Source organism: Balaenoptera ricei, chromosome 19 (genome assembly GCF_028023285.1).
Source record: "Balaenoptera ricei isolate mBalRic1 chromosome 19, mBalRic1.hap2, whole genome shotgun sequence".
NCBI classification, from domain to species: Eukaryota; Metazoa; Chordata; class Mammalia; order Artiodactyla; family Balaenopteridae; genus Balaenoptera; species Balaenoptera ricei.
The window spans coordinates 59,867,783-61,008,910 of record NC_082657.1 but is presented as its reverse complement, the minus strand read 5'-3'; the positions used below and the strand labels follow the sequence as shown (position 1 = coordinate 61,008,910).

Here is a 1,141,128-nt window from a genome sequence, read left to right as displayed (position 1 = left end):
CACTATTGAGTCTTAATCTGAGCTCCCTTATCTGACAGAGGTGGAAACTGAATTAGAAAACTTGGGAGCCTTCTCTGAGATCGCACGGTCACATGGTCCGAATCTGGCCATGGAGAACTACCTCTTTGGATGCCCACTGGCTACAACACTTCTTAGAATTCTGAAGTAAATAGTTTATGCAAATATGGCCAAGCCACCCCACCTGAGATGAGGTCCTCCCTCTGGCCAAGAAAGGAAGCCAGGCCCAGCACCCAGATGTATTTTTAACGGAGTGGAGATATGCACTTTGCATATCTTGTCTTGTTGGCAGTTGGAGGTTCAAGGTCCCAACCAAAATTAGATGTTTTTATTTGTTTGTTTAGACAGGTAAGATCTCACAGTCTCAAACTCCACTATCAGAACACTGTCTCTAAAGTGGAGATAGATACATTCCTAAAGCCGCTCAGTTGGTTATTCAGTTTGTGCTGAAGCCTTTATCCTCCAGGGTTCGCATGAGGGTTGGCCAGGAGTGTACTGCATATCCTCCTTGTACAGGCGCTCGAGACATGTGAGCCGACAGAGGCCCAGTTGAGTCTATAAGTGAGAGGGTTTTCTAGAAGCAAGGAAATATCTTGGGCAGTCCTACCCCTCTCAGCTTTGGGGGATATTGCTACTTGATTTGCTAAGTGGTTTTTGTTAAAGGGAGCAGGGGGGCTGTAAAGGAAGCCTGAACGTAATGGTAGAGGAGAGGAAGTTGAAGGGCGATCACTATGAAGAGGAAAACATACTCTGGGGAATCATGTTCCTCTTTTACTTGTCTCTTTACACACCAACCTACCCACTTACCTAGAACACACATAGCAACTTTCAAGTATTTTGGTGACCGTTATATGAAAGGGACTTGAGTTCAACTATTTATTGCAAAGAACTCCTTTTGGTGAGGCAACCACAATAGCTTGTAGGTACATCCCTCCAACCAGTGCAAGTCCAAATGTGGTACAGGTGCCAATCCAAAAACCGTGTCTGGTGCAAAAGGGGTAAAGAAATTGAGAGGAAAAGTTTGGAAACTTTTATTCAATTTGACAGCGCACTTTTCAGTCTCTTACTAATAAAGCTGGGGCTTAGATTTTGTATATTTTTACTTTATTTTCTAGTAATTCACTTTTACTGCATTTATAAAAATATCCACATGCAATGGATTAGATTCTTTTTCATTTCAAAGATAATTTGCCTAGTTTTTCTCAAGGATCAGCTCCAAATATATTCATTAGAGGTCAACCATCATTTTTTAAGCTTTATAACCTGATGTCAAATATACAGGGTATTAGATATGAGCTCCTGAATACATTACACTCCATGCCCAAGGTAGCACACGGAAAGGTGACACAACGTGCCCAAAGACACAGTCCAAGTTTGTGGCAAAGAGAGTTGGTAAGGCCAGCTATTCAAGTTTTTCTCAGACTGAAAAGGATGTCTGCTTCACTTTGGTTTTCCTAATGAAACATTTTAAACCATTTATTTACACACACACAAACACAACTGTAAACTTAGGAATCCTTAGGAAATACACATAATACAAATAATGGCATGAAAGGAAATACAAATAATGGCATGAAAGGAGATTAGGCAACCTTAGAGAGCAAAACGCAATTCTACCGCTTGGAATATCTTTCCTCAATAAAAAATGATGCTGTACACTAAAAAGCAAGCCTCTGAAGATATCCAGGACCCTGTGTATGCTCAGGAAATACAGTGGTTTATAACTGAGCAAGTACACTACCCTCCCTTCACTGGGAGGATTGCTCAAGTCAATAAATAAAAAAGCAAACACACATTGGTGTGTGTATAAATTCTCAGTATTAAATCACACATTTCTTGGGGATTTGGAGTACTGATTAAGAAAATAAATGTAATATTTTTTCAGAAATTAAAAACCTCAATCCTTGGATTTAGTGACTTGATCGCCTTCTCGGTCCAATGCACATAGGTCTCAGTCAGATCTTGGTCTCATCTGGGAATAATTTACAAGTAAGTGTTGGCTCAGAAAGACAAAAAAAGAATTTTTTTAATCCACCAGTAATGGTTTAAAAATGTATTCTCTGATGCCCTTCTCATCGAGAGTGGACTCCCGCTCTACTTCCGCTGAATACGGCTCCCTTCTCAGGGAGAGAAGGCAGCGCATTTCGGTGTGACTTCTGAGGCTAGGTCCATAAAAGGTACCTTGTTCTCTCACCTCCTGGGACACAGACCTCTGGAACCCTGAGCCACCGTGTAAGTCTGGCTATCTTATAACCACCGTGTCACTGTCACACGCTTCTACTCTTCCCTTGCTGATTAGATGCAGAAAGAGATGGGACATGCCAGGTAGAGTTTATGATTTCCCCATTCCTCTACTGGTAAGATTCCGGACAAGGAGAAAAAGCAAGATGGATTTCATGAGCTCGTTTGGGGGTTACTTGCTATGGGAGCAGGAAACAATGAAATACGCAATGAAATACTCAATGAAATAAGCATTTTGTAACAACATGGTGGTACTCAGTCCAGACTCCCTGTCAGTGTGTCTCCAGGGGGAGGTGGGGAGGCGGGGAGGCGGGGAGGCGGGGATGGTTCCGGGAACTCAACCAAAAAGGAGAACACACCAGTGAGCTCGGGCAGCATGTACTGGTGAATTGGGGTGGTGGGAGCTGTGGAGTATTCAGAGACCCTTCTGACCACCTTTGAACACAGTTGCCTCTCCTGACTTCTAGTAAATAAACACTGCACTTTTCTTAAAAAAAAAAAAATATATATATATATATATATACATACATACACACACAGGTTATATACAGTACAAGTATTTCTCTATATCAGTCACCTTCATTTGGAAAGTGCCTCTCGTTAAAAAACAATAAAGACTCACCTTCCAGGTAAATGATTACCATGCATGTGTAGTGCAGAAAAAATATTTATAAATATGAATTTTCATCTGAACAAGGCAAGATACATTTTCGTCACTCATATAAAAACAATAGCATGGGGGCTTCCCTGGTGGCGCAGTGGTTGAGAATCCGCCTGCCAATGCACGGGACGCGGGTTCGAGCCCCGGTCCGGGAAGAGCCCACATCCCGCGGAGCAGCTAAGCCCGTGCGCCACAACTACTGAGCCTGCGCTCTAGAGCCCGCGAGCCACACCTTCTGAGCCCACATGCTACAACTACTGAAGCCTGTGCACTCTAGAGCCCGTGCTCCGCAACAAGAGAAGCCACCGCAGTGAGAAGCCCGTGCACCGCAACGAAGAGTAGCCCCCGCTCGCCGCAACTAGAGAAAACCCGTGCGCAGCAACGAAGACCCAACGCAGCCAAAAATAAATAAATAAATAAATTTAAATTTTTTTTAAAAAACAATAGTATGAAGATCACCCTGTTTTAGTCTTCTTCAGTAAAAAGTAAAACATTTCACCTCAAGCGTGAACAAATAAAACGTCAGCATGCTCGTTGGAGTTCTGAGCAATAAACAGTTCACGACATTTCAAACGTAAGAAATTCAGTGTTCATCTAGATAAAGGGCTATCCCCTTAATTGTTGCAAAATGGCCAGCAATATTTTCCATTTCAACTTTAGGACACATTATTACAAGACATTTTTCATAACTGGCCCTTCCCGGCAGCTAGTTTGAGAAGCACTGTCTCAGGCCTCAGCTCTGTGATAAGGTGGCAGAATTTGCTTTGAGGCCTTCTACACAGTGGCTCGCCCACAGACAGTGCATAAGGATCACCTGGGGGCTTATTACAAATGCAGATCTCCAGGACCGATCGCAGGAGACCCGAGGCTGGGCCCAGGACTTTGACTTTTGAAGCTCCCACACCGGGACTTCCCTGGTGGCGCAGTGGTTAAGAATCCGCCTGCCAGTGCAGGGGACACGGGTTCAAGCCCTGGTCCGGGAAGATCCCACATGCCACGGAGCAACTAGGCCCGTGCGCCACAACTACTGAGCCCATGTACCACAACTACTGACGCCTGCGTGCCTAGAACCCGTGCTCCACAACAAGATCAGCCACCGCAATGAGAAGCCCGTGCACCGCAACGAAGAGTAGCCCCCGCTCACCGCAACAAGAGAAAGCCTGCGCGCAGCAATGAAGACCCAATGCAGCCAAAAATTAATTAATTAATTAATTTTTTTAAAAAAGAAGAAGGAGCTCCCACCCCGTGATGCAGACTCAGCCGGCCCACACCTGAGCCTGGGAACCTCTACTTTGCCATCATTGCCTCCACCATTTTCTGGCTGAATTGTCCACGCACATGTTCCTATCTTCAACATCAGGTGCACAGTATTCAGGCTGGTCCTTAAGGACTTGGGGTGGAACATGCAGGGAGAGGGACAGGCCTGGAGGAAAAGCACAGATGCAGGAAAGTGTAAGGAAGGTTGGGCCAGGCTGGAGAGAGAAGCCCACTCTGGTGAAAAATAGGCTGGCAAATATGCGGCACACTGCACCATCCCTCACCCACAGCAGACATTGCTAATCGATTGCAGCACTCCTGCAGCAAGCCCAGAGGCAGCCTTATAATCTCTGCAATCATCGCACAGCTCCACGGCAGAACGTTCCAGACCCACAACCACCAACCAAGCACAGTTGGCCCATGAAATACTATCTCAGGGCTGGAGAGTGGAGTAAGGGAGGAGGAGGAGAGGGGAAAGGTGCTTTTAGGGCAAGGTTGCAGCAGATGCTGAAACGTTGCTAAGGAAGAGAGCGTTATCCTGGTGGCTATGAGGGCTACGAGGGTTTTGAGCAGAGGACCCGATGTGTTCAAAGCTGTGCTTCTGAGGTCACAAGGAGCTATGTGGGCTGTTTTGGAGTTCGCAGAAGACAGAGCCAGGGAAGTGATAGGGTCTGGACACGGACTCTGGACATGGAAGAAAGGGTGGAAGGCAAGAGATAGCAATCAGTGGGGAGCGAGGGAGAAGTTGGCAATGACTCTGAGGTTTGGAGCCTCGGTAACTGGGGGATGAGTTGGTGCCACGAAGAATAGAGAAAACCAGAGTAGCCACGGGGAGGGCTGGGGGTGCTGACTTCACCCTGGGGATTTTTCATTCTTGCCACCAGAAGAACACGCAGGTGAAAGTTTCCAGCAGGCAGCAGAAACTGTCAGCGAAAGGAGAGGTCAAGCTAGGAGGAGCCATTGAACCAAAGAGGTAGCGACTGTAAATTTCAGTGTTTCTGACACCCAGTGGTCAACCAGCAGCTCTGGGAAAGGGACCCCCGGCGTGTGGTGTTTGCCAGTCCCCGCGGGCAACCCGCCCAGCACGGCTGATTCCATGCTGCTCCGTGACGTCACGAGCAGGGGCTGGGAGGTGATGCTGCCAGCGGTTCTCTCCCGCCCATCCGGCTCCCTCACACCCCCTCCAGCTCCTGGAGGTGTAGCAAAGCTGGCCCCGCCCCCGGCACCTCACGGCCCACCCCCCAGAATGACTTTCTGGTTTTCTTCTGCCCAAAAGGGAGGCAGACTTGGTTTCTTTGAAGCCAAGCCAAGGGGGTTTCACAGAAGAAGGTGTCCGCATCCCGGTTTCTACCTGCCGGCCACAGTGGGGTGAGATCTGAGCAGCGGTGGCTCGGCAGCTGCTCTGGCTTCGTGGGGGGGGGGGGGGCCTGCGGCGGCCTGTGACTTGAAATGAGATCGATGGGGCTCAGCCAGTCCCCCCCCGAGACGCATCTCCAAACCCAGACCTGCCCCGGGCCCAGCACCCCGGCTCTGAGAAGGTGGGCTGCAGGGGGCCGGAAGATGCAGGGACCCCGTGGAGGCCAGCAGACTCAGAGGAAGGCCCCCCTGGCTGGCAGATCTAGGTGGGAGGAGGCCGGGGACCACATCCACTCCTGAAGGCCCCCCAGGCCCGCCCTGGGTGCAGGGCGGGTGAGTTACGTGCCCACATACGTTAGAGGCAGAGCTGAGATTCCATACAAGGGGTGTAAAGGACTTTGAAATGAGGAAATTGAGGCCCAGAGAGAAGTGACGTGTTCTCGCAAGGATGGTGTGGCTGACCTGGGACTCAAACTGATTCTCACTAATTTCCTTCCTCCCTCCCTCTTTTATTTCTTTCTTTCCTCCCCTCCCTCCCGCTATCCATCCATCCCTCCCTTCTTCCCTTTGATATTTATTAAACACTTTCTGCTGACATTCATGACCGTGGGAAAGAGACAGGCACCTCCATCCTCTTGGGTAGAAGGCCCACTCTGGGGGGCACGATGCTCTCTTTCTTACTGCATTTTAAAATAGAGACATAATTCACATGCCATAGAATTCACCCTTTCTAGTGTGCCATTCTATGGTTTTTAGCACATTCACCATCTTGGTGTGTTTTAAGAGATGACAAGTCTTTCGTCCCCAGGCCCGGCCACTCCTGGTGTCACAGCCATGGCGAGTTACTCCAGGTGTCATATGGAGACGGTGACCGCCCCACCCCAGAGTGCAGGCCCTGGCCTCAGTGGGAAGCACACAGTAGGTGGTCTCACGTGACAGCTGTCATCATTACTCACTAAGTGGTGGGCCCTGGGCCCCGTGTGGACCGCGGAAAATGAACAGCCCAGAAACCGCCTTCCAGAAGCTCACAGCCTCGGAGAGGAACTTGCTATTAATTGCAAGAGAGAGAAAAAGCAGAGAACAGCTTCCTAGGGGATCGTTCTTATAGGACTGAGGGCCTTCAGACATGACTGTCCTGACAGAGCAAATAATCTGTCTTCTGGCTCAAGCCACACGCTATGTTTATGGCTTTCACCCCACACTCTAGTTCTCCAACTTCTTTTCTTTTTTTTAATATTTATTTATTTATTTAGGCTGCTCCGGGTCTTCACTGTGGCACACGGGATCTTTGGTTGTGGCACGTAGGCTTCTTAGTTGTGGCACGCGGGATCTTTAGTTGCTGCACGTGGGCTTCCTAGTTATGGCATGCGGGATCTAGTTCCCCAACCAGGCATCGAACCCCGGTCCCCTGCATTGGGAGCGTGGAGTCTTACCCACTGGACCACCAGGGAAGTCCCCTATTTCTGCAACTCCTAAAGACAGGTGTTTACGTGACTGAATGGGGCAGGGGCGGGTATGAGCCTCCTGCACGGGAAATTGAGAACAGGTGCTCGGTTTCCGTTTCCTGGGGAGATGGGATGATGTGGGGGCCACTGGGTCCGTTCTTCAGTCCAAACCCCGGCCCCTCCTCCTTTGGCCTCTGCAGAATGGACAGTGCTGGTGCCCCCGTTCCACCAGGACTCAGAGATCACCTGCGGCAGCTGACCGCCCCCCTGGAGAAGCACTCGGCATCTCCCGGGCTCAGTGCCTGCAGAACGGAGCTCAAACTCCCATCACAGCTGGGTCCTGAGGGCGAGGACCAGCCTGGTCCCACCCGCCCGTCCCCAGCCGCGGACTTTCCACTCCGGGCCCGCGGGCTGCCGAGCGCTCCCTGGGGTGCACGTGGCTGGGCTGCAGGCTTCAGTTTGTCTCTTTTTCGTCTTTGTACTCCAGATACTTATCTAGCACATAGTAGGTCCCCTTAAGTGTTTGTTGAGTGAATAAGTAGACCAGAGGTCCACAGTTTCACTTGCCAAATCCCAGAGGAATAAAACCCAAAACCCAAATGTGTGTGTGTTTTCAATGAGCCACAAGTAGAAACAGAATGGTAAAAACTTAAGCCCCCATGGCAAGCCGGAACGGACCCTCCAGGCTTCTTGAACCCAATAACCCAGAGCAAAACTGGCACATCAGTCTGTTCTCCAGCCTGGGTCGATGTTTCAGTTTGACTCTCTGCTCGATGAGAGCGGTTGCTCCATTTCCATCCAAGATCAGAGGTACTTGATGCTCTATCTAGTGCACCCTTCCAACCCGGTCGAGGAGAGGGGAACGCTGTGTTCTGGGACCCCAGGGAGATGTGTGAGCGCAGGGGATGCCAGAGGCCAGAGGGCCAATCCTGCCACACATGAGAAGCGAGAACCCTCTTTGCAGCTGGCACTTGGTCCTGCCGTCCTCACGCACACCTGGCCAGGTCTCCATTGCCTCGCCTGCTGGGGTCAACAGAGCATTACACTTCCCTGCTTGGGAGGAAGGTCCATAAGTGTTCGGTGACTGTTGCATGCAAACCAAGAGCATCTGAAAGCACCTGCTAAATTAGACCGCTGGTATTTATGGCCTTTGACGGCAATGACGAGGGACATCTTGTGACCAGGGATGGTGTTTTCATTCCATGACACCCATTTCAAAAGGTTAGGAATGTGCCTGGAATGTGCCCTGGACAGTTCGTTATGGGTCTGTCGTACGTGAATTCACGGTGCTGGATGCTGCAGCCTTGCCACCTGCCTCCTGTGGCATCGTGGGCACGTGACGTGGCCTCTCCAAGCGCAGTCTTAGTCCTGGCTTTGCCACATATTACCCACAGGACCCTGGACAAGTGTGTCTGTCCAAGTTCACTGTCTCCCCATGCGATATAGAGACAGCGGCTGCGGGGATCACACGGGTGGTTCGCGGGGCCCCCGGCCGGCCGGGCCTGGCTTCCAGGGAGCCGTCAGGCGGCAGGAGCGTGACCGCGGCTGTTTCACGGGGAGCCGCCTTGAGGCCGTGCGGAGCGGTCCTCGGCGTCGTTCTTCCTCACTGTGGGGGAAGCGCGCCCTGGTGCTCCTCTCAAACCAAACCCTTATTTTCCTCCTCTGTAAAATGGGGACCATAAGAGCACCCATCACATAGGATTTGGGGAAATTGAAGGAGATAAGCAGCTAATGTTTTAGCACGATGCCTGGTGCTGGACCAAGTCTTTTACCTTTCTGTGCTACCCATCCTAGAACTCGCTGCAAACAGCTGCTCCCATACGTGTGTGCTCAAGCCTTAAGGAGGGGCCCCCCATCCCTCCTTCCCCCCCCATCCTGAAATTACGTACGTTGATCCACCACCTGCAGAAGGGCCTGGAAGCCAACATCTCATGAAAGAACAAGTTACATGATTAAATGGTTAAATCCCCGCCCCCTACAAACAACCATCAAAGGCCAAGAGCCCTTCACACAACGGTACATAGCCCAGCCTTGAATGAAAAGGTGAAGGTCAAGGGACTTCCCTGGTGGTCCAGTGGTTAGGACTCCACACTTCCACTGCAGGGGGTGAGGGTTTGATCCCTGGTTGGGGAACTAGGATCCTACATGCCCTGCGGCGTGACTAGTAAAGAAAAGAAAAGAAAAAAGGTGAAGGTCAAGAAAACTCGGGCTAATCGAAGCTGCTCTGCTGAGCACAAACCTTACTTCTGTGTGGCACACCGTGCAGACCACCCGTAAACATAGGGGGGCTGGCAGGTGTTCTTGAGCAGGGACGGCACCACGCCTGCCGTGATCTACAAGGGCTGCAGTGACAGCGACAAAGCTACTTTTCTGGGAGGTTTCCCACACGCGGGCCCCGGGGTTATGCAAGCCACAGGCCTTTTGGATACTTTCCTCGTTCAAGGAATGTCTGGACACCCAGCTCGCATGCTCTCTGCTCGCTCACTCTCTCTCCTCCCAATTCCATCTGTCCTTCAAGGTGAATTCCAAACCTACAGGGAAGACCTGTCCGCTTTTCCTTAGGCGAGTTTGTCATGCTCCCTTTTTCGCCGTGGCTACCAGGAAGCTCCGAGCTGAGCTTTGTCTTCAGTGTCTTGCTTTCCTCCTCTCACTGACCTTCCTCTCCATGCTGCTTCCGGCACCCACGGGTCCCTCCCTTCTCTCTCTCCAGAATCCCTAACTCAGGCGTCCTCAGACCTCGGAACACAATTTCTTCTTCTCGCGTGCAGACTCAGATACTTGCGTAATGCCTGCTCCTCGGCCGCCCTGGGGCCCCCAGTCCACGGGGCAATTCATTCCTCTCCTTCCGCCCTTCCTGCTTTGCTCACTTCCATATCCAGCAGGGGTTCCGTGATTTAGAACGACGATCAATCACAGTGCTCTGAACCCCTAGCTTCCCAAGGGCGCTGGAGAGGATTCTTGTCATGCAGGGCCGCCTGTGTGCTCTTGTTGATCCAGTAGTTTTTCCAGTTTAACCACTGTTTGTGGGGCGGGGGGGAAGGGGGAAGCACATGAGTCACCCCCCTTCCTCTGGAAAAATATGATCAAAAATAACACTTTCTCTTTTAAGATTGGTGGGCAGCTTCTGAGCAGTGCAGTGTGAGGCAGCAAGAATAAAGGCCACAGAGAAGAGTTCCAGAGAGGGTTCATTTATTCCTTTTCACGCTGACACTCGCGTATGCCACCCGGAGAACAAAGAATTCTGCTGGTGTGAATAAATGTGATTGGTTACTTTGCTTACAGAGGTTTTTTAAATCTTTTACGTCCTCTGGCTGTTCTAAGAGCTTTGGAAGCATGTTGGATGATTATACAAGTCACAAATTAATTACGGTGAAATGAACTCTTTTTAATATTTTTTTATAAATTTATTTATTTATTTTATTTATTTTTGGCTGCGTTGGGTCTTTGTTGCTGTACACGGGCTTTCTCTAGTTGCGGCGAGCGGGGGCTACTCTTCATCGCGATGCGCGGGCCTCTCACTGTCGCGGCCTCTCTTGTTGCGGAGCACAGGCTCCAGACGCGCAGGCTCAGTAGTTGCGGCGCACGGGCCCAGTTGCTCCGCGGCATGTGGGATCTTCCCGGACCAGGGCTCGAACCCGTGTCCCCTGCATTGGCAGGCAGATTCTCAACCACTGCGCCACTAGAGAAGTCCATGAACTCTTCTTAGACGGCGTCATTTGTTGTAAGGGATCCAGTGGTGCGCTCCAAGCCTTCCTGCAGTGTAGTCGGTCCTCAAAGCCTTGGCGGCCTGCACGTGAGCTCACAGTGTGAGGGGAGGCTAAATAGGAAGTAATTAGCATGCTTTTATGTTTGTTTTACTTTTCCTAATAACCAAACACAATATGAAATTTTCTGCTCTTGGGACGTGATCGGTCCCCTGAAATAACAGAGGAAGACAAAGTAAAGATGGGACACAGTGACGTACACTTTGGGGTCCTTAGGCATCATTTGATGGACCCCCCCCCCTTCCCCTAGAAATGGGGAAACCGAGGTCCAGAGGACCCAGTGAATGACAGAGCCCAAAACACACCCAGTAGTTCTTAATCCCAGTCTGAGGGTATAAACTGAGATCCAGGGGACTCTGAGCTACCGTGTCCGACAGACCCAGCTTCCCCCGCTTTGCAGGCGGACAGAGGACCCCTCTCTCCAGCCCCCAGCGCCACTCCCAGCTGTCGGATCAGACCCCCGAGCCATCCGTGTCGTTTCTCCCTGCAGCATCTCGCTCACAGTGTAAAATTAGCTCAGTCATGCGTTTCAGGAACAAATACCTGCAGCCCCTTCGGTGGCAAGAGAAAGAAACCAGTGGGGACTTTCCTCCTTTCCTGCTGCCAGGGCTGGGCCCCCCGCAGTGCAGGGGTGCAGCGGGGAGCTTGGGGAGGGGCTGGGGGACTCTGCAGTCGGCGGGGGCCCTGCTTTTCCCCTGGGATGCCCAGGAGGCAGAGGAGAGGTCTGGGCCTTTTCCCACCTCGTTCCCTCCCCATCCTGGGCAACCCCTCCCCACACTCAACGCCAAGACTGCTGTTCCTGGGTTTTCTTGTAAACGCCCGTTCTCACTTTAGAGGCCTACGCTCCTGAGCTTTTATGGAAGGATGACCCAGGTACAGAAAAGCACACAAACCATAAGCTCCATGGATTTGCACACACTGGGCACCCATGTAACAGCACCGCGTGAAGAAATGGTACACTATTAGCACCGCCAGTGCCCCCCAAGGGTAACCCTACCGTAGCCTCCAATAACATAGACCCATCTCGCCTGGTTTTGAACTCTGTAAAATGGAATCATAGTGTGGACTGCTTTGTTTCTGTCTTATTTTACTGAATATGCTGTTTGGGCAATCATCCACGTTGTTATTAATTAATACACGTAGTATAGATCATCCATTCTCATCGCTCTATTCTCTTTTCTGTAAATACACCTCAATTTGTAAGGTCACACGACATGACATCCTCATTTTTGTAGGTTAAAAAAAAAAAAAAAAGCAGTGAAACCATTGATGATTTCCATTGATTTCCCCTTAGTATTTATGCACGCGTTTATTTCTGGTAAATGCATGGTTTTGTAACGTACTCTCATTCCGGTTTTTTGCTTGTTTGTTTGTTTGTTGCTGTAAACTCACCTGTACTGCTGCGTCTCCGTCCAGTCTGCCTGCACGCCTGCCCTCCGCGTGGGCTGCCCCTCACTGACGGCCATCAGGAGACTTCTACGCCCCCTGCATGTGCCTTGAACAGCCCCACCCATGTCACCTGACAGGCCCGGGTGGAAATTTCTTGGGAACCTGGGAGTGGAATCGTAGGGTCGTTTGTGTGTTCTTGGGAGGCCACATCTGTAAAACTCATCCACCCCACGGATGCCCTGTGGCACGTCCTGCAGCCCCAAAGGCAGGCAGTGTGTGGGCTGGAGGTGAGCAAACGTCCTCTAGTTTCTGGGCAGGGGAATGGGAGGGAAAGGGGTGCACCAGCCAGCAGGGGGTGCTGCTTCCCTGGGGATCCTGGAGGCCCTGGGGTCCCAGGAATCTGGAGAGGCCATTGCATGGCTGCCATTCCAGCGTCCCCTGTGCCTTCCCAGTGACCCCGGGCGCCATCTGGAATTGGCCTGAGCTCCCGGGTCGTCTGTTGGCAGGGTTGGGGGGCAGGGATTACGAGAGCGCGCTGGGCAAAGAGGGCTCCCCGCATCTCACACACCAGGTGTCCGCCGCTGCCGTCACTTTGGTCATCAGGAGAAGAAGGCAGAGGGCAGTGAGAGACCCTCAGGACCCATCCCAGCGCCGCAGGGGTCAGGACCCAAGCTCCCAACCAGCAGCCTCCAGACATTTTGCTGAGGCCTGTCCCTCTCTGTGGCCCTGCCCTGTTTGTCGTCTGGACTTTGAATTGCAAGGGAAGATCGAAAGTGAAAAGAAAAGAGAAAGTTGAGCGAATATCGCCAGCAGAGGCCGGTGGCTAAGTGCCCCCAGGCCCGGGGGACAGCTGTCCCCTTATCCAACGTGATACGCGTTGATAACGTTTGAACCTTGGGATTCATCTCAAGCCTGGATGTCCGCCCTAGAGACCAGAGGGCCTTCTTGTCTCTGCTCCTTCTCCCAGAAGGGATCCCGTGCATGCATTCATCTGTTCGTGTCCTCGCTCTGCATCTTCCGGGCACCTACTGTGTGCTGCACGGGGCTCAGCGCCCGAGACAGAGCGGCCGCACCTGCCAGAGCCTCACACAGCGGGGTGGGGCCGGGAGGGCCGGGGGGAGGCAGCGGGCCGGCGCCCTACTCACCAGGCATGTCCATCTCAGACTCGTCGAGGCCTCCATACCCACAGCCACAGCTTTTCAAGAAGACTTCCACCCCAGGAGGTTAAACTTCTGTCTGTTTCTGCAACCCTGTTTTGGCATTTCTTCACTGGTAAAATATAACCCAACAGTGTCCGCCAAACCGGAAGTGGCCCTGCCTCTGCCCACTTGTCCCTGGACGAGACCAGACGCCGGCCCTTGAGGGAAGGGCTGCTTGATTTTCCTCGGGCTGCTTTCATAAACCATCCCACGCTGTGTTCCTAAAGCAACTGCTTTTTATTACGTGAATGCTCGGGCTGGATCTAAAATCACAGTAACCACCACCGTGTGCAAAGCCCTTCTGTCCTGAGCACGACACATTTATCGACTTAGAAGGATCCCAATCCCACAGATGAGGGAGGCGAGTCACAGAGAAGCCAGGAAACTCTTTCAAGGCCACCTTGAAAATCCATGCAGAAAGGGGGATAGCCCAGGCCGTCTGGGCCTAAAGCACCTTGAACCTCATGCTCTGCCCTGTGGACATGCATGTCCCAGAGGCCAGGCCAGGGCTGCACCAATCCACTTCATGGGTGACTGGGCGTCTGGTGTGCAGGAGAAGCTTCTAGAAAATGAGGATTTCCTTCAGCAGGCTCCAAGATGCTCTGGGGAGGGCAACACCCTGAGGTTTCACGGACCAGGACAGCATTCACCAGAAATGCGGAGGTTTTATGACAGGGCCCCCTATCAGGTATAAACATTTGCTTGACTTTCCTTTTCACTTTCTTTTCGTTTTGAGGGGTTTTTAAAAAATTCTCCATCTTGCTTTTTTTTTTTCTTTTCCCTCTAACTTTGTGTTTTCCTTGCTTTCTAGGCTTTCTGAATTGAGCCCATGTAACATTTGGAAATAAAAGAAAAGTTACTTTATGCCAGTAGAGAAATAAATGCTTACTGCCTCTAACCCACAGGTCAAGGGTAAAAGAAACTCCGGGAGTGATTCAAGCAAACGATCGATATCATTTAGTTGTGTCATTTTCTCAGTGTATTTCCTAGGCAGACATGGCCCCAAAGAAACTTCTTTGAAAACTTTCCTCCATCTCAGTGTGAAAACGTGATCCGGGCTGGCAGTGCTAGGGGGTGGTAGGGGTGGTGGTATTACAAGCGAGGAAACGAGAACCAGAGTGGTTAAGTGCTGTTCCCGAGGCCACACAGCTGACTCCTAAGAAACAGACCCTAAAGCAAACCTCCCTTCATTCAAAGGGATAAAGTTCTGTCTCAGCTCCGTCAATCCCGCAGCTGCTAAGACCAGATGGCCTCATAAAGATCACTTCCTCTGTCCAGGTCTCAGTTTCCCTGTGTGCAAAATGAGAGGGTTGATCAAGAGAGTAACAGTAACACACGTGTATTAAAGGCTAGTTATCTGCCTGGTAGAAAATACTACTGTACTATTCTCACGAGAGTCTCGTGCAGACAGGTAAATGGAAGCAGAAAGTGGTTCTCTATACCGGAGATGATGTCTCAGCTACAAGCAAGACCAGGGTTTGAACCCAGGGCCTCCAACGCCAGAGCCAGGGACTCAGTCTCCACGTTTCCTTCTTCTGGCAGGTTTTAGCAGCCCTGCTGGTTCCCTTTCCTGCTCCAGGCTTCCCCTCAACAGAAAGAAGCAGGTCCCAGGACGTGTCCAATGTGAGCGGACATTCACGCAGCAACATCTTACCCTCACCAGGGCAGGGTGTCGTGGTGTTTGTGCCGAGACTCTGCACTTGATTTTCTACAAGTGAAGTATTCGGGGCAAACTGGCTTCCTTGACATTCAAAAGGGCAGAAAAAGAGGACAAAGTGGGCTGAGAACCTACGCCAGGAGCCTGATCCTTCCTCAGATCTGAACACGTGAGCCTCGATTTCCCCCTCTGCAAAATGGGATGACAGGGCTGCTGAAAGCTATCGATTCCTGACTAAGGCACAGCTCCGAACACCTCTGCCCCTCCTTTGAGGTGCCAATCACAGCTACACACAGGGAGCACTTACTAGGTGCCGGCTCGGCACCAAATCTGATGAGGCAGAGGCTGTTACTTTGCCGCCACGTCCCTAACAAGGACACCAAGGCACCGAGAGGACTGGTAGGTGAGCCCCACACTGCAGGCCTCCCCGGGCCGGGTACCACTGTTCCCACCTGGCTCCCCAGGAGCTGGGGCCACTCATGTCACTGTCCCCATCATGCCAGACGCCGCCAGATGGCCCAGAAGGGGCGGCCGCGAGGGCTCAGGGGAGCAAGGACTCCATCCTTCTTCCCGGGCGCGGAGGGGCAGGGACCCTGCGGGCGGCGGGGCCAGGCTCCCACGTGGCCAGCGCGGGTGCAGCCCCCCTGCTCACGGGAGGAGGCGCAGCGGGGCCCGGGCAGCTGCACAGCCAGACCCCGGGCAGGAAAGCCACTCGCTCTGCTGCCCTTCCGGCGGGGCAGGAGGCCCTGACCAGCAGGGAGCGGGGCTGCAAGGGCAGGCGTCCCCTGTAAATCCCGGAGCTGGAGGCCTCAGCGAGACGCCCTGGAGCGTAGCAGAAGGGACCAGACCCTGGAGACGGGCAGACGACTGTTTCAACCCCACTAGAGCGATTCCGAGCTGGGGGCCTCAGGGCCCAACCACTTGCCCACATGGCTCCCATCCCTCGGGACCTTCAGTGCAGCCACAGCCCTCTCAGGCCTCCCTGCAAGGTCGCCAGATGGCTTAGAAGCCTCAAGAGGGCCAAGGGACGAGAGGAAGGGCCCTCCCCGCTGAGGCCACACCTGCCCAGGTGCCTCGGGCTGGTACTCTCGCACAAGGCCGTGGAATGGCGTATTCGGGCCTCGGTCCTGGATCCAGGCTTCCTCCCTCCTTGCCCCAATGCTGTGTGGCCTCAGGAAAATGACTTCACCTCTCTGGACTTCAGTTCTGCTCCATTCAGTGGGACTAAAAGTAGTTCTTATCTCACAGGCTCATGGGTTCCGTGGATTGGTGCGATGATGTGCTTAAGAACAGGGCCCAGCGCATAGTAAGAGCTCAATAAATTCCTTATTCCACCACTACTGTGTGTCCCCTCGCGGACCTCAGCAGCCCAGGACCCAAGCTGGGGCCCAGCCGAGGGCTCTTCTGACCGTCCTTGGAGAAGAGACCACCCAGGGGCTGCCTGGGACCCCGGGCCTCAAGGAGTGCCGTGGAGCCACGGGCTGGCCTACGCGCCGGCACGCGAGGGCACACAGGCACACCGGCAGCGGCCTCGCCTCGCCTTCCGTGGGAGCATGGCGGGGCAAGCAGTGGGTACGCGGCCGGGGCAGAGCCCTACTATTGCTCAATGCCAGGACCACGCTGGGTCTCAACCGTCAGGGACCTGGCTGTCGGAGCCCGAGGGGCCTCGCAATCAGACCTCTGTGGGCCACAGGCTTTTAATATTTTTAGAGAAGTTGGGTTTCTACCAAGTTCCTCTGCCTCAGATTCTTCCTAGAGCTGGCGTGTTCCCGGCGCACCGCTGCAGGAGCTCTGCAGAATCTCAGAGGCCACCGCAGCTGCCAGGTCACCCTGCGACCTCCACAAGGGGTCGCGCGGCCAGGCCACCCAGCGCCCCGTGTCCCTCAAGGTCAGGCCAGGGCCTCTGGAGGCACTGCATTTTCTCCCTGCCCTCCACCCCCCACCCCCCAGCTTCTGGTTTTCCTTTCTTTTGTCCCCTCTGCATTTTTTTTTTTTTTTTTTTTTTTTTTTTTTTTTTTTTAATGTGAAAGATCCGGTCTGAGCAGCTGTGAGCCAAGAGGGACATTCATTTCACCCTTTGCGAGGGAAGGTGCCTCCCTCTGGGCAGGAAGAGGCAGCGGGGGTTGGACCTCCCCCCCCCCAACCCGACATCCAAAGCCCTCGGGGGCCATTTTCCTCTGTTCTGTTCTGTTTGCTCAGACATGGGCAAAAGTCACTTTTCCCACATCCCACTGGGCCATAGTTCAAAAGTCAGCTCCCCGCCTGGCTGAGTACAGGGCTGTCGTCAGTGCAGCACGTGGCTGGAACACGGTCTCACACAACCTTCTTGGGGGCCAGGGGGTACAGGGGGCTGGGGTCGGCCCCGCGGTGCAGACACCAGGTGGCTGGCGTCACGGTGAGTCTCCCTGCTCCAAGAGGGGCACCGGGTTACGAAGCAGGATATTCGGGTTGTAAAGTCATTCTTTTATCCATTCAGCTTCTGTTGCTGCCATAACATGTGACCACAACTTCAGCAGCTTGAAACAGCACCGATGTATTATCTCAGAATTCTGGGAGTCAGAAGTCTGACACGGGTCTCGCCGGGCTAAAATCAAGGTGTGGGCAGGGCTGTGCTCCTTCCGGGGCCTCCAGGGGGGAGTCTGTTTCCTTGTCCTTTACGGTTTCTAGAGGCGTCTGCGATCGTTGGCTCATGGCCTCTTCCTTCATCTTCAAATCCAGCAGCCCAGCGGCTGCCGGTCTGTGACTCTGCTTCTGTCCTCACATCTTCCTGCGACTCTGACTCTCCTGTCTCCCTCTCCCTTGTATACGACCTTTGTGGTTATCCTGAGCCACGTGGATCATCCAGAATAATCTCCTCACCTCAAGATCCTTAATCACATCTGCAAAGTCCCTTTTGCCATGGCAGGTCATATATTCTGGGGATTACAGTGGGGACATCTTTGGGGGGTTGTTATTCTGCCAATCACACTAACTCTGGGCAGCTTACTGGACGTGATTATGATGATGGTGGTGATGATGGTGGTGATGATGGTGGTGGTGATGATGGTGATGATGATGATGTTGATGGTGGTGATGATGGTGGTGATTATTGTGATGATGATGGGGGTGGTGATGGTGATGATGGTGATGATGGTGGTGATGGTGATGATGACGGTGGTGATGGTGATGATGACGGTGATGGTGGTGATGATGGTGATGATGATGGTGGTGATGATGCTGGTACCTACCCATATGGGGTTGTTGGGAAGGTTAAATCAATTCACATTTACAGCTCATACAGAGATTAAGAATTTGCAGCTCAGTCTCCATCTTTCCAAGGGGGAGAGGTCTGGGAGCAGAGCTGAGCAGGGTCTGGGCTGGGGAGGAAGGATTGAAGGTTGGCCCACACAGAAGAGGGCTGGGGGTTCAAATCTCTAGGACAAGCTTAAGACAGCCGAGAGATAAGCTCTAAATTCAGGGGGGTACACTCAAGCATGGCCCTCGGAGTCCTTGCTAAGTAACAAATCATGACTGTGTCTATTTTTACCTCATCTTCATCATTCCCAGTGGTGAAAGAGCTGTGACAATTGAGGAAGTGGTGGGTGGACCTTTTTTTTCCTTCTTAATCAAAGTGCAAAACTTTCCTTTAAGATTCCAGCTTTTCAGAGCATGCGCTGGGGCCAGAGGCGCAAGCGGAGGTGTCAGCCGCTCCAAGAGCGAATCCTCTGTCAGTCCTCCTAACATGAGGCTGGAAGGCCACGGCCGGGTCCTCGCGGGTCCAGCATGGGGGTGGCCCTGGGAGCCGTGTGTTGTGACATCTCCAGGGTGGGTCGGGCAGGCGCTTAGGCTCAGCGTTGGTTTGTAGATTGCCCTTGAAAACTCTCGCACAGGGTCCTTTCATAATGTGGCTCAGAACAGTCCCACAAACCGTTACGAAGTATTTTAGGCGACACATTTCTATAACTGTAAAGCTTTTTAAAACAATTTTTTTTCAGTTTTGCCCTTTTGCAAAATAACTGTTTTTATACTGATTCAGAAGCTCTTTTTTCTCAGAATTATTCTTGGCCAGAATTGCTCTAGCATATGGCACTAAAGGGAAGCTGAGACCAAGGGCACCGTCCCTCCACGTCTAACCCAGGGTCCTGCTGTGGAGATTTAGCCCAAAGTAGCAAAAGACACCTCCTCTGCCACAGGATCTTCATGCCAAGTATTCGATGGAGGGGAAACTCATGCACGCTTTTCTCTGTAAGAGAAAAAGGCGTCCCCATGTGAAAGCAACCAAGAAAACAAGCCCTCATTCTGAGGTCTCATCGGCAGGAATCCCAGACACAGGGCTGGGCCAGCAGGTCACTTTCAGGTACACACCTCTGTGAAAAAAACATAAACATTCTCCACACGCAAAATATGGACATCACAAGGTGCAGACAGTGCATTCAGCGTAAGCCTATTATAAAAATCACACACACACACACACACACACACACACACAAGCACGCGCCTGGGAAAGATGCCTGGGAAAGGTGCCTAGCAAACACTAGCGTCACTTACCTCTTGTTGGAAATTCGAGGATGACGGATGTTTCCATTTTTTACTTTTCTACTTTTCTCCATCGTGTACATTTTTTGGCAAGATGCATATATTCCTTGCATGTGCCTCTTACATTTGTATGTATTTTCCCTTAAAAAACAGTAATGGGAAGATACCATCGTTCACCAAGTGCACTCAAGACGTTAAATTCGATGTTGCATGTCATACAGAAACGAGAAGTGGCAATAAAAGTAGTCACCACCATTTTATTTAACTGAGCATTTACTGTGCGCCCAGCATTTTTATAACCACTTTGCATACGGGATCGCCTTTGATCCTGAAGCAGCTCTTTGAAGTGTGGGGGCTAGTATTCTTCCCACTTTGCAGGGAAGGAACGAATGTTGACTCAAAGTTAAGCCATTCAGCCAAAGTCACGAGTGTGGACCTCAGCCAGCAGGGCCAGGTTTGAACTCAGGAGCCTCTGGTCTGAAGAGGATGGCTCAGCACCGTGGAGCGGGGAAAGAAGGCAGAGGGGCACGGATGGGGAGGCGGGGAGCTGAGATGCAGGAGAGGAAAGGTGTGAGGCAGCGGGGCCATGCTGAACCACGCTGAGGGGTCTTGCAGATGGACGGAGGGAAGGAAGGAAACCAAGAGGAGAAGGAGCTCTCAAGCCCTGGGAAACGTTTGGATGAAGGGGGGCGGTGGTGAGTTGGAATGTTTATCCGGAGGCAACTTCTGCAGCTATGGTTTTGAGATTCTCCATTTTTTTATGATATACTCCAATTTTTCTTAAAACCACTGTTGTTGTTCATCTGTTTACACTTCACCGGTCAATACACGGATGTCAAACAGACGAGGCTCAAGAAAGAGTTCCTTTAAGCCTCCAGTACTTCGTGATAAGGCCACACAGGAAAGCCAGACCCGGGGAAATGCGACACTGGACACAGCATCACCCGGAAATTAAATCTCAAGCCACTAAGCGTTGACAAGAGTTTTTTCAAGTACCGTTTGCATAACATGAAACTCATGGAGGCAACGTTGCCAGAGCCGTTTAGAGACAATGAATCGGGAGGAGGCGTACTTACAGGAGAAGGTTCTTAACACACATTTGGTTTGAGGGGATTTCATTCCATGCCGTTGGTTTTCTTTGTGATTTTTTTCTCTTTCCACCTGCAGTTTAGCAGCCTGGCTGGTTTTGAGGAACATAACTGCATGGCCAGCAAGAGATGACACCACCGAGTTTTCAAGGCCAATAGATTGGGTGTTCAAGGCAGGGCTGCCACATACAGTGGTGCGGTTTGTGCACTGCACAAAACAGCTGGATTTCAAGTGGAGCTAAAAACACAAGCTGTGTGCTGCCCTGTCTCAAGCAAGGGGCTCCTTTTTCTTTGTACAAAAGGCATGGCAGTCAGCTTGCCAAGCCCTAGGCCCGCAGGTCTGCACTGGCCCAGAGGGGCGCCTTTCCCAGTCCATAGCAGAGTGCCATATAGGACGGCTGGCCTCGGCTCTGGACTGGGGAGGCTCAGGAAGGGAGGGAAGCCGGGAGCAAGGCTGGCCTGGAAGAACCCCTCTCTGTCGAGGTCAAAAGGATGAAGAGGAGCCCCAGGTGTGGGCTGATAGGGGAAAAGAAACGAGGCAGTTTTATGAGTTCAGTTCGCAGTGACTATAGAACTTTCATGAACCCTTTGCCTTGAGGTTGGCCTTGAGCCCTTGGTTAAACATTAACCAGCACACATGGCAAAGGCAGTCCGACCTCCCCTTCAAAGCCACACCGCTGTCTTACTCTTGTCTAGGACATTGGGGGTACGGTAGGGACCAACCTGCACAGGCCAGGCTGGTGGTCTCCCCCTGGCAGGGTTTTAACTAAACAGCCCTTGTGCCTGCTTACCTGAAATCCTTTCATCAGGAACTGCTTAGTCCTAAAATATGGGAAAGGAGCCCCCTGTAGTTACTCTAAAGGTGATGCTTTGTTGATTTAAATCCCATGGAGGTGTAAATGGTGATACCAGACCCCCGAGGACAAGGTGTGACAACAAGGCGGTCCCAGCAGGAGAAGAGGACAATGTGGAAGGGGAGGGGGGCAGGGAGAGCAGAGAGAGAGAAAGAGAGGAAACCACATGGACCCGCCTCCCCGTGGGCGCCCCAGCCCTGGGATCTCAGCTCCGAACATCTCCTTGGTTTATTGCATCCACATGCACCGAGCCAGGCACCGAACCAGGGCTGGAACCAGGGAAACAAAGGCAGTCTCCCTGTTCTCAAGGGCCTTCATCTCTAACATCAGGACGTTGTGTCAGGCGCTCCACCAAGCATTGTAGCTGCATTATCTCATTAATCCTCACATTAATCCCCGGAGGCAGGTGCCGTTTTTTACCCCCATTTCATGGAAGAAGAAACAGAAACTCAGAGGGGGGAAGCGACTTAGCTGAGCTCACACAGCCAGGACCATCTGGCTCCAACGCCAGTATTCTTCCTGACTTCCTGACTTGGTTAGGGTGTGGGAAGTTTCTACTGAAGCAGCCATAATGATGGTAACTATAACAACTGTAGTAGCTGCAGTAGTCATGGTGATAGTGATGGCAGTTGTAGTAATCGTAGTATAATCCTCTTAGAACCAGTAATCATAGCAGGGAGGTAGGGGCTGTGCTAAGTGTTTTCACATATTAATTCATTTAATCCTCATGACACATGTGATAGGCACCAGCCTTGTCCCCATCGTACAGATAAAGAAACTGAGGCACACACACACTAAGTATCCCACCCAAGGCCACCCAAGCATCAGAAGTCGACTGTGAACCCAGGATGTAACGGGTGTTAACGGTGCCCACGCCTATGGGGGGAACACAAGACCTGCTTTCTCGAGACCTGTGGGTGGCAGTGCTGGCAGCCATGAGGGGGATCGTACCGTCCGTGTGGCCACCTGCCGCTGGCCAGGCGCCATCCAAGGCCCAGAGCGCCAGCCCTTGGAAGCCCGTGTCTGTTTAGCGGTGGGGAGGTCAGATAACAGTGAGGAACCTCGCAGAGAGGGCGAGGCGCAGGGAAGGATATGCACAGGCTGAGGGGTGTGGAGGCAGCCGAGAGACGGATGTCTCGGGTGGGCGAGGGTCAGGGCAGGTCTCTTCAGGAGGAGACATCTGGGCGGAGATCTGTAGCCACCTAGGGGTCCAGGGAAAGAGCATTCCAGGCCTGCAGAAGCCCCTCCCTTGCCATAGCCCTGGAGAGGAAACTTTTTCCGTTAAAACTTTTTGAAAAATATTGCAAAAACACACCAAAGATAAAAACCTCGTTCATAATCTCACCACTTCTGCAAGTATCTAAAGCCACGAAAATTCCCCCTTCTGTCCTGCGCCCCAGTCACATTTGGGGGATTAATTGGTAGGGGAGACACGCCGATCCAAGTGTACAAAACCATTTGCGTCGACATGAAAGGCCCCAGATTTCTCTGTTTTCATCACCCTCTTGAAGGCATGTGACTGTCCTTTCCTCAGCAGCTCCCAGCTGGCCCAGGTCTCGCAGCACAACAAACTGTTGTGGCCTGAGCACCCTTACAGCAAGAAAGTTAGAATTGTACGTAAACTAAGGTTAACAGGCTCTGAGCAAGCATGGAGGTCTCTCGTCTTGACCACAGGGCAAGCACGGGAACACCTGGTCTTTGGGTCACATATGTGGACCTGAGGCTTTTTGTCCTCGTTTTGGTTTTCCCGGCTACTTTCCAGGTGGCTGGAATTTTTTGACAGTTGAGTTCCGGATTCACAGCATTGGGATAGTGACCAGTGAGCCCAGTAAGAGAAAAAACGCAGCTGCTTGAGCCAGAAAGAGCCAGAGCAACTCAGCGCCAACCTGTCAACCACATGGGGCGAAAGACCCCAAATGACACTCAGAAAGACTCGGGATGCCAGGAGCCCCTCCAGCAAGGGCGCCACAGCCTCAATTCACAGCAAAGAGCCCTTGGCAACATCTTTCAGAACACGTGAAAATGGGGTGACACTACCATGAGGAAATCATCAGTTCTGAGGGCTATTTTCAGCACGCCAGGGGACCAGATTCCAACCACAGAGGTACATGAAAAACCAAAATTAATGAAACGATCTAGCCGGAGAAAGCTGCCTTTGGGCAGCAGAAAGTTTCATATTTTAGGTAATTTCTTAAAAGAGCAAAACTGGTTATGGGCCTTCCCCTCTCCCAGATGTGTGAAGTGTGAGCCCTTTTCTCATATTGTCCTGTTTAGTCTCCATTCCCCACCCCCGTTCCCCCCCTCCCACTCCGTGTCTCTGTCTCTCTCTCTCTCTCTCTCTCTCTCTCTCTCTCTCTCTCTCTCCCTTTCTCTCCCCCGCCCCCTCAAATAACCATTACAATACACTTTAAACCAACGGCTTTCTGGAATCTTTTCCCTTTTGTAAAACTCCATTAAACCTCGCTCATTCATTCTGAAAACAATGTCTTGATACTTTATTCTGATTTGATTTACATCTTTTTAGAAACATCAACTCCCAATAGACTGCTGTTGAATAGGTATTTGGAGCTCAGACATAATTTTTATAGAACTGTGCTTTTCCTGACTCTTACTCTCACTTCTGAGAGCTGACGTCAGCCGTGGTAGCGTAGCAAACGCTGCTCTGGGGCAGAGTGAGTGAGGGGTGGGATTAGGGCTGTGGTGACTCTCATGTCCTCATCAGGACCCCGGAACCTCCTGCCTGCCACCTCAGTGTTTTCTTTCCCTACTGAAGATTTGCTTTTGATCTTTCATGCATCGTGGGACCAGTCAACCTCAGGAATTGTCTTTTTTTTAAGGCCCACTCAAAACTTCCCACATAATTCCCCAGCAAGTGTTAATGAAACTCTTCTGCACCCTTGCTGTTCAAAGTGTGGTCTGCAACCCGCACCCTGGGCACCCCCGGGGGCTGGGGAGAAACACACAGTCTCGGGCTTCACCCACCATCGTTTCACGCCGCTGTTCACTCATCCATTTCCACAACATGGTTTTTTTGAAGCCTTGCAACTCTCAGAGCACCTGCCTGCTTCCTGGGGAGGATAGAAAGTGTAAGATCCGGTGCCTGCTCCAGGGGCCCACCGCCCAAGGGAGGGCCGAGCACCCAGCCTTGAAACCAGTACTGGCCGCCCTGCCAGCCCCGGCTGCGCGCCCCACGTCGGAAGCAAAGGGACCACATCCTCAGGATTCTGGACCCCTGTGACCCAGAAGCACAACTGTCTCTGGTTTTGGTACAAGAGAAAGCAGACACCCCGTGTGATGTGACATCACCTCTTCCAGGAAGCCTTTGTGTGTCCAGCCCCCCAAGCTGAGATCCGGCCCCCCAGTCCGAGATCCAGCCCCCCACTCGGTCACAGTGCTGTCATCTGAGGTGACTGTTTGAAATACGCAAGCCCAGGCCCCTCCCCTCATCAGTAGAGTCAGGATTTCTGGGGTGGGGGTCCCAGCAGCTCCCAGGGGGTCTACTCTGCAGCCAGGGCCCAGGGCCCCTGCACACCCAGTACTCCCACTGTCCCCAGTTTGAACCTGCTCTGTCCCCTGCAGAGAAGCCTCATCCCACCCACCCCCGCCAGGTCGGATGCCCCCACTGGTGTCCCGCCACGCCCAGCTCTTGGCCCTGAGCGTGATATTCTATTTCTCGGCCTGCCCCACTAGACTGCAAGCTCCTGGAGGTCAGGAGCTGTGTCTTGTCTGCAGTATGTCCCAAGTGCCCGGCACACAATCAGGTCTCATTAAATGTGCGTGTCATTGAATAACCAGCCAGGTGGGATCGTGAACACCTGGCACCGACCCACGCTTCTTCACAGCCTCACGCAGGCCGGAGTACGCCCAGCCTGGGCCTCGACCTCTTTGCTCCCATCTGCCCACAGCTGGTGCCATTGGACCCCTTCACAGGGCCGGCTCTGCCGGCCACACCCAGCCCTCTGGGGTCCCAGCACTAGTGCCTGAGCTGCTCATCAGGTTGACCTTGGGCACCTGGGTTTCCTTCTACCTTGTTCCTGAGCCTTTTCTCCCCACCTCGTGCTGCAATTAATGGTGACCTGAGTTTCCTTCTTGCTTTTTACCTTTAATCCCCTTTGCCGGGGCCCTCATTTTTCTTCTTCACTATTCCAAACATACAGCTGTTCTCTGATGTCCAAGAATCCTACCTAATACCCTAATATCCCATTCTTAAATATCCCATAGTTAAGCTCAACAAATGTGTGTCGATGGATGAGAAGACAGTTGGTTTTGTTTGTTTGTTTTAATAAGTTTTTTTTGGCCACACCACATGGCGTGCGGGATCTTAGTTCCCCGACCAGGGATCGAACTCCTGCCCCCTGCAGTGGAAGCGTGGAGTCTTAACCACTGGACCGCCAGGGAAGCCCCCAGAAGACAGATGATTGAACGGGGATTGGGTGGATGGATAGATGGATGGTTAAAAGAATGGAGGAGAATGGAGGATGGATAGACAGACAAGTGGATGGACAGATGGATAGATGAATGGTTGGACAGATGGAGTGGTGGATGGATGGATAGAGAGACAGAGAGATACAGTAAGTCAGTTGAACTACCTCAATCCTGAATGTCCAGCACCTGCAGCAGAGGTCACGGGATCAACTCAGAGAGACATCTAGAAAGTTTACCAACATGCCTAGACCAGAGTCTACAGAACAGTAGTCCTAATCCTTGGCCCCCGCCCTCATGGCACTCAAAGTCTGGAGTACTTGGGCCCCAATCTTCAGTGGGAGCTGGATGGACAGGCCACAGCCAAACTGACCAAATCCCTGGTCATATCCAGGGCTGCCCTTACAGGTCAAGATCACTGCTAGGATGGCTTCCTTACCTGTAAAATGAGATGACATTCACGGTACCGACCTGCGGTACTTTCCTGGGGACTGCTATAACAAATTACCTCAAACTTGGTGCCTTACACTAACAGAACTGTATTCTCTCATAGTTCTGGAAGCCAGAAGTCTGAAATCAGTTTCTAGGCCAAAGTTAAGGTGTCAGGAGGGCCGTGCTTCCTCTGGCGGCTCCAGGGCAAATCCATTTCCTTGCCCCTGCCGGTGTCTAGTGGCTGCTATCTCTTCCTGGCTCGGGGCCCCATCACTCAATCTTTGCCTCCATGACCACATGGCTTGTACCCCTCTCTGTGTAAAACCTCCCTCTCCCTCCCTCTTCGAAGGATACTTGTGATTGCATGTGGGCCCACCCAGATCATCCAGCATAATCTCCCATCTCAAGATGCTTAGCTTGACCACGTCTGCAAAGTCCTGTTTGGGCCATGTAAGGGAACATTCATAGGTTCCTAGGATTAGGACATGGCTATCTTTGGAGGCCATCATTCAGTCTCCCACACTACCCCATAGGAGCGGATTAAGTTGCGCCAAATACATAACCACTACTCTCTAAATATTAGCTGTCTCAATAATAACGATTATCCAGCACTGCACTGGAGGTGCCTGGGAGCATCTGAGAAGAAAAGAGAAATTGTTCTTCTCTCTGCGTCTAGAAAACAGAATCATCACTGTCCCACATGTTTGTTTGGAAAACACAAACAGCTGCCGTTTGTCTGGCTGAGGCTCCCACCACCACTTTTTTGTGGCCACAGACCCTGTGGTCACTTCCCTAAAAGGCTCAGTCAAACACAGTTTACTGAGAAACCTAATTTGGAGGAACTGTTGCTTCAGCGTTGGAGGACAGGCAAAGCAGGCGCCTACCAGCCATTGTGGTATCATTCAAAGTCAAGAGAACGGACCCAGCAAACGCTCAGAAGGAGGAACGGAACCCACTTCCAAGCGAGCTGCTGGAAGCCAGGGAGACACCATCTCGTGCCAAGACCCGGGAGCCTTCCCAGGACGAGGCCCTTGAGCTGCAGCTTAAAATGCCATCTGCTTTCTGCCCTGTGCCTGACCTGAAAAAAAAAAAAAAAAAAAAAAAAAATCACTTTGAAAGATGGAGGTGGGGGTAGAGAAAAGGAAAAGGAAGACTTTTGGGAAAATTGCATGTGTTTTTCCAGGTATTTTTGGTCACTTTGGAGCAACCCTTATTAACCCCTCGCAGGCTGGAAGAAATTCACTTCTTTTCAGATTCAAATGAATCCCAGTGATGAATGCATCACTGGGAAATTTTAACAGGGGCTAGATATTAAAGGTGATATTAAGTTTCTTTTTTTAAATTTTTATTGAAATATAGTTGATTTATAATGTTGTGTTAGTTTCAGGTATACAGCAAAGTGATTCAGTTATACATATATATAAATATATATATTCTTTTTAAGATTCTTTTCCATTATAGGTTATAACAAGCTATTGAGTAATAGTCCCTGTAATGTACAGTAGGTCCTTGTTGATTACCTATTTTATATATAGTAGTGTGTATATTTTAATTCCAAACTCCTAATTTATCCCTCCCCACCCTTTCCCCTTTGGTAACCATAAGTTTATTTTCTATGTCTGTGAGTCTTTTTCTATTTTGTAAATAAGCTGATTTGTATCATTGTTTTAGACTCCACATATGAGTGATATCATATGATATTCGTTGTTGTCTGCCTGACTTACTTGACTTAGTATGATAACCTCTAGATCCATCCATGTTGCCGCAAATGGCATTATTTCATTCTTGTTTATGGCTGAGTAATATTCCATTGTGTATATATGTACCACATCTTCTTTATCCATTCCTCTGTCGATGGACACTTAGGTTGCTTCCATGTCTTGCCTATTGTCAATAGTGCTGCTACGAACATTTGGGTGCATGTATCTTTTTGAATTAGAGTTTCCTCCAGATATATGCCCAGGAGTGGGATTGCTGGATCATATGGCAACTCTATTTTCAGTTTTTTAAGGAACCTCCATACTGTTCTCCCCAGTGGCTACACCAGTTTACATTCCCACAGACAGTGTGGCAGGGTTCCTCTTTCTCCACACCCTCTCTGGCATTTATTATTTGTAGACTTTTGGATGATGGCCATTCTGGCCAGTGTGAGGTGGTACCTCATTGTAGTTTTGATTTGCATAAAGATGATATTAAGTTTCTTTGGTGTGACAATAGCATTCGGATTCTGAAGGGGAAATCTAACGTATTTGTGTGTGGTCTGTGAACGCACCTTCAAATTTACTTTCAAATGGATCAACAAATACATAAACACAGATCTCTGAAGCAAGTATGGCACAGTGGTAACAGCTGTTGAATGTGGGGAATGAGGAAATGCCCGTGTCCATAACTCTCAACTTCTCTGTATGTTTGAAAAGTCTTCATAACACAGAGTTGTGGGGTTGGGGAGAAAGGAAAGGTGGTTAAATGAAGCGAAGAGTTCCCCTGATCATTTTTCCAAGACTCGACTGGATGGGCTGGGGCACCATCTGAGGTTGAAGGGAAACCTTCAGAGACCGGTGGCTTGTGGGAACAAAGATGTAAAACCCGGACTTTTAGAGCAAGGGACCAAAGAGGGAGATGGGAAGGGGAGAGAACACCACAGTGAGGTGCTTTCTTGGCTTAAGGACATTGGCAGAACCAAAGCCAAAGCACTCGTAGAGCACTGGGGTACAGGGCGGTGTTGGCATATCGCTGGGTACAGCTCAGTAAATCAGATGTCAGCCAAGGACGATGTTAAAGGTTGGTCAGCAGCAAGAGCCGGGGTGAGCCTCTGAGAGTTTCAAATGTAGCTCCTGTGAATCTGCTATGTTGGGGGCTGTCTGCTCTGTCCATTTTAACACAGAAGAACTGGGAGACCTGGATTTCCAGAGGAAAGAACCCCACAAGGCTCATGGAATCATGGTCTTTTAGGCTGTAGTGGACATTGAGGCTGACACCCTCAGCCTCCCTCCCCCCCAACCCCATCATTAGTCTAAACCAATCATCAATCCATCCCTCCAGAGTGATTGGCTCAGGATGGGGCATGTGACCCAGTTCTAGTCAATGAAGTGTAAGACGGTGTCGGCCAGGAGCCTTCTGGGAAAAGTCACCTCACTTCCAGGAGAGTACCATGGAAGAGATGGTCTCTCTTCTTCCTCTGGATTCCGTCACCTGAATGTGATGCCTGGAACCATGGCTGCCATCTTGTGACCAGCCGGAGGACAAAGCCAATGTCAAGGTTGTCAGGACAGGGAGATGGGAAGGACCTCGCTCCTTGAGGACACCTCTGGGGCATGGGACCAGCCAAGCCTGAAGCCTCCCTGTAAATTCCTGTGATGTGAAATCATACATGTCCTTATTCTGGAATTTTGTTGGATTCCATGCCTATTCCTGATACGAGACCAGGAAGCTGAACCCGTGCTAGCCCATATGGTGCCTTTGCCTGAGTTAGGAAAGCCACACCTTCTGCAGCTTGGGGAGTGGGATGCAGCTGGCTTTCAAGCCCACCTTGCCCTTGACTCCAGGAACCCCCATGCGGTGGACATCCCGCAAAGTGGGCACAGAGGACCTCCGGCAAAGCCCCCAGGCCCCACCTGCCAGGCTGGGACCCCTGCTGAGACGGAGGACTCCCTCCTTCCATTTCTGGATGATTCTGGCCCTTGAGAAGTTCAGGATGGTGCCAGGGGGTGAGTGTAGCCCCTACCCTCCAACTCAGTCGGCCCTTCATGGATCCTTTGTTTTGAACAAGTCACATTTCCTCCATTCTCATTCAAAGTGCTGTTTAAGTGCAACTTCAAGCCCCACCCCACTTCCTTTCCAACCAGAGTGACCCCTGAGCAGCCCTTGATGGAAACCCTGGAGGCGAGGCTTCAGCGAGAGCACCTGCGACCGGGCTTCTCCTTCCGTGTCACCCCACCCGGCCCAAAGGCGCTGGGGGGGAAATCGGGGCGACTGCCTGCTCTTCACTCAGCTGAGGACCCAAAGGGGGGTGGATACAAGTTTCCCACGAAGTGTCCTCAGGAGCCAGAAGTTTCCAGGGTGGATCCAAGCCCCCGCCCTGTTGGCCTCCTGCAGGACTCGGGGCTCAACGACCTGGAGAGTGAGAGGGCGTTGGCGGGGCGGGCCCAGGGGATGTGAGGCCGGATGGAGCTCAAGGACCAGGAGAGTATTTTGGTCTTGACCCCCGGGGCTCCATTGCAAGAGGCGGCCAGGCCCTCGACTTCTGTGTCTCACCCGAAAAGGAGAGTGTCCGCTTCTTTTCCCGACATGGGGTGAATTCTGCTGGTGGAGCGCGCTGGACCTTGAGTGTCCTGCTCAGGCTTCTGAAGACCCAGGTGTGGGCGGGGCGATGGTAGCAGCCAGGACGATCCAGCCGCCTCAGCGACCACAGTCACCAGTCACTTTCTCCAGTCACAAACATCTGCCGACCCTTCTCCCAGTTCCAGGAGCCAGGACACCCCAAAGATGCAGCTCGGTGCGGAGGTCAAAGATTAGAGCTTGGAGTCAGTTGGATACAAGCTCTGCCTGTCCTCAGCTGTGTGACCTTCGGCAAGTGACTTCACCTCTCTGGTCCTGGTTTCCTTGTCTACCAAATGGGGGTAACATTCGCTCCGTCCTGGGGCTTTTAGCAGGACGTGTTACACACAAAGCACTTAACACACTCCCTGGCAGGCAGTAAGCAACAGTAAATGTGTCTAGTTACTGGTAAGAACGCACAGCACTTCACAGTTTGCGAAGCACGTTCAAGGCTGTTACCTCATCACCCTGAAGAACTGTTGCTCTGGCTCAAGAGGCAGAGTAACCCGTCCTGAAGCAGGAGTCCAGCTAATCCCCAGCCCCATCTTTCTGGCTCCCCCCTCCCACATTCCTGCCGCCTCCAAAGCCATCAGCTCCCCAGCACAACCCCCGCAAGGCTGAGAGTCAGCCCAGGTCGAGTTTCAGTGTTGATTCTCTCTCACCAGATGACTGGGGGCCAGTCGCTTCTTCCCCTTTCTGTTCCCAGTTTCTTCATCTGAAAAGTTAAAAGCTGGATCAACCCCCGAGTCCCTTTTCCTTCAACATGCTGAGATTTCTGCTAGATGTAATGTCTATTGCCTTAATTATGTTTTTAATACTTACTGTGTGCCCTCTCTGTGCCAGACACCAACTATTATTATAGCAATATATGATTTCTAGTCCTCACAAAAAAACCTTGGGAGGCGAGCCACTTTATCCCCATTGAACAGATGGGGAAACTGAGGCTCAGAGGGGAAGGGACTTCCCCAAGGCCACTCGGTGAGTGGGGGGTAGAGCTGGGATTTGAACCCATGTTGGTCAGATTCCAAACTCAACCTTTTCCCGTAATGTTGCCTTCAGCTCAATCCCTCCATGGCCCGGTTAGCTTCTCGGTAAATGACCAGACTTCCCCTCGGTCGACCACCTTGGAACTGGGCGGTATTGGTGAGATCAGGAAGACCAGAACCCCCCACGGGGCGGGGAGCCCTCTGGGCACACAGCCCCCGCTCATTCCATGAACATCCCCTGTGCACCTGTGCCGTGCAGGTCCTGGGCCAGGTATGCAGTTACGAGAGGCACCAGAAGTCACCAGACAGCTGCCGAGGCGTGTGATTAGAGCCTGGGAAAGGCCAGAAGGCTCCAGCCACGTCTTGCTTTCCATTGCAGCTCCCCAGAGCCCCCCTCCACACACACACACACACACACACACACACACACACACACACACACACACACACACACACACGGAGCACGGATGCCTCACTCACTCGTGCAGTGCCTGCAATAACACCGGCAGGGAGTCCCTGTTCGGTAAATATTGTCTTAATGAGCTCATGAGTAAGTGAGTGAGTAAAGTGGATGGGGGAATTAGTGGGTCTAACCCTTGAATATAGAGCTTGTTGTTTCCTGTATGTTCTGTGTGGCTGTAGAGCCCATGGTGTCATTTTATTCACAACAAGCTTCACGCCCTGCTTAGAACTTGGGACTCAGCGTGTGGACAAAGAGCTCACTTGCCTGCAGGTCGGGAGCTGGCTTCTAACAGTGACTTTGTTATGAATTCCCTGAGAGACGTAGAACTAATTTTCCCAGCTCTCCAGCCTCTCTAGACCTAAGCTTTTCATATTCTACGGAGAAATCTGAGTTCCGTCCCCCAAGGTCTGTAGGCCCAGTGCTGTGCGGGAGCCGGCTTAAATAGGCTAAGGTGGGAGATTTACACCATGGAAATTGGCAAAGGCCTTTTTTGCTTTCCTGAAGGGCCTGTTAAATTTATACCAGCTTGCCGCTTTAAAAGGCCCAGATTTCTTTGAAGCATCTGGTCTTATCTTTAAAATTCCTGTGCATTTTGCAATTACTTCACAAAACATTATTTTTCATTTTAATGAATTTTTTAAATAAACTTATTTATTTATTTATTTTTATTTTTGGCTGCGTTGGGTCTTCATTGCCGTGCGCGGGTTTCTCATGGCGGTGGCTTCTCTTGTTGCGGAGCACGGGCTCTAGGTGCGTGGGCTTCAGTAGTTGTGGTTCGCAGGCTCTAGAGCGCAGGCTCAGTAGTTGTGGCACACGGGCTTAGCTGCTCTCGGCGTGTGGGATCTTCCTGGACAAGGGCTTGAACCCGTGTCCCCTGCATTGGCAGGTGGATTCCTAACCACTGCGCCACTAAGGAGGTCCCCATTTTAATGAATTTTAAATGACCAATTATATTACTTTATTCCCTCCCCCAAATAGTTTATTAAATTGTAGGCTGCTGTGTCTGTCCTGGGCCTTGATACATCTGCCAGCAACTGGATTTTCCAGTTTAAAAAAGCAGGGTCGGGCTTCCCTGGTGGCACAGTGGTTAAGAATCCGCCTGCCAATGCAGGCGACAGGGGTTTGAGCCCTGGTCCAGGAAGATCCCACATGCCGCGGAGCAACCAAGCCCACGCGCCACTGAGCCTGCACTCTAGAGCCCACGTGCCACAACTACTGAAGCCCACGCACCTAGAGGCCACACTCCACAACAAAGAGAAGCCACTGCAATGAGAAGCCTGCGCGCCGCAGTGAAGAGTAGCCCCCGCTCGCCGCAACTAGAGAAAGCCTGCAGGCAGCAACGAAGACCCAACGCAGCCAAAAATAAATAAACAAATTAATGAATTAATTAAATCTGTGACTGTTAAAAAAAAACGCAGGGTAGTGGGGAGGGAGGGATGAGTGAGGGGACCGAGAGGATTTTTAGGGCAGTGAAACTACTCTGTGTGATGTTCTGATGGTGGATACATGTCATCATATGTTTGACCAAAACCGTAGAATGTACAAGATCAAGACTGAACCTGAATGTACACCATGGACTTTGGGTGCTGACAATGTGTCAGTGTAGGTTCATCAAGTGTAAGGAATGTGCCACTCTGTGGGGCGTGGCAATGGTTGGAGGACCCTGGAGAGGCCGTAGTGGGGCAAGGGGTACATGGGAACGCTCTGTACTTCCTCTCAATCTTGCTGCCAACCTGCTCTAAAAACAAAGCCAATTTTCTAAAAAATCAAAATTCAAAAGGAAAAAACCCTGGAGCGTTGCATGATTTCTAAGTATCCTAAGAGTCCATAGGGTTTGGTCTCCCTTCTTTAATTAGCACCAGTGAAAGTAGGATTTCCTCGTACTGGCTGTGCGGGCGGTGCCGCGGCTTACACAGGTGCCGGCCCATCACCATCAGTTGTCTTCCCGTGTGGTCAGAGTTTGGGGAAGATGAGCCGGGGGAGGCTTGATTCTTCCAGGGCCGTGGTTTCTCCAAGTGTCTTTAGCCACCTGCCTTGGGATCACCTGCTGAGTTTATTAAAATGCAGATCCCCAGGCCCTGCTGAGACCTATTTCTGGGATAAGCCTGGGAATAACAAGATCTCTGCTTGCAGAAATGGCGTGAGCCACCGCCATGTTGCAAAACACCGGTGGGTTAAGCGTATACTTCCCTTTCAGGGGCAGGCGGGCCTCAGAAGAAGGATGGGGCAGCATGTTTATTGCCTGTTCGTCCTTTCTCTGGGGGCTAGAACTCGCTCTCCCTGCCCCCATCTCCTTGCAAAGAGGGGACATAGCAACTTGGATTTCCCCCAAGAAACTGAGGGCTCCTCCAGCCCTTCTCTTCCCTCAGCTTGGGGTGGACCTTTGGGTGATACGAAAGGAAGCAGTTTTAGTATCAGAAAAAGTTTATGAGAAAATTCTCATCCTGAGCTGGTGTAGCATGTGATGTGGTATTGCCATTCATTAAAACCAACTAGAGGAAAAAAAAAAAACAAAAGATCTCTGCTTGCAGTGGACCAGCGCACAGCCCGGCGGTCCAGGTGGGCCGCGTGGGTCCATCCCAAGAGCCGCAGGACTGTTGGGCTGTGTCCATCTCAGCTAATGGCAAAGCGCCGACTCCTGACTCAGGCAGCCCCGGTGGCCAAAGCCGCCTCCATTACCTGCCGTGTGCGCTTCCCTCTCTTTGCGCCCCGGTGTCCTCAGCTGAAAACATGGGGCAGATGCTCCCTCCGCAGGGTCGTGGGGAGAATCAAACTGGACACCCCGTGACTGGAAAGCACTGGGCACCTGCGAGCCCTCAGAAGGTAGGTGCGCTCCTGGGAGCACCCGGACCTGGCCCTTGTGGGGTCACTGCCCGGCAGGATCCAGGCAGCCGGATTCCTGGGACACTCGGGCTTCTCTACTTCCTCATCTGGGTCACACCCCAGAGCTGAGACACCCGAGTCTGGGTTCGGGGCAAGTTTGGGTCAGGCCGCCCCAGGGGCAGGTCAGCATCACCTGGGCCACAGTGTTCTGGCCTCTAGAGCGGGGTCACCCTGCCGTGGGGAGTGAGGGGCCTCGGACCATGGTTGCAGCCTGAAATCTCCAGGACGCCGGTGGTCAAACAGGGCCTAAAATGCTGCTTCTAAAGGCAGAGACCTATTCTTCCACCCGGGACCTACCCCAGCACCTACCAAACTAACACCCAGAAGGTGTTCACGTCCACCTTTTTGGAGGCATGAATGTGCCGGGGAAAATCCCCAACTGAAGTTGCCCCTGGATCCCGGGCACCTTCGTAAGAGCCTTTGCCGAGGGCCGGGAAACAGCCACACCTTCTGTAAACAGTTTGGAAATCCATGTCAGGAGGCCTGAAAGGTTCGTACCAACTCCGTGTACTCGAATGTTTGTCCAGTGGGTGCTGTCGGGCACCTCCTGTGCGCCAGGCCCCTGGAGGAAGCTGGAGATGGGATGATGCACCAGACAGAGTCCTCAGGGCGCGTGCTGTCTAGCGGGGGGCCACCAACTGCATTCATGTCACGTGGTGACAAGTGCCCCCGAGAAAATAAAGCCAGACCATGGCAGAGAAAGCGAGGACAGCCCTCTCTGAAGAGGTGACATTTGAGCAGACCCCTGGACGAAGAAAAGGAAAAGCCACATGAAGACTGGGAAAAGAGCATTCTGGGAGCAGCCGTGCAAAGGCCCTGAGGCAGGACCACGAGGAGAGCAGAGAGCCCCGTGTGGCTGCAGAGGGGTGAGGGGTGCGAGGGGGGGGTGACTTGGAGAAGTGACCAGGGACTAGATCATACTGGCCACCCAGTAATGCCACTCCTGGACGTTATCCTAAGAGAACAATTAGAAAGAAGCAAAAACACACACCCACAGGCATTTGCAGCATCGTCCCAGAGGACCAGAAGTTTCCATTCCACCTAAATGGCCACCAACACGGGGGTAGTGTCATAGAGGATGGCACACCAGCCGCTGGGTGCTACCCAAACTCCCCAGACAGTTGTGAAGATTTGGTAGCAACGGGGACAGTATGCATGATATAATACGCTTTTTAAAAAACTCACAGTTCAAAAATACATTCTCGCACCAAAATGGGGACCAGGCAGGAGCTGTTGGGTTAGAGCGGGGGTGGGGGGCGGGATATGGGAGGACAGTTCTTTTTTTCCTTTTTCAAATTTTATATAATGCGGTTGCTGTATTATTTTTATAATGTAAAAAAAATTAAGGGGGAAAATGTGTTCAAACCAAACCAATGGTGGAGGCAACGAAAAGGCTGGTTTCCCTTCCTCATGATACCAACCCCCCGCACCGATGTTTCAGGTCTTCTCACCACCACCTCCTGGAACCCAGCCAGCCCGGGCAGCGCTACACTCAGCCCCAAAGGGCAGCATGGATCCTCAGGGATGTGACAATCCTACCCCCTGAGTAGCCGTCTTGCCCAGAGCATAACTAGATGTCATGTCCAGAACAGGTGCGGGGCGCTGGGGGTGCGTTCTTACAGGACAGCTGGAAAAACCTCGCCCCCAAATACCCGCCTGGTTTCTGCCTGACCTCCCACCATCTGAGACTCATGTGGTCACCAGGGCTTTCCTCCCAAACCCTGATGGGGGCCGTGTTCAATCCAAGGCGAGGCTGGCCCCAGCTCCAGCCGAGCTCCAGGCTCACTGCCTCTGGCCCAGGGGGTTAAACAGCCCCCCAGCCCTCTCCTGCCGTGGGTCCCCAGGCTTGCAGGCAAATCGGAGGCTGCCTTGCCCTGAAACGCCCTGTGGACCGCCGGCTGCCCTCGCAAGGGGCACGAAGCCCTGATGGACTCAGAAAGCCTCGCCCCCGCTCCTGCTTCTCCCGCTGTCCCCTCTCCCAGGCTGCCCCCTCCCCGGGTGCCAGCCAACCCACTAAGCTGCTGTTTCTTGGGCTTAAAGCATTCTGCCCGCCCAGCTCTGTGCTTGGCTGAGCCCTTGACACTCAGCGCAGACGTCCCCTCCTCCAAGCAGCCCTCCCTGACTTCACCACATCCCAGTGTGGATCAGGACCCTGTCCTGGCCTCTCCTGCTCACCCCGGCACCCATCGCGGCAAGCCTGAGGGGAAAAGCCTCTCTACGTGCCCCGTCCCCATCCCACACTCTCGGGAGTGCCGAGGGCCCCTGCTGAGAAAGCCATGGAGTCACGGGACAGAGCCCGGTCGCCAGCTCGGTGGGGAGAAGCCCTTCGGGCAGCCAGCAGCACAGACGGAGAGGCAGCCCCTGCAGCCGCCAGAGGGCGGAACCAGGCCGGCCCCGCCCAGCCCACCCAGCGCCCCACACGGGTAACATGTCCTGGGTGTGACACCCACCAGCAGGCAAGGGACCTGGCGTTTGCTGAGTGAGCCCCCCAGAATGGCCATGTCTGAGCCTGCACGGACCAGGTCCCTGCGGGGCCTGAACGGGGGCCGTGTCCAGCAGCTGTAGACACACACAGGCGTCCACGTGATGGGAGCCGTGGCTTCTTTTTTCCCAAATGGAAGTAGTGTATAAATTGTGTCCTCCTGTTGTTGTTGTTTTTTTAATGCTCACTGCAAAAACAAAAACAAAACGAAAAACACACGAAAAAAATACAAAGACAAAACCCCAAATTGGACTCATTTCGACACCCACCCTCAGAAACTTTAAAGAGAACTTTAAACGGGGATTCTCAGATTCCTGGGTCCAGGGAGGCAGCGGGGGGCACCGCTAAAGGGCCCCCAGGCGCACGTTCCCGGAAGGTCCCAAAGGCCCCCGAGAGGGTGCATCAGTGCCCGGGAACTCAGAGTTTCCACCTTCAAGTGTTTGCTTTCTTGCAAGTGTTTGACGTCCTGCCAGAATCTTCTGAGGGGAGGCAGGGCTGCAGGAGAGGAGTCCGGGAGAGAGAGGAGAGGGAGCGGGGAGGGAGAGTCTTCTGAGACGGGTCACAAGCCTTGGCAGCCCCCGACGGGTGGCCCTGCCCTTGGGAGACCGCAGAGGCCTGGGTTCGTGTCTCAAAGCCCTGCTCCCTCGCCGGGTGGCCTGGGCGGGCAGGGCCCTTGGGGACCCCATGTCCTTAGCAACACACAGAGGTCTGTCTGTCTCTAAGGGGCCTTCAGGCCCTGGGATTCTGCCTCAAGTATTGTTTTCCTGATTCCTTCCACGTCAAGTGGCACAGATACACATCATCTTTGGCGGAAACACCACCTCACTGAAGATTTTGTTCTATGACTTCAGCTGCTCCCTCCAGAACTTACACCTCACCCAAAATGCTGATGAATATTGACTCTGTAGCTTTCACTCCCGAACCCACCCCAAATGGCCCCCAGAAGGAAAACCAGTCATCAAAGAGGTGAGGGCTTCTGATTCATGAATCTCCAAAACTAAAGCTACAAGCTTTGGAAACCGTTCCGGGTGAGTTCCAGAGTCTGAACAGTTTCTTATTTTTACCCCCCTCCACGCTCCCAGCTGGTCTCGACTCAACACGCAACGGGCCCGATTCAATGAACAGAAACTGGCTTGGAAGGGTGTGACGAGGTATTTGGTTGAAGCCCATCTGTGAATCGAGAAGGCTGGGAATGGGGTGGGGAGCGAGGGGCCCTCCCCGGCTTCGCGTGTAGCTTCTGCATCTGCTCTGGCCGCAGGAGCGGGTTGAGCCTCCGTGACTCGGACACGAGGGTGCAGAACTCCGCAGCCCGAGTTAGGCCTGCAGAGGCTGAAGAGAGAGGACGGTGGGCCCCTGGCCTCCACACGAAGGGCCCAGGGATCTCGCTGGAGCCCTCACTCGCTGTGTGGCCACGTGGCCATTCTGAGCCTCCGCGTCTTCATCTCCGTAATGGGCATGAGCTGAACTTAAACTGCTGGGCAGTGGTCCCCCCAGAGATGTCCCACCCTCGTTCCCAGTACCTGTGGGTGCGTCAGGTTACACGGCAAAGGGGAATTACTGTTGAAGACAAGTTTAGCTCGCTAATCAGCTGATTTAAAGACAGAAATTATCCTGGGTTATCCAGGTGGGTCCAGTGTAATCCTAAGGGTCCTTAAAAGTGGAGACAGGGGCTTCCCTGGTGGCGCAGTGGTTGAGAGTCTGCCTGCCAATGCAGGGGACATGGGTTCGAGCCCTGGTCTGGGAAGATCCCACATGTCGCGGAGCGGCTGGGCCCGTGAGCCACAACTACTGAGCCTGTGCGTCTGGAGCCTGTGCTCCGCAACAAGAGAGGCCGTGACAGTGAGAGGCCCGCTCACCGCGATGAAGAGTGGCCCCCGCTTGCTGCAACTAGAGAAAGCCCTCGCACAGAAACGAAGGCCCAACACAGTCAAAATAAATAAATAAATAAATAGCGTTCCCTTTAAAAAAAAAAAAAAAAAAGTGGAGAGGTAGAAAAGGGAGTCAAAGTAAAGTGATGGAAAAAGGACACCATCTGCCTGTGCTGGCCTTGAGGATGAGGGAAAGAATGTGAGCCAAGGCACACAGGCGCCTCTAGGATCTGGGAAAGGCAAGAAGGGGGTTCTCCCCTGGCACCTTCAGAAGGAACACGGCTCCGCGGACACCTTACTTTGGCCCAGAGACACCCACGCCAGGCGTCTGACCTCCAGAACTGTAAGATAATACGCCTGTGTTGTTCTAAGCCTCCAAGCTGGTGCTAATTGGTTACAGCGGCCATAGGAAACTCATTCACGCACCGTGCAGGCTTGTGGGGATTAAAGGAATGTCTGCACCTGCAGCCCTCAGCATGCTGGAAGCACTCAACAAATGTTGGCCATTTTCATCACACGTGAGAGGGATTCGGGGTTTGGTACCGACCGCTTCCCTGTAACACCCACCATTCCCAGTTCTGGCAGCCCTGGGCACAGCCAGCGGGGTGCACCTCCTAAAGGTAGCCCTGGGGGTGCAAAACTGGGCCCTGGCCACCGTGAACAGACCATCAGAACCGTCCATTCTTGCTCGCTCAGCAGAGCTGTATGGACTTAAGGAGGAGGGAGGCCATGTCCAGTTTTTCTCGGCACTGACTTACTCCTAACCTCGGGGGTGGGAGGTGGAGCGGGGGCATCTGTGTTTGTAACAGTTCCCAGGTAGTTCCCATGGACGGCCAGAGCCGAGGACTTAATCTAATCCAGAAAGAATGCGGACTGCAGGCCTACCCAGCAGATCTTTACTATGTAGTTAAGGACAATGATGTCAACCATGGCGTCACTGTTTGTTGACGGGGCACTGGGCTACACGGCTCTTATATGCTGTCTACTAAGTCCTTCAGCAAATGGCAGTTGTTGGTGCTAATATTAGCTCCCCCACTTTACAGATGGGAAAGCTGAGGTTCAGGAACGTGAAGAAACTCACCCAAGGTCACTCAGTTATGGAGAGATGGAGCCCAGATTTGAAATCATAACCATCCGACATCACCGTCTTTCCCCCAGGAGCACGTAAGTCGTCACCCGGCTCCATGCAGCGTTGCGGGGCCTGGCCACCTGGCCCAGTTCCTCCAGCGCCCGATGGCAGATGTGGGCCGCAGTGGAAGAGGCTCACTCCGGTTTAGGGAGACCTGGGTTTAAGTTTGGACTTGGCGAGGGAGGAGTAAACTGTCCCTTTCCGTTACTCACTGTAGGGTACTTCTTGGTCTATGGCTTGCTTCGAAAACACAGTCTCCCTGAGTCAAGGCTTATCACAATGAATATCTTTACAAAATAAATTCCACATATTTTCAAAAAGATGTTTCATGTATAATGCAGCGGGGATGTGTTTAGCTCAGAGGACTATGTGTTTTCGAGTGTCGAAGCCCCCCCAGCCAAGACCACCAGGAGCGCCAGCGATGGAACAATTGGGTTTTTCCCCCGTTGCATCATTAGGGGACCCTCCCTATGGGGAACTGTTGAGCGAGGGGGTGTCAGAAAGAGCCTGCTGCGGGAGTGGGCTTTGGGCAGGCGGGTGGTTCGGGGAGGGTCTGAGGAAGGCGTTCACTCTGGAGTGGGTGCTGTCGGAAAGGGGGGCAGTCCTCTGATGAGGGTCTGACTCATCTACAGGGAGGGTGGGGGGAGCTATGATGGGTAAAGAAGCAGCAACCCCTCATTTTAGCCGAGCAGAGACAAGGTTTGCTACTGCGTGTGTGACCTCCCTCGCTTTATCGTGACCTTGTCTGAGGTCGGGGTGCTGTGGGGTTGTTGATGCCCATCAGGAGGATAGCATGGCCCAGCTGGGAGCCAGGCCAGTGCCCGGATGTCAGGGGGGCCTTTTGCTTCCTCAAGAGTAACTAGAGTGAACCCTTCTTCAAATACTCTACAATTCCTGCTTTGCACGCTGGCCTCCCCTCTGTGCGGGCTCCGGATGGGGGCCTTAGACACTTCCCAGCTCCACAACTCAGCTGGCTCATCTGCAGAATTAAGCCCTGTTTCCCAAAGCATTTTCCACATAACACTAGTTTCACGAGAGTAACGGAATGAAAGGGTTCCCCGGACTATTGAGTTTGGGAAGCACTGGCTTCTTTGCTGCAGGACTTCTCAGAGCCTTTAATATGCTTCAGTACATTGTGAAATGCCCAGAAAGAAATGGGGTACTCTCGAAACTTGTTTGGCTAGAATAACACTTGGGGTTTTGTTTTGTTTTCTTCAGGGTGCAGTGACCTATGGAACAGAGTTTATACAATGCTGAAACAAAGGGGGTTCTAAAACAATGGTGTCCAGCTGGGAGGACTTGGGTCCTAAGGCCGGGGGGATACTTACAAGGGGTTCCCATCCCGCTCTTTCTCGCACATGCGTACATGACTACTGGACAGATGGCCAGAAGCTGCTGTGATTAATTAAGGACAAATCTGTTGGCCAAAGCATGTAACAGAATTCAGCCGTGTCAGATGATTATGGAGGTTCCCAGCGTGTGGAGATTTAACGTGAAGCCCTCTATGAGCCCTGGGTGGTCTGCTCTCACCCCGCCTCCACGCTCCGGCAGCCTGAGGTGACCCTCCAGATGAAACTGGCCTTTGCCAGATCTGCTGTCGAGCGAGCTTCTTCCCTGGGAAGGCTTCTCACCTGCTGTTCCCTCCGTCGGGACGCTCCCAGGTCCACCCTCCCTCCCTCCCGGGTGAGGCCAGGTCCCTGCTGTGTTCTCATTCTCTTTCTCTCCATTCTCCGGTGCCCCTTTCCTCGTTCTTTTCCAGCACCTTCCACGCTGTGATTTGCGTGGATTCCTCTCAGCGTCTGATGGTGTCTGTTTCCCCCCTAGAGAAAGGGCCGTGTCTGTTTTGTTCTCTGTTGCAGCCACCAGGCTTGGCACACAGTAGGTGCTCAATAACCACGTGTTGAGTGAATAAATGAATGAGAGGCCTCTGCAGAGTATTTTAACACTTAAAAGGGTCTCTACGACTCAAAAATGATCAAAAGGATGCATAAAGGTATTAACAGTTAAAAAAATATATATACGTATATTAACCATAGGTGAGGGGTGGCCGCCGAGGGGTGTGGGGTTGCCTGGAGGAGGGAGCAATGAACTTGTTCTCAAATTGACTGCGGTGACGGTTGCACAACCTGTGATACCAAAGGCCGTGGACGGAATGGCACACTTTCAATGAGTGAATTGTACACTAGTGAGTTAGGCCTCAGAGCTATTACCAAAAAGAGGTGAATCTGGGTAAAAAAGTAGGAGAGTGTTCTTTGCACTATACTTAAAGCTTTTCTGCACACTTAAAATTGCGTCCCCCCGAAAAAAGTTTCCTAAGTGGCGGTACCAGCTTCCTCTGTCTCGAGTGGGCAGGACTTTAGCGACCCCCGCCCCCTCCCTCCTTCAACAGGCACTGACTCTGCATTCATTCTGAGCCTTACGTGTGTCTATGAGAAGGACTTTACTGCATTAATTTGCTCCATCCTCAGCGCCTCCCTGTGAGCTAAATCTTATTAATTGATCCATCATGCAGATGGGAAAACTGAGGCCCATGAGGGGAATGGCTTGCCGAAATTACCCAGCATGTAATGAGAGGGGGCAGGACCCTAACGCAGGACATCAAAGAGTCCAGAGTCTTGGCCACTGATCCCCTGAACGCAGGCGTGTGTGTCAGTTATGGGATGTGGGTCCAGAGACCAGCCTGTGAAAAATTAGGCGGGGTGCTGTTTTTTTCCAAGGGGGTCTAATTCGGTCTCTGGCACGTGTCTTGCCCACAGCACCTGGGCTGCCTCTGACCAAAGGGGCCGCAGAAACCTCAGCAGCCCATGTCGCAACAGCACGGCCCTGCCACACGGCCAAGCAGGCAGCTGCCCAGGAAGACACAGCCGCGGGTGGCCGGGCACAGGTGTCGCCAGGGGTCAGGCCGCCTCAGCAACGCCCGGCGGGGATGCCAGGGCCTCGGGCAACCAGACCTGCCCCCGGGAGACCTTCCCTGACCCCACACCGTCCGGGAGGTGAGATCCTGAAACCAACCTCCCCAGCCAGTTCTCCTTCCACGGGCAGCGAAACATGGGACTTCCACCCAGGACTCCTTTCGGGGAGTCGCTTGTTCCTTCGGGCAGGACGTGGAGCGCTGGATTCAGGAAGTTGCAGGGCGCCTACAGTTTGCAACTTCACGTTTTCGCTTTTCTTATCAGAAAGGTGCATGACTAATCCCTGGAGCCGGGCACCTTGTCGCTGTGGAACTACCTTGGTGTTCAGGGTCCTCGAAACTTCGCTTGTTTCTCTTGTGTGCGCGTCAAGGTAGGGGCCTGAGCTGAAACGAAATTCAGAATGAGAAGAGCCGAAATAGAAAGGAGAAGAGTGGGAGACCCAGCGGGAGCCGGTCACGCGCTCCGAGCCCAGGCTGCCCCTGCTGGGGTCTCTGTACCGGGCGGGGATCCCACTCCCAGAGGCCTCCCCAGGAATCGGCATCGGCCCAGCAACGGCCCAGCTTCTGAGCCACGGAGACCTGGCTCCACCAGTGGACCACTGCCCGACACGCAGAATCACTCCTCTCTCCTAAGCCTCAGTTTCCACATCTGAAAAATGGGTGACAGTAACACCCACCCACCAGGTTGTAGAGGACCGAGTCAGCATGCCCATAAATTGGTACTGTTAATTCTAACAGTGACTGTAATTGCTGAGCACCGATGTATTCTATCAAGCGATATGATCCAACATTTAACTGTTCCACCCCATCATGCTCCAGGTATCATGCTGAGAGCTGCCCCCTTTCCTTATATGATCATTATAGCAATCCACTGAGGAGGTCTTCTTATTTCTAGTTTTAAAATGAGGGAACTGAGGTTATTAGGGCCGAGTGGCCTGCCCAGAGTGGATCTAAGCTTGTGGGCCTTAGACGACTTAGGTCCTCTTTAAGATAAAGAAAACAAAAATCAATGGAATTTCAAAAAATTTTTAAAAAGAATACAAAATTCGGCACCCAGCCCAGTAAAGGACCCATGCAAGAAAGGAGCACTAGAATGTCAGCTTCACAAGCCCCGTGGTACCTCTGTCGCTGAGCCAGGATCCCCCCAAGGCTGGGTGAGCCCAGGCCTAGGCCTCGACCTCCTCCTCATGCAAGGAAAGCGCGTGTCACCCTGGGACCCTGCAGCAGGAGTGAGGAAGAGGAGAGGATGGAGGGCAGGCCAAGGGAACCAGAGGGCAGGGAGGGGACTGAGACTGACACACGTGGGAGGGAGACAGGGAGGAGGAGGCCGACAGGTGGGTGAGGGGCAGCCAGGAGCGTGGGCCATGGAATGCACTGCCACTGATGGTTGAGCAGAGCGTGGGAGTTGGCCACTGGCCCCCTAAGAGCCAGGTTCTAGGTCATTCTCCTTAGCTCTTGTGTGGATGATGGAGAAGAGCAGGCAGCCTGGAGACCAGGTGGGAGGCTGTCACGACTCAATTATAATTAATGTAAATGTAGATAGCCACGTGGGCCAGTGGCTGCCACGTTGGACAGCACAGCACTGAGCCATCATGGGGTTCAGGCTGGGGACTTGTGATGTGATCAGATTTGTGTGGCTCGTGGCCAGATGTTTGCAGAAAAATAGTTACTCCACTAGGGTACTAGTCCAGGCAAGAGATGGTGGGGGCCCAGAGGGAGCCAGGTGGCAAGGGTGACACTCAGGTTTCTAGACTCTGCAGCTGTCCTTAACTGAGAAGCGAAGAGCAGAAGCCGGCTCTGGGGCTGAGGGCAGTGGTTGAAATAAGGAATTCAGGTTAAGACAATTTGAGTTTGAGGTGCCGGTGGGCTGTCTTGGCAGAGAAGTCAAGGGGGGATTCATTAGACAGTTCGGGAATCTATCACATTGGTGCTAAAGATGTGGATCTGGATGTCGTCAGCCAAGGGTGGCTGTATCATGTGAGGAGACCCTAAGAGATGGCACAATCCTAGGAGGTGGCAGATGAAATAACAAATTCCTACCTGGCCACCTCGATTCTGACACCAGCAGCGGGCTCACACTGCCTCGACAGATGACCATCAGGATAGCAACAGCTATATGTGTCGAGCTATGTCACTGCCAGGTCTGAGCCAGGCTCTTTGTGTGCATTTCACCCTTGCTGCCCCACTGCAGGTTCAGGGCTGAGGTTGCCATTTCACTGGCAGAAGCTTCTCTCTTCACACGCTAGACTCAGGATTTAAAAATAAAGAAAAATAAAGCTTGGTTCAAAATTAGCACAAGACTCGCTACAAAGAGCACAAGACACGGCTTCCTGTCTGTTTTTTTCTTCAGTTTTTTTTTAAGACTTCCAGAAAAGTCTCCTCTGCAAAGCTGAGACGAAAAGGGTAAAAAATGCAAATGTGATGGTCCAGCCTTGAACCATCATCTGTATGTGCCCAGCCCAGGGGAGCCACACAGAGACTGAAGAGAGAGGTATCCAAGTCCTAAGTTCTCAGAAGCTCCAAACGGGAGCTGCCTGGAATTATGGGGGGGTCACCAAGACTGTGGGCTCCTTTAGGGCAGAGGCAACTCCTTTAACACTGTGTCCCAAACCTGGCCTCATGCTTGGCTCAGTGGATGGATGGATGGACAGAAGATTGGTGGATGGATGGAAGGTGGAGAGGTGGGTGGGTGGGTGGGTGAATGAGTTAATGAACAAACTGTAGTTCTGGAAATTCCATCACTTGACGGCTAACAGAACCAGTCTAAGAGGAAATGCAGCCAAATGCCTCTACTTGCAGGTTTGGGACTCACATGGACCCAGACTTGAGTCCACACTCCACCCTCGCTGGCACTCGATGCTGTTTTGACCAATTATTCCTGTTATTTTGAGGCATCTAATCTTTCACGTGATTGGCCACAGATTCCAGTGTTCAAACGTAAGGTACCAAAAGGAAAATGCCCAGGAGCCCTGGTCAGTCCCTTTCCGACCCCTCCACTCTCAGACGCTAGTCCCATCCACACAGCTGAACAAAGACATCTTGGCGGTAGACCATCACCTTCCCTCTCTTGTAGCCAGTCAGCATGGATGGGAGACGGTTGGGCCACCTGCTTGCCAGGTTGAAGAGGATATTCATTCGTCCCTGACTTGGGCCACCCCACCTTCAGAGACCTTCTGCTGCCTTGGGAACCATCCATCCTGCAGAGGCAAGGAGAAAACGCTAGTCCTCGCGTCTCAGCCTCCCTTGCAGCTGTGCCCCAGGCTCACCAATCAGATGCTAGTCCTCACTTCCCAGCATCCTGGGGGGGGGGGGGGGGGTAGTAGCAAACATGTGACCCAGGCTCACCAATCAGATGCTAATCCTCACTTCCCAGCATCCTGGGGTGGGGGGTGGGGTGGGAGTAGCAAACATGTGACCCAGGATCACCAATCAGATGCTGGTACTCACTTCCCAGCCTCCCTTGCAGCAGAGCTGCAGCCCCCATGTGACCCAGGCTCACCAATCAGACGCTGCCTGACTAGGCTACCTGGCTGCGAGGAGCGAGGGAGGGGCCGGCTTCCCGGCCCCGGGCCGTTTATTCCGCACACCTGGCGTCCTCGCAACAGGCTCCTTTTTGGCGAAACTCAACGGCAGTTGGTGTCTGCTGTTCTCAGCTAACGCTTCTGCTTGATTCCGGCGTGCAGGTACTCACACAGAGTGGCTGTGCCCTCAGAGCGCGTGGGGCCTGGACCGTGCAGGGCTGCAACGCCGGCCTCGGAGGAGCTCTGAGGCCCCCCCGCCGGCCTGCTCCGGCCGCCCGCGCCCTCAGAGGACTGGGGAAGGCGAGGCGTTGCCATATCACTGACTGTCATCAGCCGTCATGGGAACCACACAGAGCACTGAGGGAGAACTGGGAAAGGACGCCCATCCACAGAGGTGCGACTCCCCGGAGCGCGAGCACGCGTGTCAGCGGCAGAGATGGCGCTACAGGTAAGTGGAGTGACACGCCGCACGTTTTCTAGCACGGTGACAGTTTTGAGGGTGCGTTACTTTGTGCGTTGATTCTTCACTTACACTCTGGCCGCGCTAGTGAAGTGGGCAACGCAGGAGAATCCCATTTTACTGCTGAGCAAGCAGAGGCCCAGGGAGGTGATTTCTGTAAATGACGGGGCGGGGTCAGGAGCAGGACGCCGAGGAGTCCTCGTGCTTTTCTGGCTGGTAGAGGAGGGAGGTTGAGAGGAGACGAGGAAGAGGAGCCAGAGGCGTCCTTTCGGATGCTTTGGCAAGGAGCAGAAAACTCCAGGTTCAAGGGCATATCTGTCCTTGAAAACAAAATATACTAAACTGAGGCAGCCTGGGGCTGGCGCTCCTCTGCCACGTCCCCTCCAGGTGTCAGCGTCACCCATAGGCTGGCTGCAGGATGGTGGTGGCAATTCCACCACCTCCCCAGACACGGCCACATGCCAAGGAAGGAGGCACCTGCTCTCTCACAGGAGTGAGAAGACGCCCCAGAAGCTCCAGCAGGTGCTTTCCTCACAGCCCATCACCATTATTCAGCCCCAGGCTCCTTCCTGACCCCTGACTGTCAAGGGCAATGGGTGACACCGTTGTCTTAGAGAGGGATCAAGAATTATAGCTGGGTCTGAGGATGGGGACCCCCTCCATGAATCAGGTAGAGCAGGAGATGCCTGAACAAAAATCTGGGCTCAAGGTGCAAGAGCCCAGAGCGGGGAGATGAATGTCAGCCCTCAAACAGCCATGTCCTGTCACTGGCCAACCTTGAGGCAAATTCTGGTCACCCAGACCTGGGCAGTTTGCTTATTTGTATATCGCTGAGTCTGTGTTTTCATCTGGATAATGGGAATAATGCTCTGGTAAGGTTGTTGATGAGATGATAGGCTCTCGACAGCTGTGAGTTCCTTTCACAGTTAGGAAGATGCCTTGTTGTCGACCTGATACACACAGGGTTCCCTACACACTAATCCCCCTCAGAGCCTCTGTGATCGCTGGTGTACTTAGTGAGCCAAAGCCTGGTTCTCTGTTTCCTCCAGACTTGGGAAGCTTGCTCCCACCTGGCCCTCTGACTCAGAGAGTTTGAGCCACAGGGAAATGCTCATTAGTCCACGTTAAGCAAGACGCGGGGTCATTGGCTCCACCTGATAAACGGTTCAAAGAGAGGCAGAGCGTGAGGGTAAACTCTGGAGTGTCTCAGTTGCTTCAGAATTCATTGCTGCCCAACTCACGCATTCATTCATTTGGTTGTTCATTCAACAGACATCCCTTGAGCGCTGACTATGTGCCAGGGAGTAAATTGGGCACCTCGTTGGCCACTGTTAGGTTGAGTCTTTATGGGGAGCACAGGCTTTTTTTTTTTTTTTTTTTTTTTTAACATCTTTGGCATTTTGGAAACATTCCTGTCTGAAATGAAACAAATTGTAAGCCTCATTTAGAAAATAATTCCTTTCCTCCCACACATCCTAAGACGAGGTGTCAGATGATGTTGTTCAGATTTTCCAAGTACAAATCACCTTTAGGTCAAGCCCAAGAACTCAATGGAAGCAAAGGAAAATTTCTTAGGGCTGTGCTAACAGTGGTTTTGAATGGAAATATCTTGACTATAACAGCATCATGGTTGAATTTCACACCAGAGAAAGGAAGCACCGACTTTAACCTCAAAACGAGGAAGATCATAATAGTCACAAAAAAGGAAAAAAACAAAAACAAAAAACCAGTCCTCTAAACCAGAAACCCCTGGTTGCAGGCTGGCCTGGACCCGTGTCAGGAATTTTTCCAAGGAAGTACACTTTGAGGTTGATCCACATCCTGACCCCAGAATGGCTGAGAGCTTGGCTTTCGGAGAACTTGAGCTGAGCAGGAATGGGAGCGCGGGGAAATGCCAGTGAAGACAGCTGGCAGAAGCGAGTCAGGAGGAAGTGGCTTTGTGAGTTGTCAACCTCACAGCAGGCCGAGAAGCAGAAACTGAACCACACCGGGTACAGAGCTATTTTCAACCTTGGGGTTTTCACCCCCTGTCCCCAGTGTTCTGGGCAGTGTAACTCCCGTATGAACACCGTCAGAGCCCTGGACCCAGGACAGAAGAGAAGGCAGGTCTGAGAAGCAGAGGCAGGAGGGCGCCTGCAGCGGTGCGTCCCCGCCGTGGAAACTTGGCCGCGTGACACCCTTTCTCTGGGCCTTGTTTTCCTCCCCAGCTCACTAAGGTTCTGTATCACTGTCCTCTTGCTGCTGTAACAAATGACCTGAAACTTAGTGGCTTGAAACAACACACGTCCATCCTCTCACAGGTCTGGAGGACAGAAGTCTGACACGGGTCTCACTGGGCTAAAATCACGGTGTCACAGGGCTGTGTCCTTCTGGAGGCTGCAGGGGAGCGTTTGTTTCCTTGCCTTTTCCAGCTTCAGGAGGCACCGCTTTCCCTGGCTCCATTTTCAAAGCTAACAGGCAGCATCTTTCAGTCTCTGACTTTGATCCTCCTGCGTCCCCCTTTTAAGGACCCTTGTGATGACACAGGATCTACCCGGGGAATCCAGGACCATCTCCCCATCTCAAGGTCTTTAACTTTTCACGTCTGCAAGGTCCCTTTTGCCATGAAGGTCACTAGGATGTGGACACGTTGGGAGCATTATTTTTCCTCCTGCAAGTTCCTTCCCTCTTGAACTCTCTAAGCGCCTGGGTAAGAGCTGAGTCTTCTATGAAGCTTGCTGTCAGTTACAGCGGTGCTGACGTTCACGCGGGCCCTGCTCCCCACCCCCGGTTACCGAGGTGCCCCATCCAATCCACCAGCATCCCCCGAGTTAGGGCGCATCTGCATCTCCCGTGCACAGACGAGGACAGTGAGGCTTGGGGGGTGGGGTGGTACTTGGCCTGTCCACGTTCACGTGGAGGTGAGCAGTAGAGCTGGGTAACTGAACCCACCTCCTGCCAAAGCCGGAGCCGTCGGCCAGGTCCATAACCGTCGCCCGGCTGTTGCCTCATCCAATCAACTGGGATCAAAGGTTCACAAAGCAGACTCAGCCACAGGACCTCCCACTCGCTGCTGGCGGGAATGCAGGACGCACAGCCGCTTTGGAAAACGGCTGGGTGGTCTTTTCACAAAGCCAGACATGGGCTTAACCGTGTGGCCAGCATCGTGCTCCTAGGTAGTCACCCAGAGGAGGTGAGAACGGACGTCCACACAAACCCCCGTGCACGGGTGTTGTAGCAGCTTCAGTCATAGTCGCCGGGCAGTCCGGGGGCGTGGAGGTTACTGAGGTGCCGCCACCGGGCATCGCGGTGCTGTCTGAGCTCCTGACTTCGGACGGAGTCCAGGCAGAAAAGCCCACAGCTGTCCCCGTGGTGACCCAGCCGCCTCTCACCGCCCTTCTGGCTCGGCATCCCTGCCCTCACCAGTCCCCACACCCCACGATCATGTGCCTTGGCTGTGCCCGCTCCCCTCTCGCCATCCTGAGCCCTCCGTGTTTATCACATCCCGGGGCGAAGCCCTGCGCCAGTCTCCCCGTCCTCCAAGAGTGGGTCAGAGGCCCTCCTCCCGGTGGGCATCTCCATCCTGCCCTAGTCCACGCTGCTGTCATACTTTCCTTTTCCTAGACGTGAGCTGGGGAGGGGGGCCAAACAGTGACGTGCCCCCACTGGCCCCATGTCCTAGCGCCGAGCCTGGGCTCCCCGAGCCTTCAGTGGACCGCTGGATGCCTCCTGGGTCCTCACGTGGGTTCCGGCCCCGTCTGTCCTTTCTCTTATCTGGCAGCCCCACGCTGCCGAGGGGCCTCCTGGACACACACCCATTTGTCCCAGCATGCCCGGCCCCGACGTGGCGATAGGCAGCGTCCCTGAGAGCCCTGCTCTGAGAACCTTGGGTGTGTCCATCGTCTCATCTCCACGGCAACCCTGGGAGAAGAGCCAATTACGACCAAATCTGTTTTGCAAGTGAGGAAGCTGAGGCTCCTAAAGGCCGGTGAGTCGCACACCCTCGGAGCCAGAAAGCCTCAGGGCCGGGTCCACACTCAACTCGGTGCTTCCCGCGTCCTCGGCCTCGACCTCTGATGGCACCCGTTGTCCGGGGATCAATCTAACGCACAAACGTGGCATCAAGGCCACCCCCACTGCGGCTCTGACCGCAGGCCTCGCCACCACTCCCTACACCAGCACCGTCCCGCATCACCCGTGGCACGCGTACCCCCATGCCCGCTCGTGCTGTTCTAGAATGCCCTTCCCTCCCTTCTGATGAGCCCCCCTGCTTTGTTCTTCCTCAAGGCCCAGTTTATGTATCATGTGTTTCTGTGGACAACACTCACCTGCCGCGCCAGAGACAAGGGCCTGTGATGTGGGCAACAGACAAAGCTGGGCTGAGATTGCGGCCAGATGGGGGGACGGTGGGAGCCTGAGCTTGAAGCTGACTGGACGCCCAGTCCGGGGGGGCAGCAACGGGCGGACGTGGAGAGGAGCCCAGGGCTGGGGTCAGAGGTGCCAGGAGCCTCGAAGACCTGGAGGAGGAGCCGGAATAAACGCCAGAGCGAGCTAGTGTCCCTGGCGAGTTCCCTCTGCGCCCTGTGTGGCACCTGCATCGTTTCGTGGCTTCAGAGCTTCCGCTGGGTTCACCCCCAGCTTTTGTTTACCCAGAGAGCACACCTGGGCTGAGCGGGGGTCTGAGGAGATACTTGGAGTCCTTGACATCCCACCAGGCCCCAACCACTCAGAGCCAATGCCAGCTCCGCAGAACGGGCGTGGGCTCCCATCCAGAGACCAGGAGAAAAGATAGCCCAGTGAAAAAGTGGGCAAGAGCTCAAACTAACGGCCCTTCACTGATAAACAGACGACGAGGAGCCCAATCCCATTAGCCATCAGAGAGATGCCGGGTGACAGCAGACAGAGACATCACAGCACCACCCGAATGGCCACAACACGAACGACTGAAAGTGCCGAGTGTCGGTGGGGACACGGAGCGGCGGGGACGCTCATGCTCCAGCGGGAGGGCAGCCAAGCCAGCCACGCACACCCGCGACACACAAACCTGAGGGGGCGCGGGTACCACGCCTCGGTGCAGGACCATCAGGCACAGCCCCAGACAGGAAACATAGCCAGCGCCCCATCCATGGAAGACGGGAACAGTCACGACTGTCACACGCGGACGCGACACCGCGTTGGAACAAACGCACGACAGCAGGTGACGCTCCCCGCGTGAAGGTGGGTGAGTGAAGCCAGACGTGGAGGTTTCAGATGTACAGCTCTCTTGTGGAACATCCCCAAACAGGAGTGTGTTGAGGGGCTACTGGGGGTAGAAGTGTAAAGAAAAGGAGGGCAGCGGTTACCCTGAAAGTCAGGACAACGCTGTCCTTCTGACCCCCTGCCCCCAACAGGGGAGAGGAGGGCGCTGACGGGGACCAGGCGGGACCAGCAGAGCCCAAGCAGTGAGGGCGCATCTCCCCACTTACTCTGCAGCATCCAAGGCCCTTCAACGAAACAGCTCACTGTGGCTTCGCACCCATTTGCCAGACGAGGAAACTTAGGGTCAGAGGTCACACCATCAGACGGGGCAGAGGTGGGGCAGAGCACCCCAGGCTGTGGGCAGCGGTTCCAGGGGGCAGTCACTGATGACCTCTGGTGCCAGCAGTTCTTCACGTCTGAGAAGGAGGGAAGTGATCCCAGTTCACTTCACAATCAGGAAACGAAAGGCGCAGTTGAGAGAATTACCTTGAGTTTCGGAACGGCCGAGTCCCACACCTTGGCCCGACACTTCCGGAAAGCAGGCTCGTCTTGAGTAAAGCCTTGCAGCTTGGCTGGGCCAGGCAGGTGCGGCCGTCTGGGGTCTTGTTCTCCCTCTGGCCACACAAAGGCCCTGGTTTGCCTCCAGAGACCCTCAGTTGGGCCCCCCATCTCCCACCCACTCTGAGTCCAGGCTCCAGGCCCCAGCCCGAGGTGCCTCCCCCCGGGCCACCCCATCTTCCTCCTCTGTCGGGGCTCCACCAGTCCCCCAGAGTCGCCCTCTGCTTCCATCCTCTGAGCCCGCAGGGCCGTGTCCCGCCCTGCACGTGGGGCACGCAGTGCCTTAGATCTGGGAAGCACGTTCAGCCCCGTTCCTGTGGCGCCCTGAGCATTTGCTCCTTCATCGGGAACTCTGTTTTGAGCACATACTATATGCTGGAGACTTAGTAACAAGCAAGACAGACGTGGCCCCTTCTTCACCAACACTAATGCCACCTTCCTTCCTCTCATCTCCTGCTGGGGCTCCCACTGGCTGAGCTCGGCCGGAGGCCAGAGAGTAGGGAAGCCGTTAGTGGTCTGTGGCGGTCAGCCTTCCAGAGAGCGAGCAGGGTGGAGACTGGGGACCATGGAAGACATCCAGCATGACGAGCTTAGAATGCTGTGTGCCCACGTGGATCCCCACTCTGAGTTGCACCACCTGCGCGGACAGGCCCTTTGGAAGATCTCTCAGCTCCTTCTGTTTGATTCCACGCCCACTAAGCAGTGTCCCAAATTGCTGCCCACGTCACCTGCCCATGAAAGACCTCAGTGAATCCTCACAACAACCCCACGAGGTCAGGGCAGTGAATCCTCACAGCATCCACATGAGGCAGGAATGATGGATAATTTATAGCCAAGGACACTGAAATTCAGAGAAGGAAAGCCATCACCCCAATGTCTCACAGCTCGTCAGCAGCGGAGTCAGGCTTTGAACCCAGGTCTGGCTGACTTCACGGACCATAGATGTGCCCCTTGCATCAGCCCATACTGGACCTGGGGAAGAATTCAGGCACTTTGCCCGACCTGTTTCCCCCCTTTCTCTTCTCCTCTGCCAGCTCCAGCTCCACCCCCGCCCCCGCCCCCGCCCCCGTCGAGGCCTGCCTTTGGACAACTGAGCCTGCCGCCCAGTGGTCAGCCCCCAGGGCTCCCTGCCTCTGTCCCGTGGCCCTGTCTGACCCAGTGATGCAACAGCCGCCGCCAGCCTTGCAGTTGAAATATTCTGAAATGTACAGTAGACCAGGCCATCTGCTTCCTCCAAACATTGCCTTCTGCCTCTGTCGGGACCCAGAGCAAACGTGCAGGGACACCAAAGCAACAGTCACTTTATTTCTGGGCTCAGGATTTCTAACTGGCCTGATTGCTCAATGCGTGTTTCAGACATAGGAGCCGGGGAGGAGGTCAGAAGAAAGGGCTCTGCAGATGCTGCAGGAAGGGAAATGCTGAATGGAGAGATAACATCTTGGTCTGCTAAGTGCACTGTGATTTTTCCCCCAAAAGCTCTTCAAGAAAACAGAGTCTCTCCCTCTTGTGTTTCTCTGAGAGATTTTTCTTTTCAAGATTCTCTATTCTTTCTAACACAGTCTGGTCCTTACAATTTAATACAGAGGTGAAGGAGGGGACAACTACATGTACTGGACACTTGATGTACGTGTGTATCCCTTAAAGAGCCAGGAACCATAGGGCTCAGTCTCAGAGATGCCCCTCTTGATATAACATAGCTCTGCAACCAAATGTAGTTGCACGGTAGCTCAAATGCCCTAGCGCCGTGGGTGGAGAACCGTGAGGTAGATCGTGCCCTGAGAGGTGTGTGAACCCAGTCACACGAGAGAAGGGCTACATTCAGAAGAAGGTACGCGACCCTGTCGTGCTCCCAAGTCGGAGTGAGAAAAGTCTACCTGCCTGGGATTCAAGGAGTCAGGGCAGAAAGGAGCCAGGGCTTCCAGGGCAAGGGCAGAAGATTTTTAAAAAAAGAAAAAAAAAAAGTGGGATGAGCAGCAAAGGAGAAGATGCTTCTGGGCTCCAAATATGACTGCATGTTCCTTGACACTCCTGTCCTCAGGAGGTGGGGCTCTGCCCATCCTCCTGAATTTGGACAGCCTTGTGACTGCTCTGACCAATAGAGGTGGCAGAAGTGATGCTAAATGATGTCTGAGGCTGGGTCATAAAAAGCCATTCAGCTTCCCGTGTGTCCACTGGGCTGCCCTGGGGCTGCCATGCTGTGAGGAAGCCCAAGCTGCCCGGAGAGAGCACGTCCCAGGGGACAGTCGTGGCTGTACCCAGCCCTCCAGCCCTCTCCACGCCCAGACAAGACGTAGATGCAAAGCCTGCAGGTGATGCCACCCCAGGCACTCAAGCCACCCTCAGCTGTTCGAGTCTTCCCAGCTAAGACCCCAGATGCTATGGACACCATTGTACCCTGTCTTAATCCTGACCCACAAAACCTGTGAGCAAAATAAAATGTTCTTGATACCAACAAGTCTGAGGGTTGCTTGTGACACAGAAGGAGATGCGTGGAGCCGTCGCCATCCGGGGCAGACTCCATCCAGTTTGAAGGCAGCCCAACCAGAACAGGAAAGAACACGCACACTTTCCTCTCGATGCCTAAGGTTTTTGACGTGGATGAGGCACCACATCCTAGGCACACTGCGAGGCGTGATATCAGAGCACGTAAATTAAAGAAACACTGGATTAGACGACTTTCTTGCCTTGAGAGTGAACTTCTAAAATGCCAATGAACAGTGCACATGTCCGAGAGGAAGATAGCGGTTGTGAGTGGGCTGAGACATTTGCTGGCTTCTCTCCCACTTTTGGTAAAAGCAGCCAGACTTTCCACTGAGAAACCACCTCCCTGACTCTCAACCCACTGAGCTGTTAAAATTACAGTCATTAGTTATAGATCATTCTTTAGCAAGAATTTCTAAATATTTCTGAGTAGCTGAGTTGCAAAACTTTCTATCATGGAGAGTCTGAATCACTCACACGAACAATTTCTTCCTGGTTCCCACAATTGCTTCTTTGTGGAGAGAAACTGTCCCGGTAGCACACAGGCATGCCTGCCCAGTCTGTCCCTTTCAGGAGGATTCTCCAGGTTTCAGGAGGTTTCCCTGGGCCCAGCAGATCCTGTGGACGCTTATCCCAGGGTCCATCATCTTATTAATCCATCTGAACGTTACAGAGGAAAACAAACATTTTGCATCCCGGGGTGGGGGGTGGGTGGGATGAACTGGGAGACTGGAATTGACATATACACACTATTGATACTACATATAAAATAACTCGCTAATGAGAACGTACTGCAGAGCACAGGGAACTCTACTCAGTGCTCTGTGGTGACCTAAATGGGAAGGAAATCCAAAAAAGGGGATATATGTATATGTATAGCTGATTCACTTTGCTGTACAGCAGAAACTAACACAACACTGTAAAGCAACTATACTCCAATAAAAATTAATTTTAAAAAATTTTGCATCACAGAGGGATTTTGCAAGTTAGTACGCCAAGTGGCAATCACCCACAAAGTGAGTGTTAAAATATCTTAATTTTGTTAATGATTTTAAAACACAAAGAGTGAAGGCTGCTTGTTTCCCAGAACGTCTCATCAGCCCATTCCCACGAGCTGCCTTTCAAGATCCCAGAAGCTAACTGTCCAGAGGGGTCAACATCTCAAAACTTAGTTCACATCTAGGACCTTAGCAATGTTTTGCAGACGCCCTGGTTTATACTGAAGCATCTCATCCTTGAAATCCCTCCTCCGCAAATGAAGGCCCTTGCGGCTCCCCGCCTGTCTCTCTGAGGTTCCTGCAAGAACTTGAGTGGGAAGGATTTGTCAACTGTCTGCCTCAGGGTCTTGAACTCTGGGGAGAAGCAGACTTTATCAAGTACCGACCTTTGGCCTGGAATCCACAGGACAGAAGAGGACTTGCTTGTAAACACAACCCGAGCTGTGGCGTGCACGAACGACGCGACCCGCTTCCGAGAGAGCCAGCCATTTGCCTGCCCGCTGCCTTTCCCTGGCTGTTGGCCGGCCAGCCAGCCAGCTGAAGCAGTGCAGCAAGAGCTGTGCCCCCAGGACACAAAGGGCCCAGCGGCAGCCCCGCATGGCCCTGTGCCTCGGTCTCCTCATCTGTAAGCTGAGAGTAAGAACCGTCCCATCCCGCTGGGCTCGCCCGAGCCGGAGGGAGAAGGCCCGTGGCCTTGCAGACAGTGTGTCGGGTAGCGTGTCTCTGCCCTGCCATCCATCAGTCTGTCCTGGGTGGTTCAGTGGGCACGTCCCATGAGGACATCTGCATGACGGCTGGACTAGGCCCCCCGTGTCCCCGCTGTATCCCCAGGACCAGCACAATGAGCGTGTGAGTGAGTGGAAGAAGGCCCTCCCCCATCACGGGTGGCTCTCCAACAGATCCTTCCCAGCAGCTTCCAGGGCGGTGCTCAGGGCCAGCCGCCTCCCTTTCCACACCCCAGCATACTCTCCAGTCAGCTCACGGAAAGTCAAGCATGAGAAAACCCTCAGGCTTCATTAAAAACATGGTGTGCCCACACCACACTTTCTCCAAAAAGTTCTGTACGGTCTGTAAGTCTCCAGACCTTTCTGCTGCTGTTCTGAGGAGGAGTAAAAGACAAGCAAAAAACTCCTTAAAAATCACAGTGCAGGGACTTCCTGGTGGTCCCGTGGGTAAGACTCCACGCTCCCGATGCAGGGGGCCTGGGTTTGATCCCTGGTCAGGGAACTAGATCCCGCATGCCGCAACTAAGACCCGGCGCAGCCAAATAAGTAAGTAAATATTTTTTTTAAAAAAATCACAGTGCAATATTGTTTTGCAATTCCCCCTTTAAAGAATCTAGAATTTGGTGAAAATGATAAAAGATTTGACAATGACTTAAAAAAAACAAACAAAAAACAGAACACAGCAGCGTTTAAAAAAGCACTTTATTTTAATAAAGAGATCAATAAACTTTTTAAATGGATGCAAAAATAAATCTTAATTCGGCATATTAAAGATGTCTGCTTTGACAGTCATCTGAGCAGAGACTAAAGCCTATTTTTATCTGACAAAACTTCAGAAAACAGGTCTGTTATCCTTAAAAATGTAATGCCGGCTTTGCTGGCCCAAGAGGAAAAGCCACGCCTCCTGGAGTTTTCCTGTATTCTCATGTAAATTCCAGACGCCTGAAGAACCTGTGATGGAATCTCGCTCACACCACATCTCCATCACCTTTGTACAAGTGGCAACAGGAAGAATAAAAGGGCATTCTTTGACTTTTCAGATTTTTTTATTAGGGACTCTTACAAGGCCACCGGGTTGGCTGAGCTGGGGCAATCGTGTCCCCAAACCCCAACTTCTCTCACTTCTCAAAACAAGGGTTGACAGGTGAAGCCCCTCTTGCCTTTTCTCATGAGATTCTGAGTCAGGGATGGTGGTGACCCAGGCTGGGAGAAAGAAGAACGAATAGAAAATTCTCCCCCCACCCTGGAGAGAGTGGATGGGAAGCAAACGGACCGTCACCAATGCCCCCACCCCAAACCTGCCCCGTGTCTCCACGGACTGTGGGATCGACTCGGCCAAGCCCACAGACCCCATGACCCCAAGCAGTGGGGGGCCTGCAGGTGCCCAGCCACGCCGTGCCTGTCCAATCCTGGCCTGCCCCTGGGTACACCCATCTAGCAAAACACGTTTGTTTTTTTAGAAAAAATGTCCAAGTGCTTATTTACTTATTTTTTAAATAATTATTGAGTATAGTTGATTTAAAATGTTGTGTTAGTTTCAGGTGTACAGCACAGTGAATCAGTTGTACATATGTATATGTCCATTCTTTTCCAGATTCTTTTCTCATGTAGGTTATTACAGAATGTTGAGTAGAGTTCCCTGCGCTGTACAGTAGGTCCTTGTTGGTTATCTATTTTATATACAGTAGTGTGTATGTGTTAATCCCAATCTCCTAATGTATCACTTCCCCCCATGTTTCCCCTCTGGTAACGAAAAACTTGATTGTGATACCCATGAGTCTGTTCAGTTTTGTAAATAAGTTCATCTGCATCATTTTTTACTAGATTCCCCATATAAGTGATATCATATGGTAAATAGTTGTCTTTCTCTAACTTCACTTAGTGTGATAATCTCTAGGTCCAGCCATGTTGCTGCAAGTGGCATTCATTCTTTTTTATGGCTGTGTTCCATTGTATGTATGTACCACACCTTCTTTATCCGTTCCTCTGTCGCTGGACGCTTAGGTTGCTTCCATGTCTTGGCTATTGTAAGCAGTGCTGCAGTGAACATCGGGGGGGTGCATGTATCTTTTTGAATTATAGTTTTGTCTGGATGTATGTGCAGGAGTGGGATTGTTGGGTCATATGGTAGTTCTATTTTTAGTTTTTTAAGGAACCTCCATTCTGTTCTCCATAGTGGCTACACCAATTCACATTCCCACCAACAGTGTAGGAGGTTTCCCTTTTCTCCACACCCTCTCCAGCATTTATTGTTTGTGGACTCTTTAACGATGGCCATTCTGACTGGTGTGAGGTGGTAACTCATTGTAGTTTTTTTGTTTTGTTTTGTTTTGTTTTTTTACAGTTTTCATTGGTTGCCTGGTTTTTAAAATAAATTTATTTATTTATTTATTTATTTATTTATTTATTGGCTGTGTTGGGTCTTCGTTTCTGTGCGAGGGCTTCCTCTAGTTGCGGCGAGCGGGGGCCTCTCACTGTCGCGGCCTCTCTTGTTGCGGAGCACAGGCTCCAGACGCGCAGGCTCAGTAGTTGTGGCTCACGGGCCCAGTTGCTCCGCGGCATGTGGGATCTTCCCGGACTGGGGCACGAACCCGTGTCCCCTGCATTAGCAGGCAGATTCTCAACCACTGCGCCACCAGGGAAGCCCTCATTGTAGTTTTGATTTGCATCTCTCTAATAATTAGTGATGTTGAGCATCTTTTCATGTGCCTTTTGGCCATCTGTATGTTTTCTTTAGGGAAATGTCTATTTAGATCTTCTGCCCTTTTTTTTATTGGGATCTTGTTGTTGTTTTTCTGATATCGAGCTGCATGAGCTGTTTGTATATTTTGGAGATTAATCCCTTGTCAGTCACTTTGTTTGCAAATATTTTCTCCCATTTTCTGGGTTGTCTTTTCACTTTGTCTACGGTTTCCTTTGCTGTGCAAAAGCTTTTAATTAGGTCCCATTTGTTTTTGTTTTTATTTTCATTACTCTAGGAGGTGGATCAAAAAAGATATTCTGTGATTTATAACAGAGAGTGTTATGTCTGTTTTCCTCTTAAGAGTTTTAGACTATCCAGTCTTACATTTTAGGTCTTTAGAGTTTATTTTTGTGTATGGTGTTAGAGTGTTCTAATTTCATTCTCTTACATGCAGTTGTCCAGTTTCCCCAGCACCACTGCTTTTTTTTTTTAGCAATTGATTGATTGATTTTAACCACTTATTGAAGAGACTGTATTTTCTCCATTGTATATTCTTGCCACCTTTGTCATAGATTAGTTGATCATAGGTGTGTGGGTTTATCTATGGACTCTGTATACTATTCCATTGATCTGTATTTCCGTTTTTGTGCCAGTACCATACTGAGTTGATTACTGTTGCTTTGTAGTACAGTCTGAAGTCAGGAAGCCAGATTCCTCCAGCTCTGTTTCTCTTTCGTAAGATTGCTTTGGCTGTTCGGGGTCTTTTGTGTTTCCATACAAATTTTAAAATTTTTTGTTCTAGTTCTGTGAAAAATGCCATTGGTATCAAGTGCTTTGTAATTACGAAAGTGATTTTAAGTGGTTGTAGAGATATGTTATCCTGCACATTGGAAGGTTAGTGCGATATTGTGAACCAGAAAGCCAAGCAAGCCATTGTTTTCAGGCTTCTAGCTGGCTTTTGATTAGTATCATGATTGAGGGAAAACATGTGGGTGTTTTTTGGGGAGTAGATGCATGTTATTTGCTAGTAAATAGGGTAAGTTCTTCCAGGGCTAAAACTGGGACTTTTCTGTTGGAATCCCACTATGTTGAAGGGTAGAATTTGGTGTGCAGTGGGGTCATTTTTTTTTTAAATTTTATATGTATTTTACCACAGTTTTTTAAAATTTTATTTTAATTTTATTGAAGTATAGTTGATTTAGTGTTCTGATTTCCACTGTACAGCACAGCAATTATATATTTTTTTTCATATTTTTCTCCATTATGGTTTATCAATCACAGGATTTTTGAATATAGTTCCCTGTGCTGTACAGTAGGATCTTGTTCTTTATCCATTCTATATATGATAGCTTCCACCCACTAATCCCAAACTCCCAATCCATCCCTCCCCCAGCCACCCCCTTGGCAACCACAAGGTCTGTTCTCTGTGAATCTGTTTCTTTTTCAGATAGGTTCATTTGTGTTGTATCTTAGATGCCACATACAAGTGATATCATACGGTAGTTGTCTTTCTCTAACTTCACTTAGTGTGATAATCTCTGGGTCCAGCTATGTTGCTGCAAATGGCATTATTTCATTCTTTTTTACGGCTGAGTAGTGTTCCAGTGTATGTATGTACCACACCTTCTTTGTCTATTCCTCTGTTGATGGACATTTAGGTCATTTCCACGTGTTGGCTACTGTGAGTAGTGCTGCTATGAACATAGGGGTGTATGTAGCTTTTCGAATTATAGTTTTGACTGGATATATGCCCAGGAGTGGGATTGCTGGATCATATGGTAATTCTATTTTTAGTTTTTTAAGGAACCTCCATACTGTTCTCCATAGTGGCTGCACCAATTTACATTCCTTGCAATTGGCAGTGTAGGAGGGTTCCCTTTTCTCCACACTGAGTGGGGTCATCTCTGACTGCAAGGAGTACTGGGGCTAGGGGACCAGCGTAGTGGTGAGAAGCTGACATATCTCACCCAGTGTTCCCCAATCGACTCCAGCTGCCCTCCCATGTTCCACATCGCTGGCCCACGAATGGGTTGACTGAATCAAAGCCACGATCAAAAAGCTGGTGCCATCCACAATTATTTTTTGAACTTGTGGTTTATAGCCTGCCCACTTTATAAAAAAAAAAAAAAAAAAAAAAAAAAGATTCAAGGCAGTTTACAATAGGACAATTAACTTAAAAAGGGCAATTAAAAGTACAAATATTTTAAAAACAGGTCAAAACCATTTAGAACGAAGAAGAGAGAGGTATGTCAGATGATTTAATTACAGAAATGAAAAAATAAATTTAGCTCTAGGCTTCCTGGCAACAAAGGCCCAAAAGGAAAGTTTTCATTGTCTGTCTGAAGATGAAAACACACCAGTTCACCTGGCAATGGAAATGCTCTCCTGGCACCAAATTCTAGGAAGACGGTGCGTTCTTCTAAAAACCCAAGAGTTTTGCTTTCACTTATTAAAGGAAGGCTGGTATCCAGGTGTCTTTAAATCTTATTAACATGCTTAAAAGAAGACACTTCACTGAATCAAGCATATGAAATCATAACTCTATAGCTCTAACCAAAGTTAAAAACAAAATTGATCTTCTACTCCAGATTTCTGTTCTGGAAACAGCTATTCGCTAATAAAATTGAACGCCAGGTCTTTGGAAATATCAAGTATCTCCAAATACTGAATGAATCATAGCAACTAATGGTAATTAGGGGAGAATGCAGGAAATAAATGTTTTAATCACAAGTTACAGTTACAGCCTCCAGAGCATTTGGTGCGAGTTTCGATGCTTACATCTGAACGGTAGAAGTGGGGCACAGCTCTCTTTCCCTGTCAAGTACTCAGAGGACGCCCTTACTAAATGAAGAGCAGGGGAAAGCCTTCCACCCCAGGTCAGAGGGATCCACATCCTTAAATAATTACGACAGTAATTGTAATAATGAAATTCTAGATGTGGGCGGGGCGGGGTGCCCGAGAGAGAGACTTAAACTGTGATCTGTTGGTTTTCTCTGAAAAAAGGTCTCTGGTGTGAGGCACAAATATCTGGAAACATGCGGAAGACCTGGTCTGGCGGGGGCTCCTCGGGAGCCTGCATCATGGAGCCGGCACCGCAGCTCTTCCCAGCCTCTTCCACCAGCTGTCGGACGTAGAGCTGCTCGATCTGGAGGGACATGCACCACAAGGTCAGAGATGGAGGTGGGGAGTGAGGTGGGCCTCTCTGATTACCCGGCTCCAGAGCCATCCATCAGAACCTCCAGGCCTCCAATGAATGAACGAGCAAGCAGTCTTCCTGCAAAGACTCCTATGTACACTCTCCCAGTAGCGCTCCAGTCTGGCGAGCCAGGGTCCAGAATTCCACCAATTAGAGTTCATTTCTTTGACTAGAGTTAAACAAGGGCTGGCAAAGCCCTAATCTGTCAACTTAGACCTTAAGACAACTGAACAGGGGGACTCTTTCTGAAAAGGAGGTTTTGAGTTTTAAAAAATGAACTAAGCAAAAGGAGTGGAAACAACGTGGACTGTGGGAGTCCTGGAACATGAGACGATAGTTCAGGGATGAAAAGAGTCTCCTTCCCACACCTGAAGCGCTCGTCCAGGCCTGCACACGGGTGGAGCCCCCCGGGCCCTGCTGCCTGGTCCCCAGCCAGACGTGCAGGCTGCAAGGTCTGGACGCGAGCCCTGAAGCCGCCAGTTCTCACCTGCACGAGAATGAGCTTGGAGCGCAAGGGGGTCATATCTGGAAACTCCTCTCCGAAGCACAGCACCACCCTGCTGTCGGGAAGCCGGCTCTGGCTGTTGTAGAACTGCTGCAGCTCTGGAGGGACACCAGCGCAGGGGAAGGTGTTTGCGAATCCTGGCCTTGCGACCCCCTTGGCCAGGTGGACTCGGGGCTTTCGCACCTGAGCTCGTCCCCCTTCACGGGGCCCCTTCTCCAGAAAGCCCCCGGGAGTTCTCTGGCCAGCAGCCTCAGGGGACCAGAGTGACTGATTTCACACGTCCCAACCTTCCAGGAGGAACTCCCGGGCGTGGGATCCTAGCCACACGCCTCCCAGGATGACGGCAGCCTCGGGCAGCGCTCCTGTGCGGGCGTGCACAAGGTCACTATCTCAGGACGGGGACACGGCTGCCCGGGGACCTCGCCAGGATGCGGATTCTGACCCCGCAGGCCCGAGCTGGGGCCTGAGACTCCGTGTCTGTAACCAGGGCCCGGGGACAGCCCACAACGACGTGGCAAGGCGCTAAGTTCCTTAGTCCTCCAACAGCTGCGCAAGGAAAGAACCGCATAGGCGCCCCCTCTGCGGGCACCCCCTCCAGACGCCGGGAGTCAGGCAGGGAGGGGCCTGGGTGGCTCCGGGAGAACGGGCAGGGCAGGGTTCAAACGCAGGGCCGCCCCGCTGCCCCCTGGCTGGGGCCTCTCCTCCGCGGGCCACCCCTGGACGCACAGGCGGGAGGGAGGCGGGTCGGGACTGACCTCGGAAGAACTGGCTGGTGTCGAAGACCTTGACCACCTCGTCGCGCTCCAGCTTGTTGGGGCCGCCCCTGCCCGCCGCGGCGTTGCCGCTGTAGAACACGCGGCCCTGGCACAGCCGCTTGACCAGCACGCCCTGCCGGCTGCTGTGCAGGAGGACGCCGCGCTCCAGGTGCCCGAACAGCTTCCGTGTCACCTGCCGCTGCCGCTCACTGGGGATGGCGTCGGCCGGCGGGAAGCGCACCAGCTCCAGGCCCTCGGGCCCACACAGCTTGCCGCCGGGCTGGCCCAGGGACAGGCGGCAGCCCTCGGGGCACGTGGTGGTGGTCTGGCCCACCAGCTTGCCCCCGTAGTAGAAGCTGATGACCATCTGGGAGAAGGCTGTGGGGAGACGGGGTCAGGTCAGGGGCTGCGGGAGAAGGGGCCCCGGTCCCTTCTGTGCCAACATGGCCGGAGCCTGCCTTTCTCCCAACGGGGGACGGCTTAGCCCTGGGACTCTTCGGCATTCTGGGCAAGTTCACGGTTTTTATAAGCATGACTAAATACACAGAATCACTAAGGAAGCCAATGATTCAAAATAGTAAAAACTGCTGGAGTGTCCTCCCTCCTTCTGGGGAGGGTCTCGTAACTGCTGTAATTTACAAGTCACGGTTGAGGGTAAACGATGTTGTGACAACTTAAATTCTTTTAGGAAAATAACTCCATCTCACAGGCCCTGCTCTACCACTATCTATCATGTATACAACATACAATTTATACTAGATGTATAAACAAACACATATATACACATGCACATATATGAATGTACGTATATATGTACACACGCAAACACACGCAGTACTGCCTACGTTCATAATGGAAAGAAATGCTAGATTTGATTTCCAGGTTAGTGAAAACAAAGATGTAATCTTTTTTCTGACAAATCCACAGTCGCCTTGGGGTTCCCTGAATTTCCAATTAAGAATCTCTCCAAAACCTTTCATCCAAACCTGTTCTCAGGAAGAAGTCTGAAAAGTACTCAAATTAAGGCAATGTTTCCCAAAATGTGCCACACATAAGATGCTTGGGGGGGGGGGGGGCGGGGGGAGACAGCATTAAATAAATGAAAAGATTATTCCATTTTCAATATTCTCTCCATCTCTGATCAAAGAAAGCCCTAGTTTGGTGCTGATGGACCCTTAATACGTAATTCTGACAACCTCCCTTTCAAACAAGGCAGAGCACTTGAGCCCCTGAGCCTTGGGTGGGGGTAATATAATGGCCAGAATTTCTGAACAGTGTGTCTGGTTTCCACTGACTTTGCTTTGGCCTCTGAGTGAGTTCCTACTTACAGCAAGTGGCATTGGTTCCACCTTTACAGGCAATGATAGATGGTCCCCATTTAAATTAAACTTAATTTTTTAAAAGTGAAACTTCGAGAAAAGTCAGACATTAATAATAGTCCAGGCGGTACCCAGGTACGAAAACCAACTGCGAAGGTGGGGCTCACGTGACTACTGTTTGTTTGGGAACCTCTAAACTAAGGTGGGAGTGAAGACAACAGGGAGTCCAGGGACACCCCCAGCGGGACCTGCATCTTAATACCTTAAGCTACAAGAAGTACACGCACTACCAACGAGCTTGGTGAGTTCAGGGCACCTTCCAAGTGCCCGAGACCCGCCGAGGGCTGCCTCTGGAGCCACACGGGCTGTGAGTGGCCCAACTCCATGGTGCCCCCGAGAGCTGTGCAGGGCCCCACCTGCCCCACCAGCCCCACCATCAGGGGCGGCCCTGCGAGCAGCCACCTGCCCGGCCGGGGTTAACGTGCCGCGCACTCCTGATTCCTCGGACCCTCCCACTGGGCTCCGCTCAAACAGCGAGACGCCCTGCTCCATTTTCTCCCACGTCGGAGTTCAGTGGTGTTCCCGAATCACGCGGGGTTGTGGGTTGGGGCTTCAGGTGGTCCAGTCCAACTCGTTTCCTTGACGTTTGGGGAAACTGAGGCCCGGGGGGGGCTCAGCGGCACCTGCATCCCAGCCCACGTCTCATCCCCCGCTCACCGCCCTCCCCACGTGCCGTGTCTGCGCCACCTAACGCTCCACGCTCCGCTCCCTACACTCCGGAGCAATTCTGACCTCTGTCCCAAATGAATGAAATGCTCCAGATTGACTCTGTCGCCGCTCTGCCCCGCCGCCCTGCCATCGCCCAGGCCTTATCTCATGCCAGCGCCTCTCGGCCGTGTGAACGGCCGCTGCACAGGCGCTCCAGACTGCCCAGGAGGGCTGGGAAGGCCTGAGCAAGGACACACGGCCGCTCCAGCCGCGCGGTGGAGGCCCCGGGGGGGAAGCGCCTCAGCCCGGCCACCGGCAACCCCGTCCTGCGCCCGGGTTAGCCGCTCGCCCACCGAGGACAGCCCTGCTGGGGGACAGTCTGACCACGGTGGCGCCTCAGCACAGATGCCAGGGGCACGGACTCTGGAGCCTGGCCACCTGGCGTGTGGCCCCAGCTGGGTGGCCCGGGCAGCGGCTCCACCACTCCGAGCCTCAGTCTCCCCATCAGCAAAGTGGAGACGATGGCCCCACCCCCGGGCAGCTGTGAGAACTGTGTGAGCTCGCATTTGTGCCCGGCGCGTGTAAGCACCGTGAAGGTGACGGTTAAATAAACTGGGATGACAGGACAAAAGACGAGCTGCGTAGATGAGAGCCCTGAAGTTGTGTCCCATCCCTGGTCTCACAGCCGTACCTGGTGCTGAGCCCAGTGGTTGGGATCCATTAGTATACTGAGTCCTCACAGCGACCCCCTTGAGATGGAGACTATTCACAATTACACCGTTTTCCAGGTAAGGAAACTGGGGCATAGACAAGTGAAGGCGCTCGCCCTGACGACGCGACTGCCAAGTTGGGGGCCTGGACCCAGCCCTCCCCAGCAGGCCAGCTCCATGCCTGCCACTCCTGCCACTCTGACAGTTCCAGACGATGCCCTTGAGCCTAGTCACTTCCACAACACAGTCGAGAACACGCTGGCGGCCTGAGGCGCGTGTGGGTCCGCCAGCACAGTGGGGTGCTGTCAACACGTGTCTGTTGCCAGCGTCTTACAGGGGATGTTTCACATAAAAATCCAGACCTCTGGTTTCTCTACAGTAAATGGGGAAAGCGAGGCTGGCTGGGTCTGCGGGTCCAAGGGCAGCGCAGTGGGCAAGGGGCTCCACTTTGCCACACTCCCTACCGCTCCCTGGCGCCTTTCACGTGTCCGCTTCACTCACTGCCTCCTGCCTGCAGGGTTAAGAACAGGGAACCCTTGACAGCTTATTCACCTAGTGGGGTGTGTGTGAACGGAACAGAGGGACCAAAGTCCACAACTTCTACGAGAACGTTTCAGGACTTTCTCGGCATGAGGCAGTGGCTGTGAGTCTCCTCACACGCTGGGTGCTGAGAAGCTCTGGAACAACCCAGGAAACTTCCTCCCTAAACTGTCTTTGCTCACCCAGATGCCGCAGCCCTGTGCCCAGCTACTCTTCTGCCCCCAGAAAGCATCAGTCAGCAGACTCCCCCGGCCACGGCCCCGTGACCCAGGCATAAACCGGTCTCAACAACAGGCTCGCACCAGATGCCTGGGTTTGAACCCTGCACCCCGCTTCCCAGCTGTGGGACCTCGGGCCAGCAATTTAACCTCAAAGCCTGTTTCCTCTTCTGTGAAGCCGGAGTTCTAACAGCCCCCAGCTCGCAGGGCTGCCGTGCAATGGATAAGAGCTCTGAGAACAGGAGGGTTGTTTTCTTTATAACCTTCTGGCCTGGGTGAGACCTGGCTCCACCCACCCCCCAAATATACCCATCCCGTGAGGGCCTTGGTCGAGACACTGCTCCCTGAGCCCCGTTTCCTCTGCTACACCAGGAGGCCTGAAGCCCGCAGCCCTAACGTCCTGTGGTCCATCTTGATGAGTCAAGCTGCTCGCTTCTCACAGAACTAGGCAGCTACTGGGGAAGACACCGCCTTCCTCTGCCCTGAAGATGCCACCAATGAGCCTGAATGTAAATTCCAGAATCCCCGGCAAAACTAGACAACCATGTGGCACAGGCCACCTCTGCCCGCAAGAGACAGGGGCACAGACAGAACGGACCAGCTCGGCGGCCCACAAGCTGCATGACCCAGGGTTTCTGAGCCTGTGCAGTGGGAACAGTAACGGCACCTGCCTAGAGGTGGTGCCGTAATGAGATGAGGCCATGAAAGTCTCAGCACGGATCCTGGCACCCAACCAGCACCATCTTCACCACCAGCACCACCACCGTCATCATCAACACCATCACCACTGTCGTCGTCATCATTGTTATTAGTAGCCTTATCGCTACAAGCTTGGGTGTGGGAGAGGGTATGTCAGTAAAGGAAACTGACCCCAGTAACACTGACCAATTACGTCCCTACCAGCAAGTTGTAACAATACCCCGTTAGAACCTCACGGCACCCTGCTGCGGTGGCTGTCACCACTGTCCCTACCTTACAGGGCAGGAGCCTTTAGTTCAGAATGGTTCAGCTCCTCCACCTGGGGTCGCACAGAGCGGGGCCTTGAGCGTGTCTGTGCCCATGCTCTTTCTCCTGCATAACTGCACCCAGAAAGAACTCTTTGGATCTGTCTGTTAGTTCAACCCAAAAAGAAGCTCAAGACCGCCACTTGCTCGCAAGCCAAACAGTGAGAAGGAGGAATCGGGCTCCCAACTTCCGACACCGGATCGCGCTCGTCCACAACCCTCGTGGGCCCCCACGGGTCCTGAGAGCTTTGTCTTCAAAGAGCTCGCCTGGCCCGCCCCCAGCCCGCCCCGCGCCCCTCCGTACCTGCGTGGTGCGCGTCGTAGGTGCTGTACCCTGGCACCAGCGGCAGGCCTGCTGGAGAGAGACAAAAGCAGCTTCAGACCCAGCCAGACCCCCAGCCGTGTGCGGGAACCCAGTCTCCTTAGGAGCCGCACGTGTGTGCTCCTGAGGCCCCGCCGCAGGCTTCCGCCGCGTTCAGGGTGTTCCCTCCCGGCACAGCGACCCTTGTTTCATAAAGCCAGACCTCAACCCAACCGGCGGGCAGGGGGCGGAGCCTTCCCCTGTGCTGTGGAATCTCTGATTGTGTGTCGGCGTGACACCACGGGGCCACACTTCCTTCCCGCCCCAGGGTCTGCTGCTGGAATACCCTGGACTGCGGCCCCGCACCCAGGCCTTGCCCCGGAGGGGAGCCCGGAGCCCAGCGAGTGTTCCCGGTCGCGTTGCCGCAGCAGAGGGATTCGGGGCGACATCGTCCCCCAGCAGCCTGGCCAACTGTGAGGCCGCTACCTCCCGGTCTCCCACAGGGGACGGTGGGGCAAAGAGGCGAGGGAGGAGGCAAAGACGCTCGTGCCCCAGGAGGGAGGGTTGTTTCAAGGGGCGGGGGCATCAGAAGCTAAGAAAAGGGCGAAGGCCTCGCTTGTCCTCACGACCCTGGGGGCAGGTCCTGGTGTCTCCATTTTATAGTCAAGTAAACTGAGGCTCGAATAAGATATGCAACTTCCTGGCACGGGATTCGAATCCAGGGCTCCGAGCTCTCCCCATCTCAGATGCCCTCGGCTATCCTTGGCTCTCAGGGGTCCTCATGTCACAAGACTGTCCTAACGGACCTACAAGCCCCGCTGCATCTTCCCTCTGGTCTCCCGCCCCTCCGTCCGCCCTTCCCAGGAGCACAGCGGGGCGCGCCACCGCCTACGGGAAGGACACTGTGCCTCCAGGGGACAGTGGCAAGTGGGGCGCAAAGGCGTGACTGGGCTGCGCCCTCGGGGCCGGAAGCCACGCCAGCTCTCTGGGCTCAGTCACCTTCAGGAAAATAGGGATCACGGTAGCCTCCCCGCCCACCCCGCCCCAAGCAGAAAGGAGTGAAGGCCGGTAGCCATGGGAACACCTCTGCCCCCCCCCCCCATCCCCCGCAGCGCGGGGGGGGCCCCCGCCCTCACCTGCGCTGGGCTGCTGCATCCACCAGTCTGGGAGGAGCTGACTCCTGCAGGCCTCGGGCGGGGAGGGGCTCCTTTTGACCATCCCCATGTAATCGTCCACGGGAGGCTGGGGCAGGGGCGAGAGAGGAGAGCGGTGCTGTCACTGGGCTTCCAGACTTAACTAAAACCACGTTGTCATCTCTATCGCACGAGATGAAGCAAAGTTTCACTCTGCATCTTCAAAGATCCAAGACAATAAATCCACCAGGCTGAGCGGTCAAACCACGAGACCGAATCACTAGCCTCGCGGGGCCCCTCATGTGTTTACTGGCCTTTTACATGGAAGTGCCTATTGCAAAACCGAATGGCCAGGTCACCCAGCTGCCCTAACGCCCTGGGGAAGCACATGGTGACCTTAGACACAGTCTCCCGCGCTCCAGCCAATCTCACTCCACGCGCCACGTCTAGACTTTCCATCTCTGACCCAGTCCTTAAAGGAGGCTGGCAAACCCAGTGAGAAAACGTTTGGAGACCTGCTCTCGCTGGGATCCTCACGTGCCAACGCAAGTATCTCTCTCAGCTGAGTTGGCTGGAAAGCCTTGTATGGAAAACGGGACATCACTGGAAAGAAATGAAGCCAGGAATTCACTGGGTCTGCTGCCAGAGCCCACCCAGAGACTTAACAGCTGCCATCTGCAGGAAAGCCAGACAGCCCAGAGGAGGCTACACCTTGTTATCTACATCCTCTCCCTCAAAGCACTCCAGAGGATTCTGTTAGTGCCATGTGAGTGTTGAGAAGAATCTGTATAGCACCCACACCCCCTTTTGCAAGGCTGTGCGGAATAATTTTAGCTCGGCAATGTCGGCCTTGCAACATGCACAAAAACATAGCTATGAAGCTAAAGGTAGCTAAAATTAGTATTCAAAAACGCACGTGTTTTGCCTAAGGAGACCCCATTAAGCCTTCACTTATAGCCTATGAACTATGAGCTTGTGTCCAATTCTAATAAGCCTGGTTGTATGGCTTTCCAACCCATCAAGGACTAAGAGCTGCATATTAGTAACCAGTGCGAGAGCTGTATGATAATCCGTATCATGACGACAACCCCAAGCAGCAAAGAACGTTTACTTTTTCACTACAGCCTGCCTAAAAAGGCAAGGGAATATATGGTGCCATTCAAAATGTTTAAAATATGACAAGTTTAGAGCTTGAGGGAACTTCACTGCTGCAGAGCAGGCAGCTCGGCCCCAGCCCTTGGGATGAAGGACAAGCTGTAAGCTGCAGGGGGCTGACCAGCGGTTCGAGGCTGGCCTCGCGAGGATGGCAGGTCCTCACGCCCCATCCCTGAGCGAGCGAGAGCCCGCGGCCCCGGATGCCTCGGCAGAGCATTCGGGATGGCGCTGCTCTCCACCGAACACGCGCAGCTTCTGTCGGGGCCGGACCTCTGGAAACGCTGCCGCCACTCACCTCCTTGATCAGCTCGTCGATTTCGGAGCGACCGCACTCCATCTCTGTGGCTTCACTAATGCAGCCGGGAGCCACCACGCCTAATTTGCCTACGGAAAACCGGACAAGCGCATGACAACCAGCACTGAGGCATCACAACCATCGTCAGGGCCACAGTCAGTGCTTTTTCTTAAGGCTAGGCTGAAGGAAACAGAAGCCAATGTGCGTCTTCATTGGTTTGGGAAAGGCCTAGAAACCTTTTTCCCGCGCTGCTTCAGTCATCTGGTCAGCAGGCACAAGAGAAGTCGGCTGCTGCTGTGTCCAGCACTCAGAGGACCAAGGCAGCACTTTGGTATCTTCCTTCTATTTGCTGAGATCTAAGATGAACTCAAATCAGATCTACTCTACAACCAACAGAGGTTAGAGTTACAAGCTAGGGCATCTGACACGCAAAGATTTCCTGACAAAATGTGTTTGCAGGTTGGAGTCTTTTTTTTAAAGTTAATGGGCAGGAAATCTCATTTTGGCCTTTCCCAATAGACATGTGTGCATCTGTGCACGCACGTGGCGCACCATAAAGGCTCGCGGATGCCCAGGCTGGAACCCGCCTGCGGCAGGAACCGTCTAAAGGCACACGAGCGTTCCCACGACAAGCACTCTGGACTGGCTAGTTTCTTCCCCCCTCTCAGGCCTCTTCCCCAGCCAGAAACTCACCTCATTACATTTATCCATGTGAGATGTATTATGACCAACAAACACTCGTTTGCTGGAATTCATCGGTCCCAATCATCTGTAGAATTGACCCACTGTTTCATCCGGACTGAATATTGATTTGATTTTGATTTGAAAAAATCACTCAGAAGCTGCTGATGGGGGCAGCGGGGGGCAGGTGGGGCACCCCCAGAGTAGCCAGCAAACCACTGAGGTACAGAGGAGAGTGCGCCCACCTAGACATTATGCAAATGCGAGGCTTCTCTGCCCCCTGAGAACCGCTGCTTCTGTAACATCCACCCCTGCAGGTGATACAGGCTGCGCTCCGAGCTATAAACAAGCCAGGGTAACCTGCCCGTTCAAGCTTGGCTGACCCTGTGGGTGGGAGGGTTAAGAGAAACTTCTCTATTCCTTCAAGTCACAATTTATTATACTTTGTGATGATGAAAAATTTATCCAAAACTGGAAGTCAGACGGCAGTAGAGCACCCCAGAGTATTAGCTAAGAGGTGTCCCCCTCAGGGCCATCTGATTCTCCACGGGGAAGGTCAGTTTGTTTGACTTCCTACTGATTATCCATTAGGGTTCAGACTCAGTAGAGTTAGGTATTAATTCACAGACAACTAAGCTACAAATGATCACTAGAGAAGATCACCCCCAAGCATGGTTGTGTTGCCCGGGCAGGACACTCACAGGTTCGGCTCAGCCTTCTGCCTTTCACTGACCGTGCGCACCTGCGTTGCATGTTCTGTGAAGCAATCTTAGACGACGGCACGCTGGTGCCCTCGTTAATGAGTTAGACTACTCTCCGACCCAGGCTCACCATTTATTTCTGAGAGTCACGATTTTAACTTTTTAAAAATTACGTACCAACATTTTCAACCTCCCTGCAGTGGGAAGAGCCCCCTCAGAAACTCAGAATTCCTGCCCAGCCCTAGGCAGTTTTCAAGGGTTCTACTTTCTTCCCAGCATTACTGGACGACTGACTAAGCGGCCATGGAGGAAAGGATGCTGTGCCAAGATTCTAACTGCTACATCAAACGGCTAAGAAAGTCAACCTGCTGAAAGAATGTTTTTAACTAGGGGTGGTAATTAGGTTTCATCTCCTGGGCCAGCTCTAATCTGTAGCAGCCGCAGAGCACAGCACTTTGAAAACGCCTGAGGCCAGATTTGAGCTCAACACATCCTGATCGATTAGTGAAGTCTGACCAGAGCAGAGTGTGGACATTAGGGCGGGGGCGATGTGAGGCAGGTTTTTGCTATTCTGCTTTAATCTCCTCACAACTGCTTTCCTGGGATTTTACAGCGGGAGGAGACTTCAGGAATGATCACATCTGGGGGTTCCCAAACAACGGCCAGGATCTAGTATCTAGAAGCATATCCGATCTCCAGCAATGAAGCCAACAGCGCGCCATCTGCAAGTTCATTCAAGAACTCTGCCCTCAACCCCTATCAGCCATCCCTTCTTTGTCCGCCTTATTTTCTCCTGGCCTGCTCTGCAAGCTGCTAGAAAACAAAAGGAATCCCTCATCGGCACTGTTCGGGGAGCCTTGCTCCCGTCCAAGCCCGTTGCTGCGCCCCAGAGAGGCCCCAGCGCTCGCTCCTGGTCCAACAGGCAGCGAGCGGCAGTGCCAGCTGCCACCCCGTCTCCCGCCCCTTCCTCCCGTCCGCTGCCTCTCAACTGGAAGCTGCCACAGTCAGCAGATGGTGGGTGAGGTCAGCGGAAGGAGACCTCAACCTCTGCTGACGTAAAGGAGAGAACTATCTGTTTAGCTGGACCCCGTGGGCGGCGACTCGAACCCCAGACCCAGGCGGCCTCCGTTGGGCCAAGTGCCCATAAAGAAAGGATACTTACATTTTTGCTCCTCCTCGGGGACGATTCGGTAAACTTTATACGGTTCAGAAATGTCCAGCTGGGACCGGTCTGTCACTTCCTCAAAATCCGGGCTCTTGTTCAAAGCACAGCGTAACCTCGTCTTCCATGTGGCCGGCTCGGCCTTGTCCCCTTCCTTAAACTTCCCTTTAAAAACGGCCCAGGCCTGAAGGAAGAGAAGAAAACCCATGAAGTACCCAGCTGGCCCCGGGACCACACACACCCAGGGCCACGGGCAGGACCTGCTCTGCTGGCCCTCCTGAAGGTCCTCAGTCCAGGATTTCAGGGCTCAGAGACCCCAAGCAGACCACTTCCTCTGACAGAAGTGAAAAGACCCAGGTCGGGGGGAGGGCGTTCCGGAACTCGAACCCAGGCCCAAGGACGGACGGACACACACACACACACACACACACACACACACACGTATCTTGGTTCTGCCCCCTGCTCGGACCCAGGCCCAAGGACGGAGGGACACACACACACACACACACACACACACACACACACACGTACGTATCTTGGCTCTGCCCCCTGCAAATCCTCCCCTGGACCAGAGGGCCGGGAGGAGCCCGAGGTCAAGTAGCACAAAGAGGAAGCTTCACATGGTTTCACTAGAATGTTCAAAACAAAGAGCAATTTGTTGCCTTTTCAAATCAACCTCTAGCTAAAATTTAGCGTGAAAAGGGAACATTTGCAAAAAAGTCTGATTGCGGTCATCCACTGCCCTGCTACTTTTAACAGCAATTTTGTTTTGCATTTTGGCATTTATTCTAACCTTCCCCACCCCCTTCTCCCCTACCGCTCCCCAGGGTACTGTTTAAAATGCAAAGAAATGTTTTCCCTCTCTGTGGGTTTTTTTACAGCTCCATTTTCTGACCTCTCCAAACCTTAGAATCTGAACTAGGACCAGAAATTCAAAGCTGGAAACTTTTAAGTCAAAATGTAAAATGGGGCAGTATTTAAAAAAAAAAAAATTAAAAACGTGGATGGGCACAGTTTTTAGATTTCAAAATTGGAATACAGACACACCAATCAGGAGGTCACTACTGTCAGGTGAAAATAACGTTTGGTGTCAGGCAAAATCAGACATGTCTTCCAGCCTAAAATAATAGGAGATCTGGAGGGAATTCTCAACCCTCACCCGGGAAAATGAAATTCTAAGAGCTGACTTTCCCAAGGTGACCCAGTCTGGGATTAAAAACCAGCTGTTCCGACTTCCAACCCAAGGAATTTCTACTTCAGCAAGCAGCAGGCAGGTGTTCCCAAGCTTAACGCATGTACTGATCCCCTGGGAAGCTCGTTAAGATAGGGATTCCTGGGCCCTGCCCCTCAAGAGTCTCCTTGGGTACCTGTGGGTTAGGTCTGGGAACCCGTATCTTTAGCCAACATCCCAGTGATTCTGACTTAGGTGGCCAGGAACTCCATAACACCTTGAGTCAGATTCCCATTTAAAATAGTTCTGGTAGGGCTTCCCTGGTGGTGCAGTGGTTAAGAATCCACCTACCAATGCAGGGGACACAGGTTCGAGCCCTGGTCCGGGAAGATCCCACATGCCGCAGAGCAACTAAGCCCGTGCTCCACAGCTACTGAGCCTGCGCTCTAGAGCCCGTGCTCCACAGCTACTGAGCCTGAGCTCTAGAGCCCGTGAGCCACAACTACTGAAGCCCGCATGCCACAACTACTGAAGCCCACGTGCCTAGAGCCTGTGCTCCGCAACAAGAGAAGCCACCGCAACGAGAAGCCCACGCACCGCAACGAAGAGTAGCCCCCGCTCGCCTCAACTAGAGAAAGGCCGCGCGCAGCAACGAAGACCCAACGCAGCCAAATAAATAAATAAAATTTATAAAATCGGCCTGGCTTGTTCCCCTGATGTAAGACAAGTTCAGTGCCTGTAGCATCCCCTCTCCCCGCTGTGACACCCAGAACATCTCCAGACACTACCAAGTGTCCCCTAAGGAAGTACTATCATGACTCACACACACCCTCATTTGAGAACCACTGAGCTGGTAATCCGCGTTACCAATGGGCCTGGAAGAGCGTGGATTTGGGGGCCATGTTAGACCAGCTGGGGTGTATCCAGAGCTGCACAGCCCACGGGGCACTGCCGTGGGCACCCGTCCATTCAAAGCTCACACTCACCCCATCAGGAAAGCCAGATCCAAAGAGCAAAGCAGGGCCCCGCAGTCAGGACGTGCACCGGGCTGCATCGGGCGCCCCACCGCCAGCCTGCCCTGAGCCCTTGCAGGGCTCTCTGGCCAGCTCGCAAGTACCAGCTTACCTGGGTGATCTCTCAGGACTCTTCAAGAGCAAATGCTAGACAGAACAGAGTGATCTGAGGCCATCAGCAGCCACGCAGCGGCTCAGAATACACCGGAACCTACGTCTCCCCTGCCCGTGTGCTGCTCTGCGCTCGTCAGCAGCCAGCGTTAAACCCGGGACCACCGGCTCTTCCCCATTTAACATTATTGACTCATAGAGAACAGATTTGTGGTTGCCAAGGGGGAGGGATGATTGGGAGTTTGGGATTAGCAGATGCAAACTATTAAATACAGAATGGATAAGGAACAAGGCCCTACTGTAGAGCACAGGGAACTATATTCAATTTCCTGTGATAAACCAGAATGGAAAAGAATATAAAAATATATGTATAACTGAGTCACTTTGCTGTGCAGCAGAAATTAACACAACATTGTAAGTCAACTACACTTCAATAAAATTTAAAAACAATAGAAAACAAAAAACATTACTGTCTCATTTTGTGCTTTAAAAGTCAAATGTGATTTTTTTCCTCGAAGGCCTAGTGAATTTGAAATATCTGCTACTAAGTAAGTTCTAATTTATTCAGACCTGTCACAAAGCCTGGTCAATGGCAGAACAATTAACGAGTCATAACCCTCAGTTAACTAGATCTTCCCCCTCAACTTTATGAAAAGGAGGCAAAATACTTTTTTAAGAATAAATATGAGCTGATATCAGGGCCTCATCAGTACAGTCAGGGATAATACAAAATGAACTAATGTCTTTTTCAATCTCCCGTCTCTGGTCCGCACCACGAAGCTGACCTCACAATGACACCTGCAGACAATGAAGGATTCTCTGGTATAAGTGGCTTCTTACGATCCCTGACTAAGGCAGGAAAGCAGGCTCATTTTTTTTTTTTCTCTCTTAACTCATAAATTTTTGAAAGGTTTTCTTTGAATGTTTGAAACAAAAGGTTCTCTACTTAAACAGAAAATCCTCAAGATGGCTCAAGGCCTGACTGTTGGCTTCTTCCAACAGCAGAGCTCTGTTGGTGGACATGGCAGAGACGTGCCCCTTGGTGGATGGAAGTGAGCACCACGTGGGGACGGGCCAGACGGGTCCTTCCACCATGTGCGTGTCCAGCAGCCCAGGCTGTCGCCCTTCGGGTGGCCGCCCAGCTCTGGGTGGGCGCCCGGTCTCCCTCCCGCCCCCATTCCTGCCGAGATTGTAGACTCATTTCAGATTGCCACACTGAGGGACTGCGTAATCAACGGAAACATTGGGAATCTTGCACATTTTTCTCAACGCTGTTGAAACGGCCATGAAGAACATTGCATAAGCTGTATAAATCTGGGGCTCTATTTCATTACCCCCCAGAGCAGAGCGGGAGCAGGGTGAATGGAGAGGCCTGCATCTCCGCCGGCAAGCCACAAGCGGGGCCGTGCAGCCACTGGTCCCGCCCCCAGCCCCCTCCTGAAGCAGTTTTACTGATGGTCAGCCTCCAACTGTGCCCTCAGCACCCCCACGCCTCCGCTTCAATCTGTTCATCCTGGCCACGGTCCGCTCCTAGCAGGGTTCTCAGTGGGGAGGGGGCATCTGGCAACGTCAGGGGCATTTCTGGTTGTCACAGTGGGGCAGAGGGTGCTACCGGCATCTAGAAGGTCAAGGCCAGGATGACGCTAACATCCTCTGAGGTGCACAAGACGGAGCCACACAAGGAACAATCTGGCCCCAGGTGGCGGAGCCCTGGCTTACAGCCATCTGTGATCTAGAATTCCCAATCGACTGGCTGCACCTTGGGCAATATTAAAATTTAGATGGAGCCATTCCCAAGAGAAATTCACTGTGATGCCAAAGGCAAAAAGCTTCTCCAAGAGAGGAATCCACGATGCCACCAAGGAGGAGAAAGGAGGCATGAGCAGTGCCCAGGCTCCCGACCTGGGGTCCCTGAAGGGAAGAAACCTGCCGGATGGAGGTCCAGGCCACGAGGGCCCCCTTGAAGGTGAGCGCAGAACGTCCGCACGCGCCCACTTTTCTTGGAGGGGCAGGCAACTGGCATCAGATTGTCAAAGAGCTCTGTGACCCGGGTTACACAGTAACAGAAGTGCTAAGACGTGCAGCCCCCCTGCAAACACCAGGCAGAGACGTGAAGGACTGAAATGCCTCATGAGCCAGCTTTGACCTATCAGTGCTCTGCTCCGGGGCCAAGGTACAATCTCTGTCATTTTGGTTGTGTCGGGGACAGTCATCCCGGCTAAGGGTCCAGTGCTGCGCTGGGGTCCTGCAGGCCTTTGCTCCCCTCACTCATGCGCGCCTGGGGTCTGGCTCTGCCCGCCCCCCACCCTGCTCAGCCTCCTGGCTCCTCCCCACACTCACTCACTCTCCCCTCCCCGGACTCTGGCCCCCAAATGCCCACACAACAAGCACATATGGCAGCAGTTTGCAACCCAGATTCTGAGTCGGATCACCTCTGACATGTCTGTTTGCAAACATGGAGGCCTGGGCTCACCTTGGACCTAGGGCTCCAAATCTCCCAAGGGGTGGAGCCCACACTTCTGTGGCCCTGATGACCGACAGGGGATCCTGATGAGCCGGCTGGGCTGCAGAGCTGGGATGCCCTAGCTCTTCTGCCTGAATCTAGGTGATGGGTACGGCTAGGGGTTGGGAGCCTGGGCTCACGGCTGGGATGCCTGGGTTCAAACACTGCCTCCACCATCCAAGAGCTGGGAGATCTTGGACAAGTCACTTCTCCTCTTGGAGCCTCTACAGAACAAGGACAGGAACGGCACCTACTGCATAGGACTGTGTGGGAGGAAAACAAATAAAACACGTGGGCCTGGGCCTAGCACAGAGCAAACTCTCAGTCAGCGCCGCTGTCTCAGTGCACGTGGTGGAACTACACAGCAGCTCGCTCCATGCTTGGGGTACTGATGATACTCAAGGGAAGTGGGCTAGTTTTAGACACCGGCTGCAGGTTCAGGACACCCACATGACCTGGCCCCAGAAGTCATGACAGATGGTGTCTCTCTCATCTGAGCTGACCCTCCACTGCCAAGCAGAAGTAGCAACTCTGAAAGAATGAAGAATTAAACCTTTCCTAGAATTCTAAATGGAATTTAGGGGGCAGCCCGGGGGAAAAGGTCTCAGTCTAAAAGAAGTATTTTCTCTCTGTGTTTGCCAGTCCTCATGCAAAAGAAATGGTAGCGCAAGGGAAGAAAGTGCCCTCGGTTTCCCTCATCGGAAAATGCCAACAATATACAACTAACCTGGAATGGGGTTAAATCGTATAACAGGTGTAAAATCACCTACTATATTTTTTGAGACACATTCGGCACTCATTTGTTTTAAGAAAAATTGGATTAACTTTCAAGCAAATAAGAAAGACAGCAATCACTCCACAGCTCCCCCAGGAGCTCACGAGGTGGCAGGGAGGCCAAGCCACTACCTTGAAGATGGAGGCGTCCACTTCCTGGTTGTAATCCTGTTTGCCAGCGTGTTTCCAAGGGATCCGGAACATGCTCTTCTCGTCGTTCTCCCAGATCAGCCCTGGGTACATGGTGCTATCGATCTGCTCAATCAGCCACTGCCGCAGCCGCCGGCCGCCGTTGCGGTCACACATCCTTGGAAAGAGAAAACATAGCCTGTGCAATTACAAACACTGTCTAATTACTCACAGCACCCCAGGTACTCAACAGCCAAGAACTGCTAACAGGAAAATCAGAGGATCACAACACAGGTGCCGGCTTGGGGGAAACCCACGGATCCAGGAACTCTGGGCCACCTGCTGTGAGAAGACAATGCCGGCTTCCAGGACCTCCAACCCTGAATGGAAACTGAAAGCTCACTGGGAAATCTGCAGCTGTGCGTCAGAGATGTGGCCCCAACTAAGGCTCTGGCTGTGCTCTTTCCAGCTTTCACCCCCTGTTCTGTTTCACGCAAACACAGCCGCATCTGAGAGCGTCACTCATCGTTCCATTTTTAGCAGGAGATGGGGGAAATCACTTTCACCTTTTCAGGTGCCCTCAATGAGCAGTCGATCGCTCTGAGAGCCAATTCCATGACTTAATGCCCCACTGGACCAGCATGCGTGAGCAAATATGACATTTGTGCTCTCCGAGAAACAAGAAATCCTCAAGGCTATCCCTTCTAGATTGCCCCTTCACAGCTGCTTTGGGAATGGGACCAAGCTGGGGTCCCATTCAAGTCTCACCATCTCTCAGCCGGGTGAGCCTGGATCGTCATTTAACCTCGGAGTGGCAGCTACGCTGGCTGACACACCAAGATAACTGCAGATACCGGGCGTTGTCATGGTGAGGACTCAGACCACACATATAGAGCACCTCACACACTGCCTGGACCTGAGAAGATTCTCTTTCAATAGCACATGTTGTTACTACTGTCCCAACTTGCCTCCTCAGGAACTCTTATGACTGACCAACTGGGAGATAGAGGACAAGAGTGAGGAAAACAACTGCAGTGACAGAACAGAGCAAAGCTAGCCTCTCCCAGAATGCACCAGAATCTGGGGGCCTCACCACCCCGGGCGCCCAAAGACACCCTTGGGAAGAACATTCTAGCCAGAGCAGACAGCTTTCCCAACAGCACAGAGAAAGAGAGCACGACCGTACCGTATCGACTCACAGCCCACGTTTACAAGAACAGGGTGGAAATCCCCTAGGCGGTTGGACAGACGCCCACCCAAAAAAAACCAGCATTTCAATTCTTCCGATTAAAATGTGACCTCTTCGGGCCAACAAATTTGAAACAATCAGCAGTGACAAGACATAACATCCCTAAGAACATGGTCACATCCAGAGCCATCCTGGTCCATAAAGCAAAAAGTGTGTGTGTGCTTTGGACACTCCAGCCACCCCGCAGATGGCTATGCGGTCAGAGAAGGGGTCCAGGTCCCAGGTAGGAGGAGGTGAGGGCCCATGAGCGCCACCTGTAACTTTTTCATCCAATTAACTCCAGTTGCCCGTTTGTGGATTCAAAAGGAGTGAAGCGTGTGAAATGGGAACCGGACTTCGATTTGGAAACTGTAGACCCCAGCGAAGGCTTTTCTCTAACTAGACCTTGGGAAAGTCACTTGACCATCTCTCTGAGGCTCTCCTCATCGGCAAAGTGCATGGATCTCAAAGTCCCAGAATTTGAAAACAGTCCCTCGTGTTTATAAACTGGAAGGGACAGGTTTGGGAGGGACACCTGGTGAGAGAGATGAAACGACACCACCACGCACCCCAGAAAATAACTTAGCAGGGCAGAGATTCCCACAGGGCTTTCCTGGAGGAAAGATGGAGCATCTCCCCTCACCTGAGGAAGGAGCTGTGTGGAGGAGGGCCAAAGGGACCGGAACACAAAAGAAGGCTGGTGTCTGCGGATCTGTCGATTAAATGAAATGTTCCCGCTTGTTAGCATTTTGCTCACCCCCTTAGTACAAAGTTCATAAACTGGAGTCCATGCTCCAGGAGCCTCCTGAAATAAAAAGCAAAGTTTTGTTTGTACGGGCATTTTGCTAGAAAGCGGGTCAACACCTTCTCATCAGGATTTCTAATGGATTCATAACCCCCAAACTGTTAAGGACGAATCTTGTGGTGATTTATAAGAAAAAGAAAAGAAAAAAAAAAAAAAAAAAGTAAGAGAATGGCATTGAGAGGAAGAGTGAGTCACAGAACATGAAAATATTCTAGAAATCATCTAATCCAGCCCCCGCTTCGTTCAAAAGACAAAAATCTGAGGCCCAGAGAGGCATCCCGACCCCCAAGGCCCCCAGCAGGATCTCATTTTACTCACCCTGCAGAGAAAAGCCACGGTTAAGTGAGAGGATCTCAGCATATGGACAGCTCACCTAAATTGTCACCGAAAGCCCCCCTCCAAGATTCTAAGTGGCGTTAAAAGCCTAAGATTCTTTTACAGTGTGATCCATAACAATTTACTAAACACTAACAAAATTCCACCAAATACAGAGCCAGGGAACGTTTATAAGCCCAGTCACATGTTTAAAACTTCCTCTTCCTCGATTTTTAGGTAATAATTCTCTTTATGGCCAAGTCCTATCTGGAGCTAATCTGCATCCCTATAAATCAGCCGGGGATCAGGCTTCCCAGGCAGGAGGTGATAAGAGGCTGCCCTGGGCCCACCCAACCCGGATTCCAGGAAGGGCCTGACAGGTGGTGCAGGTGCAGGACTCACCTTCCCCACGTCTCTCAGGGCGCCTGGTCATTTGCCCTGGACACCCATAAGACCAAAAGCACAAAAGCCATGTCTCCTCCTGGTCCCAATCTTGCTGAAATACCTAAACCTCTCCCAATTCGCTGGAGAGGAAACTGCCATAATCCAAAAAGACTGTCATTTAAGGGCTGGCTCCTAACTTGGCTTTCAAAAAAAGTGGGTTACATCCCGCATACGTTGGGGGGTAGTTTAAACTCTGGAAAATCCAGTCTCTAGTTTCCATTCACAAAGCACTTCACCGCCCCTCTGGGTAAGGAGCACACCTCACCTTAGAAAAGTCTGCCCTTTGCCCTGGGGCTCATGTTACACCAAAATGCTCTTTTAGCTGTGAGCCCTAAGCAGACTTTCTTGCCAGGAACGACCGGGCTATTATGGAAACAAAAGACCTCCAACCGCACTCAGAAGTCTTACTTGTCATCGATCAGAATTAAAAAATCCAGCCCGCCCCGTCACAATCTAACCCCACCAGCGCGGCTGTACAAGGGGCAGTTTCACGGTTATGACTCCAGCCCTGTTCCAAGAGTAGGATTTGAGCAGGAAAGGAGAAGGTCTTACAACAAGGGGGTCAATATTTCCCTGCATTGTACGGGCCATTCTACAGTTTTCCATGCCAACCAGATTTTAAGAAAAACGAGATTATTTTAAAGCAACAGCCAATCTCTGGGAGCAGCCGCACCTGGATGCTCGGTTCGGATTCAGGAGAAAACGAGGACAGAGAAAGCAGACCAAGACTGCACAGCCGCTGCCTCCACGCCAGCCGACGTCCGCGCCCCCGGCCCGGGCTCCCAGCCCGCCGCCTACCTGCGCCGCCTCCCGCCGTCCGTGCCCCAGGCCCCGGGCCCACCTGCGCCTCCCGCCGCCGCCCGCGCCCCAGGCCGACCTGCGCCGCCGCCCGCCGCCTGCGCCCCAGGCCCAGGACCCCCAGGCCGCCGCCCGCGCCCCCGGTGCTCCAGCCCGCCGCCCACCTGCGCCGCCGCCAGCCGTCGGCCGCCGCCCGCGTTCCCACGCCCGCCGCCGAGCTCCGGAGATGCGCCGCGGCCCCGGGCGCCCGCGCTAATTTAAGGCCGGGGGCGGGCCCGGCGCGCAGAGCGACGGCCGTGCCGGCCAATAGGTGCGGAAAGGCGGGAGGGGCCGCCCAATGGGAGCGGCGCGCCTGGCCCGCCTTCTTCGAAGCACTCGGCTTTCCGAGAAATCACTTTGCTCGGAGGCGTCGGCGGCCGAACGGTCCGCGAGTCTTCCGGGGTCCGCTCCGGGGTCCCGGGAGTGTCCGCAGGAATTCCCGAGGGCCGCGGGGGCGTCCGTCGCCCCAGGTCAAGGTTAGGGCGGATGGTGGGTACCAGATGGCGTAAGTCAGGCCAGTTGGGGCTGAGGTAGGGGGTCAGAATGGCGGAGGTCAGGGCTGTGGGGTGGATGGTGGGTATCAGCTGGCCGAGGTCGGGGCCGAGGTGGAGATCTGACAGCGCAGGTCAAGGCTGGGATGGTAAGGGCCCCGAGGTCGATGCTGCAGATGGCCAGGGGTCCCCTCAGTGTGGCCCCCGCGCCACCACCCAGGCCGGGTCAGGCTGTCATCTCTGCTAGTGTGGCCGAAGTTCCTGGAGCTGCTGTGGGCCAGCTGAAGGCGTGTCTGAAACCACTGCCCTCTGAACATCGGAAATAAAAGCGGCAGTGTCTAGCTGTTAAGGCTAGAATGTCCAACTAGGGAAATTTTCATCATAAATTCTTTTCCCCAGAAAACATGGGTTGTGTTGAGAAGGGTCCCCTGTGTATCTGTGTCACCGTCCAGCCTCTCCTGCATGTCAGCTGGCACTTATTGTAAACGTGGGAGTGGAGTGGGGGAACAGAAATGAGAAAGAAAGTCCTGGAAATGAAAAGAAGAAGACTTGTTTTTCCATGTTCTGTTCTGGGGTAGCCTTAGAATAGAGAAACGTGAGATTCTTCATTGACTTTTATGCCTAGTTGGTCAATCATACACAAGCAGCAGTGTTCATCGGGCCATTTTTTTCATGAGGCTTTTCAAGGACCTATGAAAAGGTTTGGGACTGAAAAAGAAATTTTATTAGGCCCCAAATGCAAAAAAATACACTGCAAATCTGAAGTGAATAAATATTCAAAGAAAGATCCCTGAAATATAACGTGTCAACTTCATAACTGTAGTTTATTGATAAACATGTCATTATATTTGAAAACCATGCGTGAGTTAGAAATCACTTGGTAAGAATTTTCTAACATCATGATTCCCAGGCAGTCATAGCAATCATAAATTAAATGTGCCCCATTGCCAAATAATTTCCAGTGAAAACTATTTTTTTAAAGCTTAAATTCTTTAAGAGTATTTAGATAATGTGGGAGTATTTTAATATGTTTGTTATGATGTGGGGTGAACATCCAGAACTCAGGACGCCTAGGACCTCAGAAGTTCTTACAACAGCCTGTATGTATGTTTATCCTCATATCTTTCCACCTATGTGGCCCCTTAAGCCCACCCAGATTTACTAACCTATAAACACCGTCCACTGCACAATGATGTGTGATCAAATTTCCGCTCAACGCGCCACTTAAGTAAAAAGATAAGAGCAACAAATATAGAGAAGTTGGTGGAAGGGTCCCAGCATATATTATTGGCAGTAGGTGTCACTATATACATGACAGGAACTGTTCACAGTACCCTGGCTTGCATTAAAGCTGCTCCTGAAACCCCGTATTTTCAACGTGGTAATTCCTCGATGCTAGGAACAATTGCTAACCTTATCTGCTTAGCTCTGCCCTTATGCAAAGAGCACTTATCGAGCCACTACTGTGCGCTAGAGGCGGTGCCAAGGACAGGAGACCCAAACAACAAAGTATCCCTGGTCACTCCTTCCTCCTCAGTTACCTCCAGCATCTCCCACTCATCCTGGTTTCCGCAGCAGCCAACTCACTCCCCTTCCTGCCTCCACCTCACGTCCCTGTTTATCCTACTCTTTGCTCCCCCAGCTTTAGCCTTTCCGTCGTACACTGGTTTCCCCGTGGCTGCCACGGCAGGTCTAGGTGCTCATCCTGGCATCTGAAAACCGTGCTCTCCCAGCCTTCTCTCTCCCCATGGTCCAGCAGGAGCCCCTTCTGGAGACAGCAGCCTGTCACCGCACTTAGACCAGCACGTTCCGGAGTCAGGCCCCTGTTCAACTCTACGTTCCCTGACTCACCAAATGTGTGACCTTGAGCAAATGACTTAACCTTCCTAAGCCTCAGTTTCCTCATCCACGTAATGGCGTTGATGATAATATTATGTTAAACGGTATGAAATCGCCAATATTCAACTGTTTTTCCATCTACAGAAAGGACAGTTTTCTACGGGTCAACCTAATCATTCCTGCCTCTTAGGATTAGTGGGGACTGAGTGAGCTCTGTGGGTTGGGGGAGGTTGGCGACTAGGGAAGGGAACTGGTGAAGAGCTTTCGTGGGAGACAGTGTTTCCATTTTCGAGTCCCCACCTCTCCCTTCACACTTTCCAAGCCCAAGCGTAGCAAAGGGGGTTCAGGAGAGCTCTGCAGTGTGTCTGCTGAGAGGACAGGTGTCAACTCTCCTGAGAAAACCAAAGTCACCGACAGCAGGGCTCCAACTCCTGCCCTGGAAATCTACAGGACAACAGAGGCGCTTGGTGGTGGCACCAAGAACCCGTGTGTCCGTGTGCCCTCTTCCACATTCAAGCACCCTGAGATTACCTTAGGCATATATACTGTACACATCCCACCCGGACAATCCAGGACACGCTCCCCACCTTAAGGTCAGCTGACCTTAACTCCAGCGGCAACCGTGTTCCCCTTTGCCCTGTAAGGTAACATATTCCCGGGGCCCACAGGTTAGGGTGTGGGTGTCTTTAGGGGCCACTGTTCTGCCTGCCACACCCTTAAGATCCACCTCAAGTCATCTTCTTTCCTACCCCCGCCTTCACTGACCCTCATTTTCAAAACACCAGACTCCAGCCACACTGAAATCTTTCTAACATAATTTGGGACTTAATGTATGCATTTGTGAATTATTTCACTGAACGCTTCTTTAGATGAAGGGTAAAATCTTATTCTGGTTCAGTACCCCTACTTAGCACAGCACTGAATTAGGGGTGCCTTACATAACAAGGGTAAGTTCATTGCAAGATCTCAGGGGGAGCAACGGAAGAGGGGCTGGAAGCACAGCTGTTCATCTCTGTGCTCCAGGATATGAGTTGGGGGTCTGAGTTGGGGGTCTCCAAGAACACGTCCAAGTTCAGTGGGTCGCTGGGAGGACTCGGGGGCTCAGCACAGAGCTGTCGTCACAGCTGGTCTATTACAGTGAGGGGCTGCAGAGCACGATCAGCCCGGGGACTGGGTAGGGGGTGGGGGGTGAAGTCCAGGGGGACCAGGCTCCAGCGTCCTCTCTCGTGGGGTCGCACAGGACGCGCTGAATTCCCCCAGCCGCGAGCTGTGACAGCACGTGTGCAGTGCTGTCCGTCAGGGACGCGTTAGAGCTTCAGCACGCGGGGTCTTTATTCGGGGGGCCGTTCACACGAGCCCCCTCTGCCTGACACGCACCCAAACCCCAGACTCGCAGGAGGACAGCAGGAGTCCGGCCCCAACCCCCCTGTCTGTTCACACGGCTTAGGCGCAGGGAGCCGCGCCTCAGTCCTGGGAGTGGGGGACCCTCCCCAAATCCACCTTCCCAGACGCCGGCTGAGGGCCGACCCTGGGAGGTGGCCCTTCTGGAGACCCCAGTCTCGAACCTGCTGTGTTAACTCTTCTGCACATGTTCCTAATTCTGAAGGGGCTTTTGACATGCAAAACCTGCTACGCTCGTTCCAAAGGAGACCGTGGCTGTATTCACCCACCATCAGCTGCGTTTACCTGCCATTAACTAGGGTGGGCTGAGTTTTCTTGCGCTTCATGGAGGCTGGGGGCTCATAATTCAGGACAAAGGAGCCGCTGCAGGCCAGCTTTTGGGGGACGGTGGGAGCAAATCCGCATCAGGTGGGGTGCCGAGTCTTCCAGGGAGGGTCTCTCTCCCCCTGGGAACGCCTTCTCCTCCCAGCCCCAGCACGCAGGCTCACTTCGTCAGATACCAACCATGCAGGAGTGGAAGCCCTTTTTCCTCTTTTGGGCTTTAACGTTCCCAATTTCATCTGCTCTCCGGATTGGCCACCCGTGCTCCGCAGTGCCTGCTGGCTCCCGGCTCTGTCAGCCGCGTGGATCTCAAGAGGCCTCTGGTTTTCCCCTCTCCCCCAGTCTGACCCAGTGTCCTCCAAGTACAACTCGTAGGAAACGCAAATTGTGGAAATTCCTGCAGATTGCATACTTCCACAGGAGGCTAATAAAGGACGACCCTAATGGAATCGACCCCCGTCGACACGTCGTGTTGACTCTAAATTGAAGTTTCCGCTTAAGACCGCGCCGGCGCGGCGAGACGAGACTACTGAGGTAGTCATTAACTGCAAGACATGGCACTGACACTGAAACTCTGAAAACTCACAAAACTGGCACAACTCAGAAAACCAGAGAGAGAGGCCCAAGAAACAGGGAGTAATGAGAGGTCTATCTGCCAGCAGATCACTGATCTGGACAGGTAAGAGAGGCTTTGAAGAATATCAGTGCAATGGGGTCAGGGCAGCCGGTAAGTCAGGAATTCAGAGCAGATGAGACAGGACATCTGCGAAGAAATAAGCTCATGATCAAGAATGTAACAGGGTTGGGGATGGCAGTGAGGTAGGCAAATATGTCTTAAACAGAACAGAGAAATTACTAACTAGAAAAGAAAAGCTAGATAGACTGGACTTCATTAAAATTAAGAGCTTGTGTTCGTTAAAAGACAGCATGCAGAGTGCAGAGGCAAGCCAAAACTGGGAGGAGATAATGCCAACACACGTTTCCAAGAAAAAAACTTATATCCAGACATAAAAAGAAATCCTATGACTCAATAAGAAAAAAGATTCCAACCTAAATTCTCAGGCAGAGGCAGTTTATTGCATGGATCTTTGCAGAAATTTTAAGTTAGAAAGCGCAATAGGAACAGTGGCTACTATAGGAATGCACTTTGCTCATATTTGAGTTGTGGCGATGTTTAATTATCCACTAGGTTGTTATGGGAAAATTCTCAGCTGTAACTGGGGGTTGTTGCTGTAATAGTGTATTGCCCGTACACTTCTGTCTCCAGTGGGTTTTTATGTGCCAAGTTTTCATAGCCTTGAGCCTGGGCAAGTGCTTTAGGCTTTTTAAAAGAAACGTAATCGAATTGCACAAAGCTGACCAGTTATTTGTTTGTTTGTTTTTTAAATTTATTTTACTTAATTTATTTATTTTTGGCTGCGTTGGGTCTTCGTTGCTGTGTGTGGGCTTCCTCTAGTTGTGGCAAGCGGGGGCTGCTCTTCGTTTCGGTGCACGGGCTTCTCACTGCGGTGGCTTCTCTTGTTGCGGAGCACAGGCTCTAGGCGCGCGGGCTTCAGTAGTTGTGGCATGCGGGCTCAGTAGTTGTGGCTCGTGGGCTCTAGAGCTCAGGCTCAGTAGTTGTGGCACACGGGCTTAGTTGCTCCGCAGCATGTGGGATCCTCCCAGACCAGGACTCGAACCCGTGTCCCCAGCATTGGCAGGCGGATTCTTAACCACTGCACCACCAGGGAAGCCCCTAGAGCCGATCAGTTTTGAGAGATCATCAATGTCCTTGAATTGGTTTTTGTGGGTGCAAAACAAATGGTAAATTTGAATTGGTCCCTCTTATAAGAGTCTGCAATCAAGTCTGCTGAACTTACGAAGTTATGCCCTTGCCCTGATTTTATATACTTGTGTCTATCAATAAATATTGTGATACTTGAATTAAAAAAGAAAATAGGAAGACTGAACAGCCACTGCACTAACCAAATAGCCAAGAAGCACATGAAAAGATGATCAAGGACTTCCCTGATGGCGCAGTGGTTAAGAATCCACCTGCCAATGCAGGGGACACGGGTTCGATCCCTGGTCCGGGGAGATCCCACATGCCGCAGAGCAGCTAAGCCCTTGCACCACAACTACTGAGCCTGCGCTCTAGAACCCGCGAGCCACAACTACTGAGCCCACGTGCCACAACTACTGAAGCCCACACGCTCTAGGGTCCATGTGCCTCAACTACTGAGCCCCCATGCTGCAACTACTGAAGCCCTCGCACCTAGAGCCCGTGCTCCACAACAAGAGAAGCCACCTCAATGAGACGCCCGCGCACCACAACAAAGAGTAGCCCCTGCTTGACACAACTAGAGAAAGCCCGTGTGCAGCAACGAAGACCCAACACAGCCATAAATAAATAAAAGTTTTTAAAAAAAAGAAAAGAAAAGAAGGAGGCAGCGGGAATCCATGTGCTCACACCAAAACACAGAGGCGGGCACATCGAGGATGAGGAGAGAATTATTCCTCGTCCTTGACCTAAGACTAACCTTTTAACCTCACTGTTTAGAAAAAGTACGCATGCGGGGTATGCTGAGGAATCAGGAGGGATGAAGAGGAACCGTATCTCCTCTCTCAGGAAGCCTGGGGCCGCTGAGTGGGGAAGATGGGACAGGTGCACAAATCACGATAATTCGAAGCAAAATCTAGGCATGGTTAGAAGGCTCTGCGTGGGGCCAGCGAGGCGGGAATCCAGAGGGAGAGAGAAGGACGCACAGACGCAGCGCGCTTGGAGACGGCTGTAACCGAGCAGGACCCTCGGAGGCCTTCCCAGAATAGACCCCACCATGTCCTCCGCCTGCCTTTGGTCTGTAGAAAACTTCAAAGGATACATTTAATCGGAGAAGTGAGAAAGTGTAGAAAGAAAGGAAAACAGTCAAGCAAGACAAAATAACAATACTTTAGCCATTAAACAAAGTCAAGGACCTTTAGTTCTCCGTCAAGGACTAGAGATGATACTGCGCGCCATGTCCTGTGAGCTGTTTGGCAGGTACTGAAACCTCCACCAGGTGGAAGGCGCTAACTGCATGCCGCCCACGAGCACGTGGACCCCAGACCGGCTGCAACCAGCAGGTTGAGGCGGCTGACTCCCGATGACCTCACCACCAGCCAATCAGAAGAAGGTCCACGAGCTGACCACGCCCTGCTCCTTGACTCCTCACTACCCGCCCCCCTCCAGGGCGGGACACACAGTCTTGAGAGCGCTGGCCCGCTGCGGCCCCCTTTGCCTGGCAAATTTCTACTTCACCCAAACTCTGTCTCGTAGATTTGCTCCAAAACCAGTGCACAGAGGCCGAATTTCGGCAACCTTGTCTACGAAGCTCCTCCCTAGGCTGCCTGCCGGAGCCTCCAGACCATCAGGCAGGGCAGGCGGCAGGCCAGCAGCATTCCACCCCACCAAACACAGAAACTGAGATGCAGCGAGGCAACAGGAGCCGACCAACCAGGAGCAGAGGACGAAGAGACCCAGGTTCTCTGATGTGAAGGAAGCGGGGGCTCACCCCCTGCATGGAATTCACCACCACCAACCCGCCACCCCCAACCCGCCGGAACATGCAAGAAAGGCTTCGTGGGGGAAGCAGCATTTGCAATGGGTCTTAAAGGTTGACAAAGGCTTTTCACAGGTGGAGGAAGAAAAGACCAAAGCAGGAGAAAGACTCGTGCCAGGGACCCGTGGGCCACGTGGGCGGGCGGGGGGTGGAAAGCCTCATTTCATTCTTGGAACCGAAGGGGCCCCCTGCGTAGAAGAGCAGTGTCACCACGAACACACTGAGCATGCCAGGGGACAGGCGTGTCCCCACGGCCGGTGTCCACCTTACAGCTAGGAGAGTAAGGGACGAGCTGGGGGGAGGGGGCGTGCTGGGCGGGCTCCTGAGCGGGGCTGGGACACAGGCGAGGCGTCCCTTGGGAAGGTCCCCAGGCTCGATCACAGGAAGCCTCTGCGGCACCTTTGTGGCGGGCTGTCGACAGGATAGAAGGACGCACTGTGTCACTGAGAAGAGTTTTTGTGGGCAGTGGGTCTCCCTGGCCATGGCCCTGGGGATCTCCAGGGTGGCAGCTCCCCTTCCTGGTCGCCCTTCCTCCCGCCATGGGAGGTCTCCCTTCCTAACACAACAGACTGTGCAGAAAACAGTGAGCTTTCATATCCTCAATTTTTTAAAATGTGATTTTAATTCTGTGCCCCTTAATAAACACTACACAAATTCCATAGCAGAAAAAATTTAAAACGCTTTGCCTCTGCAATAGCCAAGCATCCCAAATACCACTTGGGTCAACCTTGTGAATGTACTAAAATACACTGAAGGGCACACTTTAAAACGGTGCATTTTTATGGTGTGTGCATTCTAACTCAATAAAAAGAAATGAAGAGAAACCAGCATAAAATAGCGGTAGTGGGTCTGGGGATGGAAGCGTTTCAAACTCAGTACAGTGGTCGATTCCTAGCTACTGTGCTATTTCAGAAAAATTATAAGTGAATGTTCAAACTAAAATCACCAAAATTTTACTTTGCCTAAGCTGGTGAATGACATGGTTTTCACCCAAGGTTTTCCACTTCTCTCTTCTGGTTTTGACTGGAGGAAATTTAAAAATTAGGTCATCCCTAGGCATTGAAGTTGCCTGTCTGCCCACCACGTAGATATCATCAGGAGAGGATGACGAAGGAAAAAGAGAAGAGAAAACGCGAGGGACCTCGGGACAGAGAGGGTGGGCAGGCAGCCTCGAGGAGGTGACATTTAAGTTGGGACCCGAGAGCAGAGGAGTCGGGCGTCCCGGCCGCTGAAGTCACGTGGGTGAAAGGTGTTTGGAAACTACAAAACTGCAGGCCAGCTCCGACCCAGCAGAGGCTTCCAGTGTCTCGGGAGAAGTGGCAGGGAGTGTGGGTGTTGAACTTGAGACTGAGCTACATGAAACAGATGAGCCTGGAGCTGAGAAGCGCTGTCCCAAGCACTGCGGGAGTTTCCTCCTGCCAAAAAAGCATTTAGTACGTTTCGTGCTGTAGGATGTATGTGGGAGAGATTTTTGACTCATGTCCACTCAGTGCTTTCCCGATTAGATAATGTTTGAGAGTAAAAAAAAAAAATGGTCAGTCCTCACCATAACTTAATCCTGTTCAGAAGCTCTTTTGGGGGCGGGGGTGGGGGGGAGGCGTTATTTTCAATTTGCAAGCCAAGAATACAAGCAAGTTACAGCAGCAAAAACCATGAAAAAGTGAGATTTTGACAGGAAAGATCAGTAATCCTCTAGGAAGGTCACGAGGGTTCTTACCCTTTCCTTGTGCTGTGGGCTCCCTAGTGAGTTGAATGGTGATCCCTCCAAAGAGATATGGCCCCGGGCTAAGCCCCAGGACCTGGGAACGTGACCTTATTCGGAAAAGGGGTCTTTGTAGACGTAATTAAGTTAAGGATCTCAAGGTGAGACAACCCTGGATTTAGAGTGTCCTTATAAGAAGAGAGGACTCACTACATGCAGAGGAAAGCAGAGATGGGAGTGACGCAGCCCCAAGCCAACGACCACCCAGGGGTGAGGCAGCCTCCAGAAAGAAAGCACGGAATAAATTCTCCTTCAGAGCCTGCTGACACCTTGACTTAGACTTCCGGCCTCCAGAGCTGTGAGCGAATACATTTCTGTTTTTTTAAGCCCCCCACTTTTTGGCGATTCATTACAGCATCCACAGGAAACTCGTACAGATTCCCTGGCAATCAAGAACATTTCTGAAATGCATATATAATGAAATGCACAGGATTGGGAAAAAAAAAACCAGTTGTACTGATGTACGCGTCTCTCTCTCTGGTAACTGAAGACACCCCAGAAACCCTGGTAACTGGACAACTTCCATGTATCAGAATTCCTTAAGAAGAGCCACTGGCCTGGCAAGGGGGCACCTGTCACTGGCAGCCAGGTATGCATTCCGCCGTGGAAACAGTGGGGTCCTGAGGCTTCCTCCCCAGGACATTCAGACTAAAATGTGATTCCAAACTTCAGTGCCAAGTGACTAAGGTGGAATGTGAAACCCTGAACAATGACTTGTAATAGGGATAAAGAAATACAAAACATTTCTGTTAAACATCTTCTATTTAACTTCCTGGTAAAAGACACTAAAGCACCGCACCACCTTTATTTCAGGGAATGGGTACAAAGCTGGCTCTTCAAGGGGCCCAGGTGGCCTCCAACACAGGATCTGCTCAAGTCCTAACTGTGCCTAGGGTGAATCTATACAGCCTGCTCTTGATCAGCATTCCTCGCCACGAAATGGGATCCAATCCTCATAACCGGGGGGAAAAAGGATTGTGATGACCAGCCTCTCAACAAGTACTGTTTTGCTTCCAAAATATTCAAGAGGCCCTAAAATCACCACTGCATTCAGAAACCCAAAAGGACTAAAAGTGTTACCATCAAATCACAGTGTCCCCTGGTCTGTATACTTAGCAGGAGGACTGGTCACCAGTTGACCTTGGTCAAACACTTGGGAAGATTGTTAGTTCAGAGAAAAAGAGAGAATGTCCAGAAGCAATCACCAGAATCAGCACAAAATCAACTCCAGATGCCTCATCCCCTTCAGCACTTTCCCCTCCTCACCTCCAGAGAGCCACAGCTTCAAAGCACCACATAACCCTTCCTGTGACATCCAGACCAGGCGGGCAGGAGAGCCTGCCACATACTGAGCCTCACTTGCAGTAATGGGGTCGACAGAACACAAAAATGGCCCCCAAGGTTTCCCACCCTAATCCCTGGAGCTATGAAGGTGATGAGATATCACACACTGATTATGTTATGTTACATGGCAGAAGGAATTTTACAGGTGTAATTAAGGTAATCGGTTGACCTTGAGTGAATCGAAAGGGAGATTACCTGGGTGAGTCTAATCTAATCACACGAGCCCTTAAAAAGCACAGAGTTTTCTCCAGCTGGTAGCAGAAGGGGAAGTCAAAGGGTCAAAGCATGAGGGGGCCACATGGAAAGCATAAGAAGGGATGTGGGTGGTATCTGGGAGCAAAGACTGGTCCCAGCTGACATCCAGCAAGGAAACGGGGACCCTCAGTCCTACAGCCGCAAGGACCCAAAGTCAGCCAACAGCCTGCGCAAGCTTAGAAGCAGAGCCTTCCCTAGTCGAGCCTCCAGATGAGAACGCAGCCTCGCTGACACCCTGACTGCAGCCCGTGAGACCCTGAGCAGAGAACCCAGTTGGGTCCACGTGGACTTCTGACCTACAGAACCAAGATGACAAATGGGTGTTGTTGAAAGTCACTAAGTTTGTGGCAACTTGTTATCCAGCAGTAGGAGACTGACACAAGTAACATTCCATCAAGAGTGTGCTAGCTGCTTGGCCTGCTGGAGCTGGTAAATTCACACACCAAGGGAGCGGTAAAGAGCCCACACAGCACCAGCTACTGCCAGGCCCTCTCCACTCCCGTAGGGCAGCCACTAGCCACATGTGGACACTGAGCATTTGAAATGTGGCTGGTATGAACTGAGATGTAAAACACACTAGGTTTTGGAGACTCAGTACAAGAAAAAAAGAATGTAAACTATCTCTTTTATACTTTTTATATTGATTGCATGTTGAATTGATAATATTAGGAATCTATTAGGATAAATGAACTATATTATTAACATTGATTTCACCTGTTTCTTTTTAGTTTTTTAATGTGACTTTGAGAAAATTTTAAATTAGGCCTAGGGATCACGTTGTACTTCCACTGGACGGTGCTGATCTAGGTATTATCTCCTGTAATCCTCCCAGCTCCCCTGTGAGGTGGGTGCTACACTGTGGTTCAGAGGAAAAAACTGAGACTTTGCAGAATAAATTGTTCAATGTCAGAGGGTGAGAGCGTGAACCAGGGATGAGAACCGGGGTCATCAGGGCCCAAAGCCCATTCTCCCACAGCTTGGTGGGCTACCCTCTCAAACAACAACAAAAGTCTGCATTTTCAGCAGAGGCCACTGATGTCTTAAACCAAACAAATGGCTACAGATGTGGACAAAACCATAAGCCGATCTATTCAGGGAAGTATTTTGGGGTGGAGGGAGAGCTTTCACCGCCCTTCAGATTATACTCTAGGAACTGACTCTGATAAGCCCAGGGAACTGGGTCTTTGAAATGAGTGATGAAGCAGTCATTAGGGAAATTTGGGGGTTCTTGGTCTCCTTCTCCATGATATCCAAGGACATGTTATAAGAAAAGAAAGGTTAGGGAATTCCCTGGTAGCCCAATGGTTAGGACTCTGCACTTTCACTGCCAAGGTCGTGGGTTCGATCCCTGGTCAGGGAACTAAGATCCCACAAGCCGCACGGTGTAACCAAAAAAAATTTTTTTAATTTAAAAGAAAAGAAAAGAAACGTTGTTAAATGTCCACCGACAAATGAATGGATAAAGAAGATGTGGTACATATATACAATGGAATACTACTCAGCCATAAAAAAAGAACGAAATAATGCCATTTGCAGTATGGATGGAACTAGAGCTTATCATACTAGTGAAGTAAGACAGAAAGAGAAAGACAAATATCATATGATACCACTTATATTTGGAATCTAAAATATGATACAAATGAACCTATCTATGAAACAGACTCACCAACATAGAGAACAGAGTTGTGGTTGCCAAGGGGGAGGGGGGTGGGGGAGGGATGGAGTAGGAGTTTGGGATTAGCAGATGCAAACTATTACATATAGAATGGATAAACAACAAGGTCATTCTTTAGAGCACAGGAAACTATATTCAATATCCTATGATAAACCATAATGGAAGAAAATGAAAAAGAATATATATATATATAACTGAATTACTTTGCTGTACAGCAGAAATTAACTCAACATTGTAAATCAGCTATACTTCAATTTTAAAAAAAGAAAGAAAAGAAAGGTTATCCATACAACATGATCCATTTTTATAAATGCCTTTTATAAGCCTTAGCATTTGAATTACAAATAAAGGAGTTAAATGTGCCAGTTATCTTTTTCTTTTTAATTTATTTATTTTATTTATTTATTTTTGGCTGCGTTGGGTCTTCGTTGCTGCGCGCGGGCTTTCTCTAGCTGTGGTGAGCGGGGGCTACTCTTCGCTGCGGTGCACGGGCTTCTCATTGCGGTGGCTTCTCTTGGTGCAGAGCATGGGCTCTAGGCGCCCGGGCTTCAGGAGTTGTGGCTCGCGGGCTCTGGAGCTCAGGCTCAGCAGTTGTGGCACATGGGCTTAGTTGCTCCGTGGCATGTGAGATCTTCCCAGACCACGGCTCGAACGCATGTCCCCTGCATTGGCAGGCGGATTCTTAACCACTGTGCCACCAGGGAAGCCCATGCCAGTTATCTTGATGTAAGTTCTACCCAATATCCTTCCAATCACCCAAAACAAAACTGCAGAGAAGCCTGCCCATCAGGGGCATATGCTGCCTCTTCGTCCCACTATGGACACAGTCTAGGAACAGAAAGGGAAGTGGTAGCCTGCGTCCCAGCACGATATAGAAAACCAGCAGGATGCAGTCCCTCCACCTCCCTAAAGGCCAGTCCCTCGAGGGATTGGGGACCAGGGGTCACCCTTGACACCAGGAGAAACTGAGGGTTACTTCAGGAAGTGGTGATTTAAGGATGTGGCCCAGTCCCTCCTTATCACCCACTGTTCATCCATTTCCACTCTTATCTACTGATCCCAAGACACTTGTCGTATTTCACACTTTTAGTGTCCCATTTCAATTTATATTCAATTTGCACTCCTTCTTAGCAAATGTTGATCCATTTACAATTCAGTGTTTATTGTGTCAAGGATGCTGAGTTCCAAATTCCTCCCTTGGAAAGGCTGTTATTGTAATTGCTATGCCTATCATCAAGGATGCAAAGATCTGCCAAGCACACCACCTCCCAGAAGGCCTCCTGGGATTGTTCCTGGGGTGGAGGTCAGGGGAGGTGGGATGGTGTTGGTAGGGGGATCTCCAGGGTCATGTTTTGAAATCCATTCTAGACTTGTTTTTTGCTATGAACATGTGACACTCTCTGTTACTTCTCAAAAAATCTTGCTCCAAAGATGCTGACCTCGCTAACAAGGACTGTGGCTCCAGCAAGGGACTAGGGTCCTTCCTGCTCATCCCAGGATAGGCGGAGCGTGACCTGGGGGGAATGTGCTTCCTTCTGAGTCACAAGACCAAACTGGGGTGACTGTGGGTCGGGAAAGACAAACACCCCACTCAAGTCCCAAGAGCTTGACGAGCAGATTGTCATTCTTCTTACACTGGAGATGAACTGAAATCCTTTGTTTTAAAAGTTATGGCTCTGCCTTTGAGGCTTTGTGTATTTTAATTTCTATCAAGGGTTTTTACCTGCCAGCATCTCGTATGGCTAACTTTGGGTGCGTTAGCCTGAGTCCCTCCTCTGCTTCGGATTAGAAGCAGGGCGCTTGAATTCCCTAGACCCACTCCTCCCCCCACCTCCCCCGTGCGCTGCCTTTTAAAAATTGATTATCTGATTTGTACACACACGTTCATAGCAGCACAATTCATAACAACCAAAAGGCAGAAACAACCCAAATGTTCATCGACGGACAAAGGGATAAACAAATGTGGTCTGTCCATATAACTAAATATTATTCAGCCTTAAAAAGGAAGGAAATTCTGACACACTACATCGTGGATGAACCATAAGTACATTATGCTAAATGAAAGAAACCAGACACAGAAGGACAAATACTGGCTGATTTCACTTAAATGAGGTATAAATGATAGGCAAATTCATAGGGACAGAAAGCAAAATAGTGGTTACCAGGGGCTGGGGGAGGTGGAAGGGTGAGTTAGGGTTTAATGGGGACAGAGTTTCAGTTGGAGTAGATGGAAAAGTTCTGGAGACAGATGGTGGTGATGGTTGCAGAACAATGTGAATGCACTTAACGACACTGAACTGTACACTTAAAAGTAGTTAAAATGGTACGTTTTATGTTATGTATATTTTACCACAATAAAAAAATTTTAACACTTTCGGCAACAGGAAAAGATGAATTAGATGCACTCTTTGAATGATAAGTATTAACCTTATGAGATGAAAACTTTCCAATTCTGAAATGTTGAATCAGCAGCTAACCAAGGAATGTAGGATGGGGGAAAAAATGAAATTGCTATTTCCTTGAACATGTGTAGAAAAAAATTGGATGTTAATATATATTTTGGATGTAAAAATATATTTTAAAATATGTGTAAAAAATTTTTGAGGAGTTGAGAGAAAATATAAAGATCAATTTCCATGTAAGGCTGTAAATTGCTTATTTACACTTACTGATTCCTTTGTTTCCCTGACCTTCACTATGGATTTAATTTAGGGAAGCCCCCCATTAAAATTGGTTTTACTTTTTATAAAGATAAAAGATACTTGTAGGAAATTTCCACACTGTAGACAAGCATAAGGAAAAAAATTAAAATTCCCTGAAATTAAATCACTCAATATAAATACCATCAACATTTGGATAACATCTTTCCAAACCCCTTGCTATTCTAATGGTTGGAGGTAGGTAGATTAACTGGACAGATTAGAAGGACAGATAAATGACTGATGGATGGATAGATAGATTAGAAGGATAGATAAATGACTGACGGATGGATAGATAATTAGGAGGATAGATAAATGACTGATGGATGGATAGATAGATTAGAAGGATAAATGATTGATGGATGGATACATAAATTAGAAGGATAAATGATTGATGGATGGATGGATAGATTAGAAGGATAGATAAATGATTGATGGATAGATAGGTAGATAATGAATGGACAGATGATGGAGAGATAGATTAAATTTACACAAATAAAATCATTATATTTGCTCTTTTTTTACTCAGCAAAACATTGTATAGATCATTCCGTGTTAAGGAATATATATATCTTCAGAATATATGATGATAAAAAAATTCATCCAGAAAACATAACAATCCTAAATGTCTATGCACCTAAAAACAGAGAATCAAAATACCTGAATAAATAAACAATAGAAATGAAAGGAGAAAAGGCCAAATTCTAAAATTATACTTTGGGGAATTCCCTGTGGTCCAGTGGTTAGGACTTGGAGCTCTCACTGCCGGGGCCAGGGTTCGATCCCCGGTTGGGGAACTAAGATCCCACAAGCCATGCAGCATGGCAAAAAAAAAAATTATACTTAATGACATAAACACTCTCTCAGAAACTGATAAAATAAGTAGACAGAAAATCACCAAGAATATAGAAGACCTGAACAACACAGCAACCAACTTGACCCAATTAACACTTACAGAACAGCCAGACAACTACAGGATAGTCTTCAAGATGGACCATATCCTCAGTCACATAACAAACCTTAACAAATTTAAAATAATTGAAATCATACAAAGTAGGTTCTCTGACCACAGCAGAATTAAACTACAAATTAATGACAAAAAAGATACTTAGAACCCCCCCCCAGAAAAATATTTGGGAATTAAACACATGTCTAAATAATTCCTGGGTCAAAAAGTAAGTCACAAGGGAAATTATAAAATATTTTGAATGGAATGAAAATGAAAATACAAAATATCAAAATTTGTGGGATGCCAGTAAAGCACTGTTTAGAGGGAAGTTTAGAGACATCAGATGCTTATGTTAGAAAAGAATATAGTTTTCAAATAAGTCATCTATGACTTTACCTTAAGAAATGAGGGGAAAAAAAAAAGGGCAAATTAAACCCAAAGCAAGCAAAATGAAAGAAAAAATAAAGACAGGAACAAGTGTGAATTAAATTAAAAACAGAAAAACAGTAGGTAAAATCAATAAAACCAAAAGCTCTTTCTTGGAAAAGATCAAGAAAATTGATAAACCTCTAGCCAGACTGACCAAGAAAAAAAAAAGACAAAAACTACCAAAATAAGGAATATCATACAAATCTCAGAGGTATTAAACAAAGAACAAAGTAATATTATAAACAACTCTATGAGAAATTAGACAACTTGGATGGAATTGACCAAGGACACAGACTACCAAAGCTCACAAAATAGATCATCTAAATAGTCCTATATCTAAAGAAATCGAGTTTGTATTTTTAAAAAACCTTCCAAGAAAGAAACTCCAAGCCCTTTACCAAACATTTAATAAAGGAATAATACGAATTCTACACAGTGTCTTCCAGAAAATAAAAGATAAGAGAACAATTCCCAAGTCATTCCATACAGCCAGGATTACCCAGATACCAAAACCAGAGAAATACTACACAAGACAGGAAAATTACAGACCAATATCCCTCCTGAATATAGGTACAAAAGTCCTCATTAAAATATTAGCAAATCACAGCCATTCATAAGAAAAAAAATCAACACCAAGTAGAATTTAGCCTGGAATTCTAGGCTGGATCAACATGAGAAAATCAACCACTGTAATCCACTATATTAGGAGATTAAAGAATAAAAACTGCACATCATTATCTGGATAGATACAGAAAATGTATTTGACTAAATCTAATATCTATTCATGACATTAAAAAAAAAAAAACCTCTGCAAACTAGGTTTCCACTTCTCCATTCTTTGGCCATTGAATAAAGCTTGTGCTGTTCCAGTCTCAAAAAAAAAAAAACAAAAAACCTCTCAGCAAATTAAGAACATAAGGGAACTTTTCTAACCTGATAAAGGACATCTACAAAAAACCTACAGCTAACATTATACTCAACGTTGAAAAACTGAATGCTTTCCCCCTACGTTCAGGAATAAGGCAAGCATGTCCACACTCACCCTACAGAACTGAAAACACGTCTTCCCAAAAATCTGTGCACAGAACTTCAAAACTTACAGCTTTAGCTTTGCTCATAATTGCTAAAAATCAGAAACAATCTAGACGTCCTTCAGTGGATGACTAGATAAAGAAACTGTGGTATGTTTCCATACAACGGGATAGTATATGGTACATCTCCATAAAACAGAATACTACTCAGCAAAAAATAATAATAATAATAATAAGGAACAAACTATCGATTACACACAACATGGATGAATCTGAAATACACTAAGTGAAAGCAGCCAGACACAAGAAAGCACAGTGTGTGTGACTCCATTTATATGACATTCTTGAAATGGCGAAACTAGAGGGGAGAAGAGAGGTCCATGACTGCCTTGGATTAGGGATAGAGCGGGGTTCCGTCTACAAAGGGGCAGCTCGGGGTACTGGGTGGGGTGGGAGGTGGCACAGCTCCATTTCCTGGTCTGGTGGTGGCTGCAGAACCCCACACAGTTGTCAAAACATAAAGACCGTACCTCAAAAAAAGTGAAACTTACTATACGAAAATTTTAAAATAAATTTTGTAGAAGCTAGAAACACACACACACACACACACACAAACACACACACCCACACCCACACACACACACACACACACCCATTTCCTAGCCATCCTCCCATGTACGGTCTTATAGATAAACTTTAGATTAATTGTGGGGCTTTTTTTAAAGCTCACGAATAATTTGCTTGGAACTGCACTTGAATTATAGATAATTCGTGAAGAACTGACATACTTTCAATAGTAGGTCTTTCTATCCAGGAACATCCGTGTCATCTTTTATGCCCTTTAACAGTCTTTGATTTTTTTCACTTTGGCTCCTACACGTTTTTACGAAAATTTTCCTAGGTTTTTAATACATTTTGTTGTTACTGACAATGAAATCCTTTTTCCATTATGATTTCTAAATGATCATTATTGGTTTAAAGGGAAAATACAGATTTCTGAGTAGCTGTTTTATAACTGGCCACCTCACTCATCTCCCTGTTCATATTAATATCAATTATTAATTAATATGATGACACATATGCTTACATCACCCACAAATAGTGACTGCTCTTTTCCACCATGTATATGTCTGACTTCCCTTTTTTCGAATTGCGATGACTAACGCTTCGAAAACAATGTTAAGTAATTCCACTTTTATTTTCTAAGTTCCACCCGCAAGTAGGAGACCAAGCAGCTGTCCAGCCTTTTGCTCTCGGGCATCATTTTTCTAAACTCAAAAACAAAAGCGTGGAGCCTGTATACACGTCGCTCTGTATTTCTCACAACTTCCCATTCATTAAAAATTAATGACTCAGCAATATTGAAAATTTTAAAGGAAGAAAGCAAATCGTTGCTCCCCACGCTACCACCCCAGCCAGCCGCCTCCGGTTTGCGCTCATCCTGTGTAATTAGCACTTAGTTGTTATCGGAACATAGGAAATGTCAGTTCAGAGGTTGAAAGCACTTCCTGGATTCTGCACGCATTCTCCTAGACCCAGACAGGCATCCGCGCACGTTCCCACCTCCCCATCAGAACCGGCGATAGAACAGTGGAAAACAGAAAGCATCGGAATGACAGTTCCTCTAAGGATCACTGTGAAAAGACAGGGGGGAAACAAACTGGGCGTGGTGACTGTCCCGTACTCTCCGCAACCCCAGAAGGTGACAGAGCTGGCAAGGAAGCGGGCAGCCAGAACGGCCGCATTGTCAGGCTGGGCTGGCTGATCCAGCGGCTAGAAAGCCCAGGAAAGCTGTCCCTGTCCCTGTCACTGACTGGCTGGGTGACCGTGGACAAATCAATTCCCCGTAGTAAAGAGAGCAAACTGAATTTCTAAGGACACTTCCAGCCCTAAGTTTCACATATCTGTTCCTCTGGGGAAACTGGGCACCTGGGATGAGGGTTGAGCCATCAGAGCAAGACGACTTAGAAGCAATTCCAGGTTTTTTCCAGATCATGAAATCAACCGCTCCTTGTGTTGGAAAGGACCGGAGGGCTGACCTAACATAACTTCCTCCCCTTCAGGAATCCCCTCTCGAACACCCTTGACATCCCAAGACTGCCTGATTCTGACCCTGTGTCCTTTCCATGGGCCTAAATGGCAGTTCTCAGATGCTGGTACAGGGACAACACCAGTCTGAGATGGTCTTCATCCTTTGGAGCCAAAATTTCTTTTATGAATAATGACACTGCCGTATGGTAGCTGGTTTTTAAAATCACCTTATAACAAAATCAAAGCATCAACTCCCCCAACACACGCAGGGTTTTTTTCCTGCTAGTGTTTAAAACACCAAAGAGTAAGAAGCCCTAGAGAACATCATATGTGATCAAACATATACATGAAAGTAGAACATGCTATGAGAGTATCTCTACGTTTCTGTGCATGTGGTAGAGACTAAATGCAAATACAAAAATATGGTTTGTGGTGGCGAGAATGTAAGTGCTATTTCACCTTTTTCCCCCTCACACCCTGGGATGGGAATGCAGGATCACACATGTGTGTAACACCAGACTGTCTACAACAGATGAACGTGCATATTAATTACTGAGTAAAGGAACAGAAGCTCACCCAGGTAGTCTCATGCTTGACATTTGAACAACCAGAGAAGATTTAAGATAGTCCTAGAAACTGGGAAGCATTACTAAGGTGCACTAAGATGGGGACCCGTATTTGAAACCAGCTCCCGTCCTCCTAGGTTTACGGCAGAGGTTCTCTTGGACACTCAATGACCTGGGAGTTGTGTCAGATAAAGAAATGCAGAAATAGGGGGAAGATGTATATTTCAGATTGTCACATCTCATTCTCAAAAGGCATTAGACCATTCTGACCATTTGTTTCCATGAGTTACAGTATTTAAACTGTTCCCAGATATTAATGCTTTTGACCAAAGCACACTACAATCTTGCACAAAAATAGACTATATTCTTCAGAGGGAATGGAAATATTCTTTTTTTAAATTAATTTTTATTGGAGTATAGTGCTTTACAATGTTGTGTTAGTTTCTGCCGTGCAGCAAAGTGAATCAGTTATACATATACATATATCCACTCTTCTTTTTAGCTTTGGAGTAGAAATATTCTAATTGGCATCCTAGATAAATACATTATTGGATAAAGTATGAATGGGTTTTCACGAGAGGCACTGTGCTCTAATCTTACTTTTTCTAGTAAAATCAGAACAGAATAGAGCCTAGAGATAGATCCACTTAGACATGGCCAATTGATTTTCTACAAAGGTGCCAAGGCAATTTAAGAGAGAAAGAATAACCTTTTCAACTAATGGTAGTCCCAACAGCTGAACAATTGGGCATACATATAGGAAAAAAAAAAAGAACAATGACTCATATCATATACGAAAATGAACTCAAAATAAGTCTAAGACATTAATGTAAGAGCTAAAACTATAAGACTTCTAGAAGAAAACACAGGAGAAAAATCTAAGTGACTTTGGGTTGGGCAAAGATTTCTTAAACAGGACACAAAAAAGCACAAACTATAAAAGAATTATTTGATAAACTGGACTTCAAAAATTTTAAAGTTTTGCTCTTAGGTGACACTGTTAAGAAAACGAAAAGGCAAACCACAAAAAATAGTTGCAAAACGTTTATCTGACAAAGGACTTGTCTCTAGAATATAAAGCACTCTTGCAACTCAATAATAAGAAAACAAACAACCCAGTTTTTTAAAACAGCCAAATGATCTGAGCAGACATTTCATCAAAGAAGATAAACAGATGGCCAATAAGCACATGAAAACATCATTGGTCATCATGGAAATACAAATTAAAACCACAAAGGGATACCCCTATATGGTCATTAGGAGAGTTAACATTAAAACACTAACACCACCAAGTGCTGCCAAGGGTGTGGGGCAACGGGCACTCTGGCACTGCTGGTGGGAGTTAAGAGTGGTGCAGCCGCTTTGGAAAACAGTTTGGTGGTCCCTTAAAAGGTAAACCATAAACCTATCACATGACCCAGCAATTCCACTCACAGGTATTTGCCACAAAAACAGAAAACATATGTTCACGTTAATATATCTGTAAATGAATGTTTATAGCAGCTTTATTCAAGGCTTCAAAAACTGGAAACAACCCAACTGTCCATTAACTGGTGAACTGGGGCGGGGACTCCCCTGGTGGTCCAGTGGTTAAGAATCCGCCTTCCAATCCAGGGGACATGGGTTCGATCTCTGGTCGGGGAACTAAGATCCCACATGCCGCGGGGCAACTAAGCCCACGCACCTCAACTAGAGAGCCTGTGTGCCGCAAACTACAGAGCCCGCGTGCTCTGGAGCCCGTGTGCCACAACTAGAGAGAAGCCCACGCGCCACAACAGGCCGCAACTGAGACCCGACACAGCCATAAATAAATAAAATATTTAAAACTTCATTCCTAAAAAAAACTGGTGAATTGAGGAACAAACTGGGGGGTCGCCAGGCCATGGAATAGTATTCAGCTGAAAGAACAAACTGTTGATACACACAACGGTGTGGGTGAATCGTAAAAGCGTGACATCAAGTTTAAAAAGCCAAACACAAAGACTACCTACGGTAACATTCCATGTATATGCAATTATTTAAAAAGACCAAACCACAGTGAGAGAAAGCAGATGAGTGGTTGCCAGGGACCTGGGGAAGAGGGAGGAGATTAGCTACAAGGAGATAAGAGAACTTTGGTGGGTGATGGGAATGTTTTGTCTCGTAATTGCGGTGCTTACACGACTGTACACGTTTGTTGAAACTCACCAAATTGTACACTTAAAACTGGTGAAGTGTGTTGTCCATAAATTACATGCTGGCAAAGCTGCACCCCCAAAGGCATCCAGAGTCCGTGACCAAGAGCAAGTCCATTACTGCGGTCACCAGGAGACTAGAGGGGGGAAGTAAGACTTCAGTTTCGTTTTGCCAGAAGACTCCTCTAAATCTAGGTGAGTGAAAGCAAAACACTGCAGAATTTTCAGGCTTTTCCTATGCCTCCCCCACGCCAGGCCCCTAGCCCAAGCATGTGGCTCTCCGGGCACGTGGCCCAAGACTCTCGGTTTCTCTTTTTTTCGACAACTTTGACCTCATGCTCAGAGGGGTTTTGGTTCTCAGCGGCCGTGTCAGCGTGGACTTTCCACACTGTGTTCCCCCATGGACATCCCGGACCTGGAGCCTCGGTGATCTGAGAATGCTTGCGCCCACCCTCATCCTTCATTTCTGTGACACTTGCCTAACATTTACATCAAGGGCAGTCTTGAAGAGAGAAGGGTTCTCCATGGACCCATCACGAGATGACAGATGGTCCTTGGATCCACCTGGAAAGGCATAAGTCGGACAAGGCAGAGAGACCCAGCCAGCCCCTCTGTGCTCCACTTCCAAGGCAGCCTGTGTGGGGCTGAGCCTTCAAAGGACCGGTACGGGCCACCAAAGAGCCATCCTCAGTGGCGAGAGCCAGGTTAGTGGGAAAGGTGCCCAGCAAGGCTGGTCTGGGGTGAGCCATCACCAACAGCACCACCTGCCACGCCCAGGTGCATAGGACCTCCTAAAACCAGCCCGAGCTGCTGTGTCCCCACTAGAGGAAAGGTTCAACAGTGACTATCCAAAGAGAGGCAACATGGGATGTAAATCATCTGTACCAAGGGGCCAATAACTGGCGATACCCTCTCCTATGTAGGTAAGGGGAAATCGAAAAGGATGCTTCATAGGGAAAAGATCAACACTCCAGAGCCCAACATCAACTTTTCCACGTCCACAATTCGCCCAAAGGCCACATCACACACACTGTTGCAGCTCAAGAGAAAAAAAAATGGAGCTTTTTCCACTGGAGAAGTTCCAAGCCGAATGAGTCTTTCCTGAGGGACTCGGGTGGAAATCCTCGGGTTCCTTGCCCTCCAGCCTCAGCCACTCCTTTGAGTTACATCAGGGCTTCTGCTGACTTTCGGGCTGGATCATAGTTCACGGTGGGGCCGGCCTGGCATTGTGGGTGTTGAGAGCATCCCTGGCCGCCACCCACTAGATGCCAATTGCACCCCCTCCTCTGGTTGTGACAACCACAAACGTTTCCAGGCACTGCCCAATGTCCCCTGGGGGTACAACCACCCCCGGATGAGAACCAATGAGTTATGCTTCTTCCTTTCTTTTTTTTTGGGGGGGGTGGGGGGGGGCGGCCATGCCACACAGCTTGCAGGATCTTAGTTCCCTGACCAGGGATCGAACCCGGGCCCCGACAGTGGAAGCATGGAGTCCTAACCACTGGACCACCAGGGAGTTCCCTGCTTCAGTCTCTTTTAAATCTCTTCGCCTCCACTCCCTCCTCCCTCTGCTCCCCAGCCTTCAAATCTGCCCCAAAACCAAAGTCACCCCATTGGCACTGTCAAAGGGTCAGTGACCCAGCACAGGGTCCCTCGGAGAGAACAGTGGCTTCTAAAATGACCGAGTGCTACCGTCCCTGGGCGAGTGCCAGCCCTGCAGGGAGCAGCCTAGATCCGCCTGGTAGGCATCACCTAGTTTCCTCACCCCAGCTGGTGGCCTTCCGGCTTGATGACGCCCACCCTTTGCCTGTCAGTACCCAAGGCCCTGCGGGCAGTCTGAGGGGCAAAAGCCCACAGCACCAGAAATTCCTAGGAAGGGCTTTTCCCAACACTTCTTTAAGTGTGAGAGTAACAGGATTCAAAAGAAACTGATGTGAAAGGAAACTGAATGATGGGGCACCACTTCCCATCAGCGGGACCGACCATACCAGAAAACCGGGGGAGTCCCCAGGGCTGCCTGAGTCACAGATGTGGTCCATAAAAGGCACTGAGAAGACACCTGTCAGGAGCAACCCACAGCACAGACAGAAACTTGGCCTTCAACTCTCCTGGCTCCTGGCTTTTTTTTCCTATTGCCTGGCTCAGGGGTAAATTCAAACCAGGCTGGGTCACAATCCCCAGGTCTGAATGAGAAATAACTTCTGAGCTTGTTAAATATCATACATAACTGTGTTCTGGTGTCAGTTGATCTATTACACCCAGAATGTAAGTTTCCTGAGGATTTACACTACCATGCCCGCCCCCCCGTTGGCCATGGTGGCCGCTCAAGCTTGAAGATGATGGTGATGATTGAAGTCTGCCTTCCAGGTAAAGATCTGTGTGGTGAGCTATCTGTTTAGACCACAGTCCCTAGTGGGGGCATCAGGCCTGGGTCAGTGGCCTCAGGGCCCCGTGCTCCCCGCCTACCATGTGTTCATGAGATCAAAGTTAAGGGCAGCCTTGGAGGAAACTACACTGGGGTTTACCTGATACACACGTCCTGGCTGTTCTGGATGTCCGTGAGCGCCACTCCCACCTCCAGACCTGCCCTCTGTCCGCAGTGGGAGGTCCCACCTGCTCCGCCCAAAAGGAAGGGGAACCAGTACCCGCAGAGTGTCACCCTCTCGGCGGGTACCAAGCCTGGCCAAACGCCACCTTTTCTCCTGCCTGTGCTCCGCGGTGGAACGTGGCCGGGGGAGAGCACGCAACAGCTGGCCCGCCTCTCTTTCGTCATGTCCCTGGTCCTCAGCGCACCTTCCTGCTGCCCGGTAACTGGACCCATCTCTCTATCCTGCTCCGCTCTCCTGGAAACCATCGCATACTTTCTCTCTCCTCAAGCCTCCAGCACTCCCTTGATCTTGTTCCTATTTCACTGAGAAAATAGAAGCAACCAGAAGAGGAGACGGGAGCCGAGGTCCGCCTTTACTTGGGGTCTTCACGGAGGGTTTACTTCCCCAGCGCCCAGCTCCCCAGGCCTGGCACTGCCCACAGCACCAGGCCACTTGGGGAGGCCACGATGCTTACCTAAGTGTATGCCCCGACACTGGCTGCAAAGCCCCTGGGGTTAGAATACTGTGTTGGATTTCTTCCTCTCTTATTGGACAGACACACGGCCTGCAAGTGGATAGGAGTGGATCAAAGGAGAAAATTTTCAATTTGAGGATAATTCAACCAACATCCCTTTCTCGGTCCCAGGAGTAGAGCTGTGGACAAGACAGAGTTCCTAAAACAGTGGGGGAGACAGCCCTGAAAACACACATACAGGATTACAACTTGTGCAGATCCTGTGACGGAAAGAAGGGCGGTGGGTGGAGTACAGAAAAGAGACGTGATTATAAGTCTTGAAATGGGGAGAGTATCCTGCCTTATCCAGGTAGGTCCAGTGTCATCACAAGCGTCCTTACAAGAGGACTGCAAGAGGGTCAGAGTCAGGGAAAGAGACTTGATGACAGAAACAGAGTCAGAGAGAGAGAGAAAGAGACATTTGGAGCTGTTATGCTGCTGACTTTGAAGACAGAGGAAGGGGCCACGAGCCTAGGGATGCGGCTGCCTCTGGAAGGTGGAAAGGCCAGGAAATGATTCTCCCCTGGAGCGTCCAGAAGCAGCACAGCCCTCCCCACACCTGCTGTCAGCCCAGTGAGACCCGGGTCAGACTTCTGACTCCAGAGCTGCAGGAAAACAAAGTGGTATGGTAGAACAGACATACCACATTATATTCGTTTCAGGTATACAACAGAATGATTCGATATTTGTACACACTGTGAAATGATCACCGCAAGAAGTCTAGTTAACATCTGTCACCACACATGGCTACAGAATTTTCTTTCTTGTGACGAGAACTTTTACGATCTGCTCTCTTAGCAACTTTCAAATACGCAAGACATTTTGTTAACTAGAGTCCCCGTGCTGTACGTTATATCTCCAGGACTTAAATTTGTGTTGTTTTCAGCCATTAAGTTGGTGGTAATTTGTTACAGCAGCAAGAGGAAACTCATACAGGACCTTAAATGTCAAATCCATTCCTTGAATGATGAAAAAACTGAAAAAGGAAAATCGGGTAATATTACGAGGCAGCAAGGCAACATACACTAGTTGCCAAATCAAATGTACACCTAGTAAGCACACTGACAGTTGAGAGGTCTTCTAATTCCAAGAGTTCAGCAAGAAACGTCTCAGGCTGCTGAGAACAGCTTCTGGAACAAAGGCTCTCCTGCCCCCAAAGCCAGATGCCTTGTGTCCATGATGTCCAACAGCCCCACAAGCCCTGACTGGGGTACAGTCAGGGGCTCGGGTATAACTGCTCTGGTTTTAGCAGGAGCCACGCTCCATGCCTCCTGGAATACTTCGTCACAGATTCTCCAGGGCACTCACCACGAGGAGCGCTATGCAAAGTCAACACTAGGAAACAACTCAACCTAACCATGAAAGATTCTGAGTTCCTACGACCTTTGAGCCAGCGCTGCACAGGTCCTAGTCTGTTACGGAGCACGCTGACTGAGGTCATGTCCTGTCTCCACCACACCAGCCGTGTGCTCCTGCCCCAAAGTCCCCCTGATTGCCCTGAGCCCGTGTCCTCCTCTGCAAACTGCAGACAGAAGCATCCACCTCAAAGAGCTGCTGCGAAGGTGAAAGGAGATGCGTGAAGCAGCCAGGACCCGGTAGGCACTGAAGACGGCGGTTATCATCTGCATCTGTACCTCAACGCAGACGTGCGTGGAGACGCCCACCTCCAACAGGAAGGAGAAAGGAGAATGGTGGGAAGCAAAGGACAGAAAGTCAGAGGATTTTGGTCATGCCTATAACTTAAATGATTAATACTTTTTTTTCCTTTCTTTTCTTTTTTGGCTGCGTTGGGTCTTTGTTGCTGCGCACGGGCTTTCTCTAGTTGTGGCGAGCGGGGGCTACTCTTCGTTGCGGTGCGCGGGCTTCTCATTGCGGTGGCTTCTCTTGTTGTGGAGCACGGGGCCTAGGCGCGCGGGCTTCAGTAGTTGCGGCACGTGGGCTCAGTAGTTGCAGCGCTCGGGCTCTAGGATGCACGGGCTTCAGTAGTTGTGGCTTGCGGGCTCTAGAGTGCAGGCTCGTAGTTGTGGCGCACGGGCTTAGTTGCTCCACGGCATGTGGGATCTTCCCAGACCAGGGATCGAACCCATGTCCCCTGCACTGGCAGGTGAATTCTTAACCACTGCGCCACCAGGTTAAGTCCCCCTTTCTTTCTTTCTTTTTTTTTTTTTTGGCCATGCCGCATGGCTTGTGGGATCTTAGATCCCCAACCAGGGATTGAACCTGGGCCCTCGGCAGTGAGAACACGGCATCCTGACCACTGGACCGCCAGGGAATTCCCAATGATTAGTACTTTTAAGGGCAGCAGGGCTGGATGCAAACTCCACGTAGTTCAGAGGCCAGACCCATTGGGGAAACTGGAGGGAAACCCTCCCTTGATTTATACGGACGAGCACAAACACTGAAGTGAGTCGCTAACGCAAGAGGCCAACGTTGGCTGCGCATTCCTCAGGCCATAAACCAGTGACCCCGGGCTCAGCGTCTTACGTGAAGGGGTACTTTTAACAGCAGCAGTCCTCACAGAAGGCCCCTGGGTGATTCTGAGGGTTTTGAGAACCACTGCTCTAGGGAAAGTATTTGATTGCTTCTGTGAGAACGGCGCTCCCCAAAATATTGAGCCAGGATCTTTCGATTGGTAGCTCCATAGAAACCCATCTAAACTTGTAGGATTAACATTGACGAAGTATAGGGAGTCGATGGAAAAGAAACCGGCGTTTGGAAGAATTGTCCAAAATAGTTATGTGAACTCAAACAAACATATAGAAAAAGGGCAGCAGTACCAGGTCACTGGGACCTCCCAGTGGTTGGGTCATTCTATTTTTTCCTAGTCCTTCTCCAAACTCTTAACTTCCCCATTGCAGAGTCTCGTTGAGTTGACCTCTCACTTCAGGCTCATTTCCAGAAGTGTTTAGACTCTCTGCTCTGAAAGTCTCTTTCTCTAAAGGCAATATTTAATGATCTCTGTGATCCTTACCTTCTCTGACCAGACAAGGGGATCCACAGAAGCCCTAAGGGCCTCCTGATAGCATCTGACTCCCAAACTGCAGCTGCCATTGAGGGCATGAAGCCTCCATCTCCCCACCTAAATGCATGCCTGTTGTGAAATCTAGGGTGTAGAGGGATGTTCAGAAAATAGCTTCTTGAACGAGGCTTCCTTCCTGTGGCCAACTTCATGTAGACATGTCACAATTGCAGGGAAAAAAAATGAGAGGTTAAAAAAATACACTGGATTTGCTGAAAAAGTTATTTCTTGTAAAAGCATCTCCCTTCCACTTAGGGAGGACATGAACATGCAGATTCCCCTTGGTTTCCTTTATCTGTGAAGGTAAAGAAAACCTCACTTCAGCAAGGGCTCTGGGCCTAAGCCAGCAGCCATCTGCCCAGCCATGGGGTGAAAGTAACTTGGAGGGTCGATCGGACGAACCCCTAGCACGCTCATGGCCTGTCCAGTGGGTTCTGTTTGAACACTTCTCACGACCTCAAAAAAATGGGACGGTTCAGCCTGCAGAACCTGGCTGAGATGTGGGTAGATCTTCCACTTGCATGCAGTTACTCCATTCCTGCCTATAGCCCTTAAAAGGTCTTTCAGTTCAGGTCACTAGTGGTAAACCTCTCTCCGTCTTCATCTGAAATGTCTTTGTGTTGCAGTCCCTCTTGAGTGATGGTTTAGCCTGGTTTAGATTCTAGCTTGACAGTTACTTTCGCTCATCTCTTTGAAGATATTATTCTACTGTGTTCCATTTTAATAAGCATGCTGGGATAACTGGGCATCCATATGGGAAAAAAAAAGAAATTGGAGCCCTACCTCACACCATATACAAAAAACTCAATTCTGTGTGAATTATAGGCCTACATGTGAAGGCAATAATACAAAGTCTTTAGAATTAATGTAGAAATCTCTCTTCATGAACTTGGAGTAGGGAAACTTTCCTTAAGACAAAAACAAGTCATTAACCATAAAGGGAAAGATTGATAAATTCAACTCTACTAAAATTTACCCCAAAAAAATGCCATTAAAAATCCACAGATGAGAGAAGATATTTATAATACATGTACCAAACAACTGGTTCAGAATATATAAAGATCTCCTACAAAGCAATAGGGAAATGACAGACACCATAACTGAAAAACTGGAAGACACTTTTCACAAGAAATCCAGAAGTCCAATAAACACATAAAAGCAGGCTCAACCTCATTGGTAATCAGATAAATACAAATTAAAACCATAATGAGGTACAACTATGTATACCCTATGACCTAGAATTCCACATCTAGTATATGCCCGATAGAAATGCAAATACCAGAATACATGTGAAAAAATATATATACACATATATATGTGTCTGTGTGTATGTATATGTGTATATATACATATGTATATGTATATATAGTAATTTCCAAAGCCTAAGGGAAAACATGTCCATCAGCATTAGAATGGATAAATAAACTGTGGTATATTCATGCAAAGGAATAATATACAGCAATGAAGATCAATCGCCTAGGGCTACATACAACACGGATGAATCTTTAATAGAGTGTTGAGTGAAAGGAGCCAGTCCCACCCCTCCCTCCAAAACAAATGCATATGATATGGTTCCACTGGTGTCAGTTTGGAAATAAATGAAAATGGAACATTTAGGGATACATACACAGGCCAGGGGAGCAGAACGCAAAGTAGGGATCAGATGACCACCGGGACGGTGGCTGTGCCGGGGAGGGAGGGCCTGACGGGAGGGGATACTGCCCAGGGACGCATCGGCGACACATTTATATCTTATGCACTTTTCTGTGAAACATTAACACAGTAACAAGGGGAAGTTAAGGGTACCTGCTAAAATAATAGGAGCGCAATCTGTATCTTCCAAACTAGCAGATTAGAAAACCTGCAGAGGGACTTCCCTGGTGGCGCAGTGGTTAAAAATCCGCCTGCCAATGCAGGGGACACGGGTTCGAGCCCTGGTACGGAAAGATCCCACATGCCGCGGAGCAACTAAGCCCGTATGCCACAACTACTGAGGCTGCGCTCTAGAGCCCGCGAGCCACAACTACTGAGCCCGCGTGCCACAACTACTGAAGCCCGCGCGCCTAGAGCCCGTGCTCTGCAACAAGAGAAGCCACTGCAATAAGAAGCCTGTGCACCGCAATGAAGAGTAGCCCCCGCTCACTGCAACTAGAGAAAGCCCGCGTGCAGCAACAAAGACCCAACGCAGTAAATAAATTTATTTATTTATTTTATAAATAAATAAACAAATAAAATAAAGTTTAGCGTGGATTCTTTAAAAAGAAAAAAAAGAAAACCTGGGGAGAGGGGTGCAGAGGGGGATATAAAAAGATTAATAAAACTTAAAGCAAAATGTTGGGGACAAGAATAACACCAAAAGGAGAGTAAACAGAAAGCGCAACCTAAATGCCAGCGAGAAGAGGTTAGCTGAGTGAATTAGGGGCGTCCACTCACTGGGCAGCTGCCCCCTCGATGCCCACCGCACACAACTGAGAGGAAAGGGAGGTTCCCACGCCGAGGCAGTATCACATGCTGTCTTTGTTTAAAATAAATACACGTTAATATGGCTACACACGTGCATCTACAGGTTCTGAGGGACCACTCAGCAAAATGTTAAACAGTGGTTATCTCCGGGTGGTAGAACTGTGGGTCGTTTTTCATTTCTATTTCTAATATTTCTACAATTAAGTCGTGTCACTTAGACTTTTTTAAGATTTTATATTTTAGAGCAGTTGTAGGTTCACAGCAAAATTGAGAGGAAGGTAGACAGAGTTCCCATATAGCCCCGTCCCTGTCCCCCCACACACACACAGCCTCCCCGCACAGTCAACATCCCACCAGAGTGGTCCATTCATCACACTTGATGAATCTACATTGACACACCATCAACACCCGAAGTCCACAGTCTACACTGGGGCTCATTCTTGGTGTTGCACATTCTATGGGTCTGGACAAATCTATAAGGATACGTATCCACCATTATAGTATCACACAGAGTATTTTCACTGCCCTAAAAATCCTCTGCGCTCCACCCATTCATCTCTCCCTGCCCCTAATCACTGGCATCCACTGATCTTTTTATTCTCTCCATAGTTTTGCCTCTTCCAGAATGTCACAGAGCTGGAATCATATAGTCTACAGCCTTTTCGGATTGGCTTCTTTCACACAGTAATACGCATTTAAGGTTCCTCCATGTCTTTTCACGGCTTGACAGCGCATTTCTTTTTAGTGCTGAATAGTATTCCATTGTCTGGGCATACCACAGCTTATTCACTCACCTACTTAAAGATATCTCGGTGCTTCCAAATTTTGGCAAGATTGCTTTCTTAAGTAATGGGAGTTAAGTGGGTAACTAAGATGAAGCCATGGTATGGAGATCCTCAAGAGCTGGGCCAAGTTCAGACGTCACACAGTGGGGAGCTACTGAAGATTCTTGAGCAGAGCCGCCATGGGACAAGAGCCGGGTTTGGGGAGGACCCATTCACGGCAGAATTGGGGTGTGGTGGGATCAGAGGCAAGAGCTCAGCCAGAAGGCGCTGAAATAACCCAGAAGGAAGGGAGGGGAGTTTGAGGATGATGCAAAAAGGCCGGGGAGGGGAGGGGGAGTGAGGCCTTCAAATCTTTTAGGACATTTTGTAGCAAAGAAATAATAGAGCACAGTGAGTTTCAGGGGGCTGGGTGGGACCCAGGAGGAGGGAGTGGTCAGGAAGACGACGCTCAGCCTGGGAAACCAGGAGGGGAGGCTTTCCGTCAGTCGGGGTTAACCTCAAGTGCTCCCAGCGCGTGTTAAGACGATGCCCGGGAAAAGCCAGGTGCAGTTCGAGCATCTCTGGGGACGCAGAGAGGCCACTGAGTGAGAGCACTGTCCAGAGTGCATCGCACCCTTCAGCTCTGACGCCTCCCTCGGGCCTTACTACACAGTCCTCCAAGGTGGGAATTACGATTCTCCCCACTCTGCAGAGGAGGACAGGACAGAGAGATCAGGTGACTTGTCCAGGACCAGAAACAGTGGAGGACGTGACTACAATTTGAACTCGGCACCTCCTGTGGGCAAATCCCACTTTGCTCTCCAATTAACTGCTCCCACAGAGATGGTTCCATCTGTGGGGCTGAGGAGCAGAGAGAGGGGGGCAAAGGATCCCATATGAGAGGAGAGGGATGTGGGTGGCAGGCACAGATTGCACCTTCCAGGGATCTGGCCGCCAGGCATGGTGGTGAGTGGACAAAGGACGGAGCAGGTGGTCTCGTAGAAGCGTGTGAGAACACGAACAGGCATCGGGTTCCCTGGTCCTGTGAGGAGGCGCTTCACACACACTGCTCTTTCCTTCCTCAACAGAGCCTGGCACTCAGGATTGCTATCCTTCCTCCCTCTTATAATGGAAGAGTCAGAGGTCCCAAGTGGCACACAAGTCCCAAGATGTAGTAAGGCAAGAGGTCGAGGGCACAGGCTTCAGGGTCAGGCGGACTAGCTTTGAGCCTGGCTCTGTAACTTCCCAGCCTCAGGTTCCCCATTTGTAAGATGGGAACAGCACTGGCAACCTCACAGGCACCTGTTACGTGCTAAAGCATGCTAGCTGTTATTATGACTACTGCTTTTATTACATCATAAGAACTAGCACCTGCACAGAAATGATGGCTTATATTGATCAAGCATTTTCCAGATGTCAGATACTTTGTTAAATTTATCGTAACTCTGAGCCCAGTTTTTTTTTTTTGAACTCCAGTTCAAGCGCCCTTTCCACGATATTATACCATCTCATTGGAAGAAACAGTCTGTGGAGAGGAAGAAATTGAAGATGCTCAAAAATAAGGTTCTGGCCCCTTGGCCACCGCAGCTCTTGTCCCCGCCGGCACTCTCCGCCGCGTCGCCCGGCAGCCGCAATACGTAGCAGGGTGGCGGGAAGTGGCAGCTTCACCGTCGCCTCGATGCCCGAGAGGAAGCCTGGCCCCACCGAGGGGGCGGCGAAGGAGGAGCCCAAGAGGAGATCGGCGAGCTTGGTAGCTAAACCGGCTCCTGCAGAAGTGGAAACGCGGCCCAAAGAGCCGGCAGGGAAGAATGAATCTTCAGACACAAAAGTGCAAACAAAAGGGAAAAGGGGAGCAAAAGGAAAACAGGCTGAAGTGGCTAACCAGGAGACTAAAGAAGATGTACCTGCAGAAAATGGAGAAACTAAAAACGAGGGCAGCCCAGCCTTTGATGAAACAGGAGAGAAAGAAGCCAAGTCTGATTACTATCACACACCTGGTCATATCAGTGGTCCCTGTGTCTGCTTGCACAATCCAGAGGAATATTTTTATCAACTATTTTGTAAATGCCAGTTTTTTAGGAGCTCTAGAAACATTTTTTAAAAGGAGGGAATCCCCCCCATCCCATTTTTTAAGTGTAAAAAACCAATTTTTTTAAGAGGTGAAATCATTTGCTGGTTGTTTATTTTTTGGTACAACCAGAAAATAGTAGGATATTGAATGTGGGAGGCTTTGATTGTCTTCGGTGTCAGCTTAACATTCCATAGATGGGGGTAGCTTTTATATCCTATAATACAAAGCATACCAAATGGCAGTTTGGAGTCAGTTGTGCATTTAATGTCTTGAACACTTTTTTTTTTTTAATTTTTGTTGGAGTGTAGTTGCTTTACAATATTGTGTTAGTCTATACTGTACAGCAAGGTGAATCAGCTATACATATTCATACATCCCCTCTTTTTTGGATTTCCTTCTAATTTAGGTCACCACAGAGCACTGAGTAGAGTTCCCTGTGCTACACAGTAGGTTCTCATCAGTTGTCTATTTTATACATAGTATCAATAGTGTGTATATGTCAATCCCAATCTCCCAGTTCATCCCACCCACCCCGACCCCCAACACTTTAAATTACTTCTCTTCCCATGTTGTTTTTGGTAGAATTTTTCCTAAAGCAAAACACTCACTCCTTGACCTCGGCTCTCCTGGTCAGAATTTTGTGTGCTCTGTAACATCTTTGGTCCTGGTAGTACAGTTCTAGTAACTTTGTTAATGTACTGTGAACGATGGACAATTTGAGTATGTACAGTATATGATATTAAATTGTGAATGAGTGGGACTTATGATGGAACAGCATATCAATATTTGAAGATATTGGTACTTGCTATCCTGTTAAGGAAAATTTGCCTCCAAATTTTAAGCTGTAAAGTCACTGGAATAACTAACTGTTCAGAAAAGAATCACAACTACATGATTTTTTAGATTCTTGGTATGTATGTTAAGAATTGTATATAGGGACTTCCCTGGTGGTGCAGTGGTTCAGAATCCGCCTGCCAATGCAGGCAACACGGGTTCAAGCCCTGGTCCGGGAAAATCCCACATGCCACGGAGCAACTAAGCCCGTGCGCCACAACTACCGAGCCTACGCTCTAGAGCCCGCGAGCCACAACTACTGAAGCCTGCGCGCCTAGAGCCCGTGCTCTGCAACAAAGAGAAGCCACCGCAATGAGAAGCCCGCGCGCTGCAACGAAGAGTCGCCCCCGCTCGCCGCAACTAGAGAAAGCCCGCGCGCAGCAACGAAGACCCAACGCAGCCAAAAATAAATTATTTAATTAATTAACTTTAAAAAAATAAGGTTCTGGCTGAGAGTGAAAGGCAGGAAGAAGGATTGAGCGTAACCAGGATCGCCCTCCTGGGAGTGGGGGGAGGGGGAGGGTGCCGCGTGGCTTGTGGGATCTTAGCTCCCCGACCAGAAATGGAACCCGTGCCCCCTGCAGTGGAAGCACGGAGTCCTAACCACTGGACCACCAGGGAAGTCCCAGTGCTGGAATGTTGAATCCTGCATCTTTGCGGAGGGAGACTCCGGGCTGGGCAGCCTGAGGGACTGGCACGACACAAAGTTTCCGCTTTCAGAGTAAAGGCGGCACTACTGCCGTCCCACCGGAATGGGCCCGTCCCACCGGAAGTCATCCCCAATGAGCTCCGGCCTTCCTGAGACCTTGGGTTTGGGATCGTTTTGAACATGTCTTCCTTCCGCTGACACATCCGAAGCTTCTGATTGTTTTTGTGAGCCCTATGGCGTGGGGCCCAGCATGTCTCACCCATAGAAGGGTTTTTTGTTTTTTGTTTTTTTAATATATTTTTATTTATTTTTGGCTGTGTTGGGTTTTCGTTGCTGCACGCGGGCTTTCTCTAGTTGTGGCGAGCAGGGGCTACTCTTCACTGTGGTGCGCGGGCTTCTCACTGAGGTGGCTTCTCTTGTTGCGGAGCACGGGCTCTAGGCACACGGGCTTCAGTAGTTGTGGCACACAGGCTCAGTAGTTGTGGCTCGTGGGTTCTAGAGCACAGGCTCAGTAGTTGTGGCACACGGGCTTCAGTAGTTGTGGCACACAGGCTCAGTAGTTGTGGCTCGTGGGCTCTAGAGCGCAGGCTCAGTAGTTGTGGCGCACGGGCTTAGTTGCTCCACAGCATGTGGGATCTTCCCGGACCGGGGATCGAACCTGTGTCCCCTGCATTGGCAGGCGGATTCTCAACCACTGCACCACCAGGGAAGTCCGCATAGAAGGGTTTTGATAAATATTTGTGGAAGGAATGGAAGGCAAGGATAGGGAGAGCGAGAGAGCAGCCTAGATGGAAAACTGCTAAGGACCAAGATCTCCTTCGCAGAGAGCGTTTGTTATGCCAGCGTATAAATACGAGGGTTCCAAGATTATACAATTTTTTTCCCTTGGGATTCAGACACATTGCCTACAGGAACAAGTCTGGCGTCGATGATCTGGGCACACAGGCCTCCTTCAGGTTGAAGAGCTGTGCTAAAAATGGCCTAAGATGTGGAGAACGGGCCGGGCTGCTTCCCCATCAGACAGCGACGCATGAGCACAGGCTCCGTCCAACAGCTGTTCTTGACCTCTGGCTGTGGACCTCTCTCGACCAACGAACAGTACTGGGGGTTAGCAGGATTTCTTTTCAGGGTAAATCTTTTTCAGTGAAATGAGACCCGCTCCCCCCCCACCCCAATCCTTCTATCACACTCTGAAATTAAGAAGTGGGAACTCTTTGGAAGCTGCACCGAAAGGTGAGTGTTCAGCCTGTCGGACGAGGTCTAAACACAGCTCGCTCCACACACAGAGCCCGGCATCCCACCCACCTCCCCGCACCGCGGGTGACCTACACTGTGCTTGACCTTCACAAAACCACAGGCACATAAACAGTGTGAGAGAAGACACAGCCGTGAGGTGTCCGCTCTGAAGTGGAGAGTGGCGGAGAACCTCAGAGGGGGAAGTGGCCGTGTCGCTGAAATAGAGCACGTTAGTCAGGAAGGCCCAGCCCAGCTTCCCTCCAACAGCTGCCTTTTGCTATGTTATTAGATCTGGAAACATTCAAGCAAAGAGTGCGACTGAGGGGTCAAAACAGTGACACTCAGGAACAGACAAGCAGAGACCTGGAGAGACGGTGCTTCAAGAACAGGCTTGTACAGCGCACACAGGTGTGTCTTACTACACCACTGTCGGTGCCCAGAGAATAATGAACAGACACTCCGACGACCTAAAAACTGGAGAGGGTGAAGTGCTACATAGAAATCAACTGATTTCTAAAAGATCTGGAGTTATGTATTCTATTTTTAAAAGCCCAAATTTGAAACACTAATGCAGATGATAGAATTAATCCTGTACTGGGGGATCTCAGTGATGACATGCTGCAGTGTGTTTGCCATGTGGGATAAAAGAACAATAAAAATTCAAAACAAACACGGAGGTGTAGGGCGTGAGCACTGGGATGCCGGGGTGACACGTGGGCATCTATGTTACAAGGACTCTGGGGGCCAAAAGCAGAGCATGGGGGGGTAATGGGAAAGGTGCTGGGATTCTGGGGAGGGGTTTGGGAAGTTTCAAATATCTAAATCCTGAAGTGCTGTGGTCATGAGGCTGAAGGGAGCAGTGGAGGGACTCGGGCAACGTCAGTGTTAACACAGCAGGCTCGAGACTGGGGTCCCCAGAAGGGCCGCCTTCCAAGGTCAGCCCTCAGCCAGCGTCTGGGAAGGTGGATTTGGGGAGGGTCCCCCGACTCCCAGGACTGATGACCGGCTCCCTGCGCCTAAGCCGTGTGAACAGACAGGGGGGTTGGTGCCGGACTCCTGCTGTCCTCCTGCGAGTCTGGGGTTTGGGTGCGTGTCAGGCAGAGGGTGCTCGTGTGAACGGCCCCCCGAATAAAGACCCCGCACGCTGAAGCTCTAACGCGTCCCTGACGGACAGCACTGCACACGTGCTGTCACAGCTCGCGGCTGGGGGAATTCAGCGCGTCCTGTGCGACCCCACGAGAGAGGACGCTGGAGCCTGGTTCCCCTGGACTTCAGCCCCCAACCTGTTCCCGTCACGGTGGCAAAACCAGCCCTGGAACCCAGTCGGGTGTCCTAGGTGAGGACGGTAAAGAAGGAAACAGCATTCTTAAGCATACAGCCACACGAAGGCTGATACGAGGCCACAAGCAGATGAATGACAGCTAGGAAGGCCTGAAGTGGGTCACGAGTTATCACAGGAATGGTTAAAACCAAATAAATAAATAAAACAAGCCATGATCTGCTTTTAAATGGGACTTCCAAAATTACTGTGTTCTAAATATAAGCTAGATTGATTACCAAATAAAAATTAAAATCAGGATGTGGGTTGTTGTGGGTTAAATTGTCTCCCGATAAGATATACTGAAGCCCTAACCTCTGGCACCTGTGAATGTGGCCTTATTTAGAAGTAGGGTGTTTGCAGATGTGATCAAATGAAGATGAGGTAGACATCTGGATTGGGGGGCCCTGATGCAATGACTGGTGCCCCAAGAAGAAGAGGGGAGTCTGGACACAGACACGGGGAGAGGGCCATGTGACGATGGAGCCAAAGGTTGGAGCCATGCCTCCACAAATCAAGGAAAGCCCAGGATTTCAGGAGCCACCAGAAGATGAGAGAAAGGCAAGGAAGGAGCCTTCCCTAGAGCCTCCAGAGGGATCAGGGCCCCGCCCTTACTGTCAGACTTCTGGCCCCCAGAACTGTGAGAGAATACACGTCTGCTGTTTTAAGCCACCCAGTTTTCAGTACTTTGTCACTGCAGCCCCAGAAGCTAATACACCAACCTGGCTAAGTAGGGTAAGTGAGTGGAATGCATCTTGTACCATCCAATGTAAGAGCCAAAGCTTTACCCGCACGACAGGTATTTCATACACACATCACACTTTTTCACTCTGTGTGGCAGAGAATCAGTCAACTTCAGTAAACTGAATGGCATGACTCACAGTTTTTAAATCAATCTATCAATCAGCCGCCTCTGCTCTGGAGAGGCAGCCTCTGACACTCAGCTTCCCAGTCAAAGGCAGGTGACTCAAATCAAGTCCAAATAGGTGGTGAAAGGACACTCTCCCCTGACAGGTGGGTTTGTCTCGGTTACTGGAGTCCAGGGAAAGGGAATCTGTGAGCTTTGAAAGGGGCTGCTCCAGTGTGGGAAAAATGCTTTTAAATTCTATGTGGTCGAATTGAAAGAAACAAGTCTTCACCCTCAAAGCATTTGTCCAGGGCCATTAAAAGTTCAAAGACAGACTTTGGAATCTTAATACCATAGGGCTGATTTTAAGTCACATCCATGCCAGGAGCACCAAAAGGCCCACGACAGGGTCCCTGGCCTGGGGCCAGCTGGGCGTGGACATGTGGATGGGGGTTCACAACCCGGCAGGGGACCAATGCCGAAGAGGCCAGAGCATAAGAAATCTTACGTGGCGTCCAAAGCCCCTCACAACACACTTAAGAGATTCCGGCACCTTCCAGAAGGGACCTTCGAGTTTAGAGTCTCTAACCCCCACATTTGAAGGCTTAGGAAATTCTGTACCCGAGGAAGAAGTCACTCCCCCAGGGTTACACGGAGGGAGGGACGGGCTGGGCCAGTTTGGGGGCTCCCGGCTTCCCGTGTCCTTCTCCCGCTCCATCCACACACGGCCCAGTGGGCCAGTGATTCACGCAGAGTGCTCTGTGCGCTTCTGTACTCCGCCTAGTCGACAGGTGAGAAAACAGAACTGGAAGAGGCAAAGCTGCCTTCCCAGGACCCCCCGCCTCCCCTCCAGCGAGCGGTGGCGTTGGGACAGAGCCCAGCTCAGCCTGCATTCCCCTGCACAGCCCCACCCCCTGACCCTGGGGAGAAGGATTTGATCCAGTGGAGGGCAGGGGAGTAGAGAGAAAGCTTCGAGAAGGGTTTTCCTTGAGCTCTGGAGGCTGGGGAGTCTGTGGCCGGGCTGAAGGGTTGGAGGGCATCCCCTTGGGTGGGAAGAGGGGAAGGAAAGGAAAGGCCTCTCATGAAGCAGGCCCAGAAGCAAGCCCTCTCCACCCCACTGCTGCAGCAGAGCAAGCGTGGGAGCTGCAGGGGCGTTCAACCCGGTGGGCTCCCCACTAACTGTTATCCTGGGGAAGAATTTACAACCTTGAGGCCGAAAGGGGACACCCGTGTGGGGTGCAGGGTCTCCCCGGTAACTCTGGATATCCAGGTGTTAACCTTTACCTGGCCCCCTGGCCCCCTGTCTCCGGGACCCCGTGAGGATTCGGGGAGGCTCACGGAACTCCAAAGACCTAGAGTAGAGGCTGCCTGTCCCTGCACTTTGAAACCCAGCCCGCGCCCTCTCCTCGGGGACCCTGTGGAGACGGGACAGGGAACAGGGTCCCCGGCTCTGCCCCGGCCAGCAAGTGCACGTGGGAGGTCACCCGCACCCCATGCCCCCTCTGCCCACAGCGGGACGGGCTCCTGGTCTCTGGGCTCCACGCTACAAGGTGGCTGGAGGTGAATGTACCTGCCCAGGCGGGAGGACTTCCAGAAATGGATTTTGACAGAGGACGTCTCGGGGACAATGGCGAGAGAGTCTTTTCCCTGGGACTCAGGACTGTTTCTTGCTTCCAGCTTGTCGGTAAAAGCAGTGGCCCTGAGCTCCCACCGGCAGGGAGCTTTTGGCTTTGACTTCCCACGAGTTCGATGGTCCCGTGGTCACCCCGCGTTTTGGAGGTGGCTGCGTGGCCCTCTGCAGGCTGGGGTGGGAGGGCGCAGAAAGACTCTGCTGAAAGGCGTCCCCACCCCCCGACCCCCGGCCACCCCTCTGATGGGGACTCCTCTCTGGGATCCTTTCATATGGCCAACGTAGTGAGTGCCCCCTGCACCAGACGTGGTCCCGGTTGAGGGCTCTGTGTCTGCAGAGAGAAGGGCAGGCCGAGCTAAGGGGACCCACACCACCGACCTCCAAAGGAAAGAGGAGGGACCGTCCCGGACGTGGGGAGAGCAGTGAGGTGTCCTGCGTGGGGAAGGAAGGAGGGGGCTTGGAGGCGCCAAAATGTCCTGAGATGGGCCTCCAAAGGGAAGGGGGACGCAGTCAACGTCTAGTGCATGGTGCGAGGGGGTTTACACACACGGCCCCTTTGATCCCCCAGCGACCCTATGCCGTAGATCTTATCACCCAATTTAACAGAGGGGGGGAGGGTCCGAGGGGCTGGTGCCTTGCCCGACGACAATAGCATCCAGCTCAGGCCGGGCAGCCGTGGACCCCTGCCTTCCCCTGCACCCCCAGCCCTCTGAGAGCCAACACTCACGGCCAGACGGGCCACTCCCACGTCCCCATCCAGGCCGGGACAGGCGCTGGCACGCAGAGCCCCGCTCCCAGCTGCCGCGCCAGCCGCAGGACAGGGACCACAGCCCCATGGCCAGGCTTCCAGCTGCGTTGGGCAGCAGCAGCCCTGGGAACGAGGGCCGATGGGGAACTGAAAGAGCGCAGCCTGACCCAGCTGGAGTGCGGAGCCCAGTTCCCAGGGACCCAGCGAGGACAAGGTCAAGACCACACTGGTGTTTGTTTTGTTCTTCGTTCATTTCTGGAGCGCCATCTGCCTCCCCGTACTGGTGCACCCACCTGCCCGTCCCCAGGGCCCCCGCAGAGCCTGGCCAACAGCACACAGCAGGCCTGTCCTCATCAACCGACCCCCCTGGAGCTGGGGCGAGCGGCACCGAGGTGGAGACTGAGCCCCCAGAGGGCCCATCACCAGGAGAGGGCAGAGGGTGGGCAGGGACGTGCGGGGCCCATCCGGGGACCCTCGCGCGGGGACAGGTCCAGCGACTTCCTCCTCCCTCCCTCCCAAGCCTCGCAGGCAGGCCGAGTGCTGGGCGCCGGGGCCCCTCGGGAAACCCTGACGCTGCTCTCACCTGTGCAGCCCAGAGGACTCACCCGGCTTCACCTGCCCTGGCTGCCCCGGGCCCTGCACCTCAGGTGTCTGCTGAATCACATCTTACCCCTCTCTTCTGGGACATTCATCAGTGCTCTCACTCTCACTTCACGATCAAGGAACCCTCTGCCCCTCGGTCTCACTGGTACACTCGGCACCACACCAACTGCTTTCTAATGTTCTCAGCTCCTTTCCGGATCCAATCCAGCTGGCACGCTCCTTACTGCACAGAATGGGGGGGAAATGGGTCTTGTTGGTCAAAAACAGGGGCAATGCTTGAGCCCCAGAGCAGCCGATGTCTCTCGAGCTGCCTCTCGCACCCGACGTTGGGTTCCATCTGTTTTCACCTCTATCCTCTAGGGACTCACCCCAGCTCCCTGCCTGGGAACACAGCTCAGTGGCTCTGAGTGTCGAGGGGCAGGAAAGACTGCTGCCACCCTCTGGGAGGGGACCCCAGGCCATGTCAGAAACTGAACACCCACATCCAGCCCCTGACTCATGAGTTGTCACCTGGGTGAGTCAGCCCTGTGGCTCTCGGAGGCTGAGCTGTGAGGCTGGGGGGCTGAGGCCTCACTGCCGGGGGGGGGGGGGGGGGGGGAGGGGGAGGGAGGAGAAAGGAGAGGGAGGGGAGGGGAGGGAGGGGAGGGGGAGGGGAAGGTGGGGGAGGGGGAGGGGGAGGTGGGGGAGGGGAGGGGGAGGTGGGGAGGGGGAGGGGAAGGTGGGGAGGGGAGGGGAGGGGAGGAGGAGGGGAAGAGAGAGCTGAACTGCAGGTCTCCAGAGTCCCTGGCGCTGAGATGGATGACTCGCACTTAACACAAGCGCCGTGGCAGTTTCCTGAGACGGAGGCTTCCGAGGAACCTGAAGCACTTCCGCTTCTAGAAGTCAAGAGCCTTCTCTGTAGACGGGTGAGACGGGGTGGACCCACACCACCCCAGGACGGCCCCTGGAAGCCTAAGGTCATCAACCTTTTTTATAATTTGCCTCCTTCTCCAAAAGATAAAAAATTTTTAAATTCCCTTATTCAACATTTTACTTCATGACGAATTCTCAGAACAGCATTCACTCCCACTTCTCAAAGTAGCCTGGACTCCAAAGTCGAACACAGAATCATTTTTGACTTTGTCACTATTTTATTCTGAGGTCTGGATAGAAACTCAACTGATCTCATAAAGCCAGGAACCCATTTCTGCGAATGACTTTTACGGTGTAAGTCTCCTACTGTTACCGTAGGCAAGCGGCCTTTCAGCCTGCTTTTAACAGTGACCTTTTAAATCAACTTTAATGCTGAGCATTTCACCGGCATTTGATTCCATTTGATTCTGCCAACAATTCCGAGGTGGGGGTTATGATCCCCGCGTGACCAAAGAGCCAGCTGACGCTCAGTGACCGTGCCTTCCAAACCCTCCGCAGCAGGACTGCTGTCACCCCACCCCCGCACCCCCCGGCCCCCAGCCACAGGACTGAGCTCACATCGTTAGCTCTTTCCAGACCACTCCGCCCGCTGATGTTTCTAAAGCCCGGGTTTTGACAGCAAAGTGCCATTTTGTAGTGGCTTCAAAGCCCTCAATCCGCAGAGCAGTGGCTCTCTACCCTTTGCAACTCACTTCTTACATTCAATTCTTGCACTGCTCGCTGGAAAACATGAAAAGACTCAAAACTACAGTCAACAAGGTTGCAATGATGCAACCAGGTTCCCAGAGCACAGCAGGTCCCTGGGGGCCACGAGTGACCCTGAGCTGTCCCATTCCTCCGTGGCTCACCCACGGCCATGCGCTGCCTTGACTGTGCTCTCCTGTATGCCGTGCGTCCTCAGGCGAGGCACGGTTGTTGGCTTCAAGGGATACCTTTGAAACTTCCCAAAGGATTCTTTTGCTTATGGCTTCCCTGGAGTAGGGGTTAATTTCCGCCCCTCTGTGTGTGCAGTGAGAGGACAAGTGACCTTCAGCCCAGTCCATCAGGGTTCCAGACCCACGGGGGGGGCACCCCTTTCCAACTCCACGTTTGGTGAGGCCACGTTGGCAGCTTGAGATCAGCCTTGGTGGGAGCGCTTCCACGGTAATGGGCCGGCACTAAGGAATCAGGGCTCTCCCCCAGGCCAGTTGGCTGCTAAATCTACCAGCACCCACCAGAGGAAGGAGCAAGCACCGGGCTTATTGTCCAGTGAGGGGTTGAATTAGGAGCTCCAAGACCCCCTTCTGGCTTCAGAACCAACATTCTCCAACACACAGCACAAGGGGACTCAGAGGGAAGGCCCAGAAGGCCGGAGCTGCCAACGGGTTTCCTTTGAGAACTGCCCTCCTTCTTCCCCAGGCAGCGGGCGTCAGCACCTGCACGCCTGCAGGAGCTCAGGCTGCTTTAGTGTCTGGCGGGGCTGTCTGCCAGGCCCCCGAGACAGAGGGCCTCGGCCTGCCATGACTCTCCTAGCTGAGCACTTGCTTTCTGTTCGTTATTCATAAAGGACGTCCTACCTTCCAGAAGGGCTGGGGGGATGCGAGCAAGGAGTTTCCACCCCCAGAATCCCAAACCCCATCCTGACACCCCAACAAAGCAGCATCTGCCACTGCGGAGAGGATCTGGAATGTGGACCTCAGGGTGGCTGGGGAGACCAGGTAGCCCTCCCCAGGAGGCCTCCTGGGGTGGCCTTCGTCCCCTCGTCCCCTTAATTCTGCTCCTCCGGGGTCTGCCAGTCTCAAAGACGCAGAACAAGTGCAGACCCCAGCTCGCTAGCCGAGCTTGGGAACCCAGAAGACTGCTGCATTGATCATTACTGAAGATTCCGCGTGTCGGGGGACCAGGAGACGCCTGTCAGCGTTACCTGTGCAGTCTCTCCCTCTAGATGGATCTGCACAGGAAGCCGGGTCATAAACAGGCAGTGTCTCAGCAGGCGCAGGGCCAGACAGCAGGGGCTGCGTGAAGCAGACGCTCCGCAGCCCCAGCTAAGAGGTCTGGGTCCTCCATCCTGCGGTGGACGGGCATCCGCGGCCAGTGGGCCCGGAACATTGTGGGGCAGAGCTGATACCCACCGCCCTGGGCACCCCCTGGAGGGGCCGGGCCTCTGGGACTCTCCCTTCCCCAGATGCGGGCCAAGTCCCTCCCTCTGCCGTGGAAACCCGTCTTCCTTCAGCTACGCGACACCCTCGTGGGGCCGCCCAGTCTGTGTAGGGGTGGAAACCACGCCTGACTCTTGGCCTGCGTATCTCTGCTCCGGTCTGGTCCACCAGGCGGACGTGCTGTCCAGGTCAAGCCTCTGTCCCTGCAGGCTGTGGACACTGGGCAGGTGACAGACGGCCGCCAGCCTCTGCTTGCTGGGCTGCGGGTGCAGAAGCTTGAAGGACTGGGCAAGCCCAGGGAACTCTTGCGACGGCACCTGGCACAGACCGATCACGCGCAACAAAGGTTAATGACCACCACGTGCGGGATCCCAGGCTTCACTCCCCTACACCTTGCCAGTTTTCAGGAACTCCTTCGTGGACCAGAAGAGTCTCCGATCGCTATTCTTGGAAGTGCACTTAGAGGTGTGGGAGGTTGTCCCCCCACACCCCAAACGCCCAGAGAAAAGCCATCGTGTTGCCTCTTTCAGAGCTTTCAATGTGAAAGTGCTTTATAACACTGAGTTGAAATCTGCCTCCCCGGACCTTCCCCCCAGGGTCCCACACCAGTCTAATTCCTAACTCCTCCCTGACAGGACGGCCTCTGCAAGGCTTAGGTTTCCCCACAGGGCTGCCCCTTGAGGTCAACACCTCCATCCTCTTCACCTCATACATACAGCTCCTCACTCCCCACTGGCTTGGACTCTGGCTGCATCTCTCGGATGCATCTCCTGGTAATCGTGGGAGACTACCATCAGGCGAGAATCAGGGCACCACCCCATCCCAGTCCCCAGAGGCGCCCAACATTAAGAGCTGGCATGCATCCTTGCAGAGGATTCTCTCAGAAAGAGAAGCTACTTTTCAAACAAATGAACTGTAAGGCAAAGTGTTATGTCCCTTCTATGCATTCTACTCAAAACAAAAGGACTGGCTCTGTCTCCTCCTTTCTCCTTCTTGCTGGCTAGAATGCAGACATGATGGCTGGAGCTCGAGCAGCCATCTTAGACCATGAGGCACTGTGCTAGGAATGACAGAACAGCACAATAGGAGAAGCTTGAGGTACTGATGACCATATAGTAGCCACACCAGCCTGGAGCTGCTACCTCTGGAGTTTTCTTTTTTAATATGAGGAAGGGAAATGATCTGTCTGGTGAAAGACCTGTTTTTCTCTCTCATTTCTTTCCCTATTCTTCCTTCACTCTCCCTTTCCTTCTCTCCCTTCTTTCCTCTTTCCCTTCCCTCCCTCCACTCCTCTCACTTTCCCTCCGTCCTTTTTTGCACTCAAACTTAATTCTAACTGATACTCAGCCTGACACTGTTTCCATTTCAACCAGTAAAGCAGATCAAGTAGGAAAATAAATTGAGCGGAGCGGCCCCGCCACCTGCTCTGTAGGAAAACAACATCCATCAGAAGAGACAGCTTTTTCCAGACAGGCCATGTGCTGAGGAGGAGCAGAGACCAGCGCCGTGGGCCGGAGACACTGCACAGGCGGGTCTGCAGGACCGTCCGTCCTGCAGTGCCCTGGCTCGGCCCAGGACCACGGGCTTTGCACCAGCTTCCCTGGGCACTTGCTCTGCGGGCTGAGCACAGAGGGTGTCACTCACTCACCGACCCGACTCACGGGCTGGCGTGACAGGGTCTCAGCCTGCCAGGCACAGAGCTGGGGGCGTCCATGATTTAAAGAGAGCACGTGGTTGGGGGAGGGGGAAGGAGTGGGGGTGAGCTGAGACCCCTGGTCTAGAACCCATGTGTTAGCCAACCCCCCCCCGCAGTTCCTTCTCAGACCTCAGGCCCTTCACTAAACCTCTGCGCCAGAATCTTCCACCTGCCCCCCATCCTGTCCTCCCTGCCCGGGCAAGGCTGGCCTATGTGGCTCCACTGGCTCGGGGGGGGATGGGGGGGGGTGCTGGCTAATGGGGAGCCCCGTGCGAGACTGGAGGGAGGGAGGAGGGCACTGTCGGGCATCTCCCCGCTGGCCACCCTCCCGCCCCCCTGCCCACCACTGGCTGTGGCCCTTCATCAGAGACCCCTGCTCCTCTCAGGGAGACGGGAGCCACACGACTCTCTCCTTCTGGTTCCAGAAACTTCTTCCTTCCCTCGCCCGCTCTGGACTGGGGTGGGGACAGCTCCTCTGCTACCAGCCTGGGGCCCCCAACTCTCCCTTGAGGTTCTGCTCACAGCCACACAGAGGGCCCCTGCACTACCCTAATCTGAGCGGGCCCTCTGCGTGGGGCGGGTAACCTCATCATTTGTAAACGTGGATGGTCACGCCTATTTCCAGGGCTGCGGGGAGAGTTCAGTTGATGATGCAAATAAAAAAGCTGCGTCAGCTCTCACAGGCCCTGCAGACTCGGCGGACCGAAGTCCAACTGGGTCAGCAGTAGGTCGTGACTGCCAAATGCAAGGGGCAGCAACTGGTAGTCAGACCTGGGGTCCAAAAGAAAGTAGGTGAGAGGCCTGCTGGCTCCTGTGCTCAGGCCATGGGGGGGGCCGTGTTCACTGCGGGCCTCGCACCCGCAGACCAGGCTGTGATGAGAGCGGGGCTGGCGCGGGGTCGGGGGCCGGGGCAGCGGGGGAGCTGGAAGGGCCACGGCTGGTATCTGGAGACGGGAGGCTGTGCGGGACCCGAGAGCTTCTTCACCGCTTCTGTGACCCGCTGGGTGGACAAGCTTTAGAGCTCATGGCTCCCGCCAGCAGGACTGGGTAGGTGGAAGCTGCAATGAGGTGGATTTGGTTCAAAAGGAAGAAGAAATTTCTAGCGATTCGAGCTTTCTAAAATAGAATGCCTCCCACAGGGACCAAGGTCCCTGCACAAGGATACTCACTGCGCTGCTGTTGGGGGAAAGTAGAGGCAGATTAAGGGACCATGAATAGAACTGTCACATCATGGGACAACTGAGCCACATTCAGAGAGGAGGGGTCTGTAGGCCCTGCTGTGGGACAAGCTCTGTCATAGATGGTTCAGTGACAAAAGCGACTTCCAGAAATGCAGGGGTAGTTGAACATGAAAGTAAATAATGATAGTAACAGGGTCTGGCTTTGAATAAAATAGGAATCCACGAATGCACGTTGATATCAGTGGATAAACGTGGACAGACCTCCATCATGAACCAACCCCCCCCAAACACAGGATTCCCTTAGAAGAACTCAGCATTATTTCTGTGATCTTCCAGCCAAAATGCGTAACTTGCCGTGAGGAAACATCAGACAAACCCAAATTGAGAGGCATTTGACAAAAGACTAGTTTGGAATATTCAAACATGTCGAGGCTGCGAATGCCAAGGAAAGACCCAAGAACTGATCCAGATTGACGACAGGCCATCGTGTGATCCTGGACAGGGTCCCACCCCAAGAGCAAGAGGCTAGAGCCACGGGTCCCATCTGTTGGGAAACCTGAATGGGGTCTCTGGGTGAAGGGTGCACAGGAATGCTTTGAAATACTCTTATGTTTCTGTAAGTTCAAAGAAGTTTCAAAGTAAAGAGTAACAATAAATGTAAAGGAGAAAAAACAAGCAAAACATAAAGTGATGGTGGTGACTGCCATGCTCCCGCCCGAGGCAATGTCACAGGAAGGACATGGCGCCCTCTGAGTCCTTCCTGCCAAAAACTGAACTCGAGTCGGGTCCAGCCTGGGGGAAAGAGGGACACACAGAGGCCCACCATCCACGTCAGCATGTGAGACATTCTCCAGCACAACGACCCAGTTTCTTCAACAAACAAATGGCCAGAGAGAGAAAAAAGAATTAAAGGAGACTTACAGCAGCCTTTCTTGGATCCTAATTCAAGCAAACCAACTTCAGGAAGACGTTCACGAGAAAATCAGAGCAATGTGGACCCTGCTTAGATACTGGACAATACAAGGGAATTACTGTTAAGTTGTCTGCATGGGATCATGCTATGGCTATGATGCTTTTTTTAAAAAAGTCCTCATCTTTAAGAGAACTTCGACACATCTGTGGACAAAACAAGATGATGTCTGGAATTTGCTCAAAAACACCTGAGCAAATGTGCATCGACAGATGAATGGATAAACAAAATGCGGGACGCACATACGATGCGGTATTATTCAGCCTTCAAAAGGAATGAAGTGCTGACACCTGCTACAACTTCAGGGAACCTTGAAAACACTGTGCTAAGTGAAAGAAGACAGACACAGAAGGCCAAGTATTTTTATTCCACTTATATGAGGCACCTAGATAGTCAAATTCATAGGCACAGAAAGTGGAATAGAGGTTCCCAGAGCCGGGGGAGGGAGAAGGGGGAGTTAGTGCTTAATGAGGACAGAGTTTCAGTTTGGGAAGATGAAAAATTTCTGGAGACGATGATGGTGATGATTGCAGAACAATGTGAATGTGCCTAATGACCCTGAACTGAGCCCTTAAATGGTTAAAAATGGTAAGTTTTATGTTATGTATATTCTACCACAATAAAAAAAAAAATACCGGGGGGGGGGGGTGCGGAGTGCGGAGTGGGGGCGCGGTGAGCCACAGGCTGATATGCGTTGAAACTGAATGATGAGAATCTGGTGATTCCTTTTACGATTCACTCTACTCTTACGCATGTTTGAAATGTTTCCACACTGAAACGCTTTCTTAAAACCTTACAAATAAAACAACAGTCCAAACACCCAGGGCTGACAAGGACAGCTATGAAAACCACAGCAGCATGGAAAATGCTCGTGAGATTATGTTCGGTCAAAAGCTGGCTCTCCAATTATGTCTACACTATGTTTAAATCACATGCAAAAATATGAATTGAGGAAAAAAGTCTGGAAGGACACATACCAAAATTACAATAGCTGTAGTGTTCGGATGGTGGGATTGTAGGTAAATTTTGTTTTCTTTTTCTGAACTTTCTCTAACAGAGTTACTTGTATAGGTTTTAGAAATAAATTACATACACCCCAGGGCAGGCAGTCACAGGAGAGAGGTTGTTAAGAAGCAAGCCATTATGAGAAGGGTGCCCGTTGATAAGGTAGCAATCCTTCTGGAGAGTTCTGGGACTTCTTGGGAGAGGCAGGCTGAAGCGTGACCCTAGGATTTAGGGAAGAGCCACCAGCCCAGGGCAAGGGGTCGGCGCCTTCCGCCCCTGCCTCTCTGACCCTGGGGTGTGAGGGGGGCTTCCCCCAGGGCCGGCCCCTCCCTGACGTACAATGGGTGCAGGATGGTGGCGGCCCGGGCCTGACCCCAAGGCGCCCCCTGCACAGGAGGGCCCCCTCGAGCCAGGCTGGGGGTGCTTCCTGTGCAAACGCCCGGCGGCTGTGGCGTCCAGGGCTGTGGTCGCCCGGCCCCAATCTGGGCTCCTGTTGCTCAACCCGCCGTGCTTTTCCTGTTCCGCTTTCCCGACGGCACAGCCTGGGCAGCAGGGGCCGGGGGCTCTGCGGGTTCACCGCACGGCGGACCCCCCCGGAGCTGTTTCCACGTCTCTGATTGTTTTTTCCCTCCCTGGGTTGCTAAACAGCTTATGAAGAAACCCCTTTCTTTTGCTTTTTTATTCCAGGGCAGGAATCCAGCACCGTCTGTTTGCCGAGAGGCTGTGCCGTCCAGCCAAGGTGGCAGGACAGGCCCCGGGGCCCCCCAAGGCCCAGGTCGGGCAGCTCCCCTCCTCCCGCCCCCTGAGGAATGGCGCCCAAACCTGTCCAGAGGTCGCACGATAATAATAACAGCTAACATGTACCGAGGCGGCGGGAGCTGGCCCCCTCCGTCCTCCCGACAGCACCCCCCCCCCGAGTGGGCCCGCCGTGACCCCAGTGTTTTGAGGAGGAAGCTAGAGCAGGGCAGGGAGGTGACACAGTCAACCCAGGTCAGGCGGGGGAGAGGGGGTCGACCAGAAGCAGGACTCAGCCGCTCACCCTCAAGGGTCCCCCTGCACTGTCCCAGATGCCCAAGTGCCCCCAAGGCCACACGAAGGCTGCAGGTACAGGAGGTCTCGGGGGTCCTTTGGAAAAGTGAAGACTCACCCTGAGGTCACCCCTTTTGGAAGGAAATTTCAAGGGGCGGAGAAAAATGCCCACAGGGAAAAACACCTGTGTCAAGGAGAGCCTCACTTCTGGGGGAGGGAGGGGCCAACTGAGAAGAGGTCCCAGGTAATGTTTTGTTCCTTACACCACGTGACGGGTCCATGGGGTTCACTGTGGTATCTTGCGTAGAGGTTTCTATGTCTGAAATATTTCATAACAATTTTAAAGCAAAAAACAAACCAACCAACCCAACTGCACAGGCCTTTTCTCTAACACTGAGTCAACACTCTGAAGAATATTAGGCAAGTGGCTGACGATCTTTGCAGCAGACACTGGACTCCAGTATTTATCCCAAGACACCTCCTCAGGATTGAAGCCTCTAGCAGACAAAACCGGAGTGGAGCGAGGCCCTCCCTGACCGTGGAATCGTGGCTTTGATGACGGCCAGCCACAGCGCCCTCTGGCTCCGAGGGAGGCCCCCTAACCCTGTGACAGGTCTGCCCTCCCCTCCCTTACAAGACCCCCAGGGAGACTACCAACCACGCTAATACAGCAAGCCGGCCTCGGAGGAACCTGCCGTATTTTTCAAGCCCAAGAAAAGAAAAATTCTGGCTGCTCAGACATCTGAAACAAACATTGGCTTTTCTGATTCTGAGACCCACAGGGATCTTTATTACATAAACATCTGAAGGATCTGCTCTGTGCAAATGGACAAAAATACATAATTCACTTACAACATAAATAGCTCGGCGTTCCACTGCTCCAGCCCTGGTTATATATTATTTTTTTTCCAGTTGTTATTATTTCGTTTTTTCCAGAATGGAAATTAGACTTTATAAGATTACATTTCAAGTAGTCCATGTATGGACCATATTTCTCAGCTTTATACCAAACTACGTGAAAAGTTGTAGTAGTCTAATATGTGAACCTGTGATAAAATGTTTATTAGAATGAATTTAATGAATATTGGCATCAATATTTTTTTAACATCTTTATTGGAGTATAATTGCTTTACAGTGGTGTGTTAGTTTCTGCTGTATGATAAAGTGAATCAGCTATACATATACATATATCCCCATATCTCCTCCCTCTTGCATCTCCCTCCCACCCTCCCTATCCCACCCCTCTAGGTGGTCACAAAGCACCGAGCTGATCTCCCCATGCAATGCAGCTGCTTCCCACTAGCTAGCTATTTTACTTGGTAGTGTATATATGCCCATGCCACTCTCTAACTTCGTCCCAGCTTACCCTTCCCCCTTACCATGTCCTCAACTCCATTCTCTATGTCTGTGTCTTTATTCCTGTGCTGCCCCTAGGTTCTTCAGAACCTTTTTTTTTTTTTTAGATTCCAAATATATGTGTTAGCATACAGTATTTGTTTTTCTCTTTCTGACTTGCTTCACTCGTATGACAGACTCTAGGTCCATCCACCTCACTACAAATAACTCAATTTCGTTTCTTTTTATGGTTAATATTCCATTGTATATATGTGCCATATCTTCTTTATCCATTCATCTGTCGATGGACACTTAGGTTGCTTCCATGTCCCGGCTATTGTAAATAGAGCTGCAATGAACATTGTGGTACATGACTCTTTCTGAATTATGGTTTTCTCAGGGTATATGCCCAGTAGTAGGATTGCTGGGTCGTATGGTAGTTCTATTTTTAGTTTTTTAAGGAACCTCCATACTGTTCTCCATAGTGGCTGTATCAATTTACATTCCCACCAACAGTGCAGGAGGGTTCCCTTTTCTCCACACCCTCTCCAGCATTTATTGTCTGTAGATTTTTTGATGATGGCCATTCTGACTGGTGTGAGGTGATACCTCATTGTAGTTTTGATTTGCATTTCTCTAATGATTAGTGATGTTGAGCATCCTTTCACGTGTTTGTTGGCAATCTGTATATCTTCTCTGGAGAAATGTTTATTTAGATCTTCTGCCCATTTTTGGATTGGGTTGTTTGTTTTTTTGATATTGAGCTGCATGAGCTGCTTATATATTTTGGAGACTAATCTTTTGTCAGTTGCTTCATTTGCAAATATTTTCTCCCATCCTCAGGGTTGTCTTTTCATCTTGTTTATGGTTTACTTTGCTGTGCAAAAGCTTTTAAGTTTCATTAGGTCCCATTTGTTTTTTATTTTTATTTCCATTTCTCCAGAAGGTGGGTCAAAAAGGATCTTGCTGTGATTTATGTCATAGAGTGTTCTGCCTGTGTTTTCCTCTAAGGGTTTTATAGTGTCTGGCCTTACATTTAGGTCTTTAATCCATTTTGAGTTTATTTTTGTGCATGGTATTAGGGAGTGTTCTAATTTCATTCTTTTACATGTAGCTGTCCAGTTTTCCCAGCACCACTTATTGAAGAGGCTGTCTTTTCTCCACTGTATATTCTTGCCTCCTTTATCAAAGATAAGGTGACCATAGGTGCGTGGGTTTATCTCTGGGCTTTCTATCCTGTTCCATTGATCTATATTTCTGTTTTTGTGCAAGTACCATATTGTCTTGATTACTGTAGCTTTGTAGTATAGTCTGAAGTCAGGGAGCCTGATTCTTCCAGCTCTGTTTTTCTTTCTCAAGATTGCTTTGTCTATTCAGAATCTTTTGTGTTTCCATACAAATTGTGAAATTTTTTGTTCTAGTTCTGTGAAAAATGCCACTGGTAGTTTGATAGGGATTGCACTGAATCTGTAGATTGCTTTGGGTAGTAGAGTCATTTTCACAATGTTGATTCTTTCAATCCAAGAACATGGTATATCTCTCCATCTGTTTATATCATCTTTCTTTCATCAGTGTCTTATAGTTTTCTGCATACAGGTCTCTTGTCCCTTAGGTAGGTTTATTCCTAGGTATTTTATTCTTTTTGTTGCAGTGGTAAATGGGAGTGTTTCCTTAATTTCTCTTTCAGATTTTTCATCATTAGTGTATAGGAATGCAAGAGATTTCTGTGCATTAATTTTGTATCCTGCTACTTTACCAAATTCATTGATTAGCTCTAGTAGTTTTCTGGTAGCGTCTTTAGGGTTCTCTATGTATAGTATCATGTCATCTGCAAACAGTGACAGTTTTACTTCTTCTTTTCCGATTTGTATTCCTTTATTTCTTTTTCTTCTCTAATTGCTTGGCTAAAACTTCCAAAACTATGTTGAATAATAGTGGTGAGAGTAGGCAACCTTGTCTTGTTCCTGATCTTAGTGAAAATGGTTTCAGTTTTTCACCACTGAGAATGATGTTAGCTGTGGGTTTATCATATATGGCCTTTACTATGTTGAGGTAATTTCCCTCTATGCTTACTTTCTAGAGGGTTTTTATCAAAAATTGGTGTTGAATTTTGTCGAAAGCTTTTTCTGCATCTATTGAGATGATCATATGGTTTTTCCTCCAATTTGTTAATATGGTTTATCACATTGATTGATTTTCATATACTGAAGAATCCTTGCATTCTTGGGATATATATTATTATTTCAAAAAACTCGTGGAGGATTTTGTGGCCAGTGACCGAGGCTCAGTCACCATGAGCAGAAGTCTGGCAATGAAAGGCTCTGTGTGGAGTAAACGTGGGAAAGCCTGGAGAGGGGCCAGGACACGGGTCCCCAAGGGTCTGCATCCCAAAAGGCCACTGGCTCCCTTTTGTGTCGATGGTGTGCCGGTGGCACTGGATTCTGAGGTTCTGCTTTTCGGGATTGCTCCAAGTTGAAAACACTTTTAAGGGAATAAGTCGGAGCTATTGCGGATTCGGTTCCAGTCCACGCAAGAAAAAGTGAGTCATGAATCTTTTGGTTTCTCGGTGCACGTAAAAGTTACCTTTACACTGCACTGTACTGAGCCTATTAAGTGTGCAACAGTATTATGTTGAAAAAATGTGCAAACCTCAATTGAAAAACAAAAAAACAATTACAACAGTAACATCTAAGATCGCTGATCACAGAGCACAAATAATAATGAAAACGTGTGAAATATTGCGAGAATTATCAAAATGTGACACATGGACATAAAGTGAGCAAATGCTGTTGGAAAATGGCACCAATAGACCTGTTCGACACAGGGGTGCCACAAACCTTCAATTTGTAAAAAAAATGCACCATGCACGAAGCCCAGTAAAGCAAAGCACAATAAAGCCAGGTGTGCGTGCACAGGGGAGCGGGCAAGTGTTTATACCTCTAAGCTCACCTCCCTGAACCTCAGCTGTTCATCTGTGATTCGGGACGGGGTGGAGACCAGATCCACAGTTAAAACGTCTCATCTGATCTCAGATGCCCAGGGTGGGCTTCCAAGGACTTTTTAGCATTTTTTCAAATCCATTTCAGCCTGAGGTTCTTGGTACCTAGAAGATCCATGAAGGAGACCCACTGAGCCCATGTGCTCGACCACATGCTTGTACATATCTGCACGCTTGTACATATTTCTGGGGAGAGGATTCTTAGCTTTTGTTGGATTCTCAAAGAGGGTGGTGAGTCCAAAAGTCTTTGAACCTGTCTGTTGGGCCCTTTCTGTTATGAATGACCAAAAAAAAAAAAAAAAAAAAAAAAAAAAAACCAACTTAAAGTGGCTGGAGTAGATAAAGGAGAAAAAAGGAATTTATTGGCTCGTGCAAGCAAAAGGTCCAGGAGACGCTTGGCTTATGTAAAGCTGAATCCAGAAAGCCCAAGTCTCTCTCCGTCTCTGGCTCCACTTTCCTCTTTTGGCTTCAACATCGTCAGGCAGACTCACTATAAGCAGGTCCCACAGTGGGTCCAGACTCACACCCTCACCGTTCCAGATGCAGCAGAAGTCCTGGCATCCAGTGGGTCCAGTGTGGGTCACGTGCGCATTCATGAACAAATCCCTCCGGCACAGAACCAGGATGCTCATCCAGGACGTGGGTTCTCAGCCTCTCCAGCCCATCTCCCCTGCAGCCCCAGAACAGTGGTTCTGCCAGACTCATGAGGATCCCAAGCTGGTGTTTTCCTGGGGACATCTGGGAGGTCTGAGGAAGTGGTAGCCCTAATGGCTGGGAAAGTCCTCCGGGGCAGCCTTGTGACTTGCTTTGCAGGTGACCCCAGCAGGTTCCTGATCAAAGGGAAAACCCCATGAGTCCCTCTCCAGCCTGGCACAGCTACAGCGTGTACAGAAACGCCTGGGAAGCACCAGAAGCCAACGTGGCCACTGGCCAAGAAGCCCCAAACATGGAAATGCTGCCTAAACCCCCTGCTGGTCACACCTTCTGGACACACGTGGTCACCTCCAGCTCGTGCTCCCTGGTATGTGGACACTGATTGTCTCAGTACCCAACAGAGAAACTAAACCAAAGCCATCCCTAACCAAGCCAGCCTCTGAGCTTGAGTCCTGCCTGACAGCTGTGCCAGGAGCCTCGGGCCATCATGGTTCAAGGTGGAACGCCCAGGCACTGCAGTGGGACAGACCAGCGTTTAGCTCCTGACTCTACCATCTACTAGGTGTGCAGCCTTTGGAAGCTGTTCGGCCTCTCTCAGTGTAGGAACAGATAACTAGACGTCCTACCCCTAGGACTGCAGTGAGCGGTCACTGAAATAATACACAACATAGACGTTAGCGTGATTATTTACTGAGTATCTAATACGTGCCAGGCCATCTCCCAGAAGCTAGGGTTACAGGAGGGAACAAAGCAGACACAGGTGTTTTGGGGCTTATGAAGGTGAAGAAGGAGATGGTGATGGGATGATAGTGATGATGAGGATGGTGGCGCTGCTCATGCTGGAGCTGTAGTTCCTACTTCCCGCCCCCTCCATGTCTAGCACCGTGCCTTGCACGTAGTAGCTACTCAAGAAACGGGTGTTGTTGATGGACTTATTCTCCAAGTCGCTCTAGCCAGAGAACCCCTCCAAGGGTGGCTCAAGCTGGCCTCCGTGCAAATCTCCTTAAAGTGGTGTGTTTTACCTTTAAAATGGACTTGAGCCTCTTTCTACTCTGTGGTATATCTCTGTTTCTTCTACTTGCAAACAACAAGAAACTTTTTCCAAAACTTCGAGTGAAAGTGATGCCCCAAGAAAACATTCCCTGTTTACTCCTGTGGCTTTTGAGACGCACACACACACACACACACACACACACACACACATCGGAGGTCCACAGAGCCCAGGGCCAGAAGCACGAACCCAAACTGTTAAGCGTCTGGGACAATGCGTCTCTCCTGGTGGCGCTGGGCCAGAGCAGGAAGGGCAGCTGGGCACTACACCGCCCTCCAGACGGGACTACCTGGAGGCTGAGGCTGGACGCGGCCACTCTGTGCTGAGAGCCAAAGGCTCTGAAAAGGTCTCTGGAAACTTTGTTTTCCCCTTAAAACCTGGTGTTTCCATCACGGGGGCCGTATCACCGCTGGACGGCCTCTGGATGACATGTGGGTTCTGAGACTCACGGCATTTAGGGAGCTGCTACTCGGGGTGGCCGGAGTCTTAGGATTTGCTCAGGAATCCTCGCAACTCCCCAGCAACAGCATTTCCGACCAGGAAACAGGCAGGAAGAGGGCAGGACACTCCCCAGGGCTGCTGGGCCGACCAGAACCTGACCAGAGCCCGGCTCCCCGCTCGCAGCACCCCACTGCCTCGCCGCCCTGAGTTTCTATTTCCCCATTTCTGAAGTGAGTCTCCTACACCATCTCTCAGATGGTTTTCAGTTCTGTTACATAACATCCATTCTCCAAAGTGTGCAGGTGAACAAGAGCTCAAGGGCGATTTGATAATGACACGCTGGGATGTACTGAGCAGATGAAAACACTCGTCACCTGATCCCTGAGGATGGGGGGGGGGTCCTGTCCTTCCCGCGGCAGGACGTTAGCACTGGCGTGAAAATGAACCAAGTGGGGGACAATCTCGGTCCCTCCCGTGCGCGTGTCAGGAGGCAGATCCGAGAAGCCTGCAAAAGCCAGTGCATCTTCCTTGGGGGGCAATTTTACTTGGAATTTGTGGCAATCATTATTTCTATATTAAAACAAACACAGCAGTGTCATGGAGTAAAACACAAAATTTCCGTGGATTTTCACAATCAAATACGAGACTTTTGAAGGCACGTCACGTACGCGGCAGGACAATTCAGATCACTGCCCCACAGTCCAGATTGCACAAACTCTCCTACCAACTTTTCGGTAGACAAGCTTGACAAGGGAAAAAAAAAAAAATTTTTTTTAGTGCAGAGCCTGCCTCTGGGGGCTCCAGGACAAGCACGGAGGCTGGATGCCACCTCGTGTTCATTTGGGACATGACAGCCAGCTCTGTGAGGATGTCAGATTGAAAGGCCTGCTGGGGGAGGTGGCTCCTGCGTCCCTGCGGGACCCTCGCATTTCCCGGCCTCCCCACCCCTCCCCCGACAGCCTGTCTCAGCACCCGCGCCCCCCTTCGCTAACCGGCTCCTCTGCGTGAGGTGGAGCCTCCCCCAGCCTGGCCTCAAGAGCATCCACGGGCTGGTTAACCCCAGCTTCACTGCCCCACAGATCATGGCCCGGCAGCCCTGGGTTAGGCAGAGAGGTCTCTGTTTTCAGCTGGTTTTCCAGGCAACTTGGGAATGAAGGCAGTGGTTTGAACCTGCACTTGAATCACCTGGGGCAGATCTTAGACCCTGCAGACGCACGTAGGATAAGGCCCACCGCCGCAGTGCCTTTACACAGTCACCCAGGTGATCCTAATGTGCAGCCTGAGCTGAGAACCACTAGGATGAAGACTCGCATCACAAGAATTTCCTGAAAAGATTTCAGCATCCAGGGACTTCCCTGGCGGTCCAGTGGTTAAGACTCCCCGTTTCCAATGCAGGGGGTGCAGGTTCGATCCCTGGTGGGGGAACTAAGATCCCACATGCTGCGTGGTGCAGCCAAAAAATTCATTCATTCATTCATTTTTTAAAAGATTTCAGCATCCTTGGGAGGGACGTCAGCAGTGCACCTCACTCCTCAGTCGGGTGATGAGCACTTTCAGCCGTCCTGGGACCAAGGGGTTCAGGGACGTGTAGGCTGCCTGCATGGACTTGTCCTGTGTTTGGGGATTATACCCTGCTTTTGCAAGGACTTTGTCAGGACACCCTAAATATCCTGTTTTCACCTTTCTTCAATAAAACACATAAATTCCACAGTTAGAGCTATTTTCTGCCACAGTAACTGGTGGAATTCATCGGGTAAATGACAACACCAGGAATGCAGGGCTTTAGTGCTAAAACTAGGACGGACGACCCTGGGAAAACTAAGGTAGGTTTGTCACCCTCAACCTCAGACCTGCCTCAGACTAGCAATAACTGGAGCCTCCCTGTGCATTTTTGAGAGTGGCAGTGGGAGCGTCCATCAGATTCTCGAAGGGTCTGTAATCCCCAAGGATGACAATCCTGCCTTCCGTGCTTATCCACAATACAACCCTGCTGGTGCGCTGGACCGAATCTGGCAATAGCACAGCTAAGTTTTATGGAAGGAATGAGATCCCAAGGAACATCCATCCCAAGACCAGGTGCTGCCCACAGGGCAGGTCTAGGAAGGGAAGGCTCAGGAGGTCCCTGGTCAGCTGGACAGCACTGGACATCTGAGTTTAGCTGGTTTTGTTGCTGACTTTGGTTTGGTTGGGGAGGTGGGGAGAAATCGCTGTTACAGGGCAAAAGATGAGGAAATCGCTTGAAAAGACCCTTAGAGGTTGACCCATCCCTAAGGTTTGGACATGTTTGTTTATTCAATAAACATTTACTGAGCACCTATTATGTGCCAGGAGTTGTACAGATGCTCAAGCGAAAACAGCAACACATCAGGCACTGAGTGGTCTCTGGTGCAGCCCAACTGGAATTCAAATCCAAGCTCTGACTTTACTGGCTGTGTGCCTTTGAACAAGTCACTTAACCTCTCTGTGTCCCATCCCGTAATCTGTAAAATGGGAGAATAACCTCACGTCTATAACGAGGAAATAAAGCACGTAGGGCAGTAAGCCAGACCTGGGGCCCAGGCAGTCTGAGCTGGTGAAGGTACACTTAACCCCTCGCCAGCCTACTTCACAGATAAAGCCCTTGTGTACTTTAACCCAGGGAGCAGCAATGCCAGAAGCAACTGGCTCTCAGGCCTTGTAAGCCTACATCACATCCTAGTAAACTACGTTCTGCTTTCAGGGTCTGTACCAAGTCAAACCAAAGCATCTCCCTGGTAGTGAAATGAAGCTTCCAGCCTGCAGAGCTGCAGTCTGCAGCGGGATCTCCCCATGGGCCAGAGGACTCTTTAGGAGGACAGAGAAAGGGCAGCTGGAGGAGAGGACATCACTGCAACTGCCTGGTGTTGATGCGTTTGGCCAGAGCTGCCCTGCAAGTGCCCAGCCTGTGGGTGAAGCACCGCTACAAGCAGAGACACGTGCCGGGGAGGGTGTGTGAACAGATGTGCCACCCACACCTCAGCTTCTGCACCCCAACCCTAGAGAAAGCTCAGGAGAAAGCCCCACTCACTGTGTTGGTACTTTTTTCTGGATGTCCCACCCTACAAACGGGATGGCTGAGGCCTCAGCTCTCCCTCTGCTGTGCAGAATTGAGAATGCGGCCCAATGAACTACCAAGTCTAACTCTCCAAGACGCAGGTCCAGTTGTGCATTTGGGACGCTTGCAAGCTGAAGACAACCCTTTAGAAGGCATGTGAGCCCCTACTTCGGGGTCGGAACTTCTGCTCAGGGGTGATAAAGGACATGAGCACAAGTTAGCCAAACTCCAAATGAGCAAAGGACCTGATCAGACATCTTCCTAAAGAAGATACACAAGATGCCAGCAGGTACATGAAAAGATGCTCAACGTTACTAGTCATTAGGGAAATACAAATTAAAACCACAGTGAAATACAACCTCGCCCCTGTTAGAACGGCCATCATTAAAGTCAAGAGATAACAAATGCCAGCGAGGATGTGGAAAAAAGGGAACCCTTGTGCACTGTTGGTGGGAATGTAGGTTGGTGAAGCCACTGTGGCAAGCGGTATGGAGGATCCTGAAAAAATGAGAAATAGAACTGCCATATGATCCAGGAATTCCACTTCTGGGAACATGTCCAAAAGAAATGAAAACTCTAACTGAAAAAGACATCTGCACCCCCATGTTCACAGCAGCATTATTTACAATAGCCAAGATATGAAAATAACCTAAGTGTGCATCAATGGATGAACAGATATAGAAGTTGTGGTACATATATGTACACAATGGAATACTACTCAGCCATGTAAAATGAAGAAATCCCACCATCTGCAACATGACTGGACCCTGAAGGCATTATGCTAAGTGAAATCAGTTGGACAGAGAAAGACACTGTATGTTCTCACTTACATGTGGAATCTAAAAACAAAAGGAAACAAAAAACAAACAAAAAAATCCAAACTCATAGAAAGAGATGAGACTTGTGGTTACCAGCAGTGGGGCTGAGTGTGGGAAAGGGGAATTGAAGGAAGGTGGTCAAAAGGTGCAAACTTCCAGTTGTGAGATAAGTAAGTTCCAGGGATGTGATGTACAACGTGACCACTCTAGCTAACACTGCTCCGTGAAATACTAAGGAAATAGGAAATACTAAGAGTTCTCATCAATAATAGGAATTTTTTTCCTTTTTTCTTCTTTCTTTTCTTTTTATTGTATCTATACAAGAGGATGAGTGTTATCTAGACCTACTGTGGTAATCATTTTACAACATATGCAAGTCAAACGGGCAGGCTGACTGCCTTAAACTTACACAGTGATGTACCTCAATTATCAATCAATCAAGCTAGGGGTGGAGGTAAAGAAAGTAGAGTTAAAAGAAGAACCAAAAAATAATTTTAAAATGTAACTTCATTCTGGATATTGAAGAAACTGCCAAGCACTTGGAGAGAACGTGGATCAAGTCAGTACCTAACACGTCTGAAAGCTGTGGGAATAGGACTGGTCACTCATCACACTCAGGGAAAAACTAAAGTTCTGACATGAAATTTGACACAATAAGGTAATATTGGCATCAACTTCTGAAGCCTTTCAAAGCACACAGAAGACTTACAAGAACTCAAGAGTTTCTAAGAGTCACTGTCAAAAGACAGAGCTATCTACTTCCTCCTAAATAACAGCTTTTCCCCTTAAATTATCAATACCAAGGATAAATTAAAAATAAGCGTTCAGGACTTCCCTGGTGACACAGTGGTTAAGAACCCGCTTGCCAATTCAGGGGACACAGGTTCGATACCTGGTCGGGGAAGATCCCACATGCCACAGAGCAACTAAGCCCACGAGCCACAACTACTGAGCCTGCGCACCTAGAGCCCGTGCACCACAACAAGAGAAGCCACCGCAATGAGAAGGCCGCGCACCGCAACAAAGAGTAGCCCCCGCTCGCCGCAACTAGGGAAAGTGCACACGCAGCAACAAGGACCCAACGCGGCCAAAAATAAATAAATAAATGTATTCATTAAAAAAAAAAAAAGGATTCCTAATACTTAAAAAAAAAAATAGTAAGAGTTCAACTTATTCAACTGTTCTTTTCACAAAAAAATGAGCCCTGTCTCCCGTGGTGACACTCCCTTTTAGAGAGCACACTGGGACACCTCGGGCTTCTCACGGGCCCAAGTGACGGCCTGTGAGCCACACGGGAGGCCATGCAGAGACTCCTCAACATGCCAGGCCTTGCTTCATGCTGCTCCACACCTGCGCCAGGGCTTCTCGAAGAAATAGCTTAGGCTGACCCTGCATGCGTGGGAACAACTGGAAGCTGGGCTCAGCTGCTGCTACGGTAGCAACTGCCACTGCAGGGGTAAAGCAGCAGGCTGGGTGACACTCACAGGAAGTGAAAAGAAGTGGACAGCATGCAGACAGGAAGCAGGGGCAGACAGGAAGCAGACAGGAAACGGGCAGACAGGAAGCAGATAGAAAGCAGACAGGAAGCAGACAGGAAGCAGGGGCAGACAGGAAGCAGATAGAAAGCAGACAGGAAGTAGACAGGGAGCAGGGGCAGACAGCAAGCACACAGGGAGCAGGGGCAGACAGGAAGCAGACAAAAAGCAGGGGCAGACAGGAAGCAGACAAAAAGCAGGGGCAGACAGGAAGCAGACAGGAAACGGGCAGACAGGAAGCAGATAGAAAGCAGACAGGAAGCAGACAGGAAGCAGGGGCAGACAGGAAGCAGATAGAAAGCAGACAGGAAGTAGACAGGGAGCAGGGGCAGACAGCAAGCACACAGGGAGCAGGGGCAGACAGGAAGCAGACAAAAAGCAGGGGCAGACAGGAAGCAGACAAAAAGCAGGGGCAGACAGGAAGCAGACAGGAAGCAGGGGCAGACAGGAAGCAGACAAAAAGCAGGGGCAGACAGGAAGCAGACAGGAAGCAGGGGCAGACAGGAAGCAGACAAAAAGCAGGGGCAGACAGGAAGCAGACAGGAAGCAGGGGCAGACAGGAAGCAGACAAAAAGCAGGGGCAGACAGGAAGCAGACAGGAAGCAGGGGCAGACAGGAAGCAGACAAAAAGCAGGGGCAGACAGGAAGCAGACAGGAAGCAGGGGCAGACAGGAAGCAGACAGGAAGCAGACAGGAAGCAGACAAGAAGCAGGGGCAGACAGGAAACAAGCAGGAAGCAGAGAGGGAGCAGCGGCAGACAGGAAGCAGACAGGAAGCAGGGGCAGACAGGAAGCAGACAGGAAGCAGACAGGAAGCAGGGGCAGACAGGAAGCAAACAGGAAGCAGACAAGAAGCAGGGGCAGACAGGAAGCAAACAGGAAGCAGACAGGAAGCAGACAAGAAGCAGGGGCAGACAGGAAACAAGCAGGAAGCAGAGAGAGAGCAGGGGCAGACAGCAAGCAGACAGGAAGCAGGGGCAGACAGGAAGCAGGGGCAGACAGGAAGCAAACAGGAAGCAGACAAGAAGCAGGGGCAGACAGGAAGAGCTCCCTTCTCCTCCAGCCTTCCGGCTCCCTGAGGGCCCCCAGCAGCAGAGGCTACGCCAGCTGGCCAAGCCCAAATGCAGTCTGCAGCATCCTGGCCCCAGCATCCATCAGCCAGTGTGGAAGGGCGGGTTTGAAGCCAAGACAATAACTTACCTGGCACAGTCCATCTCTTAGGCTACTCTGTGACCACGCACGTTTAAGAACCTCCATACGACATCAGACGACTCTACGACCCCACCAAACAAGATGCAAACGGCCTTCATACAAAGGAAGATGTTCTTACCCTCAGCCCAAAATGAGTCCCAAGGGCCATTGTAGGTATCCCTGGGCTACGTGACTTGCTCCTTCAATTCAGTCACAGTCTCATCTGAGTATTGTTACCTAGGGACTAAACCGTAAAATTAACCTCCAACAGACGTGTAGAAAACAATACGGAGAAGAAAGGCAGAGAAGAAAAACTAGTTAATACGCCCACGGGCACACACAACAAGCAAGGAAGAAAATATGCCTGGACGCTGCCGTCCTGATTTCTGAAACAGTCATGAAGCCATAATTAACACTCTTAACTTCCTTCTTCTGCTACCCATTCTGTTTCCTTTGCCCCTCTCCAGGGCTCAGCTGGTTGAGGTTCTTCACCTATTGGAGTGACCTTCATTCACGTAGGTCATGAATAGGGTCTGAATCCTTGGTGGTCCTGTCTCTTTGTTGTTACTGTGAACTATTGTTTTACGTTAACTTTGACTGCTGGACTTGGAAGATCTAAGTAAGAGGCACCCGGGAGTGTCCCCTGGGTTCTAGCCGTAGCTTTCCTCAGCCCCACTATGTAACACAAACCCCATTTCCCGTTTATACTCGGGATCACACGTCCCACAGAGTGAGTAACCCCCTTCTCTTTCTGTTGGTCAGTGGCATGAGGAGCCCATCCAGTCTTGGCGGACTCAATCTCCAGCTCACGGGAGCCCATTGTGGCATCTCCTGGTGGAAGCATTCATTCCCTAAGGAATCAGACCTCCAAACCAACAGAGAGAGTGTTCACAAATGGGAAACAAAGACCCTGTCGGTGTATTATTAGGTGTAACTGTGAAAGCAGACACTCCCCTTTCCAGCTCAGAACCATGGCCCATGTATTCAGTCTAAGAGAAAGAGAGAACCACACATTGGTCCCTGATCAAAAGCATCGTTCTGTATGAAAGGAAAGACAGTTAGCATTCTCCTTGATGAGGATAGAAGATGCCCTTGGGTCTCACGACATGCAGACAGTTAAAGCATTGCTACCTACTTCCTGGTTCTTCCCACTTCTAGGTGTATTCCCAAAGAATCGAGAGCTGAGACTCAAACAAATTTGGTACACCCATGTTCGTATCAGCATTACTCACAACAGCCAAAGGAAACAACCCAAATGACCCTCACAGGACAAAGGGATAAAGAGAATGAGGTGTATACATACAATGGAAAATTATTCGACCTTAAAAAAGAAAGGAGGAAATTCTGTCATATGCTACAACATGAACAAACCTTGAGGTCATTATGTTGAGTGAAATAAATAAGTCATACACACAAGGCCACACACAGTATGATTCCAGTTACATGAGGTTCATAGGGTCGGCAAATTCATACAGACATAGAGTAGAAGAGCAGTTACCAGGGGCTGGGGGAGGGGAGAATGGGGAGCTACGGTTTAACAGGTACGGAATTTTCAGTTTGGGATGATGGAAAGTTCTGGAGATGGAGAGCGATGATGGCTGTACAACAATGCGAAGGTACCTAATGCCATTGACTTAGACACCTAAAAATGGTTAGAACGGTAAATTTCATGCTACATATATTCTCCCACAATACAAAATGGATATAAAAAAGGCATATACTGCATCCTATAAGATAGAATCCCATTCCCTGAGAGCGTTATCGCCCAAGTGCCCACCACTGAGTGTTCAGAAGTCCGCTGACTCTAGGTGAGGGGTAGCGGGACCAGTGAGCCCCCTGCTGCACGAAGAAGTCCGCTGGTGCCGTGCTGGGGCTTCTCGATGGTCTCCGCCATTGGCAGGTTAGGCACGCGACATCCGTGGCCACCAGGTCAGCCTCGGGGAAAGGAAGTCTAGGTTATGCGGCCTGCACGGCCTCCATCCCTGTCACCACGGCGGCTTAGTTCACGGACCCACTGAACATACACTGACGTGCTGGGGGGAGAGCCGGCCAACAACTCCCATTCCTGTTGGCTGCTTCTGTCCCTGAGTGTTGCTCACGCTTCCCTGTTTCCTTGTGTGTCTCAGGACCCAGAGATTTAAATATGTTGGATGGACGTTAATCCATTGTCGAAGCTGAAGTTCACTTTCCTGGACTTCTAGAAGGAGGTGTGGTTCAGTAAAACGTTTCTAATTTCACAAGGTTGTTTTCATTTGGGGTTGAAAAATATGGCAACTGGCCTTCTGAGATCTGGGGACTGTCTTCAGTTCCTCCACACGTATCTGGGGCTCCCCTTTCCTTCACCCCTGCCATCCCTGTCCTGGTCAATCTGACCCCACTCTCAGCAATTTCTCTGCAGTGTGGGTCCCGGGCTCAGAGGTCAGCCCAGGAGGGTGTCAGGACTGGGAGTACTCCCGCCCCCTGGACCCTACTGAGGGCCCCCAGCATTCGCCTGCTGTTGGACTGGGAACCCTCCTAGCTTCATTAGATGGTCCCACCACACCTCCTCCCTGGTAAAATCCTTGGCTACCCCGGGGTCTCAGCCCTCAGGTCCATCAGCTGTCCCTGCTTCCCTCTGCTTCCCCTGGCACCAAAGTGGATACTGTGCAGGGCTTGTGGCCGTGCTTGATCTGCCCCCACCCATTTGTACTTTGGGGGATCACGGGGGTCGGCTCATAGTCATATCTCCTCACCTAACTTTTTGGTATTATCAACAGGGTTTTTGGTTTTGCTCTCTAGTTACCATTTCTATGTGGGGTTTCACAGAAATTCAAAAAGTATGCCACCACAGCCTTCACCTCCCCAGAATCCCCTCCCCCTTGCTTTTAACCATCCCCCCCCCAAATTGGTCATCATCATTTTTATTGTTGTAGGCAACGAGTGTTTGGGTGGATTTGCCCTCATGGTTTCCAATCCCTTTGCTCCCCCTTTCTTATAGCTCACTCCTTCCGAGTTCAGTTTTCTCCTTCCTGGACTATGTCCTTCAGCGCTTCTCTCAGCAAAGACCTGTTGGTAATAAATACTCTTCCTGTTCGCCTGTGAATATCTTTATTTTTTCCCTTGCTCTTGGTTAACAGTTTAGCTGATTTTATCATTCTAGTTGAAACTATCGTTCCACTGCCTTCTGGCATCTAGGGCTGCGTTTGATACGTCTGCTGTTACTTGTCCCTTTGTACATAATGATTTTTAAGTTCTACAGGGTAGAAAGCTGCCAGCTGCTAACAAGGTGAGCACCGAGTGACAGGCAAAAATAAGAATAGTAGAAAAGGATGAAACACACTCTAAACGGCAAGGAGCTCTCCACGCGTCAGGTGAGAACAGCAGCCCAGCAGGGCCTTGCAATGGTCCCAGGTAGAGCCCAAGCCTGGGCTGGTCAGGGACCCCCACTCTGAAGAATCCCCACTCCCGGGGGGGACAGGGACCCCTCTGGTCTCCGGGGAGCTAAGCCGGTGGCTGTCCCGTCAGCCTTCTTGGTGTTTCTCAAAGTCCTGCCCCAACTTCATGTCACACAAGGAACCGCAAGTCTCCCCAGGCACCCTGGGAGGGGCAGCCTGCGGCCACATGAACGCACCCCCCGAGAGAGCTCAGCCTGCCCTCTCTCCTGGGCCCCCATGCTCTCCACACCCTTCCTCTCCTCCCTCACAGGGTCTCAGCCCCATGGGTCGTCTTTCAGGCCCTCGAACCGAGTGAGCTCTGTCCTCAGGGCCTTTGTCCGTGGTCCTTCGAGCATGACTGTCTCCACCCGCGCCCCCTCGTCCCTGCCTCTGCTCAAGGGTGGGCTAGAGTCATCAAGTCTCAGCTCACGGGCCACCTCCTCGGGGACGTCTCCCATCATCGACCTCGAATTTTTCCCACCCCCAGCTGAAACACCCTCTCCATCACCGCCCCGAGCCCTCTCGAACCCTCTAATTACGTTGTCTGTTGTTTCACTCGTCCTCGGTGCTCCTGGGAGCCCCAACGGTGAGCCCCAAGGGTCGTGTTCACACCGTCACTCTCACAACATGCAGACCATCCATAAGTGCTCAGTAGACCTCCAGCTTAAGGATGGTGGGCTGGATCGAGCATTCATTGTTTCCTGCTGAATTTCCATTAAAATGGCAGTAAAGGGATTTTTTTTTTAAGGCATAAACCCACAAAGACAGAGAGACAGAAGAGGACAGCAGTCACATCTTGGAATCTGATGCTGAGGTACAAGTGGTCATCCTCTGAGCAAGTGCACGAGTGGTTCCGACGTGGTCGGGGGAAGCCCCCAGGCCCAGGGAGACTCCGTGTGAAGCCACTCCGGGGGAGCAGCCGTCTGGGGGTCAGTCTCCAGCACCCCCCACTCCCACTCAGGCAGAGCCCTCGGCCTCTAGCTGCATTCAGTTCCACCGCCCAACCCGGGAAGGGCCCCTTCCTCTTGGGATCGCTCTGGAGAGTGAGACGGTGAGCGCCTGGCCCATGGCAGGGGAGCCACCAGTGATCGTTCAAGGGTCAGCAGAGCCAGGTGAGGGGCCAGGTCAGGAACTCCAGCCCCACCACAGAAGCTCTCGCTGGGAAGGAGCTGAAAATGGCACTGCCCGAGGGAGGGCCAAGCCACCCAGAGCCACAGGCTGGTCCTCACAGCCAGACTCGCACCCCACAGCTCCCGGCACGTCCTCCCCGCAGAGGGCCTCCCGGGGAGTCAGCTGGCCCTTGAGAACAAGCCAGCAGGGCCATTTCCAGAGCAGCGGGAGATACGCAATCGGGCTACAGCTCCCCTGCTCCTCCTGTCACACTGGTTGCTTCAAGCCTTCTCACAAGCCCGTCTAAGGCCAACTTCCTGGGACATCCCTCTGGTCGAGCTCCAGGGACCAACTTCCCTTCCCAGTCACAGCTCCCCCCCGACCCCCCCCTGCACCAATGCTGCTGGGAGACCCCTCTGCACCAGCTCTGTTCCAGAATCTGTTCTGCTTCCCCACGCAGGGGCTCCAGGACCCAGTGAGGGGAACGGACGTTAGAGCGAGGGGAGAGAACCACAGGACAGACGGAGGAGCCCCCCCAGGACGCCTGCCGGGGACTCGGGCAGGGCTCCTTAACGCCTGCCCAGCCTACAGCTGGCTTCGCTGTTGCTTCTTAGATAAAGAGGCAGGAGCGCAGAACTCGGTCTGCCCTTCCCAATCTCGTGGTCACACACTCCAACCAACACTCACAATTGCAAGGGGAGAGACAGTCCCAGGAGGGAAGCGACCACGGGGAGGTCTGTCAGTCTGGCTACTGTGATGGGGATTTAACTCTCACGAAAATCTCTTGTCGAAACATCCCATACCACAGGACTCTGTATTTTTAGTTTTTATATGCTATCCCCTTATACAACTTACTTTTGCCAGTTCGTTTATACCCAAAATGTATTCACTACAGACACTTGGGAGAAACGTACTGTGTTTCAAATGACACTTCCATTTCATTCAGTTATCATCAAAGAACCAGCCACACGGACGTCACGTAAACCGCTCGTTTATTAGCACTGGTACTGGGAACGAGCACCGCCGTAAACGTGCGGAGCTGCAGGGAGCAGACGGGGGCTCCGCGTGCGAGCGGCGGGGCCTTACTTCTTCCACTCGCTCCTCTCGTAGTCCCACTTGGCTGAGAAGCCCTGGACCGGGGCCGCCTTCATGTCGAGCATCCTCTTGGTCTGCTTGGCCACCCACTCGTCCTCAAAGGTGTGCGGGACGGGGCCGTACACTGCAGCCCAGAACAGCTTCGTGAGGCGACACGGTCCCGACAAGGTGTTGCCGAGCCAACGCGCCACACGGGCGAGGTCTTCCCCGCTCACTGGCGACCCGACCAGCGCAGTCGTCTGCCACTTGCCAGCCACACGCGTGCACACACACTGGTTTCGAATTCTGGGCACTGACAACTCGACATTTGCAAATTATTCCTTCGTTTGTAAAAGCGAGCAATAAAATACTTAAGCTAAAAGCAGAACGTCCTCTCTACAGGATACAGACAACGGGTCTACAGGCAAGCACAGAGCACGAACAGAACCAAAGGTGACGCGGGGGAGAGCAGAGGGTCACAGGTCTGTCGCCGACCCGCGGCCACAGGCAGGCCACAGACCCAGGACCACACCTCCTGAGAATGGGACGATGCGTCCTCGGCTGGGCGGAGAGAACGCAGGACAGGCAGCACACGAGCGAGCAAGCAGGCAGCCCCAGCGATGGCTGAGCACGAACTGCTAGGTCCGCAGACCCAGAACTCCGGTTACTGAGCTGCGGTCCCTCCCCGACAGCTGCAACGGCCCTTGATGCGTAACAGTTCCCTTCTCCTGATCTAACCTCCACTACTCCTTCTTCTGACAACTGACTGGCGAGCAGAGAAACCACTACTGGATAGGTGGCGTGCTGTACAAAGGAAGCCGTGCATGACCGAGCGTGGCCCGCTCAGAATAAAGCAGACTCGGCTTACACACCACTTCCGTTCACGTGAGCCAGTCTCTCAGACCCGGTAAACAAGCTGGGGGTGGAGCCCAGGACGGAAGCGCCGATTCTGTGTGAAGGCCCCACGGCCCACTCTTGGGCACTGAAAGATGCAGCCGCTCCGGGTACACGGCCCCTTCTCTCCCCGCCACTCACCGTACAGCTTCTCCCAGATGATGATGAGAGCAGTGAAGCCGAGGAAGAACATGGCAGCGCCCACAACCGTCTTCCACTCGTTCGTGCTCCTGTTCATTTCCGCGAAGCTCTCCTTGAACTTAAGGCGGTACACTGGGAACAGAAAGGACAGCGCTGCAGGCGCAGAGGGCCACGGGGACCGACAGCCCCTCCTCGCGGCGGGGCTCCATCACTGCTCCCCACAACACGGGGGCGGCAAACATACAGCTAGGAACACAACACAGGCCTGAGGCCCGGACGCACCCACGCACACACAAGGGGGAAGGAAGCAGATGCATGAAGTTACTGCTGTTGGACTGGGCAACCCTCATACCCTCATAACATAACATAATGGAGTTTACTCTGGGCAAAAAAAAGCAGTGAAATTCTTTCTCCTTTAGATTAAGGTTTAAGGGTCTGTTTAAGCCCATAATACTTTCATGCCTCTTTCCTACCTGACAGTGAAATTTCGCTGATCTTCCGTCAATAATTTACAGCCAAGCCAGTCCCACCCAGGGAGGCCCCGAGAAGCGACTCACACGCTAAGCCCTCCACAGAGCCCCGCTCACCAGCTCTGTATCCCTGTTCCCGCTCCTCCCCGGGGGGGCTGGAGCCCGCAAGCCTGGACACAGGGGCCTGGGCCCTGGACAGCCCCACGGGGCCACAGCACCCCACCCTCCCCAGCACGCTGGGTTCTGGGCGGCAGCCCAGAATCAGGAGAATTCTCGCCCAACACAAGCTGCCCTTGCTTCCCTTCAATACCCACGTTCAACTTTCTCATCAATGGAGAGGCTGCTCCAGGAGGCCTTCTCCTTCTCCTTCAAGGCCTTCTGGCTGGCAGAAAGGTCCCTGACGTGGGCCACATCGGGCAAGGGGTAGTCACGCCGGTCGACGTAATTCGGGAGAGCATAGTCTTCACTCTTCACAACACTTCCTAAAACATGCATTGGATAAATATTTGAAAATTCACATAGGTTCAGAGTTACAAACAAGGCGGTACTTCTAAAAACCAAAATAAGTACGTGTATGTGCACCCTGAAAACTTCAGTTATCCCAGGGGCTGCGGCCACCATTCCAAACAGCCACAGGACTGTCATGTGCAACAGGGAGCAGGCTTGTCCTGAGGGGCCCAGACAGCAGAGTGAGGCTGGCAGATGCGTAACAGCAGCGCTTTTCATCGCAGCAAAACAAAAACCTGCCGGGGCATCGCTAACAAGGCGGCACTGCCTGCAACGACCAGTGTTCATGCAGAGGTCAGAGAGGGCGCTCGGGTTCCCTGGGCTGGACTGGAGACTGGACTAAGGGAAGGCCCTTCTGCAAGGGACTCCAACTAATGGGGAAGAACACAATGTAAACCTCATGAAAGAAACAAGGGTTCAAAGTTCAGAAAGATGTATGAAAAGCTGGTTACTGCGCCACTGCTTATTACAGCAAAGTATCAAATAACCTGTGTCCAAGCAAGGACGCACTAAGAAGCTGTGCTCCTTAGAAACGCGTTATCACAGAGCCATTTGGCCTGTTCAACAAAGGTTTACCAAGCACCTACTGTATGCCAAGCGTGGCTCCAATCTGGGATCATCAGTGAACAACGCAAACATTCCTGCCTACCAGTGTCTACATGCTAGAAGTGGGAATCAAACAATAAACTACAGAGAATGTTGGGAAATGAGAGATCTGGAAAAAAAAGAAAAAGGCAAGCAGAGGAAGGGAACCAGGGGTACATGCATGGCAGGAAACAAGTTACAACAGTACAATGAACGATGGAGATCCATGTGCCCAAAATGGAAAGACAATTGTGTACCCACCAAGTCACAGAACACTATCAGGGTTATGTTTTCTTTTTAAAAATCTAAGTTACATGTAGATACTCACAGGTATGTGTAACTAAACACACAAAACCCCTGGCAAGTTAAACCCAAGTTGTTATCAGTGGAAAGAGGAGAGGACAAAATGAGGATTCTGCTCAAAAAGTCAGAAATTTTAGTGCCTTCAAGTGGGTGTGTACCCATGTATTCTTCCAGTAAAGAGGAAGAAAGTTCAGACAGCAGGGAAAAAAAGGAATATCTTCAATTTTATTTAGGGTTTTCCCTCTGCAGAAAGCTGTGTTCAATTCTACCCTACATCTGCAAGAAAATTTTGTGTTCCAAACTGGTTTAGAGGTATGAAGTCCTGCAAAAATGCTTCACCTCCATTTAGCTTAGTCCCAATGATTAAAATCTCCCCAAACATGTTAACAGTAGTGAAATAAAACCTTAAGTCTTAAAGCAGTAAAATTTCTCTAGATGTGTATCTGTGACTTGCAAATGCCTACCATACTTATATATTTATACCCGACCTTATCCCAAAAGGATCTGAGATGAAAATGGCTAGAATTACCTTCCAATTTAAAAACTCTATCAAAATGATGAAAAAACTACAAAGCACTCAGGTTACACGAGTTATTAAAAATAGATGTTAACTAGGGTCATGAGAATGTTCTAAAACTGACTGCGTGATAATGGCACAACTCAGCGAAGGAACTAAAAACCACTGAAGTGCACCCTTTAGCGGGTGAATGTGTGTTATGTAAATTACATCTCAATAAAGCTGTTATAAAGACGTAAATGCTCATAACCTTCGAGCACTCTAAGCATAAAATCGCGCTTTCTAGAACAAGAATGGCCAATGGGCCTGGTCCCCCAGTAAACGGGGGGCGGGGAGGGGAGTTCGGAGCACAGACACATAAAGCTTAACACACCAAACATTCCTTTTAAAAAGAGAGAAAGCAAAGACTTCGCATTCTAGTGCATGTTTTAGCATTTCTATCCTCACCCTGGATGGATTCTGGGAAGCCTCTGCTGAGGCAATCCGGGGAATCTGAGCTCCCCTCTCCATCAGACGTGTCTCCGCACAAACATCCAAACTTCCCACAGGGGCTACCAATGGTGCTCCAGACTGTGTTATTTTATGTGGAGAACCAGTTCACGTATTCGTGTACGACTTGTACAAGTAAAACTTCAAAATTAAAGGACGAGACTTGTCTAATGGACTGCAGTTCTCTCCACCTGCCTACCGTGTGCTGGAGACGCGGCAATGAATAAGCCCGGCCAGGTCCCTGGCCTCCAAAGCTGGCGCTCTAGAAGCAGACGACACTCAAACTACCCCAAATCCACAGTCTCTAAGGAAGCACAAGGCAAGGTAAGGCAGGACAGGTGGTCAGGAAAGGCTGTTCTGAAATAACACCTGCACGGAAGGTGATGATTCGAAAGAAGCAACCATCCACACCTCTGGGGCTGAGGCAGGAGGGGCCAGCCTGGCGCATGTGCGGAGCAGGACTCCAGTGCGGGCTGGGGGTGTGAGCCAACAGGAAGGGCTGGTCTGGGCTGCCCTTTGCCATCGTGAGCCTGACGTGACGAGACCAGAGAGGCTGGGCGCCCATCTTAGTCCAGGCACAAGAAGCCAGCGGAGGGCTTCAAGAAGGGACTGACTAGATCTGACTTCCTCTGCCTAAAGCAATACCCTAAGAATAAGTCATGACCAGTGCCATCAAGGGAGGTTCAAGCTGACTTCTTACAGAAGATCCGAACGACCAAAGGGACATGAAAGAACTCTTGGGGGTGACGGAAATGTTGTATGTCCTGACAGGGGTCGTTGTTACACAACTGTGTGAGTGTACCTAAATCCGTAGAAACTTAACACCTAGAAAAGATAAATTTTCCTTTCTGTAAATTATACTACCAACTAAACTAAGCAAACAAACTAAAAGCTAAGGAAATATATTAGCAAAACCAAAATGGAAACAAAATGTAATTTCTGTCCTACGTGACTTGCCAGGCTTTTAGTGAAGGAGTGCTTCTTTCTGCATGTATTAACTAAACAACTAATTTTTTTCATTACCTAGTCATTTAAATTACATATTTCAATAATACTCTTACTAAAATGCTCCTTTTTAGAGTCTGTGTCCATAGTGTTATCCTGAGCTATATCAGCAATATAGAGAAAGGTAAGACAACAGTGTTGCCAATTAAAGGACACAATTTCAATGAAAAATTCACACACAAAGCAACTCAGGCAACAGCTTTTGAGCCCCTGGATACATAAGCCTTGCTCTCTGCCTTTATCAGCCACCATTCAAGCCTTGCCCTCGACCCCTCAGTAACACAACCTGCCATGCTGACTTGCACTTCCTCCTTCCGCTTGTTTTCCCTCTGACTGGAATGCCACTCCCCTCTGGAATGTGAGGTTAAACCTACTAGCCCTTCGGCAGAGCAAGGCCTCTCCTCCAGAAGCCTCCCCTGTACCCCAGAGGCCAGGCTAAATGTTTCTCCTCAGGGTCCATCTCTTACTGAAACGCTGCCTTCATGTATCTTCCCTCTCCAGACTGCAAACATTCTTGGGGAATGATTTCATATCTCATATTCTTTTATTCTAAGTGCCTAACAGTGACAAGTACAAAGAAGATGCTTGATAAATGCAAAACTAAACTTGCTATGTGCCAGGCACTGCACTAAGCTCTTTACATATATTTCAGGTGAGAAAACAGATTCCTAAACTTGAGTAACTAGTCCAAGGCAGAAATGAGATTAAACCCAGTTCAGGCGAGGAAGTCCAAACTCCTTCCCTTCCATTGTCCCAATAATGTAAACCGTGTTCAAGGTAAGTGGCTGGGAGTTTTGTCGGAGGGAGAGAGTGTTAAAGTCAGGTACAGTGGGGATCTCTTAAAAGGGCTGGAACTTGAACTTGAACCTGAAAATATGGGAAGGGAAGGAAAAGGGGGAAAATATCAGTATAAGCAAAGACCCAGACCAGAATTCTATATGATTCATAAATACTCTCTAATCTAGAAGTATGCCCCATTAAAATATTTATACCTCCCCTCAAGTTCCTCAACATCGTGACCAGGATCTTAGCCATCTCAGCCCTCTGTGTTTGAAACACCAGCACAGGGCCTTAAACAGAGCAGAGCAAAAAGAAAAGTTACACTTACCGTGTGCCCGTACACACACCGAAGTGGAAATTGCTCGCTTGCCAATTAGGCTAAATACTCTGGTAGCCAACATTCTGAAAGATAAAAATGTACCTTCTCTATGAATAAGCGTAAACACCTATTAGGAATGATTCTTCTTTTTGCCCCAATGCATTTTGGAAGTCAATGCAATTCTTTTTTCTTCTTCTCCCCTCTAGCATAACTGATCCCTTCTTCATTACTGACTCTGAATTCACAAATTAACCTAGGATGAGGTTATTTTTCCTCAGCAGTCAGCACGTTTTAACGGAGCTTCATTATAAACCAAGCACCATATGCATACACTTAAGGCAATTCGGAGAAAACTGAGTTTTTGGGGTTTTTTGCATATCGTTTCTTTCCTTTTGTTTTTTAAACATTGGCTTTCTTAAAAAGCAAAGAGAAAAATATTTTTAAAGGAGACTCTGGAAAAGCTAGAATGTGCCGCTATGATGGGCTCCATTGTTCAGAGAAGAAAAGTCAACAGTTCAAAGGGACTGTGGCACGCACTGCATTCATTATTTGCTTTAAGACCTAATATGTGCACAAGACAGGAAGGGGAAACCCGGGAGAAAGGCTGCAGACAGGGCCCTGGGCCACTTCCAAACCCTGCAGGACAACGAATGACCTGGTTGACCCACCTCTGACCTGGGCCTTCACTGAATCATGCCTAGCCTCCCTACCTCCCCCTCCCTTAAAACTGGACGTTTCAGGGGACCCCACCGATGACGAAAAGGATCCCAAACGCATTCAAAAGATACCCATTACGGGCAGAATAAACACAAGCATGACATCAGGGGCGAACTCGTTCCCGTTTCCCGTGTTTTCTCCCCCTGCCTGGCCCACGCGTGGGCGGACGCCGAACGCCTGCCCCTGAGCCCCGTTACACCCGGGGCGGTGGCGCAGCACCGTCTGAAAAGGTGGCCGGGAGCCCGCAAAGCGACCTGCCCTAGGGTGCGCGCCCGCGGCCAGCGGACGCTCCAAGGTCAGAGCCGAAGCCAGCCCGCGGCCGCGGCAGCGCAGGCGAGGACCTGCCGGATGCTTCTGGGAGGCACAGAGACCGCCACCCGGCGGCTCCCGAGCCCGGAGCCCTCGCCGGCCGGCCTCAATATCACTGGGATCGGAGGCCCAGCGCCGGTTCCTGCTGGCGCCGCGCGGCGCGCACGCAGGCCCGACGGCTCCCTGCGCCCGACCCTCACCAGCCTCGCGGAGCAGACCTGCCGCTACCCGCCTCACCTGCCGCCCCCAGCCGATGCTCAACGTGCCCGCCGCGACTGCCCTCTACACCCCGGCTACTCACGACCGGAAGACAGAGAGGCCACGCCGCGGAGCACCACGGGATCGAGGAGGACCCCACCCCGCGCCCGACCGCACCGGAGGTCACAGGACCGGAAGTCGGGGGCCGCCGCGAACGTCGTAAAACGCAGAGCTGGGCTGCTTTCCGGCGGCCGCTGGGAGACCGGTTTTCGGCGGCGCCCGGCGAGAGGCGTGAGGGGAGTCTGACGTGGGCTCATCCGTCTCTCCCGGAGGGAAGCCGGCGTCGAGAGGAGCCGAGCCCGAGCGGGGCCTGGCCTGTGGGGGCCTCCGCCAGCCGCGCGACCGCACCAGGCAGCCGCCGCCTCGTCCCACTTCTCCCCTGAGGCGCCGCGCGGCCGGGCAGCGGATCCAGGCCTCGGCCGGCGCCGGGCCTCCGGGGCCCTCCCGGGCTCAGCATGCCCGGGGTGAAGCTGACCACCCAGGCCTACTGCAAGATGGTGCTGCACGGCGCCAAGTACCCGCACTGCGCCGTCAACGGACTGCTGGTGGCCGAGAAGCAGAAGCCCCGCAAGGAGCACCTTCCTCTGGGCGGCCCGGGTGCCCACCACACCCTCTTCGTGGACTGTATACCCCTCTTCCACGGCACCCTGGCCCTCGCCCCCATGCTGGAGGTGGCCCTCACCCTGGTAAGCGCGGGAAGGGTACTGCCTCGGAATCAGCAGGGCAGGAGATCGCCTGGCGATCAGCTTCCGAGCAGTCCCAGCTGGAAGCTCACAGTGGTCCAGCCGGAGTCTAGACCCACCCCCGAGGTAGCCGTGACCACGAACGGACGACCCGCGAGGGCGCATAGGACTTTGCCTGCACTTAGCAAGGCCCCGCAGATGGCAGCTCGTAGTGGCAGCGGCCGCAGGAGCGATCTTAACCGTCCAGGGTGTTTTTAGACGCTTTAGGCGACGAGTAATACATTAATTTTCTCACACCAGTATCCTTTATAGAAACAAGCCGTCGTTAACTGAGCGATGATTCGACAGCGTTTGTATTTGGGATTTTGAGTCACGGGAAGTTTTGGCACTGCGGTTTGGCTCTTGCGCACCTTCGCGGGGCCGGATCCGTGTCAGCCGTGGGTGTAAAGGCTGCGGTTCTTCCGACGTTAGTGCCCCGGACCCCGAGGGTGGAGACACGTTTAGAGGCAGCGCTGGCATCACGGGCACTGCTGCCCGAGAATGCCCCTGAGCGCTTTGTAAGGGAAGCTTGTCTGTCCTCCTTAGTGACATCTAGAATGCACCCGTGGTTTTAAAAGCCTGAAGACTGTGGAATTTAAAAGTCGGAGCAGACATGCCTTCCAGCCCGCACACTTCTGTGGGTCTGCTCACGACTGGTCTATTGAAGTACAGTGAGAAAAGATGTGGCATAGGGATAGACTGGCTGGTCATTGAATCCTAGGCAGTGCTTGTTGAGGTAGGGTGACCCATAAAGGAAAACAGACCACCTGTAAATTTGAGTTGAAACCTTAAGGAAAAATAAACTGTAGACTCAGACCTGCCTGGCTTGAGGTACAGTTTTTCATATACATATAAACTATGATACTAAAAAAATATTAGTTGATTATGCAAAAAGTAGTTAAGTTTGAGAAGGTATAGGTAGAAGTCCTTTTTCTATACCTCCCAACAAGTAAAATGAATCCATTTTGTAATTTACATAATTATGATACCCATGTAAATTCTTGGTAAGCAGGAAGTATCTTTAGACAAACGGTCCTCGCCTAAGCTTACTGGGCACATCTTTGAATGCCTGTTAAACTGAGTCATTGTCTGAATTTCTTCATATCATCTTGGGGCAGGAGATAGATAAGAAGTAGATGATATTTATAAAATCAACCATTTTAGCTCCTGAAGAAATAGCTTGTCAGTACCAATACATTCCTGGGGTGTGCATGTGTCTGTTTTACTTCAAGTCTTTTCAACCACCTGTCTTGACTATTTTGTTACCAAGGGAATTGCGTGGTGAATTGGATATGTGAAGTGCATTCACTTGCGGGAACTAGATTAACCAGCAGCATTAATGCAGGATTATTCAGTTCTCCAGTAGTAGTGTCAGGCCTGTGCTGGGGGAGGGATATGGCTATGGATCAAACACCGTACCTGCTTAGCAGTTGAACTTGTACCAAGCGGACAAGTATAGCAGAGTATAAAGCGACCTGGCGTGGAGAGAGGTGAGCAGTGCACAGATTTCATCGCAGAGGACCTTGCAGGTGACACAGAGGAGTTTGGGCTCCATCATGAGGACAAGGAAGCCACTGGAGGAGAGCTGCATGGTCACATTTGTGTCTTGGACTGATTGCCCCATCCTGCAGCAAAGAGGATGTTGGAAACAGGAGTGTATATAATACTAGAGGCAGAGAGGTGGCCTAAACTAAGTGCACTGTGGAAGCAGAGGAGACAGACCGGAGAGAGCCAGGAGTGAGAATCCACAGCATTCAGTGACTGATCGTGTGGGGACATAGGGAAAAGGAGGCAAGGGTGACACACCTCGATTTCTGACTTAAGCATCAGAAGGACAGTGGCACCACTCGTTGATGGAAAATGACCTAGTGTTGACAGCTGAAAAATGGACCTGAAACTCAGAAGATGGGTGGGCTGGAGACGTAGATGGGGGACCAGTAGCTTCTCAGTGACTTCTGAAGCCATGAGAGCAGGTCCTATTGGCTGGGACTGTGTGTAACGAGTAGAGAGCCATGGGCAGAAACCTGAGGACCTCCAGCTTCTGCGGGGTGGGTGGAAGAAGGGAAGCCAGCAGACTAACCAGGGTGGAGCCAGCGTGGGTAGGAGGAAAAGGTGTGTTGCTTTAAGTCCCTAGAAAATCCTATCAGAAATAATCAAAGAGCATCTTAAAGGCAAACTTGAACCTCACTTGGAATTGTCAAAATAGGATTAATTCTTTTCATTCTTAAGTAAGCTTTACAGAGTTAAAGGGTTATGTTCCTATTACAAGATATAAATGCAATACTTGAACGAATTAAATATACTAACTATAAGCAACCGCATCGGAGTCGCCTTTACGTGAATTTTCCCCAAGGGTTAGGGCTGTGTCCACCATTTACCTGGGGAGGGAAGGCCGGGTCCAGAGGGCACCTTGACTCCTAAGACAGGCCCACTGCCACAGCTTGTTAAGGGGCACTGCTTGAGGCTTGTTCTGACCCTGCACCACTGCACTCTGCCCTCCAGACTCACCTTCCAGCATGTCCCCCAATGTGCCCTTCAGTGTTTGAGTCTCCTGTCCAGCAAAATTAAGTGCAAACCAGATTCTCTGCGCTTAGCTTCTTTTCAAACAGTAGAAACTAACAGCCAAAGTTTTATCTTTGCCAAGCAGTGGTGGTTTGTGCTCACTTTTCCTCTGTTGATCAAAACTTTGAATCATAGACTCAGAATTTGAAAAATACGAGAAAGATGTCAACTGAGTACAAATTAAATAACTTTCTAAATAAAGTTATAAAGGAAAATTTACAATTTGAGTCCATCCACAAATTTTGTATTACAATTAAGATAGTTAAGTTTATATCATTCAGATTTTGACTTAGCAACTTTATAACCTGAAGGCAGTGAAAAATCTCAGTGTATGGAGCCATGGTTTATCAGCTATAGAAGATGTAGTTTTAATAAAGCATCTACATCCATAAAACTGTATAAACGAGGCCTAATTCTCACAGCTTGTTTCTATTCAGGGAGTTTCATATTGAGTTATTTTTGATAAGTGGGAAAGACTGACTTGATATGCAGTCCATCAAAGGGCAGCATCAGATTCCTTTGCAAGGCTTTTCATTATAATTTTCCATTAAAAAAAAAATCCTTGCATTTCTGGGTGCTTTCTATTTTTTTTTTTTTTTAAGTACTTATGCCTGTTAATTTATCCTTATAACCCTTTGACGTAGGTAGTGATGGAATTATTTCTAAAAGCAAAAACCCATAAAATGCCAGTAGGGAAATTAGCATAAACCTGCTGTTTCCCTAAGCCCTCTTTGTCCTTTTCCCCTGTCGGTGGTTTCCTGGTGCTGTGGAGCTGCCTTTCATTACATTCTGCTCCAGTGACTTCCTTCTTTGCCGGTTGGTCTAGTCAGCGTGACTTTGGTCTAGAATTCTCTCTGCCGCCTCCATGTGTGCCTTCTCTACTCACCTGCACAGGCTGCTGCCCCGCTGGCTTGTGGCTCAGCCCCCTGCTTCCTCCTGCCCCTTTTTCTCTCCAGAACATAAATGTGCTGGCCTGGGAGAGGGAGCTGGCTGCTCTGGGTTCTCCTTTCAGTTCCTCCCCTTGACCTTCACCCTCTGTCCCCATGCCATTTACCTCCAGCGCTTTTCCTCCTTGGAGCCAGCTCCTCTCCTGCCGGAGAAGAATCAGTAGCCGACTTGAGAAGGAGCTTTTCTTCTCCGTGAAACTAACAGCCCCTCTACTTTTAGAAGCCAAGGCCTGCTCATTGCTGCAGACAGGGAGGCTGACAGACACACCCAGCTTGTAAGTGCAAACATGGGAGCAACGCCCTGCTGGGGGTGGCTCTTATCAGCTCCCTGCCTTGCCTACTTCATGGCTATTATATAGCCACATGCAGTGGGTGATGGTGCTTTGAAAATTACAGAGTGCCTCATACATGCAAATATTAGCGAGTTTGCTGAGAGAAGCTGCTTTCTTTGTGCAGTCTAACTGGGAACGGATGAGTCGGGCCCAGGGCCTTTAGTAGTTCTCCTATGTGTCTGGAATGGAACGAGCCTGAAAGGGCATTGAACAGAGGGTGGCAGACTTATGCCAAGGTGAAAGTGTCCTTCTTTCCCTCTGAAAAGTTAAAGAAACTACGTAAGTAAATGCAGGATTTGGACCCTGTATTCAGAGTCACTTGACGAGTTTCGGAGTGTTGTCCTGAACTTTTTCATTTTGATTGTTCACAAGATGCATCACGGGAGTAGGGCATCTTAGCAGCAAGGTAAGGAAGACGGAAGCGGATTCGTTGAGAACAGCAGTCAGACAGCTTCTCAGTTCTTTTGCCTTGTCCTGCCCCACTTGGGAGCGAGTGAGTTGCCTTTACTGTATAAGCTGCCACTTAAGTAAATCTGCTTGGGCTTTTCATAAGCAGGCCATTTGGGCTGACTTCAGGATTCTGAGGGCCCTCAAGAGCTGCCTGCCCCATCCCTGCCCTACCGACCGTCCACACTGCTCGCCTCCTCCCACACCCTGCCTCTTACCGCCCGCCAGGTCACTCTCACCGATGAGGTCTGGTTCCGATGAAACTTGTTTACGCTACCTCTGTGGGCTCTGGTGGCCCGTTCTCCGTTCCTCAACTGGGGGCCGCTTGTGTCTGAACCTGGACAGCTGCGGACAGGCTGTGCGTGCCTGTCACGGGCATCCACGCTTAACTTGGTTGTTCTGTTCTGAATCATTGGAAGGTTTCTAAAGCCAAGCCAGAGCTTTTGTGCCTGGTTCACTTTTGGGACAGCCGCTTCAAAGAGTTCTACTAGGGAGCTCCCTGGTGGTCTAGTGGTTAGGACTTAGCGCTTTCAATGCCGGGGCCCAGGTTCAATCCCTGGTCAGGGAACTGAGATCCCGCAAGCCATGCGGCGTTGCCCAAAAAACAAAAACAAAACAAAAGGGCTTCCCTGGTGGCGCAGTGGATAAGAATCTGCCTGCTAATGCAGGGGACACGGGTTCGAGCCCTGGTCCGGGAAGATCCCACATGCCGCAGAGCAACTAAGCCTGTGCACCACAACTACTGAGCCCACGAGCCTAGAACCCGTGCTCTGCAACAAGAGAAGCCACTGCGATGAGACGCCCGCTCACCGCAGCGAAGAGTAACCCCTGCTCCCCGCAACTAGAGAAAGCCCGCGCGCAGCAATGAAGACCCAATGCAGCCAAAAAAAAAATAAAATAAATAAATTTTAAGAAGAGTTCTACTAGAAGTTCAAGGTCATGACATTATTTTTCTGCTGGAATTTGGTTAGGCCCTTGGAGATTTACATACAGGAATTCACCCCTCGTTAGGTAAAGTGTAAGTTGAGGTGTGCGTTGTGTTTGTCACAAGAATCATCCTTCATGTCAAGTGCCTTCTCTGCTCTCTGAGTGCAGGTACAAGGTGACACCACGTGTTTGCTAGGGATTGAGTCCTGAACCGCTACCTTCAGCCCAGGAAAGGGATCTGGGAGCAGCTTAGACTGCTCACTAAAGACTGCTGTGGGAGTCCCTGGTGGCGTAGTGGTTAGGATTCTGGGCTTTCACTGTCATGGCGCGGGTTGACCCCTGGTCAGGGAACTGAGATCCCGCAAGCTGCGCAGCATGGCCATAGAAAAGGACTACTGCTGGGGATGGTCAGGATATCAGCAGCAGAAAATAATTATATTAAATGTAGCTGTGGTGGGCCAAAAAATGGCCCCCCAAGATGTCCACACCTTAATCCTTGGAACCTGTGAACATGTAACCTTACGTGGTAAAAGGGACCGCAAATGAGATTAAGTTAAGGATCTTGAGATGTGGTGATTATCCTGGATTATCTGATGGACCCAGTGTAATCACAGGGGTCCTCATAAGAGGCAGCAGGGTAGGAGACAGAGAAAAGAGTTGTGACAGAAGCAGAGGTCAGAGTGATAACAGCCACCAGCCAAGGAATGTGGTGACCACCAGGTGTCGGAAAAGGCAAGGAACGAATTCTCCCCTAGAGCCTCCAGAAGGAATCAGCCCAGCGGACCCATTTTAGACTTCTGACCTGTAAGATAAATTTGTGTTGTATTAAGCCACTAAATTTTTGTAACTTGTTATAAGGGCATTAGGAAGCCAGGACAGTAGCCAAACTCGGGATACCATCTGTAGTTGTGACTCTGGATATAAGAACAGGCCACACCACAGGGCTGGGAGAGGGGCACCAAAGTGGGCAGGGGTGAGGGGCACCTCAAGTGAGGACACACTCAAGAGACCAGTCTTCAATCAGAAACAAAGACTGAGAGGGCTACACTAAAGGATGGGCTAACTTATGGGTTTGAGTTCAGGGAATGGGGCCAAATGCCAAATTTTAGAACAGGGCTATGCCCTTTGATACTACATAGAGATACATTTAGAAAGAAATGAAAGAATTTGGTGCTGTAAGCAGCAATAGAGAGTTTCTAGAACTCATTCCTTTACGAGGTGATAGAAATAAAATATAAGTAATTGTGGAATAATTTGCATCAAAGTTACAGTGAAAGAGCCATTATAAATATTTTGTAGACATGGCTCTCGTCTTTTGAGTGGATGACCAAAACGTCTAATTCGTTCACTGAGCCTTGGTTTTGCCCCAATGTGGTAATTTGTGAGCTCTTAGGAAGCCAGAATTATTATTCTAATCCTTGTGTGAGCGAGGGAACCTTGGTCTGTAACCATTCTGTAATGTCTGCTTTTAGTCATAAAGGAGACTGTTGGAGACCCAAACCAGAATTTGAGAAAAAGAGCAGTAGAGCTATGTTTAAAAAAGGAGAAAAATAAGAAAGAAAAGAAAAACGTTTTTAACCAGCTACTTCACTTTGAAAAAATCGAGGATCAATTTTATCTCTTCTTTTGCAGACTGAGGATAGAATTTACTGCAGTGTATTATTAAAATTCCATTATGGCAAAACAGGATGACCTTTTGTTGCTTTTAATAATAGCATTAGACCTGCAGGATGCTAAATCTGATGAGAGAAGAGTGGCATTATAAAACAAAAAACTTTAAAAATCTGCTGCCATGCTCCCATTTAAAAACATGCCACCGAGAAGGGTGTGCGCGTGCATGCGTGTGCCTGTTTACCCCACATCCCGGCATGATGGATTTTTCATGGTGTGTTGCTAGGAATACTGAGATACAGTATTAAAGCAGTTGGCTTTGAAACAGACTTATATTCCCAGGCTGGCTGTGCTACCTGGCTGTGCAAACTTAGACCCTCCCCGAGCTTTTTAGTTTGCTTACCTGTGAAAGATTGATTTAAATGATCTTAAGGCTTATTCAAGCCCCAGAATGCCTCAGTGCTTCATATTATCAGAGAAGGTGGGTAACTCTGGTCTCACCTCACCCACGGCACTGCACCCGTTTAATATATGTCTACACTGGGGCCTTCTGCTGGGACTGGGGGACGAGGTTGTTCGTGTCCAGCCCCACCCTTCCCAGTCATTACAGGGCCCTCCTCTGTGGGAAGACACCCCACCTCAGTGAGAGTGGGAGCCCAGGCTCTTCTTTGCTTTCTCTGGCCTCACGTGGACCATGGAAAGCAAATTGGGGTGACCTTCTTTCCCCTGAACACCCATTTCATTCTTGTTTGGGTTTTTTTTTTTTTTTTTGGCGGCGTTGCTCGGCTTGCAGGATCTCAGTTCCCCAGTCAGGGATTGAACCCAGGCCACAGCAGTGACAGCCTGGAATCCTCACCACTAGGCCACCAGGGAGCTCCCCCATGTCATTCTTGTAGGGAGGAGGATACAGGGCTTATATCTGACTTGTCCCAGCATCCAGGAGTTGGGGGGGTTCCCTCTGTTTATTGAGACTTGATATTTAAGGGAAAATCATTCACCTTTTCTTCCCAAATTTTGTTCTTCTTTCAGATTGATTCATGGTGCAAAGATAACAGCTATGTGATTGCTGGTTATTATCAAGCTAACGAACGAGTAAAGGACGCCAGGTATGTCCATGCAAAACCCCCCGGGGTCTGAAAGAACGATACTGTGAGGGAGGTGACCTCTGATACACGTTTTGACCTCTGTGGTCTCAGGATGCAAAATCTGTTAGAACAGAACCCCTCTGGGCCCTCTGTGCTTGTTTATAGTATTCCAGGGGGAGTGCGGTACGGGTAATTCCAAACAACAGTAATTCTAAACATTTATATTAACGTTGGGATTCTGTTCTGTATCTTCTTTGTTTTGCTTGAAGGGAATTCATATAATGAAAGCAACAGTCCAGGGCCTCCTGTTTCTGTCCCCACTCAGCTGTGTCTTGCTTCCCATTCCCAAGGTGGGAATGATGTAGGGCATAGCATTAGGAAAGAACTCCACTCTTTTGGGGGGTTAAAAAAAGAGTAACTTTTAGGTTTGGTGCTCTTAAGGTCTGATACTTTGATGAAAATGTGGTGTTTGCTGCTTCTTTCATGTTAGGTTCCGGTTTCTTTTATCCGGCTATTTGCACCCACTGTGATTCTCACTAATGAGCAAAGCTGAGGTCTTTGCTTTATTTCTGCGTCAAAGTCCCAGCAAAAAAACACTTGACACCCTGTAGTTAGGATAATTTGAGGAAGACTTAATAAGGCAGTTGTTTCCAGAGGTGTGAACGGTATGCAAGAGAACTCAGGACAGGGTGGTGCAGTCACCCAGAGCTGGAGACAAAAGCTGGTACCTGCGCTGCCAGAAGGGGTGAGGAGGGGTTGGGTCAAGAAGTCCGGCCCGAGGAGAAGAGTGCCCTCTGGTCGAGGGATACGACCAGCAGCCAGCCTGATGGGACCTCACAGGCAGAGTCCCAAAGGAGTCAGCACCCTGACCAGCGAAAGCCAGAGGCAGAAGCTGGGGTGCCCTCGCACGCTTCCCTCACGTGGCCAGGCGGCCTGGGACACGGTGAAGGACCCCAGACCGAAGTGTCTCCTGGAGTCACATCCGCTTGCCCAGCAAAGGCAAGAGGCTGGACCCACAGCGTTAGGGCCATAATACAATAAGCTGATGAAACACTTCAGGGATGGAAGCCGTTCTGCCCTAGAGGGCTGGGCCCAGTCGGGACTCTGAGGGAGACAGGGTCGCCGGCGCAGCGCTGGGCTCAGAACGACTCCCGTGAAAGCCGCTGCGTGGGCCACGGCGCAGGGGCGCCCTCTGAAGCCTGGCTCCCACATCTTCCCGCCCGCTGCCCGTTCGGGCTCTCTCTCCCTGGTGTGGCTCTTGTTGACCACGCCTTCCTTTTGAGCCCACCTGCCTCCCGGGTGCTGATGAGCTGGGGCCTATTCACGGCCCGTGTCAGTCTTGGTCTTTGTTACACGAAAGAGGCTGCAGGGCACAGAGCGCCTGCCCCGGGCCAAGCTCTGTGCTGAGCCAAGCTGGACTCTTGGCCCTCGCCCTCGAGTTGCTGGATTGAACACAGAAGACACCGACACCTAGGCCTGTGGTGCAGGCCCCCAGGCCCCACGCCGGGAGGGTGGTACAGAGCGCTGTCCAGCAGGAGCAGGCAGGCACTGAGTCCACTGCTGTGACCAGAGGGGCCCTCGGGGCGGGGTGTCGTTTGAAGCGGATGCTTGCGCGTGGCAGGGTCCTGTCACGTGCAGACGTGGAGAGCAGGGGGAAGAGTGCGGAGGGGGGGCAGCGTGATGCAGACACCGGGTGGAAACCGGCAGGAGCGAGGGGCGCACACACAGGGGCGCCAGCGGGTGAGGCCACCCTGACGGCTCTGCGGCATTTCACTTTATTTTGTAAGCAGCGGGGAGCCGTCCTTGGAAGGCTTCCCGGAAGCAGACAGTACTGTCCCGCAGCTGTTCTCGCAGGAAGGAGAGGAGACCAGGCCAGAGGTGACGGCGCTGGCTTCCTTCCTCCCGCGCCCCCAGACGCGCCCGCACAGGCTCTGCCCTCCGCTGCCTCACTTGGCTCGTGGCCTCTTCATCTTCCTGCCTCTGTTCGGACCTCATTGCAGCCCAGCCTAGAATTACTTGCTCAGACGCCACTTTCATGCTCTTCACACCTTCTAGAATTTCCCAGGTCCTTCACCTGCTCTGCTCAGGAGGTCTTCATTCTCCCACTGAAGTCAGTGTCTAAGTGCCTACCAGCCGTTGGTGAGATCTGTAGAGAGCGTGGTGGGCGGTGAGACAAGTGTGTCCAGTAACCCTCGGATCCCTTCTGACCCCGTGAGCCTCGGCCGTACTCCGGGATCTAAGCCACCCCTCCAGCATGTTTGGAGTAAACCTCCAGTCACTACCACTGAGCCTGGCCTGGGGCTTTCTTGGTGTCATCCTTTCGAATCCTCACAAGGGCACTCAGCTGAAGAAACTCCAGCCAGAGACGCTCGCTGCACCAAAGCCACACAGCCAGGAAGCTCAGAAGCTGGGATCACGCTGACTTCCTTCTTTAGTACCGTTTGCTTCTACCTAGAAAACCTTCCCTTCTCTCTTCAGCCTCGCCTAGCTAAAATTTTGCTCCTCTTTTAGAAACATCGGCTGATTCACATCATCTCACAGCATAAGCTTTGGAGCCAGGTTAGACTTGGATTCAAGTCCTCAGTGACTTACTGATTCACCACTTTGGCCTCAGTGGTCCTGTCTGTAAAATGGAGCTAAAGAGTTCATCCTTCGGAGAGTGGTAGTGAGGAGGGCAGAGCGAAGCCACACGCAGCGTGCTTAACTTTGTGCTTGATTCCAAATAGAGGCCGGTCCTGTTACTAGTCCTGTGATTACCTTTTTTAAAAAAGGATCATTCAGTCACTGTTTTAATCTGAGAAAAGAACTATAAGGTGTTTGTAACTGTTTTACTCGTTTCCTAAACTTCAGGTTATCCCATCAAGTTTTATTTGATCATTTCATAATTGCTGGAGCTTTGCTTCATAATAAGCATTTCATGAGGGGTAGATTTCAGTACCAGGTCCAGTGCCTTGGCCTGAGGTAGATGCTCAGTAAAGAGCTTTTAGATGGAAATGTAAGATCTCAATCACAGGTAGATGCCTAGTTTTGTGTGGGTTGGGACGGGGGATTGGCAAGTGGCTTCCGTCTCCAGGGTCCCCACCGTTGTATTTGGCAGCTGACTGTTCACAGGAACAAGGACTTGTACAGCCTAGTTGGAAACAAAGTACTGACGTGACTGTCACAATGTGACGATCTGACATTAGGAGTGGAGCAGGTCGGTGTTAGAGACTAAGTGTGAAATACAAATAAGAGGTAAATAAAATTGGTAGTTCTTTGAAATACTTTGGCAATTCATTAACTATTGTAAGTTTTAAGTTCTTTCCAAAGAACACATGTTAAGTGAGTTTGGGGGCATCTGAAATGAAACATAATAAATGTTTCTCGATCCCCTTCCCAATAAAAGTCACCAAGTACTATGATAATCATAAACGTTAGGATAATAGTATTTTGCCAGTTTCCTTGTGGCAAATGCTCCTAGGGAGAAGATCATGCCCTTAGCAAATGCTGACTTCGTTTCCCTTCGCACCTAAGGTGTGAGTGAGTGAGGACCCGCAAAGACTCGGAGCAGTCACGGGGTGCGCCTTCTCCACAGTGGGCGGGTGAATCAGCAGGTCCCTCTACGGGAGCTCAGCACTTGCCGACTCCTGTGAAGTGCTGACTTCACTTTGAGGGCTTTCCGGGGTGACCTGAGGGACAAGAATCCCTGGGGCCCTTTTCCTATTAAACTGTTTTTTTGTTTCATTTTTCTTAACACGATACTGCAGATAAATAATCACACATCTCTATAAATTCTCAATTTTAAAAGTGAAAATAGAATAATTAGATAAACTTATTTTTATAAAGCATTGAACCTGCTTTTTTCACCTCAATCACAAAGAAACGATCGTAATTGTATAGTGTGTTTCTTTATGGCTCTGTCCCTGCTTCAAAAAACTGAGACTCTAACTGTGCAGGGGAAAAAGATGCACAAAAAGACAACTGCATACCAAGGCTTAAGTGTTTAGAGAGGGGACCAATGGACCTCATCTGGGGCAGCTTGGCAAGACGTCCCAGAGAGGATGGTGTTTTCTTGGCATTGAAGATGGAAGGAATTGAGTAAGCAGAGGGGGGCGCCGAAGGGCCTTCCAGACAGGGAAGAGTATGAGTGAGGGGAGGGGTGTGTGAGGAGGACGGCGTGCAGACAGTTCACTGGGATGGAAGGCACACAGCGCGTTGCTCCCGGGGGTGGGAATGGTAGCTGGTCCCGTGCTGAGAGAGGCTGGGTCTGCCAGCCTGAGCACGGCGGGCTTTTCTCTTCTAAGAAGAGCCTGGAAATTGAGACCCGTGAGGAGGCAATTTTAGAAACGCGTGCCTCCGGTGATAGGCGGAAGGGAGCGGGTGGCAGGGAGAATGAAGGAGGCAAGGGGGAGGCGCCTGGTGAGGGGTTGGACAGAAGTGGGAAAGGTCACCTCAGCCAGAGAAACTGGGAACAAGCCGGCCTGCCTGCCTCGGATTCCAGCTGCCCCGGATTCCAGCCAGGGGGCCTTGGGAGCATGGCAGGCGGTAGGGAGGCTTCGGGGGTGCTGGCCCTCCGGGGTGAGGGGGCAGACGCCAGACTGCACAGCAGAGGGAGGAAATGGGGCGAGAGGGACAGGATCGTCAACTTACTAAAGAAGTTGAAGAAATATGGTTGAAAGCGAGAAGAGAAGTTGGACCGTGGCTGGACAGAACCAGTTAATTTTCTTGTCCTAAAAAGGAAAAGACTCAGATTTGACATCAGAGCTGGGCCCGTTGTGGGGGAAGGGAGATAAGTAAGGCCCCGAGGAGGAGGTCAGAGTGGATGGGCCTGTGGGCGGGAGGAGGGGGAGTGCAGGGACGCATGAGACCCACTCTCCAAGTCACTCTGTTGCTGTAAGGTGGAAGGTTGCCATTTGTCAAGGTTGCGGTGGGCGCAGGGCCAGAGCCAGCCAGGGAAGGCTCATGAGCACTGAGAAGATCTGCAATGGCTTAGGAATTTTTAAAACTAAAAAGAAGGAAAAACAACTGACTCGATTGCAGCAGCTAAGAGCGCAGATGGAGAAGGTGGGCCCTGGAGGCTGCTGGCCTGGGGCGGCTCTCAGAAGCACAGTTGTCTGCAGGCCCTGGGTGGCGCTCTGCCCCGGGGTCCAGGGAGCCTTTCTGTTGAGAAGACACCCTCTCAAGATCCCCTCCCAGGGCTTCCTGGTGGGGGAAGGGCCCTGCTCTCCCCTGTGCTCCCCATGGCCCACGCAGGATTCCCCATCCTCACCAGTCACTGCAGCGGGAGCGCAGTCACGAGAAGCTACTTAAACGGGCGTAACAAGCTCGGGCAGCTTACTGGTGCCCTTGGTCTTTGTATCATTGCCGTTCACTCTGCCTTAGGCAGACAGTGTTGAACGGCGTTAACTAGAACGCGGTAACCTCTCTGGTTCTTCTCCCACAGTCCAAACCAGGTTGCAGAAAAGGTGGCCTCCAGAATCGCCGAGGGCTTCAGCGACACGGCTCTCGTCATGGTAAGTCACTCGCTTACTCCTGAGTCTTCTGTGTAGCGGGATGGCGGCTGAGCGTCCTCTTGCTGACGTGGAGCTTTATCTATTGATATAAACGGTTTTCCTTTCTGCGGACACTTCATCGGACCGTGGCCCCCTTTTGCAGTCTGCTCCCAACTGCAGGCTTACAGTTGAGTCGCAGGCCACTGCTGTCCCGGCACACGGATTTCTAGAGGTGGGGGTCGTTCCACTTCAGCAGGTCTCACAGTGGGGTCCCCATGCCAGCAGCAGCAGCACCACCTGGGAATTTGTTAGAAATGCAGATTCTAGGGGCCTAGCGGTCTGTGTTTCAGTAAGCTTCCAGGTGATTCCCATGCACGCTCAGGTGTGAGAACCATTGAATTACGGTAGCTGGCACAGCTGAGGGAGCGGGGAAGGAGCCAGGTAGGTGAGTGGCTCTCATCAAGAACCCTGTTAACCTCACTCCAGATGGGATTCTAACAGGGAAGGCAGAAGTAAAGTTGGGAAGCTTCACGTTTGTGGAAAAGCAGTAAAGTACTTAGTGTTTCTCCTGTATGACACAGTACACCTGGGCCGTGCTCTCGTGGTGTCACGCGCTGTGAGGTGGGGTTTCTGCCACGGGCAGTGTTGACACTGGTCCTGGGAGAGCCACGAGGAAGGGCCTGCGGACTTGCAGCAGAAGTGCTGGCTCTGTTCACGAGCGTGTCCTTTGTCTCGTTGCAGGTAGACAACACTAAGTTCACGATGGACTGTGTGGTACCCACAATCCATGTGTACGAACACCACGAAAACAAATGGCGCTGCAGAGACCCTCACTAGTGAGTGCCCTGTTCCCAGGGTGACCCACGTGCCACGTGTGCTGGTGCCATTCCGGGCACCCAGCTCCCACGGGAAAGCTGATCCCAGCCTTCTGGGTTTTTAAGTTAGCGTCTTCTCCAGAGGAGTGTGCAAACCTCATACAGAAGTCATGCATGTTCCTCGACCCCTGGAGGACTAAGGCCTACAGGGTTTCCAAGCAGTCAAGACAACCTGAGTGTCACTCGAGGGTCTTCCCACCTCAAGCCCAGGGCACCCCTCCCCAAGCCAAGCCCTCTTTCCAGGCATTTGGTTTGGTTTATTTGTAATCAATCATCTACTTCCACCTTTTTCAGAATTTCTTTTGGAGGGTGACTCTTTCATGTTTCATATTCTTTACGTACATCTTCATGTGTTTAAACGTACGTGTTTGCTAGTGTTCATTATTGTCTTCCTTTATACCACTCTGCATGTGGCTGGTTTCCTGTTTACTCTATTGAAAAGCCACCTGTTTTCATTAAGAGGCTGATTTCTCCTGTTTCACCTCGTAGTGATTACTGTGAAGACTGGCCAGAGGCCCAGAGGATCTCGGCATCACTCCTGGATAGCCGGTCCTATGAAACGCTCGTGGATTTTGATAACCATCTGGATGACATTCGGAATGACTGGACAAATCCAGAGATCAATAAAGCTGTTCTGCACCTGTGTTAGGGAGGGATTTCAGTGACTGGTCTCTGGGCGTTTCCACTACACTGAAGAAGAAAAGCTATTTTTAAATGTAAATAAAATATCTCATAGCCTGTGTGGAAAGCCGGCAGTTTTCAGAAGTGGCATGTGCCTTGAAAGAGGGCAGAATGTCCCATCAGTCATCTTTCTAATGCAGAGCCTCGAGAACAGGCATAGACTGTCCCATCTGATCATCCCTGTGGAGTCCTTCCCAGTTGTACGTTGCTATAATTCTTCAAATCAAAGCTATTTCTGCTTGTCCAAGATTGTTCCTATTAAACAGTTTTAACTAACCTTTTATAATCTGGAGGAATACTTTTTAAGGCTTATGAACTATCTTTAAAAAAAAAAAAAAAAAAGGCCCAGATCTTATACCCGAATGAGAGTGTTTGTGAGTTTTCATCCTGTTTGAGTTAATATCATCCAGACCTGGGATTGGGCAGGCACGTGGTGTGCCAGTGCCGAGCAGTTTTTGAGAGCCGTGTGCTGGTGTCAGCGGTCAGGAGGCTGCAGCTACGCCCCCGCCCCCCGCGGTCAGGCTTCCGTAGCTGCCACGACTCTACACGTGGGAATAATGCCACAGTTGCCTGAGAAACCTTCATCATTAAGGGTAAAAACAAACATTGTTGGGAAGGCAGCTTGGATGGGAGCACAGTGTAATAATCCTCAACCAGAAAGCTTGTAAACCTGTGGAACCAAAAGAAAAGCCGAACCATGCCAAGATTATCTTAAAAAGGCAAGAATCGGTCCTAACTCCTGACTGACTTGCATGATTATCCAAATGGTTCTAATTTACGTCTTCAAAACAATTATTTTTTTTGTATTTGAAGCAACAAAAGCAGAACAAAACTTAGGGTCCCGGAGTTTTACAGTGTACTGTCTGTAATCATTATACTTGAAACAATCAGTCAAGCTTTTTAACCCAGTCGTAGGAAACTGATGGGGAAACTTTATGGTCCCATTACATCTTTTTCTTTTTTACATGAATTATTTCACGCAGAGTTCAGAGAACTGTACCTTTGCTACTGTTGTTTTTTTGGACTTCATGAAGGAAATTTGTAACAATCGGATAATCTGTTGAAAAGGTTTATGACACAGCATTCACTATTTTCTCTTAATAAGTAGGAAACATTTCAACATTGCTTACAATAGATGTGCTTTATTTGATCCACCAGATTCTCTCTGCTTTCTTCAAATCTCGCTCGCCCTTGGCTTTTTAAGCTGACTTTAAGTCACGTGGGGAAGACAAACGAAGGGGTGATGGATGCATCGGTACACTTTATCTTTTCGCTCTCCTCGACGTAGACGCCAGGGCCAGCACAAGTGGAATGCAGTGGACAGTCTCGTCCCAGATGGCTCTGTATTTGTTTCGGAAACAAAAAAGTTATCTCCAGCATTTACCACAGAAAAGGCTGTCTTGGGACTTCCCTGGTGGCGCAATGGTTAAGAATCCGCCTGCCAATTCAGGGGACACGGGTTCGATCCCTGGTCTGGGAGGATACCACATGCCGGGGAGCAACTGAGCCCGTGCACCACAACTACTGAGCCTGCGCTCTAGAGCCCGCGAGCCACAACTACCGAAGCCCACGCGCCTAGAGCCTGTGCTCCGCAACAAGAGAAGCCACCGCAATGAGAAGGCCGCGCACTGCAACGAGGAGTGGCCCCCACTCGCCGCAACTAGAGAAAGCCCGCGCGCAGCAACGGAGACCCAACGCCGCCAAAAATAAATAAATAAATAAAAATAAAATAAAGTTAAAAAAAAGAAAAGGCTCTCTTTTCCTGGGATTAAAATGAACATGTGCTATCTCCAGGTCAAGGTCAAGGGGAACTGGCAGAGCTGTTTGTAACAAAAGGTGCGGCCAAGGCTAGTTTTGGAGGCATTGCAAAGATAGTCTTATTTTCCCTCATTTTCACCTCTTTGTGGAACTCTTGTTCTTGATTCCACCACCTTCCCGGGAACGTGTGCCGTTCTCCAGTTTGGATTTCAGCCTAGAACCAGGCGCCCTGTCTACGGCTGAGTCAGGCTTATGTTTTCAGAAGAAAGCATGTTATTAAATACTCCAAAGGGAGGAACGTATCTGTGAAAAAAACAAAAACAGATTTCCAAAGTGCAGATAACTGGTCCCGGATGCTTGTAAAGACAGCAGAAGCCTCTGAGGGGAGCCCCAGGCCCTGTGCTGGGCTCCCCTCCTTCTTGCTGTGTGGCCTCTGAGCCTCCAGTCTCCTGGCCCTAAGAACAGTCTTCATTTTTCCCCACGCAGGATAAAAGTGAGAGCCTGTCAGATAGCCACTGAAATGGACTCATACTCTGCCTTTTCCTAGAAAAGACTTAAAGGAGCAACACAAAGTATATTTGTACATTGAAGAGATCTTCGTCCGTCAGAATGCTCCTGAGTAACTCTTTCCTACTTAAATCTGAAGGGGTTGGAGGGGAAGGGGGGGCGGGGGGTTGTGTAGCGATATCCCCTTAGAACCAGCCATATGCTTAAAACTCTGGTGGACATTTCTGTCTTCCATAGCATCTATCCATCATGAAGTGAATGGGACAGATGACTTACTGGTTTATGTAAAAATGCCATTTTCCACGTCTAATGGTTGCCTTTAAGAACTGAGGATACTAAACGTGAAAAGGTAGGCATAAATGACAAAAAGCAATGCATATACTAAGGAAAAATTGACTTCGCTAATTCTAATGAAATTAGATTGACCTAGAGTAAAAAACAAGTTAGAAATCTTGAGTAATTGAAGTTTTCCAGGGATCTGGTATTTTTAAGCCTCCTCAGTGTAAAAAGTTCTGTATAAGTAGCTTTGATTTAATAGCTCATTTTTCTGATTGATGTGTTTGGAAAACTCTTGTTCCTGTGTGTAGTCATTTTCAGCTTTTCTGACCTACCTTTTTTGTTTTGCCTTCAAAAGAAAAATATTTGCTCCCAAAACTGCCCCTTTTTAGTATTATAACTGTCTTAACACGGTAGCTGGTTTGTGACATCCTGTTAAGTGGAAGCAAGAAAAATAGCCATGAGTATTAATCTCCATACCCTGTGGAGATTTTCAGCAATTTTAATGAAGAGAGCTGAATTTTAAAATAGACTTTCGTTTTACTAATTGACATTCCTTTAGCCTTTCCATCAACTCAGTGCCTCTTAAGCATTAGACTTTTTTCTTCGGTTCAGTAGAAAGCCTGGCAGCAAATGTTGGTTTGTGTTCCTCCTGCCACCTCTCAGATAGGTGGTGTGTTAACCTGACTTCATTCACACTTCAGAATCCAGGGGATAACTTTGATATTTGTATCCTCACAATGTTGACTTGTTGTTACTCCTTAAAAATACTTAAGGTCTCCTTGAATGGGATGCAAAATCTGATCAAGTTTTGCATTTCTCCAAAATGAATCCCCATTCTTCTAAGGAGCTTTTTTTCCCTTAAAGATTAACTTCTTGGGATCTAGTCCAGCTTTAGAACTGCCAAAAATTGTGTTTTCCTTGGTCTTTTGCTTTCAAAGTAGTGTGACAAGTGCCAGCAGAACATCCACTTCGATTTGAGTGGAGGAAACCTTTGGCTTGAACTTGTGTTGCCATATAAAGCAGAATAGCATCCTGTATTTAGTGCTGTCTGAGAAAAGTTCCAGATACAATCAGTAAGGCTGTAGTAAATAATTGCTTTTCAGAATACAGGCACACCTCGGAGATATTGTGGGTTCAGATCCAGATCACCGAAATAAAGCAATAAAGAGAGTCACATGAATTTTTTGGTTTCCCAGTGCATATAAAAGTTATGTTTACATTATACTGTAGTCTGTTAAGTGTACAATAGCATTATGTCTGAGAAAACAATGTACATACCTTAATTTTAAAATACTTCATTGCTAAAACATACTACCCATCATCTGAGCCTTCAGCAAGTCAAGATCTTTTTGCTGGTGGAGGGTCTTGACTCAGTGTTTATGGCTGCTGACTGATCAGGGTGGTGGTTGCTGAAGGCCAGGGTGCCGGTGGCAATTACTTAAAATGAGACAACAGTGAAGTTTGCTGCATGGATTGACTTCCTTGAACAACTTCTCTGTAGCATGTAATGCTGTCTGATAGCATTTGACCCACAGTAGAACTTCTTTCAAAATAGGAGTCAGTCCTCTCAAACCCTGCCTTATCAACTAAATTGATGTCATAGTCTAAATCCTTTGTTGTGATTTCAGCAGTCTTAACATCTTCATAGGGAGTAGATTCCATCTCAAGAAACCACTTCTGTGTCCATCCATAAGAACTCATCCATTCAGGTTTTATCATGAGATTGCATCAATTCAGCTACATCTCCAGGCTCCACTTCTAATTCTAGTTCTCTTGCTGTTTCCACCACATCTGCAGTTCCTTCTTCCTCTGAATCTTGAACCCCTGAAAGACATCCATGAGGGCTGGAATCGACTTCTTCCAAACTCCTGTCAATGTTGATATTTTGACCTCTTCCCAAGAATCACAAATGTTCCTAATGGCATCTAGAATGGTGAATCCTTTCCGCAAGGTTTTCAATTTACTTTGCCCAGATCCATCAGAGGAATCACTGTGGCAGTTAGAGCCTTAAGAAATGCGTTTCTTAAGTAATAAGACTTAAAGGTCAAAATGACTCCTTGATCCATGGGCTACAGAATGGAAGTTGTGTTAGCAGCATGAAAACGATATTAATCTCATTGTCCATCCGCATCAGAGCTCTTGGGTGACCAGGTGCATTGTCAGTGAGCTGCAGTATTGTGAAAAGAATCTTTTTTTCCGAGCCTCGGGTCTCAACAGTGGGATTAAAAACATTCAGTAAACCGTGTTGTCGACACGTTTGCTGTCATCCAGGCTTCGTTGCTCCGTTTATGCAGCACAGGCAGAATAGATTTCGCATCATTCTTAAGGGCCCCAGGATTTTCGAAATGGCAGATGAGCATCGGCTTCCGCTTAAAGTCACCCTAACATTAGGCATTAGCCCCTAACAAGAGAGTCAGCCTGTCCTTGGAAGCTTTGAAGCCGGGCATTGACTCCCCCTCTCCAGCTAGGAAAGTCCTAGAAGGCATCTTCTTCCGGTAGCAGGCTGTTTCCTCTGCCGTGACCATCTCTCGTTCAGTGCAACCACCTTCATGGATGACCTGAGCCACAGCTTCTAGAGGACTTGCTGCAGCTTCCCCCTCGGCACCTGCAGCTTCACCTGGCACTTTCCTGCTACGGAGGCGGCTTCTGTCCTTCAGCCTCATGAACCGACCTTTGTTTCAAACTTTCCTCTGCAGCTCCCTCCCCTCTCTCAGCCTTTGTAGAACTGGAGAGAGTTGGGGCCTTGCTCCAGATTAGGCTGTAGCTTCAGGGAATGTGGCTGGTTTGATCTTCTATCCAGATCACTCAGACTTTCTCCATATCAGCAGTAAGGCTGTTTCCTCTTCTTATCAGTGTGTTTACTGGAGTAGTGCTTTAAATTTCCTTCAAGAACTTTTCCTTTGCATTCACAACTCAGATAACTGGCACAACAGGCCTCTGGCTCTGCTTTCCACATGCCTTCCTCACTAAGCTTCATCGTTTCTAGCTTTTGATTTAAAGTGAGAGACTCTTCATTTCACTTGAACACTTAGAGTCTATCGCAGGGTTATTAATTGGCCTAATTTCAATATTGTTTTGTCTCAGGGAATAGGGAGGCCCGAGGAGAGGGAGAGATGGGGGAATGGCTAGTCTGTGGCACAGTCGGAACACACATGATTTATCGATTGTTTGCTGTCTTACATGGGTGTGGTTTGTGGCACCCCAAAACAATTACAATAGTCACATCTAAGATCACTGATCACAGATCACCATAACAAATATAACAATAGTGGAAAAGTTGGAAATACTGTGAGATTTACCAAAATGTAACACAGAATGTGCAAATGTTGTTGGGAAAATGGTGCCAATAGACTTGCCCAACACAGGGTTGCCACAGACTGCAATTTTTAAAAAATGCAGTACCTGCAAAGCGCAATAAAAGGAGATCTACCTGTGCTTGTGAAGTTCCCTGGACAAGGCTTCAGACCCAGTACAGCCCCCATAGTCGGGGAGTCTGCCCCGCGACAGGACACTCGCCCGAGTTTGCTGAGGGCCCTGGGTGCACCCTGGGCGCTGAGGGTTACGTGAAGTGTGTAGAGTGGACCCCGCTGTCGTCCCCCAACTGCCCTTCTCCGTTGCGCTGACCTCACTACTGAAGAGGTGGTCATGCCTCAGAGAAGGGTGTTCTCAAAAACTGATCTTCCTGTTGCCTGGGCAGTGCCTCATCACCCCGGTTCTTAGACAGCTGCGCCAGGCTGCAGCAGTGTGTGGTGTGGGTCCCAGCTGGCCACTTCAACTCTGTGGCCGTGGGCAAGTTACCTCTCGTGTCTCGTCTGAAAAAGGAGGGTGATGGCACCTACTTGCAGGGATGTTGTTAAGACCAGAGGGACTAATACCGTGTGCTAGCTCTTAGTAGAATGTGTTTGGGCTGCGCTGAATAACGTTCTTCATGCTCATGTTTTAACAGTTCTACAACATACTATTGGCCGGACTGACCCCCAAGGTAAAAGCCTACTTAGTCCTTTGCTAAGAAAGATCTAAGTGCTTATTCATAGTAAACATTCAGTGAACATTTATGGAATGAATGAGTGAATAAAAGCATTTGCTCTCAGCAGTAACAGCAGCTTACCTTTCCTTAACCCTTTGTTTACACTTGTCTTCCCAGTGCGCGCCCCCCACCCCAGCCCCGAGGATGTGGAAGGGTGTTAGGGTCTGCATTTCGCAGGTGGTAGAAGTGACTGCCTGAGGACTCCTGCGGCCAGATCTGAGGGCGCGGGCCTCTCCTGGGAGACGAGGAGCAGAGAAGCCGCGTTCCTCCTCCTCTTTCCACGCTGCCCAGCCTCACTCCTGCCCCCACCCCAGTCTTAATGCATTGTCCGTCTTACTACGATGTCAGTGTCTGTTCACAGTAGAAAATCAAAAACAAACTAGAAGTCACTCCCATTCTGCCATCCTCCCATTCCCCCCCGTTCACGAAGACGCGACGGAAAGCTGTCACATCGTCAGGATCTCCTGAGACCTTTAATGTCCTGGATACTGAGATGCGAAGTGGGAAGCATGGGAAGCCTACATTTGAGGAGCTTACAGTGTAAATTAAGAGGTAAAATGCATAATTACAAGTAAAATATTAGGAAATTTGTGCAGATTCTTGGGCTCAGGCCCTGAGAATCCAAATTCATTGAGATTTTAGACCCAAAAGTCAGTTTTTAGCAGGTGATTCAGGCCATACTTTTAAAAACCCTGAGCTCTGACCAGAATCCGTGCATTATTGTGAAGAATTAGAGATCCTCAGAACTGAAATGCCTTACCCCACTGTACACACTCAGCCAGGGACGGAGGATTCGGACCGTTAGGCCGACCCTGTGATGTTGCTAATTCAACAGGTCAGCAGCTCAAGCATCACAATTCCATAGCGTTCACTCTGGCGGGCTTCAGGTCTCCTGAGTGAACTCTGTCTCAGCAGGAAGCTCTTTGATTTTTTTCTCTTAAAATGTGCCACGCACAGAATGCATGAATGTGCTGTAAACATTTGAGCAACAGGAAGCAGGCAGGTGACGCCAGACTCACAGCTTCTGAGCCATCTCAAACCCCTGGACTCAGGACGGCAGGGCAAGGACAATATTTTATACTTTCTCTGCCTCCCAAGTTATCTTATACCTAGGAAGACCTGTTGATTATCTTTAATTTTTAAATTAAATCTGGAATCTGTCAGTACTTCCCACTTCCTGGAGGCGGCTCTGTACCAAGAGTGTTCCGTGCAGCTGCCTCCTGTGTCCCGAGGGCCCTGTCCTCGTCCCGAGCGTGCGGGACATACCTCCAGAGACCTGCTGCTGTTCAAGCCGGACAAAGGTAGGAACTGAAAAAGCGGAATCATCTGAAATCTCCCCATTTGCTGAATATGCTCTCCCCTAAATGTTAGAATTCTTTATTTTTGAATTCTGAAGTCTTAGATTTAAATCTGTTGAAAGAAATGTAATTGATAATTTCTGGATTATTTAATCACTTCATTTCCAGAACCATTAAGTTTGCCCTTTATATTCACGTCCTACGTTCTCTGTGTTCCCGTCTCAGACATATTTGGCAAGAGTTTTTTTTTTCTTAATAAAATTTACTTATTGAAATATAACAGGTATATAGAAAAGTGTACAAATCAAAAGTACATAGCTCAGTGGATTTTCACAAAGTGGACAAAGTGGGCAGGCGCAGGCTCTTGTAACTACCACCGAGCCCCAAATATAGGACATTAGAACACTGCCAGCACCCAGGAGCCCCTCATGCCCAAACCTAGGTTAGTTCCGCCTGGTTTTTGAGCTTTATATAAATGGAAGGGTACGGCATGTATTCAAATTGTGTGTGAGATTCATTCATGTTACATGCAGCAATTTTTCATGCATTTTCCTTGTTGTGTGTTATTTCTTTGTATCACCGTACCCCAATTTCTCCATTTCACTGTGGATGGACATTTGGGGTTTTTCCTGACTTGGGCTGATACAAATCTTGCTGCAACTAACTTTTTTTCTTTAATTCATTTATTTGTTTGGTTGCGCCGGGTGGGCTCCTTAGTTGCGGCTTGCCAGCTCCTTAGTTGCAGCTCTTGGGTTCCTTAGTTGCGGCACACAGGCTCCTCAGTTGTGGCACACGGGCTCCTTAGTTGTGTCATGCGAACTCTTAGTTGCAGCATGCGTGTGGGAATCTAGTTCCCTGACCAGGGATCGAATCCAGGCCCCCTGCACTGGGAGCGTGGAGTCTTAACCCCTGCGCCACCAGGGAAGTCCCTAACTTTCTTGTATGTGTCCTTTTGTGCGCATACGTACACGTTTCTTTCAGGATTATGTGCAGAAGTGAGCCTGTCGGGGTGTGTATGTTCAGCTTTTTAGGGGATGTTACCAGTTGAACATCTGCCCCCACTTTCTCCATACCTTCAGCAACACTGCGTTGTCAGTCTTTTGAATGTGAGACATTTTGGTGGTGTGTAGTGGTATCTCATGGATTATTGGTCTACATATGAAAAGTAAAATGATAAGCTTTCCAGAAAATAACAGGAGGATATACTCATGTCCTTGGCTTGGCAAAGATTTTTAAACAGGACACATAAAGAAGTGATCAGTTGTACTACATTAAAATCAAGACTTTTGTTCATTAAAAAAAAATTACGACTGTGAAAAGGGAGGTCACAGAGCGATAAAAGATATTTATAATACAGTCACCCAACAAAGACTTTGATATATCTATCCAAATATATTAAAATTTTCAGACCAATTTTCTTAAAAAGGCAACCCAACTGATCAGGTACTTCCCAAAAGGAGATATCCAAATGGCCAGTAAACATCAAAAATATGCTCAAGTAAAGTCATCAAGGAGAAGCAAATTGAAAACAGAGCTTTTCATGGGAAGAAAATGTGAAGAAGCAGAATCCCCCCGCTGCGCACAACTCACGTGTCCTGGGCCTCCCGGCACGATCTCGCGTGCTGTGACGGTGTTGGGCATCCGAAGAAGCAGCAGCCTCCGTAGCTCCTTCGACTGGGCTGGCGTATTCCTGAGACTCGGCTTTAATACTTGGCCTCCGCCAATGGGGAGCAACAGTGCTTTGTCTGAGGAGCTCGGCCGTGCCTTTCTCCTCGCCTACTTAGGACGTGTCCCTCTGCGAGACTTTTAAGGAAGACTACTGTGGGTGTCACCTGCTGCCTCTACCATCCTCGCCTCCCACCTCATCCTGCCCTGCAGCTCAGAGCTGGTCCTTCCAGAGTCCAGCTGTTCTGTTCATCACCTCTAATGCCTGGAATTGACTCAGTGCCGGCCTCACTCACTTTGAGGAGCTCAAAGCCATTTGCAGATCCTGCTGGTAAAATGGCTGTCCCGTGGTCAGCCAAGCTCTCTGCTAAATTACTTCTGGGCAAAGAAGCCGTTCTCAAGACTCACGGAGACCTGGGGTGCCTTTACGAGCAGGCTCTGCGCCCACGGAAACCCCAGGAGGAAGGCGCCGTTCCTCCAGGCATTACGGGATCATCCAGGAGGGGCAGCGTTGCCCGTAATCACGCGAGTGTGGTTACCCAGGCGGGCTGATGCTCCTGCAGACGCAGCCACACGCCGGGCCACCACTCACATCCGGGCAGAGGGAAACTGAGGCAGGAGTGGACCTGGGCGAGTGGGGCAGGCCGGCAGCAGAGAAGAGGGGAGTGCATTTTGGTTGGGGGACTGGGGGAGCAAAGCAGATGGGGAGAAGCCTGGGACCCAAAGGAAGTTAAGTATCTTTCCAGTTTCAGCAGAGAGTCACTTGGCATTCTTCCCAAATGTGTCTCCCAAGCAGCCCACCTTGGAGACCAGCTTCATGCGGGCAGAGCCTCAGACACCCTGTGGACCCCACGCCTCCCCTGGGCCTGCAGGAAGATCGGGGGGTGCTCAGAGCTGTGCCCCCCCCACCCCGGCAGCCTCTGACCCAGCTGACGCCTGGCCCTTCCTTTACTCAGCCGTCAGCCGTCGGGACACTGTGTGGGAGCAGAGGCGTAGAGAAGAGTCCCCTGCAGGCCCCGCCCACAGGCCCTTCAGTGCAGTGAAAGCCACAGCTGGTGCGCAGACACAGGAGGAGCTTGAGTTCCTAGGTAAGGGCCGTCCCTCTGGCGGAGGGAAGCCGGGGCAGAGAAGCATCCCAGGTGGGCCTCCCACCTGAGCAGCCAGGGAGGCGGGACAGAGCCAGGACGTGGTGGCAGGGAGTGACCAGCCCCCGGGAGTGTGGGCAGGTTGAGACCACTATCCCTGGCTGCCACCACCCTGTTGCTCGGCTGTTCCCTGTAGCTCCACACTGCCCCCCAACCCTGTGGGTCTGGGGATTGGGTGGTGGTCAAAGCCTGGCAGTGAGGGCGGGAACCGTCAGCCAGGGGGTCGTGCCTGGGGGCCAGGGTGACAGCTGACTTATCTCGTCCTTTCCATTCGCGCCTCTGATGTCTCACGTACCTGAACATCCAGACCAGGCAGTGTGCCCCGTGTCCAGCATAGAGGAAGTGTGGATGCTGTCTGTACAGGCTCCAATGGGCAGGGGAGCAGCCTGTAGAAAGAGGAGGAACATTCCAGTGAATCGTGGAAAAGGAAGTGTTCCTCTGTGCACACAGGTCTCCCTCCTCTGTGCCAACGAGCAAGGGCTTCCCTGTGATCAGAGAGAACGTGGGATGTGAGAGCACATGCCCACCCACTGCCCACCTTGCCTGGTATCTCCTGTGAAATGCCTTCGATGGCGCCAGCTTCCTGAGCCACCTGGGGGACACCTGTCAGAACCCCAGAGACAGATGCTGCAGGGAGACACCTGGAGACGTGTGTCTCTGAGAAGCTCCTCTAGCAGAGCCTGGCTGGCTGTCTCACTGTCCGTGGCTGGTTTGGGTTGGAGATTGAGGGTCACTGGCTAAGCCTGGAGCTGAACAAATCCTGTCATTTATTGTCCCCGCTCCACAGGGAGCTGTCAGCTGGCACGAGACCACCCAGCACCCCAGACAGTCCAGCTGTGACTCTGGTTAGCTGAGTCATGGGGAAGGAGTGCACAGGGCTGTGCGGGTCCCACCGCATCTCAGCTCACCTCTCCACCCCTCAGAGGAACGGCCTTTGCCATCCACCTCCCCGATGCCAGCCCTCTCAGGGCCAGGAGAACCACATTTTCATGGTGGCACACTTAGCTTTCATCAGCCAGAAACTTCCTGGGCCCCAGGACAAGCAAAGCCTCCCCAATCAACTAAAGACGAAGAGGTGAGGCTGCAGGGCCCTTCCCTGGAACCTGCCCCCCGCCACTGGAGCACCTGCCAGCCCAGGCTCTGACCGGATACAAAACCCCCAAAGTGCAGGGCCCCTTTCCTTCAGGTGCGCCTGTGGAAGGAAGTACAAACGGTATGGTCACCAGTTCACCAGCTAGGGGCTTGGCCAGGCCTGTAGTGACGCTCAGCACTTGGCCCCAGGGACTCAGATGCCGGCCATGGAAGAGTCTGAGGTTAGAGCTGAGCCGTCCTCACCTGGCCCACGTGACGGCCCACCTTGGTCTGGCCCTTCCCACCCCAAGCAGAGGGGCTGGACCAGTGTCAGGAACGTGCTTTGACGCGTGTGGCGACAACAGAATTCTAGAAGCCAGGACAAGTCTGAGAAAACTGCCACCACGGTCATTTCCCTCTGGCCTCCAGCTGCGCCTGGGCCCCCTTCGCGCAGGGGCCTTGGCTTCAGCCCTGTTACAACGGAATGACGTGCGTGGGAGCGGTGAACACAGCAGAGGCCAAGCTCAGCCGTGGACAGCGTTCAGTTACCCCCAGGACTGCGCCCAGTGGAGCAGAGGCCGAGTTCTCCAGCCTGACCTGCTGCAAAAGGCCTCTGGTCCTCCCACTCGGACGGCTGTGTTCTCGGCATGGGAGCCCAAAACGCACTGGTGACCCCTACACCCAACTCCGTTTACTCTGCCTCCCAGGCTCCGGGCTTTAACTGCAGGAACATTCCTTACTCCAGGGTGGGGAGGCATGGAGGGGGATGTCAGAGTGGAGCCTTTCAGCGATGCTTCCATTTGAACTGCAGAAGTCTCCAGAGCTAAGCCTGGGGAAGGTGCTGGAGGAAGAGGCCTGTCTTCCCTTTTGGGACTGGGGTGAGCGATGGCGTCGGGTGGGTTTTCCAGGTCTGAGCAAACGTCCTTGCCAGGGCTGACTTGGGTCTCATCAGCTAACTGGAAAGCCCTGGTCTCTCTGCCAGCCTGGTCTCACCCCCCAACCACAGCTCTCGGCCCCGTGTGAAGACCTCGCAGCTCTCCACCTGCAGATCATGCCGTCGCCTGCTCTCGTCTGGCCTGCTACATGGCTTTGAAGCACCTAGGCTAGGACCAGGGTTGCTTTCTTGCCCCGAGACTGCTTGTCTGGCATCTCACGTGGGCGTCATTGGAGCACAAGAGCCTCTCCCAACACCACTGTTAGGGGTGCCCCCCACCTGCTGGGGGCGACGGCAGGGCGCTGAGTTCTGCTCTCCTCCTCCCTGAGGTCCCGCCTGCTTGGAGAGCCGAGGCCACAGGAGGCCTGCTCACAAGGGGTGCACGGTGACAATGGAGCCTGAACACCCTCCCTCCCAGGCTCTCAAGTCATCAGGTCAACCATCCCAGTAAAGCCAGTGCGGTGACCGACCGGCGTGCCTGACACACCCAAACTTGGGGAGCTCACCCCAGTCCCGAATGCCAGACCTTTCCCCTTCTGCTTTATGAACCACTTCCTGACATTCCCCCACTGACCCTCGTGTCACCCCCTAGGACCCCACAAGACTCCCACAGCTGCCTTCCTAGGGGAGCCTTCCAGAAATGGTCCCATCCTTGCTCTGTCTCTTCCTCGCCTGCCGTGGTTTCGATCCTCCGCCACGTGGGTTTCTGTCTTCGGCGGGGCTCCGGCTGGCTCATCCCCCTATGCTCGAGGCCAGAAACCAGGGATATGAGCCAGGGATTAATGGCACAGAGTAAGCTTCCGAAAGCCACGGGGGCCATTGGAAGGCCTGAGCTTAAAGATAATTTCCCTTCTCTGCGAAGGCCAGGCATTTAGTCCATATGCGCAGAGTCAGGACGGTCAGCCAGCAGGGGACAGGGAGCTGCCACAGCCCGGATGGCCACCCAGGAAGAGCGAGCGACCGTGCCCAGCCTGAGGCGCGAGATGGCCACCGACCTCTCCTCCTAGAGGTAAGAGCTGGGGCACAGGGAGCCTCACAGGGACAGCAGCCCACCCCCCCTTCCCGCTGCACCTCCGGACCCCCAGAAGGCTTGGGCGGCCCCCTCTCTCTGTCCTCGCTGTGGAGCTCCCTCCCGCCAGGTGCCCAGCAGTGTGCCAGTTACTTTCCTGTCCGCTCCTGAATTGTAAAAACCGTGCCTTTATTTTCTTATGGCAGAATGCACTCCTGGGTGTTTTTAACGTAAAGACTTCAGAAGTTTATACGAGAGAAAGACGTGGCAATGCTACTGCTTCGCACTCCCCACCCCATCACCAAACCAAAGTGAGTCGTTCCAGTTTCGGTTCAGTGAGGCATTGAAATTAAGTGACACGGGACAAGCAGGTCTGCTTGCTTCTCGCTGTTGGCCGGCAGTGCCCAGGGGAGGGGATGTTTGTCTGCGGCACAAATCTTTTGTTTGTGGAGGAGAGCTCGCTGCCATTTTCGGACTGCACGGAGGCTGTGACCCCCTCACTCCCCAGCCCAGGTCGTTGGGGGGCTTCCATGGAGGGGAGCTGCTCTCTGGGGCCCCAGGGTAACTTGAAGGTGGATTTGGACTTGGAACTTCCCCTTCTGCGTGCACCCCACCCTGTTGAATATTTTTGTAGCTGGGAGATGTAAAAATGGGCCCGCTGGTGGCCAAGTCCTCAGCAGCATTTAATAAGCAGATGGAACTTGGTGTGCTTGGGGGTCCCCTAAAGTCGGTGGGGGGCACTATGGTCTTCCAGAGGGGCTCGTCCGTGCCGGGGAGAGGGCTGTGAGCCGTCTGCGGCCAGAGTGGGCACCCCTGCCTCTCCAGGGATTAGCGTGGGCCCTGCGCCCTGTGGGTGATTTGCAGACTTGAAAAATAATTTTCAATCTCTGGAAAAGGAAAGAGAATCAGCACTGATCAGAGGCAGTCTACAGAAGGGGTCAAAATGCCAGTTCTGAACCTGGCTGGCTGAGTTCAAATCCCAGTTGCACCACTTACTAGCTGGTAACGCTGGGCAACTTAACTAACTCTGCCTCGGTATTCTCATCTGTAAAATGGGGATAAGGATACCTGCTTTTTTTTTTTTGGCTGCGCCACACAGCATGTGGGATCCCAGTTCCCCAACCAGGGGTTGAACCTGTGCCCCCCACAGTGGAAGAGTCCTAACCACTGGACCTCCAGCAAGTCCCAAGGATGCCTGCCTTTTGTACCTGATGTCATTAAGTCAGTTCATTTGTGTCTGGCACTTGGCAAGCACTCAGTAAACACTCAGGACTGTTACTGATTAAGAGCTTCTATTACCAGATGCTGGTCATGAAAAAGTGGCCACGTTTTTGCCCCACGTCAACTCAATGACACAGATACTATTATCCCATCTTTCAGGTGTGGGAAATGAAGCACAGAGAAGACAGGTGACTTTCACAAGGCCACTCATTCATTCATTTTTTTTTTTTTACATTCAGAGGAGTTTTAATTTTTTATTATGAAATATTTCACTCATAGAAAAGTACAGAGAATACTTTAACACACACTTAGGTATTTAACATATATTAGCATTTTGCTGTATTTGCGGCATTTTTTAACAGATCAGATGTTGAGATAAGAGTCCCTTTGTCCTCCTCTCTTATTCCACGTTTCTCTCTCCGGAACCGATCACTCACCTGAAGCTGGTGGGCATCCCCTCAGATAGTCCTACAGTGTTCTTATGTACAGTTATAGACTGCTTTGTCTTTTTCAAAATGCTCCAGTCGACTTCATACCATACAATTTTGCTGTCTCCCACTCAGTATGCTTTTGAGTATTTCCATGTGGATGCACGCAGACCTAGCTCGTTCACATTGGCTGCTGTGTGGTCTTCCATCGGATGAACAGGTCATGATAATACGCCACAGATTGTCTATTCATTCTTCTGACCAACAGTTAGAGCCTTTCCAAGTTTGCTCTTTTATACGCGATGCTGCAGTGAACCCCCCACCCATGCCCCCTCCTGGCGCTCATGTGTAGGCTTCCCAGGACACAGACCCCTCCGTGGGGAGGCTGGCTGGCGGAGGTTAGCTTCCCCAGATGGTGCCCAGTTGCCCTCCAGTCGCCCCACTTCCACTCCCTGAGCAGCTCTCTGGCCGGGACCAGCACTTTTAAGTTTTCATTTCAGTGGGTGTGGAGTGGCACCTCCTCGTAGTTAATTCCTTAAATGCTTACCAGCGGCCGGAGCTGGCCAGGCACTGTGCACGGTTATCAAATGGCAAAGCAGGGACCAGGGGCCCACGGAGGATACTCTAGACAGAGCACCCCTGCTCCTGCATCCTGTAGCACTTAGCAAGCTCTGATTCGCATAATCGGTTATTTACATGTCTGCACCCCCCGTCCGCCCCAATGAGCCGTGATCCCGTTCAGCAGAAGGCTTGGGTGTTATTGGTTTTTGCACCTCTAGATCCCTGCTGCCTGATATGGCAGCCGGCAGCCATGTGTGGCTCCTGAGGACTTGAAATGCAGCTGGGCCAAATCAAGATGTGCTCTGAGTGTAAAATACATACCGGCTTTGGAAGAGTTAGCACGAAAAGAAAGAATGTAAACTATCTTGCTAATAATTTTTATATTGATGACATGTTGAAGTGATAATTTTTGGATAAATCAGGGTAAATGGAATATGCTACTAAAATGAAAATCACTTGTTTCTTTTTTAGTTGTTTTAACAAGGCTACTAGGAAATCATAAATGATAAATGGCACCTGTGGCTCGAAGTAGATTTCTGTTGGATAGACATAGCCCTAGACTTTACCAGGCTGGCACCCTGTGGCAGGTGCCTGGGGAAGGTTTGATGAATGAATGAGTGTGTGACCCGACGCTTTGAGAACAGAACTGCGGTGTATCTGAGCCCCCTCTGGCCCATCCCTGATGTTCTCAGACTGTGCAGAGCAGCTGGTCCCTGACACCCTTCCCTTCCTCCCTTCTCTTCCTGCCCCAGGGGAGTGAGGGAGAGGCCGCGAGAGCCAGCTGCCTGTGCAGGGAACACTGGGTGTCTGCCAGGCTGACCTCCCCCTGAGCAGCGCCTCCCGGAAAGCCCCACGCTGACCAGGGAAACAATGTCCTGCAGAAGAGCTCAGGCCCCTTCGGGGTCAGCCCCCTCCCAGCCACTGTGTGTGACGTCCCCACCCTGCTGGCACTGTCCCGGGTACATTCATCCAAACCCCTCGGGAGGCCGAGACCACACTGAGGGTTGCAAGCTAGAACGCTGGCTGCCCAAGGCCTCCCGGAAGAAAGCAGAGCTGCACTCGGCCCCTGGGCACGGGGCCCGGGCCCTGCACACCAGGGCACCCGCTTTGATGCCTTGAGAAAGGTTAACTTTGAAGCTGCCTGTCTGGGCAGCTGAGCCGGGCAGGACTTGAAGAAGGCGCTGTCAGGCGCTAGCCCGCAGCGTTCCACGGAGTTACCCCTGGCAGATGCGGAGCCCGGTCTGAATTGCCCGGGAATCCCCCGCTCTTTCCAGAGATGTGCAGAAACCTTACCCGTTTGGAATCTTTGGGAAGAAGTCTAGTTGACTTAAGCTAAGGTTTCAGGTAGCCGAATCTGACCCCTCAGGCACAATGCTTCAACATATTTTAATGGTTTTAGGTGGGAAATATTTAACGATGGTGTTTATTCTTTTCTCTGCAACAAATGGTGACCATCAGGTACGAGGCTGGACGGGTGACCGGCAATGCCCTCAGGCTCTGTTGAGCAGGGAGGATTGTCCCTCCACGCTGTCCCCATCGGTCACACTTCCTGGGTCTTCATTCTCCTTCCTGGTACCAGGCGCTTCACCAGTGCGTGCTCTAGCTCTGTCGGGACACCCACCTCCCTCATCGTCCCTGACCCACTTTCCCCATGGCCCATCTACATCCCCTTTGAGATGCTTCTACTGAGCTGAGCTGGGAAAGCCAAGCTTACTCAAGCCCATGTAAAAGAAGGGCAAAGCTTTGGCGCAGGTCTTGCCTCTGACCCCTGGGTGGACTTTGGCACAGGGCTTTGGGGTGTGGATAAGGAGGTCCCCGGACGTGCCCTCAAATAAACGGCGCTTACTGTCCTTATAAGAACATATTGGTTTATGAACAAGAATGTCTATCAAAAGCAACAAATTCCCTACAGATCACAAAGTACCGATCTTTGTATCTTCAAGATGGTTCCAAGATCGGCTGTTTCCCTGAATCTGGCAAAATCAGAGTTAATTCCTCCATTCCTCCCGTCCCCACCACGTCCCCCTCGTCACAGATCCATGCCTACTCCTCCCCCACTTCTCAGGAACCCCTCCGTATCTCTCCACACCCACGAGCTCAACCCCAGCCCAGGCTGGGGTTCCACATCTGCCGTGGGAGGTCCCAGCCCAGAGGCTGGAAGACTGATGAGAAATCCCACCCACACCCACCATTAAACACCTTTGGTTCTGGAACATTTTTAAAATAATTCTTTTAGTTTGGCATTTGAAATTATGTGGCTATAAGTAACTTATTAAATTTAACAAGCACAGTCAAGCACACAGGAATGCTCGTGAAGCGAAACCTCAATTTGTCTTCAAAGAACTGAAACTTTGTGAAGACCAAATTTAACTCAGAAGAACGTTGCAGTGTCTTAAGTAAACTTTTATTAGCTTCTATTTTGCAGGTTTCTCTATACTTTAAAACCCATGGATTTTTTTTTTTTTTTTTAACTTTTGGACTGAGTAATCCATTCTCCTGATTCAAGTTTCAAAAGGAGCTAAAGGGAAGGGAACGAAAAGTCCCCCGGGCCTCTGCCCAGGGCCCCACTCCCTCCCACTGCAGGCAGCCGAGGGTGCTGGATTCTGCAGAACCCTCCAGAGTCACCCCAGCAAACACGAACAAACAAACGCAGGGCCTTGTGTTCTCCTCCCTTTTCAGCGAGAGGACTGAACGTTTGTACACCTTTCTGCAACTTGCTTTTTTTCACCTGGAGATCTTTCTGCATCAGGACATGAAGAGCTTTCTTGCGGCTGCAATCTTGTTTTTGTTTATTGTTTTTTGGGGGTTTTTTCCCCACTCTGGAACAATTTCCTGGGTCACAGAGAACCCACAGGGCCTGGCGCGGCCCCTGGCCCTCCAGCCCACCCGCCCCCTCCCTGCGGCAGCTTTGCAGCCCCTCTGATCTGCCCACCGCCTGCCGAAACCGTCTCGATGACCAGCTGCTACCAAACTCTATGACCCCTGAGCCCGCGGGTCTGGCCGCCTCTGACCTCCAGCCGCGGCTCACACCGCCCTCACCCTCTGGGCTCCTCTGCCCGGCCTCCCGAGGGACTTCAAGGCAGGGCTGCCCTGCTGTCACTCCCATCCTATCACCTTGCCTCAGGGGCGCCTTTTTGCCTTGCCCCTGAACCCTGCCATCTGGCCCTGTGCCCCTGAACTTTGCCCCCGTGACCCTCCATCATGCTTGTCTCCGCACATGTCAGGGCTCCCCTCCCCGCCCCCATGCTGCTCTTCTGTTCCCCAAGCTGCCGGCACCCGACAGAGCGCGAGTACCTGTGAGATGCTCCGTACCAAAGGAACTGAAGAAGGAACGGCTGCTCGTTCTTTTTCTCCGTCACAAGCGTGAGCTAGGAAACACGAGGCTCGGCCCCTCTGCCGACGTGAGGCCCTCACTCGGGGCCGTGGGCTGCCCAGCCCGCCTGCGGTGTCGGTGTCACGGTGCTCTCCAAGGTGCCGGGCGGCGCCCCCCTCCTCTTCCTCCTGCACCTCCTTCCATTCTCCTGCTCGGGTCGCTCCTGCTTTTTGTCTCCCCTCCTCTTTCCACACCCCCCCACCCTTCGTTTTTAGGGCCCACCCTTTGCCCTCCCGCTCCTCTCTGCAGGTGCTGCGGCCCCTCCACGAGGGTCCCGGGATCCCCCTTCTCTCTGCTGCAGAGTCAGCCCTCAGGCTGGTGGTGAAGCTCGTCCACCTCGCTCTTTGCAAAAGCCCCGGAGCCCGAGAGACCTCTGCCCCGCAGCAGGCGGGGTCCCCTGGTCATTCCAGGGCCCAGTCCCTGCGGGCCGTGCCTCTTCCTCCCTTGCTCCTGTGGCCGTGCCCGCCCGGGAGGTGTTAACGTGGCAGCTGGGGCTGTCGTTGTTGTCGTATTACAGCCTTCATGAGGTGTAACTCACATACCGTAAAATTCACCTGCTTTGTGTGCACGACCCAATAATCTTTAGTAACTTTACAGATCCCTCTGCCACTGCAGTCGCTCCTCATCCCCAGCCCCAGCCCTTGGCAACCACCAATGTTCTTTCTGTCTCCATACATTTTGCCTGTCTGGACACTTCATATACATGGAATTGTCCTCTGTGTGGCTTTTTGTGTCTGGCTTCCTGAACCAAGCATCACGGCTTTGAGGTGCATCCGTGTCGGGAAATACCGGTGCTTCCTGCCGTCTTATGGCTGAGTAATATTCCGTGGTGTGGGTGGACCACAGTTTACTTATCCATACATTAGTGGACGGACCGCTGGATTCTTTCCACCTTTTGGTTCTCGTGAATAGTGCTGCTGTGAACATCTGTGTAGAAGTCTTTGTGTGGACATGTGTTTTCATTTCTCTTGGGTAGATGCCTAGAAGTGGAATTGATAGATTGGTAACTAAATGTTTAACTTTCTAAGAATCTGCCAAGCTGGACTCCAAAGTGGCTGCATCACTTTACACTCGCAGCAGTAACTTAAGAGTTTCTCCACATTCTCACCCACATTTGTTATTTTCCTTTTATTTTTTTGATTAAAGTCATCCGAGTGCATGTGAAGTGGTATCTCATTGTGGTTTTGACTTGCAAAACCCTTAAGACTAATGACATTGTGCTTCTTTTCACGTGCTTCTTGGCCATTTGTAGGTCTTTGGTGAAATATCTATTCTAATCTTTAAAAAATTTTTTTTAATTTAAATGTCAGTTGTTAATTGGGTTATTTGCCTTCTCGCTGTTGAATTCTGAGAGTCCTTTAATGTATGTAGTCCCTGATCAGTATATGATTTGCCAACGTGTTCTCCCCGTCTGCAGCTTGGCTTTTCATTTCCTTAATGGTGTCTTTTGAAGTTTTTAATTTTGATGAAGTGGCCGTTGATATGTGTGACTTACGCTCTATCGGTGGACGCTGCTTTGGCGCCAGGCATAGCGCAGGAACCAGGCTCTGTCCTCACTAGCCCAAGACCCGGGGCAAGTGACAGCATCCGTCACCTCATGTGCAAAAGGGGGACAATGATAGTACCCACCTCAGAAAGCTGTGCAAAGTTGTACTTAAAACAGTGCCTGGTGCCCAGTTAGCTCAAAACAAACCTTAGCTATGGATTGTGGTTCCTTCAGGGAATTTACATTCACTCTCACTTTGGATCCTTACTGCAGCCCTAGGAGCTGGTGCTCCTTACCCCACTTTAGGGTGAAAAACAGAGACTCAAAAAGCTGAGTGACTTGCTTGAGGTTCCACAGACTGCGAGGGGTCACAGAGGTGTCACCCCAAATGAGGGTTCCAGACCTGCTGCCTCGCCTCCCGACGGCTGACCCCCCAGAGGCAAAGGGAGGTTCCCTCCCCGGACCCAGCAAGCCCAGGCAGAAGCTGTCCCCCGGGGACACTAAACCAGCCCGGGCCAGGCACTGGCCAGCAGGGGACGCAGAGACGAGGGACTCATCACCACTGCTCCAAGCCAAGCCTGTGCTCTGGGGGGAGACGAAGTGAGACTGGAGGGCCCCAGGCGGAGTTGGGAGCACTGAGGAGGGGCCAGACCCAGCCTGGGGTGTGGAAGGGGGCGTCTCAGCCTCTTCCGGGGTGGGGTTAAGCCCTGGGCCCCTTCTGACTGCCTGGCCTCTGGCAATGCGAGTCTGTGGCTCTCCGGTGATCCTCTCAGGCAGACAGGCCTGCAGACTGGGGTGACCCGGCCCACATGGCCCGCGTACCCTTCACCTGGGACCTGTCTCCCCAGGGCCTGCATTGCTTTTCTAACTTCGGGAATTTTCAAACTTGCATGTGGAGAGGAGACAGCACAACCAATCCCCACGTACCCATCACCCGGATCCAACACTGGCCTTTCCAGGGCCATTCTCGTCTGTTCTCCCATCCTCTGAATAAATTCCAGGCATCATATCACTGCATTCCAAAATCCCGCAGTACAAGTGCGGGCACACACATGCACACAAGGGTTTCCCCAGAAAGAAAGGAACTACCTGCCACCCACTCCGTACTGGTGGGTCCTGGTGAGAGAGGCCGGCCCTGCCCCTTTGCAGCCAGACGTCCTCAGTCCAGGCCGTTTCATATCTCTGAGCCGCAGTTTCCTCATCTGTACAATGGGATAGCAGTGCCTACTGCCTGGCAAGATGGCTGTGGAGATTAGCCAAGACTGCAGCCTGTCTGTGGGTGCACAGGTGGACAGCAGGACAGTAACAGCACAGCGGGAAAGGCTAACCCCAACGTCAGAGGGGAGGGAGGGGAGAGAATGGGATGGGGGAGTGACCGCAGATCTTCAAATACCTGCAACAATGAATTCTTAGGGGGAAAAAACCTCAACCAAAGGTAGCAAGTTATAGGTGTATATTTTCTCATGCTCTCTGCTTTTTTGGACATTGGAACAGTTCATAAATCTAATCGCAGCAAATTAAAGCTGCAGTTAGATCACGTCTCTGCTTGACACTTAGTAGGAGCCTGGCTCAGCGACCTATTGCTCTGTAACAAACATCCCCAAACGTAAGACAGCAGTAACTTAAAACAGCCACCATTGTATATTTTCTCCCAACTCTGCGGGTTGCCTGGGCTCAGCCAGGTGGTTCTTGGGCCTCTCATGGCACCGGCTGGAGCTGCTGTCACCTGGTGGGGACTTGCCTGGGCTGGATGTCCAGCCTGGCTCACACACATGGCGGGTGCGGGGGACTGGGCATCAGCTGGGAGCTCAGCCGGAGCTCTGCCAGTCAGTCTACACCCGGGCTCTCCCTGTGGCTTGGGCGTCTCAGCATGACGGTGGGGTTCTGAGAGGGAGCTTTCCCGAGAGCAAATCTTCCCAGATGGAGGAAGCAGAAGCCCCTGGGGCTCCGTAGGGCTTAGTCCCGGAAAAGGCACATCATTGCTTCTCTTGCATTCTGTTGGCCTCCCAGTCTCAGGGCCATAGGGTCAAGGAAGGGAAATAAATGTCGCCTTTCAGTGGGGGAGGGAGGAAGAATTTGCAGCCTGCAGCCGTCTTTAACCTACCACTATGATCAACAAATGATTGTTGAATACGAAACTGAATTTCACAGACATGCCTCAAATAGGGAATTAGCTGCAGGTGAGGCCTGGGGGGTTGTGAATGGACCGATCTCCCCCCTCCCCCCCCACCAGCCCTGCTCCCCACCCTCCTCGACAGCTTGTGGAGCCCCTCTGGGCCCGAAATCCTCCGATGCCACGTGTGAGTGGGTAGCGCTCTCTGGGCGTGGGGAGGTCATGCCGTGGGGACCGGGAAGGCCCGGCTTCTCAGACCCATGCAGGGTCTGCTGGCCGTCCAGTCTTCAGGGCACCCACTCTCCCACCCTGCTGCCACGGCTGGGGGCTCCCAAGCGCCCCTATTCACAGGAGTCCTGGGCTGGGATGGTCTTTAGCCAGCGACGGCCCCTGCTGAGGCTTGGGCCTGCCCTGATGTCCTTCCAGGCTCAGAAAATGTCCGGGGCGAGCGCTGTTGTCTCAGCCCTGCCCCTCCCCTTGGCTCCCTCTGGTCCCCTCCCTGGGGTGGCTCCAGTGCCGCCTCGCCTCCACCACTGTCGTCACCCGCGCTGCCCCTTGCTGGCAACTAGAAGGGGCACAGGCGGGCAGGGCTGTGCAGACAGAACCACGCCCTCCCTGTTCTGGGCTGGGCAACCTTACAGTCGCTCCCTCCCCAGCAGCCGCCCCGGGGCAGCTCCCCTGGCTTCGCATTCAAGCAGATGGCTCCCTCCGGGAATGGGCTCTCGCACCTGCTGCTCTCCTTGCAATGTGTCTGGTCCCTCGGTCCCCGGAAAGCTTCCGAGGACTTGCAGTTCTTTATTGGTTTGTTCAAACCCCCGATGTGTTCCACACGTGTGTCCGGAGCGCCTGCCCTGTGCTCGGCCCTGCGCCCCAGGCCGAGGCTGGGAGGCCAGTACTGCGGACCTGGTCCCTGTCCTCCGGGGATTTCCCTGCCAGTGAGACCCAGACCTTCAGTCATCGCATTGATGAACCCACGGCAGCCTGCGGTCTGCCAGGCAAAGGGACGCTTGCCCAGATCCGTGAAAGTCGGGGGGAGCTAACTGGACAAGGGCAGGGGGGAGGGACATCTCAGGAGGAAGAGCCGTCCTACAAATCTGGTCCTCTTCTGCCCTCCATGGGCCATGCCCTGAACCCAGAACCTCACAGCAAGCGTTTCCTGCTGATATTCACGCGGGGCCCGGCCCCCTTCGGCGGCTTCTCAAAGGCCACCTTCTCCGAGTTCTCATCCACCTCGTCTAAAGTTTTAGCTCCCCACCCTTTACAGCCTCCTCTGTTTTATTTTCCCTCCTTAGCACTTAGACTCTGACATCCACGCGGGGCAAGGACTGTCCCGTTCACTCCCTGTATCCTCAGAGCCTGGAACTGTTGCTGACATGTGGCAGGTGCTCCGTGCACGTTGGAATCCTTGTAGAATCATGCACAGGAGTTGTGTCCCCAAGGGGAGGAGAGGGTGGAATTGCTCTCATTAGCCTTCTCCTGCGTCCCCTGCAGACCAAGGGGCTGAGAAGGGAGGGCTTTGCGGGACAAGCCTCAGGGGCCCGACTTCCCAAATCACCACCCCTCGGGGCCCACGCCTGAGGAATCCCCGCCTCCAGCACCTGCCTTTTCCCAAAGCTCTGGGCGATTCTGATCACAGACAGGTGGGGGCTGCTGGCTTGATCTCCAGGGTCTGTGGGTTCAAGGCTGACCCCTCCTCTTCAGTCACTGCAGCTGCTTCCAGGTGCGTGGTGCAAGGTAAGCCCACTGAGCTGAACTCTCCTCCAGAGCCCGTGGGGTCCCCACCACCAGCTTCCTCTACCCACCCCACCCCAAAACAAGACCAACTTCCTGGGCACCTCACCTGGCTGCCAGGAAAATGGCGTCCAAGTGGGCTCTCTCTCTCTTTTAAAAAAAAAACAAAAAAAAAACACCCCACTTTATTTCGGAAAATTTCAAACACATACAAAAGTAGAGAGAATAGTATAATGAGCCTCCATCTAACCATCACTTAACTTCAACAATTATCAACATTTGCCGTTGTCTTCATCTCCCTCTACCCCTCCCACCCTCACTCTGCCACCTTTTTATTTTCCATGTCTTTTAAAGCAAACCTCATCTTCATACTAATTCACTCATAAATACTTTTCCACGTGGATCACTAACAGATAAGGGCTTTAGAAAACACAGTGATATCACTGTCACAACTATTAACATTAGTAGTCATTTCTTTTTTAAAAATATTTATTTATTTATTTGGCTGCGTCGGGTCCCAGTTGCAGCGCTCGGGATCTCCTTAGTTGTGGCGTGCGAACTCCCAGTCGCGGCATGCATGTGGGACCTAGCTCCCCGACCAGGGATCGAACCCAGGCCCCCTGCCCTGGGAGCGTGGTGTCCTATCCACTGGACCACCAGGGAAGTCCCAGTAATTTCTTAATATGATCTAATACCCAGACTATGTTCAATTTTCTAGTATCTCACAAATATATTTTTCTAGTTGGTTTGTTCAAATCAGGACCCGTCCAGACCGCACAGATGTGCATTAGGTTGATCTGTGTCTGAAGTCTCTATCCTTCCAAGTGGGCTCTGACCCTCAAATCGAGCTTCTCCGTGGTATCAGCCGATTAACGTACGTGGGAGTTTTTACAGAACAAACACCCATACCTGGGCCCTACCTGGACCCTACCTGGACCAATTAGGTCAGGATTCCTGGGGTGAACCCGAGTCTGGGTGTTTGCTTCACTCATTTGTATTTATTTATTGGTTAAGCACCGCCCTCGGGGATCCTGGCATGCTGCCAGGGCTGGAACCCACTGGAATACTCTCAGGGGTTCTCAAGGCACTAGCAGTCATGCCCCCCAGAGTGTCCCCTGGCAACGTCTGGGGAGGTTTTTGGTTGTCACCACTTGGGGAGGGGGCTATGCTACTGGCCTTTAGTGGGTGGAAGCCAGGGATGCCACCCAGCGTCCTACAGTGCCCAGGGCAGCCCCCCATGGCAGATCATTACCCAGCCCCAGCGTCCAAGTGCTGACATTGAGAAACCCTGATCCTGCAGCACAAGCCCTGCTGTTCTCAGGCCTCCTGGGGGAGGAAGCAAATTAAACTGGATTCTTTCCATTCCTCATCTCAACCCCATACAGTCGACAAAACGCATCCGCCTGGGCCTCCTCACATTAGCCCCGCGTCCCCTCCCCCAGTGCTGAGTTGGGCCAAACTCCCCCTAGGGACTGGCCACTCCCCTCTCTGCTTGGGGCAGGACAGCAGGGCACAGGTCGGAACGCACCACTCAGCGGCGGGATGACCTGTGGCCTCCCTCTGCTGCGGGCCCCACACCTGGGAAATGGAGAGAGCAGGGCTGTCCTGAGCAGGCGGTGACAGCAGGCCACGTGCCTAAGGAGCGCTCAGTCAGTGACAGTTATGCTGTTCACTGCGGTACCCGGTGCCCGGCGCAGAATAGATGCTCAAAAAGTGCTTACAGAAATGAATGGTCTATACACTAATATGTATAACATAGATAACTAATAAGAACCTGCTGCATTAAAAAAAAAAAAAAAAAGAAATGAATGGGTCCCCATTTCTCCTTGTGGAAACTGGGGCCCAGAGACAGGCTGATCTCACAACCAGTGCCCAGCATTCGGCCTGCTCAGGGCTTCTCGGCCGGCAGAAAGGGCCTTGCTTCCGTGACAAGAATGTGGTTGGCTGTGCCTGCCGTCTCTGGAGGCCTCCCCACCCTTTGTTGCCACGATCACAGGAGACGATGCGAAGCAGCCCTGCCCCACAGCTCGCTGGGGAGGAACAAGGGCACAGGACCCTCGCATTCCACCTTCCCTCCCGAGGCTGAAGGCAGGGACGGGGACGGGTGGGGGGACATCCGGCCCCTAACCCTGCCCCCCACCTCTGTCCTTCTATTTGGAGGGGGGGGACATGATACATTTCCTGCCTGTCCCTCTGGACTGGATACGGTCAGGGGAACCAAAAGATTGTAATATTTTTAGGAATGACTCAAGGAGAGAACACGGCTAGGGCGCTGACTCTATTTCCTGCAACCCGATTCTTTCCTGCATTCACGGAAGGAGTGTCATTGTCCTGCTCTGAGACTCAGTTTCCCTTTCTAAGCCTCCAGAAGGACACAGAGCACAGGGTGTGGAGACCTTGGGCTTGTAAGACGGAGCTGGCCTGACAGGCTTGTGACAATGACATGGAAACACTTGCTAGGGGGTGGCTTTGTTCTTCCTGACATGCCGGGTAGGTGCCTGCAGAGGCCTCCTCTGTGGGAGGCCTCCTGAGAAGCCCATTTGGATAAAAGGCCTCTGCACCCACACCTCCTGCAATTGGGGAATGACTATCAGCTGGGCGTCCTCAGAAGGCAGCCCAGCGGCCAGGAGGCAAGTCCTAACACCCACCAGCTGGGCCGCGCCCCCTGGTTCACCCCCAGAAGTGAGGTGCAAAAGCATGTGTGGCGAGCCAGAGGGCCAGACGCTGACACGGGGAAGCTGCCCTCTGATCACGAGGGCCATCTGAAGCCCCACAGGCCAGCGACTAGCCGGGGTGGGGGGAGGGTGTGCACTGCCAACGTGTCCCCAGGGCCCAGGGCGGGGGTGGCGAGATGCTGGAGCCCCCCACTTCCCCCCTCCCCTCTCCGCAGCCTGGCGGCGGGGCCTGCTCAAGCACAGCCATCCGGTGTGGGGGGAACCCCGCGGCCCAACTTCCACCACCCAGGGCTGGGGTGCACAGCCGCAGGGGACCCGGCACCCAGCCTCGGGAGGGGCGCGCGGCCCAGACTTTCCCCGGGTTCCCCCCCTTCGACCTCACCCTCGGGCCGGGCGAGAGGAAACTAAGGAGGGCAGGGGAGCCCGCGAGGCCGGAGGCGCGGGCGCCGGGCGCACCCCTGGCCCGCTCCCTAAGGAGGCGGCGGGCGGGACCCGCTCTGCCCCCGCGCCGGGCCGGTGAGATCCGGCGCCCGCGGGCGAGGCGGGGCCGCCGTCAGCACCGCCCTCGGGGGCCAGGGAGGGGGCGGTGGGAGGCGTGCGCGCGGCGGCGGCGGCGGCGGCGGCGGCGGCTGCCCCGAGCGCCGGCCGGGGCGGACCGGGGCTCCAGCGCGCTACCCGGCCCGGGCCAGGACCCCCGCTGCTCTCTTGAAGGCTTGTCGCCGCGGCCCCTCGAGCCCGGCCGCCGCCGCCAGCGGCCCCGGGGCGGGACCCACGGTGAGCCCACCAGGAAGCGGTGAGTGCCCTGCGCCGCGCGCTCCGGTGCCTGGCACGGCGCTGCCCACCCCACCCTTCTAGAAGACGCCGCTCTTCCCGAGAGCCGCAGCCCCGCGGAGCAGCGTCCACGCCCCGCCAGCCCCCGCGGCGGGAGTGGCGTCCCTGGGGCGGGCGGGCGGGGGCGGCGGGGGACCCTCGCGGGCTCGGGCGTGCCCCTCCAACTTCTTGCAGACTTCTCTGCGGAGACGCGGGTTTGGGGAGAGTTGGGCCTCCTCCGGCCGTGTTGCAGCTTAACACTGGGCGGGTCGGGGGAGGGGTGTGTCCCCGCGCGTGGACGCCTCCGGCCCCCCACTCCCCACCTGCCACCCCGCGCTGTCACGAGCTCCTGGGGGACGGACCAGACCGCCACTCCCGAAAGCTGGAAAGGAGCCCGGCCGGGGGGTGGGGGCAGGAGGCCTCGAGAGGAACCATTTCCCCTCTATCGAGTATTTCAGAATATATTATTTATGAACCACCTCACTTAGGGGCCCCCTTCGCTCCCAGAGCATCAAAGCAGGTTTGCAATCTCGAAGGGCGATTTGAGTGTGAACACACTCGCCACTCTCCCGGCCCGCTGAGCTCAGCGAACCTGGGGGGAGGCACTCCTTGCAAAGGTTGACCCGTAGCCCGGCGTGGCCAGCCTGGTGGGCGGGGTCAGGGCGGCCGGGACCTCTCTCAGACTGCCCCCGGCTGTCCCGCCGCGGTGGAATCAGAAAAGTCTGTGCCGGCTGAGCCTCCTTTGCCTCACTGAGGATGGGGGCGGGGGAGGAGGAGGTGAAGGCAGCCTGGTGGAAGCGCTCCTGTGATTGTTCAGCCTTTGTGAAAAAACACCCCATCTTACAGATGAGGAAACTGAGGCTCGGAGTGGCCCACATGGATTGGCAGGCTCCAGGGTTTCCTGCACAGCCCCCAGGGGCGCTTGGGGAGCCTCTGTCCCAGGCAGGGTTAACTCCAGAAAGCACCCTGTTACCTGTCCAGGTCCAGGCCACACCCACCTTGGGTTTTGTGTCCCCACCCTGGATGGGAGGGAGGCTGTGTATTTATGGAAAGACTTAATCCCTCTGCCGGCCCCAAGGAGGCTGAAACCTCCACCAGGCTAATCTCCTCTCCCTGGAAGCCTTTCTCTTGGCCAGTGGGGTGCTCTCCGTGGCCCCTGAGCCTGAGGTTGAGAACACCTCTGGACTTCCCCTCAGTGGCCACAGAAAGACAGCGGTGCTATTTAATGTTTATTGAGCACTAAATGATGGTACCCATCACCTGCGTTTTCTGTTTTCATTCTCTGACCTAATACTGTTATCTCCATTTTACAGATGAGGACACAGAGGCTTGTAAAGATAAAGTGACTGATCCAAGGTCACGCACGGGCCGGTAAGTGGCAAGGCCGGGCCTTGGACCCCTAGCCCTCACAGTGTAGGACCGCCAAGTACAAGCCTTCCCCCATGAAAATATTGTTAATGTATAATATACACACAATAATGTGTACACATTAAAAGTGTACACCCAGATCAAGAAACAGAAATTCCCCCAGGAACCCACTCATACCCCATGGAGCCGCAGTCTCCCCTGGGAGCCGTGGGTGGTTCTGTGTGTACCACAGGCAGTGTCACATTGTAGTTACTTTTTATTTGGTGCAAAGAACACAGTAGTTTACTTTTCTCTTTGCACTGCAAACCTGCAGGGAGTGACTAGGAGTTTGTGACTCCTAACTTCAAGGCTGCTGTAAAAACAATGACCTGTTTTCTACTTAACCCCATGATTAATTAACCATTAGCCTAACTTCTAGGACAATACCCCTTACTCTGAAACATTTTTATTGATGTATAAGGTAGGGAAAGTTGCACAAATCCTGAGTGTTGAGTTTAACCTCAGAGGCCCCGAGGTGGCAGTGGGCGAGTATTGTGCTCAGACTTACATCGTCAGTCAGCCGAAGGCCACGGCTAGACCCCAGGTGGCCCGAGACCCTGTCCGGTGACAGCGAAGCGGGTGGGGATTTTGGTGGGCACCTTGCCCCTGCCCCCAGGCCCATCCTCTTTTGCTTCCTGTTGGCAAGCAGCTGTGGGCCAGGCAAGTGCCTCCTGCAGGTGTGTGGGCTAAAGCCAGGGAGAGGCTCGTGTTTGCACTGTGTACCAGGATGGGAGGCATGTTAACGCTTGTAGCATCTGTTCCCGGCACAGTCCCTTTGGCTGGTATTGCAGGAATTCTAATCCTGTTGCAAAAGGAAAGTGCCCTTTTTAAAAAAGGAAGAAAACCAAGATGTGTTGCGTGCCTGCTGGGAGCCCTGATTGGCCAGTCTGTTAGTACGTCTTCCCTGTGTTTGCAGTAAGGAAACAGGCACGGAGGGCTTGCCCAGACTCCCCCAGCTGGGAGGGGAACCTGATTCCATCTGGTCTGGTGGGTCCACCCACCTAGGCAAAGGGTCACATTCCTCAGCTATGATTCTTCACACCTGCCCTCTCCTTGGTCCTCAAGTGAGATCTTGGTTCAGGGCGTGAGGCCCTGTGCCTGGGCTGAGTCATGACCTCCACGGGGCTATTCTGATTTCATCTGGGAGGTTGACTCCACAGAGACCAAGTTCAGGCTTCTAGCCCGATTCTGCCTTTCATTGACTTTCCCTCTCTAGGCCTCCAGGGCCTCATCTGGGAAACCCAGGTGACAACCCTTGTGTAGGGTTGCCAGGTTTAGCAAATAAAAATACAGGCCGCCCAGTTCAACGTGAATTGCAGATAAATGATGGGTGTTGATTGGTAGGAGTATGTCCCATGAGTAGTCGGGCATCCTGTATTTTATTTGACCGGTTCCAGTTCCAGATCTGCAGGATTCATGCCAGGAGGGGTTTTATTTCATCCTCTACAGCCCAACCTCCATGATCCACCAAAGCAGAAACTGAAGGGAATCAGCCTACATTGGCCGGAATTCTACAAGCAGGGTCCCTTCAGCCCTTGAGTGGTTCTTGTGTCTCCGGTACACAGTGCTACATCTTCTTTACTTTTTACTTTGTGCAGGGAACATGTTTGTTTACTGTTCTCTTCGCATTGCAAACCTGCAGGGCGTGAGCTGGCCAGCACTCACGGCTGCAAGCTGGTAGTTTGTGGCTCTTCCCTGCAAGGCGGCTATAAAGACAGTAATGGACACCTTGGCCAAGTATGTCCTTTCCCCTGGAGATGCCCATGGCTTTAGAGAGGCCGTGTGGGGTGCAAAGCAGCAGATATCCCATCTCTCTCTCCACCTCTCAGGGGAGGGGCAGACCCCCTGCAGGAGGAAGTAAGTTTTTATCACTCGCTGCCCATCCCTGTCACCAGAGAGGATCCTGTCATGGCCATTTGGCTTTAGGGAGATTTTTATGCCTGGGTGCAAGAAAGAACCTGTTCTAACTCAAGCTGTTGTGCAAATAAGTAACAATCTGATATTTTGAATGGAACATAAACAGACCCCGATTCAATATGAAAGGGAGGTTTTTCACACTCCTGCGAATGTGTGAAAGAGAGAGAACATTTATACCTAAACTAGCAGTTCTCTTGGGTCCGACTGCTTTCCTACCATCGTGCCAAGCTAAGGGGGCCCCTCTCATGAAATCTTTCCTTTCCGCCCATTAAATCTTTATTTTCTAATTACAAAAATGTGTATCTTTGTAACAAATTCAGACGGTATAGACCTCCGCGAGTAGAATGGTAGACACTGAAGCCGTGTGGTGAGATCAGCCGGGCTATGGGCTGCGGCTCCCTGGCCGCTTGACCGCTTGGAGCTCCGTTCCCTCCCATGTACAGTGGGGCTGGGGATGATGTTATCTCATCGGGTGTTGTCAGGGTTAGGGACTTTTGTAATGGGCTCGGCCTCTTGAAAGCATTAGCCTGACGTCTGTCAGCTGTTAGTGTCGTGATGGTGGCGTATGGGGGGATGTAGCCCCACTCCCCACGGTTAGGCGTCGGTATGGCTGCCGTTTGGACAGATGAAGCCTCAAGCTTGCCTTCCTCATTGCCAGACATCCCACCCCACCCCACGTACGGGGGGTGTCCCCCACAAAGGCATCTGCCGTCCCTGCAGGGGGCTGCCCCCCCAGCCCACTCACGAAGGGAGTGGAGTGGATGGGGCTCTGTCCACAGTCCTACATAAATCACCCTGGGGAACGATTCCTCCTGCTGCGACAGGCCACACCTCGGAATCCGGGACCACGTGGCAGGGTGCCCCTGGTTCTCTTCCCACGCAGCACCCTCAGAGGGTGCTGAATGGTGACATTACGACATGTATGGTTGACAGTGAGGTGATGATGACGGTGACACCTGTCCCAGGCCCTGTCCTGGAGGCTGGGCCCGGATGCCTCATGAGGACGCAGAGCCCGAGAGGCAGAGCGTCAGCGTCTCAGGCTCAGAGAGGTGAATGACTGGCCTAAGGTCACACAGCTTGCACAGACCCCCAGTTCCTCTCAGCCACTCCCAAGCCCCATCACCTTCCTTCTGCCCGTGTGGGGCGTTACAGCAGCGTGCACTGGCATAAGAAAAGTCGGTTAGTGAAAACTCCATTGGGGAGTTTTAGAAACCAGAGATAGAATCACTACACGTAGACAAGACCTCCTGATGCCACATTTGCCTGACCCTGGCACAGCTTCCTGTCCCCCAGTGTCCCCTGAATCCAGGCTGCCAGGTCCTCTTCCTCCTCCTTCTTTCTTTCCCTGAGTGTTTTGAGATAGGCATTTACTTTATTTATTTATTTATTTTTGGCAGCGTTGGGTCTTTGTTGCTGCACACAGGCTTTCTCTAGTTGTGGCGAGCGGGGGCTGCTCTTCGTTGCGGTGCGCGGTCTTCTCGTTGCGGTGGCTTCTCGTTGCGGAGCACGGGCTCTAGGCGCGCGGGCTTCAGTAGTTGTGGCACGTGGGCTCAGTAGTTGTGGCTCGCGGGCTCTAGAGCGCAGGCTCAGTAGTTGTGGCGCATGGGCTTAGTTGCTCCACGGCATGTGGGATCTTCTCGGACCAGGGCTCGAACCCGTGTCCCCTGCACTGCAGGCGGATTCTTAACCACTGCGCCACCAGGGAAGCCTCCAGAGACAGGTATTTTTAAAGTCACAAGACAACTTTGGGGACAAAACCCATCAATTCAGGACAATTTTCTGGGAGGAACAGTGTGACACAGCGCCTTCCCCCAGCCAGAGCTGCAGTCCCTGGACGCCCCTCCAGCCACATCAGGGAAGTTGTAGGAAAGCCCGATCTGATGCTCCAACTGCGGATATGATGCTCAAACTGCGGGGGCTGGGTAACTGCTGCTGAGCTGCAGTTGAGCTGCTCTCTGCTTTCCTTTCCTTTGTTGAATGCTTCTCTTGAAATAGTTTCAAGCTTGCAGAAAACTTGCAGGAACAGGAGGTGCTACTGTATATCCTTCACTGTTTAGCCACAGTTGCTTTATGGGCTTGAGGCGCGTTAAGATTTCTGGCCAAACTCTGTGAGTTAAGCTGCAGAAATGATGGCCCTGGAACCTGAACACTTCAGCGTGTGTTTCCTAAGAACAAGGACCGTCTCTTGCAAAATACAGCCCAACGATCAAAATCAGAAAACTCGACATTGGCCTCATACTGTCACCTCCTAGGCAGTTGTCTTTCTTTTGACCATTCTGTTACTTTTCAAACAGACACAAAAGTATGTCACGAACTCCCATGTCCCAGCTTCAACAGTAGATGGCGTCCCCAATCCCCCCCCACATCACTGCTGCTGTTTTTCTGTTGTATTTTACAGCGAAGTCCTGACATCACTTTATCAGTGAGGACTTAAGCGTGAATCACTGTTTTATAAACCCTGCGCTGGGATGTGTTGTAAACTCTCTTGGGTGGGCTGTGACCAGCAGTTACCGGAGACAGAATGGAAGAGCCATAGACTATGAAATCAGAGTGCTGCCCACAGCGTCTGTACAGTTGTGATGTTAAGTGTGCCTAGCAGGGGTCTTGACCTCAGGGGCAGACCGCTGGGCAGGAGACCCAGCTTGGGGGGGAGGGGTAGGGTGGGCAGAGACGATGGGGTTGAAAACATGGGCTTGAAATTCCGATCCCACCATCTGCTCCCCATACGACCTTTCTGCAGGTTAACTAATAACCTCTTGGTGCCTCAGTTTCCCCATCAGCAAAGTGAGGGTAGGAATGGTCCCAATCTCACCGGGCTGTTGTGAGGCTTAACTGACCATGAATCTCTGTCAGGTTGCTCTGGAGGGTGCTGGGCACATAGTGGATGCTCAGAAAGGTGCCCAAAGGTGCCCAGTATTCCCATAGGTCTGCTCTCGGGCTCTCTCTTCTCTAGCCCCAGTCCCCCTTTCCCCTAAGGAAGGATGCACTCTCCCTGGCATCTCATCTTGCACATTAGAGTCCCCCCACTGCCCCCCACCCCGGGAGCTTTTGAAAATCCCAGTGCCAGGCCGCACCCCAGGCCAGTTAGCAGGAATCTGTGGGGGAGGGACCCAGGCATCGGTGTTTTTGTAAAGCGCCCGGCGACTCTCTCACGCTGCTCAGAGCATCACCTGGTTCTCATTGGGATGCAGCTCCTGAGCCTGCGGGCGGGGCGGGGTCTGAGCGCCTACATTTTTCACAGCCTCCCCGTGGTGGTACTGATGCTGCTGGACCAGGAGCAGCTCTGAGCCGCGAGGCCCTGGCGAAGAGGCTCCAGCGGGAAACCACCGCCTCCCTCCCCTCCATCACTGTCATATATAATAGCAGCCGACACTGCTGGGACCTTTGCTGTGCGCCGCGCGCAGAGCAAAGCCCTTTCACAGTCACCCCCTCCCGACACCCAGTCCTCAATTGACACCAGTGCACGCGCATCAGCCCCGTTTTACAGACGAGGAGAGTGAAGTCTTGGCAGGTTAAGAAACCTGCCTGCGGTCACATGGCTGAGCCAGGCTCTGGTCCCAGCCAGGGAAACGTTTCCCTTAGCACACAGCTGTTCTGAATCTGTTCCCAAAGGTGTCTCTCTGTCCGCCCTCCCTTTCTTTCCCTCTCTCCCTCCCTCTCTCTCCCTCCCTCTCTCCCAACCCCTTTCTCCCTCTCTCCCTCCCCCCTCCCCCTCCCCCTTTCTCCCTCTCTCCCTCCCCCCTCCCCCTTTCTCCCTCTCTCCCTCTCCTTCCCCTCTTCCCTCCCTCCTAGCCCCCCAGGCCATCCCTTAGTGGACGTCTCCTGTCCACCTCCTACCGGCCCACAAGTTCAACCTGGCTAAAATTGAAGCCTTTATCTCGGCCCCTCCTCCAGACTGACCCCTCTCGGGGTCCCACTCTCTCACAAGCCTGAGCCTGTGCATCACGCCAACTTCCAGCTGCTTCTCCCTCCGTACCCTCACTGCCCCGCTGTCTTCACCACTCAGGCTCCACAGTTTCTGGCCCAGAGCCGAGCTGCTCTGACCTCAACAAGCACGTGGATCTCGAGGGGCCTTGTTAAAATGCTGATTCTGGCTCAGTGCATCCAGGTGGAGCTGAGATGCTGCATTGTTAACAAGCTCCTGGGGGTGCCAAGGCTGCTGGTAGCGAGGGCCTGGCGGGGGGGGAGACCGGCCTGCACAGCCCCCTAGAATGTGGAGGCTCCTACGAGCGCTCACAATAACCTCTGAACTATGTAACCAGCCTCCAGAGACCCCACGGTCCGGCTCAGCTTTGGCCCTTCTGTGGCCTGTACCTGCCCGCCCCCCCCCCCGCCCCGCCCTCTGTTTCCTCTGGGCCGTGGCACATTCTGTTCCTGCAACCTGGAAGGCTGTTTCCTGCTTGGCTCACTCCTGTCTTTGGGGACATGGTCCCCAGACCTCCCAGGCTGGGGCAGGAACCCTCCTCTGGCCTCCTGGCATCCATCAGCTTCCCCTGGGCTCACCACGCCTCTGTTGGTGCCAGTTTGCCTACATTCAGGTGCGGGGCCCCATGTGGCCTTGAATCCACTTGTGTTGGGTCTTCTGAGACCAGATGCCAGGATGGGAAATGTGCAAGAAATGTATCAATAAGGGAAATAGGGAAGGGGGCTGGGAGGTCTGAGCCCAAGGAATAGCGAGGCAGAGAAAGCAAGAAAGGGCTGGGGAGTATCCAAGGACAGCTGGCAAAGCCAGAGGTGGCCGTCAGGGGCGCCTGCCTTGGATCTCGGCCTCGTGCAGGACAAAGAGACGACGGGCTTGCGAGCACAAGGGCCCATCAAAGATCTGTGGGCGCTGCTCGCGGCCACCCCCCACCGCAGCCAGCCTAGCACACAGGTGTGTCCCTGGGAGGGAAGGGATCCCTGCCTTCACCCTCTCAGAGACCCGAGGACCCTCTGAGGTAGAAATAAGAGCCTGCAAGAGCCTCACAGACCCCTGTGGGGTGGCCCCAGCCAGGGGTCAGGGCAGTAGCAGCTTGGAATCCCAGCTCCACTCCGTCTAGTAAGCTGGGTGGCCTCAGGCAGCTGCTGCCACCTCTCTGAGCCTTGATTTCCACACCCGTAAAACGGGGGCAGTAATAGCACCTCCCAGGGGTGCAACTGAGGGTTGAGTGTCAAGCCGCTGCCTCTGTTCACCCATCAACTACTTGGAATGCTCAGGACCATCACCTTGCAGGGAGATCATGGGAAATTTTAACACTGGGGACTGGGTTCCCTTCATCTGTTAGATCTCTGAAGAATTTGCATTTTAGAAGAGGGGCAGCGTTGTAACAAAAGGCACACCCATTTTGCGAGCTCAGGGCCCCCCAGCAGCCCCACCCAGGGCCCCCTTGTCCCCAAAGCCGGCCACGCTCTGCTGGTTCTGCCTCATCAGCCCGGGCCAGGCCTCACCGGCACCTTCACCAGCTCGGCCGCCGCTCTGGGCCTCCTCCAGTATATTTAGCTTTGAGGCGCCTGAAAGTTTTTTCCACCAGCACACCCTCGTCTCTGAGCAAATTCAGCCCAGCTGTAGCGGGCAAGCGCCGCCTTGGCCGCGGTTTCTCTCCGCGCTACTTCCTGTTGTGCACCCATCAGGCCGGGGGCGGGGCCTGGCCACGCGTGGCCGATACAAACAAGCCTCTCCTCTCCGCAGGCTGCAGAGGCACCGACATGGGGCTGAAGCTGACCTGCCTGAAAGGTAAGCGGGTGGCTCTCCCTCCAGCTCTTAACGGGGGCGGGGGAGGTGGGGTGAGGCAGGAGAGAGGGTAGACCCTGAGACCCCAGTGTTGCTGCGCCTGAGACCCACTAAAGGCAGCACCTGCACACAGTAGGCGCCATAGGAGTGCGTGCTCCGACTCTGAGCACTCCTCCAGGGCTTCCGTTTCCCTGGAGCTGAGTGATGGGGGAACGTCCCAGGGCCCCCCACGCTTTGGTTGCCCCGTCGGAGGGATGAATCCCAGGCTGTGCAGAGTCAAGGGGGTAAGAGGTCCTGGAGGAAGGTGCCACGCCCGCACGGGGGCGTTCTCTGTCCACCCCAAGGGCCTGTTATCACTGAGATAGGTGGTCCCACCTGCCGGGTGCTGGGGAAGGAGGGCTGGGAGAGGGGAAAGGCCAGCGGGGAGAAAGTTCTAGGACACAAGAGTCATTGACGGGTGACGTAGGCACTGGCAGAGGCAGCCCAGACCTCCGTCTTGTGCTCTGGACCTTTCCGTCCAGCGTCTGGATGTCCCAGGGGCACCTCAGACCCACACGGCCCACGCGAAGTTCATTATTGGGTGACAAATGCTCCCACCCCACGTCTCCCCAGCCTGAAGTCTGGGAGTCGCCCTGGTGGCCCCTCGCCCACGTACAGCGTGCCCACCAGCCCCTGACTCCCCGCCTGCCTGTCTCAGGCCTTCCCCCAGCTCCATCCCTCTGCCATAGGAAGTCAGGAGGTATGGGAGGGGGCCCCCCCCCCAGGATGAGGGACCAGCCTTCAGGTGCTGCTGCTGGGATGAGTGAGCTCCAGTGAGCCTCTGGTTGGCCCTCAGAGGGGGACAGGGCATCTTGATGGATAGCTCCTCCAAGACTGTGGGCCAGTGGGGAGCAGTGGTCCCCCGGATGAGCCGGGGGAGGTGTTTGTTGAGCGGGCATCCGGGAGGGTTAGCTCCAAACGCTTGGAGCTCAAGGACCCTTTTCCCTTAGATTTTGCTATGGGTCTCCCCAGTGCTGGGCACAGAGCAGGCGTCCAGGCCAAGCTTTTTGTTTTGGTTTTTGATTGTGGTAAAATATACATAACATAAAATGTGCCATCTTAACCATTTTTAGGCATACAATTCAGTGGCATCGAGTACATTCACATTGTTGTGCATCCATCCCACCATTCGTCTCCAGAACTTCTCCATCTTCTCCAACTGAAACTCTGTCCTCATTAAACACTGACTCACCCTTCCCCTCCCCCAGCCCTGACACCTACAACCTACTTTCCGTCTCTGAATTTGCCCCCTTCGGGTGCCTCACTAAGTGGAATCATACGGCCTCTGTCCTTTTGTGTCTGGCTTAACTTCACTCAGCATAATGGGGAAGCTTCGTCCATGTTGTAGCAGGTGTGTCAGAATATCCTTCCTTTTCATGGCTGAATAATATTCCGTTGTGTGTGTAGACCACGTTTGGTTTATCCGTTTATCCCTTGATGGAGACTGGGCTGTTCCCATACTTGGCTGTTGTGTCAGGACATGTTTGACAAACCAAGACCCTGGAAGGGCCTCTGGGGACCACTTGCCTTCCAGCCCGAGGCTGGGAGTCGGCCAGGGGAGGAGACCCAGGAGCTACAGATGCTGAGAATCCCTGGGAGAGCCCCCCACCTGCAGGACTGAAGCCCGGGCAGCAGGCTGAGTGCTCCTGGGCTGGGAGCTTTTAGAAGGGCCCTGGCGGAGCTGAGTGCTGGGAGGGGTACGGGAGTTGGCGGCCCCGAGCGAGGGGCGCTTATGCATCTTTCATCACTGGCTCTCTGGAGCTGGCCCACCGCCTTCTCCCTCCCCCAGCCCCACCCAGCCTTGGTCTCTGGAGGTGACGAGGCCCACGCAGGGTTAGGTGTGACTCAGGGCACAGGGGTTGGGGGGGCACAGAACCCCTCTCCCTGTGCTTAACCAGGATGACCCAGGCCCCCCAGCCCAGGAGCCCTGGGTCCTCCTCCTCTTCGGAACCTCTTTCTTACGGGAGACTGTGGAGGGCTGGATCCCTGCGCCCGTGAAGTTCACGGTTATCTGTGTCCCTTCCCTCGCTGCCCACAGGTGTGGTTTCGCCTAGTTGTCGGTGCTGGGACGTGCAGTTTGTGCACTGTCTTCTATTTATTTTTTATTTAATGTTGGGTGCGAGTGCTGTATTTCTCCAGCCAGTATCACTTTCACAATTCTTTAATGCCTGTGTGTGTCCAGTTCTGCCAAGAGTGGGTCTTTGGGTTGTTTCCAGCGTGTTGCTTTTGTGGATCATGTCATTTTGATCATCTTTGCTTTCTAACTTTTTAAAATTATTATTTGTTTGAGATAAATTCCAGAAATCAGAATGACCTGGTCAAGTAGTATGGATAAATGGTGGCTTCTTCCTGGGGGCTTGGCCCAGGCAAGGCCCTTTTCTGTGCATTCTGAGTGGGTCAATTCATCCATGCCTCCTCCCACCACGAAGTGAGTACTTCCAGGATTCCCAGTTTCCAGGTGAGGAAGCTGAGGAACAGAGAGGTCATGTAGTTGCCCGGGGCCACACAGCTGGGACCCAGGTGGGATTGGAACCCAGGCGGGCTGTCCCTGAAGCCTGGCTTTAGCCTCCGCTGGTATGGCCTCTTCAGAGGAAAACATTTTAATTCAAGGCTTGAAGTGACCACTGTAGCCAGAGGCTTTATCCACCCGCTCTTTTAAATCTTCACATTAACCCTATAAGATGGTGTTTTAGTTTCCTGGGGCCATTGTAACAAATTACCGCAAACTAGGGGGCTTAAAACCACAGAAATCTATTTTCTCACAGTTCTGGAGTCCAGAAGTCTGAAATCAGAGTGTCAGCGGGGCCGTGCTCCCTCTCGGGGCTCGAGGGGAGAATCCTTCCTGCCTCTTCTGGCTCCTGTGGGTTCCAGGCGTCCTTGGCTTGTGGCCGCATCCCTCCTGCCTCTGCCTCCGTCTTCCCACGGCCTCCTCCCCTGTGTGTCCCTGTGTCCTTTCTCTTAGGAAGACATTGCTCTCTCCTCTGTCTTATGAAGACACCCATCTTTGGACTTAAATCCAGGATAATTGCATCACAAGATCCTTAACTAACTACATCTGCAAAGACCTTATTTCCAAATAAGGTCATATTTTGAAGTTCTGGGTAGATGTGAATTTGGAGGGAACTCTACTCCACCCACCACAAGTCACTTCACCTCTGAGCCTCCTGCGTGTGGGACAAGAACGTAGCTCCCTGTCTTATTTTTAGAACACGCTCATTGCCTGTCTGGCAATAAAGACTCAGCCCAAGGTGGGCGATCACGAGAGTGTGACATGGGAGAGAGCAGCACAGCTGGGCCAAAATCCTTTTGTTTCTGGTTCCAAAGGAGGGTGGGCACAGCGGGACATTTTGGGTGGGGTCCTTGTCTCAAGGGCCTGGCTGTAGCAGCTGTGACCTGTGGGGACGGTCCGCTGTCCAGAGAGCACCTCCCTCGCACCTTCTCACGTAAGGGCTGACGTGTCTGTCCCCGTGATCCGGGCCCTGTTCCCTAAGCGTCTTCCCCCAGTTTGCTCATCTCATCCTCACTACAGCTGGACAGTGTAGGTAACGTTACAGATGGGGAGACCGAGGCACAGGGACCGAGGCAGGAGGTGCTTGGCTCAGCAGGCGGTGGGGAGGGGGGAGTGCTTTTCCTTGTCGCTAGCATGCTCTGTCCCGGTCGGCCTCAGGTGGCGCTGCCAGGAAACAACATGATGGGGCCGTGTGGCTCTCAGCGGGGCGTCCCCAACCTGAAGCCTGTACTTAACATCTTGCATTAGTATGGTACATTCATTACAGTCAGTGAATCGATACAGATACATTATTTTAACTAAAGTCCATGCTTTATTCTAATTTCCTAGTTTTTTCCTAGTTTAGTCATCATGTCTCCTTAGGCCCCTCTGGGCTGGGCCAGTTTCTCAGAAGTTCCTTGTCTTTGTGACCTTGACTGTCCTGAGGAGGAGTGGTCAGGTGCTTTGTAGGATGCCCCACTGTGGAGATTCGGCTGACGTCGGGGCTTTTTTATAGTCTCTTTTGTGGAGTATACGATCATGGTGAGGGTGGGGACCGAGGAGGACACAGGTGCATTCCCCAGGACGCTGGGCACTGGGACCCCTGACTGCTCGGGCATCTTTCCCGACTCCCTTTTGGGGCTCAGAGCCTCCGCTCCCTGTAGCCCAGGTTTAGGTGGTTGGGGGGTGGCAGTTACGATGCCCATTTTTCTGATTGACGTTTGGAGGCCCAAGACCAGCCCCGGGTCGCAGCACAAGTGAGAGTCACCCGCACTGCCCCATTCTAGTGCAAACACATGGTTCCAGCTGCCCCGCAGCGGGGTCCAGAGTTAGTGGAGAGATTGTTCATCACACAAACATTGATTGTGTCCCTACTGTGTGCCAACCCACAGCCGGGTACAGGGCTTCAGGGCTGAGCAAGGCGGCCACGGTCACTGACCCCCCTGGAGCCCAGAAAGTAAGGAGGAGATGCAGGTTACTTGGAACAGATGTCCGAGCACAACTCCTCCGTGCTAGGACAGAAACCACCGCCCAGCCCGGGGACGGCACCGCTGAGGAAGCAGCACGCCTGAAGGAGCTGGCCTGGGAAAGAGTGGGACGGGACGGTGGCCCAGGCCACACGCGCTACCGGGCAAAGGCCGGCAGCAGGAGGGTGTCAAGAGGGATTGGAGGAGGATGGTAGGTGGGCAGGCTGAGGACCGCCCTGGCCGGATGGGGCTGGAGGGAGCTGGGGTTTAGTCATCCTCGGGGACAGGAGCGCAACACAGAGGTAGGAGACAAAGGCATTCTTTTGGCTAATACATCCTGAGCAGGTTTCAGAACCGTGCTGTCTCCATACCTTTAAAGGGAAGGTCACACAGTGGGATCCGCCCCGAGGTAGAGAATGGCCAAGCCTCAGTATCTTAATTTACTGAGGTTTAGTGTTCCCACCTGTGAAATGGGCCGGGGCTTCCCGCCTGTGGAGATCCCGGGGGGGGCGTCCCTAACCTCGCCACCTCTGCGCACCCCGGAACAGAGCCCGACACACAGCAGGTGCTCCCTTCCCGTGGAGGAGAGGCCCAGGCCAGAGCTGTGCTCCTGTGTGACTTTCCATTTGTTCGGCAAACGGTCCTTGAGCGCCTGCCACGTGCCGGGCACTGCACTGGGTCCAGGGACACGGCAGCGACAAGCACGGCCCCCCTGCCCCCACGTACAGGGGACAGAAATGAATGTGTGAGCACGTGACCCGGGCTGGTAGACTTTGTGGTGAGAGCTGCAAAGGGAGTTGAACAAAGAGGTGCAGTAGAGGGGCTTGAGGCAAGTGAGGACCCCTGTGTAGTGCCGACACTGGAGCCACACAACACAGGGAACAGTGTTCTGGGCAGAGGGAACAGCAGCAAGGGCCCTGAGACGGGAACGGGCTTGGTGAGCCGATGAGCAGTGAGGAGTCGAATGTGGTTGGAATTGGGGGCGGGGGCCAAGCAGGAGGGGCCGAGGTCACTGGGACAGGCAGGGCCCCGGCAGCTGAGTGTCGTATCAAGAATGTCTTTTCCGAGTAACAGGAGGCACTGGAATCACTCCAGAGCAGCGGCCTCGTCCTCCACTGCACATCAGGACCACTCGAGGCGCCTACAGGAAGGGGCAGCCCCGGTGCGCTGCCCAGGGCCAGGATTTAGTTTGGATGAAGCTTCCCATGTGGTTTTCCTATGCGGCCTGGGGTGAGAACCACCGTCCGGGGCCCGTGCCCTTGCTTTTCAGGTGGGCCTGGGGTATAGACTGACACCCAAAGGTGACAAGGACCAAGCTAGCTTGGCTGGGCTTCAGGGATGCAGGCTCCAATCCAGGGCTTGTTCTGGAACCTTCTGAACAGATCTCTGACCGGGAGACAGGGGCTCGGGGGGCTAGGAGACCCCCAGCCTGCTCAGAGGAGGGGTGGGCAATCAAAGCCTCTTCTAAACACTGAAGCAGATGGGGCTTAGTTTGGCCCCGCCCCATCCCGGGGGACAGCTGTCAGCCCTCCTGGCTCACGGCAGGGATTTATTATACCCAGCACCTGCCATCCTTCCAAAGGAGGGAGGGAGGGCCCACGGCTCACAGCAGGTGGGAGAGGAGTCTCAGTCCCGAACTGGGGCCCACACGGGATTAACCTTTGTCTCCTCCTCATTCTCGGGGCTCCACGGGGTCAGGAATCACGCAGCCTTGCTCACCCCTGGAGCCCTGTTCCCGGCTGTGGGTCAGCGCACAGTAGGGACACAATAAATGTTTGCGGAATGAACACTCTCTCGACTTTAACTAAGATGTGGGACCCTCCCAGGACCGTCCCTGGATGGCTGGGGCGGCTGTGCCATCTCACTCCCTCGGCCCAGTAGGGAGGTCCACTCCTGCCTTCCCGCATCTCCTGCCATCCGCTCAGCAAGGCTCTGAGGAGGCTTGCTCATGACCCGCCGTGTACAGAGGGGGAAACTGAGGCATAGGGTGGTAAAGCTCCCCGCCCCAGGTCACACAGCTAGCATGTGGCCGTGCTGGGGCCCTGAGGGCCTCGGGAACCTGACTGGGCACCCCAGACACGAGGACCCCCCTGCCACCCAGTTCCGTGCCCGCGGTTTCCTCTGGGCCTGGCCCGTTTGTGGAGTGAAGGCAGGATGGAGCGCGAGCCTCTGGGGAGGGCAGGAGGGAGGGGACGGGACGCGGAGGAGGGGAGGCGGCGCTGGACCCACTGCCTGCTGCTGGCTGCTGTCAGTGGACAGGGATTTCGTGCTGCTCAGGACCCCCAGGCGAGGGCCGTGTTCACCGAGTGTCAGCTGCTGGCATGCAGCTGGCCCGGAAGGTGGACTGGCCTGGCTCCGCCGGGCCTGTGGAATTCCTCTCTCCCTCCTGGGCCGTGGTTCCTCAGCCTCACGGTTGGGGTGTAGACGTGATTCTGGGCCAGGACGGAGCTTCCCCACGTCCGCCTCTGACCGTCCCTTCCCCCCCCACCACCGCCATCCTTCTGCTTCTGCCTCACGGGCATCGCGGGGCTCCAGACAGGTGGGTGTGAAGCTCAGAGATGGGTCAACAGGTCCAGGTCTCGTGTGACCTGGCTGAGGGTCTTCAACTCCCTGAATCAGTGCTTTTTGTTTTTAACTCTAAAACAGGCAGAGTTAGACGCCCCCCGGGCCAGGGCTGCTGCTGGAGGGGAAGAGGCGCGTCAGGAGCTGGGAATGGGGCCAGGGATGCGGTGTGCACGCAGACGTGCTAAGATGTGCTCACACGCCTTCTTCCCTTTTGGAATGGCTTTGAAATTTTATTTATGACCATGGGCCAGGCCTTCCATGGCCAAAGCAATAGTAAGTGATCCTGGTGTCCACCCTGAGAGATCACTGACTTGCCCAGGAGTCCAGCACACAAACGGACAGCTGTCCTCAGTCTGTCCCAGGTGGCAGGACAGACCTGTGGCCTGGGGAGCGCTTGTGGCATCAACGCCCACCGTGGGCAGCCAGGCCGGCTGAGGGCGGGGCTGGGCTTCCGCCCGTCCCATGGGAGTTCGGGAGCTGAGTGGCCCTGCAGAGCTGTCCTGGATGGAGGGGGACAGGCCTTTCATCTGGCCACCTACTGGGGAGGGCTGGCCCTGAGAGCCGGTGCCTCCTTAAGCTGTGCGCCCTAAGCGCCTTGCTTGCCTCACCCCAGCTCCACCCAGCTGGGTGAACAGCTTTCCTGGGCTGAGGGTAGGCCCTGGGAGGGGTTGAACCGTGAGCCAGCCGCGGGCAGCATCTGGGCCGCTGGGGACTAGCCTGGCCCTGGGGGGTGGGTCTGGGCCGCACAGCCCGGCATCTACTTGGGCCGGAGGCTCAGACCAGGCGCTGTGGGACAGGAAGGGCCTGGCGCCGAGGACACGTGGCCTTTAAGCCAGAGCCCCCGTCACAGCCACCCGCCACAGCCAGCCTCGGCTCCTCGAGACACACCCTGATGGCCCAGCCGTGGGCTTCCCACCCGTGGGTCAGCAGGGTGGGCCGTACAGGGGAATACTCTACAGCTGTGAAAAAGGACCGGCAGCTCTGTCTGAACGGATAGAGAGCCATTTCCCACACTTGCAGTGAAGTGAAAAGAACAAGGTGCAAAACAGTGGCTCTGTTGCCACCACCTGTATTGGAAAAAGAAGAGGCATATGCCTGTGAACATATTTGCACGTATATACATAGAATATTCTGGAAGGAGACACAAGAAAACAGTAATCATGGCTGTCTCCAAGTGAAGAGGTGAAAAAGAGCTGGGTGGCTGGGGAGTGAGGTGAGAGCAGGACTCAGATGGCCCTGAGTCTCTTCCAGCTGCCCGTGTCTCTGGCCTGGGGAGACCGGCTCGACCCCATTGCCCAGGACTCTGTGAGGCTGACTCCCAGCTTCCTGGGCTCCTGCGACCACACACTGGGCCACGCTCCTCAGTGATTCAAGGGAGAAGGAGTGTTCCTGGTGGCGTTCCCATCCCCCTTCCTGCCTCTCCAGGCCTATACTCCGAATTCTCCCCCTGGCCCTTTCACTGCCTTTTTACTGTCTCACCTCCTCAACTTGATCAGACCTCGCCTGCAGCAGGAATGCCCCACCACCCCCTTTTCCCCATTCCACCTCCTAAATCTGTCTATGTCCACCCCTCCTCAGAAGATGTTTTGTTTCTCTTTTCAATTATTTTATTTTTTGAATATGTAAAACATCTGCATGGTACAGAATGTAAAATGTGCAAAAGAATATGTAGTAATAAGTCAGCCTGCTCTCACCTCTCTCCCGGTCTTTGGAGGGCTCTGCTGTCTGGCTGCCCGTCTGCACCCCTCTCAGGCCTCAGCTGCCCACAGCTGGGGGACACGTCCCTATCCTCAGGGCCCAGACTCTCCCAGGTGCTCCCCGGTTTGCTCTGGATAACACCAGTCACCTCCTTCCTCTGGGACTAACTGGAATCTCCTTGCCTATTTGCGCAGTAATAACCGCAATATCCTATTAATAGCAGTAATAACTATTAATAGCATTAATAACGATTGGCCCCCTGCTCTAGGCCAGGCTGCCCCAGACACCTTCTGCCAGATGTCACATGTCCTTACCAGAGCCCTGCAGGTTATGGGTTAGTATCGAGGGCGAAAGTTCAAATCTTTATTCCACCAAGGGGCCAACCACTTGCAGCCTCTTTGCAGCTGAGGAAACACAGGCTCAGAGAGGTTAAGAAGCTTGCTCAGCCCGCACAGCTGGTGAAGGGCACACTGGGGAGGCCGGTCCTCTGGCTCAGGCCATCCTCAAGCCACTTCCCGTGGCTCCAGCCACGCAGATGTGCGGTGGAGCCACTCTGGACAAAGGAAACCACCTTCTCCCAGGCACCTGCTCTGAAATACCCAAACATCGTCTCAGTTAGTAACAGCTCTGACGGCGGTTCTCAGCTCTGGGGTATCTTGCCCCCACCAGGTAGAGTTGCCAGATTTAGGAGGGAAAAAAAACATAAAATGGGATGCCCAGTTACATTTGAATTCAGATAAACAAGGACTAATTGTCTAGGATACGTACGTACGTCCCACATGTAGCATGGGACATACTTATACTAAAAAAATTATTTGTCCTGAATCTTACCTGACAACCCTGCCCCCAGGGGACACTTGGCAATGTCTGGAGACACTTTCTGTTGTCACAAATGCGGGAGCTACAGCATCTGGAGGCCAGGGTGCTGCTCAGCCCCCCTCAAAGCACAGGACCTCCCCACCACAAAGAATAACCTGGCCCCAAACGTCAGCAGTGCCGAGGCTGAGGACCCAGAGCTACACACATCACGCGTTTCCCACGGCCCAGGCAGGCGTCAAGGGCTTTGCGGATTTTCTTTGCCTTCAGTTCTCCATCATCCTCTGAGGGCAGGCCTACTCTTGAGTCCATTTTAGAGGCCAGAAGACTGAGGGCCGGGGGCGGGGCTGCTTGCCCATCACACAGAGGAGACGTGATGGAGCTGGACTGGCCCCGCCGCCATCTGAGCCCTCACCCTGCTGGCCAAGACCCCGAGAAGCCTTCCCAAGGGGCTGGTGTGAGGAGGAGAAAGGCCTGCCCACCAGGACCGGGCAGGGCTGGCGGGGAGGGAGGGACTGCGGAGTCCAGCAGAGGCGGGGAGGCGGTGGCCGTCCAGCCGGGGAGGTGAGCACGCTTCCCACTTGGCGGTGGCGAAGCTTCTTCCTCTCTGGCTCCTCCTCCCAGCTTCTCGCTTCGGTAGCTCATCCCTGACGCAAGCTGGGGCTTTTTCCTTCATTAAAAAGAGATTTAAAACATCCACTGCCATCTCCATTGGGCCCAGGCTGCTGAGAAAAGGTAAAACCCCCGTCCGCCCTGGCCTCATTCGTAATAATGCAAGGCTTTCCCCTTAATTGGAATTTAAAAAAAAAGGAAAAAAAAGATTAAGTGCATCTGGAACCCTCGGAGGCATTTGTCCATTTGTTTTTTTGAAAGACCTGCACTAAATCCAGACACCAGGTCGTCTCTGAGGAATTAGGGCCAGCCCCAGGCTCCGCCTGGCCCCAGGGCCTTTGTGCGTGCTGCTGCTGACCCGAGAGCCCTCCCTGCCGTCTCTGCGGCTGCTCTCGGGTCGGGCCCCCCTGGGAAGCCTTTTCTGACTCCCGCCGTCTCCCCCAGGCCTGCTGCTCCCTGCCGTCATCTGTTCCTTCCTCCTATCACTGACCCAGGCTCTGCAAGGTGTTTCTTTGCTTCCTGGCCCCCAGGAGGACAGGCTCTGTGCCAAATCCCCTGTGAGTTCTCTGTGCCCCAGGGTGTCCATCTGGAAGATGGGCCTCGTTGGAAGGACCAAATAATGAATCCCTGCAAAATGCTCACACAGACCCCGGCCTCCCGGGAGCACTGTTGTCACAGATCACCCATGTGGGCCCCTCTCGACAATGGCTTGGATCAGAGGGGACCCTCGTTATTTTTTCCAGCCTCCTCTGAACTCTTTGGGGTCCTGGTTTGCTGCTGGGGCCTGAAGCAAGAGGCAGAGGAAGTCAGTGTGTGGCGGGAGGAGCAGAGAAACTTCTGCTGAGACTGTCTTGTTCTCGGCTGTGTCCCCAGCACCTGGAACAATGCCCAGCACACGGTAGGGGCACAGTAGATGCCTGTGGACTGAGCATCTCCCCTGGGCCTGGCTCTGTGCTGGGGGCTTTATCCGTGCACTGCAGGCGAAAGGAAGCATCCCCTCACCCTGCAGGTGAGCAGGCCGGGCTCGGGGAAGTCACAGAAGGGAAGCAGGAGGACTGAGAGATTCGGTTTTTCCTGCTTCCCGAGCCCGTGGCCCTTCCAACCCAACGAGGAGAAAGGGTCTCCTTTGAGTGTTAAGTTGGAACCAGGAATATCTTTTCAGAGTCACTCCGCAAACAGCTGTGTGACTGCAGGGATGAGACAAGGTCCCTGACCTGCACGCAGAGGGCAGGTGGTGCTCAGAATTGGCTGAATCAGTGAATAAGTGCTAAGATTAGAATATCATGTTAATAATAACAGCTTGTGTTCATTGAGTGTGCACTGCAAGGCGGGTTCTGTGGTTTCCTCGCCTGCGAAATGCATGTAACAGTCAGACCCCTTGGCTGGAGTGAAGGCTTCAGTGTGGCTCTTAATCCACTCAGCGCCCCCTGGAGGTGGGAAATATGAAGTACCCCCATTTTTGCAGGTGAGGAAAAGAGGCCCAGAGGTGGAGCCCCGCCAGTGGAGGAACCCAGGTGTACGTTCTGGCCTCCCACTGCACTGTGGGCCCGGCAGGGCCACTGTGTGATGGTGCCTTGGGGAAGAGTGGATATGGTCCCAGGGACGTGGTCCCGGGCAGGGTCTGCGAGCTGGCACCAGGGTGCTGATCGGGCGCCATTTTAAAAAGAACCAGCAGAGGGCGCCCTTAAGCCACGATGCCTGCTCTTGGCGGCCTCTGGGTGGCTTGGGGGCCAGGAATGGTGCGGTGTCCCCTGTGCCTGGGGCATCCTGAACAGAGGCTAGGCCTGGCTCAGGGCTTCTGAAGGATGAGAAGTGGTGGCTGATACCGGAAGGAGTGAGATGGGTGCTCAGGCCTGGGAGCCACCTGGCCTCTGCGTGTCCTCAGACACGTCACCTTCCTTCTCCAAGCCTTGGTTTTCTCGCTGGAGAATGGCCATGACCCTAGTGTGCAATCCGAGGGATGGTGTGGGGATTAGTGTGGACTCCTCCCAGAGCCTGGCACGGGGGGTGCTTAAGAAGGGGTGGCTCATCTCTGTGGGAGGCGGCAGCAGTGCTCACCTCCCCCAGTATTTGACCCCAGGCCACTTCTCCCACACTGGCCAGCCACACGCCCCATGCCTTGTATTTCGTTCCTACAAGACTGGTATCAGAGCTCCATTTTTCCAGCCGTGGATACTGAGGCTCGGAGAGGAAAGCCGTGTGTTCCCAGGTGCCCTAGCTCAGGGGGTCCCAGCCCTGCTGTCAGACTCACCCAGGAACTTTTTAAAGTCCTGGTGGCCTGTGTAGCACAGTGAAATCTGGCCCCCTGGGGGCAGGGTCCTCCCCGCCCCCAGACCCACCTCGGGATATTTTTTAAACTTTCCAGGTGGCCGCAGTAGGCAGCCAAGATGGAAAACCACTGCCCTGGAGCGGGGCAAGGGCAAGGGCAGAACCAGGTTTCAGAGGCAGTCTGTCTGGCCTCCCATCACAGCCTCTGCGTTTCCCCCGTGGGAAAGTGGGCGCCAGGAGGCCAGAGAGGTCTGGCCCAGCTTGTTCCATCTCCACAACTGAGAAGGCGTGTGCCCCAGAGCAGGGCCTGGTTGAGGCGGGCGACAGCTGCCAGCCCGGAAGGCTTCCTGCGCAAGCTCCCCATGCATCCCCAGTCAAAATCTTCAGCAGCTCTGGGGCCCTGCTTCCTCCCTCCTGGGGCCCCGCCCCCTGGGATCCCAGCCAAGCCCTTCCTCTCAGGAAATGGGCTCTCACTGGCCTGAGACGGGCACATAATTAACAAATAACCATTCTGGCTTTAGCACAAATGAGCTTCTTGTCTGGGGCAGGGTTGGCATTTGCTTTTAATCCCTAAAGTCGGCTTTATCTCCTGAGAGCTGCTCCCTCCTGCTTGGCCACCTCTGCTCTGAGGCTGGGCGGCCCTGGGGGGTTGAGAGGGCCTGGAGTCCCGGCCCCCTCCTTTCCCGCCCTCTCCTCCCGCCTCCTTTCCCTCCTTCTCCCTCCTCCCTTCTCTCCCTCCCTCCCTTCTCCCTCCTTCCTCCCTCCTCCCCCATCTCCTCCTCTCTCTCTCCTCCCCTCCCCTTCCCCTCCCCCTTCCCTCTCCCCCTTCCCTCCCCTGTCCCCCTTCCCTCCCCTCTCCCCCTTCCCCTCCCCATTCCCCTCCCTTCCCCTCCCCTCCCTTCTCCCCTCCCCTCCCTCCTCCCCTCTCTCTTCTCAGCCTCCAGCATCTCTCCAGGGCCCACCGAGTGACCTGATGCTTCCCGATTAAGAATGTGGGCTTTGTCACCGAGCTCCCAGAACATGTTAAAATGCAAATGCTGGCCCTGGGAGGAGTGTGGTTTTTCTCCATTAGCCTTTTATTTTAGAACTTTGGGATATTCCCCGAGGAAGGGGCCTTGGAGACTGAGCGGGGAGGCTCCCTTTGGTTACAGATAATAATAATCAGAGCTCGCTTTTGTGGCCGGTGCTCCCCGAGACGCGCTTTATGGATGATTCTAGAGGAAGCTAGCAGGGACCGAGCACCCTCTTGGCCCCAGCTCGCTGGGCAAGTACTTCCCGTTCATTCATTCCCTTCATTTCCCCATGCCCACCACCTGTCACTTTCCAGCAGCAGCCAGGTTTGGGATTTGGGTTTTGGTTTTGGCATTAAGGAGCCTCGGGCTTTTGAGGTTCCTTTGTTGCCTGTTAGGACGTCAGGCATGTCCCTGATCCAAACTCCCCGACCCCTGGATGTTATAGAGCTGGCAGTGGCAAACCACAGCCCTTGGGCCAAAGCTGGCTGCTCTTCCTATTTTAGTAAATAAAGTTTTATTGGCACACAGCCCCACCCACTCATTTACATATTGTCTGTGGCTGTGTTTGCCCTCAGTGGCAGAGCTGAGAAGTTGCAACAGAGACTGCATAGCCCCCAAAGTAAAACATATTTACTCTCAGGCACCTTTCAGATAGTTTCCTGGCTCTGTTACAGGATCGTGGTTACAAGAAGCAGAAGCTTTTGGAGTCAGACAGACTCGGGTTTGGGTTCAGATCCTGCCCGTGCCTGTGCACTAGCTGTTCACCACTGTGCAAGCTCTTACCCTCTCTGGTCCTCAGTCTGTGAGTTTGCATCTCACAGGGTAGCCATGAAGACTGAAGGAGGAAGTGTCTGGCACGTGGCCAATGATCCTTAAATGCTGACTGGTGCAGTGATAACAGGAGGGCTTCCTCCAAGTGGCTTCTTTTTATCTGTTTTACATTCTGGGCTTCTGTGTAAGACGGCAGGAAGAAACAGCATACTAAGGCTTTAAAGAAGGTTGGCAGCGGCCTTGGTGGGTACTCCTGAGGGGCTTGTAGTCTGATGCAGGGGACGTGGCGTCTTTCTACAAAACTAACCAGCCTGTTAGATTCAGGGGGCCACAGGGGCTCCCTAGCGGGGAAACAGGAATGGGGTTTCAAGGACAGGCAAGCTGTGCTGACTGTATCAGTTATCTACTGCTGCGTAACAAATCACCCCCAAACTTAGTGGCTTAAATACTTATTATCTCACAGTTTCTGGGGGTTGGGAATTCAGGGATGATTTAGCTGGGAGGTTCCGTCGCAGAGGGTCTCACGAGGTTACAGTCAAGCTGTCGGCTGGGCCTGTGGTCTCATCTGCAGGCTTGCCTGGGCTGGCGGACTCACTTCCTAGGTGGCTCCCTCCCATGGCTGTTGGCTCACCACCTGGGCTTCTCCTCAGGCTGCTTGCGCGTCCTTACAACGTGGCGGCTGGCTTCCCCAGAGCGAGAGCACGAAGGAAGTGCAGTGTCTTTTATGACCTCTCCTGGAAGTCACACGCCATCCCTTCCCCTTTTTCTAGGCATTAGAATTCATCCTCAGTCCATCCCGTGCTGGAGAGGAGGGGAATTAGACTCCCCCTGTTGGGGACATACTTGAGAACCACCACACCAACCCTACAGTGGTCATATAGGAGCACTGTCCCAGTGGGGGTCAGGGAAGGCCAACCCACTGCTCGGCTCCTGATGTTGGCTAGGGGCTCAGATACTGGAGCTGATGCAATCCAGTCTGGGGCTGTTTGGGGGAAAAAAAAAATACCGAAGTGATGGCACATAGAGACACAAAGATGTGACTACCCAATTCAGCAGTGCCTGAAGTTGTTTTTTATTTAAAATTGAAAGCACGCCTACTTGCTCTGTCCCAGGCAGAATGCTAGGTTCAAGGGACACATGGCTGAGTGAGTAGTGGCTGTCCTCCAGACTCACACAGTAAAGGGAGACAGAACTAGTCATTTCCATATGGTGAGATGAGCACTGGAAGACCTCAGACTGAAGGAGCGGGGTCAGATACCCGGGACATCTTCCCCCACAGAAGAGCCTACTGTGCTGGGTTTTGAAGCATCAGTAGGAGCTCATCACCCTGCCAAAGCAACAAAGAGCACACCAGGCAGGAGGAACAGCCTGTGCAAAGGCGCGAAAGGGCTGGGGAGCCCAGGGCACTTGGGGGACTGAGTAGTTCAGGGCGTGTGGGCAGGAGGCAGGGAATGAAGCTTCAGAACGAGTTTGGGCCAGACCGTGAAGGCTGAAAGCTGGGCTAAGAGGCTGACTCTAATTTATGATCAACATTTCCCAAATTGTATTTCATGACTCATGGTCTTGTAAGATGGTAACAGGTGTCCCTCCAAAAACAGACGCCAAGGTTATTTAAGTTCAGGAAGCCCGGGGTGAAGCACGATGAAAGCAGCTTCCTTAGTGCAGGACTTCTCAGAGCCTTGAATTCTCTAACATGCATGGGACTCTCCAAGAAAAGGATAGAGTAGATGGGATTCGCAAACTCATTTGATCATGGAACCCCCTTCCTGAGGGAGCCTGAGGAAGCCAGTGTTGCAGGGAACACACTTTTGGAAAAATGCTGCTTGTAGCTACTTGCCAAGAGCTACGGAGAATTCTGAGCAGCTACGAGGTGTGATCAGGTTTGCCGTTTCTGGCTGCTGTTTGGAGGGTGGGCTGCTGAGGGATAAGCCAGGAGGCGGAGAGGCTAGCTAGGGGTGTGAGTGGGGGAGAGGAAGGATGTCCCAGGTATCGAGGCGGTGGCATCTGCGGGCTTGGTGGTTGATTAAACTGGCCGGAGGGTTAGAGGGCAAGGAGGACAGGAGAACTGTGGCTCAGGCTCTGGTCTCCAGTGCGTGGCGACGGCTTTGACTCAGATGGGGAGAATGAGGAAGGGGCCTGGCGAGAGTACTTTCATGTCAGCTGGAGATGAAAACTGGGCCGGGCTGGATCACCTGTACTGAGTTTATGGGAGAGATAAGACAAGGAATTCAATAGCTTAGAAGAAATGGACAGATTTCTTGATTAATGCAACGTAGCCAAACGGACGCAAGAGGAAACAGAAAATCTGAATAGCCCCATCTCTATTAAAGAAACCAAATTGCCCAAAGAAAATGCCAGGCGCAGACAGTTTCTCCGGTGAGTTCAGTCACTCTTAAGGAAGAAACAACACTGATCTCACACAAACTCTCCCAGAAAATAATTCGTGGGAGAGGTCACTTCACACCCGGCTATGATTCGGACAGGCCTGGGTTCCAGTTCAAGCCCGGTGGGTTTCATCCATTCAGAGCCGTGTTTTGAATACCTACTGCGTGTCACACACCCAGGTCCCATGAGTGAACAAAGCAAAGCAAACTCACGCCCTCGCCAAGTTGCGCAGGCTCGGACGGGTCCTTTGGCCGTCCTGAGGCTCAGTTTCCTCACCTGTGGCGTGGGGACACAGCAGTCCCCTGTGTCCTGAGTCGTGGGGATGCACAGTGCTGGAGGAGGGCGGCCGGCAGGAGTGGTGGGCAGTTCCCGGCAGCCACTGATGCTTGTCTCTCTGTCGTGTGTGTGCGTGTGTGTTCCACGGCCGGCCCGCTCAGGCCTAAAAATGTGTGTCAGCAGCAGCCACGATGAGGCCCCCGTCCTGAGCGACAAGCACCTGGACGTGCCCAACATCATCGTCACCCCGCCGACCCCCACGGGCGTGATCCTGCCGAGGGACTCCCGGAGGGCAGGTGAGGCCACCCTGCCACCGTGCTAAGCCAGGGGGTCTGGGGGGCCTGGCTGGGCACAGCTCACGGGGGCCCCCTTCCGGGCTGTGGGTCCGCCCCCACCCCCAGTTTATTAAAAATTTACACTCGGCTCTGCGTACACCCCACCGTGGGCCCCTTGCCGTGGCACCAGCCTCAGCAAGATGTGGCACGTTAAGTAATTAGCTAGACAGGCCCCGCTGGCAGCCGGGCGAGTGATGGATGGGGCTGGGCGGGCCCACGGAGGTGATGGATGGAGGTGCCTTCCCCTGCAGCTGGGGAACTGGGCCTCCATCTTGCCGGCCGCCGCGGTTCAGCTGGACAGGACAGGCTTGGAAGCTCCCCCGCGCCCAGGCTGTGGCTGATCTCCGCGCCTTCCGTGGCAGCTCACTGCAGGGAGGAGAGAGGGGGTGGGACGGTTCCCAGAGAGAGGGTGAGAGGGAGCCGCCCAAACTGCTGTGTCCCCACCCCCGGCCCCTTTCTGGACACTGTTGGGGCCAGTGGGACATTTTTCGTGAACAGATTTATTGAGCCAGACCTGTGCTTGGTGCTGAGGCTGCTGTTGTGAATAATACAGTAAGTCCCCTACACACGAACGGGTTCCGTTCTGAGAGCGCGTTCTTAAGTCCAGCAGAGTTAGCGTAGGTACCCAACTAACACAGCTGGCTAGATAGTACTGTGCTGTAATAGGTTTATAATACCTTTCACAAATAATACATGAAAAACAAACACAAAAAAATAAAGACACCGTTTTTAATCTTACAGTACAGTCCCTTGAAAAGCACAGTAGTAGAGCACAACAGCTGGCATCCAGGGGCTGGCATCGAGGGAACAGGCAAGAAGAGTTACTGCCAGGAGGAGGGAGAGGAGGTGGGCCATGGTAGAGGTGAAGGATCGTCAGCAGTAGGAGACGGAGGGCAAGCTGCAGTTTCACTCGTGCCTGATGTTGATGGCACAGGTTCTGGTTTCTTGCTGGATTCAAGTCTATCTACTCTCTTGGAAAAACGGTCCAGTGATGTCTGGGTAGTACTGTACCGGTACATCACCGCTGCTCTTACGCTAGCTTCCGGACATCCCGGGCTTGAAATAAAGATACTGTACTGCTGTACTCTATACAGTTCTGTACAGTAAAGTACACAAACGCACAACCACTTGTAGAGGATGCACACACGTGACAGTGTACGCCAGACACGTGAACTAACTTACGTGATTGGACGTGCGAACGCACGTTTGCATCTTTGAAAGTTTGCAACTTGAAGGTTCGTATGTAGGGGACTTACTGATTAGGATTATTTTTCCTTGAGGTCTCATAGTAACTCTGAGTTAGGTCCCGTTTTCATCATCCCCATTCTGTAGATGGGTAAACTGACGTTCAGAGAGGTTGAGACGCTCGCCATACAGCTGGTACGTGGCAGAGTTGGGATGCAGACCCAGGCCGTGAGATCTGGAGCCTGTGCTCTGGACTGCCAGGTTAGATGCCGTCTCAGTGGCTACCGTCATTCAGCCAATCAACCGTCGTGACGCGAGCCCTGCCTGGCTCCTGCAGAGGACACAGGCCTTCAAGGCTGATGTGGGGCTGGTGGGAGTCAGTGGGGGACTTGGGGAGGCTTTTCCAGAAGTTCTCAGTTTGGATGTCAGCTTGCCCACCAGGGGGAATGAGCTGGAGAAGCCATCGGGCTCGGGCCAGGCCCCGTGTGGGTACTGGGGCTGGGCCGTGCACAGTAGTGATAGCCATTGGTCACGGTCCTGTGTCACCTTTTCAAGTGCCCGGCACTGGACTAAATGCTTTCCACAAATCTTATCTAATTCTCGCTCCAACCCTATGGGCTGTGAGTACCGCCCTTATCTCTAGTTTATAGCTGGGGAAACTGAGGTTCAGAGAGGGACAGCGACTCACCCGAGGGCACACAGCAGGGTGGGAGAAGAGCTGGGTTTCTGCGTCAGTGTCTAATCAGAGAGCTGAGTGTGGGCAGCCGAGGCCCTGGTCCTTGGCTCTGCCATTACGCTCCCTTCTCTCTCAGTGCCTCAGTGTTCTCGTCTGTAAGATGGGATCATAGCCGCCTCCCCTGCTCCCAGGGCCAGTGTGAGTGCCGGGGAGACTCATGGTTACTCCTCAGGGTCCGCGGGGTGAGAGCCCACGGCGTCCCAGGGTGGATTAGTGCCGAGGGACCAGCACAGGGGGCCCCTCCTGTCCTGTCCGGTGGCAGAGCTCAGGCCTGACCCTCTGCTTTTCCCCATTTAGCGAGGCAGGTGTAGGAGAAAGGGCACAGGCCTTGGAGTCACAAAACCCCGAATTTGGATCCCGGCTCTGCCACGCGTTAGCGTGTGATTTGGGGAACAAGGCCTCGGCTCCCCTGTCTCACAGAGAACAGTCGTGCCTCCGAGAGGCCGTGAGCATTCGCGACAAGGAAAGTCAGGGGCCTGACTTCACACCCCGCACGTGGCCTGTGTCCTTGGTCTTCTCACCAGCGATACTTAGGGCAGCACTTCCTCCAGGGCTGTGGGCTCCGAGTGGTGATCAGATACCTGGGGCTCCCCCCACAGCGAGGGACTGGAGAGAAGCCTGCCCTGCCCAGGCTACCCTGCTAACTGGGGGAAGGTCTCCCCTTCTCTGGGTCTCAACTCCCCATCTAGAAGCAGGGACCTCCCGCCCAGCCTTGGGCCTGAAGGCATCTCCAGGCAGGCACTCAGAAGAGGCCAAGCCAAGGATGGGGCCAGGGGTACAATCCCAGGGACCTCAGCCGGAGATCTGGGGGAGCTCGGTGCTGGGTGTGGGCAGAGGATGGGTGGGAAGTCCCATGGGACCCAGGTGAGACCCAGCATCACTGGGGTCCCCTCTCAGAAGCGGCTGACACCAGTGCCATACACGCAGGGAGCTGGGGCATTGGTACAAAGCAAGGCGCCCAGAGGCACCGGCCATGGAGCTCCCAGGCAAAGGGGCCTGGCTGTGGTGGGGGGTCCATCCAGATGTTGATGCCGCCCTCTGTCTCCTAGTCTGGCTGGAGGAGACGGGGTCGTGCCCGGAGGATGGAGAAACAGACCCTGAGGCCTGAGGAGAAGGCACGCGCGGGTCGGGGATTTGCCTGCACTAGCTCCTGCTCTGGCTGCCCTTCGCTTGGCGTGTCCCGGGGTGCCTGGGACAGATGTGCTGAGAACGCTGGCTGCGAAGACAGAGCGATTCCGGCACTGGACCAGCGGAGGCGTGGCGAGAGGAGAGAGGAATCGGCCCTGCCCTCGTCCAGAACATTTCCCAGCCCCCCTTGAGTGGGCCAGACCTCTGATGCCTACATATTCTTGCCGATCCCAGGGCACAGTGACGGCCATCAGGGTACCAGGGAGAGGCTTTCTTCTAGACGGACTCCCAGCGGCCTGGGCCATGCAGACGGGTGCCCAGGAGGTCCGCACATACAAAGACTTCTTGCAAAGGACTGGCTTCATTTTTTACAAGTTGTCTTACAGACATTGACACAGTCCAAAAAGTGATTTATAATTTCTTTTTTGCACTGTAAGTAAAGATCCCATGTAACGAGCAGTGGACGCTGCTTCTTGGGCGGGCAGAGAAGGTGGTGCACACCTGGGTACACAGGTAGGCTTCAGAGAATCGCTTATCATGGAGGGGCTGGTCCGGCTGGTGATGGGTCTTTGGACGGTCTTGGCCCCTTGATTTGCAGAGTGTCCTGTGCCTCCTCATTCTGTGGCCGGCAGCTACCGGAGTGCGTTCCTGTGACAGACGCACAGAGCACAAGCCAGGCCGTGCGAGAGCATTCTCAGCTTCGGCGCGTGGGCCAAGCAAGTCACACGGCCAAACCCCACATGGGTGAGCTGGGCAGTCCCATGGCACAGGAAGGGATGGACATGTCTGTTAAAGGGAGGGAGAGACGGGCTGGGAATAATAATCCAGTCTCCCGGCGTAGACACTATTATTATCCCCATTTTACAGATGGGGCACTTGAGGAACTTAGAGGCTTAGATCCCTTGCCCAAGGCCATCAGATAGTAAGAATTTGAACCCAGACCCCATACTCTTTTCTTTTTTAATATAAATTTATTTATTTATTTATTTTTGGCTGCGTTTGGGTCTTCATTGCTGCACACGGGCTTTCTCTAGTTGCGGCGAGTAGGGGCTACTCTTCGTTGCAGTGCACGGGCTTCTCACTGCGGTGGCTTCTCTTGTTGTGGAGCACGGGCTCTAGGTGTGCGGGCTTCAGTAGTTGTGGCACATGGGCTCAGTAGTTGTGGCTCGCGGGCTCTAAAGCACAGGCTCAGTAGTTGTAGAGCACGGGCTCAGTAGTTGTGGAGCACGGGCTCTAGAGTGCAGGCTCCGTAGTTGTGGCGTGTGGGCTCAGTAGTTTTGGTTTGCGGGCTTCAGTAGCTGTGGCGCGTGGGCTCAGTAGTTGTGGTGCGCGGGCTCTAGGGCGCAGGCTCAGTAGTTGTGGCTTATGGGCTTAGCTGCTCTGCAGCATGTGGGATCCTCCCGGCCCAGGGCTGGAACCCGCATCCCCCGCGTTGGCAGGTGGGTTCCTAACCACTGCACCCCCAGGGAGGCCCCGACCCTGTTCTCTTACCATCCCCACAGAGCTGCCTCCCAGCACATATTTCTTGTTGATTGTCCAGGCAAAGCATCCCTTTCCACCTGGATTCCCAGTGCCCCTCATATCTGCTTGGATGTGACGCTGACACTTCGTCCCCGTCCTGTTCCCTCTGGAACCCAGGGGACGCTGGGTCTCAGGGCTGGGTGCTCGCCCTGAGGGCTGGCTCCACCCACAGCTGGAGGAGCCCACACACCTCCTAGGCACCACTCAGAGGCCTGCAGCCCACTCAGCAGCCTGCCCTGGCTCATCGCCACTTCATCCCAGGCTTTTAGTGCCCATGGCAATGGGAAGAGGGCTGTGAGCCGGAGACGAGGTGGAGGGGCCGGCCAGAGGCTGTGCAGCCCTGGGGTGCTGGTTTGGCTTTCTTGCAGGGCCCAGGCGAGTCCCCTTGGTCTCCTGGAGAAAGAAAGGTATTGAGGTCCAAGGCACCCACACCAGTCCTGGGTTCTGGGCCTCTTGAATCTGGAGGCCCTGGTGAAGCCAGCCCGGGGTACGCACCCCAGAACGGTGCCGGCTGAGTGAGGGGGACCCTTACTGGTGACATCTGCACCCCAGGCCGCAGGAAACCCCGTGACGCTACTCACTGCCCCTGAGGCTCTGCCTTCAAGCAAGCTCTGTCTCCCCGTGAGGGAGGGGCGAGGGGTAGGGGGCCTGCTCCATGCAAGCTCTAGCCCAGGGAGGGCAAGACATCAGGGGGGCAGGGGACCCCACTGAAGCCCCAGCACCCCTCCTAGGGGCCGTGAGAAACATTAGGGGTGCGAGCAAGGGTGTCAGCCAGAGCCGCACGGTGCTGTGTGGCCTTGGAAAGCCGTTCAACCTCTCTGTACCTTTTCTTCACCTGTAAAAGTGAGGGTAACCGGACCTCCCATGTGGGGTGCACATGTGGATTAAGGAAAATGATCTACGTAAAACCCCACATGGTCCCTGGCACAGAGCAGACAGTCAGTAAATGGGAGTCACAATCACACAGGTCACCAACCTCCCTGGGCCTCCATTTGCTCATCTGGGGAATGGGCACAATGCCACGGGGACCTGAGGAGTCTGGGAGATTGAGGGTGTGAATGTGGGGTGCATGGTAAGAGCAGGGCACCTGGGACCACATCCGCAGGGGCAGTGCCCCCCGTTTATGTGACAGCAGGATTCTGCTGCCGCGCCCGCACCTTTCTTTCCAAGGGCTTCCTTCGGTGTAGGAGCAGTTGGGGTGCAGGCTCTCAGGGCCACCTGGCAGCAGCCCTCACCCACTGTGGATGGGAGTTAGCGGGTAGACTCCCCACCTTCCTTGTCCCTTGCGGTGGCCGTGAGGCAGCCAGTGCTTCTCAGTGGGGAGCCGGTTCAAATCCAGACCCCGTCGGGGAGGCCTGAGGTGGGGCCTGCCGCTGTGCATCCCTAACCAGCTCGCAGGGCGGCAGTGCTGCCGGTCGGGGGACACACTGTGAGGAACCAGGCTTCCCAGCTGCCCCAGGTTCCGAAGGGTCTGAGCCCCGGGGCGCCAGCAGTAGAGACCTGCTCCTTACCCTGAATTGGCTCCTGCTTCCCAGCCTGCTGGGGTCCATCCCCGTGCTCCATTTCTCAGCTGGGTGACCTGGAGCAACTTACTTTGCCTCTCTGAGCTTCAGTCTCCCCAGTCTTCAAATCAGGGTAGTAACTAGGTTGTTGGGAAGATGCAACGGATGACCGTGCGTACAGAGCCTAGAATAACGCCCGGCACAGGGTCTAAAAAGCCCTCTAGGATGTTAGTGACTCTGCTGACGCTTGCTAAGCTGTATCTGAGAAGGTCTCCCAGGAGTAGTTTGTGGTCACGACCTTGTGGGGTTGTTGGGTTCTACGTGGACTTGACCCTTCATGAAAGGTCAGGGACGCTATATAGGTGGGGGTGGGTGCCTCTTTGGGGCTGGTCTAGAATGACAACTTGTTTTGAACTCAAAACATGGCTCCCTGATCCTTATTTCTCGAGTCTGTTCTTCCTGAAATACATTCTGGGGGAATGGTTACAAATGTCTGCAGTTTATTTTTCATGTATTTTTAATGCCAAAGCCACGCATACAGATGAAAACCACCAACAAAAAAGCTTTGCAAGTGGCTCCCTGCAAAGTGTGTGTGGAGGGTGGGGCGGGGGCAGAGGTCACGGTCAGTGGCGACCTAAGAGGAATTAACAGCTCTGGTCACCCCCAAAGGCCGTTACCCCTAACCCCGGTGCGTTGCGGAGAAGCTCCCAGGTTCCAAGAGGCGAGGGAACGTTCGGGTCCTCGGCGTGGGATTCGTGCTACATGCCTCCGGGAAGGGAAGCTGGGAGGGGATAAAAGTGTGAAAACAGATGGAAATGTAATTTTTTAATGACAGCGGCAGATGGCAAAAAGACACAAGAGTGTATTCTCACCATGTTGGAGGCATTTGAGAGCCCCTGGCTCAGCCGTGATGTGCACCATGAGACTGGCGGGATGGCTCCCCCCGCCAGACCCTGGTGGCCGGGTAGTGGCAGGGAGGGACTCGCAGGCCCAGGGGTGGGGCTGGCGGGGGCGACACTGCCAGGCTGAATGGAGCCACAGGTAGCTGGGAAAGACCTGTGGCCACCTGCGTGGGGTCCGGAGGCGTCCCCGGACCTGGCTTTTCTGGACACTGGCAGACAGTCCATGGGCTCTGGTTTCAGACCGTCCCTCCTCTTGATCCCCATGGCTGTGCCCTAGGTGCCACAGCTCTGCTAGACGTCTGCTCCCAGCCTCCAGGTGAGTCTCCTGCTGCCAGACCGAGACCCACCCCGACTCCATCCCCCAGAGTTCTCTTTCTAAACTGCAAATCGGCACATGTCACTCCCCGACCTGCATCCCTCACACAGCCTGCCATTGGGCGCGGGATCTGGTCCAGGTTCTGGTAGCAGCTTACACAGCAGCCCTGGAGAACTGGCCGCCGCTTGTCTTTCCTGCTTCACTTGTCACCGCACTCAGCAGAGAGAAGAACACCTTGAGGGCTGTCGTGAGAAGAAACAACACTGCCGCCGCGTGCAGGAGCCCCCGCTGTCTACACGGCTGTGTCAGACGCAGCTGAGAATTCACCTGTGTCAATCCCGGCCCACCTCTCAAGGGCTCAAGGGCTCTAGGAGATGAAGGCCGGAACAGGTACCCATTGAAGCGGCTGGGCCCCCACCAATGGGAGCCGCCGATGGCTAGAAACAGCAGGTGAGGTCAGGCCTGCGGGGCTCATGCTATCACCTTGCCTCGGAGACCTCAGAGGGGCAGGCGGTGTCCACGTCCCAGGAGGAGCCGTACTCTCTGGTGGGGGCCCAGGTAGGGAAGCAGTCTTGTGCTATGATCAGGGCCCTGCTCGGTAGGTACCACCCCATTGCCCCTTTCAGCTGGGGCCAGGAAGGGAGACTTTCGGGAGGAGGTGTCTTCCATTCTGCATTTCCCTTTTGCTGCTGTGACTGTAATTCTAGCCCCCTCTTTAGATGGGAGATACCACCAGTGGCAAGTCACTGCTTCCCATAAAGTCCCCTGGAGACCACAGGAGAGTGGCTGGCCTCTCAGCTGCTGCCGAGGCCTGAGCCCCACCCAGAGGTTCTGATTCCCTCGGTCCAGCTGTGGCCAGGGATCTGGCAGATTCTCCTGCACAGGCAGGGCCAAGAGTCCCTGGAACGTCTCACCCGCCTCCTCGATTCTTCGCTGTAATTAATTTTTATTTATTTATTTATTTATTTATTTATTTATTTATTTATGGCTGTGTTGGGTCTTCGTTTCTGTGCGAGGGCTTTCTCTAGTTGTGGCAAGTGGGGGCCACTCTTCATCGCGGTGCGCAGGCCTCTCATTATCGCGGCCTCTCTTGTTGCGGAGCACAGGCTCCAGACGCGCAGGCTCAGCAATTGTGGCTCACGGGCCTAGTTGCTCCGCAGCATGTGGGATCTTCCCAGACCAGGGCTCGAACCCGTGTCCCCTGCATTGGCAGGCAGATTCTCAACCACTGCGCCACCAGGGAAGCCCCTGTAATTAATTCTCTGTTTTCCTGGACCACTGTCTCCTCGCTGTAAGAATATCGCTCCCCCGTGGCAGAGGTTCAGACCTCTGAGGTAGACTGACCTGGGACTGAACGCAGATGCTCTGTGCAGGGGGACCACGGGCCCTTCCAATGTTCTCAACCCCACAATCATCGGGGTGCATTGGGGGGCAACCGGCCCCGCGTCTGACACAGGGGCCCCGCCCCTTCAGAGGACGCCAGTCCCCCGAAAGTGCTCAGTTTCCACGTGGGGCTGGTGGCCACTGTCCCGGATCGCACAGCTACGGGACATTTCCAGCATTACAGAACGATCCACTGCTTTAAAATCAGAAGTCCGGGTTGCTGACTCATTTGGGGAGCACTGTCTGCGGCCTAAATTCTAATGTGACCAAAAGGTATGGCAGTGCTGACGACCCTGAGGGGGACACTCGGTTAGGTGCCCCGGGGGAACCTGGAGGGGAGACTTTTAAATTTTATTTTATGTTTTTTAATTAATTTATTTATGGCTGCGTTGGGCCTGCTTTGCTGCGCATGGGCTTTTCTCTAGTTGCAGTGAGCGGGGGCTACTCTTCGTTGCGGTGCGCAGGCTTCTCATTGCGGTGGCTTCTCTTGTTGCGGAGCACGGGCTCTAGGTGCACAGGCTTCAGTAGTTGTGGCTTACGGGCTCTAGAGCGCAGGCTCAGTAGTTGTGGCACACGGGCTTAGTTGCTTCACAGCATGTGGGATCTTCCCGGACCAGGGCTCAAACCCATGTCCCCTGCTTTGGCAGGTGGATTCTTAACCACTGCACCACCAAGGAAGTCCCAGGGAGGCTTTTTAAAAAAAAAAAAACAAAACACTTATTTTTAAATTAATTAATTTTTTGGCTGCGTTGGGTCTTCGTTGCTGTGTGCGGGCTTTCTCTAGTTGCGGCGAGTGGGGGCTACTCTTCGTTGCGGTGCGCGGGCTTCTCATTGCGGCAGCTTCTCATGTTGTGGAGCACGGGCTCTAGGCGCGCGGGCTTCAGTAGTTGTGGCACTCCGGCTCAGTAGTTGTGGCTCGCAGGCTCTAGAGCGCTGGCTCAGTAGTTGTGGCGCACGGGCTTAGTTGCTTCGCAGCATGTGGGATCTTCCTGGACCAGGACTCAAACCCATGTCCCCTGCATTGGCAGGTGGACTCTTAACCACTGCGCTACCAGGGAAGTACCTACTTATTTTTTAAGAGTAGCTTTATTTAAAAAAAAAAGAATAGCTTTATTTTATTTTATTTTATTTTATTTTATTTTGGCCGTGCCATGCAGCTTGCATGACCCTAGTTCCCCGGCCAGGGATTGAACCCGGGCCCTCGGCAGTGAAAGCTTGGAGTCCTAACCACTGGACAGCCAGGGGATTCCCAAGAATAGCTTTAGATTTACAGAAAAGTTACAAAGATAGTTCAGAGGGTTCCCATATACTGCCGCCCACCCCGATTCACCTGTCATTAATCCTTATTCTTACGTTACTCTGGCACATTTGTCACAATTAATGAACGAATTTTGATACATTATTATTAACTAAGGTCCATATTTTATTCATATTTCCTGTTTTCCCCCAATGTCCTTCTTTTGCTCCAGGATCCCATAAGACATTTAATTGTCAAGTGTCCTTAGACTCCTCTGAGCTGGGACAGTTTTTCAGGCTCTGTTTTTGATGACTTTGACATTGAGGAGGACTGGCCAGGTGTTCTGTAGACTGTCCCTGTATTAAGATTTGTCTGATGTTTTTCTCATGATTAGACGGGGGTTGTAGGTTTAGGGAGGACGCCCCAGTGGTAATGCACTCTCCTTCTCCATCCAGTCAAGGCTGCACATGTCACCAGGGTTTATCCTGGCTGATGTTGATATTGATCATTTGACTGAGGGCTTGTTGGTCAGGTTTCTCTGTTTTTCCCTGTTTCCATCCTGTTCTCTTTGGAAGGAAGTGGCCATGGGCGGCCCACACCTCAGGAGTGATGAGCTTTATCTACACCATCTGGAATTCTCCCCAGGAGATGTGCCCCTTCATCCCAATTTATTTTGTCCCCAGCTCTTAATTCCTTACCGCAAGGGTCCTCTAGCTTCCTGGGGAGGTACTGGTCACAACAGGAGATAATGGTGCAAGGGCCCTGACCACCCCATCTAAAGTAGCGCCCCGTCCTCCCTCCCCGCTTGACTTTTCCTCTTGTCTGTTTCCCTCTCTCTTTCCCCAACTTTCAGAGGCCAGGCCTGAGGATGGGCTCTCAGGAGTCCTCTCTGGATCCTGGGAGCGGCTCAGAGCAGGACTGGATTGGGACAAATCACTTCCCTTCCCAGTTTTGCAATTATAAGAACTTCCTGGGGAGCGTGTAAAGTGTGTGATTACTGAGTCAGAAAGCCTGGGTCTGGAGCTTAGGGAGGGGCATTTAAATCACAGTTTTCTTGAGGAATAATTCACATATTGTAAAATTCACCCTTTCAAAGTTTACAGTTCAGTAGTTTTTAGTATGTTTGGAGTTGAACAACCACCACCACTGTCTAATTCCAGAACATTGCCATCACCCTCAAAAGAAACTCCATCCCCCTCTCCCTCAACCCTGGTAACCACTAATCTAGTTCCTGTCTCTATGGATTTACCTATTCTGCACAGTTCATATAAATGGAATCATATATGGTTTTTGTGTCTGGCCTCTTTCATGTAGTATACTGTTTTCAAGGGTCCTCCACATTGTAGCATGAACCAGTGCTTCATTCCTGTCTATGGCCGAATAATATTCCGTAATAAGTATGGACCACATGTTGTTTATCCAACCCTCAGTTGATGGACATTTGGTATTTCCACCTGCTGGCTATTGTGATTTGTGCTGCTTTAACAAGCCCCCTAAGGACCTTGGTGTCTGCTCAAGTTTGAGACTCCAAGACGCCACCATTTTGCAGTGTGTAAAGCTGCACCCCCCCTTGTCTCGTTCTCCCACCAGCCCTGCAAGGTAAGCAGCGGCACTGTCCCCACCTTACCCATAAGGACACCAAGGTACCAGGCTCTGCTAATTCTCCTGCTTACTCTGCCGAGGCCTCTCTGAACCTCGGCTTTCCAGCCAGCTTTTCTCCTTTGCTCTTTTACAAATATTTTTGTGAAAATCAGGGAGGGAAGCCTCACCAAATTTGAAACACAGATATTTGCCAGTCAAGAAAACATTCCCCCATCAGTCAAGACCCAGACAAGCTGGCACACACTCTCTGCAGATGACTGAGGGAGCTTCTATTTTAGGAGGGGCCAGGTGGCCTACAGCTTCCCCTCCTCCCCAACCCCCCTGGGTACTCCTCTTCCTACCTCGCTTGCAGATGAAGAGACTGAATTTCAGAGTGGTCACGTGCTCTCAGTCACACAGCATCCCGAGGGATCTTTTATTTTCTTTGAAAGTATTTGTCTTCATAAATGACACAATGAAGGAAATCTCCAGGCCTGCAATGACAAGTTCCAATGCAGATAAACAACAGACAACTTTCCAGGCCATGCGAGTGAGCAGAACTGAGTTATGGCCTTATTTCATCTTCCCAACAACCTGACATGGGGCAGGTTTCAGGGTGGTTAGAGAGGAAAGTGTGCCGTTTTCTGGGGTGAGGCAGCTTTCCTGCTGGGATCTAGAACCCTGAAATCCTCCTGTCACATATGCTTTTTCTTAGAGCCTAATGATCATGGTGTTGAATTCAACTGCCCCCCGACCCCCGCCCCTTCCTGACCCGCCGCCCCACCCCACCCCAGTTCTCTTCTAGCTGCTTCACCCCCCAGGAAGTTTTCCTGGCCAATTATCACCCCATCAAAATCCCTGATTAAAATCAACACTCTGTCCTCACCCAGACCCCTGAATCACAAGTCTGCAGGTGTGTGCATATGAACATTCGGAATCTCCCAGGGGATGCTGACAGAGGAGGGTCTTAGAACCACAGTTGTAAAGGTTCACATGAGCCCACCGTATAGAGGGCACCCGGACTGGCCAACAGATGAGCTCATCAATACGTTATTTGCCCCAGTCGGGCAAACTTGCCGCTTCACAAGTCTCACCTGGGGAGTCTGCCAAAGTGCAAATTGTGAGCCTCTCCCCCGCGGTTTCCGAATTGGAATATGTGGGTGCAGTGGAGGAATCTGCGTTTTTTTCCCCTTTGGCCGCACCGCGCAGCTTGTGGGATCTTAGTTCCCAGACCAGGGATCAACCCGGGCCCAAAGCGCGGAGTCCTAACCACTGGACCGCCAGGGAATTCCCAGGAATCTTCATTTTTATAGATGTTAACCCCGTGTGCAGGGAAGACAGAAGATTGTGAAGTTAAAGGAAACAACGCCTTCGCTCGCTCCGCTGGAGCCCGGGGCCGCGTCTGTGTAGCCAGGTCACGCCGTGACCAATTACATGCATTTACTCCTCGCCCCGAAGCCCACCCGCAGCTTGACTCGCGGTGTTGGGGGGCGGGCGGGCGCCCGGGGTAGGTGAAGGGACACCGAAGGCTGTACTAGGTGCAGGTGGGCCGGCTGCGCCAGGTGTGCGGCCCACGGGAGGGGCACGGCCGAGACACGGGAGGGGGCGGGGCCTGCTCGCAGCCTCGTTCAGGCTCGCCAATCCGCGGGCTCGTAGCATCCGCGGTCCCCGCCTTCCGCCGCCCCGCGGAGGACGCCGCGTTCTTATAGGCCGGCCGAGGCTCCTTCCGGCCAGAGGCTGGGCATTACTCGGTGGCGGGAAAGCGGCGGCTGCAGCGCGTCTTCTCGGACGCTGAGGGGCGGGAGGCGGCGGCGAGTCCCGGGCTGGCCGCGGGCGCCACCATGGATGCGGCCGAGGTGGAGTTTCTGGCCGAGAAGGAGCTGGTCACCATTATCCCGAACTTCAGTCTGGACAAGATCTACCTCATCGGGGTGAGACCCGCTGGGCCTCCGGCTCGCCCTGGTCGGTTCCCGCTTCCGGGAGGGGGGCGGGGCGGCTGGTCCAGAGCCCACAGGTGTCGTCGGGCGGCGTTCGGGACCCCGCGCAGGTGAACGGTGGGGCGCGGTGTGGCCGAGAGCGCGCTCGGGCTTCAGCCCGTGGACAGCAGAGGTCCAGCGATGCAGTTGTGAGGGACGGTGTGTGTGTGTGTGTTTGCTTGCAGGGCGATCTGGGGCCTTTCAACCCCGGCTTACCAGTGCAGGTGCCTCTGTGGCTGGCGATCAACCTGAAACAGAGACAGAAGTGTCGGCTGCTCCCCCCCGAGTGGATGGACGTGGGTGAGGACGTGGAGGGGGAGCGGGGTGTGGTGGGGGAGGCGGACCGTGGGGGCCGGGGTCGCCCTCCCGCGAGTGGAGGCACGGGGTCCTTCCACGGACGCAGCGTCGCTCATCAGGTGAAATCAATGAATGCTTCCCAGCCTCACCTGCGAGAGGCCGCGGATCACTGTTAGTAATGGTCGTTTGGGGTGTGTGTACAAATTCTAGTTCAGGTTTTGATTTTAAGATATTTCCACAAACTTTTATTTTAATTCTAGTTTTATATTGCAATATAGTTGATTAACAGTGTTGTGGTAGTTTCAGGTGTTCAGCAAAGTGATTCAGGTACATACACATGTATCTATTCTTTTTCAAATTCTTTTCCCACTTCGGTTATTACAGAATAGTGAGCAGAGTTTCCTGTGCTGTACAGTAGGTCCTTATTGATTATCTATTTTAAATATAGTGTGTATATGTCAAACCCAAACTACCAGTTTATCCCTCCCCTCCACCTTTCCCCTTTGGTCACCGTAAGTTTGTTTTCTAAGTCTGTGAGTCTGTTTACATTTTGTAAATAAGTTCATTTGTATCATTTTTCTAGATTCCATATATAAGCAATATCATATGATATTTGTCTTTCTCTGTCTGACTTACTTCACTTAGTATGATAATCTCCAGGTCCATCCGTGTTGCTCCAAGTGGCATTATTTCTTTCTTTTTTAATGGCTGAGTAATATTCCATTGTATATATGTACCACATCTTCTTGATCCGTTCCTCTGTCGATGGACATTTAGGTTGCTTCCATGTCTGGGCTGTTGTAAACAGGGCTGCAGTGAACATTGGGGTGCATGGATCTTTTCGAATTAAGTTTTGTCCCGGTAGATGCCCGGGAGTGGGATTGCTGGATCATATGGTAATGCTATTTCTAGTTTTCTGAGGAACCTCCATACTGTTCTCCATAGTGGCTGTATCAATTTACATTCCCACCAACAGTGCAAGAGGGTTCCCTTTTCTCCACACCGTCTCCAGTATTTATCGTTTGTAGGTGTTTTGATGTTAGCCATCCTGATTGGTGTGAGTTAACATCTCATTGTAGTTTTGATTTGCATTTCTCTAATGATTAGAGATGTTGAGCATCTTCTCATGTGCCTGTGGACGTGTGTATGTTTTCTTTGGAAAAAAGGCTATTTAGGTCTCCTGTCTGTTTTTTGATAGGGTGGTTTGGCTTTTTTGGTTTTTTTTTTTTTTTTTTTTTTTTTGATATTGACCTGCATGAGATCTTTCTAAATTTTGGAGATTAATCTTTGTTGGTCACATCATTTGCAAATATTTTCTCCCATTCTGTGGGTTGTCTTTTCATATTGTATATGGTTTTCTTTGCTGTGCAAAAGCTTTTGAGTTTAAAGAGGTCCCGTTTGTTTATTTTTATTTTTGTTTTTAAGTTTTATTTTATATTGGAGTATAGTTGATTAACAATGTTGTGTTTGGGACTTCGCTGGTGATGCAGTGGTTAAGAATCCGCCTGCCAATGCAGGGGACACGGGTTCGAGCCCTGGTCCGGGAAGATCCCACATGCCGTGGAGCAACTAAGCCCGTGCGCCACAACTACTGAGCCTGCATTCTAGAGCCCGCAAGTCACAACTACTGAGCCCGCGTGCCACAACTACTGAAGCCCACGCGCCTAGAGCCCGTGCTCCGCAACAAGAGATACCACCACAATGAGAAGCCGGTGCGCAGTAACAACGACCCAATGCAGCCAAATAAATAAATAAACAAAACAAAACAATGTTGTGTTAGTTCCAGGTGTACAGAAAAGTGATTCAGTTATACGTATACATGTATCTATTCTTTTTCAAATTCTTTTCCCATTTAGATTACTAGGATATTGAGCAGAGTTCCATGTGCTATACAGTAGGTGCTTGTTGGGTATCTATTTTAAATATGGTAGTGTGTATATGTCAATCCCAAACTCCAGATTTATCCCTCCTCTCCACTTCTCCCCTTTGGTAACCATAAGTTTGTTTTCTAAGTCTGTGAGTCTGTTTCTGTTTTGTAAATAAGTTCATTTCTCTCATTTTTTTTTAGATTCTCCATATAAGCGATATCATATGATATTTGTTTTTCTCTGTCTGGCTTACTTTACTTAGTATGATAATCACCAGGTTCATCCATGTTGCTACAAATGGCATCATTTCATTCTTTTTTTTTTTTTTTTTTTATTAAAGCATAGGTGATTTTTTTTAACATCTTTATTGGAGTAGAATTGCTTTACAATGGTGTGTTAGTTTCTGCTGTATAACAAAGTGAATCAGCCATACATATACATGTATCCCCATATCTCCTCCCTCTTGCATCTCCCTCCCACCCTCCCTATCCCACCCCTCTAGGTGGTCACAAAGCACCGAGCTGATCTCCCTGTGCTAGCATGGGTGATTTACAATGTTGTGCTAATCTCTGCTGTACAGCAAAGTGACTCACATATGTACATATATATATACATTCCTTTTTTTTCTTTTTTTCCTAAAGAGTGGTACATTAGATCATTTATTTGTGGCAAGACAGACATTTCCATAGTGCATTTTTTCCCATAATAGAAGCTTTAAATATTCCCTTATTTTCCTTAGAAATTTGATTTTTGCTGGAAATGGACTAGATTTTTCAAGATTTTAAAAATTTTTTTATTTTTTATTGAAATATATTTGATTTACAATGTTGTGCCACTCTGCTGTACAGCAAAATGACTCATTTATACACATACACTCATTTTTTATATTTTTTTCAATTACGATTTATCCCGGGATATTGAATATAGTTCCCTATGCTGTATAGTAGGACCTTGTTGTTTATCCACTCTATATAATGGTTTACATCTGCTAACCCCAACTTCCCAGTTGATCCCTCTCCCCCACTGCCCTTCCCTTTGGCAACCACAAGTATGATCTCTTATGTCTGTGAGTCTGTTTCTGTTTTGTAGATAGGTTCATTTGTGTCATATTTTAGATTCCACATATAACTCATATCATATGGTATTTGTATTTCTCTTTCTGGCTTATTTCATTTAGTATGATAATCTCCAGGTCTATCTGTGTTGCTGCAAATGGCATTATTTCATTCTTAATGGCTGAGTAATACTCCATTGTATATATGTACCATATCATCTTTATGCATTCATATGCTGATGGACATTTAGGTGGCTGACATGTCTGGGCTATTGTAAGCAGCACTGCAGTGAACATTGGGGTGCATGTATCCTTTCAAACCATGGTTTTCTCCAGATATATGACCAGTAGTGGGATTGCTGGGTTGTATGGTTCTATTTTTAGTTTTTTAAGGAACGTCCATACTGTTCTCCATAGTGACTGTACCAATTTACATTCCCACCAACAGTGTAGGAGGGTTCCCTTTTCTCCACACCCTCTCCAGTATTTATTGTTTGTAGAGTTTTTGATGATGGCCATTCTGACTGGTGTGAGGTGATATCTCATTGTAGTTTCAATTTACATTTCTTTAAGAATTAGCGATGTTGAGCATTATTTCATGTGCCTGTGGACATCTATATGTCTTCTTTGGAGGAAAGTGTATTTAGGTCTTCGCCCATTTTTTTATTGGGTTTGTTTTTTTGATATTGAGCTACATGACCTGTTTGTAAATTTTGGAGATTAATCTTTTGTTGGTCACATCGTTTGCAAATACTTTCTCCCATTCTGTGGGTTGTCTTTTCGTTTTGCTTATGGTTTCCTTTGCAGAAGCTTTTGAGTTTAGTGAGGTACCATTTGGTTTTTTTTGTTTTTGTTTTAATTTTAAAAAATTTATTATTATTATTTTTTATTTATTTGTTTTGGCTGTGCCAGGTCTTTGTTGTGGCATGCGGGCTTCTAAGTTTTGGCGTGTGGGCTTCTTAGTTGTGGCCTGCGGGCTTCTTAGTTTTGGCATGCATGCAGGATCTAGTTCCCTGTTCAGGGATCAAACCAGGGTCCCCTGCATTGGGAGCTCAGAGTCTTTCCCACTGGATCACCAGGTGAGTCCCTTTTTGTTTTTCATTTTTCATTTTTATTTTATATTGGAGTATAGTTGATTAACAATGTTGTGTTATTTTCAGGTGTACAATGAAGTGATTTAGTTATACATGTATGAACTCTTTTTCAAATTCTTTTTTCATTTAGGTTATTAGAGAATGTTAATCAGAGTTCCCTGTGCTATACAGTAGGTCCTTGTTGGTTATGTATTTTAAATATACTAGCGTGTACAGTAAGTCCCTACATATGAACCTTCAAGTTGCGAACTTTCAAAGATGGGAACGTGCGTTCACATGTCCATTCACGTCTGTTAGTTCACGTGTCTGGCGTACATTGCCATGTGCGTGCATCCTCTACAAGTGGTTGGGCTTTTGTGTACTTTACAGTACTGTATAGAGTACACTAGTACGGTATCTTTATTTCAAACTCAGGATGTCCGGAAGCAAGCATAAAAGCAGCGGTGATGTAGCTGGTGCTGCTAAGAAGTGCCAAGCAATAACAGTGGAAACAAAAGTGAAAATAATTGAGAGAGTGGAGCGAGGCGAAAAGATGGCAGACGTCGCTCGTTCTCATAACAAGAATCGTTCAACCACCAGCACGATCCTAAAGAACAAGGACAAGATCATGGAACGTGAAGTCTGCTGTGCCGATGATGTTGACAGTAATATCAAAGAAGCGTGGAAAAGTGATGGAGGAGATGCAGAAACTTCTCAGTATGTGGATGCCGGATCAGCATCATCATCGAGTCACGCTCAGCTTAATGCTGATTCAAGAGAAACCAAAAGCCTTTATGAAGACTTAAAGAAGAAACATGGCAAAGAATCAGAGGGCACATCTTTGTTTTTTTTTAATCAGTCATCAATTTTATACATATCATTGTATACACGTCAATCCCAATCTTCCAATTCAGCACACCACCATCCCCACCCCACCGCAGTTTTCCCCCCTTGGTGTCCATACGTTTCTTCTCTACATCTGTGTCTCAACTTCTGCCCTGCAACCTGGTTCATCTGTACCATTTTCCTAGGTTCCACATACATGTGTTAATATACGATATTTGTTTTTCTCTTTCTGACTTACTTCACTCTGTATGACAGTCTCTAGATCCATCCACGTCTCAACAAATGACTCAATTTTGTTCCTTTTTATGGCTGAGTAATATTCCATTGTATATACGTACCACAACTTCTTTATCCATTCGTCTGTCCATGGGCACTTAGGTTGCTTCCATGACCTGGCTATTGTAAATAGTGCTGCAATGAACATTGGGGTGCATGTGTCTTTTTGAATTACGGTTTTCTCTGGGTATATGCCCAGTAGTGGGATTGCTGGGTCATATGGTAATTCTATTTTTAGTTTTTTAAGGAACCTCCATATTGTTCTCCATAGTGGCTGTATCAATTTACATTCCCACCAACAGTGCAAGAGGGTTCCCTTTTCTCCACACCCCCTCCAGCATTTGTTGTTTGTAGATTTTCTGATGATGCCCATTCTAACTGGTGTGAGGTGATACCTCACTGTAGTTTTGATTTGCATTTCTCTAATAATTAGTGATGTTGAGCATCTTTTCATGTGCTTCATGGCCGTCTGTATGTCTTCTTTGGAGAAATGTCTATTTAGGTCTTCTGCCCATTTTTGGATTGGGGTGTTTGTTTCTTTAATATTGAGCTGAATGAGCTGTTTATATATTTTGGAGATTAATCCTTTGTCTGTTGATTCGTTTGCAAATATTTTCTCCCATTCTGAGGGTTGTCTTTTCGACTTGTTTATGGTTTCCTTTGCTGTGCAAAAGCTTTGAAGTTTCATTAGGTCCCATTTGTTTATTTTTGTTTTTATTTCCATTTCTCTAGGAGGTGGATCAAAAAAGATCTTGCTGTGATTTATGTCAAAGAGTGTTCTTCCTATGTTTTCCTCTAAGAGTTTTATAGTGTCCAGTCTTACATTTAGGTTTCTAATCCATTTTGAGTTTATTTTTGTGTATGGTGTTAGGGAGTATTCTAATTTCATTCTTTTACATGTAGCTGTCCAGTTTTCCCAGCACCACTTATTGAAGAGACTGTCTTTTCTCCATTGTATATCTTTGCCTCCTTTGTCATAGATTAGTTGACCATAGGTGCGTGGGTTTATCTCTGGGCTTTCTATCTTGTTCCATTGATATATGTTTCTGTTTTTGTGCCAGTACCATATTGTCTTGATTACTGTAGCTTTGTAGTATAGTCTGAAGTCAGGGAGTCTGATTCCTCCAGCTCCGTTTTTTTCCCTCAAGACTGCTTTGGCTATTCGGGGTCTTTTGTGTCTCCACACAAATTTTAAGATGGTTTGTTCTAGTTCCATAAAAAATGCCATTGGTAATTTGATAGGGATTGCATTGAATCTGTAGATTGCTTTGGGTAGTAGATTTTCACAATGTTGATTCTTCCAATCCAAGAACATGGTATATCTCTCCATCTGTTGGTACCATCTTTAATTTCTTTCATCAATGTCTTATAGTTTTCTGCATACAGGTCTCTTGTCTCCCTAGGTAGGTTTATTCCTAGGTATTTTATTCTTTTTGTTGCAATGGTAAATGGGAGTGTTTCCATAATTTCTCTTTCAGATTTTTCATCATTAGTGTATAGGAATGCAAGAGATTTCTGTGCATTAATTTTGTATCCTGCAACTTTACCAAATTCATTAATTAGCTCTAGCAGTTTTCTGGTGGCAGTTTTAGGATTCTCTATGTATAGTATCATGTCATCTGCAAACAGTGACAGTTTTACTTCTTCTTTTCCAATTTGTATTCCTTTTATTTCTTTTTCTTCTCTGATTGCCGTGGCTAGGACTTCCAAAATTATGTTGAATAATAGTGGCGAGAGTGGACATCCTTGTCTTGTTCCTGATCTTAGAGGAAATGCTTTCAGTTTTTCACCGTTGAGAATGATGTTTGCTGTGGGTTTGTCATATATGGCCTTTATTATGTTGAGGTAGGTTCCCTCTATGCCCACTTTCTGGAGAGTTTTTATCATACATGGGTGTTGAATTTTGTCGAAAGCTTTTTCTGCATCTATTGAGATGATCATATGGTTTCTATTCTTCAATTTGTTAATATGGTGTATCACATTGATTGATTTGCGTATATTGAAGAATCCTTGCATCCCTGGGATAAATCCCACTTGATCGTGGTGTATGATCCTTTTAATGTGTTGTTGGATTCTGTTTGCTAGTATTTTGTTGAGGATTTTTGCATCTATATTCATCAGTGATATTGGTCTGTAATTTTCTTTTTTTGTAGTGTCTTTGTCTGGTTTTGGTATCAGGGTGATGGTGGCCTCATAGAATGAGTTTGGGAGTGTTCCTTCCTCTGCAATTTTTTGGAAGAGTCTGAGAAGGATTAGGTGTTAGCTCTTCTCTAAATGTTTGATAGAATTCACCTGTGAAGCCATCTGGTCCTGGACTTTTGTTTGTTGGAAGATTTTTAATTACAGTTTCAATTTCATTACTTGTGATTGGTCTGTTCATATTTTCTGTTTCTTCCTGGTTCAGTCTTAGAAGGTTATACCTTTCTAAGAATTTGTCCATTTCTTCCAGGTTGTCCATTTTATTGGCATAAAGTTGCTTGTAGTAGTCTCTTAGGATGCTTTGTATTTCTGCGGTGTCTGTTGTAACTTCTCCTTTTTCATTTCTGATTTTATTGATTTGAGTCCTCTCCCTCTTTTTCTTGATGAGTCTGGCTAATGGCTTATCAATTTTGTTTATCTTCTCAAAGAACCAGCTTTTAGTTTTATTGATCTTTGCTATTGTTTTCTTTGTTTCTATTTCATTTATTTCCACTCTGATCTTTATGATTTCTTTCCTTCTGCTAACTTTAGGTTTTGTTTGTTCTTCTTTCTCTAGTTTCTTTAGGTGTAAGGTTAGATTGTTTACTTGAGATTTTTCTTGTTTCTTGAGGTAGGCTTGTATAGCTATAAACTTCCCTCTTAGAACTGCTTTTGCTGCATTCCATAGGTTTTGGGTCGTCGTGTTTTCATTGTCATTTGTCTCTAGGTATTTTTTGATTTCCTCTTTGATTTCTTCAGTGATCTCTTGGTTATTCAGTAACATATTGTTTAGCCTCCATGTGTTTGTGTTTTTTATGTTTTTTTCCCTGTAATTCATTTCTAATCTCATGGCGTTGTGGTCAGAAAAGATGCTTGATATGATTTCAGTTTTCTTAAATTTACTGAGGCTTGATTTGTGACCCAAGATGTGATCTATCCTGGAGAATGTTCCGTGTGCACATGAGAAGAAAGTGTAATCTGCTGTTTTTGGATGGAATGTCCTATAAATATCAATTAAATCTATCTGGTCTATTGTGTCATTTAAAGCTTCTGTTTCCTTATTTATTTTCATTTTGGATGATCTGTGCATTGGTGTAAGTGAGGTGTTAAAGTCCCCCACTATTATTGTGTTACTGTCGATTTGCTCTCTTATAGCTGTTAGCAGTTGCCTTATGTATTGAGGTGCCCCTATGTTGGGTGCATATATATTTATAATTGTTATATCTTCTTCTTGGATTGATCCCTTGATCATTATGTAGTGTCCTTCCTTGTCTCTTGTAACATTCTTTATTTTAAAGTCTATTTTATCTGATATGAGTATAGCTACTCCAGCTTTCTTTTGATTTCCATTTGCATGGAATATCTTTTTCCATTCCCTCACTTTCAGTCTGTATGTGTCCCTAGGTCTGAAGTGGGTCTGTTGTAGACAGCATATATATGGGTCTTGTTTTTGTATCCATTCAGCAAGCCTGTGTCTTTTGGTTGGAGCATTTAATCCAATCACGTTTAAGGTAATTATCGATAGGTATGTTCCTATTACCATTTTCTTAATTGTTTTGGGTTTGTTTTTGTAGGTCCTTTTCTTCTCTTGTGTTTCCCACTTAGAGAAGTTCCTTTAGCATTTGTTGTAGAGCTGGTTTGGTGGTGCTGAATTCTCTTAGCTTTTGCTTGTCTGTAAAGCTTTTGATTTCTCCATCAAATCTAAATGAGATCCTTGGCAGGTAGAGTAATCTTGATTGTAGGTTCTTCCCTTTCATCACTTTAAGTATATCATGCCACTCCCTTCTGGCTTGTAGAGTTTCTGCTGAGAAATCAGCTGTTAACCTTATGGGAGTTCCCTTGTATGTTATTTGTCGTTTTTCCCTTGCTGCTTTCAATAATTTTTCTTTGTCTTTAATTTTTGCCACTTTGATTACTATGTGTCTCGGCGTGTTTCTCCTTGGGTTTATCCTGTATGGGACTCTCTGTGCTTCCTGGACTTGGGTGGCTATTTCCTTTCCCATGTTAGGGAAGTTTTCGACTATAATCTCTTCAAATATTCTCTCGTGTCCTTTCTCTCTCTCTTCTCCTTCTGGGACCCCTATAATACGAATGTTGTTGCGTTTAGTGTTGTCCCAGAGGTCTCTTAGGCTGTCTTCATTTGTTTTCTTTCTTTTTTCTTTAGTCTGTTCCGCAGCAGTGAATTCCATCATTCTGTCTTCCAGGTCACTTATCCGTTCTTCTGCCTCAGTTATTCTGCTATTGATTCCTTCTAGTGTAGTTTTCATTTCAGTTATTGTATTGGTCATCTCTGTTTGTTTGTTCTTTAATTCTTCTAGGTCTTTGTTAATCATTTCTTGCATCTTCTCAGTCTTTGCCTCCATTCTTATTCCGAGGTCCTGGATCATCTTCACTATCATTATTCTGAATTCTTTTTCTGGAAGGTTGCCTATCTACACTTCATTTAGTTGTTTTTCTGGGGGTTTTTCTTGTTCCTTCATCTGGTATATAGCCCTCTGCCTTTTCATCTTGTCTGTCTTTCTGTGAATGTGGTTTTTGTTCCACAGGCTGCAGGATTGTAGTTTTTCTTGCTTCTGCTGTCTGCCCTCTGGTGGTCGAGGCTATCTAAGAGGCTTGATGGGAGGCTCTGGTGGTGAGTAGAGCTGACTGTTCCTGGGGGGGTCAGAGCTCACTAAAACTTTAATCCACTTGACTGTTGATGGGTGGGGCTGGGTTCCCTCCCTGTTGGTTGTTTTGCCTGAGGCAACCCAACACTGGAGCCTACCTGGGCTCTTTGGTGGGGCTAATGACAGACTCTGGGAGGGCTCACGCCAAGGAGTACTTCCCAGAACTTCTGCTGCCAGTGTCCTTGTCCCCACGGTGAAACAGAGCCACCCCCCGCCTCTGCAGAAGACCTTCCAACACTAGCAGGTAGGTCTGGTTCAGGTTCAGTCTCCCCCAGGGTCACTGCTCCTTCCCCTGGGTCCCGATGCCCACACTATTTTGTGTGTGCCCTCCAAGAGTGGGGTCTCTGTTTCCCCGAGTCCTGTCAAAGTCCTGCATTCAATTCCCACTAGGCTTCAAAGTCTGATTCTCTATGAATTCCTCCTCCCTTTGCCGGACCCCCTGGTTGGGAAGCCTGACGTGGGGCTCAGAACCTTCACTCCAGTGGGTGGACTTCTGTGGTATAAGTGTTCTCCAGTCTGTGAGTCACCCACCCACCAGTTATGGGATTTGATTTTACTCTGATTGCGCCCCTCCTACCGTCTCATTGTGGCTTCTCCTTTGTCTTTGGATGTGGGGTATCTTTTTTGGTGAGTTCTGGTGTCTTCCTGTCGACGATTGTCCAGCAGCTAGTTGTGATTCTGGTGTTCTCGCAAGAGGGAGTGAGAGCATGTCCTTCTACTCCGCCATCTTGGTTCCTCCTTCAAGGGCACATCTTTTAATGCCAGCCATGGCTGGTTTCACCAGTTCAAGGCTAGAGCCACCCTTCACAAGGTAAAAGTAAGTGGCGAGGCAGCGAGTGCAGATACGATAGCTGCCCGGGAATTTCCTGAAGCGCTTTGAGAAATTATTGATGAAGGCATGTATTTACCCGAGCGGGTTTTTAATGTGGATGAGACAGGACTGTACTGGAAGAGGATGCCAGACTGAAGTTACATCAGTAAGGAGGAAACGTTGATGCCATGCTCTGAAGCAGCAAAGGATAGGCTAACTCTGTTGTGTGATGGCAATGCTTCTGGTGATATGAAGCTGAAGCCTCTGTTAGTTTATCATTTAGAGAACCCAAGAGCCCTTAAAAACATAGCCAAGGGCTCTCTTCGTGTTGTGTGGAAGAGTAACCCCAAAGCCTGGGTTATACAGGCCATTTTCCAGGATTGGTTTTTCCACCACTTTATCCCAGAGGTAGAGAAACATTGCTTGGAGAAGGACATCCCATTCAACATTTTTTTGCTGCTCGACAGTGATCCGGGCCACCCCCCATTCATGAATGACTTTCATCCCAACGTCAAAGTAGTGCATCTGCCACTGAATACCATGTCGCTTCTCCAACATATGGACCAGGGAGTTATAGCGACTTTCAAGAAATACTATTTACGTCACACTTTTCGTCAGCCAGTAAAGGCAAGTGACCAAGCAGGAAGAACTTTGTGACAGTTTTGGAAAGACTATAACGTCTACAAGGCCGTAAAAAAGATTGACTTTCCTTGGCCTGACGTTATGGCCATCACCATGAATGGGGTTTGGAAGAACCTTTGCCCGCAGTTTGTTCACGATTTTCATGGATTTGAGAAGGTGGATGAGGAGTCCAAAGAGGTCTTCAGCAACTTCGTGACCCTCAGCAAGAAGCTGGAGCTAGATCTGCAAGAGGACAACCTCATTGAACTTGTTGCTGTGCAACACAAGGAGCTTACTAATGAAGACCTGAAGGAATAGGAGGCCCAGAGAAAGGACGAAGACAGACAAGAGGAAGAAGTAACTGAAGAACCGAAGAGATTCACAACACAGGAAATTGCAAGGGGATTTTCTTTATTTGAGGGGGGCACTGTTAGTTTTTGAGGCACAGGACCCTAACACAGAACGGTACCCGAAGGTTGCAGCAGCCAATCAGAATGCAATCCAGTGCTACCGTGTCATCTGTGAGGAGATAAAAAGAGCCACTACCAAGACATCACTGGATCGTTTTTTCAAGAGGGTAGATAGAATCGAATGCAGCAAAGAACCAGAACCTGTGCCGTGAACATCAGGCATGAGTGGAATTGCAGCTTGCCCTCCGTCTCCTATTGCTGACGTTCCTTCAGCTCTACCATGTCCCACCTCCTCTCCCTCCTCCAGTCAGTAACTCTTCCTGCCTGTTCACTCGATGCCAGCTCTGTATGCCAGCTGTTGTACTGTACTACTGTACTTTTCAAGGTACTGTACTGTAAGATTTAAAATGTTTATTTTTTGTGTTTGTTTTTATGTATTATTTGTGTGAAAAGTATTATAAACCAATTACAGTACAGTACTATATAGCCTATTGTGTTGGTTGGGTACCTACGCTAACTTTGTTGGACTTTTGAACAAATGGGACTACGAATGCCCTCACGGAACGGAACTCGTTCGTATGTGGGAAACTTACTGTATATGTCAATCCCAAGCTCCCCAATTTATCCTTCCCCTACATCTTTTTACTTTGGTAACCATAAGTTTGTTTTCTAAGTCTGTGAGTCCGTTTCTGTTTTGTAAATAAGTCCATTTGTATATTTTGTTTTAGATTCCTCATAGAAGCCGTATCATATGATATTTGCCTTTCTCTTTGTGGCTTACTTCACTTAGTATGATAATCTCCAGGTTTGTCTGTGTTGCTGCAAATGGCATTATATCATTCCTTTTAATGGCTGAGTAATACCCCATTGTATATATGTACCACATCTTCTTTATCCATTCCTCTGTCAAAGAACATTTAGGTTGCTTCCATGTCCTGGCTATTGTAAGCAGTGCTGCAATGAACATTGGGGTGCATGTATCCTTTCGAATCATGGTTTTTTTCCAGATTTATGCCCAGGAGTGGGATTCCTGGGTCATATGGTAGCTCTGTTTTTAGTTTTTTAAGGAACCTCCATACTGTTTTCCATAGTGGCTGTACCAGTTTACATGCCCAACAAGAGTGTAGAAAGGTTCTCTTTTCTCCACACCCTCACCAGTATTTATTGTTTGTAGACTTTTTGGTGATGGCCATTCTCACCAGTGTGAGCTGATATCTCATTGTAGTTTTGATTTGCATTTCTCTAATAATTAGCGACGTTGAGCATCTTCTCATGTGCCTGAGGCCATCTGTATGTTTTCTTTGGAGAAAAGTCTATTTAGGTCTCTTGTCCATTTTTTGATGGGGTTGTTTGTTTATCAAGCTGTATGAGTTGTCTGTAAATTTTGGAGAGTGATCCCTTGTCAATGGCATCGTTTGCAAATATTTTCTCCCATTCTGTGGGTTGTCTTCTTGTTTTGTTTATGGTTTCCTTTGCTTGCAGAAGCTTTTGAGTTTAATGAGGTCCCATTTGTTTATTTTTGTTTTAATTTTTCTTTTACTTTGGTGTTTAATTGATTAACAGCATTGTTATTTTCAGGTGTACAGCAAAGTGATTCAGTTATACATATACATGTCCCTCCTGTTTTTCAAATTTTTTTCCCATTTCAGTTGTTACAGAATAGTGAGCAGAGTTCCCTGTGTTACACTGTAGGTCCTGTTGGTTATTTATTTGCAATATAGTAGTGTGTATATGTCAGTCCCATACTCCCAATTTATCCTTCCCCTCCACCTTTCCCCTTTGGTAATCGTAACTTTGTTTTCTAAGTCAGTGAGTCTGTTTCTATTTTGTAAATAAGTCCATTTGTATATTTTGTTTTAGATTCTGCATATAAGTGATATCATGTGATATTTGTCTTTCTGTGTCTGGCTTACTTGACTTAGTATGATAATCTCCAAGTCCATCCACGTTGCTGCAAATGGAATTATTTCATTCTTTTTTTTTTTAATCGAAGTATCGATGATGTATAATGTCGTGTGCATCTCTGCTGTACAGCAAAGTGACTCGGTGATTCACATATATACATTCTTTTTTTAAAATATTCTTTTCCATTATGGTTTATCCCAGGAGGTTGGATGTAGTTCCCAGTGCTAAACAGTAGGACCTTGTTTTTTATCTGTTATATATATGGTAGTTTGCATCTACCAACCGCAAACTCCCAGTCCATCCCTCGCTCCCTCCACCCCTCCTGCTTGGCAGCCACCAATCTGATCTCTATGTGTGTGAGTCTGTTTCTGTTTTGTAGATAGGTTCATTTGTGCCATATTTTAGATTCTACATGTAAGTGATATCACATAGTATTTGTCTTTCTCTTTCTGACTTACTTCACTTAGTATGATACTCTCTGGTTGCATCCATGTTGCTGCAAATGGCATTATTTCGTTCTTTTTTATGGCCGAGTAGTATTTCATTGTATATATGTACCACATCTTCTTTATGAAGATGGACATTTAGGTTTCTTCCATGTCTCAGCTATTGTAAGCAGCGCTACCATGAAAATAGCGGTGTGTGTATCTTTTTCAATTATAGTTTTGTCCAGGTATATGCCCAGGAGTTGGATTGTTGGATCATATGGTAGCTCTAGTTTTAGTTTCTGAGGAACCTCCATACTGTTCTCCATAGTAGCTGCACCAACTTACATTCCCACCAACAGTGTAGGAGGATTCTCTTTTCTCTGCACCCTCTCCAGAATTTATTGTTTGTAGACTTTTTGATGATGGCCGTTCTGACTGGTGTGAGGTGATATTATAGTTCTAATTTGCATTTCTCTAATAATTAGCGATGTTGAGCATCTTCTCATGTGCCTGTGGATGTCTGTATGTTTTTTTTTGGAGAAAAGGCTATTTAGGTGTCCTGTCCATTTTTTGATGGGGTTGTTTGCTTTTTTGATATTGAGTTGCATGAGCTCTTTGTAAATTTTTGGAGATTGATTTCTTGTCGGTCACATCCTTTGCCAGTATTTTCTCCTGTTCTGTAGGTTGTCGTTTCGTTTTGTTTATGGTTTCCTTTGCTGTGAAAAGCTTTTCAGTTTAATGAGGTCCCATTTGTTTATTTTTGTTTTGGTTTCAATTTTTATTTTATATTGGGGTTTCATTGATTAATAACGTTGTGTTAGTTTCAGGTATACAGTGTAGTGATTCAGTTTTACATATACATGTATCTACTCTTTTTCAAATTCTTTTCCCATTTCAGTTATTACAGGATAGTGAGCAGAGTTCCCTGTGTTATACAGTAGGTCCTTGTTGGTTACTTATTTGAAATATAGTAGTGTATGTATGTCAGTCCCATACTCCCAATTTATCTTTCCCCTCCACTTTTCTCCTTTGGTAACTGTAAGTTTATTTTCTAAGTCTGTGAGCCTGTTTCTGTTTTGTAAATAAGTCCATTTGCATATTTTGTTTTAGATTCTGCATATAAGTCGTATTATATGATATTTGTCTTTCTCTGTCTGGTTTACTTCACTTAGTATGATAATCTCCAGGTCTGTCTGTGTTGCTGCAAATGGCATTATGTCATTCCTTTTAATGGCTGAGTAATACTCCAGTGTATATATGTACCACATCCTCTTTATCCATTCATCTGTTGGTGAACATTTATGTTGCTTCCATGTCTTGGCTATTGTAAGCAGCACTTCAATGAACATTGGGGTGCATGTATCCTTTCGAACCGTGGTTTTCTCCAGATATATGACCAGGAGTGGGATTGCTGCATCTTATGGTAGCTCTATTTTTAGTTTTTTAAAGAACGTCCATACTCTTTTCCATAGTTACTGTACCAATTTACATTCCCACCAACAGCATAGGAGGGTTCCCTTTTCTCCACACCCTCTCCAGTATTTATTGTTTGTATACTTTTTGATGTTAGCCATTCTGACTGGTGTAAGGTGATATCTCATTGTAGTTTTGATTTGCATTTCTCTTATAATTAGTGATGTTGAGCATCTTTTCATGTGCCTCTTGGCCCTCTGTATGTCTTCTTTGGAGAAAAGTCTATTTAGGTCTTCCCCCATTTTTATATCGGGTTGTTTGGTTTTTTTTGATACTGAGCTGCATGAGCTGTTTGTAAATTTTGGAGATTAAGCTTTTGTTGGTCACAACGTTTGCAAATATTTTCTCTCATTCTGTGGGTTGTCTTGTTGTTTTGTTTATGGTTTTGTTTGCTTGCAAAAGCTTTTGAGTTTAATGAGGTCTCATTTGTTTCTTTTTGTTTTTATTTTCATTATTCTAGGAGACAGATCAAAAAGATTTTGCTGTGATTTATGTCAGAGTGTTCTGCCTATGTTTCCCTCTAAGAGTTTTTAGTATCCCAACCTTACACTTAGGTCTTTAATTCTGCTTGACTTTATTTTTGTGTATGCTGTTAGACAGTGTTCTAGTTTCTTTTCTTTTTTTTTAATAAATTTTATTTATTTATGTATATATGTATGTATGTATGTATTGGCTGCGTTGGGTCTTCCTTGCCGCACGCGGGCTTTCTCCGGTTGCGGCGAGCGGGGGCTACTCTTCTTTGTGGTGCGCAGGCTTCTCATTGTGGTGGCTTCTTTTGTTGCGGAGCACGCGCTCTAGGCGCGCAGGCTTCAGTAGTTGTGGCGCGTGGGCTCAGTAGTTGTGGCTCATGGACTCTAGAGCGCAGGCTCAGTAGTTGTGGCGCACAGGCTTAGTTGCTCTGCGGCATGTGGGATCTTCCCAGACCAGGGCTCGAACCTGTGTCTCCTGCATTGGAAGGCGGATTCTTAACCACTGCGCCATCAGGGAAGCCCTCTAGTTTCAATCTTTTACATGAAGCTCTCCTGTACACACTGGTACAGGACACACTGTGTACCAGTGTAGCACCACTTATTTAAGAGAATGTCTTTTCTCCATTGTATAGGCTTGCCTCCTTAGTCGTAGATTAATTGGCCATAAGTTTGTATGTTTGTTTCTGAGCTTTCTTTGATCTATATTTTTTGTGTTTGCCTGTAGCATACTGTTTTGATTACCATAGCTTTTTGTAGTATGGTCTGAAGTCAGGGAGCTTGATTGCTCAAGTTTCGTTTTCTCTTGTCAGGATTCCTTTGGCTATTCCGCATCTATTTTGTTTCCATACGCATTTTAAAATGTTTTGTTCTAGTTCTGTGAAAAATGCCACTGTTAATTTGATAGGGATTGCGTTGATTCCGTAGAATGACTTGGGTAGTATAGTGATTTTGACTACATTGATCTTCCAGTTGAAGAACATGGTATATCTTTCCATCTGTTTGTGTCATCTTTGATTTCTTTCATTAGTGTATTAAAGTTTTCAGAGTACAGGTCTTTTGTCTCCTTAGGTTTATTCCTGGGAATTTTATTCTTTTTGATGTGCTGGTAAATGGGATTGTTTCTTTAATTTCTGTTTCTGATCTTTCATTGTTAGTGTATAGAAATGCAACAGATTTCTGTGTATGTATTTTGTATCCTGCCACTTTGCTGAATTCATTGATCAGCTCCTGTAGTTTTCTGGTAGCATCTTTAGGATTTTCTATGTATAGTATCCTGTAATCTTCAAACAGTGACAGTTTTACTTCTTTTCCAATTTGGATTCCTTTTATTTCTTTTTCTTTTCTGATTGCCATGACTAGGACTTCCAAACTATGTTGAATAAAAGTGGAGACGGTGGACATCCTTATCTTGTTCTTGATCTCATAGGAAATGCTTTCAGGTTTTCACTGTTGAGTATGATGTTAGCTGTAGGTTTGTCATATATGGCCTTTATTATGTTGAGGTAGGTTCCCTCTATGCCCACTTTCTGGAGAGTTTTTATTATAAATTGGTGTTGAATTTTGTCAAAAGCCTTTTCTGCATCTATTGAGATGATCATTTTTTTTGTTGTTTTTGTTTTATTTATTTATTTATGGCTGACTTGGTTCTTCGTTGCTGCGCGAGGGCTCTCTAGTTGTGGCGAGTGGGGGCTACTCTTCGTTGCGGTGCGCAGGCTGCTCATTGCTGTTGCTTCTCTTGTTGCAGAGCACAGGCTCTAGGCACGTGGGCTTTAGTAGTTGTGGCTCATGGGCTCTAGAGCGCAGGCTCAGTAGTTGTGGCGTGCGGGCTTAGTTGCTCCACGGCATGTGGGATCTTCCTGGAACAGGGCTCGAACCTGTGTCCCCTGCATTGGCAGGTGGATTCTTAACCACTGCGCCACCAGGGAAGTCTGATCATATGGTTTTTATTCTTCAGTTTGTTAATGTGGTGTATCACACTGATTGATTTGCAGATATCGAAAAATCCTTCCAACATTGGGATAATCCCACTTGATCATGGTGTATGATCCTTTTAGAGTATTGTTCGATTCGGTTTGCTGGTATTTTTTTGAGGATTTTTGCGTCTGTTCATCAGTGATATTAGCCTGTAATTTTCTCTTTTTTATGGTATCTTTGTCTGGTTTTGATATTAGAGTGATGGTGGCCTTATAGAATGAGTTTGAGCATGTTCTTTCCTTTGCAATTTTTGGGAATAGTCTCAGAAGGATAGGTTGTTAAACTCTTCTCTGAATGTTTGATAGAATTTAGCTGTGAAGCCATCAGGTCCTGGAATTTTGTTTGTTGGGAGTTTTTTAATCACAGTTTCATTTTTAGTACTTGTGATTTGTCTGTTCATATTTTCGGTTTCTTCCTGGTTCAGTCTTGGAGGGTTGTTCCTTTCTAAGAATTTGTCCTTTTCTTTTAGGTTGTCCATTTTATTGGCATATAGTTGTTTGTAGTAGTCTCTTATGATCCTTTGTATTTCTGTTGTAACTTCTCCTGTTTCATGTGTAATTTTATTTATTTTAGCCCTCTCCCTTTTTTTCTTGATATGTCTGGCTAAAGGTTTATCAATTTTGTTTATCCTTTCAAAAATCCAGCTTTTAGTTTTATTGATATTTTCTATTTTTTCTTTGTTTCTATTTCATTTATTTCTGCTCTGATATTTATTATTTCTTTCAGTATACTATCTTTGGGTTTTGTTTGTTCTTCTTTCTCTAGTTGCTTTAGGTCTAAGATTAGGTTGTTTATTTGAGATTTTTCTTGTTTTCTGAGGTAGGATTGTATTGCTATACACTTCCCTCTTAGAACTGCTTTTTCTGTATCCTGTAGATTTTGGATGGTCATGATTTTGTTTTCATTTGTCTCTAGGTATTTTTTAATTTCCTTTTTGGTTTCGTCAGTGATCCATTGGTTGTTTAGTAGCATATTGTTTAGCCTCAACATGTTTGAGTTTTTACAGTTTTTTTCTTCTAGTTGATTCTAATCTCATAGTGTTGTGGTCGGAAAAGATGCTTGATACGATTTCAGTTTTCTTAAATTTACTGAGCCTTGCTTTGTGGCCCAGCATGTGATCAATCCTGGAGAATGTTCCATGTGCACTGGAAAAGAATGTGTATTCTGTGGCTTTTGGATGGAATGCTCTATAAATATCAATTAAGTCCATCTGGTCTAATTTGTCACTTAAGGCTTGTGTTTCCTTATTGATCTTCTGTCTGGATGATCTGTCCATTGATGAAAGTGGGGTGTTAAATCCCCCTACTATTATTGTGTTACTGTCAATTTCTCCTTTTATGGATGTTAGTATCTGCCTTATATATTGAGGTGCTCCTATGTGCACCTCCTATGAGGTGCACCTATGGGTGCATATACATTTACAATTGTTATATCTTCTTCTTTCATTGATCCCTTGATCATTATGTAGTGTCCTTCTTTGTCTCTTGTAACAGTCTTTATTTTAAAGTCTAGGGACTTCCTTGGTGGCACAGTGGTTAAGAATCCACCTGCCAATGCAGGGGACACAGGTTCGAGCCCTGTTCCAGGAAGATCCCACATGCCGCGGAGCAGCTAAGCCCATGCGCCACAACTACTGAAGCCCGTGTGCCTACAGCCCGCGCTCCACAACAAGAGAAGCCACCACAATGAGAAGACTGTGCAGCACAACGAAGAGTAGCCCCCACTCGCCACAACTAGAGAAAGCCTGCACGCAGCAATGAAGACCCAGTGCAGCCAAAGATAAATAAATAAAAGTAAATAAATCTATAAAAAAAAATTTTTTTTTTAAAGTATAGACCAGCATGAGTAGCAGAGTCATTACCTTACATTAGAGAGAATGCATGAAAATAAGGCATCATCCATCCAAGGCAATATTGTTTTTGGCCACCTCAGTGGATGAGGTTGTGACACAGGGTACAAACATAGATGAACCTTTATTTATTATTTATTTATATTTTTGGCTGCGTTGGGTGTTCATTGCTGCATGTGTGGGCTTTCTCTAGTTATGGTGAGCGCGGGCTACTCTTTGTTGTGGTGCGCGGGCTTCTCATTGCAGTGGCTTGTCTTGTTGCAGAGCACGGGCTCTAGGTACGAGGGCTTCACAGGCCTCTAGAGCGCAGGCTCAGTAGTTGTGGCACACAGGCTTAGTTGCACTGCGGCATGTGGGATCTTCCCAGACCAGGGCTCAAACCCGTGTCTCCTGCATTGGCAGGCAGATTCTTAACCAGTGAGCCACCAGGGAAGTCCCGATGAACCTTTAAAATGTTACATTAAGTGGGAGAAGAACCAGACACAAAGACCAACTGTTGTATTCTTCTATTTATATGAATTGTTCAGAGCAGGCAGATCCACAGAGACAAAGAAGATTAGTGGTTGCCTAGCAATGAGGGTTTGGGCAGGTGATGGAACCATTATGGGGTTCCTTTTGGGGTGATGAAAATGTTCTGAAGTTGATTGAAGTGATGGGTGCACAACTCTGTGAATATACTAAAAACCATTGAATGGGTGAATTGTACGGTATGTTGATTATGCCTCAGTAAAGCTGTTGGAAAAAAACCGAAAAGAAAATACTGCATCAAAGAGGCACACGGTCTTAATCCTGAACCTTTGCAGTCTTTTTCTCACCTCAGAGCTATGAATGGCTCATTACTAGTAAAGAATGAATGTCACATTTATTTGGGGTCGGGGTTGGGGGGCATATGAAATTTGAAAAGCCTCTGAGCGATTTTGATTATCCCCTTCCCTTTGGAAATCACCCAGGGGTACCTACCTCCTAGAAGCTAGGACACTTGGAGCCAGGTGCACTCAAGTACAGTTTAAGAAAGATTGTTTTGTCTTTACTGCCTGTCCCAAAGGGGTGTGTGAATCTGGTGGTCCTGAAACATGACAGGAAACTCCAGTCCCTTCTGCTCTGAAGGGCATTTTTTAAAGCAGGGACCTCCCCACCCACCCACCAGGCCCTGGTTCTGTTGGCACTGCATCCCTTTCTGTCAGTTTTGGCCTATTCCAACCCAGGTGATAGAGGGCAAGAACCTGTGTCGTGGGAGGGCCAGAGTCAGAGAGAAGGTGCGGAGACAATTTGCCTGAGGCTTCTCGTATGCCTGGGCCATCCTGTGGTGACAAGGAGTGGAAATCCCTAGTCAGCCCGTGGGTCCTGCCCAGGAGCCAGCTGCTGCTTCTGCCACTGTACATTAGTTCTACCTGTTCTTGGACGGCATATGAATGGAATCATCTGGCATGTCAATTTTTCTCTGACTTCGCTTATTCATCATACTGTTTTTGAGATTCGCCCCTTTTGTTGCACGTGTCATTACGTCATTCTTTCCTCGCTGAGGAGTGTTTCCTTCGTTGTGTGAGTATTCCACAGCTTGGTCCCCCATCCTTCTGTTGGTGGATATTTGGGTCATTTCCCATTTTAGGCTACTGTGAAGAAGGCTGCTTTGAGCAGTCGTGTCTGAGTCTTTTTGCAGGTATGTATTTTTATTTCTCTTGGGTAAATAAACACCTAGAGTTGTGGAACTGCCAGCTCGTAGGGCAGACTGTGCTTCACTCTGTTAGAAACTGCCCAGGAGCCCTGCCGAGTGGTTGAGCCACTCCTGTAACCCCAGCAGAAACGTACGAGTTCCTGTTGTTCCACCCCTGGCCATCACCGGGTATTGTCGGTCATTTTGATTCGTTGCAGGGTTTGAACAGAGGTGTTTCATACTCTGATTTAGATGTGGAAAAGAAAGAGACTCAGTCTGCGGTGTGGAGATGAGTGTGGGGAGAGGGCGGTAGGGGGTTAGCCCGGCAAGAGCTCAGGGTGGCTTGACCAGTGAGTTGATGGAAGCGGGCAGATGTGGTTGGCATCTAGGCGTATTTTGAAGAAAGGAATCAGCAGGATTTGCTGAAGGACAGACCATGGGATCAGAGAGAAGGGGTAAGGGTGCCCACCAGGGTTGCTGCTGGAGCTGCAGGAGCTGGAGCTGCTGTTTCCTGAGCCCGGGCAGATCGCAGGGACACTGTGGGCTAGAGTGGGAGCCGGGAGGGGGGTTTGAACATGTGACACTGGAGGTGCCTGTTAGACATCCGAGCGGCAATATTGTGGGCAGCGGGGCATCTGAGCCAGGAGGTCAGGGGAGGGGCTGAGCTGGGATTCTAGGTGTGGAAGGTGTCATGAGAGCATAGTTGGCGTTTAAATGAAGTGGGATGAGAACACGTGGGATATGGGTGTAGGCGGTGGAGAAGGGGTGAGGGAAGGAGCTCTGTCCTCCAGTGTGTTGAGGTCAGGAAGGCCTGGAGGAGTCGGGGAGATGAGAGGAGAACTTGGGGAGAGTGGTATCCCGGAAGCCAAGTGATAAACACACCCCAAGGATTTGCCCTTGTCAGACGTGACGAGGCCTGAGATGTGGCCGTTGGGTTTAGCTGAGCAGAGGTGGTGGCCTCGGTGAGTCGTGTCAGAGGGTGGGATAGTCGCCCACAGGAACAGTTAATGCCGATGTCAGGGAACTCTTGAAGTTTTGTCGTGAAGGGCATGAGAAATGGATTGTAGCTGGAGAAGGATTTGGTGTCAGGGGAGGGCTTTCTTTTTAAGCTGGAAGATGTTGCGTCGAGTTTGATGGACTGCTTCGAGAGCGGGGGCAAGAGGGAGCACTCAGGAGTGAGGACAGTTGCCGAAGCGGTGTTCTGTGCAGGCGAGAGAAGGTCCAGCGCGCCCCTTAGGAGGATGCGGTGGCGGTAGTGTGCGGAGCCCCGCACGGTGTTGGGGAGAAAGCGTGGAGAGGGCGGGCAGGAGGGAAAGGGAGAGGGTGGCGGGAGCGGGGAGTATGAGGGTTGCAGGGGAGCACCGAGGGCCCCTGGAGGTGGGTGGCCAGTCATTTCAAACGAGACCCCACTGCGGAGCTCTGTCTGTGTGTCCCTTCGCCATGGCGTGCCGTGGCGGGTTCAGGACTCGGGTTTTCTTAGGCCAGGAGGAAGGACAGAAGGGGAGAGGGGCGAGGCGTGTGGAGACTGTTCCTGCGGATGGAACTGGACTCAGCAGTTTGATTCCCGATGTGGGGCTTGCCGCCCTGTATTAGTTGTAAGCTGTCTTGCTCTCTTCTTACTTAGAAGTAAGTACCTTTCTGCAGTCACTGGTTACCATCATCACTGCCTGCATCAAAGGTAGCACACTTCACTCTTTCCCTAAGAAAAGAACTTCAGACTCGGACATACTGTTTTCAGTCATATATTCTGCAGGCCCAGCAATAACAATAACCCAAATCTACCACCTTCTCTAAGAGAAGTGCTTGGGGAAATCGGCCCAGTGATGTCTAGTTAGTGATATGTTATTTCAAAAAGTGGGGTTTTTTAATGTATTTTTTAGTTGATTGACTAGGAAATATAGGTACTTGGTAAATTTGGAAGGTTTTAAAACTATATTTTGCTCATGGTCATGGTAAAATGTACACACTTCTAAATTTCAGAAAAGTTGGAGAAGATTCGGGATCATGAACGAAAGGAAGAAACTTTTACCCCTATGCCCAGCCTTTACTACATGGAGCTCACCAAACTCCTGTTAAATCAGTAAGTACCTCTCACTTCTTCGAACGCCACATGCACGATGGAACCCCCCGTTCCCAGCCCACCTCCTTTCGTGTTCCACGCTCATTACCGAGGGAAGTGGTAGCTTTGGCCCCCAGGTCCTCAGTCAGTAGTCTGGGAGTCGTTTGTGGGCACGCACACACTGGCCGGGCTCTGTCTCTCCCTGTTTCTCTTTTTTCCCTTTCTCCACCCTTCCCTCTCCTGGTGAATCCCGTGGTTCTTTGCATTCTGCGTCCTACCCGTCACTTGATATTGGACTCCAGTATCAGCCCATCATCTCTAGCAGTAGCCTTTTTCTTAACTGCAAATGTTTTATTAGTCGAGCTGCACCCCTCTTCTCCTTTGGGCCTGTGCATCTGCGTTCTTGTATCTCTTGCACAGGAAAGGGCCAGGGGTTGCATTTTCCTTCGACCCTGGGCTAAAAGGCAGGTCCGCTGGGGCAAAACTGTTTCCCCTCATCCAGTTGAGGCTCCCCGTGGGCTTCTAATTCCTTCTCCGCCTTGCAGCCAGAGCAGCCTTTCCAAGATGCAGCTGCCCTGTGAGTCCCCTGCCCCTCGGAGCCCCTCGAGGGTCTGAAGCCCTGGTCATGGTGTTCGAAGCACCGCAGAGCCTGGTTCCCTTCTCCCGGCTCTCCCCACGCTCTGCAGTCCTTCCCTCCGATTCTCCAGGGTCCAGGCTCACGTTGGCCTCCTTCACTTCTTCACACATGCCCGGGTCCTCAGAGTGCACAGGCGCACACGTGTGTGTGTGTGTGTGTGTGTGTACACCGTCCTTCCGCCCAGTGAGGCCACATCTTCCCTGCTCCCTCCTCGGGTTTAGCACAGCAGGTCCTCCCTCCCAGGTTACGTGACCTGTCCTCGTGGCAGCTCTGCACCCCTCTATAGCACTTGTCAGGTGTGATGCTCTAACTGCTGTCTGCCTGTGCTGTTCCCCACTCCTGCCCCCAGGTCTCACGGGCAGGGACTGTCTCGCGTGCCCCCGCACAGTGCCAGGTACTCACATGTTTGTGGAATGAATGAATGCATCAGTGCAGGGGGCAGGCAAGTGTGGCTACCTGCAGTGTAATTTGCACAGTGTCAAGCTTCTGAAGCCGGTGCACCTGTTCACTGATGGACTCAAGAGCAGAGCCGGAACAGAAGCTGGAAGCCCCCTCCTGCCTGCCGGAGAGCAGCGGGGCCGGGCCCCCCGAGTGGCCCTGTGCAATTCAAGGGAACATCTGCGTAACGTGGACTTGTCCTTGAGTGGACATGCGGCTGCAGTTGTGTAGTTCACAACATTCGCAGCATTCAGCATGCTAAGCGTGCCACCGGGTAGTGGAGATGGTCATGTAGGCTGAGTTCCAGTTTTGTGGGGAAGAGATGCGACCCTGTTGACAGACGTGGTATACACAGCAGCGTGTGCAGTGCTGCTCAGAGCGCGCAGGGGTGCAGCCCTCATGCCTGGCGCTGCCGGAGGGGCCGGCCTGGAGGGCGAGGGGAAATCCACTAGGGGAGAGGGCCGTATAGGTAGAAGGACGGACGGTGAAAGGGCCTGGGTTTGTGGAGCAGGGCCGTTGGGACCTGCCTGGACTGAGTGAGGGCAGGGCAGTGGGCGCGGCGCCCCCAGGCGGGCGTCATCCGGAGGCTATGAGAGGGCTGCTGCCGTAGGGGAGGGTGACTTCAGAAGGGAGAATACGGGAGCGGAAGGGAGGCCTGTTCATCTTCAGTGTTTGAAGTTCAATGCGTTATGTACGCAGTTGCTATCGAAACCCTTGTTTTATAATTCCTTAGGGTCATCCATTCAGTGAGGGGACCTTGGTTCTGCAGTGCAGTTCACAAGGAGCTGGGGTCCTTTGTTCTTTAACCTGCTGTTCAGAGCGTAAGATCCAAATGTTTGGGTCTTGAATAAAGTCTACTATATCAATTGTATCCTACTGATTCTCCATCTACTCATCTTGAGCTAATTTTAGCCTGTGGAGGGAGCCTTGCCAGCTTATCCTAGGATGCCTGGGGATGAACGATGTTGACTTTTGCTTTTGTCTTCTAGTTTGTCTCTTTCTTCAAAGGTTAATTTAAAAATGTGTCACACAGGAAGGCTCTTAGAGCGGCCCCGCTGACTCCAAACTTTTACCCAGAATTTGCAGCGTATAGGTGTGCTGTTTATGCTAATTTGCGATTTGTTCTGTGACTTTTGCAAATGTATCTGTTTTCTCTGTAGAGTGGGACAGTCCCTATGCCTCAGGGATTTTGTGAGGATAGAAATGCCTGGCACAGAGCCTTCGTCTTCTTTCCCTAACAGATGGGGTATTAGCATTAGAGGTCATGACCTCTGAGCCAGCCTTTGAAAGAAATTCATTCTAGATGGAAATTCTATAGCATAGAACACTCAGTTATCCTGAGCCAGAGGAGGACCTACTCAGAGCTTCTTCTCCAAGATCTAATTTTTTTTGGTGAATAAACAGAAGTCTTCGTACCGCAGCTTGCCCGGGGACAACTAACAAGAGCACAGATAACTCAGTGAGGATCGTGGCTGAATTTTCTTGGCACCAAGCTTAACTGCTAGAAATCCTTACATTTTAAAAAACTGAAAAAGCGAAACAAATTTTGAGGCTAGAACAACTTGTGCATTTTTGCCTAAATCCAAGCAGTATTTACACAGAAGCCACTTCTACCTGGAAGTTGCCTTAGTTTACTGAGTGCTTCCTTATGCGATTTATTTCACCTTTTGCTTCCTTTAGTGCTTCAGACAACATCCCAAAAGCAGATGAGATCCGGACCCTGATCAAGGACGTGTGGGACACACGCACAGCCAAGCTCCGGGTGTCCGCTGACAGCTTTGTGAGACAGCAGGAGGCACACGCCAAGGTGGGCGCGTGGTGGGCCGCCCACGGAGGCCGGATGCTCTGTGGGACAGCCCGCGGCATCTTGTCTGCTTAGGGCATCGCAGGAAGGGATAACTAGCCATGCAGGGCTTTCAGAATATTATTACTCATTGTATCCTTATTTTTATCCAGTAGATTTAACCTTTCGTGAAATCAAAGACTCAACCAACCCGGTCTGTTTGCCCTTGTGTTTTAGCTGGATAACTTGACCTTGATGGAGATCAACACCAGTGGGGCTTTCCTCACACAAGCGCTCAATCACATGTACAAACTCCGCACGAACCTGCAACCTTCTGACAGCGCCCAGTCTCAGGACTTGTAGGCAGAGACTGGTTTGTAGAGGCCCGTGTCTGCCGGCAGGAGGCTCACCGGGTGGCCTGCGTGCTCGGGACGTGACAGAGGTACTCACATTTCCAGAGTTCTAGAACCACTTCTGAATGTACGCAGAAAAGTGCAGTGAAGCAAGGGATGGGTTTATAACCTTGTTGGAAAGCAACAGGCTTGTGCTTAGTCCTCGAGACATTCTGTAATTCCACGTCTGTATCTGGGAGCCAGCTGTCCTTTCATGGGGGAATGAGAAAAGCATTCGCAGAACGAATGATTTCCCTAGCAGAGCTCCGGGTCTCCTGCACGGGACTGTCGTGTGCAGGTGGGTGTTCGGTGACGTCCGGTGTTGCTTTTAAGATGGAGATATAGCAGGATGGTAACGTGGCCGTGGCCATTTTTCTCCCTTCTTGACCCTGATCTCTTGGGCTAAATGTAGAGTCTGCTACAGAGGCTATTCACACACAGGACAGCAGATGAATGGCGAGTGACAACCACCCATATTTGTCATCTAAGCCCTGATACACAATAAAGATGGAATCAACCCAAATCTCTGTTGGGTTTTGTTCCTGCATAACTGCCATGCAAAGGAGCAGGCCAAGTGGCTAGAATGATCTGATGGACCAAACTTGAGAGGTTTAGCAGGCAACTGTGAACTTCCGACCGACACTCTGGGTATCTCTCGTTCTCTTGGCTGCTTCTGGGTAAGGCCCTAAAGGGTTGCTTATCAGCAAGAGGAAAGTCGGAGGAAAATGAGTTCTGTTATCGAGTGTGTGAGTGAAGCTGAAGACACGATGCCAGGGGGAAAAGTGGGGCCTGTGACGTGGTTCTTGATGGACTGAGGGGAAGAGAGTTCTAGGCAGCAGTGGCTCAGGTAACGGTATTGGCTTTTTGCCCTAGGAGGAAAAGTTTCAGCGCTAGCATGGCTCAGTCCCTTACAGAAAGTACATTACCTCGGGCGGGGGTTGGGGGGGGGAGGGGGAGGGCGGGCGGCGGGAAATGATCCTCTAGGCCTGTAATGAGTAGGTTCAGTAACCAGCTGGTTTCCAGTGGTAGCGCCGTCCGTCAAAAGCAGTCACATGCCATCTCGAGGGTTATGAAGGGTGTACGTGCGTGATCAACTGGGCCTAAAGAATATCTGCTGGTGTTTTTACCCTTCAGTGTTTAAAATACAAACTTACTTCAAGTTACTCGAGCACTATTCCTCTGTCCCAGATGGGTACCCAGCTGTCCCTCTCACAAGCAGCTATTGTTTAAGCACCGAAGGGCTGCACATGGAGGGATGAGGACCCAGAAGACCTGGTCTCCATCACTTAAGAGATGACAGGACTTGTCTTTTCATCTCTCTCTTTCGCAGAATCCTTCAGATTTAATCTGGGGAATCTTGTAGAATGAAACCACACGTTACTGTGGCGGTTCAGGAGTCCTGTTTATGTCAGATCTCACCGTGAATCCCCTTCTCTTAAAACCTGGCTGAGGCACAGATGAATCTGTCTTCACACTTTACCTGTAAAGCTGTGTAATCGTTGAGCTCTTATTTTTATTTTTTGGCCTTATTATAACATAGAAAAGATTATTCTCTTAAGATGATTTAGGAAGATTTTATTTTTTGGATGTTGTCAGAAATTACAGCAATATATTCATAAATACCTAATTACTACATTCAACAAATAATATTACAATACAGTTAATTCAAACAAGTACACTTAGAACAGGTTTAATTTCACAGCATCTAAATTGCCCCCCAGAGTGACCGAGGCACCGTTCCTCCTCCCTCCATGTACTGGTTGACTGTTCTAGCAGTTAAGCACAGGTACATACAAAGTAACACGACTGATTAGCGTGGTCTTCCTCGGGTCAAGGCAGAGTTAAGGAGTTAAGGTTAAGCGCTGCATCAGAAAGTTGGGGACAGGCTACTGCAAGTAGTAAAGTCGATAGTGTGGTTACTTGGGAGAGGACAGGGCTGCTGCGAAGTGGCTAATCCACGCTGTACGATGAACAGCATCGCGGTGCTGACCATCTCCATCTGGTGGCAGGTCCCTGGAACTTGCTACACTTTTAAGCCGTGGCCCAGAGGGAAAGGCGGGTATGCAATCTAATTTTGGAGATGTGACAGCATTGTGAGCTACTTGACGAAACATCATCCCACATACAAACTTAAGATTTCCTGTTAGAATACTTTAATGCTTCGCTACTTTGCTGAAGGTGTGGGCTCCTTTTAATATTCTTTGAGTTTCCCTGAGGGTGTATAATCTATTAGCATGTTAATGCCAATTAAGTGTTTTGTTTCCTTTAGAATATAGACTAGCTTTTGAAGAGCGTATCTTGGTCACTTATCTGAGATAATGGATTAAGATTATGATATTTCATGTCAGTTTGGCTTGTTTCTACCTGTGGCGCCAAGTTTGGGGGAAAGCTCTGGGTTGCTAATGATGTGATTAAATGCAGAACCACACGACTCACTTTTGGAAGGGATCCCGCACAGGTTTAGCGAAACCCCCTTCAGAGGGCAGATGGCAGCCGTCTCTCCCAGGTGCCATGGGAAGACACAGGTCGTGAAGGACTGTTCACAAAAATACTGACACGGAAGTTCCATGATCAGTTCTAGAGCAAATGTGGTGTACTTCTGAACTTTGTCTTTCAAACTCAATGTAAAACAGCTGAACAAAAAGCTTCAGGGATTCCATATTTCTCTGTTTCTCTGTCAGTTTTTAAGCCCAAACTGAAAAGAGGCTCTGCTGCTACCATGCTCTTTCAGAATAAGTGTTTTCAGTTTATAAAACTAATTATTGAATGGAACCAAAAAACCCCCAAGATTGGGTACTGTGTCTCTGGTGCACTTTCGTTACCTTTTTCTTAGTTTATTCATGTTGCCTTATGGGTTTGTAGTTATATTCTGATTGATTGTCCTATTACTTCTTGAGCCTTAGAATATTCAGAGACCCTCACAGGTAGGTGGGAGTATGGGGAAGCAGAGTGATGGAGCAGCTCAGAGGCCGGGCAGGGGGAAGGCAGTTAGTTCTAGCTCAGTGACACAGTCGCACCCCCTGGGCAGGCATCCCTTTAACCTCATGCCGAGTCCTCCTCCCCAAAAGCAACGAAACACCAGCAGACACAGGCGCTCCCCTCAGGTGGTAACAGGATGGGGCTGTGCAAGTTATCAGATCTACTTTTCCCTTTGCTTTTTGGCCAGGACCCTTACCAGAGCCGAGGAGCAAAGGCATCCAGACATTTTCTACTACGGAGGAAGGAGGACTGGGGGGGAAGTGTTAAGATGTAACCCTTAGGCCTTCAGAGACAGCAAGCAGATTTTAGGTAGAGAAATTCAGTGACGTTTTGCCCTGATCGTTGGCAGTGGGGCTCCCTCTCAACACCTGTCGCCACCTGTGGCACATGGCGCTCTCTGTGGCTTTGCAGGGGAGGAGGCCCCCAGAAGAGCCCTTAGTTCTCGTCAAGTCGTTTCTGTAGAGAGAAAAGCACTTGCTGACTGCTGATAATACTGGCGGCACTTTTTGTCTGAGTGAGTTTGCTAATAACGAAGATTCTTGGCAGACATACAAAGCAAACTGTGTGGGAACAGATAAAGTGACACAATGCCATCTGCCAGCAAGCTGTTCCGCGCAGCTAAGGTCTGGGGCCGAGGGCGTGGCCACTGATCACAGTGAGTAGCCTTCCTGAAGGTCAGCCAGCCCTTCCCCGGGCCCAGGGCGTGATGCTCGGGTCCCCTCCCCTCCCCTCCCCCCGGGCAGACCAGCCACTGGCTGCTTTGGCCTCTGGTTCAGGCCCATTTGGGCAAGAGATGCCTTACTGATCTAGTTTTCACACTGCCTGAACCCGCAATAACTGGGGCAAGAAGGGAGGGCTCCTCCCATGCTTCGCAATGAAACGATCATCCCCGTTCCTAGCCGCTCCTGTGGTTGGCACAGTCAGTCAGTCCAAGAAGAGAAATTCTGCGCAGACATTGTTCACCCTACTTTCAGGCTGGTACAAAGCTTTGCATCTAAATAAATAAACCCTATACAGTTTCTACTTTGCACCTGCGCAGACTGCTGTATAGACACCTCAGCATCCTGTCCCAGCAGCCGCTCCCTTCCTCAAAGGCTCTTTTAACGAAGCCCGTGTGCGCCTGCGCGCGTGAAGGTGCACACACAGCGTCCACCTGGCGGCCACTGGAGCCCGCCCCTCCTCGCTTCGTAGCATGGGTTGTGGTGAACTGGCTGCTGTCCGGAGCAGGGGAGGGGCGCAGGAGGAGGTAAGACGTAACCGTGGCTTTCTACATCACTCTGGTGCAACTCAAAAATGAAGTGATCGCATAGGCGCCAGTGGTAAGCTCTTTTACTTTTCTTCTTCTTTAATTTTTTTAAAAACACTTCAATATCTTAATGTCCTGACCAGCAGCAGTACAAACACTAAAAGCAAGGTTTTTTTTTTTTGCCCAGAAAAACAAAACAAAAAACAAACGAAACCCCCAAACAGGAAAACAAACAACAAAAATCCCTCCAAACCACATATTAAAAATGGCAGGCTTTTTTATAACAATAATTAAAGTAATAAAAACATACAAAACTTTGTTTTTTTAATATATATACACAGTACAAGGCTGAAGCACCTTTGACTTTCCTCTCAAAAATTTACGTTTGTATGAAAACACCCCTACCGCAGTAACAATCTGGTGGGTGTGAATAAATGTGTACATAGAGCTCTGTACATTTTCCCCCATGAAGTAATAAAAAGGTACCTTCAGTTTGTTGATTCGCTTTATCTTTAGGTAAGATAAGAGCTTTTCTGGGGAAAAGCCTTTGGGTGAGGCTTCAGTACTGTTGCTTTGTGTGCTCGTAGGACCTGTTGCTTTGAAGAAAATTTTGCAGAAAAGTAACTGAAACAAATAAGCCCTTTACTTAAAAATGCACCCCACCTTCCTTCCACTGAAGTAGGTCTCAGCCCCGGGGAGGACCGAGACCGGCCACCACCCCCTGCAGCCAGAGCAAGCTGGGTTCTCGAGGCCTAGCAACATGGCAACACAAGACACAATACCAACGGTCCATCCAATCTTACACCCCAGGGGCCAGAAGTGATTGAATTCTAGTGTTGGTAATGGAGCCTTTCATCTTCAGATTAAAAAATCATGACGTGGGGAAAGAATAAAACTGCCTTTAAAAAGAAAAAACTGGGTGTTCTACAGGGGTTGCTCGCTGAATTACAAAGGCGATTCAGTTGCATTGAAGTCAAGGTGAGTTCGTTCTTTTTTCTGGAGCCTGGAATCCTTTGCTTCATGCATGGCACATTCTCATTTTTTTAAGCTTCAAACCTCCCAGTGAAAAATATTAAATATTCAAGGTAATAAAATAGATAATAATATTTCTATACTATAGGTTCGGCCTAGTGCAAGGGAAACCGTCACCTAGGATATCCCTTAAAGTAACCTCTAGGCCAATGCATTGCAGGCAACGCAAGGCACTTCCGTAAGTGATCCAGTTCTGCCTGGAGTCGCTCCCTTTCTGAAACAATCTTCTGTTTCTGGCTCCTCAACTCCTGGAGAGAGAGAGAGAAATTCACGTAAAACACTCATCTCACGCGGTAAGGAAACGTGTGTGCGGGACGCCTGAATGCGCCGCAGGCCAACCTGCAGCACTTAGAACCAGTTCTAACTATCCCCGTGGTTTCGGATTCTTACGGTACCTGCTCGCTCCCATAGGAACGGTGTCCGGTGCTGTCTCAGCTTCAACCCTGAGATCTGAAAAATTAGCCCTGCCGCTGTAAAACTTTTGCTGCTTCAGGAGCGGCCAAGATGTGTAAGACCCAATCGGAGACAAGCCCCCATCCCGCGGGCGGGAGGAAGCACAGCTGCAGGGCTGAGCCTGGCGGCGGGGGTCTGACTCGCCTCAAGAGCTTTCCTCCCTCCATCCTCCTGAGCAAATCACAGGAGGGGGAGACTGCCACAGGCAATAAATAATTCCCCCGAAGGCACATATACACAGCATGGTCACCCTTCCAGGATCAACAGTCTGCAAATGAATGACGCTTCCCTCCTTAGTAAATCTTTGGTATTCAACTGACTCCTGAATTTCCCCCCTGAGACTGTTTTGATCTCTCAAGGGCAAAATTTCCCTTCAAAACTTGTCTGTATGGGTGTTCTCTTGAACCCAGACTCGAAAGGCTGAACAAAAATAAGCATTATGTGTTTAAGAAAAACCCCCAGGAGCCAGTTTTCATTCCTTGCCCCCACGTGTGGTGCCCTGGGACTCACCGCCATGCTGTGGGAGAGCTGCTCGGCCGTGAGACTGAGGCTGTAGTGCTGGGCCTCCAGCCGCCTGCACTGCGTCTGTAACACCTGCCGCTCTAGATTTTGCTCTGAAAAGAAAGACAAGCGATGTTGAAACATTTCCTGTATGCAGGGGCCACAGGCCTGGAGAGTGTTCCCCTCTCTCTAGAGCAGCCAGCAAAGTCCTCTCCTTTGGACCACACTGCTCCCAGCCCTCTCCATCATGCTGGTAAGTACGTAAGTATCACTAAAGTAAATCCAACCCAGTGGAATGAGGACCAAGGATCTAGCATCGAAAGGCAATTTTAAGGGATACAGGTTAGGAAGTAATTAAGGATAAATGATGGGCCTTAAAATGCATTTTTCAAAAAGAAAGATAAAAAGATAAGGGTTAGGTATGAAAACATTTAAGCTGTTAAAAATTTTAATGAGTAAAATAAAATCTCTGCCTTTCCAAAAGATACTGAGCCTGGTTTTAACAGGAGAGTGACTTCATTAACAGGAGAGTGACTTCAAACCTTCAAGAATAAACCCCTGCTTTAACAGTCCGTCTCTTCAATAAGTGGTGCTGGGAAAAGTGGGACAGCTACATGTAAAAGAATGAAATTTAGAACACTCCCTAACACAAAAATAAAATGGATTAAGACCTAAATGTAAGACCAGATACTATAACACTCTTAGAGGAAAACATAGGCACAACACTCTCTGACATAAACTGCAGCAAGATCTTTTTTGATCCACCTCCTAGAGTAACGAAAATAAAAATAAACAAATGGGACTGAATTAAACTTAAAGGCTTTGCACAGCAGTGGAAACCATAAACAAAATGACAAGACAACACACAGAATGGGAGAATATATTTGCAATAATGAGACCCACAAGGGATTAGTCTCCAAAATATACAAACAGCTCCTGCAGCTTAATATAAAAAAAAACGACCCAATCAAAAAAAAGGGCAGAAGATATAAATAGACGTTTCTCCAGAGAAGACACAGAGATGGGCAAAAAGCACATGAAAAGATGCTCAACATCACTAATTATTAGAGAAATGCAAATCAAAACTACAATGAGGTACCACCTCACGCTGGTCAGAATGGCCATCATCAAAAAATCTACAAACAATAAATGCTGGAGAGGGTGTGGAGAAAAGGGAACCCTCCTGTATAAGTTGGTGCAGCCATGATGGACAAGAGTACGGAGGTTCCTGAGAAAACAAAAGAATTACCATAAGATCCAGCAATCCCACTCCTGGGCATATATCTGGAAAAAACCATGATTCGAAAGGATACGTGCACCCCAATGTTCATTGCAGCACTGCTTACAATAGTCAGGACATGGAAGCAACCCAAATGTCCACTGACAGAGGAATGGATAAAGATGTGTACCTATATACAATGGAATATTACTCAGCCATAAAGAAGAACGAAATAATGCCATTTGTAGCAACATGGATAGACCTGGAGATTGTCATACTGAGCGAAGTCAGACAGAAAAAGACAAATATATGATATCACCTGTATGTGGAATCTAAAGAAATGCTACAAATGAACTTATTTACAACACAGAAATAAAGTCACAGATGTAGAAAACAAACTTATGGCTACTGGGGGGAAAGTGGGGAGAGGGATAAATTGGGGAGACTGGGATTGACATGTACACACTACTGTATGTAAAATATGTAACTAATAAGGACCTACTGTATAGCACAGGGAACTCAGTACTCTGTAATGGCCTATATGAGAAAAGAATCTAAAAGAGTAGATATATATGTACATACATAACTGAATCACTGTGCTGTACACGTGAAACTAACACATTTGTAAATCAACCCTACTCCAATTAAAAAAAAAGAATAAATCCCTCCTTTATACGAAGTGTTTCAGAGAGTGGAAACCAGGGAAGGCTACCTGACTGATTTTATAGAAGCCAGAACAATCATGATAGCAGGGTAAAGTACAATAAAATCAATCTAATACCACTTAAGAACATAAATTAAAAATCTTAGAAGTACTAACAAACCAAATTCAGCAAGGAGTAAGCAACATCAGAAAACATCAATAGGTGAAAAACAAGGTTGTCATCTCAGTAAATCTAGAAAATACATTAGTTGACTTTCAACAACCGCACACCAGAAAACTCAGCAGCAACTTACTGGAGCGCTTGTAAAGTTTCACAGAAAAGAGCCCCACAGGTGTCCCTGTTCAACAGCCTACAAATGATCCTAGGCGATATAGCATGACAAGAAAAAGGAAATGTATACAAATTCAAAGGGAAAGAACGAAAGTTTTTATTGGCAGGCCTGATCATCTATGATCATCTAAGGAATAAGGGATGACAAAAACTAAAACATCCCCAGTAACAACAACTAAGTGATACCTAAAACTAGGTCTAATAAAAGGAAAGTCAACGGCTCACGGAACAAAAATGATTTAACAATTTAAACGCCATATTCATAGGTGGAATAACATCACCATCAAAGATGTCCATTTTCCCCAAATCTATAAATTCAGTGTACCTGAAAATCTAACAGGAGTTTTTTGGGTGGAACAAAAAAGGCGATCCTAGAATTCACCAGGAAAGCCAAGGGCCAAGAACAGCTGAGCTGTCAGAAAAGTCAGGGTGAGTTACTCCAGACAATGGGGAGCTGCAAAGCTACGGCAGTGACACAGGGACAGGCCAGGAGAGCACCCAGAGACAGGCCTGGGCACGTGGGGAGTACACTGCCTGCCAGGAGCACAGCCCATGGGGAAGAGGGTACCCCATAAACCTCCAGGATAATTGGTTGTCTGGGTGGGAAAGAGGAGTTACACTTCTACCTTACTCCATCCACAGAAATGAATTCTATGCATAAGAGAAAAGCAGAACTTGAAGACTTAGAAGGAAATGCATTTGTTATCGTGTCCTTGGGGTAGGCAAGGAATTCCAACAAGGCACCAAAAAATAAACCCAGAAAAGATGGATACATTTCACTCTGTTAAAATAAAAAGGAATGCTATTAACACATATCCTTCTGGATATGTATGTACTTAATGAATTCAAAATGAGGGTTCCATTTGAAGGAGAAAAGGAAGCAAAATGTAGGAGTTGATACTATACATAAAATAGGGTAAACAAGATCCTACTGTATAGCACAGGGAACTATATTCAATATTCTGTGATAAACCATAATGGAAAAGAACTGAATGCATAACCGAATCACTTTGCTACACACCTGAAAATAACAACACTGTAGATCAACTATACATGTCAATAGAAAGTAAATAAACAAAATGTAGGAGTTGACACTGGTTGTGGCTATGTGGGCATTCCTTTTGATTGTACTTGGCGCGTTTTAAAATGCTTACTTTAAAATATTTGAAATGATGATATTCATGATAAAAATTAAGACTCCTGTATGATATGGTAATAAACAGAATTTGGGAGTGGCAGTGGCCTGGGTTTTGACATGCTGGTGGCCAACAAGGGTTCGCCTCCTGTACAAAGCTCTGGTCCAGGAGGACCACAGAGCATGTGGGGGACACCGCCACGTCGCCGAGATGCTGCACACGTGAGCAGCCTGGCCACGTGGGGCTCGGCTAAGTGAAGCAACTTTGCACCTTCCAGGACCCTTGTACGTAGCCACAAGTGTCAGGACTGATAGAACGTTTAGAAGTGCAATGGAAGACAGCAGAGGGCGAGCAGGCCCAGGTTTGCGCTGTCACGCTGAGTGGGGACAGGCGCCTGGTGCTTAAACTCCTCCAGTGAGGAGGGCCTCAGGTTTGTCGGTGAGGAACTGCCCCTGTAAGCCAGCCCGAGCACCCACAGAAGCCCGAGGAACGGTTCTGGAAATAGGCGAAACGGCTGACGGAGACGTACCTTCCGGTGTTTCCGCCTAGTTGTGGCCCAGGGACCCCGAGAACCCCGAGCGCTAGTGCCGTGACTTAGAAACAGTCCCCAGCCTGGCGACAAAATGTGGCGCCGACTGGCCTATTAAGCGTTCCTTCCCTGTCTTTCCTGGGCCCTCGCCTGGGCCTGCCTCCCGCTCCCCTGCATACCTTCTACGTGTTCCTGGTAAGCTTCAAAAATGGCCTCGATCCCATGCCACTTGCGCCTGGGGGGGTCCTCGTCGTCCTCCTCTCCGTCGTCCTCCTCCTCCTCCTCTGAGTCCGGGTCCATCTCCTGCGCCAGGGGGCCCTTCCTCCCGGCGGGGGGCTCCTGCTGCCCGTCGCGCTGGGGCAGAGGCAGCCGGCTGGAGGGCCGCAGCTCGGGGAGGTTGTAGTGGACGGAGGCGTCGACGCTGTGGTGCTCTGCAGACAGCACAGCTGCGCTTCCTGGGGAGGAGAAGACGGCTCGTCACAGGGCCTGCGGGGACCTGTGCTGGAGGCAGGCGACAGAGTCGGCGTGACTGAGGTCTCCCCGCGGACAAGACGAAGCATGGTGAGGCCTGTGCCCTTCGGAGACCAAAGACGGCACCATCAGCAGGGCTGAAAAGAGCCATAAAGACGGCAGCAGGCAGAGCAACTAAGCCCGTGCGCCATAACTACTGAGCCTGCGCCCTACAGCCCACGAGCCACAACTACTGAGCCCGCACGCCTAGAGCCCATGCTGAGCAACAAGAGAAGCCACTGCAATGAGAAGCCCATGCACTGCAATGAAGAGTAGCCCCCGCTTGCCGCAACTAAAGAACCCGCACGCAGCAACGAAGACCCACTGCAGCCATAAATAAGACAGCAGCAGGCCTGGAGTCAATTAATCGCACCACGTGTACGAGCTCAGCTGTGTTAGGCCCTGAGCTTCGACATCGTGTTCTGTGAAACTGTGGGTTTGAGCCTGGTCTACAGTGGGCCCTCAGTAAGTATCAGCCCCCGCTCCTCAGGAAATGCAGGCGCTCCAGTCCCTGAACACACCCCGTGCCCTGCCAGCTACCAGGAGGCCGCTAACTGGTGGGGGCCTGTGTAGACAAGGTCCGCTCTGCCTTGTGGCCCTGCTGCTGGTGGTCTAACAGGTGCAAGCTGCCTCCCCGCGTGGACAGCAGCCTCGGGCAGTCAGTGGATTCACAACAAACTTCCAATAAAGTGCTCCTACTGCCTTGGAGAGTTTTTTTTTTTAAGATCACTGCAAAAACCACTGCCCTTTGCTTTTTGAGTATCATTTCATCTCTGCTGACAGCATTAATTTACCTGAAGGATACTGACGTCAGACCTGTATGTCTAAAAGTGCTACTTACCTAGTCAGCTTTTCTAGGTTGCAGTAATAAAATTTCTTTTACAGGTTTTGGCATGATAACCACATTACTTTCTTCTGGCTACTGGAGTATACAGAAATTTATTTTACACTCAGTGGTGATTTAATCACTGAGACTTCTTTTCTAATCAACTTGAACCTTTGATTCAGTGGCAGTGAAATGTACTGACCCCTGTTCTCTGACCTGCAGTGATTCCTACCAAAATGTCCAAGGGGCATGAATCTGGGGGCTCACACATGGGGCTGGAGCAACCAGTATGTCACACAAAGTGCTCGCTGGGTCTAGTTATCACAGGACAGGGAGGTTTCCAGGTGAGTCTGTAGGGGAAGCTGGGAGATCATTCAGGTGTAGAAGGCATGGATCCTGTTTTTGCTGAAAAGGCTCCTCGAAGGGCCTTATTAAATTCAGATGGCCTCTCTTGCTAAGCTTCCTTGACGTGTGGTCCGCGGACCAGCAGCACCCGGGCACCCGCTCCAAGTGGTGCCCCACACTGGACCTGCAGAGGCAGAACCTGCCTCTATGGCCAGGCACCTCACGCACCCTGAGCGGCGCTCCACAACAAAGCCAGGCGGCCTCGTTACCTCTGTGCTTCTGCAGGGCTTTCTGGGTGGACTGCAGGACGGACTCGTGGAACTGATGCGCGAACTCTTCCGCCACGAAGGGCTCCCACGGCTTGCTCTTCCCGTTGATGCCGTGGGACAGCGGCACGGGGATGTCCTTGGGCGTGGGGCCCCGGATGTAGTGGAGCATGCTCAGGCTCTTCTTGCCCCCAGGGGTCTCGCTCGGCCTGGCTTTCTCACCGCTGGCGGGCGCTGGCTCCTGGACTCGCTCCTGGGGCCGGAGCTGTTCCAGTCTCCCAGGCTCCGTGGCCTTCTGGACGTCAGACAAGGAAGCAGTGATGCCCACAGGCTTCTCCGTATCCAGAGAGGCTTGCTGCGTGGCTGGTTCTTTTAGAGACAGAAAGTGAGGAACGTGTTAAGACCTGCAGTGTGAACGGGCCAACCCTGATGTCTAGAGCTTCCACTAAATGAAGACCTAGGACAAAGGACCCGGACTCCGGAGCCATTTGATTAAAGATCAGTGTGCACTGTGTGGTCTGAGACGGGGTGTGTTTAGCAGCAAGGCCACCCTTGAAAGGTGCCCCAGGAGGGCATCTGAGAAGAAGCAGCAGCAGCATGTGAAGGAAGGAAGAAGCAAGTCGCTTCCGGTCATCCAAAAGGCAGGAAGTTACGTAGCCCGACCCGACCAGAAAGATCCAATTAAGAGCTGAGAACAGCGCCGGACCAACAAGATTTCCTGCTCCGTCAGCAGGACAGTGCAGGAGAGTCAGAGCCACAAAAGAGAGAGACAGAAGGTGTGAAAGCAGGTACTGGAGGGGCCTGCAAGACAAAGACACCGGGAAGAGAGCGAAGGGTGGGTGGACAGGAGCACAGAGCCCAAGCAGCAGGTGCTGAGACCCGAGCCACCGCTGGGCGCACGGATGGTGGCCAGAGCCACGCTGACCACCGGGCACGGTCTGCCGCAGCCGGGACCCTCCCCCTGAACCCTCTGAGCCCCAACTGCCAAGGCTCACGCTCCGGCCGAGGAGATCGTTCCCACGCGCAGGAAGCTTGAGAGAGAGATGGAGAGAAAGAAGCACACGCTGTGTCCAGGAGGAAGACGACCTGGGGTGGTGGCCTCCGACCCTGGGCAGCCCCCGGGACAGTCCCGGGCGGTGGCGGGTGGGGCTGGCCTTACCGCTCAGGGACCCAGCAGGACTGTCCCTCGGAGAGTTCCTGAGCGGGTCTGCCGCCGCGGCCGACAGCGCCTTCTGCTTCACGGCCTGGAGCAGCGCAACAAGTCTCTCTTTGTCTATGAGAAAAGCAGCCCGAGATTAACAAGAGGATCGTGTTGTTCCTGGGAGGGAAGGGGAGCAAGAGTCCAGCCCAGGCCGCGACCGGCAGGCGCGAGTCCTTTAGAACGAGAAACACAAAGCCACGGGGACAGGCTGGGTTTAGAGGAAGAAACTGCACTTTGCACGAGCCCAGATTCCTCTCAGCTTTTACTACATAACATTTCAAGTGTGTTCGAGAACAGCTGTGTGTGTGCAGTGAATAACTGGTACCTGCGAGCTTCTGGGGATGAATTCTTATTTAAAAGAGAAAAAAGGGGCTTCCCTGGTGGCGCCGTGGTTGAGAATCTGCCTGCCAATGCAGGGGACACAGGTTCGAGCCCTGGTCTGGGAAGATCCCACATGCTGCGGAGCAACTAGGCCCGTGAGCCACAACTACTGAGCCCGCGCGTCTGGAGCCTGTGCTCTGCAACAAGAGAGGCCGCGATAGTGAGAGGCCCGCGCACCACGACGAAGAGCGGCCCCCGCTCGCCACAACTAGAGAAAGCCCTCGCACAGAAACAAAGACTCAACAAAGCCAAAAATAAATAAATAAATTTTAAAAGAGAAAAAAGTTGGCCCCGGCAGAGGAAGCAAGCCCGAAGAGCCCCACAGAACCCTGGGAAGCACAGGCTGCTTCCTGACACAGTCTCCTCCCCGCCACCTGCCATGCGAGTGCGAATCCCACGATGGCTGCCGTTTAGGGAAAAGGGACACCGACCCGGTGACGTCTGATGCCACAGATTCCCGCCGCAGTTCAGGGGCCTCTCACGGACTGAAACTTAAGTGGCCACATCACCGGCGGCTTCCTCCAGGAATTAAGTCAGGCAGAAAGATGCTCTTCACAAACAAAACTATGCACGTTCCCAGGGATTTGCGCTGGTAATCGTGTCACTGCCCCCTCAAGAGAAAGCAAGAATTCCAGCTCACTGGTTCAACACAAAAACTGAATGCTACACCCCCGCTGATGAAATAAGTGAAAGCAACCAGATGACCAAGAAGCACTTTTGCTTTCCTCTGACTTCCTTCTGGAAAGAGGTGAGCGAGTACCAGCAAGGGCAACGTGGGGGTGTGTACCCCAGGAAGGCCTAGTTTTCACCCGCGCCACCATCCTGGCACTGAGCGAGCGTGAGCGGCAGACCAAGGAAGCAGATGCCCCAGAAAGTGTTCAGACCGCACCACTCCTCCTGCACCGTGGACTCCAGCCCAAGAGTCAGCCCCGACATGGCCCTTGGTGGCCAGGCCGATCTGGAAGCATCTCTCAGGGCAAACCGTCCACTCACAGTGGGTGTCGGCTCTGCCCAGCTGCCACGGACCCCCCCAAGCCTCCTGCCGTCAGAATGCGAAGCCCAGCGGCCGCGAGAGCAGCCGCCAAGAGAAAACGCCCGCTACTGAGAAGCCTGAGCACCTTGCTCGGGAAGGCGCACGTCCGCCCCACACCCAGGCCGGGCTGAAGGTGCTGGGAGACCTGACAAGGGACAAGAGCAGGCATCAAGCTCACGGTGGGCTGTACACAGAACACGAGCGCATCTTCAATTCCACCCGGGATGAGACAAGACAAAGCAGGCTTTGAAGGGGGCCATGCGAGTTTCCGACAGAGAGAAGTGTGACGGCAGAGATAGTGGGGCAAGTCTGAGAGAACAGAGGGGAGCCAGGAGGAAGCCCAAGAGTCCCAGGACGCCCCCAGGAGCCCGCGGCCCCGCCTCCTTCCTCAGAGACCCTCAGCCCTCCTGGCGAGGCCCCGCCCCACCCAGGCCTCACCTTTCCTCTTCTCAGTGCTGATGTGGGTCAGGTTGAAGATGGTCAGGAACTTCCTCTTCTCCTCGAAGTTGGGGCTGCTGTTCATCTCGTCGGGGCTGTAGCGGGTGGACAGCGCCAGTCTCGGCGAAGGCGTCTGCCGCTTGCTCTGAACCGTCGGGGGCGACGGGCTTCTTTCTCTCAGCATCCGCCGCCGCTTCCTCCGCTTCTGGGTCAGCAGTTCCTCCTTCTGCTGTTGGGTGGTCAAGCCAAAAAGTTGCAAAAACTCTAGCTTCTAGATTGGGAAAGAAAACAAATGAGTTTGAAACCACTGGCAGTGGCGTGCTTCCACTGACCCAGGGGCCCCTCCTGGGGTCCTCGAAGCTCTTGTGCCGTGGCCACTCCGTGCCGGGCCTGGGAGAAGGAGGGCCCTGTGGGAAAGCCCAGAGGCAGGCACCAAGGTGGGTGCCAGCAGCCCAGCCCAGAGCCTGACCGCAGCGACGAGCCCTAGATACCTCGGAGGACGTGTCCAATTTGAGGGGCGGCTGCTCGGCCACACAGCGGAGGTGGGCCCTGACCTCCTCTTCGTCACTCTCGTCATAGGAGTCGTCCAGGTCGTAGTAGTATCCTGGAGGTGGAACGGATCTATTCAGCTGGGCAGGGAGCCTCAATTCTCCAGTGGGCACACACAGGGCACTCCACCTGGCAGGCCAGGCCCTACTGCCCTTTGAGCACCCCCAAAGCCAGATTCCTTTCACCCCAGGTGGAAATGTGCATTAACCCCTAGTCCTAGAGCTTCTCAGGGCTGGCAGGTGGGGGGCAGAAGGCAGGCACCAGGCTTCCCTTGGATCCACAGACCACAAGTGACCAGGCGGTCTCCTGGCCAACACCGATCCCCCAGCAGGGGACCGTTCATCACACAGGCCCGGGGCCACGTCCACGGCAGCCCAAGGCTGTCTGTGCACATCCGCTCCCTCCTGCTCGGGAGGGGACAGGCACACTCAGGTCCCCGTCCCCTCAAAGGTACAGAGCATGCATGCAAACTCCTGTGCAGAGAACAGAACCCCTGCACCCGAGGGCACCGGGGCTCTCCCCCCGCCTTTTCACAAGGTGAGTGGAGGAGAAAAATGTTTCTGGGGCTCTAAATCTAGCCTAGACCAACAACGTAGACCAACCAAGACTGACTCGGCCTTGGCCCCCGCTACTGGCTGAGAGGCTGAATTCAACACCATGCAGAAGAAACTGGTCTGGACCCCTGATCCCTCCTGGTCTGACAGGGGGTGAAGGTGGGGGACAGCCATGCTTGCCCTGGGCCTGCTCGCCTGTTCTCCGTGGCTCTTTGGGGAACCCAGGGTGCCGCTGGCTGAGTCACCACACCCTGTGCAGGGGCAGAAAGGAGAGGCGGCCAGAGCTCCCGCCCCCGCCCGGGCCGCCCACCGCCTGCAACTGGGACGGCAGCCCCAGGAGAGGAGTCCCCGCCGGGCCCCGGGCCGCGCTCTCAACAGCCTCCTCCCCTTTACGCTGCGCTGTTAGTACTTCAGACTGTCTTACTGGCCTCTGTTCATCACCTATTAATTGTGCGTGCCTGTGGAACTGTTTTCACAGACAGGCTACGATTTGGCTTTTCGGGATGACGCGCATTGTGGCAGGACAGACGAGGGGCCCGGATCTGTCTCCCCAGCAGAAGTGTCAGGCAGAAGCCAGTGAACCTGCTCCCTGGAGCTACTGAGACCCCAGGGCAGAAAGCACGAGGGAGAAGGGAGGGCCGGGGCCGCCAGGGAGACCAGACCTTTCTCCTGGGCTTCCCGCCGCCGGCGCTCCTCCAGGTCCAGCTTGCTGACCAGCCGCCGGCGCTGCTGCAGCAATTCGTCGTAGACGTAGGTGGGGTCGGGGCCCCGTGGCGCCGGGGGCCGGTAGGGCGAGCCTGGCTTCAGGGGCCCGGGGGGCTCCCCGAAGGGGGCCGGCGGGGCGAGCGAGGCCCGGGGCTGGCCCAGGACGGTCTGGGTGGACGGCTCGAGCTCCGCCAGGAAGTGCGCGGGCGCGGGGGGGAAGGCCTGCTGCTCCAGGCCCCCCGCCTCGCGGGGCGGCGGCTGGTACTTGTCCAGGGGGGCGGCCTCTCGCTTCCGGGGTCCCTCCTCCGCCTTCTCGGGGCAGTAGACCCTCTCCACCTTCACCAGCGGGACGGCCGCCTGGCGGCTGGGCTCAAACGGGGCGGGGTGGCCGTGCAGAGGGTGGCCCTCGGGGGCGCGCCGTGTCTCCAGCGTGCTGTCCATCAGGGACACCGGGTTCCAGAGGGCCGTGGGCACCGAGTGGTGCTGGGGCTTGGGTGAGATGAGGGGCGGGGGGCCGCCAAAGTGCTGCGGGGCGTCGCGGCCTCCCGGCTCGTGACGGTTTGGTCCCGGCCTGCGAAGGAAGCGGAAGCAGCCATCAGCCGCGAGGGCCCGGGCGCGCCAGCCACCCCGGCCCCCAGGCCGCCTGCCGGGAACCCCGAGCCGGCCAGAGCTGGAGGAGCGAGCAGGCCTCCTCTGGGCCACGTCCCAGGGCTGGAGGGAGGACGGGCCTTCCGCTCCGCCACCTTCTCTGTGGACCGCTCGAGGCAGGCGTGTGCAGGCCCGCTTTGGAGAGGACAGGGAGCCCGACGTGGGCTCTGCGGGTCTAGGGCACAGAGACAGTCTCGGCCCAGCCAGGCCCGCTGGAGCCCGTCTCTCACCCGCGACCTCACAGCAGCTCACCCTGTCCCACCGCTTCCGGAATTCCGAGCGCGCTGAGAACAGACCCGCCCCCGGCCCGACCCCACCTCCAGGCGAGCCACACGAAGGGGAGCCGGGGAGCCGCTAGCGAGGGGGCCGGCCTCCTCTCTCCTCCGCGCTCACACACAGCAGCAAGAGGCCGGCCTCTGGGGTCCACCCGGCCTAGACCTGTTTCCGTGGACCCCCTCACAGCCGGCAGCTACGCCCAGAGGGTCTTCAAGGCCCGGGCTGGGGCCTGTCCAGGGCGCCAGGCCACCTGCCGGAGCGCGCGCCCCTCACACGCAGGCGGGCAGGGAGCCAGAGGGGACCTTCGGTCAGACACGCAGCTTTGCCCCGAAGCCGAACTAAGTGCCTTTCCTCGGTGCGTTTAAAACAACATTCACCTTCCAAAGGGCTACGTGGCTGCCGTTTCTCCGAAGTTTATCTGTTTTTTTAAGGGAAGCCCCACGCTGCCACGGAGACCAAGGGTAAGGTCTGAGGGGACGGAGGGGAAAGGGCAGAGGCCACGGCAGGCACGTGAGCAGTCGTCTCAAGGCTCCGCCTGCCTGGCCGAGGAGGGGCCAGCTAATCACAGCCACCAAGGCCACTGCGCCTCTGCTGGGCGGATACGAAAGGGAACCAGATCGAGAAGCGTACGTCCTTAAATAAACAGCAGAGGAATGAAACCTGTTAGCGAAGCAATATTTCACACGCTGCAGCAGGCACAGGCTGGTTTTCTAACCCGGAGCCCAAGGGCCCGAAAAACCATCAGGTTCGCGCTGCTGTGGGGACCACCGAGGCCAGGTGAGGGCCGAGGCAGAGGCCACCCCCGCTGGGGGCAGCAGCACACAGGCCCTGACAGCTGCGCTGGGATCTTGCAGCCCCAAGCAGAGGAAGACACCCTCGGGAGTCAGCGCGCCCTGAATTTATCAGGAGATGCTGGATGTGTGCTGACTGCTCGCCCAGCCCCCAGGGCGTGCTGGGGACCAGAGGAACAAAGGGCGGCTCAGAAGCAGACGCGACAGCCCCCGTGTAGCCTCGGACGGGCCCAGAGAAGCAGAGGGAGCGTCTGCAGCACAGACCTCGCTGTGGCCACGCTGAGCGGAGCAGAGGCCGGAGGAGGTAGGAGACCCAGGCAGGGGCCCGGCCACAGTGCACTCCCAGTCACACCCAATTAGCAAGCAAATCCCCTCAGTGGATGCAGAGGCAGGACTGCTGGACAGGCCAGCCATGCCCAGGACACAGAAAAAAACCCACCAGTCAGCCAGAAGCTGGAGAAAGAGAGAGGGAACAAGTGGACATTTACAACGCCTCCGACCCAGACAGCCAGCACCATGGACGTCAGGGGCTGGGAAGAGGCTCAGAAATCCTCCCACCCAACCTCCTTTGTGCAAAGCTGAGGGAGATGGGCCCGGAGAAGGGGAGCAGTGTCCAGTGTGCCCCAGGCCTGGCCAGGCTCTCGCCACCAACTCTGGTGTGGGTCTCAGCCCGGCCCTTCAGAGTGAGCCCTGGAGGGATGGAAGGTGGGGTGGGGGACACAAGGTGACAGCCAGATCAGCAGACAGGGAGCAGCGAGGCCCCAGGGGCAGCTGGAAGAAGGGGCCCAGCTCACAAGGCAGGTGTCGGCAGCCAGGGGTCCCAGAAACAGGTGCAAAGGCCTCTTAGAAATTTTTTACAACAGGGCTGGAGAAACGGGTAAATTTTTTAAAATTACAAAAGCAGTAAAATTAATTTTTTGTTTGATTAAAAATTAAAGGGAGTCCCCCTTCTCATTAAAAAAAAAAAAAAGTTTGGGCAGAGGGAGATGGAGAGAACGGACATAATTACTCAATGAAGATTCTCCCTCGCCCTCTTCAGGCGCCGTGAGCGTCCCTGCTGGGACGCAGCTGGGCCGAGTGGGAAGGGCCCGGCTGTAGACACAGGTTACTCGGGGATGGACGCCCCTGAGCAAACGCCTTCCCTCCTCACCGCCCCCTCCTCCCGGCCAAGGCGGGGGTTAGAAGGTGAAATGAAATACAAGTGACAACACTCGCAGGCTCGCAGGAAGCCAACCACAGGCGCTCATTAAACGCAGGCTCCCTCGTGCAGACGCCGCCCCCATCCCCGGGCCCACCTGGCACTCTCAGGCCTGTGCTCCGCGTCCGCGGGCGCCGGCGGCCGGCCCAGGTCCAGGTGTTGCTCCAGCACCTGCTGCCGGAACTCGGACACCTGCGACTGGCGGTCCTCCTTCTCCTGGCGCAGCCGCCGCTGCCGCGCCAGCCACTTCTCCTCCTCGTTGGTGCGCTGGAGGAGCAGGGCCGTGGCCGCACTGCTGCCCGGCAGAGAGAAGAGGCCGTGGGTGGAGAGGAGGCCAGGCACGGGGTGGTGCGGGGCGGCCGCCGGGTGCAGGGGGTGCTGCACGGGCTTGGGCGCCTGCAGGCCCACGTCCTTCAGCTTCTCTGTGGGGGGAGAAAGGCTGTCACGGCGGGATCTCAGCACCAGGCTCAGTCCCTCCCCGGCTGCCCGTCCTCCCGGAGGAGACGCGCACCACCCTCCAAGGGCCTCCCCGCGGCCGGGCCAAGGCAGCCGGGGGCACAGGTGCTCCCGGGCGCTCGCCTCATCCGGGTGACACGCTGGCTGTGGGCGTGTGGGGCAGGCGCACGCCCACACGCCAGAGCAGACTTGAACTCTGGGAATCACCCGAGCCGGTTGCTACAAGTTAGATTACGTGTACGTACGACCAAATAAAATGTTAAAGACTAAGGTTAAAAAACACTTAAAACTATCCCTTCCTAAGAATTTTGTTAGGTTTTACCACGGTGCACAGCCTTTCAGCCATCTACCTGCAACTGTTTTCTCCGTATCGCGTGCCTCTCGCCCCGGCTCCCTGTCCGGGGACATCAGGCTCGGAGCTTGCCACGGGCACGCTGTGAACCTGCTCCAGGCCCGCGGGCAGACGCTGCACAGCAGGGCCCCCTCCTCGGGGAGCCGCCCCAGCACACTGCTCACGGGGCACGGTCCTTCCCTCCCTCGGGTACCTGCTCGGGTCGGGGTCAGCTGCTCCGCGGCCTTGCCCCGCTCCTCAGCGGCGTGGCTCCGCGGCCCGTGCAGCTCGGCCGCGGGCAGGAAGGCCGGCTCCAGCGCCTTGGCGGCCAGCAGCTCCTTCTCGCGGGCCCGCTGCTCCCGCTGCCGCTCCAGCTCGCGCTCGCGCTCGCGCTCCTTCTCCCGCTCGCGCTCCAGCTCCTTCTCGCGCTCGCGCTCCTTCTCCCGCTCTCGGTCGGCCTCCCGCTCCCGCTCGCGCTCCCTCTCCCGCCTCAGCTCCTCGTCCATCTGCATCCTGCGGGGCGAGCAGGGGGAGGTGTGACCGCCACCGCGGGGGTGCTCGGGGCCGGGGACGGAGGAGCAGAGGACACCCGGCCTGGCACGGGGCTTACCTCTCGGCACTGAGGCTGGACATCCGCTCCGAGTGCAGCGCCGCCAGGGACGAGTGCGAGAGCTCGGGCGGGTAGCGGACCCCAGAGAGGTGGAGATGCATAGCTGACGGATGCAGTGGGGGCAGGGAGCCGGGCGTGGGGATGGGGTAGAAGGGGGACCGCAGGGCCGACAGGCAGTAGGAGTCGTCCATCCTGTGCGAGAAGACGGGGCTAGTGAGCACGGATGGTAAAGGAAAAAAGGCAAGACCCAGCCCTACCACCAGGTGCCCCAGCCAGGTACAGTCATTGATCCAGGGGCGCTGGACAGCGCAAGACGGCCACAGAGCCTCCATGAAGGCCCTGTAGAAAGGGTCCACGTCCACAGACAGACCCAAAGCCCCTTCCTCCCAGAGGCCAACAGATGATAACAGCTCAGGGCTCCGAGGCCCTGCTGGCCACCCCAGGCCAAGTGAGGAGACTTCCAGGTCTGGGAAGGGGTGGTCCACAGCATTACTGCCGACCCGTCAGGGAGGACGCAGGAAGCTTCTACGGAGAGCAGTGGTACAGCGCCGTCTCCGGCGGGGTTTCCGGGTCCCACACAAACCGTGCGCTCTGTGCGTTAACGCTTATGTGCACCAGTGGAGCCGACGGCGGGAGAGGGAGGAGCTGGGGCAAGGCCAGCTTGGACAGAAAGTCCCTCCGGGGGCAAAGTCCTAATGGCTCATCTAGAGGGCTGGGAGGAGCGGCCGCCTGGGGTCTCCCTGGGAATCTGGCCCCAACCAGTGTCCGCCCAAAGGTGGTTGGGGAGGTCTGGGGGCGCCTCACCTGAAGGCCGGGTGGGGGAAGGGGTGCGGGGCCAGGTAGCTGGGGTGGTAGTAGGCCGCGGCGGTGGCCGGGTCCAGGCCCAGGGGAGGCAGGGAGGACATGCGGAGGTCCTCGGCGGTGTGGTAGGGCCGGAAGCTCCGCAGGTAGTCCTCGGTCACCGTGCTGGGGGGCACCACGTGATGCACGGGCCGCTGGAGGCTGTGGGAGGGACGGACAGAGGACAAAAGGCAGAGGTGAGCCCCAGGCCGGGAAACGGGCCAACCTCCCCGCACCTCCACCATGCCTCCCTCACAAGGACAGGTCCTGGCCGGAGGCCCAGGGCACAGGTGGGCAGCTGCTGCTCCTCGGGCCCCCCTGGCCCCCTGCCGTCCTCACCAAGTGGGCGCAGGGCCGCTACCCACGGCCTGGAGGGACCCCTGGCCCCGGGGGCCCCGGGAGCCCCAGGCTGGGGGTTTAGGGTCAGGCAGACGGCAGAGCCAGCCATCGGCTCAGCGTGAAAACGACCAGCAGGCACAGACGGGGCTGCCGGCCCGGGGCTGAGCCACCATCTGGCGGCTCCTGGGCTCAGCTGGTGCGGCACTCAGGGGTCCAGAGCCCAGCACGCGTACCCTCCCCGGGCCCCGACCTGCACTTACTTCAGCGGAGGGAAGCGGGAGTCCTGCACCACCGAGCTGGGGGAGATGCCGAAGGGGTAGGGGGTGCTGAGCAGGTGGGAGGGGATGGCCGGGCCCCCTGCCTTCTCCTGGGGCAGCGGGGGCTCCACGATCAGGCGTTCCCGACTGCTGCCGCTGCCCCGAGAGCCAGCGTCTTGCTAGAGGACAGAAAGCAGCGGGTCAGGGCGGAGGCGGGCGGCTCAGAGCACGGCCGACGACAAGCCAGGCCTTCCTCCAGACTCGGGGCGGGGGGTGGGGGTGGGGGGTCGAGCTTTATAGAGTACGATCTAAAGATGGCCTTTCCTTACGGTTTTCCACCCAAACCTGCAGTATGAGCGGCGTGGCAGGCGGAACAGAAAGAAAAGAGGACACGGGTTCCGACGATGGGCGGTTCTGGACTGAAACGCATCTGGGCGACAGGAAAGGACAGACGCCCCAGGATCGGACTGGGGTCCAGATGAGTGCCCGTGAGGGGACACAGCACAATAGGGCCGCCCGTGCCCTCCCAACACAGATCTCCTACAGGTCACACCTGCTCCAAACTCAGACGCGGGAGCTGGGTGATGGTGGTCCCTGCACACCCCCCCAACCCCCGGCGGTGAGCTCTGCACTGCAGCGGCTGTGACAGAACCACGCGGAGCCCCTGGCCACTGATCGCCAGGCATGCGCCGGCATCCCAAGGGGCCGAGGCATCAGCTGTGCTGCCAGCTGCCGGCCTGCGTCACAGATACCTCTTGGCCCACGGTGCCCGTGGAGGACGTGGCCGAGAAGCTGCTGCTGCCCTTGGGCAGAGCATGCCAGCCTGTCCCCCGGACAAACCCCGGGGCGGCCCGGGCGCCGGCCAGAGCAGGGAGCCGTGGGACCTCAACTGGTCAGACCTGTCTGGGGACCTTTGCACACTGATGGGGCCAGGGCTGTGGGCCCGCCTGCCCCAGACTCCCGGACACAGAGAGTGACCTGGGGCCTGGCGGGGAAGGCAGACCCCGAGAAACCAGAAGGCTCTCACGCAAGGCAGGACGGGGAGGGGGGGAAGGCGGCCCCCAGAACCCCCGGCCACACGGAGGAAGGTCCTGCATGCCCACCCACAGGAGCGTCCACAAGCCATCGAAAGGTTCTGTCGTTGTGGTCATTCACGCGGCTGACAGAGGGCCGCGCGGCAGGCACCGCGTCAACAGCAGCCGGGGGCTCTCGCTCTGGACACGGGAGCGGCCGCCAGTCCGGGGGCTCCGTCACCGTGACACCCTGTTCAGCCTAAGGTGAGGACATCTCGGCCCAGGCCTCCCCTGAGCCCCGAAAGCTCCACAACCCGGCCCCTCCTTGGCCAGCTGGCACGACGCCCACCACCTGGCGCCAGGCCCGGCCACCCCTGATCAGCCGCAGCAAGCAGGGCGTGGGCCCAGGTCTGTCCACCCCAAACCCACGGTGTTTCCACTGGGCCACAACCCTCTGTCTGTCTCCTCACTGATGTGGCGCATATCCAGGAATGACCACTGTACGGGGGGCGGTGACAAGAGTCTGTCCCCGAGGAGACACCCTCTCCTGTCCCTCCAGCCCTGGCTCTGCCAGTCACCTTCCCGTCAGAGTCAGGAGATGGGGCAGCAGAGACCCCCAAACCATCTCACTCCCCGTATGGGGGGCAAGGGACAGACTGCGCAGCCCCCCGGGCGACCCCTCCGCCTCCACACCAGCAGAGGGTGACCCCGCGGAGCAGGAGGGGCCCGTCCGTCACCGTATTTACCAAACGTGCTGGGTGGGTGGGCGCCGCGGCAGTGATCGTTAATTGGAGGAGACAGGCCGCTGACTGGAATTTTTAATGAGCGGCCACATCTGTTCCCACGTGTGGGCACAGCCCCTCCGCTCACGGCAGAGCCCTCGTGGTGCGTGCGTGAACTCCGACCTGCCCTTCCCGGGACGGGTGGTCACAAAGTGGCAGTCAAGGGTGGGACCCACACGCGCGCCAAGCCCGGGTCAGGGCAGGGAGCCAGGGACCCCCGCCGAGGTATTACGAGCCTTCTACACGGGGGCCGGCGCGGGGCGGCTTCTGTCTGGTCCTGGAGACCCTGGACGGGTCCCGTAACTGCCCCGGGCCTCGGTTCCCCCAGCTGTCGAACGTGCAATCAAAGCAGCGGCTCACAGAGCAGCAGGGACGGGTGCACGGGTGTGAACGGGAAGCGGGGGTCTTGCGCAAGCAGCTGCACCTCCTAGCCCACCCCCCTACACCCCCTCGCGCTCCCCGTCGACACTACCACCCAAGGGGCTGTCCTCAGCGTGCCGGGTCCCCCTCACCCCCCTCCCTCTGCTGGCGCAGGGCCAGGCCAGTACAAGTGCTGACCGCCGCGACGAGGCACGAAGGCTCTCCTCAGCTGCTCTGGGGCCTGCCCCTCACGGGGGCCACCGTGGAGTGCAGAGGCCCTGCGCCCGAGGTCTGGGATGGACTAAACAAGGGACGGCACGGCCCTCAGATGCTCTCTGGATGGGGACGCAGTGGCTGGAGCCGGAGGCCCCCTAGGTGCCAGGGCGGCTACCCTGATAAATGCCTGCGGTGATGGGACCTGGGGTGACCTGGGCTCTGCCTCCAGGCTGGCAGCAAGGCCCCTCCTCCCCTCAGGCCGCAGTAGGAGGAAGACGGCAGCCCAGGACAGCAGAGTCCTTGAGGGGACCTCGATTTAAGAACAAAATCTGGGGACAAGCTCCAGGCAACTCCAGGCCATCACACGCTTCCTTGCGCTTCCGGCACTGTTTTGCTGAATCAAACAGCAGAGTGAGGGGCCCCAGGCAGCCCCTGTCCCAGGGGAGGGGCCCCGGGCGCACCAACTCCAGCTCAACGCCGTCCCCAGAAGCCCCCTTCAACCCTCGGCAAGACAAAGCCCTGCTTGAAGGCGGCTGGGCCAGATGGCACCTTCCCAGCCTGGCCGAGGACAAACAAGGAGCTGGAGAGGCTGGGGGAGGGGTGGGCTGGCGGGCAGGGGGTCCAGCGGGCCAGACCCACGCGCCTCCCGTCTGGCTGGAGCCCTGCCCAGCTTATGACAGGCACCTGGGAAGGAGGTCGGTGGGGGGGGGGGGGCCCGGGCAGCAGCCCCCAAACCAGGCCAGGCCCAGGAGACTCAGCCGGCCACCCCGAGGCCCCCGATGGTGGCGGCCAGGCCCCCACGCCGGCCCGCGGCCGGGCTCGCCCGAGGAGCATCTGCGGGCAGCTCTCATTTCTGAGCAGCGGCTGCAGGCGCGGCTGTAGAGATGAAAGAAGGAAGGAGTGGGGGGAGGGGGGAGAGTCCTTCATTCTCTGGTGATTAGAGAGGTTTCCACTAGGCAGCCGGGCAGACATGCCCTGTTAGCTTTAAAACAGACTATTTGTCATTGCATCTGTCCTTCCACAAGCTCCTGCTACCTGGGAAATACCGGTGACCCCGGTGCGCGGGAGGGCCCCCCGCGACTCACGTGCCGTGACTTCAGGAAGCCCCCCTCCCCCCCACTACTCTACTCTTCCCGGTCTCCCCTCCCCAGAAGGATTCAATTCTCCGCTGAGCCTTTGTGCCGGAGCCGGCAAGCCGTACATCACCCACTAATCCAGCTCCCTTCCCGCCGCCCTCCCTGGTGGCACTAGTGTTTCATTAGCCACTGCCTCGGTAAGTGGCTGGAGAGAGCCACCGCAGCCCTTTCTCTAGGGGTTACTCGGTGTTTCTGAGGCAGTGAGGACCCCCCGCCCCGGGAGGAGGGCTGAGCTTGGGGGGAAGGGGCCCAAGGCCAAGGCTCCTGGGTGTCCAGGAGGGGGTCGTTTAGGAGGCTCCTGGGTCTGGATGGGCAGCTGCTGGGCACAGAGGGCAGGACCAAAGGGGAGGATCCGGGCCGTGGGTGGCCGTCACCAGCCAGGGCCAAACCAGGGACGTGGCACCAAGATCAGAAACCATCTGGGCCCCCGGGAGTTAGGGGAGACACAAGTGGTTAGGGCCCTGAGGTCCAGGCCGGTCGCCAGGTGGCAACGGGCCCCTCTGGAGGCAGGAGATGCTGGTGAAGACCCCTTGTCCTCCCTCAAACCAGGACTGCGGCGTCTTGGGCCTCTGCAAACCCCTCTGGCCGGGATCTGCTCACCAGGCCCTGCCCTGGCTCTCCTGCCTCCAAACTGCACTCGAGGTAGAGCAAACAAAGCCAAGACAGCAGCTTCTAGGCGGGCACGGGGGCCTTGGCCAGGTGATGACCCAGCAGCGTCCATCACCTCGGATGTGGGGACCAAGCTACGGCCACCTGACCTATCTCCAGGAATTCAGGGGGTCCCCACTGGGCTCCCTGGTCAGGGCCTGCCTGAGGGTGGCCCCCTCACCTCCAGGGCAGAAAAAAGACAGACCCTGAGTGACGTCCAGCTGGGGCCCTGGTGCCCACCCCCCAGCCCGCCCAGCAGGGCAGAGAGCTGCGAGGGGGGTGAGGGGAGCGTTCCCCCCTCCCCCCTCCTCCCCCACTTTCTTTGTGGTTTAATTAGTATTTCCAAGTGGTGCTATCCCTCTGGGAACTCCAGAAAAATCCAGGAGAGAAGCACAGAGACAGGGTTCTTAATTAGGAAGGGCCCCTCCAGGCTGGGGGCACCGGGGCTGGGGGCGGGTGGTGGAGGTAGGCAGGTGCAGGGGCAGCTCCCAAGGCCACCAGCTCCTCCTGCATGGCCACGTCACACCAGGCACCCACCCCGCCATGTGCGGGAAAGGGCCTCCCGGGGCGGGCGGGCTTCAAAAGTTAAGACGGAAATAGGAAAACTGACCTGTGAAAATATGGGCTGGTATTTTCGCTATTTCAATTCCTTGTTTGTGCAATAGATAATAATCATAACAGCTATTGTCTATCAAGTGCTTACGATGTGCAAACACCATTTTAAGCACTTTGTCCCCCGCAAGATTTCTATGTTGGAGTCCCAACCCCCAGGACCTTGGAAAGTGACCGTATTTGAAGACAAGATCTTTGAACAGGTTATTAAGGTAACACGAGGTCACTAAGGTGGGCCCTGATCCAATAGGACTGGTGTCCTTATAAGAAGAGGAGGTTAAGACACAGACACACACAGAAGGAAGAGCATGGGAAGAGACAGGGAGCAGACGGCCGCCTACACACCAAGGAGAGAGGCCTCAGGAGAAACTGACCCTGTCCACACCGGCAACATGGGCCTCCAGCCTCTAGAATAAATCTGTCTTAAATAAGCCCCCATCTGTGATGCTCTGTGATGCTCATTGTGGCAGCCCAAGACCACTAACGCCCGTGAATCTTCTTAAATCACACAGACCCTCCAGGGAGGTGCTGTAGTTATACCATTTTGCAGAGAAAAAGACAGGCTCAGGGGAGTGAGTTGGGGCAGGGGATTTCAACCCCGAAACCCAGGCCTGCTCCGCGGGAGGCCACCTTCCCAACACCCGTAGCTCATCCGGCCTCCACCCTAAGCCCCCCTCCCCACACTCACCTGCCGGCTCTCGCTCCTCCACACGCCATTGACGGTCTTGGTGGGGGCGATGGTCACCACGGGGGGCGTGCTAGGGACGCTGTGGCCCCCAGGGGGGACGATGATGGGGCCCATGGGCACGCGCTTGGGCGTGCTGGCCGGAGAGCTGTGGTTGGTGGCCGGAGAGGAGACGGGGGACGACTCACTGCTCAGTGAAGACCCTGCGGGAGAAGGACACAGCAGCCTGAGTGGGTGCCCCCCGGCCCCCAGCAGCCGGGCAGGGGCATGCGGGCTCCTGCGGACGCCCCGCCCCAGCCCGGGATCCGGGTGGTAACTCCCCACCCCCGCCCACGGACAGGGCCTCCCATGCCCGGTGCTGCTCCCCCAAAGCCTCCCCCCCCCGAGCGGGTGAAAGAGCCAGGGGCGCAGGCAGGGCCACCGCCCCAGACATGGACGGAGACACAGCCTCAGGAGAGCAAGTGTGGCTCGACGAGTTACACCCACGGCAGCTGGGGGCCGTGCGCGACACCCCGGGTCACTCGGGCTGATGTGGGCCGCTGGGGCGCAGGGTGAGTGAGGGGCCTGCTGAACCTGCCCCACAAGAGGCAGTAGCTGCACATGAGGGTATGAGCCAGGGGGTGGGCACGAGACCCCCCAAGGCGCACAGAAAGGCCCCAAGTTCTCCCCGCGAGCCCCCTCTGTGCTTGAGGGTGGGCGTCCTAGCTGCTGGACAGGCCTGGCAGGGTGGGAAAGAGGCGAGGGCGTGGCTGAGGAAGGCTTGTATTTTCAAAATATCGACTGCGTTCATTTTAAGTTTTAAGAACTCAGTTATGATCCGGCGCTGAAAGCATACAGGTTGGTGGTTTTTTTAGCACATGCACAGCGCTGTGGAAACATCACCATTATCTCATTTCCATCACCTCCAAAAGAAGCCCCACCCTCAGCATCAGCCCCATGTGCTGCCCCCCCGAGGTGGGTGGTGTGGAGGCCTGCAGGCCTGCGGGGGGTCAGGAGGATGGGGCTGGTTTAGCTCCTGGCAGGGGCGCAGGGTCATGGTGGTGCGTGGGGTGGGAGGAGAGGGCGGGGCCTGGGGGGCTGGGAGGAAGTCACTTTGGGTCCTAAGGGGGAAGGCGCCCATTTGCAGCCACATTGGCCCGCAGCTGCTCCTCCCGCGAGGGGCGGGGCCGCCTGTGAGCGAGGGGTGACGGCGCGTCCCCTCCCCCACCCCTGAGGGCTGGAGCTGCCGGCAGGGCCTGGTCCTGGGGTCCCCGAGAGTCACGCCCAGGCCCAATGAGGTTCGGTCGTGTGCACATCCACACCCCGCACTGTTCTGGGCTGCAGTCTGGGGACAGAGGAGACCCCTCACATGCCCCCCAACAGATGCCCCATGGCACACAGGCCCCTGACACAGACCCCACCACACCTGAGAGCCACAGAGAACACCCACGGCCCTGAATCTGGGGCAGGCCACACAGGGGACCCCCAGATTTTACTAAACAGCAGAGCTTCAGCTTGTGCCAGGCACCGCTCCCGCCCATGGTCACGGGGGTGGCGTGAGCTCGGGCGGCCAGCGGAGGTGGACCTGGCCGCGGAGGCTGCTGCCGACAGCCCCAAGCAGCGGCCTGGAGACGCGCCATCTTGCAAAGCTCCCCTCTGAGGGGCTCAACCGGGCAGCCTCTGCCTGCGGGAGCCCCACTTGGGGCACCTGGGGCGGGGGAGGAAGCTGGGGCCAGCACAGACCCTTCCCCCCTCCACAAGCAGCACCCATCCTCCCTGGATTTTGTTCAGAACCTGCCTGGGTCCCAGGGGCCAAGACCCTCATCTTTTCTCCAAACCATCTCGAGTGGGCACGCTCCTGCTACCAAATCAAACCTTTGCCTGAAGGGAGGCAGGGCAGCCTACAGCTCAGGGTGCTGGGAGACAGTCGCCCCTCCCTCTGCCCCAGAGGCCCCGGCCATTGAGGCGCGGGCTCAGCGGTGACCAGGGGGCAGAGCGGTCGGCTGCCGAGGCCCCACGGACGCTGGGACAGAGCTTCGCCCTGAGCAGCGTGCTGCCGGTCCAGGCCGCTTCCCCGTGCTTCCCTAGGCTTGTGCACAGCTTGAACAACCGTACGGGGCAGCCCCACGGGGAGACACCCGGGCCCGCCAGACCTGCCCCCAGCCGAGCCGCTCGGCAACCCCAAGAACAACGCGGAGGCCAGGCGCCCCCGTCACCTGCAGCCCTCACCCGTGAGTGCCTGCCAGTGGGCAGTGAGGAGTCGCCTGCAGGCTGCTGCCCCTGACGTGTGACCCCCGATTCCCCAGAAAGATCCGCCAACCACGGCCCACACAATTCTGCAACCCCAAGTCGGCCGGGCCAACCACCGAGACCCAGCACCGGGTCAGGATCGCAGCCGTGGGGCAAGCTCCAGCCTCGGTCAGCTGTCATTACCGCCCACCTGGGGACAGCCGACAGGCGACAACGGCGGCGGCCTTCCTTTCCCAGTGGGACAGCCGCCAAAGTTTTGAAACGAGCTGTGTCTGCCAGGTTGGCGGGGCCCACCCGGGAAGCCAGCTTCAAGGGAGAAGCAGGAGGCAGGCGGCGGGCTGACCTGGCCAGCCCTGGGGTGTGGAGCCGGCCGGCCGACGGAGGGAACCCCTGCGCCCTAAGCACTCACCAGGTTTGTGCAACTTGGGGAAACTGGGAGCATCTATCTCCCCCACCACCGCCCACGCCCTGGCCCGGCAACCCCGCTCCTGGGGCCCCAGCAAAGCAGGCTGCCGTCCACCAAAGACGCAGGCTGGCGGCCCCTACGGGAAACTCCCGCCATGTCCACCAGCAGCCGGAAGGACACAGAGGGGAGGGGGTGGAAAGCCACCAGAGCTCTCGGCCACCAAGCAGGAGGACCTACCGCGCACCCGGCCTGCACCCCGGGCCGCCCTGTGTAAACTCCGCCTGGGGGTAGAGGGAGCCGAAAAAGAAAGAAAACATACACACCAAGGACCCCCACCAGTCAAGGGAGAGGCCACACTGCCTGGAGAAAACGGTGCAGTCAAGGCCAGGTGGGGTCAAGGCCAGGTGGGCTCTGCCCCTTGAGGGGCCGGGCAGACGGAGGGGCGCTGGAGCAGACACTTCAGAGCCCCGCCCTGTACCAGCCCCTGGGGCCTCACAGCCAGGAGGGCCCAGTGGCCCAGGGGTCACGCCACCTGCGCACAGAGACTCCGGGCCACCCGGCTCCCGACCCCGCTGCTCCTGCCCCCTCCCGTCCCCTCCCACCTCTCAGACCGCCCCCCTCCGGCCTCCGAGCCCCCGCCCCACGCCATTAGCAGGTCTCCGTGGACCAGCATCCTTTCTAAGCGCTGGGCAGCGAGGGAGGAAGCAGGAGGGGAGGGCGAGAGACGGAGCCCGGGGGCCAGGTACCCCTGCCCGCCCGGAGGCCACGGGCAATTAGCAGCCTCGTCCCTCAGGGGCGGGCCGGACGCCTCGCTTGGCAGCCAGATCGATGCCTGACCACGCAACCGCCAATTAGCGCGGTCGCCCCCGACCCCGTGCTCAGGGCGGCGCGAGCTGTAATGAACCGGCGGTACACGGCAGGCGGCAGCGAGCCGCGTGCGGGTGCGGAGGGGGGTGACAGCGCACAGCGGTCCGCGTCACCTCTGTCATCTGACCTCACGGATTAGCGCCCGAGGCCCCCTGAGCCCGTGTAATTAACAGCTGAGACACCAAAGTCGCTGTGAGGGGAGAGGGAGCGAGGCCTGGAAGCACAAGTGCAGCATGTCAGCTCCCGAGACATCACCAGAACGACCTTAAGCACCAGCTGGGTGCCCTGAACAAGGGCTTCTGTGCGGGGACCACCCCGGCCCGGCACACTGCAGGGTGTGAGCTCGGTCCCGCCGCACAGCCGTCCCTCTCCCGGGCACAAGCCTGCACTGAGTCAGGCCGCCTCACCCGGGGAGGGACGGACGGCGGTCACCTGATGTGCTCCCTAAGGGAGGACCCCTGGGACGCCTTCCCGAGACGCCCCCTCCCGTGGCCGGAGCCGCAGCACCACAGGGCCAGCCCGGGCAGGGGTCCCCCTCCGCTGAGCCTCGCCCAGACTGTCACCAGGTGCAAGCAGGGACCCGCCAGCCACGAGCGCGTGTGGATCCCCACCATAAGCACGTAGAGGCAGGGAATGAGGGGGGGACCCTCTGGACTCCCCGCCGGCCGGGCGCAGCGGGGACAGCCGGGCACACGGCACGGGCTCCACCCACCTGTGGGTTCGGGGAGAACCCCCTGAAGAAGAGCCGCAGGGCTGCCCTCTGCCCGCTTCCCTTCCTGGAAGAGGCCCTCCCGGCCTGCCTGCCAGCTCCTCCACGGCGCGGGAACAGTCGGAGGCCCGTCCACCCAATGCCCTCTCCCAGGAGCCCTCACCCCACCTCACGCCACCAGCGGGCGGGGCACACCTGCCCCCAACGTAGCGTCACAGGACGGTCACTAAACCCCAGCCAGCAAAGGCAAGGTGTGGTCTTTCTTACAAGACGCGTTTCCAGGGGCCGACGATGCGGTGATGCGCAGGACTGGGGCTGGGAGGGTGGTGGGCTTCCGCTGTGCTGGGGGGCATGAGGGGCCGGGAGGGGGTGCATCAAGGGAGAGGAGAGGAACTGGGGGCGAGAAGGCAGAGGGGGCTTCAGGGAGGGGACAGGGAAAGTCGCTGTTGCAGCGACACGGCCTGGGGAGGCCTCTTGTCCCAGTGTCTCAGGGCTGGGCATCCTCCACCAGGGCAGGCGCAAGCCCCCCTCCCTGGGACCCTCTCTCCTCTGAATCCCCAGCCCAGCGCACAGAGGAGGAGGCCAAGGCACCAAGGACGCCCCTGCACGCTCACACCTGCGCTGCGAGACAGATGGGGCTGCAGACACGCCGGGAAACCCAGCCCCGCCGAGCCCTGCGGCCACACGACAGACGCACACGCGTGTCCCCTCACTTGTTTTGCTGTGTTCTCTGAAAGCAGCAGACTTCAGGTGGCAGAACAGGGGCGCCGCCCCTCCCTCCTGGCTCAGGCCGGCTGAGTGAGGCACCACTGGGGGGCAGAGTCCCACCTCCAACCCCGACAGAGGGAGGGATGCTCCGGCCTCCTCCAGGGGCTCCAGGGAAACCAGACGCGCCTGCAAAGCCAGCAACAAGATGAGGCCGGCAGCCAGCAAACGCCTGGAGAAAAGCGCGCTCCCTCCCACCTGTGCTCGGGGACCTGGGCCCCGCTGCCCTTGCCAGCCTGCCTGAGTCTGGTCCAAATAAAGCCGGGGTCCGCCAGTCACTTCTCTTGCAGGCGGTGAAAACGGTGCTCGTGCCCTCGGGAGACCAGCTCCATGAGGCCGCTCGGTGCCGCCCACACCCCGCTGGGGGGGATGGACACGTGGGATTTGAACAGGCCGCGTGGCTTTGGAGCCCACCCTGCTCCTTCCGCCCCGCCCAGCCCCGCCGGCAAAGGGGCCGAAGATAGACGCCAAGGGCACTGCTGCGGGACGCCTCATTCAAGGGGGCCCCAGCCTGTCACTGCCGAAGGGTCCCACGGGTACAACCGGGACCAACGTGGGGGTCAGGCCCAAACCTGCAGCCCGAGGCTCCTTCCAGAACGTGCTGTGTGGGCCTGGTCACGGCCTGGGACCCCCTTTCTCCGAAGAGCCAAGACGAGGGTCGAGGTGACAGGGAGCGGCTGCCCTGGGCCTGGACGCACCCGCGCTGTCAGGACATTTGGGAGCAGCCGCGGCCAGCTCCTCCGGCCCGGACAGGACGGGCTCTCGCCCCACACGGGGTCAGTCTGGGCCTCGAGACACACGCGCAGCCCTCAGCCGTGGAAGCACTCGCCTTCCCTTCCCGGCCCCTCAAGCCCCGGCTGCACTGCAGGGGTGGGGAAGGTGGGGATGGCAGGGGTTGGGGGGATGGCGTGGGTGGGTCTCATCTGCCGCGCCCGGCGCCGCACCCGGAGCTAGCGTGTTCTTCCTACATCGTCACAATCTACGGAGTACAGACATTATCCTCAGCCTCTTCTGTTTTTCTGTTTTATTTTTGGCTGCACCGTGAGGCACGTGGGATCTTAGTTCCCAGACCAGGGATCGGACCCACGCCCCCTGCACTGAAAGCACCGAGCCCTACCCACTGGACCGCCAGGGAAGTCCCTAGACGTTACCCTCATCCTGAGGACACACGGCAGCTCAGAGAGGTAGAGCACTGTGCCCAGGCCACACAGCAAGGGCGTGAACCAGAATCTGCCGGCGTCCACGTCCACCCTGCTGGGTGCCCGCGTCAGAGTGGGTTACAGGGCCAGGCAGATCTGGGCCCTCCCCCTCCCCGGACAGGCAGTCCCTTCCAGTCCCCCAGGGGAAGACACCCGGCTCCCCGCTGGCCGACGGGGACGGAGCAGGGCCATGTCGCTGCAAAGAAGCCTCGGGAAAGATAAAACCCCACCGAGGGCCAATGTCTCCTCCTCGCATCCTCTCCCTGCGGCAGAGCAAATGATGGGCACGTGGATTACTTGCTCTGAACTGAATTTTTAAACTGCAGCCTGGAGACACAACGTGAGGAAAGACATCAGCTGGGGAAGCAAAGGGGAGAGCTGGGCCACGTCTCGGGGTAAGATGCTTCCGCAGCGTGGGGGGCGTCGGGGGCGGAGGAGCGGGTCACGGGGCAGTCGGAGGCGCCCAGGGCTGCGGCCGGCACCTGGGCAGCCCGCGGCTGACCAGCACGGGCCCGGCAGCAGGAGGGGCCTGCGGGGGTGGGGAGGGCTGCAGCCTCGGCTGTCTTGGCTCTGCCATCGGGCCCACCTCTCCCACCACCTCCCTATGCAGGAGGAGACGCAGCGCTGGCTCCACCTGGGACCTCTGCCCTCGGGGACAGGGCTCTCTAGGGTCAGCCATGGGGTCCTGGGTCACCTCAGCCCCCAGATGCTGAGGTGCTGGCACCTCCGGGGCTGTGGGGCCTGTCGCCCTGGGTCACCCTGAAGAGACGGGGGCCTCGCCCTCATGGAGGGACAGCTGCAGCAGAGGCGGTGGCTCCCTTTCTCTGGGAAGGTGGACACGGGTGCCAGGGCGGGGTAGGAGGCCATGGAGTTTCCAGTGTCCCCTCTGCTGCCTATGGCTCGGGACACCAGCGAGCCCAAAGCTCTCGGCTTTGCCCACCACCAAGACGGACAGAGAACACAGGCCAGGGCTGCGCTGGGAACGCAGCGGGAGACCGCCCTGTTTGCAGCAGGTGCTCAATAAACGGTCACTGCCGCGATTCAGGAGGGGAGAGCCCTTGCTGGGTCCACCTCCTCACACACCTGCTGACAGGTGTGCGGTGCCAACCAGCCACGAGAAGTGTGCTATGCGTGGACAGCCCTGCAAACACCGGTCTGAGAGCGGGAGCCAGCCGCGGGGCTGCGTGCACCCACAGGTGACAGATGTGCAGACAGCGGATCCTGGCTGCCAGGGCCGGGGGAGGGTATGGGGAGAGGGTGACAAAATACGCTGGAATTAAGAGTGACGGTCGGGCTTCCCTGGTGGCGCAGTGGTTGAGAGTCTGCCTGCCAATGCAGGGGACACGGGTTCGAGCCCTGGTCTGGGAGGATCCCACATGCCGCGGAGCAACTAGGCCCGTGAGCCACAACTACTGAGCCTGCGCGTCTGGAGCCTGTGCTCCGCAACAAGAGAGGCCGCGATAGTGAGAGGCCCGCGCACCCGACGAGGAGTGGCCCCCGCTTGCCACAACTAGAGAAAACCCTCGCACAGAAACGAAGACCCAACACAGCCATAGATAATAAATAAACTTATAAAAAAAAAAGTATAAGTATTATTAAAAAAAAAAAAAAAAGATGAATTTTCCGAGACGTGAATTATACCTTAAGAAGTTAAGGAAAAATATCAAGTCCCCCTCGCTCCCCACTGCCGCCATCACCAAGCCCAGCAAACGTCCCCCTTGGGCTCTCTGGTCCCCAGTGGAGATGCAGGCAGGGGAGCTGGGGGCTGCTGGCTCTCCCCGCCGTGCCCCTACAGCCCCCAGGCTTCCAGAAGCTGACAGCCCACATCTCCACTCTGTCCCCCGCTCTGCGGGGAGCACAGACCCACTCCCACGAGTGCTCCCTGCACCACTGTGGTGGGTGCTGGGGGGTGGGGAGTGGGAAGGGGGGTGCCCCTCCCCAGCCAGGACCATGCACTCAGTCTTGCCGTCCTAAGTCGGGCTCTCCACATCCACTTGGAAAGGCTGAAGGAGCAGCAGTGAGGGGCACAGGGCGTGTCCTCACCAGCTGTGTGACCTCACGCTCATGACTTGACCTCTCTGAGCCTCAGCTTCCCCACCTGTACGATGGGCCGACGACTCTGGGCTGCCAGCCAACTCTACAGATGGGAGACAGCCCATCAGAGCTGGGGCAACTCGGTGAGAAAAATGGGGACCAGGCACGGGATGTGGCCCAGAGGATGCTCCAGAGAGTACCTGAGCTCACTTCTTCAAACCAAAGCCCCACTGGGGCGCACCAGATGGCGCACTGCCAACGAAGCTCATCACTGCTGCTTTAAACTCCAGACTTTGCCTGGGGCCCCCAGAGCCAGAAATGAGGCCACAAGTCCCCAGGACACACACACGGTAACTCGAGCATCAGGGCAGCGCAGGGTCCAAATACTGAGCCCCCCCACCAAAACCTCGGCTTTCTCATCAGAACGATGGGGATAACCTCGGGTCAACCAGCGGCGGACAGCACAAGCTGAGGCCAGCGCGGCTCGCCCCTCCTCCCCCTCCTGATCCTTTGTCACAGAGTTCCCGGGCATCAGGCGCAACTCCCAGATCGCAGCCTGCGGGGAGCAGGGTCCGCTCCGCAAGAGCACACGCTGCTGCCGGCCAGCGAGGCCCGGCAGTCTCCGGCACGCGGGCTGTCCACCGGCCCGTCATTCGAGCCGGACGCTGCGGCCAGCCTGGGGCGGCAGAGAGGAGACGAAGGCCATCAAGGCAGGCTCTCGCGTGAGCCAGGCCTGCAGACCTCCCCACCGCCCACTCGGCAAGGAGGGAAACGTGCCCTTTCACTGCCACATCCTCTACAGATGGGGGGGTGTCACCCCAGGATGAGCCCAGCTGCCCGGGAGTGGACACAGCTGTTGGCTGAAGCCCCGACACTCGGGGGTGACTCAGCCAGATGGCCCCAGCGTCTCCCACGTGCTGACAGTTGTCTTTGAAAGCTGCGCCAGCCCTGTTTCTCCGCCTCCTGGAATGCTGGGAAGGAAGACACCAAAGCAGGGAGCAAGTTCTGCCCTGGGGGCTTCGCGCTGACTCTGAAGAGACGCCCAAGTCTCGACCCCAGCCCAGGGTGCCGCTGTGCACTCTCCTCCCGGGGTGCTCGCAGCCAGCCCAGGACCTCTCTTCTGGGGGCCTCGCCGGCACGGAGCTCACCGCATCTCTGCTCTCCGGCCACGTGGTGTGCGGTGGCCCCGAACAGCGGGGCCTCCCGACAGCGGCGGGGCTCCTGCGGCCGGACTGGCCAAGGAGTCCCGTGGTGGGCATGCGTGCAGGGACTGGGAAGCTCTGTCTGGGTGGACAGAACAGCCCAGGGCAGGCGGACACCAGCGGTGAGGGCGATCCCTAGCTGTGCAGAAACCAGGCCCCGGAGGCCTTCGCTCCTGGGCCAGATCCACGCTGCCCGTCAATTCTAGTCTACTCCCCTCACATTCCTCCTCCGTCCAACAACCACGTAATCAGCAAGGGTGTGGAGACAGGTCAGATTCAGAAATCAGCAGACCCCCAGCCACCCCGGTCAGGGCAAATGTCCGCTCTGCTGAGCTAGAGACCCCAGGGTCTACAAAGACAGACAGAGCTCCCGCACACGTGTTCTTCGGGTGCCCCTGAGGGCCTGGAACCCAGGACGCCAAGCCCTGGACATTCGGGGCAAGGCAGATGGCCGGCAGAGGCACCCAGGGTCTCCGCTTCCTCTGCCCGGGAGGCCGACCCCCTGCCTCCAAGCAGTGAGTCCGGAGGGTGTCTGAGAGGCCTGCGCCAGAACCCGCAAGGGCCCAGGCCTCCCAGCAGCTCTGGCTGCAAACTGCTCGCCAGCCCTAGAAGTGCCCGAAGCCAGAGCTGTAGTGAGCCTCGTCATACAAACAGGAAGGCTGAAGCTCAGAGAGGGTCAGCGTTTGCCCAAAGTCACAGAGCACGTCACTGCCCAAGTGACACCAGGAGCCAGGGCTCCGGACCTCTGGGGGACACCTGTTCATGCCACCACAAGACCCCTGCCTTGGAGGGGTTAAGCGGTTCCCCCACTTTGGGGCACTCGGGATAAAGAGGGTTTCCAGAGACCGTGCTCCCTGCCACGTCTGGAGGGGGTATCAAGGCCCGGAGCTCCCGGTCTCCTGGGAAACATGCCACCTGGGGAGAGGCCCCCGGGGCAGGCTGGGGGCTCCTGAGGGATGAATCGGGGCCCAGCACATCCACCCTCCGAAGCCACAGCTGCCGGATGCCCCCTCGGTGGTCCTACAGCCAAAGAAGGACAGAACAGTAGAGAGCGCGGGAAGCAGGAGCCAAGCAGAGCTGCTGGGGCCGGTGGGCTCACCGGACAGGTTGGGGTCAGACAATGCGGTCCCCGCCAGGACGAAGCAGCACGAGAAAAACCAGCAATAGACGCGGGCGTGCAAGCACGTGGGCGGGAGCGGCCCCGCCCCCGGAGCCCCGTGAACATGCGGAGCGGCGGCTCGTGGGACCGGCTGCTTCCCCCCCCCCCCCCCCCCCCGGCGCAGGAGCCGCGAGGCCTGGGCAGGAAGGAAGGGGCCGCTCTCTCCCCCGCCTCGTGGAGCCGCCCGGCGGGCGCGCCTCTTACCTCTGGGCTCCTCCGCCTGTTTGGCGAGCTTGCGCAGCGCGGCAGCAAAGCTGGAGGACGGCGCGGCCTGGGCCGACAGCGCGCTGCTGGTGGCGGGGCTGCCGCTGGGCACCAGGGCGCCATTGAGCGGCGAGGGGGTGAGGGGGTTGACGGTGGCGGTGGTCCTGGTCGCGGTGGAAAGCATCCCTAGTGAAGGGGACTTGGGCTCATGGCTCATGCCTGAAACAGGAAAAGAAGAACCAGAAGTCACCCAGAGAGCAGGAGGGCCCGGCACCAGAGCGGGGTCCGCGCGGCCCGGGGGTCCGGTGCCAGCGGGCGGCATGCGGGGAAAGGGAGCAGAGCCGGCGGCCCCGGCAGGACAGGAGAGACGGAACAGAGCCAGTGCTGCGCAGAGAACGGGGCCGCAACCCCGGCGTCCAGAGGGCACCCCACCCTCTCGGCTCCGTAAGCAAAGAGCCGGTGTGCCCAGGACCCCGGTGAGTGCAGATACCGAACGGCTCGTCCGGCCCAAGCCGACAACCTCTCCAGGACAGCCCGGAAGATCTGAGAGCATCCCGACGGGCGTTGGGGACGGAGACCAAGGCGCGGGGCCGGTGTCCTCGCAAGAAAGAGAAGAACGCCAGGGGAAAGGGAAAGGGCTGAACCACTGACGATCACGAAGACGAACACACTCCTGCCAGGCCTTCAGCACACCGCTCTGGAGGACTGAAGGAGCACGTCCTTTTCCTTCCAGAAAAGCGAACAGGCTCGTGCTGGCAGGCAGCACAGACCCGGGGTCGCCCAGAGCCCTGCTGTGCCGCTACCGTCCCCCCTGGAACCCCAAGGCCACAGGGACCCAGCGGGTCTGCACTGAGAAGGTGCCTCCGGGGACAGACGCAGGCAGAGAACACAGCCACCTGCAGACCCTGCTGCGGTCTCGCCCGGCGCAAACCCCGCCTAGATGCTAAAAGACCCGCGACCGCAGGTCTAAACCGCTGTCCGGGGGAAGCCCCCTTCCCACGGGGGTCCAGGGTCAGGTGCCACGCTGGCCAAGGAGCCGCCACCCGCCAGGAGTGACAGCAGATGCCTTCCCACGAGCCCCCGGCCTTTCAGGTCCTGAGGAGGCTCAACCTTCACGCGCCCCACTGATAACGGCGGGCTCCCTGGCGGGCGGGCGTGAGCGGTGCCACAAATAAGTCTTCCGTTAACTTCTCCTGCCCTCTCGGGCACCTGCCGCATCCCCGCTCCCTCACCGTGGGTACATTCGAGAGGCGTAAATCAAGGCGCACGGCCTCGCGGGTGGCAGGGGCAACGGGCTGTGTGCAGGGAGAGGTAAACAAACTTGCGAAGCCCCAGACGGAGATCTAGGCGGGGCAGCTCCAGGGAGCACCCGGGGTCAGCTGGGGAGGGGTCCTGAGAGTCATGGGAGGGGTGAGAGGGCACAAGCACAGAGCGTCCCAGAAGATGACAGGGCAGGAATGTGTGCTGCCCCCAGGCCACAGCCCCCACCCCCAGGGGCTCTCCGCAGCCCCCCGAGCCCAGCCCACCTCTGCGGCACTCTGCATCCAGTCCAACTCGAGTCTAACTTGCTTCCATGCCTGTCCCCGTGGGTAGCCAGGTGAGCACTGGGGACCCCCACCGGTGGCCAGGCAGGGGTGGGCCCCTGAGACCTGCCCTGCCCCCCCGCTGCCCCCAGAACTAGCCAGGAGAGGCCGCGGGCCCCGACACACGCCCTGAACCCAGGGTCCCGGAGAGCCGGGCCGCGGCCGCCATCGCCCTCTCGCCGGGCGGGCAGCAAAAGAGATCTTGGGGGCTCGGCCGCGTAAACGGCCACGGCAGGGATGGGGTGGGGGGGGCGCATAAAAGGCAGTATCGAGGCAGGCACGAGTTCGAGGGAACACCGTTCTCTCGGGAGAGGGCTCGCACCTCGGAAATAAAGGACCCGCACAAGCGCCCCTGCGCCCAGGCTGACCTCCCAGCTGCCGGCGGGTCACGTGGGCGGCGCCACGCCGGGCGACAGGGGCCCACGGCAGCAGGCCCACTGAGCGGCCGGGGCGGCACCAACCCGAGGCTGACCCCGCATGTCCTCCTCTCTCTGGAAGAACAGGGGAGAGGGTGGGAACCACATGCCCACAGGCACTGCAAGCCCACCAGAGAAACCCGAGAACCCAGGGGGTCGCAGGGTCCCTGCCCCAGCGGGCTGGTCACTAGAAAACACAGGTTCCCAACAAGAGTCCTTTCTCAGCCAAGCCAGCACCCAGCCAGCCACTGGAGGGCCGTGGAGCCCGATGGACGCCATGTCCTGGAAGCTCGGCCCAGGCCCTCCTCGGCCCCCTCTCCTCCTCCTCCACGGACGGTGAGGACAGAGAGGGCAGGAGGTGCTGCCGGCCACGGAGCCTGGAGGTCAGGCTTAGCGTGGACTAGGCTGCCACACGCTGGGGCCTGAATCCCGGCTCTGTGACCTGCAGCTGTGTGATGTTGGGCAAGTTACTTTGACTCTCTGGGCCTCCTCAGTCTCCTCGTCTATAAATGGGGGATAAAGACAAAGTCTGCCTCAGGAAGTTAATTCCGTGAGGGTTCAAGGGGATAAATTACGTGGGAAGCTTCAGAGCGGGGCTGGCATGTCCCAGGAGTCACTGTTATTATCATGCAACTGGTCAGCACACGGGGCAGAAACCCAGGTCTCGGGTGGGCGAGGGGCTTGGCTAAGCTCATACAGGTCAGGCTGGGCAAAATGGGACCCGACCTGCCGAATCTGTGCCGCCGACCCCCACCCCCACCCCTTCCGTGTCCAGGCCGGGAGTCACACAGCCCAGCTCTCCACACCCGTGAGTGGCACTGCTTGGTCAGCGTGAACACAGGACACCCCGGGACAGAGGAGGACCGGAGCCCTTTTCCTGCTGCCTGCGGGGACCCCGAGGACGTGATCCCACACAGGACCCGATCTGGGCGGTCCAGAAGTCCTCTGGGTCCTGCTCGGGACCAAAGCACCCTCAGCACCCACACTCAGTGGACCGATGGGTTTCTTTTCTTGAGGGGGGGGGGGGGCGGGTGGTGGTATACCATGGAGCACCACCCTGTGGGGACCCCGTCTGGGCACGGCCCGCACAGGCCCTGGAGGTCCTGACCAACACCTAGAGGAAGGCGTCGCCACGAGGGGCTGCCCGGAGACGAGGTATGTGACGGGGGACCCCGGGGCTCCCTACTCCAGGGAAACGAAGACCCTCCCCGGGACATCAGGTCACACAGACAGTCAGGTCACCTCTCAAGACAGCCTCGTGATGGGCCTGTGAGAGAGGCCGCAGCAGCAGTGGACGCCCCCCCCCCCAACCCCGCACTCACTCCCACCCTGGGCCTGCCCTCCGGGTCTCAGACAACCCTGAGAGGCCAGCAGAGCACCGGTGGGGACACCGAGGCCAGGAGTTGTTCAAAGATCGGTCACGCGGATGACCCAAGGTCACACAGACGACCCAAGGCCACACAGAGAATCCAAGGCCACACAGCTCAACAGCACATCTAGGACTCGAACCCCATTTCCTGGGCCCAGATGCAATGTTCTCACCACTCATGACACCACCTGACCAGTCCAAGGCCCAACTGTGATGCCAGACCAAGAGGTGCAACACACTCAGAGCTCAGGTACGCTTGACTACAGTGGTTTAGAAATGTGTCCAAGTCTGGCACTCATCCCTCAAGAGACGGGGACGAATCCTCTTCTCTCAATGTGGGCCAGACCTCTCAACTCACTTCCACTGAACAGAACACGACAGAAGCGAGGCAACTGCCAAGGTGAGGTCATCAAAGGCCCCTGGTCACCTCCCTGCGCTCTCCTGGATCACTTGAGCCATGGGGAGGTCAGCTGCCAGGTTGTAAGGACAACCTAGGTACCTGTAGGGAATCCCACATTCAGGGAACTGAGGCCTCCAGCCAACAGCCAACTGAAGCATGAACCATCTCGGCAGCAGCTCCTCCAGCCGCAGGGGAGCCTTCTGATGAGACCACAGCCCCAGCAACAGTTCATTTACACCAGACTCTGGGCCAGAGCCGCCCGGCCGAGCCACTCCCGGATCCCAATGCGTTTAGGTTTGGCATAGCTTGTTACACAGCGTAAGGTAACTGCTACAGTGAGTGCCACCACCACGTCCTCTATTGATCACGACCCTCAGTCTCTATTTCCCTTCCTCTGTGGAAGTTCAACCACCTGCAGATACTCTGTACCTTCTTTACCCACAGAGTCTCCAAATCGGGCCCCTCTGATGCCATCCAAGGCCATTAACCACCTCCCTCTCCTTTCCCGCATTCCTTAGAGAACTGGCCACCACCTTTAAATCCTATCACCTCTAAGGGAAAGATGTCACTGTGCCCATTTTACAGAAGGGAGACTCCAGGCTTGGGCCCAAGGGCCAACAGATGGTCAACAGCAGGGCTGGGATTACCTGAACACAGCACCTGTGTCCCACGTACATAAAGCTGGTCAGGGCCCAGATCCAGACCCATCCTGGGGCTGGGGCAGGAGGGCCTGGCTCTGCTCCACCCCACAGCCCGCACCGCGTGCTGCCTCCTGACAGAGGGGAGGGGGAGCGGCAAAGTGAGGCAGGCGAAGCCGTCCTGCAACTCCCAGTGGCCGGTCCCCGTGGCCCAGGGAGCAGATGTGGAGGTCACTGCCCAGTGGCCATGTGACAGGCTGGCCAGCTGGTGACCCAGGCGGATACGCTGTGACCGCCAGCTGTCAGCGCTGGGCAGGAAGGTACACGGGTGGTCGAACAAGCAGGGAGCAGCCATGGGGCAAATCCCGGGGCAGACTCCAAAATGTCACGGGCCCCTTAAGGCCATGGGTGGGGGTCTTCAGGTGACAGCAGGAGGATCAGTTTTCTCATTTTTAGCCTTTTTACTTCTCTATGTTCTAGTTTTTCTGTAGCGAACCAGGTTTTTACAAGTGGGGGGCCCACAAAGAGACAAACTTGCCTGCATGAGTTTGGAATTACCAACAGGGGGATGGGGTCTTCCCCAGACCGGGGCCTCCTGCAGGGCAGATGCGGGAGCCGAGGGAACTGGGGTGCCCCTCCTGGAACCCGAACCCTCACCGACAGCCCCAGCCTTTCCCTGGTGACCAGGGTTCTGGGGGGCAGGTCCACCCTCTGCCCCTCCTGGACCAGCCGCCACCTGAATGTCACCGTCACACTCCTACTGGCATCCAGTGACACCCCACCCCCCTCTGAGCCTGCTCTCCCCCCTCCTTAAAGCCCGGCACGTGCTGCACAGGCCCCGTGTACAGCGCCCCCAGGCTCCTGGGGCTCCCCCAAAGTGAGCGTCCCTGTCGTGGTGTCACTCGTGGTCTCTGGGGCAGCTTCGGGCCAGGAAAGCTGCTCTGCTGATGTCAGGTCACTTAAAATAGAATTCCAAATGAGCAGCTTCGTTAGGAGAGTCTAAAATTAGCATTCCTCCTCCGCATGTGTGCATGGGGGGGGGGAGGGGGGGGAGGGGAGGCAGGGGCCCCGAGGGACCACCGGCAGCTGGGGTGACAGCCCCCTTGCACCTAGGACGTGGAAGGACAAAGGCCAAATTCGGGGGACCCAGAGACCCCGTAAAGGGTCACCTTGGACCTGCTGGGGATCAACACGGCCTCCGGGACCATAACCCCCGCCGTGTGCCTCGCCCCCCCAGTCACAGGCTCGGGGTCGCTTCAGGGCTGCTCTGCCCCCGGCCCTGCACAGGCAGGTGGGCCCCATACCCCGCCGCAGGTGCCACCGTGACCGTGGAAGCCCCAGCGGTGCGTGGAGAGGAGAGGGGGCCTCGGGCAGCCCTGCACCCTCGAGAAGCCCCGCAGGGGTCCCTATCCTCCCCCACGCCCTCATTAGAGAGGTATTTATTAACTTCTGAGCTCCTGGCCATCGACTGAGTTCTTGTCTACATTATCAGCTCATGTAAATTCATTATCCTAACAGCTGGGAATAAGCTCCACAGCACGAAGGCCAATGATGGATGAGGGCCGGGGGCTGGGGCGGCCCTGGGGGCAGGGCCAGAGCTCCCTCTCCGGCTGTACCAGCCCGACACACGGGGAGTTCAGGTGGCCTCCTGGCCGCCTCATTTGCATCACATGCTGCTGTCCACCTCCTGCCCCCTCGACCCCCCCAGGAGAAAAGAGCTGCCACGGCCAGACATCCAGAGCCGAGAGCCCCTGCCCTGTGCCTGAAGCTGAGGGCAGGAGAGGAAAAGCCACCAGGCTAACAGCATGCACCAAATCTCCAGCCCCCTCCTCCCCCGGATGGTGACGGTCTTTAGAAGCAAGGACTGCCCAGGGAGGCCATCACCCTTCCCGCTCCTTCTACCAAAGTGTGGTGTCCTTAACCAATGCTCTTTCCTCTTCCCTGCCCAGGTTTCTAATATGGCCAGAAGCAGTACAAAGTTTAAACCAAAAAAAAAGAAAAAGGCGAAGAAGAAATATCCAAGTGCAGAGGGGACGAGCCGGGCTGACGGCTCGGCAGACGTGTTCCAGAACCACCTTGTCGCCGGTGCTTCAGAACAGACCCCGATCGACTCCGAACGCTCCCAACAGCTGGACTTAAAAGGGGAGGGGGAGGCAGAACCCTAACACTCCATTAAACATGGTCGCGGCGCGGCTCCCCGCTCTGCGCGAGGGTGGAGGGCGTTATTAATCAGCGCGCCTCAGCCCCTCTCCAGCCTCCCGCTGATCCCGTAATTACCGCTGCCTTCATGCCGCTCTTCCGTGGCTCCAGACCTCAGGCCTGCTCCCTCCATGCTCTGTAATTACAAGCTAATAGCTGAGATGAATTTTCTGCTGGCTCCCGGTTCAAGCACCAACCCGCCCCCCTTCCCCTGACAGCCACCCCCCACCCCGGGTAATTACACCCCACGAGGCCAGGCCCAGCAGGGCCTCAGTTTCAGGCCCGCGTGCGCAATCTGGACTTGGATTCTCTAATCACCCCCCCTTGGTAATTTTTCATTACCGCAGAGAGAAATGTTTGTGAACAAATACAAGTGTCCCCCAGCTCAGGGCCTCCATGCCACCCCCCCCCCCACCAAAGGGGCGATGCTTCTGCAGTCCTAACAAGGCTGGGGTCACCTGAGCAGAGACCCCAGCAGGCAGCGGCGGGGGGCACCACGTGATCCCGGGAGCCTGAGCGGCTTCATAATAAATTCATTATTATATTTGCCTTCGGCGTGTTCTGAGCTCACTCGCACGAAGCAATTTTTCTTGGGGATGGGGGTAGGGGTGGCGCCTGGGAGAGTCAGGAAGGCCTCTGGCTCCCGGATACACACGGGTGGCCTGCTTTAGGCCTTAATGTTCTTTTTCAATGATGGCCACCCTCTCAGGTTGTAGGTTTCTAAGGGGACTGAGGCCTTTTCTTGCCCGGAGTCCCAGAACTGGACGTACTCCCCAAGGCTAAGGCCCCAGTAACCGGCAGACCGAGCCAAAGCCATTTCGTTTTGGCTTTGGGGACGGCCGTAGCAGATGGCCTGGATCCTGACCCGGAACCAGAGGGAAGGACTGAGGCGGGGGTCGGGGGGAGGCCAGCCTGTGTGTCCAGAGACGACCCTGGCCGGGGAGTAAAATGAGTAACAAGGCAGCTCATTTTATGACGAGACTGCCATCGCCCCCCTCCGACCCCACACAGCCCTCTCGGTCAGCAGCGTTTATGAAGTCACTACAGAACGGGGAAGGCAGGAGCTTACGAGCTGCAGAAAGTGTCTGCCAGGACCCCAGTCAATGGGAACGGGAGCCCACCCCTCCCAGAGCCAGCACCACGGCGTGAGCTGTTTGCAAAGCTAACTTCTGGGGTCCCCAGGCAGCCACGGCAGATGGGTTCAGCAACGCCCCGCAGCTGCAGCCAATGGGGGGGTAGGGGCAGGGTGGGGGCCGGGTAACATTTAGGGGCCCCCCCTTGCCTGCGCACTGCCATGTCAGCGACACTGCTTGGGGGGGCTCTCCGGAGGCTGAATCCAGGTCCTGGGGTGAAGAGCGTTCAGGACAGACACCCACACACGGGAGTCCCTCGGGGCAAGGGTGCCAGGTAACACCGGGAGGTGTAGGTGGGGCTGGGGCCCCCCAAGCTGGTTCACGGGGCGGCAGCTCCTGGGTGGACAGGAGAGCAAGGGGTTCTCTGTTGCCTGAGGACAGCGATGGGCACGGGGTTGGCGCCCGGAGCAGCCCGCTGACAGCGGCCTCCAAGGACAGCCTAGGGGTTGAGGTTCAAGGCCTCAGACACTCGGGAGTCCCGGAGGTTCCGGTGGATGCAAAGGACGGAAGTCAGGCAGCAGATGGCAGCAACATTTGAGGGCGATTATTCTAAGCGGCCGCTGCGTCTGGAACAGCCTGGGACGGGCAGATGAAGGGCGGGCAGCAGCCAGGGGGCGGCGGGCGGCCTGGGGTGGGGGGCAGGCAGAAAGCTGGCAGCCCCGGGGAAGCGCACAATTAACACAAAAAAGGCTGAGAGGCCGGGTCAAGGGTGGCGCCCGGGACCCCCGGAGGCGGTCCTTAACAATGGCGTCAGCAGTGACAACAACAAGGCCTGGCTTTGCCCAGAGCGCCCCAGTGACCCTTCACAGTAACTCCAGGAACAGACCCCAGGCAAACAGGTCACCCGAGGAGCCTCCCACATGGCCCATCCCTACCCCCACTCTACAGATGGGTAAACTGAGGCTGGAAGAGTCATACCCTTGTCTGGGGTTGCGTGCTGAGAGATGCTGGGGTGGCAATCCAGTTTTCCTTGCGGCTGTGCCAGCAATTTCCCTTTAAACAAGAAGACACTGGAAAAGACCCCCCCACCTCCTAGGGGTCACGTCCCATCCTGCAGGCTGCTGTGAGCGCCCACCTACATGCTGCATCATTTTGCAGATGGTACCAGGGAGGGTCAGAAGTGGCACAGAGCCAGGGAGTAAGAACAGATCTCACCTTGGGGCCCACCGCACCCCCTGAATCCCACATTCCGGCAGCTCCGTGCTGGAGGGCACACAACCCCAGGAGCAACTCCTTTGTGTGCCCGGGGCCCCTGAGCTAACCAGGCCGCCTCCTTACAAAGGAGCCCTTTGAGTGGAGCCCGGAGGCACGGGGTGCAGGACGCAGGTGGGGGTCAGGGGTCCCAAAGGACAGGAACCCAACCTAGCCAGAAGGCGGCGGCCAAACGCCTCCAAGTTTCCACGCAGCGGCAGGCCAGGGCCGGGTGGTGGGAAAACAGGCCAGGAGGGCAGGGGTCAAGGCCAGGTCCTTCTCCCAAAGGGAAGAAACCTGACCGGGAGACCAAACTTTGAGGAGCATTGAGAAGAGGAAGCAGAGGCCACTGCTGACTGAACGGGGCCTGCCCAGCCCCAGGGCCCAGGAATCTAGGTGTTTAGACAGCTCCTGCCCTGCCCTGCCCCTCAGGTGAGGAGAAAGGATCAGAGAACAGAAGAGCATTTGTCCCTTCAAACAATTATTATTATTTTTAATTCTGGGGGGCTGCGTTGGGTCTTTGTTGCTGCACGTGGGCTTTCTCTAGTTGTGACGAGCGGGGGCTCCTCTTGTTGCGGAGCACGGGCTTAGCTGCTCCCCGACATGTGGGATCTTCCCGGACCAGGGATCAAACCCGTGTCCCCTGCATTGGCAGGCGGATTCTTAACCACTGCGCCACCAGGGAAGTCCTGCCCCTTCAATGCCGAGTGGGTGTTGACAAAGCTGTCTGTGCGGGGCGGGCATCTCCACCTGCACCCTCAAGGCCCAAAGGGCACTCAGTAGGTCCTCAGCCTGCAGAACAGGTATGTCAGTCCCACCTCCACAGTGCACAGCCTACCGGATTCACCGTGGAGAAGGGGGATGCCTGGCCCCCTGCTCAGGCAGACGGGCAACTTCAGAGTCTCACATGGCAGGACCACCAGGAGTTAAGTCAAGGAATTGCATCCTCGTTTGGAAACCAGCCAGAAGATGGGGATCCGGTCCTGGCTCCCCCGAACCTCATGGTGGGGGTTCCTGTCGGGTCCTCATGTGGTCTGAGCCTCAGTTTCCCCATCCATACCCCGGGGTTGGGGTGGGGGGACTAGACAGCAGGTGGCAGGGGCTAAGCGGGCCGCCTTTAATCCATCAACCTGTTTATTTGGCCTGAAGTCAAGACATGTTTAAATGTGAATCAATGGGGACTTCCCTGGTGGTCCAGTGGGTAACACTCCATACTCCCAGTGCAGGGGGCCCGGGTTCGATCCCTGGTGGGGGAACTAGATCCCACACGCAGGCCGCAACTAAGAGTCCACATGCCTCAACAAAGATCCCGTGTGCTGCAACTAAGACCCGGTGCAGCCAAAATAAGTAAATAAATAAAATATTAAAAAATACAAATTAAAAAATTAAACATGAATCAATGGATGATATCTTAAAACTGGTTTCAAGTCAAAATGAAGATTTCCCGTTTCCCTTGAAAAAGTAGGAGCCGCCAACCATAATCCCGAGCGTGGCGACGGTCCCTTCGTCTGTCCCTAGGCTGCCAACTCGCCAGAGTCCCCGCCACTCCCTACGGTCGCAGGCTGGTTGGCCCCTCAACGCCACAGGTCTCTCCAGCTTAGGAACTATGTGGGTTTGGGTGACGAGCAGGGTCCACAGGAGATTAATAAACGTGCGCACGGCCGAGATGCTCAGCACGGATGTTGGCAACACCTCCGAGCAGATTCAGCAGCAAGAGGTCAACCCCTCCACCCTCAGCTGCAGGGGTGATGCCGGCGCCTGTCAACCGCAGCTGGGTCCCACGTGAATCAAAGCCAGGACCTGCCTCGAGTTATGTTTTTGTGGGGTTTTTCTGCTTTTGCAGAAGTTCCATTCTCACAATGGTTCCAAGTGACACACCAGACCCCCTGCCCAGAAAAACATATCCACTGAATTCTGCACATACTTTGACCATGTTCACAGAAGCCCATCTGTAAACCCCACAGGGATGTGTGTGTAGAGGTGGCTGGCACCCATGAACCCGGATTATAGACGCCTAGAGCAAAGAATTCTTTACGTATCAAACGCCGATACTAACACCCTCCCCCAATATATTCTACCCAGGCCAATGGAGTCCAGGGTGTCAAAGATAAAATACTAAGTTCTTATGGTGCTTCCATGGTCCAAGTTCTAATGGTGTTTCCTCACCTGGGCTCATCTGCCATCTTCAAAGCCCTATGTACCATGCCCAGACATCAGAAAATGCCCCACTGGAAAAAACCAACTACCCTGCAGCCAAAGTGGGCTTCAGAACAGGACCACCAGGTAACATTTTGCAAAAGCAGTCACAAGCCACCAGCCATGAGCTCCCTAGTCCCATCCCTGCCACACGCCAGGTCAAGCCAGCCACCTTCCTCTGGCCACAGCCATCGTCCACCAACTGCTGAGCAGCAAACTGCCTAGGCCTAAATAATCCTTCACTTTCTCCAAAGAAACAAACAAAACCCCCTCCACAGCTCCAGCTGGGAACTTGTAAGGTTCCTGCACCCCAGGCAGGATGCCGAGGCCAGAACTGGCTCTCACAGGTACCAGGCTTCACCCCCCAGGACTCTTGGGTCACATGGCGAGGAGCAGTCGGATCTACACCCGAGACCTGCCGTGGGTGCAACAAAAGCCGAGGCTGATCAAAGGGTTCTCCTCCCCTTGTGGGCAGAATGGATGTCCTTGGAGGCCAAGGGCTGAGGGGCGCAGAGGGGACCCCAGAATTGAGTAAATAAAGGTCTGGGTTGTACAGGTGGGCAGAAAAGCGAGTCCCTGCAACTCTTTCTGGAGGAATCTAGCAACATTTAAAGATGTGTCAAGCCTTCACGCCCAGCCCTCTCCCCTCTGGAAATGTAGCCAACAGATCAGTCCCGAGGTGTGAACACACCCATGGGGGGCTCGCTGCACGTGACACGGACACGGCTGGAAACTGCAGCGTGAAACCCTGAGGCCCGCTGAGCGCCCTGGCTGGGGAAGCCCGGCACGGACACCACACCACACCACACACAGCTCCTCACAAGGAGGAAGGCGACGCAGTCCTGCCTGTTTCAACTTGCAAACCAGCTGTTTGGTTAAAATACACTCCCTGGGCCCAGGTTACAGGCTCCCGCGACTGGCACCCCTACTAAGGAAGTCCTCCTTAGTCTTATAAGACACGTATTTAGGTGAAAACTGCATCTTGAAAAAAGCTAAGTCGACGTCTTCAGAAAGGAGAAAAGCCTGGCCATCAATCTGATTTATTTTTTTAAATTCATTTTTATTTCTTCTTTTTTTTGGGGGGCTGCATCGGGTCTTCCTTGCTGTACGCAGGCTTTCTCCAGCTGTGGTGAGCTGGGGCTACTCTTCATTGTGGTGCACGGGCTTCTCATTGCGGTGGCTTCTCTTGTTGCGGAGCATGGGCTCTAGGCGCGTGGGCTTCAGTAGTTGTGGCACGTGGGCTCAGTAGTTGTAGCTTGCGGGCTCTAGAGTGCAGGCTGGCTAGTTGTGGCGCGTGGGCTTAGTTGCTCCGCGGCATGTGGGATCTTCCCAGACCGGGGCTCGAACCCGTGTCCCCTGCATTGGCAGGCAGGTTCTTATCCACTGCGTCACTAGGGAAGCCCCATCAATCTGATTTAAAACCTACAATCTCAGCCCACACTTCCACCCCCCCTTGGGAGCCCAAGCAGGAGCGACCAGAAATCCTTTTCAAGAGTCCATCGAAACAGGGCCCTGAGAGCCCACAGGGCAGAGCCACGGGGGCTGATCCTGAGCCTCAGTGTTCTCGTCCTATAAATGGGGGCAACTACCCTTCCCCACTCATGAGGCGGCAGGGGCCGACCACACAGCCCTGCCACCTCTGGGATGCAGAAGTCCCTCCAACACTGTCATCTGATGAAGAATTTTAGCTTTACACGTATTCAACTTTGATATCTAGTCTAGCACATCCTCACATGTTTAAGTCAACAGAGAAAGACCAAATATCCTATGTAAAAAAGTTACAAAAATGCATTCAAAGATAAACGGACACCAGGAATTCAGTAGGACAAATCCGCTCATGTCCCCTGGTTTTCCATTTCACACCTATTACCAGCGGTCTGATGGCACGTAGGCAGGAACCCCCGCGGAGGCAGAGGAGGGCAGACAGACGAGCTCCCATGGGGCCCCCCGTTTCTCCCAACTAACAGTCAAAGCGGGGTAATCCCTACCCCGCAAGCCAGACCCTCGGGGGAAGATAAGCAGCAGAGAACACAACCCCACCTCACGCGTGTCACACAAAGGTGGCCAGCCCTCCCGCCCCCCCAAACAGGCTCCGGCTCAGCTCAGGGGGAGAGGAGACCCAGGTTAGCACAAAGGAGGCCTCTGCCCGCCCCTGCTGGCAGGCCTGGCCCTCCTCAGCTTGACACGTGGATTTCCTTGAAGACGGCGTAACCCGACCAAAAGCCTGCCGATCAATTCCTTTTATTGCTGCCTGTGGCCACAGATGCGCCATCAGAGCGCAGGAAGGGCCGGGCTGGGGAGGGGCCGCCATTTCACCTCCCTCCTCCCCACCCGGGGTGCAATCCCACCCACTGCCATCAAGATGGGCGGGGGGGGGCAACAAGTTGCTGAGCAAGGGGGGAGTGTGCGGGCACGTGATCAAGACCCTGGGGGTGGGTGAGGCCCCAGAAGAACACGTCTGGCTGCTGCAGCCCCAAGAGGGGAGGGTCCGCAGGGGCTGATTTGGCACCTTGAGCCTCTGGGTCTTGGTCGGAGAAGTGGCCACCGCCCCTCCCCACACCAAACATTGCCAAGGTCAAGGTCTAGGGGAACAGAGCCTTCTAGGCTTCACAAGTTAGAATCACAGGGATCCTAGAGCCACTGAGTTGGGAAGGATCTGCGTGCTTCTGACATGCCCTTACACAACAGCTCTCAGAGTCAGGCGCTGCTCTGAGCGCTTTATAAGAAAGCATTTAACCCCCGACAGCCCAAGGACACGGGTGCCGCTGCCTTTCCCACTTTACGGACAAGAAAACCGAGGCCCGGAAGGAAAGCATGCGAGGTCATACTGGTTGAGCCAGAGGTGGACGTTAACGTCCTGCCCAGAAACTGACCACCATATCGACAGACACTTGGGGGCTAATCCCAGGCCCCCGAGGCTTTCAGCCCCTCCCCTGCAATGACCCACTGAGGGCAGGCTGCGGCATACGTTACGTCATCTAAACCCTTACCTCTGAAAAAGCCTCTGCAGCTCCATCCTACCGATGGGAAACAGCTGGGGCTACTGATGGCGGTGGGAGGGCTGATGTCCTCATTTGCCCGTGGGATGCCCCCCACCCGGGTCTGGCCACCCCAAAGCCACGGCAACGTGCAACTCCTCACACACGTCGAGTCCTCCAGCTGGAGGAACCGGTTCCAGAATTGGAAGGCTTGGCCAGAGCTTCAGACAGGCACAGAAGCCACCCATCCAAATACAACTCTGCACTTGAAGGCCCCTTTAGGAGAAGGGCTTGCAGCTCACCAGGGGCAGGTAAGGAGTATTACCTTCAGGAGTCGACCCTAGGTTAACACAAAGCCCAGAGCCACCCAGTGACCCAGTGATGGGGTCGTAGGCACTGCTTCTCCACCGCCTCCCCGGCTGGAAGAGGACTACCCAGTCCCACGTATTTCTGGGGCGAACAGGGCAGACTCCGGCTTCCCACGTGGGACCCCAGTTCTCCTTAAGAAGCATGAACCCACCTTCCCCCTAGGAGAGGAATTCCTTGCCCACTCTGCCCCACGCCCCCGGCAGAAGGCCCTTCTAGCTCAGCTGGGGGTTTATAAAATAAAGATGTGCGGGCCCCACCCCTAGAGTTGGGTCTTAACTGGTCACAGGTCCGGCCTGGGAGTTTTAAGTTCCCCAGGTGAGCCTAAAGTACAGCCAAGAATGAGCACTTGGTCTGGGGGCTTCCTGCTCCCTGCACACCTCCTTCCTCGGTTGAAAGTCACCTCCCAGAGACCCCCCCAAGTCCAACCAGGACCCCACAAAGCCTCAAGTTCAGCCAGATCCCCTCTCTTCCACGGATGCTTGTGAACTCTGGTCCCCCTCCCCCATCAGCAGCCCAGATAGGCTTCTCTCCAGGCCTGGCCTCCGTCCCACCCTCTCCAGAGGCTGCTCTCACTTCCCCAGCTCTGCGGCAGCTTCCGCTCTGAACCAGCGTGGGGAAGGGAGGGGAAGGTGGTCTCAGGGACCCCTGGGATTTGCAGCTGACTAGAGAATTCCAGGCGGAAGAGCAGCCCCAGCAAAGACAGGGCAGGGAGCATGAACGCCCATGGTTCCATCCTGCTGGGGCAGAGGCGCAAGCGAAGAGGCTGGTGGGGAGAAGCTGCCGAGGGGAGATTAAAAGCCCCCCCGCCGCCCCCCGCGCGTTTTGGCCTCTAGAGCGGCCCCGGCGGTGTTAGCTGTGTGCATACCTCCCAGCAGCGCGCACGGACCAGGTTCTTAGCAGGCGCTCAATAAATTCTCATTGACAGGAACACTCCCAAACGTCACCTCCCGCCTGTGGCCTCAGCCAGGGAGCAAGGCCAGCGTGGGGAAACCACACTCGGTGAGAGAGGAAAGCGAGTGGCCAAGCTGAAATGTCACCCGAAACATGGATCCCTGTAGCTTAGAAAAACAGCTCTGCCGGCAGAAGCGGGGGAGGGGATGGGACGGGACAGGAGGGGGGCCGGGCGGCCTCACGCAGCCCTGTGCTTTGGAGGCTGCCGCGTCGCCCTCACAGAGGTAATTAACGCGCTGCCACCCAACCCCAGCCTGGCGTGGACTTCGAGCAACCCAGGCTGGGAATTCCAAGCCTTCGGATGGGGCCAGGAAAAACCTGCCTTGCTGGCTGACTCCACAAGGCCCTGCGAGTTGCCGGGGCAAGAGCAGAGACGTAGCAGCCAGGTCTTGCTCACCTGTGTTCTTCTGGGAAAGCAGGAGCCGCGGGCACCCACCCTTCAGGAAGGGGCTCTGAGCCCAGAAGCCCTTCCTCCTTCAGAGAGGGGAGAGGGGAGCGGGGACGCCACCTGCCAAAGGGTCAAGAGCCATTAGAGACTGAGTGGGCTGGGGAGGTGTCCGGCTTGGAGGTGCAGGACCCAGGTCTGCCACAGAGTGGCGCTGTGTGCAGTTTGCTCTGTCTCTTCCAGACAGAGGCCAGAGATGCTGAACCCAGAGGCAGGCAGTGTCTTCTGCTCTGAAACCCCAAGGCTCTCTCGGATCTGCAGCCCCTGACCTTCCCCCAGACGGGGAAGTTAGGAGGCCAAAGGTCTGCCCGCGGGCACGGTTTGGCAAAGGCCATGGGAGCTTCCAAAGGGGTCCGCTGCTTGCCGTGGGCTCGGGTGCTGGCCCCATGCTCCTCTGGGCCTCAGTGTGCCCACTGTTAGGGCACTGATTCCCAGGCCCAGTCTGCACATTAGAATCACCCGCGTAAATCTGAGAACTCTCCAGGCAGGAGCCACAAACCCAGAGACTGTGGCTTAACTGGGCGGTGGGGGGGGTGGGGGTGGGGAGGAGGCTGGCAAGCAGCAGCTGCAGAAAACCCAGCAGGGGGCTCTCTAAACCCTTTTCAACTCTAGCAAGCCAGGATTCGGAAAGCTGTCCCCACCAGGCCAGGGCCTGGCCCCAGAGATATGACGGTGCCTGGAACCCGGACGGGCCTCCCAGCCTCCCCTCCCAAGGCGGGGCTGACCCCGGGTCGCTGGCCTGGCCGCTCACCAGCTCCAGACTCGCACCGCCCACGCGGTTCACAGAAAGGAAAATCTGAGTGTCAAAAGCCTGGCTGGCTCCTGCGGCCCCCCCCTTCCCTCCTCACCACAGTGAGACAAAGTGACAAAGGCCAACCCGGCACCCCCTTTCACCCAGGGGTCAGGACTGTGCTGATAGGGCCCGTCGTGAAGTTATCCTTGTAGCTGTTATCACAGAGCCAGGCCTGCGGAGAGCTTCCGAGTCCCCGGGGCAGGCGGGGCGGCGACTCCCCTGCGAAGCCGGCAGCCGGGATGACACACTGCCCGTCCAAGCCTGCGCCCTGGGCCCCCGTCACCTGTGGCGCGGCCGGGCTGAGTCAGGCGGTGGCCTGAGCCTCAGGGTCTGGGTGGAGGCAACCCATAAACACGAGCTGAGCAACACTTCCATGCCCTGAGCTTAAGTAATCCTGAGGGCAGCCCAGAGGCAGCCTGCTCACCTGGGGTCCCCCCACCTTCCCCTGGGAGGGGGGGGGCCGAATCCCAGGGGAGAGGGCCCAGCCAGCCAACCAGGGGACATCTCAAAGTGCCCCAACGAGACCTTCTGCCCTCCCGTCCCTCTGCCTGGAAATCGGCTTAGGCGGGGAGGTTCCCACCCAGAATCCGCTGGGCCCTTTGTTCCAGCTTTTCACAAAAGCAGCCCTTTTTTTCATCCGGTGGTCCCGCTTTTTGTTTCCAAACCACAGCCTGTGTGGGCCCCAGATAAGGCACTGCAGGGGTTAACAAGGGTTTAATGTATTTTAGACGCACTTCCCAGACAAAGGCCAGTTTACAAAACAAGAACCAAATCGACTCAACTCAGCTGGTATCCACCACCCAGCCGGCGGGCAGGTGCTTTCCCCGCCGCGCACACAGCCCTCCAAACTTAAAGCCGGCGCTCCAGCAAGGGACCCCGGCCCATCACGTGGGGTGTCGCGGCAACACTTCACCCAATCCGGGCGACCCCTTCTCCCCGGGACCTGCGCCTCAGTCTCCACTGCACACTTCGAAGTGGTCCCCTTGTCCCTCCCCCCCTCCTCCCCAGCTCGAGAGGGGGAGCGGGAAGGGGGAGGTGGGAGGGCGAGCCCAACTCCCGCTCCGCCTCCACGAAGGGAATTTAATTAGCCTGCTGGAGAGGCGGGCGGGCGGCCGAGGAGGTGTCTCTGGTGCTGCAATATAATTGAATCGGCTCCACTCGGTCGGGCCACTGGCCGCCCATCAGCGCGGCCGCCGGGCTGGGGGCGGGGAGGCGCATCCAGGCGGAGCAGGAAGGGCCGGGGAGGGGAAAAAGGACAGTGCGAGTGGGGGGCGGCGGATGCAATCACCTCCCACCTCCGAGGCTGGGGCAGCCATCTTCAGCAGGGGGGAGGGGCAGGGGAACGGCTCCAACAAGCGGGGGGAGCGGAGAGGGAGGAAAGAAGCGCCGGAGCCCGGGGCGCGCCCTTGGGAAGCAGGGCGTGGGGGTCGGAGACCCCGGAGGCTGCAGTCCCGCCCTCCCGGCGGTCTCCCTCGCTCCGAGGGAAGGGGGAGGGGAGAAAGACAAAAAAACCAAGACGTGCGGCCCCGGCGGGCAAGCGCCCCCCCCAGCCGCCGCCAACACCTGCCGCGGTGGGCGTACCGCCGCCCCCCCCTCGCTCCCTCCCCCGCCGCCACAAAGTTTTCACTCCGGAGCCGGAGTGTAGACAGCTCACCGAGAGCCCCCCAGCTCCCTTGCTCCCCACTCGCCGCACGTTCTAAGCGCCCCTCGCCGAACGCAGCCACCGAGCCCGAGCCCCGCGGCGGCCCGAGCCCCTGCCTGGAGCCCGGACGCCCAGGCTACGACTCGCCGCGGGCGGGGGGACCTTTGGTCGCATGCCCGCCCGCCTGGCTCTTATCGCCGTTCACACTCCGGGGGAAGTTGCCCCGGAGCCGTTGGCTGCCGCCTCGGCGGAACCCGCGAACTTGGAGAGGGGGGCGAGCGCGGAGACCGCCCCCCACCCCCCGCCGGCGCGGCGCGCTCACCTTTCATGCCAGGGCCCCGCAGCTCCGCCTCGCCTGACACATGCTGGAGCCACCGTCGCCCAGTGTTTGTCTAAACTGCTTATCTCACCCGGGGCTGCTCGGCGGCGGCGGCGGCAGCTCGGGCCCGCTGGGGAGGTGGAGCTTCCGGGGCCCCGGCCAAGAAACACCTGCTGCTGTCGCCGCCGCCGAGGACACACCCAAGCGCAACGCCGCCCACTCCCGGGCCACTGGCTCGCTCCCGGCTCCCTGACCTCAGCCAGCGGGAGGTGTCGGGTTTCAGCCGCAAACACACGCGCGCGCGCGCACCGACGAGCGCCCGGGTACACCCGCGCGGGCACCCGCCCCTCCCCAGCCAGGCCGGCCAGGTGAGCCGAGGACACTAGGAGATAGGGGAAGTGCCACCCTCAGTCTCCCGGGGGCCCCTGGCTCGACTGCTCAGAGGTCCCAGATACACTGGTGTCCGAGACTAGGCACTTGCTTCCAAAAGTAGGGAACAGTCACTTAACAACACGCCCGCCAAGCGAGCAGCGCCCCTGCGTCTCACGACCGCTTCCCCGGCGCCTAGAACAGTGTCTGGCACAAAGCAGACCCAACAAGGAGTGAACGAATAAACTCACGTGTTCTAGAGGCCTTTTGGAGGAAAACTTTCTCGGAGCCGGTGTCTGTGTTGGGGGAGGGGAGGGAGATACAAGGTCGGCTCTGTGCGTTTATCTTCCCCAAACCCCTCTTTCGGCCGCACCTCAAAAAAGTTGAATATTAAGAACTGGGGCCTATGTTCCTTCCTCCCCAGATTCTAGAAACTCCGCCTTCCCGTTTCCTTTGAAAGAACTTTTGGGAAGCCCACAGCGCGGGGGGCAGGGGGTAGTTCTTTAAAGAACCCACGTCCCAGCGGCTGGAGAGCCCACGGAGGCGCCGCTCCGCCCGGGGGGTCATTAAGTAGCTGGGGTTGCGGTCAGAGGCGAGGCCACCCGCCTCCAGAAACTGGCACGACCCACTGGGCCTCCGGCCCCAGAGCACCGCCTCCCCATTCCTGGCACCCACCCCCCCCCCCACCTCACCCAGGCACTTGACAGACTGGAATGACTCAGGGAGCGTCCTGAAATTCCTGGGCACCCACAAGCAGCACGGCGAAGAATGGCGGGCCCCAGCCTCCCCCAAACGCCGGGCTCCGCCCCGCCCCCACCGGCGGCGGGCACAGACGACCAGCCTCGAGCCCACCCCCAGCGCGGCCCGCGTCTCCCGGAAGCGCCGAGTTAATGGGCGCAGGCCTCGCCCGACGCCCCTGGCCCTGGCGCATTCCGGAGCCCCGGGCTCCGACCCCGCGCGTCCGAAGCTCCCAACGTTGCTCGGATGGCCCGGGGTCTCTCCCCGTACATCCTCTTTTGAAAATCCTCTACAGCTTTCATACTTTTGAGCCCGGAGGCAAACCAGTACCCACTCCCCGGCTCCCCCGCCCCAAGCGGCCGCCCTTGCGCCCCGCTGCGGGTTTCAACTTTCGGCCGCCGGTGCCAGCCCGCGCTTCTGCCAGCCCCAAACCTGCCCCGGGACATGCCCGCGCCGCGCTTGGCAGGCGCGCACGCAGCCGTCCCCGCGGGCCCAGCCTCCCCCGCCTTCCCTCCTCCCTCTCTCTCCCTCTCTCCCTCCCTCCCCGCGCCAGTCCGGATTGCGACGGGAGGGAGCGCTGGGCGCCTGCCACCCCCCATCCATCTGTTCCCGATGACGCTGGCAGGCCTGGAGCAGTCGGAGCCCGCGCCAGCGGGGAGCAGAACCCGCCTGTGTGCCCGCTGGGGGGCTAGGGGTAGGGCCCGGACGGGCGCCGCCAAGCTACCCACTCCCCTGCTCCACCTTCCACCGAGCGCACGCGGATCGGCCCCTCGCCTTGCACAAGGCTCCTGGCCGACCACAAACGAAAAAGGAAACGGACCTGCGAGGCCGAGCCGGGGGCCGTTACTGGCTTCTACCTGTGGGCGCCGGCCGGCCCTGGCACCTCGTGGGAGGGGCGCTTTCGCTTCACCACCCGCCTCGCTCCGGGCCGCGCCTCCCTCCTGCGGGCCTAGGCCTCCGCCCGACGACGCTTTAATTTACGCACCACACGGTGTCTCCGTAGCGCGGCCTCCGGTAATTGATCCTCAGCAATGGCCGGCAGATTCACCGCGGCCAGGGCGCGCAGGAGGGGGTGCCTCCATCCACGCCTGGAGCGTCGGGGAGGGGGAGGGAGGAGTTAGAGAATTCAACAACGGGCCTAGGGCCTGAAAAACAAAATTAAAAACCTCTGGGGGCGGTTCCCTTTCCCACCTGGATTACAGGCTGCGGGGGGAGGGGAGTAACTTACAAATGAAACTACTCGCACCTGGACAGGAGTCTCCTCCCAGCCATGTCCAGGTCCCGACACCCAGGCCCCACCTCCCAATCTCTCTCACCGGGACGAGGTGCTCGAGCTTATTTCCCTTCATTCCTGGGGAGGCCCTCGTGGTGGTGGTGGTTTGCGGGGGGGGCGGGTGTCAAGTTCTTCCACCTGTTTGAGAAGGACCACGATGGCCAAACATGAAATTTTGTGGGGTGGCCACTGGGTTCATCATGTGGCTAGTTTTTAGAGTTGGCAGATCCCTCCCCTGTAGACATCTGGTTCCACTGCGTTGCGAGAGGGGTAGCCTGATCCCCGTTTCACAGATGAGGAAGTCGAGGCCAGAGTTGCTCAAGGTCACGTGCACGCTGGTGCAATGGGAGCTGTGCTGGGAGCTGCTCACACCTGCAGTCTCCCTTTCCAAGAACAGCCCGCGGAGGCTGCGGGGAGCTGCAGGGATCCCCAGCGACCGCCGGGGGGCAGCAGCGAGCTGGCCTGCGCGCCCTGGCCAGAAAATGCTGGCGGCCACCAGGAGGGCTGGCACAGCGGAGATGGATGACACTCATGTCAGCGCGCCGGGCCCGAGGAAATTAGTAATCCGGGAGCACGGCCTCTGAGTTTAAGGGTGGGAATTGCTCTCCTGCAGCCTGCGCGCTCCCCGCTAACGAGGTTTGTAGCTTGACTCTTAATTTCCCGCCACTCTGGGCTCAGGCTGGCCGCCCTCCATTTCCCTCCGGGGCCGTTCCTTCCCCTCCCGGTGGCAGCTCCCACCCCGCAGCCATTCCCAGCCCTCCCTGGGCAAAGCGCTCCTTCTCCGCACCTCCTCTCCCTCATTCCCATATGCCTGGAAACTGGGCAGAAAAAGAAGGTTCAGGGTAAAAGCACAAGTTTTTACCCAAGGCCAGGGTCAGTCCTAAGGTGGGGCGTATGGGGACGCTTTCCAGAGTGGGGACACCTACCCTGACGACCCTCCTCACCAGGGTCCTGCCTCCTTTTTGCCAGGGGCAACGGGATGCTTGGTGGGTGCCTGCCCGCGACCCCAGACTCGGGTCAATCTGAACTGTGCTTCCTGGAGCAGGAAGCAGAAATCAAAAAGCCCTCAGTTAAGGAAAAGCCCCAGGAGACCCATAAACTTATCCCCTGAGGCAACTGACAAGGGATCTCTGACGCAAAGAAAGGCATGCCTCTAACCAACATGGTGGGCATTTAGTCACTCAACAAACACACCAGCCTTCCAGATACAGAACTGGAAATGCCAGGCCCCGGGGGGGTTGGGGGTAGGTGCTGACAGGAGGGGCACTTCAAGGCAGCAAGGAACTGGAAAGACAGGAGAGCGGGTTGGCAACTTACCCATCACCACTACCACCACCTGGGCACCTACTAGTCAGGTGAGGTTCCCTGGATTGGAGGCACCACCTGCAACTGTCCCCCACCGAGTCCCAGCACGGATCCAGCCCCCGGCCTGTGAGGGGCCCTGGATACCAGGGAAGGGAATCCTGCGTCCCGCTCTTTATCATCTTGCGTCCTTTGGGATCGGCAGGACTCAGGCTAACCGTGTCGTCCACCCGAACCAGGTGTTCTAGCACATAAGGGCTGTACGTCACCGTCATCATTCCATCACCCCAGCCACCCCATTCAGCATCTGATTGGCAAACAAGCGTCAGGGACCTGGACGTCAGTGTGGGTGTGAAGGGAGGTTCATTTCTGCCATTTACCAAACACCTAACACGTGCCAAAGCTGCTCAACTCCTGTCATTTAATCCCCTCCGGCCCTGCAAGGCGGCCTCCTGACCTCCATCACAAAGCCTGGTGAGGAGACCAGAGAAGGTTAATTAACTTGCCTAGGGCACACACACATTCGATCCAAGCCTGATCCAGACCCTGGTTGTCCTATACCCAGCAGCATTTCTCCGTAGCTACCTGCTGTAGATATATCAGGGCCGGGCAGGGGGGGTGGGTGGGGTGCGTCGCAGCATCTGCATCTGGCCGTCCTGGTGTCCGAAAATCAGTCTCCCTTCCAGGAGGGTTGGGGGACCCACCACCCAGAGCCCCGAGATTTGCTCAGTCCCTCTGCATGAGTGATCCACTCACCCCAAGGCTACCAGCGCAGAGGGTACCGCCAGACGCCTCAAGGGCTGAGAAACAGGGGGCCTGCCCAGCCCCTCCTGCCCTGCCCTGCCGCCAAACCTCCATCGCTTACACTCCGAAGTCCCCTTTCTCTCTCCAGCCAGCTATCACTGGCCCAGAAATCCTCTCCATTCTTCAAAGCCCGGCTTAAATCTTATCTCTTCCAAGGAGGTTTTTCCCATCCCCGCCTCTGGAATTCATCTCTCCAGGCACCGAGTCCCACTCTTAGATGCCGATCGCACGCACAGGGCATCGGTCCTGGATAATGGGGGGGGCGGGGAAGAGGGTGTGTGAAATACAGATTCCCAGGCTGCCCCACGGAGCTATGGTCTGGGGTCAGGGTCAGGAAGGAGCACGCTTAGCAAGAGCTCGGGGCAGGACTGGGGGTGTCTGGGCCTCCCCAGTGATTGCTGGAGCCCCAGGCTCCCCTCCCCACACACCCCGAGAGACAGTGGGTACCCAGAGGGGAAGGGACTCTCGTCTCATAGCGGTGACACAGCCCCAGCCTCTGCACGTTCACATCTCACGCAGAGCCGCAGGAAGGATAAAGGGAAGGAAAACCATGGCAGCCCTCTCCCCTTCCCCCTCTGCCCCCCACTGCCCCCCCAGGGAGGAGCCAGGCTCTCCAAGGACACGGGGGCACATCCAGGCCTGGCCTGGGAAGCCTCCACCGACTCGCCGTCTCAGCCGGCTGTCCAGTAGCCAAGGTCACCCCCAGGGAACACGGGCCCAGACGACCCCGGTGGACGAGGTGGCAGGAGTTGGCCTCGTAACCCAGGGCTGCCCCAACACTTCCTGCCCTTTCAGTGCCGGCCTCCAAGCTGCACCCCCCTCACAGCTGCACTCCTTCACAATCAGTTAACAGCTGTTTTGCATAGATTTTCAATTCTAATTGCCGCGCTTTGTGAGCCGCCGAGCCCCGGTGAATGGGGAAGCCGCAGCACGGCTAGAAAGCAGGCGGGGAGGGGGGACACTCCAGAGGGACTCAAAGGAAGCCAGTGTGCGCGCCAGGCTGGCTGCTTTTATTTTTATTTTTTAATAGAAGAATACCCACTAACTGCCCCCGCTCCAGCTCCTGCCTCTTCTCCTGGAGCCCAGAATCTGAAGGGTGCCCCCCCCCCCAACCTTGGGAGGGATGCCCACTCCCCTGCCCCCGCCCCTCCCCCCTCTGACCCCCCCCCCGACACAGTACCCCGGGGGGCAGCTTCCAGCTCCAGAGCCGCTGCAGGAGCCAGCGCTCCGCTCCCCCTCCACCCCCCTAGCCCCCCAGGCTCTCCAGTACCCAGATTTGGGAAGCTAATTGGACAATAAAGTTGAGCAGCGAGGAAACGCGCTCTCTGGAGACAGCTGGCATCTATAAAAGAGAAATATTTGCATTTAAAACCTTTAAACTTTATAGGGCAGGCCAGGCCGAGGCAGGGGGAGGGTGGATGGAAGGGGGTGCTCGGACTCTCGGGCGGGCAGCGGCTTGGGGGGAGACCTTACGGGCTGCTGGGGGTCCACGGAGGCCCTGAGGCTGGTAGTTCTGAACTTCTCTGCCACCGGCGACTCCCCGCCCCCCTCCCAACGCCCCTGCTACTTCCTGCAAGATACCAGCCGTCCACGCAGGCCTGGGTGGCCTTGCCACGGGTCAAGCACAAACCCTCCTAGCTCCCTGCCCACCTGGGAGCCCAGGCATTCCGTGGGAGTCCTGAGGCCTTTCCAGGCCAAGCACGCGGGGCTGGGGTCCACACCCTCCTGGTGGGCCTGCCTTGGCCGCTGCCCATCCCCCAGCCACCTCCGCAGAGCTTCAGGCTACTCTCCCCAAGCGGTTCCTCCCCCGGGCCCGCTGGCTGAGTCGTCGCGTCGCGGGGAAGTGGCCCCCAGGCTGCAGCTTCCAGCAAGAAAACAGTCTGCAGGAAGGCCCAGCGCTTCCCCATGCCGTGTGCACACCCTAAATGTACAGCAGTGGGAGCACGCTTGACCTTGTCTGTACTCAGAGCCCCCTAGGGCAGTGCCACCCCATTGCCCGGATGGAGAAATGGGGGCTGGCAGGGCCCCTCCCCCTCCAGGCTGCTGTCTGGGGTTGGGGGGCCGGGTTTTCATTTCTTCGCATGCCTAGTTCCCACTTTTCATATTTGAGAGAAACCTGGCCGCGTTTTCCTACTGTCAACATTTGTGATGTAAAGCCGGGAGAGAATATGTTCCTGAGTGGTCTTATTTTAGCAGGCTTTTATGAGATCTCAGCTCCGCAGCCCGTCTACCTGGCAGGCCTGCAATGAGGGGGCGTGCAGTGTAGACTCCCAGGCTCTGCTTTCCAGGGCAGGAGCAGAAACTTCCAGGGTGGAGGGGGGCGGCAGAGAATGTGACCGAAATCAACGGCACGTGAGTAATTTTCAACAATGTCAATTAAGCAAAAACCACACCAGAAACGTCCCCTGTGCCCTGGAGCATCGTGTCCTCACGACTTCTGTTCTCATCAGGAAAACACTTCAGTCCCAGCAGTGCCCGCTCAGCTCTTGGGCCACGTCCTGGCTTGGCGTTCAAGGCCCCGAGCAGCTATGAAACTGTCCTTCGGCTTCACCACACTCTACCTCCAGCCACGGAACCCCCATACCCTCACAGCTGATCTTTTTCACCATCTCTTCCTAAACACGACTTCCTAATCATCTTGGTAGGAACCATTCCAGGATCATCCAAAAATCAAATTTCAAAACATGGCTTCTGGGAAGTCCCTGGCGGTCTAGTGGTTAGGGCCCCGCGCTTCCACTGCAGGGGCACAGGTTCGGAGAACTAAGACCCCAGAAGCAGCATAGCTCGGCCAGAGACAAAACAAAACAAAACATGGCTTCTGAGAGTGCCCACTGGCATGTGGGAGGGAGGTGAGAGGGGAGGGGAGAGCGTCAAAGGACAGACACCTGGGCTGAGCCCGAGTGACGGCCACCTGGCCGGGCAAACAGCCACCTGGGTCACTGTGCACCACTTTTGCCAGCTGTTGACATGCAAGCAACACGACCCCTTCCCCAGCTTTAAAGTGAGGATTAAACAAGATAATAAGCTAGAAAGAGCCTTGCATGGTGCCTGGAACACAGTTGGAGCTCCACAGAATGACTTACATTTGGTGTGAGGAGGAAGTGGATGAGAAGGAGACAGCAAATAAAGTTTTACAAGGAAGCAGACGGGCGGGCAGGGAGGCCACATCGGCACTGGGGGGCATCAGGGCCTGCGACGGGGTCTGGGACCAGGCAGCGTTGGGCTGGCCTGCTCTCTCGAAAGGCCTGGCCTTTGGGCACAGCCCTGTGCTGGCTTCAGGGTCAGTACTACTGGCTGGTCATCTGCAGGGTCTGTGTAGCCAGATGGATGGGAGGAGAGCCAGAGAGAAGGGTGGGACCCAGTGGGCCACCAAAGGTTCTTGGCTTTGTCATTTTTTTAAATGTTGACTATACCCAGTCCTGACTTCCTTCTCAGAGATGTGTCCTCAAAATTATCCAGCCAACCCAAGTGTCCTCCCACGGATGACTGATAAACAAGTGTGTGGTCTGCCCATACGGCCGATTATTATTCAGCCATAAAAAGGAGTGAAGTCCTGATATTGACTCCAATGTGGATGAACAGTGAGACTTGAAAACATACACACAAAACCTTGGACATGAATGTTCGTGGCAGCATATTCATAATGGCCAGAAAATGGAAACAACCTAAACGTCCATCGACTGACAAGCGATTTTAAAAACCTGCGGTCTATCCACACAATGGAATATTATTCAACCATGAAAAGGAAGCAGGTACTGATCATGTGACAGCGAGGATGAGCCTTGCAAACAGTAGGCTGAGTGAAAGAAGCCAGACACAGTGCGTGAGTTCATAGGGACAGAGAGAGTACATGAGTGGTTGCCAGGGGCGGGGGGAGTGACTGCTGACAGATACAGGGCTTCCTTTTGGGGTAAAAAAAAAAAAAACTGTCGGGCTTCCCTGGTGGCACAGTGGTTGAGAATCTGCCTGCCAACGCAGGGGACACGGGTTCGAGCCCTGGTCTGGGAAGATCCCACATGCCGCGGAGCAACTAGGCCCGTGAGCCACAATTACTGAGCCTGCACGTCTGGAGCCTGTGCTCCGCAACAAGAGAGGCCGCGATAGTGAGAGGCCCGCGCACCGCGATGAAGAGTGGCCCCCGCTTGCCGCAACTGGAGAAAGCCCTCGCACAGAAACGAAGACCCAACACAGCCATAAATAAGTAAATAAATAAATTAAAAAAAAAAAAACTGTCTCGCGACAAGGTAGAGGTAGTGGTTGCACAGCTTCGCGAATGAATTAAATACCACTGAATTTGTTCACTTTAAAACGGTTAATCTTACATTGTGTAAATCTTATCTCAATTCAAAAAAAAAAAAGATCCAATCTGAAGCCCCCCACCACCACCACCGCTTGATGCTGGGAGAGGCAGGGCCTGCAGTTTCTGGAGAAGCCACCACGCAGATGCCCCCTGAGGACCAGCATCCCCTGGAAACTCCCTTTCACGCTGTTCTGTTCGCGACTCTCAGGCAATACGAGGGAAACCCGTCAGGTTCAAGCAGTTCTGTTCCCAGGGCGTTTTTCCACGCTCGGCACCCACCCTCACACACACACACACACACAGGACACACGCGGCACTGTCTCTCTACAGGCGGGACCTCTGCGCCCTCAAGGTGGGAGGTTTGCAGTGTCCTTCCCCCATCTGTGTATTTTTGTCCCCATCCACAGTTCTCCGGCCCCGGGGAGCGCTGAGCAGCTGGAGGTGAGGACACCGAAAGGCACACACCTGTCCCCGGCTCCCGCCACCTGGCCACTGGGCTGGAAAGCGGCCAGTGGTGACCTGGGCAGGCCTGGGGGACAGAGAGGGAGCTGGAGGGGGGGGTGGCAGCTCCCCACCAGGGAAGCTAAGCCCGCCAGAGATCACTGGTGACAGGGAAGTCCCCGATCCTGGACCCCTGACCGGAAGCCAGAGTGGGCCCTCAGCGGCGGGGAGGCCAGAGCGCCCGGGAGCCCCCTCACACCCACGCTGGCAGCAGGCACACTTCCTCCTTCCGAGCCTAGACACCCAGCGGATGCAGAAATCTGGGTGGTTCCCTCATCAGCTTCTCAGGAACAACCCTTCTTTGTAAAAATTAACCACCTGTCCTCCACCAGGTGAGGGGCTTTCCTTTCTGGTCTGCCAGCTCAGAGAATAGGGCGCCTGGACTCCCAGCCAGGTGGCCACACAGGCCACAGCCCCAGGGGAGCCCTGGGGCAGCAAGTCACCACGAGGTCCGGGCCAATCTGGGTGGGACAGGGCTCAGGGTGAAGCTACAGGACCCTGCCCAGCAGCAGGAGAAGGATATGTTCTAGAACCCAGTCTGCCGAGCCTGCGGGGTCACTACTGACACCCACACCAACTTGAAGGGATCCTCAGAAATTTATTTCAGGGGCTCCCCTGGTGGCGCAGTGGTTAAGAATCCACCTGCCAATGCAGGGGACACGGGTTCGAGCCCTGGTCCGGGAAGATCCCACATGCCGCGGAGCAACTAAGCCCGTGCGCCACAACTACTGAGCCTGCGCTCTAGAGCCCGCGAGCCACAACTACTGAAGCCCACACGCTGCAACTAATGAAGCCTATGCACCTAGAGCCCGTGCTCCACAACGAGAGAAGCCACCACAATGAGAAGCCCGCGCACTGCGATGAAGAGTAGCCCCCGCTCGCCGCAACTAGAGAAAGCCCGTGCACAACAATGAAGACCCAACGCAGCCAAAAAAAAAAAAAAAGAAAGAAAGAAACTTATTTCAGGGTCTCCATTCCCCAATTTTCCTTGCACGTTTAAAAGCTTTCAAAGTTCTTTACATTCGAATCACCCTGGAAAAGCGACATCTGTACAGGCCTGAGGATTTGCACACGTGCGTGCAGGGTGCTTCCCCCACCCCACGTGCCCTGCTCCACCTGGCAGCCGCTGGGGTTCTGGGAGCTCACGTTTGTAAAGTGCCTACTACGTGCTAGGCCTGCCTCTCGGGGCAGGAGACTAAGGCTGGGGTTTGAACCCAGCCCTCATTTAGAACCGCACCCTGCCCTCCCTTCCCCTGCACTCCCCCACTCCCCATCCTTTCAGGGTGGCCCTGCTCCTGACAAATTTCTGGATTCATTATCTACTGCCTGTCACTGAAGTCCCAAACCATCACTTGGACAGTCAAATCCCAGACGCCTCTATCACTCGCCAACTGGGCAAGTTTGGTGTGGGCAGATGACCGGTCCTCACGCCACCTCGGCACCTCCCAGCCAGGCCAGGGACCCCAGGGACGAGAGGTCAAGGCTGGGCCCCATCTCCACTGGCTCACAGAGGCCGCAAGGACCCACTTGCTCGACTCTCGTTGCATTTATGTTTTTATAATTTGGCCTCACAAATGGAAATAATCAAGGAGAAAGGATTTCATTCAAAGTGTCGTTTTCACCGCTGGAAGTCCCAGTGGTCACGGCCACTGCCCAAGATCCTCTGGGTGTCTGCAGGGGGGCCCCAAGTGGAAGGTCAGGTGAGGGCGCTGCTGCCCGGGGCGCCCCTCTCACCTTCTACCCATTTGCTCCAAGAAGGGCCTTTGCTTTCCCTCCTGTGGCTCTTCAGCCTCGGCTGCGAAGCCCCCATCCTGAAACACCTCCTCCCAGCTCCACGTCCCCACCTGCCATAAAGGCTGCTCTGCCGGCCCAGCCCCTGCTACCTGAACCCCCCACTCTCTGCAACCCGGACCCTGGCCCAGTCCCACCGCGACGCTGCCTGCAGAGGTGCCCAGAGCCTCCACGTCCACTGTCTCCTAACTGTGCCCTCCTGACAGGCCCCTGGGTCCCCTCCTGGGCTGCCCTCCGCCCAGCCCTCTGCCCTCACCTCCTTGAGGGGCTCTTCCACCCCTCAAGACCTCAGGCTCCCATTTCCCGGGTCATGCCTTGTGAATCCAGGTACCAGCCAGGCCACGTCTCCACCCTCCCACACACAGGCCTTTCTAGAAGTGGCTAGACACACAAGACCCCCGCCACACTTTCCCATCCCTGCTGTCCCCCAGCCCAACCCTCTCTCGACAGTGTAATTTAGATTAAGAGCCCCTCTCCTTTCCTTACCTTCAGGCCAGCTCTACCTGCTACTGGGGGCATCCTCCCTGGCCCCTCCCAAAGCTCCTTTGTTTGCTGCTTACCTCTTCCCTCAGGCCCCAGCTTAAATTCCACCTCCTCCAGGTAGTCTTCCGGGATGTGGCTCTAACCTCCTCTAGGGGAAAGGGACCTTCTCCCTCCCACGGGGGTAAATTTCAAATTCTTTACTTTCTGCCCTGGGCTTACCAAGACTGAGTCAATGGTGGAGAGGAAACAGCCGTCCTTATTTCTGGACCTTCACAAGCCCTTAAACAGATGTTTGCTGAATCCATCTAAATGAGTTTAAGGAGCCCCTCTGAGGACTCGAGCCCTCGTTAGCAACAAACGCTGCGCGCATCCCTCTTCCCCCAAAATAAACTCAGCCAAAACCAGGAACCTCCCGGAATATACCGCCTCTGGTTCTAGAATGCTGAGCGCCTTTCCAGGGCACATGAGGGTGGGTTTTCCCCATCGGCCCTTGCCGGATCCTACAGCGGTGATGCCACGCTAATCCCTCCCCCTGGGAGTAGTTAAGAGTATTCTGCAAAGAGGCACCAGGGAAGCAAAAGCTGGGGTTCTTTTGTTGCTGCTGTCTTCGTCGAGGGCTCCCACATGACCTTAGAGGAAGTACAGAGGCACCGGCACCTTCCCAGCTACACGCTCGGCCATCCCCACTCAACAGCAACTTCTTACCCACAGTGCAAAACTGCCTCCTCTCCCAGGAAGGACAGGGACACCGGAGAGAGCTCTCAGCCTGGCCGTCGCCGTCAACTCGGGACGACAGCTCCCAGCCCCTCCTCTTGGCCCACGTATAGGACTCCTGGAGGCTCCCTCCCCCCACCCCGCCTCCCCCCAGCACCCAGCTCCCCGTACAGACCTGCCTGGCTAGCAATTTGAGCCCAGGGTCAGCACAGCCGAGCTCAGGACTTCTATTCCTGGCTCAGCCGGCAAATTGCTTCGTGACCTTGGGAAAGTCCCCAGGCCGCCTGACCCCATCTGCGAGCGCCGTTAATAACGCGAGGTGGGACGTTAGAGCAGGCCCCGCTGGAAGCCACGTCGTTTCGAGGTGACCCCGTGTCTTTCCAGCCGGCTGTTCAGAGCCCTCGGGGGAAATGCTTACACAACACCTGGAGGCCCTCTGAGCGCAGGGAGCCAGGGCACACGGTCAAGGCCTCGGATGCTCCCGAGGGAGGGACCTTGCCCGCTCGGGTCGGCCCGTCACAGCGGGGAGGGCGGCCACCCTCGCTTACAGACAGGAGCGCCTCAGAGCCCTGCCCATGGGCGGGGGCGACAAGCTCACCTGTCTCGCAGGTGACAAGCCCGTGAGCCTCACAGGCAGTGCAGGGCCGGCTGGGATCTTAGGAGGAACAGGAGGGGGGAGGGGCCTGAGCTAAGTGGTCCTCCCAGCGCCTCCAGCTGCCTCTGCCCACTCCTGGCAACTCTTCAGACGCAGAGCCCACCAGAGAGGTGAAATGCAAGAGCGTGTGGTCACAGCTGGCCAGGTCGGGCCCTGGGCAGGAAGCCGGTTCTCCAGACTCACCCCACTGCTCTTTCTATTAACCCACGATCTCCAAACTTCACTTTCCACAACAAGATCAGCAGGGGTCACGCCCTCACCTCCATCACCCACAGACCAATTTGGGGGTGGAGCCCAGGAATCTACGTTTTCAACAGGTAGCCCCGCCCTCCTCCCCTGAGGGAGGTGCCCCGGGGCTCCCTCTTTGAGAGCCACCCCATTACCCCAGCTTGCTCTGTCATCTGACTCGTGGTGTGATCTTCTTTAAAAAAGTAATTTTAATTTATCTCTTCCCCGCCTCTCTCCCCCAAAAGGATTCGAAGCAGCGTTACCAACCTCTGATATGGAGACGTGTTTATTATTTTTACGGTTTCTGCAGCAAGCTCCCCGGAACTGAAGGGGAATTATATTCAGAGAGAATTGGGTCCCCAGCGTAAGTCAACATTATTCATTTAACAACTTCTATCGGCGCATGGAGGTGTGAGCGGGGCCCTACCCAGAGACGTCTCCTGTGGTTACGGGAAGATTTAATTCACGACATCCAAGAAAAATAATTAGGGGGAGTAGGAGGAAGGAGGTTGTGTGGAGGGGCCCACAGACACTGCTGTTTCTGACCCCACCCGCTGCCGGTTACCCCAAGCATCCCCGTGGCTTCGATCAGGGGCTGCAGGGCCCGCTCTGGGCAGGTCTCATGGGGCACCCCACGTGCAGACGAGGGGGGCTGGCACCACCAAGCCCGTCTGGACAGAACTCTGGGGAGGAGGGATCTCCATGCTCATTTGGACCAGCCAAGCCACCCATCCCCAGCGCTCAGCTATTGGGGGAGCACCCCGCATGTGGGGCCACCCAGGAGCCCCTTCCCTCCCCTGGCCTGAGCCAGGATTCTCCAAGAAGGCTGAGGGAGCGGGGTCCAGGTGAGGGGGATTAGGTGTCCCTGCTCAGCTATTAGCAGCGCTGGTGCTTTCTTAAGCACGTTGTAAATTATACCGGAGAGTCCTGAAAGATCAAAGTTGGTTTTTAACCTGCGTTGTCTTTTGGAGGTAGGACACAGAAAACCAGACCCTGCTGGGGGCAGGGGTGCTCCTGTGAAAGCCGAGGCCTGCTGGTGGGGGTGACCCAGGCTCAGAGCACGCTCTCCCCCTCCCCACGGCGACGCGGCTCTAGGGGTGGCCCAAGCCAGCAGCCTGGTCAGGGCAACGATTTACAGTGGAGAGGGGACAAGAGGCAGGGCAGGGGCAGTTGGGAGTGACCGGCCCAGACCTGGTGCTAACAAATCCCAGTGCAGCCCACAGGGACCCAGAAAGCAGGGATCTGCTACAAAGAACCTTCTGGATCATTGTGTCCAGCCTCCTGTCTGAGAGATGAGATAGTGAAGAAACAGGAGGTGGGATACATGCCCGGGAGGAGGAGAGAGTGAGAGAAAGAAAAACATCTTCCCTCACACACCACTTCGCCCTGAAACTGTATAGCACCAGCTCCAAGGAACCACAGCCATTTTTATGTTTTATGTTATTAACAAGCCCGGGGAATACTACATATCTATTTTGGCCCACATCTCACCTTCCTCTCTATCATTCCAAGACAGAAGGACACTCCCTCTTCCAAAGGTCCGCAAGTCTGATCTCTACAGCCCAGAGAGGTTAAGTGATCAGATCCAAGTCACACAGCACCACAGACAAGGTGAAATTCAAATCTGATTCTCAGCTCAGTCCTCCCTCCCCTATCAGGAGAGCCCAGGAAAATCTAACTCGAGACCAGTAACGGCTGAGGACGGCCCATCTTTTAGTTATTTAAGACCACCTGAGGGACCTCCCTGGTGGCGCAGTGGTTAAGAATCCGCCTGCCAATGCAGGGGACACGGATTCGAGCCCTGGTCCGGGGAGATCCCACATGCTGCGGGGCAACCAAGCCCGTGCGCCACAACTACTGAGCCTGAGCTCTAGAGCCCACAAGCCACAACTACTGAGCCCTGTGTGCCACAACTACTGAAGCCCGCACACCCTAGAGCCCGTGCTCTGCAGCAAGAGAAGCCACGGCAATGAGAAGCCCGCGGACTGCAACGAAGAGTTGCCCCCGTTCTCCTCAACTAGAGAAAAGCCCGCGTGCAGCAACGAAGAACCAACGCAGCCAAGAATAAAAAAAATTAAAAAAAAAAAAAGACTGCCTGAGTAAACACTTAGAACAGCACTGTCCAATAGAACTTTCCACGATGGATGAAGTGTTCTGTATTTCAGCTGTCCCACGCAGTTGTCCCCAGCCACGTGTGGCCACTGAGCACTTGAAACGTGCCCAGCGCAACCAAGGTACTGAATCTTTAATTTCATTTAACTTTTAATTAACTTAAAATTTAATAATTAAATTTAAATAGCCTCATGTGGCCAGTGGCTACCATACTGGAAAACACAGATGTAGAATATAAAAAACGACCACATTTTCCCAGCCAAAGGTTGAGATATTCGGTCTGAGAGGTACACGTGGGCTCATGGACAAAACAAGGCAGAGTATCTGATTAGGAGAGAATCCAGAGCTTATAGCTACAGTGAGTTCAGACCCCCAGCTGCCCCAGCAGGGGTCTCCTGGAAAGCTGTAGTCTAGAAACATTTCAGGAGTCTGAGAACACTCCTCCCTGGGGAGTTGTTTTGAGGCCTCATTTCTCAAGTTAGTGACAGGAGTCTGCAGCTAACGTTCACCAGGTAGAGGGACCATCATGACGGTGTCAGAAGAGCAACGGCATTCTTCCTGGGAGGGGTGACATGGCAGTGGGTAAGGAGGGAGAGTCCCGCCTTTAGACCAAGGATAGACATTATAAATGAATGGGTGAGTGTATAGGTGGATGGATGATGGATGGATGGATGGATGGATGGATGGATGATGGATGGATGGAAGAAAGGAACAGAGAGTGGGAGAAGATAGAGGATGGATCACGGATGGGTGGACACGATAGATGGAAAAACACAGGGGATGTCTGCTTTCCAAAGTCCCAGCCACATGGACCATATCCAGAATTTTCCCAACATACCTCAGTGGGTTTTCGGGAAGATACAAGTATTTTCTGGTCAATAAGACCATGAGGCCAGTGAGCCAGCAATCTGCGCCCAGGGGTCCTCAGGCGGGAGGGCACGTCCTCTCTCCCCCGCTAGGTCTCGCTCTAGAAGGGGCCTGGAGCTCTCAGGGTGCCTTTTGTCAGGCTGGAAAGGAGAAGTTCAGTCCACACAGAGACAGGAGGCTTCCTGGGTTTCTGCAGATGCAAACTCCAGAAGACTAGACACACAAGGCCAATGGGCCAGCCCGCAAGACCTGGGCAAGGCCTCCAGGGAGAGTGCCCTGTGGGGCGGGGCTGCAAGGGCCTGACTGTCCTGCGCAGAAACACGGGTGCCCTGGAGTCAGGGATGTCCGGCTCTGGGTGGCTCCTGCCTTTCCTCTCCTTTCTTTATCACCTGGGCTTCCTTTCCCAAGCCCCGTCTCCCCTGGGTCCTTCCCACCACACTGGGTGCCACCTCCATTACAGCCATCCCTTAATCGGCGGTCCTGATCGGCAGTCACGCACCCCAGCGACCACACGTCCTAGGCATCTATTTACTGCAGGCGTCGCCTGACGGGCTTTATCCCCATCATGTCCTTTGATGCCCCCACAGGCCACAGGTAGGGACAATTATGATCCCCGTCCCACAGATGAAGAAACAGGCTCCAGGAGGTCATGGACCTTCCTCAAGTCGCAAAGGGAGGTCTGACTCACAGGGACCAATGCTCGAACTTACGCTCACCACGCAGGAAGAAGCGTGGGCATTTGTTGAATGACTGCACGAGCGAGTGAGAGAAGGAAGGACAATTTGAAGCTGTTCCGGGTGGGCTAGGGGACTGAGGCTGGGTAGAAGAAAAGCGTGAAGGTAGGCCAGCCCTGAAGAAGGCCCCCGGCCACACCCAGCCGGCCCAGGATCCCCAGTTCCCCCAGAGACTCCTGGGCTCACAGATGGGGCCTGGAACACGGGACAGCAGATGGAGAAGCTGACCGCAGTGGGCAAGGATATCCGCGGGTTCTAACCTCTGCCCACCTGCCCCCATCGGCATGGGGCCCAGGCCCTCCACAGCGGGCCTCCTGCCCTGGCTGTCAGGGCCACTCGACAAATTGCAGGCAGGCCAGGCCTGGGGCAGCCCCTGCTGGTCCCTTCCTCCCCTGGGCTCCTCTCCTCGTTGCCTTTTCTGCAAAGAAGTCAAATTTGCCACTCGGCTGCATTAACCAAGCCGGTAATGAATGGCAACTGTGTGGTGTGCCTGCTTGGAGAGGGAGACGCAGGCCAGGCGCGGACCCCAGCAACCAGGCAATTTTCCAGGCTCTGCTTCCGAGCCCCTCCATTCAAGCCCCCTCCCGCCTGGCCCCCCCCCGGCTCGCCACACCCCCCCCGCCCCCCATAAGAGGGAAGCAGCACGCTCTGTCATCAGAACCGCATTGTTCTGGCCAGAAGAAAAAACGGGTCCAGCAGATGGCAGGTGTAACAAAAGCAGCTTGCTGTGGCCAAACCAATTATTTATCTAATTATGATTTACCACTTAACCACATGATCTTTCTGCAGAGTTGTGGGCAATTAAAACCAGGGTGACTATGTGGATTATGCAAATGGGCTGGAGCCCAGCGAATAAAATTGGAGATTAGACATTCACACAGGCAGAAGCTGGCACAGGGCAGCCCCCAGGGGGAGCGGAGGGGCCTGAGGAGAGGGGAGGCTAAGGGGCCAGGCTGGGGGGGGGTCACGAAGGATGGGAAGCAGGAAGGAGAGAGAATGGAGGGGAAGGGGATAAGGGAGGGTGGGGGAGGGGATCCGGCTGTGGGAATCACACCTCCCCACCAGGCCTCCAGGCTACCCGAGTGATGACATCAGGCCCCTGGGAGAGGGAAAGTCAAGGCAGCTGGCGAGACAGGAGCTGCAGAGAACATGGGCCATGGAAGAGGGGTGCACCCCCCAGGGCGACTTGGAGGCCAGGCTGGACAGGGCGAGGTGAGGCTCCGAGAGCCAAGGCCAGGGGAAGCCACACTCCAGGACTGAGTGGTGGCTGGGGAGTCTCCGAGCAGGGGAGGGGAGGGGAGGGGACTTGGACCCTGGGATGCGGGTGACTTTCCAAGGTTCTCCGAGCACCAGACCCAGACTCAGCGCGTTGCTGTGAATTAGTTTGTTTGCTCTTCATCACCACCTTGGAGGCACGGTACCAGGGGGCCCGTTTTACAGATTAGGAAACTGAGGCTTAATGAGGTTCTTTGCCCAGGTGGTGGCCTGCAGGGCCAGTGTGGCTGTGGCCGGTCCAGGCAGCCTCCTGACCTGCGCTGAGCCCCCAGCCTGCCAGGGCAGGTTCCTTGCTGGAGGGGGCGGGGCAGGCTGTGCATGTGCGCAACTCTCAGCCGGTGAGGACAGGTCTGTTCAGGTAGTGACCAGACCAGGACGCGGGACGCCCAGGATCAGTCCCAGCTCCGTGACTGACCAAGCAGCTGTGTGGTCCCAGCCAGGTCACCTGTCTTTGGGCTCAGTGTCCAAACAAAGGAACTGGAGATGATGACTTCTCCTTCCTCTGCCACTCTAAAGGTGGGGGTGACAGACGCCACATCCAAAAGTGCTCCAGACTGCCCCCGAGACGGCTGAGCAGAGGAAGGAAGGACCCGGAGAGAGGTGGCCCGCAGAGATGGCCAGGAATCATCACTGGTTTCCTCTGTTACTAATAAAAGCAAAAACTTCCAGAACACTGGTCCCAGATCCTGCTCCAAACGCTTTGGGTGTCTTACCCCATCAGCCTCATAACAACCCTGAGAGCTGGTGCTACAATTATTCCCATCAATTGAGGCACAGAGAGGGTGAGTAACTTGCCTAAGGTCACACAGCTGGCAAATGGCGGAGCTGGGATTGTCATTCACTGATTCATTCAACAGATATTTGAGCAGCCCCTGAAATGCCAAGTTTGGGGCTGTAAGTTAAATATAAAAACCAACATAAGAGAAGGTCCCTGTTCTCAAGGACCTGTGTTCTGGTGCAGTGACATTTTTGCATCTGCTGTGATTAAGCGGAGGAGGGGCGCTATGGCCAGAAAAGCTCCTCCCCTCCTACCCCTGCAGTATGGGAGGGGGGCAAACCCTCCTCCCACAGACACACGTGAAGGTCACTGAGACATAGGAAGGGGGTCAGAAAAGGAAAACCACATAGAAAATCAGTTCCTACCACGGGTGTTCTTTCCACTAGATCTGCACTTTCTGGAGGGTGGTCACAAGGTGCCACTTAAATTGCAATACAAATTAATTCAAATCAAATAAAACAAAAGCTTCAGTTCCTCAGTCTCACTAATCCTCGACAGCCACACGTGGCCATCAGCTACCAATTTGGGCATCGCAGATCTAGAACATTCCATCATCCTGAAATACTGCACCGACAGTTCTGCTCCAAGGTAAGGTATGGGTAGGCAGGATTTTTACCTGCTTTGTTCACGGATGAACCCCCAGCACCTAGAGCAGCGCCTGGCTCTTCACTTTCGGAAGGAAAGAACGAATGCAAGGCGTCCCCTAAGAAGGATGACAGGGCCAATGTGGAAAATGGAAAAGGAGCAGCCAGAGTGCTGGTGAGGTCTGAATGCTGACCCAACAGCCTGCCAGCGCCAGGTCCACCAGCCCCGGGGCCCATGTCAGTGCCCGGTGGGGAGGCCCTTCCCACCACAGCCAGCGCCCAGGTGACCTTCCCCATGACCCCAGCCCAGCGAGGCCAGGAGGAGGAGGGATGGCTCTCTTCACAGAGAAGCCAGTTCCCTACTGAGACGCAGCCCCTGGGAGCTGGGGCACAGTGGGGGATGCCCTAGGGACCCCCACCCTCTCGTCTCACCTCTGAACTGCCATCCTCTCCTCCTCCCTTTCTGAGTCAGGGCCCTCGGTTCCACTGTGTGTGGGGGGGAGGGTGGGGAGGTTAGCAAGTTCGGAGGAAACTTTGGCTAAATCATCCGGCTCCCAGGAGGCCTCCAGGAGCCCCGGACTAAGCCAGGGGCTGCCCAGTGAGGACCCTGCACTTTGGGGTCAGGTGCTCTCCTGAGGATCTGATGAAAGCAATGGACCTTCAGCTCGAAGATGGTCAGGATAACCCCAGTTGTGCCATAACGTCGGGGATCTGTGACCCTAATGTGTCTTTATGCACTGGGAAGAGCAGGCAGAAGGTGAGACGGAGCCTGCGTCCAGCCCCGCCCCCGCAGCTCAGCAGAAGGACCAGGGTGGCCAGGGCCCCTTCTCCAGCCAGGCCTCAGGTGGCCCCCGTGACACAAGCTGTGACCCTGGCCCCGACCCCAAATGGTAGGGCGAAGGGTCTGCCCCGCACTCCTGGCTGAAACCCCCCACTGTACCCAGAAGGGCACCCGGCCACGTGCCACCCCCGGTCCAGTTCTGTGAGTCTGTCCCGTCCCCTACGAATGCCGTCCTAAGTCCCCTCTACCGAGCTGCCCAGCGCATGCAGTATCCCTGGGGGACAGGAGTGTCCCCATTTCACTGGCTGTAAGACATAGATTCCCAGAGGAAAGTGAGCTGCTGAGGGCCGCAGAGCCAGGCCTGAGCTCGAAGGGATGGCGGGCTCCCGTGTCCGTGCTCTGGTCCTCCACACTCACGAACTCACACCCTCTCACACATGCACTGTCGTGCACACACACACACACTCACATTTGATGCTTCATAAATGTTATTCCCTTGCAGAATCAGTAAACAAACAGCAGGGACCCACCCCCTTCCAGAGATGCCAGGGAAACTCAAACACCAGGTTCCGGCCAAGGCTCTTCTAGAGTTTTTCCAGAAACGCCCGGGCCCCGCCCCGCCACCCGGGCCCCGCCTCCCCACCCGGGCCCCGCCTCCATCAAGCGTCCAGGCCCCGCCCACCCACTGCCTCGGGTCGAACGCCCATAGCCCTCTCCGCTATCACCCAGTGTAGCCTCACGAGGGGGTCTGCAGTTCGGTGGGGGCGGACGTGGGACCCAGCCACCCACTCCTGTCACTAAGAAACAGGGCCCTACGTCACCCAGACGCCACCCCAGCAGGCCTGGACGGCTGGCCTGGGTCTCGCGCCCTCGGGGCAGGCGCTAGCACACTCCCAACCCGAGATGAGAAATCTGTTGCAAGGCGCTCTTTAGCCCTGGCCTGGAGGCTGGGGGCAGGCGGGGCGGGGGGAGGGGGGCGGAGTTGAGAGGGGCAGGCGAGTAGGGCCTGGGGGTCAGGACAACCGTGCCCCAAGGGCGCGCCCGAGCTGGGGGCGAGCGCAGGGGCGCGGGCGCTCGCCTCCCCTCCCGCAGCCCCTTCCCCCTCCCCTGGGCCCCGCCTGACAAAGGCCTGCCTTCCTCCGGGTAAGTGCTCCGTGTTAATAACGGCAGCGGCGGCAGATCCCGCCGCCTGCCTGAGTTGATAGGAGATTTATGCAGCCTGCAAAGTCGGGAAACACAGAAGTATTTCTCATAATACTTCTTGTCCTACCAAAGGTCACGGGCAGGGCCCATCAATCCCGCGAAATAAAGAAGGTCCTGGTTTTGCTTGTTCTTCAGCGAAGGAGGAGAAGAGCCTTTTAATCGCCTCATTTGGAGAGCTGGCTGGGGTTGTATGTCATCCGAATTACAGATTCAGCATTAATTGACCAGATGTGGGGGGCTCTCTCAGGGCCCTGGAGGACCATAAAGCCATTCCCACACTGGTAATTAGCAGACAGCAAGGCCCAGGCTGGGCCACCAGCCCCCAAGGCACGCAGCGGGAGGAAGCGGGGAGCGCACCGGATGCTGGGGTCGGGGGGACACTGGTCATACACTGAGCATGTGCAGTGTGCCCTTGAGTCCAGGGGCCCCAGGGGCTCAGAGGCCCACCCTCCACACAGCAGGACTGAAGCCCTGCCGCCCTGTAGGGCACACTACATCCTGAAAAGTGGGTGGAAAGGGGTCCTTCCCCCCCCACCCACCCCGACAACTGCCTGCCCCGAGTGCCTCCGGCTGGTGGAAGGTCCTGCCCTCCTGCCAGGAGCCCAGCGGGATGCAAGCAACCAGCTGCAGAGCAGGGGCCGCCCCAGTGAACCGAAGCTGGTGTGGACACGACCCCGCCACCAGAGGAGTGGGCTCACCAGCTGACCTCCTGGCAACTGCAAAGGGCTGGATGGAGAGGCTCTCTCTGCAGAGAGCCGGGAGGACCAGAGGTGACAGGTGAACGGGGGACATCTACAGGGATGACATTAAGCTAGTTCCCAACCGGTCCAGCAAGGCCAGGGGCTGAAGCAGGGGCCAAGGCTGCCTGTCCTACAAAACTGTAACTCTTTACTGGCCCAGACATGGGAAGGTCTGGGGGAGGGGGCCCAAGGGAGAGTCCAGGAAGGCATGGGGGTGGGGAGATGGGGATCACCAGCCCTGTTAGTACTGGCTCCCTGGGGACAAGTGGGAGACCTTCCTGGGGTCCTGAAGCCTCCCCCTCCCCCTCCCTGGGCCTCTGCTCAGTGATGGGGGCAAACCTACAATGGGCCTGACCCGAGAAGCCCTACTGCACCCAGGTGTGTCCCTGAGCGTACCTGGGCTGAAGGTGGGAAGCACACAAGCTCATCCCCAGGACACTGGCAGGTGTGTCCTCGTCCCCCCCCCCTCCCCCCTCGGAGCGCGACCACCCGGAGCCCCACATGCACACTGCTGCTCTATCAATTCTGCTGTAATGTGTTTTATGAACATACAGATGGCATGGCTGGGCCAGGGGGAAGGTTCTACCTTGGGATAAGAAATTAACACTGGCAAATAGCAAATTTACTGCATGTATTTTCATTTTCCTAATACCAGTACCATCTGCTAGCAATTGGGGCTCCACATCGCTGTTTTCCCCCTTTATTTCTCCCGCCTGCTCTTTTTTATTTATTTTTTTCATTTTCCGAAGCCGGGCCCTCCAGATGCCTCCGGGGGCGGGGGGTTTCGTCACCCCACCAGGGAATCCAGGCTGTGACTGGCAGCCAGCAATCTCCGCCTGGGCCAAGGGCCATCCCTATGTTTGTCTTCTCCAGGCTGTGGGTGATGGAGGTACCCCCCAATTCCATGCCTCGGAGGAGTGATGTGAGCCCAACAAGAAAGACAGACTTTAACCAACGCACACACTGAACTGAGGCAGTTCAATAAAACCCAGCTACATCAAGACCCCTGGCAGCTGTGGGCACTTATTTCCCCCTTGCTGCTTTTCTGGAATTACTTAAAATTAACAAGTTAGCTACTGTGCATTCCACATGGAGCTCCCACCGGGCAGGAGGAGTGATGTGGGGCTGGGGGCCTCGTGGGCTGCGGGGGGACCCGGGGCCACGGATGACTAGTGCATGAGACGGAGAGGGGGCAGAAGCTTGAAGGTCCTCTGCAACACAGGGGGAAAGCAGTCCCTTTGCACCCAGCTGTGTGGCCAGGGTTGTGTGTGTGAGCTGGTCCCAGAGGTGGGCAGAGGAGACGCTCCCCCATATGCGACGCCACGGAGCAGGACGGTGAGTGCGACGACGGAGCACCTTTTAGGAGCAGCTGTGACTCTCGGCCAAGCAGCCTGGCAGCGGGACAGCTGGGGCGGCCGGGCTTCCGGAAGGAGGGAATCCATCCTGGGAGCCCCTGGAAGAACACACGTCCCAGGGCCAGCTGCTGGAGAGCCCACAGTGGGGCAAGACCAGAGAGAGGAGTGGGAGGAGAGAGGCTGGGGGTGGGAGGCGGGAGCAAGGTCCCTCCCCCAGCGAGGCCAGGGCACGTGCATGTTTTAGAGCTGGGAGACCCCTGGGTCTGAGGCCACGTGGGGCTTCACTTTTGGGCTGAACGGTGTCCCCCCACCCCTAAGTTGATATGTTGAAGCTCCAACCCCAGGACCTCAGAATACCACCTCGTTTGGGAACAGGGTCATTGCAGATGTAATTCATTAGCTGAGATGAGGTCATACTGGAGTAGGGTGGGCCCCTAAGCCAATGACTGGTGTCTCTATAAAAAGGGGAAAGTCGGATACAGACACATGTAGAGGGAAGACAGCTGTCTCCAAGCCAAGGAGGGAGGCCTGGAACAGACAGACCCTTTTCCCACGGCGGCAGGAGGACCAGCCCTGCTGAGAGCTGCCTTGAGCACAGACTTCTGGCTCCCAGAGCTGAGAGAGGATGCATTTCTCTTGTTTTAAGCCACACAGTTTGTGGTACTTTGCTGCGGCAGCCCTGGGACAGCTGACCAGCCCTTCCTTGAACAGCTGTCTTGAAACAAGTGACCACCTTGGTAAGCCTCAGCCTCATCTGTACTGTCTTCCTTCATAGGCAGCGGATAGAAAATTGATTATTGATGATAACGGCTATCTGATGTCTTAAGCACTGCACATTTAATCCTTGCAAAGCCCTGCTCCCATCATGAAGTAGGTTCTTCTACTACCCCCATTTTATAAGCAAGGGAACTGAGGCACAGAGAGCTTCAGTAACTTGCCTAAGGTCACACAGCTAGTAAGTAGCAGAGCCAGGAAGTGAACCCAGGCAGGCCAGCCCTGAGTCCGTGCTCCTCACCACGTCACACCCCTGAGCAAGAAGAGGTGTGGACCGGGGACCTGGCTCGGTGCCTGGCTTGGAAGCACTTAGGAAGGACCCCTGCTAGTGTCATCCCACCAGCTTTACAAATGAGGCAACTGCGGCCCAGAGAGAGGAGGTGACTTGCCCAAGGCCCTTCGGGAAGCCAGCACCAGAACGGGGTGGACCAACAACTCCTGATGCCAGACAGCAATTACAGGGGAGGGTTCTAGACTCGGGCTGGGGCAGGGCAGGAAACTCTCCTCCCCCACCAATGGAGATACAGATGGGGAGAAAAACGCCCCCAAACCAACAAGGGGCCGAAGCAAGAGTCTGGAGAAACTGCCCGCCACACAGGAGAGAATCCTGCTGTCCCTGGCATCCCAGCTGGTATCTCCTGGCATGGCTACACCCCAGCTCCGGGCTCCATTCCTGGGTATCCTAAAAATGCCACTTCGGCTGCCATGCAGGAGGGCCACTAAAAAGGGGAGGGGGAGAAGGGAAGCCCCAGATGGATGGATGGGGCCCTTTCGGGAGCCAGAGCAGCAGGGCAGAGCAAGGAGCATTCCAGACAGGCCTCTGGTCTCTGGTCCCCCTTGGGGACCAACGGGTAGAGGCGACTGGACCCCAGGATGCCGGCGGTGCACGGGCTTGGCAGGCCGAGCCACAGGGGCTGGCACCCACCGGCCAAGCACATCTCAGTGGCCTGCCCTCCCCGCCGCTGAGACAAGAGCAGGTGGAGGCTGCTGGCTCCCCCCCTCAAACCACTCAGTTCATCACGCCTTTTATCCCGCACCTTTTCAAAACCGCCCTGGCAACATTTCTTTCCCATCAGCAAAAGGGAGGAGGCAGGATCCAGCCCCACACGGCGGATCTGGCCCTGGAACACTTCCCCTGGCCCATCTTGGGTGGGGATTACATGGACCCCACTATTTATTTCCACGAGGGTTCTGGATTGATGGTGCACAGCAGTCAGGGGGGAGGAGTGGATCGGGTGGGCGGCGGGGGGGCGGGGTAGGCGGGGGTCTCAGCAGCCTCCTCGTTGGCACTCGCTTCATTCAAACAGACCACACCCCACACACACAACCCTGGCTCGGCCAGCGCCGCCCCCCACCAACTTTTCCGGCCAGAGGGAAGCCAGAGCACGAGATTGGAGGATAAAATTTGATTTGAAAGAATTTTATCGCTCAGCCCAATGATGGCTTTAAATATTAAAAAGGCATAAAACGGAGGGGGGACGGAAAAGCTGTACCAAGTACCAGCCTCAGACAGCTTTTGCCAAACACGATGCCATCTGAGAAAAAACGAGCATTCGGAGAGAAAAAGTCTGCAGGGGCGGGGGGACCATTCTGCCTCCCTGATCCTTCTGCTTTACAGACATTTTCAAAGCAGCATCCTGGATCTCCCAAACCTTACCCAGAGACAGGTAATACCTTCATTATTGATGGATCAGTACCCGGAGAGTGTAAATTACTGAAACAAACACGGCGTAATTAGGGCATTAGAGGGAGCGTGGAGGGAAGGCAGGGTCTGCCACGCTTGGCTGTGGCTTTCATCTTTGCAGGTGTTCATCTCGGTGGCAGCCAGCATCCCAGCCTGCTTACCATATGCATATCCCGGCTAGCCAGTTCTCAGCTGGGAGGTCCACTGGGAACTCCCTTCTGCCCCCAAAGAGGGGTCCCGAACCAGCCAGGCATTTTGGGGAACAAGCAGAGGGGAAGAGAGCAGGTCTCTAAGCACATATGCACGCGTGTGCACACACACACGTGCACACACACAGAGGCGCGCACACACGCAGGCACGCACACAAAGACCCAAGACCAGTCTGCGGGCTGTGCAGCTGGCGAGCCTGTGTCCCCGTCCCCATGCGTGCCCTCAGGATTTCATGACAAGAATGAAACTGATCAGGCAGCCTCCGGTTCCATAATTAGGGCCAATTGAAGGAGACAAAGAAATCTATGGAGATCACAGTGGGAAGTGGTAGTGATGAACGCTGGCTTTGAAATAGCATTTTGTACTCACTGGACCATCACTGTCTTTACATAAAAGCTGCCTGCCTCCTTTCTCCTGCCCCCTCCCTTGGGGCAGGGCGGCCAGGGAGGCTGGCTCCAGACGGCCCCCTCCACCAATTGCCTTTTCTGGGTCAGGCCTCATTTCTGGTGGCACAACTCAGAGGAGGATGGGGAGAGGGTCCTTTTTTGGGGTGTGTGTGTGTGTGTGTGTGTGTTTTGGCGGTGGGAAAAGACAAAAGGCGGGCATGAAAAGCACGCTGTCTCCCAGATGCATCTGAATTGGAGGGAGCTCGGGCAGGTGACTAACTTACTGGCTTTCTGGGACAGGACTCTGCGTGTGTGCACACACGTGCGTGTGACTGGGTGTGCACGTGGATGTGTGGAGCTATGTGTACATGCAAGAGTGTGCATGTGTGACTGTGTGTGCATGCAAGTTGATCACATGCACGATGGGAGATGTGTGAATGTGGTGTACACAGGCGTAGGTTGGGGGACCACAGGGGACCGAGAGCCTTGGAATCTGAGCCCCTTTCTTGCTCTCAATGTACATCCTAAAAAGTTGGGACAACAAAACCACCCCAGGCCCACAATTGACAGCCTTTAGCTCCTGAGGACCCTGGAGGCAGGCAAAGAAAGGTGAGACTGGAGGGAACTGGGGCGGCTGGCAGAACTGCAGACTGCAGGGCACATGTGGCCAGGGCTGCCCGCGCTGGGCTCCACTATCACACCTCGGGATTCTGGAAGGAGACCCCAGCTGAGAACGGCCGCCCGTCTCCTCAGCTGCCCGCTGCCCTGCTATGGGGCACGTGGGGCAGGGGTGCTGGAAGGCTGGGCCAGCCTCGCCAACTGTCCTCCAGAATTCCAGCTAGAGACCCCATGACACCACCCTCAGGAAGGCGGCCACCGGGCAGTGCTGGGAGGAATGAAGGGGCTCCGGGCAGCGTCCCCGGCTGGCATCCCCGCGATTGTGCCAACCTGCTCACGCACGCACGTGTGGTTTCCCTCCTCGTGCCCGCAGTAATCCTCTGACTTTACAGCAAATTATTAAAACTCACTTATATTTAATCTGCCGTCTGGAATTAATTGAATTTTTACGCTCAGCAAATGCCACAGTTTGTGCTGCCTCCCGATTGCTGGCTTGGAACAGCTAAATGACAAGGCAGCAGACCAACCGCAGACTCTGCAGACAGGCTCTGGGGCTAAAAAGGCATTAAGAGGCGGGCGTGGGGAGGGTAGGGGGGTGCTGCATGGGACAGCCCGTCCCCACCTGACTGCCTGAACCACGGAGAACAGAAGCTCCGTTTATCAACACAGGGAGGGAGGCCTGGGCTCAGTACCTGGGGGCACCATGCTCCAGAGGACGCCCCAGAGGCAGGAGCAAGCCAGGAAGGACCCCTCCCCTTGCTGGGGGTGTCCCCCTGGTTGATTTCAGGCCAGGGAAGCCCTGCCCTCTCCCACGTGACCGGGCTGTGGCCGGCCCCCAAAGAAGCCCAAAGAACACCGTCTCCTTCCTTGAACTTGGCATTCGCAGCAGCCCAGCACGCGGGGGCTTCCGACCCCTCTGAACCCTGGCCAACTTCTGCAGCGGGGTTCCACCCCGAAGGCGCCGAAGATCCGAGGTCACATGGAATCCTGGCATGCTCCCTTCTTGCCGGGACACATTAATCCAAGGGGTGCTGACACCTCCGGGGGAGGAGGGGCAGTGTTTGCAGAGCCCTGTCTGGGGTGCTAAGTGCATCCTCTTACATCTGCCAGGTTCAGAGTTCTAAGTGAGATGACACCAGGGCTGGTGCAGAAGCGGCTGTGTGTGTCTGCTCCCGCCCCCTTCCCTCCTGATTTCCACGCCAACAGCCAACCGCCTGCAGCTGGAAGACCAAATGGAGGAGGGGGAGGAGGGGGAGGGGAGGGGAGGGGGAGGAGGAGAGGAGGGGGAGGGGAGGGGAGGGGGAAGAGGGGAAGGAGGATGGGGAGGGGAGAGGGGAGGGGGGAGGGGGAGGAGGCGGCAGCGGCTAGCCGCTGGTTTAGAGATTCTGAGCAGAGCCCACCCCCACCCACCCACCCCACACTGGCAGTGTCTGCTTCCTAAATATGACTGATCATCCAGTTGGGGTGAAGGGCTTTGAAAAATGCAGACCGCCCCCTCCCCGCCGGGGTCCAGCTCAGGTCCCCTGAACCAGATGTGCTTGGGTGGTAGGGGCCTGGGGGCGGTGGGGGTGATGCTGTATTTTTTTAACTCCATGAAATTCAGATGCAGCCCGCTGGGGCTGGGAACCTCAGCGGGAGAATTACAACACTGGAGGGACTGGATTCCACCCCCTCCTGTTTGTCGGAAGGGCTCCTGAATGAAGGCAGAGGTCAGCCTGATTCACCAAGTGTGGAAAGTTCCAGGCAGCTGCGAGGGAGGGGCCACCAAGACTCACTGCATTTTGTGCCTGGGATCAGAGGCAGGAGGTAAAGCAAGGCTCAGTCCCCGTGGGACAGCCGAGTTACCTGGCCATGCCTGTCCCTGCCCCCGTCCGTACACACACACACAGACACACACACACACACACATGCACACAGGAGCGCACACACACACGCACACATGCACACAGGCGCGCGCACACACACACGCACACGCACACAGGCGCGCGCGCACACACACATGCACACAGGCACGCACACACAGGCGCGCACACACACACGCACACAGGCGCGCGCACACACACACACATGCACACAGGCTCACGCACACACACGCACACGCACACACACGCACACAGGCGCGCACACACACACACGCACACAGGCGCGCGCGCACACACACATGCACACAGGCACGCACACACAGGCGCGCACACACACACGCACACAGGCGCGCGCACACACACACGCGCGCACAGGCGCGCGCACACACACACACGCACACAGGCACGCGCGCACACACACACACGCACACAGGCGCGCGCACACACACACGCACACAGGCGTGCACGCACACACACACACATGCACACAGGCGCGCACACACACATGCACACACACACATGCACACAGGCACGCGCACACACACATGCACACACACACATGCACACAGGCGCACACACACATGCACACACACATGCACACAGGCGTGCACACACACGCACACACATGCACACAGGCACACACACACATGCACACAGGCGCGCGCACACACATGCACACAGGCGCACGCGCACACACATGCACACAGGCGCACGGGCACACACATGCACACAGGCGCACACACACACACACGCACACAGGCGCGCACGCACACACATGCACACAGGCGCGCACGCACACACACATGCACACAGGCGCGCACACACACATGCACACAGGCGTGCACACACACACACATGCACACAGGCGTGCACACACACACACAGGCGCACGCACACACACTTCTATGGAGTCAGGGAGCAGGGACCCCACTGGACCAGGTTCGCCTGTGTCCTGCCTGTGACCCTTCCCACAACAGTGGCACAGAAACAGGAAGGGCCCATCGACCCCGCCCTCCCCAGCTTACCCAGACCCTAATTCCAAAAGGCACGCCCCCAGGTTTATCCAGGCTTCCGAGTGCCTGTCCCATTCAGACTCAGCAGAGAGCTGGGCCTCCTGGGCCCAGGCCCCGGGCGCGGTAGCTTCCCAGGACACCGGCCACACGTGGCCCTGGCCCAGGCCTGGCCAAGGTGGTGCTGCTGTCTGTTCCCTGGCATCCTTGTCACCAGGTACACTGACCATTCTGGCCCCCACAACCTGGCATTGATGCCGTGACCTCAGAGTCTGCCTTCCTGCCTAATTCCCAGCACGGGGGTGGGGGTTGGGGGGCAAGGAGGCTTCATCTTCATCTCTCAGGAAGCCTTCCTCTGCCCCCCACTCCAGGTCCTAATGCAGGAGGAGAGAGAGAAGCAGGAGGGGAGCCCCTCCCCAAACCAGGCCAGAGGTGTTTCACCAAATCCTTATTCAAACCATTCTCCGGGTCAGGCCCAGGGCCCGGCCCTGCCTGGAGACAGTCAGCCAACTTTCAGGCTCCTACACCACCTGGGAGGATGAGGAGATAATGCCCGGGCATTGTATCTGGGGCCTTAGTGACTGTCTTGGTCAGCTTGGGCTGCCATGACAAAATGCCATGGATTGGGGGCTTAAACCACAGGAGGCTGGGAGTCCAAGATCAAGGCACTGGCAGGGCTCTCCCCTTGGGGTGCAGACCGCCTCCTTCTCCCCGTGGACAGAGAACATGCTCTCTATGTCTCTTCTTTTAAGGACACTAATTCTATGGGATTGGGGCCCCACCCTTAGGTGGCCTCATTTACTCTTAATTACTTCCTGAGAGGTCCCATCTCCGAATACAGCCACACTGGGGGGTCAGGGCTTCAACATATGAATTTGGAGAGGGACACAAATATTCAGTCCATAACAGCAACCCCCCTGACAGGTGTCAGCCACCAGTGCCAGGCTGTGTGGCCAGCAAAACACTTGAACCTCTGAGCATCGGCTGGGGCCTGTGTCAAACGGAGCTAACGCGTCTCCCTGGCAGAGGGCAGAGGGGTCCAGACAAGGTTTGACAGGCTCCTCTGGGCCCCCACTGAGGACACATGACTGGGCGGACCCAACTTCAACAGCAGGGCAGAGAAACACCAGCCCTGCCCTCCTTCCCTGCGGCTCAGCTGCTGCCCAGCTTTCAGGGCTCACCACCTGCTCCCGAGTTCTTTTTTTTTTTTTTTAATTAATTAATTTATTTATTTTTGGCTGCATTGGGTCTCCGTTGCTGCGCGTGGGCTTTCTCTAGCTGTGGCGGGCGAGCGGGGGCTACTCTACTCTTTGTTGTGGTGCGCGGGCTTCTCTTGTTGTGGAGCACGGGCTCTAGGCGCGCGGGCTTCAGTAGTTGTGGCACGCGGGCTCTAGAGTGTAGGCTCAGTAGTTGTGGTGCACGGGATTAGTTGCTCCGTGACATGTGGGATCTTCCTGGACCAGGGATTGAACCCGTGTCCCCTGCACTGGCATGCGGATTCTTAACCACTGCGCCACCAGGGAAGTGCCTGCTCCCAAGTTCTCCTCACATATCCAGCAAGGGTCCCTCCAAAGGCTCTGCATGTACTGCTTGCTCTCTCTTTCTCTTAGCTCTTCTAATTCTCTCTCTCACCATATATTTTTCCACTGTGAGACCAGAGTATCTGCAACCAAAACCGCCTCTTGTTCTTCTTTGCTTTCCCCACGACTTGTAGGTGCTCAATACACATGTACAGAACGGACATTTAGAGCTGGGGCACCTGGCAACTTAGTCCAGGAGCTGAGCCAGGATCCAGCCACAGGGCCTTTGCACTTGCTGCTCCCTTCACACAGCGTGCTCTTCCCCCAGGAATCTACTGAGCCACCTCCCTCACTGCCACGAAAGCTCTTACTCAAGGCTTCCTAGCCTCCTCACCCTGGCTGCCCTATCGAAAACTCTACCCACCCCTCGCCCTGCACTGCCTCCCCCTTTCCCTGCTGTCTCTTTCCTCTGTAACCCCCATCTATCCCATATCTTATTGATCTTGTCTGTTGTCTACCTCCCCCACTACTGTGTCAGGTCCAGGAAGTCAGGAGTTTTCATCTGCTCAGTTCGGTCCTGGATCTCCAGCGCCCAGCTTACAGCAAATGCTCAATTTACTTATTGAGTAAATGCTCAATAAATTTGTTGACTGCATGGAGTGAGCTCCCCATCCATGGAGGTATTCAAGCCAAGTGTGGAGGATCCTTCAGGGCCAGTTCTGACCTAAGACTTGGCAGTTCTGTGACTTTCTGAGATGAGGCTTCTTGGGGAATTCTGCTCCCAGGTGAGGGACGAGAGGCCACGCCAGGAAACCAGCCCTTAGTGGGTCTCCCACGCTCAGGTCTGGGGGAAATACCCCAACCCCAGTTCCAGTTACCTCAGGAGCGACACAGCAGGACCCAGCCAGACCCCGCTGTCCCCAGATCTCCAGGACATGTCCCTTTGACCCCAGTTGTCCTACACACAGCCGGCCCAGGCGCACAGCTGACACAGGCTGCCGGGCAACAGGGCCAGGCCGGATTATCATACATTAAGACATAATTACTCTGTGGAAATTTACAATACAAAGCACCCTCCCCAACAAGTTGGCTTCAGAAGGATTCCAAGGATACAATGCACTGCTGTGTCTGTGACCGACCACCGCCCCCCCTCCCCCCCACCACCAGCAAGCTGGACTCAGAATTTCAAAAGAAGCCAGTGTGTGAGACTTTGCAGAAACCCTATTCTGCAGAAGCCCTGCCCAGGGAGGGGCCCTCTGGCTCGCTAAGCCCCACCCCAAGGAGAGGGTCCTCCATGTCCCCTCGGTCCCACCCCCGAAGCCCCGCTCGGTTCCCCCAGCCCAGGAGGCTGCAAGCTGGCATCACTGGGTCCCCTCTTTCTCACACTAACCCTTCTCTGCTTAGGGTAGAGAGCACCATAAATCCCAAGCCACATACTGGCTGTGACCTGCAGTGAAGCGGAGCTTCCAACTAATAGGCATTACTGAGCACCTACTGTGTGCCAGGCACTGTGTTAGCACCAGATTGCAACTGCAAACAAGACAAACCAGATCTCTCCCTGTTCTGGCAACGCCTACAGTCCAGTTGGGGAGACTGACAATAAAATACACAAAAAATGCACTTCAAAAAGAAAAAAAAAATGCACTTCAGGTGTGTGAAGTGCACACACAGGGTGGTAGAGGGTCCGCGTGCAAAGGCCCTGAGGTGGGACCGAGAGTGGCGAGACGGCGTGAGGCGGGGCACAGCAGTGCCATACGACCGTTGGCTTTTATTCTAAGGAGGTTTTGCGTAGGGAGCCACCTGATCGGATGTAAGTGATGGCGAGGCCTGGGTCCGAATCCTTCCGCCACTTCCTGGCCGCAGGACCTTGGGCAGGTCCCTTAGCCCTTTAAGCCCCTGTTCCTCTCTGCAAAATAAAAACACCAACAGCTGCCACATACTCACTGCGCAAAGCCAGAGAGAGAACATAAACAAAAAGCTGGCACACAAGCGGGGCAGTGGGAGGAAGCTCTCGGAGCCTCAGTTGCCCCCATCTGTAAAATGGGCACCAGTGGTCAGGTCGCCTGTGCCTTTGGCCTGTCATCTGGGAGGTGATCCTGAGTAGACTGCCGCCCACCCCCATCTACACGAGGGTCCAGCAGCTATGCTGTCAATGTTATCAACAGCACTAAGGTGAAAAAACTGATTAGGGGTTATTTATCCTCTGACCATAGAACCTTCTCCACCCTCCCAGGTGTCAGCACGCAGTATCTGGGGCTGCTCTGGCCTCCTGGGAGAGGCTCCTGCCAATCGAGTCCGCCTGCTGGGCGCCAGCAGGAGGGGCTGGGAGGAGCCTGACTTATCTTAAGAATCACAGGGCCTTTCACCAGCCCTGCCGGCTCTAGGAGAACAAAGGCCAGCAGCCTCCCAACACCAGGTGGCTGACAGTTCAGCAAGAGGCTCAGAGAGGGGAAGGCACTTGCCTGCAGTCACACAGCACCTAACTGTGGTCCTACCCGGCCAACCGCAGGCTCCCCGGCCTAGGCGACTGCTGTGCAGAGGGGTCGGCCACTGGGCTTCTGACCAGCTTGGCAGGCTCGGCTGAGAATGACAAAGTGCTGGAGACCCAGGGGTGTGGGGGGGGACCCCGAATTCTCCCGGAAACTCTCAGGTAAAGGTGGCCTTTGCCTTCTGAAGGTGCGGCTCCCGGGGTGGGCGAGCTGGACCTCTGGGCCACTGTCACACCCTGGACAGGTGGGGATGATGCCGGGTGGGCAGAGGACTAAATGAGCTAGTGCAGCGGCCGAGGTGGGGCTGGGGGCTGGAGGGCGGCCCTGAATTACGTCCTCCACCACCCTTCGCAGGGCAGTATGCTCGGGACAGCAGAGAAAAACGAAAGCGTCTTGAATGCACAGCCCACTTCTCTGGAGGATCTTCTCCCTGGGTCCTCCCGTCCCCCTGCTCCGAGGCACCCATCCTGGGGCCTAGCTGAGCTCCTGGCTGGCGCGGGGCATGTCACCCCACCTCCAGGACCTCAGCTTCCTGTCTGGGATGCAGGGATGAGGTGATATAAAGCCTCACGTAGGATCTGCAGTCAAGGAGGGACCTGCTGGCTCTTATAAACCAGGCAGCATTGCCCACAGGGGGTGAGGGCTGCCGCGGTGACCCAGTGACGACTTCGGGGGGCCTGCTGCATGTCTCTCGGGGTTTGCAGTGGCCAAGCACGAGATTCCCAAGGTCACACCGGGCATGGCCAAGGCGAGCTGGGGACCCAAGTTGCAACCCCAGAACACAGCTGCCAGTGAGGCTCCCTCTGGACCTCTTAGGAAGGAAAGGAGCCGTAATACCCACAACACACCCCTGCTCTGGGGAGCACGGAGTTTCTGGGAAGAAAGGGTCTGGAGGGACCTCCGTCTGGGAGTGGGGGCCGAACAGTCTCCTGGGGGTTTGCTGAAGGAAGCCGCTCAGAGGTCAGGCCTGTACTCCACACTGCCTGCTCCCCCATCACCGGGCAAACCCAGCCCAGGAATGAGGAGAGAGGGGCTTCTGCTGGCTTTTAAAAGGCAACCTCACCTCTAGACTCATTTTCTTTCAAAGTCTTTTTTCCTCCTGGATTCTGTAAAACCCACTGATTTTCAAATTCCAGTTACATCTGAGACCACGTCCCTTTAGATGTACCTTTCTCTCTCTGGAATCCACATGACCCAAAACCATTTGGTAATATCGTGTATTAAGGACGCGCCATAAAAATAAATTGCATTGTAAAAGGGGGCCTCTTAACAGACAACCTCGGCTCTGGGGTTAAATGTCTAATTTCATACCATTATCCACAGTGAGATCAGATACATCAAAGGGCACCTGGGATTCTGGGCCCTGCTCCCGCAGGACGCCAGCCTGGCACAGAGCGGGTTAAACAGGGCCCCAGAGTAAGAAACCTCTTCCAGGTAATGCTTCCTCATCGCTGCTTTAGTACCAGAAAATTCCTCGGGACCAAATGCTCCTGAAGACAGCTGTCAGACACATTAGAAAACAGGAAGGAAAAAAAAAAAAAACATCTACACACATACACAAAACGAGGCAACATACCAAATGCCAAAATATCATGAAAATTCAAACAGCTAAAACAAATATAACCACAAAAAGACTGGAATCCTAGAAAAGCAATCTCTGCAATTAAGCAGTTTTCTGCTATATACTGATAATCACCTAATTATACTATTAATGACAGTTCAACCTGCTTTGAAATAAAAGGACATTCCTCCATACCAGGATGCCAGCTGTTAGTTACAGATGTCAAACATCTTTAAAGCATGTTTATTACGGGGGGAAAAAAAAAACCCTATAAAACGAACACATCCATATTTCCCCCCTTTCGTGAAAAAAAAATCACAGTTAGCGACATTGCCTTTGCAGTGCCCAAATGAAAACATGAAAATAAAATGGCAAAGTCCAAGTTGAAGGTAGAGGAAAGGGCAGGGAGAGCGCGGCTGTGTATCCCTCACCTGGGCCATGCATGAGTACCCACCCCACCAGGAGAGCTATAAGGAGGATCTGTGTGTATTTTCACAGCATCTTTCATTCCTTCCAATGAAATAATCTCCGGAACCAGGATGCTGATGCCGGATAACAGATCTCCCGGCCATCCTGCCAGAGCTGCCCAAGGAAACACACACTGTCAGATGCGTGGCATTGGGAAGCGATCAGCTGCAGCTAAATCTGAAAGAACTCAGGTCACCCGAGGTTGCAGCCGCCCACCCACCTGCCCCGGACCCCGCAGACATATGCTTGGGCTTAGTCCCTGCCAGTATTTCTTCAGACTCTGTGCACCTTTGACATTCGGGAGCGCCAAGGTGTAATAAATATCCACCTTTGTCTTCTGACAATAGGGAGCCCCATTTGATTAACTGGAGCGTACAGAGCTGGGAGGAGGGGGAGAGGGGACACGGGGAGTAGCCACAGGGTGAGGGGATTAACCTTTGCAGCAAGCGGCTGGCAGGGCAAGGTGGGGTGCTGGCATGCAGACAAGCCTGATAAATTGAAAGCGGGGGCGGGGGGGTGGCGCTAGGGGTTACAGCCGCCCCCCTCCCCTACCCCCCCCCCCGCGGACAGCAGATCCTGATAACCCTGTCGGGCTCCCTCCAGGTGTCCCAGGGTCTCCAGGGTGGCAGGGACAAACGTCAGGCTGCCTCCTGTCCCATGCTGATGGGTGAGGAGGACACCCGTAGGGGGCCTGACCGAGGGGGCCTGCCATCTAGGAAGCCACCCAAATCTCAGCAGAGCTGCAAAAGGGACAGACTGGCTTTGTGCTTTCTGCAAAGTACATCTGCTGCATTTCCAAACCTGCTCCCCTGTGGGCTCTTAGGGTGGCCGAGGAGCCCTTTAGAGGCAGGGTGGAGACACCCAGAAAGGAACTGTGTGGCTTGGGGATGTCTCCTGGGAGGTTGCTCTGGTGGCCTCCTGACCCCAGGGCCCTGTCAAGTGGAGGGAGGGGAAGCTTTGTGGAGGCCAGCTGCTGCTGACCCGCGGGGATTAAGCCTGGGGTTTTAATGGGATAGAAGAGGTTATGTCAGAGGGCAGGAGAGGATTTCAGAGCTGCTGAAAGGCACAGACTGGTGTCAGGAGGAGCCTTCCTAGCTCAGCTTGAACTTGCTGTGTGACCCCAGGCAAGTCACTTTCCCTCTCTGGGCTGCAGCTGAATAATGGACACTGGGATTTTCCCAGGCTGAATTCTCCCTGCAGAGCTGAGGAAACGCATTCTGGAGGGTCATTTATCCAGTTTACAACTTCCACGGCCGGCCCTCAATAGCTTCCTTTCTCTCCCACAAGAGCGCCAGGGCCAAGCCAGCTCTGCACCAGCTGGACGCCCTCCAAGAAAAACTCAGGCTCCAGGGGCCGCCTGTCAGAACCAGATGGGAGGTCTAGGCGCCCCACCCCTATGTACTGGGAATGAGGCTCCCCGAACCAGTCCTCCAGAAGCTGAGCTTCTGGGATGTCCCGATTCTGCCCCGGCCAAGAAGATAACACTGCGTCCACCCAAGTTCTCCCGAAAATCCCCACCCAGAGCAGGGCGGCAGAGGTTACGCACATGTCCCAGCCTTCACCCCTTTTTCTATGGAATTCAGCTTTGGAGAAATTTCTCTCAAATTCGTAGGAAGTTCCCCAAAACAAATGAAGGACACTCACTCACGAGTCCATTCTGAGCACTGATGGCCAGAGGAGGGGAAATGCTTCCTGCGCCGAGGCTGGCAAGGGCAAGGGTGCTATTGGCCACCTGCTCTGGCCTCACCTGCTGGTGGCCCTGGTGTTACTATTAACAGGAGCAATGAAAGTCATCATTTAGCTTCTGAGAGTTTCCAGTGAAGATGTATCACTTGATACGGAAAAACAGTGCATCTCCATGACACTGCTCCATTTCACAGCAGTGAAAACTGAGGCTCGGGCAAACAGTCTTACAGCTCAGCTCCTCAAAAGCCTAAATGTAGAGCCACCATGCGATCCTGCAATTCCACTCCAGGGTACACACTCAAGAGAAATAAAAACATATGTCCACACAAAAACTTGTACACAGACATGCACAGCAGGGTTATTCACAACAGCTAAGATGTGGAAACAGCCCAAACGTCCATCAGCGGATGAATGGATAAACCAAATGTGTTCCATCCATACGATGGAATGGTATTTGGTCATAAAAAGGAATGAAGTTCTGGCACCTGCAATGACATGGATGAAACTTGAGGACATAATGCTAAATGAAATCAGACCCAGAAGGATAAATACTGTATGGTCCCACGCATATGAACTGTCCAGAACAAGCAAGGTCCATGGAGATGGAAAGCAGTGGTTGTCCAGGGCTTCGGTGATGGGGTAAAATGGGGAGCGACTGCTAATGGGTTTCTTTTGGGGTGAAAAATATTCTAGAACTAGATTACTGGTGATTGCAACACTTCGTATTAAAAAATCATCGAAGTGCATACTTTAAATTCATTGTATGTGAATTATATCTCAATAATTCAAAAAACCAGCTGAAACTCTGAGACGTGCAAGGTGGCAAGGCCTGGGAGGCGATCCCCAGGAGGGGCAGAACTCCCCGTGGGGCTCCTCACTCTACATTATGTAAAGTTTGTGCCATGATCCTGGAGATGGAGAGTAACTGAGAGGCTGGAAAACAGGGGGGTCATTACTGCCTCTGGAATCAGAATGTCAGGGTTCATACCCTGGCTCCTCCACTTACTGGCTGTGTGACCTTGGGCAAGTCACATAACCTCTCTGTGCTTCAGTTTCCACCTCTGTATATGGGGCTGGTGATAACAGGGAATGTGAAGGTTGGATGAACCAACGCATGGGAAGCCCCTTTAACCCCTCGCCTGGGGCTTCAGGCAGCCCCCTAACCAGAGCCCACTGTGTCCCGGGAGCCCAACACTCACACAGTCAAACCCTCCTCTTCCCAGCCCAGGTTTCCCTGACGTCCAGCCTTCGTATGTGATCCCCCTCATGCGGACTGCCCTGATCGCACAGATGTCAGGAGGCCCCCTAGACGCTCAGGTGTCCTTTCCAGGGATCTTCTCTAGCACTTGGAAGAAGTCACTGAGGTCCCGTGGCCGCGGGGACTCCGAGGTTTGGGAGAGGCCCTAGAAACCGAGGGAGGAGAGCTGCGTTCCAGAACAGCCTCTTTCAGGTTCCGTGCTGCTCTGTACTTCTGGACCCCCCTGGGTGTGTTGAGGACAGACTGAAGTGTGCGTGTGCACAGGAGAGAGTGAATCCATTTGGAGACCTATTTTTTTTTTTTTTTTTTTGGCCGCAAGGCTTGCAGGATCTTAGTTCCCCGACCAGGGATTGAACCCGGGCCCTGGCAGTGAAAGCGCCGAGTCCTAACCACTGGACCGCCAGGGAATTCCTGAGACCTTCGAGAGAGACATACCCCTGCAGGAGATGATGCGCATGTGCATATGAGTGGACACGCACATAACAAATCACTAGAACTGTTGTCCTCCGGGGCCCACCTGGCCCCAGAGCCAATGCCACTTGACAATGAAATCACTCCTTCCTTCATCAAACTGTCACTTGGTGGTTTTGGGCGCCTACCTCCAACCCAGCTCACTTCCCCATTTCACTGACGGGCACTGACGGGCCCTGACACCATCTCTCCAGCTCCTAACACATGTCCCCCACTTCCACCCCCTCCCTGGCCCTCGTCACCCACACGTGACGCTGCTAGCCTGACCTCCATAATGGCTCTGGTCCCCGCCTCCCCCGCTTGGGCTCTCGTTACCTCTGAACTGTCCTTCTTGTGTTTAATGTTACAGGTAGGTCAATCCCCGTCCAGGGGTTCTCCGTGGCCCCCGACACAGCGAAAAGCACCCCCAGGCTCCTGAGAGCCTCCCTGAGAAGACTCAAAGGCTGTCCCAGGCCCCTGCTGGCGTCCCCCGGCCCCTGCCCAAGGTCACAAGCCAGCCCTGTCCGATGGAAGTTTCCATGATGATGGAAACATTCTCTTCCTGCACCGTCCAATATCGTGGCCACCATGTGGCGATTGAGCACTTGAAGTGCGGCCAGTGTGACTGAGGAATGGAAGTTTTGATTTTGTTTCATTATATTTATTTATTTATTTTTATTTTAATTTTTGGCTGCGTTGGGTCTTCGCTGCTGCGTACGGGCTTTGTCTAGTTGAGGCGAGCGGGGGCTACTCTTTGTTGCGGTGCGCGGGCTTCTCACTGAGGTAGCTTCTCTTGTTGTAGAGCAGGTGCGGTAGGTGCATGAGCTTCAGTAGGTGTGGCACGCAGGCTCAGTAGTTGTGGCTCGCGGGCTCCAGAGTGCAGCCTCAGTAGTTGTGGCACATGGGCTTAGCTGCTCCACGGCATGTGGGATCTTCCCCTGGGATCGAACCCGTGTCCCCTGCATTGGCAGGTGGATTCTTAACTACTGTACAACCAGGAAAGTCCCTTGATTTTGTTTCATTTTAATCAATTTAATTTTACGTTTTACGTTTCGATGGTCACATGTGGCTAGGCCTGGCCCCTCGCTACTCCAAGTGTGTGCCCTATGGATCAGCCACATCGATACAAACCGGGCCTGGGGAGGATGCAGATGACCTCACAGCCTCGAGGGAGGGAAAGTCCCCATCTGGTTTGTCAGGCACCACCCTGACCCACTTGAATCAGAACCTGCCCCTTAAGATCCCAGGTCACTTGAGGGCACATTACAGTTTGTCTCCTCCCTTCACACCTCCCCCATCTTCCCCTTTCAAAACCCAATAAGTCTTCAGAATCTTGTTTCCAACACCACCTCCTCCAGGAAGCCCTCTCAGATTGCTCCAGCCGATTGGGAACTCTCTGTCCTCCGAGCCCCTGGAGTCCTCTGCATCCTTCCAAGGCCCCAAAGCTTGCCGTCCACGTGGGGCTTAGCCCCTCCCCTGCTCAGGTGGCCAGGAGGGCCTCAAAGGCACGACCTGTGACTTACTTTCCATTCTCCCCTCAGCCCCTCCCAGGCCTGGCACCCAGCAAGTTGCTCGAGAACTGCCCCGGCAGTTGCAGTTGCAAGAAGCCAACGTCGTTCCAAACCAGGGCAAGGAGAACAAAGTTGGTTGCGGGCTATTTGCTTTATTATTCCTTCCACTGGGCTCGCCCCACCGGTCTGACCCGCTGGCTGCCTCACTCCGAGCCCGAGCACCTGGGAGGTGACAGAGCCCTGAGTCAAAGGCATCAAAACCAGAATGAAAGGCCAGGCAGGTGGAGTTATGGGTTTCAATAAGCCAAATAAAACCTCACACGCTTTTCATGAACCGCTCTACAGGCCAGGAGGAGTGCCGCAGCTTTGTCACGCAGCAGGTGTCAGGCCTCCGACAGCCCACCTGCAGCCCACCTTCGGGACCCCGGAGGACGCTGGGCATCAGGGGCAGAGGCGGGTCAAGGGCAAGGTCTTTCCTCCCCCAACACGTTTCCTCCCACCTCCACACACTGGGCAGCGCCCCCCACGCGGCGGCCTGGGCTCTGAGGATCTCCCCTAACGCCAAAGCCTCGAAGGCCAACGCTGACCAAGCGCCAAGGCCATCCAGAACTCCCCCGCCCTGGACAAGGCCCCCAGAACCAGTCCGTGTGCCTGGGACTCAGACAGGCGACATTTAATCCCATCTGGCAGCTCAGCCTGCCCCCCGAGAGCCGTTTCTCTGAAGAGCTTGCTGCGAGGAGCCGCCGGTTCAACCTGGGAACCCAGGGCTGCAGGTCATATCTTGGCTCTAACCCCGGAAGCCGCCAGCAACCTCGCTTTTCTGTGTCCTCCTCTGCCAGGCGGGGGATCGAAACCCCCGCCTCCACCCCTGGGGCTCAGGCAGGAAGTGGCCTCAGCTCCACGCAGAGACGATCTCCAGGGGCTGAGATACAAACAGGCCTATCCAGGCTGAGGGCAGGTGCAAAGCCCCGAAGAGACCCACCCAAACCCACACAAGCCCAACGTGGCTCCAAGGCCCTCGCCACAGCACGCTAGGGTGACAGTGTGATCAGAAGTCAGGGGTTCCCGAGAAGCAGGGAAAACATACATTGACGTGAGACTGCAGTCACCAGCAAAGGCCGGCTGTGCCCCACACTGAGCTGGGAGACCTGGGGGGCCTGCCCTGGACCTCCAATCCCAGCTGGAAACAAGACGATAATGACAATCACACTAACGATAACACCGACAGCAGGTAAACATCCATGGAAGGCCCGCTACGCGCCGTACACCATGCTAGCCACTTTCAATGTACAAATCCTTTACTTCCCACAGCGAGCTCAGGAAGTATCATCCTCCGCATTTTACACTTGAGTCAACTGAGGCACAGATCATCCAAGTAGCCTGCCCAAGATCTCACAAGGAATAAATGGCAGAGCCAGGATTTGAACCCTGACCACCTGGCTTCTGAGCCCATGAGCTCAACTGCCGGGCTATGCCCCCTCCTAAATAAAGGGGAGGTCGCACCTACCATTACAACGTGGGAGCACAGAGGAAGGAGTAACCAGTCCTAACGGGTGAGCCCAGGAAGGTTTCCACACTTCTGAGCCTGGAAGTCTAGGCAGTGGAAAGAGCCTGGGGCTTCCTTGGTGGCGCAGTGGTTAAGAATCCGCCTGCCAATGCAGGGGACACGGGTTCGAGCCCTGGTCCGGGAAGATCCCACATGCCATAGAGCAACGAAGCCCGTGAGCCACAACTGCTGAGCCTGCGCTCTAGAGCCCGCGAGCCACAACTACTGAAGCCCGCGCGCCTAGAGCCCGTGCTCCGCAACAAGAGAAGCCACCGCAGTGAGAAGTCCACGCACCACGACGAAGAGTAGCCCCCGCTCACTGCAACTAGAGAAAGCCCGCGCACAGCAACGAAGAACCAACACAGCCAAAAATAAATAATAAATAAAATAAATAAATTTTAAAAAAAGAAAGAGCCTGCACAGAGCATGGCAGAGGGGCAGAGAAGGTCAGGCTAGACACACAGGCAGGGAGTTCACTGCCAAGGGCCTTGCCTCCCATGCTAGGAAGACAGGCTCTGTCAAGGAGCAGCAGACCGCAGCAGAACCATCCTGGAAATGTTAATATACTACGCAGAGCAGTTCAAATATGCCGGAGGCCTATTACATTCCACCCTGGAGGTGGCCTCAAGAGCACCAACCACCATGATATTCCAGAACCAAAGGGTGTCCACCAAGGGGATCTGATCTCTATGGGGTCCCCAGCACTTACTCCCAGGAGACCCTAAGAGAGAAGCAGAGGCAGAGCAGTGCGGCCAGCTGGTTTCTTCCTGGCAGGCGTTACCACCGTCAGGGACTCCACGATGGCAACAGAGTCAATGTTGTGAAACTCCAGGGGTCAGGGACCCTCTGACTAATGCTCCCCTCTCTCAAGCCGGTCCCAGCCCTGCTCTAGCTGCAACTATGCTAATGAGATGTCAGCTATCAGCCCCATCCATGGATGGAGAAACTGAGCGAGACAAAGGTGAAAGGTTTCCCAGGAGCCTCCTCCCCAGGTACCTCGCCCGTCTCTGGGTCACGAGTCTAGCTGGCTGCCCTAGCCACTGATCAACCCCTGCATGCTGAAGTCGAGGATGAATATTCATGAGCCTATCTGGTTCCACACTTTCATTTCTGGCCCAAATTAATAATTTACCGTGGAGTTTCATAAAAATCAGACATAGCTCATTAGCAGCTCCCCAAAAGGCACACCAGGCTTCTCACTGATCCTGGTGACGGGCTGGTCCTTCTTCTGTGACAAGTAACAAGGCCCTTAGTTTGAGAAACAACCCTTATTTGTACAGGGATAGTGAACCTGAAACTGGCGGATCCCGCTGCCGTGGGAGACCACCTAGGCGTGAACCTCCCGGCTGCCCCGCCAGAACACCAAGGCCTCTGCATGAAGCCCCACCACGTACAATTCAGGACACTGAGGAAGTTGCCCCTGGAAAAGACAAGGCCACCACCTACCTGGACACAGAGCCGGCAGGTGAATGGAGTATGTGTTCCAAAGAGGCTCCAACACCTCCCACCCCCATGCTCTGCTAGCACCTTGCTATGCCCACATCGCCAAGTGGGGCTTAACTCCCCTCCAGTTGACCCCGGGCATGCTCATCCCTCACTTGTAAGGAATAGAATGTGGCATAAGTGAAACTGTGCGACTTCTGAGGCTGGGTCCTAAAAGGCCATGCAGCTTCCCCCTTGTGAGCCGGGACCCCTGCCTTTGGAGCCCTGAGTCCCCACGTAGGAAGCACGGCTTCCCCGAGGCCACCATGATGTGAGGAAGCCCAAGCCACGTGCAGGGGCCACACGGCGGTGCTGGGACTGAGAACCCCAGCCGAGGTCCTGGCCAGCAGCCAGCATCACCTGCCAGACAAGAGAGTGGAACAAGTCCTCAGATGATCCCCGAGTCTGGCCACCAAATGGCTTCCAGCCTCCCAGTCTTCGTAGCTGAGGCCCCAGGCCTCATGAAGCAGAGACCACCTGTACCCCATCGTGCCCTTTCTGAATGCCTGACCCACCGCACACGTGAGCGTAATAAACGACATCGTATTATAACCACACATGTGCTTGTGAAGGCCTCCTCCATCCCAGGGAGTCCAGGGAGCTGCTGACGTGGCCCACCCAACCACGGGCCAGCATGCTGTCACGGTGAGTGCTGAAGTAGAGATGGGGTGAGGTCTGCCTGGGTGGGAAACTTCTCAAAAGAGCAGTGGTGGGGAGAGAGAGTGACATCTTTGTCCCTGGGCCCTTAAGATCTAAGATAAAGGCTGAGGATACTTGTGCCACTCATTCCCAGAGGGGGTGAGAAGCCCGTGTGCCAGCCCCCTCTGCACACAGCTGCCGGCCCTGCCTCACCTCACCCCATCCTTTCTTCAACTGCTCTCCGGCAGGCAGCCCCACCCCGCCAGGCCCCTCCAGGGAGTTCAATTAAGACCCAGGCACTATCTCCTCCTCCCCTTCCTTTATGTTCCCTGCCAGCCCCCCTTTTCTCTTGTCAGATAATCACGGGAAACCAGCAAACGGTTGACACAGTTACCAAGACGACAGAAGTTAGGACTGGAGGAGCTCTGAAAGCTAATCCTAAATGAATTATAGGACAAGAGTGACAAGGGGGTGGAGACCAGTGTCGGGCAGCTTCAAAGAAGGCCCCAGTGTACGAGACGAGGTGCCGTCTGCCCCTGGCGTGGGCTCTGTCGCTGGCTTGAGGGTGACACTGGAGTCCTCTGGGGGTGGAGCGGTTGGAGAAGGAATTCATTAAAATGAAATTCTCCACTGGAGATGGTCTGGCAACGCCACCCGCCACCCAGGAAGACCCAGGGTCCCGGGCTCACCCCATTTTCCTTTTCTGACATGGGGGGCAGTGGGAAAGGGGCCAGGACGATCTAATCAAGGCGATTCCATTTCTTCTTTACTTATTTAGAACTTACCATCTTGTGACCAGAGCGTCGTGCATGGCCCCAGCTGGCTGACAGCCATTTCGAGTCTGAGCAAAGGGGCCTGCCCAGCCCCAGGGGCCACGGGCAATGTGCTCCTTGCCCTGGCCACTGCCCCCCATCAAGCATGACTCATCCAGGTCCCTCGGGGAAGCGCCTCCTTCCTGACATCGGTCCAGAATCCAAGACACAGGCAGAGCGAAGTCCAAACGTAAACACGGCTAACGGTTCCACAGTGCCTGGTCTGTGTTTCCACAGATTAACTCACCGAATGCTCACAACAACCCGAGGAGGCAGGCCCTACCACTGGCCCCATTTAACAGATGGGGAAACTGAGGCCCAGAGAAGGCAAGTAACCTGCCCAGAGCCACACAGCCTGTCAGGAGCTGAGACAGGATCAACCCCAGTGCTCTCACCCCACAGTCTTTGTTCCAACCAGCACTGTAACATCAGAAAAGTTCGCTGACCTTGAAGGCCGCCAGGCAGACCCACACAGGGGCACCCCTGGGACCTCAGCTTCTTGCTGTTACCCACCTGAGGGCAGGCCCTGAAACCCCACGCACCACTTCTTCCTAGGAGGCCCTTCCTGATTACTCTAATCCCCTGCTCTTTTACTTGCCAAGGACTCCTATGGAAATTAAAACCCCATTCTCAAACTTCCTGGGGACCAGTTACCGCCAGCTTAGTTTCCGCAGTCAAGTCAAAGTGTTAGACCAGTTCTCACCCCTGAGCAAGCATGAGAATCCCCTGGAGGGCTGAGAACACACAGATTGCCGGACCCCACCACAGACTTCCTGCCTCAGTAGGTCTTGGTGTGGGGTTGGGGGTTCACAAGAATCTGCATCTTATCAGCTCCAGCTGGTGCCAATGCTGCTGGCCCAGGAACCCCACTTTGAGAACCACCGGGGTGCTGGCCCACACTCAGAGCCCCCTGCCCTGCCCTCTTCCTGCAGGACCCCATGGCTCTGAGGGGAGCCTCTGCTGATAGTTTGCCTCCAAGATGGAGGCTGTCCGAGCTGCCTTCCTAAAACAGATGGGACGAGGCACGCCGCCATCTGACCCACCTGTACCTCCAGATCACCCACCTCTCCCTGCCTGGTCCGGCCTGGGCCTTGGCGGTCATCTCCATGCTGGTCTCCCTCCTGCCCCTCAACCACCCGGAATCTATCTCAGCCCAGCAGCCAGAAGGAGCTGCTAAAGTCACACTGCCCCCTCCTCTGCTCCCAGCTCTCCCAGCTCATCCCCCACCCCTCTCCCCACGGCTCCTGCCCCTGCGGCCACACGGATTACCCTTGAGGCCTCAGGACCTTTGCACATGTTTGACCCTCTGCCTGGGACTTTCTCCTCAGCCCTCTCCAGGGCTAACCCCTCTGTTTCTTCGGGTCTCTGGCCACCCCCGCCCACACTCTGGCTACCCCATTCCCTTCTCCAGAGCCTGCACTGGGGGACACAGTGCCATGTGCTCGTTGCTGGAACGGGTGCTCTAGGAGGGCACGGCTCCTGGGAGCTTCTCGGCTGTATTTCCGCATGCCTGGGCCAGTGCCTGGCATGTTGTAAACACATGTGGAATAGACAGATGAACTTGGCAACTTTAAAGCCCTGGGTTCCCACCCACTCACAGCAGAATCAGGGTCACGAGTCACTGGCCTTGTGACATTCAAGACGCTCCAAATGTGGTTCCGACCCACCCAGTGGCTTCATTTCCCACCACGCTGCTTCATCCCTCCTCGCCAAGCTCTCCTCTCCCCCTAATACTCTCCTTTCTGCCCTTTCCTGGGAGGCCCAGTGCGAAGGCCGCCACCTTCCAGGGGCCTGGCCCAGCCCCCTTCGGGGACAGCGCTCCCTCCCACCAGCTGGGCCCTGCCTGCCCTGGCCCCACCTCTGAGGGCAAGGGCTGGTCCCAGTGCCGCTGCCTGGTCTCCAGGGTTGGGAGAGAGGCCCCAGGGCCCACTGGGCAACCAGGGAGGCCCCTTCTGAGTGAGGCCCCATCCTGCCCACTCACTTTCTCCTTCCCATGCTTCAGGCCCAGGGCCCTCAGAGTCTAGAAGGGGTCCCGCTGTCTAGACACCCTCTTTAAAGGATGTGCAGGCTTCAGAGCCCTGCCACCAGCGGGCACCTCTAAGAATCAGGGCAGGACTGGTGGCCTTGCCTTTCAAGTGCCCAGACTAGGAAGGCCAGCTCAAACTTCACCTCCTCTCTGTGGCCTCTCAGATGCTGACTCCACCCCTACTTCAAAACCAATCGGTGCTTCCTCAGCACTCCCAGAAATTTCTACACATGCCCCTGGGCACCAGCATTTTTTACCCTGAATTACTCAATCCACATCCCCCACTTCCACCAGGGCAGGGACGGCCCAGCACCCAGTTCTCAGCACACCTGGCATGAACTTAACATGCTGAATGTCTTAAGAGTGGCTTCCCTTTTCTTGTTCATCCCTCCTCACTGTACTAGCCTCCTTTCACCCAGCCTCACCCCGCCTCTGCACAGCTCACTTCCAAGGCCTGCCTCCAATGCCACCTCCTCCACGGAGGCTTCCTGGATTTCCTCCACCAGGGTGACTGATCCTGGGAGATTCCAGAGCACTCCGTCCTCACTCATCTCGCTCCCTATTCGTTCCTGAAGCAACTTGAGGATGAGACACAGACCTCCTTCGCTGCTCCTTCTGGGTCAACACAGGGCCCAGCACTTGCCCAGCTCAAATGGTGATATTTAGGAGGGGACAGACTGGTTTTGTGTCCCAGGAGCACAGAACTAGGTGAAATGCACGTGTGTGTTCCCTGTAAAAAGCAACATTCTAACAACCCACGGTGGCATGGCAGGTGCGACCCTCAGAGACCACCAAATCGAGAGGAGGGAGGGGCTGGGCCATCTGACCTCTGAGGTCCCTTCCAAGCCCAATGTTCCATGACTTCCCAACCCCGCAGGCCATTAAGCAAGTGGCCAAATGCCCACTGGGCGGCAGTCCAGGCCTGGTCAGAGGGCGCATCCTGTCTCTCTGCAGGGGGAGAGGGAGAAAGAAGGCCCTGATCCTTCAAGGCTGTGGGCTTCCACTGGGTGGGCTCGGGCTCTGGGGGCGAGACCTGGGCCCAGATTAACTCAAATTCGGCCAACCCTCAACAAGCACTGCCCTCAGCTCTAATCCAGGCTGAGGGCAACCATCACCCCTAAGCTGTGGAAGGCCTGGCATCGGTGGGAACAAGCCGGAAAAATGCGTTTTCCCCTAAAGACTTGTAAAAAAAATTCTCACTGATTTTTTTCCCTTTTACCCCAAGCTTTTACAGCTCTAAATACACCACACTTAGTAATTTTACGAGCAAACTAAGCTATACATCACACGGTTTTATGTTCCTAAATTAACAAAGGGACTTTAAATCTATATGGAGCTCTTAAAAAAAAAATGCACTGCATCTATTTTTATTCCCTCACCCCCAAATTCCCTCTTCCTTTCTAATACACTGCCCCCCACCTGCCCGAGTGGCTTCAAAATTTCTGACTGTGTAGCTAGACCAGCAAGGAGAGACAATTCCAGATATGAGTGTAGAACTGCTTTGTTGAGGGATCCTGTAAGAGGTGAGGCCACTGTCCTTTGGGAAAGGGTTACTTTAGGGGTTATTAAAGCCTGATTTTTTTTTTCCCTGCAAAATACAGTATGATAGGACATTCCCTAGTAGATGAAGAGGCCACATCTACCAACCCAATCTCACCAAAAATCTAAGAATTAGAAATCAACAGGTCCAGGCCTTCCCTGGTGGTGCAGTGGTTAAGAATCCGCCTGCCAATGTAGGGGACACGGGTTCCAGCCCTGGTCCGGGAAGATCCCACATGCCACGGGGCAACTAAGCCCGTGCACCACAACTACTGAGCCTACGCCCTAGAGCCTGCAATCTGCAACTACTGAGCCCACGTGCTACAACTACTGAAGCCCGCACGCCTAGAGCCCGTGCTCCGCAACAAGAGAAGCCACCGCAATGAGAAGCCTGCGCACCGCAACGAAGAGCAGCCCCAGCTCCCCACAACTAGAGAAAGCCCGCGCGCAGCAACAAAGACCCAATGCAGCCAAAGATAAATAAATAAATAAATTGATATAAATAAATAAGTAAATAAAAAAGAAATCAACAGGTCCCTCAAGGTCTTCCGATGTCCGTGTTCTTAGCTGCAAAGCGTGGGGTAGACCAGATGACCAGAGGGGCCCATCTGTACTTGACCTTGGAGAGAAGGAAGCACAGTGGGGCTGCTCCATTCACACATGTCCATGTCCAAGTGATATGGAGCCCTGGACTTGGAACAGAGGCCCAGGTCCAGACACTTCATCCCACTGTCCCACTGCTGGCTCTGTCCCTGGGAGCTGGGTGGCCCTGGCCAGCTGCCCTCCAACCCTCCACTTCCTCCTGCACAGAAGGAAGCGAATCATCCCTGCCCCTGCCCCGTTCTAGGGCAGGAATCCAGGTATCGTAATGAGTGCTCGGAGAGCATAAAATAAACTTCTCCGGACTCCAAGAGTCAAGAAGAAGCAGGAGAGTTTCCAACGGGGCCATATCAGGTTCCCACCCATGGAGTAAAAACAACACATTTAAGGCAAGAAAAAAATCTTAATGAGAACCAAATTGAGCAGGGGGGTGGGAACCAGACCAGGCCCCTTGGTGAAGGGCTGGGCCGCAGCTGGGACAAAAGGGCCCCTGGCTTTCCCAGCCTGACAGATGGAAATGTGGCGGCCCCTCCCCCTTTCTCAGGGGTATCGGAAGATTAATTAGTGATTGCCTGGAAAGTGCAAGATGGGAGCCGAAATGCTTGTCCCTGCTGAGTTTCTGAGCTGTAAATAAGCAGCTTTCTCAATCACAACTGAAATAGCAGTGCTGTCCTTTTATCTGAGTCAGATCCCATTAGGCCCAACCTGCCCCCAGAACAGGCCTTGGGTGGTTCCAGAGCCGCCCCAAAGCCATGGGTTTGCTCATGACCCGGCAGCTTCCCACAATGAACCAGAGCTGGGCATGAGCTTGGTCACAGCTGGCAACTGCAGACAACCCACCCCCCTCCCAGCTTCAGCTCCTGAGGGGGCACCCCGGGATCTGGCAGCTGGCAGCTGGAGGTCCACGGCTCTGGCCTGCCGTCACCTCCAGCTCCTGAGGGGGCACCCCGGCATCTGGCAGCTGGCAGCTGGAGGTCCACGGCTCTGGCCTGCCGTCACCTCCAGCTGCCTCCCCCAAACCAGGTGGGCCTGAGCACAGATCCACACACGGCCACACCCTGGGGCTTTCTGGAAGCAGTCTAGGGGGTAAGAAAGAAAATCTAGGCAGCTCCCCACCGGCCATTTGGGCCTAGGTTTACTTCTCCCGGGCAACACCAGCTCCCAGTAGGAGAAGCCCATCTCTTGCAAGCCTGTCAAAGGATGCGTAGAGAGGGGCCCAGGCCAGCTGACCCTCGGGGGAGAGAGGCAGTTGGGGGAAGAGAAAATGTTCTGGGGAGACCTGGATTCTCTGAGAACAGCCACCAGCAGGCTATGTGGCTTTGGGCCAAGCCCCAGCCCTCTCTGGGCCTCAGTTTCCTCACTGAAGAATCTGGAGTGTCCTTCCCAGCAGTGGACAGTAAATCCCCAGGGGAAGCCAGGGTCACCCAGAGTTCAGCACGGGGCCGGGGTGGGGTCAGCTGACAGCTGAGGAGTCCTCCCTCCGCGAACTCCAGGAACAAGATAAGGGGGCCAGCAGGGCGCCACTGCCAACAGCCAATTCCCTCCCTCACTCGTTCAACAAATATTTATTAAGCAGGGACTCTGGAGCCAGACTTCCCCGGGGTCAAAGCCCGGCTGCACCATTTACTGCCTGTGCGGCCTCAACCTCTCTGTGCCTCGGTTTCTTTAGGTGGCAAATGGGATTACATTAACACCATGTCTGGTACGGAATGGGCACCATAGAAGGACTGGCTGTTGCCACCTCCTCCTCCTTATTATTTTTATTACTGGTCTGGCGCTGAGTCAGGCAGGAAAGAAACACACAGTCCCCACCTGCGTGGAGCTCGCGGTCTGGTGGAATTCAGGAAAGGGAGTAGCTGGCCACGCGTGTGCACAGAAGGGAGTCTTGAGAAGAGGCATTAGAGACCCCCCCGAGCGCTACCCACCAGTCCCCAGCTCTCTGTGCCGCCTTCTCCTGGCACAGAAAGCATCCCCACCAGTGAAAGAGCACCAGAGGCCAGACACTGCGTCATGGGGCGTGAGGGGCCTGGTCCAACGACCTGAGTTCAAGTCCAGCTCAACTGCTAAGAAGCCCTGTGATTTTCTGCAAATAATCCCACCTTAGTAATAATTACTACGATGACTATAGCTGTCACTTGCTGAGTGTTAACATCATCCCAGGCACTGTCCTCAGTACCCTGCAAGGATTCACTCCTTTAATCCCTTACACCAGATGTCAGCACACTTCTCCTGTAATGGGCCAGATAATGAGTCTTAGGCTTGGCCGTCCTTGTCACACCGACTCCACTTTGCTGTTGTAGCTCGAAAGCTGCCACAGATAACACATCAAGGAACGGGCGTGGCCACATGCCAAGAAAACTTTATTCACCTAGTCAAGCAGTGGGCCGCAGAGGGCCAACACCTGCCTTACACTGATGCTGAGGTAGACCCTATTATGGATCCCATTTCACAAATGGGAAAACTGAGGCCCAGAGAGCTCAAGCCACCTGCCCCAGGTCACGGCTCGGGAGAGGCAGAGCAGGACTTCAAACCTCCACTGTCTGGCCTCAGTCCTGTCACACAGGAGGAGTGGTGCCTGATGCCAGCCTGACTGTGAATGAACTGCCCCCCCGGGAACGGCTGGACGGGCAGGTTCTGGGCCCTGGCTCTCTGCAGTTACAGACACTGTGACGGGATCCAGCTGTGGGGACACAATGGGGTCCCAGAAGCTCAAGAGCACTTAGGTGTCAGGCCTCTAAGGCCACAGAGTCACAGCATGCCAGGCTGGCCGCATCCAGGCCCCTCCGTCCTGGGCCAGTGTGGTGGGCAGCGGTCAGCTTCACGTCCCAGCTCTACCACTTCCCAGCTGGGCATATGCTAGCTCCCCTGAGCCTCACTTTCCTCATCCATGAAATGGGCAGACACCAGCACTTAGCTCAGGGGTGGGAATGAGATTTACAGGACCGATTCCCAGAAAGCACTTGCAAGGGAGCCTGAGGGTGATCACAAGAACCAGGTCATTCCTTTTACAATTCCATCTACTACTCTAACATGAGTTGACTGAAGCCCAGGGAAGCAAAGCCACTTGACCATCGCTCTTCTTTCTACACTATTACAGCAAAATTATCAAATGCAAACCCTAGTTGGGCAATTGAAAAAAAGAAAACTCTAGTGGAGGACAAGTCTGCCTCCACAGACCCAGAGGACGTGTGCACTGACCTCCCCAGGGTCCCGACCAGCAGCCCTCACCTCTGCCGCTCAGGGCTTCACGTCAGCCAGGACTGATTTTCCTTAATTGCTCTGCATTTCCTAGCCTGGCACTTCCTCCTTTTCTCTCCGAGGCTCCCAGTGTAAAAAGACAATCGGTTACCTGATGAATAAATGTGCACCAGCAGTCACCCAATGGCAGGTCAAGTGGGGTGTAGATTACAAACACCTGTGCTTTTAAGAGCGCCGTACTTAAGAAGATCCATTCTTGCCTCAATCATGTAGTGAGTGTCTATTAAGACAAGGTGCAGCTCTGGGGGTGGCGCTGCAGGTACAAAGCGGGGTGGAGAGGCCACCAGGAGCTGCCAGCCAGAGCAGCAACGCTGGGCCAGAGCTTGGGTTTAAAGGGCCCTGGCACCAGCTCTCCGCCACCCGGGGTCTACCTATGGGGGAGCCTGGGGGAGCCGGCTCTGAGCGTGAGCGTGGGCCCTGCACCCTTTTGTCAACTGGGGATTCCAGCTTTAATGTGGAACGGACCTGCCCAGTGTATGCAGTGCAGAGGGAAGAGAAGCGCCAGCTTTGCATTTCGGGTAGTGAAGGAAAAAGAGATCAAGAATACAGAGATACAAGATAAAGAGATCAAGTGCAGACTCTGAGAAATATTCTTCCTGTGAAAGTGGTGGAGACACCAAGCAAGAGACATAGAACTTGTCAGTTCCTGGGAAGGGCTGGGGACCCAAAACAGCCACAAAGAAACTCAACAAGAGTAAATGGACAGATTTCCCACAGAATGGAGAAGTCCTTTCCACTTTTCCCCCCTTCTAGCCTCCCTCTATGCTATCAACTTGGTGAAAACGTTTGCCCTGGTTTCAGGGTCAGCGAGGGCCACATCTAGCAGAGCTGGGTCCTCCCCGGGCCCATTCCCTCCCCCCGTGCTCCTCCCAGGGGATCCAGGACAGCTGTGGGAGCCTCAGACAAAATGACAGGGGCTTCTGAACACAGAGCGAAAAACTCAAAACCCAACACCCGGCCACGTGCACCTTTTGCCAGCAAAACAGTAAACCTCCTCTGGCGGCCTCCTATGCAGAATTTTAAAAGCCCCAACATAAGAAGCTCAGAAACTTCCCCTCTCCTCCCTACTGCGCCCCAACGTCCCCCCAAACCCCCCAATCCATGGACGCCCCAACTTCCATAGGAACTGTGTGTCAACGCCCAGGGAAGATAAAACTCTGAAAGGAAGGAAAGGGAAATAAAAACAGCTCATTCCTAGATCAAGCGGTCACACCAGCCTTCCTGACCTGCGGGTCACGTGGCCCACCGGGGGTTAGGCCTGGTGAGTTACTCCTGACCCGAGGAGGCTCTGGAAGGGGGTGACAGCGCGCCAGCCAGGAGGGCCCCAGGGATCACCAAGGCTCCCACCTCCCTCACCAGGAACCCTGGCTCGCCTGCTTCCCTTTAGCCTACATGTAATTATTTTTAAGGTTTCAAAGTGCAAATAAGGTCAACACAAGAGGGGCTCCCCAAACCTCCCGCTGTCGCCCCCTCCCCTTTGGGCTGCAAGCGCGACTTGCCCCGAAACAGAAAGTTACAGGGCAGGCTGCTGTCAGCACGCAGGAAGGTTAGGGAAACAGGAAGCCACGCCAACCACCCTCCAGAGCTTCCCCCGGCCCCCTCCTCCGACCTCCGCAGGCACAAAACCTTCCAGGGAATCCCAGGCAGGAAGGGGGGCGGGGGGCGGGGGGCGTGCGCGCCACGCTCGCGCGGAGACCGCGCAAGGGGCTGGCTGGAGGGAGAGGAAAAGAAGCCCGGGGACTGGGGGCGGGGGGGCGCATGCTACCCGATCAGGGCGGCCTGCGGGAAAGTAACTTCACACCCGGTGCTTAATTCACCTTGGAAGGCTCGAGTGCCCCGGCAGCTCGCTGCGCCGCCGCCCCGGAGCCGGCTCCGGGCAGGCAGACAAAAGGAGCGAGACGCGCAACCCCCGGCGGCGGCGCAGCGGGGGCGGCGGGCCGGGTGGGCGCTCCCCGCCGCACGTAGCGCACACACCGCCCGCTGGACCGCAGCGGCAGCGGCCGGGGCCGCGCGCGCCCGCCAGTCTGCCGGGGGCTCGGCGGACCCACTGCCCCGACCCAGGCCGGGGTGGGGGGAGGGGTCTGGAGGGGTAAGTTAGGTTGGGGGTCCGGGGCGCGCCGGCGCCGCGCGGGACCCGGCGAGGCGCACAGAGCTCGCTTACCTGGTAAGTAATACAGAGGCGGCTTCAATCCAAACATGATTCAGATTAGAATTCCATAGTGGCCAGAGAGGGATGAAGAAGGAAAAAAAATATTAAAACCCAGCGAGGAGACAAAAAGCGCCGTCCGAGTCACGGCGCTCAAAAATGTCCAAAACAATAAAATAAAGGCAGAAGAGCGATCCGGACAGCGACGGAAAAAAAAAAAAAAAATCAGTCTTTTTTTTTTTTTTTTTTTTTCCTCCCTAAAATGATCAAAAGGCTCTCTCTCCGGCCAGCGTCCGGGCAGTTTCGGCCACCTTGGCCCTGGCAGATCCACAATGAGGTAATTGACGACCAAGGATGGGCCGGAGCCTCCACGGCTGCCCGGTGTCTTCGCCGCGTGTGTATTTTCTGCCTTTTGGACTTGAGATGCAAATAAAAAAAGGAGGGGGGCGCACGGCGGAGGGAAGCAGGCGGGAGAGCGGAGAGGAGCGCGAGAAAAATAAAGGGGGGAGGTGAGGGTGAGGAAATTGGGGGGTTAAGATCTTCAGGGATTACTCATATGAAAGAAAAAAAGATAGAGAAAAAAGCAGCCCCCAAGACGTGCGAGTAGCGATCTCTCCTCCATTCAGCCATTTGAATGTCAAGGGCGAGGGTCAAGAGACCTGTTTCCAACAGGGTTTCACGTTCAGAACCAGAAGGAAGAAGGAAGGGGGGGCGGCGGGAGGGGGTATCTCTTGTTGCCAAGGAGAAATCGGCTTTGTTTTCGTTTCCCCTTAGCTACTGGGTGAGGAGGGGCGGGGGGGGGGGGAGAAGAGGAGGGGGAGAGCGGGGAGGAGAGAGGAGAAAATTAATACCCAAACAGCCAAGAAGTACCGAGGGGGAGATTTCTTCTCGTAAATAAGAGGCAGCGATTGCAAACAAGTCCCGGGCAGGAGAAAGCAGGCCGAGAAGCCGGCTCCCCTCCCCCTCTCGCCACCAACACCCCCCCCCCTTTTTTTTTTTTTTGGTTATCTCCCTGGCCCGGCGTCCCACCACTGACTCAGAGAGCAGGGGTGGGGGAAGGAGGAGAAAGAACTCGCGGGGGCTCGGGCGCCCGGGCAGAAGGAGCAGGAGGAGAGCGGGCAGGCGACAGCGCACGGCGGTGGAGAGCCCCTCGATCAATTTTCATGCAAGAATCATTATCGGTAAATTGGAAAGCTGGCTGCCTGACAGCAGATTTGTCTCCCCTAATGAAAGCGAAAGGGTAGGGGCGCAGCGGCTGGCGGCTGCAGGCGGCGGCGGCTCCTTCAGTCTCTACGCGGCATCTTCCAAGAGCTCCATGCTTCGCAGGGCGATAATAATAGTTTCACTTGCGAGCTTCCCCCCGCGCGGCTGCCGCGCCGGGCAGCAGATCCATGCGGACCGGGATCGGGGCGCAGAGAGCTGGGCTCCCCTCTGCAAACGCGGGGAGAGTGATGCTGCTGGCGGCGGGGTGCTCCCCTCTGCCCCAAAGCGGGGGCCGTTTGCAAACTGTGGGCGGCTGCGGGCGCCGCCGGTCCCCCCTCCGGCTGCCCAACTCCGCGCTCTGGCCGCCCGCCCGCCCGCCCGCCCCTCCTCCCTCCCTCCCCACCCACGTCTGACAGCTGCGGGAGCCGGGAGTTCACCCGCCGCCGGGGCCTGGGAGAAGGGTCCCCAAGTCGTGCTCCGGGAGCTCTGGCCCGCCTTTTGTGAAACCCACACGGGGCTGCAGAAACACACCGGCCCGGCCCAGGGTGAGCTCCTAAGGCCAGCGGCTTCCTTCTCTCCTTCTTTTCCTCTCACCCCCCACCCCTCAAAAATCCCTGTTGCAAGTGTAATCAAATGCTTGATACCATCTCCCACACTCTCCCTGCACTGGTGCATTATCAGATCCGGGAAGGCATGCTTCCAGGCAAATAGACCTAATAAATGCTATTACTGGGATTCTGCAAGCCCCGGCTGCACCATAGTAACGAGAGCCCTGGCTAATTTGGTTTAAGAAAACGACCAACTGCACAGAGTATGTGTGAGTGAGTGTGGAGCCTGTATCGCTCCTCCCCACCCGCCTCTCTTTCACACCAGCTCACGAAGGCCCCATGTGATAATTCCCCAAATCGAAGGGGGAAAAACCCTGCCGCCAAACCACATCCTGTGCGCTCATTGTCCAGCCCAGCGATTTTAAAGAGACAGGATCCATTTACCCACGCCCGCACACACACTTAAACGCACGCTGCAAAGCTGTCTCTTGATGTGACAATTTATTTTCAAGCCCTTTTACCTTATGAAGGGCCGGTCCCTCAGCGGCACAACCAACCGGAATCGCGACTTGGTAACACTAAGGGGTCACCTTTTGACCCCAGATACAATCACCTTGGTTTGTGGAACAGACCTGAGCCTGCAGGTACGCACGGCAGGTCACCGCGACCACGACAGGCTTGGGTTCCTGCCAACGCTTTCCAGCCGCTGCGTAAATCAGGGGTCCCCAGCGGCAGTCCCGGGGGTCCCTGCTAAACGCGGCGGCTTCGGGTGACAATTGGACTCCTGGAATATGATACTCTAGAGGACAACTCCCGAGGGCAAACTGGAGGAGGTGGGCGGACTCCGCGTGCCTCCTGACCCCTCTCTGCCACTCACCCACCCCCCCACGCCCACCCTGCAAGAATATCTTAAATGGGCTGGGCGGAGCGCTCGGAGCCAAGGGAGGGGTGGCGCCCCTCCCCGCCGCCACCAATGTCTGGGTGGGTGCAGCGCGCAGGCGGCTGCCTTCTTCGCCCGCTGGGCCGCCGGGGGTGCGAGGAGCATCTTTGAATCCCCCAGCCCCCGCGGCGCCCCGCCCGGCGCCCCCTCCCCGCGGGCGGCCGAGCGCGCGCGGGCACCCGGGAGGGCGCTGGGGCTGCTGACCCGGAGGAAACGGGCCGCTCGGGGCCGCCGGCGCCCGCCGCCAGCATCTGGCCGCTCCGCCCCGCGCTGACCCCGGAGGTCACGCCCGGCCCTCGGCGGCGGCGGCCCTTTGTTTCCGGGGCTGCGTGGCGGCGCGCTCAGCACTCCCCGCGCCTCCTCCTGCGCCCGCCGCCGCCTGCGGCCCTGCGAGGGAGACAACGGCCTGGCACGGCGGGGTCGGGGTCCAGCACCTGCCCGCCCGATCCCGGACCGGCGTCCGTTTCCCAACCCGCCTTCGCCTCCCACCCACATGTTTGATCATCTGCACCCTTCTGAGAGTGGGGGGCTCACCAAGGCGCACAACGGGACAGCCCAGGCGAGCTGCTGCCCACCCCCCTGACTCCTCATAAGCTCGGAAAATCTCTGATTCTACTTGGGGGAAAAAAGAACTATTTTTGAAAGATCCTAAACTATCAGTTTCTGTTGTCATTCTTTTATTGGTTTTTAATTCTCCGGGATTACACGAACAACAGTAGTAATTAATACTAAACCTTCCTCTACTGTATATGCTAATGGCAGAAGCCATAAAAATTAATTTGCAAACATGTCATTACACAATAGCTGTACAGGCAATAAACCTGTAATTATGGGCCAATCACAGGCAGGGTACAGAGGGGGGGGGATGCTCCCGCAGTCTGCTGGGTGCCCCCCTTCCCCCGCTAAAGTGGAGAAGATGGTGCCAGAAAGAAGCTTGCCTGCTGGGAGCCACCTGTGGAGAATGCTCCCAGACTGGGGATGGCAGAGGGGGTCTTTAGTCTTGAGTTCTAATGGCTTGGCTTCTATGCAAGGCCCCCTGGAGACAGCCACTCCAGGGGAGACTGAAACTGTGGGAGGAGAGGCACGGTGAAGCCTTGGAGAGCTCCTGGGCCTGGCTGGCTGGTGGTGGGTGAGCAGAAGAGGAGTAGGAGGCAGAGAGAACAGGGCTTCCCTAGTGGCGCAGTGGTTGAGAATCCGCCTGCCAGTGCAGGGCACATGAGTTCGAGCCCTGGTCCGGGAAGATCCCCACATGCCGCGAAGCAACTAAGCCCGCGAGCCACAGCTACTGAAGCCCGCGCACCTAGAGCCCGTGCTCCGCAACAAGAGGAGCCACCGCGATGAGAAGCCCTGCGCTCACCGCAACTAGAGAGAGCCCATGCGCAACAACGAAGACCCAACGCAGCCAAAAATAAAAAGGTAAAATAAATAAATAAGTTTTTTTTAAAAAGGGAGAGAGGGAATAGGAGACCCCACACTGGCAGGCCAGCACCCCACTTATCTTTGCTTCCCGGTCAAAAGGCAAACATCTCCCCCCCCCAATAAGTAGTTGAATGCCTGCATCAAATTATCTCAAAATGCTCAGGCCAAGCCCTAATTGCTTTTAGCCACTCCCTGGGGCAGGAGGTGAGCTGTGAGATTCTAGTGATACCCGAAGTCTCCTTTGGCCCTGGGTCTGGGTGGCTCAGAGTAGGTTATTGACATTTCCTGGTGACAGGGACATTTATAACAGAGGAAAGTATGAAATCTACCATGGGAGGGTGACTGCACCACAGCTCCCGACCTGATGCCAAAACAGCTGAAAAATATAAAGCACTCCCGCCGTGCCAAGCAGCCTGCTTAACGGGCTGCCTCCCCGCTGAATGGCTCGGTTGTTTGCCACAATGTGGCTGAACGGGGAGCTGGAAGGATTTTTCCTTTCCCACCGGCCCTTGTGGCTTGGCTGTCATTTTTGGAACCCATCACTAAGGCCATTCATTTCCAGGGGACTCAGCCCTCCTCGGACAGCGCCTATGGCCCGGCTAGGGGCGGCAGGGGCACCCAGTCTGGGCCACACGTGGACCAGCTGCCAGGTGCCCAGGTGAGAAGGACAGCACTCCTCTGGGGAGTTCAGTTCAGCGGGATTATCTACAAGGATGGGTTACCTCTCTCCATCCCCTTTTCTCTCTCAGAGCCTGGTCACAGCAATACCCTCTCCTCCTGCTCTCCCAGCTCACCTCTGGGGAGGAATCGGGCATTTACAGCAAAAAGGCAGCAATCAGTGCAGGCTGAGCCTCCAGGGTCCCTTTTTACAGTTGGGGCCACTGAAGGGCAAACTCATCCCCACCTCCCTGAGAGACCCCTGCCCACGCTGCCAGCCAACCCAGGGTGAGAGGGAAGCTCTGGGCATGTCCTGGGCCCAGTGGAAAAAAAAGAAAAGAAGAGAAAAGCGCTTCATCTCTCAATGGGGAAACAAACAAACTGGGGGCTGGCTGCTTCCTGGAAGCGGCGTGGAGCCCACCAGACGCACACCCCCCCCCCCAAGATGCGGGCGGGGAGGCCCTCCTTCCCCCTCTCCCCAGCTGCACCTTCAAAATGGAGGGGCCCCAGACTCCCTCTAGCGGGCCTGCCGTTGCCACAGCACAGAGACAGCCTAGCCGGCCAAGAGCGTCAGCTGAATGCAGTAAAAATAGCCTCCCAGCACGTGCTGCAAACACTGAGGCCGCAGACAGGGTCTGGAAGCGCAGTGGTGTAGTGTCCGGCTCCGAGCGGGAGAGCTCAGTGCCTCTGTGTGCCCACTGGCACTCTGGTGGCTGCCCAGGCCAGGCTGCGACCTCACCTTCTGGAGGGGGCACTGCTCCCCAAGGATTCCAGGGAAAGAAGGCGAGGGGAGGCTGGGAGGCCACGTGGCTAAGCCGAAATGCCCCTTTAGGTCTGCCCCCTCCATTTCCCTCCCTGGGATAATCATGCCAGCTGATGTTTCCTGAGCACTCAGTCAGTGCCAGCTGCTGTTCTGAGCACTCTTCACGGAGAACTCATTAGATCCTCATGACAACTGTGTTCAAGGTCACCCTTAGGAGTTCCATTTTCTAGATGAGGCCCAGAGAGGCCAAGCATCTTGCCCAAGGACACACAGCCAGGAAGGGGCAGAGCCGGGATTTGAAGCTGAGCTGGTTCCAGAGTCCATGTTCATAACCATCAGCTTGGAGTCGGACATATCAGAGTTCAAATTCTGGCTGGGCCCCCACCCACCGTGTGCCCCCAGGCAGTGACGTCACCATTTGAGCCTCAGTTGCCTCACCTGGAAAATGGGATGAAATCAGCCCTGCATTCCAGGAAGATGCAGGTGTGTAACCACTCTGGTGCCTGGCACAGAATAAGGACTCCGTAAATAGAGCTGTAAATTACTGTGTTTGGGATAATAGTGATAATAGCAATAATAGCAGTTACCACGGGCAGGGCCTCAGTACAGCCATGCTACTTGCTTTGCTAAGGGCTTTATCTTATCTGGAACCTGCCCACGGGGCAGACCTACAGTGACCATCAGCCGGATCTGTACACGAGGACGAGGAGGCCCCAAGAGGTGAAGCCACTCACCCAAGGGCACCCAGGGAGTAGACACACCCGCTTTCTCCCTCCGTCCAGCTCTGGCCCTTAGGTGACTGGACATGAGTGAAAGTTCTGTCTCAAGATAAGCAAGTCTGAGCTTGAAAGAGAAAGGGAGAACTTCTGCCCCGTCAAGGTGATGTCTGCAAACCCAGGTTCTGTTTCCATCTTGGCCTGGTGTGTTTACTTTTGCTTTCCTCTACCAGTGGCTCCAGGCTCCCCACCCAGGCAGTGCTCCCAGGCCTCCCACGGGCTTGTCCACCTGTCCTGGTATGATGGGCTAATGGTGGCCCACCAAAATGTATGTCCACCTGGAACCATGAATTGGACCTTAACTGGAAAAGGAGTCTAGGGACTTCCCTGGTGGCGCAGTGGTTAAGACTCCGCGCTCCCAATGCAGGGGGCCCGGGTTCGATCCCTGGTCAGGGAACTAGATCCCACATGCATGCCGCAACTAAGAGTTCGCGTGCCACAACTAAGGAGCCCACGTGCCACAACTAAGGAGCTCGCGAGCTGCAACTGGGACCCAGTGCAACCAAATAAATAAATAAATATTTTTTTAAAAAAAAGAAAGAAAGAAAAGGAGTCTGTGCAGGTGTAATTAAGTTAGGATCTCGAGTTGAGATCATCCTGAATCATTGGGGTGGGCCCTAAAATCCAATGGCAAGTATCCTTATAAAAAGAGAAGCAGACAGACAGAAGAGAAGACACAAGGGAAAACGCCGTGTGAAGACGGAGGCAGAGGTTGGAAGGAAGCAGCCATAAGCCAAGGACACCTGGAGCCCCCAGGAGCTGGAAGAGACAGGAAGGACCCTCCCCTACAGCTGCTATAGGGAGGACGGTGGCCCTGCTGACACCTTGATTTCAGATTTCTGGCCTCCAGAACTGGGAGAGAATAAATTTCTGATGTTTCAAGCCACCCAGTTTGGGGTACTTTGTTACAGCAGCCACAGGAAACTCATACATCCTGTCACTTCTGTGAAAATGGAATGTCCTCTGTCCTGCCAACCCAGGGAGGCCCTGGGCCTTGTCCAAGGCGGGATGCCATGGGCCTTGGGCCAGCTGGGTCAATCTCTCCTTCAGGCCTGTAGCAAGGGCTGGGAGGAAGATGAAGTGTGCCGGGCCCACGGGCAGGTGTGCACTCAGGCCACCTGCACTCCGTGAAGCTGAAGTCAACCCTCCTTGGCTACAGGGCTTTCTGATGACCTGCCTGCCCTCTTGTCTCCCCCGCCGGTGACACACATTTGTTGGCTGGGGTTTGGGCAGCGGCCTGGGCTACAGGAGATCATCGAGTATGGCAATTTGCCTGGGGAACAGCCAGCCAGACAGCCTTGCCCAATCAACCTATAAACTGAGGGCTCTGCTGGCCTTGAGTATCCCAGCCAGCCCCATGAGGCCCAGGGTAACAACAACAAACAACAAGAAGCCTGGTGGCCGGCTTTTCACCAAACCTGTTTCCCTTCTCTCTCCGGCTCATAACCAGACTACATTTCTCAGCCTCCCGTGCAGATGTGTGGGGCCAGATGACCACATTCTGGCCAAGAGAACGCAGTGGAAGTAATAACTCGCCGGCTCCACGTTCCCCTTCTGGGTCTGCCCACCAGATGTCAGCTCCCAGGATGACCTTGAACCCATGTACAGAAGACACAGCACCTCCAGCACGCCCCCAAATGTTGTTGAGAGCAGAGGCCCCTGCATGGGCCCCCACCAATTATATATTACACTGGCACACGATTAAGAAATATATTTCTACTGGGGAGTGTATATAGAAGGCAGCTTCTAGTGTGATGAGCCACTGAGCTATCCGGGGCTCTTTGTTACAGCAGCTAATGTTAGTTTCATATACATACCAAGAGATCTCCTTTACGGATATTTACTTCATGACCAGCATTGCACTGGATGCTTTAAATACATTATCTTATATCATCCTCACAGTAAAAATAAATCTTTCATTACCCTCATTTTTCAGATGGGCAAACTGAGGTCCAGAGAAGTCAAGTGACTTGCCCAAGGTCACACAGCCAGTGAGAGGAAAATCCGATTGCAATCCTGACCCTGCATTTTAAACTGCTCTCTCTGGTGTCCCCCTCAACTCTCTTCAGCAGGAGCTGGCAAAGGGGCTTAAAACCCCTTTTTAATGAAAAGCCAAGCAAGCAAACAAAAACGAGAACACCGCACGTCGCTGCCTACACACAGAACCGCGTACCTGACCTCCAGGTTGGGGCTGACGCTGGAGCCGGACGCCGGGCAAGCTCAGGATTCGGGAACTCTTTACGATAATGGTTTTACAAGACGTACGCCGTGATGTCGCCAAAGTGCTGCCTCCCCGTGGGCTGCACGGATGCCAGAGAAATCAGACAGAGACTGCGTCTGGAACTGCCGGGCCACACAGCTCCTCCCTGCAGGGGGACCCCCCGCGCCACCACCCCGGGATGCTGGCAGGCCTCAGTCTATTCATAATCTCAGACAGCTCTGGTTGTCAACGTCCTGCTTCGTGCAGAGCCAGCGAGCACAGAGCTGGCAAGCGTCTGTCGAAAAGCACGGAGGAAGGTCTCCGGGGGTGGGGAGGGAAAACGCGGGGGTCAGGCGCGGCGGCACCTTCTGTGGACACGGCGACAGCCCGTGTGTGGCCTGCCCGCTCAGATCCTGCTCCAGCCGCCGTCCTGCTCAGCTGCCTGGAGGCAGGCTGACAGGGCTTTCTTCTCCCCACCGGTGCCTGCCCACCAGGGACCCAGGGACCAGGTGAAAGCCTGTTCGAGGGAAAAAGGCATTTGTGAACAACTCTCCCCACCGCCTGCTCCTGGCGTCTGCCGGGCAAGGAGTCACTGCCGGGACGTAATTACCCGTTGGTGGATGGCACACAGATCTGCCTGTCTACCCCTGGGCCTGACTGCTTCAGGTCTGTGTAGCCCTCTGGCCAACACGATGCGGTTCTTAAGACGTGGCTTCGTGCCTGCTTCTCTTCACGCTGGGCACAGCTTTCAGTAGGACAGAGTTGGAGTGGGGAGCCCTGGCCCCCCTTTTATTCTTCTCTACCTGCACCTTGCAAAGAAATCCTGGTGGGCCCTCCCACTTCTTTTCCCCCTGCACCTCCCTTGCCCACCATCTCTCTGCCGTCCCCCAAGCCCTGAGCTGCCCATTCTTTATCCTCCGATGGGTCATGCCTGAACTGATGAGACTCCGGCCACGTCCCCAGCAAGAGATATTCTCCCCGGAGAACGGCTCTGCTTTCGGTTGTTTTCAAAGCATGGATGTGGCACAACTGACATTTGGGGCCAGATAATTCTTTCTTGTGGGGGCTGCCCTGTGCATTGCAGGCTGTTTAGCAGTACCCCTGGCCTCCACCCATGGGATGCCAGGGGCACGCCCCAGCTATGACAATGAAAATGTCCCCAGACATAGCCAAATTCCACCCCCCCGCAGGGGTATAAAAATCGCCCTGGTTGAGAGCCATTGATGTTGCATAAAGGATCCAGCCAGGGGAATTCCCTGGAGGTCCAGTGGTTAGGATTCCGCGATTTCACTGCCGAGGGCCTGGGTTCGATCTCTGGTCGGGGAACTAAGACGCCCCGAGATCCCAAGGCAAGCCACTTGGTGCAGCCAAAAAGGATCCAGCCAGGGCGCTGAGTGACCTGACTTTTAGACTTAGCACGACCGTTGGCCTTAGGCAAACAAATGCCCTCTCTCGGCCCCAATTTTACCACAGAAAAAATTAGAGGGGCTGAATGGGGTGCTGTGGTCTTCCAGCTGTCTCTGATTCTCTGAGGCTGATGGTTCCAAAGTGGGGATGAGCTTGGGATTCAGGAAATAGGATCGTAAAGAAAGGAATCTAGTGATGTTGCAGTGTCATACAGGAAAAAGGAGGGAGGGGCCTCCTATGTTAGAGGTGGGCAACCTCAGTGCCTTGTGGCCTTTTCCCCAATCCTCTTTCTCTCTAACCTAAACAAAACCTGCTCTGAAAAAAAGTACCTCCTATCAGTCATTAACACTCTAGTATGATTTAACTCCGCCTCCACTATCGTCTTACAACCAAGGCTATAGCCCCGACTGGAGCCATTGCATGGCTAACTGGAACAGCTGTAGGATGTATTTGGGAAAGGCAGGACAAAAGAGCCATTCTGCCCACTCGGGTTTAAATGGTGGTTTCAATTTCATAACATCATGTGAGGTGAACTTCCGGGTGCCCTGTGTTATATACAGTCCGTTTCAACAGCTGCCACGGGGGAGGAAACAGCATCAGTCAAGAGCTGGGGTTGGGAGAAGTTATGTGGCTTGGATGAACTAGGATACAGACGCACATCCAGCAGGACCACCAACAAACCAGGCACTGGTGGCCAGCTCCCCCGGGGCTTCACGACCATCAGTCTCCTGACAGCACCTGGCAAACGCCAGTTTGTGCTGAGCTAAACAGAGCAACGAGGCCAGAGCATTCTCAGTTGGTGACCACAATCCTGACCCATGTGTCTCAAAGACAGGATTTCCGGTTGTTTGTGGGGGTGGATTATCCCAGAATCAGCTCTGCTTCAGATTTTGGTTGGGAGGCAGGATGCCTGTTCCTGGGGTTGGGGGGGGGAACATACACCTGTTTAATTCCATAGAGTGGGATGCATGTGGGTTTGGGAAAGGCTGCTGGGTCCTAGCGCAGCTCCACCCCCACTGCAGGTACAGCAGGGCTGTGGCCTTCTCTGGCCTTCAGTCTCCTCCTCGGTAGGACGCTCAGACTAAATGATCCCCCAGGCCTTCCAGCTCTGCGAGTCCATGATTAATAAAACTCAGACACACCATCTGCTCACTCTGACATTTAAGAAACAGAACAGGTTTCCAAAGAGAAAGCTGCCCCGTGCAGTTTGCTTTCCCTCCTGCGCCTGCTGATGGAGTGTGGGTTCACACCCTCCCCGCATCCCAGCCCCGACTTGGAAAATCTCGACACACACACGCATACACACACACAATCACACACAGAGCTGTCTCCCCTGCTCCTCCCCAGAGGTCATAGATGCGGGAGCTAGCTGATGCCCTAGTCAAACTCGGAACCACCCGGCCCCCCTCCGGACCTTGCACCCTTTATAATGTCCTCTCCGGCTGGAGGGCGAGACGTGCATCTTGGTAACACGGCCCCAAACTTCCCAACTCAGCTGGCGCTGACTCATCTCTCCCACCAGTTCAGCTCCTCCTCGGTGCTGGGGAGTGAGAACTGCTGCCCCCTTCACAGATGGGGAAACTGAGCTCGAGGAGGGAAGGGTCAGCCCCAAGGGCGCACAGGTGACAAGCAGGGCAGGAGGGGCGTCACCTCGGCAGAGTAGGCATGTGTCAAATGTTCGTGCCACGCAGGGCGAGTTCCCACAGCCCGGCTCGTCACACAGGACGCCCCCGAGGCTGTATCCTGCGGATGACCCTTCGCCACCCGAGGTGGCCTTGTCTCTAACACAAGGTGCTAAAGAAGGCCAGAGAAGGCCACAGCCATGCTGTACCTGCAGTGGGGGTGGAGCTGCACTAGGACCCAGCGGCCTTTCCCAAACCCACATGCCTCCCACTCTATGGAATTAAACAGGTGTATGTTCCCCCCCAACCCCAGGAACGGTCCTCAGGCCCACTTGCTGTCAGACACAGAACATGGACCCTCTGTGCCAGGCCGATGGCCCTGCTGCGTCCGCCGAGTGGCCTACGATCAAGGGCACCTGAAGCCAGGCCAAGGGGAGGGAGGCGGGGGGAGACATTCTGGGCCAGGTGAGACCTGGCCAAGCTCAAGAGCTGAGCCTGGACGGCGAGGGTAAGGTCAGACCGGTGATGGCTGTGTGGCAGCCAGGTGTCCTGAGGGACCTGCTCTGTTACCTCCTCCAACTGCCCAGGTCCTGCCCCCGGCTGGGCCCCACAGAGGAGATTCCTAGGAAAGCCCCTGGCCCGGGATCTGTGACTCCATGTGGGTTGAATCTCAGCAGACCCCACTCAAGTGCCCTCTCTCTGCGGCCCGCCCCCATGGGGTCAGCTGGATTTCAGACTCTCTCTGCCGCTGTCACCCGGATGCTGCACGTGGCCACCTGCTCCTGCCCTGATCACAGCGTCGGCCACTCCATGCCCAGCACAGACGTCCCTCTCACCCTCTGTCCCCTGCCACGCCCACTCCTCCCCCCACCCTGCCCGGAGAAGTGGCCTGGACTTCCTGTTTCTCGTAATCTCCAATAAGGTCAACCCAAAAAGCCAGATAAAAATATCCCTCCAGCTTCTCAAGAGTACCAGGTCAAAACGGACAGGGAAACTGGAATCCCCAGAGCTGACTGGGCTCAAAGGCCACACTGGTCCCAAGGGCATGTACCATCCTATGAAATTCGAACTTAGGTTTTTATGGCCTTGAAGGTCAAGGGGGACAGAAAGCGAAGCCTAGGTCCTCTGTACAAGTTGGGGGTCTAAGAGAAGACCCTTCCCACAATAAGCCAAGGCCCCAGAGAAGTACCCACTCAGGGTGAGAGTGAAGGGGAAGCTGGCCAGCCCTTGCGCAGAAGCAGTGCCAGGCTGAAGTCGAGTGCTGCCTGGGAATGTCAAATCCTGAACTGGATTAAGGAGGCTCCAAAGCGGTCGTGTCTCTAGGCACCTTCCAGAAACAAACACACGTCCTCCTGAAGGAGATCACCTTCATCCCAGGCTTCAACTTATACCTCTAAATTTTTTAAAAAATATAATGACTAGCACACAGTCGAAGATAACCAGTCACCCAAGAAACGCACGCTTCCTGGTTGGGAGTCAGCAGCTACAACAGCCGACAGAAGCAGATCTGCAGTGACTCGAGAGGTTGGAATTATTGAAGTCTCCACAACTCTGCTGGCTCCCATCAAGAGAGAAAAGACAAGCCGAAGGGATGTGCAGAGAACAGGAAACCGTAACAAGAGACGCATCACAGTCGAACATCTCACCAGGATGAAGTCTCCACGAGGGCAGGGACTCTGCCCGTTCACCACCACCTCCCCTAGAACCATGCCTGACCTCCAGCGGGAGCTCAGTAGCTCCCTGTGGACTCTTTAGGACCCGAGACCCTCAGGGAGGCGAGAGTGGGGCGATCGGCCTGTTCCAGGTAAGTCTGGGGAATCATTCTAGTCAGTGAGAAAATAGGTGAGAGGAGGTGATTAACCCCAAATTTCCCTTCACTGTGACATTCCTCTGTGTGAAGGTAGGTGCTCATGAAAAAAAACAAACTCAGCCACAGAACGGCCTCCACAGTGGAAAAACACAACCCAGAGGTGTAATGGCTGCTGCAAAAAGCTGAATCCTTTAGGCCAAAACAAGCAACCCCCCACCGCTATAATTTCGAGTTATCCGTTCTTTATTACAATCCCTGGCCTTGGCTCTCAAAGCATCTACCAGGGAATCTTTCTGTAGGGGCAATTTTGGTGCCTGCAATTAGCTGAACAGGCATCTTTTGTCCCCACTAAAGCACTCAACTGCAGGTGTAATTAGGTTCCCTCACCCCTGAAATCTGCAGAGAGCTGCCCGCCTTGACTAACTGCACCCACAATTAAGTGCTTACGGGCATGTGGCTGGAGCCGGCAAACATGTGCACGCAGCTAATAGCGGGGGCACGGAGCAGCCTTTCAAAAATAGACACTGTGTTGGAGAGATCCAGCCTCTTTCCATTTGTTGTTCAAACGGCTCTGTCCAGCTGGGAATAATGAGAAAAGACAAACACGCCAATTAGGCTAGGTCCATACACAAATAAACCGCACAGCTCCTTAATTAAGCCACTTATAGGAGTGGGCAAGGCTGGGAGAAGAAGTGGGAAGGAGAGCGATGGCCCTGTAGGGCCAGGGCCTGGCCTGGAGGAGCCGGGGGTGCGGATGCCATTTTGGCCAAGATGGCGGAGCCAAGTGGGAGGCCTCGATCCATCACTGGGGGTTGTGGACCACTTCAGCCAAGGGATGCCGGCGGGTGTGGGGGGCAGACTTGGGGGCCGGAGGAGGATTGTGGGGGTGGGGAGGGGTCTCCAGATGCTCCCCAGGGTGAGAGGGAGGTTGGGTTAGGGAAGGCAGTAAAGGCAGCCTAAATCCCGCCACCAGGAGACGGCAGTATGGGACTGAGCCTCCTTTGTCCTTTTCCATGAGCTGGCTCGGCCTGGCACACGACCTCTTCCCTGAAAGCAGCCACACATCTGCTCTCTCCTCCTCTGCCGCCGCCTCCTCCCCAGCGCCTCAGAAGGGTGCTGAAGTCCAAAATCAAATCACCTGCCTGTTTCCACAGCTGGGTCCCTCAAGGCGCCTTCAGTGGAGACTCAGGCCCTGGCCAAGCCTCCCCAGCCACAAACTGTACCCAGGCTATGTGGACGCACAGTTCAAGACAAAGGAGGGACACGTGTGGTCAGGGACCAGGCCAGGATGTGCCGGGCGGTAAAGGGCGGTTGGTGACGGTGGGTGATTTCTGTATCCCCGACCCCACCACCAGCCCTAGCCCCACCATACACTTTCCACACCCCCTGCCACGCTGCTGGATTGCTTCTCAACAATAAAACCCAGCAGATTGCAGTCGCTGTAATCAGGCAAGGAAGCAAAGCCTCCCGCTCCCCCAGCAGTGCCTCTGAAAGTGATTTGCCTTTTGCAGAGCTCAGCGGTCCCGGCTGGAAGCAAAGGGCAAAGGCAATATTTAGATGATTAAAAACCCATTGCTGACGGGCCAGCCGGGTGGCCACAGGTGGCTCCGGGGCGGACCAGCAATCGCTCAGAATGGCCAGCGCGCCTTCTCTCCTCCCCTTCCAGCTACGGTTAAAGGAGATAACAGGTCTGGGAGGCAGGCAGGTGACCACTGGAAAATTCTGCCCCAAGAACAATTGGGCTGAAGCCTGGGATTCTGGCTCCACAGTCCCTACAAGACCTGGGCCAGGCCCCGCCTCTGCCTCACCTCTCCTCCAGCCACGCCAGCCTGCCTGGACTCTTCCTGCCTCGGGGCCTTTGCACTGGCTGTGCCCTCTGCCTGGACCTCGCCTCCCCAGCTATCCACACAGCCTCCCTCCCCCCCCCCTTCAAATTCCACCTCCTCAGGAAGGCCCGCCCTGACTGCCATCCAAAGAAGTTTCACATGGCCTTCCCTAGTCGCCCCATCCTCTCACTCTACAGTGGGGTTTCTGTTAACACTTCATCCCTGAATCTACACCTGACATTTCTGTCATCTTGTTCATCTTCCTCTGTGGGACTGACCTGGCGTCTCCAGCACTGCGTCAGCGGTGCCTAGTATGGTGGCCGGTGCTCCATGGGGACCCGGTTCCAAATAAGTGAATGAATGAATGAATGATGCCCGAGCTGGATACAGAGCAACCCAGGGCACGGCCTCAGAAGGGGGGGCCGGGCTACAAACCAGACGGAGAATGTACTCTGGAAGCTTCTGGGTCAGTGGGGGTGGGGGGGTCGCTCTCCATGGGAGCTGGAGTTGGAAGGCATCCCTGGCCGCAGCCCTCCCCCAGCTTTGCGGCCCCGGGCAGCAAAGGTGAACACAGGTCGATCTGGCCAAGCAGCCTGTGTCTCCTCATTTAGCCTCTGAATTTTTAAAGCTTGACTTGGTGCCAAGAATCACTGAGCTCCCAGGAACCCAGCCTCGCGCCTCCATCTGACCCTCTTCCCGCTCCCCTGCTCCCAGCTGATGCCTGTGAAAACCCAAATCAAGGTAGGCTCCTCCTCACAACGACGAAGCCTCGATTACCTGTCGTCACCGGGACGGCGGGAGCAGGGACTACTGCAGCACACAGATAACCTGAGACCCCAGTCTCAGGCCCCGGGTCCTCTGCCCCATCAAACATTGCCTGCAGCTGCTGCTGGGCCCCCAAAGAACAGGCTTGAATTTCATGCCCCCTTTGTTCCCCCCACCTCTGCTTCAACGGGGCCTTCCCAGGAAAGGTGATGGGCAACGGCCCCCTTCTCGCCCCACCTGTTGGGATGGGTCCTCTGACGGGCTTGGGGGCACACCTACTGCTCTAGACCCCTTGGTCTCCCGCTCCTTCAAATTCCTGGAGTGTGTGCTCCACACGCAGTGTGATCCACGCCTCGCCACCCCCCAGCATGCCAGCTCTGGAGTTTCTGGAGCCTTCCGGATCGTGACCAATGGCAGCCTTGACAGTCTGACTGGTGGCCAAGCCAGCCATGCCTGCTTCTCCTTGGAGGCCCCAAAGTGCCCCACCTCTCCCCAGCCCCTGCTCAGTTGGGTTGGATCACTTCTTCTTGGGTGCAGGAAACAGGTGAGACAGCCATTCCAGGCCAGGCAGCCTCCTGCGGGCCAGGTGGCCTGGGTCCAAACCCACCTGTCACTCGTGGCCCCTGACTTCTCTCCACCTCCAGTTCTTCCCAGCACTGAGTGTGGATGAAACTGTAGAACATGCCAGCCCCCTGCCCCACGCATCCCGTGATCTGTAACGTGTGGCTAACGTCCCCACGTCACAGGCCCCTGCCCGAGGTTGACTCAGGAAGGGGACCGCAAGGCCATGTGTTTGCCAAGTGGCAGACACCTTGGAGCCCCTCCTCCTCCCTGGGAATGGAGGTGGCTTGGCCCCCGAAGCTTCAGGAAGGGCTCTTGCCTCTTCCCACCCCATGTAGCCAACTTCACCGTCAGTTCACCCAGAGGGTTCTGCTTCCCCTTTTCGAAGGAGTCCTCATCTAAGCCTAAGCATCAGCCCACTTCCCTAAAGGAAACAAGCCAGTGGGGCCCCATGGAGAACTCAGAGCGTCCTGGCCTTTAGCCAAACCCACGGACGCTTGGCTGGTGACCGGGTCAGTTCTACGAATCCCCAGGCAGTTGCTGGGCCTCCCTCTTTGGGACACTTCCCCTTAGTCGTCCCCTCCAAGTTCCCCCTGAATCTCTTTCTCATGGCCCTTGGGGTCTGCGTCATCATGGTCCCCTCCAGACACCACTGCCCTGATGACCCAGCCTTTACTGTCTCTTCCGTCTTTGAATCCCAAGGTCTGCTATACAGCAGGTAATCACTGAATGCTCGCCTGGTATATAGCAGGTGCCCCATGAATGCATGTCAGGAGACAGAGGCAGAGGCGCTGGGCCGTCCAGGCCCACGTCTGAAGGACTTTGGGAAACTGATTCTTCCGGCCCTGTAGTCACGCATGACCTTCCAGCAAAGTGAGGGTAGGGGGTGAAAAAGTGGTTCCCCAGTGGCCCCGGGGTAGGGGCTGCTTTGTTTTGGTCTCTGGGTCCCTGGGTTTGGGGCTGGGGTCTTGACCACATGCAGCTCCAGATTAGCGGGGGTCCCACCCACTTCTGCTTTCACTGGGTGTCACCACAAACCACCCAGCCAGCCTTCCTCTTATCAGCAACTGTCACGCCCAGAGGGCTGCGGTAGCTTTGTTTTTTCATCCCTCCCTCCAGGGAGCCCTGATAAGGAGGCCAACCTTTACCCTCTGCTGCTTCCCCTAGTAGCCTGGAAAAGCTTCCCCATTAACGGGGCCTGGGGCTTCTGGATGGTAACTCCACTGACCCCACCCCTTGCCCTGCAGAAGGAAGCTGGGAGGGCCCGGTTCCCCATCCAGGAGAACCTCACCCCCCCAGGACACCTCACAGTGGCCCCAGGAGGCCAAGATGGTGGCCTGGAAGGGGTGTGCTGGGCGGAAAGCCAGGCCTGACAGCTGGTGGGTCTCCGCGAGGAAGCCTGTTTGCAGGACTAGCTCGCTGGCTGGTTTATAATCTTGGCACCGTCGAGCAGGAAGCGTGGAGCCAGCCAGATGCGCAGAGGGCAAGCCTTGCTCGTGACCCGCCCCCCCTCCATCTCAACAGCAGCCTCTCTTCCCTGTCTTGGTGCCGGGAGCCCTTCGGGGCAGGGGCCAGGTCTCGCTTATGTCTGCATCCAGCATCAGGGAGAAGCCTGGTCTAGGGAGCTGCTGAGAGGGCTGTGGGCGGCGTGCAGAAGTGAGAGTCCTGTCCTGTCAGCTGGCAAGGACCCGGCGCCTCACCACGCACACCTGGCCCCTTAGCTCACAGCCCCTAACTCTCCATCCCAAACAGCCCCGAGTGCCTGTCCATCAGCAAAAGAACGGATGGAGGCACTTCCCTGGTGGCGCAGTGGTTAAGAATCTGCCTGCTAATGCAGGGGACACGGGTTCGAGCCCTGGTCTGGGAAGATCCCCCATGCTGCGCACATGCTGCGGAGCGACGAAGCCCGTGCACCACAACTATAGAGCCTGCGCTCCAGAGCCCACGAGCCACAACTACTGAGGCCGCGTGCCACAACTACTGAAGCCCTTGCGCCTAGAGCCCGTGCTCCGCAACAAGAGAAGCCACCGCAATGAGAAGCCCACGCACCGCAACGAAGAGTAGCCCCCACTCGCCGCAACTAGAGAAAGCCCGCGCGCAGCAACGAAGACCCAACAAAGAAGACCCAACGCAGCCAAAAATACATACATACATAAATAAATAAATAAATAAATTTATATTAAAAAAAAAAAAGAACGGATGGACAGCTGCACTGACTCTCACACAGGAATATCGCTCAGCAACCTGGACGAGTGTCACAGACAGAATGTTGCACAGAGGCACCCAGGCTGCAGAGCACCCTCGGCACACACAACTGCCCTCGCACGAGGTCCCAGCACAGGCGAAGCTCCCCGAGGACACGTGCAGAAGAACGGGAGGTAGGGGCGCGCACAGGCGCGGGCACACCCACGTGCATCGCATCGTTCACAACAGGCCAAACGCGAAAGCAACTCAAGTGCCCACCAACAGATGAACGGATAAACAAATACGCTATACACACACAGTGGAATAGTATTCAGCCTTGAAAAAGGAACGAAGCACTGACACCTGCTACAACACGGATGAACCTTGAAGACACTGTGCCGAGTGAGATAAGCCAGTCACGATAGGACAAATCCTGTATGAGTCCACTGATGTGAGGTCCCTAGAGGGGTCCCAGTCATAGAGACAGAAAGTAGGATGGTGGGCTTCAGGGGCTGGGGGAGGGGGCTGGGGAGCTCAGTTTAGGAAGATGGATGGTGGTGATGCTTGTGTAACACTGAACTCTGATCTGAACATCGAAAAATGGGTGAGACACTAAATTTTATGTTTTGTATATTTTAAGCACAATTTGAAAACAAGAAGCAGCTAACCTCGAGGGATGGAAAGCAGATCAGTGGCCGGGGTGGGGAGAAGGCTGGGCAGGTACACCTGGGAAGGAACTTTCTGGAGTGACAGCAATTTCCATACCTGGATTGAGACGGTGATTACACAGATGTGCACATACGTGTCAAAGGCCAAAGAACAGAATTCTTTAAATGGCGGCATTTTAGGAAACGCAAACCCTACCTCAAAGAAGCTGATTTTAAACGGTAAAAAAAAAACTTCGAACCCTCGTCTCAATGCACATACGTTTCTATTTACAAGGTATTTTTATGTACTCTACATCAATAATCTCTCCGTTATAAAACATATGCAAAAAGAGAGCTTTTTGAAGAGATGAGAAAAATAGAGTTCTAGCATATTCTTCCTGAGTTAATGGGCCACTGGGTCCCCGCTTTGGAAGACAGGGGTCATGGCAGTCTGTGGGAGATTCCAAGTGCTGCAGGAGCTCGGGAGGAGGAAGAGCTGGGGTGGGGGGCTGGGTTAGGGGCACGGGGGGGGCGCACTCTGCGGAGACTCGCAAGGCCCTGCCGTCTGCTGATGCGGCCCCGAGACCAAGGCCACGGGCACAGGACGTGCAGGGGGGGAGCAGTCTGGTACCACACAGCCCTTCCCTCTCTGCCCCACACATATAAGATGTAACCCCCCCCCCCACAAAAAAAATACCCACGTGGGCAGGTGTGCCAGAATTCCCTATGGAGTCCAGAGTCCCAGGCCAGAGGGATGGGTGCAGCCCACCTTTCCTGGGGGGCTCAGCCTCTGCCCAGGGTGGCAGCTGGAAGCAACATGGGGGAGAGGCAATCCCAGACCCGAGGTGGGTAGGGGTGGGAGATGAGGGAGCCCAGCTTCAAGAGGCTTGGGGGCGGGACGGGAGCACCCAGGTTCAAACCCTGCTCTACCGCTGTTCAGCCGTGTGGCCCTGGATGCACCCCTCTGTGCTCAGTTTCCCCGTATTTAAGGGGGGTGATGACGCTTCCCTGCGGGGAGGCTGAGAGAATTAAAGGCTAGTATCCAAAGCCCTTGGAACAAACCGCGAGCTCACAGCTACCGGCTGCTACTTTCTCTCTGGCCTCCGTCCACCCCCACTCCGGCCCCTTCTCCCTCAGTCTCCATGGGGCACCCGGCGAAGGACGGTCTAGGCCACCTCTCTGCAGCCCAAGTTCAAGTCCACGGGGCGGGTCTGTGTTTATCTTTAAGTCGTCCTTTTCCTGCCCCGGGTCCAGCACCTGGCCCCTCCCTGGGCCCATTGTCTCAGGGCCCAGGGCCATCCGGTCGTCCTGGGGGAGAACAAGGGAGCCCCCCACCCCCATTTCCTCACACCGGCTTGGACTCCAAGTCCCTGACCCAGCCCTTGGCCAAATAAACACAAGCGCACACAAAAGACATCCCGGCACAGACCTCAGGGCAGTGAGGGGCAGCTCCGAGGGCGGAAGGGGGGCGGGGCACGACTCCCAGAGCATTCTGCTTAGGATGCCACCGGGGCCGTCCGCCACCCCACCGGCCCTTGGGTGCCCGGGAGCCAGGGTCCATCCAGAAAGGTCTGTCGGCAGAGCTGCCCGAGGACCCTGCCTGGATGGCTGAAGCCCTCTGAGCAAGAGGCCCTGTGGCAAGTGAGGGTTGCCCACCGCCCCAGGGTATAAGAAGCCACTGCTGATGCCGCCTGCTCCCCACCACAGCCCCTGGTGGGTTACGCTGCACCTGACACTCTCTGCCCCAGGACTGGGGGACAGCGGAGGGGCATTCCCCACCGTCTCTCGGGGGTCGCCAGCAAGGCCGAGTTCCAGATGCCTACATGGGGCTCAAGGACGCCCCCTCTATCGGCTCCTTCCTTTCCCCATCTCCTGTCCCCCCTGGTGTCTCCTGGGATCACCTCCCAAATAAAGCTCTTGCACCCAAGTCCTGAATCCGGGCAACTAAATCCAGCCAAAGGCAGGTGTGTGCCAACAGCATCCCTGCGCGGGGGGTCAGCGGGCATGACAAACCCAATGAGGCGCAGGGCTGGTTCATGCCCTCCGGGCAATGGTGGGGGTGGGCGGGGAAGAAGCCAGAAGGCAAAGTACCCACAGGGGAGGTGCTGGGGCTCAGCCCTGGGACAGGGAACAGCAAAAGGCTTGTCCTCACTTAGACCTCATGGCTTCTGCCTGCCTCCGATGGGTTTGGATTTTCTCTCCTCCCATTAGACCCGACTATCTCCAAAGAATTGCAGGGTGGTAGCTGTAATTGCTTCCTTCTTATTCCATCCATTAACGGGAACTCAGATCCACGGGCTGGCTGCCTACTGAGGCTTCAGGTAGCAATTTTCCATTTGTGTTTCAAATTTTAATGAACACGCCTGTCCCCTGGGCCCAAGACGTGGGCTGTGAGTGGGTCGCAGGCCTGCCACCCAAGGCTGGGGCTCCAGTGGGATTTCTACCAGAGCTTGACTTCTCCAGGGAATAGCTCCGACGAAAAATGGTCCTCACCGCAGCCTCCCCGGCTCCCACCGCCCCGCCCCACTGGCTCCACGTTGTGTCGAGTAGGCTGCAAATCGTAAGATTGTTATTTCTTTCCGACAGCCCCAAAGTATCCTATATCCCAAGATGGAGAGTAAAGTTCAGCTCTGATAAGATTGCAACACCGGGGAGGAGATACATTCTCACCCTTGCTCCCTCGGCCTCCGGCTCACATAATTCCTTTCTGATCTTACCCAGGGCATCCAGTCAGGCTGGGAGGCAAACGGGATAATCCATTTTAGAGAGATTGATCAATATCGTTAGGAGCCTTTTAAATGGTTCCACAGGCTTCAAGGAGCCGAGGCAGACAGCTGAGCTGGAAACTGGGGGGCCAGGGGTGACAGGAGGGCAGGCGCTACCCGTAGGGATTTTCAGACAGTCCTCCCATTTCCTACCAGCCTTCAAGAGCTGGTTCTGATCAGGGCAAGGAGGCTGGGCACATGTGGGCAGGTCGTGCACTGCACAAGCAGCTGGGCTAAGGGGCCTCGCAGGCTGAAGTCTGGTGGCTCCTGAGCTCATGACCTGGTGCCTGGAGAAAACAGGAGGACACGTGCTCCTCCCGACATGGGCAGGGGCTGCTCAGCTCCCAGGGCCAGGTGCCAGTGGGGAATGCAGACCCTGTGGAACCAGAGCTTCAGACTTTTTAAAGAGAAGCTAGAAACCTGGGTTAAAAAAAAAAAAAAAAAAAAAAAAAAATCCCTGGGCTTCTAAATATTGGCAATAATTTTTAAAAAATAAATAAAGCGCTGTGTGGGGACCAAGTAAAACACAGCTGCAGGCCAAGTATTGAGGTCTTTCACCAGCCCCAACCGGGAGGCTCTGCTCCTTCTCAGGACCTGCTACCCACCTGCCGCTGGGCCACCCCCTCACACTGGATCCCACCACCTCTCCACGGAAACTCCCACTGCCTGACCCCCTTTTCTCTCATACCCCCAGCATAATCTGCCTGTCAGCTCCTCCTTCAAAACATACCTGGAGTTGGACTACCTCTGACTCAGTCCTGCTGGCCAGGACTACTGCAGTACCTCCTCGCTGGTCTCCTGCTGCCACCAGCGCCCCCTGCAGTCTATTCTCGGTACAGCAGCCTGAGGAGGCCTGTCCCACCAAAGGCACCTCTGCACAGAACCCTCCATGGCTCCCATCTTATTCTGAGTAAAAGCCATGCCTTTACAACCCTCTCTGGGATCTTGTGCTATCGGCCCTCTGCCCCCCTCTCTCACCCTTGCCAGACTCCTGGCTTTCACTCCCGCCTCAGGGCCTTTGCACTTGCCCTTCCCTTGTTGTAACCTGGGTCACCTCCTTTGCCAGACATCCACATGACCACAAAGGGGCTCTATTAATAATCACACTGGAATAAGAGGCACAAATTGGGACTGCCTGCGGCAAACAGGACGTCCCCGTCACCTTTTGTTTCTTCCAGGCTCTGCTAAAGGGTATCAGAAAACCCTTCCCTGGGCACCCCGTAAAAAAAAGCAATCCCCACCCCCGCTGCCCTGAGCGCCCTTACCCTGTTACATTTTCTCCACATCACTTTTCACCATCAAACCTTGTGCTTATTTATCTGGTTTTGTTTGTTTGTTTCTTATCTACGGCCTCGATTAGACTGTAAACTCCATGAGGGCAGGGATTTTTGTCTGAGAAGCTCACTAATTGCCGTGTGCCCAGGCAAGAAAGCACTAAATGGATGTCTCCCCATTTCCTTCAGGGTCCCTGCTTAGAAGCTGCTTAGAATGACGTTCAAGGCCCCTCACATCCCTACCCATCTCTCCAGCTGTATCCCCAATTCTCCCTCTGCGATGAACCGCCTGCAGTATGTTCAGCACAACTCTGTGCACATGCTCTTCTCTTTTCCCAGAATTCTCTTCTCTTCCCCACCTACCAGGCAAACTCCTATTCATCCTTTAAAACCCAGTGAGAAAATCCCCTACTTCAGGAAACATTCCCTCTGTCCCTACTCCTGACTACACTTAACCCCTCCTTCCCCTACCACTCCCATATGTGCTAATGTTAGCATTTACAGCCTTCCATGTCCGTCTTCCAGGGCACAGTCTGCTGTGTCCCCCAGATTCCGTGTGCCTGCGCTTTGCAGTCAGCCCACTGTTGTCATTCAAAGTTCCCCACCCAGGGCAGCTGATGGTCCCAGGAAAAAGGCACTGTTGCCACAATCGCTCCCCAGGGCGGCTTGATTCGGGGGTGGAAGGAAAGGAATTGCCTTCTGGACGTCTCCACGCTCTCTGGCACTGAGTGACCCCCTGCTCTGAGATGCCAGTGCTGCTGGGAGAGAGCACCAGGGGACCCAGCTGCCGCCCCCGCTCTGGGCACGCCGCCCTCGTCCTCACCCCTCCCTCCCTCTTGCTCGTTCTCCCTCTGCCCTCCCTGGGAGGGTGCGTCTCAGAGCAAATCTCTCTTCGCTGGGTCCTCTTGGCTTCCCTCTCCCAAGGCAGGGGCAGCACCTTTCCCATAAATCATCTGCCAAAGGCACAGGCGGCCCTAGAGCCTCTTGCACGTGGGTGCACACGGGTCAGGGGGCCAGGGCCGGGGAGGCAGGAGAAGCCAGCGGGAGCCTGGCAGACGATTCCTCCAGGAAGCACGAGGCATCTGTCCTGCCTGCAACCAGCTGCCCCTGCTTGAAGGGCCTCCCGCTGCTCTAGGAAGACAAGGAGGTGAGAGCAGGTCAGGGCGGCACCTGACCCACTGGGGGAGAAGGCCACTCGGAGGCGGGGAGTGGCCAGCGCACCCCTCCCCAAATCCCCGCGCCCACCGCCGACAATATTTTTATAACACTGTTTTGGCACGTCCACTGTGAACTTAATTTAACATCCATATTGCTGCTACTTAATTAAATAGATGAACTCATTCTACATTTACAAGTCTTAATGCATCCTGAACAAAATTGGCCATGTTTGGTTCTTTATACACTAGCAGCTCCCTGGAACAAATGGTGGCCTTTTCGAGTTAACGGCGGGGACAGGTTAAAAGCTAATTATCGGCTCTGGTCGCCTGTGTGAGAGAGAGCAGACGTCTTTATCCATCATCAGAAGTGAGGCGAGGGGCCGTCGAGTCCCACTTTCCCAGCCAGAGGGCGGTGGGGCGCCAGCCCCTGCATCTACCCAGGCCTGAACCCTCCACGGCAGGGGGGCTCCCGCCTCTGCACGGGGGCTCCTTCCATCCCCACCCACCGCCCCTCTCTCCTCGGGAGCGCTCACCTGTCCCACCTCCAGCCCCGGCCAGGCCACCTGCATCACTCCACAGGGGTCCCATCAGGCGGATAGGCTGCGTGCGCACGCTCGTGCATGTGTGTGTGTGTGTGTGTGTGTGTGTGTCCGCCCTTCCCAGCCAAAGCAATGTGAGAATGGGGTCCGCAGTCTACACTTCTGCAGCCCCCTGAGGGCTGGGGGCAAGGGGCATGGTGGGACCAGCTGGGCCCAGGCTGCCAGGGCGTCCCTATCTCACAGGGTTGGGGTTAGGGTTAGGTTTCCCCGAGCTAACCCTGGGGAGTGCCCGAACCAGGCCCTGGCACACAGTAGGTGCTCAGTACTTGTAGCAGGTACTAGTGTGTCTCCTAGTTTGCTGCTGGGCACAAAAGGCCTGTCTCGCAAAGAGAAAGTCGGGGACCAGCTGCCCTGACCCAGGGAGAGCACGGCTCTGGCCGTCTCAAGGCAACCCTACTTGATCGGGACCGGCTATGTCCTGGAGCCAGGGACTGACAGACGGAGGGGGAGCTTGGGGGCCTTCACCTCCCGCCACACGCCAGCCCCGGGTTGTAGGTTCCCAGAACATGAAGTCTGTGGCGAGGTGCCCGGGGCACCCAGCCCAAATTCCGCCAGGTGCTGTTCTAAGCGTTTCCAGGTCAGCCTCACAGCAACCCTGCGTGGGGAGGGACTCCTCCTACCCCCACTTTACAGGAAGAAATTGAGCCCAGAGAGGTTAAATAGCTTGCCCAGGGTCACACAGCCAGCAACCGTGGAGAAGAGATTCTAACCCAGAAATTTGGGGTGCAGAGCCCACAGTCTAAGCCCCCCCAGGGTGTGTGGCTGTGTCTGGGCTCCGTCTGAGACTCTGACCCCCAGGCACGTGGGCAGTGCCCCCCACATCGTGAAGAGCTGACCCCCCAAAGGAAAGCTTGCTGACCTATCGCGGGGGTCCTGGCCCCGTGGAATGAGAAAGCCTGGTGTCGGTGCGGCCTCCTCCCTCCTTGCATCTGTCAGGACCCTGCCGACCACCAGGCAGGCAGCTGGGCCCCGGCTGACGGCCAGCTCTCCTACAAAGCCCGGCTCTCCAGCCGGGCCGGTCACCACTCTGCCCCCTGACCCCTTGGGGCCTCTGCCAGCGAGGGCTCGGGCGTGGGAGAGGGGAGCGAAGCCCAGCAGAGGAGTCATCTGTGCTTCCCAAGGCAGTCACCCCACCAGCCTGGGCCGCAGACAAGTGGGACAGAGGGGTCCGGCTGCAGGCAGGGGCGCGGTGTGTCGCCAACGGCTCCCTCAGGTCAAATGAGGCCACCGAGCTGCCCAGAGGCCACTGGCCCCCGCCCACTGGGCCAGGGCTCCATGTGGAGGCCGGGAGGCTGTGAATCGAGCGAGGCCAGCAGGCGCTGACATAACCTCCAGGGCCGGTTGCCCAGCGAGCAGCCAGACCGCCCCAGGAGCGGTTGCTTGTTTGGAAGAGGGGAGCCGGCCGGGGGGTCACTCACGAGCTTCAATCCTGCTGTGGATTCACTAACGGCAAACCCCGCAGCCCCGGGGGCGGGGCGGGGGGCGGCGGCGGGGAGAGCCCAGAAATGCCCAGATGAGGCTCCAGCCGCCCTGGACAAGCCCCGAGGTGTGGGCTGGCCGCCTCGGTTTCCCCAGGGTGTGGACGCCCCGCCCACCTCCCTCCAACCACCACAGGTTGTGGAGACGCCATCAGACCCCCCAGGAGAAGCCAGCTGGCCCCTCGGCCCTCTCCCCCTTGTAACTACAGGCCCGTGCCCCGGCTTCCCAGCCCAGGAAAGCGAACAGGTCAGAGCGATACAAACTACCTGCTTCCCGGAACCCATGAGTGGACACAACCCCGCCCACCTGCCCACTTTGTCCAGGTCTCCGCCCCAGACTGGGGGTCCCAGCCCCGCCACTGTGCACACCAACCTCCAGCCCCTCGCGCCCCGGGTGTGAGGCTGTCTCTGACCGGTGCCCCGGGTGGCCTCAGCACCCTCGGGGTCTCTTCCTGGGCCCCTGGGAGCAGGGCCTCATCTATCAACACCCACGACAGGGGTGGCCCCCCCAGCAGTTCTGACAGCCTCCGATGGGCCAGAAGCATTACTATTATTATTAATTTTTGGCCGCGCCCTGTGGCACGTGGGATCTTAGTTCCCCGACCAAGGATCGAACCCGTGCCCCCTGCATTGGGAACGCGGAGTCTCAACCACTGGACCGCCAGCGAAGTCCCCAGAAGCATCTTTATATTCAGGCCATCTCGTTCCGTGTTTCACAAGCAGCCCCCACTTCTAGATAAGCAAACAGAGGCCCAGAGAGGTTGAGTTTCTTTCCTGAAGCCACGCAGCCGGCAAGAGGTGTGACTGGATCAGCTCCCAGGTGGATCAGGTCTCCAACCTGAGCTCCAACCATGCCCCCTCCCCCCATCGCCTGCTCTGCTGACCTCCAAGGGGCAAAGACCCACCGAGCCCACCTACCCACCGGCCAAAGAGGGCAGACCACCCACAGGTTACGGACAGCACTGGCGTTAGAGGGCCGGGGAGGCTGGGAAATGGGGGCACCCCACCCCTTAGGGAGCCAGCCCAAGATGCGGCAGGGAATCAGGAGGGTGAGGGCTTCTTGCAGGCCTCCATCCCAGGCACTCAGTGTCACCCACAAATGTCCCAGCCCTGGGCGGGCAGGGAGGGGGCGAGCCCTTCCCCCCGGGGATGGGGGCGGTAGGACAACGCCGAGACTGGACGCTTGGGACTCTCTGATCTCCCAATGTCGAGGGGGCCCATGTGGGGTGACATCTGGAACCCACGGGAGAGTCTGGGGTGCAGGCAGCCAAGACCCAGGGGCCCCCTCCCTTGCTCTACTGCCTGGAATTGCATCAGCTCCAGCCCCCAGGGCTGGGGTTCTTGGGCCGGGTGGGAGGCAGGCGGCCCCCAGGGTCTCCCAGCTCTGCTTCCTTCCCCTGCCCCCACTCTGGCTCCTTAATCAGTCCCCAGGGACTCTTCCCTCCCAACTCCTCCCCATCCACAGACTATTTCATCAGACAGTCAGCCGATAAATATTTACCCAGCACCTTCCCGAGTGTTCAGAGGGCAGAGATGGGATTTTAAGAAAAGCAGAAAACAGCGCTGTGCTAGAAAGAGGGGTGGCCTCACACACAGGGTCACACTCTCACAGCACACACTCATGCACACACACACACCAACACACCACACACACACTCAACACACACACACACACACACACACACCCGTGGTTCAAACCTACCTTCTCTATAGGTGCCTCAGCTTCCCCATCTGTAGGATGAGCACAGTGGACCCACCTGCTGTGAGTGAGAAATTAGCTCACGCACGATGCGTGCAAGGGGCTCAGGTCAGTGCCTGCCCCCGAGCAAGTGCCCTGGGACCTCTGCTGCCCCCACTTAGGGCCTGAACCGCTACCCCCAGGATGAACCATCGAGGGGTCCCTGGGTGGAGAGTGAGCTCCGTGGACCTGCCGGGGAGGGAGTCACACTGACCCAGGAAGCAAGACGGCTGGGGCTGGCCGGGGGCACGGAGGGAAGGGAGAGCTGCCCCTTGTGGGTGTCGGGGTGTGGGTGGGCCTTGGGCCGTGCTAATCTTTCACACCTGTTGACACCCTGACCCGTCCTGACCCTGGCCCTCAGGCAGGTGTGGTGGAGGGTGCAGGAGGGGCGGGAGGGCCGGTCTGGTCCGCTATGTTCTCGTTTGCGGCTGACCTTAACGCTATGGGAGGGAGAGATAATGGATGAGCCACTTCCTGGCAAATCCCACAACTCACCGGGGGCCTGCCCTGCAGGAGGCGGAGGGGAAGACACGCCGGTGCCTAAGGCACTGACCGAGGTCTGGGCGGGGGAGGGTAGGGGCTACCAACTACTCATCACATCCTTACAGCTGCCCCCCACCTGGTCCCCGCTCAGCTGGCAATGCCCTCTTCCCACGAGGGCTCCTGGGATTTCGAGGAGGCCCTGGAGGGAATCCACAGGGAGGCAGACGCAGGGTCGCTCCCCCCTGCCACTTTCACCGGCGAGAAGACGCCACTCGTTCCCGTGAGCCGTGCCCAGTTTCTCGCTGGCACGCACAGACACGGGAACACTTGGCATTGCCAGGGCCCTCATTAGCAGAGCATCTTAAAACAGTATGTGGAAACTCTTCAAGACCCCCTGGGCTGCGTGCCAGCGCGCTCCGGATTTTACAGGGTGAGAACACTGAGACAGAAAAGCTGGCCTCTCTCTGGCGGGCAACTCAAGCGCACAGCCAGGCCCCCTGCCCCCAGTGCACGTCCTCCCCTCCTCCTGCAGGGGTGGGGCTGGAAACCCCTTCCTGCCTGCTCTCGCATGCCGAGGGCAGGGAGGCTGCAAACACACACTTTCAGTGCAAGGGAAGGACGCCAGAACAGGAAGGGGGTTTGGGGACACGACTGCATAGGAGGAGAAACTGAGGTCCACAGAGGTCCCAAGCGCGCCCAGAGCTCGTCTGCAGCAGGTAATGCCGGGCCTAGGGCTCGGGCTTCTCAATGCCCACAGGCCAGCCCTGGGCAGGCTTCTGCACCAGGCAGGAGGGAGGGCCGCGGTGCCCAGGGAGGCTGGGCTGGGAGGACAGCTCTGGGCCCAGAGGCAGGAGGCTTGGGACTCAATCTTGGCTGTGTCACGAACTCGCTTCGGGCTGCAGATCCTCATCTGAGAAGGCGAGCCTGGGACACTCTTAGGGTTTAAGTCTCTCAATCTGGACAGAAAACCTGCTCCCAGGCCTGAGCCCAGCGCCCTGTGCCCTCTGCACCCTGCCCTGGGGCCCGGGGAAGCATCCCCGGACTGCAGTCAGCAGTCAGTGGGTGGGACACCTCCTGCCACTAGTCAAGGCAGAGGCACAGCCCAGGGTCAGAGTTTCTGCTGCAACCGTGTTAATCCTGGAGGCCTTGCTGAAGACCCCAGACTCACTCCCCAACCCTCCCCGTCCCTGGAGCGAAGACCTCTCAGCCGATCTCTGCCAAGCCCGAGACTGATGGAGAGGCCAACAGACGGACAGATGGGGCGAGAGAGAGACCCTTCTGAATGCTGGAAGGTGGGGCGGGCGCTTCCTGGGTGGGCACCTCAAGCAGCCGGGGCAAGTCTTGCTTTAATGACAATCTGTCCTAAACACACACCAACCGATCTGTCTACACCTGAGAATCATCCGCTGCACACCACGTGTTGGGTTTCCGACCAACTCTGAACCTCTCCTGAGCCGTGTACTGTCCCCATTCTACAGTGGGGAAAACTGAGTCTCAGGGCAGCAGCTCGGCCGAGGCAGAGCTGGAGACTGAACATGGCCACCCGGAGCTCTCCCCGGCTGTGTGGCCTTGGCCAAGCCACTTCCCTCTCTGTGCCTCAGTTTCCCACGGCATAACATGCTGATGTCACACCCCTGCCTCACAGTCAACGAAATGATTCAGACAAGCACACAGCAGTCGGCCACGCGGCCCCTGTATCACGGCCATTTCCGTGTGGCTCCTTCCGTGACCACTGCCACGGCCAGCCCCATCCCACCCACGTGAGCGTCCTCATTGCCTAGAGACCCCCACGCTCTCTCTAGGACCCTCACATCCCGAGAGACCCACCCCCACCACCAGTCCCTCCCAAAGCCCCCCGCACTCTGGACCAGGAGACACAGCTGCCCGGGCAGCCGGGGACGCGGGGCCATCGCAGACACCCCTGCAGGGGAGAGATAACCCGCCAGCTGCAGCTCCCAGCACCTGACGCGGCGGGCCAGGGACGGTGGCGGGAGTTGACAGGAAGGCAGAGCCAGAGCCGGGGGACAGGCCCCTCACAAAGAGCGCGTCCTCTGTAAGTGGAGATAAACCCTGGGAGGGAGGGGGCGCTAAATCAGTTGTTGAGCCGATGTACCACATGCTGACAGGGCAGATGTGAGGCCTTTCACGGCCACACGGCTTTCATTTGTCATTCACGGAGGAGCCGGGGGCTTTATCTCCCTCACATTATGTGAGGCCACGAGGCAGACACTTGCTCCGCGTGCGAGGGGCTCCCTCGGAGAATATTAATATGTAAATGTCACTCTCCCAAGACCAGAAATGAAATGGAATGACCGGCTGGGAGGTGCTCTGCTAGCAAGATAAAAAAGAAAAAAGAAAAAAAGAGAGAGAGCGAGAAAAAGCTGCTCGGGGGCTGGAGGCGAGGGAGCCGGCTTAGGGAGGGAGGGCTCATGGGGGAGCAAGGGATTTTGTGCAGGGGGGGGCCCGGGGGGGGGGTTCCAGCCATTTTCTCTCTCCAGGCAAACGGCTTCAGGGCAAGACCTCAGAGCAGGGAGGGGAAGCTTCTGGGCTGCAGCCTGATGTCAGGATGGGTTCACTAGTTCCGAGACAAATAACACAGATGCTAATGTGTGATCGGGCTGTCACTCTGCACCCAGGGATCCTTTGGAAGCACTTACGTGCATGGGCTCCTCGGCCGCTGCCAGCCCTATGGCCCCATTTCCCAGATGAAAAGGTCGTGGCACACGGAGGCTAAGTGGCTGGGCCAAGGCATGTGATGGCGCAGCAGGAGGTGGAACTCAGGTCCAGGTGTGCCCAGCCCCTCTCCCTCTCCCCCAGTCAGACCTCGAGGCAAGACCAGGAGGGACCCCGTTTGATGTCCCTGGTGTGCCGAGGAGACGGACCCCAGGCTGCCTCCGTGTTTCCAGGGTGGGACACAGTCTGCCCTCCCCTACCTGCCAGGAGCATTAGGAAGTAAGAGGCGCCCCACTCCCACCCTATATGGTGAGGGGACCGCCGGGATTCCGTGCCGGCTTCTCAAATCAAGGTAGAAAAATAGCAGAGGGCCCTTACAGCACCTGGGCCACCCCCCTCATTTTACAGCCGGGGAAACGGAGTCCCAGAGGACATCTAACCATCACAGGAACTCCTGCCAGCCCCGGGTCAGGCTGACTCTTCCCAGCCGTCACCCCGTTGAACTCCCAGGGGCGGGGCCCAGGCTGTCTCCTTATCACAGGAGCATAGAACCCGCCTAAGGGCTCGCAGCCAGAGCGCCACCCAGCTCCACCGTCCCCGGGCCTTGGGGTCTCCACTCCTCCCTCCTAGGAGCGAGCACCTGCAGCCGGTGACCTTCCAGGTGCGTGTGCAATGACCTGTCCGCAGGCAGGGACCACATATTTTGCTCTGAGGATGCTCTGACAGGAGGGAGGGACCCGAGTGAAGACATGCGATGCCCACGGGGCGGCCGCCCTCGGGGCTGGCACTTGAAGCCCTGAGGCCTCTCTCCAGCCTTGCCAGCTGCCAGGCTCTGGGATCTCCTTCCTCCCCTTTTCTCTGCATCCAGCCCCTGCTGGCCACCATCCCATGTGCCCATGGTGAGAAAGCTGGGCCGGGAGTGGTGTCCTGGGAGCCAGGGGAGGGGTGCACCCACCAGCCACAGGACTAGCAGGCCGGCACGCTGGCTTAAGGTCTCGGCAGAAGACATGGGGGCACGCTCCCCCTGCCACGTTTTTGGGGTGTTCTGGGGGTCCCACCGGAGAGTGATGCTGGGGGTTCGTGTGTCCTCTGCCCCGCCCCACTAGATCCTCAGAGCCCAGCCCTGCACAGCCGGCCACAGGGCACCCTGGAAGAATGTAGGGGTATTTCTGGCCCCCCCACCCCGCCTGCTCACATGATCTCTCCACACACAGAATATACCGCCCCTGAGCCCCGAGAAAACACAGGCGTGAGCTGGCAGCAGCCTCTGGCCTTTCTTTCTGGGGCTGCTGCCCTCCTCCCACGTCCCCACCCCGCCTGCCCGCTGCCAGATCTCATCCGCGGGCTCCAGGGTGACCCCAGGCCAAGGAGCTCGCAGAAGCGGTTGTGTTTCTTCCTGGCAACGCCAGCTCCCTACTTAACCCCGTCAAGCAGGGAGCCCTCAGGAGGCCTGCGCGAGGGACCACGGGAGAGAGCGGGGTGCGGGCTGAGGCCAGGAGGCCCCTGGCTCCCTGGGCACCCCCAGGCTGGAGTGCAGGCCCCTGGGGACAGGGACAGGGACAGAGCAGAGGTGGGGCAGCGCCGGCAGATGGAAACTATGACTTCAGAAAGCTGGAATGCTGCTTGGGAAACATCAATGCTCATTCATCACCGGGAGGCACCCTGGGAGCAGGAGGGAGGGCTCCTGGGTTCCCCCAAGACGGAGCCCATATGCACACACGTCCCACCCCCTCACACATGAACACGAACACAGATACACGTGTGTGCACATACGCGCACGTATACACAAGCATGAACTCGTGTACTCACACACACGCGTGTGTGCAAACACATTGCACGCGTACACGTGCGTACATACATGTGCACACACAAGTGTGCACATTACACACACCTGCACACACACAGGTACACACACATGCACACGTCCCTGCCAAGCTTCTGACTCACCAGCACTGACCTCCGCCCTGGGATCCCTGTAGGCCTGCGGGCAGACTCAGGTGGAGGGTGGGGGGAGGGAGCAGTGGCTTGGCAGGGGCTGGGGGCTCCAGGATGGAACACTGGGGAGGGGAGCGGGTGCTCACAGCCAGGCCTTGTGGTCTGGACTTGAGACATCTCCATCCCGTAATAAGAGATTCTGGCAGCAGGGGCCCTTCCGCGAACAATGGGCTGGGCGTCTCTGAGCGCGGCAGGCGCCGCCGGTGTGTGAGGAGTCTGGGCGAGCTGAATGTGTAGAGCGAGGAGTGGGACTTGGCAAGCTCTCAGGGGCTGCGCCAAACCGCCAGCGGGTCCACTGCTCCCCCAGGGCTGGGCCAGGGGGCGGCAAAGCCAGGCCTGCCCTCCCCTCCTTCTCCCCTCCTCCAGGAGCTGCCCAGGGTGGGGGGGGGTGCAGGATTCATGGGATAGCTGGGAGGGGAGGGGAGGAGGCTCCCATGGAGGGGGGAGCGGAGGCAGCGGTTTGGGTCTGTTTCCAGGGAAGCCCTGGCGGCTCCTGGCCACAGGGGGCCCGGGTCCCTGGTCCTCCTCTGAGACTGAACTGGAGGGAGGGGGAGGGGAGAGAAGGGACGCAGGGGGAGGCGAGAGGAGAGGAAGAGCGCAGCCTGGGGAGGAGGGAGGACGAGCAGGGAACGAGAGCAGGGGAGGGGGCAGCGTGGGCATCTTCAGGAGGAGATGCTGGTTGGGAGCCGTAGCCCTGACCTCGGCACCCAAGGTTGACCTCCTCCGTTCTCCAACCACAGCTCTCCAAGGCTCTCAGCAGCCCTGGCTGCACCCCGGAATCACCTGGGAAGCTTGAGGACTTCGTTTTTTCCAGGAGCCCCCAGGGAACCCACCTTGCATTGGTTCTCAGGGTGGGGTTCCCACACATCAGCAGCGTCACCTGGGAGCAGAAATGCGGATTCTCAGGCTCTCCCCAGAGTCGTGTCTGCCACACCATCCGTCCCGGGGACGCTGATGCTGGGTGGAGGGTGGGCGGGACCCCCACCTGTGGTGTGCACCAGGGGGGCCTCCAAGAGCAAGCTGCTCCCAAGAGGAGGCAAAGCGCCGGCCGGGGCGGGAGAGCCGTGGGAGTCCAAGCAGGGAGGGCCCTTCTGCTTCCTGGAGGGGTGGTAGGGCTGAGGCCGGAGGCAGCTGGTGCCCCAAGTCCTCCTGGCAGTCAGGCAGCCAAGGGAAGGGAGGTGCTGGGGTGCCTGGGGACGTGTTCAGGCTGAGGAGCAGGAGAGGGAGGGGAGAGAAAAGTGGCTCATATGGGGTGAGGTCTGGGGGGCTTCTGCAGTGATGGGGGTGCCTGGAGGAGCCCCAACGTGGGCTGTGGCCTGTGAGGACGACAGTGGCGGGGACAGCTAGTGTATCAAGGTGCACTTTACAAACACTGTTCTTCCCACCCTACACACAGGAGCAAAGGGATGCACAGAGAGGGTGAGTAAGTGGCCCGAGGGCACCCAGCTGCAAAGGTGCTGAGGGGGAGGGAAGGGAGGAAGTGAAACCCAGCACAGAGTCAAGGTCCTCGCTTTCAACCGTCCTCTCTACAGATGGGGAGAGGGAGCCGCTGATCCAAAGGCGACAGACAGGAGTCAGGGCGTGGCAGAGTCCTCTCTGGGCCATGGCCAGAAGCTGCCCAGGATATGCCAACGGACCAGACAGCAGAGCGATGGACAAACCAGACAGAGGCCAGGATGCAGGAGGGTTTCGAAGGCTTCCAGAGGTCCCCAAGGTGACCCGAATGACAAATGCTGGGGTTCAGGGTCAGGAGAAGTGTGGGATGGACTTTCCAAAAGCCCTGGCTAGTGACCTGCCCAATTGTCCCCATGCTCGCCAGGCTGGGGACAAGCGAGACTGAGGTCCCTCCGCCCGCCACCCTCTTGCAGATCTGCAGTTAAACTGGCGTCTCCACCAACGTCGTGCGGCTAATCAGCCCCCGCCCTCCTGTTCCTGGGTGATGGGAGCGCTTTGATATCGGGCTAGACTCTAATGCGTGCTGTGTGAGGGACCCTTAATTTATTACGTGCTGGTAATTGATGTTTATATAAAGTAGCTCTTACAGCTACTCAAAGTAGGAGATGAAAGGCAGTCAATCAGCCATTTGCCTCAAAAGGAAGGGGGAAAACACCACACATTTCAAAAGCAACCCCCCGAAAAAACACTGGAAGGGGGCTGGATTAGCACGTCGGCACTTTGAAGCTCGGGGTTCCAACCACACAGACAAACGGCAATTGCCAGGACGTGGGAAACCATCACCGGCCTGCCTGTGGCTTTCGGAGTGGGGCAGGTCTGGGGTCTCTCCCGGAGGACCCAGGCCGCGGTGCTGCCCTGTGGCCCAACTGCCTTCCCTCGGCCACCCGGCCCATCACCGGCTCCTTCCTGGTCACTCGTTCTGTTCCCCCAGGCCACAGCTCCGAGAAATGTGGCTCAAGGCCCAGGTTCAGTTTTGAGGGGTCCCTGTTGAACCCCAGAATGACCCCAGAGCTGAGTTGGACCCCCGCACCCCAACCCCATGGCTGAGGTTTAACGCTCTCCACGCGGGCCGAGCCACACTGTGGACATTAGGGACGGAGCTCCCCAGAGACGCCTCGCCTCCAGCTGCCCCCCTCCTCTGCCACCCACCCTCACCCTGGCTCCCACCCTCAAAACCAGCCCCATCCAGCAGATCCGGCACGCAGGGACCCAGGCTCAGAGCACTGGACGGAGGCTGGCCTTCTGGGGAGAGGGGGGCCTCCAAGCTGCCTGTCTGGCCCCTGCCCTGCAGCTGGAGCTTATCTACACTCTGCGTTAAATAGCGCCAGACACCGTGTTCGTTTCCGGTTACCCCGGACCTGTGGATTAAAACAACACACATGTATTCTCTCACAGCTCTGGAGGCCAGAAGTTGGAAATCAGTGTCACTGGGCTGAAATCAAGGTGCTGGCAGGGCCGTGCTCCCCGTAGAGGCTCCTGGGAGCATCCTTCCGGCGCCTTCCAACTCCTGGTGGCTGCAGGTGCGCCCTGGCTCCAGGGTCCGCCTCTGTGGTCACATGGCCTCCTCCACGTCAGTGTCTCAGAGCTCCCTCGGCCTCTCTCTCGTGATTACACCGAGGGCCCACCTGGATAATCCAGGCTAATCACATCGCACGCTCCTTAACCTAATCAGACCTGCAAAAACCCCTTTCCTGAATCAGGTCGCCTTTACCGGTTCCAGGCGTTAGGACGTGATGTCTTTGGGGGGCCACTTCTCAGCCTGTCACACACACGAAGGGAACATCAAGCCAGGTTCCGGCGTCCTTCTGTCCACCTCTGACAGCCAGGCCCTCATTCAGGAGCTCTTTCACCCGCCTACTTACTACTTGCAGAGGGCCAGGGACTGTCCTGGGCGTGGGGTAGTAAAGGAAACAGAACGCGGCCCCTGTCTACATGCAGCTTCCATGCATATGAGGTTGAAGAGGAATCAATACGAAGCGAAACGAAGCCAGGAGAGGAATGTGGAGTTACATTTCTTTTGTTTTTTTTAAAGATTTCTTTTGATGTGGACCATTTTTTTTTAAATTTTTTTAAAAAATATTATTTTTTTGGCTGCGTTGGGTCTTCGTTGCTGTGCGTGGGCTTTCTCTAGTTGCGGTGAGCGGGGGCTACTCTTCATTGCGGTGCGTGGGCTTCTCATTGCAGTGGCTTCTCTTGTTGCGGAGCACAGGCTCTAGGCGCGCGGGCTTCAGTAGTTGTGGCACGTGGGCTCAGTAGTTGTGGCTCACAGGCTCTAGAGCTCAGGCTCAGTAGTTGTGGCTCACAGGCCCAGTTGCTCCACGGCATGTGGGATCTTCCCAGACCAGGGCTCAAACCCGTGTCCCCTGCATTGGCAGGCAGATTCTTAACCACTGAACCACCAGGGAAGCCCGTGGACCATTTTTTAAAGTCCTTATTGAATTTGTTATAATGTTGCTTCTGTTTTATGTTTTGTTTTTTTGGCCACAAGGCATGTGGGATCTTAGCTCCCTGACCAGGCATCAAACCCGCACCCCCTACACTGGAAGGTGAAGTCTTAACCACTGGACTGCCAGGGAAGTCCCTCGGTGTTGCATTTCAACAAGGGTGGCCAGGGTCAGCCTCATGGAGCAGCTGACTCTTGAATAAAGGCCTGAAGGAGCCAGGAGCGTGAGCAGTGTGGTGGTCTCGGGGAGAACCCTGCAGCAGGTGGAACAGCAGGTGCAAAGGCCCTGAGGCCACAGAGTGACTGGTGTGTTCGGGGAACAGCGAGGAGACCGGCGTGGCTAGAGTGAAGCGGATGAAGGGGGAATCAGAGGTGGATATAGGAGGGGGGAGCAGGAGGTTGGCGGCGGGGGGTCAAGGAAGGCTTTGCAGTTCTAGCTGTGACTTTGACTTTGCTCCTGTGGGAGTGCTCCTACAACAAGGCCAAAGCCACGTGTGCCCACAATCGGGGTCCTGCCTCCCTAACCAAGGGGTCCCTCCTCCCTTCCAGGGTTTTCTTCCAACAGTGACCAGCAGAAGCAGGTCCCAGCCCTTGCTGAGTGCCCAATCCAGAAGCCTGTGTTCACGCACACAGCTGCGGGCACAGAGCAAGGCCGCCAGCCATGGTGTGTGTGCCCCGGCCGAGGCTGGCTGCGCCGGCTGCGCACGTGCACATACGTACACACACACACACACACACACACACACACACACACACACACACACCCGGGGCCCCAGTCCCAGGCTGGGGGTGAGCCGTGGGCAGCGCTGTGCCTTCTGGAACTGCAGCCTCCATTAAGAATTTATCAGCCCAGACGGAAGAAGTCTTTAGCTCTGGATTTCCTGCGGTGGGGTACTCGGCAGTAGCATAACTTTGCTTCTGGGAATAAAATGGAAATCCAGCCCCTGGAGTACAATGCAAAGCCGGCTCACGAGGCGTCTCCCTCTGAGCTGGGCCGAGGGGCCCCCTAATGACGGGAGGGCTGGGGGGCCGCTGGGGGCCCCACCTGCTTGGCGCCGCCTGGCCTAATAAACCCTCTCTCTTTGGAGTCACATTCGATGCGGTTCCAACGGGGAGCCATACGTCACCAAATCCAGCAAAAATTTGTGCTAAATTGAATCAATCCATCTTGGAAATGGCTCTTGTCAGGTTCTGTCAGGGAGACCGTCTGCAGGGGACGCAGAGATCAGGAGGGGCGATCAGGACGTGGGAGCTAGTGGGGGGCAGATCCAAACCCCTCAAAGCCTCCTACAGCCTCCGGGCGGGGGAGGAAGTGGCCCGCACGCCCGCGTCCTGGCGAGCGAGCTCCCCGCGCGCCGTAGGGTTTGTGGGTGGGGTTAGCGGTGGGTCCCCTCCGCCCGCAGCCTGGCTGGACCGCTGCCGCTCTGCCTTAGACGGAGGCTTCTCGTCTCAGCTCCATACGGTTCTACGACGATCAGGCACCCACCCACCTCCAGGTGAGCTGACAGCAGGTGGGGGTCCAGGCAAACCAGCGCAGGGGAACCCAGATCTGAGGCTGCAGGACTCGGGAGTCTGGAGCCAAGGTGCCCTCCGGGTGGGCGGCTGAGGAAGCCAGCCTCTCCCAGCAGGAGCCGGCCTGGGGGACCACCGGGAGGCTGGTATTGGCCTGGAGAGGCTCTTGGCCTCCCCGCCGTGTGCCATGATTCTGGGTAGCAGACCCCACATCTGGAGCTCTGGGCTCCTGAGATGAACAAGACACAGGGTCCCCCAGCCAGCCACCACCTCGCTGCTCTGAGTGAGGCCAGGCAGCCTCAGGAGCCGGCCTAGGAGTCCCTGCCAACGTGACCTCCCCGAGGCCAGAACCCTCGCTGTCTCTTGCCCATATCCGGCTCTCATCCACGGCCGGATCCAACCCTTCTAGCTGCCCTCCTTTCCACGCACGCTCGCACAAACCTGGCTCCCCTCCCGTGGACAGGCGGCTTTCCCCGTCCACGCGTAGCTCTGCGTGGTCCAGCCTTTGTCCGCGATGTGCCCTGCCCAGGTCAGCCTCCTCTTCTCTGCTGAGGTCACCCCAAGCCCCCTCTCCCTCAGGTTGTGGCTCAAGTCTCTCCTCCGCCATCCCCGCCATTGTCCATCTCCTGGAACTCCAATCCCCACGGTCACGTCTAACGAGTTCCAACCAGCCAGCACTCAGTTACCGGAGGAGCTGCCGCCCGGCCGGCCGCGTGTGCCTGCCTCGTCCACACCGTCCAGCTATCGGCCACACACTCGGAGGGCACAGAGCCGACGTGCACCCGAAACATCCCAAAGGATGTGACACCAGACAGGACGCAAGATGTTTATAAACGGTTCCTCTGAATGTCAAGTTCATGGGCAACCAGGATGCAGGTAAAAGACAAAAAGCACTATAAACTTCCTTCCACTTTCACTCTGTGGACAAAACAAACCAAGAAACCATCTCCCGTCAGCACATCTAGTTCACAGGGCGACCTCTTTCCCTCCGGCCCGAGTCTCAGGGTAACTGTTGTCATGCGTCTGTGAAGCAGCTGCCGGATGCGTCAGCGGCTGGCCAACCCCACCCCAAAGCCTGCTCAGGGCTCGGTCCAAGGGACAGCTGGACCACGTCTCCTGCTGCAGGCAGCCTGCCTGCAAAGCCCCCGGATGGCCTGTCCCCGCTCCTGGAGCTGTTTCTGCTTCTCCCCCATTTTGCCCCCAGTGGTGCAGAAGCCACTCAGAATATGCCACTTTGGAACATCAAAGTTGTTGTAAAAAAATTACCCCACGGGCTTAGATATCAGGGCAGTGGCTTCCCGAGGGGGACAGTGGCTGACCAGGGGCCCGAGGGGGCTTCTGGGGGCCGGTCACACTCCATTTCTTTCCTGGGTGCTGGTCCCACGGTGAATTCAGCTGGTAAACACACATGAAGTGGGCACTTTTCTGATGACCACCATACTTCACAGACAATTGAAAAGGAGAAACTTCACCTGTCACGGGCTGAACCGTGGCCCCTAAAATCCCTATGCTGAAGTCCTAACCCCCAGCACCACAGACTGTGACTGTATTTGGAGACAGGGTCTTTCAAGAGGTGGTTAAGTTAAAACGAGGTCATTGGGGTGGATCCTGATCCAACATGACTCCTCCTCAGAAGAAGAGATTAGGACGCAGACACACACAGAGGGATGACCACGTGAGGACACGGGGAGAAGGCGGCCATCTACACACCAAGGAGAGAGCCCTCAGGAGAAACCAACTCTGCCGACACCTGGATCTTGGACTTCCAGCCTCCATAACTGTGAGAGGATGAACGTCTGTGGTCTAAGCCGCCGTGTCCGTGATGCTTTGTTACGGCGTCCAAAGCCGAGTACCACAGCACCCATGTGGTGGGCCTGGAACCTTGTGGTCAGCTCACTCCCGTCTGAGATGGGGGGCGGGGTCCGGTGGGGAGAGAAACAGCCAGGTATGGCTTCATGGGGTCGTTTTCCCTCAGAGTCACCACAACCCCCAACTCCATTTCCAAACCGGATACCAAGGAAGAAGAATGCCGAGGCCGAGATCTACAGAGGGGGATTTATTAGCAGGCAGAGGAAGACAGAGGCAATCTCTCCTGACACAAATATAGATGAATACGTGTATAGGAACCCACAGACTGGCAAATTAAAACGTGGTTGGAGCTGGCGAGCATCAAGGACGCCGGTGACGGATCTTCCCAGCTAGACAGCCGGGCCCACCAAACATGTCACCACGACATGTCCTCGGGAAACTGCAGCCCAGACACATGCACCCCGGTGTGGGGGGGCGGGGAGAAGGAAGAGGGGCCGGTGGGCCAGCAGGGCTGCGGACTCCAGGTGTAGGGGACAGTGTGCGTGCAAATCTGGTCTGGAACTTAAGCAAAAAGGGGGCTCAGGAAATGTGGGCGCATGGGGAGTACGGAAAACAGGAGAGAGGCTTTCACTGCTCCCCCCCTTGCTGAGCTGTCACACCCCGGAGAGCAAAGACTGTCTGTGCGGCCTCCCCCAGCAAGTAGCGGGAGCTCCCTGAATAGCTGATGAACGAACAAACGAACGAACGAACGAGTGAATGAATGAATGAATGCGTGAACGGGTGACACCGTGCCTGGGTGCTCAGCAGAGAACTACGCACACAGCTGAGACACTTTAGCTGTCACGATCGGTGTTACTACACTGCCACCACCTCCCCAGGATCAAACCCGCGTCGACGCGGATGACCTGCGCTGCAAGGAAACACCTGACCCCTTAGAAGGGTGTTCCGGGCTTTTCCCACCTGGGCCAGCCGCAGGCGACACCAGCCACTCCGGTCTCCCCGATGCCCAACGGCCCTGCCCTTTCCAGCACCTCCCCGTGCTTGTCTCGTCCCCTTTTCCTGGAACAACCCTCCCTCCTTCCCCTGGTGGGTCCCACTTCCTCCCTCTGGCCGCGTGGCAGGCACCACGGGTGATGGAAAGGTCCAGGTGACACTAACGTGCGGGGGTGGGGATGCCCGCCCTCGGTGTCCCCCATCACCCTGCACTCCGGCACTCAGCTCTCAGGCACCACCCCTGCCTCTGGGTGCCTCTCACCTGGCGACACGCATGGCCCACCCTGCTCAGCGCAGGCCTGGGCTCCAACGGCGAGAGTGCCCCGTGAGTCCGTCCACCTGTAGCCGCGGGGACGGAAGGGGTACAGAGCAAACATTTCAAAAACCAGGATCCAACCCGGAGAATGAGTGGAGAGAGCCCACGTTGTTCCGGTGTCCATGTGCACGTATGTGCACATATAAATGCATGTGGATATGTATGTAGACAGGGGCACGTAGGGTGTGTGGGTACAAGTGTGTATGCAAGTGGGGCACTTGTGTTTGTGTGTGTGTGTGTGTGTGCACGCGCACGCATGTGTGCTGGTGGGTGGATGGCTGGGTACAGAGGGAATTCTCTGTCCAGCGACTGAATAGTCCTAACTTCTTTTCAGACCTTCACCTTCCTTCATTCTTCGTTTACCTAACAACCAGGCCCTAGGACGGTGCACACCCGGGGGCAGAGCCCACCTGACCCACCTCTGCAGCCCTTGCTCTGGGACATTAAGATCCCCGATGATTTAAGCCGGTTGAGTCAGGCCTTCTGATACCTGCGGCCCTAGGCATCCCGCAGAGCCATCAACTTAATATGTGTCTAAACAGACTAACTCACCACTTAAGCCCACACCCTCAAGACGCCACCGGCTTCACAGGTAACTCTATGTCCTCTGGATACACGTTAGAACGACGGTCGGGTCACCCGTAAGCTTAGAGCCGGGAATCCACACACCCCGTGACTGCTCTGTGGTCGGGGATGGACCTCACTCCACACTTTGGGAAACCAGGCCTCAAAAGGCCTTTCCAGAGCCATTGTAAAGTGTGAGGGGAAAGAAGGCTGAGAATCAGGAAGCTTGAGTGCACGTGGGCGGGACAGCCTTTACAAACTGTAAAGTCCTGTTCTCACCATACACCTCCCCGATCCCCAGCAGGGTCCAGGCCCCCCACGGATGTCCTCTGCCCAGCAGGGTGTCTGCCCCACCATTCTCCCTTCGGCCCAGGGGTGCGTGCAATCTGGCCTCTGAGCCCTCCCGCCTCACTGGGATCAGGGCCAGCCTCGGTCTGGAGGAGTGACACGGGCACTGCAGCGTAAGGCGGAGAGGGCACAGACGAGGGAGGTGGCGCTTCCTGCACATTCAGCAGCCTGGGCCCCTCCCGCGGCCACCGCCACACCTGAGCCTCCCTCCTAACGAAGGAAGCGAGAAGGTGACCATCCGTCTTCGGCGCGGCTGGTCCTAATTAAGCGTCAGTGAATTCCCCAACCTGGCTGCTTTCTGTCCCCAGCATAATATGTTATTTACCTGCAGCTAATAGGTTCACGGGTAACGATAGTCTTGTATCAAATGACAGCCGTTTGGCTTCTGACAGCTTTAAAGACCAGTCTCGGGGACACTACAGTTTCTAATTACAGGGTCTGTCACCGGTGAGGTTCAGTTCAACACCACTCCTTCTCCCGCGGGTGACACTTCTGTCCAGATAGGAAATTTAAGCTCAGCCGCGACAGTTAAGGTTAAAAATACTGCTGGGTACGAGGCCAGGGATCCTAATTTGGGTCGCTGCCGTGTTTAATTAATTGGACTGCGGCAATCAGCGCTCCGCGGGCCGTAATTACAGGCGGGGCGAGAGGCCCCGCTCCCCCTCGCAGTGTCTTACAGCTGTAATTGCGCGGGGGCTCTGACCTGGCTCAGAGCGAGAGGCCCTGGGGTTCTTTCAAGGCACGAGGTACTTCATTAGGCAGCCGTGATTTGAGAGCAGGAGAGGTGGTCGAGCTGCAGCGCAGGGGCAGGTGGAGGCTGGGCGGCGAGGCAGGAGGGGCCACACCTGGCCTCGCCCTTCCCAGCTGTGGGCTGCCTCCCCCCGGGGTCATCCTGGTCAGCAGCGTGGCGACAAAAACGAGAGACCCCTGGATGCCAGAGAAAGCCACAGGGAAGAGAGAATCCTGGCTCTGTGGTCCATGGTTTCCATGCCTCACTGTTCTGCCTGGGCCAGGTGAGCTCAGACCACAGGGCCTTTGCACTTGTGGCTCCCTCGGCCCCGGCCATCCTTCCCCAGATGCTGACGTGGTTTCCTCCCCATCTCTTTGTGCAGGTGCCAGCTTAGTCACCTCCTTAAGGGGGCCTTACCCTGACCTCCTTACCCCCATCGCCCATCCCTGCACCCTCCCCTTGTCCCTCCGATGACCCCCGTCCCCACCTGAGGCCACGTTGTGCATGTGTACCCTGGCTTGTGTTCCCCAGTCAACGAGCACTCAGTCCTGGCCTGTCTTGGGGAGAATGGCTCTTTATCACACCACTTCCTGGTCGCCCGGGGCCACCACCTGTCTCTGTCCCAGGCTGATCTTGTTCAAGGCTTCGAGGAAAGGCCCGTGGACAAGTCAGTCTGGGTGCAACCCTTCCCGGCTCCACGAACACCTGCCCATGCCCAGCCCACGCCGCTGGACTTCCACCCCAGGTGCGCCCCTGCCCATGGGTCAAAGGCAGCTTCGCGTTCTTTCTCCAGCTTCTTCTAGCATTTCAGGCTCAAGCGTGACCTCGAGGACAGAGGACCCACCATCAGGACGGCAGACCTCGCAGACCTCGCCTCTGGCCCGGCCTCGGTGCTGACCGACCTCGGGGAAGGCAGTTTCCCTTGGAACCTCTCTGAGCATCTGCGGGGAATGACAGTCAACAGTGGGGGCTCTCTGGGTGTCAAGGGCCATGATCCTGCCAAGCCTGTGTGCCTCCTCTGTAAAATGGGCACCGTCCTATTTCCTCCCCCAGAGAGCCAGTTCTGAGCAGCAGATGAGCCGGGACACAGGAAGCGCTGGGGAAGAACAGGTGGGACAGCCTGGACGCCCCTGCCGGTTACCTGGCCCCAGGAAGTCTGGGAGGGGTCAGGCTGACCTCCCTGCTCGGCCGCCAGCGTCGGAGCCCACGATGCACTTTTGCATCCTCGGAAGCCCAGGGCAGCAGCCTTCAGGCCTCAGCCCTCGGCCCCCAGGCCCACACACTTCCCTGCCCCCGGCTGCCCGGTGCTTGGGGCTGGGGGTCTCAGTTGGCCCCGCCTCAGGCTGCCTTTCCCTGGGGTCAGCACCGGCAGCGCACACACCCCCCTTTCCACTGTCACCCACGGAGCTGCCGCCACTCCCGTCCACGCCCCACCTTCCTGGATCTTCCCGCTGGAGCGAATTCCGCGTGGGATCGGGCTCCCCGCTGAGCCTCCCACCGTGAGCACGGTGCTTTCTCAAGGCTCAACGACGTTTTTTATGAATGCTGAGCGGGGCCTCTGCCGGATGCTCCCCCCACTGCTGAATGTCACCTGCCCACCCCCTGTGCCCACCCCACCGTCCAGGTAAGACAGCTGTTAAAGGAGAAGGAGGGGGGGGAGGGCAGGGCCCCACGTCGGGGACAGACCCCTATTCCAAACCCACATGCAGAGGGGACGGCGTCCGTCGAGATCCTCACCCAGAAGGGGTGTGTGGGCTGAGCTGTGGTTCCCCCCCCAACAAAGATACAATGAAGCCCTAATCCGGGTATCTCTGGATGTGGCCCTGTTTGTTTTTTTTTTTTTTGGCTGCGTTGGGTCTTTGTTGCTGCGCACGGGCTTTCTCTAGTTGCGGCGAGCAGGGCCTGCTCTTCGTTGCGGTGCAGGGGCTTCTCATTGCTGTGGCTTCTCTTGTTGCGGAGCACGGGCTCTAGGCGTGCGGGCTTCAGTAGTTGTGGCATGTGGGCTCCGTAGTTGTCGCTCGCGGGCTCTAGAGCGCAGGCTCAGTAGTTGTGGTGCACGGGCTTAGTTGCTCCGCGGCATGTGCGATCTTCCCGGACTGGGGCTCAAACCCGTGTCCCCTGCATTGGCAGGCAGATTCTTAGCCACTGCGCCACCAGGGAAGTCCCTGTGGCCCTGTCTGGAAAGAGTCTTTGCAGATGTAAAGAAGATGTACGCTAAAAAAAGGTTACACTGGGGTAGGGTGGGCTCTCAATCCGGTACGACTGGGGTCCTTATAAGAAGAGGAGAAGATACTCAGAGACAGATACACACAGGGAAGAAGCCACGTGACCACAGAGGTGGAGACGGGAGGGATGCAGCCACAAGCCAAGGAGCACTGAGGATGGCCAGCAACGCCAGAGGCTGGAAGAGACGAGGGGTTCTACCCTGGAAACTTCAGAGGGGGCGCAGCCCTGCGGACACCTTGACCTCAGACTTCTGTCCTCCAGAATGTGACAGGATAGATTTCTGTTGTTTAAGCCTCCTGGTTTTGGACACTCCTGGGGGCACACAGGACGGGAGCACGCCAGACTCGGTGACCTCTGCGGGTTGGCCAAATCCATCACTGCCACGTGTGCCCCTCCTCCCGGACCCTCGCTGTGTGGTTCCCATGAAGCTCGGGGACCCAGTGGGTGGGGGGGAAACACGCCTGTTTATTAAGAATCGAAGGCCGGGCTGCTGCGTCTCAGCAGAGAGCTGCTTTTGAAGCGCCGAGTGATTTATTTTAGCCAATTACTGGTGCACTTCCCCTTCCTGAGGACCCCACGTAATTGATTGAAACCTATTGAAAACAAATTAGCCAGCACCAGGATGCAAAGATCTGTTTATCACTTCTCTGGAGGTTTTCAGGGAATCCATGGGAACTACAAAACACATCCGCATTTGTTTTTCCCGTCCCCAAAAGGACAGGAGGAGAAAAAGAACAAACCTCTTCCAGACTCCTCTGTGCACCTGGCAGCCTGTTATTTATTATCTGATTCCCGCGGTCTCTGGGATTATTAGGACGATATAAGGACGCCCTAATACTCTGCCCTGCTGATGTCAGTGCCCGTCGGGGGACACGTAGGGTGGTCCCAGTTTTTCACAGTAGGATGTATATCTTCATACTTCCTGTTTTGTTGCTGTTTGTCTGTTATGACTGACTTTCTTAGAATAAATCCCAGCATGGGATTTCTGGGATCTGAGCAAAGAAGCATCTCTGTGGGTCTCCCTACAACCTGCCCTTTTACTTATCCAAAAGGGCTCTTCCCAACCACGTGCTGCCAGGCTCCAGACATCTGTCTGTTTCACCACAACTGTGCCAGCAACACATGTTATTCTTTTATTATGTTTGGGGGCTGACTTAGCAGGTATAAAATGGCATGCGGGGGTGGCTTCAAATGTATACGTAGGTTAAATTTTAAAAAATCAATTTTAATTGTGGCAAAACTTACCACCTTAACCATTTTTAAGTGCACAGTTCAGTGGTACTAAGCACATTCACATTAAATTGCATTTTTGTTTTTATTTTTTAAAAAATATTTATTTATTTTCGCTGCGTCTGGTCTTAGTTGCGGCACGCAGGATCTTTGTTGCAGCATGCGGGATCTTTTAGTTATGGTGCATGGACTCTTAGTTGCGGCATGCATGCGGGATCTAGTTCCCTGACCAGGGATTGAACCCAGGCCCCCTGCATTGGGAGCGCAGAGTCTTACCCACTGGACCGCCAGGGAAGTCCCTAAATTGCATTTAAAAAAAATTCTTTCCCCACCTGTGTGAAGATGGCTCAGTGACGGCTGGCTGGCACACGCTCTCTGATGCCCTGCACTTGGCTTACCCTAGCTTCTCTGTGACCACCTCACCTGCCCAGGCCCACCTCTCAGGAGCTACAGCCCAGTGTGTCCTAGTCCCACTTGTACGCTGGGCTTGAAAAGGGGGCAAAACCCTGTAGTGCCTCCCCCTGCCCAGCCCATCAGACCTCAACTCCTTTTAGAAAAGCCCCGCCCCCCCCCCCCCCCCACCAGGTGCAGGTCACTCTGGACTGCCAGCCCCGTCCACCTGACCCCTGATGTCAAGCTTCCAATTGCTCAAGCCGGTGTTTGCTTTTTCCTGGTCTTTCGCAAGCAAGGCAGGTGCACAGACCATACTGACCCTGCTGCCCTGCAGGTGGCCGGGCCAGACACTGTCCCCTCAGCAGGGACCTGACCAGGTCCTCCTGCATCCCAGCCAGCTGCGGGGGCTGCCCCAAACCGAAGAAGACCAAAGCTCCAGGCTCTGTGGGGACTCTGGCCGTCACCACCGCTGTCACCACGGCGTGAATCCTGCTGCTATTTCTGTCACACCTCGCTACTGTCAGCAGGAACAGCCGGGTTGAAAGTACAAGGTGAAAGCGTCCCACAGAGCACCGCGCCCCGCTGGGCGGGCGTCCCCTGCTGCCGGGCAAGCCCCTTGTCGTCAGCAGGTGGAGGGGCTACGAAGGTGCCACCCCATCTGCTGGCGGAGTCCGGGAACCTGGCAAACCCACGCCCTGGTCCTCGGGCCCACATCAGTGTGTATACGTGTGTTACGTTTGCTTGTGATACGTGTATGTGCCTGTTGTGTGCACGTGTGCATAGCGTGAGTGTATATGTATGTATGTGCCATGTGCAAATGTAGTGTGCATGGGTGTAGTACGTGTGTATGCGTCTCTGTGTGCATGGGTATTTGCATGTGCATGTGCGTGTGTATGTGCATATGTACGTATGCGAATGCGTGTTTACGCAGGCACAAGTATCTCTGTGTGGGCATGTGTGTTGGGGGTGGGAATGCGGAAGCACAGCCGGCAGCCCAGCAGGTCAGTGCTACAGACGTGCAGGACTGCCTGCAGGGCAGACGGGGGTGGGTGCGGGACCGCGTCCTCCCTGCGCCCACCATCTACCCAGCAGCGCTGCCCCTTCTCCACCAGCCCTTGGATTCTGGGCCCAGGTACCCCCGCCCCGCCCCCGAACTTGGCTCTCCTCAGCAGCAGAGGCATGGCAGCCAGGGCGTGAGTCCCAGAGCCTGGGTCACCCGCCCCCCCAGCCCCCAGCCCCCAGCCCCCAGCTGTGAGACTTCAGGGAGAAGTGGCGGCAGCTCCCTCGGCCTCCATTTCCCCGTTTGCAAAATGGGGACAACCAGAGCACCACCCGCACAGGGAGGCCGTGAGGACTAAAAACGCCCACGCTGGGCGCCGGGACCACCCAGGCGCCGGGCCAGCACCTGAGGACGGCGGTGTGTGCCGTCCTGGGGCTCCCCTACCCTGCCACCTCGAGCCGGTCCTGGGCTGTGTCCTCGTGCAAACCCCCGGAACCTGCCACTGGGACCTTATTCGGGTCTCTGCAGCTGGGATTAGGATGTAAGTAAGCCATGGAGGTGTTACCCACCGCACCACGCAGCCGCCCAGAAGTGTGAGGCCAGATGTGCTAGCAGTTCCTTCACTGCCTCGTCAAGAGAAAAATATATTTACATTAGAGACACTGACAAAGTAACACCAAGATGCCTTCTAGGGAATGTCGGGCCGGCACTGGATCGAAGAATTCACGCACGTGACCTCATTTGTTCTGATCCTACCAGATAGATCCACAGCCCCACTTTACAGATGAGGAAACCGAGGCCCCAAGGCTGAAGCCTGTGGCTCAGGTTACATGGCTTCCACAACTCACACGTGGGGATCCCCAAGTCCCCGCTGCAGCGCGTTTCCCGATGTAAACCACGGGAGGCAGAGGAGGAAGGGGGTTTAATGCCAGAACCCCGCTCAGCGGACCAGGCGGGTCCCCAGGGAGCAATGCTAAGTGACAGCTTCAGCGGGACTAGGAAAGTCCAGACACAAAGGGGGCCACGAAACACTCCACCACAAGGGCCATCTGGAACCCCCAGCAGCCCAGTGACAGCCAGCGGCGTAGGGACTTTGGCGGCAGCTCCTCTTGGCTCCGGCCCCGCCCTCTCCTGCAGCAGCAGCCGGCCCCTCACCCGCACGCCAGGGAACCTGGCTGGCATTACAGGCTCTGAATCTTTCAAACACGCGGCTGTTGCTATTTGCCACTACAGCACAGTTCCAGCTCCCAGCTCCAAACAAGTCAGTTTCTCCCCAATTCCATTTCTGCCCTCAACCTAAAAAAATCCCCCAGCCCTCCATCAGCTGCAGGACAGGCCTGGCTGCCAATTCGCAGACACACCTCGGGGCCCGGCCTTCCCGCGCCAATTGCCTCCCCGGTGCCCTTTGGTGGCCTCTCGGGCACGGAAGCGGTTCCTTCTTTGGCAGCTTCGTGCGGTATTTATCATCAGGGAAGTCTCGTCCCTGGCACTGTCGGCTCCTGGCGGCACCCGGGCGTCAGAGGTACAAACACCATCGCTCACGCGGCGTAAACCTGTTGTAGCAAATCCCCGCTGGGGCCCGCGAGAGGCACCCATCACTCATCCCGACGACTGTGGCACCCAGAGGCGTGGGGTGGCGGGAGATGGATGGTTCTGGGAATTACCGCCGGCTGCAAAGTGGGGACCTTTCACCTCTGGGGAGCGGGGTCAAGTCACTGCCACTGCGGGGCTGGCCCCCAGGGAAATGAAGCAGGAGACCCCTGCCCCGGGCAGTGCACCGACTCCGCCCCACGTACAAGCATCTGGCCCTACCACGCACCGGGGGATCCAATTCTGGCCTCCAGAACGATCGATTTCGTTGGAGCCGCCTGCTGATGTTCTGAGGCAGGTGCCGTCCGTGGCTTTTGACAAATGAGGAATCAGAGACTCAGGGACATTGGACAAATTACCCCAGGTCTCCTGGCTCCAATGTCCTTTCCGGCGGGGCCAGCTGCCCCCTCGGGTCACAAACTTGCCTCCCCTCCCCAGCCTCCCGGAGGCTATGATTAGGTCTTAACACCCTCCTCACCAGTTTAAGGAGTTCAAAGCACATTCTCATTTGAGTCTCAAAACCCAGGGAGACAGGGCTGTCTTTTGCCAGCTGTCTTGAGAGCAAAGGATCAAGAAGCCCTGAGGGTTTGAGCAGCTTGCCGGGGGTCACGTGGTCTGGCCGGGGGGCCTGGACTCCAGCTTCAGTGCTCCTACCTCTCCCGATGGAATCCCCCTGCCTCAGGCTCATGGGAGAGGATCTCCCAAAAGCTTTCGGGGGATGGGCCACTGCCATCCCGGGCCTTCCCCCCTCTCCCTCCCCCAACCCCAATAGGGCCACAGAACACCAGCACGGCCACGTTCTAAATAATGCAGTGCCGGAAGAAGTCCAGCATGGTCACAGCCAGGAGGAGGGCTGCTGGCCTGACCTAGAAACTTCTGAGCCAGGCTGAGCCAGGCCAGGCCGAGGCTCTGCCCACTCACGGGCAGCGGTCACCTCCCTACCATCCAGCCCTGTTTTCAGGCAGCACCACGCAGAGAGCCTGGACGGGGCCCGCCACCTCCTCGCTGTGTGCAAGGCCGCCCCTGAGGCATCTCGCCCACCTGGGCTCCGTGTCCTCCTCCTCAGGTGTGAGGGTCTTGCTTGGTGAGCCCCAAGGCTCCTTTTAGCAATCCGAGTCTGTAGTGGGGTGAAGAGTGTCCCCTCCAAAGTCATGTCCACCCAGAACCTCACGATGTGACCTTATCTGCAAATGCGTCTTTGCAGATGTAATTAGATAAGATGAGGTCATCCTGGATGAGGGTGGCCCCAAATCCAATATACCTGGTGTCCTTATAAGAAGATGGCCATGTGACAGAAGCAGAGACAGGAGTGATGTGTCTACAAGCCAAGAAACACCAAGAAGCTGGGCGAGGCAAGGAAGGACCCTGCCACAGGGGTGGCATTTCCTAAGCACTAGGTAAGCAGTTACGGATGGTGCCGCTATGTTGAGAATTCTTGGGAAGGACCAGGGAGGTGAGACGGGGGAGGCTCCATCTGAGAGGCAGGACTTGAACGGGAGGCACCCACTAGATTCGTGGGAGGGGGGGGGGGGACTCAGGGGCGGAACGTAAGAGACCCCCTCCACACAGGCCCATCTGGACAGAGGCAAACTCGTTAAAGGGTCAGACTCGGTTTATTTACGGATCAAACATCCAGATCCCGGTGTCCCCAGTGAAAAGCTAGTTCTGAGGGGCAGGAGCAAGGCAACCTGGTGCTCTGGCCAAGCCCGCCTGGTACCTGCAGCTTCCAAAGGGCGGGCACGGCTGCCGGCGGTCAGAAGTGGCCAGCAATCGGGGCCTGGCTGCCGTCCAGGGGTCAGCTCCCCGCACCTCGGTGGCGCCCGGCAAGCAGAAAGATGTCCCAGCACCCCGGTGCGCCCAGAGCAGACCCGAGACCCATGTGGGGACCAGGACAGGAGGACAGAAGGTCCCTCCTGTACACATGGGCCGCAGGCCACAGCCACCCCTGAGCTATCAGACACAGCTGGGGGACTGTGTCCCCCCAGTGAGGGACACTGTCTGGGTGGCAGGCAGCCAGGCCCAATGTGTCCCCACCCCCAATTCTCTGCCTCTGCTCAGCCCACACGTGGTTCAAGGGTCCCCACGTGGCCCGGGGCACGGCATCGCCCCATCCTGGGAGGAAGAGACCCCACCCAGCCTTTCTCTCCCCTCCCCCCTCACAGGGCCTCCCTGCTTCTGTCCACCAACCCCCTTCCCCACACAACAGCCAGAAGGGTCACGCCTGGCCCTGCCCAAACCCTCCAAGGATGCCTGGCCCCGCTCCTCACCCCACCTGCGACCCAGCCTGACCCGCCCCCTCCCCCCAGCCCCCTCGCCAGCCTTTGCTCTCCCAGGCCCAGAGCCTCCCCCAGACCCCAGACGCGGGCCTCTGTGCTCGCCCCCGGCCGCCTGCAAATCGCTGCTCAAACGCCAGCTTCCCACATCCACTCTCCTCTACAAGCGCAACCACCCCTCCCCAGAGCGCCCGCATTTCCAACACTCCAGCTCTTCCGCTGATGTACTGGGTTTATTATCTGTCTCCAAGGGCACGGACTGCTATCTGTGTGGCTCTGATGTGTCCCAGGCGCTCCACAAATATCGGGTAAGGAGCAAACGGATCCTGGGTCCCTTCTCCTGGCCCCAGGGAGGCACCCAGAGGAGGCCTCAATCAGTGCCTGCTGCCCACCCGAGGCCCGGCAGGCAGAGTGTCTGGGAAAGCTCCTCCCAGCTGCAGAGATCCTGGCCCGGGGGTGCTGGCAGCACGTGGCACCCACAGGAACCGCCTGAAGCAGGGCTGGGGGGACCAGGCGGCCGGAAGTGGGGGGAGAGAAGCCTGCCCTGCGGTCGGGGTCCAGGATGCGGCCCTCACCCCCGCGAGAAGGGGCAAGCTCAGGCAGGAGCTAATGGCTGTGCCCCATCCAGCAGACTTGGCCGGCATTAATTTGACCATATATACACACGCTAATCAGCTGTAACTGTGGCCCCCAGCTCAATTCAAATTGATTTACTGAGCCTGGAAATGGATACAAATGTGATTAAAGGCTTTTTATTTTACATAGGTTCTCTATAAAATGATTTAAATCAATTGCCCGGCAGGCCCCACACTATTACTGCATAGAGCCTCCTCTTATATTGATGGATACGGTGCTCCAAGCTACAGCTGGGGTGTCACCAACGCTGCCGCCCAGCCCTGGGATCGAAGTCCGGTGGCCGCAGCACCTGCCAGCCGTGGGTCCACCTCCGCTCAGGGTGCCACTCTGCGGCCGGCCGGGCTGGCACCTTCAAGAGGGCAGCAAGGGCTGGAGGGCGAGGTGGGCAGGCCTGGGAGCGGGCTGGCATCACCATGGCCTTGAGCGCCATCTCCTAGCCCACGTGCCTCTTGTCTGAGACACCTGCCTCTGGACATCTCGGGGGGGCTGGACCTGAGCCTGGGAGGTCAAGTTTGTAATCTGGGCCTCCAAGGACACTGCTGGAATGGATGTTCTGCAGACATCATCTGTCCCACCCCCCTGACCCCTTTTCACAGATAAGGAGACTGAGGCCGAGGGGTGTGAATCAGTAAGCAGAGTCTTGGACAGATGGGTCTCCTGGCTCCCCGGCCACCCTCTTCTTCCATTAGAGCCGCCCCACCCCGAGTGAATGCTGAATGGCAGCCGTGGTGGTCTCCTCCGTTTAAAATGGAGAATACGAGGTGTTCCTGGAAGCCCCAGCCTATGGGGGGCGCTCAGCGTGGAGCCAGGGGCGCAGCTGGACACCCAGCACAGGTGTCACCAGGCAACATCCAGCAGGCCAAGGCCGGGTGTGTGCCCCGCACCCTCTGTGTGCTGACAGGGGCCACGGACGGGGGCCTCAAACAATCAACAGTCATCCTTTCGCGTGCTGGAGGCCGGACGTCTGAAATCGAGGTTTTGGCAGGGCCCCGCTCGCTTCCCCTGGGGGCTCTTGGGAGCACCCTTCCTGCCTCCTCCAAGCGCTCCTTGGCGTGTGGCCACATCCTTCCAATCTTTTCCCCATCATCACACGGCCTTCTCCCCTGTGTCTGTGTGTCTTCATCTAGGGAAGCTGCTGGATTTGGGCCCACTCTACTCCAGTTTGACCTCACCTCTACTTGATTACATGTGCAAAGACCCTATTTCCAAATAAGGTCACATTCTGAGGTTCTGGGTGGATGTGAATTTTGAGGGGACACTATTCATCCCAGTAGAGACGAGGTCTGACCCGCCACAAGGATACGGCTGTGGAGGGCCCATCCTTTTCTTTTTTTTCTTTTGGTTGGGGGCCCACGCCGTGTGGCTTGAAGGATCTTAGTTTCTTAGTTCCCCGACCAGGGATTGAACCCGGGCCACGGCAGTGAAAGCGCCGAGTCCTAACCACTGGACCGCCAGGGAACGCACCCCTATCCTTTTCTAAAGGAGGCCCTTGGCTGTCCAGTAACTGAACCACACGGCAGGGCACTGGACCACATGCCTGGGTCCACGGGCGGCACCTGCGCCTTGGAGAGGTGATGTGTCACCCCCGTCTCTGCCCGGGGGCTTCTGCAGCCTGCTCTGACCACCTGCAGAGGCAGGATGGGTGCCCAAGCCACAAGCCGCCTGACCCCCTGGCAGGCTCCTTCAGCGGCTGGGATAAACCCACAGCACCCACCTAGAAGTGAGGGCAGTGGGGCGAAAACACCTCAAGCATCCTCTTGCAGGGTCCTCGTTCAGAACAATCGCATCAGCCCTCTCCAAAGCTCATGGAGACAGAGGATGGGGTGGCTGGAGGGGCAAGGTGGCTTCATTTCCCCTCCAGAGCTGTGCTGTTCAGTACAGCAGCCCCTAGTCACAGGCAGGGATTGGAATTCAAATTCAAACTGATTAACGTTAAATAAAATTCCATTCCTCGGTCTCAAGAGCCATGTGTAGCTAGTGGCTATTGCACGGGACAGCACAGATGTAGAACGTCTTCCACCGTCGTAGAAAGTTCTACTGGACAGCAGCGCTAGACTCATTTTTCCTTGTGTATTTTGTACCACGGGCAAAAAGAATCAATGCCAAAAAAAAAAAAAATGAATGAAAAAAAAAAATGAAAGCGTACGGAGCTGCTGATTTCCCATCACACCAAATCCAATCCCTGGGGTGCTTTTGGAGTCAGCATTTTCACCTCTCCTCCCATCACTGACCAAACACAACGCATTCTCCGGGTCCAACCCCTGCCTCGACTCTAAGAGGGCATCTACCACCTCTCTCCACTCTTCCCTCATTCTTGCTCTTGCCTAATCCCCAGGTCTGCTCAAATTTTTCCACAAGGCCCTCCTCCACAGTTTCAAACACTGCATCCTCTGTTCTCGGCCTCACAAACTCCTAGGTATCCTTCAAAACCCCAGTCCAAATTCACAGCCTCTGGAAAGCCTGTTCCTACAGCATCTTGAACTTCCTTGTCTCGTGGCATTTCCCACCATGAACCTGAGTCACTTGTGCATCTGTCCCCTCCTTGGCTGTGAGCGTTTTGTAACCAGACTCGTCAGCATAATACCTGTGCTGTAGGAGGAATAATCCAGAATTCTCTCTCAACTAGACCCTGAGTTTCCTAGAGCTTAACACGGCCTAGAGCCCTGTGGACCACGATAGGTGTCGGCTGAATGAATAAATGAATGAGTGACAAACAGAGATCAGGGGTCAGGTCCTATATCCTCCCTCCAGGTGCTGAGCACACATGTAAGCACACAGTAGGAGCTTAATAAATGGAGGGCGGCAGAGAAGCTGAATTAAGTGGGGAAAAGACTGCCAGAGGATGAGGGTACTGCGTGTGGAAACTACGGCTAGAAGGGCCATTAAGACAGTGAGGCAGGCGGGGCCTGTGTCCCCTGGGAGGACAGACTCCGCCCTGGGAAGCTCGCTCCCAGCTCTGTCGGTCCTCCGACCCCACCCTCAGCAGACAGCCGGGGGCCACGTGCAAGGTCACCGTGAGGCTGGGCAGTGGCTTCCTGGATGAATTAAAGCCATTCTCTCAGGCTCACCTTGCCTGCTCCTGCTCGAAGCCTCTGCGACCTGGCAGCGGGGCCTCCTCTGCTTCCTGACCCCACTGCTGCTGCCGCCGCCCTGCAGAGAGCCGAGCGGAGTGACGGGGGTGCAGAGGGCACGGGGGACGCGTCCCCGCGGCCTGAACAGCCCTCTGGGAGGCCAGGAACCACAGCCTCAGGGACCGAACCGGCGGAGAGCCTCCGAAGGACAAGTTAACTATCCAAGGTCATGCATGTGAAATCCCTGCTTCCCTGGGGCTACTTGGCCTGTCCCCTTCCCGAGTGAGCACAGCGCACCCCTCCTAAAGGGACGCTTTTTCTACTCACAACACCTCTGACACCACATTGGGGGTCGGGGGGTGTCCCACAACAATGCATTCTCTGGAGTCAGCGTCGGACCCCACAAAACTGCCCTGACCTCGGGTGCCAACAGAGAGTCCCGGGCCCCTTGCACTTCCGAGTGACCGGCTATATAAATCAGAGGTTCCCATGACCTCTCCTTGGGTTCCATCAAGAACGGCTCACAGGGCTTCCCTGGTGACGCAGTGGTTGAGAATCCGCCTGCCAATGCAGGGGACACGGGTTCGAGCCCTGGTCCGGGAAGATCCCACATACTGCGGAGTAACTGAGCCCGTGCACCACAACTACTGAAGCCCGCGCACCTAGAGCCCATGCTCCGCAACAAAAGCAGCCACCGCAATGAGAAGCCCGCGCACCACAACGAAGAGTAGCCCCCGCTCGCCGCAACTAGAGAAAGCCCACGCGCAGCAACGAAGACCCAACATAGCCAAAAATAAATAAATATAATAAACAAATTTATTAAAAAAAAAAAAAAAAGAACAGCTCACAGAACTTGGGGTAACACTTTACTTTTCCGGCTTATCATAAAGGATACAACTCGGGGACAGTAGATGGAAGAGAGGCCTCGGGCGAGGCCTGGGGGTGGACGCAGAGTGTCCACACCCTCTCTGGGCGCGTCACCTCCCGAAACAGGACGTATCCACCAACGCAGAAGCTCTCAGAACTCTGTAGTTCATCAGGGATTTTTATGGAGACTTCGTCACATAGGCATGATCGATTATTAACTCCCTCCCTGGACGAGGACGGTGGGGCTGAAAGCTCCAAGCTTCCCATCATGGTCCTGGTGACCAGCCCCATCCTGAAGCCGTCCCCGAGCCCATCCAGTGTCACCTAATTAGAACAAAAGATGCTCCCCTCACCCAGGAAATTCCAGGGGACCTAGGAGCTGTGTGTCAGGAACCGGGCAGAAGCCAAGTAGGTATTCCTTGTTATGTCACACCTCCCTCGCCTCCCAAGGGCACGGCCCTGACCTCCAAGCACCTGGTCCCACTCCTGTTCTGTGCAGGGCTGCACAGGGATTCCCAGGTGGGCCAGACTGCCTGCGTTCAAGTCCCGGTCCGTCATCCCCAGCTGTGTGACCTGAGCCAGTCACCCAGCCTCTCTGTGCCTCAGTTTCCCACCTGTAACACAGAGATGAGATGGGAAGAACCACGAGGGTGCCATAGACTTCAGCCTGGCTCACGTGAGCCTTCCGTAAGCATTTATGAAATCAGCTCACCCGGCGTGCACACAGACACGACGCCATCACAGCCGGGGCTACTCCCACGGTCCCCAGAACTCAGGTCTGCAAAGGCAGTGCTTAAACCACTCCTCTCCAGCCACGTGTGACCAGCTCGCTGGACGAGCAGGGAGGTGCAGCTTACGAGGTAAGGTAAACGCACTCCTTCTGGGTTGAAAACTGGGTCTGAATTAACAAGAACTTTCCCCGGGGGGCAGGGCTGACGGCCCATGTACTGGTAAGAGCCAGGCTCACTTAGGGAGCAAAGGACTTGCACTGCCCCCACCCTGCTGTCCAGCCCCTCCCTGTGCCTGGATACCCAGGCGGGCGCTCAGCATCGGGCAGACCTACCCTGGAGCAGCGCCCGATGCCAGCCGGCCACTGGGAGCCACAGAAGGCTTGCACGGAGGGAGGCCACATCCATTTAGAATCCTGAAATTCTCAGAGGGGAGAAATGCCATCCTGAGCTGAGCCGCCAGCGCTCGAGGCCAAGTGTAAAAGAGGGGAGGGGCCGTGCGCCCTTGGGGGGCCTCCCAGGGCTCGTGTGCACGCACGTGTAATATGTGAGAGAGCAGACGTGTGGGAGTGAGCCTATGAGCATGTGTGAGGGTGTGTTCTGAGTGTCCGTGTGCACATTTCTGAGCACACACATGTGCAGGCGTGTGTGTGAGACTGCAGGTGAACTGTGTAAAAGGGTGGGCGTTGGCTGAGTGTGTGATGGTTGTGAGAGAGTATGAGTGTGAGCAGGTATGAGAGGAAGTGCATGTGTATGTGTGTGCCCGCACGGGCGAGATGCGAGGGTGTGGACACTCGTGTGCACGTGAGTGTGAGAGTGTAACCACATGCGTGAGTGTGTAGGGAGTGTCGCGAGTGTGTGTTGTGAGTGTGTGTGTCTGAGAGAGGGGGCCGAGGGGCCGAGTGTGGGTGGGCCCCGTCGGGTGCAGCTCACCGTCTGCCAGGCCCCCTCCCTCATCTGTAGAATGGGGCCACGACCCCTCCCAGCCAGCTTCAGGGCGAGGCTCGGGGCTCTGTTGAGGGGAGGCCGCCCCCAGTCCAGGCCCAGGAGAGGGTCTCGTCCCCTTTTCAGGGGGAGGGGTGGGAGCAGCAGCTCCTGGCACCCCCGACCCCCAGGGACGGGCTGGGCAGGGGTCGGGTGGGCGGGAGAGGCGGGGCAGGGGTGGGGGCGTGGGGGGCAGCTCCGGCCGGCCGGCAGTCCCCGGGGGGGGGCGGCACGAGGCTCCCAATTACAGGAACAATTAGGGCACGCTGCTGCACAACCAGCCACCTCGGCGCCACCGCGAGAGTGACAAGCTGGCCCCGGCGGGCTGCGAGCCGGCTCTAACCCCGGGAAGGCTCTCCAGTGTTAATGGTGCAAGCAGGCTCATTAGCTGTAATCCATCTGTCCTTAATGCGGCGGTGGCGGTGGCGGTGGCGGCGCGGGGCTGTGGGATGAAGGATGCCCCCCCAGGAACGGCGGGCGGGCGGGCACAGCGCTCGGAGGGGCCACGCCTCGCTCCCTCCCTCCCTGCCCTGCACGATGAAATGGAGGCAGGGGTGAAGGCCCAGAGGAAGAGAGAAGGACAGAGCCTCCACTTCTCTGATGTGAGAACTGCTGTGCGAAGGCTGGACCTGGAACCTGGCCACGCCTCGCTGTGTGACTGCAGGCGTGTCGATATCCCTCTCTGAGCCTAGGGTGGACTCTGGGAAAAAGCAGGGGCTAGAATGGATGTCTCCAGGGCACGGGAAACCATGGGTGGGCGGCCCTGAGGTGCCTGCCTCTGGGCTCGGCTGTCCCTCAGTTGTCTGGGGAGGTGTGGTGGCGTGAATGTCACCCAGACTGTTCCAGATGGTTTTCTGACAACCATAAATCCCTCCTTTGTGCATGGTGGCGGAAGGGGCCCTGCCACACCATCTGGGCAGTGGGTGCCCTGGCAAGGGGCCTAGGACAGGTGCTGAGGAATTAAGGGTGACTGAGCAGGTACATGCCTCGGGCCTGCTGAGGTGCAACCGTGCCCAGGCAGCTGCAGGGGCGCTGGGCCCCAGGGGTGGGCATGGGGGAGGTGGCAACCCCATCGGCTGTCACAGCAGAGCACAGACCATGAACTGGAAGGGCTGTCCAGAGAGACAGGGCGGGGGGGGCAGGAGAGCTGGCTGCAGAGGAAGGGGGTCTGGGGGCTTGCGGCGGTTCTGGGCCAGCCTGCCGGGTTTAAGTCCTGGCTCTGCTGTGTGAGGCGGGGAGGTTATTTACCCTCTCTGTGCCCTCCGTCTCCCCATCAGTAAAACGGCAAGTAACGGCACTCCCCCGACAGTTATGAGATGGTGGGCGGATGTGTCTAAAGCCGTTTCCCACAGGCCCGGCTCTCGGACACGGCCATGTCAGCCGTCGTCATCTAAGCTGTAGCATGCCCCCTCCAGGAGCAACTCTGTACACCCCTGAATTACATACTCATTACCCCTTCAGATCAACCAGCTGTTTCTGGAGGGATAATTTACAACAACTCATTTTTTTTAAAGAACCAATTTATGTCCAGGAGGAAGTTGCCGATCATCAGCAGGAGGAAAGGGCAGCACCCCAGCCCCAAATCCTCCTGGATCCTGGCGGCCGAGCCCAGCTTGTTCAAAGGGGATTAAGCAAAGGCTAGCGTGTGTGGGGCCCCCGGGCACCTGCCGGCCTTTCTCACCACAGGATCGGGAGGAAACGGTAGAGCAGGGAACCCACGGAGTGGCTTTACTTAAGGGTCTGTTCCTGCATGACACAAAATGATCTCAAGCGCCCCATAAAATCGCCACCGTCTGCAGATCCACAGGCCTCCACTGGTGCAACGCCACATCCCTAAGAGGCTTCGGAAGCAGGGCCATCTCTTCCCCTCGCAGAAAAGCAGAACCAGCTCCGCCAAGCCTAGGATGCTGGATCCCAGGCCCGTGCCCTGCACTTTAATCACCCTGGCCTCGGTTTCCCAATCTGGAAAATGGGGGCACTTGATCTATCCGTTTCCTGATGGCTGCTGTGGGGGTGGCTTCAGCCAGCACCCAGGTCTACAAGCCCCTCTTGTCCCGTGGGCTCAGGGGCCACCAGCAGCACAGAGCCAGCTGGCCACGGACGGGAGGTGTGCCGAGGGCGGCTGTCTCCCCGACGTTCTTCAATTATTCAAACAAAAACCGCACCCTTATTTAAAGTCTAGTCTTGCATCTGTGCATCGGGCAGCGGTGAGCACCGGGGCCTGCTGGTAGATTTACATGGGGACAGGCTCCTTCTCGCAAAGTCAATTAATTAAGCAAACATTCCTGCCAGCGGGTTCTCAGGTGTGCGGCCGGGAGGCCCGCTGGTCTCAGCCAGCCGCCTCTGGGACACCTGATCCCACAGGGCCTGCCTAGCGGGCGGGGACAGTGGCCCTGAGGACGGGTGTTGGCTGGTAGAAGAGAAAGGACACAGAAACTACTGTTCCCAGGGCACCTACTGCGCGCCAGGCCTGGGACAGCCCACGGCCACCGGGGGCTCTTCCAGCCCTCACCACCAGCCCCTTACCACACCAACGCACAGACGGGGAAACGGAGGCACAGAGTGGATGAGTGACTCACTCAAGGTCGCCCAGGTGGTCAGTGCTGGGGTAGAGACTGGAGGCCAGGCCGTCTGGACACCCATGCACTCGGCCCCCTCCAGGCCCAGCTCCACGTCTGGCCCTCCTCCGGGACAAACGTTCACGCACCTCCTGCCTCTCGCCCGGCAGAACTGGGCACCACCCGGGGCACCCCCAGAGTAAATGCAGCCCATAGGCAGAGTTCTGGCATGTTCTGTCCCTGGACCCCTCGCCATCTCATATCTGCTGCTCTTCTCTGGAGAACGACAACAGCCAGCACGTGGAGGGCACTCGACAGCTTACAAAGCCCTTTTGCAACCATCGGAGCCTCCGAACGAACGTGACGACCAGGAGGGTCGGCGCAGCAGCAGCAGCTCCACTGTTCAGGTGACAACGGGAAATCCGAAGGGGAAATGACCTAGGCCAGTCCCCCTGCCTCCAAGGGTCACAGTCAGGGACCAGGTCTCCGGACACCAGGCCACTGGGCCTTGAGGTGAAGGGCCAGCCTGTCCTGCAGAGGCCGCTAAGCACGGTGGCTAAGGGTGTGGACGCCGGGGCGGGGGGCTGGGTTGCACCCCAGGTCTGTCACCTCCCAGCTGTTCACCTTGGGCAAGTCACAAGTAACGGCTCTGGGCCTCAGTCTCCTCATCTGTAAAATGGGAGTGAAAACAGAAGCACATCCTCATTCTGGCTGCTGTGAGAATAACGTAAGTTAATGCAAAATGAAGCACGTAGCGCAGGGCCGTCCTGACCGCACCTTTTCTGTGCTTCTCACTCCATCTCCCAAAGTGCCAACACACAGAGTGGATGGCCTCCAAAATGCATGACTGGCTCTAGCAACAGAATTGGCGGCATCAAGGTAAAGAGAGGTTGCCAAGCTCTGTCTTTACCAGTTCATCTCAGCTCCTGGAAACTGACCACACCAAGCACTTCCAGCAAACAGGCATTGATTGTCCAAACCCTGGCACATGTACAGGACAGGATTACAGCTCAACTGAAACATCTCCATCAACTCCCCACTTGGAAGGAGGAGGAGTCCATCCACACAGAACTAACGTCAGTTCTTTGACTGGGGTTCCTTTTATCCCCTCCTCATCCACCGAGAAAACTCCTACACACCCCTCAAAACCCTTCTCAAGCATCACATCCCTCTGCCCCCCACGGAGTTAATACTGCCTCTTCCCTGCCATCTCTGAGCCTGATGTGCACCTCTCCCACTGCCAGAACTGCCAACCATGAGCCAGACAGACGCTGCATTATGCACTTTATGTGGTTTATCTCCGTTAATCTTTCAAAACGGGAGGTGCCGTTTTTCTTCCTTTGACAGATAAGGAAACTGACTGCACAGAGCAGTTGAGCCACATGCTGAGGCTGCACAGCTGGCCAGTGGCAGAGCCTGGACTTGAACCCAGGAAGTCTGGCTCTGATCTCAGGGAGGCTAAGCTGTTTCAGGACGAGCCGGTGTCAGGATTGGCTGGAATTGGTGGAACGGCAAGGGGAAAATTGCTGAAACGAGGCGGGAGGCCATTCAGCCCAGGGAGGAAGCAAGAGCGATCCAAAAAACAAGACTGAAATCCAAGCAGAGGCAGTACGCGCTGTCCCGGGAGGGGGGTGACAGAGACCTGTGGTTTCTGCACGCGCTGCTCCCTGGGGGACCCGCCAGCGCTCCTTCAGCTCGGAACCCAGCTGCTCCAGGAGATTATTATTTCAGGAGTGGAAGGAGGCGGGTGGAGGGCTCTGGGCCTCAAGCTGAAACCTCAGGGAGGGGGCGCTGGGGGTGCCAAGCAGAAAAATCAGACTGGGGGGCCCAGGGCCCCCGATGGTGCTGGTCACCCAATCTGGCCCCCGCTTTTCCGAGGGCACCTCGGCCGCCCCCACCGCCTGCCATACCTGCTGTGAAAACGACACCCCTCGGCGGATGGTCCCTTCTTTACCTCCTGGGAGGGCAATCGGATACCACACACAGAGCAGGAACAGGCATGGGCCTCTGATCAGCTTGGGGTGGCTGGGGGTTAGGGCGGGGGCCCTGCTGGGCTTCCCAGGAGCAGCAAAGCCCGAGAGGGTGGGCTTAAAAATGGGGGACAGCAGTAGGGATCCCAAGGGACCTGTGAGGCTTATGGCAGTCACAGACTTGCCCCAGTAAGAAACCAAGACACGGAGGCCCTGAAAGATGGGAGTCTCACCTTGCCCAGCAGGGTCCCAGGATTTCCCTCCCTCCCTGTCCAACATCTGCCTCTTACCCCAGCAGCAAAAGGTCGCTGTTCAGGCAGTAGCATCTGGAGCCAAACGGCCCAAGTTCAACTCCAGCCCTGACATTAAGGCCATGACCGTGGCATTTACTTGGCCTCTCTGTGCCTCGGTTTCCTCATCTGTCAAATGGGAACAGCACTAGTCCACACACCAGCGGTGGGTTGTGAGAGGTTAGAGGTTTCAACTGCGAGCTCGGGACGGGCCAGGGACACAGGAGATGCTACAGAGGTACCACCCATTGACGCCTGTTTCCACCCCTGCCGCCCTCTGATCTGCAAACAGGGCGAGGAGGAAACAAACCCTGATGCTGTGGCCACAAGTGAGGGCACCCGGGGCCTCAGTTTCCCCACCGTGTACTGAGCACGATAATAGCCCAGCCCAGAGCTGCCGAGGCCTCTGTGAACAGGCTCGGGCCAGCACAGGGCACGCGACGACACTCAAGAACTGTTCCCTCCACCGTGACGACGGGCACCCCTGGCCACACACACCCCTCCCCCACCCTGCACTCAACACCAACAGGAAGTCCTCTAGACGGGAGAGGCAGTGAGCGAGTTACACACAGGAGGCCCCGAGATTTGAAAACACATGTCTGCACAAAAACGTGTCCACACATGTCCATACAGCACTAGTCATAAGAGCCAAGAAGTGGAAACCACCCAAATGCCCATCGATGGATGAATGGATACGCGAAATGCGGTCCATCCACGCACTGGAATATCACTCAGCCACGAAAAGCGGGGAGGTCCTGACTCATGCTACAGTGTGGATGAACCTTGAGAACACGACGCTCAGTGAGAGAAGCCACACAAAAGGTCCCAAATATTATGATTCCATTAATATGAAATGTCCAGAATAGGTAAATCCACAGAGACAGAAAGTAGATTAGTGGTTGTGAGGGGCTGGGGCGGGGGGAATAGGGGGTGACAGTCAATGGGTACGGGGTTTCTTTGTGGGGTGATGAGATGAGATGAGATGGTGGAATGAGATGGTGAGGACGGCTGCACAATGCTGTGATTGTGCCCCAAACCACCGACTTGTACACTTTAGAGGGTGGTTTATATGGTATGCGAACTATATCTCAATAAAACCGCTAAAAAAGCCAAAAGCCCTGAAGCCTCTTCTGTGTCTGGTGAGTGACTCCCGAGGGCCCAGGAGCCTCTCTGCAGGCGCAAGGATGGGGGTGGGGCGAGCAGAGGTGCCCACTCGGGGAACAGCCTGACCAGGCTGGAAGCCAGCCCCTGGCTGGGAGGGCACCGCTCACAAGCAGGCAGCACACGGTGGAAGATCTCTCAGTTTTTGTTTTGTCTAAAGAGTCAAGAAGCACATAAAACAGAAATTTATCCGGAATCATTACTGAGCACCTCCTGCATACATGTTCCCCGAGAATCACAAAGTCATGTGAACACATCCATACCAAGTAGACCCAGAAGACGGGCCAGAAACCTTCGATCCAAACGAAAAGTTGGAGTCAGCAGGGAACAGCATTACAGAAAGTGGGAACAGCATGTGCGAAGACTGTGAGGCTAACAGGAACATGAGGAACTAAAAATGGCCGGTGAGGCTGGACCCAGGGAACGAAAGGCAAGAGAGGCAGCAGCGAGGACCTACGTCTGGGACGACGGAAATCTCCCTGCCCCGTTCTGCACCTCGAACACTTACGATGTCCCCACCAGGCCGTGACGATGTGAGGTTGAAAGCACAACACGCCTTATTGGGGACGGTCAGATGTGTATGTGAGAATGGAGGATGAGAAGGCATAGGAGACCCCGCCAGCCCCTAACCGTTTGCAGTTTGCGATTCTCTGAATGTCATCCCAACCCTGGTGGGCCCCTCCAAAATGCCGAGGAACCCCCTCCAGGCACCCCCAGGCCTTGGGGAGCCCTTCATGTTCTTAGGAACCCTCACAGGCCTCCAGAAGAAATACTGCCCTCTGGGTTCCTGCTTCCTCTCCCTTCCCAGCAGAAGCAAGATGCCCTGTTTCCCTCCTGAGAGAGCTTCCTGCCCAGGAAGTCACAGGCCCAGACACCCAGACACGGGCTCCTGTAGCCACAGAGAGATGTGACAAGGCAGCCCCGGCACTGAGATTTATCAGGCCCCGAATTGCCTGTCATTGCAGACAGACCATGGCAGGCTACAAATAAACCAGCTTCTGAAGGCCGGGGTGGTATTATTATAAATAATCGCTCCTCAGCATAATTACGGGCTCTGAGACGGAAGTCTGACTCCTGCAGCTTGGCAAGCTGAAGGATGGACACCCCACGCCCCTGCCCTCGCCCACTTCAGGACACCCTTCTGCATCCCAGGGGGCAGCAGGTGGCCCAGCCTGCAGGAGTTCAGATGTGGCAGGAAACAGTCCGCCCCGCTGGGAAGAAAGAGTCCCTGGAACAGTCCTTGGTCCTGGCGTGTATGGCCTGGTGACCAGAGCTCTCCCGGGTAAAGGGCCCGCGGGGTCCCCAGCACTGATTAAAGATTTAGCAACACTCCTGTCTACGTTCCCACTTCCCTGCAAATTGTCCCGCCTCGGCGGCCCCAGGCTACACACCTGGCTGGTGGGGGCAGAGATAAGGAAGAGGGAGGCAGAAAAGCTGGGACTCGTCCACAAGGGGCTGAGAGGAGAGGGGTCAGCGGGGCCCCCAGGGCAGATCAATGACTCCACTGGGAATGTTATGACAAGTTAAAATTGATTGTCCCTGGGCCACATCAGCTGTGGCAATGGGGGATGCGGGGTCGCCCCGATTGAATCAGGAGATAAACTAGAACCGTCTGGAGAAAGAGCCAAGCGGGAGATTACAGCGAAATTCAGACCCAAGGTCCAAGCTGGGAGTCCATCAGTGCCAGGGGTACGTCCAATACCTTCGAGGAGAGAAGGATGGAAGGATGGAACAGTAGAAGCAACATGTGTTTCGGAAACTGGCACAAGGACCTCACAGCATCCTGCTTCCCTAGCCCTACGGGGGCTGGAGGCGGAGGGGAGGGGAGGGGAGGGGAGGAGGGCAGAGGGCGGAGGTGGAGAGGGCTATTTGGGAAGACAAGACACTCAGAAATCCATCCGAGAACACGCTGCCCTGGCTGGGTGGGAAACCGCACTGAGATGCCTGCTCGTCCCCAGATGTGAGCCAATCCCCACCTCTCGCCCGGACTGGTGCAGTAGCCAGCTAACTTGCTGGTCCCCGGCTTCTGCCCTGATCCCGTGCTCCACCCTCCATGTGGCACCGGAGGACTCCGTGAGAAGGGAGGCCAGCTCACGTCCCCCTTCTGCCCAAACCCTCCCAGTCTCCCACCTCGCTCCCACGAAGGGCCAGTCTTTGGCACCACTGCATGCACACCCCGTTCTCCTCCCACCCTGCTGTCCACACTGCCTGGCTTCCCTGCCGCTTCTTGAACACTTCGGGCAAGTTCCCTGCTCAGGGCTCTGCTTCAGCTGTTCTCCCCTCCGGCATCGGTGAGACCAGCTCTGGCACCCAAAAGATATGCCCACGTCCTAGGGGACCTCTGAATGTGGCCTTATTTGGAAAAAGGGTCTTTGCAGATGTAATTAATGATCTTGAAATAAGACCGTCCTGGATTATCTGGGTGGGCCCTGAGTCCTATAATGAGTGTCCATATAAGACACATGGGGGAGACCTGTGAAGATACAGCAGAGCTGAGGCCACAAGGCAAGGAATGCCAGCAGCTGCCAGAAGCTGGGAGAGGCAAGGAATGATTCTTCTCTGGAGCCCCGAAGGGAGGAGGCCTGCAATAGGATCTGAACTGAGAGAAAAAACGTCTTGTTTAGGACCTAGTTTGTGGAGCTTCATTACAGCTGTCCCAGGACAGCTAATAATCCTCCAACTTAACCCAGCAGCGTCCCCCGCACTTCCCTGCTGCTATAAGTTGGTCCTCAGGGCTTAAAGGTCCTGCACCTTTAGACAACTCCATAACAGGCGCTACTTCTATCATTTACCGCCTAGAATGCTCCCGACCTGGAACTGCTAGATCCTCCCTCACCTGCAACTGGCTCTGGGCCTATCGCGTGGCCGAGCCCCTCCCCAGGCCACATGGCCCTCACCTCTCAGACACCAACTGCACGCAGGGGTGAGACGGCCCCGAGACAGTGCTAGTGATTCTCAGCTGTGGCCATCGTTTTGACCCCCAGGGGACACTGGGCAATGTCTAGAGACCTCTTTGGCCGTCACAACTGGAGGATGTTACTGGCACATAGCAGGCAGAGGCTAGGAACGCTGCTCAACGTCCTACGTTGCACAGAACGGCCCCACGACAAAGCATCATCCAGCGCCAAACGTCAACAGCGTCCCAGCACCTTAAGATGTAACCACTCAGGTGACGACTTCTCCCCCAACCTTAAGCGACTGGGGGGTCGGCACCGTCTTCATCCCTGAGCCATCAAGGGCCATCCCGGGTCCAGCCACAAGCCGGCGCCTAAGAAACGTGGGCTGCATGAATGATCCGAGGGACCGGCGGGCGGCACGACGTAAGAACGGCACCACATTTACTCCTAGACTGTGGCCTCTGAGACTGAGCCGTGACCTCAAAGGCCACCACTGAAACACGGCGCCAGCAGAAGCCCGCAATCAGCTGAGATGCTGAGAACCCGGCCTCTCCATTCAGGTCAGCTGCCGGTGGGGGGGGGTGTCTGAGGTGAGGGGGCCGGGCTGAGAAAGCCCAGGGCAGGCAGGTGAGGGCCTCCACCGGGGCGGGGCTCACCGAGGTGCCACGGGGCTGTCCACAGGGGCAGCGCCCAGCTCTGGGCCTCCAGCAGGAACCCCGCGGCTGCCACTCCCTCCCGCCGCCTCCTCCCCCCTCCCCCCCCCCCCAGCATCAAGCTTCAGTGGGCTTGCGTGTCTGCCAGATGGCAACGCGCTATGTGTCAGGAGAGAATCGCTATTAAAAATTCACTCGGTTTTATTTTATCTTTTTATTTTTTTAGGTTCCGTTTGGGCTCTCTGCTTCCTCCTAAAGAAGCTAGCAAACGGCCACCGCCACACTGTTTTAACTGTCTCTAATTAAAAGAAACACTGACTGGGTCACCGGGGTTTCTCCACGCCGGAGGCTAGGGGCAGGGGGCAGCATGGCGGCCGCAAGCCCTGCCAGCTCGCCCCCCACCCCCAGGGAGCAGAGCGAGGCGCAGCCCCTCCCCTGGGGCGCCCAGCGGTCCTCCCAGACCCCCACCACTCCTTCCGCCCCAAGAGACTCCAGCTCTGTTGGGCGTGGGTCACCAGCGTGATGAGTTCGGTATCCCAACAAGAGGCGATCGTGGCAAAGACAGCATTAGGGGCATCCCAGGAGGACGCAGTGGCCGGGTGAAGACATCTGTGTTACAGGCCCCGGATGGCAACTTCCCCCTGGAAGGTGACTCAGATCCCAGCTCTGTCCCTGGCCGACGGCCCAGGCTAGCCCTGACCTGCTCAGAGCTCATCAGAGCTCAGTTTCCACATCTTCCCCGGGCGGGGGGGGGGCGCGGGCCGTGTGGTTGGTGGGACTGCTGCCGGGCTGAGTGTGCAGGGGTGAGGTCAGGGCAGGAGAGGCAGGCAGAAACTCCGCCGGCCCCAAAGGTCCTTCCAAGACAATCAAGGATTCGGGCGCCTACTGGCTCCAGCACGTTCTGGGTGCTGGGGTACAGCAGCGAACAGACCAGCTGGCTTATGCTGCTGACCTTCTAGAAGGTGAACGTGGACGGGGGTTCCTGCAGACCCCGTGAGCCTCGCCCTGGAGCGAGGCCAAGGGGTGGGACCTGGGGGCAGAGGAGGTGGCATCTCAGGCCGGGAATGAGCAAGAGTGACAGGCGGATGGCTTGGCTCCGCTCCCCACCTCGCTCCCACCCTCGGGTGTCCCTACCTCCTGCAGACGGGTGACCGCAGGGCGGCCACTGGGCCCAGCCTGGCCGTCTGCTGTGCCCATTGCAGACTGGAAGGGCCTTCCTTCCTGTCAGAGCAGCTCACTTTTTCCTCCTGAACTGGAGGCCAGGGAGGTCAAGGGAGGCCCCAGCCTCTGGGGCGGTGGGAGACAGGTCCCCCAAGCCAGGTCTGTGTTCTCTCAGCCATCCCACAATACTGGGGGTCTTCAGAGGAATATCCGATGGTATTTTCCATATATTTTAATATATTTTAAAAATACATTTTAATATATTTTAAAAATATATTAAGAGGGATGACGGTCTATGAGTGTCCTGGGGCTGCGAAAACAAATGACCGCAATCTGGGGGCTTAAAACAACAGAAACATATTCTCTCACAGTTCTGGAGACCGGAAGTCTGAAATCAAGGTGTCAGAGGGGCTCAGTCCCTCCAAAGATACCGGGGAGGATCCATCCTTGGCTCCTTCTGGTGGCTTCAGGCTCGGCTTGTGGCTGCATCCCTCCAGATGTTAGAAGCTCTGGGGAGGGTCCTTCCTGCCTCTTCCAGCTCCTGGGGGCGCCAGGTGTCCTTGGCTTGTGGCCTCATCCCTCCAGTGTCCACCTCCATCTTCACACAGCTGTCTTCCCTGTGTGTCTCCCTTTTCTCTTACAAGGACACCACCAATCATTGGACTTCGGACCCCACGCTAATCCAGGTCGATTTCATCTCGGGATCCTTAACTACCTGCATATTTCCAAATAAGGTCACATTCCAAGGTTCTGGGTGGACATGAATCTTGGGAGACACTATTCAGCCCAGCACAAACGATCCTCACTGTCACCTATTGTAACATCACCCGCATACTACCACGAGCCTTACCCCACTTTCCTTCCGGAGCTCACACTCTTTCATGTCAGTAGGTGGGAAAAGGCAGTCACTGTTCTCTACCACAGCATGGCTGGAAGGGGGATGGGAGGAGAGAAGGAGGGAGCCGTTTCCTGGCTGGAAGGTCTCTGAGGCCAGGCCGTGGACCAGGTCCTCCCATGGGCTCAGAAGGGCCGCTGGCCTTGACGTGGCTCAACTCACCTGTCCCTAGATCTGAATGAGTCCCCGGGCCTGTGACGCTGGAGCTACAACCCCAGGAGGAGCCGGTCCAGCCCATCCTCATGGAGCTGGGTAGGCAGAGGCCCCAGGAGGGAAGTGCTTGTCTAAGGCTCCACGTTGGCTCCTGGATTCTTCCTGTTCCTCCAGGGCACCCCTCCTGCCTCCCCCTGTTCCTGTGGCCCCAGGACCCCTGAACACGGACACATGGGACACTGGACAGGTGAGAGGCACCTTGCCAGGGGGACCCCCGTCAAGGCGGGCGATGGGGTCGGAAGGCCAGGACGCAGGCAGAAAGGGGGAGAACAGACTTCAAAGGTCAAGGGTCACTCCGAAAACCAGAGGCTGGGCAGAGAGGGAATGCTAACACAGGAGCAGGCGGGCCTACGACCCCAGACCCCCCCACTGCCCCTACCACACGCTCTCCTCCAGCACCTCATGTCACTTTAGATGAGAAGAATGTCATGGGTACCCAACTCTGGGGAGAGCTAACGTTTACTAGGTAAACTCCATGTTCTAAGCACTGTTTACGCATTATAACCACTTGGTCCAACACCCTTAAGAGGTATGGAAGGGGGAGGTATGACACTTGTCTGAAATCCATCGTCTTGGGGCAGTTTGTTACACAGCACGAGCTATCTAGAACAAGATAGATGCCATTATCATTTCCACTTTTGTAGAGGAGGAAACCATGGCACAGAGAGGTTAAGTGTCTTGCCCAAAGGCACACAGCCAATAAGAGGCAGATCCAGATGCAAACCCAGGCTGCCTGGCTCCAGACTGGCGCTCCTAAGCGCTAGACCAGGCATAGGTGCCCCACGCTCACTAGCAAGGGCCGGCATTCCCACCTGGCTGCTGAAGCCGTGCTGAGCTCAGGACCTGGCAATTAAGCCACCCGCTCAGCCCCACTTCTTAATTTGCCTCTTCCTTCTTGGCTGAGGGTCTCCAGATACGTTTTTTCCAAAGAGAGTAAGACATACGCAAACCTGGAAACGGCTTGTCTGGTTTCCTTACGGACAGACAAAAGCACAACTGATACTACCTGCACTGCCACCCCCAAGGAGTCTGCACCGCTGGCACAGGTGTTGCCACCTGCCTGCCTCCAAAGGGTTTTCAAGGGCCATCCCCGCCTCTCACAGTGGCTGACCCGAGGACCGACAGGCTCAGCTACCAGTGTAGACCGTCAGGGCCCCTTTGAGGTCGCGGAATCTCCTGGGAGAAGCCCTGGTCTGGGTCCACTGGCAGTGGCGGCAAGGGGCCCCGGGGTCCAGACAGCCCCTGTCCACCCTCTGGGGGTTCCCTGGGACCCCACTTGGGGAATAGTCCAAAGTGGTGGTATCCTACAGGCACAGAGAGGCCGTCCGAGGCTGCCGCAGCGCAGAGGGACCAGATCCAGCCGGAGGAAGAAGCGCCCAGCAGCCAGAGATGGCTGACCAGGAACACGGCCCAGAGCGGGACTGCCCGCGCCCCCAGCACCCCCCTCACCACCTCACTAGCTGTGTGACCCTGAGTAATGAGCTGAACCTCTCTGAGCCTATTTCCTTCCCTGCCAAAACGATACACCACCAAACCAGCACCTCCCTCCTGAAGCTGCCGTGAGGCCTGAGGTATGAGGCCTGGGATTTCACCTCCGCGCTGCGGGCCAGGGACACGGTCCACCTGGCAGATGGTGGCTTACACCCACGTGACCGCCATCCCGTCCACCCCGGGGAAACCGAGGTCTGAGGTGCCGCGTGACCTGGCCAAGGGCACACAGCCGGCGAGGGGCCTCCTGGGGCTGCCAGGGTCCCACGGGGCAGGGCCTCCACTGCCCTCCCTCCACCAGCCCTGGGAAGAAGGGCGATCACAGGGAGCGGGCAGAGGGGAGTGATGATCAAACACTTGAATGAGACGGGAGTTTCGTAGGTTCATTTCACTAAAGGAAAAACGCCTCCCCCTTCCTCTAAGCTGCTGCCCCGCACCTGGCCCCCGAGGAGAGCACGGGAAACCGCCTAAGCCGACATCTGATGGACGGGGATTTGTTTTAAGCTCTTTCTACCCACCACACTATAATCATCAGCTGTTCACGACCTCTCCACAAGCCACTCTTCCCCTCCCCGAGTTTTCAAAAGGCAAAAAGCTTTAAAAGCCTCGGTTCAAACAGGCAGAGAGGCATACGCACAGAGATGCAGGGCTGGAAGGGAGGTGAGGCAGGGAGGAGGGGGTTGGGGGACCCCAGCAGCGTGGATGATGGGGTGGGGAGCAGGAGGGACACCCTAGGGTCACCTGGAAGAAAACGTCTGCAGGTCAGGATGTCCTGTCCTCCAGGTCATGAGGAGGAGCTGTGTGGATGCCACCATGCCACCCAGCCTCTGTCACTGGCATCACCGTGAAGGGACCTCGCAGCCAGTTACTGCCCGTGACTGCCTTCTCCCCATCACCCCCTCCACCTGCCCTCCAGCCGAGGACCTCAGGGGCCCCCACCCTACCCACTACCACCTTCACACCCTCTGCTTGTAGGGGTGCCCTGGACCTCAGAGACCTGCTGAACCCTCTCCAGTGGGGACTGATGGGGGGATCTGTCCACAGTGAGCTCTGCAACAGCGCTCGCCCTTTCACGGCCTGATCCATGCACAGCAACGTGAGGTCACGGCCTTGACACTGGGCCCAGGGAGATGCTAGCACAGCTTGGGAAGGGGACAAGTTGGGTGAAACATAATTGAAACCACCCTTGGTCCCCACCTGTGTGCAAGAGGGGGGAGAACCCCGCCTCCACTTTTTGTTCCTGGATCTCAGCCCCCTGGTTTCCTGCTGGCACAAAGGGACCAGGCCTGGGTTGACACTCCCATCCCAGGTTGCTAATTGGCCGTGACAGCGCAGACCCCTGCAAGGCTGCTGCAGGCCCGGCTGCCTCCACGGACAAAATCTGCAGGTTTCTCCATGGCCTCACCGTTGGACCCTGGACGTGCCCCAGGCGTGGCCAGAGAGGCAGGTAGATGGGGCTTTCCTACTTTAAAAAAATAAATCGATCGGCTTCTTTTCTGAGTTGACAGGAAGACGAGGTGGCAGGCGCCCCGTCTGGGGGGACGGGCATGACCTGGGGGTAATCCCAGGTGCGCAAGCCAGGCGGGGTGGGCGGCGCGCCCCAGAAGTTCCATCCCAGGCCCTCCCCCTCTCCCTCTCCGCGGGCTTGGGCGGCGAGCCCAGCACTTACTGAGGCTCTGGAGCAGGGACGACCAGGTCTTCATGCCGAGCATGCTGTGCTGCCCCCGCCGGGGCGCGGGGACCCGGGGGGCTCTAGGAGGGGCTTCCCCGCATAGCCCGCGGCGTGGGCGCGGGGTCACCGAGCGGCGGGGCGTCCCCGCGCGCCCTGCGCTGCTGCTGCCCGCTGCGCGCCGGGGGCCGGGAACCCAGGGAGGTGGCGCCCGGTGGGGGGGGGGGCCGAGGGGGTCACGGGACAGCGGGATGCCCCCAGAGGGGCCGGGGAAATGGGGGATCAGGAGCCGCTGGGGGCGTCCGCCTGCCTGCTGCAGGGACCTGGGAGAGGGGCGCCCGGGGGCCGCAGCAGCCTCTCACGCCACCCGCGGGAGCGCCCCGCGCCCCCTCGCCCGCGGCTTCACGCACCGCCAGCCGTGGCTACGCGGCCGCCTGGCAGCAACCATTTTATTCCCTTCCCGCTCGGCTGGGGCCGGCCGCGCGCCTCCCCCCCGCCACCTCCCGCGCGCCTCGGCGCCCCCATCGTCCGCCTCCCCTCCCCTCCCCTCCCGCTCCCCGGCGCTCCGCCCGCTCCCCGGGCAGCCCCCGCTCCCCTGCACTTGATAACGCGCTTGTCAAGACTGCTGAGTTGTTCCTGACCTCTCCCCCGCCGCTGCTAATTAAGGCTCCGCCGTGACAGTTCAAGTGCCGAGCATCAAGTTTGCAGAACCAAAGCCTCTAATTGGGGCCGCTTTTCATTTCTCCATCCCGCGGGCTGGGGCTCCCCAGACCTGAGCACTGGCGCATTGTCCCTTTTGTATTTTTCATCAGAGGGGAGGAGAACCAGGGGGGACGGGCACCGGGAGAGGAGGGCAGGCAAACAGCCAAAAGGCACGGGGGTGGGCAGAGGAGCCAGGTAGCGGGCCCTCGCCCGCCCCCCAAGAGCCAGTCAGCGGCTCCAGGACACCTCCCTCTACGCCCACCTGACATCTCATCTAACCCAGGGGTCTCTGATCTCCTCGACTGAGGGTTGCCAGGAGCTGAGCACCCCCCCCCCCCGCAGCAGGAGGCAACTACAGGGGCACCCCCTGCCCCTCCCCTAGCCTCCCCTCCACCCTTGGGTGATGTGGCAAGGAGGGGCGGCCCCCAGACTGTGACGGGGGGCTCAGGTAGCCCAGGAGCTAATAACCCTGCAGAGGCCGCGAAGAAGCCGGCTTGCCGAGCCCCCTCTCGGCTGAGAGGTGCGCGCCTCCTTACGCCCCAGCTCCCTCCAGGGGCTGCTGGCCTCTCCTTTCCAGATAAGTGCTGGCGAGCATCAGGCTCTTAGTGACTCTTCAGGCTGCCTTTCTCCTCCAACGCCTACTAAATCAAGCGGGCGCTGAGAGCCACCGGCTGGGAGGAGAGGAGGAAGGAGGGGCCCGGCTGCTGGCTGGCTCTCCGGAGCTGCTGCAGGGGTGAGGGCTGAGAGGAAGTCTCCGGGAGGAGGAGGTGGGAGAGCTGAGCAAGAGGCCCAGACCCCGGGGTGGAGGAGGAGAGCTGGGGGTTGGGGGGTGGGGTGGGGTTGGCAGACTGGAGGAAACCGAGGTACACGAGGTCCCTGCCAGGCTGGCTAGCCAGGGCCTTTCAGCTCAGAATCCTGGAGCCTCAGGCCGCAAGGGGCTTACGGACACTCGGGGCGGTGATCCCCACGCTTGCCTGAGCGTTCCAGGTAATGCTAATTACATTGGGGGCGATACGTGGCGCCACCAGGCAGGTGATTCTAGCTTGAGAAGCAATCTACCCCATGGGGTCGCAAACGATGCTGCGTCTTAGAGCCTCCTGGAGCCATTTTCACCACCTCTCCCACCCTCAGGTTGTCTGGGCGGGACCCAGACCTATGACATCACACCTCTGGGCAAGGGCCCAGGCAGGCATCGGTATCTCTTAAAGCACCTAGGGGATTCCTACTTGCAGCCTAGGTAGAAAGCCCTCGTTCCAAGACAGTGGTTCTCAGTGAGCCAGGGGGTGGTTCTGCCCCCCAACCCAGGGCATTTGTGGCAAGGTCGGCAGAAATCTTTAGCTGTCACAGTGCGGACGGGGGTGCTGCTCGCCTCTCGTGGGTGGAAGCCAGAGATACTGCTCAACACGCTGCGACGCACAGGACGGCCCCACCACAGAGAATCGTCAGGCCCAGATGTCTGTAGTGCTGAGGTCTAGGGCCCCGGGCGAGGCCAGTCCCTCCCGGGTGCAGGCAAATGCCCTTGGGAACACTATTCGAAGGGAGCCCAGCTCAGCACTTGCCCCAAGCATGCTCCCAGAGAACTGCTGGGTCTCCCTCCCTCTCTGGAACCCCTCCTGGGGCTAGAACAGCTCTGCAGAATTGCTTCCTGCAGTTGAGCTGCAATCTGGGAACTTCCACCCCCTGGGCCAAGCCCCACTCATCTGTCCTCAGACCCCAGATACTCACTAGCAGCCCACTTCCGGGGTCCCCTGAGTCTCCTCTGCTCCAACAGAATCTCACCCCATCCCCATCCCACCCCTGGTTTCCTCAACTCATTCCCCACCAAAGTCCCGGGTTCTGGAATGTTCCTCAGTTTATCAACATCCTTCTTAGAGTTCAGGCCTGCAGGACCATGACCACGCGTGTGTGCTCCACCTATGCCAGCCTCCCTCCCACTCTCAGTGCCTCTGAAGATGACATTAGTAAAGGTCGCTACTGGTTCCTGCCCTACTTGGAGCTGCGGAGGCTGAATTCTCCTCCTACCAAGTCAATTTCCCCACCCTCTGCTTGTCGGTTTGCTTTTTGAAACTACGTGCTGGACCTCACATGAACGACACTGCATTTTATCAAGGGGTTTCTTCCATCAGCCAGCAGATTAGGAAACACCTGGGTTCCACATCCAACTAGTCTGCTGGCCCTCCCATGGGCGTGGGTATCTGTGTGAGGGTGATTCTCATCTCTGGGGGACATGCCAGTCACCTGGGGTTTTTAAAAATACCGGTCTGGGGCCCCACCCTGGACCACTCATATCAGAATCTCTGGGGATGGGGCAGAAGCATCAACACTTCTAGAATATAGGTGGTTCCAGTGTGCAGCCAGAGCTGAGAGCAGCTGCAGTAAGGACTGGGGACACAAGCTGTCCCCAGGCCAGCCCGTTTGACCTTGAACACACTTGGCATTTCAGGGTAGAGTGGCTGTGGGAGAATAGCTTATTGGTCCAGGGATAGGGGCTGGGAGGAAGGCAGGGTGCAGCCAGGACGGGTAGAACTCCCAGCTGTGGTGGTAACACCCCACCACCCTCACCCCGCTGATGGCAGGAGGGGTGCTTGCTGATCCCATGCAGAGCCGGCGTGGGCAAATCCTGCCACAAGGCCAGGACTTGGGTGAAGGTGTGTCCCGTATGTGTCCTGGGGGCCCCTCCTCTTCATCCCACAGGGAAGGGAACAGGATCCCAGGGAGCTATGGGGTCTGCTGCTTGGTGGGAACTCTGAGAAGCTGCTGGGAGGAGACAGGAGTGCAGACTCAGATCCAGCTGGGCTGTTAACTCACTGTGTGAGCTGGGGCAAAGTGCCCAGCAGCCCTGGGCTTCAGCACCATCATTTGTAAAGGACGGGTGAACACCTGTTCAGCCCTGCATAGAGCAAGGGCTCAAGACAAAAGAGGAAGAGAAACAAAGTCTGAACTGACTTGCTCAAGGTCACATTAACTTGCAGGGCCTCAGTTTTCCCATCTGTACAATGGGCACACTGGGCTAAATGCCCTCTTAGAAAGCTCCACCTCTAAACCACCCCTTGGCAGAGCCCAGCAAAGCCCCACTAAGCACGTGGGTAAAAGACAGCAAGAAGGGCAGTGGAGATTAGCACCCTGGTCTCCCCAGGGTGAAAGAATGCTGGGTGGTGTTGGGTTTGTGCTCTGAGTCTCTAGCAACCAACTGGGAGTGGTGGTGGTGGGGGTGGTGGTGGGAGTCAATAGAAACCCTAGGAGAAGGGCCGCCAAGTACAGTTGTTCAAGTTGTTCACTGCACAAAAGCATTTGGATGAAATGGCAAATGGTTGCTGAAACCCAGCCCTCACTCTACTCATAAAACATACCTGGGAATGTGTTCTATCTGCCTGGAGGAAGAGGTACCTTCCAATTTGCACAAAAGACCTGTATAGGCTGGTGGTGGCTCTCCTAGGGAAGGCCTGCTGCTTCCCAAATTCTGCCCTCCTAGTTCCAAATTCCTTTCCCAGGGATAGTGTTTCCTTTCACTCTGAGAGCACAGACTGGAACTCCAACCTCTCAGGAAGGACACAGACTCTTAAAATCATTCAAAGGGGTAAATGATTGACACCCATCATTTATAGACTGGACGAAGGGGGGTACGGGGGCAGTGTTTGGGGTGGGCAGGGTTGTCACCTAGAAATATCCTGCCTGTCTCCTGACTTGGCCCCGATGCCATACTTTCAGGGTGAATGAGTACAGACATTATTAGAAACCACCAAGCCAGCAGAAGACAGCAATGGTGTCACATACAGTAGCAAAATGGAAATCTCCAGAGCCCCTCAGAGCCTGAGAACAAAGGACCAAAAATGACACAAGCAAACCTGAACACCACCTTGCTCCGGAGAATGGGGTAAAATGAGGCAGTGTATAGAAGGGGTTCAGAACAGGGTCTGGTGAGTTCTTTATAAATGTTAGTTGCTATTCTTACTGTTGTTCTTGGGAAACCGGGGGCAGCACCAAGCCTTGGGTCATATTTTTGGGCTCCCTTGACCCCCATATCTGTCTCCCTGGGGGCTAAGGCAGAATCACCCCAGTCTCGTTCCTGGGGTGTGAGGACCTCGCTGGCCGGCTCACACGGGGCGGTAGGGAAAGGCCACATGCAGGTGGCCTGTGGGTCCCTGGGAGGGAGCCCACCCCTTACCCTCAGCCTGCTCCCCACATGCCCAGAGCTTAGGGACTGCCAGCTCCTGGGGTGATAACACATTTCATCCCCGTGAGGGAGATGACAAGGTCTGCCGTGCTGACCCTCTAAGGGACAGGAGAGAAACCCAAGATGGCCTGTATCCTCATCCCAGGTCAGAGGTGGCCTCACCCCGGCGGCCACCAAATTCCTGGCGTTCATGATCAGGCAGCTGCAGCCCAGGCCTCTCGGGGAGGCCACCCGGCCCCTGCTTCTGGGCTCACGATGGAGGTGCACATACTCCCCCACCCTCCCACCCCTTATCTTGCCCACTCCGGGGTCCTGACCTTTTCCAGACAAGCCAGACAGGGCCTTGCCCCTCTCTGGCTGTTGGCTACACACTCCCAGGGCCCAGCGGGCAAACCCAGCTGCCCTTTCTTTTGGGGTCAGAGGAACGCAGGGGCGGCAGGAGCCGCCGGGCTCACCTCCTCAGCCATCCAGGGCTGGCGGCAAGCCTGGGACACCGACTTCTGGGGCTCGTTTATCAGAAGATGTCCCCGAGCCCCGTCGGCAGTCTTCTGGAGAGGAGGCCGCAGAAGCCCCCGTCAGCTTCTTTGGGCGCACGGCGGTACTCTGTGATTCAGCAGGGAAAGGGCTGTCTCCGTGCTCACGTGGTGAAGGGTTGGGTGGCGTCCTCTTTGGCAAGCACAGCCTGTCCAAAGGTCTCCCTTGGGGAGAGGAGGACCGAGGGCGGGGTCTTCCCTCCAGGACCGGGGTTCCTACAACAGTCTCCCAGCAGGCCTGTCCCCGCGGCAATTTTCCCTCCGACAGATGTTAGACGACTCTTCTTTAAATACCACTTAGCCGCCTCGAGGGCTCCCAAACACACACACAACAAGGCAGAAAACCACCGTTCCCTTCCTGTCCTCAGGATCCTTGGGGATTTGCAGGGGCCCCCTGTCCCCACTGCACCGGTCTGTGCTTCTTGCCGCCACGTGCAATGCTGGGCTGTGTGTGCTGAGGCACTAGAAGCTGGGGAATTCCAGAGCATAAAATGGGAAGCGCTGCCCCAGAGCAAGCTCTCTGGTCCGTCCCGTCTCCCGGAAGCCACCTCACCGCTCCGGATGCCCCAGCTCCGTCCGTCCCACCAAAACCAGGCACATAGAATGCTAACTCTCCCTGCACCACATGCCGACACACCACGGCGCTGGCATGCCGCGTCTCCCAAAAGGCCCGCCCGCCCTTCGCGGACCCTCCTCGAAGCCACGCCTGAGTTAACTCAACGAGACGCCAGCCTCCTCTGGACCAGGCCAGGGTGAGCTGAGTCCAGATGGAAAGCCGGATGCCCAGCTTCAAATCCCAGCTCTGCTACTTAACAACCGTGTACTCTCTCCAGGCAAGTCGTTAGCCTCTCTGAGCCTCAGTTTCCTCATCTGGCAAATGGGGACGCTTCAAGCATCCCCTTGCAGGGTTACAGTGACGAGGACACGAGTCCATATGGGTTTGTAGGGTGCATAGAGCAGGACCTGACCCGTGGGGTTACCTGGCCTGGGGGGGCAGGGAGGGCATTTCAGCCCGGGATGGGGGGCAGGTGGCGTGAGCTGACCATGAGGGCTCCCAGGCTCCGGACGAGGGTCCTGGGGCAGCTGTGGAGAGGCTCTGAGGGGCAAGAGGGCTTCGGAGAGGGGCATCAAGCAGGTGGGGCTGTCCCTAGGGCCTTACTCGATCAGCCAGGCACCTTCCAAAAAAAAAGATACGCATCTCCCCAGATTGGGGCGAGGTATGACCTCATTTAGCAGATGAGGAAAATGAGGTGTCAAGAGGGAAAAGGACTTGGGCAGGGTCACTCACAGGGAAGGCGAGGGCTACCCCCCTTCCCCAGCCACCCCGGACCCCAGGCCAGGAACTGCATCGTCTGAGCCCAGCCTTGGGGGACCGCCTTGAGGACTGAGCGACACAGGCAAACCCCAGCCCTCAGCAGCTGGGGCTCCAGGACCGGCCCCCCTCAGCCCACAGAGTGGCCACCTGATGGGACCTGCCCCATGGCCACCCACTGACTTCACCCCAATTAAAGGGGCCACCCAGCCCCGCAGCCTCTACTGCTCGCTCCTCAGCTGGCTCACGGACTACCTGCAGCGCCCCCTTCCCAGTTCATCATAATTATCAAACACTTAGAGCGCACTAAGCACTCAGGGCCCGGCCTTCCTGCACACGGCTCACGGCACGGTTTGCACAACCTCTGAGGGGCTGCAGAAAGGAAGGGGCACCGGGGGAGGGCGAGCTGCCCAGGGTCCCCAGCCCCTGGTAGTTTCACTGCAGAGCTCCCCAAACAGCTTCCCTTCACCACCCACCCCCCGTTAGCTATGCTGACACCAAAATCCAGAAGCTTCATCCAGCGTGGGAACTGGAGGGGCTGCTTTGTGCTTGGCAACCCACTGCCTCCGCTGAACACAGGGGGCCGGCCATGAGTCTGTGCCTCATCTGAGGTCCTGAGCCGGGGGTCTGTGCCCAGAACGACCAGTGCAGCACCTCTTGGGGGCCACGAAGCCTGAAACACACAGGCAAGGGGGGGACCTAGTGCCAAAACACACTCCCAGAGAAGGCAAAGGTCTCCAGCCAAGACCCTTGGTGCGGGCAGGGTGGGTGGAGGCACCAAGCAGCCCCCAGCCTCCCTGGAGGGGTCTCCACCCACTTGGCACCAACAGAACGCCTGGCGGAAAGGAGGCGCTCAGTGTTTACTAACAAAATAAACGGAGGAGAGGAAATGTGAACTCCAGGCCTGGAAAAGACACCCGGCGTCCCGCCCACCAGATGTTTCTCTCTGGCAACGTCTATACCGAGGGTCCCTGTGCTCAGACCCTTCGCCAGGATTCCACGAGTCCGTAAGGAGGAGATGACCACAAGCCTTCACCTGGGGACAGTCTGCACCCATGGGAGCCCAGTGGGTCTGGGGAAGGAGGCGGCATCCAATCTAGGCTTCCAGAAGAATCTATCTCTTTAGGTCGGGGGCTGCCAGTCACACGCACCTGGGGGGGCTTTGAAAACTCCCGATGGCTTGGCTATACCCCAAATTAACTACATCACAACCCCCGGGGAAGGGGGTGGCCCGCATCACTATTTTAAAGTCTCCCAGGGATTCCCTGAGCTGCCAGGACCCGGCAGCTGTGGATGGAGGGAGAGGTGAGCGGCTGGGTGGGAACACCCAGAGCCCGGATCCCGGCTCACCACCCCACGTTAATTACCCCCACCCCACCCGGCCTGGCATGTCCCAGCTCCTGAAAGTCGGGTAAATAAATAAACAACCACGCTGGCAGGGCCGGCAAGCGCCGCCAAATTACGGATGCAAAGTCAGACAGCTTGACTCTCAAGACATAATCGGTTTAATTGCAGGGCCTCGGCATAGGCCAGGGTGGTGAACTGCTCCTGCACTCCCATCCGTTTTATTAAAATCCAATTATTCGAGCTGGCCACAGGGCTCTGGCAGGGACAAAGAGGCATCTTCAGCCAAGGTCAGACCTGATGCTGAGAGATGTGTCCATGGGGCCCAGACACTTCTTCCTTAGGGCACACGGGCCCCAGTCTCTCTGGGAACCAGAAAGGACAGAAAGGCAGGCAAGGAGGGCCTATTTCACGGCCTCCTGGGCTGCGTGGCCTGTGGGGAGGCGGCTGACAGCTCGACCCTGGGCTTCTATATCACCATCCACCAGAGGAGATGCTGATGCCATAGACTTCATGGGAGTGTCATGAGTTGCTGTTGTGGACTGAACATTTGTGTCCCCGCCACTTTCATCCATTGAAGCCCTAATCCCCAGTGCAATGGTATTTGGAGATGGGGCCTTTGGGAGGTGATTTGGTCACAAGGGTGGGGCCCCCATGAGGGGATTAGTGCCCTTATAAGAGGTGAAACACAAGCGTACAAATAAGCAGCCACGTAAGGACATGGCGAGGAGGCGGCCCCACCAGGAGCCCCGTCTGCCAGCACCTGATCTCGTGCTTCCAGCCTCCAGAACCATAAGGAATAAACGTCTGCTGTCAAGCCCCCAGTCGATGGGGCTCTGTCATAGCAGCCTGAGCAGACGAAGACAGTTGTGGAAGAGTTAAAACACACAAAGTAAATGCACAATATCAACTGACGGGCGAACAGACACACCAGTTGTGGCGCATCCTGACAACGGGAGCCGACTCGACCACGACACAGGCACCAACAGCAGCGTGCTGAGAGAAGGAAGCCAGACTCGTAATCTTCCCGCTGAATGATTCCTACGACATACCAGCAAAGGCGAAGCCAGAGGGATGGAAAACAGACCTGCGGTTGCAGGGGGGCACAGGAGGGGAACCAGGGGATTTTCTGGGTTGAGGGGGAAGTTTTACATCTTGACTGTGGTGGTGATCTCACCACTGTATAAATTTGTGAAAACCCACCAAACAGTACACTTAAAAAGAGTGTATGTTGTTGAATGTAAGCGATGTCTTTATAACCCTGATTTTATAAGGAGCCTGCAAAGAGCTGGCCACAAAATGAGGCCATCAGAGGGTGTCTGGGTGCATCCAGGGAGCTCAGATCCTATGCAAAGGGCCTGGAGGGGGAAGGCCACTGGGGCTGAGACCCTGCCCCTCGGCCGGGATGAGCTGGGAGCCCTGGTGGCCACGGTGGCAGGAAGGGGGCAACTGGTAATTTGCCAGATGTGGCAGACTTTCCTGTCTTTCCACAGTATTATTATCATCGTTGCCATTGTTGTCCTCATCAGATCCTCAAAGTGGCTCTTTAAATCCAACCTCTACATTTTGCAGGAGGCAGGATCAGAGAAGTCAAGCCCTCTCTCCAAGGTCACACAGCAGCGGTGCAGAGCCCCCACCCACAACCACTAGGCTGGTGCTCAGTGTTCCGAGAGTGACTCTCAGCCAGGCGGAAACCAGGCAATGGGGCATCGAAAGCCTTGTTCCCAAGAGAGGAGCCAGCGCTGGGCTCACATTCCAATCGATCTTACTTGGCGCGTGTTTCTCCCGTCACCCGGGCCTTATGGGAACGGGCTTCTCCGGTGACCCGGCCGCAAAGGTGGCACGACATGGCCTGGTCTAGGAGCCAGGGCTCGGCCCCCCGTGCCCATGCCACTGCCACCACTATCCCAGCGAGCGCCCTGAGGTTTCCCAGCCACCCCGGGCTTTGTTTTTCCAGGCCCTTCCAGGCCCCACACCGCCAGGAATGTCGTGGGTGAGGCCGGGAACAGCTGCCTGGTGCCTCCGGAAAGCCTCAGATGAGGTGTGCGGCAGGAGCCCGCGGGCAGCACGCTGCCACGAGGTGAATCAGGCACCACTAGAGTCACAAAGGCCAATTAAAACGAGAGGAAAAACAGCCTTCCGATCCCCCAGAGCACCCCGGCCAGCTGCTCCCTGTTCCCACCTCGCCAGCCCCGCGAGGCCGCTCCCTCCGCGCCCGGCCACCTGCCCCTGACAGCGGAGATACGGATGCCGCCTCCCGGGCCTGGGCTTCGGCCGCCGGGGCCGAGGGGCGGAGGCCCCGGAGAGGCAAACTGCTCCCGGATTTTCGACTCAATTGCTGTGAGGAGAGATGAGAAATTGCCTTTCTGACCCAAAACCGGAGTTCACAGCTGCACTTCATTACGGATTTCTCCAGGAGGCCCTGGGAGAGGCCAGCTCGGAAGGCCTCACCTGTTAACAGCAGCTGCGCCTGCCTCTTCCATAAGCCCGTTGGCGGTTTCCTGCCTGGGGCTGCAGGGGTAGGGGGTGTGGGCGGCACGGGCGGGCTGCCAGCGGTGCCCCGAAGCCCCCCACCCCTGCCAGTCTGCATTAACTCAGCAGATGGAGGGAGGAAGAGGTGCCAGATAGGTGAGCGGGAGGGAGCGGAAATGGCCACAGGTCTGGGCCTTGCTCTCCTCAGAAGGTACCAGAAGGCAGGGGAGACATCTTCCCCCTGGGGGTCCCACCCCGTTCCTCTGGGTCTCACGTCCGCTTCGCTGGGCTAACGTGCACCTGTGTCAGGGGCCTGGAGCATCTCCAGGTATGTAGCTGCTGCTCAGTAAGTGCCCCCTTCCCTCTGCCCTTGCAGTAGCCTCTCCGTGCTCTTGAAGTGCCACCGTTCAATACCCGGCAGTTATTTCAAGAGCACAGGAAACAGGGGTTCTTCACCCTGGCTGCATGTTACAACCATCTGGAGGGCTTGTGGAGCCTAGAGCCAGCTACAGCAGGAGAGCCAGGCTGAGGAGGCAGCCCGCGCTAGCCATCAGACTGCCCTGCCCTTCCCTTCCTTCCAGCTGTGCTCTCCCTCTCCCATTAAGATTTGCACTCACGTCCCCCAACACTGAGACAGAGCAGGCCCTGAGGTATAGAAAGCTACCCCCCGAGTCCGCCCCACCAGGAGAGAGCACACTGGCCTGGCAGAGAGAAACTGTGTGACACCAGGCAAGTCGCTTAACTTTTCTGAACCTTGCTGACAAGGTCGGGTACCGGGTGGGTACAGAGAGCCTCAAAGCTGTGCCTGCAAGGCACCCGAGGGTCCAGCCTCATACTTAAATCCTGTCTCATTTCTTCTTCCGTGCATTTCCGAGCTCTCTGTGGTCTGGGGGTAATGGGGTTTCAATTCAGTCTCCACCTCGAGATCCCTGTACGATGCTAAAAAAGCCGGGTCACCTCATCGGGGAAGTGGGAAGGACGGACCAACCTCACGGCTCAGTGTGAAGGTGAAACAGGCACCGCATAAGTGCCTGGCCCCGCGGCGGTGACAGCTGGCGTCCTGAGTCCTGAGACCTCACAGCACACCCGCCCGGTGGGTTCCTTCAGCAGCCCCATTCTCCAGATGAGAAAGCTGAGGTCTGGAGAGGTCACTTGTCCAAGGTCAACTGGTGAGGCTGGGATTTAAACCCTGAACTTGTGAGTCCAAGGTCCTGGCCCCCACATGCTCCTGTGGGCCTCTTTCTGGTGCCTCCTCTTTTCCTGGGCTCTCCCACCAGGGCTACCGGGACCTTGGTATGGCCGGAACCGATGGGCTGAAAGAACAGGACACACATAGGGCCCTGGGCCATGAAGGGAGTACGGCTGGGGCTCCACACTCTCACCTGTGCCCACCACCCATGTCCGGGAATAGAGCAGGCAAGGCATGGGGGCCCAGAAAGAGGCAAGGGGGGCCCAGGGCGAGAGGCCACACTGGGTCAGCGCCTGGAGCAACTAACTCAAGTCCTGGATGAACAGAGAGGCCCAGTCTGCGGCTGCAGCACACACAGCACCTGACATTGTATGAGGCAGGGGTCGGGGGAGGGGAGGAGGAAGGAGGGAGGAAACTTACAAAGGAAGCCCTGTGCCTGCAGAGAGAAGGCAGGTCAGGCCAGGACAGCAGGTAGGGAGGGAGCAAGGCAGCCGGGCCGGGGGCCCTGGGCGGGCACAGTCAAGGACACCGGGGCTCAGAGAGATTAGCTCCCCCGGACGTCGGCGCACAGGAAGCCAAGTGGGACAGACGGCCACCGCTCCCGTGACACGCTGTGCCCTCCCCCCTTCCTCGGGCCGAGCCTCATGCCCACCGGGGCCAGCGTGCAGGAGGTCCCACCACTACCCATGCCGAGAACCAACGGCGGGCTGTCGACAGAGGACCCTGGAGGCCCCACCTGGCCCCCCTTCCTGTGCTTCTCTCGTCCTGATTCCTCGTCCCCTCGGCGTCCACCCAGGGGACTGTCCACAACACCAAGAGCCAACGTTTACTTGTCCCTACTACGTGGTCCTGGAGCTTCAAGCGGGTCAGCTCATTTAAGCCCCTCAGCCATGCTGCCAGGCAAGTGCTGTGACGGTCTGCCCGTGACAGCCGGGGAAAAACGCAGACCCAGGGCATGGCGGCCGCTGCCAGGGGTCTCACAGCTGGTCAGTGCGGAGCCTGAGGTGGCCAGGCCATGCGGCTCCAGAGCTCCCGCCTCTACCCAACCGGTGGAGGGATGAACAGGGGCCTTGGTGTCCTGGTAGAGCCCAGGTCCTCCCAGGAATGGGCCCCATCTTCCCGTATCTGACCCTACACGGCTCCCCACCCGCAGAATGCCGGGCCAGGCGAGGCTCTCTGGAAGCAAGAACGCTGACAATAATGATGACAATGGTGGCGAGGACACCGGCAGCCAATAGTTACATAACGCTCCCCGTATGCTTCCAAATGCTACGGGCACGACCATTACTCATGGAAACTCCCAAGCCTGAGTGGGCGGGAAACGGCATTATCTGCCCATTTTACAGATGAGGCGCCCACAGCACAGAGAGGTTAGGTGGCCTGCCGGAGACACACAGCCAGTAGGTGTCAGAGCCCGGATGGGAGCCCATCGGCCTGACCCCAGGGCCTGTGAGATGGGGCCCCTGCAGGAACTCCACAGGCAGGCGTGGGTGGGAGCAGGCCAGCCGCCCCGGGGCTGGGGGCAGGGGGGTGCTCTCCCCCCCACCAGGAGAGGGCCGCTGCTGGCACTCTCCCCGAGAGGCCAGGCCTTGCAAGGGAAGCAGAAATCTGTCGTTAGCACAGTGCCAAACCCAAAGTGGCTGCGCCCGAGCTGCAATCCAATAAAAGTGCGACTTGTCTATTTATCATCCTCGGGGCTTTTTATCACAGTGCAGATGGCTGCTACCTTGGGAAGCTCAGCAGCTCCCTGCCAGCCGCCCGCCACGCGAAGCTTAGCTCAACAGAATCTGGGCCTGCACCTGCAAGGGGCCGCGAGCGGTGGCCTCCCAGGCACGCGGGGTCCCGTCCTTCCCTCTCCACGCTCGCCCCCACCCGACTCTGCAGCGTCTGCTCGGCTCTGATGGAGCAGGTAGCCCGCCCCCCCTCCACTGCGCCTGCCCGGGGCCGCCACACCTGGTGCCGAGCCCCTAATTACCCCGCGTGGCAGGTGCTCCTGGGAGGCAAGAGAAGGCGGCGAGGAGCCCCGCTGGGGGGAGGGGGGCAGAGGGGGCGGCGGGGGGCGGGCTGTGGAGCAAGAGGCCCCCCAAGCCCATCGCCAGGCGGCTCAGAACCAGGGGGCCCCGTGGGGTTGCCGCCGGCGATTCAGGCTGGAGGATGAAGCCTGAGAAGATCAAGGGCGAGGCGTGTGGAAAAGGCAGCGACCGTGCAGCCTCCTGGCGTGTGTGTGGCGGGGGCGCCGGAGGAATTAGAAGCTGCTTCGAGTTCACTGGAGGCTGAGACTCAGCTGCTGCAAAGCCAGAGGCCCGCTGGGGCCTCCCGAGAAGAGGGAGGGGGGGTCGCTGAACCCCTGCGAGCCTCTGTGTCCACATCTGAAACCCACATGAAGCCCGGGATTAGAGGGAGAGTGAGGAGGGTCCCCGAGGTCAGGCCTGAGGCCAGGTGCTGGTTCCAGCCGCTCCCAGCATCACAGGGAGGCAGCTTTCTCCACCAAAACAGAGCCCCAGCTGCAGCGTGTGTGTGTGTCTGTGTGTCTGTGTGTGTGTCTGTGTCTGTGTCGGGGGGCCAGCCCCACCCAGCCTGTGAGGTCCGGGGGACCCAGGGTACCAGGGCACTGCAAGCCATGACCTTTGCCCTCTCGACTGTAGCCCAAGAAACAAAACAACCACCCAAACCCCCAACCCCTGAGGTTTCCCAGGCCGTTCCAGGTGTCCACTCTCCAAATAAATCAGACTCGGCAGCTGTAAAAATGAACGGCCTTCTGCATCACACACCTCAGGGATCCAGCTGGACGAGGGGCTGCTGATCTGGAAGAGGCACTGAGCACCCTTCCTGCCAACTCTCTGGCCTTTCCCACAGGACTCGAGGCTCTGGCCATCCCCATGAAGTCCACTCCAGCTCTGGGGCTGTCGTTCCCGTCCCCCGGGGCACTGTAGCTTGTGCCCTTCCTGTTGCCTGGGAAGTCCCTCTCTGCCCTCAGAACCTGCCTGCCATCCTTCAAGGCCTCACTTAATTGCAGGAGCTCCAGGCCTCCCACAAACATTATTTCTGGTTGTCACAAGGTTCTACAAGTGGGCACGATCACCCCGCCTCAGCTGGGGAGGAAGCTGAAGCCCTGAAAGGTCAGGGGAACCGGGCGGGGACACGCAGCCTGCCACCTTCTCCCCGGGGCTAGGTCCTCTGTCTTCCAGATGCTAGCGCTCCTGCCGTCCGGGCCTCTCCTGTGAGGAGGGAAGTGGGGGCCTGGGCACACGTGTGCAATGTTTCCTTGTGCACACGGGACACAGCCCACATTTGCCTCTAGGTTTCTGTTTTTCTAACAATACTTAAATTCTTGCTTGTAATAATAGCTAACACATATAAATAATAGCGCGGGCCAGATCCAGATCTAAGCACTTTACATACATTTCCTTATTCGATCCCCTTGACAACACTAGGAGGAAGGTATTATCGATATCTCTATTCCACAGATGGAAAGCAGCACAGAGAGGTGAAGAAACAAGCCCAAGGTCACACAGCTGGAAGAAGAATTCAAACCTGTAGTCAAGGAACCGAAGCCACGCTCTTGACCGTGTGTTGCACCTCATGGCCCCCATGGGCCTCGTCTCCAATACCACCTCGTCACAGCTGCCTGGACCATCTATGTCCCAGACAACAGGGACCTGAGATTTCTGCGCTCCAGCTGAAGCTTTCTCATGGTGAAGGGGGGGATGGGTAATATCAAGCCACTTGTCACCCGAGAATTCAAGGTGGCCAGCCTGCTGGGAACCACACCAGGAGACCTGTCCTGGGCCCCCAGAGACGGAAAATGCATCTCCCTCTGCCAAACAGGAAACTGACAGGGAGATGTCAGATCTCAGTGGGCAGGGTGGCCAACAGGGAGAGGCCATGTGACGACGGAGGCAGAGGTTGGAGGGATTCAGCCACAAGCCAAGGACACCTGGAGCCACCAAGGAGCTGGAGGAGGCAGGAGGGCTCCCCCCCCAGACTCTCCAGAAGGAACTAACCCTACTGACATCTTGACTTTGGACTTCTGGCCTCCAGAACTGGGGAATAGATTTCTGTTGTTTCAAACAGAGTTTGTGATAATGTGTCATGGCAGCCCCAGGACACTAATACGGGGGCTACCAGGGCGGCCACTGCTGAGGAAGGGTCCCCACCTGACGGGCTGCCTAACTGGGACTCCTGGTACCCTGTGTGTTCAAGGCAGGTCTGAAACCTGGAGCAGTCACATCACGCCCCTCCCCCAACCAAACAACCCTGGATGACGGATTGGCACCCGATACTGTGCATCACCAGCCTCAGTTTACCTGGGCAGTGGGGTCCAACCTCCTGCTTCCCAACACATCGCCCTTCATTCATTCATTCAGCAAACACTCTCACTGTTCCAGGCGCTGGGAACGGGACAGGGAAGGTGACAAAGGTCCTGCGTGCATGGGGCTGACGCTGGGGTGAGGGAGCCAGACCGTAAACAAGCAGACAAGTAACACCATTTCAGCCACCAAGGACTGCCAGAAGGGAAACGAAGCGAGGGGAGGCGGTGGCAATGGCTGTTCTAAGGAGGGGTGGCCAGCAAGGGCCTCTCCGACGAGGTGATGCTTGAGCTGAGCCCTGACACAAGGGAGGGACTGAATCCTGCAAATATCTGGAAGAAGAGGGCGCCAGGCCGTTGGAACAGCAGGTGCAAAGGCCCTGGGGCAGGATGGAGATCTGGGCGCTTGAGCACCAGCAAGGCAGTCAGTGTGGCTACCTCTGAACTCCAACAGCCTACGGTGTCTCTCCAGCCCAGACTTGCCCCAAGTCATCCGTCCGTTCATTCACTCATTCAACAAACATTTCCTGTGCCGGGAACTTTACCAGGCTTCAGGGATACGCAGGTGAACAAGACACGGGAAGTCCGTTTGCGTGGGGTTTACATGCTCAGGAGCCAGAGAGATGACAAAGGCAGTTCAGATAAACATGGCAACACAAGGGGGCAGGATGGGGAGAGAGGCTGATTCTCTGGAAAAGACTTTGCTGCGGGGAGAGAGCCGGCGGGTGGGAGCCAACTGTGCAGCGGGAGAGAGAATCTGCTCTGAAGCCCAGAGGGACCAAGCCCCCCCTCCCTGAAGGTGAGAGCCTGGGGCTGGGCGAGTGTGAGTATGTGTGTGTGCGTCTGTGCATGTGCACACGTGTGCGTCTCTGGGCCTCTGTGTCTCCGTACGTGTGTCTGTGCACGTCTGTGCGCATGTGTGTCTGTGGATCTCTGTGCACATGTGTGCACACGTGTCTGTGCTCATGTGCTGGGGAGAAGCTTCACCAGGCAAGTCTGGACCCGAAGACTCATCAGAAGGCCACTCCACTGACACAGGCCCAGAATTACAAAGTGCCTCAGCGTGGTGCCTGGTGCGTGCATGTGTGCATGTGTGTGTGCATGTGTGTGAGAGAGAGCCTTGTGTTCTCCCCCAGCGAGCCCCTCGGAACAAAATCCACCTCTCAGGCCCACCACCATCTGTCTCTCCCCCTCCTGCCGGGCTCGGCCATTACAGCCAGTGGGGGGCACCCCCAACCTTCCAGGCCAGGAGAGGCCAGATGGCAGGAATCAAGGCCTCCTCTCCCCCGAGGGAGGTCGAGCAGGGGCTGCTGCCCCCTCCTCCGAGCCCCCCAGCCACCTGGGTCACGGGGCAGGCCACCACCCTCATCCTCGGCGCCTCCTGGCTGTCCTGACCCCGTCCCTGAGCCCCACCGCCAGTGGCCTTTTGCCGCTGCCACATAAATCACCATCTAGGTCACGGCCCCCAGGGCCCGCAGACAGAGTGGCTGCCAAAGACCCCTGACAGCTCCGGCCGGGGACCTCCAGGGGCCAGTGGGAAGGTCAGGAGGGCCCAGTGTTGCCCTGGGCCTCTGAGTGATGGCGGCTGGCCCCACCGCAAGGGGAGGGCACCTTTGATCACAGGCCCCAGGTCAGGGACTCGGGCCAAACCTTCCCAGGTGTCCCCCACGGACAGCAGGCAGGAGGCGGCACTGGGCGCCCTCAGCAGCCGCCTGCGTCAGCGGAGTGCCAGGCCTGAACCTCTGCACGCTGCGGTCAGTGAAGGGGCAGCGCCCGCGCTGCCCAGGGGCCACCCCTAGGACCAGCTGGACTCAAACCCTCCTCTGAGTGACCTCACCCTTCGTGTCTTCACACCGACTTTATAGGGATTTCCCGAGAATCCTCACCTAGGCTAACAGTCATACAACAGACGGAGGGGACAGAGGCTGGCTTGGACGCGCAGGCTCTGGATCCAACCGCTTGGTTTGAATTCTGGTGTCTTGGTGAATTCTTGGCTTGAATTCTGACTTGCTGAGCTTGAGCAAGTGACTCGGCTGCCTGGGCCTCAGTTTCCCCATCTACAAAGGGGGGGTGATTGCACCTACCCCCCTAGGCTCGCCTTAGGATTGAAAGAGGCAGCGCTTGGAACAGGGTCTGCACCTAGTATGACCTACCCATTAAGGTCCTAGGGGTGGACCCTGGGGGTACCAATAGGAACAGTGAGAAGGCACACCCTTCCCTTCGCCTCCCCTCCCCCACACGGAGACCACCCTAACTCCTGCTGTCCGTTCATTCATTCACTCACTCATTCCACACACTTTACAGAACGCACAGAAATGGAGTGTCCAGTGTCCAGTGCGGGCTCACAGCCTGCTGGGGCAGGAAGAGCCAAAAACAGACTCCCATTCAGGTGGGTATACATAGAGAGAGGGGGGCAGTCCCGAGGAAGCTCAGGACAGATCCCCTCCCCCAAGCCTGGGACAGCTACCCTGGGAGTGCACGAAGAGCTAGGTAATAGAAGTCCTAAGAGTAGCTATTATTTATTGCCTGCTGTGTTCCAGCGCTTTACACCCAGAACTGACAATCCCACAAAATCCCACAAAAATAAAAATGTGAGGGAGGTCCTATTATGATCTAGGAAACCGGAGGCTCAGAGAGGTTCAGTGACTTGCCCAAGACCACACAATGAAAGGGTCAGAGGAGGATCTGAATCCAGAGACAGTCCTGTCGCTGACCCATGGTCCGGCGGGTTCTAGGGGCGGTGTCCAGCCTTGTTGACAGCCCCTCCAACTGCTGGGCTCCCGGAGCCGGAAACAAGCGGAGCGAAAAGCACATTCACTTTACAGGTGGGGAAACGCAGGCCCGGAGAGGGGAAGGGGCAGCCCAGAGTGGCAGGCGGTTAGCGGCAGCACCGGGACCGGAACCCAGATCCCTTCCCGGGCTCAGATCCCGAGTAGACCTTGCCGCCTCCCCCTCCCGTGCCCCTTCCTGGGCAGAGCCCACCGGGCTGTGCACACACGCAGCTCTCCCCGCCTCAGGGCGGGGCGGCGTGGGTGCCCACTCCCTAGACGACATTATTTCCTTGTTTCTTCTCCACGGCACCCTGCGGCAGCCTCCTGCTCCACAGGAGGGCCTCGGCAACATCAGGCTTTCTAAATAAAAATGAGGGGAGAAAGCCTTTCCGGGAGGCCAGCTCTCGTATTTACATGTAAAAAGGTCTCCTCGGCGCTCCCCGACCCTCCCCCGCTTCCTCTGGGGGCGGGGGATTGTTTGGAGGGCGCGCAGGGGGCCTCTGTGACCCCAGGCGCCTCCTCTGCGAGCCAGGCAGAGGCGTCCGGTCCGCGGGGAGGGACATCAGATGGCCGCGGAGTCGGAGGGGCTGCGGGGGAGGGGAAGGGGGTGGCGGCCGCTGCTTCGCCCCCGCCCCCCACAGTGGGAAATTTCATGGGCGTGGTAACACGTGAGACCCGCCGGCTGCGCCCTCGCCCCCCACCCCCGCCATCTGCTCCGAGGCCAAAAGTCGCCGCGGGAGGTGTGCGGCGCTGCGGCGGGCCCCGCCGCTCCGACCTCGGCGTTAACCTCCTCTCCCCACGCCCACTTTTTAAGCAGATGTCGCCCGTTGATGAGCTGGAGGTTCGCTCCAGGCCGCCCCCACCGTCCCGGGCCGCGCCGAGGGGTTCGGGGGCGGGGACAGGGGACCAAGCCCCGCCCACTCTCAGGCCTGCGGGTTCTCTCCCCGACCCCGCGAATGCCAGCAGCGTGGGGTCCCAGCCCCGGAACCGGGCGCCCGGCTAGCGGGGCCCCTGCCAGGCCGCCGTTCCGCCCCTCGGGCCGGAGACCGGCGCCCACGGGCCCTCCGGGGTTTGGGCCGCGCCCAGCTGAGTAGGCCTGGGGCTGGAGCTGGCTCCCGGGGACTCCCCGCGAGGTCAAGTCCTTCTCCCTCCGGGGTGCCGAGGTCCACGCCTTAACCCTCTGGGCCCCGAGTTTTGATTCTCACCACCCCCATTGAAGAAGGAAGTTTCCCTCTAACGGGGACCCTGTAAGGGTCGGCATTCTAGACAAGGAATTACCCCAGTACGTGAAAGGTTAATCCCCTACTTCTGCCCCAGAAGAGGCTTAGATGCCACCACTGAACAGGCAGCTAGAGCTGTTAAAACCGCAGGGACAGGCTGAGGCTGACACCATCGCACTAGAATCACAGTGACTTAGCTGACACCGAGCTAGGGTCAGGACTCGGATCAGGCTGAGCCAACTATCAGCTGTGTGGCCCGAGGCCAGTGTCTTGAGTTCTCTGGGCAGTTTCCCTATTTGCAAATTCAGGATAAGAAAAAACTACCTTGCAGAACTGATGTATGCTGATAACCTCCTTGGGATGCTTTCCCAAGTGCAGAGGAGGGAGGGGAGAGGAGTTCTAACAGCCCCCCATTAACTGAGGGCCTGAGGGGCTCAGCAGCCCCTGACCCAGGCTCCCTGCCCCTCCCTGTAAGGCCGCAGAGGTTGGAGGAACCAACAGAGCTAAATAAATTTCCAAAGCACATTCCTGAGACTCAGGACCCGGGAGCCCCAGACCCTGCGTGTCTTCTGGGGCAGCTGGGGGACCCCAAGGGCCTGGGCCTCGGAGCCCACAACCTGGGGATGGAGTGTGGCCCGATCCCGCTGGCTGATGTTTGAGCACACACAAACGTGACCCGCCCCCCCCCCCCCCGGCCTCAGCTTCCTGCCTGGGGAAATGGGGCCCACAACACCCACTTGGCGGTGAGACGGTTCACCAGGTGCCTGGCCCCCGATCCAACTCCAGCCCAGGTGAGGAAACAGGCGCGCACTGGGAGAGACAGAGCCGGGGGTGGGCACTGCGTCCCCCCCATTGTCGGACCATTCTACACACAGGCTCACTCCCTCTCTCTCCCCCTCTCTCATGTACACACACCATCAAGCTCCGATTACCCCCCAAGACCGTTGAAGGCAGAGGGCTTCAGGGTGGAGGCAGTGGGAAACCAGGCCGGCCTCAGGCACTCCACAGCCCCAGCCGTTCCCACGACACCCATCCAGAAGTCAGGGGCCGAGCACCTGCTGGGGGGGCTTGGACAGATCTAGGGCACGGGCCTGGCACACACAGGGCTCCGAGGAATTTCCACTGCCGTGTGGCGGGGGAAACTTGGAGGTGGGCGGATCACAGGTCGGGATCTCCGGGGCTGGGCAGAGGGAGGACCCAGACCAGGGCCACCCTTGGGAGGCTGCTGGCTGAAGCGCACCTCTGTTTGTGGCCCAAGGGTCCAGCCTCTCAGCAGGCTCGGGCCCCCTGTCCCAACCGGACAGGGAGCGGGGGCCCTGAGGCACAACCGGCCATGGAATTTGTGGGGTCTGGTGCAAAATGAGAACGCAGGGCCCCTCGTTCAAGAAAGAACTGAGTGTCAAGATGGCAACATCAGCATGAAACCAAGTGTGGGACTCCGTGTGACTGTACAGGTCACATGTCCGTGAAGCCCCCACCTCTGCTGTGGGGTCAGGGAGGAAGGGACCCACCCCGATGGGGCAGGGCAGAGATGGGCAAGCACAGGCCCCAGCCAGTCTGACCTTCCGGCTCCAACACCTCCTAACTGTGTGGCCTCGGGCAAACAAGTCAACCTCTCTGTGCTTTAGCTTCCTCATCTGTAAAATGCAGATAACAGCCCCTTCCTCACTGGATTATTGGGGAAGCTAAAGGAGCTACATACACATGTTAAGAGCTGGCACAGAGTAATCATGATGTGAATGTTATTAATTCTTATTAATATAAACTTTGTTATTGGCCACCACCCTAGTGACCCCTGGGTCATACACTAGATGAGGCTCACGGAGCAGAAGAGGACCATGGGGCGTCCTGTGGGAGCCATACCTCTATAGGAATGAGGCCAGGGTTCCCAACCCTGCCATGAATAAACCCTGTGACTGCAGCAAGTCCCTTCCTGTCTCTGAGTCTCAGCTTCTTCCCTGGTACAGTGAGGAGTTGGGCCACAGTCCTTCAAACTGACGCTGCAGAATTCCTCCTCACTCATCCCTTTCACCAGGGGTATGAGGAATTATGGCTCCTCCCTCCCCTCACAGAGCCTTCCATTTAGTCATCTCACCTTCCATTCCATCTTTCCTTCCATTTAGTCATCTCACCTTCCATTCCATCTTTCCTTCCATTTAGTCATCTAACCAATATCCATCCAACCAACATCCATCCATTCATATAATGCCAGCCAGCATTCATCCATCCACCCATCCATCCATCCACACCACCTTCATCTGGTCAGAGAGACAGATACCAGTGCCAAGCAGGAGGGTCCCAGAACCTGTCAAGAGTGGGCAGCAGTCGTGGTCCATGACATACACTCGGCTTCTCTCTCTAAGGCTGACAGAAGGTAGGACAAGTGGCTTGGGGGTCAGAACAAAAAGAGGGACCCACGGATTGAGGTCAGATGGACCAGAGCTCAATCAAATCACAGTTCCACTTATATGTCTGGTGACCTGACCAAGGTGACTTAACCTCCCCAAGTCTCAGTTTCTTTGTCTGCAAGATGGGCATAAGAACTACCTCCTTTGGGTGGTGTCCAGACTAAATGAGAGGAAAATGACAACATAAACCAAGCCAGAGAATGCATTTAACCCAAAGTGGGTTGGATGACTTTCTCACAGCCTGCGCAGCCACTGTCAATAACAGCACCTACCCGGGTCGGTGCCTGCACCACCCCCTGAGCCTGAGTCCCCCAGAACCTCCAGGGCCCCTCCCAACTTCCCCAGAAGAGTCTTGGGGGGATTTATCACCATCTGGGCTTCAGAGCAGAACTGAAAAAGCACAAAATAAAAAACACGGCCCTTCCATCCACATCCAGTGTGACTGCTCTAGACCTCGGGGAGACCAGCTCAAGACCCAGGGAAGCCACCTGGGTGTGCGTGGAGGGGTCTTTGCAGGGGTGGGGGGCGTGCTCAGCCTGCAGCTGCAGCGTCAGACAGACCTGGATTCAAACCCGGCTCCGTCACCAACAGTGTCTCCGGGGCCATGCTGCTTAAACGTCCCAGCCTCAGTCTCCTCACTTGTAAACTAGGGGCATTCAGACCTGTTGGAAGCATTACAGAGAATGACTGTAAAACACCCAACACATAATTGTCCTTCAGTAAACACCTGTTATCATTAGAAACGGGGCAGAGCAGGGATTCAGGGAATCTCGGAAACACACGAAGGGTATGACAGCAAAGGCGGCGTGCTATGGCTGGCTAGTGATACCCGCCACGTGTACAGAGATGTGCATGACACATAACACACGTGTACACGTGCACACAAGGTGCAACGTATGGACGTGCAGGCAAGGCCCGGCAGGGAACGTGCAAACACGAAAACCACCGCGTGGAGATGCGTGTTCTGCGCCACGGCACGTAGGTGATTGGGCCTCTGGCAGCGCAGAAAAGCACGGTTGGGATGCCAACACTGGGTCTCAATTTCAAGGTGCTCGTTGCCTTTCTCCCACCTGCTCTCTACCTGCCTGTGGGGCAAATGCTCCCGAGATCCCTACTACTTCAAGGGAGAAGGTTCCACTTCGCTATGGACTTGACTTTCGATTTCAGGTGCCTCCCCAGTTCCCGACAATCACTCAACGGGGCTGCGGCTGTGTACAGGTGCCACCCTCCAGCCTCCCGCACCTGGGCGTGCCCACGTGGACGAGTTGTGGAGTGTTCTGGAAGGACTGCAATCCATTCTGCATGCTCAGAGCCTCATCTTATGACCCTCTAAGGGTTTTATTAATAGCCTATTAGTGGGCAATTCATGCATTTTGATGAGAAATCATCTAGTGCTAGTTTATGGGGGAGGAGGGTTTCTGGGCAAATTGGGGGGCGTGGAGCAAGGGTGTCGCCTCCAATTCGCTTCCCAGCACCTGTGCAGGCGACAATGACTCCGCTGGGTCCCACTGTAGTGGCGTGGCAGCGACGCCCCCCTCCTGACAGCCCCGCCACTCATTAATCTTGATGAGTTTTCTGCTGAGTATTCTTCCAGGGCTTTCAAACCGCTCGCTAATTGCAATTAATCACTTACCGAAACAGATGTCAGGAACAATGGGATTGGGAAGGCTGGAGGCTTGATAAAGCTGTCAGGAGAGGATGCGTGGGCAGCTGGGGGTCGAGGGGGCCCAGACACCCTCTGTGCTCTGGGTGCGTAGGGCGTCAGGCACCCCGCTCCTGCCCAGGTGGGCTCGGAGGGGGCAGGAAGGCAGGGCCACTCTGGGATGGAAGGAGGCGGGTTGGCCGACTGTCATGGAGCAGCTAAGAGAACGACGCCACACCCACCCCCGGAGGCCAGTTTCCAGTCCTGACCCCCCAGAGGATCAGATCAGGGGCCAGCGGGTGCTTGGATCAGAGAAGCACACTCTACCAACAGGGCCTGGCAACGCGGTTGGGGTTTTGTGTGGTTTTTCGCCCTGCGGTATCATAAGAATTGTATATTCGCATTAGTTGCCAACATTTAAAAATCAGATTTGACAGAAAAATCTGGACTTCTGGCTTCTCTTGAAAAATACAAAGATTTTGCCATACGCCATCGTGCAGCAACAATCAGCTGAGGCTGAGCAAGCCCCCCACCCCTGCAAAGACCCCTCCAATCACACCCAGGCGGCTTCCCTCGTCCTCTGGTTCCCTTGGGAGCTTCACTCGGCCACCTCTGTCACGTAGACACAGAGACTTTGCACATGAATGCCCCCGAGGCTCCTGGGCTCTGAGCCAAGCTTGTAGGCTTTGCACGCTGGCCATAAGGACTCTGGCCCTTGAGGCCGGGATTTCCAACCTTAGCTGCGCAGGAGAATCTCAGGGGGTGCGGGTGGTGGTTAGAAATCACGCCCAGTGTCCTCGGCTCTCCCAGTGCAGTTTCCACCTGTATCCCTCTCGGGGTCTGCCAAGCTGGTCCTGCCGAGCTGGGTGACGTCAGGCAGGTTGCTTGACCTCTCTGTGGGGTCTTCTCCCCCCATCTGTGAACTCGGGATTATTTCCACACAGGAGGCATGCCCTGTGTCCGGACAATTATCATCATTGATTATCATGGTTCATCTTTTTATTCATGTGCCTATTGCTGAAAATTACCATGAGGGGCTAGATTTTATCCTTCAGAGTAAGTCTGTGCCTGTTTCCTCATCTGCAAAATGGGTTTCATGTACTACAAGGTTGTGAAATTAAACGAGTTAACATGTGATGCTCCTAATTTAGCACCTGGCATGTTGTGAGTGCTCAGAAAGTGCTAGATGTTCCTAGGATCCTGCCCTGCAGCTGTCACGGAGCTGGGCTCAGGCTAAGTCCTGAATCTATGCACGGAGGACTGGGAAATGAAGACAGAAGAAGGCATGAAATCCACCGACATTCGCTCACTCCACAGTTTACACTGTGCACCTGCCATGTGTCGGCCCCGTTTGCAGCCTTGGGAATAGCGCCTGCGTGGAACAAGTCCCTGGTGGAGCTGGCAGTCCAGCAGGGAGACAGATAATAAGTAAATATACACATCCGTGTGTGTGTCAGCTGCGATGATGAGCTCTGGAGAAGAACAGCAGAGTAGGTGGATTGAGAGCCCCGAGGGAGGGAAGGAAGAAGGGAGGGAGGCCTCACCGAGGCCCTGCTGTGAAAGCAAGAGTGTCTAGAATCATGCAGATGCGTGTGAGTGAGAAGAGGCAGTGGAAACAGCAAGTGCAAAGGCCCTGGGGGCATGTCTGAGAGTCAGGGAAGAGGCCAGTGTAGCTGGAGAGAGTGGGAGACAGGACGGGGATAATGGGGCTGGGTGTGTGGGGTCAGACCACCCCAGGCCTGGAGGCCAGAGCAAGGACTCTGGCTTTGCCCCAGTGACAGGGGAGCCATGGAAGGTTCTGAGCAAGGAGGAACGAGACGATGCCTCATTAGCAGATCCACACTTGTCATGTGGAGCAAGCTGCCCCCTGCCCGCCCACTGCCATCAGAGCCCCTCGGGGTAAACACAGGGTCCTTCGTGCCCTGTGCATGCAGCTTCCTGGGAGGACTATTTCTGGGCAGCAGTCCGGCGCTGTCCCTTCGGGAGCTCCCTGTGCCCTGGGTGTGCTGCAGACATGCCCATGACAGCGTGAGACGGCAGGCGTGTGGCTCTGCGGGGCGTCCTCTGGGGGTGCCCTAGATGCGTGTTCTGGGCAGGAGTCCTGTGCTGTGTTTCCATGCGTGTGACTCTTCCTGTTCCATTTGAGGGTGTGTGTTGCAGGAACGTGGGTACCCATGAGTGTCTGCTGCTCCCATGTGTGTTTTCAGAAGTTATGCAGCGCGTTGGGGGGGTGTGTGTCTGCGTGTGTACTCGGACCTGTGTGTGCATCCTGTGTGGGCGTGGGCTTAGAGCTGCGGGTATATGATGTGTGTACACAGAGATGGCATGTGCTGAGCCGTTCCCGCTGCAAGGTCATAGGTGAGGGGGAGATGGGGTAGACAGTCTCATGGCTCCACTTCCCAGGTGAGCAAACTGAGGCTCCAAGGTCACTCAATAGTTAAGGGGAGCAGTTGGGATTCAAACCAAGGCCTGGGGGACCCACCAAGGCCCATGTTCTGTCCTGCCCTCCCCAGTCTCTGCTTCAAGCACTTCTCACTAGAAAACAAAAGATCAGGACCTTTGAGCCACCAGAAGTGGGCTAAAGTCAGGGTTAATTCAGCACAGTTCCACTGACTGCAAATGCCTCTGGCCAAGGGGATATTTTTCTGTTGTTTGTTTGTTCATCCATCCATCCATCCATCCATCCGTCCATCTATCTATCCATCCCTCCATCCATTCCTCCATCCATCTATCCTATCTCCCATTCACCCACCATCCATCCATCCATCCTTCCATTTATCCATCCATCCATCCCTCCATCCATCTATCCTTTCTCCCATCCATCCTCCACCCGTCCATCTCTCCATCTCTCCTTCCATCCATCCACCCATTTCCAACAAATTCCTAGAGAGTGGTGACGAAAAGCGTAGATTGTGGAGCTGGACTGTCTGAAGCTTGACTCCTGGTCCTGCCACTGACCAGCTGAGCAACTGTGGGCAGGTAACCTCACCTCTCCAGTTTTCCCAGCTATAAAAAGGGATATATCTATAAGATATCTCTACGATATTATCTATAAGATATTCGCCTGAGGAGGTTGCAGTATAAGAAGTTCAGATTCCTACTTGCCTCTTCTTGGCCAAGGTAAAAGTTGCTTCACTGCTCAGCCTCAGATCTCCCCATCTGTAATTTGGGAACAAAGCTGCCCCCTCCTAGCACTGAGAGGCCAGGGAGATAAGGTTGCCCAGCACGGCTTGATCAGCAGGGGCTGGAGTGATTTTAGGAAGGTGGGAAGGGGAGGCTGGCCTGGCTGGCCTTGGAGGGTGAGGTAGGGGTGGCAGTATACGGGCGACAGCATCTTTTTCCTGCCCCTTGTCCTCGCAGCTCTGTCCCCCGGCAGGAAGATCCCACGCCCCTCTGCCGCCATGAGATTTGCTTTGTCTCATGAGTGGCACCCCAGTGATTCCTCTCTCCAGCTTCTGTTTTCTCCCCACACATCCAGCACCAGGCCAGTGTCGCCCCCTCCTCCGAGGCCTGGCTCCCAGCTCCGAGGGTCCCTCCTCTGTCAAGCTTCTGCCTTTCAGCAGCCCCAACCTCTTCCTTGGCCCCTGGGGGGTGTACTGCTTCCAGCTGGTAAGACCTCTCTGTTACCCACGTGTCCCGCTTCCGCCTTTTCAGTCCTCCAACACCTGTTTCACCAATGCCCTGCATTAAATTCTCTCTGTTGAAATACTTCGGGTGGTTTCTGCTTTCTGGCTGGCCCCCAACTGAGACAACAGAACAGACAGCTGTTCGACAGCTGTGACAACGTGGGAGCAGCCAGGGTGGTGGGGCACTGCCGATCCCCCAACCCAGAGCACTGAGGGAGGGCAGACCAGAGCCCTGGGCTCAAGGATGGGGTCCCTGAGCACAGCCCAGCGCCCCTGGTGTGTGCTGCCTGCCCGGCTCTCTGCCTACCCTGCTGTCCTCCGGGAAGAAAGCCCCACTCCAGCTGCCTGTACATGAGGCAGAGGCTCTGCCTACAACCCGAGGAGGCCCTGACACGTGTTAAAATAAATATTCTGCAAATATGATGTTCCATATGTATGACTTCGTGGGGTGATGATTTTCCTACTGATCGCCGTAAGTGACAGCTGTGCGGGGAACGCAGGAAACATGGACTCGGCGGCCTCCCTGTGCCACGCGGCGGGGTGGCGAGGGGGGCATCACGGCGCAGGAGCATCTGGCGACTCGGGACACGCGAGGAGCCCAATGCCTGTCAATGCTCCCTGAGACACATTAGCTATTCCAAGGGACGGATGGAGCAGGTGTTCCCAAGCAGCCTGTTCGTGATAATTACTTTTAGATTGTTTTAAAGTATTTAAGCAAGATCCTGGAGGCTGGGAGAGAAGCGAGAAGGGGGGAGGCGGGGTGGTGGGCCCGGCCCCCCAGGGGCCAGCCTCCCGGATTGGCAGAGGTGGGCAGGGGCTGGACCACATGACACAAGTGGATCCCACTGGCCGCTGGGTCACTGTGCGGCTTGTAGCAACTAGGCCAGCTGGGCCAGTTGTTAAAATATTGACATACTTCCACCCTGCGGCCCCAGGTCCCAGCATCTGCTTCCAGAAGGCCTGGCCTCTCGCCAGGAAACCGCCAGTCTCCCCAAGACCCATAACGAAAGGCGGGCCGTCGGCAGAACAGGTGAAACATCTTGAACATTGACCCTGACGGCGCATCTCAAGCTCGACTTCCCCCAAGAACACTTGGCCCCCGCACTGTGAGGGCAGGGGTCTCGGATTCTCTGCCCCACCCCCATGCCAAGAACACACAGAGGAGCTTGAAGAGCCCTCCGTGAACAAGTGAATGAATGAGTGAGTGAGTGAACGGATGAATGGGGACCGTTCTTATGAGGGAGACGAGAGCTGCCTTTCTGGCTCCTTCAGGAGACCCCAGAATATTCTTTGAACAAATAACGTGCCTGAGCTGTGGGGCGCTGGGCAGGGGGCTCCATTCTCTCAGGCTGGATTGAGATTAGAGCAGGAAGCCCGGCTCTGGAAGTGTCCTCAGGTCAGCCTCAGGTCAGCCCCCCAAGCGGGGAGCAGGAGCCGGAACTGACACCCCAACGAAGGGCTCAGGGGCTCCCCTAAGGAAATCTGATATTGCTGGGGCCGTGAGCCGGGCCGGGAAGCAGGCATCTGGCGGAGAGCTCTGCAGGCAGGGGGACGAGCTGGAGCAGCGAGGGCTGGGTGAGGACAGACAGACGGACAGACAGTTGCATACTCTCACCACGGCTTAGTGGAGGAAGGATGTTGCCCCAGCCCTCCCTGACCCCTGCCTAGATCCACTTTTTCTTTGGTCCAAGCCCCTCTCAACCCCCAGCCCATCGCAGAGTCCGCTGCTCAGGGCATGTGGCGTTAAGGGCACAGCAGCCCCATGAACGTGTGCGGAGGCCCGGCCACTCCAGACCCACTAAATGGGAACCCTTGCAGGTGGGACTCTGGGTGATTTCAGAAGTGCCCCCAGGGGTCTAAGGCTCACTAGAAGGTGATCACACTCTAGGAGCAGCGGCCCAGGCCTGCAGCCTCTGGGCAGTGGTGGGGGCCAGCTGGGTACCCCGCCGAGGGGCCTGACCCCAGCATCGGGGCCTGTGGCATCGAGGAGTACAGGAGGACAAAAGCCTGGTTTTGCATCAGGGACGATGTCCGTGCAGGGTTGGAAATGGATCCCCAGACAGGCGGGGACCTTTGCCTCTTTCTCCAGAGGAGGGTTCCTTCTGGCTATTTCCAGCCCAAACATACATCTGCCCACAGGGGCGGGTCAGATTATTAGGATTCTGGTTCCCGGGTAACTGACTCCACCCCCCCTTGCCCTCTGCGGTGTTTGCCCAGGCGGCGCCTGGGGCCAGCCGCACCTGAATGCCCCCCTCGGGCAGGCATCAGAGGGCCAGGGGCTGGGAGCAGTGATGTTGACAGCTGCTATTTAAAATCCAGGCAAGTTCAATATTAGCTCAGGGGTTTGTGCAATCTGTTGCCAAGATAAAGCAGCGGAGCTGGTGAGCGGGGTGCCCTGCCCTGCCCCGCTGGAGCCCAGAGCGGCCAGGCCTGGTTAACAAGCAGCCTGCGGGCTCCAGCGGCCCCTCTTCCAAAGCCTGTTTGCCAGAGTCCACCGAGCCCAACCCCAGAGTAGCTGTGCTCCAGCCACAGGGGAACCTAAAGGTTCCTTCCCTCGCCACTCAGCAAAGGAGCCGGAGCCCTGAGGGGCCTCTGAGGCCCTGCACGACCGTCCCCACTCCCCTCACTCCCCAGCTCCAGCCTCAAATGCGCCCAAGCACACAGCCACCTCAGGGCCTTTGCACCTGCCTAGGACGCTCTTCCTCCTCACCTGCGTCAGGCCGGAAGGTCACCTCCTGCAACGACAGCTCCTGCCTGCCCCTTTCCTGCCCTTCCTTGCTTGACTGTTTCCATAGAACTTATCACACCTGGCCTGGTATCCTGTATTCATCAGAGCACAGGTTTATTTTCTATCCATGCCCCTTCGTGAGGGCAGGAACCTTGTCTGCCCCGTTTTGGGCTAGAAGAGCGCCGGGCACAGAGTGGCAGCTCAGCAAACGCTAGTGTGGTGGCCTGGACTCCCAGCTCGGTGCATCTCCTGCTTTGCCTTCCCGCACGGCCTCCTGGCCTCCTGGACGGAGCGGGGTGGTGGGGGGGGGGGGTGGTAGGCGACATACGTCATTTAGTGGCTCTGTGGGGACACCCCCAGCTCCCTCCCGAGAAGCCTCTTACTGTCAGTCTTGCCCGGAGCCTGTGTGCACGTGAGAGGAGTCTGACAACCACCCCAGTGGAATTCATCTTTTATTCATGCCGATAATGTAAACGCGATGGTGTCTGGAGCAAAGTCACTCAGCCCATTAGAAGAAGCTGCCGCTGCGTCACAGCCCCAGATGCAGGAGGTGGGGGCCGAGGTGGGGTGACCTGGGCCTCAGAGGCGCCCTGGGGGACAGCAGGGCGCAGGGGTCCACAGACGGGCTGCCTGGGTTCCAGGCCCAGCTTTCCCGCACTGGGTCATCCCCTCAAAAATGAACGGTCAGTTCTGTGCATTTACCGAGACCATCCGGGAAGGGTGCCCCCTGGGCGGGGGGCTCAGGAAGGAGGTCCCAGGATGATGATAAATGCCTACCTGGTGGGCATGGCGTGGGGACAGAGCAAGTAATGTATGGAAAGAGCAGGGCGTAGCCCCGAGGAAGCGTCAATGAATGTCAACTATCATTGGTTCTTCTAGGAAGAAAGCCCTTGGGTCAGCGCCCCTGGGAGGCCATTCTTCAAGGAAACAGTAAGGATGGAAATAGAGCTACCCCCTATCTCTCTACCTCTGGTGAAGCAGGTAGGATAAAACGTGACACATTGTAGCACGCACACACACACGCGGATGGAGACAGTTCACAAGTGCAGCAGTTAGGAGACCTGCCTTGTCCTCTGCCCGTCAGAAAGTGGCTGTCCAGCCACCTGTCGAATGAATAAGCGATGAGCTAGCTGGGAGCCGCTGTTGAAGGCCCGGCTCTACATCTTGCTATCTCTGAGACCCGGGCCCGGGAAGTCCCTTGGGCTCAGGGTCATCGGCTGTACCGTAGGGAGGTTCACACATCCCCACGTCACAGGTGAGGATTAAATGAGATACTACAAGAGGGCATCGCCGGGCCAGCTGTGCATCCGCGGGCCAGGCTCTGCCCCTCTCTGTGCCTGAGCTTGCTCCTCACTGAACGAGGGGGTGGAGTCGACGTCCTGCTTGCAGCGCTCGTTTGTGGGACTGGTGAGACAGAGAGAGGCACGGGCAATCGAGGGGCCTGTGGAAAGCAGGTACCTGGCAGGATGCCCCAGGCCCCCATCCTCCCACGATCTGGGGCCAGGGCCAGAGAGACCCCCAGACACCTCTGTCCTGGGTCCAGGCCGCTGGGGGACCTCGCTCAGGAGAGACCAGGGCCTCTGCCCGCACTCCCCCTGCCTGGCTTCCCTTCTATAGCGCTCACTACCTGCTGGGCGCTGTCCTAGACACTGCAGATGGCTCTCTAATCCTCCCAAGGGGCCCCTGAGGTAGGTACGTTCTTATTCCTATTCGACAGAAGAGGAAACTGAGGCCCAGAGGGTCAGGTGACACAGCCAGGGCAGGAGGCAGCAGGTGCCTCCAGAATGCTCCCAGCAGGGCGGGCGGCATCTGAGTGGCACCCCCTTATGGAAGCCCTCGACACTGCAGCCCCGGGGTTCCAGCCTGGGAGTCCCCACCCTCTCCGGGGGCCCTGCTGGGAGGCCCTAAAGCCCCCACAAAGGTCGTCAGGAAGCCACCTGCCTGATCACAGGCGAACAGACACCTGAGCCTCAGGGGACGGGCAGGTGTACCGGGTCACTGGGGGCTCACTGTCACCGGGGGAGCCAATCGGCCATCAATAGGAGGTGTGACTGGTGGGGACCCAGAGGGCAGGCGGGTCCGGGTGGGACCAGAGAGCACAGGTGCAGAGCCTCAGCCCTGGAACCACCTGGGTCTCTCAGGGCCTCTCTCTGCTTTCCTTTGAGGTGAATTGAGGAGGAGGATGAAATGAGGTGAGAATCAAAACCTGCTTGGCCCTCTATGAGTTTCCAGCGGCTGCTGTAACAAAGGACCATACATGGGGTGAGTTACAAAACCAGGAATTTACTCTCTCATGGTCCTGGAGGCCGCAAGTCTGAGATCACCTTTCTGGAGGCCCTACGGGAGGATCCCTCCTGCCTCTTCCAGCTTCTGGTGGCTACCAGCCATCCTGGTCCCTTCCCCAGGGCCTTCTTATAGGGACACCGGTCTTGGATTGAAGCTCCGCCCTAATCCTGTATCACCTCGTTTTAACTACGTCTGCAAAGACCCTATTTCCAATGAAGGTCACACTCTGAGGTTCCAGGTGGACAATGCATTTTGGGGGCCACTGTCCAACCCAGCACAGCCCCATATTCAGCAATAACTCAGGCCCCAGGCCGGCCTCCCCACCTTAGCGCCCAAGCTGACCTGGCCCCTGCTGCTCCCCAGGGCTTTGTCTGCGTCCTGACACTGGCACCTCATCCTCCATCCCAGCCACGTGGAGCTCTGCCCCCACGGCCCCAAGTTCATGCTGTCTCAGGCTCCAAGCTTTTCCCCACGCCATTCCCTCTGTCTGGAATGCCCTTCTCCAGTTTTCCATGGAGGGAACTTCCTTTGCCTTCAAAGCCCAGCTCAAGCGTCACCACCCTCAGGAAGCCCTCCCTGATTTCGGGCGGGGCTCCCCGCTCTTTGTGCTTATTCCAGCCACTGTGACAAGCACGCTGTTCTGTATCTGCTGAGGTAACTGTTGGACTCCTTTAGACACCAGGAAGGCAGGGGGTTTGTCTTATTCAGGTCAGCAACCCAGCCCCTAACACAGACCCTGGGCACTTCACAGACCCATGACAGAAGGAGTGACCGAACAGTCCCAGCTGGGTCTGGGCCTTTCTGGGGCTAAGACTCTGGCCCAGCACCCCACGACTCTGGCCCTTCCAGAGCAGCGGCTCAGCCCCCAGTACACATAGCGATCACACAGGAGGTCTCAAAACTCCCTGCAGGAGCCCCACCCAGCCGTTTCCATCAAGATCTCTGGGGCTGGGGCCCGGGCATCAGAGGTGTTTCAGAATTTCCCCAGATGATGTGAACAAGCGCTCAAGGCTGAGAAGCCGTGCACCAAGGCAAAGGAGAGGCTGGTGTATTCTTAAACTCTGCCCCCCGCTCTAGACAGGGTCCCTGATGTGGTCCACAGCACCCTCTATTAGGGCAGGGCCCTGCACCCTTGCTGCTGTCCCTGCAGTGACCAACCCAGCACCCCCCAGCTGTCATCACGCCCCAGGACCCCCACTCCTTCCCAAGGTGCCTCCCCCAGGCGCCCAGCTTCACACACCATCTGTGCACCAAGGGTGCTGTGATCGTAGCTCCAGACTCAAATATCCAACTGCCAACTGGAGCTCCACTTGGGCGTCTAACAGCATCTCTTAACGTGGCCGGAACGGAGCTCCGGCTCCTCTCCCCAAACCCGCTCCTCCTGGCAACGCCAGCCTTCCAGTTCCTCGAGTCAAAAACTTGGAGATGCTCTTGAGTCCTCTTTCTCTCCCACCTCCGATCCACCAGCAAATCCTGACAGCTCTGCGTTCCAAATGTACCCTGAATCCAATCACTCCCTCCAAAGTACCACCCTGGGCCCAGAAGCCATCATGTCTTTGCCTTGATTCTTTTTCTTTTTTAAAATTTATTTATTTTATTTATTTTTGGCTGTGTTGGGTCTTTGTTGCAGTGCAGGGGCTTCTCATTGCTGTGGCTTCTCTTGTTACGGAACACGGGCTCTAGGCACGCGGGCTCAGTAGTTGTGGCGCACAGACTCAGTAGTTGCGGCGCACGGGCTTAGTTGCTCCGTGGCATGTGGGATCTTCCTGGACCAGGGCTCAAACCCGTGTCCCCTGAACTAGCAGGCAGATTCTTAACCACTGCGCCACCAGGGAAGTCCTGCCTTGATTCTTGCAACAACTTTCCAATGGTCCCAATGCTCCATCCTTGCCCCCTTTGTCTGTTCCCCACACAGAGCCCGGGGGATCCTGGGGTGGAGCCTGGAAGGGATGACATAGGGGCTGTGTATCCTTTCAGCTCTGGACCACGTCCTCTTGGCGGCGCCTGTCACCAATATTCCACAGACGGCAGTGGCTTCTCTGGGTCGAGGGCTGGAACAGTCAGAGAGGGCTTCCTGGAAGAGGTGGGGTTTGTGCTGATCGGGATGGGCGGCCAGGGGGGAGATGGACAGTCCATCGTGTCCAAATTTGAGCAGCATGCTGGGAAAGCCAGCAGTGAGCTGGACCGTCACTTCTGAGGGAGCCAGTAGTCAAGGGCACGCCTGGCATAGCCCTGGGGCCCCAAGCCTCGTAGCCTCCAGTCTTTTAGCCCCATCTCTGTGACTCTGCACCAAACCTGCTTCCTGGCAGCCCCAAAGACTCCTGTCCAGGAACACTTCCCCCACCCCTGCCTTCCTTGAGCCCAGTGATTCTGTCTGTGGCCCCAGACCTGCAGCATCAGCGTCACCAGGGAACTTGCTGGAAATGCAGAGTCTCTGGCCCCACCCAGACCCACTGAGTCAGAAATGCTGAGACAGAGCCCAGCACCGTGGATGTTACCACACCCTCCGGGGGTGCTGACGCTCCTGGAGTTTGAGAACCGCGACCCAGCCTTGCTGGAAGCTGGTGAACTTTTGGGACCCAGAGCCCCGTCCCTTCCCACTGGACGTGGGATCCAGCCTTCCGTCTAAGGAACGTCACCTGAGCGTATGACCGCTGGAGCAACCTGGGCCACCGGTGGGCGAGCGGGGATGGGGACAGAGCTGCAAACGCTGACACGGAGACGCACCAAACCAGCGGTGACAGTGGGATTCCTGCAGCTATCCCGACACACCCCGGCAAGCTCTTCTAGAACCACAGGAGGGTAAGCAAAGGAAGTCAGAAATCCAGTGCTCCGACGCCATCCTTCCATCGGTGAGAACACGGAGGCCAGGAAAGTCGCAATAAATCATAGGGGTGGCCAGTGGCTGAGCTAGAGCCTGACCTCAGGGCCTCTGATGTTAAGTCAAGAGCCTGGTGGGCTGTATCAGTGGTTCCATCGGAGGCCATTTCGCCCCTGGGGGACAGCTGGCAATGTCTGGAGACGTTTTGGGTTTTCACTCCTGGGGGAGTAGGTGCTAACGGCATCTAGTGGGTCACGGCCAGGGATGTGGCTCCACCACGGAGAATGGTCCAGACCCAAACATCAAGAGCAGCAGTGTTGAGAAGCCCTGGGTTGTACACACGTTCCTGGGCCTCCAAGCCAGCCCAGGACCAGGAAACCAGTGATTCCATGGGAGTCCATGTGCCAGGACCTCAAATTCCCGCCAACCCTGCACGGCTGCTGAAATGTCCAGTAAGAGTTTGCCGGGCATACGGCAGGTCAGCAGGGCACCATCCACCACCACTGTCACCCCGGGACCCCTCCAGAGAGCTAGCGGGCATGCACCCTCCTGGCCTGGCAGCTGACCAAGCCCTTCTTCCTGGAAGGAGCTGGGCCATAAGGGTAGCCCCGGACTTCACCCTGCTCAGAGGTGGGTCAGTCTGAGCCTGCCGCCTCCACCCCATCACGCCACTTGCTCCCACCTGGGGCTCTGAACAGAGAAAACCCAAGGAGCAGAATCACACATTCAACCTTGAGAAATTAGGCGGCCCCTCCCAGCTCCAGGCCCCGAGCCCCCTCCCCTCCTCTTGCTGGCGAGCACCGGTTCCAAGAGCGGTTCATATTTAATAACGCAATTTATATTCCACTCTCAACATAAACTATTGTAAAGGCGCTCTAATGTAAAAATACATCTGGCTTGTCAATAGTTTATCTTCTGGATCTGCATCTAAATCCCTGGGCCTTCCTGACTTATGGCTGCACCACTGTCTAATGAATAAAAAGGTGCAAATTACAGTCCCGGCTTTAATGTTCATCATCAAATTAGACGATAGTTGCAAAAGCTGCATTCTCCTGCCCACAGCGCAGTCATGGTGAGCCATAAATAAAGTGTATTTAATGTATCCCAGGGCTGTGCAAACCCAGGAAACAGTGTGTTATCGCTCGGCCTTCGACGCGTCCGCCAGAAGTTCAATGAAGTGATAACGGATCCATCATGTGAATTTATGTTAACTGTCTCTGCGCAAAGCCATGGCCTCAACACTGTAAATAGCCTACAATCCTTCTAGCAGGCCCGCCTGCCAATAAAACTGTCACTGCCGGGCTGGCAGCAAGCACCTTCAGGACAGGGGGACAAGCCGTTAAATTCTGGAGGCCGACGGGGGCCTTGCCTCCCACCCTCGCTGGCTCTTCTGTGGCTTCGTCAATCGCAAAGGGAATGAATCGTCTTTCAAACAACAGATCCCAATGACGGGGGTCAACAGAGGCCGGCTGCTGTGGACAGGTTTGCTGGGGATGTGGCCGGCGGGAGACAGCTGTCTGCCTAGGCAGGGGGCGGGGGCGGGAGCAGGGATCCAGTCACTTCCTGCCCTGGTTGTCAGGCTCTTCCTCTCTAGGATGTGGTTTGTAGCCTCAGGACACCTTCGGCACCTGGAACCTGCTGGTTCCATACGGGTTCATTATATAGTCATCCATCCATCCATCCATCCATCCATCCATCCATCCTTTCATTCATCATTAATATTTTACTCTGCGCTTGTTATGTTCCAGGTCCTATGAGGACATAAAGAGGACACAGGAAGACCCAACAGTTGAGAAGTCAGGATCCCCAAGTATTACAAAAATCCTCCCTTGCTAATACCATATCTTATGTGTATCTAATTTACTACCATCTATTTCCTTCTCTGAAGCCCTGTGGCTTCACTCTCACTCCTTTCTTGTTCAAACTGAGTTGAGACCTAAGAAGGGGTCATGAAATCATTCTGTGGATGGGCCAAGAATCTTCTGTGGCACAAAACAGAACAGAAAACACCAGAGTCACTCAAGCAGCATTTCAAGGGCGCATGCGTGCACGTGGGGCATGATGTGAAATGGAAAATTCATACTGTGAGTCGCAGACATAGAAGTTTGAGAAACTCTCGTCTGTACCAGTCATTTGGCAAGTAACGTGGTTCCTGAAATACTAGCTTTCTTGGCATGTGGAAGCGTCTGATCTTCCTGTATGAGTCCCACGAATGCCCGCCTCCCTGCCCTGTGTCTAGCTGGATCTCCTACCCCGTAGAACGGTGGTCTTGAAGGCAAGCGCGGGCCAGGGGGTGTGCAAACACCAATACCCTCCACAGGGCTCTGGGAGTATCTCCTAGGATTCTCTGAATCCTTTCTGAGTTGCTACTCTGGGCTCAGTTTTGTAAGGTACCCAGCCTGTTAGGACAGTGGTACATGTATGTAACATGTAAAGTATACATGTTCTGGGAAGCATGTGCTACAAACGATTTGACTGATATGGGCTCGGGAAGTCTGGAGACCCCTGGGACCCGAGATGGGCCATCACCTCAGTGTCATTCACGCTAACGATTAAAGATGGAGCTCTAAACCCAACTGGGAGAGTGGGACAGTTGGGAATGACATCTGGAGAAGAGGTGACATCAATCTTTGTGTCCTCAGCAACGTCTCAGGGATGCCCCTTGCCTTCCTCCTGAGTAGACTAGACGCTGCTCATCTCCCCACTTTCCCAGCCCGCCACGGACGCCACGCCCCGGCCACCATGAGCGTGTTCTCCCCCTGTCTTACTGCTTCAACCTCACTCTTCGGGGGGCTCAGAAAACAGGGGCTCCCACTTGCGTGGAGCAGTGTCCCTGTGGTGTCTGTCACTATGCAGATTCCTAGGCCTGGCCATGCACTCCTGGGTCAGCACCCCTGGGAGGCCAGGGATTCAGCTACTTCATGGATCCCACTGAAGTGTGACAGCCTCCAATGGTCACACTGGGTTGGCAGGGCACGCGGCAACACACGGGCTTTGAAATGAGAATAAGCATTCTGACCTCACCAGTCAGCCGTGAGGCAAGCAGAACAGCTGGGGCTTGGAGCAGGGTTCCCTGTGCGTTCCCGGCGGCAGCATGGAAGCTTCCGGAAGCCAGGCCTTCCGTGAGCAGAATCCTGACTTCATACATGTCGATCAAAGGTTCAACTTTATAACCTGTAACTGAGCAAGCAGCAGGGCTGGCTTCATGAGTATGTGGCCCGTGGCGCACGCGGGGCTGGGGGCAGGCTGAAAATCACCCCCAAAGATGTCCTTGCCCTAATGTTACCTTATACGGCAGACAAACCAAACCAAAAAAAAGGAGTCTTTGCAGGCGTGATAAGGGTAAGGCTCTGAGTCAGGGGAGCAGCACGCGTTATCCAGGTGCGTCCTAAATGCAATCACATGCATCCTTCCAAGAGGAAGGAAGAGGGAGCTTTGCCACAAAAGGAGGACAAGGCCATGTGAAGATGGGGCAGAGAGAGATGGGAAGATGCTGGCCTTAAAGACTGGAGTCCACAAGCCAAGGATGCCGACAGCCTCCAGAAGCTGGCAGAGGCTAGAACAGAACCCTTTCAAGGCTCCAGAGGGGGCAGGGCTCCACCCACACCTTGATTTCAGCCCATTATACTGATTCTGGACTTCGGGCCTCAGGACTACGAGAGAATATGTCTTGTTTTAAGCCACTGAGTTTGTGGTCATTTGCTACTGTGGCCCCGGGGCACTCATACAAGGCCCCATGTTCCAAAGGGCCTAGTGCTGGGAATTTAATGCTCTGTGGTCGGCGCCTTTAAATTCTTAATCATTTCATCTTTTCGATTTGTGTTTTATAAGTGAGGTCTGATGGGACCACAGTATGTACAGGGGGCCTGAAGCTTTGGCTGAGCAGTGGTCCTGCCCCCCACTGCGTCCCTGCCACAAAGCATCAGCCAGCTGTGTGTGGGGAGCGGGAGACGCTCATCCTGGCATTACCTCCACGGCTGGTGAGGGCTTGGACCCAGGTATGGGTCAGGACACAGCCCCCGGGGATTCGGGGTGGGGCAACGTGGGGACCCTAGGATGGCAGTGCTGGGGAGCGTCCCTCTTATCCACCCCCAGGTACTCAGCACGTCCTGGGGTGCAGGCTGCGATCCCTCAGGATCCGTCTGCAGTGGGTTGAGGTGGCGGGCCTGCGGGAAGGTGAAGTTGACTTTCATCTCGCAGCGGGACCGCAAAAGATGGAGCTGGCCCGACACCCAGAGTTCCAGGTGCGCCAGGGAGGTGGCGGCCCGGACAGCCTGGGCCACTTTCTCAGGAGTGTCCCATCACTGCGCCCTGGACCAGGCCCCCGGAGAGTGCTCGAACCCGCAGAGCAGAGGCAGGCTGTCCAACAGCTTTTCCAGCCTTGACAGCAGCCAGAGCCGAGGGCTGGGGTCACAGTAGAGACATTTTCAAGAATTAGGAAGAGTGCCCCCAGCTCTGCATCGCTTCCAACAGTGCAGCTGGTAGCACCTCAACCACACTCTGTGCTTGGACAGTCACTGTTCCTTCCGTAACAGTCCCCCGAATCTCTGATGAGTCCCAGGATGGTCACTCTGCAGAAACACTACTAATTTCATCCCTCCCTGGAAGACTCCCAGGGCACGTGCAAGCTTCACGGACCAAGGAACGTTCCGCTCTCCCGAAACCCGCAGTTGGAGCAGCTTTGACAGGCTCCCCATGACCACCCCCCCACCCGGTGTTCATGCCCCTTCAGTGTGGGCTGGACGTAAGGACTTGCCTCTAATGAACAGAATATGGCAAAAGAGATGGGATGTCACTTGTGAGATTCGTTTAAAAGACGGTGGTGCCCTCTCTCCCCCGCACACACTCTTGCCTTCTTGGCTCGCTCACTTTGACAAAACGTGTTGTGAGCTGCCACATGGGAGACGGCCATGTGGTGAGGAACTGAGGGAGGCGTCCAGCCAACCTCCAGCAAAGGACTGAGGCCCTCCATCCAACAGCCCTCAAGGAACAGAATCCTGCCCATGACGGTGAGTGAGCTGGGAAGTGGGTCCTTCCCCGGCGAGCCCTCAGATGAGACGGCAGCCCCGGCCGACACCTGGATCACAGCCTGTGACGGACCCTGAAGCAGGAGATCCAGCTGGGCTGCGCCCAGATTCCTGACCCACAGACACTGGGAGATAATAAATGCTGTTTGGAGCCGCCAAGTTTTGGGGGAATTTGTTACAGAGCCAGACGTGCCTGAGGCACCTCCTTTGGGAAGCACTGCTCTGTGGTTCTGCATCCCACGCTCAGCTGAGCTGGCAGAGTCCCATCTTCTCGCCCACACTCAAACCTCCGACCTCAGCTCTCACAGCTCAGCCTGGCCTTGACTCTGCATCAGACCACGATGGTCCCCGTCAGCTCATTCTCAACTGCGAGGCTGCTCTCTCCGTCCCTCTGCAAACTAGGCTCACTCCCTCTAGGCCCACTCCAGTCTCCCCTTCATGGCCGGCTTCTCTGATCAACTCCATCCAATCCAAGTCTCTGCTCCCATGGGCCCCTCAGCATCTCTGGGTTCGGTTCAGAGAACACCATGGCCGGCTTCTCTGATCAACTCCATCCAATCCAAGTCTCTGCTCCCATGGGCCCCTCAGCATCTCTGGGTTCGGTTCAGAGAACACCATGGCCCCGACTGACAGGCCACTTCCTGGTCTCAGGATCCACTGGCTTGTTTGGCCTCCTCTCCAGGCAGCAAGATTGCTAAGGACAGATCACTCTTAACCAACTCCACACCAGACACCGTAGGGCACCTACTGTGTGCTGGAAGCTGGGCTTCCAGAAAACTAGCACAGGATTCTTGTCCTCTCTGGGTCAGTGGTTCTCAGACCTGGGGACTGCAGGGCTTGTGAGAAAGTGGTTCCCTCGATGGGTGTCCTTAATGGGCCTGGGCTCCGGTTTTGAGAAGCCCAGTGTGTGGCGCTCACCGCCGTCCCCAGGGGAGTTGTGTGCAGATGTGACTGCACGCGGACGCACGCCCCGAGTCCCTGGAAACGCTCGGTTAAAGGGTGGTCGCCCAGTAACCAGAATATGCCAAGTTAATTATATTTAGACTGCCATCAAGGTGGAGAGCGCAAAGTTAAAAAATTCTGGTAGGGAGCTGGTGGCACCCAGGCTGAGAATCACACTCTCATAGCAGGGAGGCCGCCAGCCAGCCCCACACACGTGCTCAAGGCTACGGCCTGGAATAGGAGGTACAGACGCACCCAGGGAAGCGCCCGGGGCAGGACAAGACGTGGCATCTACGGGGGGACGGGGAGTCTGGGGCATCAGACCTGGGCACGCATGCTCAGTCAGCCTGAACCGTCTGCGGCACCCTTTCCAAACCTGACTGGACTCGCGGCCTGACGGTTTGAGGACAAAGAGACGGGCTAAGTGCAGTAAATCCCCGGGAGGGCAGGCCCCGCCCTCGACACCGTACGGTGCCAAGCGCACACAGCAGGTGCTCCATAAACACTCGGTGATGAGAGCCTCTTGCATGCTCCCCAGCCCCTCTCTCAGCACTCAGCTTCCGGCTGCCCCCACCGCCTTTTCCCTCATCCTACCTGGGTGGTCCCCTCCCACCACCTTGTGGCCACAGCCAGGGCCGCCCAGCGCGAGGCCTGCCCTGGAGGGCGCACAGCTGGCGGGACTGGCCGCAGCCTCCCCAGGAGCCCCGAGCCAGCTGGGGAGACAGCCGCCTGCCTCTGGGCCAGCTCGCCCGCCTGGCGTGACTCTGGGCAGGCGCCCAGACGATGGCAGCCGTGGGCCCCGCTGGGGTCAACAAACCAAGCCCAGCCTCCCTGGCCGGGGCGGCAACATCTCCGCCCCGCCCCATTCTGATGGTCCCGAGGACTCCCTAATAATAGCAATCCTAAATCCCCGTGGCCAATTCTGCTCCATTTCTATAAATAATGTAGAATCTTTTTATTTACTGACAGGTTGTAAAAGTAGCAGGGAGAATAATGCGAAATCAGGAGCTGCTGAATAATGCATGCCATCGGCCTCACTCTCCTGCCCGGGCGGGGTTCCCCACGGCCCCCAGCGACTGCACCCCTGCAGCGGGTGCGGGGGCTGCTCAGAGCGGAAGCTCCCAGGCCCTGGGCACCACTTCCTCCCATTCAGTCCTTCAAGGTTTGGACTTGATCTTGGGGGAGGGGTTCTGGGGCCACTTGGGAAGAAGGCAGGGTCTGGGGGCCACACCCTTGTGCTTTGCATATTCAAACCAGGCCTCAGGCCCAGCCACCTCCTCTCCCAAACAGATATTTGCAAGGTCAAAGCCAAGTCTCTGCTACACCCCCTTCCCAGCACATGTACTCAGACACACACAGACACGCACCCACAATCACACGCAGACATACACGTAATCATACAAAATACACAGCTACAGACACATACATAACGCATACACAGACACATACACAGACACACCCAGACATATATACTCAAAGACACACATGCACAGTCACACAAGATACACAACCACATAAACACAAAGAGACACACACACCGATATACACAATCATGCACACACAGCCACCCACACAGACGTAAGATACGCAACCACACAGACACACACAGACATACCTAACACACACACACACACACACACAGACACACACACACACAGACACAATCACACACAGAGATACAACCACACACACAGACACAAGATACACACACACAGGAGAGTGGGGAGGGCTGGCTGAACCTTTGGTGGATAATTCCGTGTATTTTTTCTTGACTTTTGAAGAATCTGCATTAATTATTCAAGGTGCTGGCTTGGTTATGAGGGTGCCGGTGTTAAGGGCTGGGGCTCAGAGTGGCCACAGGGCGGGCGTGACTCGGCAGGCCCCGAGTCCAGCTGTGATGTCCAGGCAGAGCCTCTGGGGCTGGGCGGGGCGGGGCCTGGGGCCGGGTCTGCCGCAGCCGGTAGTGACCTCTCAGCCATCAGCGAGTGGGGGCGGGGCTGCCAAGCACTGGGATGTGCGCCCATGAGGCTGGGGGCCTGTCTGTCCGCTGACGGCTGCAGCCCCTGTGCCCAGGGTGCCTGGCACACAGCGGGTGCTCAGCAAACACGCACGACTAACCACGCTCCGTGCTGCTGCTACCCCCATTTTACAGGCAGGGAAACCGAGGCAGGAGAGGTGAGAAAAGCACGAGGTCTACCCAGGGGCCTGCAGGGGCTCTAAAAAGCCCCCAGGACTGGGGCAAGAGGAAGCTCTGAGGGGGTACAACCCACATGGGTCACACTTTCTTCCAGAGGCTTTGCGGGCGGGGAGCGGGGGGCGGGTGTGAGAGTGGTTATTCTATTCTTTGTATTTTTCTGAATGCATCGAATATTCACAGTGAGATGCTTTCAAGTCCCTGCAGCCCCTGTGGACTGACACCTCCTGCCCCTCATGGAAGCAGATCTTTCCAGAGTGCATGGGGCCTTGCTCTGGGTCAGGGGGCAGCTGGAGAGGGCTCAGAGCTGGGGGGACCCCGCAGGGCCTCCCGATGAGGCAGCTCCCCGTGAGTGCAGGACCTAGGAGCTGAGGCCACTCTGGATCGCTTCCGACAGCACACTCACACCGCACATGCATGCTCACCTGCACACGTATTTACACCAGTCAGACAGTACACACAAACATACACACGTTGTTTGTTTGCACAATGCAATATATACATTGGTGTGTTTGCACACAGCAATGCACCAAACACCGCCACGTGTGCATGAAAGCACACACCCACGTGTACTCATATGACACATACACAGGTGTGCACGCAGCACGCAATCTCACACGTGTGTGTACGTGTGTGTATGCATACACGGTCACACACCATGTGAGTCTGCACACGCCACCATCACACATATGTCCACGTATGCACACGGCCCCCACACCCCAAACATACCTATACACGTGCACACACATGCACACACGTTTCCCTGAGCAGGACCAAGTGACCAGAAAAGGGACATTGTCCACTGGGCCAGGAACCCGGCACCGGCTGTGAGGTTTGGTTTCGCCTGTGAGCTCCAACACCGGACTTGCAGGCCCCCCAATTCTAGCCTATTCCCCCATTTTACAGTTGGGGGCACTGAGGCGACAGGCCGCACAGCCATTTGCCTGAGAGGATGGGATCTGGTGTTTGTTTAGTGCCGGTGGCCTGGTGGTTGTCACACGTTACCTCTATTCCTGCCACGGCCACAGGTGGCAGACGTGTCCCCATGCTACAGGCCCAGCGGGGGGTACAGTCATTTTCCCAAAGACAGCGATGCAGCTGGGATGGGACACAGGCTGGCGGCCTCTGAGCCTCCACCTCCTGACCGGGGAGGGACTGAGCTCTCAGGTCTGCCTGGGTCCCTCCACCTACAGGATGATATTCCGAACGCCCGCACCCCGCTTTCCCAGCAGGCATCCCAGTTCTTCACATGCATCAACTCATTCAATCCTCAAGCCCATCGGTGGAGTCGGCACTATTATCAGGCCCATTTTGCAGATGTGGACACTGAGATAGAGAGCGACGACAGCACTTACGGGGTCTGAACCCTGGAGACTCTGGAATGCAGAGCGAGGTGCATCTACACCGAGGGTCTCCCGTGGGTGGCACGTGGAGTCACCCGGAAGCCTTGAAAACACACTGATGTCTGGACCCTCCCACCCTGAGATTCTGAATTAATCCATCTGTGGGGTGGAATGCGGGCCTTAGGCTTTTGGAAAACTGATGCTAAGGGGCGGCTCCCGGGGGAGATGCCCAAATTCAAATCAGACCACAGGCGGAGCCCCTTTCCTGCATCATTTTTAGTCCCAAAGCCCGAGGCCAGCAGGTTCCTGGAGAAGTGGTTGTGAAGAAGACCAAGGTGTGAAGCTGGCGGGTGTCCTTGAGCGCGGCCAGATGGCTGCTCGGCCGGCAGGTGGTGCCGCACGTGCTGCCAGAAGCTCCTGGGAGGCCCGGGGCTGAGTCAGACACCTAGGCTCCCTGCCCAGAAGGTGACTTTGGAACCTCGTGAAATCGGACTTGACGGCTCCAGAATCAGCCCTTCCCCAAGCCTTGGTCACCGGAGACCACGTGCTCCGGGCAGGGACAGTGCAAGGGGACCCCAATACCGGGTACCTGTCTGGGGGGTGGGGACAGCACAGTACTCACAGCAGGGGGCAGACACGGGGTGTGTGTGCGTTTGTGTGTGTATGTGTGTGTGAAGGCGGAGGGCCAGGGCTCTTGGGCTGGCGAGCTCTGCTGTGTGGCTCTGGGTTCGGCACTCTGCCTCTCTGAGCCATGATTCACTTCCCCATCTGGGAACGGGGTGGGGGATCTCCACCTTGCCTGGGGGCTGAGAGAAAGTATCTGAACCCTTGACCCAGGCATGGGAAACCAAGCCTCACCTCTCCCCTTCCTCCCCCCAGACTTTGTGAGCGAGGGGGGGCCCTGGGGTGCCGGCTCCTCCCCTTTTCCATCCACCCCACACCTCCTCTGCGTCCTCTCCCCTCTTCGCCAGCTGGGTGGAGCCACTCTCCTCTCCCAATCCCCTGCTCCCTGCCCAGCCGCCACTCCCTCTCTCTGTCTCCCTTGTCTGACGGTGCCAAGCCTCGTGGGGTCCCAGGCTTCCTGGAGAGGGCACCCCAGCTCCCACACAGACAGGAAACGGCAGCGTCCTGGGCGGCAGCCACGCCGCTGCTCCCAGCGCTCAGGCGTTCCAGGTGGGACCTCCTCCGAGGCGCCCCTGGTTCCAGGCCCCACCGGGCCTGCGACCTCCAAGGGGCCCTGCTCCACTTGGGCAGCCCCCGGATATTCATCCTGACCCCTTGAGAGAAACTGGACATGCCCTGGACACTCTGAAATGCACACAGCCACCCTCTTTCCAAGTCAGGGAGAGGAGCGAGCCGCTGGGCCCTGGGCCAACTGATTTCCTCTGCTGGCGCCTGGTGGTGGGCAGCCCGCCTCTGGCAGTGGCCTGGCATCGGAAGGCGTTGGCAGACCGCAGGAGGGGAGGGAGCCGGCGGGTCGGCTCCTCCCCCATCGAACTGGAAGTGGGTGCTGGGTGGGGGAGAGGAGTGTCTTTGCATCACAGTTGCAGTGAATCTGCTCTGCTCTGGAGTTCAAGCCGGGACCCGTCTATGTTAGGGCCTGTGGCCGAATATTTCCTGTCTCTCAGAACAAGATACACCGCCCACTCCCAAGTTGCTGGCCCAGAAGAGGCTGCATTTTATCTACTCCCCCGCTCACAGGCTTGGGGTGGGGCTGGGGAGAAGGGATGTATATGTTCATACCCACCTTCTTCTCATGGGATCTGAGTGGGTTTTCAGACAAGGAATGTGAGCTGTGAGTGAGCAGGACAGACTGAGGCTGGGAATGGGCCACCAGGGTCTGAGAGGATGCTCTCAATGGCCCTATTAATATCTGAGAGAACATTCTAGAGGAAGGAAGCCTGGGGGCAAAAAGGAGGAAAAACCCCGAGCACCTCGGGGGAGCTCAGTGGACACAAGGAGCCTGGGGATAGACAGCCTGCCAGCCCTCCAGGCCCCGGGCCGGGGGTCTCTGTTCTGGTCTGGGGCGACCCTGAGTCCTGTGGGACTCCCCAAGCATCCCTTCTGCAGGGCCTGGGCATTTACGGTTTTCCTCTCTCTCCTGATCTATTCTGGGCTCGCCCTGCTCCCAGCCAGGCTAGGAAAGGGGCTGAGACCAGGGGAGGGCGGCAGGGGGCCGGAGGGGGTCTGGAGGAAGCCAGGAGGAGGCAGGCGTGGATGATTTAGGAGCTGCTCTGGGCAGGCCCCTGGAGAGTGTGGGCAGGGGAGGGCGAGGTGACAGATGGAAGGCACATTTATTAAGGGTGAGTCAAAAGATGTAAAGGGTTTTCTTGGGAGCCCTGGTGGGAAGGGAGGCTCAGAGACGCTGCGGTGAGGGCTGGGCGCCGTGCCCGGCCCAAAGCCAGAGCCACAGAGCTGGGCACTGGCCCCTGGGAGGTGTCTCTGGCTGGCATACATGCCAGCCTGTGTCCAGCCAGGCTGGGCCTGCAGGCTCCAAGACGCCCCTCTGCATTCCTACTCCACCCTTGGGCAGACTGGGCCCAGACGCCGGCCTCAGTTTGTCCATCTATAAAATGGGGAGACTCATGCTGCCCTTCTCACCTGGAAGAGCCTGGCACACAGTAGGGACGCGGTAATCTTAGTTTCTTCCTTTCCTTGCTTTGTAACACACTCCACAGTTGACATTGTCCCGAGGCCCTGGCTGCCGCAGGCTTAGATTTTCTGGGCCTGATCCATTCCATTCTCAGACCAGGGGTTCAGGGCAAGGTCCATACTCTTAGCCTGGCATGCAGGCCCTGCCCTACCTGCCATCTCCCACCTCGCCAGGGCCCGACCTTCAGCCTCCCTTTTTCAAGGTGCCCAAGCCCCCACCCTCCCTATAAGTTCCCCCTTCCCCATCTGAGAATGCCCAGCTGCCTCTCGACGCTGGCCTAATTCCCACACATGTCCTTCGAGGACTTTTAGCACCACTTCCTCCAGGGAGCCTTCCAGGGATGCTTCCAGTGTGTCCCTCGTTGAGTTTCCGGAGCACTAGGCCTGGGCCCACGCCGAGCCCGGAAACCGTGGGCCAACGGAGCCGGGGCTGGCACGGAGGGCAACAGGAAGTGGGAGAGGAAAGGTTCACTTTTCTGCAGGAAAAGAGATGCTCTGGGCGGAGGAGGGGGGACTGCCACTCTAAAGAAGACAAATGAGCTAATACCGACACCCCCAGAGACCTTCAGAGGGGAAGCCCACACCTGGCCGCCGGCAGGGCCTGGAAGCGTGGGGTGAACCCGCAGAGGGGAGGTGGGGGAGAGCCGTACAGGATGAGACCAGCCACCCCACAAAGAACGGGTGCAGGGGACTCGCTAACCCAAGGACCCACCAAATCATCGGCTTGAAGGTGAAGCTCAAAGCCACACGTCCTCTTCATGTTAACATGCGAAGAGCAAGTCCCCAACCTCCACGATTATTTGATAATTCTCCCTCTACACCCATCAAATTAGAGCAGTGTCCAACGGGGCCGCGGGAGCACAGACAGGTATTAAATTTTAATGAGCACTAATGGCTTTGCCCTACTTTGTGAGTGCCAGGCCCACATTTACGAACGTTTAATTTCTCGGGCCTTGACCTCTTTCCTTTCCTCTCCTGCCGCCCCCTCGCCAGCTTGCACCCTCACAGACGTTTGTGGGCAGGAGGTATGGGCGGGAACCTTCCTGGACCACCTGACAGCCGGCTCCCTGAGCCTGGTAACTAAATATTCATTCTCCTGGGGAGAGAAGCAAAACTCCACAGTCACAACCCCAAAGCCAGCAGCAAGACTGTCAATCTGACGCAAGGGAGGTGGCCTTTCATTAATTCCTTTGCTCCCAAGCAGAGCAGCAGAAGCGTCAGAAGCATGCACCCCGGGGGAGGAGCACATTACACTGATGCCTGCAGACCAGCACTGCAGCCCTCATGACCAAAGTTCCCCAAGCCCAGGGCTGTCCCAGAGGGCCTGAGTCAGGCCTGCCGGGCCGGGGTGGCGGCTAAGCCCCTGTTGCCCCCTGGCGGCGATAAGGCCCACCTGTCTGGGGTGGCATGGTGGGCGGGAAGGTGCCGGTGGTTGACCACTAGGCTGGGGGACCGCCTGGTTCTGAACCAGAGCTCCTAGAAAGACCAGAGCCCTGGAGTCGGCTGCTATCTTATGGGTGTGGGTTCCATGGCCTTTGTGGGACTGCACATCACACAGCAGCCTGAAGAAACACTGTTCCGGAAGGTTCCAGGCCTCTCTCAGTCAGCGACTGGCGGCCCTTTGGACCTCAGGAGTCGTCTCTGGTAAATGAACTTAACGAAGCATCCTCCCAGCTGCCTCATCAGCCCTTCAGCTCCAAGGTGGAGTCAATGCCAGTAGCACTTATTGAGCACCTACTGTGTGCCAGGTGCTGTGCAGGGCTGCGCTGTAATGAGGCATCAGACGTGATGGCCAGCAGGCGTCAAGGGGGTGATGCAATCACGGACATCAGGTCACGCAGCCTGGAGCCCCCGGGGAGGGTGTAGACCACCGCCTCCCCTCCGCCCTCGTACAGCCACAGGCCCTCAGACACGGCCGAGTTCTCCGGGAGGGAGCCGCAGCGCCCCACCTGGGCCTGTTGGAAGCAATACCTGCAGCAGCAGCGTCTCACTGGACCCTCTCTCGGATCCTCCTCCCTCTGACCAGCCTGCTGTCCTGTCAAAGGGAAGAGGCCGAACCCAAAAAGGCAGGGAGAGGGGAGGACAGAGAAACCCAGGCTCTGTTCCCAGCCACGCCAGGATTCAGCTGCTCAGAGACACACACGCTCTGCCTCTGGGTGGACAGAAAGACATCAGCGTGAGGGTCCCCAGCCTGGCAGGGGTCAGCCAACCTGGGCCCAGTCACCCCTTAGGTGACGCTCCGTAAAGGTCAGGGAGGCAACTGCCTGGATTCCAGTGCCTTCCACCACTTCCTGGCTGTGCTCTCTGGCTGGGCCTCAGTTTTCTCATCCATGAACTGGGGACAGTGGAAGAACCTATACCCTAACAAGACTGCCAGATAAAATACAGCCAAATTTAAATTTCACACATGAATACATTTTTAAATATATTTAAATATATAAATTTTTAAGATATAATTCCCATACCATGCACAATTCACCCACCTAAAGTATACAGTTCAGTGGTTTTTAGTATATTCATAGAGCTGGACAATTATCACCATAATCCATTAAAAAATATACTCATCGCCCCAAAAAGAAACCCCTACTCATTAGCATCACTTCCATTCCCCCCCCCAGCCCGAGACAATGAATACATTTTTAGCATAAGCATATCCCAAATATTACATGGGATATACTTATATAAAAATGTATTTGTTGTTTATCTGAAGTTGAAATTTAACCCAGCGTGCTATTTTGTTTTTCTTTCTAAATCTGGCAGCCCTACCCCCAGGCCTGCTGTAGGCATTAAATGCATTAACTGCCTCATACAGAGTCAATGATACTCATATGTTGGCTGTTCTGTTCTTATTTTTACTATTTGTAGTGTCTTCATTTGGGTTCCCCAGAAGCAGAGCCTGAGACAAGGATTCACAGGCAAGGGGTTTATTTGTGAGGGGCTTTGGGAAGTGGGGTGTGGGGCAGTGAAACTGGGAAGGTGGGAGGGCCCACGAGGAGCCACGCTGAGTAGTCCTGCTGGGGACCCTGGGAGAGAAGGGTCCCTGGGAAGGACAGGAGGATGGGGGCTTTATCAGCAACACCTTTCTTCCTTGGTGGGATGTCAACCCCCTGCCTGGAGAGGCAGCTAAGACTTTGAATCTTAGAGGTCTGGAAGCTTCAGGGGCCTCGGAACTCTCTGCTGGTGAGCGCCGGGGCAGGTGGAGGAGATGCAGGTGGGGTCTCAACGGCATCCGTTACAGGGACCCGGGGCAAGTGTACTGGGGTGAACGGTGTCCCCTCAACTCATGTTCACCTGTAACCTGTGAGTGTGACTCCTTACGGAAAGAGGGTCTTTGCAAATGTGATCAAGTTAAAATGAGTCCAATGTGGGCCCTCATCTAATGCCTGGTGTCCTTCTAAGAAGAGGGGAATGTGGACATGGACACAGGGAATGCGGTCATGTGAAAGCAGAGACAGAGATTGGAGTGATGCAGCCAAAAGCCAAGGAGCACCAAGGATGGCCGGAACCACCAGAAGCTGGAAGAGACAACGAGGGATCCTCCCCTGGAGGCTTCCCAGGGATCACCGTCCTGCCCACACCTTGATTTTGGACGTCTGGCCTCCAGGACTGAGGGAGGATACATTTCTGTTGTTTTAAGCTGACCAGTTTGTGGTCCTTCGTTACAGCCGCCCTGGGACTCGAACACAGCGAGTCACTGTATCTCTGAGCCTCAGTCTCTTCAACTGACCAAAGGGATGAAAACGCCTGTCTCCTAGGGTGGCCGGGTGCACCGCGCATTCATAAACCCAAGGCGTTCAGCACGCTGCCCAGAACGCACTAAATCCTGGACAGCGCCGGCGGGTGCTGTTGTGGGTTCGTCTCGTTCTGTCCCAGCCTCTTCCGGAGTGTGCTGGGCTGACAGCCGTGGGGACCTGGAGAGCTGACAGCATCAAACCGTTTAAGCAGCCCCAGCCAGGGAGGCTGGTGCCCTTGTTCTGTCAACTCCTGGGGCGCCTGCGGTGGGGCTGGGCAGGCGCCGTAGCAGAGGGGACTGCTATTAACCCCCCGCCCGGCTCCACCCGGACCTTATCATTCTGCCAGCATCACGCATCTCAAGAGCACAGACACAAAATGTAATGTCGTAACATTCGCAGTCCAATCACCTTTGCTTCGGGAGACAGCTACGGCTGTCAGAGGAGCCTGGAGGGAAATATTTCAGCAGGCGGAGGCCAGCGAGGGGGCTCTGCCGGGGCCGGGCTCCCCCGGGGCGGGTGGCGTGGGGAACACCGGGGTCAAACCTCAACCCGTTTAAAATATTCGCACAGTAAATCCAAGGCAAGTAAGCAGGAGAGGCTAAAGCAAGGATAAAATATGAGCAGATATAAAGCCAGACACCTTTATTGTTCTGAAATGTCTTCCAACAAGTTATGGGACCACAGCTTGACCCTAACCTATCATATTGTTATACAGCAGGACACAAAGCAGGTTCTTGGAATTAGGTCTCAAAGGGGGCTCGTCGCCCTGCCTACCCTGCCTGGCCCCGGGTCCCTCTGCTTGGCGGGAATCTGAGCGTGACATTGCTGTAAAGAGCCCCGTCCTCCTCTCCTGTTGGACACCTCCCCTCGGTCACTTGAATGTGTCCTCCTGCTTTGGCAGAGCTGTATCTGAGGCCTCACAGAGCTACAGGCGCTAAGAATTTATTGAGCACCTACTACGCTCCAGCGATGGTCCCGGATCCTGGGGACACAGAAGTACGTGAAAGGACGTGGACTTCCCAGCCCAATCTGAGGATGCATCTGAGCTCGTTCCCAAGTACAGCTGGCGCTTTATTCTCTCTGCCCCTTCTCAGGAGTCCACACTGCCTCTGTTGCCTCTCGGGTGAAATGGGCGAAGAGCCCATCTCCATCCATGGGGTCTTTGTGAGACTTCAGCACCCCAGCAACACAAAGCGCTAAGCTCAGGTCTACCCGCCGCGTGGCTGCCTGTCAGTGACTCCGCTCCCTGGGACTCAGTTTGCTCCTCTGTGAAATGGGGGCAGCAGCCACACCTCCCTTGTGGGGTTGTGAGGATTCAGTGGGTTAATACAGGTAGCGGCTGCAGCAGGAAAGACTCCATGCTTCCATGTAAGTAAGAATAAGGATTATTATTTTTTACACAGAAGGGGAGACCCTGGAGGCTCAGCCAGCAGAGCAGGGCACCCTCCTCCCTGTTTAGGGTGTCTGGGACAGTGACAAAGGGTGGGGGGGGGGCAGGAGGAAAAGCAGAGACAGGACCACCTGAAGGAGCTCTGAACAGCCAGGCTTGACACCACCTGCGTGCAAGTCTGGTGCAAATACACTTGCTCCCCTCACCGTGGGCCCCAACACACACACCCTGGTACAGGCCCATCAGCTTCTCGGAGAGGTTCTGCTCAATCGCACAGCTCCAGATGGTGCCAGGCGGGCCCTGGTTGCTGCTGGGCGGGGGCCACCTCTCCCCGCAGCACCTGGCTGGGAGGCCTCAGGACTGAGTTGCCTTTCTTGATCAAACGGCCACTCCCAGGTCCCTAGAGGGCCCTCAACATCACAGAGATTTTCTCCACCTTTTAGAGTCTGTGACACACCTGTGACCTTGCCTGGAGGTGATTCCTCTAACCCACCTTGTCACAACCCAGCCACCAAAACAGAGCCACCAGCCACCTCCCGCTGTCCCCCGTCAGTGGGCAGAACTGGGTCAGGGGAAGGAAAGAAGCCTGCCTTCCTCTCTTTTCTTCCTTCCACCCACCCCCCCATCTATCCACCCAAGTGTCCTCCCTGCCTTCCTCCTTCCATCCACCCACCTGTCTGTCCTTCCATCCACGCATGTGTGCAGCCAATTATATTTATTGAGCACTTACTTTGCACCAGGCACCATTCTATGTTCTGGGGGCACACTAGTGAACAAAAGAGAAGCATAAGCTCTCACAATAGTATGTTCTAGCCAAGGGAGATTTTAAAAACCATGGAAATCAATACACAAGACAATTTTGGGTGATTAGTGCCAACTATGAAGCAGGAAGCAAATCAAGGTGTTTGAGAATGAGGGATTCCACAGGGGAGGTCATCAGATCGGGTGATCCAGAGGGCCTCACAGAGGAGGTGACATTGGAGCTGAGGCCCGAAGGGGAAGGGGAGCCAATCACGCAGAGCGCTGGGGCACGGGCATTCCAGGTGGAGGGAAGAGCAAGGGCAAAGGCCCTGTTGCAGGACCAGGAGAGAAGGGGCCACAGGAGGTCGGCTGCGGTGGGGCTGGAGTCAGGTGGTGAGGAGGCCGGGAACTGGGAAGTGGTGATTCTGGGAAACTCGTGGAGGTGGGACTCCGCGGGGCCTGGAGGCGGGGCCCTCGGGGAGCTGGCACCCTCCTCAGGCCAAGAGTCTACAGTGCAGACCTCGGGCAGCTTGCATGGAGAACCTGCCAGTCCTGGACCAGAAAAGCCATCTCCAGAAACCACAGTGTCAGGCGGGAGTGGGGACACCCCAGCAAGGTTCCCTGCAGCCTTCAAGGGGCTCTGAGAGCCCCACTCTCAAACTGTCAGGAACTCGGGGAGCTGAGTGAGTTCACTGCTTGTGATGGCCTGGGGGTCACCAAGCCTTTGTGCCTCAGTTTCCCCACCTGGACGTGACGAGTGTTTGGCTCATGTCCACGGGCCTGGCCCAGAGTCTCACTGTTGGGGCCTACTGACTGGGAGCCCTCTTTTCTCCCTTCCCACTGCACAATGGAACATCTCAGGAGGACAGTGGGAGCTGTTTCCAGCACCCAACAACCGGAACTAATCTTCCCCGGGCGCTGACTCCACGTTGGCTCCCTTCCAAGGCTTTTCATGAGTAAAGCCTGTTCAATCTTCTCATCATCTTACAGGTCAAGAACCTGAGGCCCAGAGAGGGTAAGCGTGTGCTCAGAGGTCACACAGCTGGGATCTGAGCCTGAGCTGTGAACTAATGTTGCCGCTGCTGCCAGCAATAATAGTAACAAACCTCACTTCTGTAGCGCTCGGTCCCCAGTGCTGTCAAAAGTACATCCCATTTACAATGCATCTTACCATCCCAAAACTCCATTATCCCGTTTCACACATGAGAAAACTGAGGCAAGAGAGGCTTGCCCATTTGCACAGCAGGTTAAGATGCCGAGGCTGGGGTTTGAACCAGGCAGGATGGGAATCCTGCCCAGCTTTGGAATCCACTGGTTTGGGGGCAGGAGGGCTGTTAATATGGGGGGGCCCAGGGTGTCTGCCACCATTCCAATCTCTGCGGGCCACACTGCTGAGCTGGACAGGGGCAAGGCAGCGTATGAAGCATTCCACCTGCAGCCACAGTGTTTAAACAGAGTGGGAGGTCGGGGTGGTCTCCATGCTGGCATCCCGTCAACCCTGACCCATCGCAGAGAGGCCTTGACCAAAGGGGCAGCTGTCACACGGCCACAGGAAGCCCCACACAGGCCAGCAAAATGATGCAAAATGAAGAACCGTCCTCCCCTGGTGCCCCCCAACCCCCGGGGGCGTGCGCCAGCCCGGAAGCCGTCCCTCGGCCCTCTCCTACCCTCACCCACGTTCAGGGAGTGGCAGGGCCCATCTGGAGCTGGACGCAGAGCTGGAGTCAGCCTGGCCCGGGGGTCACCAGTGGTCATCCTTAACGGCTCCACTCTGCCGTCCAGCTCCGTCTCCGCAAGGGAGTGATCTATGACCCCATTACTGCCGAGGACTCTGAAGGGCTCCGGGATGGATTACCGGCTGCCTTGGGAGAGCAGGGAGGCGAAAGCACGGGCAGGTGAAAAATGAACTTCATCAGACTCCCCGGGTCTCATTACCATCCATCAGCAGCCAGCTCGACCCTGGTGGGGGGCTGCGGACACCCCTCCTCCGCTGCCGGGGCTCCACCTAAGCCACGGCGCTCAGCTCGGCTTTGCCCCCTGCCTCGTTCCCCAGGGACCCCAAGAAGGAGCCGGCAGCCAGCGGTGGGTTCCGGAAGCAAGCATCTCCCACCAGGCCCTGACTCTGCGAGGTTGTGAATCTATCCAGGTGTCTGGGCGGTGGGCTCCAACAGTGGGGGCCACCCCGAGAGGCACACAATCAATGTGCTTCCCCCCTCTGACCCCCTAACCCTGCCCCAGACAAGCAGCTACTGGCTGGCACCCACCCCCAAACACCTGCCGAGGTGGCCCTGCCCTGCTGGGCCCAGTGTGGAACAAGGGGCCTCCCTGGCAAGAAGGGACTTGTCTCCCATCTGATGGAGCAACCTGGGGCCCAGGGAAGGTGACAGGGAGCCAGCGAGACCTTTATGAGAGAAAGCGGTTCTGGAGGGCAGGCGGGGCAGGGGCCGGCGCCCAGCACCCTTAGCTGGCTCAGCGGCGGCTCCAAGTGGCCGGAAGCAGAGCAGGCCCGCTCCAGAGGTGGATCTCCCACCCTCCCCTGGTCCTCTGGTCACTCACCAAAGAGCCCCCAGGGCACAGGAAAGGCCCACGAGACTTGGACACGCCTGTTCTGTGCCCTTTCCCAGGCCCCTCCGCCCGGGGCCAGCTTCAAGTCACTCCACTCCTCCGCCCACGAATGTATCCCCTCAGGAGGTCAGGGCTTATTTAGTCGGAGCTCAACAAGGTCCCCAAAGATGAAGGCTGCTGGGCATTTAGGACATGCCACCCACACGCCTGGCCGCGAGCTCTCGGCCCTCTTGTGGACTGAGCTGCCACCTGCACAGCTTGCCTGAGAAGAGAGAGCTAGGCCCAGGGGACAGAGGGACAGGTAAACGAAATCCTTTCTCCTGATAATATCGGAGACCACAGGTTCATTGCCTACTCCGTACGTCCCGTGCGGCACAACTAGCAGGGGCTCGCATGATCCTCCTGGTGAGGCTGTGGGTCGGTGATATTGTTGGTGTGGAAGTGAAAGTTCAGAGAGGTTGAGAGAATGGTCTGAGGTCACACAGCAAGTAAACAGCAGGGCTGGGAGGGAAGCCAGCACCCGGCGCCGGTCGGCTATGTTTCATCGCAGGATGAAGGCCACCCTGCAACTCCTGGCACATCCTCAGAGGGGGGATCCCAGCCAGTATAAGGAGGCCCAGTCCCTGTTCTCTCGGGGTTGCGGGGGGGTCTCTGGGGCCCCAGATCAGGATCCTGGGCCGGGCGGTCCCCACTGGCACATCACTACCCCGCTCTGAGCCTGTTCTCATCTATGGAGGGAGGTGACACTGACTGCTTCTCATCACGGAGAGAGTCCTGGGGAGGGACACTCTGTGAAGCGGTTTTGGCAAAGGAAGTCTCCTCCGATGTGGAGGGATGGCTGACATTGATTGGATTCTGAGGGGAAAACCACAGCTGGGGGTGGCTGCCAAGGCCCACAGGGAAGAGCCAGGATTGATGAGAGCAGCCTCCGGGCCAAAGACACAATCCTGTGGCTTAGAGACCAGTGGTTCACTCGGACCCCAGGCTCTGCAGGTAGGAGGCACGTGGGGTCTTCCCAAGGGTCCTCCCACCCCTGGCCTGATGATCTCCTGCCCTTGGGCGGGTCCCTTTAACGGCAGACCCCTCTTATCCCAGTCCCACCCTCAAGACCGCTCAAGATCCTCCCGGCCTTGGCTCCCCTCCCCAAGCAGACAAACACCCAGGAGGCAATTAGAGGGAAGCATGAATAGTCAATTGTGGGCAGCTTCTGAGGAAATGCGCAGTCACCCAGGCTGGCCTTGGGGGAGGCGTGTGTGTCAGAGAGAGAGAGAGACACACACACACACACACAGCATACAAGTGTGTGTGTGAGTGTGCTGCGAGCTCTGTGTGGGTGCTTGAGTGTGAGACAGACTGTGTGTCTGAGTGCACGTATGTGAGTATACGCGTGTGCTTATGCACTAAGACTGTGTGCATATGTGTGCACACCCATGCGGGCAGCTCCGTGTGTGTACAAGTTGGGAACTGTATGTGTACGTGTGTGTGCGCACACACGCCTGTATCCATGAACGGAGCTCCGTGTGCCCACAGCAGGCCCGCGAGGCTACGGTGAAGCGCCCAGCAGCTGCCCCAAGATGCAGGGTGCTGGGGTATATCCCTGCTCCCAGATAAGCCTACGGGAAGGAGGAGGCCTTCTAGAATTTCTGCTCTTATTCACAAGCACTTTGACCTGCTCCGCCCCCATGCCCACTCCGTCCTTCCAACTCACCCAGAGTCCAGGGGTGGGCTCCCTGGCCCAGGCGCCAGCTGAGGGCCCCCCAGCAGGTCCCCCACGTGCCCCGGCCTCTGTCATCAGGAAATCGAGGGGCTGGCTGTCTGCCCTGGGGTCCCTCCGGGCTGTGAGACTGGGAGGGATTTTACTCAGTTACCCACACTGCACAGACGGGGGCTGAGTGTCCGGAAGATTCTGGGGTCACTGCGTATCCTCTCGGACACAAGTGCTCACAGCGGGGGCCTCGTGGGTGATTAGCCTTGGAGAGGAAACCCTGCCCCGAGGGTCCGGGACCACCAAGGCTCCGGCCCCCATCCCACTGGCAGCCAGGGCTTGTGGGTAAAGGAAGGGCCCAGAATGGAGAGATAAAGCCAGACTCGGAGGGACTGGGGAGGGAGCAACAGGCCGGGGAGATAAGCCATCGGAGCCGCTGGTGTCCCCGGCCGCGCAGGAGTGTGTGGCCGGGAGATAACCACGTTTCAGGGGGTGGCCAGCCGGGGCCCAGGACCGCGTGATTGATGCCCAGTGGACGAGTCCACCACACGCAGGAGGGAAATCAGCAGCAGCGGGGGCTCTGCGGAAGTCCAGGGGCCCAGGAGAGTGGAGCTGGCTGAGAGCCTGCACTGCTGTCATGTATTCCTGACATGACACCCCCCGTGAGCGGGCAGGGGAGCCCCAGGGGGGCCCACGGGGCCGGCCCCCTGGTCAGCACGGTGATCCCAGGCTGCTGTCAGGAGAGGCACCTGACCCGGAGAGGTACCCACCTCCAGCTCATCCTTGGTGACACTTCTCTCTACAAACGAACACACCGGCTTCAGGTTTACCCCACAGCCTCTTGGGATGGTGAGCACGGCAAGCTCTCCCAGGCCCGGCCAGTGTTCTGCGTTACCCTGAGATGTGGTCACCATCCCAAGGGCCGGACAGAGCTGCTGGCCTCAGTTCTGCATTAGTGGGAGCTGCCAGGGTCTGACCGCCTGGTTCAATTCCTGGCTGTCTAACTGCCATGCCTCAGTTTCCTCATCTGTAAATGGGGCTAACAGGGCCTACCTCTTAGGGGATGCCGTGAATACAAAACTGCACCTAGTCAGAGCACTATCCATGTTTATGAAATAAAATTAAATCCAGAGTATGACCTAGCAGATTCCACTCCTAGGTATACAATTGACCCTTGAACAACACGGGTTTGAATGGCGCGGGTCCATTTACACGTGGATTTTTTTCAATAGTAAATATGACAGTACTGCAGGATCCATGGTTGGTCGAATCTGAGGATGCGGAGGAACCGTAGGTGCGGAGGGCCGAGGGCATCAATCCTCCTATAAGAGGGTTTTCGACTGCTCAAAGGGTTGGATCCCCAAGCCCTGCATTTTTCAAGGGTCAACTGTATACCCCAAAGAACTGAGAACAAGTGTTCCAAGTCAAGCTTGTACAGGGATGTTCACAGCAGCATTCATCACAACGGCCGAAATGTGGGGACAGCCCAGGTGTCCATCAGCCGAAGAATGAATACATAAAATGTGGCGCATCCAGGCAGTGGAATATTATTCAGCCGTGAAAAGGGATGAATTCCTGACACAGCTACAACATGGATGGACCTTGAAAACATGCTCAGTGAGAGAAGCCAGGCACAAAAGACCACACATCGTATGATTCCATGTATATGAAATGTCCAGAAGAGGCAAATCCGTAGAGGCAGAAAGCAGGTTAGTGGTTGCCAGGGGCTGGGGGGCAGGGGGAGTGAGAATGACTCATTGGTACGGGGGTTCCTTTGAGAGCGATGAACTGGAAAGAGGTGATGGCTGTACAACATTGTGAATGGACTAAACGCCACGGAGTTATTCACTCTAAAATGGCTAGTTTTATGTGAATTCTATCTCAATACAAAAAATTTAAATTAACATGCATTGCCAAGACTTTACCGGCGGGCTCCCACAGCCACCTGGAAATTCACAGGTCCCCAAATAAAATGCAAAGACTGGCAAAAGGCATGCCTCCCACCTGGGCAGGACTGCACCTCCCCGGGGGCAGGAGCAGTGGAGGGGCTGGTTTGCAGGCTGGATGACAGATCAGGGGCTGCTGACTCAGACCCCCCAGTGAGCGTTAACTGGATCCAATTAGATCTGGGGCCACACCAAATGAGCCAATTTGTTAACCATGTTTATGTCAGGACTTCAAACCACTACTGTCTAATGCAGAGCACAGACCAAATGTCTGAGATTCAACACTAAACCCGACCATGGTCAGGGGCCGGGAGGTGGGGGCACCTGGGCAACAGAGAGGGGATTCCTCACCTCACTTTCCCCCACCTCTGTCTTGCTTGTGACCTTGACCAGCGGCTCCCCAGGCTTCAGTTTCCTCATGTGCAGAAACAAGGCCCTGATTCCGGGGCTCAGGGAGGAGATGGGGGAGGCTTCAACATCCCCCAATTCAGATGAGGCCCAGAAGCACCACCCCTCCCCACTGGAATAGCCTCCCTCTGTCTCCAAGAAGACCTCAACCGCCCTCCTTTGCATCTTGGAACCCTTCCAGTCACAGCTCTGTCTCTCCTCCTCCAGGAAGCCCTCCCAGACTTCCTCAGCTGCATGCCCTTAACCCTTGGGGTGCCCAGCTGGACTTTAAGATCCCTGAGGACAAGGTGTCTACCTCCGACCTCCTGCTATCATTCAGGGAGATGGTGACCGTCCACGTTAGAATTTCCTGGCCAGTCCTGCGGTCCTTATAATCCACCAGAATGTTCTGGGAATGACAATGTTTTGACCTCCCAAGGCCAAATACCTGATGTCCTATCTTTGGATTTGGAAAATAAGCCCCTTTGCCACCAAGCTTGGCACCCAGTAGGCGTGGACTGGGCAGGAAGGCCAGCGGGCCAGGCACCCTCTCGATGGCCATGCCCTGGACCTGCAAAGGGTCTTATCTCCTGGGAGCCAGAGCGGAAGGGTGACTGCAGTGACCTGCTTCCCTTGCCTACTGGCTGGGCCGGGGGTCAGGGAGCAGAGAGAACACACACACCCAGGTGGCGGGACTCCAGGACCCTCACGGCCCTGCTGGTGGTTTCCTAGCCCATCAGGGAGCGGGGTCCAGGCACGGTAGCCTGAGCTGGCACCCGCAGGGAGGGGGCGGCAGGAAATGCATCCCCCCACCCCGGAATGGGGCTGCTGGCTCTGTTTTGGTGAGACCTCAATTGATCCATGAGAACTGGAGGTCTGGGGGCCTGAGCAGCTGCTCAGCACGGGGGCGGGGAAGGACACCGATACTTAGAAGTACCTACTATGTGCCCATCAAGTGAGCACCCATCAGGAGAACCCATCGTCTCTTCAGGAGCAAGGTGGGGGTAATAATCAACCAATTAATCAATAAGAGGAAAAGTGAAGAAACTCTTAGTTTTCTGATTTTGCTGATCTGTCCATTCATTCATTTGACATGTATTTATATTGAGGGCCTACTACGTGCCAGGCACTGATCTAGGTGCTGGGGAGACTGAGAGAAACAAGAACAGATGGAAATTCTTGTCCTCTTGGAGCTGCCTGGCCAGTGAGGACGGCAGACGATAATCAAAGAAAGCCACTGAAAAACACACTAGGTAGTGACATATGCCCAGGACAGCCTAAGGATGGGGATGTGCGTGACATGGCAGGAGGTTGACGTTTTAGAAGAGATGGACAGGGCGCCCTCAGAGAGTGCGACTTCGCCCACAGATCTGAGGCAAGAGAGGGAGAGCCCTTGGCTCTCTGGGGAAGAGCCAGCAGCAGGGCCAAGGCCTGGGGTTGTGGATGTGGAGAGGGTACATGCCCCACTTCGTGACCTGGAGGGCTAGGAGGCTTGTCCAGGTTTGCAGCCAGTAGGTGCCCGAGCTGGGATCTGAATCCGGATATTTAAATTCTCCAGCCGCCTCTCTGGCTGTTTGCACCTATTGAGGAGGGTCCAATTCTGCTACCTCCACCACTGGTTTAGCAGGACTTCTCCCCGAGGGGAGGGGAGGGAGCAACGGGAGGGGGAGACGATGGCAGAATGGCACTAGGGTAGCCGGATGGCCAGGGACCAAAGGGACCATCTTCCATCCCCAAGTTGACTGTCCCGTGCGCCCAGAGACCCAGGGTGTCCACAAGGCTGCAGGGTGCAAAGGTTCACCCGGGCCTCAGTCTCCCGGTCTCTAAGATGGGTTAATAAATGGTCCTGGCTTATGAGAAATGTGAGGAGGAGTCAAAGAGTGAATTGGTACAAAGCATGGCGAGCAGGGCCGCCCTGTTCAATACACGCTCAACACACGTGAGTTGTTGCTCCTCTAAGGGCAGAGGACTGGGTCTCTCTGGCCATTCGGGGGGCATCAGGGAGCCTGGGCGGCCTTCCCACGGCTCATTGCCCTGAAATGGGCTTCCCAGCTTCCATCCTCCAGACCCAGGCCAGGCTCCCTGGCTGCTCTGTGGGAGGCCAGCCCAAGACGCCCAAGTGGTCGGTGGCCGCGTGGAGGGCAGCAAGTCCGCGGGCTGGGAAAGGGGCCAGTGGGGCCTGAATGTCATGGCATCTGGGAAGGGAGTCTGGAGACGTGGCCCTTCCTAAGGTGCCCAGAGCCCCCCATGGAGGAATGGGGGGCCATGTCAGGCCAGCGTGGGTATGCCCCTGCCCCCCCCCCCGGCCCCCCGCTGGCCTCCCTCCGAGCTCCCTGCCACTAGACCACATGTTTTTCCAAGCCTCCTGGAGCACAGATGACCAGGCTGATAAACCCCCTTCCCGGGGACAGGGCTGTCTGCAGAAGGCCCGAGATAAGGCTGAGCAGCAGTGCCGAGCCCGCGGTTTCCCTGCAGCGGGGAGGAGGGGCCCGCGTGGACAAAGGGGCCCACGCGTCCAGGGCTCACCCTGTGCCAAGCCTCGTGCCAGCCACCCCTGGGGGACAAGGTGAACCCCAGCCTCCTGCCTGCCAGGACCTCCAGGGGTCAGAGCGAAGATCAAAGCTGGCAGTTTCTACTCAGGGCACACGGAGTGAGAAAGCAACTGGCATTTTCTACACGCTGTCCCGGCTCGAAGTGCTTTTCATCATTATCACATTTAATCTGCCCACAACCCTACAATGTAGTCTATTACCTCTACTTTTCAGATGAGGAAACGAAGGCACAGAGAGGTTAGGTAACTTGCCCAAGGTCACACAGCTAGGAAAGGTTTCAACTGGTGTCTCTCTTCCCAGGTTCTGTTTGACCAGCAGCCCACAGTGAGCCCTGGAGTTATATCTTGGCAAGGAGGGCTAGGAGGCAAAGGAGAGAACGAGGTGGGGGGCAGGGAGACACGGTACCCACAAAGTTCTGATGCTACACAGATGCCCGTGGAGAATGGGATGCACGGGACACTCAGACACGCAGACATCACTCTGACCTCTAAGGGACAGACAGGGCTTCTTGCAACCCCCCTAACCTCCACACTACGTGCAGCCCATGATGGGTGCCCTGTCACCCACAATCATTCACACATGTCACCCCCACCAAGATTCCAGGCTTCTGATCAAAGGTGACCAGAATTCCAGAACCGAAAATCAAAATATGGTAGGTGCAGATGGGACGGAGGCCCTAGGCCATTGCACACTGCACAACTCTACCCAAAGGCCCCCGAGATTGTGCAGTGCACAACCTGCACAACGGCAGGAGCAGTTAGGAAATCCAGCGGGACCTGCAGCCCTGGTGATGGTGGCCATGCAGACCAACCTGTGTTGCCTTGGACACCTCTAAAGCCCCAGAACAGAGGGGGGCGGCTCCGCCCACCAAAACCCCCTCCTCGCTATCCTGTATGCCCCTCCCAGGCGCCCCCAGCCCTCCACTCACACCCTGTGCTGCGGGGGCACCTGTGGCTTGGCAGGGCCTGGCGCTGAGGGTGAGGGAAGGCGCAGACATCCGCTGCCCCTCCCCCACTTCTGGGCTCCCCTCCAGCTCCTGGCTCCTGCCGTGACAGCCCGCCTCCCAAAGCTCTGAGAACAGAGCCAGGCTGTGTTCACGTGTCCCCGCTGGGACCACACGGCGGGCAGGAGGGCAGGCGGGCAGGGGAGCAGAACCACCATCCCACACCGCCAGGCCACAGGCTCTGTCTGTGCCCAAACCTGCCATTAGGGAGACGTGAGGCGGCCAGACCAGCCCACCCAGCTCTGAACTCACCCCGGACCAGTCCCTGGGGGCAGGGGTGGGGCTTCAACAGCCCGGCCTTCCCCACACTAGAGAAGATGAACATCCTTGGTTATACCCATTTCACGGATGGGGAAACTGAGGCTCAGACAGGGCACACAGATCTGCCTGCGGGGTCTGGTTCCTGAGAATGTGCAGTTAAACGTCTCCCCGGGCTCTGCTTCCTGTGGGGAGCGGGGGAGAAGCTGGGGACGGGCTGGAGCCCTGCCTGGGGGCCAGAGGGGCTTAGGGGGCAGTGGCTCTGGTCCAAAGAGGTGGGAGGGAGGCCCACCCAGAGTGTGTAGGTTGGTTCCTGGTGGGAATTCCTGCTTTGGCTGGGGCTGGTCCCACGCCCCACATATGCCTGGGGTAAACCTCCCACGGCTCAGAGACTCAGTTTCCTTATCTGTAAAGTGGGGCTAATGACTTGAGAACTGGCATGCAGTAGGTGCTTGATAAATGCTCCTTCCCTTCTTGTACCCTGCTGGGTGAGGGGGATAGAGGGCCAGAGGCTGGGATGCTGGTGGTGGGGGAGGGTGGCTGGAAGTCGCCCTGAGGATGGCATTTTCCTGTGATTTCTGAACATTCCAGACAAGGGGGCTGTGTCTCACCTTGGTTGGCTGCCTCCCGCCCCAGGTCTGGTGAGGGTCAAATGGGATCTTCCCTGACCCAGTCAGGGTCCTGAGATTCCTGCCTTTCTCCCCACCTGGAGGAAGTGCGTTGTGGTGGGGTAGTGGGGGGAGGAGTGACATTGGGATTCAAATGCTCCCGGACAAGGAAAACAGAATGATGATTGGGACAGTGAAAATCAGGGTGCTGTCAGCTCATGCTGCTGAGCTGGGCTGTCCCGAGGGTCTCAGGTCCTGACCCACTCCATCCTCACAGCCCTAGTTCATGTCGGGAAATAGCCCAGAGAAGTTAGGCAGCTTGTCCAGGGCACACAGCAGTAAATAGCAGTAAGGGGGTTTGAACCCAGGACAGCCAGGTCCAGAGCCCCACTTTTCACAGCACATCTGGGGAGCGAGGGGTGCCAGGAATAGTTTCTTAGCCCCCATAAGGGAGGGCGTGGTACCACTGTCACCGGTGAAGGGGCAGGGAGGCTGGCCCTTGTCCACTCATCTGTCCCCACCCACAGAGGACAAGAGCCTTCTTCTGGCCTTGGGGCAGCAGTGGGTGGCCCAGGACGAGGGGCTTAGGGTCCCAAAAGCCAGCCTCAGGGGCCCTCTCCTCCACAGCCCCCATCGAACCAGCAGGTCAGTCTCGTGTCACATCCACGCCCCTCACAGCTTCCAGGGACAGCAGACCTGGCCAGTTACCAAAGCCACTGTCTGCACACTAACTCCCTCAGCCTGAAGCCACAGGGGCCATGTCGCCCGCTGGGCCCACTGGGCGCACACACACACGCGCACCGACACGCACATAAAACCACACACGCCCACAAACTCAGACACACACACACACACACACACACACACCCCAGCACACACAGATACAGACACATGTACTCACAGAGACACACAGAGAGACAGACAGATACACACACACACACACACGCACACACAGAGCCCCCAGAGAGAGGGGGGCAAGGAGCCGCTGATCTGAAACCCACTTGACCTGTCTGTCCTGATGGTGCCCAAAGGGAGGGAGGGAGGGAGGGAGGGAGAAGGGCCTGGTGGGCAGCCAGGGCCTGTGGCTTATGCAGGAGATGCAGAGAGTGTGTGGCCCTGCCACGGCAATGGGCAACCACGGGGGACCGTGGGGACAAAAGCACAGTCATACTAGCCCTGGGCTACCTGCTGCCAGTCAGCTGGGGTCTCCAGGCCTGCCTGGGATGAGAGGAGACCCAACATTCATTCATTATTCATTCAGCCAAACATCCACCCACCCATCCACCTACCCACCCATCTATCCATCCGTCCATCCTCCACTATCCATCCATCCATCCACCCACCCACCCTCCACTATCCATCCATCCATCCTCCATCCTCCACTATACATACACCTATCCATCCATCCATCCACCCATCCACCCATCCATCCACCCATCCATCTATCCTCCACTGTCCATCCATCCATCCTTCTAGAAGTGTTACTGAGCACCTACTGTGTGCAGACCCTCTTCCAGGCAGCAATCAGTACATTTGAGGCCCTGTCTGGCACTAGTTTGGTGCTGGAAGGATGGAGGCAAAGACAGGTCACTTCCCAGGAACAAGGACAGTATGGCTGAACGTTTGCTATGCGCATAGCCTCTTTTAACCTCACAGTGACCCTACGTGATAGCTGCTGCCAGCACTCCCACTTTACAGATGAGGAAGCTGAGGCTCCACTAGAAAGCAGCAACACAAGAGCCCGTGCTCTGAATCTTTCCCTTCCCTCCTTTCCCCTTCCCTTTTTTGTCTGTTTTATCCGACAAGAAAGAGAACCAAAGAAGGCAACACGCAAATGGCCAACAATCATGGTATAAGCCAGGCAACTGTATGTCCTGGTTTGCCCAGGACAGTCCTGGTTTTCAGCTAATGTCCCCACATAATAAGTTAACAGTGCCACCTGTGTTCTCCCATGTGCCCTGGTTTAAACCTGAGTGAAGTCAAGTGAGCTCCCTTCCCACTCTGGGGCTGAGGAAAAGATGTAATATTGGGAGAAAGGGGGAAAGGGAGGTTCTGAGGATGGAGCAATCACTGAAGGCTTCCTACAAGAGGCGGGGCTGAGCTGCATCTAGAGGAAGGGACACACTACCCACCAAGACCCCACGCCCATGACCCAGGCCAGGGCTCAGTTTCAGTCCTCGGTTTAAAGAGGGTCTGGGGGATCCCAGGGAGCGCAGACACTGGGTACCGGGCGGTGTCGGGGACAGGGCCTGCGGTTGCCTGGGGCGAATGTGGCCTGTCTGGCTGCCAAGGGTGTGAGGAAGGGGCTGGAGTCTGGGCTGTGCCTTCGTGATGGGAACAAAGCCAGTGATGGCCCCTGGCTGCCCTCCTAGCACCCACGAGGCAGGCTGGGCCCGGGCCTGCTTTTGGGCTCCCAGTGCCCCGCACCCCCCCCAGGAGGACAAGGTGCCGCGTCTCCCATCACCACAGGTGCCTCGTTGCCTGGCATCTGCCTGTCCTGGCAGGACTGGGGTTGCCCAGTCCTGGAAAGCCACAGCCCCAGGCTGGGGCCTGGAAAGCCACAGCCCACTGTCTTCCCAGCCAAAGCCCCGCAGTGACTCTGGAGAACCTTCTGGACTTCTCAAAGCTTAGGAAACATTTTCCTAAATGGGGTTGGACTTCCTGTAATTGAGGATACATCTTATCCTGCATGGTGGGGCAAGATGCAAACTCTGTGCCACACTTTCACCCCAGTTCTGCCACTCAACTGACGGGCCTGGGGACCATCAGCCAGTCACCTGACCCTCCGTGCCTCGGTCTTCTCATCTGGAACATGGGGGAAGAACGGCGCCCGCACACAGGGTGCGGTGAGGGTTCAGTGAACTGGCATCTGCCAAGGGTGGCAAAGAGCCTTGGTATACAGTAGGTGCTCACTAAACGCCAGCTGCTACAGTCCCTCTTGCTGCACAGATGGGGCACACAGAGGAGGAGGGACCTGGAATCTGAGACACGGAAGGAAGACTGTCCCGTCTGACCTATGCTCCTCTACAACCTCTCCGATGGGTTGGTGATTCCTGCTTGCATACGATCGAGGATGGGGAGCTCACTACCTCACAGCCAACCACCCCGTGGATGGGCAGGGGAGTGCGCTCCCCTTGTCAGTGTGTTCCTTCGTAATCAGATTAAACCCAAGGCAGGGAGTGGAGGGTCAGGACTAGAGTCCATGCCTCCCACCTCCCAGCCCAGGGCCCTGCATGCTGTCCCGCGGGCCAAGAAGGGGGCCAAGAAGCTGGCTGTGATGGGAGGAGGCGGAGGGGGAGGAGCCCCCGCACCCCACCTGTATGGAACGGGGAGCTCTGGGGCTTCAGCATCACCTGTGCCGAGCACACCTGTGTCCCTCCCAGCACCTCCTCGGACGCTGTCCCTTGGCCTCCTCCACCTGTTCCTGAGCTCCCAGATCTGCCCGGCTCCTCTCCCAGCCCTTCTGCCCTTTTCCTCCCACTTCCGGGGGCAGGAGGGGGCTTGGCAGATGGGTCACCTGGGTTCTCGACCCTGCTCTGTCCCGGGGGGCTGGGCGGCCCCCAGCAGCGACGCTCCCTCCTCTGACCCTCAGGTTCCCCTCTGCAGGAAGGGACGGTGGGATTCAGTGACCTCTGTGAGCCACCTGGCTCCGGGCTTCACCTCCAGCGGGCTGGGAGGACAGCAGGCTCGCCTGTGCGCACCCCCAGGTGCCCAGCGCCAGGCCCCGCGCCAGCCTGAGCTCCGTGACGGCACAGCGGGCAGAGGGGCTGTCGCGGTGGGGGCAGCGGGCACATGCCCGGGGGCACCCAGGGCTGCGGCACTTGCTGCCATGCCTCAGCGCTCTGCTGCGCCCCCTTATGATCCCAACGCTTGCCCTTGGCCCTGGCTCAGACTGAGGCCATTATGCCGGCCCCTGGGGACATTCCATCTGTCCCCTGGGCCATGCTGCGTTCCACACATGCGCCGCGGTGCCCTTGCAGCCAGGACGTGCCCCCCTCACCGAGTCCCTGCTCAGCATCTGCTCTCCCATCTCTGCCTCTGTCCTGTGAATCTGGGCACGGTCCCAGGACCCCCCCCTTCCCCCGCCCCCGCGTGGGGCCATCCCAGGGACTCACCCGGCAGGAGCACTGGCCACTTGGGGCTCTTCTGGTCCATGAGAACTGACAGTCCCAGCCCCTGGCCCCCTGGCCTGGCCATCTCGGAGCAGCTCCCTTCGGCCTCAGGGGTGGGGGGCGGGGGGGGGGCGGAGCAGCAAGGCGGGAGGGGCAGAGAAAGCCTCTCTCCCAGGTCTGCAGACCAGCTCCCGGAGCAGACTCCCGAGAAGTCAGCTGAGAGATGGAGCGCGTGCAAGCCAGGGCTGCCCGGCGAGCCACAGCACAACCACGCGGCCGCCCTCCCCCCCGCCCCCCAGCCTTCCCCCCCCCCACCCCGCCTGGCACACGCCCCGCCAGCTGTAGGCAGGAGCCGCGCTCCGGAGGGTGGCGGCCACTTCCTGCCTTCCCTGAGCTGTTCTCCTCTCGCAGGACCCAGGGGGCCCAAGGGATTTATTGCACATGGGAGACCTATGCCCTGGGCAGCAGGGGAGCCTCCAGATCCCAAAGGGGGTCACAGCCCCACCAAGGTCACCCTTGCTGAGTCACACCATCATTCAGCAGTCTGTACTGGGCACCTACTACGTGCCGGGTGCCGGGCCTCTAACCCCGTGCCAAGTCCCCGCAGCTGCCGTGATGCCCTCCAGGCAGCAGGAGCCACCCCCGTGGGCATTCGTGCAGAGAAAGGGCCAAGGACGGCTCAGCTCAGGCTGGAGGAAGGGCGCAGGGGAGCTGGGGGTGTGGGCCGTGGTCTCTGGCGACCTAGAGAAGCTCCCGTGGGAGACTCGCGGGGAGAAGCCTCCTCTTCGGGGTTCTCCTCTCCTCCCTACAAGGGTCCAGACGCCCAGTTCAAGTGCTGCCTTCTCCCTGGAGCCCTCCCAGCGGCACTGTGCTTTGTCTGCCACCCTGTCCTTGGTAGAGCCCATCCTGGTGTATTTGGGGACAGAAGGGCTGGACATTTGCTGGGGGTGGGGACCACGACTGCCTTGGAGCTCAGGCGGGGCCCAAAGGGTCACCCAAGGAGCCAAGGGTGGGCCCATAGGCTGCTTGCTGGGGCGCAGTGGTGGGAGAGGAGGGGAGGGGACAGCGCCTGGTCCGGTCTCTGGGGTCAATCCCCTTCCTTGTACCCAGGATGGGCAGCAGGCATGCGAACTGGGGTTGGGGGCAACCTGAGGGCTGTGGCTTAGGCCGTGTTTCCAGTGCTCTGCTGTGTCACCTCCTGGGCAAACACCAAACTGCACCCAGAACCTCCTGGGATGGGCGAGAATCCAGCCCCTCCCAGCCAGGGTGGCGTGGGGACCCCCCAGAGGGCCCCCATCTCCATTCTAAACACGGTGGTCGTTAACTGAGGTCATCATCTTCACGCAACAGCCCGGGGGAAAGGTTCTATCATGACCCTCATGTTCTAGGGGAGGAAACTGACCCAGGGTGACCCAGAGCACACCTGCTGGGGCTGAACCGGCTGTGTCAGGTCCCCCAACAGCACGGCCACAAGGCCAGAGGGGTCAGTCCCAGCACACACAACGGTGCCCGGTGCAGAATCAGCGCTCAGGAAATTCCTATATCGCCATGCAGTCCTCACCAGCTTGCCTGTTCTTCAGCCGTGGGCATGGACTCCACGCCCCAGGGGCCGCAGGTGGCCAGCTCAGCCCAGCAAGAATGACTGGTGTGGAGGTCAAATAATGGTCCCCAAAGTCGGCCATGTCCTAATCTCTGGAACCTGCGAATGTGTCACCTTATAGAACAAAAGGGACCTTGCAGATGTGATTAAGTTGCGGACCCTGAGATGGGAGATCAGCCCCGTGGGCCCAGTGCAAGCACAAGGGTCCTCGTAAGAGGGAGGCACGGGTGGGAAGGAGGAGATGTGATGACAGAAGGAAGAGGTTGGAGGGATGTGGGACCACAAGCCAAGGAATGTGGGCGCCTCTGGAAGCGGGAAAAGGAAGGAAACATTCTCCCCTGGAGCCTCCAGAAGGAACCAGCCCTGCGACACCCTGATTCTAGCCCAGTGAGACCTGTGTCAAATCTCTGATCTCCAAACTGTAAGGTAATAAACTTGTGTTGCTTTAAACTGCCAAGTTGGTGGGGGTCTGTTACAGCAGCAACAGGAAACAAATACAGCTAGGAAGACAACTGTTCCCAGACTCACAGCACCTGACATACAGCAGTTGCTCAGCAAATGCTCTTCTCTGTGTTTGATCCAGGGAGCTCACAGCCCCTCCCCAGAGTCAGCCAAGTCCGAGGGGGAGAAAGGACCAATCATTCACAGGTGACCTTGAAGTGTCCTTGACCCCAACATGATCACACTGGGAGACCCCGGGGAAAAGCAAGCAGCCCGTGGTTGCTGGAATTTTATATTTTAGAGCAAAGCCCTGGAGAGGGAAGAAAAGTTCCAGAATGGAGTAAGGACCTGCTTGGGACATCAGTCCTCGGCCCAGGAAGCTCGGGTAAATGCACGCCCCCGAGGTTTACAAGAAACTCATTGCTTCTTTACCTTCCCCTCATCCGGTCCCCCAGCACCAGCTGACTTAAAACTTGTATTCACTCAACAAACATCGACTGAGCACCTATTATGTGCACTGGGCCAGGTGCTGGAAAGATAAAGACGATAGTAAAATATGGTCCCTGCCTTCATGGAGAGAGCAGGGCTGCCTCAGAGCCTTTGCACTTGCGTTTCCCCTGGCCTGGAACTCTCTGCCTAATGCCACCTCCTCAGCAAGGCCTCTCGGACCAGCCCGCCTACAGTCACAATTCTCATCTCTGTGTTCTCCGACCCTATTTTGCTTCATGGCACCTGTCACCACCTGGCATCACACACGCTGCCTAGCACAGTCTTTGGCACATAGTAGGTGCTCAACAAATATTTGTGAACAAATGCCCCCACGTGAACGGCCGTGTAGTGGTGGAGACAGATGTGTCAACAGGCAACCATGGTGAAGACGCAAGCAAAGGTCTTCTGGGAGATGCCCAATGTCAAATGGTTTCTGCTCTAAATAGAAGGTTATAGGTGAGAGTTTGGTGTGGACACAGGGAGAGTCTTACAAATGATGCTTCTCTAGCCAGTTAAATCCATATGGTGCTAAACCAGGAGAGCCAAGGTTCCCCGAGTGCCAGCTTATCTACCAGCTTAAACCCAGTCAAGGGGAAAGCAGGGTGGTGGGTGGGTGGAGGCCACGGCAGAGATGGCAGACAGGTGGGCCCCAAGTGCAGTAGCCCTTGGAGGGGTGGTCTGTGCTGGCTTTACTCCCTGGGGTCCCGAACACTGCCCCTGGGACACCCCATCCTGAGCCCCGGAACAGTCATTTCTATGGCTCAGCCGATCTCTTTTTTTCTACCTGTAATTTTTATTTTATTGTATTTTATTTATTTTTTTGGCATGCGGGATCCTAGTTCACCGACCAGGGATCAAACCCGTGCCCCCTGCAGTGGAAGCGCTGAGTCCTAACCACTAGACCGCCAGGGAATCCCCCTACCTGAAGTCTTAATCACAAACTTAATGGAAAGAAATTAAGAGTTCGGGGCAAACAGACCCGCTTGACAGCCATTTTGCCAGGTCTAAAGAGCTGCTTTTATCTTTGTGCCATTTTGAACTTCGCTGAAGTCGACCCTCAGTTTATCGTTTTCTTAAATTGCCCAAGTTCTCTTTTCTTTTTCATGTCATGGACACCTGAATCAGTCAGACAGACACACAGAGCCACACACCAGCCAAGGGACCAGACCCTGGCAACCGGAGGAGAGAGGAGGGAAGGGGCTTCAGGCCCAGCACGGCGAGTCCCGCTAAATATTCAGAGGCTCCTGGGGAGAGATCGACTTACAAGCCTGGAGCTTCTGGAGCTGCCCGGGCTTCTCCACCTCCTGCCCAGACTTGCAAGCTCTGTGCTCCTGGCGTTACAAGAAGTTCCCGAGAAGATAAACAGTCGCTAGTTGGAGAAAAAACAGACTTTGGATCCCAGCTTGGCTGGAGATGTACAAGGGAAGAGAGGGGGTGACGGGAGCACGGAGACACTTCCACTGCACAAAGCCCCTTTCCATCAAGCCAGCATGAGCTGCAGCCAAGCCCGGTCCCTGTGTCCTCTGAGCAGCTGCCGCTTGGCCTCGGGGCACAAGAGTCCACCCAGCGCCACCCGCCAAAGCACTCAGCACCAGCAGCGCTCCAGGTGAGACCTGCCAAGGACGTCTCGGGGCCTGAGCCAGTACCCAAGTGGAGGCCCTGCCTTCCTGGCCACGGAGGTCCAACCCCGCTGGCCGGGAGCCCATTCTCCCAACAAAGGAGAGACAAAAGCCGCGCAGGGCCAGGGCCCTGGTGGTCACCAGCTCGCTCTCCTCGCAGGGCCAGGGCCAGCTCCTGTGTCCCTGAGTGCCAGGCACGGGGCTCAGCGATGGATGTGGATCGACTCCTGGATCCCACAGCAACTGAGTGGGAAACCAAGGCACAGAGAGGTTGTCTGCCTAAAACCAGAAGCTTGGAAGGAGCTGAGGCAGGATTTGAATTGAGGGAGTGCCAGTCTGGATCCGAAAGCTTAGAAGATGTCCACGCCCAGCAAACACGGATTTGATTTACACACATGGCTAGAAAGGAAAAGAGGAGGAAAAACCCAAGTAGCCCCAGGACGGACATTGGTACCTACGATCGTTCAAGGTCCAGGCAACTCTTACTGCTATGTCCTCATGGCTCTCAGGTTACATCTTCCAGGCGTGGCCCCCAGGCTCCAAGAACTCAGCCTGGGCCTGAGGGGCTCAGCTCCTGGGAAGCTGCCTTGTTCTCCATGCTCTTAGCTTGCTCCTTGGGTGCCCTTCCCGGGAGAGCTGGCTGAGCCACAGCACCTGCGGTAAATTCCCCCATATCCATCGGGCTTGGGAGCCCGGGCAGAGGCCGGTTACACTGGGGGCCGGTGCACGCATGTGCCGTGTTGCTTGCAGACAAGGCTGAGAGGACGGCCCTGGGAAATGTGCCATCCCAGGTGGTTTGTCAGACAAGGATGTGTGTGAGAGTGATTTATAAGGCACAGCACCCAGGGAGCAGGGATGGGACAGGATAAGGAAGCAGAGGAAGCAAGCAAAGGCCACTCCAGGTAAAGCCCCAGCCTGGTCCAGGGGAGCCCTGGAGGGGAAGCTAGTCTTTTGCAGTGAGCCAAGGGGCTGGGCCTCACGTTCCCACACCTGCCAGGGGATGAGGACGCCCAACCCTTCCCCCAAAGCACACAGGGACCAGGGGAGGGTATCCAGGTGCAGCAGGGCAGACTCAGACCCACGTTCTTGGAGCTCATGGAGCCGTGGATGAACCGTCCAGGGGGATGGGCAGCTGGGGCAGAGATGGCCAGCTGACTCTCCACCATGCCCGGGCCCTGCTGCAGTGGACAGCTGTCACTGCCCAGCTCCCTTCCATCTTTGGGGCCAATGGGAGGGCATGGGTCACCTCAAGGCCAAGGGTCAATGTCCAGTGGCTTTCTCGTGTTCTCTTCTCCGTGTCTGCTGGTGATGGAACCAGGAAACTCTGGAAGCCACGAGCTAAAGGGAACCTGGGACCCTGTGTCACCCACAATGGGCTCGGGGTTACCTGTACAACACCCGTCAATGGTTGCCCTGACTAATAAACTGATTTTATAAGGGACTTTAAAATGGTCAGCAGGATAGTGGCCTTTAAAGACATCCATGTCCTAATCCCTGGAACCTGTGAGTACGCTCCCTCACACAGCAAAGGGGAAAGAAGTTTGCTAATCAGCTGACCTTGAGATGACAGGGTACCTTGGATTGTCCAGTGGGCCCCTGTAATCATAGGTCTTTATATGTGGAGGAAGGGGGCAGGACAGAGTCAGAGGAGCTGTGACCACAGAAGCAGGGCAGAGAGATGCAAGGTTCCTGGCTTTGAAGGTGGAGGAGGGAGCCACGAGCCAAGGCATGTGGGCAACGTCCAGAAGCTGGAAAACTTGATTCTGCCCAACAGTCTCCAGAGAGAACGCAGCCCTGCCCACATCTTGATTTTAGCCTAGTGAGACCCATATTGGACTTCCGGCCTCCAGAGTGTAAGATACTAAATATGTATTGTTTTAACAGGTGATGACCTGTTACAGCAGCAGCAGGAACTAACCCCGAACTCTTCCAAGGCAGCCACTGCCGTGGTGGTGACAGGAGCAGGTGAAGGGAGGGATCTTCTGGGCCAGCCCAGAAGGCAGATGGAAGGTGCACGGTGTCTCCCATATTGGCTCCTACCCCCACCCGCTCCTCCTCTCCCCTCCTCGCTGGACCAGTGGTCCCCCAAAACCTGGAATAAGTACAAATGAGAATGGAGGCTTTCTGGGTGGGAGCAGGTCAGCGGCTATTAGGACAGAAGGAACCCACAGGCCACCCCCCAACAGGGCTGGCCCGGCCCAGCACTCCAACATGGCAGCGGAGAAAGAGAGGCGCCCAGGAACACAGCCGTGATGGGAGAGTCAGTCTCTGCCTGGCTTTGTGTGACCCCATCCCAAAGCCATCAGTGGGGTCTGTGGCTCCCACTAGCTCTATATTATTTACCATTTCAGAACCTGTTGCACAGCTCAGAAAGGACACCCGGCGCCCGTGCGGCAGAACCACAGGGCCACCGCTCAGCAGTGCAACACGGCGGCCCGACGGCCAGGCGGGGAGCACGTGCACAGAGGCGACGAGAGGAATGGCGCCCCCTGGAATGGTGCCGTGTGCAGCCTGCCCAGCCTTGCCCTGAAGCCCGGGTGCCCCCTTGGTGTTCCTCCCGTGTCACCCATACTATGCTACAAAGAAGATTGCACTGTTACAGTTTCACGCCTACTCAGCAGCTGGAGCAGCTAAGCTTTCGGAAGATTCTGAACCTTGCAGAGGCTCCATGGCCAGGAAGTGGCAGCTCTGAGACTTGGAAACTTGGACTTGGGTCTAGGACACCAGCCACACCCTCACTTATCACCAGATGGTGCTGCTTCTCTCCCAAGGAGCCTGCGACGGCACAGAGATCATTGTTCAGGAACGCCTGTCCCCACCAGCTGGTGATGAATTACAAGTGTCCTCTCGCTGGATTTTATACCGCCTGCGAGTGGCACATGAGAAATAGACCTCCCTTTGACTAAAGGCTTAAGAATATTGGAAAGAGCTGGGCCTGGGGGCTTGCCGCCTACCAGGGAAGGCTGCCTCGTGGTGAGGTTTGGATGGTACCCTTCCCCCACCAGCTTGGTCAGTCCAAGGTCCGTGCCTGGCCCGCCAGAGGGATGCCAGCCGTGGGGTCCCCGCTTCCCCTGAAGCCCTTCCCCCTGCAGCCAGCAAGTGACCACTCCCCAGGTGGGCCCTCCCAGTGCGGCGCCTGAGGACCACACAACCTCCTGCTCTGGGAGAAACCGAGGCAGATTGGCCGTGCATATCCCTGGGGGCACGTGGCCCAGCCCCCCAGCCCGGCACCAGGCCCAGCCCCCCAGCCCGGCACCAGGGCTGCCGGTGTGACAGCTTCCTTCCCCTGGAGAAGGCTGCTGTCCCCACACCCGAGATGTCTGCAGGGAACTGGGGCTCAGAAACGGATGGCAATGGAAAGCTGTCCCCCCCCCCCCCACAAGGCAACAGATGCAGCCCCCGACGTGCCCACGGCCACCCCGTCCTCTGGGAAAGGCAGCACTGGGGTGGATGCCACCATACAGGGAGCGGGAGAGACAGTGGGGAGACGGGGAGGGGCTCAGAGCTCTGGGGAGAGGGAGTGACAGGGCTGTGTGTGTGGGGGGACACGTGTGCATACGGATATGCGTTCCCAGGTGTGTGTCTGCGATGTGTCCTTATGTGCACGTGTAAGAGCGTCTAGTGCCTGTGTGTGTGTGTCTCTGTATGCGTCTCTGTGTCTCTGCACATGTACCCTCATGTCTGGTGCGTCTGCCAGGTGTGCGCTTGTCCCCGCGTGTCCCTGCGCCTGTGTGTCCACGTGTCTATAAGTGCTCGCCCCCTGCGCCCGCCCCGCCGTCCAGCTGGCAGTGCACAGCTGGGCCCGGGGGCTGTGCGCGCCTGCCCGATGAGAGGTGGCAGGTGTGTAATAAACCATTAGTCACTGTCACGTTTCCAAGTAGCAGCAGCAGCGGCCTCCCCGGGAGGGGCTGACTATGGGATGGTGCTCCTGGCGGGTCTCCAGCTGTGAGCTGGGCCCCCCCCATTCCCCCCCAGGCAGGGCCACAGCCTGACAGAGAGCAGCTGGCAGACGTGGGTCTTGTGCCCCTGCCCTGCCCCGGGCGGCCCCAGGGCAGGGGGCAGGGCCTCGTGCGTGCCAACCGGGGGAGGGGAGGGTCCCCGAGGGTCACGGTTTTGCAGGTTATTACCCAGAGCTGAGGCTCTCATGGGGGCGGGGGGCCAGGACCTGCACTGAGTGCGCTCCTGTCCTGGTTACTTTAATTCTCACACCTGCCCGCGAGCCAGGCACTCCCATTGGCCTTCCTTCCCATTCCTCAGATGAGGAAACTGAGGCACACTGCAAGAAGACACTTGTCCCAGACTCAGAGAATGCTGGGGGCCTCCCTGCCCACCACCTGCATGTCCCCTTTGCTGCCTGACACTCCGTCCCCATCAGCCAGGGTCTGGAAGCCCCTCAGAGGGCTTGGTGGCCCATCAGCCCCTGGTCAGCCAGCCCCTTGCCTCGCCGAGTCCACGTCTCAGAGAGAAAGGTGGGTACTGGGGTTGTCCTGGAGATGGATGCCCAGATGACCACGCGCCGCCTCCCCCAACCTGCCCGCTCCGGCCCTCTCACTAACAAGCAGTGTTTTCCGCCAGCTGCCCCCGCAGTGGCCCAGCAACAGGGAGGCCTGGGCCGGGGGGCGGTCTTGAGACTCAGTCCTCCTGGGGGCAGGACACACACAGGGACTCACTCTGAGGGGTCTTGGCCTAAGGGGCTGCTCCACGACCCTCCCTAGGTAAGAACGCAGGTGTCCACTCACTGTTCCCAGCCCAGGGCCCACGTGCCCCACGATAAACACCTCGGGACTCCACACTCAGGCCCAACAACCCACGAGGGAGCTGCCTCTCCGCCACTGGGGAAAGTGACGTGTCCGACGGGGCCGAGATGCGCGGACGGGGTCTCCAAGGCTGGAGGGGGTGGGAGTGAACGCCCACGCAGGAGAAGGCCGGTCAGCACCTTCCCCGGCTGGACACCCTTGTTCCCTCTGGCCTAAATGAGGTGACGCCGAGAGCCACGTGCCGGAACATGTGTGGCACATCCACAGGGCGGGAGGGAGCGCGGGCACACGCACCGGGCGGGCCCACCACCCCGTGGCACACGACGGTGAAACCAAGCACTGTGGCAGCTGTGACAACAGAAGGACCTTGCAGCGCTGAGCCGGGCCCAGGAGACAAAGCTCACACCCCCAGGACACCGGCGATTCAGGCAAACACAGGTGCGACGGAAAAAGCAAATGGGACCTGGCGGGTCCCTCGGGGGCGCCGGAGCATCCAGCTAGATGGAGCGTCCTAGGGCTGGGTTGGGTGGTGGTTCATGGGGATCCATTAAGTTATTTTTAAATGAACGAGTGAACACAATGGAACGTAGAGATAAAAAAAAAACAACAACCCAACAAAGGCCATTTGTGAATCAACCATGAGAGAGTGTTAAGAAGCAGGGGAAGAAAATCAGACTCAAGTCAGGGAGACCCAGCCTCCTGGCTTTCCCCTAGAATGTGGCGACCGTGGGGTGGGAGTCTGCGCCGGAACTTTCTTTGGGCGCTCCCTCGCCGCCGAGGGCAGCCTGATCCGCTCCAGTACTCAGAGACAGTAAAAAGCTGGCACCTACCTGTGCCCGTGAGGTCTGGTCCGGCCCCGTCCAGGCTGCTCTGCTGACACCGGGCTGGCCCCTGCTCCTGGGCGGTCCTGGGGCCCCTGGGCAGGCTCTCCGCTGGGGCGCCTGGCCGAGACTCGGGCTCCCGGGAGGGAGGGTGGACGGCCGTCGATGCCTCGAGAGATGCAGAGGTGACCTGGAAGGACGGGGGAGGGGAGGACATGGTGAGTCTTGGTCACGCCTGCCAGGAGGTGCCCAAGGGGTGGGCCCCCTGGGCCGCTGGGTACCACCCCTCCCCCATGATGGCCTGGCTTTGTCATTAGGGACTCAGCGTGGCTGGCTCGAGACAGCAGCAGAGCTGGTCCCCAGATTGCCAGTGTGAAGTCAGTACCAGTGACTTCCTCGCCCAGCAAACCTGCCCAGCAGCCTGGTGGGCACTGAGGATCCACTCCCAGGTCCCATCACTGCCCAAGCCCCTATTCTCGGCACGGAAGTTTGCAGTAACTACCTACGAGTTAGTTGCAGCTATAATCATTAACCTAGTTAATCTTCAGGTCACCCCACAGGACAGTCATCTCCCCCGCTTTTTCTGTATTCAAAAACAATTGTACTAAAATATACATTACCATCTTGACCATTTTTAAGGGTACAACTCAGTGGCATGAAGTCCAAACACAATGTGCAACCATCCCCTGGATCCATTTCCAGAACTTTCTCATCAACCCAAATGGAAATTCCATACCCATTAAACACTAACGCTCCGTACTCCCTCCCCCAGCCCCTGGCACCCACTGCCCTACTTTCTGTCTCTATGAATGTGACTAACCCGGTCACCCCACCCCCTTTCCACAGTTGGGGAAACTGAGGCTCAGAGAGGGGTAGTGGGAGCCTGAGGTCACACAGCTGCCAAGGCAGGGTCAACCCAGCTGAGCATCCTGGGCTCCAGGTCATGGGGAAGCCCCTGCCAGGGTTCCACGGTCTGAACAGCAGCAGTTCCCTGGGGGCCGGTCCCGGGGACTGGCGACGCCCCACGCCCCGATTACGAGCTTCAGGGCCGCACGGTTGTCGAAAAGCAACTTCAGGTTGACCCTGTTTTTCCAGGGATTAGGGCTATAAAACCAAAGCACCGGAGAGAGACGGATGGCGCTCCATCCAGGCTCCAGCAGCTCCACATGCGAGAGACGGATAAATTTACCGTTTGTTTCCGGGAACGCTTTAATTTATGGGATCCATATGGTGACACTGCCCAGACTGCAGCCCCCGCAAATCCCACAGGGGTGCTGGCGGCTTAGGCTGGAGCCAGGAGAGGGCGGCGCCTGGGCCCAGCACACTTCACTCACTCGCTGGCTCGCTTAGGGCCGGGGGCCCCTCAGTACGGCGGGGAGCCTGGAGCCCCTCTGCAGACCCCGCCCCGCAGGCTTTTAGCTGCTCTGGCAACCTTGCCAACATCACTTCGGGAAACTCTGCCAGACGTAGGGCTGCTGTGTCCCCCTGTTAGTCCAGCCAACCCCAGGGACTGTCTATGGGATGGCACCTCATCAAACCAGGCAGCATTCTTGCAACCCACTGGCTGGCAGGGAGTGGAGGAGGGTGGCACTGTGCCCTGGCCTTGACCCTGCCCATGCGCTGGTGGAAAGCAGAGTGGGGTGAGGCCCACCTACTGCTTGTCCTCCTGGAGCTGGGGGACCAGGGTCCTGCTGGGGAAAGTGGCCGGGGGATGCCTCGTGGGGGTGGGGATGGCTCCCTGAATGGAGAGCTTGTGGGCATGAGGATGCCGTTTACTGAGCACCTACTATGTGCTACGGTTAATCCTCCCAACGGTCCTGTCTCGAACAAGAACATGGAAACACGAAGAGACAAAGTGGCCTGAGTCCCCACAGTAAGTGGAGGTGTCGGGATGTGAACTCAAGCAGCTGCGAGAGGATTCTGCTGTTACAAAGCATCCAGGGAACATGGCTTTTAAGTAGAAAACAGCAGATGGCAAAAGAGAATACTACTGGGTGGGAGGGGGTGCAGATGACAAGATCTATAGGAGTTTGGTAATAGGAGAACTCCCCAAGGGCTGGAAAAATCCAGGCAGGCTTCCTGGAGCAGGTGGAATTTGAACTAGGCCTTCAAAGGGAGCAGGCGTTAAAAGGGAGGGGGTACAGGAAGGACAAGAGATTCAAACACACATCTCTGCGGGGAGCAGGGGGGTAAACCGGAAACAAGGTACTGGTAGGTGAGACTGTAGGGGGACAGCATCAGTCCCACCCAGCACCAGTGGGGGCCACATGGAAGGAAGCCAGCCCCATCACGCCAGTTCTGATCTTTTAAGAGGAAGCTGGGAATTCATTTTTAAAAGCTGCACTCTCACAAAAAAAAAAAAAAAAAAAAAAAAGCTGCACTCTCATGATTATTAAGTGTTGAAACACGATGCAAACCCTCATACATTGCTGGTGGGACTGTAAACTGGTGCAGCTGCTTTGGAGACGGTCTGGCAGTTCGTCAAGGTCCAAACAGAGTCATCATGGGACCCAACAATTCCACTCCTAGGTAGATACCCCGGAGAACCGAAAACAGACGTCCACACAAAAACTTGCACCTAAATGTTCATAACAGCCCTGAGTTCACAGACAAATGAATTCTGCCAACAATGAACTTGCAGGTGGGTCCTTCCCCAGTCGATCTCCCAGGTGAGAGCAAAGCCCCACCGATGCCTTGACCTGCAGCAGGGGCCCCCGCTGAGCGTGTGGTGATAGGTGCCTTGCTGTGAGCTGCTTATGTGTAGTCCTTTGTTACACAGCAGTCGATAACTAATAAAACCCCAAAGCTCTAGAACAGGGCCTGGCCCAGAAACACATGTTCCCTGGCACCGTCGTGTGCCAGACACCCTCCCTCCTCTGGTCCAGCTGTTCCCACCATGTTGACTCTTGTTGGAAGTAAAAGGATTTTTACCCCCTTCTCCGGCGTTTGTCGGCAGCTGCCAGTGGACTCCTGAGAGGGCTCAGTCACTGTTAATGGATGGGCGAGGCTGCCAGACACATGTGGGTGGGGAATATGCATTATCTCATGCTAGCATCATCGTAGGTGGAGGCAAAGGTTCTCAGCCAGACCATCACATGGAAGCAGAGAGCAGCCTTTCCTCACCCTTCAAGGACAAATTTACAACAATGCCTGACTAATAAAAAGCAGACCCTTGAACCAACATATTCCTTGTGCCTTCTCTCTACCAGAGCCAAGAGTTCCAAGCTCACGGCCTGTCTTAATTTAAAGTGCTATTAGGACCGGGTCTGGGACATACATTGTTCCCTGCCCCGGGGACCCTGGAAATTGACAGCATCCCAGAGAGCCCCTGGGGCCCCCGCAGAGCAAGCAGGATAAACTTTATTGTCCCCTTTATTTCCCTGGACCAGGGCCACTACGTTTAAAGCGTTAGTTAACGGAAAAAGGCAAAAAGGGGAGAAATTTCCAGGGTTCTTTACCATAAAAGGGATTTGCAGCCCACCCCTGAATATCCTAATAAGATCTCGCCTTGTTACACTTCCTCCCGGGGAACTGAGTGATTTCTGGAGAACACTGACTCCAGGTAAATTCGCACGTAGGGATGGGGATGGAGAGGGGCAGAGAGCAGATACAGCACCCCTGCTTCATAGGGGAAACCCATGCAGCACTGTTGTCAGTACCCAGTTTATTTTATGAATTGTATTAGTCCGTGAGCTCCCCAAGTTTGAGAACTCCTGCTTTATTGTTTTGTAGAATTGTTTTATTGAGATATAATTCGTATACCATACAATTCGCCCATTTAAAGTGTACGATTCAGTGGCTTAGAGAATAGTCATAGAGTTGTGTAACCATCACCAGAATCCGTCTAGAACATTCTCATTACCCGGTACCCATTAGCAGTCACCCCTCATCCTCCCCCAGCCCCTGGTAACCCCTCATCTCCTTTCTGTCTCGATGGATTTGTCTCTTCTGGACATTTCATATAGATGGACTCCTACACCATGTGGCCCTCTGTGTCTGGCTTCTTTCACTCAGCATAATGTTTCCCAGGCTCACCCATGTGGTAGCCTGTAAAGGACGTATTTTAAAAAACAAGGGAAGTTCCAGTTTGAGGGCACACAGCAGCCCAGAGGCCACTGCACGAGACACTAGGATTTCTCTCTCCAGCAGCCTCTCCAACAGGGAGTGGCTGACTGGCTTTTCCCGGGCCTGCTTCCCTCTCCCTCCTGGGCACTCAGCCAGACTCCACCTCTCCGGCTCCCTGTAGTGGGACGGGGCCAGGCACTGGGTCCTGGCCACTCTCCCCAGCTGGGAGATCTTAGCAAAGTGACTTCACCTCTCTGGGCCTCAGTTTTCCCTTCTGCAAAATGGATTAATAACACAGCAAGTGTCTACCTCCAAGAGGGAGGGTGCAGGGGATTAGATGAGTTCTTTCTGCTAAAGCACTTGGTACATAGTAGGTGCTCAAGAAATGGCAGCTCATCTCATGACCTGACTGCATAAGCATCAGGAACAAGAGCCAAAGGGGTGCAGTGGCCAGGGGACCCCACAGAGCCTGGAGGGGTATGTGCTGGGGAAGGCTTCACGGCCTCGGCCTTCGCACCTGGCCTCTGGGCAGTTTCGGCCCCAGCTGGCAGGGACACCTTCTAGGCCCCCTTGCCCGCTGTTGACTTAGAGCCAGAGGCAGTCCCGGAGCCCCTAAACTCATGGGGGCAGGATCTGGGGCATGGGCTCCCCCACTTTTCCTGATCACCCTGAATCGTCTCTTTTCTCCAAATCGGCTCAAGATATACTCCAGGAAGCTGGCCTTGCTGATCTTGAATAAAGTAGATGTGGGACTGAATCCTGAGTGCCACTTGCCTGTGGGCGTAACTAGGAGTAACAGGCAAGTCACAACTGCTTGGACCTCAGTTTCTGCCTCTGGGAAATGGGCCCGTAATGCCTACCCTAGATTTACTGAGCACTTGCTATGTGCTAGGTATCCACCAAGCACCTGCTGTCTGTAGCCTGTTTCATCCTCCCAACAACCCTACCTTAACTCCCACGTTGTAGGAGGAAACTGAGGCACACAGAAGTCAAGTCAGCTGCCCAAGGACACCCAGCCGGTCACAGTCAGAGCCCCCACAGTGCCGGCACCCAGTAGGCGCTCCCTGCATACTAGCAGGGCCTGATTCCTGTACTCGCTGCCTCGGCAGACACACAGCAACCGGGACTGTGGTTTCTGGCACACAGGTTTATACTGCGGCTGAGTGACGGTGGGTTTGTTGATGGTCTGCGGCTGATTTATGTCAAGACCAAGGCTGGGAGGATGAGACAAAACAGAGCTGCAGGAGGGGGGAGAGGAAACGCCAGCATCCCTATGGCGCAAAAGGACATGGCATCATCACCTGCCCTTGGCCCCGAGGAAAAATCAGACACAGGCAGGAAGCCAAGTCTGGGGAGAAAAGCCACCTCCCTCCCAAACAGTGATGGCTGGGGGCCTGCCTTGGTTGGAGGCTGGGTGGGCACAGCCGGGTTGGTGGGAGACCTCTGCCACCTGCCGGCGACACATGGGTCACAGGCCCGGGGCCGTCTGTCCAGGAGCAACATAAGGGGGCACGGGCCAGCCCTACCACAGGGCCCCTCCTTCCCGTTTCCTGGTCCCCACGAGAGCCCACCCACAAAGATGCACTCGACCCTCTCTGGTGGGATTCCTTGCTCTGTGCTGCAAGCTGGTACCTCAGAGGCCGCAAAACAGTATTTTACGCCCCTTAATTCCCTGTAATAGCTCCATAATGGTGAGCAGAGAACTCCAAATACCGCAATAAAGGGAATGATAAGGCTCCGGGTCAGGGGGAGATGGAGCTGCAGAACGTAGAGTCCCCGATAAGCAGACAACTAACGGGTTATTAAATGTGCGGCGCAGACCGGGCGTAATTGGAAAGTTATTAGATATGGAATACACACAGCACCCAGTAAATGAGTAATCAGGGGCTAATTAAGCTCACGCGACCCAGCAGATCGCGAGGGAGAGGCTGGTGGTTGCTACATCTGTGACAGCAATTAGGGGCGCTCCGGCTGCCGCGCGCGCGGGAAGGAGGTCGCCGGCTCGGGCAGAGCAGCCACAGCCGGGGGTCTCCATCCAACTCTTTTCCCAGCCGAGTCCCCCCCCCCCCCCCCGGCTGCTCCCACCTCTCAGGGGCTGGAGGGAGGGGGCGGGGAGGCACCAGGTGCATCCAGCCTCAAAGACAAGAGAAGCCCAAGTGGACACCAGGTCCGGGACTCGGAAAAAGCAGAAAGAAGGTTTTATCCCTGGCTTCACATCCGACCAGGTGAGCACTCACTTTAGCCACCCGAGGGGACAGAAACAGTCATAACTCTCCCCCCAGATGATCTGCAAGGTGTGTGTGCAGGGTCACCTCCTGGAGCTTTGTGGTGGTTCTGCCAGGCGGGCTAAGCGGGGAGAGTGATCAGCCCATTTTATAGATGGGGAAACTGAGGCTAAGAGGACCGGAAGTGGACAGAGCTCACCCAGCCTGCTTCCCCTTCCAGCAGGCACAGGACACCCCCCCCCCACCCGCCCCGGGTGTATCAAAAAGAGGAAGACAATGGTGTTTCTCAGGAGGACGGCAGCCAAGCTCAGTGGAGAAAAAGGGGCCAGAGGCAATTAGGTGGCCAATGGGAGTGACCGTTTGGGCTCCAAGCTGGCGACCTTGGGCACGCTTTTAATGCCTCTGGGCCTCAGCTTCCTCGTCTGAAAAAGAGGGTGCTGACAGCCACACCCATGGCGCAGGGTAGTCATGGGGATTTAGCGTTCGTGCAGCCCAGCCCGGGCCTGACGCACAGGAAGCCCATGAACGCATTTGTTAAAGCGAGAAAGAGCAGCACGAAGAGGGGGAGTCCAGGCCCTCCTGCCATAAAGAGAACCAGAGAGCCCCTGCTTCAAAAGCCGGGGGCTGCTGGAGCCGAAAAATCTCTGGGTTCGGCTGAAACGAGGCGCTCTCTCCCAGCAGGAGCTACTGCCTGTCCCTGAAAGGCTGCAGCAGAAGGGTCATGGGCCATGACCCTAAAGCAGGAGGCTTGGGACAAAAATGCCTTTCATTGGCCACAGCTAAACATTGACAGCACCTACTGAGCACCAGGCCCCGTGCCAGCCTTTCCGTGTCAGCCCATGAAGCCTTGGCCCTGGTGGGGAGGAACTCTTGGGCCCCATTACACAGATGGGGAAACTGAGACACAGAAAGGGTAACTCACTGCCATGTTTGGATGGGGCAGGTGGGGCGTGATGACTCTGGGAGCTTATTAGAAAGCCGGAGTCTGCTGCTAACAGCACTCAGAGCCTTGGGAGACACACCTGGTGGGACAGGTGCAGCTGGGAAGGGTGAGGCCACAGGGAGACTGGAGCTGGCCAGAGGCAGGCATGCCCAACTTCTGCTGCTCTTGTGGCTGAAAGGAACATTCCAGAAGGCATGGGCCCGGCCCTCTCCCTCAAGTGGGGCCTCTGAGCCAGCTGACCCCCTCATAAGTCCTGGGACAGAGCAGGGGGCTCCACGGAGGAGTTCACAGTTTCCAGAGGCAAGCAGGCCTCCCCATGACTGCCAGGCAACAGAGCATGTGGGTGATGCTGGCGGAATCCAGCTCAGGCCCAGGGTCAGGGGTGAGGGCCCTCAGGGATGCGGGGGCTCCCGGAGTCCTTGGCGTTAGTCCCGAATGCCAGTCCCTGGAGGCCGGCAGCGGGAGCTAGACTGATCTCAGACCAGTGACGGCCCGACACCCCAGCTCTCCTGGGGTAGCCCCACCTACTCTTGCTGTGCCCACTCACCTTCCCCTCCTCCCAGGGAGAGAGCCTCCCACTGGTCTCTGGGCACACAGTCCTACCCACTTCACCACCCCACCAACCATGCCTTGGCCTGAGCCAACTTTCCAAAACACTACACACATCCACCTGCATAAAATCCTTTACCAAAGGCTCCTCCGTGCGGCATCTAAGAGCTATGTGATTTGAGCCAGCCCAGCTTTTCACAATCTGTCATGCCTCACATCCATCCACCCATCTACCTGACTGACCATACATCCATCCACCCATCCAACCACCTGTCTATCTGGCCGTCCATCTATCCAATCATCTGTCTATTCACCCACCAACCTATTCATCTACCTGCCCAACCAACCATCCATCCATCCATCCATCCATCCATCCATCCATCCATCCTATCATCTGTCTATTCACCCACCAACTTATTCATGTACCTGTTCATCCATCCATCCATCCATCCATCCATCTATCTATCTGGCCATTTGTCCATCAATCCTTTCATCCAGCTATCCGATCATCCAGTCAAACATCCATCCATCTAATAAACATTTATTAAGCACCTACTGTGCCTGGGATACAGCAGCAAACAAAAAAGTTAAAAATGTCTGCCGTTAAGGAGGTGACATTCGAGGCAGGGGGAGACAGACAATCAGTAAATACATATTTACATGACAGTTGGTAGGAGATGCCAGAAAGACAAACAGGAGAAGGAGACAGGGAGGAGGGGAGATGGGCACAGTTAGAATTTTCCATAGGCTGGCCCCAGTGAGAAGGGGACATTTGTGCAAAGACTTGAAGGAAACACGAGAGTTAGCCGTGGAGATAGATATCTGTGGGAAGAGTGTTCCAGGAAGAGGGAACAGCAAACACAATGGCCCTGAGGCAGGGAGCATGTTTGGAAACCTTTTCTGAAAAGGTCAGATCAGATTTTCGGCTTTTGGGCTGTATGTTCTCTGTTGGAACTATGCAACTTCGGCCTTGTAGCACTAAAGCACACTTAAACAACATGAACAGGAACACTGTGTGCTGTTCCAATATAACTTTACTTACAGACACTGAAATTTGAATCTCATATAATTTTCACGTCACGAAACATTATTCTCCCTTTGATTTTTTTTTTTTTTTTAGGCAATCATTTAAAAATGTAAAATCCATTTTTAGTCCATGGGCTGTATGGAAACTGGCTGTGGGCGGGACGTGGCCCGCGGGCCAAGTTCGCTGATCCCTGTTCTACAAGCAGCAGGGTCCATGTGGCTGGAAGGGTGGCGGTCGGGGTGGAGGCGGGGCACCATTTGCTGCGACTCCTAAACACACCTGGGGGAGAGGGGTCTGCGGGAGGAGGGCAGCCGAGCCTCGACTCAGAGCAGAGGTGAGGCTGGGAGACACGGGAGATGGTGGGGCCGCTGCAGAGGCTCCCTCTGGTTTCCTAGGTCCACCCGATGCAGGAGGGGCTGCGGAAGGACACGTGTGCACCTGTACCGCTGGGCTCATTACCTTCTGGTCTCCCCTGTAGGTGTCCTGTAAGGGGCTGAGGGCAGATGCAGAAACCATCTTGCCTGGTTCAAATCCCAGCTCTGCCACCTACGAGCTGTGTGCCTTCAGGCAAGTGACTCTACCTCTCTGGGCCTTGGCTTCCCTATCCGGAAAATGGTGAGGATGCCCCAGGTTCAGGGTTCGGGGTGGAAGCAACATAGGGGTCTGCTCACGAGCCACTGTCATGCCCATGAGTCCCCCCTCACCCCGAAATGCCCTCTGCCCCTCCCCAATTCCCTGCCTCCTTTTCAGCCAAGAGTCTGCCCCCCTCCCCTGGACTCTCTCCCCAGCTCCCCTTCCCAGGCAGAGCCAGACCCTCCCTTGGACCACCTCCATTAGTGCCCTCATCTGAGTACCACTGATTCAGCTGTTACACTTCTGCCCCCACCAAGACTGTCACTCCCCTGAACAGCACCTGGTGACTCCAGGTGCTGGCATGGTGTCCCCAACACAGCACAGAGAGGAGACATGTAAGTTATAGAAGGAGCCATGTGGAAGCCTAGGGAACAGTGTTTTAGGCATGGAGAACAGCCCATGCAAAGGCCCTGAGGCAGGAGAGTGCCTGGTGTGTCTGAGGAACAGCAATGGGGCCCACATGGCTGAAGGGTGGGGGAAGTAATGGAGCCATGTTTTGGAGGGCCTTGTGAGCCCCTAAAGGACTCTGGCTCTCATTCAGAGTAAGATGGGAGCCGGGGCTGGGGGGTGGGGGGGCGGTAATTTCTGAGCCAAGGAGAGATGTGATCTGATTTTTGTTTTAACTTTTTACGATGAGATGCTTCTAGATTCACATGCAGTCGTAAGAAATGATACAGGGAGATCCTGAGTACCATTTGCTCAGTTTCCCCAACGCTAACATCTTACAAAACTATAGTACAAGGTCACAGAAGGAAATTAACAGGACAACTTGCCTATCTTATGCAGACTTCCCCAGTTTGACCTGAACTTGCACGCGCGTGTATTTTGTTCTCTGCAGTGTTATCACCAGCACAGGCTCCTGTAACCACCTCCACAGCTGAGATACAGAAAAGTCCCATCCTAAGCATCCTGTGACACCCCTTGATAAACACACCCAGCTCCCTCCTGCCCCAGACGACAAGCCCTGGCAACCACTGATCTGTTCCCCATTTCTATATTTCGCCGTTTCAAGCTTGTTATGTAAATCAATCACAGTGTGTAACCCTTTGGGACTGGCTGTTTCCACGCAGCACGATTCCCTGAAGATTCACCAGGTTGTTGGGCATTTCGGTGGTTTGTTCCTTTTTCTTTTTTTATAAATTTATTTTTTTATTTTTGGCTGCGTTGGGTCTTCGTTGCTGTGTGCGGGCTTTCTCTAGTTGCGGTGCGCGGGCTTCTCATTGCGGTGGCTTCTCTTGTTGTGGAGCACGGGCTCTAGAGCACAGGCTCAGTAGTTGTGGCACATGGGCTTAGTTGCTCCGCGGCATGTGGGATCTTCCCGGACCAGGTCTCGAACCCGTGTCCCCTGCATTGGCAGGGGGATTCTTAACCACTGCGCCACCAGGGAAGCCCCAGTTTGTTCCTTTTTATTACGGAGTTCTCATCCACGGCATGGCCGTGCCAAAGCTTGGTAGCCCGTTGCCTGATTTCGGTGGAGGGAAGCCAGTTCCCTGCAGGTTGAGCTGCTTCCTCTGCCCCCACCCCGGGCTCACATCCCACCGCGACCCTGTCCTTCCTCCTGTCTTCAGAGTCTGTGCCTGGCTTTACCTGCCAGCTCCCCATTAAGGGCCTGCCCCTTCCCCCGCTTTGGGAATTGACACCTTGTTTACCAGGCATGATGCTCTCCCACCTCTGCCCACAGCCTCCTTCGATGCCTCCGAACTGGGGAGGTCAGTCAAGAGTAAGCCTTCTGGAGTGCTCCCTGTTCAAGTGGGGATCAGAGATGTTTAGCAACCTGCCAAATGCCCCACAGCAGGAAGATGGGCAGAGGCCCACCCTACTGGGCTTCAATTACATCAAAGACAGATTCTGTGGACAGGGGGATGGGGGGCCTGCCCTGGGCTCTGTGGGGGACTCAGCTCGACCCTGCGCCTCCACCAAGGGGGTCTCACCAGCTTCAGGTAAACATGACATAATTACTGTGGAGAGAACTGTGCTGTCTCACCCAAGCAGTCAGTTTATCAAGCGCTGACAATGCATTAGCTAAGTGATCACTAGACTATTAATTTTTTTTCCCCAGCCCTTGCCAGGGGCATTACAGTGAAAAATGGCAGCTTAACCGCAGGGAAATTCTTCAGGGTGACAAAAATAAAAATAGCTCTAATTGAAGTTGATAAAAATTATACCCTTTAAACACACGTCGGGGTGCACTGGCTATAACGTAAATTAATGCCAGGGCAGGATTTCTGTCACAAGATCGTGGAAACACAGTGACAGCCACGGCAAACAGCCTCCCAGGGCGTCACATCTGCTGGGCTGGAGGCTGGCGCCCAGGGGCCTGCAGATGTGGCCTCACCCACCATCCAGCCCCTGCAGAGGGACAGCGGTCAGGACATGGCCAGGGCCCTTGTCAATGCCACTGCCAAGAGTGCTGGCGTGTCCTGGCGGGCGTCCTGCAGGCCTGGGGGCAGAGGTGGCCGGGCCCTGCTCGCTCAGCCAAGCCGGTGCTCCAACACCACTGCCATCGCGGGGCCCTGCTCGCTCAGCTGGATACTGACTTGAAACTCCCCCATTAAAACGTGTTAATAACAAGAGGCCCCAGAAAATCCGACAGAATCTGCGTGTTCTGGTCACAGCAGTGAAGTGTCTCCCGGCAGCCAAAAGGTTTCAATTCGGCGCATGAAAGAATGATAAATATAATGGCGATAAAATACTAATAATCACAGACGTAGCATCCGCTCTGCGCACCACGCTGTTTCAAGTACTTTCCACATGTTTTAATTCACTTAATCCTCGATACAACCGGTGAGGCAAACACTGTCATTATCATGGTGTTCCAGACAAGGAAGCGCGTCTGGAGGCCCAGAGAGATCGTGTAACCTGCCTGCAGGGACAAGCGGGGCAGAGCAGAGGTTGAGCCCACTCAGCCCCCTCTAGAGCTGCCCTCTGAACCCCCCTGCCAGCTGCCTCTAAGCCCAGCAGGGGACGGGCCCCTCGACCCACGGGCGCTTGGCAAGCATCTCTGCTGGCCACCGAATCTGAACTCAGCATACAGCACGTGCAGCTGTGCTGGGGGCTGGTCCTGCACACCCTTGTAACAGGAACAACAAATCTGACTCCATGTTAGATCTGTTTCCTTTACTTTCACCTTTGTATTCTATTGCTTTTGCTTCCAGTTACGAATGTTGCCGGTAGCCTGAAATAGACAGGATATAGCCCACTCTCAAGGCTCTGACCTTTAAGGGTATAACACTTTTCCATTCACATAGAGATGAAAAGTTGCAGAACAGAGAATAACATTTGTCTTGATGGAGGTTTACAGGAACATCATATCCTGACCCACGCGGACAGCTGCAAGAACAAAGGATTCCGACACCAAGAAGTGTGCAACAACTAACCACGCCCCTCCCCCACCTTGACTTTATTTGCTTGTTTGTTTTTTTGGCTGCACCGTGGGGCTTGCGGGATCTTAGTTCCCAGGCCAGGGATCAAACCCGTGCCCCTTGCAGTGGAAATGCAGAGTCTTAACCGCTGGACCGCCAGGGAAGTCCCCACCTTGACTTTGTTTTTTTTTTTCAATACATTCTTAATGCTTTGTTCCCTCAACATTTAAAAAATATTTATGTATGTATGTATGTATGCATGTGGCTGCATCGGGTCTTAGTTGTGGCACACGGGATCTTCGTTGTGGCCTGTGGGGTCTTTCGTTGCGGCGTGCAGACTCTTCATTGAGGCACGCTGGCTTCTCTCTAGTTGTGGCACGCGAGCTCCAGAGTGCACGGGCTCAGCAGTTGCGGTGCACGGGCTTAGCTGCCCTGCGGCATATGGGATCTTAGTTCCCTGACCAGGGATCGAACCTGCATCCTCTGCATTGGAAGGCGGATTCTTAACCACTGCGCCACCAGGGAAGTCCCCCCACCTTGACTTTAAAAGGGCTTTACTGAAACCCGTCAGAGAGCTTGGGGTTTTTGGGGCATGAGCCACCTGTGTCCTTGCCTGGCCCTGCAATAAACCCTTCTCTGCTCCAAACTCCGATGTTTCGGTATTGCCTGCCCTCACTGTGCGTCGGGCACACAAACCTGCGTTCGGTAGCGCTCACACTTATTTTGACATGGCTTGTGCAATTCTATTTTGACTACACCTTCACCTACTGGGGTTGAGAATTCACCTAAATTTCCTACAGCTCCCTCTGACTCAAAGCTGGGCTGGGTATGCATGGGTGGGGGGCTTTGAAGAAAAAACAGACCTAGGAATTAATTTTGGAATATTAATTGGGCCCCTGCCCTGTGCCAGGCACTGTTCCAGGCACTGGAGATTCAGAGCAAAGACAGGGAAAGTTCCAGGCCTCTTGCTGCTGACGTTTCAGGTTGGAAGAAGACAGATAATAGCACAGCCGCTCATTCTGGGTCCACAGGCAAAGAGGAAAGTCATCAGAAATGAAAATTCAAACACGGTCTTACGATGTAAAGACACAAGTCAAAAATCTAAGAATCTGACCAGCAAAGGATTTTAAGCTTACTCTTTTAAAAAGAAGAATAAAGGGAAAGATTAGAAAGAATCTCTCATTTTCTCTCTCTTTCCCTGAGTGTGAGCATGTACACACACACACACACACACACACACACACACACACACACACACACACGGTTTCCAGGGAAAAAAATCTAATAATGGGAGAAACATTGAGAAGAACGACTTTCGTGGCTTTGCACTGCTGTCTTCCCTGAAAAGATCTGAAGGGAATAATTGACTGGAGTGAGTCCTGATTGAGGTGGAAAGGGGAAAAGTAAAAGTGGGAAATGCAGATAGGAACTTCTACAAAGGGCACAGCATGTGGGCAAGTCACGCCAGGGCTGGGTCAGCCCTGCCGGCTGTTTGTTCAGAGAAATCACGGGAGACACGAAAGCAGACCCCGGGGCTGACACAGATGCACGTACCCCTTTCCCAGGAGGGAAGAGATGCCCCACGATGGAAATGACAGGCCAGCTAGCTTGGCATCAATACCCAGGCAGACTCCAGAACAAATCACTGGGCGGGGTATGTGATCCCACACAGCATTGACTTGGGCCACAGCAACCACCTGGGTCAGACCCGGGCCACCTTGGGGCACAGATGCCCCGCTTTGACCTCAGGCAATCACCTGCCTTAATGCTAGAATCGGTGACGCCAATGAGAAGAGCTGTGACTTGGCCCATCACGTGCCCGGCCGCGCTCTGCACATGTCACCTTATTTCATCCTTAAGCAACAGTATCGGTAATAATCAGGAGGTTGACAGCAGACTCCATCTACTAAAGCTTTCCTAGACTCAGGCAGTGACTCCTTCCCTGTGGGCTGTGTGGCCCCAGGGAAGTTACTAAACGTCTCTGGGCCCCAGTCTCCTCACCTGTAAAATGGTCATAATGACAGTATCCACTCCACAAAAAGAAAAGAAAACAAAAAAGACTCAAGACACACGCGCTTGGAACACCACCTGGCCCTCAGGAGCTGCTCAAGAAAGCCCACGTAGTGCTTCCCTGATGGTTCAGTGGTTAAGAATCTACCTGCCAATGCAGGGGACACGGGTTCGAGCCCTGGTCCGGAAAGATCCCACATGCCATGTAGCAACTAAGCCTGTGCGCCACAACTACTGAAAGCCCACATGCCTAGAGCCTGTGCTCCACAACAAGAGAAGCCACCGCAATGAGAAGCCCGCGCACCGCAACGAAGAGTAGCCCCCACTCGCCGCAACTAGAGAAAGCCCGCACACAGCAACGAAGACCCAACGCAGCCAAAAATAAATAAATAAAATAAATAAATTTATATATATATATATAAAAGAAAGCCCAGATGATTTTATTTTTCTTTATGACGACTCCTTGAGATAATTACTTAATGTCATTTGATTTATGTGCCGAGCACTGTTCAAACACTTTGTACCTCTTAACTGGCTTGATCCTCCTAACACGCCTACGAAGTAGGTTCTACTGTATTACACACCCACTTTATGGATAAGGAGACCGAGGCACAGAAGGGGTAAGTCAGCTGCCCCAGGTCACCCGGCACCCGCTCTGCACCCAGATGCTGTCACGCTGTTGTCCTCGGTCTGTACTGTCAACCTCCACGCAAAACCGTCCCCGAGAACAGGCGGAAAGTTCAGAGGGCACTCAGGGTCCCCCCACCTTACAAAGGCAACTTCATACAAACAGCTGGTCAGAGGTGAAGCAAGATACAGATGAAGGTGAGTCTGGAGACGCAGCGGGATAGAGATCTAATACTGCGACGATCAGAAAGGAGAATAAAGTGGGCATAAAATGGGGAGGGAGGGATGCGGGTGAGTCAGCCCTTCTGTGGGAGGCAGAGGGCCCTGACTCCAGCAGAAGAGCAGAGGGGAGAGGGAAGGAGAGGGAAAGGGGGCCTGGGAGCAGGAGGGCCAGGAACAGGAAGGCGCCCTCCCTCTGTCCCGCATCCATTCTCCAGATCTTTATTCTGAGGCTGCGTTTCTTTTGATCATCATGAAAAAGGAAAACCATCACTGGCACCTTGCGAGCAGAGGGGCCGGCGTGAAGGGGAGCAGCTCGAGCGGGGCTGGGAAGGCAGAGGAGCCGGCTTCGTTTGTGTAATCTCTGTCTCGTTGCAGAGATGAATGGGAGCTCAGGGAGGTTTCCAGCATCCCCAGATCTCAGAGGTGGGAGGAACCTGAAATGCTGTCTGCCTCATGTTTCTCCAACTCTGGGATGTGTCCCACATGGGAGCAATTTTTTTCTAAAGAGAATGGAATAGAATAAAAAAAAAACTGTAATGCACCTCACGTAGTAAAAATATTTTGTGAAACTTACATTTCAGGTACTGATGTATGTCAGCGTTGCCTCGGACCGGGGCACCCAGGACCCCTGCCCGGGGCCCTGTATTTAAAGCCCACCTCTTTTCTGGCCTCCCCTCAGGTACCCCCAAGGGCGAGGAGTCTATGGGGCCAAGGGGCCACACCCCACTGCCGTTCTGCTCGCAGACCCTGCCCCCAGTTCCAGGACCCAGGGCCCCTGCTTGCGTGCCCAAGTCCACGTCCAGAGCCGTGCAAGCCTCTCTCCAGTGTGTCCCGCTGAGAGGAGGACCCCTGCCCTGCCGGACAGCCCATCCTGAAGGGTGGCCAAAGGGCAGCGTGGCTGGAACTTGGACAAGCAGGCTGGGTGTCCAAGTGTGGGAGCCCTGTGTGATACGGGATGCAAGGCCAGGCAAGAAGACAGGGGGTGGGCACAAGTCTGTTTGTCCACTGTCCCCAACCCCGCAGATGCTGGGGCAGACCTGGGGTGTGTGTGTGTGTGAGCATGTGTGTGTGCGTGTGAATGTGCACGTGGATGCATGCATCTGTGTGTTCGTGTAGGCACATGTGTCTGTGTGTATGTGAGCACGTACGTGTGCACACAGGTACACACATGCGCCGCTAAACAGGTATGTGTGCACACATGAATCGCATTGTGTAAGCAGGCATGTGCACATGCATGCATGTGTGTATAAGTGTGTGCGTGTGCGCACATGTGAACCACATGTATGGCTTTGGCACGGGGTTGTATGCACCAGTGTGCCTTGTAATGTGAGCATGTGGTGCGCCCGTGTGAATGCGTGTGAGCGTGTGCGTGTGAATGTGCACGTGGATGCATGCATCTGTGTGTTCGTGTAGGTACATGTGCCTGTGTGTATGTGAGCACGTACGTGTGCACACAGGTATACACATGTGCCGCTAAACAAACAGGTATGTGTGCACACATGAATTGCATTGTGTAAGCAGGCATGTGCGCACGCATGCACGTGTATGTGTGCACATGTGAACCACATGTATGGCTTTGGCACGGGGTTGTATGCACCAGTGTGCCTTGTAATGTGAGCATGTGGTGCGCCCGTGTGAATGCGTGTGAGCGTGTGTGTGCGTGCACGCATGACGCACTGCCCGTGTTCAGTAGCGCACAGTCTAGCAGTTGGAGGGGGCTGCCCCATCCATCCCCCTTCACCAAGGGGGTGGGCGCTCTGATTCCGCACCACACCTCTGCCCTCCCCTGTGGGGCTCCCTTAACGCCAGCACCTTGGATGTTCTGTCTTCAAAGGCTGATGTTCAGACTGGGAGCTCCCTGAGCAAACCCTTGCCAACCTCCTGGCCCAGAGCCTGGCTTCATAAAAGTTTGTTGAATGAATAAGTGAAGGAACACAAAATCCAGCAGCCAAGCCCCAAACATCACGGAGTCCCACACAGCAGGAGAAGGGTTAATGGAGGCTCCCAAATGACCCCGCTGATCACCAAGGCCCGAGGCACAGCCCAGAGACTTCTAGAAGGACGCCAGCCCACACCTGAGTCAGAAGCAGCCCCCATGCCCCATTCTGTCACAGCCCCGAGACGCTGGGGTCCCAGGGAGGCCTGGGTCCTGCCTCGTCCAGGGCCGTGTGCCCTGCCCTGGCTGTCCTCCCAGTGCAGCCCGGGGCCGGGGGGCAAGGCAGCCCCAGGATCCACCCCTGGCCAGCCAGCAAGCAGGCTGGGCGCTCTTTATGGGAAGCCTAAGGTGAGCAGGAAAACTCCACACAAGTATTTATTGGGCGTGAAGGGTAGGAAGTCCCCACCTGTGCCCAGCGTGGCAGCGGCTTCTTCGGAGGCCTCCCACCAGGCGTCTGCTTTCCGTGGCCTCGGGGTTCCCGACTCTGAAATGGGGGTGGTCCTCTCTCCCCCTCCCTCCCTCGCGGAAGTTGTCATTACCGTTGCCGTTGCTGGTACAGGACCGCCACCGGGCAGCGGAGGGGGCTCCACGCGCCCAGGACGGGCGAGCCTGTCCAAAGGAGAGGGTGCTGCCTGGAAGTCGGGTTGGCCCAACAAACACCCATTTTATGCTATTTATTTATTTAGGCCGCGCCGGGTCTTAGTTGCGGCACGCGGGGTCTTCGTTGCCGCGTGTGGGATCTTCGTTGCGGCACGCAGACTCTAGTTCCCCGACCAGGGATCGATCCCGAGCCCCCTGCTTTGCGAGCGTGGAGTCTTAACCGCTGGACCACCAGGGAAGTCCCCCAACACCCGTTTTAAACTTCACACTCAGGTTATTTAGGACACCTGGTGGGGCTGGTCGAGATGAAGGGGGACTAAAGCCCCCAAAGCCTTCCCTTGGCTCCGCAGCCCACTAAGGGGGGGCGGCCTGAGGATGGGCGCGCTGCTCACGGAAGTCAGGCTGGGCCGGCAGAGGGAGGCCCCCGGGTGCCCTGCACGGGGGAGGCGGGGCAGCTCTGGAGGGGGACGGAGCAGAGGATGGGCATGCCCAAAGCGCTGCCTTCTCCTGCGGCCACAGAGCCGCCCCACGGACGAGCGGGGCCCTGGGTGAGCGTGCTGGGCCAGTGAGGGGACCGGGGGGCTGGGCGTCCTTTCTGCGCTGCTCACCTCGTGGGCAGCATCTCACGCCGGCCTCCTGAGTGAAGGCCGAACAACCCCACTTCACAGATGGGGAAGTTGAGGCTCGAGAGGAAGGTGGTCCGCCGAGGTCCCCGGGCTCCCGGTGGGGGCAGAGGAGCCAGGCACCCCCCCCCCGGGGCTTGTGGCTCCCTGTCCCTGGCGATGCCCCCCACCCCCAGAAACCGGCGCCCCAGCATCTAGAGGAGCCTGATCTGCACAGCGGCCTCCGCCTCCTGCAGCTCCAGAGGCCCTGCCTTGTGTGCTCAGCCAGCCGGAGGCTGCCACGGTGCCAACTCACTGGCTCCTTGCTAATTACTCATTTTTGCAGATCAAAGGCCTCGTTTATTAAAAAGTGGATTGGACCTGCCTGCCTGCCTCCCTAGGAAACAAAGCTAAGACAGTGCAGCCTCCGCCTCCCCTCCGCCTCCGAGCCCTGCCTTCCACCAGAGCCCTGCCCTCCGCCCGCCCCCATCCACACCGCCCTGCAGGCAGCGGCAGTGGGCCTGAGGCCGTGAAGGGCAGAGTCAGCTCAGGGAAGCGGCTCACCTGCACCCGGGGCCGGGCCAGTGGTGTGGGGCTGGCTGGGCTCAGGGGAGGGCAGGGAAGGGGCTGGGGTCTCCAGCGAGGGGTCCCACAGCGCCATTTAAGGGCTCCTGCCTGAGCGGCCCACCCCTCTCCCAGGGCCCCTGCCCCTCGAAGCTCACCCTCCGGGCAGGATGCCAGGGTGAGACCGATGCGGCAGGAAGGAGCTCGGCCTCCTGGGATGAGCAGGACTCTGAGGGGCAGAGGGAGGACAAAGGGACCTCAGGGAAGGGAAAGCGAGAAGGGGGTGTTCACCAGGCATGGAGCCACCCAGCCCAGGTGTGGGGAGGGGGGCAGTGATGGGAGATAAAGCCAGACGAGCCCTTCACCAGGGGCCAAAGGACACCCGTGGCCCCCAGCCGCACCCCCCAGCCCCCAGGCTGCCAGCCTGGAGAAGCAGGGGAGAGGGGAGAGGGGAGAGGGGAGGAGGGGAGGGGAGAGGTGGGGAGGCTCCAACAAGAGCTATGGCTTTGGAACCCAACAGAGCAGGCCGTGAAGCCTACTGTGTGACCTTGGGCAAGTCACTTCACCTCTCTGAGCCTTCATTGCCCCATCTGGAAAGTGAGGCCAATGGTGGTCCTTACTTTGTAAAGTTGCCGGAGGATTCTATGAGTTAGGAGATATAAAGTACACGGCGTATACTCTCCATACACTTGGGCTAGTTTTGACGTTATTTGGAAGGAATTATGCACGGGGGTCCATAAACCCGATTATCCGGCACGCAGACCCAGGGACGGATGGAGCAACAGCCCCATCTCGTGGCCGAGGGCGACACAGCCCTAGAAGACGGCGCAGCAGCGTTGCGTTTTTCCACCTCTAGGTAAGAGTCCTGTTTGGTACCTGCCCCACTGGCAGGATGTGACTGAGAGTCTGGGTCCCCCACCTTGTGCCTGAGGCTGCCCCTGGGGCCGCTAGTGCAGGAGAGGGGCCCCTGGGGTCCTCGACAGACGTCCAGAGCCTGGAGCAGAGCAGCTGAGAGACCTCAGAGGCAGCCAAACTGGTCCCGTGCCTCGAGGCTGTGCGTCAAGGCAGGAAGCACCCAGGGGGCACGTAATCGCCATAAAGGTGACTCAGGTGTCCACACCCCTTTCATCCAGAGGTCCCAGGGCCTGACACACACACTCATTAACTTCCGGGCGTCCACCTGAGGGGGAGGCCCCGCACCCACACTTCCTGCACCAGGCCCTGCTCTGGGCCTTACAACATCAAAAGAGATGCAAATATCAGAAGCATTTCCTTGTTTTCTGCAAGAGAAGCCTGACCTCAGAAAGGTTAGGCATCTTGCCCCAGGTCACACAGCAGCGTCTAAACTTGGTCTCTCTAACTCCCATCTGCTTGGTTGGATTAACTCCTGTCAGGCTGGGAAAGGTGAGCAGTTAACAGCTCCTATGTGCCCTGGGCCATCCAACTCCCTGCAAGCCCTCGGCCTCCCCAAGGGCCTGGTCCAAGCAAGGGAAGGTCTGGCCCCAGGCCCCCAGGGCTCACCCTTGGCCACTGATATTTGCCAAAGAGGGGCGGGAGGAGTCTGAGAGAGGGTTTGGGGACCAGGCAGATGTCACTTGGAAACATTTTAAATAATGCAATCTCTCAAACATACAGAAAATAATGTAGCAAGCACACAGGTGCCCACCTCTTGCCCACATGTACCCCCCACCCCCCCAATCCAGCAGAGATGGACACCACTGAGTGGCCAGCATCCCCGCCCGAGAGCTTGGAGAGCCCCGGGCTTGCCAGTCACTGGAGCGCGGCTGTCACTCAGCTGAGGCACCAGTTTCTTGTGGCCGCTGTAACAGCGACCACAAGCTCAGTCCTTAAAACATCACCACTCCATTCTCTTACAGTCTGGAGGGCACAAGTCCGACCCGGGTCTCAGGGAGCTAAAACCAGGTGTGGGCAGGCGTGGTTCCTTCCAGAGGTTCCAGGGGAGCACCCAGCTCCTTGTCTTTTCCAGTTTCTAAAGGCGCCTACATCCGCTGGCTCGTGGCCTCTTCCTCACATCACTCCAGCGCTTACTTCTGCCGTCACATGGCCTACTGCCTTTTCTGTAGAATGCCCTTCCACCTCCCTCTCATAAGGACCCCAGGAGGACACCGGTCCCACCCGGATAATCCAGGATCCCCATCGCCAGGTCCTTAACTTAATCACACCTACGAAGCTCCTTTTGCCATATCAGGTCACATGCACACGGGTTCTGTGGATTGGAACACGGACATCTTGGGGACCATTATTCAGCCTGGCACAGCAGGCATTTAACAAATGTTGCTTGGGACCTCCCTGGCGGTCCAGTGGTTAGGATTCTGTGCTTCCACTGCAGGGGGCATGGGTTCAACCCCTGGTCAGGGAACTAGGATCCCACATGGCCCGAAGCACGGCCAAAAAACCCAAAAAGCAAGAAAAACAACCAAAAACCCCCAAACGTGGCTTTGCTCCTGTTTCTTCCCACTCCTCACTGTCACAGGAAGAACTCGTGGACCCCAAGGAGACAGCAGAGCACGGGTAGGTAGGGGCAGAAGCACGGGAATGACAGCTAAGGGGCGAGGGGTCCTGGCTGGGGCTCTCAGGTAAAGCGGCTTGGAGAAGGGGGTCTGGCACCTGCCTCTTGAGCCCCCTGGCCACGCCCATGACGGGGGCAGCGTCTGTCCCCCTGCCCCGGAGGGATGCTGTGCCCTGGGTTCTGCCCACCCACCACCCAGCCTCCCCTCCCCCAGCCTCCCCTCCCCCAGCCCTTCTTTCCAGGCAGCCCCAAGTTACAGTTTTAATGAGTTCCTTGCCCTCTAATTAGCAGGTGCGGCTTTGAAAGGAAGCGCCTGGTGTTTACCTTGCAAGGAGCCTTTAATAACCAAACCCAAGGAATCGCGGGCTGCCTCCCGCCTAATCCCCATCTGAACAGCAGGCTTAACGAGCCTTGGCACCAGCCAACCCTGTCCTGCCCTCTCCCAGGCGCCCCGCAGAGCCCCACGGCGTCCCCGGGGCTCGTTACCGAGCAGCTTCAGCCCTGCCAGGAGGTGCCCCAGCAGCCCAGGGGGCCTGAGGCCTGGGGGCCAGCGTGTGCCCAGACGGGGTGGCCTCCTACAGGCCACTCTGTGTCCCCGAGCTGGCGGGGGAGGGGGGGCCGGGCCCTGCCTTAGCACCGGCCAGGAGCCCAGCCTGTCCTGAGGCTTTACCTGTCCAGTGGCTGACACCCTGAGGCCAACCCTGCCGTCGTCCTGTGTCATCCCGGGCCCCTGGGGGCGCTGAGACCTGTACACCCAGGGCCCTGGGCACTGCGCAGGCACCTCCTGGATTCATTTCACTCACCAGCCCTGGGAGGCAGGCAGTGTTAACCCCCACTCTGCAGATGAGAAAACCAAGGTGCAGAGCAGCTGAAGCCTTTGCTGGCAGCTACAGGGTGGTACTGGGACTCACTAGGGTTGGCCTGATTCCCAGGCTGCGGCTCTTTCCACGGAACCCAGGGAGCTGCGGGGAGGAGCAGGGGCAGAGGACAGAGTTCAAATGTTAAAACAGCGCTTGTCGCCTGAGCCTCTGGCCACACCAGGGGTTACAACGACCCCCCTTTAGCCCATCGCCAAACGCCCGTCTCATTAGAAGTTTCCAACCCTGGAGGCCATCAGCCAGCCTCCTGCCGACCCAGCGTCCCCTACTGTGAGGCTGGGGGCAGGGGTGGGAGTGGAGCCGCAGGGGATGTTGTCCTCTGTCCGCATCCATCCCATCAGCTGCAGGAGGCCCCGGGGGGGGGGGCGGCTGGGGCCCCCAGAAGGAACAGCCAGCTGTGGGCTGGGTGGCAGCCTCACAAATCACAGAAGAGGCAGAGCCCACAAGGACCCCCAGGAGGTGGGGGGGACATGCATGGCGGTGGGGGGGGTGTGAGTGGGGGCCCAGGCCCATCACCTCTCTCCAATTCCCTCCCCAGTGCATGCCCTGCTGGGCCCAGAAAGGGGCCTACTCTCTGAGAGGGAATATTCTAGAACATGGGGGGGGTTTGTTCATCTCTTTTAAAATCAATGGATCCGCCTCGGGCTGCCGGAAGAAGGCAGAGGAGCCTCCCACCCCATTTTGTGCGGTCAGTACCTCCTCCCTCATCTGCCTGCCGGGGAGCTTGAAAGGCATCTGGAGTGTTTAGGCGGGAGAGAAGAGGTCTCCGCTGGCTTCCTTTGTTGGGAAAGGGCCCCCGCTGGGCCTTTATCTGGCTCTGCCGGCTCTTCCCGAAGCCACGGAGGCACCTCCAGCAGGGGCCCAGGAAGCCCGCCCTCCAGGCCTCCGGTCCCTTCAGCGGCGGGGTAGGGCCCAGCCAGGCCGGCACCTCCAGGCCCTTCTACTCCCGGGCAGGCGGGACGGTGATCAGGGCTCAGTTTGGAAGAGGAGGGGCTGCCAGGCTCGGCCATCGCACGTGCTCTGCTGACCCCACGGCCCCTGGCATCGGTCAGGCATGGGTAGACTGTCGAACACTGATTGAGCACTTACTGCATGCAGCACTGGCGGGGTCGACACGGGAGAGAGACACCGAAGGTCTGAGGGGCCTTTAGGGACCTGGCCTGGGGGTCAGCTGGAATTCAGGTGGCTGGGAATCTGAGCTGGGCACTGGGGGGGCAGAGGGGATACAAAGACAAAGATGAATCAGCTCCTCCTCTACGGGAGTCTGCTATCAAGCAGGAAATATGGCATCCTTCCAAAGAACCTGATTCCGGGCAAGGGGAGAATCTGTGACCCTGAGCTTTCGCTTTGCTCTCAGGACCTCAGTTTTCCCATCTGTGAAGTGGGGTGTGTGGTGGGGGCCGAGTGACCTGTACGAACCCATCCAGCCCTGACCCTTCGTGTCGCAAGAATGGATTCTCTTTCTCAAAATGGCTATGGTGATACTTTCCATCCCAGGGGCTCTTCCAGAACTTTCCAGTTCTGTCCCTTTCCCTTGAATCTGGAGGGGGCAGGGGCTTTGGGACAGCCTCCACTGATGGAGTATGATGGGAGTGGATGCCAGGTAACGTAGGAGGCCCCGTCATGAGGGTGGTACAGCTTCGGCCCGGCTCTCTCCCTGGGGACACTTGGTGTTGGGATGCAGCTACCCTGCTGTGACAGCCCAGGCCACGTAGCGGAGCCAACACCACCGAGCTCCAGGCTCCTGCCCTGGGGAGCAGAGACGGGTGGTCCCCGCCAAGCTTCACCCAAATTGTAGATTTGTGAGCAAAAGCAATGCTGGTTGTTGTTTTCTGCTCTGAGTTTGGAGGTAGTTGGTCACACAGCAATAGATGCCTATTGGGAGAAATATCTCCAGGCGGGAGCTGAATCTTCCCGATCGGGACCCCACGGCATTTAGCATGAAGCCGGTGCCCACAAATGCTTGTTGACGATCGGCTCTAAAACAGGAGATAAATCCAGACAGTAAGGACTTCCTAAGTGCCAGGCACTGTTCTAAGGATTAAACGCATTTCATCCTAACAACATTCATTATCATTTTACGGATGAGGCAATCGAAGCACAGAGAGGTCAAGGAACTCTCCCGAGGTCACACAGCCAGGAAGTGGTAAAACTGGGATTCAAATGGGGCCAGTGGCTCCAGAGTCCTCCCGTTTAACCTTTAGGTTTTACTGCCCCTTCCCAGTGGCTGTGATGGTCCTGAAAAAGCCAAGAGGGCCCTGATTCCAGAAAAAAATGTGTTCTTTCCAATGAAATGATGTTAAGGGCAAACCGTCAGGCTACTTTTCTATCCCTGTAAATTTTTTCATGTGAAAATATTTTAAAATCAATTTGAAAATATCCTTTATCAGATCACAGGACCCAGGTTTTGTCTGAAAATCTTGATCATGATAGAGTGGTAACTCAGACGGACAATAATAAGCCCTCAGAGGTCAAAGTGGTCTGGGATATAAAGAAACAAAGTGTGCAGCCCAGGCGCAAAGCATGCTCTCGCCACTAAACCTTCTTGAAAGACAGAGACGTAATTTACATATCATACAGCTCACCATTTAAAAGCATACAACCCAGTTAGCCGTTAGTATATTCACACATTACCACTATCTAATCCCAGAACGTTGCCACCACCCCAAACAAAACCTTGTCCCCCTTAAGAGTCATTTTCCCCTCCCCCCACCCACCTACTCATCACCCGCCACAACTCCCAGGCAAACACTTGTCTACCTTCTGTCTCTACGGATGTCTCTCTTCTGGACATTTCACATCAATGAAATCATACAATATGCAGCCTCTTGTGTCTGGCTGCAAGTTTCCAAGGTTTATTAGCCATGTGTAGCATGAATCAGTACTTTGTTCCTTTTTCGAGCCAAATAATATTCCATTGTCTGGATGGACCACATTTTTGTTTATCCACTCGTCGGTGGATGGACATTTGGGTTGTTTCCACTTTTTGTTTATTGTGACTGGTGCTGCTGTGAGCATTTGTGTACAAATTTGTGTGTGGATGTATGTTTTCAATTCGTGTGGGCATCTACCTGGGAGTGGGACTGCAGGGTCATACAGTGACTCAATGTTTAAGTGTTTGAGGGACCACCAAACTGTTTCCACAGCAGCTGACCCATTTGACATTCCCACCAGCAATGTATGAGGGTTCCGATTTCCCCACATCCTCGCTGACACTTGTTACTGTCTGTCTTTTTGATTCCAGCCATGCTAGTGGGGGGTGAAGTGATGTCTCACTGTGGTTGAGTTTTCATGCAAAAAGAGATCAGGGGACACAGGGACAGTTCACAGAAAATTCTCCTAGACTCAAGAGACATTTGGGGTCAAGGCTTTACTGGACATGGAAGCTGTGTGGCCCTAAGCCAAGTGACCAGCCTCTCTGTGTCAAGTGACCTCATAAGGCAAATGAGAGGCAAGCATGTGACAGACACACATGGCCTACATCATTTGTGGGACCCAGCACAAGGTGAAAATGGAGGCGGCGGTGGGGGGGGGGGGGTCCTTGTTCAACGGTGATTAAGAACGTCAGGACGGCGACAGCATTAAACCGGGTGCGGGACGCTGGGTGACTGCAGGCGGCCACAGAGCTGGCCCTGGACACGTGGTCGGCACTCGGACAAAGGCTCTCTCCAGGCCTCTGCCCTCCTCTCAGCCTGGGAGGACCCGGGGAGGTAGGGACCCGCAGGGCAGTGCCTCCAGGAGTTCTGGCAGGTTCCACCTGCAAAGGCCTGCGGACTGGGGTCCCCGTTACAGGTCTCATGCACACACCCCCTCCTCTCCACCAGGGACTGGCCCGTCTCCAAGCTGTCACCCTCCCTCCCAGATCCCCTGCTTCTGGAAAGTTCTCTTCCTTCTGCCAGAATGGGCCCAACCTCAGAGCCTCCTTGGAAACTCACTCTCACAACTCTGGTCGGCCAGCGCCCCCAGACCTCAAACTTTTCACCCTTTCTAAGGACAGCTGAAGCGGGCGGCCAGGGGGGGTCCAATCCCATCCACAGAACGTTCCAGAAAATGCTGAGCCTTTGGCACCGAACGCTGTTCCCCGAGACCATGTCTCCCGCTCCGAGGTGGCACAGAAACGCCTGGGGGCCCATGTGAGCCCGGGTTTGGTTTGGAGACTGTGGCCTGAGATTCTGTCTCTGCCGGGAGCCACAAATGCTCAGAGGCAACAAGCCCCGGGCTATTTCGGGGGCTGGAGACACAGAGCAGGGACAGTGTGACCGTCGTCCCAGACCGACCCAGGCCCAGTCCCCGCGGGACCCAGGGCCCTCAGAGCCTCGGCTTCCTCAAGTGTAAACCGGAGACAACAGCCCTGCCCCGCAGAGCCGGCCAGGCCAGAGCGCTGTCCTCAGAGCTCGGTGCCCAGACCAGCAGACCCCATGGACGTTAGCGGCTGGCACAGCGGCAGGATAAACAGTCCCTGGTCATCGCATGCGGCAAATTCACCTTGATTAGGTTTATGTATTTATTTTTCTTTGCAATAGGGTTTGGAAATGCAAACAGTGTGGCCAGTTACAATGTTTCCAGAAGGCTCTGGGAGTTCTCGCCGCTCTGGGTGGGCTGCCCCAACTCGCCCCCGACGGCGCTGACCCATTGGGCGCTATCAGACCAACTGGGAGTGGCCGCCAAGGATGGCAGAAGACACGCTGTCTCCCGGAACGTGTGCCACGTGACACTGAGCTGGCCTCTGGCCGACGGCGATGCTGAACTTGGAAAGTGACGCGGTGCTCTGGGGCCTGGGAGGGTCCACAAGCCCCGGCCCTTCTGCCTGCACATTGCTGGGTGCAGGGCCTGGGGTGCCTTCCCACGAAAGCCCGGTGCCAGCCCTGAGCAATAGGCCCCTGAAGCTGCCCGGGGAGGGAGCAGCGGTGGTCAGGCCTGGAGTGGGGACACCACCCTGGGTCAGAGAGCAGAATCCGGGTCTGGCTCTACCCTGACTGGCTTAGGAGCCTGACCCTTCCCGCAGCTGCCGTGCCCTCATCTGTGAAAAGGGGCTGTTCGTCTAGATAAGAGGTTCGATCGGCTGCAGGCAGCAGGATTCTACCCCCGCTCCTTTCAAATAAGAAACAGATAAAATAGGGACTTCCCTGGTTAAAACTCTGTGCCAATGCAGGGGGCCCAGGTTCGATCCCTGGTCGGGGAACTAGATCCTGCATTCCACAACTAAGACCCGGTGCAGCCAGATAAATAAATAAATATTAATTAATTAATTAATTAGATGAAAGCAGAATAGCTCAGGCATGGGCGGGAGGAGTGGCACAGACGTCTTTGCTTCCCGCCGCCCCCCGTCCCCCATTTTCTTCCCTGTCCTGTGGCCCCTGCAGCCCCACGGCTGAATAAATCATTATTTTAAGGATGCCATGGTATCCTTAAAGCCTGAACACCGGAACTCCATGAGCACTCACTTGGGCTACAGATTAGTTGAGCACCTACTGTGTGCCACGATGTACTTTAGGGGCTGGGGACCCAGCTGTGAACAAGACAGACAAGGCCCCTAGTCTTCCAGACTCCTGGAGGTGGCAAGATCAAAAACAAACATATGATATGCAGGGGGTGAGTGGAATGAAGGAAACTAGAACCACAGAAGGAAGATGAAGAGTGATGGAGGGTGTTACTTCTGGGGGGGCCCACATGAAGAGACTCACGAGGGACGAGAAGAAGGGAGCTCTGAGCGCCTTCCAGGCAGGAGAACAAGCAGGTGCAAAGGCCCTGAGGCACAAGCACCCTTGGTGCTTTGGAGGAACGGCAAGAAGGCCCAAGTGGCCGAGGCAGCCAAGGTGAGTGGGAAGAAAGGACGCAGGACAGCTGGCTAAGGGGTCAGATCGTACCTTGGTTGGCTAAGAGTACAGGGTTGAAGAGCATCTTCCCCAATTCATGTCCCCCTGGAACCTCAGGATGTGACTTTATCTGGAGATGGAGCCTTTGCTGACGTATATTAGTTAACATGAGGTCACACTGGATTGGGGCGGGCCTTAAGCCCAGTAAAAGTGTTTTTATAAAAAGAGGACACTGGGGACTCCCTGGTGGCACAGAGGTTAAGAATCTGCCTGCCAATGCAGGGGACACGGGTTCAAGCCCTGGTCCGGGAAGATCCCACATGCTGCGGAGCAACTAAGCCCATGCGCCACAACTACTGAGCCTGTGCTTTAGAGCCCGCGAGCCACAACTACTGAGCCCACATGCCACAACTACTGAAGCCCGCGTGCCTAGAGCCCGTACTCCACAACAAGAGAAGCCACCGCAATGAGAAGCCTGCGCACCGCAACGAAGAGTAGCCCCCGCTCACTGCAACTAGAGAAAGCCCGTGTGCAGCAACAAAGACCCAACACAGCCAAAAAACAAAAAAAGAAAAAAGAGAGGACACTGACACAGAGGGTAAAGGCAGGTGAAGACAGAGGCAGAGGTTGGAGGGACGTGGCCACAAGCCAAGGACGCCTGGAGCCCCCAGGAGCTGGAAAAGGCAGAAGGGACCCTCCCGTAGAGGCCTCAGAGGGGGCCTGGTCCTGCCCACACCTTGATTTAGGACTTCCGGCTTCCTGACTGTGAGAGAATGCATTTCTGTTGTTTACACCCCCAGTCTGCGGTCATTTGGTATGGCAGCCCCAGGACACCAAACATCCAGGGAAGGACTTTGGCTTTATTTGGGGTGAGATGGGGGTGAACACGGACACGGAGGGTGGGCATGGCATGAACTGCCTGGCATTTTAAAGGGTCGTGTGACATCACACTGCCCACCGTACCGGGCTCCTAGCCTCAGAGGAAGCTAACAGGCACAGCACTCTGGGGAAGGAAAAGAAAAACCACTCGCGGCCTGTGGTCACCCGAGAGCCCTCAAGTGACACATCTGCTAAGCCCTCAAGGGCTCGCTCCCTCTGTGGAAGGGTGACCAGGGCCCCGCTCTCCACCCAGGCCCCTCCAGAGGCCCCCGGCCCCAAAACAGCAGCAAAATGGATTCCCAAGCCCCACCTGGCTCTCCCGGTTGCCTTACTGAAAGTTTCCCAGACAGAGTTTCCCCTCTGAAAAGTTGGAACCCTTCATTATGCATCTGAGAACCTGTAATTTTTTTTTTTAAGGGAACACAGCCCCAGAGGAGAAGTGAGTCAGCTACACGCTCTGCCAACCGTAAGCCCCAGGACGAGGTGACGAACACGGAGACGGAGGGAAGGTCACCCACTGCCCTTGTGTCTGCCAGCCGCTGTGCTGGGTGTTCCCACAAACGCAGCCTCAATTCAGTTGGATGTTATTTTACTGAATGCGTACAGTTTGCAAAAAGGTTTTCGGGGAAGGTGAGGAGACGGTAAGGCCCGAGGCCAGCCAGAAGCATCTGGGTACCAGGCAGAGCGAGACAGGCCTCTGAGAGATCACGGGGGTGTGCAGAGGGAAGAGTGAGATAACACTGGGCCTGGCACTCGAGGCCCCTGTGCACTCTGTGTTCTGGGTCGAGCCCCTGCTGGTTCATCTGTGACACGGCCACGACCATGGCTGCTCAAGCCCTTGCACGGTCACCGCAGAGCTCAACTGGGATGTGCCTGGGAGCCCCTCCTAGTGAGCTCAGCCCCAGATGCTCCCCACCCCACTCCACCCCACCCCGGCCGGATCACTCCGGGAGGACAAGGCCCAGGAGCTGCCCTCCTGCACGCCGTTGCTGGCACAGCTGCCCCGCTGCAGCCTGCTATGATGTCATGTGATCTAGAAGCTTCCGGAAGGATTTCTGCTGTCCTGCCCCACCAGCACTCCGGCACTGACCGCAAGCCTTGGGTCACACGCCCACTTTTGTGGCGCTTCCTTCGCAAATTTCCAAGCCCTGGCAGTGGGGAGTTGGTATCTTAATTGGCTCTGAGACCCCAGCCCACGCCTGTCCCAATGTCAGGGCAGAAGAGGAGGAGAGGAGAGGAGTGACATGTTTTGAGTGCCTACTGTATACCCAGCCCCACGGTTCCATGTCAGACGCCACCCAAGCTCCATCCTTTGGAGCTACCCTGGCTTTCCAACCGAGGACTCGGCACCCAGACACGGGGCCACACGCCATCTGAGCGCTGCGCCCCCCTGGCCTGCCCTGTCCCCTAAGAACGCCGCCCGACTTACAGGCTGCTCAAGAGCCACGCTGATGAGCTGATGGGCCATTCAGAGGTGAGAACATTCAGGTCCAAGATCACTTAATGACACTTTCACACGATGGCTTGAGTGGACAGCTAAGGAGGCCCAAGACCTGACAAGTCCTGGGAATCCCTCACCCCCGCCCCGTGTCTCCTGCACCAGCTCTGGGGGGTGGGGGGCGGGGAGGGAGGACCCCAGAAGCCACACCCTCCCTGGCGGTTTGCTCCAGAGCCCGCCCACAGCCAACCACCACCACCAGTGCTGACCCTGACGACAGTGCCCCGCACCCGCTCCGCTCTGCCTGCTTCCACACACCACGCGCTCAGCCCCACCACTGGAGACTACTGTCCCCATTCTGCAGATGAGAAAACTGAGGCACAGGGTGGCTCGAGCCCTTGTCTTCCAGGGCAGCCAAACCCCGGAGAGGACGCCCCTGACAAAGAGGGGCCCCCGTCTTCCTGCTTGCAAAGCACTGGCTCTCCCAAGGGGCCTGGAGGGGTGCCCTGTCCCATCGCATCCTGCCCACGTGGATGCAGGTCCCCGCCCCACTGCACACCTTGCCTGTGCCACTGCCAGGCCTCTTTAGGAACAGTTCTCCCTGCCTGGCAGCCAGACCCTCCCTTTCCCAGCTTTCTAGAACCCTCCCATTTTTTGGTTGCTTTGTTTTTGTGTTTTGGCCGTACTGCGTGGCTTGTGGGATCTTAGTTCCCCAACCAGGGATTGAACCCCAGGCCCCGGCAGTGAAAAACACCAAGTCCTAACCACTGGACCACCATGGAATTCCCTAGAACCTTCCCAGTTCTTTTGTGGCCTCTGTCAGGCCCTGTCTCCCCCGCCCGGGACCCCCAGCCCCAGGTTGATATTTGAATACTTCGCAACTGGTAAGGCAGGCTTTTTGTCTTAGTTTGGGGTCCCCAGAAGCAGACTCTGAGACAGGGCTTGGCATGGGAATAGCTAGTTCGGGGGGGGGGGGGCGGGGGGCGGTGGCGGATGCACAGGTGGGGGTGAGATGGGAAAGGAGGAGCCAGTGTGGGGCGCACTGCTGCCCATCAGGTGACACCGCGGTGACTGGGGTGCCGTGTGGGTCGGCTGCTGGCTGGGGGCTTCTCCTGGGACCCTGGTCCCAGCGCTGTGAGCCAGAGAACCTGATCGCTGAGTGTTGCCCCGACCTCACAGGTGCTCTGCCAGACAAGGCCCACACGGCACACAGTAGGTGCTCAATAAATGCTCCTGGTTAAACAAACACACAGCAGATGGAGCGAGAGACCTTTCCACGTGGGTAGGGAATAACTGCCTGTGCCTTCAGCCCAGTGGGAGATGGAAAGCTCCCGTGGGCAGGGGACCTCGGTGCACCCCGCAGGGCCTGCACGCGCCCCACCCCTGCCTGTGGAAGCCGCTCCCGACAGCAGCACCAGGGCGCCACTTCTGGGGCTCCCGCCCTGATGACCGCTGACTCAAGTGGCAGCTCATTCGATACTTAGACTCTGTGAAGCCCTCCCCACACACCCCGCAGCTGGGCCGTAGCCAAGCTGGCTTTGGTGACCTGAGCAGGACGGGCGTTCACACCTGCCCAGGTTCAGCTCTGCACACCCCTGGTGAGAGAACAGGTTCTCCTGCCAAGAGGATGCCACCTCCCAACTCCCAAGGCACACAGGGAAACAAGCCATGGTGTCAGGTCGGACCACGACACCTGCAAAGCACCACGTGGGTTCGGGGGGGGGGGGGCCATCAGGGGTTCCCGACTGGCTCATCTGCTGCGAGATCACAGGTTATTTCCGTGGCCCCTGTGCTGAGGACAATCTGCTTGCTGTCCTTGCAGGCGGCCTGGACTATGGAGAGACCCTGGGTACTGACCCACCGCTTCCCCCTACTGGCCGTCGGGTCACGAGCACATCCTTTTCCCTTCGGAGTCGGGGATGAGACCCCAGTCAACGTGAGGTCGCACTGTCGGGGTGCCCCCCAGGAGAGAGAAAGTGTCTGGACCAGGAGTCGGAAGATGTGGGTCCCAGACACGCTTGTCCAAAACAGTGGCCACAGACCACATGTGGCTAGGGAGCCCTTGACACGCACCCCGTGTGACTGAGAAGCGCACACACCGGGTTCTGAACACTTGCTATGAGAAAAAGAAAATCGCACTAATCATTCGATATACTGATTACATGTTCAAACGATAACATTTTGGATATGCTGAGCTAAAGAAAATACATTAAAATTAATTTCACCTGTTTCACTCCCCACCCCCATTTTATTGAGATGTAATTGACATATAACGTGGTACTAGTTTAAGGTAAACAACATAATGATTTGATAAATACGTATACTGCAAAATGATTACTACAATAAGTTTAGTTAACACCCATCACCTCATGTGGTTACAGATTTTTTTCTTGGGATGAAGATGTTTTTACTTTTTCTTAACGTGGCTACTAGGAAATTTAAGATTCCATAGGTGGCTGGCATTGTATTTTTACTGGACAGTGGCTAGAGTTTCTGGTAAGTCACTCGGCCCTTTGGAAACCAGCAGACAGACCAGGCGGCCTCTGGCATCCATCCATCCAGGACACCTTGTGGCCCTGAGCGCAGACTCTGAAGCAGCTGGAGCAGAGCCTGGCAGGGGCCAGTCCCGCAGGATGCAGTCGCTCCTCTCTGGCCTTAACCCCAGCGGTCCCTTCCCCACAGACCGTCCTCAGCATCTCACTTAACACTGAAGCTCTGCATCGGCGATTGGCTCTCACCCTTCCTTGCCTGAGTGACTCCACGCCCTTTATCCTTCCCACTTAGGGTTACCAAATGCAGCAAATAAAAATCCAGGGCACCCAGTTAAGTTTGCATTTCAGATCAACAACAAATACTTTTTTCTTTTTAAATAAATTTATTTATTTACTTATTTATTTACTTTTGGCTGCGTGGGGTCTTCGTTGCTGCGCGCGGGCTTTCTCTAGTTGCAGCGAGCGTGGGGGCTACTCTTCGTTGTGGTGCGCGGGCTTCTCATTGTGGTGGCTTCTCTTATTGCGGAGCACGGGCTCTAGGTGCGCGGGCTTCAGTAGTTGTGGCACGCAGGCTCAGTCGTTGTGGCTCGTGGGCTCTAGAGCGTAGGCTCGGTAGTTGTAGCACACGGGTTCAGTTGCTCCGCGGCATGTGGGATCTTCACGGACCAGGGCTCGAACCCGTGTCCCCTGCATTGGCAGGCGGATTCTTAACCACTGCGCCACCAGGGAAGTCCAACAAATACTTTCTTAGCATAAGTATATCCCATGCAATACTTGGGATATACTTATACCAAAAATTTATCCCATGCAATACTTGGGATATACTTATACCAAAAATTTATCCCTTGTTGATGGAAATGCGAATTTAACCGGGCGCCCTGGATCTCGCCTGGCGCCCCCCATTGCTATTAGGTCTGCACTCCACTCTTGTTCTGCATGTTGTCTGGAGTATCCCGAGCCAGGACCACAGCTCCTGGAGGACAGGGGGCATTGGTCACAGTTACCCTTGGACCCTTGGCATTTAGTTCCGTCCGACAAGCAATCTATTTCAACGACTATTTGTCAAATGAATGAGGGAAACCAACGTTTCCTCCAGGAAGACGGCAGCTGACTTGAGACCCCCCTGACCTCTTCGTCCTCCCTGACACACTCAGGGTGGGCTCCATTCTCCGAGTAAGCCTGACTGCTTGCAAACATCCTCCGGTCTCGAAATACACGCAGGAAGCGCCTCAGCTGAAATGAGGCCGCGAGAGGCCCAGAGAGCCGGCCCTGACTGCTGCTGGCGCCACCACGCTCCTGGCCTGGGTGACCCTGAGCGCTGAGCAGTGATAAGTGTGGTCTCCAGCCTCCCGTCCCCTCTCCCTCAACCGGCCCCTCTGCCTCCTTCTCAGTTGTCAAAAGCTAACTCTGCAGAGGTGCCCCTGGAAGTTCTCAGAGGAAGTTGCCAAAGACGGGGTCACTGGGCACCTCGGCCGCCTCTGTCCAGAGCGGGCAGGGCTCAGATATTAGCTGGGCCTCTGCTTTGGCCCGGGACACACATGGCAGATTTTCTGAGCCAGCCTTGATTTGAAGCACTGTGACCAGGTGTCCCTCCAAACCATCCAAATGTCCTGGATGTTCTGCTAGGTCAGCAAACGGCAAAGGCAGGGGATGCGCCAGTCTGCATCCTGATCAACATACAAAGGCCCCGGAACTCCTAGCTGGGAAGGATGGGCCCCGAGCTGCTCTGTCTCTCCTTCCAGATGCCCTGGAAGATACGCAAGAAACAGAGACCACACTGCTGCCTGCCCTCGGGGAATCTTGTCTGGGGAGATAAGACTGCGGAAGCAGCAGGAGAAAAATGCGAGCTGGAAAAAACTGAGAACCGAGTGATGGGGCAGAGACAGCTCCATGCCGTGGGCTCCTTCAAGAGCCACGACCCAGGCTGGCGGGGCCACGAGAGGAGGCGGGAGAGGACCGAGGGAGCCTGTGTGCTCACGTGTATGCGCGTGTGTGCACACGGAGTGTGTGTACGCGCGTGCATGTGCAAATGTGTACTCACACGTGCAGGGGCCAGCCGGCTTGGCCGCCACCAAGGCCCGCAGCTTCACCAGGCCCCACTGTGCCTGCCACCGCCCATCTGGGCCCCAGATGTCCTTCGCGCAGTGCTGGGCCAGGTCCCAGCATGCAGTATGCCTCACCTCCACTGAGTTGTAAGCTTAAAAGTGAACCCCCGAGTGGTCTCAAGAACTTTCCAAAGGGTTCCTGGGAGGTGGCAGCGCTCACGCCCCCCTACTGTGGTGAGCTGGGTGCAGTGAGCCTCGGGTTCTGGGCTGTTCTGTGGCCCCAGCTGGTGAAATGCCTTCTTTTCCTTTCTCTTCCTTCCCCAGCTCCTTGAGGCACAGCTGGAGAGGAGGGGGTGGAGAAGAGGGGCCCCTCTCTGAGCAAGGCTGTGTGTGTGTGTGTGTGTGTGTGTGTGCCACACACACACACACACACACACACTCGGCTGGGACTAGTGCAGTATCACATCACCCCCGCACCTGCTCACAACTCAGGTGCCCCAGCCTCCCAGCCCCCAAAGTCAGCAAGTGTGGGGGTCCAGCAGGCCCCGGGTAGACGCTGCCAGCTCAGCCCGCCTGCAGGGTGGCAGGTGGCAGGTCTCGGCCAGGAGAGCAGCTCAGCAGCCCCCAGACCCCTTCCCCACAGCTGTCCCACCCCCAGGCCTTAGGGCCCGCCCAGCCTCAGCCCTCAGTGCCTGCTGGGCTGGCCCTGGAGTCCTACTTCAGGCTGAGGCCTCATTCCGCCCTGGCCTGAGGCCCCTCCAGCTGCCCTGGGGTGACCGACAGGGCAGGAAACCCTCTCATGGCAGAGGACAGGATGCTGGGGGTGCAGGAAGGAGAACTGGGGGCAGGGGTGGGATTATTCTGCTTGGCTTCCTCAGAGCCAACATGAAAGGGCCCGTTGTCCACCACAGAGGGAGAGAAGGCCAAGATGGCCTGGCCCGGGCCCAACCAGGCAGGCTGTCCTGGGACGTCTACCAGGGTGGTCTTCGGGCAGGGGGGAGCCCCCCAAACACAGAACCACAGGACGAGGGTCGAGCAAGGGGCCCCAGGGGCCTTGAAGGGGAGACACAGGGAACGGGGGTGTCAGCCAAGGGGGAGAAGGGCATGGGGAGGGCGAGGGTTCTCTGGCCGCCCCTCTGCAGGCGATTCTAGATGAACTCACCCACAGGCGGCCCTCGTGCGGCTGCTACAGGTGTGGCCGCTCCCTGGACGGGAAGACGGGGTCGGCTGGGAAGTGCAGAGCGGGGATTGGTACCCAGAGCCCACCTGGTTGCGGGACAAGAGCGCCGCTGGGCCTCCCCTCCCCTCTGAGAAAGCACCTGGGAGGCCCGCGGCCTCCCTCCTGCTCGGACGGCGGGAGGGGCTCTCCCCCCCACTCCCACCCCATGGTCGGGGTCCTGGGGCTGATCGCAGACCTGGGCATCAGGCCTCGGGGCCCCTGTGAGCTTCAGTGGACAGCGGCCCCTTCTTCCCCACCAGGTCCGGTCCCAGGGGCCGGCAGCCCCCGTTGGCCCGATGCCTGCTTCCCCCCCCTGCTTGGTGGCCCTGTAGCCTGGGACATGCTGCAGCCCAGCCAGGCCTGGCCAGTGAGGGGAGAGGGGGCTGCGGTCCCTCCTCTGAGGCCAGCTTCAGTCTGGATGGACAAGACCTCCCCTCCTGCTTGTGCTGGGGTTAATAGTGCTGCCCCGAATGCGAGCCTCCCGGAACCGTGAACGTGGCCTTATTTAGAAACCAGTCTTTGCAGATGGAATCAAGTTATGATGAGGTCAGACTGGATTAGGATGGCCCTGCATCCAATGGCAGTGAACCTCTAAGAGAGAGGAAGAGGGGAGGCCTCATGACAACGCAGGCAAAGACTGGAGGGGTGTGGCCACAAGCCAAGGGACGCCAGGAGCCACCAGACCTGGCAGGGGAGCCCACGGCCTGGTGCCTGGGGAGGGGCAACGCTCTGTGCCTTGGCCCGCCCATCTTGTGCCAGCATCGGTGGGCTTTAGGCATCAGCCCATCTGCTGGTGGTGGGGAGCCCAAGAAACGAGGCCTCCGTTGGGCCTTGGAATTGGGTACCAAGGAGCGGGCCGTGCCTCCCCTCCCGGCTGTCCTCTGCGGCTGTCAGACCCACTGCCCGCAGGCAGACCAGCTAATCCGTCTGGATAGCCCACCACCATTCCTGACGACCACGGAGGAGAGGCCGACGTGGCTATATTTAGCCTCCAACTGCTCCGCCTGGGAGGCTACAATGTACCTGGGAGAGGCGGGGGGCTGAAGGATACAGGGTGGGGGCAGGAGCGGGGCAGGGCCCCTGACCCCTCTGTGTGTGCCCCAGGCAGGTGCCCCAGCCAGCAGGGCAGACTTTCCAATTCAGGACCTTCTTTGGCTGCGAACACTGGGGGTGGGCGTTCCCAGTGTGGGGGCCACAGCCCACCTGGCCAAGTGACCGGGATGGAGGGCTTAGCAGAGCCGGTGGGGTGGGCAGCCGTGGGTGGGCCTGGAGAAGAGCACAGGCCAGAGGTGGCTCTGAGTGCCCTCCCGGGGTGTCCTGACTGGGCACGCTGCCCTTTCCAGATGGGGCTGGAAGCCCCCTCCCTGGCCTGGCCTGCTCCTGCAGCTGCCCCATCTCCCCCTGGCGGGCCTGGGCAGTCCTCACCCAACACTGGACAGAGGGGCTGACAAATGATGCCCAGGTGCCTGGGCGCAGGGAGGAGGGTGACAGAAGGAGAAGGAGCAAGGGGGGGTACAGGTGAGAGGGTCAGAGAGAGGAGCAGGGGGAGAGAGACGGGGAGGGGGGAAGGGAGGAGGGAGGAAGAGCGGAGGGAGGAAGGGGGAGGGGAGAGAGAGGAAGGCAGGCTGACCCCCAGTCATTATGAAAACGAAGGTTGGGTTGATGATAATATTAATAAAAATGATGGTTTAATAAAAATAGCTGCTATTTCTTTTTTTTTTTTTTTTTTTTTTTTTTTAATTAATTAATTTATTTATTTATTTTTGGCTGTGTTGGGTCTTCGTTTCTGTGCGAGGGCTTTCTCTAGTTGTGGCAAGCGGGGGCCACTCTTCATCACGGTGTGCGGGCCTCTCACTATCGCGGCCTCTCTTGTTGCGGAGCACAGGCTCCAGACGCACAGGCTCAGTAGTGGTGGCTCACGGGCCTAGTTGCTCCGCGGCATGTGGGATCTTCCCAGACCAGGGCTCGAACCCGTGTCCCCTGCATTGGCAGGCAGATTCTCAACCACTGCGCCACCAGGGAAGCCCAGCTGCTATTTCTTGAGCACTGCCATCCAGTGGGGTAGCCATGGCTAGTATTCCCAGTTCCCTGATTGAGGAAACTGAGGCCCACAGCAGTGATGGGCACAAAATGAGGGTGCCGCTCCCCAGTCCTCTCCCGTCACCGTCAGCACAGCTCTGCCTGGGCTGCCCCGCCGGTGGGCGGCAGCTGGTCGGGGAGCCAGCAGGAGGCACAGGCCAAGGCCAACAACCGCCCTCACCCTGCCCCCCGGCCCGGCCCAGCCCAGCTGAGCGCCCGATGGCGGGTCAGGGGTGAGGCGGCACTAAGTGGCTTATGCCTCCGTGCACAGGCCAACTGACAGACGGCTGGATTAACAAAGACGCACTCTGTTCCCCAGCAGGTCATGTGGAAAGCAGAGCCACGACCCCTGTCACTTCTCCTTTTTTATTTTTTTGTAAGAAGAGATGTTTGTTCCTGAGCCGGGGTCGGGGAGGAGGGGGGTGCCGGCCTCTTCGCCAGCTGTAAGCACATCAGCTGCTGCGGGCACAATGGAAGCTTCTCCGCCGCATCCACCCCTCACCCGCAGCCCCAGCCCCAGGCCACCAGCCAGCCCGGCGAACAGGGCTCAGCCTGCTGCCCAGCTTTGCAGCAGAGCCACGCTCCTGAGTGCCAGCTCGCAGATCAGCACTGAAAAGGGGTCATTAGCCCCAAATGGAGCCTGCAGAGAAGAGGGCAGGGGGCGGGCAGCCTTAGCAGCTGCGGACGTTACTCCCCGCCGGGAGGACCACGGAAGGGTCCACTGCCTCCTGCCGGCCCCAGCTGGTCACATCCCACAGTGGTGCTATTTCAGATATACCAGGTTAAGTAAAATACAGTCTCACAACTAATCTCACCTTTTTAACTTTAAAATGTGCCTACCTGACAATTTAACATTACACGCGTGGCTGGCGTTCTACGTCTACTGGGCAGTGGGTCCAGAGCCGTGCTAATCAGAGTGGTCCAGACCCATAGCATCAGCACTCCCTGTGGCGTGTTAGAAATGCAGATTCCCAGGCCATCCCCAGGCTTGCGGAATCAAATCCTCGTTCCCAGGCCAGCTCTGGAGCCCCACCACCGCTGTGCCTGTGACCTGTCTCCAAACTGAATCAGGCCTCCGGCACTGCCACGTGCCCTTCTGGGCTCCTGCAAAGCCCCAAGTCGGCAGAAACGCCCACCCCTCCATCCGAGGCAGCACAGGCCCCAGCTGGGGGGAGTTTCTCCTGTGGGTCATGGTGGCAGAAAGTATGATCTTATTAGAATGCTTGAGCTTGCCCTGGTCCCTCCAAAGAGCTTCTGGTCAAAACCTCTCTGATCTAAACTAAATGGAGAGAGACTGTCTAGCTTGCAGAATTCAAGAACTGTTTACCAAGAGCCTTTCACAGGCAAAGCATTTAAAATACATATATTTCAGGGACTTCCCCGGTGGCGCAGTGGTTAAGAATCCGCCTGCCAACGCAGGAGACAAAGGTTCCAGTCCTGGTCTGGGAAGATCCCACATGCTGCGGAGCAACTAAGCCTGTGTGCCACAACTACTGAGCCTGCACTCTAGAGCCCGCACGCCACAACTACTGGGTCCGCGTGCCACAACTACTGAAGCCCGCGCGCCTAGAGCCCGTGCTCCACAACAAGAGAAGCCACCGCAGTGAGAAGTCCGTGCACCACGACGAAGAGTAGCCCCCGCTCACTGCAACTAGAGAAAGCCCGTGCACAGCAACGAAGACCCAACACAGCCAAAAATAAATAAATAAATAAATTTATTTTAAAAATAAATATATAAAATACACATATTTCACTCTTCACACGTCAATACAAGCTGAGCTTGCCTCTTGAGCATCTTCTGGGGGCCAGTTTTACTAAATAGATAAGAAAGATTTCCCATTAAGGACCGGTTGCAACAGGTATGTTGACAGTCGCGTTTAAAGCTCCTGGGGAGTCTGTTTTCTCAAGCAGTTTAAAATAAGTCCCTGTGTCCTTGTCTGTCATCAGCATCACACTTTGTGGCTTAAAATGTGTCCTGATATTCGAGGAGGGCTTTCCAGGCCTGGGAAACCGAGAGGCTGTTTTGACACCCTGTCTAACATCTTAAGAAGTAAAATGTGCCCTCGGTCCTGGCTGCCCCCAAAGGTTCTGGAGGCTGGACTCGGGGTCCAGGGAGAGCTGGGAGCAGCTGGCCCTTCCCGCCCCCTGGCTCTCACCACCGAGACATCACCTACATACACTGAGGCCTTCAGGGCTGAGGGTTCCTTTAGACATGTCCTTTAAATTTCGAGAGGAAGCAAAGGGCCTGCCATCCACTTCAACAGAACTGAACCCAAATTTCTAAAACTCCCAGGTGACGGTGAGTAGTGAAGAGTGAGCCATGCCCACAGAGGTCTGGCCTTGACCCTTGGCTCCTGGGAGGTGACCTCCACGCCATTGGGATGGCCTGCTGGATACGGGTGTCTTTGTTTCCCCGGGGCCTTGGGCCACACTGTATAGTCTGTGTGAATGTGACTTACGATGGGGGTCTTGACCACCTCCGGAGGGGCTGGAGGCGAAGGTCGGCCAGTCGGCCTTGTCTTTGTGACAAGCTCCAATAAAAACCCTGGGCACCGCGGCTCGGGGGAGCGTCCCTGGTTGTGAGATTCCAGGCGGGTGTCACCACTGTTGCCATGAGGAGTGAATGCTGTCCTGATTTGCTGCGAGGGGCGGCTGTGAGTTTGGACCCCTCCTGGACCCGCCCCAGGGGCCTCTTTTCTTGGCTGAGTTTCCTCTGAATCCTCTGGCTGTCACGAACCGTAACGGGAAGCAGAGCAGCCTTCAGCTTTGAGGTCTGTACGCAAACGGTCGAACCTGAGAGTGGCCTTGGGGGACCCCCCCCATCCCCACCACATCCGCTCCGGTGGGAGAGGTGAGGGCAGTCTGTGGACCCCCTCTGAACCTGGCGGCTGGCTAAACCAGAGACCGTGTAGACAAGAAACCAGAGAAAGGCAAGGAGCCGCCAGATCTGACGGGGGATTTCCCTGCTGCCCACCACCTGCCCCCGCCCACCACTAAAGTCCCTTAGAAGCCGCATGCCAGCAGGAGAGCCAGACCCGAGCCTCCCTCACCCCGGGGGCAGTGGGTCTCCTGCAGCCTGTCTGTGTGGACTGAGCACAAACTCTGCCCAAACCCTGATGCTGGGTGGGCCTTGCAGACCACCCTCACCTGCCCTCACCTGCCAGGTGCCAGGGCCCACACCCCAGTGCTCAGGGCTGCAGCCCCGGACGGTGGGAGCTGGGGTTTGGACACTGGGCCTCCTCCCCCCAAAGCAGAGCTTGTGCCCGGGCGCAGAGCGGGAAGGGGCACCGGGAACCAGAGCCCTCGGGGTGGCGGCTCCCCCGCTCCCGTGATGAAGTGTCTCTCTACAGGGCCGCTCCCCTCTCTGGAAAATTCGGCTTAAAAGCCACTCCATCAACCCCACAGCTCCCTCAAATCTACTTCTGTGTGGCCTTGCCCAGGGCCAGAGGCAGCCCCCTCTCTGGTTGGCCTCAAATGGCTAGAAAGTTCCTTTCCATCCTGAGTCAGAGTCTTCTGGAACTCCACCTCCAGTGTGAGGAAGCTCCATCCTGAATAAATCAAACTGCTCTTGACGTGACGCGTCCGGTATGTAAGCACAGCCACCAAGCCGTCCAGTCCCCTCCCCTGCTGCCATCCTGGCGGCCTCGCTCTCCAGACCTGCTCGGCCGGGCCAGTGTTCCAGCGCGTCGCCACCTGCCCTCCCGCCCTGGGCGGATTAGGAAACGAAGCTGGGCAGGAACGCAGCCAGCGCTGGAGGGCCCCTGGCAGCCAGTAAACAACCGGAGGATGGTTCTTGCTCTTTTTCTAGAGCGGCGACTCCTGTCCCTGGCTGCACAGAATCACCACCAGGGAACTTTACAAAATACGGATGCCCGAGGCCCACGGTCAGAGATTCTGGTTCAGTTGGGCTGGGCTGGGCAGGGCCCGGGCATCAGCATTTTGTTGAAAGCTCCCTGGGTGGTTGTAAGGTGCAGCCGAGTCTAGGACCACTGCCCCTAAGCCCACACTGGGAGGGGAGAACCCGGGACCCCCAGGGAGCAGCTTTGCCAGGGCAGGGCCCACCATCCCCACCATCGGATGCACCTGCAACAAAGGGCATGCACCTGAGGAAAGCGGGGCGGCCCACAAGGCAGGCCGGGCCGCGCACAGGGGCAGGTTTCTAACAGGACTTGGGCTGTGCAGCTTGGCCCTACTCACTCAGGCTTTAAGAAAGTGGGTCCCTAGGGCTTCCCTGGTGGCACAATGGTTAAGAATCCGCCTGCCAATGCAGGGGACACGGGTTCGAGCCCTGGTCCGGGAAGATCCCACACGCCGAGGAGCAACTAAGCCCGTGTGCCACAGCTACTGAGCCTGTGCTCTAGAGCCCACGAGCCACAACTACTGAGCCCGTGTGCCACATCTACTGAAGCCCGCGTGCTAGAGCCCGTGCTCCGCAACAAGAGAAGCCACCACAATGAGAGGCCCGCGCACCACAACAAAGAGTAGCCCCCGCTCGCTGCAACTAGAGAAAGCCCGTGCCCAGCATCAAAGACCCAGTGCAGCCATAAACAAACAAACAAACAAACAAATAAAAAAAAGGAAGTGGGTCCCGTTCTGGGTGCAGTCCTAAAGCAGGGGGTGCTTGGTGATGAGGGAATCTTAATTTTTTCCTAGGTGGCCAGAGTTGCCACTGGCAAAAGAGCAGTGGCCGTGATGCGGGTGGAAGGGGGGGGCATGCAGCCACCTTGGGGCTGTAGAGCAGCTGTCTGTGCCCAGCGAGGCCACGGGTGCCCTCGCTGTCCTGTCTGTAGCCTGTTAGCATTGCTTATGTTCGGCGGGAATGTCATAGCCCAGTGGCCCGCGGGCGGTTTTTCACATCAGGTCTGATGGGGTCTGGGCAAAGGGACCCGACCTTGGTGACTGCCCACGGTGGGGAGTTCGATCCCGAAAGCCCTCTTTCTCTTTCTCTTTTGAAGACGCAAGCCTGGGGCTTCTCCTGGCATGGAAGGAGCTGCCCCTGGCAGCTACCCAGCCTCACCTGCGATGCCCGGTGGCCTCCACAAAGAGCGGTCTCCACCCACCTGAGTGCCCATCCTCTCCTGGCCCTGGCGGTGAAAGACAACCGGCCCAGACATCAGCCCAGGGCTATTCTAAGCTCCACACAAAATGGAAGAGGGATTGGTCCCTGCCTCCTCCTGAGACTCAGTTTCCCCCTCATGAAACAGGAAGGCTGCCGCCGAGGTCCCTCGGTGCTCTGAAAGTCCATGCTTTGGGGCGTCTGGTGCAGAAGGGACACACAGCAGCCGCCCGGTCCCCTAAGCTTGGACAGTCACCCCTGAGGCCTCTGGAGGAACTTTCTGCCATCTCCCTTTGTCCTCAATTCTGGAATCTTCTCCTGCCTCGCCCAGGACCACGCCTGGTCCTGTTCTCCTCAACTGGGTCACAGCCTTTGCCCGGAGCAAGGAAGCAGACGCTTTCTGCGGTCAGTCAGTTAGGATGCCCTGGTCGGCCCTGAAGAGTGCATGGAAAAGCATAGGGCACAGCCCTTGTGCTCAGAGCTTCCAGGGGCCTTGGGCCTGAGAAAGCAGGAGCTGTGGCAGCTCAGGCGCTGTGCCCCCTGGACACTCACCCTGGCCAGGCGCTTCACACACATTCCCGCATTTCATCCTCACCACCATCTGAAGGGGGGCATCCTGTTTTCACCCTCGTTTTACTCACGGGGAAACTGAGGCGGGGCCGGGCTAAAGTCACTTCTCCCAGGTCCCCCAGAGCACAAGAGGCAGGGCTGGCTCCACAGCCCTGCTCCTGGCCATCGTATATGTAACCTGGTCTGCATCTTGTGAGCTGTGTGACCTTGGGCAGGCCGCTTCGCCTCTCTGGGCCTCAGTCTCTTTGTCCGTAAAATGGGAGTAACAGTAGACCCCGCCATGCAGAATTTGTTGTGAGGGTAAAATGAATGAGTCCAGGAAGAACCCTGGGCACACAGCAAGTGCTCAATAAGTGCCAGCTACTAGGATTGCCACGGTGCCACTTCTAGTTCAGTGGCTGGGGGGGCGTTTATAGCGCCCTCTGGTGATAAAGAGGTCTCCTGCAGAAGGAGATGCCCAGCAGCATCGGACGACAGGTAGGGAAGGACAACAGCCACCATCCACTGGCCACAGGTGACCACTGACATCAGGACGGGCTTCTACTCTGGGAACATCTGGGTGTGCTTCAGCACTGAAGCGTGGGCCTGAAAGCCAAAGCACCCCACCTTCTGGGTGCTCCCGATCTTAGTGTTACCATGGCTGGGGTATGTCCTGGAGCCCCAGAAACGAGCTAAATCAGAGTGACCACTACACAGCAAGCCTCCAGTCACTCGGCCATCTCACCTAAACGCCAGGCATGTGCTTGGAATCCTGCCAGGCCTTGGGGGAGGCAGAGACTGGCCGATGCTCACCAAATCGGACACACAGCTCTGGACACACCCCTCGCTACCGCTGGGCTAGCAGTGGGGGATCTGAGGTCCCAAGATACGGTGGTGCCTGGAACCCTGAACCATCTCCTGGAAGGCCTACTGAACACCCTACTGGACTGTTATACTGCATTAACCATTAAAGACTGGGGGCTTTTTGTTACAGCAGCTGGCATCACTCGCCTTGCCTAATACACCAAACCTCAACAACGGCTAAGGCCACGATCCTACCTTGAGGAACTCACAGGGCTCTCAGGGAGAGAGGTCTGGGTCTTCTGCATCAGAATTACCAGGAGTGCTTGTTAAAAGGCAGATGCCGGTCCCCAGCCCTTGCCTCCTGAATCAGAAGCTCGGGGGAGGCCCTGTAACCCACATTTTCAACCAGCACCCCTGGCGACTCTGATGCACAAGGCATGTGAGAACTGCCCGCGTCAGAGCAGAAAATGACGACCTCTCACTTGGGGCTCGAGAAGAGGGCAGGCTGGGTCCTCCGGCCTGAGCCCAGCCCCGCCCCCGCGCTGTCCGTGAAAAGCCTTGTCGGCAGCAGGCAGCACCCTGTGGGGGTGAGTCACTCGAGGCTGATGGTCAGTCAGTAAACTCAGCAGACAGGAGATTCATTAGGGTCCTTGCTTAACGCGATGACGAATTCATTGAATTCTGATAAGGTCGTCTCTTAGCAGGTGGGATAAATCGCGGCTGATCTCTTGTCAGGACGACTCTCAGTCATCCCGGATTAAATTAATAATGATTAATTGGGGCTCCTGAAAGCTGAGCCGCCAAGCGAAGATTAGAGTGTGCGTTCGAGCCCCCTCTCTCTCCCTTTTATTTCCTCTCTCCCTTCCTGGGCTGTGTCTCCTCCCCCAGGTGACATTCTAAGACGGGAAATTGGAAGTGGAGGATTTGGAAATCTGGAGCAGCCATGAACAGCTGCTTAGAGCGCTGCCGAGCAGCTCAGCCGGGCGGGGAGGTCTGGGAGGGTTGCTGCCTGGGGAGTTCTGCTGCTTCTTGAGGATTTTCATCCACCAGCGTGGCGCAGCCGTCTTCCTGGGTCAGGGAACCCAGATGGGCTGACTCTCCCCAACACTGCCACGGCCTCAGGCCGCTCTGCCCCACTTAGGGCAGCTGGGGCTACACCTAATCGCTTCCCCACCAGGCTCTGCTGACGGGCGGCTTGCAGAGGTGAGGGCAGACAGAATCTGTGTTTTCGGGGACAGATTTTTAGGAGGAGATTGCATTTTCTGGAAACCATTCATTATCCCTAGAATCCGTCTGCCAGGGACTGCCCCATTCCGGGGGCCTCTGCAACTGCCCCCAGGAATTCCAGGCTCTCCCCCCACAAGTGAAGGCATCTTCTGCCAACGGCTTGGGTTGTCAGCAAACGTTCACAGAGAGCACCACTCTGCTAGGCCCACACGGCTCATAAAATCAACACGGTCTCGACTTGGGAGGTTTAACCATAAACATTCCTGCAGCGGGCCTGGCGCCATGTGAGGTGACAGGGAAGGCGGGGTGAGGGGGGCGGGTCCCGGCCAGGCACTACGGGGTCGGGAAGGTTTTGTGCCACTTCAGAGAGCCGGCAGCTGGAAGTGCAGGAATTCTAAGCGGTGGGAGGGTGCAGGGGGAAGGGAGCCCCCGGGGGGAGGGCAGCTGGACCCTCTCCCCAAACGCCCCCATCCCACTCCCAAGGGGGCCAGAGAGGTGAGCAAGCCCTGCGGCACCAGCTCACGGGACCAGCTGTCCCGTGGCAGCTCTGCCCGTGTCTTCTCCTCCTCCAGCCTCACAGCAGCCGCAAATACCAGGAGGCAGGCCAGCTGCGGGGCTCAAGGTGCGGGGTGTGGAGTGCAAGCCCCCTGCGGGTGGTCCCAGCTCAGGGGCACGCTAGGAGCATGGCTGGGGCCGAGCTGCTCACCTTTGGAAACCCTGTCTTCTTGGCCACAATTCGGGGGTGAGGCTGGGCTCTAAATCACAGGGCTGTTGTGAGAACTGAAGTGGGTGCCAGGTACACAGTGACTGTTCCAAAAATGTCATCCTTCACACACGAGTGGATAAGCAAAATGTGGTCTCTCCATGCAGTGGAATAGTACTCAGCCATGAAAAGGAATGAAGCACTGACACAGTTACACCCCGGATGAACCTGTAAAACATGCTGAGCTAAAGAGGCCAGACAGATGGGCAAATATTGTATGATTCCCTTTATAGGAGTCATCTGGCACAGGCTGATTCACAGACAGGAAATAGATTAAAGGTACCAGGGGCTGGCCAGAGGGGTATGGGGAGTTATTACTGAAGGGGTACAGAGTTTCTGTTTGGAAAGATGAAAAAGTTTTGGAAATAGATAGTGGTGATGGTTGTACGACACTGTGAATGTACTTAATGTCAATGAATTGTATACTTAACGATTAAAATGGCAAATTTTCTATTATATCTATTTTAACACAGTAACAAAATATAATTGTTACGTCTACAGTTAACCCCATCTTAATTTCTGCGGAGGAAGGGGTAGGGCAGAGGTCTCAGATGGAAAGCGCTGCCCTTGAATCCTAAGAACATGCCTAGAAGCAAGCCCTCTTGAGGACACGCTCCCTGCAACCTTGGGCAAGTCACTCAGCCTCACCTATCTGGCAAGGTGGATGTAGGCGTACACTGCCCAGGATCCAGGAGCCTGGATCCTGCCCCCAGGTCTGCTACCCACCAACTTGCTGTCCCGAAGACTGGCCGCTTCCCAAACAGACACAGGAATTCTGCTGTGCCAGACTCAGTGGGACATTCAGGACCGAACCCATCAACAAGGTACTATTGGGCCAGCATATTTCCTAGGCTTTTGCCAGGTCAACCCCAAATGCATTTTCTCCCTGAAGATGAGATGGTGCACGCGTAACTGTACGAGGTTTGATTGGAGCCATGATACACGTTCACTGAACAAATGTGCTGCCCAGAAGGCCATGCCCACGACAGGCTGGGAAATAGGGCTGCAGAATGTCAGGCAGACAGACAGACAGATGAGGGGGTGCCCACAACCATAGGTGGCTGGAGGGACTGGCTTTGCTGGCCAAGAAGGAAAACTGTCCAACGCCATGTACACGAATACCTAGACTCCCTCTGAGCCACTCCTGCAAGTTCTATGCCATCCGCAGCCGAGTGTCCATGCCCTAGCCATGATATTAACCGGACTTGGATCCGTTCCATTAATATTATGAGGTCTCTTTTGTGAGGGCGAGACAAAGAGATGTCCCTCCCAGAGGTCCTTCTCATGGACCAAGGATATCAACCAGTCAAACAGGGTGTTCCAGACCCCAAGGGCAACACTGGAAAGAAGCCCCCTAACAAAGCACCTTCCTGGAATTTGGGGGTCCTTCATTCACAGAGGGGTCCCATCACCCGGGCTGGCCGCAAAGTGCTGCAAACAGAGATTCTCATTGGGCCGACTGACCTTGAGAAGTGGAAACATGCTCGCCCAGGGCTGGGTCCCTGGGCTCTGGTATCTCTCCTGCCCCTCCCTGTTGGCCTCCACCTGCCGGCCAACTGGTCACCCAGGGTGTGGCAGGCAGAATCATGGCCCCCAAAGATGAGCCCACCCTAATCCCCAGAATCTGTAAATACGTGACCTGACATGGCTAAAGAGACTCTGCAGGTGCGATTAAGTTAAGGGCCTTGAGATGGAAGATGATTCTGGATTATCCAGGTGGTTTCCCGGCCACGGTGAGTGGGAGATGTGACAATGGAAGCAGGGTCAGAGCGATGCAATGCTGCCGGCTTTGAAGATGGAGGAGGGGCCACGAGCCAAGGAGTGTGGGCGCCTCCAGAAGCTGGAAAGGGCCCGGAAACAGATTCCCCCTCCAGAAAGGAACCAGCCCTGCCAATGCCTTGATTTCAGCCCCGTGAGACCAATGTCAGACTTCTGACCTACAGAACTGTAAGAGAATAAATGTGATTTGAGCCACCAAGTTCACGGTAATTTGTGAAGCAGCCACAGAAAGCCAGTGCCGAGGCTGGGGGCTCATCCTGAGCTGCTGAGATAGGACGGAGTTGCTGGTCGGCTGAGCGCAAGGTGGGGTGCCCTGAGGAGACCTCTCTCCCCAGATGGCTTCCCAAGGCGCAGGCAGGGACCAAGGCACGCACGGCCCTGGAATCGGCCATCCTGGTCCAGACTCTGCCCCTCCCCAGCCTCTCCTCTGCACGCCGGCAAGTCTGCAGGTGGAGCGACAGAGCAGATATGGAGGCTGCCTGTTCAATGCCAGCCCCACGCTGGCCCCATCCTGGAGGCAATTGACAAATGTTTACGGGAAGAATTCTCATGGTGTCACTTGCCTGTCAAAAGCCTTCACTGCTGCCTGCCGTCCACAGAATCAACTCCACCCACCAGGACACTTGCAACGGGGCCTTGACTTACCTTTTTCCCTGCTCTCTGGAATTTGCCTCCTTTTAACTGCGGGGAAAGGGTGAAGACCCGGGAGCCCCAGCTCTTCCACCCCTGCTGCTTGGATCTTCCCAGCCCGGCCCCGACGGGACACCCCCTGAGCCCAGCATCAACCACCTTGAGCCCAGTTGGGGCCCTGATTGTGGGAGCTCACGAGAAAACGGTAGTCACCATTTTACACCACCAAGTTTGGGGTGGTTTGTCACGTCCTACAGATAATCCGAAGCTGTCCTAAAGGAAATTCACTGCTCACCACCCCCAGATAACACCCAGGTTGAAGTCAACACAGGCAGTGAACCCACATGCACCGGAGTCTCTGTTAGGGCCTGAAGGGCGGCGGCAGTGAGAAGGGGTTGATGGGCAGGGTGGTAAAGAGGCCATGCAGGGCGTCCACCCTCTCTCGAGGGGACCAACAGGTGCAGACCACAGACTCGAACCCCCTGAGAATAGCCCACTGGGCTCAAATTCTGGCTGTGCTACTGGCCAGACGTTTGACATTGAACCAATTACTTAACATCTTTGTGCCTCAGTTTTCCTGTCTGTACAATGGGAATGACAACGGAACCTATGGGGAAGGGCTACCTCTTGGGAGAACTGAATGACTTAGGTCAGAGCAGGTGCTGTCCTCGTGTTAAAAACCAGCAGGGCAGCCCACGGCCTCCCCCCACCGCCTACACAGGGACTCGCTTGCTCACTGCTGGGCTGGGCAGGATGGGGGTCACTCTCCACTCTCAGGGAAACTCAACCGTAAAGGGAAGCTCTGAAGGGCAGATGCTCCCAGGAACCATTTACCCAGAACTTAAAAGCAGGCCAACCCAAGCCATAGGTGGTCTCTGGTTAGAGCCACACGCCCTGAAAGTCTGAAAGATCAAACTCTGATAGAGGGTTGCTCTGGGGTGAAGGGGGCCCGAGGCGTCTCCCCGCTGCTGGAGCTATGCCAGCAGGAACAGGCATCCGAACTGGCTGATGCTGGGAGCCAGGCCGTGCTCTGTTATCTCATTTAATCAACAGCCCCAGGAAGAGGCGTTCTCGCCATTATCCCCACTGTACAGATGGGCAAACTGAAGCAGAGAGGTGCTGCGCTGGGTTGGATAGCGTCTCCCTAAAATTCACGTCCACCCGGAAGCTCAGAATGTGACCTTACTTGGAAATAGGGTCTCTGCAGATGTAATTAGTTAAGACGAGGTTACACTGGATTAGTGTGGGCCCTAAATCCAATGACGGTGTCCCTACAAGAAGGCCACGTGAAGACACAGACCACGGGACAAGGGAGGCACAGACAGAAGGGATGCATCTATAAACCCAGGATGCCACGGATGGCTGGGAGCACATGTCGGGGAGGGGTACGAACAGATTCTCCCCGAGCTTCCAGAAAACAGCAGCCCTGCTGACACCTCGACCTCAGATCTCTGGCCTCTGAGACTTGAGAGAATACATCTCTGTTGCTTTAAGCCACCAAGTTTGTGGGCATTTGTTACGCCAGCCCCAGGACGCTAATGCAGGTCTGTAACAGAGCTGTCTGCCCAACAGCGAACAGAAAAGGCCCAGCTGATGACAGTTGACAGGTCTGTGGCTGCCAAGGGTAGGGGAGGGGATTGATGACAAAGGGGCACACAGAACTTTCTGGAGTGATGGAGACAGTCTGCGCGATGATGTGGTGGTGGTTACGTGACTGTATACGTTTGTCAAAACTCACTGAATTAGGCACTTAAAACTCACGGGTTTTACTGTATGTAAACTATATCTCAATAAAGCTGATCAAAAAATAAAAAACAATTTAATTGGCACGCACACACACACATAATTGTTCCTCACAAGAGAAGTAATCACTATTATTCGCCCCCTTTTACAGATGAGAAGTCAAAGCCCAGAGAGGTTAAGTAATTCACCCCAAAGATGCACAGCAAGTAGCCATGGATGTGGGATGCTGGCACCTCCCAGGCTGAGGGTGGTTATTCTGTTTACCCCTCTGCCTCCTTACTGGGCTCGGAGGGTCAAGGGCAGGGCTGCTCTATTTCTGTAAAAGTCCCCACAGCCTGACCCAGTCAACCCGAAGCCAGCGCTAATAAAAGATGGAGGGGAATAAGGGCCCTTTGTGGTAACGGGAACAAGGGCAGTGTTCTGTGCTCCGAAGGGAAGAGGGCAGAGCCCGACCAGGAGTTTAATGACCCCACAGAGAGGCCTGGGAGGTGGCTTCTCGCCCCTGGACGGCTGACAGGCCGGACCTGCGCCCCCAGCCTCCTGCAGGGTGACGACAGCGTGGGGAGGGTCTCCCAGGGCTCAAGGGTTCTGTCAGCAGCTGGGGCTGGCGGGGGAAGAGGGGCTGGGATGAGGCTCGCCTGCCTGCCAGGCAGAGGCCACACACTGTGCCCACACCATGGCCCTGAGCCCTGCGGGCACGTCCACCCTGCCAGGGCAGACAGCCCTCCATTCAACACCCCAGGATGCCAGGGTGCACGGGCAGGGGAGGAGACGGCAGGCGTGGTGTCCTCCCCCACCCCGCCCAGGGAAGGAAAGGAAGCGAAGAATCCAGAAAATGCCGCTTGATTGCCTCGGGAAGGAAAAAAATACAGCAAGAGCCAGACAGGCACAAAGGCGCTCTTCTGCAAGGTGGCCGCTGCTCAGGGCTTGTGCTGCCCTGGGTCCCCTGACCCCCTGCTTCTTACCTGAGCCCCAGACCCCGTGCCGACAGTCAGGGACGTGTAAGGGTCTCCTGTTGTTCTTGTGCCTGTCTGGGGCCAGCAGCCCTGCTCCGGGTTTGCTGACCTGGCTCTGACGGTGGAGAAACGCCTCCCTGCTCCCCTGCCCTGGAGCACTAAGCAGATACTGCTGAGTTGCCCACTCCTGGGGGACTGTGCAAGCTGGCAGTGGCTGCAGGAGGGGCAAAAAAGTACAGGACGTGGTGCCTGCCAGTCATCTGGTCAAAACACAAAGTAACTCAGAAACTAAAGGACAGCGTGTGGGGTGGCCGCGTTCTATCCTCTGTGTCTGTCTCGACCCCCGCAAAGGCTCTTTGCAGAGTTGGTTAACATCACAGGTTATTACAAAAGAGGAGCAAGGTGTAAATTAGAGGTTTATGTTAGAAAAAGGTGCCCTCTTGCTCCAGGACACATGGCTCGGTGTGTGGTGTGTAGGCTGGATTTCAGTTGATGTCCTTGTGCAGTGTGGAACCTGCAAAACTGCACATGGGAGCCCTGGAATAATGAATAGAAAGCCACATGAATGACAAGGGGTTTAAGGCATGTTCCTTGATCTCTAGAGGCCTAGCATGTAGGCCTGGGAAAGAGACGCACTTATGTTTCAGTTAACAACGTAAAGCAGCACGTGATTGGTGCTGAAGCCTGGGGGCAGGGGATCCCTGAAGGCCAGCGTGTTCCTGGTGGAGTGGCCAGGCAAGGGGAGTGACGTGGACAAGGTCGAGCGATCAGAGGACAGCCTTGGGGGCACAGGAGACAGCTGGCCAGGACGAGCTGAGCCAGCTAATGGGCCCAAGGGCAGGACAGGTGCCCTCAGGTGTGACACGAAGATGCCCCTCCCTCTAGGGAAAAGGCTTAGTTGTCCAGTAACTGGCATCCAAACCACTTCTCTTCCGCATCAAGGAAAAGGCAAGTAGCCCTTTTGGGAGGAAGAGGAATGCCTCATTCCCCACAGGGGCAGCCTGGACCCAGACCCGACCTCATCCAGAGGGTTCTGGCTTCCCCGGGTTCTGCACCCCAGATCCCGCTCCTGGCTCCGTCCCCAAACACCTCCTTCCCACCTCCATCTGAGAGGACACACGCGAGAGAGCTGAGACTCCAGCAAAGGAGAGAAGAAGGAGCCCTAGGCACTCAGCCAAGTCAGCAAAAATTTCTGCCGGAGGGAGAGTCGGGGTGGCCCGCCCTGGGGCCGTGGGCCCTCAGCCTCCGGGAGAGGGGTCTTGGCTGTGAGCAGGGGGTTTACATTCCCTCCGCACCCCCCGGGATGGAGTGCCATCCGTCCCCACTCCAAAGACCTGGACAGCTCTTGATGATGACCCATTCCCTGTCCCCAGGGGAGACAGAGCAGGCCCTGGCTTAGAAATGCCCCTCACCCCAAACCTTCAGGGGCTCCCCACTGCCCACGGTTACTTTCCAACAAGGCCCTCAGCCCCATCACCCTCGGCTTCTCCCCGGAGACCAGGGATCTTCACCCACCAACAGCCCCTGCCCGTCCAGGCCCCTGGGGTCTCCACTCGCCTCTCCCTCTCCAAACACCCCCTTTCTCTGGCCCCTAAAACACAGAAGCCACACAGGTGTGGCTCTGGCCTGGGTGGTCCAGGCCCAGACGGGGGTGGATTGAGCCTGCGAGGCTGAGCGGTTTCCCTTCTCACTCACAGCTTTTTGGGTTGGAATCAGTCCAGAAGCCGACGTCCCCTGCCCCTGGACCTGCAGTCTGAAAGTCACCAGGGCCTCCAGGAAGCCCTTGCAGACAGATGTCAGCTGGCCTCTGCCCAGCACACAGGTTCTACCACCTAATTCAGCCCTTTGTAACCACCCACCACGTTAGCCTCAGCATTATGGTGGCATTTTGATAACATCAGGCAAGTGCTCAGCGCTTTCGTAAGTACCACACAACCCTCCCATTTTACAGATGAGGAAACCGAGGCGCAGAACAGCTAAACCTTGCCCCAGTGACACCGTGGCCTGACCCCCAGTCTCCTGGGTCCGGGTGCAGCATGCAGCCATCAGACCAGCCTGGCAAGGGCACCAGGTGATGCTGGTTCTCGCTAAACACCCAGGGGCCCCGTGGTTGCTGTGCGCCAGCCCCTGGGCCCGCGTGGAGGGAGGGCAGGCCAGGAAAGGCGGCCCCTTACGCCTCCCTGCCCACTGGACTGCTGCCACCCCTGCACTGCATCTCCTTGGCTTCCCGACTCCCGAGTTTCTGCCAGCAGCTCCCTCTCACCTCCTGCCTGCGCCCCCCTCCCCCGGTGAAAGGTCGTGGGGGGCTGTGGCTGGCCTCATAGGAGCCCGGGGCCCAGGCTGGCTTCGGTTTTGAATGTTCAGAGGCACAGTTGTTATTTGCACGTGAGGACTTGGAATGGAAATGAATGGGGGGCCAGCTCAGGCCCCACCTGCCAAGTGCCCCTTTGGGAAACAGGAATGAGCCGCTCTGAGCTTCATGCACGTGTGGGTGTAGCAGGGGGGTGCGTGATGGATGGCAGCCCGGGGGACGCGCTCAGTGCACCTAACCCTCTCCAGCCCTTCCCCATGCAAATCCCTCGGCAGCTGTCACAGCTCATTCTGCAGGGCCAGCTGCACCAGCTGGGCAGCGGGGCCGAGCGGTGTGGGCCCGGGCTCCCTCCCAGGGCCCCTCCCCACACTGCTGGCTTTGTTTTGCATGGGGGCTTCAGAAAGGCCAGGAGCAGACTCCAAAGAAGCTTTAAGCAAGGTCTTGTGGGCCTGACAGCGGAAAGCCTGCCCTCCCCGCCTGGCACTGTTCCGGAAGCGGCAGGAGGTGCTGGGAGGCCCTGTGGGGTGTTTTTAGCCCTGGTGCTTAGATGTGCCCTGGGGGTCGGGCTGCCCTGGTATGAATCCTGGCTTTATCATTTCCTAGCTGTGTGACCTTGGGCAAGTTACCTGCCCTCTCTGGGCCTCAACCACCCCTTCTGTATCCTGGGGACAGTAATGGTCTCTACCTCTAAGGATGGGGTGAGGAATAGGATGAGACAATCCTTGTAAAGTATTAAGAACAGTGCTACCTGACCCTGGACCAGTGCTCAGAAAATGCCAGCCAACAACAGTAATAAATCATGGGTGCCAATCTTCTGAATCCCCCCCCCCACACCCCCGCCCGTTGCCAGTGTCAGGAGAGGCCTAACTTGAGAGCTGGAAAGAAGGTGGAAGCTTCCATATCCCAGAGGGACAAAGCAGCAGGAGCTGCTCTCTCTAGCACCCTATGGGGACCTCTGGCTACTGCGCTGCATGTGGACTTGGGTCCTACGCCTCTTGGCTGTGTGACCTCGGGCAAGTTCTCAACCTCTCTGGGCCTCGGTCCTCATCAAGCAAACAGGGATGAGAAAGCCCTTCTTAGGAGACAGTGTCAGGAAGACTCAGGAAGAAGGTCTGCAGAGTGCAGGCTCCGTCCTCTTCAAATCATCCTTTGCAGTTCTCAGAGTTTGCCCTCTCTGGGCCTCATCCAAACCCTTTTTGCATTTCCTCCTTGGGGCTGCCTTGGGAGCTGGGTTGGGGGTCCTATCAGAGAAGGAGCCTCATTACATGACACTTGCCTCTCGGCCCTGCTCCACGTGGCACCCACAAAACCTCATTTATTCCAGGCTCACTGGCAACCAGCACTGGCTGTTTCCAGAAATCAGTCCCCACCTCCCCATAGATGAGAGCCTAATGGGTTCTGAGGAATTTCAAAGCTTCCCAACGTGACCACGGAAGGACAGGAGGCCTGTGAGTGCTGGCGGGTCACCGAGCTTGGGTCCAACCTGGGGGTGTTTGTGCTGTAAGCGCCATGTGACTGAATAATTCACCTTGTCTCCTCAAAGTCACACGCTGGCTTTTCTTTCTTTCTGCCTGGGGAGCCCCATCCTTGTTCATCAGACAGAGGCTTCTCAGGGCTCCTCTGAAATACCATCTCTTCCGGGAAACCCACCTGGGTTGATGGTTCTCACCAGCACCAGCACTGCTCCCACAGAAGCGCTGCCCTCACCGGCCCGGGTTTGCCCCTTTCCAGGACCAGGAATTCCTGCAGTGGGATGCAGCCTTTTCCTTCATCTTTACTCTGGGGTCAGACCACCTAAGTCAAATCAGTCACATGCTGCTTGCTCCCAGGCCCCAACAAACAATCACGTGTGCTAAACACCACGCTGGGATGAAAATGAGGGTTAAAACGGGATTTTAGAATATTACCTGTAACGGAACTAATGGCCATAATTAATTTTTAAAGATCTTCACTCTTTTCACGCCGCTTTCACATACCCATCTCCCCAGGGCCTCACCATGTCTTCCACAAGCTGTGGGCTCCCCCCCACCAACTCCACACCTTCCTGTCTCCACCACCCTGGTTGCTCACCTAACTTCCCTCTCTGCAACCGCCCCACTGCAATTTCATCTGCCCAACATTTACCAAGTGGGCTTACAAAGCTCCAGTGCCCGCACCAGTTAAAAGCTGGTGATGTGCACAATTAACCCCAGCATCCCTGAAGGCGGGGCCCAGGTGTCAGTATCTTGGAGGCGATTCCTATGGGCAGGAGGCATGCAAACGGTCCAGCTCGGTGGTTCTCAAAGTATGGTCCGTGGACCAGCACACTGGCCTTCCCTGGGAGCAGGTTAGGAATGCAGAGTCTCAGGCCTCACCCCAGACCTGCACTTCCACGAGGGCTGAGGGGTTCACGCACAGTCCCCTTTGAAAAGCTTGGCTCTATGAAGCATGAACTACGTAGGGGACACGCTCAGAGGTGCAGGGAGCTGAGCTGGACACAGGTAACCGAGGCACAGGTGAGTCCCGAGGGGCACAAAGTAGGAAGGGTGGCTCGGCCTCACAAGGGCCGGACCCCACTGCTCTCTCACCAACTACCTCTCCTCGAAGCATCCCAAGTCAACTCTCAGGCACCCATTTCTCAGGCCGATGCAGGCCAGGTGGGGCTCAGGGCTCCGCTGGCAGAGGGGAATTCAGCCGCCACACCCCACTCCCCAGCGTGGGTGCCTTGTGTGCATGCCAACAGCCTGGCCTCCCTGCTTCCAACTCTGTCAGGGTCGAAATACCTCCCACCCCAGATCCCACTGACCCAAGCACAAATGCTGCCTCCTTGGAAGCCAGCCTGAATCCATGCCGCCTTTGGTCCCTCCTCTAAGGCGCAGACTGAATCCCGACTTCCGCTGTTCTAAGTGGCAGCGGTGTCTCCCCCCAGACACGGGGCACCTTAGGATCAGAACCTCCTAGAACCTTGTTGGGTCTCCAGCCAGTGCTTGACGTGTTACAGATTCCCAGGCTGCCACGTCCTCACCAGGCGGCTGAGACTGCGAGCGGGCGAGGTGGGTGCTGGGCGTGGCCTCAGGCAGGCCACTTCCTCACTCTGGGTCTCTGCCCACCTGCCCACTTGGCTTTGTTGTCTGTGAGGTTCCCTCCCCCCACCATCCACCCCCCACCCCACCCCCCGCTGGCTCGGACATTCTCCAGTGAATTCAGAGTCAGTGCCTCTTTCATTATTTTTTAAATGTCAAAAAGTGGGGAGGGGAAGGTCAGTAGTGCTTCCTTCTCACTGATCTTCATTTCTTCCTTCCACAAATATTTATTAAGTACCTACTGTGTGCCAGGCACTGACCTTGGCACCGTGCGCACAGCCATGAGCAAATCGGGCCATCTCTGCGGCCAACGGAGCTTAGTTAGGTTTCAGAGGGACTGGGGGAGATAGGTACCAAACAAGTAAAACAGTATGTTAGGGACACACGTGAAGAAGGAAAATAAAGCTCAGGAGGTGGGAGAGGTGTTGTTGAGCTGGGGGCTGGAATTTTAGATAGGATGGCTGTGGGAAGGTAGCAATTCAGGAAGCCCTTGAAGGAAGTGAGGGAGCGAGCCATGCAGCTATCAGGAGGAACAGTATTCCAGGCAGAGGGAATAGCACAGCAAAGGCCCTGGGGCAGCGACATGGCCAGCGTATATGAGGAACAGCAAGAAGAGGAGCTGGGTTAGAACAGAGTAAGGAGGAGAGAGGAGGCCAGAGGTGGGGCTGTGGGCAGATCAGGAAAGGCTCAGGGATCACTATGAGGTCGAGAGTGATTGGTCAGCTTCCTGGTCCTCCAACAGGTCCTCCTATAAAACCCTGGCGTGGGTGGCACAGGGGGGAGGCACGTAGCGTTTGCTTTGGGCTGCACCGAGTCGGCCACGAGGCCACCCTGGAGCCCAGGTCTCTGCAGGCCCGCCAAGTGCAGCGTGTCTTGCACAATTTCTGGGAGCCAAATCTGACAGAGCCATCTGTCTCGAACAGACCCCAGCGCCTGCCTCCAGCTGGTCCCTCACACGAGCCAGAGTTCTCAGTGACACCACAGAACAGTCATCTGCTGTCCCCATCCCCTGAGATGCTGGGGGGGGGGGGGGGACAGAGGCGGTGCCCAGGGCTGTGTGTGCAGCCGAGGCAGCGGCCGTCCCCCGCGGCAGGTGGGTGACCCCCCCTGGAGCCCGCAGCCCCTGGTCCTTCCCAGGGTGGACGCACATTTTTCAATAGCTCGTCTTTTTTTTTTCTTTTAATTATAAATTTATTTAATTTATTTACTTTTGGCTGCACTGGGTCTTCGATGCTGCGCGTGGGCTTTCTCTAGTTGTGGCGAGCGGGGGCTACTCTGCGTCGCAGTGCGCTGGCTTCTCATCGCGGTGGCTTCTCTTATTGCGGAGCACGGGCTCTAGGCACGCGGGCTCAGTAATTGTGGCACGCAGGCTCAGTAGCTGTGGCTCGTGGGCTCTAGAGCGCAGGCTCAGTAGTTGTGGCGCACGGGCTTAGTTGCTCCGCGGCATGTGGGATCTTCCCGGACCCGGGCTCAAATCTGTGTCCCCTACATTGGCAGGCGGATTCACGGGCGGAACCGCTGCAGCTGGTTCCTGCAGGGCCCCAGACCCCAGGAGACCTCCGAGCCCCACGCCACAGAACGAGGAAGACACTCACGTGCTGTTTTCACTTTTTTTTTTTTTTCTTTCTTTTTGGAACTCCCTACGCAGGGAATAAAACACCCCACTCTGGCTGATAATACAAACTCGCCTGACTTGAAACTTCCCAAGCGATAGCAGAACAGATGTTCCAATAGCCCCCCAACCTTTCATCTTTCCGCAAAAAAAAAAAAAAAAAACACCCCCCACAATCCGATCTGAAGCTGTTGGGCTTTGGACTCACAGATGTGTCCGCCGCGGCGCCAAATAATTTTTGGCAAGCCGAGAACTCCTCGTGGCGATGATTATAGCTCAGACGTGCCTGCTCTTAATTTATTATAACAGGACCCAGCCTTCTGGGCCAGGCGCTCGACAACGATCTATTGTCAGGATGGACGTCTCCTGGTGCGAGGGCCAGCATCTGGAAGCCCACCTTGTGAACGGCCACCCTGGCACGCCAAGCCCCCGATTCGGCCAGGTGGTGATTTGAGGGGAGACCGGCCAGGCACGCGGATACAGACACCCCCATTTGATTTTCCCGAGCTGTGTTGTCACACATTCCCTCAAATAAATGTTCCCGTTTCAAGTGAGTCACTTGGCAAAGATACCGGGCGCTGATGCCAGCACGTGGGCTGAGCCGCCCGAACCCTTCCTCGGAAAACATCAAGTGGCCACTGTGTTCCCACTAACGAGCTGGGGGGGAACGGGCCCTCTGGCCGTGCGTGTTTTCCATGGCAGGGTTTGCTGCCCTCCTCCTGCTCGAGTGAGACGCCCACGTGGGCCCCGGGTTGTCAGTTCAGCAGCTCAGGACGAGGGGGCTGCGGGAGAGAGCAGGAGCCGTTCTGTGACGAGGTGTCAGGACATCACCTCTTCTGCAGCAACAGCCCAGGGAGCGAGTCAGTCTCCCTGATAACCGGCCTCGGTGTCCCCATTTGCTCCCACGCGTCTGCCAGGGTCCTGTCGCGAAGTTCTGGTTTCCCGTGATGCTGAAACGGACTGGATCGAAACCACACTCTCTGTGAGCTGAACGGTGCTTTCAAATTCTTGAGGGAGGTGTTTGCAACCTTCACTGTGCTTGTGGAGCACCTGGGGTGGGGTGGGGGGGGGTGCTCCATCAAAGCGCAAGTTCTATTCTAAGTGGGGGGGGGGGGGGCCGGGGCTCAAGACACTGCATTCCTTGCACGCTCCGGGGAGGGGGCTGCCGCTGGAGCACAGACCACACTGAGCATCGAAGGGCTGGTCCAAAGCCCCTCCCTGTGCAGAGGCAGCTGGGTCAAGAAGCACCCACTCTCCTTAGTTTACCAAACAGGTCATTTTCGGCAGGAACACCCCAGAAGTGATGCCGCATCCTTCTCAGTGTCTGATATCTGGAGTCCCTTGATGTCTTCTGTCCCACCCTCACGATGGTACCACGGATCACTTGGCGTGGGTTTAAAGTGACCACTCTCCCCTTCGCGATCAAGAAAGATCTCGGGGAAAGATGCTTTGAGACAACGTGTACGTCTCATTTTCATCATCTTTCTGCCCACTGATTTCCGTAACCATTGATGATTCCTGCCCGAAACAATGATGACTGCTGTCTGCAAACGGCGTTCCGCTATTTCCATCGTTCCCTCTACGTTCGCTGATAATTTTCTGATTCAAATTCTGGTCTGTTGCTGTACATCTGATACAAAAAGGAGCCCAGATACGGTTGAGCTGAAGTCTTCCCGATGCCTGTTTGCTGCCGGCCGGTGAAAGTCCGCACACAGCCGCCGAGCAGGCAGCCTCTGTTTGCACATTGGCCGCGCGTGCCAGCCCTCGCCAGGCATTGGCAAGCCTTCCCTTTATTAGTCCTGCGCCACCATTTTCCCAACCATCCCTCCAGCCCGAATGATCCCGACAGGCCACGGCCCACGACTCCCCACCAGCGGGCGTTTAACATCCAGTTAGTGGCCCTCACCACCCCCTCACTGGCTCAAACACAAGGTCTGCACCGAGTTCCTGAGAAGCGTCAACCCGGCAGATGCCTTAATTGGTGGACATGAAAAACCCAGGGCTGTGTGCTGTAGTGACAGAGTCCTGGGGGCCGGGGAGGCTGCACCTCTCGGAGGTCAGGCGTCTGGGGCAGGAGCAGAGGGAAGGGCGCCGGGGCAGGTCTCCCCGGCCACCACCCCGAGTGCTCTGAGAGTAGATGTAAGCAGAGGCTCCCGGGCCCGGCCCCCACCGGCTCTGCCCTCTCCCGCCTTCTCTCTGTCTGCTCATCCTCTGCTGTCATGTTCTTTGTCCCTGTGCCACACGCTGTGATTACACGCCAAGAGTCGTCCTGCAGTGACAGCTAAAGCACAACCCGTCGGGCAGATTCTCAATTCTCTCGGCCTCCTGACACGCGGGGCCTTCTCCTGGGCCGGGGGCATCTTCAAAGCAGAACCACGTGCTTCTGAGGACTGGCAGGCAGCTGTCCACGCAGGAGAGCCCCAGCCGCGGGCACGCACGGAATCGCAGGAGGAGGCACGGAGCCTGTGCGGTCCCGCCCCCCGCTTCCCACTCCATGTCACTCACACGAGGAAACCGAGGCTCGGAGGGGCAAAGAGATTGGCCCAGGGACACCCAGGCAGGAGGGATACACACGCAGAGTAGATCAGAACTCTGGAGCCAGACTGCTTGGGTTCAAATCCCAGCTCCGCCCTTTCCTAGCTGTGTGGCCTTCAGCAAGGGACTTAACTTCTCTGGGCCTCAGTTATCTCTAACACGGGGGTGATAGCAGTCTGCACTCCCTAGGGGTTGTCTGAGGGTTATATGAGCTACCGCACTTAGGAAGCACGGAGAACAGGCCTGGCTGCACAAACAGCTGCAAAGGTTCTTTTCATTCTCACTTTAGTGCCCTTCCCTGGGTGCACGGGCCTGACGAGGCTGCAAAGTGCAGCGGAAGCCTGCCCTCCTGCAACTCCTGTCCACCCCCGGGGGAGGGCGTCTGAGGATTTAGCACCGGCCCAACCCCACTCTCCGGCCGCAGCGCGTGAAGATCCAGGTCCCTCTGGGGCCCCGGCCGCCCGCTCTGCCCGAGTCAGAGCATGCGTGAGGGCGGTGGGTCTCACGAGGCCCCTGTGCTCCAGAAGAAGAGTGTGTATGGCTCCCCTCGGCTGCAGCCCCAGCTGGAAGCCAAGCGGAGCCGAGCAGCTAGGGGCACACGGGGCTGGCACCCGCTCAGCTCCAGCTTCTACAGCGCCAACTCCACCCCCGCAGGGTATTTCCAGCTTCTGCCAATTCAGCACTTGGTTAGGACAGAGCAAGGAGGGGTGAGTTGGAGGCCAGTGAAGCAAGGGCAGGGACCTGTGTGGCCAGCGAAATACGGTGGAAGGGACAGTTTATGACTCCTGAGGCGAGGACATCAAAGGTTTTACCCCTTCCACCCGGCTCTCGTGGGGAATCCAGCCGCCATGTTGTGAGGTCACTCAAGCAGCCCTGCGGAGAGACGCCCCACGGAGACAGGACCCAGCTCCCCTGCCATCCGAGGGCCCACCTTGGAAGCACATCCTCCCACCCTGAGCCAGCCCGCAGCTGAGTCCAGCCCCCACCGACGTCTCGAGAAACCCTGAGCTAGAACTACACCCGGTCAAGCCACTCCTGAAGTCCCAATCCACAGAAGCCGGGAGAGACAGTCAATGCTCAGTGTGGTTTTAGGTCACTACGTTTGGAGGTGATCGATTTTGCAATATTAGTGATTAGTAATACAGCACTGAAGTATACAAGTTACTCAGGAAACAAAACCTTGCAGTAGGCAATAAAGGTGAATCTGGACTTAAACCTTGGTACAGAAAATGTATAAAATTATGGACAGAAAGAAGGAAGTCACATTCATGATAAAATTCTCCTAGGAAAAACAAGGGCCTTTGGGGTGCCCCCGGCTCCAGCAACACGTGTTGTTGCAAACCCCATTCCTCTGGGGGATCGGTGTCCTCGTCATGAAAACGACGGGCTACCTGGACGCTTCTCTGGACCTTTCTGACTCTGCTACTTGGCAATCTGGGATTTGCAGCCCTGACCTGGTTCTGTAAACCCCGAGTTCTCCGGAGACCCAAGAACTCTGGAGCAGGCCTTTTTGGTAAAAGCAACTTTCACAAGCCTGGAGGGAGGAAAGCTTTAAAATGAGTCAACCCCAGCAGGAGGCAGGTCACTGGCAGGTCGACATAAACTAATAGTGAAAAAGCATGGTGACCAGAGGGTGGCCCCTGAGGTCGCCCCCAGCACCGCACATGCTGCCCAAGACCCCACAGGGGGCAAATGTAAACCCTGAGGCTCTGAGGGAAGCTAGCACTCTGCATGTGGGGGGGCTGAACCCAGGGACCCCGGGATTTCTGGCTAAATAATCCTGCGTGTGATGGGAATCATACACCCGCTCAGACACGTGAATCTCTCCAGCGTTGCTTCTAGATCTTCTGAAAGCCCGAAAGCAGCAATGACGCTTAGAAGGAACTCTAATCTCTTGCCCCTCCCCCCTTCCTATCCAGTAAAGACATCACCCATCACCTGGGAAGTGGGCTGAATCACCTAAGAAGAAGCAGAGCCTTTGGGATGTAACTGCCCCCCTCACTCCCCTGCCGCCATGTCCATTCCCCTCGGTTCTGCCCACAGAGACCAGGTTGGACAGAGCCTGAAATTTATGTTCTTCTGGGGTTTTCTTTTCCTGGAGCATTGCATATGGTTTTTTAAAGAAAACAACAAAACTGGAGTCTTTGAAAGTACTGGAAACTAACAGCCCCGACTAATTAAGAGGCAGGTTAGATTAAGCTCTGATGCAGAGTAACTTCTCTATGGGGCATTTAATACACTTGCTCAACCCCTGTGGGCCTCGGTTTAACCACCTACGGAAGGGATATGAGTAATAATTATCTCCTTTGGAGAGGTGCTGGGAGGGTTAATTAACTCGTGGCTGGGAATGCTTTGAGCCGCCACACCACGGCTGGAGGGGGGCGGGGGTGTGAACATCACCCCCCAAGTGCTGTTCCAGAAAGAAGCCATCACTTGCCTGCTGACGAGAATTTGTGACCTCGGATAAGTCCCCAGGCCCCAGATATCCCCCCTCAAGGTCCAGCACTGACGCCCCGTAAGATCCCTTGCAGCTCTAAAGCTCAGGGGTGCTTGGGTAGAAAGAGAAGCCGTCTGCTTCTTCACCTTTCTGGATCTTTCCTTAAGGAACTTTAGAGCAGGGAGCACCATTCTTCCCAAACTTCCCCACAGCGACCAGAGACACACGAGCACAGCAAGGGCACCTGGCCCAGCTCTTCCACCTGGTTTGGCCCTTCTCAGGTGAGTTCTCACCTGGCCCAGCTGCAGGAACACATTCAGCCAGGGTGGGCTGGGCAGGCACCCTCAGAACCGGGAGAGGGTTCCACCCCAGGGTGCCAACCTCAGCCGCACCAGCTCAGCCCATGGGACCCACTCCTTGTACCCGGGCCCTCTGCTTGTCTCTGTCTTGTTTTTCTAAGAAACCAGACGTGGTAACGTAAGACAATGTCCTCAGAGGGCTTTGAAAAAGAAAAGGCGTTTATGCAAATACAAGGAAGCAAGGGACACGTTTTGGAAACTAATGATAATAGTTTGCAGGAACGATGTTGGTGGGGGGAGTCCCCCAATAAAAGAGATTGTGGGCCCCAGCGACCTCCGCCAGGAATTGACCCCCATGGGAGAAATCAGAGACTGCAGGGCTGGGAGGTATCTTGGGCAAAGAAGCCTCATCCTGGACCAGTGAGGGACTTTGTCAAGGTCACCGAGCAGGCAGAAGCAGGAGCTGGGTGCATGCTCCCCGCGCCCTCCACGCTCTTGGCTCCGAGCTCCCCCCAAACACCTCAGGCTCTACCTGCAGGGAAGCTGGGTCCCCAAGGGCCAGCTCTGCCTGCTCCTAAATGACATGGGCTTTGGAATGAGAGCTGCAGACCTTCTAGTTCTGGGAAAACTGCCAACGAAAGTGCTGACTTCAGCAGCTGTGGGTGAAAGGGAACGCTTTCTGGGGCCCCGGGAAGGGCTCAATTTCCCCCCTCAACTCTGTGGGTGCAAAGAATTAAGTCATCCCACTGGGAATTCCTGGAGTCACACACTTTAACTCAGTGAACGCCCGTCTCCCCGGCTAGCGATCCACCAGATTAAAGCCGGCTGTTTGCTCTGAGATGATATTCCTTCCAAGAGATGGGCTTCGCTCACAATTCAGATCCTAACTTGGGCAGGGGAGGGTCAGTGTCTCAGGGACTTCACTGAACACAAGAGGAGTTGGAGTTCAGAAGAGAATCACCTGCAACCCTGGCCCAGCTCCTGGGGGATTCACAGGCATTCAGATACCGGGGCTCAATTGCTCCCCATCAACTCCAAGAAGCAGGCAGGGAGGGTGCAAGCCCTGTTACAGGTGAGCACGCTGAGGTGCCAAGCTCTGGAGCTACCTTCAGTGGGATTCATGTCAGGCTTCGCAGAGGAGTTTCATGCCTGGGAACAAGAAAACACGGGTCCCCACCCCAGGGACTTAGACCTGGAGCTCCCTCCCTCCCCGCTGGTTTCCCACCCTCCCCGCCTCAGCCACGACGCTCCACACCTGAGCTGGAGGAACAAACCAGGCCCCGAAAGCGTCTCTTCCACGCCATGTAACATCACATCATTTGCATTTTTTAAAATTGGGGGTGGGGCTTCCCTGGTGGCACAGTGGTTGAGAATCTGCCTGCCAATGCAGGGGACAGGGGTTCGAGCCCTGGTCTGGGAAGATCCCACACGCCGCGGAGGAACTGGGCCCGTGAGCCACAACTACTGAGCCTGCGCGTCTGGAGCCTGTGCTCCGCAACGAGAGAGGCCGCGACAGTGAGAGGCCCGCGCACCGCGATGAAGAGTGGCCCCTGCTCGCCACAACTAGAGAAGGCCCTCGCACAGAAACAAAGACCCAACACAGCCAAAAATAAATATAAATTAAAAAAAAAAAATTGGGGGTAAGAGGGAGGAGATAGGGTGATATCTGTACATGTATAGCTGATTCACTTTGTTATACAGCAGAGACTAACACACCACTGTAAAGCAATTATACTCCAATAAAGATGTTAAAACAAAAAAAGCAAACAACAAAAAAATTGAGGGTAAACACATACCCCCAAACATTTGAGGTAAAAAAACAAAAACAAAAAACCCTCAGGAATTCATGCTCATAGGGGAAGCACAAGTCAGTCTGGGATCAAGGGATTTTTTTTTTTTTTAATCTGCATTATTAGGTGCAATGTCACCTTTCTCAAAAAAGCTGATGAGAAACAAGCAAATAAAAACAGCAAAAGTGCCATTTGGTAACGGGCACCGAGCCCCTTCCTCGAGCAGCAGACAAGGACCACTCACTGTTGCTCCCCACCATCTCTGATCCATGGCTCCACAGCCAGGACACAGGGTCTCAGGCCGAGACCTGCAGCGCCTGGGTCAGTGAAGGGTCCCCCCACTTAGGGAGGGTGAATCCAGGGGAGCCCCCTGCCCACTTGGAAACAAATCCTGTACTTTGGCCCAGAGAACCGGGCACCTCTCTCCTCAGTTTTGTCATCTGTAAAATGGGTCCTAATGATGACCTTCCTTATGGGGCAGCTGTAAGGTTCAAACGGGACCATATAATTAGAGCAAGAGTGGCCACCACTGTGCTTCCCATGAGTGGAGCCAGGAAAGACCCTGAGGCCTGTTTTACTACCCATGTCCCCCTTGCATACAGAGATGGCACCAGGACCCCATGTCCCCCAGGCAGGAAGGAGCCCCGAGGTGGAGGCTCAGAGGAAACCACAGGCTCCCCCAGTCAAAGGCCCTGCAGCCGGACGTCCTGGGGTCACTTGAGGTCTCCCCCAGGCGCACACAGCTTGGAGGACATGAGCCGGTCCCAACACAGCCCAGAGTCAGGGGCGGGAAAGAAACTTTAGGCCTGAGCTGCTGGAGACAGACATAAAAAAGAGAGGAAATACTCCACGGGGGAGGCCCAGGTGATGGAGGGACCCCCACCCCGACCAGGCCCCTACCTGCCCCGTCCCCTGACAGCTGCCCAGCTGCACTCCAGGGGCTCCTCCAGGTGGCGCCTCAAAGTGAGGCCTAGACCAGCATCACAGGTATCACTGGGAGTTGTTAGAAATGCAGAGTCTCAGGCCCTGCCCTGGACCCACGAGAGCCTGAGTGGCTGGCGTGCACATCTGAGCAGCCTGGGCCTGGGCTGGGCCTGGGCTGGGCCTGGGCGGGACCAAGAGTGCGTTTCTGAGGCTTCTGGGCGGCTCCCACGCTGCTGTTCAGCCTCACTGCCCCCTGCCCTGGACCACACCTGCACAAAGGCCGCTCCCCATGCCCCCTCTGCAGCCTCTCTCCGGCCAGCTGCCTCTGGTCACTCCTGGTCGTCACGCTCCAGAGGCCTCCCTGACCCCACCGCCCTTTCTGGATCAAAGAGCCTTAACACTGCCCTAAAGAACTGGGCAGTCTCTTCCTTGGCCCTGCTGCAGCGGTAACTGTTCAGTGACTGTCAGCTGATTTTATTCACGTTTTTCTTCCCAAGCAGGCTGCAGGGGCATGGGGGCGGGGAGGGTTGCTGGCACACAGTAGGTGCTCAGAAAACTGTGGGCGAATAGATGACTCTGACCCAGCCCAGCTCTGAACCAGACTTCCTGGCCCACCCCAGAGCAGCTCTGAGGCTCCTAGGCCACCTTCTTGAGGTCCTTCTGCCTCAGTTTCCTCCTCTGGATTAAGTTCGGAGATTTGCGTAAAGTCCTCCAACAGTGCACACAGCAAGCACTCAGCTAAAGCAGAAGGGTCTTTGCAGCCACCAGAAGGGTCTTCCAGCTGCCCTGCAAGGTGGACACAACTGGCCTGGTCTAGTCCTCCCAGCTGTGTGACCTTGGGAAAGTAACGCAACCTCTCTGGGCCCCAGTTTCCTCATCTGCAAAGTGGGGACGTGAACCCCGTCAATGCAGCCTAAGAGTTGAGACCACCTCCTCTGTGGCTCTGGCTGCCATGCTAGCACATGGCTAAATTATCTATGGGCTCCCCAACCTCAGAGGCAGGAAATGCACCCATTGCTGGGATGGGGACCCTGAGGCCTAGGGCTTAGGAGCATCCCCTCTGGTTTTGCCCACGGCCCTGCTAGAGCTGAGACTGGGCCTGTGTGAGGCCTGGTACCCACATGTGCAGAAATAAACCAGGTCAGAGGGCAGCGTGCAGGCCTGCAGCTCAGCCATCTGCCTCTTCCCTTCCCAGGCCAAGGGCGCCATCTGCTGGGGGCGTGGGGCTCGGCACCCTGGTGCACCTCTCTGCTGGGCTCCCACCTGGATCCAGGCTGGGTGGGGTCATGACCTGAATGTAACCACGCTGGGCCCCTGGGTGGGGTCCTGACTGGTTCCCCACCCAAAAACAGACCCCTGCGATTCGGCCTTGACGCCCACGGACCTGGGGGTGGAATGCTGGGTGCTGGATCCTCTCCCTTCGCTGGCGTGGTTCAAATTCACTGGGTATTTACAATGAGTCTGGTGAAGCAGCTGAGATGCAGGCCAAGGCACTTCCTGTGTGTGACCCAGGCCCTTCCCTCAAGATGCTCCTGCTGGTGTGAGGGCCCGAGCCCCTCCCCAGGCCGTGCTCTCCCACCCCCAGGCCTCTGCCCTCCCAGGGCCCTGGGCCTGGGCTTCCTCTGCGTCCCCCTGCCTTCTACACGGCTTTCAGGTCTGGTATTGAGGGGCTGGAGCTCTGGCTGGCTGTCCTGGCAAGAACTGCCCATCCTCCTCCCAATTCCTGGGGCTCTGGCTCTGGCATCTTCCTCTGCCCATGGGGGGTCAGGAGGGCAACACGGGCACCCCCCTGCGCCTGTGGCCGGCTGAACACGCCACGCCACGCTCTGCGGGCAGCCCCAGCAGAATCCTGTGCGGCTTCTCAGTCCTGACGAGCTCCCAGCGCTGGACCCGGGCTGCCAACGAGCTATGATTAGGGACACTTTGCTCCTCGAGTCTGCTGATGGAGAAATGGCAGAATATGCCTTGTGTTCCCCATGAACTGCAGAAGGAGCAGGGCCAGCCCCCCAGGGAGCCTACAGGGTCCAGGGCTCAGCTTTTTGCAACAAGGAGGTGGCAGGTGACCTACTCCAGGGGGCAGGTGCCAATGATCGGACCAGCCCAGACCAGTGCTCTGGGTTCTGTCCCTCCCGCTGGGGAGAAGGGAAAGGGCATTGAGCCCCATCAGCACTGCAAAGACTAAGCTGCCCATCAGCCCTGCTCGCAGAGGGCGGGCAAGCCTGATGCAATTCCGAATCCCCCAGGCAGCAGAGTGCACGGCCGCTGGGACCCCGGGTCCCAAGCCAGGCCTCAGGAGGGCCTCACCGAACATCACTGACGGGTGTCATCAAAAACACCCAGACGGATTTCCCTGGTGGCGCAGTGGTTAAGAATCCACCTGCCAATGCAGGGGACGCGGGTTCAAGCCCTGGTCCGGGAAGATCCCACATGCCGCGGAGCAACTAAGCCCGTGCGCCACAACTACTGAGCCTGCGCTCTAGAGCCCACGAGCCACAACTACTGAGCCCACGTGCTGCAATTACTGAAGCCCGCGCGCCTAGAGCCTGTGCTCAGCAACAAGAGAAGCCACCGCAATGAGAAGCCCGCGCACAACGAAGAGTAGCCCCCGGTCGCCACAACTAGAGAAAGCCCGCACGCAGCAACAAAGACCCAACACAGCCAAAAATAAATAAATAAAAAATTTTTTAAAACAACAAAACAAAACCACCCAGACACCTCCTCTCCCTCCCTTACCTCTGTCGTGGTGGTAAAACACGCACAAGATACACTTGAACATTTTAGCCACTTTAAAAGCAAACAATCCAGTGGCATTTAGTACATTCTCAGTTTTGTGCAGCCATGACCTCTGTCTAGTTCCAGAACACATTCTCATCACCCCACACAGAAACTCTGTGCCCGTTCGCTGTCACCCCCCCATCCTCCTTCCCCAGCCCCCAGCCCCTGGCAACTGCTAATCTGCTTTCTCTCTCTCTCCATGGAGTAGCTTACTCTGGACATTTCATATACATGGAATCATCCACACGTGGCCTTTTGCGACTGGCTTCCTTCACTTTGTAGGATGTCATCAAGGTCCATCCACGTTGTAGCCTATGTCAGTGCTTCATTGCTGTTTATGGCTGAGTAATATTCCATTGTGTGGATGGACCCCGTTTTGCCTGTCATCTGTTGATGGACATTTGGACCGTTTCTACCTTTTGGCTATTGTGAATCACACTGCAGGGAATATTCATGTATAAGTTCCTTTAAAATGTTTAAAGGTCAAGTTCACTGAGGTGTAATTGCACGCCGTAAAGTCCATCCTTCTCAAGTAGACACTTGGCTGAGCTTTGATGGTCCCACGTCTCCCCTTCCGACCCCCACACCCCCCGGGCAGCAGGTGATGCTCACCTCGCCTTGGAGACGAGGACACTGGGGCCTGGAGAGGCTGAGTAGTTGCCTGGGGTCCCCCAGCTCTGGGGAGCAGGCCTGTGTGGCCCCGAAGCTGGCGCCACCCCCCTCCAGGCCGTCATCGTGTCATCTCCCAGCCAGCCCTGGCTTCCGTTCTTGCCTGAGAAGATGCAGGGGCGCTTGGCACAGATGGGGCACCGTGGGGTTCTCCTCCGCTCCTCCTCCTGTCCCCTAAACCAGGCCCCCAAGCGCAGCCAGGAGGGCCCGCTGAGCTCCGGCTCACCAGCTGCAGCCTGGGGCCAACTGGCGGCCTCTCCAGAAGGGTGCCGGGCACCTGGGGCCAGGGGGTCAGGGCAGAAGGTGCCAAGCGACCGGGCAGCCACTCGGGGGGTTGACGGAACACCATGTGCAGCTGCACAGCACGCGTGGGAAGATCTCACCCAAACGGGACAGTTTTCCAGGAAAGCAAAAACTGCCAAAATCCATCCAAGAAGCAGTAGAAACATGAACAGACCTCAAACCGGGGAAGAAACAGCAAAAGTTGTCAAAGGATTCACTGCAAGGATGGTGAAGGCCAGACATGTTTCCTTCGAAGTTGGAGGAACGGATGGTTCTCGTACTGGAAGCCGCTCCAACGTGCAGGCAGAGACGGAGTGCTCTCGGCGGTGCAGCCAAGGGCGAGGAGGGGGCCCGAACGCCAAAAACCCAGAACTGAGACCTGTGCAGGAGAGGAGGACTGGGGCTTGCCTGTCCCTCAGCTCCCGGCAGGCGAGCGGTGACAACGAGCAGGCTGGATGCGGGCCTGGGGACACCAGGGCACCGGCACCTGCACAGCCCACACCCCTGGGCCCAGGCTGGCAGCCGCCCACTCGGGGAGGGGTCGTCCACCTGCGGTGACCTCCAGAGAGGGAAGGGGTGAGGCAGGAGGGTGTCTGGAAGAAGAGTCCTTAGGAGAAGGCGCCCTGCAGACGCCGGCCTGGCCCCAAGGTCCCTGCGGGTTCCCCCAGGTTCCCCACCCCAGCCCTGGGGCCTCTGCCTGCTCCCCCAGAACGAGGCACGTCTCAACCAGAATGTGACCCAGAAGCTGCCACCTCCCCCCTCCCCTGGCTCCCTCATCCCCTCCCTCCAGGTGATGCTGTCCTCCCCACTGGGACTCTCTCCCAGGACCCAAGACGGTGGAAAAGGGGGGCATCGGTCAGAAGACCCCTGCTGGCCTGTGACCGCCCCCGCCCCCACCCCTTGACCCCTCTGGGCCTGTTTCCAGCTGTACGATGGGGCTGGTTCTAGAGGCCCCGAAGGCTTCTCCGGATGGGGCAACATTCTGATGCTGCAAGCGACAGGCAAGCAGTCTGTAAACCTTATAGGTTCGTCATGGCTGCCCTCCCTGGCCTGGAGGGGTTTTCAGGCTTTGGGGCGCCTCTCCACTCACCCCCCAAAGGCTGCTGATGCCAATCACCACCATGACACTCTGCCACCACTTCCAGACCTTGTGTCCCTGAGACACTCTGCACCCCACCCAGCCCCAGAAGCAGACAAAGATCCAAGCAGAGATGTCAGAGCGGGAGCTCAGTGGTCCCCCAGGACAGGAGGGAGCTGGGGTATCTATACACCAACCCAGGCCAGGTGTGCACCTGGGGCCCCAGAAGCACCTGGAAAAGAAAGCCATTCAAGGGCAGGTAGCTGGAAGGTGGGCCTGCAGGATGAAGGGGGTCGGGGTACGGGCGGGCCTGACGGACTCTGACGTGCCTCCAAACAAGCCACGAGATGGGGGCACCGGCTCCAGTCAGGAAACAGAGAAACCAAAGCCACTCCAAGAGGGGGCAGATCTCTGAAGCCAGGCGCGTCTGCCCCCAAGGCTGTCTGCTTCCCAGTCCTCCTGCCCTGGGCTAGCCTGGGATGGATGGGCTGTCGGAGGCTGCAGACAGGCACATTTAGAAACTGCTCATTCCGGAGTGCATGGCAAGACCTCATACAGAACCGCTCCCACCCCGGAAACACCCAGGGCGACATTCTCTGCGGCTCGCGGGAGCCGGGCTTCCGAGGATTATTAAATGGATTTTTCCTCCCTCTGGTGTGTGTTTCCTTCAAGGCCGCACGCAGGACGGAGCATTAACAAAGCAGCCAGCCCAGGGCAGCAACAATCCCACAAGTACAACAGCCTGCGAGCTTTGATTTAATAAAATCGGCCCCCACTGGGCCACTTTAATTGTTTCCAGATTCTGAAAACATTTGAAAAGAGGACGCAAATGGAAAAATCCACCTCTGGCTACCGCAGCGTCCGGAGCTCGCTGGGCTGGATGTCCACGTGGGCTGTGTGCTCGGAGAGTCACCTGGGCAGAGGGAGTGAGACCCTGATGTCACTGAGACAAATGGCCCAGGAGGAGAAAGCCACAGGGAGGGGAGGATCTCTTTATCCATCAGACCAGGCTCCTGAAGGACGTGGGAGGGAGAGCGGCCAGTCAGCACGGTGATCGCCCTGCCAGTGAGCCCTGGAGGGACAGGGCCCGGGCAGTGTTGCGTCACCCCCCAGAGACCAGGCGGCTGTGCCATGGTAGGCAGCACAAAGGGCCAAGCCCCAGGAGTCTGCACAGGGAGCTGGTGGCCCAGGGAGGTCACTATGGAGCACCTATCTCGTCCCTTCTGGCCAGAGTGACTCTCCAGGAGCAAAGCCACACCAGGCCCTGGGCAGAAGGTAAAGCTGCAGCAGCACAGGAAGAATGTGGGGGTGGAGCCCAGTGGACTTGAGTTCAGCTGTGCAGCCTCAGGAAAGTCACCTGCTTTCTCTGGGCCTCAGTTTTCACGCCTGCAAAATGGGCTGGCTATGCGAACTCCAAAGTGCTCAACAGCACCCACTGGTGGGTCAGTGGCACAGCGTGTGCGCGGACCACAGGTGCCCCGCCTATAGGGCCATCTCTCACCTGGAGACCCCGGGCAGACCTGCGGCCGAGGGCCAGGGTACAAGGGCACTTTGGCTACTTTCCAGGGGCACTGGGAGCCCTTCCCCATGACTTGGGTTTGAAGGGAGCCGGGAAGGCTGGAAAGAGGGGCTTCTCAGCAGCCGAGAGAGGGGCTGGGCAGGCAGAGCTGGGAGGAAGGTCGGGTCAGGAGTCCCCTGTACCGTCCTGGGTCCCCAGCCCTGTATGCCACCTGCACGGCGCTTGTAAGGATCTCCCTAATCAGGAAAGATGGTTTGTTATCGGCATAAAACATGAAGAGAGAACACGCAGCACACACAGGACACACAGCATGAACGCGCGCACACACACGCACGCACACACACTGACAGGTGCTCTCCCACCCCGAGCCTGACACAGATGACAGCCTGTCACGGTCTGAATGTTACAAGTCAATTACGCCCACCTCCCTGCCAGCCTCTGATGCCGCCAGGGGCAACCATCACACCGTATCGGGACACAGAGGAAGGACGTGGGATGCTCCCCCGGGGGGGGGCCCACCAGCCCTCAGGAGGCCACCACCCGTCAATCAGGAGGAAAGTGGAGGTGGGAGCGGCTCATTTATTCTCATCCCTCAACCTCCATGTTAAACAGCATGGCAAGAAAAAAAGAGAAAAACAGGGTAGTTCCAGTGTGGCCTCGGTCAAGTTTCCAAGCATCCCTGCCCTCAGTTTCCCCATATGTACCGTGGGGCCCATGTCCACCCCAGGATCGCCCTATGGAAGGGAAGCCCTTGGCTCAGAGGGTCAGTCTCTCCCCGTCCTTGAGTTTTCTGCAGCCTCCCCTCCCCCCCACACTCTATCTGGACCTTGGTCATTAAAATCAGAGCCTGCTGGGAACAGGGAGAAAGCGGGCCCAGCCACCTGGGGTAGACATGGGGCTCCTGCTTTAAACCCTGTGTCTGGGCAGCTCTGAGTGTGGAGAGACCACCCCCCCCCCAGAACGGTGACACCCACTTCCCACGCTGCTCCCCACAGAGGACCCACGCAGAGGGAGGGGGCTGGTGGGGAAGGGAGGTGAGGAGGGGTCGTGTGCGATGTGCAGAGTGGGGAAGGGGTGCTCGCCGTGCGGTCCCTGTATGGTGGTCACTGTTGCCACTGTTGTCACTTTTATCATCACCATCACATCATTGCCTATTAGGAAGAGGACGCTGGGGGAGCAGCCCCCGGAGCGTCAGAACGGGCAGAGGCTCTGTGTTAAAGGACCGCTCTGCACCTACGTTCTCCGGGGCGCCCGGCAGCCCAGGCCTGTGCTGCCGCCCGCCGCCCCAGCTCAGCGAACACAGCTGGTCCCAGGGCCCAGACACGGACAACCCACCAGGGTAACAGGACGGACAGCGCCGTGTGAACACAGAGGCAGGAGAGAAGGATACCGGGGGGCAGGGAGCTGAGAAAACCACCCTTCCTCACCACCAGTGACAAACCCTGACATGACAGCCCCTGGGCTGTGGCAGGCATGGACCCAAGCTCATGACACATATGACTCATTTCATCTTGATGCAGGCACCTCTGTCACCCCCACTTCACAGATGAAGAAACTGAGGCTCAGAGAGGCAACTTGGCCAAGGTTGCCGGTTAGTTCCCGGTAAAGCAGGCCTTGGACCGGGCATCTGGCCCCACCATCCGTGTTTAACCAGCACACTCTGCCCCCTGTTATACAGCAGTGCGTATCAATGCGGCGTGCAGCTGTCTGAGGAGGGGCCGCCTGCAGAGGGTTCTGAAGGGTGAATAGTGGTTGGCCGGCAGAGGAAACAACTCAGGGCCTGGGGAAAGTGTGGATGTGCTCAAGAGAATGGAGAGAAGTGAGTACAGGTGGAGAGAAAGGCAGGTATATGCCTGGCACACAGTAGCTGCTCGATAAATATTTATGGACCGAGGTGCTGGAGGTGGGGAGAGATGAGACACAGGCTGGGAGGGGTAGGCTGAGGCAGTCAGCTTTATCCCACACACACACCTGTGTGCACACAGAGTACCTCCACACCCCTCCCCCTCCAGACACATTCACTGCCCTCACTTACTTCCTGCCGACCCCCGGCGGTGCCCCTGCATTGCCCAGGGCTGCCCTGCGCCACCCCTCGCTCCGCCTTGCCGAGCATCCTTGGGGACGTGGTGGGCAGGGATGCAGCGGGGATGGGGAAACTGGTCCACCAAGCCTTGGACGTTTAAGGACTGGGAACTACACCACAGGGAAGCGAGGTTAGCTGCCCGCTGCCATCCCCACTTCCCAGGAACCTTAGCTCTGGGTGTGGAGGGGGCCTCGGATGCACTCTGCCTCCGTTCAAGGGCTGGGAGTCTCAGGGGAGGCTGGCCGAGCGGCCACCGCTGCTGCTCCGATAACCTTCAGCCCTGACCTCATTTCCCACCGAGGCTCGTGCAATTTCTTCCAATTTTCCACGTAATTAGCTGAGCGGGAGACACATCCCCCCTTTCTGAGGCGAGACGCAGGCGGCTGCTCCAGGGCCGCAGGCTTGTGGCTGAGGGCAGGGCCGGCCTGGCGGGCAGTGGACGGCGGGCAGTGGGGGGACAAGGTAGGAAGGGATGGGACTCGGGCAGGGTTTCGAATCGCTGCTCCCCAACCTGCTGGCTGTGTGACTCCGGGTCCGACGTCAGGCCTCTGGAAGATGCGGGTCACACAGGGTCTTTCCCAGGACGCAAGCACTCAGCACTCAGAGTGGCCACTAGATCCTTGTCTCTACCCCACCCCTCCCGGCCCCCAACACACTCCCGGAAAACATTCACCCCTTTTTCCTGCTTCTCTCACTCTATCAGGTCTCAAACCACCCCCTTCCAGTTAGGAGGGTGGGTCCAGGCCTGGCACCAGCTCCATCTCCCATCTGCTGTATGACAAGTCAGCAACGTAGACCCGCTGGTCTGGGTCTTGCCATCTGTGAAGTGGGCACAACAGAAGCCACCTCAAGGTTGGGAAGAAAGAGGTCCACACGTGGAGGCCCCGGGCACAGGCTGCCCAGCTCCTGGAAGCCACTGCAGGGGCCATGACGAAGCATCGGCGGCGCCAGCTCGGCTCCAACCACGGGGCTCCTTTCGAGGGATGCTGTCATCCCTGCCCAGTTCTGGGGGGCCCCGGGCATCTCAGCAGTGTTCGCTGTCAGCGATCCCCAGTTTGGCTGAACAAAAGCAGGAGTGAAGGGGTAAAAGCCTCCCCGGTGGGCCCTGACAAGTACCAATTCGCTCCTTGGGCCTCAGTTTCCCTAACTGGGTGATGAGCAAGGTACTCCTTCCTGACTGCAGAAGGCATCCCGGAGAGAGAAGATGCACCTCCCAGCAGCCTCCCTCCGGGGCAGGACGGGGTCCCCATGGCCCTCAAGGTGCCCCACAGCCTGGGGAGGAGGCCGGCTGGGGTAGGGCGCCCCCCGCCTCCCTGAGAAGCTGTGGGCTCCTTGGAATGGCCTTCCCCTGACAGCATGAGCGATTCCCTTCGTCCCTCCGGAGCCAGAGCCAAGGCCTGGAATCCATCACTCCGCGGCGTCTGTCTAGGGCTCTGCTGGCCGCCAGGCCACTCTAATGGGGAGCATGGCAAATGTCCTCAGGCAGCATGGGGCCCAGAGAACGTCAAGGCTGAGCACAGACACCTGGGCCCACACCTGCCCCATGACCGTGGACGTGGGGTCTCACCTCCTGACCCTGGGATGCTCTTTGGAAAAATGCACTCACCTAGGTCTCATGAGCCCCGAACACCTGGGGTGCAGGTAGGGACCCAGGCACCCCTGTTTACTGTGCATAGCAGAAAGCCCCCCACGGCCTGATCAGAACACGCTTCCCTCACGAAAATCAGCACCTGCCCTGAACGTGGCGCTTTCAGTGCCCTCCCCCAGCAGCAGGGGTGGCAGCGGGGGGGTGGCGCTCGGTGGCCTGGAGCCAGGCTGCATGCCCAGGGCAAGAAGCTGCCTGGGCTCCCTCACTGCAGGGTCTTGGTCAGCATCACAAGGCAGCTTCCCACACCCTGGGGGCACGGGGCCTGCTGCCCTGGGAGGACTGTGAATCCCAGGGCCTTTGGGGACCTACATCCTAGGACCTAGGGGCAGCCACTGGGGAAGGCACAGGGCTGACAAATAAAGGAGAGGTCAGGGAGGCCTTCCTGGAGGAGGGGGAGTGAGGCTGGCCTTGGAAGGAGATAAGCAGCGAGGAGAGAAGGTGGCCCAGGGCGGGGAGCCAAGATGTGACAGCGCCTGTGATCTGGAACTCTCTGCAAATGGAAATGGATTTGGGCACATCTGGGTTGGAGAGGGGCTGGTGGTGATACCCCCCAGGGATCTGCAGAAGGCTTCGCACCCTGTCTTTGCACGGACCCCCACTCTGGGAGGGAGTTCCTGGGTACAGTGACAACTCTGTTTTCCAGCGCCCAGGCCAGCCTGGGGTTCTCTGCTAGTCAGGGTTATGCCCCAGAAGAAAGCAACCTATCGTGAGGAGTGCAAGGAAACCATGGCCAGCTGGGATCTAGCTGCCTCAGGAGCACTTGGGGCAGAGAATAACATCATTCATTCATTCACTCATCAAACGTAAGGCCCCTGGCCCTCCTGGTGCTGACCATACAGGAGAAACCAGAGACACAGGCCTTGGCCTGAGGAACCCACGTTTCATGGGGGAGAGAGATATGAAACCAGTTCCCAGAAAGCTGATTTGGAGGAGCCTATCATGGGAGACTTCCTGGAGGAGGTGACACCTAGGGTGAGTTTTCTCAGAAGAGAAAGGAGGGGTGGGGGATCCCAGTTACAAGAGACAGTCCGGGCATACTCAAGAGGAGGCCAGAAGGGGGCCTGGGCTGGGAGGCAGTGTGTGGGAGGGTTCCAGAGACCAGAGACTGGGTCCCAGGAGGTCAGACTCGGCAGGAAAGGCAGCACATCTGAGCAGCCAACTCCTATTGGCAGCAGCCATGACTGCCTCCACCCACTGCAGGGTGGCCGCAAGCTCCTTTCTGTTTTGTTGATGAAACTGACGTGCCAGGCTGCCAAGATTGGTGACAAGTTTTTCCTGCTACAAACAAGCTGGTTTCAGCCCCTTGTCTACACTCCCTGCATCTACCCGCAGGCCCTTACTCCTCTAATTCCACTGCTCGTGTGCTCTTAAGAGTAACAAAATGATGTTTACCTCCCCCTTCCCATGACTCCCAATTTGGCGATAGAGGGAAGCAGCCCCCCACCCCGAATGTTTACTGTGCATTTACAACACGCCACCCACCGCTCCGAGCACACCAGGGGCACCTGCCTGTTCACTCTTCAGCGCACCCCCACAAGGCCATTCCACTGTCACTGTCCCATTTCTCAGAGGCGAGCATGGAGGCACAGAGAGGCGAAGTCACCAGACTGGCATCACACAGCAAGCCAAGTCAGGACTCAGGACGTCTGATCTTGAAATGCAAGGACTTAACCCCGCTGCTCCAGCCCTCCTGGTCCCAGCCGCCTGCATGCTCCCGACACATCTGATACCCGGGATTCTCAAGAGAGGGAGGACCCAGCTTCACATCCTTCTCCCTGACTACCCACCTGGAACAGCTGCTGCTGGGGAGCTGGCGGGGAGGGCGAGGGCCCGAGCCCCTGGGGCCACCCCACACAGATGGACTGCACAGAGTGAAGGCCCCGGAGGCTGCACCTGCCAGCCCCTTCCCCACCCTGCCGCCCCAGGCTGCTCTGAAGGTGGTTCTCAGGTCTCCAAGCAGGCTTGGGGCCAAGGATGCAAAGTGGAGGGTGCTCTGAGCACCACTAGGTCAGAAATTAAAAATAAGGCGATGGTGGGGACAGGGGGACCACTGAAAAATAAAGATGGCCCCGGAAACCCAGAGAGGAGGTGTGTGACACCCCATCAAGGGCCAGCTTGGGGTGCAGCCAAGGCTCCCGTTCCACCTGGATCAGTCCCTGGCCAGCAGTGCCAGGCATGTGGGGTGGGGGGCTGGTTCACACCGCTGTACTGGGCCAGTCTGAGATGGGGTTCCCCCCCAGGGTTTCCTTGTGATCCGGAAAGGATCTAGGGGAAAGCAGAATCATATTCCGTATCCAAGACATGTGTCCACACAAAGATGTTACACCTCATCCATCAGGGGCCCCCTTTGCCCTCAGGATAAAACTCCAGGATCAAATGTCCCTGGCAGGATATCTGAGGCCCTTGGAGAGGGGTCCCAGTCCCTCATCTAGCTCTCCCCCCAGCCCTCCCCCAGCAGGTTGGGCCCCAAGCTCACTCACTCCTAACCAGTGGACAAAAGGTCCCCTCCACCTGGAACACCCATCCCACCTTCCCTACCTGGTGGCACTGAGAGTCTATGGAAATACCACTCAGGTGTCACCTCCTCCTGGAAGCCTTCCCTGATGCCCAGGCTGACCTCTCCCACCCTGGACTGAGCTCTATGCCCGCACACAGTGTCCGTACGTCTGTCCTCCCTGCTAATCAGCAGCTCCGTGAGGCCAGGACAGCTGTTTAGACCCAGCATATGTGAAGCTGAACCAAATGCAATAGAACAAGAGGCGGTTTCATACAGTTTGATCTGATCCTCGGTGCCTCGGAAGTATGTGTCACAGGAATCTGCGGCTCTCGGCCACATCCACTAGGTAGAAGAAAGTCAAGCTTTCGTGCATGAGACAAGTTTATTCCCGGCCCAGACCAGGGGTCCCCGAGCCAGCAGCCTCAGAAATGCAGAAATGCAGATTCTGCATGAGGAACTCTGGGGAAGGCCTGGTGATCTGTTTACCAGGCACCCCAGGGGATCCTGATGCCGCTCAAGTGTGAGACCCCTGCCCTAAAAAGTATAAAGGAATACACTGTGTTTTTCTAACAAGCCAAAATGGGGAGTGGTGGTAAATGATCTTTGTCATTCATCCTCGTAAACAAACACGATAGTAATAAGAACCGATGATGTCAGTGAGGCCGTTCCTGACCACGCTGTTTGAAACTGCACCCTTCTCCCCTCCCCACGCTCTCTACCCACCCCACGCTTCCGTCTCCTCCCTCCTCTAATCACCTCTAATTAGCTGTCAGGAGGATGCAAGCCAGCCCGGCCCCCTCCCTGACAACAGCAGGGATTACATATGCTATTTCTCGGTTTGTTATTTTCTCCTTCCCTTTTGAAAGGTCAGCAGCTTTTCTGTTCACTGCTCTGCCCGCAGCGCCCAGAACAGGGTCTGGCACTCAGTAGGTTGCTCAATACAAATTGGATCCATAGAACCTAGACGCTTCTTAGTTCTTTCAGCTCCCTGTGTGACACATTCCTTTACTGGATGCTTGCAGCAAGCTTGAGGGAGCCAGAATGAGTATCCCTTTATACCCAATTTGCAGATAAGGAAACTGAGCCCCGGGGAGGAACAGACTTGCCTGAGGACAAACAGAGCCTCAGACTCCCACTCGGGTCTGGGTCCTAATCCAGAACCCTGCAACTGTTGGCAAATTCGGTCCCCAGGAATCCGCCGTTCTGGCCCTGCCCTCCTAAGCCCAGCCGACAAGCAGGCCCCAGAGGGCCCGCAGTCCAAGGGCACCGCCAAAATGCAAACCGCTACCCTGGACACCTCCAATCCAGGGCTGGAGGCGGGAGGCCGTGGCGGGTCTCCTCTGAAGCCTCGGCGTGCGGCTTCAGGGCTGTGATGATGACGCCTGGCATATGAGAGGCCTCCCGGTGCAAAGACACACGGCTAATTAGCTGTCAGGAGCGATGCAAACTCCAGCTCGGCCCCTCCCCGACAGCCTCTCCCGGAATCGCCCTCTGCCACCTTGTGTCACCACATGATAAAAGGAAATATGTTCAAAGCTGAGCCACTAACGAGACGGAGAGGCACGCAGAGGCTGAGGGAAGCAGATTGCCTCTGACACTCTCAGAGGAAAGGGGGATAAATTAAAACCATTAAAAAAATAATGTGTCATCGTCAGTTTTCCGAAAGAAGTTATTCTTGAAGGGCACACTTCCTGTTCCGGGCGTGCTGAGCGTCGGCTGGGAGGGGCCAGCAAAGTGACAGAGGGCCTGGGCTCTGCCCCTGCCACCTGTGTGACCTGGGGCAAGTGGCTCGCGGGCCTCAGTTTGCCCATCTGTAGAGTGGGGGTGATCAGAAGCCCTACATCATAAGGTTTAGGGAAGATGCTATGAGATGAATGCATTTATGGGGGACATCATAAGCGCTTCTACACCCCTGCTGCTGTCAGTCCCACTGAGCTATGGAAATCCTCAAACCCTTGACTGCTCTCTAGAATAGGGGTGACAACAGCTCAGACCTCAGAGATGGCAGGAGAACTCAATGAACGGGCGCCTAGAACACACCCGAGTAGATGGCTACTGTTCTGATCATCCGTTCAAGGTCATTTGCTGGGCCCCGTGGACACTGTCAAAGGTGGGTGGTCCCAGGAAAAGGGGGATCAATAAATGCCAAGCCCTCTCCTACCAGCAGCCAGGGCTCCAGCAGACGGGGCTCAGCTGACCCCTCACCTGAGCTGGCTCTCCCCTCTCTCATGCGGCCCCCACGGAGCCTGCTGGAAATGCTACCTAGTGGTCAGAACCAGCTGTGCCACCTTGGATATGTGCATACCCTCTCTGTGCCCCCCTTCTCTGCAGGGCAGGGAGACACACACGAATTGCTGACCCTCCCTGAGCCCGAACCAGAAGTCAGGCACAGTTCTAAACTCCACATGAATTCACTCACAGAGGTCCGGCAACAGTCCATTATACAGATGGGAACACTGAGGCACCAGGAAGCAAACTCATTTCCCCAAAGTCACACACCTAGTGAGTGGTGGCACCTGGACACCTATCCCCCAAGAGCCCTCATAGGGTGTTACAAGGATTAAATCATGCACATAAAGGGCTCCATGTGTGCCCGGCACACAGCAAGCACTCAATAAATGTTGGTTGGCGATGGGGTCGCAGAGGAGGTGCCACTGGCAGGAAAGCATTCGCTCTGTGCCCGGGCTGTAGGAACACAAGCAGAGACGGGGTTTGCCAGGGCAGACGGACAGCGCCTGGACCATGGGGGTGGCCCTGCGGGGTGGGAGGGGAGATGAGAACCACCGTGAAGACTGGGAGCTGACAACATGGGTGGAACACCCAATTCCCACGTGGCCTGAGCTCCTGGGAAAGGATGATTCCCACTGGGTCACAGATTGTGTGAAACTGGGCATCTCGGTTGAATTCCTGCCAAAATGCCAAGACACACCCCTCCCCCTTTGCTCTGCAGCTGGGCAGGGCGGGTCAACGGACGTCCTCACAAAAAAAAACAAGAGCCCATCTTGATGCTGAGACTGAGGCCACACATGGATTCCCTGTGTCCTGGTGGACAACAGCCCCGTGTGCTCATGTTACAGGACATGGAGGCGGTGGGGCGGGGCCCCACCAGACACAATCCTGGCCTTCGCGCAGCACAGTCTGGGGGGCGATGGGCCAGCCCAGAGCGGTTACAACTCACGGGGGGAGGGCTATGACAGTGGGTGTGCAGGCAGGAGCGCAGAGAGGCTTCTCAGACAGAGGAGTGCGCAGGGGGCGGGGAGGCTCCTGTGGGTCAGCCCCCGTTGCCATGGAAACCCACTCCTGCTAGATAGGTCCACTGAGTTGAAATATTTGACCTGACAAGCGTCAAGGTCACTGAAATTAAAGCCATGGTGTAACCCCCTGAGACCAGAGGTGACTGCAGGGCTAGGGGCCTGGGAGGGCTTGCTGGAGGGGGTGGGGCTGGAGCGCCCCCTCTCCGCCCCCCTCCCATGCTGTTGGAAGGGCAGGTGGGCTGCCATGGGGCCCCTCCCATGGGCCACTCCAGCCCGGGGCCACCATCCAGGGTCCTTTCAGGAGCTTGTGCTGGGAGGCGCGTGGCCCTGTCCCATCCCTCACTAGACGCCCCCCACTTCCACCAGGCCCCCCACCCCGGCCCCTCCGTTCCTTCAGCTCCAGCCAGACTAACCCCCTATGGGGGGGTCTCCAGCTCCAGGAGGCCGAGTCAGGGGCGCCACCGCCTCTGAGCTGCTCCAGCGCCCCTCCTGGCTCTGCACAGGACCCCTTTCCCCTCCAGCTCTTCCTTCTCGCTGGGTCCTCCACCTCCTGCACTGATGCTTCCAGAGCGAGAACAGCCCCAAGAGGGCGGTCTAGCTACAGCCCTGTGCAGCTCGGTGCTGGTCGCTCACCCTCTCTGTGTCTCTGGGAGGGTCACCCACCTTCCCGGAGAGCTGTGACTGCAGTCTCTGACACCAGTCACAGCTGACACCCCCGTCTGGCTGTTTCTAGACCCTCAGCCTCCTCACCCAAAGAAGAGTCTTCTGGTGCCTGGCACCCAGTGGGGCGGGCTGGAACACACAGTGGCGGTGACACACGGCGGGGGTGGGTGTCACTCAGTGGGGCTGCGGCGCAGATGACCGGCTGAGAGGCGTCCACCAGGCCCTTGGAGACCCAGGGGCACACGTCCCCACCACGGGGTTATTTTCTCTCTGCCCTCGCCCCACCCCCAGCTTCCCACCGTCTCCCAGGCCACCCAGTGACACCTTCATTCTTTGCCTGGAGCCCCCATCCTCCGTTGGCAGGGGTCAAGGCCTGGCCTAGGCCCAGGACCCCGAGGGGCCTCTGGGGAAACTTCCCTCTGCCCGGCAGCCCCCGGGGCCTCCCCGAAGTGGCTCTGGCCCCAGAGAGAGATGAAGAGACAGCAGCAGGCCCTGCAGACATGCTGACGGATTGCCATGGCAACCGCGCAGGGCGGGCCAGCTGGCAGGAGTGGAGTCTGGCAGAGCAACGGGCCTGGCCTCCCACCAGGGCCGGTAGGGCTGGGGCGCGGGGGCCATGGGGGGCGGGGCGGGGGCCAACACGACAAGGCCGCGTCCTCTCCGAGGAGAGCATGGGGACCCTGCCGAGGGGTCACGGGGCAGGAGTGGACATCTAGGGAAGCCCACCTCCCTTCTGCTCACCCACGGGGGTGAGAGCTCTTGCTGGAATTCTCTGATGCCTTCTGAGGCAAAGGGCACCCCGCCCCTCCATCCCAGCTGGGAGGGGCTTCACGGCTGTGCGGTCCAGGAGAAGCGGCTTCACTGGCTGTGCTCCCTGCTTCTGCAGCACTTAGTAGGGGCCCAGCGAAACGGGCCGCATGGAAGGATGAACAAACGGGCATGTTCACAGCCACCTGTGGCTGCGGCCGGGGGTGGGGAGGAGGCTGCTGAGTTCAGGGGGGCCGGGACAAAAGACCCGCTGAGATCAAACTCGGTCTGTCTGACCTCGCCCTCCCCTGCCCTGCGGATGAAGGTGGCAGCACCCACCCCTGCTGGGCCTTTCTTGCTCTCACTTGCGCCCCTGGAAGAACTCAGACCCCTGCTATGAGCACAGGATGCCAGGAAGATGCACGTTCCCAGGGAGATCCGGGTCCCTTTCCCTCCCTCCATCCCATGACAGGGGAGCTGGGCTATTCTGGGCTGTGTGACGAGCCTGCAAGAAGATGGCCCAACTCGGCCCGGGCCTGGGTGGCGTCGGTGGTGCAGAGGGAGGCGGAGGGGCCTCTTGGCCCAGCTCTGCCCATTCTGCTCCTTCTCAAAGTGGGCGAAGAGGCCCCTGCTCCCGCCAGGCCTCCCCCAGGTGCTACACACGCACCCCACCCCCACCGAGATCTTCACCTCAGCCGGGGCTATTCTGCCCATTCTAGAGATGAAGAACGCTGAGGCCCAAAAGTGAGCCAAGCTCGCTGGGCAAAGCGAGGCTGAGTCCAGGACCTGTGCTCCCCACTGCCCCGCCCGGCCTCCCGGAACCCCCAGCTGGGGGCCCAGGAGATCGCCCCTCATGCAGATGTGTAAACTGAGGCCTGGAGGAAGGATGATAAACATCCCAGATGTTCAGAGAGACACTCGATTTTAGTTTCTTTCTTCTTCTCGATAAAGGCAATCTATAAAATGCTTAACCAAACATGGCTTCATTTTTCATGCCTTTTAAGACTTCTATAAATCAATTTACAAATATATAAGAAGTATCCTTGCCCGGACCGTGTGCTCCAGCTCAAGGTTTGGTAAAACAGAACAGACTGAGTTCCTGGGGAAACATGCCATAAAATGCAGAGAGCGGTTCCACTATGTTCCTGCCTGCCTCTTACAGTAGGACACCAGAGCAGCCCACCCTGCATCTCTCCAGCTCCCCCAGGAGGCATCCGCGGCACTCCCCAAGAGAACGTTCTGTGGTGATGGAATGTTCTAGATCAGTGCTGCCCAATGCGGTAGCTGCCAGCCAGCCATGTGTGGTTACTGACCACCTGGAACGTGGCCAGTGCGACCAAGGAACGGAGTTTCTAGCTGTCTTTCATTAAGTGGCCACATGTGGCTGGTGGCCACCCCCGTTCACTCCCCTCTCTGGAGTAAACTTTTCTGTTTAGTGCCAGCGCGGCTGAGGTCAGAGGGTAGGCAGGGAGGGACGATACCCCGAGGCTGACAGCACAGCAGGACCTAAGCAGCCCCTGGGACTGGGACAGACAGAGGATGAGGTGGTGGAGCTGGTCAGGTGGACAGAGAGAGGGAGGAGGGGTGACAGGATCTAGGATCCCAGCCGGAAGCATTGCATCACTAGATATGGGGAGGCCGGACCAGGTGATGGAGGCAGCCTGGACGAGACGAGGGCTTGGTGAAGGGATGTGGGGCAGTGACCCTAAGCCAGTGCCTCCACTGCTCTGGGCCTCAGTTTCCCCACCTGAAAACTGCATCAATAATGGTACCAAGCCCAAGGACGCTGTAAGGTTAAATGAGTCCCCACGTGTGAGGCACTCAGAACACGTCTGGCTGTGGGAGCACGCCATGAATGCCGGAGACTGCCATCCTTACACGTTTGGCTGTGGTCATCCTCCCTACCTGAGGCCTCCCCGCAGGGCCATCTGAGCCTCCCTGCCGACGGCACAGCCCATGGCTCCTGGCATCCCCTGCCTCCTACATGCTTTTACCAGAATAAACTCCTTTCAGCACCGCAACGCTGCAAGTTAGGTGGTATAGCTCTCCCCACTTTACAGATGGGGAAGCCAAGGCACAGAGAGGTTAGGGGACCTACCCAAGGTCACACAGCTCCATGGAGTAGAGCCAGGATTCAAAAGTAGGCACCAACGTGACCCCATCTTACAGATGGGGAAACCGAGGCTAGGAGGGGCGTCCTCAGTGGTCCTGGGTCACACAGCCAGGAAGAGGCTGAGCTGGGCTGGCAGCTGGGACTTGGGCCTCTTCAGGCCGGGCTCTTGACCACTGGGCTCTCAGGCCTCCCAGGTGGGCTCCAGGCAGGGTGTTTTGGGAAGAAGCCTGTGGAAGGGCCAAGGAGGCAGGCCGGGGGGCAGGAGGAGGTGGCAACAGCAGGCCGGGCTTCTGCCGCTGGCTCCCATCCCTGCTTCTCACACCCGCCGCTGCGGGGGAGCCGGAAGCTGGCGGCACCAACTGTTGCTGCCTCCTCCCATCTGCTCCCGCAGGATCGCGGTGGGCGTCAAGTCCTCGCCTAGACCGCCCGCTGCTGTCGCAGTGGGGGGCTTGTCCCCACCCCTCCCCTTCTCCCAGGCCTGGGGATCCCGGGGGTGGGGCGGTGTGGGGGGCACAGTGCTGGGGATGTCCCCTCACCTCCCTGAGCCCCGCCGTCACGTGTCGTGGGCACAGCACACACCATCCACGTGGCTGTGAGCTCTCAGCCAGCTCCCACCCCCCAGCGGGACCCTGCGGCCCTCCCTCTGTGGGCTTTCTGCCCACAGGGCCCCGCCCCTGAAAAGGTTTCCTGCTGTCCCCGAAACAGTTATCCTTGTTTCCCAGTGTGCGACCTGACTCAGAGCAGCAATGTGAGGAGCACAGGTGGGCGGGGACCTCTGCGGCTCCCCAGCTGGTGGCAGAGGCCCGCGGAAGCTGAGAGCTCAGAGCCGTCCGTCTCTGCCGTGACACCCTTCGCCAGACCTCCTGGGGGCTCCGCAGACCCCTCCCCGCGGTACAGCCACACTGAGGGACCACCCAACAAGAGCAGAGCATGTACTGGCCGCCCGCTGTGTACAGGGCACTGAGGGAGGGGTCAAAGGACACCTCGAAGGGTCAGCGTGCGCCCCAGTCCAAGCAGCCACGACGACAAGGCCTGCAGGGCACGTGGGCCGAGGGGGACACAGGGAGGAACACGGTGGCAGGTGAGGCTCCACAGGCAGAAAACCTGGGCCCTGAGGGCTGGGGAGGGCTCAGTGGGCACCCAGGACCTCCCCCTGCTCCCCTCGCCTCTGACACTACCCCGTGGGAAGGCAGGCCAGGTACTTGGCCTCTCTGAGTACCAAGGGGAGGTTGCACCGGCAGTGCCCTCCCCCCCCACCCCGTGGGAGAGACCCCACCCCATTTCCAGGGCCTGTTGGGCTGTGGCTCTGCTGAATCTTGCAGGGGACAGCGACACCTAGTGGGCCGAGGGCACACTGCCCCATCACCCCAGGAGGTCCCCCCAGCGCACCCCAAGTCCCCAAGGGGCGCAGGCTCACTCTCCAGGGAGGACCAGGGCGCGGGCAGGCGACGCGCATCGCCGGCACCAACACCGGGCTCTGCTCCGTCCCCCCCAGAACTCCTATGCCTTGTCCCATGGGCAGCCGTGTTCCCGCGTGGCATATGCCCGCCATATGCTCTCACTGTCACAGCATCCTCAGTGGGCCTGCAAGCAGCCTGCTGGCGGGGGTGGGGTGCCTCTGAGCTGGAGCTCACCCCAACTGCAACACGGAGCAAGATGCACGGAGAGCTGATCTGAGGAGGGCCAGCCGGGCTGTGAGGGAGGCTGGCCTGTGATCCCATTTCACAGACCACCAAACTGAGGCTCAGAGAGGCCACACAGCTTGGGGTCCTGTGGCCCACAGCCTCCGGCTGTGCATCGGTAACTTGAGGGAGGCCGGGCGGGACAAAGCCCTGTGGAATTCTCTGGTTGCTGGAGGCTCGGTTTGTTCAAAGCTTTGCCTTTTCGAGTCCTCACACCAGAATACCCCCGTGTCCTCCTCCCCGTGGAAGCGTCAGGGCCCCCTTGGAGGCCTCGGCCTCGCTGGTCTCCTCCTGTTCGGACCACCCCCGAAGTAGAGTCTTCAGGGCACTCTGGGCCAAAAGCCTGAAAGCTTCTCAAAAGCTTCTCACACTGGGTTCCTGGAGCTCTGGTGTCCTGCACGCGGGCTTGGGGTCTGCCTGGGAAGCTGGGGGGAAATCGAGGGGTTGGGGGCTGGTCCCCTTAAACCACAAAGTGTCTAGAGATGATTTCCATAGTAAGCACATGGGCACACAGTCTGAATGGGTGGGAAGAGGGGAGGAAGATTCTGGAGGCTTGCACACCATGGGAGCTAACAGTGAGTATATGATAACAGGCCCAGTGCCCTAATGCACCAAATTCCCTGCAGGAGCCCGGCTAAGGCAGCTCCACGGCGCCTTTTCATTGGCACAGACACTTAATGAGCATCTACTGAGAACTGGGCAGGGTCACTGAACCCCACATGCAGGGGTTAACTTCGGGGGGGGGGGGCGGGGCTCAGGAATCAGAATCCCAGGGTTTGAATCCTACCGCTGCCACTTGTCAGCTTATGTGGCTCCGGTGAAGAGACTCCATCTTTGTACCTCAGTCTCCTCACCTCTGAAATGGAGCCAATAACAGTTCCTACCTATGGATGACGGAATAAATGAGTTCACGGACTGACTACAACAGAAATGTATCCTCTCCCAGCTCTGGAGGTCAGCAGTCTGGAGTCGAGGTATCGGCAGGGCAGCACTCCCCACAGAGGCTCTAGGGGAGGGTCCTTCCTGCCTCTTCCCGCCTCTGGGGTGGCTTGGCTCGTGGCAGCATGATTCCCATCTCTGCCTCGGTCTTCACGTGGCCTTCCCGCGTGTGCCCCTGTCCCCACATGCTACTCTGTTTGTGTCCAGATTCCCCTCTTCTTATAAGGACACTAGTCATTGGATTTAGGGCCACCCTCATCCAGTGTGACGTCATTCTAACAAACTACATCTGTGAAGACCCTCCTTCCCAACAAGGTCACGTTCTGAGGTTCTGGGAGGACAGGTATTTGGGGGAACACTATCCAACCCACGACATCCACCTACCAGTTAAGAACACTGGTTGGCATACACGTGGGTTTACTGCTCCTCACCAAACACCCAGAGGGTGTTAAGAGGCTCACTCTTAAGTATGAGAACACCAAGGTTGAGAACGGTGAACTGTCTGCCAGGACTCAGCCCTGCAACATGCGGCTGGTTTTGCACCTCCACCGCCTGGGCATTTCCTGGCCCCATGCCCCAGCCTGGCCACCTGTCTGGGCAACACAGGCATCACACACTGCCCTGGAGGCCAGCCCATCCGCGGAGGCTTGCTGCCCATCTGGCCACCACACCAGCCTCTCTGATCTTCTGGGTTCCCTTCTGTAAATGAGAAGACGGCTCCAACCTCAGAGGAGGAGAACAGGAGGGCGTGGCCTGGCAGGGGCACGGCCTAGTGAGGGCGTGGCCCGTGGGAGGGCATGGCCCGTGGGAGGGCGTGGCCCCGTGGGAGGACGCAGTGCACAGGAGCCAGCATTGCTGTTAGTTTCGCTCATTGCGATGAACACAGCAGCCTCGTCCTGGTATAGAACAAGCACTAGATAAATGTTGGCCCTGATGGAGGCAGGGACAGGGAGCTCAACCTGACTGCTAGGTTCCCATCTGGCAAACAAGCATGGAGCCCCGCTCTGTGCCAGGCAGGTCACTGTGTCCACGTCACAGACCAGGCGATGCCCCAGCCAGGCCGGGCCTGCCAGGGAGATACAGGTGAGGAGCCCAGAGCACCTCGGAGCCTGAGCACGTGGTGGGGCCTAGCTACCCAGAGGACCAGCAGTGTGAGAGGACGTCCCTAATGCAGACAGGCAGCTGCCCCTGATGGGGACGAGGATAGGGTGGGGCTGAGGAGAGAGCCGGGTGCCGGGCCGCTGGGCAGCTGCTCTACTACTCAGGCCTCTGGACAGAGAATTACCCAGGAAAGACGAAAAGCCTTCTGCGTTTAGAAAGAGCCTCATCTGCATCCTGGGAAGCTGGGGACCCGCCCACAGCAGGCAGGCTCGGATGGCCCGGCAAGGCTCCAGGCCTCCTCCAGGGTCACCCTGATCCTCTACTCTGGCCCCGTCTGGCTTCCGAGTGAGCCTGAGCAGGGTTCAACGACCTTGGGCCCCATCCCCTCTGCCGAGCTCCAGTGAATCAGGGACATTGGCAGTGTCTGCTCTACTGGCCGCTGACAAATGCCAGGTCCTGCGCGAGGCACTGGAGGGAAGTTAATGCCCCCTGGGCAGAGAGGTGACCAGGCTGGCAGAAGCACCAGGTCTCATGGCTCAGTCATCCACCTTGTGTTTACTGAACACCTACTTTGTGATACTGCTGTGGCTCAGGACTGGGACAGAGCGGCAGACAAGACCCAAGTCCTTCCCCCAGAGGGATAGGCTACACTGCCCTTGGGATGTCCATGAGGGGACCAGACAGGGTAACACTGGGGCAGGGCCTAGAAGAGCTGGGAGAGGTGCTGCTGTGAAAGGGGGCCGGAGCCTGGAGTCGCCCAGCAATTCCAGTCCTGGGGGTGTGAACCCAAGAGAAACACAAACACACATCCACACAAAACCTGTCCAGGCGCGTTCACAGCAGCACCATCACAGCAGCCCAGCTGCCCATCAACGGTGAACAGATGGACCAAACGTGGCGTGTCCATCCCGTGGAATATTACTCAACCACACAAAGGACTGACGTACTGACCTACGCCACCACGGGGATGAACCTTGAAAACACTCTTCCACGTGAAAGAAGTTAGTCTCAAAAGGACACATACCTATACAATTCCGTTTATATGAAATGTCCACAATAGGCAAATCCACAGAGACTGAAAGTAGATTCGTGGTTGCCAAGGGCTGGAGGGAGGGCAGAACGGGGGGTGACTGCTAAGGGTAAGGGATTTCTTTTTGGGGTGATGAGATACTCCAGAATTCGATGGTGGTGATGGTTGCACACGTCTGTGACTAAAATCCATTGAACTCTATACTTTAAATGGGTGAACTGTTATAAAATTCTTATTGGAAAAAACTGCACTTAACACTTGCAAAACGCCATTTTTCATACAGTGGGGTGTTTTCGAAATTATAGAAATTAAAAGGAACGAGCGAGCACATGTTATTTTGTGGTCAGAGATGTAACACAGGTGCTTGGCAAGGCTTCTGTGACGAGGGGGTTTTGCAGGCAGGGCCGTGCAGGCTCAGGGAAGGCGGCACAGGCCTGCAGCAGGGGTGGGGGTGGCCACCGAGTCCCCGCCAGCCCAGCTCGCCCTGGACACAGCCAGCTGGTGCAGGGGGACTGAGAACAGGCGCCCTGAGGCTGCCGTCTGTAAACTCTCAGCGGTCCTTGGGGGCCTGGCCTTGGGGGTGCGTGTCTGGAGCTGGCAGGGGCTTTGCCAGGGACCGAGAGGAGTATGGGTGACCGCCAGCCACCCCGAATGGGGACGCGTGGAAAGGGGTCCGAGGCCCTTCTGAAAGACAGGCCACCGTCTTCTCTCTTTGCAGTGGGCAGGGAGCTGGGGGGTCCCTCCAGGGTCAGCCAAGGGCTCGGCCTGGCCGCAGGATGGTGGACGAAACTAGAGAGGATTGGTAAGAAGCTGCCTGAGGCCGTGGCCAATATAATAACAACATCACAGAGTGCGTAGCACGTGCCCCATGGGCGCCATTCTGCAAACCTCCCACTGCCCCGGTGAACCCGTAACAACCCGAGAGTAGGAACCCGTATCGCCCCTGTTGTACAGACGAGGAAACTGAGGCACCAAGGGGTCCCAGTCACACAGCTCTCGGCCCCAGAGCATCCGCAGCTGCTGCAGCAGTGACACTGGCTGTCCTCCCGGGGGTGTCTGGGCGCCGGGCTATGGCGCTCCCGCCCCCCCGCCCCATCTCAGGGCGAGCCTGGCACTTGCTTCCTGAGCCCCACTCAGAGCCAGGCCCTCAGGCTCCCAGAATAACACCCCTCCCTACAATGACCATCCATTTCTACCCGCAGGACTGGGCGTCCCACAGTGTTAACTCAGCTCTGACACTAACACCCAGAGTTAGCACGACGCCACGGGTGGACAAGGGCCCACAAGGGCCCCCTCCTCCGCCGCCCGCTTCCGTGCCCATCGCCGGCGCTCCCCCGCTTCTAGCTGACCGGCTCTAAACCGGGGGCTCCCACGACCCCTTCCTCAGGTTTGATAATTTGCTAGAATGGCTCACAGACTCAGGGAAACATGACTTGCGAGAACCGGTTTACTGTAGAGGATACAGCTCAGGGACCGCCCCATGGAAGGCCCACAGCATCCTGCTGGGTGCACAGCTGGGCAGTGGGAGCCCCGGTAACACCCTGGCCCTGAGGGCGGCCTGGCTGCCCGCCTGTCCCACGCGGTGGCACAGAGCCCGGGGCTCTGCTCTGAGGAGCCGTCGTTTCCACTGAGCGACTTCCAACGTGCGAGGTCCCTGCGCCGGGGGCGGGCGGTGACCGTAGAGGGAGATGCTCCCCCCCCCCGAAGCTGGGGGTCCTGGTTTGCTCCCCAGCTGTGCTGCTCGGTTTCTCGGTCTCTGAAACAGGCTAATGGCGCCCTCCTTGAGGGCTGCTAGCTACACGAGGCCCATAAAACCCTGGAATGCAGCCTGGGCATGGCCCTCCGCGGGTCTGCCCCTCGCTGAGCCCCACGCCTCCTTCTGGAAGGCCAGGGGAGGGGTCTGCCGCCGGGGATCCCCACTGCCCCCTGGGACCTAGGGAAGGGGCCAGGCGGCGGGTGGGCTCTGGCCCGGCATCCTCCCTCTGCAGCAGCTTTGTTCCTCCTGACTGGGCATATTGGGCTACTGGGTACAATGAAATCTGAACAAACACCACTGTTGCTCAAAAACCTTTCATGCCTGGGTAAGGCAGGAGTTCTCAGTTGTGTCTCAAGCTGGTTGAGCAAAAGATGGACTCAACTTGGTAAGTGAAGAGTCTGGGGCAGAAGGACTTCAGGCACGGCTGGATCCAGAGGCTCATACACATCACCTGGGAGCTGCCTTCTGTCTCTCTCCTCCACCCCCACCCCCACCAGCCCTGAGTTCTTCAACCTTGGCCTTGCTCTTGGGGGACTCTTGCCACGTGATGCCCCTGGAGCGCTAACTGGAGGGGATGCTGAGTGCCCAGTGCCCACCCAGGCTGGTCCAATCAGACCACCCCCAGCATTGAGCCCGTACCTCCCAGGACCCTCAGCCCAGGGCCTGGCATCCCCACCCAAAGGGAGCAGTTCCCACTGACCAAAGACCTTCTGAGCGGGTGCCAATGGGGTAGATGGCACCAGCCAGAACCGCCTCTCCCAGCTCGGCTCCAGCCAAGATAAGGCTCCCAGAGGACTAAAGCTCGTGTGTAAATATTAGATACTTCTGTCTCCTGTGAGACCAATTACACAGATCATGGCGGCTCCCGCAGGACTCTGCCTTCCACTTACTGTATCATCATTAACAGCCTATTAGGTAACAGCTGCTCAGAGAGTCTGTGGGGGCGGGCGGAAGAGAGGCGAGAGAGAAGGGAGATAGAAAAAGGGAACGAGACAAAAGGAGAGAAAGAGATAGAGATAGCGAGGATGACAGGGACAGAGACACAGAAGCAGAGAGACAGACAGTGACAGAGAGTCAAGGAGCAGGGAGAGATGGGCAGATGGAATAGTCAGAGACACAGACATTCGGGGGAGAGCCAGGGAGAAGGCAGCTGTGGGCGCCCCTGGGGCACCAGGCCCACCTGCCCATCAGGGTCCCCTGCCTGTCCTCGTCCGCCACCCCTGCAGCTGTGCTCACCCCATGCTGCCCTCAGTCCCACAGGCAGGCGGGCGGGGCTGGAGGGTGCCAGGCAGGCCTCAAGAAAGCCCTTCTAAGGCCAGGGCTGCCCACAGCAGGCCTTAACCCCTCACCACTGGCTGATTTATCCCCCAGGGATTCCTACAGCCAAAAGATGAGAGTCACTGCGGCACAGAACCCCAGATCCTTCTAGGGAAAGGCCTTCGGGTGCATGTCCAGCCCGGCCGCATGCCACACCGCGGGTGTCCAGCACTGCTTAGAAGAGAAAGCCGGGGATCAGTCATCTCCATTGGCCATCACAGACCAGCCCCCCTGGCACGTCTGCCAGGCACCCAGCCCCTCCCTGCGTCCCCTCTTCGAATCCCTGGGACAGCCCCATGGGGCAACCTATGCACAGATAAGGAGAAAGGACACACAGAGGCTGAGTGACCGGCCTGCCCGAAGCCACCCAGCTGGGGAGCCCCATGCTGGAGTTCAAGGCCAGGGACTCAAGGTCAGGGCCACGCTCCCAAACCCTGGCACAGTGGCTCTGGGAGCAGCCAGTCCTCTGCTGGAGGCTTAGGGACAAAACGCAGACCCCCAGGGCCAAGGGCTTGAGCCAGTTTCCCAGAGGACGAGGGGCAGAGAAGCCCTGTGTGGCCAGCCAAGACCAGGACCCCTCTGATGAGGAGGTCTCTCCAGACCCCGAGTGGTCTCCAAGGCCACCTCCTCCTCCTTCTCCCCACCCACGGGGCCCCACTGCTTCTGAGCGCTGAGGTCCCGTCTACCCCGAGCCTCGGCCTCTCAGCACGGCTGCGGGCTTACCATCTGTCTGTCCGTCCATCCAAACCACAAATATTTACTGAGCACTCCCTACCCACAGGCGCTAGCCCGAGCACTGGGGACGGCGCGAACAAGGGGACGCAGACCCCGCCGGCATGGAGCCAAGGGCACCCGTGGTCAGAGATGAGCGCCAAAGAACAGTGGCCCAGTGGCCAAAGAAGGCCACGGTGACGGCGTGAAGGGGCAGCACCCGCGAGAGGACGTGAAAGCCGAGGTGGAACTAACTTACATGTCTGGGAAGTAAAGAGGCCAGTGGTGCAGGCGGATATGGGGTGGGGAGGGGTACAAGATGAGGTCAGACAGGAAGAGGGCGCTCGTATCTGGAGACACCCCCTGAGCCCTAAGGCGAGGATTGGACTTTCCTCCTAAGAGCATCGAGGTGCTGCCTCGGGGACCTAGGCAGAGGAGGACCCAGCCCGGCCCCTCTACAAAGCTGCTTGGGCTGAGCGTGGGAGACACACCACTGTGGGCCCCCCGAGCGCCTCCCCACCTCCATCACTCAGAAGAGGTGGCAGATGTCCCCCACCCAGCTCCGCTCCCCAGAGAGCCCCCCTCGCATCACTTCCAGGCGCAGAACCCTTGGTTGCCCCCTCAGTCCCCTCTCCAGGCTGCGGGAGGTCTGGGGCCTTTGAGGGTGCGGTTGGGGAGGGCCTGGTGCCCTGGAGCCCCCGCTGGGATTTCGGGTTCCCAGCCCTGCAAAGCATTATATTTCTCCTCCTTCAGGGCTGGGAATAATTAGGTGACCGGGAACATAAATCACGGCCTGGCCCTCTACATCTGCTAATCACATCTCCTGAGGATGGGCAGGCGGGGTGGGGTGCAGGGGCCTCCTGCAGGGGGGTCCACGCACCCCACGTCCACCATGCTCCCCCAGTGAGGGTGTGGGGTGCTGGTGGAGAGGGTGTGGTTCCAGGTTCCCTGAAACTCACACCCACGCACAGACACACACACCCACCTACACACTCACCCACTACTGACAGCACACCCAGAGACAAAACTCCCATACACACACACACACAGAGTCACACACACACATTCACACACACACATTCGCATATACAGACATATTCTCCACACACGCACACACACGCACGCACACAGGATGCCCCTAGTGAGGACCGGGAAACTGCAGTTTGGGGATTTGGCGCCGCCTAGGGTCTGTCACTGGAACTGCCAGCCTGGACCTGGCCCACCCCAAGGCAGAGCCCCCGCCCTGCCTCCTCCTTCCAGCCAAGAGGAAACTTCTTTCTACTAAAGGCCCGTAATCTGTATCAATTCTGGTATATATGCCTACAGGAAGCACTCAATTAACTGGCAACGGGAGGGAGGGTTAAGGACTATTTTAAGAACTAAATATATAAAAAATTTAAGGTAACTGCCTAAAAGACTAACGCATGTAACTTTATCTCAACAATCCAACCAAAAGGGGCTCAAAAGGAGTTTTTATCACAGTCAGTTAGGAACCTCCTTCTCCAAAGACAACAATAATAATAACGGGCCAGCCAGGGCCACAGCTGCCTACCACAGTTGTGATGCAAAGGATTCTTTTAAAATAAACTTACTTGGGGGCTTCCCTGGTGGTGCAGTGGTTGAGAATCTGCCTGCCAATGCAGAGGACACGGGTTCGAGCCCTCGTCTGGGAAGATGCCACATGACGCGGAGCAACTAGGCCCGTGAGCCACAACTACTGAGCCTGCGCGTCTGGAGCCTGTGCTCCGCAACAAGAGAGGCCGCGATAGTGAGAGGCCCGCGCACCGCCATGAAGAGTGGCCCCCGCTTGCCGCAACTAGAGAAAGCCCTCGCACAGAAACGAAGACCCAACACAGCCAAAAATATAAAAAATAAAAAGTTGCTTATTTTAAAAATAAATAAATAAATAAATTTACTTGGGCCTTCTCTGGAGGCCCCGTGGTTAAGATACTGCGTTTCCAATGCAGGGGGTGAGGGTTCGATCCCTGGTCGGGGCACTAAGATCCCACATGCCATGTGGAGTAGCCTAATAAATAAATAAATTTTATTTAGGGAAAGGGGGATCTTATTTAGATAAAATTATGAAACGAGTAGTGGTGTAAGTGTCATGTGAGGGTGAATATGCCAAAGCAAAAGGTGGTGCTGGAGACTTCCTCACGGGGGGTGGGAGGGGGGCGCTGCCTTTGCTGTCCGTCCTTCAGGGAGAAACAGTAACCCAGGAAGGTTCTTTGATCGCCCAGGTCACTCAGCTCAGCGGCACCGCGGGACATCTGAACCAGGACGGTGTTTAGGACACGAAGTGGTCCCCTGGCCCTCCTCTCTCCCCCTCCTGCTTCCAGGCAGCACCGTGGGGTCCTGGGGGGGTGCACCCACCAGGCTGACTGTCCTCAGGTGCACCTCTCAGGGCCACCGGCCCGCGGTGTTCCTCTCAAGTCAGTCAGTCTGTGACTCAGTTTACCGCTTCGTCCACCCGGCAGCTTTTCACACACCTGACCCATGAGCTTTTCTCTGTCCAGACACCTCGCAGGACCCCCTTACCAGCTCCCTCCAGCAGACACCTGGCCGAGTGGCGACCCTGCAGCAACAGGACAGAGCAGAAGGGGCAGCCCCGCCAGCTCCGAGCATCTGGACGGCGCAGTATCCTGCAGGCACCCACCGCCAGAGACCTCCGGGGCCTTCCCTCCGCCTCCAACACCGCCCTAGGGGAACATCTAACCAGAGAAAGCCAACTCCATGTAACTGGCCTTCGAGCCAGTAATAGAAAGTCCCCTGGCCCCTGGTAACATTTCATTTTACACCAAAGGCTTTTTAAAATGTTAAATAGCAAGACACATGACTCCTAAAAAGCCAAACAGCGTAGAACTCTGTACCGTTACGTGAGGGTCCCTCGGACTTCAGGAGCGACCACTGTCCACACTTTTCTGCGCCTTTCCAAAACCCACCGTGCACACACGTGTGCGTCTGTGAGTGGATCTGTTCCTGGCTTTCCCACCGAAATACCTCTGGGAGCCTTCCACTCAGCCCCGCCTGCTGCACAGGGGCCTGGGTTGATTTCACGGTCCTGCACCCTAGCGGGCGCACCCAGTAGCCTGGGTGCACAGTGCCGCAGCGGGCATCTGTGTACCCCACCTTGTTTGAATGTGTCAGGCTGTTCTGGGACATGACGCCTGCCCCCCGAGGGCCCCTCTGGGTGGAGGTAACAGCAGGGGACGCAGTCCTGGCAGCAGAACTGTTAGGTCAGAGGGATGTGCGTCCCATAATACCTGCTGTCTTCTGATGTCTCTCCCCCTTGGGGTGGCCTCTAGAAGCTGGAAAAGAGAATGAACAGATTCTCCCCCGGAGCTTCTGGAAGGAACCAGCCCTGCTGACACCTTGATGTGAGTTTCCACCGAGACTGATTTTGGACTGCTGGCCTCTGGACATTACTATTCGGAGATTATCCGACACAATTAAGATTATAAATGGGTGTTATTCTAAACCACTATGTATGTGTTCACTTGTTATAGCAGCCACAGGAAACTGGTACCCTTGTGTGTTCCCTCGCTGGCTACCCATTACATCCCTGTGGGGAACTTTACAAACACACCCAGGCCTCACCCCAGACCAGTCATATCAGAATCCCCTGGTAGTGCTGGCAACTGGATTTTTCTAAGGGACACTGCCCAGACCTCCTGCTCCTGGAGCCCCAGCACGGGCCGTGGGCACACGTCTCCTTCCCAAAGGTGGCAGACCAGGCAGGCTGGGGCAGGGGCTGTGATGGGGAGCAGACAGGGACCTGGCTGGACCTGGGGGCGTAGGCAGCAACTGGGAGGAGGGATCAGTGGCCTTCCAGGGGCTGGCTCCCTCCTGCAGCCACCAGAAACGATGGGCACGCTGCCCATTTCCGGGCCAGAGGGCGCTTGAGGAGGATGCCATAAAGGGTGGCTGGCCCATCCTTAGTTCTAAAGCCAGAGTGGGGGATAGAGCTGTGCGAGAGAACCCTTCAAAGCCTGGCTGGGAGCCCCGCCACCTCCAAGAAGCCCTCCCTGACCATCTCTGCAGGACTGAGGACTTAAAGCAAAGAGTTCTGGATTCCTGCAGACCTCAGCCTGAATCCTTGTTCTGTCACTAACTGTGTGACATATTCCCAAGTCAAGGCACTAGTGGGGACACACCAGGTAAAAGACACAGTTCTTTCTGAGACTCACTGACACTCCCTTCCCAGTGGTGTGGGGTAAATGTTTAATAACCAGCTTTCTGAAAAGACAAAAACAGAAAAAGAACAACTCTGATTTATAGCATCTGCCAATTTCCGTGGTGTAAACAGCCCCACCACAGCTGACCCGGGGAGAGGTGTGCAGGGACGGGAGGCGGCACGAGGAAACACAACTGCAGTGAGCATCTGAAAGTGCCAGGTGCCCGGCTGGGGCTCCCGCGTTGAGTCCGCACCACAGCCCTTCAGAGCGGGAATCACCAGCCCCATTTTACTGATGCAAAGACTGAGTCTCAGAGAGGGAAAGCAGTGAGCCCGTGGCACACAGCTAGAAGGTTCATGCCCGGGTCTGTCTGCCCCCAAAGGGGGAAGAAAGGCTTATGACAGCCCCCCCACCCCACCCAGGAAGATGGGCACCTGCTTCCTCATGCACCCTGGGCTGGACCGACGCTCCAGGGTCTCAGGACCTCAGGTGTCATTAATAAGGCATTTTTCAAAAGTGAGCCTGGACAGTCAAAAGCAGGGTCAGAGCATCTCATCTGCCACCTGTGGGGTGGAGAAGGACCCAGCCTGGCACCCACAGGGAGAGTGTGGTCAGTTACTGTGGGGGTACACGGAAAGCACCCGGGGCTACACGTTTAATCAGAACCGCGACAGCCGCTGAGCACTGCACTTGTGTTCACTTACGTCATCTTCCCAAGAGCTCTAGGAAGACAGCACCCAGGTCTCCACCTTACAGACGGTGAAGCTGAGGCTCGGTGACACATAAAGTCACCCAGCTCACCGATGACGCCACAGGCCCACAGCCCTGATTTTTGCAGGCCCTTGAGCCTGTGTCTTCCCAGCAGGCTACAGACTTTTATAAATAGTTAAGTGCACACAGTTCAACATCCTGCCCGGTGCTTAGGTACAGAGGGATGTACCCTGTACCCAGCAGATCGAGACACAACATTTCCAGCCCTGAGGGCTCTATGTTCTTTCCAGACTGACAGGTCTCACCGCTGTCCTGATGGGCCACTTGTCTGTCCTGGGATCCACTGGAACAGATCCTTGACTCCACCCCCTGCCAGCCTAAAGGCCCCTCACTCTGGGATCTTCAGGATTCCAGGGTGAGGTTTCAGGATCTGGTACCGCGGGGCCCAGTGCCAAGGGGGAGGGGGAGGGGGAGGGGGAAGGGAAGGATTGGGAGTTTTGGGTTAGCAGATGTAAACTATTATATACAGACTAGATAAACAACAAGGTCCTACTGTATAGCGCAGGGAACTATATTCAATATCCTGTGATAAACCATAATGGGAAAAAATATTTTAAAAATTTATATATATATACATACATATGTATAACTGAATCACTTTGCTGTATAGCAGAAATTAATAAAACATTGTAAATCAACTGTACTTCAATAAAAAAAATTTTAAGGCACCCAAACAACTTAAAAAAAAAAAAAAAATCACAGACCGTGGGTGATGCCCCGACTGTGTTCACAGGGGGACGGAGTTACCCAGAAGAAGCCCCCCAGCCCCTGGCTGTGCCCCTCCTCGCCTGCACGGTGGCCATGGTCCCCCTGGAGAGCTGCAGCTGGGGCTCAAGGGCAAGGGGTCTGGCCCTGAAGGAGCCCGAGCCCCAGCTGGGGCTCAAGGGCAAGGGGTCTGGCCCTGAAGGAGCCCGAGCCCCAGCTGCAGGGAGAGGCTCAAGGGAGGGGGAGGGCCAGCAGGAATTCTCAGCTAGGGGTGCGTCCACATCCCTTCTTATGCTTCTTCCAGAACCCCCTTCTTCCCACCCCTGCCGACCCCGGGTCCAAACTGCCCAGGGGAGTGGCGGGGGGCATTTCTGACTGCTTTGCTCACACCCTGTACCTCACTCAACACAGTTCTGTCCCCGTGTAGGCACCTCAGCCACCTGGCCCCCTTTCTCCATGTGAGTCACGGTCTGTTACAAGCCCACTCTGGTCAGGACACCTTCCTTGCTGCCCTTCTACGGCTCTGCTGGGCGGGTCTCTCCAGCCAGCACGTAGTAGGTCTTCACTAGGTGTCAGCTAGATGAATTGACTAAATGAAAGTAGGAAATGAAAAGAAGGGGTGCGGCCAGGGTCTGGGGAGAGGAAAAGGCGCATGTTGCACGTGCCTCTGCTCTGAACAGGCCCAGGGTTCTGGGCCACCAGGGAGAGCCCGACAGCCCAGCCTGGAGCCCACCCCTGCCGGGGCTCTGACCAAATCCTGCCTGAGGGGGGGGAGGGGGGGGCAAGGGAGAGCACGGAGAGAGGCCAAGACAAGCAGAGGGCCATCCAGAGCCCCCTTCCAGGACACACGGAGGTGAGGGCTGCTCTCACACACGGCCAGGATTCCACCAGCAGAACCAGGAGCCAAGGCTGACGAAACCCCGGCGGCCGAGGACGCCGCCTGCCGCCCGGGGCCCGAGCCTCCCACACCATCCCCTCCACGGCTGTGAGGCATGATGGGCTTTGGAGGGCAGAGGGATGTCTCCAGAACACCACCCCCCTTGGATGACTGCCTTCGTGGGAGGCGATGGTTCTGGAAGAAAAACAAACAGGCGCTGGGGGAGGGAGGAAGCAGGCAGCAGATGCTGGCGGGAGAGACGCGGTGTCTGGGGGAGGTCAGGGCAGGCCGGCGGGTGGCTGGGCTGGAGGGTGGCCCCCCGGGTGCCCTATGGCGCCAGGCCAGGGTCGGGCCCACAGGCTCTTCTGGCTGGGCCTGGCACGGAACTTGGGCAGAGAAAGTGTCCCTGGCAGGATGCCACCACCCAGGAGTCCTCCTGTGCCCATGGCCAATGCTCCCCCGTCTTGGGTCTGATGGCACCACTGGCTGGGTGGGTGGCCCAAGCCAGGACCCAGGGCGCCAGCTCCCTACCGGCCCCTCTTCCCCACTGCCCCGTCTGCGGCCAAGCCCTTGGCTTTGCTCCCCCCCTCCACCCTTTCTTCATTCCCTCAAGCAGTAATTAGGGGGCTCCTAGGATGTCCCGGGTCCACTCAAGGCACTGGGGTTGGAGCAGCAAACAGACCCGCCCTGCCCCAAGGAGCTTCACTCCCCCACCTTCCAAGGTCCCCAGTACCTTCAGGATAAGGCAAACCCCCAAGCGTGCCACCAGAGCTGCCAACTGCGAGTTTGAACTCCCGTCTCGGGACTCCCGCCCTGCCCTGACTGGGACAGGCCCCCGGACTGTGTACCTGCTCAAGCTCACCCCCTCCTCCAAGCCTCTATCCATGCCAGCCACCCTGCCCATGGCCCCTGTCCACTAGCCTTTCGGGAAGTCTCCCTCACCCCTTCCACAGGAGACTAGCTTTAAACTGAAGACGCCTGGGGTGAGGGGGAGGTGACAAACGCGCTCAGGGTGTCTGTGACTCACAGGAGGCCTTGCAGGAGGAGAAGGGTGCGGGGCCTGAGGAAGGGGCGGCAAAGGCAGCTGGGCAGAGGTCCCGGGGGGCCTGGTGGGAGCCGGAAGGTCAGTGTGGAGCAGGGGGTGTCCCCTGCCAGTTCCTGGGGCGCTCCGCCCGAAGTGGAGAAGGAACTGCTGCCCAGGGAACCAGGCCACTCTCCTGCTCGTGAACCTTCAAGGGCTCCCCATGGCCTGGCCGCAAAGTCCAAGAGATGCTGGGTGTTGGCACCCAAGAGCAGACATTCCTAGCCTTCACACGGGCCCCCACCTACCCACCCACCTCTACTCCAGACTCAGGCACTCAAAACTGCTGCTCCCTCTCCAAAACACACCCTTCTCTCTTTTCTACATCTGACTGTGTGTTTTCACAGCCCTCCTCTTCCTCTCAGGGAAGCCCTCGGTTCCATCCCGTCCCTCCCTGTTCTCAGGCCCTGAGCTATCTGTGTCACCCACGGCGTCACACTCCTTGAACTAGGAACTCCGAGCAGCCCATTTTACAGCCAAGGGTGAGGCACAGAGAAGTTAAGTCACATGCCCAGGTCACACAGCTCGGCAGTGATGAGGCTGGGCTCCTGGGTACATTATGTAGCTTGGACTGTTCTCAGCCTTGGCCTTGGGGCGCTCACTTTCCCGTTCATTCGTTACTGTGCCCCGGCCGGGCCCTAGGCCCTGGAGCTTCTAGCCCAGCCAGCCAGAGGTGAAGACCCAGCCAGGACCATGCCACAGGGGGTGTGATAATGAACCGCCCATGGGCTCTATCAGACTCAGACCTGTATGATGGGAGGTTAACGCCGAAATCACCATCTGCCCTACAACCGCGGCACCACAGGGGAGGCGCGCGGCGCTGGCCTCAGTTTCCCCCTCACTGCAATGGAGGCCAAGCAGCTGGTCCCCAGGTCTCCTGCCCCAGGGGAGAAAGCCACATCCCGCTGCCCCTTCCCTCCCGCGGCCCAGCGGGGGGCCTGTCCAGGAGCCACACCGGCAGCCGGAGGAGGGAGGAGCCAGGAAATCCGGGCAGGGCGGCGCCCACCCCCAGCCCCGGGCCAGGCGCCGGAGGGGACGCCGGCTGCCCCCAGAAACACGCTGCAGATGCGCGAGGCGCTGCCAGCATTCCTGGAAGGTAACGCCAGGCCAGGCGGGGGGCGGGGGTACAGCCCCAGCCCGCTGCCAGATGTGCATCGCGAACAGCTGCCCCCGGCTAATAAGGTCAGCTCCTGGCTCCGGCGAGCCGCGCACTCACCCGCCGCCTCCGCCAGCCTGGCACCCGCGCCGCCGCGCTTCCCGGGGCGGGAGGTGCGCCACCTCCCCGTGGAGGGGCCAGAGCCAACCCCAGCCCTGCTGCGGTGGAGGGGGGGAGCCCACCCCCCGGCCCCCGCCCCCCCCCGTTGATGGAGAGGGGCCAGAACACCTCCCCACCCCCTAGCGGTCGGGTGCGGGGAGAGGTAAGAAGCCACCCCTCTGGGAGGCAGAACCCCCTGTGGGGCAGGGGGGTGGGTGGAGCAGAAACCCCCAGCCCCCCCTCCCACCAAAGCAACACTTCCCTGCTGCTGAAGGAGGGCTGGGCGGTTCGGGCGGGCTCTGATTTTCTATTTTACGGGCTGTTTCCCTTCTGTGACCGAAAGGGGAGACCTGGTGCTGAGCCTGGGGCCGTGGCTTGAGGGGGAAGCACTCGCATTCCACGTGCCTCCAGGTTGGGGATCCCCACCGCGGGCTGGGCAGGTTGCCTGGGAAGGGCAGCTGCGGGGACCCTGGGGTTCCTAGGATTCCCTGCCCCCTCTCCCAGCCTCACCCCCCCAGCCTACCCCCTCCACCTCGCCCCACCCCAGGAACACCCTGTCCTCCATCCAGAGAAGTGAGGTCACCTCCCTGCGGGTCGAGGGGCGGGTAGGGGAGCCAGTTTCGGGATCGGGGCCCAGATTCCGCTCCTCCCTTCCACCCAGGTCCCCCACAGGGCTGAGGGCAGCCCCCCTCCTGCCCCCTCCCAACCCTCCCACCAGATAAAGGCGCCGCCAGCCGCCTTTGTTTCTCTGGTGTAAACCGAGCCAGATGCGGTCTAATCCCCCAGCTGGGCTGGATCTGCTGGCGGCTGTGGCTCCAGCGCCTCCCAACCCCTCCGGCCCCTCCCGTCCCCGCTGTGTCCGCTGCCTGGCGTTCCCAGGGTTGCTGGGGGCTGTGGGGGGAGGAGGAGGAGGGGAGCAGGGGCCTGGCAGCCTCAACCTCACCTACGTCCCACCTGAAGGCCAAGGGCAGACAGACTAAGATCACTGGCTTTGGGATCAAGCCCTCCTGGGCCCAGCCACCTTAGGTGAGTCATGTGACTTCTCTGAGCCTTGGTTTTCTTGTCTGTAAACTGGGAATGATGAGGTCACAGGTTGTAGGAGGCTTGGTAAACTCAGATACTATTATTAGGATCTAGAATGATACTCACCTCCCTGACCACCCACTGTGCACCACATGGCCCCATCTAACCACACATCCCATGTCCAGGGCATGGAACAGCAGTGACAGTCATTTAGGTGCCCACGGGACTCCTCAGGCATGACTCATTCACTCCTCCCAAGGACCTGAGAACCCGAGGAGGCTGGTGCTAGTATTAACCCCACTGCACAGACGAAGAAGCTGAGGCCCAGAAAGATCCCAAAGCTACTAAGAGACAGGATTATTATTAAAAATGAGGAAGTGGCCCAGAGAGGTAAAGTGACTTGCCTAGGGTCACACAGCAAGTGAGAGGCAGAGAGAATGGCTGCCCTAGGGGCAAATATAGGATGGGGCAGGGGAGGGCACCTTCCCAGCCTTTGCTTCTCTTGTAGCACTAGGTGGGTTCTTCAAAGTGTAGTCTGAAGCCCTCTGGAATCAGACCCCTGCAATACTTTTTAAAAATGCAGATTCTGGGGCCTTGGTCTGGTCCTACCGGTGGGGCCGCCCTGGACTCTGCATTTTTTACAAGTATGGTGGGGGATTTGAGGCGCTGCAGTCCGTGCTGCCGCCCAGGTGGTCCATGCCATGTATGAGGGGCAAGGCAGAAAGGGCCTGGGGCAGGCCAAGCCGAAAGCAGCTCTGAAGGGGGCTCTCTGTCCCCTCTGGGACCGGCTTGCCGGCCCTGGGCCACTGGGCTGGGAACACAGCCTCACCTGGGCTGGTTCAGCCCGGAGGCAGGCGGGCTGCCAAGCACAGAACGGGCCAGGAGCGTCTGATGGACGCGGCGCCTCCTTCCAAAGGCCATTAATCATCCGGAGAAACTCCCCGTCAGTCTGTCTGTTCCCAGTGCCTCCACCCATGCACAGCACGCACACATGCACCACTTGTGCCAACACACGTACCACGCATGCAGGAACACCCCCCCCATGTGCACACGCCACTCATGTAAGAACACACACAGGCTCTGCATGGGCACACACCACACACCCACACAACACACTGCACACTCATGCCACATGCACGCACATGGGAACACAAACATGCAAACACACAGACATGTGCGCACACGAGTCTGTCAGAGCAATTCCCACCCGATGAAAGGAGACAAACGCGGTCCCTGGAGCTGTTCTAAACACCCCAAAAGGCAGAGCAGACCCCTACAGCACCCCCCTGGAGGGCCCCAGCCGGGTTCCGGCTCCCCGTTCCTTTGCTTGGGGCGGCAGTTCTGTCAACCCGGTACCTCCCCAGCGCTTTTCATCCCCATCCGAAGCTCTGGCTGGTCGGCAGAGTGATTAATAAAAAATGAGGGAATGAATTAATGATTGGCTGATAAATGTGGTTTGGCAGACGCCTCGTCTTTGCAAGCAGAGAGGGAGGTAACTACCCGGATTCTTGGAGCGAGAAGGCTGGTACCCAACTTCCCCATGCATTTCACTGAGGAGCACAAGGCCAGGGGCGGGGGCGGGGTGCCCGGCCACAGCCAGCAGCCCCCAAGAGGCCCCTGAGCGCAGGTCCCCTGCCCACCGCCCCCTATGACCCATGGCCGCACACCCGGAAGCCCAGCCATGGGTGTCCTCCTCGTGTGCGTCACACGCTGGAACCTGGAGCCATTCATTCATTCAGATCAGAAGGGACACAAACACAGGGTTGAGATCCTGAAGATGCAACCAGGGTGGAGAGAAGCTTTCTTCAGCTGGAGTAGTCAGGGAGGCCTCCTGGAGGAGGTGACACTTGAGCATTCAATGAAAAGAAGCTGGTACTCTGGGCAGAAGGACAGGTACCGTGTTGTATCTGAGGGCAGGGGGCTGCTGTTTCGACAGGACCCCCACCACCACTCCTAGAGCCTAAGAAGGAGCACTAAGTGAGGGTGCGGGGAGGGGGCTGCCTTCTCTCTGCCTGACACCTCGCACAGGAACTCAGCCGGACCTCGTTAGGGCCCGCGTGGCAGCAGACCCGGCCTGAGGGTCTGTCTGTTCTGCTCCCAAGCCCAAATCCTCTAAGCAGGACGAGGCACCGGGAAGCAGTCCTGTCCCTCTTTGCTCCAGACACTCAGAGCTCATCGACACCCTGAGCCCCCATCCGCCCGCCCCTCTGAGGGTATCTGACAGGGTAGTCTGAGCTCCCGCCCGGGGGGAACAGATTGGTGCTAAAATGGGCAGAACACTCCCATTCAGAGTGCGCCCCCCGGGAAGCGCCTTGTGGCTTCTTTGGGATTCATGTGTTCTTTCGGGTTTAGAAGGCAGCTCCCAAGAAAGAAGTCATAAAAATGCTTGGCTCCGTGTGGCCTTGTGGCAACAAACGTACCTCTGAAGAGATGTACCAGAAGCCAACAACTTGGTTCTCATCTGCCTGCCAAAGAGGTCACCACTGTTCATCTCCCCAGAGGGAGGAAGCAAGCATCTCCCCAACTGGGTGGAAGCAAGTCTGGCTGGGCCCAGGCCCCAGCAGCCTGGCACTCCCTAAACCAAGGGCACAGGGGCCGCCAGGCACTGGCACTTGCAGCTGTCAGAGAAGAGCCACAGAGTGACACCCACCAGCTGGCAGCACCGGGGGGGTCCCAGAGGCCAGTACCATGATGACTCTCCACTTGCTTCTGCAAGTTTTTCTAAATCTTCCAAGTTTTCTAAGATGACCAGGCATCGTTTTGTGCTGAGGGAAGCAAAAGTGTTATTAAAGACACTCATAGGAGGAAGGAGCAGAAATGATCTTGATATAGAAGTGAAACTCTGAAGGTTTCAATGGGCTTTGGGGCCTAAGCAGTTAGCTGCCTGAGAGGAAGACCCAGTGGAGCCATCATACCGCTCACACCGGCAGCTCTGCCCAGGGAGCCCCTAGGGACGGGAGGAGGAGGGGCTACAGCCAGCCAGCCACCCCCCCCATTCCAACCATGCATCCAGCTATTGGTCCATCTATCCATCCATCTAAGCACCCATCTGTCTAACCATCAGCACACTCAACCATGCATCCATTCATCTGTCCATCTTTCCATCCATCTAACCATCCACCCAAACATCCATCCGTCCATCTATCCCCATCATCCCATGCTTCCATCCCTCCATCGATCCACTCATTCATCTGTCCATCTATCCATCCATCCATCCATCATCCATCCATCCTTCATCTTTCCATCATTCTGTCCTTCCACTCACTCATCTGGAGTAAGCAACTTTTTTCATTTTATCTAACCAGCATCCGTCCCTCCCCAGCCTAGTGGGCCTGTCCACCAACACACTCCTTTTCCCTTTACAGGGGCGAGCCAATCAGAATCTTCCCTGGGACACTTGCTAGGAACTGCCCTCCCCATCCCTCTTTGGAGTCACTAGATACCAGGCTAGAACTGTTCTTAGCTGTCTCTGACATGTGAGGAGAAGCTGCCCAAGAATGAATTCCACACAGGAGAAGGCGGAGCTGAGGATGGAGACAGCTGGATGAGCCTGGGTCCAAGAGTGCCTGGGGCCAGCTTCACCCTCACCACTTACGTGGGGCAACAAACGCCCTTTTGGAATTGGGTTTGTGGCATTTGCAAACAGAAAGGGGCGTGGGTAACACAAGCCCTTCCAATACAGTACAAGGTGATTTAGAACCTTCTAGATGCTCATTCCCGAGTCAGACGAGGATGCCCAAAAGACAAATAAGCCCTGTTCCGGCCTGCCAGAGGCTGACCCCCAGTTGGAGTTGCAGCTCTAAAACACGAACAAGGAGGAAAGCCATCCAGCCCAGCTGCTCAAGGCCAGCATGGGATCAAAGGAGGCCAGACAAGGCCCCTATCACTAAGCCTCAGTTTCCTTATCTGTAAAATGGAGACAGCATCCCCTACGGTGCAGGACTGCTTGAAGATCAGGCTGACTGGGCCACTCCGCCACCAGCCATTCCTACCCCCTTCTTTTTTTGATGGCACAGCCTGCTCCGCATAAAGTCTGAGAAGGTCAGACACTCATGTTCCCAGTACCCCTGCAATTACAGCCGGGCATGTGGCCAAGCCTGGAAAAGTGGACCTAAGTTTGCTAAAAACCTTCTGGGAAACACCCGTGCCCCAAAGAGAAAAGGGCAAGGGAGCCCCCTACCCTTTCCCATCCTGCTTTTGGATGCTATCCTGGGGGAACATAGTGCTTGGAGCTGCGGCAGCCAGCATGCAACCACAAGGAAAGGGCCAAAAGAATTATACTCAGATTTACTTTGATTTAAGAAAAAGGTCATCTCTTGTACACCTGGGGCTGTGGGCTGAGGTCTGCACTCTCACTACTGGTTGTAGGAGGTGGTCTCGTGAAGAAGTTAAAAGCATGGATTCTGGAGCCAGCTCTATCTACTACTTGCTGGCTGTGTGACCTTTGGCAAGTTACTTAACCTCTCTGTGCCTCCGTCTCCTCCATAAAACATGAATGATATTTGTGAGTGTTAAGTGACTTAGGATACACGAAAACATTTTGCACAGTGCTTGGCACGTAGAAAGTGCCCCCGATAAACATTAGCTCTAATTAGCCATCGCTGTCAGAGAATGTGGGGATGCGGGGGTGGGGGGCCGGGACAGGGGGAGGAAGCCAGGCGGGCACAGAGGCCCAGGACCGCAGGAGCTGAACAGGAGCCGCGAGCCTGCTCCCAGCCTTGGCACCGCGGAGGCCGCGCTGACTCGCTCTGTGTTCGCCCTGCCAAGGCCAGAGCGGCGGGCTCCAGCCTGCCGATGCCTGCAGGGAGAGGTGCCCCGCGACGCAGCCGCCCGCCTCCCTCCACTCCTGCCGACCCAGAGCCAGCCTGGCAGCCCGCGAGGTGGGCGCCCTGCCGGCCTAGGGGGACCTCAGCCCGGGCCCGGAGATGCCCCCCCACCACCCCCACTCTGCAGGCTGCACTCCTGACTCCCGGCCGTGTGACCTGCCTTCGTGGAGAAGGTGGTGTCCCTCTGCCCCTCCCACCGGAGCCGACCGTGGAAGCGATTCCACTTGGCAGCCACGCTGCAGGGAGGCGAAAACAGTTGTTTGGCTTGTCGGATGCCCAGGCCCTGCAAAGCTCAACCCAGGCTGCCGGGCTGGGGGCCGCGTAACTCTTTCGGGCGTGTTCTCTCTCTGGGGAGGGCGGGAGACCCCAGGCCCCTTTGCAGCGGGGTAAACTGAGACATCTCTCTGCACATCTCCTCGTCGGACACAGCGGAGCTGCCCTCCTGCCTTCTGCGTCTACCCACGACTCATATACAGTTCTCACGGGGCCTGGGGAGCTGCCAGGATCGATGCGCGGCTCCTACACACGCAGGGACTAGGCCGCTTACACACACTTCCTGGCATCTCCATGACGACCCCAGAGACAGGCACGGTCGTCACGCACATTCTGTAGGTGAGGACCCGAGGCTGTCAGAGAGCACGAGTTACCTTGCCTGGGTCACACGGCTAGTTCACGGCAGGGGAGGGATTCAGCCCCGGGCTTGGCTGACCTTAAAGACTGGGCATTAACTGCACTGACTCAGCATTCCCAGAAGCTTCCGGCCCCAGAGCTTTGGCCTCCCCCTCCCGGCCATCCTGCACGTTGCTGCCCAAGAACAATGCTTACAAGCCTCCCCCGCTCAACAACCTTCAGTGGCTTCCCAGCACCCACAGGAAAAAAAAACCCAAATCCTGGTAAAGCCCTCTCCGTCTCTCACTTCTTGACGTCACCCCTGTAATCTAGTCACTCCTCACCACAAGCCAAGTGACAGGGGTGCTTGAGAGCCTGGAATGGGCACCACCTTCTGCAGCAGGCCAGGCTCGCACCCACCACAGGGCCTTTGTGCGTGCTGTTCCCTCTGCCTGGAAGCTACTCTCTCCCCACTGCCCCTCTGCTTAAGTGCCCCCTCCTGGGAGAGGCCATCCCCCCCATCCCCCCTCTCCTGTAGTATTTTCTCCACTACGCACTTCTCACTACCCAGCAGGGAATTCTCGTGGCACTGATTTAGGTTTACTGTCTGAGACCTCCGATTAGACTGTGAGCCTGTGAGGGCAGGACGCTGCCCGTCTTGTTTCCTGCTGTATCCCCTGCGCCAGGACACGGCCAGCGTGCAGGAAATGCTGGGTGAATAAGTGAGTGAGTGAGTGAATGAATGAGTCCCCTTCTCCTGGGGCTCATCACAGAGCTAGCATACATCTGGAGTCCCAGCTGGCCTGAAATGACCCCCCTCCCATGTTCTCTGCCTATGCTTTTCCGCCCCAACTCCCAAGGTTTCCCTCAAGTGGCCCAACCACCACTCACTCTGGCCACAATCTCCAAGTCCTCCTCCATGACTCCCCCAGGCGCTCCTCAACGGTGTAAATGTCCCCAGACTTGCCTGTGCAGCTCCCGCCACCTGAATCACCCTTTCTCCCTCCCCTACCCGGCCAACTCCTGCACATCCCTCAAGAGCCCTTCAGGTATTCCCTCCCTTGCAAGGCAGAACTGACCACGCCCCCTTCTGACACCCTCTGTCCAACAGACACACCCACTGTGAGGTCCTCATGTCTTTGCCTTCGCTGATCACAATGCTGCATACAGCAGGTGCTCACTACACCGTTACAGGATAACCCACCATCTCCTCTCAGGTCCTTCACAACGTACAGGCCTCCTGACTGGATAGGAACTCTCTGATGGCAGGGGCTGTTTTGTTCATTGCTACATCCTCACTGCAAACTCCCATGCCTGGACTTCCCTGGTGGTGCAGTGGTTAAGAATCCGCCTGCCAATGCAGGGGACACGGGTTCGAGCCCTGGTCCGGGAAGATCCCACATGCCGCGGAGCAACTAAGCCCATGCGCCACAACTATTGAGCCTGTGCTCTAGAGCCTGCGAGCCACAATGACTGAGCCCGCGTGCCACAACTACTGAAGCCCGCGCACCTAGAGCCCGTGCTCCGCAACAAGAGAAGCCACCGCAATGAGAAGGCTGTGCACCACAATGAAGAGTAGCCCCCGCTCACCACAACTAGAGAAAGCCCGCATGTAGCAACGAAGACCCAATGCAGCCAAAAATAAATAAGTTTATTTGAAAAAAAAATCCAGTGCTTGTTGGATGGATGGACAGACCGATGGACAGATGAACTGGACAGATGGATGGATGAAAGGAAGGAAAAATGGATGGATGGATGGAAGGATGGATGGATAGATGGATGGACAGGTGGATGGATGCCCAGAGGGAAAAAAAGATGAATGGATAGATGGACAAAGAGAATGAAGGAATCAAGTAAAACAGAGATATGAATGGACAGAAGAAGGAAGGAAAGGCAGATGGGTGGATGGAAAGATGGGTGATGGATGCATGTGTTGATAATGGAAAGAAAAATGGATGGATGGGTGGGTGAATGGTTAGATGGATGGATGGATGGATGGTTGGATGGTTGGATGGTTGGATGGTTGGATGGATGGATGGATGGATGGAAGGAAGGAAGATTGGATGCATACATGCACGCGACTGGATGGAAGAACAGAAAAGATGCGTGGATGGAGGATGGATGGGTGGAAGGAAGGATGGATGGATGGATAGATGGATGGGTGGATGGGTGGATGGGTGGATGGGCGGGCGGGCAGGCAGGCAACTGGATGGGGAGGATGACCACTGCTTAGGTTACTTATGAGGTCACTTCATGGGTAACCTCAGTTTTCTGACCAGACGAAGAACCCCCCCCCCAGAGTCTTCCCCACCCTCACCAACAAGTGCCACCACTGCTCTGAGCGAGCAGAGGGGAGGGGTGGTATCTCCTTGGTCCTCCAGCTACACACACACACAGCGGGGGCATCACGAGAGCCCCGCAGACCGTGTGGTGAGGCTGAAAGCATGTGTCATCTCCTAGCAGGGGACACTCATGGGGCCCTTACTCCCTACCCGGCCCCACGCCAAGCCCTTCTGTGGAGACTCTACTGGGCTCCACAACAGCCCAGGCAGCAGGCTGCTCCCTCACTTTATCAAGGGGGAAACTGAGGCCCAAAGAGGTTAGATTATCACCCATGGTCACAGCTCTAGGCAGCTGAGGCAGGATTCGAACCCAGAGCCTGCACTCTCAGCCACTCTGCTGCCCGCAGGCCCCACCCATGGCCGTCATGTTCCACCTCCCACTCTTAATTCTACTTAGTTTTTCTTACTTCATAATCTTCCTTAAGTCAACTCACTGTTTAAGCTTAAATAAATTTAAAATGTACATGAGTACCCTAAAAGGAAAATCAGTATTAAACAACATAAATAGAAAGTAACCCTAAAAATATATACTGTGAAAATGAAGCAATGCTACTCAGTTTTAGCCAAATACTACTCCCAGTGAAGGCTCGGGACCCAAGGCCTATTCTCTCCCTATTAAAAATGGAGATCAGCAAGTGTAGTGGTTTAAAAATATGTCCACAGATGCTTTGACATGCCTCCCTTGAAGAGGTAGAGCCCTTGAGTTTGGGCCAGACTTAGTGATTCATTTCCAATGAATAGAACATGGCAGAAGTGACAGCGTGTGGCTTCTGAGGCCAGGTCATTTGAGGCACAGAAGTTCCTTCCTGGTTCTCTCGTGGGTCACTGGCTCTGGGTGAAGCCAGCTGCTCTAGGGAGAGACGCACATGGTAAGGAACTGAGGCCTCCAGCCAACAGCCATGTGAGACGTCGGTCAAACCTTCAGGAAAGACCACAGCCCTGGCAACATCCTGATTACAGCCTCATCAGAGACCTGGAGCCAGAAACACCCCCCTGAGCCACTCCCCACAGAAACGGTGAGAAAACAAATAATTGTTGTTCCAAGCTGCAACGTTTTGGTGTATTTTGTCACACAGCAGTAGATAACTTATACAGCAAGTGTTCGGGAGGCATTAAAGACAGCCTGAGACTCTCCATGAAGCAGTCAGAATGATCAAAGGGCAAGTGAAAGGGGAAGAAGTGGACCTTGATGGGACTCAGTGTATTCTCTGATGCCATGTCCATGCCTGCCCCCTCCAGCCTGCTCCCCACTCAGCAGCCAGAGAGAGGGGCGTTACATGAATCAGGTCACATTTCCCTGGGGAACTGCCCCAATGGATCCCCTTCCCACTTGAAACTCTCAAGGCTCCATGTCCTCCAGCCCCACTGGCCTCTCGGACCTCCCCTCGGGCTCTCCTTCCTCCCTATTCATCCGCTCCAGCCATGCCAGCCTCCTGCTTTACCTACAAAACCTCAAGCTCATTTCCCATCAGGGCCTCTTCACGGACCCCTTTTCTGTTCCCTCTGCCAGCACCACTCCTCACCTGGCCTGCCCCTTGTACCTCCCAACCACAGCATCCGTTAGTCAACCCCCACATGGACCCTGCTTCCCGACTCCCTCCAGCCCTCACCATCTCCACGATGATAAGCTGGTTTCATATTTGTTCCCTTTCTTCTTCTCAGTCAGCTCCGGCAGCAGAAGGTAAACTTGATAGGGGAGGGATGGGGGAGCAGAGGCAGGTCTGTCTTGTTCAGAGCTGTCTTCCTTACTCAGAACAGTGCCCCACACATAGTGGGTACTCAACAGACCTTCATGGAATGAATGGTGGAGCTTCTGGATCCCCCCAAGGGCTGGGCATCCAGGAAACCAGAGAGTGGGAATAGAAATGAACTAAGCTAAACTGGACCCGGACCAGACCATGCTAATCTGTAGAGCCTCCAGCTCAACCCAAATATAACAATGTTCCTCGGCTGCCAACCAGACCGAGGGCTTTTTTTTTTTAAGAGTTTGGCTCCGGGAACCTCTCCTCTGTCCCCCAAACCCCCTCTTCCCTCACTTCACCACTCCTCACTCTCTCTCTCTCTCTCTCTATACTCACCGCTGTCATGAGCGCACAATTTTCTGCCACGGCTTTCTGCTCCTTTGTTCTCTCCACTGTGTCCCTACACAGGAACCCTCTGAATGTGCCCTGTGGGGCCTGGGCAGTGTCTCTGCCTCAGAACATCTTGAAAATGGTACTGGAAATGGGTATGGAGTTTCTGCTCAGGGTGATGAGAAAGTTCTGGAACTAGATGGTGGTGATGTTTACACAACAGTGTGAACATACTTAACGCCACTAGACTGGACCGTTCAAAATGGTTACAGTGGTAAATTTTACATGGTGTTTATTTTTTACACAATAAGGAAGTGTAAAAAACAACAACAAAAAAATGGTGCCGGCCCCATTTGGCCGTCATCAAGTTTAGCAGTTTGAAGATTTTATAATCTATAACACTGGTAGGTCTAAAGGCATTTTTCTGTGTTTTCCTGAGATAGACACATGGGTGTGATCGCTTTGATGCCTGCCTGCCCAGTAAACCAACTTCTCCTTCGTACAACTCATCAGAAAACGAACAAAAACATCAACCTGGTAAAACCACCTAGAAAATGAAGTTCTGAGACATTTCACAAACATGCTTTGGGGATACACAGTATATCATTTTTTAAAATTTTGTTTTCTCTTTCTTACACAAAAATTAAACTAGAAACAGGAGAAGAAAAATCACGGTATGAATGAAGCCCTGTGGTGGATCCAGACCTCTGTGTGGGGAGGGCCAGCACAGGAGGGGGACCAATGAGACAGAAAATAAATAAACGAAAGCTTCCCCATCTCCCAGGGAGCATTTTCGACGGGAACCACCTCCACACGCCCAGTCCGCGCAGCAAGCCGGGATGCATTTTTTAATTGGGCCACGTTTTCAGCTCCCCTGGCTGCTCCAGGGGGAGCTAAAATCATTACAATTTTCAAACTGATCTGAGAGAGATGCTGGTGCATGGCTAAAGGGGGGCAGTGGGAATCGGCTGTTTGGAAAATAGATGTAAACCTCTTGGCAGAGTTTTTTCAAAATTTAAAGCTGCTGGTGGGCTGGTTTCCACCCTCCACGATGCCCCAGAGAACGAATGCACTTGCGCTGGGATGTGAAAATATCCCCTGTGGAGGCCACGGACCTACGACCACTTCACCAACTCGCTGGCAGGCGAGGGATGCAGGAGTCCTGCTCTGGCCCCGAGTCGGGGCTGGGCTCCACACGCTGCCGCTCTCGACAAGTCTGTCCCCAAGGTCTCCCTGGGCCCGGTTCGGGGCAGAGGTTAAGGAAGGAAGAGGCTGGGGCCTCCACCCTAAAGCACGTGAGGTCGTTCCACTGAGGACCCCAGAGGAGGCGGAGGGGCACTGGGGGCCCGGCCAGGTCCCCTGTCGGCACGGACGCGGCCAAGAGGAGGGGAGATGTGGAACCAGCATCCTGCCCTCTCCTCCAGGTCCCCCCGGCGGACCCTCGGCTGCAACGTGGCCAGCTGGGTGTAGGCCTCTCCTGTCCTCCCTGAGGCGGGCCAGCCAGTCAGGGGTGACCCTGGGGGGCAGGGACCGGGAGGGGCAGCTGAGTCAGCACCCAGCAGATCAACCAGAGAGCCGGCCACTGCAGCCAGAGGCAGAAAAACATCTCAGCCCCACCCAGGGCCCGCCATGAGGCCTGGCCCCCAGCCCAGGCCAGGGGCCGCGTGCCATCGGCGCTCCCCACCCCCGCCGTGGTGCCGGGGTGACTGGGGGCCGCGCTCCACCCTCCCGGAGAGCGCTCCTTGGGGACCTGGGGTTATTTACAGGGCTGGCCGCTATTTAAAGCCTTGGTTTGTTTAGGAAGCAGGGCAGTGGGTGCTGGGCCCCTTAGGGGATGAGGCCGGGCAGCCCTGGCTGGGGGATCTGGGGCTGGAGAGCCTGCTGGCCATGTGAACAGGGGACCAATTAGTCACTCTGGGGGAGCAGGGGAATGTAAGTTGGCCTGTTCACCAGCCGTTTGGGGGGGGGCACACGGTGGGGGGAGCATGAACCCCACTGGCGGCCCCCAGCTGGCCTCCCCAGCCACACGGCCACACAGTGGGCTCCTCAGACGTGCCCAGGCCACCCGCCGCCCAGCGGGGACAGCTGCGGGCCGCCGGCCTCCGTGCCCCGGGCGGGGGCTGGGCCGCTTGACCTCGGAGGGCTGGTCTCCTCCAGGATTTTACGGTCGGGGCCTGGCGTTCCCAGCCACAGCGTCTCGCAGAGGGGGCAGCCCGGAGGACGCTGAGTGGCCACAGAGGTTGGCTGTTCTCCCACGTGCCTGCAGCGGGGGGAGGGAGCCGCCGGAGGAAAACGGGGAGCCGCGAGGGAGACGTGGGAAGGTTCCCTGCGAACGGGAGCGGTGAGGACACCCAGAGAGGCCCAGAAAGCGGGAGACACACGGGGCCGGGGCCAGGGCCAGAGCGAGACAGGAGGACAAAGACAGAGGTGGCGGCAGCGAGACAAATGGAGGACCGGCGAGCCGGGAGCAGCCGGGCCGCGCGGAGAAGGCGCGCGCGGCCGCCGACATGTGTGTGGTGAGGCTCAAGTTCAAAAGGGAGGGAAGAGGTGGTTTGACGACCAAAGTCATTGAAAAATTTCTGGCGCAGCTGCCCCGAGGCTCCTGGCCACGGGCCCGGCTCGGAGCTGAACTTAAACAAACCCCTGCAGCAGCCATCTGCTTGATTTTAAAATAAATCAAACAGTCTGCTGAGCCGGGATCGAGTTTCCATCTGTGCCGCCGCCCGCTCGCCGGCTTGGAGCCGCGCTTGCCTCTCCCAGCCAAGGCTCCTGGCAACATGTGGGCTGGTAATTCCTCCAGGAGCAGGGAAACTGGGCCCCCGCCGCCCCCAGCTCCTAACTGAAAGCAAGTGCTATTTTTACAGCCACCCACTGGAAAGGGGGGCCCCAACGGGGCTCGGGAAACCCAGGCGCGGGGTTAACACTGAGTTGCCTCCAGCCCAGAGGGGTGGGGGACGCGCCATGGGATGCCCCCCTCTGCCTCCAGGGAAGGGGTGAGGGGCTGAGTGCAGGGGTGCCGGCCCCTCCCGGGCCAGGAGGATACTCCAACATCACGCGAGACCCACAGGCCAGTCCGGACAGCCGTGGACCGTGGCGGGTGGCAGCAGCCCAGGGTCTCCCTGGAGTGGCTGAAAATAGCAGCAGGAATCCCCCTCCCACAGGCTGGGGCCACCCTGGGAGGTGTCGCCCACCTGTCCCCTGCAGGGCCAGGCCACCAGGGGAGCCGGCCTTCCCTGACCCAGGCAAGAAACAGAGAAAGGGAAACACCAGCCTGGCAGGGTTCAGTAGCCCATCTGTGCAATGGGCATAACACGGCCCTTCTGGTGGTCTCGGGGGAACAAGTATGGGGTCCTATGACCTTGCGGCTGCAGCTGGCACACGGGGGGCTCTCTATGCCATCTTGGAAAACGCAGGAAGGAAAGAAGTGACAACAGGAAAAGATGCCTTCCTGGAGAGCTGCCCATTCCCAACCCGAGGGATACACAGTGATGAGACAGGCCCCGGCCCCCAGATAGGCGGGGTGGGGGGGTGGTCTCCATGCCCAGCAGGATGCCTCGCTTCCACAGTGCAGACTGCCCTCTGACCCCTGCCAGACGTTTCCCGACGCGTGTGCCGGGTCCCAGCAGGGAGATGCACGGGTGCAGGGGCGACCCCAGTTTCACTCAAACTCCTCAGTACACAAACCAGGGCAGGCCAGGGGCAGAGCGCGGGTCTGCACCAGCATCACCTCTCCCACACATCACGTTCCCTCTGAGCCTGGGTCCCCCTACTCAAAAGCACAGAGGGGAGGCGTGGATGGCTCAGGGACCTTCAGGCTCCCACCTTGTCACATTCTGCATGGCTCTTTCAAGGGACGACCAACCTTCAGATGCAAAGGCTTTTGTACCTAGAAGCTTCCTCTGGTTTGCCCGGCCAGCACTTTGCTCCTCAGCCCCAAATGCAGCCCAGAAATGAAGACAAGCCGATTCCACAGGTACGGAATGTCCTGTCCATCAGGCACCCTCTCCCGCCCTCTCCCCTCATCACCTGAGGTGCAGGCTTGGAGAGCCTGTGCAAGGTTCCCTGTCCCCTTCACACCCAGTCACCTGTGAGGTTGGTGCTTTCACTGCCCCCATTTTCCACATGGGGAAACTGAGCCAGAGAGTCAGCTAGCCCAGGATAGAAATGGTACAGCCGAGGGCCCACACAGGGCCTGCCCTCCAACACCACGCCCTCAAGCACTGCGCCCTCCTCCCTCCTCCGTGGGCGCCCTCCACCCTCCTTCCTCCCTCGGCTGGCCCAGCTGCTCCCCAACCGAACCAGCCTTTGTCGAGACCCACGCAGACGTCCACCACGCTGCCTTCCACAGGCCAACTGGCTTATTTCCCAAGATGACCCGAAGAAGGGGTGCTGCAGACCCATTTTACACTGGGGGAAACTGGGGTCTGGTAAGTCGCCCAAAGCCGGACGGCCAGCAAGAGGCAGGAGAGGGACAGGAGCAGCGGGCACTGGCCGGGCCTGAGACTGACACAGCGCCCCTCCCCACCCTCTCCCCTCCCCTGAAGCCAAGACGGGACAAAAAGGACGGGGCAGGCATGGGAAGGGGAGGGGAGGGGAGGGGAGGGGAGGAGAGGAGAGGGGAGGGGAGGGGAGGGGAGGAGAGGGGAGGAGAGGGGAGGAGAGGGGAGGAGAGGGGAGGAGAGGGGAGGAGAGGGGAGGAGAGGGGAGGGCCCGCCCCCGGGAGAGCCCGCCCCCGCCCCCCACCCCCTGCCGGCCACAGGGTCATCTCTGAGAGTCACCCCTTCCCTTCTCCTCCTGCCCCAGCCCCTGCCCCTCTCATCCACTCAGCAAACCTTTACTGCGCACCTACTGTGTGCCGGCCCACGGCCAGCCCCACCCAGGAGACAAGGCGTGTGAAAGCCGCTCTCATCTCTTGGGACTCGCAGGCTGTAAGAGGGACGTGCCAGGCCATAGGGGGAGAAAGAAGGGAAGGACCACCGGGCGAGTGCACTGGCGTCCCAGGGCTGCCATAACTAATTATGACAAACCAGGTGGCTTAAACAACGGAAATTCGTTTGCTCGGTTTGGAGAAGTTTGAAATCAAGGTATCGGCCCTTGGCTTGTAGCTGCACCCTTCCCATTCTCCTGCATCTTCACGTGGCCTCTGTGTGCGTGTCCGTCTCCGCCTACCATCCTCTCTGCCAGGGTCCAAATTCCCCTCGTCTTAGAAGGACACCAGGCAGTGGATTCAGGGCCACCCTCATCCAGTGACCTCATCCTAACTTGATCACATCTGCAAAGACCTTATTTCCAAATAAGGGCACATTCACAGGTCTGGGTGGACATGAACCTGGGGGTACACCGGGCCCCAGCACTGTCCCTCGAGGCGTTGACCCCCCGAGCAGACCTCTCCAGGTGGACAGAAGCCGCTAACATGGCGAAGGGGCCAGCGGGCACTCCACTCACTGAACCCATCACTTGCATGATGTCAATCTTTTTTCTGTCTCTGGACTCCTAACAGCCAGAGCCTATTATGGGATATTATGTACCCGGAGGGAGGACGCCGGTGCCAGCTCCCAGCCTGGCAAGAGGCGCCTGGGGATGGCCTCCACCTCGCTTCACAGCTCTTTCTCTCCCTCTCTCTCTCCCAGAAGCAGCCACAGAAAATCTTTGTGGGGACGACCGAGGCCTCCGTTCCCACACGACTGACTTGGCGCAGCTGCCAACAGCCGGCTGACCTCCGCCCCCGGAGCCTGTGAGCCTGAGCTGCCCGCGGACACCGGTTTTCCCAGCCCCGGCCGAGGGGCTCCTCCAACGCTCCCCGCCCCTACAAGAACCTCAGCTCAGAGCCAGAGCCCAGAAGATGACCTTCAAGGTCGTGTGGTCCCCTGGAGGGCACTCCTGCTGGGTGTGAGCCCAGGCTCTGGGCTCCCCCGGCCTGGGGGGTCTTCCTCACGCGGAGGGACCAGCCTTGCTGACTAATGCACTAGGGGTGGTGAACAGCCATATGCAGCAGCCCTGGCCCTGGGACACTTCTGGAAATGTACCCTACGAGCATGAAAACTGTGAACGTGCAGGAAGATGTTCTTTGCACTGTTATTTATAATAGTGGGGGAAACCGTCTAAACGTCCAACCATAAGGTGCAGTTAATAAAACCCAGACAGCCCCCTTCACACACTGCTCAACACGCTCAGCTATCACCCTGTGGGTGCGGGACACCCCTATGGACATCCATTGCTCAGGCTGCCGTAACCAAGTACCAGGCTGGCAGATTCAACCAGCAGAGATATATTTTTCTCACAATTCTGGAGGCTGGAAGTTGGAGACCAAGGTTGTTGACAGGTTTGGTTCCTTCCAAGGCCTCTCTCCTTGGCTTGCAGAGGACCATCTTCTCCCTGTATATCTCACGGGGTTTTCCCTCTGTGTGTGTCTGTGTCCTAATCTCTTCTTCTTACAAGGACACTAGCCCTATTGGATCAGGGCCCACCCTAATGACCTCTGTAAAGACCCAAATATAGTCAAATACAGTCACATTCTAAGGTGCTAGGGTTAGCAGTTCAACATAGGAATTTGTGGGGGGGATACAACTCAGCCCACGACAGGAATCCTCCACCAAACGGAAGCCATTTGACAGGCCATGTGTCAAGTGACACTGGCACCAAGGTGACACAGAAGCTTTCAGCCCTCTTGAAGCATGAGATCCAAGAGTTCAAAGATCCCATTGGCTCCCAGGAAGGAAGCCCTATCTGAAATGCTCTACCCCATGAGGCAGCATCAAAGCCAAGGAAAGGGCCTGGGGCAGCTCCCAGCTCCAAGTCTCAGGAGCTGGGTGGCCTTGGAGAGGCTACCCCACACCCACCTCGTAGGTCCTCAGTATCAGAGGCCAGGCTCCCTGGTTCACCTGGCAGGGGGGCCTCGTCTAAGCCCCTCCACCCTCACTACTGGCCTCCTTAGGCTCGATGGTGACAATCCAGCTCCACACAGGACAACAAGGTGTCACCCATAAAGGCCTTGCAAGGCAGGCCCCTCCGGTTCCCATAACCCCAAGGGCAGCTGTAGAGGTGCCGCCCCATTTCACAGACGGTGGAAGCGAGGCTGACACAGCCAGCGGCCTGTCCAAGGTCACATGGCACGGAAATGCCTGCCTCACATTTAACACTAAGACAACTCGGTGATAGCATTAACGCGTGTTTCAATGGGAGGGGGTCCCATCACCTTGTGAACACAGCCGTACCAGCTTTCCAAGTCCTCTTCCAGCCTGGACTTACACGGACATATTTCTTTAAGGCTGTAATCAAGACACGTGTACAATTTTGTGCTCTGCTTATTTTGACTCAGCATTAGATCATCAGCTTCTCTGTGTTGAAATGGGCTCCATGGCTGTCATTTTAAAGCCACAGAACATTCCACCCCCAGGGGTACACAACAGTTTGCCTAACTGTATTTTATTGTTGGATGTTCAGAATTTCCCTACCACTATAAATAACAGTGCAAAGAACATCTTTGTGTGTCTTATCGTTTTCATTCTTGCAAGTTCATTCCTTTGGATGCATTTCTAGAAATGGGATTATTGGGCCAAAGTATGGAGTGTCTTTAAAAGCCCTGGATACACATTGACAAATGGTTTGGGGAACAGACAATATGATACGGATTTGTGCGCTGCCACCGGCAATACAAATGAGCCATGTTTTGCAAATTCACCAGCACCAAGTCTTATTTTTTCTGATATTTTAACAGTTTTTATGTAACTATTTCCCCATATATTATTTGTGTTCTCTCTCATTTGAATCACCTGTCCAAAATTCCCAGTCTTTTTGACAGCACCCTGGGAGGCCAGAAAGTTCAGAACCAGCCTCTGGTGGCCCAAAGCTTCAGGACGCCAAGGGGTCACTTTCTGTGCCTGATCAGTGGCAAGGGACAACCTCTCCCAGTGACCCTTCACAGCCACAGCTGCCCCTACCACCAGGACAAGTCCAGCGGGCAATGTCGGGCTGACGGCTTGGGGCTCCTACTCCCCACCTCAGTCACGTGCCGTGGCCAAGCCCATGTGGCTTTGATGTAAGGTTACAGAATGTGGGCCAAGCAGCTGAAGGGACACTGCTCTGCCTTGTGTGACCTGAGGGCTGGCCATGAAGAAGCAGGTGCTGCCGAAGCCATTTCTGGAACTTTGAGTTGCTCCAGAGGGTATCTCCCTAATGTGGGGCAAGTGAAGGTGATGGGGACAGGCTGGGAGGAGGCGAATGTCAATGGGGATGCAGGCCAGCCGGGGGGCCAAGAGAGACCCAGAAAAAGCCAGGAATAGAATCCGGGCTTCCTTTACATCCAAAATAATCCAGGTAGGGGTAGGCGGCAGAGAAGCTGGGCGCCAAAAGCCACATGGTGAGGCACCGTGGTTGAGACAGACACTGATGGCCTGGGTTCAAATCCCGGTGCTGCCCTGACCCGTTGTGAGACCACAGGCTGGTTCTCTCATCTCCCTGTGCCTCAGTTTCCTCACCTGTGAAATGGGTTCACAGTGCCCGTCATGGGGCTGTTGTCCGAGTTAACAGAGCCAATATATGTGTGCAGCTCAGCAGGTCTGTGCTCGGAAAACAAAAACTTCAGACGCAGGTGATGCACAGCCAACCCACATCCCACCCGGCTGGTCCGCAGGAGGCCGCGGCAAACCACAACCCACCGGCCAGCCGAGCTGAGAATGGTTTTTACATTTCACATTAAAGAATTGTACAGAATAAATAAATAACAGAGAAGAAAATGCAGCAGAGACCAGAGACTGGCCCGCAAAGCCTAAAATATTTACTACCTGGTCCTTTAACAAAAAGTTGGCCAAGCCTGGTCTAGAGGCACCGAAGTTTCTGGTGGAATCACGGAGAGGGGATGGGTGGTGTGGGGCAAGGACCTGAGGACTTAGGAGAGGAAGCAGCAGGACATCAGTGTCCGAGCGGAGGGCTGCATGGGAGGACCTGCAGGTCAGAGACAGTGCCGGGCCCAGCAGCGGGCACCCGCTCGCGTGTCCACCGGGGAAGCGGGCTGATGCGCCTCCGTCGGGTAGAGAAGCAGCCGCTGAGACACCTCGGGATGAGGCCCGGCCACGTGGTGTGGCCCCCTCCATCGGAGCTCAGAACCCAGATCTGGAGGGAACCGGAGATGCCGCAGGGCCGGACCCCAGGGACACAGCCGGCTCGTCCAGTCACCAGCCAGACGATGCTCCACGCTACACGTGGGTCCAGGCACCTGGGACCCTCCTGAACACCCTCTGTCCCCAAGGACCCTAGCTGGACCTTCTCCCACAGGGCTAACCCGGCCTGGACAGGGCGCTCCTTGAGTGAGGCCCTGGGATGGGGACGCAGGGACACCAACGCCATCCTTGGCTACACGCTGAGAATCACATGTGCCCTTTCCTGGCCTGGTCCCTTGGGAAAGCGGCCCCTGCTTCGTGCGCTGCCCCTAAAAGCCACTCCGGTCTTCATTGCCACTGCATGCCCAGCACAGCACCTGGCGACCCTGAGTAGGTGTTTGAATGAGTAAGTGATCGGCCCCAGAGGTCAGCTGTAAAGGGTCACCATCCTCCGCCCACTTTCAGAAGAGAGAGCAGAGGCCGGGAGAGGTGCAGGGCCTCGTCTGAGGTCACCCTGCTGGTCAGCGGCAGAGCTGGGATCTGTCCCAGCACCGTCTGGCCCCAAAGCCCGGCTCTCTCACTGCTGCCAGCCTCGTGGGCGGACGGGGACCTGCAGGCACTGCGGGTGGGAAGGAGCTCTGCGGCTGGGTGGCGAGGAGACCTCCAGAGGAGCCCAGTTACCCCTGCCAGGGGACAGCCAGCCCCGGAGGACGGGGCCCCATCTGTCTTGCTCACTGCTGTCACCTGAGGCCTGGCACAGGCCGGGTGCTCTGCAGGAATCTGCTGAGTGACCGAGGGGCCCCCAAGACCTTCCCGGTGGGACTCTGGAGCCCTGGCCCTACAGGGTCTCCCGGAAGCCCGAGCAGGGGGCCAGGGTGCAGCTTCTGAAGGTGTTGGGGGCAGGGGGCCCCTGGGCCTCAGCTCCACATTTCACCGCTTTGAATGTAAAACAGGAGGGAGCAAGAGAGCAGGCGAGCACAGACACAAACAGCCCCCAGCCGCCAGCCTGTCCCCATCACCAAGAACCCTCCGCTCGGCCCTGCCAAGAGCCGGGGCCAGCAGTGGGCCTGGAGAATAAACATGTCACTGCAAGGCCAGCCCGCCGGACCTCTGGAGCCAAGAACCGCCGGAGGCTGTAAACAGTCTCTCTCTTGGCCGCAGACTCTGGCCCACCTCTCTGCGCTGGGAATTAGCACTTTGCCTGCCATAAAGAGAGGGCAGGCCGGGAGGTGGTGGGGGGGGCATCTGGGGAGGGGCAGTGGGCAGGGAAGCTGGGCTGGCCCAGGGCCAGCACCTCCATCCTCGCAGCCTGCAAGCTCCCCCTTTCTCTAGGAGGCAGTGGGAGGCTGTGAATGAATGGGCCGCAGCGAGGCCCAGCTGGGCAGTGCCTGCTGCAGGCTGGAGAAGGGACAGGGGAGGGGTGAGGCCTCCTCTAGGGGCCCTGGACGCGGCCAGGGGCGGCAGATGCTTTTCACAGCAGCCCAAACCCCACCTGGGGCTTCCAGCTGGATCTGGAGGAGGCAGCGGGTCCCTGGGCAGCAGAGGCCCAGGCCACACTGAGCAACCTCTCAGCCGTCTCGAAAAACCTCTCCCACCAGCCCTGGGGAGCAGTCACCACTCACTCTGCCTCAGACAGTTCCTGTTGCTGGTGCACATCAGGCCCCCAGACTGCTGCCTTCATTTTGGTTCTACCCTCCGGAGCCACAGATCTTCTCGAAAGGCAAATCGAGCCATGCCACCCTCAGCTGGAACCCTTCAATGGGACCCTTGCCCTTCACATCATGGTGCTGCCGGCCCTGCCTGCCTCCTGGGCCTCCCCCTTACACAGCCTCCTCACCATGTGCCTTTCTCCTGCCTCTGGGCCTTTGCACATGCTGTCCCCGCTACCGTGAATGCTCTTACCTCCTCTCTTATGCCTTGTTCGCTTCCTCTTATTATTCAGACCTCGGATCAACAGTCACCTCCCTCCAGGAAGCCTCCCAGACATCACCCCCCCACCGTGAAGACAAAGACCCCCATTACCTACTTTCCACACAGCACGTTCCTCTCCTTCCAAGCCCTCAGCCCGGCCACAAGCTGCTTGTGTGTCCGGTAACCAGCATCTGTCTCTCTCTCCCACCAGACTGGGAGATCTGCGAAGAAGGGGCTGTGTCTGGTTTTACACATCACGGTTTCTTAATCACCAGGCACCTAATCGCACTCAGTAAATAAATACTTGTGGAATGCATGAATCAGTGAATGAAGGGGTCATCTGAATGGCAGTGTCACCTAGAAAGGTCACCCAAGCTCAGTTCAAATCCCCTCGCTTGTCTGGGAGGTCTTCATCAGCAGGCTGTGTCCCCTGCTCCTCGCAGCTCCCCACGGCTCCCGGCCCAGAGGGACACCCACATCCCCTGCGGACAAGAGCATCCCCCCACCGCAGACGGTCACGACTGCGGGATGAAAGGGTTTGGGGGAAACCAAAGGAAGGGAGAAAAAGCAAGGCTGTGATGACCGTGGCCTGAGCACGGACTGTCCGGCCAAACGTGGGTTCAAGTCTTGGCTCTGCTGTGCAGCCTTGGGTCAGTGGTCTGACCTCTCTGGGCTTCAGTTTCTTCACCCACAAAAAAGGACCTGACGATCACAAGGGCTACGCGGAGGATCAAGCGAGCTAAGACGTGCAAGTACGCAACCAGTGAGAGTCTTATGATTCATGATTTGGGAAAACCACCTGCCCACAGCATTCTGGAAGGTTCAAGGGTTTTCTCCGGAATGTCCCAACCAGGGGCTTCAACGGCCTGGACTCTAGAACTCTGGGCCTGTGGGGTACCGCCCACCTAGTTCTTACCCTGTAAGGGAGCTCTGAGCACAAAGCACCCCTGGCTGACTGGCAGGGGCAGGGCAGGTCTTCATCGCAGGGGATCTGGGGCTGCACGACCCTGCCCTCCAGGAGCTCAGCCTGCCTCTGGGGACACTGGGGTCCCAAGGAGGATGGCCCCATGGGGGGTCAGCTCCTGCTGGGGAGAAGGCACAGTCTAGGGGTGGAAAGACCACAGTACAAATCCCACTGCTTAACCAGAGCGAGACAGCACTGCACCCCACCGAGGCAGCTAGAATCAAACAGACAGACAACAGCAAGTGTTGGTGAGCATGTGGGGGGCTCAGAGGCCTCACAGCCGCAGGTGGGAATGGAAAACAGTCTGGCAGTAACCACGTAAGCCAGCAATTCCACTCCCAGCTATCCACCCCAGAGAATGAAAGCATTACACTCACACGAAGCCTCGTCCATGGACGTTCACAGCTGCACTATCCACAACAGCCAAAGAGTGGAAACACCCAACTGTCCACCATGTGATGAACGGATACACAAACGGATATATCCAGACAGCGAATGCACCTCAGCCACAGAAAGGAAGTCCGGACACAGGCTCCCGCACAGATGAACCCTGAACACAGCAGGCAAAGTGAAAGACAGCAGATGCAAAAGACCATATATGAGACGATTCTATTCATTCGAAATGCCCAGAATAGAAAAATCCATACAGACAGAAAGATCCGAGATCACGTTAGGGCTTGCGGGCTGGAGTGGAGATAGAGGAGTGACTGCTCACAGGCACACGGTTTCCCTTCGGGGTGATACACATGCTCTAAAACAGACAGTGGTGATGGCTACACGACCTGGTGAATACGCTAACCCCTGTGAATATGAACTGTACCCGTCAGATGGGTCAGCTGTGTGGTGTGTGAATTCTATCTCAACAAAGCTGTTATAAGAAAAAAGACAACCGCAGTCCCTAGCCTCGGCTTCCTCATCTGTGAAGTGGGAGTGGCTCCAGGCTCTTGCCTTCCTTGCCCCTGGCTCCGCGTCCTGTGAGGCGGATCTGGGCGGCATGCATCGGTGGGCCCTGGCCCTCTGGCTTCCGGTGGGAAGGGCCGGCAGGGGAGAGGAGAGCAGGGTATTGGCTGCTTCATCTTCCTCCCCGCAGGGCCACGTGGACCGGCCGCGTCCGGTGTCCAGCGCATGGCCCTGCACACAGACCCCACGGCTCGCCGACAGCTCCTTCCTCCTGCCCTCGGGCCCCGGTGCTGCCCTTGCTGCCCTCTGTGCTCTCGCTACACCTGCCCATGCCTGGACACACAGCCCCTGCATTAAGCTCTCCTCGGCCGTGAACACGAGTGTGCCCGTGGCTGCCAGGACCCCCCCCCCCCCCCCCCACCGAGCAGGCCCGACGCTCACCCCTTGCAGAGGAGCTGCAGGCCTAAAAGGCCCACAGGTCAAGCCGGCCCTTTAGAGGCTCTGTGTGGGTGGCCATCGGGAACCGGGTGCCAAGAAGGACAGCTGGAGGGCAGAGGACAGGGGTGGGGCCCCGGGGAAGAGGCCCCAGAGCCAGGTGGGAATTCAGAGCCCAGGGGCCCCGAGGTCTGGCTCCCAGAGGAGAGGACTAGGGCCAGAGGAGCCACAGCACCTGGGGAGCAATCCTCCGTGGGGCCGCTGGGGCTGGGAGCCTCACTCCCCGTGAGCACAGATGTTCTGGAGGCGGGGGAGGAGGGGAGCGGGAGAGGCCGAGGGCTGGCCGGCCTCCCCGAGGGGCTGGGGCGCAGCCAGGAGGCCTGCAGCCTGTCACCAGGGCGGCGGCGGCGGGGTGAGGCCAGACCCCCGCCCTCCCGCCCCGCCTGGACGCCTGGCCTCACTCCACCCTGGGCCTGGGGAGACCACATCTGGGCCCCGAGGAGGGTACTCAGGAGAGAGCACACGGAGGGAACTGGTGTGATTTCTGTCCAAACGGAGGTTCCCAGGCCGTCAGCAGAGTCATCTCCAGACACACCCGGCCTCCAGAACCACAGAGGCCTTTCCAAGAGGCACGTGGGTCTCCGGGGCGGGGGGACAATTTCTTCCGCGGGTCCACCCTGAGGATCACAGGGCACGGCGAAGGCTGACAGCCCCCAGACTGTGAGAACTGAAATCGGGCACCTATTCACAAACGCTCTGGCAGGCAGCTGTCTCCTGGCCTCAGGGAGCCGGGCCGGGCCTTCAGCAGCCCCTGGTGTCCGCACCCCGCGCAGCCTCAGCCGGGCTCCAGCGGGAAGGCGGCTTGTGGGAAACTCCCGGAGACCCTGGCGCTCACGCTCCTTCCTGGCACGGTGCCGGATGCCAGAAGGCAGTGGGGACCGGGCAGGAGAGGCTCTGTGACGAGGACAGCCCGCCCCGGCCCTCACCACCCAACCTGACCACCGCTGGGCAGGTGGGGCAGCTCTGGACCCCAGCTCTTCCACACTGTGGACCACAGAGCTGACGGGCCTCCACGGGCCTGGACGGGGTGGGGGCATCCTCCCACCCCACCTCCCTGAGCTCGGTTAAGGCCCCAGACCTCCCACCAGGCTCTCATTCATCTGAAATTTTCCTTTGCAACTCACTTTTTTTTTTTTTTTTTTTAATTTATTTATTTATGGCTGTGTTGGGTCTTCGTTTCTGTGCGAGGGCTTTCTCTAGTTGCGGCAAGTGGGGGCCACTCTTCATCGCGGTGCGCGGGCCTCTCACTGTCGCGGCCTCCCTTGTTGCGGAGCACAGGCTCCAGACGCGCAGGCTCAGTAATTGTGGCTCACGGGCCTAGTTGCTCCGCGGCATGTGGGATCTTCCCAGACCAGGGCTCGAACCCGTGTCCCCTGCATTGGCAGGCAGATTCTCAACCACTGCGCCACCAGGGAAGCCCCGCAACTCACTTTTTTAACCTTCTAAAGATTAAAAAAAACAGCATCATTCACCATCCACAGATGGTAAGGGAAATATACCTAGGGATTTCGTTTGAAAGCACTACTTTCTTCATCCTCAATTCCAAAATCTAAAAGCCTTTGAGGGAAAAAAAATTCCCAAGTTTGTGGCAAATTTTATGTTATGTCCACGTGACCACAATAATATATACATATAATACATACCTAGATATACATATACATATATATATAGAGAGAGAGAGATTTGAATAAGACTCCAGGCCTGAGATGTCTCCCTGCCATAAAATCAGAAGTGGAGCCTGAAGGACAGCTTTCCTGCCGTGTGATCCACGGTCAGTTAAACCTGCATCTCTGGGCTCCTTATAAGATGTCAGCCATTTAAGGGCACCAGCCACACCAGGAAATGCTGGCCCAGGGGAGAGCGCTTGGGACCCAGAGACCAGGGCCCTGAATTCAGGTCTGGTCTCCTCAGTACAGCTGTGTGACGTGGGGGAAGTTAAATGACCTCTCTGAGCGAAGTTTCCTTGTTTCCCTGCTCCCGAAACAGAGCGTCTGTGCAGCCACTGAGACAATGAGACCAAAGTCCCTAGGAAATACTCCACAAATATTAATTATCCCTATTATGACACTAAAGTAGTAGAGATGAGTGATGCTGGCCTGGCCGCCCGAGACTGGAGATACAGAAAACATTCAAGGATTCTTCCAAGAGGTCCCTGGCCCAGAGGGAACTTGAAGCCCCAGACAGAGAGATAAAATTGGCCCACAAGGACAAGCCCCGTTAGTGACAAAAATGAGACCTAAGTATATGTGAAGGTGGAAGGAAGCAGGAAGAAGAGAGTGACAAGGTGTCAGGGAGCAGGTGAGGGAGAAGGCGATTCTGCCCTCAGACAGCAGAGGGAAGGGTGACAGTCCTAGCTATTTTTATTCAGGGGATAGCAGAGCACGGCAAAGTCAGGTAGACATGGTGATCACGTCTTCCAGCCTAGAAGTCTGTCTCCAGGCCTGGCTTGCCCCATCCCCTGGCTGCCGTCCACATCGCCCCCTCGTCTCTGCTGGGACCATTGCAGTAGCCCCCTCCCTGCTCTCCCAGTCACTAGGCTCCGGATATCACCTGGGCCTCCACACAGGAGTTGACTCTGTCTCTGGTCACATCAGGCTCCTGCTCAAAATCCTTCCCCTGCTGCCCCTGGCTGAGCCACTGTGAGTGGACAAAGTGTACCCTCTGGACCGAATGTCCCCATTTAATCCTTTCTGGATCCTGAGCTCCCAAACTTAGATTTCAGAGAAGAAAAAAAAAAAAAGGGGCAGAGGTGCAAACTCCGAGTTCCCACCCAAAGCACTTTTTGACAGACAAGAAAAAACTGCATATTTACACAGAAATAAAGGAGGGGGGCGGGGATCTTGGTGCAGAAACTTGTCTCTCTTCGCAGCTAAGCCAATATGCCTCTGACAAAATAAACACAGTAGGACCTCTGTTGTGTATTCTTGGAGAGGGTGATTACACTTCAGAATAAACACATCTCCCTCCCCTGAGTTGTTGGTCAAAAGGACTGGTGTCCGTGCCCAGCTCCATGTGAGCCACGCTGGGGGACAGTGGAGTCCCACGCCCCAGCGCACACCCTGCCAGCACAGAGGAGGTCTGGCCAGGAGGCAGCACTGGGACCTGAGCCTGGGAAGCCGGGAGCCCGAGTGTGTGTACACGGGGTGGGGTCTCTGCGCTGCTCGTCAGGATCAAACGGCGGCGTCCAGGGTTGTCTGGGGGAAGTCTGGAGCACCTCTGAAGCCACCAGGGCCTCCCCTGGGGGGAGCTGTCAGCATCCATCCCCAAGTCCAGCCTCCGGCCAGCAGGACTCTGGACCACCTCCTTCCCACCCTCCCTGCTGTCTCACCTCTCCCACCAGCCACCGAAGGACATGTTGCATGCTGTGCCTGTCCCCTCTTTACCGCCCATCTCCTTGGCGGCAGGGTCAGCTCCGGACGCGTAGGGACTCTGTGTTGTTCATGGCTTTGCGCCCCCTGCCCGTCCCAGGACAGGGCCTGGCCTGCAGCTGGCACTTAGAAAATGTTTGCCCAGTGAATGCACTGGGCCGGCCTCTCTCATGCATCCATTCATCCGACCAGCAGACGAAGATCCCTTTCTCTTTCACATCTAGGGACATGTGACCTCCTTTCTCTGTGAGCCCCTGTCCCCATGGCTGGGGGCTGGGGTGACCTGTTCCGTGATCCTGAGAGCCCCCCCAGGGCTACGGGACGGCGGGGAGCTGGACGCAACCAGGGTTTCCTGTTTCCTTCCCTCCTCTCACCTCCCAACAGGCACCGGGAGCGAGGACCCCTGAGGACCACAGCTCAGCGGACAGTATCCTCTGTGTAGGAGGATTCACGCAATTACACGTGTCTGTGTAACTGCATCAGTGTGCTGTACAGCAGAAACCAACACAATGTATATCAACTACACTTCAACAAAAATGAATAAATCAAATTTTAAAAAGAGAAAAGGCATTCTTGGCTGGAAGTAAGAATTGCTGCCTCCTTGGAGAAAAAACGTTCAGTTTGTCATTGACTGAATCTAGAAATTGCCCTCTACACTCATCACACACTGAAGGCAGGGTAAGATCATGCTGACTTTGCTCCGATCGGACCGGCTCAGCTCCAGCCACGAGGCTGAGGGTCAGCCCTGGAACAGCTGTGCTGCATGGACAAGCCGCCCTTTTCCAGCTATCAGAGCTCTTAGGATTTTCCCATTTTGCCAACCGGGAGACAAGAGGCCCTGGATTAAGGTCCTTCGCTCCAGGGTGACAAAGAGTGGGGACACCAGGACCAGGTTCCCCGACCTGGGTGACACATGGCCTCTTGATCCTGGGAGAGAACTGCCAAGTGACCAGGTGTCTGGAGGTGTTGACTTTAGCCCTGCCGAGGGGCAGATGCTCTCGGGACCGTCGGCAGCTGGAGAAACACAGCCCCTGTTATGTTTCTTCTTGAATTCAATTTGGTGAGCTGATTTCTTTGGGATTTGAGGCCCTAAACTGAGATACAGAGTCAAGATTTTAAAGCTGGAAGGGCCCTGGGGGTCATAAGCCTTCCCCGCCCTTCCCCAGGTGAGTGAGGGCCTCCCTGTGTCCCCAGTCTGTTCCCCTGGGGCTGACCCCGGCTCGGCTCTTGTCCCACTGTCCTGGAATCGCCTGCCCATCTGTCCAGCTTCCCCACCAGGCTCTGAGCTCCTCGGGGCTGGTGCTCCCCACCGTGTCTGGCACACAGAAGGTGCTCAATAAATGGTTGATCAATGAATGAATCGCATCCGCCCCCCTTCTGACCCCAAGGAAACAGGGAAGTTTAAGCTGATGGTCCAAGGTGACCAGATAGCCAATGGGTCCCCAGCAGGGTCTCGAGACTCCCTGGGCACTGCTTGGCCCCTAGCGCAGCAAGACCAGCTCCAAGACTCACGGCCAGTCCCCAAACGCTGTGGACACGCGGTCACTCCCAGCAGCCGCAGGAGAAACCCAAGCACAGAGTGACCTTCAAATTCAGTTAAAAATGGATTATGCTGACCTTAATAAAAGATCCATTTAGCTTCTGGATGAGAGAACGCAAATTCCAGCAGGTCCCACCCGTTTAAGCACGTGGCGTCCGGGGCTTCTTCCCGGGGCTGCCTGGGAGCATTTGCGCAGGATGATAGCATGTCACTGGAGGAATTTATGGAGCTGCTCAACGTCTGGGCAGGCCTGGCTTCCAGCAACGGCGGGGAGAGCAGGCTGGGTCCCACTCGCGGTGGAGACAAGCTGACTTTCTAAAAGCCTCAGATCAAACTCTACTCAATACTCTGTAGTGGGGACTTCCCCGGTGGTCCAGTGGTAAAGAATCCGCCTTCCAACGCAGGGGACGCGGGTTCGAGCCCTGGTCTGGGAACTAAGATCCCACATGCCGCGGGGCAACTAAGCCCGAGTACCACAGCTACTGAGCTCCCGTGCCTCAACCAGAGAGCCTGCGGGCCGCAGACTGCAGAGCCCACGCGCCCTGGAGCCCGCGCGCCACATCTAGAGAGAGAAAACCCTCACGCCACAACTAGAGAGAAGCCTGAGAGCTGCAACTAGAGAGAAACCCGAGCAGACCGTGCGCCGTAATGAAAAGATCCCGCACGCCTCAACAAAGATCCCGTGTGCCGCAACTAAGACCCGACGCAGCCAAAAAAAAAAATAATAATAAGGAAAATAAATAAATAAAATTAAAAAATATTTTTAAAAAAATACTCTGTAATGGCCTATATGGGAAAAGAATCTAAAAGAGTGGATATATATGTATATGTATAGCTGATTCACTTTGCTGTACACGTGAAACTCACGTGTAACATAAAAACCTCAGACTGAATTTTAAAAAATCCCCAATGCCCCCAACACAAGGGGAGTCCTGGGCACACAAGGGGGTCCTTTTTTCCTTTTCTCCTGAAATTGAAAACGTAACACACACTCATTGCACGAGTCAAACAGGGCAGGAGCATGCGGGTAAAAAGCCGGCCATTCCCCTTGTTCTCTCCCTACAATAAGACGCAGTTCCTTCCCCACTTCTCTCCATCTTCAAATAAACACCAAAGTCCAGAGAGGAGAGCGGCTTTCTCTCCCATCACCTAGACTCTCCTAGAGCCAGGACTCGACATCACACGGGCATCACTCCAGTGGCGGCACTCGTAACACTGATCCCCAAATCCTTACAGGCCCCAAATCCAAAAGTTCTGGAGACAAAAACTGCTCTGCACTCGTTTGTCAGCAAAACCTGCCCTGCCTGAAGGCTATTTATAGTCCCGGTTTCTTTCCCACCGGGTATTCACATTGTGCCACAGGGACAGGACGGGGTTTGATTCCACGGTGCTGCCCCTGGCCCTGCTGAGGTGTTATGTAAAATGCAGCATCGGCACTAAAGAATCTTACTAAGGGGCTGAAAAACTTCAGCAACGTTTCTGGCCCGAAAGGCATCCAACAAGGGATGTGGACCAAAAGTGACATGAACGGCAGCTGCTAACTTGCACGACAACAAGCTCTCCTTCTTTCTAACCTTCTTACGATATTCACGGTAGCACAGTGCCTGGGACATCCTGAATCTTCTCTGTCATAGAGAAATTCACAGGGTAAATTTCTGCTACCACATGCGATGCTGCAGCAGACACCCGGATACACACACACACGCTGGAGTCCTGTTTTCTACAGGGTTGATCAGCAGTGCATACCCCAAATGGTGGTGAAAATACACTGCAGATGAAGACAGCTAGGTGCCACGTGGCAGTGTTCCAAGACGCTGAAATCAGAGAGCTGAATCCAAGTCCTGGGTCTGCAGACGGGCAGCTGTATGACTCAGGGAAAGTGACTTAACCTCTCTGGGCCACGGGGAAAATGAGAAGCTGTGAGGCTACATCCAGCTCCCACTGCTGCCCAGGCCTGGGTTATAGCAGCCGCCTCCCAAGGGGGTTATACCTGTTTCCTTTTCTTCTCCCAACCTGCCTTTCTAACGCCACTCAGAAAAATCCTTCTTTTAAAAAAGAGACATGCACCCCAGTGTTCACTGCAGCACTGTTTACAATCGCCAGGACATGGAAGCAACCTAAGTGTCCATCGAGAGAGGAATGGATAAAGAAGATGTGGCACATATATACAATGGAATATTACTCAGCCATAAAAAGGAACGAAATTAAGTTATTTGTAGTGAGGTGGATGGACCTAGAGTCTGTCATACGGATTGAAGTAAGTCAAAAAGAGAAAAACAAATACCATATGCTAATGCATATATATGGAATCTAAAAAAAAAAAAAATGGTACTGATGAATCTAGTGACAGGGCAGGAATAAAGATTTAGACGTAGAGAATGGACTTGAGGACACGGGGTAGGAGGGGGAAGCTGGGGCAAAGTGAGAGCAGCATTGACATATATACACAACCGAATGTAAAATGGATAGCTAGTGGGAAGCAGCCGCATAGCACAGGGAGATCAGCTCAGTGCTTTGTGACCACCTAGAGGGGTGAGATAGGGAGGGTGGGAGGGAGGCTCAAGAGGGAGGGGATATGGGGATATATGTATACATATAGCTGATTCACTTTGCTGTATAACAGAAACTAACACAGTATTGTGAAGCAATTATACTCCAATAAAGATGTATTTAAAAAAATAAAAATGTGCTACTTCAAAAATAAAATAAAATAAAATAAAATAAAATAAAACCACTTCTGTTACGTTGCTCTCAACCCTCGCTGCAAACACACAATGGCTTTTTATTGCCCCAGTGAATGGAGCCCAACCTCCTCTGTTGGTTTAAGAAAAAACAAACAAACAAACAAAAACCTTATATTAAAAATAATAAATCACCTGAAATTCTGTCAACCTGGCTGGCTTCATCTGTGCCTGTTTCTCCCCCATCTGCGCACATCCACACACAAGGGCACGTGGCTTGATCACAGTGGGTGGACAGCCCTGCATCCCAGTGTCTGCCCTTTACATTATCTCTTAAGTGTTTCCTATGCTGGGAAGGAGACTTCACGTTGACCTGAGAGCCTACGACCGGCCCCAGCAGAGCTACACCCGCCTTGCACGTTCACTTGTAGCCACACCAGCCTCCTCTTTAAAAAAATACAAAGACTTCGGCCTCTTGTATCCTGCTCCCTGGGCACTTTTGCCCACCTCAGCCCTGGCATCAGAACCTCAGCATCTCACACTGGAGAGTGTCTTGTTAAGTATTTCCTGAAATACATTGTGCACAACAGAAGTCCTTTCCCTGCCTAGAGGATCACAGTGCATGTCAGTGCATCAAAGGCATTGATAAGTCCTGCAGCACACAACCCCGTTTAGCTTTCTTTAATCTACTGTTTCCCAAACGTACGTGAATGAGGAAAAAAATCATCCCAACACCCGAGTCCTTAGTGTTCCTTGGCACACACTTGGGGGCATGCTAAGTGTCTGAGGTCACCTCGCACACTTCCGGAGGCATCTCCTGCTCAGAAACCTTCCCGAAGGCCCCCACCATCTCCCTGGTAACCGATCTGAATCCTGAGCCTGGTGTTTGTGATCAACAGTGTCTTCTGTCCTTTTACCTCTTGAAAAAAGAAGCTCATTGTGGTCACTGCCATGTGCAGACCCGGAAGAAGCAGACCCAGACCAGCCCCTGACCAGCTGGGTGATGTTAGGCAAACCCATTAACTTCTCTGAGCCTCAGTTTTCTCGTCTGTGAAATGGAGGAGCCAGCACCTCAGCACCAACGTCTTAGGATTCTAACTTCCCTAGGGGTCTCAGCTCACAGCTCCAGCAGAGACCAGTGGGGGCTACCAAGTCCAAGAACAGCAGTAAAGAGTAAAGGTGATTTTTTTCCCAAAGCAGTTCAGGAATGTGGAGTCAGGATGTCCAGATGTGAGACCCAACTCTCTGCGACCTGGCTGCGTGGTCCTGGGTAAGGCCTTGGTCCCTGAGCATCACTTCCTCCTTGTAAAATGAAACAGGCCTCACAGACACACAGACACAAACATACACAGAGACCACACACACACAGAGACAGACACATACAAACACACACAGAGACACAGACACAAACACACGCACGGACACACACACAGGTGCATGTAAAACTGGTGAAATCTGAATAAGATGGGCGGGTTGTGTCAATCTCGTGGGAGTGACGTTGCACTATAGTTACGTAAGATGCTACCACTGGGGAAAACTGGGTGATTTCTCACAACTATATGTGAAATCACAATTATCTCAAAATAACACGTTTTTAAACAAAGAAGGCTAACACCCATATCATGGGGACATTGCGAGTGTTCAACAAGATGGCATATTTATCATTCTCTTCGTTATGCCTAACCACACAACGCGTGTTCAGTAAACAGACAGTGAAGAACTGAATGAATGTAGGAATACGAGGAGCACATAGTAGGTGCTCAATATTTTTCCTTATTCTTTCAATAAGGTCTTACCAGCCCGGAAAAGTAAACTCATTTGAAGCCTGCTTGCTGGGTATGCTGTCACCAGAGGGCCCCCTGTGGTCTCCCCACAGCAGAGGCTTTATCAAGACTTGCCAGTTGGGCTTCCCTGGTGGCGCAGCGGTTAAGAATCCGCCTGCCAATGCAGGGGACACAGGTTCGAGCCCTGGTCCGGGAAGATCCCACATGCCACGGAGCAGCTAAGCCCGTGCACCACAACTACTGAGCCTGCACTCTAGAGCCCGCGAGCCACAACTACTGAGCCCGCGTGCCACAACTACTGAAGCCCGCGCACCCTAGAGCCCGTGCTCTGCAACAAGAGAAGCCACCGCACTGAGTAGCCCGGGCACCACAACGAGGAGTAGCCCCTGCTTGCCGCAGCTAGAGAAAGCCCGTGCGCAGCAACAAAGACCCAACGCAGCCAAAAATAAACAAATAAAATAAATAAATTTATTTTAAAAAAAAAGACTTACCGGCTGCTTGGGGGTGGGGAGGAGAACAGGCGTTGCCAGCAGAACCACGAACAGGGTTCACTCTTGCTTGGGAGGGCGTGTATTCAAATCCCACCTCTCTCCCAAAAGGGCTGAGGTGGTTTTTCCAGCAGAGGCCCAGGTGTGAGACAGGCCGCCCGCACCCCCATGCCTGCTCCCCTCCTGCCCGGGTCCCTTCCCACAGCCGGTCCAGGAAAGCTGCTCAGAGGCTGCCAAAGAAAACTTCCCCCTCCTGGTCTCCCAGCCCTCTGGCCACTTGCTGCATGGCTAGCAATGAGGCCAGGAGGTTCCCAGGCTCCCCACCGCCTGATGAGTCCGTGCTAGGGCAGCCCCTGAGGTCACCCAGTAAAAGCCAAGGTGGGGGAGCGGGGGACAGGCCCAGCGTGGAGGGAGCCGAGGGGCAGCTGAGGTTCAAGGCAGCTTACTGCAGAGCTGCCACATCTGTGCAAACCCAGAAACAAGCTGGGAGTCCAGCAACAGGTGACCCAGGGTCACCCATAAAATTCCTATTCTCAAAGGATACTAATCGACATGGGAACCACAGGATAACAGCTAGCTTGCTGCGCTCACCTGTTATAGCTCGTCCGACCTGCAAAACAACCTTAGATAAAGACTGCTACTACCCCACTTTACAGGTGGGGAAATCATAGCACAAAGAGGTTCAGTCACTGGCCTAAGGACATACAGCTAGTAAGGGGTGAAGCCCCAAGTAGAACCCAGGCATCCTGGGTCCACAGTCCGCAGTCCTAGCCCCTCTAAAAAACATTCATGATGTCCTAGGTGGAAAAGACTAGAAGACACATCATGCAGTATGATCCCACCTACAGCAGTGTGTGTATGCGTGTGTATGCACATACGTGCATTTAAAAAGGCTGGAAGCTCTGAGTGGCAGAATTCTGGGTAATTTTTATGACTTCCCTTGTATCTCTACTGTCTACCTTTTCAACACAGACCATGTTAGACTTCAGGAAAAGATCTGAAACTGTTAAGTCAGCTGCCCTTGGTCCCTCCTTTCTCTTTCCAGGTGCCCTTCCTCTGCATGTTCCCACCCAGGCCCACAAGCTCTGGAAACTTCCCTCAGGGCCTGAGTCCTTTCTGGCCACCATACCATACCCGCCCCCGAGGCCTGTCACGAGGTCAGGGAAATCTCCTCTAGCCAAAAAGCTTACACAGCCTTGCCTGAAATATACTTTACAGTGGCATAAACGGCTCTGTGCTCCCTAAATGTTCACTCTTGGGAGCGGGGAGGGAGTAGGGGGGGTTAAATGATGGCCCTTCTATTTGGGAGTCTATCTCACTGACATTAATACTGTGTTTACAACACTGGGAAACGTTTATGCTGGGACATTAAGTGAATAAGAGCAAGATGCACAACTGCACATAGAGTTTCATTTCAACTGTGAGAAAAGAATGCATTGAAAATGCCCAGGAGAAAACAAATAACAATGTTAACAGCAGCTGTCTCTGAGCTACGTGGAGAGCAGGTACTGAGGCTGGGATGGGGCAGTAGTTCTCCTTCATTCCTTCTCGTACTTCCCCAAATCCCTACAATAATAATGGAATCATAATGAAAATAATAGCTGGCCCTTCTATGGGGTTTACTAACTGCCAGATACCAAGCACTTTACATGCATTAATTTACTTAACACCCTCTTTGAGGCAGGTACAATCACAAATGTTTCACAGAAGAAGGAACCAGGGCACAGAGAGGTTAATTTACTTGCCCAAGACCACACAGCTGGGATGTGTCACCTTTAAAATAAAAAAAAAATTTTTTTTTGAAGTATTAAAACCATCTTTTGATATGAAGCCTCAAGGATGGAAAAGAATTTTAATATTTATTGAATGTGTACTGTTACTGATATACAAATAAACGTAACTTGCCCACCTGCTTTTGCTCTTCTTTTAAAAACAAATCGCACATGCTGGTGGGCATATACCCCTGTAGAGCCTCTTTGAAAACAATCTGACAGCTCCTCAAATGGTTAAACCTAGGGTTATGATACGACCCGGCAATTCCACTCTACATATACCCTCAAGAGAAAAAAAATACATTCACACTAAAACCTGTACATGAATGTTCAAAGCAGCACTGTTCACAAAAGCTGAAAGATGAACACAACTCAAAATATCCATCAACCACTGAACGGATAAACAAAATGTAGCCTATGCATACAAAGGACTATTACTCAGTCATGAAAAGAAGTGAAGTACTGACACACGCTACAGTGTGGATGAACCTTGACAACATTATGCTGAGTGAAAGAAGCCAGACACAAGAGACCACATATTGTATGATTCCATTTACATAAAATGTCTAGGACAGGCAAATCCATAGAGACAGAAAGGAGATGAGGGGTTGCCAGGGGCTGGGAGGAGGGGAGAATAGGGTTTCTTTTAGGGGTGATGAAAAATGTTCTACGATTAGACAGTGATGATGGTCACACAATTTTGTGAATATAATAAAAACCACTGAATCGCACACTTTAAAAGGGCAAATTTTATGGTTTGCAAATTTATCTCAATAAAGCTGCTATTGGAAAAAAATTTTTTTTTAAAGAATGCAACTCACCCAGAAATAATTCCCATGGTTCTGAGAGGACACAAGGTAGCCGTGAAGATGGAGGGTCAGTGGATTCACAGAACGATACTGTTCACCATGCAGCCTCACCCTCCTGAGCCCCCCATCTGGGCTTAGGGCTGGGGATTCCCCATGGCTTAGCAGCTGGGACTGGCCTTCCACAGGCCCTCAAATTGCTAATGTAAAAATATCAAGATATCTGTGACGGGAGGGATAGCCTTAGCTGATGAATTGGAAATATCCCGGGACACTGGCACTCTGCCTCAGCCTCTAACATTCTCTGTGTTCATGGGCAAATCCGTTCCCCTCCCTACGCCTTCTTTGATAAAGTGAGGGAGGTTGGACTCAAGGATCACTAAGCTTCCTCCCAGGACTAAAGAGACACTCTGAGATTGGTCATAAATGCAAAGACAAGAGAAACAAAAGTTTCAATCAGGTTACAGATGAAATATACTTTGTAGCAAAAGCATGGATGGACACCAACATTTTAAACAGTGGATACTTCGTATAATAAAAAGTGAAACAACATTATTGAATATGTATGTTCTAAATAACAGAGCCACCAATATATAAAAAAGCCAGCAATCCGTCACAATCTGCAGTTCTGATATAATGTCTTTTTCTCTTCTGCATAAAAAAAATTAAGTCTAGCATCTTTCTTACTTATCTGAGGTTTGATAAAATCCCCTCAAGCAAAGAACATACCATCTTGACGTCACCTGTGGCAGTCACAAGGGCAGGCTGACAGAAATCATTTTAACACCCACTAGCTCAACACAGAGAGAAAAGGTCAGGCTTGGAAAATGTTCCCTTAAGCATAAATAACTTAGAAGAGGCCTGGTGGTTTCACAACATTTTGTCTACAATTTCAAAAATAGAGCAAGAGAGGATGCAAGTGCAAAAGAAATTACATTTCAAGCCCAAAAGGACTGGTTCAAAACATTAAAGAGGGGCTTCCCTGGTGGCGCAGTGGTTGAGAATCTGCCTGCCAATGCAGGGGACACGGGTTCGAGCCCTGGTCTGGGAAGATCCCAAATGCCGCGGAGCAACTAGGCCCGTGAGCCACAATTGCTGAGCCTGCGCGTCTGGAGCCTGTGCTCCGCAACAAGAGAGGCCACAATAGTGAGAGGCCCGCGCACCGCGATGAAGAGTGGCCACCGCTTGCCACAACTAGAGAAAGCCCTCGCACAGAAACGAAGACCCAACACACCCAAAACTAAATTAAAAAAAAAAAAAAAAAAACATTAAAGAGGCATAGTCTCTAAATATAAACCTTTTGGGAGATCAATAATATTGATAAACCTCTAGCTAGATTGATCCACGGAAAAAAGAGAGAAGGCACCAATGACCAATATCAGGAATGCAAGAGGGGACATCATTACAGAACCTACAGACATTAAAAGGATAATAAGGGAATATTATGAAGGAGTTGTGCCAATTAACTTGACTACCTAGATGAAATGGATAAGTTCCCTTTTAAAAACATAAATTACCAAAACTGACTCAAGAAGAAATAAACCTTACGGGACAATTCTCCTTCAGCACCTCAGGTCACCCACCCACTGAAGAAGGAAACTCAGGAAAAGGCTACCTACTGGAACAGGTTTTTGTTTTTATTTATTTATTTTTATTTTATTTTTTGGCCACATGGCATGTGGGATCTTAGTTCCCCAACCAGGGATCGAACCCATGCCCCCTGCATTGGAAGGGCAGAGTCCTAACCACTAAACCACCAGGAAAGTCCCTGGAACAGGTTTTTAAATGTGGATGAAACTCGTGTGTTTTCACTTGATGTCTCCTAGAAAGTTTATTTACTCTGATTTTTAAAGACATATACTTAATCCCATCTTTATTGTTTTTTTTCCCTATTTTCTCTGAGACTTTGATTTTGCCAACCATGGAGCTTTTGAGGAATGCCATTCCCACGGCTGGTAAGGAATTGCTGTGTACAATGCACAAAAGAAAAACCAATGGAGGGTCCAAGGATAAAAATGCCAATTTTAGTTATTTTTTCCATCTAGTTGGAGAGACAGGGCTTACAGATATGAAGCAACCAGAAGACAACATGAAACCACACATAATAAAGTGATTAATTATTACCAACTGGGAAAAAGCTGCATAAAGACAAAGGCCTAGGCCCTTGGGGGAGCGGGGGGAAGACTTCGGCTGGTAGGAGTTAGCAAAGGAGGTTTCCAGGAGTGGGAAAATAGGCAGAAAAGTAGAAGAAAGAGCACGTGTCAAAATATGATGGTGGGAACAAGTCAGAGGGTTTCAAGGAATATTGAGGAGTCAGCCCACATGCATTGTGCTCTGACTGTGTGCAGATGGGTGCAGATGTTAACAGTGGCTCTTTACCTTTGGGGGGGTCACACATCCCTTTGAGAGCCTAATAAAAGACACGGATGTCCTATCCCCAGAAAATTGCAGATACACCCCAGATTTTGCATTGAGTTTTGAGATTAAGAAATCTGTATGTAAGAAAGGGGACACAGTGTTGAGAATGATGGGTCTCTGTAACTCCCCTAACTCCTGACTCTAGCGTGTCCCTCTTCCTCATGGCCTGAGCCAAAAGGTGCCCCCTCCCGGTTCATCTCATCTCACTCATGGGGTGCAGATCCCTGTGTTTTTGAGGTCTATGGGTCAGCTCTCGAGAATGATGAGGGCTGGAGAGGAAACTAAATGACAAATAGCAAAAGTAATAAGAGCCTGGGCATATGTCCAGACAAAACTATAATTTGAAAAGATACCTGCACCCCTATGTTCATAGCAGCACTACTCACAATAGCCAAGAGATGGAAACAACTTAGATGTCCATCGACAGATGAATGGATATAGAAGATGTGGTACATATATACAATGGAATACTACTCAGCCATAAAAAAGAATGAAATAATGCCATTTGCAGCAACATGGATGCAACTAGAGAGTATCATACTAAGCGAAATAAGTCAGAAAGAGAAAGAAATACCATACAATATCACTTATATGTGGAATCTAAAATCTGACACAAATAAACAGCTCTATGAAACAAAAACAGACTCACAGACATAGAGAACAGACTTGTGGTTGCCAGGGAAGGGGGGGTGGGGGAGGGATGGAGTGGGAGTTTGGGATTAGCAGATGCAAACTATTATATATAGGATGGATAAACAACAAGGTCCTATTGTACAGCACAGGGAACCATATTCAAAATCCTGTGATAAACCACAATGGAAAAGAATACGAAAAAGAATGTATGTATATATAACTGAATCACTTTGCTTTACAGCAGAAATTAATACAACACTGTAAATCAACTATACTTCAACAAAATCTTTTAAAAATAATAATAAGAGCCAACCTTTATTGAGCATGTACTACGTCCCAAGCCCTATAACACACACACACTACAGTAATTCCCATATACAGATGAGGAAACAGGCCCACAGACCGACAAGCAGTCAGGTGGCACATACCTGCTGACCGCCACCACATACCAATGTGGCTCTTGTCAGGGCCAGAGGTCACGTGAGGGTCGATCACCTGAATGCCCCCTTCATCTCTCAGATGAGCACTGGCAGCCCAGGGAGGGGACAAGGGCAGCTCAGATCCCAGGTGCCTGAGGCTACTTCCAGGTTTCCCATCCCCCTCCAAGTGGGGCCTCAGATTCCTCACACACCCCTCCTTCCTCTGCCCCCAGTAACCACAGCAACATTTCTGGGGTCTTGACAGCTTGCCAGGCTCTCACTGGGGGCTTCAGCTGCCTCCCGTTCCCCTGAGGGAGGACATCAGATTGTCCCTGTGTATGGGCGAGAAGCCTGGGGCTCAGAGCCGTGAAGCGATGCGGAGGACCACGTGGGTGGCAGGGGCGGGTGGCGAGGTCTGACTTCAGAATACCCTTGGCCAAACCACACCATCCGCCCGTGGAGAGCAGACCAGCACGGCCTCACCTGGAGCCACGGTTCCAGCCCCGCTTTTGTACGGATGGCTGGGAGAGCAGGGTGACACTGAGCACAGGAATGAGGGCTTCTTTCCAGGAAAAGTCTGGGAAGAGAGTTTCTGACGTCCTTGCATATCTCTCCCCAGAGCAGAAAGGCTCCTATGTTTGCAGGGTCCTGGCAGGGACCCTGAACCCTCCCTAGGACCTCGGTCTGGCCTGAAGCGGCCCCCAGTAGGGTGGTGGGGAAAAGGGGGGGCACCGGCAGCCCTGCTCCTACCCCTCCCACCAGCCAGGCGCCCCGAGCCATGCGGCTGCCAGTTTCTGCTGATGCCGCGTTCCGCCTGATTAAGGCCCCAGCGCCAATGCAGCCAGAATCACAAGGGATCCCGTCACGCCCCTTGAGGCACAGAGCCCGGCACCAGGACACCACAGCCTGTCAGCTGGGTCACTCCCTGCTGCCTGGTGCCAGACCTGGAGGTGACAGAGGCAAGAGGCCTCTCAAGGCTGACTGCTCCCCCGTGGTGCCCAGTGTAGCCGTGTTGCCGTGTCAACCTCAACCGTGGCCCTATCCAGGCTCAGCGGGATCTCGCCCAGTCACTGCAAAGTCACCCCAAAGGGCCCAGCAGGAAAGACAGGTGCCAACTTCCCTCGTTCACCCACCAGATTCTTATTCACAGGGTCAGTGAGATAATGCCTTGTAAGCATCTAACATGTGGCAGCTGCCACTGCTGTTTCCTCATCACCACCATCCTCATCATCTTCCCATTTCGTTGATTTGAAGACCCACACTATGTTTTACATTTTAAGCTCTCTGAAATCAGGATGAATCTTACAATGAAGACTGTCAGTTTCATGAGCAGCATTTTTTCTGCCTAGTGGCAGATAAAACAATCATGTGTTTTACAGTGGACAGACCCCGTCTAGGATTAGATCATAGCCTGGACAGAGCCCGTCTAGGATTAGATAAATAACAGTATTCATAGCCTACACCTGGCACAATCACGGTCCTTAACTCTGAGCACAGCATCCAGGGCATAGCAGGGGCTCAGTGAAAACTCTGCTGAGTGAACCAACCCACCAACCCAGTGAACCAACCCTTTGCTTATACTCCCTTATTTACAGCTTAAGGCAAATATGTCCCCTCACAGTGTCAATTCTCCCCACAAACGTCTCCTAGGCAACAGCCCTCCCCAGGCCCCCTGCAGGTCCCAGAGTTTCCCAGCATGCCCCAGGGAGGCGGAGGTGGCTCTCCTCCGGGACCCGGGAGCAGAGGAGGCTGCGATGACTTGGGCCACTGGCAGGCAGCCCGCCTCCAGCACGGAGCCCCCTCCTCGGGACCTGCCCCGAAGCCAGCGCTCACCCCAGAGAAGGCCCGGTGCCTCCCCATCACGTGGTGAGTGACAGGTGAGTGAGGTCCGGGTTTCGCCCGCTAACGAGAAGGACCCCGGCCACCCCACCCCGCGGGATGGGAGCTCCAAAGACCGGTTCCCGCTTCCCCTACACAGTTTTGAAAAGCAAAGAAAATGCAGTTTCCCAAGAGAAGGAGGGCGAGGGGCAAGAGAAGCAATCCTTCCCTTGGCGGGAGGGGCGGCTGGGTGACTCCGCAGCCAGGCCAGGCTGCACGCAGGCCGGGGGCCAGGGCCACGCTTCTCTGGACCGGGATGTGCAGGTCCCCAAGGAGTCTTGGCTCCTGCACAGACAGGACAGAGGCCTTGTTTCCAGGACGGCACTGCCCCCACCCGCCGGACCCCAGCAGGACGCAGGGGACGGCACACAGTGAGGCTGCCTGACCTCTGCTTTCCCCGGGCTGGGGGCCCCGTGGCAGCCAAGGTGCTTGGTGCAGAGGGCCCTGCCTGGGGAGCCCCGCTCTGAACACTGTTCTGGACATTCCGGGCCTCCCCATCTGATGGCCCCAGGGCACTGCACAATCACACAAAAGAAAGAACAGCATACAACTGAGCAAGACCCTCCGGAAGGGAAAGGGCAAGCGGAGAGATCCCGCCGTCAAAGGCGAGGTCCCGCCATCAAAGGAATCAGGATTAAAAGAGCTGGCGCCGAAGCCCATCGAAGGCCACCCTCTCGGGCCATCTGAGCCTCAAAGGCTGAAAGGCTCCTCCAGGCCTCCCTTGTCTTGGACCGACGGTCGTGGACACCAGGACCTCTGATCCCCGCCCCCGTCCCGGGGCTGCTGCATTTGGGAGTCTGCAAAGCCCACGCCTGTCTCCCACCTGTCTCCGTCCCTCCCCGGCGGCAGAACCCTCACAAGCCTCTTAATCCCCGTCTGCGAACCCTCGTCTGGAAGCCAGGCGAGGTTTACGGGTCTGGGAAGGCTTATAAAACAGCGCTGCAGTGTGCCGACGCTCGGACCCCTCCCCACGCCAGCCCCCTCGGGGAGCTGGTGCAGGAGTCCAAGGGCAGCCTCCTTGTGCGGCTACACCAGGGCGGGCCCCTGCCAGCCCCACATCCTCTCCCATGGGTGCCACTCTAGCCCGGGCAGGGGGAGAGGCCGAGGCCGGGCGTTAGACCACTGGCTCTCGCACATCCCAGCTCTGCCGTGTAACCCAAGACCCTCAGGGTCGTGAGCCCTGGCCTCCTCATGGGAGATTCGAGACGGACGCCACCTTCCCACAGGACAGTTCACGCCACGCTCCGTGGCCAGAGGAGGAATGGGCAGTCTGGGGAAGAGGGTAGAGGGTTACGTGCACGCTTAGGACAGTGGCTGGCACAGAGTGGGCACGAGCAGCGTCCTCTGCTACAGCCGGCATCAGCATCGTAACCACCACCATCTCCTCAGACCTCGCTGTGTCTGCATCAGGACCAGGGGGGGCGGACAGAACCTCAATGATCTTCCTTTTCACCGGCTCTGCCGACAACTGACACTAAGAGGTGGGCAGGACAACGTGGCCTCGGTGGGCTCTGACCTTTGAGGGGTCTTCCTTGGACCCTGGACCGCTTCCTCTCCCCACTTCACTCTCACCTGCCAGGGAGAAACGGCTCCAAGAGGAGGTGCTCCTGCCCAGGGTCCCGGCATGTCTGCCTGGCTCCGCTGTACCAAATACCAACTGTGACTTTTGTGCCATCCATTCAAGGTTGCTGGCACCTCTGGAAGGAAACCCAATCCAGCAATCAGTTTCATACAGGGTTCCACACCAAACAGGTCGGGCAGCAAGAGGCTGGGGCAGCCAGTGATGGGGCAGAGAACTTCAGAGCCGCTGGACTCAACGGAGCCAAGCTAGGCCTCGACCCCAGGGGTCTTCTCTCTCCACCCCCCAATCCCACTCCTGCCAAAAAGTGCAGAAAGATGACAGTTTGGCAGCTGCGTAGGAGCCAAGGGGCTCAGCTACTAGTCTACCATCTGCTCCCATTTTACAGAGGGGAAAACTGAGACCCAGACAGGTGGAGGGTCTTACCCAAGGCAACTGAGTGCTGGGGCCAGAATCTGGGTCCTCTGATTTCCAGGGGTGCAGCTATAGCAAATCAAAATCCCCAAGAGCTCAATTCTTAATAAAGCTTCTCTTACCCCAGGGAGAGGAAGACTAACTCCCAGCTTCAAACAAATCCAGTGATGGAGACCAGCCACAGAAGGTGCAACGGTGGCCAGTGAGTTGACGGAACACAGCTTCAAGGAGTCACAAATGTGACTTTTTCAAACCCAAGTCATATCACGTTATTTGCCTGCCTAAAAGCCCCAGTGGGAAAGTGGAACTTAAAGGGTCAACATGGAATTACCAGATGACCCAGCAATTCCACTCCTGGGTATCTATCCAGGAGAAAACACAGACCCACACAAAAACCTGTATACCTGTAAACATTCACAGCAGCGTTATTCACAACAGCCAAAAGGTGGAAACAGCCCAAATGTCCATCCACTGATGGATGGATAAACAAAATGTGCTCTATCCATGCAGTCGAACGGTACTCAGCCGTGGAAAGGGCTGAAGTACAGATTCATGCTACAACGTGGATGAACCTCGAAAACATAAACGACAAAAGTCAGACATAAAAGACCACATACCGTATGGTTCCATCTCTACGAAATGTAGAACAAGTACATCCATACAGACAGGTCATTCATGGTTGCCAGGGGATGGGGGAGGGGGAGTGACCACTAATGGGGAGGGGGTTTCCTTCGGGGCTGATAGGAATGTTCTGGACTAGATAGTGGTGATGGGTGCACAACCCTGGGAATACACTAAAAACCACTGCCCTGTACACTTTAAAAGGGTGAGTTGTGTACGGTGTGAATTATACCTCAATTTAAAAACAAAACAAAAACAATGCCTTCTCAGGGTCACCCCACAGTCCTGGCTCCCCAGTGAGGTCCCCCGACTGGCCCCTGCCGGCCTCTGAGAGGAACCCCGCCTTGCCCTCAGGCACCCCGGCTTCCTCACTGTTCCTCAGGCCCCTGCCAGACCCCCCCTCACTGCTCAAGTGACAGCCCCCAACCCTCCCCTCTCCCCACCACTCCGTCACCACCATCACAGCCCCTCCCTGCACAGGCCTGGTTTGCTCACTGCTGGGTCCTGATGCCCAGATAGTGCCTGGGATACAGTAGGCGCTTAGTAAAGACAGACTGAACAAATGAGTAGAATCCTTTTGGTGACTGCCAAGCCACACCTTCAAGATAAAAGCCCCAAACTCCTGGGCTGTGCTTCCAAAATCTCTATCAGCAGTTCTCACCCCAACTCTGGAATCTTCCAGAAGCTTTAAAATACCAGTGCCACCAGGATCACCCCTCAGAGATTCTGCTTTAACAGGTTGGGGCAGTTGATTCAAATGTGCATCCAGGGATTCGAAACACTACCAACCCTTCCCACCCCATCCCCTCCTCCCACTTCAAGAGGAACTATTTAAGGTTCTCCAGCAAATCCCACTCCCCACATCCAGGCTTTTGCTCATGCTCCTCTGCCAGGAGCACATGACCCCCTTGTGGACCTGGCTGATTCCTTTTCAGTCTTTGGGTCAGCTTAGGTGTCAGCTCCTCCAGGAAGCCTTCCCTGAACATACCCGTTTTCCCTCATCCTATGGACTTCCAGAAGACCCCAGCACAGAACTCAACACAGTGCATAATCACAGCCAGATCCCTACACCCGCCCCCCCACCCCGCCCATCCCCATCCACCCAAGGGCAGGGCCTGCCTGATTCCACATCACATCCTCAGAGCACCTGGTGCACTGCGGGCATGCAAACGTTTGTTGAGCTAATGGGTAGAATGGGTACAATCGTTTCTCCAGGGCAGCCCTGGTCAAGGGCTGAGCTGGGCCAGGAGGCAGAACTGCGCCAGCATCCCTGGCACAGGACTGGCAGAATTTCTTTCAAAACTTATACATCTAACTACCTTGTATTACTGAAAGATCAAACCAGCAAAAGTGGCCTTAGGCTGTGGGCTTGTTGGCCCTCCTGGTGTAAAGTTGCCTGAAAAATGATGATCCGTGAGGGTTTTGTGACCGTAATACTTTATCCTCCCCAGGACAGAACATCATGGTGTTTCGGCTTTATCCTCCCCAGGACAGAACATCATGGTGTTTCGGCTTTATCCTCCCCAGGACAGAACATCATGGTGTTTCGGCTTTATCCTCCCCAGGACAGAACATCATGGTGTTTCGGCTTTATCCTCCCCAGGACAGAACATCATGGTGTTTCGGGGCCCCAGCATCACATACCAATTTTAAAACCTAGACCCCATGAAATGGGGAGATATTGAACAAAGGGGCCAAACGTACATTATGGGCATGACAGCTCACAACACTGTATCACATACCTGAAAGTTGATAAGAGAGTAGATCTTAAATGTTCTCACCACAAAAAAAGAAATGGCAACTTTGGGGCAGGGGGGACGGAGGTCATTTCGCAATAGACACATGTATCTAATCAACACTCTGCACACCTTAAAACTACATCATGCTGTATGTCATTTATATCTCAAAAAGCTGGGGGAAAAAAGAGAAAAAAATAACTGTTAATAAATTGCTAGATATTTTCCCAGCAAGTCCAGACACATCCTCAGCATCCTTCTCAACACAGTACCACCAGTCAGATTTCACGTGTGGCATGCAAACCGTCTGTGACCCCTGAGGACCAGGCCTTTCATTCTGACAGATGGGGAAATGAACAAAGGTCACATGGCCAGTAGAAGCTCCTTCCGCAACTGCCCTCGTGAGGCTCCCTCTGGGGACGGCATGGCAAACAGAAGCCAAGGTCCTAAACGCTCTTCGCAGAGGGCAGAAGCGTCATCCCTCGCCACCGTCCCCACCAGGATATGGACCTAGGACAGAAGATGGACCTGAATTCCAGACGCGGCCTCTTCCTCAGCCAAAAGAATGTGCCAATGAGGCAAACCTGCCCAGAACCTTCAACCCCTCCAAAGAGTCACAGCAGAGTTAATCTCCCAAGGGTCGGACCCAGAGAGATCTAAGCCGAGAAGGGGCCAGAAGGCTCTGGGCAAATTCCCCTTCCCTGCTTCCAGGGAGGCTGAGTTTTGAAGACCTCTTGCCATGCCAGTTGTCTCTAATCACCTCCAGGGTTAAGACAAGGCGCATCTGGAAAGTTTACTCCGCTAGCAGGTGGCCCCCAACCCGCCAAGAAAAGCAGAGACCTCCCCTCGGAGGAGGTGGTCAGAGCCTGGGGAAGGCCAAAGCCCAGTCGCTTCCCAGCAGCTGCCAGGCAGAGGGTGCCAGTGTCAGCCCAGCCGGGCAGCCTCTCCTGGCACCTTCCGGAAGCTTCCCCCATCCTGTCGCCTTGCCCAAGTGCCCCTGGATCCTGGACCCGGGGAGGAGGGGCTGCCAGGCCCTCCCTGAAGAGCCGGGAACACGGGAAACAGATGTGCATGTGGCCCTGACAGGCGAGTGATGACAGACCCTCTCTGCAGGCCTCAGATGTCAGCGCGGAGAAAAGAAAGGCGGCCCAGCGGCAACACCTGTTCCAGGCCGGGAGGCCAGGCTCGGGGGGCTGGGCGGGCAGCCCCTAGCGAGGGCCGGGGTGCGGTTAGGTAAACAGCTGCACGCTCCATTGCCCAGAACGCTCCCCGGACGGAGGGAAGAGGCAAGGGCGGCCTGGCGGCCAACTGGCTCGCGAGGAAAGCAGCTCGATCACGCGGCAAACCCATCCTTGACGGAGGTCCCCGGCTGAAATCCGAACACCTGGACAGTGCTGGGGGAAGCAAAAGACAAAGGGCGCCACTTCTCAGCAGGTGGAGAAACTGGGGGCGGGGGGTAGGCAGCAGAGGCAGCTGGTGGGGGGGTGCTCGGGGCCTCTGGCCCACTCAAGCTGACTCCTGCCTCCCAGCTGCTCTGCCGGCTGAAATGCGGGGTGGGCAGGTTCACACAGGGGCTATTAGGACCACCCTCCCCACCCCCAGGGCACTGCCACCTTTACAGCTGGAGCCCCAGAGGGGAAAGAGAGTCAAGAGCACGGACTCCAAAGCCGGGCTCCTGGGTCCAATGTTGGCCTTGATGTCATGAGCTGAGTGACCTTGGGCAAACTCCTTGACCTCTCTGAACTTGCTTTTTCCTCTATGACAGGGGGGAGAGTGGCACCTCCCTAAATGGGGTTGTTGTGAGGACTTGGTAAATGTGAGTACAGGTGAAGCCTGGCACAGCCTGGAACTCGGGAAGCATTCTGTATCTTCATCCTTATTACGTCCCCAGATGCCATCTCCGAGCCTGGCCAGCCGTGCCTCCTAACTCTGAAGGGAGGGACAACCATTCCCCACCCCCAGCAGAAAAGTGGGGGGCAGAGGCTGTGATGTTGGAGCCTGTGGGTGCCAGTGAGAGACCCAGCCTGAGTTACAAGTACCTCAGGGAGAAGAAAGGAATGAATGGGACCCGTACCCCTGGTGCCCGCTAGCAGCTCTCACATCACAAACCTTCCAGAGGAACGAGCATCTCCACTTCTCAGGGGCAGCAACTGAGGCTCAGAGAGGGCAAGAGTCTTACCCAAGGTCACACAGCCAGCTCCCAGCAGAATGAAGATTGAAGCCAGGTCTGTCTTAAGGCCAAGCCAGGGTCTTTCCATGGCTTCACAGAGCTTCCTGGTGCTGGGGCTCCTCCTCGGGGAAGCACCCCCAAAAAGGGTGGGTGGGCTGCAGCCTCCGCAGCCCACCCCCGACACAGCCCTATCCAAGCAGCCAGCTCAGAGATATGGTGGCTACAAAGCAGGGTGCTCTCCAGGGGGCCAGGAGTCCAGCTGGTGAGAAAAGCCACAATCCAAAGGGAGGGCACCAGTGACAGACACCCCTCCTTCCTTACTTCCTTCCCCTTTCACATTTACTTTCTTAGCGGTTAAAGTTGATTCGCTTGTAAATGAACCCTTAACAGGAAACAACTGAGGCATCATAGGAGGCGGTATAGATGAGGTTCTGGAACACACTGACCCACCTAAATGGCTCCCCGCAGCCACCTTCCAATGCCCCTAGCCACTCCCCCACAAATTCTCAAACCACGCACCGAACGAACGGAGACACGGAATATGGACATGAGAACCAAGGACTCCGGAACTGGCTTCGGGAAAGGAGCATGGGGGCCTCTGCACGTTCCTTGGTGGTGTCACCCGCTTCTTCACCCCTGACAGCCCTGCCAGGAGTCCCGTGGGTTGGTCTGCAGCTCCTGTGACCCTGCGCTCTCATCCCCAAGCCCACCCTGCCACTTGGCCTAGCCTCATCCTGCTTCGCTCACAGCTCTGCAGGAAGTATTCCTTGTGGGCTCTTCGTGGCCCTCCCCCTGACACCACCAGCGCCCCAGTGTCTGGAACAGCGCCTGGCTCAGAGTAGGCGCTCCATGAATATCTGTTGAATGAATGCGGGGGGAGGGGCAGAGGCTGTATTTCCGGCACTCTACTGACCATCAATCAGGCTCTCCTGGAGGCAGGAGTTGAGGTTTCTCTTTCCCTCTGTTTAAATGAGTCTGAGACCCGCACTGCTGCCCCACCACCCAGAGGCCTGATGGCCTCACCAACCACCTGGGACGCTGCCAGGGTCCGGCCCTGGGCGGAGCTCTTCCCAGCCCATTCCAAGGCTTCGTTCACTTTTTATTGCTCCCCTGTATCTTCAACTTTAAACTCGACCTCCTTTTTTTGATTTCAAGGCCTCTAGTTCACTCCAACCTCATTTCCCTTCTCCTGAATCCTCTCCCACCAACAAATCCCACCCATCTTCCAAGGTTCCACCTCTGCCAGGTGGTCCAACGGCGGAGGGCTTTGGGGTTCAAGACCCACCTCGGCGACCTACTGGCTGTGTGATAGTCAACAAGGTCATCTGACTTCTCTAGGCCTCCATTTACTCATCTCTAAAATGGGAATAATAACGCTTCACAGGGACGTGGTAAGGAGCAGACGAAATAAGTTGCTTTAGAAATGGGGCAGAAGTTAGCATGACGTTCAGCCCCCCCAAACTCATGCTGACCCCTCCTGGGCAGACACCAGCTTGCGTTCTCGTCCACACCGGGCCACCCTCCGCACCCCCCTTCGCAGCTGGACGGGGAACTGCAGCTTCTTTCGTTTCCTCAAGTTCCTATCACTGAGGCCCCCAGTCGGCATCTCATCAACTCCCGATGAGAGAGCAAATCAACGTGGGAAAACACCACAGTTCGGACGTTGTACAGAAAACAATCTGAGAGGCCTCACGGGGAGTGCTTTGATGACCCCACGCCCACCACCGCCAAGCTGAAAATCTGTACCCACCCTGCAGAATCCACCTGCATCCTGGAACAATCTGCCCCAACACATCGGGAGGACACAAGGGTGCCACTATATGCCAAGCGCTTGACTTGCCGGAAGCCTTCAAATGCCCCGATTCATTTAATTCTCATGATGGCCCCACGAGGCAGGTGATACTTATTTCCACTGCCCAGCTTAAAGGAATGAACTCAGGGAGGACGAGACGCATCCTCCCTGGCGCTCAGTTAACAAGAGAAAGCGCAGGATTGGAACCCGGCTCTGTCCTGCTCAGCCAGGCTCTTCTCCCAGGCCCGGCCCTTCCGGGAACTGCAGGTCAGATTCCCAGCAGCAGACCCGCGGGCTGGGCTGCCGTACACCGCAAACAAGAGGTTTAGCATCCACGGTGCGGGGGTGGCAGGCTTGTCCGTTTAAAACGAGAGGCCATCCAAAAACAGCTCTAAAGACAAAAGCCCCCAAACCAGACCAAAGCCCCCCAAAGACAGCACTAAGTCCAAAGGGGATGTTGACATCGAAGGAACCCTGAGCAGAGCGTGAAGGCGTCGGGGCCGGACATCTACTCTATAGACGCGACCACCGAGCGTGAACACGTAACCCAGGACCCCACACGTGTGCACACGCATGGATGCGTGGGAGGCAGGATCAAGAGCCTCTCAGGCAGACGGAACACCCACTCCTGGACGGGCGGAGACACCCTTCCCTGTTCACAGGTCCCTCTGCCAGCCCCTCGCCAGCGGCTACCACTCCGGGTGTCTGATTAAGACAAGCCAGTGTCACCAGCTTTGGTGGAAACCAGGATTTCTGGCTCCGGTGGCCGTGATGGTGGTCACAACTCACAGACGTCTGCTTTCCCCAGACCCACCGGGGGCAGTTCCTGCTTCGGCCTTTGCAAAGCCAGATCCAAAATTAACTGAGCCCCGTCTGGCTCCTCCCGGGCAGGCAGCGTGAAGGCAGGCGCCTTATAAACAGGGCGCACGCCAGGCCTCCCACCCTCCCCCTGCACAGCCGACTTGCAGAAAAGAAAGACTCTCTTCCCACCGGGAGAAATGGCTGTTTGGGCCACTGTCCCCTGGGTCCCAAACCCCACGTCTGGAAATCCATCTCCAGCTGCTATTAAGCAACCAGAGAGCCTCAAAGGAAAAGTGTGAACTTGAGTGGGAAATTCTGGAAAAGCTAAGCTGAGTGGGAGCAAGAGGAGAGAGGAACTTCTGATGTGTTTAAACCGGGTAAGTACGGAGACCTCTCAGTGACCTGCATGGCTGGACTAATTACCAATGTTATCAGGCGGATGACAGACGTGCCCCGAACTTCCTCTGTTTGATAGATTCCGCTGCAAACACACTCAAGTTCAGGCCCATGCCTGCTGTTCCCAGCAGTGCCCTATTCTTCCACAGGACCACTCTCGGCCCCCAGCTCCTCCGACCTGCCACATGCCTCCAGGCCAACGCACCCACCAAGCACTAGCAGGGTGACCCCGGAGGGCACCTCCTGCTGGAACACACCACACAGAATCATTGCAAACTCCTCCTTGGCAAAACAGAAAACAACATCTCTTCCTTCCCTGTTGGGACTTCAGAGAATGACATGAGAACTGCTTACCTTCCTCGCAGCTGCCACTGGGGAGCTCCAACCCATGGGTCCCTGGCGGGTGAGCCCTTGGCCAGCACACACCAGGGTCCCGCACTCTGTGCAGGCACCGATTATCAGCTGCCGGCCATCGTCCACTAATAGGCTGTGGCTCGCTCGCAGGGTGTAGAGAAACAAGGGCAGCCGAGCTACCCGCACGGCCTTCAGCCCAAGACACCGCTTCTTCTCCTGCCGGCAGAAGAAGCACACGAACGTCTCTACTTGGTACTGCCGAGACCAGGGGCTGACGGCGTGCTGGGTGCCGCGGGCCTCGTGCTGCAGCCACTGGCCCAGCAGGTCGTGGTAGCAAAGCACGCAGGTGGCCACCAGGCCGGTGGAGTCGGCAGGCCTGGCGCGTGGGGCAGGCGGATAGACGGTGAGGAAGGGAAAGAAGGGCTCTTTCTCGCCCAAGCGGCTGGAAGGGTTCACGTTGAGCTGGAACTCCTTCCCAGGGCCCAGCTCAGCCCCGCAGACGTAGCAGATGGACGCCGGGCTGCCCTGGGCCGACGCGGGCGGCTCGGAGAGAGCAGGGTCTGAGGCCGAGAAGGCCTGGTGGTACCTGCCCAGGAAGCCCTGCACGGAGGTGATGAGCTCCTCGTTCTGGCAGGCCCGGTACAGGGCCCAGACGTCCTCCAGCACGCTGAAGCACTTGGGGCAGCTGCGGACCTCACAGCGCTTGTTGGGGCCCTGGGCGTTGGGGGGGCAGGGCAGGAGGCTGAGGAAGGGGAAATGCATGGAGCCCCTGGTGTGGCCGTTGAGCATCCTGGAGGCCACTGCCCGGGCGTCCTGGGTACAGTCCTCCCCGCAGAGGTAGCAGGCCTCTGGCAGGGCCCCGGCGGGCGGGCCCTCTTCCCTTGGGAGCCTCCTGCCCTTGGAGGCCATGCCGGGGGCGTGGCTGTTCAGGGGCACCACGTAGAGCCTCTGCAGGACGGGCACACTGGCCAGCTCGAAGCTCTGCCACTGCTGCATGAGGGACGAGAAGCAGCAGGGGCACACCAGGGTGCTGCCGCCCTCGCTGATGGGCTGTGCCCCTGGGGGTGGGCTGTGCAGCCACAGGAAGGGGAAGAAAGGGGCCTGGGCCAGCTTCTCCTGCTTCTGCACGTGGATCTGGTGCTGCGAGGCCGGGGACAGCGCCGACCCGCAGACGTAGCAGCAAAGGCCCTCTGGTGGCGCAGCCCGGCTCTCCAGGGGAGCGCGGGGGCCACGGCCGCCACCGTTTTCCTTGTCTCGGGGGCCGCGGGGGCCTGAGAAAGGCTGCTCCTTGTGGCCCTCCTCCTCGCTGGTGATGTTGATGTCACTGTCCTCTGACACGCAGCAGCCCCCGCGGGTCTCCCCCAGCGGCCTGCTCTCAGGGGTCTTGGCGGCCCTGCCGGAAGGGGCTCCTTTCATGCTCTCTGCAGGGGCCACCTGGACTGTAGGCCCTAGCCAAGGGTCCTGAATGCCCCTCAGGACGCTGGCCCGGGCCTCCGGGACCCAGTGCCTCCCAGGGCCCTTCCGCCGGCGCCGGATGCCCGCCTTGGGCTCCCCGTCCACTCGGAGCTTCGAGGGGACCTCCTCCTTTTCCACGTCCCCCGCTGCGGTGGTCTCTGCGCCCTGTCCAGGAGAAGGGCCCGGCGCCAGCCTCCACTCCGGGCAGCGGCCCCCGCGAGGCCCGGGCCCCGGGGCAGTCCGAGCCGCCGGCGCCCCGTCCTGGTGGGGACTGGCGGGGTCGCGCGCGGCCGGGTCGGGCTCGGAGAGGGGGTCGGTGTCCGACAGCTCCGACAGCTCCGAGTCTCGAGGCTCCTCAGCGGCCGCGCGGGGCCCGGGGCCACCGCCGCTGCCACCGTCGTCGTCGTCTTCGTCGCCGGCCGCAGCGCCCAGCGCGTAGGCGACGTTCCACTCGCGGGGGGCCCCGGCGCCCCCGCGTCGCCCGCCCGCGCCCGCGTCGCACTGGTGGGGCCGCTTAAGCCAGTACATGCGCTTGTCCACGGGCGTGCGGGCGCGCTCGAAGGCGGCCCACTGCTCGCCCAGGAAGCATCGGCACACGGCGCACACCAGCACGCAGCCGTCGGCCGGGGACAGCTCGCGCGCGCCGGGCGCCGGCTCCTGCTGCTGCAGGAACGGGAAGAAGGGCTGCGCCGGGGCCCCCACGCCCGCCGCCGGCTGCTTCACCTGCAGCTTCAGCTCCTTGCCGCGCCCGATGCCGCCGCCGCAGATGAAGCAGGAGAGCGGCGCGCCGCCGCCGCCGCCCGCCGCCCGCTCGCCCACCGCTGCCATGAGCCGCTGCTTGCGGGAGACTGGCGCCGGCCGCCCGCTCATGGCCGCGCCGCGCCGCCCGCCCGGGCCCCCGCGCGCCCGGGCCGCCCTCACCGCCCACCGCCGCCGCCGGGCCCAACTTGGAGCATGTGTGCGCGCTGCAAAGTTTGGCGGCGGGCGGCCGGCGCGGGCGCGGGCGCTCGGCCGCTCGCAGAGACGCCCCCCCCGGCCGGCCGAGCCCCTGGCGGCGCCGCGGCGAGCGCGCCCAGAACGCGGCGGCGGCGGCTGCGGCTGCGGCGGCGGCGGCGGGCCCGGGGCGGCTGGAGCGGCAGCCGCATGTGCGAGCTCCGGCGCCTGCCAAAGCGTTGGGTCATTTAATTGGGGAGGAGGGAGGCGGGGCGGCGGGCGGCGCGGAGGGAGGAGGGGAGGAGAAGGGCGGGAGCACGGCGGGCGGGGCGAGGGGGGGGAATCCCTCCCTTACGCTCCCTCCCCTCCCTTTCCCTCCCCTCTGCCCGCCCCCCTCCTCCTCCTCCTCGTCCTCCTCCTCCTTCTCAGCCCTGCCTCCCCCCCCCCCCCCCCCCCGCCGCGTCCCAAACTGCGCACAATAGCTCGCCGGCTCCTCTATCTATTTTGTGTCCAGCCGGGAGCCGCGCTCGATGATTCATTGCCCCAATTAGGGGTTCTCTCCAGCAAGCCCGGCGCAAGCCGTCTGAAGGGTCTCCTCCGGGACCCGCGGAAACCCATCAGCCGCTAGAGCTGGTCTTTAAGTAAAGGTCAAGCAGGACGCGGGAGGAGCCAGGTAAGGACGCGCCCGGCGTCCCCGGAGACCGAGGAGCCCGCGAGGAAGGGCAGCTCTCCGGAGGGGCAGCCTCAGCCCCGAAGTAGGGACGCTGCCAAATGAGCTGGGGCGGCCCCGGCCCCCTCCCCATTCTAAAGGGCCTTTTACAGCCCTGAAGAGCCCTGGGTTGGGGGCACCTCTCAGGGCCCAGGGTTCTAATCTTGGTGACAGAGGGAACAGGAGCTGTCCCCTATCCCCCAGAACACATTAGTGAATGCACCATCCTGGGGACAGACTTGTCAGCCTGCCACACCCCTCCCCACCTCCGGCCAGGGGCAGAAAAGGTCCTGTACGTCTGAGCTGTGTGTTCCAGGGCAAATGACTTGACAACTCTGGGCCCTTTCTTCCTCTTGTTAAGCAGGAGCTCTGGCAGGGGATTAACCGTTTCCATGTATTTACTGTACCTATGTATAGATACATGTATTTATTAAACAGAGAGAGAGAGAGAGAGACCTTAGTATGTGCCAGGGGCAGAATCTAAGCACTTTATACACATCTGCTCAGTCACTCCTCCCAATAACTCTGGGTTAAGTGCCATGATCGGCCCATTTTACAGATGAGAAAGAGGAGGCACTGAGCATTAAGGTACTCTTCAGGAGTGGCGGAGCTGGGATTCAGACGCCGGCAGCCGGCTCCAGGCCCCTGTTCTCCACTCCCTGGCTACGCAGCATCACTAAGCAAACATCTGGTCCCCGTCATCCATCTGCTGATGGACACTGTCCACGGCAGGGGACACAGCCAGGACCTCTCCCTCCTCCCTGCTGCTCTGGCTCAGGCTGGGAGGCCTTGTGCACATCCAGGCCTCTCTGGGCCTCACATTTCCCATCTGCAAAATGCCCACCCCTTCCAGCTTCAAAAATCTATGAGTCTCTGATTTCTGAGCAGTGAACAGTCTTCCCAACCTGCCAGCTGGAGCCCAGAGTCAGCCTGGGGACAAAGGTGCCAGGTTAGCCCCTCTGCCCGCTGGGGCACTGACGTGTAAGTAAAACTAGGCTTCCTCTTGGCACGGAGGAGGGCCATCCATTATAAATAAATGGAACAAGAGAAAAGGGCCACCTCTTTGGAATCCCTGGTGGATATTCCAGGGATCGCAGTCCCGGGGTCAACAGGAAAGTCACCATCATCATCATGGCCAGAAATGCAGGCCTGCAGGTCCTCACGCAGGCCAGAAAAAAGCTGTGTCAGCAAAACTGTCCCGAAGGAATGTTGGGGGCAGGGCGAAGGGGCTTCCCTGCTTCTAGCATTTTTAATACCTGCTGAGAGGAGGGGGCCTGATTAGGAAAACTGGAAAGGGTGAGGTCTGTTTAATTGTGTCCTAGCACAACTCTCAAGTTCCACACAGACCAAGAGCTTGCTGGTAAAACAATCCCTGACTCAGGAAAGGCAGGTCCTCTATGGGGTTGCATGTGGGTCCCCTAAGGCTTGGCACATGCTATTCCTTGTTTCAGATGCTTTTCCAGGCTGTCTTTGTGAAGCCAGCTCCTCTCCTCTTTATGGTCTTGGCTGCAGTATCTTCTCCCAGGGGACTCCATGCTTTGTCCATCTAAAGTTGCTTCCGGGGCTTTCCTGGTGGCGCAGTGGTTGAGAATCCACCTGCCAATGCAGGGGACACGGGTTCGAGCCCTGGTCCCAGAAGATCCCACATGCCGCGGAGCAACTAGGCCCGTGAGGCACAACTACTGAGCCTGCGCGTCTGGAGCCTGTGCTCCGCAACAAGAGAGGCCGCGACAGTGAGAGGCCCGCGCACCGCGATGAAGAGTGGCCCCCGCTCACCGCAACTAGAGAAAGCCCTCGCACAGAAACGAAGACGCAACACACCCAAAAATAAATAAATAAATAAATAAATTTATAATAAATAAAGTTGCTTCCCCTGGCATTCTCGGTCTCAGCTCATTGGCATGGGAGTTTGCCATCGATTTTATTTTTCTGTTGACTATTCTCTGTCTGGTTTCCCCCAGGAGCCCGGTTGCTCCCTCCTGTGGGAAGCAGGTCTGTCTTGCTCACTGTGTAGACTCCAGGGCCTGGCTCACTGCCTGGGTGCCACGCACCTGGGTTCCAATCCTCTCCCATCCCTCTCGAGCTGTGTGAGCCTTGGGCAAACCTCTTAGCTCCCTAAGCCTCAGTTTTCTGCTCTGTGCAATGGGATCGTAATCCTCACCCAACTTTTTTGCGAGGATCACAGGGGCCTGGCACGTTGTAGGTGACTCTGTACGTGTGTGCGTATTGATCCTTCCTGGCTCTGTCCGGTGGCTGAGGAGGTTCTGCTACCGCCTGTCTGCACTCCGAGGTGAGGGCGGCACTGTGGTGAGGTCACACACACAGTCTGAGGGAGGAGGGCCACAGGGGTCGACAGGACCAAGAGGGAGGTGGATTTTTCTTGGCTAAGCTGGAATCATTCCAGGGAGTGTCCTGAGTATGTGCCACATGTGTGAAAGTTTGTGTATACATGTGTTTGTGTGTGCAGATATTGTGTTGGTGTGTGCATATGTACACACATATGCACATATACACATATACAGCCCGGAAGCAACTTTTTTTTTTTTTTTTTTTTTTTTAAACGTGGTTGGTGACCACAGCAATTTGATTTTTTTTTTTTTTTTAATTTACTTATGGCTGTGTTCCATCTTCGTTTCTGTGCGAGGGCTTTCTCCAGTTGTGGCAAGTGGGGGCCACTCTTCATCGCGGTGCGCGGGCCTCTCACTATCGCGGCCTCTCTTGTTGCGGAGCACAGGCTCCAGACGCGCAGGCTCAGTAATTGTGGCTCATGGGCCCAGCTGCTCCGCGGCATGTGGGATCTTCTGGGACCAGGGCTCGAACCCGTGTCCCCTGCATTGGCAGGCGGATTCTTAACCACTGCGCCACCAGGAAAGCCCCGGAAGCAACTTTAGATGGACAAAGCATGGAGTCCTCTGGGAGAAGATACGCATATACAGATATTGTGTATATGTATGCATATGTACGTGCACATAGGCCTGCATTCACATGAGTGTGCATGTGCATATGCATGTGTTAGTGTGTACATGTGTGTGTGCATCCCTGTGCATGTGTATGCATGTGTTCATGCGTGTGCCTATGTGTGTGTATAAAGTAGGCCAGGAGTGGGAGGAGAGAGATATCCACTGGATGTTTCTGTTTCCTTCATTGACCCGGTGACTCAGGAAAGTCCCTGGGCACACGTCTCGGGAGCCAGGGAGCAGGTGAGCACAGATCAGAGGAGGAGGAAGGCAGGTGACGACGGCTGGTCACTTGTGGATGGGTGACCGGGGTGGGGACACTGGCGCAGCTTGACACACCAGAAGGACATCACAGCTCTGCCGTTTACTAGCTGTGTGGCCTTGGCCTGCTGCTTAACCTCTCTGAGCCTCAGTTGCCCCATCTGCAAAACAAGGATAACGAAACGATGCACCCCACGGGGCTGGGAGAAAGGTGAACTGAGACAGTCCAGGCAGAGCACACCCTCCGGATGCAGACCCAGCAGTAACGCTTGTGCACATGGGTCGATGGTGAAACATACACAGTCCCTGGCGAATTTTTGCAGCAAGCCTGAGAGGTAGATTCTGTTATGTCCTCAGTTTCCAGGTGAGGAGACAGAGAAAGGAAGTAAAGGCCCAAGGTCACGCAGCAGGTAGAGCTGGGGCTGGAGCCCAGGCGGTGTGTCTCTGTCACTCCCTGGCTCTTTTGTCCCTTAACTTTGCCCCGATGCCAGCCTGTCCTCACACATGTCCCCAGTTTCACACCTAAGGCGACTGAGACACAAAGCAGGCTGAGTCTGTGCCAGAGACGCGGCGGAATCTCAAGGTTCATGCATATTAACTTCATATCAGAGCCACAGCCTCCAGACCCCAACAGAGCCAGCTCCCTGCCTCCCTCTGAGCCCCGCAGCCCTCCCTGCAGCTGGGGAGGGTGCCAGGCTCCCCCTAGACCACATGGATCGCCATCCGGCTCTCTCCATCTTCATTCCTAGGACTCAAGCGTGAGGGACTTGAAAAGCAGCGACAGATGCTCCTGGGCGGCCCCGGCACTGGGAATGGGGAGAAAACGCCCACCTCGGGTCTACAGGAGACCAGAAGGCTGTCAGCCGGGAACATCTGGGCACCTCTCAAATTTGTGGCTTCCTGTAGGGTCGTCTTGGCCCAGGAACCGCAGGAATCTGCCCTCGCACTGCGGGGGAGAGCAAGTTTCCAGGCTCCGAGCACTTATCACACGTTGTATTATGTGTCTGTCTCTGGGTGACTTCCCTCGCAAGGTCCCACAGTGTCACAAGGCCGGGGACATAGTTGGGGCCCAATCCATGCTGAAACATGGGATGCCAGACTCTATCCAAAACCTCACAGCGCCTTCCAAGTTCCAGAATCTCCTGGCTGCTCCTGCCGGGTTCCAGTCTTTCATTCTCCTGAGTGCCAGCAATCCAGACTAAACCCTTCCATGTGCCCCCAGCTCCCCGCACCAACCCCGTAACCTGCCTTCCCTCCTCACTGGTACCCTTCTCCGTTTCCTCCTCTCTCTACACTGCGAGTGTGCCTCTGGCACCTCTCCCAGGACCCATTCACCTTCGGAGGCTGGTCCATCGTTCCTCTTTTAGAGGCTACGTGTGCTGTGTGTTTGGCCTCTGGTTCACCGGGGACCAGAAAAACATAATTTATCATCTGACTGTCGTATTTTTTTTTTCTTTCCATTTTTTTTTTTTTCCCCCTAAGAATGAAGCAAGCACTTCTCCTCTGTGCTCAGAAAGAGCTTCAAACATGGCAGGCCACAGGCAAAAGCATATCCTCCTTCTCAGAGGGAAGGAATGCAACCGTTAACAATAAAAAAAAAAAAAAAAAAAAAATCCCTGGGATTTATGGAGGCCTTGGGCTTATGAGCTGCCTCACATCCGTTAGCTTGTAATGACATAGCAATCCGGGGGGGGGGGGGGGCGAAGCAGGATTCACCAGCTCCATCTAAGAGATGGAGAAACTGAGGCTCCAGAGCACAGTTCTGGGGGACCAGGAAAAGCTCCCAGCTGCCGAGGCTGGTGAAATATCCTTGCCTTTGTATGTGTAAACTGGGCTGATTTGTTCAGTGTAAACATTAAAAATATATGGAGTGTTCGGTGACCCTGGCTTAGCATCCCTTCTGCTTTCAAATACAGGAGTGTCAGAGGATGGAAGTAGGAGGACCACTTTCCATCTCTGGGGCCTGAGACGGCCAATGCAGAAGCATTTTGTAGGCTGCAAAGTGCTTTGTTTAAAAAAACCACTGCTTGCATTACACAATTAAGGATCAGAGCACAGGGTATAGAGTCTAAGAGCAGATTTCAGGTGCCCCTGAAATCTTGCCTTGCTCCCGTGAACCCGAAAAAAAATTCAGAAGCAAACAGCCCAGGTTCCCCCTCCGGCGACACCATTCTCCCTACCTCCTCCTCCATCTCGAAACCTGAGGCTACTGCCGTGAACTTCAGGGCCTCGTAAAACTCCTTTGATAAATGATCACCAGGGTGGACCTGCCACTGGGGATGATGGGACAAACACTCCACATAAATCTTGAGTGTACTCAAAGACTCCCTTGCTGCTGGTTTCTCAACAGACCCCTGATTTGCAGCACAAAATCCACAGTAATCATTCATGTGGTTAGCTCCCCGCCTTCCAAGCTGGGGAGGTTTCTGAGAAGGTAGGAAATAGGTGGGTGGGGGAGGGGTGGGGGAGAAAGTAGACAGTAGCAACCTCGTACTGCCTTGAGTCCCCAGCGCGCGATAGGCGCTCAATATGAAGCAGTTCATGTCCTCCAGTGTGTACTGATAGCAGCTCAGGTTTACTGTGTGCTGACTAAATCCCAGGCGCTATGTTCAGCATTTACATCATCACCTAGTTTAGATCTCATGAGAGCCCGAAAAATAGGCATTATTGTTTACCCGATTTTACCGATGGGGACCCTGAGCCTCTGAATGGTGAACACACGTCCCCGAGGTCACAGAGCTGAGCCGGTGGGGCTGGATTCAAACCCAGGCAGTCTGGCCCAAGAGCCTTGCTCTAACCCACCCTGCTACTGCGTGCCCAGCTCCTGGTCTGCCGGGCCAGCCTCCCCTGATTCTTGTCCTTGGCTGGGGCCGGCCAGGGAGGCTAAGGGTAGGGTTTGCCGGACGCCTTCAAGCCCTGCCTGTGGCTCCACCAGCAGCCACAGCCCAGCCCAGCTTCCCCTGACCCTCAGCAGCCCAGGCTCTCAGGCCCGGGGAATACTCGGTGGGCTGCGGCCGGGTCCTCAGGGCTGGCTAATGGCGGGGCGGGGCGGGGGCGGGGCGGCAGCCTCAGATTCCTTCCAGCTGTTCCTCTGAGTCACTGAAGGATGTTCCAAAGCCCACGGCCAGCTCGCCGGCCCTGGTCTTTCATTTCTGCGGTTGGTTGGTACTGGACTCATTGATGGGGATGTAAAGCAGGACTGAAGCGTGTGTCCAACCCTAAACCAGGGTGCAGTGATTTTTAAAAGCTCTCATTAGGGGACCTCCCTGGTGGTCCAGTGGTTAAGAATCCGCCTTCCAATGCAGGGGACGCAGGTTCGATCCCTGGTTGGGGAACTAAGATTCCCACATGCCGTGGGGCAACTAAGCCCGCGCACCACAACTAGGGAGCCCGCGTGCCACAACTACTGAGCCTGCGCACTCTGGAGCCCGTGCCACGAGAGAGCCTGCATGCCGCAGCAAATATACCACGTGCCACAACTAAGACCCGATGCAGTCAAATAAATAGTATTAAAAAAAAAAAAAAGACTCCAAGACCTATTTCTAAAATAAATAAATAAATAAATAAAAACTCTCATTAGGTTTTTACACATAGAAAAGTGTGTCCATGTACATATAGAACCGTGGGCCTCATGATATGGGTCCAGCTTGCGGAATTTTCACAGATTGATCACAGCTCTGTCATCAACACCCAGAAACAAGGCACGTCCAGCCTCCCAGCAGCTCCCCTGGCGTCCTAGGCCAGGCTTTACACCCCTATCAAGGGTAACGACTCAGGCGTCCCGGCTTCTAATGCCAAACTGTTTTTGGTGTTTTTTTTAGCAGCATTATTGAGATATAATTCACATACCACACCATCCACCAATTCAATGGTGGACAGTTCAATGGCTTTCAGTCTATTTAGAGCTGTGCGACCATGACCAGAATCAATTTTAGAACATGTTCATTGCCCCCCAAAGAAACCCCATATCCACTAGCTGTCACCTCCCAATCCCTCCAGCCCCTGCACAACCACTCATCTACTTTCTGTCTCCATGGATTTACCCATTCATATAAACGGCATCATACAACATGTGGTCTTTCGTGACTGGCTTCTTTCCCTTAGCATGTTGTTTTCAGTGTTCATCCACGGTGTAGCCTGTGTCAGTCGTCAGTACAGACTGTCCTTGTATTTTATATAAACAGAAGTATATCATATGTAGTCTTTGAGTCTGGCTTGTGGCTCTATGTTATGTCTGTGAAATTCTCCCGTTTTTGCACCTAGGGGTACCCGATTCTTTTCCATTGCTATATAGTACTCCACTGATTAGTTTACCATAATTTATCCATCCATTCCAACTGTTGATTGGCTTTGGGGTAGTTCCCATTCTAGGCTAACGTGGACACTGTTTCTCTGAACATTTTCGTCCATGTCTTTTGTTGAAAACACGTGAGGCGTTTCTGTTGGAGTTGCTGCTATGGGGTAGGTATATGTTAGATGTCAGTATATACCTAAGATATTCGAAACCACATTCGTGGTGGCTTGTGGAATTCCCAGGGTTCCTTAGTTCCTGAGCCCGCCCCTGAGCTGCCCACCCATCGGCCTGACCCGGTGGGGCCATCTTCCCGCATGACACCCGCGCCCTGCCTGCCCCAGAAGCCCGCATGCAGCCCACACGGGCCGCAGAGGAAAAGGGCTCAGTGGCTGATATTTTCTCTGGGTTATGGGAGCACGCATGGCTTCTCCACTCTGGCTCTGAAACTGTGTTCCTTTCATAGGCCAGAAATACTTAGGCATGGCTCGCTCTAAAAGGGGAAACACATTTTAAAATTCCAATCTGCCCAGGTCTTAGAATGATTTAGAACATTCCAGCTGTCCAGAGGTCAGCACTCACCAGCAACAGTGACTTACAGTCCCCAGTTCCCACTTTGGGTCCCAACTCCACTCCCTCCTGGGTTCAAAGCGTATTTCTTGAGCTCCTGCCCATCCAGAGGGCTGGGTTAGACGCCGCGCAGGGTCCAAGCAGACAGGCAACGGGCTGGCTCACTGGGAGGAACATGGCTTTTAGAAGGAGGTGGTCCCAGACCCTCAGCTAGCCAGGCTCCGTTCTGAATCTGTGTACGTCCTCTCATTTAATCCTTCCAACGGCCCCATGAGATAGAGGCACAGGTAGTATTTCCACTTTATAGATGAGGAGACTGGTGCTGAGAGAGGCTATGCTACTTGCCCAAGATCACACAGCTTCTAAGTGACAGAGCTGGAATTCGAACTGCTCAGTACTACGTTGCCTCTGGCTTTCAGCATCTGGATGGAAATCCCAGCCCTGCCATTTATTCTCTGCATGGCCTTGGGCAAGCGGCTGAACTTCTGAGCCATGTTTCCTTAGTCCACGTGAATGCGGAGAATAACTACCCCTGTCGCCCCTCGTTGCCTCGGAGAGATCGAAACACCCCTGAATGTAGAAGTGCCGAGAACTCAGCAGGCGATGCACGGGGGTCCATTTCGGCACCCCCTCCCCATAGCTCCCCAAAATGGTTCCCGCCTCCAAGAAGTGTATATTTTTGGAGAGTTGAGGCTGTGGGCCCTGTCCAGCCCACCCCATTTATTTAACAGGTGGAGGGGACGTCCCTGGCGGTCCAGTGGTTAAGCTTCCGTGCTTCGACTGCAGGGGGCACCAGTTCGATCCCTGGTTGGGGAAATAAGATCCCAAATGCCACGTGGTGCAGTCAAAAAAATTTTTTAAAAAACCAGGTGGAGGATCCAAGGCCCAGGGTGCAATACATCGTCCGAGGTCACACACAGTTTCGAGAGGAACTCTCAGCCTGTAACTCTTTCACCCTTTGGAAAATGGGGATTCATGGTTTTGAGACCAAGGTGCCCTCACCCAGTTGTTCAAGAACTTCTTGCTGGGACTTCCCTGGTGGCACAATAGCTACGAATCCGCCTGCCAACGCAGGGGATACAGGTTCGAGCCCTGGTCGGGGAAGATCCCACATGCCACGGAGCATCTAAGCCCGTGCGCCACAACTACTGAGCCTGCGCTCTAAAGCTTGCAGGCCACAACGACTGAGCCCGTGAGCCACAACTACTGAGCCCACGCGCCTACAGCCCGTGCTCCACAACAAGGGAGCCACCGCCATGAGAAGCCCACACACCGCAATGAAGAGTAGCTCCCGCGCGCCACAACTAGAGAAAGCCTGTGCGCAGCAACGAAGACCCAACGCAGCCAAAAATAAATAAATAAAATAAATAAATTCATTTAAAAAAAAAACAAACTTCTTGCTGACCCCATCTCTTCCTCGGGACCCCAAAGCTCAGCCCACGTGGTGAGCAGTTCCAGCCTTCAGAGAGAACCAGAGCAAGTCTGATGCTCTGGGCGGCCTCCCAGGGCTCCAGGCTCACCTGCCCTCCCCGAGTGGGGCGGGGGCAGGCATGGAGGCCGGAAGTCAGGCCCGGGTGTCCCATTGCGACTCTGGCCAGGCACCCCGACTCGCCTTCCAGAAAGACTATCTCCCAGCAGGGCCACCCGGGACCCTGCTCGGTCATCAATATTTATCAGACCTGAAAACTGAGCCACGAAAAACAGCCGAGAACAGGTGCCACGGTGGCGGGCACCCCAGCCCAGGCTGCAGGCAGCTGGGGGCGCTTAGAGGAGGGTGCGGGGGTGGACGAGACCAGCTGAGCGCGGCGGGGTGGGGCCCTCATCTGGGGAAAGAAGATCAAGGAAGTGGCCGCCTCATTAGAAGAAGCTGGAGCTTTCCTCCTGCTGTGGGTGTGCAGGGCCAGAGCCGGGGGAAGAGTGGGGGCACTGCCAGGCCTCCTGGGGTGGAAGCTGGGAGTTGAGGTGGGTTTGGCAGGGCAGCAATGGCCCCCTACCTGCTTCCCCTCTGGGGGCACCTCATATCTGCTCTCCACCCAAGAGCCACGTGGTGTGATCTGTTCAAAAGTGCAAATCTGGTCGTGGTCTCCTTCTTGCTTCAAATCCTCAGGCTTCACAACTCTCAGGTGACAGATCGAGCTCCCTGTTTCTGGCCCTGCCCACATCTCCAGGAGACCCCAGGACCTCTGGGCCCCTTGTGCCCTCCTGGTGCCTTGGCCTTCCCAAGGGGCCCCGTGCACTCTGCATCTCAGGGCCTTTGCACATGCCGTTTGGATTGATTGGAATTGGATTCCCTCCCCTCTGTGGCTATTTAATTCCTGCCTGTGCCAGACATAAGCCATTCTTCACCCTTCTGTTCTGCAGGCCAATCCTGCAAACCACATTCCTCAGGTCCCCTGGCCTCTGCCTTGCCCTGGGTTCAGCCAATGGAGGCACTGGAGGGACACTCAAGTGTGAGAGGAGGGAGAAGCCGGGGTATTTCGTCCTCTCTCTTCCTCCCCCCCCCGCAACCCCGCGCCGCTTCAGGCAGTGTCTCTAGAAATGGCTCTATTTGCTCTGTGGCTCCCCTGGCAGCCCCAGTAACTGTCTCCCCTCTGTCCATCCAGCCCGGGGTCGACAACAGCTTCCTGCAGTTCCTAATCTCCTCTATTTGCTCTTTCAACTATGTACCACTTTTGTAACCAGGTCCCTTTATTTAATTCCCTCTCTGGAGCCACCTGACGCAGGGGCTCTTTCCTGGCTACCATTAGCTCATCCTGTGGTTCCTGCATGAGGATCCAGACCCCACAGGGCCCCCCCTGGCCCCCCAGGCCTGGCTCAGGAAATTCTGGGATATGCTGGGTGATTTCTTTTCCTTCTGGGCACTTATTGCTGTTCGCAATTATGAATTCATGAGTGTGGTTATTCGATTAACATCTGTCTCCCCCCAAATTTGCAAGTTCCATGAGGGTAAGGGCCAGACATCTGTTTTTGCTCCACACTGTATCTCCAGCACCAGAACCTGGTCTCGTGCCCGGCACCTAGGCACATGCAGCAAACATTTGCTGAATGAATGAATGAACAAACGAACAAGGAGAGGTGTGAGGAACTCATTCAGTCAGAACCACTTGTTCTAGATGAGTCTTTTTTCTGTCTTTCATAAGGTTGCTGGATAGACTGCTTGGAGAAACTCTTCATTCATTCATTCAACTACGATTTATTGGGGACTCACTGGGTGCCTGGATGGATGGATTGATGGATGGATGGATGGATGGATGGATGGATGGATGGATGGATGGATGGATTGATGGATGGATGGATGGATTGATGGATGGATGGATGGATGGATGGATGGATGGATGGATGGATGGATGGATACATGGATGGATGGATACATGGATGGATGGACGGTAGGAGAGAGGAAGAAAGGATGGGTGGGTAAGTACATGAGTGGGAGGGAAGAAGGATTTACTCCTGGAAAAAAGGAAGGCAGGGAGGGAAGACAGGCAGGCTGAATTAAGACAAAAGACACAACCATTCTTTTGAGAAGCAGCAGAGGGGCGGGAAATGCAGCGCTCACACGGGAACCTTGTGCTGAGTCCCTGAAAGATGCAGGAAGGTCAGGCTCTGAGAAGGGAGCCGGCTGGGAAGGTAGTTTCTGAAGGGAGCAGCAGCTCCCTCGTGGTCACCAATATTAACGACTTCGGGTTGGAGAGCCCACTTCCTGCCATGGCTTTGAGGCCAATAGGGCACGCCCGGTAGGGTAGCTCTTGGGCTGCCCTGGAAACACAGGGCTCCTGAGTTGGCAGCTCAGGCTGACATGCCCCTGGCAGCAGGGACAGAGGCAAAACTGAGCCCCCGAACACATGTCCAGTAGGAGTTGGACAGCATTTCTCTTCACTCCCGTCCCTGGGACCCAGACAAGCTCAAACTTGACGAGCCCCAGAATCGCCCTGAGCCCGTCGGGCAAGCTGCTGCCCACGGCGCTCCCGGGATCTGGGTCCCGAGGCTGGTGGGAGGCCTGGAAATCTGCACTGTTTTAACGACCATCCAGGGAATTCTGATGCAGGTGGTTCATGAACCACAGCTTGAAAAACACTGATATTGGTGCCATCTCAAATAGTATCAGGAAAGCACAGGGCAGGAGGCAGGGAGGCAGCGTGTGCTTGAACTTGGCGGCCAAGGATCTGGGTTCCATCCTGACCCGTCCCGGGGGACCCCCTGAGCCTCCGCATCTCCATCTGCCAACTGCATACAACACCGGTGTTTTCCCTCTCCCTGTTGACATAAGCATTACGCACAACACACCCGCAGAGAGCGTTACATCCAGCAAATGTAAGCGCGGAACGCATCCACTCAGGAAAAATCTAGTTCATCTCTGCGCCGCAAAGGAATTCCAGAATTCAGAATTCTGTGCGTTTTAGAAACATAAAATGCTACCCAGGCCCAACGTTACTTTATACCTCAGTGGGGTCGGGGCAGCAGCCCCCTTAACCAAACCCACTGATATTTCTGTACCAAAATATATGAATCTTCATGCTAAGGGGGAGCAATGGAGGCTATAAATAGCCTCATGTCAGTTCAAGGCAGATTTCTGCAGCCAAATGAGTTACAGACAAACTTGGCTTTTCCAGCTTTTATGATTTTGGAACTGCGGATAAGGGATCGAGCCCTGTACAAAGATGCGGCCATCCAGAATGATGCTGTGAAAAAAAAATCACACACTGGCCACCCCAGTATGGGCTGAGAAGGAAATTAACACCATATTGTGAGCATAAAAGAAGAATTTTTAAAAAGTTATACAGGTGTTCATGGAAAAGAGACCAGAACAGTAGGTATGCCTGACACCTGGGGCTACAGATGGTGGGTTTTTTTTTGCTTTTTGCTTATGGGTACTTTCAAAAGTTTCTACCTTGAACCATGAATATATATTGCTTTGTGATTTTTTTTTTTTTTTTTTAATAATAGGAATTTCGAAATCTTTGCAAAGATTTGGTGACATGACCCCTTCGGGGGGCAGCAGTGGGCCAAGGGAGTTGGAGACTTAGGGGCCGCATGACCATGGCTCGTCTCGGGGTCTTCTCGGAGGGTGGATAAAGCCCCTTGCCCGTCTGCTCAGGGCCTCCCCTCCCCCAGCCGGAGAACCAGGCTCTAAAGGGAACCGGCCTCAGTGGTTCCCCTCTCTCTGTGAGAGCCCCAGGCCCAGAGCCCCACACTGGATGCCCCCGGGGGCCCAGCACGGAGCAGGGAGGGTGGGTGAGAGGCAAAGGCAGGTGGAGGGAGGGAGGGAGGGGCATGGGCGGCAGAGGGGCCGCTGGGCGGGAGCCGCTGACTCGGAGCCACCCCTCAACAGGTGGCCTGCCATCTGCTCCGGCTCCCTGCCCAGGCCACGTGTCAGGCCCGCTTGAGTTTAACTTTGGCTGCGCACGCGGCCTGAGTTCATACAGCCAGAAAAAGAACTCGCCGAGAGCTGGCCAGGCCGAGGACAGAGCGTGGGTCACTTGTCGCCTGAGAGCAAGGCTAAAAATGACCAGGGACCTTGGAAAGTCCCTGTGCTCAGGGCCTGCCCTGCATTTCTATTCACTGGGTTCCTGGAGTTTGGCCTAAAAGCTCTTTAGAGCGCCCATCCTTTGCTTGACAAATATCGAAATGCAGGCCCAGAGACGTGAAGGAGCTGGCCTGGGGTCACACAGCTTAACGTCCATGGACTCACTCACTGATTCCCTAACTGTTTATTGCATGCACGGGCTCCCTCCCTGCCAGCTGCAGAGATAAGGCCTCGGGGAGTCTATAAACCCAGCAAGGAGATGCCAAAACTTAAAAATGCAAGAGCTTCCCAGCTCTGCAGCTGACAACCTGAGAGAATTCTTGAAGCTCCCTGAGCTTCAACTTCCTCATCTGTGAAATGGGAGTAATAATAACAGCACCGAACTCTTAGAGCTGAGGGTTGAATCCTTTTCTTCGACTTTAGCCTCACACACTTTTATTCTCACAATGACCTTGTGGGGTCAGTACCATCAGCCTTTTGCAGATGAGGGAAGGGACGTGTCAAGTCATCTGCCACCACGCCCAGGGCAGGCCCGGACTTGGGCCAGGTCACCCGGATCCCCAGCTGCACCCCCGCGCTGATCCTCCTAGGCCCCCCTCCTTCCTCCTCCCTGAATCGGCCTCCACCCTGAAAGGGAACATGTTGGAACCTGCCCCCAGGGCGGGGCCCAGCTGTCACCCTCCCAGCAGCTGGGACCCTGGTGTGTGGTGACCAGTGCCAGCCTGCAGGCTGAGGCCGGGGAGACACAGCTTCTGACCCATCGGGGGCGGGGAAGGGGGCCCAGGGGCCAGACAGGAGCCCCCGTTACAGCGTGTTCTTCCCCGCGCTAGCCCCTGCTCCCTAACAGGCCCCTTCCTCCGGGTAACCAGCCCTGCCTGATGCCTTTCCTCCCCTTAGAACCCCAGGGCACGCAGGCCAGGAGTGCTTGCATGGGGGGCAGGAGGCAGGTCCCTCCCCGCGGTGCTCAGGGCCCCAGAGTTGATCCTAAAGGCGTGAAGAAGAAAGCCAGCCAGCTGCAGGGGGCGGGCAGTGGGCGGTCCTGTCCCCGGAAAGGCCTGCCTGCCAGGCCCTGGCCTCCCTAGGCTGCAGGCCTCTTCCCGCCGGCCAAGAGGCGCCAGAGCTGGCCCGGGAAGGAGCCGCGCCAGGTCAGGGCGGGCCTGTCCCCTCCCTCAAGTCCCCGCCCTGAGAAGGGTTTTCTTCCCACTGGAGCCAGAAGCAAGAGAGGACACGGTGATTCTGACCATGCAGAGATGGAAACACCAGAGAGAAAAGACAGAGACAGAGAGACACAGAGAGAGGGAGAAACAGAGTCAGAGACAGAGAGACAGAGAGGGAGAGAGAGGTGGAGATACAGAGGCAGAGAGTCAGAAAGAGACAGAGTCAGGGAGAGACAGAGACAGGGAGAGACAGAGACACAGTCAGAGACAGAAACAGAGAAGGAGAGACAGAGATACATAGACAGAGAAAGACAGAGAGTCAGAGAGAGAGACAGAGACAGAAACAGGGAGAGACAGAGTTATAAAGACAAAGAGAGACAGAGACACCGAGATACAGAGACAGAGATATAAAGACAGAGAGACACACATACCAAGATAGACAGAGACAGAGGGAGACAGAGACACAGAGAGCGACACAAGACCTCAAGTGTAGAGAAACACAAAATCAGAGTCAGAGATAGAGACAGAAACAGAGAGACAGAGAGAGAGAGAGAGAGACAGAGACTCGCCCCCGCCCCAGCTGGAGCAGGCCCTCTCCAGCCCGCCGCCTTCATCACCCCCGAATCAGCCGCTTCCTGGGGGAGCAGCTGCAGCGGAGTCTGGGGCCGTCCTTCGGGCAGTGACCCGGAGCCGCCAGTGCCCCAGCCACCCAGAGCCTCAGAAGCCGACATCAGTGTCCTACACCCTGACCCAGACTCGCTCGGGGCCGCTGCGTCGCGCAATAAGGGCGCCTGAGCGGTGGACGCGCGCCGGGACCAGCCCCCTGCAGCCCACGTTTGCGTGCCGGGTCTGCCCCCGACCCGCCTCGAGACACGGGTCCAGGGACGGCACCTCTCTGAGCCTCAGTTCCCTCACCTGCAGGGTACAGAGAGGGTGGCTGCAGCATCTGATGGAGACCCGGCCTCCAGCCCCAGGGAATGGGTAATGAGCCCCGTGGCCCTGGGCTTGGGCTCCAAGAGGAGTCGTCTCAGACCTGGGCCCCGCCCATTCAGGGGGAGTCAGGGCAACCCGGTGGGGAGGCCACAGACCTCAGTCAGCCCGCAGCCAGGCTTTCCAGCGGGCCTACTGTGTGCCGTGCACCGGCGGGCTCAAGGGTGCTGCAAACTCAGGGACCACGCGAGTCAAGGGACCCAGGCTGTGTGGTCCAGAGAACAGGGGCTGGGGGACAGAGGTCGAGGAGAACAGTGGGCACGTGAGGCCGGGACACACAGCTCCTTTTCTCAAACTGCCTGGATGGAGGCACAATTCACACAGTGAAATGCATCCATTTAAGTAAGTGCGGCACATATATACACCTGACTGGCCACCACCCAGACCAAAATGACCAACATTTCCATTGCCCCAAAAATCTTCCCTCTTGCTCCTCCCCAGGCGACCCTCCACCCCACCCCTTGAAAACAGCTGATGTGTTCTCTGTGGCAGTAGAGTTGCCTTTTCTAGAATGTTCTAGACTTTTCTAGAATTTCATACGCAGAGAGTCACACAGTGTGCCCGGCAGCTCTCAGCAGGTTTCTGAGGGTCTTCCAAGGAGCGTGCAGGGGTCACTCCTCCCTTTCTGCTGATAGGTGGTGTTTCATTGTATGAGGACACCAGCTTGTGTGTCGTCCCCTGTTGATGGACATGTGGGTGGTTTCCAGCGTGGGGTTACTATGATCAAGCTGCTGTGGATGTCCGTGCAGCTCCTGGTGTGCATGTGGGCTCTTCTTCCTCTTGGATACAGTCTTTGCTGGGTCATAGTCAGGTGCTGACCTTGAGCCAGTGGCTGGTTTGGCCCCGCTTCCCTTGTCTTTAAAATGGAGGTTTTAAAACGTGGAAATAACCCATATGTCCATCAACAGATGACTGAATTAATAAAATGGGGTCCATCCACACAGTGGAGGATTATTCAACCATAAAAAGGAGTGAGGGGCTTCCCTGGTGGCGCCGTGGTTAGGAATCCGCCTGCCAGTGCAGGGGACACGGGTTCGAGCCCTGGTCTGGGAAGATCCCACATGCCGCGGAGCAACTAAGCCCGTGCACCACAACTACTGAGCCTGCGCTCTAGAGCCCGTGAGCCACAACTACTGAAGCCCACGTGCCCAGAACCCGTGCTCCGCAACAAGAGAAGCCACCGCAATGAGAAGCCCGCGCACCGCAACAAAGAGTAGCCCCCGCTCGCCACAACTAGAGAATGCCCGTGCGCAGCAATGAAGACCCAACGCAGCCAAAAATAAAATAAATTAATTAAAAAAAAAAAAAGGAATGAGGTCCTGGCACAGGCTACCACATGGATGAAAACACCATGCAGAGGGAAAGAAGCCAGACACAAATGAAACCGAGCAGGACCCTGTGCAGCTCCTGGGCACAGAAGCCTTTCTGTGTCCCCCATTTCTTGTTTGTAGGGAATAGACTCCAGCCTCCATGACCTTGTCTGAGTCCCAAAGGACAGATTCGAACAGTTGCTACTCAGGGAAGGGAGGGGGTGCAGAGACAAGGGAGCAGCCAAGAAACAAGAGTGCAGCCTTGGGGCAGGGTCCCGGTTCCCCCTCAAGGGATACACATCACAACATCTTCGAACTCTTCTGCAGAACTAAAACCCCCCAACAAATGGAAGAGGTTAGCACTCTTCATTCCAGAGAAGGTCACAGTTTGATAACTTCAAGAAGCTCATCAGGAAACCACCTGAGGCCCTGCACGCACCCTGATCCTCATCAGCAACCCCCCGCCTCACCAAATCCCACCCTGGGTTGAGACACACAGTTTTCGAGGCATGAGCCCTGCTGTGTCCCGCTTTGCCTGGCAAAGCAATAAAGCTATTCTTTTGTACTTCACCCAAAACTCTGTCTCCGAGACTTGATTCGGCACTGGTGCACAGAGGCCGAATTTTTGGCATCACAAAGGGCCACAAAATGTAGGATTCCATTTATATGAGATGTCCAGAACAAGTAAATCCAGGGACACAAAGGAGATTAATGGTTGCTTAGGGCTGGGGAGGGGAAATCACGAGTGATAGCTAATAGGCAAGGATCTCCTTTTGGGGGTAATGAAAATGTTCCAAAATTAGGTAGAGGCGAGGATTGCACAACCTTGTGAATGTACTGAATACCACTGAATTTATACACTTTAACACAGTTAAATTGGTGAATTTTATGGGATGTGAATTTTGCCTCAATTTTTAGAAGTTGGGGATAATCTGATAATAATAGCGCATCTTTGTAAGATTTCTATGCAGGGTAATGAGATGATACACAGAAGCACTTAGCACAGGGCTGGAACACTGCCCGGCACAGAGTAGGTGCTCAACACACACTCGTCAATCTCCCCAGTCCCTCAGGCCAAGCCCTGCCAGGAAAAAATGATAATGAGCATGTTTGCAGCTATTCTGTCCTTCACGTTCATTATCTTCAAGAAATCTTCAAAACAATCCCACCAGATGGGAATCTTTTAACATTTATTATTATTATTCATCTCCCCATGTTTACAGAGAAGGAAATCAGGAGAGGTTAAGGAACCCGCCCAAGGTCAGCCACAAGCCCGGGCTGGCCGACATCCGAGCCCACGGGGCCAGGTGAGCACACGGCATGGTCAGCCAGCCCCGCGCCCCAGGACGCATGTCACGGGGTCTGGATGCAGGGCCAGATGTAGTCTTGGCCACCTCTGCAGAGTGAGGGCTTCTCCCCGACTCTCAGGCTGGATTTTAATAGATCTGAGGGGAAGGGAGGCCAGCTGTATCCCTGTGAGCCTGCCCTGAGAGCCTGGGCTCTATATCTCAGCCTCGCTGACCCCTCCCCCTGGCCATCACACCACTTCCTGCCTGACTGTGGGACAGTCTCTCCTAGAGGCCCCACCACCCTTCTCCCCAACCCACACCAGCCCATTGGCACGCTGCTCCACATCCAGCCTTCCAAAGCTCCACTTTGCTCACGTCACTCCCCTGCCCTCAAACCATCTGTGGCTCCCTAGTGCCCCAGAGAGGCACTTTGGAAATTGGCAAAAAGGAAGGACTCTTTAGCCAGGGTATCTGGCTTCAAATCATGGCTCCACCACAGACAAATGGAGTGACATCACCAAGTCCCTCCACCTTGCTGTGCCTCACTTTCTCCATCTGTAAAATGGAGCAAGGATGGTGCCTCCTACACCAAGCCATGGGCAGAGTCCGTGTGCTGACACCACATGGAGAGTGTTTGCAGCAGTGCCAGCTGGTCATTCTGAGTATTACAAATACTGGGGAGAGAAGCAGTCCATCTTCTTCGTCTGGCTGAGGCCGTGGTGTCCTGGGTCCACCCCAGCCAACATGCACAGCCCGCATCTCGCTGTTCCCATCCAGCCCCGAGGACAGGTGTCCCCATCACTACAATGTCACCTCTCACCTTCTGCTCCGTGCTCTGCACACGGCAGTGGGGACCACCAAGTTGTGTCAATGGGACAGGAACGGTGGGCGCTCACAAAGACCTTGCCAGGGCCCCTTTGAAGGGTGTACCATGTGTAGACCCATTTCATCATCATCACAACCCTACGAGGTCGGTACTGTTCTATTCCCACTTGACGGATGGGGAAACCAAGGCACAAAGAGGTCAAGGGTCACCCAGCCGGCACAAGAAGAGGCGCGACTCAAACACAGGCATCCCTGAGCTGGGGCGTGTGGTCTTAACCACCAGACTATGCAGCCTTTCTGCAGCCTCAACATAGGCCTGGCACACAGTAGGCGCTCTGTCAACGCAAACGTCCCTCGAGTATGAGTCACGGCTTGTGCAGGTACACAGGTGCCTGTGGCAGGAGTCGGGCCGGTGGCACCTCCGGGTGGCTGGTGAGTGTCCCTCGGGGGCCACCCTGCAGGGGCTCCAGGGGTCCCGAGCGGAAGGGCGGCACCCTCTCCGCTCAGCAGCTCTCGCTGTAGCCACTGTCCTGCACTTTGTCATCGCCCTGCACATTGTCTCCTGGTGGTTCGGGGCTTCGGTGGCCCTGGTGTGTGGCTCCCGCCAGGAGCACCGGCCCGTCCACACCCTGGGGCTGTCCCCTGGTCAGTGGTCTCTGGGTCACTGACCAGGTCTGTCCCTCCCCAGAGCAGGCCCAGGCCGGTTCACAGCCGTCCCGAGCCATGCATCAGATGAAGGGACCTTGACAGTGAAAGGGCACTTCTGGCAGAGCAGGGCCTCAGCTGAGCTGCAGGCCTCTGCCCACCCCAAACCCACCCCTGGGCAGAGCTCAGCGGCCCACACTTCTCCCCTCTGAGGCCCCCTCCCCTGCACGGGACCCCGGTCCCTGCCCTGATTCCCCCTACCTCACTTGTTCATTCATTCTACACACACCCATCAGGCACCTACTCTGCGCCACAGTGAGGCCCCCGGTGTCTTTGCCGTCATCAGAGTTCTTCTTGGGACATCCTTTGCTTTCTCAGCTTGAGAGATGGTCCTGGGATGGATCGTTTCAACCCAGGTGCGGCCTGGTAAGCACACGCTCCCGTGGCACCGTCTCCCCGGGCCCAGTGCAGGATGCCCGCGTGGTCAGCTGCCACTGCAGGTAAATCATCTCCTGTGTGCCACGCACTGTGCCACACAATTTTTTTTAAATCTCATTAATAGCTTATTAATATGATTTTTTTTAATTTATTTATTTATTTTATTTATCTATTTATTTTTGGCTGCATTGGGTCTTCGTTGCTGCGCGCGGGCTTTCTCTAGTTGCGGCGAGCGGGGCTACTCTTCGTTGCGGTGCGCGGGCTTCTCGTTGCAGTGGCTTCTCTTCTTGTGGAGCACGGGCTCTAGGCGCGCGGGCTTCCATAGTTGGGGCTCATGGGCTCTAGAGCGCAGGCTCAGTAGTTGTGGCGCATGGGTTTCGCTGCTCCGCAGCATGTGGGAACTTCCCGGACCAGGGCTTGAACCCATGTCCCCTGCATTGGCAGGCAGATTCTTAACCACTGCACCACCAGGGAAGCCCTGTGTCACGCAATTTATAAATGCTTCTCATGCCCCCCACCCTTCACCTGCAGAGAGTGAAGCTCAGAGAGGTACAGTGACCTGTCCCAGGTCACACAGCTCGGCTGGCAACTTGATTTTGGCCCAGGGAGACCCGTACCAGACTTCTGACTTGCAGAACAGTAACCGAATAAATCTGTGATGTTTTAAGCCAACATGTTTGTGGTCATTTGTAACAGCGGCCACAGGAAACTCCTACAACACCCTGGACGTCCCCTATTGTTGTCAGGGTCCCAGCCATGTCTGTCCTCCCTTTCCCACCCAACCCAGCCCGCGCAGGCCTCGCCTGTCTCTGGGCTGCTGCACCCTCACCTCTGCTCCTGCTCGCTTTCTTCCCTGGCCTGCCATTGTTAGTCACTTATCACGCCTCTGCATCTCACCTAGCGTCTAATTGGAATTTCCTCAAAGGCAGGAAACCTGATTTAGGCGTCTTTGTCTGTCCCATAGCACCCAGCGTGGTGTGGGCTCAGCCGGAGCACACGTGGCCTAACCATGTTTGCAGGTCCAGGGATCTGCCCTCCTCCGCCTCGCTGCACTCCAGGCAGGCAGCCCAGTTCAGCCCCTCAGCTGAGCCTTTGCCCAAGCAGCTCCTGACTGCTTGTCCCCTCTCGATGCAAAGCTGTCTGTTCTCAGGGCTCAGCATGGTGTGAGAATGTCACCTCTTCCGAGAAGTACTCCCTGATTTCCTATCAGAGGTCTCCCATGTGGCATGCCTTGCAACTGGAAATGGTTTCATTTATTGCTTAGCTTTTTTTCCTAGAATCTTCTTGAGGGCAGCACCATGCCTACACTGAGGAGGGGGATGCACAAAGCCCTCACAGACAGTGAAAACAGACATCCCTGCTTCCAGCCCAGGCCCTCCTGACCAGCTGGGTGCCCTCCAGTGAGCCGCAACCCCTCCCTGAGTCTGGGTGTTTCACCTGTAATGTGACAATAACAGCATTTGCCTCCCAGGATGGTGATGGCCGAACAAGACGCCCAGGATTGGGGCCCAGCACAGCCTGGCACATAGTAAGTGCTCAGCTAACGTCAGCTCTCAGTTCTCTCCCCTGTCCCATGGTGACCTGTGACCCACAGGCCGGGGAGGTGGTTAACTTCCCTGGCAATGGAAGTCACGGCCCACAGAAGCCCCCTCCTCCTCCCAGCCTGACCAAGGGTGAGGGGAGACCCACAGCTGTGCGGTGTCACCTCTGGGGGGAGGGACGCTTTCTAGGTGAAGCCACCTAACTCAGGATCACGCAGCCAGACTTCCAGCCGGCTCTGTCGGGTTTCCCCGTGGCATTTCACTGTGGTCTGCGGGAAGACAGCAGGGTTCAGAAGCATGTTGTAGGTGGATAGAAACACCCGCGTCTGTGCTCAGCTCCGCTGTCTCCCGGGAGCAGCTCATGTCAGTTTCGCGGTCAGGCTGGGTGCGGATGGGCACAGCGGGGACAAGGTGTTCTAGGTGGGGGGACGAAGGGACCCAAGAGACTTGAGGGCTCCGAGGACGAATCCTCCAGCCACCCGGGGGCAGAAATCAGGTCCCTGACACCCAGCCCGGCCCAGGCCTCAGCCCAACCCCCAGGCCAGCTTCTCACGGGAACAGTCAGAGGCTGGATCCAGGCCGCAGGGACACACACTGGCCTCGGAAGTTTGGTGACGGGAAACGCAGTGTGGCCTCGGCTGGGTTTGGAGGCTGCGGTGGGCCAGGCTGTGCCGCGGGTACCGTGGCCTCGAGCCACAGATCTCGCCTCCCAGGAGGTGGCAGGTCATGGTGCATGTGGGCCCGGCAGGGCGGCAGGGTGTCCTCCCACCCCCACTGTCTTCCCTGGACCCCGACACCCATTTACTGAGCCCCTTCTGTCTGGTCAGCGCTGGGTGGACACCGTGCATGAATAAAATTCCCTTGTGGCCAGTGTGTGTCCCCGCCTCAGCCAAGAGCCAGTTGGAGGCCGGGAGTGACAAGATCTGGCCGTCTCGGGGAAGGGTGGGGGAGGGGAGTCAAGGGTGACCTTTCACATCTCACCCCTCCACGTCCTCAGCCCAGCGAGTTGTGCCCCCTGCCTGTGGGGGATGGGCGTTGGGCTGAGGACGGGGACACAGCCCCCAATAAGGTACCCGACAACCCAGATGTCATTTCTGCTGAAGGCAAAGAACAGGGGAGCCCATGACGGCCAGCTGGGGTCGGGAGCTGACAGCCCACGGCCACTGTGGCCACTGCAGAGGATGCCGGGAGGCGACCCACACCCAGCGCCAGCAGGCTGGTGGAAGGGGCTCCGGAGGCCCCGCTCGGCCCCATAAGCAGAGAGCATCCACTTCCTGTAAGGCCCTCTCCCCAGAGCCCCATAGCAAACACCCCTCCTGGGTCTGACCCCGGCCAGGCAGCCCGGGGCTCTCGGGGGAGGGTTTTCACAAAGACTCAACCAGCCCCTGGGCCGCTACAGGAAATCCTGGAGGCCAGCATTACAATGCATTGCTTCCGGCCACCGAGGGGTCCCCGGGCACAGGAAAGAGGTGCCGGTAGCCCTGGTGCTTTCCAAAGGGCCTGGGCCAGGTAGCCCCCCGGGGAATGCCATGGCCCAGGTTGGGGCGGGGGTGGGGGGGGTGGATAGAAAGGCCGCCCTGGGTGAGGGTGACAGGCATTTAAGCCTGTGAGGGACAGCCCTCCTCCTGCCCCCTTCTCATGCTTCTCCTCTCCTCTCTCTCACAACTTCTGTGGCTCCCCACCGCCCACGGGATCAAGGCTAGTCGCTGAAGCTCGGCATTCAAGGCTCCCGCAGGCCTCTCCACCCACGGGAGCCTCCTTCCCGTCCAGGCTCTGCTCTGACTCCAAACATCCCAGGCCTGAGTGAGGCCTTCGTCTGGGAGACCGTCATTCCTCGCACTGTCTCAGCTCCAATGGTCAGCCCACTTCATTTAGTGCTAATGGTGATCGATTCTGACGGCTCCTCCAGCTCTAACCTCCTGGGTCCTGGACGCCGCCCCAGACGCTGCCTCAGCTGCTCCCGAGGAAGATGAGCATGGCGTGGGCAAGAGAGCCAGACCTGCCTGATCCTGGTCCCGCCTCTGCTGCCCTCTGGTACCCCGAGGATGAGATGGGAACACCACCTCCCCAAGGGCGGCCATGTGGCTGGTACCAAAGCACAGTGCCTGGCGGGTCAGAAGGGATCAATGCGTGTTAACCATTGTCATTGCGGTCAGCAGAATAATGGTTCCAAAGATGTCCACGCCCTCATCCCCCAAACCTGTGAATATGCGACCTTAACACAGAAAGGGACTTTGCAGATGTAATCAAAGTGGGATCTTGAGATGGGAGATGACCCTGGATTCTCCAGGGGCCCAACGTCATCACAAGGGTCCTTATAAGAGGGAGGTCGGGGGGTCAGAGTCAGAGAAGGAGATGTGACAACAGAAGCAGAGTCAGAGAGAGAGATTGTAAGATGACATTGCTGGCTTCCAAGACAGAGGAAGAGGCCATGAGCCAAGGAATGGGGGCGCCTCTAGAAAGTTGGAAAGGCAGAGAAAGCATCTCCTCTAGAGTCTCCAGAACGAATGCAGCCCTGCCCGCACCTTCACATTAGGGATTTGCCCTCCAGAACTGCAAGATTAATAAACCCGTGTTGTCTCAAGCCACTAAATTTGCGGGAATTTGTGACAGCAGCCATAGGAAGCTAACACAGTCATACCCCCATTGAAGACCTCATTAGTCCTCAGGGCAATCCTGTGACGAGGCTCAGGTGGTTGGTGGTTGGCTCCACACCTGGTGGTCTCTCTGTGCTGTCCGCGCCCCTCCCCCAGCTCCCTGGGGGGCTCGCTTTGTTCCTGCACTTTTACTGATAAGGCTATTTGCATTTCATTTCACGTGGTCACATTTTGTGTTGTATCAACAACTTGCCATTTAGCCATATTCAACTTCTTCCCTGGCACGTCCCTGCTGGCAGCTAAGCTGGCAACTCCTTGAGGGAGGGATCTGTCCTCCCTGGATCCATGAAAGTGCCATGGGGTGGGAGTGGGGCCCGACGAACGGGTGCTTCACTGGCCAAGTGGAGATGATTGTGTGCAGTCTGACGACTGTCCTTAGCCCACTTCCCTTTAAAATTACCGGGGAGTTTAAAAACAACTGTTTCCCAGGCTGCACCCTGAATGTATCAAATCAGAATTTCTGGGGGGTGGGGCCCTGGTAAGACTACCTTTTAAACCCCCCAAGAGCATCCTGTGTGCTGGCAGGGCTGAGAACCCCTGCCTCCTGGGGCTGGTGCAAGGCTTAAAAGAAGTAACATGAGCTCATCATGGCAGCTAATGTTTATTGAGCATTTACTATACACAGTGAAGTCCTTCACCTGCATTTGCTTATTTCATCCTCACAGCAACCCCATGAGGTAGGTACAGTCATCACCCATATTGAACACCTGAGATGGATGAGGCACAGAGAGGTCCAATCACTTGCTCAAGGTCCCACAGCTAGTAAGCAGTGGGGCCCGGGCTTCAACCCAGGCCCTTCAGCACTTCAGTCCACACCCTTAACCAGAGGTACCCCCCCGTGGGGTGTGGGGATAGGAGAAGGAAGGTTTTATCATTGATATTGTTTAGAATAAAAGGCCACTCAAAAACTGACAAGCTTATCTTAAATGTCATGCGGAAATGCAAAATTCATCTGAAAAATTCCAAAACAATCTTGAAAAAGAAGAACAAAGTTGGAGGACTGACACTTTCCTGATTTCAAAGCTTTCTACAAACCTATAGTCCTCAAGACTGCAGTTTTGGCATGAGGTCAGACACAGAGACCAGTGGAAGAGAACAGGGAGTTCAGAAATAAACCCTCACATTTATTGTCCACTGATTTTCGACAAGAGTGCCAAGATCACTCAATGGGGGAATATTGTCTTTTCAACAAATAGGGCTTGACGTCCACATGCAAAAGAATGAAGTTGGACCCTTACCTCACACCGTATACTTAAAATGAATCCAAGGCCTACGTGTAAGAGCTAAAACTATAAAACCCTTAGAAGAAAACATAGGGGAAAATCTTCATAACCTTGGACTAGGTAATGGTTCTTAGAAACGACACCAAAAGGACAAGCAACAAAAACAGCAGGGAAACTGGACTTCATCAAAATTAAAACCTTTTGCATTCCAAAGGAGACCATCCAGAAAGTGAAAAGACAACTCACAGAATGCAAGAAATTATGTGCAAATCACATACCTGATAAGGGATCTGTATCCAGAATGTATAAAGAATGCTTACAATTCAACAGTAAAAAGACACATAACCTAATTTTTAAATGGGCGAAGGATCTGAATAGACAGTTCTCCAAAGAAGATATACAAATGGCCAACAAGCACATGAAAAGATGCTCAACATCATTAGTCACTAGGGGAACGTAAACCAAAACCACAAAGAGATACCGCCTCCCACCCCCTGGGATGGCTAGAATCAAAAAGAGAGACATAAGTGTTGGTAAGAACATACAGAAATTGGAGCCCTCATACATTGCTGACGGGAATGTAAAACGGGGCAGCTGCTTTGGAAAACAGTTTGGCAGCTCCTCCAAATGTGAAACATAGAGTCACCATATGACCCGGCAACTCCACTCCCAGAGAGAACTGAAAACACCCATCCACACAAAATCTCATCTACAAACATTCAGAGCAGCGTTATTCATAATAGTCCAAGGTGGAAACAACCCAAATGTCCATCAGTGGGTGAATGGATCAATATATATGGTCTATCCATACACTGGAATATTATTCAGCCTCAAAAAAGAATGAAATACAACACAGATGAACCTTGACCACATGACACAGAGTGAAAGAAGCTAGTCTTCTGACAAAAGACCAGATAGTGTAGCATTCTATCTCCATGAAATGTCCAGAACAGGTAAATCGCTTGAGACAGAAAGAAGATCAGTGGTGGGGCTTCCCTGGTGGCGCAGTGGTTAAGAATCCGCCTGCCAATGCAGGGGACACGGGTTTGAGCCCTGGTCCGGGAAGATCCCACATGCCGTGGAGCAGCTAAGCCCGTGAGCCACAACTACCAAGGTTGCGCTCTAGAGCCCGCGAGCCACAACTACTGAGCCCACGTGCAGCAACAAAGACCCAACGCAGCCAAAAATAAATTAAATAAATTTATTTTTAAAAAAAAGAAAGATCAGTGGTAGCTTAGGGCTGGGGACTTGAGCAAAATGGGGAGTTTGCGGGAATGGAGTTTCTTTTGGGGTTGGTAAAAGTGTTCTGGAATTAGGTAGTCGTGATGGTTGCAGAATCTATGAACATACTAAAAACCATCGAATCGTACATTTTACAGGGGTCAGTTGGGTGGTATGTGGATTATAGCGATACGTCAATGACGCGGTTACACGTCAAAAAGCAGGCGGACTTTTAGCTGCTTTGCTGTCAAGTTCTCTGCAGACGACACCCCCCACCCCGCCCCATCGCGTGCGCTGCTCTCACGGCCCTGCTCTCAGTCACTACGTGGTGTCACCTCTGTGTGACGCCCAGCGCACAGTAGGTACTCAGAGAGAACCGGCCTCCTCTCCCCCCGGTTCCTCCCCGGGCAGCACTCACAGCCCTGCCGTCTGCCCCACTGACGCCTCTGACACACACCTGTCATTCACACGCGTGTCCTTTCACTCCGGTGACCTGTGGGGCCACCCAGACCCTCCAAGGGGACGCGTCCCAACCACTGGCAGGGCTGTCAGCCGCACCCAAGGTCAGGCCCTTCCCGGGTGGCCTGGGCTCAGTGACCCCACGATGCTGGTGCATAAAGGCTCGGCCACCTCGGCCCAGCTGGGGACAGCTCCAAGGGCCACCCCAGCTCTGCAGCTCCTGGCGGGGCGGGGCGGGCCGAGCTGCCCTCCTCCCCCACGGTGCTGACCCAGGGCCTCCCCCCAAACTCTTGCACACTGGCTCCCTCCCAGAGTTGGCCTCATGCTACTGGTGTCTATGGGTGGGTATCAGGGATGGTGCTCAGTGCCCTGCAGGGCACAGGGCACCCCGCCAAAGAGGACGAGCCAGCCCTGACGCCCGCCTTCCCGAGCCTGAGAACTTGAGAAGCCCTGACGGTGCAGGGCGGTTAAACTTCTACGTACGTATATGTTTACATATATATGTGTTTACATATATATAGATTCTACTTAGCAATAGACTCCCAGGACTGTGGGACTCTCTCCAAGACAAACAACCCTGTTGCTTAAATAAATACACTGTAACAAAACAGAGAGGGGGGGGAGAGACAGAGACAAAGAGATGGGGAGGAGGGAAAGGGAGACAGAGGCAGAGAGAAAGAAATGGAGGAGAAACCCATATATTAAATTAGGAGTTTGGGACTAACTGCACACACTACTATATATAAAATCGATAATCAACAAGGACTACTGTACAGCACAGGGAACTCCACTCAATATTCTGTAATAACCTATATGGGAAAAGAATCTGGAAAAGGATGGATATATGTATGTGTATAACCGAATCACTGTGCTGTACACCTGAAACTAACACAACATTGTAAATCAACCGTACTCCAATACAAAATTAAAATATTTTTAGAAAGAGTCTATATATTAACTCTTCACCGTGTGGACCTTATTTGGATCCTGATGCAAACCCACCCAGGGGTCAGGCAGTGGGTGGTGAGGGGACAGTGTGAAGAATGGAAATAAACGGTGCACATCTTTGTCCTCAAATGGAGAGTCTGAAGAGCGCTTGTTTTCCCCGGGAAAGGCCCACGAGGATGACAGGCCAACACTGAGTTAAATGGGCTCGTTAATGCTTACGTTATAGTTATGGGGTGACGGCGATGAGCCTCGTCAATACTGGTGGGCCTAATTCCTGTAATCAGTGTTTCTCCTTCCATTCCATCCGCTTCCCCAAACACGACCTTCTATGAGCAAGGGGCCAGCCCCGTCACAGACCAGCCTCAACTGCTGCTCTGAAAGCCCCCCACAGGGAAGCACTTAATTGCTTTAAATATTTTAGTTTTTTGTTTTTCCACTAGGTTATTATGCAATAGCTTTAATGGTCAAACATATTTTACATTTTCCTCTTTTAATTAAAAAAGATCCTGTTCCTAGTACATCCCAAAACAGAACATGATGCCAACACCTGGAGCTGGGCAATGCTCCTTCCAGAGGTCAGAGGTGGGGCCAGGTGAGTAGGTAGGCCAACCCCAGGCCACCATAAAGCACCAGACCCAGGAGGAAACATTTAGCCATCAGAACTCCAGGACCCATAAAATGGAAGTATCCCCCAGAGCCTAATCTCACCCCTCTGTCGACTCATCTGTCACACAGCCAGACAAGAGCAGGGCTGGGACTTGAACTTGGATCTCCATAACTCCTGAGCCCACTGCGCCACGTGTGCCACCTTCCACCTGAGGCCTGCTGGAGCTCAGCTGCTCGGTGGCTGATTCTCAGAGGAAGAAGCAGGAAGAAGCCGCTGAGTTAGAACTGCCTCTTCTGGACCTGTCTCCCCTCCCCTAGCACCAATGCCACCAGTAGCCACCCGGATGGCTCAAAACCACAAAACTGATGATGACACTGAGGCTTAAACCCTCCTGTGGCCCCAGAGCCCACAGAACAAAGTCTTCCGCCCTCCATGACCTCAGGCCGGTCACAGCCCAGCCCTGCCTGGCTCCCCAGCCTCACCTCCTCCCCTGAGAACACTGACCTGCTGGAGTCCTCAAACGTGCATGCTTCCTCTTGTCTCCAGCCCTTTGCACAGTTTGCTCCCACTGCCTGGAGCAGCGCTCTCCTGCTGCCCCAACCCCCTTTCTCCTGGCTGTTACTCATCTTTCCATTTTCAGCTGAAATGTCTCCTCCTCCAGGAAGCCCTCCTGATTGTTCCAAGATGGGGCTGGATGCCCGTCATGAACAACTCCTGCAGCCCTCAGAGCTGCCTCTATATTTTATGTTTTTTACTCTGTTTTGTAAGTGATTGTTAAATTGTCCCCCTCACTAACTAGGCCCTTACAGGGTGGGGACCCTCTGACTTCCCCAGGTTTACCCTGTTGTTCTCCACCTCCAGGGCACCATCACCTCTGCTCAAATGATTACAATTGACTCCTCCCCACTCTCTCCACTCTCTGCCTGCCCTCATGCTCTCCTCCACCTGGTAAGTGGTCTTCCCTTCCTAAAAGGTAAGCCAGATCACAATGCTCCCCTGCTTAAGCCCATGGAGTGACTTCCTTCCTGCTCTTAGAATAAAGCCCAAAGTCCTGGCCTCAGCCCACAGTGGCCCAGTTATCAGGCCCCGTCCCCCCAACATCCTCTTGTCCCTCTCCCCTTCCTTCTCCCTCTGTTCAAGCCCTGCCGGCTTCCATTCAGATCCTAGAAGCCACCAAGCTGTTCCTGCCCCAGGGCCTTTGCATGTGCTGCTCCCACTGCCTGGAGCATTCCTCCCACTCCTCACAAGACTGGACCCTCTCTTCCTGCCCAGCCCAGGTTGAAGGAGCCCCCTTTGTGAAGCAGGTCAACCGGGGACCCATGGGTTTCGGTGCCTCTATAGGTCCACCTTCCTAATTGTAATTATTTGCATTTACTTACTTGGTTTTGTTTTATTTCCAACATTTCACTAAAATGAAAGAGTCAGGGACATTCTGTCTTGCACACTCTTATAATGCAGATACCTGGCACATGCCTTGACACCCAGGAGGACTTGGTCAGTATTCATGAAACAAATGAATGAACAATAAAAGGGACACAGTGAACGTTCCTGGCCAAGCTTTGGAGCTGGTGAGAGCCTTAGCGACCCTTCAGGGCTTCTCTGAGCTTTGAGGAAATCAGGCACTAGCATCCTCTGGCCCCCCTAAGGCCACCCAGCTTCCCCCGGTGAGGTTTTTCATTTGAGAAGAGTTGACACTTTCAAACAAAATAAACATGTCATAATAAATTAAATTTTAAAAACGGTGAAGTGTTGGTGGGGGGTTGAGAGGTGGCTGTTGGAGGGAGCCACAGACAGACACACGGACGGATGGATGGATGGATGGATGGATGGATGGACACAGGACCAGGTAAGCAAGGGGCTGCCTGATGCCCAGCCAGGTGGGCTGGTGGGTTTGTGGCTGCAGCTGGAAGGGCTCCTTAGCACCTCAGTCTAGTTCACGGCTCTGCCGAGGCCTGCGCAGCCCTTTCTGTACCTGCGTTCACCTCAGAAGCAAGCGTCTGGGGTCCACGGACACCAGGAAATCTCTGGGCCTGCAGTTGGAGGCTGAAGGGTCATGTCTCTCTTTTAAAGGCTGGCGGGGAAGGGGGCACAGCACATGATGGACAGGGGCAGGCCAGGGCACAGCCAGCTCCTCCCCGACCCCGTTATCTTTAAGCAGAAAGACTAGGTTTGTCTAAAATAATGTTATTTGTTCAGGCCCTTGCTTCCTGCTGTTTCAAAGGTGGTTCTTAAAGATGTGCTCTTTGAGTGGGAAGATTAAAAAGTCATTTCAAGGGGAGGAGAGAGGAGGGAAAAGGAAGGAGAAAAGAAAGAAAGAAAGAGAGGAAGGAAGGGAGGGAGGAAGGGGGAGGGAGGGAGGAAGGAATAGAAAGAAAGAGAGGAAGAGAGGAAGGGAGAAAGGGAGGAAGGGAGGAAGAGAGAGAGAGGAAGGAAGGAAGAGAGACAGAGGAAGGAAGGAAGAGAGACAGAGGAAGGAAGGAAGAGAGAGAGGAAGGAAGAAAGAAAGAAAGAAAGAAAGAAAGAAAGAAAGAAAGAAAGAGGAAGAAAGAAAGAAAGAAAAGCTAAGGAAGAAAAGAAAAGAGGGGAAAAAAAGAAAAGAAAAAAAAGAAGGGGGAGAATTAACACCTCAACCCCTAATCAGAGAAGCCCCATCGCCCAGTCCCGAAGCCGCCCCAGAGGCCCCTTTCTGGACTTGGCAGGCCAGGCTTGCTGGTGGGACCCCACCCTGGGCCCAGGCTGTCCCCTCCCTCCTGGACAAGGCTGGTTACACAACCCCTCTGTGGAAGCGGCCCAGGAGGCCGGTCACATGCGGCAGCTTCGCGGGAGGGGCGGGGGAGGGAGGCGCTTCCCAGACCCAGGCTGTCGCCACCGCTCCCCACCCTGCCCCCATGAGCTTGGCCTGGGAGTCAGCTCTTCAGCCCACTGGCTCGGCCAGACTGATCCAAGAGTGTTCCCAGATGTGCGCTGAGGGTAATAAAAAGGCAAACGGTTCCTGTCAGCAGCAGGAAACTCCAGGAGGGCGACCCCCAGCAGCCAGCAGGGCAGATGTTTGCAACGTGTGCTCTGGTGGCAGGGAAGGGAGGCCTGAGGCACCAGGACAGCCGTACAGGGACTGCACAGGGGGTGTCACTGCACAGGGGGTGTCACTGCACCCCTTCTCCTTGGACACATGGCAGAAGGGGCTGGGGGTCTCCATGCATTTCCCTTGCTGGCCCCACCTACCTAGCTCTATCCCACCCTGCTTCACCCCACCTTGGACTTAGCCTAAGTGTGGACATCTGGCGTTTGGGTTTTCCCCACAGAACTGCACAACTGCGTCCCTGACTTGGGGGAGTGGCTTCTCCCGCCCCAACCCTGAGGTTCTGGGGGCAGGTGCCAATCACAGTATTTTGCTCTTGTCCCTCTGCAACAGGGGAGAACATGTGACCCAGTCCTGGCCAATCACAGTTTCCCATTCTCCTAGCCACTGTGATTGGTGCTAGGATGGGCATGTGACCTAACCAGGACCAATCAAAGCCCTTCCCTGAGACTTTTCTAGGAAGATGGCAGAGGTGGAGGGAAATGTCACCCTGAGTGACGACCTTGTGGGAGGTGGAGTTGGAAGGATGTTCAGGTCGCCTGAGCTGCTCCATGGACAAGGAAATGAGGTCCAGACTTGCAGGGAGAGGAGGTGAGCTGCATGACCCACTGACCTTGAGCCCTAGAGCACCAGGAAATCGGAGCGACTGGAAGGGTCGGGGGTGCTGCAGCTGTGCAGGGTGGGGAGACCGTCCTGGATGGTACCCGGAGAGGTCTACTTTTGCCTTAAAATGCAGGCTGAGGCCAATTAAACCAAATGGGCCAGGCCCTGGCCAAGTGGCTGAGGTGACTTTGGGCAGGGGAGGGGTTAAATCTGGGCAGGCCTGATTGGCCACATTGGGACAGGAAGTGGGGCCAAACCGAGGCCAGGCCCTGGAGGAAATGGAGAATTCTTTCCCTCAGCCCTCAAACTGACCTTTTGGGATGGCCCGAGCCTTCTTCCTTTTTTTCCTAATGTGTATGAGCACTGAGGAGCACGCTAATTTCATCTTGCTAGCTTATCTACTCCTCACAACCACCCACGAGGTAGGAACTATGTTTTGCTCACTTTCCAGATGAAGAGACTGAGGGTCAGAGTGGCAGTGTATCCACCCAGGAACGCAACTGTTAGCAAGTGTCAGCACTGAGGCTCTCCTGCCCACCCCGGGCCAGGGCTCTCTCCTCCACAACACAGTGGCTCCCACTGACAGGGCTCCCCTGGGGATCTGTGGGGCAGACACGGTCCCCATGCCCTGGGGACCCCCACCGGAGGAGCCATGTCTTCTCTCTCACAAACCCCCCCTGGCCTTGTGGCTTGAGCGTGTTCCCTGCCTGCCTTCCCCTCTCTTCTCCTTCCAACCCCTCCCACTGTCCGCCCCCTCTTCGCTCTGACAGCCAGGCTCTGAGGAGACATCGGTCCTCCAGGTGAAGGTGGTAACACACACACACACACACACAAACACACACACACACCGGGGTCTGTCCTGGAGAAACTTCAGAAGGAAGCAACACAACCACTTCTGGTCTCCCCCATAAGAACACTGTTTGGGCAAAGTCCATCCAACTTCCTGGCCTGTTCAGGGTGTTCTGTTGGATGTCACTGGAGCCAGAAACTGGTGGGGGCGGGGCAAGGGGAATGTTCTCTCTGCTTCCAGCACAGTCCTAGGCATCTCCACCAGGGGTGAGAATCCCAGACGCAACCTGGGTGCGCGGGCTGAAGTCCTGGGGTGTGCAGGGCAGGTTGGCAGAATGGTTAGACACTCCCAATGTGGAGGCAGACGTGCTTGGGCTCAAACCTTGACTGCCTCTGATAAACTTAGTGTGACCCTGTCAAGTCCCTCAAGCTCTCAGAGCCTCAGTTTCCCCACCTGTGAAGCTGGGATAATGACCCCAGCCTATCCAAGGACCGCCGCGCGAGGCCTGAGGGAGTGAGTGTGGAGGGTATCCACACGGTCCCATTACTCAGGTGAGCACTGCTGTCTCAAGACCCACCCTCAGCGAGCGTGACACACGAGTCAGCTGCACAGAGCCAGAGCCGTCACCCCCTCCTTGGGGGCTGAGGCCCCCAGCCCCGTGCCCCAGGGGGACAGCCCAGAAAGGCCGGGGCTGGTGGCAGGCAGAAACTGGAGCAGCAAGGCCAGCAGGGTGGGGGCCGGGAAGACAAGGGGCGGCCACAGGAAAGCGTGGCCGGAACCCCCGGAGCCAGCAGCTGGAAGGAAGGAGTCGCCAGGTGGGCCCCACCCTCACCAGGCGGCGCTGGGCGGGCAGAAGGCCAGAGCACTTGGCAGGACCGGTCCAGCCTCCGGAGACCCCGGGATGTCCTTCGGGACTGAGGGCCAAGCATTGTCCCTGATTACAAGAGGTTCTGGCCGGCGGCTTTCACACGGCTCACTGTGTCCCGGGGCCTGTGGGAACTGGCTCTCTTCCCCTGGCTCAGTGGGGTTGCAGATTGTAGCCCCTCCATCTGCCACCACCCCTGAGCTCAGTGCCGTGTGGGACGCAGACAAGGGGGTGGGGAGAGGAGCGGACTTAGCTTTCATTCACACAGTCATTCATTCAGGCTGCCTTAAGGAGCCCACTGCATGCCAGGCCCTGCGCTAGGACTCGGGAGAGAGTGATACGAACTGGATCTAATCCCTACACCTCTCTTCCTTCTATTCCTTCCTTTCTGATTCATCAAGTGCTCTTTGTCATTAGCAATTAGAAGCTGGGATGGGGCCAAATCGCAAGCCAGCTAAGCCATGGGATGAGCCTGGCAGTACCCAGGCTGTGGAAAGACAGCCCCAGGTTCAAATCTGCTCACTCATCAGGGCTGCTGTGTTCGGTGGTTTAGGTTGTGCACTGCACAAGGTGCCATATCCAAGGGAATGCTGTTCACATTGTGAACATCTTTATCATTTAAGAACATTTTTGAATTTTTATTACAGCTTTATTGATGTGAAAGGTGGGCTATTTGCACATCAATTATGCCCATTTTCTGTCAGATGGCAGGAAAGGGACCCGCTATAACAAAATTGGCCTAACACAATTGCCTTAATTATTCCTAATGGTTATGAAAAAAAATTTGAATTCTCCATTATTTTATGTTCAACAGTTTATAGAGAATGCCTTTACATCTGGCATCCTGTTGTTAAACAGAGAATAGTACAACTTAAAATCATCTACTGGGGAAGAGATGGTTCTCTCTAAGGTGGCTGGGTCAGCCCATTTGCCTCTCTGAGCCACGGTTTCCACATCTGTCTTATGGACCTAATGGCCCGTCCCTTGCAGGGATGTGTGCTGAGGATGTAGGGAAGCCTGCGGTACACAGTAGGTGCTCAGCCAGCGGTACTTGTGGTCATTCTCCCCTGACACGCGGTCCTCGTTTAAACTCTCTCTGCAAAGTGAAGGAACGTTGGTGCCTCAGTTTACACCCACCTCCCGCAAGAAGCAGAGGCAGCTCTCCCCAGGACCACCGTTGGGGGCGGGTGTTCTGCCTTTACAGAGAGTCCTATTCCTGCCAGGGCTGAAATGCTTGCCCCTGAGTTTCTCCAAATTTGGTCCTGCCCAGACTCCCAAACCTGTTTCCTGTCCCCCGCCCCCGCCGCCGCCCCTCCGTGCTGGCCGCCAGAGGGGCCGCCACTGATGGGGGCCCTCAGAGCCCCCAGAAGCCGCCCAAAGAGGAAATCCTCTTCCTCCCCTTCCAGGCTGGAAACTACAGAATGTTTCTTTTGGAATTTTTTGGCTTTCACGCTGCAGAATGTTCTAGCCTCATCAGCCACAGGTTCCCCTTCCCTGTCGGCCAGCAATTCTTCGGCCAAAGATGTGCCTGGACCTTACCTCCCCTTTCCCCACCCCCTTCGCCTATGTTTGCTGCAAGCCAAACAAAATATGCCAAGGAGCCCAGAAGAACCGACCGGAAATGACCCAAACACGCCTACGGCTGATCCTTTCCAAAACTAGAGAGGCCGGGGTAGCAGGAACATGACAGCTGCGGCCCCCAACATGACACAGGGCGGGAGGACGGGGGAAATCTGAAGGGCCAGGTCGGATCCTGCCGTGGCCTTTGAAAAGAAAAATCCAGCTCTTTATTCATTTAGCTCCCAACCCTCCCCTCCTGGCAGCAGAATAATTAAATATTCATGCATTTTCTCCTTTCCCCTAAGAAAGCGATAAGTCAGATTTCTGCACACACATAGAAAAAGTGCCCCAAGGCGAGGAGCTGGAGCCAAATTTCAGTGGAAGACAAAGCCTCCACTTCAATTTACGAATGAAAACACCCTTCACCTTTGCTGCTGTGAATTTCCTAGATACACATGGTCAAGACAATCTGAGAATTATGAGGCTCCAGGACCAATTAGGGCTGTTTGTGTTGACGTAAAGTCTGGGGGTTTTTTTTTTCTTCCCCTTGCAAGTATTTATGATACTGACAGATGCAACAGGAAGAAAAAAAAAAATCCCCTAACAGGAATAAGGCTTCTGGGGCCATGTGGATGAGGATTCAAGGTGAAGAGCAGCCCCTGGGTTTTTTTATTTTTATTTTTTAATTATTTTTTTGAATTTTATTTTTATTTATTTTTATACAGCAGGTTCTTTTTTTAAAAATAGATTTATTGGCTTCCCTGGTGGCGCAGTGGTTAGGAATCCGCCTGTCAGTGCAGGGGACACGGGTTCATGCCCCGGTCCGGGAAGATCCCACATGCCGCGGAGCGGCTAGGCCCGTGAGCCACAACTACTGAGCCTGTGCGTCTGGAGCCTGTGCTCCGCAACGGGAGAGGCCGCGACCGTGAGAGGCCCGCGCACCGCGATGAAGAGTGGCCCCCGCTCGCCACAACTGGAGAAAGCCCTCGCACAGAAACGAAGACCCAACACAGCCAAAAGTAAATAAATAAATAAATAAATTTATTTTTTAAAAAATAGATTTTATTTATTTATTTATGGCTGCGTTGGGTCTTCGTTGCTGCACGCAGGTTCTTCTCTAGTTGCGGCGAGGGGGGGCTACTCTTTGTTGCGGTGCGCGGGCTTCTCATTGCGGTGGCTTCTCTCGTTGCGGAGCACGGGCTCTAGGCGCGCGGGCTTCAGTACTTGTGGCTCGCGGGCTCTCGAGCGCAGGCTCAGTAGTTGTGGCTCAAGGGCTTAGCTGCTCCGCGGCATGTGGGATCCTCCCAGACCAGGGCTCGAACCTGTGTCCCCTGCATTGGCAGGCGGATTCTTAACCACTGCGCCACCAGGGAAGCCCCTAGCCCCTGATTTTGTTTAAGCCATCAGATCTGTGTGTGCTGCCACGTGACGATGGGGACAGAGCTGTCGCCACAGGTGCCAACACCCTCCCAGGCACGCTGCACAGAGTAGGGGGTGTAAGCCGCACAACAAACCTAGGGCAAGGTGTTCATCCCATTTTGCAGGTGAGGAAACTGAGGTCCAGAGCAGCCAAGTCGTTTTCTCAAGGTGGCAAGGCCGGGGGTGGGGTGTGAACACGGGCTCTCCCAGTGGCAGAGGTGACCCTGCTGTTTGGAATTCAGTGCATTTAGGCCCCACTGTGTGCAAAGCACGCTGGAGCGAGAGGAGGTGCAGGCGGGGAGCCTGCTCCAGAGGGGCCAGTGGGAGGCAAAGGCCAGCAACCTTGGGACTCCGTCCTGAAACAAGCCTCTTCTGGCGAAGAGGAATGTCGGGGAGGGGGGAGCAACTTAAGGGGTAAAGGCCCCCACATCAGACTCCATGTCTGACCCGGCCTCCCAGGGAATGCGGACCCCCTCTGCCTCTCACAAAGCCGCCTGGGGAGGCACTGGGCACTGGTGCACATTACTGCACCCAACCCTCACTCACATGGGCATTTATCCAGCACCTACTGTGCGCAGAGGCACAGTGTGGTGGTGGGATCTGGTATCCTCCATGCTGGGCCTCGAGCCCTGGACAAGGAAGTGACTGAGCCCTCTGACCTCACTGTCCCATCTGGAAAATGGGCACAAGGAGAGAAGCCCCTGGCAGTGGGTTGTGAGGATTCCCTGAGCCGAGGCAGCACAGGATCCCCGTGGGTTGATGCAGCCAGAGACCTGGGTTTAATCCTGTCTCTGCCATTCACTGTGTGATCTCAGGCCTGCAACTTACCCTCTGCATCTCAGTCTCCTCCTCTGGAAAATGGGATGGTAATAATGACCACCTCGTGGTGCTGCCGTGAAGGTTAAATGTGTTTATAGTTTGTTAGACAGTACACAGATGTTTTGTGCAGTTTTCTATATATGTGTTATGCTCGGTAATATAAAGATTGCACGTGATGGGGGAAGAGGCACTGCACGCACAATCCCTTAGCGCAGTCTGGGCATACAGTAAATGATTAGGAAGTGTGAGCGCTACGTTATTATTATCCTAATTTTTATCCTGTAGGTCAGTGGGAGCCATGGAGAGCCTCAGAGTGGGGGGGAGGGTGGAGGCGGAGTCACACTTAGCAAAGTTCTGTTTTAAGCATCTTAGAAGTAAAGATACAGGAGCCAGGACCACTAGCCCAGGTGGTGCCTTTGTGTGTGAGGAAAAGATGCTCCGCTGGGCCACAGAACCCCACGCCAGGGCACGCGGCTTGCTGGACGGAGCCAGGTCTTCGCGCAGAATGAACGACCTGCCGCCCGACAGTCCCCGGTTGAGAGGGGAGAATGGACCGGTTGGTGGAGGGGAGAGGGGGCCTCCACCTCTGAAAGTCTTTGCCTCTCGGGCCACTCCCCCCACCTCCACAGCTCGGGCAGCCCACACGGCAGATGGAAAGGCTCCCGGGCTGGCATGTGTGTGGGTGGGTGGAAAGGGGGCGGAGCAGCCACTTCCTGTGCCCCAATCCCAGCTCGCTCGCGCCCTGACCACATTTTTCCACCTCGCTTCTTTCCTTTCTAATGCGCTCATACGTCTTAAGATCTAGATTGTTTTTTGTGAATGGAATGTAATTGGAGAGCTGGAGACGCAAGTCCCGGGAGGCCCTGCAGATGGAGAAGGTCCCCTCTCCGTGCGAAAGGCTCCCTGGTGGCCCGGGCAGCGACGAGATGGACGGGGCCAGGTGGGGAAGGTCACGGTGCGGGCAAGGCCGCTAAACAGGAGAGGCCAGGACTCCCCCCCCACCCCCCGCTCCCCCCACCACGTGGGGGCCCTACAGCCGTGTTTTCTGGGCTTTGTTCTGATCACACCCTAGGGTAGGACCACCCATGGAGACTCTGACCTCTGCCAGGATGGGGCACCCTGGGGCTGTGGCCTCTTCTACCAGGGGTCTGGTGACTTCCAAGGGCCCATCCTGCAGTCTCAGCCCAGCCCCCCGCACTGAGTAGGACACGTTCATTCATTCATTCACTCATTTGTTCAAAAAACTATTAACTACATGCTTCGTACGTGCCAGGGAATGCACCAGGCACTGGGTACTGCCGCGAATGGGACAGCTGGGCCCCTGCCCTCATGGGCTGATGGGGAAACGAAACCAGCACAGGATTGTGAAGCAGAGAGATTAAACAACTTGCATGAGAACAGAGCCAGCTAGGTTGGACCCAGGTCCTGTTGACCCCTGGTGCGAGCGTCTAACCACTGCACTTCCTCCAGCTAAGGCCAGCTCTAGGCGTGGAGAGGCCTGGGGTGCTGGAGAACTCTGGCTCCTCCCAGCGGTCAGGCAGGGCCTGCTTTGCAGGAAGGCCAGGCTCCTGCTGGAGTTGCAGCCCTCCCAGCACAGCTGTGAAAGGAGCGGGAATTAGGGGGAATCATGAAATTTCCCAAGGCTCCTGCCTTCATAAACTGAAGATAACAACTCTCACCCAAGGGTGAACGTGAAGATTAAACAAAGTTCATCGTAGAAAATGAGCTCAGTACAGTTTCCGGTATATCGCAAATGTTCAATAAATGCTGCGTGCAGTGAACAACCTGCCCAACAGTACCTGGCAGTACCCACTCTGTTCCCTTTCGTTAAAAGGCTATATGTACATTTAAGTGGAGAGGGTCCAACAAGGGCTGGCTTTGAAGGGCAGAAGGGTTTGAATGGAATTTAGACCTCCGAAGAAAAGCAAAGAGGTGACTGTCTCAGACATCCCTGTGGCTTCTGACATGCCTGTATTTTCTGAGCCCTTACTGTGCTCAAAATGTGCTAGCACCTTCCCTGGACAGCCCACGCCAGAGAAATAACCCCTAGCAAGAAGATCATGAAGAACGGGCCACAGCTCTGTGGCCTGTGAAAGCCTGGAAACTTTAAAAGGAATGAATATTTTATACACTTTCCAGGACTTATGTGTGGAGAGATCCTTAAAAGATTGAAAGCGCCCATTTCCCGGCCCTTCTCTCTGCTTTTTTTAATGTTGAGCTACAATTCATATACTATAAAATTCACAATTTTAAAGTGTACAATTCAGCAGTCTTTTTTAAAACGTATTCACAAGGGTGTGTAACCATCAGCGCTATGTAATTCCAGAACATTTTCACCACCCCCCCAAAGAAACCCTACATCCTTTAGTGTCAACCCCCATTCTCCCTACCCCCCAGCTCTGGCAAACACTAATCTACTTTCCGTCTCTATGAATTTTCCTATTCTTGACATTTCGTGCAAGTGGAATCACACAGTATGTGGGTCTTTCGTAACTGGCTTCTTTCACTTAGTAGGATGTTTTCAAGGTTCATCCATGTCACAGCCTGTGCTTCATTCCTTTTTATGGCTGAATAACATCCCAGTGCACAGACAGACCACCTTTTGTTTATTCATTCATCCACTGATGGATATTTGGGTCGTTTCCACTTTGAGGCTATTGTGAATAGTGCTGCTGTGAACAGTTGTGGACACTTTGTGTGTGTGGGCGTTTCCGTGTGTCTTGGGTAGATACCTAGGAGTGGAATGCCTGGGTCACGTGGTCACTCTATGTTTAACCTTTTGTGGAGCTGCCGGGCCGTCTTCCCAAGCAGCTGCACCAGTTTCCATTCCCACCAGCAGGACATGCTGGTTCTGATTCCTCTGCCTCCTCACCAACCCTTGTGACTGCCCACCTTTCTGACATGCTGGTTCTGATTCCTCTGCCTCCTCACCAACCCTTGTGACTGCCCACCTTTCTGACATGCTGGTTCTGATTCCTCTGCCTCCTCACCAACCCTTGTGACTGCCCACCTTTCTGACATGCTGGTTCTGATTCCTCTGCCTCCTCACCAACCCTTGTGACTGCCCACCTTTCTGACATGCTGGTTCTGATTCCTCTGCCTCCTCACCAACCCTTGTGACTGCCCACCTTTCTGACATGCTGGTTCTGATTCCTCTGCCTCCTCACCAACCCTTGTGACTGCCCACCTTTCTGACTGTAGCCGTCCTAGTGGGGGTGATGTGGCTTCTCTCTGCTCTCACCTTGCTTTCCCACCAGATCTTCTGAACACCGTCTTTACCACCCGCGGAACTGCCAAGCTCTTGTTTAAATGGGGGCTCCCTCGGGACTTCCCTGGTGGTCCAGTGGGTAAGACTCCATGCTCCCAATGGAGGGGGCCCGGGTTCGATCCCTGATCAGGGAACTAGATCCCGTATACATGCTGTCACTAAAGATCCCACGTGCTGCAACTAAGACCCGGGGCAGACAAAATAAATTAAAAAAAAAAAAAAAAAAGTTGGGCCCCTGTAAACATTTAAAAAATAAATAAATAAATAAATAAATAAATGGGGGCTCCCTCTGGACTGAGACTCCAGGAAATCAGGGCGCACACCTGTCCTGTCTGCTGTGGTCCTCCAGGGCGCAGTCCAGAGCAGCTGCTCGATCACAATCTTGTTGAATGAATGGATGGCTTTATGATCATCCTAAGCACCCACGTGGGAACACAGATCCTGACTGCATACTGCTCTGAGTGACCTCTGATCATTCAGAAGTCCAAGGAACCAGACCCAAACTCGCATTCTCTGGAAATTTCCACATTCTCATCAAGTTCTCCTCCGATATCATGTTGTCACGGAAGGCCCCGCCGGGTTGGACGGCGTCCTCCGAGAGTGACTGTCCTGGGAGGGACCTGGTCTCGGGCCACACACACTCCCCCCACCCCTCCGAGTATGCAGTTCTGCTCCTGGACGGAGCCCATCCCCCAGGCCTTGGCCTCCGCAGCGACCATCCCGGCCAAACGCAGCGGATGTGCGATGCCGCCCTTGGTGGGGAGGAAGCACAGGAGCTCAGCACTCATTGTTTAGAGGAAAAAGTTCTGCAGAGCCCGAGGAAGACGCTGAATTGTGCTTGTGGAATCGCGGAGCCCGAGGGGAGGTCACCCTTCGGTGCCTTGGACAGAGGCGGCTCGGATGCCTTGGTGGAGCCCAAAGTCAGTAGAGTGGATCTTGGCCATCCTCCCACTTTCCTCGCTCACACGCCCCCCCCCCCCCCCCCCAGGTCCCGAGCCCAGCCAGGTCCCTGCTTCAGGACCAGGAACAAAAGTGACCATCACGTCCGGGCACTCACCCCACGCGAGACCCTGTTGAAGGGCTGTCTTACTGTCCCCATTTTACAGATGAGGAAAATGAGGCCCCAGGCAGGTCAGACCTGGGCCACAGTCTCAGGACTGCCAGGCGGAGGAGCTGAGATATGAATCAAGCAGTTTGGCCATCGGGAGCTCAAAAAAGAGGAGCAAAATAGGGACCCTGAGCGTTTAGAGTATGTCAGCGTGAGGGGGCAGCTGGCACCTCCTCTGAGATCATCTGCGTGTGTGTGTGCGTTACCGTATTCGTTCCTTGAATAAAATGCTGTGATAGGGAAACCTCAGTTTTTTGGGCTTTTGAAAAGTGTTTCTGTCTGGGCCAAATAAAAAGGTGTCTTACCTGCATTTGTTTCCCCCAGATTATTATTTCTGAATTTTCCTGATTGGTGAAATCGGGACCCCTTGTGGAAGGGAGGCACAGGCTTTGGCGCCTGGCTCTGATCTCCTCGGGCACAGGACGCAAACCCTTCCGTGCCTCAGTTTCCTCGTTTGGAGGGCTGGCATAAAGGTGCCCCTGCCACACGTCCCAGAGAACTGTATCCCTGGCAGCCACGAGCATCCTTTCCACCCCCATCACTGACAGAGGTGGCTCACCTGTCTCCCAGGTGAGACTGACCCTCCCCCTCGAGGCCTGGGGCCCCTGGACACTGGGACAGGCTGAATGGTAAGAAATTCAAGCTGCACACTATTCACAATAGCCAAGACATGGAAACAACCTAAATGTCCATCGACAGAGGAATGGATAAAGAAGATGTGGTACATATACACAATGGAATATTACTCAGCCATAAAAAAGAATGAAAGAATGCCATTTGCAGCAACATGGATGGACCTGGAGATTATCATACTAAGTGAAGTAAGTCAGATAGGGAAAGACAAACACCATATGATATCACTTATCTGTGGAATCTAAAATATGGCACAAAAGAATTTCTCTACGAAACAGAAACAGACTCACAGACATAGAGAACAGACTTGTGGTTGCCAAGGGGGAGGGGGGTGGGGGAGGGATGGATTGGGGGTTTGGGGTTAGCAATGTAAACCATTATACATAGAATGGATAAACAACGAGGTCCTACTGTATAGCACATGGAACTATATAGGATAGCCTGTGATAACCATAATGGAAAAAAATATGAAAAAGAATGTAGATATATGTATAACTGAATCACTGTGTTGTACAGTATAAATTAACACAACATTGTAAATCAACTATACTTCAATAAAATAAATTAAGGAAAAAAAAAAAAGAAATTCAAGTTGTAGATCAGAAAACAGGAAAGGGTCACAATGCCTTGGCCATTCCCATCCACTGTGAGTGCGTGAGATCAACCCAATGGCAGCTCCCAGCTCTTAGATGTCATAGGTTAGTAATTCTTCTTTTTCCCCAGTTTTGGGAACAACAGAGGGTTGCCAACTCTTTGTTTGGCCAAGAAAGGACAACTTCTAAAGTACTACTTACAACCACTGACATTTTGCACCAAGCAAGAGACACATTAGCACCAAAAGCAAAGGAAATCAACAATCTCGGAATTTTTTTTTTTAATGGGATCAGCCCCACTTTGTGAGTACGCTTTTGCGTCTCCCATGTCCCTTCCTGTCTGTTTGCTTTGGACTGTGCAAATGCTTAACCAGGCCTGCTTTGGCATGTGGTCAGCCTTTGGGGACCACTGGGCTGGGCCCTGCTGCAGTGGCGTCCTACCCACAGCCAGTGGCTGTTGTGGAGACATGGCTGAAAAAAGTCAGGCACCACTTGGCACTGGTTTCCCACTGGTTTCCGTCGTACTGAGGAAGTGGGCCCCAAACTGATGGCCAAACTCCCTGTAGAATATATAAAATAGATAACCAACAAGGACCTCCTGTACAGCACAGGGAACACTACTCAGTATTCTGTAATGACCTGTATGGGAAAAGAATCTGAAAAAGAAGAATATGTGTATATGTATAACTGAATCACTATGCTGTACACCGGAAACTAACACGACATTGTAAATCAACTCTACTCCAATAAAATTAAAAACATACACACAGAAACACACACACACAAAACCCAAAAGTCCCCGTAGAGAACTTTCCCCCATTTTAAGGGTGCCCTGAGCTCCCAGGAAGGCTGAATTGCACGTTAGAAATTCCACTTCGCCTGCTGGCTGTTGGCTCCTTGGTCTGGCTACGTTCCGCACTGAAGGTCCTACGCTTCCCTGACGTGGCCCCAGTGCCTAGGAGATCGCTGGGCACAGAGTAGCCACTTAATAAATATTTGTTCAGTAACTGACTGAATTCAAGTACACCTACTGCCATGGAATATTATATAGCCATTAAAACAAGGTCAAAGACTGGCAAACATTAACAGTATTCAAATCTAGATGGTGGGGGCACAAACTATGTTGTCCTATTTTTTTCCACTGTTCTGTACATTTGAAATCTTTCTTACTAAAAAGCTGGAAAAAATAACAAAAATTATACCCATGCAGAGTTTATAAGAAACAACAGGGGCAGACCTGTGATATGTAGAAATCATGAACTCATATAAATTATTTACTAAAGAGACTGTAAGGAAACGTACCCCAATGCAACTAATGGATATTTCTGGATGTGGGTTATCAGCTTTTCCCTCCGTACTTTCTACCTATGTTTCTGGATTTTCTAAAATCAGGGGGAAAAAAGCTTTATAAAAAATATGAATAAGATGCATCTTAGGGTTTTCTTTTCCCATCGTCCTTCCCTTTCTCTCTTCTCCCAGGGAACTGCTAATTGCTCCTAAATTGTCTTCTCTTTGCCTAGGAGGGAACAAGGCTTTCCCGTTCTGGAAACATCTGTGCTGCCAGGAGTCCAGCAGATGAGAAAGAATAGAGGAGAGAGGCCCCTTCACGTGGAGCTGGGGCTGGGCTCCCAGGAACCACGGGTTCCTGGGGCAGCGCTGAGCTGTGGGCTGAGGGTTTTTCAGAAAGCTATACAGGGTCAGAGTGCAGGGTGCCCTGGGATGTGGAACTGATCCCCAGGGCAACAGAGATGGGGGGACTCTTGATCCCACCCTCTCATTATACAGATAAGAACATGAGATCCAGAGAGGGGAAGTGACCTGCCCAGGTCACATGGCACCCAGAAGCCAAGGCGGGACTTGATCCCACGACTCCTGAGCCCTCCTCCCCAGATCCCTCTCCCCATCCTTCAGGGCCCTCTCCCAGGAGTGCTTCTGGATTTTTCTCTGTTCAGTGGGCCTAGAGAGCAATCACTCCAACCCCTTCCCGACATTCTGCATCACTGGGTTTCAAAATCACCCCTGAGTTTTCCAAGGGAAACATATTTTGGTTTTGGTTCTTTTCTTCCACTCATTTGAAGAAATCTGAGAGCCCTTTCTAATTGTTTGGTCAAGACTGCAGACAGGCAGTGAGGCACGCCACAAACAAGATCTTGAGCCTGGGGAACCCAAGGCCACCACTGGCCTGGAGAAACATGGGACACCAGGCCTGTCCCTGGTGCTTGCTCAGCACATGAGCCCCGAGTTCTTGGAACACAGGGTGGGGTGTTTGCCAAGTTCCCCAGATCCCTGACATTGGTGTCCTGTTGGGAAAGGCTGGGGCTTTAGTGGCTGTGAGTGCATACTGAGTCCATGTGAAGTTGGTAGCTATGGGCCCTGCCAGAAGTGGGGCCCTGCAGCCTAGACTACATTTCCTAGCCTCCCTTGCAGCTAGGTGTGGCTGTGTGACTAAGTTCAGCAGGATGTGGGTGCAAAGTGATGTACAACTTAAGTAAAGAAAGGGGCATGCCGTTCTTTGCCTCTCCCTTCTTCTTGCTTGCTAGATGGTAGATGTGATGACCAGAGTTCCAGCAGCCATTTTGGAGCCTGGGGGTGACTCTAGGAATAGGAAGAACAAGATAGGAGAAACTTGGGCCCTGACATCATAGAGCCCCCTGCAGTGAAAAATAAGTTTCCATCTTCTTTTTTTTTTTTTTTGGCCACGCTGCACAGCTTATGGGATCTTAGTGCCCCGACCAGGGATTGAACCCAGGCCCTCAGCGGTGAAAGCGCAGAGTCCTAACCACTAGACCACCAAGGAATTCCCAACTTCCATCTTCTTAAAGCCATGATTATTTGGGGTTTCCTTTGCTTTGTGGACCCCCACGAGTCCTCTGGTGCCCCAGGGTTCACACTAGCTCTGTGTCCTCTGCAGCCAGCCCCAGAGAGCAGATGAATGGCCAGGCTTTGAATTAAAAAGGAGTTTGCTGGGGTGGCTGTAACCAAATGACCCCAGACAGAACACGTTTATTATCTGATGTTTCAGAGCAGGAGCAGAATCCGGGGCGGTGAGGGGCGAGCAGGACGAGACGCCCCCAGCCCCACCCCGGACGCCGCCCGTCACGTGAACTTGGACATTCCGCTTGTCTCTTTACTGCTCTTTGCCAATTCGAGGCCAGGCACGGTCAGGGAACCTTCCCCATCGCCCCCTCCAGCCTTATCCCTCCGGGCTGGCCCGATGCCCCCAGCGCAGGCCCGCTTAGAACAGAGCCATTTCCGGGCCTGGGACCACCCCACCGCTTTCACCGAGCGGGACCCACCTGGGGGCCCTACCTGACCCCTGTCCCCCTGGGGCCTCTCAGCACGTCCCCCAAGCCGGACTCAGAGTCAGAAGAGACACCAGGCCCGGTAGGGCTGCAAAGCCACTGCTGACTGTGGGGTCTGCAGCAGCCCCAAGTGAGTGCCCCTTTCTGAGTTCATGTACCTGCCTGCTGGCTCCGTGAAGCCTGTGAAATGCCAGCTCTGCGTGATGTGGCTGCTAAAAAAAAAAGCTAATTCAGGGACTTCCCTGGTGACGCAGGGATGAAGAATCCGGGTTCGAGCCCTGGTCCGGGAAGATCCTACATGCTGCGGAGCAACTAAGCCCGTGCGCCAAAACTACTGAGCCTGCGCTCTAGAGCCCGTGCGCCACAACTACTGAGCCCACGCGCCCTAGAGCCCGTGCTCCGCAACAAGAGAAGCCACCGCAATGAGAAGCCCGCGCACCGCAATGAAGAGTAGCCCCCGCTTGCCGCAACTAGAGAAAGCCCACGCGCAGCAACGAAGACCCAATGCAGCCAGGAAAAAACAACAAAACAAAGCTAATTCAATCTTGAGCGGCACTACAAATGTTGGGGCTTGGATCTGGGAGGGCAGAGCTCCCTGAGCTCGGTGTGGTCAGACCCCACATGGGGATGGGGCCCCTCTGGGCACTGGCAGCCACCCCCATGCTGCCCAGGGCTCCTGTGGCCGGACACCAAGGGTCCCTTCCTGGCACCATCTCATTTCCTCCCTGAGGTCACCCTGTGAGGGTGGAAGATGACTGTCCCCACTTCACAGATGAGGAAACTGAGGCTCAGGGGAGTCCTGGCCTGCCCTGGGGCCCAGCTGGGAGGAAGGAGCCTGGACTTGGCCCCTGGGCACAAGCTCCACGAGTCAGGGACCCTTCTGCCTGTGTAGAGAGGCGTCCCCAACAGCAGCCCAGGGCCGGGGGCGGAGGAGACACTCGGCAAACCCCTGGTGGGGGGCGGAGGATGACTGAGCCAGATCCTGGGCTCACCAGCAGGTGGGGGCAAGTGACGAGAGCTGGCAGTGACATCACACGGGGAACGGTGGAGGGAACAGAGCCGGCTATGGAAGACAGTCTCATAAAATGGGGCAGGACCACCCGCCTCTGAGTCCTCCTGCCCAGGTATGAGACCCGCGCCCAGCCCAACCAAGCGATGTTCCCCCAAAGCAACTGGCCCCCCGTCCACGAAAACATCAGAATCGTGCCAGCTAAGGACAGCAGGTGACCCTGGCCTGGACACTGGAGCAGGAGAAAATGATCTGTTTGCTTACGCACTGAAATGACATTACGGGGACAAGTGTGAAATCTGAATGAAGCCTGTAGATTAGATAAAGAGTGAAAGAGTGTGTAACAGTGTGAACCGTCTGGTTTCGAGTTTGTCTGTGGCCGTGTGAGAGGCTCGCCCTACTCTTAGGAAATGTACACCGGGTATTTGGGTAAAGGGGCATCGGGTCTGCAACTTGCTCTCAAGTGGTTCAGAAAAGAGAGAGAGAGAGAGAGAAGAGAATGATAAGGCAAACTCAGTAAAATGTTAACAATTGGAGAATCTGGGTGAAGGAGTTCTTGTATTATTTCTGTAGGACAGAAATTATTTCTGTTACAAACAGAAAGTCAGCATCCTGAAAAGAAAAAGCCTGGGGGGGGCCATTTTCAACTCAAGGAGACGACACAGACTCAGCAGGAATTGCAATGCATCCCGAATCAGCGGGAAAACCAGCCACCAGTGACTTTAGTGGGACGGTCGGGGAAATGCGACCACGGAGAGGGTATTGCATGCCAGCCCTGCGTCCATGTTTTCTGGGTGTGATGGTCACATGAGTTCTTGCAGGAGAACGTAACGAACTTGCTCTTGAGGTGCATGCTGGATTTGGGGCAAAGGGTCAGGATGTCTGCAATGGGCTCTCATGTGGTTCAGCAAAAATACATATAGGAAAGAAAGAGTGCAAGCCGTGGGCACTAAACAGGGGTGGAGGTGGGGTGTGCACAGGGTTCATGTCATTTTTCTCTAGGACACAGACCTGTTTGCCCCTGCAGCCAAGGGTGGTGAAGGGGTCTGGGGTGGGGGAGGGAGGGGGAAGGAGGGGGAGGGAAGGGAGGGAGGGGAGGGAGGGAGGGAGGGGGAGGGAGGGGGAAGGAGGGGAGGGAGGAGAAGGAGGGGAGGGGGGAGGGAGGGGGAGGGAGGGGGAGGGAGGGGGAGGGAGGGAGGGGAGGGAGGGGAGGGAGGAGGAGGGAGGAGGAGGGAGGGGAGGGAGGAGGAGGGAGGGGGAGGGAGGAGGAGGGAGGGGAGGGAGGGAGGAGGAGGGAGGGGAGGGAGGGGGAGGGAGGGGGAGGGCGGAAGGAGGGGGAGGCTCTCTCCCCAACCAGCCCCTGCATCCTCCTCCCTCTCCCTATCCAGCCCCTGCACCCCCCTCTCCCCAGTCTCCTGGCTTTTCTCTCTCTGGCCACAAGATGTCTCCGTGTGGCCCTACTAGAAAGTGGTCTCGGTTCTTTAAAGTTCTTTAAGTTCATGAATGCCCCACTGCTCTTTCTCTCCATCAGCTGCTCCTTTTCCCATCTTGCCTGAAGGCATGGGCTTCCTCTGGCGCGTTTCCTGGGGTCACCTCCCACTCTGCCCTCCACGTGGGAATTCCCCATTAGGGGGTCTCTGCTGCCCTCTGGTGGTCGTTGCCTATAACACTGACCTCACACTTCCGGAGCCCCAGAAACCTGAAATGGCTTTGCAGCCTCTCCTAGTCCTACAGGAGGTGGGTGCTCCAGGGAAACAGAACCAACTGAATATATGAGATTTATTTTAAGGAACTGGCTCACGTGATGTGGGGCTGGCAAGTCCAAAATCCACAGGGCGGGCTGGAAACTCAAGCAGGAGCTGAAGCTCCTGGAAACCTCACTTTTGCTCCTAGGATCTCCCAGTGGTGAAGGGGTGAAGCCCCGCGCCCCTCCCACCCCGCCACGTCACTGAGGGTCAGGTCCTTTACTTCAAGCCAACTGACTGCAAGGCCGACCGCATCCCCCAGTGTCTTCCCAGCAACCCACGGGTTCGTGTTGGATGAAACGGTGGGTCACTATGGCCCGGCTGAGATGACACAGAAGACTGACCATCGCAGTTGGCTAACGGAAAAGGTTGCATTTTAAAGAGAAATGTCACGTCTCCAATTATGTTGTCCTGCTGATTCCCAACTCCCACTTTTTAAAAATCCCACATTTGGTAAGAAAAAGCCTATTCTGGGTTCTGAGTGTATGAGTGAATGAGTGTGGGGCTTGGAGCAGGACAGGCCCAGGGCTGCCCTGCAGGTATTATTATTGTTGCTGTTGTGATGAGAATTACCTGCATGAAACGTTAATGAAGTTGGAAAGAGACAGAGGGAAGGAGGGAGGGAGAGAAATCATCCATTAGGGATAGAACGAGGCCCAGGGATGGAACTGAAGCTTTTCACCAAATGTGCAGGAAGCGAGGGACGCCAGGCGTAGCTCGTAGCCACATCCCTCCGGTCTCCGCCCCTGCTGTCACGTGGCCATCTTCCCTGTGTGTCTGCTTCCTCTTCTTACAAGACCCCAGTCGTTGGACCAGAGCCTGTCCTGCTCCAGGATGGCTCAGCTCGGCTAATGACATCTGCAAAGACCCTATTTCCAAATAAGGTCACATTCTGAGGTCTTGGGTGGACGTGCATTTGGGGGGACACTATTCAGTGCGGTGTAGACCCTGAGAGAGACGGAGCCAAGAGTGTGCAAGGGATCTGACTGGTGCCAGGACGGCTGCTCCACACAGACCAGGGACACAGGAGCCCCTCCCCCGGCCTCATCCAGGGAAGACCTGCACAGTGACCGCAGAGCCTCGGGGCACCGGTCAGGGCCACCGCCTGGGAAGTCGGGGGAGGTGACATGCCCCAGACAGGAAGAAGCTGAGTTATGTGTATGCATTGCTCAGGGCCCACGGGGAGCACTGAGCTTGTGCAAAGGGACATGTGGAGTGATAAAGGGACCACTCAGAGATGTGGGGGGAGGGGGCAGGTAACCAGCACAGGACCAGCCACCCCAGAGCTGTCACCACTGTGGGCAGACAGGCCAGGAATTGCCCTGGGGGCTGCCCTGCCTCTCTTTACTGATGCACCAGGGACTTATTTCTCCTAACAACAAGGCAAGGAAAGAGGGCCACGGTCCCATTTTACCAGGGAGAAGACTGCCGCCCAGAGAGGTCAGGTGATTTGCCCAAGGTCACATAGCAGGGCTGGGGGCTGGGATTTGAACCTGTGTTTAGCTGACTCTAAAGTCATCGCTTTCAGGGTGTGGAGAAAAGGGAACCCTCCTATACTGCTGGTGAGAATGTAAGTTGGTGCAGCCACTATGGAGAACAGTATGGAGGTTCCTTTAAAAACTGAAAATAGACCTACCATAGGATCCAGCAATCCCACTCCTGGGCATATATCTGGAGAAAACTATAATTTGAAAAGATACATGCACCCCTATGTTCACAGAAGCACTATTTACAATAGCCAAGACATGGAAACAACCTAAATGTCCATCAACAGAGGAATGGATAAAGAGGATGTGGTGTATATATACATATATACACACTTACAGAATGGAATACTACTCAGCCATTAAAAAAATGAAATAATGCCATTTGCAGCAACATGGATGGACCTAGAGATTATCATACTAAGTGAAGTAAGTCAAACAGAGAAAAGGAAAATATCATATGATATCACTTATATGTGGAATCTAAAAAAATGATACAAAGAAACTTATTTACAAAACAGAAACAGACCCACAGGCACAGAAAACAAACCTATGGTTACCAAAGGGGAAAGGAGGGGAGGGATAAATTAGGAGTATGGGATTAACAGACACACTCCTATATATAAAAGAGATAACTAACAAGGACCTACTGTATAGCACAGGGAACTATATTCAATATCTTGTAATAAACTATAATGGAAATGAATCTGAAAAAGAGTGTGTGTGTGTGTGTATATATATATATATATATATCACCATGCTGTACACCAGAGACTAACACAACATTGTAAATCAACTATATTTCAATAAAAATAAATAATAAATAAAGTCCTCACTTTCATATACACTTAAAAAAAAAAAAAAACACTCTTCGTTATAAAGACCTTCAGGGCTTCCCTGGTGGCACAGTGGTTGGGAATCCGCCTGCCAATGCAGGGCACACGGGTTCGAGCCCTGGTCTGGGAAGATCCCACATGCCACGGAGCAACTAAGCCCGTGCGCCACAGCTACTGAGGCTGCACGCTAGAGCCTGCGAGCCACAACTACTGAGCCTGCATGCTGCAAATACTGAAGCCTGTGCGCCTAGAGCCCGTGCCTCGTAACAAAGAGAAGCCACCACAATGAGAAGCCCGCGCACCGCAACGAAGAGTGGCCCCCGCTCGCCGCAACTAGAGAGAGCCCATGCGCAGCAACGAAGACCCAATGCAGCCAAAAATAAAGTTAATTAATTAATTAATTTTAAAAAAAACAAAAAAGAAACAGACCTTCAGACATATACAAAGTGAACAGACTTGTGCAGCGGGTCCTCCACGGCAACAGTTACCAACATTCTGCTTTTCTACCTTCCCCTCTTCCCACCCAATCTCTTACTGTTGTGGTTGTTAGTTGCATATTTCTTTTCTTTAGGTAAAATGTAGATGCACTGAATTGCACACATCTTCCAATTAGCAAAATGTACCGTACTTCAGTTAGCACAATTTTGTATGTGCTGTTCTATTTTCTTCTTTTTGTGTTATCTTTGTTTTCTTGCTTTTCTTACAATGAGCAGACAGTGTTTATAATAAGGGGGAAAAGACCAGTAAAATGATGATTAACACGTTTAAGATGTTCCTGTGGGCTGGTGCCCTGTCCCCTCGATTCAGCGACGAGCAGCGATTCACTGTGCTTTTTCGCACACCCCTCCTGAGTAACCAAGTCTCCTAGGAGCCTGGGGAAGGCCGGGTGGCCTTCTCGTGGGAGGAGGAGCCCCAGCAATACGACCCACGAGCACAGCAGCCCTAAGTCCGGTCCCCGCACCTCCCGGGGAACCCCAGCGCTGCCAGGTCCACAGGAACCTCCATCTTCACCGGGAGAGTGGGAGGGAGCCTCTCGGCGACCCCACCTGGGCCAGCGCAAGGCTGGTTGAGGCTCCTAATCCGCCCGGGGAGGCTGGCCGGGGGAGAGGTTGCCTTAGCGACCAGCGGAGGCTCCTCCCAGGGTGACTGCGGGTGGCCACGTCGCCCGGTAACCAGGTGGCAGTGTCCCTTGAGCCAGGACCATGCAGCTGCACGCAGCCCTGTGTGGCTTCTCCCAGGCCTGCGGGACCCCTGGGGCCCTGTCCTTAATCCCCAGGACCAGGACAGCTGCCGTCTCCAGTCACAATGAACATCGTTCTCTCCAGGTGAGCAGCCCCACGCTGGCCTGGGTTGGGAGGGAGGGGGCGGCCGGGTTTTCTGGGCCAGACGCACCAAGACAGATGGGGCCGCCTGGACTGCTGGGGGTGGGGGGCAGTGGTAAGGATGCTCTGCCGCCCACACCACGCCCACCTGGAGGTCTAGAGACCATGGAGGATTCCAAATTTTGGCCTCTGTCTGCTTCTCCAGCATTTTTGCCCACAGCCCTGGGGTAGCAAAATTCACAGGGGCCACCCCAAATTCCCTCACTCATCTCTACCTGGGAAACCCCTCTTCATACCTCAAAACCCCATCAGGCATTATCCCCTCTGTGGAATTATCCCCGACCCCACTGCCTGCAGCCTGAATCTACCACTGCCTTCTCAACTCGCCCCTTACCCAGTTGTTTCCACGCCTGGCTCCTCTGGGGCTCACAAACTCGAGGGTGCCCCTGGACCACCTGATGGGCTTCTTTAAAAATGCAGCTCCCTGGACCTCGCTCACAGGGAGTCTGGCGGAGAGTGGGCTGGGATTCTGCAGGCTTAACTTGTGTCCCAGGCGATTCTGATTGAGGGGGTCCAAGGACCCCATGTGGAGGGGCAGGCACTGCGGCCGGCTGTGTGACCTGGAGCAAGATGCTTCACCTCTCTGGTCTCCGTTTACCTTGTTTGCACGTAATACACACGATGTGCATGGCAAACTGTAAAGGGCTGCACCAGTTAGGGTTTGTTAGGAGGACAAAGGGCCCTCCTCCCAGCTTCCAGCTTTAGAGATGTGATTACAGGGCTGCACAGGTTGGGGGCTTTGGTCATACAGAGAGAGGACGGGGCAGTGACCACCTGGGTGGGATGAGGGGTGAGGAGAGGGTGCAGTGGGGCGAGAGGGAGGCGACTGTCTGAGGCTGTGCCCGCTTTACTGTCTCGGGAAGATGAAATCCAGCAGGTCCTTCACTCACTCTGTATTGTTTCATGGAACACCTGCAATGGGCAGGCCACGGGCAAACGGCACATAAAGGTGAGTCAGCAAGCTCCCCCCACCCCTGACCCAGAAAGATGCAGAGGGTGACAGAAACCAAGCACAACAGGAAGCGATACATGGTGATAAATGGCATGCCAGGAGGACAAACTAAAGGTTCAAGGCTGGGGGAGGGAGGAGGGACCCACGGGCGGAGCATGGGGTCTTTAGGGCAGTGAGACTTCTCTACGACATTGTGATGGTGGAGGCAGGGCACTGAGCACTTGTCAAAAATCCACGGAATGTAGGACACCAAGAGGGAACCCTCATGTAAACGAGGGACTTTAGTTAATAAGAATGTGTCACTATTGGTTCACCTTTTGTAACAAAGGTCGGGCACTAAAGGGAAGCTGTTGATAATAGGGAAACCCTGTGTGCCGGAGAGGGGGTATGTAGGAACCCTGTGCACTTTCCGCTCAGTTTTTCTGTAAACCTAAAACTGGTCCCCCCACCCCCCAAAAAAGTTTATTAATAAAACTTTACGATGTAGAGAAGGGAGAGAATTTCAACAGCTCGGGGAAAAGATAGAACCTGGGGATTTCAGAGAGAAGAGGTCCTTGCAGCTCGGCATGGTTGGAATACAGACCGACTCTGCTGGGAAGATAAAGCCCCTGTAAAGGGCCCAGGGTGGGAAAGGCCAGGTTAGGAGCCAAGCCCACGTCTGCACTCCTGCCCGGCCGCTGACCAGCCCTGTGACCCCGCTGGTCTCCCGCATCTGCCTTGACGGCCTGACCCGGGGACTCTGGGCATTATCCTGGGGACCGGACGCCTGGCCTGGGTTTGCCACCTAGGAGGAGGGCGGTGGGTGGGTGACCCCTGCTTCGCTGTCGTGACCTGGCTGGGCGTCCCTGCCCAGCACAGCTCCTCAGGCCCCCACCTCCCCAGGGACAGCAGGTGCGGCTGATGGAGGACACGGTGACAAACGCTGAGAAGCACTTCGGCCAGTTCTGCTCGCTGCCGGCCGCCTACACCCGCAAGACAGTCCGGCTGCGTGACAAGGCCGACCCACTGGTCAAGACGCTCATCGAGTTCGCCAACCCGGAGGTGCGGGCCGCCCTGAGGAACTTCGCCGAGGACCTGGCCAAAGTGCAGGATTACCGGCAGGCCGAGGTGAGCGAGTGGCCCCGGCGGACCCATTTCCCGGGGGGATCTGAGGGTTGGAGCCGCCCGGCAGGGTCCGCCGTCAGCGGACGCATCTCCTCCAAAGGTGTCCCCAGAGTGAGGACACTCACATCACTCCCTGCCCAGGGTCACACCTCAGTTTACAGGACTGAGAGCCTGGAGGCTTGCGGAGGGCAAGGAGGCTGCAGGGGGTTAGGGAAAGAATTAAAAATAAAAATCCCCATGTGGCGGATATACGATGGAATACTACTCAGCCGTAAAAAAGAAGGAAATAATGCCATTTGCAGCAACATGGACGGACCTAGAGATTATCATACTAAGTGAAGTAAGTCAGACAGAGAAAGACAAATACCATATGATATCACTTTCATGTGGAATCTAAAATATGACACAAATGAACTTATCTACGAAACAGAAACAGACTCACAGACACAGAGCACAGACTTGTGGTTGCCAAGGGGGAGGGAGCATTGGAGAGGGAAGGGTTAGGAGTTTGGGATAAAAAAAAACAATAATAAAAATAAAATAAAATAAAACAAAACTCCAGCCAGCCCAGAAAAATCCTCTCTGCGATGGTAGAAAAGAATGAAACAGGGGCTTCCCTCGTGGTGCAGTGGTTGAGAATCTGCCTGCCAATGCAGGGGACATGGGTTCGAGCCCTGGTCTGGGAAGATCCCACATGCCGCGGAGCGACTAGGCCCGTGAGCCCCAATTACTGAGCCTGCGCGTCTGGAGCCTGTGCTCTGCAACAAGAGAGGCCGCGATAGTGAGAGGCCCGCGCACCGCGATGAAGAGTGGCCCCCACTCGCCGCAACTAGAGAGAAAGCCCTCGCACAGAAACGAAGACCCAACACAGCCAAAAATAAATAAATAATTTAAAAAAAAAAAAAAAAAGAATGAAACAGCTTTTCTATCGAATAAGCGTTAAGCCAGAAGGTAATGCACGTCACAGGCGATTGAATAAGTGATGGCAAAGACAGAGAAACCTCACTCCCCCTGAGGACAGGGAAGGGGACAGCACCCTTTGTCACACAGGACTTCCTAATTCCACCTGGTGACTGGGGGGGCCACCTGGGCTGGCTGATCATCTTTATCCAAAGAAAACTAAAACCTCACATCTCTCTGACAAGCAGGTAGGTACAGCCGGGAGCCAGGCACCAGGCAAACTCCCTGCAGACACTGGCCTCCCGAAGTTTACAGTTCAGAGATGACTGGGCTTTCCTGCTTGTAAAACCAGCCAGAGGCTTCTTTAGCTCTTAAAAGCTTTATATCCATCTCAAAGGGACAGAGAAAGGATTTACAACCGCAAGTTTTCTCAAAGGAATACGGTACGGAAAGGGAAAAGTCCCTTTCCCTTTCGGCACTTGGGAAAATTATTTCTTCTTTAGGTTTGCGTTCACAAGAGCCATAAGCCATAATGGAGGAGCAGGAAGGGGCTGGGTGGGGACTCCAGCTCCCCTGGCCCATCGGGCAAACCAGACTCTCAGGGGACCCCATCCTCCAGGCACCAGCCTCACCTGGGAACCTGTTAGAAAAATGCAGATTCTTGGGCTGCACCCTGGACCTGCTGAGTCAGAACCTCTGGGGTGGTGCCTGGGGACGAGGGTTTTAAGGAGCCCCTGGGGGGACTCCTACACCTGTTCTACTGTGACACCCACAGGGTAAGCGCTTAGTCCACACTAGCTTTAACTGAGACCACTGTCACCAGCACTGACATTGTTTATCCTCGTGTCTAGTGTTAGGCTTGGCACACAGGCACTGACTCAGGGGCGTGAGGTGTCCCCCTCGCCGACCCTGCCATGTCCCTGGGGGCTGCACAGCGCAGTCAGCTCTGAATTCCCTGCTAGTCTGTGTTCCAGGTGGATCTGTCAGCGTCCCTGGTGAGAGCTTAAGGCAGTCTGGAGAAATGAAATAGCGCTGGGTCCCATCCAGTTGCTAAAAAACCCTGGGCGGGTACACTCCTTATACCCATTGTACAGGCCAGGAAACAGGGCTCAGCGAGATGAAATGTGTCGCCCGCGCTCGCAACCCCAAGGTGGGAGGAGGGCCCACCGTGCAGCTCCGGACATGCAGACGGCGCTCTGCAAATGCAGGCCAGGGGCCGTGCAGCCCCCCAGCGTCTCCCTGGCTCCACCCGCTCTGACTCTGTATGTCCACGTGCCCCCAGGTCGAGAGGCTGGAGACCAAGGTGGTCAACCCCCTGAAGCTCTACGGGGTGCAGATAAAGCAGACCCAGGTGAGCAAGGGCACGGCACTGCGGCGTGGGCCACGCGGGGGGCTGGGGCCCCAGGAAACCACCCTCTTCCTTCCGTAGGCTGAGATCAAGCAATTCAAACACGTCTGGAACAACGAGCTCAAACAACTGGAAAAGCTGGAGCAACTGAGGCAGAAGTCCCCTTCAGAGAGACAGACCATCGTATCCTTCCCGAGGCAGGGGCTGGGGGGCGGTGAGGCCGGGGCCCTACATCACCGTGCCCCCTCCACGGGGGCTGCTGGCTAACCTGAATCCTTAACAGCACCTGTTTCAGTCCCAGGTGAGCGTCACAAGTCTGTCTGGGGGAGGCAGGCTCGCACGCAGGTAATGAACGGCCTCACAAAACGGCGAGGTGAGCTTTACGTGAGTGGGTGTGTGCAGGGCCCTGGGCTTAGGACAGGGGAGTCAGAGGCTCCGGGAGAGCCAGCCATCGGCTGGGGCTCAGGAGACCTGGGTTCCGTGCCATCAGCGATGCTACTCGGCGAGTCAGAGAGACACCCCCCTCCACAGCCTGCTTCCTTGCCAGGGTCACCCACTCACTGCTCACAGGAGGTGGGTACTTCTAGATGCGGAAACTGAGAAAGTGACTTGCCCAAGGCCGCACAGAGAGCGGAGGGGCAACCCCCAACTCAGCTCTGCAGGCGTCTGGCTCTGAAATCCAGCTTCGTCCCGTGCCAGGCCTGCTTGTGGGGTCAGGCCGTATAGATGCCAATCAAAGCAACCAGTAAGTTAATTACCTAAAATCGTTCCACATGCGGGAATTAATCATCAGCGACTGTGGAGTACCTGTCATAGCAGTAGTTCAGCTGAGCCCACTCTCCTTCTTGCAACAATCCTGCAAAGCAGGCCTTATAGCCGTCCCGTTTGCAGGCAAGCACATTGAGGCTCAGAGGGGTTCAGTGACTTGCCTGAGGTCACACAGCTGACAAGAGGGTCTGTCCAAGCAGCAGCTGCCCCTTTCGCTGTGGTCCTACTCGGCCATTCCCTTCCACAACCAAATTGGCAAGAGACGCCCACGACGCAGGACAGCTGGCCCAAGGGTGGGGCGAAGGGAGAGAGAATGATCCAGAATGGAGCCCCCATGACACTTTCTATCTCCGGGGCCAGGCGGAGACCAGCGTGCAGAGGGCCTCGGTGGATGCCAGCCGCACCTCCCACCGGCTGGAGGAGACGGTGGAGGCCTTCCAGGAGCAGTTGAACCTCCAGGTAGGGGTGGTCGGTCCCTGGTCGGAAGTACTCTGGGCTGCCCCGTGGGCGAGCTCTGGTGTGTGTGCACCTGTGTGTGTGTGCGTGCATGTGTGTTCCCTGTGACAGAGGGTGTGTGTGAGCTTGTGCCTGCTCGGCTCTCAGGGCCCTGACTCCCCGGACAGTTCATCCTGGCTTCCTCCTGGCCGCGGCGGGTACAGGCCGGCTGCTCGGGCAGCTGTCTTGCTCAGCTGTGCTGGCCGGAAGCCAGCAGTGGCAGCCGTGCGCTCTCAGCACCCGGCCAAGCTCCCCGCCTGCCAGGAGGACCGGGCAGAGTCTGTCCCCCCAGCCCCTGCCTTTCCGCACAGGATCCACAGGACCCTCCTCCTTTCCTCCGCACAGCCCCAGTGGCACAAATCCTTGCTCTCTCCACCCCGACACACCCAGAGCCCCGGGCCCAGAACCTCAGCTCTTACAAGAGGCCTCAGGGAGGCAGGGTCTTTAAGGGCAAGATGGTCACAGAGACTCCTGCACCCACTCCTGCCCCCCTGCCACTTTAGTCCATTTTCCAAACTGCAGTCCCAAGAATCTCACAAAAGGCAGCTCTGATTTGTCACTCCTGGGTTTAACACCCTCCTGTACGTCCCTCGTTCCAAGGAGAAAGGCTGAAATCCTCCCCAAGGCTTCGAAGCCCCAGCCCCGCCCTCCAGCCTTGTCTTGGACACACCACTCCACGCTCGAGTGCACCAAAGCCTTTTATACCTCAGGGCCTTTGCACAGGCTGTGTCCTCTACCAGGAGGGCTCTGCCCTTACTGTGCATCGAGTTCACACCTGCTGTCCTTCAGAGAAACTCACCTGGACCCCCAGACCTGGTCCAACCAACTGTTAACACTCTCTGCTCTGCTCCCTCTGGGGGCAGTTATCCCAGGGGGTGGATTCATTGTATCTTTAATTCACTCGTGAATCTCACAGATGTTGAATACACACCTACTATGTGCCAGGCGCTATGCCTGAAGCTGAGGACACCATAGCCAGCAAAGCAAGGCCCTGTCCTCACAGAGCTGACACCCTTGGGAGAGAGAGTTCACGCAGACCCCGTGATGGTGGAGAGCAGGGGAGAACTCACTGCTCCACGCCACCTCCCATACTGCATGTCGAAGCCACAGAGCAGACCCCCTGCCTGCCACGTCCCCTCCTGGGTCCTGGGCACCAGGTCTAGGGCCTGGCACTCAGTGGGTACTCAGTAAACATTGGGAAAATGAAAGAATGAACGAACGAAGCGAGTGAAACAGTGGTAATAACGGCTCAAGCATCCATATTGCAGGCAGAACCTAAAACCACCAGCAGACCATTATCAAGCACCTGATGTTTTCGAGGCCAGCGAGAGCACACAAGGTTCTGCACTGTTGAGGGCCAACAGAAGCATGCAATTTAACATGGGCATCCTTTAAAATTGGGGGAATTCATTTGTAAGAGACGCTTATCCAAACCTCCATATGTTAAAAGAGATAAAAGCCCAAACTTGAAATAATCATTACCACTACATCAGTTTTAGGTCACGATTCTAATGAAATATCTACAAAATAACTCTCTGGCTCCTCTAAAAGAATGTAAGCCATGCTTTCAAGCAGCGGTTCACTCACCTGAGCGTGCGTCAGAAACGCCCTGGCGGGCTCCTTAAAACACAGACGGTGGGCCCACCCTGGCGTCCCATCCAGTGGGCCTGGGTGGGCCGAAGAATGTGCATCTCTGACAAGCTCCCAGGTGAGGCTGGTGTTGATGAGGGGCCCGCAGGTCGAGAGCCGTGGCGCTCACTGAATCTCTCGTAGGGCTTTGTGAACTGGAACCACTCCTGTGCTTCCCGTGCAGACGAATAAACTGAGGCTTGAGAGGATACGTCATTTCCTCGGGGCCACAGGCCGGCAAAGGGCAGGACGAGGCCTGTTGTTGTCACCAGCACTGCCTCCCGGGGGGCAGGAGGGGAGGAGGCAGGAGGCAGGGACTCCCAGCACAGTCTGCGGCCTCCTCGCCCCTTCCTTCTCCCAGGTGGCCTAGCGGCTTCCTCTGGCCCGCCTCTTCCAGGTGCTTCCCACGTGACGGGAAGAGGTGTGTTTCCAAACTGCAGGCTCCTCCCCCAACAGCAAGCCTGTGGCCTGCTGGGGCCGACCACGTTGAAGGAGTTTGTGCTGAGCCCAGCACACGGTGGGAGGTTGTGCTGGGCCCTACACACAGTGGGAGGTTGTGCTGGGCCCTACACACAGTGGGAGGTTGTGCTGGGCCCAGCACACAGTGGGAGCTTGTGCTGGGCCCAGCATGTAGGAGGGGCCTGACACACAGTAGGAGCCTGTGCTGGACTTGACACACAGCAGGAGTTTCCCCTCAGGTCTGGCACACAGTAGGAGCTTGTGCTGGGCCCAGCACACAGTAGAAGCCCCCACTGGAGCTGGACACACAGTAGGAGCTCTGTGAGAGCTCACTGAGCCAAGCTGAACCATCTGATCAAGAGAAGCCAACGTCTCCATCACTAATAATGTTTTGACAAGCTGGCTTATCAGGTTGTGGGGCTTCTGGGCTAGTAGCATCCCCTCCCCTTCCCATAAGACCCACTTCCAGCCTGTGGGTGACAGAGGCTGAAAGTTTGTAGCCATCAACCTGACCTCAGAATGAGAGAAGCACAAGCTGAGTGGAGGAGCCCAGGTTGACAGAGCTGAGAAAAGGATGCCCCTCAGAAAGTCCACAAGGCCTCACACATTTCTGGAACAATCTCTGTGCAAGGCAACTTTGGAACTATGGGAATGCATTATCTGTTCAACAAAAATTAATTAATTAGAAATAATATATTGAAATTCCACACCTAGGACCTGCCCCGCAAGGACAACTAAGCCCCCGCCCACACCCCCCCCCCCCCCGCCACGATTGGTCCATGTCGAGACGACCCCAGGACAGTCCTTCTGACAGTGTTACTTATGTGATCTGGGCTTCTCTCCCCATAGAAAATTTTTTCGGACTTTGTGACCATTGAGATGGTCTTCCATGCCAAAGCGGTGGAGGTGTATTCCAGTGCCTTCCAGACCCTGGAGAGCTACGACCTGGAGAGAGATCTGGAGGTGGGTCACAGACATCCCATCTCCTATTTGGGGGGTGGGGCTGAAGCGGAGGTTGTTTTTGTCTTTATTTTTATTGAAGTCTAGTTGATTTACAATGCTGTACCAATCTCTGCTGTACAGCAAAGTGACTCAGTTTTACACATATGACATTCTTTTTTTTAATATTCTTTTCCATTATGGTTTATCCCAGGAGATCCGATATAGTCCCCTGTGCTCTACAGTAGGACCTTGTTGTTTATCCATTCTATATGTAATAGTTTGCATCCACCAACCCCAAACTCCTAGGCCATCCCTCTCCCTCCCACCCTCCCCCTTGGCAACCACAAGTCTGATGTCTCTGTCTGTGAGTCTGTTTCTGTTTTGTAGATAGGTTCATTTGTGCCATATTTTAGATTCCACATATAAGTGATATCATATGGTAGTTGTCTTTCTCTGTCTTGACTTACTTCACTTAGTATGATAATCTCTAGTTGCATCTATGTTGCTGCAAATGGCATTATTTTGTTCTTTTTTATGGCTGAGTCGTTGGTTTTGTCTTGATAGAAGCAGTTTTTGTTGGCAACATTTTGCAGTTTCTCGAAATCTGAAGGCTCATTGTAATGAACTGTTTTAAATATCTGCCCCTGGGCGCCGAACCAGAGGCGGGGAATTTCCCCAACACCATCTCTCTCTGGACCATCCACGTACATCATCATCACCTGGGTGCTTAAAAACAAATGAATCAACAACAAAAAGCATCTCCAGGCTGATGCCTGCTGTACTTTGGAGGGAGACAAAGCGCTTATTACCCTCACCTGATGTGATTAGGATCTAGAAAAAGCCATCTGAGTTATCTATAATGTGCTGCGCCACACCTCGTGGTTTACCGGGATTATCTTCTGTGGTTCTAGGGTTGGTGGGTTCAGCTGGGCTGTCCTCCCTCGGGTCTTTCAGCCAATCCGTAGCTGGGGCTGGAGCTGTTTCCAAGGCTTCCTTGCCCGTGTGTGGTAGATGATGGCTGTCATCTGGGTCCAGGATGGGCCACGTGATTCGCCCAGGGCAAGAGTTCAGGGCAAAATCAAGACGGGCCTTTTATTCAATGATTATTAAGAATTCCAAGATGGCAGAGTCCTTCTGAGCTGGGGGCCCTGGGCAACTGCATGAGCTGTACCCCAGTGAGGCCCATCCCGTCTTGGTCTGCAGTGGGGTCTGCAGCCTGAATAACTGCCCACAGCCTCTCCATGGGGCGTGGACTTCCTCACACCATGGCAGCTGGTCCAAGAGTGAGCATCAGAGAATTACACTGTGTCACCTTCTGTGACCTAACCTCCGAAGAAACTGAGCATCGTGTCTGCCACATTCTGTTCCTTAGAAGTGTGTCATTAAGGCCATATTTAAGGGGAGGAGAATTATAGTCCAGCTCCTGATGGGAGAAGTGTCAAAGAATTTGTGGATGAGCTTTAAAACCATCATAGGAGGGTCAATGAAGATTGGCTGGGCTCTGGTGCATTCACTCACTCTACTTTACTTTGGTTGGGGGGCAGTGTGATCTCTAATCTTCCTGCGTGACTATGGACGTGTTACCTTGCCTCTGGGCCTCAGTTTTCCCATCTGTAAAATGGGATGACAATGCCCACTTACCGCTCTGCAGTAGATCATATGGAATAAGAAACAGGAGACTCCTGGTGTAGGTGGGGGTCCCTGCAGTTACCTGTGCACCGGCCTTCTTATCCCACATCTTTCTTTCCCGCTGGCACCCCTTTGTTTCCTGACCGGATCCAACCCTCTTGGCAGGATTTTAGAGCCAAGATGCCTGGAGTTTATGGGCATTATGACACTCGGCTGCTCACGGACACCACCCTGTCCCCGGCTGTTGCGTGGTTTCTCGCCCAGGTGAGCACTGGGGGTGGGGTGTAACACCTGTGACAAGGTGAAGTGACCAGAGTCCAGAGGCCGGCTGAGAACTCGGGTCTGAGAAGGGAGTGCTGCTTGGGGAGTGGGAGGGTGGCCCTGAATCTGACCTGGACCTGCCTGAAGCAGACTCAGGGAACCACAGTGTGGGCGGATGAGGGGCGTCTCATGCTTTCTGAATAATTCTCTTGAAAGGCAGAGGAGGAAGTATGGTCCCCAGCCAGACTGCCTGGGTCCAAACCCACTGCTCCCAAGCTGTGTGACCCTGGGAAAGTTCCTTAAGCTCTCTGTGCCTTAGATTCCTCACCTGCAAAGTGGGGCCAATGATAGTAACCCCCTCAAAGGGCTGTGGTATTAGGCGAACACATCTACCCGAAACATTTAGGAAACAATGCTTGTTGCTGTCATTATTATTATTGCTGTTGTTGCTGTGATGATGATGATGATTTTGTTATTGTTGTTGTTATATATTTTTTTTATTTAGAGCAGAGCACCATACGGAGCCAGAGAAAAGCAGCAGCCAGTGAGGACAACTCTGCCGAGGAGGACCCCGTGGAGGACCTCATGGGACAGGGGCAGGGGCCCCATCAGTAGGACGAGAACTCCCCAGTCAGGAAAGGGGGCTGAGGCTGGATGCTCAGAGGCTCCGCCGTGTGCAAGTCCCGTGTCCTCTGGGTCCCGCTTTCCTCATCTGTACGGCAGGAATCATATCACTCAGCTCACAGGCTGCTCTGGGGATCAAGGTGCCCAGAAGGACACCTGGCACATAGCAGGTGTTCAATAAACGTGGGTGCATCTCACCCTGACTCCTGCTGGGTCTCATTTCCTGTCTTATGACTGGGTTTCGGGGTGTTTAAGCCTGTGTTAACGTGTGTTACCGAACCAAACTCGGGTCCATTTGCCTGCGTGCAGTAAAGCCAATTTACTGACACCAGGTTGTGGTGAAGGAAATTGCAGGGTTTATTGCAGGCGCCAAGCAAAGAGTCCAGGCAGCTGGTGCTCAAAAGGTCCCAACTTCCCGATTACTTTCAGTAAAGGTTTTTAAAGACAGGGTGAGGGAGGGGGACTGTGGGGCGTGTTATCGGCTCTTGGACATTTTTCTTTTATTCTTTTTTTTTTTTTTTTTTTTCCGGCTGCACCGTGCGACTTGTGGGATCTTAGTTCCCCAGTCAGAGATCGAACCCGGGCCCCCGGGTAGTTGAAGCACAGAGTCCCTGGACCACCAGGGAAGTCCCTTGTGGACATTCTTCTGATTGGCTGGTCGTGAGGTAACTGGGCGGCATACAGTTAACTTCTTCCACCTGTGGGGTTTTCGTACCTGCAAAACAGCTCAAAGGACATGGTGCAGAATATTATCTATAGCCCTTGAGGAGGAACTAAAGGTCCTTGGCTTTGTTTAATGGCTGAACTCTTATTATTTTGTCTTGCTTGACTATTTTCCTTAGCTTCTGCATTTTCTCATTTCTCTGATTAAATTTATTCTTTGGAACTCGGGGAAGGCCTAGGAGGCTAAAGTTTTTCTACAAACAAGAGGCAGGTGGAGGACGTTGGTGGGGGGCGGGGGGGGGGGGGTCGGGTCTGTCCCGGGAAAGCCCCATAGAGTCCTTATTGGTTGCAGGTGAATCATCTCCCAGGGCTGCCCTAACAAAGCACCACACTCTGGGGGCTTCAAACCACAGAAATCTATTCTCCCTCAGGCTGGAGTCCAAGATCAGGGTGCTGGCAGGGCTGGTTCCTTCTGGGGTCTGTGAGGAGAATCTCCAGGTGGTTCCCAGGCCATCCTAGGTGCTCCTTGGCTTGTAGACACATCACCCTGATCTCCGCCTTCATCTTCACATGGCGTCTCCCTGTGTGTGTCTCTGTGTCCAAATTTCCCCTTTTTATAAGGACACCAGTCATAGGATCAGGGGTCCACCCCATTCATCCTAACTAAATATATCTGCAAAGACTCTATTTCCAAATAAGGTCACATTGTGAGTACTGGGAGTTAGGACTTCAACACATGAGTTTTGGGGACACAATTCACCCAAACCATAGGGACGTGATGTGCAGGGATGACCTTGGGACCAGGGATACATCACAGAAGTGGAGGAGGGGTGGGGGTCCGCAGGCTCAGCCGCCTGCCTGCCTGGGCCCCCTGGGTGTGCACATTTGGGGAGCAAATTCCTGACGGTGGCTGGGGGCATCTGAGCTCTGGGTCACTCGGCTCTCAGCACACCTCCTGCTGCCTCCTAGAGACCTCTGCCAGGGAGAGGACATCCTGCAGCCGTTCAGGATAAACGCTATGCTCTGGAGCCAGCTGGCCCCTGATTTCATTCCCCACTGCGGGTACCATGATTTCCTCATCAGCAAAGTGGTAAACAAAACCTTCCTCGAGGGTGTGGCGAAAAGGGAACCCTCCTACACTGTTGGAGGGAATGTATTATAAACTGGTGCAGCCACTACGGAAAACAGTATGGAGGTTCTTTAAAAAATAGTGTTACCATATAATCCAGCAATCCCACTCCTGGGCATACATCCCGAGAAAACTAATTCAAGAAGATACATGCACCCCAATATTCTTTGCACACTATTTACAATAGCCAAGATACAGAAGCAACCTAAATGTCCATTGACAGATGAATGGATAAAGATGTGGTACCTATATACAATGGAATACTACTCAACCATAAAAAAGAATGAAATAATGCCATCTGCAGCAGCATGGATGGGACTAGAGATTATCACACTAAGTGAAGTAAGTCAGACAGAAAGACAAATATCATATGATATCACTTACGTGTGGAATCTAAAATATGACACAAATGAACTGATCTACGAAACAAAAATAGACTCACAGACATAGAAAACAAACTTATGGTTACCAAAGGGTTAAAGGGCGGGGTGGCATAAATTAGGAGTATGGGATTAACAGATACACACTGCCATATATAAAATAGATAAACAAGGTCCTACTATTTAGCACAGGGGTATCTTGTAATAACATATAATGGAAAAAAATATGAAAAAGAATATGGATATGTATAACTGAATCACCTTGCTGTACACCAGAAGCTAACACAACATTGTAAGTTAGCTATATTTCAATAAAAAATTAAATTAAATTAAAAATACCCCAAACCTTTCTCATGGGATCATTGCAGGATTAACGTCTTCGCCACAGTGACTTTTATTACCCAAAATCCAGCTCCAAGGCACCTCCTCAGGGAAGCCCACCCTGATTCAACCAGGAAGGACACTCACTCCAAAAATAACTAAAACATTCTATATTTCCTATATAATAAAATAACCTTATCATAGATTGTATTATATATCATCACATTTTACAGTATATATTTTATCTGTTATATTTTTATACTCTAAGCATACATATGTGTGCACATGCACACACAGACAGACACACACAAATGTACCTTTTTTTAACCTCAGTTGTGTCTGAACCCCACTGATAGTTTCTGAAGGAAAATGACCTTGCTTCTTCATCTTGTGGTCCTGGAGCCTGGTGGCGCCTGGCACATAGTAGAGGCTCATTAAAGGTAAGTTGATGGCACAAGGGGCCTCTCCCCTCCCTCTCTGGCCCCAGCACCCCAAAGAGACCAATTGTTCCCAATTCCAGGGGTGGACATCAGCCAGGAACTTCCCCGGCTCTCTCTGTGTGCATGGTCGCTTGGGAGTAGGGACAAAATTCCTAGCTCCTCTCTTTGGGGCCCAGGAGGTGGGAGGTGGGGTGAGCAGGGGTGGAAGAAGCATAACTTTTGGGGTCTCTTGCTTTCAGAGTCCCAGGCATTGAGGACAAACCCACTCTACTGCTTCCCAGTGCAACTCACGCAGGATCTGAGTACAGGAGAAAAGAGAGCAGCTGCGGTCATTTCCTGTGACACTGAAAGATGACTTCGTGAGTGAGAGGCTTGCTCCAAATATGGAAAGAGGGGAGATGCTTCTTTAGGGGAGCAGGAGCGTTTGTGGCACTGCACAGGGGAGGTGGCTGCAGACAGAGGTGCTCGGCACGAATTTAAGGGACAAAAGGGTTACATGATCAGGGTGCCCTGGAAGTCTCAGTACAGTTTTAAGCATCAATAAAGTCAGAAGTAGAAAGGTTACAATTTACAAAGAAACACCATTTGAATGCCTAATTGTTTAAATTTCTTTTATATTTAGTGTCATGAATTTTGAAGAATATGTTTTAAATGGATTCCTATAAAATTTAGAGAGAAGTTTGGTCGTTTTTATCTTTCCTTAAATGGGCAGGACCCTTCCTACAGGTACATCTCCCGGGTTGATTTATTTCCTCATCGGGACAACGAGGAAAGAGATTGGAGTGAGAAGCACGTTTGCATTTCTCGCAGGAACCGCCTCGGTTGGGTGATGTTTTCCCTCCCATTATATGGATGAAGAAACTGAGGTTCAAAGAACAATTTGGCAAAAGGCATGCAGTGGGTTGGTGGGGAGGTAGAATGGGACCCAGGCTTCTTTCCCAGGGCCACCCCACCCCGTGCTCGTCAGGGTCCTTGCTGCCTTCAGAGGGGTCCTTCCCTGTCACCAGGAGTTGCCTCTGAATCCAGCCCCTGGCCTTCAGCTGCTGGACTCTCCTGGCACCAGAGGAAAAGTCAGGCGTGAAGGCTTCTACCACCCGGGCCGGTCCTCCAGGCTGGGTGGGAGAACCAGGGACAGGGCAGTCCGGCCCCCGCCCCACTGAGCGTCAGGGCACATACCCCAGCCCATCTCAGGTGGCCAGGCCAGGGCTGGGGGACCTGCCTGCACCTTCGCCCTGGGAACCATCCCACCCCGGGTCCCCTGGAACTGAGTCCACTGCTCCGGGTACCAAGGACCCTTCTTCTAGGCCCTGTGCTGGTCCTCAGGCTCACCCCCCAGATCTGTTAGTCTGGAGAGTTACAACATGGCTATTGACCTCTTATAATCAGAAAAAAAGAAAGCCCAACATTTCACAAAATACGTCTGTCAAACCAAGTTGTTAGGGATGATGAAGGTGTCCTGTGTGTGTCAGGCGGGGGTGGTAATCGCGTTCTACTCACAGCCCCCCGACCCCCAAAAGCAAGAAGTCAGGCAGCTGAGGCTCAAAGGCAAGACCAGGATATCAGCTGGAAGGGGCTGGAGGCATCCTGGAGGCCAAGGCCCCTCCGTTCACCAACACACCCCCGGCGGTAACTCAGCGGACGCTTCCTCTGCCCATCAGTTTGGCCACGACACACACACACACGTCTGCACAAGACCCAGCTGCTCAGCCTAAGTGGGGAGAACGTCTATTTGACCCTAGAAAAAGGTGTTTTCTCTGTCGTCACTGAGAAGATTGCAAATTCTGTAAAAAAAAATGTGTTCACGGACATGTGAAAACAAAAATTCAACTGACTGACTTTTTTTTTTTAAGATAATTTATTTCAGTTTCTGCCTTCTGACAATCTGAGGTGAAATATATAGACGGTTTTTTTTTTTTCTTCACAGGAAACAGCTTTGATTTTAGCACTGTTCTGAGAGCTCGACCTTGAAACTTTCTCCACCTGAAAATACAGTTTGTAGAACATCACCTCGTGGGACACGAAATTGCGTAAGTGTACATATAACATACCTGCATCACGGACCCCGACTTCTGGGCCACTAAGGGCAATGCGTGGATATGGCCAAGGCAAGTTCAGGTCTGAGACCAACAGGTGGGAGAGAAACAGGGGATGCACGTGGGAGACCCTCCTGAAGCCCCAGAGGCCACAGTTAGAACCACGAAGCTCTCGAGCTGACACATCTTAAGGGGAGGTACCTGCCATTTGAGTTCGAGCATTTCCTGCTGTTCAGGTGGTCAGCCCGTCCTTCTCAAGGCGTCCACGGGAACCTAAGCAAGCCTCCAGCACAGGGACAGATCAGGGCCCGCATGTGCGGCCTGTGCGTGGGAACGGGGCCTGCTGAGCACGACCCTTTCATTTTTGCGAGTGCACCATCCAGGACCAAGGTGGGGGGACAGGCACAGCCCCCCAGGGTCCGAGGGGCATCACCAGCAGGGGCCCTCCTTCCAGCTCAGCGACGCCCTCAGTGCCGCTCAGGAGGGCGCCGAGCGACAGCGCCCTGGTCTGACCCTGCAGGACAAGCGAGGATGCAGGGTCACCCCCGCCTGCACAGAGGTCCTGCGGGAAGTGATGGGAAGACGGGCAAAGCCAGACCACCCTGACTCTCTCCTGGAAATGACGCGTTTTTCCTTCTCCAATAGTCACCAAGAACTCTAGAGCGGGAGCAGTGTCCCCTTGACTCCTGGGGACACAGCCAGGGGGAAGGTTCCCCCCGCAGCCCTTCACTCGTCTCAAGCTCAGACAGACCAGCCAACTCAGGGACACAGGCCAGCGCCAGGACACCCAGGGACAAGGGGGGCCGGCCACGAGGAGGGTCTTGGCGTTGAGGGTGCTGCTGGGTGGGAACCATCTGGAGAACCCACACAGGCCTGTTCCCGGCCACCGGGCGACAAGGACGTACTGGGACATGTGACTTGACTAAGGCCTGGCTCCAGCCCAGGTCTGAACGTCGCACAGCAGCCAGTTAGGGGCACTTGTCACCGATGCCATTCCCCTGTATGAACTCAGCTTCAAAGGCTTTTCTAGCGAAACTCACCCTCAAGAATCGTAAAAAGGAATCAGTGATTTGCAGGAAGACGGGGAGATGGCTGAGTGGCAGGAGGGGTGGTTCAAGGAAAGTAAAAGGCCGGGGGGTGGGGGTGGGGGCTGCGAGAAGAACCCCGGGACCGAGGGGCCGTGGGCCCCCAGCCCCACAGCTCTGCCTGTGGCTAAGGAAGAGGGTGGCCAGCGGGGTGGCCTGGGACCTCCTGGCTGCTACCCTTCTCCCGAGACTGGGGCTGGGCCCTCCTCCCCCTGCTTCCCAAGCTCCCTGCTGTTCTGGCAAGTGACTCAGGCCCCTGGCTGCGCAGCTGTCTCGATTGTAGGTAATTGGGCCATACAGCTGATCTAACCGCACCGACCTGCTGGGATCGTCCCTAACTGAAAAGCCAGCTCGTCGGGGCGCAGCAACGCCCAGGAAGGCCAGGCTTGTAGCTGCAGCCCTGACTGCTGGTCACGGTCAGCTGGGTTCAACAAAACTCCTCGCAAGCCCCCTTGTGGCGTGAACACTGCGCTTCTCATGCTGGGAGGCTGCAATACCAAGTGCTCTGGGTGATAAACTAACCCACTTAAAACAGCCGACGGAAAAGCAACCCTCTAGGCTACCACCTTCTCTCCACGGCAATGAACTTCACGGTCTAACTGGGCAGGGAGAGGTGAGTACGGGCTCCACTGGTTCCAGCTCCCGGGAAGGAGGAAAGAGAAGGGTCAGGCGGCACCTCTGACTCCAGTCCTGGGTCTCTGCCCTAAACCCAGCGTGGGGCTTGCCCGTGACCCTGACCGTCCCGGGTTTCGCTGGAGCACAAAACTCACGAATTGGACTCTTTCCAGCCCTCCTTTTGGCAACTTAAGAGCTCCTTGGTCTGCTTTTTTCCCCTTTTGGCAATAGGAAAATCATGGTCTACTCCCTTTCACTGTACAAAGAACTTACAATATCAGAACTTGGCTCTCCTGCCTTTGATTAAACGCGCGCACACAGTAGATATGATCTGAATACTAGCACAGGCGCTCTTAAATATCTAACAATATTGCTAAAACTGCAACAAAGGCTGAAGACGTACAAAGCCACATCTCGACATCATCCTATTTCCAAAGCAGGGTACTTTTTACTTGGGAGAATTAGCTGTTTTTGGCTCATTACGATTCACATAGCCCTGAAGGGCAGACAGCAGGAGACTGAAATGCCATTGCTAACGCAGGCCTTCGAAGCTCCTGGCTTGGGACCCTGAACCTACTGGGACTGGAAACTCTCCTCGTGGATATGACCCGACGCTTCCTGCCCCGAGTCTAAGGGTCCTGAGTTTACAGGGAGGGCCACCAGAGCTCTTTCTCCAAAGCCTCCTGTGTGTACGGCGGGGTGAGACTTCTCCGCGCTCGGACCTGAGAGCCCGCCCTGTGTCTGTCTGCTCTGACCGGGCCTCGGAGGGAAGATCGTGTCACAGAGAGAGGAAGCGTCAGCGAGGCAAGCTGCCGGCTCCTGCTGGGGACGTCGTGCGTCCTCCGGGTGACAGTGGTCAGACACTCTAAGGTGAAATGCCCGGCCAAAGGCAGACGCCCCCAGGACACAGCAGGGCAGCCTCAGAGCCACCTCGACATCGGTCACTCCACGAGGCCCACGGTCTCTGGCAGTGTCCCCTCGTGGGGCTGAGAGCCACAGGCAGCACTTCTGGGGTCAGACTCTACTCTTAGGAGCTAGATTTATACAAACAAGGGGAGGGGAAAAAAACCCAAAGCAACCCTTGCTTCTACCTTCAACTGCTATTTCAAGAGGCCTGTATGGAAAAAAAAAAAAAAGGTCTCAAGATCATCTTGAAGTTAAAGTGCTTGGAAAAGCCCCAAGAAGTCAAAGCTGCACTTCCTTCCAAGGCTGCATGGGCCCTCCCGCCCCACCCTGGGGGGACAGGGCCGCCAGCCCCCCAGCACCCCTGGAAAGACCCAGAACCTACTGTCTCCCTCCAGAAATCAGACTGGATCGGACGTCCGCACAGAAATCTTCTATGTACAAGGATAAGTCTTTTGGGCACCTTAGAATAAAATCTTAATGCATTTCAACTAACCACTAAGAAAGCCAACGACACGCAGCCGCGGGGGGAGAGCCCTGCGAGGGCACGTGGCCCTGCTCTTGTGGGGGTGGGGGGAGCACAGCGCACCCAGGGGTCGTGGTTGAACGTCTCAGGAGGGGCTGCGTTATCTTCAGGAGGCACTGGAGGAGGGGCCCACACACCCGTTAGCTGGATGTTATTTCTCTGAAACGCGGTCGGTAGAGACTCGTCCTATCACTGGGCCCAGCATCGGGTGGAGGCGCTCCAGCCTGTGTGACCCGCCCCGCACAGGACAGGCAAACTGGCGGCACAGCTGTGCTTTGTTTAGTGACATGGCCAGAGAGGCTGCCACCACACACACACACGCGCACACACGCGCACGCACACACACCATTGTGAAAACAGCAGGGTTTCTGAAGCCCCAGCCCCCCAGGTCTCCCGGAGGAGCAGCCCACACCGGCGCACTCGGGTCCTGCCGTGTTCCCCGTCACCTCTCTTACGATCACCCAGGTGTGCGTTCCTCGGCTCAACCAATGCACGCTCTGCTCTGGAACATTCCAGGGAGGCATCCCCCACGAGGGGAACCGTGGAGGGCTGGAGGGCTGGGTATCAGGCGTGTGTCTGTCATGCTGGAGGAGGTGGAGCGGGGACACGGGACGAAGGACCAAGGCAGGAAGGACAGAACCCCGCTGGCCTCGTCAAGGTCAGTGCCCAAGAGCTGGGGCTGGGGCGGGGGAACCGGGCTCACCAGGGAAGCTGGCATGCTGGAGGCCTGCTGGCCAGACTGCAGTCCCTCGGGCTGGTCAGCTGTGCCTGGTACAAACCTGGGGGGAAGAGCCCCGGCTCCCGGCACCTGAGACGGCGAGGGGGTGTCTGCAGAGTCCGCAGGAAAGTGGTCCAAGGGCTCGGGTGGCGGAAGGTACAGGCTTCTCCAGGCGGCCGGGGTGGAGGGCCCGACCCTCCGAAGCCCCCGCTACCCAGCCTCACACAGTCACCGCCAGGAGCGGCCTCTGCCACGGTGCCTGTTAACGCTGACACAGATTCTTTTGTCTTTTTTGAAATAAAGAGCCGCACTGTTTGCTTTCAGAAAGGGCGGTTGTCTTGAAGCTGCTGAAGAAGCTTCTCTTGTCTGTGCTTCGTCACGGGACTGATGGCCCCAAGCTACTCCCAGGGAGCAAGGGGCGGAAGCTTCTCCACTCCAGAAGCAAGCTGCCGGCTGAGCGGGAACATCTCAGACGGCCTGACACAGACACCTGAGTGCTATGTGGGTCCAACACAGCCACTCGGAGCCGTGCCGTCTCCCGGCGCCCACACCCAACTGTGGCCGGGCCTTCTGCAGCCGGGAAAGCACGTCCTCTGCCCCGATCTCTCTCCCGTCCTGGAATAGGGGGTGTCCCTCTCCTCCTGGAGCTTCGTGGGACTCCAGTCCCTGCTGCACGGAGAGGGGACCCGGGAAAGAGCCAGCACCAGCCGTGGACTGACACTCAGAGGCCCCCGCCCCCTCTGCTTGGCCCCCGCTCAGCAGGAACCCCACTGTGGGAGGAACCCAATCCCACCCTGCAGGGGGGCCCCCCGATCATCACTCCTGACTGCCCTGTGTCACTGGCGTGTGCCACCCCACAGCTGCCCTTCCCTACCCTCCCAGGTGCGCCCCAGCCTCTCCCGCAGGAGGCTACGATGGACGCCGTGCCCATCCTGGACCCAGCATCCTCCCTCCTGCGCCCCCTCGGTCCCACGCCGCAGGCCTGCCACTCGGGGATATGGACAGTCACCTCGGTGTTAGCTGTGTAATCCCAGGGACACTTTGGCACGCAGATGGGGGAGCAGACACAGGCAGAGGGGAGGCAGGGAAAACAGGAAACCAGATTCTTCCAACCGCTAGTTCTAGGGCGGTGTGGGGCGGCTCTGGTGCTGCCAATGTCATGCGGGGGCGGGGGGGGGGGTGACAGCCAGCCGTGGGCCCGGGAAGGAGGCGCGCACCCACGGTCCTCCTGGGGGAGCCTCGGGCCACCTCCCGAGGCCTACTCGGTGGTCATCTGCTCGATGTGGTCGCTCAGCAGCTTGTACTGCTCTGCAAGAGAAGACAACGTTATTCCTCGTGAGAGAGACGGCGACACGGACAGGCAGGTCCTTCTCATTCGGGGTGGTAACGAAGCAGGCCCTCCCGGGCGTGGTGAGTGTGGGCTTCTGAAGGTGCGCCCTCGGCCTGGCAGTGGGCTCCTTGGAACCAGGATGCATCTTCCCATGGAAATGACGCTCCAGAGGGCAGCCCCGCAGGCCCCCAGGAAGCCTGGTGGGGGCGGATGGACCCTAAAATGGGAGCCAGGAGTGGGTCCTGGAGGCCACGCAGGGGTCACGGGGTGGAGGGGGCAATGTTCTTGCCCTGTGATGAGTGGTGGGGCTCGTGACAGCACTTTGAGATTGTCCATGGGCACCTCCTGAGGCCACCTGTCCTTGGCCCTCTTTAACCTGGTCCAGGATGGAGTTTTATTGTTAAACAATATTAATCTGTACAAATCTATGTCTAAGTGGAAGACTTTTCAGGGGACAAGGAGGAAGCATTCTGTAGCACGTGGGATGACGCGTAAAGGCCAGCTGTCGATTAGGGAAGCTGACATCAGCAACGTGTCCCCTTCCGTTACGGAAGTCAGAGATTCCGGAAAGACCTCAAGACCCCCGCCGCTCCCCCAAGACCTCCAGCAGCAGTGTCATTCAAGGAATGAAGGCAGGCCATGTGGCGGCCATTTAGAAGGAGGGGCAACTCAGGGCCAGAGTCTGCCCATTTTCAAGGTCAGAGTCTGAGCACCAAGTTATATCTTTTCCTGGTCCCTGTCTGTAAGCACTGACCTGGTGGGCCCCGCACCATCCTGCCCAACCCGGGCAAGCCCTACCGAGCAGGACTGTGTCTCCAAATGGAAGGAAAAGTGTCCCACGCACGCAGGCAGACAGGCACGTTTAACGTCCCATTTGTAACTACAGCAGGGACAATCCTCTGAGCGGGGTGGGGATCCCGGCACACAGCGCACTTGCTCCTGAAACCCCGGTCCTGCCGCCACTTACCCTCGTCCAGGTTGCCGATCACCGCCTGCTTCTTCAGAAAGTCGTTGCACAGCTTCTTGTTCAGCCCGAACGCCAGCATGTTGTGCGTGAATGTGCTGGGGGGGGCGGGGGACACGGCCGTGAGCTGGCACCCCTCCTGCCTCCCGAGGGGAAGGGAGCCGGGGCCCGACATGCAGCCCATCAGGCCGGGGAATTGACAGAAAGATGTAAAACCAAGTCGCCTCATCGGCCAGCCTTGCTCACCATGAAACCGTGTTAGGGGGCGGACTAATTGGGAACCGGAGTCAAGGCCAAATGGAGTGAATTGTGCGTTCTGAGCCGTTTAAGAACGCACAGTGGTAGTGACACTGAGTCAGGGACGTGTGATATCATAAGGATGGCGCTCTCCCAGCAGAGCCCCCGGGTAGGAGCGTCTCACCGGGCTGCCCCTCCTCACACCGCCCTGCTTGCTCATCTCCTGGGTGACCCGGGGTGGGCGTGGGCCCTGTCCGGGTCACGGGGGCGCGGCAGGCCGGCCCTGGCGCTCACCCCAGCTGCCCGAAGGTGATGTTCTCGTTGAACCGCAGGCTGTCGTCCCGCTCCTCCTGGGTCATGTGGCACCACCTCTCCCTGCAAGCACAGGAGGGGCAGTGGAGGGGCTTCAGAGCCCACACCCCCGCCGCTCGGCCCTCTCCTGCTCTGACCCACAGGTGCCGGCCTCCCTGACGCAGAGGGGACACCTCTGCCGAAGAGCTGCTGGCGCTGCTCCTAGGAAGCCTGCCCGAAGGCTGCCCCTCTGCCTGGGGGCCCGAGACCCACACTCGTCACCTTCTCCTGGCGGAGACAAGGCTCAGGACCCAGAGACAGTGTGCGCTTAGCGGCTGCCCGGAGCATTCTCCAGGAGACGAGAACGCTGCCCACACACCCTTCTCTACGGCTCAGGGACAGCGGAGGCCGAGGCCCGGGTCACCGGCGGGGAGGCGTGCCGAGAAGCCGGCGGAGCAGGGGTCAGGAGCCCGGCGAGGAGGCCCTGGGCCCCGCGCTGTGTGCAGGCCCTCGGCCCTCGGGCGGAGGTCTGCGGCCTCTGACCACACGCTGCCCGCCAGGCCGGCCCGCCTCTGCCGCTCATTCTGCTGCCAGGCTGCCTCGTAGGGCGCGGGGACAGCCCGTGAGCGCGGTGAAGACGGCACAGAGCCTCTAAGCAAAGCTGGGAAACCCAACGAGGAGGGACCACGGCCCGCGGGGCTCCCCGTGCTCCCCGTGAAGGAGCGCAGCGCTCAGGGTTCGGGCAGGGAAGGTGCTCTTTTGAGCTCTTTTTGAGCTCGGTGTCCCTGAGTGACAGCCAACTCCGCCCGATCCTGCGGGGCGTCAGCCCCTCCCCTTATGGCCGAGCACCCTTGTCCCCAGTGGCCCAGGACCGTAAGCCACTGCACCACTCCACCTCCACCCCCCAGGGCACGGGAGCGCGTGGCCACCTGAGAAGTGGGCAGATGCCTATTTCCCCTTAAAAATTACACTCCGGACAAGGAGTCTGACTGAAACAGGGCTGAGAGGAAGAAGACAGAAGAAAAGGGAGAGAAGAGGCAGCATGAGGGGGTGAGGGGTCAGGGCGATGGAGAAGCTGAAAGAAGAGGAACAGAACCGAGAACATCGACTCTTAACTCCTCTCCCCCCTCCCAGCCCAGGGCGGCTACTGGTGCCGCTGCGGCTGAGCGGGAGCCACGGGACACCAGGGCGCAACAGAGGCGGCACTGTCAGTCTCCCAGTCTCCTCCTGCTGACAGGACACCCACGAAGATACCTGGAATGTGCTTCCAGGCACTATGCTAATCCCATGCCATGTTCCTTCCCAACCTCTTTCCCTGAGTGGTCACCCTCAGAACTGTCCAGGCACATAAACTCCCACACCACCACCAGGCTCGCTGGGTACAGTTGCGCAGGTTGTGCACTGCACAACCCCAGACCACGTGGAAGTGGCTCCGTTGCAGTCGTGCAGCACAGCAGCCCTGACCGAGGTGAGGAGGTGGGTCTTTTCGCTGTGCCGAGGACTAGAGTTGGGACATTTTATCTGATCTCTGGAGAGACAGGTAGAAGGTCATTTGGGATCAGGGGATGCCTACCGACAAATCAATTCCTTAGAATTGAGTTCAACACCCAATACTGGTCGGGGTCTAATACCACAAGAGGGCAGATCGTGCGTCTAAAGTGCCACAGTGGGAATTCGCATGTGTCCAGCAGCTTACAGAACAGGAAGCCTCCTGAAACGGGGACATTTCCGCCTCTGAGAACAGAGAGGGTGCTGATGCTGCTGTCGGCAGAGTCTGCCAAAGAGGAATCATGCTGGAGGCACAAGGTTGCCCAAGGACCCAGAGCCAACCCCCGGCCCCCAATCTCGGGGTGTCCTGGGGGTCAGACCTGGGATGTGCGTGGCCAGACCACATCTGCTCTGGGTGAGGAGGTCCGTGAGGCCCAGAGGCTCACTTCCCCTCGTGGGGCTCAGAGGTCACGGAGCTCCAGCCCTGTCGGGCCTCGGCTGTGGTGCTGGGAAGGCTTGCTCCAGGAAGGCTGGTTAATTACACACACGCCCCCGCCCCCCAGAGAGTCTGTGGGAACTTGGGGGCTTTTTAGGAATGGAGGTAGCTGCCATGCCTAAATGCTCCTTTTAAAGCCATAATAAGGCTGCATTAAAAAAAACAAGATTTCTCATAAAACAATAAGCACTAAAAATACATCACTGATTAAAGGAAGCATGCTTTGGGAAATTTCCACCAAATTTAAAAAAAGCACTGAATCAGAAACTATATTTTGAATAGGCAGGCCTTTCACTCTAAAAATATCTTACCAAGATATCGAACACATATCAAGTTCAAACAATTGAAGTCAGACCCCCACCGTGGGCTCGCAGGAAATAGCCTGTTCTAGACTTTTGTCTTCAGGGGACCCCCTCACACACACAGGCCTCACATCACACAGTGGCCGGGGGGAGGAAGCAGCTGTCCTTCTTCCGGGACCCCCAGACCTGTCAGAGTGGGCGAGGGTCTGCCAGAGCCCACGGGCCCCCAGGCATGACTGCAGGGACAGGTCCTCTGGCCCGACCTGCGGCTCCTGAGCCCGGATCGATGACCGAGCACACAACGAGGGAACCCAAGAGTGTGGTTTCGGGGTCCGCTCGGAGGGCCAGAGTGGCCCATGGAGGCTGGACTCACTCAAGGTCGGAGCTGACCTGCTGGACCTCACTGCCCTCTCCTCTCGGGATGCGCACCGGGCCTCATGGGGGTCTTGGGGGCCGTGTCTGTCTCCTGACCATTTCGGGGTCTCTATCCTCGGCGAGCTCCCCACTGTCTGTCTCCAGCCTGTCCCAGCGCTGGGCCCGCCGGCCGCGAGTCACACCCACGTCTGGTCACACCCCCCTCCCCTCCGACCCAGTGGCCCCGGAAGGGCGCCCGCACGGTCCAGGGACAGTCACGTGGACACACACCTCTTCTTCTCCTCCTCTCCAGCATCCCCTCTGGAGCGGCAGCAGAAACAGGTAAACAGAGGAACACGTCAAAGTCATGCAAGATATGTGGATGGAAAAGAGAGCAAGCGCGGAAGGAGGGTTATCACAGCGGAGACGGATATGGAGATGGGGTTCCAGGGGGCGGTGGCCCAGGAGTCCGAGAGCAAAGCAACACGAGGATCCCCCTCGCCTACAGGCACTTCCTGCATCTGCGACTGCCAGAAGGGCAGAGAATTCTCTCTCTAGAATCCTTAGGAACGTTCCAGCATCGCTCCCTCTCCACGTGCTCCCCTGCCTTCCCGGGACACACAGCCACAGCAGGCCGCCGTGGGGTACAAGGCAGGTCATCCCGATAGGGTTTACTTCCCCCCCCAAAATAGATTTCACTTAAGATCCCCCAAGTGCTCGCGGACTGAAGCCTTACCAGCAGGCACCTGCCCTCTCTCCTGCCAGGAGAAAGGTTAAGGGGTCTCCCCAGGGTCAAAGGCGGCGGGGATTCATTTCATCAACGAGGAGACTCGAAGTCCCATGACTGGAGGGGCCAACAAGGTGACCCAGGCCTGGGAGGCCGCTGCCCCTTGCCGGCCCCGCCGCTGCACACAGCAGGCACCAGCCTTAGCTCGCCGCCGTGGCCAGAGAGAGCTGAGCACCCGCCCAGCCCTCGCCGCTGCCCAGTGCTTTGTGAACCGGTTTACAAAGGGAGTCTTCCAAAGTGGCAAGACTGCCCTCGGGGAAGCTGCAGCCCAGAGGAGTAAGTTGACAGTAGCGACTGCCCTTCCCAGACGTGAGCCCAGCACCCAGGGTCCCGCTGCAGTGGTCTCAGCTCGGGAGTCTGGAGTCTCACAGAGACAAGCAGAGTGGGTCCGACGGGGCCCTGTTGGTTTCACTCAGTGGGAGTCTGCATTTCTTAGGAGGGTCAGGCCGAGTCATGCCGGAGCCCCGGGGCAGGAAGCGCTCATGCAAGCTGGGCCCCCCACCCGTGAAGCGGTGCGCCCGGGACCCTTCAGGCAGCTTGCAGGGCACCGGGGCCGCAAGGGGTTGAGGAAGAAACACAGACGCATCGACTCAGCCATTCCGTCCTCCTGCTCTCCTCTTCAGAAACGGGACAAGAAAGCCTCGCCCTGGTCCTCTTCCCTGAGGCAAAGCGGGCCCGGACTTGGCTCCTACCTGGTGGTGGGAGACCGCTTTCTCCTCTCACAGTGGACAGCGTCGAAAAAGGCCGCGTTCCAGAACCTCAGCGTGTGCCTGCAAGACAGACAAGGCCCATGTGCCTTTATCCTAAATGGAGCTGGCTCCTCCCACACCCGGCAAAGTGTCCTGAGGGCATCTGTGCGTCTCTCCCAGGACTCAGCCTGGACTCATCGGGTCAAAGGGGAAGCCGCCACCTGCAGGATGTGGGCGAAGGCCATTTCCCCTTCTCTGTCTCCGGCTGAGGCTCCCAACAGGAAGCAGAGGCTTTGAGGAGACCTGCTTCTCTAGAACAGGGTCTAGTAACATAAATGGGAACCCCCGGCAGGGACAGGCCACGTGCAGAGAGCAAACACATTTGGAGCGACACACAAGGAAGAAGCATTCTTCCCAAGGATCAGGGTCAGCAAACCTACGGCACGCGGGCCAAGTCCGGCCTGCTCTCTGTCTGTGTAAATCAAGCTTTATGGGGTCACAGCCACAGCCCTCCACTTACATCCTGCCCACGGCGGCCCTGGCACTACAGCAGTGGAGTGCAGCGGTTGCCTGTAAAGCCTAACATACTTACCACCCGGCTCTGTACAGAAAAGTGGGGCTGAGCCCTGTTGCGCATGATAAGACAGCAGCTGAGCCTAGAGGGCCCCGAGCTAAATCACGGACAGTGGGGCCGGGGCTGCTGGGCTCCTTCTCCCTGCTTCCACCCGAGGCTGGTCCCTCAGGGTGGGCCCTCCTCGCGGAGGCTTCGGGACAGCTGCAGCCCAGCCCTGGCCGGCCGCGTGCCTCACACGCCCCATTCTGCTGCACCAAGTTCTCCCACCGCCGCTACACTGTGATCCTCGCGGGAGGGGCACGTGGGACACCCTTCGGGTTCCAGGTGCTAGTACACCGCCTACTTGTGAGGAAATAAAAGCCACCGATGGAGAGGCTTCAGAGGGACGAGAGTGTCCTCAGAGAAAGACAGAGGGCGAGATGTCCCCTGACCACTGGTCTCCCACTGCAACCGTGACCGTCACGTGTGTACATTATCAACATATACAGAACAGCTGTACTAGGATATAAGTCACATACCGTAAAATGCACGCTTTTCAAGTACACAATTCAGTGGGTTTTAGTATATTGACAGAATTCTGCAACCATCGCTACTATCCATTTCCGGGACATTTTCATCACCGCACTCCCGGCTTCCCCCAGCCCCTGGCAACCACCAATCTGCTCTGTCTCCAGGGCTTTGCCTCCTGGACATTTTGTGTACATACACTACGTGGTCTTTTGTGTCTGGCCTGGGTCACGTGGCAGAATGTTTTCCAGGTCCACCCACGTCGTGGCAGGTGTGGGTGCCTCATTCCTTTACATGGCTGAGTGACAGCCCACATTTCGTGTATCCACCTTCGGGCTCTTACGAATAACACTGTCATGAACATACATGCACAGGTTTTTGCTTGAGTACCTGTTTTCAACTCTTTCCAGTATCTACCCAGGAGTAAAATTGCCAGGGTCGTGGGCTAAAACTGTTTAACTGCTGCCCGACCATTCTCCGCAGTGGCTGCTGCATGGGGTGATCCCACCAGCTGTGTATGAGTTTCCAATTTCCCTGCCTCCTCGCCCATCTTTTCTCCTTTGGCTCTCCCAGGGGGCGTGAGTGGCCTTCACTTCTGATGGAGACATGGGTGCTGGTGACACAGGTTGAGGGTGGCCTTACCAGATGGGCTGCTGCTTCAGGTGTGTGTACAGGTAGATCTTCTCCCCCTTCTTCTCCTCCTCTGGGCTGCACACAGTCACTACGGGAGGGGGAGGGAGACTGAGCGAGGCAGACACCCCCCCCCCACCGACTCCAGCGACCCTCCCGGCAGGCCCCGCATCGTCCCACAGGTCACACAAACATGCAGCGGAAACTCCATGGCACCTGCCCTGCGGCCCTCAGGCCTGACCCTGAGGACTCCTTCCCAGGGAGGGTCCCGGGAACACCTCCCCCACCCCTGGGGATACTCTCCTTGACTCCCCTGGGATGAGGAGTTGATCCCCAGAGAGGCGGGTTTTCCGTGGAAATTCAGTAAGTGGTTAGAGACCGGAGCAGAGCACAGTATGACAGCGTCCCCTGCTACAGGGGAGCTGGAGCCCCAGGCATCCGGGGACCTGCGGCTCACCGCGGGCTGGACCAAGGCCCTGTGGCGCTGCTGTGGCACCGCCCGGCCCCGCGAGCACGGGTAGGCACTCACCCGTCTTCCGCGGCTTCTCCTGGGGCTTGCCCTCTTTCTCCCTTGGGGAGAGAAACCATAGCAGTGACAAAACGACCCCAAGAACCCTGTTACGTTGCTGAAACGGGACGATGCCTCATAACCAATGTGTAAATCGAAGGTGGTCTCCTCTGAAAACGTGCTTATGAAATCAACGCCACATGTACCGCCTGCCAGTCTTTTAGAACTGAGATGCGTTGTTCAGGCTTCTTTGTGCCGTTTTCTCTGCATCCAAGACTGTCCAGACCAAAGGAGGAATAAAGCCAAGTGGCCTGGCTGTAACCGAGCTGTCGGAGGGGACGGCGGGGACCACAGGGTGCCCCTGCTTTGTGGAAGTCTCGGTTCCTGCACTGTTCTGAAGCGCCCCCGCCCCCGCGGGTCCCCGAGCGGCTATGGGAACACCGCTGCCCTGGGAAACACGGTTTCTCTCACGGCAGCGGGAGGCGGGGTGCGGGGAGGCGGGTGTAACTCCCCTCCTGCCTACCGACAATTTCCACATGCTCCTCTCCGGTCCTAGAAACACGGGCCCATGGGGAGCATGCCAGCATGTCAGCATGTCAGCAAACGGAACAGCGTTTGGAAGCCCCAGAAAACTGGAGGGTGGGGAGGCAGCTGCCCCCGGGAGCAGCTCTCAGGCCCCAGTGACGGCCGAGGGCGCAGAGATACTCCCGTCACCGGGCCAGTGTGGCCTCCTTGTCACACCCACGGTCGGGGAGGGATGCACGCAGGCGACACTCACTCGCTTCTCCTGGCCAGGGGCCCCTTGGGCTTGGTCTCCAGCCCGAAGAAGCCCTTGACGTTCTCCGTCTTGGCCGACGTGTTCTTCAGCAGCCGCTCGGCGATGTCCTTCTTCTCCGCTAACCAGCTATTGGCCGATTTCAAGTAGGAGTCGATGCTCCCGGCCGGCTTCTCCTTGAACTCGGAGGGGAGCAGGTGTGGTTTACCTGGAGGGAGGGAGAGAGAGCAGGGATGAGAGCCAACTGGAACCACGGAGGCCGGGGCCACCTCCCTCCGCCATCGCCAGACATGGCGGCGGTGGGAAGCAAGAGGCTCAGGAGGCCCGTGAGCACACGGAGAGCCGGGGCCCCTGCCCTCTTGGGTGGTCGCTGAGCACCTAGTGTGTACAAGTCAGCCAGGTGCCACCAGGGGCTGCAGAGGAAACAGGCAGGGATCCAGCTCCAAAGAAGCACCAAGTCCAGAGGGCAGGTGAGCAGCGCACACAGGGAGAGTGTAATGTACAAAGTGATGGAGGAAGACACAAGAGTCTCTCCTTGTGGAAGGAGGGGGCGTGCGGACTCCAGACGGCCTGGCTGGCACCTGGGCTGGTCCTGAAACAGGGAGGCCATTGGACGTGGGAGACGGTGAGAGAAGGGCAGCGAGGGAAAAAGAGGTATGTCCCTTCCTAAGGCTGTGCACGGACCGGACCGAGGCCCAGGCACCTCATGGGCCGAGGTGTCCCGCCCCAGATCAAAGGGCTCCACACTAAGGCAGTCAGAGCAGCTGCTGCAACAGCACAGAGCAGCAGGGAGAGGGTGGGCTGCTGAGGTGGGGAGAGGATGAAGCTGAGCTGCAGAGGTAGGGGAGGCACCACAAGAGCCAACCCACTGGTGCCTGCGCTGCCCTGACCCAGCTCCAGCCCGCAGGCAAGCCCTCAGCAACCCTCTCCTCACGGCGGCCTGAACGAGTGCCAGTGGTCACAGCCCAGGGAGCTTAACACGGGGAGCCCCCCAGCTGCCCCCAGCTGCGATGCACCAGGAGGCCCCAGGGCCACGAGCCCGAAGAGCTCGACCCGCGCTCTGCCCCAGACCCCAGGCTGCTCCACCGCACCCCCGTCCACAGCTGGCCCTGTGTCACATCTGGCCAGAACATGAGACGAGTCCTGCGTCTACCCTGAAATGTCCTGCCCGTGTGTCTACTTTCTCGTGTCCTCCCAGCCAGGACCGTCAGCCTCCTGACCCACGCTGGGGACCGTTCTTCTCCTCCCGTTCTAGGGGTCTCCCTCCTCCTTGTTCCCGCCCTAATATCAGCTCCCTTTGTTTTCTGGATGCCTCACAGCTTTGCCTTAAGACATCCCCACTTGACGTGGCGTTGGAAGGTGACAGGTCTGCCTTCCACGTAAGCGGCACCCCGGGTCTCACCGATGTGATAGTAGGTGAAGCACATGGTCATGAGGTTCTTTGCAGGCCCGAAGTCGTCCATCTGGTGACACCTGAAATGGAAAGAGGGGTGACTGGCTAACGGATCCTTCCACCGGATTCTCTCTGCACGTTCCTGAGACAAGACTAGCATGCTTCACAGACACCTCTAAACTAGTACCTCACTCCCCAGACACGCCAGAGGAGAAGCCACAGAAAGAACTCCCCTGGGTCCAGGCACCTGGCCTGGGAGCGGGTCTGATTTGGGGCACTAAGGCGCTCACCATCCATCCGCCTGGCCTCTTTCACTTTCAAGGTGGAATAGCCAGGGCCCCACCCCAAGGAGCAGACCCAGAACTGGAGGTCGGGCCTCAGGTCTCAGGCTTAAACCACTGGCCCCCTCCAACCCCTACTTCTCAGGAATGAGCAGTGACTTAGATGATACCCCCCAGATGTGGTCAGCAGCTGAGTCACCTGGCAGGGGGGACGGGGGTGGGGGCGCATGAAGATGTGGATTGCTGGGCCCACCCCGGAGCCTCTGGGTCAGCAGGTCTGGGGCAGGGCCTGAGAATGTGCATTTCTAACAAACTGCCTTGGGAAGCTGATGTTCTGAGGCTCCTGGCCCAGGGACGGCACTCTGAGAATGACCGGGAACATGAATACCTACGTACCCTACACGACTTGCTGAAAATCAAATTAAAGTATTACGCGCCAGAACCTTTGCTATGCTAAAAGATGTCCTACAAATAGAAAGGATTATATTAATACTTACTATATTATATCACACTTACTACATTGAGAGTATGAGATATACATGGATCCATTCAATGTAGCAAACAAAAAAGGGGGGAAACACTTGAAAAAGAGGGTCTGTCTGCCACTAAGAATTTGTACTGTTACAGTGGCAAAAGCTACAGTGCTATCCACCGTGGCACTGTAAATTAGAGAAGAAAATGAGGAGTCAGCTAAATGCCCATCAACAGGGCAGGAGCCGAATTAATTACGGTACCTTCGTACGTTCATGTATTAGGACACCTCACAGCTGTTACAGATGCAGCACTGAATGCAAATGCACAGTACTGCCTTTTTAGAAAAAAGATCTATTTGCTGGTATGTGCATTATTAAGAGTGGTTATCACTGAGCGATGGACCGAAAGTGAGAGAACGGGGTGTGAAAGAACATCTCCTTTCCCTCCTAGGCCTCCGTGCCTCTCCATCCTGTTCCCTCATGTGCTTTCCTTTCCTGTTTAGTTTTTCACCTTGGACTAGTGTTACTTAAAGAAAGAAAACCAACAGAAATTATCTAGACGGTGGGATGAGGGCCATTTTTGTTTATCTTTTTAACATAAAAATAATCTAAAAAACTAAATTTCTGTAAGTTCTTTTTTTTTTGGCAACCATATAAAAAAATATACGCTCACAGACAAAGTAATGAAAAGATTCTGTGCTTTGGCAGGGTTGGAACTTGAGGTTAACTATCCCCCCGCCTACCAGTTTGCTTATTTAAGGAAAAACTGGAAGAAAAATTGAGAATTAGGTAAGCACGTTACCACGTGGACAGGCACCGTCTACACAAAATACAGGTTCCTGAACAATATGGATGCAAACGTCTGGAGGTCAAAGAGTCTTCAGGGCAGGAGGCCACACTGACCCCCCCGACCCCCTGGGGCTGCTTTACCGAAGCTCCCGAAGCAAGCGTGGGCCCTTGGCCACCTCAGCGAGGGCCTCTCGTCCCTCCACCCACACTAGCTCCCAGACCCAGATCCCCGCCCCCTACCCCTGGGGAGCACACCCTGAACTTGGGACATTCTGAGCAAGTGCAGGAAAAACAGGGGCTCCTCTGTTTTGGCCATTTTCCTCCAGTACATGCCCCGTGTTCATGGGGGACAGAGAAAGGTGGGGAGACGCCGAGACAGGGAATTAAGGTCAAGAGAGCAGCTACATTTCTGTTGGGAGAAGAAGGGGAACAGGAAAGGAGGGGTTTTCAGGCCTGGAAGGACACAAGGGACACAGAGAAGTGGCCACGGCCTAAGCCAGGGGACCAGGACCTGCTCCGAGGCCACACTGAGGTGAGGGGGGAAAGCGGGCTCAACCGAAGGTCAGATCAGGGTCAGAGCTCCCCTCCCTGTCCCACGCACTTCCCTCACCCCCATGATCCCCCAGGCAGACACGGCCGCTCCGCATCACACTGCGGAGGGCGCGTCCGGCTCTGATGCACGTCAGGATGTAGCAAGAGGGTCAGGAGTCCTAGAGCCGTGGGCCTCAGGAGGAGGAGCCCCTCAAGGCAGGTGGCCGGCCCCCCCGGCCACACGGAGGTGGGGGGTCCTTCTCCCCAGGCCACGCTGTCCTCCGTGATAAAAGGCCCCAGTGGCGCCTCATGAGAACTCAGGGCAGCGATGCCATCCAACCGTCCCATCAGTGGGCGGTGACCCGGTTTGGAGCGCTTCACCACAGGACATCCAGAGAAGCCCAGACCTCAGCTGCAGGCGGGCGGGGCCGCTGTGCAATCACAGCCTGTCCCGGGATCCGCAGGAACAGAGCGACGGTCCTCTGATCGCTGCTGGCAGGTGGGGACCGCTCACTCCCCCCCGTGAGATGCTGGTCACAACTGCCGCCGCGGGGGGGTGGGAGGGGGAGCAAATTCTCACGACTGGGGTCTCCCAGGTGGGGAGGGAGGGAGGGAGGACGGAGGTCAGGGCGGAGGTCAGGGCGGAGGCGCTAAGGCGCAGCATCACTTACTCAAATAGGACCACCGCGAAGGACTGCACCAGGCGGTAGAAGGTGGCCTCCGAGACGCACTTGGAGTTGCAGCGCTGTCCGGGAAGAGCGCAGCCGCGTCAGGCGGCCGCTGGCGGAGGTGCACCCAGCGCAGAGGGGCTGCGTGCTCTCCCCGCCCAGCATCTCTAAACACAGCTGGGGCACGAGCCCAGGACAGGCCCTGCTCCCCAGAAACCGGGACCCAGCAGAGGGCTGCCCCCCGCTCCCCCGACCATCACTCGGGTGTTTCCTGCGTCTCCTTGTGAGATTTTTAAAACCAGGAACTTCGCACACTCACCCACGTGTGGGAAAGTACAGAGGGACGGGACCCCAAGATGACAATGCTGGCTGTTTCCTGGGTGGGTGATGTATGGGCAGTTTCTCTGTTTTTGCTTATCTGTATTTTCTAATTTTTCTCGGAAGAATAAATTATTTGTGACAAAAGATACTTTAAAAACGAAGAACTTAATCCACTTTACAGGAAAAAAATAAAAAGGACCTACTGGCTGTTGATAAAACTTACTGTTTATCTGAGCTTACATACATGGCTGTCACTCTCTTGAATATTTTATCTTTACAAAAACGGAATATTGTAGGTTATTTAATAAAAACATGTGTGGACATAGCCCACGTGCTTGTCTTTAAAACAACGAACTTTTCTGGAATTTCATGAGGTTGACAGCCCAGCACTCCTTTCTAGTGGGGCATCTTCCACTATTCTAATTAGACTTTATAATATCTCTAGACGAGCTTTACGCTTTTGCCTGTGGGATCGTTTTCCTCATCTCCCTTCTCCAGAGCGGGTGGCCTGCCCCACACCACAGCCCGGCGTCACCCCTCTTACCTGGGCGCTCACGTACCGGGCAAACCACTCCCGGCCTTTGCCGTTCTCACTGCTGCAGTACTCTCCGAACTTGGCTTTCTCCTCCTGGCCCAAGTCCTCCCTGGAAAAGAGGGCAAAGGGAAAAGACAGGAAAGCTTTAATCCTCTGCAACAAAAGTGGCTACAGTAGGGAAAGAGGAAGGAGAGGAACTCCTAAGTGCAGTCGGCCCTCGGCATCCGCACCACGGAACCCCGACGGTAACTCGCCCCCCGCCAAGTGCGGACACTCATCTCAGCCTCCGGGCAGCCCCGAGAGGAAACAGTATTACTTCTGTTTCCAGGATGAGGAGCGTGGCTCGGAGGATAACACACAGCTGGGGAGTGGCAGGTGGGAGCCCCATCCAGACCTCCTGGCTCCAAAGCCCACGTGCATTCCCCCGACCTCCTGCCTCAGCGAGGTCCGGGTACTCACAAGGGTTCCATAACTCTCCGAGGGCTTGGTTCTCCAGCTCATCCAACTGCCCCCCATCTCTGGTGCTGAGGTCGGTGTGGAGCCACCGACTGGATTCAAGAATTCCTAACGTGCTCAGACTCAGCAGGACCCACTGAGGCCAAGAAACACGAGAGGTCTGATGCTACCTCCAGCCATCGGAAGGAGGGCATGGTGGCTTATTCCTCTGCACTTTTTTTTTTTTTAATTAATTAATTAATTAATTTATTTATTTATTTTTGGCTGTGTTGGGTCTTCGTTTCCGTGCGAGGGCTTTCTCTAGTTGCGGCGAGCGGGGGCCACTCTTCATCGCGGTGCGCGGGCCTCTCACTATCGCGGCCTCTCTTGTCACGGAGCACAGGCTCCAGACGCGCAGGCTCAGTAGTTGTGGCTCAGGGGCCTAGCTGCTCCGCGGCATGTGGGATCTTCCCAGGCCAGGGCTCGAACCCGTGTCCCCTGCATTGGCAGGCGGATTCTCAACCGCTGCGCCACCAGGGAAGCCCACTCCTCTGCGCTTCTGAAGAGCCAGTCTGCTCTCTGACTCTCCATGGCTCTGTGTGAGGCGTGAAGGTCGAGGGACCCCAGGCCTGGGGGTCACCCCCGCCAGGGTGGACAGAATGCTCACCTGATCTCAAACCACTTCCCATCATCTTCGTGGGGGGGCCAGTGCTCTACCCCAAATGTAATGACGAAAAGGGGGAAGCAGCACGCTGAAGATCTACTGGCTTCTGCAACTTCATTGATTTAAGGTTTTATAGAAAACATCCGGGGGCTTCCCTGGGGGCGCAGCGGTTGAGAATCCGCCTGCCAATGCAGAGGACACGGGTTCAAGCCCTGGCCTGGGAAGATCCCACATGCCGCAGAGCAACTAAGCCCGTGTGCCACAACTACTGAGCCTGCCCTCTAGAGTCCGTGAGCCACAACTACTGAGCCCACGTGCCACAACTACTGAGCCCACGTGCCACAACGACTGAAGACCACACGCTCTAGGGTCCATGTGCCACAACTACTGAGCCCATGTGCTGCAACTACGGAAGCCCACGCGCCTACAGCCCGTGCTCCACAACGAGAGAAGCCACTGCAATGAGAAGCCCGCGCACTGCAATGAAGAGTAGCCCCCGCTCTCTGCCACTAGAGAAAGCCCGCACGCAGCAACGAACACCCAACACAGCCAAAAATAAATAAATAAAATAAACAAATTTATTAAAAAAAAAAGAAAAGAAAGCATCTTGGTCTCATTTATCCCAAACACCGACACCAGATGAAATGTGAGAATTTGCCAGGCGTTTGCAGGGAGTTTTGGAATGCTCTTAAAGATGCATCTGACTCACTTGTCCACGTTCCATGTTGCCGACTGCCTGTCACAAATCTAGACTGGCCTTCCTGGCAAATTAGTGAGCTTCTGGGCTTTCTCCCCTTTTCATTAACTGGGTGTACTCAGAGACAGCTGACTAATTTCAGTGTCAAGTCAAACAAAATGAGTAGGAAGCCACATCTACTGCTCTCCCAGAATGCATTCAAAATCAAGCATAAAAGCACTCTGGGGACAGTCAAATATTAGGATCCTGGAACTCTTCCCCCTTCTAACTGCAGAGAAAACTGAGGCACACCTGGAAAAGGTGGAAATCAACCTCGCCAGTTAACAAACGAGGGGCCTAAATCTCAGCAGGAAAGAACACCCTCAGTGCGTGGCGTCAACAGGCAGAAATTCTTCTTACACTTTAACGAAATTGGAAAACGGTCCCTTCAGCCAGAGCTCCGCAGGCAGCAATGTGTGCACGCCCAGAGGCCTCGTTGAAATGCAGATTCTGACTCAGTGGGTCAGGTGGGGCCCACGACTCTGCATTTCTCACCGCCCCCCACCACGATGCTGAGGGTCCCAGAGATGATCTGAGGAGCAGGACCTCCAGCATTTCGCGCACTGCTGTGAACGATGCAAGACCAGCCGTCAGGACCTGAGGCCTGAACTGAGTTTGCGGTGTGTCTCCCTTTCCGCCGCTGAGACGGCAACAGCCGTGAATCAGACAAACTCCCGGCTCCTCGGCCTCCACGCTCACTCCAGGCCCCACTTCTGCTACACCTGTCACTGCTCCTTGTTCGCACTGTCAAGAACCACCAACGCGAGGCCAGAAAGAGGTGCAAGGGTGGGTCCCCATCCTAGCAGCTGCTTAAGGCTCAGCTGCCCGAGAGCGTCCCAAGGGCTGAAACCTCCTGGCCTTGTACTGCCCCTAATTCACTGCCAGCTAATAACCACCTCTGAAGGCGTGCCAATGGGGGCTCACCCGAGGTGCCGCAGAAGCAAAGCCAGGGCCCTGAGTGGAGGGAAGGAGTGGCGGAAGCTCCCCAAGGGGGTCTACGTGCACTGGGGTGGGGCGGAGACCGCGAGGGGGCCAGCAGCTGGTGAGGCCTGGAGCCCTGGCCCGTGGCGCCCGGCGAGGGGCTCACCCTCCGGAGAAGATCTTCTCCACGTAGCTGCGCAGGAACTCCCGGAGTTCCGGCAGCTCCTCATCCTTGGCCGAGTCGGTGCTCTGGTTGGAGGAGAAGGACTCGCTGGAGGAGGAGCGGCGGTACTGGCCCCAGGACGGGCGCGAGGGCGACTCGCCCGTGTCGTTCTCGCTGTCTGCCGACTCCGTGGTCTCGCTCTCCGACGCGCCCTCGCCCGGGGAGCTGTCCCCGCCCTGCAGCTTTGGCGGCAGCACCTCCAGGGGTGAGGAGGCGGATGGCTTGGCCCCAGCCCCGAAGTCAATCAGCGGGCCCACGGGGACCTCGGGGGCCTCCATGGCTCAGGGGCGTGGGGGGCACTGCCGGCAAGGATGCCGGGCGGGGGCCGGTGAACGAGGTTCCCAGACGCGTCAGCGGGAGCCTGAGGCCGAGCGCACGCGAGCTGCTTGGGAGCCGCTGGCCACCGGGACTGAGTCCTCTGGGGCGGCCCACGGGGCCCTAAGGCATCTGGAATGGAAGCAGAGACAGGTCATCACCACGAGAGCTTCTCTTCTTATAAGGGGAATGAAGTAGGGCACGAATGCCCTGTAAGAGGTTCCAAACTTCCAGAATTTGGGCCACCTGTCTGCTGACGTCATCTTCCTACTGCCCCCTTACTGTTAAACACCTGCTGTATGGTGGGCGAACAACGAACAAACACACACCATCCGTCAGGATTTCTCCAAACTAAGCAAGGAGACCTCCAGGGGGCTGCACCCCCCGGCTCTCTCCCGACTCCGGCCAAGCAGACGGAGGCCAGTCAGAACAGCAATCACTGCAGACGGCCGTCTGCCGCCCACTCTTGCTGGGTCACGAACCACTGAAGACAGTGTCGTCAGGCACGTGCTAAGCGCACGGGTCTCCAAGGCCCACGTCTCTTCCTTCCCGGGTTCCTTTCTTAGCATTTTCCCACTCAAGACCCAGCACCTTCCTGGCTGTTGGATATATGTCCCCTCTCATCAGCCCCCTAAACCCTCCCATGGTTTCTTTCTTTTCTTTTCTTTTCTTTTTTAAGCACCTCACCAGACACAAGATCTGCTGGCACATTTGTAAAAATGATTTTCATTGTTTTTTGGCCGCACCGCGCGGCATGCGGGATCTTGGCAGGGACTGAACCCGCGGCCCCTGCAGTGGAAGCGCAGAGTCTTAACCACTGGACGACCAGGGAAGTCCCTCCCTCTGATGGTTTCTAAGCGGCATTTGCCGTTGGACCCACCTCCTCCTCCCTGCCCCCTCCCTGCACTACGGCCACCCTGGGCAATGGCACCCACCTCTGGTGTCTGTTCCTCTGCCCCTTAAGCTGGACGGTCCTCTCCCTTCTCCCCCATCTTCCTCCCTCAGCCCCAACTGGAGTTCTATTCATCCCTCGAGGCTCGGCTTAGTGCTACCTCTTCTGAGAAGCTTCACTCAAACCCTGTGCAAACTATTTACTGATTCCTGTGTGGCCCCACTGGCATTCTACTTACACTCATTTCTAAGTCTGCTTGTTTGATAGGTAGATGTGGGTATTTCCGTTTATCCCACTGAAGTACAATCCCCTGAGGGGTGGACCATGCCTCAGCCACCTTTGTAGCAATGCGAGTGCCCGGCACAGAGTCCTAACTAAGTGTCCACTGTACGTTTGCTGAATGGATGACCAGACCTGACCGTGAACACACTCTAAGAGTCGGGAAGTCGACGGTGTAGGCAGAGCTGGGATTACGATCTTCGCTTCGAAACCAGTCTCCTGCTGGTCAGTTCAGGGGTCACCTGCCAGTTCTGGGGCTCGCTCCCCCATGACGAGGGGCAGACAGCTAAGCAGTAAGTCAAAGCCCTCCTGATATAAGAGCCCAACTTGATCCTGGCACTGCCCCTATCCTCCACCTCTACAGACCCCAAATATCTAGGACAACACCTGGCAGACAGGTGGCTGCCGATACAGTGAAACGAATGCATCTTCTGAGGGTAATTCAATATCAAAGCTGCGTTCACTGCCTGTTAAGAGCTTAATGCTCACGAATCGATTGTGGGCTCCTCCAAATTCCCCAGCCCGGGATATTTTTAGATGCCCTGAGTCAGAAGGATGGAATGGCTAGCTCCGTGTCACTGGAGTGGCAACGGCCCCCCTTCGGAGAGTCCTACAAAGCCTGCCTTGGTCCAAAACAGAGACGCATACACCTCAGCTCAAAAGAACTTTCTGGGCCAGGAGAGCAATAGGGAGTCTTCGGAGCTCAGGTGGCAACACAGACTACGGAGTCGTGGGCCAGGGCAGCCCTGGCCCCTTCTCGCCAGCAGGGCCGGTGAGCTGTGGCCTCTGCTCTCTGGGCCAGAGTCCCCGTCAGACACTGAGGTCAGGTTAGATCTCTAAGGTCCTTCTGGCAACCACACTCACAGACTCTCCAAAGAACAGAAAATCACACCTATAATGACTCACCGGATATTAAAAATGGAAAATCACACACTAGGAAAATGTTTGCAGCCACTATGATAGGAAAATTTAGTTAATCATATCTGTGTGATAAATTCACCCAAATCCAACTAAAAATCTATATTCTAATAGATACACAAACTACTCAAATAGGCATGGCACACAAGAGGAAATATTGTTATTAAGTGCTTAGACAATTCTTCAACCCATACTAATAACCACACATATAGATAGGCAAATCAAAACAATTAGGTACCAGCTTATACTACAAAATAAGCAAAAATTTGAAAATTATAACCCAAAAGCAGATGAGATTAAGATAAAACTAATATTCTCAAACAATTCCGGCAATAGGGATAAATAAGACTTTAGAAAGCAATTTCTATAATTCTTATTTTTCTCTCCTCTGATCCAGGAATTCAAATGCTTGGAATTTATTCTGAGAAAATAATTCTAAACAGTCAAAAACCGTTATGTGGAGAAAAATGCTCGCTACAACATTATTTATAGTCCTGAAAAATAGGGAAAAAAGTCTAAATATAGTAAAGTGGCAAATACATTCTAACAACTTGATGTAATGGTAATCAGTGTATGATGCAATTAGAAAAATGCTCACTTTATAGTTAGGTAAACAAATATTCCACAATCAACAAATATTTACTGAATCCTATTGCATGCCAACCTCTTGTTCTGGGTGCTGGAAATACTGAAGTAAATGAATTTTAATTGTACTGTAATTACAATCACGTATACATATGAAAAAGGACTGAAAAAGAAGGTAGAAATGTATTATAGTGCTGGCACCGAGGTAACCTCCCCTTTTTATTTTATTATCATTAACAGTGGAGTTTACAATCAACAAAAATGCAGAGGAAAAGGAAACAAGTTACTGTATCTTGCAACATCTCAGCTGGTTGGTCTGAAGGGCGGCATCTATTTACCAAAGCAGAACTTGACAGCACAGGAGGGGCGAGATCAGACCCAATTGTTACGGCTGTTCCTGGTCCGGCCCAAGGCGCTCTCCCAGCGCCTTTCTAGCTTGGAAATTCGGGGAGTGCATGAGTCATCCTTTCCCAGAAGCCTCCTCTGTGGGCTCAGGAAGGAGCGGACAAGGTGAGGGGCCTGGCCCTGCAGCAGAGGAAGCAAAGGTGACGGGGGGCCCAGTCCTGGGCGCCGTGTGGGCAGCATGGGCTGCAGGGTGCGGGTCCCTCTGCCCGGGATTTCATCTCTCAGCCAAGCTTGCTCCCGGAGCTGAGATGCAGGTGAAGTGGCCACTTATGCTCAGGGCCTTGGAAGTGACCCCACCCTCTTCCTCCAGGAAGGAAACATAATGACGGGCCTCCATCCAGGACAAGGTGACGGCCACTCTCAACACACCAGGATCACACACCTCACTCGACCATCTGTGCTCTCCCAGCTGCAGAACACAGAGGAAGTGGGCCCAGTGGGGACTGACTGCACTGTCCCCGAGTAGGGCCAGCCAGGGGCTGCCACTCAGGATCGTGGGCCCAGTGGGATCAGACCTAAAGAGCTTTCTATAAAAGTGCTGAAATCCGCTTCATGAAATCTTCCAACTCTTCAACACTGGCAACTAATTTAAATTTATTTCAAAACACATCATGGACCAAAGAGAACATGTCTGCGGATTGCACTCAATCCCTCTGCTTTGTCCTGCGTACAAGGAGGTCCCCAGACCCACTGCAGGGCCACAGGCTCTGAGACTCAGGGTTTTAAATCACAGTGCAATCTCTGCAAACAGACGGCGTGGATATTAAAAATGCTTTCTACAGACTTGCAGCCAAACCCACCTTCCTGCAACCGCACCTTTACAATTCACCTCTTAGGCCCTATGGCAGAAGCTTCTACCAATCAAATTAGGCTAAAATTCTAAGTCAGCCCATGGCTCTGAGCGCTGAGCGGGGGCTTCTTTGGACTGGGGGTCAGGGAGGTGGATATCTGAGCTGAGATGCAGGGGGGCCGGGCCAGCCGAGAAGGCTCGAGAAGGCTCGAGAAGGCTTGTCTTCTGAGCAGAGGACAGGGGTCTGGGTGGAGGAACAGCCCACACAGAGACCCTTGGCAGCCATGACTTTGGAAAGTTCAGGCACTGGGAAGGCTGAGGAGGGAGGAGGTTGGCAAGCGGGGCCAGGTGAGACACTAGGAGCCTCGACTGGGTTCTCAGGGTGATGGGCAGGCAGCCGTGGCAGCAGTTTGGAGAAGAGAACGAGCGCAAGGGGGCCAGGGGAGGTGGTCCCGGCGGGCGCATTCGGGGGGAGGTTTCCTGACCTCCTGCCCCGCCTCCCGCCCACATCCCCCCACCACGTGGCCCCAGCTGCGGCAGGAACTCGGAAGGAGATTGCCTTCTGTGGCTGCTGCACCATGTCCCCAGGGGCTTTGCTCAAACCCTGATTTCCCCAGCACCCGGGGCGCCCAGAGTGAGCCCCCTCCAGCAGGCTGACCTTGGGCAATCACACAGGTTCCCGGCGCCGGGGGAGACTCCGGAACCTTCTGGAACTCTGCCTCTGCCATCCGTCTCAGGCAGCTCCCTCTCCTTTACTGTCCCAGAGCCACCAGACGTGCTGCTCCTCCCACCAAAAGAAGAGACGGCAAGCCTCCATGGACCAGCACACACAACACGCTGGCTCACGCCCCCTCCATCCCACCCGCCCCTCCTCTCACAGCATCAGAGAATCGAGGCTGGGGTGGGGAAGCAGGAGGCCCCCCGCACACAGCTAGGAAGTGACGGGGCCCAGAGTCCAAACTCAGGTCAACGCCGAGCCCAGGCTCTCAAGTCACCACGTGGGCCCTGCAGCAGCCTCTCTGATGCTCTCCTGCGGGTCCACCTCCAGAAGCGGAGCTGAGGGTCAGAGGCCTGCACAGCAGTGAGGCTCTGCTGGGGCTGCCGAATCGCCTTCCCCAGTCTGTGCTGTGCGCTAGAACCGGGGTCCCCAACCCCCCGGCCATGGACCGGTACCGGTCCGCGGCCTATTAGGAACTGGGCCGCACAGCAGGAGGTGAGCGGCGGGCGGGCGAGCGAAGCTTCCTCTGCAGCTCCCCATCGCTCGCGTTACCGCCTGAACCATCGCCCCCGCCCCCGCCGCCCGTGGAAAAATGGTCTTCCACGAAACCGGTCCCTGGTGCCAAAAAGGCTGGGGACCGCTGGCCTAGAAGGCAAGCCCGGGCCACGCCCAACAAACACATTCCCTGCCACTGGAGCCGAGAACCTGACGTAGGACTTCACACACATCCGTTAGATGGATTCTCCCCAGCACTCAGTCAAACTTGTGGAGATTATTTTGTTTTCTTTTCCCCTTTATCGTAAGCGTATCGTTAGAGAAAGATTTGGAAATAGAAGAGGGAGAAAAAGCTCCTGGTCCCACCAGGCCGACAAAATCCCATCTCCATTCTCGTGGATGCCCTTCTGGTCTTGGTCAAAAGGCAAACTCTTTTTTTTTTTTTTTTTCATTTCAACAGTGAGAGAAATTCGGATGTTTGTTTGGCACCTAGCTAGTGGCTATCCCTCTCGTGACAGCTACAAACCTGCAGGGGACCCCAGTGAAGAGGGTCTTCTCTGGTCTCCCGAGGAGTGTTTTACTTCAAATGGACCTGACAGAAGGTTGACAGGCGGTCTGGGTTTGGCTGCAGGGATGAGGGGAGACAAGTGAACTTGATCGATGATTAGATTACTGTTATCTGTTTCGGTTCAGCTATGAAATGACTTAATAATGCACGGTTTCCAGGAACTGTGCCTCACTGGAATAGCTGGAGGAGAGGAGAGGGAGAGGAAATAAGGGAGACCTTTCAACCCGCTGCTGCATCCTTCGCCCTGTAGAGACGGCTGTGGACACGATGGAGGGACTGCAAACCTCAAGGTTCTGCAGAGCCCTCCTCCCCTCCCCCTGCGCCCTCCTGTGCCCTGGCAGGGTCCCAGCAGCACGGGGTGCAGCTACCACTTCCACACCTCCCCGGCCTGCCACAAACAATCAGCCTCCCAGCGCACAGGCTCTTCCTGCGGCTCCGTCTGCATCTGTTCCCCGGGCACCCCTCCCCCTCTGAGGTCACAGGTCACAGAGAGACCCTGTGGGCTGGCCCGGGAGGCGGGGCTGAGGAGGAGCCCCAGATGGACCGCAGCCACAACTAAAGCTGGTGGAAACCTGCTTCCTGTCGCTCAGAACCTCTCCTGCAGCGAGACCATAACAAGGACCTCCATTTGCCTCTGCCAGGGGCTGGTCACAGCGCAGCCCTACAGCTCCTGATGGATAAATCCCCTCAGCGCTTTCTGGCTGGGTGATAACTGACACTGCCTTCGAATCAGGAAGAAATGTGGGGCTATTTGGGACTATGAGACAATAGTCATTCAAAGAATGAATACGTGTCAAATAAGAAGTGTCACCATCCTTTTAGATGTCAGTGTGTTTGGGCAACTGTTCAGACGTAGATTTATGTCCAGTCAATGTGGATCTAGGGCAACCTCAGGCCAGTCGAATCAAAGAAACCCATTATTGCAGTTGGACAACGAATGTAGTGGAGTTTCCTGGCAGCCAAAGCAAAAAAGGGAATTACACTGGGTCACAAATTCTTTTCATTCTGACAAATTCATCTGTACGTGAACTTTATCCAAATACCGAACTTAAAAATCAATTTGTCAAGAAGATCCTCATATGAAAAGACACTGATTACTATAGTGGAAGTCTCTAACAGGTTCTGTAAAACATACAGAGATGCTGAAACATACATTTTTTAAATGGCTTTCCAAAAATCTGAAAGCATATGTTACATGCATTTGGAGCAGGTATTTGTCGGTTGGAGCACGCTACTGGGTGAAGGTAAGATCTCCCTGGTGGTGCAGGGATGGAGCGCCACAGACCTGGAGACGTCATAGTTAATAATATGCCCATGAGGGTCCCTCTCCCTCAAACATCAGATGTCCCCCAGGGCTTCTGGCAAGCACCAATCACCACCATTCACGGCAGAATTCTCTGAACAGCACTTGAGCCAACATTCTGATTTGGTGATCAAAACAGAACGAGAGCTGGAGGGGTGCAGGGAAGGGGCGCCCCCAAAGCCCTGCTCGAGGCACCAGCTCCAGGGTTTTAATCGGGATGAGAGCCCACACTGGTTAAGGAGACGGGAATTGAGCTCCTGGTGAGGAATCACAACCCACAGCCTCTGCTGGGAGTCTCCAAGCCATGATCTATCATCCTCGAGGAAGAAGAGAGGACGGGTGGGGAAGGGAGAGGGACATACGTAACCTGGTTTCAAAAGGGAAGACAGTAGATGATGAGAGAGAGAGAGAGACACGTCAGGGGACACCCAGGTCAGCAGCAGGACGGCTCTGAGCACCAGGACCGGGAAGCGGGGAGGACCAACGTCAGAGCCTGATGCCAAACTAAGCTCTAGAGCCTCACACGCACGTGAGCGCGCGCGCATGTGTGTGTGTCTTACAACCCCGTCAATCCAGGGAATACTGTGGAAACAGCACAAGGGTTTTAGCAAGGTACTAGACAAACACATTACAGCTTTGAGGACAAGACAGAAAAATGAGGCCTGAATACTGTGTAATTAGGTGGTTTCATCAATACTATATTTCATTATCCTAAAATGCACTTTTTTGGCATTTTAAGATGTCTGAAAGCAGATGTGTCTTAGCATTGCTCCCAGCCAGGCCCACTGAGATACAGCTGTCATTGTCCAGAGACAAGAGTGGAGCCTCTTCTATTCTTTAATTTTAAAAATCAATTCAAAACACATACATTGTAGTCACATCACTCAAAGTGAATGAATTCCCACAAAGTGAACTCTCCCCTAAATCCACCACCCACCTCAGGGAATAGAACACGACAAACCCCCACCTCGTCCCCCTCCCCCCGAGCTCCCCTCCTCCCCAAAGGGAAGTGGACGAGCACCCCGTAAAGCGCATGCTGATGGCAGAGAGGATGGTATGTTACAGAAACCCATGCACTTCAACGGCTCTGGGGCAACTGCAGAAGAACAGACCTCTGCATGTGAGGAAGTTTTAGAAGTCCTTTAACCAACTTATTTTGCTTATATTTTCCTCTTTATTATGGACAAGAGGGATGCTTCACAATAATCTATGCCCAAGGCATTCTATAAGGGTTCTTACCAGAAAGACAGAATAAAATTCTAGGGACAAGAGAGCATTATGTCATAGTTTAAATGGCAGTGCTGCATCTTAATTCCTTGTGCCTAGAATAGTGGTGAATCTTACAACTGACGGGGTCTTCAATCTGATGAAAGACGGTGGTTGAACCCCTCCCCCAGCGTCAACTGGAAAGATGTCTCTACCACTCGTGGGCTAAGGACTCCAGCCCGGCTCCGTCCTACCCCTTCGTTAATTACTCAGACTTGAGTGCAGTAACATGTTGGTGGAGAACGTGGGGAGCCGAAAGCCAGAGGGAAAGTTAACTCAGAGAACGACACAGTCGGGACCCAAAAGACTCCGGCAGGCTCAGGGAGGCTGAGTCTAGAAGATGCCCCTGGACGGTGAATGTGGTCATTCGCTGGCCACCAGCCGAGTGCCTTCCACGTGCCAGGCCTGCTGTGGGAGCAAAGAGATGGTGACAGTGTGGCCTCTGTCTCTGAATAACGCATAAATTATTAGCGAGGGAGTCTGACCTCCTGACTCAAAGTTTCACAAGTCCAATGTCGAGAGGCAGCTCGTTCTTGGGCGGCACACGTGCCACGAGTCAATGGGTTTGATGCCGGCAATAACAACAAACTCGAAACTGACCTTGGGCGGCCCTGATAGAAGCACCTGACCCAAAACAGGAGAGACGGTTTCACTACCTCTGCTTCTGCCGGTCAGGCCGCTCCTGGAACATTCTGGCCAACCCCACCCCTTGGAAGGAGTAAGCAGCTCCTCTTAGGGCAGCAAATCTGAGTAAACGTGTCTGGGGACCCAGGCCTCGTTGTCCCCAGGCGTTAAGCCCAAAGCAACTCAGCAGGATCCGTCGTTTTGGAAAAAGTAATAAACTGGCACAAGTATTTTAATTTAATAAATGTTTGGAAGACTTGTAAAAAAGCAGAGAGCATCCCCCAACATGAAAAGAAAAACAAAAGCCCACCTGATAACTGTGTCACACGAGCAATGGTGAGAAAGTCGAGGGGATTTACTGAGGGGGTAAGTAACTTGGGAAACAAGACAGTGAATTCAGGGACTTCCCTGGCAGTCCAGTGGTTAAGACTCCACGCTTTCAATGTGGGGGGGGTCGCGGGTTCGATCCCTGGTCGGGGAGCTAAGATCCCACATGCTGCGTGGCCGCAAAAAAAAAAAAAAAAAAAAAAAGACAGCGGATTCAAATCTGTGAGGAGTGGCTATGTGACCAAGGGACCAGGTTGTCCTCCATAGTTCCAGAAGGGAGAACAGAGTCCCAGCAAGGCAGCCGTCCCCACCGGCCCCGGGAGTGGTCCCTCAAGAGTCTCCTTTCTAAAAGGGAAGCCGGAAGCAGACGGTGTTAGCACGCTGTTCGCGGGAGACGCTGCTGGACCTCTAGGGTTTCATGCCAATTCCATCCAGAGATAACATTTTATGACACTTGACGCAGGTTTTTCTCCGCTGCAGCTGTCGTAATGGTTATGTCCAAGATAACTCTTATTTTATGACCTCCAGGAAAAAGGGAAGGTCTAAAATATTCACAGCTCACAGGAAAAAGAGATAAGGGGCCATCTGCTGGCTCCCGCACACCTGACCTCACTGGGTCCCCGTTAAAACCACCACGACGGGCCAGGCACCGTGCTAAGTGTGGGGAAAAGGGCCGTGGAAGAGACAAGTTCCCTGCAGTCTAGTGACTCTGCCTGCCTTGCTTCAGCAGCAGTGCAGAACGCTCCAGAGCAAATCCTTTTTCACCGCCGCGTTGCCCAAATCAGAAGGGTCCAGGAATTCAACTAGCCCCAACGGGATCAGGGAGGAAGGAAAGGGTACACTATGATTACAAACCAACAGGTCCTCCCCAGTCTGAGACTGGGAAATTTCTTAGTTTTTCCAAAGTTGCCCGAAGTCTCGAGTCACCTCCCACCAGGGTCTGGATGTACCTTACGCAATTTACTAATGTTTAATTCATCCCTGGTAAGTCTTCAATGAATGGGCGAGCCCGCTAATTTAAGGCAACGAGGAGGAATTTGGTAACAGGTGTTTTCCATTCATTCTCACCACTAACTTACTGAGTTAGTTGCATTATAACCACATGTTCGAATTTACTAGGCACATCCCTCCCTCTGTGAGCACCTGCACTTCTTTAGTAAAAGAAGGACATGGCTGGTGATTCGGTGACAGCTGGATTTGATCTGGATACAGACGGACTCGGCCTTCCATCCTTTTGGGTAATGTGGCAAAATAACTGCATACTGCCCCCACCCCTGGCACGAAGACAGCCGCACTCCATCGGATTAGGAGAGGCTCCCTAAAAGCTCTGAAACTTGGTTCACCTCCTAGAACCCAAGGCAGGTGAGGGATGGAACTGAACAACATCCAATCTCTTTGGGGTTGGTGCTTTGCTCCACTGGCCCAACTCGGGGCCAAAATGAAGAGCCATGCAAACGGACCTCTGTGCCTCCGTGGGAGGGAAGGCTCTGGGCAAATCCTCCTGGATGTGGGATCACCTGGAGGCCGCAGTAAGCAGTCTGCTTGAAACCGCTAGTGTCCGTCACCAGTTAGCCGTGACACTGTTATCTCTGGCTGCTGGTCAAGGAGCTCTGCCATCTGGAGCTGGTCAAGGCTGCCCACGCAGCTCTCCAGTGGCCACATGCAGAGGGGATGCTGCCGTCATTCAAAAGCAACCTCACATGAGCACGGGTTGTTGGTTTCTTCACGACAGAACCTCACATAAGCACGGGTTGTTGGTTTCTTCACGACAGAACTTCTGCATTATCAAGCTAGCTTCCTCCCTCCCTCTCTCTGACACACACTGGGCCTTTGCTAATGCCTTCTTCATTTCCCTATACACACCACCCACCTCCCTCTGGCTAAATCTCTTGGCACATAACAAAACCTACTCTGCAACATGGAGAAATCTGAAAATTGTGATTGTGTCACACCGGTGCTTTCTCTAGGTCATTTGTGGTCTTCTGAAATCCTCCTTAATGTTGAAACATGTTTAACAATATTTTTAAAGTCTATCTATTTAATTCATCCTAAGGAAATAACCCCCAAAATGGCCCAGAATACCTCTATGCAGCATGCTTTATAATAGCAAAAAAAAGTGAAAATAAACTAAGCGCTCGACAAGAAGAAAGTTATGTCAATTCTGCTACATTAATTGTGGCACTTCACTGAAATATGACAGAGGGCAATAATGACGACATGGCATTGTGAAAATACTTACATTAAATGAAAAAGAAGTGGAAAATGAAAAACCAAGATGTAAATTTATATTCTCCCTGTAATTACAACTATGTAAAAATAATAGAGGGCAACACCACAGCTATCTTGCCTGCCTTACACTGTTGTCACAAGGATCAAATGAACTAAAAAAACAAACCAGAAAGAAAGAAGGCAAATGGCTGAAGTACTACACGAATTCTGAATGGTGTTCACGCCAGGCACTGGAAGAAGGTTCAGTACATGAATCGACAGAGCGATGGGGACTTTAAAGACCACATCAGCATCAGAGACCCTGGAGAAAACGGCCACTTCCAAAGTTCTGCCTTACGATTTTCAGACGGTTTTTGCTTTCTTCATCTGTGTCAACATGCGTAGACTGAAATTCAGTGACACTTAACGGTATCAGCAGCCCTCTCATTCAGAAAATCTTTTAACAAAGCAAGAGTTATTCTTGCAATAAAGGCTTTGCTTTATTTGAGTGAGTGACTGAGTGAGTGAGAGAGAGAGAGAGAGAGAGAGGGAGAGAGAGGATCTACTTTAAGAGATTCTTTTTTTTTTTTAATGTTTAATAGATCCTTTCCAGGGAGCAGATTTATTTATTTATTTGGTTGCACCGGGTCTTAGTTGCGGCAGGCAGGCTCCTTAGTTGCGGCATGCATGTGGGATCTAGTTCCCTGACCAGGGCTCGAACCCTGGCCCCCTGCATTGGTAGTGTGGAGTCTTACCCACTGAGCCACCAGGGAAGTCCCCTAAGAGATTAATTCTTTATCAAGCCCAGATCAGATTCTGCAGCACGAGGCTATACACATTGGTGATCACCTGGATACAAATACCCAAATACGCTAGATTAAAGCCTCTTGACCCTCAGAGAGATCTTTCCCTGCTTCTCTATGTATACGTTTCCTGACACCCCCAACGGAGAGGAATAAAGCTCATTTGCTTACAGTCAAACCATTCCCTTCAACCTGGCAGCCTGTGTGGGTGAGAAGGAATCCCCTTCACACTGTGCAAGGCTAGATACGTAACGATGGGGTAAGGGAAGCTCAAGGGAGAGGGTTCCTTCCATCAGTCCTTTACGTGATGCTGCATATCAGTTATTTCTGTTACCATCTACCTAATCCTTCAACTTTTATTCTTTTATTTTCCTCCTTCCCCACACGAACCACAGTTCTCCTGCACCAGTGACATCCTGACTTCCTCAGGTGTCTGTTTAATCTGGACTTTCTGTTGAACGTCTCTAAAACTCCCATCTCCTGGCTTCCTTATGGTTCTGAGTGAGATAGAGTCAGCACACTCCGTCCTGTCTCACCCGCTGAGTGTGGCTATAAAACGTGGGCAGAATGGACAGGGCAGCTACTGGAGGACTCTGGAAAGTAAACAGTAGCAGGCCGAGGAGGGACGATAATCAGAATCTGAAGCACCACCAACATGGTGGTGATTCTGCCACCTCCCCACTCCAGGACCCCCAGCCTGGACTGAACATAACCCGATACCCAGAAACAGGTATCAGCAGAGCTCCAGAAGGCTGGTCCTGGCTTGGGGAGCAGGGAAGCGGTTGCCTAATTCTCAGAGGCCATGAGCCCAAACCCAGGGCTTTTCCTTTTTTGTGCTTCTGTCTTCTTGGAGCTCTCACGCCCCAGTCTCCCAGCAAACCCCCAGCGGCAGAGGGCTCCACAGACGCCTAAAACTTTGAGGGATGGAAGCTTCCTTTCCAACTGGAGGAGCTGAAGCAGGTGAAGACCCCACTGAATTTTTCTCTCTTGGTCCTTCTCTTGCTTAGTCACAGATGTGAGCTAAGTCCCAGGAAGAATGTAGCGGAACAGGAGAAATAACGCCCCCGCTTTCTGGCTGAAAAACCAAACAGAAGGGGCCCCTGGAACTGGAAAGGACTGGGGCGACTGCGGAGCAGGAGAAGCTCAGGAGAACAACCCCACAGAGCGTGTATGAGCTCCCGGGCTCAGGCCTGAGATGAGCATGTCTAGGCAGAATCCTAAACAGCATCCTGAGGACTCTGAGTACTGAACTTCAGGAGAGAACACTGCCAAGGTCCCACACTGGCCACGGAGTGACACACAGGGGCAGATCTGAAGAGCACCATGAAGGCTTTGAAAACGCAATTGATACTGAAACTCACAGAAGGCTGGTAGGGACTTAGAATCTGCACTCAAATCGGTTGAGTGCCTGCTACAACAAAGATGGCAACATTCTCCATAGGATTTAAACAAGACCAAGAGTCTCATAATGTAATATTCATATATTCAGGATCAATCCAAAATTACTCAACATACAAAGAACAAGGAAAATCCTCAACTCACATGGGAAAGGATAATCAATTGATACCAGTGCCAAGACAACAAAGTATTGGAATTAACTAAGACTTCAAAGTAGTTATTATAAAAAGTACTCCAAGAAGTAAGGAAGAACATTCTTGAAATAAAGGGAAAGATAAAAAGTCTCAGCAAAGAAACAAAAGATATGAAGAAGAATCAAATGAAAATTTTAGAACTAAAAAATACAGTAACTGAAAAACTTAAAACCACTGGATAGGCTCAAAAGCAGAATGAATATGATAAAAGAAAGAGGTGGGCTTCCCTGGTGGAACAGTGGTTAAGAATCCGCCTGCCAACGCAGGGGACACAGGTTCGAGCCCTGGTCCGGGAAGATGCCACATGCCACGGAGCAACTAAGCCCGTGCGCCACAGCTACTGAGCCTGCGCTAGAGCCTGTGAGCCATAACTACTGAGCCCATGTGCCACAACTACTGAAGCCCGCACGTCTAGAGCCTGTGCTCCACAACAAGAGAAGCCACCGCCATGAGAAGCCCACGCACCACAACGAAGAGTAGCCCCCGCTCACTGCAACTAGAGAAAGCCCACACGCAGCAATGAAGACCCAACTCAGCCAAAAAAAAATACATAAATAAATAAATAAATTTATTTAAAAAAATAATCACTTCTTTATTTAAAAAAAAAAGGAAAGAGTCAGTGAACATGAAGACAGATCAATAAAAATGATCTCATCTGAAAAACAGGGAGAAAAAGGGTTTTAAAAAAGTGAGCAGAGCCTTGGGGACTTGTGGACAAAATTAAAGGATGTAACATTTGTGTCATTAGAGTCCCAGAAGGAGAGGAGAAAGAAGATGGTGCAAAAAATATATTTGAGGAAATAATGACTGAAACTTCACAAATTTAGCAAAGGACATAAACCAACAGATTTTGGCAGCTCAGTGAATACAAAAAAGATAAATCCAAAAAATCCACACCCACATACATCATAATGAAACTGCTGAAAACTAAAGACAAAGAACAAATCTTGAAAGCAACCAGAGAAAAATGCATTACTCAGAGGAGAATACAGATTCACGTGACTGTAGATTTTTCAACAAAAACTGTGGCACCCAGAAGGAAGTGGAAAAAGAAAACACTTTTTAAGTGCTGAAAGAAAAGAACTGCCAGTCTAGAATTCTAGATGTGCCCCAAAAAATCTTTGTGGAATGAAGGTGAAAACTTTCTCAAGAGAATTTGCTGCCACTGTTATGTGCTCTATAAGAAGTTATAATGAAACTTCCTTAGATAGAAGAGAAATAATACCAGAAGGAAATGGAACATCAGGAATGAAGGAAGACCAAAGGAAAAAAATCTGGGTAAATATAATGCACTATCCTCCTCCTCTTGAGTTCTTTAAAGTATGTTTGACAGCTGAAAGCAAAAATTATAGGGACTTCCCTGGCGGTCCAGTGGTTAGGGCTCTGTGCTTTCACTGTAGGGGGCACGGGTTCAATCCCTGGTCAATGAACTAAGATCCCGCAAGTCACGCAGAATACATACGAAAACTACAACATACAGGGAAGAGAATAAAGAGACCTGTGATGGTTAGTTTTCTACTTTCACCTGAAGTGGTAAAATATTGATTCTAAGTAGACTGTGAAAAATTAAGTGTGCATATTGTAATCCCTAGAGCAAATACACACACACACACACACACAAGCTATACATAAAGAACACAATAGATAAATTAAAATGGAATGCTAAAACACATTCCAATAATCCTGAACAATACAGGAAAATGGACAGAGAGGGGGAAAAAGAGGGAACAAATAGAAAACAAAAAAACAGAATGTAGACCTAAATCCAAACATATTGATAACTATATTAAATGTAAATTGTGTAAACACACCAATTAGGGATTTCCGTGGTGTGCAGTGGTAAAGAATCCACCTTCCAATGCAGGGGGACGTGGGTTCAATCCCTGGTTGGGGAACTAAGATCCCACATGCTGTGGGGCAACTAAGCCTTCACCACAACTACTGAGCCCGTGTGCCTCAACTGGAGAGCCCACGTGCCACAACTAAGACCCGAGCAGCCAAAAATAAATTAATTAATTAAATAAATATTTTTTAAAAACCCCACACACACCAATTAAATGACAGAGATGACCAGAATGGATAAAAACACATGACCTAACTATATTCTGTCTACAGGAAACTCACATCAAATATAGTTATATTGGTAGATTAACAATAAACGGGTAGAAGAAAGATATACCTTGCAAACACTAATCAAAAGAAAGCTGAAATGCTCTTATTAATAACAAAGTATACATCAGAACTAAGAGAATTACTAGAAATAAAAAAGGACATTACATAATGATAAAAGTTTCAATTCATTAAGAAGATAAAATAATCCTAAATACGTATGTACCTAACAACAGAGTCTCAAAATACATGAAGCAAAAACTGCCAAAACTGAAAGGAGAAGGAGACAAATCCACAATTAAAGTAGGAGACTTTAAAAACTCCTCTCTTAGTGATCTGTAGAACAAGCAGACAGAAAATCAGCATGGATGCGGAAGGGCGGATAAGTAACCTCACCCAGCTGGATATAACTGACATTTATAGAACATGCCACCAAAAAACAGCAGAATAAACATTCTTTTCAAGCGCACATGCAATATTCACCAAGATATCATGGACTATAAAACAAACCTTAGTAAATTTAAAACAACTGAAATCACACAAAGTATGTTCTCTGACCATAATGGAATTAGACTAGAAACTTATAAGAAGTATAACAGGAAAATCTCCAAACGTTTGGAAATTAAACAGCATATTTCTACATAATCCATTGGTCAAAAAGGAAGTCTCGGGGGCTTCCCTGGTGGCGCAGTGGTTGAGAATCCGCCTGCCAATGTAGGGGACACGGATTCGAGCCCTGGTCTGGGAAGATCCCACATGCCGCGGAGCAGCTAGGCCCGTGAGCCACAACTACTGAGCCTGCGCGTCTGGAGCCTGTGCTCCGCAACAAGAGAGGCCGCGATAGTGAGAGGCCCGTGCACCGCGATGAAGAGTGGCCCCCGCTCGCCACAACTAGAGAAAGCCCTCGCACAGAAACGAAGACCCAACACAGCCAAAAATAAAAAAATAAATAAATAAAATAAATAAATAAAAATTAAAAAAAAAAGGAAGTCTCGAGGAAAGTCAGAAAACATACTGAACTGAATGAAAGTGAAAATACAATATATTTAAACCTGTTAAGTGCAGCTAAATCAGTGCTTAGTGAGATATTTATAGCACAAAATGCTTACATTAGAAAAAGAGAAAGGTATCAAATCAATAATTTAAGCTTCTACCTTAAAAACTAGAAAAAAAGGGCAAAATAACCCAAAAAGAAGAAATAAGGAAATAATAAAGAGCAGAAATCAATGATGTTGAAAAAGAGAGACCAATAAAGCCAAAAACTTCTTTGAGATCACTAAACTTGATAAACCTCTAACAAGATAGATCAATGAAAAAAGAAGACACAAATGACGAATATCAGGAATGAAAGAGGGGGTATCACCAGAGATCCTGCAGACATTCAAAGGATGATAAGGGCAAACTACAAACAACTCTACATACACAAAGCCGACAAGTTAGATTAAATGGACCTAATCCTTGAATATCACAAACTACCTAAACTCACCTAAGATGAAACGGATAACCTAAGTAGTCCCATAACTATTAAAGAAATTAAACTGATAGTTTAAAACCTTTCAGAAAAGAAAACTCCAGGTCCAGATGGTTTCAATGGCAAAGTCAACCAAATATTTAAAGAAGAAACAACATCAAGTCTACACAATCTCTTCTTGGAAATTCAACATTTTCCATTTCATTTTATGAAGCCAGTATCACTCTCTGCCAAATCAGACAAAGACAGTACAAGAAAATGACAAACCAATATCCTTCATGAACATACGTGGAAGTCAAATACAGCATCATATGAAAAGAATTTAATACATCATAACCAAGTGGAGTTTATCCTGGGAATATAATGAAAAAAATCAAACAGTGTAATAATCCACTGTGTTAACGGTCTAAAGAAGAAGAATCATATGATCATATAAACTGAAGCAATAGGAACAAAAAAGCATTTGACAAAACTCAATCTCATTTATGACAAAAATTCTCAGCAAACTAAGAATAGAAGGGAACTTCCTCAATCTGATAAAGGGCATCTATAAAAACTCTGGGACTTCCCTGGTGGCGCAGTGGTTAAGAATCCGCCGGCAGTGCAGGGGACACGGGTTTGAGCCCTGGTCTGGGAAGATCCCACATGCCGTGGAGCAACTAAGCCCATGCGCCACAACTATTGAGCCTGCGCTCTAGAGCCCGCAAGCCACAACTACGGAAGCCCACGTGCCCAGAGCCCGTGCTCCGCAACAAGAGAAGCCACCGCAATGAGAAGCCTGCGCACTGCAATGAAGAGTAGCCCCCACTTGCTGCAACTAGAGAAAGCCTGCACGCAGCAATGAAGACCCAATGCAGCCAAAAACAAACAAACAAACAAAACTCTGTATCTAACATTACACTTAATGGTGAAAGACTGAATGCTTTCCCTGTAAGATTGGGAACAACAAAAGAATATCCGCTCTTACCATTCCTATTCCACACAGTATGGGAAGTTCCATCTAGTGCAATAAGGCAAGGGAAAGATATTAAAAGGCATTGGAAAAAAATACTGGAAAGAAGAGAATAAACCTGTCTCCATTCACAGACGACATCTTGTCTAAGTAGAAAATCCCAAGGAATCTTTCCTTAAAAAGCCCTAGAACTGATAGGTGACTTTAACAACGTTGCAAGATGCAAGGTTAACACAAAAATTCAATCATATTTCTATACACTACAAACGAACATTTGGAAATTGAAGTTAAAAACTGAATAGCATTTCCAATAACTTGAAAAAGTGACTACTTAGGCAAAAATCTAACAAAACATGTACAGTATTTGTGTGCTAAAGAATCCAAAACACTGATGAAAGAAACCACAGACTACTTTAATAAAGAAAATAACTATCGTGTTCAAGGACTGTTAAGACTCAACACAGTAAAGATGTCAAGTCTCCCCAGACTGATCTACAGGTTTCATGAAATTCCTATCCCAGCAGGATTTTTTGGTAGATATAAACAAACCTATTCTAAAATGTATATAGAAAGACAAAGGAACTAGAATACATGAAACAACTGTGAAAGAGAAAAACAGAGTTGGAGGAATCATACTTTCTGATTTTAATCATACTTACTATAATAGCTATGGTAGTCAAGACAGTGTCATGGAGGTGGGTGACAGACACACAGATCAATAAAACAGGATGGAATCCAGAAACAGCCCCACACAAGTACAGCCAACTGATTTTTGACAAAGATCCAAAAGCAGTTCAATGGAGGAAGGACAGTCATTTCAACAACAAATGGTGTTGAAATAACTGGACATCCATGAACAAAGAAATAAATAAACAGAAAAACCTTGACCTAACCCTCACACCTTATAAGAAATTAACTCAAATGGATCCCAGACCAAATGTAAAACAAAACTATAAAACTTTTAGAATAAAACAAGGTGAAGAGTTCTTAAACACTATGACATTGAAAGCACTATCCAGAGAAGAAAAAGGTGATATACTGGACTTCACAAAAATTAAAAACTTTTGCTCTGTGAAAAACACTATTAAAAGAATGAAAAGACAACTTACAGACTAGGAGAAAATATTTGCAAATCACATTTCCAGCAAAGGACTTGTATTCAGAAAATAGAAAGAACTCTCAAAACATAACAGTAAGAAAACAAAGAAGCCAACCTAACAATGGGAAAAAGAACAGACACTTCACCAGAGATGAAACGGATGGTGAATAAGTAGATAAAAAGGTGTTCAACATTATTAGCCATGAGGGAAATGCAAATTAAAACCATGATGAGCCACAACTACACACCTGCTAAAATGGCTAAAATTAAAAAATACTGATAATATCAAGTGTTGGCAAGGATGCTGAGCAACTGGAACTCTGTGTTGCTGGTGGGGATGCAGAATGGTTTGGCAGCTCTTTTGTTTGTTGTTGTTGTTTTTTTAAAAAAAAAAACTTCAATTTTAGGATAGTTTTAGATTTACAGAAAAGTAACAAAGATAGTACAGACCTCCCATATACCCCACATCAAGTTTCCCCTACTGTTAACATCTTATATTAATTAGGTATATTTGTCATTATTCGTGAACTGCTATTAATCCATTCTCATTAACTAAAGTCTGTACTTTATTCGTATTTCCTCAGTCTTTTCCTAACGCCCTTTTTCTGTTCCAGGATCCCACATGACACTATCATCATGTCTCCTCAGACTCCTTTCACCTATGACAGTTTCTCAGACTTTCTTTGTTTGTGATAACTTTGACAACTTCGAGTATTTGTCGGGTATTTTGCAGAATGTGCCTGAGTGGGGATTTGTCTGGTATTTTTCTCATGGTTAGACTTGGGTTATGGGTTTCGGGGAGGAAGACCACAGAGGTAAAGTGCCATTTTCACCACATCATTTCAAAGTCACATACCATCAACTTGACTTCTCACCGTTGACCCTGATCACCAGGCGGAGGTCATATTTACCAGGCTTCCCCACTGTAAAGTGCTCTTTTGTGAATCTCCCCTTCCAAACTGTGCTCTTGGGAAGGAGGTCACTACACGCTGCACCCCCTTAAGGAGTAGGGAGTTATGCTCCAAGTCCTTCAGGGTAGAGGATCTACACACATCATTTGGAATTCTTCTGCATGGGAGATGTGGGGAGTTTCTTATAAAGTTAAGCATATACTTACCACATAACCCAGCAACACCTAGATATGTATTCAAGACAAATGAAAACTGAGGTTCACACAAAATTCTGTACACAAATGTTTCTAGCAACTCTATTCATAATCGCCCCAAACGGAAAACAACCCAAATGTCCTCCTTTGGGTGAATGACTAAACAAACTGTGGTGTACCCACACTAGAGTCCACGCTCTCAGCAATGAAATCCTACCACACTTAACACCTCAGTGAACCTCAAATGCGTGATGCTGAGTGGAAGACGGTCCTCAGAAGCTCACCTAAGGCAAGACTCCATTTATAAGATGTGCTCCAAAAGAAGGTGGTGCAGGTTGCCAGGAGTTAGGGATGGGGTGCAACAAGGGGGAACCCAAGGGAGATGTGGGGTTTATGAAGAAAATGTTTTGTCTCCTAATTGAATTTGTGGTTACACAAATCTTTATGTATTTTAAAATTCACAGATATGTACTCCAAAAAAAAGGTCAAGTTTACTATATGTTAATTAAAAAAAAAAAAAGAGGTGGAAGCAGCCAGCCAAGTGCCCAAAACAAGGGCTAAGTGAACAGTAGTTCCCTTTTCTTATAAAAACCGGGGCCCTAGAGACCCCAGGCTCCTCAGCTGCATAGCTGACATTCCCTTGGCATCCAGCCTAGCGCGTGTCCTAGATTTCTTGGTTCGGTGGCTACCTGTGTCCACATGCCCCCCAGGTGTCCATTGGGAACCACACACCCTTCCTGACAAACAGGTTCTGAACCTGAATCCCTAGAGAACGTGAGCAACCAAACCAGTCCTTTCAACCTCCGTGCCAGCTGACCTTAAAGGATGGCACCTCCCTACACGTGGGCTGTCCTTCTTCTGCAGGTAGACAGACAAGTGAGAAAAGAGGTGGAGAACGGGGGGGAGTCCTCGATCCCAGAGTCCCTCGTTTTTCTGTGACTTTTCATCCTTTGTCTGCGTGGAGGAAGGGGTCAAACGGGTAGAAGCTACTCTGGATGAAGTCAGTTTTGTTTTAAAACTAAACAGGTAAGAAACCGCTGGCAGAATAGCCACGTGTAACAGGTGTAGCTGCAGTGAAGACACATGGTAAGAAAGGTTTAACGAGAGAAAAACTCACAGAAATGCTTCCTACTGGAGTCTCTACGTGAAGCACAGAGACCAAAGTCACGACAGTAAAGTTAAAAGACGCGGCAGTGTCAGCACACGGGCCCACTCGCTGCCCCAGGGCTGCACACGGCTCCCCACCGCCGGCCAACATCTCCCGACCCCTACTGCAGGAGGATGCCACTGGAAGACGTGCCTCACCCACTGGGGGTCCAGCCACGGGCCCGAGACAAGTACAAAAGCCCAAGCTGGACTTAAGGATCAAGGTCAGGAACCCAGAGGAGCTCCACTAAGCCTCGTGAGCTGACCACTGGTCTGACATCAACGCAGCCTGAGGGGGCTGAAGGACAGGCCCCCTCCACACACGCACGGGGCAGGACTCGGTCCCCTCTCTGCGGTGACGATGACTTAGGATCACTGAATCTTTGAGGTGGGACTCAATTTCAAGAGCCCCCGTGCTACAATGTTAACACACAGTCATGGGCCCTCCGCTGAAGCATCAAACGCAAGCACTCTCTCCCCAGAGAACCTGCTCACTTGGCAGTAAGACAGCCCCTTGCAGCTCTGGGAGGAGCTGGGTGGCAGCCCGGGCCTCCTCTCCACCCACTCTTTCCTGCCAAGGAAACGTCCAGGACCGCGTCTGTCTGTTACAGACCATGCCCATGACTGGGGAGGAACACCTCCTTTCTCAAGGGAAGCACTGCCTTCTGGCGATGGCAGGAGACAGGCTGATTCCAGAGCTGCTGGGAGAGTTGGGGTCTCACTCTTCTGCACCACGGACAGTAAATGCAGTCGAAGCTCCCCCTTGGGGCCTGGTTTCTGAGTCACCTCCCTGCAAGCCTTGACGGGGTGACACAGGAGCCCACCACCTCCCCTTCCTGGGGACCCGTGGCCCCTGAGGTGCACTCTGGGCCCGGGGTCCCCTCCTTCCTCCGAGGTCACGCTGTGGACCCAGCTTCCTCACTACTGACTGGACAAAGGCGCTGAGCCCCAGAGACCTCGTCGAGTGTCCATGAGGAGAAGAGACAAGCCTTCTTCTTTCTGAGCCAGTGTGGTTTTTAGGAAACAGAGATGGGGAAACGTTCACGCCTTTCTAAAGGCACGAAGGTCCCTGTAAGGCGTTTCAGGCAATTTAACACACGTCAGTCACGCAGGGCAGATTGGGGAGGAGGCCACACTCTCTGTGCTGGGCCACAGCCCGACCCAAACCTCTTCCGGCCATCGGCCCGTCTTTCCACCCAAGGCCCAGGGCTCAGGAGAACCAGGGGCGATGGCTCTGGGTCCCCTGCTGGGGTGAGACAGGATGCCTGCTTCCAGGCTGCCACCTCCACGGCTGGTTTTGTTTGTTCTTTCCTCGAGTGATTTACCCCCAGTTCCCCACTGCTGCCCCCTTATTGAGCAAATGTGAGTATATTCCTAAAATCCCATTCCAGACTCTTCGTGTTAACGTAAGAGATCCCACGTGCCTTTGGACCCAGAATCCCCTAAAACATGACATGGAGGAAAGTGTCATCTCATCAAGGGCCTCTGACCAGACCATACTTGCTAGGTTGTTCCAATGACCAGAGAGACAGACGGACAGACAGAGGCAGAAAGAGAGTGAGAGAGACGGAGACAGCAAAAGGGACACAGAGAGGGAGACGGGGGTGGGGTGAGGGTGGGTTTCAATGCTGGATCTAATGACAGAGTATCATCAATTCTACAGAGTGGTCTGAGATGTGAAATGAGAGTCTTTCACCAAACCTTTTAAAGAGTTTTATACCAGCCATGATAGAAGCTATACACAGTCACATTTTTCTAAAAATTTTCTCCCCCTGGCAAATTTTAATTTGAATAAAAGGATGGCATTTCCAGACATCTCAAAAGAGTCACTGCTCCCACCTCTCACACATTTACCTGAGACCTCCTGCCACACCTGAGTCCTGCCGTGGTTCCCCGTGTGACGTTCTCTCTACAAGGTCAAAGCCACCGCTCCCTACTGCTGCTTCCGCCAACGACAATGGCATGAGAAAGCCAAGCTGACTTGGACTGTTCTTTTCCATAATGCTATTACTATTATTTAGTACTTTTTAATAATTAAATGATAATTGCAACCAATACTCATTGTATGCTCACGACACACCAGGCCCTGAGCTAAGTGCTCTATGCTGAGAACCTGATTTAATTCTCCTGTAACACAGAAGCTAGGCTAGTATTATCCCCATTTTACGGCTGAAGAAACTTTAAGGCTTAGAAAAGCTGTCTAAAGAGCTTTTTAGATAGGTATTTTTCAGTAGCTGTCTAAAGCCATAGAGCTAAATACAAGAGTCTAGATAAGCCCCGGTGGAGTCTGAATCCACAGCCTTGCTGTAGGGCAAGTAGGTAACTGTGCTCATTTGGGGTACAGATAAGGACGCTCCAAAGAGCCGTCAACGACTGGAGTGGATTAATCCTCCCTCACCAATCCCTACCAGAGAAGACAACCTACAGGTCTTCCTGTTTGGAAGTGATACAGGCAACGTCTGATTTAGCAATATGACATTTATTCCAAAGCATTTAAAGAAATTTTCTAATTCCTATTTTAGTAGAGACAGGCAAACAAGGAGGGTTTAGCACTTTTCACCCACAAATGCTAGGCTTTCATATTAGTTACTCAGGGCCTTCAGGAAAAAAACTGAACGATTTTAAAATAATAATAAAAGAACTGGGAATTCCCTGGCGGTGCAGTGGTTAGGACTCCGAGTTTCCAATGCAGGGAGCACGGGTTCGATCCCTGGTGAGGGAACTAAGATCCCGTCAGCCGCGTGGCACAGTCGAGAAAAAAAAAAAAAAAAAAAAAAGAGAAAAAAGAATAAAGGAGCTCTTTTTCTCTTGTCCGCCATCCTATGTGCGGTTGGATTTGCTCCTCGTCATGTCTTCTCACAAGACTTTCAGGATCAAACGATTCCTGGCCAAGAAACAAAAGCAGAATCGTCCCATTCCCCAGTGGATTCGAATGAAAACTGGTAATAAAATCAGGTACAACTCTAAGAGAAGACATTGGAGAAGAACCAAGCTGGGTCTATAAGGAGCCTCACATATGAAGTGGCACACATAATCAGAACATCACTAGTGTCTGGGACAGCTGCCTGTGTTTGATGCTCTCTCCTCTTTTCTTGATCTTTCCTCACCACTGCTCACTGTGTAGCTCAGTAATAAACATGTGAACCTTTTGTTGGAACTGTTAAAAAAAAAAAAAAAAAAAAAAAAAAAGAATAAAGGAGAGGCTTCCCTGGTGGCGCAGTGTTTAAGAATCCGCCTGCCGAAGATACTGTTGGTGAGGAAAAGGGAAACCAACAGCCCTAACGCAGCCCACCCACTCCTTTCCCCGCCTTCCTCATTCTTCTTTTGCTTCTTGTTTGCAGATCCACAGTTGAGACCCTGTGCTCTGTATGTCAAAGTCACACTTGGCTCATTGTTTCCAATGTCTCCACCCTTCGGATACAGGACACCAGTCTGCCGGGCCTTCGAGGTCTCAAATAAAAAAGCGAGGTCTTCTATAGGTTCTTCTTCAGCAAGTCTCTCTGTCTGAGGTGCTTAGAATTGTGTAGAAAGATGGCCTCCATAAAAGATGAGAAAAATATCTTTTACGAAGACATTAATATATACGTGAGTGTAATTAAAATGCCTTTTTGGTGTAATATTGTTAATGATTGGTATGCAGAGGAAAAAAAAAATCCCTGAGTGTCAGTTACTGTGAAAGAGGCATATTTTCAGTTGTTGCTTTATTGGGCACTTGCACCTAAATCCATTTGCTGGATGTAATTCGAGCTGCTCTGAGCCCAAGGAGTTGAAGGAAGCGGTCAGTGTCCATCAGTGAGACCCATGCTATTTTTATGCTGACGGCTTTTTCACCCTCTGTTTACAGTGTTAACTGACAGATTCCACAGATGGTCATTAATTCAGAGACATCGTTAGCCTACCATGTCAGTTTTAATGAATACTTGGATGAAAGTTAATATAGTGATGAAAAACTAAATGCAGGAATTTATTGCTAGGGACGGTTGGTTCATGACATTTTGCAGCATGGATGTTGGCACATGCAGAGTGAAAACTTTGTACTGAAGAATTCAGCTGTTGAACAAATTTCTTGGGTTTTGCTGTTGACGCAGCGATGAAAATGTGTATCAAAGTCGTTAATGGGATTGCTGGACTATCAGGTTATGTAACATCCATCATCGATGAAACAGCATTATTCCAATAGCATGCAGATGTTAACAGTTCACATTTTGTAATTAAAGAAACTGTGGGATTTAACTGTTATCCTTGAAGGAGTTGAACTCAAAATAGTTTTGTTTACAGCTTTGTTGCAGTAGGTAATAGTCTATTCACATCTCTGCATTTAACTTAGAAAATGACTAACCCAGTAATTCAGGGAGTTGAAACTAAAAACAAGTGACATTTCACAGCAAGTGCTGTTTTGAGTCTTTGACTCCTGCGATTCCATATAATTAAGTGGCATTGTTCTGATGACTGCAGCATGTCATACAATCTGATACTGCAGATTCTGCTCAAAGTAATCTGCCAATTTACTGCATATGTGTACTAAGCAGGTTATATTTATCTGAAAAAAGAGTCTATTTGAAATTGTTCATTAAACTTGTTAAGCGTATAGGATTTCCATTGGCAAGTGTTTTTGCTTGGACATCTGTTTAAAAAGTAACTAAATGATCTTCATGAGAAGTGTGTATATTCATCTGTTTTAGTTTTGTAGATTGAGAGAGCTATTGATCTGGTATCAGGATGACCATTACCCATCTTTTCACAGCCTGTCTGACTACAGGTGTTTTGTCTTATTTTTTGACATCCTTCCTTGTATTAACAGTCTATGGCAAATCCGTCCCAGCGAGGGGAACTCCCGGCAGGGGGGCCTCAGAGGGTAGCAGGGGCCTCCGAATCCGCCCGCGCCTTTGAGTTTGGGGGGTGGGAGACTGGGCAGCGGGTTAGGCTTGGGGGGCAGATTCCAGATGCGTAGGGAGGCTTCCCTGGGGCGGTTTTGGGTATCACGACCCTGCGAGAGCCCGCCCGTCTCCGGAGAGCCTAGTCAGACCCGGCCAGGGGCCCGCGTAATCAAGACTGCAGGATCGCGTCCCACCCACCGGCTTGCGGGGACCCCAAAGTCAAATGCAAAAGAACCAGTATTTTACGAGGAAGAGAGAATCTGTAGTTTCATTCTCAAAGAAGTCTCTAACCCCCAACAGGTTTAAGCGACTGGTGGTCGCTGTTCCCCAGCGGGAAAAGACACGGCTTGTGACTTTTGAGCAAGTGCTTGGGACGGGGACGGGGGAGGGGGTGTTTTGGGGAGTGCGGGAGTTGCTCCTGGGTTTTACAGTCAGTGAGGACATCTTTGTTAGAAAGGTAAGGGGTCTTTCTGCTCCCCGATATCACTCTCCTTCACGGGACCTTTTACCCCTCTTTTCCGCCCCCCTTCTGCCAAAGAACTGTTTGTAAACAAAGCTCCGGTCTTCCAGCCTTCTCTCCGCCCCCATCAAACCTGATACTTCCCCCAAACTCTCCCCACTAGTCTCGGAAATCCTTACACAGGACGGATATTCACAATTTTCACAAGTAATCCTGAAAGAAGGCGGAGGGGAAGCCTCCTAAATGGTCCCACATTGCAGCCGCGCTGATTAGGCCCGGGATGCATTCCCTTTCTTTCCTGCCTCCCAACCCCTCCCCTCGCAGCCCGGCAGCGGCGGGGCGGGCGGCGGGAATTCGGGGCCGTGGGAGGGGTGTGTGTCTACACCCGGGAAGCACCCGGGGCGGGGTGGCCTGCGGTGGAGCGCGCGCAGGGCGGGGGTACGGGGGGTAGGGGAGGGGGAACTGCGAGGAGCAGGGGACGCGGGCTCGCCAGGAGTGCCTGCAACTGGAGTTGGACCTCAGTGCCAGTGCTCAGCCGGAGTTCCGAGCAACACTGCCAGGGGGTGGAGCGGAGAGAACCGGGCACCCCTCACTCTTCGTCTTCCCTCCCTCTGCCTCCCTGCTCTTGTCATATCCTGTCTCTGGCCTGATATTTCACGCGAGCAAATGGAAGGGGATTACAATGAAGATTTATGTGTGTTCCGAGCGCGGCTGGTTTCCCAGTGCAGGGAGCCGAGATCGCTGCTTCCCATTTCCATTTTTCATTCGCGCTTTGGGAGTGCAGTCGGGCGCGGGGGGAGCTTGTCTGCGCGGCGGCGGCGGGCTGATCACAGGGCTCCGCGTCTCCCAGCGGGCCGCGAGACTGTGAGAAGGACTTGCCAGCGCGTCGCCCCCGGCGGGGCTGGAGCCTGCCCCCTCCTCCCCCAGCCAGGCTTTGTTTCTCCCCTCGCTCACCCCTCCTCCTCCCCGCCCCCTTACTTCTGGGACCCAGGTGCATCCTTGCTTTCCCTTCTCTTTGCCCTTCTCCTTGTCTGCGGAAAAAACAAAAAAAAAAAAAAAAAAAACAAACAAAAAAAAACAGTCTATGGAGTGTGGGGATATGATATAAATATACAGTTATATAAACCCGAGAATACGCTGCAATCTCTAGTTCCTTTGGATACCTTAGAAGTAATATGTTTGTTGGAGGCACTTGTGCTATTTGTTTAATGTTTTGATTTTACAATTTTTGGTGTATTCTCATCAGTCTTAGCTCTAGAGTTCAAGCTCTCACTGGGCAGTGATTACTGTCTATCTGATGTGCAATTTGGCATCCAATAAATGATTTTTTATGATGGTGACAAAAAAAAGAATCCGCCTGCCAATGCAGGGGACACGGGTTCGAGCCCTGGTCCGGGAAGATCCCACATGCCACGGAGCAACTAAGCCCGTGCACCACAACGACTAAGCCTGCGTGCCATAACTACTGAAGCCTGCACGCCTAGAGCCCGTGCTCCGCAACAAGAGAAGCCACCGCAATGAGAAGCCCGTGCACCACAACGAAGAGTAGCCCCCGCTCGCCGCAACTAGAGAAAGCCTGTGCGCAGCAACAAAGACCCAACACAGCCAAAAATGAAATAAATAAAATAAATTGATTTTAAAAAGAGAAGAAGAAAGGAGATGTTTGAAAAGGAGCAGGAACAAAACCGTTATGCACTACGTAATTCTAGATTTTGTTTTACTCGAATAAAACCCCAAGATGTTAGGCTTGGATGAGACTTCAGATTTCCAGAAGACGGTGGCAGCTGGCAGACAGACAAGAAAGCGATGGGGCGGCAGACAAGAAGTTCAGGGGAAAGGCACAGACTCATGGAAGCTGCCCTAAGATGGGAAATGGAGACCCAGGGCAGGGAAGGGACGGGGGATGGCGAGTCAGCAAAGCTGCACAGTGCTGCCCACAGATCTGCGTCTGGAACCCACACTTTCCGCCCACAATGTCACCAGCCGACTAAAACAGAGACCCAGGGACAAGGCGGGGCCACTACTACCCCGGGACTGGTTTGTCATCTCTGCTCAATGCCGAGTCCTGCAACTTCACCATCCAAGGCCAAGAACAGAGCTGCTGCCTCACTTCTTGGATGGAGGCCGTACCAGCGTTGACGGATAACAGGTGTTATCTTGTAGCGTTCAGGTCATTCGTGCGACAGACATTTGTTAAGCCCCTACCATGCCCTGTGAACTGTGATTAAGTCCTGGGGATACAAAGATGAACAGGATATGGGCCTTCCTTTCCCAAACACAGTCTAAGAAGAGACAGACCTAAGTAAATGATTATAACAACGGGACAAGTGCTGTAATTCCAGGATGCAGACGTGCACGGAGGCCCAGAAGCAGGAGCCTTCGATGCTGCCTGGGGAGACTTAGACGGCGCTTCCTGGGTCAAATCTGGTAGGAGTCTGCCAGTCAGACGAGGGAAGACAGTGCAGGAGAAAACAGCACGAGGCAGCGGGCGAGGGGCAGTGGGAACCACCCCGACACACACAACTGTTCAGACTTACTCAGAACTAGTCGGAGGATTGGGAAAGATAAAAAATATTGCCAAGTCTAGCACAACTCTACATTTGCAAGTGTTCCCCAAAACCTTAAAATCGAAACATATACGATCAATCCCTTTTCTACCCACAATACTATGAGAGCTGAATTCTCTTATTCTGCGGGGCCTTAACATTGAACAAGAATTGAAATATATGTAATTTTGCACTCCAGTCCTGCTTCTGAGAATAAATACGTGTTTGTTTGTTTGAAAGCGTAGCTGGCAGATGTTTATTTCAACGTAGGTGAAAAGAGATGGGTTTCTGCTGCTGCTTTGCTTCAAAGGTTTCCAAACGGCTTCCAAGGGTTTAAAGTGCATTGATCCATGGTTCTCGAGGCCCGGGCTTCTCCAGATGTCTTCTCTGCAGAATTCTAATTCATGCTGTAAACGTGGGGCTGATTTTCTTTCATCTCAAGGGCTCTAGCTGGAGGCAGCTCCCGTTTAGGCTATCCTTTCAGGAAAAGAAATGATAAGTAGGGGCCGGTTTACATGAAAGAGAGACAAGGGAATGAAAGGATGGGGCCCGGCATAGAACCTGTCAAGTTTCTGGAGACTAATAACCTCCGTGACGTCACCAGAGGCAATTCAGAAACACAGCCAATGTGGAGCCGTGCTGATCTACAGCAGGGCTTCCAGCAGTGGCTCCGTCAACACGCAGGCTGGATAATTCTTGGTAGTGGGGTCTGTCCCGTGTGCCAAACTGTAGCACTGTTAGAAGCATCTGTTGCCTCCACCCACTGGATGCCAGAAGCAACCCCCAGTCGTGACAACCAAAAGGTCCCTAGATGTTGTCCCCAGTTGAAATCCCTGATCTAGATTAACTCCTAGCAGTAACAACACCCGGGTCTCAATCCTGTTAACTGCTTCCTTTTGAAAATCCTTCTCTCGTTAGTATCACTGTCACTCCCCCCCAAAAAAGCCCAATAAAGAATAATCATGGGGACTTCCCTGGTGGCTCAGTGGTTAAGAATCCGCCTGCCAATGCAGGGGACATAGGTTCGAGCCCTGGTCCAGGAAGATCCCACATGCCGCGGAGCAACTAAGCCCGTGCGTCACAACTACTGAGCCTGCGCTCTAGAGTCCACAAGCCACAACTACTGAGCCCACGTGCCACAACTACTGAGCCTGTGCTTCTACAGCCTGCGCTTCTAGAGCCTGCAAGCCACAACTAATGAGCCCACGTGCCTACAGCCTGTGCTCCGCAACAAGAGAAGCCACTGCAATGAGAAGCCCGCGCACCACAACAAAGACCCAACACAGCCAAAAATAAAAAAACAAATAAATAAATTTATATTTAAAAAAAAAAAAAGAATAATCATGATGGGCCTTTGACAATACACAAGTCCCGATATGAAATAGTTAGGGACCTAGAAGAAGCAGGGAACCTTGTGCATGCAATTCCCCTGATTAGAAGAGGCTCCAAACGGCACTACCTACTGAGTTGCCTCTGGGACATGAAGAGGATGGAGGTGAGGTTCGTTTGTTCGGTCATGTGTTTATTTGATCACTCAATAAACATTCTTGAGCATCACAGGGTGCCAGGTGCTGGGCCACGTGGACAAGGCAAACCAAAGTCCAGGCCTCCAGGAGCGTGTGCTCAAGTCAGAGAACAGAGGTAAACAGACAGCATCATGGTCCGTCATAAGTGCCGTGAATGAAGCACAAGCAGGTTATAGCTGCAGCCACTGTCCCCATGTGGTCACTGAGCGAGGGAATGCGGCTCGTTCAAACTGAGACGTGCCAACCGTGCAGATCCCAGACTTGGCGCAGAAAGAGAATGTACGCTGTCTCGTTAATAATTTTTATGTGGATTAGATATGTCAACGATAATACTCTTGGATTATCTTGGATTAAATAAAATCTACTAGCAAAATTAACTGGGCCTGTTTCCTTTACTTGTTTCGTGCGGCTGCTAGAAGCTGAAGCCCATGCACGTGGCTCAGCCTGAGAGACCTCCACCACCAGCGAACTCGGCCCCAGGAAACAACAAGTTCATGGGCTCTGCGGTGGGAATGAACTTGGCCCAGCTGAGGCCGGCAGAGCTGCAGGCCGTGTACTAGGCAGGGGCTTGGGAGCCAAGTTAAGGAGTTGGGATTTCATCCCACGAACAACGGGAGAGCACTGGAGGGTCTGCACCAGGGGAACGCCACAGTCTGTTTTCGATTTTGCAAAGATGCTGCACTCGGGCGGCTGTGCAGAGAGGCGACAGGCACAGAGGCAAGGACAGAGCAGGACCACCAGGCGGGAGGGCTCAACCTAGCAGGACCCCTCGGGTTTCAGCCCCTCGACGTGACCTGAGAGATGCGGTCTTTGCCACAGGGCACAGGATTCTTGTTAATTCCCCTTACGTTAGATTTTGATTATGCAGACGACCTCTTTCGCCCTCCTCACTTTCTTCTTTCAGATAACTAAAATTTTTTTCTTTTTCTTTTTTTTTTTGGCCTCACCACACGGCATGCGGGATCTTAGTTCCCCAACCAGGGGTGTCCCTGAAGTTTTTCATCACCCACACCGAGCTTCGCTTCGGGGTTCTAAGAGTGACCCTGCTGCTTCAGGAAGTTCAGCATAATCTACCCCCTCCTAGAGCAGAGAGGGAACCGGACCAGCTTTCCTCCGTGGACTGGTTTCCTATTCCTGTACACCACCACACGAATTAAGCGGGGAGGGGTCTTAGGTTTTCACTGTTCTGATCTCACTTACTTCTTTTACTTCATTCTTGGTACTTACTATTTATTTATTTATTTTTATATTTATTTTTGACTGTGTTGGGTCTTCACCCCTGTGCGAGGGCTCTCTCCAGTTGCGGCAAGCGGGGGCCACTCTTCATCGCGGTGCGCGGGCCTCTCACTATCGCGGCCTCTCTTGTTGCGGAGCACAGGCTCCAGACGCGCAGGCTCAGCAGTTGTGGCTCACGGGCCTAGTTGCTCCGCGGCATGTGGGATCTTCCCAGACCAGGGCTCGAACCCGTGTCCCCTGCATTGGCAGGCAGACTCCCAACCACTGCGCCACCAGGGAAGCCCTTGGTATTTACTATTAACGCACAGTTCAGTTCCGTTTTCTTCTCTGGCGGGGTTTCTTCCCCCACTTTTCTTGGGCCCTATTTTTGCACCTTAGCCTCCCTGCTTCACCCCCAAAGCCTCCCACTCGAGGATGTCAGCTGCACAGCGACCCTCCAAGCTCATTTCCTCTGGTACTCTCCCTTTGCTCTGCTGACCCGAGAGTCTCCTTTTTCCCCAGCTCACTGGTCATTCTTGCCACTGGTGAGTCTTCTTCTCTGACTCATGCTTGGCTGTGATGCAAAGGCCTCAGAGCACACCTGTCTGTGAAAGGCTGTCCCTGAGGAGCACGGCCCGCACCCAGGCACAAGCTTGCACATGTGGATTTGGTAAAGAGGAGAAAAAAATAATCCCCTTTTCTCTCTCTCTTTTTTCCCCTCCGAATTTACCATTTCTTTCAGCTTTTGTTGGAGATTATCCCTACGGTGTGATGAGTCTTGGTCATTCGTTTTGTATCTTTTTTTTTTTTTTTCAGTCTTAACTGAATTTGTTACAATACTGCTTCTGTTTTGTTTTGGTGGTTTGGCCATGAGGCATGTGGGATCTCAGCTCCCCGACCAGGAATTGAACCCACACCCCCTGCATTGGAAGGCGAAGACTTAACCACTGAACCGCCAGGGAAGTCCCGTCATTTTGCATCTTTAGAGGCAGGAGAACATTTCTTGAATGAGTCCAGAAAGCCTGAGGGATGACAGATTTTCCTTCTGGGAGGTTCCTCCTCTGGGGCACAGCATGGAGTGTCACCCGTGTGCCACACTGGGATTACGCTGCCTTTGGAGAGCTATGAAGATGCCACCAAACTCAGGGGAGATGACATGTACACGCAGCTTTGGTACCTGGACGGAACCTGCCTGGAGCTGCGCGCCAGCTCTGCCCTGACAAGCAGATGTGACGGAGGCACATCGCTCTGCCTCTCTGTGCCTCAGCTTTCTCAGTTGTGAAACGGGGAGGGTAACAGCAGCTCCCCCGTTAGCGTTCTTGTGAGGGTCAGTGACAACCCCCAGAGCGCACCCGGCACAGCAAATCCGAGCTGGAACACACCGTCTCGATGCCCTGGGGAAACACGCCAACAGCTGCCCCTCCCTCCTTCCTTCTCTGAGTTTCTGCACTCACCTCTTCATCAGGGCTAACCCTGAAGTTCAAGGAACCTGATCTGAAAAGCACCCCATAAATACAAGCTCTTTCCCCGCACTCTTCCCTGAAAGCCCCACATTTTACCGTTACAGACTCATTTCTTTTAAGCACCTCCCGTCTAAATATAAAACTCTTGGCTGAGGTGTTGTCATTCGCTCTTAGCATCTGGGAACAGACCAGCCTCTCAGGTGCCCACAGCAAGGGGTCTGAAAAGGCCGGAGGAAGGAGGACCGGAAAGCAGGGATGGGAGCACAGCCCGTGGGGTGGGGCGGGGTGGAGGTGATACTTGGGGACAGTAAAGGACAGCAAGGTCTCTGCAAGGAGAGAGAAGAGACTGGTGGAGATGGTGCCACTGGGGAAGAGACTGGGAAGCTGGGGGAGGGTAGGGGAAGCAGTGACAGAAACCACTTTTCACTGGACATCTTTCTGTATTATTTGAGTTTTGTACCATCTGCATGTATGACCCAGCCAACAAAAAATGAAATAAGGGAGGGGGGGATATTGGGTATTTGGGTGAGACAGAGCCAGAAACAAAAAGGTCTCTGAAGGCGAAGGGACAAGTCGCGTTGGCTATTTTGCTGGCAGCCTGCCCTGCTCTCACCCTACCCCCCCACCCCGGGCCCAAATCAGAAAAGTCTCTCTATGAACTCCTGCACGTCTCATCTTTAGAACATCAGCAATACTTTTTCAGGGTCAAAATCTGAGACACTGAAACTCAGAATTCTCCAGACCTTACTTAAAAGCCCCTCAGAATCACTGGAAAAGCCCAACAAAGGAAAAACACGACTTCTCTGATGTTGTGGCCTCCGGCTTTGACCAGCTGCGCGAGGTCTGACCTGGGAACATCGTGTCCAGCTGCACCGTTTATCTCACTGTCAGTGAGCCACTCCTCTACCACAAGGACGACGGGGTAAAGCAGAAGGCCAAGGGAGGAAATCATCCCTCCAGGGCCCCTGAAGAGCCTTCAGAGAAACCCGCCATCCTACCCTGGGCCAGAGCCATGGCCACCGGTGGGTGGGGGAGGGGAGGAGAGGCCACGGGCTCTGCAGTCAGTCAGGAGGTTGGTCGGGTCCTGCACGACCTCGGGCAAGTCACTCAATGGCTCAGACCCTCCCTCCCCTCACCTGGGACACACACAGATCACAAGCTGTTAGTTGCGAGTTGTAAGGATCACAAACGCTTTGGGCACAAACATCCAAAACGATGTCCTTAGCCTGAAAAATAACCCAGCCCCTCCTGCCAGTTTTTCCCTTTAAAAGGTCAATGGATTTCGAAGTTAGAAGGTGTTATGCATTGAATTGAACAAGGAAAAGAGACGTTGAAGTCCGAAGCCCTGGAACCTGTGAATGGGACCTTATTTGGAAACAGGGTCTTTGCAGATGTAATTAGTTAAGATAAAGTCATTATGGAATAGGGTGGGCCCCAAATCCAATTTGACTGGTGTCCTTACAAGAAGAGAGGAGACAGAGACACACACACAGAGGGAAGATAATGTGAAAACACACACACACACACACACACATGCACACACACACATGCACGCACGCACATGCACACACACATGCACGCACACACATGTACACACATGCACGCACATGCACACACGCACATGCACGCACACATGCACACGCGCACATGCATGCACGCACATGCACACACACATGCACGCACACACATGCACACACACACACGCACGCACACACGTGCACGCACGCACACGCACGCACACACACACACACGCACGCACACAGGTGCGGAGAACGCCATGTGGCCACAGAGGCAGGAGTAGGAGTCATGCAGCTGCAAGCTGAGGAACAGAAAGGATGGCTGGAAACCCCCAGAGGCTGGGAGGGGGCCACGAACAGACGCTCCCTCTGAGCCCCCAAGAAGGAACCAACCCTGCTGACACCTTGATTTTGGCTGTCTTGTCTCCAGATCCATAAGAGAATATCTATTGCTTTAAGCCCCCCAGTTTGTGGTACTTTGTTAGAGCAGACCTACGAGACTCATACAGAAAGGGATCTGGTTTTACTGTCTATCTAATGCTTGAATTCTCGTGCTCAATGGTCAGCTAGCCAGCCTATGGATGACTGTCTCTAGTAAAAGAAGACTAGTTTAGTATCTACCAATGCAGCAAGCCCTCCCATCTTTGAAAAGGTCTGTCGTAAAAATCATTCATTCAACAAATATTCATTGAGCACCTACTACGTGCCAGGCACTGTTTGGGGCACTGTTGATACAATGGTAAAATGGGGAGCAGACAATAAAAGCACTTAGAAATAAAGCCATTTCTGATGTTTTGAAGAAAGCAAAACACTGTAAGATGAGTGAGTGGGCTGGGGACCAGGATGAAATGATTTATATTGTTAGGGAAGGTCCCACTAAGCATGTGATACTGGACCAGTGACTTGAGAGACAAGGAGTCAGCCACGGAGAATCTGGCCGGAGGAACAGCCAGTGCAAGGACCTAAGGCAGAGCAAGCTAGACCTGGTCAAGGCACAGAAAGAAAGAGGGACTTTTGTGAGAGAGTGAGAGAGTGTTAATTGATGAAGCTGGAGAAACAAGGAAGGTCAGTCAGTCCTCGTATAGTAGACCCAGGTAAGAAGTTTGCATCTGACCCCAAGACTACTGAGAAGTCACTGGGGAGAGACATGATTTGATTCTTAGTTTTTAAAAGATCACTCTGATACCATAAAGTTCTTATAACTGAAGTCTTTTTAAGTATAACTTTTGTCCTTTCATTCTTGGGATCTTGGACCTCCACAGAACAGGTCTAATAAATGACGTTCCTGAATCGTGGCTCCCAAGAGTTCCAGGCTTACCAGCTCTAATTCATCCCCCACTGTAGCAACTTCCAGTAAATATGCTTGATGTTTTTTTCTATGTCCTTCATTAAATGCGATGCCCAGAAAAGAACTCGATATTCTAAGCATGAAGTAGATGAGAACTTTCACCTCTGTCATTCCAGATCTACATGTCCATTGATGTGCCCCAAGACTGCCTTGGTTTTAATTCTGTTTTGTACCACTGACCTGCTGAAACACATCTCAGATAACCTCCGCTGGTGTCCTTTTTCAGATCTAGATGCTCAGATCGAGAAAACAGGATTCAAGCTTATTCTTCCCTAATGAGAACAGCTGTGCCCTCTTTAAAAAAAAAAAAAAAAGTGTCACCGTAACGCAAACAATGCCATGTATAAAAAACTGGATAAAATAAACAAAAGTACTGGGTCAACTCCTCAGGTTTCACAACCACTGCATTTTTCTTCCAGGTGGAGGACAAGGAAAATGATTATGGCAAGTTTCCCTAGAATTGCTTTGGTCTCTTGCATCACAGGGCTGAAGACACCTAGACTGTTAGGAAACACTGAGCGCTTGAGCAAAAGACACTCCCTGCAATCATACTTCCTACTAGATTTCTCAAAGACTTAAACAAATCTGAGTAGGTGCAGACTCCCAAGCCTGGGACAGAGGGAAGTGGTGAAGAGGATCTACACCTGCGCGCCAAGCTGACTTAGCAGGTGGGGCAAGCGGTGGGAGAGAAGGCTGCTGGGAAAGTCCTAGGGCCCTGGGATGTGTGTAATCTGTCCTCATCCTTCCCACATCCCACTTGGCGGAGTGGAGACAGGCCACTGCATCTGGTATCAGATGGCTACGGTTAACACTCTGCTTTGCCCCCTAGTAGCTAAGTGACCTTGAGCAAGTCACTTATTAGCCTGTTTCCTCATCTGTGACGTTTGTGAAGATCAATTAAGATTCTGTGTGAAAGCCGTTTGCAAATTACGCTGTCCTGTAAAAGTGAGGGGTTATCACTGGCAATAAGGATTTTTACCCCTCCCTTTGCATGTCATGAGGGTTGACTTTTCCTGACGTTTTCTCTTCCCACGCTGCTTCTGATGGTTCTTTTAACCGGATTATTTTCTTTTTTGAGGGAGGATGGGGAGGCATGTAGCATGACTCATCCCACCCCAAACCCTTCCTAAAGACTATCCTAAAAGAAGTGCCCTCAGAGCCATTTGGGGTCACCCCAAAGCAATTTACCTTCAAAGAACCAAAGCTATTGTCATGCAAAAAGAAGCACATCTAACATCTGTGGATACCCTCCACTCTCTGGAAATCCGAAGCAAGTTATTTAAGGTTTGTGATTTACTCAGGTCACCGAGTAGCTTTTCATTGGCCTTAGTTGTTACGTTCTCAAGTAACATGAACTATCTTCACATTAACTCACACAGGCCATACAAAAGACAAACACTGCAAAAAACAAAACAAAACACGGGAATGTACTCCAGAACCAAATGAGAAGCTAATCTGCTGCTCGCTAAAGTGCCTACGCCTGAGTCCTTAGCCATCTTCGTTTCTTTAATGGAAAATGAGAATCTCATGAGTCAACTTTCTCATTGTGAGCTGATCTCAATAGCCGGTCGCCCTGTGTTTCAAATGCGTAAGCAGTCCTATTTCTGCACAAAGTGGAAATAAAAACCAGTGACAGCCCAAGGGAGAGAAGGAACAATGGGAGAACATACACTTCCAAAGAGAACCGTGAAAAGATGGGAAGAAGCGCTCACGTGTAATACAACTGGATTTTTTTTTCTTTGCTTAATTCGGTGTTAAGCATCTTGGCTGCCCTGGTTTAGGGTGAGGGAGGGGGTGCCTCTAAGCAAAGCCTTAGCATCAGGTGAGAATGGTCTGGAGGGCGGTCGGGCTACAGCAGCCTGGTCCCGGACAGCTGTTGGCTTGCCTCCAAACGCTGACTCGCCTCAGGGACAGCCTGCATGTCAAGCACCTCACCTGTGCCAGCTCAGAGGTGAGTTCCTGCCCAGTCTGCAGGCTGGCACCCTGGCCTCACACTTAAGCAGAGTCACAGGAGCTGGCTCGTGCCCACTGCCAAGTCCTCTCTTCCTCTTCCCAAATCCAATCGGTGTACAACCCAGGGAAGCCCAGACCCCACCAAGGGGAAACTCGCAGCCAGCTCCAGAAAGACCGCATCCTGTCCTTTCCAAGACCCCGGACGCTGGTCCAGGCCACCCTGAACCAGCTGTTCCAAACAGCCTCTAACACTGTGTCGGTAGTGCTGGCCCCTCTGCAAAGCTCCTCCTGCTTCCCGATCGTGGGGAGGAGGGGGCCCTGGGAAGGCACAAGCTGAGCCCTTCCTCCTTGGCCCCCATGCCGCCCCCAGCTGCCACCCCAGGAGCAGAGGGGCAGCAAACTTAAAATCCAACACACAGCACAACTTGGCAAATGTCTCTCCCAGCCCGGTCCCACGCACCCCCTCCCCAGCACGCCCTTCCAGGAGTCGAGGCGTGGGGGGAACCGGCTCCGTCCCTAAGCCACCTGGCGACACCGTCAGCCACCCGGGAGCGGGGACACCTTGTCCAGCCCCCCCCCCCCAGGTATCGCACTGCTCCTCACACGGTGGGCTCCTGCCCCCCCTTCCCATTTCCTGCAGAAACCCCAGAGGCCCTCGACCCCACCCCACGCTCCCTCACCCGCCGGCCCCCGGGCGCTCCAGCTGTCGCCCCTCGGAGAGCCCCCTCGCCGCCAGGAGAACCCGGCACGCCCTCCCCTCTCGGCCGCTGGCAGGGTCCCCTCTCACCGCGGCGGGGGCCGGCCGGCCGGCCGGGCGGACGGGGAGCGACCGGGCGCCGTTTGGCTCGGGAATGCGGTCACTGCGCCGGCCCCAGACCCGGGTCCTTCTGAGGCGCCGGCCCGCGCGAGCTGTCAGTCAGCTGGCCGTGCCCGCCCCCGCCCCCGGCCCCGTCTGCGCAGGCGCGGGGCGGCCCGGGAGTGGCGTCACGTGACGGGGCGGTGCAGCTGTCGGCGCCTGGCCCTCCGGAGGGTTTCGGCCCACGTCCCGCGTCTCTCGGGCCTGGGGGTCGCCCCTCGGCGGGAGGCCTCGTCCTACGGCCCTGGGAGCACGCTCGGGGACATCCCGCTGTTCGCTCTAACAGAAGGTCCCGGGAACCCCGTTTGCTGGATCTGCTCAAAACTAGGGTGTTCTCCCAGGCTGGGCAGAGCTGGGTGGGCGCAGGCCGCTCTGCAAACAAATGAGTGGGTGATTTGCTGATTTTGGAGAGGGGAGCCCCGGCAGGGAGCCAGAAAGTATGGCCTGATTCTGGTTGCTTCCCCGCCGTGGTGTCCGCACCTTTAAAACAAGGATGCCCTTTGCCATTTCCTCCTCGCCTATTTCAGAGTTAGGGTGACGTCTTGACATTAACGAGCATACTTGTAAAACAAGTCAAGCGAGGATGTATGGAATAGAAGGGCAGTTTGAGGCCGATTGATTTTTTGAAAGGGGGCTTCTTAAAAGCTGATGTATTCCACCCTCTGCTCCGAAACTTCTAGGCCAATCAGCATCTTTTCACCAGATACAATAAACACAGTTTTCAGGCTGTCGGGTTTGGGTTTCTTCCACGTCTCTTCAATTCAAACAAACAAACCAAAACCACAAAAGGTAAAAAATAAAAGCATCTCCTACGGGAGCTTTTTCAGTTCTAGAGCAAATACAGAAATGTAAACTGACACCCCCTCCCAGTAATTTTGCGGTTATGGCAAAGTTGGTTCCAGCACCTAGCAAAACAGAGTGTGGGCTCTGATGCCTCAAATTCTCTAAAGACCTTTCCAGGGCTACACTGCAGAGCTACAGTGCTCCTTCTGGGGGTTGCCTGTATGACATAATAAAGCTCTGTCTTTAAATGAATGCCCTGGTATCTGAACTAGGGCAGGCTGTCAATTTCAGAAAACTGGGGGTTCTCCGAAGTCCTAGCAGTTAGGCAGGAGGAACTAGAGGTCTGCCATGTAGGAGAAAAGATGACATATGGATTGATGATCAAGTGTCTTTCCTGTGCCCCAAGCATGGAGCTGCTGATCGCTGGGAAGGTGGCCTATTGAACTTAAGACTTTCTGGGAGGGAGGACTTCCCTGGCGGTCCAGTGATTAAGACTCCCTTCCCCGCTGCAGGGGGCATGGGTTCGATTCCTGGTTGGGGAACTAAGATCCTGCATGCCCGTGTGGTGTGGCCAAAAAGTTAAGAAAAAAGAAAAAAAAAAAAACTTGTTGGGGGAAGTTAAAGGGACCAACGTGGAGGAAAAAGCTGGGAGCTGTGGTTCCACAAGAGTTATGGGGCCTTCAGCTCCACAGGTCCATTCCAGATTTGCTTGACCAGCTCAGTGTAGCCATCATGTGCAAGAAACCGGATCGCTGGGTGTTTTAAGCTTGGTGTGAATTCAGGAAGGGAAGGAGTGTAAGGTGGCGTTCATTCCCTTATGTGGGCACTGCAGATTGGTGGGCATGCCATTGGTCCCTGTGAGTTTCTGCCCTGCGTCCAGCAGAATATAAGCCCATCATGAAGACTTTATGGGATGGAGGAGGGTCATATCTGTGGCTAGAGGAAGTCCTCCCTTGGTTCAGTGAGTGAACCCAGGCATGGGTTCTTGCAGCCTTGTTCTGACTCTGGAGATACCAACTATTCAGGAAAATTGGAAAATGTGAGTTCATTCAGGGTCGGATTCCATTTGGGGGAAAGGTCATTTCTCCTCAAGAGATTCATATGGACCTTATCTCTCCATACCACATAGAAGATATTCTGTACTTGCCAGAAAGTTGGAGAGAGGCAGATGATATGGCCATTTTATTAAAAAAAAAAAAGGGGGGGGGGAGTGAGTTCTACAAACCACAGACCAGTGAACTTGACATTGGGCCTGGGAAGCATTCAGGCCAGATAACTCATGAAAAACATCTGTGACCCCTCAGAAGAGGAAGCACCAATGTCAAAGACCAAGTCATGCTGGCTTAACCATGAGATTTCAAGCTATGAAATCTATAGACTGGTAATTCAAGGAAATATGATAGAAGTAGTGTATTTGGACCTGGAAGGTATATTTACCAAAATTCTTTCAGTAATAAGTGACAGAAATCCCGGCAAACTGGTTTTTCAAAAACAGGGAATATAGTGGCTTACATAACTGAAAAGTTCTGGGGTTGGTCCAGCAGGATCCAGGGGCCAAGTGATGTCATCAGAACTTGGTCTCTCTCCTCTTCTTGACTGCTTCCCTCTGAGCTGGGCTTCATTCTCAGATCAGGTTCTTTTTATAGAGTGGTCTTCAGCAGCAACAGGCTTATGTTCTCTCAACTTAGCAGCTCCTGTGGAAAAAAAGAATTTTCTCCTTCAGTATTTCCAGCAAAAGTCTCAGGATTTGGTCTGAATGGACCAACATCACTCATGTGCTCAGGCCCTTAAACCAACCGCTGAGGCCAGGTTTTGGGAATCAGCCCCACCTAACTACTGGGTGGAGAGGAAGGGAAGGGTGGGTGCCCATGGGAAACTGAGGTGCTCTTGCCAGGAGAAGAGGGGTGGATTTGGGGCAGGCAAGGGAAAGCAACAGGGACTTCCCTGGTGGCGCAGTGGTTAAGAATCTGCCTGCCAACGCAGGGGACAGGGGTTCGAGCCCTGGTCCGGGAAGATCCCACATGCCTCGGAGCAACTAAGCCCGTGTGCCACAACTACTGAGCCTGTGTGCCACAGCTACTGAAGCCCGCGCACCTAGAGTCCGTGCTCCACAACAAGAGAAGCCACCGCAATGAGAAGCCTGCACACCGCAACGAAGAGTCATCCCCGCTTGCCGCAACTAGAGAAAGCCCGCGCGCAGCAACGAAGACCCAACGCAGCCAAAAATAATAAATAAATATATTTTTTTTAAAAAAAGGGAAAGCAACAGATACCTGGAACCAAGCATTTGCTAAGATATCTTGTGATATTGTATAACGGGCATGAAGAAAAGGTGGGAGAGATAGTATATTTATTTGATGGGTGAATCAATATTCAAAATACTTTGATTAGAGGATGAATCCAAAAAAGAACTACACAGGAGAAAGCAGGCAACGTGGCTTAGCATCAGTTCTTTGTTTCTGGTTGCCCACCATGTCTATTTTCCCTTCGCCCTAATATGACCACAAATTTAGTGGCTTAAAACAACACAAATTTATTATCTTACAGTTCTGGAGGTCAGGTCTTAAAATTGAGGTATCAGCGGGGCTGCATTCCTTCTGGGGGCTCAGGAAGAATGATTTCCTTGCCTTTTCCAGCTTCTAGAGGCTGCCTGCATTCTTTGGCTTGAGGCCCCTTCCTCCATCTTCAAAGGCAGTCCCCTTTAATCTGGAATAGTTCTCAGCTTTTCTTTGTCCTTCAAGACACTGATCTGTACAAGCTCGGGACTTCGCTTGTGGTCCAGTGTTAAAGAATCCGACTTACAATGCAGGGGATGCGGGTTCAATCCCTGGTCAGGGAACTAAGATCCCACATGCCACGGGGCAACTTAGCCCGCGTGGCACAACTACTGAGCCTGCACGCCTCATCAAGAGAGCCTGCGTGCCTCAATGAAGATCCTGCACGTGCCGCAACTAGAGGCCCGATGCAGCCAAAACTAAATAAAATAAAATAAATGAATAAATAATAAAAAATTTTTTAAAGTAAAAAAAAAAAATACAGGCTGCATGTTGTGTAAATGTCTCTCAGTTTAGGTTTTTCTGCCTGCTCCTGTATAAAGTCAGGTAACATATTTTTGTTTCTATTTTTTCTTATATATTATTTACTTATGTATTGGCTGCATCCGGTCTTAGTTGCGGCACACGGGATCTTTTGTTGAGGCGTGCGGTTCTCTCTAGCTGTTGTGCGCAGGCTTAGTTGCCCCGCCGCGTGTGGGATCTTAGTTCCCCAACCAGGGCTTGAACCCGCGTCCCCTGCATTGCAAGATGGATTCTTAACCACTGGACCTCCAGGGAAGTCCCCAGGTAACACATTTTTGACAGTAGTGCTGCATCACTGAAGTGTGTCCTCAGTGCATATCCTATCAGGAGGCACACACATTCGTTTGTCTCATTATTGCTGATGCTGTTTGACCCAAGGTTGAGATGGTGATACATTTCTCCACTGTCAAGGTACTTTTTTCCCTTTGTAAGTCATTGGTAATCTGTCGGGAAGATACTTTTAGACTACTTAAATATCCTATTTTCCAATGAATTCTCACCCAGTGGTTTAGCACCCATTAATGATACTGCTATGGTGGCTGCAGAATGGTGAGTGTTGGAATTCGATTGCTCCATCAGCATTTATTAGTTGACATTTCCCTGCATCTATTCTTTCCCTTCTCCAGTCTGTTCTCCAGTAAGCCACTGGAGTGAACTTTTTTTTATTATTATTGTTTTTTCCGCTGCACCACGCAGCTTGTGAGATCTCAGTTCCCCAACCAGGGCCATGGCAGTGGAAGCCCAGAATCCTAACCACTAGGGCACCAGGGAACTCCCTGGAGTGACCTTTAAAAACCACAAATGGGATCAAACCTTCCAGTGGCTTCCCCCCTCAGATGTGGCCAGAATCCCTCAAATGGTTGTTAGGGTCCTGCATGACCTGGTCCCTTCCAAGCTCTCCAGCCTGGTCTCAAGCCACTCCCCCCATGCCTTCCACACAGGGCTCCTTATAGAACTCCAAACAATCCACGTTGCTTTCCACGGAGGACCTCCCCACTTACCCCTTTGCCTGGAACTCTTCCTCCACCCCCTGCACTCCTTTACTCATCAAATGCCCTTGTTCTTCACATATCACATCCTAAAGGAAGCCTTCCACTGTGACCCCCAGATCAGGTCAGATACCCAGGTATACTCGCTCACCACACACGTCCTTTCCCCTTATAGGAGCACACCAGTTTGTAATTGTCCACTTTTTTATCTGTTTAATTAGTCTCTGAGCTCCACAACAGGTAGGAACTTTGTCTGGTTTTGCTCACCCCCGTGTCTGCAGCACTTAACATGGTTCCGAGAGTGGACGATTAAATATTTGTTGAATGAACCAATAGAGGTTTAAGATAAGGATCTGGAGGGTGGAGGCGGAGGAAAAGAAGAGGACTGAGTTATTGGAGCCAGACCACAAATGGGCAGGGACTTGCTTCCAGGCAACTTGGTGGATCAGGTCCTGGTAGGAGGAGCTGGGGGGGGGTGGGCGGATCACATCCCAGGTGAGCCCTCAGGACTTGGTACAGAGCTGCCATGTATAGCGCATGGCCTCGGGCTCCTTAGAGAGTGAGAATGTTATGGTAGAAACAGCAGGATCTTCAGAGCTGGACAGAATGAGGTCTGCAGGCTAGCTGTGCTCTGCTTCTTTGGGGCGATCACTTAACTCTGAGCCTGTTTTCTCAGCTGCACAGAGATCGTAGCAGTTTCACAGACATGAGGATGAAGAGAATCTATGAGTCAGTGAGGCTCCTCTCCTAGCTGTATGACCTTCAGCACACTCCTTAAACTCATTGGGCCTGTTTCTTCGTCTGAAAAAGGGGCCAACCATGGCATGTTCATTCATTCATTCAATGCATATTTATTGAGTCGCTGCATTTTGACAGCGAACGAGGCCAACAAAATCCCTACCTTTCACGAGGCTTGCATTGCAGTGAGGGATAAACAATGGGATAACTAAGTGACAGAGGATGTTAGCTGACTTGTAACCAGGAGCAAAGCAGGGAGGGGGAAGTGAACTGTTGGAGGAATGGGAGAGAGGGAGAATTTTTCAATAGGGTGCCGGGGAGGAAGATGTGCTCCAAATCAAGTCCTGAAGGGCATGAGAGAGCAAGCTTGGGACATCCAGGGGACACAGAGCCCCAAGCACAGGCCTGCTGCCCCAGCAGGCTCTACCCACAGCTGGAGGTGAGGTGGCCCAGTGAAAAGGAATTCAGGAACATATCATACCACTTTGGGTTGTTTGGACTTCCTGGGCCTTGTTCAACACCATGGGTTGTGGAGTTTCAACCTTCTGGCTTCCTGATGCATTCAACATCAGGATCTCAGTGGAAAAAATAAGAAACCACCCAAACTCCCTTCTGAAGAAATTTCTGATTTTCCACTGTACAACCCTTGGAAGTCTCTCTCTCTCTTTCTCCCACTGTTTACTTAAAGTACAGCATACAAATCATAAATGTACGTGGCTGAATTTTTACCAAGTGAACACTCATACAAGCAGCACCCCGATCAAGCAATAGAATATAACTGGCACCCTGGCATCCCCACCTCAGTGGCCATCACTGCCCTGCCCTGTCTTCCTACACCAAAGATCAGTTTTGCCCAAGTTTGAGCTTTTTATTAATAAAATTATATAGTATGTATTCTTTTATGTCTTACTTCTTTTATTCAACATCCTATTTGTGAGATTTATTTGTACTGTTGTACGCAGTGTGTACTTTCATTCTGTACAGTATTTCACTGTATACGTATACCACGATTCATTCATTCTAGCCCCGAACTACAAACAACCTAAACATCCATGAACAACACTGTACTGTGTATTGTGGGAACATTCTAGCACAAGTCTTTTGGTCCACCTTCAGCAGATACTCCAAACAGTTGTCCTGGGAGGTTAAATAATCACATTCTTACCCTCAGCAGTGAAGTGTATGGAAGTCCCAGTTTTTCTACATGTTTGCCAGCACTTGTTTTTTCACGTTCGCCATTCTAGTGGGTGTGTAAATACGATTTCATTGTGGTTTAAGTTTGCATTTCCCTGATGACTAATGAAAATGAGCATTTTTTCAAGTTTTGGATATTCTTTTGTGAAGTACCTGTGTTTTGCCAATTGTTCTATTGGGTTGTCTCATTTATTTTTAATTTTGATGTATTTAAAAATGGATACATGGTTTACAAGCTTAACAAGTTACAGACCTATTCCTTGTATATTTTTCCAGGGACATTCTGTGTACAATAAACATATATATCCCCCAAAACTTCTTTTTCACACAAATACACAGTTTTACACAAGGGACTTAATATACCTCAAAGGCCACTGCACACCACAGCATTCCATTTGTATGTATAACATACTTTATTTAATATACTGATGGCATACAGGGCGATGCAGTTTTTTGCTTCTACAAACATCCTACTGTAAATACTGAAGTGCAAACATCTTTGTGTACATGGGTGAGTCTATCTGTAGGATAAACTCCTGAGTGGGACTGCTGGGTCAAAGGATACGTACACTTAGATTTTTGTGATTCACATTGCTATCTTGCTCTGCAAAGAGCTGAATAAATTGACAATGGCACCAATTTGGGCTGCCCTGCCAACAGAGAATCACCAAATTTTCATCTTTGCCAACTCACTAGGTGAAAAATGGGGTCTCTTGGTACTTTAAATTTGCATTCATTCCTTTTACTTTGAATGAGGCTGAGCATCTTTTCACGTGGTTGAACAGAGGCTCCACTTTAAAAGAACTATTTCCTGGGATGAGTGGTTAGCTGGAAACTAGCTCCTGATGGGTAAACAGAACTAATCCTGGAGATGGGATGTTTCCCATCCCTGCAAGGGCCTCCAATGTTAGGTTTTTGGTTCTATGGGCCTTATGAAGTCAGGGTGAGGCAAAAAACTGTGTTGAACCACAGTCTCAGAACAGGAAGAAACCTTAGAAATCAAGTCTGAGCTCATATTTTAGAGATTAAAAAAAAAAAAAAAAAGCTGAGGTTTGGAGAGGGGAAATGACTTGCAGAAGACCACATATCAAGTCTGTTGAGAAATAGATGAAAATCCTTGAAAGAGTTGAATTGTTTTTGTCAACTGCTGTCATCCCTGTTAAATATTTTAATGAATGATTTTACTGTGCTATTTCCTTTAGCAACAATGCAATTTTAAAGTTACAATAAACAAGCTTATACAAGTGTGGGGACAGAGGAGAATTATGAGTCTTTTTGTGAAAGACTTTGAAATGGGTCAAAAAAAATTATTGGGTGCCTTCAATGGACAACTAGGTGTTGTCATGCACAGCCTTGGGTTATGTGGTTCTATGGATTTTTTTCTTTGCTTTAAGCTATTTATAACTCTATAGGTTTTGGAGAATCGAAAGCAATCTAAGTGATTCTGTTACCAAGGCTGTTGCCCCGGATTCATATCCCTGACCCTCCCTTGAATGGAAACCAATTATTCTTATCTAAGTTTCAGGAGGAAGATGCAAAGAGAAAAAAAATGAGAACTGGTTAGAACCAACCAGGCCCAAGATGGCCGAAGATTTGACTTCCAGTAGACCTTGAGCCTCATTATACTCTGACTGTAATATATTAGCATATGTTAAATGACACGCCCACCAGGGTCAGGAAGTTGACGACTGCCATGACAACAACCAGAAAAGCCCATATAAGGACTGAAATGGAGAGTTGCAACAGTTCAAGGTCCAAACCACACCCCTGTTCTCCAGTAAGTTATGAATATTCCTCCCACTCCTTCCAATTCCCTCCTTTTTACCTTGACCCACCAATATACTTGGTGGCTCCACCTGAATTGGGTTGAGAAGTTGATTTGCGAACTAGAGTCCCCCTTTCCATTCTTTGGCCACTAAAAACAGCTGGTACTATTCCAGTCTCAGCACTGGTTTCATCATTGTCTGTGCGAATCTGATCGGAAAAAGACAAGAGGTCTCGGCTGGGGCTAGGACCCCGGCGCAGGTCCAGTTGACCAACTTGGTAACAATTTTTGTACACCAATATCAGACATACAAATGAATCTTGTCTGGTAGAAGTTCAATTGACTTCCCCATTGTACAAGAAGCCAGTTTTGGCTCTATTAAGCAAATTCATTGCAGCATTCCTGACTGCACACATGTGCCTGCCTTTTGGATTCATCTCTGAACTACATGTATCGCCTTACCTACTTCCTCATGAATTGGTGAGTTAAATTAAATCTTTGACATGTGTTTATATTTGTATCACAGTCATGATTTTTAAGCTTTTTTTTTTTTTTTTTTAAAAGATACTCTTTTGGGGGGAGGGATAAATTAGGAGGTTGGGATTAACATACACACTACTATATATAAAATAGATAACCAACAAGGACCTACTGTATAGCACAAGGAACTATACTCAATATTTTGTAATAACCTATAAGGGAAAAGAATCTGAAAAAGAATAGATACATATGTATATATATGTATAACTGAATCACTGTGCTGTACACCTGAAACTAACACGATATTGTAAATCAACTATACTTCAATTAAAAAAAAAAGATACTCTTAACTTGCTCATAGCAAGTATATCTTAAGCATAGCAGGCACTTGTAGTCTTGATGTTCTCCAAAGACAATCATCCTTTCTTTCAGCCTATGCAAAAAGAATTGACCACGGCTTGGAGGCCTACCCCACTTTTCTTCCTTGTGGGAATAAACAGACCAGGAAATAGGAGGCTCAATGAGGGTTGACTGAATGTATAGCCCCATTGTAAATGCAGAGGTACAGTAACAAAATTTTAAGCTTTTAAAGTTCAAATTTTGATGATTAATGCACCCCTTACTTCCAAAAGTTTGGCTGGATAAGCGTTTCTGGGAGCAAGAACGGTAAATTGTGAAAAGGTGGCTTGCAGGCAGTGAGAGTCTGATAGATCCCGCAGCTGCAATTACTGTTTCTAATCAATCTTACAAGTTAGCGGGTACTTAAAAAGAGTTTAATAACAAACACTGAGCGCCTACTTCCCAGCCCTGCGGAAGTTGTCCCAAATATTGTAGGAAATACCACCCCCACCCCCCAAAAAAACCAAACAAAATCCAACCACGTTTCCACCTTCAAAAAACTTAGGACTTAGCATCTGGAAGGAATCGCTGGGATGCCATGGTTTCCAGGTCGCTCAGAGGGGAACCAGAGGCTCAGCTAATCAGGAATCGCGCATCCAATGGCGCTTCCCCTACTCCCCACGTGCTTTCTGGCTCCATCGTTCACACTCGCGCTTCTCCATTAACCCGTGTTCCGTCCTCGCACGCCGTACAGGCCACACCTAACGCTGGCTCAGAAGGGCCACCGCGGGCTCAGTAAACCTGGGCAAGAACTCCTCCCCGAGTCAAAAAGCCTAGCCGCGCGGCTTGGACCTTGCGGCAGCCCGTAGCCCTCATCCTTTCTCTTCCGGACCTCAGTTTGGATGGATCCCTTTATTTTAGCGAGGGGACCTGGCGACTAAGAGCCGTCTTTCTCTGGGAATTGTCCGTCTTTAAGACCCTCTCTCCCAGAGGGATCCCGGCCGCTGAGTCCCAGCAAACCACCTCACGCACCCTTCTCCGCTGCCGGGAGCGGCGCGACCGGAACTGCGCAAACGCGGCGCCGCTGACCACGCGGGGTTCACTTCCGGGGGTCGTGCCGCCAAGCTCTCCAGTTTGGGTTCTGTCTCTTGTGTCCGCTCGGAGGCCGCCTCCCTCCGAGCGGCCCGGCAGGACCGAGCCGAGCCGCGGGGCCCCCTCCGGCCCGGCCATGAGTGCGGCCGCATGATGCGTCCCTGCCTCGGCCGCTGCAGTCGCCGCCGCCGCCGCCTCAGGCCGGGAGGAGCCGCAGCGCCGGGCGACCCCGCCCGGGCCTCGGGTGAGTGCGGCGGGCCGGGGCGGGCTGCTCGCGCCCGGGTCTCCCGGCCACTCCAGGCCCCCGTCCGCCAGCCCCGGGCCCCCTGCTCCCTTTCCTCCACCCCACCCCGCACCTACGACCTTCCCGAGTTCCTCGGGGGCACCTCTGTACCAGCTCTTGACTTCTCTTCCAGGTGTCTCCTTGTCACTCCTTAGTGCATCTTTCGGGGTAGGGCCCGAATTGCAGCCCCAGCTTTTTGCCTGACCTTGGGTGTGACACTCAGGTCTCCGAGCCACGGTTTTCTCCTTTAATAATTAATAACGGGGTTGTCGTTGGAGTCAGAAGAGTGGCAGTAAACCCTGTGTAAGCTGTAAAGAGTAGTTTATAGGCATGCGTTACAGTGGGCTTCCTCTAACGTTGCCCATGGCTTCTCGAATGAATGCTCCTGTTCTTCCCTCCTTTGTAAGTTTTAATTTTTCTTTTTTATTCTTTGCCCACCTTCTTCCTTATCTTCCCTTTCTCTGCCAATGATCTTTGGGGTATTGCCTGCCAGGGCACCTGGGACAGTCAGGTCAGCCTTCAGGGCAATGTTTGCATCTTTTCTTGCTGTCGCCAAGGCTCATATCTCCTGAGGAGTCATTGCTGCGGAAACTAAGTCTCTTTTCGCTGTTGGATGGACACACTTTATTGGCTTATGGGTAACCAGTTTTTTTTGGGGGGTGGTGGTGTAAGAACTGTTGATGTAGATGCTTTGTAGCTTCTTTTACTGACCAGGTGGTGTAAAGGGCTGTCCAATCAATGCTACAATGTTTAATGTTTGCAGTCTGCTTAGTGTTTGTACTTAATGCACATAGATTTATCTGTTTTACTACTGCTGTCTCAAATGGTCTAGAAATCTGGGCCAATGTTTATTTCTTCTTAGACTCTTCACCTCAAAGATGATGGATTTAATCTGTTGATACTTTCACAAATTTTATTTGCTTAAAGTCACCTTTTTAAAAGTCAGATTTAATCTTTTTGATACTGTCTTAACAACGTTTACTTATCTGAAGTCACCTTTTTAAAAGTCACCTTGGGGACTTACCTGGTGGCTCAGTGGTTAAGAATCCGCCTGCCAATGCAGGGGACACGGGTTCGAACCCTGGTCCGGGAAGATCCCACATGCCACGGGGCAACTAAGCCCGAGCGCCACAACTACTGAGCCTGCGCTCCAGAGCCCACAAGCCACACCTACTGAGCCTGCATGCCACAACTACTGAAGCCCGCACGCCTAGAGCCCGTGCTCCGCAACAAGAGAAGCCACCGCAATGAGAAGCCCGCGCACCACAACGAAGTGTAGCCCCCGCTCGCCGCAACTAGAGAAAGCCCGCGCCTTAAATTTGCTTCTTAGGAAGTCAGAATACTTTTTTTTTTTTTTTAACATTTATTTATTTTGGCTGCGCTGGGTCTTAGTTGCGGCATGCAGGATCTTCATTGCAGCATGCAAACTTAGTTGCAGCATGCGAACTCTTAGTTGTGGCCTGCGAACTCTTAGTTGCGGCATGTGGGATCTAGTTCCCTGACCAGGGATCAAACCCGAGCCCCTTGCACTGGGGGTGCGGAGTCTTAGCCATTGGACCACCAGGGAAGCCCCAGAATACTTGATTAAAGAGAAAGGCTCTTGGGATATTTGAAAAACGGAATGGAACAGACATCTTAAATTGCATCTCTTGAAGATTCTGGTAAATAGAAGGGTCGAGTGACTGACATTATTTGGATTGTGTGCTTTCAGGAGTGAGGCTGGTAGGTGGGCTTTTAAGTTGTGAGGTGGAGGAGTATGAGACTATTTGATAGTAATTTCCTAAAGAATTCATAAATCAACAGTTGGAAATCTTTATGCACACATCTCACGTCAAAGCAAAGTGGGTAGAGATGTATACAGAAGTTTGTTTTTTTTTACCAATGACTCAGAGTCTGCCTCGATTACAGTGAGTGAATTGGGAATTTTCAGCCTTGCTAATCAATGCACTATGAAAGCAGAAATCCTCTTCTAGAAAGGACAAATATTAGCATGAACAGAATGACTCTCTCAGCGAGAGAGAGAAAGTACTGAAAGGAGCTTTATATAAGAACAGTCTTGAGCCAGTCAGAAGTCTGGACATGCTTTTACATTCTTACTGAAACTGTTACCTGCAAGGCGTGGACCCTTTGGTGACATAAATCACATAATCTTTGTTAATTTGAGGAAATGGAACAAGCAGTAAGTTCACTTAGGAAATGAATGCTTGGGATGAATTGAGAAGTAGTTTTCCTGATGATTCCACAATTTCCCTGCTCCAATCCATGCTGAGCAGCTCTACAAGATAGTTTTCTGAAAGCAGCTTTTTAGGGGTATGTTTCTTAAAGGTAATGTTTTAATTATAGAAGTAATACATGCTTGTTTTGTTAAAAAAAAAAAAAAGTTCGAACACTAGAGCAGAGCATAAAGTATAGACTTTATATATAACACTTTATATATAACACATAAAGTATAAACACTCACTCTTGCTCCCTTTTGTCCCCAAAGCCAGTTTCCAGGGTCAGGTTAAAAACTTGTGTGTGACCCTTCAGCTGTGGCACCTGAGAAGAGTTTGGGCCACCTGCAGAGTTGGTCAACTACAAAGTTGAGAGGGAACAGTCCACACAAGACCACTGTCACTTCTGACACCAGCTGCAAGTCTGGGGGGTCCCCAAGCCACCCTCAGGTTCAATTACTAGCTAGAAGGCCTCACAGAACTCACTGAAAGCTGCTGTGCTCAGAGTTATGGTTTATTAAACTCAGCCAAGTGAAGCGGCTCATAGGACAGAATCTGGGGCCGTACCAAACATGGAGCTTCCATTGTCCTCTCCCCAAGGAGCTGGAACGTGGTACGTAACTGGCGTTGACACGAGACACTGTGCACTGGGTATTGCCAACCAGGGATGCTCACCTGAGCCTTGGTGTTTGGAGTCTTTATTGGGCTTCTATGACATGGGCATAAATGATTGATTGATTGACCGCCCACAGGGTTGATCTCAGTTTCCAGGTCAACTAATACTGCGTGACCCAGAGCCCCACCCTAAATCATGTTGGTCTTTCTGGTGTGGCCAGTCCCCACCCTAAATCAGATTGTCAGCCAATGATAAAGCCCAGACCTTCTTTTGAGCATGGTTAAATTCTTTATTACACAGCATCCTTCCTTCATTCATGGTACCTTCTTTAAAAATACACTTTTTAAAAAAAGATGCAGACTCACAGCTATAGGAGAACAAACTAGTGGTTACCAGTGGGGAGAGGGAAGGGGAGGGTCAAGATAGGGGTGGGGGATTAAGAGGTACAAACCATCATTAATAAATATGCTACAAGGATATACTGTAAAACTCATGGAATATAGCCAATTTTTTTTTAAAAATATTTATTTGCTTGGTTGCGCTGGGTCTCAGTTGCAGCAGGCGGGTTCCTTAGTTGCAGCTCGTTGGCTCTTTAGTTGCAGCATGTGGGCTCCTTAGTTGTGGCAGGCAGGCTCCTTAGTTGTGGCTGCAGGGCTCCTTAGTTGCAGCATAAATGGAATATAACCTTTAAAAATTGTGAATGTCGTACACCTGAAACTTATATATTGTAAATCAATTATACCTCACTTAAAATTATATATATGTGTGTATATATATTATATATATATACACACTTTTTTTGCTTTACCATTGACAAAGGACTCTCCCTTATAGATCATGGAGCAGAGGCTGCTGGGAGAGTTCTCTCAACTTTGACTCCATTCCAGCTGAGATATCTCTGAATGCCCATCAGTCTTTTTCTTCCCCTTGCCTCTGAGGAGGAGAAAACGCCTCCTTTCCAGTTTAACATGTGTCCGTACTTTGGTCTGCCTGTTAGGGGACGGCATTTAGTCACTTACTCTCACTTGCCTCTGATTTCTTTTCTCTTTCACTCACTTCTTTGCCTCTATCTACAGATGTATTCTTGTCTTGCTTACTACTTCATTCTATTCTTGAAAAACCTCTAGTAGAATTTTAATAATTGTCTAATAAATCCAGACTCTTCATGGGGCCAAGATAATGCCTTACATTGGTACAGCACCTCATAGTTTTGAAAACACTTATCCTGCAGTGGTTTGTACATAGTGGGTGCGTGGTAAATAGGCAGAGAGTGAGAGTCTTCTAATTGGAGGAATCAGCGAGAGCAGAAGCTCAGAGGTGTGAACAGGCCCGGCACGGGAACCAGGATGAACGCTGCGTGGAAGAGCCTGGAAGGGCAGGGGGGCCAGATTCAGTGGCGCCTTGAATGCCGTGGTCCCAAGGTTTGGCGCCTCTGTTGGTTAGGGTTCTACAGAGGTACAGCCAGAGGTGAGGGTGCCTAAGCTTGGGTTGTGGGAAAGGTGGGAAGGGAAGGGTCACAGCTGTAAGCAGGAAGCAGCGGCAGCACGTAGGAATGAGGGAAGAGGAGGCCTTGTGTCCAGGGGTTAAAAGGTGCTCAGTAAATACTGGCTGTGTGAGGAGTGTTATCAGTAAATGGAAGGAGAGGCCGGCTCTGTGTTAAACTGGTGGTTTGGGTCATTCTGGGACAGGGTGCAGTGCGTTTGCAGACCCAGTAATAAGCAGGGGCAGGCAGGGTAGAGAAGCGTGCAGTTTCTCTTGAGACAGGCTCTTACAGTATTTCTGGTCGGAGCGTTCTGAATTCTTAGCGGTCCGTAGTTCCCAGATTCAGTGTCCTCGTTATGGAACGCGTTCTCTGAAACCAGGTGCTCAGGGAGGTGGCATGTTGTCATGGAAGAGCGTGGGCTTTGGAGTCGGAACAGCCCCGACTCCATGCTTTGCTGGCCGTGAGCTTGGGCAGGGTACTGCCGCTCGAAGGCGCAATTTCCTCATGCCTCAGCGAGCACCTCGTTTTTAGGGTAGTGGCAGAGTTCACCGTCATGATGTGTACAAAGGTCCTGACACATGGCAGATGTTCAGTAACTGGCCTGTCCTTTCACATTCCAGTATCTTACATTGTTGTTAACTTGCATCTGAGAGCTAGGTTCACTGTGAGCGGGTCAGATGTGCCTCGTGTTGCAGGTTTGGGCAAGTCTGATGTTATAAAAGTTCATTTCCTATTAAACAAAGAAACCCCATTTAGGAAGATAAGGAAAGAGGCGGGGATTCACCAGCTTGGTTCAGGCTCAGGTCTTCCCTGGGACGGGACACTTGAAGGGTTTGGGGACTCTGGGGTTCTTTTTGTCTCTGGCCTTGGAATTCTTGAGGGTTTAGTTACCATGTTGGGATTTTTAAAAATAGCTCCTCCATTTGACTTTCAGGCTGTGGCTCTGGTATGGGGATAAATGTGGAAGCTTTGGCATTTGTGTACATTTGTGCCTTTGAGGCTGCCTCGTGCAGCCTGTGTGCTCCAAGTGACACACCCAGAAAAAGCCCTGCCAGCGTGGGTCTCTCTCCTTCCTCCCATTCTCCCTCTCCCCCCTTAACCCGTCCACGTTTCTCCCCCTCAGCTCCCCGGACTGTCTGACCCCATCCCATCCCACCCCACCCCAGGCCTCCCACTTTGACCCTCTTTCTTACTCCTTTCGGGTTCCTGTGGGGTTTGTTTTTGCTTTTCCTTCGCTCACTCAACAAGTGTTTGTGGAGTTCGGGGTGTGCTGGGGATATTACGAGAACATTCTGTTGCGGTGATGACAGAGGAACAGAGACAGCCCGGGTGGGAGGGGAGGTAAGAGGTGAGGTCCACAGGCCCCGGGCCGGGTAGGGCTGTGTAGCCTTTGGGTTTTATTCTAACCACAGAGGCAGCAATTGGCTGGTTTTAATAGGTAAGGGAGTGGCAGGATCCGACTTATATCTGTAAAAACTGGCCCTGGGTGCGATGGTCCAGCCACCGCAGAGGGTCTTCCAGGTCCCGACGGAGAGGGGCAAGGGACTGAATAGCACCGCGAGTATGGGGTCAGAAGGACCAAGACGACTGATGGTTGCAAGGCACTTTATTTAGAATCTACTGAATCTAATGTAGACAGAAGAGGAGCTCATTATTAGACAATGAACTTAGAGAATTGCTTATCATCTCAGTTCAGTCACTGCCACAGACGTCAACAAGTTTACAACAACTATCCTTGAACATTATCTTCCCTTAACCAGGCTCACACACAGCCCCCAGCCATAGGGAACAACCAGGACTCTCATTTCCCTGAGGTCTCCTGGCTTGAGATAGCTTTGCTAATCTCTTTTACATTCCTCAGGCCTGGGAAAAAGAGTGCATTCCCAGTCAAGGGTAAGGGCTTTGTGAGAGACATACTGTCTCCTCCAGGAGTTACCTCCGGCTAAGACTGCATGCGTCCCACAGCTCCCCCTTTTTTCTTTTGTAAAGCATGTTGTTGTAAACGCAAACCATGGAGCTCAGTACTGAGACGAACATATCTTTGCAGAACAAATTTTACAAAGCATGGGATAATTGCCAACATAAGAAAACACATAGATAACGTCCAGAATCAGAAGGTTGTAAATTCTTAATAATTATAGAATGATTAAAAGGATCTGTAGGGTTAACTCGGGTAAAACGTTCCTGAATGTTAATTAATTGATGATCTTTATACCAATGCACAAATGTAGATAAATCTTCTTGTTTTACTATCTGCCTACAATATAAAGTAAGAGGAGAACCAGTAAAGTGATATATACCTCTATTATTAGTTGCATATTGTGATTCTACCTTTCCACTGTATAGCACAGTATGTTCAAAAGCTATAGCTTTAATACAGCCTGATTCCAAATTTGGCAGACTTAAACATACAGGAAAATAATTAAACCAATTGGAATAATTCACAGACATATTTGCCATCTTAATATTTCCAATAAAATCTCCAAAAACAGTATCATTATAAAATACAGGGAATTCAGCATCAATCCAGGAAACAGGTGTAGCAAAGGGGGGTCAGGAACATAAGCCCAGTATAAATCATCAGCTTGAACAGAAGAGGTAGAAAGAACAGCCAACATAGCCAAAAACATTGTCATAGGGGTAAAAGGAGTCTTTTGAGCAGTCACTAATTCCTGAGCTTGAGCCACCAATTTCTTCAATTGACCCCAAGTCGGAGGATCACTTTGTCGAGTCCTTCGTGCTGGACGCCTCCTTTTCTGACCTCTTCTCTTAGAATCCCTCCCTGGAGCAGTCTTCGCATTCAGCGAGAAGCGCTGCATCCTCCGAATCAGCTGCGGGGTCTTTCTTGTCATCTGTCTGTTTAACAAGCTGTTCAGGAAGCCACCGAGGGGAGTCAGCACTTCTAGGAAAAACACAAACATGACCTCGACCCCAGATTAAAACTGGATCAGGTCCATTCCATATATTTGTCAGAGGGTCCTCCCACAGCACCTGTGCCGAAGCTCCTTGAGCTGCGGAAGTGGCTGTCAGACATTCAAAAGCTGTGTTACCTGCTCGATCAACTGTCAAGAAATTTAAAGTAAACAAGGCATGATTCAATAAGGCATGGGGTGTCTTAGCATATTCCCCCTTTTGTATTTTTAGAAGTGTAAGTTTTAAGGTAAGATGGGCACGTTCGACAATACCTTGTCCTTGAGGATTATAAGGAATACCAGTAAGGTGAGTGATGTGAAAAGTAGCACAGAAAGAAGCAAAAGAGGTACCAGTGTATCCAGGGGCATTATCTGTTTTAAGTATTTGGGGAATTCCCATGAAGGCGAAACAATGAAATAAGTGGGTAATAACGTGCTTTGTGGCTTCTCCAGTCTGGGCAGTAGCACAAAGGAAGCCAGAATAAGTGTCAATAGATACATGAACAAACTGAAGCTTTCCAAAGGAAGAAACATGAGTAACATCCATTTGCCATATATGAGCAGGGCGAAAACCGTGAGGATTGACTCTGAAATGAGGAACTGGGAGATGTGGAGCACTTTGGGAACATCGTTTAACAATTTGTCTAGCGGCCCCTCGAGAAATAGCAAATTGTTTTTGTAACATGGCTGAAGATTGATGTAAAGAATGAGAATTTTGAGCGTGTTGCACAGCAGCAGGCTGGGTCACAACACCTGCTAAAGATTTAGTGAGAGAATCTGCCAAAGTGTTACCGAAAGTCAATGGTCCAGGCAGGGAAGAATGTGCTCTAATATGAAGCACTGCTAGAAGGTAGGGTCAGAACGGTTTTGGTGGGTGGAGGGGTTTCTGCTTTGACCCTACCGTGGAGTTGCTGAGTAACGGATTGGAGACAACCAGAAATGCATTATTCGTTTGGCAGTTTCCCACGTGCATCTTTTCTAACTACGTGGAACTGAGATCCTGTGAGATTATTTAGAGAGCATGTAGCTAAAGAGGACAACCCAGGACCCAGCCCAGGCACCACCACATTTCGATGTCTGTGGAGGAGAAGGACCTGGCAGGAGGCTGAAGAGTGGCTGGCGGGATGGGAAAAGCCCAGTGTCATCCCCTCCCCACCCCCGTGAGATTGGCTTTCCTCTCCCAGAGCCTTGGCTCCTTGTGTGTTTTTCAGTTTGCCCTGTTTTGTTTTAGTATGAAAGACCTTTCTGGAAAGGTTACATAAGTTTACTGTTCACAGTATGGACAGTGTGCCAGCATACTATTGAGACTTGGCTTTTGTTCACTTAATATGCCATTGGTTTTTTCCCTTAAAGGTTAATATTCTGTTCTGCAGATTCAGTAATTTGAGAAGAAAATACTGGTTCATATGGCATACATTACTGGTCTGGTTTGAAAGCACAAACTAAATCTTTGATGATTGCAAATTGATGGAAAGAACGTACAAGAACATAATTGCAGTGGCAGTGAATGCACTGGGGCCAAGGCCCTGGGCTAGGCTGTCTGAGCGCCCCATTCTTTTACCAAGTTCAGGGAGGCGTCTCCCTCTCTGTGAGTCTCCCCGACCTAACTCAGGCCCCGTCCTAGCGCACGGATCACCCCGGGTGCGGACGTGCGTGGGACGGAAGTGCTGTCCTTCTCCCTTCTGCTCTATGGAGCGGCCCGTTTGCGGGGCCACTTGTGAGATCTCACTGTTATCCTGGATGACACCTCCTCTGAGTTCTTAAAATTCCCCCTTGCAGCCTTAGTTTTTGGTCATAATTATTTATCTTACACCATACTAAGTTGAGAAAATATCAAGAAATTGAAAGAATGAAATTTAGACTAAATGATGGAAAACGTACAAGGGAGAATCATTGAAGAGGATAAATCACACACACACACACACACACACGTACACACACACACACGTACACACACACGTACACACACACACACGTACACACACACACACACACACACACACACACCCCGCCGACCAGCCTCAGGCCGACCTGGCCCCCGTGTACATCCTCCAGGCCTGCTTCTCAGTCTCATCAGGACCTCCAGTTCCTTGCAGTTTTCTGTCACCTGGCTTCTCAGGCCGCTCCCCTTCGTCCTGCCCTCCATGGCGAATCCCCAACCCCTGTAGGGTTTTGGGTGTTAGGCTGGGCTTGTGGATGAAAGGCTTGGCTGTTGTGGTGTTTACTGGGAACCGGGGTTTGCAGTGCTGTCAGGCCCACAGTGCTGAGTTTCAGCTCTCTCTTGCCACCTCCCCGACCCCCCTTCCTTTTTCCAGTCTCGGTCGCCGTCCTCAGCTTTTCCCAACCTCCAGCACCCACAGCCCACCTCCTGCCTGCTCAGAACAGCGTGTGGGGTGGGACCTGCTTTAGCTGCGCTTTGCCCATCTTCTCTGTACCCTCTCCCCCACCCTCCCCCGCCTAGGGAAGAAGGGTCCCTCTGCTCTGTCAGCCGTCAGCCCCTGCGTCTGCAAACTGGGACCCTTGTTCTCTAAAAACAGAAAAAGTGAGCCTATGTTGCTTTTGTAGTTGCAGGAAAAGCTCAAATAAGCATAAAATGAGAAAGAAAAAAGCAACCATGCCAGGACCTCTTGGTTTATAGTTTCTTAATCTGATTGTTTAGTTGGCTTAACTAGGCATACAGTCTTCAGTCTCTTTTCGTTACATCACTTTGGGGCTGTCCTAGGCTTTTTAAAAGTGTGGCCTGTTCAAACCGAGAAGCAGCATGGTGGGACTTGTGTGGAGGTCCCAGACTAACTGGGGGTCCGGGGTGGCTCATCTGTAGAATAGGGAGACCAAATCCTTCTTTAGGTTCACCATAGCTTTTCTTTTTTTTAAAAAATTTATTTGTTTTCTTTCATTTATTTTTATTTTTGGCTACGTTGGGTCTTCATTGCTTTCATTGCGCACGGGCTTAGTCGCTCCGCAGCATGTGGGATCTTCCCAGACCAGGGCTCGAACCCATGTTGCCTGCATTGGCAGGCAAATTCTCAACCACTGCGCCACCAGGGAAGCCCCTATGATTTCTTTCCTTCTACTAACTTTGGGTTTTGTTTGTTCTTTCTTCTCTAGTTGCTTTAGGTGTAAGTTTAAGTTGTTTGAGATTTTTCTTGTTTCCTGAGGTAAAACTGTATTGCTATAACCTTCCCTCTTAGAACTGCTTTTGCTGTGTCCCACAGGTCCTGGATCGTCTTGTTTTTGTTGTCATTCATCTCTAGGTATTTTCTGAATTCCTCTTTGATATCGTCAGTGATCCATTGGTTGTTTAGTAACATATTGTTTAGCCTTCGTGTGTTTGTGTTTTTTACAGGTTTTTTTTCCCGAACTGATTTCTTTCTTTCTTTCTTTCTTTTTTTAAAATATTTATTGGGACTTCCCTGGTGGCACAGGGGTTAAGAATCCGCCTGCCAATGCAGGGGACACAGGTTCAAGCCCTGGTCCGGGAAGATCCCACATGCCGTGGAGCAGCTAAGCCCGTGCGCCACAACTACTGAGCCTGCGCTCTGGAGCCCACGAGCCACAACTACTGGGCCCATGTGCCGCAACTACTGAAGCCCGCGCACCTAGAGCCCGTGCTCCACAACAAAGAGAAGCCACCACAGTGAGAAGCCCGTGCACTGCAATGAAGAGTAGCCCCCGCTCACCGCAACTAGAGAAAGCCCAAGCGCAGCAACGAAGACACGACACAGCCAAAAATAAACAAATAAATATTTATTTGTTTATTTATTTATAAATATTTGTTTATTTATTAGGTTGCATCGGGTCCTGAGTTGTGGCATGCGGACTCTTAGTTGCAGCATGCATGTGGGACCTAGTTCCCGGACTAGGGATCGAACCTGGGTCCCCTGCATTGGGAGCGCAGAGTCTTAACCACTGTGCCACCAGGGAAGCCCCCCGAATTGATTTCTAATCTCATAGCACTGTGGTCGGAAAGATGCTTGATATGATTTCAGTTTTCTTAAATTTACTGAGGCTTGATTTGTGGCCCAAGGTATGATCTGTCCTGGAGAATGTTTCATGTGCACTTGAGAAGAAAGTGTATTTTGCTTCTTTTGTATGGAATGTTCTATAAATATCAATTAAGTCCATCTGGTTTCATGGTCATTTAAGGCCTGTGTTTTCTTATTGATTTTCTATCTGAATGATCTGTCCATTGATGTAAGTGGGGTGTTAAATTTCCCCACTATTATTGTGTTACTGTCGATTTCTCCTTTTATGGCTGTTAGCATTTGCCTTACTTATATATCGAGATGCTCCTATGTTGGGTGCATATATATTTACGATTGTTATATCTTCTTGGATTGATCCCTTGATCATTATGTAGTGTCCTTCTTTGTCTCTTGTAACAGTCTTTATTTTAAAGTCTATTTTATCTGCTAAGAGTATTGCTACTCTAGCTTTCTTTTGATTTCCATTTGCATGGAATACCTTTTTCCATCCCCTCACTTTCAGTCTGCACATGCCTCTGGGTCTGAAGTGGGTCTTTTGTAGACAGCATATATACGGGTCTTGTTTTTGTATCCATTACGAATCCCATTAAATTTTAGGTAATTATATGTATGTTCTTATTGCCATTTTGTTAATTGTCTTGGCAGGAAAGCACCTAGCCTACCGTCTCATTGTGACTTCTTTTTTGTCTTTGAATGTAAAGTATCTTTTTTGGTAGGTTTCAGTCTTTTTTGTCGATGGTTGTTCAGCAGTTCGTTGTGATGTTGGTGTTTTTGTGAGAGGAGGTGAACTCGATCCTCCTACTCCGCCATCTTTTCCAGAATGGAGGGGCTGCTTTTAGTTTGGACGCTTGCTGTCTGTTTCCTCAGCACGTGCTGGCTTTTATTCCCTTGACATGGGGTGTGCAGGTGCAGCCGCCCTTGTGCGCTCCCGGGATGGCGGGGGCAGCACTTGGCGGCTGCTCACAGGTCTCATAGCGGTGGCCTGTGCCTGCCTCTGGAGCCCGCGATGGCGGCAGCGACTCGTGCCCGCCCGCAGAGCTCCTGCAGGCAGTGTCCTGTTGCCTGGGGGCGCACGTAGGGAAAGAAGCTCTTATGGTGGACCCTCCCCTCTCCTCGTGCACCCCTCAGTACGGCGCCTTGGCTCTCTGACAGGCCCGGGCTTCTTGCGAGCACACGCTCGGTTGCCACAGTCCAGCCTCTGCAGGCCGTCTCCGCGCAGCCCGCCCCGGTCCTCTCCCTGGGTCTGACCTCCGAAGCCTGAGCTTCAGCACTGGCAGATGAGCATCTGAGGCCGGGGAGCGCCGGGTGGCGGCGCCGGCCTCCTGTGCAGGCGGCTCTCTGTGCTGCCTTCCGCACACCGGCTGCTGTGCTCTCCTGCTGGGCTCCGACGCGCCCCGTCCGTCCAGGCTGACCTCCTCGCCGGCGAGGGGGCTTCTCAGGATGCGGGAACCTGTCCTCCTCCACAGCTCCCTGCCTGGGGCGCAGGCCCCGTCTACGTTCCTTTCTTTTCCTTTTTCCTTTTGTTCTACCTGGTTACGCGGAGGTTTTCTTGCCCTTTTGGAAGTCTGAGGTCTTCTGCCTGCGTTCAGTAGCTGTTCTGTGTGAGTCGTTCCACTTGTAGAGGTATTTTCAGTGTTCTTGTGGGAGAAGGTGAGCTCCTCGTCCTACTCCTCCGCCATCTTGGTCCCGTCCTCTTATTTTATTTATTATTATTATTTTTTACTAATAAAGATATTTATTGGAACAGTATAAAAGGTTTTATATAAAATGAAAACAAGGCATCACATCAATTAAATACTTGGACAAAGCAATCATTTGTTACACAAATTAAAATTCGTTGCAGAAGCCACGTTAATTCTATTTATTGGGAGCCAGTGAGGATGAAGTCAGCTTACACAATAAATAGAATTTTGTCTTGTTGAAAGGTTCATCATAGCTTTATTTTTTTTTTAATTAATTAATTTATTTTTGGCTGCATTGGGTCATCGTTGCTGCGCACGCGCTTTCTCTAGTGGCAGAGAGCGGGGGCTACTCTTTGTTGCGGTGCGCAGGCTTCTCATTGCGGTGGCTTCTCTTGTTGCTGAACACGGGCTCTAGGCGCGCAGGCTTTAGTAGTTGTGGCGCACGGGCTCAGGAGCTGTGCTCGCGGGCTCTAGAGCGCAGGCTCAGCAGTTGTGGCGAAAGGGCTTAGGTGCTCCGCGGCATGTGGGATCTTCCCGGACCAGAGCTCGAACTTGTGTCTCCTGCATTGGCAGGCGGATTCCCAACCACTGCGCCACCAGGGAAGCCCCATCGTAGCTTTAAATGAGATAATACGTAAGAGGGGAAATTGAAAAAAATGTTTTTTCCTTCCAGCTACATATGTCCTTCACTTAACCGCATTTAAACAAATTTGCTTCTTTAATTTTCTCACCACGCAGTCTGCAAGCTCTTGGCTCTTTACCGAAACTGCTGGGAAAAGGTCCCGGCCCCGTGTGTGTGTTGACTGCTGCAGCCAGCCTTCCTGCCTAGGTGTCCTTCCTAACCCCGGCTCGTCCCCTTCAGGCCCCTGCTCCCCTCCTGGCCCCGCCTCTGTCAGCTCTGCTCTGGGGCATGGCAGCTGCCTCCCGGTTGCCCGTCTTCCTCCTTCCATCCTAATCTTAGTTTGTCACCAGTTATCTTGCTAAAACATTTGTCTGTTGACCGAAGTTCCAGTCTCCCTTTGCAGCAGAATGACGTACAGAATTTCAGGCTGCCTAGCTCGGCCTTCGGAGTGCTTTGTGCGGGGCCCCGGCCTCCCCTTCCCTGCCTTCCCGCCCTCCCTCGCACTGAGCCCGGGGCCCTGTAGCCCGCGGGTTGCCCTTCCCGCCTCTGTGCCTCTCGCACTGTCCTCTCCTGTGCGGATCTTGCCTGTCCTGTGGGCCCACTCCTGCTGTCGTCCTACCCGACACTTTTCTGGTTCCTCTGGACGGGATAAGCGATTGTCATCTCTCCCTCATCGCCCTCTGCGTGCCACTGGGGATAACACCGCGCACATCGCTTACCAGGCCGGTCCCCGCCTCTCTCCCGCGAGCCCTCGTGGGCTGAGGGCCTGTCCGAGGTCGCGCGTCCTCGGCCTGGCCTCGCGTGGAGGCTGCAGCTTGGAGGCCCCGCCCCCACGTTTGAATTCAGCACATCTCGCGGCCTGTGTTTGCCTCACATGCTGCTTCTGTGCCTGAAGCAGAGATGTGCTTATTCCTGTTTCTTATAGGTCAGCAGTGGGCGTATGAATAGTAAAACAGTGATGAGTTTAAGCAATGTTTTAACGTACACGTGAATACCAGACTCTAGGGTAGACGTTTCCTTTTATTGCAACAGTGAAAATCATTGGAACTTCATTCTTTTTTGTAGCAACTGATCACCAAAGTATATTGATGTCTTTTGTTTACCTGTTTTGTTTATGAGAAATGCATTTTCTGTTTATAAACATGGGGAAAAAAGTGAGGGGAGGAGTTTAAGACACTTGCCCCAAGATACTGTTAAAAGTAAACTGAGACAGGGTCTGGCTCGGAAGGCAGTGTCTGTAGGGAGAGAACGGTTTCAGCAGCACTTAGAACTTGGCTGTTACTACACCCTTTTACACCTGCACGTGTACCTGTGCTGGTTATTTTTTCTCCTGTTCGTGTTTTAATTGAGGCATAGTTAACGTACAATGAAATGCACAATTTTAAGTGTGTAATTTTAACAGCTCATTGAATTTGGTTTGACAGTGCGTGTGCCCGCGTAGCCTGCTGCCCTTTCCGTCAACTCAGAAACTTACCTTGGGGCTCTCCGTCATTCCCTCTTGTGCTCCAACCCCGTTCTGATTTCTTTCAAAATAAACTAGCTTCGCCTGGTTTAGAGTGCCATGGAGAGGGACTCCTCCTGTACATATTCTTTGTCTGGTTTTTTCACTTAGCGTGATTTTTTGAGGTTTATCCACATCGTTGCATGTATCCGTAATCCCGCCACCCCGTTTTAGTATGCCCTTGTACGAATATACCATGGTTTGTTTATTCATCTCCTGGTGAGGGATGTTTGGGTTGTTCTGGTTTGGTGACTGTTATGAATGAAGCAGCTGTGAACAGTTCTGTACATGTTTTGTGTTCATATTCACCTTGAGGAAAATACCTAGAAGTGGAATTGCTGAGCCACAGGGCGGGTATTGGTTTAACTCTGAGAAAGTGCCAGACCGCTTTCCGAAGTGGTTGCCATGTTGGTTATTTTTTAAAATTTATAAAAGTCACTGGGGATTTGGTCTCATTGTAGAGATTGTGCTGTAGACCTGAGGACTGCAATGGGCAGTCCTGTGTTTTGCAAAGCCGGTTTTCTTTTAAAACAGTGCTAACATAAGCTCATTTGAAGATATTCAAAATGAATGTGAATGAAAAGTTGAAAGTATTACGAGGCGTAATTAGGCATTGCTGGTTCAGCATGTTATTTGGCATTTAAAGTTGTTGGTTACTGCATAGATATTTGAAAAAAGTTACCATATATATAAATGCCATATTTTAAAAGTCACCTCCGTTAGTTTAAGCAGCCTGTGGTTCATGGCCACATTTGTTACTGAAAAGTTCAGAGGGGACTCAGAGCCACTGATAGGCTAGGGAACGTTTGGTGTGCAGGGTGGCGGTGACGGGTGCGGGGAGGTTGTCCAGGTCCTTGTGGAGGGAGGACGGGTCCTGAGGAGACTTGCAGGGTCGGGTGGGCAGGGGAGCCTGACAGCAGAGCTGGGCCCGGCGGTGGGGGCACTCCCGGTCAGGAGGCAGCGAGCAGCCCCCAGTTACTGGGAGGGGCACCAGAGCGTGTTCCGTGGAGGAGACCAGGGGCGCTTACCCTGCCCACCCCTCGACCCCCCCCCCCCCCCCAGTCCCCTCACCCTCTTCCACGCCAGCCCCCTGGTGTCCTAGTCAGGGGTCTTGGTTTCAGAAAACAGACACCAACTGAGGGTTTGCGGGGAGAAACATGTTACGTTGGAAGGGTATCAGATGCACACAGAGCGTGCAGGCTGCGAGGCACATGGGGCCGCCAGCCTGGGTGGCGGTGGAGCGGCGCGGAGGAAGGACGTCTCGTTCGGGGGTGCCTCGGCCAGGCCTCTTGTTCGGAAGATGGACCTCCTGGGTTGGTCCTCTGATTTCATTTTATTTTGTCTCCTAAGGTCTTTGTCTTTTTGTTTGTTTTTTAGTTGATTTACAATGTTGTGTTAGTTTTAGGTGTACAGCAGACTGATTCCGTTTTATATATGTGTATATCTATTCTTTCCCAGTATAGGTTATTACAAGGTATCGAATATAGTTCCCTATGCTGTACAGGAGGTCCTTGTTGGTTATCTGTTTTCTGTATAGTAGTGTGTATATGTTAATCCCAAACTCCAAGTTTATCCTTCCCCCATTCCCCCCCTTTGTTGTTTAGTTCTCCTTTCTGGGAAATTTCCCCATTCTCTCTTCCAATCCTGTTTTGTAAGATTAAAAAATTCTACCATCATATTTTTATTTTTCAATAACTAGGAAGTTCTCAGAATGTTCCTCTTTGTCTCACAGATGCAGTCTCTTATTTCTTCTTAAGTTTTCTTCTCTGTGCATTATGCCTGCTTTGAATTCCTGTTTCTCTCTTTTCTTTCTGGGGCTCTTTCATGAGACCTGTTTGAGCTTTCTCCAGAACATCCGTTGGCTCTTGGTTCTTATTTAAGAATGAGATGTACCAGGAGCGTCTGTGTCCATGGTCCTTTGTCCTCTGGCGGCCCTGGTCTTAGGGAAACCTGGCAGCAATCTGACCTCTTTGGGAGGGGGACACCCTGCATCTTGGTGTCTTCGGCCTTTTTTCTTGGGCCAGATGAGTGCTTCTAAGGAGGCTGTGTCTGCTTGCCCACCTGCCAGTGAGCCCAGTGGGAGACGCTGCCAGACTGGGAGGCTCCTCCCTCATTCCGCCCGCTCCTTCGTGCACCTGGCCCCTCCCCCCGGGGCACCCTCCCCCAGCGGGGCCTGGGGCCCCTCTCACCTCTTTCTCGTCTTTTCTGTAATTCCTCTGCTGTGGCTGGTGAACAGTGAACAGTTGTCGCCTGTTGAAATGCAGGTTGACCAGATTTGGTCTGGATTATCCCTGGGGCTCTTTCTCAGGGATTTTGGCTTAGAGATTTGTATTTAAAACCAGGGCTAAAGTAACAAGAGGGTAGAACAGAGAGGTTTAAAATAAATTACTTAATTTTCAGGATTGTCAATCAGTTTACTAGTAACGAAAACCTAGAGGAGTCATGATTTCATAGTTAAAGATAGTTCTGAATAACGGAACTTCAGGTGTGAAGCGTCACATTGGTTACATGTGCTCCAAAAATTAATCATACACTAAGAAATAGTGTGCACTTTGGTCATAAAATAAGTACCTTTTCTAATCAGATTTTATTATCTTTCAGATCCTGTCACATAGGACAGTATGCACCTTAAGATCCTGAAGAAAAGGCACAAAATGTTCAAGTAATGTCTAAAAATAATTTGTGAGGTAAGTGATTATTTAGGTCTCTAAACACTTTCCTCTCTAACAGCTGACACTAACTTGCACACCTTTGAAAAGGCAAATACGGGCAGTTCAGATGGTTAATGGTGACAAGTAAATCTTTTTCTTCACGTATCGTCTTTGGTTTGCTTACCACCTACGCTAAAAGGAGAGTGTGTCCCTGGAGGAAGATTCCATGAAGAGAGTCGATCAGTTAGTAGCAGGTATTACACGATGAGGGGCGTTCTCAAGTGTAAGCCACTGGAAGGGTTTTGCTTGAGTGGCTGTCCCTTAAATAATGGAGGTCCGCAGTGTTGCTCTTAGTGTTCTGGGAAACGGGGCTTGATCTAACACGAGGATAAACAGCTCAGGTTCAGGAGTGTAGACAGAATCCCATTAAACTGGACATTAAAGTAGAAAAACCGTCGGTCAGTGCACAGTGCTTGCAGGTTTTTTTCAGACATGATCTCGCAGAGTATTCAGTCACCAGCGATGGGGTATCAGCGCAGAGTGAGACTGTGCCCTCGCCCTGGCTTCGCATCGCCAATTGCTGTGCCATTTGCTCTTGTGTTCCCAGCATTTTTAGATTAGTTGAGTGTAAAGGAATTGTTTCTTCATTTCCTCCCCTCCCTTCCTGTTGCATTAATGAAGTGTAAGTGCTGTGACTCAGCAGAAGGTGCCTGCGCTTGATGACAGATAACCGAATGTGTTCAGCCTACCCTCGCCGTGTTCATCGATTGCTTTCTTGCAAATGCAGTGACTTTTGGGTATCAGATTGTTTTCCCTTTGCCTCCTAGTGGCTTTTACAAATTCGGCTCTGAAGCACACAGGCATGATGCCTCACTATCCTACCGTGCTTCTGGGAATGTCCCTCCCCGCCCACTGGAGTTGGTATGTGTGCGGTCACCCTTCCTCACAAATAGAGCTGCCATCTGCAGCCCCGGGGGAGGCCTGCGGCTGCTGTCGCCAAGTGTCTCAGCCAGGAAGGTTAATCGGGACTGGGTCCGGCATCCAGAAGACTAGGGTCCTGGTTTCCAGGCAGAACTCGGGCTGCACAAGTGTGCGCTGATACAAAGCTGGCCTGCCTCCGGACACGTGGCCCCGCAGCGATTGCGCACTGCCCAGCAGGCGGGCACCCATTTCTCATGGAAAGCGTCTTACCTGAGAAGTAGCCGTAGAGCCGAGGGGTTCTGGTCAGAGGAATTCTTCAGCTTAAGCCTTTGGTGAACATTTATGATTCACTAAAAAACTTCTGTGGCCGTCACTAGGCCACTCCCTGGATCTGAGATGGGGACCAATTCACGTTGTTGCGTCTGCCTGTAAACAGATGCGCACTTGCCGTGAGCCCAGGGGCGTGCGGGCACCGACGGGGAGCCCGGAGAGAAGACCCAGGCCTTTCCCACGAGGGCTGACAGCCAGCCGGGGGCTGAGACACAGACGCCCTCTCAAGGTAGGGAGTGCTGAGCGCACTGCCCATGGAGCTGCTGAGCTGGTCCTCCTTCCAGAGGGTCTCAGCCCCCCGACGGCATCAGGCTTTACAGTGGTGTAGACAGAACCGCGCTCCAGCACCCTCTCCAGACAGCCGTGTCTGATGTTCTGAGTCCCTTTTCAAAGTGCTCTTCAGAGGAAGGAGGACTGTCTCTGCAGGATGACTTGCTTGGCAGAGAGAAGCTTCGGGCGCTGTAGGGGCGGGTGGCCTCTGCGGAGGGAAGGGGCTCGGCAGGAAGGCAGCCGTCGGGTCCAGTATGTGCTGGCTGAAGAATGGCTGGTTCGGGGCTGCCCAAATTCTTATCTTCGGTTTCTTCACTTCAGTAATTATAAAGCTCTTTTTGTCTGATCTAAGAGCAGACTGTAGGGAACAATTTCATTTCTGTCTTGTACTAGTCAGTATCTTTGTATCAAGAGGGAATTCTGCAAAATATTTGCAGAAGGAACTCTCATCAGCAAATTCATTCATTCAGTAAATGTTTTCATCATTACCGTGCTCTAGTTACAGTTAAGGAACAAAGTAATGCCAAGATTCCAAAGCTGATGCTGTGAATCAGTTGTAGCAGACCCGACCCCAGGAGCATTCTTATCCCTCCCCCTCCTCCCCCACGTTGGGGAGACCATAGTCGCTTGCACTGTGCTTGTTTGAAAGAAGCCGCGCCTGAGTGGAGAAAGCCCTTGGGTCGTCTGATAAAGCGCTGTCAGTGTTTTTCCATCCCCTGCTCAAACAACAAGGCCAAATGAACTGACTGTTTCCCTTTCTTTATTTATCATGAGTTATTACTACTCATATCAAACGCTGATGAGAGGAGGTTATAGGTTTACAGAAGCAGCAAAATGTTTGCTAGGAAAAGTGTAAGTTTTCCTTTAGTTTCTGCCCCTATGTGTTCTCGGGTATCAGGTACTTTAGGAAATATGGGAGAGTTGTCGAAAGAACGGATACGTGAAGGAAACTGTTAAAAGACTGAAAGAGGAAGGGCGTTCTAGAAACAGCAGAGAGTTAAGCCTGCCTCAAGAACACGGTCGCACGTTGTCACAGTTAGAACGAGGGAGAAGTGAGAGTGAAGGGCTCAGTGAAACAGGGAAGAGTGAGGCGAGAACTGGGGGCTCTGCGGTCGTGGGCCGGCGTGGAAGCGCGCAGTGAAAGAGCCCTGGTCTGTCAGCCTCTCATCAGCCGCTGGCCTGTGTGCGCTGCGGGCCGTCGGGCCTTGGCCCCGTGGGTGGGGCCGTGGTACCCCAGGCCCCGTCTCCGCCGGGCTTGGAGCCTGGGTGCCAAGGGCGTGCGTCTGGCTCCCGCCCCGCGCCGTCCTCGCGCAGTGCGGCTGGGGCCGCCGCAGGCGGCCGTGCGCCCCCGGGAGCCTCACCAGCGTGTCCCGTGCCCCTGCAGGGAAGCCATGCCGTCACCAGGACAGCGGCTCCGCGATGTCGAACATCATCCCCTGCTGACCGGAAGTGACGGCTACGACTCTTCTTCCTCCTCTCCGTCCGAGGCCGACGTGGCAGACAGGGTCTGGTTCATCCGCGACGGCTGCGGCATGATCTGTGCTGTCGTGACGTGGCTGCTGGTCGTGTACGCGGACTTCGTGGTGACGTTCGTCATGCTGCTGCCTTCCAGAGACTTCTGGTACTCCGTGGTCAATGGAGTCGTTTTTAACTGCCTGGCGGTGCTTGCCCTGTCGTCTCACTTGAGGACCATGCTCACCGACCCCGTGAGTACCTGTCCTCTTGCTGGGGTTTTCGGCCAGGTCTGGGCTGCGGAGGCACCAGCGGCGGCGCCGGGCGGAGGGCCTCGTGCTCCCGTAGCCTTGGGGTACACGAGTTCCTGGATGCAGGCTGGTGGCATTGCTCATGGCTTCGCTGGAGGAACCCAGCGCCCAGAGAGAGGTGATGTCACGGTATATTCATGGAAAACATTCCACTGAGCTGTTTATTCACATGAAGAAAGTGTACTGAATAATGCCTGAAATCCTTTCTAGTTTATTTTTTAATATTTATTTATTTATTTGGCTGTGCTGGGCCTTAGTTGCTGCGCATGGGATCTTCATTGCTGCTTGCGGGATCTTTTTAGTTGCGACACGCGGGATCTTTGGTTGTGGCATGTGGGATCTAGCCCCGGACCAGGGATCGAACCCAGACCCCCTGCATTGGGAGCACGGAGCCTTAGCCACTGGACCGCCAGGGAAGTCCCCCTTTCTAGTTTAAATACTTCGTTTCTCTAAAGTATGGACTGAAAGCTGAGTATGTGGCATCTAGGGCTTTACTAATTTTTCCAGTTGCCTTTTGATCACACGCAAGTAATTTAACTTCTTCGGGCTAGAGGTTAGCTATTATCTTTAAGTTCGCTGTAGGAAGAGCCCCGGTGGTGTCAGCCATCTTCCTGCATGTTGAAAACGGGGCTGGGTCCATCGTTTGTAGGCGTTTTGGCGAGGAGGCCACCACGTCGGTGCCCGGGTGCCAGGCTGCAGTGTGCCCGGTGGGGCCGGGGGAGGGAGGGCTACCCGGCCGGGCCCCTCTCATCACAGTGCTTGTGTCTTCTGACCAGTGTAGGCCTCCCGCCCCCCGCGGTCCCGCTCCTGCTGCAGCCCCTCTCCCGCGGGAAGAGGCCTCAGAGCTCTCTTCAGGAAGCCCCGAGAGCCGGGGGTCGGGTAGCAGGTGTGTGCAGCGCGCTGCCTCTGCGCCCGGTGGGCGTGTTCGCTTCACTTGTTTCGCTGCCGAGAAGCTGGATGGAAGCACTGAGGGCCGGAGCGTGAGGTGGAGGAGGGTGTGAGTCCTGGATGCAAGCATTTTTTAATCACATTCCGCAAAATTCACCCTTTTGCAGTGTATAGTTCGATGATTTTCGTGTATTCACATCACCGCAGTCATTTTAGACATTTTCATCACCCAGAAAAGAAACCCTGCCCCCCCTTAGCCGTCACTGCCCCGACCCCCCAGGTCCCCCAGCGCCAGGCAACTGCTGATGTACTTTTTGTCTCTGGATTGGCCTGTTTTGGACAGATCACATAGATGGAATCATACAAGGATACGCGGCCTTGACGTCTGGCTTCCTTCACTCAGCGCGAGGTTTCTAGGGCTCATCCGCACCGTGCACTGTCAGTGGTTCGTTCCTTTTCACGGCTGAAGACTGTTCCACTGTGGCGATGGGCCACGTTTTGTTTATAGCCATCATCAGGTGGTGGCCATCGGGGTTCTTGCCACTTTCTGGCTGTTATGGACAATTCTGCCGTGAACACTTGTGGACCAGGTTTGTGTGGACCTGTGTTTCGTTTCTCTTGGGTAGAGCCCCAGGAGTGGAATTACCGTGTCACGTGTTCACGCTACGATGAACTTGCTGAGGGTGGTTTTTCATGGCGGCTGCAAGGCATTAAGAGTCCCCGCCCGGCAGCATAAGGGGTCCTGCTTCTCCACCTCCTCAGGTGGCTGTTCGTGTGTTTGATGAGAGCCATCCTGATGGCGGTGAAGTGATATCTCATTGTGTTTTGATTTGCATTTCCCTGATGGCTAATGATGCTGGGCCTTTCGGCCATTTGTAGGTCTTTGGAGAACTGTCCGTTCAAGTCCTCCGTCTTGACATCTAGATGTCACTGTTTCCGCCATGCCACACGTCAGGACTCCAGTGGCAAGTTACAGAATCCACCGGGAGTCAGTGTGAATAGAATCGAGGGCACCCAGCGGGCTGTGAGGAGCCCAGGGCAGGGGAGCGTCTGGCCCCGGGCAGGCGTTGGCACTGGGGTGGGGAAGCTGTCGGGAAGGAGGCGGGGAGAGGCCGACCGAGCCGCCAGACGCTACCGTCTGTCCCGGCATCCTGGCCCCGCTGCCGCCTAGTGAAGACGGTGGCCCCTCACACCAGAGGGAATTGGGAGCGTTGGGTTCCAGACCCACAGTGGCGGGGAGACTGCGTGGCCAGCGGGGTCGGGTGTCCGCTCCGTCCTCTCATCAGGGCGGCTGCTTTCTCCTCTCTGCAGATCACCTTCAACCCGGGGTCCAGTCTGGGCTGAACGAGAGCTGTCACGCCACCCGGGGTGAGGCCAGTTCTCTGCTGGACGTCCTTTTACTAAGCCAGTAGGAACAGTCGCTCTTTGCTAGGATTGGCTCTGGCTTGGGTTGTTTCTTGAGAAGAGTTATTGGTCCTTTGAGGGGGGAGCAGAAAGGAAGATGGGGTCTCTGACACTTGATGGATCAGGGAGCTGATCGGTCACAAGGCAGCAAGCTCACCTCCGGAGGTGAGTCTCAGTGTTCAGAAGCATGAGATTGTGCAAGGCCACCCGCTGCCCCGCACCCAGAGCCTGCTCTCCTCTGTCCCCAGCCTTGTTTGACAAGCATCAGCCTTACCAGCAGATGTGTGCCGAGGGCCCACTAAGGCGCCTTTGTGCCGGGAGCCGTTGGTCCCGTGCCGGGCGCCCTGGGACGCCTTTGGGCGTTCATTAACCCACCAGCACCTTGCGGAGGTGGGCGTACATCACGTCAGAAGGTGAGACCCACAGCTGGCAAGAGGCAAAGCTGGGGTTTGAACAGTTATCTGTTGCCAAAGCCCTTGCTTTTTCGTTAACTTCTTACAGACATTTCATTGTACACAGAAGTGGAGAGAAGAGGGTCATGAACCCTGCTTATCACCTCGTGGTCAATCTCGTGTCAGCGATATCCTCGCCTACTCCCTTTCTTTCCCTCCCCAGAATATTTGGAAGTACATCTCAGACATTATAAAACTTTATTTGTAAATAATTGTGTGTATCTTTAAAAAGGGCTCTTTTTTTTTTAATATAAATTTATTTATTTATTTTTGGCTGCGTGGCGTCTTCGTTGCTGTGCGTGAGCTTTCTCTAGTTGCGGCGAGCAGGGGCTACTCTTCGTTGAGGTGCGCGGGCTTCTCATGGCAGTGGCTTCTCTTGTTGCAGAGCACGGGCTCTAGGTGCGCGGGCTCAGTAGTTGTGGCACGTGGGCTCAGGAGTTGTGGCACGCAGGCTCAGTAGTTGTGGTACGCGGGCTTTAGTAGTTGTGGCACGCGGGCTTTAGTAGCTGTGGCGCGCGGGCTCAGTTGCTCCGCAGCACGTGGGATCTTCCCGGATCAGGGCTCGATCCCTGCATCGGCAGGCGGATTCTTAACCACTGTGCCACCAGGGAAGCCCCAAAAGGGCTCTTCTTTATAGAAGCACGGCTCCAGCGCCAGCGGCTCGTGTGGAGCGGCTGGAGAATTCCTCACTATGTCCAGTGGGAGGCCACGTCTCCTCAGTCGTCTCAGTCCTTTTATATTCTTTTGTTTGAATCAGGGTCCAAATAAGATCTATCCTTTGTGACTGGCTGACGTGTCTCCTTTTTCACCTCGGTGGTCCCCTCTTGTTCCTTGGGATTTTTTAAATTGAAGAAACACGGTCCTTTGTCATGTGGCTCTCCTTCCACTGTGGAATTTGCAGTTTATATCCCTGTACGTGTCTTTACATGCTTCTCGTCCCCTGTGCTGCCCATGAATTAGCAGGTAGACCTAGGGGAAGCGCCATGCTCCCGTGCCCCTAGCTCAGGTCCTGGGGATCCAGAATGCGTGACAGGAAGGGAACCAGGGGGTCAAGATGGAAAGATATGCGGGGGGAAAATGTGCTTTGCAAATCATAACTTCCCTGGGTATACGTATGCCGTGGTTGGGAGCACTCTTCCTAAGCGTGGGCACCTGGTTTCCTTCTCCAGGGCGCATCAGAGGTGGGTGGGTGCGGGTGTGAGAGGTCGGGCGCTAGCAGCAGCAGCAGCGAGTGGCAAAGCTGTCCGGAGGACGCTGTGCCGAAGGGGAGCCGTCTGGGCCGCACTGGGGTAGGAGGCGTGGCTATGGCAGGGACCACAGTCCTGGCGGGACACAGGTGAAACACGCAAGGTGCGTCTTAGAAAAAACATGCCCTGAAAATGGTTCGAAGGCGAACGCGAGCTTGAGGAATGTGCCTCAGCTGTTCGGAAGGTTTCTTTGATGGAGCGAAGAGGGGCCCCCAGTGGTGCCGAGGAAGCGGGCGCTCGTCTGGTGTGACCTGGTGAGACCCGGTGCTGAGTGGACCTGGGCCCGCCCTTCTGCTCCGTGTCTGGCCTGCGAGAGCGCATCTCGGAGTACGGAATCTAAGCGCAGATCACCAGCCGCGGGGACCTGGGTGGGTCATCGGGAGGCACTGCGGGGAGATAGGGGCCGCCTGCCCAGGGCTCTGAGCCGCAAAAAGGACCAGAAAACGCCTTCGTCTCCACGCGGGCTGGTTGTTACGTGTTACCTGACGTGTCTCCCCCTCGAGATGCACACCTGTTCTCCGTGAGTGGTCGCAGGAGCGCTCTTTAACCAGCGGGCGGCGTGGGGTGCCGTGCTCCGCAGAAGTGTGTCAGGTCACGTGTTTTACCGTGGAAACAGCGTGTGTGTGGCTAAACCTGGTCCATTCCATCGTCTTATGAAACGTGTGACCCGAGCTGTCATCAGGAGCGGCCGGTGTTGGGAAAATTGAGTAAAATGCTGGACCTGACCTTCTGATGTAAATTCTCAAAAGTGAGCCTTTAAACCCTGAACTTTTTTTACGCTGTAGATTAAGGAGACAGGTGGCGTGTTAAGGCCAGGATCTCGACCACAGCAGCTTCCCTGTGTTAGGATGGGGGACTGACCGGTGCCCATCTGGAGGGCAGTCAGCTGCAGGGGAGGGTAGGGCAGTGAACCTTCCCATTTTGCCTGCAGCCCTTCCTGTGCTCCCCCCCGAACCCGGGGCACCTTGTGGGGCCTCACTCCTGCTGGTGACAGGGCCGCCTGTCCGGCTCCCCGGGGGCCTTGGAGCCAGTGGGCCTGGGTCTCCACACGCGCCTGCTGGGCTTTGCAGACGTGGGTGTCGGCCCTGGCCCCGCAGAGGTTGGCTCGGGATCCCGTCCAGCCGGGCAGTGGGCTTTCAGGAGCTCCAGCGCAGCTCCTGCTGACAGCGGCGTGCCTGCCATCTCCCCGTGCTCTCACCCCTGCTCGGCTCCTCCCAGCGGGGCTCCTTCTCCAGAAACGTGCATTTGTGTGAAGGACAGGCTCCGTGGGGCACAGAAACGGGGTCTGGGCCTTGTTCCCCAGTCCACAGGCCACGGTGCCCAGAATGATCTTCCAAACGTGATCTCCACTTTCTGTCTCCACTGCCCAAAGAACAATTCCTCCCCCTCTGCAGCCTACTCAGGCCCAGTGCCCTCCGCTCGGGCCCACTGCCGTCCCGTGTACGGGGCTCTCTGGCTCTGGCTCCCATTTCCAGATTCCTCGTACCTCTCAAGCTCCCCTAGTGCTCAGGGCTCCTGCAGACACACACTTACAGCCCCGCAGCTCCTGCCCCTGGGGCCAGACGCCTGGGGGAGGCGGGGGGGGGGTGGGTGGGGGCTTGGGGCTTGTGTGTGACACTCTCGTGATTAGGTTGGCAGAGATGCATTACATAACTTTAAACACACAAGATAAAGTCCTTTTTGAGATTGCTTTGTTCAGTGCTCCCCTGCTGCAGCTGATAGGAAACCTGTGGGTGTGCTTATCACGGAAACCCTGCCCAGGAGCTGTGCGCAGGGCCGGCTGCACCCTAGGGACGCCAGCTGCCCTGGGGCTGGAGTGGCTTCGCAAACACACCTCACCTCTGGCACGACCTGCATGAAGTTTGAAAAACCCAGGTGACTCGCCGTATGAAGGATGACGCACTCTATATTTTGAATTCATTTTAAAGCATGTTACTTTCCATGAAAAATAAAACTTCTGGTCCTGCCTGAGTAATAGTTATTTTTCATATTAATATAAGTGGCAACTACAGCATTATAAATTATATCATGATATATAACACCCAAGACTAATTCCTAAATTTACTGATGTTTTTTAACCTTCCTTCCCCCCAGCTAAAATGCATTGTTATTAAACCGTAGGGGGCAGTACCCAAAGGGAATGCTACTAAAGAATACATGGAGAGTTTGCAGCTGAAGCCTGGAGAAGTGATCTACAAGTGCCCCAAGTGCTGCTGTATCAAGCCCGAGCGCGCCCACCACTGCAGGTATGGCGGCCCTCCCCCAGGGGAACCCAAGCACCCAGCACTGCAGGGACCCCTTACCTGCGGCACCAGTGCATCCGCCAGTGCTGGGACCCCTGCCCCGGGGAAGCCCACGCGCCCATGACTGGAGGGGCCCCTGCCTCGGCGCAGCCAGAGCCCACGCTGAAGGGATTTCTTCCCCAGGACAGTCTGTTCACCCACCACTGCAGGGACCCCTGCCCCAGGGAAACCTGTGCACCCACGATTGGAGGGACCCCTTCCCCGATTCAGCGAGAGCAACCCCTGCTACAGGGACCCCCTTCCACAGGGCAGCCCAAGCACCCACTCCTCCTAGGACCCCTTCCCTGTTGCAGCCATAACACCCACTGCTGCAGGGAGCCCTTCCCCCAGGGCAGCCTGTTCACCCACACCCACCCTCAGGGACCCCTTTCCTTAGCCAACCTGAGTACCCACCACTGGAGGGACCCCTTCCCCAGTAGCCACAGACCCACCACTGCTGTAACCCCTTACTTGGGGCTGAGCCCCCCACTACTGCAGGCACCGCTTCCCCAGGGCATGTTGAGTGCCCAAGCTGCAGGGACCCTTCATAGTGCAGTCCAAGTGCCCACCACTGGAGGGAGCCCTTCCCCGGTGCAGCCAGAGCACCCACTGCTGCTGGACCCCTTCCCCAGGCAGCGCGAGCACCCACCACTGGAGGGAACCCTTCGCAGGTGCAGCCATAGACCCACCACCGCAGGGACCTGTTCCCCACGCGGCCATAGACCCACCCCTGCCGGGACCCCTTCCGCAGGGCACCCGAGCACCCACCACTGGAGGGAAACTTTCCCAGGTGCAGCCTGAGCCCCAACCACTACAGGGACCCCTACCCCACAGCCATAGACCCACCCCTGCCGGGACCCCTTCCCCGGGGCAGGAGGCCCCCTGGGTGGCCTCCCCCCAGCGCTGTCTTCATTGGGTGGTGTTCCCTCCGCGCGTGGAATAGTGGAAATCTAACTGCTCCTTTTCAGTATTTGCAGAAGATGCATTCGGAAAATGGACCACCACTGCCCTTGGGTGAACAACTGCGTCGGAGAAAAGAATCAGAGATTCTTCGTGCTCTTCACTGTGAGTAAAGATACTCGCGTCGTCAGTGACTTGTAGTAAGTTCTTTATCTGGAATCTTACCTGGAGCCAGTAAGTTTATTCTGACGTCAGACCTGCAGCCTCTTCTCTGGGACTCGCATTATACCTGTGCTGTCATTGGTAGGAAGTAGTCCACCAGATGAGTGTATGTTGCTTGTGTTATTCTAGGTGTTTTACTGTGATTTAATTCTCTCCCAGATACCTTGAACCACAGTTGTTAATAGGCTCTTGCTGAAGTGGTAGAACGTACTTCCCCACTGTGGATTACTGTCCTTGGTCCCGTGTGGTCCTGGCGAGGCGGAGGTCAACTGCTGCTGTCATTCCTTCCCTCACTCATTTTCACTGACACATGAGATCAGGAGTAAACGTGCGGTTCAGCGGCCTTTCGTCCTCGGGTGGGCTAACGGGTGTCTCCCCGCAGATGTACATCGCGCTGGCGTCCGTGCACGCGCTCGTGCTCTGCGGGCTGCAGTTTGTCGCCTGCGTCCGAGGGCAGTGGAATGGTAAGTGCACGCCGTGGGGGGTGAGGGGAGGCAGCGGAAGAAGGGAGGAAGAAGGGGTCCTCCGGTTTCGAAGGAAATCCGCTTCGGTGTTTTAGCAATTAATTGAGCTTTTAAAGAAAAGAGGATGGGGCAGTTCTTACACTGCCCTTTTGCTATAACGAAGCCACGTACATACGCTTGGTCCTCCTGAGTCAGCTAATAGTTTCTGCTGAGTCTCATTTGTACTTTGCAGATTTTTGAGGCTGGGCGAGAATGCGTCTTGTTCCCAGCGGGCCTGTGTGTGCGCCGGCTGGTCGACCGGGCGTGGCTGATACCAGTCGCCCCGCGAGGGGAGCCAGGCCAGGCAGGCGCGAGCTGGGCGGCCCTGGACTTGGGTGTGCGCCCGAGTGGGGCCTGCTCACAGGTGGAGGCACACACGACTCTCGTCTTTTCTGGCTTTAGCTGTATTTTAGTACGCAGTGCAGTACACGAATACAGGCTCAGCAGAAACCTGGGGTGATACAGAACCTTGCGAATCCGCCGACCAGGAAGTGGTGGTGTGGATTCTTGCCTGGCAGGGCTGCCTTCCGCCCCCGGTGGACAGCGGGTGTGCCTGTTTACAAAACGCGCTCCTTCCTCCGTGGACGCCGGCCTGAGGGCGGCACGGAGGCGGCTCTTCCGTGAGCTGAACCCCGCAACCTGTGGCCTGGGATGCCCGCCGCGCTCGGGTGTCCAGTCACAGCCAGCCTCTTCTCGTTCACAGAATGCAGTGATTTTTCACCTCCAGTCACTGTAATCCTGTTGATCTTCCTGTGCCTTGAGGGTCTGCTGTTTTTCACTTTCACCGCAGTGATGTTCGGCACCCAGATCCACTCCATATGCAGCGATGAAACGGTACGCTTCTCCTCCGCCGCGTCTGCTTAGGCCTTGGTGGGAGCACGAGCCGCGGGGCCGCACCGCTGTGGACAGCGGGGGCCCGCGTGTTACCTGGGAGGCGGACGGGGCAGCCCCGAGGGGCCGTGACAGCATCGCCGCACGTGCCCCCCTCACTGCGTGCAGCTCGGGTTTCAAGCGTCCCCGGGATTTGAGAGTCAACAGAGCCGGGCAGGGAGAGCCGGCACATTCCGTTTCTAGGAGGCCCTGCCCCCTGGCAGCTGCAGGGAGTTGGGCACCTTCATGTCTTTGAACTGAAGGCCCAGAGCAGGTGCTTGATGAATATTTGTAATACAATACGTGGAAAAAAAGATCAACCCCTGGCCCGGAGGACTGGCTCCCCCTTTGCCTCTGGGGCTGCCTAGGCTGTCCCCCCGCTGGTGGCTGCAGCCTGGCTGTGCTCGGGGGCCGCGGGGCTGGTGCCAGGAGAGCCCCCGCTGCTGACCCCGACGCCCCGTTCCCACGTGCGGAGGGACGTGAGAGTCTGCTGGGGCTTCCCCTGTTGTCACCGCTCGCCTGAGCCGTACCTGCTGAGGGTTTTCCTGGCGCTGCCGCCCACTTGCTTTTCTTTCTCCCCCAGGAGATTGAGAGGCTGAAGAGTGAGAAGCCGACGTGGGAGCGGAGGCTGCGGTGGGAGGGGATGAAGTCTGTCTTTGGGGGCCCCCCCTCGCTGCTCTGGATGAACCCCTGCGTCGGCTTCCGATTCAGGCGACTGCCGACGAGACCTAGGAAAGGGGGCCCCGAGTTCTCGGTGTGAGGCTCTCGCTTCGTGCTGGGACTTGTTCACGGACTTTATTTATTCGGGGTCGGAAAGGGTATCTACAGCTCACCTGCGACCAGTAGGGCACGTGCAGACCAGCTGCTTGCAGCAAGCAGTTTTATACGTTTACGGTCACAGATGGCGGAGTTCCCACACTAACTGGGCGCTCTGATCCGTGTCACCGTCCAGTAACAAAGGGACGTGGCCGCACGAAGGAGCCAAATGTCATCATCTGCCTGCACAGCTAGGAGTTTTGTTAACATACTTGGCATTTTTTAAGAAGTTTCGTGGGTTGTTACACGGGTTATTAAAATCCTGTGTGCTGAGCTGCTTTTCTCAGGCATGAAGAAAACGAGCCAAGCCAGTGACCAGGGATTCTTCTGCGGCTGGTGGCTTCGGGGAGCTCCGCCGGCCCCGTGATTCCCGAGGGCCCGCCTCGGTCCAGGAGGGGCCTGGACGCAGGAGCGGCGGGGCTGCAGGTTCGCTCCCCGCCCGGGGCTGGTGGGCCCTGACCCTGTGGGCAAGTCCACGCGTGTCTGTGTGTGTGCGTGCACGTGTGTTTTAAAGTGGGCCGTGTTGTTCAGGCAACATAACACGTCATGGGCGTGTGCCACAGACAAGCTATTTTTTAGAAACCGACGTTTCAGGGAAGAGGGGAGAGCTGCGCAGGGTCCCCCCTCCCGTGGGGTTTACTATGAATGTATTGCATACTGGAGAATATCTCAATCCAAAGAACAATCATTCCTGTGTGGTCTTCTGTTGCCCTCCTGTTTTAAAAATCTTGAGTGCGTGAGAGGGCTTTGGCACTGACCTGTTTGGTTCCGGCCAAATGAGCAGCGTGTAAACGGCCCCTCGGTGAGCGGACAGCAGCGTCTGCGGCGGCCTGGTACCTGCAGCCTGATGCGCAGCTGGCCGTGCAGGGGGCGCGCGCGGCCGAGGAGGTGAGGGGGCCGCGAGGCAGGAGCCCCTGGGCCCCGTGGGCCTCACCTGCAGACAGTATTCAGGATGGCGACAGCTTGTTTGATTTTTCAGTCTTTACCTTTTTGGGGTATCATTTTGTTTCTTTACCCACGTCACAAGCGATAGGACCCTTGGTGCAGAGCTTAAAATTATGCCAGAGAGCAAACAGCTCCCCTCCCTGGGGACTCGCCTTAAACTTGCCTGGTTTGTCGGTGTTTCGCGGGACTGAGGAGGAAGCCATCTCTGACAAGGTCTGGGGGGTCCCCGGAGCCCACGTCCCGCGCTGAGAAGAGTGGGTGTCTCCCTCCTGGTCTCCACGCCTCTCTGCTCATCTGTGAGCTGTTTTGCTTTCGTTTGCATTAACCCGTCCCCTGTCCTGATCAGGGTTTCTACCACTGCCGGCGCAGAACCACAAAGGGCCTACTGGACAACAGTCTAGCTGAGTAGACGAGCTGTGGGATGGGTGTGAAATGGACTCAGTCACTGCAGAAAAGTGGGCTGTGAACGGGGGGCTCTGGGTTGCAGCTGGAGGACTAACAGGAGAACAGGAGACTGATGGGTTTCCCGAGATTGTTCTGCAATATCTGTCATCTGGGTTGGACGTGTGTATTGTGGGCTTCAATGTGAGGCTTTTCATATGTATATCCTGGTTATCAATAAAAACAATTATCTAAGTGGTTGAATCCTGTGAGACTTGGCAAATATGTGCAAATCAAGTATACTTGACTTTTCAACCTCTTCTTTCAATGTAACTTTTTTAAGAAATAAAGCCACCAGTTGACATTCTCCAGCAGTTTGTTCAGTGGCGCGGTTCTTGGTGGGTCGTTGGCGTGTTTCCGTGCTCGGCTCTGGCACCGGCACCCGGGCCGCTGTGGTCCCCCCTGCTGCTTCCAGAGCCCCATCATCGCCGAGGACAAGTAAGCCGCTCTCCCAAAGGTCGCCGTCTCCACATTTAACATTTTACTTCCAGTAGACGCAACTGATCTCACTTAGCTTTGTCCTAAACGTCCCTTCATTTTTTTAGTGCACTTGGAAACAAAAACAATTTTAAAGATCACTCTCTTCCATCCAGCATCTCAGGTGCCCACAACTTCATTCAACAGTGTGTCTGGTACTTGCACTCGAGGGACCCAGAGAGGCGAGGCGAGGCGAGGTGAGGGTGGCCGCCGCGTAGGGAGGCACTGGCCGGCCTTGGAGACACATCCCCGAGCACGCCGCCGCGCTGGCAACCACCCTCAGGCTTGTGTCTGTGGCTCTGCAGAATTGTGCCGCGCTTTTGTGTTCTTCCTGTTGGAATGTTTTATCGGCTCATCTCAGATGACGTCTGCATTAAAATGGAAAATGAAAAGATGGCCCAACTAGGAAGGTGGCTGAATCCTGTCTTCTGTTAGGAGATTTGGGTTTGGCTGCTTAAGCAGTGAGAAGTATCCTGAAGGAGAGAGGGCCTGGGAAAAGCCCGGCAACAGTGGGCGGGGTGCCCGTAAAATCCTTGTTGATCCCAAAGCAGCATTCTGGAGCCTTCAGTGACAGGGTCAGCTGCCCAAAGTGTTGACTGAGGATCCAGTATGAAACCGGATCGCTCCTTACACAGGACACAGGGAAGTTGCGGCCAACTGCAGGTGTGCGGCTGGGTCAGCGAGCGCTCCCCGAGCCGGGTGCTGATCTTTAGGGAAGGAATGGCTCTGCCCCAGGACTGATGGGAGGCATGGAAATTACGGGGTCTCTGTGCACTGTGGAGACCCCACTGCGGCCTCCCAGCCTTGCCGCCGAGAGGGTCCGGGAACTTCCGGTTCCTGTCTCATGCGACCTGCCTTTTTTTTTTTTTTTTTTAACTCAGGAAGCCTTTACTATCTTTTTAGTCCTTGGTTCCTCAAAGTCAACAGTCCTCTGCCTTGATGCCTTGTGCTAATGCTTGGTGGACCCTTTCCACCTGAGACACGTGCTCCTCGGTTCTGGCAAAAGTGCTGTGTTCCAGGGGCTTCCCTGGTGGCGCAGTGGTTAACAATCTGCCTGCCAATGCAGGGGACACGGGTTCGAGCCCTGGTCCGGGAAGATCCCACATGCCGGAGAGCAACTAAGCCCGTGCACCACAACTACTGAGCCCGTGCGCCTAGAGCCTGTGCTCCGCAACAAGAGAAGCCACCGCAGTGAGAAGCCCACGCTCGCCGCAACTAGAGAAAGCCCATGCGCAGCAACAAAGACCCAACACAGCCAAAAATAAATAAAATTAAAAAAAAAAAAAGACTGCCGTGTTCCGTCTTTGGGAGTTTCACCCTCTCCAGTTTCTTATTTTTCTGACTTTTACACATTGGGCTGCCTAGACTCTCCTCTAATTTCCTGTCACTGCCTCCTCTTTGTTTTCTGGAAAATATACTTAACTTTGTCTTCTATCTCTTCTATTGGATATTTTATTCAGGCTGTGATAGTTTTAATTTCCAAGAGTTTTTTAAAAGACTACTTTTTTAAGAGCAGTTTTAGGAGCACAGTATAATTGAGAGGAAGGTAGAGAGACTTCCCACATACCCGCTGTCCCCACACACGCACAGCCTCCCCACGCTATCAGCGTCTCCGCCAGATGGTGCGCTTGTCACTGATGAACTGATGAACCTACACTGACACGTCATCACCACCCAGAGTCCACAGTTACATTAGGTTCACTCTGGGTGGTGTACATTCCATGGTTTGGACAAGTGTCTGATGCCGTGTATCCACCATCTTGGCAGCACTCCGAGTATTTTCACTGCCCTAGAAATCTTCTGGGCTCTGCCTCCCTATCCCTCCGCTCCCGTGCCCACACTGGCAACCACTGATCTTTTTACTGTCTTCATAGTTTTGCCTTTTTCCACAATCTCATAGAGTTGGAACCATAAAGTAGCCTTTTCAGATTGGCTTCTTTCACACAGTAATATGCCTTTAAGGTTCCTCTGTGTCTTTTCACGGCTTGACAGGGCATTTCTCTTTAGTGCTAAATAGTATTCCACTCTCTGGCTGTGCCGCAGTTTATCCATTCGTCTACCTAAGGGCATCGTGTTTGCCTCCAAGTTTTGGCAGTGATGAATAAAGCTGCCATAAACATCCATGCATAGGTTGTATGGACACTGTTTTCAACCCCTGTGTGCTATGCTAGGAGTTTCAGGCCTCCTGTTTAAGTCTGACCCACTTGGAGTTAATGTGTTTTATGTGTGGCGTAAGGTAAGGGTCCAGTCTCTGTGGTGTAAGATATGTGGACGTCCAGTTTTCTAAAAATCACTTGCTGAAGAGACTGTCCTTTCCCCGTCATGTAACATTGGCATCCTTGTTGAAGACCAGTTGACCGTACACGCGTGGTTTTATTTCTGGGCTCTGTATTCTGTTCCATTGGTCTATGTTTGTCTTCATGCCAGTACCATACTGTTTTGATTACAACAGCTTTGTGATATATTTTGAATCTAGAAAGTGTGAGGCCTCTACCTTTGTTCTTTCTCAAGAGTGATCTTGCTCTTTGTGATCTTTTGTGGTTCCATATGAATTTTAGAGTTTTCTCTATTTCTGTAAAAAATACTGTTGGGATTTTGATAGGGATTGCATTGAATCTGTAGATATATTTGGGTAGTATGGACATTTTCACAATATTAAGTCTTCCAGTCCAGAAACATGGATAAACATGGATGTCTTTCCATTTGTTTGTTTCTTCTTTAATTTCTTTGATCAGTGTTTTGTAGTTTTCAGTATACAAGTCTTTTACCTCCTTAGTTAAGTTTATTCCTAGGTATTTTATTCTTTTTGGTGCTATTGTAAATAGGATTGTTTTCCTAATTTCCTTCAGGTAGTTTGTGGTTAGGGTATAGAAATGCAACTGATTTTTGCATGTTGATTTTGTATTCTGCAACTTTACTGAATTTATTAGTTTTAGCAGTTTTTTGGTGGCATCTTTAGAGTTTGCAACATTACATTGTCTGCCAACAGGGACAATTTTATTTCTTCCTTTCCAATTTGAATGCCTTTCACTTCTTTTTCTTGCCTAACTGCTCTGGCTAGGACTTCCAGTACTGTGTTAAATAGAAGAGGTGAGAGCAGGCATCCTTGCCTTGTTTCTGGTTTAGAGGAAAAGCATTCAGTTTTTCACTACTGAGTATGATATTAATTGTGGGCTTTTTATATATAGTCTCTATTATGTTGAGTTACTTTCCTTCTATTCCTAGCTTGTTGAGAGTTTTTATCATGAAAGGGTGTTGAATTCTGTCAAATGCTTTTTTTTTTTTTTTTTTTTTGCTTCTATAGAGGTGATCATATCTTTTATCTTTTATTCGGTTAATATGGTGTATCACATTAATTGACTTTTGTTTGTTGAAACATTCTTGCATTCCAACGATAAATCCCACTTGGTCATGGCATATGATTCTTTTAATGTGCTGTTGGATTCATTTTGTTGGTGTTTTATGGAGAATTTTTGCATCCATGTTCATCAGGGATATTGGCCTGTAGTTTTTTCTTGTGGTGTCGTTGGCTTTGGTATCAGGGTAATGCTGGCCTCATAAAATCAGTTTGGAAGTGTTTCCACCTTTTCAGTTTTTTGAAAGAGTTTGAGAAGGAATGGCATTAATTCTTCCTTAAATGTTTGGTGGAATTTACCAGTGAAGCCATCTATTCCTGGACTTTTCTTTGTTGGGAGATTTTTGATCACTGACTCAATCTCTGTATTAGTTATAGGTCTGTGCAGACTTAATAAAACTAGAGATGAAAAACTAGACATTATAACCGATGCCAGAGGAAGAAGAATGGTCACAAGAGACCACTACGAACAATTACGGGCCGGCAAACTGGATAACCCAGAAGAAGAGGATCAATTCCTAGAATCAGAAACTTACCAAGACTAAATCACGAAGAAACAGCACACCACTTGAAAACGCCAGCCGAGGTGAGTGCCGTGGTGGGTCTGGTGGAGAGTTAATGGTCGGCATCACTGCTCTGGGGGTTGCAAATGCAAGCGTTAGTGGCACGTACTTTGTTTTGAGGAATTTTGGGGGGAGGTACTTGAGACCTCAAATTGATAAAGAAGCAATGTTCAAACCAAATGAAACGTTTGGGGTTTAATTATGCTTCTTTTATTGCATCTCCTCGTTTTGATTGTCGTCCTTGAGGACATTGTGTGGAACGAGTCAGGAAGGGAGAAATGAAGGCTCCTACCCAGCCCCAGACCAAGGGTGACGAGCTGCTGCAGACCACGTGGACCTCCCGGAGCTTTAAAGATGGCGCCACAGGAATGGTGACCTGGTTGCACGTCACATGGTCACCACACGTTTTCCAAGTAACAAACACAGCAACTCCGGGTAAGACTAAACAGCGGCAGGAATCAGCGATGACGTCATTTAATTCCAACTCATGAAACTTGGTGTTGCCACCATTATGCCATCTCCCTTCCTGTGGCATCAGCCCATCGTTCCTAAAAATTTCTGGCCCATTTTTTGATCATCTCCTCTCTCCACCCAAGTGGGCAACAGACACTTGGCTCTATGGCTGTGATTTTTTTTCCAGTGCTGGAACATCCCAAAGAAGCACGACTTTGAAGGCTGACTGGAGATGAGCTGGGAGCAAGCACTTACATTTACTTGGGTCCCTAAAGCCCCCAGCTTCTTCTCAAGAGTCGTTTACACATGAGGACCCACAGAAGTGAATGCCCTGCAAGGCCTTCTTCTCGTGAGGACATCACCGTGTTGTCCAAATACATCCAACATTTTACACACTGACACCTTAATGAACACACAAATTCCCTGCATCCGAGTAAAATTTAGATTCTGATTCAGCAGGTCCTGGGTACGGCCTGAGACTCTGCATTTCTAACCAACTCCTGGTGGTGCTGTTGCTGCTGGCCCATGGCCCACACTTTGAGTAGCGAAGTCTAGATGCCAGCCAACATGGGAAGCGTTAATTACCCTATGGTAGCTGCGCATTCAAAGTATTAACCATTTGGCAACGGTGAAACATACTTCGCTTGTGCGAGCGAAGAGGACAACCCTCGCTTACACTCCTATGTCAGGATGACGCGCACGGGCGCACACGCACGTCTGTATAAAGTCGAAACAGGAAGGGAACAGAGCAATGAGAGCATTTGGATTTGCTCAGTGACGAGCCTTTCAGAAAATCTCAATTTTTAAGTCCTCATAGGTTTGTACAATAAACAGTTTTTTTAAAGTACATGACCCAGAAAGAAGGGTACTGAGTTGAGCCGCTCGCCGTCTACTTTAAAAGGATGTTTAGAACCGCCTCATTCTGAGGACTGCCTATGGCTTAAGGAGACAGGCCTGGACGGTGACACGGCTCATACGGGCTGAAGGAAAAGGCAGAGAAAGGCAGATGATTTAAGCAGGCAGCGCGTCAGTCGGTGGGGTGGTCCCTTCAGCGGGGTCACGTGGGAGGGGAGAGTCGCAGTGCTCCAGAGCCAGCACCCCGGCTGCTGTTGGGGTCTGGTGAGGCCTGCGGCAGCGCAGGGCGGTCCTCGCTGACCTGCCGCCCTGCGGTGACCCTGGCTGCTTCCCAGCCAGCCCGAGGAAGGGGTCACCCAGCTCTGAAGCCACTTCCCCTGAGTGGCAGGCCTGTCTTAAGGCCCGGAGACGTCATCAGAGCAGTGCGGAGGTGGCCGGGGCCCACTTTGAAGGGGACATGGTCTTTCGGGTACACAAGCTCTGGCTTATTCGAGACACAGTGTTACCTTGAGTCCACAGGCGCACCGGCGCACCAGCCCTGAAATCCTCTCCCCAGCAGGCGCCCGGCGTGGGACGGCCAAGCTCGACGTGCCATCTAGCCACAGGTCGACAGGCCCGTGGGCACCAGGAAACTGAGGCTCACAGGCAGCAACCAGCCCTCTGACAAACCAGCACCGTCCCCAGGCTGGTAGAACTTGCTTGAGTTCCAAGAAAAGCTCCAAGTGCGAGGTTAAAGAATAGTAATGATCGCCAGGACGCGGTTTTGACGTTTCCGGTTTCCAAAATGCCTTCCTATACGTGATCTGATTGCATTTTCCCTACGACCTTCAGGCAGATAACAGTATACCCATTTTATAGACCAAAAAAACTGAGTTTCATCCAGGTTACAGGATGTGCCCAGGTTCTCACAGGTAGGGAGAAAGGAGGGATTCCCCAAGGGCGTTTTGGCTAGAATAAAAGCACTTTTTTCTAACCTAGATCCTTCTCTGTTTTTACTTTTTAAAGTACTGAATTTAAAAACAGTAAAAAATAATAACTTCTTGAATAAACAGAGGAGTCGAGGACAATAAAACCTTCACCGAGGTTTTTTCGATAATATTTTCAGTTCGGGGTTCGAACCGCAAAGTATACGCCAGATGAACTTCACCCTTGTCTGCAGGCTGACTCGTGCCTCCCTCAGACTTGAGCGATGCCTGTCAATTTCCCGGAGCTGCGCCTGCTCCCGCGCCGGAAGCCTCTGTGTCGTGCTCAGCGTGTGTGCAGGTGCCAGGCCCAAGCGGGAACTTGTGGGCTTCCTCTGATGTTCAGACTCTGCTTTCTGAGTGTCTGGGATGTGTGTCCCACAGCGTCACATTCCCTGGCTCAGGATATGAACTCGCTTGACCTTTTCCCCATGAGCTTTAATGCAAATCCAGGGGCGACGGAGATGGGTTAATGCCAGGGACGTGCCCACCACGGTCTCCATCACCACCTGGAAGAGCAGAGAGGGAAGGGACCCAGGCGACGACAGGGAGCGGCTGCTCAGGGATCCACGGGTGGCGCACAATGAGTGTTTTATGTTGAACATTACTAACGCTAGTTAATGACAATGACAATATTATTAATGATAATAATGTGAGAAGCTGGCTGACTTCCAACTCACCTGGTCATCCAGAAGCAGCTCACAGAACTCCAGGAAGACCCATTTCTGCTGCTTCATGTACTCACACGCGTCACCGATGGTGGCCACACCTTGGCGGCCAGGTCCCAGGTGGCACGGGGCTGGGGACGATGCTGAAAGGAGAGGAGAAAGGGGTTAGTCTCAGCCTGGCATCTGCCTAATGTCCACCAGAGGGCGCCATGGGATAGCAAATGCGTGGGCACCGCACACTGCTCAGGCCACAGAAAAATTCCTACAACATTGGCGCATCCAGCCGGCTGGTCCACAAATATTTACCGAACACCTACTGTGTGCTGGCGAGGCCTCTGCCCTCAGTAAACACAAATATAAGAAATTAAATGTATAATTATATGCTGTGATTCGTGCTATAAAAGAACAGAGCAGCAGGGAGAGGGAACATTAGCGAGAGTATCACAGAGAAAGAAGAATCAGGGAGGGCCCCTGGGGGAGGGAAGGGCTGTGCAAAGGCCCTGGGGCAGGGAAAGGCTTGGTAGTGAACTCAGAATTGGAGCTGGTTAAAATCAGAGAACACTGGGGTTGGAAGAGCTGGTGAAGCTCACGTGTCAGCCTATCGGGCTCAGAGAAGATGCTGAGGGGTTAACACATGTGCACAGACACAAAGGTCATCAGCTGGGGCGGGCGGGGGCTCACCGGAAGCAGATTTCTTAAAGATGGGCTGACCATCTCCCCCAAAGCCCAGGAGCAAAGCAAACGGACTTCTTAAGATCAGGAATTTCAAAGACATTTCCCTCTTGGGTGGATTGTTAGGGGTCCTTGGTGGCAGCAGGGGTTGCATCTGCTGTGGAAAGCCACCCCAATGAGGTGCAGGGGTGCGGGTTTAAGTGGCCAGGGAGGGGGGTCTGCACATGGCCTTTCTCTGGCCCCGACCTGGGTGACACCTTGCCACCTGGGCACCAGGGGACGGTTGCTCGCCGGTGGCCTTGCAGGCTCGCTGGCAGACACAGGGCTCTGCTCAGCGCCCCAGAAATCTCGGTGACCAGGTGGCCTCCGTGAGGGTTACTCTGAGGGCAGGTCTGGTTTTCAGCCTAAGTGGCTGTGAGATACCATTGAAAGAGCCAGACAGGCTACAATGTCCATCCCTGCCACCTCCCAGCTGTGTGACCTGGGGCAAGCACCTTCACCTCTCTGGGCCTCAGTTTCCTCATCTTTAAAACAATGCAACAACAGTTCCTGCCTTGTGAAGCCTTTGGCAGGATTGGAAAGAAGGAACCATACAGGGCTGACCACCGGGACGGTTGGTACACAGTAGGCACTCCAGAAACGGTAGCAACTATGACGGGCGGGTCCGATGAAGGGCTCTGCAGCCAGACCCGACGTGCAGCGGGCAGTCAGACTCCTCGTCCATCTTGTTTGCCCTTTCTGGGTTTTTTTGGATTAACGTGGAGTCCTCAGGTAAGATGATCTTGCAGGGTTGGTTTTTTTTAACCAAATAAAACCATAACCAACTAAACGAAACCAAGTCCATTTATAACAAAGTCCCACCAGAGCAAACATTTGCAATCTCCCCAGAAAGCATTTTATCCATGGCAGGGAAGCCTGGGGGAATTTTAAGAGGCTGCAGCTCGTGTCTTTGAAAACCACCAGCGTCTTCAGTTTGTCTGGGACTCTCTCCCCACTGGGGGTACTTTTCCATCTGCCCTCCTGTTTCCCAGCAAAGCCCGAGGCCTGTGGGCAGCCGTCAAGGCACTCTGGACCAAGGGTGGATGCTCTTGGGCAGAGGCCACAGACTGGTGACCGTGACCTGGAACCGGCCCCCATGGGTGGGTCAAATACCCACAGTCAGTTGCTCCCCATCTGCAAAACAGGAGGTTTCACCTAGAAATGCAGATTCATGGCTGCCTGGGCCCCATTCTTCCCTGGCCAGCTGCCTGGGGCCTGGGGTGGCTGTCCTCACATGCATGGTCATTGGGACAACGTTTGAATTCTTTTAAAAGAATTTATGGGGGCAAAATTCACATAACATAAAACTGACCATTTTAAGGCATAACGCTCCCAGACTTCAGATAATACTACAAAGCTACAGTAATAAAAACAGCATGGTATTGGCACAAAAACAGACATACGGATCAACGGAACAGAACAGAGAGCCCAGAAATAAACCCACACACCTATGGTCAATTAATCTTCGACAAAGGAGGTAAGAATATACAATGGGAAAACGACAGTCTCTTCAGCAAGTGGTGCTGGAAAAGCGGGACAGCTGCATGTAAATCAATGAAGCTGGAACACACCCTCACACCATACACAAAAATAAACTCAAAATGGCTTAAAGATCTAAATGTAAGAGAGGACAACCATAAAACTCCTAGAAGAGTATAGAGGCAAGACATTCTCTCACATAAATCATACCACTGTTCTCTTAGGTCAGTCCCCCAAGGCAACAGAAGTAAAAGCAAAAATAAACAAATGGGACTTAAACAAACTTACAAGCTTTTGCACAGCAAAGGAAACCATAAACAAAATGAAAAGAGAACCTATAGAATGGGAGAAAATGTTTGCAAATGATGCGACCAACAAGGGCTTAATTTCCAAAATATACAAACAGCTCATACAACTCAATAACAAAAAAACAACCCAATTGAAAATGGGTAGAAGACCTAAATAGACATTTCTGCAAAGAAGACATACAGGTGGCCAACAGGCACATGAAAAGATGCTCAACATCGCTAATTATTAGAGAAATGTAAATCAAAACTACAATGAGGTACCACCTCACACCCGTCAGAATGGCCATCATTAAAAAGTCTACAAATAATAAATGCTGGAGAGGGTGTGGAGAAAAGGAAACCCTCCTGCACTGTTGTTGGGAATGTAAACTGGTACAGTCACAATGGAAAACAATATGGAGGTTCCTTAAAAACTAAAAATAGAGCTACCATATGATCTAGCAATCCCACTCCTGGGCATATGTCCAGACAAAACTGTAATTCAAAAAGATACATGCACCACTATGTTCACAGCAGCACTACTCACAATAGCCAAGATGTGGAAACAACTGAAATGTCCATTGACAGATGAATGGATAAAGAAGATGTGGTACATATATACAATGGAATACTACTCAGCCATAAAAAACAATGAAATAATGCCATTTGCAGCAACATGGATGCAACTAGAGATTATCATACTAAGTGAGGTAAGTCAGAAAGAGAAAGACAACTACCATATGATATCACTTATATGTGGAATCTAAATTATGACACAAGTGAACATATCTCTGAAACAGAAACAGACTCTCAGACATAGAGAACAGACTTGTGGTTGCCAAGGGGGAGGGGGCTGTGGGAGGTTGGGGTGAGCAGCTATGTCTTTGCATACAGGATGGATAAACAACAAGGTCCTACTGTAGAGCACAGGCAACTATATTCAATATCCTGTGATAGACCAGAATGGAAAAAAATATGAAAAAGAATATATATGTATAACTGAGTCACTTTGCTGTGCAGCAGAAATTAACACAACACTGTAAATCAACTATACTTCAATAAAAAAAAAAAGAAGAAAAACAACTGACCATTTTAAAGTAGACAATTCAGTGGCATTTGGTACCTTCACAGTGTTGTGTAACCACTACCTCTGTTTAGTTCCAAAGCATTTCCATCATCCCCCAAAAAACCCCAGACCCAACATCACTCACTCCCCCTTCCGCAGCCCCCAGCGACCCTTCACGTACTCTGTCTCTATGGATTTGCCTGTTCTGGACACTGCTTGTGGACGGACTCACACACTGTGCCTGGCTTCCTTCACTCAGCATGTCTTCGAGGCTCACGCGTGGCGGAGCGGGTCACGGCTGAGTCACACACCCCATCACATGTCCGTATACACATAACAAGCATCCACCTCAAGGTCACACGGCAACCCCGTGTCGGGGCGGGCCTTCACCCCAGCCTTGCTTGCCTGCTCTGGGCCTGTCCCCTCTCCCCCCAGCCCTGCTGGCTTTCTGCAACCCCGTGGGCTCCTCAGATGAGCAGCAAACATCCTCCCAGGGGCAGGGTCTCAGGTGGGTGAGAGACTTGCCAGTCCGTGTCCTGGGCGCCCCCTACGTGTACTCACACACACACGTGCACACGTATGTAGCATAATGGCCCCATCCTGTAGTCTGGCACTTTGCTGTTTTTCACTTAACGATGTATCTTGGAGGTCGTTCTAAACCAGAGGGAGTGCCACCTCCTCTTGTTCTTGGCTGCATGCTACTCCACCACACGGCTCTCCCGCACCTAACGGGGTGCGGGCCCTTGGCTCTGGCCCCCACGTGGGCACAGCCCTGCCAGCACTCCCGCACCCAGCCTGGCCACGCCCTGGCCCTGTGCAGCCTGGAAAGGGAGGTCTGAGACGTCCTCGCCACTTTCCTGGCCTCAAATCTCCCAGGGCCAACACCTGATGTGCCCTTGTTCTCCCAACACCTGACTTGGCATTTGTACTCTGTAGACGTGCTATAGATGCTTGTTAATCACACAGATGGAAAAATGAACGACTACTTTTCACACACTGTTTAAGGCCTGGCTCAGTCACCACCTCCTCCAGGGAGCCTTCCCTGGTCACCCCAGGCTGGATTAGGCCCCGTACTCTGATCAAAGCAATTACGCCCACTGGGTGAAACTGTCAGCGACCACCCCGGCAGCTACTGCTCCTCGGGTATCAGCAGGAGTTGGCGGGACGCCCGGCACGGAGCGGTGAGTGGACAGCCGGCGGATGCCTGGTGCAGAGAGGGAATGCACGGAGGCCCACAGCCAAGCGTGCCCAGCAGGTTGTTTCCTCTGAGCCCTGTGCCGTGGGGGGCAGGTGCAATCACCACCACCTCGCGGAGGAGGAGGGCGAGGCTTGTAGAGGCTCAGCATCCTACGTGAGGCCGCCCAGCTCCTAATGAGGGGGCCGGCTGACCCCAGGCTGACCCCACCTCTCCAGCTCTCCCGCGCCCCGAACCTTGCTCCGCCCTCCCGTCAGGGCTGGACGGGACACACAGGGGCAGAGCACGCTCTGCATCCTAGGGAACAGGACAAGGTTCAGGGCGAGGCTGAGGGGGGCTCGGCGCCCCGGCGCTCTCAGGACCCCAGCAGGACGGTGAGGGTGGTGGCGGAGGGAGAGGCGACCCTCGGAGGAGTTCTGTTTGATCACATGCTGGGTAAGCACCGGGGCCCTCTGCCAATGGGGGAAGAGGCTGGACAAAGAGGCAGCCCCTGAAGACGACCGCCCACCAGCCCCGACCGCCCACCAGCCCCGACCGCCCACCAGCCCCGACCGCCCACGCCTGCCTCTCCCAAGGCTGGGCCGCCATGCCGGTCTGGCCCCAAAACTCGGGTTAGAACTTGCCCCCCCCCCCCCACCTCTCTTTTGGGAGAGTCAGAGGAAGAAAAGAGCATGTTCACTACAGGGAAAGCTCCAAAGATGTTACAAAGCTTCAGTTCAGGGAGAAGTGACGGAAGCAGGGGAGCCAGCGGCAGCGAGGAGCACACGTGGATACATTTACAGAACGGGTCCCCGTCGGTTAAAGAGTCTTTTGTCTTTGCCCACTCGGCTCCCTCCCACCCCGCTTCCCGAAGAGAGTTCTGTCTTTCTCAGACTGGTTCCACGTTGTAGGCAGAGTCGGGAGTAGGTAGAGGGAAACAGGACCCTCAGAGGCCAGAGAACAGAGGGGAGGAGCCTCCCTTTCTTGTGGAGAATCTCGATTCTAGGGGAGGCCATGAGAAAACAAGCAAAACTGGAGAGAGGAAGCTCATTTCCATGACAAAAGCAAAGCGGAGGGGGCAAAGGGCAAAAGCGAGAGCTGACCTTTGCGGGGGATTGGGGGGCTGCGGGGGTCCTGGAGTTGCCGCAGGATGGACGCAAGACACGCAGGGGGCAGAGGAAGCAGGATGTTAAGAAACACAACTGTGGGCTAAGGAGTGGATTCCCCTTGACGTTTGAATGGAAGGCAAGGGGGAATCCAAATTCCTTCCTAATCCATTTTGGTGGCTGGGCTACACCTCTCTGCGATGCGCTCTGGATTGGGCCACCTGGAACCCCAGCTTGTATTAGGGTTCCATACGCAAAGCCCATCTCACAACGAGGAAATGATTTAATCCCCATCAAACTCAGAGAGGTTGGGGCTGTCATTATCCCACATCAAAGATAAGGAAACTGAGGTGCAAAAAGCTCCCGTGAGTTGCCCAAGGTCACGGAGCTAGAAAGGGGCCAGGTCAGGACAAACCCTCGGGTGTTCCTGACTCCAAATCCCAACCTCTTTTCTCTCTCCCACTCTGCCTCGGGGAAGGATCCTATGACACTGAATCTTCTCTTTTTCAGAGTTTAATATTTCGGGCCAAATCTGAGTGTGGTTTGCTGTTTCCTCCAAAAATTTGGCCTGACCTCAGGGCACCGCTGCCCAGCCATTGGCAAGAGTCCTCTGCTGGCAGCGATGGGCTGGTGGGCAGGCTGCTCTGGGCATGACTCGGTAGAAACTCAGATAACTCAATAAAAGCTCTATTTACCTTTGTGGTCAAAACACACAGGACAATTTATAGATGTCAAATAGGATAATGGCCAGTGTTGGCACAGATGGGAGAATGGGTACCGCTGGTCTGCGTTAGTGGAAGTTTAAATCTGTACAACCTTCTGGAGAGCAGTTTGGCACTATGAACCACATGTCTTAAAAATGCAAAGCCTTTGACCCAGCAAGTCCACTTCTAGGAACACAGCCCAAGGAAATAGTCTTACACACTACACTGTTCTCATTCCCACAGTGACCGACCTCAGACTGAGCTCCTACGGGGTCAGTGGCGCTCACATCTGACTGCTTAACTAGAGCTGGTTAACTAGAGCAGCTGTTCTTCCCCAGATTCGTTTTGCTTCCCCACAATTGCAGGAGCATTTTGACTATACTTAAAATTAGCATCTAATCATGCATACAATTTTCTATTTATTTCATGGCTTGGCTTCCAATTCCAAAAGCAACAGAACTTTCAGCCTGGAGGGGACGTCAGGAATTTTCTAGTCCAACATTTCCCAAAGTGGGTCCCATGGGAGGTGAAAGGGTAGTTGCAACTGGATGCTTGCATGATGGGATAAGCTCGGGAAAATGGAACACGTGCTTCCTTGCAGGATTTCTCAGAGCCTTTGCTAGATGATGAGCATTGCAATCTCCACAAGGCAGATAGAGGCGGCGGTATTAGTCTCCTGTGGCTGCTATATAACAAATGGCCACAAACTGGGTGGCGTCAAACAACAGAAGTATATTGTCTCACGGTTTTGGACGCCAGAAGTTTGAAATCAAGGTGTCAGCGGGGCCAGGCTCCATCTGAAGGCGCTCAGGGAGGATCCTTCCTTGTCTCTTCTGGCTTCTGATGGCCTCAGGTGTCCTTGGCCTGTGGCTGCATTCCTCCCCCCTGCACCTTTGTCTTCACACATGTGTCTTCCCTCCGTGTCTGTGCCTAAATTCTCTTCTTATAAAGACCCTGGTCATTAGATTAGGGCTCACCCTACTTTAGTCTGACCTCATTTAAACTTGATTACATCTGCAAAGACCCTATTTCCAAATAACGTCACACTCACAGGTCCAGGCAGATGTGAATTTGGCGGGGGGATGCTATTCACCGCAGTATAGATGGAAAGACCTCCGGGGCTTCTGAGAGGGGAGGCCCAGGAGCAGACTGAGGTCAAGTTCTCCAAGCATCCCTTGCCTGCTGCACTGGGACAGACCATGCGGGGTGAGGGCGGGCTCACGGGGACAGAGCACGGCGGGGATACCACAGCACAGTCGAGGCGAGAGGAGATAGCGGCCTGGACCAGGCAGAGGCAGTGCAGGTGGGGAGAAGCAGCTGGCCTTGCCCTTCCCCTTGAAGGTGAGCCAGTAAAAGGCGACGCAGCGTTTGGGTGTGAGATGTGAGAAAATGAGGCCTCCAGGGTGACCGCTGGGTTTTAGCCAGAGACACCGGAACAGCGGAGTAGCCATCAGTGCAAAGAGCCGACTAGTTACCGGACACAGTTCCAGGCAGAGCGAATGTGGACCAGGACGGAGGAACTGGTCCTCCAGTGGAGCGTGGACCTAAGTACAGAGCTGACCCCGCTCTGCCCCACGACCGTCGTCCCCTTGTGAGTCCAGGAGAAAGTCCACTGGGGCCTGTGTACGCCGGCCTCAATCCAGTCACTCCCGACGCCCCTGCGCTCCCCTCACACCCGTCTTTCTGTGCACCCACTGCCTGTCAACGCGGGGGCCGCAAATCTTGGGCCCTCCCACGTTGACACGGGGCCCTCCCGGCAACTGGGCTGTCCTAGGGAGGACTGGGCTGGCCCTTCCCGGGGGGGGGGGAGGTGCCACCAGCAGACAACAGGGGCTGCAAAGGGCAGGAGAGGTCCCTCGGGTGGGGAGTCTTGTGGCTTTCGGCGACTGCGTCTCTGGCTGGGCTGACCAGCTGGGCTCAGCGAATCCTGCGGGCACAACCTCAGGCCTGGAGCCCGTTGATGTTTCGTCGGGGCCGAGGGCGGTTCACGCTCATGAAAAAGGGTCTTGCTGCCCAGGCTGAAGGCACTCGCCAGCCGCCACGCCACAGGGTCACTTCCCAAGCTCGCCACAAAGCAGGTTAGGGAGCCCCAGTCCACAGTCCTAATTTGAGCTCTGAGATGTCTGTGGACCTCTCCCTTCTGCCGGGAATTCAAAGGACTTGGTCCAACATCTGGGCGAAAAGGAGGCTGGCCCAAATTCCGGGCAACCGCCTGGTCTGGGCAGCAGAAGACGTGGCTGTGAACTGCTGAGGAATTTCTCGGGCGAGGAGTAGAGCCCTCAGAGCCTCAGTTTTCCTGTCTGTAAAATGGGATCTCGCTCCCATGTGTGCCGGGCGGGGATGGCTCTGTGACTTTCAGGCTCTGCTCTGTGGAGAAGCCTGGACGAAGGTGGGAGGGAGGGGACTCTGAGCGCTGCTTCCTCTGTCCATCCCTTCCTGCCTCAGACAGAACAATTCTGGATGGCCTTCCAAGTAAAAGTTCACTTGAAAATAAATCCTGGGACTTCCCTGGTGGCACAGTGGTTAAGAATCCGTCTGCCAATACAGGGAACACAGGTTCGTTCCCTGGTCCGGGAAGATCCCACATGCCGTGGAGCAACTAAGCCCGTGCGCCCCAACTACTGAGCCTGCATGCCTAGAGCCCGCGAGCCACAACTACTGGGCCCATGTGCCACAACTACTGAAGCCTGCGCACCTACAGCCCGTGCTCCGCAACAAGGGAAGCCACCGCAATGAGAAGCCCGCACACCGCAAAGAAGAGTAGCCCCCTCTCACGGCGACTAGAGAAAGCCCACACGCAGCAGTGAAGACCCAATGCAGCCAAAAATAAAGAAATAAAAATTAAATCTATCTATCTTATCTATATCTATCTATATATGTATATATATAAATCTCTTGAAGTAAGAGATGTGCAAAACCCACTGACCAGCACTTCAGGATCTCGTGGGTCTGATGTCCAGTCTAGGGCTCCTTGGGTTGTGGTCAGAGGGAGCTGGGGCACAGCTGGGGCCTGGCTCTGTCCACCTTCCTTTCCAGCCCCTGGAGAGCTGTGCTCCTCTTGTATCAGTCATGTGATGCTGGGTGAGCTGCCAATCACAGGGCCCCACCCCCTGAGTGGACATGTGATTCAGGCCTGGCCAATCATAGAACTCCCCCCCCCCCCACCAGTGATAAGTCCAAGGCTTAGCCATGTGACTAAGGCTGGCCAATAAAGGTCCTTCCCTGGAGCATCTATATTCTGAAACAGGAAGAGAGATGCTCTCCCTTCTCTTTTTTCATCAAGCTGGAGGACCTAAGCCTGAGGATACCAGCACTGTGTTTCCCACTGCTGGGAGAAAACCTGTTTACTCTCAGAGAAAATGAGGTCCCCATAGAGACCCCAAGATGGGGAGAGATGGAGAGAGCAGGAGATCTCATGGCACTGAAGTACCTGATTACAGCCTTCATGGCTCCCAGAGTGGCCTTTGATTGGGAGCCTCTTCTGGTTTGAGTTTCTGTCACTGACAAATACAGGAGTCCTGCCCGATCCAGAACCAAGTGGGAAGGTCAAGAAAGCTCACTCGGCAGCAAAGTTCCCAGAGGGAACTTTTTTTAAGTTTCTCGAGGGTAAGTGTAACTAAGAACTTTGCTTTTTGTTTACTTATTTATTTAGTGGTGTCCTTCCCTTGAGAAACCAAATACAGTTTGCACCACCCAGACAGCACTTGAGACCAGCTTAAGGGATGGAGAGAGGGGAGGCAGGAGGAGCAGGCGTGGGGCTGAGCCACTTTTAAAGGGACCTGACAACTGGCCAAGAGCTAGGCATGCTCCAACCCTCCTGATGGCAGGAAGACCCCGAGGGTTTAGGTGTTCCTCCTAAATCACACACAGGGCATTTGAAGCAGGACCTGACCCAGAACCAGCTCTCTTAAATCCAGAGCCCATGTCACCAGACTTCTGAATTTCATAGAAATTCAGAAAACTCTTTTTTTAAAAAAATTAATTAATTAATTTATTTATTTTTGGCTGCATTGGGTCTTTGTTGCTGCACGCGGGCTTTCTCTAGTTGCGGCGAGCAGGGGCTACTCTTCCTTGGGGTGCGCGGCTTTCTCATTGCAGTGCCTTCTCTTGTTGCAGAGCATGAGCTCTAGGCGTGCGGGCTTCAGTAGTTGTGGCTCGTGGCCTCAGTAGTTGTGGCTCGCGGGCTCTAGAACGCAGGCTCAGTAGTTGTGGCGCACGGGCTTAGCTGCTCCGCGGCATGTGGGATCTTCCCGGACCAGGGCTCGAACCCGTGTTCCCTGCACTGGCAGACGGATTCTTAACCACTGTGCCACCAGGGAAGTCCCAGAGAAGTCTTTTGAGAACTAACGAAGGATCAGTAAAGTTCAACGGCCATCTCTGACTAGCATCCTTTTGTAAAATGATAACCCCCAACAATGGAGGTAGGACATAAGCTGTGAGTAAAGGCCAGGCCTCACGTTTGGATATGTTCAGTTTGGAGGGACACTAGGTGATTTCCTCATGTTTCCTCAAAGCAATGACTACTGGGAAACAGGCAAGAGCAGGCAGTGGGTGTGTGAGTGTCCTGGGGCCGCCGTAACAAAGCGCCACAAACTAGGGGCTCTTAAAACAGCAGAAATGTATAGTTCTGGAGCCCTGAAGTCTAAAATCAAGGTGTCAGCAGGGCCGAGCTCTCTCTGAGGGCTCTAGGGACGATTCCGTGGCTTGTAGAAGAAGCACTCCAATCTCTGTCTTCATCGTCACATAGCTTTCTCCCTGTGCGTCTGTGTCTAAATTCCCCTCTTCTTATAAGGACACCAGGCATTAGATTAGGGCCACCCTAATCCAGTATGAACCCATCTTAACTTGATGACATCTGAAAAGACCCTATTTCTAAATATAAGGTCACATTCACAGATTCTGGGGGTTAGGACTCGAACAGACCTTTCTAAGGGACACAACTCAAGCTGGCTGAGCGGGCCAGCATTATGGGGCACCCCACCCCCAAGGTCCTTCCCACGCTGACAGCAAAGTGTGAGAAAGACGGATCTGAGGCACGATGCCCTCCCAGATTTGGGAGAAGGGTTGGACTGCCAGGGACAGCTGGGGACCCCTGGGCTGTCCCACCTTCCCTCACGTTTCCCTTCCAAGGAGTAACTGTCTGGAGGTCAGCCAGTTGCCCGCTGGCAAAGCCAGGCCAGAACACAGACCTATAGTTCCCGGCCAGGGCTGGACCGTAACCTGGGGACCTTCCTGGGGAAGAAGGCCAGGAAAAGCCTCAGCCCCAGGCCAGGAAACCGGCCCCGCCAAGGGGACAGATTCACAGCAGAGGGAAATTCACACTTTGGCCTTTTGGATGGCAGGAGGGCTTGACTTTGCCGTGAGGGCCCCTGTGTGCCCTCCCAGGACGCATGTAGAGACACAGCAGCAGCCACTAGCCTGGCCTGACCTCAGTCCTCTGGACGGGGACCAGAGTTTGCTCACAGACTCCCTGGAGACTGACACTGCAGGGGGACTTGAGTCAACCGAAACTACACGCTTCCCAGAGAGGGGCGGTAACCAGCCTGAGGTCACACAGCAATCATTCAGAGCCAACGTGAGAGACCTGTCTCCCAGTTCTGCCGGTGAGAGCCTTTTACCCACCGTGATGGCCTCTATCAGGGAAGGTTTTTGCCCTTGGGAACCAGGGTTGATTTTGTAATGGTTTTACAGAGCAGTCAGGAAGAAAATATCACCCACTTCACAGCCAGACCTGCTGGACACCTGATGTTTGGGAAAAGGAAAGAGAGAAGTAACACTGACTAAACACCTACTGTGCACCACATGCTTCAGGCTCACATTCCTACCCATTTTACCTGTGAGCAGCGCGAGGCCCAGGGCGGCTGGAGTAGGCCAAGGGTTCCCATTCCCTCTCAGGATGTCAGTTCACCTCGCTGAGCCTCAGTTTACTCACCTGTAAAATGGGATCACGAGCTCAGCGTCACAGGTGGTCACTAGGATTAGGGATCCCATCCCAGGAATGGGCACACAGTAGGTGCTCAAGAAAGGCGACGTTCGCTAATTATTAGAGAAGTGCAAATCAAAACTACAATTATTTCTCACACCAGTCAGAATGGCCACCATTAGAAAGTCTACAAATAACAAATACTGGAAAGGATGTGGAGAAAAGGGAACCCTCCCACAATGTTGATGGGAATGTAAATTGGTGCAGCCACTATGGAGAACAGTATGGAGGTTCCTTAAAAAATTAAAAATAGAGTTACTGTATGATCCAGCAATCCCACTCCTGGGCATACATCCAGAGAAAACTATAATTCAAAAAGATACAGACACTCCAACGTTCATAGCAGCACTATTTACAATAGCCAGAAAATGGAAACAACCTAAACATGCACCAACAGATGAATGGATAAAGAAGATGTGGTACGTATATGCAATGGAATACTACTCAGCCATAAAAAGTAATGAAATAATGCCATTTGCAGCAACAGGGATGGACCTGGAGATTATCATACCAAGTGAAGTAAGTCAGACAGAGAAAGACAAATACCATATGATATCACTTATCTGTGGAATCTAAAGTATGACACGAATGAACTTATCTACACAACAGAAACAGACTTGTGGTTGCCAAGGGGGGGTGCGGAGGGATGGAGTGGGAGTTTGGGATTAGCAGATGCAAACTATTATACAGAGAATGGATAAACAACAGGCCCTACTATAAAGTACAGGGAACTACATTCAATATCCTGTGATAAACCATAATGGAAAAGACTATGAAAAACAATATATGTAGATGTATAACTGAACCACTTTTCTGTACAGCAGAAAATAACATAACATTGTAAATCAACTATACGTTAATAAATTTTTAAAAAAGAAGAAAGGTGATGTTTTGATTTTCTATCGCTGCTGCAATACATTTCCACAAACTTTGCAGCTTCAACAACACACGCCCATCATCTTCCATCTGGAGGTCGGAAATTCAACACGGGGCTCACTGGGCTAAACCAAGGTATCAGTGGTGCTGCCTGAGGTTCTAGGGGGCAAGCTATTCCTCGCCCTTTCGGCGTCTAGCAGTGGCCCCTATTCCTTGGCTCATGGCCCCCTTCTCTGTCTTCAAAGCCAGCGACACTGCATCTCTGACCCTGCTCCACTGCCTCCTCTTTCTCTGACCACAGCTGGGAAAGGGTCTCTGATTTCAAGGACTCATGCGATTCCACTGGACCCACCCGGATCACCCAGGATCATCTCCCCATCACAAGGTCCTCAACTCAAGCACGCCTGCAAAGTCCCTTCTGCCACGTCAGGTCACGTACACAGCGATTCCGGGAATTAGGCTGGGGTGGGGGCAGGCAGCGGGCATTACTCTGCCGACCACAGGTGAGCTGAGCTGAATTTCATAAAGCAAGGGATGCCCGGGCTGGTCTTGGCAGTTCTTTTTGGAAGAAGAGGATTCCACTAAAACCAGCTCCCTCAAGGGCCGTTTCCCATCCCTGCTGTTTTTGACTCTTTTCAAAGAGGCTCTGTCTAGCCAAAGAGACAGGGTCAGGGCTGCCAAACCTTTGCTTCAAAATAAACCCTACTAGGAAATTTCCACGGGACCAGGCCCTTCTCTCCCCCCTCCCCCCAGAGACCTGCCTGAAATCCCAAACCAAGCGGGACGTCTTATAGCAAGACCATCAGACTCCCAGCTCTCCTGAGAAGGTTTTTGTTGTCGTTTGGGTGTTTTTCTTTTGTTTGTTTTCCCCTGTCAAACTAAATAGCACTGGGCATACTGTTACGCAGGCAGAGTGAACCGGGTTAGGACATCACCCTCGACTCAGGAAAGGGTTTTACGGTTGTCATCCTCAAAAGGATCTAATCCGTCCCCCCACCCAGCTTACATTCTCCAGGGTTCCTCCTCGTTGCCTTCAAAGAGCACTCAGCTATTTCACAAGCTCTGCACGTTTACAGCGAGCGTATTTTATGCCGACAGTGAGGCAAGCACGTAAATCCCACTTGCCTAACACCCAGCATCTTTTGATTTTATTTGATTCACCCAGGAAATCACTATTTACCATGGGCTCAGCATCAGATGTTTTGCACGGGAAGGCGTGCACTTGTATTGGATTTCAAGCAGGTTCACAGGGACAGGCTATTTGGTCCTAAAACCTGTGTACTTTGCTGCCGGGGAGATAGGGGTGTCCTTGGTTATCCCTAACAAGCCCCTCTCCACCACACTTGAGTTTATGCTTAACGAGTTGACTCTTGGTGGCTCCCAGAGAGCTTCAGCATGGGGGCCAGTTGCCGGAGGCACCAATCACGTGATTAGAGGATGGGAACTTGCAGCTCCATCCCCGACCTCCAGGGAGGCGAGTGGGGCATCACCAGCGGCAAATGAGGTTATCGGCCATGCCTGTATAATGGAACCTCCATGAAAACGCTTCTGGGTTGGTGAATGCACCCACGTGTCGAGAGGGTGTGCACCCTAAACTCCATGGGGACAGAAGCTCCTACACTTGGGACCCTTCCAGACCCCTCACTATGTACCTCTTCGTCTGGTTATTCATCTGTATCCTTTACAATAAATGTAAAGGATTTACATTTACAATAAAAGTAAATGTAAGGAAAGTATTTCCCTGAGTTCTATGAGCCATTATAGCAAATGATTGAACCTGAGGAGGGGGTTGTGGGACTCCTTGATTTGTTGCCAAGTCAGAGAGAAGGGTGGGTGAGCTGGGGACCCACCACTTGCGACTGGCATCTGAAGTGGGGGCAGTCTTGCGGGACTGAGCCCTTAACCATGGGGTCTGCTCTCACTCCGGGTGGTTAGTATCAGAATCGAATTAAGTTGTAGGACACCCAGCTGACGTCCACAGAGAACTGGAGAATTGCTTGGTGTGGAAAATCTACATGTTTGGCGTCAGGAGTGTTATGAGCAAAAAACAGATCTTAGTAGTAACCTATATTCGTTCATGTATCAATTCATTCAATGTTTAGCAAGTTCGTTAAGTCAACTTTGCACTGCGGTAAGTGATGAGCAAGAAAGGCACATCCCTACCCGTCCCGAACGCGCTGACAAGGGAAGAACAACCTCCACATCAGTGTCTCTCCACCCCCTATGCCCAGGACCGTGTAACTTATCAACAAAAACAGCAGAGAGTCTGATTCAATTGGTGTGTGGTGGGGCCATCACACCGGTAATTAAAATTTTTCTTTTAAATTTAGTTATGTAGTGGGCTGAATAAGGGCCCCCAAACATATCAGGTCCGAATCCCTGGGACCTATCAATGTTACCTTATATGGCAAAGACTTTGCAGATGTAACTAAGGATCCTGAGATGGGAAAATTATCCTGGATTATCTGGTGGGTTGAGATGCAATCACATGTATCCTTAAAAGGGAGGCAGAGGGAGATTATACATCCACAGAGGACATGGCAGTGTGACAGCAGAAGCCGGGAGAGCAACGTGGCCGCCAGAAGCTGGAGGAGATAAAGAAGGTCCCTCCCCTAGAGTCTCCAGAGAGAGCCCAGCCCTGCAACACCTGATTTCACACTTCTGGCTTCTGGAACTGTGAGAGAATACACTCCTGTTTCTTTAAATCACCAAGTTTTGGTAATTTATTACAGCTGTCACAGGAAGCGAATACAAGGCATAACAGTTATTATGTGCAAATCTTAAGCGCACGGCACGATGAATCGTTATATCCGCACACACCACGTGTCACCATGAAGCTCAAGATAGAACATTCCCAGTGTCTCAGGTTTCCGGTCACTACCCTCCCCAGAAATATCCACTCTCCCCACCTCTATCACGATAGATTGGTTTTGCCTGTTCTTGAACTTCGTATACAAGGGATCATACAACACGTACTCTTGTGTGAGGCTTCCTTTGCTCAACTTAATAGCAGTGCAATTCATGCCTGTTGTTGGGTTTATTTTTCTCTCTTGATGAGTATTATTCCACTATATGAATAGATACGATCTGTTCATCTAGTCTCCTACGAATGGACATCTGGGCTGTTCCCAGCCATCAGCTATTAATAATACGCCGACAGGAACACAGTCCTACCGTCTTTTGTGGACGTGCCTCATTTATCTTAGGCCCATACCTAGGAGTGGACTTGCGGGGTCTGGATTGGTAATTTTCTGTAGCTTCCAGGTGATTCAAATGTGTAATCAGGTGTGAGAACCACTCTCCAGGCCAATGGTTCTCGACTGGCAACAGTTTTGCCCCCCAGGGGACATTTGGCAAGGTCTGGAGACATTTTTGGTTGTCACAACTCAGAGCTGTGCTAAGAGTGTCTTGGGGAGAGAGGTCGGGGCTGCTGGTAAACCTCCTGCAGGACATAGGGCACCCCCTACCCAGCACACACACGGGAAGGAATTATCCAGCTCCCACGGTGGGACCTGAGGGTGGGAAACTCGACCGTAGCCAGGACTCGCGACCACACACATGAATAACCCACCTGCACGGAAGCTGCAGCTCGCAGGGCCTGGCCCCGCTTGGAGGGGTGGGACCGGCTGACGGTGGCGAGGCGCCGAGGCTTGGCTGCTCTGGGTGCGCCCTGGAGAGAGGGCAGGCCGCCCTGTTGAGGACGGGGAGCTGACCTCAGCCGTGGGCCTTTAGCTGAAGCTCCGAGGCATCTTCCTGCCCCACGGGTGCCAGTGTGGACTTCTGACATCATGCCTCGCTCAGTCCTCTCCTCCTGGGTCTGTTGACTCCGGGGACACAGAAAGCCCCAGAGGACGGGGACCATGTCGTAGGCAGTCCTCCGATTCTGCGCAGGGAGCACTGAAGTGAGGTTGCCGCGTGGGACACGGGACATGGGAACAAAGTTCCAAAGGGCAGCCTTTCCCCCAGCTCTGTCTACAGCGGGACGTTTAACGACGTCACACAGGCAATCTCACGGGGTCCGTGTGTGACGGAGACCGGCTGGCTATTCACCTCCGCCCCCCTTCCTCCTCCTCCTCCTCCTCCTCCTCCGAGGCACACAGCCAGACTGGTATTTCCCAGCGTCCCTTGCCGTCAGGCGAGGTCACGTGACTGAATTCCGGCCAATGGGATTCGTGTGGAAGTCACGTGCTCCTCGAAAAACCTCCCACACCAGCTCCTTCCTGCCCTGTGCCTTCCCACCAGCTGGAAGCAAAGGGCTCCTGGGGGCTGGCAGAGAGTTCCCTGCCTTAAGTTGCTAAATTGCCTTGTGGAAAAGCCACCCCCTTAACACCTGCTCTCCATTATCGAGAGGAAAACAAACTTCAATTGCATTTAAAGTCATTGAAACGTGGAGACTTGCTTGTTAGGGCAGCTAGCATACCCTTAACTAGTAAACTATGTTTCTGCCAACTGGCGGGGGGGGGGGGGGGGGGATTGAGTTTCAGCTCCACTCCAGGTTAAGGGATTCCTTCCCGCAAAAAGGACTTAAAATGCAGAATGAGGAAGAGGATGCTGAGTTTGCAGAAAAAGCACAGCTGCCAAGGAGACCACTGAATAACGTGTAACTCGGGAGCTGGGAGAGCTGGAGCATGGGGCAGGCATTTCTCAACCTGTGCGGGGGGGTTGTTGAAATTTACGGATGAGCAAAAATGCGTGATCGTTCTTTGCTCTCATTTAAAATATATGTACATAATATTTATTTTATATTTACACATTCATATTTGAAATCATATTAGAGATTTCCTTAGAAATATGGCTATTTTCTACTCTCACATTTCATGGACTCATTCTATTCAAACTGTCCTTGGGCTTTCACAGCAGGGCTTTGTCATCCCTTAGAGCCACGCTGATGTTCTGTCACTCGCATTACGATATCTGAGTTGGGGGACTCTCTGAATCCAGATGTTGCTTTGACCGCGCCCCAGCTTCACTGTTCCGTGATCCTCGATCAGGGTCCCTGTGGTCCTTCCAGTGGTGACCCCCTCCCCCCATGAGCTCACCAACCTGCCCGCTCAGCCCTATTCCACATTCCCCACTGGGGCACACGGAACTTCTCAAACCCCACATGCCACTCACAAGCCATGGGAAGCAGGGGTCTTCTCTGGGGCCCCAGTCTCCACCGTTTTTATCATTCAGGGCCATTTGGGAAGCGGTGCTGGGCTGTGGGGTCCTGGGCCTCTTTGCCTTCAAATCCCCTCCTGGCCCTTCCCTTCCTCTGTCCAGTTTCTCAGCCATTCCATCACCTGCATCATCAATTCCCTGCATTCAGTACCCTCTGTTGAAATGCCCAGGAGGGTGTCTGCTTCCTGGCCTGGACCCTGATTGCTGCGTGGGCCCACAATGAGGCTCTCTGCCATGGGCCGCCTTTCCAGGCCCACCGGGGAGCAGGGAAGGGCTGCATGGGGCCTCTGTCTCCCTGGCAGAGGGCTGCAGCCCGGCTCTGTCTCTCCCGCTGGCCCTGCTCCCCGGCTCTTCCTCTCCATGTGCTTTTCTCTTCCCTCGGCTGCCTCTTGCATCCTCCCCGCCCTGACTCACACCGAGGTCAGTCCTCCATGCGTGACTCTTCATGGGAGACGGCCCAGCAATGGGAATTCCAGGAATATTTACTCACGCTTGAAAGCCCGGCTTTCAAGACCACAGTCTCACCAAGGATTAAGAAGAAAACTCAATTATTTTCCTGCTCAAAGCTGCATGTTTATACCTTTGGAGTCATTCTCCTCCGCCCTGAGCAACAAGCCACATTTCGTGGCCCTGTTGTGACAGCAGAAGGGGTGCCGATGGGGGCACCCCAAAAGAAAATTACTGGGCTATTTCAAAATCTTCTTCCCCTACAGAAGTAAAGCCAGTAGCCGGCAAGGAACAGAGCATATTTGTGGGAGCACAACTTATGTAGAAATTGGTGGATCCGTGGTTGCTGTTCTGTGCCTGGTCCTCTGGAAGGGCAGATACTGGTGACTGGGAAGGGGAACTGGGTTCCAGGGCCAGAGGGAGCCTTGAGTGCACTTTGGAACGCTCACACTTTCCGAAAATGAAGAAGGAAAAACATCTCCTCTCCCTTTCCACAAAGTTCAGTTGGCTCAATCGCCCTGTCTGAAAATAAAGAAGAAAAGCAGCTGATAAACGTCTCCTGCTTGAGGCTGTCCTTTGAGGAAGAACCCAAGCCATGACTCATCACTCGCCTGTGATAAGCATTTGCCGTTTCAGGCAGAAACAGGCCACAAGCATGCAAGGGAGGGTGGGGGCAGTGGCCACGGGATCCCCCGCTTCTGGCTGGTTGGGGTTTATCTGCCTTCGGTAATACGGGGGATTTGAGTGGTCATCATTCCATCGGCCCTCGTTTGGGGAGGTGGGGGCGGTGTCTGTCCGAACACTCACAAGCACACACCCATGTGAGGTCTGAGATTACCCAGGATGGGAACGGGAAGGTAATCAGGGTCCCTCCCGTCCTGTCTGAAGTCAGACCCAGACCAGGCACCCATTGGAGAAAACGCAGGCCAGCCAGACCTTTCGCTGTCTGGGTCTGCTCCACGCAGCCCTGGCATGTCCGTCTGGTGTCTCCTGGACAGCATGACTTGGTGGCATGCCATCTGGGAGGCTGGCCCCTGTGAGCTGTGTCCACCAGCATTAACGAGGCGGGCAGTCTCAGAAGGACTGCATCTCCACAGCCCGCAGGGAAGGCTTAGAACCAAGCCCAGGACAAGCCCTGTCCGAGAGCACTGCAGACGCCACTCCTCACACAACCACCAGAGGGCGCTGTCCAGCTCCCACCCCCCAACCCCCGACCCCATTCCCCTTCTGTGGCTCCCCATGGCTCTTAGGATACAGGCCAGCTTCATAAACCCGCTTACAAGGCCGTGAATGATCTGGCCGCTGACCTTTCCAACTTCATCTCCATCTCCATGCTCCGTGCTCCAGCAGTGATGGCTTTCTTCCAGTTCCTGGAGAGGACACTTCCTGCATCCACAGGGCTTTTGCAATCACTCCGCCCACTTCTCAGAGGCTCTCCCGTTCATCTTCACCTACAGAACCCTGGTCATCATCTTTTAGGTTTTATCTTAAGCATCAGCTCAGCCGCAGAGGGAGGTCTTCCAACACGCCCAATGAGGTTATGTGGCCGTGTTTGGTGCCCTGGTGTCCTGCACTTCTTGGTAGCCCTTGCCATAGATGCAATTAAATCATTAATTCTGTCGTGGTTCGTTCACTGTCTGTCTCCCCAGCTAGACCGTCAGTGCGTGAGTTACCGTGTTCACTGCTGACCCTCAGGCCCACACAACACCCATGTTGCAGTGATAGTAGACGTTAGTGCCAGTCTCCGAATATCTCTGGACCTCGTTCTTCCAGGCGCCTGGTAGGATTGCGTTTTCCGCCCCCTTGTGGTGGGGACACGTCACTGCCTAGGTGAGAGCCTTTAATTGCCAATGTGACCCCTGCCACAACGTTGAGATGGCGGCTGCTCCCTTAGCTGGGGTCCCTCAGTCCCTATGACAATAAGAACTCCCCTGCCCCCTGTGAGGGACATGGAGAAGGAACAGTCGTGCCACCTGTCACCTGTGTGACCCACCACCTGCTCCTCACATAGAAATATCTCAAACACACACACATACCCCCTGACACACTCAGAAATACACACACCGACACACTCAGAAACACACACACACACACCGACACACTCAGAAACACACACACACACACGAGCATGGACACTCCTACCACCTAGAATAGTGCCCGGCACACAGTCGGTGCTCAACAAATATCTATTTAGTAAAAGAATAAATCATTAAATGAATAAATCACTAAATCAATTAAGTGCTCACTATGCTATACGTGCTGGAGGAAACCCCCAAACACACAGTGTCTGGGGTCAGAGTCCCCACATCACACCCCCGAGATGAGGCTTTGCAGGCAGGCGATACGGAAGTGCTCCTGGGATCGCCGCCTGGGAGTCGGGGTGCAGGACGGGACAGGATGAAGCAAGGGTGCGATTTCAGGCCCAGTCCCGGCCTCAGCCTCATCCAGCATGATCTGCAACATGCAGGAATCACACGTGATACACCCGGAAATGCTTCAGGAGGGAAAAACATCTTAACGAGTTTGCCCTGAATATGGAAGGCGAAGGGAAGGGGAATTAGCTGGCCGCCTCTGCCAGCATCAGCCAGGGCCCCAGGGGCCTCAGTTTCCCCCTTTATAAATGCACGATGACCCAGGGTCTGGCCTGCTGTTAGCCTCAAGCAGGGGGCTCATACTGTCAGCTGTGACCATCAACCATCAATCCGCTCGGGCACCCGAGGCTGCCCTGGTACAACTTCTTTCTGGTTGGCGTGGGGGCCTGTCCACAGCATGAAATTAACCACACACCCTTCTGACCGAGGCGAGGTGGCATTACAGTATGATCGAGACGAAGTGCCAGCTTCTGGCCAAGCCCATCCGCTGCTCCTGACCTGCCGGTCCCACCCCGGATCTGCCCTACAGCCCAGCCTCACGGCTCTGCTGCTGGTAAATGAGAGGAGAGTGCCAGCTGCGGGCAGGAAATGGCTTACAGATGGTAGGTGGGCCAAAGGCAGCTAAAAATGGGCCAGATCGGGGGTCATTTAAAGGCTCAGTACGTCGAAAGCCCTGAGCTGGCCTGGCCCAGCCCAGCCACAGCTGAGCAAGCAACAGGCAGGCAGGAAACAGTGGGCTTTTTCAGGCTGGACCACAGTCTTTTTAAGTGGAAATGTCAATAGGCTTTGAGAAGAAGAGTCAGTCCTCGGAGAGAGGCCAGGGCTTTCCCTGACCATCAGCCTCGGCTGCGCACGAGCTGACCCAACGCGGAGACCCGCTCCTACGTGGCGTTAGGAACTCGGGGGGCCTTGAGGAGACCCCCAAATGGAGCGGAAGAGGCTTTGGCTTAGGAGGAGGTGCGATTCCTTCCTTCTCTCCCTCCCCGTGAGCCAGTGAATGGATAAACCAAGGGTGGCCTGTCCTGATAGTGGGATATGATTAGGTCATAAAAGAGAATGAAGCACTGACACAGCTACAACATGAACGAACCTCGAAAACCTTATGTATGCCAAGCGAGAGAAGCCAGACACCATAGGTCCCATATCGTGTGCCTCCATTTACACGGAACATCCAGAAGAGATAAACCCATAGACGCAGGAAGTAGGTTGGTGGTTGCCAGGAGCTGGGGGAGATGGCAAGAGGGAGAGAGACTGCTTAACGGGTGTGGGGTTTTACTCTGGGGTGAGGGGGAGGTTTTGGAACCGGATGGAGGTGGTGCTTTACAACACTGTGAACGTGCTACGTGCCACTGAAGTGATCACTTTAAAAGCGTTAATTTTATGTAATTTCACCTCAACAAAGTATTTAAAAACCAAAACGAAACCCACCAGAGTGGGCAAGACTGAACTCCGGGGAGACCAGCTGGAGCTGCCGATCAGAGGAGGAGGGGTGTGGGCAGAGGAGGGGCGGGGGGAGCTCGGGACGTGCGGAGGTTTCGGAAGGGTGGCATCCCCTGAATGGAGGAAAAGGATGCGGTGCCCCAGCTTCTGCAGGACTGGGTTGATGGTGGGACTCGCCGGCGCCTGGAGCACAAAGGCCCCCAGAAGCTTCTGGAAGAAGAGCGGTGAGCCATCTGTGTGCTGAGTTCGTGGTGCCTGGGGCCCTCCCGGGGTCGGGGGGCGGGGGGCTGCTCCTGTGAGCACCTTCCACCAAGTGAGTCAGAGGGAGGACTGCTGACATCTATCTGGAAAGACAGGCCACATGTCCTGTCTTCCGGAACCAGCCTTCCCTCCCCACCCCGCTTCCGGGCTGAGCCCCGAGGTCAGAGTGACTGCCGTCAGCTCAGCGGGCGGCAGACCGGGGGTGTGTCTGGGCTGGGTGGGGTCGTAGAGGCTGGGGCTTCCCGTGGGTGGCAGTGGTGCTGTGCTCGTGTCAAAGGCACGGCCAGGATCCTCCCAGCTCAGCCAACCTTCCCTCGGGTTCGCTGGATTTGCCTCCAGCCATCTCTCTTTTGGGGCAGAATCCGGCCATTTGGGCATTAGGAGCCCCTCCTATCCCGATCGGGGCAGAAACACCGGAGGGCCCACATCGAGATGCCCGGGGATCGCCGCGTGCTCAGCCGGCCAGGCCGGGGGCCCCCGGCCTCACGAGGGTCAGGAGAGGGGAACTGATTCTGCTGTTTATAAACCTCGGAGAGCCTAACAGCCCCTCTAGAAGCCAGGCTGGGTTCGCGGCCATCTGGAAGCTGTTAGCCTACTTCCCAGTCTCCGCCGATGCCCCTGGCGGTGGGAACGCTGTCCACGGGATGCAGAAGTGGGCCCGAGGAGAGGCCGTCCCCGCAGGAGAGGGGACAGGGCCCAGAGCACGGTGGGAACGTCACGCTTGGTGGCCAGAGGGTCAGCTGAGGAGGCAGATCTCGCTTGGGTCCTGTCTGATGTGCAGACAGACATGGAGAGGATGGGCAGCTGTTCCGGAACCTTCCATGTGGTGCACCAGGCCTCATCTTAGGCCTTCTCCCCAGACCCCGGGCTTCATTTCCTCGTACGCCCCAAGCCTTCCCCGCTAGGGGGGGGGGCCTTCCCTGGGCTGTGGCCTCTGTCTGGATGCTCACCAGCCCCCTTCCCTCCCCAGCTCCCCACACCCCTCAGAGCTCATGGAAACATTCCCTGTCTCCCTAAACTGGGTTGGAGCCCATTATAGGCTCTTGGAGCCCCTGCTTAAACAATGAATCACAGGTCTGTCTCCTGGTCGTCAGCCCAGGCAGGCAGGGGTGTGTCTGGCTACTCACGTCTGTCCATGCCTTGTACACGGTGGGAACTCAGGAAAGGATTTGTTGAATAAATGGATGGATCATTGGAAACCCCTGATAAAGGGTTTTTCTCGACTCCATTTGGTTTCTCCTATTGTAAACATGTTCAGAGACCTGTGGATGACAGAATTCCTAACTTTTCTTGTACTTGTGATGTTCTGAGGGAAAAGGAAGTAGAAACAAGCAGCAGCTACTTGTCAATGTTGAAGCGACTAAAAGTTGCAGGGGCACATCTTCACAGCGCTTCAGCTGCTCTGAAACCTTCAGAGGCTTGCACCCTGCATAGGCAGAGCTGCCCTTTGGACTGGGTTCGGGAGGCGGGGTCGGGGTGGAGGGCTGAAGGGTCCTGCAGCATTCCAAAGAACTCTTTCCTGAGGTCTCGGGTTCCCACCTGCGCTCTGGGAACTGTGGTACAGGATTCTGCGTGCCTAGGTTTTCTTCAAGAGAGCCGGGGTTGAAAACAGGGGTGTGCATCAAAATGCAGATACCTGGGCTTTGCCAATTCAGGAGGTCTGGTCTGGGACCCTCAACGTGGAGGGGCTTGAGGAGCTCCGGGTGATGGCATGGCCTGTTGCCTCTCTAGGGAGGGCCCCCAAATCTGGAGCCCAGGGATAGGGAACTTCCATGAACTACAACTCATTTGGACATCACCTCCCCTCCCCCACCTTGGTGACTTCGCGGGAATGAAGATAATTGGGGACCGGGTGGCCCTGGTTAGCACTGAGATAAGCAGAATGGTCTGAGTCATCAGCAGCCTCTCTGAAAGCCAGGTCTGGAAAATTTACGCAAGGGGGAAAAAAAAAATGGACACAAGCAAACATGAAAAGAGAGGGGAAAATTGTTTTTTAAAGAGGCTGGAACTAATTTGGGGGTTAAACCCAGCTGCCCACACAGATTCATTTCAGCTTTTCCAGTGTTATCCTATATGATTTATTTCCTGCTAAAGCATTTGACAACTATTGTGTAAACGGTTTCCATTTATCCTGGAAAGGCGTCTTTTCCTGCTTTGGGGAGGTCCGACCAGGCCCCAGCTAAATCAGAACCACCACCACCAGTTTTGATTTGGAAAAAACAAAACCCACAAAAAAACAGAAGAGTAAAATAAATGCTGAGTCCAGAAGGAATCTTTAGACAACCCGGAATGAGTCACCCAGGGCACCTCTGGCCCTTGGAAAGATCTCGGTTTGAGTCCTGCTATGTGTCCTGGGGCAAATTACTTAACCTTTCTGAGCCCCGCTTTCCTCATCTATACAATGGGGACAGGAGTTGGACCACCTCACAGGGAGGTTGTGAGCACGGCCCAGCATAAACACTTAAAAATGGCAGCCGTTACTATTCTTATAAAACGGAAACATTGTGAACAGTAAAGGACTTTTTCTCCCTACGCATAAGATAGGAGTTCATGCTGCAAAGTCTCCAAAGGGAACTGATAGCTCCAGGGTTCCAGTTTTGGACAGGAAGGTCACTTGTTATGGAGGAAACAGGTGAGGTTCAAGAAAGGCCAAGGGATCCCTCTGTTCAAGGCTCACAGTCAGCTAAAGGCAGGGTTGTCTTCTGAATCTAAGAGTCCTTTCATCTGAAAGAAAAGGGACCCTCCTTTTGAAAAAAATGGTTTGCCGACCCCTCACCTGAGTCATTCTTTCATCACCATGACCAAAGGAAAATCTTACGCCAATGCTGTGAAGCTAGTTAGAGGAAAAAAGAACTTTCCGTGAACTGATAGGGAAGCAGGATGGAATTCAGGTGTCAGGAAAGGGGCTTCCGGAAATGAGTGAGAGAGGGTTTCTTGTGTGTGCCGGGGTCCGGGGCGGTCTGGAAGGGGGCTTGGATTTTGCCATGAGTGCGAGGAGGGGGCTGCAGGAGGGCAGGGCGGCCCGCCACCTTGCACCCCTCCAGAGCAGCCGCCATTCTGTGGGTTGCGATGTGAGGGGAACCCCCTGACTTTGGCCCAGGAAGTCTACACCGGCCCACAGCTGCCGGCTGGACCAAGGGCCCCGCAGGTCAGAGCACAGGGAAGGGCTGCTGCCATCCGGTAAGTTCATCAGCACATCTGGGCTCCCCGTGGAAAGAGGAAGAGAGAGGCCAGGGGCCGGAGGCCAGGGGAATGATGCAAGGTCAGCGCTGGCAGAGCCAAGCGAGGGAGAGAAGGAGCAAGTGCAGGCCGGGGCCAGCGACCCCACGCAGCCCCTGGGTTCCCACCAAGCCGGCAGCAGGCCAGGGTCGGCACAGGAATGCTGACCGGGCCTCGGGGAGCCCAGGGGTTCCCGGCAGTGACCCAGGCTGCGGCCGAGGACACAGACCATTCATTCTTGCCTGTGACCTTGGCTGCCTCCTGTCGGGAGGGGCAGGTGAAGGGTCGGCAGGGGAGGCGGCCATGGCAGGGCAGCTGGGATGACCTAAGAGTCTGGGGAGGTACCCGGCGTTTCGGCCTTTCAGCTGTGCTGTCCACTCTGACTCAAAGCCAGGCTTAGCACAGGCCGGAGGGGCCTCAGGATGGGGACACCCCCGCAAATTCCAAGAACCTTGCATGCAAGTCAGGGCAACTATAGCTCCACCCTATATTCTAATGAATATCTATGAATCCCCTCTGCCTTGTGTTTTACGTTGAGTTCTCTGGACGCAGGGCCTGAGACAAGGATTTGGTACAAACAGCACGTTGGGGAGGTGCTCCCAGGAAGCACAAGTGAGGAGGTGCCGGAGGGAGGCCGGCAGGGGAAAGATGATAAAGAGAGCGGTCCTGAGCGGGCAGCCTGCTGGGGACCCCACGACTTGGGGCGTGGCGCGGAGTTGTCCCATGGGAGGGGCAGGACCTGGGGTTTATGTACCACCCTCGTCCTTCCTTGCTTGAGGGCTGCTCCCTGGACATTAACTCCTCTGCAAGGTGACCACCTGCCCCGGTCTGCCTGGGACTGAGGGTTTTCTGGGCTCTGGGACTTGCAGTGCTAAAGCCAGACACGAGCGGGTCACCCGACTCTGGCCCTTCTGGGGACCCCTGCTGCACCCCGAGCTTGCTCCTGTGGCCAGAGAAAGCCCTTGGTTAGGGCACGGCAGGTAAGAAGCCGTCGGCATGAATCACGATGGCGAGTTCAGAGGGGACACGGGCAGAGGACGTGGAGCATTACCTGCTACACCAGGCCAGTCACCCCCGTAAACCTATGACTGCTGCACCTCCCCGCATCCTTCCTGCTGTCTTCCCTTATCCACCAGCCACAACAAGCCAGTCAGCCGCGACGCTCCGCAAACGCTCCCGGCACCTCTGACCTCAGGGCCTTTGCACTGGCTGTTCCCTTTGCCTGGAAATCTTTTCCCCAGACGCACCCATAGTGGAATGTAACCTGCACGAGGGAAGTTTGTTAGGTACGATCAGTGCAGTCTTCCTACTGCACAGAACAGTGCCTGGCACTTAGTAAACACTTACCCACTAATAAATGAACAAAAATGATCTAAAACAACATGAAGTAGAATGAATGGTCTCAAGTGCACCTGGAGATGAGACTCCAGGCCTTTCCACCCATGGAGATCGCTTCCTCCGAAGGAAATTGGGGAAATGTCGTGTAGACGCCCGAGAGACAGAGGGGGTTCCTGATACTTGTCTTTGGCTGCCACCCCTGCTGCCTTGTGCCCTGTGAGCCCCCAGCAATCCCCGCAGTTGTCATCAGAGGAGGCATGGCCCAGAACCAGGACTTCCATACTTCTTCACTTTAGAAAACTAGTCTATGCAGAACCCCATCAAATAAAACCAAAAACGTGGTTTTGCCTTCGTTAAAGCAAGGGTGAGGGATCTAGGCCCTTGGACAACCCTAGGGATTCAGGGGACAGCTTGATATCCACTCACTTGGAGTGGGAGGGGTCTCAGCACGGACATGTACAAAATCTGAAGACCTGAGACCAGAGCTTTGCAAACAGCAGCTGCACACCCATCAGCTGTGGGTCGTGTTAAATGCAGAGTCGGACGCATAAGGTTTGGGATGGAGCCAGAGCCTCTGCATTTCTAACAAGCTCCCAGGTGATGCTGAGGCCGCCAGGGCTTTGAGCCTGCACATTTGGGAAAGTCTCCCCTCTCTGCCCAAGATAGGAGGAATTTAATAACCTTGCCTGCAGCTTCCACCAGCTCAGCAGGGGTGAGGTCTAGGAGAGAGGTGGCAGAGCCCTTGGAGTCCTCAGCAGTGGGCAGAACAAGGCAGCCTCTCAGATAAACAGGCCCATGTGTCTGAGTCAGGGTACTGTGTACGCTGCTGTGACAAAGAGGCCCCCTAAGACGCTGGTTTAAACAATATAAGATATTATTTCTCTCACAGTCCAGAGGGAGGTGACTGCTAGGAGGGCAGTTTTGTGAGCTTCAACACATAGTTTTTATCTCTGGATCCAAAGTGGTTGCTCCAGCCCCTGCCATCATGTCTACATCCCAGATAGTGGGAAGAGGGAAGAGGCAAAGGGAGCCCATGCCCATTCTTTTTAAGGGTGCAGTCTAGCAGTGGCACATAATGCTTCTGCTCACACTCTGTTGGCCAGACAGAGTCACGCAATCATTTCTAGCTGCACAGGAGGCTGGGAAATGAACAGTCTTAAGCCTAATGAAGGCTGAGGCATTCTACCATTAAAGGAAGAAAGGGGATGGATATTGGTGGTATCTATAGGAAGAGAAGTTGTTATATTAAAACCCTAGACTTGAAGTTGTGTGAATGATATTCCAACAGCCTCATTAGGCAGAGGTTGCCTGCCCCAACTCTGTACTCTGCGCGTACAGAGTGTGTGGTCAGTGGAATAGTGGCCCCCAAAGATGTGCATGCTCCAATCCCCAGAACCTGTGACTATGTGACCTTACACGACAAAGGGGACTTTGCAGATGTGATTAAGGACCTGGAGATGGGGAGATTATCTTGGGTTATCCCATCGGCCCAGTGTCATCACAAGGGTCCTCATAAGAGTCAAGCAGGAGGGTCTGAGTCAGAGAAAGGAGATGTGAGGACAGAAGCAGAGGCTGGAGGGATGAGCACTGAGGATGGAGGAGGGGCCACGAGCCAAGGGATGCGGGCGCCTCTAGAAGCTGGAAAAGGCCCGGAAACAGATTCCCCCCTACCTGGAGTGTCCAGAAGGAGCAGCCCTGCCCACACCTTGATTTTTACCTATAAGGCTCATTTCAGACTTCCGGCCTCCAGAACGGTAAGAGAATACATTTACATGGTTTTAAGGTGCTGGGTCTGCGACAGTTTGCTAACAGCAGCCGTAGGAGACAGCGCTAGGGAGAAACAGCCCTGCCGCTCACCTGGGTCCTTCTGGTTGCATCCACAGAGCCCTGGGCTCTTTATCGCTCCCACAGGCCCTCCTCTTAGACCAGGCCTTCAGTGGCCTGCAGAGGCCTCTTTTTGGAGCCATCCTCTACCAAGCACAGACTTAGCTTCCGCTGCCCAATGACAATCATATGTAACCCGGATAAATCGCGGGCCCCATGGGACTCAGCAAGTCCTCAAAGAACCCGTCAGTCTCTGCCTTGCAACTACCAGGGAACTTTGAGAGAGCATTCGAGTGCATCCAATCCAGCGGTCATTGCAATAGCGCTAGATACCCCTTTTCTTTCCTCCCTGTTCTCTAATACAGTGGCTGGTCTCACTGAGCCCCCCAGGCCAGGCTCCGCTCCCCGATTCCCAGTGTCCGCCTCTCACCCAGGCCTCAGCAACCCCAGCGTCCAGCGGGACGGCGGCTCCTGGCCCCCACTCACTGAGGAGCCCTCTATCCTCTCTGACTCCAGAACCACAGTTCTCTCGTACTCTGCCTCTTCCTTGAGGATTTCTGATGAATTCTACAAATGAGCAACCTTTTTACAAATAAGTGATATTCACCGAGGGTTTCTTGTGTGCCGGGCACTCTGCCCAACGCTCGCTGGCCTACATGACCTTTAAACTTCATGGCCATCCTTCAGAAGAAGGGTGGGTGTTACTACGCACCCCTCGCCCCTGTTGCAGGAAGGAAATGGGTGGAGAGGTCCGGTGCTTTGCCAAGGTCACTTTACTGGGAGGCAGAGGAGCGGGGGCTGGACCCAGGACTGGCCAGGCACAGCCTCCAGCCCTCCACTGCCTGCAGAGAGCCATGCCCTCCGCCAGCCAGAGCAGCTTGTCCATGTTTGCTTCCAGAAGGGTGGCCCTCGGGGTCCCCTAAGGCCACGGCTCTCTTTCCTGATGGGAAGAGAGACGCAGCTGGCGCTGTGGGTCGGCAGCTGGGCGGGGGGCAGAGGGACTCCCGGGGCCAGGAGTGATGACTCAGCACACACACACAGCCCGGCCCAAAGGACGGGTTCTTCTCTGCCAGAGGACACGTGACCTCTCGCTCTGGCCGGGCCGGGAGGCTTTGCCGAAACAGCATCCTTTCAAGGAGCCGTACGGGACACAGAGGGGCCGCGGACGGCACCACCCTTGCCCTCTCCCACCGTCTTGGAAACCTGGGAGAAGCTGAGGAGGAGGAGCAGGCTGGCTGGGAGCCCAGAGCTCAGAGACTCAGTTTCTCATCTGTAAAATGGAGCAATAGCCTGTTTCCTGTGCCCAGGTGCCGGGGAAGACCCAGTGAGATCGTGGAAGAGGAAGTATTTTGGAAACTCACTCACTCCCTTAAACACTTCGGTAGAAAGCCTGTGACGGGCTAGGCTGGGGAATGGGACATGCAAGGGGGACTGTCCCGCGAGCCCTGCCCTCTAGGTGTTGTCAGTGTGGCCAAGAAGCAAACAGGCCACCAGACCATCATAGATGGGCCTAGGAACCTGAGAGTGCCAGGACATTCCGGAAGGTTCCAACGTCAGGAGGGGAGCTGCAGCTGGAAGCATGAGAGGGCAGTTAGCAGTCTGACTCTGGGGAAAGAGCAATCCTGGAGGCATGAGGCAGTCAGAACACGAACTCACTCCGAGACTCTGGGCCCTCCGATCCCCATTGGTCACTGAGGAAGCTCCTCAAACGACCAGTGAGGATCTGAGGCCCGGGAGGGAGTGACTTGTCCAAGGGCACACAGCTAGCACCTGGTGGAACCTTCCCATGACAGCCTGTGCAAAGGTCCTGGGGTGTGGGGGACTTGGGAGAAGTGACAAGTTTGTACTGGGGGTAGGGGCAGGCTCTGAGACCTTAGGGCCACCCCCAGCCCTGAAACTGAAGTCGTGAGATGGTCATGGGAAGGTGTGGGGCGATCTGAGCCAGAGGGGAGGCTGCGGACAGAATCCTTCAGTCCCCGTGGGAAGCACACGTGCCAGGAGCCCCATCCATTCCCTGGTGACTCTCCTCCTCCAGAGTGGGGTGGGGGGAGACTTTCTGGCTGGGGATGTGGGACTGTGCTTGGCCCTATCCTTCTGGACAAACATTTGGAGCAGGGTGGGGACACTTCCTCCTGGAGATAAGGCCAGGGCAGGCCTCCCGGGCAGCTGCCTGCAAGGACAGCTGGAGACACAGAGCCTGGCTCCCTGGGCCTGGAGATGCTGCAATTTTTCTGCTGATAATTTAGCCCCAAACCCCCGAAGATCTCAGGGGCTTAACCCACCTCGGGGACTGTATGATGTTTTCAGACAAAATCCAGCTGGGAAGTCTGTAGCCTTTAAAAAAAAAAACAACCCACAATTTGATGGGCTGCTCTGCTTTGCTGTGCTTTGTCTGAAGGGCTGACCTTGAAGGAGGGGCTGAAGGACAGAGCCCTAACTTGGAGATGAAATTGAACTCAGGTACCTTTTCTAAACTTTTCTGCTTAGCGGTCAATTTGGGAAAAAATCAAAATGTTCACAGGTCACTCTTTCCCTCCCCGCCCCTCATGAACAATAAAAAATAGCTTTAGGGCTTCCCTGGTGGCGCAGTGGTTGAGAATCTGCCTGCTAATGCAGGGGACACGGGTTCGAGCCCTGGTCTGGGAACATCCCACATGCCGCGGAGCAACTAGGCCCGTGAGCCACAACTACTGAGCCTGCGCGTCTGGAGCCTGTGCTCCGCAACAAGAGAGGCCACGATAGTGAGAGGCCCGCGCACTGCGATGAAGAGCTGCCCCCACTTGCCACAACTAGAGAAAGCCCTCGCACAGAAACGAAGACCCAACACAGCCAAAAAAAAATAAAATTAATTAATTAATTAATTTAAAAAAAAAATAGCTTTAGGGCGTCTCACGGGGAAAACATGGGTTTTTTTTTTTAAAGGAGCTCTTTTGGGATATAATTCACACGCCACAGGATTCACCCTTTTGAAGTACACAATTGGGTGGGTTTTAGCATATTCAGAGTCTTGCAACCATCAATACAATGACTTCTAGAATATTCCATCACCCCTAAAAGAATCCCTGTACTCTTAGCCATCCCCTCCGATCCCCCCACCCCCATCCCAGCCCCGGCAACCACGAATCTGCTCTCTGTCTCTATGGATTTTCTTCTGGACGTTTCATATACGTGGAATCCTACAAGCTGTGGTCTTCCGTGTCTGGCTTCTTTCACCCGAGCATAACGTTTTCAAGGTTCATCCACGTTGCAGCCTGTGTCAGTGCTTCATCCCTTTTTATGGCCAATATACTATTCCATTCTGTGGAGGGACCACGTTTTGCTTATCCATAGATCCGTTGATGGACATTTGGGTTGTTTCTACTTTTATTTATTTATTTATTTTATTTATGGCTGTGTTGGGTCTTCGTTTCTGTGCGAGGGCTTTCTCCAGTTGTGGCAAGCGGGGGCCACTCTTCATCGCGGTGCGCGGGCCTCTCGCTATCGCGGCCTCTCTTGTTGCGGAGCAGAGGCTCCAGACGTGCAGGCTCAGCAATTGTGGCTCACGGGCCCAGCAGCTCCGCAGCATGTGGGATGTTCCCAGACCAGGGCTCGAACCCGTGTCCCCTGCATTGGCAGGCGGATTCTCAACCACTGCGCCACCAGGGAAGCCCTGTTTCTACTTTTTGAATGCTGTGAATAGTGCTGCTATGAACGTTCGTGTGCAAGTTTGTGTGTGTACTTAAGTTTTCATTTCTCTTGGGTGCATAAGTAGAATGGCTGGATCATACAGTAACTCTACAACTTTTTGAGGAGCAGCCAGACTGACTGGGAAATCACAGAGTTTTACAACTTAAACGACCCATTTATTAAAAACTCACTAACACTTGTTGAGCACTTACTCTGGCCAGAGTGTCACATGAATTATCATATTTCGTCCCCACAACAAGCTTATATGGTGTGTACTACTGTCGTCCCCATTGTACAGGGCAGGAAGCTGGGGATCAGAGAGGTTGAATCACTGAATAGGGTGGCCCAGCTTCTGAATGTAGAGCAGGGATTTGAACCCAGGTAGTGGGTTCCCTTCCTTCCTGAAGACCCCTGATGGGCAGCCTCTATTCTAGTGTCAGGAAAAGGACTGGGCTTCCTTTTTAGCTGTAGATGTTCTCATTTTGGAGAACTGACAACCCAAAGACCACTTTCTAATTCTTCCTCCTGGGAATTGATTAGGGACTGGATGACCATAACTGACTCATTCGTCCTTCACATTAACCACCCACCTGGTCCAGCTTGGGCCAAGTCCTGCCGGGCTGGATCCCTGCTCCAGACCAACATCCTTGTAGCAAACTGCACCAAACTGGGCTTTTCTTCCTCAGAGCAGTATTGACACGTGACTGAACACGAACCAGCATTACCATCTTGCCTGCTTCACTGAAAGCAGTGGTTCTCAACCCTGAGCTGATCAGAATGCCCTGGAGGGATGTTAAAACCCAAATTGCCTAAACAACCTAAGTGTCCATCAACAGATGAATGGATAAAGAAGATGTATGTATCCACAATGGAATACTACTCAGCCATGAAAAAGAACAGAATAATGCCATTTGTAGCAACATGGATGGACCTAGAGATTATCATGCTAAGTGAAATAAGTCAGAAAGAGAAAGACAAATATCATATGATATCACTTATATGATATCACTTATATGTGGAATCTAAAATATGACACAGGGAATTCCCTGTGGTCCAGCAATTAAGAATCTACACTCCTCTACTCTAGTTCCCTGATCCCTGATCAGGGAACTAGATCCCACATGCTGCAACTAAAGATCCTGCATGCTGCAACTAAAAAAACCCAAAATGACACAAATGAACTTATCTATGAAACAGACACAGATATAGAGAAAACACTTGTGGTTGCCAAGGGGGAGGGGGTATGGGGGAGGGATGAATTGGGAGTTTGGGATTAGCAGATACAAACTACTATATATAGAATGGATAGGGCTTCCCTGGTGGCACAGTGGTTAAGAATCCACCTGCCAATGCAGGGGACACAGGTCCGAGCCCTGGTCCGGGAAGATCCCACATGCTGCGGAGCAACTAAGCCCGTGCACCACAACTACCGAGCCTGCGCTCTAGAGCCCACGAGCCACAACTACTGAGCCCGTGTGCCACAACTTCTGAAGCCCGTGCGCCTGGAGCCTGTGCTCCACAATAAGAGAAGACAACGCAATTAGAAGCCCGCGCACCACAACAAAGAGTAGCCCCCGCTCGCCTCAACTAGAGAAAGCCTGCACACAGCAACAAAGACCCAACACAGCCAAAAATAAATAAATAAAATAAAATAAAAATGAATAAAATCTATCTTTAAAAAAAAAAAGAATGGATAAACAAGATCCTACTGTAGAGCACAGAGAACTATATTCAATATCCTATGATAAACCACAATCGGAAAGAATAATGAAAAAGAACATATATATGTATAACTGAATCACTTTGCTGTATAGCAGAAATTAACACGACATTGTAAATCAACTATACTTCAATAAAATAAATAAATAAATAAAACAAAACCAAATTGCTGGGCGTACCCTTAGAGAGTCTGATGCTGTGGGTCTGGGGTGGGACCTGAGAGTCTGCATTTCCAGCGAGCTTCCAGGTGAGGTTGACTCTGCTGGTCTGAGGCAATAGGAAGTCAGCAGTATTAGGGCTGGTCCGTATGACTTGAATAAGGTGTAAAGTACTTCTTTCTCTAGTTGGCCAAAACTGCATGTGAGGAATGAGGTTCCTGATTCATTTGGGACCTTTCTGGACCTCCACCTGGGGGATGCTTGGAGAGAATGTGGATTCAACTGGAAGGAGGAAGAGGGGCTGCCTAGACGGGGAGGGCAGAGGTTTCACAACTTATCAAAGTACCAATTCATACCCCTCCCTTTGTATTTGTAAATTGATCCCTGGTGCTCTGCTGACCCCTAGTGGTGGGCAATTCTGTACCGCCTCCTTTGGGAGGTGCCCCTTGATTGCTGACTGTAGGTGGGGGGTGCCTGCTCCCCCGACCCCAAGGCCAGGGTCCTGGTACTTGCTCTTTCTTGGGAACTGATCTGCTGTCAGTCATTTACACTTTAGTAAGAGTCAGTTCAAGTCCTTGAGCTCCGTTCCAAGGGAGACTGCCACTTAAATCCCAAAGCTTATGCTGGAGAACAGGAAGGATTCCCCACTGGCTTTAAGTTTCATGCGACAGAGAATAAAGGGAAGGGTCCTTCCAAGAACCCTGCAGAGCAGCTGCCTCCTCTGACCTGGCAAGGTGGGAGAACCTGGCCGAGGTCCTGTTTCCCAGCTCTGGGCACTCCAACCTGGAAGGGCGGGTGTGCATTTTACATCTGCCTTGTGAGATGCTCACCTCTGATTCTGGGCGCTTGCCCTGCGCTCAGCATTATTGCTGCATCTTACAGCAGCCCTCCAAGGTCACAGTTACCAGCGGGGGCTCAGATAGGCTCAGAGGCTTGCTACCTTCATAACTGGAAAGCGAAGTGTCTGGAAGACATCTGAGTGGGCAGGCCAGTGGGTGGTTGGCCCTGGAACTCTATGGACCTGGAACTCAGGGAGGCAAAAGCTGAAGGGGGATGTAGGGTGACCTGCACATTAATAGCACTTAAAGCTTTTCAGGGAGGGTGGGTCCAAGAAGAAGGGAAGAGGCCCAGGGTCAGGCGTCAGAGGGGAAGGAAAGGAGCTGGCAGGAGACGCCAGGAGAGAGGGGAACGGGGCGGGGGGTGAGGACTGTAGGTGTTGACAGGCAGATGCCAGCTGGAAGTGTGCAGTCTCAGAAAAATCCGTCGTTTGATCAGCCACTTTGCTGGCTGTAGGGCAAAACCTGACTGCTTTGAAGAGGGGCCAGGGACCCAGCCTGCGGCTCCGTCCCTGGGGTGGAACTGAACTCAGGCACCTTCCCCGTCCTTTTGCTTGAAGGCCAATTTGGAGGGATGCGGCCACAAGCCAAAGAAAGTCTGGGGCCACCAGCAGCTGGAAGGATCTTCCCCTAGAGCCTTCCGAGGGAGGTGACCCTGCCAACACCTTGATTTTTGGACTTCTGGCCTCCAGACTGTGGGAAAGTATATGTCTGGGGTTTTTTTTGTTTTTGTTTTTAATTAATTTATTTATCTTTGGCTGCGTTGGGTCTTCGTTGCTGCGTGCGGGCTTTCTCTAGTTGCAGCGAGCGGGGGCCACTCTTCGCTGCGGTGCGCAGGCTTCTCATTGCACTGGCTTCTCTTGTTGTGGAGCACGGGCCCTAGGCACGCGGGCCTCAGTAGTTGTGGCACACGGGCTCAGCAGTTCTGGCTCGTGGGCTCTAGAGTGCAGGCTCAGTAGTTGTGGCGCACGGGCTTAGTTGCTCTGTGGCACGCGGGATCTTCCCGGACCAGGGCTCGAACCCATGCCCCCTGCAGTGGCAGGCGGATTCTTAGCTACTGCACCACCAGGGAAGTCCCATGTCTGTTGTTTTAACTCACTCAGTTTAGGTACTTTGTTATGGCAGCCCTAGAAAACTAATATAATAAGTATCGAAATATCTGTATACATATATAGATATAAAATAGATAGCCTCCCTTGCCTACATATATCATACATTGTATAAAATGAGAGTATACCGGCCGTGTCAGTGTTTTTCAAAGTGTGGTCCAAGGAACCCCTGCATTGCCTGGGGACCTCATCAAAAATGAAGATCCCCGGACCCCTCCCAGACCTACAGGACCAGGCTCTCTGGGGGCAGCCCCCAAATGGGCATTTTAAGCCAGCTTTCCAGGTGATTCTGAAGGACCCGGAGGCCTGGAACTCCAGTGGTCCCCTGGATGTAGCCGTGAGGGTGACTTGAGGGCAGGTGGGAGGAGAGTCATCACGGAGGGCCCCGGAAAGCATCCGAGCAGAAGTGGAGGGACAAGGACAGACTGTTCTGCTGAGGGGAGGTGGCTGGCATGCCTTCCTCGAGGCTGGTGTGTGCTGGGCCCAGATGTTCGGGGTCACAGGGCCCCAGCTCCTCCCCCTTGCAGCTGCCTGTGGGAGGAGCCAGGAGCACAAAGGCTGCTTGACACGGTCCCTCTGCACGCCTGGCCTTCCCAGACACTTCGGCAGCTGCTCCGCGTCAGGCTCCTCCAGGAATTCCAGGGCCCAGGAAAGAGGCCGGGGCTGATATCCCAGAAGCAGCTGGTGGGATGGGCCACAGGCCCATCTGGAAGTTTCCGGGCCTCAGGGAACATTTATGTAACCAGTTCAGAGGGGACGTTTGGACGGTGGATTAGCTGAGGACACAGGAGCCCCCCACACGCTTTGCCGAGGGTCAGGGCAGCCCCTCCCAGCCAGTCCGTGTAACGAGGACCATCCCTTATCCTCAAGTGGGAGCCAGGGAACCCGGGAGAAGCCCTTAGCCCAGCCCTGGGAGGGGACCGTCCCTTATCCCGCATGACCCCCGCCTGCTCCACGCTGCTGGGGGAGGAAGGGCAGATGCACATGTGTAAGCTCTCCTTCTGCTTCGTCACTCACAGTTGGTGGAGGGCTTGGCATGCAGTAGGCGTTCGCTAGAGTTTGCCGAGTGAACGCGTGGACGCATGGACCAGGTTTCTGCCCGGGAGGTGGGATCTGGGCCGAGCAGGGCTTCTCAGAGCGGGGTGCCCTGCCGGCAGCATCAGCGTCCCCTGAGAACTTGGTAGAAATGCAGGTTCCTGGGCCCCGCCCAGACCTCTTGCATCAGAAACCCGATGGGTGGGTGATAAGCTCTATAACCTTTGGGGGTCCTGCTGCCTCCCCGAGGGAGAGAACTACTGTGTAGCGGGGTGACGGTCAGCCCTGGCTGAGTGCTAGCGTCACCTTGGGAGCCTACAGCGCCAAACCAGCACCGGGCTCCCTGCAGGCTGGCGGATCAGAGCCCCTGGCGCGGGGCCGGGCCTTAGCTGCGTCCCGTGATTCTCTTGGGCAGCCGGATTGCGAACACACACCAGGCCTGGGAAGTGACACGGGTTTGGGTTCAAATCCTGGCCCTGCCTCTTAACAGCTGGGAGACTTTGGGGAAATCAGTTTCTTCATCTAAAAACAGAGGACCGTGGTAACAGGACCTTTCTCATAGGTGCCATGGAGAGTAAGGTGTTCATTTCTGTCTCGTGCTCCCAACAGCGTTTGGGACAGAGCGACTAGTAAGTGGGGGCTGCTATTATTGGTAGTAGTAGTATTACTATTCTTACTATTCCTCCTACTATTATTATTACTACTACTATTACTACCATGATTATGATCACTACTATTACTCCTGCCATCACTATTACTATTACTACCATCATTATCACTGTTATCACTATTGTTACTATTGCTACTAGTATTAATACTATTATCACTGTTATGATTACCACTGCTATTACTATCATTACTAGCATTGTTATCATTGCTACTATTAATACTATTACCATTATTACTACGATTAGTAGTATATTGCTATTGCTACAGCTTCTATTATTACTGCTGCTAGTATTATTACTATTAGTATTATTGCTACTATGACTATTACTACTGCTGCTACTATTTTGTCAAGGCAGAAGAACTCTGTCCTCCAAAATTCTTCAAGGAGGGACAATCACCTCTCATGCAGGCTGAGTTCTGGACTCTTGGATCAGGAATGCAACTAAAAGTCCAACCCTTTGCAGAACCAAAGGGGTCAAGGTCTTCCCGGGCCTCCAGTGCTACAGCACCTGGCTGCACCCATGGTGGGGGAGAGCCCTTTGGCAATCACTGGCTGGAGGCCGCAGAGGCCTGGAGCACGGCCTCCTTCCCCTGCATTTGCATTTGGGGGGTTTATCTCCCTGGAATGGGGCCATGATCTTCCCCAGACAGTCGGGGGATCCCCCTGTGCCAAACTCAGTCCTTCAGGCTCACATTTTAAAACGTTTCAAACTTTTGTCCTTCCTGAGCAAACAGATGAGATTTACGGGGGAGGTTGCTTCCAAGTGGCTCTTCCCCACCCAAATCCTATCTTCTCGGGGTTAGACGTGAAACAAAACAGTGCACCTCTCCACGCTTTTGAAGCCAGGGAAGGGAACACCTCATTTTTTTAGAAAGGCCCAAGTAATGCAGGAAGATGTCAAGCACTTGGAGCTGTGGTGTGCTTTGCACGTTCCTTTGGGAGAAAGGGAGAAAATATGACACTGAACTCAAAAACGAAATTCTTTTAGAATTCAGAATACAATCCACACACCTGGACTTAACAAATGGAGCAAAAATTTCTTGCAGAGATGGTGAGGACAGAGCTTGGCTGGCAGCTCCTGGTGGAAACAGGTGAGGTTAAACTATGGAGTCCCAACTATGGGACTTTTCTCTCCCTGCTCTGAGCAGCCAGACTTACTCTCTGGAAAAAACTGAAAAACTACCTCCATCAGAGGCAAGGATTGTCCTAGAATTGATCGAATGCATATTGATTTTCACTTGTGGTTTTCCCTAATTATTGTATTAGTACATGGTCATTAGCAGTCATTTGGGAAACAGAAAAAGGTAGAAAGAGGAGAATCCTGTGTTCAGAGAGAACCTCTGTTGATCTTTGGTGAATTTCCTTTCAGTATTTTTTTTGTATATTTTAAAACAAGGATATTGTACTGCAGATTACGTTTTGTATTTTTTAAATTTACCACGACAAAGATTTTTCTTTCCCCCTCCCACCACCTGGACCAGTTTCTCTAAGCCAGTCACCTGGAGGTGACTGTGACCCTGCCTTCTCCCTCTGCCCAAAGCCCATGAACCCCCAAGTCCTGTCAGGGTGGCCCCCTAAGTATGTCTCAACCCACCCACTTCTCTCCATCCCCTCGGCCACGACGCCCAGAAGTGGAGGGAAGCACTTTAGAAATATTTGGCTGTGGGCCTCTCACCAGGGCTGGGCTAAGGTCTCCTCCCAGGTTCCCTGGCTCCCACTCTGAACTCCAACCATCCATTCTCCACACTGTAGCCAGAACACGCTTTCAAAATGCAAATGTGATCATGTCCCCCCCATCCCAACCCCGGTTAAAACCTCAATTGCCGTAGCCCACTGCTCCTAGGATAAAGACCGGATTCCTCCTCCAGGAAGCCTCCCTGACTGCACACATGAACACGCCCACTTCATGGCACCGCACGCCCCCGACTGCCATTCTCGAGGGTGTTGGCGGGCCCACCGTCCAGCATCCCTGAATCACGGCCCCTTTGGGAACCACTCCATCGGCGGTGCTCAGCCAAGAGCAAGCACTCTGAGAACGCATCTGTGGATGAATGAGCGCCATCCGTAAACAGTGCTGGTGCAGCCTTATTATTCACATCGCGATTTCTTAAGTCTTGCCTTCTAGCCGGAAGTTAGGATACGTGATCACGCAGTGTGGTGCATCTCTACACAGCCACAAAATTTTGGCATTGCCATCTTAAATGCTGAGGATGGTGTGATCACTCCAATTTCATCTGGTTCTTAGTCTATAGACTTTCTGGGGAAATAGCTCGGCAAAACAGTGGAGACTAGAGACAGTGGTCCCTGGAAACCCTGTTAGTTACCTGCATCCTTGCCTCCCAGGCACGGAAGGAGCAGCCCCAACCTGGCATGTCCCCTCTCCTGGGGTCAGGAGATGCAGTTGTCCTGTGACCATTATACTAATCACTGAAGACCACTGTCAAAGAGGGAGCCGCCTGGGGCCATTCTGAAAGGCAGCTGCCCAGGTGAGCTGAGGCCACAGGTCCAGCCCAAACAAAAAAACTGCTGGAATCTTCCCAGGGGCCAGCTTATGAACTGTCTCTCCTCGACTATACCTTGGGGTTAGGTCCCCAAGCCCCTGGGGCCAATGCAGCAATGACACGGGAAGAGGCTAGCGAGGGGTGAAACGTGGAGCCTGAGGTTTTCTGGGACCCGTCCCTGCTGACACTTCAGGGTTTTCCTAAGGTTCCCTAACGTTTGCCATCACTGTTCTTTCGGTTAAAATAATAATTCTCTTCCAAAGGGGCAGGTGGTGAGGTTTGTGACTCTTGCTTTTGGCAAAGAAACAAGGGGAAAAACAAACCCACACAGTCTGGAAGGAAAGGAGCTGGCCAAAGAGTGAGATTTGGACCTAGTTCCTCAGCATCTGGGCCACGAACGGAGAAAATGAAGTGTTTCAGCCTCAAAATCATCGTCATTCTGATCAACATCGCCGCCGCCGTTATAAAGTTTGTCCAGCCTTGAGCCAAGGCTGTGGGCACTATTACTGTCTGCATTTTAGGGACAAGAAGGTGGAGGTTTAGACTCAAGATGTCAGGGCTTCTAAGTGGCCGGGCTGGGCCTGCCCCGCACGCAGATTCCTTACCTGGGCATCTTTGTCTGCGGTGTTCCCCTGCGCCCCGACGTCCAGGCAGCTCCGGCAGGTAGAAGGCTGGGAAGTTGAAAGATCAGGTTGAGTGGGGACCTTGGACCCAATTTTCCCATTGGTGTGATCACTCCAATTTCATTATCAGGGGGAAGAAATCTGGCTCTTAGTCTATAGAATTTCTGGGGAAATAGCTCAGCAAAAAGTAGACACTAGAGACAGTGGTTCCTGAAAATCCTGTTAGTTATCTGCATCCTTGGCTCCTGGGGATGGAAGGGGTGGCCCCAACCCCGGACGTCCCCTCTCCTGGAGTGGGTGCTGGTCTCCCCGTAGATGTCACCCCTCTTGCTCATAGGAGGGTGTGGCAGTGTTCCAGTGTGGATCCCAAGGCCACCACGTCCTAGCCACAGCACCTCGGGCAAGTTAATTACACGCCTGGAGCCCCAGTTTTCCCACCTATAAAATGGGCTCAGGGTACCTAACTCACAGATTTGCTGGGAAGCATTTTGCCCCCTCTCCTCCTTTGGGCCTTGGTGTAAATTATTTCCACCTGGAAGCCTTTCAGCTCCCACCCTGCTCTGGACAAGTAGGTTCCCGGAGCACCTCTCCTTGGACCCTCCTCACCCTTGAAATTCCTGTCCTGTGTTCGTTGCTTCCCTGAGGGCGAGGGCGGGGGCGGGGTCTGTCTCATTGAGCCGGGAACCACCAGGGTCAGCTCCAGTGCCTGGCACACAGTGGGTGCTTTTGGCATCTCTGGAGCTGGGAGGGAGAGGCGAGGATGTCGAGGGCGGCCGGGGCCTCTCAAACAATCCGAGCAATGGGCCGCCCACCTGAACGTGGTTATCTGCAGCAGCCACTGGGGGACTGAGTGGGCACAGGTGTGTTTCAGTGTTTGTGGATGTCGAGCATCTGAAAGACAGGTGCTGGGCTGCGCTGTGACATCACAGATTAGGGGCTACTTCCTTTTTTTTGGTTGTTATTTTCTGTAACTTTTTATTTTGGTATAAGTGCAACAGAAAAGTTGCAATAATATAAGGGATTCCCGTGTACCTTCACCCAGATTCATTTACATCTTGCCCCATTCTTTCTCTCTGTTTTCATGTAAATATAATATATACATAAGTTGCAAACATCAGCCACTTTTCTCCCTAAACACTCTGGTGTGTCTTTCCCAAGAACACGACTTTCTATTACCTAAATGCAAAAAAATGACCCAGATCAGGAAATTTAACATCTTACCAGAGTATAATACAGCCGAACCTCAGAGATATTGCTGGCTCGATTCCAGACCACTGCAATAAAGCAAATATTGCAATAAATCACCCGAATTTTTTGGTTTCCCAGTGCATATGAAAGTTATGTTTATACTATAGTCTGTTAAGTGTGCAATTACATTATGTCTGAAAAAACAATGTACATGCCTTAATTTAAAAATACTGCATTGCTAAAACATTCTAACCATCATCCGAGCCGTCAGCGAGTCATAACTTTTTTTGCTGGTGGAGGGTCTTGCCTGGGTGTTGATGGCCGCTGACTGATCAGGGCAGTGGCTACTGAAGGATGGCATGAGTGCGGCAATTTCTTTCTTTCTTTTTTTTTAGAGAGCAGAAAAATAATTTACTCCAAAGGAGGGCAGAAATAAGAAATTCATCCTGAAAACATACTTTGGTATAATTCTGGTGGGACAGATTTTCCCTCTGAACATGTTCTCCTACTGACTGCCCCACTGGAGTCTTATTGTCACGTAACAGTTTTTAAACACTTCGCTGATTCTCATGTTGTGAGCAGGCAGGAGCCGTCTTCAAATCCACAGTTTCCAAGGAGAGAGTAATGTTATTTCTCAGAAGAACAGCATTTTCTATCTCGGAAGAGTACATAAACATTTTATAGAGGCAGCACAGTTTAGATTCAATAGGCACATCATTCATCGAAGTGCAAAAAAGGTGACAGGAAAAAATACTGCATTGTAGAATAAGATATTCAAATGTGGTGGGAACGTTTAAGGCAGCTGACGGCCAAAGTGGGCGAGTCAAGGAAGGTGGTCTGGGTATGGAGGTGATTTTGCATCCAGAGGAGTTCTCTTCGTGACCTCAATGACTGAGCACTGGCGAGCAGGTCTTCTTACTCAAGGCCAATGATGCTTGAGGTTCCAGATAGTTTCATTTTTCAACTGTGGTCCAAAGAGGGGGTTGAGTTGGGCCAGAACTGCAATCAGCCAAAAGAGGTACCTGCAAACGGAACAGGTCACCAACATGGTGATCCTGACTCCCCGGATGGGACCCTTAGGGATGAAGCAGGGCACCAGGAAGCCGACGAAGCCCCAGAACACGCGCATCACGATGAGGGGCCCGGTGAGGCCGGTATACACCATGGTTGCTGCGGGAGGTGCCAGCCCCTGCCCCGCCGCCTCACTCGTGGCAATTTCTTAAAATAAGACAACAGGGGCTTCCCTGGTGGCGCAGTGGTTGAGAGTCTGCCTGCCAATGCAGGGGACACGGGTCAGGGGACACGGGTTCGAGCCCTGGTCTGGGAAGATCCCACATGCCCTGCGGAGCAACTAGGCCCGTGAGCCACAATTACTGAGCCTGTGCGTCTGGAGCCTGTGCTCCGCAACAAGAGAGGCCGCGGTAGTGAGAGGCCCGTGCACCGCGATGAAGAGTGGCCCCCGCTCGCCGCAACTAGAGAAAGCCCGCGCACAGAAACGAAGACCCAACACAGTCATAGATTAATTAATTAATTAATTAATTAAAAAATAAGTATAATTTTTGTGACTTTCTGTCTGAATTAAAAAAAAAAAAAAATCCCACAAGGACTCAGAGGCAAAGAATATACAAATCTATTTTCACTGCAAAGTAAAGGAGCTGTTACAGTGGAGGATTACTGGACTGAATGTCAATATTATGACATAGTATGAGTGTGTTTCATGCTTGGTAATTGTAATCATTGTTGCTTTTGTTGTGGTCATCCATGTACAATGCTTGGTGTCAGTCTATTTATCTCTTGTAAAAATAAAATACAGTGTGTGTGTGTGGAAAAAAAAAAGAAAACACTAGAAGCAAAAATAAATAAATAAATAAATAAATAATAAGACAACAGTCAAGTTTGCCGCATCGACTGACTTCCGTGAACAATTTCTCTGTAGCATGTAATGCTGTCTGATAGCATTTGACCCACAGTAGAACTTCTTTCAAAACTGGAGTCAGTCTTCCCAAACCCTGCTTTATCAACTAAGTTGATATAATATTCTAAATCCTTGGGACATCCCTGGTGGTCCAGTGGTTCCACTGCAGGGGGCGCAGTTTCCATCCTTGGTTGGGGAACTAAGATCCTGCATGCCGCGGCATGGCCAAAAAAAAAAAAAAAATCTAAATCCTTTGTTGTCATCTCAACAATCTTCACAGCACCTTCACCTGGAGTAGATTCCATCTCAAGAAACCACTTTCTTTGTTCATCTATAAGAAGCAACTCCTCATCCGTTCAACTTTTATCATGAGATTGCATCAATTCAGTCACATCTTCAGGCTCTACTTTTCTTTTTTAAACGTTATTTCCAGTGCACTTTTGTTTTCTTAATTAATTTATTTATTCTTGGCTGCCTTGGGTCTTTGTTGCTGCGCACGGGCTTTCTCTAGTTGTGGCGAGCAGGGGCTACTCTCCATTGCAGTGCGTGGGCTTCTCACTGTGGTGGCTTCTCTTGTGGACCATGGGCTCTAGGCACGCAGGCTCAATAGTTGTGGCACGTGGGCTCAGTAGCTGTGGCTCGCAGGCTCTAGAGCGCAGGCTCAGTAGTTGTGGCGTGCGGGCTTAGTTGCTCTGTGGCATGTGGGATCTTCCCGGACCAGGGCTCGAACCTGTGTCCCCTGCATTGGCAGGCGGATTCTTAACCATTGCGCCACCAGGGAAGCCCCCAGGCTCCACTTCTAACTCTAGTTCTCTTGCTGTTTCCACCACATCTGCAGTTCCTTCCTCCACTAAATCCTGAACCCCTGAAAGCTGTCCATGAGGGCTGGAATCAACTTCTTCCAAACTCCTGTGTATGTCAATATTTGGACCTCTTCCCATGAACCATGAATGTTCTTAATGGCTGTTTCCTCTGCCGTGACCATCTCTCGTTCAGCGCAACCACCTTCATGGATGACCTGAGCCACAGCTTCTAGAGGACTTGCTGCAGCTTCCCCCTCGGCACCTGCAGCTTCACCTGGCGCTTTCGTGCTACGGAGGCGGCTTCTGTCCTTCAGCCTCATGAACCGACCTTTGTTTCAAACTTTCCTCTGCAGCTCCCTCCCCTCTCTCAGCCTTCGTAGAACTGGAGAGAGTTGGGGCCTTGCTCCAGATTAGGCTGTAGCTTCAGGGAATGTGGCTGGTTTGATCTTCTATCCAGATCCCTCAGACTTTCTCCATATCAGCAGTAAAGCTGTTTCCTCTTCTCATCATCCGTGTGTTCACTGGAGCAGCACTTTAATTTCCTTCAGGAACCTTCTTTTGCATTCACAACTTGGCTGACAGTTTGGCAAGAGAGGCCTCGCTTTTGGCCTGTCTTGGCTTTTAACATGCCTTCCTCACTAAGCTTCTAGCTTTTGATTTAAATGAGAGATGTACGACTCTTCCTTTCACTTGAGCACTTAGAGGTTATTGCAGGGTTATTAATTGGCCTAATTTCAATATTGTTGTGTCTCTGAATAGGGAGGTCCGAGGAGAGGGAGAGAGGGGGGAACGGCTGGTCTATGGATTGGTCAGAACACACATGATATTTATGGATTAAGTCTGCCTTCTAATATGGGTGTGGTTTGTGGCGCCCCCGAACAATTACAAGAGTCACATTAAGATCACTGATCACAGATCACCATAACAAATATAACAATGGAAAAGTTGGAAATATTGTGAGAATTACCAAAATATGACACAGAAACAGGAAGTGAGCAAATGCTGTGGGAAAAATGGCACTGATAGACCTGCTGGACACAGGGGCGCCACAAACCAGCAATCTGTAAAAAAACACAGTATCCAAGAAGCGCAATAAAGTGAAGTGCAATAAACCAAGGTTGGCCTGTACTATTAGGGCATCACAGTATATTTCGTGTACTCTAACGTGTCACAGTGCTACTGTGTAACCCACAGCTCACTCTCTAGGTCATCCCAGCGAAGCCTCTAGGAAGCCTTTATTTCCCGGGTCCAGGACCCACTTGTGTGTAGTTACCCCGTTCCTTTGTCTCCTCTGATTTGGAATGGTTTCCTGGACTTTCTTTCTCGACTTGCTTTTAAGAGTGTCCTTCTTGGACTGCCCTGGTGGCACAGTGGTGAAGAATCCACCTGCCAACGCAGGGGACTCGGATTTGAGCCCTGGTCCGGGAAGATGCCACATGCCGTGGAGCAGCTAAGCCCGTGTGCCACAACTACTGAGCCTGTGTGCCGCAACTACTGAAGCCCTTGTGCCACAACTACTGAGCCCACGCGCCTAAAGCCCGTGCTCCACAAGAGAAGCCACCGCAATGAGAAGCCTGCGCAACGAAGCCCACAACGAAGCCCGCAACAAAGAGTAGCCCCCGCTCGCCACAACTATAGAAAGCCTGCGTGCAGCAACGAAGACCCAATGCAGCCAAAAAAATATATAAATAAATGAATAAATTTATAACAACAACAACAAAGAAAGTGTCCTTCTTGTTTTGACGCATGAGTTGGGAACTCTGAAAGCCATTCGGAGCCAAGTTTGGAGAATCAAGTGTGTTATGAAACTGATGCCCACCTTTCTGGTCACATCCTGTCACGTGGCCCTGAAATGTGGCTGTGAGCGACCCTGGGTCAGGGACTCCCTCTGAGGGTGGCGTGGCCTAGCGGTCAGGAGCAGGCAGTTTAATCCAACTGCTCAGGCTCAAATCCTGGCTCTGTTCCTTCTAGCCTGTGTGACCTTGGGCAAGTCACCTACCCTCTCTGTGCCTCAGTTTCCTCATCTGTGAAATGGAGATAATACTGGTAGCTACCGCATGAGGCTGTTATGAGGATTGATAAGTTAATATTTGTAAAGAGCTGAGAACAGTGCCTGGCACGGGTGAAATGGGGAGGATTTTTGGAATACGGTGGCTGTCGGGTTTCAACCATACAATCTGAAAGATGCAGTGTGTGTCACATTAATTCTGGGTACAGTGGCTCAATCTTATAAAAGTATTCGTGCTCCCCGCTGTTCCTTTACCCTGGACTCTCCCTTTACACACACACACACACACACACACACACGGGAGGAAACACAAGACCTCCTTTTCTCCGCTGATTTTCTAAGCCCAGAACACCAGGCGGGAAGGACATTTAAACTGTCACCTGAGGCTCCCAGCCTCCAATCCACTGCCTTCCAAGACTGGCTGGAAAAGGACTGGTTGCCACTCCCCAGACAACTCACCGGGAGAATTATTCCCCTTCACTGTTTTCCCTATTTTAGCTAGAATCACTGAACGAGGCAGGCAGGGTGAACATGGGGAAGGGGGTCTTGCAGAAACAAATCCTCTTCTCGCAGGGCTGAGGAAGCAGCCTGTGGATCCAGCTTGCAGGTTTCCTGCACAGGGAAATCAAATTCTCCCCCTTTGGGCTTCCCTGGTGGCGCCGTGGTTGAGAATCTGCCTGCCAATGGAGGGGACACGGGTTCGAGCCCTGGTCTGGGAAGATCCCGCATGCCGCGGAGCAACTAGGCCCGTGAGCCACAACTACTGAGCCTGCGCGTCTGGAGCCTGTGCTCCGCAACAAGAGAGGCCGCGATAGTGAGAGGCCCACGCACCGTGATGAAGAGTGGCCCCCACTTGCCACAACTAGAGAAAGCCCTCACACAGAAACAAAGACCCAACACAGCCATAAAAATGAATAAATAAATAAATAAATAAAAATTAAAAAAAAAAAGATAACTGGAATGAGTGATATTTAAAAAAAAAAAAAAAAATTCTCCCCCTTCCATCCGTGTGGGCTCGGTTTACAACCACACACATCCTCACCTACAGCCCAGGGCTCCTGACACCGGAAAACAGGGCCAGGCTCCCATGGGCTTCTCCTGGTCCAGTCCAGTCAGTTTCATGTTCATTCATTCACTCATTTGTTCATCCATGTGTTGCTGGTATGAGCACTTTTTGTTGCTCAGCTATTTTTATAACCATTCACTTATTATTGTGATACAATCAGACACATCTGCAGGGCTTTCTTTGTTATCGTATTATTCAACAGCCTTCATTAAATAGTCCAGGTGTTGTTTTACACACCTTACACACACTATCTCATCGACTCCTCGTGACCGCTATGAGATAGGTACTGTTATTGGGCCCCTTGTACAGATAAGGAAATGGAAGCACAGAGAGGTTAAGGAACTTGCCCAAGATCACACAGCTAGAAGGGACCCCACAGGGACTCTGACCCAGGGGCTCCTCATTCTTTAGTTATACCCCCTTGCTTGATGATACCAGAGATGAAAAAGAGTTTTGAGACGGTGAGAGAAGCTGATGGTCACGTGGTTTGAGGATGAAGCCCAGCTCAGGCCTATCAGCTGTGGGACAAGTCTCCAAGGCAGGTGGGTCTCCCACTGGGGCTCAGAGAGGGACCTCAAAGACCGCCTACACTCAGCAAGTGCAGTGGACCTGGGATCCAGTGCAGGTCTGAGGTTCTGGCTGTGCACCTGGGCGCTGTGTGCCCCGGCGTGGCGGCCAAGGTCACAGAGGGGCAGCTGGGTCTACGGGAAGGTTTGGCCAGCATCTGGTTCTGCCTCTTGTCTGCATGACTTTGGCCCAATGATTTAACTCGGGCCTCTGGCAAATGGGCATAACAACAACTCTTAGGTCATGGGGCTGACGTGACGACAAGATAAAGCATTTTAGCACGCTCAGCTCAACAAGAAGGAGGAAACAGGGCCCTTCACTTTGACATTGCACTGTATTTGTTACCTTGAAGCAAGCCAAGGGAGGGGAGGGGGTGGCAGTGTGGTTTGAATTAAGCTGTTTATATGCACCCTCGTCCAGTGACAAATGGCTGTAGTGACGGAGGAGCGTGGTTTCAATTTTCCATCTGGGATCAGACGTCTCGTGGCTCTGCCAGCCTTGTCCGGAAGTGGGCAGGTCATCCTAGCAGCCTCGGGAAGGGGGGAAGGTGGCTCTTGATCCGCCTGCCTGCGCCACCAGACCAGCCGGGGGAGGAAGACAGTCCTCTCTGACCTCGCCTGGGCCTCGCTGGGACTTTTGCGCTGTCCTCGCCGCTGTGTCCACACGCACCCCTGCGTGACAAGGCCATCTTATTTTGGGGGCAAAACCGTGTTAGCCCAGGTCCACGCCCATCAGTAGAGATGTTTCATCTCAATCCACCCATGGGCCAGGGCTGGTGCTTCCAGGCCAGCCCAGCAGGGAGGGTCGGGCCATATCGGCAGCCGGAAGGGCAGGCTGGGCTTCTGTTCATTTCTGTCTTGATTTCCGAAGTCCCACAGGGTGCAAGGGCTCGCCAGAGGCAACTCAAGCTGGAAAGAAGCTCGCGATGAAGGCAGGTCTGGGATTGAGCTCAGGGGACAGGTGGGCCTGGGCAAGGTGCTCGGCTGCGCTGGGCCTCGGTTTCCCCATCTGTAAATGGGGTATGTGGGGTTGTGGCGAGGAATAAATAGGGGATGTCTGTGAGGTGCGGTGAATTTTCCAGCCACCCACTCCTGTGAGGAAACTTGATCTTTAGATCTCAAGTCCCCCCTCCCATCCCCCCCATCTAATGAACTTGGTGGAATAAAACTGGTCATTCAGGGAAAGGCATCCTGGTTTTCCTTGTTGTTTCAAGTTTAAATCAGTTCATTCAGAAGGCCCTCCTTCCCCCATTCTCCTTGAGGTCGTTTTTAATGGCCTTTAAAAACAGAAGTCAGAGCCCAGCCCTCCATGGCCCTGGACCCACCTGTGGCCCCCATTTTCCTGGAGTCAAACCCCAGTCCTTCCCACGGCCTGATGACTGTCCCCAGTCTGTCCTCGGCTCTCGCTGCCCCTGCCCGTGCTCTCCCTCCCCGTGGCCTCCGTTGGGCCCTTGGACCAGGCACGTTCTCTCTCCAGCACCTTGGGGCTCGCCGCTCCCTCCACCTGGAACTCTCCGCCCTCTGACTGCCACTGGGCTCTTCCCTCACCTCCATCCCCCCTTTTCAAATGTCACCTTCTCAGGGACCTGACCTCACCTTCCTGACCACTCAGTGTAAAATACCAACAGCCCCAGCCTCGGCACTCCCTGTCCCCTTCCTCATTCTTTGATCTTTATAGCACTTCTCACCAACTGACATAGAATGTGTGTAACTTGTTTAATGCCTGCCTCCCTCACATGAATGTAAGCTCCATGTGGGAGCAGACACACTTGTATCTATTGTTTTTTTTCATCTGTAGTGTCTCTAGGACCCAGACAGTGCCTAACACACAGTAGGTGTTCAATAAATGTCAGATGGATGGAGGGAGGGATGAATGGATGGATGGATGGATGGATGGATGGATAGATGGATAGATGGATAGATGGATGGATGGATAGATGGATGGATGGATGGGTGGATGGATGGATGGCTGGATGGTAGATGATGGATGATGGATGGATGGACGGATGAATGGATGGGTGGATGGGTGGGTAGATGGTGGATGATGGATGGATGGACGGAGGGATGATGGATGGATGGACGGATGAATGGATGGGTGGGTGGGTGGGTAGATGGTAGATGATGGATGATGGAGGGATGGGTGGGTGGCTGTCTTCAGTCTGCAGGCTGGGGAATCCTGCAAGTTCTGGAAGGAAGTGGGGAACAAGTCCCTTCTACTCTCCAGTTTCCTGGAACTGAGCTGGGGGTTTCCTCCCTTTGTCCCCACCTGACTCCAGCACAATGAGAGGCAGGCACAGGTGGCCCTTCACAGCACCCTGTACTTATTTAAGCAAAAAAGGGACTTGTTACAAGAACACTGTGGCTCCCACAGAATCTCAAGGAGGGCTGGAGGACCAGGCAGGAGGGTTCTGCAGCCAGAAATGACACCCAAAATCAGAATGGTCTGGTGGGACCAGACCTGTGGGAAGCTGCCATACAGCCCGCCAGGGTGGGAGTCCAGACTCTCCTGTTACCCCATGGCTAGGGTTGCCAGATGAAACAGAGGTGAGCCAGTTCACTTTGAACTGCACAAAAACAACAGTATTTTAGTAAAGGTATGTTCCATACAATATTTTAATGTTATTATTATTATTTTACTTTGTCTAAATCTGGCACCCCCACCTGCTATCCCTGAAGTCCCTCCCACTGCTCCCCCGAGAAAAGTCTCTGGACACCAGCTTCCTTGCACCAGGGGCTCCCAATTGGAAGTTACAGAAACACATCCCAGGCATGCACCCTAGCTGCAAGGGATTCTGGGAAAGCAAGTGTCTCCAAGTTTCTACAGCACGAGGTGGGCTCAGCCTCGTGGGGTTGGGGAGCCCCTCAGACCATGGCCAGCAGCTGGGTTTAGGCTTCTGCTCTCCCATTCTCTGAAGAGGCTGGGCAGGGTGAAGAACCAGATTCTCCCCAAACCTGTTGTGTGGTCCGTGAGATGTGGCTTTTGAGATCCGAGCATCCTTTTCCTCAACCTATTTTCTCCACCAGAGAGTTTCACATATCTATTTAGATACAGTCTCCACCAAAAGGAAGTAGGGCTCCTTGGAGAAATGACTGATTCCAGGACTAGGGCAAGGAAAGTACAAGGCGAGCCAGGAACACCTTGTGCCAGAAAGCTGAGCCAAAACTGATGGGCTGTGGCAAAAGGACACAGAGCCAGCTGGAAGGGGCTCCCGTTGCTCAAATCTGGGATGATTTGAGCATCAAAAAAAAAAAAAAAAACAACCAACATTGTAATACACTGCATAAAATAAGAATTAATGAGTCCACAACAATATATGCCTGTGTGTATATATATTGTATATAACATGTATATTCCAAGTAATACACTTGGAATATACGTTTATAAAATACAACGTGTGTGTGAATAAATAAACGAATATGGGAGAAGGGAAACCTCTTCCTTAGAGGAAAGAGCCAACTGATAAATGTGGAAGGTGTAGCATAATTAGAGCAGTTACCATTTGACAGCCATCATAAAATACTTGTTTCAGGGAAGAGGCATCACTAGAGGGTAAAACTGGTGAGTGAAGGTTTTCTGGGGATAGGATATTTACATAGTTCCAATATATCTCTCTGCAAGATAATTATCTATTACCAAAAAATACAGGAACTTCACAGTGGAAAAATCTGGCAGACACCACCTTAATCAAGATCTCAAAATTGACATCAGAGCCCACAGCAAACAGACACATGCCCTTGGTATGAGGCACTGAGAAGCTTACAATGTCACTTCTGTGAGATTCCTTCCAAAAACGTGTCATCTGAATCTCAAGGAAAAAACATAAGACAAACTTGATTTGAGGAACGTTCCACAAAATATTTGGTCAGTTATCTTTTTAAAAATGTCAACATCATAAAAGAAGAACATAAAGTAAGGAGTTGTCCAGATTCAAGGACACTAATAAGACATGAAAACTGAACGTGATTCATTAGCTGAGATTTTCTTTTGCCATAACGGACATTCCTGGGACAATCAGCAAAATCTGAATAAGGTCTGTAGATAAGATCACATAATGCATCCATGTTAACTTCCCTGATTCAGATAATTATACCAGGGTTTTGTAAGAAAATGTCTCGTTCCTCAGAAGAGAATGTTCTTGTTCTTAGGAAATACTGAAATATTTAGAGATAAAGTGGGTCTCATGTCTGCAACTCCCTCTTAAATAGAAAAGAAAAAAGGCAAAGAAGATGATCAAGGAAATGCAGTAAATGTTCATATCTGGGGAAGCTGCATGAAGGGTAGAGGGGAATTCTTTGGAGTATTTGTGTGACTTTTCTGCAAGTCTGAAATGACGTCAAAAGAAAAAATTTAAAAAACCAGAAATCTGTCTAGTAAATCAAAAGCTAAATAAAATTCACCTCTTTGTTCCTGCTGTTCTGCTGTGGTCTCCCTTCCCTGAGAACAGCAGGGGCTGCTGCCTGAAGGCCCAGGGCAGGGTTTTAGATGGAAAAAAATGGCAGGAATGCACAACATATTTGTTAAAATAATGGTATACAACTAACATGTATACAGCATTTATTATGTACCAGGCTTCCAATGTTTTAAAAAAACTGTACTAACTTCTTTGAATCTCGTAACAACCAAAGTAGCTGCTATTACAGCACTACTCACAATAGCCAAGACATGGAAACAACCTAAACGTAAACAGATGAATGGATAAAGATGTAGTACATATATACAATGGAATACTACTCAGCCATAAAAAAACCCATAATGCCATTTGCAGGCAACATGGGTGGACCTAGAGATTATCATATAAGTGAAGTCAGACAGAGAAAGACAAATACCATATGATATGACTTATATGTGGAATCTAAAATATGACCGAAACGAACTTATCTACGAAACAGAAACAGACTCACAGACATAGAGAATAGATTCGTGGTTGCCAAGGGGGAGGGGGAGTGGGGGAGGGATGGATTGGGAGTTTGGGGTTAGCAGATGCAAACGCTTATATAGAGAATGCATAAACAACAAGGTCCTACTGTAGAGCACAGGGAAATATATTCAATATCCTGTGATAAACCATAATGGAAAAGAATATGAAAAAAAAAATATATGTGTATAACTGAGTCACTTTGCTGTACAGCAGAAATTAACACAAGATTGTAAATCAACTATACTTCAATAAAACTAATTTTAAAAAAAAGTAGCTGCTATTATTGTTCCCATTTTATATATGAGGAAATTGACACACAGAGAGGTTGAGTAACCTGTCCAAGGTTTCACAGAGTGTAAGTAGTAGAGCTGGGATTTGAACCCAGGCCCGCTGGCTCCAGAATCTTTTCCCATCTCTCAGAAGTGTCATATTGGGAAGATTTAAAGATTCAAACTGTGAGGGGCTGAAAAGGGAAAATGGGACAGGGCACAGACTGGAGATTGGAGCCACATCACTCACTAATTCCCAGAGTGCTGTCCCAACAGTGAGCTACGGAGGGGCTGGGGCAAAGACCCCAAAGAGTGAATGGTGGCCAATCCAAGTGTCCAGGGAGGTAAGCTATCACGTGGGCAACCAGCTACCACTGCTCAGCCTGCAGGACTGCTGTCTACCTGTTACATTGGGTTGAACAGTATCCCTCCCAAATGCATGCCTTCCTGGAACCTCAGAATGTGACCTTGTTTTGAATTGGGATCTTTGCAGATGTAATTAGTTAAGGATCTTGAGATGGCCATGTAAGCTGGGGCAGAAATTGGAGTGATGTGGTCATAAGCCAAGGGATGCCTGGGGCCCCCAGAAGCTGGAAGAGGCAGGAAGGACCCTCCCCTGGAATCTTCAGAGAGAGCGTGGCCCTGCCCACACCTTGATTTCAGACTTCTGGCTTCCAGAACTGTGAGAGAACACATTTCTGTTGTTTAAGCCACGGGACTTGTGGTCATTTGTTACAGCAGCTCTAAGAAACTACACCTGTGGAAGTTCACAGGTGAGCTGCACCTTAACTACCCAAGGTCCCTTCTCCCATTCTTCTTCATAGGACCCGCTTTACAGTTGGATCTGCAATGTGCTCAGGAAAAACTATGCATCTCTCTCAACTTCCTTGCAGCTAGGAATGCCTGTGGGACCCAATTCTGACCAACAAGTTGTCAGTGGAAATTTACCGGCTGCGACTTCTGGGAAAGCTATGCTTCCATTGTTTTTCTGGGTGAGTTAGACTTGAGTTCTACTCTCCCAGCGATGGCAGAGTAGCTGCAATCAGACCAACCATTCTATACGTGGCAACCATGAACTCCAGACAAAATATAAAATACAACGCTCTGATGGTTATTGTGAGAAGCAAAGGCAGGCAGAAACTGCATGGGAGTCAACACTTGGAGGAAGGGGACTGCACTGTGTGAGTCTCCAGTGTTTTTCAACTTTTTGCCGGAACACAGCCCTAGTCAGCGTCCTAGAGGGGTGGCTAAACGTCTAAAAGAAGCCTCAAATCTTGAAGAACCAGAGGATGCAGCAGCTGGAAAGTGAGAAGGGAACCTCCAGAAAGGAGAGAGTTGCAGAAGGGGAATGCCAAATTCTGGGTACAAGCCCTGCCCAAGTCTCTGGCTGACCCCTGAACCAGGCATGCACACAGCAGACTCCCAGCAGCTCAGCGGAGGCCAACAGAACCGAGAGTGATTTCAGCTGCAGGCCACTGCAGTGGAGAAGAGTTTGAGTCCAGACAAGTTAATTCCCTGCTCAAACAAAATGCGACAATCTAGAATCTCCAGGATGCCTTACTGACAATGTCCAAGATATAATCTAAAATTACTAGACATACAAAGAAATAAACAAACCAAAAAAACGTGTCCATCCTCAAGAGAAGAGGTCAGCACACTATGGCCCAGGGGACGGCCGTCTGCTTTTTCTTTTTTTTTTTGGTCTACTTTCAAAAATGAAGTTTTACTGAAACACAGTCACGTGTATCCACTTACATATCGTCTACGGCTGCTCTCAGACCACAACCACAAAGTTAAATCGTGACAGAGATGCTCAAAACCCTAAAATATTTATCAATCGGGTCCTTTAAGAAAAAGTATGCCAACCCCTGTTCAAGAGAAAAGACAATGAATGGTGACTGGTCCAGATACAGGGATTAGCTGATCTATATCTAGGTTGAAGTCATAAAGAAAAATACATTCAAAATAAATGAAAAACTGAGAAATTTCACCAAGAATTAGAAAATTAGGAAAAGAACCAACTGGACATTCTAGAATGGAAAAATACAATACCTATAATAAAAGGGGGCAAAATCAACTGCCATATGGCTTCTGTCTTTTGAAATGTCTCTTCCTTTCTGGAATGTCTATGACTTGCTGGAGGTGAACCAGTCATCTTTCTTTTTTTTTTTTTAATTAACTGATTAATTAATTTATTTATTTTTGGCTGCGTTGGGTCTTTGTTGATGCGCGTGGGCTTTCTCTAGTTGTGGCGAGTGGGGGCTACTCTTTGTTGCATGCGTGGGCTTCTCATTGCGGTGGCTTCTCTTGTTGCAGAACACAGGCTCTAGGCGCACCGGCTTTAGTAGTTGTGGCACGCAAGCTCCACAGCTGTGGCTCATGGGCTTAGTTGCTCCGCAGCATGTGGGATCTTCTTGGGCCAGGGCTCAAACCTGTGTCCCCTGCACTGGCAGGCAGATTCTTAACCACTGCACCACCAGAGAAGTCCAAAGCAGTCATCTTTCAACCGCAAGGACACATGCCATGTGCTGAGGATGGCAGAGCAGTTAAGTGGGAAGGAACCTGGTCCTTGAGAACCTCCCCAGCACTGCACCCGCTCATCTAGGAAATGGGAATTTCTCACAGCATTCTCACCCTCCTACCTTCCCCTGTGGTTGGGTCTCTGTTACATGCAGCCCAACACATTTCTAGCTGACATGTTGACAAAGAAAATCTAATTAGGATTTGAATTATTATATTTGACAAGTATATTGAATTAGCAAGTTGTTGATGGAGACGTGTGCTTATTAGATGAAACAGCATGTGTTTGGTGCCCATTCAGTGCTGGCACATAGTGGCACTTGGCACAGGTGAGTTCCTTTGCCACCTTCCTGGGTCAGGTAGGGGCGGGGGCAGCGGGCCTGGGCTATTGACAGCAGGATGGAGAGGAAATATCCTTGGGACCACAGCCATGTTTGGTGTAAGAAGGTGAGAGCAGGTGAGCTGCGAGCCTGCTGCCTGACGAAGCCAGCCCATCCCCGTCCAGCGTGGTGGCAGCCAGGTCCCACAGGGAGGCCTTTTGCCCACCTCGGAGGCAGGCCAGGCACTGACAGAAGAATTGGTTTAATGGTCTGTCTCCCTGGTCCTTGGGTGAAGGCTGCTACCACTTTAGTTGGCCAAGATGAAAGAGCCAAAGGAATGCCATGAGGTTTTCAACACCTGGGCCTTTGGCAACAAATTTATTTTTTTAAGGGGCTAAGAGACTTTTTAAGGCCCAGTGGTAGTCTAGGACAGGTTTTGGTTTGGTGTGAAAAACTGGAAGGAAAATGGATAAAACAAACAAACAAAATTGAACCCAGTAAAACATAACGGTTTCAGGACCACCTACAAAGCTGTAGGGTTTTTGTTTTTCTTTTATAGAATGAAGTGGCCATGGTTTGAAGAGCCAGGATTCCATAGCTCATGTCACCCCTTCCGTGGGTCCCCAGGGCCCTCTGGGCAGGGCGGAGGAGGGAAAGGCAGGTCTCTGCTGGGAGCCAGAATCAGGAAAGAGGATTTAAAGGAGATCTAGTCTGAGGATCTTCTAGCTTCTGCTTGTATTCTTCCAAGGATGAGGAGCTCACTCTCTCTTCACAGGGGCCATTTCATCTTTGGAAGTTCCACCAATTTGAATCTTCTTTATTGTATTTGGTAGAAATCTGTCTCCCTGTGGCATGTAACCCCTGGCACTAGTTCCATGCTGCAAAGCGATATAGTGATCAAATGTGGCAGCTGCGTGTGCCCACCAAGGGCTGAGCACGTCTCAAGTTCGACCTCATTTAATCCGCATAACCACCCCTTGGAGTAGACACTGTTATTATTTCCCTTTAACGGAGGAGGTCACTGACGCTCAGAGAGGTTGAGCGACTCGCCCGGCGTCACACAGCTGGTGAAGAGCTGATGTGGGATTCAAACTCCGGCATGTCTGCGTCCTAGCTCTTAACTCTTATACCACATGACCCCTTCATGGCCCCGGTCAGCCTCTCTTTACTCTAAACCTTCCTGTTCTATCACGACTCCTCGTGATAAACCTAGGAATGGGCACGTGACCCATCAGTGATGAAAGGGATTTAGAAACAAGTCTGCTGGGTGATCCCGGGAAAGATTTTCTTCCCGGAGAAAAGAGAGAATACTGTGAGAAGGAAGACCCTCCCCCTCATCCCTTCGTCCCGTCTCAGACTCAGTGTGGGGACAGTTTGCGGCCGGTGGCCGTCCTGACCACAGAGGACGGGGTGAGGTTTGCAGGGATGCTGACCAGGTGTCCCGACATCTCTGAGCTGCTGTCCCCGAATCATCTCCCTCCTGACTTCTCACGAAAGATATCTGAACGTTTCTCCGAGCGATGATTCTGCAACTGAACCGGCAGCAGAATCACCCTGAAGGCTTGTTAACTCCCAGAGGTCTGACTCACTGGGTTTAGGCTGGGGCCTGAGAATCTGTCTTTCTGACAAGTCCCGGGGCTGTTAGATGGGCTTTGTGACATCTGCAGCCCCGAAGCATGCCAACCAGTACACACGGTTGCCATTATTAGTTGAGCACCTTTCAGCCTACAGCTCCCCTGTAATCTCTGCACTGCGGTGAGGATGCTGAGAAATTCCCATTTCCTAGATGAGCAGCCTGAGGCCCAAAGAGGCAACTTGTCCGAGGTCCCTCGATTGGTAAGAGGTGGAGGCAACCCAGGGACTCCCAAGTCCGTGCTCTGTCCCTGTGTCACCTTGTGCCGGAGCCCCCTCTGTCGGGGAGCCCCCTCTGTCGGGGGTCCCCAAGCAGTGTGGTGCTGGCATTCAGCCTGCTTACAGCACTCCTGCAGACCTTTGCTGCGTCTCAGGCGGATTCTGCAAGAAGGAAGGGCCAGCTCCCTCCTCAGCTGCCAGCACATCGTTTGTATGTTGGAGGTTTGGGGCCCAGAAGTTTGGGGCCCAGGATTGTGGCGTCCTGGGAGCTCAGAAGAACTTCCAGAAACAGGAGAAAGAGGCACACCAAGGAAGGCTGCAGATTCTGCGGGAGGAAAGCCGGAAGGAAGGCTCCCAATGCCCTGGGGTTGCTGTCAGTGGGGTTGGGGAGGGCATTTCTACGGCCTTGACAATGCATTCGTCAGAAACCAGTATTTCCCAAACATCAGTCACTATTACCCCATCTTCGTGGGTTCTACGGCCCACCTGCACACCTGCTTATGTGATATTTTAAAATCAACATTTAAAAAGCCTTAGATATACTTATGAAAAAGGAAAGCTGGGAATCCCGTGGTGGTCTAGCGGTTAGGACTCTGAGCTTCCACTGCAGGGGGCACGGGTTTGATCCCTGGTCGGGGAACTAAGATCCCGCATGCCACATGCGCAGCCAAAAAATTTTAAAAACTTGGGACTTCCCTGGTGGCGCAGTGGTTAAGAATCCGCCTGCCAATGCAGGCGACACGGGTTCGATCCCTGGTCCAGGAAGATCCCACATGCTGCGGAGCAACTAAGCACGTGCACCACAACTACTGAGCCTGTGCTCTAAAGCCCGCGTGCCACAACTACTGAAGCCCATGCACCTAGAGCCCATGTGCCTAGAGCCCGTGCTCCGCAACAGAGAGAAGCCACCACGATGAGAAGCCCACACACCGCAACGAAGAGTAGTCCCCGCTCACCGCAACTAGAGAAAAGCCCGCACACAGCAACAAAGACACAACGCAGCCAAAAATAAAAAATAAATTAAAAAATAAAATTTAAAAAACTTAAAAAAAAAGGAAAGCTAACCCCGCCGTCAATGAAAATGAGAAGCACTTGTTATAAACCGAAGGACCATGAAAGAAAAGGCAGAAGGTGGATGGCGAGAAGAAAAAGTCAGCCAGGAGCTCCCAAAATCGCTTGTAGGTGACAGCGTTTGGAACACAGGGGGACACACGACTCAACTGGACAAAAAGGGGCTGATGCCTGGGAAGAAGGTGACTGTTAAGGACTGAATTGGGTTCCCCCCTCCCCAAATGCATATGTTGAAGCTTTAACACCTGATATGACCGTATTTGGAGATGGAGCCTTTTAAGGAGATAATTAAAGTTAAATGGAGTCTACAGGGTAAGGCCCTGATCCCATAGGACCCGTGTCCTTCTAAGACGAGGAAGAGACACCAGGGATGCTCGAACAAAGAAGAGGACACATGAGAAGGTGGCCATCTGCAAGCCAAGGAGAGAGGCCTCAGGAGAAGGCAGCCCTGCGGCCCCTTGATCTTGGACTGCCAGCCTCTGCAAGTGTGAGGAAATAAATCTCTGCGGTGTGAGCTCCCCCGCCTGCGGCGCTTTGTCACGGCAGCCCAAGCTGACTAGGACAGTGCTGGAATGAGGCTAAGCCCGTCGTACTCACCACGCAGAGTGTGACTTGGAGGTCGGCAGTCTCAGCGCCACCGGGAGCCCGTGCAAACTGCAGCCCCTCAAGCCCCAGGCCCAGACCTGCCGGACCCGGAACCTGCGTTTCGACAAGCCCCGCCCCCCCCGCCCCACGTGATCCACGCACATCTCAGGTGAAAATACTGCAACAATTAGCATCCGGACGCCCTGTGCGCCACGTTCCTGGGAGGAGTGGCGTAGAAAAAAGTAACGAGCCTGCAAGGAGGTTTTCATTGTTTTATTCTACAAACTGTTGAGATGTGTCCGTAAGAGATACGTCCCAGAAACGTTTTAGAAATCAAACCAGTTTTATTGAAACGACAGCAACGTGGTCCCTGTTCATGCGAAGCACACACAACATTTACAATAAACTTTTGTACATAGGAAGTAGTAAAATACATCATTTTTCATAGAAAAAAGCACACACGTAAGCTGCGGGCTGAGTGAGCCTACAGACAGTATGAAAAATCAGAACACGATGGGGAACAAATCAGAAGGAAACCAACACTTTTCATTTTGGGGGGCCCAGTAACACTGTTGGCCGGAGTTATCATGTTTTTATGGGTGAAGTGCTGAAGGCACGATGGCCCTTTAAACACGCTAAATTAGAAGGGGGTCCCTGATTACAAGGTCTTATACTTTGTAGCACTGTGTCCATTTCCGGAAGATAAATGGTTCCAGTTTCAAAATGTTTGTGAAGGTGAAGAAGACAGCAAGGTCTGGCTCTGGGCGAGGAGTTTCTAGCCCATTAGAGGGGGCGGTTAATGAGGCATTCGGGAACTCGGGAATTTTATTTCAAAATGAGAGCGTCCACTCACATTGGACGTTTCAGATTCTCCCTCCGGCAGGATGCTTCAAAAGCAAACCTACTGAAATTCCCCGGGACCGTCACTAATTCTAAAAACCCAAGCTTGCAGTCTGGACGTGGCCACAGACACAAAAGCCTGGTGACAAGCGAGAGTCCGACAGCATAATACCTAGCATCCAGAGGGTTCCAAAGACTCAGATCTTTGGCGGGAACTAGACGCGGTATCTGACAGTCTGAGCAAATTCTTCCACACTGACATTTGGAGTCGAACAGTCAGTACTTATGAATTAAAACAAGCCCACAAGGCACAAAGCAAAAACAGTTCTACTCATTTCAGCTCTGTTAAGCTAGGAGTTTCATTACTTTTACAAACTCCTTGGGGGGGGGGGGGGCGGGGAAAGCTATTTACCTTCTGTTTCTTCACTAATTAGGGTTGCCCTGAAACAACACACCAACTTGGTTCCCCAGGTAGAGTTCCTTGTCCAGACTATCCTAGGTTTTGTTTGTCTGTTTGTTCGCTTTAAACTTTCTGCTAGTTCTTTTGCCTTCGAAATATTCTGATGGAGAGTGAAATCAACTTTGAAATCAGCATTCACGAAAGTGATCTACTGGCCAGCCTGGTGGAGGAGGGTGGAATTTCATCTTCTGCAAAGAAATGCTATTTACAAAAGGGTATTTTATTTCACTGTGGGTTTTGGGTCTAGGCTGATGAAGGAGTTTTGTACAGTGATGGCAGCCAGAGAGCACCGTACTCCTCGGAGCCTCAGGAACATTTGGCAAGAACTGTTTCACAAAAACAGGAAGAGAAATCCTTCTAGTGTGTTACCATCTCTCGTTGTTATGCCGCAGGACGTTTCGTAACTGCAGGCTGTCCCTCTTCCCAGAGCTGCTAACCTCGGCGGGGAATGTACCGAGGAATGAAGCCATTCCTCTCATTGCTAAAAAAATAGGTCATCCGACGGATGGGAAATCTGCACAATTCAGTGCCATTTTTAAAAGGCAGCAACAAAACAGCCCTTCTTTGGCTGTTCTTAGACATCTCAGTGGAACCCACAGAGACAAGGAGTTGGAAAGAAAAAAGCGGGCTTCAAACAGAATTGTTTGCCAAGCAAAGACCCTGGTGGGAGACACAGAAACCAGTCTGGGCAGGACGTGAGCCACAGCAGGGAGAGGATCAAGAAAGGGTCCTGGTTCATTAGTCCTCAGTGAGACCAAAGGTCACGGCAGCAAATAGATGGGCCACGTGGACGAAGGGAAGGACCAAGACAAGATACATCTCTGGAGTTACGGCTGAACTCGAAGTAAACCAGCACTGCTGTGCATAGAACCAGCCCGCACACAGCAGGACGGGAACAGGACAGGTGCCAGGGCAGAGTCCCCTTGTTCCGGCCCATTTGTCTGACCAGCAAACATGAAACCCATTTTTCTCCATTGGTAGGGACGGACTGTGTTTTTTAATGTTTTAAATAGCTACCTTCTACTCCATCCCTGAAACTCCCCCCTGAGCGTTCTCAGTTCACCCCTTCCCACACGCCTGAATGCCTCACAGCATCAGCTCCAAATCCTTTGGAATCCTCTCTCCATCCACAAAAGAACACCTCCCAGGGGGAGACCCCCGGGCCTCGGCAGGATGGTCACCGGCTGTCTGCTCAGGACCCCAGGGATGCTCCCCCGTGTCAAGCTGAGACCAAGGCACGGCGGATGGGACACAACGCCAATCAAAGGAAGTTTCCTGACTCTCCATATCCCCGGCCCACCCCCCAAATGACAAAATAAAAATAAAAAGCGAACCCCTGAAGCACTCTTGAAGACGCCCCCTTCTCCCCGACCCTGCAAGCTCACTGCCTGACGGCAAAGATCCGGAAGGCCTTTCCGTCTCGAGGGGTCCTCAAGCTGAAAAAGAAGGGAGAGCAGATGTTACCAAAAGATCTGCAGGGATGGAGCGGGGAGGGGGGCGGGGAACTGGGTGTCCCCAGGTCCCTGCGGTGGAAGAAGCATGGCCGAGGGACACTTCGCAAAGCTGTTTGGAGCAGAGCATGCCCCAGCTGGAAGCAGCTGGCAAAACCCTTTGCCTCTGCAGACGCGCCTGGGTCTCAAATGAGGTCAGGGTTGTTAACTTGGAATTTGCTGGCCCCCGTCTGCCTGAACTGAACCCAGCCTCCAAGACTTCTGCCTGGTTTTTGCTACCACCTGTCAACCCAGAGAGTGGTCACCTGCTTGACCGATGAATAGGATGGCATTATAACAACAATGCACGTGCTCCTGTTACCAAAATGGGCACACCAATCCGATCGGGCTCAGATACTGTGCAAAGGATTTTCTATACGCCTTTACCTCCTTCCGATGAAGAGCCATTAGTATCCTTATTTTGCAGGCAGTGGAGAAATTAAGTTTCTTCAAGGTCACACAGCCAGTAAAAACCACCCTCTCAAGATAGGAGCTAAATCCCTTAGCTAACTGAACGCCTTTAAAAAACAACAAACAAACAAACAAACAAAAACATCATTAAGATATAACATGCCATGAAATTCACACTTCTGAAGTGTACAATTCAATGATTTTTAGTGATTTTGGGGGGCGGGGCTCGTGCAATCATCTCCACTATCCAGTTGTGGAGTGACCCCGGCTGCCCTGCTGGTTTCTCGGAAGCTCAGATTCCAGCGCCCTCCTCAGGCCTCTGGGCTACAGGATTTCCCTGGATCCTCTGCCCCAATGATGAGTCTGGGAGAATCACCCGGGGCTACGAGGCGCTCAGCTGTTCCACGTGGTGGGGAAGCCACACGGGGGACCATTGCCAGGGTTTGTGATGCTGACTCATTACCAGCAATTCTACGGATGGGGCAGTGGGTGCCTCCATGCACAGGGCCCCCCGACAACCCAGGGACAAGGGGCCACTCAGGCTGTCGTCCAGGCAGGTACCCTAAGGTTCCTAGAGGTCCTGCCCAGTCCTATCAAGCACCCCCATTGAACAACCGGCCCACCCGGAAGGCACAAGCGGGCCCCGCTGAACCGGGTGTGAATTTCTCAACACGTCACACAGCTGGCCGCCTAGGTATCATGTGACACCAGCTGTGGTCCCTTCCACTGCTTCAGGCAAGGGGGGGTCCCTATTGTTCAAGCTTCAAACATTTACTGAGCTCTAGTTCCACTAGGAAAGTTGCCAGTTGTGTGTGTCTGATGAAAAACAAGTGTGATCGGATAGATTATAAAATAATCTCCTTTTCTAAATCTTGCCCTCTGACTCTTTTTAGCCTAGTTTGTAGCTCCCACAGGTATACGAAAAGGAATGTAAATTAGCACAGCATTTCTGGACAGTTTTCACAAAAGGTACTGGATGAATTTTCTAAAAGATATTGAAAAATTTTCGTTAACGGGCATTAAAAATCCTACAAGCAGTTCTGAACAAATAGCTGAACTCAGCGTTCTGTCTGTCATTCAACCAGTGTTTACTGGAGACCTACTATGTGCAGGCATCAAGTTGGGTGTCAGGGACACAGGGTTAACCAGACCGATGGGATTCTTGCCTTCATGGAGCTTATACAGTCTGGGGGGTGGGAGATCAACAGCTAAATATGTGTGAGAAATACAACAATTTCAGACAGTGGTGGGTCCTGGGAAGAAAACAGCACAGGGTGACGGGATCAGATTAGATCGGGGAGGAGGGCTACTGCAGACCCAACAGCGGGACGACGCTTCCTCGGGCAGGTGGCATTTGTATGCAGGTCTGAACGACGTGCGGGCCCAGCCATGGGAGGTATAGGAGCTGGGAGGGTCCGGGGTTGGATACCGGCAGGTGCAAAGGCCCTGAGGCGAGATCTTGGTATCCAGGAACAGAGAGAAGGCTAGGGACAGGCACTGCTGTGACGAGGAGGGTGATACACCAGGAGGGTGGAGAAGCAGGTGGGGTGGTGGTAGGTGTGGACCGCCCGGTAAGGGGCGAGGATTTTATTCTCAGCCCCAGGGGGCAGGGTATCAACAGGAGAGAGACACACCGTGCATCCCAGAAAGAAGTCGATTTGGTAGCTGTGGCTACTCTGATAAAAGGAAGTTACCTAAGAAAAGTGTGGGGAAAGCACACGGGCTTGTGCAAAGATGTCCTTTGCTGTGTTGTTTACAAGAGCAAAAGAAAAAAAGGAAACAACCCAGATGTCAGTCAGCTGGGTGAAGGAACGATGGTCTGGCCACACAACGGAATAGCGTGGAGCCACAGAAATGACGGCGTGGCTATGTCAGGCATTGGAAATATCAGAAAGACACTCACAACCTGTTGCTGATTGAAAAAAAAAAATGAACAGAACGATGCAGAGAGTCTGATCCCTTTTTTTTGTAGAAACAAAAACAAAAAACAAAACAAACACATAAGAAATAAGCTGTTAGTGTGTAAACAAAAAATCTGGAAGGGAACATACCAGAATGTTTACAGTGGGTGTTTCTGGCTATGGGGTTTTCCATGATAGTAATTTCTTTTCTCTCTTCTTTTTTAATTTAAAAAAATGTTTTGGCCACACCGCGCGGCACGTGGGATCTTAGTTCCCCAACCGGGGATCGAACCCGCGCCCCCTGCAGTGGAAGCGCGGAGTCTTAACCACTGGACCGCCAGGGAAGTCCCATGATAGTTAATTTCTTAATATTATTTTCGCTATTTCTTGAAGTTTCTCTAATCTTATTATGAAAAGTAGGGGAAAAAAAGGAAGGAAGGAAGGGAGAAGGAGAGAAAGGAAAAGAAAGAAAGAAAGAGAGAGAGAGAGGAAGAGAGAGGGAGGGAGAGAGGAATGGAGGAAGGAAGGGCGGGATGGATGGAAGGGAAGGAAAACCAGCACAAAAATCCCCTTGCTGAACTGGGAAAGAACCTCAGCTGGACTGAGAAGCTTCTGGGGCATTCCCTTGGGCTGACTTAGCGCCCAAGGGTCGCTGACCTATTGGATGAGCTGCGATGGGTGCTCTGGGAAAGGACGAGTGTCTGCAGCCTCGGGCGGTGTCACCTGCCCAGCCCCGGGGAGTGATTCCAGGCTTCTGATGGCCACTCACCCTGCCCTCGGCTCCAGTGCCCAGCTCTTCGTGCCAGCGGCTGTACCCGGCACACACACCACCATACCCCAGACGCCACCTCCATCCTTTAAGTAATCCTACCCCGTCCATGCCTCACAGCCCCACCCACCCCGAGATCTCTAGGGCTCCTCCCACTTACAGAGAGGGAACCAAGGCTCTGAGAGGGGATGTGATTTGCCCCAAATCCAACACCTGTGCCAGGTACAGCTGGGAGGTGGACGCAGGTCTGTCGATGCTCTGGGACCCTTTCCTAACCCTTATCCTAAATGGGTGGGCTGTGGCCACGCCAGCCCTGAGGACCACACTGGCCAAACCCGCATCGCAGTGGGGGGGACTCAGAGGCTGGGAGCCCCTCGGAGGTGGGAGGTTGCAGGCTCGCCAGGAGCCGCAAGCATAAGGCTGCGTCCTGGAGGCTCACTCCTGCCGGTGAAAATTACTCAGGGAGGAATTGATCGGCGTGCAGCAGCACACAACACAGACTGGATTAAAGAGAGAGGACCGCCAGCCATCTGTCCTGGGAGGGACGGAGGGGTCATCCACCAGTTGTCCGCTGACCCCATGGAGTCATGAAACCCAGCGATAAAAGGATGGCAGAGGATTGCTCTTCTGGCTTTTAAATGTGCAATATCTTGTTTATTATTAGTATCACTTATATGTGCACATGTACATATTTGTATTTATATATGTGTGTGTGTTATACATATATATACAATTTTTCTTTTTAAGATTCTAACCCTATTCTCCCACAGTCTCACCCTCTACTGATTTCCAGGAAAATTCAAGAGTCAGACACAGTTTCAGATCTTATCTGTTGGCCCTTGGGGTGGTTAATCTATTTCTCTGAGTCTCAGTTCCCACATATGTAAACAGGGTCTATAAAAGTACCCCCTCCTCAGGGACCCTGTAGGAAGTGAATGAGCTTATCCAGGGAAAGCATCTGAGTCAGTGCCCTGCATTTAGCCGGCGCTCAAAGCCATGGGCCATGGATATCGTCACCCTGCTAGGTTTAAGCCTCGTTCTCCCATCAGGAGAACGGTGGGTACGTGCACGGCGATGAACAAATTATCCACACAAAAGCCCAATCCCCAAGGAATCATCAAACCTCTTCATCTTATTTCATGAAATATGAAATATTGTTTAGAGAAAAAAATTTCAGAGCAGGGTGTATACACAATCTCCATTTTCATTTTTATGTGTGTTGCCCAGGGGGAAAAAAAGGCCTGGAAGAGCTATAAATAAGCAGTTAACAGAGGTTAATAGGGTGCCTGCAGGAACTCTTTTTTTCTAATCCCTAGACATATTATTTAAATAATAAGTGTGTATTTCTTTTCTAATAAGTATTTTTAGGGTTACAAACAAGTATACCTTAGGACTGTAAGGCTCACCTCAACCCCTTCTGGGAGGGGCCTGTGCCCCAAGGTCAACGACTTGTCTGCGGTGAGGAGTCATGTGTGCTGGTTACAAGCATGGGTGCTGGAGCAGGCGTCCTGGGTTCAAGTCCTGGCCCTGCTGCTTGTTGGCTGAGTGACCTTGGGCAAGTCGCTTTACCTCTCTGTGCCTCCCTTTCCTTACTGATAAACTGTGGTCCCCGCCTCACGGGGCTGTTGGGAGGGCGAGATGAGCTAATGTGTGTACAGATCTTAGAGCGCTGGGAAGCGGGTACAGGGAGGGAGGGAGACGGCAGAGGAAACCAGTCCAGCCTTGGTCCAGCCGGCCTGGGGGAGAGTGCTAAGCTCATTTGATCTGGAAATAACGGCTCAATGGTTTCTGCTTCCCAGAGTTTCTGGACATGTCGAGAGATTTTCAGACGCCCAACCCTCGAGACTCCCGGAGCTCACAGTGGCTACCGAGTGCTTGAAATGCAGCTCGCCCAAACTGAGATGTGCTCTGTGTGCAAGATACCCGGTAGGTCTCCCAGCTCTTATGAATAAAGGAGAGGGCAAGTTTCTCATCAATACTTCTTCTATTCATACGTATTGAAGATAATATTTTTGATACACTGGATTAAATGAAATATACTCTAAATTCTCCCTTCTGTTTCTTTTTACTGTGATTACTAGAAACTTTAAAATCCCATATGTGGCTCGCGGTACGCGTCTGGGACATGCCGCGGTAAACAGAGGCCCCTGAGGATGAGGAATTTTGTCTCTTCTGTCCCTGCCATGGCCCCGGCCCCGAGCACAGTGCCCAGCACACAGGAGCTGCCCCAGAAACGCTAGCTGAGTGAGTCTACTGTTTGGGTAAAGGTCCATCCGCATATATACCATCAATCTCTGTAAATAGGTTATATCTGTTAAAACGAAGTGACCAAGGATGTTATCTGTCATTGTGTGGCATATTTCCCAATCTCATTCTAAAATCTGTCTTAAAAAATGGTCCTGGTCTCAGAAAAAATCCTGAAAGGATATTCATCCAGATGTCCAGCTTCTTTCCGAGAACATTTGGACAAACCCTGGTCCCAACATCTAAAGCTCTTCCACACCCCTTTTCCTTCCCTTCCTTCATGGGCACGTGTGTGAGAGAGAAAGTGCCTGTCCTCTTACATTATCCCAATTCTGCATGGTCATCTTTCAGAACTTTCAGGAAATCCTCCTCTAAAAACAGACAATTGCTAAACCAAAGCCACTCTGAAGCAGAAACAACTTTTGGCCCATGTCCTGAGGATTCTGTATAGGAGGTTTTGTTTGTTTGTTTGATGGATTGAAGGATTCCCTAAATTTAGAACGCAGCTTGCTTTGAACGGGTTGCTATATGTCCAGTGTCCACGTCTCCCTTGGGACCGCTGTGACCACTCCAGGGTCCCAGCAGACACTGGGGACAGAGCCACCCTCTGGCCCCAGGCTGGGTTCCCAGAGTTCCTAATGGGAACAGGCTCTGGGGAAATTTCTCAGCCCTCGTCTCTACGCAGAGGGCCACTGAGGTCCCATCTAAACGAGGGGAGGATGGGGCATGGCCCTGCCTGGGGCATCCAGATGTCTCCGCAGGACCCATGTCACCAGGGAGGCACCTCCAGATAGTAAGATGGGGCCCCGCTTGGTATACTCAGCTCCCTGGTACCTCCCTCCATAGCCATGATGCCTGTGCCCTGCTACTGATGTTATTATTTCTGCATGGTCTGTCCCCCAACTAGATGATAAGTCCCACCAGGGCAGAGATCAGCCTGTGTGTTCCCTGCTAGGTCCCAGTGCCTGGGACATCGTAAGGGCTCACCACGCGTATGCCACCTGATGGGCGAGCGCAGGTGGAAAGGACGGATGCCAGGGCGAAAAAATAATTCCTGTAGGATGCTTTTGCCCTTGGCCAGAAGATAATCCATGCAGGCTATTTCCTACAATCGAGTTACTTGCCCCTACGTGAAAAGAACCATAGCGTCTTGAGGTTTGCAGCAGGCCTTAGAGGTTATGCCATAGCAACGAGGCCAGCGGATCTATCAGACGCTTCCTCAGAGCCACTGGGTGAGTGCTTTGCACATACTGTCTCATTTAATCCTTACAGTAGCCACTGATAGAGGAGGAACCGAGGCGTGGGGAGACTGCCCGCCCAAGGACACCCAGCTGGGGAGCGGTGCGGCGGGGCCGCAAACATCATCGGACCCTGTGTGCCCTCCTGGCCTGGCCTCTTCCCTCTGTACATGCAGGGCGGACTCTATCTTCCTGGTGCCCACGGATCCCAGCACCGGTCCAGGCCACCCTGAATACGTAGTAAACCAAAGACCCTTCATCACAAACTATCAGAATCACGGACCGTGCCGCCTGTGTGCCAGGGGCGTGGTCACCCTTGCGTCACCCTCACAGTAGCGGCTCTCCCCCTCCAGTGGGCATCAGGACCCCCGGAGGGCAGATCCACGCAGACTGCCCAGCCCGTTCCCCGAGTGTCTGTCTGAGGTGGGCCGTAGGGTGTGCTTTCCTAGCGAGCTCCCCATTGATTTGGATGCCACTTGGAGACCCACTGTTTTACCACCACCCCAGGGGGTAGGTGCTATCATTTTCCCCTCTAAAGCTTGGGAAACTCACCCAGACATCACCACAGATTTCAGCACGCAGGACCTACTCAGGGGGAAAGGGTTCGAGAAGGAAGGGAAGCAGCATCTCCACTATACTTATTATGACAGCGCAATTTGGGCGGGTCCTTTGGGCAGAGAGAACTACAGGTGGCGGGGGAGTTAACAGGGGGGAAGAAGACACTTTGGGGGAGCCCCTCTCAGTCCCTAACCCTCCCCAGACATCCACCTGTGTCCCAGCCCTGGGATGGGGGTGGCGGCTGCTGGGGTCTCCTCTCTCTAAGGTGGGCATAGAAAACAAAGCCCAGCCTACCAGCTTCTCACCAAGACAGTTTCTCTTAAAGGGGCACCAAGAGCTCAAGAGATTGGTGTCCTGGGATTTCTTTCCAGCCTGGCCAGGAAATTCCACCTAATCAGCTGCTTCATTTCCCTCCCATTAAATCCATGGAATTTCCCTTCATCAAGCTTCTCCCAGAGGGTGCAAACTTTGAAGGAGAAAATGCAGAAGCTCTTAACTCTAGCTCTTCGGGGCTGACGGCCGTGATCGTGCAGCTCCCTCCCCACCCTGGGATTCTGCATCACTTGATTCTGCAGGGTCTTCCCATACAGCACTGTCCTGAGTCTCAAAGCACCCCAGGAGGCTGGGAGGGTGAGGACAGCCGAGAAGCTCTCTGGAGCCGTGAAAGCCCAGGCTTCAAGGGACCCAACATATTTTGTATTCTTGATTTTACATTCCTTTTCTAAAGCGGTCCCTCAAATATAAAATCTTCAGCATTCCCCTCTGGTATGGGCTGAACTGTGGCCCCCCAAGTTAATCTGTTGAAGTCCTAGTCCCTGGTACCCTCAGAATATGACTGTACTTGGGAGACGGGGACTTCAAAGAGGTGATTAAATTAAATGCGGTCATTAGCGTGGGCCCCAATCCAATGTGACTGGTGTCCTGGCAAGAAGAGCTAGGCGGGGTACTTCCCTGGTGGCGCAGTGGTTAGGAATCCGCCTGCCAATGCAGGGGACACGGGTTCGGGCCCTGGTCCGGGAAGATCCCACATGCCGCAGAGCAACTAAGCCCGTGCGCCACAACTACTGAGCCTGCGCTCTGGAGCCCGTGAGCCACAACTACTGAGCCCGCGTGCCACAACTACTGAAGCCCACGTGACTAGAGCCCGTGCTCTGCAACAAGAGAAGCCACCACAATGAGAAGCCCGCGCACCGCAAGGAAGAGTAACCCTCGCTCACCGCAACTAGAGAAAGCCCGCGCAGCAGCAAAGACCTGACGCAGCCAAAAATAAATAAATTAATTAATTAATTTAAAAAAAAAAAAAGAAGAAGAAGAAGAGCTAGGCAACATCTCCATCAAGCCTCCCAAGAGCCCCCTGAAGGGGAGACTATGGTTATCTCCATGGCACAGGCGAGGAAATGGAGGCTCCGGTGGCCTGCTCAAGGTCACAAAGCTGGTAAGAAGCACAGCCTAGTCTGCTGCACTCCAGACTCGGCTCTTATTTATGTAACGAAATGCAACTACATTCTGATGTAGCTGTACATAACCATCGTGTGACTATAATTTGATCCCACTGTTTTGTTGGGGACGTGGGCAGGGGGACGCACACACACATATAGAAAAAGGACCCTTCTTTGGGACACGCACCAAAAATCTCAGCAGCTCTCCCAGGTGAGACGTAACGGATGGTTGTTTTCCTTTGGGCTTATCTGATGCCTCTAAATTGTCTACAGAACATGTGCTGGTCATAGAAAAAGTTCTCATTGTGAAAAAAGAAAGGAAGAGAAAAGAGAAGAACAGGCTTGTCCCGGGTGTTCTGATATTTTAAAGGGCACCGTCTTTGGCCCTCCTCCAACGCCCCTCACTGGCCTTGGGTGTCGAGGGTCCGAGGACGCAGCCCTACCTTTCAGACTGAACTCCGTTCCTGAGAGAGCCCACGTAGATCTCCTTTTTGTCAACGGGCATCACGTCCACGTAACCCCCGCTCTTGTTCCTGATGACTCCTGCATGCACGGCGGTCCTACAGATGCTTGAACTCTGAAAGCCCAGGAAGAGCTGTGATCAGTGTCAAGGTCAGGTGCTCGGGTGAAGCCCTGCTGGGGTCAACCATTACTTGGCCTCCTGGCTGGTGGTCAAGGAACCCCTAGGAAGTAACCACGGCCTAGGAAGTAACTGTGGCTACCTCGATTCCTCAGTGGTCTCTCCAGGGAGACCTGGCCTCATCCATCCATTCATTCATTTGTTCATTTTATCGACAAATATTATCTGAGCACCTACTATGTGCCAGGCACTGTACTGGATACAGGAGGATTCAGCGGGGAACAAAATAAAGACTCTGCCTTCACGGAGTCAAGGGAGACGGACAAACAAATACACAAACAAGGGACGCAGGCTATGAAGAAAACAAAACCAGATCATGAGATAAAATGACTGGTGGAGGGGTCTCTTTTAGAATGGTTAACAAGCGAAGACGGCTCTTGATGTGACATTTGAGCTCAGATCAGAGTGACAACACGGGAACCAGCCACAGCCATGGGAATATCTCTGGGCAGAGCATCCCAGGCAGAGGGAGCAGCTCGTGCAAAGGCCCTGGGGTGGGAATGAACTTGTCGTGTCCAAAGTACAGAAAGAGGGAGAGGGTGGCTGGAATACAGTGAGTCCAGCAGAATGTGGCAGGAGACGGGGAGAGGTGAGAAGGGGCCAGTCACGTGGGTCTGTGAGGGCCACAGGGTGGGGTCTGGGTTCATTCCAGGTGCCAAATGAGCCACTGGCTTTCAAGCAAGGGTAGGATGTGTTGTTTTCTAAAGTCATCAAATCATCTAATTCCTGGGTAACAAAATTGTCGAGTTAAACTTTCATTAGGGTCTTAACTTATCCAATAGAAAAATGGTCCTCAGATTGGATTGTCTGAGAGTAATTCATCATTTCTCAAAGTTGGGGAAATTCATTCAGGGGTGGGGTGGCTGGTGCCTGCTAAAGATGCAGGTTCCTGGGCCTCACCCTGACCTACTGACTCAGAACCTCCCCAGGTGAGGGCCAGCTGATGCTGACACCCACTCAAGGTTAACAACCAGGTAAGTAGCACCCTCCTGCCTCTTCCACGGTCCTTGCATCTGGCCTGTGCTGGAACCTGACGCCGGCCTTGGCAGTGAGTCCCCACCCTCACTGCAGCTCAGAGCCACCTGCAGCATCTTTATGTGAAGATGATGGCCAGGTGCCCGCCCTTCCCATCCCTCCCCCCCGAGATTCAACTGCTCTGGGATGAAGCCCGAGACTGAGTATTTTAAACACTTGCTGGGTGACTGTCAGGTGCAGCCGGGGCTGCAGACATGAGTGGAGCTAATCCATCTGTGGGGCGAACAGCCTCCTTCATGGTAAGTGGAGCTATCGTCGACTCTGAGCTTATTAAATACCAGCCTGGGCTGCCTTTTGTTTGTCATCTCATTTAATCTTCCAATGACATGGGGGACTACTGTTATTCCCACTCTACAGGCCAGAAAGCACAGGCTCAGTGAGATTAGATGACATTGCCAACGCCCTGCAGACAGTTCAGGGTTTGGTAGTGATTCCAAATGAGATCTGGCGGACGGCAAAGTCTGTGCTTCTATGGTCGGCAGAATAACGGCCCCCAAAATGCCCAGCCTCATCCCTGGAACCTGTGGATATGTGACCTGACATGGCACAAGGACTTCGCAGATGTGACTAAGTTAAGGACCTTGAGATGGGAGAGGATCCTGGATTACCCACGTGGGCCCAGTGGAATCTCAGGGGTCCTTAAAAGAGGGAGGTGGGAGGGTCAGAGGCAGAGAGAAGCAGCATGAGAAAGACCCAACAGCCTTTCAGACTGTCAGCTCCTGCCACGTCCCTTCAAATTCCAGGTCATTCCAGACAAGTTACTGGTTTTGCAGAAGAAGGAAAAAATGCTCACACCAGAAGGCCCCGCCCTGCCTGCTCCCTGGGAAGTTAATACTGCTGTTAAAAGGTGGAGAGTCTCAGAGTTGAAAGGCACCCTCATACTAAACACGGGAGAATTGGATTTCTTGGTTTCCAGCACTAATTGACTTGAGTAACTGAAGGCCAGTTTTTCTAACCCCACACAAACATGTCTTGTCTTCAGTAAATAAATTAAACGGATGAGGGCAGGGTTCCTTAGCCTGAAGTGGGCTCTGGGGGTGTCTGTGGGGCCCTGAGGCTACAGGCATAACTCTGTGGGCCTACAGAGTCAGCAAGAACTTTCGAGGTTTTAGCACCGAGCCCAGGAAACCCCGCATCCCAGGCAAACTGGGATGGTTGGTCAACCCTGTCGGCACAAGGAAGCCTTTTTATCCCCCTGGAGGAAGGATCCACAGCTTTTCAGTTCTCAGAGGGGTTTGTGCCCCCAGAAGATTAAGAAGCAATAGATCTGCTGCTATCTAAAAGAGAGGCAGGGAGACTTTGGAAATGAAATGATCATTGTAGAATCCTTCGAAGTTCGCTGTGAGTGGGGCTGAGCGGTGGAAGCGAGCGTGGGCGGGGCTTCTCACCGGCAGGCAGAGCTGGGATTTTTTTCTGTCTCCCTCAGTATTGCTCACTCTCTGAGTTACCAGCCCCAGGGCCTGCCTGGGGAGGCACATCCTCTGACGGTAGCTGCCAGGAGGTGGGCGCTTTGGTGCTGTGGCCTCTGTGACAGTCCTTTGCCCCGTCCCCGGAGGATTTCTGGGCACCAGAGGCACAGAAGTTTCCCATGATAACATCAAGCCGTGGGAGTGGAAACCACACACACACAGCCTGATTCTCCTCCCTGCATGGGCCCAGCGATCACTGCACGCGTCTTCCACCACTGCCGGACAAACCCTTTCCTCCCCTTTCCCCCTCCCCCTTCCCACCCCTCTCCTCTCCCTGCTTCTTTCCCAGAGGCACAAGTTATCTGCTTTCTCTCCTCAGGACCCAAGGCAACACCGATATCTGAATATTTATTAACAACCACTATCAACAAAGATCTAGTCTCAGCAACCCTGTCCCCACCACTTGTTGGCTGTGTGGTCTTGGATGACCTATTTTAACCCCCGGAGCCTCTATTTTCTCAGTATAAAGTGAGGATCAGGGTCTTCCCTGGTGGTGCAGTGGTTGAGAATCCGCCTGCCAGTGCAGGGGACACGGGTTCGAGCCCTGGTCCGGGAAGATCCCACATGCTGCGGAGCAACTAAGCCCGTGTACCACAACTAATGAGCTTGCGCTCTAGAGCCCGTGAGCCACAACTACTGAGCCTGTGTGCCACAACTACTGAAGCCCGCATGCCTAGAGCCCGTGCTCCACCACAAGGGAAGCCACCGCAGTGAGAAGCCCGCGCACCACAACGAAGAGTAGCCCCTGCTCGCCACAACTAGAGAAAAAGCCCACGTGCAGCAGCGAAGACCCAACGCAGCCAAAAATAAAATTAATTAATTAGGGCTTCCCTGGTGGCGCAGTGGTTGAGAGTCTGCCTGCCAATGCAGGGGACACGGGTTCGAGCCCTGGTCTGGGAAGATCCCACATGCCGCAGAGCAACTAGGCCCGTGAGCCACAACTGCTGAGCCTGCGCGTCTGGAGCCTGTGCTCCGCCACAAGAGAGGCCGCGATAGTGAGAGGCCCGCGCACCGTGATGAAGAGTGGCCCCCGCTTGCCGCAACTGGAGAAAGCCCTCGCACAGAAACGAAGACCCAACACAGCCATAAATAAATAAATGAATAATTTTTAAAAATTTAATTAATTAATTCATTCATTCATAAAGTGAGGATCATCATGGGTAACCCTTTTGAGCATTTACCACGGTGGGCCCAGTTCTAAGTGTTTCACATGATTGATATGGTAATGTCCCAGTAACCTACAAGGTGGGTATTATTATTATTATTATTATTATTATTATTCCCTCTTAACAGGGGTTAAATGACGTGCCCCAAATCACTGGGCTGGCAAACAGCAGAGCTGCGACTGCCACCAGAGCCAGCAAGCTGCAGACTACTCTACAGGGCTCAGTAAGAACCTAAGAGGGCCCGTCGAGACGGTTAAGTAAGATCAAGGGCCAAATGCAGGCTTGCACAAAATAAGTGCTCAACAGATGTTAGTTGATAAGACAAATATCACCATAATCATCACTCTCACCACCACCATTATCAAAAATTCTCAAGGGACTGTCATCTCTAACCCAGTGGTCCTCAATGTGTACTCCCAGACCAGCAACATCAACGTCACCTGGGAACTCGCTGGAAACGCAGATTCTCTGGCTCCACCCTAGACCCCGTGAGTCGGAAACGCGTGGGGTGGGACCCGGAACTCTGTGTGAACAGCCCTCTGGGGGATTCTGATGCATGCACGAGTGTGAGAATTTATCCAGCCACCGAGGGAGACAGGACAGATAAGAAAACTGAGGTTCAGAGCAGGGAAAGGCTTGTCCACCATCCCACGACTGGTAAATGTCACAGCTGGGGCTTCAGTTTGCATCTTCTGACCCAGACTTCGTTCGTAGGCTACACCCTGCTGCTTCTCCTGCCTGCAGCTCACCACAAAGCACGGGCTCTGCCAGCTAATGCACTCCGGGGGAGCAGGCAGGAACTGCAGGCATTATTAGGCCCTTCGAAGGTCTGGAGACAACTCTCCCAAAATAAATCTCTCAGCTACACAGACATTTTCCAAAAGGCATCATCATTTCCCAGAATACAGAGTGACCTAGAAACCAAGGCCAGAAAAGAACCTCTGAAATGGAGGTAGCTTTCTCTTTCTCCCTTTCTTCCTTCCTTCTTTTATTCTCTCAAGAGCTGTTTAAGCACTGACTACTGTAGTATTTTTGCTGATTTATTCTTTCAACAAACATGAATAGAACAATTATTGTGTGCCAAACCCTGCCATGAGCACAGTGGTTCCAAAAGCTCAAAACCCTAGTGAAGAAGTTAAGAGACTGTATACAGGTTTTCACAAACAGGCCTGTTCACACCTGTGTATTTTTGAGTGTGGGTGCATTCAAACAAGGCAGGACAGGGTAGGGAAAGAACAGACCCTAAGGCAAGATACACCCTCATTTGCATCTCGCCTTTGCCATGTACTAGCTGTGTGATTTGGGGCAGGTTATTCTGAGCCTCACTTTCCTTCTCTGTAAGACGGGGATAACAATACCTAGAGAGTGTTTTTTAAGAGCCTAAAACATAGTAAAAAGTAGCCTTATAATATTACCAAATTTTCATCAAGTTCTCCTTGTATTTCTAAATGTTTTTTTCTTTTTCTCTTTTCTTTTTCTTCTTTTTTTCTTTATACATTTAGCTGCTACACTGTTTGGAGCATACAGATTTGATTTTCGTATCTTCATAAATTGTACCTTTTGTGCCACTGCATAACGAATTGTCTTGTCCCATTCAGTATGTTTAACTTTAAATTCCACTTCATCCGAGAGCAATATTGCCACTCCTGGGACTTCCCTGGTGGCTCAGTGGTTAAGAATCCGCCTGCCAATGCAGGGGACACAGGTTCGAGCCCTGGTCCGGAAAGATCCCACATGCCACGGAGCAACTAAGCCCGTGCGCCACAACTACTGAGCCCATGAGCCACAACTACTGAGCCCACGTGCCACAACTACTGAAGCCCGCATGCCTAGAGCCCGCGCTCCACAACAAGAGAAGCCACCGCAATGAGAAGCCCGTGCACCGAAACAAAGAGTAGCCCCCGCTCACCGCAACTAGAGAAAGCCCGTACGCAGCCAAAAATATAAATAAATTAATTAATTAAAAAAAATATTGCCACTCCTGCTTTATCTACTTGTTTCTTTGTATTTTGCTGGAATCATTTTGCTCATCCTTTTATACTTAAAGCACTTGAAAATCGAAGACGCTGTCTTCTAGTAGCAGATTTTGGCTCAAACATTTAGGATAACAATTGATATACATTATTTTACTCCTTCATGAAACTTTTAGAGCTCAATTTTGAATTAGCAGCTTTCAAGGAGAAAAAAAAGACTCATTTAATCGGGAAAGAAAAAAGATGGGAGTGGGGGGCAGGTAGCCACGAAGGTCGCTTTGACTTTGCAGAACTCGGTGAGCTCACATTTACAGGCCTCCAGAATAAATGAAGGCAGATGGGGGCAAAGGTGATGGTCGTGGGTGAGGGAGAACGGTAGAAATGAAGGCTGAGTAAAAATGTCAGCTGGGGATGAGCAATGCTGATCTCCTCATGGACTTTTAAATCTAGAAGATTTCCTGAACGAGAAAATCCCAGCTCTGGCTCATTCTACAGAGAGATAAGCAACTTGGCCAGAAGATCAAATAGTCTGTTGGGCAGAACTGTGACCACATTCACATCTTCTGGGTCACCGTGTCCCTAAACCCTGGACCACTGGAGCGAGAAGACTACTTTCTGTAGGATTCACTTCAGAAAAATCAGGCTATGCAAACTAAATGTTATATGTAGGATGGATAAACAACGAGGGCCTACGGTACAGCACAGGGAACTATAGTCAATATCCTGTGATAAACCATAATGGAAAAGAATATGAAAATATACGTATATATGTGGAACTGAGTCACTCTGCTGTACAGTAGAAATTAACATAACGCTGTAAATCAACTATACTTCAATAAAATTTTTAAAAAAGAAAAAGAAAAAGAAAAATCAGGCTAAAGTTAGGAGGGAAAAATGGAAGGATAGACTCCAATATAATAAGAGTGGTTATTCACAAGTAGTAAATTGGAGGTAGTTTGTATTTTCTTCCGTGTGCTTTTAGCTCAGTGTGTACACAGCCAAAAAGAAATGCAGTGAGTAGAGTGGATGAATAGCTATAAATGCATCAGAAGAGCCAGAAAGGTTATTAAATATCTGGGGGAATGAAGTGTGTGACGCATGGAAGCCTTCACATGAGAAAAGCACGTCAGCAGAGAAGCAGAATTCAATTTACCGAACTCTGAAGCCATCTGTGTAAAAGGAGGTACACCTGTGTCTGTATTCATTAGCACACATTGGTGGAAGTTCAAGTATTTCTGTAAATGGAGAAACTAGGGCAATGGTAGCAAAAAATGAGTGATCTAAATTTAGCTAGAGGCACAGGAATGGGATCTCAAGTTTCTGGTGTCCAGACCTTGGAATGTGGTTTCTGTGGGGTGGCAGCTGAAAAGGCCAGAATACTCACGTCTGCATAGATGTTGGTTCCAAGCACGGGAGCCCAGTAGGATGGCTCATCTTTGCAGTGCGCCGGACAATGAACTCTGGAAAACAAGAAGCATTTAGGTGATGGTTATAATCAGCAGAAAACAAAATTTCTTGAGAAAAGCAGCTGGCCCTCTTTATTTGAACGTCAAGATTTAAGTACTTAGGTGAAAGGCAACTACCACACGGTTTACTCTTTAAGAAAAAAATACGCCTCTCCTACCCTAGCAGTGATAAAGATATTCTTCCTTAAAAGTGCATATAGAATTTTAAAACCCCATATGGGGAGGCATAAATTGGGAGATTGGGATTGACATATATACACTACTATATATAAAATAGATAACTAATAAGGATCTACTGTATAGCACAGGGAACTCTACTCAATACTCTGTAATGGCCTATATGGAATAGAATATAAAAAAGAGTGGATATATATGTATAACTGATTCACTTAGCTGTACACCTGAAACAAACACAACACTGTAAATCAACTATACTCCAATAAAAATTTTTTTAAATAAATAAAATTTTTTTAAATTGTAACTAAAATGAAAGGTTTTAAAGGTTTTTGGGTCATTTGCTGGTTGATTACTTGATTAAAATTGCTGGTTTACTCAGTGTACCTTAGTAATACATGCTTTCTGTTTCTTTTTTCTGACCAGTCACTTATTAATAAAATGGAATATCTTTATGGAAAAAAAAAAGCCATACGACAAGACCTGTACAAACAGCAAGGTGAAAGGAAATAAAAATCTAAGAGAGGGGAGTATGGGATTGTAAGGGCTTGTTCCTCCCATTCTTGGATGTCGGCTGGTTCATACTGTGGCTACATTATGGAGATTACAATCAATAGATTTTTTCAAAGGCCACTTCCCTGTGTAGGGGAGGAAAGGGTGGAGGCCTTCACCTCCGTGAGTCACAGAATATTCCAGGCAGGGGGCACTGATAACCCGGGGCAGGAAGGGTTAGCTCACCGCTGTGGCAGTCAGCACATCCCTGCCATAGGGGATGAGGAGGGGGCCTCAACTGGAATCTCTCACACCAGGAAAGAGCGTGAGCTTTACTTAAAAAAAAGGTCTTTTGTCTTTATCCGGAACAGGTACACCATGGGCTGGAGCCCAGGGACCAAGGAACCAAAATGGCAGCCGGGAGCCCTCTGGCTTGCGAGTAGCAAAGGGGAGGATTCAGGAACCCCATCTGGTCCCCTCACTGGCCCCCGCCCGGGGCTCTTCCCTGCTCACACCTTGGGGTTCTCCACCTGTTAGGTTTTTGTTTTGTTTTTGTTTTTGTTTTGGCCATGCCGCACAGCTTGTGGAATCTCAGAGCTACATAACCCAGCTTCTGACAGGATCTAACAGGTATTTTGGAGATACTCCTTCTTTTGTTCTGATGCACCCTCCTCCCAAAACTCAGCCAATTAAGGTTTGGGCAGATGCATGTAAAACCCACTCCTTAGACAAACAAATTGCGGTACATCCACAGAATGGAACGCCACTCGGCAACATGAAAGGATAAACAAGTCACCGATTCACTCAACAACACAGATGTGTCGCAAAGCACTGTGTAGAGTGGAAGAAGCCAGATGCACAAGCCTCCGAGCTGTGACGGCTCCATGTGTATGAGATTCCAGAAAAGGCACGATTGTAGGCACAGAAAGGAGGTCAGTGGTTGGCAGGGATATGGGTGGGAGTTGGAGGGTGGGGGGCGGACTACAAGAGAACTTGCTGGGGTGATGAAAATGTTCTCTGCCTGGATGGTGGTGTAATTTGTCAAAACACATCGAACTGTATCCTTTTAACAGGTGGCTTTTGTTGTGTGTAAATTATACCTCCAAAAAGCTGAGTTTTAACGAGCTAGTTCTCAAGTGACCCAGAGAAAACATAACCGATCAAGTAAAAGAATCAAAGAGCTGATTCGAAGGGGACCAGTGGCACCCAGCTTCCAGAGTTCTTGACTGATCTAAGAGGCCAAGAATGACAGGTCCCAAGGTCTGTCTGGGGGTTTGGGAAGAGCTTGGTGGCAAATGAAGTCAAATACTTTCTCCTTCAAGTGGAGGTGACATTGAGAAGGGCAAAGTCATCTTTTCAGTTAAGTTCCCAGAGCAGGGCCCTGGGGCCTGGCTACACACGGGGCTCGCCCAGAAGCTTCTAAAGATGTGGGTATCCTGCGGGGCCACGCCCGGAGACTGGGATTTGTTCTTTTAACGCCTCTCAGGCAATTCCAGTGTGCAGCCAGGGTTGAGAACGAGTGGTCTCAGGGAGAGGTCAAGGGGGTCCTTGACTCGGAGCACAAAGCGACTGACTTCCTAGGTGGACACACAGCAGGGCCACGTCTAGGACTCAGCTGTGCATGGCAGTGACCCGCAACCCAACCTGGCCCTTCTTCTCTCGGCCCCCACGTTTGCCGATCCAGATGCCAGGGAGCCTTACCTGGGGCAGTGGGTCCCCGGCCTCTCATATGGGCAGAGCTGGGCCACGGTGGTGTAGCAGTCTAGGTCCTGCTCTGTGAACAGGAACACATAGGGGAAGGGTCAGGTCACGGGCAAGCCTGGGCCTCAGGCTACTGGCCTGTGAAACAGGCTGCTGGACAGCGGGTCCTAGGGGTTCCTTGGGCCCCCGAACCGGGATGAGAGCCGGGATGAGGCCCCAGTGCTCCCAGCACCTCCCCCAGGGGCACTCTGGGGATGAGATAAAGCCCAAGGCCCAAGTGTTTTCACAGGTCAAAGGTGTCAGCACCCTAAACAGTTTCTCTGTGGGGCGAGCAAACTTTTCATTTGCATCGTGCTTTTCCACCTTGAAGCCTCTGCCTCTACGTTATCCTGCTGGAGCCTCATGGTGGGTATTATACTCATTATACAGATGGGGAAACTGAGGTCCAGAAAAGCTAAGAGACCTCCTGAGGCTGCACAGGGCATGGTTGAGGGTCCAGGTTTCTAATTCCCAGCCTAGAGCTCTTTGCTCACACCCTTCCCAAGGGGCAGGTGACTCTTTCCTTCAAGGTCACACGTTGTGTTTTAACAACAGATGTAAGAAAGCGGTTCTAATACTGGCCACCTGTAGTCTCTGACAGGCTGTCCTTGTCCGGTCCAGGGCTCGGCAAACTCTTTCTTAAAGAGCGAGAGAGTAAATATTTCCAGCTCTGTGGGCCCTCTGGTCTGTGTTATAACCACTCAACTCTGCCATCGTAGCAGGAACCAGCCACAGACAATGTGGAAAGGAATGGGTGCGGCCAGGTGCCACTAAAACTTTATTTACAAAACAGTCAGCGGACAGGATTTGGCCTTGAGGGTTGTAGTTTGCCCACTCCTGGTCCCGCCTATCACTTGGATGGGCCAGGGGTCTATGCAGCAATCCAGCAAGGGGACTGGTTTACTACACCAAGGGTCTGCTGTACAATGGGATGCTGGGGAAATCATTAAAATGAGGTTTAGAAGTCCACCTAAAGGCACAGAAGACTATTCTTGATATTATTTGAAAAAAACTCAGGTTACCAATTCCATTTCAATTTTAAAAAACATATCAATGTATACATTACCAATGTATATACTCTTAATGCAGAGGGAAAAGAAACACTACAGATATCCACCAAAATGTTCAGAGCAGTTATCTCTGAATGGTGGAATTTAGGTCTTTTTTTTTCAACAATTCTCTGTATTTTTTAATTATCTGGAATAAACAGACATTACTTTTGTAACAGGGGGAAAAGCTGCTATATGTTTTTATAAAGATATCTAACCAGATATTCTTGTATCCAGGGTAAATGACAAGAATTGCTTTCCCAAAGGAAGAAAGGGTCAGTGGGCAAGGATCCAGGGGAGGGTCCAGGGGAGGGTGCTGGGTGGGGCACCCTGGCATCCCTGCCTGCCTGAGACTATTCCAGTCAAGTGCCCGGTCTGGGCAACTATAACCCAGACCCCAGTTCTGGTGACAGCGTGCTCTCCCGTGGATGCATGCCACCTTGCCAAATGAACATCCCGGAGGCCATACAAAAAGCTGGGCCAGAGGCAGCAAGTATGGGCCACGGACTTCCCCACGTTTCCCTCTCTTGCCCATGGCAGACATTACTAATCTATCAAGCTCCGTGCTCTGCTGAGCCCAGAATGAGGCCTCAGAATCCTTCTCAAAACAACGCTCCAGGTAGCCACTATCACTCACTAGAAACTGACACTCCCTATGCAACCTATTAGCTACTCTAGACCCAGGCATTAGTATTTCTGTGACAGTCAGCTGGGAACCCATGCCTGTGTTTCAGGTTAGCTGTCTAGGTCCATTGCCAAGTTCAGATTTTTCATTTTCACCTTGCCCCACGGTTTGCGGGATCTTAATTCCCAAACCAGAGATTAAACCTGGGCCACGGCAGTGAAAGCGCCAAGTCCTAACCACTGGACTGCCAGGGAACTCTCCCTAAGTTATGATATTTTAAAAAATTAGTTAAAGAATCGACCTCCTCAGGAACCTCTTAAACATCTTTACAAGGCTGAGAACAGCAATGTCAGCAGACATGGTAAACATTAAATCAATAACTAAGAGGAATGAAATTCCAGGGAAACCCAAGATAACCTGTGTATTGTGGTCATATAAGAAAAGCTGGCCAGCTTACCTTTTACTTTTGACACCGTGAATGAGCTGGAGGACTTGTATTTGCTGTAAAAGGAATCATTAGGTAAATGCAAACAGAAATGCGTCTACAAGTACACGCTTGTTCCTGCACTTATTTTATTTACGGCCTCAACTTTACATTTTCCTACTTGTTTCCCATCAGCCTGAAAGCCCTTAGGACATTCCAGAGCAGGATCTAGAATGAGAACATTCTAGAATAGGGCTCGTTAATCTTCTTTGTGCCAAGGATCCCTCTAGCAGCCTGGTAAAGCCCATGGACACCTTTTCAGAACAATGATTTTTAAATGCAATGATAAATTTAAAAGATTAGAAGGAAATCAGGTATTATTAATATCATTATCAAAGTATTAAAACAAATTTGTTAGCGTAATAGCTGTGCATCTTTATTAATGTATTAAAAACAGAATCTAGCGGCAGGTCTTCTAACTACTGTCATTTGGGGATTGTGACAGCAGAGACTGTTTCAAGGTGTCTCCATCACGTGGATTCCTACCCGTGAGAAAGTCACTGGCCCTACGAGTGCTACTCAGATTGGGGGCTAACATCCATCACGGAAGAAAATACCACATTTCAATTAGAGGTTAGTGAAACTAAAGCTTTAATTTGCTTTGCGTTCACAGACTCCCCGACTCTAATTCTAAGACGTGAAGAACCCCACTCTAGATGTAAAGTTGGCCATTGGAAGGGACCAGAAATGGATTCAGGAAAAGGGTCCCAGGCAAGGCAGGACCTGAACCCTTGGTCAAGCCCACAGCTCCATCGGTGGCGGGGCTGAGCTTCATGAAGGCTGGGGTTGAGGTCACCCAACCGATCTCTCCATGAATATTTTCTTTGCTTTCGTTTAAACTTCCTTGCTCTTTTTTTGTTTACATAAAATCCCCAGCTAAGACAGAAGAAGGACTATTGCAACACTGCCCGAAAAACCAGGCCTTTCCAAACAGAATGACTCACGTAGTTTTTGAAATGTTCTGAGTGGCCTCACTATTTGGAAGGGACATGGACATGCCACCTTGTAACTATCACAGGAGCATCTGCTGGCTGCCTTCCTGCTGCAGACCCTGGGATGGGCACTGACACGGGGGTCCCTGACATGCTGCCTCGTGGTGGGTTAGCTGGGTGTCAGCCCTGGGTCCTGCCGTGGCACTCATTTATAAATGAGGGTACTGCCGCCCCGACGCGATGAAGAAGCCAGCCCAGGTCACGCACAGGGAGAAGGCAGAGCCGGGTCTGTTTGACCCTAGAGCACCCAGTGGGTCCCACCAGCTCCTGGTCACCTTATGCCTCAGATGCCATGGACAGATCAAGACACGACCTCCTGCTGTTCTTCATGGTCCCCCCACCCCATCAACCCCCAAAAGTCAGAATGGTGAAGATGGTCTGCCCCGTCAGGCATCCACATACCTTACATGAAAAACATCTTGCAAAAACAAGTAAGTATATTTAAGAAATGAAAAGCCTCGTTCTCAGGGGGAAAAAAAAAAGTGCCAATCAAGAATTAGCCTACGGGTGGGATAGGGAGGGTGGGAGGGAGGCTCAAGAGGGAGGGGATATGGGGATATGTGTGTGCATATCGCTGATTCACTTTGTTATACAGCAGAAACTAACACACCATTGTGAAGCAATTATACTCCAATAAAGATGTATAAGAAAAAAAAGAATTAGCCTACAAACTCAAAGATACCATCAGTCATTACTGAAGTGTCTGAAGAGTTCTCAGGGACAAGGAAGAGAGAAAAAGCAGGATTCAGAACTCGTATCAGACTGCAAGACTATATGCTTTGGAAGGTCATGTACCTAGATTATCTCTGGGAAGTGGGAATGAAGAGATTAGTATTTCCTTATTTCCGTTTTTCTGTATCTTAATGGCTGTGTGTACATTTCATAATTAAGAGCAGTGTTAATTTTAAATACACAATAAACTTTCCTAAAACCTACAAAAACAAACAAACAAACAAACAAGAAACAAAACTCAACCACATTAAACACACATACCGAAATCCACTGGGATGAAATAGGCTAAACGGCCCATAGGGGAGATTTCTGAGTTATGGGATTAAGGTCATCTTTACTGTTTTCCTGTCTCTTTATATTGTTCAGTACTTTTCAAAGTTTCAACAGTACTCTCATAATCAGAAAAGAAGTTTTCAGGAACCCTGATCACCGAATAGTTACCTCAAAGACTGCACGCCGTTCCTCTCAGACTTGACGAAAAAGGGGACCTTCCCATTCCTGGTGACGTCCACCAGGCCTCCCTTGTCGTCCAGGACCCCGTAGTGAATGGCGGCCCGGCAGATGCTGGACACCTGCGGGGGACAGGCCAGACTGTAAGTACATCTGAATTCACCTTCGTCTGCGATCATTTCCAGAAACACCCAAGATGTTTGTCCTCAACCCACAAAAAGCCAAAAAGCCGGGCCAAGACTCGCCCCACTTCTCACTCTGACTGCACTCTATAACACGTCTTTGTTCCTGGGGGTGCTTATCTTTAAGAACTCATCCGAGTTGCTTCACAAACTAAGAACAGGGACAAACAGCCCCTTCTCCCCATCCAGTGGAGCATTTAACGCTCGGGCTAAAATGGAGACTGGTCTGCTCGAGGGTCAGCCCCAGTTCCCAAAAGTGGCTTCACAAGTTTGTGACCCCAGAAACACACACGGATCAGCTCTACAAAAAGGGGGGTTTGACTAAGGAGTGGGAAGAAAATCTGTTCACCTGAAAACCAGCCACCTGCTTTTAAAACATAGACAGGAGTCCACACAAGCCATTTAAAGAAATGTTGGCCACACTTACGCTTTCATAAAAGAGAGTCCCAAAGATCTTTGCCCGGTTGTGCAGGCAGCCTGCTGGGCACTGGTACCTGATGGAGAAGAAAGAAGATGATTTTCAGAGGTAAACATGTTCATGAAACCTCATCATGAATTTATTGCGGTTTTTTCCTTCAATAGCTCTATTATCACATATAGAAAAGCGTCAGTGATATAGCATGCATTGTTTTGGAGCAAGTCACAATTCACCCAGGCTGAAGTTTCTAGTCACACGGACACAGTTAGATTCAACTTGACCTCCTTAAAGACTATTTTCACGTGCTTCGGGTTCAAATTGAATAGATGGACAATTCTATGAATAGATGGACAGTTCACAGAATAAAGACAAATGGCTTCAAAGGCACCAAAAAAATCCTCAGACATCAGTCACCAAAGACGTGCAGACTGAAAGGAGGTGGCATTTTCCAGGCGTCAAGGGTTTTTTATTAGAATAAAACTAAATGATGGTGATCATGTTCACAAATAACAGTTAATCGTTCCAGAAAGCCTTCAAAATTCATATCCCTTAAACCACAAACAAAACGAAAAGACGACCTCTGCACTGGGAAAAAATATTTGCAAATGATGCTACCGACAAGGGATTAATTTCCAAAATACACAAACAGCTCATACAGCTTAATATTTTTTAAAAAACCACAACCCAATCCAAAAATGGGCAGAAGACCTAAATAGACATTTCTCCAAAGAAGACATACAGATGGCCAAGAGGCACATGAAAAGATGCTCAATATTGCTAATTATTAGAGAAATGCAAATCAAAACTACAATCAGGTATCACCTCACACCAGCCAGAATGGCCATCATTAAAAAGTCTACAAATAACAAATGCTGGAGAGGGTGTGGAGAAAAGGGAACCCTCCTACACTGTTGGTGGGAATGTAAATTAGTACAGCCACTATGGAAAACAGTATGGAGGTTCCTCAAAAAACTAAAAATAGAGCTACCATATGATCCAGCAATCCCACTCCTGGGCATATATCCAGAAAAGATGAAAAACTCTAATTTGCAAAGATACATGCTTCCCAATGTTCACAGCAGCACTATTCACAATAGCCAAGACAAGGAAGCAACCTAAGTGTCCATCAACAGATGAATGGATAAAGAAGATGTGGTATATATATACAATGGAATATTACTCAACCATAAAAAAATAAAATAATGTCATTTGCAGCAACATGGATGGACCTAGAGATTACCATACTAAGTGAAGTAAGTCAAAGACAAGTATATGATATCGCTTATATGTGGAATCTAAAAAAATGATACAAATGAACTTATTTACAAAACAGAAACAGACTCACAGACATAGAAAACTTATGGCTACCAAAGGGGAAAGCGGGGGGAGGGATAAATTAGGAGTTTGGGATTAACATATACCTACTACTATATACAAAACAGATAACCAACAAGGACCTATACTGTATAGCACAGGGAACTATACTCAATATCTTGTAATAACCTATAATGGAAAAGAATCTGAAAAACAATATATATACGTATAACTGAATCACTTTGCTGTACACTTGAAACTAACAACACTGTAAATTAACTATACTTCAATTAAAAAAAAATTCATATCCCTTGATTCTTGAATCTCCCAAGCAAAAAGACAGAAAGTCAGACCTCCATGTTATTCCAACCATTTGTAATAGGGAAAAACTGGAAATAAGTCAGCAGGTGTCAAAGGAATAGCCAAATATATTTTTGTGTGGCCAAATGTCAGAGTATTACGCAGCCACTAGAAATGAAGTTTTTGAAGAATAGTTATTGACTTGGGAAAATCTTAAGTGAAACCAGTACCACACAAGATCGCGTAACAGTATTAGCCTAATCAGCGCACAGAAACTACATAGAATTGTTACGGATGTTCACGAGATTCTGGGACACTTATTCTTTCCTTTATACTTTTTTTTTTGGTTGTTGTTTTCCTGAATTACAATGAGCAAGAATACCTTTTAAAGTCAGAAAAAAGTCCAGTAAATATTATTTTTGTAAAAGCACCACGTACAGAAAACTGATGTGCCAGATGGTGGGACGGCTTCCAGGAGCTGCACCGTGAGCGTCCTTGCGGTTGCAGGTGGGCTGAGTTCTATATCTTGACTGGAGGCATCTAACAGTCTTCATGTGGACAGACCCCTGCCTTTTCTGTGCTTGGGGAGGGTCCCATCTATCCCCAACCCTGCAACTCTTTTGATGCCGACAACAAATGCTCTCCAGACCCTGTCATTTTGTCCCACTGAATATTCAGGCGTGATGCTCTTGTAACAAGCTTGCGGTTCAGAAAGGCACATCACCACCAAGGGGCAGCTCGGGAGTGTTCCGGGAATCCCAGAACTGTGAGTTTGCAGAGTGGAGACCCCTTCCGGTGTGAGGGGACAGACGGTTATTCCACCACCCTCATTGCCACGTCTTGCTTATCTCACCAACAAACTGCCTGGATCTGCTTTCGTAGTACTTGCTGGCCCATCGCCAGCTGCTCGTGGGATGACGTACGAGCCCCTTGAACATCTGATCCTGGGCTGCTCTGTCTGTCCCAGGACACTCCTGCCAAAGTCTGAGTGATGCACTGCCCTGGTAAACCAGATCCCAAAGTCCCCATGGTATAAAATAGGACCCTCTCTTTTAGGTAATACAATATACCTTCTCTTTTAGCATGTGCTTTAAAGAACACGATTCAGGGCTTCCCCGGTGGTGCAGTGGTTAAGAATCCGCCTGCCAATGCAGGAGACACGGATTCAAGCCCTGGCCCAGGAAGATCCCACATGCCCGTGCAACTAAGCCCGTGCGCCACAACTACTGAGCCTGGGCTCTAGAGCCCGCGAGTCACAACTACTGAACCCGCGTGCCACAACTACTGAAGCCCGCGCGCCTAGCGCCTGCGCTCCGCAACAAGAGAAGCCACCGCAATGAGAAGCCCGTGCACCGCAACAAAGAGTAGCTCCTGCTCGCCGCAACTAGACAAAGCCCGTGCACAGCAACGAAGACCCAACGCAGCCAAAAATAAATATAAATAAAATAAGTTAATAAAAAAAAATAATAAAAACGCAATTCAGCTTTAGATGAATGGATGCCAGAATCCATAGGAAGAAGACTAAGGCCCCTCCACCGATAGCACAGTTTCCTGCCGTGAACCTGAGGATCTATGTAGGGCCGCTGCACCTGTTGGCCACTCACTGCCAGAAGGGGCAGCCCAGCAGCTACGTTGCCAAAACCAAGCTTGTTCTTCTTGGCAGATGTTTTTCAACATCTGAAATGGACGATACTAAGTGACTCCATCAGCTACATGAATTTGTTCAACGCTGGGGGACACGCAGGCCGCTCTTTGTCTGGTGGGGCCTCTGTGGCAGCAGGCCGACTTGGATTCCACAGCAGCCGTGCTGGACCCGCCCACGGTCACACCTGCCCTAACGCTGCCGCAGCCCCAGTCGTCCCCGGCACAGAGCTCCGGGCTAGCCTGTGCTAGCTCTGGGTAACCCCTGCACGCACAGAGATGGGAGGGAGCCCCCAGCCTCACAAAAACTTCAGTCAAGATCTCCCGGTCGATAGCACATCTGCTGCTGGCACATCTGGCATTTCTACAGATGTAGATCAGCTGACAGATCATGATGTGACCCATGACCGAGAGCAGGTGCTTCAGAGGGCTGTAGGCGGCGAGATGGGGATGGGCCAGGCCTTACCTGTTGCACGTGGACCCTTTACACTTGTCCTTCATCTTGGTGTCACACCCGATGACTTGGGCTAGGAGAGAAATGCAGAAATACTTGTCAAGGCAAGAAGCGGAGAGGATGAGTCTGAGTTAGAAGACCCCATCCCCCCTCTGAGGAACTCTCTGGAACATTCTGGAATCCATGTCATAACGAGAGCAGGAGCATGGCCCAGTGGCTGCAGGCTTATTAGGGTGAGGTTCAAATCCCAGATCCCCTTTCTAGTAGCACTGTCACCTTGGACACCTGACTTCCCCTCTCTGAGGTTCAAATTCTGCTTATTAATGCGGATGAGTACAGTATCCACTTCCAACGTTTGCTGTGAGCCTTAAATAAGAAAGTAAATGTAGGCTTGGAAGGGAGCCTGGCACACTAAGTGTCCCATAGCCTCACAGGGCTCTGGAGGGCAAGCCTTGTCCAGCCCGGTTGGCGGGGACCCAGCCATTCTCACCAGTGTCGTCTCCCCGCCCCCAGCCAAGATGACTTTGCCAAGCTTTCCTTTTTGGTTTATTTTATAGGGACATATTAGAATCTTGCAGTAGTGTCATAGTTTGACAAAAAGACATATTACTTTGTAATGTTACATTATTAAAGGAAAAAACAACTGAAGTGTTTGGAATTTCTGGACAGACAAGAACATCAGCGTATTTCCTGGTCAAAGAAAGCCACAGCTGACTAAACAGGCAGGAAGCCCAGGAGAAAGACATTTGAAGGCTCAGAGGAGAGAGAATGGTGGGGGCTGAGGGCAGGGCAGTTGACAAAATAGCAGAGGATTTTTGAGAAAGATGGGCATGAGCTGGCCTCCTACTCAGGGGTGAGTCCGGTTTTATGCTGTGTGAGGTTTGGAGGGAAAAGAGAGACACTGGCGGGCAGAGAACCCACACTTGGTGCCGTGTCTGTAAGAAAATGCCCTCTAGAGCCTCAACCCTTCAGTAAAGGTGCCGCATACACAGGTGAGCAGGGGAGGGGGTAATCGGAGCCGGGCAGGGGAGGGCAGAAAGAAAGGAGCGAGCCCTAGGAGGTGAAGTGTCTTGGGAGACCAGGGGGAAGAAAGTGCGACAGAGGTGAGCGTGAGAACACTAGTCGTCTGGGGACTTCCGGAAGTCTCTGGGAGAACATCCAACTTCCGGCCTTAAGGGGGCGTGTCGGAGGCAACTTGATGGTGAGCTCAAACACAGCTGACACTGGGTGGCCCGCGTTTATTGCAAATAATCCCCACAGCAATCTGACAGAGCTGCAACAGCTCTGGCAAGGAGATGTGTGAGGAGTAACAGATGAGAACGTTGACACACAGCCCAGGAGGCTTGTCCCAGGTCTAGAATCCATGGCCTTGTTCCTTAGTAATTGCTTCAGTTCTCCTTTGTCAAGAACACAATGCCGGGCTTCCCTGGTGGCGCAGTGGTTGAAATCCACCTGCCAATGCAGGGGACACAGGTTCGAGCCCTGGTCCGGGAAGATCCCACATGCCGCGGAGCCACTAAGCCCGTGCGCCACAACTACCGAGCCTGCGCTCTAGAGCCCGTGAGCCACAACTACTGAAGCCTGTGCGCCACAACTACTGAAGCCCGCGCTCCGCAACAAGAGAAGCCACCACAGTGAGAAGCTCGCGCACGGCAGTGAAGAGTAGCCCCCGCTCACCGCAACTAGAGAAAGCCCACGTGCGGTAACGAAGACCCAACGCAGCCAAAAAAAAGTAAATAAAATAAATTTAAAAAAAAAAAAGAACACAATGCCTCTTGTAAAATATGGACATATGAAATGCACAGGTCCATATCTCACTGATTTAAAAAAATGCTGACAGAGGCATTACTGCTCCCACTTTACGGATGAGCACATCAAGTCTCAAAGAGTCGGGTGACTGTCCGAGTCACAGGGCTGGTGCATGATGACCACGGGAGCCGGGCGCCACGCTGCACGTTCACTCTCCCTTTGGGAGCCAGGCACTTCCAACAGGAACCCGATTTCAGCCCAAGTCCTCTTTGAAAGGACAAGAGAAGGTCTAACCTTAAAATACCTGCCAGGGGGGAAAAGGCCACCCAAGCACAGCTCCTATAATGCTTCTTTTGAAATGACTTAAAAATATCATTTTTTAGAAACATCTTCAGGTTGTGCTTTTTGCAAGCTACACCCCACCCTGTTCCCTGCTGTTTGTCGACTTGGAGACCTCTCAACCCACCCATTTCCCTCCTCTGCCCACCCCAAAGAAAACTGCCCCCTCCAGAGGTGGCTGGCAGAGGGCAGAGCCCCACTCACTCATGTAGTTCACGGCGGGGGCTTTCTTGGGCTTCGTGGGTCTGATCACCCTCGAATGGACCCAGATGTGCTTCTCTTCAGGAATGGGGGCCATCTCCACCTCGTTCATCTCGTCCGTTTCAGGTTTTTGGTCGTACGTCTCTTAATAGTGAAGAGGGAGAGAAAAGCAACATGCTGGGATTCAACCAAAATGCATTTCGGAAAAAATAAAGAAGCAATTTGGAAACTAAACTTGTTTGAGGTTTGGTTTCACAAAGGGTCATTTCAGTGGCAAAGAGAAAGTTACATTTCAGGACAGCGCTGGCCAGGTGGAATTCTCCCCGCCAAGGGGTGATGGATGGCCCTCTGCTCACCGTGTTTGCTTTGGACACAAGAGCGGCTGGGCTGACCAGAGGTTAGAAGGCCCTGGCGCCCACCCCTGGATCATCAGAATGGTTTCTTGTCCCGTCTCTGCCCAGGGAAGCAGCTTCAGGAAGCCACCTCATCCTCTGACCCCAAACCGTAGCTGTCTCCGCTGAGGTGCCTCCGGCCCTAGGTTCTCACTGGAGGAGGGGCCCGCCTCATTTACACGCCATCATGGCACACGAAGACCCTCGTCAATGCTCTTGGACCCCACTGCCCCTCACCACCAGCACATTCTGCTTCCTTCCCCACTCCTGCAGGTCAAGATCACTTAACCTTTCTCTGCACTGAAGTTTCGAAGCCCAATAACATTGGAACCATCATCTAGAACGAGCCAAAGACCCAACTCTTGGTTAAAAAAACTTAGTTCTTCGGGTCCCAATATTTTCCCCACCCAAATATTATTATTTCTCCAACCATGACCATGACCTTCATGTTTCAAAACATTCTAATTCACCGAATACACTGCATTTACTAAGCATCAGTTTATCTTCCAGTTTTCATCATGAAAGTCAACTATTAACCACTCACTGTGATCTGTAATCAGGCCAGCTGAATACCAAACCATAAATTCCAGCCAAAGTAAAGCAAAGTATTGCTGTTTGAGTTTGCTTGAGCACCCTTATCAAAGATGAATCGGTGCGCATCTCTGCTGGGGGACCCCCGCCCCTCCAAGGATGTCTGTGGACCCGAGTTGGAAACCCCTGCCTTCCAAGCTCCTCCAATGAGAAAAGACAACAGATGTATTTGGGTAAGAACGATTTCAAGGAGCAGGAACAAAGCGCCCTCGCAGGCCTCTTTGTGTCAACGGATTAAAACTCAAGTCCCATCAAGTGTTCACCAATCCCCAGCCTTGTCCTTACTTCTGAAGAGCAACAACTTTTCTCCAAAAAAGCAGACCAAGGGTTTGTGTTGATACAAGACATTCAAGAATATGAAGGGCAAGTGACATCTTCTCTGACGCTTTTCAAGGCTGGGATACTCTGCAGCTGTTTCGCTGGACGATTCATCACAGCACAACCACTACCCTGACCCATGAGGAGGATGGACAGGATTTAAGCCGGAGGAGAGCAGCAAGCCTGAGTCCCAAGTTCATTATCAGAGCTCACTGGACCTCCATGTACTACTCGTGGATGGCGTGCTCACCACCACCCACCTCCCCCACCAGCTGTAAGCTCCCTGAGGCCAGCAGCCAGCCTGCTTCACACCACACTACACCCAGCTCCCAAAACATAGTAGCTGCTCAACAAAATTTGCTGAGTGAAGGATGATCAAAACGCCCAACAAATTCTGTCTTTGAACTCTTTTGGGAAAAAAAAAAAAAAAAAAGTCCCAGCAAAGCTTAAAGACATTCAGGAAGGGAATTCTGAAAACATCATTTGTAGCCAAACGCTATAGGTGAAATCTTTATGAAGACGCTGGGTTTGCAAACACCACTTGGGACCCACCGGCTGTCTCTTGTCTGTCTTCCCGTCAATGTGGCTATTCAGGTTTGTCCTTCACTGAAAGCCAGAGCTGTCTCTGGAATAAGCTGGGTTTTCTTCCACTGGCCTTTAGGATTTTTATACCTCATAATCGTGGCTTTATTTAGCCAAATATAGTTGGGTAAAGCAGTCGAAAGCATTTGAGGGCTCACTATTTAAGAAAATGGGTAGACGGTCCTCGCCCTCAGACACACACATGAAAAGTGGAATGCTTACCCAGAGGACGGGCTGTATTTGATCACATCCTAATTAAGATCCCCTGTGTGGACCAGCACAGGCCTGGGGAAATTCCGTGCCCGAGTTCGCTGCAAGGTTACCCTGTGCACCGTCCAGCTCCGGACCAGGGGTCCCAAGGCACACAGCATTGCTACATCATTCTGCAGACTCCCGCCTGGTTCCATAGTGGGGACGAAGCTCATAACTAATGTCAAGCTCTCAGATCATCCTCTCGTTGCCCTGGGAGGCATGAGCAGCCCCATTTTACAGACGGGAAAACTGAGGCTCAGGGAGGCTATGTGACCTGCCCAAGCTCACACAGCTGAGAGTCGAACCACCTTTCCCCAAAGTCTACGCCCTTCATCGCCACACAGGGAAAGCCTGGAGGGATGGAATTTTCTCTTACGGTCTATCCTTACCCCTGTTCCATCTCCATTATAGGTCAAGGCCTTGCCAGGCACCTCAATAAACACTTACTAAGTAGCTTATGCAGATAAGCTGCTTTAGAAGAGACTTTCTGCATGGTTAGCTAAAAAAATCGGGATGCCCGCCAAGTGAAGTTGGGCATTTTCCACCAAAAATAAACAAGTCCAGGAGGCTTCATTGGGTGGGTTAACCAGCATCTAGGCTATCTTTGTGTGCATTTGTTCTTTGAAAATGACCCTCTGTGGATATTGGGGGTATATTTATTCAGACAACATGCAGAACACACCTGCTACGTGGCCCTGGAGGCCCGGGAGTGAACCAGCAGTTGTAACTACAGGTGAATCAAGTTCAAGGAGAGTCTGGGTGCAGTAAGAGCACGGAGGCAGGTGGGCTGCCTGTCTGTGGACTCAGGGAAGTCTTCCTGGAGGAGGTGTGACACCAGAGCTGTGTTTCCCGAGAAGAGAAGGGGTCTGCCAGGATCCTGAGATGGATGGGGCCCCCAGGCTGGGAGAGGGCCCCCAGTACCTCCCATGTGAGGAAGAACCCCATGCCAGGTGATAAGCGCAGTCATACCTCCCCACTCCCACCTCTCCAAGGAAGTAATGAGCTGTGTTCATAAAGCGCTGACTATGTGCAGGCTGCTGTCCTAGCAACTCACATCCTCCTTGCTGCATCCTCCCAGCAAATCATCTGCGGGAGAACGATGTCATCACTCTTACAGATGGGGAAACCGAGGCTCAAAGAAGGCAAGCAGTGTGCCTGAGCACACACGTCCAGGAACGCAGAGACGCCCCGCTCTGCCTGCCCTGCACCTGACAGCCTGCCTCGTGCACACACGGAGCCCCCTCCCAATGGGAGAGCCAAGGGGGAGCCCCAGCGGGCATCCCTCCCTCACGGTCCCCAAATCAGCACTCAGGATCTGATGGGGGGATTTGCCCCTCGGGGTGACTCGACAGCAGCCACGGGACCTGCCTGAATGGGGATTTGCGGCCTGATATGCCTGGAGTGTCAGCCTGCGTTCTTCTCAGCCCTCCTACGACCCCCAGGGGCTGACACATCACCCCACTTTCACACAGGAAGACTGAGGCTCAGAGAGATGAAATGCCCTGCCCAGGTGCCCACCGCTGGAACATGCAGGGTTGATATTCCTCAGGCAGGGGTGCCGAACTCTAAAACCCATGCTTGTCCCACGAATCCAGGAATCGGAGCTGGGCTATCTGGGAATATGTCACTAAGGACAGGCGTGGGCACCTCCCTCCCGAAGACAGTGAAGAGGTGTTGCCTGAGAGGGGGTGGGAGAGCAGGAGAAACTCCATCTAACAAATGCTTACAGAGCCCTGCTGTGTGGCAGCCACTGCCGGGACCTGCACGTCCCTGTGGGCCCTTCTGCCTCACAGTCTCGTGACCGCGAAGCCCCATCTTCCAGGCCTTTGCACGTGCTGTTCCGCCTGCCGGAAACACCTTTCCCTTCTCTCATTACTAGGCCGTGTCCTCTTCCGCAATAGCCGCCTGCTTGGGAAGCCTTCCCTGACCTGGCTGACAGTGGATACTCCTGCTATTACGCCCTGAGGCAACTGTTACTTCCCCTGAAAGGTGCGCGTCACTCCTCGGGGCAGTGGCCCCGCTGGACCTCATGTTCCCGAGGGCAGGACCGTGACTGTTGGGTCCCCACGGTCATCCCCATCCCTATCACCCAGCAACGTCCTGGCACACAGCAGGCGCTCAATACATTCACACCAAATGCACCGACTCTCTCATCGGAGCCTGAGGTACGTCATGGAAGGCTGGAGTTATCATACCCATTTTGCTGATGGGCAGAGTCATCAGCTGGTTTGAGCAAACAGCCTCCAATCATGGAGAGCCAGACCCAGAAGCCTCATGTCCAGACCTTGGGTTGAGCCCCCTGAGTTCCCCCTGGAGCCTCAGCCACCCGCATATAACTCACGACCCAGGGGACCAGCACGGACTGGACCGCCAGATCCTTGCTTCTCCCCCCCTGCAAGATCCCCACGCCCGCCCTGCAGTGGGCAGAATCAGTAGCAAACAGCGGGCCTGGGAGGGTCTGGGAGCCCCACTCTTCACCCCGGAGCCCACTGGACTGATCCTGCGTTCCCCCCCACCCCGCCTCTCCTGAAAGACCCCTCTCAGCCATCACAAGACCTGCTGATGGAGCCACGGGAAAAAAAACACATCTCAACCTCAAAAACACGGTCAGCCCCTTGGCAGGCTCTGCTCCTTCTGGGACGGAGCCGGAGGAAACAGTCCCAAATGCGAGGCGCACTTGAGGCATGAAAAATGTGCATTATTCACAGGAGGGGGAACGTGGGAACATTCTGAGCGGCCGGCAATAAGCAAATGCTGGCATCGCCGGAAAACACGGCCTCTGAAAGCTCCGGCTTGGCCTGAGCTGTGGGGTAGGGGAAACAGAGGATTCTGACGAGTAAGGGCTGGACGAGCTGCACACGCGGCTGGGTGGCCGACGGGGGACAAGGACGGGCAGGAGGGGCTCTGACAACCCGCGGGGGCGGCCCCTGCCCGGCCTGCAGCTCGCCTGGACCATCAATCACGTGGCTGTTTTAAATTCCTTGTTTGTTGTCTGTTTTATACCAAACTCTGAGCACCAAGAGGGCAGGGATGCCTCCCACGGGAGACGCCCGCTGGGGGGATGTCCCAGGGGCAGCCGTGTCCCCGGGGAGCTGGGGCTGAACCCTGAGTCCAGAGATGGGGAGGGGAGGAAGGGAGGGCCGAGGGTGAGGGCGGGAGGGACCAACTTCCCCCCCAAATTGTCCAACTTCCCCGTTTCACGTCAGCCACTCTACGACTCAGGGACTGAGGGGAACCCCGTTCCAAAGGGTTTTGAAGTCGTTTCCTACCTCGGTAACACAAGTTGTTCCTGCAGCTGCCTCCGTACCTGGGCGGGCACTCGGAGCAGGGCCGGCCGGTTCTGTAGGGGGCTTCTCCAATCCAGTTCCCCCTGAGGACAGACCAGAAACACCGTCAGGGGGCCGCCACGCCAGGGCCCGGGGGGCTTCTCTCTCCTTTCTGGAGCCTCTCGGGACCCCAGACACGGTCAGGGAGGAAGGAAGGTGTGAAGGGGGAAATGCACCTGCCCTGAGCCCCTCCTGTGTACAGAGTCTAGAGAATTCCAGAAGAATCCCAGTCGGGAGCTACGAAGCATCCTTCTCCCTGCACCTCTGTCCCGTGGCCTCACACCTACCCGCGCTGCTCCCTCACACAGCCCTGACTGCTGCCGGCCACCCCCAGTCCCAGCCCCGGTGCCTCTGCACCGGAAGATGCTGGGACCCTCTGAAGCCGTTTCTCAAGTGAGTAAAGGTCAGCCTGTTCCAGGGAGTGCCTCGTGTTTACCACGTACCTACCTGCTCACTCCATCCTTCCAGCACCCCAGGAGGGACGTGCTGGAGTTCAATCCTTTTTCAGAAGAGGAAACTGAGGCTCAGAGAGGTTAAGGGACTTGCCCAAGGTCACACAACGAGGGAGTGCGAGGGCTGGGATTTGAACCCAGGCCGTGGGGCTCAGAGCCTCTGACCACACTCTGCTCTCGGGGCTGGGACCAAGGTCGCTCTGGGCATTACAGGTGCCATCCGCCTCCCTTTGAAGTCCCCAGGGCAGGAAAACCAGAGGCCGGTCCGTGGGATTTCTCCAGGGGCCGGGTTGCAGGTGGTGAGTGGAATTCCCAAGCCCTTCTCCCAGCACCTGGGCCTTTAGCAGCACAGGCCGGAGAGGTGAGTGATTGGGAGCCAGTCTCCGTGATTTGTTCTAGAAACTTCCTTCATGGGTGCCCCGTCACCTGTCTGTCCACTCAGGAAAGAGGTTCGCGGCCCCGATCCTGGGCCAAGCATGGCCGAGCGGTGATGAGCAAACGCCCGGGGCTGGACCTGGCCCTGCCAGCCGGGTGACCCCAGCCGATGCCCCTCGACCCTGAGCCTCTGCCCCCTTCTCTGTAGTGGGGTAACCACGGGGGGTGGTCACGAGATGAAGGGGGCGACTGTGTGGATGCCTCAGACTGGGGCCAGCCCCTGGTGACAGCAACATGCTCTCTGAGCATTTGCTAAACCAACATCCTCATTGGGTGACGTTTCTGACGGCTGTCCAGGGTGGCCAAGGAGGGGTCCTGAGAGTGATGGCGAGGAGACAAGTTTAGAAAACACACACTCTGCTTGCCCCCGGACGGCTCAAAACAGTGGAACGGAATCACCCAGGGCTACATGGGCATCGGGCCTGGGGAGGGTGGGAGGGGGGCTGGGGGGTACTGTTACAATCTGCACCCACGGATGGCAAAATAACATCCCCCACCAGGCTGCAGACCCTGCTCCGCTGAGCACCTCTGCCCCGTGTGCAGGCAGGCTAGGGACTCACGGGGGGCTTCGGGATGACCCTCCCAAATGGACCATCACCAGGCGGACCCAGGGTGCCCCAGCACCTGCCCTGTCACCGGGTGGGGCTCAGTAGGTTTCTTCAGACCATCCGGGCCTCCCAGACAGGCTCCTCCCCTCCCCCAGCCAAGTTCGCCAGCATAGGTAGGTTCCACACTTCCTCAGCGACAAACCAGGTCTCCCACACAGCTGGAGCAGTAACTCTCCGGGTCACCAGTCGTCGATGCGGACTGGGTGCCAGGCGTCCTGTAGACGGGCAACCTCCCCGCTCCCAGCAGCCCCAGGAAGTAAGCATCCTCTCCTCACCCATGAGGCCGTCAAGGTGCAAGACCACCCCACCCCACCCCCTCCCAAAGAGACCTGAGCCCAGACACCACCCCAGGGCCCACTCTCTCAGCCACTGCCCCCTGCACGGCCGGGGGCTCGGACTCTTGAAGAAAGAGGCTGTGGACATCAATGGAAAACCACAAAGACATCTGAAAAAAACTGCCCACCGAACACACAACACCACAGACCAATCTCCCAGACACGGTGTTGAGAGGCAGACGACAGGCACAAGACGGCATATCTGTCCGTTCACAGGAGGGTCCGAACCAGACAGATTGACCGATGGGGAGGGGTGTCAGAATGTCAGCCACTCTGGGGGGCATGAGGGAGCCCCCCCCCCTTCCAGCCTGGGGCCCTGGAAATACTCCCTCCCTTGACCTGGGTGCTAGTTACACAGGTATACATAATGCATACATAATGCATATACATATGCATGGACTGAACGTGTGTGCCCACCCCCCAATTCGTATGATGAAACCCTAACCCCCAACGTGGCTGCATTTGGAGATGGGGCCTCGGAGGAGGTGATTAAGGTTAAATGAGGTCACAAGGGTGGGACCCTGATCTGACAGGATTAGTGTCCTTATAAGAAGAGACACAGAGAGCTCAATTCCCCCTCCCTCTCCCTCCCCCTCCAACCCCCAGCACACACTGAGGAAACGCCACGTGGAGACACAGGGAGAACGTGGCCATCCGTGAGCCAGAAAGAGACTCCTCACTAGAAACTGACCCTGCTGGACCCTGATCTGGACTTCCAGCCTCCAGAGCTGTGAGAAATAAATGTGTATTGCTCAAGCCACCCGATCTGTGGTATTCTGTTACGGCAGCCTGAGCTGACTAATACATGTCTATATGTGTGAAAATTTATCCAGCTGTGCTCTTAGGATTAGTGTACTTTACTGTACACAAGTCATTATTTTTTCAAGAAAGCGGTAAAGACTAAATAAGGGAAGAATGGTATTTCTGGTTGGATCTTCTAGTGTATTTTTTAATATAAAGACTTAAATCAAATGATTCCTCACTCCCCACCTGCCACTCTGCAAGGAGTTCCACCATGGGGACCACCTTACTGCTCTTCCACGGGGCTCAGGTCCCTCCCATGGATGACATAACCCCCCTGCCCTCATCCCTGTGGGCTGCTTGAGACACCATTACCGCAGGCATGCCAGATGGTTTACAGAGAGTTTCTATTTTCCTCCCAACCTCAGCGATTCTCTCTTCATCCCACCTTCTCACGGCCACTCCTGATCCAACCCAGTAAATGAGGTCATTCCTGTTTCATGCAGTCATGGAGAAAACATGCCTCAAGGGCACACTGCGTGCAGGGCCCAGTGCTAGGATGGCGGCCAGCCCAGTGGCCAGTGTGCAAACCACAGGCTGTAAACTGGGTGAGCCAGTCTCTGAGAATCAGCACATACTTGTCTGATGAGCAACGGAGGTGAATGAGTAAAGGGATAAGTGACACATTGATGACATCAGGATGCTGTAAAGAGGAAGAGAGACTATGACCTAAAGGTGTGATGAGGTCCCTTCTGGGAGGGGAAATATAAAGATGCAAAAACTAGGACTAGCATGAATACCTATTTTCTAGAGTGCTATCTGCTGCGTATTTTCAGAGAAAAAGAATCCCTATGACAGACCCCACTGGTTGCCCAGCCAACTACTCCTGCTTCTGACTTATTCAAGTAGCCCCATGGGATGACTTGCAAAGCCAACTGGGGCAATTTCATTGGTCAAAGCCAACTGGGGCAGTCTGGTTCCCCCTTGTCCATGAGTGGTCTAGTTCTGGCCAATGACATAAGGAAAAAGTGGGCCAGGGGTGAGAAAAGCCTAAGGAGAGAGGCCTTTTCTACCATTCTCTTCCCTTCTGTTTGGGAAGATGTGATGACTGGTGCTCTACAGCCATCTTGGGACCGTGAGGAGAGGACAATACAGCAAGAAGACAGAAAGTTCTCATTGACATGCTGAGCTATTAAGCTAACCTAGATGCACCAACCTCTAGATGCCTTGTTATGTGAAATAATAAAGAGATTTTACCACTGAAGCCAGTTTTAGTTGGGTCTTCCATAGCAGGCAAACACACCCCAACCCATAAAACCATGTCACTTGTTCTTACTTTGGAGAGTAATTGCAGACGAGGTAGACCGCATTCTCCCAAACATCTCCCCAGACATTCATCCTCTGGCAGGTGTTCACGGCACAGCCAATCTTGGTGGTTGTGGCCCAAACTATCTGAAAAGATGACATCCATACATCTGAGCTCAAGGGACAAATGACCAGGGTGACATAATCTGGCCTGGATCCATTAGGTGCTGGCATGAAAGGGGTGTGTGGTGAAGAGGTGAAGGACCAGATTCTTCCCCTAACCCATTAAAGATCCACACATGTGTTTAAAACAAAAGCAAACAAAAAAAAAAGAACAAAAAAACACACAAGGAAAATTCCCCAGCAATGGAAAGCTGCCATAGAAGTTTCTAGTGCTTACTCTCAGTTTCCATATTTGTGAACTGGCCACAAACAGCCTGGCCCACCAGCTATACTTTGAGTAGCGCCGAATTAAAGGAAAAAATTAAGGCAATGATAGAGCAGAGGTTTTCTGACTGGGCAACAGTCCCACAGGGCCAGGTGAGTGACAGTGTTTGGGGGTGCCAGGCTGAGGTCACACCTGATCTTCAGCCTTACCTGTGTGTAGTGGGTGCACATGGTCCCAGAGCACCTCTCCGGACACCAGGGGTTGCACTCGTGGGGGTAAGGGTAGGTGTAGTCCTTCACCTCGTCGTACCAGGACTGCACGTGGAAGCCAGGAGAGCGATACCTGCAGGGGCAGATCAGCTTGTTATGTGTCGGCCACCAAGCACCCAACGACGGAGACCCCTGCTGGCAGCACCGCCACCCATGGGGCAGCTGGAGGGGGCGCTTCCTTGGGCCAACAGCCCCGTATCCCACCCAGTATCTGTTAAAAGTGCTTAAAACCCGAATTGGCCTCCTCTGGGTTCCAGGAGTGTCCCTGGGTGACCTACAAGCCACCAGTGTGTGTGGGAAACTTTTACCTGGCCCCCGGTGAGTTCTTTTTTATGTTAATAATTATGTATTAATTTTCAGGTACATTTGGGGAATCCCATATTTCACAGATATTACCGCTTAAGAAAAATCCCGTATTTCACAGCTATTACTGCTAAGACAAAACTGAAGGTGCAAGTCCATTTAAAGTCAACGTAGAGAAAAACAGTAAGTAGATAACTGAACAGATCCTGACCAGATAACTGAACTGTGTCAGGGGAGGGTCTGGAAGTTGGGAAACAGCTGGCTATGGGGGACAGGGCAGACAGGTCCCTGTCACACACACACACACACACACACACACACCAAAGAGCAGCCTAAAGCCTCACGTTTCTGTAACGTCATGACCAGCTTTGTTCCTTGGCTGCCAGGGGACCCGAGGACTCAGACACAAGGCAGAAAACTCATTCAAGGCACAGGAACCCGCAGATGTGCAGAGCCCTGCAGTCAGCTGGGCAAACCCTCGTACCAAGCTCCCCTTTGGGATTTTATCACCTGAGCCCTCCTTCGTCCCCAACCCTGAGGAGCATGCCCCCAGCCACTGTTGGTGGCCGCCGCACCCTCGCTTCAACCCTGTCTGCCAGGTTGGCACCGGGAAAGAAAATAAACCAGATTGGAACCCCTGTCGCTGTCACCAGCAAGCGTAAACAAAGTGGTTTCAATAAAGAGAACAGATGTGGTGGCGACTGGTGACTTCTGAGGGCAGTGTGGGGACCCGGGTGGTTAGAAGTCTTGTAACAATTACTGTCAGCACCCAGGGAATGGTGGCGGTCAGTGCCGTGGCTGGAGAAGCAGCCTCCCTTCCTGGGGCCAGCTCGGGGAAAGAGACACACGCAGCAACAGAGCTCTAGGGCCACGGGGAACCCATCACCAGTCTGTCTATTTCCCTGGAACCTCACAGCCAGGCTGGGGTGGTTTCGGAAAGAGAACAGTTGGCTGCAGAGGGGCCTTCAGAAGAGGGTCTCTTTTGTAAAGTGAGATGGCAATATTCATCCAGAAGGGGGACAGTCTTTGTGCCCTGGGACCCATCAGTCCTACTCCTCAGAGTTTTCTAATGAAATCATTCAAATGAGCCAAGCGGGAAAAGAAAAAAAAAAAAACCTAGCTACAAGAATGGAATGGCTTGGGCTTCCCTGGTGGCGCAGTGGTTAAGAACCCTCCTGCCAATGCAGGGGACACGGGTTCGATCCCTGGCCCGGGAAGATCCCACACGCCGCGGAGCAACTAAGCTCGTGCGCCACAACTACTGAGCCTGCGCTCTAGAGCCCGCGAGCCACAACTACTGAACCCATGTGCCACAACTACTGAAGCCCGTGTGCCTAGAGCCCGTGCTCCGCAACAAGAGAAGCCACTGCAGTGAGAAGTCCGCGCACTGCAACAAAGAGCAGCCCCAGCTCGCCGCAACTAGAGAAAGCCCGCGTGCAGCAACGAAGAGTAGCCCCCACTCGCCACAACTAGAGAAAGTCCACACGCAGCAATGAAGACCCAACACAGCCAAAAAAAACCAAAAACCAAAACACAAATAAATAAATTAATTTAAAAAAAACAAAAGAATGGAATGGCTAAATTCCAGTCTGTCAACTTGATGGCCCACAGGCAGCCTTGACGACGTGATAACCATGACAACTATGTAACAGAAAATGCTTTGATATCGTATGAGAAGGAAAAAAAAAAAAAAAAAAGAATTAACAGCTGTCCTGGCCACAGTTACAACTACGTGAAAACATGCCGGCCCACAGCCAGATGCACCTCAGAAGCCCAGGAACACGCAAAGAGCTGAACCAGGGCAGTGGATCGATGGGTTTGGTTCCCTTTAGACATTTTCTCTTAATGCTGTCACAAGACTGACTTCATAAAAAGCAGAAAAGAATACTGGGTTGCTGTGGTTCCACGAAGTCACACCTCTGGACCTGTGGTGACACCTGCCCGGGTCCCTCCCGGAAAGGCACTGGCTAAAGGAAAATGCAGCTGCTCGTGGACCCATTACACTCCATGCTTAAAGAGCTGGAAATAGAGTAAATAGGCAGCTGAAGGCAAGCAAACCCTGACCTGAACTTTGAGGGGCTGTTTCCAGTCCAGACCAACTTTTCAATAAGTGCGGCAAAACGAAAGCAGACCCCGGGACCCTGGGCCCCCATTCGGAGGACTCGTGTGCACAGCACGTGGTCAGAGAGTCTTAACCGGTCAGAAGACATTTTGTCCATTTCCTCTAAGGCAACCAGCCCCCAGCCCGGGAGGGGCTGCCAGCTGGCTTGGGTGCTCGGGAATGTGGCCCGGTTGACCGGGGGGAAGGTCCGTGGGTGACATTTAACAGACACTGTGAAGTCCTTGGAGGTTCGGCGGCGTGAGTGAGACCCCCGTTCACAAGCAGGGGGTCACAGCGGCTCTTACCTGCCCCAGTGCACGGCCAAGTTCTGCCCGATGGACACCAGCAGGCTGTTGGGCCCATGCTCCCAGATGCACTCCTGGGCCCAGGCCACCGCCGACTTCTCCAGCTCTTCATCCCAGGTCTGCAAGGGGACGAGAAATGGGCACCAGGAGGTCAGGGTCAGGGGTGGGTGTAAGAACCCAAACTGCAGAGACGTCCCCAGCTCAGGCCCTGGGAGACCCCGAGGGCCGGGCTCCGGCTTCCACAACACTGGACACAGGGACTTCGTGCATTGTCTCTGACGCGTTCCTTGCTCGGGAGGTGGGAAGTGGCTGGTCAGCAAAGAACCTAGAGAAGCCCCGATCCTCAGAGCACCTGCTCGGCCCCTAACTTGTCAGGGACACTGGCAAGTCCCTTCTCTCAGCCTCAGTCTCCTCATCTGTGAAATGGGAGGATGAATAAATCCTGGAGATGAATGATGGTGATGGTGGTGATGGTTGCACAATGGTGTGAATGTAGTTAATGCCACTGAATAGTGCATTTAAAAATGGCTGAAATGGTAAGTTTTATATTACACATATTTTACATTATATATATGTATATATATATTTTTTAGGTAGCAAGAAATGCCTTCAACTCGCCCAGTCCTGTTCCCCTCCAGCACAGCCCTCCCTGAGTCAGGGGTCTGGGCCAAAGAATCTGCAGCCCTCTCCGCCTCCCAGCCAGCCCAGGGAGCACACATAACTCCTCAAGAAACAACACGGTGAACAAGGCAAGCAGGGTCACTTCTCTTCTGCGGAGGAACAGATGCCAAGCGGCCCTCCCACCTGTGAGCCAGCGGCTGCCCCGCCCCCTCCCAGAGTCTTGGGGAAGATGTTCCAGCTCATGGGCAGCTAGGGGCTGTCCCTCGCTCTGGGAAGCCCCAGCCCTGGCACACAGTAGTTGCTCACTGAAAGCCTATCCAGGCAGAGCCCCGGGACCATCCAGGAACAGGAACAGGAGACTGGTTGAACCAACTGTGGGACCCCTGAACGGAAGCTGCCCACTGCCCTCTCCTCCTCCTGCCTCGCCGTCTCCTTCTGGCCAAGATAACTGCGACTCCTCCACATCCAGGGGCAAGTCCTGCCCCAGGGCAGATGCCTCGGGGGGCCCGGGGTCACACCTCTTGACCCGCTGCCCATTTCAGCTGCAGGGGACATTCTGGGCTTCTCGCCGACAGTGCCCCACCTTCAGCGCCCACCAGACCCTGCACCACTTCTGCCTCGGATCTTTCTCCAGTGCCCAAGCACAGCCTGAAACAGGGGGTCAACACCCCTGGGGGCCACACTCAGTCAGTGGGAGACAGGCCTGTTGATAAGAGCACGCACCTCCCACCTTCAGAGGGCGGGGCAGTGAGGTGCTCTTGTTAGGTCTTGTTCACCTAACAAGAGCGTTCTTGTTAGGTGAACCTGGGTATGGTGCCAGGCTCTGCCTCTTGCTGGCTGTGTGACTTCAAGCAAATGGCTTCACCTCTCTGTGCCTCTGTTTCCCTATCTCTAAATGGGCTAATGGTACCTGGAATAGGATTTGGGGGAAGGTTGAATGAGAGCAGGCATGGAGCCCCCAGATGAGAAGCAAAGTAGCTCTCAGTCAATGGTACCTGGATATTAAGGAAGTTAACTTTCTCAAGCACCCACCAGGTGCCAGGGCAGGCATCTTCTGAACACCTGCCAGTTGCAGGGAACATTAGCACCATTTTCTTATTTAATTCCCCCAACAAGCCCTGGAGGTATGTTTTATCTCTCCACTGTTGCAGATAAAACAAACAAACAAACAAACAAAAACCTCTGAGGTTAAGAGAGGTTAAGTAACTTGCCTAAGGTCACCCAGCTAGGAACTTGTTAGAACTTTAACAACCCAGCCGTGTCTGCCTTCCAAGGGGGCTCTTCCTGCTCTGCACGCTGCCACCAGGTGCTGGTCCCACTCCACTAAAATAATAATGGTTACTAAAATCATAGCAACAGTATAATTCACATTTATTTAGCATCATGCATTATCTTATTGACTCCTCCAAACAACTCTGTGAGAAAGGTACTTTTGTCGTCCCCGTTGTGCTTGGTGAGGAATTATAAACGCAGAGAGGCTAAGTAATCTGCCGAAGTCACACAGCTAGCACGTGGCAGCTACCTAACCCCAGGCAGGCTGCCTCCAGAGCCTGTCCACTCATAAAACCTCGAAGTGGGGTATCTTAACTTCTGGAGGTTTAAAATCCACCTCTCAGTGCTGAGCGTGTTTCAAAGGACTGTGGCTCGAAGCCCCAGCGAGCAGGGCCGAGCAGGAAGCCATGGATCTGAGACTCTTTCTCAAATCAGTGCCACTTGTCTGGGTGGAGACGGGCCGGGCAGCTCTGGGCCGAGGATGCCGGGAGGGAGGGGACGGTGCTGAGCCTCGGACTGCCGGCCCCGCCCCGCGGCCCCCTGCTCAGAGGCGGCCTCAACAACACCCCTAAAGGCTCTACTTCCCCCACAGGGGGGCTGTTGAGACCCAAGGAGCCAGAGCCCAGCTCCAACCCTGAGATACCATGAAGTAAACAAATAGGAAAACACAGCAGGCTAGTCACAGGCTGCCCAGGGTCTGTCCCTGCCTGCTGCGTCCCCAAGCTCCTTTCCCCTGCCCTGCATCTCCCCGACAAGCACCGGACAAGCACAGGGCATGAGGAAAAGACCGGCAGAAACCCAGCCTGCTCCCCACAGGAGGCAGGAAACGGCCACGACCCTGGCGGGGCTGGGGCTCAGTCAAGCTTCAGGCCCAGGAAAATGCCTGCTCCCTGGTAGGCACCACACAGGGCCTTGGGGTGGGGAGGGACACAGGATGGAGGGTGACTGATGCAGAAAGAGGTGGAGAGTGTCTTTTCCCCACGGGGACAGACGCCAAATGACCAGTTGCTGGGAAGAAGCGGGGAGGAGTCCGTGCCCTAAAAAGAAAATCCACCCTGATTCTCTCCACCTTTAACCCTATAAAGGTCTGCGCAGCTGCCCCATGCGTTAGCGTGTTGAAAGGGCGCCCACTCTGCCTCCTAAAATTATCACAGCCCCTTCGGAATAAATGTCTGGACCATTTTCTTCAGGGAAAAAAGAAATGGTTTCATAACGAGGTCCCAGAGGACTCGGGGCTTGCTCGGGGCTCTGCGCAGACGGGCATCCGTTCGTCCGTCCCACAGCTGGCGATGGGCCACCTCGCGCAAGCACAGACGAGGACACCGAGGGACTCACAGGCACGCGGGCAGCTGACCGACCGTGAGGGTGGCCGAGGTCGGAGCACAGGCAACACGGAGAGCGGCAGCTGAGAGTCCAGAGGAAGGAGAGGGCCCGGGGCCAGGGAGGTGGATACGGGAGTGTTGAAGGTGCAGCCCTCCTGGGGGCCGGGGGTGGGGGCGGGGTCTGTAACACACACAGCACCCAGAGGCCTCTGCGGCCAAAGGCAAGGGAGGGAAACAGGCTATCCAGACAGACAAGGGCTCCTGATAGGAGGCCTCGGATGCGGGGCAAGAAGCGCAGAGGGCACCGAGGCTCCTGCCAGGGCAAAGGCTGGAAGAGAGTGAGATTTAGGAACTATAACGTGACACCAGGATGCAGAATGGGCCGGAAGAGGGCAAGATGGGAGGTGAAACAGCCCCCGCCCCCACCCCAGGGCTGAGGCTGCCCCGATAATCAAGGGAAGATGGAAAAGGCTGGAGAAAGAGCCCCTGGTACCGGTGGGGTCGGGGGTGGGGGTGGGGAGGGGTTAAACTGAGCGTGGACAGGGAACAAGAGCATGGGTCCTGGACTCAGCCGGACCCAGGTCAGCATTCGCCTCCGCCTCTACAGCTGTGTGACCTCGGGCCTCGGTTTCCCAGTCTGTAAAGTGGGCGGATACCACGGCGCCCGTTTCACAGGGCTGGGGGGATGGGACACGGAGACACATGAGTGAGGGCAGAGCTGGGGACGTGCACCGGGGAGCCGGCTGCCCTCCTGCTCCGAAACGCGGGGCTTCTCCAGACGCACAGGGGACCCTCCACTGCCCCTCCTCTACTGCTCCTCCCCAGCAGACACCCCATCACCCATGGACTCGGCCACCCCTCGCTACTCAGACGGAAGGCGCAGCCAAACGGTGGGGGGAAGCTAAGGGTGACACAAGGACAGCGGTAAGAGCACAGCCCCAGGGCTGAGCATCTGCGCCAGACAGTCAACACATATGCCGTTAGATGGTCACGGGGGCCACATGAGGTGGGATTTCCAAAGTAGACGCTGAGGCTCAGACTGGCTAAGGAGACGTCAAGGTCACACAGTGAAGACGTAGCAGAGCTGGGGTCGGACTCACCAAAGCCCAGCCCTTGACCCTCCCCCTCCCCCTCCCCCTCCAGGAGGGTCTGGGAGGAAGAGTCAAGGGCGGGGAGCTCAGGCTGAGCTACAGAGAGGTGCAGCCTATGCTGATCGGGTAGGGCATCCCGAACAGAGGCAGGGGGCCCTCTCTCACCAGGAGTCCCCAAGCCTGCCATCCCCCACCCCTCCCCCCGCTGATGGGGCCAGCCCCTGTGGTGCCCCAGCGCTCACCATGTACTCCATGTTGGAGGCCGGTGGCGACACCTGGCCCCGCAGCCTGTTGTGAAGCATGAGGATCTCCTCCTTGTCCACCCTGGGGATGGCCCTCCGGACCCGGGAGTGGGGTCTGTCCTGCTGGTATTTGCTGAGCAGCTTCTCTAGGTGTGTGACATTGGGCAGGAAAAAGCCTTGGGCTGCACAGACCAGCAGCACCAGCCCCAAGGGCACAATGCCGTTCAGGACACAGCTCATGGCTCCACGCTGGCAGCAAGGGCTGGGATGACAGGGTGGCCTGGGCTCCCGAGGTGCTCGTGTGCTCTGAAAAGAAGCAGAGGGCGGCGGGAGAAGTCGGTCAGTGTCAAACCCGTGACGGCAGTGACCGGACCAGACGTCATTCTCCCCACTTTGCAGATGCGGAGACTGAGGCCACAGAAGCTAAACCACCAAGGTCCCGCAGGCAGGAAGTGGTGGAGCTGGGATTCAAGCCAAGGGTCTCCAGCAAGGCAAGCTGCCTGATGCCGCATGGGACATCCTGGCTCAGTCTCTCCTGGACTCAACTTCTCATGGTGCCATCTATTCTCGCTCTGAGTCAGCATTTGGACTCATTCAGGACTGCGGTGTGTCTACAGCCTGAATTAAGTTCCATCTCCTGCCCCCAAAAGAGATTGCTAAAGTCATTTCACATCACGAAAAGACGTGCCGTGAACCAACGTGAGTGGCAAACTTCCTGGTCCCTGTGAAGTAAGACTCAGTTCCCAAAGCGATTGTCAGGCATCCCCAGACCCATCACTGCATGAGGGCCCACCTATCACGGCCCTTCCACCGGGTACCACCTGTGAAACCGTCACACACTACGACACAATCTGCCAGGACCCAGCCAGGGACCCAGCCATGCACTCTGCCGATTTGCTCCTTGGAGAAAGTAGAAAGAGAAAGAGAGAGGACCTCCAAGGGGTATCTGTGTACCCGCTCTCATCCCATCCCTGCCTGGTAAACCCCCTAAACAGCCTGGCATGCAGCCTCCCTCAGGCAGCTTCTGTCTGACAATGAGCTCGCTACAGGCACTGCCGGGTGTTAGTTACCCTGTTGGCTGCTCAGTTAGTGCTTCATATGGGTTATTAGTACCCAACAACTGCATCAGCAGGGCCGAGGGGACAGAAGACGGCGGCTGGGACTCCCGGTCCTTCAAGGCCCATCTTGGAGCTGCGCTTCCCAAGGAGCATTTCTGGAACCCTAACCCTGACACGTGCCAGGCTGGGGACCGTGGCGCACGGCCTCGAGGTCCCATTGGTTGGGATTCAGCCCTCTCAGAGACCCCCGGTGCCGACTGCGGTGAATCCCTCACTTTATGACCCATCAAGGATCTTGATGACCCTTCCTTGCCTTTGGGCTACAGGCCCTTTTCCCAAATAACGCAGCTTACTAATCTTTCTTAGTTAGCGTCTTAGGAAAAGCTGCCTTAGTCTTGTAATACACTTAGTAATTTTAAAATTCCACGGTCCGAAGTTAATTTATTAGATGAATCTTCGCTGTGCCTTGTGTTCCTTCCCAGAACCCTTCCTGAGCATCTACGTGGGCCAGTCACCGCATTATGTCATTTCCAATCCTCATGACAACCCAGGAGGTCGGTCTGTTATCACTCCCATTTTACAGGTGAGGAGGCTGAGGCTTGCAGTGCCGGTCCCAAGGCCGCTGTACTGGCAAGACTCGAACCCAGGTGTGATGTCTCTGAGGGTCCGGGATTTCCCATCATGCCACCCTGGCTCCATGGGGTCACACTAAAGGTCACAAGCGTGGTCTTCCTGCTGGCTTATTGTCTGGTCCAAGAAGACAAGGCAGGGCTTGAATGAGTGTGTTCGTCCACCCTCTCGCCTCTGCTTTACTCCCAAGGAGAGTCCGTCAGTCACCCAATGACCTTTATTAGACACCTATTTTGTGCTGGGCGCTGGGACACGAAGATGAAAAGGGCGCTGTCCTGGCCTCAGGGAGCTCTCAGTTGGGCAACAGGCAAGGAAACCCACAGCCCCTACCCAGTGGGACAGGCCTGACAAGACAGCGCGGGGAGCTGGTGGGAGAGGCTCCAGGGCCGCCTTGGATCGGGGGGAGGCAGCCAAGCCTGGACGCTGACCCACCCGGAACCCCGGGTGGCCCCTCTGGTCTTCTCCTATACCAGCAACAGCTGGGTTTTCACCAGTCGCGTGGTCTGAGGCTGCAAGCTGGCAGCTGGAGGAGGACACCCTCAAGGGCGCATCTGGGGCATCCCAGGAGGCAGAGCTGGAGTGGAGGAGCTATGGGAACGCGGCAGTTCCCATCTCCAACCCTGGAAACTCTCCAGGGTGCTGACCGAGCTTACGCTTCAGATAAATATAACCGCCATCTAGGGGGAGGCCTGACTCCTTGGAGTGGGTGAGATGTGGCCTCCCTCCCGAGGAGTTCCCTTTGGGGCAGAGCCGCAGGGACCTGGGTTAGGGTGGGGGACTTCTGAGTGCTCGTTCGCCCTGTGGGGATCAAGCCAGAAACGCAGAAGCTCTCAGGGTCCCTGACGTCTCCCTGCTTAGTCACACCACCATATACGAGCATTTCCCAGCTGCAGAGGCCAGGCTGAAAAGGATGCCAAAACGCACTGACACTGGGTTAAGATTTAGGACAAAGAAGGAGCGGGATCAACATCACAGAGTGTCCACTCGGGCGTCACAGCAACACCCGATTTGCTTTACTCTTCAGCATCCCGAGGGGCAGGGCACCCCAAAAGGCATGAAATAGGAATTGCTTACATGACTCACCTAAACTGGGTTTGGTTTAAATCACCAACGGGCACAACTCAAATGACTCTCAGTAGGGGGATGGGTAAATGAATTGTGAGTCAGTGTGGGTGGAATATTATACAGCAAGTAAAAATGATGACCTGGAGCTCTGTGAGTGTTGGCATAAACAAAGCTCAAATCTGATGTTGGGCTAAAAAAGCAAGTTGTAGAATACTATGCTAATTTAACCTGACTGCCACAATTTGTACATATAAAACTTATAAGGAGTATTTTATATTTGGAAGAAAATGTAAAAAATAAAATTAAAAGTACAGCACAAAAGAGGAAAAGAAAAAAGAATACTATGCTAATGGTACTATTTGTGTGCATTTTAAGGCATATAAACCAAACCTTGTATAGTTTATAGATATGTGTATATGTACATACATCTGTGTATATGTGTGTATTATATACACAGTATTATACGTGTATGTACATATATGTATATGGTGTGTGTGCACAAGCGCGTGCGCCTGCATGTGTTTGTACGGTAAAACCAGGACTGAACAGACCAAGTTCATGGTGGTAGATGATGTCAGGGTGAGGGAAATTGAACCAGGAAGGAGAATATGAAGGAACTCATCTTTATGTCTAATATATTGTTTCTATTAAAAGTCTCGGGACTTCCCTGGTGGCACAGTGGTTAAGAATCCACCTGCCAATGCAGGGGTTTGAACCCTGGTCCGGGAAGATCCCACATGCCGTGTAGCAACTAAGCCCGCGCACCACAACTACTGAGCCAATGAGCCACAACTACTGAAGCCCGCGCGCCTAGAGCCCGTGCTCTGCAACAAGAGAAGCCACCGCAATGAGAAGCCCGCGCACTGCAACGAAGAGTAGCCCCTGCTCGCCGCAACTAGAGAGAGCCCGTGTGCAGCAACGAAGACCCAACACAGCCATAAATAATTTAATTAATTAATTAATTTAAAAAAAAAAAGTCTCAAGCAAATACAGCAAAGTGTAAGCTCCGTTCATGCTGTGTGGATAGGCTGAGTTGGCAGGAACTGTGATGTAGTCACCAGAGGAGGGTGTCCTCGGGGGCCGGACCTCGGTGGTGAGTGCATACTAGCCTTTGGACTTGTCTATTTTAAATTTTTTTAAATATTAATGAATAAAACAAAGCAAAATGCCAAAGCATGAAAGGACAGTGAAACCACTGCTGGTTCCAAGTGCATTCTCCCGGCATGTTCTCCTGAACAAGGGCCACCTTACTCCAGAAGACTTGGTCGGCCGCCTTCACTCTGAACTTTCAAGGGCCTTGCTTGGTCCATGGGCCACAGACGGGTCCTTCCCTCCAAGGTTCCGGAGACAACTGATAAAGCCTCGGCTGGAGCTTCAGAGTTGGGAGAACCATGGGGTTGGTTGGTTGGTTGGTTTGTTTATGGCCACACCGCGTGGTTTGCGGGATCTTAGTTCCCCAACCAGTGATTGAACCTGGGCCCTCAGCACTCAGAGCACAGAGTCCTAACCACTGGACCATCAGGGAATTCCCAACCCTGGGGTTTAGTCAAACCTTCCCACGGGGAGAAACACAAGTGAAAAGAGGCGTTTCTCCAAGTGGCTTCTCCACCTCGAGACAGTCGCTAGCCTGGACCACACTGACGTGTCTTGGGTTGGGCCATTCGGGGCATGGTGCTGGGAGGCGCTATTGGGTCTGAAAGTGGTCTGGCCTGGCTGGAGCTCAGGGAGGGTTGGTGGGGTCCACGCTGGGGAGGGGGCAACGCCTGGACCTTGACGGCTTCTGCTAAGTTCGGGCCACAGGAGAACACTGAAGATTTAAGCAGAATTGTAACAGTAAGGGCTGGCATCTCACATCTACATTCCAGAGCACAGCACTGGGCTGGCACACAGGGAAAAAAAACAGAATCCTGGACTGAGTTGTGTGGCCTGCAAATTCCTATGTCGAAGTCCTAACCCCCAGCACCTCAGACTGTGACTGTATTTGGAGAAAGGGTCTTTAAAGAGGTGATTAATTTAAAATGAGGTCATATGGGTGAGCCCTGCTCCAGTATGACTGGTGTCCTTATAAGAAGAAGGGATTAGGACACAGACACACACAGAGGGACGAGAGTGTGAGATACAGCAAGGAGACTGCCGTCTACACGCCAAGGAGCAAGGCCTAAAAGAAACCAGCCCCGCCGACACCTTGATCTTGGACTTCCAGGCTCCAGAAGTGTGAGAAAATGAATTTGTGTTGTTTAAACCACTCAGTCTGTGGTACTTTATCCTGGCAGCCCTGGCAAACTAATACAAGCATCAGATAATAAGTGAGGAAAACTGTTCTAAGTATCCCACTGGCAGCTGTATGGAAGGGGGTAAGGGAGGAACAGAGAGGCAAATGGGGAGGCCAAGGCTGGGATGGTGGCTGGAACCTGGGCAGTGGCGATCGGCGCTGGGTCACAGCACGAGCCCACCAGCCGAGGCGACTTCGCCGGGGCCACGCCAGCCCCCATTGGCCTTCAGCCCCTTGGCATTCAGCTTCCACTGCCGAAACAGCTCGATCAGAACTTAGGGAAAAAGCACTTCAGCCCCCTTTCCATCTACAATTTAAAAGAAACAGACTCACAGACAGAGAATAGACTAGTGGTTGCCAAGGGGGAGAGGGGATGGGGGGGGATGGAGTGGGAGTTTGGGGTTAGCAGATGCAAACTATTATAGAGAATGGATGAACAACAAGGTCCTACTGTATAGCACAGGGAACTACATTCAATATCCTGGGATAAACCATAATGGAAAAGAATATGAAAAAGAATATATATTTGTATAACTGAGTCACTTTGCTGTACAGCAGAAATTAACACAACATTATAAACCAACTATACTTCAATAAAATAAATTAAAAAAAAAAAAGTTTTCCCAATGAGACACACACACACTGCCCACTACCACCTGGGGCTTTCCAATGACCCGTACAGGCCCCCACCAGGGAGGCCGGTGGGGCTTACACGGAGGGAGACCCACCGCACGCCCGCTGCTGCATTTCTCACTTCACCCTCCCGATGATTCAGAGGTTTGGGCTCTATTGCTCCCATTTTACAGATGAGAAGACTGAGGCCCCTGGAGTGTCAGGAACCTGCCCAGGGTCACACAACTGCAAGCAGAAAACCTGGGGCTGGAACGCAGCTCCGTCTGACCTCCAAGCCCCTTTCTCAATGCCACCGTGCCTTCCCGAGGGGTGGGCTTCCTTGGGGATTTCCCGTCACCACCCACACAGGGGAGGGCCGCCCACAAACAACCCAGCACTCACTGAGACCCTCCCTGCCCTTCTCTGCTTCCTGCGTGGAGAGTGGGGCTCAGTGGAGACAGGCACCGTGCCCCACCCCAGGTCAGAGAGTGACTCTGTCAAGAAGGCATCCATTTGTCGCCCCCAGGGGAATGAAACCTTTACATCATGGTGACATTTCACCAAGATACTTCCCGTCATGGGGCTTGGCACCCACCCAGTCTCTATCTGCTGACGCACCTTTGACTAAAATACGACGCCCGCACCGACGGACCCTCTCTGCCGGGCACCCTCCAGCCCTCCTAACGTCCCCGAGGGGCTCACACTTCAGCGGGTCGACCCGAGCTCCCTTCGGTTCCTGGAGACGGAGGCCCACACTCTCCAGCTCTGCACTTTTGTCCCCGGTTTCTCCTAGGGTTGCCAAACGCAAGCTTCATTTCCAGAGAAGCCCTTCTCCACTCTCTGTCCCTGGTCTCCTACCAAAAGCCTGAAACACCCGCGTGGACGGCCGTACAATTCACAGAAACGCTGTCTGGGAGACGTCGTCTCCTTGGCCCCAGTTGCAAAACCCAGCCTGGGAGACCACAAACAAGATAACGGCACCAGGGTCCCAGAAGCACATACCGGGGTGGGGGGGGGGAGGGGGGCGGGGGCAGGGACCAAGAAAGCTTTCAAGCCCCACGGTCAACGGCCAGACCCAACCTGGGGTCAGATTCCTGCAGCACGACCTCAGCTTTCAGGTGCAGTTGGACTCTGGCTGTTTCCTACCCCATTTTCTGGAAAACAAAACTGAGCCCGGGAGACGTTACGTGGTTATCTGTGAGGTTGCGGGGCTGGTTTGAGGTGGAACCAAGGCTTGAAATCCAGCTTTCTGGACGCGTGGGAACTCTGAGCACGTGACTGCTGCAACGTCGGCTCTGCCGTCACCCCTCCACCCCGGCCAAGGCTCCGGGGACATTTAGGGCATCCACAGCCCCGCGTGTCCCCAGTCTAGCCGGGGGTCTCCTCGAGGGCCAGCTCCTGGGGGGATGCAGCCACCAAATTCAACTCTCAGGAATGAGAGAAAGAAAGAGAACGTGGTTGAAGTTCGATGTCATCCCGCCTGCGCTGCCTTCGCCTGTGTTTAGGAAAGCCTGCCAGAAAGATGACTCTTAGGACAGAGCCTGCCAGCCGTCAGCCCCAAGGCCGGGCCAAGCTCTCTGCTTTTGCACATGCTGTTCTCGCGGCTCACCCCATGACCCCAGCCTGCCCCGCCCCCGCCCGGGTCCCGCTGATGAATGAAGTCCGGTTCGTGGGTTAAGACTCAACTGCAGGGTCGCTGCTTAATCATGGCCCCAGACCTGTCCGCCTTGTTCACCGGTGAACCGCCAATGCCTGACCTCGTTGGGACGAGGAGATCCATACATTCACTCCGTAAATATTTACTGAACACCGCTGGCGCCTCTGGGGGTGAACAAGACTGACAGGTCTGCAGGTGTGATTCAGCTCCAGGAGGCTTCCAGAACGCAACGACCCTTCGGCTGAGTCTTCACTGCTCAGCAGGGATGGATCAGCCTGCAGGGGAGGGGGCAGGCTGGGGTCAAGGGTCGAGCCGTGGTACGAGGAATGACGGAGATGAGGAACACGAGTGTTACAGTATTACAGGGTTCACTACGTGGTCTATGGCTAATAGTACTGGCTATGACAATAGTGATGGTGATGTTAAATGCTCCACAGATGCATTGTTTGGAGGGATTTGGGGAAGGCTGGAATTAATGACGGGGAACACAGTGAAGAAGGCTATTCTCTCTTCACCACATTATTTCAAAGCCCCACCTCTGCTTTGAGACAAAATCTAATTTTTAAAAATCCAATAAATGTCTAATGCTTGTCGGGGGCAGGGGGAAGCCCACCCCTAAACTTGAGACATGCTTCAGCTCACTGCATGCCTGGGGCCTTGGACACTTTTTCCCAGCTTTCTGGGGAAGTGGGTTCTGAGACGTCACAGACCGGGTCTGCGGCGTGAATGTGACCAACTGGCCGGGAACCGGATTCACAGTGGTGACAGTCAGCCGGTTCAGAGGCCAGTGCGGTTGCAGCGCTGGGTCTCCTTCCAGGGCTCAGCTCGGCTGAGTTCACCGGCCGTGGGTGTCGAGGCCTCAGCAGCCTGCCTCCTGTCTGCTCACACTTGCTGCCTTGCCAGCTAAGACTGGGTGCTTCTTGACGGCTGGAACCATTGCTGTGCTGGTAAATGTTTAACAACTGAGGCTCGAAAAACCCCAAAATACCCACCCTGATCTGTAGTGTCTGCCAATTCCCTTGGTGTAAATATTCCCACCACAGCAATTTGAAGCCACCAACGTGGGGTCACTGAGCATGGAGTTTCTGGAAAGAGCCTCACGATCACACAGAATGATGTTGTTTTTCCATCACACGCACAGAATAGACATCAACCACCCCAAGAGCAGAGAGAATAGTAAAGCGAGGTAAAAAAATAGGATGCGCTAAGTTTTGAGTACTTATTACCTTTGTTTTAAATAAGACTTATTTCACTGTAAGTTTCTATAACATTTAATGTTGGTGGTGTTCACAGGGAGTTATACTCAACATTTTGTAATAACCTATAAGGGAAAAGTATCTAAAAATACTGGTATATATACATATATATGTGTATATAACTGAATCACTGTGCTGTACACCGGAAACTTACATGACATTGTACATCAACGATACTTCAATTAAAAAAAAAAAATGATGGCTGGGTTGAACTTTTCGGAAACTTAACCACAACTTTTCTGAATACTTAACCATGGGCTCTCACAAGCCGGGACAAGCCGGGACAAGCCAGCATGACCCAGTCGGCCAGTTCCAGCACAGCACTGGCCGACTGGGTCTTATTCAACTTGAATCCTCAGCGCGTATTAACTGCCCAGCAAACACTTATCCCCAATAACCCAGCCAACACGTGATGAGTGAGGGCGAAGCGGCAGACATCGTTCTGGGTCCTCTACTCCCAGAATCTCGTATTTCATCCTCTGCACAGACTGATGGGGTCACTGCAATTATGATCCCTATTTTACAGATGAGGGAACTGAGGCTCAACACAGACAAGCAGCTTGCTCACGGTCACACAGAGTGCCTGCGGACGATGCAGAGGAGCCTGCCACCCTCTGACCGCCTACCCATCCTGCTCTCCAAAACGTCAGGGCAGTTCTGACCTGTGCCCCGACGTCAGCCGGACTCAGCGAGAGACCCCGAGGCTAAGCCCCAAGCCCGGGGTACCCCAGGCTCCGCTCTTCTTCAGAAGCACAAAGGAGAACTCAAAACGTGAGCGAGGCCAACGGCAGAGCAGAGTCAGACCCACAAACCACCCAGAAATTCCAGGAATGAAGTGGTGGCTGGGAGGAGGGGCGCGGGACACCCCAGGCTGTCTCAGGCAGATCCCAGGACTGGGTAAGTACCAGACACCCCAGGGGTGGGGATCTCCCTCCTCCATTGGAGCCAGTTTTCCTTAAACCCTTCTCAACAGAATTAGGGCAGGACAATGGAGGAAACAGGCCTGTTCCTTCCCTTGCCAACTGCTCTGCCCTCAACCCCACAAAGATGGACACTAGGCTTAACAAAAATGCCCCTGGCCCCCCGCTGCAGGCACTTTCTTTCCTCCTGTCCCCTCAGCCAAAGATACGTCCTTACAGGATACACAGGGCAATATCTCAGGATGCTTAATTGAACAAATACAATATACAAAACCCATTCGGTTTTTTAAATACTATGCTAAGAATATACACAGAAAGAGAACACTCGCTCAACAAACATTTACTTAATCTACTCTGTGCGGGGGGAAAAAAAAAAAAGAACTAAAACCAGGTTTGTTCAGTGCAAGCCAAGATAATATATAAGAGAAGCCACTTTAAAGCGACTGGATAATAAATTAATATGTTCTTAAAATACCCAGTACATAACTCCTGGGGCCCCTTTCTCCCTTCTTGCAGATGTGTGGATGTTTCCTTGGAAACAACGCTCCCAGCGAAGCTTTAGATAAATGGCAAGAAACCTCCACCTCCAAAGGACAAGAAATCAAGGACTCCCAGGAGGCAGCGTGGATAAGCGTGGACACTGGGTCAACCCTGGTTGGAATCCTGACTCCACATCATTGAGCTGGGCGCTGCCCAGAGGGTCCCTCAACCTCGTGGAGTCTCCAATTCCTCATGGGCAAAACAAAGCCCTGAATTTCTCCCAGGGCTGGGGGAGGATTTGCAGATTACGGAGACAGTGGTTCTAAAGAGCCCAGCAGCAGAGTCCCAGGATTTACCGGTGTTTAATGACTGTTTCTTTCCCTCCTCCTCCTGGGTGAATTCGGGCATCCCAGATCATCTCTGCTCCAGGCTACGAGGCTGACAGCATCTGGACCAGCCTCCCACCTGAAATGCATGATTCACTGGTATTGGGTGGTACCTGCAAGGATGAGTCACAGCCTTGAACCAAGCTCAAGAATTCTATAGCAGCAGGCTATGGAATCTTCACACTGCTTCACAGATGAATATCCCCAGGGCAAACCCTCAGGTGGCCACGGAGTGCTTGGGATAGGCCAGTGAACAAGACTCTGTCCCCGGGAATCGGGGGGCGGGGAGGGAGGGAACGTCGCAGCAAATAGACGATACAGAGGCTGAAGGAAGACAGCCCTGGGACGTGGGATGGTGAGGTTGGGCAGAGGGAAGGGCAGGGACCACTCTGGCTGGGGTGAGCTCCAGGCAGCAGGAACCGCAAGGACAAAGGCTCAGAGATGGTCACCATCTTGGCCTGACCAACGAGGGGTGCAAAGCCAGCGTGGCCGGGGAGAAATGGCGTCACAGAGGCAAGCAGGGCCAAGCAGCCAGGGGCCTTGAGGGCCATGACAAGGATTTTATTCTAAACACAAAGAGGGGGAACTTCCCTGGTGGTCCAGTGGTTCGGACTCTGCGCTTCCACTGCAGGGGGTGCGGGTTTGATCCCTGGCTGGGGAACTAAGATCCCGCATGCCATGCGGCATGGCCATAAAATAAAAACAATAAAAATTTTTAAAAATAATTGCAAAGAGGGGTGTGTGTGTGTGTGTGTGTGTGTGTGTATGTGCGTGTCGGGTGCAGGGCAGATGAAGCCAATGGTGACAGGGTCTGATTTATGCTTTGAGAGCCTGGCAGATGTAGCATTGCAGACGAAGCTCACAGACATAACACTGAACCAAAGAAGCCAGACTCCAGTGATGAAACATGCACGGTTCATTTATGTAAAGTTCAAAACCAGGCAAAACCAACCTATACCATCAGAAGTCCGGAAATGGTTACCCTCGGAGGTGGGGCTATGGGAGGGTTCCTGGGGGATGGTCAGGCTCTGTAGCTCTGGGGCCGTAGCACGGGCATGCGCACTTGGAGAAAATTCATCCCCCAACGCACGAATGCATGTGCATTCTTCTCTAGCATGTTGAACTTTAATAAAAAGTTTAAGAGAAATTTAAAGAAGTTCTGGCTTCTGTTGGAAGAACGGCTCCAGAGAAGCTGGAGAACAGATTATGCAAGAGAAAATCCTCCAGGGCTCTCCCCAGGAGGCTCAGCGAGGAAACAAGTCCGGGGCCTGGTCTCCTGCAGCCCTTCAAAGTGAACTTGAAGGTGCTGGAGCCCAGGTAAAGCTCCGTGCTGCCAGAGCCTCCCACTTGGGCCAGACACCGACTCTCCCAGACAGGGCCCAGTTCATCCCCAGTCTGAAGGGCACTTTGTCCAGCAATGCCAAAGCTGAAAATATCTCAGTCCCCGGGAAGCCCGGCCTTGAAGGTTCCCGGGAATAAACAGTGTTTTTACAGCAGCCCGTGCTTCCCCCATGAGAACAGACTGGCTGTGTTGGGAGCCGGTGTGGGGGCGGGATGGAGAGGCGCAGCGGACACGTGCATACACACAGATGTGTTTTAAATGCTGGGAAGGAAACAACCCATTCTTTCACAGGGGCCGCTTAGGGGTTACAGACAGACGGACTTCACAAGCTCCTGGGCACACGGGGCTCTAAACACAGGCTGAAGGAAAAGGCGGGAATCCTCAGGACACTTGCTCGGGCCCCAGAGCAACGGGTGCCAACAAGCCGAGCGCTCTTCCAGAAGAAAGTCCTAGGCACACGTCAAGAGCCTGTTCTCAGGGGCCTCGGCTCTGGACAGAAGAGGTCATTCTAGCTCCCAAGCCACTGGCTCCATTCTCGCCACGTGACCTGTTTCTGGTCACACCGGGTCCTGTAAACAGAACCTTCCACCCCATCAGCCAGCCCCGCCCACCCCATTCTGGGGCCGGGGCCCAGGGCAAGTCTTCTCGGCTTTCCAGGGCAATGGGTCCCACCCTGGAGCCCGCACCAGAAAGTGCTGGAAGCCTCGTGAAAGAGCAGATTGCCGGCCCCACCCCCATAGCTTTAGGAGGCTTGGGGCAGGGCCTGAGAATCAGCATTCGGACAAGCTCCCGGGAGCCACTGCTGGTCCAGGGACCCCACTTTGAGAACCGCTGCTCTAGGTGGTAACAGCCTCTCAAATCTTCTCACACCGCACCTTAGTCCAGTGTTTCCCAAACTCCAGCCCTTGGCACACCCCCTTCCCCAAGCTTTGCCCACCTTCTTACCGTCTCCCTGTTCTAGTTCATACTGCGTATTTTATTGAAGTTGGCTTGCTGTGGGGGTTCAAAGAAATTTACTTTAAAAAGGGAACCCTGGGCTTCCCTGGTGGTGCAGTGGTTGAGAATCTGCCTGCTAATGCAGGGGACACGGGTTCGAGCCCTGGTCTGGGAAGATCCCACATGCCACGGAGCAGCTGGGCCCGTGAGCCACAACTACTGAGCCTGCGCGTCTGGAGCCTGTGCCCCGCAACGGGAGGGGCCGCGATAGTGAAAGGCCCGCGCACCGCGATGAAGAGTGGCCCCCGCTTGCCGCAACTAGAGACAGCCCTCGCACGAACCGAAGACCCAACACAGCCAAAAATAAATAAATAAATAAATAAATAAATAAATAAAGTAGCTATTAAAAAAAAAAAAAAAAAGAGAGAACCTTCTCGGGACTTCCCTGGTGGCATAGTGGTTAAGAATCTGCCTGCCAATGCAGGGGACACGGGTTTGAGCCCTGGTCCGGGAAGATCCCACATGCCACGGAGCAACTAAGCCCGTGCGCCACAACTACTGAGCCTGCGCTCTAGAGCCTGCGAGCCACAACTACTGAAGCCCACGCGCCACAACTACAGAAGCCCACGTGCCTAGAGCCCGTGCTCCACAGCAAGAAAAGCCACCACAATGAGAAGCCCGCGCACTGCAACGAAGAGTAGCCCCCGCTTGCCGCAACTAGAGAAAGCCCGCACAGCAACGAAGACCCAACGCAGCCAAAAATAAATAAGTAAAATAAATAAATTAAAAAAAAAAAAAAAAAAAGGGAACCTTCTCTCATCAGCAGGTGCAGAGAACCTGAGGCTGGAGTAAAACGGAACACGAGGAAAACGGAAGAGAGTTGGGGCCAGGGGCTTCACTGTAGAGGGCGCTCTCTGTTGTAGCGAGGTCAGGGCGGGGAGGCATTCGGGGCAGAGGGCACCCCCTGAGACGGTCGCCTTGCTGTGACACAGAGGAGAGAACAGCGCCCGGGTGGGAGGACTTTGCTGCTGGGTCAGTAGACACACTCAGTCACCTCGGGGACCAGCAGGATGGGCTCCCCGCACTTTGGGGGACACTGCTCATCCCACAGTGATCTGTTCTCAAGTACAAAGGCCACCCTCTGACTCTGCTGCGCCCCGCAGCCCAGAGCAGGAAATCCAAGCTCAGTACAGCTGACCCCACCGCAAGGCAGGCTCCTCCGCCCTGAGCCTGACCCTCAGACCCCAGCCCCCCTGAGCTTCTTGTCATTCTCAGGGTGCCAGGCCCCTCCCCTCCTCCAGGCCTTTGCGCACACCTGGTCCCTCCCCTTGATGTACCCCCCCAACGTCACCTTTCCCCGCCAGAGAACGCTGCCTCTTTGCTCTAAAAGGACTTCTAGGATCTTACCAAGTCAGCCTCAGCAGTTGCCAGCTGAATGCCAGTTCCCAGTTCTAGAGAGATCCAGGATTTTTTCAATACAAAAGAACCTCGGGGAAGGGTCCATTCTGGGACCACCTGACTGCAAACAAAATGGAAGCTGGATTCTTTTCCTTTCTGGGATTTCACCATTCTGTACTCACCGTGGGATGCGATCCAGAAACTTGGACTGAAAATGTGGGATTTCATAATTTATATTTTTTTAAAATGATGGTCCAAAAGTTGCATAATCCTCATTAGGACTTTTCTTTTTCCTCTAAATCTGTGGTTTTTGTCTAAGCTGACACAGCATTTGAGACAATCAGAGAAGATATATCTTCCTCGGGCTGGATCATGAGAAACTGTCTATCCCCACAGCCTGGAAGAGGGGGTGTCTGTCGGTGAGTACCCACAACTGCACAGCCTGGGGTAGAAAGCTGAGCTCCCCCAGGGCAACATCTCCGACAGAAATCTCTGTCACTTGCTCTCCTGGTGCGGAGGCCGGGGAACCGTGAACACCTCCCCCAAAACACCCAGACGCCAGATTCTCATTCCTGAATGAGATGATCTCAGTTGATGTTTCTGCAAGAGGGAAGTAAGAAAATGGGACATGTGTTCCTTAATACCATGTGACCCAGCTATTCTACTCCTAGGAGTAGACCCAAAACAACTGAAAACAGGTGTACAAACAAAAATGTGTACACAGATGTTAATAGCAGCATTATGCACAATAGCCAAAAGGTGGAAATGGCCCAAACTTCCATCAGTGGAAGAAGGGATAAATGAAAGATGGTCTATCCATACACCGGAATAGTATTCAGCCATAAAAAGGGATGCAGCACTGACACAGGCTACATCATGAATGAACCTTGACAACGTTATGCTCAGTGAGAGAAGCCAGACACAAAAAGCCACATACTGTAGGATTCCATTTATATGAAATGTCCAGAATAAGCAAATCCAGAGAGACAGAAAGCAGATGAGCAGTTGCCAGGGGCCGGGGAGGACAGAATGGGGAGTGACTGCTAATAATGGTTATGGGGTCTCCTTTTGGGATGATGAAAACGTTCTAGAATTAAACAGTGGTGATGGTTACAGAACATTGCTAATGTACTAGATGCCACCAAACTGTGTACTTTAAAATGTAAATCTTATGTTGATGAGTATTTTACCACAATAAAACCTTTTTTTTCAAGGAAAAAAAGAAAGAAAGAAAAACGAGCATGGCTGGCCCTACCAACCACCACCCAGATCTGCCTGACCCTCCCCGTTCCAGAACAGAGTGTGCTCCCTTTGGGACTTTATGAGGGGCTCCAGATGCCCTATCCCATGAAGGTCTGAGAAGCTATTCAGCTCAATGAACTGAAGATGAAATGAAATGACGCCTGTGTTCTATTTTCCTTTCTTGACAAGCCATGAGCCCCTTTGAGTGATGCTGGGTTTGCACATCTGGGACTGATCAAAAACCAGTGAGTCTGCAAAAAAAGGGGGGGAAAAAAGCTTCCTAGGTTGGGAGCAAGCAGACACAGAGGCACCTCCCATACGCAGTAAATTACTCTGGTGACAGAGAAAAGAAATGTTCCAGCTCCCACAAGGCCAAAGAGGTCGGCATTTAGGGGTCCTGCCTTTAAAAGCCAGTTTTCAAATGCAACCTACCACAAACCCCAGATATCCAACGTGAGGTCTGTGAGGGAGGGATACAGTTTGGGGGCTTTCAGAAGCTCATGCTCTTCTGCTGAGCTCCAGCCCCCCGCCCCCCATCAAGCCAGTTCTCCTTTCCAGACGCAGGACTGTGGCAGCAGCTGGCATTGCTCTGGGCTCCCCAGCGGGGCCCTCTGCACGTTGATACAGGTACCTGCCAGCAGAGTGGATCCCAAGCCCCTCTCCAGGCCCACCCCTCACCGGGGCCAGGGATTCAGAGCCCACATGGCAGAAGCCTTGCGCGGCAGCACGTTCTGCGCTGACAGCCCTGTGGCCAGCCACTGGACCGGCATCTTCTTCCAGAATCTCGGGCGGGGTCCAGCCAGGATGGCAGCTCTTCCCCGCTCTGGCCGTGTCACGTGGGGCACATACCTTAATCACTCTGAGCCTCGACTGCCTCCTTGTAAAAAAGGAGGACAGTCCAGCTCATAAAGAAGTCAGCAGGATAGGTCATCCATGTAAAACCCCAGGCACATCTGGGCCACAGTAAGTGCCAGATAAATGTCAGCTGCTGGTAGGATTACAGATGCTATCATTACTATTCCTACTCCTATTTTTTAAGAGACTGTAAAAATCAAAATCACTCTCTTCATTCTCCTCCCTGGCTGCGTCATCAGGGCCGAGGCTGGGGCTCAACTCTGCTGCTATTTCACTCGGAGCCCCTCTCAAATGAAACGGTTCCTTGTGGAAGGTCAGGTTCAGACGTAGAGTCAGCAGTTGGGCAGAGAAGTGCCTTAAAGGAGGCAGGACCCAGCCGCTAAGTGTGTAGGGTAAGTAGACAGAGAGACCTGGGGTGACAACATCACACACAAGCTAGGGGACCTTGGGCAAGCACTTCACCTCTTTGAACCTCGGTTGCCTCATCTGTAATGAACATCTAGAGGCCTTGTGCCCAGGTGTGTTGCAGGTAAAGAGGACGGCAAGGGCCCTCACAGCTAGCACACCGGCAGCACAGCTCTCACACCTTCTGGTCCTTCCCCCACGTGCAAACAGCCAGATCAGGGGCAGAAACAGAAAATCAGGTGCACAAGACAAAGAGCCCTGAGAGTTCCCTCCTGGGTCTATCTGGAGAAGGGGGCACGGCCTTCACCTTGTCCTTCACATGGTCTCTCATCTGTCAGGCTCTAGACCCTTGGTGTCCTGACCCCACTGGGGAAGGCAGGCTCACCCTCTTCTGCCCGGGCAAGGAGACCAAAGGTTCAAGGTAGAAACTCACAAGCCCACTCTTGGTTGGAAGTTGAGCTGGGCACCTGCCAGACTCCCAGCTGCTTCTCTTGACCAGAGGAGTAACTCACCTCTGGCTAAAATACACCCAATTCAAATCGGACTTTGATGAGCAGACATCAGCTAAGCCCTTCCTGGCTTGTCCACCAGCCCAGCCCTTTCAAGGGAGGTTCTGGGTCTGCACTGCACGAGGGGCTCGCCCTGGCTCTTCCACCTGGGGCTGCAGATCTCCTAGAGCCCAGAGCTGAGCCCTCAGCTCCCAGCCGTCCCCCCACAAGAAGTTTACGCAGATATCCACTCTGGTTGAAGAGACCCAGGAACTCTTCCCAAACCTGTAGGAACTCTGATATGCCCCACGCCTGGATGCACCCACAGCCATATGGAGCTTTGAAGGCAGACAGAACTGGGTCCCAGCCTCCGCTCTGCCTGGACACTTCACCTCTCTGACCCTCAGGAAGACTACCTGGAAGGTTTGTTCCAAACAAAATCATAAAGGGGCGTGGCCCTGTAAACTTGCCAAGCAGAACGCACATGCCGCCGTTAGGATCACCCCGGCCCTCCACACGTGGGCAGGACACATTCGAAGTCCTGCCACATACACACCATCAGCTTTCTATTTATTGACGCCCACTGTGTACACAGGAACGCAACAGATGACGCCCACTGTGTACACAGGTGAGGGAGGAGCACACAGCCTCAGGGAGCACGATTCTGCGGTCGGTCAGCCTTTGAGTCCTGGCCCCCTAGCGTCCAGCATGTGAGGTCTCGGGCAACTTGCCCTCGCTGAGCCTCAGTTTCTCCATCTGTGGACGGGCATGCTGCCGAGCATGGTTCTGAGATGCAGGCGGCGCGCTCAGCTAAGTGCCTGCACACAGTAAGCCCTAAGAGGTGGCATCTGCTCTGGCTATTTCAGCTCCTCGGAGACTGCGGGAGCGGATCGTACAGTGCAGAGAGGAGGACAATTTAAGTCACACGTACCTCCCCCCGCAGGGCTCCAGCCACCTCCTCGCCGGTGTCTTCTGAGTGGAGGGGCGGCAGCGGCAGCGGCAGCACGGGCACAGCGGACACAGCGGACAGGTCGCGGGACACGGGACACCGGTGCCGCCGAGAGATGCAGTGGGTCCGAGGACCCTGCGCGCCGCCTCTTGTAGGTTGCCCGGAACGCCGGGGCCACGCCCCGCGGCGGTGGGCGGCGCTGATGGGGCCGCGCCGTCGCGGCCCCGCCCCTGTCCTCCCGGCCTCGCCCCGCCAGGTCCTCCCCCGCCCCACCGGCCCCGCCCCTCCCGGCCTCGCCCCACCCCAGGAGGCCGGAGGACACCCGGAGGCGCGGGCGCCTGGGGTCGGGTGGGGGGCGTCGTAGGGAGGGCGGGACCACCCGCGTCCAAAGAACTCGGCTTGACAAGAGGAGGACGCGCTCAGTTTCTCGTCATGACCATAAAAGTATCGTTTCCATTGACAGCTTAACGATGCACCCAGCGCGATGCCAGGCACTTTCCACCAGGGGTGTGCAAATTTACCAAATTCCACTTCTCTGGGGCTCAACTGGAAAATGGGAAAAGGGAAGCTACCTCCCGTGGATTGCAGCAAATGAAATCAGGAAGGGCGGGGGCTCCATCAACTATGGTGCAGAATACACACTTGCTAAATTTATTTCCATCCTCTATGCGTGGATAGAAAACTTCACTCTTGCCACCCTGACACACACACACACACACACACACAATTTCCAGGGTGCGAATGAAGACAGGAAGACCTTACTGGATGAAGGCAGTAAAGCCGAGGTCCAGGCTAAGCACTTTACCGTCATTATTCCAGTACAGGTTCACAGGAATCCAGTGAGATGGAAATGAACCCATTTCACAGATTGGGCAACTGAGGCTTGGAGAAGCGAGTGCCCCAAGTCCCCGGAGGACAGTGCAGTTTAACACTCTAATCAATTGAGAGCCAGAAGCAACTGCCTTTGAGAGATGTAAAGCCAAGGCCCTTGTTGGCAGGGGAAGAAACCAAGGCTGCAGGAGCTAAAGGACTCCCCCGTGCTCCCCACTCAGTCACATAGTGTGGACCAACTGCGTGCTGGTGGTGCCCAAGGGCGAGATGGAGCCTGTCCTCACCACGTTGCTTTTTCCTGCATGAAGACACCGAATCAGCTCACTCAGTATCGACTCCACCCACACAGCCCCCATCCAGTCACTCTGCACCCGCCCCTGTGCTATGCGGGGATCTCAGAGTCTGGGGCACCCGGACAGGTCAGAGCACACCAGGCGGGGAGGGGGTGTGGACAGGGTTGGGGCAAAGATAAGGGAAGAACCTCAGTGATTGGCCAGGCATGTGTGACACGGATTCAGAAAGCTGGAAGCTCTTGAAGATTTTGGTGCAGCTCAAATGCAGATAAAAAAGTTATCTTTTTAAAACTCATATTATTTTCATTTCTTTTACTTTTCTTCCTTTTCTCAGTTTTTGAAGCATCATTCTCAGCTCAACATTCATTTATCCAATACTTATTAAGCACCTACTATGTGCCAGGCTCTGTCCCAAGTACTGGGGCATTTAGTGGTGAGCAAAAGACTGCTGCAGAACAAGTGTCCTCGGTTTGACAAAGAGCAAATCCAAGGGGAGAAGAGATTTGTATTCTTTTTTTTTTTTAATTTACTTATTTACTTTGGCTGCATTGGGTCTTCATTGTTGGGTCTTTGTTGCTACGCGCGGGCTTTATCTAGTTGCGGTGAGCGGGGGCTACTCTTTGTTGTGGTGTGTGGGCTTCTCATTGCGGTGGCTTCTCTTGTTGCAGAGCACGGGCTCTAGGCGCACAGGCTTCAGTAGTTGTGGCACACGGGTTCAGTAGCTGTGGCTTGCGGGCTCTAGAGCGCAGGCTCAGTAGTTGTGGCGCACAGGCTTAGTTGCTCCGCGGCATGTGGGATCTTCCCAGACCAGGGCTTGAACCCGCGTGCCCTGCATTTGCGGGTGGATTCCCAACCACTGCGCCACCAGGGGAGTCCCAGATTTGTATTCTTGATGGATGCCTCTCAGGTACCCAGCCTCATACCCATCATCCTGGCAAACTCCCCGCTCCCAGCGGCCCTCTGAGGCTGGTGCTGTCATCATCAGGAAACTGGGCACAGAGAGGTAAGTAGCTTTCCCAAGGTTACACAGCTCCCTAGTGGAGGAACTGGGATTTGTTTGTTTGTTTTTGTACTAAGGGAGAAATTTTATTTCACATTTACAATTTCAATTAAACTTTGGTAGAATAGTGACTGTGCATCTGAATCTCAGGAATACTGAGCAGCTTTCTTAAGGCCTCACTCACCTCTCACCTCCCAGGCTGGTTCCCTGCTCTCACGCACACTCCCTCCCATCACAAGGAACTGGGATTTCAACTCATGCTCACCCCCACTCAGCTGCCACCACCTTGTGTACCATGAAACCTGGGGTCCGGGGGAGTGGGAGAAAGTGGTCCCTGCCCCAGCAGAGGGGAAGGGAAGCCACACAGAATCAGATTTCTCATGGGCCCAGCATCTGGGTGGGGGTGGGGGTGGGGGTGGGGAGGTGTGGTCAGTACTGAAGCATCCACAGCTCAGCTTGCTCGGGCCTCTGCCTCCTTTTTGTGGCGACTCTGCAGGCTCCTCGCTGGTCCCGGATGGCTCTGGGGACACCTTTCCCAGCTCAGGTGTTCCAGGGGGGCTGTTGGCAGAGCTGCAACCTGAGGGCACCTCTCTACAATGTTGCCCCCCAGCCGAGCTGCCAACTCCTGTCCAGACTGGCAGCCGCTGCCCCAGCACCCTGCACCAAGGAACTTCCAGACCCCCACCTCCATTGTTTCTCCTTTCCTCTCCCTCTGTGGTCTCCTCTTCATCGGTCCACCTGCTTCTCGTCTGCCGTGCTGAGAGACGGGATCTGACCGTGCCCAGCACTGCCCGCTGACTTCCATCCAGCAAGCGCTCACGCCTGTGACCTTGGCCCTGAACCAGGTGGTCTGAGAACAGGGAGCAGGACTGCCCGCAGTGTGAACCCGTTGGGCATTCTAAGCGACTTCATTTCTCTTTAACACCTCAGTGGGGTTAACATTTCTCAAATGGGATGTTATGGTCACTGGTGCTGTGTAACAAACCATCCCAAAATGTAGTGGCTTAAAACAACCATCTTATTTTGCTCGTAGTTTTGTAGCTCAGGAATCTGGGATGGGCCCCGTTGGATGGTTCTTCCTTGCTTCATTGTGTGGTTGCAGTCAGATGTTGGCTGGGCTGCAGACGTCTGAAGGTTCCACTGGGCTGGTCATCCGAGCTGAGTCACCCACGTGGTAGGAGCGCCACGTGGCCTTTCCAGGAAGGTAGTCTCAGGGTAGTCAGACTTTTTACTTCCCCCAGAGCAAGCCTCCCAAGAGAACCAGGCAGAAGATGCAGGACCTTTAGTGGCCTGGCAATGGAAGTCACAGAACATCACGGCTGCCATACCCTTGGTCAAGACACGGAGCCTGCTTGGGGTCAAGGAGAGAGGGCACGGACCACACTTTCTAACAGGTAGAGATCAAAGAATCTGCAGGCTTGTTTTAAATCCTCTCCAAGTTTTAAAACGGACACGATAGGGAATTCCCTGGCAGTCCAGTGGTTAGGACTCTGCACTTCTACTGCCATGGGCCTGGGTTCTATTCCTGGTCAGAGAACTAACATCCTGCAAGCTGTGCCGCGCAGCCAAATTTATTAATTAATTGTTAAATAAGTAAATAAATAAAACAGACACAATATGTGATAACACACAGACAGTGCCAAGCACCAAGCAGACACTCAGTGAAAGATAATCAATCCTTCTCAGGGAGCTAACTAGTTAGTCCAGGGGAAGGAGGGTCTAGATGGATGTTTGAATCCTGACTCCACCAGCTCTGTGTCTTTGCTCAAGTCATCTGACCTCTCTGAGCTGCAACTGCCTCCCAGGCTGGATCACCCAAGGGGCAGGTTGAGCCTGAGTCTGTAGCTTGTGGGTCGTGCCATCTTCTGGAACCAGTAGAACTGGGTTCAAATCCTGGCTCCTCTACTTCCAAGCTTGGCCTGTGTTCAGCTGCCCATCTGTAAAGTGGGTTGATGATAACAGCATCTTCCTTCTTCAGGGCTGCCATTAAATGGTTAATATATGGAAAACAGAACAGGGCCTGGCACTTAGCAAGTATTAGTTAATATTATTATTAGGGGCCAACAAGGTACAAAGAGAGAGGTTTGCTTTCCATCAACTTTTCCATCATTGTGCAATCTTAGACTCTAATTTCCAAAAAATAACATATGAGTTTGAATAAAATGGTGTGTCATGGGCAACATGGGCTCCTGGGAGGTCCTGGACGGGAAGAACCGAGAGGCACCCAAGAGTCCTCCTGAGAAGGGACTGGCCACTTATATCCTTGGAAATCCCAGCAAAGGATCCCGTTTGTACCCAGGCAGGAGTTAGGTCACGGAGAGTTTGAGACCAAGGAAAAGGCCCTTCTGGTCATAATGAAGCCCAATCTGGAAAAAGGAACGCTCCGGCCTGGAGACGTTCCATCCCTCTCTCCACTCGCTCTCTTGGAACCAAGGTGGGCTGATGGGAGGACCACACACGTCTGCAAAATGGTGGGGTCGCACCAGACGGCATCAAGGTCTTTCTTTCCTATCTCGTGAGGTGGTTGCCGTAAAACTAATGGGTCTTGAACTCACATCAACATCTTCTCACCAGTTGTTTTGATTGGCGTCTCTGGTTTGGACACCAAGAGCCAAGGTTGTAGAGTTCCAGCTTCTCGTTTGTTCCTGCCACACCCATTCAGCAGCTGCAGAAAGCCACTGAGCCTCAATTCGGCATCAAAGACTACTAACAATTTGAGTCAAGGAGACATAGGCGTACCATTTTGTGATGGGCATGGCTTAGAAAGAGGAACGAAAAGGATGGGAAAGATGATGGCACCTCTGTGTTGACAGGTGCCGATCATGTGGTCCTCCGGGATCTCAGTGGGGTGGATTTGCTTGACTTGTTGGAGAGGAAGGGTACAAGCGTGAGTTCCACATCTTATATTGGCAGGCAGCTCTTTGGGGGAGGGGGTGTAAATCTAGGGTAAGATCTTGATCAATTGAAGTTGCAAGTAACAGAAACCCACTCAAGTTAGCTTAAGCACAGAAGTGGGGTGCTTGGTAGGATACTGGGTTATTGTGGAATTCAAGGACTGCCAAGACCCTCAAAGAACTAGCATTAGTCCTGGAAGGGTGTCAAGCACGCTGGCAGTACTGTCTATTTCTCACACTCTGAAAGGGGTCCCTCCCTTCTCCCTCTGCAGCCAGGCCTTGCCCATCCCCTGTGGACCTGACCATCCCACCAGCATGGGAGTTCACATCTCCCTTGTTCCAGGGACCAGCTCAGGTCGTGCCCAATCATCTCCCAGTTCTAACTTCGTAGAGAGAGAATCTAACTGGCCCTGTTGGGAGCACATGTCAATCCATGGCCAATCAAATGAGACCAAAGCCCCCAAATGCCTGGGACTTAATGCCCCTGAGGCATTGGCTGACAAAGGCTAACAGGGCTGGGGGTGTAAATACCCCAGATCCTGCGCTCTCGGCTGGGATGATTCAGAGGTGGACGTTTCCCAGAAGGATTCTCTAGCTGATCACATAGTTGTCGGCTTAATGCTGTACACTTTACCACGTTCCTTCCCTTCCCTGTATCTCTTTCCTGTATTCCTTGCATCTCTCAGATAAGCTGCCTGCCCTCAAATCCTCAGTTCAGGGTATGCTTCTGGGAACCCAAACTAAGACAAGGACCCTGAAGTCTGGGGAAGGGAATCCAGGAGTCTCTCTGTTCTCTGAGGATATCTGTGCCTTCATTCTTCTATGCACTGAATATTAGTTGAGCACCTACTATATGTCAGACAAAGTGCGGGCAAATATAAGAGAGAAATAGGAAAGAACTGAAAAAGTCTAGCCATATAAAGAGGAGGGCTTTTTACAAGAAGAAATTGGGAAGCCAAAGGCTGAGCTGTGGTATTATTTAACTATATAAAAACTATGACTCACATAGGAAAAGTGAACACCAAATCCCAGAATATGATGAGTACCCCCTTAAAGTTCGGGAGAGGTAGTTTAGAGCAAATTAAAGGAATTCTTCAGCCAACAGTGAAAAGCAAATTTATCCACCTCAAGTTACCCCACAAGAAGTAATACAGGCAGAAAATGTAAATATATTTTTAAAATAAATGAATGCTGGAGTTCACTTTTCATTCTATTTGAAGACATTTACTGAGGACTTCCTTTGGACCAGGCATTCTGGGAATAAAGAGATGAATAAGGCAGACATGAGACAAGCCTTTTGATGGGGGGACCCCGGGTGGACAGTCAATGCATCCTCTGTGCTGAGGGCAGTGACAGGGACCTACAGGCTTCCAAGGAGCCCAGAGGGGGCGGGTGTCTGGACCAAGGGGTGAACAGAGGCGTCACGGATAGACGTGATGCGGGGCCAGATGCAGGTTATGGAAACGTAACTAGGACAGACTGAGGAAGAAAAAGAGGTGATGTATCGGCTACTATGAGTGGGAGGCCCAGGGGAGAGAGACAGTTTCAGGTACACCTGGGACCAGGGCCTCAAAGAAGATGGTCACATCCCCCTCCCCTCCCCTGACCTCCCCCCTTCTCTCTGGGCTTTGCCTGGCTCCTCTGGTCACCCCACGAGGCAGAGAAGGTGGCCACTGGCAGCTATGATTCAACAGGCCACACCTTCCACCTGGCTACAAATTGAGAAGTAAAATCCCAGGGAAAGACACGATTGGCCCGGCTCAGGCCACATGTCCACTTTGGCAGATGCTGTCATGCCCCATCCTGGTCCTTGAACCCTGACGGCTGCAGTGCCTGCCTGCCTGACTTTCAGCTGCCGGCACAGACATTCCTTTGCCCCTGGGCACGGTGCCCATGGCAGGCCAAAACTGGCGTGGAATCACACCCGTTGGAGCAGCATCAACCAATAATTGAATAAGACCTGGAGTATAGATACCCCAGCTCCCTCACCGCTCAGGGGATGACACTTGCTCCCAGAGAACCCAAGGGACTACACTCCAGGTGCCCCAGTGATAGCTGATGTGATGCCCACTCTTCATTCGCTCTTTCCCTTTTCCCCCTCCTCCTGGTATTTCCTGGGATCATCTCCCCATTTAAACTACTTGCATTCACATCCTGTCTCAGAGTCTGTTTTGGGGGAACCCAAACTAATACACCCAGCCATCACAAGCCTGTGGCCAGGGAACAGGACCTGGCTCACGTGTTCACCCAGTGGCCAGGGCAGCCCGAGCTGTTGATCCAAGTGGGGGTGGATCCAAGGCAGGGGGGCTGGGCAGAGAGATGGCCCTAGAAGGATGAACAGGAGACACAGGGACCATACTGGGGAGGTGAGGCTGGGGGTGGGAGCCTGAGTGAGCCTGCTAAGCAATGTAGATATGAACATGGGGGAAGAGAATTAGGAGCCTCCAAAAGGCAGACTTCCATCTGGGGCAGATCATGAGGCAGCCATGGGGAGGATGGCCTGGGGCCAGGGGAGCTGGAATGGATGTCTCGGGGGGAGCTCCTGGCACCAAAGAGGACAGTCAGCCATAGCCCCCCAAACAGCTCCCTTTCTCTCTGGGCACCTGGGTGCTGGGTGAACCCCGAGCCCACAAGAGGGAACTAGGAACCCAAGCTCATCATCTACTGAGTGCTTTGGGAATTCTTTGGTTAGAAAGTACTGGAACATTCAGGGAGCTTTTCTTTACAGGATTTGGGATGGAAACACTTTAATGGTTTTGAAGTATAAACAATTATCCTGGAACACTCATGAATCCTTCCTCCTCAACCAAGGAAAAGCTTATGAAAAGTGGTAAGTTTGCCAAATCATCAACACCCAGGGTGACACAGTTTGTGGCCATCCTGGGACAATATTGCCAGCTTCCCAATGCTCCATGTCAGTGCTAGATCCCTTTAACCACAAAATTCCCCAGCAGCGACACAGAATGCTCAAGTTGCCTCCAGATAGCTCCTCTCTTTTCTTCCTTAAAAATAGGATGATTCTTGATTTCTAATCGAGTGCACTGTCACTCAGCTAAAAAATAATACTTCTCAGCCAGACTTGCGCCTTCTCCTTTCTGTAGAACTTCATCTAAGTCAAAGAGGAGTGAGTGGAATAGTTTTGTGTGGCTTCAAGGAAGTCTCCCTAAAGGGAGGGGGAGGTTTGCCCTTCACGGTTCTCCTTCTTCCTTCCTGCCTAGAATATGCGTATGATGGCTGGAGTGCAGCAGCCACTTTGGACCATGAGGTACCTTGGGAACAGAGCCATAAATGGTGGCACTTGGGTCCATGACTGATATAGGTCTCTATATCAGTTCTACTACCTACATCAGTCTTCTTTTATATAAAAGAGAAAGAAACTTCTATCCTTATTTAGGTGGGGAGGAGGGGTGGGGTTTTTGTTCCTCCCCAATAGCCAATCCTGATAACGTCTTTAGTTTAAAAGTGATAATAAATCTAATGTTAGAACAAGGGAGTTTATTTTTTGCTGTTATTGTTTCTTTGTTTTCTCTTTTGTTTGTTTGGTTGGTTGGTTGGTTGGGTCTTTTATTTTTGGGCCGCACTGCGTGGCATGCGGGATCTTAGTTCCCAGACCAGGGATCGAACCTGTGCCCCCTGCAGTGCAAGTGCAGAATCTTAACCACTGGATCTCCAGGGAAGTCCCTGTTTTCTCTCTTTTGAATCATCCGTCTGGAACCTCTTCATTCTCAGAGGCAAACAACAAAATGGAAGTATGATTATATCTTTACGAAAACGGAAAGACTACATTTCGCAATTTCATGAGACTCATTGCTCACGCTGCTTTGAAATCATTAACCTGAAACACGCCTGGGTTCCCGCCATCACCAGGGTTTCTGCCCCCCTCTCTTCTCTCCAATATCCAAGGAGAAGAGCCAGAGAACACCGATGACCGTGGCTGGGAACGCCTCAGGAAATGCGGCTCTTTTGGCAAACGCTACAACGGTGATTGCTTTCTCCCCAGATGACAATCAGGCTTTGCCAGAGGAGGCTGGGCCCTGGGTTTCACACCGAGGGTGTGGCATTTCCGGAAGATTCTAAACCTTTCTGTCAGCCTCGGGGGAAGCCAAGCATCCCAATGCTGCCTGTTCTCTCACGAACGGCATCCCCCAGCGTGTGTGCTCAGTCCTTACATGAGCTGGACCCCTGCACACCAGCTGGGGGAGTGAGGGATGAACAGAATGAAAACTGGTCTCCCCTCCAGCCCCCAGCAAGGGAATCACAGCACTGCACCCTCCTGCTAGGGAGGGGCCCTGAGCCTCTAGATCTCCTGCTGGACCTTGAATCCAAGCTCCATCCCTCCTGGCTTGAGACCCTGGGCAAGTGCTTTGACTTCCCCATCCCTCAGTCTCTCCATCTGTGAGATGGGAATAGTAACAGACCCACTTTACAGAGCTGCTGTAGTAACGAGTTAATTGTCGAGAGTTCTCAGTATCGTCCCTCTCATCCATGTCCTCTGAGTCGTCAACACTCCTGTTTCTTTTTTTGTAATATATTTATTTATTTTTGGCTGTGTTGGGTCTTTGTTGCTGCGCGCAGGCTTTCTCTAGTTGCAGTGAGCGGGGGCTACTCTTCGTTGCGGTGCGCGGGCTTCTCACTGCGGTGGCTTCTCTTGCTACGGAGCACGGGCTCTAGAGGCGCAGGCTCAGTAGTTGTGGCATGTGGGCTCAATAGTTGTGGCTCGCGGGCTCTAGGGCGCAGGCTCGGTAGTCGTGGCACATGAGCTTAGTTGCTCTGCGGCATGTGGGATCTTCCCGGACCAGGGCTCGAACCCGTGTCCCCTGCATTGGATTCTTAACCACGGAAGTCCTGCCACTCCTGTTTCTATAAATACCGTCCCTCCCAAGCACTATCGCCTATGGGACACCCTCCCTAATCTCCCCCACCCCAGAAAACTATCAAATAAGTGGAGTCAGCGGTCAGAGTTTGAAAAGCAGGGTAAATGAGCGTATCCGCGTCACAGGTGCGCCAGAACAAACGACCACAAACTGGGTGCCTCAAAACAACAGAAGTTTGTTCTCTCACACTATCCAAGGCCAGAGTGTGAAATCGAGGTGTCGGCAGGGCCAGGCTCCCTCTGGCACCTGGAGGGGAGGATCCTTGCTCTCCTCCTCCAGCTTCCGATCTGCCGTGTCCCCTCCTCTCCGTATAAGGACACTAGTCACGGTGTATTAGGGCCACACTAGTTCAGCATGACCTCATCGTATTACATCTGCAAAGACCCCTTTTCCGAACGAGGCCCCATTCTGAGGTGCCAGTGGACATGAGTTTTGCAAGGACACTATTACCTTGACTCTGAACTGTGTGACCAAGAATGTGGCAGAAGTAACGCTGTACCAGGCCTTAAGAGCCTGGTAGCTTCGACTTCTTCCTCACGGGACGCTTGTACTTGGAAGCCCACCGCCATGCCGTGAGGAAGCCCAAGCTGCCCCGGGGAGGAGAGCCGGCAGCAGCACCAACGTGCAGTTGCAAGTGCGGGTCCTCCAGACCCGGCTGATGCACGAGCAAAATCAATGATTGGTGTTGTTCTGAGGTGGTTAAGTTTGGCGGTGGTTTCTTGTACAGCAGCAATAGGGAACAGGAACAGGAAGGGTCAATCCGCTCCTTGGTTTTACAGCACAGGGCCGGGCACACAGAAGGCGGTCACCAAACGTTTGCTGACTGTAACAGAATCATCTCTGACTCCCAAGAAAGCACTCGACAATGGCAACAACTGAAGTCATTAATATCCCGTGATCTATTGAAAAGAACGTTGACAGGGCTCTGTCTTCCTTCTTGCCTAAACTGAGATAAATTGAGATTCTTATTTCCAAATGATGGTGTGGCCTCTGTGTTCCTATTAAATACTGGCCCTAATGGAAGACAGACTTCTGGAGTCCCTGGCAGGCTGTGGTGAGTCAGTGGATTCGTGCAGATGTGCAAGTCCTAGCGGGTCTCTGACCCGGGGACAACTGTAAGAATGGCCTCTCCCTGCGCGCATGTGTTCCCAATCGTCAGTTGAATGACCTGGGTCTGTTGCTCACTGGGTGTTGCTTTCAACCCAAGCCAAAGCTGGAATCGTCTCCTCAGGAGAGTCATGACCACGTGGTCCATTGTTACCATGACGGCTCCCAGTGACCCCCGCCTCCCCGTGTCCTCGCCCCGCTGTGACTCTGCCCCTCAGCTCCTTACCAGGTGGAGGCTATTCTTCCGCCCTTATACCTGGCTTGGCGGTGTGGTTTACTTTGAACAGTAGATTACGGTGGAAGTGATGGGGCACCTGCTCCAAGCTTGGGATCCACAGGGTCTGTAGCTTCTGCTGTCACTCCCTCAGACCCAGAGACAACTGTGCTATAAAGAAGCCCAGTCTAGCCCACTGGAGGATGAGAGGATGGGGAGTAGGGGGTGCGGGGGACCCCAGTACCTGAGCTGACAGCCAGCCCCAACTGCCAGGCACATGAGCGAGCGGCCTTGGACCCTCAGCCCTAGCCAAGCTGTCAGTCCCCAGCAGTGACACCACAGAAGGACCACCCCACAGAACCTGAGAATAATACACTGCATTGTTTGAAGCCCCTATGATTTGGGATGCTTTGTTACGTGGCAAAGGCTGACCGAAACAGACCACGCCATGTAACCTGGTCAAGGATAGAATGTTCTGAAAGCCATACATTTCCCCTCCAAACAGCCAACTTTCCAGTGAAAAATCCCAGGGAATATTTTGTATTTCTCTTATAGGCTGAACTGTGTACCCTGCCCCCCCCAAATCTGCATGTTGAAGTCTGTTAAAAAGAAAACCGCAGGCCCGAAATGGCGTCACTTGTGCTAAAGCCCATGGTAGCAAACCTAGACTTCATACCTGGGTTAACTGCAGTCTCCAGCAACCCAGCTCCTCCCCAGCATGGAGGTTTCTCCTCACCTCTAAGGCTCTGTGATAGGCTGAATAATGGCCCCCTAAGATGTGCACATCTTGATCCCTGAAGCCCGTGAAGGCTGCTTTATATGATGCATGAGTCTCCTAGGGCTACTACAAAGGACCAAAAATGGGGAGGCTTGAAACAACAGAAACTTATGCTCTCACAGTTCCGGAGGCCAGAAGTCCAAAATCCAGGTGTCAGCAGGGCCTTGCTCCCTCCAAGGCTCTGGGAGACGATGGGTTCCATGCCTCTGGCAGCTTCCACTGGTCGCCAGCAAGTTGGGGTTCCTAGGCTCTACATCCCTCCCATCTCTGACTCCATTGTCACACGGCCATCTTCCCTGTGTGTCTGTGTCCAGATTCCCCTCTTTTTACGAAGACACCAGTGACTGGATGAGGACCCACCCGAATCCAGTAGGACCCCAACTTGATTACATGTGCAAAGACCCTATTTCCAAATAAGATCACATTCTGAGGGCTGGGTGGAGATGAAATTGGGGGGAACACCAGTCAGCCCACTACACATTGTAAAAGGGACTTTGTTAATGTGATTAAGGATCTGGAAATGAGGACATCATCCTGAATTATCCTGTGGGTCCAGTGTGATCACAAGCGTCCTTCTAAGAGGGAGGCGGGGTATTATAGGAACGGTGGCGACACGGTGTTCCGGAACCAGAGTGGAGCGTAAGTAATCTTGCTGCTACGCTTCCAAGGTGTAGTTCTGAATCAACCGAAATTTTAAACAGAAGGTGAACCTCTGAGAAAGTCAGATATACTTTAAAAGTCAGGATGCGGGATCAAGGAGGACGGCCTTGGCAGCAACGGCCCTTTGCGTCAACAACAATGGATGCAGTCACTCCAGCACCAGCAGGACCCCAGCCAGATCGACTGAGTTGCACTGGCTCAAGCTTGGATTGCCCAAAGAGAAGCTTCAGGGCAGCAAAGCATGGTAGAGCCACCACCAGGAACGATGCCAAGTGGACAAGATGTGTCTACAATGGAGTCCGGTCCAAACAATCATGGGAATTCCCAAGGGGATTCAAGCTTTAACAGAATGTGGCAACCAGGCTGACGGGGGCTGGGAACACCGGAAACCTCACTCGGCATCGAGGGAAGACAGCAATCTATGACTCTCTGTTGCAGCCTCTGGCCTTTTTAGCAGCAGCACCGCCAGAGCAAAACATGTCTGGTCTCTCACTAAAGAAAAACTGTGTCACTATGTGACAAATTAGTCTGTCAGAGATACTCTGCCCCTACCATCCACCCATCTTCCTCTTCCCTTTTTTTGCAGATAGTGAATATCTTCCATACGTTTTTATCTGTTTATTTTTTTGTTTGTTTGCTTTCTTTACTTCACAGTATGATTAGGTTCCTTGATGCTAGTTCAGTTTTCTATGACTTGTGTTATTATTTTTTTTTATTTATTTATTTTATTTATTTATTTTTGGCTGCTTTGGTTCTTTGTTGCTGTGCACGGCTTTCTCTAGTTGCAGCGAGCAGGGGCTACTCTTCATTGCGGTGCGCGGGCTTCTCACTGTGGTGGCTTCTCTTGTTGCGGAGCACGGGCTCTAGGTGCACGGGCTTCAGTAGTTGTGGCTCACGGGCTGTAGAGCGCAGGCTCAGTAGTTGTGGCGCACGGGCTTAGTTGCTCCGCGGCATGTGGGATCTTCCCGGACCAGAGCTCGAACCCGTGTCCCCTGCATTGGCAGGCGGATTCTTAACCACTGTGCCACCAGGGAAGCCCTTGTGTTATTATTTTTAACAGTCACTTCAAATTATTTATAGGTGAATCTTATTTTGATTATGCTAATGGTGAAGTCATAGCTCCTCTTCCTGATTAGTACTTATTATTGTTTCTCAATGTAAGAATGGAAAACTCAGGAAGTAATCCTCTAATATCACTTTTAAAAGAATAACGAATATTCTAATCTTTAATACTGGGAAGTAGTTCATTTCTAGTTTTCTGGAATCTGTGCAAAATTTTCCCACATTTGAAAATGTTTTGGTTCCTAAGTTCAGCAGTGATTCACCCTGGCATTCCCACTTCCCCGACTTTACTCTGCTGGTGTTCTTTGGGTCCCAGGCAAGTGATTTAACCTCTGGGTGCCTCAGTTTCCCTTCCTGAAATTGGCAAAAATAGTACCTGATTTCGCCCTACCTCACAGGGATGTTGTGAGGATACATGTGTTCACGGAAGAAAAAAATTATATAAAAATCTCAAGGTATTATTTTTATGGTATTGTTACTGAACAGAAATAGAAAAATTCAACAGGAAACAAAAAGAAAAGGGAGGCGGGGGTCAGAGTCGGAGAAGAAGGAGGTGTGATGCAGAAGCAGAGGCTGGAGGGAGGCACTTTGAGGATGGAGGAGGGGCCACAAGCCAAGGGATGCGGGCGCCTCTAGAAGCTGGAAAAGGCCAGGAAGCAGATTCTCTCCTGGAACCTCCAGAGGGAACCAGCCCTGCAACACCCTGACTGCAGTCCAGTGAGACCCATTTTGGTCTTCTGACCTCCAGGCCTGCAAGACCATAGGTTTATGTTGATTTATGCTGTTTTAAGTCTCTAAGGTTTGGTTCACTTATTACAGCAGCCACAGGACACTAACACTGATCTGTGATTCGCTGTGACTGCAAAAGGGCATCGGGGCAGTCACGAAGCTGGGCCACAGGCTCCCGCGCTGCCCCTCAAAGGGGAAACAACGGTGAGTCAGCTGCCAACGCAGGCAGCAGCTTCCAGGCAGCATGGCTCGCGGACCACACAGCTCTCGGCTCAGCCCTGAGTCATCTGGCTCCAAAGGTGCCTTCTTAGGGCCTCTCTGCCGGAAACGACCCGGGTTCGCCTGGTTATTTTTCTAGCAATCAAGTAACACTTTCCAGATGCAAAAATCGGACAGGGGCCAGGCTCAGCCTTCATCCCCGCGGGCAGCAGCCACCCTCCACCACTGCGGGAGCCCCAGGACGCCTGCAGAAGCTCGGACCAGACTGGACGTGACCGTGGCCGAGACCGTGGGCAGAGCCCCGGGCATCCTCGGCGTCTCCCCTCACTGGCCTCCTCCTCTGTGCACTTCTCATCCCCGTGGGACAGACGGCTACGCTCACACCACATGTGCTCAGAGGTGTGTGTCTATTTTCTATAACAGGGCGGTTGGAGGTGGTGTGGGAAGTGGTACTTGGACTTGACAATAAGCAATATCCCAGTTTCTCTCACTTGACAGCACCTTTTGCTCATTTGAAAAGTCTCAGGTCACTAATCTGAGATGCGCCACCCAGAGCCTCTCACGGCTGCTGCTTCCCTGACTCTCTCCTTCCTGTGATGCCTCCTGGGGTGGGAGGAAAGGCTAGGGTCTTTGTGGTTTTCCCAGGGGAGGGGAGGGGAACCCACCCAACCCCCAGATCCTTTTACGAGACACAGGAGCCAAGATTAGTGTCCTGGGGCTGCCAGAACAAATGACCACAGACAGGGGGGCTTAAGACAACAGGAATTCATTTTCTTGCAGTTCTGGAGGCCAGAAGTCTGAAATCAAGGTGTGGGCAAAGGGTCTGGGGAAAATCCTTCCTGCCCTTTCCAGCTTCTGGGGGCTCAGGCGTTCGTTCCTGTGGCTGCATCACCCCAATCTCCGCCTCCGTTCTCACACAGCCTCTCCTCTTCTCAGAAGGACACTGGTCATTGCATTGAGGGCCCACCTGGTTGATCCAGGATTATGTCATCTTGAGATCTGCTACATGACCACTTGAACACATCTGCAGACTCTTTCTCCAAACGAGGTCACATTCGCCATTCTGGGGGTTGGCGCATGGACACAGCTTTTTAGCAGCCCCCCTTCAACGCACTACAGCAAGCTTGGGCTCAGCTCTGGCCACTTCCTCCTAACCAGGCCACTGCAGCAGCCTGGGCCCACGGCGCTGCCCCGTGTTGGAGCTGGCCCGGTGCACGGTGGTCTCCCCTCCACGTCGCACTGGGGGTGGCTCTGAGTCCTTCTGCTTTCAGCCTCCCCCTTAATCTCCCTCCCTCCCTCAGCTCTGGCGGGAGGGGGGGCACCCAGGGGGACATCCCAGGGCACTTCGCCACCCCCATTTCTTTCTCATTCCCCCCTCACCCGGCTGGAGCTGGGAAGGAAGGATTTCCCACCTTCTTGTGTTGCAAGGATGCCCCTTTCACGAAGCCCTGAATTGTACTCTCTCTGCCTGATAATCAGCTTGGAGGCCAAGTTCAATGTGTTTTTGTTTTTTTTTTAATTGCAGTACAGTTGATTTACAATGTTGTGTTAGTTTCAGGTGTACAGCAAAGTGATTCAGTTATACATATATGTATTGTTTTTCAGATTCTTTTCCATTATAGGTTATTAAAAAATATTGAGTATATTTCCCTGTGCTATACAGTAGGTCCTTCTTGTTTATTTTATATATAGTAGTGTGTCTTTGCTAACCCTAAGCTCCTAATTTATCCCTCCCCGCTACCCTTTCCCCTTTGGTAACCATAATTTGTTTTCTATGTCTGAGTCTGTTTCTGTTTTGTAAATAAGTTCATTTGTATCACTTTTTTTAGATGCTACATATAGGTGATATCATATGCTATTTGTCTCTGTCTGGCTTACTTCACTTTGTATGATAATCTCTAGATCCATCCATGTTGCTGCAAATGGCATTATTTCATTCTTTTTTATGGCTGAGTAGTATTCCATTGTATATATGTACCACATCTCCTTTATCCATTCATCTGTCGATGGACACTGAGGTTGCTTCCATGTCTTGGCTATTGTAAATAGTGTTGCTATGAACACTGGGGTGCATGTATCTTTTTTTTTTTTTTTTTGGCTGCCTTGGGTCTTCGCGGCTGCACGCGGGCCTTCTCTAGTTGTGGCAAGCGGGGGCTACTCTTTGTGCGGTGCACGGGCTTCTCATTGTGGTGGCTTCTCTTGTTGCAGAGCATGGGCTCTAGGCGCACGGGCTTCAGTAGTTGTGGCACGCAGGCTCAGTAGTTGTGGCGCAGGGGCTTAGTTGCTCCGCGGCATGTGGGACCTTCCCAGACCAGGGCTCAAACCCATGTCCCCTGCATTGGCAGGCAGATTCTTAACCACTGAGCCGCCAGGGAAGCCCGCACGTATCTTTTTGAATTAGAGTTTTCACCTTTTCTGGATATATGCCCAGGAGTGGGATTTCTGGATCATATGGTAGCTCTATTTTCAGTTTTTTAAGGAACCTCCATACTGTTCTCCACAGTGGCTGTACCGACTTAAATTCCCACCAACAGTGTAGGAGGGTTCCTTTTTCTCCACACCCTCACCAGCATTTGTTATTTGTAGAATTTTTGGTGATAACAGGCCTGGCTCTTGATGCATAAGTGGGAGCTAAAGGGATTTAGAAAACCTTTGTCTTTACCAGTGTCCACTTTCAGGCCTCTGATCTCAGTAAGAACTCTAAAAGCTAGACTCCGACTCCTCTCTCATGCTGAGCTCCTGAAGCATCCCTGGTCCCCCAGAGGCAGAAAGACGCCTCAGCTGAGAAGGGGAAAGGCCAGGTACCCCGAAACACAAAAGAGGAAGGCGCATCCGCGTGTTCTCACATGATCCCCTTCCACTGACTAGCGGCGCCCACACTGACCCAAAGTCACCAGCAGGGGGCCTCAGAGGCGTTTTAAAATCAAACCTATAGGAGGTTGACTTCAAATCCAGCTCAACCAGTTCCAACAAACGTCTATACCACACAAACACAATCACAGGTAGAATGTTTCCACCACCTCATGCCCCTCCCCAGTCAGCCCTGGGCCCTCCCTCACCTCCCACCTACCTCCCACCTCCCCCAGCTTTGGCTGTTCCAGAAGGTCCTGTAAATGGGATCATACAGTGCATTAAGAGATGACCCTTCCCTTCCCCTACCGGTGAGCACATTCAAGCCTCCAGCTCGTCAAGTCTGGCCAGTGAGGAGAGACTTTACAATAAGTTAAAACTCACTGATTTGTAGGCTAAAAAAAATAATACCGGGGACTTCCCTGGCAGTTCAGTGGTTAAGACTCCGCGATTCCAATGCAGGGGGCACGGGTTCCATCCCTGGTCGGGGAAGTAAGATCCCACACGCCGAGCAGAGCGGCCAAAAAATTAAAAACTAAAACCCCCCTTATAATAATAATACAGATGTCACGAGGTTGTTGTGAGGTTTAAATGCAAAGTGCCCAGCACTTCTTTAAAAACCTGTAAGCGATACTCATTATTGCTGTGCCTCCTCTCTTCTCCACTTTGCGGCCAGAACTGTCATCTGAAAGTTCAAGCCTGACCAAGACACTCCAGCTTCATCCCTGGCTGCCTTCTGGGGTCCTCTCCCGCTACTGCAGCCACTTCCCTGCCCCTCCCCTCACACACACAGCCGCCCAGGCTTCCGCCTCCTGCCGCTGAACCCACAGGGGCCTTCCGTGCCCCTGGGCCTTGGCACATGCTCTACCCCCTCCGCCTGGGGAGCTCCCGCCTCGCATGACCCAGCACAAATGCCACCTCCTCTGTGAGGACAGATGGTTGGCAGGTCACAGGTGCTTAGGTCACTGTCTTCCTCAGCGGCACCTTGTACTTCCTCTTTTTTTGCATTTATCATGCAATTTACTTTACTCACCTGTCAAAACAGATGAAGTAAATCGAATCAACTGAATTACTGATTCGTCACTAGGCTGGAAGACTGTTCTGCGGCCCCATGGCCTGGGGGCTTGCGTGGCTGGTGGGCAGAGAGTACTTCCCATCTCTTGACTTTCAACTTGGCTATGTTTGATCACTTTCTTTGCTCAAAGGGCTTCTATGATGGCCACAAGGAGAACAGGCCCCAGGCCACACTTGGGGGACCAGGCACAGAACAAAGACGTGGGAGCTGGAATGGGATCCAACCTGCATCCTGGAGGCAAGCCCAGCGGAACCGGGCACAGATCAGGTGATCCCCACCCCCATCCCCAGCTACCTGCAGACGTGGAAGCCAGGTGACGCCAGTAACAGCATCTCTACGACAAAGACCATGTCTCGTTCCCTCTGTCTGTTCAGCACCAGCACAGGGCTGATTCCTGAAGGGGAAGACGTTTCAAAAGGCTCTGTTAAATATTTCATTGTTCATCTCAGCCGTGGGGAAGAACAGACAAAAATAGGAGATCCAAGCACGACGGGCCCTCCCGGGGACAGCTCCAGGGTTCAGAGCATGGGTTCTGATGGGTGGACAGCCCAGACACGAATTCCAGCCGCTGCTGGAAGGGCTGGAGCCTCAGTTTCATCCCCCACAAAGTGGGGCTAATTACAGCGGGGACCTCCCAGTGCTGTTGGAAGGAGCGGATGAACTAATGCAGATAAAGCTCTGAGTGTGGTACCTGGTGTGTTGTCACTCACGCCCTTCACCAAAATATGCCCTAAAATCGATGCACTGGAGAGACACGCCAGCTAACCCAAGAGCTGGACTTCGCAATTACTGGAAAACACCAGTCAGAAGTATGCTTTGGCTGGGGACGTTTTGGAGCACGGAACACACAGCTCCGGGGCGAGACGTTTAGGAGAGAGAGGCTTAGCACAAGGGAACGGAGGAGAACCACAGGGAAAAGGGGAGCCGAGCTGAGCTCGTCATTGCTGAGGGCTGGGCTTTTAGCCGTCACCTCATTTCTCCCAAATTTCCAGAACTCTCCATTTTGCTCCTTTGACAATGCAAACCATAGACACCACACCTGTGAGCTTGGGGAATAAAAGGCCCTTGGCTTCTGGGGTAGGTTTACTCTGTTTCCTACTGGTAACCAGAGGCAAACCCAAATATGCATTTTTATTATTATTCACCTTTTCCTTAACTAATTAGCTGTCTCATGATTGGTCTCATTATTTTAGAGAAAATGGCTACTTTCTATACATCCCTAATGAAACTTCAACTTTCTAAATATCTACAAGTAAATAAAGGAGATAAATCAGAATCAGACAAGCTATGCAATTAATCTAAAAGAAGAGAAGAAAAAATGATAAAAAAGTAACAAAGAAGAGATAAGACAAATGGAAAGCAAAGAGCAAGATGGCAGGTTTTAACCCAACAAGGTTATTTATTTTAAATGTAAATGATCTCAACACTCCAATTAAAAGGCAGAGGTTGTCAGACTGTATGAAAAAGCAAGGTGCTGGGGACTTCCCTGGTGGTGCAGTGGTTAAGAATCCGCCTGCCAATGCAGGGGACACAGGTTCGATCCCTGGTCCAGGAAGATCCCACACTCCGTGGAGCAACTAAGCCCGTGCACCACAACTACTGAGCCTGCGCTCTAGAGCCCATGAGCCACAACTACTGAGACTGCATGCCACAACTACTGAGCCCATGTGCCGCAACTACTGAAGCCTGCGCACCTAGAGCCCGTGCTCCGCAACAAGAGAAACCACTGCAATGAGACACGCACTGCAACAAAGAGTAGCCCCCACTCACCGCAACTAGAGAAAGCCCGCACGCAGCAACAAAGACCCAACACAACCAAAAATAAAGTTAAAAATGTTTTTAAAAAAAGAAAAGATGAAAAAAAAGACACCTGCACCCTTATGTTCACTGCAGCATTATTTACAATAGCCTAAGGTATGGAAACAACCTAAATGTCCACTGATGGATGACTGGATAAAGAAGATGCTGTGTGTATATACAATGGAATATTACTCAGCCATAAAAAAGAATGAAATCCTGACACTTGCAACAACATGGATGGATTTAGAGGGTATTATGCTAAGTGAAATAAGTCAGAGAAAAACGAATACCATATGATTTCACTCATATGTGGAATCTAAAAAACAAAACAAAACCAACAAACAAAGCAAAAACTCATAGACTGTACACTTAAAATTAACACAACATTATAAATCAACTATACTTCAATTTAAAAAAAAAACTCATAGATACAGAGAACAGATTAGTGGTTACCAGAGAGGAAAGGGGCTGGAGGGTGGGTGGAAAGGGTGAAGGGGGTCCACTGTATGGTGATGGGTGGTAACTAGACTCATAGTGGTGATGACTCTGTAGTATATACAGATGTTGAACTATAATGCTGTATACCTAATACTTATATAATAACAACAAAAAATAATAATCCCAGCAAGTTATTTTGGGTAGACATTAACAAGCAGATCCTCAAATACATATGGAAACACAAAGAATATAAAATAGTCAAAACAAATTTGAAAAAAGAATAAAAGTTAGAAGGTTTACATTTCTATTCAAGATTGTTAACATAAAACAGAAAGCAAGACCCACACACATATGGTCAATTTTTTGATTGTGAAAGTGCAAAGGCAAATTTGATGAGGAAAGGAGAGTACCTTCAGCAAAAGGTGCTAGAAGAATTAAATATCTAAATGCAGAAAATTAACTTTGATCTATACCTCGTACCATATACAGAAATGAACTCAATCAAATCAGAGACCTACATGTAAAACCTAAAATCATAAAACTTCTACAAGAAAACATAGGAGAAACTCTCTGAGACCTGGGGCTAGGAGGTGATTTCTTAGATACAATATCAAAAGCACAATCCATAAAAGAACAAGTTGATAAATGGGATGACACTGAGTTGTTGGTTTACAATGTGTATAGAGACGATACATGTGGCTACAGTAGCATTTAGTATGGGGGAGGGGTACATGAAAATATACTGTCGCAAGGGTCCTGTATTCTCCTGGAGTAATTCAATATGAACACTACGTAGATTGTGATCAGTTACAGATGCATAGTGAAATCCCTAGAACAACCGTTAAAAATAATGGTGTTTTCCATGACGAGAGGGAATGCTTCTAAAACATACTAAGCAAAAACAGAGAAAAAGAGCATCATATAAGGGTACAAGCCTAAAAACATATATATACATACCCATATATATATATATATATATGTGTGTGTGTGTGTGTGTGTGAATATAAAAAGGCCAAAAAGAAATATTCACACATATGAATGTTGAGATTACAGAGGTTTTGGATTTTTTTCCTTATTGTTCAATGACTAACAAACACGTTTCCAGTGAGCATGTATTACCTTAGGGGGAAATGTGCAAAACCGGAAAATGAAAGAAATATGAGGAGGGAGGGAAGAGAAAGGAGAAAACAAGGAGAGAAGGGAGAGAGGGAGCAAAGGAACACCACCTTTTGCCAGGGATCTTAGAGAACAGATGGAGGAGGGCTTCCCCGCCCTCTAAGGCACCTGCCAGGTACCTGCAAGAGCTGGGCATCCGGTGAACGTGGAGGAGACACGTGCCTGTCAAACAGTTCACACCTGGAGCCGCCTGGTCTGTCCTCAGTGTGGACTGAGGGCAGCTGGAGGCATGGTGCTACTTTCCTATTAAGTGAGAACAGCAACCAAATCCACTTCCTGCCTCTGTGCAGGCGCGTACACAAATGATGGGGATGAAGTGCTTTTGGTGCGTGGATGGGGTCCCAGGGTAGCCCCACTTGTGGCCTGTTTCTGAGATTGATCAAAATGATAAGGAGTCGGGGAAATTCCTACTTCCACCTCTTGACAAGCCCTAGGGGACGGGTCGGGGTTCGGGCCGCTGAGTCAGTCTTGCTGACCAGGACAGGGATGGGTCAGCCCAAGAGAAGGTTCTAAAGTTCCCGGGAGTGACGGGATCTTGCTGCACCCGCAGAAGGAGCCAACTCTGGCAGGGAAACGGCAGCTCTCTACACAGAAAGACGTCTCTGGCCTCCCAGAATTCTTAATCAAAACAAAACATCAACGTACATACTCTTCAAGGGTCACTCTTTCTTTACCAGTATTTCCTGCCAGTAAACAAAACTCATCTGAGAGGTTAACGACTTAGCTGGTTTACGAGGTCTCTGTGACACAGGGGCTGATCCGCCGGTTATGCATCAGAAAAGTTGTGATCAGCAGACCGCTGAAATTACGAAAGTTCGCCCTTGAAAGATAAGCCAGCTGGCCCGCTGTGTTTACCGGGAAGACGTGTCTTCAGAATTTGATTTTTTAGTTTCTCCTGGCTAAGAGGCACCATAAAAATGGGCCTGGGTTTGAATCCCTGCCGTAGTGCTTCCTTGCTGTGTGCCCTTGGGAAAGTCACTTGCCTTCTCTGGCCCTCACTCCCCTCTGTAAACGAGGATAGTAAGCATGATCTACCTCAAAGGGCTGCTGTGGAGATACATGAGAGGATTATGAAGTGCATAACGGTCAGGATGCATTAAGTGCTTACTGAGTGGTAGCTCTTATGATTAGTATTTAAAATACAGACTCTGCGCCACGTGCGATTGACCCAAGCGGTTCACTGCCTAGATGCATCGTGCTCTGTTAGCCGAGACCCCGAGCACCCTCCAGTGGTGTCACAGCCTGGCCCTGGGACGCAGAGACCAGGTAGGACCCTCACTCTGCCACACCTGTCCTCTCTGTGCCTCAGTTTCTCAGTTTCTCCAGATGGAGAAACGTACAATCGGGATGGAGATGGACGCACATGCGCCCAGGAGAGTTGAATTCAGGGTGAACCTTACGCTATTGTAGAGGAAAAAGTCTTCTAAGCTTAAACCTGATTGACTTCTGGGTCCCTGCGATGCCAGGACGCGCTGAGTTCCTTGACACCCTCAGCTGCCGTGGGCTCCCACACTGACTACCATTATTAAAAATAAAACCATGGAGGTTTGGTGCTGTCAAGATGAACCAGCACTGTCCTTCCTGCCTCTCCCACTGAAATCAACTCAGAAGTAAACAGAGGCAGACAGACTGGGGGAGGAGCCAGAACTCAAGGCATCCTGGGGCGGCGGTGAGTTTCCACGCTTCTCCTGGTATCTCCTGGCCTGAGCTCATAGGCGCTGGAAGGGAACCATGCACCAGGCGGGGCAGAGAGAGCTCCGAGAGAACCCTTCTGTTTCTGCACTGGGCAACGCCAAAGGGAAGAGTCAGAGAGAGTGGGGAGTGCCCTGAGTTATTTTCCCTTTGTTCTGTTTTTCCGGTTGTCTCCTGTCCTGGCCCCCAGGGAGTCTGCAGCAGGGAGGCAGTTGGGTAGGCACCTAGAACTTCAAAATCTGAAAAGCTTCTCTCTAATCAGAAAAACTGTGGTCCCAAGAATGCGGGGGCACCCCCGTAGCTTTTCCCTCACTCTGACCTCTTGCCACTTGGTCCTGGAGGCAGACAGGGGCAGGAAGAGCATGGCAGAGCCAGGAACTAAGGCCCAGGCTCTGTGGCCATGGGAGGGGGAAGGAGAACCGGAGTTAAGGGGAGGTGGGAGGAGGAGGGAACTCAAGAAAGCGACCCCATGAAGTGGCAGAGGAACTCCTAGGCTCATCTCTGTGCTGCACATGCATGGAAGTCTCAAGACATATTAGAAGATGTTTTGAACTGAAAAAGAAAATACAAAGTGTCAAAGTTGGTGGGATGCAACTAAAGCCATCTTTAGAGGGAAATTTGTAGCATTAGAAAATACTAGGAAAAAAATAATAAAGATCTCAAATCCACAATTTAAGCTCCCACCCTAAGAAACTGGGAAAACAAGAGCAAAATAAACCCATAGCAAGCAGAAGAAACAAAATAATAAGGACGAAAAGCAAAAATTAATGACACTGAAATCAGTGACAGAAAACCAATGAGAAAATCAATGAAATCAAAAGCTAAAACTTTTAAAAGGCCAGTAAAATTTGACAAATCTCTAACAAGGCTGACAAAAGAGAGAGACAGACAGACACACACAAATGGCCAATATGCGGAATAAAAAGGAGCTAACACCATAGACAAACCACAGAGACACTAAAAGGATAATGAGAGAACACCTTGAGCATCTCTTTGCACTTAAACTCAACAACTTAGATGAATTAGAGCTATTCCTGAAAAGCCACAGATGACCAAAACTCACCCAAGATGAAAGAGATTATCCAGGAGTCCTATATCTATTAAAGTAATTGAACTTGTAGTTTAAAACTTTCTGAAAAAGAAATCTTTAGGCCCAGATGGTTTTACTAGTGAAAACTACCAAATGTTTCAAGTAGAAATAACACCAGTCCTACACAAGGAGGGAATATCTACCAATTCATTTTAAGAGGCCAGTACTATTCTGACACCCAAACCGTACAAAGACAATACAAGAAATGTGTATGGACCAGTGTGCATCACAAACACAGACACAAAAATCTTCAACAAATATTAGCAAATAGAGTCCAGCAATGTATAAAAAATACACTACACCATGACCAAATGGTGTTTATCCCAGGAATGTAGGCTGGTGGAGTATTAAAAAGCCAATCAACACACTCCATCATATTAATAGACTAAAGAAAAAAAAACACAGAATCATATGCATTGGTGCAGAAAAAAACATTTGACAAAATTCAACACCCATTCTTGATTAAAAACACTCAAAAACCTCAGAGTAGAAAGGAACTTCCTTAATCTGGTAAAAAGACATCTACAAAAATCCCACAGCTAGCATATTTAATGGTGAAAGAACTGCCTTCCCTTAGGACCAGACACAAGGCAAGTATATATACTCTTTTTTTTTTTTTTTTTTTTGGCCGCATCGTGTGGCATGTGGAACTTCCCCTACCAGGGATTGAACCCGTGCCCCCTGCAGTGGAAGCATGGAGTCCTAACCACTGGACCACCAGGGAAGTCCCAAGGCAAGTATATATATTCTTAACATTCTTATGCCTCATTTTACTGGAAGGTCTGGCCAATGAAATACGGCAAGAAAAAGAAATCACAGGCATAAAGACTGAAAGGAAGAAATAGAACTGTCCCTATTTACATACATCTTTGTCTGTGCAGAAAATCTTAAGGCATGTATAAAAGCTTATATGAGTTTATCAAGGTCTCAGGATACAAAGTCAACATACAAAAATCAACCCTATTTCTATTCAACAGCAATAAACAAATGATAGCTGAAAATTTTTAAATAATACCATTTACAATTGCTCCCCAGAATGAAATAATTAGGTATAAATCTAACAAAACTTGTACACGATTTGTATGTTTTATCAAAAGCGCTGATGAAAAAAATCAAAGAAATCCTAAAAAAGGAAATCAAAGAAGACCTAAATAAATGGAGAGACATACCGTGTTTAGGGGTTGGAAGACTCGACACAATTCAGTTGTAAATTCTCCCCAAATGGATCTCTAGGGCTTAAGACATTTCCAATCAAAATTCCAACATGAGTCTTTGTAGACAGAGGCAAACTGATACTAAAATCAATGTGGAAAGGCAAAGGACCTAGAATAGATAAGACTAGGGTTGAACTCACATTGCCCAGACAGCCCCTCCTCTGAGCTCTCCCAGCCCCCAACTCCTGTTCTGTGACCAGCACTCACTGCTTTATCCACCCCACTGCCTAGGCCCTGCTTTCTCCCACTGACTGTGAACACTTCAAGATGGCAGCTGTCAAACTTCTCGCCTCATTTCATTTATGAGCTGCCTGCAACAACAAGAAAAACCTAGCACTGAGTCGGTACCAAATAATGGTCTGATGAATGAATTAAATTCAGTTAAAATTAACCCAAGATCTGATTCTCGTAATAGTTCCGAGCATTTCTGGGGGAGGGGGAGGCTGTTTTGTGATGGTGGAGACACACTGGGCAGAGAAGCCTGATCCCCAGACCCCACTGGCACCAGCATAAATTCTCAGCGCAGAGGTCTCCTTGGCATTTACGGTACTAAGAATGGACAGAGAAAGGCCGCGTAGACACAGTTATTATCAATTAGGACCGGGCTGGAACTACCTAGGGTTTGGAAAAATGTTTTCAGATTATTTTCCAAGTGTTTGATGAAACCCCAAAGACATTTTCCCAGGCATATTTCCCCCAGAAGTTGTAAACCCATAAGCATTTACATAAGAGTTTAACCCTCAGGTTGAGGATTTGTTTGTGCTGAACTCATCCCAACAGAACGGCCCGTGGCACCCAGACATCTTGTGCTCTCTGTATTTATTCAAACGTGGACTTAGATGCTTGCATTCGAGTGCACTCAACTGAATTTCATAATTCTCAAACCAGTGCTTGAATTCCAAGACGGTACTGGTTTGACATGTGTTTCTCTAATTACTGGAATCAAGATAAGCCTCTGGTGTTGCAACATGGCCAAACTCCAGACCTTAGAGAACCCCGGACCCTTGGTCTTCGAGAAGTGGGGGATGGGAGGGGGGGGATACAGCAGCTACCTGGTCTGGCAACACAGGCTTGGAGACACAGAGGAGAAAATATTTCTAAATTTAGAAAGTAAAAAATGCCCAGTGTAGAAAAACTGGAATACACAAATAGACTGGGGGCAGGTACCTACAGAGACAAGCACTGATGATGTTTGGATGAAGGTATTTGCTTTCAGGTTTTCTGGGGAAGGGGGTTATTTTTTTTTTTGTTTTGCACTGGGCTTTGGGAATTGGCTTTCAAGGTGGCAAATGCATGGGTGAGAGGAAGGGGCAGAGTTGTGTGATTAACCAGCCGTTGGCCCCTCCACTAAAGCTTGGAGCCACCAAGATGCACCGGTCGCCCTCCTGTGGGCAGCAGGGTGAGCTGGCCCGGGGACCAGAAAGCAAGATCCCGGCACTGTCACTCATGCAAACTTCCTCCAGAGAACAGGGACACTGGTTTCTGACCATCTCTCCAAGGCGGAGTGACAGGAGGCGCTCCACGGTAGACGGAATGCAGTGACTGCAAACCGCCACCAGCTAAGCTTGTTTCCTCGTTTATCAACGGGCCTAGCTGGCCCCCTTCCTAAGATTTTGGCGAGGATTAGGAAGATGCTGTGCGAAAACTCAGTGTCACCTGGTTACCCTGGCATTTGCTTATCAGGTGACCATTCAATCACCAGCAACCAGGAATAAAAGGGTTTTCTATCCGGACTATGAGAGTTTATCATTTTGAGAATCATTTACCAGTGGATACGGTGATACTTTAGTAACTGGCACACTCTGCATATATTTCTGCGAGCTTAAATCTGCCTCCCACCCCCGGCCCCGGCCCCCTGGGGATTTCAACACAAAGGGATTGTGTTAATGCTGCTATGGGACCAACCGCCACGGGGATGATTATAACTGCAGATTACCTTGGGTGAAAGAAGGTGCGGAGTACATGCTGTATGATGCTGTTTCTATGAAATCCTAAGCGGTCAAATTCGCTATGGCAGTGGTTCTCACCTAGGGGTGATTTGGGTCCCCAGGGGACATTCGGCCATGTCTGGTGACATTTTTGGTTGTCGCAACTGGTATGCAGTGGGTGAGGCCAGGATGCTCACATCCCACAATGCACAGGACAGCTGGCCACACGCAGGTGGCCACGGTGCCGAGGGTGAGAAGTGATGTATGACGGACGTCAGGTACTGGTGACCCTTAGGGAGCTTGGGGGCCCTGAGGCCCTGGAAATGCTCTACACATTTACATGGGTGTATAAACATGCAAAAGGCTCCCGAGCTGTCCGTTTCGACCTGAGTGCCTGGCCGCGTGCAAGTCACAGTTCGAGGCCCCGCCCAGCCTGGGTCCCCTCCAGCGTGACATCACCGCCCTCGCCACAGCCCCCACTTAAGTAGGACACGGCGTTTTAGTCAACGCATCACTTTTTATTCAAGTGAAATTAAAGGGTTTGGTTGCGGGCGCTTCAAGTCAAACACGAACCATGTGAACGTGCAGACTCACGGTAGCCACTCGGTTCTCCTTCACAATATTTTCCAAACCACCCAGACGCAGCCAGCAGTTCTGTGAGAAGGGGGCAGGGCCTGGCCCACCCCCTCCTGCTCCACCAGCTGCAAACCTGCTTGGGGTGTCAGCGCTGGGGGCGTGTAAAGACCCAGGGGGTCACCTGCTCAGTGGGCCAGGAGGTCAGATCTGAGCGCTCGGCCACTGGCTGTGCTCACACCATGAGCTGTGGTGTCACCCACCCAGCCCAGGGCAACGGCAGGCCGGACCCTGTGAGGATGTCTTGGGGCGGCTGCCGCTGCCCATTTACTCTATTCTTTCTGCAGTGCCTTTTATTTTCCCTTTGAATCGTATTACGTACTGTCACCGTTAGGACTAACAGGACAAAAACACTGAAACAGACTTGGTTGCAAGAGGGAAGCACTCAGAGGTCAGAATAAATGTGGGCTTCAGAGGACAGCCTCAGGCACAGGGACCTAGCGGGGTGCCTGAGAAGGCGACACACCCGCCATGAGCAGTGAACAGGCCGAGGAGGTGGACAGCTCCTTACACCCAAAAGGGAGGTCTAAACGAAGATACTGAGCCCTTCAGAGCTCGGAGTAAACTGTTTCCAGAAGAGAGATGATGACCGGCCGTTCCCTGTAGAGACCGGGGGCTAGTGCTGAGTTCACTGTCGGCACCGTCTCCACAGGAGGACCAGGCCGGACCCACGCGCTCCCCTGGGTCCGCGCCCCCCTCCCTGGCATTCTTCCTCCCCCTCTTAACCTCCATCTCCTTTGCCTCTCCCACAGTATCATCCCTTCTGTGCCCTGAACTGGTCACCAGACAGAATAAAAGCAGATTTCAAGTTTGTTGTGTTTATTGAATGAAGTGTACGTTTTCTTAGCTGTAAACGTGGGTGAGTTGAACTTTTAAACTTTCTTTGAGAACAAACGTTAGGTTGGATGCAAATCTTAGGTTGGACCAGTCTTTGGTTCTGTTTTCTGTGCACTGAAGAATCTTACTTTTTTCTTTAAAAAGTCCCATGATAGCTGTAAAGAAGAACAGTAACAGAAAACTCCAGGGCGTGTGTGTGCAGCTAGCCCTGAGTGGGCATCTGCATAAAAGGAAGACAGGGAGGAATGAACTTTTCTACTGAGCGATTCAGGGGGCACCGGGGGGCAGGTGGTGACAGGCCCCCCACTACCCAGACACTCACACTATTTTCTAGTGGAAACTCGGCCAGCAGCAAACATCTCCCTATCCTGGGGGGCCCTGACCAGGCAGGAGACAGTGCCCAGCTGCCTGGCTTCAACAGAAGCATCCAGAACTGACAGGACAGCAGAACTCAAATGAGGGGACAGGCAAGCAGGGCCAAAGGTCGAGGCAGGAAGAAGATGGAAAATTCAAAAGGCGAATTATCAGAGATGAGGCCCGGCCCCAAGCCCTGTGATGACGCCAGAAGGGACATAGGTGACCAGGGCTCACTGAGCCCCAAGGCTCTGCTTAGAGATCACACCTGTTACCTGGCCTAACCCTGTCCCTGACCCCGTGTGGCAGTGCCACCTCCAGCCAGTTCAGACACTGGACCACCGCCCCAAGATCACAGGCTGATTAGCACAGGGAGAGTTTGGAGCACAGGCTGGGTGCTTCCGCACCCGTTTTTAATCATTTCACTACTTTGTTTTGTTTTAATGCCAGAGCACTGAGAGTTCATCCAGATTTCCCTTCTGTTTCTCTGCTGCATCACCAGCCTCTCTTGGCCACTCTAGTTTACTGTCGAGTGCCAGGACTGACCTGGGCAGGCCGCGGGGATGAGGGGTGGGTGCCTGCACACAGCACAGAGCAGGGGCTCCGAGCAGACTCTGAGCCGATGCCAGCTCCCCAGCTGCGCAGTGTAGGCAGGAAGTCCTCCCGGGACTGTCAGAGGGCCAAGTGCCTGGGAAGAGCTCAGAAGTGGGCCTGGTCTGTAGGAAGCCCCACGTCTTCTTAGCTATTATGAGCACCTTAATATGCTGTCCGGAGAGGGGAAGGGAGGCGGGGAAGCTGGAGGGAGGTGCCTATGGAGGGGGGCAAGCAGGAGCACCCCAAGGGTGACCACAGAGGACGCTGCTGTGAGTCGCCGGTCCCGACAACCCTGGATCTGCTGCAGGTCACGAGCCTCACGTCGGCAGCGCCCCGGTGGAGGGCTCCACTGGAGTCAGTGGCCTTGCAGCGGGAGGTGTGGTCCCGGCGCAGCAGGGAGGGTTTGCAGCCATAAGAAACAGGAGAACTCTTCCTAGAAAGGGAATGTTACTCACTGCAAAGTTAATTCACACCTTTACGAACACAGAACAAATTTCGCATCAGTGCATCACCCCCTTGCTGGCCTCGGATGTGAAGGGTGGGTGTCCGCAAGAAGGTCAGGACGCACCAGCTGATTCTCCACCGAGCGTTCCTGTGCTCGGCTTTCAGCTGCAGGTGATAAGATAAGCAGAAAGCAAATCCGGCCCGACAGCTACCAGAGTCCAGAGCTGGGCCCACTGCTGACCACAGGGAATAAACGAGGATGAGTCAATCTTCAGATCTGGCAGGAAATCCCCGCTTACGTAAGAGTCCTTCAATCTTTTTTTTTTTTTAAGCAGAGGGATTATTTTTTTTTCTTCAATCACGTAGAGAATCCCCAAATGCTCATAAAATGCGTAAGGAGATCTGCTTTCTTTGGAGGACAGATGAGCTCAAGGTCAGGTTCACCAGACCCAACCCCAGCATCCCAGGGCCACCCCGAACACGACGCAAGCCTCTCAGAGGGCCCGACAGCTGAAACCAAAAACACTCCGCATGGGTGAAGATGTTTAAAAAACAAAAACCAACTGCAATTTCAAAAAAGGACAAAAAAAACCCCACGGGGTTGAGGTTCACCCGATTCCTGAACGTGCCGACAGGGACATGGGGTTTCTCAGGAAAGGATCGGGAACCCTTCAAACGCACACACGCATCTGACTGGATCGATACCATAGAATGAACAAAGCTACCCTAATATTTATTTGTTAGAAAACCAACAATAAATACTTCCAACACATGATAGATAAGACAAAGAGCACACACTTAAATGGGATCTGGGAGGAAATGGAGTTTATGAAGATGAAAACATCTTGGACGGTATCACTCAATTGATGTGAAGTCCTAGAGTCAAAACACTTCCTAAATCACACAGCAGCTAGGATCAGGTACATTCCCCTTAACTGAAAGAAAAAAAACACTAATTTTTTTAAATTTAATTTTTATTTTATATTGGGATATAGTTGATTTACAATGTCGTGTTTGTTTCAGGTGTACAGCAAAGTGATTCAGGTATACATATACACATACATATATCCATTCTTTTTCAGATTCTGTTCCCACACAGGTTATTACAGAATATTGAGTAGTGTTGCCTGTGCTATATGGTAGGTCCTTCTCCATTATCTATTTTATATATAGTAGTGTATGTTAGTCCCAAAGTCCTAATTTATGCCCCCCCCCACCCCGCCTTCTCCTTTGGTAACCAAAAGTTTTCAAAGTCTGTGAGTTTTTTTCTCTTTTGTAAGTAAGTTAATTTGTATCATCTTTTTAGAGTCCACATATAAGTGATATCATACGTTTTTGTCTTTCTCTGTCTGGCTTACTTCACTTAGTACGATCATCTCTGGGTCCATCCATGTTGCTGCAAATGCCATTATTTCATCCTTTTTATGGCTGAGTAATACTCCATTGTGTGTGTGTGTGTGTGTGTGTGTGTGTGTACATACATATAACATCTTCTTTATCCATTCCTCTGGCGATGGACATTTAGAAAACCCCACTAATTTAAAAGCTTACTTGCCAGCTGTTTCCAACAGTAGACACTTGACGAAATGCTACTGTGCTCAGCAAATCAGAGCTTAGCAAGTCATCCCTAATTATGACCAGACTATGTCTGAGAAACAAAAGGGAAGCACAACTGGCAAACAAATTTACACTGTAAATCTGCTAAAAGAAGCCCACACTCATTAACCAGGATGATATACCCTTTCTTGTAGGGGTTGGGGGTGGGGGGAGGTAAGAAGAGAGAGTGAAAGATCAGAAAAGGGACCAAGCATTTGTTCACTGGTTTGTTTGTTTACTTCTGAAGAGAACGAACATCACCACAGGGTGAAGCCAGGCTACAAAGTGAATCTCATTTTTCAAACAAATACATTCGTCTCCAAAAGGTATAAGTAAGATGGGAATAGTCAGTCCAAAAGATGAATAATAACAGATTAAAAAAAAAAATCCTAGGAAGCAAGAGCAAACATCTGATGAGGAAAAAGCACACCTGCTTGGCAATCTGCTGTGATTGATTTTAAAAGGAAAAAATAGCATTATGTGTAGAGCAGGCTGTTAACACACGGCCTTGTTAGACTTTTTTTAAACTCTAAGATTTTTTTCCTAATGTTTTCGAAGCCCACTGACCCTCAGGGAATTGGTGTAATGGGTACTGTCCTCACCGGGGCCAGTCGACAAGGTATCTTTCCTTCTTGAGCCAGAGAACTAATAGAAAAGTCTTTGGTCTCTCTTGATGGACTAAGCACTTCCAAAGAGAAGCTTAACGAAACATGAGTGAAGTGGCCACCCTGGCAGGACACCGACTCCTGCAAAGTTAGCTGAGCGCCGTGCAGCACTGAACTCACAGGTTTATTTGGTTAATCCAAAGCAACTGACTTTGACGGCAATCTTAGCTTTCTCACTAGTTGGCCCAGTCAAGTACAAGCAGCCTATGAGAGCAATCACCAGAAGTTTCCACTAAGGAAAAGACATAAAATGATGCATTTGCTGATTCCAAAGTTACTACTCATGGGACCCACACATTAGACCATGATTACATGACTGACCACATGAAAAATTAAAGAAACAGCTTCCCTGAGCCACCGGGCAGCTGAACATGGCTGTACAAACAGGACAATGGAAGGACCACCGTTTTTCATTCTGAATGGAACCCATTTTTCATTCTTTCCTTCTGAAAGAGGCACGTGCACTTTCTTGGCTTGGGGCAAACAATACACCAACCAGATAAACCTGATTACATTCTTCGTGTAAGAGAACTTCCAAGTCTTGTTAGCAATATTTCACACAGTAAAGAAAAATCTCCCTGTGATGTACTTCTGACGATACCCTAGCATTCACAGTGGTTTAAAAGACACTGAGAAAGACATGTCAAATGCTAATGAAGGAAAATCACTAAATTTGTATCCCCAACACCAAGGTTAATGGGCCAAGTTCTTAGTGTAAATGACCCAGCCAACGAAATAGTCTTGGAATTATAAAAATACTAAAAATTGCAGCACGAAACACTAAACATTTAGCTCAAAATGTCAAGAACAACATGGATAGGCCCACAATTCACCTGGGACCCTAGAAAGCACTGGATTTGCTAGAATGATCGGATTTTCTATCCAAGGGCCAATCAATCACTGCAGGGACCAAATGCAGATAATCGAGAACTCCAGGCTAGCCATCTCCTTGCTATATATTCGGCCCCTTTATGAGCTTTGCTCTTTGTCTGCAGCTGGGCATGCTGATTCCACTTAAGCACAGGAAAACTGGGAAGCTGTTATCTGTCGTAAATACCATTGGCGCTGTTAGGGGGTGTGGGGTTATGCATGCTCTTTCAGACAACACACTCATGTACAGGGTAACAGAGGAGCCATCGGAGGGCTACCAGACAGCTGAATCTAAAAGTCCGAGGAGCCAGAGGGGACAGCAGCCTGAAGAGTGAATGCAGGACGTGCCTGATGGCGCAGTGGTTAAGAATCCGCCTGCCAATGCAGGGGACACGGGTTCGAGCCCTGGTCCGGGAAGATCCCACATGCCGCGGAGCAACTAAGCCCGTGCGCCACAACTACTGAGCCGGTGCTCTAGAGCCCACGAGCCGCAACGACTGAGCCCACGTGTCACAACTACTGAAGCCCACGCACCTAGAGCCCGTGCTCTGCAACAAGAGAAGTCACTGCAATGAGAAGCCCGAGCCCCGCAACGAAGAGTAGCCCCCGCTCACCCGCAACTAGAGAAAGCCCACGTACAGCAATGAAGACCCAACACAGCCAAAAATAAAATAAATTTTAAAAAGCGAATGCAGTACCTCCACACGTTACAGGGTCACCAAGACACTGGATGCCCCACTGCACTTAATTCATCTCTAACCACTTTTGAGAGAGACAAGACCTTCCAAGGGAGGGCCTTAGTATCTCAGTTTCCAACATATTTTGGGCTTGACAGAATATATAACTTAGCAATTTAATGATTATGTAGAGACCCTCAAATGACATTTGAGGGGAAATTTCCTCATCTGAATCCACAAGACGTGTTCTAACACTTGGAAGCAGGCTGGTGTACCAACAACAGCACTGTCTGTCCGGGCTCTTGTTACAGATCCCTGAGAGAGACCTTGTTCTGGACAGGGCGTTCACTGACTCACGGGGACACCTTAGCCAACATCGCTTATGCAGGCTGCATACTCAGGACAGATAAGCCACTTGTACAGATCGGACCCGACCTGGCTCACGGATCACAACGCAGAACTCAACGCCGGGCTTCAGAACAGGCTCCTTATTCTACATGTGGCTGGGTTACTGCTGGTATGGGCTGCATCCCCCAAAGTTAATTTAGCTTCCGAAGTCCACATGTTCCATAAGAATTGTACATTATTTTAATAAGAGGCTAATTATGACTTGTGAGTAGCTAAGCAAATCAGAGTAGGGTTACAGCAGGGCAGGCGGGCCAAGGGGGCAATGTTAGAACTGCACTTTTTTTTTATTTTTAAACATATATATATTTATTGAAGTATAGTTGATTTACAATGCTGTGTTTCAGGTGTACAGCACAGTGATTCAGTTATATATGTGTATATATTCTTTTTCGGATAATCTTCCCTTTAGGTTATTACACAATACTGAGTATAGTTCCCTATGCTATACAGTACTGTAATTTTAGAAGTAAGCTCCGAACCTGCAGTGGCACACGGCTACAATTAGCGACAGCGGACGGTAAGCGGAAGAGCTTGGGGGAGAGGCTTGGACCATATAAACCCGCTACTCGGGGGACCCCAGCACACAGGCTGTGAGCGGCCTGCACAGGGCCTTCTGGAACCAGGGTGCCACGGGCACGAGAGCTGCCGGGAGCGGCCTGACACGTATGACGGCTCTTCTCTCCGTCTCCTCCATCTCGAAAGGCTTCCTTTCCACATCTGGAGGCGGCACCCGAGGCGCAGGTAGCAGGCAACGACAAAGATCCTCAGCCATGACCCGCGTCCGCCCCCGCCTTGAACTGAGCAGTGCAGGCGACAGAACAATGGAGAGAGCGCTTACCTCCTCTTTCCTGCTATTTGAAGATTTTTTAAAATTCATTTATCCAAATCACTAGAGTTAATAACTTTGGAAATAGCAAACAAGAATCACCTGAGGGCTTGGGTCAGCTTTCACAAACACGTCAGGCTGCCCCAGGGGCTTATTTTAATTCCAGCAGCCCAGTCTTGCCCACTTGAACTCCGGTTACTGGAAAAGGCATTTGCCGTCAAAGAAACACCACACACGCAGCTTTAAACCAACTGTGTGATTTTTATTGATGGGCGACAACTTTATACTCCTAGCTATCACTAACTGTGTACAATTAGAGACGCGGCATCGTAGAAGAGCAGACAGCAGAATTAGACAGCAGACGCAGGGAATTATCGATCTTCATTATTTTGCCCATTTTTCATTATGTGTACACAGAAGCATGAATGCAATTTGAAATCTTTTAATGGCAATAAAGTTACAATCACCCATCTATGTGACTGACATCTTAACTCCAAATATTTGATCTGCAATGTGTACGTAAGCAGCTTCTCATCGCACAATTATTAAAATGTATTTTTCCTATTAGGAACCAGCAACTTATTTTTTGTGTTTGTTTATCTTTTGAAGTAAGAACTATTTCTTCTCTGATAACTGGCTCATTTTTATCATTTATCAAAAACTAAAGGGTGAGGGAGGAAAGTGTGATGGATTAAAAAATTTATTTTTTTAAGGAAAGATAAAATTCATTTTCACAAATTTACAAGTGTTGTTGCTGGTGCAGGATTTATTCTACTATGCAGTTAGACTGGGAATCAAATGCAAGTTCCCCTTCTTACTCAGGAATCGGCATTACTTCGGAAATGTGGTTTTTTGTGTATTTGCTTAAATCAAGCGACAGTCTGTTTCAACCAGATGATTTTGATTTGGAAGTTAGAAGTCAACATAAACTATGTTGTGCACAAACCCCAGGCGTCTCCTTTCATTCTAGCCCATTTTTGCAACAGGAAGAAAGAGTTTCTCTCTAAAGAGCCACTAAAGAGAGGAGGGGAGTCGGTGAGAGCCGGTGCTCTACAAGCAGCATCGGGCACACACAGCGGCGGCTACAGCAGGTCCACGCGGCGGTAATACAGGAGGTAGGCTGTGCGCTCGGCAGCGGGCTTCACCACCTGGTACTGGTTAATCACCTTGACCGTCTGGTCGTCGATGCGCAGCCAGCCGTTGAGACCGATCTGGAAGACGTCCGTGGTGTAGTGGCCGCCCGTGGCGCTGCTGCCGTGGTGGTAGACCACTGCAAGAGAGGGCCCGGGCGCCCGTGAGAGCGGCTCCGCACACCAGCGCCTAAGGTGCCCGCCTGCTCCCGCCACAGGCCTGCCTGTCCCACGAAAGGCCTGGCACCAAGGCAGGTGGGACAGAGAAGTGGGATTATACAAAGCAAGGCTGTTTCAACTCAAAACCGTTCAACAATTTACAATACAAAGTCATACATCTATGTCTTAATAACATATTTAAAATGCTCAATATCTCACAAACTATAAAAGAAATGTCAACTAATGGGGTCGTCCCATCTGTCAGCCCCGTAGGCAGGCTCGCCAGCGCCTTAAGACTTGATACAGGAGACAGTCCCCTGGGAAGCAGGACACAGAGACGCTCCCTGCAGAGCCATCAGCCAATGGCCCTCTGGGAACGCACACCGAGGCCCAAACATCAGGCCCTGATCCAGCCAATTCCACTTCTAGACTGTTCTCAACAGAGTATCTCAATCTTGGACAAAGTGAAAACATGCAAAAGCCTATATTCACACTAGAAGGAATGCTGAGTGCATTACATTACAATAAGGTGAATTTTTTCACAGACCAGATTAAAAGTATTTGGTGGTGTAAGAATATGCTTACATTACATGAAAAAAACAAGAATCTGAGGTTTTCTTGTCACCCGTGACAAGGACAGCACTGCCCCAGGAGGGTCACCAGCGCAGTTAGCTGGGCTGAGTGGGCAGTTGTGGAGTCACCCTGCAGATGCTAGTCATTGCTCTTTTTTTCTTTTAGAAAAAATTTCCAATTTTTCTACAACCATGTTTTAACAGAAAAAAATACCTGCCATGTACTTGTTCATTAAAATTGTGTAATTCAAACAGGAAGCCTGAGTCAGAGGTCTAAAACAAATATAACTGTTGGAAGATGCTGAAACGGTATTGAAGACAGTGGAAGGGCACATCCCCCCCCCGCTTCTATGCAGAGAAGGGGCTGGGAGGTGGCCCGGCCACCAGCAGACCTGACCCCGTGTGAGGGAAACAGCCTCCAGTGACATTCCGGGGAGGGGGGCAGCAGTGTGGCCAGGGTGAGCTGTGCGTTGCCGTTGAGTGGCATGAAGGACAGTCACCTGGAGAGAGGGGCACAATCTGGTACGAAATTTCGGCAATAAATAGCCTGAACGTCAGCGCGCTCTCCGACTTGTAGGGACATCCAAATCCACCGTGAGCCAGTGACCTGGGCTGGTCACAGCCGGGCTCTGCACGGAGGCCATTCTGCTGGGGCTCAGAGGTCACTGGGGCCCCGGCCTGCCGGTGACGAACGTGACTGGTCACTGAGGGACAGCAAGACTGTTGGGCCATCAGGTGGGAAACCAGCAACGGAACCAGCACCAGCTCACGGCTGCATCGAGTCCTGCAGGCCACGGCGATGGAGAGGCTGCCGCAGGGCAAGGGGAACCCCGACACCAGCATGCCCCTCTGACCCCAAATCCAGCTGTGGGGCGTCTGTCCTGGATTTTCACCTCTAAGACCTACCAGACTTGGTTTTGGTTTTTTTAAAGTGACCAGGTCAGTAGGATTTAAAGGACCTGTGGGTTTAACTGATTTGCATTTCCTCTACGACACTTCATTTTAAATATTCAGAAGAGAAGCGCTCTACCCGTATTCAGGTTTCTCAAGCAGCAGACCTGTACCTAACGTGGTGATGTGTCACAGACGCGCAGCAAGCCCGCGTCACAGAAGCAGAGCTGAGAATGAGAGTTTTCCAAAAGCTCACGCACTATACTAACTCGTTTTGTCCCGCAATCAAAACCATTTTTAAAAGTACCTCTTTACTCACAGTTTACAGAAAACTGCAACCAATCCGGTGACCGTATTTCTGAGATTAGAAGGCTCACATGAGGATTCAGGGGTGCAGGCGAGAGCGACTCCAGAAGCAGCCCCGGGCCGGGGCGGGCGGGAGGGGTAGGGGTGCACTCACACCAGGGCCCCCTGACCAGGAGACAAGACTTGCTAACCCTGCCCTTGATCATCACCTTGCCCTGACAGGGCCCCAAAGGAGGCTGCAGGGAGACTCGGAGAAACACGTCATCAACCTGGGACCTCAGTACCAAACCCCAGGGAGCCAGGTTGGACCCTGGGGGCCCTCTGGTCTCAGAGGAAGCCCACAGAGAGGCCTCCGAGCTTCCAGCCCAAGGCAGGTCATGGGGAGGGTGGCTACACCCCGGAGTGCGTTGCCCACCAGGTCCCAGCAGGCTGGGGTGAGGCCGTCATCAGCCACCTCCGGGGAGAAGAGCGAGTCAGAGGGAGCAGGTCCTGGTGGGAAGAAAGGGCCAACCGGGCCCAACACCTTCTAACCTGGCACCCAACCCACCCACCGACCAGGGCCCAATCCAACATGCCAAGAGCTCAGGGGTGGACCGAGGGCAGGAGTGGGAAGCTCTGCTCTGCCACTTAAGGGCACAGAGCGGCCAGCGTTCCTCCATGAGTTTCAGTTTGTCCTTTTACAAAATGAGGACAGCACCACGTACCTCTCAGGACACTGCAAGGACTAAATGAGATACTACACAGAAGGTATCCAGTGAAAATGCTCAATGACCGTGTGAGGGCCAATAAACAACAGTCATTACAGACAGGCTCACCAAAGGCAACACCAAAGGAGCGGTGGGAGAGCAGCTAGAAAATTCTAATAAAAACGGCCAGAAAAGCAAACACGATTGTTGCAACCAGCAACTCTTAAAAGACACGTAAGGCCTCAAAGGCATAAAAGACTCGGGCTGTAAAAGAGAAAGAAGGATGGAAGGACAGGAGGCGGAGAAGACGGACGGGCTCTGCGGGGAGCTCTGCAGGGGGCGGGCAGGAGGTCGTGGGTGGCTGAAGAGCCCGTGCTCCCCTAGCCTGGCTGGGGCCACGCCTCAGCACCCACTCCTACAGGCACTACGGCCGCAGCAGGGAGGGCTCCCAGCCTGGCAACCCCACACCTCCGGCTCCAAGACAGAGACACTCGTGTTAAACGACGTCTCACGTTGGGCTGAGCTTTAGAGCCAAGAGAATATTCTGTCAAACTCCAAACACACCAAATTTTAGGTAAAACGCACACTTTCAAATGATTTCCGGACTTATAAAGTCCACAGGGATACCAATAATCTACTCTCTACGTTAAGTGGCATTACAACAAAACTGCGCCTGGGTATAAACCTTTTCATCATTGCTTTAATAGGAAAATGTTGTACAAATTTACTTACCTGCAAATAGCCTATAGGTTCTGTGGCATTTAAAATTCTTATTTTTAACCCCTGGAGAGAGCAGTTCTGAAAAACAAAATATCAAGAGCTTTAATCTATAAAAGCGCTGACACACAGAGCTCCCAGAAAGGGGCAGACAGCAGCCTCCATTCAAGTAACCCACCCAGTGGACCAGGGAGACCAAACAGAACTCCATCCCCTCATTTGCATAAAAACTGAGCAGTGAGGAAGACCAGCTGCAGGGTGATAACGGACGTCACCAGAACCCACCCATCAGAGGACAGGGGCATATACTGAGCCTCTAGCTCATGCTAGAAACCCCTTACAAGCAGATATTCTAAAAAATGGGAAAGAAAAAAAACAAAAGCAAAGCAGCCCTGAAAAGCCTAAGGTTTAAAATGTTTTACACGTGAGTCAGACCACAAAACTCCAATAAACAGTAAGATGATTTTCGGCTGGCGTTTCTTCCCCTTTCTGGTCCTCAAACGGACCATGAACTGGCACAGGAGGCAAACCTATCAGCCGAAGGCGGCAACTCGTGAGAACAGGGCTGAGAGCCAGAGTCCGAATCTTAGGGGGAAGGAAATGCAACGTGCCTGGGGTGCAGGTGAAGCGATGGTGACCCCAGGCCCGCTGCCCGGCAGGTGCCAGTGCCGGGCAGCGTGGGGAGGAAGGAAGGAGGAGGACGGTAGTCTGCTCCTCCAGGAGACCAGGGACGATGCCCCATGTCCTCTCTTCTGTTCTCCAGGCACCCGGACACTTCGAGAGTCACCTCTAGCTCGTGACGCTCCTGATCGAACTTCATGTTTGCACAGAACATTTCTCACAAATTCTGAAGCTTTCCAGGAAAGTTTTCCTTCAAGCTCACTTTCAGCAAGACAACTAGGTGCTTTCACCACGATGTACCCAAGCTGCCAAGCCCCGGAGACCTGGCGGAGACCCGGGGCTGGGGCTGCAGCTCTAAGGCCGGGGTCCCTGCCGCTGGAGGGCAGGGGGAACACTCCCCGTCCACTAAAAAGCCAATCAGCTGGCTGCTCCACGCAGCTGTTAATACTTAGCATAAGGAAAAGTGTTTTCTACCACTGACCCATAAACTTTTTATATTTAGTATTTTTCTCACCTAGTAATATTTTCATATGGTTTATTTATTTTTGCCTTTAATTTTAAAAGGCCATTTTAGTAAGAAATTTTAACCTAAAGGTCTATTAACAGTCAAGAAATTTAAAACAAAAAAGTCATGAAAGAGAGCTTCTGAATCCTGACATGACACAGAAGATGCTGAAGCATCAAGAAGCTGGCTGATTTCCAGAGTACCGTCATCATAAACGCTTTTGCCTTATAGAGTCGTTACCTTTACTAATTTCCAAGTCCACAGGATATTCAATATTTTTGATAAGCTTCTGACATCCACCTGTCTTCTCGTAAACAAACCGTTTCAGGTGCAGCACGAGGACAGGAGGGAGCTTTTCCAGAGTCACCCTTCGACTGATCTCAACCTGAGACACACAAAGCACACGGGAAACGCCATCTTACTCCGAGCGGCAGACACCACACCACGTCCCGCTCCAAGACTCAGATGTTCCGGGGCAGTGCTTCTCAAAGCTCCCTGAGTCACAGGATCTTCTGAGAATCTAATGGGATCTTTTGAGAGGTACTGACCTTCTTCTTAGAAAAATGCATATATCTCTACAGACACAACTGCAGGGGGTGCCAAAGGTCCCTGAGCCAAGTTAAGAACCTTTGTCCTAGGGCATTAAATTGGCATAAAAATTTAGATGCTAACTTAGTAATACCTTGAATTACATATGTATTAACTTATTTTTTAATAACTCTCACAGTAGCGATAAAGCTGAAGCCAATGTGTTTCTTGAATTAGACGCTCTAAATAACTCTAAAGCTATTTAGTGTAACCATTGGTTTTATAACAGTTCCGCTTTTATCAACTCAAAATGCCCCTTATGAACTTGCACGGTCTACTGAACGCTGCTTTTTATTAAAATGCATCTTCACAAGCAAACTTAACCCCTTTATGTACTGTTCTCTGTATCTGCAAACGTGTTGACGCTTCTGGTATTTAGACGGAGAATACTTTCGTTAGAAATACTTGTCCACGTAACAATCCAAAAGACAGCGGCATATAATAAACACCCAGAAAGCTTTCGGAGGACTACACGCGTATCTGGCTGAAGGTACCTGGAGCGAGCCTAGCGGTCACCGCCGCCTGGTTTATTAGGGTTGCAGACCCTTTCCGGCCCGTCTTCCCACCCAGACTGAGGTCCCAGGCATGGAAACAGCCCGATCACCTCGACATTCCCATTGAGTCTCTGCAGTCCAGTGTCTCACATACAACAAGAATTGTGAGTGAAGAAAAGCGTGACTCCAGTTCCACAGTCAAAACCAGCGATGACGATGTAAGACTCCAGCTTCCTCACTTGTAAAATGATAGTCAGACTAAAGTACCTCTGGGATGGTTTCTCAGTGCTAGTGACCCGCGATTCTGTTCGTTAAGGGGCTAATCTCAAATCCTTAACTGAGTGTTCCGGGTTTCCAGAGAAACTGAGCCACTTTCTAACACCCAACAAAACCAGACCTTTTTTATTTAGCTAGTATTTTGTATAATCATATTTTCCCACAATCTTCCTTTCTGTGTTCCCACAGAAAAACAACTTTTGACCTAAAAACCTAGTAAGATTAAAGTAGGTACTTCGAAAAGTAAATCAAAAAATCACATTCCAGAAAATGTGTTACTTGCTCTTCACAGACTCGCTGTACAAGCTCCTTCCTCAGACACCTGCTTCCACCGCCATGGAGCGAGAACGGCCAGCAGCCTTCTCTGCCGTCTTCAAGGCTCCACCGAGATGCCACTTCTTCCGTGACTCCTTCCTCCACACCTGCCATCTAGAATCCATCACCTTTTCCTCACCCTCCTCTGACCCCAGGCCAACAACCACAGCCACCGCTACCTCAGTCATCACGCCCCACCCACCTCTGCCCAAACAGCAGTTTAAGTGCAGCAGGCGCCAACGAGGAAAAGAGACATATCCCCAGAGGGCTCTCCTGGGAGCGCAGGGAAAGGCTGCCCGCCTCCCCAGCGGGATCGGCGGCTCCAGTGGGGAGGGGCCGGGATGGCGAGTCCTCCTCTGGAGCCACGGCTGCCCCAGACGAGCAGGTGGACAGTCCCACAGCCAGTACACGACCCGGCCTCCCGAGAACAAGCACCCGCTCTCTCTCTCCCATTAAGTTCCACCGCTTCTCTAAGGAAAAACTGCCGGGATTCTCTTCCGGCTCCTACCACTTTTACTTTCTGAACACAATTGTCCATGAGAAGCAATTAGAAAACACGGGGGAGGACTAGGCCTAACTTCTGCAGATACCCCGAGAGGCTGGCTTGACCAACCCGCAGCAGACGGACGGAAGCTCTCCACACCCCGCCTTTGCTCCTCTTCACGTGGATGGAGCCCGAGCTGCGAGGCAAGGGCAGGGCCCTCGGCCCCATGAGGTGTTGGCAGGTTTCCTACGCCGGGCCGTGCTGGCTCACCCTGTAGCCATCACACACGGCTACTGAAATCAGGCCTCACAGGAATACTCTAACTGTTCAAGAAAGCACCGCCCTAGCTAGTCTACATTCATCTCCCCAACACACTTCTATGAATGCACAGCCACGACCTAGGATACATGACGGAGAAGGCGCGCTCCACTGCGGAGAAGTCGGGCCCAACCGGCGGCTCCACTGCGGAGAAGTCGGGCCCAACCGGCGGCTCCACTGCGGAGAAGTCGGGCCCAACCGGCGGCTCCACTGCGGAGAAGTCGGGCCCAACCGGCGGCTCCACTGCGGAGAAGTCGGGCCCAACCGGCGCATCTGGACGGCCAGCAGCTAACAAGCCCTCAGAGAGCAGAGAACTATCGCCTCTCTCGACGGAGCTGACACGCTTCCTCTTGACTCCTGAACACTGAAAGACTCAAGACTCTATCTTTTTTTCAGATCAAAGAGTAATAGGCACCACAACAATTACTTTCTATTTTTCAACGTCCTTGAAGATCTACAATCAAATGCAAACCAGATTAGAACATCTTTTAGAACATCTTTTATATCCTAACTATCTCATGAAATTGTGCTCTATGGTATCAGGAATGTGAATGAGCTATCGGCCTTTGTCAGAGGTGGTATTCACTCTACGGTGCCATGACTGGATGGCCAGCAAATGAAACACAGCTCAGAATAAATAACCCCAAAGACCGTGACCTGTATTTCATGACTTAGAGCCAAGGGAAGTTGGGAGGATCATCTGTTTCAACCATTTCATTCTCAGAATGTGGAAGCTTTCAGTCCAGAAAAAAAGTTAAGCAACCGATTTGAGAGGCAGAGCTCAAACCCACTTCTCCTCATTCCAGAGTCTGTGCTCTTTCGCCCACCCCAGAGGGCCCCCAGATAAAGGTCCAAGACCAACTGTGAACGTACCTCTTGTTTGGTTTTGGTGGTATAACCCTGGACAGACTCTCTTGCCACCAGGCTTTCCAACGCATCCTGGACGGTGCGTATCTTGTCCGACTGGATATCCAGCTGCAGCGTGAAGAACGGCTGCAGGGTGGCAGATTCTTTTGAACTCTGCTGGTAAACCACAGACCTGAAAGTGGAAAACACACCACATCTAAGAGCTCGCCTTCCCACTCTCCCTGAGGTCATCCAGCAGGACAAGAGGAACAAACGCTGCAAGCGAGGTTATTCAGTATCACTGCCAGAAGACCAGAGAGAACAGAAATGCTAAAAACACACTGAAGCATTTTAAAATAATTCCACTCAATACCACCTCGAAAGAATTTCTAGCAACTCAATCCACCAGCTGAAAATTTTCCCAGCTGAGTAGCTCTGGAAGAAGACCTATTTCACCTTCCAAATGCCTCCCCTCCACTTTATTTAATGCACAGGTTAGCAAAGGTGACGATCTTCCCAGAGTCAAAATGCTGACATTTTTTATACTCTCAGGCGTCACAGCCTGTTGTAATAAAAAAGAGGAAATCCCGAGGTAAACAGAATGATTTGGATAGCATTCCCCCTATGAAAACGACTTTACAAAGGGAGGGGAGCAGGGTGTGTGCGACAGGAAGGTGACCACCACCCTCAAGGAGGAGGCTGCCAGCTGAGCCTTGCTTCCTTAGCTGGGTTTTCATTTCATTTTTCCTTGTCCAAGTTTTTCTGAGTAAAAATCTGTGTTGGGCCCACGTCTCACGTAGCGTCAGCAAGGAGAAGTTCCAGGAGTCCAACGTGGGATTCTCTCGCTGCAGTCTGAGCGCCCCAATTTATACACGAATAAAAGGGGTGGGCAGGTAGACTGCTGCGAAGGGCAGGTGAGCGGCTCTCTGGCCCGCTTTCCGTCGCACACACTGTTTTCCCGACGCACAGCACGGGAAGCACCTCCAGGCTCCCCGTGAGAACGAAGCCTTGAGGGGGCGGCCGTTCCCCTGGTTGCAGAGAGGGACAGTGGGAACAGCAGTAATGGGCCTGGACTTTACCAAAAGGGTGAACACGGTGGAGAAAGGTGCTGGTCTTTCTGGGGTAACTGGAAAACCACCAAAAGAGCGTGAATTTTAGGAGAAAACCTTTCAGTTGGTCTGAATAAAGAATAATGCTTGGGAGTTCCCTGGTGGTCCAGGGGTTAGGATTCCATGCTTCCACTGCTAGGGGCCCGGGTTCGATCCCTGGTCGGGAACTAAGATCCCGCAGGCCACACACCATTAACAATCACGCTTAATGGTGCCTACTACACACACAAAAGCAGCTCCTAAGTTATAAGGAGCAGTTCTGTATCTTTGCTTTATAGTTTAAAAAAAAAAAAAAAATCAACACCCAATTTCAACGCAAAGAGCCCACAGAGGCTGAGGCTACAGGGCGATGAAGAGTCATCTGGGGCAAGCTAGAAATTTCCAAAGTGGATTCTGGTTTTTCCCACTGCTTATTCTCAAACACACTTGGGATCTTCGTGGCCTTGCAATCCGGTTGCTGTGCCTCCCCACAAACACGGAGCCCTCGTGTCACAGCCACTGGGCCGTGCCCTCGTCCCTCCCCCACCCTCAGTGAGCACCCCGAGGGGGACAACATCAGGCTGCTCGGCTAACAAAGAGTTAAGGGCGCAGACAGCCTCCCCTCACCGCCGGTCACAAAACTGGAGCCCCGCTTCCCTCTCCCAAAAGGGCGCCTCCCGAGGATCTGCATCTGGCGAAAGCAAGTTGCAGCCATAGTGGTGGGGCTGGGTATCGGGAGGCTGACACGAGACTCCAAAACAGAAAGGGGCCTGCAGAGTCTAGCTCACAGCGAGGGCACAGAAATGATGTGTTCAGTGTCGTGTGACCAGCTTGGGAGGGGGTCGGGCACATCTCTGAGGTTTTCATTAGCCTGTTGAAAGGTGCTCAACCTAAGCTGTTTTAGAGCAGAGAGACTGAACTGACTTTCGATGCCTTGAAAAGGGTGTTACTTCTTGTTTTGGGACGACGAAAGGCTAAGAGCCTCACTAAAAAAACCAAAAACACTCCTGTAGGTGAAGCTGTAAGGTCTTCAGAAGGAAATCATGCTATAATGCGGTCCTTAAAACTCTGGATGAGTAAGGAGGTCCTCGGAGTCAGTGCAAGTTCTACTGAATTCCACATAATGGTGGTACTGAACGGCTCTAACGTAAATAAGTAAAAACCTTCCAGAAGGACTCCATGAATGAGCAAAGGGCAGCTGGTTTGAGGGAACTGGGGCAGGGGAGGTGCCCAGGTACTCCAGAAGGCCACGTGTCCTCCTCTGTGTAAAAGCATCTCCCTCTACACTCTCTCAGCTTCCGAGCTCACCTGGCTCCCGTGCCTACAATTCCTCCAATCAGATACATGAATTTCTTCTCTTAACAAAACATGTATTTCCATTAACTTGTCTTTCTCTTCCTACCCGGCTGTGAGCAGCTGCACGGAGGGAATGTCAGTGTCGCTGAGGGGTGAGGAGCCCCTGGCAGACAGGCGGAGGCAGCGCCCTCTGCAGGAACCCACCGTGGGTCGTATGAGGGCCGTGGGGCCGGCAGGAAGTCCAAGAACAGAGCGGGCACAGAGTGCAAAGGCAAACCATTCAGTCCCAGACTGCTTAGGGCAAATCTTACACCTCCCCCCTCCAGCAAAATGGCAAAACCCTGAAAAAGGCAAATGCTAAATTATTCCAGAAAAGCATAAAACCTGATGTGGCCACCAAAAATGCCAGTGATGGGGGTCTGAACAAAATCCGCCTGGCGAGTGACCGAAGTCTTGTTTCGGGGGCCCACTTGCTCCCATTCGTCCTCACTTCCTTCGCCTGGTTCTTCCTGCTCGTCTTCGTTCACTGAGTGGCTTCTGGGTCCATTGGAAACAGTAAGTTCTGAAAAGTAGACAGTCTGCTTAGGCTACTATTTACACAAAGAGCAAAAAATAAAAATAAAAGTTCTACATAAACCACCTACACAGATTTGTCAACTGGAGCTTTAAGGTGAGATCAGGGTGTATTCTGCACTGAGGACAAAAGCAATGTGTGCGATGCTACAGCAGCTCCCTGCTGGTGTGACCGGCGGCAGAAGATGCCGTGGGGCACCTGGAGAACTCAGGTGGGACGGGGACACCGACTCCGCTGCGTAACTGCAGCCGGACTCCGTCATGTGCGAAGGGACTCGGGTCACATGGCAGAGCCATCCCTATCTCAGGGGACCCGTGCTTTATCATTTGGGGTGAACTAAACTGCCATCTGCAACTTGATTTTGAATCCCTTGGGGAAAAATGTCGTGGTGGGGCTGGGGAAGTAGAAAGAGAGATCAATAAGGATGACATGGTAGCAACTGTGGAATCCAGTGGTTATGCAGGTAACCAACCTATTCTTTCAGTTTTTCTCTAGATGTAATCATTTTCCTAATTACAAATTGAAGGGGAAAAAGCAGAGGTTCTGGAAATACATTTATCTATTTGAAATATACAAACACAACATTCTCAATGGTACATAATAAGCAATGTAAAAGTAACTAGTTATCTTAATGAGTAAATAAGTGATTTCTGAAGGGTGAATGACTGTTGGGGGGAAAGGCAACTTATTATATGAGCATATACATAGCATTTGTTTAAGAATGATTCTTAAGAAAACGTTCTACACAATTCTGTAGCAAGCACACCATAACCTACTTTCGTTATTCGGTGAGAGAAGTTTCTTCAGGTTCAGCATTTCCTCATGAAGTCCGTTTAGAATGAAGCCTAAGTACTCCTCGGCATCTTCTTGTCGACCCTGAGAAGGTCAAACAGGGTCACGTTAATCTTAACCGATTACTCTTCAAGGCCTGCACGGAATGTGTTACCTGCATATACAAACTATGCCTTCTCTTAAATTTTCAGTAGGATTTAACATGAAGTGCTTCCCAAAAATCACACGAATTTTTCTTTGGACAGTTAAGATGTGTGAAGTGGGGAAGACTGGGTGTATGAGCGGGGGAGGATTAAATATCTATCTCTAAGCAATAGAACAGGGATTTCTTTTTAATTTTGCTTTTCTGTATTTTTGAAATTTTCTACAATGAGTATACGTTACCTTTATAATAAAAAAGTTATAAGTTGCTTTTTTGTTTAAACGAAATAGAATGCACAACCCCAGGGGTTACCATTCACACTGCAAGTTGTAAAATTAGCAGCCCTGTATGTCTCCTTTTATTTTTGATGATGGGCAACCATAGGAGAAAGGACCCAAATTATATGTGAAAAACTCTATTGATTTAAAGACTTAGCTGCCTGCTTTACAAACACACATCAGCACAACCATTTGCAGATGAATCATACAGTATGGTCACACACTAGCTGTATAATCTTACATTGGTTTCATCTGATTATATAACTTATCATGATTGGTTCATATTTCATTCTTTGGAGCGTAACGGCGTTGAGTGTTCCAAGGATCTGCAAATTCTTCTGCTTGCGGTCTCTGAGTAGACCTGTTTGCTCCAATGGAACTGTAGCTGTGGACGGGGCTGTTTGGTGTGAGTGTGTCTGTGGGAAAGGGCAGAGGCTGGCACAGCCCAAGACGCAGAAAAGAGTTAACAGTGCTGGGAAAGGCCTGCTCGCTGGGTTGGTCCTTGGCTGGCATCTGGGAACTTGGATTTCAGGAGGGTTCCCACCATTCCAAGAACTGAAAAGGGAGCGTGCCAAACTGTGCAAACAGTGTGGTTTGTGCCGAGCACTGGCTTTCCCCCCGGGAGTCTGGGCCGGAGTCTGCGCGAGGCAGGGGGTGCCTATGTGAGCAGCCCCGAGCAAAAGCCTTGGACGCCGAGCTGCTGAGGAGTCTCCCTGGGGGACCACAAGCCACACGGCTGCCACCGTCTGATGTGGGAGGAACCGAGCGAGTCCTGTGTGCCGACACCCGGAGAGGAGTCTCGAGGTTTCCTGCAGACGCTGCCCGAGTCTTTACTCTGTGCTGATTTTGCTTTGTGTCCTTGGGCTGTACTGAATCCGAACTGCGGGTAACGGCTCCTGAGGCCCGTGAGACCTTCTAGCGAAATCCCCAACCCTGAGGGTGGTCCTGCAGACCCCAGCAAGCCGGAAGTCATGTAACTTCGAAGCTGCAGGATCTCAGCGCTGCTCAGCCACGAGAAGCATCCTGCGCTTTACCTCTGCTCCCCGAGCTGGGGGCCCGCCCCTGGCTTCTAAAGCATCTGTACACTCATCTGTCTTAGTACTTGTCTTGTCTGCTTCCTCAGATGATAGATCTAACTCCCCTACTGGGCGAGGCGCTCTTTGAAGCAGAGGGCACCGTTTACTCCATGCCCGCCTTCCTAACACTAGCAACACCCCCAAATCCTGAGCTTAACACCAAAGGCTACGCCATGGGCACATGAAGAGCCCCTGGTGGTATGCTGCTGCAGTGCCCTGAGTATTCCCTCTTCTTCGAAACAAAGGGGCTGCAAACAATATTACTTTAGTCAGTTTTAACACAATTTTCTTGAATATTTCCTAAAGAATTCCCCTTTTCTAGCATCATTTCAATTGCTTGTACTGACTCATCACGAACTCTGTCGGGGAGGAAAAACATGCTCCGGTGAACTGTGCAAAAGGGTGCCCCTGATTTACCCTGAACACCGTCAGGGCCCTTTACAAGCCCTCCGTGGCCCTTGGCCCCACGCCTTCAGCAGCAAAGTGTATGATTAAAAACGAAGGCCCGGAGGGAGCGTGGAGAAGATGCAGCACTCTTGAATGTTGTTCCTGGCCCGATGGCCCCACCCCTGCAGCAGGGCAGTCCGCGTGGAAGTGAAGGAGCTAACTCGGCTGCCAGGCTCTGCCACGTCTTAGCTGTGACCTTGGACAATGACTTCACTTTTCTCAAATGGATAATTGGATAAATAATCACACTTTATTCACAGGGTTAAGTAAGTTAACGGATGGAACGAACTTACAGCAGTGGTTGGTCACAGTAAATGACACGAGTTGTCTCTGATTACCATCATTATCATCCCACACTCTAATTCATCCTAGCAACTCACTCCAGAGCAAGCCTAGATCCACTGAACGCCCACTTAATCGCCACACGGCAAGCAGAGGGCAAGCACTGAATACGCAACAGGAAAGGCACAAGCTTCACACTGACTACGCAACGGCAGTCCCAACCTTTTCAGACAGGCTCGACTTGATAACTGTCAGAAGTCTATAAATATACGTGGGTTCAAAGGCAGCTCCAGGGCGGATATCCCTCACGATTTTATCCCCAAGAGCTGCAATGGAAACAGGACACAGATTTTTACAACTGAAGAAGTCTTAAAATGACTAAAGGCATAAGCATCAAAACTCCCCCCAACACCCGCCCAATGTTGAGAATAGTATAGGTGTAGCAACCTCCAAGTAAAGAGACATTTTCTTTCCAGCAAACCTGAATTTCTCAAACTCAGTCACCTGAATTCATAACTCCCAAAATGTAATGGCATCAGAACCCTCGTTTCTACTCACCTTGTCTGGGTTTTGGAGGTACTGGCATATTAGTAAACTCATTCATTAGCCGAACACTAGACACGGGGGGAAAAAATGTTTAGTACATTTTTTTAAAAATACATACTATTAACTAAAAAGCCTTGACGGCTAAGTAGAATGTTACCTAGTATGAAAATAGCAAACTTTAGATAACCAATGCTATAATAGCTAGTGAGCTCGTAAATCTTTTCTACATAAGTTTTTGGTATATTTCAAGTGATATAATTTGGTAAACACTAAAATTTATTCAACTGAATCCAAAGAACACAGATAAACAATGTTCCAATTCCATTTCTGGTTAACTTCCATAGAAAATCATGAACAGCACATTTAAAAAATAACAGAATGACAGGATTCATTTGCAGGAAATCAAGAACTTTGCTATTTGAATCTAATTATCAGAGGGGGAAAAGCCCACCCCTTAACACATTTTCAGCAGCTTACTTACAAGCTATCTATCATGGGTGTGGACGTACAAGGCCTTTGCACTTTTGAATACAGAGGAATGAACTTCATCAGGTGATACATCGGAGGGCAAGCAACCAATGCCTGCAGTGTCTAAATGACGGCAGTAAGGAAGCGTAAAGGAAATAAAACCAATGCTCCAAATTGTGGAAAGGCACGTAAAACACAAGAGCATATAAAACTAAGCAAGCCAAGGACACTGAACGACTTAGATATGTAAACACAAAAGGGAATAAACCAAATAATCCCGGGGAAAACTGCCTTGTGGTATCCAAGTAGTTTATAAATAAGAACTGGATTCGACCAAGATAATCAACTCGATTAACACAGGACTTCCAGTTTAAGTGGTCACTCTGCCCTGTTATTCAGGACCATTTTCATGAGAAACTTGCCTGATTCTGTCAGTCACAGGTCAACAAATCATCTCTCTCTTTTTGGTCACGAATAGCCCAGTTAATAGGCAGTAAGGAACCGAGGTTTTGGATTCAAAATGTGGGGTAGACACCCCACAGAAGCGGAACTAAGTCGAATGTGCCCAAGGAAGAGAAAGCTGCAGAAAGCCAGCCTTGGGGACAGCCTCTGAGAAGGATACAGCATTAATGTAGCACCAGTTTCCTTTATTGATCAGCCCGCGGGGTTGCAATGACACTGGTTTATGAATCAGGGTTACGTTCTCCAGTAACTCTGAAAGAGGGAAGAAGCACAGTGAAGACGTTAATGGCATCTTGTGAACAACTCTCACGCTCTACTCTGGGAAGGGGACCCCCTTCAACAGAGCACACGTCACATCCAAAGGGAAGGCAGGCTGTGTTACAGCTTCGTTCCGTTCAACATCATGTAATTATTTAATGATTAAAATGTTCAAAAATATTTTCCCCCAAACACTGATGACATTTATTTATCTTCCCGTGGTAATATCGCTAGGGAGCACAAGGACTGTTTTAATAAGAAACAGAAAGGGCTTAAAAAACGATATCACAGTATTAGGGAACAGACTTAAAAAAGATACAGGCTCTTTTAACACTGACAGCTGGGCAGGCCTCCTTGATCGTGTGGTCCTCAGACACCATCCAGAAAGGCGTTTGTTTACGTGCAGGACCCGTCTCATTCACCTCTGGATACCCAGCACATCACAGTGGGTGTTCGGTGACTGTTCAGCAAGTGGTGATCCCTCTTTTAGGGGCAATTATCTCCTACTAACTGAACTGTATTTCCATCAGAAGTCCCATTCAGAACACTAAAATCCCTTATTCCATTTAGAAATAAGCTTCGTTATCCTCAGATTCACCTTTTGACATCACTCTTCCCCGTAGTCTTAAAATAGCTGTGAATGCCATCTTTACAAAAGAATGCTTTAAATATTGGTAAGTAACTGGCCCTTTTTCTTTTTAGAAATGTGTTATAACAAGGTCTCCCCATGTCCCTTACGAATGCTTTAACAGTGACAGCCACAATTTTTGGCTACCTTCTACTCTTGGCAAGCGCGTTACAACTTACAATGTTAACTCGCTGCACTTAATCCTCAGGGATCCCAGAGTACCACCAACCATCCCGCTTCCACCAAAAGAAAACAGAGGCTCAAGGTTAACTCGCCTGCCTGTGACCTCGCAGGAGCCAGGCAGCACAGTCGGTACCCAAATCCGTGACGTGCGGCCACACGACACAGCCCCTCCCGTAACTTTTAGACTGTGTACTAGGGAGCACGCATTTGATATCAGCACCCACCCAAAGCATCACTCACTCAAACAAAAGAAGCCTTTTTTTCCTAAAAACATTTGCACTGGCAGATGTCAGACTTAAGAATTAAATGAAGAAATTAATTTGCAAGATTCTAATGTCAACACACACACTCCCTCCCTCTCTCCTGTGAGCGTAAACGCCCTCTGGCCTCTAACTGAGGAAGCACAGAGAATAATTTTCCCATTTATTAAAAAGTGAAACATAAGCGACTCAAGAGAACCCATGGAATCTGTTCAGTTAGACTAAGCTTGCCAAGGTCCTCTTGTCTCTCTCACTACGGGGCACAGCGCTGGGCCTTCGCGGAGGAACAGATCAGGTACAGAACTGAACCACACGCCCACGTGACTGACACCCAGCACAGACACCGCTAGGAGCTCCATCTGTATTATTCATAATCGGCCTAACAACCCTGTCAAAGAGACACCATTATCATCCCCATTTCACAGATGACAAAACTGAGGTCCAGAGGGGTTAGGGAACTGGTGCAGGGCACATGACTGAGCTGACATACGAGCCTGGGTCCCAGAAGCTGGGCTCTTTGCTCTCAGTAGACAACAGACTCTGCTTTAAGATCCTTTACTCTAAGGTTTCTGATACTAACTTTTCCCCACAAGCTGAAGATCTTCTTCTCACAGGGGATTTTTACATCCGTCTTTGAGCCATTTTATCACAAAAGCCCAGAATTTCCAATGTGTGCCACAGAATGGCAATTATTTCATATAGTTACTCTGCAAAATATCTGTGCATTTTCAAACAAGCATCAGTCCCAAATGAACGCTCCATCAAGACACCTGTGAATCTTTGCCATAGTATTTTTATATCTAAAAACAATATTAAGCTTTCACATAATCATACAACTCAAAACCAACTGCCTTCCTAACACAAGGGCCTCTGATAAACGACACGCTGCAGTTGGCTAAGCCTTGCCTGGGCACCAGGACCTGCAGGTGCAGAGAGGACTGGGCGGCGGTCCTGCTGTAGCAGGGTCTGCAGACCAGGCAAGAAGGGCCCACACGGTGCAGGCTAAGCTGGGTGGGGGCAGTGGAGGGGATGCCCGGCCCACCCAAGAACTGGAGAAGCCTGAGGGGCCAGGGGCCCGTGACAGCAAATGGTACCCGGAGAACGTCTCCAGCTTGGGGTGATGGTGCCTTCCACCCAGAGGAGAGGTGCAACAGGACAAGCGGGTTCTTTCCTGTTTTGGGCAGTGATGAAATAAGGAGTTCAGTTTTAAGAGTTTTAGAGGCTCAGATAAAAAGGTACGCGGAAGACACCAGTACACAGTACACTGACACTCACAGACCAGCCAGTAACATATCTCCACTCACACACACAAACACACACGGGACCCTGCAGCTCGGGGCCTGAACTGTACGTTCTGACAGCAGTGGCTCAGAAGCGGAACCCTAAGCACCACCCACATCCAACTGACAGGCTAAGGAGACTCCGTAATGGTGATCTAGAAGGATAGGGCAGCTGGAATCAGCAGTGGAAGCAGAAGCACGTTCGAGGGCCTCAAGGAGGAAAGCAAGAGTGGAGACCACTCGTGCAGTCTCCCTTGGCCAGGAGCCTGGTTGAGGAGTAGGCAGAAGGGGGTCACTAAGGGGCTCCCAGGATCGCAAGAGGGAAGGAGCTAGGGAAGGGCAGACTCACCACAGTTTACGGTGGGGAAAGAAATGAAATAGCAACCTCAATTTTCTTGATGATACTGGAAGCAAAGTCTCCCGGGGTTGGGGGCAGGGGTGAAGGTGGGAGGGGAAGTGGCTTGACAATATCAATTCCTGTTCAATACAGACACTGAAGGAAAACAGAAAGAAAATGATCAGGGGCAGGCATGCATCTGAAACTTCCCTTCCACGCATCTGTTTTAACGGACTCAAAAATATGTTTATACGTAGTCAAAAGTGCTTTGGATGCATATCTTGTTAAACTAAAAACAATCATTTATGACAGGCCAACTCCACTCTCAGAGGGGAAGCAAGGGGCTTCCCTGGTGGCGCAGTGGTTAAGAATCCGCCTGCCAGTGCAGCGGACGTGGGTTCGAGCCCTGGTCCAGGAAGATCCCACATGCCGCGGAGCAACTAGGCCCATGCGCCACAACTACTGAGCCTGCGCTCTAGAGCCCGCGAGCCACAACTACTGAGCCTGTGTGCCACAACTACTGAAGCCCACAGGCCTAAAGCCCGCGCTCCGCAACAAGAGAAGCCACCGCAATGAGAAGCCTGCGCACCGCAACGAAGAATAGCCCCCGCTCACCCGCAACTAGAGAAAGCCCGCGCACAGCAACGAAGACCCAACACAGCCAAAAATAAATACATAAATAAATAAATGTATATTTTAAAAAAGAGTTTGAGAGAACCAACACTTTTCAGTTCTCCAAAAAGAAATGTTTGCTTCAATTCCTTAAAATTAAGTTTTGAATATTTTGTGAGTATACAGTATACTAATAAAGTCGCATTTCAAAAGGAATGAAAGGTTGTAAAAAATTAAGATTAAATATCTTATTGCCTAAGATTTTCTCTTAAAAACCAAACATCCACACAATTTAAATGTTCAGTGTTATAACACACTGTACATTGAGCGTTCCTCCCCCTGAAGAATTTCAATGACCACAAACTGAGCCAGACGCGAACGTCTGACGGAGCCCACCGTGCTCTGCTCCTCTTCTACCACCCAGTCGAGCAGCACCTGTGCAAAGACAACGCTAATCCCTGTAAACAATCTCCATTCCTTTTACTGAATGTTCCTAAAATAAATGAATCTTACTGCTCTATTTCAGAAGTCAATATTCATGAATGCAGACAAGTGAGTATGAATACTGCTTTTAATTTTTTGGTATAACAGCTGGCTCTATTTAATTAAGTTCCTTTTATAATAACAACATCACCGTTTCCATTTAGATTTTGCTAAAGTCCAATGAGCACTGAAGGGCAGCCAAAGAACAGAGAGAGGGGGGTATTTCCTGAGGTTGAACCTTTAAATCTGACCTATGGTCCCAAGTCATCACTGTTGGTTTTCTATTTTACTTTCTTTTAGGGCAAATTATCAGAAGTTGACTGTAGAAACAAACTTTCCCCCCAGAGGCCTTCTTTTCAATCCATTGTTGTTGGTATAATTTACTACTCAGATCTGTTTAGACAGTAACTTTAGGAAGGTGGGCTCCTCAAGCCATCTTTTCCACAGGAGTTGGCAGGGTTGCCCAGGAATGATGTTATAGGCACGGCACAAAATGCCAGAATGACTGCATATCACATAAAAGCTATGAAACTGAAAGCATTATCTTCACCTTCGTAACAGCTCAAACATTGACAAATATAGTAGCCCACATACATAACCACAAATCATTAAAATGAAATGATCCATAAACTCAATGGCAATACTGGCATTGTAAACTTTTAAGTCCACATAAGCTATGATTATTCTTATATTTTTATGCATCAAATTTTGTTTTCCTAAAATTAGCATTTAGGTCATATTACCATTTAAAATCCATGAAAACGCAAGCTGCAGAACTTTCACTGATTCTTAAGGCTCAATAACTGGCTCGTAATTGACATTCTGATGCTGCTAACCTGCTTTTCTGTCATCTTCCTAACTGTCCAGAACATTCTCCAAGTGTTTTTCTTTTCCTCATTACATCACTTTGGAAGAACACACGCTATCTCGGTTACCTAATAAGGTGGAGGACAGCAAAGTGACCAAAATGTACCACTACCCGTTGGCTATAGATCAACTTATGTGTTGTAAGTGGAGGAGTGTCCATTTAGTTCTTTAAAAGAGACATAACAGAAATATTAGCAAGGACATACACCTATCAAGTTAGATATGGACTGAACTCTCACCCCACAAGTGCGATTTCTGCAAACAGGTGCTGGACCTCCTCAGCTCAGGGCCTGCTGCATGATCACTGCCTGTGTTGCTTAGGAGAATTTGAAGAGAAAACGTAAAACGTTGGAGAATTATTTCCCAAGGACAGGGAAAGTATTGAATATAAACGTGATTTATAAACCACTAAAACAAAGATCAATCGGGGTATATTTTTGTTTACAATAAATACAGACCCAGGAATTCATTTTTCTGAGCAGATCCAACTTGTAGTGATTTTGTTGCTCTCTCCAGCAACAATTTTTAGGTATAAAGCTGTGCAAAATCATCTATTAAGTGTGTTTTACTAAAATTCATAATAAATGACATTACTAGATACCTGAATTCCCCCACAGAATAGAATTTTTTTAAAGCTTTCTAAGACCTCAGTTTACCTAGTTCTCTTACACTGGAATTTTAACTCCTTCTATTTGGGCATTTGGCCTAGTCTCTCTCCTCGCCCACCATTATTTACACTCCTTTAAAACAAAATACACTGATGCAAAATATAAAATACAAAATAGCTCTATTTGTGATTTGAAAGCATTTGATACAATTTAGGTTTGGGATAGGACAAGTGATCCTCAGTAAAGACCCAGGAAGCGTGTAATGTTCATCACAAGGATACGTTTCATTTCAAACTCTGACCCTGAGCTAATGGAGGGAGCCCAGGCAGAGATCACTCCTACTTCTCTGGTACTTGTCATACTTACTCTCCAACAGGCGTGTGCCTCAAGTTTTGCAACTGCTTTCAGTACAAGCTAGAAGAATTAAGATTTTCAAGTTTCTTTTGCTCACCTCCTAGCTCAGTTATTCCTACTGAAAAATGGCATATATCCCCTCACAGACACAAAGCACTCACTGAAACACGGACCCCGCGGACCTCTTGTGCAGGTTCACGCTCCCTGCGAGGTTAGGGAAGGCATTTGGTGTTTGAGAGTAAGTGTTCTTCCCTTCCATCTCCTTCTTAAGTAAGAGTTTACACTTAAGAAAAACAGCAAATGCAAAAAAAATGTTGACAAATGACACCAAGAAGACGGCCTTGCCACCAAAAAGGTAAAAGCAGAAGCCATTACAGCTATAGGTAAACAGACCATGGGTAAGTGAAAGCTGGCTATATTTCATTTCAAAAGGCTTTATGTGATTCTTATTCTTTGTTTACAGTTGATTTGTCTTTCTAATTTGTGTTTCACTTGTGGTTATACAAAAACTACTTGGCATTTATTAAGCACAGACTTAATGACAGGGCAGATGATCCAGAAATGCAGACATCCAAAATAAGTGACCCTGGGGTCAAAAACTGGCTGTGGATATTTATATTATTCTAAGAACTCAAAAAAGAATAAACTTATCTGAACTGTTGTTCCCTCCTCTTTCTTTCCCAAAAGTTAATATAATGATAAACACAAAAATTATTCTCTCAGTAGAACCACTTAGACGTTAATGCAAGTCAAATTCTATGATAACCAACATCAACAGATCTTTTAATGGAGCTAGAATTTCACACAGTTAAATACTGCTTAAAATAAGTGGGCCTAGGCTTAAAAGCGTGCCCATTTAGGAGAAGTCTGTGGTAGTGATCTGACCTACAATAAACTGAACCTACCTTATTGTTTTTATAAAGTAAAACCTCTCAGGAGGAGAATAGGACAGAAGAAAAAATTCCAAACAATCCTCTTTACCTAAGCTCGGTTTGATTCCAAGAGTGACGACTATCACTGCATTATTTTACAACATGAAATACTGAAAACTGTCAGCAACTACACTGTGTATTTCTAAGGTTCAATAACCAGGCTCAAAAGAATGAAGTATTTTAAAAGGAACCACACTTCTGCTCAGATAATTAAAACATCTTTACAACTGACCTAATCAAAAATAGAATAAGAAAATAAATGGGGGTCCCCCGCGGCAATGGAGGAACACACTGCATCAATTCAAAAATGATTCGATTGTAGCAACACTCTCCACTAATACAAATAACTAAGAGCCCCCACTTTCACATCATTTTAATTTACCTTTCTTTTTTTTTTTGCTGTTGGCCGTGCCGTGGGGCTTGCAGGGTCTTAGTTCCCCAACCAGGGAACCCAGGTCCCAGCAGTGAAAGCGCCTAACCACTGGACCACCAGGGAATTCCCTTCACAGTGTTTTAGAAAGCAGGTTAACATTACATTTTAGCAGGTCAACTAGATTTTAACACACACAGCAAACTACGTATCAAACCACATTTAAAGTCATATGACTAGAATGCTTTAAAACATTTAAAATGAATCTTTTCTTTATTTTAATAAAGACTGAGAAAATTTCCCAGGAATGGGAGGTTTTTCCTTTGTGAAGCAATTTTAAGGAACAAATACAATTACAATGCCTTCTGACTTTAAACTCAGAATGCACGTTTTTAAAAGCGTCACACCATGTATCTCTCATTACAGACTAAAAATAAACTTTTAACTTAATGATCTATTCAAAGGCTTTTACTTCCCTTTCCTGACCTTGACAGCTTTCCCTTGCAATGCACACATTTTAATAATAATAAAACATTACTAGCATTTTAATATTTATAATAAAAAATTCACCCAAATAACCTAAAAGTTATCACTTTAAAGCCCAAAATGGTGATTCATCTATCAATTAACTTCTCATTTTAAGAGAACTCCAGACACCTAGATTATTCAAAATAATGTATTCTGTATAAGAAATAAAATGCTCATTTAAAAAAATTTTAAAGTATTGCTTGCTGTCATCTTACTGCCATCAAAAGGATGTGTTTTATATTTGATGGAATTCTGACCATTCATAAAAGGGTATGCATTTTGCATCTTGCGACTGCTTTCACCCTCACCCTGGTAATGAATGCTGTCAGGCATACCAAAATGTTAAATCAGCAAACATCACATAAAGCCTAAATAAGACAGCTAATTTTAACTCGGCTAAGGGGCAAAAACCTGAAGAGGTGGTTACTAGTAACTCCTCGGAACAATGAAGCCTGAAGAGCAGCCCCGGCTTCTTAGACGTGTATAGACAGACACGGCTCCTGTTTCTGACTTTCTACTTCAGCTTTAAAAATCGCAAGTCATGCAGCTTTATAGTTTTACTGTGAACTGGTCCTACTTTTGAGCCTCAGCATGTCGAATAAAACATTAACTTTAGGCCAAACTGTTACAGTTTTTCTCATCTTGTCAAGAGTTGGCCTTGGTGTGTTAAAACTGAGTAAAATCCATTTACTCAATCCAAATGAGGCATTAAAAAGAAAAAAAACCCAAATACTTTCTTATATCCTGAGAAATAAAAAAAAGAAACCATGCAAAGTGAGTCCAAATCAGGGGTTATGACAGCAAAGGTACACAACAGCTGGAACACAGATGGGACCGCCTATCACACGGTCACACAATGGAGCACAATCGCTTGATCAAAAGGCAAGAAGTGGAAACGTCATTTGTCAACAGAAAAGGACTGGTAAAAAAAGTGGTAATGGACATGGATTTTCCACTTAACATAAAGGCAGGACACCCCTCCCCACCCCATTTTGCTCATACACCATTATACTTCTAGTAACATTTAAGGTACAGGCATTATTCAGAAAGTCCTCTTAACACACGGTAAGTCAATCTACTACCGCTCTGGGTAACAACATACCACCAAAGTTTTTAGCCCAGACTGTCTGCTCCCATCTTGGCTTCACACTTGTATCTTTTGAACTATACCTGCAATCTTTATGGCTACAGGATCTTCTGAAACTGGAACCAGCCCTTCCTTGACTTCGGCCTGCTTTTCAGAGACCAGGGAAGATGTGGCGGGAGGGGAATACTTAGCTTCCATGGAAACCACGGGCGAGGAGGAGGAGCAGGAGGAAGAGGGCTTGGAATCATGAAAGAGGCTGGCCCACGACTTGGCGGGCTGGCTCTGACCGACAGGAGCGGAGGCTGCCGCAGAGGCCGGGGCGTCCGCGGGAGGGGGGCCGCTCTCGGCCTTGGCGGGGTCCGAGTCCGAGCTCTCCACAGTGTGCAACTCCACCCCGTTGGCAGCTGTGCCCTCAACCAAGGATTCAAGTATTTGTCCGTTAGCGACTCCCAGGTTCTCAGTAGTATGGGTCCCAACGGCAGGCTGGGCCGCAGCGGTCCTCAGCAGGCTGTCCCCACCGGCCTCTGCGGGGGGGCGAGAGGGCTCCAAGTTGGCCCCGGGGCAGCCCTCAGGCCGCCCTGCAGTCCTGGCCCCGCTGTCAAGGGCTGCGGGGAAAGAACCAGCTGGCACGGCGTCGCTGACGAAGTCCGTGGTGTCCTGGGGGCTGCCCCAAGTCCTGGGTGTCCCCACGGGGGGCACATCACCCATCGAGTCCACATCCTCCATGCCTACACTGTTGGGGACTGCTGGACCGGCATGGCCATTGACCAGGGCTTCTGTGGAAGGACCACCCTCGCCGCCGTCTTTCAAGTAACTGTAATATCCAGGGGGGCGTTTTTTCTTCTTTTTACGCTCCCGTTGTCCAAGACCACCCGAGACGCCATCGTTCTCTAAAACTTCCGCCTCCACGTTAGAGCTGCCATCCAGGGCGAGGGCAGAGCCTGGGTACTGGCAGTCAGCTGAGCTGTAGTTCACTTCTTTATCGATGTCATTGGGGATCTTTTTGGAAGTTGTGCAACTAAGGATAAATTCAGGGGCCTGAGGATTCAATGTGCTTGAAATACTGTAGTTGGGAGTTCTCAGCAAAGTGTCATTGGGTTCAATTACTTCATTAACACCAAATTCAATTCTCTGACAGTCCTGTCCTGTTTAGAAAGAAAATGATCAGTAAACATCCCATTAGTTAAGAACACAGCTATACAAACTATAAAAGTCTCAGTAATTATGTCTTTTTGAAACTGAAACCTAAAGTCTTGTAGTAATTAACGAAGCTATGACATTTAATTTCTGTGCTGAATAAATAATTTGCTGAAATAAATAATAACTACAAAATTATAGTTAACCTGGGGATATGAAATACAGAAGCCTGTATTTATTTTCCACTCTCAGGGTAGCTAAGGGAGACTTTCAGAAGGTAGAAATTAAAACAAAATTATAATAGAAAACAAATAATATTCTGCCTATCTAAACACATCCCTCAATAATGATATCTGACTTTATTAGCTAACTCTATAAGCCTGAGACTAGGGCATATGTATCTTGGAAAACTTAATTTCAAAAAACCAAGATGACTAACATGGGGACTTAAAAATCAATGCCATATATATATATATATATATATATATATATATATATATATATATATATATATGTATGTATGTATATGGCTTCTCTAATTCGTGTAATTTAGTAATTCCAAAAATATGAATTACACAAAAGCACTCTTCCAAATGATCCATCTCCCGGATCTTCTCTACTGACAACCTTAACTGAAGTCCAAAAATGGCCTTACATGAGTGCATGTGAATTCTACATTAATTCATACTGGATTAACTCCATGGGTAATGAAGGTACTTCCAAAAATTCCAAAAAGATAAACTTAGGACTGCAAACCTTTAAAAATCTCCTTGTAATCCTTCGATTACTTTCTCCCCACTGACAACCACCTACATATTCTATCCATTCTAACATGGACTTTTTCCATAGGTCACATCTCAGAAATTAGGTTGAGTTTTAGAATCAACTGAGTCTTTCAACAGACACCGAGCACCAATGTCATCTTATATCTGATGAAGTAGTTATACATTTAGAAGTTAAGGAATGGACAAGTGCTTTTTAACTCATTTTTCATGCATAACTGAAGATTTCTCCAAGTCTAGCACAAGAGACCCACTTTTTTTCCAAGGTATGTATTTCAAGGGGAAAAAAATCACCATAACAAAATAATCATATTCTATTAACAAAACTGAATATATTTTACTTTGGAAGTCTTTTTACAGAAGAAAAAACAGCCCCACAGAGGGACCAGGGCCCTAAACAGTTTCCTAATTCTCCGTCTGTTTTGATATCACACGCCCTGAGGGTGGGGGGAATACAACAGCCTGACAAACAAAAAGTTCCTGAAAAAAGAATATTCATGATGGTTACGCTAACAGCAGGCTTTACTATAAAGCCACCGACAGGACAATTTGAATCCTTTGGCCCCTGAGAGCTGACCTGTTGTTTCCTTATTTTGAAAACCATCACCACAGAGAAATTAGTTTCTCTATTATTATACCTAAAAGTGAACTGTCCAGTCTGCTTCCTGGTATCCCCTATCCTGTGAGGTTTCAGGGGTGCAGGGCTGCTAAGTGGACTGAAACGGGTGTACCTGAAGAAGTGCAGGACACTCGGCATGAGGAGGCTGCCCTTTGGAGACTGTGACGTACCTTGTGAATCACACTAAGAATTAGTATGTGCTGTATCATGCAGCGCGTGCCAGATTTTGATTATTTCCGGTAGACACAGTGTCTTCCACATCTCAGTTCTTAATCTTATCGTATCATACAACATTCTAGAATGTGATGTGACATTAACGGAACCATTTCAATATGCTACAGTTGTCATCAAAACATTTACCCAACAAAGTATCTGACCACAACCCTGGAAGTCCGATTCCTACCCAGAACAGTTCCTTTTCTTATTCAGGAACACTGGTCGTGGACACACACGTGTGCTGCACTCCAGGGCAGAGAAGTCAGGACAAGACCCAACCTGTCAGGCCAGAAGAGTGGTGGAAGGCCTGGAAGCTCCTGAGCACTCGGGTCATGCAGGCAGTGGATTTGTTGAGGGAAGGAAAACCAGCTCAAATAAAACAATAACATGCTAACACAGCACTTCTCAAAGTGTGCGCACTGTAGCACACACGGTACAGTGGCCTGGGGTGCCCGGATGGGGTCCCAGAGTCTGCGATGTTCAGAGGCCCCAGGAGATTCTCATGCCCAGGGCTGTCTGAGAGCTACTGCTTAAGTGGCTTCCTCGGCTGATTTCTCCGATCAACTCTTAGTGAGTCAATTCAACAATCACGGAGCACCTAGCTATGTGCAAAGCGCTTATTATCAGGGAGGAGGGTCGGGTACAGAGGTAAGGCAAGGTCTCCGCCTCAAGGAGTTACATCTACTAGGGAGACAAACATTTAAGACGGGAGATGACAATGCAGAGGGTGGGTAAGATGAGACCTCAACAGCTTTACAAAAAGAATGCTTCATGACACAGGGAAAAGAGATCTATTTTGATCAGAAGCTAGAGAGAGGTCAGTGGAATCGACAGGATAACTGGATGGGGTGGGTGGTGAGAAGTAGGGGCTGTTTCCCGCTTTGGGAACTGACTTAAAAAGGCAGCAGTATAAAAGGCACGCCATGCAGGAGCCCCCGCCAAGAGTGTGAGTCGCTGGCTATGGTGGGCAGTAGAACAAATCCCTCTGAAGTGTTCATCCAAAACCATCCCGAGGGTCTACAGCATGGCAGATACTATACTGTGCAGCTGCTAAACACAGAAACGGATGAACTGTGGTCTCTGCCACCCACAGCTGAACTCAGCCTAAAGAGGGAGGCAGAGTGAGCTAGCACTGCAGGAGAAACAAAAGTAACGGAAACAGAGCAGAAAAGGTCTTGGAGAAAAGGAGCCTTTAAGATGGCCTGCCACTAACAGTGTGAGCAGCCGTGTTTTTGGAGGATTAAAAGATGGACTTGAGAAGAGAGAGGAGAGAATGGAGAAAAAGAGCCAAGAAGGGGATTCCCTGGTGGTGCAGTGGTTAAGAATCCGCCTGCCAATGCAGGGGACGTGGGTTCGAGCCCTGGTCCAGGAAGATCCTACATGCTGCGGAGCAACTAAGCCCGTGAGCCACAACTACTGAACCCACGTGCCACAACTACTGGAGCCCGTGCACCTAGAGCCCATGCTCTGCAACAAGAGAAGCCACCATAACGAGAAGCCCACACACGACAACGAAGAGTAGCCCCGCTCGCCGCAACTAGAGAAAGCCCACGCGCAGCAACAAAGACCCAACGCAGCCAAAAATAATAATTAAAAAAAAAAAAAAAAAGAGCCAAGAAGCGTAACTGAGCGAGGATGCCAGCCTAGAAGGAGGGATGTGGCGAGAGAGAGAAGGAAACGGATTAGAGGCGAGTGGCACTGGCACACTGGGGGGTCGGACGAGGGGAGGAGGGGGAGGCCACTACCTGGACCGGGACGGAAGGACTATTATCACAGGGAAAATAATGAGACATCTGTTAAGCACTGAGTAAACACCTGTGGCACACCTCCTATGCGCCAAGTGCACGAAGATAGGGAGAACCTCAACCCACACATAACAAAGCCACTCTGGAGGCTGGGCGGCCCTGCAAGGGCACGTGGGTCCCTCCAGCCTCACTTAGTTTATTGTCGTCCTAAGCCATCATTGGAACTGTTCTCTCCCTTACGTTCCTTACAAAGTCGCTAATAATTTTAGATATAATCACTTTCGCATTTTACTATAGATACAAAGTTTACATAGTCTTTTCAGGGTTTATATTTAAATCTAAACTATAATAAAACCCTTTCGTAAGTCAGACAAGGCTAAAGAAACAGGGAACCAAATCCCTGCTCTCAAAGAAAAGGTTAGGCTTTTAGCTTCTCCAAGGCCAGCAAGGACCTTTAACAATGCAAACTGAAAAATGGTCTAACGGGTTTGACATGTGCAAGGCCCCTGCTGTTAGTAACACTGGGCACTTAAATAATACGAAAGGGTTGCATCTCAACAACCGCCATCTCCACTTATCATCTCAGTGTCTGGGACAGAGGCAATCAATCAATCAATAACAGGCCAAGAGGTGAAGAGGTCACCTGAATTCCCAAGAGCCTTGGTGACAGACGGGGACATAAACACAAACTGCAGGACAACAGACCCGAGCTGCCACTGAACCAGGCAGAAAGCACGTGCTCAGAGAATCGCCAGCTCTGGACCCAGCAGCCAGCGCATCCAGAGAGAAAGCTCACTTCAGAACCTCTACAAAGAGCTTTGGCTATGAAGGAATATATATCTGTGTCACTGAGGACTGTTAGGAAAAAACAGAAACGAGCAACTATTTCCTTAACTCCCCTTTGCACGTCTGGCACTCTGAAGCACAGAATAAACTTTAATTCATTAGTCAAAGTGGTTCGGTGATTAAATCTGCTATAGCTTACAGCAAAAACATCAAGCAATAAGGGAATGCTTATCCAAAAGGTATGGACCGACAGGAGAACACCACTTCCAGGAAGCCTGCCCACCCAGCACACACGTCAGGGAATGAAGGAGAACATAAGCTTACCATCGGGTAGCTCAGCAGCGGCCTGCGCGCCACACAGAACTGCTCCACCGTACGGAGGAAGCTGCACAGGGAATCGGAAAGCAAATTTTAATTCAACAAATTGTTAAAATGCAAAACATGCTATTTCATTAAAGCAACCTTCATTAAAACACTTTATCCATGCAACTTCTCGTGACATTATTTTTAACAAAACAACACAGATGGAGAGACAGTAAGATTAAACATCTTCATTTTAAAACACCATCGGAATGCTTTCAAACATTTATTGTTAATAAACAGATCCAAAAATGAGGCAAAAAATAAAAATGGGCTCCAACGGACATGTCAATCCACTACAATAAAAGGCTCATGACACACCCTTCACTTCACAGGAGCTGCAGACTGCCCACCAATACAACAGTGCTTGTCTTTCTCCATCCACTGGTAAAGAGTCTTCGTGACCATCTGCGCTTGACGTTCACCGTCACTACATGTCCACTCAGCCAGAGGCAGGAACCAGGCCCAGGGGCAGAGAGTGGACAAGGCCCCTGGGAAGGAAAAGCCTGGGAACCGTGGCTCCCTTTTTCACAGGGTGCCTTAGATAACTGAGTTAACGGCTAGTGGTCACATTCCTTGTTTGGAAGAGAGAAAGCAAAAGAGCAGGTGTCTGAGCTCTTTGTAAATGCAGGAAGGTATCATGAATACACCAAAATTTTCCTTCCTAGCTATTCCATAATACTTAGAGGAGTTAGAAATGTTTCAAATGGATATGTTTGAGATGAGAAAGTTTACGATGGGAAGGGGTAAGGTAAGTGGACAGATAATTGCGACCTGAAAGCAGAACAAAAGAACAAAACAATTATCGATACATCCTAACACAGAACTTCTCAAAGTCTGCACACTGCAGCACACACAGTACAATGGCCTCGGGTGCCTGGATGCGGTGCCGGAGTCTGCGATGTTCAGAAGCACCCATGAGATTCTCATGCGCACGACTGTCTGGGAACTACTAAAGTGGCTTCCTCAGCTGCTTTCTGCAATCAACTTACTGGGTCAATTCAACAATCACAGAGATAAAAGTTCTCGCCTCAGAGAATTAATGACAAATAAGAAGCTAAGAAAACAAAGGCAGATTTGAAAGGAACTGACCGCTTTCTGGACTTGAGAGCAGCACAAGTTTCCACCACACGGGGGCACCCCAGCATTCATCACGGCAAAGCCCAGGTGGGCTGCACTTGGCCTGGCACTTGCAGCGCAAGACCATTCCACACAACATCCAAATGCTCACACCCGGTGCCCCAGCATTTACTGCTGGCACGGACACACGGAGCAGAAAGGTGCGTCTGGGGAAGCCACAAATCAGGGTGGTGTCCCTCGGCAGTCACAAAGGACGTTCAGCAAACGCCCATACACAGAACTGCCTTTTTGTTTCCATCAGTGATACTAGGGTGCCCCCTGGTGATGAAAATTACACAGTTGTAAGGTGCTCAAAGTATTTTACTTTGTTTTTTAAAATCACACTGCACTTCCATAAAATCTAGGGCGCGGTAGAGGCAGGATCTGAAAACAGCACCTGGCACACTCCAGGCCAATACTACCATTTCTGTTAGTGTGTTTGAAACACTTATTTTGATTTACTAATCTGGTAAGTGCATAATTGTGGGAATTACTGAATGCTGGAGTGAGTTCAGGCAGAGAAAAAATGTGTGTTTTATTTTTACTCTATAGCCTCGTACATGGCGCCTTTAATTCAATGAACCTCTGTCACTTGTAAGATGCCCCTTAGTCTGCGGTAAGTGGGTATAATAAATACACAGCAGAATAAAAGTGTAAGAAGTGTTCAAAGTTCTCATAGCTACTTATAAGAATAGAGAATTTTAAAAGCACAGCAAAAATATAAAATCTCGCACACAAATGCAAACTGAGCAGCGTAAAAAATGGAAGTCTAGTTATATTAGATACAAAATCAAACCGACTCAGTCTGAAAATAGTGCTACCATACTGTGAGGTCAATACTTGTGCCCTTCAATAAGAAGGTAATATTTTTAAATCTTTTTGGTGCTGCCACTATTTATTGTGCTCTCTCTAAAAGACCCTCATGAACCCTGAATCTCCCCTCTGAAATCCCATTAAGACACCAAACCACTGAGAATAACTGTCTTAACTCTGCTTCACTATACACACACACACACACATGCACACACCTCTACAGCTTGGACTATGCTATCCTGGGCTTGTTTATTCCGCGGCTGGTTGAGGTGTATGAGTTGCCCAATGTTGAGTTTCTGGAAAGTTTAAAGAACAATAAGCATTCTCTCCCTATTTTTGAACACCCATGTAATAGGATTATGACTGGAGCTCAAAATATGCTTTTTCAGTAAGTATACTGTATATTTTTTCCAGTTGGAGAAATTCATTTTTAAATTGCCCTGGCTTATCAACTGGAAGGCAGCTTTAGTAAAGGTATCAAGGCTCTCAGTTGAGAGGTACGATGCTTTTGTAGAAAGTTAAGACTATTTTTACATTTTAACACCCTGTATTTCTCAGATTTGGTTTCTCAGTCCTTGGTCCCAAGCAGAGAAAAAATACTTTAAAGTTCCTAATAGCCAAAAAAATATACGACAGGGTTCTAATAATGCCATGGCCACATGGAAGGAACTGTGAAGGTATGAGGTGCAATCGTTTTACCTCTGAGATAAAAGGTCAAACAAATGATGACGCAGTGGAATGAGATAACCATTCCTCACCCACCAGTGCAACCACACACCACCCCCACTAAGCAGTCCATGTCCCATGTGATGATATTACTATTATAATCCAGCTCCCGTGTTATAATAATCACACAGTGAGAAAGATACCTCAGCCTAATCATGCTAATTAGCCTGTGTTTCTGTTTTGCAGGTTGCTGGACCATATGTGAATCTGACAGACAACACTTGTCATACCTCCCCCCAAAACACTGATGACACACAACTATAGCTTCCGCAAATAAAAAGTCTGGGGACTTCCCTGATGGCACAGTGAATAACACTCCGTGCTCCCAATGCAGGGGGCCTGGGTTCGATCCCTGGTCAGGGAACTAGGTCCCACGCACCACAACTAAGAGTTCGCATGACACCACTAAAGATCCCGCATGCCACAACTGAAGATCCCACGTGTTGCAACTAAGACTCGGCACAGCCAAATAAATAAATAAATTTTTTTTTTAAAGTTTGATGTAACTTTACTATCAAAATCCTTCGTATCTACTAACATGTGGTACACACGAGATATTACACAATGCATTAATGGCTTCCCAACACGTCTGTGAGGTAAATAAGCATCCTCCACTTTCCAAATTCACAGTTTTAAAAAAAGGCACAGTGAGATGGAGGAAACTGCCCAAGACCATCAAGCCTGTTTAAGTAGCAAAGGGAGAAAGGAACCCAGCTCTTTAGACCTGATATATGGTATATTCTCCATTTTCATACCACAGGAAAGCCCAAGTTTTTATTCTGAGACTTACTTGCAAACAGGCACTCACAGACTCACACACACACGCACTCACTTGAGACAAGCTATAAAGTACAGAATTGGGCTTTTACTGTTTTTTTAAACTCTTAATCACAAAGAGCACAGTTACAGTTAGACTATGGTGTTCCCAGCAAGTACGACCATATTTTAGTGTGAGTCAAGACAGAAATTGTGTAAAACTTGAATCATTAGTACAGTACACAGAGTACAACCTCAATTAACACTAACACTTGGGGAATATAGGATTTGATTATGTTTGTCCTAATTAACTGTTTTTTAAATTAGGAAAGACTAAACTTCAATCCTTATTCCACAGAATTCTAAAATGCACAGATACGTTTTACTGCCTGAGGAAATACGATATATAATCTACCTTTCACTATTTCCCAGCTCATACCCTTAGATTTCGTAAAATCATAACTGCTAACATCAACAAACACAAGAGACAGAGGTGGCATTGAGCTGAATTTATTCATTTTCTAAAATAAAACCTGATATAAGCTTTATCTTCTGATATCTTTTTCCTAAAGTGAAGAAGACAAGTAATACATCTTTCTTATATCTGCATAGCCTACATAATGCTTTCAATATGCTCTCATTTAATCCTACTTCCACAATCCTAAAAAATTTTAGAATTCAAGAAGCCAAGGTGCAGAGCCAAGGACTTGCCAAGGTCACATGTAGGTGGCCCACCCAGACCCTAACCCTATTTTAAGCACTTAACTTCTCCTGCCCCATGTTAACAAACAAAAGAACTCCATACATGAATATCTAATATGCATGCAAATATATCCCTTATTAAGGGATCCAAAATTAAGGAGTCTAAAAGGCTAGTTAGATTTCATTAAAAGTTAACTAAGATTTTACTTAATATATACACTTACTTCTCCCTTTTCTCCTTTTCAATGCAATTTCAACAGTCTTCATATTTAAAACATCAATCTGAAAAAATGTTCCAGATAAGTTTTTATTAAACTAAAATAGTAACCATCAATCACATGAAGAGTGGACATAAAAGAGGACCTGGATGGAGATATAGCACAATCCTGTTCAGGAAACTATCATAGACATGTTAACTCTCCTACAAATTAATGCATAATTTTAACACAATTCCAATTGAAATTTCAATAGGATTTTTCATGGAACTTCAAGTGCTGATCATAAATTCCTAGGGAAAAGTTATGGATGAGTAAGAGACAAAATACCTCTAAGTATAAAGGGGTGCCTGTCCTACCATAAGACTGATTATAAAGCTGCTGCAATTAAAACAGGGGAACCAGAACCCACTGAGCCCATGTGGAGATGTGCGGCCTGACTGTGGCACCCCAGCAAAGGGTGAATGGTGCTGGGACAACTTGCTATTGCCATTGGGGGGGGAGGGGGGGAGGTTAACATCCCCAACACACACACCATCAACACCGCAATCTCAGTTTCATTACATACTAAACTGAAAATAAAAACTTTAAAACTTTTTAAATGTCTTTATTACCTCAAGGAAAGGAAGAATTTCTTAAAGATATTTTTTGAAAAACCAAAAATCCACAAACCATGAGGAAAAAAATCAATACATTTAACATTAAAACTTAAAAATGTATTCCCGAAGATTATTAATCCTATAAATCAATTTTAAAAAAGACAAGCCATTTGATAAAAATATGGACAAGGGATATAGACCAGGTAATTAACAGAAGAGTAGAAATCTACACTGCCAACAGACATATGAGTAATGTAATGGTGCTCAATTGTTTGTAATCTCGAAAATGCAAATTAAAATAATGAAAATCCATTTATTACCCATCAGATTAACAAAAATTTTAACTATGTCTATGCTGACAATTAGCAAGAATTTTTTTAGGGACCTCCCTGGTGGTGCAGTGGTTAAGAATCCACCTGCCAATGCAGGGGACATGGGTTCAATCCCGGGTCTGGGAAGATCCCACATGCTGTGGAGCAACTAAGCCCATGCGCCACAACTACTGAGCCTGTGCTCTAGAGCCCGTGAGCCACAACTACTGAGCCCGCATGCCACAACTACTGAAGCCTGCACGCCTAGAGCCCGCGAGCCAAAACTACTGAAGCCCGTGTGCCTAGAGCCCATGCTCCGCAACAAGAGAAGCCACCTCAATGAGAAGTCCGTGCACAGCAACGAAGACCCAAAGCAGCTCCAAAGAAAAAAGAAAAAGAAGAATTGTTTTTAAAAAATGAGATCTAAAAACCCTCATGCACTGCTGATGGGAAGGGAGACTGTTAAAACCGCTTTGAAGGCAGACGCACAGTCTCTAATAAAACTGAAGATGCTTATTCCTTGCAGAGCCCCGCAACTCCATTCCTAGGAATAGTTCCTGGAGAAACCCACAGAGGAGCATGAGGAGACATGACAAAATATGTTTACTGCCACATTTTTGTAATAGTGGTAGAACTGAAGACTTAAATAGTCCTGAACAGGGGAAAAGGTATGTTCAATATTTAACAATTAATGGGGAATTCCCTGGCGGTCCAGTGGTTAGGACTCGGTGCTTTCACTGCCGTGGGCCCAGGATCATTCTCTGGTCGGGGAAGTAAGATCCCACAAACCACACAGCGCGCGGCCAAAAAAACAAACAAACAAAAAACAATTTAACAATTAAAATCAAAGACCAAGAACAAAATGTACAGATAAATCTAAAGAATATTTAACTTAAAATAAGCAAACTACAAAATGATGAATACAGTATGAAACCACTTATGTGACATTTTTAACCACAAAAACAATACACTGTACTATCTATCAATACATATGTATGTAGTACAAGGCGAAAACCATAGTCAGGAAACAATGCTGAGCAATTTCAGCAGGGTCAGCATTTCTGGAGAAGAAGAATGAGAGGATACAATGGGGGCTTCCACTGTCTCTGTAATGCTTTGCTATTTATAAATATAGCAAAATGTTAACAGTAGTCAAATCTGATTGGTGGGTTCAGTCATTTCTCATGTTAGTCTCTACACTCTTCTGTACACTGGAACTCCTAATCAAAAGACATAAATTAAAAAACAAGAACTAAAACATAACCATCAATTAAATCTATGCACGTACTCAATAAAGCAAAGTTGTGTCTTACCTCAACTGAAGAGCGAGGAGTCACAAAGAACTGATTGAATTCATCAGGGCTAAAATCTCCAAAAATATACTGAAAAAAAGAGAATGACTGATCACATACAATACACAAATTATACAGTTTCAGAAAAAAAGTGTTACATCTCAATCCTATGAATAATTGGGCCAGAACCCCCAAGACCCTTTCTCCATTAAACAAATCAAGGATCTGCAAACAGATTTCTAGATGTAGTGTTTTCCAATTACAAATAAGAAAATACTTCGGTTTTCCATAAATTGTCAAAGAACAGCCTAAGGTTAATAGAGCTTACTTTTGTTACCAAGGCTGTTGCCCCAGAATCATACCCCTGCCCCTCCCTCAAATAGAAACCTTATTCTTATCTAAGTTTCGGGAGGAAGCTGCAAAGAGGAAAAAACAACTGGTTAGGACCAACAAGGCCCAAGATGGCGGAAGATGTGACTTCCAGCAGAAGTTGAGTCTCATTACATTCTCACCGTAATACGTTAGCATATGCTAAATGACCCACCCACCGGCACCATGACAGTTGAGGACTGCCATGACAACAACTGAGGCAGCCCATACAAGGACTGAAGAGGAGAACTGCAACAGTCCCAGGTCCAAACCACACCCCTGTTCTCCAATAAGTCATGAATATTCCTCCCACTCTTTCCAAATCCCTCTCTTTTACCTTGACCCTCCTATATGTTTGGTACCTCTGCCCAAATTGGGTTGAGAAGTTGATTTGGAACTAGGTTCCTGCTTCTCCATTCTTTGGCCATTGAATAAAGCTTGTGCCGTTCCAGTCTCAGCATCGGTTTTGTTATTGGCTGCACAAATCCGATCAGAAAAAGAACCTCCCTGGCGGAGACAGGTGGCCTCAGCTGGGGCTTAGGACCACAGAAAGGGACCAGTCAACTAACTCGGCAACACTGTGAAACAGGTCAACTCTGCACACCAAACTTGTAAGTAGACTCCTGCTTGCAGGAGAATTTTTTAGGTTCACAAACATTTCTAGTTGTTCCATTTACCCTTTCGGCTGACTCATGTCACTACCTCCATTTCAGTTTTCCCTACCGTACATACTAAAGAAAAGCAGAAAACGTGGTTCCAACGGGAAGATAGGGAAATCCAAAAAAAGGAAATGTTAATGACTCTGATGGATGAACTTTAAAAATATATGTGAAGGGCTTCCCTGGTGGCGCAGTGGTTGAGAATCCGCCTGCCAATGCAGGGGACATGGGTTCGAGCCCTGGTCTGGGAAGATCCCACATGCCGCAGAGCAGCTAGGCCCGTGAGCCACAATTACTGAGCCTGCGCGTCTGGAGCCTGTGCTCCGCAACAAGAGAGGCCACGATAATGAGAGGCCCGCGCACCGCGATGAAGAGTAGCCCCCACTTGCCACAACTAGAGAAAGCCCGCGCACAGCAACGAAGACCCAACACAGCCATAAATAAATAAATAAATAAATAATTAAATAAAATTAAAAAAAAAGTTATAAAAAAAAAATATATATATGTGTAATTTTTTTACCTTAAAAGTACACTGGAATGTGATACACAGATAAACATACTGTTCAACAGACACAAACCTCGCTGTGAACTCTCACTTCATAGAATTCTGAAAGTTACTTTCTGAAAAACTGGTTAACCCGCACGGAAGTAAGTTTGACGAGTGCCAAGCAGTTCAGATTCTCCCTGAAGCTTCAAGAAACAAGTCATTGATAAGAATCAGTATGACCTGATTTCCACAACAGGGAATCACTCACTTCATCAATAATTATTTAGAGCCTATTAAATGTCATGCACAACAATCGATATTAGATATAAAAATGGCAAAAGCAGAGTCGTGGTTCCTCTATTCTAACAGAACTGACAGTCTAATAACTTGTGAGGAAATTTACAGTATCCAAACATATACAAATAGATAATAACCATTATTATGGTAACTGAGTAAATGGAAACTAAGTCTCAAAATCTGTTGGTAAGAATGCACCAGTAGGGACTTCCCTGGTGGCGCAGTGGTTAAGAATCTGCCTGCCAATGCAGGGGACATGGGTTCGAGCCCTGGTCTGGGAAGATCCCACATGCCATGGAGCAACTAAGCCCGTGCGCCACAACTACTGAGCCTGCGCTCTAGAGCCCACGAGCCACAATTACTGAAGCCTGTGCGCCTAGAGCCCATGCTCCACAAGAGAAGCCACCGCAATGAGAAGCCTGCGCACTGCAACGAAGAGTAGCCCCTGATTGCCGCAACTAGAGAAAGCCCGTGCACAGCAACGAAGACCCAACGCAGCCAAATAAATAAATTAAATTAATAAATAAATTTATTTATTAAAAAAAAAAAAAAAGAATGCACCAGTATTTCTGGGGAAAACATTTTTTTGGAGGGCTCTTTCACAGTAGCTACCAAGACCGTGAATATGTATTAAAAACAAAAACATCTTGATGTAATATTTATGTATACTTGCAAAAGTCCACAAAGAAATTGTGCACTGACAGTAATGGTGAAAATGCAGAGTCCCAAAAACAACTTAGAAATAGTCTTCTCCTGAAATACTGTCATTGTGAGCTTAATTAGACTTATCACCAAAACTGGGGAAAAGCTTATTTTAATTTCACTCCAACACAACACAAAGCAACGTAAGGGAAAGTTATCTTTAAATGAGAAGAAAGAAAGGTGGGGTGGGAGAAGAAATGACACTGCTGCCTGGCATTCCTTTCTAGTCCCACCGCAGAGAGATCCTTAAGTCTAGATATAAACCTTAAAATTTACTCAGAAGAAAATAAAAAGATGAGCGATACAATGGGAGAAAATATTCCAGACAATACCAACTGCTGGCAGGGATGTGAAACAACTAGGGATGCGGAATGATACAGCCACTCAGGAAAAGAGTTTGGCACTTTCTTATAAAGTTACTTACCATACAACCCAGGAAGCCCACTCTTAAGTACTTACCAAAGAGAAATGAACACCTATGTCCACACACACACAAAAAAAAGCCTGTATGCTGAAGTTTACAGCAGCTCTATTCATAACTACCAAAAACTGAAAAGAACCCAAATGTCTATCCAAAGGTGGATGTGATACATCTACATGATGAACTACTACTCAGTGACTCGAAAGCATCACGCTAAGTGAAGAATTAGACTTAAAAGCCCGCAAGCTATATGACTGCATTTACATAACATTCTAGGGCTAAACTCTAAGGACAGAAAACAGACCTGTGGTTGTCAAGGTCTGGGGAAGAAATGATTACAAAAAGGCACACGGGAACTTTTAGGGGGAATGGAAATATTCACAGGGCAAGCCTGTTAGAGAAATAGTAAACTTCCTACCTGCCAAGGGAACACACCCACGAAAATACTAATGACTTCAGCCCTTGAATGTGAATGGACAACAAAAAAAATCACAAGACACGTGTGGGAACAATCAACAGCAATAAAGAGAGTTACTACTAAAATGAGGGGGAAATGAATCTGTGTAAACAAAACATAGGAAACAGAAAAGAACTTAAAATTCTAATCTGTATCCTGAAAGAAATTCGAGCAGGTAAAATAAGCAGACTGCCATGAAAAAAGGACGTATTAGGGACTTCCCTGGTGGTCCAGTAGTTAAGACTCCATGCTCCCAATGAAGGGGGCCCAGGTTCGATCCCTGGTCAGGGAACTAGATCCCACATGCCGCAACAAAGATCCTGCATGCTGAAACTAAGACCAGGTACAGACAAATAAAAAAATTTTTTTTATTTAAAAAAAGGGACAGGGGACTTCCCCAGTGGCACAGTGGTTAAGAATCCACCTGCCGGGCTTCCCTGGTGGCGCAGTGGTTGAGAGTCTGCCTGCCAATGCAGGGGACACGGGTTCGAGCCCTGGTCTGGGAGGATCCCACATGCCGCGGAGCTACTGGGCCCGTGAGCCACAACTGCTGAGCCTGCGCGTCTGGAGCCTGTGCTCCGCAACAGGAGAGGCCGCGATAGTGAGAGGCCCGTGCACCGCGATGGGGAGTGGCCCCCACTTGCCGCAACTGGGGAAGGCCCTCGCACAGAAACGAAGACCCAACACAGCCATAAATAAATAAATAAAATTTAAAAAAAAAAAAAAAAAAGAATCCACCTGCCAATGCAGGGGACACAGGTTTGAGTCCTGGTCCGGGAAGATCCCACATTCTGTGGAGCAACTAAGCCTGCACGCCACAACTACTGAGCCTGCGCTCTAGAGCCCACAAGCCACAACTACAGAGCCTGCACACCACAACTACTGAAGCCCGTGTGCCTAGAGCCCATGCTCCGCAACAAGAGAAGCCACCGCAGTGAGAAGCCCGTGCACCACAACGAAGAGTAGCCCCCGCTCGCCGCAACTAGAGAAAGCCCGTGCACAGCAACGAAGACCCAACGCTGCCAAAACTATAAATAAATAAATAAATTTATTTTAAAAAAGAGGGGGGACCAATTACAGAACCAGAAAGTATTCACAGAAATCAGAAAATTATTAAATTTAAATTACTAAATTTACAAGCTCAACAAACCTTAGAATCAACAAAATAAATACAAAGCAAGACAGCAATGCCTTGAAAGTTCCAAGAAAAAAGTATTTTGTTTTTGTTTTCATAGAATTCTATTCTATAGTTTATTACTCAAGTGCAAAAGGCAAAATAATTCTCAGACACTCATACACCCTTGGGATGGGTGGGGTGGACTGCTTAAGAATTCCAGAAAATGAATTCAAGAGATAGAAGAGCAGTAACAAAGAGGATCCAAAAGATGATTGATACTGTAGCTGTGAAGCCCAATGCAAACACTAAGACTCATGCTGTTTTATTTAATACCAACAGGAGAAATGTTGTCCACGTAAAAGATATCCACTCTACCTTCTGAGTGGCTACTTTAATTCAGAATGTGGGGAAGACATTAGAATGAGAACTGAATGTTCTTTAGGATTGCTAAATTATTCTTTTTTTTAATTTAATTTTATTTATTTTTTATACAGCAGGTTATTAGTTATCAATTTTATACATATTAGTGTATACATGTCAATCCCAATCTCCCAATCCACCCCACCCCCGCTTTCCCCCCTTGGTGTCCATACGTTTGTTCTCTACATCTGTGTCTCTATTTCTGCCTTGCAAACCAGTTCATCTGTACCGTTTTTCTAGATTCCACATATATGCGTTAATATACGATATTTGTTTTTCTCTTTCTTACTTCACTTTGTATGACAGTCTCTAGGTCCACCCACTTCTCTACAAATGACCCAATTTCATTCCTTTTAATGGCTGAGTAATATTCCATTGTATATATGAACCACATCTTCTCTATCCATTCATCTGTCGATGGGCGTTTAGGTTGCTTGCATGACCTGACTATTGTAAATAGTGCTGCAATGAACACTGGGGTGCATGTGTCTTTTTGAATTATGGTTTTCTCTGGGTATATGCCCAGTAGTGGGATTGCTGGGTCTAAGTTATTCTCTTTAGGCTGGTTTTCTCTTGGAAAAATAAAAATAAATGAAATGCTCATTTAAATCACATTTTTAAGTAAATTTCTTTGAGTTCCTATATAAAGTCTTTTAAAAAAGAGAAATTGGCCAATCCAATAAGAGAATTAAAATTCCAAAAGATATAATAAAATCTTGTCAACGGAGGGGAGAGGGGATAGAACCGTGACGCCCCCGCAAGCCTTCTTGTCAACTCCCTGTGCCAGTCTACTGGGAGCAACCTCATGGTCAACAGTCAGAATGCTTAGAAAGGCTCCAGGGAAAGCCTTTTTCTATTATTTTCAATTTTACTATTTTACTTAATTCTTTATTTGTAAAGTATTATTTGAAACACTTCGCTACAGATTTTAAATGTGCTTTCTCATTACAACTTCATGTTAACAACTTCACGGATATGCAGCTTTAACCTGATTACAAAATCCACGCGGGGGGCGGGGGGCGGGGCAAGGCACGGATTCCCCAGCAGTCCAGTGGTGAGGGCTCCACTGCAGGGGGCATGGGTGCAACCCCTGGTCACAGGGAACTAAGATCCCGCATGCCGCGTGGTGTGGCCAAAACAAAACGAACAGCACACACACCAAACTGACTGGGTGGGTGGGGTGGGGGTGGGGGTGTGGCTGAGGAGGGAGCATGTACAGAAATTGAGAAATCTCCAGACACAGGGAGGGTGGGAGGGAGGGAGACGCAAGAGGGAACAGATATGGGGACATAAGTATATGTATAGCTGATTCACTTTGTTATAAAGCAGAAACTAACACACCATTGTAAACCAATTATACTCCAATAAAGATGTTAAAAAAAAAAAAAAGAAATTTTCAGGGCAAAAAAAAAAAAAGAAATCTCCAAGACACTGTTAAATGAGAAAACATTCTTTGGGTAAAAAAAAAGGAAGAAAATAGAAATATTGATCTGTGTTTGCATAAAGAGATAGATATTGGAGAGGGAACCAAGAAGGGAGTAAAACCCTTGACTATACAGAGTCGGGGGCGGGGCAGATCCCTGTGGAGGTAGTGGAGCAGGGAGTGAGATTTCTTAGCGTATACCTTTTCAGAGTTCTTAGTTCTGAACCATATAAATAACTATCGAGGGCTTCCCTGGTGGCGCAGTGGTTGAGAATCTGCCTGTCAATGCAGGGGACACGGGTTCGAGCCCTGGTCTGGGAAGATCCCACATGCCACGGAGCAACTAGGCCCGTGAGCCACAATTACTGAGCCTGCGCGTCTGGAGCCTGTGCTCCGCAACAAGAAGAGGCCGCGATAGTGAGAGGCCCGCGCACCGCGATGAAGAGTGGCCCCCGCTTGCCGCAACTAGAGAAAGCCCTCGCACAGAAACGAAGACCCAACACAGCCATAAATAAATAAATAAATAAATAAATAAATAAATAAATAAATAAATAAATAAATAAAATACATCTTTTTAAAAAGTCAATGTAAACAAATCATTGTACAACTATTCAAGTATATGCATTTTGCAAAGTTGTGTTTGCACCTATGTTAGTTTCAAGATCTCCCTGACAACAGGGACTAGGACTTGATGAAAACATTTAATCCAAAAAAGATACCATAAGCAACTGCCAACTATCAAATAAGCAATGCTAAAGTATCATTTAACACCTGACAAACTGCTAGCCAGAGCTGCTCTGAACTCCAATGTAATTTCGGTAACACCAGCCCACATATATCAGTAAACAACTCCAACAAAATGCACATGAATCACATCCTCTTGCCCTAATCGGACCTATTTTCAATCTTTAAAATGCATGAATTTTTGAAAATAAGTAGTTACATTTCAACAATATAAAAAACAGTCCTTTCAGTTTTGCGACTGAGATAACAGAGGGGGTTGCTAAGAAGCTGGTATTATCAGCATCTCTGCAAGGTACTCACTGTTCAGAGTTTTGGTTAGGATTTCTATTTCCTGTACAATGAGTATTTCCCATATGCTCATGGCAGATAAACTATATGTATCTTTTTCCTATGTATCTGTACACATATTTCTTAGACTCAAACAGGAATTCAAATGAAACATAGTAACTGCAGATAAAGAAAGGCCTGATAGTTGGGGAGTTCATTCTCAAAGGTCAGCAAAGGTCAAGTCACTGAGGTCTCAAGTAAGGGGAGATTAAGAATAAAAGACAATTTCCTGCCATCACAGTGCATGTGAAAAAAAGGTAAATATTTCTTTCACAGGCAAAGAAAGTAATGTTTCTTTGGTAACCACTCAAACATTTGTGGGAAGTGATACAATAAAATACCCCACATAAACCTGGAGGCTATGACATCATTTCAGTGCTTACCAAAATCATCTGCATCATTCAAAAACAATTACAGGAAGCATTACTATGAAGGAGCATTTTTTATCCACACTGTTCCAAAAAGGCAAACAGAAGTACTGCTTGTACAGTAAAATTTACCTTAAACAAATTAGGAAGAAAAAAAAAAAAAGTTAAATTACAAAGTTAAAGCTACAAAAGCAAAGAAAGGCCAAGTATTTATTCAACTGCAAACCCCAGTGAGTGGACATAAATCACACTGCCCTGCACTTTAGTGACAATTATTTAACTAAAACTATATCTGAGTAAAGGTTAAAGCATCACAAGTCTTGCGACACCAAAGAGTTTATCGCAGAAATTCAAGGCAGCCAATTGCCATTAAAATGTTCAAGTCTCACCATCCCCCCAAATTTTCCTAATCTTCAGTCACAAATTATTTTAGATGTTTGGCAAAATGAAGAATGTTACCGAAAAGCAGGGGGAGGGGCTTCCCTGGTGGCACAGTGGTTGAGAGTCTGCCCGGGTTCGAGCCCTGGCCTGGGAGGATCCCACATGCGCGGAGCAACTAGGCCCGGGAGCCACAACTGCTGAGCCCGTGCGTCTGGAGCCTGCGCTCCGCAACAAGAGAGGCTGCGATAGTGAGAGGCCCGCACATCGTGATGAAGAGCGGCCCCCGCTTGCCACAACTGGAGAAAGCCCTAGCACAGAAACGAAGACCCAACATAGCAATCAATCAATCAATCTTTAAACAAACAAAAAAAAAAGCAGGGGGAGGACTGTGCTCTTCCAAAAACTCAAACGTCACAAAAGGCTGTGGAAAAGTTCCAGATTACAGGAAGCTAAAGAGACAGGACAGGCACTTCCCTGGTGGCGCAGTGGTTAAGAAGCCACCTGCCAATGCAGGGGACACGGGTTCGATCCCTGGTCCGGGAAGATCCCACATGCTGCGGAGCAACTAAGCTCGTGCGGAGCAACTAAGCTCGTGCGCCACAACTACTGAGCCTCCGCTCTAGAGCCCACGAGCCACAACTACTGAGCCCACGTGCCAGAACTACTGAAGCCTACAGCCCGTGCTCCGCAACAAGAGAAGCCACCACAATGAGAAGCCCATGCACCACAACGAAGAGTAGCCCCCGCTCACCGCAGCTAGAGAAGAACCCGCGTGCAGCAACGAGGACCCAACACAGCCAAAAGTAAAATACATAAACTAATTAATTTATTTAAACACAAAGAGAAAGAAAAGAAACACATCAGGAAAAGGGGCACGCCCACAGCACACTTAGGGTAGAAATGAGCCCCTTCACTGCAGCCCAGCCCGGGGGAGCCTGGCCCCAGAGGGCCGAGGGCTGTACAGCCTGGGGAAGGGGCAGGCCAAACTGGAAATACCCGTGTTCCTGCTACAGGAAAGCAAAGACACAATATCAGCCCAAGGAAGGTAAGAAGGAGGAAAGACATTTGCCAGTCGCCCGCATGACCTACAGTTGGTTCTCCACGGATCTAACGAAGCCACAGGAAACAGCAGTTTCTGCTTTCTACAGAAAGCAGGGGACACGGAGGACGACCACCACAACGCGGCACTAGGGGGCGCTGGAGCACAGCTTCCAAAGCTCCATCTCCAGAAACACGAGTTATTATATAGGCTGCCACCAAATCGACGTCCTCTGCCTGCAAAAGGACTCAGGAAAATAAGACGTCAGCCTCTGAGGTAAAAAAATCAGGATACAAAGGCATGATCAATAAACACGTTGCTGCGTGTGCACTGTACACACTGTACAGGTTCCAAGGCAATCACTGGAACCACTGTGAACCCAGCCCCTGGGACAGTGTCCCGAGAACAGACGCAAAGCCAAGCCTCGCAGGGTTCAACGACAGAACCAAGCACAAAAAGTACAAAGTCTTCTCTCTCTTTTCCCAACCCAAGGAAACTGAATTTGGGAGATAGGAGGAAACATTAAGGACTAATAAACTGTTCCAAGCGACAAAAACTTTAATTTCATCTCTAAAATGAGGGTATGCCAGACTAAGCAACCTCCAAAGTTCTTCCCAGCTCCAAAAGGATCTCCTGGATATAACCAGGAGAAACACAGGTTTGGAAATGCTCTCAGACTAATATGGCTACCAGATGGTTGGCCCCTGAACACATCATGCTGACCGAAAGAGGCCAGACTCAAAGGGCCACACGTTGTATGATTCCCTTCATGTGAAATGTCCAGAAGAGGCAAATCCCTAGAGACAGAAGGTAGATGGTGGTTGCCAGAGGCTGGGCGGGGAGGGGATTACGGAGTCACCACTGACGGATATGAAGTTTCTTTTTTTTTTTTTTAATACATCTTTACTGAAGTATAATTGCTTCACAATGCTGTGCTAGTTTCTGTTGTACAATCTTTCTGGAATGATGAAATGTTCTAAAATTGACTGTGGTGATAGTTGCACAACTCTGTGAATATACTAAAAACCACCAAAATGTACAGCTATTTAAATGGGAGAATTCCATGGCATGAAATTATTTCAACTAAATAAATGAATTAAAAAAAAAAATCAGGTCAGTACTTGCATTAAAAAAATCTAAATTTCTTTACACTTTTTTTTTGATCAGGACCCAGTACTTGAGGACGCTAACGACATCTACTGAGCAGTCACCGTGTGCTCTTAACTTTGGAAAGTGGTGTGGGTGACACTTCAGTGAACACACAGCAGGAATTTCACTGATTTAACAGTATGGATTGAGCACCAACTACCCACACTGAACGGTGCTAGATTATGAGAATAAATTTTGAATAAGACAGAAATAAGGTTTGGGACATCATGACAATTACAGTTTCGTCACAGTGCAAGTGGACTGCAAGCTGCAAAGAGCATTACAAATGGCAGAAGCAGACAAAGGAAGAGGGACGCAGAGAAAGGCTTATTCCTCCAACTGCCTGGGTAGCAGCAGGATTCTGCTTACTTTCTTGGGGCCAAGGAGTCCTGAGAAGGGAACAAATGGACAAACTGTGACATGGCCACTCCCACAGAGAGCAACCCTCCTTAGGATTCAAATGTCAGCCTACTACAGTTTAGTGTTAGCTTCATGTGGTTTGTGTATTTCATTCTGACTACTAAAGTCCTATCAAAAGTTATTCTCTCACTTTTCCAAGTAGGATTTTTGATAGGTTGGATGTAGTTCTTCTTTTTTTTTTTTTTTTAATTTTATTTATTTATTTATGGCTGTGTTGGGTCTTCGTTTCTGTGCGAGGGCTTTCTCCAGTTGCGGCAAGCGGGGGCCACTCTTCATCGCGGTGCGCGGGTCTCTCACTATCGTGGCCTCTCTTGTTGCGGAGCACAGGCTCCAGACGCGCAGGCTCAGCAATTGTGGCTCACGGGCCTAGTCGCTGCATGGCATGTGGGATCTTCCCAGACCAGGGCTCGAACCCGTGTCCCCTGCATTGGTAGGCAGATTCTCAACCACTGCGCCACCAAGGAAGCCCTGGCTGTATTTCTTTAAATGCTCTCGTGGAGAGTCTAAGCTAAAACTTGTTGCACAGACTGCAATCTCCAAATTAGAAAACATGATTCACTTAACAGAAATCCACTTTTACCAACTTTCAAGGCCTATTGTACATTACACAATGCCAGTTAAATTTTAACTTGTTTTGCTCTAAACTATTACTAAACAGCCCTCATTATACAATAACTTGGTATACAGACTTTTTATCACATGGAACAGAGCTGATAAATTAGGGAGTCAGTGCTTGTTATCTGGGATGGCCCTAGTAGAAAGAAGTTCAAAATTCCACCTATTTTCATATCCATTACAATCACCTTGGTGCTAACCTAGGAAGGAAAGGGAAGGGAAGGGAAGGGGAAAAGCAGAACACCAATAAAAAAGAAACATTTGTCAAAATTCGTCAAACTATATACATTAAATGAATGAAATTCACTGCACATATATAACGCCCCATAAAGCTGGTTTTTAAAAAGGAGCAGACACCAAGTTCAATTCATCTTTCCATCACCTGCAGTTAATGCAGTACTTGGCTTATAGCAGGTGCTCAAGAGTTCTGTTGAAAAAAATGAATTCATGTAGGGCTTCCCTGGTGGCGCAGTGGTTGAGAATCCGCCTGCTAATGCAGGGGACACGGGTTCGAGCCCTGGTCCGGGAAGATCCCACATGCCGCGGAGCAACTAGGCCCATGAACCACAACTACTGAGCCTGCGCGTCTGGAGCTTGTGCTCCACAACAAGAGAGACCGCGATAGTGAGAGGCCCGCGCACTGCGATGAAGAGTGGCCCCCGCTCGCCACAACTAGAGAAAGCCCTCGCACAGAAACGAAGACCCAACACAGCCAAAAATAAATAAATAAATAAATAAATAAATAATAAAAATAAAGGGGAAAAAAATGAATTCAGGCAGAGGAGGAAGAAAAGCAAAGCTCACAACAAATACAAGTTCCAGGGCTGAGGAACGATGACCTCTCCCTACTCCACACCAATAGTTCCACTCCCAGATGTCAGCAGGATGACAAAACTCCAACTGAACTACTCATTGTTTCTTATGCTCCTGTTTTTACTATCACCAGAGATGCGCCAGCAGGGGCACAATTTTCATTTTTAAATATAAACTTTTAATATAGTCACGATATAACATTTAATTTTTAAAGGTAATATTTAAACATAATCAAGAAAACTGAATGAAAGCTTTACAGAAAACTTTAATAAGAGGATACCTATTCTGACCTAGAGGAAAATAATTCACAATTATCACGTGGTCTCCCAAACTAAAGAAAAATCAACTTCCAAAACGTTAAATCTTGAAGAGGAAAAAAAAGGGCAAAACAAACCATGGATGTACACCAGGGCAGGTCAACCTTTTGAAAGTCCATTTTCACTCCCCATCCCTACATGCCTGACCACCAAATAAGTCTTCTGTGTCCAGCGTGAAGGAGGCATTCTCTAGTCTTTCTTGCCCCCTCTCTTTTCTACTTAAACTTTTTAAAAACATATTTCAGGGGACTTCCCTGGCGGCACAGTGGTTAAGAATCCACCTGCCAATACAGGGGACACGGGTTCGAGCCCTGGTCCGAGAAGATCCCACATGCCGCGGAGCAACTAAGCCTATGCGCCACAACTACTGAGCCTGCGCTCTAGAGCCTGCGCTCTAGAGCCTGCGAGCCACAACTACTGAGCCCGCACGCCACATTTACTGAAACCCCGTGCACCTAGAGCCTGTGCTCCACAATAAAAGAAGCACCACAATGATAAGCCCGCGCACTGCAACGAAGAGCATTCCCTGCTCACCACAACTAGAGAAAGCCCGAGCGCAGCAACAAAGACCCAACACAGCCAAAAATAAATAAAATAAATAAATGCATTAAAAAAATAAATAAAAACATATTTCACTAAGAACTCCCTATTTGCAGACAGATTCACTTTTCTGCCATAGATGCGGCTCATGTTCCTGTGGACAAAAAGTCAGTCTTTCCTTTAAAATTGAGGCACAGTAAAATTAAGAAGACTGACAGTACCAAGTGTCAATGAGGTTGCAGAAGGGGAATTAGGCACTGCTGGTGCAGACATGAAAGGATACCACCGCTTTGGAAAAGCTTGGCAGCTTCTTACAAAATAAAACATATACCTACCATATGACATATAACCATTCTACTTCTAGGTATTTTAACCATGAGAAATGAAAACATATGTCCACATAAAGACTTGCACATGAATGTAGTCAACAGCTTCATTCACAATAGTCAACGCTGGAACAACAAATATCCATCAAGAGGTGAAGAGATAACTTGTGGTCCATCCATACAATAGACTATTACTCAGCACTGAAAAGGAAGGAACTCTTACAACATGGGCAAATGTCAAAAATGTTATGCTGAGTGAAAGAAGGCAGATAGAAGAATACTCTCTATATAATTCCACATAAAGAAAATTCTAGAAAATAGAAACTTAGCCTATAGTGACAGAAAGCAGATCAGTAATTGCCTGGCTAAGGGATGGGGATTCATGGTGAAGGGGCATGAGGGAAATTTCTGGGCAATGAAAATGTTCTATATCTTTATCATGGTGACAGTTACCCTGGTATATACATTTGTCAAAACTCAAACTGCGGGGGCTTCCCTGGTGGCGCAGTGGTTGAGAGTCTGCCTGCCAATGCAGGGGACACAGGTTCGAGCCCTGGTCTGGGAGGATCCCACATGCCGCGGAGCCACTGGGCCCGTGAGCCACAACTGCTGAGCCTGTGCGTCTGGAGCCTATGCTCTGCAACGGGAGAGGCCGCGATGGTGAGAGGCCCACGCACCGCGATGAAGAGTGGCCCCCGCTCGCTGCAAATGGAGAGGGTCCTCGCGCAGAAACGAAGACCCAACACAGCTAAAATAAATAAATAAATAAATTTAAAACTCAAACTGCGGGCTTCCCTGGTGGCGCAGTGGTTGAGAATCTGCCTGCTAATGCAGGAGACACAGGTTCGAGCCCTGGTCTGGGAAGATCCCACATGCCGCGGAGCAGCTGGGCCCGTGAGCCACAACTACTGAGCCTGCGCGTCTGGAGCCTGTGCTCCGCAATAAGAGAGGCCGCGATAGTGAGAGGCCCGCGCACCGCGATGAAGAGTGGCCCCCGCTCACCGCAACTAGAAGAAGCCCTCGCACAGAAACGAAGACCCAACACAGCCAAAAAATAAATAAATAAATAAATAATAATTAAAAGGAAAAAAAAAAAAAAAACCTCAAACTGCAAGCTTAAAATTGGTACATTTATTGTATTAAATTATACCTCAATATGGCTGACTTTTTTAATTAGACGCACATCTATAAATAAGGTGGATGAGGCAGCTGTATTATAAAAACAACTCTTGAAGACCAAAGACCACAATATTGATTTTTCATTTACATAAGTCGAATTCTTAAGTACTCTATAAATATTCACACATCAGGACTTTTTTTTTTTTTTTTTAAGATTTCATGTTCCTTGGTTCAAAGACTCTAACTAGTGCTACACAACACCACCTAAACTAGTATGCATGTATTTGTATTTTGCTACCTGTTATCATTGTAACAGGCTTCTTTAAGCCTCCAACCCCAGATTGTTCATGACTGGCTTGGCCTTTATAACTGCCTAGATCCCCTGACCACCTACTCAAACTCCACACTACATACAGACAATAACTGCCAACAACGCTGAATCAAAACTAGCGTTGCATTAAACAGAATGCTACATGAGCAGAAACTTGTTAAACCCATCTGTTCTACAGGATTTTTCACTTAATGAAATATGCTGGAACCAAACCAGCAAAAGCTTGGCTACTGAAGGCCACCTGCCAGAAAGGAAAGTGCACCACTAAACCAGAGCTCCACATTAAAAGACATTCAGGAAAAAAGAAGTGTGACTACCTAAATTATTTTCTTCTAATCTAATGGTCACTGCCAATGGTCTCTTCAAACACCTTGGAAAATCTAGAGATGCCTAAGAAAAAGGACTCATGTTAGCTGTTACACACACCCCTCTCCTTCCAATTTTAAGGAGGAAGTATATAGAATATTCCCTTTCATGAATTACTTTGGTTGTTAATGAAAACCAAAGTTAGAAGAGTTGGTCGAAGCAGTAAAAGCTGCAAAATTACTATCTGCTGAATATAAAAGAATGCAAAAGCAGGTGCTGAGGGCTTGAGGACCACCATGCCTACTGAGGAAGCAGTCCACTGCTTACTTTCTCAATTTAACCACCACCTAATGGCCTGTTGAAAAATAGCCTCCGAAGGTTGTAATTATGGTGGTACAGTTTACTTTACCAGCCAAAACAACAGACTGCACTCCATTCTTAAATTATGTAAGTTCACTGTTATGATTAAAAATCTTTTATTAGAAAAATGAAACTCGGGACTTCCTTGGTGGCACAGTGGTTAACACTCTCTGCTCCCAAGGCAAGGGGCCCAGGTTCAATCCCTGCTCAAGGAACTAGATCCCACATGCATGCTGCAACTAAGCGTTCACATGTCACAACTACGAAGCCCGAGAGCCACAACTAAGGAGACAGCCTGCCACAACTAAGACTCAGCACAACCAAATAAATAAATAAGTAAATAAATTTAATAAAAAAAAGAAAAATGAAACTCAAGACTTTCCAGAAAGTCTCCCTTATGGTAAATATGTGAGGCTCAGGACTTCAGTATCCTAGAAGTTTTTTTCACCCAATCAAGTCACAATACTCTGTTTTTCATACAAAGGCAGAAAACCAACCCCAGGAAGAGCTCACCAAGCAGGGGAACAGGGTCAGCTGTGCAGGACAAAGGCCTCAAGCAGTGCTTCTCCGCCTTGACTATACCTTAGGATCACCTGAGGATCCTCAGGCCACAATTCTGGGTTCAATGGTGGGAGGCAGGCTTCCTGTGTGACTCTGAGGTGCAGTCAGGGTTCAGAATCACTGAACACAGGGGCATTCCCACAACCCAGCGATTCAGGGATGGAAGAAACTAAGCAGACAACTGGAGGGAGGGCCAGCAGAGCTATTTCGACACTCAAGTATGCCCCCAAACCGGACAGAAGAAACTGTAAAACAATTGGAGAGGACTGTTCACTCTATAGGAGGACCCACTGCTTGATGAACAACAACCAGAGCAAATGTTTTCAAAATGGGAACTATTTTGGTGCTTTTAAGGATTTATTGATCATTAACAAGTTAACGGCAATCAGAAGAAAAACTATAATGCAACTAAGCTAGAAATAATTTGATAGAAAAATTCCACTCCAATGCAACTTTTCAGAAATGTCTTTTCCACAGAGACATTTCTTTGTAACTGAACTCATTTCCCATTTGCTCTTTTGACTCAGTGAAATCTTTCACCTCCAACATTCTGCTTTTTCAAAAATCACCTCCCAATCTAAACCAAGATCATTTTACCTCCTTAAGCTAGTCAATCTATCAAGCACTTGATTAGTAATAAGATGTCTCTCACACATACTTTTCATAATAATTTCACCTTCAGGGGATTCCAAAACCCTACAAGACTTGGTTCTGTTTCTTTCACCATTCTCTCTCCTCTGGGATGGCACCTGGATATTCCCCCGCTAATAAGCAGCTCACCTATTCTCAGCTTCAAGTATGTTGATGAATTCCAAACCCACATCTTCAACTTGGATTGCCCAACTACACTCCAGTTCCATATTTCAAGCTGCCAGCCCCTAGGCTCTTCCACTGTTATGTTCTAGCTTAACCTTAAAATAAAAAGGTCCATTATTTTCTCAAAACCAGGTTTTACACTTATGCCAATAGCAAACTTCACTGTTCTTCCAATCTTCTAGATGAGAAACCTTGAAGATTATCTTGAATTATATACCCCAATTCCTGGCACAATCTCATCAAAATGTTCAAGAATTTTTATTTGGTAAAAACAGTAGCAACTGCATGAATTGAAATAAGCATTCTAATTAAGTGATGCATCCTGACATCCCATACACCTACACCTGAGATCCAGAGAACAGGATCTCAATGAGTCAAAGGCAAGAGGAGAACCTTTCTGAACACAGAATATACCTCAATAATAAGATTACTAAAAGAAAATTGGGGGAATTCCGTGGTGGTCCAGTGGTTAGGACTCCACGCTCTCAATGCCGAGGGTCCAGGTTCAATCCCTGGATGGGGAACTAAGATCCACAAGCCACAGGGCACGGCCAAAATAAACAATTTTTTTTTGATGCATCTCATCTTCAATCCTAGTGTTACTGTCCAGCCCAAGCCCTTACAACCCCTCCATGCCAGGGTATCTGCAATAACCAAGATTAGACTTCAGCATCTCAATACCTAATAAAATGCTTGGCACATAAAAGACCCTCAAATGTTGACAGAATGGCCAACAGTCCTAAAACACTCTGTCACCAAACTAAACATTTTTATTGAACACCAATGGCATAGAAGATATAAAAAAAGATATTTTAAATGTTTAAGCAATATTTACTGCCTTCAAAAAACTTGGGGGACGGGACAAACACCTAACACATACTGAATGACTACTGTGGGTTAAACACTGCCCTAAAGGCATTTAATATACAGATCTCATTTAATCGTCACAATATTTCTAAAAAAACAGTGATTCCCCTAACCTTTTTTGGGTGGCAGTAGACTCCCCCGAGGATACGATGTAAGCAAATTAAGCCCACTACCTGAAGAATGCACATACACGTATTTTTGCACATGATTTCAGGACTTGCAGACCCTCTGATGCTCCTAATGTCCTATAGTACCGTTACTCAAAGTGTGGTCCCCAGCCCAGCACCAAAGGAATAACCCAGGAAATTATGCAGCTCTCAGGCCCCACCCCAGACCAACTGAAGCCAAATATGCCATTAACATGACCCGCAGCTGACTGTCAATGTAGGTTAAGTTCGAGAAGCAGCGGCTGTACCTCACACAGTCCCAGGGTCCTGCCGTGGGGTAAGCCCTGCATCCTGTGTACAGGATGTGTACAACACAGCTCCAAACTCCTGTTACGCTGGGTGACCGTTCATCATCCAAACTGGAGGCACCTTTCACAGTGAAAGGACTGCATGAATTACCCTGCAACAGGTGTCAACTAGGACATATGGTCAACTCCTAACTGTAAGGGATACAGAGATGGGACCTAAACTCTTGGTGTAATGGCCTAAGCAATCTAGCCTCATCTCCATGTGCACGTACGAGCCCAGCTACTCTAAATGTACTCACTACTCCTCGGCCCTCCATGCAGGCAGCTCCCTGGTGCCTGGTCCTCGGCCCTCCATGCAGGCAGCTCCCTGGTGCCTGGTCCTCGGCCCTCCATGCAGGCAGCTCCCTGGTGCCTGGTCCTCGGCCCTCCATGCAGGCAGCTCCCTGGTGCCTCGTCCTCGGCCCTCCATGCAGGCAGCTCCCTGGTGCCTGGTCCTCGGCCCTCCATGCAGGCAGCTCCCTGGTGCCTGGTCCTCGGCCCTCCATGCAGGCAGCTCCCTGGTGCCTGGTCCTCGGCCCTCCATGCAGGCAGCTCCCTGGTGCCTGGTCCTCGGCCCTCCATGCAGGCAGCTCCCTGGTGCCTCGTCCTCGGCCCACCAAGCTCAACAGAGGCGTCACCCCCTCAGGGAAGTCATCGCAACCCCTGTTTCTTTCAAACCCTTTTTCATACCTCACGGTAATTCTCACTTACCTACATGTTTCCGTAAATGAACTACGATCTCCTTGTGTCTTTCAGTTCTGGATCCCATCCACTTAAGCACAATACTCAGACTCTAGTAAATAGCTGTTGACCGAGTGAAGATGAAAACACTTGAGGTTCAGAGAAATAATCTTGCCCAAGAGCCCACGAACATAAAATGGGAGAGCCAGGACTGGAAACTGGGGCTGGCCTCAATGCACAAACACATAGATAATAAAGCAACAATAAAACTTAAGGAAGACTATAAGATATAGTAAGAAAGCATCAGACAGTCCAGGATGACGTGCTAAGGAGAAAGGACAGAGTCTTAAGTCTGAGGAGCCCAGAAAGAGGAAACGATAAACCTGGAAAAAGAGTGGGGAGGGATGAAGCGTCAGGTAAAGGACTTTGCAGCCATCCTCCCAATGTTCATTCTCTTCCTCCCCTGTTGGATAGTGGTCACCCAGTTCAGAAGGCTGACACACACCCACCCCCAACTCCAGAGGGGAGCCAGCACGGCATGCCACCCCTCTAGCCCAGAGCACTTGGTTCAGGGTGACCCAGAGGGCACAAAGCTCAGGGCACTGCCAAGAATTCCGGGACACACACACACTCTCTTGCGCCAGTCTGTGTGCTGGGCACAAATGTGAAGCCCGCAACTACTGTAGCCATTTTGCCATTGGGGGGAAAACTAGCCTTAGGATAATAGTGATACAACACAAGTGAAGAGAAACCAGGTCTTCAAAGATGTCACTGAACTGATGAATCAAACCAACCTTGAAGCCTGACCTACCTACAGAATTTCTAGTGCCGTGAGCCAGTAAATCTCTAGTTTATGGTGTAAACCAGTTAGAGCTGAGCTTTCTTTTACTTGTTATCAAAAGCATCCTAACTGAGACAGAAATGCAGGGAGTGATCCAGGGGATTCACACCAAGTAAGATCACTCAAAAAGCAAAAAAAAGGGCTTCCCTGGTGGCGCAGTGGTTGAGAATCTGCCTGCCAATGCAGGGGACACGGGTTTGAGCCCTGGTCTGGGAAGATCCCACATGCCGCGGAGCAACTAGGCCCGTGCGCCACAACTACTGAGCCTGCGCGTCTGGAGCCTGTGCTCCGCAACAGGAGAGGCCGCAATAATGAAAGGCCCGCGCACCGCGATGAAGAGTGGCCCCCACTTGCCGCAACTAGAGAAAGCCCTCGCACAGAAACGAAGACCCAACACAGCCATAAATAAATAAATAAATAAAAATTGTATAACTTTAAAAAAAAAAAAGCAAAAAAAAAAAGTTAATCTGAAACCTAAGTCCTACTCACTCTCCCACATGGAATGCCCTCCTCCTTTCTCTCCATTTGCCCAAATCCTATTCATTTTCAAGGTCACTCATTGTCCACTTCCTTCACTCCCTGAATTCCCCCTGCAGAACTTGACACGTGCACCACCTAGTTCAACACATTACACATCTGAGAACCTGCCCCAATGGTTCCCTCTGCCTCAGTCACCTGCTGAGTCACCCGCTACCTACACAGGGTAAGAACACTTTAGTTACCTTCCTGAGCAGCTACACAAGCAGTAGCTAAAACAGCCTTCAGCAAACATGAGCCAGCTGATTGACAAATATTATATAAAAAGATCTTTCTCAATCTTTTTCAAATATTTCATAGTGTAACTTGCTTTTGATCAAATTAGTATGTAGTTTAAAAATAAAAACATTAAAAAACTTCATGTTTTAATTTATCACTAATTATTTCCTGAATATTGCTAAGCAAAATGTATCTCCCATTCTGCCTCCAAGTAACCAATGAATTAAAGATGTTCATCTTTCAGTTTACAATACTGTGCTTTAATTATCTCTGGGAAATAAGATCATCCACTCACAATGAGAAACATCTAATAAATGGATCCAAAAAATGCCAAACATCACTGTTTTTAGTATGCATAAAATATAACTTGTGGATACTCCACAGTACTTTAAAATAACACTGAAGCAAAACGTTTAATAATCAAGAGTGTTTACAATACAAGAAATGGGGAAAAAATACTCAACAACATACAGCATAGTCCTAGGTTATTAAAAAAGAAAATGCATTATCACAAATACATTACGAAGAAGCTGCCTTGCTCCCTATGCCTCCCGTTCCAACTGGTCATCCCAGAGCCTTCGCTTCCTCCACCGCCTGCCCCAGGCTGAGTTGAGGCCTTCAGCACTTCCCAACTGGATCACTGAGTGCCTAACTGGTCTTCCTGCCCCCGGACTCATCCTTCACCCTCCAAACCACATGCAGCCACCACAGTGCTTTCTCTAAAACGTGAACCTGACTATTTTGGTCCCCAGGAACAGGCTTGCAAGGCCCCCGAGACCTTTCAAGACAAAAGGCTCCAGCAGAGCACGCAAGAGCCCCCAGGGCTGCGCCCCACAGCCCAGAACTGCAAGCTCAGGGCCGTCCACACAGGGTCTCTTGCCCAGAGCGCCTTCTCTCCCGCCAGGAGGGGCGCCGCTGGCTTCTCCTCACATTACAGAACTCAGTTCCAAAGTCTCCTCTTTGGGAACTACTTTCCTAACAAACTGCTGAGTTACTCACTCTGGATTTCAATAGTTGATGGTCTCTTTCCCACATTCAACCATGGACTTCCTGAATATACCGACGGTGTTATATCTTTCATTAATTTATTTATCAATAAATATTTTTGAGCATTTATTACATTCTAGGCCCGGGGAATGTAATGTTCAGTGAACAAAAGAAATCCTTGCCCTCATTAATCTTACATTCTAGTAGGAAGAGAGAAAATGAACAAAATAACTATGTTAGGATATTAGATACAGGATATCAGAAGGTGGTAGGTGCTCTAAAGAAAAAGCAAGGCAAGAAGGTGGTGAGGGTTCAGGAGGCTGGATTTTAAAGAGGCCAGGGAGGCAGGCCGTCCTGAGAAGACATCACCCACACCGAAAGCCGCCCAGGGCCAGGCAGCAAGCTCGTGGACAGAGGGGGGGCGGCATGTTGCAGCAGAGGGTCTCGGGTAGAGAGGACTTACTTGTACTCATTTTTGTAGCACTTAGCTGAGCTCAAAAAGTAACCAGTGGATGGGGCTTCCCTGGTGGCACAGTGGTTGAGAATCCGCCTGCCAATGCAGGGGACACGGGTTTGAGCCCTGGTCCGGGAAGATCCCACATGCCGCGGAGCAAGTAAGCCTGTGCGCCACAACTACCAAAGTCCATGCGCCACAACTACTGAAGCCCACGCACCTAGAGCCCGTGCTCCACAACAAGAGAAGCCACCGCAGTGAGAAGCCCGCGCACCTCAACGAAGAGTAGCCCCCGCTTGCTGCAACTAGAGAAAGCCCATGGCAGCAACGAAGACCCAACACAGCCAAAAATAAGTAAATAAAACAAAATAATAAAATAAATAAATTTATTAAAAGTAAATAAATAACCAGTGGATGAATGATGACATTGGCTGAGATATTTAAGGTGACAAAGGTGGCGAACACAAAAAATAACTGAGGCAAGCCAATGAAAAAGTTCTCTTTCCACACTCACTGCTGACACACATTTGGGCTCTCCACCTTGGAAGGTAGACAGCTCTGTGGCTCTTGAATTTGGGGATAACAGCATTTGTTCAGAGCAGGCCAACAAAGGATCAGTGCTATGGACCACTAACTGGGACTGGGAAAGCTATGGTGAAGGCATTTTATTTACATCAGTAATGGTCCTCTGATCTCAGCTACACCTGTTGAGAAACAGCCCAAAGAATGAAACAAAACAGCTTATTAGCTGATACACAGATCAGTCACCTGGATTCAAGAAACTACACAACAGAGATAAAGAGAGTTGTGAAACCCTTAAAGAAAGCTTAGAGGTCACCTGCATTCTTAATGCAAGAATTACAACCGATCTGAATACCTCAGGAGCAGCCCACCTCTTCTTCATCAGCTCTCATTACTATCAAGGTATTTCTAGGGAGGGCAAAGCTGTCCCGTGTGGTTCTGCACACCGTCATCCTGATCTTCATTTCTAGAACTGGAAACACCAAAACAAACCCTCGTGCAGGCCTGAACCTGACAGCCAGCCAGCTGCTCCCACGTGCAGGACAGGATGCTGTGCCCGACAGTGGGGCCACTGGAGGGGAAGCAGACCCCTCAGCGCTCAAGAAAGCCTTCCTGAGTCCCAGGTCGCTCCTGGGCCCCTGTGCTCCTACCTTGGAGCACCTGCCAGACTCTAGCCAGACGACGGTCTGTGTACTGTGCCCTCCACCAGGCAGGGTCATGCTGTCCTTCCGCCACTCAGGCACTTGGCCCATTCGGGGCCAGCAGGCTGCAGGCCTCCAGGAAGGGCTGACTGACCAGGGAGGAGAGACACGGCACCCCCAGAGTCAAAGTCCACAGGGCCCTCCAGGCTCGCTGTGCACGACATACGTGGGCGTCCTTCCTTTCTTCACAGGGAAGGGAGGAAGCTAACTCAGATCTGTTTTCAACCAAAAAGAAATCGATGGCAAAGAAACAAAATGGCAACGTATTTTACTTTCTGTCCACCTTAAAAAGAAAAGAAACTCATTTTTCAACATGTGTCAGGGGGTGAGAGGCAAACTCTTTCCAAACTGAGCTGCAGCAACTCTGTGTCCAGGACTAGTCATGGCTAGGATATTGCTACAGTGTCACTGCGTGTGAAGTTCAATTTACAGCCAGCTAAACCTCCAGCCAAAACTGAAGAGAACGCTTTTGAAGATTTTTGTTTTTAAAGCTATCTCTTAGCTCTTTCTCACTGAATAGAACTCTAGTCACAGATGAAAAAGGAAGTTTGTGCTCCTGGCACTTAACTCACACTGTGTAGTGTGGCACGGAAAAGCCAAGAATTCAGTAAGAACCAAGACGGAACCAAGAGTGATTATTTTAACACCGATTTGTGACAAACTGGAGACAAGAACTTCTGACAAATCCATGACCAGCAGCCAAAAGAAGGCAGCAAGAGTTTCCGACGGCAAACTGGCTTAATGCTCTGCACAAGTCCCCAAAGAGATCATGACCACAAACGGGCTTCGGGATGAATTAGGAATTTTGTTCCATCTCGCTGGGACATCAGACAGTCACAGTTAAATCGAGCTGGGGCCGAGTCTGTGCTGCCCGCACGCCGTCCACAAGGGCCCCATCTCACCGCACAGAGCACAGCAGTCTCTCGTGACTACGGGGAACATAATGTTCATGTATATATATATATGTATTTGTAACTGTGTTCTGCAGCTTATGAACCCCAACAGAGGCCTCAGCATAGAGCAAGAGCTGGATAGATAGATGTGTGTTGAGAAGGAATTAGTCAATGAGTTATTTACTGAACTTCAAACAAAACTGAACTCTCAATTCTGAAGACCCAGCACGGCAGGTCTTCAAACAGCAACATTTTCAGGCTCCTCAGTTGGTTCTGTTCCCAATTCACTCCACTCAGTGCTAAAATTATCTCTCAGAGAGCCACAAACCTGTACCTTTTGTTGTTGTTCATACCTAACCTAGACTGGAAAAGTCTTAAAATGTCCAAAATATGATTTGGTTAATCCTATTCATGGAAAAGTGCTCACCAGGTTAACGGAAAAGGCTGTAAACAAAACTATGTGGAGGGGGACTTCCCTGGTGGCGCAGTGGTTAAGAACCCGCCTGCCAGTGCAGGGGACACGGATTCGAGCCCTGGTCCGGAAAGATCCCATATGCCGTGGAGCAACTAAGCCCGTGTACCACAACTACTGAGCCCGCGAGCCACAACTACTGAAGCCCGCACGCCTAGAGCCTGCGCTCTGCAACGAGAAGTCACCACAATGAGAAGCCCGCGCACCACAACGAAGAGTAGCCCCACTCGCTCCAACTAGAGAAAGCCCACGTGCACCAACGAAGACCCAACACAGCCCCAAAAATTAATTAATTAATTTAAAAAAAAAAAAAAACTATGTGGAGGCTGTGACACGTGCATGTGGCTGAGGCCCCGGGGGGCTGAGGGAAACACAGACTGGGGGCCTAATTAGGAGTCCCTACTTAGTGTGTCTGCATGGCCAGCAGGGTGCCAGCTGACCTGATGAGAGAAGACCATGACCAAGGCTCCCAACTTAAAACATACTATTATATAAAAGGATCCCAAAGGTCTAAAATTTACCACAAAGAGTACCAACAGGAAGCATTTCAAAATATTAACAGAAGTCGGCTTCCCTGGTGGTGCAGTGGTTGAGAATCCGCCTGCCAATGCAGGGGACACGGGTTCGAGCCCTGGTCTGGGAAGATCCCACATGCCTCGGAGCAACTAGGCCCGTGAGCCACAGCTACTGAGCCTGCGCGTCTGGAGCCTGTGCTCCGCAACAAGAGAGGCCGCGATAGTGAGAGGCCCGCGCACCGCGATGAAGAGTGGCCCCCACTTGCCACAACTAGAGAAAGCCCTCGCACAGAAACGAAGACCCAACACAGCCAAAAATAAATAAGTAAAATAAAAAAATATATATATATATATTAACAGAAGTCATCTCAGAGTCGTGAGATATTAGGGGTGATGTTTTTCCTAACATTTTCTTTATTTTCTAGGAGCATAATCAAGTACCTAATGCTTGTTTTAAAGGTACCCCCCAAAAAACATAAAGAGAATACTGTCCCCAAATGACCTTCCTTAACGACTCTATCCAACTATCACTGAGGACATTCAAGGGCTATTTGCCTTGCATTAATCTGCCTCAGATGACCCCAAAAGAATGTCCTAATTCTTCCCCCCCTCAAAGTTTGGAGATTGAAGATGCTTGAGGTGCCGAGGCGAGCAGAGCGAACACTTGAGATCTGGAGGAGAGCCAGAAGAGGGACACGCCCTCGCCACCCCATGCAGGACCCCAGGTGGGCCCCTGCACAGCCATCTCCTTCAGCAACGCTAACACAGAGCGCGACGACCCACTTCCTCGAACCCGTGACTTCCCACACACACCCACCTGCTGACAGGGCAGACGCCCGTCTAGGCTGGACTCTCAAGGTCCCTCGCCCCTCCTGACTTTGGTCCCGGCCCCTCACCCTACACACCAGTCACCCATCGAGCCCACGAGCCCATCGAGCCCACGTGCTCCGGCGTACCGCAGGCTTTGAGACTTTGTTCCTCCGCGTGCTTTCCCCCCACACCCTGTCCCTGTGCTTCTCTGCCCAGATGTCACCTTTCTAGGAGAGTCGTCTTCCCAGCTTCCCCTGATGCTCCCCCTTTTCCAATCCGCGTGACGCTGCCACTCGTCCCCACCTCCACGGCACCCTCCCCACGGTGGCTCGTGGGAGGCCACCGTGAGCCCACGGGCACGGTTCTGCAGGGCAGGCAGAGTGTGAGCGCGTGCCGCCCTCTTCCACACTCTCCCCGGGGTAAGGCTGGCCGCCCGCACCTCAGCACCCAGCGTCCTGAGTTCTCAGGGGCTCCCCACACCCTCCAGCTGCAGAGCCGTCTCCGGCTGGGTATCAGCCAAGGCGCCGCTTCCGGGAGCCCGTCCTTGACTTCCCAGGGCCACGCCGACAGACCTTGTGCCCTCCCTCCCGACACAGTCCTCAGTTTGGAATGACACAGGCATTACTGTGACTATCTGATTAGCATCTGTCTCCCTCACTAGACAGTAAGCTCCCTGGTAAGAGGGACAATGCCGGTCTCTGCTCATCACTCCATCCTCAGTGCCTGGTACACAGCAGCCACTCAATAACTACCTGCTGAATGAATGAATGAATGAATGCATGAATGAATGAAAGAATTTGACTGTATTGTTCACACCTCTGTTACAGGAATTAACACCCTAAAATAGTATTTACCAATTAGCCTGTTTCCCTCTCCCACTACCCTGTGAACTTCTAAAGCACAGAAACTCTCTTTTCAGCTCTATCCTGCTAATGCCTGGCCACCAAAATTTTTTGTTTGAACAATCACAAAAGATATAAAGTCCTTTACATGTAGTTCTGAATAAAGGTGTCTGGTATCCTACAAACTAATTCCAAAAAACACAGAAGGCTACCCCTAAAAGACTTGAGTTTGCATTTTATTAGAAGTAGTTGAATATGGTTTCTGGGGAGAGGACCTGACATGAGAAATGGGAGAGGTTTTTTGGATTTTTTTCTTTCTTTTGCCATTGCAGCACTTTGATAAAAACAAAGTGGGAGCGACTTCCCTGGCAGTCCAGTGGTTAAGACTCCACACTTCCACTGCAGGGGGCATAGATTCGATCCCTGGTAAGGGAACTAAGATTGCGGCATGGTAAAAAAAAATAATGATAAATAATGATAAATAAATAAACAAAAACACAAACGGGGAGGTCAACAAAGCCTGATTTTGGAGAAGACGGGGAAAACCCAGGTTCGTTACCAATTCCCCACAATTCACTAGGATTGATGACCTACCAACCTCTCCAACAAAAGGTTTGTCCTCTCAGTAATCTTCTTTAGTGCAGAGTTGACCAAGAGACAAGAATTTAATTTTGAATCATTTTTTTTACAATACAGAAACTGAACAGCATGGCTGCTATAATAAAGGGATTGAACGTCTTCAAGATATCATTTCTTTTTTAAAAAATGGTTTGGGCATTTTAATAGTCATAAATTTCTACAGCACTTCCACAGCTCTCAGTATACTGGGTCCCAGGGGACCACTTTAACCTCCAGAACACCTGCTCCATCCCCTGGCAAAATCTGGTAAAAATAAGAACACTTCCTATACTTGAATAGATGCCTTCAATAATTTTAGAAACAAGACTAGCTCCAAAAAATCCAGCTCAGTGACTACCTGGTTAGAAGAGACTGCATCATGAGAAAAGGGAACAAAAACAACAATGCCCAAACAGAAAAAGGCACATAAGACAGACATCAAGGTGAGGACCAAGGATCAGGGAGGAAGAGAGTGACATACTTTTTACTTTAAATATTTCTGTTTCAGAAATTGCAAGTCTTTATTTTGTATTTAAAAATAAAATCAGCGGGACCCCCCTGGTGGCGCAGTGGTTAAGAATCCGCCTGCCAATGCAGGGGACACGGGTTCGACCCCTGGTCTGGGAAGTTCCCACATGCCTTGGAGCAACAAAGCCCGTGTGCCACAGCTACTGAGCCTGCGCTCTAGAGCCCGCGAGCCACAACTACTGAGCCCGCATGCCACAACGACTGAAGCCCTTGCGCCTAGAGCCCATGCTCCACAATGAGAAGCCACAGCAATGAGAAGCCCACGCACCGCAACGAAGAGTAGCCCCCGCTCGCCACAACTAGCGAAAGCCTGCGCACAGAAACAAAGATCGACACAGCCAAAAATAAATAAATTAATTAATTAAAAATAAAATCAGTAAGAACATTCACCAAAATGCACTCTACACAAAATCTTGTAATAATTCGTAGCAGATTAGCAACCCTTAGTAATTACTAACACATTAATGTCTTTAAACATGTAAACCTTTATTTCATTCACTTGGCCATTGCATGAACCTTCACTGAGGAACTACCATGGGGAAGTCACACTGTGAAACATCAGGCCTTTATCAGTTCGGCCAAGTAGAAAAGGCAAAGGATAGAAGTTCAAAGACCTGCTCTTCAGTCCCTGATAGCTCATTTAAGAGCCATGAGACTTCACATCACAACCTTTTTAAACTTTTTTTTTTTAATTTATTTATTGATTCATTTATTTTTGGCTGCACTGGGTCTTTGCTGCTGCGCACGGGCATTCTCTAGTTGTGGCGAGCGGGGGCTACTCTTCCTTGCGGTGCGCAGGCTTCTCATTGTGGTGGCTTCTCTTGTTGTGGAGCACGGGCTCTAGGTGCACGGGCTTCAGTAGTTGTGGCACGCGGGCTCAGCAGTTGTGGCTCGTGGGCTCTAGAGCACAGGCTCAGTAGTTGCGGTGCATGGGCTTAGTTGCTCAGCGGCATGTGGGATCTTCCTGGACCAGGGCTTGAACCCGTGTCCCCTGTACTGGCAGGCGGATTCTTAACCAATGCGCCACCAGGGAAGTCCCACAACCTCTTGAGTCTCACTTTATTCATCTGTAAAATGGTGATAATAACAATACATTACAGAGTTGCCGTAAGGATCAAACCAGTCACGGCACTTCATGAACCATGCAGCTTATACACTGCACAACTTTCTCCACATGCTGATTGCTGCAATGCTTAATTTTATAATAAGTATGTTCTTCCTTATCCAATTATCAGGTCTACCCAGAGGCCTACTCTCCCGGGTCTCAAATAAATACACACATCTTGGCAGCCACTTAAGGGGAATTACTACTTAAATATCGAGAGAAGTTTTTTATAACATCAGGCAAGAATCTCTGAAAACTCCAGAATTAAATGTCATTTTCAAATTCTCTTCTATTTCCCTCCCCAAGTCCTATCACAAGAAAAAAATTGATGTTTTCAAAAAAAAAAAAATAGAAAGGGTATATATTTTAACGATGATAGTCTCTCAAAAGAGGAAACTGCTTCACTCCTCTGGAGTTATGAACTGTCTGAAACAGGAGAGACACAAACAAGAGGAACACTAGAAATCCTCTTGACAATTATCAGAATACCAAATAAATTCACAAGTTGACTGGCCCTGACTAAACTTAAATGAATATAATAAAATTTAAAATGTATTGCTTATGTCCAGAGCAAAGGATACCATCATGTTTATGCAAGAACAATTAAACCATGCAGACTAACTCATTAGACCAAAAGGCAAATCAAAATTTCCCGCACAGAGCCATGTATTAAATGTTCTTGGGCAGGGCTAGTTCTAGCTCACAAGGCCCATGGCTTGCAACATGTAATTTATACAGATATCCAGCTTTATTCAACATATTTTAAAACACAGAAATGGGTATTTTTGACTTGTACTCACAATAATGATAAACTTCTATTTTTGTGAACAGTGAGGAGAGTAAGTTGAGAAAATGGTCTGAAAAGCTGTCCCCACCACTTCCGTGCAACCAGTGCACCTCATGGGACTAAAGCCCCAGGAGGCGGAGGGTGGGGGGGGTCGTGCTATTCATGGGACCCCTCCCTTCCCACCCCAGCCAGCTCGTTCACAGTAACAGGTCTGTAACACGAACCCCTCTATTTTGCGCAGTCTTTTTTTTTGTTGTTTAATTTTTTTTTATTTATTTATTTTATTTTTGGCTGTGTTGGTTCTTTGTTTCTATGCGAGGGCTTTCTCTAGTTGCGGCGAGCGGTGGTCACTCTTCATCACGGTGTGCGGGCCTCTCACTATCGCGGCCTCTCTTGTTGCAGAGCACAGGCTCCAGACGCGCAGGCTCAGTAGTTGTGGCTCACGGGCCTAGCTGCTCTGCGGCATGTGGGATCTTCCCAGACCAGGGCTCGAACCCGTGTCCCTGCATTGGTAGGCAGATTCTCAACCACTGCGCCACCAGGGAAGCCCTGCGCAGTCTTAAATGTGCGTTTTTTTCCTACATTCAGTTTCTTACAGCAGGAATACCTCTAATATTATTCAATTAACATTTAAGTTTTTTTTTTCACAGTAGCTCCAATGACAACATAAGTGTGCAGCTGTCATGGTGAATCTTTTGAAACTTTAAAGACTACTTGCCACAAAAGAGCTCAGGCATGCCAGCATTTCTTCATAAAATAAGTACAAATGGGGAAACAAAATTGTACCACCAAAAAAAGAGAGAAAGAGAGAGAGAGGGCAAGAAAGAGAAAGAGAAAGGCAGGCAGCTATATGTAAAACTCAGGTACCAAAGGCACAAGAGTGGGGCACCAGCCTTTCTATTAGGAGGTACTTTCATTCCTAATGTACTACTTGTGAGACTTAAATCAGAGAGTGTAGGCTTACGAGATGGCCCTTGAGCTGATACCAGAAAAATAAACTGAGAACTGATCTGAAGAATGACAACCAGTAAAGCTGCAGACGAAGCCCAGGAGGGAGGGGCCCGAGGGACGAGAGCAGGCGTCCTCCGCGCACAGATCCTTGGTGCAGACCTGGGCTAACACACTCCAGGCACATGGTCATCTCTCAATTCTCAAGTGAGCCAGAAAGGGAAAGTCCAGGAAGACACGCTGTATTCTCTCACTCCCTGCCCCAAACCACACTTCCACTCTACACCTCACGTACCCTGTTCCCAGGAGAGGGCAACCTGAGCACCGTGCCTTTCAAAACAGGGAGCAGCATGGAGCTATTGGTTTCTTGGGTCTCCTGCTGAAAATGGGGTCATGTCTGAGGAGCTTTTAAACAGTCAGAAAGTAGCCCACTCATGAAAAGTTTACACTCTGAAGACTCCACATCTAGGTTTACGATAGGTTCTACAATTTCTGATCCTTGAAACAAATAGTACTATAAACCTACCCCACGGGCTATCTTTATTTTGCCTATTGTTCTTAGTACAGACTGCACTGACAGAAACGGTCTCAGAAAGACCTATTGGGAGATCACGTCAATAAACAGGAAAACTGCAGTCCAAGCACATGTAAGTCTTTGGAAATGAACATCTACACTGCTGAAGTAGCACTAAAGTGACAAATGACAGTAATCCAGTGGCCCAAGGCCAGTAAATTCCATTGCAAACAGATTTATCTGTCTTGTGCCACAGTGATTCTTGCATGTGTGGCAGTAAAGACAACTGTAACAGCGTAATTACAAATTCAAAAGCAAGTGCTTCCCACTGTTTTCATATTTAGTATACTATCAGTAAGAAGTGTCCTCAGCCACCACCCTTAATGTGCCACTTGAAAAACCAGATCCATTAACAGCAAGTACTTGCCTGTCTGAAATTTGTAAAAACACAAGAACAAACAAAAAATAACCTTGATGAACTATAATTCAAATAGAGATAATACAACTTTTCTCAATTACTTCAATATTATATTCTGAACACAGCACAAAGTAAATGTGCCACTAGGCCTGGCATTAAATAATCATTAAGCTTTGGAATTCCTTTCTCCTTTAAGTTTTCCTATGCGAACCACTATTCAAATCACTTCAGTTCCACATAAAAAAGCTCTGGAATATATGTTCTAACTGTTGCTCTAGAAAGGAATTTGGAATGAGGCGGTCCACTTACTATTTGCTCATTTCAGGACACTGGTCCCCACAAGACAGGCTCCAGAGGGTGAGGGTGAGGCCCTGGATAAGGCTCATCTCCACGGCTCCTGTGTAGAAACCACTGAGGCGACCATCAACGCACAAGCTTTAAATGGCTTATCTAGTCTTAGGACATGTTTCAAGATTTTGCTGTCACTATGCAAAGGAAAACTGGTATCTACAAATATCCCGTATTTCAAATAATTTTATTTACTTCAGTTGCTCACTATGAAACTCCAATAAAAATGTATCTCTTTGGAGAACTACTAATACAGCTGTCACTTACAAAGATATTCAACGATACAGCAACACTCTACCATATGCTGTAAAACAGATCCAAGAAATTCCACAGTGTAAAATGTGGGCGCCACATTGCTGTATGTGAGGCAGTGGAAAGATGAGGGCGAGCCCGCTGCACAGGACCAGGACGGGGGCAGCCACACCATGTCCAAATAGGGTGTATGAGGCATTATCGTAGAGATTTCACTATAAATGACTGCAATGATCACAAAAATCTCTTCTGGTTTACGACAGAATTGGTCAGTTCAAATTAATTACCCCAAATCATTTTAATCAGTTCCCTCATGCCAACAAATGTCAGAGATGTACTTTCACTTCAACTGTCAAAGTTCGTTGTATTTGTTAAAATGCGTTGAAAACTACTGGCATTAGAAATGTTTCTAAGTTTTGCACTGCTTCATGTCAATCCAGGGAAAAGTGTTCAATCAATGGTATGGAAATAGGCTATAAACTATATAAATGTTTTAAATTGTAACCTTAAATATCCAATTTTAAAATAGGACCCTTGGGGCTTCCCTGGTGGCACAGTGGTTGAGAATCTGCCTGCCAATGCAGGGGACACGGGTTCGAGCCCTGGTCTGGGAAGATCCCACATGCCGCGGAGCAGCTGGGCCCGTGAGCCACAACTACTGAGCCTGCGCATCTGGAGCCTGTGCTCCGCAACAGGAGAGGCCGCGATAGTGAGAGGCCTGCGCACCGCGATGAAGAATGGCCCCCACTTGCCGCAATTAGAGAAAGCCCTCGCACAGAAACGAAGACCCAACACAGCCATAAATAAATAAATAAATTTTAAAAAATTAGAAAAAATTACTTGATGAGGAAAACTGTGATTAAAGTAAGAACTTGTCTAAAATTATAAATTTGGAAACCATTTATATAAAAAAAAGGACCCTTATAAAAACTTAATAAAAGAAAAAAAAATAAAATAGGACCCTTACTGTTAATTTGTGATTGATATCCCCAATAATAAACAAGTAACATGCATAATAACAAATAACAAATAACAGTGCTTAGCAGAGGGCGAGAGCCCAACCAATATTTGTTGAATTAATGAATGGCCATGACTATGGCAGGACCTTCAGGACAGCAGGTAAGTGAATAAAACAAAATTATTAAAATGCTTAGCCTGACTCAAGCAGGATCCAATCATTAAATCCTATCACCTATGATTTCATTACTTGTTTTCATTACTATTCTTCTAAAAAGAAAATTATGAAAAAAAAGAAAGAAAAATATGAGAACTCATACTATTTCTTTTCCTACCTTCTGCATGCTACAACTTAAAAGCATTTTAATGATACTTTAATTTTTTTTACAAATTTATTTTATTTTTGGCTGCATTGGGTCTTTGTTGCTGCGCACGGGTTTTCTCTAGTTGCAGCGTGCGGGCGCGCTGGCTTCTCACTGCGGTGACTTCTCTTGTTGCGGAGCATGGGCTCTAGGCACGCGGGCTTCAGTAGTTGTGGCACGTGGGCTCAGTAGTTGTGGCACGTGGGCTCAGTAGCTGTGGCGCACGGGCTTAGTTGCTTCGCGGCATGTGGGATCTTCCCAGACCAGGGCTCGAACCCATGTCCCCTGCATTGGCAGGAGGATTCTTAATCTCTGCGCCACCAGGGAAGCCCTAATCAAACTTTAAAAGAATAAACCCAAAGTGCTGCTAACATTTATGTTCAGCTAACTGTTGCCACTCCAATTTTCTAAAGATGTGTATAGGCAATATTGCTACATAAAACATAAATACTAGGACATTTAGGAAAATAAATGAAATTACAATCACTTTTACCTATTATCACTACTCATTAACATTTCAATTTGCATCGTGATTGGTGCTTCTGATAACGGAAGTGGGGACGCAGTGGTTAAGAATCCGCCTGCCAATGCAGAGGACACGGGTTCGAGCCCTGGTCCGGGAAGATCCCACATGCCGCGGAGCAACTAAGCCCGTGCGCCACAACTACTGAGCCCATGTGCCACAACTACTGAAGCTGGCGCACCTAGAGCCCGTGCTCCGCAACAGGAGAAGCCACCGCCATAAGAAGGCTGCGCACCGCAACGAAGAGTAGCTCGCCACAACTAGAGAAAGCCCGTGCGCAGCAACAAAGACCCAACGCAGCCAAAAATAATAATAAAATTAAAAAAAATTTTTTTAAATAGCAAAGCTTAATTTAAAAAAAAATTTAAGTTGAGAAAAAGGCAAACACCAAATCTCTTAAGGAAAGAAATCTTTAAATTGCACACTTGTAAAACTTATTCAACCACTACTAAGCCCTTTTTTTTGTGCAAAGAACTATACTGAGTTACTTTAAAACGCAGATGTACAAGTGAACAAAAGTTTAAAGGGGAAAGTTATAGAGCAAACTAAAGTGCCAAAAATTTAACAAAATTGCTGCTTCCTGTAAGATCTCATTTTTTTTTTTAAGTTATCGAGTCTCAAATTCCACGACACGCGTTAATTCCAATAGTTACTAAAACCGACTCCATTTCCAAAAGGGCAAGAAAAACCAATTGCTTTGAAAGGGTTACGATTTACCGGCCACCAGTTTTCCAACAGCTACTTTGCTTCATTTTCCCTTATTTAATACAACAGCACACTGAGATGATATAAAAACGTTCAATAACTTCTAGGGCTTAGAAGTCAACACATCAGCGGTCCACAGCAAGCCTGACAAATAACACCACATACCGATTTTTATCCAGACCAATTGTATTTGGGGGAGTGGGGAGAGGGAATAAGAGTTCAACTCTACACTCATATCTCCCTAAAAGCGTACGTTTTACTCTTTCTTTCCACTACGGGATTAGCACAAACGACCCCTAAGATACCGCTCTGACAAGGTGCGTTAGTAGTGTCAACCAGGCTGAGGCGGATTCGTGCAAAAGATGTCACTCAAAGGCAAGTACAAGTATGGTCCTGGCGAGTTATTTCGAGTTTTCTTTGCACCAGTAACCTTAGGCTGCTTCTTAGTGACCTGAGTCTAAAAGTCAGAACACCGGCAAGCCGCCCCCCCCCGCCCTGGGTCAATCAAACTGCGAAAGCAGCCTTTGGGGCCATGAGAAAAACGGGCACCCCCGAATCTTGGTGGCTCGTTCCGGGCAGAGAGGCGACCACAGGGCGTGGAAGGCTTTGCCGCCTCGGGGCCTCCCGAAGATTCCCGGCTGCCTCCCGGGGCAGCCAGGGCCCCATCTGCACCGCCGGCTCGCCCCGCGGTCCAGCCCCGAGGTTAACCCCTTCGCGCCCCCCACGCCCTCTCCAGGCCGGCCCGGGCGCCCCCTCTCCGCCGCCCCTCTGATGTGGGGCCCCGTGGGCTCTGGCACGGGGTGGGCCGGGCTGCAGGCGGCCGAGGCGCGGAGGCGGCGGGAGGCTCGGGGCCTAGTCCCGGGCAGCGTGTCCCGGCGCCCTCCCCCACTCCCACACGCTCGCTCGGGGCCGCGGTGCGCCCGCCCGCCAGTCCGCCCCGGCGCCAGCCCGCCCGCGGCCCGGGGCTCCTTCCCGCCGGGGGCGCCGGCCGGCTGCTACCTGCGGGTTGCGGAGAGCCATGGCGGCCCGTTTCAATGAGCCTCGGCGCTCCTCCGACTCCTCACGCTGCTTCCCCCGCCGCCGCCATCTTCTCGCCCGCACATACACACTCGCATCGGCCGCCGCGCCTGCGCACTGGCCGCGTGCCGCGGGGCGCGGGGAGGCCGGGCGCGCCGCTGCGCATGCGCGGCCGACAGGTGGGCGTTCGCGGCGGGAGTCGGCCCGGGGCGGACCGCGAGCCCGCGGCTCTCAGCGGATGCGGGCCCGCCCGCCGCGGACCAGGAGCTCCCGGGTCCGGCTGCGGCGCCGGAGGGGAAAGGGCAGTGGACGGAGGTGATAACGCCAAAGCGCCCGGTCGGCTCGGGTTTCTCACCAGCCGGGAGGCCACCTGGGTGCTGGGCGGGACTCTGGATGTCCGGAGCCCGGGAGCCGCGGCCTGAAGTCCGCCCGCGCCCCCGAACCCCAGGGTCGTCCTGGGCCGGGGTCTCCGAAGTGCGCGCTGAAGATCTCAGAGTAGTCCCAGTTTATGGAGGTCACATCCGTCCATTCATTAATTTATTCACTTTTCATTCATTGCACAAACACTATCTGAGCGTCTACTCTGTGCCACGCCTTTAGCTAGGCATTGGAGAATATCTTGAAAAAATAAAAATGAAAACGCACCGGTAAAGCGTTTAGGATTGGGGCCTGGCAAATAGTAAGCACTCAGCGTTGCCTATCACACACATACATGCACGCATACAGACAGACCAGCTTTCGGGTCATTGGTTCAAGAAACAGTGAACCCCCTACCTGACCATGCAGTTTATCACCTACTTTGGCCCTTCTAGCTGAGTGATTCGGACAAGTTAATTCCGTTTCCTAAGTCTTTGGTTTCCTCGCCTGTTAATGAGGCTAATAAAATTTCTTAACTCCCAAGATTTCTGTGAGGATCAAATTAGGTGAGTGTGTACGCACCAGCCCTCAATAAACATTAGCTTCTGTGATTATTATTCATAACCATGATCACTGTTTTCAAGTGCTCAGCGAACAGACAGAGAGGCTACTATTACCAGACCCCGTGCTGAGCAGAGGGGATCAACAGTAAGATCCATTGCCACATTCCATAAGGCAGAGGGCCTGGTCTTTTCAAAAATGGGATGCCCTGAAAATATAAGAAGGGGAAGGGATTGTCTAAAATAAAAGAGCTAAACTGATACAAACTACTATATATAAAATAGATAAAAAACAAGGTCCTGCTCTATATATAGCACAGGGAACTATACTCAATAGCCTGCGATAAACCACAATGGGAAAGAATATGAAAAAGAACATATATACGTATAACTGAATCACTTCTCTGTACAGCAGAAATTAACACATTTTAAATCAACTATACTTCAACACAAAATTCTAAAAATAAAAGAGCTAAAAAAAAAAACTTAACCGAATACAATGTGTGAATCTTGATTGGATACTGGTGTTTTTTAACCTGGTTAATATTTTTTGACAGTTGGAGAAAGTTGAATATGGCTTGGATGTAGATGATTTTAGTGAATTATTGGTAACTTTCATAGTATAATAATGATATTACGCTCATGTGAGAGAATGTTCTTTTGTTAGGATATGCATCTGAAGAATTTAGGGGTGAATGTCATAATACCTGAGTTATTTTTTAATGGTGCAACAAAAAATAAAATTATATAAGCAAACACAAATACACATAGATGGAGAGAAAGTAAATAATGCAAAATGTTAACAATTTTTGGATCTAAGTGGTACCATCAACTTTTCTGTATGCTTGAAAAAAAATTTTAACAAAAAGCTAGGGAAGGGAATTCCCTGGCGGTCCAGTGGTTAGGACTCTGTGCTCTCACTGCGGTGGCCTGGGTTCGATCCCCAGTCAGGGCAATATGATCTCACAAGCCCCCGCGGCTCGGCCAAAAAAAAAAAGCTAGGGAAACAGAATACAATACTGTATCCATGCTGTGATTAAAACCACAGAAAAATTCTGCCTACATATAGAGAAAGACAGGGAGGGATATGAAAACACATTGGTGACATGATGGTTGATATCTGATTTTCATCATAACGGTTCTTGAACAAAAAATCAAAATTATGGGACTTCCCTGGTGGCACAGTGGTTAAGAATCTGCCTGCCAAAAAAGGGGACACAGGTTTGAGCCCTGGTCCAGGAAGATCCCACAGAGCAACTAAGCCCACGTGCCACAACTACCGAGCCCGCGCCCCTAGAGCCCGTGCTCCGCAGCCAGAGAAGCACCACAGTGAGAAGCCCCCGCACCAAAACAAAGAGTAGCCCCCGCGCGCAGCAACAGAGACCCAACTCAGCCAAAAAAAAAAAAAAAAAAAATCAAAATTATGATCAATGAGACCCAGTTCTAATTTTCAAATCACTTACAGAGATATTACCACAATTTTTTTTTTTTTAGTATTGACACTATTAGGGTTTTTTGGGGGGTGTTTTTTTTTTTTTTTTGGTTGTTTGTTTTTTGGGGTTTTTTGGCCGCGCTGGGTAGCTTGCAGGATGCTAGTTCCCCAACCAGGGATCAGACTCGTGGCGTGCGTGCCCCCTACAATGGAGTCCTCTCACCACTGGACTGCCACGGAATACCAACAGTATGTTTTTTGTTTGTTTGTTTTTAATGGTGGCACCACATAATTTCAATACAAGGAGATAAATGTGAAAAGGAAAATATGAACAAACACTGTGGGCCCTGCAGTCCTTAGCAAACCCTCATACTTGCACTAAGAGCCACGGAGGAACCCAGAGTCAAGACAGGCCTGAAATAAAATCCTGAGTCCCCCACTCACTGGGTTGCATGTATTTCAGCAGGTTACTTAAACTTTCTATGACTCTTTTGTAAAAGGAGGTGTGGTAGGCAGAATAATCTCATCCCCAAAATGTTCACTTCCTAATCTCCAGAACCTGTGCAGATGTGACTTTACATGGTAAACGGACTTTGCAGATGGGATTAAATTGAGGACTTTGAGATGAAGAGATAATTCTGGATTATGTGGGTGGGACCCATATAAACATAAAGATCCTTAAAAAAAGAAAGAGGGAGGAAGCCAGAAGGTCAGACAATCAGAGAAGTAACAAGGGGCGGAGGGGGAGAGGGGGGAGGGGGCCGTGGGGGCGGGGAGGGGGGTTGCGGAGGGGATTTCAAGATGCTAAGCAGCTGGCTTTGAAAATGAAGTCAGGGTTATGAGCCAGGGAATGCAGGAGGTTCTAGAAGTTAGAAAAGAAACAGACTCTCTCCTAAAGCCTCCAGGGGGAACAAAGCCTTGCCTACACCTTGATTTTAGCCCAGTGAGTCTTCTGACCTACAGAACTATAAAATAATAATTTGTAAACCTGTCAATTTGCGGTCATTTGTTACAACAGGAAATTAACATAGGGGATAATACCACCTCCTTTGCAAGCCTGTTGCCAGGAGGAAACAAAGTAATGGATCTAGCACATGGGGTATGGTGCTGAGCACTTTTTAACTACCAAGCAATAAGTGATAAGGGACTTTTTATTGTATCCCAGGAAGGCTGTATGTTTTCTCCAAGGAGGTAACATTTGAGCTAAGCCTTGATGGCTATGTCTTGAGAGGGCACCCATATTTCCCCATCTGAACCACTGGATACATGTTCTGACAAGCAGGAGTTAACTCCTGGGCCCAAGGGGTCAGAGTATTTCAGTTAGACCTGTCCTACCTGGAAAATTCTTTTCTGAAACTCTGATAGTATAGAAGAGTACCACTAGCTGTGTGACCTTGGGCAAGTACCTACCTCTCTGGACCTCAGTTTCCTCATCTGTAAAACAGGAGGAACAATACCTTTCAGGAATGTAGTAGAAATGAATATAATGACAAGAAAATGTACGTAAATTGCTTAATAAGACTTCAGCATAGAACAAGGGCTCGATAAATGATGGAAATTATCATTAGGATTCCCAGACTTTTTGGAAAGGAAGGTGATGTTTGCACAGGCTCAGTGCATTTGACAGGATTTATTGCCAATGATAAAATTCAAGCTTTCTAACAAAAATTAGAATTTGAGGAAATGTATCCACCATTGTGAGCTGGGCAGCTTCCCAACACTGAAGGACTTTTCTGATGAGATTGATGGTGATAGTAACAAATGAGATTTTTTTAAAAAAATATTGACTAATGGAACATTTCAACATTTGGAAGATGTGTATAACTCACTGAATCAATATTTTCCAAATGACCCATGTAGGATGTTATAAAATCATGCATGAATAAAAGATCCATTCAAAGTACAAGATAGACCAATGGACTTTAATCTAACAGTGTACGAAAAATTCAGAGATGATTCAAATTCCACTTTCCAATTTTCCTTTAAAAAATTTGTCTGCTTTTCACAGAGCAACAGAGAAAAATATCCATAATTGCCAAAAAAGGTCATTCCTTTTTCTTTCTTTTTTTCTTAAAAAAGGCCATTCCTCATGAGGACTATACTTTTCAGGAAAATACTCCTCTCTCCCTTTCCCAACTGCATGCCCTGTGTGAGGCTGGATTTTCTTCACACTTCAATCAAAGCACTATATCACAACCAACTGAAGTCACAAGCAGGTATGAGAATGCAGCTGACATGAAAAAACTTTAAAAAAATACAAAATAATGCCACTCTTCTCACCAACATGTTTTGTTTTGAAAACAGTTATGTTTCATTAAAAATGTTATTTTTTACATTGACATGCAATGAGTTTATGAGAAATAAATTGCCATACATATTTGTAAATGTCTTGGTTTTCATTCCTAAGTGATAAATAGCAATAAGATAGAACACACAAAAACAAAAGCTTCTGGGGGTCAGCAATAATTTTGTAGGTGAAGGGAAATCTGAGGACCTCCCTGGTGGTCCAGTGGTTAAAAATCCTCCTGCCAATGCAGGGGACACGGGTTCAAGCCCTGGTCTGGGAAGATCCCACGTGCCGCAGAGCAACTAAGCCTGTGAGCCACAACTACTGAGCTTACGAGCCACAACTACTGAAGGTCGCACTCCGCAACAAGAGAAGCCACCGCAATGAGAAGCCCGCGCACCGCAATGAAGAGTAGCCCCTGCTTGCTGCAACTAGAGAAAGCCCATGAGCAGCAACAAAGACCCAAGGCAGCCACAGAAAAAAAAAAAATTTATTTTATTGAAGTATAGTTGATTTTAAATGTTGTGTTAATTTCTGCTGTACAGCAAAGTGATCAGTTATACAAATATATATACATCGTGTTTTACATTTTTTTTCATTATGGTTTGTCACAAATTATTGAATATATTGACAGTTCCCTATGCTATACAGTAGGACGTTGTTTATCCATCCTATATATAATAGTTTGCATCTGCTAACCCCAAATCCCAACCCATCCTTCCCCTAGCCCCCTCCCTCTTGGCAACCACAGGCTGTTCTCTATGTCTGTGGGTTTGTTTCCATTCTGTAGATAAGGTCATTTGTGTCATATTTCAGATTGCACATATCAGCGATATAATATGATATTTGTTTCTCTTTCTAACTTACTTCACTCAGTATGAGAATCTCTAGGTCCATCCATGTTGCTGCAAATGGCATTATTTCATTCAAAAAGACATTTCTGAGACAACCTAGTAGTGTGCGTTAAGGCCTAGAGGAGACCAGAGAATTATTCACCAACGAATGTGCTGGGTGTGCTAGTGGCTTTGAGATTATGCTAGAAAACATTACTTCCTGTTTTAAGGGATATATGCTGAAATACATACAGGTGAAATGACAGGATGTATGGGATTTGCTTCAAAAGATGTGAGAAAAAAAACAGAAAGGAAAAAGGAATAGATGGAGCAAAAAAGGTGAAATCTTGAGAACCACTGAATCTGAGATATGAGAGGGTCCGGTCAGGTCCTCTGAGAAGCAAGAGGGGAAATGGGAGGGAGCTGGGGGTGGCGGGGAGAGACCTGGACTGGTGTCTGGCTGTCCCCTGGGCAGGAGTGGGGATGGGGAAGGGCTGGGTAAAAGTCCTTGAGCCAAATTTGCCCATCAGAGCAATCCCATTCCCTCGGGAAAGGAGCTGCCTAGTAGGTCATACTGCTCATACTGCCTGTATGAGTTTCCTAGGGCTGCTGTAACAAATAGATGCTCTGGGGAAGCAGCTATTTCAGGCCTCTCTCCAGCCTCTGGTGCTGCTGGGGACCCTCGGCTTAGAGCTTCAGCACTCCAATCTCTGCTTCCATTGTCACACGGTCTTCTTCCCTCTGTGTCACTTAATAAAACCAACTCTGAGGGTTTTTCATCCAGAGCCGAAAGGAAAGGAACCTCAGGTTGTCCCCCTGAGCCCCTAATCACGGCTTGTTCTTCAGGGCATGTTATCTCAAATATGTTAAATCTTTAAACATCAGCATCAAATTCAGCCCAGCAGATGGAGGAGGGAACACAGGTTGCTGCCTCTCATCTCAGCTCCCTGAATGGTGTTGTTCACCCATTTATTTCTTCTCCTTCTTTTGCTCTTTTCTTCTTGGTGGCAGAACTCGTATAGTTGATGTCTCTTCTTGAGTAAAATACCCGCACAGCACCGGTGCCGTTCCTCCCTTCTCTGTTGTACTTATTTCCTTGTCTCTGCCCTCCCCAGGGTGGGGCACTGTCCCCAGATAACAGAACAGGTGCCACTATCTCAAAGGACCTTGGCCAGGGGGAAGAGTGCTCAAGAAAAGGAATAAGACAAGGTAAGATGCGCCATTGGTCTGGGTTGCGTTAATTCCGGCCTCAAGTCACTTTGAGAACTCAAAGGAATCATTGATTTTCTGTAACTTGGTTCCTACATAAGCAGGAAAGGCCAGTGTGTCCTGCCTGCCTCTTGAGGTAGATACTGAGATCAACTGGGACGACGAAAGGCAGCTTGTACCATGTACATTAATCCATTAACTGCAACACATTCACATTACTTATTAGTTAAAGTGGCGACATCACTATTTAATACCCTTTCATGTTTCTTAATTCAGTCACCCCTACAAACCCTTCCCTTTCCCATTCATCAAAGAATTTCTTATTTTTCATTGATTTTCATCTAACATATTTTATTTTCCTGCCAGACAGACAGCTAGGGGTGGGAAGAAATAGTGTAGCATTCTTTCAAGCTCCTTTAGCCTACCAAAATAAGTATCTTTTCTGCTCTCAAGTGAAGATTGACTACTGTAACAAAATCAAGAGATTTGGAAAAAAAATAAAATAATCCATAACTCCAGCACTCTGGCACAAGCCCTATGATTGTTTGATTTTTTTTTTTCCCCCATGAGCTTGTTATTAGCATGGATGTGATTGGAATCTATAACATGGGCTTTGGTGTCCCAGAGGTCCAAGTTCAGTTCCCAGCTCTTGCCAGTCAGTAGGGGGTGAGCCGTGGGCACGTCCACTGCAGGAAGCCTCGGTTTCCTCCTTTGACACCTTTTTCAAAGTGTGGTCATCAGGATTAAATGAGTTCGTATATAACAGCCATATAACAGCATCATAAATAAGGGTCAGCCAAGGCACCCCAAGAAACAGACACCACTGACCCTCCACGTGGTGTGGTGGAGCGCGAAGGGGTGGAAGGAGTGAACTAGAGGCGTACACTCAGTACCTCTAAAGCCCAGGGTTGGCCTGGCAGCTGAGTCGGGGGTGAGGGAGCCAGGGAGTCTTGGCAGAGATGGTGTTGGAGAAATGATAATAACATCTACCATTTACAGAGGGCTCTGTGCTAGGCACTCCAGTTAAATCCTTTAAATGCAAAAGACGATCTTTTGGGGCTTCCCTGGTGGCGCAGTGGTTGAGAATCTGCCTGCCAATGCAGGGGACACGGGTTCGAGCCCTGGTCTGGGAAGATCCCACATGCCGCGGAGCAACTGGGCCCGTGAGCCACAACCGCTGAGCCTGCGCGTCTGGAGCCTGTGCTCCGCAGCAAGAGAGGCCGCGACAGTGAGAGGCCCGCGCACCGCGATGAAGAGTGGCCCCCGCTCGCCACAACTAGAGAAAGCCCTCGCACAGAAACGAAGACCCAACACAGCCATAAACAAAAAAATAAATTAAAAAAAAAAGTAGATTAAAAAAAAAAAAAAAAAAAAGACGATCTTTTTTTTTTTTTTTGGCCACGCTGCACATCTTGCAGGATCTTAGTTCCCAGACCAGGGATCCAACCCGGGCCCCCTGCAGGGAAAGCTCGAGTCTTAACAATAATTCCCCATAAGCCGATCGTTTAATTCACGTATTTATTCATTCCGCAAAGCGTAGAGAGCCCCTACTCTATGCAAGTGTCCATATAGACGCTGGAGATAGGAAGGTGCGTAAAACAACGTACATGCAGCACGTATCCATACACGGACTGTACATACAGAGATACACACGTGTTCACAGCTCACATTTTCCCAGGCAGGTTGGTCCCAGTATTTCCATCATGGAGGACGCTGTCATGTGTTTATTATCTTCCCTGGACTTTTTTTTTTAATCATTAAGTAATAAAATAAGCAATGACTTGGTGGCTGGTTGAGCACATTTTAGGTGGGGGAACCACCCAAGGGTTTGTTTCTTTTTTTTTTTTCTATTTATTTATTTATTTATTTTGGCTGCGGTTGGGTCTTCCTTGCTGCGCACAGGCTTTCTCTAGTTGCGTTGAGCGGGGGCTACTCTTCCTTGGGGTGCGTGGGCTTCTCACTGCGGTGGCTTCTCTTGTTGCGGAGCATGGGCTCTAGGCACGCGAGCTTCAGTAGTTGTGGCACGTGGGCTCAGTAGTTGTGGTGCAAGGGCTTCGTTGCTCCGCGGCACATGGGATCTTCCCGGACCAGGGCTCGAACCCGTGTCCCCTGCATTGGGAGGTGGATTCTTAACCACTGCGCCACCAGAGAAGTCCCCACCCAAGGGTTTCTTGACAGCAGTGACTCCTCTTAAAGAGGCCACTTACTGCTGATGAAATCGAACAGGAGAGTAAGCGATGGTTTTGTCCCATCACATGCTGGTTTCTGCTTCAGCCCCAGCAATCACGATTCTGCTCTGGGGAGGTGGGGACCACGCTCGCCTTGCTTTCCACTGTAGTCCCAACACGAGGCAGAATCTCTAACACGTGGTGAGTACTCCACGAGTTCCTGATGACTTCATGAAGAGTTAGGGCCCCAAAGAACATTTGAATGGTAGCTAGCCTCTCCAGACAGGGAGGTGACAGCTTCAAGCCTTCAAAAATCACCTTCCTGTCTTTTCCTGAGTAGGGATTCTCCTTCTCCCATTCCAGGACAATCTAGGTTTTGCAAACTTGGCAAGCTCACCCAGCTAGTTAGAGACAGAGAAAAATTAGCCCCTCTCTCCTTGCCTGGACGGTGGCAATTCTCTACTAATAGAATATCCTACAGTTTCACCCTGGTCTCTTTCCTTCTACCCTCCATGCAGCAGCCAGAGGGATCCTGTTAACACTCCAACTGGATCCTGTCCCTCTGCCCATCGCTCTGAGGAGAAGTCCATACGGTGACCTATGAGATCCTAGGAGAGCTGGTCCAGCCTCACTTCATCTCCTGTTCCTCTCCCCCATATTCCCTCTGCTCCAGCACACTGGCCTCCTTGCCAGTCCTCAAACAGGCCAGGATGCTTCTGCCCCAGGACATGTGCACTAGCTGTTCCCCCTGCCTGGGATGCCCTCCCCACGTCCCCGTGGCCACTCCTCCCTTTTCTCCAGGGTCACCCTCTCGTGACAACTTCCCTGGCCGCCCCAGATAAAATGGGAACATCCTTCCCAACACTGCTTATCCTCTTGTTTCATTTTTCCCCTTAGAACTTATCACTCACAAGCCATATATTTAATTAATTCATTTCCTTTAATGTCTGTCTTGCTCCCTGAAATGGAACCTCCTCAAAAGCAGAGATATTTATTTGTTTTGTTCACTGTAATATCCTCAGAGCCTAGAGCAGCCCCTGTCACATAAGTGTTCCATAAATAACATGCCGAATCTGTGAAGCAGTTAGTTAACGAACCAGAATGGAGGTCTCCTGAGAACCAGTACAAGCCACTTTCTGTATCTGGGGTCTTCTCTAGCAACACATGGAGGATGGCCTCAAATTTCCAAGATCTCTTTTATCTCTGAAAACTATTACTTCCAAACATCAAGATTTTGACTCTTCAGCCATTGGTTCCAAAACATTCTTTCCCGCCACACCCCCTTTTGAAATGTGCTCTAAAGCATGCTAGCCTATAGCTCCACCACTTTCAAAGTCACCGTGGGGATTTCTTCCTGAGTTGACACCTCAGAGCCACCTGTGTGGAAGATTAAAGATGGCAGCCAATCCTCGACACTCCACGTAGAGAGATGGAGTCTCCTTTTCTCCCCTTGGATCTGAGCTGGCCCCGGGACTTGCTTTGACCAACAGAAGGCCGTGGAAGTGATGCTGTGTAGATTCCTAGGCTGAGCCTTTCTCTTGAGCACTTGGAGCGTTTCCTTGGAAACCAGCCCCCATGGTGTGAGAAGCCCAAGTGACAGAGAGACCCTGTGGAGGAGAATCAAGAATCCTTGACCTCACCCTGGCTGGGCTCCCAGCTGACAGCCAGCACCCACTGCCAGCCACGTGTGGGAGGCCCCCAGGACGTCCCAACCCGGTTGAGACCCTATAAACAGCAAACATTCATTTATCAAAGTTACGGAGCCTGAGAAATCCAAGATCAAGGCACTGGCAAAGTCAGTGTCTGGTGAGGGCCTGCTTCCTGGTTCATAGGTGGTATCTTTACTCTGTGTCCTCACACAGCAGAAGCAGGAGGGAGCTCTCTGGGCTCTTGTTATAAGGGCACTAATGTCACTCATGAAGGTTCCACCCTCATGACCTCATCACCTCCCAAAGGCCCCCGCTCCTTTTTTTTTTTTTTTTTTAATTTTTAAAATTTTTTTGGCTGCAGCCACGCAGCATGCGGGATCTTAGTTCCCTGACCAGGGATCGAAACTGTGCCCCTGCAGTAGAAGCGCAGAGCCCTAACCAGTGAACAGCCAGGGAATTCCCCGGCCCCGGCTTCTAATACCATCACGTTGCGGGATAGATTTCAGCATACAAATTTGGGGGGTGGTTTGGGGGACACAAACCTTTAGTCTGTGGCACCAAACAATCTCCAAAACATAGATACAGACATATTCCTAGGATTCCTGTCTCTTAATAAGATTGTCTAATGGCAAATGGAGATAGCCAACTCTGTATTTAGTTGAATTTTATTTACTTATGTTTTGAAGGACCAAAATGCAGATCCTAGGGACTTCCCTGGTAGTCCAGTGGTTAGGACTCCGCGCTTTCACTGCCGAGGGCATGGGTTCAATCCCTGGTTGGGGAACTAAGATCCCATAAGCTGCGTGGAATGGCCAAAAAAATAAAATAAAATGCAGAGCCTAGAAGATTAGCCTTTTCACCTGCAGGAGACTTTGTGGAGACACCGGGCAAATAATCTTGCGTTTCTCCTGAGTCCCCAGGACCTCATCACCCAGGGGATGGACATTAAGTCATGTATAGGGATGGTAGTCCCTGATGACACTCACTACTTAGGCTCTGGGTTGATATTTTGTGTCTATAGGCCTGTGTAACACTCACCACAACCTTATGAAAGAGGAGCTCTTATCATTAGCCCCATTTTACAGATGAGCAAGTTGTGAATCTGCCTACCCTATCTCCCTCCCCTAGTCCCTGGTCAAGTCAGGATTTGAACCCAGGTCTGTCGGATGCCTGAGACCTTGGCCGTGACTTCTACCCTCACTGCCTTCAAATAACTCAAGTTTCACTGCGTCTGCACCTTTACTCTCTGAAAAGCCCTTGAGTTTCAAGGATAGTTCCTGCGTGCTGACCAATAAACCTGCTCCCATCTCCCCACCCAGCGCCTTGTTGGGCTCTGTAGCTCTCCTACTGTTACCTGAAACCTGGGTTCTTCTCTTGGTGGGTGTCAAGCCAATAGACACAACCAAGACAAAGATGGAGAGAAGGAAGTATTTATTATCACTTGCAGCAAGTGAGGAGAACACCGGGGATCTTTCCCAAAGCAGTATCTCCCCAAGAGCCAAAGTGGGGAAGTTTGAAGCTAAGGGAATATGACAATTCATGAACGGGCATGAGCAGAGAAGGATTTGGCATAGAATTGGGGCCAAGGTCGACAGAGTCCAAGTCTTAGTTGACTGGCAGCCTGCTTCCATCCTCCACCTGGGTGGGGGCCTTAGTTCCTGCAGAACTCAAAGATATATTATTATGTATAACCCTTGTGGAGGAACTAGGACTCCGCTTGTCACTGCCTTTTCTCTATTCCTGCACTCCTGTGTTCTTTTAAGATCATTGATGACTGAGACCTGTCCGAGGGCAAGCATGGTGGCCGGGCTTAGCTCACAAAACGGCTTAGGCCAAACTGGCTTTCGTATGTCAAGAAAGCCATTCCTTTAGGGGACCCCCTAACGTATCTGCTTACACTACCATCTGTCACTATAACAGAGCACCAGGTGACCGGGGTGCCAGAGTGGCTCTGCCACTGGTGTTGGTCTTTGTCTCTTTAGTAACAAGAGTCATCTGCCTCCAAAATCTGGACTTTGCTACCATGTTTGCGCTGTTACGTTAAAACTTCTTGAGGAGTTTTTGCTTTTGCTTTTATTTATAGTTTTAAAATACTGACTGACACTGGGACCCAATCCTAGATCAATTCAATCAAAATCTCTGGGTGTGTTTAATAAACACCCCATCCCCCCAGCTGTGTGTTTGTTTTTGTTTTTTTTTTTGGCCTTATCGTGTCTTTGTTGCTGCACGCGCGGGCTTTCTCTAGTTGCGGCGAGCAGGGGCTACTCTTCATTGCAGTGCGCGGGTGTCTCATGCGGTGGCTTCTCTTGTTGCGGAGCACGGGCTCTAGGTGCCCGGGCTTCAGTGGTTGTGGCGCACGGGCTATAGAGTGCAGGCTCAGTAGTTGTGGCGCACGGGCTTAGTTGCTCCGCGGCATGTAGGATCTTCCCGGACCAGGGCTCGAACCCATGTCCCCTGCACTGGCAGGTGGATTCTTAACCACTGGGCCACGAGGGAAGTCCCCCTCCTCCCAGGTGTTTTAACATGCAGCCTGGACAGAGAACCACCGTGAGGCTCTCTGGCCTGGCCATGGCCTTACTGGGTTGCATTCCCAGACGCAACGTGGTCTCCCACCGCTCCATAGCTTAGCAGTGCCCTTCCCTCTGTCTAAAACACCCTTCCCTAATCCCTCCAGTCTAACCTGGCAGACTCCTAATTTATTCATCTTGCAAGCCCCAGCACAAGCACTATTGGAAACCACACAAGCTTCAGATTTGGATGGACTTGGGTCACAATCCCTGTCACTTATTAGCTGTGTAAACTTGGGTGAGGTACTAAGCTTTTCCAAGCCTCAGTGTCGTCTTCTGTGAAATGGAGCTAATGCCGGTAGGAAGAATGTGGAGCTGTTTGTGATGGGAAGCATATTAGGAAGATCAAGCATTTGACACAGTGCTGGGTCCTTAGCATGAACTCAATAATAAATACAGGGCTTCCCTGGTGGTGCAGTGGTTAAGAATCCGCCTGCCAATGCAGGGGACACGGGTTCGAGCCCGGGTCCGGGAAGATCGCACATGCCGCGGAGCAACTAAGCCCGTGCACCACAACTACTGAGCCTGTGCTCTAGAGCCCGCGAGCCACAACTACTGAGCCCGCGTGCTGCAACTACTGAAGCCCGCGTGCCTAGAGCCCATGCTCCGCCACAAGAGCAGCCACTGCAGTGAGAAGCCCACGCACCGCAATGAAGAGGAGCCCCCGCTCGCCACAACTAGAGAAAGCCCGCACTCAGCAACAAAGACCCAACACAGCCGAACATAAAAATAAATAAATTAAAAAAAATAATAATAATAAATACAAGGTATTATTATTATTTGTTGTTGTTATTGTTGTTGTAGGCACAGTAGAAACAGCAGTGGTAGTAGCAGACTACAGTAGTCGTCTGTAGTAGCAGAAGAATTATGCTGGTCTGCTCAGCACCCCACTCCTACTCCGGAATCATCTTGTTCCTTCTTGGGGGCGGGCGGCTCCCACGCTCCCCTACCCCAGGGTCGGGCCCTGATCTGGACCCAGCTAATCAGAGGGTGATTCTCAACAACCGAGCTCAGTGTTTGGCTCCTACAGGGCACCTGACCCAAGCTGGGTCCATCGAACTGCTCCCAGGATACATCAGAGCCCATGAGACAAAGACAAGCCCTGTAATGGGGCCACACACTGAATGCCAGGCTTCTAGTGGGTGGGCAACTTGTGGTCACGTGAGAATCCCCTCTTTAGAAGCGAAGCAGGAACTGTATGCAATATCCTGTAATAAACCATAATGGAAAAGAATCTGTATATATGTATAACTGAATCACTTTGCTGTACATCTGAAACTAACACAATCTTGTAAATCAACTATACTTCAATTAAAAAAAAAAAAAAAAAAGAAGCCAAGCAGATTTCAGCAGAGACAAAAGATGGAGAGAGGGAGAGAAAGACAGAGACAGAGACACAGGTGAGAGAGAGAGCTGACAATATTTCTTGAGCCCTTGGGTACAGCAGCTTGAAACTGGAGACAACTCAGATTTCCACATGGACTGAGACCCCCGCCCCCTTCAAACTTTTGCTACTTTGGACTGGAATTTTGTCACGTACCACCAAATGAGTGCCATAAATACATTATTATTGTCGGTGTGCAAGTGTCATTTTCCAAAAGTTAAAACATGACATGCAAATATAATAGTGAGCCCATGTCCGAGGTTCGCTTAGCTCAGGAAAAGCAGCAGGGTCGGGGGTGGGTTCAAGGGAGAACACAAGACACTTGAGTCTGTATAGTTAATGAGAGAAAGAATGCTGGAATAAAATGATAAAGTCCAACACAGAAAGGTTAATGCCCTACAAGGCGATAAAATGGTAGCATTTGAGGCTATCTTTTCTTCCAGAAGTAAATCATTTTCATCTCTGTGGGACAAAAGTCATTTGTAACTTACTAATACTCCTACAAGTTAACATCTAAATTGACAGAGTGTAGGTCCTCATGATAAATAATAAGTCAAACAAAATGACCATTCCTTGGAGAGGCAAACTCCGGGTCAGATAAGGCCCACTGCTTGTTTATGTAAACAAAGTTTTATCAGAACACGTTCAAGCCCGTGCATTTACATACCCCCTCTGGCTCCTTTCCTGCTGCAGCAGCAGAGTTGAATAGTTGCAACACAGATCCTCTGGCCCAGGAAATCTTTACTAACTGGTTCTTTCCAGGAAAAATTTGCCCTAGAGCTGAGGTTCTCAAAGTGTGGTCCCTGGACTAGTTGATTCTGCCCCAGGGAATTGTTAGAAATGTGATGCTTAGGCTCCCCCCAAATTCAGGCCCCCTAAATCAGAAATTCCAGGAGCAGGCAGGCCAGCAATCTGGGCTGTGACTCCCTCAGGGGGCTCCTGATGCCTCGAGAGTCAGATGACCCTTGGGCAGACTTGAGAACAAAGCTGTGGTAGTCTGCTATAACATCCTGAGGGCGTCCGGTGTTCCAAACTGGGGATAATTTTTCTTTATATGGCACGTGGGGAAAAAGAGTGGGAGGTGAGATTGGGGAGCTCGACATATGACAGGTCGTGCCAAGGGAGGAGTTAAGTTATCCTGCCATTGAAAGCTTTTGGTGATCACATTTTCATTTTAGAAAGACATCTCAGGGATTGGCAGGTAAATGGATGGGAAGGTGGTGAAGTTGGAGGAGCACAAACAGATAGGAGGACTTGGTGCTAGTTAAGAGCCTGCAACTGAAAACCAGGCTGGAGACACTTTGTGAACTCCTGGATACAGCCATACCTGAAGCTAGAGAAAATTCATAGACTTCCCAATTAAGCCATCCTGAACAGAATGCTGCAGAGGAGCTGGTTCACAGGGGAAAAAATTGAAAGATATTGATGTAATGGAACTCATCAACTGTTGTGGAAGGTGAGAGAGAGGCAATGTTATCTGAACGGCATACAGACTTCTGTTTTGCTGGGCTGGGTAGATGGGACGGTCTAGGAAATGGAGCAGGATCCTGTGGGGCAGTCCGGGGTATAAGCCCTTTCTGTGTCCCTTGTTTCTTGTTTGTAGGAAATAGGCTTCATTCAGCCACCTTGACCTTCCCTGAGTTCCAGAGGGCAAATCCAAATGGTTGCTAATCAGGGAAGGGAGGGGATGCAGAAACAAAGGAGGAGCGTTGAAGAAATAATAGTGTAGCCATGGGGCAGGGTCCTGGTTCCTCCTCAAGGGATATACATAAACAATTTTTTTTTCTTTCTTTTTGGCCTTGCCACGTGGCTTGTGGAATCCCCCACCAGGGACTGAACCCAGGCCACGACAGTAAAAGTGCCAAGTCGTAACCACTGGATCGCCAGGGAATTCCCCATAACAATGTGTTTGAGTTCTTCTGTGGAACTAAGGCCCCCACCCAGGTGGAGGATGGTAAGTTCAGGCCGAGCACAGGATTCCTGAAGCACCGCCCTGTTACCTCACCACCAACCAATCAGACGAAAGTCACAAGCCCTGCAGCCCTTCCCCCAAATTTTGCCTATGTGAACGTCTCCGCAAAAACCATTGGTGAGTTTGGGTTTTTCTGAGCACGAGCTAGCCGTTCTCCTTGCTTAGCCCTGCAATAAACCTTTCTCTGCTCCAAACTCAGGCATTTCAGTTTGTTTGGCCTCACTGTGTGTCGCGTGATCGGTAACAGAACCTCTCTGGTTGATCTCAGTCTGATGGGAGAGAGAAACACAAGCCAAGGGAATGAGAGTTCTCCTCTAGAGGCATAGTGCCTTCTTCTTTTCTTCGTTTGCGTCAACACACCTTTGTGAACAGAGGTTAAGAACACACCTGTACTGACGACGCAGCATGCTGGCTAAAATCGCCCCACTTCTGAGTTAAATGCTCCAAGGCTTAAACTCCAGCTCTGCCCCCTCAACAAGAGATTTAATTCTTCTGTCTCTGTTTCTTCGTCTCTTATCTCATGATTTACAAGATGCATCTCCATCATGGAAGTGAAGAGACATCAAATCCCAAGGGTTCTGCATGATGCCTGGTCCATGATAAGCATTTCATAAAAGGTAGATGTTACCATGATCATTCTGGGCCCTCCAAACAGACAAACATTTTTTGACTAACTGGCTTGTGACATGGATTGTTTCTTTCCAATTTTAGATGCTTTCTTTTCATGGAAGTTTAAAAATTAATAAAACCGTAATTCCCGTTTGATGGGTAATTACTATGCTGCGCTTGCTCTACGATTAAAGAAAAGTGTTTTGCATATAAGATAGTGTTGCTGCGCTTAGCAGTATGGATACATTAGTTATACAATGATTTTGAATTTAACTTCGTGAGCAGATTCTGGGGAGGGCAGCCTCCCCGGAGAAGGGGAGGGGCACCCAACCACCTGTCATCATTACCCCCACTAGGACCAACCATGACCGCAAACAAATGGGATGAAGGGTCAGAGGCAGGAGACTGAGGTTCCATCCTACTTGGGAGATGCCAGTTTGTTTTAATTCTTTCCGATTATGAAGGCAATACAAGCTCAGAGTGTTAAAGAGAGTAAAGCAAAGTAGAAAGAAGAAAAACTCATTTCTCTTCAAAGACAAACACTGTTGGCTTCTTGATGTATCACTTTCTTTTTTTTTTAATATAAATTTATTTATTTATTTATTTTTGGCTGTGTTGGGTCTTCCTTGCTGCGCGCGGGCTTTCTCTAGTTGTGGCGAGCGGGGGCTACTCTTCGTGGCGGTGCGTGGGCTTCTCATTGCAGTGGCTTCTCTTGTGGCGGAGCACGGGCTCTAGAGCGCAGGCTCAGTAGTTGTGGCGCACAGGCTTAGTTGCTCTGCGGCATGTGGGATCTTCCTGGACCAAGGCTTGAACCTGTGTCCCCTGCATTGGCAGGAGGATTCTTAATCTCTGCGCCACAAGGGAAGCCCTACTCATTTACTTTATAACAGCTTTATTGAGATACAATTGACATAACATAAAATCCACACATTTAAAGTTTTCCACCAGGTAGAAGTCAGAGCTTAAAGTCTAATGGGGACCGTTCCGTGTCCCTAGGTGGAAACACTAACTCCTCTGAGAACTTGGACCTCTAGGCCCACAGAGCCAAAAGTTGGAGGGACGAGAAGCACACCTCTTACAGGGTCGCTGGGAGTGGTACTGACCAGGACCAAACCTGCTTCTCTGTCCCTTGCTTCCAGGACCAATGTATTCTACCTTTTGGGGAGACATCATACTCTCCTGGTAGTTAAGTTGGGGAGTAGATTGCATTTGGGGAGATAGTATGCCAAACTCTCAGGGAATCATCTCTAAGCTGACACCTTGACTGTGCTTTCAAAAGATCTTTCTGTCATGTTATCATGCTGGAAGCTTCTGGTATAGGTGATAGGACCAGGAATCCCATGGCTATAGGCTCACCTCCTTACCTCCTTTCCTATAAAATGCGTCTTCTGGTTCAAGGGGATGTTACGTTGGATTCCACGTCAGCAGATCAAGCATTCTGTATGCCATCAGATAGTGACGCTAGCAGAGATCCTTTGGACAGAAAAAGCAAACCTATACCTGGATTATCATTAATTCCGGTCTAGATGAATTGCTGAGCCTTCCAGGGTAGAAGGGGTCCGATGTAACCAACTGGCCGCCAAGCGGTAGGTGGGTCTCCTTGAGGGATGGTACCATATGTGGGGCTTGACACTGGTCTACGTTGGTGGCAGTGGCAACAGCTAGATAAGCCTTGGTAAATGGAGACCATGCACAGCCTTCATCCCTGTTGCCATGGCTACTCTGGTCATATGCCTGTTGTGTCAGCACTGGGGTGGCCTCTTCCATGGTGAATGCTCTCTAGTGAACATTGCATGTGATACAAAACCTACACGCTTGGTTTTGGTCCTCTTTATCTTCCAGGTCTCTGACCAACCAGTGACGCTATTTACCACTGTCCGTGAATCTGTGTATATTCTTATCTCAGCTTACTTCTCTTTCCTCGTAAAGTGGGTGACCAGCTGCATTGGCAAAAGTCTGCTCTTGGAAGGAGTCCCCCTTGCTGAATTCTTTCAGGGTCTGGCTCATGTAGTGAGTTCCTTGAGTCTGTTCTTTTACGGGTGCCATGTTAGTCGGGGTTCTCCAGAGAAACAGAAAGAATGGGACATATATGTATGTAGAGAGAGAGACTTTTTTTTAAGGAGTTGGCTCACACAATTATGGAGGCTGGCAAGTCCAAAATCTGCAGGGTTGGCCAGCAGGCTGGAGACCCTGGGAAGAGCCATTGCTGCAGTTCAAGTCCGAAGGCCGTGTGCTGGCAGAACTCCCTCTTGCTCTGGGGAGGTTGGTCTTTGTGCAATTAAGGCCTTCACCTGGTTGGATGAGGCCCAACCACGTAATGGAGGGCATTCTGCTCCACGCAAAGTCCACGGATTTAAATGTTAATCTCGCCCAAAAAACACCTTCACAGGAACACTGAGAGTCATGTTTGACTAAATATCTGGGCACTGGGGCCCAGCCAAGTTGACACATAAAATTAACCATCACAGATGCATTAACCAGGTCAAGATTTTAGATATGCAACATTAAAAGCCAGACCTTAAAACACAGTAACTGGGCTTCCCTGGTAGCGCAGTGGTTGAGAGTCTGCCTGCCAATGCAGGGGACACGGGTTCGAGCCCTGGTCTGGGAAGATCCCACATGCCGCGGAGCAACTGGGCCCGTGAGCCACAATTGCTGAGCCTGCGCGTCTGGAGCCTGTGCTCCGCAACAAGAGAGGCCGCGATAGCGAGAGGCCCGCGCACCGCGATGAAGAGTGGCCCCCACTTGCCACAACTAGAGAAAGCCCTCGCACAGAAACGAAGACCCAACACAGCCATAAATAAATAAATAAATAAAATTAAAAAAAAACAAAAAAACAACACAGTAACCACATCAAGCCAATGTCCTCCATGGCGAATCCTAAAAAATCAGCTGACCATCTTCTTTGACATCTTTGTGGCATCTTTCCAAGTGGGTGATGGGACAAATCGCTGAATCTTTGACTGTCAGAATTGATGGGACACAGAAATCTTTTAGCTTCCCATTCCCCAAGAGGTGTTATGATGACATAAAGTCTCTAAAGTTATTAACAGAGGAAAAAGCAGGGAAGGGGCCGGGGGCAAACAAGCTCGGGAAATCCTGGGTTAACTATAGTCAGGTAGGTAACTTTTTTTTTTTTTTGGCCGCGCGGCTAGTGGGATCTTAGTACCCCGACCACGGATCGAACCCACGCCCTCAGCAGTGAAAGTGTGGAGTCCAAACCACCGGATCTCCAGGGAATTCCCAAGCTAGATGTCTTTAATGGGATTTTCAGAGGCTGTAACATACAAATGTGTAGCCTGATGTGACTCTCCAAGAGGGGGACTTCACCTCCACAGTCCCCCACACATTTCCTGACCAGAGCTTCTTCAGGCAGCTGCTTAGGGGACAAGGGTGATGCAGGCCACACCCTGAGGGACATCTCATCTCCCAGTGTAAGGAACTGAGATGTAAGAGATAAAGTGTCTTGTCCAGGTGGCATGTGACAGAGCCAAAGCTAAAACCCACATTCCTGGCACTTCCCCGCTGGTCCAGTGGTTAAGGCTCTGCCTTCCAGCGCAGGCGGCATGGGTTCGATCCCTGGTCAGGGAACTAAGATCCCACATGCTGTGGGGTGTGGCCAAAATCTAAAAAAAAAAAAAAAAACAAAAAACCCACAAAATACCCCACATTCGTGATGCACAGCCCCGTGCTCCATCCATGTCACAGAGGTGGGATCTAGTCCCCATTCTGAAAGGAGGAGACACCGAGCACAGCCTTCTTCGAGGCTAATTAGTTACAAAGATCAGACTGGAATCCTGGTCTCTTGAATTTCAGCCTGGAACAAAAAAAGAAAGCCCACAGCATTGGGGCACTTAGAAGTTCAGAACTGCATACAGGAGTGATATATTTTTAGCACCTTTAGGTGACCCCTGAGAAGATGAATCGTCACTGTTGTGGCATGCCTGGTAAAATGATTCCATTGAGCCGAGAATGAGGTCCCAGAGCCAGCGGATGCTGGAGACCATTCAAAGGATTGGGCCACACCCCAGGGCTTCCTGCCTCCTTCCCTCCCCCCATCAACAGGAAGTCCACAGATGAGGTTCACTTTCCCTGGGATGCAGCAGGCGTGTGGCCCCTGCAGAGGTTTGCTCCAAGACTGCGCCAGCCTTCTCAAGCTCAAAGCTTCAGCTACCCCTGGGCTGGGTTGTATTTAACCAGAGGGAAGCCCTGTGGTTCAGGTTCGGCCAGTGCAAACCAGGCACAGCTGTTGGGGATCTGGCCGACTCACAGCTCAGGAAAGCCTTTGAGTGCAGAAAGGAGACAACCCTCTAGAGAGCAGCGATTCTCAACCGAGCATGCGTGAGACTCTCCAGGCGGGCTTGTGCAAAACACACGTCGCTGGGGCCCACCCCAGGAGTGGCTGAGTCAGCTGATCTGGGGCGAGGCCTGAGAATCTGCATTCCCAAACTCCCTGGGCTACAGATGCTGCTGACCCAGGGACCACTGTTTGAGGACCCCTGCTCTAGGGCGCCTTCTGAAGGATGCCACGAGGTCTGCACACACAGAATTGCTCCCTGGTGGGCCTGAAATCAACACTACCTCTACGCTTACCATTTTATCCCCAATTTCAGAACCCAGCTAGGGAGGTTTCTATCCTGGCGCTCAACCTGTAGCTATCTGGGAGACCAACACAGGAAACTCAGAGAAACGGGGTGAATTACTGCTTTCATATTTTAAACACATTTAATGAGATGTAATTCACATATCATACAATGCAAAGACTTTTCATAGAGTCACAGATGTGTGCAACTACAACCATTGTCAATCTTAGGGCATTTTCATCACCACAAAAAGAAACCCATACCCTTTAGCTCCTGCACCCCTATCCTGTCTCATCCCCACCCCAGCCCTAAGCAAATACTAATCTACTTTCTGTTTCTAAATTTGCCTGTTCGGGCCACTGCATATAAACAGAATAATACAATACGTTGTCCTTTGTGCCTGGCTTCTTCAACTTAGCATGATGTTTTCAAGGTTCATCCACATTGTCACGTCAGCGCTTCGTTTCTGTTCATGGCCGAGTAATAGTCCATCATCTTGCTAGACCACATTTTGTTTATCCATTCACCCATTGTTGTGCTTTAATTTTTGCAGTGAATAGTTGATTGGTTATTTGTTTAAATTCATAGAACTATACACACACAGAGTACATATTACTGCAGGTTATTTTTAGAAAAAGGACATAGGCGTCTTCTACCTCTTACCTCTTAGCACAGGGCTGCCTTGAGCCAGCAGGCGGGAACTCCTCAGCCTTCTCTGAGACCACCCTGTGGGAAAGGCCAGGGGTGAGGTTATAGGTCCCAGGTGAAGCCAGCCTTCCCCTCCAAAGCAGCCACCCGAGTGAGGTTGTAATACCGAGGGACCCCGGCTGAAGCCACGTGCAGCAGTACAATCTCCTGGTTGAGCCCCACACCAATCCCTGTCCTACAATATTGTAAAATATAATTAAGTTGTTGTTTTGAGCACCAGCAATAGGGAGCTGGGACAGCTGGGGTGTGTTCCCACGGGGGTTTATCGGGGAGTCTCTGCTCCCGGCCCCCATCGCTGGAGCGGATAGCGGTGATGGCAGAGGCCTCCTGATGGGAGTCCTGCCTTCTGTCCCTTTTCCCCCTCCTCTGCTCAGACGCTCTGCGATTTGCCCCCAGCTCTCTCTCGTTCAGCGCCTTTTGTTCCCCTGACCTGCCATGTGAACTCCCAGTGCAGAGTTTGAAAAAAAAAAACCTTTGTTGAGATATAATTCACACACATAACATCTGCCCATCTAAGGGTACAGTTCGATGGGTTTCAGTGCGTTCCGTCGCTATCCCTACCTGACCTGGGTTTGTTGGTCTGTTTCTCCCACTGGGATGTAAGTCCTTGGGGAGGGCGTCTTGCTGTCTGTTCACCACCGTGTTCCCTCCTCACCCGCCTCGGTGCCTGCCTGGCACAAAGCGGACACCTAGTGACTATGTGGCAGCTTTGTGAGCAACCTCAGAGTTGTCAAGCTCCACGGAGGACGTAGGTAGGTCCTTGAGACAATGGCCTTGGCCTCAGCCGACACGTGGTGTGGACCTCGTCTGTAGGTGGATCTGAAGAGATGGGCTTGGGTCCTCACCCTCCCCTCCCCCAGCCCCCTGCAGACTTGCCTGTCCTGCACCCACTGCCTCTCTGCTAGCCCTGCGTTAGGGACAGCATCTGTGCCGGTGGTTGAGTGAAAGCTAACGGCTTCCCTCGTTAGCCCCTCAGCTCACATATTTGCATCCCAGCAGGGCCTTCTGGGCACATAATATCCCACGCAGGGAACTTACATGGTGATCATTTTCAGGTAGTTGAAAGAGCTGGGTCTGAGCTGGCAGACTCGGGTTAAAATCCAGCTCCAGACGTAGCGGGCGCCTCTGGGATCCGACACAGACCCTCTGCCCTCCTCTGATTCCACTACAGGGTGGGCCCCGCTGGCCTCAAGCTGACAGCACCCCCCTCCGTCACACACAAGGCGCTTTTTTTCTGCGCCAAGTCCTCCCGGACACTGAGCAGCCAGCTCGGTGAGCGGAGCCGCCCCGGAGCGGAGGTTGTTAGGGCCCCTGCGAGCTCCCGCCCCACTTCCTTGGGCAGAGGACGTGTGGGAACACACGGGCTCCTGTGGGATTTTCCAATTCATTGATACCCACCCGCCCCCCACTTCCCGCCGAGAGATGCCATCTCTGTCGCCCCGCCACCTCCAATCTGGGGGGCCTTTGCGATGCCCTCAAGGAGCAGGATGGGAGACTCTGGGCCCAGAGAGAGAGAGAGAGAGAGAGAGAGAGAGAGAGAGACCAGTGGGATGGGGCAGGGGCGGGGGGAGCAGAGCAGGGGGAAAGGAAGGAGGGGGAGGGGCAGTGAGCCTCCAGGAGCCGCCACCTGGCCGGGACTGTGTGAGACCCAGGTGAGAGCGGCTCACCTGAGCCCAGGCAGCCCTCAGATTTGTCAGCCAAAATAACTGATGCTATGGCTTTAAGCCACGGCGTGCGGGGGGGCCTCACTACTCAGCCGTAGATAAAGCACCTGATTAGCAGCTTTTCCTCCTTCCTGGTCTCGCTGGGCTTCCTGGGAACGTGAGGCCCAGCTCCAAGTCCTCACCTAAGGCTCTCTGTTCAAGAGGACCCAAACCAAGACGAATGCGGACCTGCTGGGGAGGTAATACGGTACTTCCACTTGGGTAAGATAATTAGCTCGAGCTCCGGGTGCTTCATCCGGAAAAGGGGAGGAGTATCGTTTCTAACCTAAGATTCTTCTGGAAATGAAAGAATCCAGGCGAATTTAGCATCTGGTAGCCGGTGTCCCATCGGGGGCAGCTCACCGGCTCAGAGGCAAATTTGAATCCAGTTTCCAGGTGTGATATGCATGGCAGACACTTCCCACCATCCTCCCAAAGCTGAACTGCCTTACGCTGGGGGAAGAAACGCCCGAGAAGAAACGCCCGACCGCGACTGGGCTCGTCTGCTTGCTGGTGGCCGTGCAAGGAGGCCATCGTCCTCTTCTTGGGCCCTAAGGGCAGTAAAGGGACTCTGTTCTTATAGAAATGTTATTGTATCTTTCTGATAAACATAACCCATTCCTTGTCTGTTTTTCTTTTCTTATCAAATTACCCCAACCGACACAAATTTAAGCAAATAGTTTTAGTTCCGGTCACAGGACTTGGGGCTGCAATCAAGGATCTGAATGAAATTCCTGGTAAAATACAGTAATTAGAAGCACAGTGAGAGCAGAATCGAAACGTCCCAGCCTGCGGAGACACTGAAAGGCAGTCTGGTTAATTTCCAAATTATATTTGGGCTCAACATGCAAAGGGTTCTTTTTCATTTAGGCAGAGAAAATAGGACTGAAGATTATTACAATAACCACACAAGACTAGGGATATAATTATAAAATAAGCCAGACCCTAGCAGGCAAATCACGTTTAATGTGTTTTGAGAATTGAATATTCTTTATGGAATTAAAAACAGAGGGGGGAAAAATCAGCGTGCAGAAAATTAATTAAAGAAGAGGTAAGACACAGAAAAGCTTTGGGTGTCATACAACTACAAATACAAAAGCAACAAATTAAAAAAAGAGCACACACGTAATTACAGATTTCGGTAACATGAGTAGCCAGAACATACCCAATGAATTATCAATACTTAATCATCAAAGATCTTACTCATTTTGCAAGGGGGCTGGTAGTGATGATGGATTTCAGTTGATCCAAAGGACTTTTTCTTCCATCGCAAGCAAACCTGTAAGGACGGCTCAAGTAACTCTGAAAAGTGGAGTTCCTTTTCTCAAAGAAAACTGACACGGGAGGGTTCTTCTCCTCCGACCCCCCTCTACCACCAAAATTTGTACATTCATTCAACTCTTTTAACTAAGGCAACCAAAAGACAATTTCTTGAGACCCCCAAACACCCTGCGAAGCCACAAATTCTACCCATGTAAAAAGGGGAAAAAAAAAAGAAAGAAAGAAATGAACGACCTCCAAAACTAAGGGCAGTCACTCTGCAAAGTGCAGGATGGTTCACTGTTACAGCTTTTGTGGATTTCATGTTAAAATGTCTCTTTAAAAGGAGGCGTGGACGGGAGTGAATCAAGACCCAGCCACGCCCTGGGTTGAGGAACGACCTGTATTGGACAGGTGATATATATGGGTCAGCCCTCAGGTACCTTTTCAACTCTGCACACTCTGCTGAGGTAGGACCTTTGGAAGAAATGCACAACATCTCAGGGCATTAGAGTGTCATCATAAAGCACTGCCCTGATGCTCAGTTGGGGGGCCCAAGACAGTCACACTCCCGGGCCACGTGTGCCCTTACACAACTCGAGAGTTTGTATCAGATCGCAGCCACGGAGGAGAGTCACAGCCACAGGAGGTGGGCGAGACCCTGGCGCTGACCCGGGGACGCCTGCTGTGTAGCGAAAGCTCGAGGGGTGGGGGGAGGTGGAGAACCCCGGCAGGCAACTACAAAAGGTTATTAGCAAATGGTATCAAAAAGTATCAAAACATTTCAAAAAACTTTAAAAAACTGCCAGGCTTGGCGGACACACAGGGCAGGCTCTCTAAGCACCCGGGAGGGCTGCCCTACATTTCAGAGGTTTATCCTGGAGATGGGGACTCCGCCCCTTTCCCTCTGAAGATGCTCAGAATCTCCACGGAGACAGCAAGGATGTCCACGCCACATGGCTGGAACTGCCCCTTCAGGTTTGGGACCAGTGGTCTGAGATTCTAGCCAAAAGTCCTGAGAGCCAAAAGCTAAGTGAGATGCTGGCAGAGCCACATGCCACAGAGGACCAGGGTTAAGAGGAGGGGGAGGCGCTAAGTCTACAAGAGGGTCGGGGTGGCAGGGTGCCGTCCTTTCCCTTCCCCCACGGCTGCAAATCACCCAAAGGTCACTCCTGGCTTAGGGGCCAGGCACTCTGAGCCACAGGTGAACTCACCTGAACTCAGAGTGGGACCTGGGAGGGACTCCACTTCCCTTTGGCATTTGGGTTCCCATCCCAAACTGAACACCCGTTAGGGCTGGCTTCTGGGGTTCCTATCATTCAGGTCGACTTATCATTCAGGGTCAAGGGGAGGGGCATTCAGAATATAAATACACACATGAGGTTTTCTGCTCAGATCAAGATCTAGAAGGAGTCCTACCTGGTACTCTAGATTTCTAAAGCAGCAGGATGTTAAAAATGCGAATTGAGCCATACACACGAGCAAGGTGCTAAGATAATCTCTCTGTATTTTAAACAGCAGAAAGACCACTGTAAGTTACAAGGTTTCTTCAGCTTTTCTACTCTGCTTAAGCAAACAGGGTTCCAACTTGGGTGAGGATCAAACTCAAAACCTACCATTAATATGAAGTTAAAACTCTAGTTCTTTAAAAGAAAAAAATCAAAACCTGAATAAAAGCCCACCAGGCTCATTTCGAAAGATCAAAGTAAGATGATCCAAGCATTGTCAAAGTTCTAGCAGAACAGCTCGGAGCGTTGAGTTTGACAACATAATGGCAAAAGCTGCTGTTTCTGTCTCAACATGGCAGCCAGGAGAACCCAAGCTTTCATCACCATGGTTTGAAATCACACTATCGTGATTTTGCAGTTCTAATGGCCACCTGCACAAGTACATCCGCAAGCTCTGGCCACCTGGGTTATAAACCATTTTCTTCCGATCTTAGCTGCACTGCACAGCACGGTGATTTCCATCTTAAAACCACAGACAGCAGAGACCTGCCACAGTCCCACCACTTTGCTCTCCCTCATCCAGGCAGGCGCTGCTCACGGGTCACAACGCTCCGCTCCACGGACCCCAGTGAGCTCAAAAACCTTTCTTAGCGCAGTGGAGCCACTGCCAATTATCTGAAGTTGGTCTCCAAAAGGAAACTTCCTCATCAACCCTACCTTTAAAGGAACACTCACCGCCTCAATCATATTAGATTCTAAGGCGTGTAAATCACAAACATCCTTCACAGTGGCAAGGGAGACATCACAGAATAGTAGGGGCAGGGCATGGTATGTTAACCCGCCAAGGCACAAGAAAATCTATTAGAATAGAGGCCAGCACTGCACCCTTATCCTGGGACACGTCCTGGAAGTCAAAAATACAACAGCTGGCTTAGGCTAAAAATTCGTGCCTGTCCGCTTCCCAAGGTCAAAGCCTTCCCCGCTCCCCAAAGCACGCATGGTCTTTCCATGTGCTCAGCCCAGCCTGCCCCTGGATTCTGACTGAACGACCACCTCTTTGCTCGTGACCTGGGCGGAGGTGGGGAGAACAGACCACAGGTTCTGTGCCTTCTAAAGGGTCTTCATATAATGAAACCTTTCCTGGAACAGGAAGGGGGTAAGCTTATCCCGAAGTTGGCAGTAGTTCTGCAAAACATGTTTCGAGGAGGGCTGGACGAGGTTTGAGACAAAAGAAGGGTTTCGGGCTCAATGAAGTTTGGAAATGCTGGGTTGATGGAAGGTTAGCAGTTAATGCAGGACTCCTCAGAGCCTTTAATACACCTAAATGTTGTTTTAAAGAGCTCCAAGAAGATGACAGTTTTTTGGTTTCACTGTTTG

General features: G+C 53.3%; 15 protein-coding genes, 1 long non-coding RNA gene, 1 other non-coding gene and 1 pseudogene across 39 annotated transcripts; 11 read left to right on the top strand and 7 right to left on the bottom strand.

The window, feature by feature from the left end:
* Positions 1-62,683: 62,683 nt before the first annotated feature.
* Positions 62,684-83,873, bottom strand: IRF8 (interferon regulatory factor 8). 4 transcript variants are annotated; one of them, XM_059904213.1, is made up of 9 exons: positions 83,819-83,873; positions 80,068-80,242; positions 74,364-74,547; positions 71,820-71,908; positions 70,373-70,478; positions 69,240-69,290; positions 64,437-64,814; positions 63,664-63,779; positions 62,684-63,125 (listed from the first exon to the last, which is right to left on the bottom strand). In XM_059904213.1, exons 2-9 carry the CDS (start codon positions 80,239-80,241, stop codon positions 62,949-62,951), a joined length of 1,275 nt encoding a protein of 424 aa, XP_059760196.1. In that variant the 5' UTR covers position 80,242; positions 83,819-83,873; the 3' UTR covers positions 62,684-62,948. The 4 variants fall into 4 exon arrangements, with proteins under 4 accessions (XP_059760196.1, XP_059760198.1, XP_059760197.1 ...); XM_059904215.1 differs by having other exon boundaries at positions 69,240-69,287; XM_059904214.1 differs by lacking the exon at positions 83,819-83,873 and adding an exon at positions 80,404-80,437.
* Positions 83,874-148,583: 64,710 nt separating this feature from the next.
* LOC132354406 (U6atac minor spliceosomal RNA) lies at positions 148,584-148,714 on the top strand. The gene has a single exon (XR_009499273.1). It is a non-coding gene; the product is annotated as a U6atac minor spliceosomal RNA (small nuclear RNA).
* Positions 148,715-153,046: 4,332 nt separating this feature from the next.
* LOC132352883 (cytochrome c oxidase subunit 4 isoform 1, mitochondrial) lies at positions 153,047-160,508 on the bottom strand. The gene is made up of 5 exons (XM_059903620.1): positions 160,419-160,508; positions 159,165-159,238; positions 154,965-155,132; positions 154,181-154,312; positions 153,047-153,290 (listed from the first exon to the last, which is right to left on the bottom strand). Exons 2-5 carry the CDS (start codon positions 159,235-159,237, stop codon positions 153,154-153,156), a joined length of 510 nt encoding a protein of 169 aa, XP_059759603.1. The 5' UTR covers position 159,238; positions 160,419-160,508; the 3' UTR covers positions 153,047-153,153.
* Positions 160,509-160,637: 129 nt separating this feature from the next.
* Positions 160,638-176,385, top strand: EMC8 (ER membrane protein complex subunit 8). Of its 2 annotated transcripts, XM_059903618.1 has the most exons (5): positions 160,642-161,125; positions 169,017-169,093; positions 174,495-174,564; positions 175,285-175,379; positions 175,908-176,385. In XM_059903618.1, the coding sequence occupies exons 1-5, from the start codon at positions 160,895-160,897 to the stop codon at positions 176,065-176,067; spliced, it is 633 nt and encodes a 210-aa protein (XP_059759601.1). In that variant the 5' UTR covers positions 160,642-160,894; the 3' UTR covers positions 176,068-176,385. The 2 variants fall into 2 exon arrangements, with proteins under 2 accessions (XP_059759602.1, XP_059759601.1); XM_059903619.1 differs by lacking the exon at positions 175,285-175,379 and having other exon boundaries at positions 160,638-161,125; positions 175,908-175,995.
* A 29,116-nt stretch (positions 176,386-205,501) lies between these two features.
* Positions 205,502-233,962, top strand: C19H16orf74 (chromosome 19 C16orf74 homolog). The gene is made up of 4 exons (XM_059904962.1): positions 205,502-205,561; positions 213,183-213,227; positions 230,284-230,418; positions 233,428-233,962. The coding sequence occupies exons 2-4, from the start codon at positions 213,200-213,202 to the stop codon at positions 233,484-233,486; spliced, it is 222 nt and encodes a 73-aa protein (XP_059760945.1). The 5' UTR covers positions 205,502-205,561; positions 213,183-213,199; the 3' UTR covers positions 233,487-233,962.
* A 9,724-nt stretch (positions 233,963-243,686) lies between these two features.
* Positions 243,687-271,609, top strand: GINS2 (GINS complex subunit 2). The gene is made up of 5 exons (XM_059904960.1): positions 243,687-243,879; positions 244,110-244,224; positions 267,758-267,857; positions 270,592-270,718; positions 270,932-271,609. The coding sequence occupies exons 1-5, from the start codon at positions 243,790-243,792 to the stop codon at positions 271,055-271,057; spliced, it is 558 nt and encodes a 185-aa protein (XP_059760943.1). The 5' UTR covers positions 243,687-243,789; the 3' UTR covers positions 271,058-271,609.
* A 1,037-nt stretch (positions 271,610-272,646) lies between these two features.
* On the bottom strand, positions 272,647-693,754 carry GSE1 (Gse1 coiled-coil protein). 15 transcript variants are annotated; one of them, XR_009499162.1, is made up of 18 exons: positions 691,573-693,748; positions 535,746-535,926; positions 309,957-310,175; positions 299,186-299,385; positions 293,734-293,909; positions 293,099-293,296; positions 292,295-292,486; positions 291,899-292,197; positions 290,995-291,319; positions 287,942-288,555; positions 286,668-286,780; positions 286,177-286,447; positions 284,283-284,396; positions 283,127-283,492; positions 281,356-281,631; positions 277,307-277,410; positions 275,798-276,591; positions 272,647-274,521 (listed from the first exon to the last, which is right to left on the bottom strand). XR_009499162.1 is itself a non-coding variant. In XM_059905626.1 (17 exons), the coding sequence occupies exons 1-17, from the start codon at positions 693,553-693,555 to the stop codon at positions 276,457-276,459; spliced, it is 5,766 nt and encodes a 1,921-aa protein (XP_059761609.1). In that variant the 5' UTR covers positions 693,556-693,748; the 3' UTR covers positions 272,647-276,456. The 15 variants fall into 15 exon arrangements, 14 of the variants coding, with proteins under 14 accessions (XP_059761609.1, XP_059761615.1, XP_059761610.1 ...); XM_059905626.1 differs by having other exon boundaries at positions 272,647-276,591; XM_059905632.1 differs by lacking the exons at positions 535,746-535,926; positions 691,573-693,748 and adding exons at positions 329,199-329,243; positions 329,640-329,656 and having other exon boundaries at positions 272,647-276,591.
* On the top strand, positions 383,948-385,913 carry LOC132354055 (uncharacterized). Its single transcript, XM_059905641.1, has 2 exons — positions 383,948-384,094; positions 384,741-385,913. The coding sequence occupies exons 1-2, from the start codon at positions 384,055-384,057 to the stop codon at positions 385,691-385,693; spliced, it is 993 nt and encodes a 330-aa protein (XP_059761624.1). The 5' UTR covers positions 383,948-384,054; the 3' UTR covers positions 385,694-385,913.
* LOC132353713 (uncharacterized) lies at positions 652,382-658,211 on the top strand. 2 transcript variants are annotated; one of them, XR_009499072.1, is made up of 3 exons: positions 652,382-653,070; positions 654,406-654,527; positions 656,185-658,211. It is a non-coding gene; the product is annotated as an uncharacterized LOC132353713 (long non-coding RNA). The 2 variants fall into 2 exon arrangements; XR_009499071.1 differs by having other exon boundaries at positions 654,406-654,981.
* Positions 693,755-748,000: 54,246 nt separating the features above from the next.
* Positions 748,001-759,179, top strand: CIBAR2 (CBY1 interacting BAR domain containing 2). Its single transcript, XM_059904301.1, is given in 9 exon segments — positions 748,001-748,027; positions 749,918-750,136; positions 752,316-752,384; positions 752,463-752,564; positions 752,677-752,682; positions 753,510-753,614; positions 756,582-756,695; positions 758,469-758,571; positions 759,070-759,179. Coding segments are annotated over 9 exon segments (855 nt in total).
* Positions 759,180-768,384: 9,205 nt separating this feature from the next.
* KIAA0513 (KIAA0513 ortholog) lies at positions 768,385-825,722 on the bottom strand. Of its 2 annotated transcripts, XM_059904300.1 has the most exons (13): positions 825,566-825,722; positions 823,006-823,119; positions 785,847-786,350; positions 782,934-783,033; positions 782,072-782,145; positions 779,336-779,406; positions 777,937-778,141; positions 777,180-777,220; positions 776,663-776,741; positions 774,943-775,020; positions 770,827-770,907; positions 770,299-770,393; positions 768,385-769,309 (listed from the first exon to the last, which is right to left on the bottom strand). In XM_059904300.1, the coding sequence occupies exons 3-13, from the start codon at positions 786,179-786,181 to the stop codon at positions 769,260-769,262; spliced, it is 1,209 nt and encodes a 402-aa protein (XP_059760283.1). In that variant the 5' UTR covers positions 786,182-786,350; positions 823,006-823,119; positions 825,566-825,722; the 3' UTR covers positions 768,385-769,259. The 2 variants fall into 2 exon arrangements, with proteins under 2 accessions (XP_059760283.1, XP_059760282.1); XM_059904299.1 differs by lacking the exon at positions 823,006-823,119.
* On the top strand, positions 810,676-811,032 carry LOC132353432 (large ribosomal subunit protein eL39). The gene has a single exon (XM_059904633.1). It carries the CDS (start codon positions 810,722-810,724, stop codon positions 810,875-810,877), a length of 156 nt encoding a protein of 51 aa, XP_059760616.1. The 5' UTR covers positions 810,676-810,721; the 3' UTR covers positions 810,878-811,032.
* LOC132352980 (uncharacterized) lies at positions 824,654-826,860 on the top strand. Its single transcript, XM_059903776.1, has 3 exons — positions 824,654-824,776; positions 825,419-825,906; positions 826,824-826,860. Exons 1-3 carry the CDS (start codon positions 824,654-824,656, stop codon positions 826,858-826,860), a joined length of 648 nt encoding a protein of 215 aa, XP_059759759.1.
* Positions 826,861-836,114: 9,254 nt separating this feature from the next.
* On the top strand, positions 836,115-868,498 carry ZDHHC7 (zinc finger DHHC-type palmitoyltransferase 7). 3 transcript variants are annotated; one of them, XM_059905586.1, is made up of 9 exons: positions 836,115-836,335; positions 853,991-854,076; positions 855,398-855,520; positions 856,946-857,267; positions 863,437-863,561; positions 864,566-864,662; positions 865,102-865,183; positions 865,926-866,056; positions 866,676-868,498. In XM_059905586.1, the coding sequence occupies exons 4-9, from the start codon at positions 856,953-856,955 to the stop codon at positions 866,850-866,852; spliced, it is 927 nt and encodes a 308-aa protein (XP_059761569.1). In that variant the 5' UTR covers positions 836,115-836,335; positions 853,991-854,076; positions 855,398-855,520; positions 856,946-856,952; the 3' UTR covers positions 866,853-868,498. The 3 variants fall into 3 exon arrangements, with proteins under 3 accessions (XP_059761569.1, XP_059761570.1, XP_059761568.1); XM_059905587.1 differs by lacking the exon at positions 855,398-855,520 and having other exon boundaries at positions 864,575-864,662; XM_059905585.1 differs by lacking the exon at positions 855,398-855,520.
* Positions 868,499-919,185: 50,687 nt separating this feature from the next.
* LOC132353473 (V-type proton ATPase subunit e 1-like) lies at positions 919,186-919,744 on the bottom strand. The gene has a single exon (XM_059904692.1). The coding sequence runs from the start codon at positions 919,742-919,744 to the stop codon at positions 919,499-919,501; it is 246 nt and encodes an 81-aa protein (XP_059760675.1). The 3' UTR covers positions 919,186-919,498.
* A 17,052-nt stretch (positions 919,745-936,796) lies between these two features.
* Positions 936,797-1,004,236, bottom strand: CRISPLD2 (cysteine rich secretory protein LCCL domain containing 2). The gene is made up of 15 exons (XM_059904799.1): positions 1,004,092-1,004,236; positions 986,159-986,464; positions 981,611-981,729; positions 978,842-978,974; positions 978,276-978,391; positions 974,312-974,412; positions 968,911-969,051; positions 966,631-966,691; positions 962,919-962,985; positions 962,301-962,431; positions 960,109-960,152; positions 957,939-958,011; positions 955,490-955,565; positions 948,266-948,399; positions 936,797-939,208 (listed from the first exon to the last, which is right to left on the bottom strand). Exons 2-15 carry the CDS (start codon positions 986,396-986,398, stop codon positions 939,154-939,156), a joined length of 1,491 nt encoding a protein of 496 aa, XP_059760782.1. The 5' UTR covers positions 986,399-986,464; positions 1,004,092-1,004,236; the 3' UTR covers positions 936,797-939,153.
* A 12,608-nt stretch (positions 1,004,237-1,016,844) lies between these two features.
* LOC132354151 (arginine/serine-rich protein PNISR-like) lies at positions 1,016,845-1,017,127 on the top strand (annotated as a pseudogene).
* A 23,051-nt stretch (positions 1,017,128-1,040,178) lies between these two features.
* On the bottom strand, positions 1,040,179-1,132,095 carry USP10 (ubiquitin specific peptidase 10). The gene is made up of 16 exons (XM_059903775.1): positions 1,131,961-1,132,095; positions 1,113,378-1,113,477; positions 1,113,005-1,113,180; positions 1,077,283-1,077,351; positions 1,070,693-1,070,753; positions 1,065,167-1,066,228; positions 1,056,457-1,056,548; positions 1,055,848-1,055,957; positions 1,055,379-1,055,434; positions 1,055,043-1,055,146; positions 1,052,580-1,052,679; positions 1,051,614-1,051,791; positions 1,048,873-1,049,038; positions 1,045,765-1,045,909; positions 1,044,414-1,044,479; positions 1,040,179-1,041,207 (listed from the first exon to the last, which is right to left on the bottom strand). Exons 1-16 carry the CDS (start codon positions 1,132,093-1,132,095, stop codon positions 1,041,020-1,041,022), a joined length of 2,808 nt encoding a protein of 935 aa, XP_059759758.1. The 3' UTR covers positions 1,040,179-1,041,019.
* Positions 1,132,096-1,141,128: the final 9,033 nt, after the last annotated feature.

Coding starts and splice junctions, on each gene's coding strand:
- GSE1 (XM_059905626.1), bottom strand. CDS start 693,555: ATGTACTGGCTTAAGCGGCCCCACCAGTGCGACGCGGGCGCGGGCGGG. Junction 310,176..535,745: donor ACCAGACCTCACGGGCACAG/GTAGGTGCCAGC, acceptor TTCCTGTTTCAG/GCATGAGCCATGAGCCCAAG. Junction 283,493..284,282: donor TCCTGCTGGGTCCCTGAGCG/GTAAGGCCAGCC, acceptor TGTCTCTAAAAG/AACCAGCCACGCAGCAAGCC.
- C19H16orf74 (XM_059904962.1), top strand. CDS start 213,200: ATGGGGCTGAAGCTGACCTGCCTGAAAG. Junction 213,228..230,283: donor GAAGCTGACCTGCCTGAAAG/GTAAGCGGGTGG, acceptor CGGCCCGCTCAG/GCCTAAAAATGTGTGTCAGC. Junction 230,419..233,427: donor GAGGGACTCCCGGAGGGCAG/GTGAGGCCACCC, acceptor TCTGTCTCCTAG/TCTGGCTGGAGGAGACGGGG.
- ZDHHC7 (XM_059905585.1), top strand. CDS start 856,953: ATGCCGTCACCAGGACAGCGGCTCCGCGATGTCGAACATCATCCCCTG. Junction 863,562..864,565: donor GAGCGCGCCCACCACTGCAG/GTATGGCGGCCC, acceptor GCTCCTTTTCAG/TATTTGCAGAAGATGCATTC. Junction 866,057..866,675: donor CCATATGCAGCGATGAAACG/GTACGCTTCTCC, acceptor TTTCTCCCCCAG/GAGATTGAGAGGCTGAAGAG.
- EMC8 (XM_059903618.1), top strand. CDS start 160,895: ATGCCCGGGGTGAAGCTGACCACCCAGGCCTACTGCAAGATGGTGCTG. Junction 161,126..169,016: donor TGGAGGTGGCCCTCACCCTG/GTAAGCGCGGGA, acceptor TTCTTCTTTCAG/ATTGATTCATGGTGCAAAGA. Junction 175,380..175,907: donor CGCTGCAGAGACCCTCACTA/GTGAGTGCCCTG, acceptor TTCACCTCGTAG/TGATTACTGTGAAGACTGGC.
- LOC132353473 (XM_059904692.1), bottom strand. CDS start 919,744: ATGGTGTATACCGGCCTCACCGGGCCCCTCATCGTGATGCGCGTGTTC.
- LOC132353432 (XM_059904633.1), top strand. CDS start 810,722: ATGTCTTCTCACAAGACTTTCAGGATCAAACGATTCCTGGCCAAGAAA.
- LOC132352980 (XM_059903776.1), top strand. CDS start 824,654: ATGGTCTGGAGGGCGGTCGGGCTACAGCAGCCTGGTCCCGGACAGCTG. Junction 824,777..825,418: donor TCACCTGTGCCAGCTCAGAG/GTGAGTTCCTGC, acceptor CATTTCCTGCAG/AAACCCCAGAGGCCCTCGAC. Junction 825,907..826,823: donor ACGCTCGGGGACATCCCGCT/GTTCGCTCTAAC, acceptor CTGTGCCCCAAG/CATGGAGCTGCTGATCGCTG.
- LOC132352883 (XM_059903620.1), bottom strand. CDS start 159,237: ATGTTGGCTACCAGAGTATTTAGCCTAATTGGCAAGCGAGCAATTTCC. Junction 155,133..159,164: donor GGTGTGTGTACGGGCACACG/GTAAGTGTAACT, acceptor TGCATGTTTTAG/GAAGTGTTGTGAAGAGTGAA. Junction 153,291..154,180: donor CATCTGGGAGAAGCTGTACG/GTGAGTGGCGGG, acceptor TCTGGGCTGCAG/TGTACGGCCCCGTCCCGCAC.
- LOC132354055 (XM_059905641.1), top strand. CDS start 384,055: ATGGGCCGGAGCCTCCACGGCTGCCCGGTGTCTTCGCCGC. Junction 384,095..384,740: donor CTGCCCGGTGTCTTCGCCGC/GTGTGTATTTTC, acceptor CCACTGACTCAG/AGAGCAGGGGTGGGGGAAGG.
- IRF8 (XM_059904213.1), bottom strand. CDS start 80,241: ATGTGTGACCGCAACGGCGGCCGGCGGCTGCGGCAGTGGCTGATTGAG. Junction 69,291..70,372: donor GATGCAGCAGCCCAGCGCAG/GTGAGGGCGGGG, acceptor GTCTCTCTCCAG/CAGGCCTGCCGCTGGTGCCA. Junction 63,126..63,663: donor CCAAGCTCATTCTCGTGCAG/GTGAGAACTGGC, acceptor ATGTCCCTCCAG/ATCGAGCAGCTCTACGTCCG.
- GINS2 (XM_059904960.1), top strand. CDS start 243,790: ATGGATGCGGCCGAGGTGGAGTTTCTGGCCGAGAAGGAGCTGGTCACC. Junction 243,880..244,109: donor ACAAGATCTACCTCATCGGG/GTGAGACCCGCT, acceptor GTTTGCTTGCAG/GGCGATCTGGGGCCTTTCAA. Junction 270,719..270,931: donor AGCAGGAGGCACACGCCAAG/GTGGGCGCGTGG, acceptor CTTGTGTTTTAG/CTGGATAACTTGACCTTGAT.
- CRISPLD2 (XM_059904799.1), bottom strand. CDS start 986,398: ATGAGCTGTGTCCTGAACGGCATTGTGCCCTTGGGGCTGGTGCTGCTG. Junction 974,413..978,275: donor GTCTGCAATTACTCTCCAAA/GTAAGAACAAGT, acceptor GTCTGTCCTCAG/GGGGAACTGGATTGGAGAAG. Junction 960,153..962,300: donor AACGGCGTGCAGTCTTTGAG/GTAACTATTCGG, acceptor TTCCTTTTACAG/CAAATACAAGTCCTCCAGCT.
- KIAA0513 (XM_059904300.1), bottom strand. CDS start 786,181: ATGGAGGCCCCCGAGGTCCCCGTGGGCCCGCTGATTGACTTCGGGGCT. Junction 776,742..777,179: donor GGAGAAGCCGCGGAAGACGG/GTGAGTGCCTAC, acceptor CCCCTCCCGTAG/TGACTGTGTGCAGCCCAGAG. Junction 769,310..770,298: donor GATCGGCAACCTGGACGAGG/GTAAGTGGCGGC, acceptor CTTCTCTTGCAG/AGCAGTACAAGCTGCTGAGC.
- USP10 (XM_059903775.1), bottom strand. CDS start 1,132,095: ATGGCACCCGTAAAAGAACAGACTCAAGGAACTCACTACATGAGCCAG. Junction 1,113,181..1,113,377: donor CCCAGGTGGCCTCCCGGCTG/GTGAGAAACCCG, acceptor GCGCATGCGCAG/CGGCGCGCCCGGCCTCCCCG. Junction 1,044,480..1,045,764: donor GGACTTGGAAATTAGTAAAG/GTAACGACTCTA, acceptor TTTGTTTTTCAG/AACTGCTCTCTCCAGGGGTT.